The following is a 1,150,496-nucleotide window of genomic DNA, read 5'->3' on the forward strand; positions in this document are numbered from 1 at the left end:
GGCGGCAGCGGGAGCTGACCGCCCCGTTTCACATACCTCACTCCTGCAGACGTGCGGAGGCTCCGACGGGGCTTTTCAGTAAGCGCCGGCCAGCCAGTGCAGGAGGATGTGAGGGCTGTGAGGGAGCTCTTTCAGAGAGGCCTGACACGCCCGTGCTGCTATCAGCAGCTGCACTATCCCTGACCCTGCCTTTTGGAAGGGGGACAGGGATGTGGTCAAACAGTAGAAAAAATAAAAATTAAAAATAAAAGTTTCTTCAACAAAACCGTGACTTCAGCTAAGCATGTGTTGCCACGTTCAGCACAGAAAAAACACTGAGTAAGTGCTCAGGGATATGGAGGGGTGGAGTGTTACTAAATTTAAATATTCAGTGCTGTGTTCCTACGGAAGCCCGTCCATATCCCAAGAGTACTCCAGTGACCCCTAGTGGATGAAAAAGAAATAAGAATTTACTTACCGATAATTCTATTTCTCGTAGTCCGTAGTGGATGCTGGGGACTCCGTAAGGACCATGGGGGGGATAGCGGCTCCGCAGGAGACTGGGCACAAAAGAAAAGCTTTAGAACTACCTGGTGTGCACTGGCTCCTCCCCCTATGACGCTCCTCCAAGCCTCAGTTAGGATACTGTGCCCGGACGAGCGTACACAATAATGAAGGATTTTGAATCCCGGGTAAGACTCATACCAGCCACACCAATCACACCGTACAACTCGTGATCTAAACCCAGTTAACAGCATGATAACAGAGGAGCCTCTAGAAAAGATGGCTCACTACAGCAATAACCCGATTTTTCTTTTTTTTTTTGGTAACAATAACTATGTACCAGTATTGCAGACAATCCGCACTTGGGATGGGCGCCCAGCATCCACTACGGACTACGAGAAATAGAATTATCGGTAAGTAAATTCTTATTTTCTCTAACGTCCTAAGTGGATGCTGGGGACTCCGTAAGGACCATGGGGATTATACCAAAGCTCCCAAACGGGCGGGAGAGTGCGGATGACTCTGCAGCACCAATGAGAGAACTCCAGGTCCTCCTCAGCCAGGATATCAATTTTGTAGAATTTTACAAACGTATTTGCTCCTGACCAAGTAGCTGCTCGGCAAAGTTGTAAAGCCGAGACCCCTCGGGCAGCCGCCCAAGATGAGCCCATCTTCCTTGTGGAGTGGGCATTTACAGATTTTTGGCTGTGGCAGGCCTGCCACAGAATGTGCAAGCTGAATTGTACTACAAATCCAACGAGCAATAGTCTGCTTAGAAGCAGGAGCACCCAGCTTGTTGGGTGCATACAGGATAAACAGCGAGTCAGATTTTCTGACTCCAGCCGTCCTGGAAATATATATATTTTCAGGGCCCTGACAACGTCTAGCAACTTGGAGTCCTCCAAGTCCCTAGTAGCCGCAGGCACCCAATAGGTTGGTTCAGGTGAAACGCTGAAACCACCTTAGGGAGAAACTGAGGACGAGTCCTCAATTCCGCCCTGTCCGAATGGAAAATCAGATAAGGGCTTTTACAGGATAAAGCCGCCAATTCTGACATGCGCCTGGCCCAGGCCAGGGCCAACAGCATGACCACTTTCCATGTGAGATAATTTAACTCCACAGATTTAAGTGGTTCAAACCAATGTGACTTTTTGGAACCCAAAAACTACATTGAGATCCCAAGGTGCCACTGGAGGCACAAAAGGAGGCTGTATATGCAGTACCCCTTTTACAACGTCTGAACTTCAGGGACTGAAGCTAGTTCTTTTTGGAAGAAAATTGACAGGGCCGAAATTTGAACCTTAATGGACCCCAATTTCAGGCCCATAGACACTCCTGTTTGCAGGAAATGTAGGAATCGACCCAGTTGAATTTCCTCCGTCGGGCCTTACTGGCCTCGCACCACGCAACATATTTTCGCCAAATGCGGTGATAATGTTTTTCGGTTACATCCTTCCTGGCTTTGATCAGGATAGGGATGACTTCATCTGGAATGCCTTTTTTCCTTCAGGATCCGGCGTTCAACCGCCATGCCGTCAAACGCAGTCGCGGTAAGTCTTGGAACAGACAGGGTCCTTGCTGGAGCAGGTCCCTTCTTAGAGGTAGAGGCCACGGATCCTCCGTGAGCATCTCTTGAAGTTCCGGTTACCAAGTCCTTCTTGGCCAATCCGGAGCCACGAATATAGTGCTTACTCCTCTCCATCTTATCAATCTCAGTATCTTGGGTATGAGAGGCAGATGAGGGAACACATACACTGACTGGTACACCCACGGTGTTACCAGAGCGTCTACAGCTATTGCCTGAGGGTCCCTTGACCTGGCGCAATACCTGTCGAGTTTTTCCCAACGGTTTATAATCATGTGGAAGACTTCTGGGTGAAGTCCCCACTCTCCCGGGTGGAGGTTGTGTCTGCTGAGGAAGTCTGCTTCCCAGTTGTCCACTCCCGGAATTGCTGACAGTGCTATCACATGATTTTCCGCCCAGCGAAGAATCCTTGCAGCTTCTGCCATTGCCCTCCTGCTTCTTGTGCCACCCTGTCTGTTTACGTGGGTGCCTGCCGTGATGTTGTCCGACTGGATCAACACCGGCTGACCTTGAAGCAGAGGTCTTGCTAAGCTTAGAGCATTGTAAATGGCCCTTAGCTTCAGGATATTTATGTGAAGTGATGTCTCCAGGCTTGACCATAAGCCCTGGAAATTCCTTCCCTGTGTGACTGCTCCCCAGCCTCGCAGGCTGGCATCCGTGGTCACCAGGACCCAGTCCTGAATGCCGAATCTGCGGCCCTCTAGAAGATGAGGACTCTGCAACCACCACAGGAGGGACACCCTTGTTCTTGGTGACAGGGTTATCCGCTGATGCATCTGAAGATGCGACCCGGACCATTTGTCCAGCAGGTCCCACTGGAAAGTTCTTGCGTGGAATCTGCCGAATGGGATTGCTTCGTAGGAAGCCACCATTTTACCCAGAACCCTTGTGCATTGATGCACTGAGACTTGGCTCGGTTTTAGGAGGTTCCTGACTAGCTCGGATAACTCCCTGGCTTTCTCCTCCGGGAGAAACACCTTTTTCTGGACTGTGTCCAGGATCATCCCTAGGAACAGAAGACGAGTCGTCGGAACCAGCTGCGATTTTGGAATATTGAGAATCCAATCGTGCTGCCGCAACACTACCTGAGATAGTGCTACACCGACCTCCAACTGTTCCCTGGATCTTACCCTTATCAGGGAATCGTCCAAGTAAGGGATAACTAAAATTCCCTTCCTTCGAAGGAATATCATCATTTCGGCCATTACCTTGGTAAAGACCCGGGGTGCCGTGGACCATCCATACGGCAGCGTCTGAACTGATAGTGACAGTTCTGTACCATAAACCTGAGGTACCCTTGGTGAGAAGGGTAAATTTGGACATGAAGGTAAGCATCCTTGATGTCCCGAGACATCATGTACTCCCCTTCTTCCAGGTTCGCAATCACTGCTCTGAGTGACTTAATCTTGAATTTGAACCTCTGTATGTAAGTGTTCAAAGATTTTAGATTTAGAATCGGTCTCACCGAGCCGTCCGGCTTCGGTACCACAACAGTGTGGAATAATACCCCGTTCCCTGTTGCAGGAGGGGTACCTTGATTATCACCTGCTGGGAATACAGCTTGTGAATGGCTTCCAAAACTGTCTCCCTGTCAGAAGGAGACATCGGTAAAGCCGACTTTAGGAAACGGCGAGGGGGAAACGTCTCGAATTCCAATTTGTACCCCTGAGATATCACCTGAAGGATCCAGGGGTCTACTTGCGAGTGAGCCCACTGCGCGCTGAAATTCATTGAGACGGGCCCCCCACCGTGCCTGATTCTGCTTGTAAAGCCCCAGCGTCATACTGAGGGCTTGGCAGAGGCGGGAGAGGGTTTCTGTTCCTGGGAACTGGCTGATTTCTGCAGCCTTTTTTCCTCTCCCTCTGTCACGGGGCAGAAATGAGGAACCTTTTGCCCGCTTGTCCACGAAAAGACTGCGCCTGATAATACGGCGTCTTCTCATGTTGAGAGGCGACCTGGGGTACAAACGTGGATTTCCCAGCTGTTGCCGTGGCCACCAGGTCTGAAAGACCGACCCCAAATAACTCCTCCCCTTAATAAGGCAATACTTCCAAATGCCGTTTGAAATCCGCATCACCTGACCACTGTCGTGTCCATAACCCTCTACTGGTAGAAATGGACAACGCACTTAGACTTGATGCCAGTCGGCAAATATTCCGCTGTGCATCACGCATATATAGAAATGCATCTTTTAAATGCTCTATAGGCAAAAATATACTGTCCCTATCTAGGGTATCAATATTTTCAGTCAGGGAATCCGACCACGCCAACCCAGCACTGCACATCCACTGGTCGCAGTATAACACCAGTATGTGTGTAAATACATTTTAGGATACCCTCCTGCTTTCTATCAGCAGGATCCTTAAGGGCGGCCATCTCAGGAGAGGGTAGAGCCCTTACAAACGTGTGAGCGCTTTATCCACCCTAGGGGGTGTTTCCCAACGCACCCTAACCTCTGGCGGGAAAGGATATAATGCCAATAACATTTTAGAAATTATCAGTTGTTATCGGGGGAAACTCACACATCATCACACACCTCATTAATTTCTCAGATTCAGGAAAACTACAGGTAGTTTTTCCTCACCGAACATAATACCCCTTTTTGGTGGTACTCGTATTATCAGAAATGTGTAAAACATTTTTCATTGCCTCAATCATGTAACGTGTGGCCCTACTGGAAGTCACATTTGTCTCTTCACCGTCGACACTGGAGTCAGTATCCGTGTCGGCGTCTATATCTGCCATCTGAGGTAACGGGCGCTTTAGAGCCCCTGACTGCCTATGAGACGTCTGGACAGGCACAAGCTGAGTAGCCGGCTGTCTCATGTCAACCACTGTCTTTTATACAGAGCTGACACTGTCACGTAATTCCTTCCAACAGTTCATCCACTCAGGTGTCGACCCCCTAGGGGGTGACATCACTATTACAGGCAATCTGCTCCGTCTCCACATCATTTTCCTCCTCATACATGTCGACACAACGTACCGACACACAGCACACACACAGGGAATGCTCTGATAGAGGACAGGACCCCACTAGCCCTTTGGGGAGACAGAGGGAGAGTTTGCCAGCACACACCAGAGCGCTATATATATACAGGGATAACCTTATATAAGTGTTTTTCCCCTTATAGCTGCTGTTTTATTTAATACTGCGCGTAATTAGTGCCCCCCCTCTCTTTTTTAACCCTTTCTGTAGTGTAGTGACTGCAGGGGAGAGCCAGGGAGCTTCACTCCAACGGAGCTGTGAGGGAAAATGGCGCCAGTGTGCTGAGGAGATAGGCTCCGCCCCCTTATCGGCGGCCTTATCACCCGTTTTTCTATGTATTCTGGCAGGGGTTATATGCATCCATATAGCCCAGGAGCTATATGTGATGCATTTTTTGCCATCCAAGGTGTTTTTATTGCGTCTCAGGGCGCCCCCCCCCCCAGCGCCCTGCACCCTCAGTGACCGGAGTGTGAAGTGTGCTGAGAGCAATGGCGCACAGCTGCAGTGCTGTGCGCTACCTTGTTGAAGACAGGACGTCTTCTGCCGCCGATTTTCCGGACCTCTTCTGTCTTCTGGCTCTGTAAGGGGGCCGGCGGCGCGGCTCTGGGACCCATCCATGGCTGGGCCTGTGATCGTCCCTCTGGAGCGAATGTCCAGTAGCCTAAGAAGCCCAATCCACTCTGCACGCAGGTGAGTTCGCTTCTTCTCCCCTTAGTCCCTCGATGCAGTGAGCCTGTTGCCAGCAGGTCTCACTGAAAATAAAAAACCTAAAACTAAACTTTTCACTAAGCAGCTCAGGAGAGCCACCTAGTGTGCACCCTTCTCGTTCAGGCACAAAATCTCAACTGAGGCTTGGAGGAGGGTCATAGGGGGAGGAGCCAGTGCACACCAGGTAGTTCTAAAGCTTTTCTTTTGTGCCCAGTCTCCTGCGGAGCCGCTATCCCCCCCACGGTCCTTACGGAGTCCCCAGCAACGGGACAGTGACCTGTCGGGCTGGTGGAGGTCATGTGACTGTCGGTCAGCTGACCGGCGGTCACATGAATACCACCCCTTTGAAATAGCCTTGTGAGCTGCACAGTGTTTCCCAACTCCAGTCCCCAGGGAACCCTATCAGTGCATGTTTTACAGCTCTTCTCACTGTCACAAGTATAATAATTAGCTGCACTTGTCTTTTAAAATGTTTTAACCAGTAACGAGAACACCTGTGCACCAACTAGGAGATCTGTAAAAACCTGCACTGTTAGGTGCCCCTGAGGACAGGAACCAGTAAATGCTGTCTTAAGGTCAGCAGTTGTTATGAAGCAATTGATGGTTGCGTGAATTCTGGTGGATTCTGTCTGGTTCAACTGTGCTTACAGCTGGTTCATCCAACATCGTAAATCCTGCTCAGTGGGTAGATTGTTTTGATCTCACAGATTTCAATAATCTGCTCCATGTAAGTGAAGACCAGCATGCAGTGACCACAGATGAGCACCAATGGGAGACACCTTCTGTAGTGGACACTCCTTGAGGAACATCTCTCTTTAGGAGCAAACCATGTAATCATTATCCAAGGGGTGCCCTATCCAAGAACTGGTGACTCAAATGTCAACCTTGAGGCTGCAGAACACATCATTAGTGCATTATACAAACAGTATTCTTCATCCTCCCAGTTTATTGCCTCTGCAGTATGAGGAACAGACAAAAGAAAAAGAAAAAAAAAAAGTCTTACCCGCCTATCAAACTACTCATGGCAATTTTAATACTAGTGTAATACTGAAGACATTCCAAACAATTGAATTTGATAAATTCCTGCTTGAGGACAATACATATTCTCAAAATGATTTAAGTATCTTCTAAATCACAGGTTCTCAAACTCGGTCCTCAGGACCCCTCACAGTGCATGTTTTGGAGGTCTCCTCACAGAATCTCAAGTGAAATAATTAGCTCCACCTGTGGACCTTTTAAATTGTGTCAGTGAGTAATTAATACACCTGTGCACCTGCTGGGTTACCTGCAAAACATGCACTGTGTGGGGTCCACACAGAGTTTGAGAACCTGTGTTCTAAATCCACTGCTTAGTCATCAAAATGTGACTCCTTTCAAAACCCATTCCACATGGCTGTAAAGGCCCTAGAGCAGTGTTTCCCAACCTCGGTCCTCAAGGCACACTAACAGTCCTGGTTTTAGTGATATCCAGGCTTGAACACAGGTGACTTAATTAGTAGCTCAGTTATTTTGATTTAACCATCTGTGCTGAAGCCTGGATATCACTAAAACCTGCACTGTTGGTGTGCCTTGAGGACCGTGGTTGGGAATGCCTGCCCTAGAGTATCGGAATAGTTTCAATTTTGCACCACTTCTTATTTATTCCCCATGCATCAAAACATTTTTTTTTGGTCCAATGTCACTGGATATTCACACCATTAAAAAAATAAAATAAATTGCAATTGCTGCTATGATTTTTTTTTTCCTTCTTTGCACCAAGACCTGCAAGTTATATTTTTGACGGTACAGAGTGAAAGAAAACAATTAAGTAAAATTGTGAAGGAGAATAAAAATCTATATCTGTCTACATATCTATATCTCTCTCTCTATAATATATATATATATATATATATATATATATATATATATATATATATATATATATACATATACATACATATATATATATATATATATATATATATATATATATACACATACATACATACAGATATAACATACATACAGATATAACATGTGCAGAGAGAGTTAGATTTGGGTGGTGTGTGTTCAAACTGAAATCTAAATTGCAGTGTAAAAATAAAGCAGCCAGTATTTACCCTCCACTGAAGCAAAATGACCCACCCAAATAGAAGTCTCTCTGCACGTTACATTTGCCCCACCTGCAGTGCACATGGTTTTGCCCATTAGGGAAAGATTTTGCTGCTGCGATCAGGTCTGATTTTAGGCCCATAGTACCATACTGCAGTCCTTAAATAGATTAGGAAATAAAAAAACATTCAATTTGACAACATTTTTTGTTCCGACATTTGTGTGTGTTTTCAAACTGCTGTATTATAAGCAGCAATTTTTTTAGCCTACAAACTCCATGACATCTGAGACCGCTAACTCCTCACTGTTACATGGTGTAGGCCCAGGTGGATCATCAAAGGGTGGATACATAACCACCAACAGCAAGCCTACAAAGTTCTTGGTTCCAGTTCTGCCCCCCCCCCAGGCTGTCCAGTGAAGGTAGCCGCCAAGTAACACTGCTCGCTTGCAGTGACATAACCTGTAATCACGAGAAAGATACACATCCACACAACTGGAGAGATCCTCTGATTTTTTTTTCTTTTTAATTCGTTTTGTTTTATACATCCTGGATTGTTTACATAAAGTAAAACTGTAAAAACCCTAACTACACAATAATCTTCCGAAAGTAGCGAGATATTTATACACAACGTAAAGGTCTTCAGCACGTGACTCATTCAGCCCAGTTAAAAGTGTGCGTCTTCACATGTTAATTACACGGGAGAGCTTCTGTACTCTGTTCAGTAACAAGTCGCCTTTCTTTATGGTCTCCTGGTACTGCCAGTTCTTGCTATCCGGCCTGGAGAAGAAAAGATTGTTATACTACATTCACATTTTATATTCCAAAACTTCATTTTTAACTCTAGAATAAATATACCCCATAGACATAAACACACCATTTACCAACATACTTTTTTTATATTAATTTGTAAATGTTAGTAACTGTGTTTTTGCTCTGGAAACATCAATGTAGATCAATTTCCAAACGATAAAAATCAATGAAAACCAACATTTCGTAAATAAATTCTTAACCTCTGTGGAATTGTCTATAAAGGCAAAGTGTACTCTGAGTGGTAAATCAAACCAATTTCCAAGATAGGACGGTCGTAGGGGGAGCTAGTTCCACTGAAACATTGGGGATTCACGTCTCATCTAACTGCATTCAACAAAATGCATTCTCCTGCCAAACGCACAAATGAAGACACGTGCCGGACATGAAAAGGTTATGTGCAGGCAGAGAGCTACAGTGTAAGTTTTTAACTGTCTCGCGCTCATCCATGTTTCTGAGCCCTCTGGGATTACCACACCCACGATGACATCATACTGCGCTCAGTTCGCCCTCACACCCTGTCCTGTTATGTGGCTACATAGCCAAATCTGTCAGTCTTATTCACGAGCGATAATACACATAAATAGGAGGCTCCAGAAAGAGGAATAAAATTCCAGAACAAGGAAAAATTACCGTCTACTAAAAAGCTCTATAACCTGATTTACTTTTCAGAACATACCAAAGCAACACATTTCTGACCCAGTAATATCATATAATAGGAAATAAGTGTATATTACACATATACAAAAGGGATATAGTTATGTAACCGGCTTTCAGGAGACCGCTGGTCACAATACCTCCCCCTACATCACAATGCCAACTAACAGGGACTATTTCACGACACCCAAAGAGTGGGGATAGAACACGTGGCGACCGCAGAAAGCCCGCAAGCTTCCCACACTCGCATAGCACTCCTGATCAGAGTAAACGCAATATTGATAAAAACAGATGTAAAGAAATAAGGTTCTGGGTCCGATTCGAGTCGCATGCAAACCGGCTGCATATTCGGACGTCCGCTGCAGATCAGGATCCCAATGGGTGCATCATTGTCCTATGCACACGCCTCATTATCACAGAACTCTGGCTACATGCCCACAGGACTGCTCTTCATGGGCACAGAGAAGTCCGACTCGTACAGAGACACACGAAGCGGTGTACATCACTACGGCGCATGCGCAGTCTGCTAACATTCGCTGGATGCACACGGGGCTGCCTCAGAGTCAGGTCCGCTATACGCAGCCGTATTCGTGTCATTTTAGAGCACAAGTTCTCAAACTTGGTCCTCAGGACCCCACACCGTCCATGTTTTGCAGGTCACCTGTAGCTTTTTGAAATGTGACAGTTGGTGATACACAGTGCAGCTGCTGGGTGACATGGAAAATGTGAACCGTGTGGGGTCCTGAGAACCGAGTTTGAGAACCACTGTTCCAGAGAAATCACAAGCCACACATTACCTGTTGGTCTCTACAATGCCATTCACTTTGTCTATCTTGCAGTGTAGTCTTCCAGCCGCAATAAACCTGGAGAGCTCCCTACAAGGAGAAGAAAAGGAAACGCACTATGAGGAATGCGGAGAGATACCTTCCTTGTAGGGCTTAAATACACAAATTACCCCCCTAATGGTCTATTCAGAATCTCCTATATAATAGCCCTATTCTGTGACCTTGTGATTCATTTGCTAACGCTGGGCGGAGTCACAACAGTGGGCGGAGTTATTCAAATGAGTCACAGAGATCTGGCCAAATGTACAGGAGACTAGGAGCAGAAGCAGATAGCATGGGCATTGGGCATGTCACAGGCAGGGGTGCAGAACTCCCAGCTTTCTGCAGGAGCTTTCTCCAGGCAGAAGGAGGGAAACACACTCGGCGAAAAGGGGGCGTGGCTTCACGGGAGGGCCCCCGTTTTCGTCAGTGAGGGGGCTTGCCCAGCGCTCTGTGAGCTGCTGGCATGCCCCCAGGGCTGATTATGAGTCCGGGGGGCACAGGGCACTTGAGACAGGGGAGCCCTATCTCATTGCTGTGCCTGCTGTGGGTTGGGGGCGTGGCCTAATCGCGGTCCGCGCGGCCACGCCCCCTTATGCAAATTCCGATTTTTATTTGTATTTTTTTTATGGGATTTTGGCCCCTCAGCTAGGGCTAAATCCAGAGGACGTGGTCGCTCCCCCTACACACCCGCACAGGCAGAAGAAAGCAGGGAGACTGCTGCCTCCCTGTAACACCACAGACCTGCCAATATGCAGCAGCGTGTGCTGACTGTAGCACAATGCTGCCGCTGTTGCTGGGGGAGCTTCTGAGCTGGGACAGAGCTATTCCAGCCGGGGGGCCCCCTAAAACTGTGGGCCCAACGGTACGTACCGCCTGCCCCCCCCCCCCCCCCCTTAATCCGGCTCTGCTGCTGGAACCCCCCCTTAATCCGTACCCCCTGATGCCCCCTCTCCCTCTGTCTCCACTATTCACCGCTGCTCTGCTAAGCAGAACAGCGAGTACAGGAGCTTTCCAACTGCCCCCCCCCCCCCACCGCCGGACACTGCGACCCGCGGGTGGGACAGCGGGACAGACCCCAAAAAATGGGACTGTCCCGCGAAAATCGGGACATTTGGGAGATATGGGGGTGTGTGAGGGGTATGTCACACAGACAGACGGGCACCGGCTCACTGTGTGCTTGACCCCCCACATCGGCATACTCAGCAGGGTCTCTCTGGTGCGGAGGAGCGTCACTTTCTGACACACTCCACGCTTCTTAGCTGCAGTTTAGTGGGGCACCAGCCGCTGTGCAGGTTCCATACTGCCTCTGTTATCTCCAGCCCCGGCAACCCCACCGCTAGCTGCAGCGCTGCCACCCGCAGTGGAGTGCGCCCTGCTCATTCACACACTTTAGCTGGCGGGTAGCGCTGCAGAAATCCGAGCTGCTTGCAGGCTCTGACCCACTCCTCCCTCCAGCCGCAGCGTCTCCTGGGAGCTAACCAGTCACTCCCAGTCTCCCCTTACCACAGTGCCCGGAAGCCGCGAGGTCCGCGCCACGTGCATGCTATGACCCCCTCCTCCCTCCAGCCTCAGCGTCTCCTGGGGGCTAACCAGTCACTCCCAGTCTCCCCTTACCACAGTGCCCGGAAGCCGTGAGGTCCGCGCCACGTGCATGCTATGACCCCCTCCTCCTTCCAGCCGCAGCATCTCCTGGGGGCTAACCAGTCATTTCCAGTCTCACCTTACCACAGTGCCCGGCAGCTGCGCGAGGTCTGCGGTGTGTGACTGAGGAGGGGGGGAGGGATGCGGACTGGCAGAGAAAGCAGGACTCCAGCCTGAGAGAGTCAGCCATGCCAAGTCTCCAGCAGCAGCAGATCCCAACAGGTTGGAATGGAACAGCAGCAGCCAGCAGCAGTGACTCCGGTAAGACACATCTGTCTGTCACCACTGTTTTGTCCCTAATACCAATCTCTCCCGTGCCCTGTGTTCTGTCATGTCCCTGTCACCCCTGGCCTTGCCCTGCCACCCTTATTCTGGCCCTTTCACCCTTATCCTGGCCCTGTCACCCTTATGCTGGCCCTGTCACCCTTATGCTGGCCCTGTCACCCCTATCCTGGCCCTGTCACCCCTATCCTGGCCCTGTCAACCCTATACTGGCCCCGTCACCCCTGTCCTGGTCCTGCCGCCCCTACCCTGGCCCTGTCACCCCTATCCTGTCCCTATCATTTCTGTCCTGGCCCTGTCACCCCTGTCCTTTATGGCATGTACAGTACCCGCAGCGCCTCCAGACCTCTCCCCAATGCACTACACCTCCGCACCTTCCCCTCCACCACATGCGGCACTCCACCCCTCCCCCACATGCTGTGCCTCCAGACCCCCTACACCACCCGTGGCTCCCACTCCTCCACCCCTTCACCACCCACAGCACCTCCAGGCCCCCTTCCACCATTCACCCCCCTTATACGTCTCCCCCCACACCTGCCCCCCTCCACCCGCAGCATCTGCAGACACCCTCCTCCATCAGCGGTCCCCCCCTCACCCACCCCTCCCCCACCAATGGCAGCCCCGCACCTGCCCCTCCACCACCTGCAACACCTCCGGACCTCCTTTCCCATCCGCCGCAACACCCGTACCTGCCCCTATCCTACCCATGGTGCCTGCGGTCCCCTACCCAACCCCCGGCACACCCATCCCACAGCACCTCCGGAACCCTTCACCCATCCACAACATCCCCACACTTGCCCCTCTCCCACCCGTGGCACCCCTGCCCCTCCCCCACCTGCAGTGCCTCCGGACCCCTCCCCCATCTGCATCCCCCACTCCTCTGCCCCTCCCCACGCGCAGCACCTCCCGAACCTTCCCCATCCGGGCCCCACCCCCACTTCTGCCTCCCCTCCACCCGCAGCATCTACAGACACCATCCGCAGTCCCCCCCGCACCCGCTACATTCTGTACATCGTGCCCTGCAGGTGCTGTTCACGCCGTCGCAAGGGGCTGCGCCTCCTTCACCATCGCACGCCCTTTCATTGTGCAATATTTAACCACTAACAAAGGAATGCAGGTAATACTCCATATAATACAAATATTAAACCCCAGAAAGGCATGCAAGGGTTAAGGGGGCGTAGCCCCTTGCGACGGTGTGAAGAGCGCCCGTAGGGCGCGATGAAGCACCTAGTATTAGCTTATTTTCTCCTATCCTGCTACCTTACGTTAGACATCTACGATGACTCTTCCACCCACAGCGTGATCCTCATGCTATTCTCTGCAAATCCGTACAATCAAGAGGTTATCTGCAAAGGGGGCAACTGTAGACCGAGGACTTACTACAGATAAAGAGGCGGCAAGTGGCTATACACAGACAGAGTGTATTTACAGGGTAATACTTGCATGACAGGCCGACTGAGTGCTTATAAGATATCAGTACACACATTGGAGGAAATTAACATGGCAGTCCCCACTTACCAAACATGGGCTGCAGAAATGAGGTAAAAAGCAGAGCCATGAACCATTTCCTACTACGCTGTAACATCACAGAGAGAGGGGCATTTACATAATACCTGGGGACGCAGTGGAGTCTGCACTGTGCAAGCCCCAGTTTTCCTTTATTTCAATCTATTTGTTTGTTGGCAGAGGATGACATGTCTCTAAGTATCTCTCTCATTACCACCTGGGCATTTTCAATCACCACAATATCGCAAGTAATAACTGCTGGTTACTACATAGAAATGTATGACACTATTAAAGTGATACTACCCAACAATTACACTTTATATAGATATATGTATATTTTGCATTCATTTGGTATTTGTTGACAACCAGAAGACATACAATGGTTTCCTGAAGGAGGAATCTGGAAAGCTTAAAGCTTGTTTCGGCTATGAAATCAAAGCTGACATTCCAACACAGCAGTTTACTGATAGAATGAATGAAGAACATACTGGTCTATGAATTCTACGCCGACCCCGAAAGCTTCAGCCATGTAACCTAGAGTCAGTGATCGGTACGATTCCAGCAACTGACTGTACGCCTGAATCCTCATCTCTCGGACGTAGTATCTGTAATGGGGGGCAAACAGCCAGTCCTTCTTCATCTCCTGTTCCACAGCCGCTGAAACGACAACGAAACGCACTTTTAGCTTTATGCGACACTTGCCGTAAAATGTGGTAGTTGTTGGTTTGCGAATTAGAAATTGTGTGCGTGTGTGGCAGTATGGATGGTATAATAGTTAGCATTACTACCTCACAGCAATGAGGTCATGGGTTCAATTCCCACCATGGCCCTAACTGTGTGGAGTTTGTATATTCTCCCCGTACTTGCGTGGGTTTCCTTCGGGTTACTCCGGTTTCCTCCCACAACCCAAAAATATACTTGTAGTTTAACTGGCTCCCAACAAAAATTAACCCTAGCGCTGAGGAATATGTGTGCGCTACATGAATAACTGGTAATAAATAAATAATAAACTAAATTGTAAGTTGTAAAGTGGTTTGTTCCAGCAATGAAACAATACACCAGAGCTTTTTAGCCATCAAAAAGGATTTTCCCGAGAGTAAGGGCTTACCCAGAGACTGGAAGTAAACAGAGTAACGACACTCGTATAAAGAGAAGAGATACTGCCGGACTGTGGGCAGACTGTGTAACACTTCTAGGATCTCTGCGCCTTTGATGACCTGAAATAAGTGGAAAGGATGTTACTACAATAAGGTCTACTAACGTCCGCTGTCTCAGACCTGAAACTCACACATAGAATATACACAATGGGGTCGATTCTATTCGGCAACTAATGAATAGCGCCGGGAATTAGCTCCCGACGCTATTCAATTCAGCAACTAATTACCTGCAATTGTCGGGAATTCTTCTCTCATCCCCGGGGGATGAGAAGAGAAACCCGACAAAAGTGCTGCCTCGCGGCCGTCGCGAGGCTGATTCTGTCGGGAATCAGCCTCGCGCCGGGGAGTTAAGTCGGAGAATTCCCGTTCTCCCGACAATTCAACCTGTTTTGTCGGCGAGAACGGGCCATCCCCGACGTAACTAGTTGCTGAATTGAATAGCGTCGGGAGCTAATTCCCGGCGCTATTCATTAGTTGCCGAATAGAATCGACCCCTATATCTTATGTGAGCAGTGTGGACAGAATATATTTTAGAGATTAACAAACAGAGGGAGATGTATGAAGCCTTGGACAGATAACATACCAACCAGTTTGTCATTTTTCTAGCAAATCCTGTTAAATGACAATTAGAAGCCAATTGGTTGAAACTTTTTTCCAAGATTTGATAAATCTCCCCCATGAGATTTACAGGAAAGGAAAAGAAAACTATAAACTGCCCCGCATGTAAAAGTTATATGTTAGAACAGAATATATTTGAAATGTCAGATACTCCACAGTGATTGGAAACTAATCAGCAAACGGATCTGCTGACATGAAGTGGCAATGGATGCAAATACAGGAACCGGAGAAATACATTTGAAACCTCTCAACACATATAGCTGAATCCATGATTAGCTACGGTCATTAGTGGCACCGTGCATGTGGTTATATGTAACGGATCACTCATGGTGAGAAACAGGCGTGCAAATAAATGAAAGTGTTCAGGATTTCTGGGAAGGTTCTCGTAAGACAAAAGTGGACAAAGATTACCGCCAGGCACTAACCGGTTTCTGTGGCCTCACCCCCCCTCATACCATCTTAGGGGAACAGAAGCAAAAACAGTTAACGTTGTGCTGTCTAATCTGCAGGCATAGATGGGAGGTGGTATGTGAGGCTGAACGGCCACATAAGATTGAGTGCCATTAGTGTGGACGACTGATAAGTTACCCCTGATGGTATGAAGTTGGCATCCCAACGTTTTAAATATCGGAGGTCAGAAGACAGACACTAGAGTCCCAATAGCCTACATCCCGAGTGTAAGTATGCCCGCAAAGGGTTAGGGTTTGGATGCGGGAAGGGAGGGTTAGGGACAGGGTTGGGAAAGGGTTAGCATTACTTACCTACCAGGTGTCGGGATGCCGCCTTCGGTCATGTGACTGCCGGCATTCTGAGTGCTGGTCTCTTGTATCCAGCCCCCCCCTGACTATATTTTCAGCTACATTTGCTAAAGTCAACCGAAATTGACTGAATACACTATTTATATGTGCAAACTTGTGTACCAACAAATTAATGTGAATATAAACCAAAATCGGACTTACCCCCTCCCCCAGCCCATCAAAAATACAGAAAAAACAAAAACCTAAACTACAGCCGATCTGATATACAATACTTTAAAGAATAGTACATAATAAAAGCCAAACTCTACTCACTTACTAAGGAAATGCCGCTTTAGGCTTCATTCCTGCTGTGCACATCATCAGTCACCAGAACCCACAGTATCACTACCAAGGACAGTTACCTTCTCTCGCAGATCCGGACGGTCCAATGCTATCATACTGACATACACGGTGTATGTAACAAAGGTCTTGTAATCCATCAGCTCATAGGAAGTGAACGTGGAAACAGTGTCCAGGAAGAGTTCAGCTGCTTGCTTAAAGTCTCGAATAGCCACACAGTACAGTCCCTGATAGACCTTCAGCCGGTTCCTGCGATCCCAGTCACCTCCTTCCTCAATGAGGCTTTGTGGCGACAAATGAGAGATAGTTTACACATAACATATACTCAGAACAATGAATGCGAGTATCTTGTTGGGCTGATCAAGACTCAGAGGGGGGGGGAGAGGAGTCAAATTGTGCTACTAATTATGGATGTTATAATGAATCCTTCAACAATGATACAACTCTGTAGAACAACCCACATTTCTACAAGAGCACCAGTAAACTTCATGGTAACGACAAGAAACATTGACTAAATTGACTAACATCCAATAGGCCTGATTCAAGGCTGACTGCACTTCCACCCTACATTGCTGTGACAATTGGCGTTCATTGAAAAAGTTGCAGTTGCGATCATGTGCAAAGGCACAACAAAGACAACAGAAGTATAATGACAGGCTCATTTACGCCAGACAATTATGTCGCACTTACATCCATGATTTTAACCACTTATTTAATTTACAACAAACTAAACCACTAAAGCCTATAAAACGCAACAGAAACTACTCTCCGTTTTATTGTCACATATGCAGAAAAGCATTATCTATCCCCGAGTGACAAAGAAATGACCAATCAGCGTCAAAGCATTCGCTAACAGCCAATCACAAGCAGCTACCTAGTGCTTGTGATCGTCGTGTTCATTACACACAGTATGCACCAGTCCCTGACCATCCACAACCAAAGCTTCCTCAGGTGCATATGCATCATTGTCCTAGTCTGTATTTACAACTGTGCAGGCGGGATCAGTACGAAATTCTACCGAACGGGATCACGGCAGTCGGAATACCGACACCGGAATCCCGACTGGCACAATCCCGACAGGGGGTGAGCGCCACGTTGCCTCGCTACGCTCGGCACACTAATTTATTCTCCCTCTATGGGTGTCGTGGACAACCACAGAGGGAGAATATGTCGGGATTGTGCTGGTCGGTATTCAGACCGCCGGGATTCCATCCGGCGGGATCTTGACCGCATTCCGTGCAGCCATACCCTTTCTATACACAGCATAACTTAAAGAGTGCCCCCATATCCAGGCCTTACATGCGGGGCGGGCTAGCCCTGCGCTGAGCGTCCCCCCGCATGTCTGTGAAAGTGATCGGAGATGCGCTAAATTTAGCACATCTACGATCAGGTCTGAATTACCCCCTAAGTGCAGGAATTCCAGTAACCAAACATCTGCAGTCACAGAGATGATGCAATAGAATTGGGAATGCCAGTTCCAGCACCAACAGTGATACCATCATCACAGAACCAATGGTGACTCTAAAGACAGCAGCACCCGACAACCAGAGTAATAACACGCCAGAAGGGAGGGATTTCTAATGTAACCAAACTGTACATTTTATTCTAAAACGTATCCAACGTATTCCATTTATAAGTTTGTATAACATATAACTCAGGTCACAATATAACAATCCTTTTCCAGGGTAACGTTTAAGCAGCTTGGCATCTGGTGTGATGGATTCCAGAATATGAATTGTCAATGCTTATTAGAAATTCATCATTTTTTTGACCAATTATAAATACCACCTTTATGTTCACAAATGCGTGACAGCGATTTGTAACCTCCTACCTGCGAGCTTTCTCTGTGTTTCGTGTGATAAGGTCGTTATCCATGTAGAACAGACCAATTCTCAGCAGGTAAAACACTATATCTAAGCGATGTCCAAGGGCCACTGTTTTGTCGTACGTCTTTCGGAAAGCTGTAAGCGCCCCTTCCTGCAACGTAACGGAGAAGTGAATTAGAGCAACGGCTCTATGGGAAAGCCAAACAGCAAACATAACAAGAATACTGAAAGAGCTTCAATGCTGAAAGCTTATATGCAAATGTCCACCCAGGCTTAGGAACACACCAAGACCAGCTATAGTAGCCATGTTTATCTGGCGTAGGTACAAATCCCTCTTCTTTCACTTAACTGTACGGGAGGATTTTACTACTGACAGAAAGGACATTTAGTTTGGTTCATAAACTACGTCACCTACACACAGTAGAGGTTACCGGTTTTGTGGGCTGATTAACATTAATCAGGCAATATCTCTGGTTTTGCCAATTGATTGGCTAATTACTGAACTAGACCCCTCTGCTTTGTGTAGGTAGCAGTGGGATCTTACTCTCAAGTACATCAGGTAAATGGACAGGCTGGGAAAGGTTCTAAAACTGTAAAGCTGGGTATACACTGGTGCGATGTTCCGGCCTGATGGCTCGATGTGTTCCGGCAATTTGCAGGTGCCTGTGGCAGCCGCTAGCAATGTTACTAGGTTTCATGTGCTGTAAATCAAACCTAATGATAACGCTAGCGACCACAGCATATGTAATGAAGGAATGAGCCATCATTACCTCGCTCAGTGTGTACCCAGGTATCGATGTCGGCCCTTCGGGCCAAAGATCGCCTGCATACACATTGCATCAGTGTGTACCAAGCTTAAGTACTGTCATTCTATAGGTAATGAGTTGTCAAAACCATATGCGGTTAACATACTGCCCATCGGGATCCCGGCTGTCTCAATACAGACGCCGGGATTCCGACGGGGGAACTATACCACTGCCGGCGAGGTAGGCGATTCCCCCTCTATGGGTGTCCACGAAACCCATAGAGGGACAATAGAACCTTTGGCATGCAAAGCTTGCCACAAAGCCCGCAAAGTGCTTCGTTGCGCTCGCCCCCCTGCAGGCATTCTAGCGCCCGGGATGCTGATGTCGGTATACTGACATTTGGCATCCCATGCGACTGGATTACATACCGATCCCGTCAGACAGCCTTAAGGGTCTATTCACTAAGCCTTGGAAAGACAAAGTGGAGTGATATAAAGTAGCAGCCAATCAGCTCCTATCGGTCATTTTTCAAGCACAGCCTGTAACATGACAATTAAGCGCTGATTGGCTGGTACTTTTTCAAGGAAGTTAACGGGTAAGGGGTGAAAAAATGTGGTGGCCTCTGCCTTTATTGCCTGAGGCTATTCAATTCCAGACCCTTTTTCACCCGAACCACTTTTTAACAACCGTTACTTACCAAGTATTTTAATGGGGGTTAACACACAATCTGTACACGGATGTGTGTGTTAACAGGGTCGCGGCACCCACTAGTTATCGGGTATTTTTTTTTTTTTGCATCTGTTCAGATGTATAAAAAAAAATTTTTAAAATCCCTGATAATTGCTGCCAACAGGCTCTCTTAGGGGCGTAATGAATAGCCCTGGGGAATCAATTAGCCTGCAGCTAATTGAATTCTCCCCTTAGTCACCACCAGTTCTGCACTCACTATACAGATGTAAATCAAAGGACTATGCGTCAGGGGTTCATTTTGTGGGATGGAAATTAGTTTGTGGTTATGGTACAAGTTGTCAATATCACTGTACACACAGCCCAATAGCAGCTAAAGAAAACGCTTTCCCGATTACAATTCCCATTACACAATAACCAGGGTATTACTATAGAAAAGCAATAAGTCTCCATTTTAAAGTTGCCAACCTGGTAATAGTGTGCGTCGTCTAGGAGCATAATCTGTACTAAGGTGCTGGATCCTAGCCTGAGAACTCACCTTGTCGCCGATCCTACACAGGTACTCGGCTCGCGCCATCATCGCGTCTCTAATCTCACTCTCGCCCAGGTTTTTCTCTGCATCCTCAAGCTGGTCATCGAGCCTCTTCAGCTCCTCCTCATTTGCTTTCTTCATCTTATTCAGCAGGTCTGTGTCTACTTGCCAGTCTACCTGCTTGCAGAGGCTCTCGTAGTAGGGAGCCATATCTGGCAACAAGCAATAAATCAGCGTCAGGGCATAGTTTAGACATGCAAACAACTAGGCCTCACTCAAATAAAACTCATTACTAGACCCCGTCAGGGCAACTACACTATCCACACATCACAAATAAGTAGTGTTCAAACTAGGCTGTTTTAGCAGGGCGCCGCGCCCTGCTCGATTTTTTAAGGGAAAAATCCGCCCTGCCCTTTCTGCGGTGCCCTGCTAAAACAGCCGGACGCTTCCTGCCCTCCCAGCGTGTAAAGATGCTCGCTTCCTGCCCTCCCAGCGTGTAAAGATGCTGTGCGCATCCATTCACACTATTGGAGGGCGGTTGGGGGAATCCCAGCACCTCCATATGTACTGGGCACGACCCTAACAGTGATGCCGCTGCCCGCCCCCCTTTAGTAACGTATTTGGGGCCCCACCACCCACTTCCATGATGTTAGTCACGCCCCCTTTGTGGACGCCGCACGCACTCACATGTTCCCCCGCAGTCCAGGGCCCTGCCCTCTAAAATTTCTAGAGGGAACACTAAATAAGTATGGCAGGGCAACATCTCTGTGGAGGGGGGGGGGGGGGGGGGGGGGGAGTGCAGTAACAGAAGCCATGCGGTGCTAACAATGTGCCACAGTTTCCATTCCAATGACGCGTCGCAGGCATCGCTTTTAATTGTAATGCCTCATACGGACAATATTGTAAACATTTATTTATACAGCATCAGCAAAGAGTAGACTAAAGCAAGTTTTACCAGAGAGGTAGGAGGGCCCTGCTCCCAAGCAGAAAATCTATGGAGAACAGGAGTTTGATAAAGGAGATTAAATGCCACATATTGCTCCAGACACTAGGGAGGAGCGGTTACTCCAGCTAAATGATCACAGCATAGTTGGTTACTTTTAGAGAGAGGACCATTATATGTGAACTGTGTGGACTAGTGGGTATTGGGTAGAAGAGCTTGGGAAGATAGTTCAGGAATTTGGTTATGTTGCTGACCAGTGCATTTCATGGTGTGCTTTAAGCTTTAATGGTCAGGGACAGTTTTAATGTGCAAGGGAGAAAATTCCATAAAGTGGGAGCAGCCTGTAACCTGGAATGTTTGCAGGTAATGAGCGTGGATGAGAGGAACAGATCTTGGGGAGAGTTTTGCACTGCACATGCTCAGAATGACTAATACAGACCTGAACCCCTTTAGAATGTAGAACTCTTCACAAATAAGGGTATGGGTAATGACCAGGACATGATACAGCATATTCTAGTAGTGTTCCCTCCAGGATTTGTTGTGGGCAGGGTGCCGCGGCAGTATGCACGCGGCCCCGCAAGTGTCACTATTGGGGTGATGCGGCCCTCTGAACGTCCCTAAAGGGGGCGTGCACCAGCAGTTGGTGTCACTGATGGGGCCGTACCCAGCACTACGAAGGCGCTGGGCTTCCCCTCTTCTAATGTACATAGCTGCCATGCGCGCAGCATCTATGTACATGGCGGCAGTGGGCAGGCTGTTTTGGCAGGGCGCACTTTGCCCTTTAAAAATCAGCCAGGGCGCAGCCTGCTAAAACAGCCTAGCGTAAAGACCATTATAGCAAGGTGGAAGTGACAAGACAGTGTGGAGCGAAGCTTAGGATGGCGCAGTTGGGGCCATATATCATTGATTACACATTCAATGCAATCTGGCAGCGATATTATAGCCCGGGATCACAGTGCAATATGCGATCACTTCAGGTGAACATACTGTGGGGACAGGGGCTGCAAAAGGATCCCTACCCGTGTGCTGTGAGGTCTGCAGAGGCTTCTGCGCAGGCACAGGCCCACCGACCACACGTGCACTGTAGCCATTTGTGGGGAGGGTTCTTGGGGAACCCTCTGCCGGCTATGATTGCCCTGTGTCGCCCATAGGCTACCGCATTCCAGACATTGGTAAATCTAACAGCATTGCATCTCTCATAGAAACCTATGGGGGCTGCAGGCAGGAATGGGGGATATCAAATATCTGCCGCAGTCCCTCTGTCATACATTCAGCATGAGTCACAGCTGGTACATGTAGTACTACAGCAGTCACACTGTACTTTGCTGGCAGTGCATGCTGGGACAGGTAATTCACTGGTAACTGCACTCACAGATGGCCACAGCTGGCAGTGTAAGCTGGGACTTGTAGTCCCAGCCCGCACACAGATGCGTTACACACACCTACCCCCTTCCCCGTATCACACGCTGCGGGGACACTCACTGTTGAGGGTGACGGCCTCCATGAGCTCGGCACGGAGCCTGACATCTCCGCGGGTCTCCGGGAGGCTGAGCAGGAACTTCAGTTGCGCGATGCGGAGGTCCGGGTTCTTGGGCAGCCCCTCTTCTTCCAGGTTCTCCAGCGGCATCTTCTCTGCTCCGGTCCCGGGAACTGCTCGGTCACCGCTTCCGCCGGAAACTGCCTCTAACAATGCGGCACAACGAGGACACAGCGACACCTGCCGGCTGCGCCGCCAATTGCACCCTCTATGCGGCTCTCATAGTTCGACACACCATACAGCGACACCTGCCGGCAACGACACCAACTGTACTTCTGGACGGCTCTGACACACCTGTACAACGCACAGCGACACCTCCCGGCAACGACCCCAAATACATCGTAGAAAACTCACACCATACAAACAGCGTCACCTGCCGGCAGCTTCGCCAACTGTTCCATCTTCGCCACTTCTGTACCGCACACACGTACCATAAAGCGGCCATTCCCAACCACTGTCCTCAAAGCAGGGACAAAACTATATTTCTCTAACGTCCTAGAGGATGCTGGGGACTCCGTAAGGACCATGGGGAGAGACGGGCTCCGCAGGAGACATGGGCACTTTAAGAAAGAATTTAGTTCCTGGTGTGCACTGGCTCCTCCCTCTCTGCCCCTCCTCCAGACCTCAGTTTGATTCTGTGCCCAGAGGAGCTGGGTGCTTTTCAGTGAGCTCTCCTGAGTTTGCTGATAGAAAGTTTCTTGTTAGGTTTTTTATTTTCAGGGAGCTCTGCTGGCAACAGACTCCCTGCATCGAGGGACTGAGGGGAGAGAAGCAGCCCTACTTTCTGAAGCTAGGTCCTGCTTCTTAGGCTACTGGACACCATTAGCTCCAGAGGGATCGGTACGCAGGATCTCACCCTTGCCGTCCGTCCCAGAGCCGCGCCGCCGTCCCCCTCACAGAGCCGGAAGTCTGAAGCCGGGTGAGTATGAGAAGCAAGAAGACTTCACAGGCGGCAGAAGACTTCGTGATCTTCACTGGAGGTAACGCACAGCACTGCAGTTATGCGCCATTGCTCCACACACCTGTAAGAGGGTGGCGGTGCGTGTAGTGCCTGCTGCCGTGCAGGTGTAGGCTCACCACTTACCAGGCGCCGCACTCCCTCACCTTCAGGTACCGGAACCTTCCACGGACCTGGAGAATCTTCAGTCGCACCCGGACCCAACGACCTAGGAGGAAGGAGATTGCTGAGAGCCGTCCTCCTGACTGTGGACCGAAATGCCCTCCGGAACCGAGAAAAATAGCGCTTTCGGGCTAGGTGAGGGTCATCCCAGGCGTACGCCTCAGAGCCCGAATTTCACCTATTGGCACTCTCGCACCAGGTGGAAATTCTACCTTGCACCGGTGTGCAAGGCTCACCGTTCGCCCTGAAGGAAGGGAGACAGATAGGGACAAACACAGAAGGAACACACAGACAGATGTTACTCACCGTCCTACGTCTTGCACTCCGATCTTCTTCACTTACAGGTCTCTGTAAGGAGGCAAAGAGAGAAACAGCCGTGCAGGGCCTCACTCTAACCTAGTGTGCATCCGCTACACTAACTACATAAACAAAGCCCTCAAACTGGCTCAAGTGTGGGTGGTGCAACACAAAACTATGCACAAACTTTAACACAACATTTTGCCCTGCACGTTAACAACACACATAAAATCATCAGAGTACAACATCAAATGGTGCAGTTCCTTTATATCCCTACCTGCACTCTGGGGGGGGTGGACGCCGCACAGCCTTCCCACCTCCTATACCCTCTCTTATATGGGGCTCAGACCCAGGCCCGGCGACAGGGGGGGTCAAAGGGGACAACCCTCCCGGGCCCCGAGCTTCAGGGGGGCCCCATCACTTGCTTGGTCTGGTTGGTCTTCGCTTTGTTGCCTTCATTATGCTTGCGGCATGCCTCTCTGCCGCCCCGTCCCTGTCTGACGATCTGCTGCCGCTGAAGAGCCGGGCAGCAGAGCAGCAAACACAGGCTACACTGACTGTGTGAGTCAGGGCTCCTTATAGCAGCTGCCCGCAGCACTACTTCTGTCCAACCCTGCTCCCTACATGCCTGGATGGCACCCTCACAGCCTGTCATACTGTATACTATGTCAAGGTACTGCCATATTATTCTATATAAATGTGTGTATGGTGAGTTCTATGTGTGTGTGTGTGTATGTATATTTATATATATATATATATATATATATATATATATATATATATATGCAAAAAAATGTCCCTGGCACTCCGGACTTCCGTTCACCTTGCTCCGGTGCCCTCCCCTCAGATCTGCATCTGTGTATATGGTCCTTGTATGCCGCCCATACAAGGACCATATATATATATATATATATATATATGTGTGTGTGTGTGTGTGTGTGTGTGTGTGTATATATATATATATATAATTTTTTTACAGCGACTTTGTACTTTATAAGGGAGGGGGGGACTCAAGGCAGGGTGGGGGGCCCCGGAGAAATTGGTGTACCGGGCCCCAAGATTTCTCTTGCCGGCCCTGCTCAGACCCAGCGAGCCTGCCTACCTATATCCCTTTGGGGTGGCCCAGGCCTAGTGCCCAGCGCCACCTTTATTCACCTTTGGGGGGCCACTTCTCTACCAGGCCTAACGCCCCTAACTGTCCACAGGCCGGAGGCCTGACTTTGTCCCTCGGGCCTAGCGCCCGCCTAACTTGCCGCTCGTTGGGTGACCTGGGCCTAATACCCTGGGTCACCTTATAACCTTTGGCCAAAATTAACTTGGGCCTAATGCCCTCTACTGCTCCCCAGGCCTAGTGCCTGATCTTGCCCCCGGGCCTAGTGCCCGCCTACCGCGATAGTGAGGTGGCTTGGGCCTAACGCCCAAACCACCTAATCGAATGATGACCCCCAACTCCTAACAGGGCCACGGGCCGGGGGGAACCCCGACTGCACGTGCCCTCGGACCCAGAGGGCCCGAATAAATGCACCCACGGGCCAGGAGGGCCCGACTAACTGCCCACAGGCCGGAAGGGCCTGACTTTGCCCACGGGCCTAATGCCCGAACACCCGGTGGTCTAGGGAGGAAGAGGTCTACAGGAGGGTGGTGCAGGCCCAAGGCCTCTTACCCGGATCGGTGGGAGAGGCTGCAGAGGGGAGCATCGTCAGCTCTTTGGCTTCACTCTCTCTGCAGCACTCTCCGCCGGACCTCCGCTGCTGGGCTCCTGGCTCCGCCTCTTCGGTCTTCTCCGTCCCGTCTTCTGCCTTCTTTCTTCGGCCTTCTCCGGCGCCGCACCTTCTGCCGCTGCTGGTCTTCTCCCGGCGTCTTCTGGAGCTCTTCTCTGCTCCGGCGCGCAACTGAACTCCGCCGCCGCCCAGCGCCTGATATAAGCCGCTGGGAGGAGGCGGAGCGATGATGCGGCGGACTCCCATTGGTCCGCCGCGACGAGCACTGATTGGCCCGTCGCGGCGGCTCCTCATTGGGCGCCAAGCCGCGAGCCGCGATTGGCTCGCGTCCGGCGCCCTGTTCAAATCCTTGGGCGCTGATTGGAGGAACCCGGATCCTAGTTCCTCCGTACTCAGGCCCGGTTGCTGTGCCGCCACCCGCCGCCTCACACACCTACACATACTCCGGTCACTGTTAGGGTGCAGGGCGCAGGGGGGGGGCGCCCTGGGCAGCATTTGGGACCTCATTCTGGCAAATGAACACATATATACAGCTGGGCACTGTATATATGTAAGAGCCCCCGCCAAAGAAATTAAATTTAAGCGGGACAGAAGCCCGCCGCCGAGGGGGCGGGGCTTCTCCCTCAGCACTCACCAGCGCCATTTTTTCTCCACAGCACGCTGAGAGGAAGCTCCCCAGGCTCTCCCCTGCTGATACACGGTAGAAGAGGGTTGAAAAGAGAGGGGGGGGCACATAATTAGGCGCAAAAAAATATATAAACAGCAGCTACTGGGGTAACATTAAGTTACTGTGTTATTCCTGGGTTATATAGCGCTGGGTTGTGTGCTGGCATACTCTCTCTCTGTCTCTCCAAAGGGTCTCGTGGGGGAACTGTCTTGAGAAAGGACATTCCCTGTGTGTGTGGTGTGTCGGTACGCTTGTGTCGACATGTCTGATGTGGAAGGCTATGTGGGAGAGGAGCAGGAGTAAATGAATGTGGTGTCTCCGCCGACGGCGCCGACACCTGATTGGATGGATATGTGGAAGGTTTTAAATGATAATGTAAATTCCTTGCATAAAAGATTAGACAAGGCTGATGCATTGGGACAGGCAGGGTCTCAACCCGTGCCTGATCCTATGTCGCAGGGACCGTCGGGGTCTCACAAGCGCCCACTATCCCAAATTGTTGACACAGATACCGACATGGATTCTGACTCCAGTGTCGATTACGATGATGCAAAGTTACAACCAAAGTTGGCTAAATCACTCCGATATATGATTATAGCAATTAAGGAGGTTTTGCACATTACAGAGGAAACCTCTGTCCCTGACACAAGGGTTTATATGTATAAGGGAAAGAAACCTGAGGTAACTTTTCCCCCCTCACACGAACTGAATAAGTTATGTGAAAAAGCTTGGGAATCTCCAGATAAAAAACTGCAGATTTCCAAACGGATTCTTATGGCGTATCCTTTCCCGCCAACGGACAGGTTACGATGGGAATCCTCCCCTAGGGTGGACAAAGCTTTAACACGCTTATCCAAAAAGGTAGCCCTGCCGTCCCAGGATACGGCTACCCTCAAGGATGCTGCTGATCGCAAACAGTAGGGTACCCTGAAGTCCATTTATACACATTCAGGTACCTTGCTCAGACCGGCAATTGCGTCGGCCTGGGTGTGTAGTGCAGTATCGGCATGGACTGATACCTTATCAGAGGAGTTTGATACCCTAGATAGGGATACTGTTTTATTGACCCTGGGGCATATTAAAGACGCTGTCCTTTATATGAGAGATGCTCAAAGAGACATAGGTCTGCTGGGTTCTAGAATAAACGCTATGTCGATTTCTGCCAGAAGGGTCCTGTGGACTCAGCAATGGACAGGTGATGCCGACTCACAACGACATATGGAGGTTTTACCTTACAGGGGTGAGGAATTGTTCGGTGAAGGTCTCTCGAACCTGGTCTCCACAGCTACGGCTGGAAAGTCAAATTTTTTGCCTTATGTTCCCTCACAGCCTAAGAGAGCACCGCATTATCAAATGCAGTCCTTTCGTTCACAAAGAAACAAGAAAGTCCGAGGTGCGTCCTTTCTTGCCAGAGGGAGGGGCAGAGGAAAGAAGCTGCACAATACAGCTAGTTCCCAGGAACAGAAGTCCTCCCCGGCCTCTGCAAAATCCACCGCATGACGCTGGGGCTCCACTGGCGGAGTCGGGGCCAGTGGGGGCGCGTCTTCGGAATTTCAGCCACATGTGGGTTCACTCCCAGGTGGATCCCTGGGCAATAGAAATTGTGTCTCAGGGTTACAAGCTGGAATTCGAAGAGGTGCCTCCTCGCCGGTTTTTCAAATCGGCCCTACCGTCTTCCCCCCTAGAGAGGGAGATAGTGTTAAATGCAATACAAAAATTGTATCTTCAGCAGGTGGTGGTCGAGGTTCCCCTCCTTCAACAGGGAAGGGGTTATTATTTGACCATGTTTGTGGTTCCGAAACCGGATGGTTCGGTCGGACCCATATTGAATTTAAAATCTCTGAACCTATACTTGAAGAGGTTCAAGTTCAAGATGGAATCGCTAAGAGCGGTCATCGCCACCCTGGAAGGGGGGATTTTATGGTGTCACTGGACATAAAGGATGCGTACCTTCATGTCCCCATTTATCCACCTCATCAGGCATACCTAAGATTTGTGGTACAGGACTGTCATTACCAATTTCAGACGTTGCCGTTTGGTCTCTCAACGGCTCCGAGGATTTTCACCAAGGTAATGGCGGAAATGATGGTGCTCCTGCGCAAGCAGGGTGTCACAATTATCCCGTACTTGGACGATCTCCTCATAAAAGCGAGATCAAGAGAGCAGTTGCTGAACAGTATATCTCTTTCACTGAAAGTGTTACAACAACACGGCTGGATTCTCAATATCCCAAAGTCGCAGTTGGTTCCTACGACTCGTCTGCCTTTCTTGGGCATGATTCTGGACACGACCCAGAAAAGGGTTTATCTTCCGATAGAAAAAGCCCAGGAACTTATTACTCTGGTCAGGAACCTTTTGAAATCAAGACAGGTGTCCGTGCATCATTACACTCGAGTCCTGGGAAAGATGGTGGCCTCATACGAGGCCATTTCCTTTGGCAGGTTCCATGCGATGACTTTCCAATGGGATCTGTTGTACAAGTGGTCCGGATCACATCTACAGATGCATCGGTTGATCACCCTGTCCCCCAGGGCCAGGGTGTCGCTCCTGTGGTGGTTGCAGAGTGCTCACCTTCTCAAGGGCCGCAGATTCAGCATTCAGGATTGGATCCTGGTGACCATGGACGCAAGCCTCCGAGGTTTGGGAGTAGTCACACAGGGAAGAAATTTCCAGGGTCTTTGGTCAAGTCAGGAGACTTGTCTGCACATCCTGTAACTAAGGGCCATATACAACGCCCTACGTCAAGCGGAGGCCTTACTTCGCGACCAACCAGTTCTGATCCAGTCAGACAACATCACCGCAGTGGCTCATGTAAACCGCCAAGGCGGCACAAGGAGCAGAGCGGCAATGGCGGAAGTTTCCAGGATTCTTCGCTGGGCGGAGAATCATGTAAGCGCACTGTCAGCAGTGTTCATTCCGGGAGTGGACAACTGGGAAGCAGACTTCCTCAGCAGACACGACCTACACCCGGGAGAGTGGGGACTTCATCCAGAAGTCTTCGCACAGATTGTGAGTCAGTGGGAACTGCCACAGATAGACATGATGGCGTCCCACCTCAACAAAAAGCTACAGAGGTATTGCGCCAGGTCCAGGGACCCTCAGGCAGTAGCGGTAGACGCCCTTATGACACCGTGGGTGTTCCGGTCCGTCTATGTATTTCCTCCTCTTCCTCTCATACTAAATTCTTTCTTAAAGTGCCCATGTCTCCTGCGGAGCCCATCTCTCCCCATGGTCCTTACGGAGTCCCCAGCATCCTCTACGGACTACGAGAAATAGATTTACCGGTAAGTAAAATCTTATTTTTTGTCACCGAGGGCAACAATAATATGTCGACAATAACAATGTCAGCATTCATAGGAAGTGATTACATTTATTTTCTTTGCACCCGATATCCTCTCTAAAGTGACAGGAGATGGGGAGGGGGGGGTTTTCGAATTATGGGCCTAATTCAGATCTGTTCGCTCGCTAGCTATTTTTTGCAGCGCTGCGAACAGATAGACGCCGCCTATAGGGGAGTGTATTTAAGCTTTGCAAGTGTGCGAACGCTTGTGCAGCCGCCCTGTACAAAAACAGCTTGTGCAGTTTCTGAGTAGCTCTGACCTTACTCAGCCGCTGCAATCACTTCAGTCTATTCGAGCCCGGAATTGACGTCAGACATCCGCCCTGCAAACGCTCTGACACGCCTGCGTTTTTCCAAACACTCCCAGAAAACGGACAGTTGCCACCCCCAAACGCCATCTTCCTGTCAATCTCCTTGCGATCAGCTGTGCGAATGGTTTCTTCGCTAGAACCAGTGCACCACAACGATCCGCTTTGTAACCGTGCAGCGTGCCTTTGCATTGCGGTAGTTACCTGATTGCTGCGCAGCGAAAAACGCTAGCGAGCGAACAGATCTGAATTAGGCCCTATGTTTTTTGCGCACATCACACCCAAAGGGGGGAATTCAATTGTTTGAAAAGACAGTTGGGTGTCTGTTCTTTTCCTATCTAATAGACAGGGAAAAACAGACACCCAACCGACTTTTTAAACATTTGAATTCCCCCCAAAGAGTGAGGTTTAGCCGCGTAAAGCAGCTAAACCCAACTAAACTAATGGACGCAACCAGAGGCGGATTTAGGCCTTATGGGGCCCTAAGCAAGACACTAATTTGCCCCCTCCCCTCCTCAAAAAATCCCTCCCCTCCAGTCAGTCTGTGTATGCCAAATTCCCCAACCCCACCACTTGACAATTTGCACAAAAACTTCCACCCCAACCGTCAGCTTGCACAGACATCCCCCCTTCACACCCACCCAGACCCGGGGACAGCCCCTTCACCAGCGCTTAGACAGCTCTCCAGCGACAGATTCCAGCCTGTTTTTCATTTGTTTTTGTTTTTTAAATGCAGCGTGTGGAAAACGAATAAGTACATGAGATTCCATATATAAATATTGACATTTTATTCTCTCGTTTCTGGTATACATCTCGGGGGTAATTCCAAGTTGATCGCAGCAGGAATTTAGTTAGCAATTGGGAAAAACCATGTGCACTGCAGGGGAGGCAGATTTAACATGTGCAGAGAGAGTTAGATTTGGGTGGGATGTGTTCAATCTGCAATCTAATTTGCAGTGTAAAAATAAAGCAGCCAGTATTTACCCTGCACAGAAATAAAATAACCCACCCAAATCTAACTCTCTCTGCACATGTTAAATCTGCCTCCCCTGCAGTGCACATGGTTTTGCCCAATTGCTAACTAAATTCCTGCTGCGATCAACTTGGAATTACCCCCCTCATTCTCATCTTAAATCGTGTGCTGGACAGTGTGGGGTAAATTTACTAAGAATCGTATTTTCCCGTTTGAGGTCAAAGTTCAATCACGAATGACATCGAAAGTGTAAATATGCAACTTTTTGAATTGATTACGACTAATTTACTAAGCTGCCGTATTCTGCATTTTCGGGTTTTCCGATGTCGATGTCATTCGTTTTTTTTGGCAGTGTTTTACGTGAGTGACTTGTAAAACACTGCCGACTTTAATACAATGAATCTCGGCCGGATCTGAGAGATCCGTGCTGGGCTTCATTGTGCACCTTGTTAAAAATAAAAAATATGTTTAAATGTTAAAAAAAAATGCGTGGGGTCCCCCCTCCTAAGCCAAACCAGCCTCGGGCTCTTTGAGCCGATCCTGGTTGCAGAAATATGGGGAAAAAATGGACAGGGGTTCCCCCATATTTAAACAACCAGCATCGGGCTCTGCGCCTGGTCCTGGTTCCAAAAATACGGGGGACAAAAAGCATAGGGGTCCCCCGTATTTTTGAAACCAGCACCAGGCTCCACTAGCTGGACAGATAATGCCACAGCCGGGGGTCACTTTTATACAGTGCCTTGCGGCCGTGGCATCAAATATCCAACTAGTCACCCCTGGCCGGGGTACACTGGGGGAGTGGGGACCCCTTCAATCAAGGGGTCCCCCCCCCCGGCCACCCAAGGGCCAGGGGTGAAGCCCGAAGCTGTCCCCCCCATCCAATGGGCTGCGGATGGGAGGCTGATAGCCTTTGTTGAAAGTGAATGATATTGTTTTTAGTAGCAGTACTACAAGGCCCAGCAAGCCTCCCCCGCAAGCTGGTACTTGGAGAACCACAAGTACCAGCATGCGGCGTAAAAATGGGCCCGCTGGTACCTGTAGTACTACTACTAAAAAAATACCCCAATAAAGACAACACACACACACCTTGAAAGTATAACTTTAATACATCCATCCACACCTCCATATACACATACTTACCTTATGTTCCCACGCAGGTCGGTCCTCTTCTCCAGTAGAATCCATGGTGTACCTGTTGAAAAAATTATACTCACATAATCCAGTGTCTTAGGCTCCTCGGTAAATCCTTTTGTAATCCACATACTTGTAAAAATAAAAAAACGGATACCCGACCTCGCACTTTCAGGTCAGCGGTGAGGTCACTTTCGGTCAACCGCTGACCTGAAAGTTCCCACCATTGGTTACAATGGAGCGCATAGGCGCTACATTGTAACACTGCCGTGTGCCGCCTGTCAGACAGTACAGGAGCACACAGCCGATCAGGAGGGTGCCACAACGTGGCGCTCCCTGATTGGCTGAAGAAACCCACTTAGACATCAGTCAGAGGGGGTTTCTGGCATTCGGGGAAAGGGGTCCCATGTGAAAACATGGGGCCCCTTTCAGTTCGTGGTCGGGTGTCCCGTTTTTTTTATTTTTACAAGTACGTGGATTACAAATGGATTATCCGAGGAGCCCTCTACACTGGATTTGGTGAGTAGGATTTTTTCAACAGGTACACCATGGATTCTACTGGAGAAGAGGACCGACCCTCGTGTGAACATAAGGTAAGTATGTGTATATGGTGGTGTGTATGTATGCATTCAAGTTATACTTTCAAGGTGTGTGTGTAATGTCTTTATTGGGGTATTTTTTTAGTAGTAGTACTACAGGTACCAGCGGGCCGGGTTTTCCGCCGCATGCTGGTACTTGTGGTTCTCCAAGTACCAGCTTGCGGGGGAGGCTTGCTGGGACTTGTAGTACTGCTACTAAAAACAATATTCATTACTTTCAACAAAGGCTATCAGCCTCCCATCCGCAGCCCATTGGATGGGGGGGACAGCCTCGGGCTTCACCCCTGGCCCTTGGGTGGCTGGGGGGGGGACCCCTTGATTGAAGGGGTCCCCACTCCCCCAGGGTACCCCGGCCAGGGGTGACTAGTTGGATATTTGATGCCACGGCCGCAAGGCACTGTATAAAAGTGACCCCCGGCTGTGGCATTATCTGTCCAGCTAGTGGAGCCCGGTGCTGGTTTCAAAAATACGGGGGACCCCTACGCTTTTTGTCCCCCGTATTTTTGGAACCAGGACCAGGCGCAGAGCCCGGTGCTGGTTGCTTAAATATGGGGGAACCCCTGTCAATTTTTTTCCCATATTTTTGCAACCAGGGCTGGTTCAAAGAGCCCGAGGCTGGTTTGGTTTAGGAGGGGGGACCCCACGCATTTTTTTTTTGAAAAGTTATAACATTTCCCACCTCTTCCCACTGAAATACATGCACGGATCTCATGGATCCGTGCATGCCTATACAAACACGGGATAAAAAAGCAGGTCTGTTTTTTTTTTAGCACTTTTTCACGATTTGTATTTCATCACGGCAGTGTTTGGCTATTGTCGGCAGTGTTTGTGTTTTGCACTTTTTAGTAAATTCCCGATTTCTACCAAATTGCAGGCGTATTTGACCGATGGTGTATTGATTCGTGATTTTTTCCTAGGACTTCCAAAATATTACGAATGCCCTCATCACTGCCGTGATTTTTGCTTAGTAAATTACCGGGATGACACTTTGAAGAAAAAACGGCATCTCGGTCAAAATCGGGACCTTAGTAAATATACCCCTGTGTCTCCGCTAAGAGACGTATAAAGTATTCCCGCCTGCGAGCTTAGAGTTCCGGGCGGAAAATAAAAATAATAATAATGATTGCAATTCTACAAACCTGGAACGGCTGTTACTGCTTTACCCATCTCCCTCCCTCCATGATTGTCTGCTGCATTCTCTGTACGATTGTAGTAGAAAATGAGGCCTAGCAGACAGCTTTCTGTGACTGGGCTGGGTTATTACAAGTGCTTTTGCACAATGGGGCTAATTCAGGCCTGATCACTGGTGTGCATGTTCACACAGCAGCGATCAGGTCTGAAGTGCGCATACGGCGCTGGCGCATGCCAGACAGTCAACGGCTGTCTTAGCCCTGCGATCGTCTCTGCCTGATTGACAGGCAGAGGCGGTCTCTGGGTGGGAGGGGGCAGGCCGGCGGCGTTTGCCCGCCGTTTAGGGGGCGCGGTCTGGCCAACGCAGGCGTACCCGAACCGTTGGGGCAGACCGCGGCGACTGCGTGACGTCTCACACAGCCGCTGCGACCCGGGCAGCGACAAGTAGCTCCCTGCCAGCACGCTGGAGCTGTGCTGGCTGGGAGCTACTCCTTCGTCTTGAGGAAGTCTCCGTTGCTAGGAGACGAAACGCGTTGACGCCCCTTTCTACGAGTTCAGTGCAGTAGATATCTGTTACTCCACAGACGGGCTCATACCATCTCGATCCTGATACTCCAGTTCCGTCCACATCTAAGCCAAGTGACCTACAGGAATCATACCTCCGCAGTGAGGTTAAAGGGAGTCCAGTTGCTAACGGCATTTCTACATCAGAATCCCGCTGCGATCAGCTGGATATAGACGGATCTCCGCTGTGAGACCAGTGCGGCGCCAGCCATCAGCGGCTTTGCAGTTTCATGCTGTTACCGATAGCCATACGGATCACGTCCCTTGCTGGGAAACTCCCTATATGTCATCATCTGATGGTCAACTGACGGCTATTACAACGGAGAATAAGTATTCCAGCAAGTCTGTCCTCTAATTACCATTGTGGCAGCAACTACAAATCTTTACATTCTCCTCGTGCAAATGCATACAGGACTCTGCATTACATCTCAGGAATCAGCACGGGGGTAATTATTACCGTTTGCTTTGCTTCTAATAATTTCATATTGTGGAGCCATCTGTGGACATTTTATATGATTCCACACTGGGACGCCAGTGTCAGAATCAATTGTTGCTCTCTGTAAAGAGCCTCTTTCACTTAAGATATCCGATCTGCATTTTAGATACATTGTATGCTGTTTAAACAGCACGTTCATAAAAGTTAGATACAGTGTTTTTGTTTACACTTGCAAGAGGTGAAAACCTCCGGTTTTTATACTGCTATATATATATATGTACTGTTTGTCTCATATACTTTGTTCTGTGTCATTAACTGTTTTATAAAATATTTTTCTTTATAAAAAAAGGTCAAGCTTCATTGAGTCAATCATTCTCCTTGCTAGACTGCACTTAATTAATTAATTAATTAATTAATTCCAAGTGATTTTTGGTGCGCAGAGCATTTCTTCCTTCTTTCTACTCCTACAGTAAACAAGCATCGCCACTTTTATTTATTATTTATTTATTACCAGTTATTTATATAGCGCACACATATTCCGCAGCGCTTTACAGAGAATATTTTGGTCATTTACATCAGTCTCTGCCCCAGTGGAGCTTACAATCTATATTCCCTAACACATGTACACGCGCACACATTCACACAAGGGTTAATTTTGTTGGGATCCAATTAGCCTACCAGCATATTTTTGGATTGTGGGAGGAAACCGGAGTACCCGGAGGAAACCCACGCAAGTACGGGGAGAATATACAAACTCCGCACAGGTAGGGCCATGGTGGTAATTGAACCCATGACCTGAGTGCTGTGAGGCAGTAATGCTAACAATTACACCATCCGTACCGCTTTTGTACTTGTGCGGGGAGGGGTCGGGCCTGACATGCGGGACGGACTAGCTCTGTGCTTGGCGTCCCCCCGCATGTCAGGGAAGTTGATCGTAGATGTGCTAAATTTAGCAAATCTACGATCAGGTCTGAATCACCCCCAATAAAGCAGTCAGAGGGTGCTTGTAAGGATGTGCCACAAATTAAAGACACAGTTCACTGAAAGGAAACGGGGAGAGTGGTTCTACATGGGAGGAAAACTGAGCTCGATTCAGCTACAACTCTGCTTTTTTAGGGTATTCTAGATATTGCAGCTATGCCTCATCTGACACAAGGGTTCCGAGATTATTGATGTGTTTAGGAATTCAGCAGAGTAAAGTGCTACCAATGTTACACTGCACTAGTATTTAAACTTAAAATAAACTACAGCTCCCGACAGCCCTTGCTGCTGGGAGCTTCCGGCAGTAAGGGCTGCTGGATGTTGTCGTTTATTTCTCTTACGTCCTAGGGGATACAGGGAATCCATTTAGTACCATGGGGGGTATAGACGGGCCCATATGAGCCATGGGCACTATAAAAGTATAAAAACGCAGGCGTGCCCAGCCGTTCCGGAGGAGGATTCCTGACGTCACCACCGGTCTGAATTAGGCCCTAAGTACACTGTAGTGTACACAGTACCCAAACTGGCACCACAGCCATAAAAGTGGTATGTCTCCATTTTATGCACACAGACTCATCAGCCAGTATAAAGAAGAGCCGCGTACCATTGAAGGGGCGGGGCTTCACTAGAGCGGACTGACAGGGATGCACAGCTCCTCCGGAAAACCTCCAGCTTACCACAGCGGTACCAGGGGGTTATAGTAGGGGGGAGCGATTTACTAGTGTACAAAGTCCCTAATCTAGGTACTTAGTCAACGACCCGGCTAAGCTTGGCATTAGCGATAAGGGCGCCGTGTGCTGGTTCCATACTCTATGTGGCGGTGATTCAGACCTGATTGTAGAAGCACATCTACGATCAGCTTCCCTGACATGCAGGGGGATGCCCAGCACAGCCCGGGTCGCAGTGGCTGTGTGTCGTCGCGCAGCCGCCGTGGCCCGCCCTCCCCAACGGTCCGTTGCCCGGACTGCGCCCCCTAATCGGCGGCTAAACACCGCCGGCCCACCCCCTCCCGCCCAGCGACCGCCTCTGCACTGTCAATCAGGCAGATGCTACGCAAGGCTAAGACAGCCGCCGGCTGTCTGCCGTGCGCCTGCGCACTGCGGCGCTGGCGCATGCGCAGTTGAGGCCTGATCGCTGATGTGCGAACATGCACAGCACCGATCAGGTCTGAATTAGCCCCTGTGTCTCTCTGGAAGGGCTCTTTGTGGGTTAATTGTGCTTTTAACCTTTTCCTGTGTGTGTGCTGTCACTACTGCAGTATGTCAGGCAAAGAGTGTGTTTCATGTAAGGCACAGTGTTCCTCTTCTCCAGGGGGTTCACTAGTGTGTGCTCAGTGTAGTATCCCTTCCCAGGCTAGTGGGGCAGTACCAGCATGGCTGGACTCCATTAGGGGGATGATTTCCACCATTTCTACAAAATTATCTAGAAAGAAGGAAGAGACGCAATACTTAAGGCAGTCTATGGATGAGTTGATGAAAAAAGACTCAGTACCCAGACCAGCGTCTCAGTCCTCTACCATTTGTCCACAAAAACGTACTTTGGCTCATATCCTGCATTCTGACTCTGATAGTGAAGGGTCAGAAATGTAGGAACTAGGTGAGGTGGACACTGAGGTGGGGGAGGGTACTCTGTCACAGGGGGTAGAGGCTCTCATAGATGCTATCAGAGAAATTTTAAATATCCCTTATAAGGTGACAGACGAGAGTGAGGAATCTTATTTTAATATTAAGAAAAAATCCTCAGCCATTTTTCCTGTGTCAAAGGAACTAAATACCCTGTTTGAAGAACCGTGGGTTAATCCAGATAAGAAATGTCAAATTCCCATGCGGTTGTTATCATCTTTTCCTTTTCCTCCTGAGGATAGGAAAAGATGGGAAGATCCACCGATAGTGGATGCGCCAGTCTCCAGGCTCTCACGTAAAGTTGTACTACCTGTGCCTGGTGCAGCCTCCCTAAAAGATGCGGCTGATGGCAAGATTGAGACCACACTCAAAACTTTGTATACTGCTGCCGGTGTGGCCCAGAGACCCACTATAGCATGTGGGTGGATTACAAGAGCCATTGCTAAATGGTCAGGTAAATTAATTGAGGGGTTGGACACCTTACCTCCAGAGGAAGTTATTTTGCTCCTGCAATTTATACAAGACTTTATGCAAACTTTATGGTGGAAGCCATAAAATAATTAGATTTGCTTAATGCACGTACTACAGCTATGGAAGTGTTGGCACGCAGAGGATTATGGCTACGTCAGTGGACTGCTGATGCGGACTCCAGGAAAGGAGTGGAAGGCCTACCTTTCACAGGAGAGGCCTTATTTGGAGATGAACTAGACAAATGGATCTCCCGAGCGACTGTGGGTAAGTTCATATACCTACCTTCTGCAGCTCCGTCAACTAGGAAGGCCTATTCAGGACCTAATTTACAGTCCTTTTGGACTGCCAAGTTTAGGGGCAAGGCCAGAGGTTGTTCTACCGCCGCCAGAGGTACTAGAGGTAAACCACGTAAATCAGCGACTGTTGGTTCACAGGAACAGGGCTTAGGCTCTGATTCCTCAAAACCTTCCGCATGACGTGTACCGCAATGCCTGGAAGACAGGAGGGTGGGAGTCTGACTACACTTCTTCAGTCACATCTGGACAGGATCGTGCCAGAATCCCTGGGTCATAGACTTTATTTCCCAGGGCTACAGACTTGAGTTCAAGGAGCTCCCACCTCACAGATTCTTCAAATCAGGCTTGCCAGTTTCACAAGAGGTGCGAGTAAACTTACACGACGCCATTCAAAAACTGTTACAGACCCAGGTCATTGTTCCACCTCATCTACAAAACAAGGGTTACCACTCCAGCTTGTTTGTAGTACCAAAACCAGACGGTTCGGTAAGACCGATTCTGAACCTCAAGTCATTGAACCCGTACTTACGAGTGTTCAAATTCAAGATGGAGTTGAGAGCGGTGATCTCAGGTCTGGAGGAGGGGGAATTCCTAGCGTCTCTGGATGTCAAGGATGTGTACCTTCACATTCCGATCTGGCTGCTTCATCAGACTTCTCTACAGTTTGCACTGCAAGACTGCCACTACCAGTTTCAGGTCCTGCCATTTGGCCTTTCCACGGCACCGAGGGTGTTCACCAAAGTGATGGCAGAGATGATGATGTTACTCCGCAGACAGGGAGTAACAAGGGTTACCACTCCAGCTTGTTTGTAGTACCAAAACCAGACGGTTCGGTAAGACTGATTCTGAACCTCAAGTCATTGAACCCGTACTTACGAGTGTTCAAATTCAAGATGGAGTTGTTGAGAGCGGTGATCTCAGGTCTGGAGGAGGGGGAATTCCTAGCGTCTCTGGATGTCAAGGATGTGTACCTTCACATTCCGATCTGGCTGCCTCATCAGACTTCTCTACAGTTTGCACTGCAAGACTGCCACTACCAGTTTCAGGCCCTGCCATTTGGCCTCTCCACGGCACCGAGGGTGTTCACCAAAGTGATGGCAGAGATGATGATGTTACTCCGCAGACAGGGAGTGAACATAGTTCTGTACTTGGACGATCTTCTGATAAAGGCACCATCCAGGGAACAACTGTTGGAGAACATTGCCCTCTCAACCAGACTACTTCTGGATCATGGGTGGATTCTGAACCTCCCAAAATCTCACCTAGAACCACCACAGAGGCTTCAGTTCGTGGAAATGATAGTGGATACAGAGTCTCAGAAAGTATTCCTTCCGTTGGAAAAGGCGTTCGTAATCCAGTCAATGGTTCGGGCTGTCTTGACGCCGACCCGAATCTCAGTGCATCTCTGCATACGCCTTCTGGGGAATATGGTGGTTTCTTACGAAGCAATTCAGTACGAAAGGTTTCATGCGAGGCCCTTCCAGCTGGATCTGTTAGACAAATGGTCCGGATCGCATCTTCACATGCACCAGAGGATTTGTCTGTCCCCAAAAGCCAGGATCTCCCTCCTGTGGTGGATACAGACTTCTCACCTAGTCGAGGCCCGGAGGTTCGGGATTCAGATTTGGATTCTGCTAACCACAGACGCAAGCCTTAGAGGTTGGGGAGCCGTCACTCAAGGGGTGCAGTTTCAGGGAAGATGGTCAAGTCAGGAAGTCGTCCTTCCAATAAACATCCTGGAACTCAGGGCTATCTACAACGCCCTTCTACAGGCCTCATCTCTTCTTCAGAATCAGGCCATTCAGGTCCAGTTGGTCAATGTGACGGTGGTGACATACATAAACCGACAGGGCGGAAAGAGCCGCAATGTCAGCGGTGTAGAGAATTCTCCTCTGGGCGGAAAAACACGCCGAGGCATTGTCGGCGATCTTCATTCCGGGAGTAGACAACTGGGAAGCAGACTTCCTCGGCAGACACGATCTGCACCTGGGGGAATGGGGCCTCCACCTGGAGGTCTTCGTGATTAACACGTCGGTGGGGGTATCCATGAATCAACATGATGGCCTCTCGACTCAACAAGAAGCTCAAGCGGTATTGTTCCAGGTCGAGAAACCTACTGGCAGTAGCGGTAGATGCCCTGACAACTCTGTGGGTTTTCCAGCTGGTGTACTTGTTTCCTCCCATTCCTCTGATCCCAAGAATTCTAAAAAGAATAAAAAGGGAAAAGGTTCAGGCAATCCTCATTGCTCCGGACTGGCCACAAAGGGCCTGGTATGTGGATCTTCTCGAGATGCTGATCAAAGATCTGTGGCCTCTGCCTCTTCGAGAGGATCTGCTGCAGCAGGGCCCGTTCGTCTATCACTGGGACGTTTCCTGCTTTTTCTGCAGTCGGGAGTTGACGCGGGCCTACGCCTCTGCTCCATAAAAGTCCAGATTTCAGCCTCGTCTATTTTCTTTCAGAAACAATTGGCTTCTCCCCCTGAGGTCCAGACATTCTTAAAAGGTGGGGAGGATAGTTCCCGTGTAGTACCGGAACCAAAAGAAGAAAGAAAGACTATATGTCTCTTCTGGGGCACACTTATATTATTAGATGAAAAAAGATTTGTATTATTATAAGGTTTAAAATATAACTTTTATTATTAGCCCTCCTTAAATAATGGCTCAAAGGCAACAAAAAAAGGAAAAAATGATGGGAAAAATGAATGAAAGAAAACATAAATATAGAAATGTAGACGAATATCCACATGACAAGACAATTAATGGCGTAGTGGCTCTATGAGCAAAAATATGTATCCGATATTCAAAATAGATCTCTTCTTCCTATTATGATATGATATGTACTGTAATAGAAATATATCAGGAAGAGAGAAAGAATGTATGCCGGGCTCTTACCAATTGGCTGATGAAGTACTACCTAAGAGGTCCTTGGTTTGTATGAAAATACCTGGTACCTGGTATTCTCTGGTGGTCTCCCACCCAGGTACTGACCTGGCCCACAGTGCTTGGCTTCCAAGATCAAACGAGGTTGGGCATACTCAGTGTAGTTTGACCTTACCTGCAAGTATTTTCATACAAACCAAGGACACAGGACCTTGAGCCAAGCATCATGGCACATTCCTCTTAGGTAGTACTTATCATGTGGATATTCGTCTACATTTCTATATTTAGGTTTTCTTTCATTTTTTTTTCCATCATTATTTCCTTTTTTTGTTGACTTTGAGCCATTATTTTAGGAGTGCTAATAATAAAAGTTATATTTTAAACCTTATAATAATACAATTTTTTTTGATTGTGTATACGAGTCTTGGTGAACATCCTAATTTTCATTTGAAAAATGTTTGACAAACAAGTCTAGACAGTTTAACTAAATGGTAGGTTGGTTAACGTCTATTGCTTGCAGATGGAGGGTGTATGTTTCCTGATGTTCAGATTCCTGCTGGGCTTCCGGGGGCATGATGTCTGGTTCTGTATGGGGTTTAAGGGGACAACATTTGAGGATCTTTTTTACTTATGTTGGTTTTATTATTTAGTTAAACTTTCTAGACTTGTTTGTCAAACATTTTTCAAATGAAAATTAGGATGTTCACCAAGACTCGTATACACAATCAAAAAGGCCAATTATGTAGGTTTGTATGAAGAAAAAATTTACATCAAAACAAAAGTGGACACATGTTTGACAAAGCCCACACTTACAAAGCAAACACACAGAGGTACAAAGTTTACCCCATGAAAAAAGTGATTTGTCATCCGCCATATCGTACTTGCATTAAAATATCAAATAGTAAATGACAATATGAATTCTATCACCATTGTGAAAGGGTGTGAATCTACCTCAGTGGTTCTCAAACTCAGTCCTCAGGACCCCACACAGTGAATGTTTTGCAGGTAACCCAGCCGGTGCACAGGTGTATTAATTAATCACTGACACATTTTAAAAAGTCCACAGGTGGAGTTAATTATGTCACTTGTGATTCTGTGAGGAGACCTGCAAAACATGCACCGTGTGGGGTCCTGAGGACTGAGTTTGAGAAGCACAATTTTTTCCTATTCAATTAAATAATTACAACACAATACTACTGTACGGCGCAAGAGAACACTCCAAATTTGCGCAACTTGTATAGTGGAGATTGGGTCCTTTTTATTTTGCAAGCCATGTGCTTGCTGCTGTGGATAAGTACTAGGATTTTTTTATTTTTTTTTGCTGATGTTTATTTTTTGTGCAAAAACAGTGTGTAAGTATGTTATTTTTAATTTGTGTTTTGTGTTTCCTCACCAGACAGCTGAGGGGAATGTGGTTCCGGTGATTGAGGACTCTCCAAAATGTGTTCTGGTGGCTGAGGCAACACAGTTGAAATACGACGTGGGGATGGGCTTAATGCTGGTATTGGTGCGACATCAGGATGACGTCTCTTGGTAGGCCTGCTCGTGTGGCTGCCAGACCCCTGTGTAGGACGTCTTTGTGGACTGTGATGCGATGTTGAAGTTCCTATGGATGAATGCAAACATTAGATTGTTTGGAAATTTTGTGATGGGCACATTAACTGGTGTCAATTTTGCGTCACCTGTATCATAGTAACATAGTAACATAGTATCCAAAGTTGAAAAAAGACAATTGTCCATCGAGTTCAACCTATTTGTGGTCTCCTATGCACGATTATTTTGTATAAAATTTTGGCTGAAGTTGATGACTGCCGTTACGTTTTACCCCTCTTTTTTATAATAACCATAGTGCGTTACTATGCCCTGTAACCCTGGATATCCTTATCCATTAGGAATTTATCTAACCCATTCTTAAAGGTGTTGACTGAGTCGGCCATTACAACTCCCTCAGGCAGGGAATTCCAAACACGTATCGTCCTTACCGTAAAAAAGCCTTTACGCCGTATTGTGTGGAATCTCCTCTCCTCTAACCTGAGCGAGTGTCCACGAGTTCTCTGTGTTGATCTAACCAAAAACAGGTCCTGCGCAAGATCTGTATATTGTCCCCTTATATATTTGTAAATGTTGATCATGTACCCTCTTAATCTCCTCTTTTCCAGTGTAAACATGCCTAGTCTTGCAAGCCTTTCCTCGTATTCCAGCGTCTCCATACCCTTAATTAGTTTGGTCGCCCGCCTTTGAACCTTTTCTAGCTCCAGGATATCCTTTTTGTAGTAAGGAGCCCAGAATTGTACACAGTATTCAAGGTGTGGCCTCACAAGTGATTTATATAACGGGAGTATAATACTCTCGTCCCTAGCATCAATTCCCCATTTTATGCATGCTAATATCTTATTAGCCTTCTTTGCTGCAGTCCTACTTTGGGTACTACTGCTTAGTTTGCTATCTATGAGGACACCTGAGTCCTTTTCCAATACAGAATCCCCTAATTTTACCCCATTTAGTAGGTAGGTGTTATTTTTGTTCTTGCTACCACAGTGCATTACCTTACACTTGTCTGTATTGAAGCGCAATCTCCATTTCGCTGCCCAAGCTTCTAATTTAACTAAGTCGTTCTGAAGCGACTCAGCATCTCCCTCCACATTTATAACTTTACACAATTTGGTATCATCTGCAAAAATTGACACCATGCTCTCTAGACCTTCTGTTAGGTCGTTAATGAAAATATTGAACAATATCGGTCCTAATACTGAGCCTTGCGGCACACCACTTAGTACTTCAGTCCAAGTTGAAAAAGATCCATTAACCACAACGCGCTGCTCTCTATTATCTAACCAGATTTTGACCCAAGTGCATATTGTGCTTCCTAGCCCTGATTCTTATAGCTTGTAGATAAGTCTCATGTGTGGTACAGTGTCGAATGCTTTGGCAAAATCTAAAAAGATTACATCCACCTCTTTACCCTGATCTAGGTTTGCGCTCATTGTTTCATAAAAGCCAAGTAAGTTGGTTTGACAGGATCTGTCCTTTATAAACCCATGTTGATTCCTTTTAATGACCTTATTGACTTCAAGGAACTTCTGAATACTATCTCTTAGAATACCTTCCAATACTTTCCCCACTATAGATGTAAGACTAACTGGTCTATAAATACCTGGTTCAGCTTTACTTCCCTTTTTGAATATAGGCACTACTTCTGCTATACACCAGTCTTTGGGAACCATACCTGATATTACTGAATCCTTAAAGATCAAAAATAGCGGTTTTGCAAGTTCAGAGTGAAGCTCCATTAGAACCCTTGGGTGAATACCATCGGGACCTGGTGACTTATTAATCTTTAAATGTTTTAATCGGTCACAGACTACTTCCTCGCATAAATAAGTACCTATCAGTGGGATATTCTCATTATTGAGATTATGTGTTAGTCCCTGAATTGGGTCCTCTCTAGTAAATACTGTTGAAAAAAACTCATTTAGTGTGTCCGCTATGTCATTATCATTTTTGCTTAAGACTCCCAACTTGTCTTTTAAAGGGCCTATACTCTCCTTCTTTAATCTCTTGCTATTAATGTATTTAAATAATTTTTTGGGATTAGCTTTGCTTTCCTTTGCTACTAGTTTTTCAGTTTCTACTTTAGCCGCTCTTATTTCCTTTTTGCATATTTTGTTACATTCCTTATAGTGCTGAAATGACTCAGATTTGTATTATTTAAATGCTCTCCTTTTCTTGCCCATAAGTTCCTTTATCTTTTTGTTAAGCCACATCGGTTTATGATTTTTATTCCTTTTTTTGCTGCTCTTAGGAATAAATTTGAGTGTATTTTTAGCTAGCAGGAATTTTAGTACCTCCTATTTCTCCGTAGTATTTTTTCCTAAAAACAAACCTTCCCATTCAATATCCCTGAAAAATACCCTCATCTTTTAAAAATTTGCTTTGCTAAAGTTTAGAGTCCTAGTTGAGCCAGTATAGGGCTGTTTATGAAAACTGATATTGAATGTGACCATATTGTGGTCGCTGTTTCCTATGGGTTCCCCTACTATAATACATGATACCAAATCCCCATTGTTTGTTAATACCAGGTCTAAGATTGCATTGTACCTAGTTGGTTCCTCAATTAGTTGAACTTATTAGTTATCATTAAGTGTGTTTAAAAACATATTGCCCCTAGCAGTATCACATGAATCGTTTTTCCAGTTTATCTCTGGATAGTTAAAATCTCCCATCACTACTATGTCTCCTACTCCTGCTGCTCTTTCAATTTACTTTAGTAACAATTCCTCATCAGATACGTTGATACCATGCGGCCTATAGCATACACCCAATACTAACTTTTTTATTCCTTTTTCCCCTCATGCAATTTTTACCCATAATGTCTCGACAGTGTCTCCATTCTTCCCGTATATCAGGTTTTAAAAACGGCTTTACGTAAAGACACACCCCTCCACCCTTTTTATTTAGTCTGTCTCTCCTAAACAGTGTATAGCCCTCTAGATTGACTGTCCAATCATGAGATTCGTCCCACCAAGTTTCAGTAATGCCTATAATATTAATATCATACTGTTTGCTTGCTGCAAGTATTTCTAGTTCCCCCTTTTTACCAGTAATGCTTCTAGCGTTTACATACATACAACTAAGATAAGTATTTTCCCTTGCGTTAGGGACATCTTTCACCTTATGCAGCAATGATAACCTGTAATAGTCATTGGTTAGTGCTTTGGTAAAATCTCTTTTAGTACCCATGTTAGTAACCTTACCGCCTGCTCTTACCCTCCCCCCAACTTCTCCCCCATTTCGTTTACTACCGCCATCCCCACTATTCTCACTGCATGACCCGTAGTTTCTAGCTAAACCCTCCCCCCAGGATCCTAGTTTAAAATCTCCTCCAACCTTCTAACCATCCTTCCCCCCAGCACCGCTGCCCCCCCCCTCAGTCAGGTGCAATCCGTCACGACAAAAGAGATGGCGCCTGACTGAGAAGTCCGCCCAGTGTTCCCGGAACACAAACCCCTCTTTTCTGCACCAATCCCTAAGCCACACATTTACCTCCCTAATCTCCCTCTGCCTCCCTGATCTCCCTCTGCCTCCCTGTATCGCCAGCATCCACAGCTCTTGACAGTGTTGCTTGTGTTCTGGAAGTGGTGGCTTGCTTTCGTACTGTAAAAATGTTAAGTTGGTGTTTATGACCATTAATTACAGTGTGTACTTTAGTAAGCTGCAACATTTAGTGATGTGGCCATATTATTACCATTATGAGTACACTTTCTAGCAATAAATTATTATAAAATGGGTTGCTTCATTGTTTGTGAAAAGGCTAATGAGGTTCCAAAAACATAGCCAAGTAGTATAATTTTCCATGGCCAACAGCTGAATATACACCCATGTATTACCATATATTTTTGAGTATTACATTAATCTGAAAATATGTCATTTAAATTTTTAATACCAAAAAAATTGCAAAGTGAATATAAACTAAACATACAATACTTAGCCATCTACACTAACATATTGCCCACAAAGACAAGTAAAATACAACATACAATAAACAAATAAGACTCACACGTAACTAATGTCCCTTTACAAATAAGCCATCTATGCAAGAATTTACAATTTACAAAATGGAACAAGCAAAAAAATACTATACACAAAACCATAACTACCTAACATCTCACTATACAAACACAAAATCGTTAAAAAACAAACACAAATAGCTAATCAATTTATAACATAAAAATATATTAACAATACAATAACATGTAAAAAATACTAATTAGCCACAAACACATATGCAGATTAGAGATGAGCGGGTTCGGTTCCTCGGAATCCGAACCTGCCCGAACTTCAGGTTTTTTTACACGGGGCCGAGCGACTCGGATCTTCCCGCCTTGCTCGGCTAACCCGAGCGCGCCCGAACGTCATCATCCCGCTGTCGGATTCTCGCGAGGCTCGGATTCTATCGCGAGACTCGGATTCTATATAAGGAGCCGCGCGTCGCCGCCATTTTCACACGTGCATTGAGATTGATAGGGAGAGGACGTGGCTGGCGTCCTCTCCGTTTAGAGTGACTAGAGTACTAGAGAGAGACACAAATTTTGGGGAGCATATAGGAGGAGTACTACTTGCTGCTGATAGTGTGACCAGTGACCAGTGCCACCAGTTTAATTAATCCGTTCTCTGCCTGAAAAAAAAACGATACACAGTGTGACACAGTCACACATACCATATCTGTGCTCAGCCCAGTGTGCTGCATCATATACTGTATATCATTATCTGACTGCTGAGTGCTCACTGCTCACACAGCTTAATTGTGGGGGAGACTGGGGAGCAGTTATAGCAGGAGTACATTTAAGTACAGTGCACACTTTTGCTGCCAGAGTGCCACTGCCAGTGTGACTGACCAGTGACCACTGACCACCAGTATTGTGATTGTCTGCTGACCACCAGTATATTGTGATTGTCTGCCTGAAAAAGTTAAACACTCGTCATGTGGTGTTTTTATAAACGCATTCTGCAGACAGTGTCCAGCAGGTCCGTCATTACATAATATATACCTGTCCGGCTGCAGTACTAGTGTGATATATATATATATTTTAATTTTATCTCATTATCATCCAGTCTATATTAGCAGCAGACACAGTACGGTAGTCCACGGCTGTAGCTACCTCTGTGTCGGCAGTCGCTCGTCCATCCATAATTGTATACCACCTACCCGTGGTTTTTTTTTTTTTCTATCTTCTTGATACTAGTAGCTTACTTTAGGAGTCTGCAGTGCTGAGTCTGACAGACAGTGTCCAGCAGGTCCGTCATTACATAATATATACCTGTCCGGCTGCAGTACTAGTGTGATATATATATATATTTAAATTTTATCTCATTATCATCCAGTCTATATTAGCAGCAGACACAGTACGGTAGTCCACGGCTGTAGCTACCTCTGTGTCGGCAGTCGCTCGTCCATCCATAATTGTATACCACCTACCCGTGTTTTTTTTTTTCTTTCTATCTTCTTGATACTAGTAGCTTACTTTAGGAGTCTGCAGTGCTGACAGACAGTGTCCAGCAGGTCCGTCATTACATAATATATACCTGTCCGGCTGCAGTACTAGTGTGATATATATATATATTTTAATTTTATCTCATTATCATCCAGTCTATATTAGCAGCAGACACAGTACGGTAGTCCACGGCTGTAGCTACCTCTGTGTCGGCAGTCGCTCGTCCATCCATAATTGTATACCACCTACCCGTGGTTTTTTTTTCTATCTTCTTGATACTAGTAGCTTACTTTAGGAGTCTGCAGTGCTGACAGACAGTGTCCAGCAGGTCCGTCATTACATAATATATACCTGTCCGGCTGCAGTACTAGTGTGATATATATATATATATATTTTAATTTTATCTCATTATCATCCAGTCTATATTAGCAGCAGACACAGTACGGTAGTCCACGGCTGTAGCTACCTCTGTGTCGGCAGTCGCTCGTCCATCCATAATTGTATACCACCTACCCGTGGTTTTTTTTTTTCTATCTTCTTGATACTAGTAGCTTACTTTAGGAGTCTGCAGTGCTGACAGACAGTGTCCAGCAGGTCCGTCATTACATAATATATACCTGTCCGGCTGCAGTACTAGTGTGATATATATATATATTTAAATTTTATCTCATTATCATCCAGTCTATATTAGCAGCAGACACAGTACGGTAGTCCACGGCTGTAGCTACCTCTGTGTCGGCAGTCGCTCGTCCATCCATAATTGTATACCACCTACCTGTGGTTTTTTTTTTCTATCTTCTTGATACTAGTAGCTTACTTTAGGAGTCTGCAGTGCTGAGTCTGACAGACAGTGTCCAGCAGGTCCGTCATTACATAATATATACCTGTCCGGCTGCAGTACTAGTGTGATATATATATATATTTAAATTTTATCTCATTATCATCCAGTCTATATTAGCAGCAGACACAGTACGGTAGTCCACGGCTGTAGCTACCTCTGTGTCGGCAGTCGCTCGTCCATCCATAATTGTATACCACCTACCCGTGGTTTTTTTTTTCTTTCTATCTTCTTGATACTAGTAGCTTACTTTAGGAGTCTGCAGTGCTGACAGACAGTGTCCAGCAGGTCCGTCATTACATAATATATACCTGTCCGGCTGCAGTACTAGTGTGATATATATATATATTTTAATTTTATCTCATTATCATCCAGTCTATATTAGCAGCAGACACAGTACGGTAGTCCACGGCTGTAGCTACCTCTGTGTCGGCAGTCGCTCGTCCATCCATAATTGTATACCACCTACCCGTGGTTTTTTTTTTTCTATCTTCTTGATACTAGTAGCTTACTTTAGGAGTCTGCAGTGCTGACAGACAGTGTCCAGCAGGTCCGTCATTACATAATATATACCTGTCCGGCTGCAGTACTAGTGTGATATATATATATATATATTTTAATTTTATCTCATTATCATCCAGTCTATATTAGCAGCAGACACAGTACGGTAGTCCACGGCTGTAGCTACCTCTGTGTCGGCAGTCGCTCGTCCATCCATAATTGTATACCACCTACCCGTGGTTTTTTTTTTTCTATCTTCTTGATACTAGTAGCTTACTTTAGGAGTCTGCAGTGCTGACAGACAGTGTCCAGCAGGTCCGTCATTACATAATATATACCTGTCCGGCTGCAGTACTAGTGTGATATATATATATATTTAAATTTTATCTCATTATCATCCAGTCTATATTAGCAGCAGGCACAGTACGGTAGTCCACGGCTGTAGCTACCTCTGTGTCGGCAGTCGCTCGTCCATCCATAATTGTATACCACCTACCCGTGGTTTTTTTTTTTCTATCTTCTTGATACTAGTAGCTTACTTTAGGAGTCTGCAGTGCTGACAGACAGTGTCCAGCAGGTCCGTCATTACATAATATATACCTGTCCGGCTGCAGTACTAGTGTGATATATATATATATTTTAATTTTATCTCATTATCATCCAGTCTATATTAGCAGCAGACACAGTACGGTTGTCCACGGCTGTAGCTACCTCTGTGTCGGCAGTCGCTCGTCCATCCATAATTGTATACCACCTACCCGTGGTTTTTTTTTTCTTTCTATCTTCTTGATACTAGTAGCTTACTTTAGGAGTCTGCAGTGCTGACAGACAGTGTCCAGCAGGTCCGTCATTACATAATATATACCTGTCCGGCTGCAGTACTAGTGTGATATATATATATATTTTAATTTTATCTCATTATCATCCAGTCTATATTAGCAGCAGACACAGTACGGTAGTCCACGGCTGTAGCTACCTCTGTGTCGGCAGTCGCTCGTCCATCCATAATTGTATACCACCTACCCGTGGTTTTTTTTTTCTTTCTATCTTCTTGATACTAGTAGCTTACTTTAGGAGTCTGCAGTGCTGACAGACAGTGTCCAGCAGGTCCGTCATTACATAATATATACCTGTCCGGCTGCAGTACTAGTGTGATATATATATATATATATTTAAATTTTATCTCATTATCATCCAGTCTATATAGCAGCAGACACAGTACGGTAGTCCACGGCTGTAGCTACCTCTGTGTCGGCAGTCGCTCGTCCATCCATAAGTATACTAGTATCCATCCATCTCCATTGTTTACCTGAGGTGCCTTTTAGTTGTGCCTATTAAAATATGGAGAACAAAAATGTTGAGGTTCCAAAAATAGGGAAAGATCAAGATCGACTTCCACCTCGTGCTGAAACTGCTGCCACTAGTCATGGCCGAGACGATGAAATGCCAGCAACGTCGTCTGCCAAGGCTGATGCACAATGTCATAGTACAGAGCATGTAAAATCCAAAACACCAAATATCAGTAAAAAAAGGACTAAAAAATCTAAAATAAAATTGTCGGAGGAGAAGCGTAAACTTGCCAATATGCCATTTACCACACGGAGTGGCAAGGAACGGCTGAGGCCCTGGCCTATGTTCATGGCTAGTGGTTCAGCTTCACATGAGGATGGAAGCACTCAGCCTCTCGTTAGAAAAATGAAAAGACTCAAGCTGGCAAAAGCACAGCAAAGAACTGTGCGTTCTTCGAAATCCAAAATCCACAAGGAGAGTCCAATTGTGTCGGTTGCGATGCCTGACCTTCCCAACACTGGACGTGAAGAGCATGCCCCTTCCACCATTTGCACGCCCCCTGCAAGTGCTGGAAGGAGCACCCGCAGTCCAGTTCCTGATAGTCATATTGAAGATGTCAGTGTTGAAGTACACCAGGATGAGGAGGATATGGGTGTTGCTGGCGCTGGGGAGGAAATTGACAAGGAGGATTCTGATGGTGAGGTTGTTTGTTTAAGTCAGGCACCCGGGGAGACACCTGTTGTCCGTGGGAGGAATATGGCCATTGACATGCCTGGTGAAAATACCAAAAAAAATCAGCTCTTCGGTGTGGAAGTATTTCAACAGAAATGCGGACAACATTTGTCAAGCCGTGTGTTGCCTTTGTCAAGCTGTAATAAGTAGGGTTAAGGACGTTAACCACCTCGGAACATCCTCCCTTATACGTCACCTGCAGCGCATTCATAATAAGTCAGTGACAAGTTCAAAAACTTTGGGCGACAGCGGAAGCAGTCCACTGACCAGTAAATCCCTTCCTCTTGTAACCAAGCTCACGCAAACCACCCCACCAACTCCCTCAGTGTCAATTTCCTCCTTCCCCAGGAATGCTAATAGTCCTGCAGGCCATGTCACTGGCAATTCTGACGAGTCCTCTCCTGCCTGGGATTCCTCCGATGCATCCTTGCGTGTAACGCCTACTGCTGCTGGCGCTGCTGTTGTTGCTGCTGGGAGTCGATGGTCATCCCAGAGGGGAAGTCGGAAGACCACTTGTACTACTTCCAGTAAGCAATTGACTGTCCAACAGTCCTTTGCGAGGAAGATGAAATATCACAGCAGTCATCCTGTTGCAAAGCGGATAACTGAGGCCTTGACAACTATGTTGGTGTTAGACGTGCGTCCGGTATCCGCCGTTAGTTCACAGGGAACTAGACAATTTCTTGAGGTAGTGTGCCCCCGTTACCAAATACCATTTAGGTTCCACTTCTCTAGGCAGGCGATACCGAGAATGTACACGGACCTCAGAAAAAGACTCACCAGTGTCCTAAAAAATGCAGTTGTACCCAATGTCCACTTAACCACGGACATGTGGACAAGTGGAGCAGGGCAGGGTCAGGACTATATGACTGTGACAGCCCACTGGGTAGATGTATGGACTCCCGCCGCAAGAACAGCAGCGGCGGCACCAGTAGCAGCATCTCGCAAACGCCAACGCTTTCCTAGGCAGGCTACGCTTTGTATCACCGGTTTCCAGAATACGCACACAGCTGAAAACCTCTTACGGCAACTGAGGAAGATCATCGCGGAATGGCTTACCCCAATTGGACTCTCCTGTGGATTTGTAGCATCGGACAACGCCAGCAATATTGTGTGTGCATTAAATATGGGCAAATTCCAGCACGTCCCATGTTTTGCACATACCTTGAATTTGGTGGTGCAGAATTTTTTAAAAAACGAGAGGGGCGTGCAAGAGATGCTGTCGGTGGCCAGAAGAATTGCGGGACACTTTCGGCGTACAGGCACCACGTACAGAAGACTGGAGCACCACCAAAAACGCCTGAACCTGCCCTGCCATCATCTGAAGCAAGAAGTGGTAACGAGGTGGAATTCAACCCTATATATGCTTCAGAGGTTGGAGGAGCAGCAAAAGGCCATTCAAGCCTATACAATTGAGCACGATATAGGAGGTGGAATGCACCTGTCTCAAGCGCAGTGGAGAATGATTTCAACGTTGTGCAAGGTTCTGATGCCCTTTGAACTTGCCACACGTGAAGTCAGTTCAGACACTGCCAGCCTGAGTCAGGTCATTCCCCTCATCAGGCTTTTGCAGAAGAAGCTGGAGACATTGAAGGAGGAGCTAACACGGAGCGATTCCGCTAGGCATGTGGGACTTGTGGATGGAGCCCTTAATTCGCTTAACAAGGATTCACGGGTGGTCAATCTGTTGAAATCAGATCACTACATTTTGGCCACCGTGCTCGATCCTAGATTTAAAACCTACCTTGGATCTCTCTTTCCGGCAGACACAAGTCTGCTGGGGTTCAAAGACCTGCTGGTGAGAAAATTGTCAAGTCAAGCGGAACGCGACCTGTCAACATCTCCTCCTTCACATTCTCCCGCAACTGGGGGTGCGAGGAAAAGGCTCAGAATTCCGAGCCCACCCGCTGGCGGTGATGCAGGGCAGTCTGGAGCGACTGCTGATGCTGACATCTGGTCCGGACTGAAGGACCTGCCAACGATTACGGACATGTCGTCTACTGTCACTGCATATGATTCTCTCCCCATTGAAAGAATGGTGGAGGATTATATGAGTGACCGCATCCAAGTAGGCACGTCAGACAGTCCGTACTTATACTGGCAGGAAAAAGAGGCAATTTGGAGGCCCTTGCACAAACTGGCTTTATTCTACCTACGTTGCCCTCCCACAAGTGTGTACTCCGAAAGAGTGTTTAGTGCCGCCGCTCACCTTGTCAGCAATCGGCGTACGAGGTTACTTCCAGAAAATGTGGAGAAGATGATGTTCATTAAAATTAATTATAATCAATTCCTCCGTGGAGACATTGACCAGCAGCAATTGCCTCCACAAAGTACACAGGGAGCTGAGATGGTGGATTCCAGTGGGGACGAATTGATAATCTGTGAGGAGGGGGATGTACACGGTGATATATCGGAGGATGATGATGAGGTGGACATCTTGCCTCTGTAGAGCCAGTTTGTGCAAGGAGAGATTAATTGCTTCTTTTTTGGTGGGGGTCCAAACCAACCCGTCATTTCAGTCACAGTCGTGTGGCAGACCCTGTCACTGAAATGATGGGTTGGTTAAAGTGTGCATGTCCTGTTTATACAACATAAGGGTGGGTGGGAGGGCCCAAGGACAATTCCATCTTGCACCTCTTTTTTCTTTAATTTTTCTTTGCGTCATGTGCTGTTTGGGGAGTATTTTTTTGAAGGGCCATCCTGCGTGACACTGCAGTGCCACTCCTAGATGGGCCAGGTGTTTGTGTCGGCCACTAGGGTCGCTTACCTTACTCACACAGCTACCTCATTGCGCCTCTTTTTTTCTTTGCGTCATGTGCTGTTTGGGGAGTGTTTTTTGGAAGGGCCATCCTGCGTGACACTGCAGTGCCACTCCTAGATGGGCCAGGTGTTTGTGTCGGCCACTAGGGTCGCTTATCTTACTCACACAGCTACCTCATTGCGCCTCTTTTTTTCTTTGCGTCATGTGCTGTTTGGGGAGTGTTTTTTGGAAGGGCCATCCTGCGTGACACTGCAGTGCCACTCCTAGATGGGCCAGGTGTTTGTGTCGGCCACTAGGGTCGCTTATCTTACTCACACAGCTACCTCATTGCGCCTCTTTTTTTCTTTGCGTCATGTGCTGTTTGGGGAGTGTTTTTTGGAAGGGCCATCCTGCGTGACACTGCAGTGCCACTCCTAGATGGGCCAGGTGTTTGTGTCGGCCACTAGGGTCGCTTATCTTACTCACACAGCTACCTCATTGCGCCTCTTTTTTTCTTTGCGTCATGTGCTGTTTGGGGAGTGTTTTTTGGAAGGGCCATCCTGCGTGACACTGCAGTGACACTCCTAGATGGGCCAGGTGTTTGTGTCGGCCACTAGGGTCGCTTATCTTACTCACACAGCTACCTCATTGCGCCTCTTTTTTTCTTTGCGTCATGTGCTGTTTGGGGAGTGTTTTTTGGAAGGGCCATCCTGCGTGACACTGCAGTGCCACTCCTAGATGGGCCAGGTGTTTGTGTCGGCCACTAGGGTCGCTTATCTTACTCACACAGCTACCTCATTGCGCCTCTTTTTATCTTTGCGTCATGTGCTGTTTGGGGAGTGTTTTTTGGAAGGGCCATCCTGCGTGACACTGCAGTGCAACTCCTAGATGGGCCAGGTGTTTGTGTCGGCCACTAGGGTCGCTTACCTTACTCACACAGCTACCTCATTGCGCCTCTTTTTTTCTTTGCGTCATGTGCTGTTTGGGGAGTGTTTTTTTGAAGGGCCATCCTGCGTGACACTGCAGTGCCACTCCTAGATGGGCCAGGTGTTTGTGTCGGCCACTAGGGTCGCTTATCTTACTCACACAGCTACCTCATTGCGCCTCTTTTTTTCTTTGCGTCATGTGCTGTTTGGGGAGTGTTTTTTGGAAGGGCCATCCTGCGTGACACTGCAGTGCCACTCCTAGATGGGCCAGGTGTTTGTGTCGGCCACTAGGGTCGCTTACCTTACTCACACAGCTACCTCATTGCGCCTCTTTTTTTCTTTGCGTCATGTGCTGTTTGGGGAGTGTTTTTTGGAAGGGCCATCCTGCGTGACACTGCAGTGCCACTCCTAGATGGGCCAGGTGTTTGTGTCGGCCACTAGGGTCGCTTACCTTACTCACACAGCTACCTCATTGCGCCTCTTTTTTTCTTTGCGTCATGTGCTGTTTGGGGAGTGTTTTTTGGAAGGGCCATCCTGCGTGACACTGCAGTGCCACTCCTAGATGGGCCAGGTGTTTGTGTCGGCCACTAGGGTCGCTTATCTTACTCACACAGCTACCTCATTGCGCCTCTTTTTTTCTTTGCGTCATGTGCTGTTTGGGGAGTGTTTTTTTTGGAAGGGCCATCCTGCGTGACACTGCAGTGCCACTCCTAGATGGGCCAGGTGTTTGTGTCGGCCACTAGGGTCGCTTAGCTTAGTCATCCAGCGACCTCGGTGCAAATTTTAGGACTAAAAATAATATTGTGAGGTGTGAGGTGTTCAGAATAGACTGAAAATGAGTGGAAATTATGGTTTTTGAGGTTAATAATACTTTGGGATCAAAATGACCCCCAAATTCTATGATTTAAGCTGTTTTTTAGTGTTTTTTGAAAAAAACACCCGAATCCAAAACACACCCGAATCCGACAAAAAAAATTCTGTGAGGTTTTGCCAAAACGCGGTCGAACCCAAAACACGGCCGCGGAACCGAACCCAAAACCAAAACACAAAACCCGAAAAATTTCAAGTGCACATCTCTATTGCAGATATAACAAATTAAAAAAAAAAACACTCACCATCATGCCTAGGACGATCCGAATCCTGCACATTAGTCGCACCAACAACTTCATGCGGAATAAGGGTCCGCACAGGTTCCTCCCACTCCCGATAAGATGCTATAAAGGGATGGCCACCCCCTGTTTGCCTGGCTGACTTAGCCTCCTTTGCCATCTTTGCCTTGACACGGCGCTTGATGTCGTAGAATCTCTTCCGACACGTGTCCTCGGTCCTCTTCACCACACCCTCACTGTTTACTGCTGCTACTACCTTCCCCCACAGAACAGTTTTCCTGTGCGAAGGCACCTTGGCTGCATCACGCCCAAACAGCTGGCGATGATGGCGCATCAACTCATGCACCAAAGCCATATTTTCCGCATAGCTAAATTTAACATTTCTGCCCGTCTTGGTAGTGGTACGTGGCTGCGGAGCAACACCACCGTCACTGTCACTATCACTCGAGGCCACAGCAGCAACCTCACCTCCTCCACCTCACTAACCTCCTCCCCCTCACTCACCTCCTCCACCTCACTCACCTCCTCCACCTCACTCACCTCCTCCCTCTCACTCACCTCCTCCCTCACTCACCTCTAACTGGGACATAATAATGACAAACAACAAATAACACTAATAAAAAAAAACCTACAAAACACACTCCTCCACTACCACTACACACAACACACCAACCACACGCACACACACACACACACACACACACACACACACACACACACACACACACACACACACTCACAAACAATGACAATAGACTGTAACTAAAATGTACAAACACTAAAAATGACACAAACTTTAAAGAGACTACGCAACAATTATCACAAGACTACTTACACACACAATACAGCACTCAACAATCGCAAGAAGACTCCAAAACCGACTAACAAATCACCAACTCCAAAACACCAACTTCCTCTCACCTCTCCATTAGCTAAACCCACGAGGTGCGGCTGGTTGGGGGCGTTTTTATACTAATGAGCACAGACACTCCTCCATGACAAACACAACCAATCACAGACGAGTGACGAAAACGAAAGTTAGAAAATAACGTGGCCGGGAAGGGACAAAAACACTGCCGTGAAAAATTAATTTACGAATCCGTAAAAATCCACCAAAATACGACCGCAAATACAAGATTCGGCCGCATTCACATTAAAAAATATACGAATGACATCGACATCGGAAAATACGAAAACACAAAATACGAAAGCTTAGTAAATGAGTCGTAAAAAAACAAAAAAGTTGCAAATTAACACTACCGATGTCAGTCGTGTTTAAACTTCAACCAAATTCTGAACATTACGAATCTTAGTAAATATACCCCATAGTCTTTCTTTCTTCTTTTGGTTCCGGTACTACACGGGAACCATCCTCCCCACTTTCTCAAACAGTTTACTGAACTATTTTCTGGGAGCATCGCCAACCTAGTGCCAAACTCTAATCATTTCGGAATATATGGCCATATGTTGGTTAATTTAGAGCTACGGCTTTAAATACATATTTCTTTGGATATCATTTGTATTTATTAAGTGATCCTGTGCAGCAGACTCAACCAACCGTTCTTTGACCCATTCTTAAAAGGTGTTTTGCACTTAGAGCCTCCCTTTATGCCTCCTACGGCACCTTGGGATCTCAATTTGGTACTGCAGTTACTTCAATCGGGCTGGTTTGAACCGTTGCAGAAGGTAGAGTAAAGTACCTTACATGAAAGACCATCACACTGTTGGCCTTGGCTTCTGCAAGACGTGTGTCGGAACTGGGTGCGTTGTCTCACAAGAGCCCCTACTTGATTTTCCATGAGGACAGAGCTGAACTCACGACTCATCAGCAGTTTCTTCCTAAGGTGGTGTCCGCGTTTCACATTAACCAACCTATTGTGGTTCCGGCTGTTACGGACGCCTCTGCTACTTCAAAGTCTTTGGATGTCGTAAGGGCTTTGAAGGTCTATGTGAAGAGAACAGCTCGTCACAGAAAATCGGACTCGCTGTTCGTTCTTTATGATCCCAATAAGATTGGGTGTCCTGCCTCGAAGCAGTCTATTGCACGCTGGAACAGGCTTACTATCCAGCATGCTTATTCCAACGGCAGGTTTGCCGATTCCAAAATCTGTTCAAGCCCACTCTACTAGGTCGGTGGGTTCCTCTTGGGTGGCTGCCCGGGGTGTCTCGGCTTTACAGCTCTGCCGAGCAGCTACTTGGTCAGGGTCGAGCACGTTTGCTAAATTTACAAGTTCGATACTCTGAGGACCTTCAGTTTGGACAATCAGTTCTGCAGGAACCTCAGCACTCTCCCGTCCGGTTTGGGAGCTTTGTTACTTCCCCATGGTATTAAATGGATTCCCAGTATCCCCTAGGACGTAAGAGAAAATAGGATTTTAATTACCTACCGGTAAATCCTTTTCTCGTAGTCCATAGGGGACACTGGGCTCCCGCCCGGTGCTTCGTTCTTCCTGCTCTGTTACTTGGTTAAGTAATGTTGTTTGGTTCAGCTGTTGATGTCCCTGTTTACAAGTTTGGTTAGCATGGCTTTCCTCTTGTTCTGGTTGTGCTGGTTCGAATACTCACCACTTTCCTTTTCTATATCCTTCTCTCAAAGTATGTCCGTCTCCTTGGGCACAGTTTCTTAAACGGAGTCTGGTAGGAGGGGCATAGGGGGAGGAGCCAGCGCACACAATCAAACTTCTATAGTGCCCATGGCTCCTAGTGGACCCGTCTATACCCCATGGTACTAAATGGATTCCCAGTATCCCCTACGGACTACGAGAAAAGGATTTACCAGTAGGTAATTAAAATCCTATTTTTGAGTTTGAACACTAGTGTGGTGCGCCAGCACCAGTATATCGTTCCCTTCACAGATTTAGTCCTGTTGGCGGGCCCCTGTTTGGTCGCCTATCAGTAAATCCGCTACTGGGCGCAATGCGAAAAGTGTTGCTTGGGTCGCCCAAACACACAAAGTTTCACACATTTCATCTTGCCACCTCTGGGGGCTGCAAGCTGAAATGCCGGCGCCGGCAGCTGTTTATGACCGAACGGAGCAACAATTGAATTGCTCCGTCGGGCACCCGGCATGGCCGGTGAAAGCAAATTAATTTCCCATATAATGTTGACAAATTATTCTGACAGTTATGATGTTGACAGTGTTAAAATGTGTACAAGTGCATTGTCAACATTGTCAGAATTCTTGCCAACTCTCCATGATCCTTACTACCCTACCATTATGTACTGTAGATGTTATATTCTTGGGATACAAGGAAAGCAGAGATATATACATTAAAATAAGAATTTACTTACCGATAATTCTATTTCTCGGAGTCCGTAGTGGATGCTGGGGTTCCTGAAAGGACCATGGGGAATAGCGGCTCCGCAGGAGACAGGGCACAAAAAGTAAAGCTTTCCGATCAGGTGGTGTGCACTGGCTCCTCCCCCTATGACCCTCCTCCAGACTCCAGTTAGGTACTGTGCCCGGACGAGCGTACACAATAAGGGAGGAATTTTGAATCCCGGGTAAGACTCATACCAGCCACACCAATCACACTGTACAACCTGTGATCTGAACCCAGTTAACAGTATGATAACAGCGGAGCCTCTGAAAAGATGGCTCACAACAACAATAACCCGATTTAGTTAGCAATAACTATGTACAAGTATTGCAGATAATCCGCACTTGGGATGGGCGCCCAGCATCCACTACGGACTCCGAGAAATAGAATTATCGGTAAGTAAATTCTTATTTTCTCTATCGTCCTTGTGGATGCTGGGGTTCCTGAAAGGACCATGGGGATTATACCAAAGCTCCCAAACGGGCGGGAGAGTGCGGATGACTCTGCAGCACCGAATGAGAGAACTCCAGGTCCTCTTTTGCCAGGGTATCAAATTTGTAGAATTTTACAAACGTGTTCTCCCCCGACCACGTAGCTGCTCGGCAAAGTTGTAATGCCGAGACCCCTCGGGCAGCCGCCCAAGATGAGCCCACCTTCCTTGTGGAATGGGCCTTAACAGATTTAGACTGTGGCAGGCCTGCCACAGAATGTGCAAGTTGAATTGTGCTACCAATCCCACGAGCAATCGACTGCTTAGAAGCAGAAGCACCCAGCATTGTTGGGTGCATACAGGATAAACAGCAAGTCAGATTTCCTGACTCCAGCCAACCTGGAAACTATATTTTCAGGGCCCTGATAACATCCAGCAACTTGGAGTCCTCCAAGTCCCTAGTAGCCGCAGGTACCACAATAAGCTGGTTCAGGTGAAACGCTGACACCACCTTAAGGAGAAACTGGGGACGAGTCCGCAGCTTTGCTCTGTCCGAATGGACAATCAGATATGGCTTTGTGAGATAAAGCCGCCAATTCTGACACTCGCCTGGCCGAGGCCAGGACCAACAGCATGGTCATTTTCCATGTGAGATATATCAAATCCACAGATTTGAGTTGTTTAAACCAATGTGATTTTTTAGGAATCCCAAAACTACGTTGAGATCGCCCAGTGCCACTGGAGACATCAAAGGGGCTGTATATGCAGTACTCCCTTAACAACTTCTGGACTTCAGGAACTGAAGCCAATTTCTTTCTGGAAGAAAATCAACAGGCCGAAATTTGAACCTTAATGGACCCAATTTGAGACCCATAGACACTCCTGTTTGCAGGAAATGTAGAAATTAACCTAGTTGAAATTCTTCCGTGGAGCCTTCCTGGACTCACACCCTGGCACATATTTTCACCTAAGTGGTGATAATGTTGTGCGGTCACCTCCTTCCTGGCTCTGACCAGGGTAGGGATGACCTCTTCCGGAATGCCTCTTTCCCTTAGGATCCGGCGTTCACCCGCCTTGGCGTCAACGCAGCTGCGGTAAGTCCCGGAACAGACACGGTTCTTGCCGAATCAAGACCCTTCTTAGTATCTCTTGAAGTTCCGGGAACCAAGTCCTTCTTGGCCAAACCGGAGCCACGAGTATAGTTCTTACTCCTCTCCTTCCTATCATTTTCAATACATTGGGTATGAAAAGCAGAGGATGGAACACATACACCGACTGGTACACCGACGGTGTTACCAGAGCGTCCCAGCTATTGCCTGAGTGTCTCTTGACCTGGCGCTTCAGGTGGGACGCCATCATAACCACCTTTGGTCTTTCCCAACGGTTTACAATCATGTGGAAACTTCCAGATTAAGTTTCCACTTTTCCGGGTGGAATTCATTTATGCTGAGGAAATCTTCCCAGTTGCCCACTCCCGGAATGAACACTGCTGACAGTGTTATCACATGATTTTCCGCCCAGCGAAGAATCCTTGCTGTCATTGCCCTCCTGCTTCTTGTGTCGCCCCGTCTGATAACGTGGGCGACCGCCATGATGATGTCCTACTGGATCAGCACCGGTTGACTTTGAAGCAGGAGTCTTCCTAGGCTCAGAGCATTGTAAATTGCCCTTAGCTCCAGTATATTCATGTGGAGAGAAGTCTCCAGACTTGACCACACTTCCTTGGAAATTTTTTCCCTGTGTGACTACTCCCCAGCCTCTCAGGCTGGTATCCGTGGTCCCCAGAACACAGTCCTGAATGCTGAGTGTGCTGCCCTCTAAAAGATGAGCACTCTGCAGCCCCCACAGAAGAGACACCCTTGTCCTTGGAGACAGGATTATCCGCTGATGCATCTGAAAATGCGATCCGGACCATTCGTCCAGCAAATCCCCTGAGATCTGCCGAATGGAATCGCTTCGTAAGAAGCCACCATTTTTCCCAGGACTCCTGTGCATTGATGCACTGATACTTGGCCTGGTTTTAGGAGGTTTCTGACTAGGTCGAATAACTCCTTGGCTTTTTCCTCCCGGAGGAACACCTTTTTCTGGACTATGCCCAGAATCATTCCTAGGAACAGCAGACGTATCGTCGGAAAACAGCTGCGATTCTTGGAATATTTAGAATCCAGTCGTGCTGTCGTAGAACTACTTTAGATAGTGCTCTTCCGACCTCCAACTGTTCTCTGGAACTTGCCCTTTTCAGGATATCGTCCAAGTAAGGGATAATTTAGATGCCTTTTTTCTTTGAAGAAACATCTTTTCGGCCATTACCTTGGTAAAAGGCCCGGGGTGCCGTGGATAATTCAAACGGCATCGTCTGAAACTGATATTGACAGTTCTGTACCACGAACCAGAGGTACCCTTGTTGAGAAGGGCAAATTTGGACATGGAGGTAATCCTTGATGTCCAGGGACACCATATAGTCCCCTTTTTTCCGGTTCGCTATCACTGCTCTGAGTGACTCCATCTCGATTTGAACCTTTTATGTAAGTGTTCAAAGATTTCAGTTTAGACTATGTCTCACCAAGCCGTCTGGCGTCAGTACCACAATATAGTGTGGAAAAATAATACCCTTTTCCTTGTTGTAGGAGGGGTACTTTGATTATCACCTGCTGGATATACAGCTTGTGAATTGTTTCCAATGCTGCCTCCCTGTCGGAGGGAGCCGTTGGTAAAGCAGACTTCAGAAACCTGCGAGGAGAAGATGTCTCGACTCTCCAATCTGTACCCCTGGGATAATACTTGTACTATCTAGGGGTCAACCTGCGAGTGATCCCACTGCGCGCTGAGACTCTTGAGACTACCCCCCCACCTTGAGTCCGCTTGCATGGCCCCAGCGTCATGCTGAGGACTTGGCAGACGCGGTGGAGGGCTTCTTTTCCTGGGAAGGGGCTGCCTGCTGCAGTCTACTTCCCTTACCTCTATGTCTGGGCAGATATGACTGGCCTTTTGCCTGCATGCCCTCATGGGAAAGGAAGGATTGAGGCTGAAAAGACGGTGTCTTTTTCAGCTGAGATGTAACTTGGGGTAAAAAGGTTGGATTTCCCAGCTGTTGCCGTGGTCCCCAGGTCCGATGGACCGACCCCAACTAACTCCTTCCCTTTATACGGCAATACTTCCATGTGCCGTATGGGATCTGTATCACCTGACCACTGTCGTGTCCATGACATCTTCTGGGTGATATGGACAACGTACTTATCTTGATGCCAGAGAGCAAATATCCCTCTGTGCATCTCACGTACATATATATAGAATGCATCCTATTAAATGCTCTATATGAATAAAATATTTTCAGTCAGGGAATCCGACCAAGCCAACCCAGCACTGCATCTCCAGGCTGATGGCGATCGCTGGTCGCAGTATAACCACCGTATGTGTGTATATACTTTTTAGGATATCTTTCCAGCTTCCTATCAGCTGGCTCCTTGAGGGCGGCCGTATCTGGAGACGGTAACGCCACTTGATAAGCGTGTGAGCGCCTTATCACCCTAAGGGGTGTTTCCCAACGCGCCCTAATTTCTGGCGGGAAAGGGTATAACGCCAATATTTGCTATCGGGGTAACCCCACGCATCATCACACACTTCATTTTATTTTATCTGATTCAGGAAAAACTACAGGTAGTTTTTTCACTCCCACATAATACCCCTTTTTTGTGGTACTTGTAGTATCAGAAATATGCAACACCTCCTTCATTGCCCTTAACGTGTGGCCCTAATGAGAAATACGTTTGTTTATTCACCGTCGACACTGGATTCAGTGTCCGTGTCTGTGTCTGTGTCGACCGACTGAGGTAAATGGGCGTTTTTAACGCCCCTGACGGTGTTTCTGAGACGCCTGGACCGGTACTAATAGTTTGTCGGCCGTCTCACGTCGTCAACCGACCTTGCAGCGTGTTGACATTCTCACGTAATTCCCTAAATAAGCCATCCATTCCGGTGTCGACTCCCTAGAGAGTGACATCACCATTACAGGCAATTTCTCCGCCTCCTCACCAACATCGTCCTCATACATGTCGACACACACGTACCGACACACAGCACACACACCGGGAATGCTCTGACAGAGGACAGGACCCACACTAGCCCTTTGGGGAGACAGAGGGAGAGTTTGCCAGCACACACCAAAACGCTATAATTATATAGGGACAACCTTATATAAGTGTTTTCCCTTATAGCATCTTTATATATATCTCAATATCGCCAAAATCAGTGCCCCCCCTCTCTGTTTTAACCCTGTTTCTGTAGTGCAGTGCAGGGGAGAGCCTGGGAGCCTTCTCTCCAGGCTTTCTGTGAGAGAAAATGGCGCTGTGTGCTGAGGAGATAGGCCCCGCCCCTTTTTCGGCGGGCTCGTCTCCCGCTATTTAGTGAATCTTGGCAGGGGTTAAATATCTCCATATAGCCTCTGGGGGCTATATGTGAGGTATTTTTCGCCAAAAAAGGTTTTCATTTGCCTCCCAGGGCGCCCCCCTCCCAGCGCCCTGCACCCTCAGTGACTGCCGTGTGAAGTGTGCTGAGAGGAAAATGGCGCACAGCTGCAGTGCTGTGCGCTACCTTTAGAAGACTGCAGGAGTCTTCAGCCGCCGATTCTGGACCTCTTCTTACTTCAGCATCTGCAAGGGGGCCGGCGGCGCGGCTCCGGTGACCATCCAGGCTGTACCTGTGATCGTCCCTCTGGAGCTGATGTCCAGTAGCCAAGAAGCCAATCCATCCTGCACGCAGGTGAGTTCACTCCTTCTCCCCTAAGTCCCTCGTTGCAGTGATCCTGTTGCCAGCAGGACTCACTGTAAAATAAAAAACCTAAGCTAAACTTTCTCTAAGCAGCTCTTTAGGAGAGCCACCTAGATTGCACCCTTCTCGGCCGGGCACAAAAATCTAACTGGAGTCTGGAGGAGGGTCATAGGGGGAGGAGCCAGTGCACACCACCTGATCGGAAAGCTTTACTTTTTGTGCCCTGTCTCCTGCGGAGCCGCTATTCCCCATGGTCCTTTCAGGAACCCCAGCATCCACAAGGACGATAGAGAAACTGGGATTATCTGTGCCATTTCCCTGCATGCCATACCTGCCAACACTGTTGTCTAATACCCCTTTTCCACTAGCTCAAAAAACACGGGTAAATGCACGGGGGCGCGCATTTACCCGTGTTTTTGGCAAGTGGAAAAGGGTAAACCCGTATCAAGTGACCCGTGAATCCTACCCGGCTATTTACCTGGGTAGGACACGGGAATGATCCGGGTAGGGTGTAGTGTAAACGGGAGCCGTGTCGATGCGACACGGCTCCCGTTTACACTGTATGGATGGGCGGCGCTGGGAGATCATGTGATCTCCCTGCGCCGCCCCTGCCGTGTAGCTAGAAGCGTCACCAACCCGGCATATGCCGGGTTGTGACTGCTAATGGGAAAGGGACCGAGCACGGGTCGCAGCAGGGGGCAGCTCCCGTGTCAGGCTCCCGGCTGCGACCCGTGCTCGTAGGTGTAAAAGGGGTATTAGAGATCAGTGCCATTAGGCTACGCCCCCTGAATGATGACGTTTTGGAGAGGTGCCTGCATGACACCCCCCCCCCCTCCCCCCCATTTTCGCGTCACGCCTCCACTGTGCACTGGGACAGTGGATCACTCCTCACATAGCAGGATTGTCCCGATATTTGGAGATATGCTATTCATTGGTTATAACTAAGGCATAATGGGGCTTATTCAGGTCTGTTAGCAAACCAAAAAACACACTAATGGGCAAAACCATGTTACACTGCAGGTGGGGCAGATGTAACATGTGCAGAGGGATTTAGATTTGGGTGGGTTATAATATTTATGTGCAGGGTAAATACTGGCTGCTTTACTTTTACACTGCAATTTACATTTCAATTTGAACACACCCCACCCAAATCTAACTCTCTCTGCAAATGTTATATCTGCCCCCCCCTGCAGTGCACATGGTTTTGCCCAATTGCTAACAAACTTGCTGCTGCGATCAACTCAGAATTACCCCCATGGTTTGGCCCATTAGTGTGCTTTTTTTGGTTTGCTAACAAACCTGAATAAAGCCGTATGATCTGTAAGACTGCATACATTTTTAAATAATATTTCTCGTGGCCACTTTTTAGAACCACTTGTAAAACAGAGCAATCCTTGCAAGTATTAGTGTCTTCTTTTCATCAACAATTAAATGAGCCCAAAGCAGTAAGTAAAAGTCATTTTTATGATGAATGTGCACAGTATGTACCCAACCTAATGAAAAAGTAGGGTCTGCAAATTGCTGCTTTACCTGAAGGAGATTGCCCGAAGCTGCATTGGCAAAAAAGCAGACTAGATGGGCCAAGCGGTTCTTATCTGCCGTCAAATTCTATATTTAGACCAGGGATTCCCAAAAACATTTATCAAGGCACACTAACGGTCCAGGTTTTAAGGATAGCCGGACTAGAGCACAGGTGACTAAATTATTGCCTTAGTTTGATTTAAATATCTGTGCTCAAGCATGGATATCACTTAAACCTAAACTGTTATGGTGTGTACACAAGGTGAGATTTTTTCTTGCGATTTTGACTATATAGTCAAAACCGTAAGAAAAGTTAGTGCAGATGGCAAGGTGAGAGTCACCTTGCGATCCCGATTCGATGCCGATGCGCGGTCCCGCGCGGTCGACATCGCAAGAATAGATAGACTGTGCAGGCAAGTCAATTTTGACTATCTCTAAAGAAGAGATAGTCAAAATTGACACTTAGCCAAAATCGCACATAATGAGTGTGCTTGTGATACTGACTATGTGCCGACCTGGCCCCTGTCGCATAGTGAGAATCGGGCATAGCTTGAATCTCACCGTGTGTATGGGCCTTTAGTGTGCCTTGAGGACCAAGGTTGAGAAACATATGGGTTTACATAACCCCTTAATAAGCCTTGGAGAGAGATAAAGTAGATGGAGATAAAGTACCAGCCAACCAACTAACTCCTAACTGACATATTACAGATCGGGTTTGAATAAAGACAGGAGCTGATTGGCTGGTACTTTATCTCTGTCCACTTTATCTTTCTCCACGGCTTAGTATATAGACCCATTGCCGGATTTCCCACTAGGCATGTGAGGCACGTGCCTATGGGCGGCACCTGCTGGGGGCGGCATGGCAGATTCCCCCCCCCCCCCCAGATTGATCCTTCTTTTAATGGTGACAGCCAGTCTGGATCAGCAGCTACTTTAATGGGAAGGTGGGTCACAGGGGGAGGTAGGGGTCGTGGGTCACAGGTCGCGGAGGGGGGTGTAGAGAGGTAGAGGGTACCTTCTGCAGCTCCCATATTGGAGGTTTCCTAACTGGGGCGGAGCCAGAGACTGAGAGTCTATCAGAGCTCTGCATTTGTGGTTCATTCCCCTGGCTCCGCTCCCCTGTATCAACACACAAGCAGGAGGAGGTCTTGAAAGTGGCTCAGGAGGAAGCTGACAGATCTGACGGTGAAGGGGGGAGTGTGATGGTGGTGGTGGTGGGGGCGTCCAACAATGTGGTGCCTAGGGTCGGCCTGACCATAAAATCCGCCACTGTATAGATCCCAGGGTTTCCCAAACGCTGTACTCAAGGCACTCTAATAGTCCATGTTTTAAGGATATCCATGCTTGCTTACAGATGGTATAATCAAACTGTCACCTGTGATTAAGGATGGATAGCCTTAAATCCTGGATTGAAATTGGCAGGACGGGGAGCATAATCTATCTAAATGATCCACAGCCAACCTAATGTACCAACTGAAGATAATAGACAAGCCTCAAGATAGCTACATGCTATACAATTATTGGGTCGAAATTGGCAGTAATCGGGTGATCAGCCTGTTGTATTGCGTAGTGTGTAGGTATGAGCGTTTTGGCCAAACAGCAATAAAATGGTACAAAAACGTCCTGGAACGCTCGGCTTTGTTTTTCCGATTAGTCACTCTTGCCAGAGGATATCAACCGAAAGGTTCCGATACTGTGTAGTGTCTGTCAGGTCTGCCATCAGAAATTGTTGGGCCCAGGACTGACAAAACAGGCAGGGCCCCCCCCACCACCACCATATTATGCCCACAAAGTAAAAAGGCCCTATACCACAGTACCTGCTCTTAGGGGTTCTGCTCATTGACAGGGGTTTTGCTTGTTGTCAGCCCTGGGGTCTATGTATTTTCGATAATCTGCCATATTTCCAGTGGCACCGTTTCCCAAACCCTGCCATTACAGTCCAGGTTTTAAATATATCCATGCTTTAGTCCAGATGGTTAAACCAAATTGACTAAGGTACTAATTACTAGTGATGTGCACCGCACATTTTTCGGGTTTTGTGTTTTGGTTTTGGATTCGGTTCCGCGGCCGTGTTTTGGATTCGGACGCGTTTTGGCAAACCTCACCGAAAATTTTTTGTCGGATTCGGGTGGTTTTTTTTTACAAAAAACCCTAAAATACAGCTTAAATCATAGAATTTGGGGGTCATTTTGATCCCATAGTATTATTAACCTCAATAACCATAATTTCCACTCATTTCCAGTCTATTCTGAACACCTCACACCTCACAATATTATTTTTAGTCCTAAAATTTACACCGAGGTCGCTGGATGCCTAAGCTAAGCGACACAAGTGGCCGACACAAAAACCTGGCCCATCTAGGAGTGGCACTGCAGTGTCAGGCAGGATGGCACTTAAAAAAAATAGTCCCCAAACAGCACATGATGCAAAGAAAAAAAGAGGCGCACCAAGGTCGCTGTGTGACTAAGCTAAGCGACACAAGTGGCCGACACAAACACCTGGCCCACCTAGGAGTGGCACTGCAGTGTCAGGCAGGATGGCACTTCAAAAAAATTGTCCCCAAACAGCACATGATGCAAAGAAAAAAAGAGGCGCACCAAGGTCGCTGTGTGACTAAGCTAAGCGACACAAGTGGCCGACACAAACACCTGGCCCATCTAGGAGTGGCACTGCAGTGTCAGACAGGATGGCACTTCAAAAAAATAGTCCTCAAACAGCACATGATGCAAAGAAAAAAAGAGGCGCACCAAGGTCGCTGTGTGACTAAGCTAAGCGACACAAGTGGCCGACATAAACACCTGGCCCATCTAGGAGTGGCACTGCAGTGTCAGACAGGATGGCACTTCAAAAAAATTGTCCCCAAACAGCACATGATGCAAAGAAAAAAAGAGGCGCACCAAGGTCACTGTGTGACTAAGCAAAGCGACACAAGTGGCCGACACAAAAACCTGGCCCATCTAGGAGTGGCACTGCAGTGTCAGACAGGATGGCACTTCAAAAAAATTGTCCCCAAACAGCACATGATGCAAAGAAAAAAAGAGGCGCACCAAGGTCGCTGTGTGACTAAGCTAAGCAACACAAGTGGCCGACACAAAAACCTGGCCCATCTAGGAGTGGCACTGCAGTGTCAGACAGGATGGCACTTCAAAAAAATTGTCCCCAAACAGCACATGATGCAAAGAAAAAAAGAGGCGCACCAAGGTCGCTGTGTGACTAAGCTAAGCGACACAAGTGGCCGACACAAACACCTGGCCCATCTAGGAGTGGCACTGCAGTGTCAGACAGGATGGCACTTCAAAAAAATTGTCCCCAAACAGCACATGATGCAAAGAAAAAAAAAGGCGCACCAAGGTCGCTGTGTGACTAAGCTAAGCAACACAAGTGGCCGACACAAACACCTGGCCCATCTAGGAGTGGCACTGCAGTGTCAGACAGGATGGCACTTCAAAAAAATTGTCCCCAAACAGCACATGATGCAAAGAAAAAAAGAGGCGCACCACAGGTATAGAATGTAGATGGATAGTATACTTAATGACGACACAGAGGTAGGTACAGCAGTGGCCTTCCGTACTGTGCTGCTATATATAGTATACTGGTGGTCACTGTGTCAGCAAACTGCAAAACTAAAATGCACCACAGGTATAGAATGTAGATGGATAGTATACTTAATGACGACACAGAGGTAGGTACAGCAGTGGCCTTCCGTACCGTACTGCTATATATAGTATACTGGTGGTCACTGTGTCAGCAAACTGCAAAACTAAAATGCACCACAGGTATAGAATGTAGATGGATAGTATACTTAATGACGACACAGAGGTAGGTACAGCAGTGGCCTTCCGTACCGTACTGCTATATATAGTATACTGGTGGTCACTGTGTCAGCAAACTGCACAACTGAAATGCACCACAGGTATAGAATGCAGATGGATAGTATACTTAATGACGACACAGAGGTAGGTACAGCAGTGGCCTTCCGTACCGTACTGCTATATATAGTACACTGGTGGTCACTGTGTCAGCAAACTGCAAAACTAAAATGCACCACAGGTATAGAATGTAGATGGATAGTATACTTAATGACGACACAGAGGTAGGTACAGCAGTGGCCTTCCGTACCGTACTGCTATATATATTATACTGGTGGTCACTGTGTCAGCAAACTGCAAAACTAAAATGCACCACAGGTATAGAATGTAGATGGATAGTATACTTAATGACGACACAGAGGTAGGTACAGCAGTTGCCTTCCGTACCGTACTGCTATATATAGTATACTGGTGGTCACTGTGTCAGCAAACTGCACAACTGAAATGCACCACAGGTATAGAATGTAGATGGATAGAGTATACTTAATGACGACACAGAGGTAGGTACAGCAGTGGCCTTCCGTACCGTAATGCTATATATAGTATACTGGTGGTCACTGTGTCAGCAAACTGCAAAACTAAAATGCACCACAGGTATAGAATGTAGATGGATAGTATACTTAATGACGACACAGAGGTAGGTACAGCAGTGGCCTTCCGTACCGTACTGCTATATATACTGGTGGTCACTGTGTCAGCAAACTGCACAACTGAAATGCACCACAGGTATAGAATCTAGATGGATAGTTTACTTAATGACGACACAGAGGTAGGTACAGCAGTACCCGAATGCCAGAAACCCACTCTGACTTCTGTCTAAGTGGGTTTCTTCAGCTAATCAGGGAGCGCCACGTTGTGGCACCCTCCTGATCGGCTGTGTGCTCCTGTACTGACTGACAGGCGGCACACGGCAGTGTTACAATGTAGCGCCTATGCGCTCCATTGTAACCAATGGTGGGAACTTTCTGCTCAGCGGTTGACCGAAAGTGACCTCACCGCTGAGCAGAAAGTTCCCACCATTGGTTACAATGGAGCGCATAGGCGCTACATTGTAACACTGCCGTGTGCCGCCTGTCAGTCAGTACAGGAGCACACAGCCGATCAGGAGGGTGCCACAACGTGGCGTTCCCTGATTGGCTGAAGAAACCCACTTAGACAGAAGTCAGAGTGGGTTTCTGGCATTCGGGGAAAGGGGACCCATGTGAAAACATGGGTCCCCTTTCAGTGCGTGGCTCGGGTCTCCGTTTTATTTTTTTAATCAAGTACGTGGATTACAAAAGGATTATCCGAGGAGCCTGGTACCCTGGATCTGGTGAGTATAATTTATTCAACAGGTACCCCATGGATTCTACTGGACAAGAGGACCGACCTGCGTGTGAACATAAGGTAAGTATGTATGTATGTTTGTGTGGATGGATGTAATAAAACTTTACTTTCAAGGTGTGTGTGTATTGTCTTTTTTTGGGTATTTTTTTAGTAGTAGTACTACAGGTACCAGCGGGCCCGTTTTTCCGCCGCATGCTGGTACTTGTGGTTCTCCAAGTACCAGCTTGCGGGGGAGGCTTGCTGGGCCTTGTAGTACTGCTACTAAAAACAATATCTTACACTTTTACAAAAAGCCTATCAGCCCCCCATCCGCAGCCCATTGGATGGGGGGGACAGCCTCGGGCTTCACCCCTGGCCCTTGGGTGGCTGGGGGGGGGGACCCCTTGATTGAAGGGGTCCCCACTCCCCCAGGGTACCCCGGCCAGGGGTGACTAGTTGGATATTTGATGCCATGGCCGCAGGGCACTGTATAAAAGTGACCCCCGGCTGTGGCATTATCTGTCCAGCTAGTGGAGCCCGGTGCTGGTTTTAAAAATACGGGGGACCCCTACGCTTTTTGTCCCCCGTATTTTTGGAACCAGGACCAGGCGCAGAGCCCGATGCTGGTTGCTTAAATATGGGGGAACCCTTGTCATTTTCTTTCCCATATTTCTGCAACCAGGATCGGCTCAAAGAGCCCGAGGCTGGTTATGCTTAGGAGGGGGGACCCCACGCAATTTTTTTTCAAAAAATTAACACTTTCCCACCCCTTCCCACTGATATACATGCACGGATCTCATGGATCCGTGCATGCCTATCCAATCACGGCTCAAAAAAGCAGGTCTGGTTTTTTTTAGCACTTTTTTACGAGTTGTATTTTTTCACGGCAGTGTTTTATTTTTTTTTGCTTTGCACTTCTTAGTAAATGACCGAGATTCATACTTAAACAGCCGCGTTTTGACCGATGGTGTATTCATTCGTATTTTTTTTGTTGGACTTCAAAAAAAATACGAATGCCCTCATCACTGCCGAGATTTGAGTTTAGTAAATGACCGAGATGACACTTTGAAGAAAAAACGGCATCTCGGTCAAAATCGGGACCTTAGTAAATATACCCCAATGTATGAGCCAAAGGGTGCATTATACACAGGTGCAGCAGTATATACATGTGGGCATTATACACAGGTGCAGCAGTATATACATGTGGGCATTATACACAGGTGCAGCAGTATATACATGTGGGCATTATACACAGGTGCAGCAGTATATACATGTGGGCATTATACACAGGTGCAGCAGTATATACATATGGGCATTATACACAGGTGCAGCAGTATATACTGCTGGAAATTTGGTAAGTGTTGATTAGAGGGGATGTGGTCAAGATCCCACCGGACGGGATCCCGGTGGTCGGAATCCCAACACCGGGATCCCGACCGGCACAATCCCGACATATTCTCCCTCTGTGGGTGTCCACAACACCCATAGAGGGAGATAAATTAGCAAGGGGCTGCATTGCGCTCGCCCCCCTGTCGGGATTGTGCCGGTCGGGATCCCGGTGTCAGTATTCCGAACGCCGGGATCTCGTCCGCCAGGATATTGTACTGATCCCGATCAGAGATGTGTGGAAAAGAGAGGCGGGGAGGCACTGCCTCACCTGCCATAGAGTTTTATGGTGCCCATACACTTGTGCGATTCCCCGCGATGCGACATCGCGGGGCATCGCACCTGAACTGCCAAAGTGATTACCATGCGATAGATCGCACGGTAATCACGTGATGGGCACGTCACCGCCGAGTGGGAGCGGCCTCCGTCCGCTCCCGGCGGGTGCCCATTGCGCATCGCAGTGTGATATAGACCATGTGTTTTTAAAACACGTGATCGCACTGCGATTCGATAAATATTAAGTGCAGCACATACTATCTTGAGATGCAAGATTTGACCAGCGTGCCCGTGCATCGCGGCGCAAGGTTCCTAAAATGTGCATACAATCCTTTAATTTATCTCACAGATGCAGTTGAAATCAAAGGATAGTACCTGATATCTCACAAGTGTATGGACACCATTACTCCAGAGTTTTTACTATAAAAATTATTAATAATGTAAAGAAGATTTTTAATATAGTCAAAACTCGGATGTATACGCTCGTATGACAGGAAAGGCTCTGCCTCAACTCACCGCACGTCACTTGTTTGTGATATCACATATGTATAAGGGCCCTCATTCCGAGTTGATCGGTCGGTATTTTTCATCGCATCGCAATGAAAATCCGCTTAGTACGCATGCGCAATATTCGCACTGCGACTGCGCCAAGTAATTTAACAATGAAGATAGTATTTTTACTCACGGCTTTTTCATCGCTCCGGCGATCGTAATGTGATTGACAGGAAATGGGTGTTACTGGGCGGAAACACGGCGTTTTATGGGCGTGTGGTTGAAAACGCTACCGTTTCCGGAAAAAACGCAGGAGTGGCTGGAGAAACGGAGGAGTGGCTGGGCGAACGCTGGGTGTGTTTGTGACGTCAAACCAGGAACGACAAGCACTGAACTGATCGCACAGGCAGAGTAAGGTTGAAGTTACTCAGAAACTGCTAAGTAGTTTGTAATCGCAATATTGCGAATACATCGGTCGCAATTTTAAGAAGCTAAGATACACTCCCAGTAGGCGTAGGCTTAGCGTGTGTAACTCTGCTAAATTCGCCTTGCGACCGATCAACTCGGAATGAGGGCCAATATGTGTACAAGTGTGTGATAAACTGATTGTGTATTGTGTGATTGCGGTAAATTATTTGTCACATAACATGCTTTTTTTATGAACTGATCAAAGACTAACATATTGTTTACTACTAATTTCTCTAACACTAATATTGTGCTAATTGGTGTTTTTAATAAAGTAGGTAAAGGACATTGCATAATATATACACACACAGAGGCGGAACTAGCGCCAGTGCAGGCAGTGCCTTGCACTGGGGCCCGTAACTGTCAAGGGGCCCGCAGCCAGAACGGCATGTAATGAGTCAAACTGACTCATTACATGCCGCCTGGCTGCCGCTGTGTTCCGCCGCCGCCGAGGAGATGATGCGCGCACCGGCTACAGGGGGGGGAGGAGGAGGAGGAGGGATGGAGGAGGGATGGAGGAGGGAGCCGCAGCAGCGCTGTGTAATTGGTAGAAGCGCTGCTGCTGCTGGCCCTCTCCTTTACCATAGGTTGCCCTCCGCCGCTGTGAATGCTGGGATGCGCATCGCATCCCAGCATTCACAGCGGCGGAGGGCAGCCTATGGTAAAGGAGAGGTCCAGCAGCAGCAGCGCTTCTACCAATGACATAGCGCTGCTGCGGCTCCCCCCTCCACCCCTCCTCCTCCTTCTTCTCCCCTGCCAGAACAGAAGCTGCACGAGGAGCCTGAGCCAGCGGAAACGGTAAGTATACCTATTCTATCTATCTATCTATCTATCTATCTATCTATCTATCTATCTATCTATCTATCTATCTATCTATCCTGTTTGCCGTAATGTGCAAAACATGGGACGCTGTCTGCCGTAATGTATAATAAATGGGACGCTGTCTGCCGTAATATGCAAAAAATGGGACGCTGTCTGCCGTAATGTGTAATAAATGGGACGCTGTCTGCCGTAATGTGCAAAACATGGGGGGTAATTCCAAGTTGATCGCAGCAGGATTTTTGATAGCAACTGGGCAAAACCATGTGCACCGCAGGGGAGGCAGATATAACATGTGCAGAATGAGTTAGATTTGGGTGGGTTATATTGTTTCTGTGCAGGGTAATACTGGCTGCTTTATTTTTACACTGCAAATTAGATTGCAGATTGAACACACCCCACCCAAATCTAACTCTCTCTGCACATGTTATATCTGCCTCCCCTGCAGTGCACATGGTTTTGCCCAGTTGCTATCAAAAATCCTTGGAATTACCCCATGGGACGCTGTCTGCCGTAATGTATAATAAATGGGACGCTGTCTGCCGTAATATGCAAAAAATGGGACGCTGTCTCCCGTAATGTGTAATAAATGGGACGCTGTCTACCATAATGTGTAATAAATGGGACGCTGTCTGCCGTAATGTGCAAAAAATGGGACGCTGTCTGCCGTAATGTGTAAAAATGGGACGCTGTCTGTTGTAATGTGTAAAAAAGGGACGCTGTGTGCCGTAATGTGTAAAAAGGGGACGCTGTCTGCCATAATGTGTAAAAAAGGGACGCTGTCTGCCGTAATGTGTAAAAAAGGGACGCTGTCTGCCGTAATGTGTAAAAAAGGGACGCTGTCTGCCGTAATGTGTAAAAAAGGGGACGCTGTCTGTCGTAATGTGTAAAAAGGGCACACTGTCTGCCGTAATGTGTAAAAAGGGGGACGCTGTCTGCCGTAATGTGTAAAAAAAGGGAGGCTGTCCGCCATAATGTGTAAAAGGGTCTCTACCTGGTGTAGTGGTACTACCGTGCGGCGTAATGTGAAAAATGGAGACTACTGTGCACCGTTACATGAATTGGTATTATTTTGTGGCACACCCCTTCCCACGAAGCCACGCCCCTATTTTTGGGTGCGCGCCTGCGGCGCGCACTGCCCCTGTTTTACATAGAGGGGCGGGGCTCCGATGCCATTTCTTGTATACAGCACTAAAATGACTAATTACGGCACTGTTGCTAGGTATCCATTTCTCTGGCCCTGAGCAGGTCCCCCTCACCAGATCCTCTCCAGGGGTGAGGCGGTGGACTTAGATGGGGGGGGGCAAAGCATTTTGTCGCACATGGGCCCACCGCTCGCTAGTTCCGCCACTGTACACACACAATGTAAAATGTACTTTATTTGTAACATTTTTACTTATGGAAGGCAGTTATATATAGGACTGCACACTGACACCAGCTGTGTATCACGTTACTGGCGGCCAGCATCCTGACGCTGCGCTCGCCACCGGTTCTATTCCCACTCTGTGGGTGTTGTGGATGAGTGGGAATAGTCCCTGTTGGTCGGCATGCCGACTGTCGAGATAGTGAGGGGGAGGGATGTAGGGGGAGGTGTTGTGACTGGCGGTCTCCTTACCGCCGGTCACATAACTGCAACCCCTGACACCTATCTCCATAACAATGTAGTTTGCTGTACCGGATTCGGTATGAAATACCAGTAGTCGGGATCCTGGCAGTCAGCAGACCGATGCCAGAATCCTGACAACCGGAATCCCAGCAGTGAGTCCCCTCGTGGGCTTGCTGTGCTCAACACACTTTGGGCCCGGTGGCGAGCTTTGCCCTTCAGGTGGTATATTCCCCTTCAGGTGGTGGTATGGACCCCCGCCCAAGTGTGAATACTGTGCTTATGTTGGGATTCTGATCGCTGGCATTTCTCCGAATGTCGGGATTTCGGTGTCGGAATTCTGATCGCCGGGATCCCGACAGCTGGTAAAACAACCGCATCCCGCTGTACCACAGTTGCTTTCAGTATACGCACTTGCTTGCTGTCCCAGAATGTGTGGGTGACTCATTGGTGAGTTCTGTCTGCCACCTGGGAGAGTAGCCCACACTCGTAGGTTCTGCCAACTTTCACAGAGAAGTGGGTGGGGCAGGAGAATGCTGACATGATTGGTGGCGAAACATGTTGTTACAGTCCCACCCCATGCTGCGGGATTCTGCATATTGTGGAACCTGCCCAGTGCATCTCTCCTTCACCAGTCTACCAGAGAATAACTATAGATGAGGCTGGGGAATGGTTATGGTGTCACTGCGGCAGACTTTCCTGGTCTGCTTCCAAGCTCCATTGTTTTCCGAGAACACCAATAGCAAACAATTGTTCCCGCTTCCTCCCTGGCTCCATGCTGAAGACACCCCCCCCTCACCTGCTGCACTGTTTTACAGCTGAAATGTTCTTTGCACAATTGTGCCGAGTACAAAGCACTAGATGTTCTCTTCCTTTGCATGAAATACACAAATTTAGGAGATTTCATGTATGTCCCATTTACCGACTTAATGGGGTCTATTCAATGCAGTATTAAATTTGCGGGCAAATTCGACTGGTTTTGCCCGTTTTCGACAATATCAATCCAACTTTTTTCGGATTGACATTGTCGAAAACGGGACTAAAACCTGTCAGATTTGGCCACAAATCTTACAAAACACGTGGATCCACGGCTAATCCGCTGATCCACGTGTTTTCCGACAAGTTGGAAAAACGGCAGCCCCATTGAGTAGGTCGAATCAAGATTCGACCTAAAAAAGTTGGAAACTGCTGTCTTTCCGACTAGACATCATTTCCGACTTTAATTGTATAGACCCTTATGTCATTATTTGGTTATTCTGAACCTCACCAAACCCTTAATGTTTTTGTTTTTTTTTGTTTGTTTTTTATCAATGATGATGGTAAGAGATTTATGGTAAGAACTTACCATTGTTAAATCTCTTTCTGCGAGGTACACTGGGCTCCATAAGGAATAACATCGGGGTGTAGAGTAGGATCTTGATCCGAGGCACCAACAGGTTCAAAGCTTTAGACTGTTCCCAAGATGCACAGTGCCGCCTCCTCTATAACCCCGCCTCCATGCCAGTGAGCTCAGTTTAGTTAACCAGCCCAATGCAGTAGCAGGTACCAGAGACGACAACCGCTCGCAGCCAATTACACCACACACTCACCGCAGGAGAGGGTGTCAGCGGCTATGCCAATACCAACCCAAAAAAGCTAAGTGCATCAGGGTGGGCACCTTGTGGAGCCCAGTGTACCTCGCAGAAAGAGATTTAACAACGGTAAGTTCTTACCATAAATTCGTTTTCTGCTGAGGGGTACACTGGGCTCCACAAGGGATAACATCGGGGATGTCCTAAAGCAGTTCCTTATGGGAAGGGACGCACTGTAGCGGGCACAAGAACCCGGTGTCCAAAGGAAGCATCCTGGGAAGCGGCAGTATCAAAGGCATAGAACCTAATAAATGTGTTCCCTTGCACAATTGTTCAAGGGTCGCACCACGATGGGCCGCCCAAGAAGGTCCAACCGACCGAGTAGATTGGGCTTTGATGGTAGCAGGAACCGGACAACCGGCCTGTACATAAGCATGTGCAATCACCATTCTAATCCATCTGGCCAATGTCTGATTAGAAGCAGGCCAGCCACGTTTGTGAAAACCAAACAACACAAAAAGAGAATCGGATTTTCCAACGGAGGAAGTTCTCTTCACATAGATACTCTCCGTATCACATCCAAAGACCGCTCTTTGGAAGACAACTCAGGAGAATTAAAGGCCGGAACCACAATCTCCTGATTAAGGTGGAAAGAAGACCACCTTGGGTAAATAACCTGGGCATGTCCGAAGAACCGCCCGGTCACGGTGAAAAATCAAATAGGGGGACTTGCAAAAACAACACCTTAAGGGAAAGCCACTTAAGGTCAGCAGAGGTAAGAGGCTCAAACGGAGACTCTTGTAAAGCCTCCAAAACCACCGACAGATCCCAAGGGGCCACAGATGGCACATAAGGAGGCTGAATCCTCAGAACACCCTGAGTGAACATCAGGTAGGGTAGCGATCTTTCTCTGAAACCAAACCGACAAGGCCGAAATGTGAACCTTGAGGGAGGCCAGACGCAGGCCTAAATCCAGGCCTTGTTGTAGAAAGGCTAATAGTTTGGCCGTACTAAACTTGAAAACATCATGATTGCGAGACGCACACCAAGTAAAGTAAGCATTCCAGAGCCTATGGTATATCCGAGCAGAAGCCGGCTTATGGGCCTTCAACATAGTTTGAATGACCGCCTAAGAAAAACCCTTGTGGAAGTAGAAGGGAACGATCCAATGAGAAGCCCTGTAGATCGGAGAACCAGTGCCGCCTGGGCCACGCGGGAGTGACTAGAAGTAGGTTTCCTCCTTCTTGCTTGAACTTCCATATTACTCTGGGCAGTAGTGACACCGGAGGGAACACATACGGCAGCCGAAAGTTCCATGGGATTGACAGAGCATCCACGAACGCTGCTTGAGGATCCCTTGTCCTTGCTCCGAAGACCGGAACCTTGTGATTGTGTCGAGACGCCATCAGGTCCACATCTGGGAGTCCCCACTTGTCCACGAGAAGTTGAAACACCTCCGGATGTAGGCTCCATTCTCCGGCGTGCACGTCCTGACGACTGAGATAGTCCACCTCCCAGTTCAGAACGCCTGGAATGAACACTACTGATATGGCTGGCAGATGGCGTTCTGCCCACTGAAGAATCCTTGATACTTCCCTCATTGCCATGCGGCTTCGAGTGCCGCCCTGATGATTGATGTACGCCACCGTTGTAGCGTTGTCCGATTGTACTTGAACAGGTCTGTTCTGTATCAGATGCTGAGCCATTGTCAACGCATTGAACACTGCCCGCAGTTCCAGAATGTTTATCGGGAGTAGAGACTCGTCCTCTGGCCACCGACCCTGGAGAGAGTGTTGTTCCAACACCGCGCCCCAACCTCTCAGACTGGCATCGGTCGTCAGCAGGTCCCAGTTGGATATCCAGGAGGGACGGCCCCTGCTCAATCGTCGGTCCTGAAGCCACCAGCTCAGTGACAGACAGACCTCCGGAGATAGGGAGATCATGTGAGATCTGATTCGGTGAGGCAGGCCATCCCACTTGGACAGAATCAACTTCTGCAGAGGGCAAGAATGGAATTGAGCATACTCTACCATGTCGAAAGCCGACACCATGAGACCTAGCACTTGCATCGCCGAATGAATCAACACTTGCGGACGGGACAGGAAGCATCGGATCTTGTCCTGAAGCTTCAGGACTGTCTCTTGAGACAGAAACAACTGCTGATTGTGGGTGTCCAATAATGCTTCCAGGTGTACCATGCTCTGAGCCAGAACCAGGGAGGATTTCTTCCAGTTGATCAGCCATCCGTGGACTTTCATGCACTGGATTGTCAATTCGAGATGACACAGGAGAAGTTCTGGGGAACTCACCAGGATCAACAAATCGTCTAGGTATGGTAGTATCCTGACCCCCTGATGGCGTAGCGTGGCCGTCATGACATGCCATAACCTTGGTGAAGACTCGCGGAGCTGTTGTCAAACCAAAAGGTAACGCCCGAAATTGGTAATGAAGGTTGCCCACTGCAAACCGCAGGTACCGCTGATGAGATACTGCAATAGGAATATGAAGGTAGGCATCCTGTATGTCCAAGGAGACCATATAGTCCCCAGGCTCCATGGCCAGAACAATAGAGCGCAGCGTTTCCATACGGAACTTGGAAATTCGCACATGCTTGTTCAAGGACTTCAGATTGAGAATGGGCCGCGAGGACCCGTTCGGTTTCGGGACTAGAAACAGTGGTAAATAGAACCCCTTGCCCCTCTGAGTCAGAGGCACCTGTACCACCACTCCTGTGGACAGGAGGGAATGTACCACCGAGTGCAACGTGTTTGCTTTTGCTGGATCCAGAGGCACATCTATTAGGCAAAATCGATGAGGGGGGCGATTCTTGAAGGGTATGGCGTAACCTCCAGCCCTCACCCAGGTATCCAAAGTGGTCTTCAACCATTCCTGGGTAAAACCTAGAAGTCGGCCCCCCACCCTGGGATCCCCCTGAGGGAGTCCCGCCCTGTCATGTGGCCGGCTTATCAGTTTTTGAAGCTGGCTGACGGGCGGCCCAAGTACGCTTCGGTCTGGGCTTGGCAGGTCTAGAAGTACGGGCTTGCTTTGGGTACGCCTGACCTTTTGCTTTACCTGGAGTACGAAAAGGCCGAGGGAAAGTACTTTTAGCCTTCTGTGCGGAAGGAGCCGTACTAGGTAGGCAGGCTGTTTTAGCAGTAGCCAGGTCAGCCACAATCTTATTGAGGTCTTCTCCAAAGAGAATGTCACCCTTGAAAGGAAGTACAGTACCTCCAGGGTTTTTCTGGAATCCAAATCCACCGACCAGGATCTCAACCAAAGGATACGCCTGACCAAAACGGACGCAGTAGCAGCCTCGGCCGCGAGCACCCCGGCATCTGAGGCCGCCTTCTTAAAGTACAGAGAAGCCGTGGCAATATATGAGAGACATTGTCGAGCATGCTCAGAAGCATCAGAAGGCAGTTCCGCCTCGAGTTCCTGAGCCCACGCCTCAACAGCTTCAGCAGCCCAAGTCACTGCAATAGTTGGCCTTTGAACAGCCCCAGACAGGGTATAAATCGCTTTTAAACAGCCCTCCACCCGACGATCCATTGGTTCCTTCAGAGAGGTGACGGTAGTTACTGGCAGGGCAGAGGAAACAACGATACGCGCCACATGAGAATATACAGGCGGAGGGGTTTCCCAATTTTTACACACCTCCGCAGAGAGAGGATAGCGAGCCAACAGTCTCTTATTTGGTGTAAACTTTGTCCCCGGATTTTCCCAGGATTCCTGACGTATGTCAATCAGGTGTTTAGAGTAGGGTAGAACCTACTTAACCACCTTCTTATGCTTAAACCTATCAGGTTTCATGGAGACAGTCTCAGGCTCAGAATCATCAACCACCTGAAGAATGAGCCGTATCGCCTCAATCAAATCCGAGACATCCACGGACGATTTCCCCTCCCCAACTGAAACATCAGTGTCAGCATCAGTGTCCGAGGGGTCAGTATAAGAACCGTCCTCCTCGGAGGACGTGTCAGGTAAGGCCATGAATCAGGAGGAGGTAATGGCCCTTTTAGAAGACGACTTAGTCTTATGCGGGCGAAAGTGACCCTTAGATTTGGACAAGGATTGGTTCAAATGCTGTAACTGAGTGGAAAGCTGATCCGCCCATGGCGGGTTCACAGCGGGGACCATAATCTGTGGTAGCGGCACAGGTGGTCCTACAGGGGGCGTCAATTTAGTTACAGGCGTGTTTAACAATGTGGAAAATGTAGCCCAAGGTGGTTCTTGTGATGCCCCGAGTGCTACCGACCCACTGGGGGGCAAGGAAGCCCCTGAACCTGAATTCTCAGCTGCTAAATTATCCTCCATTCCATCAGTGGCCTCACTACCACGCAGTGTGGGAGAGGCCCCAACGTCGTTGCCACGTGTAGCAGACATAACAATGCGCACAGTAATAGGCAACACGGTACAAAAAGATATTTATTATTTTGTAGCAGCACTATACCTAGTAAGAACTCTCAGAGAAACAGCCGAAGCTGGTACAGACCGAGGGTTCAATAGGAATAGAAATATGGTGACTATAATTCACAAATAAAAAATACTCCAGTAGCATATCTTGTGAAACAACCCTATATTATCAGAGAAAACCTGAAACACTTGGCCCCCACAGGTATAGTAATATAGGAATAGCACGCTGAGTGAAATACCCTGCAATAAGGCAACCACGCAGCAGCTACATGCACACACATGTATATAGGGGGTAATTCCAAGTTGATCGCAGCAGGACATTTTTTAGCAGTTTGGCAAAACCATGTGCACTGCAGGGGAGGCAGGTATAACATGTGCAGAGAGAGATAGATTTGGGTGTGGTGAGTTAAATCTGCAATCTAAATTGCAGTGTAAAAATAAAGCAGCCAGTATTTAGCCTGCACAGAAACAAAATAACCCACCCAAATCTAACTCTCTCTGCACATGTTATATCTGCCTCCCCTGCAGTGCACATGGTTTTGCCCAACTGCTAAAAAAATTCCTGCTGCGATCAACTTGGAATTACCCCCATAGTCACAAACGTACCATGCAGAAATGATGTACCATAAACTGCACTGGACTAGCAATACAAAGTAATACTCAGTATGGCTATATGTGAAAACAATAGATATAACAAATGCAGTAAACACTGGATGTATATCACAGGGTGTTTGTACCACACAACCCTGACAGTATGCACTCTTTCTTAACTAACACAGTCACAGTGACAGGTAGAATACTCAAGTGTCCTGTAGGAAGCACAGCACTGGCAGTCAGGCGGTTCTACAGAGGAGGATTTGTCCCAGCAGTCCTAGAAACAGCTCAGCTCAATCTGTGATGGCTGCTGGTCAGGAGTGAGGGAGAGATATGCAGCTCCAGGATGGGAACATTGCAGAAATGGCGCCCTAAGGCTGGGGGGAGGGGCCTCAGGTCCGGCCTGCTCCCCCTGCTGGCATCCCCACCGGGTGTGCGGGCAGTAAAGAAAGTGTGGGGGGGGGGGGAATGGTACAACATCCCCCCTGACCTGTGCCCATATAGAGTCACCCTGGTGGCTAGTGGAACATCAGCCCAGTAATCTGCGTCCACGCCAGCGCGCGCGTGGCCCGCCTCCAACGGCCGCGCGGGATCGCGGTACAAAGTGTGGCACAGTAGCCTTAATAAACTTAATAATACCTTATAGAAGCTAACCAAAGTCCTGTAACATGAATGTTATTTACCTGTTAATATATATACATTAAGCAAATGAAAATGGAAAGTACAAAATAGGGTTAGTATGTCTTTAATGCAATTACTAAATATAATATTTCTTAATATTTCTAACTGACAGGGGGCAGTGTTGGCCATGAGCAGTGATCCCTGACATTCACTGTGAAGATGCACCACATTTTCCTGATGATCAACGTTCTCTGATACTTCACTACTGCTCCACACAAATGTATTCTTGCATTTCTTTTGTCATGTATTGTATTCTCAATGACACCAGTAATCTTGGGATTCACAAAAGCAAGTGGTACCAGATTATGATATTTAACAATCTTTGGCATTGTTGTTGTTATAAGGAGTGTTTTAATGCTGCATTTTGTGTAAATCAGCCAGATAGAAAATATACTGATGAATATGTAATGTCCGCCCCCAAAGCTTTGGAACATTTGCTGCAAGAACCAAGGCATACAATCCTGTATGAGGGGGCGAATGTTCCTAAATCTGCTGTAATCATAGCCGTTTCTAGAAAAAATTCCTCTTCTGACGTTTGGAATTATAGTCAGGGCTGGTTTAGAGATGGGACATAGGAGGCTGTAGATCCCCAATTGCTGCTTAACCCCAATATGCTATGTAATCAATGCAGGGACGTGCAGTCAGGGGAGGCAGTGCCTCCCCTGTCATAATGATTAAAAGAATACAAAGAAGATATTTATAACACAGATTCTGTGATATAGATATCTTCTTTTACTATTCTAATCATCCCCCACCCCCCTTAGAAAATACCTGCATTTGGGTGCCTCCCGCTGCTATTACTAAAGTTCAGGAAGCAGGGGGCGGGCAGGGGACAGAAAAAACAATGTAAAGCGGCACCAGTACATGTACCTCAATGGCAGGGTCGTGCATTCAGCCCACCTTAAAGCACGCCCCTGTCAGTCCCACAGATGCAATTGGACCAGCGGATCCACTGGATCCGCTGACCAGCGGGCACATGCAGCGGCACGACATGGCGGGACACGGCAGATAATCTGTGGCTGGTGGCAGACCTGGATCCGAGAGGATCCAGTCCCTGCCAGCCATTTTGCAGAGTTCGGCAGCGGCTAGCCGGATACCAATTTCAGCATCATTTTTGAAATTCAAGATGGCAGCTGCGAGCCAATCACGGCTCCCGCGTCATTGCCCCACCCCCTCAAATGGCTTATATAAGCCAGCGGCGGTCAGTCTGGCGGCGGGGAGGGAGCAGGCAAGAGCTCCGAAGATAGAAGACGCAGGAAGCCCTGGGGAGGCGGCGGCCATGAAAAAGAGCTTAAAGGCCGCCGCCCCCAGGTGAATATGCAGCATAATAAGCTATTTAAACATTTGGTGTTGGGTTGTTATTTTAATATTTTCTTTACAGGCGGACTACGGGTGCCAACGGGCCCTTAATATCTGGGCATGCTGGCACTTGTGGTTCTCCAAGTGCCGGCATGCTGGGTCAGGCTTGCTGGGACCCGTAGGCCTCTTGTAAAGAACAATATTGCCATAGCATGAACCCCGCACCCACCGCCACCAGGGTCATATCACTGGGCCTTCAGCCCAGTGCTGGTTCTTGCTCAGGAGGGGGGACCCCATTTAAGTTTTTGGGGTCCCCACTTTCTGAGGAATTCCAGCACTGGGCTGACTGGTTTGGGGGAGGTGTTTAATGGTATGGCAGGGGGACCCCACACTGAGTTTCTCCCCTGCTATGGCATTATCACCCCTGGCTGGTTCAGCCCAGTGCTGGTTTTGCTTAAATATGGGGGACCCATGCTGTTTTTTTTTTTTTTTTTGGGGGGGGGGGGGGGGGGGCGGGATTGCACCACGATCAGCCAGTACCTCCCCAGTCACTGACTTCACCGCATGTCACTGGTGTAACGTCATAGTGTTTTAATCATATTATGTTGTTGTTTTTCCCCCCAGTATTGATGAAATCATGATTGCTTGCATGCTTTTCCCATCCGCTGCTGCTTCCCAATGGCAGCATCGAATCATCAGTGTGAACATCGGTCATCTGAGTACCCCTCAGCATAGCCGCTGTTTTCACGCTGCTGGGGCCAGTGAAGGTGGGTTGGAAGACAGAAACCCTGGGCTTGGTACACCTACAAAACAGAGCTGAAGCCCCTCTGTTTTGTAAAATACTCTGTGAAACTGCCCCTATCCCCGCCCCCAAATGGCGGCAGATTGTCACTCACCTGATGTCTGCACCCGCACTGTGTCCGATGCGCAGGATCCGATCTACATATGCACAGTTCCCCAAACATCAGAGATGTACATAAGCCATCAGGTTTGTGCAATGCTTAAAGTGGTCCTCTAGAGGTGGTGGAAGTCACCCCCCCCCCCCCTGCTCCCCCAACTCTAAAGGGATTGTGTGCGTGCTGCAAAAAAGGGACATGGTCTCAAAAAAGAAAGGGGTGTGGTCACCCAATAGTATCCCCAATTTAAATTATGTAGAGCTCTAGAGCTACCCCCAGTACAGATGACTCCTGTAGTTATGCCCCCAGTAGAAGCTGCCCCCTGTAGTTATGCCCCCAGTACAGATGCCCCCTGTAGTTATGCCCCCAGTAGAAGCTGCCCCCTGTAGTTATGCCCCCAGTACAGATACCCCCCAGTAGAAGCTGCCCCTAGTACAGATGCCCCCAGTAGAAGCTGCCCCCAGTACAGATGCCCCCTGTAGTTATGCCCCAGTACAGATGCCCCCTGTAGTTATGCCACCAGTACAGATGCCACCAGTAGAAGCTGCCCCCAGTACAGATGCCACCAGTAGAAGCTGCCCCCAGTACAGATGCCCCCTGTAGTTATGCCCCCAGTACAGATGCCCCCTGTAGTTATGCCCCCAGTAGAAGCTGCCCCCTGTAGTTATGTCCCCAGTACAGATGCCCCAGTAGAAGCTGACCCAGTACAGATGCCCCCAGCAGAAGCTGTCCCAGTACAGATGCCCCCTATAGTTATGCTCCCAGTAGTAGCGCCGCTTCACACATATAAAAAACAAAACAAAAAACACACAATACTCACCAGCCCCGCTCCTGCTTCCGGACCGCTGACCTCCGCCTGGCCGTCCGCTCCTCGGATCTATGGGAGAGACGTCATGAAGTCTCTCCCATAGTGCCGCACACAGCGGAAGCTGGAGCTCAGCAGTGAGCTCCGACTACCGCTGTGGGGAAGGTGCCGGTGCCCGCTGGTAACACAACCTCAGCGAGCGCCTGGCATTCCCATGCGGCTCCAGGCTCACATTCTGGGTTAGGTGAGCCGGAGGAAGCGGAACTGATGGAAAGCAGTTCCGCCCCATTCTGGCTCACTTTAACCTCTGGGTTTGTGTACATCTCCGAATTAGGCCCAAAGTGCACTACAATTACATACATTCTCATTCATATGTCATCTGTAGGTGTCCCAGATCTGTTCACAGGACTGCTTCATCGTACAAAGTTTCTCCAGTGTCCCAAAGGTGAATATTCAGTAAACACATTCCATATACTTATTGTGGCACCATATAAATAAACCCTAAACCTTGTGGCGCTATATAAATAAACAATAATAATTATAATAATTGTAATAATAATAATAATAATAATAATAATAATAATAAATTAATGTTTATATTTAGCATAAACAATTAGAAAAGCTCTAATCTGAATTTTCTTATAGAGTCCCAGGTATTAAACCATGATGGAAAGTCCCGGTTCTTACTTTAGTCCCAGAACTGATGATAATAATGAAAAAAGTGCATTCAAGCTATTTATATATATATCTATATAGGGCATGCAGTCAATTTACCTACAATCAAAATCCCGACAGTCAAAATTCCGACAGCCATTGACTGATGGTCAAAATCCCGACAAGGTCAATATACCGACATTTAAAATACAGACAAGGTCAAAATACCGACATTTAAATTGTTGACAGATCAAAACGTCGACATGAGATTTTCATGATTTTTTTTATTGAAATCGACTTGTTAATACTTTACCATCCCAGTGGACCTGGAGGAGAATATAATAGTGTGTTAAAAAGGGGACACGGTAGGTGGAATGGCCTGACAGCCTAAGCAGCTGGACGTGTCCTTGGTGGGCTCCTGCAAACCCTCAGTATTTACGGGATTTATTGCCCCATCCCTGCCTGGCTTGTACCTCTGTGCCATTCTGGTTGCCTCTGGGGACCCCCCTCTACACTGCGGGTCTCCCCCTGCTGCATCTGAGGTGACCCAGTGTGGTCCGCACACTGCGGCCTATACAGCCTCCGGAGCCAGGGAGTGGAGTACGCGCGGTGGCCAGCCGGGCGAATAAAAACACTTCCTTTACTGAAAAAACCCACAAGCTATCTGCTTTGAGCTCTCCCTTTGAGCCCTCTCCTACGACTCCGATTACTCAGGGCGGTATGGGAGATGATGCTCCACTAACGATCGGATCAATGAAACAGCTGTTGGCTTCCTTTAGAGCGGATATTTCAGCGGACTTCAGATCAGCGCTGCAGGTTTCCCAACAATCCATAGATGAAGTAGGTCAATGCACTGACCGGTTGGAAACCAAATTGGAAGAAGTGGTTGCATCCCACAACGGGCTTATCACCCTTCATGATGATATGCAGTCGGAAATCACTGAACTCCGCACTAAACTTGGAGACCTTGAGGATAGATCGCGCAGGAACAATATCAAAATACAGGGTATTTCGGAATCTGTTTCAGCGACTGACCTGCTTGAGTTCGTCACGGACATATTTACTAAATTACTCCCGACAGTTACGATAACGGACTTTCTATTGGATCGAATTCACTGTCTACCCTAAATCCAAAAATGCCCCAAAAGATGCCCCAAGAGACACTATAATGCGGTTTCATTATTACCATGTCAAAGAGATGGTACTTCGTGCAGCTCGCCCGTCACACTCCTCCGAAGACATCATAGGTGATCTCCAGATATTCAGTGATTTATCCGCTGCCACGTTGGCGTCTTGTCGTTCCTTCTACCTGGTGACCAAGACTTTGAGGAAGGCTGATATTCCCAACCAAACTAATCATCAGGAGGAATGGGGCCACGAATGTAGTCTCCACACCAGCGGCCGGCTCCCAGCTTCTACGTTCCTGGAATTTGGAGGACGATTCTTATGTAAAGGCCACAGATCATAAAATCTCTCCCAATTGGGCTACCAAGACTCATCCTCCGTGATTGCAGAATGCGACATGTGTATTAGTGATGTTGTAGCTCAGCCCTGACGTTCATTACGGTCGTATGTTTTGTTACTTTACTTCATATACTGCGCATTCTACTCGCATGTTTTATCTATATATGCTATGTGTTCATACTATTTTCTATATGCTGATAGGTGTGATAATCGGCTACATTGCTGATTTATCTGTCTCTACCTATTAGGTTTGTGTTCACTGGTGTTTCTTATGTTTTTTCTCCTTACGGATTGTTCTATGTTACTGTTTGCTCCATTGTTGTTTATATCAGACCCGTGGTCTAAATTATTTTATTCAATTAATATGCTATCAGCCCGACAGGTGCGGGTGCTATAGTTATAGCCCAATTTGGACCACGGAGTCTCTTTGTTTTTGGAGTGTAAGGGGTGGCTATTCTGGCCGCTGCCTTCTATGTGCAGCTATGTTAGGCGGCCTCAAGTTGCGCCCTTGAGGCGCTCAACTTATTTCTCCCTTCCTTTTTCTTTTGTTTTTGCCATTTTCCGTCCCCTTATGTCCCTCCTTCCCTTACATTGCAATGTGTCTAGCACATGTTTACCAATAGACGTGTTCTCCGGTCCACATCTTCAAATCAGTCATTTGTTCCAGCATTCTCTCCTCTACCCAAAAAATGGTTAATGTAATATTCCTTATTGTTAAAGGCCTTAACTCCCCATATAAACGGAGGCTTGCTTTATGTAATTTTGCCAAACTTAAAGCACAAGTGATTGCCTTGCAGGAAACTCACTTTATGGCGTCCCCCCCCCCCCCCCCCCCCTCGGTTTTCGAACCACAATTTCCCAAGTTGTTACACATCTAACGGACCTAAGAAAAAGGCTGGAGTGGCATTTTTATTCTCACGCTCGTGTAATTTTGTGTTAGATAAAAAATTCACTGATGCAGAAGGCCGATACCTGATTCTTACTGGGACGTTGAATGACAAACCGGTAACATCAGCAGTGGTTTATGTCCCTAATGTCAAGCAAATCACATTTATTAGGAAATTCTGTATTACCCTCCAATCTTGCCTCAGTGGAGCATTATTAATATTGGGAAATTTTTATTTGGTCTTAGACCCACGTTTAGATAAGTCGTCTACCCGACGACCTCTGCAAACCCTTTCAACCCGGGATCACTCCCAATCATTTAGACGCATATTACATGAGTATGGCCTGTATAACGTTTGGAGGGCACGGAATCCTAACTGTGTGGATTACACCTTCTATTCCCAAGTCTACCGATTATTCTCCAGGATTGACTTGGCGTTGTCAGACAAATGGACGTTCCAACAAATAAAGCGGGTCGCTATATTGCCAGTCTCTTGGTCGGACCATTCAGCCTTAAAATTACGTTGAGATTTGACTTCCCATCAGTCTTCCCCTCGACCGTGGCGCCTTGGCGAGTACCTCCTCACGGATAAAAAAGCCAAGTCATGTATCTCTCAAGCCTTATCCTCCTACCTTGAATGTAATGATCCAGCTGACACATCTGTGTTTAACAACTGGTGTGCACTAAAGGCTGTAGTTAGGGGCTCAATTATCCAAGCGGCAGCTCGACACCGAAAGCTGTTGCGTAAGCAACAAGATGACGTAGAAGCGCGCTTAACAGACTTGGAACATAGACTTAAATCCTCCCCCGATAATAAATCGCTCTATCGGGAACTACTCTGCGCTAGGGAAGAATGGAATATCCTAACTCTAAAAGAGGTACATAAGAACCTCTTTAGGCTAAAACATAAATTCTATACCCACGGGATAGGGCGGGACAAATGTTAGCCAGGAAGCTGAGAGGCAAAATGGCAACTGAAAGAGTTAAAGAAGTTTTTAATGCCAAAGGCCTGAAAGTTTCTGACCCTTCGGACATAGCCAATGCCTTCGCAGAGTACTACTCAGCCCTGTATAATTCCGCTCGGACCCTTCTACCCCGAAACCAACTAGTATTGAGATTGACGCTTTTTTGAGTAAACTGAACTTGTCCAGCTTAGATCCCCACTCCCTTCAATTGATGGAACGCCCCTGGACCTTAGAGGAGATTAGTCGAGTTATTGATGGTCTCCCGTCAGATAAACCCCTGGCCCAGATATCTTCACGAACGGGTTTTTTAAAATGTTTTAGGGATACCCTGGTCCCAGTCTTAAGGACGGTTTTTGATGAGGCTACGTCAACTGGCTCGTTTCCATCGGAAATGTTGGAGGCCAGAATAGTGGCTTTCCCCAAACCTGGTAAGAACCCAGTTATGCTATCTAACTACCGCCCTATAGCTCTCTTAAATTCAGACGTTAAAATTTACGCAAAATTGATAGCTAAAAGATTAAATCCGCTATTACAATCCCTTATTAACCAAGACCAGGTGAGCTTTGTTCGGAATCGCCAAGCTCCCGATAACACCAGGAGGATTAAAGATGTGTTGGACGCCTTCTCCGAGTCAGTGGATCCTCTTTTGTTACTTTCATTAGATGCAGAGAAGGCGTTCGACAGATTACACTGGGGCTATTTGAAAGCAGTTTTGATAAAATGCGGTATTTCTGGTAGGGCTCTGTCCTCAATTAATGCACTCTACTTTGTCCCTTCAGCTAGAGTATTTATAAATGGTATGCTCTCTCCCATATTTACAATTTCTAATGGTACTCGCCAGGGTTGCCCGCTATCTCCCTTGGTTTTTGTGTTGGCCATAGAACCCCTGGCGGAATCTATCCGCATTAATCCCAGGGTGAGAGGTCCGGCTTTATTTGGTCATATGTACAAGATATGCCTCTTTGTGGATGATGTCCTTCTCACCATTGCCGAAACTCATGATTCTCTCCGGGCCCTCCATGACGTCTTGCAGGCCTACTCCTTGGTCTCTTATTACAAACTCAATGTGTCTAAAACAGAAGCACTCCCGATTAATTTCTCCGCTACCCTCCTCGATCAATAGAAGTCTCAATACACTTATGCCTGGCACGTGGATTGCCTGAACTACTTAGGCATCCGTATTTGCCCTAAGGTTTCGGACCTTATTAGCTGTAATTACCCCCTCCCCCCCCCCCCCCTTTTGACTAAATCAACAATGTTAACGAAAGACTGGATGCTATTTAACATATAGTGGCTGGGTCGCATAGCAGCTTTGAAGATGGTCCTGCTCCCCAAACTGCTTTATCTATTTAGGACTATCCCCATCCTATTACCTAATGCCTTACTGACCAAATTTAACTCTATACTAATCTAATATGTGTGGAGAGGCAAAAAACCAAGACTAGCTCGTAAAATTTTGTCCTTATAGAAATCGAGGGGAGGTTTAGCTTTTCCCGATTTACATTTATACCAGATAGCATGTCTATTGGCCCCATTGGGAGCGTGGAATGAGACAGATGCTCCTAAAATATGGGTCTCCTTGGAAAGGGGCCTCTTATCTTCTCTCCCTTTATCTAGTGTCTTGGGAATGCCCGTTATTGAGAGGTCGAATTTATTTTTGAGATTGGCTGTGGTGCAATCCATACGTAAATCTTGGCTGGCCTTGGTAACATAGAATTTGACGGCAGATAAGAACCACTTGGCCCATCTAGTCTGCCCATTTTTTTTATCCTTTAGGTCAGGCTTTCCCAACCACGGTTCTCAAGTCACACCAACAGTGCAGGTTTTAGTGATATCCAGGCTTCAGCACAGGTGACTTAATTAGTAGCTCAGTTATTTTGATTTAACCATCTGTGCTGCTGCCTGGATATCACTAAAACCTGCACTGTTGGTGTGCCTTGGGGACCGTTGTTAGGAATGCCTGCTTTAGGTAATCGCAACCCTTTTTGAACCTTAATTCTTTGTAAGGATATTCATATGCCTATCCCAAGCATGTTTAAATTGCTCTACAGTCTTAGCCTCTACCACCTCTGATGGGAGGCTATTCCACTTATCCACTACCCTTTCTGTGAAATTATTTTTCCTTAAATTTCCCCTGAACATGCCTCCCTCCAGTTTCAGTGTATGTCCTCGAGTTCTAATACTTCTTTTCCTTTGAAGAATGTTTCCCTCCTGAACTTTGTTAAAACCTTTGGTATATTTGAAAGTTTCTATCATGTCTCCCCCTTCTCTCCTCCATACTATACATGTTAAGATCTTTTAGCCTTTCCGGGTAAGTTTTGTGATGTAGGCCATGCACCATTTTAGTTGCCCTTCTTTGTACACTCTCTAATGTATTTATATCCTTCTGGAGATATGGTCTCCAGAACTGGACACAGTATTCCAGATGAGGCCGCACCAATGACCTATACAGTGGCATTATTACTTCTCTTTTCCTGCTACTGATTCCTCTCCCTATGCAACCATGCATCTGACTTGCCTTTCTCATTGCTTTGTTGCATTGCTTTCCTGCCTTTAAGTCACTTGAAATAGTGACTCCTAAATCCCTTTCCTCCTCAGTAGTTTCCATTATAGTACCCTTGATACTATATTTAGCCTTTGGGTTTTTGAGACCCAAGTGCATGATTTTGCATTTTTAGCATTAAACTGTAGTTGCCATGTTCTTGACCATTTTTCAAGCCTAGCTAGGTCATCAATCATTTGTTTTACCCCTCCTGGTGTGTCTACCCTGTTGCATATCTTTGTATCATCTGCAAAAAGGCATACTTTCCCTTCAATACCATTTGCAATGTCACCAACAAAGATATTAAAGAGAACTGGTCCGAGTACAGATCCCTGGGGTACTCCAGTGGTAACATTTCCCTCCATAGATTGCACTCCATTTAATACAACTGTCTGTTTCCTATCCTGCAACCAGGTTCTTATCCATTTAACTATTTTATAATCCACCCCCACACTTTCAAGTTTATTTAGCAGTCTGCGATGTGGGACAGTGTCAAATGCCTTACTAAAGTCTAGATATGCTACATCTACAGCTCCCCCTTGATCTATTATTTTCATCACAGAGTCAAAAAAGTCAATAAGATTTGTTTGGCATGATCTCCCACCAGTAAATCCATGCTGTTTTGGATCCTGTAAGTTGTTTGATTTAAGATATTCCACAACTCTTTCTTTTAGTAGTTTTTCCATTACTTTCCCTACTACTGATGTAAGGCTTACTGGTCTGTAGTTACTTGCTTCTTCCTTGCTTCCACTTTTGTACAATGGAACTACATTTGCTCTTTTTCAGTCCTCTGGAATGGCACCTGTATTTAGTGACTGGTTAAATAATTCTGTTAATGGTGCCACCAGCACATCTTTTAGCTCTTTTAGTATCCTTGGGTGTATCCCATGTAGCCCCATTGATTTATCCACTTTTAGTTTTGAAAGTTCAGTTAGGACCTTCTCCTCTGTAAATGTACTTTTATCTACCTTATTTTTATGAATGTCCTTGCAACATAACTGGGGCTCCTTCCCTTCTCTTTCTGTAGTAAATACTGAGCAAATATAATTATTTAGGTGATCTGCTATTGCCTTGTCTCCCTCCACCAAATTCTCACTCTCTGTCTTAAGTCTTATTATTCCTCCATTTGATTTTCTCCTTTCATTTATATACTTAAAAAAAGTTTTGCCCCCTTTATCTACTGACTGGGCCATTTTCTCCTCAGCTTCTGCCTTTGCACGTCTGATCACTTTCTTAGCATCCTTCCGTCTGTCAAGATACACCTCTTTGTCATTATTATTTTGAGTCTGTTTGTATTTCCTAAAAGCCATCTTTTTTGCTTTCACACTAGTTGATACTTCTTTTGTGAACCACACTGGCTTCCTTTTCCTGGTGCTTTTCCTAACCCTTTTGATACAAAGGTCTGTTGCCCTTAGTATTGCACTTTTCAGTTTTTCCCATCTCTCCTGCACCCCTTCCAAGTTCCTCCAGTCCACCAATGAATCACTTAAACATCTCCCCATTTTTGCAAAGTCAGCATTTCTAAAATCCAACACCTTTGTTTTTGTGTGACAGGAGTTGGATCCTGTCTTTATACTAACCATACTGCTTGATGATCACTGGATCCCAGGTGCTCACCCACATATATGTCTGATATCCTGTCACCATTTGTAAGAATTAAATCTAATATTGAGTCTTTGCGAGTGGGCTCCCTCACCAATTGCTTGAGAGATGCTCCCTGTAAGGAATTTAGAAATTTGCCACTTGTAGCTGAACTTGCAAAGGACCCCTCCCAATTTACATCAGGTAAATTAAAGTCTCCCATGATTATGACTTCTCCCTTTAAAGCCATTTTAGAGATGTCCAACAATAGGTTCCTGTCCAAATCCTGCCCCTGGCCTGGTGGTCTATAGATCACCCCAATGCGAATAATGTCCTTCTCCCCAGTTTCCGTGGTGACCCAAAGGGCCTCAGTTTTGTCCTCAACATTTTGTATTAAAGTAGCATTTATGCGTTTTTTTTCACATACATTGCTACCCCTCCTCCTATTCTTCCCATTCTGTCCTTCCTAAATAAATTGTATCCTGGTATAGTTATGTCCCAGTCATGATTTTCATTGCACCATGACTCAGTAATTGCGACAATATCCAGGTTATCCCTTGTCATTATCGCAATTAGCTCTGGAATTTTGTCTCCTAAGCTCCTAGCATTTGCACACATAGCTTTAAGAATTTTGTCTGTGCATCTGTTATTAGTAGCCATGTCCAGACAGTACAAAAATATCAAGTTTAAAGTTGAAATTACCTGTTTGGTGATGTTGTTCAGTGTTTGTTTGTTTGTAGGGTTGTTACCGGAAATTTCTCTCCCCCTGCTAGATTTCCCACTGGAAGGAGTGGCGGGTCTGGTTCCAGATCTTTAATTTCGCTTGTGGGTTTCCCAGGGGGTTAGGACTCTTCAAGATGTAATGGAAGGGGTTATTTTAATGTCATACGCCAAACTGCAATCTAAGTTTTCTCTCCCTAAGGGAGATTTTTATAAATATCTTCAGCTCAGACACTGGCTGCAGAGTGTACCTATGCCACATGGTAGATTACTACCGATCCCCAAATATATCCATTCCCTGATTATGAGAACTGACCTCAAGGGTACAGTCTCCAGATGGTATGCCCTTCTCAACTGCCCCCCTTCTCAGGTTAAACTTAAGTCTCAGGTGAAGTGGGAATCCGACCTGAATAGTGTCCTGACAGAGGAGGAATGGCGTTTGATATTTGACTCCTGTTTTCATTTGTCTATATGTGTATCACACATAGAACAGTTTTATAAATTAATACATCACCAATATTTCACACTGGCCCTCCTCCATTCCAAATGGCCAACTACCTCTAATGATTGCTGGCGCTTATGTGGTAACATTGGGACGCTCATGCACGTGTTTTGGTTATGCCCTTCGGTTTTGGCCCTTTGGTATCAAGTTTTTGACCTCATCTCTAAGATCGTGGGCTTTCCATTATCTCCCCAACCTACATTGGCCCTACTACACCTCTTTCCCAGGTATATCCCTCATCAAACTAGATATGTCTTGGGCCACATTCTGGCCACCACAAAGTCGCTATTGGCACGCAATTGGCGCTCCCCGGTGATACCTACGGTTTCTGCTATTGAAGCCGCTGTTCAGTCTCATTTTGAGTTTGAGATGGCGGGCGTAACTTTTACTTCAGGAAAACGCCAAGCAAACCACAAAATGGGTGGTATGGAGTGAATATAGGAAGACATGTGTAATACCCTGGAACTGCAAGCACAAATCAACTGTGGCACTACAGGTGCCAGCATGGCTGTGTAATATAGAACTGAGCCAGCAGCCTACAGCTTGCAGCACAGAAGGAGTTAACAGCCCAGCTCATCGATACAGATCAGTCTGCAAAATGCAAAGGGCATGACTCACCCATTTGCAGACTCAGAGCGGGGAAACTCAGAGCGGGAAATCCCAGATGGAATGTGTCCCTGGGAATGCAAGGATATAAAAAGGTTGTCCTGCAGCAGCAGTGAGCAGAGACAGTGAGGAGACAGTGAGTAGTGTGTGTTGTCTTTGCAGCCCAGAAGCAGGAAGTGTTAGCAGGAGAAGCACGTGTATTAGCTAGCAGAAGTGTGGTGGATTAGCCAAAAAGATGTAGCCCCAGTGAGGGCTCCCCACATGTTTTGGTGGGGAGAGATGCCAGCCACAGCAAGGCACCTGACAGACGGAGACATTGCAGTGTGAGAGCAGCAGTATTCAGAATCCAGTGAAAGGGTGATGCCAGGAAAAAAGTGTGCTAAAGGTGTGAGTCTCGAGAGGTATCTGGGTGAAGTGGTCGGAAAGCCACACGGCGTGATTAAAAGCCCCCCATGGACAAAAATCCTTGCTAAGTAAAAGAGAGAGAGAGATGGTAACCTGATGTGTAGCACTACTGGTCACAGAATGCCCTGGTACGTACTGATGTTCGCCATATATATATGCCGCTGCGACTATGTGATGCGCTGAAGGAGGTGCCCTGATGTGTGATCCACTGTAACTGTTATGCTTTGTGCTGGAGGAGTGTTCACAAGTTATCCCTGCAATATCCCTGTTTGATGTTAAAATAAACTTTATGCTGTTTTATGAGATGGCCTGGCGCCCAATTCTTTATGCGCTGCACCGACACCTGTAGTCCACTCCCACAATGCACCTGTAATTAAACACCTGATTATTCAGGGGACCCTTTGGTATCTGTGCCTGAACCCATGACAAGCCGGGGCAGAGTAATACCCCTTTCACATTGCACAAATAACCCGGTATCGACACGGCATATTGTCGTGTCGAAATGGGTCAGTGTGCGATGTGAAAGCTCCTTTGCTGAATTAACGGGTCGCCTGACCCGGTAATTCAACCCTGTAAAAAAGAAGGGTTATTACCGGGTTGAATACCGGGTCAGGTGCAGTGTGAATGGGAGCCGTTCCGATGCGACACGGCTCCCATTCACAGCATAGGGAGAGGCGGCGCAGAAGATGAGCTCATCTCCCAGCGCTGCCTCCGCCCCCGCCGCTGCTGCGCCCCCCACTGCTATGGCAACCGACCCGGTATATTGCCAGGTCAGAAAGCCAGCAAATAAGCGCAAATGCCGGATCCCACCCAGTAAGGACACGTTTCTCTTACCGGGTGGGATCCGGCATTTGCGATCTGAAAGCAGCATAAGTGTGATGCTCTATACACAGTGACTGCAGTTTTGCATACCTAGTACCAGTGGGGTTTTACACATGCCTCCCTTGAAACCACTTACCCTACCTTGATAGTATACTTCCAAACTGAAAGTTGTAAGTCCCTGGTCATACCATCTTTGTTTATAGTAAAAACAATGCTTCGGAGAGGCCCACCAGAGTAATTTGAATCGCCAATTTGGGGACAGTCCGCCTTTGTCACTCCCAGTTACGGTATCTCCTTTAGGAGATGACATCCGTTGTATACTATACATAATTGTCCCTCATGGTATAGACTGATATGTTGTATCGAATTACTGCTAAGAACACTATTTGTCTGTATTGTTATAATGCAATGTCTGCTCCCTTCCCCCTCCCTTTTTTATTTCTGTAATCCTCCCCCTCCCAATTTATTTGAAAACTAATAAAGATGAATCTTGAAAAAAAAAAAAAAAAGGGGGGACACGGTACACTTATACGGTGTCCATGTCAACCTATGTCAACATTCACACACAAAAATTAGAAAAATTGTGTTGACTTTTTGACCTGTCGACATTTTAACCGTCGGTATTTTCACCTTGTTGATATTTTAAATGTCGGTATTTTAACCTTGTCAGGATTTTGAACTTGTCAGGATTTTGACTGTCGGTCAATTGTTGTCGGGATTTTGACCATCGGGATTTTGATTATAGGTATTTCATACTGATCCCCTATATAGGTAACTCTCGAAGGGCTCAAAATATAACCCTCACAGTTTATTATTAAGGATGGGATACGGTCGTTAGGTCGACACAACTTAGATCGACAATCATTAGGTCGACCACTGAAGGTCGACATGCATTAGGTTGACATGGACACTAAGTCAACATGGTCATTAGGTCGACATGTACTAGGTCAACAGGTCAAAAGGTCGACATTAGATTTTCACTTTTTTTTCTTACATTTTTGGACTTTTTATACTTTACGATCCACGTGGACTACAATTGGGAACGGTAACCTGTGCCGAGTGCAGTGGTAGCGGAGCGAGGCACCTTGCCCGAAGCATGGCGAGTTGTGCACTAACTGGGGTTCCCCGGCACTTTACGAACAAAACGACACCAAAAAAAGGCCAAAAACCCATGTCGACCTTTTGACCTGTCAACCTAGTACATGTCGACCTAATGACCATGTTGACCTAGTGACCCTGTCGACCTAATGACTGTCAACCTAAGTTGAGTCGACCCATCGATCCATACGCATTAAGGATAACAGACTTCATCCAAGGACTTCATCCATGGTCTAATAGGATAAGTCCTCTTCTAATTGTTTAATAATAATAATAATAATAATAATATACGTGTGGTCTTTTGAATAAATTACTGCTACATACTCAGAGCTGTAATTAGACATATGGGTGCCCTGTGAAGTAGGGATAGGGCACACCAAAGGCGTGGACACAGAATAGTAGCAATTCACATTACACAGCACAATGTTGTTTGTTATTCACATTACACCACACAGTGGAGCCCCTCCTTCTCATTATTTCTCCACCTCCCTCCTCATCATCGTCATTCCTCATCCTCATCATTCCTCTTCCTTCTCATTCCTACTCTTCATTCCTTCTCTTCCACATTCTTCATCTTTTTCCCCCACAGAGCTGCTGTGCATCATCAATTCCCCTCCTCTTCATTAACATTCCTCTTCCTCCTCGTTCAATCTTATCATCATCATTCCTCCCCCCATGAGCTACTGTGCATCATCATCATCATTCCTCTTCCTTCTCATTCCTACTCTTCATTCCTTCTCTTCTGCATTCTTCATTATCCCCCCCCCCCACACACACACACAGAGCTGCTGTGCATCCCCTTCTCTTTATTATCTTTTCTCTTCCTCCTCATTCCTCCTTATCATAATCATTGCCCCTCCCCACACGAGCTACTGTGTCATCATCATCATTTCTCCTTCTCCTCATTTCTCCCTCCACACTCCCCCCGCCTTCCCCTCTCCCCTGGGAACTACTGTGTTGCTTACATCCTAAACAGCAGCAGGGCCACCAGGAGAGCCGCCCCGACCAGCAGCAGCCTGAGCACAGCGCACTCTGCACCTCTCCTGCGCAGGACACTGTGGGTGTGGGATAGGACTGTGAGTCCCAAGAGACACTGACTGCAGGCTGGGGCATACCAAAATGGGCAGGCAGCAGCAGTGCTACTGCTGCAATGTATAATAGTAGCGGTGCACCGAGCAGAGAGGAAGCCAGATGCACCGCTACTATTGTACATTGCAGTGGGTGATACATAGCAGGTAGTGGTAGGCATTAAAGATATTGGTAATTGCAGGAGGATGCAGCACGGTCCGGCCATCAGAGCATATATGCACATCAGACCACTGCACATGCCCCTTACATGCCAGTTTTACCCCCCATGCCATACATGTCCTCACATGCCATCAGACTTCTCAACATGTTGCAGACCTCTGTACTTGCCATAAGAACTAAATGCTATTTAGCTTTCCTAAATGCCCTTATAAAGCATTAAGGCCTCCACACATGCCATCAGACCCCCTATTTGCCATCAACAGACCCCACATGCCACCATTGATTTCCCACATACATTAGACCAGGCTTTTTCAACCAGTGTGCTGTGGCTCACTAGTGTGCCGCGACCAGTTGCAAGGTGTGCCGCGGATCCAGAGCAGCTTCCTGCACCTTCAGAGTGAACTGTTGGCCCGGGCTCTTCTTAGAGAATCAGTAGTGCTCTAGCCGTGACCTATGCCTTGAAGACACGGCGGTGTGATATCATAGGTCACGGCCGCCGTGTCTCACCACCTAGCCAGCCCACCCGCCTGCATACACATCTTCCAATTCCCGTATGCATACACAGCTTTCCTTGCCCACCCACAACCACACCTACCCAACCGCCCGCTGCTCAGTATTCGCAGCACTCCACTATGAACAACCCCCGCCACTGAGGAACAGGGAGGAGGACAGCTGACCGGTAGGGGCTAATATTTGTTATTTTATTTCTCCTGTGGGGAACAATAGGATTTATGTGGGGAGAATAAGGATTTATGGATTAATGGGGGTAACAATGTGAATAATTCATGTGGGGAGCAACATGATTTATGTGGGGAGCAATGTGATTGTTTTTTCTGTGTAGGCCAATGTATGTGTGGATTTTTTTTTACTGTAACGTCCAATGTGTGTTTTTTTGTTTTTTTTTCTGTGGGGAACTGGTGGTGTGCCTTGGCAATTTTAAAATATTGTTCGGTGTGCCGCGTGTAAAAAAGGTTGAAAATCACTGCATTAGACTTTCAAACATGTCAATCATACGGTACCTCCCCAAATACCATCAGACATGTACATAAGCCACCACTCCTACACATGCCACAAGAACTCCCAACATGACCCTAGATTTCACACATGTCCCTTACAGCCCATCAGAACTCCCCACATGCACTTTACATGCAAATCAAACCTCCCCACATGTACTTACATGCTGGTCAGACCTCTGCACATGCTAATCCGTTCACTTTATCTCTCTCCAAGTCTTAGTACATAGAGCCCGTATTGTTACTGGAATTTGGACAGATTGACATTTCATACTTCTGATGAAGTCAGGCTGTCACCATTCTAGTGACATTGATGCAAAGCGTTGAATTCTGCCCATGATATCAGATAAGCGCAAATGTTTTATATTTTGTACATGTGATTATGCATTTTGGTATTCTCAGATACCGTGTAACAGGATTACACTATGTGTTTTTGTGTCCTTTTTATTGAGTGTATATTATTAATTAAAACAATAGCTTTACCTGGAATTCCTGGGCTTTGGACTTTACTTTATAATGGTGTTAAGATAAGATGATTAGACTTTAGCACTTGAGGGGATATGTACTAAGGTTTGGAAAGTAATAAATTGAAGAGAGTTAAAGTACCAGCCAATCAGCACCTAACTGCCACGTTACAGGCTGTGTATCAAAAATGACAGTTAGTAGCTGATTAGTTGGTAGTTTATCCCTCTCCACTTTATCACTCTCCAAGATTTAGTACATCTGCCCTTAAGTATGAGGCAGTGGCGTAACTAGAGATTTTGCTCCCCCAAGCCAAGAAAGTTATTGCCCTCCCCCCAATTGCCCTTTGAAAAGTAAATTATTTGCACATGCCATAGACAAGCATGCTCCAAAAGGGGGTGTGGCCTCACTAAGGGGCGTGGCCTCACTGCAAAAGGCATGGCATTGCAGGAAAGGACTACCTTATACCCCAGTTTTGCAACCTTCACATCCAGACATTGGCCACCACAGGAAAAAAATAAAATCCAAATTCATGCTCCTTACATTATTTGTCATTTTTTTCTCCTTAAAATAATGCCCCTTGCACATTATGTCACACACTGTAATGTTTGTGAAATAAAGCACACACCATAATGCCCCTTACACATTATGCCACACCCTGTAATGCTCATTACACAATATGCCACACACCATAATGCCCTTGACACATTATGCCGCACACTGTAATGCCTGTGACACATTATCCCACACACTGCAATGCCCATTCTCCATAATGCCACACACCCATAGCTGGATTAGGGGGGGGCCCAGGGGGTACATTACCCTGGGCCCCCCTAATCCAGGGCACCCCCGTCCCTGCCGTCTACCACAGGGTGTGTGGAGATGCTCCTTCCGGCTACTACTGCGGGGCACGAGGGTGTGTGACTGTGATGGGTGCAGGGTTGCGGCTGCCATGGCCCCGGACTGCCTTCAGGGGCCGCCGCCCCACCTGTAACCTGTCACACTATACTGCATACTGCACTATACTCCCCCCTCCCTTCCTCCCTCCCTCACTAATGGTTACTTATGTCACCTTGGTTATTATTCTGTCACCATGTACTTCAGAGACTTGGTTCAGGGACAGTCTCGTTCCATGGCCCATTCTCACTCAACAATCTGATGGATGCAACAAGACTGCACATTCGAGCGAGGGAGACGCTGGGCTTGTTGCAGTTTACTTCATTACATTTAATTTTTTGTTAACTACCACAGTTTTTATAGCACTGTCACCATTGTTTTAATGCTGCCTCTCTAATATTTTATTCTTCCCCCACCAGCTGAATGTTATACTTCTGCTAATTGTGCAACCAGTCAGATGTAACCTACACACTGCGCCCCACATGGACGCCTCAGATGGTTTCTTGGCAGGATGCACAACATGTGGCTCTATCCATTCATACTACACATGTTTTAGTACACCATATATGTCTTAGTTTCTTTTATGGTTTATCTCACACATTGTAACCTTTGTATTTCACCCATAATGGCTGCATCACCTGTTACTCCTGTGGGTGGAATGAAAAACACTTGGAACTGATGGTCATGTAAAGGTTCTGCTTCTAGCTTTAGTACACAGCAACTTCCCCATTTTGTGTCATCTCTTCAAGGCATTGCCTATTCCACCCAGGGTATCCTACAGTATGTAGTGTGGCGAAAATGGCTGCCTGGCCTGGTACCTTACATGAGTGGGTTATGTAGTTTATGAAATGTATGTCCCTTATATGCATGGGAGGAGTGCTTATGCTAATATACAACCACATATTTATTGTTTTCTAATTATATTGGTTTTTATGTGAAAGTTAAATTACAGCTGTATATTAACTCTACTCTCTGTGTCTAGAATATTAATATATATGTATATGGTCTCATAGCACTTGCATTTGTTTATATTGTAGCAAAACAAAGTCTGTGTCATTGGAACCCTTACCATAGCCCAAAGTAATCACATCCGCCCCGAAGTGTCAGCAATCCATGTGGGCTACATATAAATACTTCATGTAATTCAGAATATGCATTTAATATCTTCTTCTTCTTCTTCTTCTTCTCTCCCACTTAATTCTTTTTTTCTCTTCCTAATATATTTTTTATTTTTTCTTCTTTTTCTGTCTTGTTTGTTCTTCTTTCTTGTTTCTTCTTTTCTCTGACGTCCTAGTGGATGCTGGGGACTCCGTAAGGACCATGGGGATATAGCGGCTCCGCAGGAGACAGGGCACAATAATAAAAGCTTTAGGATCAGGTGGTGTGCACTGGCTCCTCCCCCTATGACCCTCCTCCAAGCCTCAGTTAGATTTTTGTGCCCGGCCGAGAAGGGTGCAATCTAGGTGGCTCTCCTGAGCTGCTTAGAATAAAAGTTTAAGTTAGGTTTTTTTCTTTCAGTGAGACCTGCTGGCAACAGGCTCACTGCTACGAGGGACTTAGGGGAGAGAAGTAAACTCACCTGCGTGCAGGATGGATTTGCTTCTTAGGCTACTGGACACCATTAGCTCCAGAGGGAGTCGGAACACAGGTCTCACCCTGGGGTTCGTCCCGGAGCCGTGCCGCCGACCCCCCTTGCAGATGCCGAAGTTGAAGATGTCCAGAGGTCCAGAAACAGGCGGCAGAAGACTTTCAGTCTTCATAAGGTAGCGCACAGCACTGCAGCTGTGCGCCATTGTTGTCAGCACACTTCACCAACAGTCACCAACTGTCACTGAGGGTGCAGGGCGCTGGGGGGGGCGCCCTGGGCAGCAATGTATAATACCTTTTTATGGCTAAAATACATCACATATAGCCCTTGAGGCTATATGGATGTATTTAACCCCTGCCAGATCTCACAAACTCCGGGAGAAGAGCCCGCCGAAAAGGGGGCGGGGCCTATTCTCCTCAGCACACGGCGCCATTTTCCTGCTCAGCTCTGCTGTGAGGAAGGCTCCCAGGCTCTCCCCTGCACTGCACTACAGAAACAGGGTTAAAACAGAGAGGGGGGGCACTTATTTGGCGATATGATTACATATATAAAAATGCTATAAGGGAAAACACTTGTATAAGGGGTTGTCCCTGTATAATTATAGCGTTTTTGGTGTGTGCTGGCAAACTCTCCCTCTGTCTCCCCAAAGGGCTAGTGGGGTCCTGTCCTCTATCAGAGCATTCCCTGTGTGTGTGCTGTGTGTCGGTACGTGTGTGTCGACATGTAGGAGGACGATGTTGGTGAGGAGGCGGAGCAAATTGCCTGTATTGGTGATGTCACTCTCTAGGGAGTCGACACTGGAATGGATGGCTTATTTAGGAATTACGTGATAATGTCAACACGCTGCAAGGTCGGTTGACGACATGAGACGGCCGGCAAACAAATTAGTACCTGTCCAGGCGTCTCAGACACCGTCAGGGGCTTGTAAAAACGCCCATTTACCTCAGTCGGTTGACACAGACACAGACACGGACACTGACTCCAGTGTCGACGGTGAATAAACAAACGTATTTTCCTTTAGGGCCACACGTTTCATGTTAAGGGCAATGAAGGAGGTGTTACATATTTCTGATACTACAAGTACCACAAATAAGGGTATTATGTAGGGTGTGAATAAACTACTTGTAGTTTTTCCTGAATCAGATAAATTAAATGAAGTGTGTGATGATACGTGGGTTTCCTCCGATAGAAAATTATTGGCGGTATACCCTTTCCCGCCAGAAGTTAGGGCGAGTTGGGAAACACACCTTAGGGTGGATAAGGCGCTCACACGCTTATAAAAACAAGGGGCGTTACCGTCTCCAGATACGGCAGCCCTCAAGGAGCCAGCTGATAGGAAGCTGAAAAATATCCTAAAAGTATATACACACATACTGGTGTTATACTACGACCAGCAATCGCCTCAGCCTGGATGTGCAGCGCTGAGGGGGCTTGGTCGGATTTCCTGACTGAAAATATTGATACCCTTGACAGGGACAAGATTTTATTGACTATAGATGCATTTCTATATATGCGAGATGCGCAGAGGGATATTTGCATTCTGGCATCAAGAGTAAATGTGATGTCCATATCTGCCAGACGAAGACACGACAGTGGTCAGGTGATGCAGATTCCAGACGGCACATGGAAGTATTGCCGTATAAAGGGGCGGTCCATCGGACCTGGTGGCCATGGCAACAGCTGAAAAATCCACCTTTTGTTACCCCAAGTCACATCTCAGCAGAAAAGGACACAGTCTTTTCAGTCTCAGTCCTTTCGTCCCCATAAGGGCAGGCGGGCAAAAGGGCCAGTCATATCTGCCCAGGGGTAGAGGAAAGGGAAGAAGACTGCAGCAGGCAGCCCATTCCCAGGAACAGAAGCCCTCCACAGCTTCTGCCAAGTCCGCAGCATGACGCTGGGGCAGTACAAGCGGACTCAGGTGCGGTAGGGGGTCATCTCAAGAGTTTCAGCACGCAGGGGGCTCACTCACAAGTGGACTCCTGGATCCTACACGTAGTATCCCAGGTGTACATTGGAAATTCGAGACGTCTCCCCCTCACAAGTTCCTGAAGTCTGCTTTACCAACGTCTCCCTCCGACAGGGAGGCAGTATTGGGAACAATTCACAGGCTGTATTCCCAGCAGGTGATAATCAAAGTACCCCTTCTACAACAAGGGAAGGGGTATTATTCCACACTATATTGTGGTACTGAAGCCAGACGGCTCGGTGAGATCTGAAATATTTGAACACTTACATACAAGCGTTCAAATCAAGATGGAGTCACTCAGAGTAGTGATAGCGAACCAGGAAGAAGGGGACGATATGGTGTCACTGGATATCAGGGACGCTTACCTACATGTCCAAATTTGCCTTCTCACCAAGGGTACCTCAGGTTCGTGGTACAGAACTGTCACTATCAGTTCAGACGCTGCCGTTTGGATTGTCCACGGCACCCCGGGTCTTTACCAAGGTAATGGCCGAAATGATGATTCTTCTTAAAAGAAATATGGACGCTTTCCTGATAAAGGCAAGGTCCAGAGAACAGTTGGAAGTCGGAGTAGCACTATCTTAAGTAGTTCTACGACAGCACGAGTGGATTCTAAATATTCCAAAATCGCAGTTTTTTCCGACGACACGTCTACTGTTCCTAGGGATGATTCTGGACACAGTCCAGAAAAGGATGTTTTCTCCCGGAGAAGAAAGCCAGGGAGTTATCCGAGCTAGTCAGGAACCTCCTAAAACCAGGAAAAGTATCAGTGCATCATTGCACAAGGATCCTGTGAAAAATGGTGGTTTCTTACAAAGCGATCCCATTCGGTAGATTTCACGCAAGAACCTTTCCGTGGGATCTGCTGGAAAAATGGTCCGGATCGCATCTTCAGATGCATCAGCGGATAACCCTGTCTCCAAGGACAAGGGTGTTTCTTCTGCGGTGGCTGCAGAGTGCTCATCTATGAAAGGGCCGCAGATTCGGCATTCAGGACTGGGTCCTGGTGACCACGGATGCCAGCCTGAGTGGCTGGGGAGCAGTCACACAAGGAAAACATTTCCAGAGAGTGTGATCAAGTCTGGAGACTTCTCTCCACATAAATATACTGGAGCTAAGGGCAATTTACAATGCTCTAAGCTTAGCAAGACCTCTGCTTCAAGGTCAGCCGGTATTGATCCAGTGGGACAACATCACGGCAGTCGCCCACGTAAACAGGGTGGCACAAGAAGCAGGAGGGAAATGGCAGAAACTACAAGGATTCTTCGCTGGGCGAAAAATCATGTGATAACACTCTCAGCAGTGTTCATTCCGGGAGTGGAAAACTGGGAAGCAGACTTCCTCAGCAGGCATGACCTCTACCCGGGAGAGTGGGGACTTCATCGGGAAGTCTTCCACATGATTGTAAACCGTTGGGAAAAACCAAAGGTGGACATGATGGCGTCCAGCTGAACAAAAAACTAGACAGATATTGCGCCAGGTCAAGGGACCCTCAGGCAATAGCGGTGGACGCTCTGGTAACACTGTGGGTGTACCAGTCAGAGTATGTGTTCCCTCCTATGCCTCTCATACCAAAAGTACTGAGAATCATAAGAGGGAGATGAGTAAGAACGATACTCGTGGTTCCGGATTGGCCAAGAAGGACTTGGTACCCGAAACTTCAAGAGATGTTCACGGAAGACCCGTGGCCTCTACCTTTAAGAAAGGACCTACTCCAGCAGGGGCCTTGTCTGTTCCAAGACTTACCGCGGCCGCGTTTGACGGCATGGCGGTTGAACGCCGGATCCTGAAAGGGCATTCCAGATGAAGTCATCCCTACCCTGGTCGAAGACAGGAAGGATGTAACCGCAAAACATTTTCACCGCATTTGGTGAAGATATGTTGCGTGGTGTGAGGCCAAGAAGGCCCCTACAGAGGAATTCCAACTGGGTCGTTTCCTACATTTCCTGAAAACAGGACTGTCTATGGGCCTAAAATTAGGGTCCATTAAGGTTCAAATTTCGGCCCTGTCGAATTTCTTCCAGAAAGAACTGGCTTTAGTGCCTGACGTTCAGATGTTTGTAAAAGGGGTACTGCATATACAGCCTCATTTTGTGCCCCAGTGGCACCTTGGAATCTCAATGTTGTTTTGAGTTTCCTAAAGTCACATTGGTTTGAACCACTCACCACTGTGGACTTAAAATATCTCACATGGAAGGTGACGATGCTATTAGCCCTGGCTTCAGCCAGGCGTGTGTCAGAATTGGCGGCTTTATCATATATAAAGCCCTTACTTAATTTTTCATTCTGACAGGGCAGAATTGAGGACTCGTCCTCAATTTCTCCTTAAGGTGTTTTCTGTTTTTCACGTGAACCAACCTATTGTGGTACCTGCGGGTACTAGGGACTTGGAGGACTCCAAGTTACTTGACGTTGTCAGGGCCCTGAAAAATATGTTTCCAGGACGGCTGGAGTCAGAAAATCTGACTCGCTGTTTAGCCTGTATGCACCCAACAAGATGGGTGCTCCTGCTTCTAAGCAGACGATTGCTCGCTGGATTTGTAATACAATTCAGTTTACACATTCTGTGGCAGGCCTGCCACAGCCAAAATCTGTAAAAGCCCATTCCAAAAGGAAGGGGGCTCATCTTGGGCGACTGCCCGAGGGGTCTCGGCTTTACAACTTTGCCGAGCAGTTACTTGGTCAGGGGCAAACACGTTTGCTAAATTCTACAAATTTGATACCCTGGCTGAGGAGGACATGGAGTCTCTCATTCGGTGCTGCAGGGTCATCCGCACTCTCCCGCCCGTTTGGGAGCTTTGGTATAATCCCCATGGTCCTTACGGAGTCCCCAGCATCCACTAGGACGTCAGAGAAAATAAGATTTTACTTACCGATAAATCTATTTCTCGTAGTCCGTAGTGGATGCTGGGCGCCCATCCCAAGTGCGGATTGTCTGCAATACTTGTACATAGTTATTGTTACAAAAATCGGGTTATTCTTGTTGTGAGCCATCTTGTCAGAGGCTCCTTCGTTGTTATCATACTGTTAACTGGGTTCAGATCACAGGTTGTACGGTGTAATTGGTGTGGCTGGTATGAGTCTTACCCGGGATTCAATATCCTTCCTTATTATGCACGCTCGTCCGGGCACAGTATCCTAACTGAGGCTTGGAGGAGGGTCATAGGGGGAGGAGCCAGTGCACACCACCTGATCCTAAAGCTTTTATTATTGTGCCCTGTCTCCTGCGGAGCCGCTATATCCCCATGGTCCTTACGGAGTCCCCAGCATCCACTACGGACTACGAGAAATAGATTTATCGGTAAGTAAAATCTTATTTTATCTTCTGTCTTGTTTATTCTTATTTTTATTTTTCTTCTTATTTTACTTGTGTCTATCTCATGCAATTGCTCTACTGCTTTAGCCTCTACCACCTCTGATAGGAGGATTTCTTGTTTCTTCTTCTTTTTCTTTCTTGTTTCTACTTTTTCTTCTTTCTTGTTTCTTCTTTTTCCATATCTTCTTTCTTCGTTCTTTTTTGTCTTTTTCACTTTCTTTTTCTCATTTTTTGTTTCTTCTTTTTCTTTCTTGTTTGTTCTTGTTTCTTATTATTTTTCTTCTGTCTGTTTCTTTTTCTTCTTATGACTATCACATGTATGTTTAAATTGCTATACTGTCTTAGCTTCTACCATTTCTGGGAGGCTTTCTTGTGTCTTCTTGTCTTGTTTCTTCTTTTTCTTCTCTTATTTCTTCTTTTATTATTATTATTTTTTATTCTTTCTTGATTCTTATGTTTGTTCTTATTTTTCTTCTTTTTTTTCTTATGTTTATTATATGCATGTTTAAATTGCTCTACTGTCTTAAGCCTCTGCCACCTCTGATGGTAGGCTTTCTTGTTTCTTCATCTTCCTTGTTTCCTTTTTGTCTTCTCTCTTATTTTATTATTATTATTATTATTATTATTACTATTTGTTCTTTTTGTTTCTTATTTTTGTTCTTCTTGTTTCTTCATATTTTTATTATGTTTATTACATGCATGTTTAAATTGCTCAACTGTCTTAGCCTTTTACCACCTCTGATGGTAGGCTTTCTTGTTTCTTCTTCTTTCTTGTTTCCTCTTTGTCTTCTCTCTTATTTCTTCTTTTTCCTTATTATTTTTCTTTCTTCTTGTTTCTTCTTTTTTCTTATTTCTTTCTTGTTTGTTCTTCTTTTGTGTTTGTTCTTTTTTCGTCTGTCTTGTTTCTTCTTTTTCTTCTTTTCTTATGTCTATCAAATGCATGTTTAATTGCTTTACTGTCTTATACTCGACCACCTCTGATGAGAGGCTTTTTTGTTACTATTTCTTCTTCTTCTTTCTTATTTCTTCTTTTTCTTCTTCTTCATTCTTTCTTCTTTTTTTCTTGTTTTATCTTCTTTTTCTTTGTCGTATTATTTTTATTTTTCTTCTTTTTCTTTGTCGTATTATTTTTATTTTTCTTCTTTCTTGTTTCTCCTTATTTCTTGTTTCTTCTTCTATTTCTTCTTTCTTATATCTTCTTTTACCATTCTTCATTCAATTCATTCTTCTTATAAATATACTAGGTGATTCATCGCGCCCTACGGGCGCTCTTCACACGTTGCAAGGGGCTACGCCCCCGTAACCCCTACAGAAAGGTGAAGGTGTAGAGTAATGGGTGGTGGAGTTTCACATGGCTTTGTAGTGTTCATGGGAGGAGTGGGGTAGGCGGAGGTTGATGGTTTTGTTGATGTTTAGGGGGAGGTGGAGGGGTGGTGTATTTGAATAAGCTGTGTGTCAAGGATGGGGCAAGGGGGTGGGGTGGATGTTAGTGTGAGGCGTTGTGGGTGCTGGGCATGTGTGTGTTGTGCGAGTGTGGGGCAACAGTGTATATGGTGTGTTGTTTGAATGTGAAAGGGGATGGGTGTAGTGAGGTGGAGGTGTGTGTGTGTTGGCGTTGCCCTGTGATTGTGGTATTGACTGGTTGTGTGGAGGGTTGGTGTTGTAGGTGGTGTGTGTGGTGGATGGTTGTGTGTAAAATTGTCTTTTGGACGGGGATGCTGGTGCAAAGGTGGTGTTGTAAATGGGGTATGTGGATGTTGTGAGTGGTGGAGGGTTGCCAGGGGGGGTATGGAACTGTTGAAGGGGGAACTGATGTGCTGTGTGTGATGGAGGAATGTGTGGTGTGCAGGTGGGTTGAGAGGGTGTTTAGCATTTGGCAGGGTGTTCATAAGTGGTTAGGGGGTGTTGTGAGTGTGGTGGGTTGGTTAGGTGGGTTAGGGTTTGAGGATGTATGTGATAGGGAGAGTGGGGGTTGTGTTTGGAGTGTTGATGGTGGTGATGGTAATGAGTTTGGTGTGGTGGTGTGAGTGTTAGTAGGTTAGGTGGTAAGATGCTGGGGAGGGTGAATGAGCGTGTATGGGCTTACCCATGGATGGGGGCAGGTGACTGCGTATATAGGGGGCAAGGGGTATGGGATGGTGTAGGTGCTAGGAGGAATTGTATTTGTTGGATTTGTGTTTGTGGGGTACACGGGGACATGGGAGGGTGTTGGAAGGTGGGGGAGTTGCACATGGGGAGTGTGGTGGGATGATGTAGGGTATTTGGGGTAGTGTGGTGTAATTTAGGAAGGGGGTGGGGATTGTTGTAGGGGGATGGTGAATGGGCTGGTCAGGTGTATGGGGCAATGGTTGGGTGGTGTCTGTGTGGATGGTGAGTGTTAGGCTGTATGTGGGATGTGCTTGTGAGGTGCAGGGGATGTGGTGGAGGTGGGTGAGTTGAAGGTGTGGGTGGGGTTGTGTTGAGGGGTAGGGGTTTGTTTGTGGTGGGAGTGTTTTATGATGTAGGTAGTGACAGTGTGCAGAGTGGGATGGTATTGTGTGAGGTGGATTTGGAGGATGTTTTTTTGGAAAAGGGGCGTGCGGATGGGGGTGATGTTTTTGAGGGGTGGAAGAAAATGTGGTGTGTACATGATGTGAGTGGTGGGTGGTTAGCATTGGGAGGGATGGCAATAAGGGAGGGCGAAGGTAAAGTGTGTGTGTGTGTGTGTGTGTGTGTGTGTGTGTGTGTGTGTGTGTGTGTGTGTGTGAGGGAGGAAGGGTTTGCGGGCAGGTAGTTTGAGAGGGGGTGCAGGGTGTGTATATGGCATGTGCAAGGGGGACTTGATGGGGGTGTAGGGTGTGGGTGGGGGTGTATGTGGGTTAAGGGTAGGTTGAAAGGTTGGATGTAATAGGTTTAGGGTGGCTTTGGTGTACATTGTGGAGGGGGGTGAAGGGACTGTGGTTGGTGGAGTGTTTTGTGTGAAGGGGTACATGGATACGGCTGTCTGTCCGTAAGAAGCTGTGGTTGGTGGCTGACCACAATAAGGCTGGACGGTGGATGTGGTCCGGTCACTGTATACTTTGGGCTAGGGGTGAGGTTGGTGGAGGGGGCCTGAGGTACTGCACTTGGCGGAGTTGTAGGTGTGTGGATAAGGGGCAGGGTGTGTAAAGGTGCCATGGCGCAGGGTTGTCTGGATAGGGTGAGGTGTGTAGGGTCGTGTGGTGTGTGCATGGGAGGATGGGGGGTGAGTAGGCTAGGGGGATGTGGAAGGCTGTGTTGAGGTGCAAGGTGGGATGTATTTATGGAAGGGGTGTGTTAGGTATTGTGCTTGGGTGGTAGATGGATGTGTTTGTGAGGTGTGGTGGTTTAATTGTAGTGGGGGGGTGTAGTGTGTTGAAGTTGTGGGTGGGTGAGGTTTTTGTTCAGAGGTGTGATTTGCCAGATGGCTAAGCTTGTGCTTTGGTGCAGGGGGTGTTGGATGGGTGTTGTAGTTGTGGAGGGTGTGTGGGAGATATGGGGTTGTGGGATGGGGTTGTGGTGTGCGGGGGGTGTTGTACAGGTGGTTGCGGGTGTGTGTGGGTGTTTGTGAAAAGTACTGCTGGTTGTGTAAGTTTTTTTTTTTTTTTGTTGCTGGTGGAATTAGGGAATTAGTGCCTTTAGGATATGGCGGCAGTGTTGTCGGGTCTTTGGTGTTTTGATGGTTTGGGCGAATTAGTTGGTTGCAGAGGGAGGGAGGTGGGTGTGCGATAGGGTTAGGTTGGTGTTTGGTTGTTTTTTGGAGGGTTATGAAGGGAAGGTGTGTGGTGGACTGTTACTTGTAAGGGGTGGCTAGTTAGGCGTGTGGTGTTCTGTGATTTATGGTGCTTGGGCAAGTGTGTGGAGTGGCTTTGCTGCCTGTATATGTTGTTGCGTAGTGGGGAGGGATGGTGGTGGTGACCGGAGGTGCAGTGTGGGATGCAGATGTGGGTGGGAGGTGGATGGGGGAGGGGGTTTGAAGTCTGCATGGGTGGAGGAGGTGCACATAAGATGGGTGGGTGCATGGTGGAGTGTTTTGGTGGGTTTGTGATGTGTGCAGGGGAAGGGGAGGGGAGGAGACGGAAGGGAAGGGGAGGGGGGGGGTGTCTGGATTAGTCAGATGGTTACGGTTGTGCTGGGGTGCAGGGGGTATTTGAGGGGTGTTGTATTTGTGGAGGGTGGTTGGCCGGTATGGTGTTATTGGGGATGGGTGATGGTCTTGGGGTGTGTGCGGGGGTTTTGGAAAGGTGGTTGTGGGTATGTGTGTTAAAAGTAGTGTTGGGTGTGTTTTGTGTTGGGTTGACCCTAATTGGTGCAGGAGTGGTTGTTCTTGGGTGGCGGTGTAGTCCAGATGGGCAAGGTGTTTTGTGGGAGGGGGGAGAAGGGTGGAGGGTGTGTGTGTGTGTGTGTGTGTGTGTGTGTGTGTGTGTGTAAGAGTGTGGAGGGTGTGTGTGTGTGTGTGTGTGTAAGAGTGTGGAGGGTGTGTGTGTGTGTGTGTGTGTGTGTGTGTGTGTGTGTGAGAGGTAGAAGTGGTAGCAGTGATAGATTGGGGGATGTTTGGTGTCCGTGGGGTGGGGTGGGGTGGGGGGGTGGTAGGTAGGGTAAGCCACATGCATTAGAGGGGTCTGGGGGCAGCTGACAGCGGAGGCTGGTAGAGAGGCAGGTGCGGCGTGTAGTCGGGGTGATGGTGGGCGGCATGTACGTGTGGCTTAGTTCCACAGCAGCGTGTGCCGGCGGCTCCTGGGCAGCATGTACATGTGGAAGCTGGGGAGGGAGGGGAGGGGGTTGCGGAGGCAGGCTGTAGGGGTGCGGGTGTCAGGCGGCTCCCGTCCAGCGCTGCCCATGAGTGGCTGGAGGTGGGAGTTGGGGACGGGGTGGTTGCTGAGGCAGGATGTCGGGGTGCGGGTGTCAGGCCGCTCCCGTCCAACGCTGCCCGTGAGTGGCTGGAGGTGGGAGCTGGGGACCGGGTGGTTGCGGAGGCAGGCTGTCGGGGTTGCGAGTGTCAGGCGGCTCCCGTCCAGCGCTGCCCGTGGGTGGCTGGAGGTGGGAGCTGGGGACGGGGGGTTGTCGAGGGAGGTTTTGGTGGTGCAGGGGTTAGTGGGTTCCCGGCCAGTGTGTTGTGCCAGTGGCTGTATGTGGGAGCTAGTGCCCAGGTGTTGGGGAAGGAGGACTCGGTGCGTTGTGTGTTGCGGGGGAAACCAAGGGTGGGGTGTGGGTGTGTATTGTGGTACCGTGCACGGTGGAGTGTTTCCCTCTGATGGTGGCCGTTTTGTGTGGCTGATACTGCTGGCGCTGTCCACCTGGCTATGTGTAGGTAGTGTTGTGCTGGGATACGGCAGAAGCAGGTGACTCCGCCCAGCCCTGTGACTCCACCCAGCGTTACGGCCAGGCACAGAGTCACAGATTTGGCCTAATATATAGGAGATATATATATTTTTTTCTTCTGGCAATAGGTCTTGAAGAAAGTGACAAAATAGGGAAAGAGGGCAGAGTGAGTATTGGAGAAAATGATAAGATAAGGAGATAGAGGTGGAAGTTGGTAGGGGGAAAGATAATAAGATTGGGAGAGAGGGTAGAAGAAAAATCCATAGCATTTAGTATTTATGACTAATTTAAGAAAAATCATAACCCCAGTGGCGAGCTGAGCCAGGGGGCAGGGTGACACACTCAGTTTTGAGGGGGTTGAGGTGCATCCACAACAACCTTGACCTCAACCCCCTCAAAACTGTCGAGATGATAGTGGACTTCAGGAAGAAGTCATCTAGTGCACCTCCGCTAACGATTGCTGACAGTGTGGTATCGCTAGTGGACTCCTTCAAGTTTCTAGGGACCACAATCTCCAGGGACCTTAAATGGGGGTCCAACACTGACGCCACTGTTGGGAAAGCGCAGCAGAGGTTGTTCTTCCTCAGGCAACTAAGGAATTTCAACATCCCACAGAAGCTCCTGCTCCTCTTCTACTCCGCGATTGTGGAGTCGGTACTGTGCTCCTCGATACTCGTATGGTACAGCTCCGCCAGCGCGAGGGACATATGCAGGCTCCAAAAGGTGGTCAGAACCGCAGAGAAGATCATCGGGGCCGACCTTCCCTCAGTCCAGGACCTGTACTTGTCCAGAGCTAAAAAGCGGGCAATGAAGATAGTAAAAGACCAGCTACACCCCGGCCACAGCATGTTTAACTTGCTTCCTTCAGGCAGGCGTTACAGGGCTGTCCCCGCCAGATCCACCAGAAGCCTCAAAAGTTTCTTTCCCCAAGCTGTCCGCCTGCTGAACTCCTGAACATTGACTGACTAGACGTACATGTAACTCACTTGTGTCCCTACGGTATACCTATCTGTGTAACTTTACTTGCCCCCCCCCCCCCCCCCCCCCCACACACACACACACACACACCTGCTTACCTGTTACCTACTTGGCTGTTGTATAGCAAACCGAAGACAAATTCCTAGTATACGTAAGTATACCTGGCCAATAAAGCTGATTATGATTCTGATTCTGATTGAAGTCATTTAGGGCTGCAGGCAGAGATGCTGCCTGGTCGCAATCAGGTCAGAGTGGCCAGGCAGCTCTTTCTACCAGTCTCTGGCCCACCATTCACGTGACGCTGTTCACTACACGCACACTGACAGCCATGCCACAGTTACAGTGCACTGTACACTGTTTTAGCTGCTATTATTGCTGATTGGTGGATGATGCCAGCCATCCACCAATCAGTATTGTGGGCATATGTAAGCACTGATTGTTGGATTGCTGGAGCTATACACCAATCAGAGGAAACTGCAGCAAACATGCTGGGAGAGAGAGAGAGGGAACAGAAGGAGACCTGAAGTGGGAAGAGTGGGAAGTGTAGTGGGTCATCCCCATAGAGGTCTTTATTGCAAATGGTCTGGATGTTTTCTGAAAAATGAAGGGGAGGTACATGGGTATAATTGTGGGAGAAAAGGGGGTAGATCTGAACATAATAATTGTGGTAGGAAGTAGAGATGAGCGGGTTCGGTTTCTCTGAATCCGAACCCGCCAGAACTTCATGTTTTTTTTCACGGGTCCGAGCGACTCGGATCTTCCCGCCTTGCTCGGTTAACCCGAGCGCGCCCGAACGTCATCATGACGCTGTCGGATTCTCGCGAGGCTCGGATTCTATCGCGAGACTCGGATTCTATATAAGGAGCCGCGCGTCGCCGCCATTTTCACACGTGCATTGAGATTGATAGGGAGAGGACGTGGCTGGCGTCCTCTCCATTTAGATTATAAGAGACTGAGAGAGATTTACTGGAGCTGACTAGGAGGAGTACTGTTACTGTAGAAGTGTAGAGACTGAGTGGAGAGAGTTTACTAGTGAGGACAGTGCAGTTTACTTTATAATCCGTTCTCTGCCTGAAAAAAGCGATACACAGCACACAGTGACTCAGTCACATACCATATCTGTGTGCACTGCTCAGGCTCAGGCCAGTGTGCTGCATCATCTATTATCTATATATAATATTATATATATCTGTCTGACTGCTCAGCTCACACAGCTTATAATTGTGGGGGAGACTGGGGAGCACTACTGCAGTGCCAGTTATAGGTTATAGCAGGAGCCAGGAGTACATAATATATTATATAGTGAGTGACCACCAGACACACAGTGCAGTTTATTTAATATATCCGTTCTCTGCCTGAAAAAAGCGATACACACAGTGACTCAGTCAGTCACATACCATATCTGTGTGCACTGCTCAGGCTCAGGCCAGTGTGCTGCATCATCTATTATCTATATATAATATTATATATATCTGTCTGACTGCTCAGCTCACACAGCTTATAATTGTGGGGGAGACTGGGGAGCACTACTGCAGTGCCAGTTATAGGTTATAGCAGGAGCCAGGAGTACATAATATATTATATAGTGAGTGACCACCAGACACACAGTGCAGTTTATTTAATATATCCGTTCTCTGCCTGAAAAAAGCGATACACACAGTGACTCAGTCAGTCACATACCATATCTGTGTGCACTGCTCAGGCTCAGGCCAGTGTGCTGCATCATCTATATATATTATATATCTGTCTGACTGCTCAGCTCACACAGCTTATAATTGTGGGGGAGACTGGGGAGCACTACTGCAGTGCCAGTTATAGGTTATAGCAGGAGCCAGGAGTACATAATATATTATATAGTGAGTGACCACCAGACACACAGTGCAGTTTATTTAATATATCCGTTCTCTGCCTGAAAAAAGCGATACACACAGTGACTCAGTCAGTCACATACCATATCTGTGTGCACTGCTCAGGCTCAGGCCAGTGTGCTGCATCATCTATATATATTATATATCTGTCTGACTGCTCAGCTCACACAGCTTATAATTGTGGGGGAGACTGGGGAGCACTACTGCAGTGCCAGTTATAGGTTATAGCAGGAGCCAGGAGTACATAATATATTATATAGTGAGTGACCACCAGACACACAGTGCAGTTTATTTAATATATCCGTTCTCTGCCTGAAAAAAGCGATACACACAGTGACTCAGTCAGTCACATACCATATCTGTGTGCACTGCTCAGGCTCAGGCCAGTGTGCTGCATCATCTATATATATTATATATCTGTCTGACTGCTCAGCTCACACAGCTTATAATTGTGGGGGAGACTGGGGAGCACTACTGCAGTGCCAGTTATAGGTTATAGCAGGAGCCAGGAGTACATATTATATTAAAATTAAACAGTGCACACTTTTGCTGCAGGAGTGCCACTGCCAGTGTGACTGACCAGTGACCTGACCACACTGACCACCAGTATAGTTAGTAGTATACTTATATTGTGATTGCCTGAAAAAGTTAAACACTCGTCGTGTGACTTCACTTGTGTGTTTTTTTTTTTTTTATTCTATAAAAATAAAACTCATTCTGCTGACAGACAGTGTCCAGCAGGTCCGTCATTATATAATATATAATATATACCTGTCCGGCTGCAGTAGTGATATATATATATTTTTTATATCATTTATCATCCTGTCGCAGCAGACACAGTACGGTAGTTCACGGCTGTGGCTACCTCTGTGTCTCTGCACTCGGCAGGCAGTCCGTCCATAATTGTAATACCACCTAACCGTGGATTTTTTTCATTCTTCTTTATACATACATAGTTACATAGACATCTTCTCTTTATCAACCAGTCTATATTAGCTGCAGACACAGTACAGTACGGTAGTTCACGGCTGTGGCTACCTCTGTGTCTGCAGTCGGCAGGCAGTCCATAATTGTATACTAGTATCCATCTCCATTGTTTACCTGAGGTGCCTTTTAGTTGTGCCTATTAAAATATGGAGAACAAAAATGTTGAGGTTCCAAAATTAGGGAAAGATCAAGATCCACTTCCACCTCGTGCTGAAGCTGCTGCCACTAGTCATGGCCGAGACGATGAAATGCCAGCAACGTCGTCTGCCAAGGCCGATGCCCAATGTCATAGTACAGAGCATGTCAAATCCAAAACACCAAATATCAGAAAAAAAAGGACTCCAAAACCTAAAATAAAATTGTCGTCGGAGAAGCGTAAACTTGCCAATATGCCATTTACCACACGGAGTGGCAAGGAACGGCAGAGGCCCTGGCCTATGTTCATGGCTAGTGGTTCAGCTTCACATGAGGATGGAAGCACTCAGCCTCTCGCTAGAAAAATGAAAAGACTCAAGCTGGCAAAAGCAGCACAGCAAAGAACTGTGCATTCTTCGAAATCCCAAATCCACAAGGAGAGTCCAATTGTGTCGGTTGCGATGCCTGACCTTCCCAACACTGGACGTGAAGAGCATGCGCCTTCCACCATTTGCACGCCCCCTGCAAGTGCTGGAAGGAGCACCCGCAGTCCAGTTCCTGATAGTCAGATTGAAGATGTCAGTGTTGAAGTACACCAGGATGAGGAGGATATGGGTGTTGCTGGCGCTGGGGAGGAAATTGACCAGGAGGATTCTGATGGTGAGGTGGTTTGTTTAAGTCAGGCACCCGGGGAGACACCTGTTGTCCGTGGGAGGAATATGGCCGTTGACATGCCAGGTGAAAATACCAAAAAAATCAGCTCTTCGGTGTGGAGGTATTTCACCAGAAATGCGGACAACAGGTGTCAAGCCGTGTGTTCCCTTTGTCAAGCTGTAATAAGTAGGGGTAAGGACGTTAACCACCTCGGAACATCCTCCCTTATACGTCACCTGCAGCGCATTCATAATAAGTCAGTGACAAGTTCAAAAACTTTGGGTGACAGCGGAAGCAGTCCACTGACCAGTAAATCCCTTCCTCTTGTAACCAAGCTCACGCAAACCACCCCACCAACTCCCTCAGTGTCAATTTCCTCCTTCCCCAGGAATGCCAATAGTCCTGCAGGCCATGTCACTGGCAATTCTGACGAGTCCTCTCCTGCCTGGGATTCCTCCGATGCATCCTTGCGTGTAACGCCTACTGCTGCTGGCGCTGCTGTTGTTGCCGCTGGGAGTCGATGGTCATCCCAGAGGGGAAGTCGTAAGCCCACTTGTACTACTTCCAGTAAGCAATTGACTGTTCAACAGTCCTTTGCGAGGAAGATGAAATATCACAGCAGTCATCCTACTGCAAAGCGGATAACTGAGGCCTTGGCATCCTGGGTGGTGAGAAACGTGGTTCCGGTATCCATCATTACTGCAGAGCCAACTAGAGACTTGTTGGAGGTACTGTGTCCCCGGTACCAAATACCATCTAGGTTCCATTTCTCTAGGCAGGCGATACCGAAAATGTACACAGACCTCAGAAAAAGAGTCACCAGTGTCCTAAAAAATGCAGCTGTACCCAATGTCCACTTAACCACGGACATGTGGACAAGTGGAGCAGGGCAGGGTCAGGACTATATGACTGTGACAGCCCACTGGGTAGATGTATGGACTCCCGCCGCAAGAACAGCAGCGGCGGCACCAGTAGCAGCATCTCGCAAACGCCAACTCTTTCCTAGGCAGGCTACGCTTTGTATCACCGCTTTCCAGAATACGCACACAGCTGAAAACCTCTTACGGCAACTGAGGAAGATCATCGCGGAATGGCTTACCCCAATTGGACTCTCCTGTGGATTTGTGGCATCGGACAACGCCAGCAATATTGTGTGTGCATTAAATATGGGCAAATTCCAGCACGTCCCATGTTTTGCACATACCTTGAATTTGGTGGTGCAGAATTTTTTAAAAAACGACAGGGGCGTGCAAGAGATGCTGTCGGTGGCCAGAAAAATTGCGGGACACTTTCGGCGTACAGGCACCACGTACAGAAGACTGGAGCACCACCAAAAACTACTGAACCTGCCCTGCCATCATCTGAAGCAAGAAGTGGTAACGAGGTGGAATTCAACCCTCTATATGCTTCAGAGGTTGGAGGAGCAGCAAAAGGCCATTCAAGCCTATACAATTGAGCACGATATAGGAGGTGGAATGCACCTGTCTCAAGTGCAGTGGAGAATGATTTCAACGTTGTGCAAGGTTCTGATGCCCTTTGAACTTGCCACACGTGAAGTCAGTTCAGACACTGCCAGCCTGAGTCAGGTCATTCCCCTCATCAGGCTTTTGCAGAAGAAGCTGGAGGCATTGAAGAAGGAGCTAAAAGGGAGCGATTCCGCTAGGCATGTGGGACTTGTGGATGCAGCCCTTAATTCGCTTAACAAGGATTCACGGGTGGTCAATCTGTTGAAATCAGAGCACTACATTTTGGCCACCGTGCTCGATCCTAGATTTAAAGCCTACCTTGGATCTCTCTTTCCGGCAGACACAAGTCTGCTGGGGTGCAAAGACCTGCTGGTGACAAAATTGTCAAGTCAAGCGGAACGCGACCTGTCAACATCTCCTCCTTCACATTCTCCCGCAACTGGGGGTGCGAGGAAAAGGCTCAGAATTCCGAGCCCACCCGCTGGCGGTGATGCAGGGCAGTCTGGAGCGACTGCTGATGCTGACATCTGGTCCGGACTGAAGGACCTGACAACGATTACGGACATGTCGTCTACTGTCACTGCATATGATTCTCTCAACATTGATAGAATGGTGGAGGATTATATGAGTGACCGCATCCAAGTAGGCACGTCACACAGTCCGTACTTATACTGGCAGGAAAAAGAGGCAATTTGGAGGCCCTTGCACAAACTGGCTTTATTCTACCTAAGTTGCCCTCCCACAAGTGTGTACTCCGAAAGAGTGTTTAGTGCCGCCGCTCACCTTGTCAGCAATCGGCGTACGAGGTTACATCCAGAAAATGTGGAGAAGATGATGTTCATTAAAATGAATTATAATCAATTCCTCCGCGGAGACATTGACCAGCAGCAATTGCCTCCACAAAGTACACAGGGAGCTGAGATGGTGGATTCCAGTGGGGACGAATTGATAATCTGTGAGGAGGGGGATGTACACGGTGATATATCGGAGGGTGAAGATGAGGTGGACATCTTGCCTCTGTAGAGCCAGTTTGTGCAAGGAGAGATTAATTGCTTCTTTTTTGGGGGGGGTCCAAACCAACCCGTCATATCAGTCACAGTCGTGTGGCAGACCCTGTCACTGAAATGATGGGTTGGTTAAAGTGTGCATGTCCTGTTTTGTTTATACAACATAAGGGTGGGTGGGAGGGCCCAAGGACAATTCCATCTTGCACCTCTTTTTTCTTTTCTTTTTCTTTGCATCATGTGCTGATTGGGGAGGGTTTTTTGGAAGGGACATCCTGCGTGACACTGCAGTGCCACTCCTAGATGGGCCCGGTGTTTGTGTCGGCCACTAGGGTCGCTAATCTTACTCACACAGTCAGCTACCTCATTGCGCCTCTTTTTTTCTTTGCGTCATGTGCTGTTTGGGGAGGGTTTTTTGGAAGGGACATCCTGCGTGACACTGCAGTGCCACTCCTAGATGGGCCCGGTGTTTGTGTCGGCCACTAGAGTCGCTAATCTTACTCACACAGCTACCTCATTGCGCCTCTTTTTTTCTTTGCGTCATGTGCTGTTTGGGGAGGGTTTTTTGGAAGGGCCATCCTGCGTGACACTGCAGTGCCACTCCTAGATGGGCCCGGTGTTTGTGTCGGCCACTAGGGTCGCTAATCTTACTCACACAGCTACCTCATTGCGCCTCTTTTTTTCTTTGCGTCATGTGCTGTTTGGGGAGGGTTTTTTGGAAGGGACATCCTGCGTGACACTGCAGTGCCACTCCTAGATGGGCCCGGTGTTTGTGTCGGCCACTAGGGTCGCTTATCTTACTCACACAGCGACCTCGGTGCAAATTTTAGGACTAAAAATAATATTGTGAGGTGTGAGGTATTCAGAATAGACTGAAAATGAGTGTAAATTATGGTTTTTGAGGTTAATAATACTTTGGGATCAAAATGACCCCCAAATTCTATGATTTAAGCTGTTTTTTAGTGTTTTTTGAAAAAAACACCCGAATCCAAAACACACCCGAATCCGACAAAAAAAATTCGGTGAGGTTTTGCCAAAACGCGTTCGAACCCAAAACACGGCCGCGGAACCGAACCCAAAACCAAAACACAAAACCCGAAAAATTTCAGGCGCTCATCTCTAGTAGGAAGAGGAGGCAGCTATGGTTAAAGCTGGAGGGTAGTGCTGGTGATTATAATTATGGGAGGGGGCAGTTCTGGGAGATGCTTATGATTGAAGGGGGGAGTTACTAGAACTGTCATATATGTATTTTAATTGTAATTTAGTTAAGAAGGGGATGTCAGAACTGGCAAAGCCAGCCCAACCATTATGCCGGGTTTGCGGCTGCGTAAAAGTAGAGATGAGCGGATTCGGTTTTACTCGGTTTTACTCGGTTCTCAAAACGACATCTTATTGGCTCACGGATGTCACGTGTTTTGGATAGCCAATAAGATTCGGTTTTGAGAACCGAGTAAAACCGAGTAAAACCGAATCCGCTCATCTCTAGCGTAAAGTGCAACACAGTTCCATTTTATGGCAGATTTTCATATTCATCTTTGGCTATGTGAGGCTTTCTATGAGCCCAATTTCCACCGTGGCTATGTTGTTTATTTGTGATTAGTGACCACCTCAGTTAAGGATAAAACACTTTATGGCACTAACCCCCCTCAGAAGTATTGGGATACTTTTAATGAAACATCATATTTGTCATAAAATTCAACATCACATTCTCTCCCTTACCCATTAAGATTCCGCAGAGCAATTATGGAAAGTGTTGTCCAAATGTCAAGTAGAAGTTTGTTTCTAAAAATAAGTTGAGAAACAAATCTAACAACAAAATATATATAAAAAATAATACAATAATAGTTGTCAAAAGTCACAAGGGCAGCAAGTGACCAGTCCTATAAAAAGGCCACCAGACGCTGACACCCGGGACCCTGCTTGATGGAAGGCAGAAACCACTAGAGCACATTAAACAGCTAAAACCAATCAGTTCATGTTACTGTGACTACAGTAAATAGTCTGAAATGCCCTGGCATGGGTCTCTTAGATGGGATGGCCATTATAAGTGAACCAATCACACCAGGCCGGGGTGTATTTGTGGGATTTATTATTCATATATATGTACATAGATGCTAAGTACCACATTTTATTAGGAAAATCAACATTATTTAAGTACATCATTAATATGTCTGGCTACAGGTGCATTTAATGTTTATAATCTCACTATAAAGAAGCCTATGGGTGTCAGGGATGTCTTTTTGTATGGGCTCAATCGGCTCTTGCCCAAGGGCCCCAGGAGTATAAGGGCCCTAGGCTGATAGCTGAGGGTCCCCTCTTTCCAGCGGTACCAGATTTTTGAAAATCGGCCCTGGGGAACCGGAGATATCCAACGTGAAAGCAGTGGTTCCATCTGAGCCTGTTAATTGCTCTTCCCAGCCAGATATCTCAGGTTCTGTCTGACATAGAGTTTTTCTGAGGGTATAATCCAAAACCTTGGACTCTCCCCTTTTGGTGGACACTGACAGCTTGTCTCTACTATGCCCAGAACCAGAGATATCAGCCTTCCAGCAGCTGGTCCCTGCTCCAGCTACACACGCCTAATATGCAGCTTTAGATTTTCATTGGTGAATTGCTCTGGCTCCTGAACACTGATACCCAAGTCCCCAGAACCTTCTGAAAGGTGGGACTCTCTACTTTTTTATCCCATTCAAAGCTAAGAAATATATTTTCAGGAACTTGAGATATCTGCAGTCAAACAAGCTGCCCTCCTACCGGAAAATTATGAATATTAAGCCCACTCCACTATCCACCCTCCCCTACATATTAAACACCCCCTACCACCCTTGAAGTCATGTACCGGGGCTTCTTCATTCAGCCCAATGCCCCCTTCTACAGTTTAGCCCCATCTGTGCAGTAATGGAGTAATTAGCAGAAATTACTGCTCCAGGTCCTAAATGCTCAGCGGAAGATAGAACACCCCCTACCACCCATCAAAGCTGCCGCTGATAGCACCCCCCACCCCTACCACTGGAGGATGGGTAGGGGGCCCAGTGCATTGCTGTGCCCAGGGGCCTACACTGATGTTAAGATGGCCCTGATGGGTGTGGGTTAATGGCAATGTGTGGTATTTAGAGAAACAATATGATGTTATTCCGCCCTGTGCCAGCCCCGCCCCCCTAAACTTGTTTCGGCTGCCACTAGGAAAAGGGAGGAGCAAAGAGCACTGGAGCACTCTGGGTCATTCTGTGGTGGCACCGGGCAACCCTTTAGGCTGCAGGTTGCTTTTCTACACATTATGCAAGCCAAATGTTGCTGCTACGGGGTAACGATGGTGTTCACTACTGCACAAGACAACTTGTTATCAAATCAAAAGACCTGTATCTACTAGTGGTAATAGAGATAATGCTCCAATCAATATGCAATACAACATGTATGGTACAGATAAAAATATATTTAGAAAGAATAATCATATAATGGATAAATCCCTTTTGGTCAGAGCTAATGGATGCCACCAAAAATAATTCCTACGAAAGTAGTGTATGCTATTATAGACCATCATAGTGCCAACATTAGAAAACATGTCACTGTTGGATAAGTGTGTAGCACCTCAAAGAGTAAGGGGGGGACACGGTGCACTAATTGGGCTTCCCGGTCACTGTACGGAGAAAACGACACCAAAAAAACATGAAAAACTCATGTCGACCTTTTGACCTGTCGACCTAGAACATGTCGACCTAGAAACCCTGTCGACCTTCAAACCCTGTTGACCTAGTGACTGTCGACCTATAGTGGTCGACCTAAACATTGTTGACCTAGACACTGTCGATCTAATGATCCACACCCAGGGTAATTTGTGCTAGTGCAGTAGTCAGGTCCTATACAGTTTTATTGTAGTATCACTGTAAAGTGAATGCGCAGCACTGCAAGTTGCAGTATTCTGGCCCTCATTCCGAGTCGTTCGCTCGGTGATTTTCTTCGCATCGCAGCGTTTTTCTGCTTAGTACGCATGCGCAATGTTCGCACTGCGACTGCGCCAAGTAATTTTGCTATGAAGATAGTTTTTTTACTCACGGCTTTTTCTTCGCTCCGGCGATCGTAATGTGATTGACAGGAAATGGGTGTTACTGGGCGGAAACACGGCGTTTTATGGGCGTGTGGATAAAAACGCTACCGTTTCCGGAAAAAACGCGGGAGTGGCTGGAGAAACGGGGGAGTGTCTGGGCGAACGCTGGGTGTGTTTGTGACGTCAAACCAGGAACGATAAGCACTGAACTGATCGCAGATGCCGAGTAAGTCTGAAGCTACTCTGAAACTGCTAAGTAGTTTGTAATCGCAATATTGCGAATACATCGTTCGCAATTTTAAGAAGCTAAGATTCACTCCCAGTAGGCGGAGGCTTAGCGTGTGTAACTCTGCTAAAATCGCCTTGCGAGCGAACAACTCGGAATGAGGGCCTCTGTATGCACCCTGACTCTACAAATGGTGCAAGGCTGTATTGTAGTGCTTAGAATAGATAATCCGTCACTGTAAAAATAGACGTGCCACACTGCAGGTTGCACAACTACTGTGCACAAAAATGTCCAAACTACATATAACGCAATACAATGTTATAGAACTTTACCTTTCTGACATGATTCTTTGCATCTCATTAGTTTAAATTGGGCGAGATTGGCTTCCCCAGGACTATTACAGATCATTGTGCTAATTCAGTATTAACTTCTAGTGCTCTGTAGTTATCCATCCCTGACTGTAGACTTGTGTCAGGCTTGTAAAGTATCATATGTGCTAACCATGCTTTTATCTTACAAAGGAAAGATGATATATTTTATTACATTCATCAGAATCCAGTGAATGTAATACAATATATAATTATATAATGGTCAGGGGGCCAAAAACATACAATTCAAAAATAGGACAATAGAGATATCCTTTTTCCCAAAATTTCATTTATATTCAAACCCACCAACCATTGGACTATGCAATGTTCTTGCATCCACCTAAAATTCACTGGGTGCAATTACATGTGCTCAAAGCGTTATAGTGATACTGCTCTGCTTGATTTGTTGGTCAATCAGGCTCAAGTTATCTGTCACAAGGGAGCTGGAAAAGCACAAGGTAAGTTACAGGACGATATGTCAGCATTTTATCACAGTCTGCAAGGTGAATGTCGACATTTCATATGCAACCCATTTATGCCTAATATCCTAATACTCCAGTACTAGTGGGTAAGAATTTGTGGGAATGGTAAATGATGATTGGACACTTGATGATTGCCAAAACAACATGTTCCTTCCAGGTTCATTTTGTAGCTCAACATAGGAGTAATACTCTATATATTCTTTGGAAAGTGTAACTTTTTAGGTTTAAAGAGCAGCTGTGTTTTCAGTTTTAGGAAATCAAGGCCGCCCCCCCCCCCCCCCCCTCTCCCATGTGACAGAGCCATTGGGGTCAATTGCTATCGGCACCCAAGGAGGGGGAGTTACTCCAGAACTATGGAGGTGCTAAACATTGCACTGTATTGTCACTTGAACAGCAGTTTATCCCTAATAGAAGAATTAAACTCAAAGAGGTCGATTCAGAGTCGCACATAAATAACGCACAAATATACTTGCACTGTTGGCTCAATTCATGTTTGTACATAATGGCCGATTTTCATGCAACGGAGGGAATATCGGCAGACTGCGCATGTGCTGCGGTTGCAAAGCGCATGCACCAAGGTGCCCGTAGGATCTCGATGCAATGGGGATTTCATATAAAAGTGACTGACAGGAAGTACAGCCGTACTCACTGTTATACACTTCTGGTTGTAGATGGAGCAGAGCCTGTAGCAGAACAGGGGTGCAGACAGCTCTCCAGCCGGTGACTGTCCTGCCTGTCCAGATAGCAATGCACATGATGCGCAGATACTCTATCAATGCCCATTATGGTAAGAGAATGAAACATCTCTCGAGGAGCCATTTTGTTGAAGACTGCGCAGTAGCATGCTCCACTACTAACAGCCTGTCCCTGTGTTGTGCAATGTAAAGTGATCGCTGTTGTGATCACTTTACTTTGTGCTCCTAGGGGGTCATTCCGAGTTGATCGCTAGCTGCCGTTCGCAGCACAGTGATCAGGCTAAAAATCGGCATTTCTGTGCATGCATATGCATCGCAATGCGCAGGCGCGTCATACGGGTACAATGAGCATCGTGGGTTTACACAGAGTCTAACGAACATTCCTGTCGCACGGCCGAACGCAGGAAGATTGACATGAAGTGGGCGTTTCTGGGTGGGAACTGACCGTTTTCAGGGAGTGCTTCTAAAAACTCAGGCATGGCAGAAAAAACGTAGGCGTGGCTGGGCGTTCGCTGGGCATTCGCTGGGTGGGTGTGTGACGTCAAAAGCCGTCCCTCCGTCATTAGAATCAACGCACACGAAGAGTAACTACAGGGCTGGTCTTGTTTTGCACAAAAAGATTTTGCAGGCGCTCTGCTGCACAAGTGTTCGCACTTCTGCAAAGCTAAAATACACTCCCCAGTGGGCAGCAACAATGCGTTTGCACGGCTGCTAAAAACTGCTAGTGAGCGAACAACTCGGACTGACCCCCTAGAGCCTTGGCGGCCTACTAAGTATACGCAGGGTATTTCCCGCAAAGTTTGTTTAATGAATATGCCCCATGGTGCTTGAGATTCATGCATGTGAAATCATATAGATCTTTGTGTGCACACAACTGCACAGTTCCGTGTACACGCCCTCAATCAACATAGCTGATCTGTAAACACCGCATTGATGCCTATTTATGACCATCCAGCCTCATGTGTTTGATTGAGCGGCGGCAAAACACAGAACTGTGTGCAGATGTGTGGGCTCAGCTGCAGAGCAAGTGCAGTGTTAAGAATTGTAAGATCAGTCTGCAATACATGCAGGCAACTCTGAATTGCTCTAGTTCTAAGTGTCCATTGTGCCAGTAGCAGATGCCTGGACAGGGCCGGCTCCAGGCCTTCTAGAGCAAGACATTTTGTTGCGCCCCACCTTCCCCTCAATGCGTGCGCGCTCCTGGGAAAGTGGGGGTGGCCTCGCAACTTTACATTATGATATCAAACTATAAATGTATATATTTTCACACTCCCCTCTATACAAACATAATTAGCAGCCTTACACATAACGCCCACAGTGTGCTCCTAACACATAATGTCCCCAGTATAGTGCCAGATACACATTACTGCCCCCAGTATAGTGCCAGATATACATTACTGCCCCCAGTACAGTGCCAGATACACATTACTGCTCCCAGTATAGTGCCAGATACACATAACTGGCCCCAGTATAGTGCTCAGATACACATTACTGCCCCCAGTCATGTGCCAGATACACATTACTGCTCCCAGTATAGTGCCCAATATATATAACTGCCCCCAGTATAGTGCCAGATACACATAACTGCCTCAATTTAGTGCCAGATACACATAACTACCCCTAGTATAGTGCCAGATACACATAATTGCTCCCAGTATAGTGTTAGATACACATAACTGCCCCCAGTATAGTTCCAAATACATATAACTGCCCCCAGTATAGTGCCAGATACACATTACTTCCCCCAGTATAGTGCCAGATACAAATAACTGCCCCCAATATAGTGCTAGATACACATAAGTGCCCCCAGTTTAGTGCCAGATACACATAACTGCCCCAGTATAGTGCCAAATACACATAACTGCCCCCAGTATAGTGCCAGATACACATTACTGCCCCTAGTGTAGTGCCAGATACACATTTACTGCCCCCAGTATAGTGCCAGATACATATAACTGCCCCAGTACAGTGCCAGATACACATAACTACCCCAGTATAGTGCCAGATACACATAACTGTCCCCCGTACAGTGACAGATACACATAACTACCGACAGTATAGTGCCAGATACACATAACTGCTTCCAGTACAGTGCCAGATACACATAACTACCCCCCAGTATAGTGCCAGATACACATAACTGCCCCCAGTATAGTGCCAGATACACATATCAATGCCCCTACAGTGCCAGATACATACATGCTTCCACATTGCCAGATACATATATGCCCCCACAGTGCCAGATACACATATGCCCTCAGTAGTGCAGTGCCAGATACACATATTCCCCCCACAGTGGCAGATACACAAATGCCCCTACAGTGCCAGATACACATATGCCCTCAGTAGTGCAGCGCCAGATTCACATATTCCCCCACAGTGCCAGATACACATATGCCCCCACAGTGCCAGAGACAGATATGCCCCCAGTAGTGTTGCTCAGCACCGCTGCTTCCCGCCGGGATCTGCTGCCACTGCCACTGCTGTGTGTGAGGGGAGGAGAGCGCAGAGCGCATCTCTTCTGTCCCTCAGTCCGGTCTCCAGTGGTCTGCATCTCAAATCAGGCGCCGGTTCATGAGGCAATCAAAGCTCGCGGTCTGGCAGCCAATCAGGAGTCTGTGAGTTCTGATTGGCTGACGAACCGGCGGCTGATTTGAAATAGCCCTGTGCCCGGAGAAACAGAATACTTAACACACAATTCATGTTTGTCTACAGTAGCCGATGTTCAGGCAATGGAGCGATTATGGGCAGACTTGGCGCAATGCTCATGCACCAAGGTGCCGCTACGATCCTGCTCACAATGAGTATTTCATAGAAAAGTGATTCATGGGAAGTGACCGTTTGGAGGTGCTAACAGGGAGTGGTGGCAAAAACTTTCGGGGCATGTATATGCAATCAGCTGTGAACCTTGAGCTCCGATGTTCCTCATTTTTGCATATAGGCTGCGAATGTGTACACCCAATACGATGAGTGCCTCTTTTCATTCCTGGGCAGCAGCTTCACTTGCTAACATTAACAGTTACAAGTGCAACCAAGAAGCCCCAACATCTCTGTCACAGGGCGGCAGTTACCTGCAGGGACTTATATCAAGTCATTTAAGGCAATCTCCTACTGCTGTGACAAAAATTCCTTTCATTAGGCTGTGACATTTCTGCGTGTGCAGGGTCCATGTCACTATGTCCTTGTTCTGTGACATCTGTCAATACTGTACTTCATCCTGGGGAGTGGGTCAGAGAACACAAAATGATACAGGAGAAATATTGATAAATATGATGCAAAGTTTAAAAAAAACCCACATAGATTAGAACATTTTTGATCAGAAAATGTATTTGAAAATGATTCTGCTTTGTAACACAAAATATACAAATATTTATGCACGTAGAACACAAGTCAGTTTAGCGTGCTTGAGGCCTGATTCAGATTTGTGCAATACGGAATACATACTATTTACCGGCGGCCAGGATGCCGGCTGTCAAGATACCGACAGCGGCAGTATGTGGAAAGCGGGGCGAGCACTATAAAGCCCCTTGTGGGCTCGCTGCGCTCAACACGCTGTAGGCACGGTTATATTCTCCCTCTATGGGTGTCGCGGACACCCACAGAGGGAGAAAAGCCTGTGGCGCCGGCAGGGCCGGTGCAAGGTTTCTTGGCACCCTAGGCAAAACTTCAGCCCCCCCCCCAACTACCACTTCCCAATCCTTCAGGTGAAAGTGTGCATGCAAGGTCTTATACGTTTCGGACCCACCCACATATCCTTGACACATACACTCTGTACAGTCCACACATAACCTTACATATTTTGTGTTTCCTCACTTTTACATCCTACTGACCCCTGTCCAACAGCAGACCCTCCAACATGACCCGCCCCACTAGGTACAAAATGCTCTGTTCCTGGATTTCCCTCTTAATTTATGATTTCCATCACCTGTGTTGAACTAGTTAAATGATAAGAAAGCTGTTTCTTCACAGGTGATGGCAATAATAAATTAAGAGGGAAGTCCAGAAACAGAGCCTTTTGTACCTAGTGGGGTGGGTCATGTTGGAGGGTATGCAACAGTGCTGGGTGACCATAGCATACAGCCCATTAAGAACATTTGCTATCTGCACGGACCTTTATGCAATAGCACAGACAGAGTAATGGTTAGCATTACTGCCTCACAGCGCTGCAGTCATGGTTTTGATTCCCAGCATGGCTCTAACTGTGTGGAGTTTGTATATTCTCCCCATGCTTGCTTGGGTTTCCTCCGGGTACTCCGGTTTCCTCCCACAATCCAAAGATATACTGGTAGGTTAATTGGCTCCCAACAAAAATTAACAATAGTGTGAATGTGTGTGCATGTGGTAGAGAATATAGATTGTAAGCTCCACTGGGGCAGGGACTGATGTGAATGGCCAAATATGCTCTGTAAAGTCCTGCGGAATATGTGTGCGCTATATAAATAACTGGTAAGGGATGTAGTTGGGATACAAGCGCTCGAATCCCAAGACCTGTCAGAATGCCAACGCCAGAATCCCGACAGACGGAATTCCGAATGCAAGTATACTTGGGAGGTTAATGTTAGGCTGTGGGAAGGGGAGGGTTTGGGTTAGGGTTAGGCTGCGGGGAGGGAGGGTTAGGATTAGGTATACTTACCTCCACTGCCCCAGTCGGGATTTCAAACAGTCTGACCACCAGCATCCCATACCCAATCAACTGGTAATATTGTAGGTAGCACGTAGCCTCGTGTATCAATGCTACCTATAGAGTGTAAGCCTGCGAGCACTAATACAACAAGCATGTGCCAGTAGCTTGATTAGTAGTACTAATCACTGGTCCCGCCAGAGGAGGGGAACAAGCAGCAGGTATGTACAGGGACTGGGCAGAGGGGACAGGGACAGAACATAAGGGTCAGTAAAGAGAGATGACAGGGCCAGCACAGAGGTGACAGGGACAGGAGAGATGGAAGACTTAGTAAATGGACCCTGTGAGCAGCGGGCGTTGTGGTCAGTTACCTGACACTCCGGTACAGTACCTAACAGACCAAACGAACGCTCAGCCACTTCCCAGCCCTGCACCCCGCGCCGTTCTCCCGTCCCATACCTGTGCCTCTCTACTCCCCTCTCACAGTCATAATCACTTTCCTCCACCACATACTCTTTGTTTCCCACTAGGCACTTCCAGCATCTGGCTCCAGGTAGCGTATAGTTTTCCACTTGTGGACTGGGAGGCAGCAGAAGCCAGGAGTCAGGAGGGGGCGGAGCATGCAGGCCGGAAGCTGCAGCGCTTCTTGGCTGTCTGTGGTGGAGCGAGATGCCCGGCGCACCCCACCGCTGGCAGTGCTGCGGCTAGCGGAGATGGCAGCGGGCCCGAGCTGTCAGGCTGGGTCACTTAAGGAGTGGATAATAGTGCGGCGCGGGCCGCGCGGCCATAAGTAGGGCCCTGGGTTGTATACACTGGGCTCCTCTGTATATTATAGTGGGAAGGGCACAGAACAGCTGGTGGACAATGGAGAAAGTGCCCCCTTTAGGGCTGGAGCCCGGCGGCAAAAGTCTCCATTGCAGTTCCGCCCCTGGGTATATAGACATACAGTGCAGGAGTTGATAATTCTAATATATATATATGCCGGCAGCTGGCATCCCGGTGAACAGAATCCTGGCAGTGGGGTGCCGGACGCCAAAATGCCTGCAGCTTTGCTCACCACACTGCGGGCACATTGGAGCACTTTGCGCACCACATTTTTTATTCTCCCCTCAGAGGGAGAATAGTTGTTGTTATATACAGGTTGAGTATCCCATATCCAAATATTCCGAAATACGGAATATTCCGAAATACGGACTTTTTTGAGTGAGAGTGAGATAGTGAAACCTTTGTTTTTTGATGGCTCAATGTACACAAACTTTGTTTAATACACAAAGTTATTAAAAATATTGTATTAAATGACCTTCAGGCTGTGTGTATAAGGTGTATATGAAACATAAATGAATTGTGTGAATGTAGACACACTTTGTTTAATGCACAGTTATAAAAATATTGGCTAAAATTACCTTCAGGCTGTGTGTATAAGGTGTGTATGAAACATAGATGCATTCTGTGCTTAGATTTAGGTCCCATCGCCATGATATCTCATTATGGTATGCAATTATTCCAAAATACGGAAAAATCCCATATCCAAAATACCTCTGGTCCCAAGCATTTTGGATAAGGGATACTCAACCTGTATACACACATTCCATTACAGCAGGCGGCACTCCACGGACTTTTTATGAAAGAAAAAACAGCCATTGCAGCTAATTCATGTCATCAATGTTTCAGATGTTTAATCCTACACCTTTCATCAGGTGTAGGATTAAACACCTGAAACGTATATATATATATATATATATATATATATATATACACATACACACACATGTATGTATGCCTGTATGTGTGTGTGTATGTATGTGTATATATATATATATATATAAAAGGAAAAAGGATTCTAGTGGGAGCCAATTTGCCTTTAAGATAATTTTAAAAATTATTTATTCATGTACATACTGACATTTACAACTTAAATATCCATCAAATAAGTACAGATTACTAAAAAATTCTATATAATGGTATAACAAGTATAAAAATCTTTCAATTTAAGAGGGGATTTTACAGTCAGGTGGTCACAATCAGAATTTTGAAGGAATATATCTCCAACCAGAAGTTTGTGGTGAAGGCTTTTGTCCGAAATCACGAAACCCAACGCGTTTCGTCCGTTAGGACTTCATCAGGGGTTAACAATCAATTTTTTTGATAGATTGGGTTACCAAATTTTTTTGACAGGTTAGGGCTCAATATTATATCCAGTCTCAAGTACGTTTTCAATTTATTTGGTATCTAAATAGATTTCATCATAATATAGAATGACATTTTTTCAAAATTAGTTGAAGTTATATTCCCTAATTTTTTCAGGGATAATGAAAACTTTATAGTCCACCACGACTTCAATAGATTTCACCAAGTTATTTTACTAGATGCCCAATCCTGAATAATGCAGTACCTCTTTAATGGGACACAACCTCCTCACAGGATCACCACCGCCTATATATATATACACACACACACGCATATGTATGTCTATGCCTGTATGTATGTATGTATGTATGTATATGTATATATATATATATATATATATATAAAAAACCACAGCCTAAAACTCAAATTTAGTTGGTCACAAAAAAAAATAAAAAATAGAATGAATACAGCCTGTCTTTACTTATGCTTTACTGACTGTCTCCTCCTCCTAACGCAGGGATCCAGCCAGGGGCAGATCTAGACTTCTTCTATAGGGGGGGGCGGTTTTAAAATTAATCCAGACTCCTCCCCCTTCCAGTCCGCTAAGCCCTAGTGATACATCATACATACACTACTAACACACACACATACACAAAGGATACACCATACATACACTATTAACACACACACATACACTAAGGATACACCATACATACAGTACAATATTGACACACACTAGTGACACACCATACATACAATATTGACACACACACACACACACACACACACACACACACACACACACACACTAGTGATACACTATACATACACTAACACACACACACTAGTGATACACCTTACATACAATGCTGACATACACACAGACACGTGATGCACCATATATACACTACTTAACACATCGACACACACGTGATACACCATACACACAATACTGACACACACACGTTATACACCATACATGCGCTAACACACACACACACAGACACTAGCGATACACCATACATACACACACACATACACTAGTGATACGCCATGCATACAATATTCACAGACACACACACATTAGTGATACACCATACACACAATACTGACACACACACACACACACACACACACACACACACACACACACACACACACACACACATGATACACCATACATACACTACTAACACACACACACACACACACACACACACACACACACACACACACACACACACACACACGTGATACACCATACATACACATGATACACCATACATACACTACTAACACACACACACACACACACGTGATACACCATACATACAATACTGATACACACACACACACACACACACACACACACTAGCGATACATAATACATACACTACTAACACACATACATGTGATGCACCATACACACACACTACTAACACACACACACACACACACACACACACACACACACACACACACACACACACACACACACACACTAGTGTTACACCATACATACACTAGTGATACACCATGCATACAATGCTGAGACACACACAGACAGACTTTAGTAACACTCCATGTACATATAGACACTAGTGATGTATAAAGTATATACACAGACACAATAGGATAGAGTCCCGTCCACGCAGCGCTCCTCCTCCTCCTCCATCTGCCGGGACGAGTCCCCTATGGGCTAAAACACACTACACGGTTGTTGCCGGCCGGGAAAAAGCCGGACGGCTTTTTCCCGTGCCGGCATTGTAGTTAACAGTGTGAGGGGTAGGGTCCCTTCACACTGCACGGCCCCGGCCCGGCTGCCGGGTTGCAGCCGGGTCTCACCACTGGAAGGTCCGGCGGCCGGGCGGCCGCCGGGCCGTCCTTGGAGCCAGTAAACCATGTGTGTGAAGGGGAGCTTTCACACACAATGGTTTTTTCTGCAGCCGTGTCTGATGCTGCGCATGCGCACAGCATCACACACGGCTCAAAGCCGTCCTGTGTGACAGACACTGCCGGTTTCTCCCGGATGGCAAAAAGCCGGACAAACTTTGTCCGGCTTTTTGCCATCCGGGAAAAACCGGAGTGTGTGTTACAGCCCTATCTCTCCTGCCCTGGCTCTCACCAGCACAGCACTCTGGCCGCTCTCTCCTCACTAGCTAATCGCCTCCCATTCTCTCCCAGCACCTCACCTGTTGCTGTTGGGTGTCCATGTTGTTCACGATCTCATAGACATGGCTGCAGCAGCTCCTCCGCGGCTGAAGGAGCGAACAAGGACGGGGCGCAGAGAGTTGTGCTGCTGCCGCTACTAGCCAGGGCACACTGGGTGGTCCCACCAGGCCCCCAGCACCATCTCAGTTGCCCTGTCAATGCGGCCAGGTCGCGGCCGTCGCACTCAGCTCCCCTGCCCTCTGCTGCCCGCAGGACCAAGTGGGCGGGCTGTGTTGATGTGTTACGGGGCGCGATCGCTCTCATCACCCCCTGCTGGGAGGGGCTGAATGAAAAGCTGACCAATTTGCTGGGGGGGGGAGTTTGGAGGGAGAGAAAATCCGGGACACACTGACTCACTCTGTCAGCGGCGGCTGGTAATTGATGGGCGGCTCCAAGTCTCATAAGAAAGACGAGGAGCACACATTAGGGAATAAGAGAAAAGACGCATTTCTGTGCAGCGTGCGGTGCCGCCCTCCAGTGGCCGGCGCCCATAGGCAGCTGCCTAAAGCTGCCTAATGGTGGCGCCGGCCCTGGGCGCCGGTATTCGTGCGGCGGCATTTCACCGACTGTCGGGATTCCAGCGTCGGCATGGTGCCTGCGGGGATCCCGACAGGCGGTCTCGTGATTGCCTTCCGTGCAATACTGTATATATCAGAGCTCAGGCCCTTGACTTGGTTGCATCTGCTTACACTATTATTTTTCATTTTCTATTTATAATTAAAAAAAATATTCTAAAGCTGAATGAATAGGTATAAACAGAATAAAACATACCTAAAGGAATATTCACAGTAGAAAATAATAAAGTATGATTTATAATTGCACAAAACTGCACATTCTTGGAAATATCAAATGAATTCTTGTTTAGTAACTAGAACGATCTCACCAGTATTCAGGTCAGCATTGACAGCCACAAGTCACACCTGTCAGACACTGCTTCTCAGGCAGGCCCTTCAATGGCGGAAGATCATCTCATTAGTGCAGCCTGATACATATTACAGATCGAGCAACATCTGCTGATATTTAATTGGGGCCAGCAACCAGGATTACACATTCCCAGGCTGAAAGTAGTTTAAATGACCCAAGTGACGATCGGTGATTCTGTGGACAAAGCAATATTATATGCATAGGTTGGTCATCATCTTATTGCTCGCCCAATAGGAGGAATTATTCAACCTTAAACGATGAAATATTAATAGGAAGGAAGCGCAGCAGGCGGAGGAGCAATAGGATTCACAGCATGGGGACAGGAGGGATATTTTTAGCACACAATCTAAATACAAAAATTACCTGTAGTGAAAGCACAGATAGATTGCACGCTGAACAAGCCAGCCAAACCCCACCGAGCATGTCTAATTGTGTCTGTGTTTAAATGTATTCGGCAATTGTACTACAATATTTGCAGAAATGACTGCAGATAAAGAAAGAAAAAAACATTTTATTATTAGATGCAATCACGGTTTCCAACTGCTTTGCTGAAACAGATCGTTAATGAAAGCTATCGGAAAACCTGAAGGATTACAATGGACTGGTCCTTGCAAATAGATTGCAGCTAATGTTCGAAAGGACAAAAATAGGTCATTTATGAAACCACTTAAAACAGAAACATGGGTTGTATGAGGCTATCAGACTAATAGTCAGCTCTTTTGCCCGCTCAGTCTAGATGGTCTGCCAGAGGCAGATTTATGAACCAGCTTAGGGTACCCGGTAAGTTGCAGTAATCACACAGGAATAGTACAGTCAGGGTTGGACTGGCCCATAGGGGTACAGGGGAAATCCCTGGTGGGCCCTCCTGCCTGTTGACCCTAACCCCTCCTCTAATGTCAGGTTCCAAACTATGCACTCACTTTATACATTGTTATACCCCTTTTCCACCTACGTACCGTGTCCGATCCGGGATGTTTAACACGGCTACAACCCGTGTCGTCTCCCCCGTTTCCACTACACTTCGACACGGGTTATTCCCGTGTCTGATCTGTTTCCACCTAACCCGGGTAAGCTCTGTAAAAGCCTATTGCTGTCATTACAAATGGACATTTTACTGTCTCATCAAGATGATGTCATCAAAAGGACCAAAACAGAGGGGTGGGGCCTGCTCACAGCATTGCAGCAATGGACGCCGGTGCAGTAGCTGTGTCTAGCATGGAGTCGCAGACTGTTTGCAGTTTACTGCTGCTTTCTGCTACAGACAGCTTGATGCAGCTTTTCACCTTGTGCTACCTACTGCAGAGCTGGAGAAGGAGAGCTCAATTCTTTGCAGAGAGGGCTACCTATCGACGCAAATATTTGAAAAGGAGGAGAGCGCGTATATCATCCACTGTTGTTATTTCTCTCATAACAATGAACTGTACACCAAGCCGAAGAATGTGGATGAGAGATCGCAGACATGGGGAAGCATTCATGCAGACTATTCTAGCATATCAGGAGGAGCAGTGGATGGCAAACTTCAGGATGTCTCGCGCTACATTCGAGTATGTTTTGGAACTACTGTCCCCCGCAATAACCATGCAGACCACCAGGTTCCGTAAACCCATTGAGCCAGCCAGGAGATTAGCGATTGCTCTCTGGTGGTATGCTACCCCTGGAGAGTATCGCACAGTTTCCAGTTTATTTGGAGTAGGGATTGGCACGGTCTGCAAGATTGTCTACCAGGTCACGCGGGCATTGCTGGATACCATGTACCATCGCTTTATTTCCTTGCCACAAGGACAGCGGCTAGATGAGACTATAAAAGGGTTTAAGAAGCGTGGCTACCCACAGTGTGCTGGTGCCATAGATGGGACCCACATCCCCATCATCGCCCCCCGTGACAACCCAGCAGACTATTACAATCGTAAGGGTTGGCATTCCATTGTTCTGCAAGCGGTAGTGGACCACAAATACTGGTAAGCACTGTTTCACTAATGTGTTTGAAATAGGCTTGGCCTGTTTTATGATAATGCATAAACCTTTATTTTTAGTTTCACAGATGTCTTCATAGGGTGGCCCGGACGGTCACATGATGCAAGGGTTCTCGCCAACTCCGATCTTTACAGTATTGCTGAGGACAAGCTTGGTGGATGGCTTTTCCCTCGAGAGGTAAGATTATTTACTACTTAAACTGAAATGTTTGCCCATAAACCAATAGTCAAGTTTACCCCTGTAATAATATTAATGTTTTATTAACAGAAATCGGTGATCGTACATGGGCCCTCATTCCGAGTTGATCGCTCGCAAGGCGATTTTAGCAGAGTTGCTCACGCTAAGCCGCCGCCTACTGGGAGTGTATCTTAGCATCTTAAAATTGCGAACGATGTATTCGCAATATTGCGATTACAAACTACTTAGCAGTTTCAGAGTAGCTCCACACTTACTCGGCATCTGCGATCAGTTCAGTGCTTGTCGTTCCTGGTTTGACGTCACAAACACACCCAGCGTTCGCCCAGACACTCCCCCGTTTCCCCGGCCACTCCTGCGTTTTTTTCCGGAAACTGTAGCGTTTTTTCCCGCACGCCCATAAAACGGCCTGTTTCCGCCCAGTAACACCCATTTCCTGTCAATCACACTACGATCGCCGGAGCGATGAAAAAGCCGTGAGTAAAAATACTATCTCCATTGTAAAAATACTTGGCGCAGTCGCAGTGCGAATATTGCGCATGCGTACTAAGCGGAATTTCACTGCGATGCGATGAAAAATACCGAGCGAACGACTCGGAATGAGGGCCATGGTGTGGACATCCCGGTCCATCTCATTGGTGATGCAGCATACCCATTACAGCGCTGGCTAATGAAGGGCTACACCCAGCATGTTCACTTATCCCCCGAACAGACATCATATACCCATGCCCTAAGTTCGGCCCGTATGGCAGTGGAGAATGCGTTTGGGCGTTTAAAAGGACGCTGGCGCTGCCTCATGAAGAGGAATGATGTGGACTTGAAAATAATGCCAGATATAGTAGCGGCCTGCTGCATTCTCCATAACATATGTGAGATTCAAAAGGAAAACTTTCTCCCCGAGTGGAATATACATGATCATGGGGCGGGGGTCGCTGTACATGATGCACCAGGCTTGGTGGGGGGGCATGACGCTGCCAGCGAGTGCATAAGGGCCACCATTGCAGCTAATCTTCAAACAATGTTGCAGTAGAGAAGACAGACAAGTTTTTGTGTGCAAACAATTTTTGTTTATTTAGTTTTTCAGTTATAAAAATTTGGTTCAAAAGTTGTTATTATATTTTTTCTTTTAAACAGTTGGCACACATTTTCTGAGGTAACAATAATAAGATTTTACTTACCGATAAATCTATTTCTCGTAGTCCGTAGTGGATGCTGGGACTCCGTAAGGACCATGGGGAATAGCGGCTCCGCAGGAGACAGGGCACAAAATAAAAGCTTGAGATATCAGGTGGTGTGCACTGGCTCCTCCCCCTATGACCCTCCTCCAAGCCAGTTAGGATACTGTGCCCGGACGAGCGTACATAATAAGGAAGGATATTGAATCCCGGGTAAGACTCATACCAGCCACACCAATCACACCGTACAACTCGTGATCTGAACCCAGTTAACAGTATGATAATTTTAAAGGAGCCTCTGAAAAGATGGCTCAACAATAATAACCCGAATTTTTTGTAACAATAACTATATACAAGTATTGCAGACAATCCGCACTAGGGATGGGCGCCCAGCATCCACTACGGACTACGAGAAATAGATTTATCGGTAAGTAAAATCTTATTTTCTCTAACGTCCTAAGTGGATGCTGGGACTCCGTAAGGACCATGGGGATTATACCAAAGCTCCCAAACGGGCGGGAGAGAGCGGATGACTCTGCAGCACCGAATGAGAGAACTCCAGGTCCTCCTCAGCCAGGGTATCAAATTTGTAGAATTTAGCAAACGTGTTTGCCCCTGACCAAGTAGCTGCTCGGCAAAGTTGTAAAGCCGAGACCCCTCGGGCAGCCGCCCAAGATGAGCCCACTTTCCTTGTGGAATGGGCTTTTACTGATTTTGGCTGTGGCAATCCTGCCACGGAATGTGCAAGCTGAATTGTACTACAAATCCAACGAGCAATCGTCTGCTTTGAAGCAGGAGCACCCAGCTTGTTGGGTGCATACAGGATAAACAGCGAGTCAGTTTTCCTGACTCCAGCCGTCCTGGAAACATATATTTTCAAGGCCCTGACAACGTCCAGCAACTTAGAGTCCTCTAAGTCCCTAGTAGCCGCAGGTACCACAATAGGTTGGTTCATGTGAAATGCAGAAACCACCTTAGGTAGAAATTGAGGACGAGTCCTCAATTCCGCCCTGTCAGAATGAAAATTTAGGTAAGGGCTTTTACATGATAAAGCCGCCAATTCTGACACACGCCTAGCTGAAGCCAAGGCCAACAGCATCGACACCTTCCACGTGAGATATTTTAAATCTACCGTAGACAATGGTTCAAACCAGTGTGATTTTAGAAATCTCAACACAACATTGAGATCCCAAGGTGCCACTGGAGGCACAAAAGGAGGCTGTATGTGCAGCACCCCTTTCACAAATGTCTGAACTTCAGGTACTGAAGCCAGTTCTTTCTGGAAGAATATCGACAGGGCCGAAATTTGAACCTTAATGGAGCCTAATTTTAGGCCCATAGACAGTCCTGTTTGCAGGAAATGCAAGAAACGACCCAGTTGAAATTCCTGTGTAGGGGCCTTCTTGGCCTCACACCACGCAACATATTTACGCCAAATGCGGTGATAATGTTTTGCGGTTACTTCCTTTCTGGCTTTTACCAGAGTAGGGATGACTTCTTCTGGAATGCCCTTGTCCTTCAGGATCCGGCGTTCAACCGCCATGCCGTCAAACGCAGCCGCGGTAAGTCTTGGAACAGACAAGGCCCCTGCAGTAGCAGGTCCTGTCTTAGAGGTAGAGGCCACGGTTCGTCCGTGAGCATCTCTTGAAGTTCCGGGTACCAAGACCTTCTTGGCCAATCCGGAACCACGAGTATAGTTCTTACTCCTCTCCTTCTTATGATTCTCAATACTTTCGGTATGAGGGGCAGAGGAGGAAATACATACACTGACTGGTACACCCACGGCGTTACCAGAGCGTCCACTGCTATTGCCTGAGGGTCCCTTGACCTGGCGCAATATCTGTCCAGTTTTTTGTTTAGACGTGACGCCATCATGTCTACCTTTGGTCTTTCCCAACGGTTTACAATTTGGTGGAAGACTTCTGGGTGAAGTCCCCACTCTCCCGGGTGAAGGTCGTGTCTGCTGAGGAAGTCTGCTTCCCAGTTGTCCACTCCCGGAATGAACACTGCTGACAGTGCTATCACATGATTTTCCGCCCAGCGAAGAATCCTTGCAGTTTCTGCCATTGCCCTCCTGCTTCTCGTGCCGCCCTGTCTGTTTATGTGGGCGACTGACGTGATGTTGTCCGACTGGATCAACACCGCCTGACCCTGAAGCAGAGGTTTTGCTTGAATTAAGGCATCGTAAATGGCCCTTAGTTCTAGAATGTTTATATGAAGAGATGTTTCCATGCTTGACCACAAGCCCTGGAAATTCCTTCCCTGTGTGACTGCTCCCCAGCCTCTCAGGCTGGCATCCGTGGTTACCAGGATCCAATCCTGAATGCCAAATCTGCGGCCCACTAGTAGATGAGCCCTCTGAAGCCACCACAGGAGAGACACCCTTGTCCTTGGCGACAGGGTTATCCGTTGATGCATCTGAAGATGCGATCCGGACCATTTTCCCAGTAGATCCCACTGAAAAGTTCTTGCATGGAATCTTCCGAATGGAATCGCTTCGTAAGAAGCCACCATTTTTCCCAGGACCCTTGTGCACTGATGCACTGAGACCTGTCCTGGTTTTAGGAGGTTCCTGACTAGCTCGGATAACTCCCTGGCCTTCTCCTCCGGGAGAAACACCTTCTTCTGGACAGTGTCCAGAATCATTCCTAAGAACAGTAGACGTGTCGTTGGAATCAGCTGCGATTTTGGAATATTTAGAATCCATCCGTGCTGACTTAGCACTACCTGAGATAGTGCCACTCCGACTTCTAACTGTTCCTTGGTTCTTGCCCTTATCAGGAGATCGTCCAAGTAAGGGATAATTAAGATGCCTTTTCTTCGTAGAAGAATCATCATTTCGGCCATTACCTTGGTAAAGACCCGAGGCGCCGTGGACAATCCAAACGGCAGCGTCTGAAACTGATAATGACAGTTTTGTACTACAAACCTGAGGTACCCTTGGTGAGAAGGATATATTGGGACGTGGAGATACGCATCCTTGATGTCCAGCGACACCATATAGTCCCCCTCTTCCAGGTTCGCTATCACCGCTCTGAGTGACTCCATCTTGAATTTGAACCTTTTTATGTAAGTGTTCAAAGATTTTAGATTTAATATTGGTCTCACCGAGCCGTCCGGCTTCGGTACCACAAATAGTGTGGAATAATACCCCTTCCCCTGTTGTAAGAGGGGTACCTTGATTATCACCTGCTGGGAGTACAGCTTGTGAATGGCTTCCAGAACTGCCTCCCTGTCGGAGGGAGACTTTGGTTTTGTCTGAGTCTGCTTGTAAAGCCCCAGCGTCATGCTGAAGACTTGGCAGAAGCAGGGGAGGGCTTCTGCTCCTGGGAAGCGGCTGCATGGTGCTGCCTTTTTCCTCTTCCTCTGCCCTTGGGCAGAAAAGAGTGACCTTTTGCTCGCTTGTACTTATGGGAACGAAAGGACTGAGTTTGAAAAGACTGTGTCTTTTTCTGTTGATGTGAAGTAACCTGGGGTAAAAAGGTGGATTTTCCAGCCGTTGCCGTGGCCACCAGGTCTGTTAGACCAGCCCCAAATAACTCCTCCCCCTTATACGGCAATACTTCCATGTGCCGTTTGGAATCTGCGTCCCCTGACCACTGTCTGGTCCATAATGCTCTTCTGGCAGAGATGGACATTGCGCTTACTCTTGATGCCAGGGTACAAATATCCCTCTGCGCATCACGCATATATAGCAATGCATCCTTTAAATGTTCTATAGTTAACAGAATATTGTCCCTATCCAGGGTATCAATATTCTCAGTCAGGGAATCCGCCCATGCGACTCCAGCACTGCACATCCAGGCTGATGCGATTGCTGGTCGCAGTATAACACCAGTATGTGTGTATATACTTTTCAGGATATTTTCCAGCCTCCTATCAGCTGGTTCTTTGAGGGTGGCCGTATCAGGGGACGGTAACGCTACTTGTTTAGATAAACGTGTGAGCGCCTTATCTACCCTAGGGGGTGTTTCCCACCGTGCCCTAACCTCTGGCGGGAAAGGGTATAGTGCTAATAACTTATTAGAAATTAGCTGTTTTTTTATCGGGGGAAACCCACGCTTTATCACACACCTCATTTATTTCCTCAGACTCAGGAAAAACTATTGGCAGTTTTTTCACACCCCACATAATACCCGCCTTTGAGGTATTTGTAGTGTCAGAAAGGTTCAATGCCTCTTTCATTGCCGTGATCATGTAACGCGTGGCCCTACTGGACATTACGTTTGTCTCGTCACCGTCGACACTAGATTCAGTATCTGTATCTGGATCCGTGTCGACCCACTGAGGTAGCGGCCGTTTTAGGGCCCCTGAGGGTGTCTGAGACGCCTGAACAGGCACTAATTGATTTGCCGGCTTTCTCATGTCGTCAACAGTTTTTTGTAAATTGCTGACATTATCACTTAATTGCTTAAACACAATCATCCAGTCAGGTGTCGACTCCCTAGGGGGTGACATCACTAACACAGGCAACTGCTCCGCCTCCACCTCATTTTCCTCCTCATACATGTCGACACACGCGTACCGACACACAGCACACACACCGGGAATGCTCTGATAGAGGACAGGACCCTACTTAGCCCTTTGGAGAGACAGAGGGAGAGTCTGCCAGCACACACCCAGCGCTATATATATACAGGGATAACCTTATATAAGTGTTAATCCCTTATAGCTGCTGTTAATCTAGTTATTTGCTGCCAAAATGCCCCCCCTTCTCTTTTTTACCCTGAATCAGATGCAGTACTGCAGGGGAGAATCAGGGAGCCGTCCTTCCAGCGGAGCTGTGAGGGAATAATGGCGCCAGTGTGCTGAGGAGATAGGCCCCGCCCCTTCACGACGTCCTTAACTCCCGCTTTTTTGTGTAAAATGGCAGGGGAAAAAATACATCCATATAGCCCTGGAGCTATATGTGATGTATTCCTTTTGCCAGCTAAGGTATATGTGTGTTATATTGCGTCTCAGGGCGCTCCCCCCCAGCGCCCTGCACCCTCAGTGACCGGAGTGTGAAGTGTGCTGAGAGCAATGGCGCACAGCTGCGGTGCTGTGCGCTACCTTAGTCTTGAAGACAGGATGTCTTCTGCCGCCGCTTTCACCGGACCTTCGTCTCTTCTGGCTCTGTAAGGGGGACGGCGGCGCGGCTCCGGTGACCCATCCAGGCTGAACCTGTGATCGTCCCTCTGGAGCTAACGTCCAGTAGCCTAAGAAGCCCAATCCACTCTGCACTCAGGTGAGTTCGCTTCTTCTCCCCTTAGTCCCACGATGCAGTGAGCCTGTTGCCAGCAGGACTCACTGAAAATAAAAAAAACCTAACTAAACTTTTATTCTAAGCAGCTCTGGAGAGCTACCTAGTTTGCACCCTTCTCGGCCGGGCACAAAAATCTAACTGGCTTGGAGGAGGGTCATAGGGGGAGGAGCCAGTGCACACCACCTGATATCTCAAGCTTTTATTTTGTGCCCTGTCTCCTGCGGAGCCGCTATTCCCCATGGTCCTTACGGAGTCCCAGCATCCACTTAGGACGTTAGAGAAATAAAATATTTAAGTGCAAACATGTCACTGTAAAATTCCACATAACGCAAGGGGTCTTCAACATGTGTCCCTCCAGCTGTTGTGGAACAACATGTACCAGCATGTGTTGCTATGTGTTTCCACAACAGCTAGAGGGCCACATGGTGAAGACACCTGCCCTGAGGTAAAAGAGTAAAGTGCAAACAGGGCACTCTGTAACAAAAAAAACCCTAATGTTTGGTTTGGCAGGTATCGGGTTACCCCCAATATTTGGATCACACTGCCGCACATTTTCTGAGGTAACAATATAAAATATTTAAGTGCAAACATGTCACTGTAAAATTCCACATAACGCAAGGGGTCTTCAACATGTGTCCCTCCAGCTGTTGTGGAACAACATGTACCAGCATGTGTTGCTATGTGTTTCCACAACAGCTAGAGGGCCACATGGTGAAGACACCTGCCCTGAGGTAAAAGAGTAAAGTGCAAACAGGGCACTCTGTAAAAAAAAAAACCCTAATGTTTGGTTTGGCAGGTATTGGGTTACCCCCAATATTTGGATCACACTGCCGCACATTTTCTGAGGTAACAATATAAAAAGGTAGCCCCAATATCTGGATCCCACTGCCCATTTTCTGAGGTAACAATATAAAAGTTTAAAGTGCCAACAGGGCACTCTGTAAAATCAAAATAATGTTTGCATTTGTATGTATCAGGGTTGAGGATACAGTGCAAACAGAACCTTAAAACACAAACATTGTTTTATAACCCGCTGCTCTAAGGCAGTTGTCTATATACCCGAAATTCTGAGGATTGCGGGATTTGTGTTGGGGGATTTGAGGGAGGCTCATAGTTGTATGGACCATATGGGTGCTGTGGGTAGGCTGTGTCTTGCTGTTGTGTTTGTGTGGTATTCCCTATGGTACGTGCAAACGTGCGTTCAAAAAATGTCATCTGCCTATCATGCATGGTCATTAACTGACTCATAAAAGTTTGATGCATTTCTTTTTCTGATGCAAGAAATCTCTCAAGCCGTGCATCTTCCTGGGCATTGAGCTCACTATCTGCCTCACGCAGGTGATCCACTATAATGGACTTCATTGCTTTGACCGTTTGTTCTGTTTTGTTCAGTTTCTTTTTCCGCTGTGGAACGTTGTAGACTGTGAAGGAGATGAAACAGAATGTAAGCAACAATATAAAAATAGCAGTGGTAGCATATACGTGTTTGTGGCCTTCTCCCACCTGCACACTAGCTATACTCTGCAACATTACCATGATTCTATAAAAAAATAGCAGTGGTAGCATATACGTGTTTGTGGCCTTCTCCCACCTGCACACTAGCTATACTCTGCAACATTACCATGCCTTTACATATAGGGACTGCTGCAACTGTATTTGTAATGGTAATACTTACTATTTGAGCGCAAAGTCGTGGTCTTGGGGGGTTGCGACGTCTCCGCCTGAGACTGTGGTACGTCCTCAATAGTGGCACTGATGGAATCATCATTGATGGTCGAGTCTTCGAAACTGCTGTCCGATATAAGCAGCGGGGATGATGGGCTGCATTGTGAGCTGGGAAGGCTGTGCTGTGTTTCGTCACAGTCCTCGTCGACTGACATCTGGCGACTGGCAAAGCTGGATGACGATAGTGCTATGGGATTTGTTATCGCAGTTTTGCCGAAGACACTATAGCATAGGTCATAATATGGCCATTCCATACGCCCAGCACCACTTTTCTTGCGGTTATGGTCGTGTACTTTGGTGAATTGTCTGCGTAGTGCCTTCAATTTGTTAACGACTTGTTGCTGGGTTTTTTGGATGCCCCTTTCTGCCAGCATAAGGGATATGTTCTTGTAGACGATAGCATCCTTAACTGTTCCAGTCACCTGCCTTCTTATTTCTTCCTCTCCCCGAATATTAAGCAGCTCTTTGATCTCTGTGTCTGACCAGGTATGGCTAGCCATGTTGCTGTGCTGGAGCTTCTGCTGCTGTATATTGTCTGTTTGTTTGGAAGCTGCTGCAATAAAAATATCTGTATGTACCCAGCGCGACTTCAGAGTGTTTTGTTTGCAAGCTGCCTCAATGCCTGCATGTGCCCAGCGTAGTGTTGTTTGCTGCTGCGGTGCCTGCATGTGCCCAGCGTGTCTCCCAGGGATGACATCATCTTCCAGTGCCCCAGAAGCAGCCAATCAGCGTCTCAGAGCGTTACTCGGGTCTGAAAACACGTGTAATGACCGTTTCCACTGCACCGCTATCCGTGTCATTACCGTGTTCTACCCAGGTAAATAGCCGGGTTGGATTCCCGGGTCACTCAACCCGTGTTGACCCGTTTCCACCTACGAAAAATCCGTGTCGATGCGCGCCCCCGTGCAAAAACACGGGTAAAAACAGCTAGTGGAAAAGGGGTATCACTCTAGTAAAGGATCAGTATTCTGGAAGAGCAGGAACATGACTGCTTGGTTTCTATAGAAACTTCACCAAGATCCGCCCTCCTGCCAACTAAATTTAGTGATTGTGTTAACATATTTATATAGGCCCAGGCACTGTAGTATCCATGTTGTCTGCAGGCAGTGCCAGATTAAGGTCCACATGGGCCTGGAGCTGAGATTTATGAAGGGCCTATTGTATGAGTACTGATGGGGGGGTATGACCAGTGTTGGGGGGGTGTGGTCTTAACAGGGAGTGTGGTCTACCGTCTGTCTTCAAACATTTCAAACTCCCTCCCCTCTGGCTTATATGAAGCATATATCCTCCTGTTATATTACTGATCATTGCATATCCCCCCACAACCACACACTCACAAATAATGGTTTATTAATAATATTTTTATCTAGAGTGCATTGGCAGAGACATATACCTCAAAATTGATAATTTTCCAATATCTATCTGTAAACATAGTGCAGAACATGAAAACATAAGAAATACAAAATAAATATTAAATAACATTATGTGACCTGCATTTTATGCAAATGCTACTGCAAAGCCCTTCCTTTCTATACAAGTATGCATCTGAATGTGCAAGGACTAAGACGCCCACTGTCAGTGTCTGTAGATGCTGTAACACCGCTTGGTGCTTCTTTAGATACTATTATTGGTCGCACTGTCAAAACTTGCACCAGCCCTTGGGTAAGTGCAGATTTTCCAATTTGAGTGTGGCCTCCAATGTTAACAATGAATCGTCTGTGTATGCAACCACTTTAGCATCATGTACGCAACACGCCCATGAGACGCCCATTTTTGTGCCCATTAATAGCCACCTCCCAGTCACTGGCCAGGAATTGGATACACATTGGAGGGAATTCAGTTAGCATTGCATGCACGTAGCTCCCACTTAAAGTGCCTGGAGCTATAATATCTAGTACTGGTCCTCCTTACACATTATGCCATACAGAATGAGCCAAAATTCACATTATGCCACACAGTGTGAGCCAAGATTGATATTAAGCCACATGGAATGAGCCAAAATTCACATTATGCCACACGGAATGAGCCAAAATTCACATTATATGCCACACGGAATGAGCCAAAATTCACATTATATGCCACACGGAATGAGCCAAAATTCACATTATGCCACACGGAATGAGACAAGATTCACATTATGCCACACGGAATGAGCCAAAATTCTCCCTGGGAGAGTGACAGCAGGGACATAGAGAGGGACACGGAGAGTGACAGAGGGACAGGGAGAGTGACAGCAGGGATATAGGGACAGGGAGAGTGACAGAGGGACATACGGGCAGGGAGAGTGACAGAGAGACAGGGAGTTTGACAGTGAAAGTGACATAGGGAGAGGGGGAGTGGCAGAGGGACATAGGGACAGGTAGAGTGACAGCAGGGACATAGAGAGTTACCGAGGGAAAGGGAGAGAGACAGAGGGACATAGGGACAGGAAGAGTGACAGCAGGGACAGAGAGAGGTACAGCAAGGAGATACAGTAGGGAGAGAGAAAAGCAGCAAGGTTAGATTACCTAATGGGCAGCAGTGAGGAGAAGGAGGCTGTGGTCAGTTGTTGTGTGGAGGAGGCTATGGTCGGCAGCAGTGCAGAGGAGGAGGCTGTGGTCGGCGGCAGTGCAGAGGAGGAGGAGGCTGTGGTCGGCGGCAGCGGTGTGAAGAAGGAGGCTGTGGTTGGCGGTGCAGAGGATGCGGCGGCTGCTGTGGCCTTCACTGTGGCTCTGGCTGTGCCCCACAGTGCCAGATACAATGCCCCACATTGCCAGATACAATGCCCCACAGTGCCAGATACATGCCCCACAGTGCCAGATATATGTCCCACAGTGCCAGTTACATTGCCCCACAGTGCCAGTTACATTGCCCCACGGTGCCAGATACATGCCCCACAGTGCCAGATACAATGCCCCACAGTGCCATACATGCCCCACAGTGCCAGATAAATGCCCCACAGTGCCAGATATATGTCCCACAGTGCCAGTAACAATTCCCCACGGTGCCAGTAACAATGCCCCACGGTGCCAGATACATGCCCCACAGTGCCAGATACAATGCCCCACGGTGCCAGATACATGCCCCACAGTGCCATACATGCCACACAGTGCCATACATGCCACACACAGTGCAAGATACAATGCCCCACAGTGCCAGTTACATGCCCCACAGTGCCAGATATAAGACCCCCCCCGTCACTCAACGCTTCCTTCCCTCTGCTATGTGAGGGGAGGAGAGCGCAGCGCAGCACCTCTCCTGCCCCTCAACGCTTCAGGTCTCCGGCGGCAGCTATGTGGTGCCTGTTCATTAGCCAATCAGAGCTCGTGAACCAGCAGCCAATCAGGAGCCGGTCCGCAAGCTCTGATTGGCTAACGCCGCCGGAGACCGGACACATGCAGCGCTGCTGGCAGCGGCACTGAGGACATTGAGGGGCAGGAGAGACGCTGCGCTCTCCTCCCCTCACATTGCGGCGTGACGGGGGCGAGTGGGCATGATGCCCTGGCCGCCGGCGGCGCCCCCCTCAGTGGTGTGAAGAAGGAGGCTGTGGTTGGCGGTGCGGAGGATGCGGCGGCTGCTGTGACCTTCACTGTGGCTCTGACAGTGCTAGATACAAAGCCCCACAGTGCCAGATACAAAGCCCCACAGTGCCAGATACAATGCCCCACAGTGCCAGATACAAAGCCCCACAGTGCCAGATACAATGCCCCACAGTGCCAGATACAATGCCCCTCAGTGCCAGATACATGCCCCACAGTGCCAGATACATGCCCCACAGTGCCAGTTACATTGCCCCACAGTGCCATACATGCCCCACAGTGCCATACATGCCCCACAGTGCCAGATACATGCCCCACAGTGCCAGATATATGTCCCACAGTGCCAGTTACATTGCCCCACAGTGCCAGTAACAATGCACCACGGTGCCAGTTACAATGCCCCACGGTGCCAGATACATGCCCCACTGTGCCATACATGCCACACAGTGCCATACATGCCCCACACAGTGCCAGATACATGCCCCACAGTGCCATACATGCCACACAGTGACATACATGCCACACATTGCCATACATGCCCCACACAGTGCCAGATACATGCCCCACAGTGCCATACATGCCCCACAGTGCCATACATGCCCCACAGTGCCATACATGCCACACACAGTGCCAGATACATGCCCCACAGTGCCAGTTACATGCCCAACAGTGCCATATATGCCCCACACACAGTGCAAGATACAATGCCCCACAGTGCCAGTTACATGCCCCACAGTGCCAGATATAAGACCCCCCCCCCCCCCCCGTCACTCAACGCTTCCTTCCCTCTGCTATGTGAGGGGAGGAGAGCGCAGCGCAGCATCTCTCCTGCCCCTCAACGCTCCAGGTCTCCGGCGGCGGCTATGTGGTGCCGGTTCATTAGCCAATCAGAGCTCGTGAACCAGCAGCCAATCAGGAGCCGGTCCGCAAGCTCTGATTGGCACACACCGCCGGAGACAGGACACATGCAGCGCTGCTGGCAGCGGCACTGAGGACATTGAGGGGCAGGAGAGACGCTGCGCTCTCCTCCCCTCGCATTGCGGCGTGACGGGGGCGAGTGGGCATGATGCCCTGGCTGCCGGCGGCGCCCCCTCTGCTGGGCCTGCCAAGGTGCCCACGGCACGTGCCCCACTTGCCCTACCCTAGTTACGCCTCTGGCGCCCAGCTATGCCACGGTGTGCTTGCTGTGATGCATACACATTACAGCAAGGACAAAAAGGGACACATCTGTATGCTGCTTTACAGACAACAGTGAATCCAACCAACTAGGGGGAAAAATCACTCACCAATCCTGGGTTGCAGAGATCCAGTGCTGTAGTTGGTCCAGCAGACTGCACACCAAACCATAGGTTCTTCGGATGGCTGGGGGGGAGCTTAGAGCAATCAGGGGACACCCACACTGGTGACACAATTTCAGGTGACCAGAAGTGGGGTTTATCAAGACTGGAGGCGGAGCTAAGTGAGACCAGGGTGGTCCACTCTGGTGACACAGCTATTCAAATGACCAGGAACAGAGCTAAGTATGGCCAGGAGGCTCCCAGCCTCCCACACTGCTGGCAAAGAATCACATGGCCGGGGGCGGGGCTTATCGCGCACAGGGGGCGGAGCCTAGCGCGGCCAGTTTCTCTATCACACTTAGTACAGCATCTCATACCGGGGGCGGGGCTTATCGCGTACAGGGGGCGGAGCCTAGCGCGGCCAGTTTCTCTATCACACTGTTAGTACAGCATCTCATACCGGGGGGCGGGGCTTATCGCGCCCAAGGGGCGGGGCCTAGCATGGCCAGGAGGGTCACTAGTGGTAAAGCATCGGATGGCCGGGGGCGGAGCTTATTGCGGACAGTGGGCGGGCCCTATCGCAGCCAGGAGGGTCACACACTGGTGGCAAATCCTCGGTTGGCGGGGCGGAGCTTAGCGCGGCCAGGGGCGGAGCATAGGTCTGCAGCGCTCCGGCCTCCGGTGATCAGCGGCCAGGAACTGGGGGTATGTGTGTGCTATGTTTGGGGCAGCCAGGATGATAATGTGCTGGGCTGGTGGTCACAGTAGTGACAGGAAAAAACATTTTTTCCTGTCAACACTGCACTACAGGGAATCCTCTGGGCCTATTTTCATGGGAGGCCTGGAGCTGCAGCTCCATCCGCCCCATTGTTAATCCAGCCCTGTCTGCAGGTTATGTCCCCTCTAAAGGTTGGTCAGATCTCTTAAGCATGGACCCTACCACTGCATTCCCCCGGAGGGCCCTTCATGCCCCAGTTCGACACTGACAGTTAATAATACAGCAAATAGGTTAGCCAAACAGGTGCCCTACTAGACTAACCAGCGCTAACACTAGACAGTCCAACACTGGACTTACCCTCATGTAGAAGAGACATAATTCAAACTCAGGGATCTATTTACTAAGTCTCAGGCGGACATAAAGTGGCCGGAGATAAGGTACCAGCCAATCAGCTTCCTAACTGCCTTGTCACAGGCTGGGTTTAAAAAATGACAGGAGGTGATTGGCTGGTACTTTATCGCCATCCACTTTATCTCCACCTGAGGCTTAGTAAATGGACCCCTAAGCTCCCACCCTGGCTGAGGCTGTGCATGGAGCGTAATAAGACTTGGCTCTTCCCTCTCACAGGGTACATTTTCGGCAACTGGACAGAAGGCATTGCGCAGGAGATGGAAGTCCATTTCTCTGAGTACTGTATTTCTCAAGTTGCAGAGCTCCATAAATCTCTTCTACATGAGGGTAAGTCCAGTTTTGGACTGGGACATGAAGGGCCCACCTGCAACACAGCCCAAGCTTAAAAGGTGTGGCTAGTCACCATAGGTGCTGTGGCTAGCCACCACAGAGGAACTTGGCCAACCATTACTGAGGACATAGTTTGCAAAATACACAGCTTTTTTTATATTAAAGGAGGGCAAATGGAATAGACAACAGGTGGAAATTATAGGCAATTAGCAAGACACCCCTAATAAAGGAGTTGTTCTGCAGGTGGTGACCACAGACCACTTCTCAGCTCCTATGCTCTTTGGCCGATGTTTTGGTCACTTTTGAAAGCTGGCGGTGCTTTCACTCGAGTGGTAGCATGACGCGGAGTCTACAACCCACACAAGTGGCTCAGGTAGTGCAGCTCATCCAGGATGGCACATCAATGCGAGCTGTGGCAAGATGGTTTGCTGTGTCTGTCAGCGTAGTGTCCAGAGCATGGAGGCGCTACCAGGAGACAGGCTAGTACATCAGGAGATGTGAAGGAGGCCGTAGGAGAGCAACAACCCAGCAGCAGGACCGCTACCTCCGCCTTTGTGCAAGGAGGAACAGGAGGAGCACTGCCAGAGCCCTGCAAAATGGCCTCCAGCAAGCCACAAATGTGCATGTGTCTACTCAAACGATCAGAAACAGACTCCATGAGGGTGGTATGAGGGCCCGACGTCCACAGGTGGGGGTTGCGCTTACAGCCCAACACTGTGCAGGACGTTTGGCATTTGCCAGAGAACACCAAGATTGGCAAATTCGCCACTGGCGCCCTGTGCTCTTCACAGATGAAAGCAGGTTCTCACTGAGCACATGTGACAGACATGACAGAGTCTGGAGACGCCAAGGAGAACGTTCTGCTGCCTGCAACATCCTTCAGCATGACCGTTTTGGCAGTGGGTCAGTAATGGTGTGGGGTGGCATTTCTTTGGGGGGCCGCACAGCCCTCCATGTGCTCGCCAGAGGTAGCCTGACTGCCATTAGGTACCGAGATGAGATCCTCAGACCCCTTGTGAGACCAAATGCTGGTGCGGGTGGCCCTGGGTTCCTCCTAATGCAAGACAATGCTAGGCCTCATGTGGCTGGAGTGTGTCAGCAGTTCCTGCAAGACGAAGGCATTGATGCTATGGACTGGCCCGCCCGTTCCCCAGACCTGAATCCAATTGAGCACATCTGGGACATCATGTCTCGCTCCATACACCAACGCCACGTTGCACCACAGACAGTCCAAGAGTTGGCGGATGCTTTAGTCCAGGTCTGGGAGGAGATCCCTCAGGAGACCATCCGCCACCTCATCAGGAGCATGCCCAGGTGTTGTAGGGAGGTCATACAGGTACGTGGAGGCCACACACACTACTGAGCCTCATTTTGACTTGTTTTAAGGACATTACATCAAAGTTGGATCAGCCTGTAGTGTGTTTTTCCACTTTAATTTTGAGTGTGACTCCAAAACCAGAACTCCATGGGTTAATAAATTTGATTTCCATTGATAATTTTTGTGTGATTTTGTTGTCAGCACATTCAACTATGTAAAGAACAAAGTATTTAATAAGAATATTTCATTCATTCAGATCTAGGATGTGTTATTTTAGTGTTCCCTTTATTTTTTTGAGCAATATATATATATATATATATATATATATATATATATATCATACAGGGTAAATACTGGCAATGTTTGCATGCAGCCCACAAATGCTGCTTTATTTTTACACTACAAGTTTGGACACACCATAAATCTAAATCTCTCTGCACGTTACATCTGCCTCACCATAGTTTTGCCTAGGTGCACAGTTACTTATTCTTTTTGCTTTGAGTCAAACATATGCAAACGAATTGTTGCAATTTGCTGTTCCCCTAATGCCTGGGTCAACATGTCGAATTTCTCTGATTTGTTGATCCCACCTAAAAATGATTGGATAGGCAAATTGGGGATTTTCCCTGATTCCCCGATGAATTGCTGATCATCGATGCCCACTGATCAGCTTTTTCTAATCAGCTGAATGGAGGAACGGATTGGAACGGGGAATCGAGGAAATGTGCCTCAGATATGCTGTATGAACCCGTTTACTCTCATCTTAGAATTAGGGGTCTATTTACTAAGCTTTGGATGGAGATAACGTCGCTGGAGATAAAGTACCAGCCAATCGGCTGCTAACTGTCATTTTTCAAACCCAGACTGTGACATAGCAGTTAGAAGCTGATTGGCTGGTACTTTATCTCCACCAACTTTATCTCCATCCAAGGCTTAGTAAATAGACCCCTTATTTAGACCCATAGAGGGAGATGTACTAAGCAGTGAAAAGAGTGGAGAAGTGAGCCAGTGGAGAAGTTGCCCATGGCAACCAATCAGCTGCTCTGAATAATTTTATAGTATACAAATTATAAATGTTACATAAATGCTGATTGGTTTCTATGGGCAACTTCTCCACTGGCTCACTTCTCCACTCTTGTCACAATTTACATCTCCCCCACAGTGTGGTCTGGTTATATTAGTATACCAAGTGCACTTATTTCAGGACTCTATTCTATGAAAAGTAGTCCTTCCTTCCTTCCTTCCTTCCTTCCTTCCTTCCTTCCTTCCTTCCTTCCTTCCTTCCTTCCTTCCTTCCTTCCTTCCTTCCTTCCTTCCTTCCTTCCTTCCTTCCCATCCTATTTGACTCAATTGAATGTTACCAAAATAGAGATTAATTCCTAAATTATTGATGGATGATGCTCCCTCATCTTCTGTCCTACAGCCTACAGTGTGCTTGAGGCATGTATATGTAAACACACAGACACACAAACACTTCAGTTCCTTTTTATATGACATTTGTATTACACATAATCCTAAATGCATCATATAATTTCAGTTTTAGGAACAGATTATAGTAATAGTTTCCAGATTAAATGATCTCCTAATCAGCTACCTCTCCATTTCTATTACTTTACACTACTGTCTTACCTTCTGTGCTGCAGATTATATTTAATAAGAAAATAACAATATGAATACCATTATTAACAAAAGTGTTTTGTGTGAGATGCATCTAAAATCAATACTGTATATGTTGTACATAATATCAGTAGTATATCATGTTTATATTTCTGCATTGTTTATGTATGAATGGCACATTCACAAAAAATACGAAAATGTATTATGTAAACATGAATGGGGAGTAAAAGGATTATATAGATTGTAAGCTTGCGAGCAGGGCCTTCCTACCATTGATTGTTTATTATTATCCAGTTTTGTTTTATCATTGTTGTTTCCAATTGTACAGCGCAATGAAATTTGCTGCGCTATATAAGAAACTGTTAATAAATAAATGATATAAATATTATAAGAGATGTCATTTTAACACATTCACTTCTCAACAAATAAAAATGTCATGTTCATTTAGTTATATGTTTTATTACATTTTGACAGGCAAGTTCAATGGAAATACTATTAACACTGATTTCTATGCAAACTAAAGTGACCTGATGGAAGTTAGAATATTGGCTATATCGGTCAAACTTGGGAATTTAAGATGCTTCATGCAGACGGGCCAACAAAATGTTGATGAGGTTAAAGTAAGTTTCTCTAGCAGTTTAAAAAAAATAATATATAACTTTGCTTCTGCCTAACTGTGCCCAAAACTGAGAACATTCTAGTGATTGATATATAGAATAGAAGAAGCATCCTAGTGATTGCCATATAATACAAAGAGCATTTCAGTGACCACCACACAATGCAGAGTGTCAATCATACAATACAGAGTGAATCCTAGTGACCATCATACAATACAAAGAGCATCCTAGTGACTGCCATACAATAAAGAATTAATTCTAGTGATAGCTACACTTTATAGAAAACACCTTAGAGATAACCATATAATACGGAGAGCATCCCCAGACCACCACAAATATAACAAGCATCCCTGCAATGACAGATATACATTACAAAAAGCATCCAACTGTCCAAAATACAATACAGAGAACATTCTACTGTCCACCATATAATACAGATAGCTTTCAAATACAGATAATAAAAGCTCCGCAACCCATGGTATGAAATGAGAGAAAGTGTGGCACCAATTAACAATGTAACTGTCTCCTTGTGGTTTGCTGCCAGGCTGCATGTCATTGAATCCTTACTGCTGGCAGGGGCAAATGCCACATTTATGGTAGGCAATTTCCAAATGCTGGATTTTGCTATAAAGCACAGCAAAAGAAATGCCTTGTCACAGCAGGCCAGCAAATTTGTTCTCTAATGGGCAAAACCCTGTGCACTGCAGGGGGGGTGGCACTAGCGCATGCAGAGGGGGTTTCTGAGTACCCAGAAACCCCCCTGACAGACAAAAAAGCTGCTGCTGCATCCCAAGATTTAAGACCCGCCCCTTTGGCATTTGGCCCCACCCCTTTTAGAGACCCGCGAATCGCGGGTTGTGCACCTATCGTGGGCTGACTGTGTGTCAGCTGCAGTTGCTGTTGTCTCTGATGATGCCACAGTCCTTTCATTCCGTGCTGCTTCTATTCACTCAGCCCACTGTCTAATCCTCTTCCTTCCTGGAGGAAGGTATTTCAAGCTTTAATGAATTCATAAATATACATACAGCATACGTAGTTCCTCCTGCAGTAATATTTTATATTTTATACGTTTTAATATATATAAAGCTGATTGAGGAAATGGAGTGTGGCAGATGGCTGATATATATATATATATATATATATATGCTACCTGAGGATGGGGAATGTATTCCCCAAAACGTTGTGGGGAATGCATGTATATTACATATACACAATATATATATATATATATATATATATATATATATATACATACATATTAGCTTCCATATCTGGCTAACTCCTTCAAGGTCTAACACCTGGCATTGTCATGTTTCTATACAGTGGTGGTTTTCTACTACATTTTTAAAATAGCCCTATGACTATTCTAAAATACATTTGGTCTATCTATCTATCTATCTATCTATCTATCTATCTATCTATCTATCTATCTATCTATCTATCTATCTATCTATCTATCATCTCATGTAGGCCTATCTATCTATGCTAGTTTAACGGACCTGGCATATACTGGGTCACCACAGTCTCCACCCCCGTGCTTGGCTCCACCCCCCTCTGGAACCCCCCTCCTGCATATCCTGCGTTTGCCCCTGGAGGGGGCAGATTGTAAATGTTGATTTACTTACAGGAATAAAAGCTATACTTTAAACACACTTAATACACTTTAATATTGAGCCGCTGCGGCCGCTGTATTTAACCTTTCACCCTTATATTGTTCACAGACCTTACATACACCAGATCGTACCGTGTACGCACTAGCGACCATATGCAAATTGCGAATATGCGCATGCATGGCAGAGCAAGTATGTGTACGGAGGCCATCTGTGTGTGGTTTGTACGTGATGTGTGTACTGCAATATATTTAGACTTCGACAAGATATAACATGTGCAGAGAGAGTTAGATTTGGGTGGGGTGTGTTCAAACTGAAATCGAAATTGCGGTGTACAAATAGAGCAGCCAGTATTTATCCTGCACAGAAACAAAATAACCCACCCAAATCTAACTCTCTCTACACATGTTATATCTGCCCCCCCTGCAGTGCACATGGTTTTGCCCATTAGAGAACAAATTTGCTGCTGCGATCAGGTCTGACTTAGGCCCATATTTTGTAATTACATTTTTTTTATATAGGTTACAAGTATGATACAGTCAGGAAGTTCTGATTATTCACATAGGGTAAGATCTAGAGAAATTCAAACAATATAATTTTATTTTTACAAAAAAAATGGACATTACAGTGCTCTACACATTTACACAGACCCACACTACTAACCCACACTAACCTCACGGCTGGTGACTGTGCCAATTCTAGTGCTAATTCCTTCTTCTTCCAGTGCCCTTGATCTAAAGCAGAGGTTCTCAAACTCGGTCCTCGGGGGCACACACAGTGCATGTATTGCAGGTCTCCTCACAGAATCGCAAGTGAGATAATTAGCTCCACCTGTGGTCCTTTTAAAATGTGTTAGTGAGTAATTAATACACCTGTGCACCTGCTGGGTTACCTGCAAAACATGCACTGTGTGTGCCCCCGAGGACCGAGTTTGAGAACCTCTGATCTAAAGTCTACTCACTCTGGACTCTCTCTCTTCCACAGTCGCACCCGCTCCCCCTCCCAACCCCATCAAAGAGCATTTTCCCCAGATTCCTCCTTTCTCCAGCTCTGTCCTTTGTCCCATATGCTGGCCCAAATGAAATAGCCTGAGAGATGCAGACACTGGCACGATTTTGAAGATATTGTACAATGATTTATAATAAATCTGGAAGATATTGTAATGGAATAACATTATGAGGTCCCTTTTACATCTTAATGGATGGACTTGCTTCCATCTTTTTCAGTGCTCTTCCCAGTGGGAACATGGTACCCCGGAATGTTAATGTGGCACAGATAAATCAGGTATAGATTTTCCTATAGTAAGATCTTCCTCTCTCCTGACGACTCCGCCTGCTTACCCTCCGCAGACCGTAGCAGAGAGGCCAGGCTCGTACACTGTAAAATGACTTAACGTGACATCCTTGATATGCAGAATAATCTGGAAAATGTATTAAAGGGGATAAGAGGGCATGTGTCCACAGGGCCGGTGCAAGGACTCTCTGCACCCTAGGCAAATCTTCAGCCTAGCGCCCCCTTACCTGCAAACTCCCCCACTTCCACCACAACCTCCCGGAGGAGAGATGCAGGTGGCCACTAGGTGGACTGGGGTGAATGGCATCATTATATATATCTACAGAGAAAAGGGACAGCACTCAAGGACTTCCATAGTGATAAAATATATTGTAAACAAGTCCCAAAGATTTTGTGACTTTGTTCACAATAAACTTTCACTTTATAAGTCCTTGAGTGCCGTTTATTCTTTATATACCGTATAATACTGTAGGTATTTAATTAGGGCTGGGTACGGGATACCGCTGGTCAGAATACCGACAGCAGCCTCCCAACCTCCACAATACCGACATTTTGAATGAAATCAATTAACCTTACCCTAACCCTTCACGTCATACTAACGTTCAGGATGCCAGCTGTCCCTTTAATTACAGTATATGTGCGTATACATAAATATATACTCACATACATATATTTGTATGCTCCTTATTGTGTTCCAACCCCCCCCATCTGTAAGTTCATTACTAACCCGCATACAGACACATCCTTCAGTTTTTTGTTAGATAAATTCAGTGGTGCCCCCCAGTGACTAGCGCCCCTAGGCAGCCGCCTAAAGCTGCCTAATGGTAGAGCCGGCCCTGTGTGTCCAGAAAAGGTATGTAGAAACTGTAATAATCAGCATACAAATGGCAGGGGGCTTCACACAATAAAGAATAACAAACACGTAGAAAATACCATTATGCAAATTACAGTCAATATGACAAAATTTAGATAATTATCATATGGAACCATTTCTTTTCAATACTATTATGAATAACCAATAAACTGTGTTTCTCTTGTCAATTAAATACTTCTAAACTTAAACTGCACCTCTTTGGCTATTACTATATAGAAAAATACAATTACTATATTATTACAAAACGTTACTCTCTGACTATACACAGTAATCTTCACATAAGCACATATAAGGAAATAGCAGAATATTATTATGCAGCAGACCATAAATACCCTAGATTGGCTCTCCTTGTGCTCCACAGCACCACCAAGTGTCAGCTTCCGACACTGCAAGGTCCAAGGCTTCATTGTAAATCTGGGAAATACACAGATACATCGATTGTTGTTTGAAATTGTGGAATCTTTATTATGGTTATGGTTATTATGGTTTTGTTGTGATCGTGTGCAACATCTCTAGGATATGATTGAGGTGGAGGCAGTTCAGTGATTGGTCCAAAAGTTGGGTTGGCTCTGTGAGTTCAGTAAGAGCTGCAATGTGGTATTGTAACCTACTAACATATAATAATAATAATAATAATAATAATAATAATAATTTATTTATTATTTTATTTACACAGCGCTCTTTCTCCAACAGAACTCAAGGTGCTTTACAGACAAAACAATGCACATAATACAGAGGATTCAAGTAATACAGCCACACAAACATATGTATTCTGAAGCAGGACATGTACGGGCAAGAGTAAAAGGTATAATCTTGTGCAGTTAGGTTGAGTGTCTGCAATGTGTCAAAAATGCCCAATGCTTTCATATTATTATTATTATTATTATTATCTTTTATTATTATCTTTTATTTATATGGCACCACAAGGGTTCCGCAGCGCCCAATTGCAGAGTACATATGCACATAATCAAAACAGGAAAACAGTGATTTACAGTTAAAGACAATATAGGACAAGTACAGGGTAACTAAGCATAACTACACCAGTAAACTACATAGAGATAAGTTTCAAGGTGGCCAAAAAACAGCGGGATTTGGGCAATTGAGGATTATTAAAGTAAGAAAAGGATAAGCACATGAGGGAAGAGGGCCCTACTTGTGAGAGCTTACATTCTAAGGGGAGGGGTAGACAGACAGGGGTGACACAGATGGGGTACATAGAGAGTGTTGAACAGAGGGTTAGGATGAGATTTGGCTGAGTTTGGTAAAGAAGTGGGTCTAAAGAGCCCGTTTGAAGTTTTGGAGAGAGGTGGAGAGTCTGAGGGGGGAGAGGTAAAGAATTCCAGAGAAAGGGAGCAGCACGTGAAAAATCTTGGAGATAGGAGCGGGAGGAAATAATCCGAAAACAGGAGAGTCGGCGTGCATTAGCAGAGCGAAGAGGACGGGTGGGAGAGTAAAGGGAGATATGGTCAGAGATGTAGATGGGAGAGGAGTGGGTGAGGGCTTTATAAGTGAGTGTGAGAAGTTTGAATTGGATTCTGAAAGGGGAGGGAAGCCAGTGAAGTCTTGTAGGAGAGGGGAGGTGGACATTAGGGATGTGCACTTGAAATTTTTCGGGTTTTGTGTTTTGGTTTTGGGTTCGGTTCCGCGGCCGTGTTTTGGGTTCGACCGCGTTTTGGCAAAACCTCACCGAATTTTTTTTGTCGGATTCGGGTGTGTTTTGGATTCGGGTGTTTTTTTCAAAAAACACTAAAAAACAGCTTAAATCATAGAATTTGGGGGTCATTTTGATCCCAAAGTATTATTAACCTCAAAAACCATAATTTCCACTCATTTTCAGTCTATTCTGAATACCTCACACCTCACAATATTATTTTTAGTCCTAAAATTTGCACCGAGGTCGCTGGATGACTAAGCTAAGCGACCCTAGTGGCCGACACAAACACCTGGCCCATCTAGGAGTGGCACTGCAGTGTCACGCAGGACGGCCCTTCCAAAAAACACTCCCCAAACAGCACATGACGCAAAGAAAAAAAGAGGCGCAATGAGGTAGCTGTGTGAGTAAGCTAAGCGACCCTAGTGGCCGACACAAACACCTGGCCCATCTAGGAGTGGCACTGCAGTGTCACGCAGGATGGCCCTTCCAATAAACACTCCCCAAACAGCACATGACGCAAAGAAGAAAAAAAGAGGCGCAATGAGGTAGCTGTGTGAGTAAGCTAAGCGACCCTAGTGGCCGACACAAACACCTGGCCCATCTAGGAGTGGCACTGCAGTGTCACGCAGGATGGCCCTTCCAAAAAACACTCCCCAAACAGCACATGACGCAAAGAAGAAAAAAAGAGGCGCAATGAGGTAGCTGTGTGAGTAAGATAAGCGACCCTAGTGGCCGACACAAACACCTGGCCCATCTAGGAGTGGCACTGCAGTGTCACGCAGGATGGCCCTTCCAAAAAACACTCCCCAAACAGCACATGACGCAAAGAAGAAAAAAAGAGGCGCAATGAGGTAGCTGTGTGAGTAAGATAAGCGACCCTAGTGGCCGACACAAACACCTGGCCCATCTAGGAGTGGCACTGCAGTGTCACGCAGGATGGCCCTTCCAAAAAACACTCCCCAAACAGCACATGACGCAAAGAAGAAAAAAAGAGGCGCAATGAGGTAGCTGTGTGAGTAAGCTAAGCGACCCTAGTGGCCGACACAAACACCTGGCCCATCTAGGAGTGGCACTGCAGTGTCACGCAGGATGGCCCTTACAAAAAACACTCCCCAAACAGCACATGACGCAAAGAAGAAAAAAAGAGGCGCAATGAGGTAGCTGTGTGAGTAAGCTAAGCGACCCTAGTGGCCGACACAAACACCTGGCCCATCTAGGAGTGGCACTGCAGTGTCACGCAGGATGGCCCTTACAAAAAACACTCCCCAAACAGCACATGACGCAAAGAAGAAAAAAAGAGGCGCAATGAGGTAGCTGTGTGAGTAAGATAAGCGACCCTAGTGGCCGACACAAACACCTGGCCCATCTAGGAGTGGCACTGCAGTGTCACGCAGGATGGCCCTTCCAAAAAACAGTCCCCAAACAGCACATGACGCAAAGAAAAATTAAAGAAAAAAGAGGTGCAAGATGGAATTGTCCTTGGGCCCTCCCACCCACCCTTATGTTGTATAAACAGGACATGCACACTTTAACCAACCCATCATTTCAGTGACAGGGTCTGCCACACGACTGTGACTGAAATGACGGGTTGGTTTGGACCCCCACCGAAAAAGAAGCAATTAATCTCTCCTTGCACAAACTGGCTCTACAGAGGCAAGATGTCCACCTCATCATCATCCTCCGATATATCACCGTGTACATCCCGCTCCTCACAGATTATCAATTCGTCCCCACTGGAATCCACCATCTCAGCTCCCTGTGTACTTTGTGGAGGCAATTGCTGCTGGTCAATGTCTCCACGGAGGAATTGATTATAATTAATTTTAATGAACATCATCTTCTCCACATTTTCTGGAAGTAACCTCGTACGCAGATTGCTGACAAGGTGAGCGGCGGCACTAAACACTCTTTCGGAGTACACACTTGTGGGAGGGCAACTTAGGTAGAATAAAGCCAGTTTGTGCAAGGGCCTCCAAATTGCCTCTTTTTCCTGCCAGTATAAGTACGGACTGTCTGACGTGCCTACTTGGATGCGGTCACTCATATAATCCTCCACCATTCTTTCAATGGTGAGAGAATCATATGCAGTGACAGTAGACGACATGTCCGTAATCGTTGTCAGGTCCTTCAGTCCGGACCAGATGTCAGCATCAGCAGTCGCTCCAGACTGCCCTGCATCACCGCCAGCGGGTGGGCTCGGAATTCTGAGCCTTTTCCTCGCACCCCCAGTTGCGGGAGAATGTGAAGGAGGAGATGTTGACAGGTCGCGTTCCGCTTGACTTGACAATTTTGTCACCAGCAGGTCTTTGAACCCCAGCAGACTTGTGTCTGCCGGAAAGAGAGATCCAAGGTAGGTTTTAAATCTAGGATCGAGCACGGTGGCCAAAATGTAGTGCTCTGATTTCAACAGATTGCTACTATAGTAGTATGTATAAAGAAGAAAGAAAAGAAAAAAACCACGGGTAGGTGGTATACAATTATGGATGGACGAGCGACTGCCGACACAGAGGTAGCTACAGCCGTGGACTACCGTACTGTGTCTGCTGCTAATATAGACTGGATGATAATGAGATGAAATCAATATATATATATATATAATATCACTAGTACTGCAGCCGGACAGGTATATATATTTATTATGTAATGACTGATGACGGACCTGCTGGACACTGTCAGCTCAGCAGCACCGCAGACTGCTACAGTAAGCTACTATAGTAGTATGTATAAAGAAGAAAGTTAAAAAAAAAAAAAACACGGGTAGGTGGTATACAATTATGGATGGACGAGCGACTGCCGACACAGAGGTAGCTACAGCCGTGGACTACCGTACTGTGTCTGCTGCTAATATAGACTGGATGATAATGAGATGAAATCAATATATATATATATATAATATCACTAGTACTGCAGCCGGACAGGTATATATATTTATTATGTAATGACTGATGACGGACCTGCTGGACACTGTCAGCTCAGCAGCACCGCAGACTGCTACAGTAAGCTACTATAGTAGTATGTAAAAAAACCACGGGTAGGTGGTATACAATATTATATATATATTATATACAATTAGATATATATATATATATATATATATATTAAACTCACTGGTGGTGATTATTAAACTGGTGGTCAGGTCACTGGTCACACTATCAGCAACTTGCAAGTAGTACCCCTAAGCAGACAATCACAATATATATTATACTGGTGGTCAGTGTGGTCACAATGGCAGTGTGGCACTCTGGCAGCAAAAGTGTGCACTGTACGTTATATGTACTCCTGAGTCCTGCTCTCAGACTCTAACTGCTCCCCACTGTCAGTGTCTCCCCCACAAGTCAGATAATACAGTCACACTATCTATCACTTCAGCAAGTAACTACTAGTACTCCTCCTAATGCTCCCCAAAATTACTACTGTGTTTCTCTCTACTGTCTCACTCTCTTCTCTATAAACGGAGAGGACGCCAGCCACGTCCTCTCCCTATGAATCTCAATGCACGTGTGAAAATGGCGGCGACGCGCGGCTCCTTATATAGAATCCGAGTCTCGCGATAGAATCCGAGCCTCGCGAGAATCCGACAGCGGGATGATGACGTTCGGGCGCGCTCGGGTTAACCGAGCAAGGCGGGAAGATCCGAGTCGCTCGGCCCCGTGTAAAAAAAACTGAAGTTCGGGCGGGTTCGGATTCTGAGGAACCGAACCCGCTCATCCCTAGTGGACATAGTGCGTTTGATGAGGAAGATGAGCCGGGGTGCAGCATTGAGGATAGATTGGAGTGGAGAGAGGTCATTGTCAGGGAAGCCAGTTAGCAGGAGATTACAGTATGCTTACAAAGGTTCGTCCGAAGGCTGAATATATATATGTAAGCACTGAGGTCATATTAAACCACAAGGGGTTTTGAGGGTTTCCACTTTAAGGATGTGTCATGATTGTTTTTGTTTGTTATGGCATGATTAGGGGTCAGCCAATGGTGGTCAAGTGGGGAGGAGAGTTTTGTTTGAAACTAGGCTGAGGCAGATTATCTGCCTCTTGGTTCCTGTTTTTCTGGACAGAGAAGTACTCCATTTTGGGCTCTCATAGTCACTGATAATTCTTTCCCTGTGCTGTTTTCCTAATCTTTGATTTTCTTTTGCATTTCTTACTACCTTCTGTTTCATCTCCTATTCTTCACTATATATATCATCTCTATTCTTTCCCTGTTCCTCTCCCTCTCATGATGTCTCGCCCCCAGCGCCTCTCTTCCCCCCCGCCCGCTTTATGGATGCTTATACTATTGGGGGCCAGGCAGCTGCTGGCTCCCAGGCTGTTACCCGCAGCGGTCGCCAGGCGGCTCTGGTATCCGAGCCTGTGCGGCCTCGTCTGCCTACAGTCCCTGCCGCCAGTTCCTGTGAAGCGAGCAGCATTCACCGGGTACTTCTCCCGGCTACGGCTGCTGGCTTCGGCACTGCTCCCCGCCGTGCTCGCAGGTCTTGGCCCGGCGGGAGCGCGGTCGAGTGGTGCTCTCCCCGGCGGCGGCGGTTGGCAGGGGTGCTGCTGGGGGGTCCGGGCGCGGGTGTTCATGCTCCCGCGCTTGCCGGGCTGCCCCTGCGGCTAATGTAAGTGATTCGCCCGTACTGCCGAGCACCGCGGACGCCGGGTCTAGGCAGCAGCGCAAACTACACAGGATCTCCTCGGCGGCGGCCGCTGCCGGGGGATCAGGATGCGGGCGTCCACCCTCCCGAGATCTTGGCAGTGGAGGGGGCAGGGATTAGCTCCATGCCGCAGTTTCACTGGCATGCAGGAGGGGGAGGCTGTGGCTGCTTGCCGCCGCAGGGGACAGGCAAGGTAGGCTTCTCCCTCTCCTGTGGTGCCACAGAATAGGGGGGGGGGGGCAGGCGGGGGAGAGGTATTAGGGCTAATTATGATAAGCCTCCAGTGCAGGAGGACAATCAGGGGGCAGCAGGCGGCCACAGCCTGGAACAGGGGGCTGACGGGTCCAGTAGGGTAGTAGGGGCTGCCGCTAGTGTCCCACTGTATAGTGAGGTGGTGAGTCATGGGGGGCATTCGCAGGTTGGAGCAGCGGTTGGGACCATGGATGTGGTGTCTTCAACTGCGTTCCACCGTACTGCCGTTCTAGGACTGGCACCTGGGCTCCCGAGTACATCAGTCATGGTGGATAGGGTCGAGCAGTCACCGTGGACCCAGGTTACGGGGGTCCGGGAGGGCTGCGTAGGCACAGCACCTTCTTTAGCTCCGCCTCGGGTGCTGTCTCCATTGCGCAGGGATAAGCAGGCATGGCTACAGCGCTCCCGTTTAATTCCTCAGAGGTGCTCCACCCCCGCGGTCACGCCAGCGCTCCCTGTCACTGTCACTACCACATCGGCGAATGCTACCCCTGACCATTCCGAAGCATTGGAGGCGGTCCAAAAGTTGGTGTCGCTGGCGGAAGTTTTGGCCCCATTGTTGGCGGGGTTACCTTCGCAGGCAACTGGCGCGGCAGCTGGGCAATGTGGTCCGGATACTACATCTTTGCAGATGGCGCATGGACAGGAACACCTAGGTACCCTTGCTGGTCAGGTGCTTGCTGCGTTGGGGGTTCAGATGTCCCTTTCTTCCACCCAGCTTGATACCAGGACTTCTGCTCCCACTGTCTCTTTCGATGCCTTGTTGTCCGCTCCTTTTCCGGATGTCTCCACAGGTGCTACCCCGGATGTCGCGGTGGAGGCGCAAGCCAATTCGGGTCGTGCGGCAGAAGATGATGCGGTTGCAGGTCCTTCAGGTGGGTCTTCTGCGCCTGCCAAGCGATCCAGCAAGTGGGCAGTATCGTCATCTTCTTCCCCTAGTTCCAGTTCGGATAGCTCGGATATTACAGGGGTTCCCCCATATTTAATCAACCAGCACCGGGCTCTGCACCTGGTCCTGGTTCCAAAAATACGGGGGACAAAAAGCGTAGGGGTCCCCCATATTTTTGAAACCAGCACCGGGCTCCACTAGCTGGGGAGATAATGCCACAGCCGGGGGACACTTTGATATCGGTCCCTGCGGCCGTGCCATTAAAACCCCAACTAGTCACCCCTGGCCGGGGTACCCTGGAGGAGTGGGGACCCCTTCAATCAAGGGGTCCCCCCCCTCCAGCCACCCAAGGGCCAGGGGTAAAGCCCGAGGCTGTCTCCCCCATCCAAGGGCGGCAGATGGGGGGCTGATAGCCTTGTGAGAAATTGTGAATATTGTTTTTAGTAGCAGTACTACAAGTCCCAGCAAGCCTCCCCCGCAAGCTGGTACTTGGAGAACCACAAGTACCAGCATGCGGTGGAAAACCGGGCCCGCTGGTACCTGTAGTACTACTACTAAAAGAATACCCCCAAAAAAACAGGACACACACACCGTGACAGTATAAGTTTATTACATACATGCACACCTCCAAACATACATACTTACCTATGTTCCCACGAGGCTCGGTCCTCTTCTCCATGTAGAATCCTAGGGGTACCTGTAAAAAAAATTATACTCACATAATCCAGTGTACCTTCTGTTCTTTGTATAATCCACGTACTTGGCAAAATAATAAAATGGAAACCCGACCACGCACTGAAAGGGGTCCCATGTTTACACATGGGACCCCTTTCCCCGACTGCCAGGACCCCCCCTGACTCCTGTCAAAGAGGGTCCCTTCAGCCAATCAGGGAGCGCCACGTCATGGCACTCTCCTGATTGGCTGTGTGCTCCTGTAGTGTCTGTCAGGCAGCACACGACACAGATACTATGTAGCGCCTATGCGCTCCATTGTAGCCAATGGTGGGAACTTTGCAATCAGCGGTTGACCGAAAGTAACCTCACCGCTGACCGCAAAGTTCCCACCATTGGTACACAATGAAGCCCTGCACGGATCTCACAGATCCGGCCGGGATTCCTTGTGTTTTGTCAGGCAGTGTTTTACTCATCACTCCCGTAAAACACTGCCTGATATTACGAATCACATCGACATCGGAAAAAATGATTGTGCAAAATTCGGCAGCTTAGTGAATGATCGTATCAGGATTCAAAAAGTTGCAGTAAAATGCACCCGATACCATTCGAGTTCAAACACCCTTCAAAACGGCCAAAACACGAATCTTTGTAAATATACCCCCAGGCCTCAGGAGCACATGAATGTCTTCAGGTATTTCCATTTGAGACATTCCATGTTACGCTCCGATAGTGATAATTCTTGGCGGACGTATGATGAGGAATTCCGGCGCAAGCAGTCAGGTACCTCTGTTATTGACTTTGGGTGTAAAGATGTTGAGGTGTGGCTGGAGCTCCCACGGTCAACTTCTGCCCAGGTAGTCCCCACGCCGCGGCGTCCGCAACCTCCCTTTCGAGGGGCTCCTCCATCGCCAATTCTGGGTAGGTGTTATGCCTTCAACAATTCCAGCTGTCCGGCAGGAACCCGTTGTAGATTTAGGCATGCTTGACTCCGCTGCGGAGGTTCGCACCCCGCTAAAGACTGCCTGTGCGCAAAAGCAGGGTCTGCCACCGCCCGACCGTCCGCAGGGGGCAGGTCTAAGTAAGGCCGCATCTCCAATTCGACTCAGCCGGATGAAGCGTTGGTTGAGGATGTATCCCAACAGGGCTGAGGCTGAGTTTTTGTATTCAGGTTTTCGAGACGGTTTCCGGTTCCAATTTTTGGGGCGGTCCCGGTGGGGTTACCAAAAAATTTGAAATCTGCAAGGGAATTGCCGCAGGTGGTGTTGGAGAGGGTGCAAAAGGAGGTCACGTTGGGCCGAATGGCTGGACCTTTTCCATCACACCCTTTGGCTGACCTGGTTCTGTCTCCGGTGGGTGTTGTCCCTAAGAAGGAACCAGGTAAATATCGGCTGATACAGCATTTGTCTTACCCATGGGGATCCTCGTAAACGATGCCATTCCTGCAGAATTGTGTCGGGTGCGATATCAGTCGTTCGATCAGGCATTGGATCTGGTTAGAGCTTCTGGTCAGGGATCCTTGTTGGCCAAGATTGATGTGGAATCTGCCTTTCGCCTGCTGCCGCTACATCCTGAGTCGTTTCGGTTCATGGGTTTTCGCTTGTCTAGCGGTTTCTACGTTGACAAGTGCTTGCCCATGGGCTGTTCTATTACATGCGCCTTTTTCGAACGTTTTAGCACTTTTCTACACTGGTGCGTGATGGCTGGCACCGGGGAACGCGGGGTGGCTCACTACCTTTATGATTTCCTGTGCATTGGGCCGGCAGATTTGCCTCGTTGCGGTGAGCTCCTGTTTTCGGTACGGGCGCTCTTTGCTTTTTTTGGGGTCCCGGTGGCGCGCGATAAGACTGAAGGGCTGGTGACGAGGCTGTCCTTTTTGGGTATCGAGATTGATACACTAGCTGGCTGCTGTCGTCTTCCTCGCCAGAAGATAGATAAGTTGCGTGAGGCTATTACAGTGGCGCTGTCAGTTGGTAAGCTCAAGCTGTGTCAGATACAGTCCATGCTAGGCCTACTTCACTTCGCCTGCTGGGTGGTGCCCATGGGTATGGTGTTTTGCAGGAAACTGGAGCGCTCCACATCCGGCATCGCGCTCCCGCACCATTTTGTAAGGTTGTCAGCTAAGGTAAAGCGAGATTTAAGGATTTGGGATGTCTTTCTTTCCCAGTTCAATGGCGTACTGATTTGGCCAGCTCCCGCCTGCAACAACTTGCAACTTCAACTCTTTACTGATGCTGCGGGGGCGTCCGGCTTTGGGGCTTTTCTCAACGGTTCTTGGTGTGCTGCACCTTGGCCGGTGGACTGGATTCGGGAGGAGTTGACAAGGAACATGCTGTTGCTTGAACTGTTTCCCATAGTGGTGGCATTGGAGTTGTGGGGGGACTGTTTGAGCAACTCTAGCATTGTTTTTTGGTGTGACAACCTTGGAGTTGTGCAGGTGATCAATCGTCAGAGTTGCTCCTCTCTGCCGGTTGTTTGTTTGCTGTCCAGGCTGGTCCTTCGCTGCCTTATCCTTAACATTCAGTTTGTAGCAAAACATGTGCCTGCGGTTCAAAATGTAATTGCGGACACACTTTCTAGATTTGATTGGCCTAGGTTTCGTGCACTGGCTCCTCAGGCGGAGTTAGTGGGTGACCCATGTCCTCTTTATGTTTGGCAGGTGATCAGGCCGGCATGGAGGAATTAGCAACCCGTGCGATTGCACCAAGAACATTGCGCTGCTATCGAGCAGGTTGGCTTGAATGGGAGCTTTTCCGTAAATCTGCGGCTCAGGCTTACGTAAGACTATGCTGGCTTTCGTATGGAGCCTTTACACTCAATGGCGTTCGGTTGCCGTAGTGAGGCGTATTCTAGCAGGCGTTTCTTATTTCTCATCACTGTATGATAGGCCTGATCCCTCAAGGTCCTTTCTGGTGTCAAGGGCATTGAGGGGTTGGTACCGGTCAATTCCCCCGTCGGTTGATTGCAGACGACCAATTGACAATTTGCTTTGCCCTGTCTTTTGGATTCCGTTTCAGAGATATGTTACTCTTCATACGAAAGTTTATTGTTCCGTTTGAGTTTTTCCATAGCGTTCCATGGAGCATTCCGGGTTTGTGAGCTTGTTGCTCCTTCCAAATGGGTTGAATCTCCCCTCTCTTGTGAGGACGTAATAGTTCAACCTGAGGTTCTTTTATGTCACCTGCGCCGTTCCAAGACTGACCAGGCTGGTAGAGGGCGTTGGCTATCGCTTCGGCCGTGCTCAGACGATAGGGTGTGTTCTGTGACGCTGGCTCAGGCCTTCCTGCAGGTGCGGCCTGACCTGTCTGGGGCATGGTTGATGCATGCAGATGGGATCCCGGTTACAAAATACCAGTTTTGTCATGTCTTGAAGCGTGGTCTGGCTGCATTGGGCCTATCCTCGGAAGAGTTCGGGACGCATTCATTTCGTATCTGCGGCTGTCGCAGGCCATTTCCGATGCTGAGATTCAGTCTCTGGGTTGGTGGCGCTCTAACGCGTTTTGGTCATACATACGTCCGAGTTTATATGTTTTTTGTCAACAAACATAGCTGACTGGAGGACTAACCACTCGCCGACATACTGTGGGAGTTTTTGAGGAATTTCACTTCCCCCGGGGGTCCAATTGGCACTCCATTTATGATTATATGGCGTTAGTAATGTTAGCTACTCCGGGGGTTGAGTGTTTTCGCCTCAAGGTCCGGTCAGCTACGTTTGTCTTCCCCTACTGTCCCTCGTTTGTTGCTGTGTTGTGTTGTATGGAGGTGGATCTTTGTTGGTTTTGTTGTTCTCATATATATCTGCCCTTCATGTGCTGACTGAATTTTAACGTGTTTCAGGTGGACCTGATTGCAAGCCGGTGTGGGTGCTAGGGCATTCTTATGTTTTTTGGGCGACTCGTTGCCCAGCTGCTGTGGATGCCAATTATTTTCAACATGCTCCACTGATTCGGTGGTTAGGTTTTCGAGGGATGCGTTGGGGCTCGCCTTGTGGAGGCTGTACGGTGTTTTGGATTGCCGAAGGTTTTGATGTTACACTTAGGGGGCAATGATATTGGTCAGCTGACAGCTCTGGAGTTGCGTTCGGTTATCATCAGGGACTTGCATGTGATCGCTGAGGCTTTGCCTGAGTGTAAAATGGTTTGGTCTTCTTTGGTCCCTAGGCGTGCTTGGCGAAATGCTAGGTCTGGTGCTCGGTTGGATGTGGCTCGGAAAAAGGTAAATATCGCAGTGGCTCGTTATCTGTTGGAGAATGATGGCGGAGTGGTGGAGCATGGTTTGATTAGATTCCAGGATGCACACCTTTACCGGTCGGATGGGGTTCACCTTAGCGCTGAAGGTATGGCCATTTTCGTGGAGGATTTGTTCTGCTGGTTAAGGGAGTTTCTTTAGAGATTGTTTGGTGGCGGTGCTGCGGCTTAGGCCTGGCTTTGGCGGTAAAGAACGGTTGGTTGTTAAGTTTTTAGGTTTTAGTGTGTGCGCTCTCCTTGCAGTGGGGTATGGCGTAAACCAATTGTCCTGGACGGGAAATGGTTACACCACCTGAACGGGTGGGTTGTGGAGTGGAGAGTTGAACACCAACACTTGGTTTTGTGTGTGTGTTTGTTTTCCCTGTCCGTTCATTAGTGCCGCCACCATTTAAAGAAAAAATTTAAAATAGTACCTGTCAATAATAAACTTGACAAAGATTTTAAACGCCAGCACTGTTGTCTGTGTCTTTATTTTAGTTGTTCAGTTATAATAGGTAGTTGTGATTAAATACAGGTAAATGGGGTAACACGAAAAATACCCCGATAGTGGGTTTAAGAGAGAGCTTGTGGACAGGCAGTGCAAGAAGCCGCGGTCTGGGGTGTTTATTCTTGAAGTGCTATAATAGAAAAATGATGTTGGACAGGAGGGCACAAAATATCTACACGCAGTTATGGCCCTATTTTCACACTCTTTTCCCATTTAGGGCGGGATGTACTAAGCTTAGAAAAGTGATAATTTCACTGTGATAAAGTACCAGCCAATCAGCTCCTAATTGTCATTTTTCAAACCCAGCCTGTGACATGGCAGTTAGGAGTTGATTGGCTGGTACTTTATCACAGTGAAATGATCACTTTTCAAAGCTTAGTACATCCCGCCCCCAGTTTCACTGAAATGTATTAAAGGGCTTTTGGAGCAGTTTAATTCACAATTTTTTAGTAAGCAGATTGCATTTCCCATACTGTACTTTTTACTAACCATAAATTGTGAAAAATTACCGGAGGGAGTCCTGCAATGACAATGCCACGTTAAGATAGCATTATGTGGGGTTCCCGGCTCCATTCTACGCTCTGACAGGCAGAGCAGAGTCGGGAGCCGGCGCCTGTGATCAGCCATGTGTGTCTTGTAAGGTCACTGTCAAAAATAAATTAAATATTAACAAGCCCCAGATGATTGGTGACCCGGTGGGTTCCTCCGTGACTATGGACATCTGATCATGGCTTCCTGCTCTTTGACCCTGGTCATCTGATGTCTGCTGTAAACCGGCATCTCACTTACAGCAGGCAACAGATGAAGGGGTCATAGAGCTGGAAGATGACTGTAGTCATGAAGGAAGGGTCACCAGGTAAGTGCAAGAAGGGTGAGGTAGGGGGTGGGAGTAGCGGTAGCTGGCGATGGTGCATGAACAGCACATTCTTAGGGTATTTCTGGGGGGAAATACCCCAAGAAGTGTATGAAGAGGATTCTCAGAGACAGAGCTTTCCTGCAAACTCTGCCCCTGTAATGTATTTGATTATCGCATTGCGCGCTTCGGTGATTTTGTCACATCCCAGACGCATATAAGATATAGATCGTGATAAATATGCCCGTCAGTCTCCTGGCAATTAGGTAAGGGCTTTTTACTGAGTAAACATATCTTGAAATAAATGCACTTTAAATGAGTTTAGATTTTTGCATCTTTTGTAGCCACCGCAGCTGCCTCTATATGCTAATGATGAGGCGGATGGCCTTCATCTTGAGACGCCCACTTGCTCTGCAGCGTAAATCCGTCTCAATGCGTCTTTTATCGCACCAGTGAAACTTGAACCAGCCAATGGCTCTGTGAGCAGTTCTGCATCATTAGACACAGCCGCTGTTGGAGACACGCTGGCGACACCCAGGGTCCTGAATAGCCACCCCACTGTTACCTTCCATGAACGCCCACTGAAATTCACTCTCCCTGCGTCCAAATTCATTCTACATCTCCGAACAGTAGCCATCTGGATGCATGCACAGTGGGACTCTGACAAATGCGCCGACGTAAAACATCACCTGTTTATGTACGACATCACCACTGTATCCGCCTCGGAATCCAACCCCTAAAGTCTTATATGCATAACATATGGACATATTTATTTTCAGCCTTACAAGCAGTTAATTTTATCTGAATGCTTACAGTAGTTACTGTCTACTTATTTCTCTCTTTTTCCCAATACAGTCTTTATAATTCACAGGTCAATGCCGCTCTAACATAATTGTTATATGTTTTCATTTAATCATCTCGGATATTAAAGAAACTGTCCCTGTGTATACACAATCCATTTACCAAGGCCAGGGACTTTACACAACAGGAATCCTGAAACTAAATTAAGCAGCGGGATATTAAACGGCATCTAAAACAGTAATGCGCATGTTCCCAGTGCCGGCTGATGAGAGCCAGTGGAGAAGTGAGCCAGTGGAGATATATCCCCATCTACCAATCAGCAGCTCTGTATCATTTTATAGTATGCAAATTATGGGGGTCATTTTGAGTTGATCGCTAGCTGCATTCGTTCGCTGTGCAGTGATGAGGCAAAAAAATGGCACTTCTGCGCATGCGTATGCGGCGCAATGCGCACTCACAACGTACTATTACAATGAACTATGTCGTTTCACACAGGGTCTAGCAAAGCTTTTCAGTCGCACTACTGGCCGCAGAGTGATTGACATGAAGTGGGTGTTTCTGGGTGTCAACTGACCGTTTTCAGGGAGCATTCGGAAAAACGCAGGCGTGCCAGGAAAAACGCAGGCGTGGCTGGGCGAACGCAGGGCGTGTTTGTGACTTCAAAACAGGAACTGAATAGTCTGAAGTGATCGCAAGCGCTGAGTAGGTCTGAAGCTACTCTGAAACTGCACAAAATTATATTGTAGCCGCTCTGCGATCCTCTCGTTCGCACTTCTGCTAAGCTAAAATACACTCCCAGTGGGAGGTGGCATATCATTTGCACGACTGCTAAAAACTGCTAGCGAGCGAACAACTCGGAATGACCACCTATAGATGTTACTTTAGTGCTGATTGGTTGCCATGGACAACTTCTCCACTGGATCACTTCTCCGCTCTTATCACTGCTTAGTAAATGTCCCCTTATATTTGTAGAAGGAAAAAGAAAACAGTTAATGAAACCAGCACGAGAATTCTGCCTACGTCATACAGTACATGAGAATGTGGTAGGAAAATAAATAGTGTATAGATATTTACATTAGTACAAGGACGTGCTTTTGGAAAGTATTGTGATTATATTACTGTAAAAGGCTGCTCAACCGAAAACACATGTTGAGTTGAAATACAGTATAGCGGCATCTTGTACATAGGGATGAATTAAAAGTTTCATAATTCATTGTGTCAGGGTCATAAATCAATTTTTGCAATAAAACAAGTACATTTGCCCACGGAGACCAAATGAAACGATGAGTTATTCTTGGCCACATTTAAGATTTATTGATTTCTGGATGAAGGATTTTGATAGCCAAATGGCATGCCACCCACAGACACAACCGTAGCATGATTGTGCCAATTTTTGCATCTGCAATGGTTCAGGACGTTTGTCATGTGGACATGTGTGGCCTGGGTGGGTTGGAGGCACTATGTAAAATGTTATGGGATTAATCAGGCATGAAGCTAGGGTGGCGGAAGGCGGGGCTTGTGTTCCGCGCAAAGGATGTGTGTTAGGAGGGGCAAGAGTGTGTGTGGGGGGGAGGGGGGGGGGGGGACAGGGAGAGCCCTGGTTGAAAGCTAATGTGACATCTTGGAATGGTGTGAGTAGATGCGCCAGACAGTACCAGACCCGCAATGGCAACATACTGCCTCAAAGAAGTATCTGTATTCTCTTATTATCTGTGTGAACAGCACAGGAGGAGAGAGCAGAGCGGAACAGCAGCACAACTAAAGGTAGGCTTCTAATGGGTCAATGAGAGAGCTATAGAGGAGGCAATGGTAGATATGTGGATGGGGCAATAAGAGCTATGTGCACTGGATGGGGCAGTGGATCAGTGGAGGCAGTGGGGCAGTGGAGGGGGCAATGAAAGATATACATTATAGACTGGAGAGAAGGTTATTAATGTAATGTTGTGGCTGGTTTGGGGCACATTTTCCTGTTAATGAAAAGTGAGTGTTATTAATTTAATTTCAGGGATGGTTGGTGGATATAGGTCTATTTATTAAATGTGAATGCTATTCATATAAATACAGGAAAATGGTCTAATTAATACACTTGTGTGCTATAGTGTTACGGCTGGTTTGGGAAAGGCAGACTTGAGTGTTCGCTAGCAGGGCCCCACCATCCCAGTACCCAGTCACTGGCTATTAACTGGGCCCCTTTCAATATTGGGAAACTGTCCCACTCAGTCAGGGACTTGCCTCGAACATGCCAAACAGGCTGTGGCTTGGTCCCACTATGACAGTAGGACCCCAATGCTGTGGGTAATAGTGTGGCCAGATCCGCCAGTCAAACATTCAGACTGTACTGTACAAGACTGAGTTGCTCTTATAAAAGCCGTCATATCACACTGCCTTGCATAAAGGAGTCAGTGCTTGTGCTGTGCTAGCTGCATTATGGGCCTGATAGAGATGTGGTTGGAGTATCTATCACGACTGCTTAGATAGAAACAGCAGCAATATCACTAATATGGTAATGCAGCAGGGTGCGTCACTCCTCTTGCATGGATTACTGGTATTAGGACACAACATCAGATCATCTCCAACGCCATCGGCCGGCTGCATGACCCAGAGCTGCCAAGATAAAACCTGGGCCCCGGTACAGTAACCTGCAGGGGGTACCCTGTTAGTTGCATGGCTGCACCATTCTATGGGCATGTCTAGCACAAGAGATGTCCCCACTCACATACCTCCCAACATGACCCTCTCCAGGAGGGAGACAATGCTCTGTTCCTGGACTTTTCTCTTACTTTATGATTGCCGGCACCTGTGTTGAACAGGTAATGGATAAGAAAGGTGTTTCACTACAGGTGATGGCCTCATAGAGTAAGAAGGAAGTCCAGAAGCAGAGCATTCTGTCCCTCCTGGAGAGGGTCATGTTGGGAGGTATGCACTCACAGGAGCGTGACTTACCTCCCAGCAGTTGGGACAAAAATGTTCACTATTAGGATGGTGGGACAGTCACATAAAAGCTGCATTGGTTGCAGGGCGCATTCCCTGGAACACCATCAATTTGTGAAAACAGATCCTCCATTGTAATTTGGGATAAAAGATGCCCTATAGTGTGTAAGTGCAATCACTGTATAGACCAGTGATTTTCAACCTTTTTTTACACGCGGCACACCGATCAATATTTTAAAAATGCCAAGGCACACCACCAGTTCCCCACAGAAAACAAAACAAAACACACATTGGACATTACAGTAAAAAAAATCCACACATACATTAGCCTACATAGAAAAAACAATCACATTGCTCCCCACATAAATCATGTTGCTCCCCACATGAATTATTCACATTGTTACCCCCATAAAACCATAAATCCTTATTCTCCCCACATAAATCCTATTGTACCCCACAGGAGAAATAAAATAACAAATAGTAGCCCCTACCGGTCAGCTGTCCTCCTCCCTGTTCCTCAGTGGCGGGGGTTGTTCATAGTGGAGTGCTGCGAATACTGAGCAGCGGGCAGTCGGGCAGGTGTGGATGTGGGTGGTAAGGAAAGCTGTGTATGCATACGGGAATTGGAAGATGTGTATGCAGGTGGGTGGGCTGGCTGGGTGGTGAGACACGGCGGCCGTGACCTATGATATCACACCGCCGTGTCTTCAAGGCATAGGTCACGGCCAGAGCATGACTGATCCTCTAAGAAGAGCCCGGGCCAACAGTTCACTCTGAAGGTGCAGGAAGCTGCTCTGGCTCCGTGGCACACCTTGCAACTGGTCGCGGCACACTAGTGTGCCACGGCACACTGGTTGAAAAAGCCTGGTATAGACTAGTGATGTGCACCGGACATTTTTCGGGTTTTGTGTTTTGGTTTTGGATTCGGTTCCGCGGCCGTGTTTTGGATTCGGACGCGTTTTGGCAAAACCTCACCGAAAATTTTTTGTCGGATTCGGGTGTGTTTTGGATTTGGGTATTTTTTTAAAAAAACCCTAAAAAACAGCTTAAATCATAGAATTTGGGGGTCATTTTGATCCCATAATATTATTAACCTCAATAACCATAATTTCCACTCATTTCCAGTCTATTAACACCTCACACCTCACAATATTATTTTTAGTCCTAAAATTTGCACCGAGGTCGCTGGATGGCTAAGCTAAGCGACACAAGTGGCCGACACAAACACCTGGCCCATCTAGGAGTGGCACTGCAGTGTCAGGCATGATGGCACTTCAAAAAATAGTCCCCAAACAGCACATGATGCAAAGAAAAAAAGAGGCGCACCAAGGTCGCTGTATGACGAAGCTAAGCGACACAAGTGGCCGACACAAACACCTGGCCCATCTAGGAGTGGCACTGCAGTGTCAGGCAGGATGACACTTCAAAAAAATTGTCCCCAAACAGCACATGATGCAAAGAAAAAAAGAGGCGCACCAAGGTCGCTGTGTGACTAAGCTAAGCGACACAAGTGGCCGACACAAAGACTTGGCCCATCTAGGAGTGGCACTGCAGTGTCAGGCAGGATGGCACTTCAAAAAAATTGTCCCCAAACAGCACATGATGCAAAGAAAAATGAAAGAAAAAAGAGGTGCAAGATGGAATTGTCCTTGGGCCCTCCCACCCACCCTTATGTTGTATAAACAGGACATGCACACTTTAACGAACCCATCATTTCAGCGACAGGGTCTGCCACACGACTGTGACTGAAATGACTGGTTGGTTTGGGCCCCCACTAAAATAAAAGCAATCAATCTCTCCTTGCACAAACTGGCTCTACAGAGGCAAGATGTCCACCTCATCATCATCCTCCGATTCCTCACCCCTTTCACTGTGTACATCCCCCTCCTCACAGATTATTAATTCGTCCCCACTGGAATCCACCATCTCAGGTCCCTGTGTACTTTGTGGAGGCAATTGCTGCTGGTGAATGTCTCCACGGAGGAATTGATTATAATTCATTTTGATGAACATCATCTTCTCCACATTTTATGGAAGTAACCTTGTACGCCGATTGCTGACAAGGTGAGCGGCGGCACTAAACACTCTTTCGGAGTACACACTGGAGGGAGGGCAACTTAGGTAGAATAAAGCCAGTTTGTGCAAGGGCCTCCAAATTGCCTCTTTTTCCTGCCAGTATACGTACGGACTGTCTGACGTGCCTACTTGGATGCGGTCACTCATATAATCCTCCACCATTCTTTCAATGGTGAGAGAATCATATGAAGTGACAGTAGACGACATGTCAGTAATCGTTGGCAGGTTCTTCAGTCCGGACCAGATGTCAGCACTCGCTCCAGACTGCCCTGCATCACCGCCAGCGGGTGGGCTCGGAATTCTTAGCCTTTTCCTCGCACCCCCAGTTGCGGGAGAATGTGAAGGAGGGGATGTTGACGGGTCACGTTCCGCTTGACTTGACAATTTTCTCACCAGCAGGTCTTTGAACCTCTGCAGACTTGTGTCTGCCGGAAAGAGAGATACAACGTAAGTTTTAAATCTAGGATCGAGCACGGTGGCCAAAATGTAGTGCTCTGATTTCAACAGATTGACCACCCGTGAATCCTGGTTAAGCAAATTAAGGGCTCCATCCACAAGTCCCACATGCCTAGCGGAATCGCTCTGTTTTAGCTCCTCCTTCAATGTCTCCAGCTTCTTCTGCAAAAGCCTGATGAGGGGAATGACCTGACTCAGGCTGGCAGTGTCTGAACTGACTTCACGTGTGGCAAGTTCAAAGGGTTGCAGAACCTCAGAACCTTGCACAACATTGAAATCATTCTCCACTGCGCTTGAGTCAGGTGCATTCCCCCTCCTTTGCCTATATCGTGGGCAGATGTATAGGCTTGAATGGCCTTTTGCTGCTCCTCCATCCTCTGAAGCATATAGAGGGTTGAATTCCACCTCGTTACCACCTCTTGCTTCAGATGATGGCAGGGCAGGTTCAGGATTGTTTGGTGGTGCTCCAGTCTTCTGTATGCGGTGGCTGAATGCCGAAAGTGGCCCGCAATTCTTCGGGGCACCGACAGCATCTCTTGCACGCCCCTGTCGTTTTTTAAATAATTCTGCACCACCAAATTCAATGTATGTGCAAAACATGGGACGTGCTGGAATTTGCCCAGATGTAATGCACGCACAATATTGCTGGCATTGTCCGATGTCACAAATCCCCAGGAGAGTCCAATTGGGGTAAGCCATTCTGCAATGATCTTCCTCAGTTTCCGTAAGAGGTTGTCAGCTGTGTGCCTCTTCTGGAAAGCGGTGATACAAAGCGTAGCCTGCCTAGGAACGAGTTGGCGTTTACGAGATGCTGCTACTGGTGCCGCCGCTGCTGTTCTTGCTGTGGGAGGCAATACATCTACCCAGTGGGCTGTCACAGTTATATAGTCCTGAGTCTGCCCTGCTCCACTTGTCCACATGTCCGTGGTTAAGTGGACATTGGGTACAACTGCATTTTTTAGGACACTGGTGAGTCTTTTTCTGAGGTCTGTGTACATTTTCGGTATCGCCTGCCTAGAGAAATGGAACCTAGATGGTATTTGGTACCGGGGACACAGTACCTCAATCAAGTCTCTAGTTGCCTCTGAATTAACGGTGGATACCGGAACCACGTTTCTCACCGCCCAGGCTGCCAAGGCCTGAGTTATCTGCTTTGCAGCAGGATGACTGCTGTGATATTTCATCTTCCTCGCAAAGGACTGTTGGACAGTCAATTGCTTACTGGAAGTAGTGCAAGTGGTCTTCCGACTTCCCCTCTGGGATGACGATCGACTCCCAGCAGCTACAACAGCAGCGCCAGCAGCAGTAGGCGTTACACTCAAGGATGCATCGGAGGAATCCCAGGCAGGAGAGGACTCATCAGACTTGCCAGTGACATGGCCTGCAGGACTATTGGCTTTCCTGGGTAAGGAGGAAATTGACACTGAGGGAGTTGGTGGTGTGGTTTGCAGGAGCTTGGTTACAAGAGGAAGGGATTTAGTGGTCAGTGGACTGCTTCCGCTGTCACCCAAAGTTATTGAACTTGTCACTGACTTATGATGAATGCGCTGCAGGTGACGTATAAGGGAGGATGTTCCAAGGTGGTTAACGTCCTTACCCCTACTTATTACAGCTTGACAAAGGCAACACACGGCTTGACACCTGTTGTCCGCATTTGTGTTGAAATAATTCCACACCGAAGAGCTGATTTTTTTTGTATTTTGACCAGGCATGTCAATGGCCATATTCGTCCCACGGACAACAGGTGTCTCCCCGGGTGCCTGACTTAAACAAACCACCTCACCATCAGACAGAATCCTCCTTGTCAATTTCCTCCCCAGCGCCAGAAACACCTATATCCTCATCCTGGTGTACTTCAACAGTGACATCTTCAATTTGACTATCAGGAACTGGACTACGGGTGCTCCTTCCAGCACTTGCAGGGGGCGTGCAAATGGTGGAAGGCGCAAGCTCTTCCCGTCCAGTGTTGGGAAGGTCAGGCATCGCAACCGACACAATTGGACTCGCCTTGGGTATTTGTGATTTAGAAGAACGCACAGTTCTTTGCTGTGCTTTTGCCAGCTTAACTCTTTTCATTTTTCTAGCGAGAGGATGAGTGCTTCCATCCTCATGTGAAGCTGAACCACTAGCCATGAACATAGGCCAGGGCCTCAGCCGTTCCTTGCCACTCCGTGTCGTAAATGGCATATTGGCAAGTTTACGCTTCTCCTCAGACGCTTTTAATTTTGATTTTTGGGTCATTTTACTGAACTTTTGTTTTTTGGATTTTACATGCTCTCTACTATGACATTGGGCATCGGCCTTGGCAGACGACGTTGATGGCATTTCATTGTCTCGGCCATGACTAGTGGCAGCAGCTTCAGCATGAGGTGGAAGTGGATCTTGATCTTTCCCTACTTTAACCTCCACATTTTTGTTCTCCATATTTTAATGTGTGGAATTATATGCCAGTATCAATAGCAATGGCCTACTACTATATATACTGCGCACAACTAAAATGCACCACAGGTATAGAATGTAGATGGATAGTATACTTAATGACGACACAGAGGTAGGTACAGCAGTGGCCTTCCGTACCGTACTGCTATATATAGTATACTGGTGGTCACTGTGTCAGCAAACTGCAAAACTAAAATGTACCACAGGTATAGAATGTAGATGGATAGTATACTTAATGACGACACAGAGGTAAGTACAGCAGTGGCCTTCCGTACCGTACTGCTATATATAGTATACTGGTGGTCAGTGTCAGCAAACTGCAAAACTAAAATGCACCACAGGTATAGAATGTAGATGGATAGTATACTTAATGACGACACAGAGGTAGGTAAAGCAGTGGCCTTCCGTACCGTACTGCTATATATAGTATTACTGGTGGTCACTGTGTCAGCAAAACTCTGCACTGTACTCCTCCTATATAATATTATACTGGTGGTCCCAACTCCCCAGTCCCCACAATAAAGCAGCACACTGAGCACAGATATGGAGTGTTTTTCAGGCAGACAACGTATAATGGTGGTCACTGTCAGCAAAACTCTGCACTGTACTCCTCCTATATAATATTAATTATACTGGTGGTCCCCAGTCCCCACATTAAAATAAAGCAGCACACTGAGCACAGATATGGAGTGTTTTTCAGGCAGACAACGTATACTGGTGGTCACTGTCAGCAAAACTCTGCACTGTACTCCTGCTATATAATACAGCTGCTCCCCAGTCCCCACAATTAAGCAGTGTGAGCACAGATATATATGCAGCACACTGAGCACAGATATGGAGCGTTTTTTTCAGGCAGAGAACGGATAACTGGTGGTCACTGATCAGCAAAACTCTGCACTGTACTCCTCCTATATTATACAGCTGCTCCCTAGTCCTCCCCACAATGAATTAAGCAATAATGCACAATCAAATTCAACAATAACGGAGAGGACGCCAGCCACGTCCTCTCCCTAACATTTGCAATGCACGAGTGAAAATGGCGGCGACGCGCGGCTGCTTATATAGAATCCGAATCTCACGCGAATCCGACAGCGGGATGATGACGTTCGGGCGCGCTCGGGTTACCCGAGCCATACGGGAGAATCCGAGTATGGCTCGGACCCGTGTAAAAAGGGTGAAGTTCGGGGGGGTTCGGTTTCCGAGAAACCGGACCCGCTCATTACTAGTATAGACACACACATATATAAACACACAAACATATAGTATATGCAGAAATGCCACTCAACTTTCAGGACGTACTATGATTAAAGTTGAATAAACTGAAATGTTGACTTGCACATTAGTGGTCATCACCAAAATATATTATTATACATTTGTAAGTTCCGAGAGTGCCACAGTATTTCTGCTTATACTACCTGTCATCTCACTAAGGGCACCCAGGAAATTGCACAGTATTTTGGACAGAATGCCAGCCATGATATATACATAGAGATAGATAGATAGATAGATAGATAGATAGATAGATAGATAGATAGATAGATAGATAGATAGATAGACACATGTAAATACTGTATATAGATAGATAGTATGTCTGGGCCCAGGTACCCCAAAAATGTTATTCTAAGCACCACCATGGCCACACTTCAGTCCAGCAGTCAGCAGCGTGTGCTGGGCTTAGGAGAACAGCTGTAGCTGCTGCTGCCAGTTAAGGGGGACGAAGCCCAGGGCCCCCAATGGGCCCTCACTGGGCCCCTCCATCAGACCTGGGCCCGGTTAATTTGTACCCTCTCCCCCCCTCTCTCGCCACCACTGCAGGCAGGCAACACCTAAAGGGCCTGGATGTGACCACCTGTCATTATATTCTCAATAAACTGGCTCCTTCTACACGTTACAGATTGCTCTGTCCTGATGCGCATACAAAAAAACAAAAAAAAAACAGATGCACAGATCTTTGCATATAAATATTTTTTTCTTTAGGGGGAATAAAAAAGAAAAGCTATGCACATATACAGACTAGGAGGAAAAAAGTTAACAAATGTGATTGTTTTTTTTACGGACATCCATTGTGACGGAGCAATTCAATTGTTGTTCTGCTCAGACACCCACTAGCCACGGCAGAAGCATTTCTTCTTGCAGCTTTGGGAAGAGCGAGAAAAAAATATGTTAAAAGTCCATAGTTTGGACACCCAAACAAGAATTTTAGATGGGTTTGTGTGGCTAAACCCAGTGCTTTCAGCTACATTAAATAATAATGGGAACCCAAACAGAGAATCAATTGAATTGCTCCATCAGACGCCCGACGGCCAGCAGGAGGTGCCAAGCACAATAGAATCGTCCTACCAGGTAGAGATGAGCGGGTTCGGTTTCTCTGAATCCGAACCCGCCAGAACTTCATGTTTTTTTTCACGGGTCCGAGCGACTCGGATCTTCCCGCCTTGCTCGGTTAACCCGAGCGCGCCCGAACGTCATCATGACGCTGTCGGATTCTCGCGAGGCTCGGATTCTATCGCGAGACTCGGATTCTATATAAGGAGCCGCGCGTCGCCGCCATTTTCACACGTGCATTGAGATTGATAGGGAGAGGACGTGGCTGGAGTCCTCTCCATTTAGATTATAAGAGACTGAGAGAGATTTACTGGAGCTGACTAGGAGGAGTACTGTTACTGTAGAAGTGTAGAGACTGAGTGGAGAGAGTTTACTAGTGAGGACAGTGCAGTTTACTTTATAATCCGTTCTCTGCCTGAAAAAAGCGATACACAGCACACAGTGACTCAGTCACATACCATATCTGTGTGCACTGCTCAGGCTCAGGCCAGTGTGCTGCATCATCTATTATCTATATATAATATTATATATATCTGTCTGACTGCTCAGCTCACACAGCTTATAATTGTGGGGGAGACTGGGGAGCACTACTGCAGTGCCAGTTATAGGTTATAGCAGGAGCCAGGAGTACATAATATATTATATAGTGAGTGACCACCAGACACACAGTGCAGTTTATTTAATATATCCGTTCTCTGCCTGAAAAAAGCGATACACACAGTGACTCAGTCAGTCACATACCATATCTGTGTGCACTGCTCAGGCTCAGGCCAGTGTGCTGCATCATCTATTATCTATATATAATATTATATATATCTGTCTGACTGCTCAGCTCACACAGCTTATAATTGTGGGGGAGACTGGGGAGCACTACTGCAGTGCCAGTTATAGGTTATAGCAGGAGCCAGGAGTACATAATATATTATATAGTGAGTGACCACCAGACACACAGTGCAGTTTATTTAATATATCCGTTCTCTGCCTGAAAAAAGCGATACACACAGTGACTCAGTCAGTCACATACCATATCTGTGTGCACTGCTCAGGCTCAGGCCAGTGTGCTGCATCATCTATTATCTATATATAATATTATATATATCTGTCTGACTGCTCAGCTCACACAGCTTATAATTGTGGGGGAGACTGGGGAGCACTACTGCAGTGCCAGTTATAGGTTATAGCAGGAGCCAGGAGTACATAATATATTATATAGTGAGTGACCACCAGACACACAGTGCAGTTTATTTAATATATCCGTTCTCTGCCTGAAAAAAGCGATACACACAGTGACTCAGTCAGTCACATACCATATCTGTGTGCACTGCTCAGGCTCAGGCCAGTGTGCTGCATCATCTATTATCTATATATAATATTATATATATCTGTCTGACTGCTCAGCTCACACAGCTTATAATTGTGGGGGAGACTGGGGAGCACTACTGCAGTGCCAGTTATAGGTTATAGCAGGAGCCAGGAGTACATAATATATTATATAGTGAGTGACCACCAGACACACAGTGCAGTTTATTTAATATATCCGTTCTCTGCCTGAAAAAAGCGATACACACAGTGACTCAGTCAGTCACATACCATATCTGTGTGCACTGCTCAGGCTCAGGCCAGTGTGCTGCATCATCTATTATCTATATATAATATTATATATATCTGTCTGACTGCTCAGCTCACACAGCTTATAATTGTGGGGGAGACTGGGGAGCACTACTGCAGTGCCAGTTATAGGTTATAGCAGGAGCCAGGAGTACATAATATATTATATAGTGAGTGACCACCAGACACACAGTGCAGTTTATTTAATATATCCGTTCTCTGCCTGAAAAAAGCGATACACACAGTGACTCAGTCAGTCACATACCATATCTGTGTGCACTGCTCAGGCTCAGGCCAGTGTGCTGCATCATCTATATATATTATATATCTGTCTGACTGCTCAGCTCACACAGCTTATAATTGTGGGGGAGACTGGGGAGCACTACTGCAGTGCCAGTTATAGGTTATAGCAGGAGCCAGGAGTACATATTATATTAAAATTAAACAGTGCACACTTTTGCTGCAGGAGTGCCACTGCCAGTGTGACTGACCAGTGACCTGACCACACTGACCACCAGTATAGTTAGTAGTATACTTATATTGTGATTGCCTGAAAAAGTTAAACACTCGTCGTGTGACTTCACTTGTGTGTTTTTTTTTTTTTTTATTCTATAAAAATAAAACTCATTCTGCTGACAGACAGTGTCCAGCAGGTCCGTCATTATATAATATATAATATATACCTGTCCGGCTGCAGTAGTGATATATATATATTTTTTATATCATTTATCATCCAGTCGCAGCAGACACAGTACGGTAGTTCACGGCTGTGGCTACCTCTGTGTCTCTGCACTCGGCAGGCAGTCCGTCCATAATTGTAATACCACCTAACCGTGGATTTTTTTCATTCTTCTTTATACATACATAGTTACATAGACATCTTCTCTTTATCAACCAGTCTATATTAGCTGCAGACACAGTACAGTACGGTAGTTCACGGCTGTGGCTACCTCTGTGTCTGCACTCGGCAGGCAGTCCGTCCATAATTGTATACCACCTAACCGTGGTTTTTTTTCATTCTTCTTTATACATACATAGTTACATAGACATCTTCTCTTTATCAACCAGTCTATATTAGCTGCAGACACAGTACAGTACGGTAGTTCACGGCTGTGGCTACCTCTGTGTCTGCACTCGGCAGGCAGTCCGTCCATAATTGTATACCACCTAACCGTGGATTTTTTTCAGTCTTCTTTATACATACATAGTTACATAGACATCTTCTCTTTATCAACCAGTCTATATTAGCTGCAGACACAGTACAGTACGGTAGTTCACGGCTGTGGCTACCTCTGTGTCTGCAGTCGGCAGGCAGTCCATAATTGTATACTAGTATCCATCTCCATTGTTTACCTGAGGTGCCTTTTAGTTGTGCCTATTAAAATATGGAGAACAAAAATGTTGAGGTTCCAAAATTAGGGAAAGATCAAGATCCACTTCCACCTCGTGCTGAAGCTGCTGCCACTAGTCATGGCCGAGACGATGAAATGCCAGCAACGTCGTCTGCCAAGGCCGATGCCCAATGTCATAGTACAGAGCATGTCAAATCCAAAACACCAAATATCAGAAAAAAAAGGACTCCAAAACCTAAAATAAAATTGTCGGAGGAGAAGCGTAAACTTGCCAATATGCCATTTACCACACGGAGTGGCAAGGAACGGCTGAGGCCCTGGCCTATGTTCATGGCTAGTGGTTCAGCTTCACATGAGGATGGAAGCACTCAGCCTCTCGCTAGAAAAATGAAAAGACTCAAGCTGGCAAAAGCAGCACAGCAAAGAACTGCATTCTTCGAAATCCCAAATCCACAAGGAGAGTCCAATTGTGTCGGTTGCGATGCCTGACCTTCCCAACACTGGACGTGAAGAGCATGCGCCTTCCACCATTTGCACGCCCCCTGCAAGTGCTGGAAGGAGCACCCGCAGTCCAGTTCCTGATAGTCAGATTGAAGATGTCAGTGTTGAAGTACACCAGGATGAGGAGGATATGGGTGTTGCTGGCGCTGGGGAGGAAATTGACCAGGAGGATTCTGATGGTGAGGTGGTTTGTTTAAGTCAGGCACCCGGGGAGACACCTGTTGTCCGTGGGAGGAATATGGCCGTTGACATGCCAGGTGAAAATACCAAAAAAATCAGCTCTTCGGTGTGGAGGTATTTCACCAGAAATGCGGACAACAGGTGTCAAGCCGTGTGTTCCCTTTGTCAAGCTGTAATAAGTAGGGGTAAGGACGTTAACCACCTCGGAACATCCTCCCTTATACGTCACCTGCAGCGCATTCATAATAAGTCAGTGACAAGTTCAAAAACTTTGGGTGACAGCGGAAGCAGTCCACTGACCAGTAAATCCCTTCCTCTTGTAACCAAGCTCACGCAAACCACCCCACCAACTCCCTCAGTGTCAATTTCCTCCTTCCCCAGGAATGCCAATAGTCCTGCAGGCCATGTCACTGGCAATTCTGACGAGTCCTCTCCTGCCTGGGATTCCTCCGATGCATCCTTGCGTGTAACGCCTACTGCTGCTGGCGCTGCTGTTGTTGCCGCTGGGAGTCGATGGTCATCCCAGAGGGGAAGTCGTAAGCCCACTTGTACTACTTCCAGTAAGCAATTGACTGTTCAACAGTCCTTTGCGAGGAAGATGAAATATCACAGCAGTCATCCTACTGCAAAGCGGATAACTGAGGCCTTGACAACTATGTTGGTGTTAGACGTGCGTCCGGTATCCGCCGTTAGTTCACAGGGAACTAGACAATTTATTGAGGCAGTGTGCCCCCGTTACCAAATACCATCTAGGTTCCACTTCTCTAGGCAGGCGATACCGAGAATGTACACGGACGTCAGAAAAAGACTCACCAGTGTCCTAAAAAATGCAGTTGTACCCAATGTCCACTTAACCACGGACATGTGGACAAGTGGAGCAGGGCAGGGTCAGGACTATATGACTGTGACAGCCCACTGGGTAGATGTATGGACTCCCGCCGCAAGAACAGCAGCGGCGGCACCAGTAGCAGCATCTCGCAAACGCCAACTCTTTCCTAGGCAGGCTACGCTTTGTATCACCGGTTTCCAGAATACGCACACAGCTGAAAACCTCTTACGGCAACTGAGGAAGATCATCGCGGAATGGCTTACCCCAATTGGACTCTCCTGTGGATTTGTAGCATCGGACAACGCCAGCAATATTGTGTGTGCATTAAATATGGGCAAATTCCAGCACGTCCCATGTTTTGCACATACCTTGAATTTGGTGGTGCAGAATTTTTTAAAAAACGACAGGGGCGTGCAAGAGATGCTGTCGGTGGCCAGAAAAATTGCGGGACACTTTCGGCGTACAGGCACCACGTACAGAAGACTGGAGCACCACCAAAAACTACTGAACCTGCCCTGCCATCATCTGAAGCAAGAAGTGGTAACGAGGTGGAATTCAACCCTCTATATGCTTCAGAGGTTGGAGGAGCAGCAAAAGGCCATTCAAGCCTATACAATTGAGCACGATATAGGAGGTGGAATGCACCTGTCTCAAGTGCAGTGGAGAATGATTTCAACGTTGTGCAAGGTTCTGATGCCCTTTGAACTTGTCACACGTGAAGTCAGTTCAGACACTGCCAGCCTGAGTCAGGTCATTCCCCTCATCAGGCTTTTGCAGAAGAAGCTGGAGGCATTGAAGAAGGAGCTAAAAGGGAGCGATTCCGCTAGGCATGTGGGACTTGTGGATGCAGCCCTTAATTCGCTTAACAAGGATTCACGGGTGGTCAATCTGTTGAAATCAGAGCACTACATTTTGGCCACCGTGCTCGATCCTAGATTTAAAGCCTACCTTGGATCTCTCTTTCCGGCAGACACAAGTCTGCTGGGGTTGAAAGACCTGCTGGTGACAAAATTGTCAAGTCAAGCGGAACGCGACCTGTCAACATCTCCTCCTTCACATTCTCCCGCAACTGGGGGTGCGAGGAAAAGGCTCAGAATTCCGAGCCCACCCGCTGGCGGTGATGCAGGGCAGTCTGGAGCGACTGCTGATGCTGACATCTGGTCCGGACTGAAGGACCTGACAACGATTACGGACATGTCGTCTACTGTCACTGCATATGATTCTCTCAACATTGATAGAATGGTGGAGGATTATATGAGTGACCGCATCCAAGTAGGCACGTCACACAGTCCGTACTTATACTGGCAGGAAAAAGAGGCAATTTGGAGGCCCTTGCACAAACTGGCTTTATTCTACCTAAGTTGCCCTCCCACAAGTGTGTACTCCGAAAGAGTGTTTAGTGCCGCCGCTCACCTTGTCAGCAATCGGCGTACGAGGTTACATCCAGAAAATGTGGAGAAGATGATGTTCATTAAAATGAATTATAATCAATTCCTCCGCGGAGACATTGACCAGCAGCAATTGCCTCCACAAAGTACACAGGGAGCTGAGATGGTGGATTCCAGTGGGGACGAATTGATAATCTGTGAGGAGGGGGATGTACACGGTGATATATCGGAGGGTGAAGATGAGGTGGACATCTTGCCTCTGTAGAGCCAGTTTGTGCAAGGAGAGATTAATTGCTTCTTTTTTGGGGGGGGTCCAAACCAACCCGTCATATCAGTCACAGTCGTGTGGCAGACCCTGTCACTGAAATGATGGGTTGGTTAAAGTGTGCATGTCCTGTTTTGTTTATACAACATAAGGGTGGGTGGGAGGGCCCAAGGACAATTCCATCTTGCACCTCTTTTTTCTTTTCTTTTTCTTTGCATCATGTGCTGATTGGGGAGGGTTTTTTGGAAGGGACATCCTGCGTGACACTGCAGTGCCACTCCTAGATGGGCCCGGTGTTTGTGTCGGCCACTAGGGTCGCTAATCTTACTCACACAGTCAGCTACCTCATTGCGCCTCTTTTTTTCTTTGCGTCATGTGCTGTTTGGGGATGGTTTTTTGGAAGGGACATCCTGCGTGACACTGCAGTGCCACTCCTAGATGGGCCCGGTGTTTGTGTCGGCCACTAGGGTCGCTAATCTTACTCACACAGCTACCTCATTGCGCCTCTTTTTTTCTTTGCGTCATGTGCTGTTTGGGGAGGGTTTTTTGGAAGGGCCATCCTGCGTGACACTGCAGTGCCACTCCTAGATGGGCCCGGTGTTTGTGTCGGCCACTAGGGTCGCTAATCTTACTCACACAGCTACCTCATTGCGCCTCTTTTTTTCTTTGCGTCATGTGCTGTTTGGGGAGGGTTTTTTGGAAGGGACATCCTGCGTGACACTGCAGTGCCACTCCTAGATGGGCCCGGTGTTTGTGTCGGCCACTAGGGTCGCTTATCTTACTCACACAGCGACCTCGGTGCAAATTTTAGGACTAAAAATAATATTGTGAGGTGTGAGGTATTCAGAATAGACTGAAAATGAGTGTAAATTATGGTTTTTGAGGTTAATAATACTTTGGGATCAAAATGACCCCCAAATTCTATGATTTAAGCTGTTTTTTAGTGTTTTTTGAAAAAAACACCCGAATCCAAAACACACCCGAATCCGACAAAAAAAATTCGGTGAGGTTTTGCCAAAACGCGTTCGAACCCAAAACACGGCCGCGGAACCGAACCCAAAACCAAAACACAAAACCCGAAAAATTTCAGGCGCTCATCTCTACTACCAGGGGTATACTTACTAATGTTTGATATTGCAACCACAAATTGTGAATACCGCAGGTTCGCAAAGTGGCTGCTAATCATCACAGTGGAAAGAATGTCACCCAGACTCAAGAAACAGGGTTTTTTTTTAAAAAGAGAGATCCACCACACAAAAAGCGCACACACAAATGCTTAGAATACAGATTCCTTTAAATATCATAGAATATTCCTCATTGGAGTCCACTCTGTATCAGTTGTTATTCAGTACCTCAGAGGAAACAAAACAAATGCACAAACATAGGGACTGATTCAGGTTGGATCGCAGAAAGCGATCCAACCGCAAAAATTCCAAAAAAGATGAGGGGCAAATGTGCAGCGCCCGTCCTGCGCATGTGCCCACATTTTCAGAAAAGGGCAGCAGAACATGCGATCACCTCTGCCTGTCAACGCTCCGTTTCCTAGGTGGAGTCGAAAGAGTTGCGGAGGCGGCGTCATGGAAACAGGGGGTGTGGTGTGGGTGTGATCGCGGTGGCTGCGTGTGACGTCATCAGATAGATGGTGGCGGGCCTCCTGCCGGCGCAGCTTAATTTCTGCTATCAAGCAGAAAATGCGATGCAATTGCAATTTGTGCTTGATCGAGGGGGTGAGGTGGCAGTCAACATCCTGGGCGGCCTTGCCCTGCGACGGGCAGCCCTCAGCATGCATTCACAAGGATTGCAAATTCTGATAATTAGCAGAATTTGCAATCCTTACTGAATCTGGCCCATAGTATAATACTGGTAACCGAAGTCACAAACAGAAACATGCAGTGTTTCCCACTACATGCGGTTCCCAAATAATTTTGAGTCACTGCGCCATAGAGTATCAGAATTTTCTACACAGCACCTCTACATCACCTCTACATCAAAATTTTCTTAACGTGAAATTCAGAAAAAGATTAATTTAATTACCGTATATACTCGAGTATAAGTCGACCCGAATATAAGCCGAGGCACCTAATTTTACCACAAAAACCTGGGAAAACTTATTGACTCGAGTATAAGCCTAGGGTGGGAAATGCAGCTCTAGCCGTACACAGCCCTCATACTGCCAGTTATGCCCCCACAGTGCCAGATATGCCCTCACACTGCCAGAAATGCCCCCACAGTGCCAGATATGCCCTCATACTGCCAGATATGCCCCCACAGTGCCAGATATGCCCTCACACTGCCAGATATAGTAACATACATAGTAACATAGTAACATAGTATCTGAGGTTGAAAAAAGACAATTGTCCATCGAGTTCAACCTATTTGTGGTCTCCTACGCATGATGATTTGACTAAAATTTCTGACTGATGCTGCTGTCAGCCGTTGCATTTTATCCCTATTTATAGTAACTATAATGCATGACTATGCACCATACCCCTGGATATCCTTATCCATTAGGAATTTATCTAACCCATTCTTAAAGGTGTTGACAGATTCCGCCATTACAACTCCCTCGGGCAGGGAATTCCAAACACGTATTGTCCTTACCGTGAAAAAGCCTTTACGACGTATTGTGCGGAATCTCCTCTCCTCTAACCTGAGCGAGTGTCCATGAGTCCTCTGTGTTGATCTAACCAAAAACAGGTCCCGCGCAAGCTCTGTGTATTGTCCCCTTATATATTTGTAGATGTTGATCATATCCCCTCTTAGTCTCCGCTTTTCCAATGTAAACATGCCTAGTCTTTCAAGCCTTTCCTTGTATTCCATTGTCTCCATGCCCTTAATTAGTTTGGTCGCCCTCCTCTGTACCTTTTCTAGCTCCAGGATATCCTTTTTGTAGTACGGTGCCCAGAATTGTACACAGTATTCAAGGTGTGGCCTCACTAGTGATTTATATAACAGGAGTATAATACTCTCGTTCCTAGCATCAATACTAGAGATGAGCGGGTTCGGTTTCTCTGAATCCGAACCCGCCCGAACTTCATGGTTTTTTTCACGGGTCCGAGCAGACTCGGATCCTCCCGCCTTGCTCGGTTAACCCGAGCGCGCCCGAACGTCATCATGACGCTGTCGGATTCTCGCGAGACTCGGATTCTATATAAGGAGCCGCGCGTCGCCGCCATTTTCACACGTGCATTGAGATTGATAGGGAGAGGACGTGGCTGGCGTCCTCTCCATTTAGATTAGAAGAGAGAGAGAGAGAGAGAGATTGACCTGATTTACTGGAGCTTAGGAGTACTGTAGAAGTGTAGAGAGTGCAGAGTTTACTAGTGACTGACCACAGTGACCACTAGACAGTGCAGTTTTATTTAATATATCCGTTCTCTGCCTGAAAAAAACGATACACACAGTGACTCAGTCACATACCATATCTGTGTGCACTGCTCAGCCCAGTGTGCTGCATCATCTATGTATATATATCTGACTGTGCTCAGCTCACACAGCTTATAATTGTGGGGGAGACTGGGGAGCACTGCAGTGCCAGTTATAGGTTATAGCAGGAGCCAGGAGTACATATTATATTAAAATTAAACAGTGCACACTTTTGCTGCAGGAGTGCCACTGCCAGTGTGACTGACCAGTGACCTGACCACACTGACCACCAGTATAGTTAGTAGTATACTATATTGTGATTGCCTGAAAAAGTTAAACACTCGTCGTGTGACTTCACTTGTGTGGTGTTTTTTTTTTTTATTCTATAAAAAACTCATTCTGCTGACAGACAGTGTCCAGCAGGTCCGTCATTATATAATATATACCTGTCCGGCTGCAGTAGTGATATATATATATTTTTTATATCATTATTTATCATCCAGTCGCAGCAGACACAGTACGGTAGTTCACGGCTGTAGCTACCTCTGTGTCGGCACTCGGCAGTCCATCCATAATTGTATACTACCTACCCGTGGTTTTTTTTTCTTTCTTCTTTATACATACATACTACTACATCTCTTTATCAACCAGTCTATATTAGCAGCAGACACAGTACAGTACGGTAGTCCACGGCTGTAGCTACCTCTGTGTCGGCACTCGGCAGTCCGTCCATAATTGTATACCACCTACCCGTGTTTTTTTTTCTTTCTTCTTTATACTTATACATACTACTACATCTCTTTATCAACCAGTCTATATTAGCAGCAGACACAGTACAGTACGGTAGTCCACGGCTGTAGCTACCTCTGTGTCGGCACTCGGCAGTCCGTCCATAATTGTATACCACCTACCCGTGGTTTTTTTTTCTTTCTTCTTTATACTTATACATACTACCACATCTCTTTATCAACCAGTCTATATTAGCAGCAGACACAGTACAGTACGGTAGTCCACGGCTGTAGCTACCTCTGTGTCGGCACTCGGCAGTCCGTCCATAATTGTATACCACCTACCCGTGGTTTTTTTTTCTTTCTTCTTTATACTTATACATACTAATACATCTCTTTATCAACCAGTCTATATTAGCAGCAGACACAGTACAGTACGGTAGTCCACGGCTGTAGCTACCTCTGTGTCGGCACTCGGCAGTCCGTCCATAATTGTATACCACCTACCCGTGGTTTTTTTTTCTTTCTTCTTTATACTTATACATACTACTACATCTCTTTATCAACCAGTCTATATTAGCAGCAGACACAGTACAGTACGGTAGTCCACGGCTGTAGCTACCTCTGTGTCGGCACTCGGCAGTCCGTCCATAATTGTATACCACCTACCCGTGGTTTTTTTTCTTTCTTCTTTATACTTATACATACTACTACATCTCTTTATCAACCAGTCTATATTAGCAGCAGACACAGTACAGTACGGTAGTTCACGGCTGTAGCTACCTCTGTGTCAGCACTCGGCAGTCCGTCCATAATTGTATACTAGTATCCATCCATCTCCATTGTTTACCTGAGGTGCCTTTTAGTTGTGCCTATTAAAATATGGAGAACAAAAATGTTGAGGTTCCAAAATTAGGGAAAGATCAAGATCCACTTCCACCTCGTGCTGAAGCTGCTGCCACTAGTCATGGCCGACACGATGAAATGCCAGCAACGTCGTCTGCCAAGGCCGATGCCCAATGTCATAGTACAGAGCATGTCAAATCCAAAACACCAAATATCAGTAAAAAAAGGACTCCAAAACCTAAAATAAAATTGTCGGAGGAGAAGCGTAAACTTGCCAATATGCCATTTACCACACGGAGTGGCAAGGAACGGCTGAGGCCCTGGCCTATGTTCATGGCTAGTGGTTCAGCTTCACATGAGGATGGAGGCACTCAGCCTCTCGCTAGAAAAATGAAAAGACTCAAGCTGGCAAAAGCAGTAGCACCGCAAAGAACTGTGCGTTCTTCGAAATCCCAAATCCACAAGGAGAGTCCAATTGTGTCGGTTGCGATGCCTGACCTTCCCAACACTGGACGTGAAGAGCATGCGCCTTCCACCATTTGCACGCCCCCTGCAAGTGCTGGAAGGAGCACCCGCAGTCCAGTTCCTGATAGTCAGATTGAAGATGTCAGTGTTGAAGTACACCAGGATGAGGAGGATATGGGTGTTGCTGGCGCTGGGGAGGAAATTGACCAGGAGGATTCTGATGGTGAGGTGGTTTGTTTAAGTCAGGCACCCGGGGAGACACCTGTTGTCCGTGGGAGGAATATGGCCGTTGACATGCCTGGTGAAAATACCAAAAAAATCAGCTCTTCGGTGTGGAGGTATTTCAACAGAAATGCGGACAACAGGTGTCAAGCCGTGTGTTCCCTTTGTCAAGCTGTAATAAGTAGGGGTAAGGACGTTAACCACCTCGGAACATCCTCCCTTATACGTCACCTGCAGCGCATTCATAATAAGTCAGTGACAAGTTCAAAAACTTTGGGTGACAGCGGAAGCAGTCCACTGACCAGTAAATCCCTTCCTCTTGTAACCAAGCTCACGCAAACCACCCCACCAACTCCCTCAGTGTCAATTTCCTCCTTCCCCAGGAATGCCAATAGTCCTGCAGGCCATGTCACTGGCAATTCTGACGAGTCCTCTCCTGCCTGGGATTCCTCCGATGCATCCTTGCGTGTAACGCCTACTGCTGCTGGCGCTGCTGTTGTTGCTGCTGGGAGTCGATGGTCATCCCAGAGGGGAAGTCGTAAGACCACTTTTACTACTTCCACCAAGCAATTGACTGTCCAACAGTCCTTTGCGAGGAAGATGAAATATCACAGCAGTCATCCTACTGCAAAGCGGATAACTGAGGCCTTGGCATCCTGGGTGGTGAGAAACGTGGTTCCGGTATCCATCATTACTGCAGAGCCAACTAGAGACTTGTTGGAGGTACTGTGTCCCCGGTACCAAATACCATCTAGGTTCCATTTCTCTAGGCAGGCGATACCGAAAATTTACACAGACCTCAGAAAAAGAGTCACCAGTGTCCTAAAAAATGCAGCTGTACCCAATGTCCACTTAACCACGGACATGTGGACAAGTGGAGCAGGGCAGGGTCAGGACTATATGACTGTGACAGCCCACTGGGTAGATGTATGGACTCCCGCCGCAAGAACAGCAGCGGCGGCACCAGTAGCAGCATCTCGCAAACGCCAACTCTTTCCTAGGCAGGCTACGCTTTGTATCACCGCCTTCCAGAATACGCACACAGCTGAAAACCTCTTACGGCAACTGAGGAAGATCATCGCAGAATGGCTTACCCCAATTGGACTCTCCTGTGGATTTGTGGCATCGGACAACGCCAGCAATATTGTGTGTGCATTAAATATGGGCAAATTCCAGCACGTCCCATGTTTTGCACATACCTTGAATTTGGTGGTGCAGAATTATTTAAAAAACGACAGGGGCGTGCAAGAGATGCTGTCGGTGGCCAGAAGAATTGCGGGACACTTTCGGCGTACAGGCACCACGTACAGAAGACTGGAGCACCACCAAAAACTACTGAACCTGCCCTGCCATCATCTGAAGCAAGAAGTGGTAACGAGGTGGAATTCAACCCTCTATATGCTTCAGAGGTTGGAGGAGCAGCAAAAGGCCATTCAAGCCTATACAATTGAGCACGATATAGGAGGTGGAATGCACCTGTCTCAAGCGCAGTGGAGAATGATTTCAACGTTGTGCAAGGTTCTGCTGCCCTTTGAACTTGCCACACGTGAAGTCAGTTCAGACACTGCCAGCCTGAGTCAGGTCATTCCCCTCATCAGGCTTTTGCAGAAGAAGCTGGAGACATTGAAGGAGGAGCTAACACGGAGCGATTCCGCTAGGCATGTGGGACTTGTGGATGGAGCCCTTAATTCGCTTAACAAGGATTCACGGGTGGTCAATCTGTTGAAATCAGAGCACTACATTTTGGCCACCATGCTCGATCCTAGATTTAAAGCCTACCTTGGATCTCTCTTTCCGGCAGACACAAGTCTGCTGGGGTTGAAAGACCTGCTGGTGAGAAAATTGTCAAGTCAAGCGGAACGCGACCTGTCAACATCTCCTCCTTCACATTCTCCCGCAACTGGGGGTGCGAGGAAAAGGCTCAGAATTCCGAGCCCACCCGCTGGCGGTGATGCAGGGCAGTCTGGAGCGACTGCTGATGCTGACATCTGGTCCGGACTGAAGGACCTGACAACGATTACGGACATGTCGTCTACTGTCACTGCATATGATTCTCTCACCATTGAAAGAATGGTGGAGGATTATATGAGTGACCGCATCCAAGTAGGCACGTCACACAGTCCATACTTATACTGGCAGGAAAAAGAGGCAATTTGGAGGCCATTGCACAAACTGGCTTTATTCTACCTAAGTTGCCCTCCCACAAGTGTGTACTCCGAAAGAGTGTTTAGTGCCGCCGCTCACCTTGTCAGCAATCGGCGTACGAGGTTACATCCAGAAAATGTGGAGAAGATGATGTTCATTAAAATGAATTATAATCAATTCCTCCGCGGAGACATTGACCAGCAGCAATTGCCTCCACAAAGTACACAGGGAGCTGAGATGGTGGATTCCAGTGGGGACGAATTGATAATCTGTGAGGAGGGGGATGTACACGGTGATATATCGGAGGATGATGATGAGGTGGACATCTTGCCTCTGTAGAGCCAGTTTGTGCAAGGAGAGATTAATTGCTTCTTTTTTGGGGGGGGTCCAAACCAACCCGTCATATCAGTCACAGTCGTGTGGCAGACCCTGTCACTGAAATGATGGGTTGGTTAAAGTGTGCATGTCCTGTTTTGTTTATACAACATAAGGGTGGGTGGGAGGGCCCAAGGACAATTCCATCTTGCACCTCTTTTTTCTTTTATTTTTCTTTGCGTCATGTGCTGTTTGGGGAGGGTTTTTTGGAAGGGACATCCTGCGTGACACTGCAGTGCCACTCCTAAATGGGCCCGGTGTTTGTGTCGGCCACTAGGGTCGCTTATCTTACTCACACAGTCAGCTACCTCATTGCGCCTCTTTTTTTCTTTGCGTCATGTGCTGTTTGGGGAGTGTTTTTTGGAAGGGCCATCCTGCGTGACACTGCAGTGCCACTCCTAGATGGGCCCGGTGTTTGTGTCGGCCACTAGGGTCGCTAATCTTACTCACACAGCTACCTCATTGCGCCTCTTTTTTTCTTTGCGTCATGTGCTGTTTGGGGAGGGTTTTTTGGAAGGGACATCCTGCGTGACACTGCAGTGCCATTCCTAAATGGGCCCGGTGTTTGTGTCGGCCACTAGGGTCGCTAATCTTACTCACACAGCTACCTCATTGCGCCTCTTTTTTTCTTTGCGTCATGTGCTGTTTGGGGAGGGTTTTTTGGAAGGGACATCCTGCGTGACACTGCAGTGCCACTCCTAGATGGGCCAGGTGTTTGTGTCGGCCACTAGGGTCGCTTAGCTTAGTCATCCAGCGACCTCGGTGCAAATTTTAGGACTAAAAATAATATTGTGAGGTGTGAGGTATTCAGAATAGACTGAAAATGAGTGGAAATTATGGTTTTTGAGGTTAATAATAATATGGGATCAAAATGACCCCCAAATTCTATGATTTAAGCTGTTTTTTAGGGTTTTTTGAAAAAAACACCCGAATCCAAAACACACCCGAATCCGACAAAAAAAATTCGGTGAGGTTTTGCCAAAACGCGGTCGAACCCAAAACACGGCCGCGGAACCGAACCCAAAACCAAAACACAAAACCCGAAAAATTTCAGGCGCTCATCACTAATCAATACCCCGTTTTATGCATGCTAAGATCTTATTAGCCTTCTTTGCTGCAGTCCTACTTTGGGTACTACTGCTTAGCTTGCTATCTATGAGGACACCTAAGTCCTTTTCCAGTACAGAATCCCCTAATTTTACCCCATTTAGTAGGTAGGTGTAATTTTTGTTCTTGTTGCCACAGTGCATTACCTTACACTTGTCTGTCTTGTTACCACAGTGCCAGATATGCCCTCATACTGCCAGATATTCCCCCACAGTGCCAGAATTGCCCTCATAGTGCCAGATATGCCCCCACAGTGCCAGATATGCCCTCATACTGCCAGATATTCCCATATTCCCGACAGTGCCAGATATGCCCCCCCCCCCCCAAGTGCCAAATATGCTCCCCCAGTGCCAGGTACAACTTACCCTCCCCGCTGTCTTGTGAAGGAGGGACACGGAGAGCTCAGCGCACGCCTCTCCTGTGTCCCTCCTGCGTCTCCGGCGGCGGGTCTGTTAAATGAAGTGCCGGTTCATGAGCCAATCAGAGCTCACGAACGGGTACTTCATTTAATAGACCCGCCACTGCCGCCGGAGACGCAGGAGGGACACAGGTGAGGCGCGCGCTGTGCCCACCGTGTCCCTCCTTCCCACTGACTCGAGTATAAGCCGAGGGGGCTTTTTCAGCACAAAAAAAGTGCTGAAAAAGTCGGCTTATACTCAAGTATATACGGTAAATTGTGATTAAAGATCATCCCTAGGTTCAGTTATGTGGTGAAGGACAGAATTTGCTTGGTTGTCCACATATATTATGATGGGAATCCACCAGCACTGGTTTTACCTATTACATTGGCCATAAATAATTAGAATACGTCCTGGGCAACCAACCCAGGGAACCCCTGCAACCCACTTTGGGAATCGCTAACTTATGGAATAGATGTTTGTACGAAGCTCATTTTGCAATAAGCCCCCTGCTGTTCCAGGACTTTAGCGCCATCTTCTTTCTTGGTCCAGTCATGTGCCGCTGCTCTCAGGACTCTGCTGCAGGTCAGTCATTGGTCAAGTCCTATGAAGCAGGTCAGAGGTTCTGTACTGCATATCACATCCAGCACTCGTTCAGCATTTTATTTTTACTGATATTGGTTTTTAAGTGAAAATTAGATTTAACCTGTATGATATTATCTCCACTCTAGTTATTTAGAATTTTAGTAACGTGTTTAGGTGGTCTCATAGCACTTACATTTGTCTATTTTGCACTGAAATTTTGTCTGTGTGTATTTTGTCTGTGTGATTGGAACCCTTACCAGCGGCAGCTTCACGCGATAGAGGACCCGACATCTCACCTGTCCTCTGCTGCCTGATGTGGAGCCCAGTCGTGGATAGGAGGAACTGGCAGCAGGAGGTAGGACTCGCAAGCGTACGGCAGTGGCTGGCTGACGCCCCCGGTGCCCCATACACGCTGAGCCCCGGCCCGCAGTACTTGGCTCTGCAGACGCCGCTCAGAAACGCAGCAGTGGGTCTCCCAGACACCGGCAAGTAAGCACGACACGCACAATTCTCACGCCCCCACAGGCGGCCCACACTGACAAGGGGCCTAAGAAGGTCCATTGCACCAGAGATTGCTTGTGCCCGCTTTCCACTAAATTAGTGTGGCCGGTACACCCTATCCGGGCGCTCAGTCGCTGCCCAGCCCTGACGCTTACCATTCGAGTCCCCACTCCTGCCCCCCCTCGTACCTCCCTAACTCCCTAACCTCTGTTACTAATAAAGAGCAGACCCGCAGAACCGCGGAGCACCGTAGTCCCCGCGGATTGCGTCCCACCCACCCCCTGGAAGCAGTCGCCTCGATTTCATCCACCTGGGGGCTTTTGGTCTAGCTGCCTCGGACCACCTGTCACCAGCCTACAATACTGGCACTCCACTCTGGCCGCCACTGCCTTCTGCGGACTCCCCTGCAGCGGTGGCTGCAGGCGTGTGGCAGTCCTCCCCGTTCCAGCCTATACTGCCCAGGTGTGAGACCGTACCCCCCAGCTGTTGGTGGCCATCTCACTCACGTTAGTTGCTGCCTTTACTCGCCTGCGACCTGAACTTGCCGACTACTCATCGCCCGTAAAGGCTCCCGTGGTTCACGGCCCTGCCTCAACTGCTCTGCGGGGAGTGGTCCCCCATGAGGCAATGCTAGAGTTCCCCATGGCTGCTAACAGCCTCCATGCCTTGCTGATTGCACCATAACTCAACCCTCCAGTGGTTCTCCCTCTGGCTGTCTGGTTACTTCAATATCGTCTCCTTCTCCAGAGCTTTATTTATCCTTATCTACTACAACCTACTTGCCAAGGTGCAACCATGTCTAAGTCCAACGTGACTACGAGAAAATCACACAGGAACGGATATCTCTCAACATTTCACTAAAAATGATAAGAGCAACAAACACTCCTTGCCTTCAGGCCCCCCTTCACCTAGTCTATCCTCATCAGATAGAGATGATCCGTCCCCCTCACCCGCTCTATCAACCAAAGAGGATATCCTAGCCCTGAAATCGCTTATAGTGGGCTTTAAAGAATCACTAGAGTCCAAACTGGATCGAGCGGTCACTTCAATCAGATCAGATATCTCGTCTCTATCCTCTAGGACTTCCAAATTAGAAATTCAGACAGGACATTCTCCAAAAGGATCACATTGAAACGGTCAGGGATGTCGATCAACTCATCCAGGATATATCGGAGCTGCGTGCCAAAAACGAGGACCTGGAAAATCGTGAAAGGAGAAATAATCTCTGAATCCGCAACATCCCAAAGTCTATTCTCCCAGCGACTCTCGAGACATATCTACAAAGGTTATTCTCCACACTTGAACCAAGTATAGGCCCTCGGGAGTTACCCTTAGAAAGAGCTCACAGGGCTCTTCCGACCTAGACCTCTTGAAGGCGACCCCCCCAGGGACGTTATCATGCGCTTTCTTAGTTTCAAGGATAAGGAACAGGTTCTCCTCCCGACCCAGGGCAAACCGCACATAGGTGGTCATTCCGAGTTGTTCGCTCGTTGACGAGTTTCGCTATGCTGCGATTTGTTGCTAAATGCGCATGCGCATGGTACGCAGCGCGCATGCGTTTAGTTATTTAACTAAAAACGTAGCAGTTTTGCTGTTGTCTGTGCGGCGCTTTTCAGTCGCACTGCTGATCGGTGAGTGATTGACAGGAAAGGGGCGTTTCTGGGTGGTAACTGAGCGTTTTCCGGGAGTGTGCTAAAAAACGCAGGCGTGCCAGGTAAAAACGCGGGAGTGGGTTAAAAATTGGAAGAAATCCTGCCGCGCCCTCTGGACTGCTGCGCAAGATAGGTAGTGGGAGATGTCACACAATCTCCAAGGGGTAAATGAACAAAAAGAAAGGTACTACCACCTGAACGCGCTATCAAATTGCAATGTTAGTGCATATATTACAATGCGGGGTACCCCAACAATGTGTGATTGATGATAAATGTCCCAAACGATAAAAAGTCTCTAATCTTGAGAGAAAAAGTTCACAGAAGGAAGTTCTTGACAGCGGAGAGAAATTTCACGGGGTACACACCGTACTCACGTGGACATGGGGAAGTCCAATGTTCGTAATGGTTTCTTTTCCGTCAAGGGTTCACTGATGGGGTGTCTCTAGGGGAAGAGTTCTTCAACCATGGATGTGTAATTTCCTCGGAAACACAAAGGTGGAAAAATTGATGGTGCAGTATGTTTGGACCAATTTATAGATACTGATGATAAGAAAAATGGGATGGTATCTGAATATTAAGGAGGAGTTTTGCGTACCAAACTTACGTTGGTACACATGTGAATCCTCCTATAAAAGTATCTTTTAATGGATAATTCACAAGAGGGGATATCCTAGGGTGCAGGAGTATAGGTTGTTTTCTTTGTACACACCGTACTCACGTAGAATCTGGGTGATTTGAAGCTCATAAAGGTTTCTTTTTCCGGTCAGTGGTTCGTGCGGAAGGTGTTCTCTTAATGATACTTTTTCGTAGTGATGGAGGATCTCCCCGGTGGACTGGAAATATAAGCGGTAAAGAGACCTACAGAATACCGCACATTCACAGGTATCAACAGGGGCAGATTGGGAACTGAAAGTGGCCCTGGAACAATTTCTGGAAGTGGCCTCACATGGTCGTCACCAAATCAACTGTTGTCTCTCTACAGAAATCCCAGCTCCATGTGAGCACAGGTAACCTGAAATTGTTCCAGGGCCACTTTCAGTTCCCAATCCGCCCCTGTTGATATATATTATATTAAATTGTTACAAAGGAAAAAAGTGGAAAAAAGCAAATTACAGAGTAAGAGCATGGGGGTCATTCTGACCCATTTGTGTGCTGCTTTTTATCGCAGCCGAGTGAACGGGTACCCACTGCGCATGCGCCGGCGCCACAGTGCGCCGGCGCATGCCAGGCGGCCGAAGGCCGTAGCGGGGCTGCGATCGCCTCTGCCTGATTGACAGGCAGAGGCGGTCGCTGGGTGGGAGGGACGGAACGGCGGCGTTTGGCCGCCGTTTCATGGGTGCGGTCCGGCCAACGCAGGCGTGGCCGAACCATGCGGGGAGTGGCCCGCAGCGGCTGCGTGACATCATACGCAGCCGCTGCGGGCTGGGGAGCGACGAGTAGCTCCCAGCCAGCACGCTAAAGCTGCGCTGGTCGGGAGCTTCTCTGGAAGTGTAAAGGCATCGCCGCTGTGCGATGCCTTTGCGCTTCTGCGGGGGGGAAGGGTAGCACTGACATGCGGGGCGGACTAGCCCTGTGCTGGGCGTCCCCCCGCATGTCAGTGTGAATGATCGAAGCTGTGCTAAATCATCTCGGAATGAGGGCCCATGTAAGCTAAGGAACTGGGGCTCATCTTAGTTGCTTTTGATTTTACCCTTGTATGCTTAACTGCCATGTTTTGCTAATTGCACAGTGTACACTATAGTATGTAGTGTGCCCAACATGGCTGCCTCATCTGGTACTCTCTTGTGCAGAATAAACAATGCATGGTTCTGAACTCTCCTAATATTTTTGTCTCCCCAAATATGTGTCATCTCTTCTCCTTTTCAGAGGATTTATTGATAAACATAAGGACAACTTCAAGCAAAATATATCTAAAAATGTCCATTTTTATTTCAAGTTAAATGTAGCCTTCTACTTCTTCTTTGTGCTCTTCTAATTTTTATTATTATTAGTAGTAGTATTATTCACCCTGCATTAAAAAAAAATAGAGAATTCCGGACCAAGATTGGTCCAGAATTCGTAAAAACTTGTTCTATAAGAGGAACAAGATGGTGGAAGTCTCATGACTCATTAAGAGTTAGTCATCATTCAGCACTGAGTAGAGGAAACACCCCCTCGGGGAGGAAACCTCTGGGGACCCATGGCTAAAGGATTACCCGTCCCTCTAGTCATTAAGAGACTCTGCATAGTGTCCCCAGACCACCTACTCACTAACTTTGCATAATCCAGTCATCCCTTCTGTCTTCTATTTTGTCTTATTTTATTAAATTATTATTAGTATTATTTACTCTGCATTAAAGAATAGGGATTTCCGGACCAAGATTGGTCCAGAATTCTTAAAAACTTGTCCTATAAGAGGAACAAGATGGTGAAAGCCTCATGACTCATTAAAAGTTAGTCATCATTCAGCACTGAGGAGAGGAAACACCCCCATGGGCAGGAAACCTCTGGGGACCCATGGCTAAAGGATTACCCGTCCCTCTAGGCATTAAGAGACCCTGCAGAGTTTTCCCAGACCACCCACCCACTAACTTTGCATAACCCAGTCATCCCTTCTGTCTTCTTTTTTTGACAGATTTTTTAAAAATTATAATTATTTACTCTGCATTAAAAAATAGGGAATTCCGGACCAAGATTGGTCCAAAATTCTTAAAAACTTGTCCTATAAGAGGAACAAGATGGAGGAAGCCTCATGACTCATTAAGTTAGTCATCATTCAGCACTGAGGAGAGGAAACACCCCCTCGGGGAGGAAACCTATGGGGACCCATGGCAGAAGGATTGTCCATCCCTCTAGGCACTAAGAGATTCTGCAGAGTTTCCCTAGACCACCCACTCACAGAGGGGTATATTCAATTGAAGTCGAAAGCTGCCATCTGTCGAAAAGACGGCAGTTTTTGACTTTTTTAGGTCGGAAGGGGTTCCGACCTATTCAATCTAACCCCAAATTTTTCGACAAGTCGATGAATTCAACTTGTTGAAAAGCACGTGGATCGGTGGAATAGCTGCCGATCCGCGTGCTTGTGTCGAAAACGGGCCCCCTTTTTGACCATTTCAAAAAAAGTCGAAGTGAGATGGGGAGAGCAGTGCTGGAGACGCGGAGAGCAGCGCCGGAGACGGGGAGAGCAGTGCCGGAGGATGTGTCATAGCCGCCGCTCACAGCAGCATCAACCCGGCTCCAGCAAGCGAGACCTCGCTTGCTGGAGCCGGGTGGATGCTGCCGCGAGCGGCATCTGTGATGCGGGGATGGGGAGAGGCAGAGACGGGGGAGACAGGGAGATCCGCTGCTGTATCGCTGCTCTCCCCCATCTGCACGCAGCTCTCCCCCGTCTCCCCTTCCGCATCACAATTCAACTTTTTTTAAAGTCGAATTGAGATAGCATTGAATAGCCTAGGTCAGATCCATTTCGACAAATGAATGTCGGAATGGATCCGACTTCAACTGAATATACCCCTAACTTTGCATAACCCAGTCATCCCTTCTGTCTTCTATTTTGTCTTATTTTTTTTTTAAATTATAGTATTATTGCCTGTCCCTCTAGGCATTAAGAGACTATGCAGATTTTGCCCAGACAATCCACTCACCCACATACCCAGTCATCCCTTTTGTCTTCTTCTTAATGTTCTTTTTCTTATATTTTAAATAATAATAATTATTATTATTATTATTATTATTATTTTCTCTGACGTCCTAGTGGATGCTGGGTAAGGACCATGGGGAATAGCGGTTCCGCAGGAGACTGGGCACAACTAAAGAAAGCTTTAAGACTACCTGGTGTGCACTGGCTCCTCCCTCTATGACCCTCCTCCAGACCTCAGTTAGAATCTTGTGCCCGGCTGAGCTGGATGCACACTAGGGGCTCTCCTGAGCTCCTAGAAAAAGAAAGTATATTTTAGGTTTTTTATTTTCAGTGAGATCTGCTGGCAACAGACTCACTGCTACGAGGGACTAAGGGGAGAAGAAGCGAACCTACCTGACTGGAGATAGTTTGGGCTTCTTAGGCTACTGGACACCATTAGCTCCAGAGGGATCGAACACAGGACCCGACCTCGATCGTTCGGTCCCGGAGCCGCGCCGCCGTCCCCCTTACAGAGCCAGAAGCATGAAGATGGTCCTGGAAATCGGCGGCAGAAGACTTCGGTTTTCAACAAGGTAGCGCACAGCACTGCAGCTGTGCGCCATTGCTCCTCATGCACACCTCACACTCCGGTCACTGATGGGTGCAGGGCGCTGGGGGGGGCGCCCTGAGCAGCAATATGAATACCTTGCCTGGCAAAACAATCACAATATATAGTCCCAGAGGCTATATATGTGATAAATACCCCTGCCAGAATCCATAAAAAAAGCGGGAGAAAAGTCAGCCGAAAAAGGGGCGGGGCTATCTCCCTCAGCACACTGGCGCCATTTTTTCTTCACAGTGCAGCTGGAAGACAGCTCCCCAGGCTCTCCCCTGTAGTTTTCAGGCTCAAAGGGTTAAAAAGAGAGGGGGGGCACTAAATTTAGGCACAATTATGTGTATTATAGCAGCTATAAGGGAAAAATCACTGTGGGTAGTGTGAATCCCTGCATTATATAGCGCTCTGGTGTGTGCTGGCATACTCTCTCTCTGTCTCCCCAAAGGACTTTGTGGGGTCCTGTCCTCAGTCAGAGCATTCCCTGTGTGTGTGCGGTGTGTCGGTACGGCTGTGTCGACATGGTTGATGAGGAGGCTTATGTGGAGGTGGAGCAGATGCCGATAAATGTGATGTCGCCCCCTGTGGGGCCGACACCAGAGTGGATGGATAGGTGGAAGGTATTAACCGACAGTGTCAACTCCTTACATAAAAGGCTGAATGACGTAACAGCTGTGGGACAGCCGGCTTCTCAGCCCGCGCCTGCCCAGGCGTCTCAAAGGCCATCAGGGGCTCAAAAACGCCCGCTACCTCAGATGGCAGACACAGATGTCGACACGGAGTCTGACTCCAGTGTCGACAGGGTTGAGACATATACACAATCCACTAGGAACATCCGTTACATGATCTCGGCAATGAAAAATGTGTTATACATTTCTGACATTAACCCAGGTACCACAAAAAAGGGGTTTTATGTTTGGGGAGAAAAAGCAGACAGTGTTTTGTTCCCCCATCAGATGAGTAAATGAAGTGTGTGAAGAAGCGTGGGTTCCCCCGATAAGAAACTGGTAATTTCTAAAAAGTTACTGATGGCGTACCCTTTCCCGCCAGAGGATAGGTCACGTTGGGAGATATCCCCTAGGGTGGATAAGGCGCTCACACGTTTGTCAAAAAGGTGGCACTGCCGTCTTAGGATACGGCCACTTTAAAGGAGCCTGCTGATAAAAAGCAGGAGGTTATCCTGAAGTCTGTATATACACACTCAGGTACTATACTGAGACCTGCAATTGCCTTCAGCATGGATAGTGCTGCTGCAGCGTGGTCTATTACCCTGTCAGGACAGGGATACTATTTGCTAACCATAGAGCATATTAAAGACGTCGTCTTATATATGAGGGATGCACAGAGGGATATTTGCCGGCTGGCATCCAGAATTAATGCAATGTCCATTCTGCCAGGAGGGTATTAGGAACCCGGCAGTGGACAGGCGATGCTGATTTTAGAAGGCACATGAAGATTCTGCCTTATAAGGGTGAGGAATTGTTTGGGAATGGTCTCTGGGACCTCGTATCCACAGCAACAGCTGGGAAGGAAAATATTTACCCCAAGTTTCCTCACAGCCTAAGAAAGCACCGTATTATAAGGTACAGTCCATTCGGCTTCAGAAAAGCAAGCGGGTCAAAGGCACTTCCTTTCTGCACAGAGACAAGGGAAGAGGGAAAAAGCTGCACCAGACAGCCAGTTCCCAGGATCAAAAATCTTCCCCCGCTTCCTCTGAGTCCGCTGCATGACGCTAGGGCTCCACAGGTGGAGCCAGGTGCGGTGGGGGCGCGTCTCGGGAACTTCAGCGACCAGTGGGCTCGCTCACAGGTGGATCCCTGGTTTCTGCAAATAGTATCACAGGAATACAAGCTGGAGTTCGAGGCGACTCCCCCTCGCCGTTACCTCAAATCAGCCTTGCCTGCTGCCTTCGAGGAGAGGTAGTACTGGCGGCAATTCACAAGCTGTACTTCCAGCAGGTGATAATCAAGGTACCCCTCCTTCATCAAGGACGGGGTTACTATTCCACAATGTTTGTGTTACCGAAACCAGACGGTTCGGTGAGACCCATTCTAAAATTGAAATCCTTGAACACTTATAGACGAAGGTTCAAGTTCAAAATGGAATCGCTCAGGGCGGTTATTGCAAGCCTGGACGAAGGGGATTACATGGTATCACTGGACATCAAGGATGCTTACCTGCATGTCCCCATTTACCTTCCTCACCAGGAGTACCTCAAAATTGTGGTACAGGACTGTCATTACCAATTCCAGACGTTGCCGTTGGTCTGTCCCCGGCACCGAGGGTATTTACCAAGGTAATGGCCGAAATGATGATACTCCTTCGAAAAAAAGGGAGTTATAATTATCCCGTACTTGGACGATCTCCTTATAAAGGCGAGGTCCAGGGAACAGTTTTTCGTCGGAGTAGCCCTATCTTGGGAAGTGCTACAACAGCACGGCTGGATTCTGAATAGTCCAAAGTCGCAGCTGGTTCCTACGACGCGTCTACTGTTCCTAAGTATGGTTCTGGACACAGAACAGGAAAAAGGGTTTCTCCCGGAGGAGAAGGTCAAGGAGTTGTCATCTCTAGTCAGAGACCTCCTAATACAAATACAGGTGTCGGTGCATCAATGCACGCGAGTCCTGGGAATTATGGTAGCTTCTTACGAAGAAATTCCATTCGGCAGGTTTCATGCAAGGATCTTCCAGTGGGATCTGTTGGACAAGTGGTCCGGGTCGCATCTTCAGATGCATCGGCTGATAACCCTGTCTCCAAGGGCCAGGGTGTCGCTGTTGTGGTGGCTGCAGAGTGCTCATCTTCTATAGGGCCGCAGATTCGGCATACAGGACTGGGTCCTGGTGACCACAGATGCCAGCCTTCGAGGCTGGGGGGCAGTCACACAGGGAAGAAACTTCCAAGGATTATGGTCAAGTCAGGAGACTTCCCTACACGTAAATATTCTGGGACTAAGGGCCATTCACAATGCCCTAAGTCAGGCTAGACCCCTGCTTCAACACCAGCCGGTGCTGATCCAGTCAGACAACATCACGGCGGTCGCCCATGTAAACCAGCAGGGCGGCACAAGAAGCAGGATGGTGATGGCAGAAGCCACAAGGATTTTCCGATGGGCGGAAAATCATGTGTTAGCACTGTCAGCAGTGTTCATTCCCGGAGTGGACAACTGGGAAGCAGACTTTCTCAGCAGGCACGACCTCCACACGGGAAAGGGGGGACTTCATCCAGAAGTCTTCCAAATGATTGTACACCTTTGGGAAAGGCCACAGGTGGACATGATGGCGTCCCGCCTCAACAAAAAGCTAAAAAGATATTGCGCCAGGTCAAGGGACCCTCAGGCGATAGCTGTGGACGCTCTGGTAACACCGTGGGTGTACCAGTCGGTGTATGGGTTCCTTCCTTTGCCTCTCATACCCAAGGTATTGAGAATACTAAGAAGGAGAGTAGTAAGAACTATACTCGTGGTTCCCGATTGGCCAAGAGCTTGGTACCCAGAACTTTAAGATATGATCTCAGAGGACCCATGGCCTCTGTTGCTCAGACAGGACCTGCGGCAGCAGGGGCCCTGCCTGTTCCAAGACTTACCACGGCTGTGTTTGACGGCATGGCGGTTGAACACCGGATCCTAAAGGAAAAAGGCATTCCGGAGGAAGTCATTCCTACGCTGATTAAGGCTAGGAAAGATGTGATCGCAAATATTATCACCGCATATGGCAAAAATATGTTGCTTGGTGTGAGGCCAGGAAGGCCCCAACGGAGGAATTTCAACTGGGTCGATTTCTGCACTTCCTACAGTCAGGAGTGACTACGGGCCTAAAATTGGGTTACGTTAAGGTCCAGATTTCGGCTCTGTACATTTTCTTCCAAAAAGAACTGGCTTCACTGCCTGAAGTTCAGACTTTTGTTAAGGGAGTGCTGCATTTTCAGCCCCCGTGTGTGCCTCTAGGGGCACCGTGGGATCTCAACGTGGTGTTGGATTTCCTGAAGTCGCATTGGGTTGAGCCACTTAAATCCGTAGAGCTAAAATACCTCACGTGGAAAGTGGTCATGCGGTTGGCCTTGGCGTCGACCAGGCGTGTATCAGAATTGGCGGTTTTGTCATGCAAATGCCCTTATCTGATTTCCATATGGATAGGGCGGAATTGAGGACTCGTTCACAATTCCTTCCTAAGGTGGTATCAGCTTTTCATGTGAAGAAACCTATTGTGGTGCCTGCGGCTACGTGGGACTTGGAGGACTCCAAGTTACTGGACGTAGTCAGGGCCCTGAAAATATATGTTTCCAGGACGGCTGGAGTCAGGAAAACTGACTCGCTATTTATCCTGTAGGCACCCAACAAGCTGGGTGCTCCTGCTTCTAAGCAGACTATTGCTCGCTGGATCTGTAGCACGATTCAACTTGCACATTCTGCGGCTGGACTGCCGCACCCTAAATCTGTAAAAGCCCATTCCACGAGGAAAGTGGGCTCTTCTTGGGCGGCTGCCCGAGGGGTCTCGGCTTTACAACTTTGCCGAGCTGTTACTTGGTCGGGTTCAAACATTTTTGCTAAAGTCTACAAGTTTGATACCCTGGCTGAGGGGGACCTTGAGTTTGCTCATTCGGTGCTGCAGAGTCATTCGCACTCTCCCGCCCGTTTGGGAGCTTTGGTATAATCCCCATGGTCCTTACGGAGTTCCCAGCATCCACTAGGACGTCAGAGAAAATAAGATTTTACTCACCGGTAAATCTATTTCTCGTAGTCCGTAGTGGATGCTGGGCGCCCATCCCAAGTACGGATTGTCTGCAATACTTGTATATAGTTATTGTTAACTAAAGGGTTATTGTTGAGCCATCCGTTGAGAGGCTCAGTTATATTTCATACTGTTAACTGGGTATAGTATCACGAGTTATACGGTGTGATTGGTGTGGCTGGTATGAGTCTTACCCGGGATTCAAAATCCTTCCTTATTGTGTCAGCTCTTCCGGGCACAGTATCCTAACTGAGGTCTGGAGGAGGGTCATAGAGGGAGGAGCCAGTGCACACCAGGTAGTCCTAAAGCTTTCTTTAGTTGTGCCCAGTCTCCTGCGGAGCCGCTATTCCCCATGGTCCTTACGGAGTTCCCAGCATCCACTACGGACTACGAGAAATAGATTTACCGGTGAGTAAAATCTTATTATTATTATACATATCTGCATTAAAAAATAGGAAATTCCGGGCCAAGATTGGTACAGAATTCTTCAAAACTTGTCCTATAAGAGGAACAAGATGGCAGAAGCCTCATGACTCATTAGGGGTTAGTCATCATTCAGCACTGAGGAGAGAAAACACCCCCTCGGGGAGGAAACCTATTGGGACCCATGGCTAAAGGACTGCCTGTCCCTCTAGGCATTAAGAGACTCTGCAGAGTTTCCCTAGACCACCCACCCACTAACTCAGTCATCCCGACTGTCCTCTGTTTTTTTAATTTTATTATTATTATTAGTATTATTGCCTGTCCCTCTAGGCATTAAGAGACTATGCAGATTTTGCCTAGGCAATCCAGTCATCCCTTCTGTCTTCTTCTTCATGTTCTTTTTCTTATATTTTAAATAATAATAATAATAATAATAATAATAATAATTATTATTATTATTATTATTATTATTATTATTATTATTATTAGTAGTAGTAGTAGTAGTAGTAGTAGTAGTAGTAGTATTATACATCTCTGTATTAAAAATAGGGAATTCCGGACCAAGATTTTTTTTTTTTTCTTACTTGAAGCCCGAGGTGCGGTGCTCCATCACCCAGTGTCTGTGCCAAACGTGCTGGGGGCATAGGTACTTGGACCCTCTCCCAAAGGAGAAGGGCCCCGTTACTCCCCTACCCCTCAGAGCCAAAAGGCCTACTGAGGGGAAAAAGGGACTGTGGGTCCCCCCTTGCCGAAGCGCAGAGGGACCCTCGTGTGTCCCCAGGGTTGGCCGAAGCTTCCCCCTGAGGACCAAAAACTGCATCTGGTCCTCCCCCCGTGGAGAGGACCTCAGCAATGAAGGAGAGTGGGTGGCCCATAAGGGTCTCACCTAAACCCCAAAACGAAAAACGTGAACGTGACTTACAAAACAAATATGAGTGCTGTGCTTTTCCAATCAAAAAAAGTAAATAAATAAGCCCCGGCCAGAAGGCCGGGGAGGGGGATAAAAAATTGTCCTTGCCCTAGCCAAAAGGCCAGGGCAAAGGAAAGAGTGCAACAGAAGTTGGGAGTGAGTAGTGCTAGTGCCGTTAAAGTGCAAGGCGCCTGCACCAGTGCAAATTAAGGCACCCCTGGGTCGCCCCAGGGGCACATATCACCTCGAGCTTCGAAGCCGCTCCCAACCTCTTAGCCAGACCAAGTTTCATACCCGCTCGGCCAGGGTCAACCCCCAGTATGAGAGTGGATACTAGACCAGGCTGTTCCTAAGCAACGTAAGGGTGCCATAAGCCCCTACGAGGTAGGAATACTCAGCCTAGTTTTTCTCCACTCTCAACCAGAGGCCTTGCCACACCCCAGCCTGGTACTCCACAAGGTGTTTCTCCATTCCACATCTAGGAGCCTCTCACGCTCCTAGTGTAAGAACAGATACTCCACCCTGTGTTTCCCTCGAGCAGGTACTACACTTGATCTTAGCCAAAAGGGTCCAGAGTTCTTAAAAACTTGTCCTATAAGAGGAACAAGATGGTTTAAGCCTCATGACTCACGAAGAGTCATCCTTCAACACTAAGGAGAGGAAAAAACCCCTTGTGGAGGAAACCTCTGGGGACCCATGGCTGAAGGACTGCCCATCCCTCTAGGCATTAAGAGACTATGCAGAGTTTGCCCAGACAAATCAGCCCACCCACTAACTTTGCCTAACCCAGTTATCCCTTCTGTCTTTTTCTTCTTCTTCTTATATTTTAAATTATTAGTAGTAGTATTATTTACTCTGCATTAAAAAATAGGGAATTCCAGACCAAGATTGTTCCAGAATTCTTACAAACTTGTCCTAAAAGAGGAATAAGATGGCGGAAGCCTCGGCTGGTGAAAACTGCACCTACATGTCGATGGTGTGAGAGAGAAAACAAAAGCGAGAGACAGGGTGAGGTCAGGTGGGGAAGGGAAGGGTAAGGGGCTGAGAGAGAGAGAGAGAGAGAGAGAGAGAGGGAGAGAATAGGGAAAGAGGGAGGGAAAAGAGGCAAAGCCCTAGCATTCTGTCAGTATTTAGAGCTCTATTTTAGAACCAGTCAAAACCACTTTAGCACTTATTTCCGATGCATATAGGGGTGACAACTGCAAGCTATATATAGTATTGGATAAAAACAAACGTAATGACTAAAGCACAATATAATTCTCTTACACCTCTGCACATTAGGTAAAATGGAACAGCTTGCAATACTGGCATACTGGGATTTAGGCAGACAGAGAGAGCATACACGATTTAATTTGCAACATTGCAGGCTCACCAAACAACTCCAAGGACATGTCATAGGTGCATACGTACAAAAAGGATTATTTAGGTTTGTGGGTGCTATGGGTGGGGGAGGGGACGGAGTGGTGTGGGTGGGGGAGGGGCATGTACCGTGGGTGGGGGACAGATGTGGTGGGTGCTATGGGTGCCGTGGGTGGGGGAGGGAGGGGGGTGCTGTGGATGGGGGAGGGTGCGGGAGTGCGGCGGGTGGTGCTGCAGGTGTGGGTGGGGGAGGGGGCGGGAGTGCCGTGGGTGAGGGAGGGGCGGGAATGCCGCGGGTGGGGGAGGGGCAGGAGTGCAGCGGGTTGGGGAGGGGTGGGGGGGGGTGCTGCAGATGTGGGTGCTATTGGTGGGGGAGGGGGTGGGAGTGCTGCGGGTGGGGGAGGGGTGGGGGGTGCTGCAGACATGGGTGCTATGGGTGGGGGGAGGGGGTGGGAGTGCCGCGGGTGGGGGAGGGGTGGGGGGGTGCTGCAGATGTGGGTGCTATGGGTGGGGGGAGGGGGTGGGAGTGCCGTGAGTGGGGGAGGGGTGGGAGTGCCGCGGGTGGGGGAGGGGCGGGAGTGCCACGGGTGGGGGAGGGGTGGGGGGTGCTGCAGATGTGGAGATAGATTTTTACTGCGGGGTTCCCCTATTTATCTTTGGCTATGTAAGGCTTTGTATGAACCCAACTTACACTGTTATTATGTTGTTTTTTACTCTTGCAGTATATATCAGGGATAACCTCAATTAAGGACAAAACACTTTATGGCACTACCTTAGATACCTCTAATTAACCACTTGCCTGGCATGGGTGCATCAGATGCAACCACACCAGCAAGTGCTTTATCTGACCTGGTCACACAGGATGCGACCAGTCAATTAAACAACATCAGCTGCTGCTATAAGCTCTCACGGACAGGACAGCGTCTCATCCCGTGTCCCATGCTTGTGACCCTCACATAACCCTGTGGTCAGGCTGACTGCTCTGCTATCTGCTCACTCACATGCGTGGATCCATACTGTAATTAATAACCTGTGCCTATCCCTGAAGGTGCTATTATGCTTTATTTGTATGCCTATGTCAGTTATCTATACAGGTTACCAGAGCCGTAACTAGACTTTTTGGTGCTCTGTGCCAAAGAGAGAATTGGCGCCCCCCCCCCCCATTTTTTCCAATAGAGGCATAAGGCGCATGCCTCATGGGGAAGGGGCATGTCAAGAATGATCCCAGAGAAAGCCCATGCAATGATGCCCCTCCCCATAATATATATATATATATATATATATATATATATATATAGTTAGAAAGAAAAAAAAAACTGCTGCACTCAGGGACTTGTACTTAGATGAAAATGTATTAAAAATACATAGCAAAAAGCATCAACGTTTCGGGGTGTCTAACAAAGGGGTTAGACACCCCGAAACGTTGATGCTTTTTGCTATGTATTTTTAATACATTTTCATCTAAGTACAAGTCCCTGAGTGCCGCAGTTTTTCTTTCTAACTATCAATCATTTTTGCTGAGGGCACCGGGGCACATCACCCAGAGGAGGAGTGCCGGGCTGTATACGACTTATATATATATATATATATATATATATATATATTGCACACACATCTATAGACCACTGTAAGAAATGGATTTGGTCCCAAATCCTCTTTGTACCACATTCATGCACTTACCTTGACCGCTCATTGTTGTTCAGTTACAATACCCTTTATTAGATTACACATTTCAATATACTGCCATATCCAGGATTCAACCCTATAACCTTGAATTCTAATCAAACACCCTACTCAATGAGCTATTTGATCAAGGCATAAAAAGTATCAACACTATATAGTATGAAGCAACTGGTACTTTGTAAAAAAAATGAATCAGCTTTGCAATTGAGCAGATCTATGAAGTGTGCAGTCACACATCCAATGCTGATCATTTTTTATTCACAAAGTATAAAAGTTAAGCTTCAAATCGTTAGAATTCTCTAGCTAAGATCTACCTTTCTATGCAAGGGCAGATAGCTCAATGAATAGACTGTCTGACTGCAATGCCACAGGTAATGGGTCTGGAGATGCTGGGCTTCAAAAAGTGGGAAGCTGCAAGTGAATGTAATCAAAACAAATAATTGACTAGTGCCTCCAACAGAGCCCCCTACCCTGCAGCGCTATGTGCGGTGCCCCCTCCGCACACACCTAGTTACGTCCCTGCAGGTTACTATATAAATAGTATTCCTGTATATCTATCTGTAAGAAGATTGGTTGTTGATGATACAGGATATACGTGCACATGGATTTATATACCCTTTGTCTTCGTTCAACATTTATCCACCAGCTGCTGGCTATGTCCTAGTGGCAGGAGTGGGTTTAACATTATTAGGTGAGAGGAGCGCCTAATAATATTACACCCACGCCTGTCACTAGGACACAGTAGCCATTGTATAATGAGGAGACAATCACATGGACCAAGACTTGAGGGGGTTTGGGAGGAGGTGAAGAAATATGGAACAAACACAAAAATGGACATTCTACATATAGCATTTTCCTTACACCCACAATTATTATAATATAAATGACACAACTAGAAAAAAAGAATGTGCAATATTAATTTGTGATATTTCCACTATCGGGAATGAACTTCATTTCCTATGATATCACCTGCTGAAATGCTGTCACTAGGACTAGAACATGCATCCTGGAGTATTTTACTTGCCATCCCTCCTAATGAGCAGCACTTAGCTGTTAGACTGTGCGCATCCAGTAGCGGATCTTACCACGGGCAAGCAGGACTTTTGCCTGGGGCGCCGCCTTCCGGAGGGCGCCGGCGCCATCCGAAGGGCGCCGCACCATGGCAAGATCCGCCACTGTGCTCCCCGCAGTGCTCCACTGTACCCCCGCTTTGAAGGGAACCAGACGCGTAGCGTCTAGTTTCCCTTCATGGAGAGGACCTTTGTTGTGCGGTGCGTGATGACGTCATCGCGCATCGCACAGCAAAGATCCTCTTCATGAAGGGAAACTAGATGCTACGGTCTAGGTTCCCTTCATGGAGAGGACCATTGCTGTGCGGTGCGCAATGACGTCATCGCACACCACATAGCATAGTGGCACAGACACTAGGGGTCATAATTGACCTCTAGTGTCTATGCTGTTCTATGGGAGAGACATAATAACGTCTCTCCCATAGATCCAGGAGAGGAGAGGAGAGGAGAGAAGAGCGGCGCCGGCGGAGGAGGTCTGCAGCGGTCTGGATCAGGAACGGGGATAGTAAGTATACTTTTTTCTTTTCTTTCAGTGGCGCTACAGGGGGCACAAATGGGGGCGTAACTGACCACGCCCCCATTTGAAGCCACGCCCCTATACTTTACCCGGGGCGCCACAAGGGCAAGAACTGGCCCTGTGCGCATCTGGATAAAGGTCAGTTTATATTTCAGAGGTATTACAACTGAGCCTTCACCTTCGGTCAGTCAGCGTGGCCCCCTGTGCAGGAACCGTTCTCGGGGAATGCACAAGACAGATCCGAAGAACAGTGTGAAGCAATTTCAAGATATTTACATGACTAAACAGATTCATTTTTTTGGCATAATCAGACACAGGCAGGCAGGGCTGCCAAGAGAAATCGTGGGCCCCGGTACAGTAACCTCCCGAGAGCCCCCCTGCAGGGGGTGTGGCCACACCCTGTTAGTTGCATGGCTGCACCATTCTATGGGCATGTCTAGCACATGTGATGTTCCCACTCACATACCTCCCAACATGACCCTCTCCAGGAGGGACACAATGCTCTGCTTCTGGACTTTTCTCTTACTTTATGATTGCCGGCACCTGTGTTGAACAGGTAATGGATAAGAAAGGTGTTTCACTACAGGTGATGGCCTCATACAATAAGAAGGAAGTCCAGAAGCAGAGCATTCTGTCCCTCCTGGAGAGGGTCATGTTGGGAGGTATGCACTCACAGGAGCGTGACTTACCTCCCAGCAGTTGGGACAAAAATGTTCACTATTAGGATGGTGGGACAGTCACATAAAAGCTGCATTGGTTGCAGGGCGCATTCCCTGCTGGAACACCATCAGTTTGTGAAAATGGATCCTCCATTGTACTTTTGGGATAAAAGATGCCCTATAGTGTGTAAGTGCAATCACTGTATAGACACACACAAACATATAGTATATGCAGAAATGCCACACAACTTTCAGGACTTACTATGATTAAAGTTGAATAAACTGAAATGTTGACTTGCACATTCAGTGCCGGCCCTAACCAATATGATGCCCTAGGCAAAATTTTGGCTGGTGCCCCCTAGCACCACCGCTGGTTCTGCCTCTGACCTTGCACCTCTTTCCCAGCACCATCACCCCTCACCCATAGCAGTCCTTATTTTGGTGTTTGTACCTCATATACTTTAAATAGGAACAGTTCGCACATTTGGCGCACAGCCCAAAAAGGGGTGTATTTTTGCTGGCAGGGAGCATGGCCACACAATAGTAACCCCAATTCCAATTACACCACACAGTACTGCAACTTTATTCACATTTGATCATGCGATAGTGTCCATAATTCATATTACATCCCACGGTAGTATCACTTTATCTTATAAACGTTTCTCCTCACAGTAGAGCCCCTTATTCACATTACATCACACTGAATTGCTCCTTATTCACATTACATCACACTGAATTGCTCCTTATTCACATTACATCACACTGAATTGCTCCTTATTCACATTACACCACACTCTATTGCTCTTTATTCACATTAGCCGACACAGTAGTGCCCTTTCTATACGCAACGCCACATAGTAGAGCACCTTATACACATAGGGGGTAATTCCAAGTTGATCGCAGCAGGATTTTTGATAGCAATTGGGCAAAACCATGTGCACTGCAGGGGGGGCAGATATAACATTTGCAGAGAGAGTTAGATTTGGGTGGGTTATTTTATTTCTGTGCAGGGTAAATACTGGCTGCTTTATTTTTACACTGCAAATTAGATTGCAGATTGAACACACCCCACCCAAATCTAACTCTCTCTGCACATGTTATATCTGCCTCCCCTGCAGTGCACATGGTTTTGCCCAATTGCTAACAAAAATCCTGCTGCGATCAACTTGGAATTACTCCCATAATGCCACACATTAGTAATGCATTTATACACATAATTCCACACAGTAATGCCCCTTACACATATGAGACACATTATTAATGTCCTTATAAACATAATGCGCCTTACACATTATGACAACCTTTATTTATGCCCTTTTGCACATAATGTCCCTTACACATATGCCGCACATTTTTAATGCCCTTATACACATAATGACACACATAATGTCCCTTACACATTTGCTGCACATTATTAGTGCCCCTATACACATAATGACACACATACAGTAGTACCCTGTTACACATATTCCGCACATTATTAATGCCCATAGTGCCCCTTTACACATATGTTGCACATTATTAATGCATTTTTACATGACACACATAATGCTCCTTACACATATTCCAAACACTACTGCACAACCAACCCACTCACATGCACACAGCACTCACACTGTCACTAACACTGTGACCTCTGCTTGGATACAGATGTGTCCTCATAAATGTTGCCTCAATGCTAACGTTGGGCACCTTTTTTTATGAAAATGCATCTTATTTGCATTTCTGTGTGGCTAGGATGCACAAGCAGCTTCTGCTGATTAAAATTATATGCAGCATGCTTGTATACTGTGTGAGACTGTGGATGTATTTGCATATGAAATGCTACACACAGAATATAGGCATGCCGCATATCATTTTAATCAGCAGAAGCTGCTGATGCCCCTAGGCATATCAAATGTCCTAGGCAATTGCCTAGTTTGCCTATGCCTATGGCCGGCTCTGTGCACATTAGTGGTCATCACCAGAATATATTGTTACAAAAGCAGTATTTTGGACAGAGTGCCAGTCATGATATATACACACACACACATATACTGTATATAGATAGATAGTATGTCTGGGCCCAGGTACTTGTCAGGGGTTCAGTATGGTATGCCTGCGGTCGGGCTCCTGGCGACCAGCATACCGGCGCCGGGAGCCCGACCGCCGGCTTACCGACACTGTGGCGAACGCAAATGAGCCCCTTGCGGGCTCGCTGTGCTCGCCACGCTATGGGCACGGTGGTGCGCTACGCGCGCCACGCTATTTTATTCTCCCTCCAGGGGGGTTGTGGACCCCCACGAGGGAGAATAGGTGTCGGTATGCCGGCTGTCGGGATTCCGGCGCCGGTATACTGTGCGCCGGGATCCCGTCAGTCGGCATACTGAAGACCACCCCTTTTCAGGGGCCGTGGCCTATTCACAGGAGGCGTAGTTATGCACCTTTTGAAAAAATACCCCCCAAATTTTATTTTAAGCACCACCATGGCCACACTTTATCCCATCAGTCAGCAGCGTGTGCTGGGCTTAAGAGAGCAGCTGTAGCTGCTGCTGCCAGTTAAGGGAGGAAGCCCAGGGCCCTCACTGGGCCCCTTCATCAGACCTGGGCCCGAGTAATTCGTACCCTCTCCCCCCCTCTCTCGGCACCACTGGAATGACCCATATGGTTGCTCAAGCCAGCCGTCACAGGAGCTACCAAGCGGCCAGGGAATCTCCGTCTTCTAGCAGAGATCCTGGCCTGACAGTATGATACCCCCTAGCATCTGCCGTCACAAACCCGTATTGCACATGTGCAGTAGGAGTCTGGCGCATGCGCAAAGAACCACACATCAGGACCTGAAAAAGGCCAAATATGCTGTTTTTTCCTTCCTCATAAGTATAGTATTCAGGAGAGGTCATATTTGCTTCACATCCTTAGACCTTAATATGTATCATTTATGGTGTAGATGAAATGGGGTACCTTGTTTCAAGCGATATTCTTAATAATGACTCTAAATTATCTTCTGGGTCAAACCTCATACAATTTGTTGCCCATTGCCCTGTTTAGCACAATCCCAATAAACATAATATAATCATGTAGCAACTGATTTGCCAAGGCCACTGGTTTTATATTAAGTCATGGGCTGACTCAGGAGCATAGGGAAGGGTGGGAATAATGGAACGTTCCACAGTGCCTAGCCTAGTGGATAGTGACTACAGACCTTCTTGCGTAATATTGTCATATTGCTTATAGACAGTGGCGAAGAGAGGGAAGGGGAGGGGAGTTGGCACCAATTATCTAGGCCTTGACTTAATCGAGAAGTCCATCAGGGTCCAAAGCCAACTGTTGACGGTGACAAATTCTCCCTTTCCTGGTGGCGCACATGGTATTTTTTATTTATATTTTTGGTGGAGGAGTGGCCATATCTCCTGGATTTAGCCACTATCACCTGGACCCACCATATGACTTGTTGGCCTTTCTTGTAGCTCCAGTTGTTCCACATATTGAGAACTTGTAATAGACTACCGTACATAAGAAAGGATATTGCACTGTCTCGATCTGCAACTTTAATACATGGGGCAGATGTATTAACCTGGGGAAGGCATAAGGAAGTGATAAACCAGTGATATGTGCAAGGTGATAAAGGCACCAGCCAATCAGATCTGACCTGTTAATTTACACATTGGAGCTGATTGGCTGGTGCCTTTATCACCTTGCACATATCACTGGTTTATCACTTCTTTATGCCTTGTCCAGGTTAATACATCTGCCCCCATATCCTGTACAGCCTGCACCTTGTATGTTTATTGATTTTCTTGGATTCCAGACTCTAGTATTGTACCTTGAATATGGGCCATTACCTATGTATTTTTCCTGGAGATCCACAAAGGACTTACATTTAGTATTTAACCCTAGGTGAGCTCAACTTCTTATTAACAGTTGTGAAGCATGACCAAACCAACGGGAAGTGTAACAAAAATTAAAGAACAGAACAAAATACTTATTATACTACTTATATAAAGTTTTACAACTTTGCTTTATTACAAATTTCAGAAGATCTCATATATTGTAAGACACCAAACACTTGCACTCCCTCAGACCCTTGGAATGTATGAATAGATTAAATTTAACTGATATTAGAGAAGGATTAAAGAGATGTTTTCATAATTCCCTGCAAAATGAAGTCTTGAACTAGGATTTATGGATTTCATTTTTTCATATAGTATACCGGTCCACACCATCTTCCATTTCACAGACATAATGATTCAACAGAGATAGACACTGACATTCACCACCTTGGATGTTCATTAATTGAATTTAAATAACAATAGAGAGGGTTTAAAGTTCCTGTAATCCCCTGCAAAATTAAATCTTGATTGAGGATTTTCAGGTTTGATGTTTTTAAGTTTTCATACAGCACTGAGGTCATGGGTTCGATTCCCACCATGGCCGTAACTGTTTAAAATTTGTATATTCTTCCCTCTTGCATGGGTTTCCTCTGGGTATTCTGGTTTCCTCTCACAATCCAAAAATATACTGGTAGGTTAATTAGCTCCCAACAGAAATTAACCTTAGTGTGTATTACCAGTACATGAGCAGACTAGATGTGCCAAGCGGTTCTTATCTGCTGTCAAATTATATGTTCTTATGAGGTCTATTTCACACTTGCCTACTCTCCCAGAATGGCAGGGAGGCTCCTGAAAGTCGCTCCCACAGCCACCTGTAGAAGTGGGCAAGTCTCCCGCATCCTGTTTACCACCAAACCCCCCCCCCCCCCCCATACCGCAGCAGTCCGCTTACAGGGGAAAGTAGGCGGGATGATGATGCTAATCACATTGTGTCATCACAGCCCTGCTCCCACTTTACAATGCTGGTATTATATAGCGGGGGTGAGGCTGTAATGACGCAAACGCGACTCACCGCCCACCCTCTATTTCGGAACCATGCCCAATGTTGTGCCGACCTGGCTTCGTCCTACCGGAGGGAGCGGCTACAAAGTCAGCAAGTATGATCCATCTCTATATAAGATAGATAAAGAACCAGCCAATCAGCTCCTAACTGCCATGTCACAGGCTGTGTATCTCTGTCCAAGGCTTAGTAAATAGACCCCTTAATCTCCATCCATTTTATCTCTCGCCAAGGTGTTTACTGGGGAAGTGGTACCTGCGCTCACCTCCTAGCGTTAGTAAGGAAATATGTGACAGATAAGCGTTGTGTATATCTATGCCTTTTATTGAGACACAATGCTCAGGCATAAAGAGCATAATGCATTCAAATAGCAAATGATAAAATGACAGCGATTGTTAGCACACAGGTGGTGGATCACAATTGAGATCAAAGTCCAGATGCTAATGGGTCGGGACGCCAGCTCTCTAGAGCAGGCTTTTTCAACCAATGTGCCGTGGCACACTAGTGTGCCGCGACCAGTTGCAAGGTGTGCCGCGGAGGCAGAGCCGCTTCCTGTACCTTCAGAGTGAACTGTTGGCCCGGGCTCTTCTTAGAGGATCAGTCGTGCTCTGGCCGTGACCTATGCCTTGAAGATGCGGCAGTGTGATATTATAGGTCACGGCAACCATGTCTCACCACCCAGCCAGCCCACCCGCCTGCATACACATCTTCCAGTTCCCGCCTGCATCCACAGCTTTCCTTGCCCACCCACATCCACACCTGCCTGACTGCCCCCTGCTCAGTATTCGCAGCACTCCACTATGAACAACCCCCGCCACTGAGGGACAGGGAGGAGGACAGCTGACTGGTAGGGGCTAATATTTGTTAGTTTATTTTTCCTGTGGGGAGCAATAGGATTTATGTGGGGAGAAATGTGATTGCTTTATGTGTGAGCAACATGATTTATGTGTGGAGCAATGGGATTGATTTATGTGGGAAGCAATAGGATTTATGTAGGGAGCAACATGATTTATGTGGGGAGCAATGTGATTGGCCTACACAGAAAAAAACAATGCATGTGTGGATTTTTTTTTTTACTGTGAGGGCCAATGTGAGTTGTTGTTTTTCTGTGGGGAACTGATGGTGTACCTTGGCAATTTTAAAATATTGTTCCGTGTGCCGCGAGTAAAAAAAGGTTGAAAATCACTGCTCTAGAGGGTCGGGACGCCTGCTCTCTAGAACAGAGACCCATACATCTACTGTATCACAGCACCATTGTGCAACAAAGGAACACACCACTTTCACTGGAACCAGCATTTGGGACCTATTTGATTGTGACAATTCTGTACTAACTTTTAGCTACAAATTCCAACTATATGTCACAGTCTGTGTAATCAGCATCTGGACTTTGTTGCCATTTTGCTCTTTATCTAAACCATGAGAGACTTCTCTACTGTACTTACTGTATTACATTTATAGTGTCTCTTTTTAGAAAACACAAGGAATCATTTGCAAGCTCTGAGAGGATTGTCTGTGTTCTTTCTTCTCTGAAACTAAGGGAAATCCTAGGAGACCAGCAAATGTGATGCCCAAAAGCTTCTCTAGAATCATAAATCTGCCTGTTAGTCAACGTTGTTGGTTAGAAGTTGTTACATTACATAGGACACAATGGCTGCATTACAGACAAATAAAGTTCAATTATTACTGGGGGAAGTGTGATGTGGCTGAATGTATTTCTTTTTAAACTCCACTGCGGCACCCATAAACTATGGGGTGCCTGTTTAGTCAGCTGAGTAGCAACCGGAAAAGAAAACACCCCAGAGAGGTATATACTGGGAATCTTTCCCTTTAGTGTCTTTTTCTTATCTCTCAGTTGAGTGCTTGTTATCTTCTGAAGTGGTCTGCTTGTTTTAAGTGAGTCTGGATGGTCCCTACAACACACCTCTGGGAGTGTAAGCATGGAGAGGGCTGGTCCCCTGGGGATGCCAATTGCTAGATTTAGTAGATTTAGCCTCCTCTTGGACTGATAGAGTGCTGAGGGGTCACCGGAGCATATATAATGTCACGTCTGGGTTGTGCTCAGTGCAGGCCACTAAGCACAATGCTGAAGATCTACTTTGCAGTTTCAAAGAGCATTTGTACAAATATGGAGCTTGAGTCTATCCCACAAAAACAATGAGCACTCTTTCTAGGTAAACCCTTCTTAAGGTGCCCATACGCTTGTGCGATTGCATTCAATGCGATATCGGGCCCGATTTCCCTCGAAGCTCACCTTGAGATAAATCCCATCGAAAGTGCTTTTTTGTGTATTCGATGCGCATACAATCCTACGATTTGTCGCATGCCCCTTACGACCAGAAATCGGGTGGCATCGGATGATTGAATGCGAGCGCATCGCATGCTGACCAAAGCCCACCAGATTTATCTGCAAGATCTTTAACAATTTAAATAGAGGGCTGGGCTATCTGGGAGATATATAAACAGGCAGCCATTTTAATTCTGTGCACTTCTGTTTGCTTTGTGACTAGAGAAGTTTGGTTTATACCTGCTGCTAGTTCCACATTGCTAGCTACCGTGCACTGCTTTGTTCTGCTTGCATTACAAAGTGTTTCTATACTGCTGTGTGTATGTGTAGAGATGGATTCTACTCGCTATCAGGCTCTCATGTGCTACTCTGTGCTGAAGATGAGGGGAGACAGGGAGAGGGTCCAGCAAAAGCGGAGAGAGCTCTTGCTGGACCAAGGAGTGGCTGCTTAAGCGGCATACTCGTTCCTACATGATCCTCCTGGATGAGATCAGGGACAACAACCCGGATGACTACCGCAACTTCCTGCGCCTAGATGATGACACCTTCCAGGAGTTGCTGCGTCTGGTGACCCCCCCTCATATAGAAGCGGGATACCAAATGGCTGGTTCATATCCCTGCTGAGGAGAGGCTCGTGGCTACCCTGCGGTTCCTTGCTACTGGACAGTCGTTTGAGGAGCTGAAGTTTGGGACCCGTATCTCTGTGCAGGCTTTGGGACACAATCATACCTGAAACCTGCAAGGCTATTATCAAGGTGCTTCAGTACAAGTACTGCAAGATAAGAAAATGACACCACACATTGCTTGTCGTGTAACAAAATGTTTTATTTTGCAAACTGAATTTGGTAGAAAAAATATGTGCTTTTTATTTCAAGATATAACTTTATAAAATATGTGGTCAACACAGGGCCGGTGCAAGGTTTCTCAACACCCTAGGCAAAACTTCTGCCTACTGCCCCCCCCCCCCTCCCCTCCCCACCCAATACCCTCTTTCCATCTAGGAAAGGTGAGAGGGTTGAGTCACGGTGTGTGAAGGTTGGTTGTAAGACAGAACAGGGAGGAGAGAGAGAAAAAGAGGGTTTCAGGGAGAGAGAAAAAGAGGGGGGGAGCAAGGGAGAGAGAGGGGGGGGATGAGTGAGAGAGACTGGATCAGGGAGAAAGAGAACAGTGAGATGGTGAAAGAGGGTGTCAGAGAGAGAGAGAGAGAGAGAGAGAGAGAGAGAGAAAGGGTGTCAGAGAGAGAGAGAGAAAGAGAGAGGGTATCAGGGACAGAGAGGGTGTCAACCAAGGAGAGGGGAGGTTTTGGGAAACAGTCAGTGAGCACAGCAATTTAAGTCAAAGTAGTTAGAGAGGGGTCAAAGAACAGTCCACATCAAAAAGACATCAAATAACTAGCGTATATTTCATATAGCAGGTGGAGGTATGCCCAGAGAGTACATATAGTATTAACAGAAAAAAAGACAGTAAGAAACTCTCTTGTTGGGGCACTCTTGTCTATGAAAAAATGGAATTAGTTAAAACTTAACTTTTATTAGTTAGAATTAGAATAGATATATGATAGCTCTCAGATAAATTTCACATCGGGCATAACACAAGAAAGAAATTTCTAGGGTTGGCGAAAATATCAGGAATAATATTAAGAAATTGGAGTTCAATGACTCAATTCAAAACATATAGGCAGTCCTATATAAATATAATGACAGTCTGATACTGTTATAAAATTGTCCAGAACCTGAAATATAGATAATAAAAAGCTGGATGCTTCGATATAAGGAGTTTCATTAATTATAGGTCAGACTGACACTGTTACAGAGTAACTCCATTATATACCGTATATACTCGAGTATAAGCCGACTTTTTCAGCACTTTTTTTTGTGCTGAAAAAGCCACCTCGGCTTATACTCGAGTCAGTGCAGGCAGAGGCAGAGCAGTGTGAAGGAGGGACATGGAGCGCACAGCGCGCGGCGCTCCTGTGTCCCTCCTGCATCTCCGGCGGCAGCAGCGGCGGTTCTATTACAGGAAATACCCGTTCGTGACCTCTGATCACGAACCGGCACTTCCTATAATAGACCCGCCGCGGCCGCCGAAGATGCAGGAGGGACACAGGAGAGCCGCGCACGCTGTGTGCTTCGTGTCCCTCCAGAAGACAGCGCGGGATCGACGGAGGGGTAAGTAACAGCACTGTGGGGCATACCTGGCACTTGGGGAGGGAACGTATCTGGCAGCACTGTGGGGGCATATCTGGCAGCACTGTGGGGGCATATCTGGCAGCACTGTGGGGGCATAACTGGCAGCACTGTGGGGGCATATCTGGCAGCACTGTGGGGGCATATCTGGCAGCACTGTGGGGGCATAACTGGCAGCACTGTGGGGGCATATCTGGCAGCACTGTGGGGGCATATCTGGCAGCACTGTGGGGGCATATCTGGCAGCACTGTGGGGGCATATCTGGCAGCACTGTGGGGGCATATCTGGCAGCACTGTGGGGGCATATCTGGCAGCACTGTGGGGGCATATCTGGCAGCACTGTGGGGGCATAACTGGCAGCACTGTGGGGGCATATCTGGCAGCACTGTGGGGGCATATCTGGCAGCACTGTGGGGGCATATCTGGCACTATGAGGGCATATCTGGCACTGAGGGCTGTGTACGGCTAGAGCTGCATTTCCCACCCTAGGCTTATACTCGAGTCAATAAGTTTTCCCAGGTTTTTGTGGTAGAATTAGGTGCCTCGGCTTATATTCGGGTCGACTTATACTCGAGTATATACGGTACATTTTAGGGACATATATCATACAAGGAATGAATTTATAATATTGTGCTTGCTTTTGCCAGGCCTAATTAACATCCCTACACTGTAGCCTTGGCTGAATAGACAATCCCAGCACACGGCCAGCTCAGCCCACTGATACAGCTAGCCCACATGCTGTGAAAGACACACCCACAGGTTGCATGTATACCTGAGCACTTGAAATCAGACCCCCACACTCTCCCAAACCCACTGAGGCAGATGTACAGTAGCTGCACACAGCTACAAAGCCTCCAGAAGCATGAATTGCTCATCACCAGGACCGATCTCCTTACTAAGGGTAAGTATTGTATACACATGGCTTAATGGCATAGAATAGTTAAATATGTGTTTGTGGTAAAGTAGTTGTGAAACGATTGGCATAGAATAGTTAATTTGGAGATAAAAATGGCTTAAGGTTAATGATACTTGTGCAATTATGTGATTGTTATGTGTTGGTGATAATACTCTATGAAATCTGTAATGAATTGGAACAGTAGACAATCTGTAGCATAGCATTCCTGGTATACATTTGTGGATGGTGATTTATAACAGATTGTAGTGGTTTTATATAGTGCATCTTGCTGAAATATAGCATGTGCTTGTAGCAATGGCAAGCTGATACTTGTGGTTACCTGGTGATCTGGTCTTGTGAGGTTCATGTAATATGGACAGCATACAATATGCTCTGGTTACTGAGATACTGTGTTGGCTTGGAATTGTGAAAGGTGATTAGATGGCTTGGAATTGTAATATCAACACATATGCATTATATTGAAGCTTATACATTTTGGAATATAGTGGAGTCTTATGGCTTCTGCTATGTGATTATGGTGTAGCAAAGAATGCCATGTGTTTGGACTTGCAAATCTAAAATGGATGCTGCCATTACCTTTTGAACCATATGTTACAGACTTTGGAATCATGGGAGTTTTCCCAAAATGGAGTCTAGCTTCTGTCCCATGCGGTCTGTGGACAATGCAGCCACATGCTGCCCCTCCCCCACACACACACAAACACACACACATACATAAACCAAAACCAATCCCCTAAGGTATTTCTTTAAGATATATATCGTTTCCAGTATATATCAATAAATCTAGGATTTAGCCGAGTGCTTTGAGTAATATCTCCCCAGTAATAAATACACACATACAGTACAGTACATACATCTCTCACACTTCTTTCATCCTATTTGTTTCTTATATAGTTTGAATCTGTGAAACTATTATATGGTGACTTGCATTGTATTTGACCAATACTGTTTAATGATAAAAGTAAATTCTATGAGTAGCAATTGTTTGTTGAAATACATTCTTTTGATTTACATTCCATATGACTGGCATGCATTCTTATATGAACAGAATATTCCTAATGATTTAAAGATATATATATATGTCTAGATGCAACCTCTGCGGGTTTGCTTATAAAAGGTACACAATTAGTGATGAATTATTATAAATCACTAAAGGGTTAAAATTATACATTTGCTTCAAAGATATGAAATATAGTTATATAATACAAGCAATAGAATCAGACAGAGAAAAGGAGGGGAATAGAAAAGGAAAAAAGTATACCCCTTAGCATGACCCCTTATCATTGGCGCCTGACCAGTACTGCTTTCAATTTAAAAGCAGAGAACCCATATAAATTTTTTTTTCTGTTTAATCGCTTGTATACAAAATATACTTTATCTCTCTCCGTGCAAGATTTGTTTGTTTTTTCAGCACTAAGAAGTTTCCTCAAGACCAAGGATTCACACTGAAGTAACCAAGCAAGTATGGTTTTAATTTATAACTTTTATTTGTTACAGCAAATACAGTTATCAAATGCATTATAAACTGTAGCTCTCTCCCCAAGTTTATAAAGCAGACATTTTGTTGTTCAGATCAACTTGTTCACAGCAAATACAGCCAGGAATTATCACCATTGTTCTAAGTGATGTGCAAACAGTTCCTTTTCTGGCTGGTTTAAGACCTAAGATTTGCATACCAATAGGTTTCCTTGAATACTAAAGTAACTAAAGAATTTGTATGGGACAGAGTAAAAATAAATTTTTACAGTTGAAATTGCAGCAAACCCATATATGACTTGTACATTTTTTTGGGATAAATATAAAAGTTTTTATAGTTTTGAAGCAAAAATAAATAGAACTGAAAATTTATTGATAGCAATAATAATTTTTTTGTTTAACTGAAATGTATGGAAAGTGTATTCCAATGTACTGTGCTGAAGTAATGACACAAACATTACTTAATTGGCAACTTTTCTAATGTTTGTTAAGGAAATCATATTTCACACAGGAAGGCTTTTAGCACCAATGTGAAGCATGGTTTCAGCTTACCACACCTTCTGTTGTTTTGCTTAAAGTTTTAGCAAACAGAATGGGGGTATTGTTTACAGTGTACAAGACCCAATAAAACAGGGATCTGTATCATACTGTACAGCAGCATTACTGAGCACACACATGCAATACACTTACAATACAATTAGTTAAAAATTAATAGATTGTTAATGACTGATTATAAGAACCTTATTTAGGAAGAAGAAAAGAATATGGATAATTCTACCTATGCTAAACTTGCTAACACTATTTTCTTCTCTTTCCAGATGGACTAAGTGTTATATTTTTTGTTGTTGATGATCCTCTTCTTAGAATAAGTTAATGTAGATTACATGGAATTATGGATACTTGACAGGTTTTAGTCAAGGGTGTGATATCTGAGTGTGGTACTCAGTCAAGGTATGAGCCGCGTGGGGCGCTCCCACGGACTCATAGATGTAACGCCTTAAGCATAACATCTGGGGAACTCTGCCCTGGTTGCAGTGGTACAAGGCATTCGTTGAATATGTCTTTGAAAGTTGTCTAGGTGGGTACGTGATTAACGACACATTAAGAATTTTGAGCTGACCAATGCGCACTGGATACCTGTTTTAAGCCGTTATTAGCGATTTCGGCTGGGTGACTCCAGGTCTGCAAGATAAATTCACCGATTCTATAGAGAATCGAGGACTTCATTTCCACGCAGCAGGCAGCAGGGATATCACACAAATTAGTAATACAGTCATAGAACACCATACATTAAAATATCGATTTCCTTAAATAGTTTAAGAAACTCGCAGAAGGGGGGTATACTAGACCCATTTATTCAACTCTGTTACAATTTATAGGTACCCTGGTAAGAAGCTTCTAATCAGGTAAGGTATTGATAAGCAGGGTGTAATTACGTGGACCTTATAGCGGGTTTTGCAATGAGTCCTGTAATAATCGTTCTATAGATTGGTAAGCAGAAGGTATTTGAAAGAAGACTAAATCGCAGGAAGGCGAAGTCTTTAACAATAACGGTAAATATGGATATTCATTTAATTTAAGATGCCGCAGATGTCAGGATGTCTAAATCTTTCTTTCCTTAGATAAACGGGTCATATGGTAAGTATATATATATCACATTAAAAGTTGTGTTTGTTGTAAAGAGGCAACAAAGAGAATGGATTGCTTTTTGGAGCACTCTTTTTTAACAATTTTTATGCAATTCAATTTGATATGATTATAAGAGTTAAAACGTAACCTTTAATCAATACTCCTAAAATAAAAGGGGGTTATTAGTCAGTAACATATATTTCCAATGAAGGTATCAATCCATAGTTATATCAATATATCTGCATCCCCTTATAGACAAAAAAAATTTTTTATAACATTGTTTATTTTATATTCATCAATGATCCTATTTTATTTTGAATCAATAATTCATGTGTGGTGAGATATTGTTTTATATTCAAGCTTTGGTTTATAAATCTCAATTCATACATGGATTGCAGTCAAAAGAAAAAGTGAGTTTAAGTTTATATACTTTGTGTAGTTGATGTTAGAAACCAACCATGGTAAATTTATTCAAATAGATGTCTATTATACCATTCTTACTTCGGTCAAATTCTCTGCCATCTGCACCTGTGAACTTAGAGTCTATGTGACAAATAGTATCTCTTTACTGATCTATTTCATTATCTGCCAGGTTCTTGGATACAAGTATAAATTATGTTGCCTTTCTGGCTCTTGTCGTTCTCTCTGCAGTTTTTCAAGCCTGTGTGTCATGCAATCTACATTATGTTTTAGGTAGCCCTGGATTGCATTTCTCATAAGGACATAAAAAATTCCTCTCTATCTTTATGCGTGATTGCACGTAACAATACGGTTGAGCCTAAACACAGATTCCTGCTATTTGATCTTCATAGGTATATACAAGCACTATGGATTAATTGGACTGGTGTTAATGTATCCCTTGTGTGACAGACTGTCACTTCAATGGTATATGTTCATTATCCAGAATATGTCAAGCATACCATATGGAAGAACAAGATGTGACACACTGATTTCCATAATAATTATATTTATAAAGAAAAGTACAATCCAAGATGCCGTCTTCCTCATCTGCTGCCCATTATCTTCATAGAGCGGATAATGAGTGAGAGTAAGGGTTGTTGCCAGATTGATAGAATAGATAGATTCGGCGTTACTCTGTTACTCTGTACCTGGTGTTAGGTGGACCCTGATACCTTTTGGCATTGCAAGATCCAGATTCGCCAGCAGAAAACAGGTAAACGCTAGAAATAGCAGATGGATAGTGCAGGATATCTGGTGTGGTTAGAATAAAAACCATTAGTTAAATGTCTGTGTAAAACATCAAGCACATAGCTCCCGTGCTGTCTACATGATCAGTGCATTTCTGGTTGGCCTTCTATTGTATGGTTATGACACACGGCTGCTGCAATTTATTTAGAGAGCTAAATTAGAATAAATGTGAACCACAACCTAAGCTCTTTATGGTCCTAATTGACCGTGAATTTGCAAGTTATTCACACATTGCAAAATTTGCAAATTATTCACACATTGCTATTGCGATTGAGAACTATATCTAGGTACAGATGGACATTGTGGAGATATCAAATGCCCCCCTACTGATTGACCGTTAATTGCTGGTTATTCACAAATAGCTGTTGCGGCTAAAACTATGATTAAGTACATGTAAATATTCCAGGGATATTACGTATCTCACTGCTCTATAAACATTCAGCTGATTCTGCCGCACGTGCAATTAGCGGTAAACATACAGATTGCTTAATAAAATTAGCGGATATTCAATAATTATGAAAGGTATAACTAGCTGGTTTCTTTGAATATACTATTATTATTATTGTATTTGAATCATTTAGTCTGGTGCGGGATATATAGTAGAGTGCCAAAGTATATATATATGACTTCAGGAAACGTGAATTTTTAGACTGCTATATACATTACATTATAAATATTAAGAATCAATGCAATATATGTAATACTCGGAACGTTGGACATGTAATATGCCCTTAGTACTAGGCATGTTATATGATAAGCAAGATAAGGAGATCTGGGTCTGTCATGTACATGTACATAAGGAGACGTCTTTTTGTAACATTGTTGACAGATGATAACGGATTCAACCTTTCAGCTTATAACAATGTTTGAGATACATATAATTGTTCTTAAAACTGTATATGGTAATACATGGGATACAAATAGACAGGTGATATTAAAATCCTGCTCTTTGTGAAATCCCAGGTATATACAGGTATTTATAATGGAATATATATGTATATATTGGAGGAAAATATCCTCAAACCACCTAGTGGTAGTAAGTATGTATTGCAGCCCTCTGACCAGATTCTTAGGAATTGGAAAATGGGCGGGACAAGGTTCTTTTGGAAGATCTGGAAAAGTTTAATAGCTGACATATCTCTCATAAGGTGACACAGTATTGGATAAACATCGTCACAACTGTTGTAACAGTACATATGTAAAGGTTGTTTAAATCCCAATTGCTTATTAAGAGCTGACACAAATGTGATTTTATTTTTTGTGTTCACAAATCTCTGTAAACCCTAGTTAAATTGAGATGTTCAGAATTAAGGAATTAAGAATAACCCTGATGTTTATGGTTTTATACACCAGGACAGGGGGATGACCATAGGTCATAAAATATGATCATCCTGTTTAAACTGTCACAGTAATGATTGAAACGGTGGGAAGGTAAGTTATCCTTAAATGCATATAGTGATAATTTTTATGTTTTTTTTTAAACTCTGATGACCAGTACAGACACTCTTGTCCTTTAGGAGTTTTGGAACTCCAAGATATTGATGATGTTAGATCAAATGGTAGGACAATTCGTGGTTTCTTTTAACCAGAAAATGGAGAAATTTGCTCATGTTAGAAAAGTGGCTTTGCAGAACATGCATTGGATCAGCTGTTTGCAAAGAAACTATAAAATCATAATCACAAGGTAATCATATGATATTGAGCTAATGGTTGCCTAAAATCTGATATATGATTGGTCTGTTAACTTGAGTTGTTTCATCTCATCTTTACCGGTCCACAGCAGGTAAAAGAATGGTCTCATATTTAAATAGGTTCTACAGGACAATGTTGTGTTATTGGTAATCTATTTGGGTAAAACTTACTAACAGTTTGTGTGTTTGCAATAGATAGGAAAAAGTTTCATTTTGACAGTAATTGTATTATGTATGATAATGTTTCTATTTTCTCAGAACATCAAGGAACAGTCCAAAAATTTGTCAAAGAGCCCAAGACTTCCTTGATTCTCCTTCCCAATTAATATACAGATTATTGGACAGGAGAAAGGGGGGGTAGTATATGAGTTGGTTCAGGATAAATATATGTGAAAATCCTGAATATCGGGACATTTTTGGAGAAGTGTTTTATGAAAATATGAAAAGCAAAGGCATCCTAGGATCTGGATGCCATCTAGTGGCTAAAATAATGTGAAGTTCAATCTGTAGCACTCGCAAATAGTGTCAAATGTGATTTGTTAAAATTTCAGAATGGAGTATACAAAATCATCAAGTATCATAGAGGGTGGGGAGGGACAACTAATGCTCTGGAAGAGTTTCTGTTTCTCGCATCTACAGGGAAACAAGTCAACAGAAGGATATCAAAAGACTACAAGTGGATCGGATGGAAGAGAAGACATCATGGGTAGGTAGAGAGACATCCAAACTGATACCTCTTTATTTCCTACATAGATACAGATGAGAAGAACGAGCCCAGCTGTAGACAGACGATATATCCAAAGATGACTGCATGGACCCTTAGATGATCGGACAGGGCACAGACCAGAAGTACCGGACACAGATGACCTGAACCAGATGGTCCAAGGGATGATGACACCTTCAGAAGACCCCACCACACTATGAGAAGACTTCACAAAGAAACAACTAGGCCTTTAGTTTCCATTGTTGAGGGATATTAGGAAAGGGCTTGCCCACATAGGCAGATTTTTTTGTCCTTGCATAAGTATGCATAAATATAAAAACAAGGTTTTTTTCCATCTACCTATGGCGGTGCAGGGGAGAAATGCCTCTTCTAAACCCCTTCATTACTTTATACTTTGAACTGTGAAATGACTTTGTTGTAATCTTTTCCAAACTAAATCTTTTCTTTCTTAGACACCTGTACTAACACAGAACACACACTTACACTAAAATGTTTTTGACTGTATGTCAGTTTAATCTGTCGAATGCCAGATCACTGTCAGCAGGGGGATATGTTACAGAGGAACTCCATTATATACATTTTAGGGACATATATCATACAAGGAATGAATTGATAATATTGTGCTTGCTTTTGCCAGGCCTAATTAAAATCCCTACACTGTAGCCTTGGCTGAATAGACAATCCCAGCACATGGCCAGCTCAGCCCACTGATACAGCTAGCCCACATGCTGTGAAAGACACACCCACAGGTTGCATGTATACCTGAGCACTTGAAATCAGACCCCCACACTCTCCCAAACCCACTGAGGCAGATGTACAGTAGCTGCACACAGCTACAAAGCCTCCAGAAGCATGAATTGCTCATCACCAGGACCGATCTCCTTACTAAGGCTAAGTATTGTATACACATGGCTTAATGGCATAGAATAGTTAAATATGTGTTTGTGGTAAAGTAGTTGTGAAACGATTGGCATAGAATAGTTAATTTGGAGATACAAATGGCTTAAGGTTAATGATACTTGTGCAATTATGTGATTGCTATGTGTTGGTGATAATACTCTATGAAATCTGTAATGAATTGGAACAGTAGACAATCTGTAGCATAGCATTCCTGGTATACATTTGTGGATGGTGATTTATAACAGATTGTAGTGGTTTTATATAGTGCATCTTGCTGAAATATAGCATGTGCTTGTAGCAATGGCAAGCTGATACTTGTGGTTACCTGGTGATCTGGTCTTGTGATGGTTCATGTAATATGGACAGCATACAATATGCTCTGGTTACTGAGATACTGTGTTGGCTTGGAATTGTGAAAGGTGATTAGATGGCTTGGAATTGTAATATCAACACATATGCATTATATTGAAGCTTATACATTTTGGAATATAGTGGAGTCTTATGGCTTCTGCTATGTGATTATGGTGTAGCAAAGAATGCCATGTGTTTGGACTTGCAAATCTAAAATGGATGCTGCCATTCCCTTTTGAACCATATGTTACAGACTTTGGAATCATGGGAGTTTTCCCAAAATGGAGTCTAGCTTCTGTCCCATGCGGTCTGTGGACAATGCAGCCACATGCTGCCCCTCCCCCACACACACACAAACACACACACATACATAAACCAAAACCAATCCCCTAAGGTATTTCTTTAAGATATATATCGTTTCCAATATATATCAATAAATCTAGGATTTAGCCGAGTGCTTTGAGTAATATCTCCCCAGTAATAAATACACACATACAGTACAGTACATACATCTCTCACACTTCTTTCATCCTATTTGTTTCTTATATAGTTTGAATCTGTGAAACTATTATATGGTGACTTGCATTGTATTTGACCAATACTGTTTAATGATAAAAGTAAATTCTATGAGTAGCAATTGTTTGTTGAAATACATTCTTATGATTTACATTCCATATGACTGGCGTGCATTCTTATATGAACAGAATACTACTAATGATTTAAAGATATATATGTCTAGATGCAACCTCTGCGGGTTTGCTTATAAAAGGTACACAATTAGTGATGAATTATTATAAATCACTAAAGGGTTAAAATTATACATTTGCTTCAAAGATATGAAATATAGTTATATAATACAAGCAATAGAATCAGACAGAGAAAAGGAGGGGAATAGAAAAGGAAAAAAGTATACCCCTTAGCATGACCCCTTATCAGACACTATATTAGGCTGAAGCTATTTACACACACACACACACACACACACACACACACACACACACACACACACACACACACACACACACACAATAAATTAGTAACACATGCATGCAGTCACAAAATACATGAGTGGCATATGCAGTCCATCTCAATAACCTTACAGATTCCCTCTATATGGTAACAAACAATAGTGTGTTGCTGAACTGGCTAACAATGTGTCAAAGTAAAACTTAATGTGATACAATACTGCTGTGTAAGGGTAATGAAAGAGACAAATCACAATCATTAAAGTACAGTTCAAAATAAGTCTGCCGCATAGATGGATACAATATATGTTAGCTAGCAGTGAAAATATTACTGATTAGTTTAGATTCAGTGATGTACAGTATCTACCACAATAAAACCCTGCATGGGTACACTCAGTGGTGATAGAAAAGAAGATCTCACGGTGTATGCGCTCTGTAGGGCAGCTGCGGCTCTGTTACATGTAAAGGGTCGCAGTGATGACAGAGTGACTGTGTCCGCAGAGCCGGCACTCTAGAGAGGAGACGGGGGTATATAGAATGTCTGCTATTAGAAAAAATTTGTCAGATTGTCCCTGATGAATTTAATTAATTAAATTCAGTGCAGGGACACTGCTGACACATGATCCAATGACAGCACTTTGGATTGGAGAGGTAGAGAGATGAGATGAGGTGTGGGCAGAGGAGAGGAATAGAGCTGGAGAGGGGTAGAACAAAGTTCCGGTGAGGTTCTGGAGAGCCGCTGCTGCCTGCTGTGTGTGATGTATAGTCACAGTGGACAGCAGTGAGCAGGTCCTGCCGCAGCTGTGCCCAGATAGAAGGAAGGAAGAGTGGGCAGCTGTGAAGAGCAGTCGAGTTAGCAGTGTGCCCTGTTTTGAATTGAGTAATTGAACTCAAATTTCTTAAAATGATTCCTGATATTTTCGCCAACACTAGAAATGTCTTTCTAGAGTTATGCCCCATGTAAAATGTATTTCAGAGGCTATTGTATATCTATTCTAAGGGTGTGGTATTGAAAGTCGACAGTAACTAGGTCGACAATGTCTAGGTCGATCACTATTGGTCGACAGTAACTAGGTCGACAGGGTGTGTATATGGCGACAGGGTCTTTAGGTCGACATGTTCTAGGTCGACAGGTCAAAAGGTCGACATGAGTTTTTAATGTTATTTTGGTGTCGTTTTCTTCGTAGGGTGACCGGGAACCCCAATTAGTGCACCGCTTCGCTCGCCATGCTTCGGGCATGGTGCCTTTGCTCCGCTACCGCTTTGTTCGGCACAGATTACCGTTCCAATCGTAGTCCACGTGGACCGTTAAGTATGAAAAGTTTCAAAAAAAGAAAAAAATTGTGAAAAACTCATGTCGACCTTTTGACCTGTCGACCTAGAACATGTTGACCTAAAGACCCTGTCGACCTAGACACCCTGTCGACCTAGATACCCTGTTGACCAATAGTGGTTGACCTAGACATTGTCGACCTAGTTACTGTCGACTTTCAATCCGGATCCCCTATTCTAATTAGAACTAATAAAAGTTAAGTTTTAACTAAATCCATTTTTTCATAGACAAGAGTGCCCAACAAGAGTTTCTTTCTCTTTTTTTTTCTGTCGAGAGAGAGAAGGAAAGAGGGAATGAGAGAAAGAGAGTGGAGAGAGAGAGAGAGAGAGAGAGAGAGAGAGAGAGAGAGAGAGAGGGTGTTAGAGAAGAGAGAAGGAAAGAAAGGGGGAAAGAGTGATGGAGAAAGAGGGATAAGAGGGAAGAGAGAGTGAGGGGGAGAGAAAGGAGGGAGAGAGAGTGTCAGGGAGAGAGGGAAAGGGAGGGGCGAGTGAGCTAGAGTGAGAGACAGAGGGTGTCAAGGAGAGAGAGCGTGTCAGCGAGAGAAAGAGGGAGAGACAAAGAGGGAGGGGAGCAAGTGGGAGAGAGAGGGTGTCAGGAAAGGAGGGAGACAGAGAGGGGGAGCAAAAGAGATGGGTGGGGTTGTGAGTGGCAGAGAGAGCATCAGGGAGAGAGAGAGCGCATCAGGGAGAGAAAGAGCGGGATGGGAGAGAGATAAAGAGATGGAGGGGGAGAGAGGGAGATGGAGGGAGAGAGAGAGAGGGGGAGGGAGAGAGAGAGAGGGGGAGGGAGAGAGAGAGGATGGAGAGAGATGGGAGAGAGAGGGGAGCGATAAAGGGAGAGAGAGGGGAGCCATAGAGGGAGAGAGGGGAACCATAGAGAGAGAGGGGAGAGATAGAGGGAGAGTGGGGAGAGATAGAGGGAGAGAGAGCAAAGAGATAGAGGGAGAGGGGGGAGATAGAGAGGGGGAGTGATAGGGAGATGGAGAGAGGGAGAGAGAGGGGAGTGACAGAGGGAGAGAGAGGGGAGTGATAGAGGGAGAGAGAGAGGGGAGTGATAGAGGGAGAGAGAGGGGAGTGATGGAGAGAGAGAGGGGAGTGATGGAGAGAGAGAGAGGGGAGTGATGGAGATAGAGAGAGGAGTGATAGAGGGAGAGAAAGGGGAGTGATAGAGGCAGAGAGAGGGGAGTGATAGAGGGAGAGGATCGATAGAGGGAGAGAGAGATAGAGGGAGAGATAGAGGGAGAGAGAAGGGAGCGATAGAGGGATAGAGAGAGGGGAGTGATAGAGGGGAGTGATGGAGAGAGAGAGAGGGGAGTGATGGAGAGAGAGGGGGGAGTGATGGAGAGGGAGAGAGAGGACTGATAGAGGGAGAGAGAGGGTAGTGATAGAGGGAGAGAGAGGGGATCGATAGAGGGAGAGAGAGAAGGGAGAGATAGAGAGAGGGGAGCGATAGAGGGAGAGAGAGTGAGAGCTAGAGGGAGAGGGATGGGAAGTGATAGAGGGAGAGAGAGTGAGAGCTAGAGGGAGAGAGAGGGGAGTGATAGAGGGAGAGAGAGGGGAGTGATAGAGGGAGAGAGAGAGTGGATCGATGGAGAGAGAGAGGGGATCGATAGAGGGAGAGAGACAGAGAGAGAGAAGGGAGAGATAGAGAGAGGGGAGCGATAGAGGAAGAGAGAGAGATAGAGGGAGAGGGGAGTGATAGAGGGAAAGAGAGGGGGGATCGATAGAGGGAGAGAGAGAAGAGGGATAGAGAGGGGAGCGATAGAGGGAGAGAGAGAGAGGGAGAGAGAGGGGAGTGATAGAGGGAGAGAGAGGGGAGTGATAGAGGGAGAGAGAGGGGAGTGATAGAGGTAGAGAGAGAGGGGATCGATAGAGGGAAAGAGAGAGGGGATCGATAGAGGGAGAGATAGAGAAGGGAGAGAGATAGAGGGAGAGAGAGAGGGGAGTGATAGAGGGAGAGGGTAGTGATAGAGGGAGAGAGATAAAGAGAGAGAGAGGAGTGATAGAGGGAGAGAGAGGAGTGATAGAGGGGAGAGATAGAGGGAGAGAGAGAAGGGAGAGAGAGGAGAGGGAGAGGGGGGAGATAGATAGGGGGAGCGATAGGGAGATAGATAGATAGATAGATAGATAGATAGATAGATAGATAGATAGATAGATAGATAGATAGATAGAGGGAGGGAGGGAGAGGGGGGAGAGAGAGGGGAGTGAGAGAGAGGAGTGATAGAGGGAGAGAGAGGGGAGTGATAGAGGGAGAGAGAGGGAAGTGATAGAGGGAGAGAGAGGGGAGTGACAGAGGGAGAGAGAGAGGATCGATAGAGGGAGAGAGAGAGAAGGGAGAGAGAGGGGAGTGATAGAGGGAGAGAGAGAGGAGTGATAGAGGGGATCGATAGAGGGAGAGAGAGAAGGGAGAGATAGAGGTAGAGAGAGAAGGGAGAGAGAGAGAGAGGAGAGGGAGAGGGGGGAGATAGATAGGGGGAGCGATAGGGAGATAGATAGAGGGAGGGAGAGGGGGGGAGAGAGAGAGGGGGGGGAGGGGGGGGGGAGAGAGGGATGAGGAGAGACACACTACCTGTTCCAGCCTTGCTAGGCATCAGGGGATGACTCTGATGGGGGCAGGCAAGTCACGGAATTAGGCCCGCCCCCTTTCAACCCGCGAATCGCGGCAATGCATTCCCCTGCTGCCACATTGTGAGGTCCCCTGGATGACCGCCCCGCCCCGTCTTTCCTATAATCTGGCCCTGCATACATACACAGCAAGCCGGCATTAAAGAGTCAGGCCAGGCTCCAGGGAGGAAACGCCGGCGCTGCCATAATCACATGACTCACCATGTATCCACGGGTCTCCTGTTGGTGCCCCTGCTGCCGTGCTGGCCGAAGAGCTGTAGGGATCCATCAGAGCAGTCATCATACAGGGGGGATGTCGGTGGAAGTGGCTGTCCAGCCTGCCCTCGGAAGTGAAGGAGCGCCAGGTACTTGGGGTGGGGAGGGGAGGGGGGGGGGGATGTGACATGACCACCTGACCTACACACGCTGACCACCTCTGGCAAATAGGAAAAGACATGGGCGGGCGCACACTCGTCAGACTGAGTGCAGTCTGCCATCACCGGGTGTCTGTCTGGAAGAAGACCTTAATTTTCCCCCCAGGCAGCCTCAGCGGGCCGCCCTTCAGGTCCTGGCGCCCATAGGCAGCTGCCTAAAGCTGCCTAATGGAAGCGCCGGCCCTGGGTCAACATGGCTAAATGTTAGCAAACAGTATATGTTTTCATAATGCAGCACATCTGCATCATTACATTTATGAAATGGAAAAAAAAGCTATATATAGCGACAAATGTGGTGCATTCTGATACTACGCCATTGAGTGGGACCGCAGCCAGGGGCACAATGAACACATGCAACTTGGGGTAGGAAGATGGGTCCCCGGTACCATCAACCTGCACCAAGTTGCATGTGTGCATTGTGCCCCTGGCAGTGGTGCCACTCAATGCCGTAGTATCAGTATGCACCACATCTGTTGCTATATATAGCAAGGGCAGCATTACATTAGTGAAACGTACAAAAATTAGAGATGTGCACCGGAAATTTTTCGGGTTTTGTGTTTTGGTTTTGGGTTCGGTTCCGTGGCCGTGTTTTGGGTTCGAACGCGTTTTGGCAAAACCTCACCGAATTATTTTTGTCGGATTCGGGTGTGTTTTGGATTCGGGTGTTTTTTTCAAAAGACCCTAAAAAACAGCTTAAATCATAGAATTTGGGGGTCATTTTGATCCCAAAGTATTATTAACCTCAATAACCATAATTTCCACTCATTTTCAGTCTATTCTGAACACCTCACAATATTATTTTTAGTCCTAAAATTTGCACCGAGGTCGCTGGATGACTAAGCTAAGCGACACAAGTGGCCGACACAAACACCTGGCCCATCTAGGAGTGGCACTGCAGTGTCACGCAGGATGGCCCTTCCAAAAAACACTCCCCAAACAGCACATGACGCAAAGAAAAAAAGAGGCGCAATGAGGTAGCTGTGTGAGTAAGCTAAGCGACCCTAGTGGCCGACACAAACACCTGGCCCATCTAGGAGTGGCACTGCAGTGTCAGGCCGGATGGCCCTTCCAAAAAACACTCCCCAAACAGCACATGACGCAAAGAAGAAAAAGAGGCGCAATGAGGTAGCTGTGTGACTAAGATAAGTGACCCTAGTGGCCGACACAAACACCTGGCCCATCTAGGAGTGGCACTGCAGTGTCACGCAGGATGGCCCTTCCAAAAAATACTCCCAAAACAGCACATGACGCAAAGAAGAAAAAAAAGAGGCGCAATGAGGTAGCTGTGTGACTAAGATAAGTGACCCTAGTGGCCGACACAAACACCTGGCCCATCTAGGAGTGGCACTGCAGTGTCACGCAGGATGGCCCTTCCAAAAAATACTCCACAAACAGCACATGACGCAAAGAAGAAAAAAAAGAGGCGCAATGAGGTAGCTGTGTGACTAAGATAAGCGACCCTAGTGGCCGACACAAACACCTGGCCCATCTAGGAGTGGCACTGCAGTGTCACGCAGGATGGCCCTTCCAAAAAACACTCCCCAAACAGCACATGACGCAAAGAAAAATGAAAGAAAAAAGAGGTGCAAGATGGAATTGTCCTTGGGCCCTCCCATCCACTCTTATGTTGTATAAACAGGACATGCACACTTTAACCAACCCATCATTTCAGTGACAGGGTCTGCCACACGACTGTGACTGAAATGACGGGTTGGTTTGGACCCCCACCAAAAAAGAAGCAATTAATCTCTCCTTGCACAAACTGGCTCTACAGAGGCAAGATGTCCACCTCATCATCATCCTCCGATTCATCACCGTGTACATCCCCCTCCTCACAGATTATCAATTCGTCCCCACTGGAATCCACCATCACAGCTCCCTGTGTACTTTGTGGAGGCAATTGCTGCTGGTGAATGTCTCCATGGAGGAATTGATTATAATTCATTTTAATGAACATCATCTTCTCCACATTTTCTGGAAGTAACCTCGTACGCCGATTGCTGACAAGGTGAGCGGCGGCACTAAACACTCTTTCGGAGTACACACTTGTGGGAGGGCAACTTAGGTAGAATAAAGCCAGTTTGTGCAAGGGCCTCCAAATTGCCTCTTTTTCCTGCCAGTATACGTACGGACTGTCTGACGTGCCTACTTGGATGCGGTCACTCATATAATCCTCCACCATTCTTTCAATGGTGAGAGAATCATATGCAGTGACAGTAGACGACATGTCCGTTATCGTTGGCAGGTCCTTCAGTCCGGACCAGATGTCAGCATCAGCAGTCGCTCCAGACTGCCCTGCATCACCGCCAGCGGGTGGGCTCGGAATTCTGAGCCTTTTCCTCGCACCCCCAGTTGCGGGAGAATGTGAAGGAGGAGATGTTAACAGGTCGCGTTCCGACCTGTTAACAATATTCTCACCAGCAGTTCTTTGAACCCCTGCAGACTTGTGTCTGCCGGAAAGAGAGATCCAAGGTAGGTTTTAAATCTAGGATCGAGCACGGTGGCCAAAATGTAGTGCTCTGATTTCAACAGATTGACCACCCGTGAATCCTTGTTAAGCGAATTAAGGGCTCCATCCACAAGTCCCACATGCCTAGCGGAATCGCTCAGTGTTAGCTCCTCCTTCAATGTCTCCAGCTTCTTCTGCAAAAGCCTGATGAGGGGAATGACCTGACTCAGGCTGGCAGTGTCTGAACTGACTTCACGTGTGGCAAGTTCAAAAGGTTGCAGAACCTTGCACAACGTTGAAATCATTCTCCACTGCGCTTGAGACAGGTGCATTCCACCTCCTATATCGTGGTCAGTTGTATAGGCTTGAATGGCCTTTTGCTGCTCCTCCAACCTCTGAAGCATATAGAGGGTTGAATTCCACCTCGTTACCACTTCTTGCTTCAGATGATGGCAGGGCAGGTTCAGGCGTTTTTGGTGTTGCTCCAGTCTTCTGTACGTGGTGCCTGTACGCCGAAAGTGTCCCGCAATTCTTCTGGCCACCGACAGCATCTCTTGCACGCCCCTGTCGTTTTTTAAATAATTCTGCACCACCAAATTCAAGGTATGTGCAAAACATGGGACGTGCTGGAATTTGCCCATATTTAATGCACACACAATATTGCTGGCGTTGTCCGATGCCACAAATCCACAGGAGAGTCCAATTGGGGTAAGCCATTCTGCGATGATCTTCCTCAGTTGCCGTAAGAGGTTTTCAGCTGTGTGCGTATTCTGGAAAGCGGTGATACAAAGCGTAGCCTGCCTAGGAAAGAGTTTGCGTTTGCGAGATGCTGCTACTGGTGCCGCCGCTGCTGTTCTTGCGGCGGGAGTCAATACATCTACCCAGTGGGCTGTCACAGTCATATAGTCCTGAGTCTGCCCTGCTCCACTTGTCCACATGTCCGTGGTTAAGTGGACATTGGGTACAACTGCATTTTTTAGGACACTGGTGAGTCTTTTTCTGAGGTCTGTGTACATTTTCGGTATCGCCTGCCTAGAGAAATGGAACCTAGATGGTATTTGGTACCGGGGACACAGTACCTCAATCAAGTCTATAATTGGCTCTGCAGTAATGATGGATACCGGAACCACGTTTCTCACCGCCCAGGATGCCAAGGCCTCAGTTATCCGCTTTGCAGCAGGATGACTGCTGTGATATTTCATCTTCCTCGCAAAGGACTGTTGGACAGTCAATTGCTTGGTGGAAGTAGTAAAAGTCGTCTTACGACTTCCCCTCTGGGATGACCATCGACTCCCAGCAGCAACAACAGCAGCGCCAGCAGCAGTAGGCGTTACATGCAAGGATGCATCGGAGGAATCCCAGGCAGGAGAGGACTCGTCAGAATTGCCAGTGACATGGCCTGCAGGACTATTGGCATTCCTGGGGAAGGAGGAAATTGACACTGAGGGAGTTGGTGGGGTGGTTTGCGTGAGCTTGGTTACAAGAGGAAGGGATTTACTGGTCAGTGGACTGCTTCCGCTGTCGCCCAAAGTTTTTGAACTTGTCACTGACTTATGATGAATGCGCTGCAGGTGACGTATAAGGGAGGATGTTCCGAGGTGGTTAACGTCCTTACCCCTACTTATTACAGCTTGACAAAGGCAACACATGGCTTGACACCTGTTGTCCGCATTTCTGTTGAAATACTTCCACACCGAAGAGCTGATTTTTTTGGTATTTTCACCAGGCATGTCAATGGCCATATTCCTCCCACGGACAACAGGTGTCTCCCCGGGTGCCTGACTTAAACAAACCACCTCACCATCAGAATCCTCCTTGTCAATTTCCTCCCCAGCGCCAGCAACACCCATATCCTCCTCATCCTGGTGTACTTCAACACTGACATCTTCAATCTGACTATCAGGAACTGGACTGCGGGTGCTCCTTCCAGCACTTGCAGGGGGCGTGCAAATGGTGGAAGGCGCATGCTCTTCACGTCCAGTGTTGGGAAGGTCAGGCATCACAACCGACACAATTGGACTCTCCTTGTGGATTTGTGATTTCGAAGAACGCACAGTTCTTTGCTGTGCTTTTGCCAGCTTAAGTCTTTTCATTTTTCTAGCGAGAGGCTGAGTGCTTCCATCCTCATGTGAAGCTGAACCACTAGCCATGAACATAGGCCAGGGCCTCAGCCGTTCCTTGCCACTCCGTGTGGTAAATGGCATATTGGCAAGTTTACGCTTCTCCTCCGACGATTTTATTTTAGATTTTTGAGTCCTTTTTTTACTGATATTTTGTGTTTTGGATTTTACATGCTCTGTACTATGACATTGGGCATCGGCCTTGGCAGACGACGTTGATGGAATTTCATCGTCTCGTCCATGACTAGTGGCAGCAGCTTCAGCACGAGGTGGAAGTGGATCTTGATCTTTCCCTATTTTTGGAACCTCAACATTTTTGTTCTCCATATTTTAATAGGCACAACTAAAAGGCACCTCAGGTAAACAATGGAGATGGATGGATACTAGTATACTTATGGATGACGAGTGACTGACGACACAGAGGCAGCTATAGCCGTGGACTACCGTACTGCGTCTGCTAGTATAGAGATGATAATGATATAAAAAATATATATATATCACTACTGCAGGTATATATAATATAATGACGGACCTGCTGGACACTGTCAGCAGACTCCTAAACTACTAGTATGAGAAAGATAGAAAAAAAAACCCACCACAGGTAGGTATACAATTATGGACGAGCACTGACGACACAGAGGTAGCTACAGCCGTGGACTACCGTACTGCGTCTGCTAGTATAGAGATGATAATGATATAAAAAATATATATATATCACTACTGCAGGTATATATAATATAATGACGGACCTGCTGGACACTGTCAGCAGACTCCTAAACTACTAGTATGAAGAAGATAGAAAAAAAAACCCCACCACAGGTAGGTATACAATTATGGACGAGCACTGACGACACAGAGGTAGCTACAGCCGTGGACTACCGTACTGCGTCTGCTAGTATAGAGATGATAATGATATAAAAAATATATATATATCACTACCGCAGGTATATATAATATAATGACAGACCTGCTGGACACTGTCAGCAGACTCCTAAACTACTAGTATGAAGAAGATAGAAAAAAAAAAACCCACCACAGGTAGGTATACAATTATGGACGAGCACTGACGACACAGAGGTAGCTACAGCCGTGGACTACCATACTGCGTCTGCTAGTATAGAGATGATAATGATACAAAAAATATATATATATCACTACTGCAGGTATATATAATATAATGACGGACCTGCTGGACACTGTCAGCAGACTCCTAAACTACTAGTATGAAGAAGATAGAAAAAAAAAACCCACCACAGGTAGGTATACAATTATGGACGAGCACTGACGACACAGAGGTAGCTACAGCCGTGGACTACCGTACTGCGTCTGCTAGTATAGAGATGATAATGATATAAAAAATATATATATATCACTACTGCAGGTATATATAATATAATGACGGACCTGCTGGACACTGTCAGCAGACTCCTAAACTACTAGTATGAAGAAGATAGAAAAAAAAACCCCACCACAGGTAGGTATACAATTATGGACGAGCACTGACGACACAGAGGTAGCTACAGCCGTGGACTACCGTACTGCGTCTGCTAGTATAGAGATGATAATGATATAAAAAATATATATATATCACTACTGCAGGTATATATAATATAATGACGGACCTGCTGGACACTGTCAGCAGACTCCTAAACTACTAGTATGAAGAAGATAGAAAAAAATCCCCCACCACAGGTAGGTATACAATTATGGACGAGCACTGACGACACAGAGGTAGCTACAGCCGTGGACTACCGTACTGCGTCTGCTAATATAGAGATGATAAAGATGATAGAGATGAACAAAAAAAATATATCACTACTGCAGGTAAATATTTATATAATATAATGAATGACGGACCTGCTGGACACTGTCAGCAGAATGCGTTTATAGAATAAATAAAAAAAACACCACAGGAGTGTTTAACTTTTTCAGGCAGACAATATACTGGTGGTCACTGGTCAGTCACACTGGCAGCAAAAGTGTGCACTGTACTCCTGCTATAACTGCACCCCAGTCTCCCCCACAATTCAGCTGTGTGAGCAGTGAGCACTCAGCACAGTCAGATATACATATAGATGATATTATCATGCAGCACACTGAGGCTGAGCACAGATATGGTATGTGACTGTGTATCGTTTTTTTTCAGGCAGAGAACGGATTATATTAAATAATAAATAAAACTGGTGGTGGTCAGTCACTAGTAACTATCAGCAAAACTCTGCACTCTGAGTACTCCTAATGCTCCCCAAAATTACTAAGTAATCAACTCAAGTGTCTCTATCTATTCTAACGGAGAGGACGCCAGCCACGTCCTCTCCCTATCAATCTCAATGCACGTGTGAAAATGGCGGCGACGCGCGGCTCCTTATATAGAATCCGAGTCTCGCGATAGAATACGAGCCTCGCGAGAATCCGACAGCGGGATGATGACGTTCGGGCGCGCTCGGGTTAGCCGAGCAAGGCGGGAAGATCCGAGTCTGCCTCGGACCCGTGTAAAAAGGCTGAAGTTCGGGGGGGTTCGGATTCCGAGGAACCGAACCCGCTCATCTCTAACAAAAATATGCCATATTTATATTAAAATATAACTATTTTTATAAATATGCAGCCAACATGGCTGAACTTTTTCAAACAATATCTTTATAGTAGCATCTGGTGGAGTATGAGATATGGTGGTAGTGGCAAATGATTTCAGACTATACCGTGAGGAAGAGTGCAGGGACAGAGTGCCTGTGGGTGACTGAACAAACAGAAGAGAGAGACTGCCTATAACCGCCTGGTGGAGTAGTCAAAGCCCACCTTCTTCGGACAGTGTGGCCTGGGTCTGGAAAAATTGAGGTTCCCTCGGCACCAACAACCTGCCCCTAGCAGCATGTGTGTATTGTGCGCCTGAAAGCGGTGCCACTCTTAACCATGGTTTTCATGATGCAGCACATCTGCATCATTACATTTATGAAATGAAAATAAATTGCTAGATATAGCAGCAGATGTGGTGCATTCTGATACTACGGCGTTGAATGGCACTGCAGCCAGGGGTACAATGCACACATGCAGCTTGGGGTAGGAAGATGGGTCCCCGGTTCCATCAACCTGCACCAAGTTGCATGTGTGCACTGTGCCCATGGCTGTGGTGCCACTCAACGCTTAGTATCAGAATGCACCACATCTGCTGCAATATATAAGTGCATGAATACATTTGTGAACCAAAAAAAAAATTGTATATATATTTATATATAAACATAAGTATTTTTTAGTAATATGCGGCCAACAAGGCTGAACTTTTTCAAACACTAGAACTTTATGTTAATGATTCTTCAAATTTTAATTTTGAATATAAATATGGTGCAATATGATATATGGTGTTTTTTGAGTGGCAGCGTTTTCAGGGGCACAATGCACACATGCAGGTAGGCCCGGCTTCAGGCTCCCCAGCACCATCAACCTGGCCCAAGCTGCATGTGTGCATTGTCCATCTGAAAGCGGCAGGGACGTTGTCTGACGTCAATTCCGGGACCAAAAAGACTGACGTGATCGCAAGGGCTGAGTAAGTCCAGAGCTACTCAGAAACTGCAAAAAACTTTTTCGTCCCGCTCGGCTGCACACGCGTACGCACACTTGCAAAGCGAAAATACACTCCCCCATGGGTGGCGACTATGCGTTTGAGCGGCTGCTAAAAGTAGCTAGCGAGCGATCAACTCGGAATGAGAGCCTTAGTTCTTTGTAGTATCACAGCTGCGGCACATACACCTTGTCTGCACCAGCCCCTTACCTCTTGGACTCCTCCACCTTGCTGTTCTCTTTTACAAAGGCTGTCCATATATTGGCAATTTTCTTCCGGACCCAGGCCACCGAGGCCGCAAAGAAGGTGGTCTTCGAGTACTCCACCAGGCGGTTATAAGCAGCCTCCCTCTTCTGCACTGCTTGTTGCTGTAGTCTGGTGAGGACGTCAGCCACAGACACTCCTCCTCACGGTACAGGCTGATAAAGCCCAATAGGAAATCACGGCTCTCATAGGACATCTGTAGAATGCAAAAAAAGGAAAATTAATAAAGATGAAAAAAGTTCCATAATTCTGCTTAAATAACGTTTGTTTTCTAGTATTATTCTGGTTAAATAAAGTTTGTTTTCTGATTTTTAATGGTGGTCTGTGGATTGCAGTGGGGGCAGCATAATGGCATTTAGGGCACGGCCAGGGGCTTGCAGTGGTGCAGCATTTTGGGCAGTGAGCCAGTATAATGGTGGGTGCAGCAGCAGTGGATTGCAGTGTCACATCATAATGGCATTTAGGGTGTGGTCAGTGTCTTGCAGTGGTGCAGCATTTTGGGCAGTGGTCCAGTATAATGGTGGGTGCAGCAGCAGTAGCTTGCAGTGGGGCAGCATAATGGTGTTTAGGGCGCGGCCAGTGCCTTGCAGTGGTGCAGCATTTTGGGCAGTGGGCCAGTATAATGGTGGGTGCAGCAGCATAATGGTGGACAGTGGCTTGCAGTGTCGCAGCATAATGGAATTTAGGGCGCGGTCAGTGGTTTGCAGTGGGGCAGCATTTTGGGCAGTGGGCCACTATAATGGTGGTTAGAGCAGCATAATGGTGGGCAGTGGTGGTAAAACAGTATAATAATCATTGGTGGCCAGTGGTGTAGCCTGCCTGCCTTGTCTGCTGTTTGGGAGCTCAGCAGCGTGCTTGCAGCCTCCTCTCCAGTCATGTGCTCAGTGGGGGGAAGAGGAGTGTCCAGGAAGTCGGCTCCTGTCTTCACAGATCGCACTTCACAGTGTAATAAATCGAAATTGGTAAAAAACAGCATGCGACCATAAATATTAAGTGCAGCACATACTATCTTGAGACGCGAGATTAGACCGGCGTGCCCGCGCATTGCGTTGCATGGTACCTAAAATGTGCATACAATCCTTCGATTTATTTCACAGAAGCGTTTAAGCGTCTAAGCGTTTTGAAAATGAACAGTTAAAAAAACAGTTGAACAAACATTGACCAGCATCAAGAAAGAAATCTGGAGCATTATGTGGCCTCTCCTCACCTCTGCCATGAGAACACCAGGACCAATGCCTACTTCTTCTGTGTCCAAGAACATCATGTCTGCCCCCGGGACTACCCCCCAAGCTCAGCTGGGAACTGAGGGACGTGCGCATCAGGACCATACTTTGCTGGGTCAGTTCCATTGGACATTAGTGTGCACCCCACATTCTCACACCCACCCGCACTGCTCTCATGAGACCAGGACATTTATCTTTTTCACAAAATAATGTTAGTACAGTTTTTTTCCTGCAAATGTGTCTTTCTCTTCTCTTTCTTCTTACAGGGTACTTTCCCCCCACTGTGTGCTATTCCCGTAATGTGTACCTCCATTGGTTGCACACCCTGCCAGCAGTAACCTATGCAGTGCGCCCCACATGGCTGCCTCGGATGGTTCCCCTGTGGGCGGGGTGTGCTTCATTTGGATCTTTCCATGCAGGGTATAGCATACTCCTACACACGTGTCAGTTCTCCCATACATGCATTTGGCCCCTATATGGCTCATCTCCCACTGTGTAACCTTGTAGTGCGCCCAACATGGCTGCCTTATCTGGGGCGCTTGTGGATGGGATGAAAAATGCGTGGACCTGATGTTTCTATTGGAACCCTACTCTGAACTTAAGGACTCTGCAATCTCCCCATTTTGTGTTCTCTTCTAGGGGTGGACTATTCCACCGTGGGTAATCCTACGCAGTGCGCCTAAGATGGCTGCCGCACCTGGTGCCTTGTGATGGTGGAATACACAACCCCTGGAGGTTATTACTCAAAATGCCTACACCAATCATGCATTATTCTTTCTGTGTCTTTGTCTGTGTGGTTTATCTTTTGATGTAATGCTTAAATCTTCTGTATTATGTGCATTATGTGAGTTCTAGTTGGCGCCGCGGATGGCTGCCTCGGTGCTGCTCTGCCAAGCAGCCTTAGTTTTTAGTCTTAAATGTATAATATGTCTACTGTACAGTTGCATATGTGCAGTATGAACTCATATGTGTAATGTTTGTAATGTATGCTACATTTTTTTCCTCCATGTTGCTGCTTGGCGATGCATTGTACCACAAAGAATTCCTAGTGTACGTGAGTACACCTGGCCAATAAAGCTGATTCTGATTCTGAGATGCGGTCGAAATCGAAGGATTGTACCTGATATCTCACAAGTGTATGGGCTACATTAGGGATGTTTTCTTAGAAGATATCAATGCAGGATAAATTTCTCACTGAGGAGGATTTATATAATATACAGAGGCAGAAAAGACCCAGGTGATACACTGTATATGAGAGGACATATATTATGCATTGCCTCGTGCCAGCATCCCCTGGGTTTTATTTTTGAGCTTGGTTGGTCATCAAGCTATGAGTCATGAGAGACCGGGGAAGAGCCAAGGTCATTCAAAACTAGTGTCGTAAAAATTCTACTAAAAAATAAAAGCATGGGGCTAGAAGAACTCTTAGCCTGGGGTTCTCTGTCAGATTCCCTGTTTGTGGATTATCAAAACAGGGCAAAGTGTTTCTTGTACACCAGGTCATTAACAAAAAACAGATGGACAAACGTAAGTTTAATTTTAAGTGAACTAACCGTATGCATCCTTTTCACCATCTACGTGAAGTCAGTGCCTAAAATTGCTGCAACTAAAGCCAGTCTGTCTGCAAGGACAACAATTGCACTAAACGGTGGAGGCCCACCAGGGGCGGATTGGGTTGCCGGGATACCATGCGAGTTTCCGTTTGGCCGCTTGCATGCTCCCTTCTACCGCATGTCGCCAGGCCGGCTCCTACCGCGGCAGGGCTGACTGGACCAGATGCACCATCGCCCTTTGCGGAGGCGGAGCTCATGAGTCAGCTCCAGCCTCCATGCTCCGTCCAGCAGCGCAGACGCTCACGTGACATACACGGAGTGGAGGGGAGAGAAGTACGCTGGGGACAGGCGGTGGGAGCCCTGCAGCTGCCTAGGGAGGAGATTTGGTGAGCATTGGGAGAGGGGAGAGGGGCCAGGCGGGGAGAGGGGAGCCGGGAGCAGGCAATCTCCAGTGCCACCTCCTCATTGCAGCTATGGGCTGGGACACACTGCAGTAACTTCCAGCACTGGAGGCATGCACCCAGGACGTGCCTGAGACAGGCAGACAACAACTGGATGTGGCAGCCCCAGGCTGCACTTTGTAGGCCACTATAGACTATCCAGTTTTGGTGGAGTTACAAGTGCCAGAGTGCTGTGCTAGGGCATGCTGGTACTTGTAGTTCTAGCACAGGGGGGAGGCGGGCCTGGTGCGCACCCCCTAATGTCCGGCACCCCCTCACGCACGCCACACAGCAGTGTGCAGCTACAGTGATCGCCACCATTCCTGTACCTGTCACCCAGTCAGGACCGTTTTGTGTAGTGTGCAACTGTGCATTAATAGTAAAGTAATTTAAAGATGGCCGCCGGAGGAACTGCTGCGCTTGTGCAGTCGCAGTAGCTCCCCCAAAAGCCTTTGTAGGGCCGGGCCGTCAGTCAGCACTGACGGCTCCGCCTCCGGATCTGAATCCAGCCCAGAGTCAGCCTCCAGTCCCCAGCCCAGAGTCTGCCGTGCCTCCAGCCCTGAGGCTTCCTCCAGCCCCAGGCAGTTTCCCTCCAGGCAGCAGTCAGGCAAGTGAAAGCCACAGCAGCCTGGCAGTGTCCTATCTACATCAGATGTGCCAAATATATATATATATATATATATACACACACACAGTATGCAAAGCCCGGCACTCCTCTATAGACTAATGTGCCCCAGTGCCCTCAGTACTATTAATGGATAGATTGAAGAGAAATCTACGGCACTCGGGGTCTTGTAGAATAGCAAGTGTATTACACCACAGCAAGGTACATCATGATAGATGTACCTTGCTGTGATGTTTTAATACACTTGCTTTTCTACAAGACCCTGAGTGCCGCAGATTTCTCTTCAATCTATATATATATATATATATATATATTGTGGGTGTGTGTATATATATATATATATATATATATATATATGTTCAAAGGAGTAAAACCTCTGCGCCTTCAGTGGCGTAATACTGAGTAACCTTTCAGTGTAAGTCTTTATAGTTTACATGCGTACCAGAAATAGGATTTAGTTGTGCCTGTAGTGATTTCTTTGTATGGGCTCCTCTTCTTGTCCTTCACTTCTTATGCGGACTCCATCATCAAAGATTAGTGCGATCACGTGGGCAGAGAAAAAAAGGTTTGTATCAACCGAGTTGCTCTGCTTATCATAAAGTGACCAGTGACTTATGTGCAAACTTGCAAAAAGAGGGTGCAAATGGAAAAAAGTGCTACATGCAATTGTGTTTTTAAAAAGCCACTATAAAAGGTAGTGTGACTTTAATTATAATCAAAAAGCTCACCCTTGTGATACAGCTTAATGAAAGAAGATGATGACTCACTCCTTTTTGGGGATGCTGCTCCTACATAAAGGTCCTTAGCAGTGAGCAATACCTTAGAATAAAAAATAGTTTTTCTCCCATTGAAGGGAAAAAAAGGGAACTGATAGTGTGATATAGTTTTTAACAATTTTAATCACATTATTAACACACATATAGATGGATTCGTACAATTTAAAAAATGATAACAAGCTTATCTGATTGTTTTAATGCTAGTTCCCCATCAGTCACGAGCCGCGTGTGACCGGAAGTAATCATATGTATTGAGTAGCCGCGCGTTCCCGCGATAGTTCGAGCGGAGTGCATGAGACCTACATTTCCCATCACGCACCTGTGCTCGGTGCCGTGATGTCCTGAATGTAGCACTATTTTATACTTGTTATATTAGCTTTTTATATTACATACACTGCTTACATGTTCAGGGGTTTTTCAAATAAATTTCAGTGTACTGGTATATAGTTAATTTGGTTGTAACCTTGACAACAAGCTCTAGAATGTTAGGCTCGGCGGCCATTTTCTAGTAGTGTAATGACAATTAGGTAATGCAAGGTGACTTATATAGTTTAAACAGGTTATAATACATTACTTACATCCAAACTGATCATAAATTACAATAATATATATAAAAAATAATAAAATAAAATAATATAATAAAATATATGAGGAATTTTATAGATATACAGTATAAATTTAAAATGTTAGATAGCTATTGTGTAAAATTTCTTAAAAAACATTATTTTGGCCCATTAATACATATTAACAATAAAAATGAATTAATTTGAGAATTAATTATACGACCATACACATGCCTAATAACTAAAAACCTAGAAGCGCCAGATCTCTATTCGTGTCACAGTGCACGATGTCTGACATTTCGCAGTCCAAAGTTCCAGGCTTGATAATGCCACTAAATTTAATTATTACAAAGGTGCTAATATGATCATCTATAAAAACTGTGCTAATTCGTAATATTCATTAAGGCCTAGAGGGGTTAGAGTGTTGCTTTCTCATACGTCCTAGAGGATGCTGGGGTCCACTTCATGACCATGGGGTATAGACGGTTCCGCAGGAGCCATGGGCACTCTTAAGACTTTTCAATGGGTGTGAACTGGCTCCCCCTCTATGCCCCTCCTCCACACCCCAGTTTTAGAAATGTGCCCAGGCAGACTGGATGCACTCTGAGGAGCTCTACTGAGTTTCTCTGAAAAGACTTATGTTAGGTTTTTTATTTTCAGGGAGAACTGCTGACAACAGTCTCCCTGCTTCGTGGGACTGAGGGGGCAGAAGTAGGAACCAACTTCCTGAAGAGTTTCATGGCTCTGCTTCTGGCTGACAGGACACTATTAGCTCCTGAAGGGAACTGAACGCTAGCCGTGTCTAGATGCTCACTCCCACAGCACGCCGTCATCCCCCTCACAGAGCCAGAAGTCAGAAGACAGGTGAGTGTAAGAAGACAGATCTTTAATCAAGTAAAGTGACGGCTGAGGTACCGCGCGGCTGGCGGGAGCGCAGTGCGCCATTGCTGTCCACACATACACAGGCACTGCAGGGTGCAGGGTAGGAAGGCCAATCCCGGGATCGGGATCGGCGGGATCCCGGTATTTGGGCCCAAAAATGCCGGGATTTTAATCCCGAGATTGGAGCTTCCAATTCCGGGATTCAAGGGATTACAGTGCGCATGTGCGGGAGGGTGGGTGTAAGTAATGACACTTACTATTAGGCGGGCGGCCGCGGCAGCCATGGACAAGCTGAACGCGGCAGCACTTCAAATGTAGCGCCGGCCGCCAGCCAATCAGAGCTGGCGGTTCGGCAGCCAATCAGGGAAGCTGCCGCAGCAGCGGCAGCCAATCAGGAGCCACTGCTGCGACCTCTTCCCTGATTGGCTGCCGGTCTGCCAGTTCTGGTTGGCTGGCGGCGAGCACTTCATTTGAAATGCTCCCGCGTTAAATGAGTCCATGGCTGCCGCGGCCGCCCGCCGAATAGTAAGTGTCATTACTTACACCCACCCTCCCTCTCGCGCCGCTACTAACCCTTCCGCGCCGCTACCTACATCCTCCCTCCCGCACCACTACCTACACCCACCCTCCCGCACTGCTACCTACCCCCTCCCTACCTCCCGCACCGCTACCTACACCCTCCCTACCTCCCGCACCACTACCTACACCCTCCCTACCTCCCGCACCACTACCTACACCCTCCCTCCAGCGCTGCTCCCTACAACCTTCACTGGTCCCTACTGCAATACCGATTGGCCTCCCTAGTGCAGGGTGCTGGGGGGGGGGCACCCTGGGCAGCAAATAACCTCGTAAACTGGATAAAAGGGGGCATAAGATGCCAAGGCACAGCCCTACCCCTGCCAGTATAAATATTATCTGAAAAATCTCTGAGGAGAAACGTGCCATTGCGGGGGCAGAGCTTCCTCCTCAGGCAGCCAGCAGACCGTTCAGCGCCATTTTCTCTCATTCACAGACTGCAAAGAAGACGCTGGTCCTCCTCCACTTATGAACAAGTATCAGGGTGAAAAAAGGGGGGCCTGGGTGCTAAATCATAACATAATATAATAGCGCAGGTTTCTGTGTACGGAGTACGCGACACAGGGATTTTGTCTCTGTGTACAAAGTATGCGGCACGGGGATTTTTTCTTTGGCGCTGGGTTGTGAACTGGCTCCTCCTAAACTGTGTCCCTCTGACAGATTTTACTGTGGGTCTGTCCCCTATAAGTCCCAGTGTGTCTGTGAGAGTGTGTTGTACACGTGTGTGACATGTCTGAGGCAGGGAGTTCCTCCCCACAGGAAGGCATTTTAGGGACACAGAGTTGTAATGTGGTGGCGCTGCCGGCACATCAAGAGCCTGCATGGGTGAAAGAAATACGTGATAGTATGCATCATATCAATAGGAGATTAGATAAGTCTGAATCTCATGCTGAGTGCTGGAGAAAATCTGTGGAAGATGTGATTTTTTAGTGCTCTGTTCTTCCATCCGCAGGCGACTCCTCTGGGTCACATAAGAGACCATTTGCGAATATTGTGAATACTGATTCTTGTGTCGACGATAGTGACTCCAGAGAAATAGATCATAAATTGGCAAAAAATATACAATATATGATTGTAGCTATAAGGGAAGTGCTTGAAGTCATGGAAGACACCTCTGTACCTCAGGAGAAGGCTTATTTCTATAAAGAAAATAAATCCAAGGTCACTTTCCCTCCTTCCCATGAACTTAATACTCTCTTTGAAGGGATGTGGGTGAATCCCGAAAAGAAATTTCGTATTCCCAAGAGAATTCAGATGGCTTATCCTTTCCCGGTGGAGGACAGGAAAAAATGGGAGACACCCCCTGTGTTAGACAGTGCACTGTCCAGGTTGACAAAGAAGGTAATTCTCCCTGCACCTGGCACGGCTTCACTAAGAGAGCCGGCAGACCGAAAGATGGGAACTACATTGAAATCCATTTATGTTGCCAATGGTACGCTGCTCAGGCCCACTATTGCTTGCGCTTGGGTGAGTCGCACTATTGAAAAATGGTCAGAAAGCGTGTTATCAGAAATTGACACGATTGATAAAGATGAGATACTCCTTAAGTTAGGGAATATCAAAGACGCTGTCGCATACATGCTAGAAGCAATGAAAGATATTGGACTCTTGAGTTCACAAGCCGATACCATGGCAGTATCGGCTCGGCAGGCATTGTGGATTCGCCAACGGAACGTGGATGCAGATTCAAAAAGAAATATGGAGGCTCTCCCATATAAAGGTGAGGCCTTATTTGGCGATGGACTGGATGCGTTAGTCTCGGCGGCTACCGCAGGTAAGTTGACATTTTTTCCCTCTGCACTTGCACCGGCAAAAAAGACATATCACCCACACATGCAGTCCTTTCGGCCCAATAAATACAAAAAAGCAAGAGGTCCCCCCTTCTTTGCAGGAAGGGGTAAGGGGAAGGGGAAAGGGAAAGAAGTCCACCGCGACTTCAGGTTCCCAGGAGCAGAAGTCTACCCCTACTTCTGCCAAATCTTCAGCATGACGCTGGGGCTCCTATGCGGGAGGCCGCTCGGGTGGGAGCACGTCTCAAACTGTTCAGCCAAGGTTGGATTCTGTCTGGCCTAGATCCCGGGGTGTTGCAAATAGTGTCCCAGGGATACAAGCTGGAGTTTCAAGACGTTCCCCCATGCCGATTTTTCAAATCGACCTTGCCAGCTTCTCTTCCGGACCAGTAACAGCGACAATCCAAAAATTATGTCAGGATCAGGTCATAGTCCTGGTACCTTTGTCACAACAAGTAGAAGGGTTTTATTCAAGCCTTTTTGTAGATCCGAAGCCGGACGGCTCGGTCAGACCGATCCTAAACCTAAAAAAATCTGAATCTCTACTTGAAACGATTCAAGTTCAAAATGAAATCACTGAGGGCAGTGATTTCCAGTCTGGAGGAGGGGGACTACATGGTGTCTGTAGACATAAAGGATGCTTACCTGCATGTTCCCATTTATCCTCCTCACCAGGCTTATCTGAGATTCGCGGTTCAGGATTGCCATTACCAATTTCAAACGTTACCTTTCGGTCTCTCCACGGCGCCGAGGGTATTCACCAAGGTAATGGCGGAAATGATGGTTTTCCTGCGTCAAAAAGGAGTCAATATAATTCCTTATCTAGACAATCTCCTGATAAAGGCGAGATCCAGGGAGCAGTTGTTACAAAACATCACACTCTCCCTGTCGATACTCCAACAACACGGTTGGATCATAAATGATCCAAAGTCACAGTTGGAACCGACGACAAGATTGTCTTTTCTCGGGATGATGCTGGACAAAGAAGTACAGAGAGTTTTTCTTCCGGTGGAAAAGGCTCTGGAAATCCAGAAAATGGTCAAACAAATATTGAAACCATCAAGTGTGTCGATCCATCAGTGCATTCGGTTGTTGGGGAAGATGGTGGCGGCCTACGAGGCCATACAGTTTGGTAGGTTCCAATGCGGAGTATTCCAGTGGGACCTGTTGGACAAGTGGTCGGGATCCCACCTTCACATGCACTGGAAGATAATCCTGTCATCAAAAGCCAGGATTTCGCTCCTGTGGTGGCTACACAGTTCTCACCTACTAGAGGGACGCAGGTTCGGGATTCAGAACTGGCTCCTGGTAACCACGGATGCAAGTCTCCGAGGCTGGGGAGCTGTCACTCAGGGAGAAAGCTTCCAGGGAAAATGGTCAAGTCAGGAAGCCTGCCTTCACATAAACGTGCTGGAATTGAGAGCCATTTACAACGGCCTTCAACAAGTGGTACATCTTCTTCAAGATCATCCCGTGCAGATCCAGTCGGACAATGTAACAGCAGTCGCGTACATAAACAGGCAGGGCGAAACAAAAAGCAGAGCGGCAATGGCAGAGGTGACGAAGATCCTCCTCTGGTCAGAAAGACATGTAAAGGCTCTGTCGGCAATTTTCATTCCGGGAGTAGACAACTGGGAAGCAACCTATTGTGGTGCCAGTAGTTACTGACACGTTCACTGAGTCAAAGCCTCTCTAGATGTGGTTAGGGCTTTGAAGATTTATGTCGTTAGAACAGCTCGAATACGGAAAACAGAGTCTTTGTTTGTCATGTATGCTCCCAACAAGATTGGGTGTCCTGCTTCCAAGCAGACTATTGCGCGTTGGATCAGAAGTGGATTTCCGTTACCGACGTCGGTGAAGGCCCATTCCACTAGGAAGGTGGGCTCATCCTGGGCGGCTGCCCGGGGGGTCTCGGCATTGCAACTTTGCCGAGCAGCTACTTGGTCAGGGTCAAACACATTTGCAAAATTCTACAAGTTTGACACCTTGGCCGATGAAGACCTCAAGTTCGGTCAATCGGTGCTTCAGGGTCATCCGCACTCTCCCGCCCGTACTGGAGCTTTGGTATAAACCCCATGGTCATGAAGTGGACCCCAGCATCCTCTAGGACGTATGAGAAAACAGGATTTTGATACCTACCAGTAAATCCTTTTCTCCTAGTCCGTAGAGGATGTTGGGCGCCCGTCCCAGTGCGTACTTTACCTGCAGTTTTGTTTATTAGAGTTACACAAGTTGTGTTATATTAGTTTCAGCATGTTGCTGTAATTGGTTCATGCCTGTTGGCGTGTGTTATGTTGAATGCCATGTTGTGCGGCATGATTGAGGTGTGAGCTGGTATGTATCTCACCACTAGTTTAAAGTAAATCCTTTCCTCGAAATGTCCGTCACAATGGGCACAGTTCCTATAACTGGGGTTTGGAGGAGGGGCATAGAGGGAGGAGCCAGTTCTCACCCATTGAAAAGTCTTAAGAGTGCCCATGGCTCCTGCGGAACCGTCTATACCCCATGGTCATGAAGTGGACCCCAGCATTCTCTATGGCAGGCATTCCCAACCACAGTCCTCAAGGCACACTAACAGTGCAGGTTTTAGTGATATCCAGGCTTGAGCACAGGTGATTTAATTAGTAGGTCAGTAATTTTGATTTAACCATCTGTGCTGCAGCCTGGATATCACTAAAACCTGCACTGTTGGTGTGCCTTGAGGACCGTGGTTGGGAATGCCTGCTCTATGGACTAGGAGAAAAGGATTTACCGGTAGGTATCAAAATCCTGTTTTACTGATGTCATCTGGATTGGCATTATGATATTTATTAAAGTGGCGTGGTACTGAGTATTTGTTCATCTTGGGGGTAATTCCAAGTTGATCGCAGCAGGACATTTATTAGCAACTGGGCAAAACCATGTGCACTGCATTTGGAGGCAGATATAACATTTGCAGAGAGAGCTAGATTTGGGTGTGGTGTGTTCAATCTGCAATCTAAATTGCAGTGTAAAAATAAAGCAGCCAGTATTTACCCTGAACAGAAACAAAATAACCCACCCAAGTCTAACTCTCTCTGCAAATGTTATATCTGCTCCCCCTGCAGTGCACATGGTTTTGCCCAACTGCTAAAAAATTTCCTGCTGCGATCAACTTGGAATTACCCCCCTTGTTCTTAATAGAGATGAGCGCCTGAAATTTTTCGGGTTTTGTGTTTTGGTTTTGGGTTCGGTTCCGCGGCCGTGTTTTGGGTTCGAACGCGTTTTGGCAAAACCTCACCGAACTATTTTTGTCGGATTCGGGTGTGTTTTGGATTCGGGTGTTTTTTTCCAAAAACACTAAAAAACAGCTTAAATCATAGAATTTGGGGGTCATTTTGATCCCAAAGTATTATTAACCTCAAAAACCATAATTTACACTCATTTTCAGTCTATTCTGAATACCTCACACCTCACAATATTATTTTTAGTCCTAAAATTTGCACCGAGGTCGCTGTGTGAGTAAGATAAGCGACCCTAGTGGCCGACACAAACACCGGGCCCATCTAGGAGTGGTACTGCAGTGTCACGCAGGATGTCCCTTCCAAAAAACCCTCCCCAAACAGCACATGACGCAAAGAAAAAAAGAGGCGCAATGAGGTAGCTGTGTGAGTAAGATTAGCGACCCTAGTGGCCGACACAAACACCGGGCCCATCTAGGAGTGGCACTGCAGTGTCACGCAGGATGGCCCTTCCAAAAAACCCTCCCCAAACAGCACATGACGCAAAGAAAAAAAGAGGCGCAATGAGGTAGCTGTGTGAGTAAGATTAGCGACCCTAGTGGCCGACACAAACACCGGGCCCATCTAGGAGTGGCACTGCAGTGTCACGCAGGATGGCCCTTCCAAAAAACCCTCCCCAAACAGCACATGACGCAAAGAAAAAAAGAGGCGCAATGAGGTAGCTGACTGTGTGAGTAAGATTAGCGACCCTAGTGGCCGACACAAACACCGGGCCCATCTAGGAGTGGCACTGCAGTGTCACGCAGGATGTCCCTTCCAAAAAACCCTCCCCAAACAGCACATGACGCAAAGAAAAAAAGAGGCGCAATGAGGTAGCTGTGTGAGTAAGATTAGCGACCCTAGTGGCCGACACAAACACCGGGCACATCTAGGAGTGGCACTGCAGTGTCACGCAGGATGTCCCTTCCAAAAAACCCTCCCCAAACAGCACATGACGCAAAGAAAAAAAGAGGCGCAATGAGGTAGCTGTGTGAGTAAGATTAGCGACCCTAGTGGCCGACACAAACACCGGGCCCATCTAGGAGTGGCACTGCAGTGTCACGCAGGATGTCCCTTCCAAAAAACCCTCCCCAATCAGCACATGATGCAAAGAAAAAGAAAAGAAAAAAGAGGTGCAAGATGGAATTATCCTTGGGCCCTCCCACCCACCCTTATGTTGTATAAACAAAACAGGACATGCACACTTTAACCAACCCATCATTTCAGTGACAGGGTCTGCCACACGACTGTGACTGATATGACGGGTTGGTTTGGACCCCCCCCAAAAAAGAAGCAATTAATCTCTCCTTGCACAAACTGGCTCTACAGAGGCAAGATGTCCACCTCATCTTCACCCTCCGATATATCACCGTGTACATCCCCCTCCTCACAGATTATCAATTCGTCCCCACTGGAATCCACCATCTCAGCTCCCTGTGTACTTTGTGGAGGCAATTGCTGCTGGTCAATGTCTCCGCGGAGGAATTGATTATAATTCATTTTAATGAACATCATCTTCTCCACATTTTCTGGATGTAACCTCGTACGCCGATTGCTGACAAGGTGAGCGGCGGCACTAAACACTCTTTCGGAGTACACACTTGTGGGAGGGCAACTTAGGTAGAATAAAGCCAGTTTGTGCAAGAGCCTCCAAATTGCCTCTTTTTCCTGCCAGTATAAGTACGGACTGTGTGACGTGCCTACTTGGATGCGGTCACTCATATAATCCTCCACCATTCTATCAATGTTGAGAGAATCATATGCAGTGACAGTAGACGACATGTCCGTAATCGTTGTCAGGTCCTTCAGTCCGGACCAGATGTCAGCATCAGCAGTCGCTCCAGACTGCCCTGCATCACCGCCAGCGGGTGGGCTCGGAATTCTGAGCCTTTTCCTCGCACCCCCAGTTGCGGGAGAATGTGAAGGAGGAGATGTTGACAGGTCGCGTTCCGCTTGACTTGACAATTTTGTCACCAGCAGGTCTTTCAACCCCAGCAGACCTGTGTCTGCCGGAAAGAGAGATCCAAGGTAGGCTTTAAATCTAGGATCGAGCACGGTGGCCAAAATGTAGTGCTCTGATTTCAACAGATTGACCACCCGTGAATCCTTGTTAAGCGAATTAAGGGCTGCATCCACAAGTCCCACATGCCTAGCGGAATCGCTCCCTTTTAGCTCCTTCTTCAATGCCTCCAGCTTCTTCTGCAAAAGCCTGATGAGGGGAATGACCTGACTCAGGCTGGCAGTGTCTGAACTGACTTCACGTGTGGCAAGTTCAAAGGGCATCAGAACCTTGCACAACGTTGAAATCATTCTCCACTGCACTTGAGACAGGTGCATTCCATCTCCTATATCGTGCTCAATTGTATAGGCTTGAATGGCCTTTTGCTGCTCCTCCAACCTCTGAAGCATATAGAGGGTTGAATTCCACCTCGTTACCACTTCTTGCTTCAGATGATGGCAGGGCAGGTTCAGTAGTTTTTGGTGGTGCTCCAGTCTTCTGTACGTGGTGCCTGTACGCCGAAAGTGTCCCGCAATTTTTCTGGCCACCGACAGCATCTCTTGCACGCCCCTGTCGTTTTTAAAAAAATTCTGCACCACCAAATTCAAGGTATGTGCAAAACATGGGACGTGCTGGAATTTGCCCATATTTAATGCACACACAATATTGCTGGCGTTGTCCGATGCCACAAATCCACAGGAGAGTCCAATTGGGGTAAGCCATTCCGCGATGATCTTCCTCAGTTGCCGTAAGAGGTTTTCAGCTGTGTGCGTATTCTGGAAAGCGGTGATACAAAGCGTAGCCTGCCTAGGAAAGAGTTGGCGTTTGCGAGATGCTGCTACTGGTGCCGCCGCTGCTGTTCTTGCGGCGGGAGTCCATACATCTACCCAGTGGGCTGTCACAGTCATATAGTCCTGACCCTGCCCTGCTCCACTTGTCCACATGTCCGTGGTTAAGTGGACATTGGGTACAACTGCATTTTTTAGGAGACTGGTGAGTCTTTTTCTGACGTCCGTGTACATTCTCGGTATCGCCTGCCTAGAGAAGTGGAACCTAGATGGTATTTGGTAACGGGGGCACACTGCCTCAATAAATTGTCTAGTTCCCTGTGAACTAACGGCGGATACCGGACGCACGTCTAACACCAACATAGTTGTCAAGGACTCAGTTATCCGCTTTGCAGTAGGATGACTGCTGTGATATTTCATCTTCCTCGCAAAGGACTGTTGAACAGTCAATTGCTTACTGGAAGTAGTACAAGTGGGCTTACGACTTCCCCTCTGGGATGACCATCGACTCCCAGCGGCAACAACAGCAGCGCCAGCAGCAGTAGGCGTTACACGCAAGGATGCATCGGAGGAATCCCAGGCAGGAGAGGACTCGTCAGACTTGCCAGTGACATGGCCTGCAGGACTATTGGCATTCCTGGGGAAGGAGGAAATTGACACTGAGGGAGTTGGTGGGGTGGTTTGCGTGAGCTTGGTTACTAGAGGAAGGGATTTACTGGTCAGTGGACTGCTTCCGCTGTCACCCAAAGTTTTTGAACTTGTCACTGACTTATTATGAATGCGCTGCAGGTGACGTATAAGGGAGGATGTTCCGAGGTGGTTAACGTCCTTACCCCTACTTATTACAGCTTGACAAAGGGAACACACGGCTTGACACCTGTTGTCCGCATTTCTGGTGAAATACCTCCACACCGAAGAGCTGATTTTTTTGGTATTTTCACCTGGCATGTCAACGGCCATATTCCTCCCACGGACAACAGGTGTCTCCCCGGGTGCCTGACTTAAACAAACCACCTCACCATCAGAATCCTCCTGGTCAATTTCCTCCCCAGCGCCAGCAACACCCATATCCTCCTCATCCTGGTGTACTTCAACACTGACATCTTCAATCTGACTATCAGGAACTGGACTGCGGGTGCTCCTTCCAGCACTTGCAGGGGGCGTGCAAATGGTGGAAGGCGCATGCTCTTCACGTCCAGTGTTGGGAAGGTCAGGCATCGCAACCGACACAATTGGACTCTCCTTGTGGATTTGGGATTTCAAAGAACGCACAGTTCTTTGCGGTGCTTTTGCCAGCTTGAGTCTTTTCAGTTTTCTAGCGAGAGGCTGAGTGCTTCCATCCTCATGTGAAGCTGAACCACTAGCCATGAACATAGGCCAGGGCCTCAGCCGTTCCTTGCCACTCCGTGTGGTAAATGGCATATTGGCAAGTTTACGCTTCTCCTCCGACAATTTTATTTTAGGTTTTGGAGTCCTTTTTTTACTGATATTTGGTGTTTTGGATTTGACATGCTCTGTACTATGCCATTGGGCATCGGCCTTGGCAGACAACGTTGCTGGCATTTCATCGTCTCGGCCATGACTAGTGGCAGCAGCTTCAGCACGAGGTGGAAGTGGATCTTGATCTTTCCCTAATTTTGGAACCTCAACATTTTTGTTCTCCATATTTTAATAGGCACAACTAAAAGGCACCTCAGGTAAACAATGGAGATGGATGGATTGGATACTAGTATACAATTATGGACGGGCTGCCGAGTGCCGACACAGAGGTAGCCACAGCCGTGAACTACCGCACTGTACTGTGTCTGCTGCTAATATATAGACTGGTTGATAAAGAGATAGTATACTCGTAACTAGTATGTATGTATAAAGAAAGAAAAAAAAACCACGGTTAGGTGGTATATACAATTATGGACGGGCTGCCGAGTGCCGACACAGAGGTAGCCACAGCCGTGAACTACCGCACTGTACTGTGTCTGCTGCTAATATATAGACTGGTTGATAAAGAGATAGTATACTCGTAACTAGTATGTATGTATAAAGAAAGAAAAAAAAACCACGGTTAGGTCACTGGTATATACAATTATGGACGGGCTGCCGAGTGCCGACACAGAGGTAGCCACAGCCGTGAACTACCGCACTGTACTGTGTCTGCTGCTAATATATAGACTGGTTGATAAAGAGATAGTATACTCGTAACTAGTATGTATGTATAAAGAAAGAAAAAAAAACCACGGTTAGGTGGTATATACAATTATGGACGGGCTGCCGAGTGCCGACACAGAGGTAGCCACAGCCGTGAACTACCGCACTGTACTGTGTCTGCTGCTAATATATAGACTGGTTGATAAAGAGATAGTATACTCGTAACTAGTATGTATGTATAAAGAAAGAAAAAAAAACCACGGTTAGGTGGTATATACAATTATGGACGGGCTGCCGAGTGCCGACACAGAGGTAGCCACAGCCGTGAACTACCGCACTGTACTGTGTCTGCTGCTAATATATAGACTGGTTGATAAAGAGATAGTATACTCGTAACTAGTATGTATGTATAAAGAAAGAAAAAAAAACCACGGTTAGGTGGTATATACAATTATGGACGGGCTGCCGAGTGCCGACACAGAGGTAGCCACAGCCGTGAACTACCGCACTGTACTGTGTCTGCTGCTAATATATAGACTGGTTGATAAAGAGATAGTATACTCGTAACTAGTATGTATGTATAAAGAAAGAAAAAAAAACCACGGTTAGGTCACTGGTATATACAATTATGGACGGGCTGCCGAGTGCCGACACAGAGGTAGCCACAGCCGTGAACTACCGCACTGTACTGTGTCTGCTGCTAATATATAGACTGGTTGATAAAGAGATAGTATACTCGTAACTAGTATGTATGTATAAAGAAAGAAAAAAAAACCACGGTTAGGTCACTGGTATATACAATTATGGACGGGCTGCCGAGTGCCGACACAGAGGTAGCCACAGCCGTGAACTACCGCACTGTACTGTGTCTGCTGCTAATATATAGACTGGTTGATAAAGAGATAGTATACTCGTAACTAGTATGTATGTTTAAAGAAAGAAAAAAAAACCACGGTTAGGTCACTGGTATATACAATTATGGACGGGCTGCCGAGTGCCGACACAGAGGTAGCCACAGCCGTGAACTACCGCACTGTACTGTGTCTGCTGCTAATATATAGACTGGTTGATAAAGAGATAGTATACTCGTAACTAGTATGTATGTATAAAGAAAGAAAAAAAAACCACGGTTAGGTCACTGGCATATACAATTATGGACGGGCTGCCGAGTGCCGACACAGAGGTAGCCACAGCCGTGAACTACCGCACTGTACTGTGTCTGCTGCTAATATATAGACTGGTTGATAAAGAGATAGTATACTCGTAACTAGTATGTATGTATAAAGAAAGAAAAAAAAAACCACGGTTAGGTGGTATATACAATTATGGACGGGCTGCCGAGTGCCGACACAGAGGTAGCCACAGCCGTGAACTACCGCACTGTACTGTGTCTGCTGCTAATATATAGACTGGTTGATAAAGAGATAGTATACTCGTAACTAGTATGTATGTATAAAGAAAGAAAAAAAAACCACGGTTAGGTCACTGGTATATACAATTATGGACGGGCTGCCGAGTGCCGACACAGAGGTAGCCACAGCCGTGAACTACCGCACTGTACTGTGTCTGCTGCTAATATATAGACTGGTTGATAAAGAGATAGTATACTCGTAACTAGTATGTATGTATAAAGAAAGAAAAAAAAACCACGGTTAGGTCACTGGTATATACAATTATGGACGGGCTGCCGAGTGCCGACACAGAGGTAGCCACAGCCGTGAACTACCGCACTGTACTGTGTCTGCTGCTAATATATAGACTGGTTGATAAAGAGATAGTATACTCGTAACTAGTATGTATGTATAAAGAAAGAAAAAAAAACCACGGTTAGGTCACTGGTATATACAATTATGGACGGGCTGCCGAGTGCCGACACAGAGGTAGCCACAGCCGTGAACTACCGCACTGTACTGTGTCTGCTGCTAATATAGACTGGTTGATAAAGAGATAGTATACTACTAATATTATATACTGGTGGTCAGGTCACTGGTCACTAGTCACACTGGCAGTGGCACTCCTGCAGCAAAAGTGTGCACTGTTTAATTTTAATATAATATTATGTACTCCTGGCTCCTGCTATAACCTATAACTGGCACTGCAGTAGTGCTCCCCAGTCTCCCCCACAATTATAAGCTGTGTGAGCTGAGCAGTCAGACAGATATATAATATATATAGATGATGCAGCACACTGGCCTGAGCCTGAGCAGTGCACACAGATATGGTATGTATGTGACTGAGTCACTGTGTGCTGTGTATCGCTTTTTTCAGGCAGAGAACGGATTATAAATAAAACTGGTGGTCACTGGTCACTATCAGCAAAACTCTGCACTGTACACTACTGAGTACTCCTAATGCTCCCCAAAATTAGTAAATCAAGTGTCTAAACGGAGAGGACGCCAGCCACGTCCTCTCCCTATCAATCTCAATGCACGTGTGAAAATGGCGGCGACGCGCGGCTCCTTATATAGAATCCGAGTCTCGCGATAGAATCCGAGCCTCGCGAGAATCCGACAGCGTCATGATGATGTTCGGGCGCGCTCGGGTTAACCGAGCAAGGCGGGAAGATCCGAGTCGCTCGGACTCGTGAAAAAAAACATGAAGTTCTGGCGGGTTCGGATTCAGAGAAACCGAACCCGCTCATCTCTAGTTCTTAATGGCTCTAATGTGCTCCTGTATTCTTAATCGCAGGGGTCTCTTTGTTTTTCCTACATATTTGTAGCCACAGGTGCACTCTAGGACGTATATTACATATGTACTTAAGCAGTTCATCATTTCTTTGATTTTATATGACTTTGACAGATCAGTATTGAAAAATTGTTTACCGTCTTTGTGTATCTATTTACATATGCAACAATAGTTTCACTTATAGAAACATTTTGTTTTCATCCAGTTGTCTGTACTCTCGGTGCAAATAGGTTTCAGCATGCTGGGTGCCAATATCTCTTTCAAATTTCTTGCTTTTCTATACACAGTATTATTCTTGGATGTGTAGGTAGTACAGGGTTCAGTACTGCATCCATTTGTAATACGTTCCAATGTTTGTTAATGGCTTTTCTATGAACTCCTTCTCCTGCATTAAATGTGGTAATGAAATTGAAGTTTTGATTACCCAAATCTTCTTTCTTCTTATAGGTGAGTAAATCTTCCCTCTTTACTTCACAGGTTTTCACTTTTGCAGCTTCAATTACAGATGTCTGGTAACCTGTATCTTCACATCTGTTGGCATATATTGCCATTTGTTGTTGAAATTCATCCTCTTTCTTGCAATTCCTTTTCAATCTGCAAAATTGGGAGTAGGGAATGTTTGTTTTCCATTTTTTCTGATGGGCACTCTTAAAGTGAAGATAACTGTTCTTGTCTACTTCTTTTATGTAATTCCTAGTATATATATATATATATATATATATATATATTTATAGCCTATTTGTTAGTGGCAGCACTCACCAGACTTACACTGCTTTGCTGCAGTTATACATATATATATAATTATATATGCTCTACCTGGCGCAAAGTGTATAATGTGCTTTACCCGGTGCAATGTGTATAATGTGCTTTACCCACTGCAGTGTGTATAATGTGCTTTACCTGGTGCAGTGTGTATAATGTGCTTTACCCACTGCAGTGTGTATAATGTGCTTTACCTGGTGCAGTGTGTATAATGTGCTTTACCTGGTGCAATGTGTATAATGTGCTTTACCTGGTGCAGTGTGTATAATGTGCTTTACCTGGTGCAATGTGTATAATGTGCTCTATCTGGCGGAATATGTATAACGTGCTCTACCTGGCACAGTGTGTACAGGAGGTTCTACCTGGTGCACTGTGTATAAGCAGCACTACTGTGTGGTGTGATGTGAATTGGCACTATTATGTGGCCACGCCCCTTCCCCACTAAGCCACACCCCTAAAATTTTGCGGCACGCCTGTGACGCGCACTCTACATACGTTCATATACTCTGGCCTTCTGAGCAGTAATCCCTTCCACTTGACAGACTCCACCCCCTCAACAGTTCCCCACCCCTATTAGGGCTGCTTCCATAAATTTCCTGGGCTGGTTTTTGAGCCCAATCCACCCCTGAGGCCCACTGATAACAAAATTAAAGGTTTTTTAAAGAAACTTTCTTTTTCCCCTGGAACAATACTTAAGCCTGGTGTGGATTTGTCTTAAGTATCCATGGCACTTAGTGTATGGACAAAGTGCCAAATTCAGACCTGATCGTAGCCCTGCAAAATTTTGCAGGGCTACTATCAGGCACACTGACATGCGGGGGGATGCCCAGCACAGGGCTAGTCCGCTCCATGTCAGTCTTCAGTGGCAAACGCAGGATTTGCATGGGGGGGTTTCCAGAACTGGGCGGAGCCAATCACGGGGGTGGGGACTGAGGTGACCCAGTATATGCTGGGTCCGTAAAACTAGTGCGTGTATATATTTATGTATGTATATATATATATATATATATATATATATATATACACACACACACATACATATACACATATACATAGCGTATTAAACATGCATATATATATATATATATATATATATGTACACTCAAAAATACAGTACACATATATATATATACACACATGTCTGTCTATCTATCTATCTATCTATCTATCTATCTATCGTGTGTGTGTGTTTATATGTATGTATGTATATACATGTGTATATATGTATGCACATGGATATATATGTACTATAATTAAAATAAAGTAAACTTTTATTGCACTTACAAGTGCCACCAGGAAGACAGCAGGCTGCAGAGGACGCTAGACAGCCATTAATAATACTCATGCAGCTTAAAAAAAAAAAAAAAAAAAATTTTTTTTTTTTTTTTTTTTTTTTAGTGGAGGGGGGTTTCTGGGTGCTCGGAAACCCCCCCTGGGTGCGCCACTGGTCTTCCACCCCCACCCCCCCCAAAAGTACAAAAGCATCACACAGCGGCGATGCTTTTGCATTTCAGGAGTAGCTCCCTGCCAGCGCAGCTTTTGCATGCTGGCTGGGAACTACTCATCGCTGCCCGGGTCGCAGCGGCTGCGTGTGATGTCACGCAGCCGCTGTGGACCGCCCACCACACTGTTCAGCCGCGACTGCGTTGGCCGGACCAAACCTACAAAACGCCGGCCAAACGCCACCGTCGCGCACCCTCCCGCCCAGCGGCCGCCGCTGACTGTCAGTCAGGCAGAGGCGATCTCTAAGCAGCAACAGCCGTCGGCTGTCAGCCATGCGCCGGCGCACTGCAGCGCCGGTGTATGCGCACTTCTGACTTGATCGCTGCGCTGCAATGAACGGCAGCGTGGGATCAGGTCAAAATGACCCCCAAACACCAGTCATGAAGATATGCAAGAGAAAGTAAATATTCAATTCTACTTAAAAGCATTAAAGTGATACAAAAAGGGAATGACTTTCTCTGTGAAACTTTGCTGGGTACAATAACCTTGTCTTCCAGAAGTGTGGTGGGGGGGCAATCGCATTGATCACGCCACTCCCGTCTCTGCCGCTGGTGGGGGCAGTGCAATTAAAATATCTCTGCATAGCCCTTGCGTGTATTGAGTTCCATAGCATGCAAACTGCAAAAACACAGAAGATACGCCTCACAAGCAGACGCATTGTGTGCATAAGCCCCTGTTACCGCAGGTTGGGCAAAATGGAGGCAAGTTTTTCCAAATCTAAACCTAAAAAATATTTTTATTCCACAAACAACTGGCTGCAGGAAATTAATTTTAAATCTTGCATATGGCGTCTGAGCTCCCAAGGTTCTATTTTCAGCCATACATCATTATATAGTAATTGACAAGTGACACTGAACTTTTCAGTTGGTTGCAGCACTGCGCTAAGAGATGCAGGAATTCTAGAAATAACAGACATCTGTACATTACCTAACACTTACACTCCCACTGACTTTACAGATGACTGGGCACTCACATGCACTTACCTGTAATGACACAATTCAGTATAGGTAATAATAATAATGGCAGCTGTCTGGAAAAAGCAATTATTTCCCAAAGCGCTCAGCAAATATATTGTTTATTTAGAAATTTCAGAAACAGACTGCAATATACAATACTGCACAAAAGTTTTAGACAGGTGTTGAAAAAATGCTGCAAAGTAAGAATGCTTTCAGAAATAGAAGTGTTAATTGTTTATTTTTATCAATTAACAAATTGCAAAGTGAATGAACGGAAGAGAGATCTAAATCAAATCAATATTTTGTGAGACCACCCTTTTCCTTTAAAACAGCATCAATTCTTCTAGGTACACTTGGCTGTTCCTCACCCAGTTTAATCCTCCTATACAGCTGTTTCTGTTTCAGTTAATGACTGTGGGGGTTATTCAGACCCGATCACTAGGCTGCGTTTTTCTCACAGCCTGCAATCAGATCTGATCTGCACATGCATATGCACCGCAATGCGCAGGTGCAACAGACCGCAGCAACGGGGATCGCCAGTCAGCAACAGGATGGTGCAAAATTTCAGACCGTATGGGCGATCGCAAGGAGATTGACAGGAAGAGGGCATTTGTGGGTGGCAACTGACCATTTTCAAGGAGTGTCTGGGAAAACGCAGGAGGTTCCAGGCGTTTGGAGGGAGGGTTTCTGACGTCAGCTCCTGCCCCGATCATCGCAGCGGCTGAGTAAGTCCTGGGATGAGCAGAAACTGTACAAACTGATGTTTGTGTACTTCTGCTACAAATGCGATCGCACACCTGCACACACTCCATACCTTCTCCCTGTAGGCGGCGTCTACCTGGTGCAAAAAACGCACCCTAGCGATCAGGTCTGAATTACCCCCTGTGTTTCAACCTTTATATGAAAATGATGATCATTATCACCTGTTTGGTATATTGGTTGACACACGCGCCTTCCCTATTTCAGTTAGTGGTGGGGGGGGGGGCGCCAGTCCTTTACTTTGCCAGGGGTGCTCGGAGCCCTAGATACACGCCCTGCTGCTGGCGTCTTCACCTGGGAGGCCTCCGCCTTCCCAGGGCTTCTGGCGTGTTCACCTGGGAGGTGGCGGCCTTTAAGCTCTTTTGCATGGCCGCCGCCATCCCAGGGCTTCCGGCGTTTTCCTCCGGTGTCTTCACCTGGAAGGCGGCGGCCTTTAAGCTATTTTTCATGGCTGCCGCCTCCTCAGGGCTTCCGGCGTCTTCACCTGGTGGGCGGCGGCTGTTAAGCTCTTTGCATAGCTGCCTCCCATCCAGGCCTTCCGCCGTCTTCTACCTTTAGGAGCTCTTCACTGCTCCTCCTCCGCCATCTGACTGACGCCGCTGCATCGCGTTGACTTATATAAGTCAGCCAGAGGGGGCGGGGCGATGATGCAGCGAGCCGTGATTGGCTTGCAGCGGCCATCTTGAATTTAAAAAATGACGCTGAGGTGCCATTTTTTAAACTGGTACCGCTCCACTTCCAAACGTTGCAGAATGCTGCAGAATGGCAGGCAGGGATCTCGGATCTCGTCCCGCTCCGCCACGTCCCACCGCCAATGTTGCCCGCACCTCCGCCGCGTCCCGCTGTGCCCACAGTGATCACACTTTAGTAGGTGCGGCTTTGTAATAGTTTTTGAATGGGCTTTTACAGCCCGTGGCTTGACCCCGCCCCGTCCGCCCCCCGCTCCCACACCTTTCCCATTCACAACGGGAGGCACCACGATCGGTGCCTCCCAACCCAATTTAGACAGTATTAATGATTAAATTAATATAAAGGAGATACTTATGACACAGAATATGTGTCATAAATATCTTCTCTGTATTATTTTAATCATATTTCTTCTCTGTGTTATTTTAGCTGCGTCCCCTGCAGGACACCGCAGCAGACAGCGCTGGAGCAGTGTGCCTGTCCCCATTGCTGGTGGACCGGCGGGACGTAGCGGCGGACAGCGCTGGGATTAAGTGTCTGATCCCAGTGCTGGTGAGGCTGCAGCAGCGGAAACATTTGAATATTGGCGCCCTCTGTGAGCCAATCGCGGCTCACGGATCGGTGGCCAATCCAAATCGGGCGTGGCAAGCCAATCAGCGTTCGTTGCGTCATAGACCCTGCCCCCGGCGTCTGACATCAGACGCCATCGGGACGAGGAAAAGAGTGGAGTCCGTGGAAGAGCGGCGAAGAGCCCTACGGAGAGGAGAAGCATCGCGGCGGGAGAAGAAGATGGCGGCCGTGGGAAAAAGAGCTGGAGAGGCCGTAAGACGCTGCCAACCAAGAGAAGGATGTCCAGCGGTGGTGCGACACGGAACGGCGCTGGTGGCGCCGGTGGCCAGGACGGGTCAGCGGCAGAAGGGGGAGCCAGAGGACATCAGGACCAGGTGAGGCCTCAGTGTGGCTCATCCCAGCCCCTTTCCTCCTCTTGAACACCAGCGTGCAGGTATTAGACCTGAGGGGTAAGTTCAGGCACTAGGCTGGTGCACAGCTAGGAGCACTGGCAGTAAAACAGTGTTTGGTGGTTTGGGCAGTAGGTCAAAGCCACTGTATTGGGCATGAGAGGCGGGCATTAGGCCCGTGGGCATGTGTAGGCACTAGGCCCTGAGATTAATAAGAGTGATCTGGGCGTTAGGCCAAGATTACTCCAACCGTGGCTATTTGTCAGGGTTGGTTCTATATCGGAGTGGCTGAAGGGACCTTGTGACGTTCCTAGGGGAGGAGCTACGTCATCAGGGGGAGGAGCTATGGGCGAACAGGGTACCCGAAAAGTACCCTCGCGGGCTCGCTTCGCTCGCCACGCTTCGGGCACAGTGGCTCGCTCCGCTCCGCTTCGCTGGCCACCTGATTACTAAAGGTAATAGTTGGTGGCGTGGATAGTAGAGGAACTATCCCGCTGGCCTAGCTCCTCCACCTTGCATCGTAACTCCTCCCCCTTACGGAAAAGGTCCCGTAGCCCACTTGATTCTAGCATCTACCTATTTGTCAGGCCTGTGGCTAATTAGGGGGCACTAGGCCCAGTATAAAAAGAGTGCCCCTCAGGTGAATAAGGTGACTGGACACTAGGCCCAAGTCACTCTTACTGGCCCCAGCTAGGCAGTCCAAAAAGGGGCCTGAGCCATATATTTAAATAAGGGGATCTGGGTATCAGACCCAGATCACTTGTGAGCCCCATATTGTTCTGGGCAGTAGGCCCAATTAAGCAGCAAGGGGAAGTTGTCAGGTTGTGCGGCGCCCACTCCCCAGTAATCTAAAGTAAGTTTTCCCCTGTGTGGAGGAGCGGTCCAGCTCCACACACATAGTCACAACAGCTCTAGGAGTTAGGAATTTAAATTGACAGGATGTTGTTGATGCTTGTACTGTGATATTGTGATGTGTGCTGTTTTCCGTGCAGGGCAAAGTTTGTTTACAGTTTGTGTTGCACCACATACACCTGAGCTAGTTTGAGGTCTCTGTTAATGAAGCTAGCGTAGCGGACGCACACTAGGTTAACTTTTGGCCCTGCACGGCTGTTGTTTCTTTTTGCCTCCTTACAGGGACCGGTAAGTCGAGAAGATCAGAGTACAAGTTTGGCAACAGTGAGCATCATCTGGGTCTGACAGCAGACAGCGAGGATGGGGGGTGCTTTTCCCCCCTGGTATTCCCCCGGCACACTAAAAAATTACCTGAAACCATACCTGAACCTATCTGGTAATAGAATTTCAGAGAATTGGTCACATGCGTTTGCAAAGACATGTTTAGCTGCTGAGCCGCGCCAAGGCTTCTCTGATATCAGCAGTCCTAACACTACATAATAGCAGTGCCCACATAGGGCCCTGTGATTTGTCTACAGTAGGCCTGATGATAAAGGCTCATACTAAAACACATCCAGACAGAGAGCTAACTTACCCGGGAGCCACCCCCAGGATCTTACATTAGCACTACAAGGAACAGCATGCCTTCCAAATACTGCCCCCATGCAATGCCTTTTCTCACACATGTAGACAAACAGTGGCAGTTGCTCTACCATTCCTGGAGATAATTATATATCAGGTGCTAGAAAGGGGGAGGGGTCACAGACAAACTGCAGACAAAGAGGGGGGGTGCTTTTTCCCTCTCTGGTATCCTCCCAGCACACTACAAAATTACCTGTAACCATACCTGAACCTATCTGGTAACGAATTGGTCACATGCGTTTGCAAAGACATGTTTACCTGCTGAGCCGCGCCAAGGCTTCTCCGATATCAGCAGTCCAAACACTATATAATGGCAGTGCCCACATAGGGCCATGTGATTTGTCTACAGTAAGGCCTCATGATAAAGGCTCATACTAAAACGCATACAGATAGAGAGCAAACTTACCCAGGATACCCCATTAGCACTACAAGGAACAGCATGTCTTCAAAATACTGCTCCCAGTGTCCTGCTTCAAAGCAGTCAATTGCACTCTGGATCAGGCTCACTATCCAGCATGCTTATTCCATGGCAGGCTTGCCAGTTCCAAAATCTGTACTGGCCCACTCTACTAGGTCGGTGGGTTCTTCTTAGGCGGCTGCCTGGGGTGTCTCGGCTTTACAGCTCTGCCGAGCAGCTACTGCTTGGGTTCTAACACGTTTGCAAAGATTTACAAGTTCAATACTTTGGCCTCTGATGACCTTGGTCAATCAGTTCTGCAGGAACCTCAGCACTCTTCCACCAGGTTTGGGAGCTTTGGTACTTCCCCGTGGTACTAATTGGATTCGCAGTATCCCTAGGAAGTAAGAGAAAATAGGATTTTAATTACCTACCGATAAATCCTTTTCTCGTAGTCCATAGGGGATACTAGGCGCCCGCCCGTTGCTTCGTTCTTCCTGCACTGTTACTTGGTTCAGTAATGTTGTTTGGTTCATCTGTTGCTGTTCCTGGTTTCATGCTTGGTTAGCATGACTTTCCTCCTGTTTGTGTGTGCCGGTTTCGAGTTCTCACCACTTTCCTTTTTCTATATCCTTCTCTCAAAGTAAGTCCGTCTCCTCGGGCACAGTTTCCTAGACTGAGTTTAGTAGGAGGGGCATAGAGGGAGGAGCCAGCGCACACTATAAAATTCTGAAAGTGCCCAAGGCTCCTAGTGGTTCCGTCTATACCCCATGATACTAAATGAGTTCCCAGTATTCCCTACGGCAGTGATTTTCAACCTTTTTTCACTCGCGGCACACCGAACAATATTTTAAAATTGCCAAGGCACACCATCCGTTCCCCACAGAAAAAAAAACTAAAAACACACATTGGTCCTCACAGTAATAAAAAATCAACGCATACATCGGCCTACACAGAAAAAAACAATCACATTGCTCCCCACATAAATCATGTTGCTCCTTACATAAATCCTATTGCTCCCAGCATAAATCAATCACATTGCTCCCCACATAAATCATGTTGCTCCTTACATAAATCCTATTGCTCCCAGCATAAATCAATCACATTGCTCCCCACATAAATCATGTTGCTCCTTACATAAATCCTATTGCTCCCAGCATAAATCAATCACATTGCTCCCCACATAAATCATGTTGCTCAAACATAAATTAATCACATTTCACCCCACATAAATCCTATTGCTCCCCACAGGAATTATTCACATTGTTCCCCCAATAAATCCATAAATCCTATTGCTCCCCACAGGAGAAATTACATAACAAATATTAGCCCCTACCGGTCAGCTGTCGGAGTGGATTCATAGTGGATTGCTGTGAATACTGAGCAGTGGGCGGTTGGGCAGGTGTGGATGGGAGTGGGCAAGGAAAACAGTGGATGCAGGCGGGAACTGGAAGATGTGTATGCAGGCGGGCGGGCTGGCTGGGTGGTGAGATGCGGTGGTCGTGACCTATGATATCACACCGCCGTGTCATCAAGGCACAGGTCACAGCCGGAGCATGAATGATTCTCTAAGAAGAGCCCGGGCCAACAGTTCACTCTGAAGGTGCAGGAAGCTGCTCTGGCTCCGCGGCACACCTTGCAACTGGTCGCGGCACACTAGTGTGCCACTGCACACTGGTTGAAAAAGCCTGCCCTACGGACTACAAGCAAAGGATTTTCCAGTAGGTAATTAAAAGGTGGTGTGGTGTGGTGTGGAGGTGTGAGGTGTGGTGCCTCTGGACTGGCTGAGCTGGATGGCCTTAGTGTGGCATACCTTTACATTCTATTAACACTTTTCACTTATTAATTTTTTAACACTATTTCTCTATTTTAATTAATTGCATTTAATTTTTGTATCACTTTCTCTATAGCTTTGGCTTCCTAAATACTAATTTATTAACACTATAGTTTTATCACTGGTATGCTACGCTGGGCTTTCTGGCTTATGCTGGTGTTTTGGGGTGCCACACCCTGCACCAAGATATAGCGCTAGGGACCCGAAATATACAGAGATGCTTTGATGCGGCTTTGGGGCTTATTCACACATTTGCGCAAATATGTGTAACGAAGATCTCTGAATTCTATTATTATGTGGAATTTATATCTGGTTATGGTTATCATTCAGGGTGCTGGGGGAAACAAATGCCTTTTTTTCTTGCTTAGAAATACCCCTCCCTTTCGAGCACCTGAATGATATCACTAAGCTAATTGAGCATCTACCAATATATATAAAATCCTATTTGTGCCTCGACTCTCCATAAAAAAATAGTTACGCACAACTTACTCAAATTCACCCAAAACTAATCTTTCTTTTTTTTTTTCCCGGTGAAGTCATCGATTAAATGTTCTTGCTGTGATGACTACGGGGTTATGGATTATGTATACTATATATATATATTGCATTGTATAAGTCCGCACTCACGGCTATATCACAGTCATCAGTGGGGTGCTCCACAAGGAGGCCTGTATAGACTTCCACATATACCAGATTATCTTCAAGACCCTGCTGAGGGTCTCAAATAGAGGGCACTCACCAATCAATTTCCAAAGATAAAAAGTTTTATTTAGACCATTGAAGTCATCACATACATGTCGACGTATACTGCTCTCTGGCGTGCTGAACAGATGTCTCCTGTGGTGGTCTTGAAAAAGGCTCTGCGAAGCCGAAACGTCGACATGTATGTGATGATTTCAATGGTCTAAATAAAACTTTTTATCTTTGGAAATTGATTGGTGAGTGCCCTCTATTTGAGACCCTCAGCAGGGTCTTGAAGATAATCTACTATATATATATATATATATATATATATATATACAGGTTGAGTCTCCCTTATCCAAAATGCTTGGGACCAGAAGTATTTTGGATATCGGATTTTTCCGTATTTTGGAATAATTGCATACCATAATGAGATATCATGGTGATGGGACCTAAGTCTAAGCACAGAATGCATTTATGTTACATATACACCTTATACACACAGCCTGAAGGTAATTTTAGCCAGTATTTTTAATAACTTTGTGCATTAAACAAAGTGTGTGTACATTCACACAATTAATTTATGTTTCATATACACCTTATACACACAGCCTGAAGGTCATTTAATACAATATTTTTAATAACTGTGTGTATTAAACAAAGTTTGTGTACATTGAGCCGTCAGAAAACAAAGTTTCACTATCTCACTCTCACTCAAAAAAATCCGTATTTCGGAATATTCCGTATTTCGGAATATATGGATATGGGATACTCAACCTGTATATACATATATATATACACACACATATATATATATATATATATATATATATATATATATATAAAAGCATAAATAGCCTACTGGGATGTGGGGAACTTAATTACTTTGGAATAATAAAAGGCTGTTTGGTTCCTTGAGAAATTAACTGTACAAGATGTCTGAATAAACGCATTAGAATCTTCAAAAGGAGCAGAAACATTACATCAAATCTGTGAAAATCCTGTGGGTTTTTTTTCTAAGCGACCATTTCCAAGTCATTTAATCCTTTGCATGAGAGAACAGTAGTTGTTGAAACGTAGTACATATTTTTTTCAACCCTTTCCAAGTACCACAAACACATTAAAAGTCTTTTCTTAAAACTCAGATGACGATCAGAGCTGCCTGCTGGGGAGCACATAGGCAAAACGTAAGATTTATAATGACAGTCTCGCTTTTTCAATGGCCGTCACCGAAGACTTGATTTAATTGTATAATCCTTCAAACTGAAGTAACCAGGTCACCCATTAACACAGGGAAAAAATGTACAAAGCATCAGACCTTGTAATCTGAACATAAAAATACACAAGGAGACTTCTGAAGTCTTTCTATGTGGCCCAAAATAGACTGCGATTCCCGGGAAATATATAAAGCCTAACTTCGCAGCATCGTAAATGTAGGCACCGAGGGGGATTCATTTCTGGAAAGGATAACGCAGAGTAAGCATTATCTGCATTCATTCATCATAGCATCCAGAGCGGGTTGATAAAGTGTGGAATAGAGGGGAAACAATTTACCCGCTCCCTGGATCTGAATATAGCAAACTGGATTTAGCAGTTTTGCTTTCATGAAACCACAGATTAAAAAAAAAAAAAAAGATATGTCTTGTAGAACTGTTCTTGTAAAATAACCTTAAACATAGAAAAAAAAAAACCCATAGCTTTCTGACAGGGCAGCAGGGTTGGTAGGGATTTCGTTATGTGACCGGCGGTCACATAACTTCACCATATATCCCGCCCCCTCACAATCCCGACGGTCGGCATGCCGACCAACAGGGACTATTCCCACTCGTGGGTGTCCACGACACCTATAGAATAGGAATAGAACCTGTGGTGACCGTGGGACGCCACCGAGACCGCAAGGGGCTTGCTGCACTCGCCACCCCCCTCCAGGATTCCGCTGCCGGTCACGCATACCACACTCAGTTGGTGTAGTGGCTAGCATTACTGCCTCAGAGTACTGAGGTCTTGGGATCAATTCTCATCAAAGACGTAACTGTATGGAGTTTGAATGTTCTCCACATGTTTGTGTTGGTTTCCCCTGTGTACTCCGGTTTCCTCCCACAATCCAAAAACATACTATTAGATTAACAGGATTCTGACAAAAGAGTATGCTAGTTTATATGTGTATGTACATGTGGCACGCACACATATGGTAGATTCAGTGTCAGTTTTAGTTGCGGGCTTAGTTGCTGTAAGGGTGTTACACTATCTGTGATCAAGATTCTATGTGAAACGTACGTCAGATGTGTACAACGTGTAAGAGTCAAATTAATTTCTAATAAATATTTTTAATGCCAGCGTTAATATATGCAGAGGACGCAAGGCGCATCTTATTACCATATATGATAAAAGTGCGCTGTACGTCGCAAACACTACATCCCTTAAGAGAAAACAAGTACACGCACACATTTGTCTGAGTTCCAAAGCTCATTTATGTATATATGTGTTATTAAAAGGATATGTATACAATATATCACATGTACAGTATATATATGGTTACAAAGTACATTTTCACAGGAAGCAATTGTTACAAAAAGAATTCATACAGTCACGGCCAGCATACAATTACCATCTCCCTCAATGCACACTTCACTCCATTTTTGGATCAGCCTCAACAGCAGCTACACAGAACAGCAAAACAGCATCTCGATCAGCACACAGCAAAAAACAGGAACTCTTATGTCTGAGATCAGCTATACACTGTGTATGTTGGGGGATAACATGTCTTCCGCTATTGGTCCAGGGGAGGGAACTTTCTCATTCATAATGAGTCATTGGTCAGTTCATATGCAAGCTTTGAAGATGACATCATAGGGGCTGGCCTCTGGTTTCCTGACCACACATGCTGTCTTTTGAAATGTTCTTTTGTTCACTAGAATTGTGGCTTTATATTCCTACATTTGATCATAACTACTCATTGCAATGTGCTACAATCTAACCACTGGTATCAAATTAGCATACACATTAATCTGATTACTTTGACACCAAGCACGGCATGTGCATCTTGCTCCGCTCCAACAATACACATACATGATGTTTTACTCCATTATATAATTTAAAACCTTATAATATCTGGTGCTTGACATGTTTAATTTATGTGTTGTATGAAATATGTGTTGAATATATCTTTGTGGCATGTCTGTGTGAGTGCGTATGTTACCATATATTGCTGTGCTCACTGCACGTATTCGCAAGCATTGCTACTCATAATGTGTGGAGTCTATATGTTCTCTCTGTGTAATATTTTTGACTTCGACAAACGTCACGTGGTGCGCACACGTAACACACAGGTTTGGAAGCGGTCGTCGACTGCCGGAGAAGCTTAATGGCAGCCTCCCGAGTAGGAGCAGACATAGCGGTATTTAACCTCATGCCTCTCCGATGCAGAGGATACCCGATGAAGGAACCTCACGGCGGCTTCCCCTCCCAGGCGCGACTCCGTTTAAGGTAGCTATAACGCGTCCAGCCACCGCCCAGTATGAGCGAATGGGCGGCTCCCCTCCTCTTTAGGTTTCTATCATCAAATATAGGATTAACCTCGTAAACATTACAGGTTATATTTACCTTGCATTAATTACCTGTATAGAAGGTATCATTGTGGGCAAAAAGGGTTCTTCAAGAAAAAAGTATACAATAAGATATTTTGTTGCTTACTGACCATCTAATTTATACATGTGTCTCTTTGGAATCATAATGTATCTTTCAGGGACTGTGCTTTATTAGAAATGTAATGGCTGCTCTTTCCTGTATTTGGACACAACTTATGTTTTGAACAGCACTATATGCCCTAAATTCAACCACCGCTTGTGATTACCTAGTAAAGGGTCAGCAAGGAATAATAATTAATTTGCATTATAAAATATTGTATCACCCCTTGTCTCCTGCTTTTCAGGAGCGTACTGCATGAGGGACAACAATCCAATTTCATTCCCCTGCACTACCAACAGTGGCATCAGGGGATAATAGTTTTGGTCCCACAAGCTTGATACCTCCTCTTTCTTCTTTCTGGACAGGTTGGGGTGCCTACCCTCTCTCATTCTTCGTCCAATACCGATGGGCAAGACGAAAGAAAAGCAGAAAGAGGTTTTTATACATCATTGTATCAAACAAATGTGGACACAGAGGACTGGCAATTTAGGCCATATTTGTATTAGCACCATAGGCTCTAGCTGCAATACTTACCTCATTAGGATACCCGAATTGAGGTATATGTGCCTCATACCTCATCATACTCAGGTATTGCTATTCTACATCCATCTTTTGTTATAGGCAATCTACTTTGCGGAATTGAGGTATATGTGCCTCATACCTCATTATACTCAGGTATTGATATTACATACCAATCCTCTGCTATAGGCCATCTACTTTGTGCTTATAGTAGTGCATGAGGTATTGCACCTATTTTAAAAGAATATCACCACAGGGATTTAATTTTCAGTGACCTACAATTCAAACATATACCTTGACTCACAATATATGGCCTACTATGTAACAGATGATGGTCACTTTTTAAAAATTAGCCTGACATCCTAAATTACCAAGCCAGCTGGAGTAGGGAGCCACGTGCACAACTGACACCTTTATGACTTTTGGCCCAACCTTCCCTACAATCATACCTCACAACGTTAGCCCAATCTAGTCTGATCTTGGAAGCAAAATAGTGGTCAGTACTTGGTGGGTGACCACCTGGAAAGACCAGGTATTGTAGGGTACGGACCCTAATAAGTCACGTAAGAGAAAGGGGACCATTGTGTGTATGGACCCTCACACATTCCTTCATGACTTGTCAGCTTTCTTGCATCAATTACCAAAGAGATTTTCACCAATGATCACATATGCTTATATTTATAATACACATTTTAAGGCATACCTAATAAAAATACATTTTTTATATATATTTTCCTTGTGCTATTTAAGCCACCGCTTCCGGTTGTAGAGTGCTCCCTACCAGGGTTATCTTTCTTCTCTTTCAGTACCTGTATAATACTTATTTACAAACCCTTGGGAACACCACTGACAGTCACTATTTTTCATCTTAAGGATAATCTCTACCTAGGTGTACAAGTGACAAATTAGTGTGGTACATCCCAAAGTGTCAGTTTTTTCCTGAAGCTACTATTTATATTTAATTATCCTGTGCTGTTTACCTAAACCACAACTTTTTACTGGCATAATGTGTGTAAGGGGCTCTACCTGGCGCAACGTATGTAAGGGGTTCTACCTGGAGCAGTGTGTGTAAGGGGCTCTACCTGGCACAACATGTGTAAGGGGCTCTACCTGCCGCAATGTATGTAAGGAGCTCTACTTGGAGCAATGTGTGTAAGGGGCTCTACCTGGCGTACCGTGTGTAAGGGGCTCTACCTGGGACAACATGTATAAGAGGCTCTACCTGGCGTAATGTGTGAAAGATTTTGTACCTGGTGCAAGGTGTGTAAGGTGTATACTAGGCATAATAGATTGTAAGCTTGTGAGCAGGGCTTTCCTGCCTATATGTCTGCCTGTTTTTACCCAGTTTTGTTCTATTACTGTTGTTCTAATTGTAAGGTGCAATGAAATATGCTGCACTATATAAGAAACTGTTAATAAATAAATAAATTATGATGTGTGTAAGGGGCTCTACCTGGTGCAACGTGTGTAAGATTTTCTACCTGGCACAACGTGTGTAAGAGGCTCTACCTGGAGTAACATGTGCAAGAGGTCTACCTGGCGTAACGTGTTTAAGGGGCTCTACCTGGTGCAACGTGCATAAAAAGGTCTCCACCTGGTGTAACATGCATAAAAGCGTCTGTACCTGGTGTAATGTGTTTAAGGGGCTCTGCTCTACTGTGGTGTAATGCGTGTAAGGACCTCTAACATGACATAATGTGTATAAGGGGTACTACTGTGTGGTGTAATGTGACTGATGGATACTACTGTGCGGTGTAATGTGAATTATTACTATTCTGTGGCCACGCTCCTTCCCCATGAAGCATAGCCCCTATATTAAAAAAAAAAAAACCCACAATAATTGCAGGGGATTAACTGCCTGCAAAAAAGGAGCGCTGCTTATACCAATTAAAGGAGACAATTCAAAGCTGTTATTACGATTTAAGAGACTTTATATATAATACTTTTTTATTTTTATATAAAAAAAATATATAATTCTGCAGCATATAATAAAAAACATTTCATCAACACATAATAAACATGATTTTAGTTTACATTAAGGCTCATAATTCATATGGATTCTAATACCACATATACGTTAGGCAATTTAATGTGTCCCACATATAACATTAATAGAAATGTCCAAGTCTCACATTTGATTCGGTTCCTGTTTTAAATGTGTGCACACACCTGATGAAATATACTGGTAATTACTAGAGATGAGCGCCTGAAATTTTTCGGGTTTTGTGTTTTGGTTTTGGGTTCGGTTCCGCGGCCGTGTTTTGGGTTCGAACGCGTTTTGGCAAAACCTCACCGAATTTTTTTTGTCGGATTCGGGTGTGTTTTGGATTCAGGTGTTTTTTTCAAAAAACACTAAAAAACAGCTTAAATCATAGAATTTGGGGGTCATTTTGATCCCAAAGTATTATTAACCTCAAAAACCATAATTTACACTCATTTTCAGTCTATTCTGAATACCTCACACCTCACAATATTATTTTTAGTCCTAAAATTTGCACCGAGGTCGCTGTGTGAGTAAGATAAGCGACCCTAGTGGCCGACACAAACACCGGGCCCATCTAGGAGTGGCACTGCAGTGTCACGCAGGATGTCCCTTCCAAAAAACCCTCCCCAAACAGCACATGACGCAAAGAAAAAAAGAGGCGCAATGAGGTAGCTGTGTGAGTAAGATTAGCGACCCTAGTGGCCGACACAAACACCGGGCCCATCTAGGAGTGGCACTGCAGTGTCACGCAGGATGGCCCTTCCAAAAAACCCTCCCCAAACAGCACATGACGCAAAGAAAAAAAGAGGCGCAATGAGGTAGCTGTGTGAGTAAGATTAGCGACCCTAGTGGCCGACACAAACACCGGGCCCATCTAGGAGTGGCACTGCAGTGTCACGCAGGATGTCCCTTCCAAAAAACCCTCCCCAAACAGCACATGACGCAAAGAAAAAAAGAGGCGCAATGAGGTAGCTGTGTGAGTAAGATTAGCGACCCTAGTGGCCGACACAAACACCGGGCCCATCTAGGAGTGGCACTGCAGTGTCACGCAGGATGGCCCTTCCAAAAAACCCTCCCCAAACAGCACATGACGCAAAGAAAAAAAGAGGCGCAATGAGGTAGCTGTGTGAGTAAGATTAGCGACCCTAGTGGCCGACACAAACACCGGGCCCATCTAGGAGTGGCACTGCAGTGTCACGCAGGATGTCCCTTCCAAAAAACCCTCCCCAAACAGCACATGACGCAAAGAAAAAAAGAGGCGCAATGAGGTAGCTGACTGTGTGAGTAAGATTAGCGACCCTAGTGGCCGACACAAACACCGGGCCCATCTAGGAGTGGCACTGCAGTGTCACGCAGGATGTCCCTTCCAAAAAACCCTCCCCAATCAGCACATGATGCAAAGAAAAAGAAAAGAAAAAAGAGGTGCAAGATGGAATTGTCCTTGGGCCCTCCCACCCACCCTTATGTTGTATAAACAAAACAGGACATGCACACTTTAACCAACCCATCATTTCAGTGACAGGGTCTGCCACACGACTGTGACTGATATGACGGGTTGGTTTGGACCCCCCCCAAAAAAGAAGCAATTAATCTCTCCTTGCACAAACTGGCTCTACAGAGGCAAGATGTCCACCTCATCTTCACCCTCCGATATATCACCGTGTACATCCCCCACCTCACAGATTATCAATTCGTCCCCACTGGAATCCACCATCTCAGCTCCCTGTGTACTTTGTGGAGGCAATTGCTGCTGGTCAATGTCTCCGCGGAGGAATTGATTATAATTCATTTTAATGAACATCATCTTCTCCACATTTTCTGGATGTAACCTCGTACGCCGATTGCTGACAAGGTGAGCGGCGGCACTAAACACTCTTTCGGAGTACACACTTGTGGGAGGGCAACTTAGGTAGAATAAAGCCAGTTTGTGCAAGGGCCTCCAAATTGCCTCTTTTTCCTGCCAGTATAAGTACGGACTGTGTGACGTGCCTACTTGGATGCGGTCACTCATATAATCCTCCACCATTCTATCAATGTTGAGAGAATCATATGCAGTGACAGTAGACGACATGTCCGTAATCGTTGTCAGGTCCTTCAGTCCGGACCAGATGTCAGCATCAGCAGTCGCTCCAGACTGCCCTGCATCACCGCCAGCGGGTGGGCTCGGAATTCTGAGCCTTTTCCTCGCACCCCCAGTTGCGGGAGAATGTGAAGGAGGAGATGTTGACAGGTCGCGTTCCGCTTGACTTGACAATTTTGTCACCAGCAGGTCTTTCAACCCCAGCAGACCTGTGTCTGCCGGAAAGAGAGATCCAAGGTAGGCTTTAAATCTAGGATCGAGCACGGTGGCCAAAATGTAGTGCTCTGATTTCAACAGATTGACCACCCGTGAATCCTTGTTAAGCGAATTAAGGGCTGCATCCACAAGTCCCACATGCCTAGCGGAATCGCTCCCTTTTAGCTCCTTCTTCAATGCCTCCAGCTTCTTCTGCAAAAGCCTGATGAGGGGAATGACCTGACTCAGGCTGGCAGTGTCTGAACTGACTTCACGTGTGGCAAGTTCAAAGGGCATCAGAACCTTGCACAACGTTGAAATCATTCTCCACTGCACTTGAGACAGGTGCATTCCACCTCCTATATCGTGCTCAATTGTATAGGCTTGAATGGCCTTTTGCTGCTCCTCCAACCTCTGAAGCATATAGAGGGTTGAATTCCACCTCGTTACCACTTCTTGCTTCAGATGATGGCAGGGCAGGTTCAGTAGTTTTTGGTGGTGCTCCAGTCTTCTGTACGTGGTGCCTGTACGCCGAAAGTGTCCCGCAATTTTTCTGGCCACCGACAGCATCTCTTGCACGCCCCTGTCGTTTTTTAAAAAATTCTGCACCACCAAATTCAAGGTATGTGCAAAACATGGGACGTGCTGGAATTTGCCCATATTTAATGCACACACAATATTGCTGGCGTTGTCCGATGCCACAAATCCACAGGAGAGTCCAATTGGGGTAAGCCATTCCGCGATGATCTTCCTCAGTTGCCGTAAGAGGTTTTCAGCTGTGTGCGTATTCTGGAAAGCGGTGATACAAAGCGTAGCCTGCCTAGGAAAGAGTTGGCGTTTGCGAGATGCTGCTACTGGTGCCGCCGCTGCTGTTCTTGCGGCGGGAGTCCATACATCTACCCAGTGGGCTGTCACAGTCATATAGTCCTGACCCTGCCCTGCTCCACTTGTCCACATGTCCGTGGTTAAGTGGACATTGGGTACAACTGCATTTTTTAGGACACTGGTGAGTCTTTTTCTGACGTCCGTGTACATTCTCGGTATCGCCTGCCTAGAGAAGTGGAACCTAGATGGTATTTGGTAACGGGGGCACACTGCCTCAATAAATTGTCTAGTTCCCTGTGAACTAACGGCGGATACCGGACGCACGTCTAACACCAACATAGTTGTCAAGGACTCAGTTATCCGCTTTGCAGTAGGATGACTGCTGTGATATTTCATCTTCCTCGCAAAGGACTGTTGAACAGTCAATTGCTTACTGGAAGTAGTACAAGTGGGCTTACGACTTCCCCTCTGGGATGACCATCGACTCCCAGCGGCAACAACAGCAGCGCCAGCAGCAGTAGGCGTTACACGCAAGGATGCATCGGAGGAATCCCAGGCAGGAGAGGACTCGTCAGAATTGCCAGTGACATGGCCTGCAGGACTATTGGCATTCCTGGGGAAGGAGGAAATTGACACTGAGGGAGTTGGTGGGGTGGTTTGCGTGAGCTTGGTTACAAGAGGAAGGGATTTACTGGTCAGTGGACTGCTTCTGCTGTCACCCAAAGTTTTTGAACTTGTCACTGACTTATTATGAATGCGCTGCAGGTGACGTATAAGGGAGGATGTTCCGAGGTGGTTAACGTCCTTACCCCTACTTATTACAGCTTGACAAAGGGAACACACGGCTTGACACCTGTTGTCCGCATTTCTGGTGAAATACCTCCACACCGAAGAGCTGATTTTTTTGGTATTTTCACCTGGCATGTCAACGGCCATATTCCTCCCACGGACAACAGGTGTCTCCCCGGGTGCCTGACTTAAACAAACCACCTCACCATCAGAATCCTCCTGGTCAATTTCCTCCCCAGCGCCAGCAACACCCATATCCTCCTCATCCTGGTGTACTTCAACACTGACATCTTCAATCTGACTATCAGGAACTGGACTGCGGGTGCTCCTTCCAGCACTTGCAGGGGGCGTGCAAATGGTGGAAGGCGCATGCTCTTCACGTCCAGTGTTGGGAAGGTCAGGCATCGCAACCGACACAATTGGACTCTCCTTGTGGATTTGGGATTTCGAAGAATGCACAGTTCTTTGCTGTGCTGCTTTTGCCAGCTTGAGTCTTTTCATTTTTCTAGCGAGAGGCTGAGTGCTTCCATCCTCATGTGAAGCTGAACCACTAGCCATGAACATAGGCCAGGGCCTCAGCCGTTCCTTGCCACTCCGTGTGGTAAATGGCATATTGGCAAGTTTACGCTTCTCCTCCGACAATTTTATTTTAGGTTTTGGAGTCCTTTTTTTACTGATATTTGGTGTTTTGGATTTGACATGCTCTGTACTATGACATTGGGCATCGGCCTTGGCAGACGACGTTGCTGGCATTTCATCGTCTCGGCCATGACTAGTGGCAGCAGCTTCAGCACGAGGTGGAAGTGGATCTTGATCTTTCCCTAATTTTGGAACCTCAACATTTTTGTTCTCCATATTTTAATAGGCACAACTAAAAGGCACCTCAGGTAAACAATGGAGATGGATGGATTGGATACTAGTATACAATTATGGACGGGCTGCCGAGTGCCGACACAGAGGTAGCCACAGCCGTGAACTACCGCACTGTACTGTGTCTGCTGCTAATATATAGACTGGTTGATAAAGAGATAGTATACTCGTAACTAGTATGTATGTATAAAGAAAGAAAAAAAAACCACGGTTAGGTGGTATATACAATTATGGACGGGCTGCCGAGTGCCGACACAGAGGTAGCCACAGCCGTGAACTACCGCACTGTACTGTGTCTGCTGCTAATATATAGACTGGTTGATAAAGAGATAGTATACTCGTAACTAGTATGTATGTATGTATAAAGAAAGAAAAAAAAAACACGGTTAGGTGGTATATACAATTATGGAGGGGCTGCCGAGTGCCGACACAGAGGTAGCCACAGCCGTGAACTACCGCACTGTACTGTGTCTGCTGCTAATATAGACTGGTTGATAAAGAGATAGTATACTCGTAACTAGTATGTATGTATAAAGAAAGAAAAAAAAACCACGGTTAGGTGGTATATACAATTATGGACGGGCTGCCGAGTGCCGACACAGAGGTAGCCACAGCCGTGAACTACCGCACTGTACTGTGTCTGCTGCTAATATAGACTGGTTGATAAAGAGATAGTATACTCGTAACTAGTATGTATGTATAAAGAAAGAAAAAAAAACCACGGTTAGGTGGTATATACAATTATGGACGGGCTGCCGAGTGCCGACACAGAGGTAGCCACAGCCGTGAACTACCGCACTGTACTGTGTCTGCTGCTAATATATAGACTGGTTGATAAAGAGATAGTATACTCGTAACTAGTATGTATGTATAAAGAAAGAAAAAAAAAACCACGGTTAGGTGGTATATACAATTATGGACGGGCTGCCGAGTGCCGACACAGAGGTAGCCACAGCCGTGAACTACCGCACTGTACTGTGTCTGCTGCTAATATAGACTGGTTGATAAAGAGATAGTATACTCGTAACTAGTATGTATGTATAAAGAAAGAAAAAAAAACCACGGTTAGGTGGTATATACAATTATGGACGGGTTGCCGAGTGCCGACACAGAGGTAGCCACAGCCGTGAACTACCGCACTGTACTGTGTCTGCTGCTAATATAGACTGGTTGATAAAGAGATAGTATACTCGTAACTAGTATGTATGTATAAAGAAAGAAAAAAAAACCACGGTTAGGTGGTATATACAATTATGGACGGGCTGCCGAGTGCCGACACAGAGGTAGCCACAGCCGTGAACTACCGCACTGTACTGTGTCTGCTGCTAATATATAGACTGGTTGATAAAGAGATAGTATACTCGTAACTAGTATGTATGTATAAAGAAAGAAAAAAAAACCACGGTTAGGTGGTATATACAATTATGGACGGGCTGCCGAGTGCCGACACAGAGGTAGCCACAGCCGTGAACTACCGCACTGTACTGTGTCTGCTGCTAATATAGACTGGTTGATAAAGAGATAGTATACTCGTAACTAGTATGTATGTATAAAGAAAGAAAAAAAAACCACGGTTAGGTGGTATATACAATTATGGACGGGCTGCCGAGTGCCGACACAGAGGTAGCCACAGCCGTGAACTACCGCACTGTACTGTGTCTGCTGCTAATATAGACTGGTTGATAAAGAGATAGTATACTCGTAACTAGTATGTATGTATAAAGAAAGAAAAAAAAACCACGGTTAGGTGGTATATACAATTATGGACGGGCTGCCGAGTGCCGACACAGAGGTAGCCACAGCCGTGAACTACCGCACTGTACTGTGTCTGCTGCTAATATATAGACTGGTTGATAAAGAGATAGTATACTCGTAACTAGTATGTATGTATAAAGAAAGAAAAAAAAACCACGGTTAGGTGGTATATACAATTATGGACGGGCTGCCGAGTGCCGACACAGAGGTAGCCACAGCCGTGAACTACCGCACTGTACTGTGTCTGCTGCTAATATATAGACTGGTTGATAAAGAGATAGTATACTCGTAACTAGTATGTATGTATAAAGAAAGAAAAAAAAACCACGGTTAGGTGGTATATACAATTATGGATGGGCTGCCGAGTGCCGACACAGAGGTAGCCACAGCCGTGAACTACCGCACTGTACTGTGTCTGCTGCTAATATATAGACTGGTTGATAAAGAGATAGTATACTCGTAACTAGTATGTATGTATAAAGAAAGAAAAAAAAACCACGGTTAGGTGGTATATACAATTATGGACGGGCTGCCGAGTGCCGACACAGAGGTAGCCACAGCCGTGAACTACCGCACTGTACTGTGTCTGCTGCTAATATAGACTGGTTGATAAAGAGATAGTATACTCGTAACTAGTATGTATGTATAAAGAAAGAAAAAAAAACCACGGTTAGGTGGTATATACAATTATGGACGGGCTGCCGAGTGCCGACACAGAGGTAGCCACAGCCGTGAACTACCGCACTGTACTGTGTCTGCTGCTAATATATAGACTGGTTGATAAAGAGATAGTATACTCGTAACTAGTATGTATGTATAAAGAAAGAAAAAAAAACCACGGTTAGGTGGTATATACAATTATGGACGGGCTGCCGAGTGCCGACACAGAGGTAGCCACAGCCGTGAACTACCGCACTGTACTGTGTCTGCTGCTAATATAGACTGGTTGATAAAGAGATAGTATACTCGTAACTAGTATGTATGTATAAAGAAAGAAAAAAAAACCACGGTTAGGTGGTATATACAATTATGGACGGGCTGCCGAGTGCCGACACAGAGGTAGCCACAGCCGTGAACTACCGCACTGTACTGTGTCTGCTGCTAATATAGACTGGTTGATAAAGAGATAGTATACTCGTAACTAGTATGTATGTATAAAGAAAGAAAAAAAAACCACGGTTAGGTGGTATATACAATTATGGACGGGCTGCCGAGTGCCGACACAGAGGTAGCCACAGCCGTGAACTACCGCACTGTACTGTGTCTGCTGCTAATATATAGACTGGTTGATAAAGAGATAGTATACTCGTAACTAGTATGTATGTATAAAGAAAGAAAAAAAAACCACGGTTAGGTGGTATATACAATTATGGACGGGCTGCCGAGTGCCGACACAGAGGTAGCCACAGCCGTGAACTACCGCACTGTACTGTGTCTGCTGCTAATATAGACTGGTTGATAAAGAGATAGTATACTCGTAACTAGTATGTATGTATAAAGAAAGAAAAAAAAACCACGGTTAGGTGGTATATACAATTATGGACGGGCTGCCGAGTGCCGACACAGAGGTAGCCACAGCCGTGAACTACCGCACTGTACTGTGTCTGCTGCTAATATAGACTGGTTGATAAAGAGATAGTATACTCGTAACTAGTATGTATGTATAAAGAAAGAAAAAAAAACCACGGTTAGGTGGTATATACAATTATGGACGGGCTGCCGAGTGCCGACACAGAGGTAGCCACAGCCGTGAACTACCGCACTGTACTGTGTCTGCTGCTAATATATAGACTGGTTGATTAAGAGATAGTATACTCGTAACTAGTATGTATGTATAAAGAAAGAAAAAAAAAACCACGGTTAGGTGGTATATACAATTATGGACGGGCTGCCGAGTGCCGACACAGAGGTAGCCACAGCCGTGAACTACCGCACTGTACTGTGTCTGCTGCTAATATAGACTGGTTGATAAAGAGATAGTATACTCGTAACTAGTATGTATGGATAAAGAAAGAAAAAAAAAGCCACGGTTAGGTGGTATATACAATTATGGACGGGCTGCCGAGTGCCGACACAGAGGTAGCCACAGCCGTGAACTACCGCACTGTACTGTGTCTGCTGCTAATATATAGACTGGTTGATAAAGAGATAGTATACTACTAATATTATATATACTGGTGGTCAGGTCACTGGTCACTAGTCACACTGGCAGTGGCACTCCTGCAGCAAAAGTGTGCACTGTTTAATTTTAATATAATATTATGTACTCCTGGCTCCTGCTATAACCTATAACTGGCACTGCAGTAGTGCTCCCCAGTCTCCCCCACAATTATAAGCTGTGTGAGCTGAGCAGTCAGACAGATATATAATATATATAGATGATGCAGCACACTGGCCTGAGCCTGAGCAGTGCACACAGATATGGTATGTGACTGACTGAGTCACTGTGTGTATCGCTTTTTTCAGGCAGAGAACGGATATATTAAATAAACTGCACTGTGTGTCTGGTGGTCACTCACTATATAATATATTATGTACTCCTGGCTCCTGCTATAACCTATAACTGGCACTGCAGTAGTGCTCCCCAGTCTCCCCCACAATTATAAGCTGTGTGAGCTGAGCAGTCAGACAGATATATATAATATTATATATAGATAATAGATGATGCAGCACACTGGCCTGAGCCTGAGCAGTGCACACAGATATGGTATGTGACTGAGTCACTGTGTGCTGTGTATCGCTTTTTTCAGGCAGAGAACGGATTATAAATAAAACTGGTGGTCACTGGTCACTATCAGCAAAACTCTGCACTGTACTGAGTACTCCTAATGCTCCCCAAAATTAGTAAATCAAGTGTCTCTCTAATCTATTCTAAACGGAGAGGACGCCAGCCACGTCCTCTCCCTATCAATCTCAATGCACGTGTGAAAATGGCGGCGACGCGCGGCTCCTTATATAGAATCCGAGTCTCGCGATAGAATCCGAGCCTCGCGAGAATCCGACAGCGTCATGATGACGTTCGGGCGCGCTCGGGTTAACCGAGCAAGGCGGGAAGATCCGAGTCGCTCGGACCCGTGAAAAAAAACATGAAGTTCTGGCGGGTTCGGATTCAGAGAAACCGAACCCGCTCATCTCTAGTAATTACCATGTGAAATTTGCCTTTGCGTCACTTCTCATCAGGTGTGTGCGCACATTTAAAACAGGAACCGAATCAAATGTGAGACTTGGACATTTCTATTGATGTTATATGTGGGACATATTAAATGGCCTAACGTATGTGTGGTATTAGAATCCATATGAATTATGAGCCTTAATGTAAACTAAAATCATGTTTAGTATGTGTTGATAAAATGTATTTTATTATATGCTGCAGCATTATAGATTTTTTTATATAAAAATAAAAAATTATATATATATATATATATATATATATATATATAAAGTCTCTTAAATCTTAATAACAGTAATGGTCTCCTTTAATTGGTATAAGCAGCGCTCCTCTTTTGTAGGGAATTAATCCCCTGCAATTATTGTTGTTTTTGATAGATATATATATATATATATGGAATGCAATTATCCTTATAATTAGGAGCAGCAGTTTTTGCCTTTATGAAATCTCCATTCTTCTAGTGGATCCTGGCGCCTGAGTGTGTGTGTATGTACTTATACACTTTCAGTGTGGAGGCACGTGTATACAACATTGTGTTTTTTTGTGATTGAGTATCCCTATATGTTTTCCACGCGCCGGAGGCTTGCACTGTCCCTGTTTCTAATGGAGGGAAGCACCAAAGGAAACATTCGCCATGGTTGCCACAAGGCCTAGAACCGGCCCAGGGTAGATTATAGGATCCACCGGGGCAGGGACTAATATGAATTGCTAAATATTATCTGTTGGGCACTGCGGAATATGTGTGCGCTGTATAAGTAACTGTTAATAAATAAGTGATTGAATAATCCAAGAAAACAGGACTAAACTAAGGATGGACATTGGAAGCTCACCATCATATGATGGCTGGGCTTCTGCCATCAAATTTTTTGATGAATTGGTAACTGACCGTCGCATCAAAAGAATTTGATGGAAAAAAAAAAATCATAAGATTTGCGCATGCTCAAACCTCTGCAGTTGGACTGCACATGCGCAAAACCTCTGCGGAGTGGCCAGCTGGGCATGGGACTGGGGCGAGACTATCAGAACACCATCAAATATTTACCATTCGATGATGGCAAACATTGGATCACTGCCATTGAATGGTAAAACTACTGCATTTGCAACAAAAACATTGATGGTTGCAAATCATCACGATGTGATGTCCATCCCTAGTCTAAACCCATCAGATGTTCCAAAGTAAAACGGTATACAATCCATACAAAGGGGTATATTCAATACCTGTCGGATCCAACAGGTCAGTATTCAATGAGCGGCCAAATCCGACTGTCAGATTTGGCCGCTCCCGACAGTGGCTCCTCACCCGTCCATGCTCCATCCCCGCTCATCTCCTCGCCGGCATCCCCGCTCGTCTCCTCACCGGCGTCCCCGCTCGTCTCCTCACCGGCGTCCCTGCACGTCTCCTCACCACCGTCCACGCTCGTCTCCTCACCGACAGCCACGCTCGTCTCCTCACCGGCGCCCCCGCTCGTCTCCTCACTGGCGCCCCCACTGCTCGGCTCACATGGTCCCTCCTACCTGTCCCTGCTCCCCCCGTCTCATCTCCCCGCTTCCGACAATGTCAATCCAACTTTAAAAAAAGTTGGATTGACATTGTCAGAACCGGGGCCAAAACCTGTCAGATTTGGCTTGGAACACGTGGATCCGCGGCTAATCCAACAATCCATGTGTTTTCCGACAAGTCGGGAATTCCCGACTTGTCAGAAAAAAACAGCCCCTATTGAATAGGTCGGAGCATTTTGTACCTAATGGAATGGGTCATGTTGGAGGGTATGCCATACTTTAGCATGTAGCATGTATGCTGAGCTATCAGAATTGTATTTCATCTGATAGCCAGTTGGAAACCTGTACTTCCCGCTATTCAAGACCAATGTGTTCTGTACACAGCGTCCCATTGGCTAATGGACAACATTCTATCCTGACTGCTCAACAAATCAGACATGCATGCCACTGTCAGTCAATCAATCAATCAATCAATCAATCAATCAATCAGTTATGCATGCCACTGACTGCCTAACCAATCAGACATGCATGCCACTGTCAGTCACTGGTAAGCCAGTGCTTTCCAACCAAAGTACTCGGCAATGCATCAAGCAAATACTGCACCAACTATTGTGCACAAATGGAGATCTTTATGATGCCTGAAGCAAGCCCACTGGATGCGGATGGGCACCAGATGAGCAGAAAGTCAGCTGTAAGAAAATGTATCCCATATAATGTAGGACATGCAAACCCTTAAAATAATAAAAGTTATGAAGCATTGGCAGCATTTACAGCCTCAAGTATTTTTTAATATGATACCACTAGCTTCGCACACCTATCTTTGGGCAGTTTTACCCATTCCTCTTTGCAGCACCTCTCAAGCTCCATCAGGTTGGATGGGAAGCATCGGTGCACAGCCATTTTCAGATCTCTCCAGAGATGTTCAATCGGAATCAAGTTTGCGCTCTGGCTGGGCCACTCAAGGACATTCACAGAGTTGTCCTGAAGCCACTCCTTTGATATCTTGGCTGAATGCTTAGGGTCGTTGTCCTGCTGAAAGATGAACCATCGCCCCAGTCTGAGGTCAAGAGTGCTCTGGAGCAGGTTTTCATCCAGGATATCTCTGTACATTGCTGCATTCATCTTTCCCTCTATCCTGACTAGTCTCCCAGTTCCTACCGCTGAAAAACATCCCCACAGCATGATGCTGCCACCACCATGCTTCACTGTAGGGATGGTATTGGCCTGGTGATAAACGGTGCCTGGTTTCCTCCAAACATGATGCCTGGCATTCACACCAAAAAGTTTAATCTTTGTCTCATCAGACCAGAGGATTTTGTTTCTCATGGTCTGAGAGTCTTTCAGGTGCATTTTGGCAAACTCCAGGGCCTATATTTACTAATAATCCGAGTTTGACCGATTTGTGTTTTTTTTTCTAAGTCCCAACACGGGAATTCACTAAACTCAAATCTCGGCAGTGTTTGGGCTATTCGTAATGGTTTTCAAGGTTAAATTCAGAAATACGAATGAATAGACCATCGGTCAAATGCGGCTGTTATTTCATACAACACGGGTATTCACTATTAATTCGTATTTGGGTGTTAGTCTCTGAATGCTCAAGTGCGGGTGTTTTTTTTTGCGATTCGTTAAAAATAGCAGCAAAAAAATAGACCTGCTTTTTCCTGGCGAGTTTGGATAATCATGCACGGATCAGTGAGATCTGTGCATGGTTATCTATGGGAAAGGGTCGTTTAGTGTAAAAACGTTTAAAAAAATTGCGTGGGGTCCCCCCTCCTAAGCACAACCAGCCTCGGGCTCTTTGAGCCGGTCCTGGTTGCAAAAATATGGGGAAAAAATTGACAGTGGTTCCCCCATATTTTAACAACCAGCACCGGGCTCTGCGCCTGGTCCTGGTGCCAAAAATACGGGGGACAAAAAGCGTAGGGGTCGCCCGTATTTTTAACACCAGCACCGGGCTCCACTAGTCAGAGAGATAATGCCACAGCCGGGGGACACTTTTATATAGGTCCCTGCGGCCCTGGCATTAAATCACTAACTAGTCACCCCTAGCCGGGGTATCCTGGAGGAGTGGGGACCCCTTAAATCAAGGGGCCCCCCCCCTCCAGCCACTATATAAGAAACTGTTAATAAATAAATAAATTATGATGTGTGTAAGGGGCTCTACCTGGTGCAACGTGTGTAAGATTTTCTACCTGGCACAACGTGTGTAAGAGGCTCTACCTGGAGTAACATGTGCAAGAGGTCTACCTGGCGTAACGTGTTTAAGGGGCTCTACCTGGTGCAACGTGCATAAAAAGGTCTCCACCTGGTGTAACATGCATAAAAGCGTCTGTACCTGGTGTAATGTGTTTAAGGGGCTCTGCTCTACTGTGGTGTAATGCGTGTAAGGACCTCTAACATGACATAATGTGTATAAGGGGTACTACTGTGTGGTGTAATGTGACTGATGGATACTACTGTGCGGTGTAATGTGAATTATTACTATTCTGTGGCCACGCTCCTTCCCCATGAAGCATAGCCCCTATATTAAAAAAAAAAAAACCACAATAATTGCAGGGGATTAACTGCCTGCAAAAAAGGAGCGCTGCTTATACCAATTAAAGGAGACAATTCAAAGCTGTTATTACGATTTAAGAGACTTTATATATAATACTTTTTTATTTTTATATAAAAAAATATATAATTCTGCAGCATATAATAAAAAACATTTCATCAACACATAATAAACATGATTTTAGTTTACATTAAGGCTCATAATTCATATGGATTCTAATACCACATATACGTTAGGCAATTTAATGTGTCCCACATATAACATTAATAGAAATGTCCAAGTCTCACATTTGATTCGGTTCCTGTTTTAAATGTGTGCACACACCTGATGAAATATACTGGTAATTACCATGTGAAATTTGCCTTTGCGTCACCTCTCATCAGGTGTGTGCGCACATTTAAAACAGGAACCGAATCAAATGTGAGACTTGGACATTTCTATTGATGTTATATGTGGGACATATTAAATGGCCTAACGTATGTGTGGTATTAGAATCCATATGAATTATGAGCCTTAATGTAAACTAAAATCATGTTTAGTATGTGTTGATAAAATGTATTTTATTATATGCTGCAGCATTATAGATTTTTTTATATAAAAATAAAAAATTATTATTATATATATATATATATATATATATAAAGTCTCTTAAATCTTAATAACAGTTTTGAATGGTCTCCTTTAATTGGTATAAGCAGCGCTCCTCTTTTGTAGGGAATTAATCCCCTGCAATTATTGTTGTTTTTGATATATATATATATATATATATATGGAATGCAATTATCCTTATAATTAGGAGCAGCAGTTTTTGCCTTTATGAAATCTCCATTCTTCTAGTGGATCCTGGCGCCTGAGTGTGTGTGTATGTACTTATACACTTTCAGTGTGGAGGCACGTGTATACAACATTGTGTTTTTTTGTGATTGAGTATCCCTATATGTTTTCCACGCGCCGGAGGCTTGCACTGTCCCTGTTTCTAATGGAGGGAAGCACCAAAGGAAACATTCGCCATGGTTGCCACAAGGCCTAGAACCGGCCCAGGGTAGATTATAGGATCCACCGGGGCAGGGACTAATATGAATTGCTAAATATTATCTGTTGGGCACTGCGGAATATGTGTGCGCTGTATAAGTAACTGTTAATAAATAAGTGATTGAATAATCCAAGAAAACAGGACTAAACTAAGGATGGACATTGGAAGCTCACCATCATATGATGGCTGGGCTTCTGCCATCAAATTTTTTGATGAATTGGTAACTGACCGTCGCATCAAAAGAATTTGATGGAAAAAAAAAAATCATAAGATTTGCGCATGCTCAAACCTCTGCAGTTGGACTGCACATGCGCAAAACCTCTGCGGAGTGGCCAGCTGGGCATGGGACTGGGGCGAGACTATCAGAACACCATCAAATATTTACCATTCGATGATGGCAAACATTGGATCACTGCCATTGAATGGTAAAACTACTGCATTTGCAACAAAAACATTGATGGTTGCAAATCATCACGATGTGATGTCCATCCCTAGTCTAAACCCATCAGATGTTCCAAAGTAAAACGGTATACAATCCATACAAAGGGGTATATTCAATACCTGTCGGATCCAACAGGTCAGTATTCAATGAGCGGCCAAATCCGACTGTCAGATTTGGCCGCTCCCGACAGTGGCTCCTCACCCGTCCATGCTCCATCCCCGCTCATCTCCTCGCCGGCATCCCCGCTCGTCTCCTCACCGGCGTCCCCGCTCGTCTCCTCACCGGCGTCCCTGCACGTCTCCTCACCACCGTCCACGCTCGTCTCCTCACCGACAGCCACGCTCGTCTCCTCACCGGCGCCCCCGCTCGTCTCCTCACTGGCGCCCCCACTGCTCGGCTCACATGGTCCCTCCTACCTGTCCCTGCTCCCCCGTCTCATCTCCCCGCTTCCGACAATGTCAATCCAACTTTAAAAAAAGTTGGATTGACATTGTCAGAACCGGGGCCAAAACCTGTCAGATTTGGCTTGGAACACGTGGATCCGCGGCTAATCCAACAATCCATGTGTTTTCCGACAAGTCGGGAATTCCCGACTTGTCAGAAAAAAACAGCCCCTATTGAATAGGTCGGAGCATTTTGTACCTAATGGAATGGGTCATGTTGGAGGGTATGCCATACTTTAGCATGTAGCATGTATGCTGAGCTATCAGAATTGTATTTCATCCGATAGCCAGTTGGAAACCTGTACTTCCCGCTATTCAAGACCAATGTGTTCTGTACACAGCGTCCCATTGGCTAATGGACAACATTCTATCCTGACTGCTCAACAAATCAGACATGCATGCCACTGTCAGTCAATCAATCAATCAATCAATCAATCAATCAGTTATGCATGCCACTGACTGCCTAACCAATCAGACATGCATGCCACTGTCAGTCACTGGTAAGCCAGTGCTTTCCAACCAAAGTACTCGGCAATGCATCAAGCAAATACTGCACCAACTATTGTGCACAAATGGAGATCTTTATGATGCCTGAAGCAAGCCCACTGGATGCGGATGGGCACCAGATGAGCAGAAAGTCAGCTGTAAGAAAATGTATCCCATATAATGTAGGACATGCAAACCCTTAAAATAATAAAAGTTATGAAGCATTGGCAGCATTTACAGCCTCAAGTATTTTTTAATATGATGCCACTAGCTTCGCACACCTATCTTTGGGCAGTTTTACCCATTCCTCTTTGCAGCACCTCTCAAGCTCCATCAGGTTGGATGGGAAGCATCGGTGCACAGCCATTTTCAGATCTCTCCAGAGATGTTCAATCGGAATCAAGTCTGCGCTCTGGCTGGGCCACTCAAGGACATTCACAGAGTTGTCCTGAAGCCACTCCTTTGATATCTTGGCTGAATGCTTAGGGTCGTTGTCCTGCTGAAAGATGAACCATCGCCCCAGTCTGAGGTCAAGAGTGCTCTGGAGCAGGTTTTCATCCAGGATATCTCTGTACATTGCTGCATTCATCTTTCCCTCTATCCTGACTAGTCTCCCAGTTCCTACCGCTGAAAAACATCCCCACAGCATGATGCTGCCACCACCATGCTTCACTGTAGGGATGGTATTGGCCTGGTGATAAACGGTGCCTGGTTTCCTCCAAACATGATGCCTGGCATTCACACCAAAAAGTTTAATCTTTGTCTCATCAGACCAGAGGATTTTGTTTCTCATGGTCTGAGAGTCTTTCAGGTGCATTTTGGCAAACTCCAGGGCCTATATTTACTAATAATCCGAGTTTGACCGATTTGTGTTTTTTTTTCTAAGTCCCAACACGGGAATTCACTAAACTCAAATCTCGGCAGTGTTTGGGCTATTCGTAATGGTTTTCAAGGTTAAATTCAGAAATACGAATGAATAGACCATCGGTCAAATGCGGCTGTTATTTCATACAACACGGGTATTCACTATTAATTCGTATTTGGGTGTTAGTCTCTGAATGCTCAAGTGCGGGTGTTTTTTTTTGCGATTCGTTAAAAATAGCAGCAAAAAAATAGACCTGCTTTTTCCTGGCGAGTTTGGATAATCATGCACGGATCAGTGAGATCTGTGCATGGTTATCTATGGGAAAGGGTCGTTTAGTGTAAAAACGTTTAAAAAAATTGCGTGGGGTCCCCCCTCCTAAGCACAACCAGCCTCGGGCTCTTTGAGCCGGTCCTGGTTGCAAAAATATGGGGAAAAAATTGACAGTGGTTCCCCCATATTTTAACAACCAGCACCGGGCTCTGCGCCTGGTCCTGGTGCCAAAAATACGGGGGACAAAAAGCGTAGGGGTCGCCCGTATTTTTAACACCAGCACCGGGCTCCACTAGTCAGAGAGATAATGCCACAGCCGGGGGACACTTTTATATAGGTCCCTGCGGCCCTGGCATTAAATCACTAACTAGTCACCCCTAGCCGGGGTATCCTGGAGGAGTGGGGACCCATTAAATCAAGGGGGCCCCCCCCTCCAGCCACCCAAGGGCCAGGGGTGAAGCCCGAGGCTGTCCTCCCCATCCAAGGGCTGCGGATGGGGGGCTGATAGCCATGTGTAAAAATAAGAATATTGTTTTTTGTAGCAGTACTACAAGTCCCAGCAAGCCTCCCCCGCAAGCTGGCACTTGGAGAACCACAAGTACCAGCATGCGGTGGAAAAACGGGCCCGCTGGTACCTGTAGTAGTACTACTACAAAAAAAATACCCAAATAAAAACAGAACTCACACACCTTGAAAGTAAAACTTTATTACATACATGCACACCTACATTCACACATACTTACCTATGTTCACATGAGGGTCGGTCCACTTCTCCAAGTAGAATCCATGGGGTACCTGAAAATAAAACTATACTCTCAAAAATACAGTGTAGATCGGTCCTCTTCTGAGCTTGTAATCCACGTACTTGGCAAAAAAACAAACCGAAAAACCCGAACCACGCACTGAAAGGTGAGGTTACTCGCGGTCAACCGCTGACCGCAAAGTTCCCACCATTGGATGCAATGTAGCGCCTATGCGCTACATTGTATCTCTGCCGTGCGCAGCCTGACTGACAGCTCAGGAGCGCACAGCCAATCAGGAAAGTGCCACGACGTGGCGCTCCCTGATTGGCTGAAGGGACCCTCTGTGACAGGAGTTACATGGGGTCTCGGCAGTCGGGAAAAGGGGTCCCATGTGTAAACATGGGACCCCTTTCAGTGCGTGGTTCGGGTTTTTGGTTTGTTTTTTTGCCAAGTACGTGGATTACAAGCTCAGAAGAGGACCGATCTATACTGGATTTTTGTGAGTATAATTTTATTTTCAGGTACCCCATGGATTCTACTTGGAGAAGTGGACCGACCCTCGTGTGAACATAGGTAAGTATGTGTGAATGTAGGTGTGCATGTATGTAATAAAGTTTTACTTTCAAGGTTTGTGAGTTCTGTTTTTATTTGGGTATTTTTTTTGTAGTAGTACTACAGGTACCAGTGGGCCCGTTTTTCCACCGCATGCTGGTACTTGTGGTTCTCCAAGTACCAGCTTGTGGTGGAGGCTTCCTGGGACTTGTAGTACTGCTACAAAAAACAATATTCTTATTTTTACACATGGCTATCAGCCCCCCATCCGCAGCCCTTGGATGGGGGGGGCAGCCTCTGGCTTCACCCCTGGCCCTTGGGTGGCTGGAGGGGGGGCCCCTTGATTTAAGGGGTCCCCACTCCTCCAGGGTACCCTGGCCAGGGGTGACTAGTTAGTGATTTAATGCCAGGGCCGCAGGGACCTATATAAAAGTGTCCCCCGGCTGTGGCATTATCTCTCGGACTAGTGGAGCCCGGTGCTGGTGTTAAAAATACGGGGGACCCCTACGCTTTTTGTCCCCCGTATTTTTGGCACCAGGACCAGGCGTAGAGCCCGGTGCTGGTTGTTAAAATATGGGGGAACCACTGTCAATTTCTCTGACGTCCTAATTGGATGCTGGGACTCCGTAAGGACCATGGGGAATAGCGGCTCCGCAGGAGACTGGGCACAACTAAAGAAAGCTTTAGGAACTACCTGGTGTGCACTGGCTCCTCCCACTATGACCCTCCTCCAGACCTCAGTTAGAATCTTGTGCCCGGCTGAGCTGGATGCACACTAGGGGCTCTCCTGAGCTCCTACAAAGATAGTATATTTTAGGTTTTTTATTTTACAGTGAGATCTGCTGGCAACAGACTCACTGCAGCGAGGGACTAAGGGGAGAAGAAGCGAACCTACCTGACTGGAGATAGTTTGGGCTTCTTAGGCTACTGGACACCATTAGCTCCAGAGGGATCGAACACAGGACCCGACCTCGATCGTTCGGTCCCGGAGCCGCGCCGCCGTCCCCCTTACAGAGCCAGAAGCAAGAAGTGGTCCGGAAAATCGGCGGCAGAAGACCTCGGTCTTCAACAAGGTAGCGCACAGCACTGCAGCTGTGCGCCATTGCTCCTCATGCACACCTCACACTCCAGTCACTGATGGGTGCAGGGCGCTGGGGGGGGGGGGGGGGGGCGCCCTGAGCAGCAATATAAACACCTTGGCTGGCAAATCATCACAATATATAGTCCCAGGGCTATATATGTGATAAATTACCCCTGCCAGAATTCCTGAAAAAAGCGGGAGAAAAGTCCGCCAAAAAAGGGACGGGGATAACTCCCTCAGCACACTGGCGCCATTTTTTCTTCACAGTGCAGCTGGAAGACAGCTCCCCAGGCTCTCCCCTGTAGTTTTTAGGCTCAAAGGGTTAAAAAGAGAGGGGGGGCACTAAATTTAGGCGCAATATGTGTATACAAGCAGCTATTGGGGGGAAAATCACTCAGTTATAGTGTTAATCCCTGCATTATATAGCGCTCTGGTGTGTGCTGGCATACTCTCTCTCTGTCTCCCCAAAGGACTTTGTGGGGTCCTGTCCTCAGTCAGAGCATTCCCTGTGTGTGTGCGGTGTGTCGGTACGGCTGTGTCGACATGTTGGATGAGGAAGGTTACGTGGAGGCGGAGCAGAGGCCGATAAATGGGATGTCGCCCCCTGTGGGGCCGACATCAGAGTGGATGGATAGGTGGAAGGTATTAACCGATAATGTCAACTCCTTACATAAAAGGCTGGATGACGTAACAGCTGTGGGACAGCCGGCTTCTCAGCCCCCGCCTGCCCAGGCGTCTCAAAGGCCATCAGGGGCTCAAAAAACGCCCGTTACCTCAGATGGCAGACACAGATGTCGACACGGAGTTTGACTCCAGTGTCGACGAGATTGAGACATATACACAATCCACTAGGAACATCCGTTGCATGATCTCGGCAATGAAAAATGTGTTACACATTTCTGACATGAACCCAAGTACCACATAAAAGGGGTTTTATGTTTGGGGAGAAAAAGCAGCCAGTGTTTTGTTCCCCCATCAGATGAGTGAATGAAGTGTGTAAAGAAGCGTGGGTTCCCCTGATAAGAAACTGGTAATTTCTAAAAAGTTACTGATGGCGTACCCTTTCCCGCCAGAGTATAGGTCACGTTGGGAGATATCCCCTAGGGTGGATAAGGCGCTCACACGTTTGTCAAAAAAGGTGGCACTGCCGTCTTAGGATACGGCCACTTTGAAGGAGCCTGCTGATAAAAAGCAGGAGGCTATCCTGAAGTCTGTATATACACACTCAGGTACTATACTGAGACCTGCAATTGCCTCAGCATGAATAGTGCTGCTGCAGCGTGGTCTGATACCCTGTCAATATTAATACCCTAGACAGAGATAATATTTTGCTAACATAGAGCATATTAAAGACGTCGTCTTATATATGAGGGATGCACAGAGGGATATTTGCCGGCTGGCATCCAGAATTAAGGCAATGTTCATTCTGCCAGGAGGGTATTAGAGACCCGGCAGTGGACAGGTGATGCTGACTTTAAAAGGCACATAGAGATTCAGCCTTATAAGGGTGAGGAATTGTTTGGGGATGGTCTCTGGGACCTCGTATCCACAGCAACAGCTGGGAAGAAATTTTTTTACCTCAGGTTTCCTCACAGCCTAAGAAAGCACCGTATTTTCAGGTACAGTCCTTTCGGCTTCAGAAAAGCAAGCGGGTCAAAGGTGCTTCCTTTCTGCACAGAGACAAGGGAAGAAGGAAAAAGCTGCACCAGACAGCCAGTTCCCAGGATCAAAAATCTTCCCCCGCTTCCTCTGAGTCCACCGCATGACGCTGGGGCTCCACAGGTGGAGACAGGTGCGGTGGGGGCGCGTCTCGGGAACTTCAGGGACCAGTGGGCTTGCCCACAGGTGGATCCCTAGGTTCTGCAAGTAGTATCACAGGGATACAAGCTGGAGTTCGAGGCGACTCCCCCTCGCCGTTACCTCACATCAGCCTTGCCTGCTGCCCTCGGAGAAAGGGAGGTAGTACTGGCGGCAATTCACAAGCTGTACTTCCAGCAGGTGAAATCAAGGTACCCCTCCTTCAACAAGACCGGGGTTACTATTCCAAAATGTTTGTGGTACCGAAACCAGACGGTTCGGTGAGACCCATTCTAAAATTGAACTCCTTGAACACTTATATACGAAGGTTCAAGTTCAAAATGGAATCGCTCAGGGCGATTATTGCAAGCCTGGAGAATTTCATGGTATCACTGGACATCAAGGATGCTTACCTGCATGTCCCTATTTACCCTCCTCACCAGGAGTACCTCAAAATTGTGGTACAGGTTTGTCATTACCAATTCCAGACGTTGCCGTTGGTCTGTCCCCGGCACCGAGGGTATTTACCAAGGTAATGGCCGAAATAATTATCCCGTACTTGGACGATCTCCTTATAAAGGCGAGGTCCAGGGAGCAGTTGTTCGTCGGAGTAGCACTATCTCGGGAAGTGCTACAACAGCACGGCTGGATTCTGAATATTCCAAAGTCGCAGCTGGTTCCTACGACGCGTCTACTGTTCCTGGGTATGGTTCTGGACACAGAACAAGAAAAAAGGGTTTCTCCCGGAGGAGAAGTCCAAGGAGTTGTCGTCTCTAGACAGAGACCTCCTAATACAAATACAGGTGTCGGTGCATCAATGCACGCGAGCCCTGGGAAAGATGGTAGCTTCTTACGAAGAAATTCCATTCGGCAGGTTCCATGCAAGGATCTTCCAGTGGGATCTGTTGGACAAGTGGTCCAGGTCGCATCTTCAGATGCATCGGCGGATAACCCTGTCTCCAAGGGCCAGGGTGTCGCTGTTGTGGTGGCTGCAGAGTGCTCATCTTCTAGAGGGCCGCAGATTCGGCATACAGGACTGGGTCCTGGTGACCACGGATGCCAGCCTTCGAGGCTGGGGGGCAGTCACACAGGGAAGAAACTTCCAAGGACTATGGACAAGTCAGGAGACTTCCCTACACATAAATATTCTGGAACTAAGGGCCATTTACAATGCCCTAAGCCAGGCTAGACCCCTGCTTCAACACCGGCCGGTGCTGATCCAGTCAGACAACATCACGGCGGTCGCTCATGTAAACCGACAGGGCGGCACAAGAAGCAGGATGGCGATGGCAGAAGCCACAAGGATTCTCCGATGGGCGGAAAATCATGTGTTAGCACTGTCAGCAGTGTTCATTCCCGGAGTGGACAACTGGGAAGCAGACTTTCTCAGCAGACACGACCTCCACCCGGGAGAGTGGGGACTTCATCCAGAAGTCTTCCAAATGATTGTACACCGTTGGGAAAGGCCACAGGTGGGCATGATGGCGTCCCGCCTCAACAAAAAGCTAAAAAGATATTGCGCCAGGTCAAGGGAACCTCAGGCGATAGCTGTGGACGCTCTGGTAACACCGTGGATGTACCAGTCGGTGTATGTGTTCCCTTCTCTGCCTCTCTTACCCAGGGTAATGAGAATAATAAGAAGGAGAGGAGTAAGAACTATACTCATTGTTCCGGATTGGCCAAGAAGAGCTTGGTACCCAGAACTCCAAGAAATGATCTCAGAGGACCCATGGCCTATGCCGCTCAGACAGGACCTGCTGCAGCAGGGGGCCTGTCTGTTCCAAGACGTACCGCGGCTGCGTTTGACGGCATGGCGGTTGAACGCCGGATCCTGAAGGAAAAGGGCATTCCAGAGGAAGTTATCCCTACGCTAATTAAAGCTAGGAAAGAATGAGCGCAAACCATTATCACCGCATATGGCGGAAATATGTTGCGTGCTTTGAGGCCAGGAAGGCCCCAACGGAGGAATTTCAGCTAGGTCGATTTCTGCACTTCCTACAGTCAGGGGTGACTATGGGCCTAAAATTGGGTTCCATTAAGGTCCAGATTTCGGCTCTATCGATTTTCTTCCAAAATAGAACTGGCTTCACTGCCTGAAGTTCAGACTTTTGTTAAGGGAGTGCTGCATAGTCAGCCCCCGTTTGTGCCTCCAGTGGCACCGTGGGATCTCAACGTGGTGTTGGATTTCCTGAAGTCGCATTGGGTTGAGCCACTTAAATCCGTGGAGCTAAAATACCTCACGTGGAAAGTGGTCATGCTGTTGGCCTTGGCGTCAGCCAGGCGTGTATCAGAATTGGCGGCTTTATCATGCAAAAGCCCTTATCTGATTTTTTTATATGGATAGGGCGGAATTGAGGACTCGTTCCCAATTCCTTCCTAAGGTGGTATCAGTTTTTCATGTGAACCAACCTATTGTGGTGCCTGCGGCTACTTGGGACTTGGAGGATTCCAAGTTACTGGACGTAGTCAGGGCCCTGAAAAATATATGTTTCCAGGCGGCTGGAGTCAGGAAAACTGACTCGCTATTTATCCTATATGCACCCAACAAGCTGGGTGCTCCTGCTTCTAAGCAGACTATTGCTCGCTGGATCTGTAGCACGATTCAACTTGCACATTCTGCGGCTGGACTGCCGCACCCTAAATCTGTAAAAGCCCATTCCACGAGGAAAGGGGCTCTTCTTGGGCGGCTGCCCGAGGGGTCTCGGCTTTACAATTTTGCCGAGCTGTTACTTGGTCGGGTTCAAACACTTTTGCAAGAGTCTACAAGTTTGATACCCTGGCTGAGGAGGACCTAGAGTTTGCTCATTCGGTACTGCAGAGTCATCCGCACTCTCCCGCCCGTTTGGGAGCTTTGGTATAATCCCCATGGTCCCAGCATCCACTTAGGACTTCAGAGAAAATAAGATTTTACTCACCGGTAAATCTATTTCTCGTAGTCCGTAGTGGATGCTGGGCGCCCATCCCAAGTGCGGATTGTCTGCAATACTTGTATATAGTTATTGCCTAACTAAAGGGTTATTTGTTGAGCCATCTGTTGAGAGGCTCAGTTATATTTCATACTGTTAACTGGGTATAGTATCACGAGTTATACGGTGTGATTGGTGTGGCTGGTATGAGTCTTACCCGGGATTCAAAATCCTTCCTTATTGTGTCAGCTCTTCCGGGCACAGTATCCTAACTGAGGTCTGGAGGAGGGTCATAGTGGGAGGAGCCAGTGCACACCAGGTAGTCCTAAAGCTTTCTTTAGTTGTGCCCAGTCTCCTGCGGAGCCGCTATTCCCCATGGTCCTTACAGAGTCCCAGCATCCACTACGGACTATGAGAAATAGATTTACCGGTGAGTAAAATCTTATTTTCCCCCCCATATTTTTGCAACCAGGACCGGCTCAAAGAGCCTGAGGCTGGTTGTGCTTAGGAGGGGGGACCCCACGCAATTTTTTTCTTGATTTTTAACACTTTAATTTTTTTTTTAAAGGTGCACAATGAAGCCCTGCACGGATCTCACAGATCCGGCCGGGATTCCTTGTGTTTTGTCAGGCAGTGTTTTACTCATCACTCCCGTAAAACACTGCCTGACATTACGAATCACATCGACATCGGAAAAGACGAATGTTGCAAACTTGGCAGCTTAGTGAATGACCGTATCAGGATTCAAAAAGTTGCAGTAAAATGCACCCGATACCATTCGAGTTCAAACACCCTTAAAAACGGCTAAAACACGAATATTAGTAAATATACCCCCAGGTGGGCTGCCATGTGCTTTTTACTAAGGAGTGGCTTCCGTCTGGCCACTCTACCATACAGGCCTGATTGGTGGATTGCTGCAGAGATGGTTGTCCTTCTGGAAGGTTCTTCTCTCTCCACAGAGGAATGCTGTAGCTCTGATAGAGTGACCATCGGGTTCTTGGTCACCTCCCTGACTAGGGCTCTTCTCATGATACATGTGATTTCTTAATTTTTATTTTTAATAAATTTGTAAAAATTAAAAAAAAAAACTTTCACGTTGTCATTATGGGATATTGTGTTTTGAATTTTGAGAGAAAAAATGAACTTGTTCCATTTTGGAATAAGGCTGTAACATAACAAAATGTGGAAAAAGAAGAACAAGTTGTCAGCGCTAGAAGTCTTCCCTCCTTCGGCAAGCCGCTGTACCCAGCCATGGGGCCTTTACTACCAGTAGAGGTATGCTGAACATTCTATTAGCACATAAGCCTAAATTATAAAAGGCTGAAATGCAAAGAATAACTAAACCTATGGTGATAAATGGCTGTATCAGATAGTATTCTGAAATATTGTATAACGCAATGCTAAGTGCTTCTTGTTTGTAAATATGGTGAATCATAGCTTTCTTATATCACACCGCCAGCTGTTGTGACTGGGGAAGCATAGGCTGACATCATCCTGTACAAGATGACATTAGCTATCATATCACCACACACTTCTAAATCACCTGGTGGGTGGGTTGTCAGTTTCAACCAGTGCCAGATTAAGGTCCACGTGGGCATGGAGCTGAAATTTAGGAAGGGCCTACTATGTGCCGTGGCAGGTAGTGTGACATACTATATCACTGCACTACCACCCCACAGTACATCACTATTTCTACCTCCCCAAACTACTCCCCACAGTACATCACTATGCTACCAACTCACACTACATCTCCACACTATACCTCCCCACACTACATCACTATGCTACCTCCCCACCGTATATCACTATGTTACCTCACCACACTACATCTCCACACTATACCTCCCCACACTACATCACTATGCTACCTCCCCACCGTATATCACTATGTTACCTCACCACACTACATCTCCACACTATACCTCCCCACACTACATCACTATGCTACCTCCCCACCGTATATATCACTATGTTACCTCACCACACTACATCTCCACACTATACCTCCCCACACTACATCACTATGCTACCTCCCCACCGTATATCACTATGCTACCTCACCACACTACATCTCCACACTATACCTCCCCACACTACATCACTATGCTACCTCCCCACCGTATATCACTATGCTACCTCACCACACTACATCTCCACACTATACCTCCCCACACTACATCACTATGCTACCTCCCCACCGTATATCACTATGCTACCTCACCACACTACATCTCCACACTATACCTCCCCACACTACATCACTATGCTACCTCCCCACGGTATATCACTATGCTACCTCACCACACTACATCTCCACACTATACCTGCCCAGACTACTTCACTATGCTACCTCCCCACCGTATATCACTATGCTACCTCACCACACTACATCTCCACACTATACCTCCCCACACTACATCACTATGCTACCTCCCCACCGTATATCACTATGTTACCTCACCACACTACATCTCCACACTATACCTCCCCACACTACATCACTATGCTACCTCCCCACCGTATATCACTATGTTACCTCACCACACTACATCTCCACACTATACCTCCCCACACTACATCACAATGCTACCTCCCCACCGTATATCACTGTGCTACCTCACAACACTACATCTCCACACTATACCTGCCCACACTACTTCACTATGCTACCTCCCCACCGTATATTACTGTGCTACCTCACCACACTACATCTCCACACTATACCTCCCCACACTACATCACTATGCGACCTCCCCACCGTATATCACTGTGCTACCTCACCACACTACATCTCCACACTATACCTCCCCACACTACATCACTATGCTACCTCCCCACCGTATATCACTGTTACCTCACCACACTACATCTCCACACTATACCTCCCCACACTACATCACTATGCTACCTCCCCACCGTATATCACTATGCTACCTCACCACACTACATCTCCACACTATACCTCCCCACACTACATCACTATGCTACCTCCCCACCGTATATCACTATGCTACCTCACCACACTACATCTCCACACTATACCTCCCCACACTACATCACTATGCTACCTCCCCACCGTATATCACTATGCTACCTCACCACACTACATCTCCACACTATACCTCCCCACACTACATCACTATGCTACCTCCCCACGGTATATCACTATGCTACCTCACCACACTACATCTCCACACTATACCTGCCCAGACTACTTCACTATGCTACCTCCCCACCGTATATCACTATGCTACCTCACCACACTACATCTCCACACTATACCTCCCCACACTACATCACTATGCTACCTCCCCACCGTATATCACTATGTTACCTCACCACACTACATCTCCACACTATACCTCCCCACACTACATCACTATGCTACCTCCCCACCGTATATCACTATGTTACCTCACCACACTACATCTCCCCACTATACCTCCCCACACTACATCACAATGCTACCTCCCCACCGTATATCACTGTGCTACCTCACCACACTACATCTCCACACTATACCTGCCCACACTACTTCACTATGCTACCTCCCCACCGTATATTACTGTGCTACCTCACCACACTACATCTCCACACTATACCTCCCCACACTACATCACTATGCTACCTCCCCACCGTATATCACTGTGCTACCTCACCACACTACATCTCCACACTATACCTCCCCACACTACATCACTATGCTACCTCCCCACCGTATATCACTATGTTACCTCACCACACTACATCTCCACACTATACCTCCCCACACTACATCACTATGCTACCTCCCCAACGTATATCACTATGTTACCTCACCACACTACATCTCCACACTATACCTCCCCACACTACATCACTATGCTACCTCCCCACCGTATATCACTATGCTACCTCACCACACTACATCTCTACACTATACCTCCCCACACTACATCACTATGCTACCTCCCCACCGTATATCACTATGCTACCTCACCACACTACATCTCCACACTATACCTCCCCACACTACATCACTATGCTACCTCCCCACGGTATATCACTATGCTACCTCACCACACTACATCTCCACACTATACCTGCCCAGACTACTTCACTATGCTACCTCCCCACCGTATATCACTATGCTACCTCACCACACTACATCTCCACACTATACCTCCCCACACTACATCACTATGCTACCTCCCCACCGTATATCACTATGTTACCTCACCACACTACATCTCCACACTATACCTCCCCACACTACATCACTATGCTACCTCCCCACCGTATATCACTATGTTACCTCACCACACTACATCTCCACACTATACCTCCCCACACTACATCACAATGCTACCTCCCCACCGTATATCACTGTGCTACCTCACAACACTACATCTCCACACTATACCTGCCCACACTACTTCACTATGCTACCTCCCCACCGTATATTACTGTGCTACCTCACCACACTACATCTCCACACTATACCTCCCCACACTACATCACTATGCGACCTCCCCACCGTATATCACTGTGCTACCTCACCACACTACATCTCCACACTATACCTCCCCACACTACATCACTATGCTACCTCCCCACCGTATATCACTGTTACCTCACCACACTACATCTCCACACTATACCTCCCCACACTACATCACTATGCTACCTCCCCACCGTATATCACTATGCTACCTCACCACACTACATCTCCACACTATACCTCCCCACACTACATCACTATGCTACCTCCCCACCGTATATCACTATGCTACCTCACCACACTACATCTCCACACTATACCTCCCCACACTACATCACTATGCTACCTCCCCACCGTATATCACTATGCTACCTCACCACACTACATCTCCACACTATACCTCCCCACACTACATCACTATGCTACCTCCCCACGGTATATCACTATGCTACCTCACCACACTACATCTCCACACTATACCTGCCCAGACTACTTCACTATGCTACCTCCCCACCGTATATCACTATGCTACCTCACCACACTACATCTCCACACTATACCTCCCCACACTACATCACTATGCTACCTCCCCACCGTATATCACTATGTTACCTCACCACACTACATCTCCACACTATACCTCCCCACACTACATCACTATGCTACCTCCCCACCGTATATCACTATGTTACCTCACCACACTACATCTCCCCACTATACCTCCCCACACTACATCACAATGCTACCTCCCCACCGTATATCACTGTGCTACCTCACCACACTACATCTCCACACTATACCTGCCCACACTACTTCACTATGCTACCTCCCCACCGTATATTACTGTGCTACCTCACCACACTACATCTCCACACTATACCTCCCCACACTACATCACTATGCTACCTCCCCACCGTATATCACTGTGCTACCTCACCACACTACATCTCCACACTATACCTCCCCACACTACATCACTATGCTACCTCCCCACCGTATATCACTATGTTACCTCACCACACTACATCTCCACACTATACCTCCCCACACTACATCACTATGCTACCTCCCCAACGTATATCACTATGTTACCTCACCACACTACATCTCCACACTATACCTCCCCACACTACATCACTATGCTACCTCCCCACCGTATATCACTATGCTACCTCACCACACTACATCTCCACACTATACCTCCCCACACTACATCACTATGCTACCTCCCCACCGTATATCACTATGCTACCTCACCACACTACATCTCCACACTATACCTCCCCACACTACATCACTATGCTACCTCCCCACGGTGTATCACTATGCTACCTGACCACACTACATCTCCACACTATACCTGCCCAGACTACTTCACTATGCTACCTCCCCACCGTATATCACTATGCTACCTCACCACACTACATCTCCACACTATACCTCCCCACACTACATCACTATGCTACCTCCCCACCGTATATCACTATGCTACCTCACCACACTACATCTCCACACTATACCTCCCCACACTACATCACTATGCTACCTCCCCACCGTATATCACTATGCTACCTCACCACACTACATCTCCACACTATACCTCCCCACACTACATCACTATGCTACCTCCCCACCGTATATCACTATGCTACCTCACCACACTATACCTCCCCACACTACATCACTATGCTACCTCCCCACGGTATATCACTATGCTACCTGACCACACTACATCTCCACACTATACCTGCCCAGACTACTTCACTATGCTACCTCCCCACCGTATATCACTATGCTACCTCACCACACTACATCTCCACACTATACCTCCCCACACTACATCACTATGCTACCTCCCCACCGTATATCACTATGTTACCTCACCACACTACATCTCCACACTATACCTCCCCACACTACATCACAATGCTACCTCCCCACCGTATATCACTGTGCTACCTCACCACACTACATCTCCACACTATACCTGCCCACACTACTTCACTATGCTACCTCCCCACCGTATATCACTGTGCTACCTCACCACACTACATCTCCACACTATACCTCCCCACACTACTTCACTATGCTACCTCCCCACCGTATATCACTGTGCTACCTCACCACACTACATCTTCACACTATACCTCCCCACACTACATCACTATGCTACCTCCCCACCGTATATCACTGTGCTACCTCACCACACTACATCTCCACACTATACCTCCCCACACCACATCACTATGCTACCTCCCCACCGTATATCACTATGTTACCTCACCACACTACATCTCCACACTATACCTCCCCACACTACATCACTATGCTACCTCCCCACCGTATATCACTATGCTACCTCACCACACTACATCTCCACACTATACCTCCCCACACTACATCACTATGCTACCTCCCCACCGTATATCACTATGCTACCTCACCACACTACATCTCCACACTATACCTCCCCACACTACATCACTATGCTACCTCCCCACCATATATCACTATGCTACCTCACCACACTACATCTCCACACTATACCTCCCCACACTACTTCACTATGCTACCTCCCCACGGTATATCACTATGCTACCTCACCACACTACATCTCCACACTATACCTGCCCAGACTACTTCACTATGCTACCTCCCCACCGTATATCACTATGCTACCTCACCACACTACATCTCCACACTATACCTCCCCACACTACATCACTATGCTACCTCCCCACCGTATATCACTATGTTACCTCACCACACTACATCTCCACACTATACCTCCCCACACTACATCACTATGCTACCTCCCCACCGTATATCACTATGTTACCTCACCACACTACATCTCCACACTATACCTCCCCACACTACATCACAATGCTACCTCCCCACCGTATATCACTGTGCTACCTCACCACACTACATCTCCACACTATACCTGCCCACACTACTTCACTATGCTACCTCCCCACCGTATATCACTGTGCTACCTCACCACACTACATCTCCACACTATACCTCCCCACACTACTTCACTATGCTACCTCCCCACCGTATATCACTGTGCTACCTCACCACACTACATCTTCACACTATACCTCCCCACACTACATCACTATGCTACCTCCCCACCGTATATCACTGTGCTACCTCACCACACTACATCTCCACACTATACCTCCCCACACCACATCACTATGCTACCTCCCCACCGTATATCACTATGTTACCTCACCACACTACATCTCCACACTATACCTCCCCACACTACATCACTATGCTACCTCCCCACCGTATATCACTATGCTACCTCACCACACTACATCTCCACACTATACCTCCCCACACTACATCACTATGCTACCTCCCCACCGTATATCACTATGCTACCTCACCACACTACATCTCCACACTATACCTCCCCACACTACATCACTATGCTACCTCCCCACCATATATCACTATGCTACCTCACCACACTACATCTCCACACTATACCTCCCCACACTACTTCACTATGCTACCTCCCCACGGTATATCACTATGCTACCTCACCACACTACATCTCCACACTATACCTCCCCACACTACATCACTATGCTACCTCCCCACCGTATATCACTATGTTACCTCACCACACTACATCTCCACACTATACCTCCCCACACTACATCACAATGCTACCTCCCCACCGTATATCACTGTGCTACCTCACCACACTACATCTCCACACTATACCTGCCCACACTACTTCACTATGCTACCTCCCCACCGTATATTACTGTGCTACCTCACCACACTACATCTCCACACTATACCTCCCCACACTACATCACTATGCGACCTCCCCACCGTATATCACTGTGCTACCTCACCACACTACATCTCCACACTATACCTCCCCACACTACATCACTATGCTACCTCCCCACCGTATATCACTGTTACCTCACCACACTACATCTCCACACTATACCTCCCCACACTACATCACTATGCTACCTCCCCACCGTATATCACTATGCTACCTCACCACACTACATCTCCACACTATACCTCCCCACACTACATCACTATGCTACCTCCCCACCGTATATCACTATGCTACCTCACCACACTACATCTCCACACTATACCTCCCCACACTACATCACTATGCTACCTCCCCACCGTATATCACTATGCTACCTCACCACACTACATCTCCACACTATACCTCCCCACACTACATCACTATGCTACCTCCCCACGGTATATCACTATGCTACCTCACCACACTACATCTCCACACTATACCTGCCCAGACTACTTCACTATGCTACCTCCCCACCGTATATCACTATGCTACCTCACCACACTACATCTCCACACTATACCTCCCCACACTACATCACTATGCTACCTCCCCACCGTATATCACTATGTTACCTCACCACACTACATCTCCACACTATACCTCCCCACACTACATCACTATGCTACCTCCCCACCGTATATCACTATGTTACCTCACCACACTACATCTCCCCACTATACCTCCCCACACTACATCACAATGCTACCTCCCCACCGTATATCACTGTGCTACCTCACCACACTACATCTCCACACTATACCTGCCCACACTACTTCACTATGCTACCTCCCCACCGTATATTACTGTGCTACCTCACCACACTACATCTCCACACTATACCTCCCCACACTACATCACTATGCTACCTCCCCACCGTATATCACTGTGCTACCTCACCACACTACATCTCCACACTATACCTCCCCACACTACATCACTATGCTACCTCCCCACCGTATATCACTATGTTACCTCACCACACTACATCTCCACACTATACCTCCCCACACTACATCACTATGCTACCTCCCCAACGTATATCACTATGTTACCTCACCACACTACATCTCCACACTATACCTCCCCACACTACATCACTATGCTACCTCCCCACCGTATATCACTATGCTACCTCACCACACTACATCTCCACACTATACCTCCCCACACTACATCACTATGCTACCTCCCCACCGTATATCACTATGCTACCTCACCACACTACATCTCCACACTATACCTCCCCACACTACATCACTATGCTACCTCCCCACGGTGTATCACTATGCTACCTGACCACACTACATCTCCACACTATACCTGCCCAGACTACTTCACTATGCTACCTCCCCACCGTATATCACTATGCTACCTCACCACACTACATCTCCACACTATACCTCCCCACACTACATCACTATGCTACCTCCCCACCGTATATCACTATGCTACCTCACCACACTACATCTCCACACTATACCTCCCCACACTACATCACTATGCTACCTCCCCACCGTATATCACTATGCTACCTCACCACACTACATCTCCACACTATACCTCCCCACACTACATCACTATGCTACCTCCCCACCGTATATCACTATGCTACCTCACCACACTATACCTCCCCACACTACATCACTATGCTACCTCCCCACGGTATATCACTATGCTACCTGACCACACTACATCTCCACACTATACCTGCCCAGACTACTTCACTATGCTACCTCCCCACCGTATATCACTATGCTACCTCACCACACTACATCTCCACACTATACCTCCCCACACTACATCACTATGCTACCTCCCCACCGTATATCACTATGTTACCTCACCACACTACATCTCCACACTATACCTCCCCACACTACATCACAATGCTACCTCCCCACCGTATATCACTGTGCTACCTCACCACACTACATCTCCACACTATACCTGCCCACACTACTTCACTATGCTACCTCCCCACCGTATATCACTGTGCTACCTCACCACACTACATCTCCACACTATACCTCCCCACACTACTTCACTATGCTACCTTCCCACCGTATATCACTGTGCTACCTCACCACACTACATCTTCACACTATACCTCCCCACACTACATCACTATGCTACCTCCCCACCGTATATCACTGTGCTACCTCACCACACTACATCTCCACACTATACCTCCCCACACCACATCACTATGCTACCTCCCCACCGTATATCACTATGTTACCTCACCACACTACATCTCTACACTATACCTCCCCACACTACATCACTATGCTACCTCCCCACCGTATATCACTATGCTACCTCACCACACTACATCTCCACACTATACCTCCCCACACTACATCACTATGCTACCTCCCCACCGTATATCACTATGCTACCTCACCACACTACATCTCCACACTATACCTCCCCACACTACATCACTATGCTACCTCCCCACCATATATCACTATGCTACCTCACCACACTACATCTCCACACTATACCTCCCCACACTACTTCACTATGCTACCTCCCCACGGTATATCACTATGCTACCTCACCACACTACATCTCCACACTATACCTGCCCAGACTACTTCACTATGCTACCTCCCCACCGTATATCACTATGCTACCTCACCACACTACATCTCCACACTATACCTCCCCACACTACATCACTATGCTACCTCCCCACCGTATATCACTATGTTACCTCACCACACTACATCTCCACACTATACCTCCCCACACTACATCACTATGCTACCTCCCCACCGTATATCACTATGTTACCTCACCACACTACATCTCCACACTATACCTCCCCACACTACATCACAATGCTACCTCCCCACCGTATATCACTGTGCTACCTCACCACACTACATCTCCACACTATACCTGCCCACACTACTTCACTATGCTACCTCCCCACCGTATATCACTGTGCTACCTCACCACACTACATCTCCACACTATACCTCCCCACACTACTTCACTATGCTACCTCCCCACCGTATATCACTGTGCTACCTCACCACACTACATCTTCACACTATACCTCCCCACACTACATCACTATGCTACCTCCCCACCGTATATCACTGTGCTACCTCACCACACTACATCTCCACACTATACCTCCCCACACCACATCACTATGCTACCTCCCCACCGTATATCACTATGTTACCTCACCACACTACATCTCCACACTATACCTCCCCACACTACATCACTATGCTACCTCCCCACCGTATATCACTATGCTACCTCACCACACTACATCTCCACACTATACCTCCCCACACTACATCACTATGCTACCTCCCCACCGTATATCACTATGTTACCTCACCACACTACATCTCCACACTATACCTCCCCACACTACATCACTATGCTACCTCCCCACCGTATATCACTATGTTACCTCACCACACTACATCTCCACACTATACCTCCCCACACTACATCACTATGCTACCTCCCCACCGTATATCACTATGCTACCTCACCACACTACATCTCCACACTATACCTCCCCACACTACATCACTATGCTACCTCCCCACCATATATCACTATGCTACCTCACCACACTACATCTCCACACTATACCTCCCCACACTACATCACTATGCTACCTCCCCACCGTATATCACTGTGCTACCTGACCACACTACATCTCCACACTATACCTGCCCACACTACTTCACTATGCTACCTCCCCACCGTATATCACTGTGCTACCTCACCACACTACATCCCTGCGGTATATCACTACGCTACCTCCCCACACTACATCCCTGCGGTATATCACTACGCTACCTCCCCACACTACATCCCTGCGGTATATCACTACGCTACCTCCCCACACTACATCCCTGCGGTATATCACTACGCTACCTCACCACACTACATCCCTGCGGTATATCACTACGCTACCTCACCACACTACATCCCTGCGGTATATCACTACGCTACCTCCCCACACTACATCCCTGCGGTATATCACTATGCTACCTCCCCACACTACATCCCTGCGGTATATCACTACGCTACCTCCCCACACTACATCCCTGCAGTATATTACTAAGCTAACTCCCCACACTACATCTCCACACTATTTCACTGGTCCCCAGACTATCTCCCCACACCACAATACTGCGCTACCTTCATGGACGGTTTAAGGTTTCTGGGGCCTCTGGGCAACAAACCTGTGGGGCACTTATCAATAAAAGAAAAGGGGGAACATGCAAGGCTGCAATGCTTGCCTCCAGTGCGGGGTTGGATGGGATCAAAGTCGAGGAGAGCCGTCATCACCCTTCTGGCAGGGGATGGCTCCAACAGGGTGTGCCAGGGTTGAGGGAGTGACTGACATCCTCCTTCTGACAGTGGCTGCCTGAGCAGTAAGCTGTACTGTAAAGTGGACACTGGGCCAGAAGTCACCTCTGGGGGGGGTAAAGCCCGGGTATATCGGGAGTTTGCGGGAGCGCCGCTGCTACACTGTATTAGGTCAGTGGTCACTGCAAGGAGCCGTCTCACTGCACAGGTGACCTTCTCTGGGTTCAGGTAATGTCACTGCAGCAGCAGCGAGCATACTGCCGTGTGCTGTTGTGTAGATACAGTGGTCACTGGCAGGGCCGGATTAAGTCTTTGGGGGGCACCTAAGAGAGGGGGCCCTCATATCAACACTGCCCCCATGATGTTGCAGTGCTCCCATTCCCATACACATATTATACCACACCATAGTACTTAAAACAATAATTTATTGTTATACATCTGTGTCTGTCCTGCAGTGCAGACTTTACTTACAGATCAGCTGCAGTGGTCTCCGAGGCTTCTGTATGGAGAGGCTGCACTCTGCAAGGAGACACATGGCTGACTTCCAAGGGGCGGGGCTAGACAGCCCTGTGGGCGGAGCTTCGGGTTACCCGTGGGAAGGGGGGCGGTGGTTCCGGGCTTTATGTGAATGGAATGGTGCAGCCAGGTAAAGCTTTGGATAGCATTGGAGCAGAGTTTTTGGCAGTCTGAGCAATCACAGCTTCGTTCAGGCTGCCGAGGGGCGGGGCTTATCGCGATCGGGGCGGGGCTTAGCAAATCCCGGAGTTTGAGCTTCTGGCAAGTGGCAACACAGCAGGGGAAGAGGCCAGTTGTGCACTGTTGCTGGTGGTCTGAAGGGAATAGGAGGAGCCTTGGCTGGGAGGGAGCAGGGACAGGGAGGCATTTGCTTTTGAGTGATGACAGGAGAAAAGTTTTTTTCTCCTGTCAGCACTGGCTGCACTGCAGGGAACTCTGTGGGCCTATTTTCAATGGGGGGCTTGGAGCTGCAGCTCCATCCGCCCCATTGTTAATCCGGCCCTGGTTTCAACTATCCATTTATTTATATACAGCTCCATGAATGGGATACTATCCACTTACTAATGCTGAGTTTTTTTAATTGTTGATTATCACAGTGCATTTTTAACAAAGCAATGTTGCCAGAGCAGCTAACGCCAAGACGCCAGCTTAGAGTAATAGCAGCATGCTTAACTATTCTCCCACAGGAGACTCCCAATGTTTAAGGAAGTACCCTGCACCCACCGAAGAGTGACCAGATCTTGCACATTCCACCCGTGTCATAGTGAAACGAGTAGGATGAGGAGATTATACTGTACATGGTGGAGTTGCGCCACTGTATGGAGGAGCGGGGCTCAATGACATGAATTCACATAATATAGCCCCCCCCCCCACCCCCCAGAAGACCTGTGAATCATGCTATTTTGGGAGCAGGGACAAGTGACTGACAGTGGGTTCATCACTAAAAGAAAGGCTTAGTGTGTGGCACACTCTTTTGAAATATTGATAGAATATTAAAACATAACTTTTATTCAATCTTTTAAAATAAATCTCTATAGCCAGGCAAAGCAAATCATCTGATAGCCTGAGAGTGCAGAGTAATGGAGTAATAGCCCTAAGATCAAAATACCATGATGATATATGATTCTACAATATGGTTAGGGCAAGTAAAATATTGGAATACAAATATAAATTAATAGAATAAACAACATTTTTTTATCCAAGCTATGTGAATTATTATTCAGAAATTATTATTGCTAATAGGCTATTAATTTAAGGAATTTTAATTTAGGCGACTCATTACATTAGTAGTCCCTTATGATTTCTAGGACACTGATTGTTACAAAGGCGAGGCTTGTACCTAAAAGGATAGTGTGGAAGTTTTGTAACATAAAGCCATCTTTTACACCAGTCTACTGTTCAAGACTGCAGTAATAGTGCAGATGTAAATTGATACAAAGTTATGTCCACCAACTCGCAACAACTATATGGCTGGCATAACAATAAATACAAGAGATCAGATAATGAATAAACTGTCTCTTGTGATTACATTCATAAGAACTGTAAGTAAAAGAAAGTTATAAACAAAATAATAAATATTTCAAATGATTATTACAAACTCACAAATGGAATTCATTTTTTGAGTGTAGGGGGACACAATTGGCTGATCTCACTTCTCTTAAAAGGAGGAGTCAATATATACTTAATTAGTAACCAGAAATAACTGTTAACCCACTACGTATTGGTTAGGTTTCTAGTGCCTTTGAGTTAGAAGCTGGTCTCAAAAAGATACATCATGTATAAACATAGGTACAACAGCCCCAGTGCATAAAATAACCATGGATGGTATTATTAGAACATACATAGACCTCTTTTAATGTCCTAAAAACCAGGACTATTCAACACAGACACATCCAAGGATGGGATAGCCAATCAATTTTCCAAAAAGATATAGTTAGACCCATTTATTCGCGTGTCAAATCTCCACATTTATAACCACTCTATGGACTGGATTCATTTATGTGGTGATATATGACGTTAATCAGTAGCTATGCAAATGTGATTTTCTTAAAGCTAATTATTATTACTGTTACAGCTTATTGTTATAAATTTCATATGACACACAATTTTTTTCAAAACATTTTGGAAATACATCAGATAGGAAGAGGAATGTAAAAGAAAGTCCCTGGTGTGTGGAAACGGATTCCCTTTCTACTGTTGCCCCATATGCCACAATGGGTAGTGATGGGTACAATGAGAGCGGGGAAGAGCCGTCCACCAAGGACTGAAAGGACAGAGTAGTGCGAGCTGCTTCTACTGTCCACGTTCTATGTCCCCCCTTCCCTGTTACATATGAGCATTGCAGGGGGGGCTGCTCTGGGCGCAAGGCGCAATCAGTATATAGGGGTGCAGGAATTAATCCTGACCTGGCGCTCTGTCACGGTAGCGGCTCTTTACAACAGACGGGTAATTACTTAGTATATAGAGGTGCAGGTATTTATCCTGACCCGGCTCTCTGTCATGGTAACGGCTCTCTACAACTGACCCGACCTGGCACTCCATCTTGGCAGCGGTTTCACAGGACTAACGGAGAACTCACCTTTGTTTTCTCACAGACACACCAGGCGGGACACCAGAAAGGTACTCAGAGCAGCCCTCTCATCCACTGTTCTTTTGTCTGCGGCCCCCCTGCAATGCTCATATGTAACAGGGGAGGGGGGACATAGAACGTGGACAGTAGAAGCAGCTCGCACTACTCTGTCCTTTCAGTCCTTGGTGGACGGCTCTTCCCCGCTCTCATTGTACCCATCACTACCCATTGTGGCATATGGGGCAACAGTAGAAAGGGAATCCGTTTCCACACACCAGGGACTTTCTTTTACATTCCTCTTCCTATCTGATGTATTTCCAAAATGTTTTGAAAAAAATTGTGTGTCATATGAAAGTTATAACAGTAAGCTGTAACAGTAATAATAATTAGCTTTAAGAAAATCACATTTGCATAGCTACTGATTAACGTCATATATCACCACATAAATGAATCCAGTCCATAGAGTGGTTATAAATGTGGAGATTTGACACGCGAATAAATGGGTCTAACTATATCTTTTTGGAAAATTGATTGGCTATCCCATCCTTGGGTGTGTCTGTGTTGAATAGTCCTGGTTTTTAGGACATTAAAAGAGGTCTATGTATGTTCTAATAATACCATCCATGGTTATTTTATGCACTGGGGCTGTTGTACCTATGTTTATACACGATGTATCTTTTTGAGACCAGCTTCTAACTCAAAGGCACTAGAAACCTAACCAATATGTAGTGGGTTACCAGTTATTTCTGGTTACTAATTAAGTATATATTGACTCCTCCTTTTAAGAGGAGTGAGATCAGCCAATTGTGTCCCCCTACACTCAAAACATTAATTCCATTTGTGAGTTTGTAATAATCATTTGAAATATTTATTATTTTGTTTATAACTTTCTTTTACTTACAGTTCTTATGAATGTAATCACAAGAGACAGTTTATTCATTATCTGATCTCTTGTATTTATTGTTATGCCAGCCATATAGTTGTTGCAAGTTGGTGGACATAACTTTGTATCAATTTACATCTGCACTATTACTGCAGTCTTGAACAGTAGACTGGTGTAAAAGATGGCTTTATGTTACAAAACTTCCACACTATCCTTTTAGGTACAAGCCTCGCCTTTGTAACAATCAGTGTCCTAGAAATCATAAGGGACTACTAATGTAATGAGTCGCCTAAATTAAAATTCCTTGAATTAATAGCCTATTAGCAATAATAATTTCTGAATAATAATTCACATAGCTTGGATAAAAAAAAATTGTTTATTCTATTAATTTATATTTGTATTCCAATATTTTACTTGCCCTAACCATATTGTAGAATCATATATCATCATGGTATTTTGATCTTAGGGCTATTACTCCATTACTCTGCACTCTCAGGCTATCAGATGATTCGCTTTGCCTGGCTATAGAGATTTATTTTAAAAGATTGAATAAAAGTTATGTTTTAATATTGTATCAATATTTCAAAAGAGTGCGCCACACACTAAGCCTTTCCTTTAGTAATGAACTGTTATGCACACCAGTGCCTGCAGGAAAGTACTGGTGTCAGAACTGTTATGCACTCCAGTGTCTGCAGGAATGTACTGGTGTTTGAACTGTTATGCGAAACAAATGGACTCACAGACAAACTGGGGAATATGACATAACGTACACAGAAGGTGATAGGGTAACAAAATACACACAAAGTGAACAGAGAAGCCCAGAGGCTAAGGAACTGGGTATCTCCCTTGTATTAGAACTGCACAGATGGAAAAGCAAGATGTTGTGTTTTAATACGTAGAGAACCCGAAATGCTGTTGCTAAGGGCAACAGCAAAACCCTAAAGGGTTACCAACGGGTGTGGCAGTAAACTCCTTGGTCAGAGATGGAATGATAGACACAAGGAGAATCTCCACAATCCTAATTCTCACTTGCAGTGCACAGGTTTTAGCTTACTGCCACTAAACTGACCCCTGACACCTAGCACAGTGAGACAGGATTTAGGCAGGCAAGTCTTAGAATACAGCCGCAAACTTGCTAAGTTCACAGAGTAGTAACAGAACCCCAGCAAGCTAAACGACTGACTCCAGACTTACTGCTAGGTCTGGATTGGCAGAGTGTAATACCAAATCCCCAGGCCTATTTGCAGTAAGCAACAAACAAATACAAAGCTACACAGTACTGGCTAACTTTCATGAACTGACTAACCAACAAAGATTCAGCAGCATCTGCTTACTCTGAAAAGAGGCCTTATAAAGCAGGTGCTGTCCACGCCCCACTCAGACCTCACAGACTGTGAGCACAAAAACCAGCACCGGATCCCCTGCTGTGCACAGAGCCTATAACCACTGCACAGCAAAAGACCCGAACCGGAGTATCAGCTGCGCTCAGGTTACTCCACTAGCACTTGTCTCCCGGTTGCCATGACGACGTGGCAGCACAGGGCAGGAGACCCTAACAGTACCCCCCCTCTGACGAGGGGTCAAAGAACCCCTACCACCGGGTTTATCGGGGAACTGCGAGAAGAAAGAGCGTATCAGTCTGGGGGCATGAAGATCACAACTGCGCACCCACGACCGCTCCTCCGGGCCATACCCCTTCCAGTGCACCAAAAATGACAGCCGACCCCGAACCACCTTGGAGTCAAGAATCCTTTCAACAACAAACTCCCTCTGGCCACGTATCAGAAGAGGGGAAGGTCTTCCACTGGAAGAAGGATTACTAATCGCCCGTTTTAAAAGGGAACAATGAAATGTTTTATTGATACCCAAAGAACGGGGCAGATCTAACTGAAATGCCACCGGATTGATAACCCTGGTGATCTTATAAGGGCCGATGAACCGGGGGCCTAACTTATGAGATGGCTGTCTCAACTTCAAATTCTTGGTAGACAACCAGACGAAGTCTCCTAATTTGAAGCTGCAGGGTCTTTTCCGCTTATCAAAAACCCTTTTGGTCACTAATGACACAGACACAAGGGCTTTCTTCACTTTCCGCCAAATACCTCTAAGGACCGAAACCACAGAGGAACCACCAGGCGTGGAGTCCAGGGGGTCAAAAGAATTGGCCTTAGGATGATGCCCATACACACAAAGGAAGGGAGAGATCCCTGTAGCAGAGTGAGCCGCGTTGTTATAGGCAAACTCCGCCATGGACAGATGAGCAACCCAGTCAGTCTGACACTTGGAGACATAACACCTGAGGAACTGCTCCAAGGACTGGTTCACCCTTTCAGTCTGCCCATTAGACTGCGGATGGTAGCCTGACGACAAGCTGACAGAAATCTGGAGATCGGAACAAAATGCCCTCCAGAATTTGGCCACAAACTGGGATCCGCGGTCAGAGACCACATCAAGTGGCAACCCGTGGAGACGCACAACATGCAGCATAAATAATTCAGACAGGCGTCTGGCCGATGGCAGCCCAACCAGTGGAACGAAGTGCGCCATCTTCGAAAACCTGTCAACGACAACCCAGATGGCTGTCATCCCCGAGGATTTGGGCAAGTCCACCACAAAATCCATTGAAATGTGGGTCCATGGCTTAGATGGGATAGAGAGTGGATGTAATGGGCCAACAGGAACCCCTCTAGGAGTCTTATTTCGGGCACAGATGTCACATGCCCGAACCCACTGATCCACATCCTTAGCCACCGAGGGCCACCACACCGCCCTAGATAGCAACTCCCGAGTTCTGGCAATACCCGGGTGACCTGCCGACTTCTTGGCATGGAATTCCAGAAACACTCGCTGTCTTAACCTAGGAGGCACAAACAAAAGACCTACCGGAAGGTCTGGAGGAGCCTGCTCCTGTGCTCTAAGGACTAATGATAAGAGGTCCTGGGTAATGCCCACTTTAATACATGATGGGGAAACAATGGGCAACGGCTCCTCGGTGGTCTCCTGGATTGGAGCAAAACTCCGCGAGAGCGCATCAGCCTTGATGTTTTTTGACCCAGGGCGATATGTTATCAAAAAATTAAAGCGAGCAAAAAACAAAGCCCATCGTGCCTGCCTGGCATTGAGACGCTTCGCTGACTCTAAATATGCCAGATTCTTATGGTCAGTGAGAATTGAGACCACAAACTTAGCCCCCTCAAGCCAGTGTCTCCACTCCTCGAGTGCATCCTTAATAGCCAACAATTCCCGGTTACCCACGTCATAATTCATCTCGGCAGGCGAAAATTTACGGGAAAAGTAAGCACAGGGATGAAGGCGATTATCAGACACTCCCATCTGAGAAAGCACTGCCCCAATACCCATCTCAGAGGCATCCACCTCCACCACAAAAGGACGCTCTGGATCTGGGTGTCGCAGCACCTTGGCCGAAACAAATGCCCTTTTGAGACGGGCAAAAGCCGCTTTAGCCTCACAAGACCAGTGAGCAACATCCGCCCCTTTCTTAGTGAGTGCCACCAAGGGCGCCACTATAGACGAAAATCCAGCGATAAATCGTCTATAAAAATTCGCAAAGCCCAGGAAACGCTGAAGCGCCTTCAAACTAGTGGGCTGCACCCAATCCAGGACTGCCTGTACCTTGGAACCCTCCATTTGGAAACCTTCTGGGGAGATAATATATCCTAGAAATGCGATTTGCTGAACTTCAAATTCGCACTTCTCCAGCTTCGCCCCAAGCCGGTGGTCTCTGAGTTTCTGGAGGACTAAGCGTACATGCTTCCGATGTTCCTCCAGGGAATGGGAGAAGATTAGGATGTCATCTAAGTATACAACTAAGAATCTATCCAAATATTCCCTGAGCACATCATTCATGAAATCCTGGAAGACTGCCGGGGCATTACAGAGCCCAAAAGGCATCACCAAATATTCATAATGCCCTGAGTGGGTATTAAAGGCAGTCTTCCATTCATCCCCCTCTCTTATTCGGATTAGATTGTACGCACCGCGTAGGTCAATCTTAGAAAAAATGGTGGCAGTACGAAGCTAGTCAAACAAGACCGAAATGAGAGGCAGTGGGTATGAGTTTTTAATCGTGATACGGTTCAATTCCCTGAAGTCGATGCAGGGTCGCAACGAACCGTCCTTTTTACCCACGAAGAAGAACCCCGACCCAACTGGAGACTGTGAAGGTCTGATAAATCCCTTAGCCAAGTTCTCCTGAATGTACTCTGCCATAGCCTGAGTCTCAGGACGTGACAGGGAGTACAACCTGCTCTTGGGAAGCTTAGCATTTGGCAACAAATCAATGGCACAGTCATAGGGGCGATGGGGAGGTAGTACCTCTGCAACTTTTTTGGAGAACACGTCCGCAAAATCTGCATAACACCCTGGCAATCCTGGCAAATTTAGCTGCGAGAGCCTGAGTGGAAGGCTCAAGCAACTCCTGAAACAATCAGTACCCCAACTAAGAATCTCCCCAGAGACCCAGTCAAATTGAGGATTGTGGGCCCTTAACCAGGGTAACCCCAACACCAATGGGGCAAAAGTACAGACAGTCACATAAAAGGACAATTTTTCAGAGTGTGTGGCTCCAATAAACAAAGAAATCTGGCTAGTGCAAGAGGTAATTTTACCTTGGGATAATGGTTCCCCGTTTAACCCACAAATCTCAATTTCCGATGCCAAGGGTACTAAGGGAACAGAGTGTTTCAGGGCGAATTGGCGGTCCATAAAAACCCCGTCGGCCCCACTGTCCACAAAGGCCTCAGTCTTGACAGTTTGACCGAGGATCTTCAAGGTCACCGGAATGATAAAAGTCTTCTTGGGAAATTCTGACTTCTGGCCTGACAGGATATTTCCCATCACCCTCAGGCCCTGAAGTTTTCCGGCTTTTCTGGGCATGATACTACCACATGACCTTTATTCCCACAGTACAAACACAACCCCTGCTGTCTCCTCCGCGTCTTCTCACGCGAGGAGAGGCGGGTTGCCCCAATCTGCATAGGCTCCTCAGAAAATTCCTCAGAGTCCGAGGTTCCCTTGGGAAGGAAGGAAATCTCAGTCTCCCTTTCAAGCCTACGCTCTCTCAGCCGTCTATCCACCCGGATGGATAACTGCATGAGCTGATCCAAGCTATCAGGCAAGGGATATTGTACCAGTTGGTCCTTTATCTGGTTAGAAAGACCTCTTCGGTACTGGTGTCTCAGGGCTGGGTCATTCCACTGGGTATCATGGGCCAACCTCCGAAACTCCGTACAGTAAACCTCAACTGGCCTTCGCCCTTGCTTAAGGATCGAAATCTGAGCCTCGGCTGAGGCCGTCTTGTCAGGGTCATCATACAACATGCCCAGTGCCGTAAAAAAAGCATCAACACTTTTAAGCGACGGACAGTCAGGCTGCAACCCATATGCCCAGACCTGTGGGTCTCCTTGTAGCAAGGAAATCACTATGCCCACCCGCTGAATCTCCGACCCAGAAGACTGAGGCCTAAGCCGGAAGTATAGCTTGCAGCTCTCCTTGAAACAAAAGAACTGCGAGCGATCTCCAGAAAAACGATCCGGGAGATTTACTTTCGGCTCCTTAACCCCTGCAGGTGCTGCTGCTGCGGGAGCTCCGCCAGCAGCCTGGGAGGTGTGCATTTTAATGGACAAATCATTAAATTGTCGGGTCAGGACCTGCACCTGATCGACCACCTGTTGCAACGTATTTTGAGGGGTATGCTCCATATTCCCACAAAATTTCAACAGGAGTATTGGGCTGCAGAATATGTTATGCACACCAGTGCCTGCAGGAAAGTACTGGTGTCAGAACTGTTATGCACTCCAGTGTCTGCAGGAATGTACTGGTGTTTGAACTGTTATGCGAAACAAATGGACTCACAGACAAACTGGGGAATATGACATAACGTACACAGAAGGTGATAGGGTAACAAAATACACACAAAGTGAACAGAGAAGCCCAGAGGCTAAGGAACTGGGTATCTCCCTTGTATTAGAACTGCACAGATGGAAAAGCAAGATGTTGTGTTTTAATACGTAGAGAACCCGAAATGCTGTTGCTAAGGGCAACAGCAAAACCCTAAAGGGTTACCAACGGGTGTGGCAGTAAACTCCTTGGTCAGAGATGGAATGATAGACACAAGGAGAATCTCCACAATCCCAATTCTCACTTGCAGTGCACAGGTTTTAGCTTACTGCCACTAAACTGACCCCTGACACCTAGCACAGTGAGACAGGATTTAGGCAGGCAAGTCTTAGAATACAGCCGCAAACTTGCTAAGTTCACAGAGTAGTAACAGAACCCCAGCAAGCTAAACGACTGACTCCAGTCTTACTGCTAGGTCTGGATTGGCAGAGTGTAATACCAAATCCCCAGGCCTATTTGCAGTAAGCAACAAACAAATACAAAGCTACACAGTACTGGCTAACTTTCATGAACTGACTAACCAACAAAGATTCAGCAGCATCTGCTTACTCTGAAAAGAGGCCTTATAAAGCAGGTGCTGTCCACGCCCCACTCAGACCTCACAGACTGTGAGCACAAAAACCAGCACCGGATCCCCTGCTGTGCACAGAGCCTATAACCACTGCACAGCAAAAGACCCGAACCGGAGTATCAGCTGCGCTCAGGTTACTCCACTAGCACTTGTCTCCCGGTTGCCATGACGACGTGGCAGCACAGGGCAGGAGACCCTAACATGAACCCACTAGTGGTTTACACTAATAACGTCTAGAAAAACATTGTAATTTAGCTTAGTGGCGCACCTCCAACCCAGTTCCAATTTGACCAGGGCCTCCTTTCCTTTAGCCCTTATTATAGTTTATCTATTGGTTGGTTATATATAATTATTTCTGTGAATTTTTTTTTAAAAATATACCTGTGCATTATCCTTCAGACGTTTTGTCTTTCCTTCAAAACAAGTGACTGACAGCCAAGCCTTGCCCCCAAAGTGGCAAGTAGCATCTTGTCTCCGGGCTTCTCCTGGAGAGGAGACTTCAAAAGTAAGTAACAATGGGTAACAGTCAACTTACTGCTTCACTGGCACAGTATTTTGCAGCTGCACAAATGAAGATATTTGCCTTATGCTGGGTGCACACTAAAAATATATGTAATCCCCATTCACTAACACATATGAAGATGGAGGCCGTCTATATGTATAATATATGGATACTGTATACTCTGTTCCTCCAATGCAGATATAATATGATGCACTGTTTTTTTGTTTGTTTCCCCCCCCCATAAAATACGCAGAGACAAACGCAGGACTTCAGGACAGGGGTTTCCAAATGTTCTTCAAACATATACAAGCCCATTGACCACGGTAAGCCACTTACCAGATTCTCTACCAGATTCTCTATGGTGTGATGACTGAGCACTAAGATCCACAGACACAGCAGACTTGTTGGGAAATCTGCTACCACTGGGCATGTGCTGCAACTCCATTCTGCCCTTTATACTACATGCAGTAGCTGCTGACCAGGCTGTGTGGAAAAGGGATTTCCAGGCAACTGGAACCCCCCCCCCCCCCATGCGCTTGCTTATGATATGTTAATATTATATGTTTCAAAATAAATATACTGGTGACACTGTATACAGAAATGTATATAAATGTAATGGCACCGACAGAGAAGCTGGCAGAACTTTCTAGAGACTCACATGCCGGGAGCAGGTGAGAGACCCGGTGTATGAGGCAAAGTTATAAGAGAAGGAGCCCTCTGACAATTAGGGCAGCTGTATCCCAGAGAAGAGGTTGAGTGCAGGGAGGGGATGCTGGGAGCTGCTGTGTGAAGAGAGTAACCTGGTATATCCAGAGCCTCCCTAGTAGGAGTAGCTGGGGGGAATGCCTGCGGCAGAGCAGCTGTAACAAAAGGGATCCAGAGTCTGCCTGCATGCCTGCTAGTCAGAGAAGGGGAGCCTGTGATCAGCTTATGCATACAATTGATGCGAGGAAGTGGAGTTGGGCCTAAGGACTGGACTGCAAACAGTTCTGTGAGGTTTTACACATCACTCACCACATGGTTACACCAGAGAATAATCAGCATACAGCGAGTCGAGGCAGGCCCTACTAAGTTTTAGGAACCTGCTATTACAGTGAGAGGCTTATTATTTTCCATTGGAACCATGACATAGAGAAGGATAATCAGTTAGGGAAGTGTACTAGAATCGAGAGACTTATACCCCTTTTACACTGTTGAAATAACCCGGGTTATTGCCTGGTCGACCCAGGTCATCCCTCATTGTAAAAGGGCTCCCGAGGAATGCGCACAGCGTCTACTCATGGGAGGCAGAGGAGCTGGGGGCATGCCAGCAGCTCACAGAGCGCTGGGCATTCCCCCATAGTGCCGAAAAATGGTGGCGTGGCTCACAATCGCGTCACTCCTGCAAAGCCACGCCCCTTTTCTATAGGTCATGCCCGCTTTCGACTGCGTCATGGCTTCGCCACGCCAGGAAGTCCTGCTTCCCCGTTTCCCAATGTTGGGAGGTATGCAATTTGGCCCTTCTCAAAGTCGCTCAGATCCTTACACTTGAACATTTTTTCCTGCTTCCAACACATCAACTTCAGGAACTGAGGGGTCTATTTACTAAGTCTTGGATGAAGATAAAGTGGACGGAGATAAAGTACCAGCCAATCACATCCTAACTGCCATGTCACATGCTGTGTTTGAAAAATAACAGGTGCTGACTGGCTGGTACTTTAACTCCGGTCACTTTATCTCTACTCAAGGCTTTAGTAAATAGACCCCTGAGTGTTCACCTGCTGCCTTATATATCCCACCCCTTAACAAGTACCACTGTAATGAGATAATCAATGTTCTTCACTTCACCAGTCAGTGATTTGTATGTTATGACTGAAGGATATACAGTATCTATCATGGGTGTGGTTGGGTGGATTCATTGCCCGCAAAGCACTTTCCTTCTACCAAGTTTTCCTCCTTTGTACATATTAGGTATAGCAGCTAGCCTGTAATACTCTGCAGTGATGTAGCTTTGAGAACTGTTGTCTGTCCCAAATCTCTCATACCCTGGTTTGCTGGCAGATGGGGCTGGCAGCTTCAGACAGTATGAAAATAGGAATACAGCGAATGGCTACTAAGCAGCAGTAACGTCACCCTCTGGAACTGTCCCAGAAATAACACAGTGCAGGAAAATGTACTTAGAAGATGTTTTATGGATATTCTAGTTTTCCATAAAAAATGTTTCCTTCTTCAGAACCCTGTTTCCATGTAGGGGTTTGTTCAAACCTCACACTCAGAAAGCGCTTGGTCTGAATTATCCCTTACACAACACAATGGGTGGAATTCAATTGTTTGAAAAGTCGGTTGGGTGTCTGTAGTTTCCTGTCTAATAGATAGGAAAAAAACAGACACCCAACTGACTTTTCAAACAATTGAATACCCCCCAATGTGTGCAGACCAGTGTGTGTATCCTTTCGCTGCTCTCTGCTGTTTGGTCACCACAAGGGTCTGCTGCAGCCCCAGCACTGACCCTAGCTCACTACCTGCAACCAACTTCATTTCACTGCAAAGCATTCATAGGGGGATATTCATTTGTTTGAAAAGTCAGTTGGGTGTCTGTTTTTTTCTATCTAATAGACAGGAAACAACAGACACCCAACCGACTTTTCAAACATTTGAAATCCCCCCACAGAGCGTTATGGAACCAAGAACACTTGCTGGAGGTCACCAACTCACCCATAGCTGTTTCTGACCTGTGTTTTACATTGTTGTTCTGTATACGGTGTGCTTAGAATAACCTTTTATTAGAGCAAACATCAAAAATAAATCACAAGAGATTCCAATGTGTCTCTTTCAGTTTAGAACTTACATATTCAATATAACATGGAAATCCTTCGTCTTCTAATAATTAATTAATTAATTAATTAATTAATTAATATAACACTGATATTAGAACAAGCAAGTAAGATCTATTCACTTACATGACCTATCTGCCATGTCAAGTGACATCATAATTAACAATATATATATATATATATTATTAGGGGGGCCCCTGATGAAAACCATTGTGTGTTGAAACGGCTGTCGGGCAGGCTGTAGTACCAGGTTTATATCCAAATGGCTTGTCAGGAATAAACCCCCTTTTTTCTTTCATCAACTAAACGTGAGTGCTGGTCAGTTTCTTTTTTCTTTTCTGGAAAAAGTGAGTGTTTGTGTATATGTATATATATATACATATATATATATATATATATATATATATATATGTATACATACAACAGGGGGTATATCCAAATATGGAGACAATAAATCCAGCTTTACCCAATATAATGAGATATCTTTCTCCATGATGCACATATAGCATAACTAAAAGCAATATGACGCCTTCATATAGTTTTTTTAATTTTTATAAAATGTAACAATCACAAATTTAAAATTCAATGTTTACAAAGATAAAATACATTAAGACGTTATGTTATATAGTGCATTGTTCTAATAGATATCATTTTCAATGATGTGAGAGGTGGATGTCGGCTAAGAAGGTGTGTGAGGGCCGACTGACACGCTATAGTGGAGCAGCTCACCGTTAAAGCAAACCTGGGGGCTACCAGACATGTGTCTAAAATGACAGTTCACACTGCGATTACTCTGGCTATTAGCTGGTGGTCATATTAATGTGACTCTACTGTGTATATACTGTATATCCCGTCACCCAACGCGTTTCATCCTCAGGGGTGTTGAAATGGTGTATATGTTAATCCCAGATGGGCTTCTTAAAATAATTCTATGCATCCAGCCTCTAACCACATTTGTGGTGCAATCCTGGATACCACTTGCAGGTAACTGGTTATCTACTTCTACCGGGGGTTTAAATCCACCAGGAAGATTAATTCAGGATGGTGAAACGGTTAGCTTTTAGCACAGGATTAAACAATCAGTTTCTCAGCAAGTCAGTCTTGTTTGCAACTGGTTATCTACTCTACTGGAAGTTTATATCCACCAGGAAGAATAATTCAGGATCATCTCTCAGCACACTAGTTACCAGAGCAACATAACAGTAACGTCAACGCCGGCAACTGTGCGCACCTGAATGGAGCAATACTTGAATAGCTCCGTCGGACGCCATAGAGGTGAGGCGTAGCAGTAGCCTTTTATTATATACGATATAATTTAGATATATAATGTATTAGTTGATCCAACTTCAAAGAAAATGTGGCACTTACCAAGGAAATGGCTACGTGACGCTGTGAGAGGCCGGTGCTCAGCACACATGAATGTAATTGCACTGCAGAGCCCAGGTGAGACTGCAGGTGCTTTGACACAAATTCTGGCTCATTTATTTATTTATTACCAGTTATTTATACAGCGCACACATATTCCGCAGCGCTTTACAGAGAATATTTTGGCTATTCACATCAGTCCCTGCCCCAGTGGAGCTTACAATCTATATTCCCTATCACATGTACACGTACACACACATTCACGCTAGGGTTAATTTTGTAGGGAGCCAATTAACCTACCAGTATATTTTTGGATTGTGGGAGGAAACCCATGCAAGTACGGGGAGAATATACAAACTCCACACAGTTAGAGCCATGGTGGGAATCGAACCCATGACCTCAGTGCTGTGAGGCAGTAATGCTAACCATTACACCATCCGTACTGCCCAAGCTTTGTATCTTATATAAATTGAGGATCATATTCAACACTAATGGTCCACACGGCACAATGATTTGTAAGATTATAAGAGCAAGGGGGCAATGTCGCTGCTGGTTTACTGTATACAGTTGTGGTACATAATAAGGCCTAATACACACAGATGCTAAAATTAAGCATCCAAAGTGCATTATAAAGACCTGCTAAACTCTATTTAAGAGAGTCCAAAAATAATGTTAGTGAATGAACTGTGCAAACACAATTTCTCACAAGAGTTTGTGTCAATTTCAACAGTGCCTACGGCGATCATAACCATTAGCGCACGGTAAAATACAGCAGAGTTCTGTGGGAAAGCTCATTACGTACATAGGACACTGTGCTGTAGGCTTTGAATGCTCTGGTAGGATTGAATACAATGTAGAAAGCGTTCTCCTTGCATTTAACAGGTGTTACTCATTTCAGCACCTGTCTGTAGGGAATGCTAAGTCTGCGCTAATGGGTAATAGACATTGTGATGTGGAGTCTGAAAAGGGTTAAACTGATCACATTTCCAAATTCTGCTAGTACTATATTAATGAGCTGTGAAAATCATTTATTTAAAGAACTATCCAATTAAGCAGAATATTGCGGTAATAGAAAAATTGAGTTCAAACCAATCGGCTACTATCCGCTGGTATAAATTAGGCAAACAAACATTATTCTTATTGCAACCGTTTATAGATTTTTTTATGGTTATATTATTGGCTAAGGCTAAGCAGTACTACCTGCCTATTGTAATGACGCACCAGGGTTTCTTCATGTGATAGAACTTTACCTTTTTTTACATAAAGGTTTTTGCTTCATATTTCCGCTCTTAGATATTATTCCACAACACTGTAAAGGTGAATCATCTATGCAGCAGTCTATAGAATGTCTCTTGAACACCGCTAGAATAAAGGCAGGATCCAATTAGCAGTGATACTTTACTGCCGCTAATAGGATCACCGGGGGCTAACCTATTAGTCCCGATGATGGCATCTTTTTCACCCGATGCCGGTACTAATCGGGGATTATCCCCGATCACATGTGTTTTCAAGTGATCGCGGGTCCAATTTCGGCCGATCAAATGGCCTCTATTTGGATACAGCGATAATGACCATCGTCATTCATCGTCATATCTGCCCATTTCGATCAGCCGAAACGGCATTGGAACTAATAGGATACCACCCTAAGAAAGAACGATTATAGTATATACTGTCTGTATATATTTGAAGGTATTTAGTTCTGAATGCATGCAACTCACCTACAGTAATCAAGGTGAGAGGGTTGTTTGTGATAACTGTTCTTGACAAAGAATATCAGATCCATACAGTCAGATCCATACAGTTAATTGTTCCAGCAATGATCTTGTGTTTTCCACTTTATTTCAAGATCCAAATAATCATTGAATAATGCAGAAATGACAAATTGCCAGTGATAGCTCTATAGCAGTGTATCCCAATTACCGTTCCACTTAACTGGCATGGTCAGATTTCATGCAACTGCGCTGTCCCACCCTGTCCCCCCCGTTTTTGACGAGGAGATCCGTTCTGCAGATGTACATAATATAATGTTTAAATATTTAAAAAAATACTTTTTCAACTTTATTAAATAAAATAAATTTTAAAAAACAATGTTGTTAAAGCTTCTGAAGGGAAAAATTGTCAGTTAAGTGGTTAAGGCATACTAACAGACCAGGTTTTGGTGATCTCCAAGCTTGAGCACAGATGGTTAAATCAAAATAACTGAGGTACTAATGAATTCACCTATGCTTAGATATGGCTATCCTAAAAACCTGGACTGGTAGTGTGCCTTGAGGACCTCTCAACATTTGAGAGGTGCCAATCAATGCAGGTTGGGAGAGCAGCTCTCTGCACTGCTTCTGTCACATAGCTCAGAGCCAGCGGTCACTAGGTCCCACCAAGGCTCTTGCTACAGGTCCATCCTGCAACAGGCTCTACTGTGATTTGGAACGAAGGCATTCCAATGGCAAATGCTTGACGCTTGTTTCAGACGTCCTGCCCGCTTCATCAGACTAGCAAATCGGGAAAGTGATGAGAGTCTCTGATAGCAGATGCTCCAGCTGAGGTAACCTTGCAATGAATGAGCTACTGTTATCACAGGTAAATGTAAGATATAAATGAGCATAAACCAAGCAGAATGAGTTGAGCATTTGTTCTAGACTGACCTGTAGTTGGACTTTGAAGACATTTTTGAATCTATCCGCAATGAGGGTTTTCAGTTGTATCTGAAAACATGTGAAATCTCAGATTTACCAGGATGAGTCCCACAGACCGACAAGTGTGTGTACACCCTGAAATGCACTAGGGTCACACTTTTTCATGATTAATAAAAGCAGCACACTTTTTGCTGTTCTGAAATAAACCTTAGTGTCTGAGGGGAGATGTATCAAATCTTGTAAAGAGTAAGGGGTATATGTACTAAGCTGTGATAAGATTGGAGAAGTGAGCCTGTATAATAAGAATTTACTTACCGATAATTCTATTTCTCGTAGTCCGTAGTGGATGCTGGGGACTCCGTCAGGACCATGGGGAATAGCGGGCTCCGCAGGAGACAGGGCACATCTAAAAAGCTTTTTAGGTCACATGGTGTGTACTGGCTCCTCCCCCTATGACCCTCCTCCAAGCCTCAGTTAGGTACTGTGCCCGGACGAGCGTACACAATAAGGAAGGATCTTGAATCCCGGGTAAGACTCATACCAGCCACACCAATCACACCGTACAACTTGTGATCTGAACCCAGTTAACAGTATGATAACAAAACGAAGTAGCCTCTGAAAGATGGCTCACAACAATAGTAATAACCCGATTTTTGTAACAATAACTATGTACAAGCATTGCAGACAATCCGCACTTGGGATGGGCGCCCAGCATCCACTACGGACTACGAGAAATAGAATTATCGGTAAGTAAATTCTTATTTTCTCTAACGTCCTAGTGGATGCTGGGGACTCCGTCAGGACCATGGGGATTATACCAAAGCTCCCAAACGGGCGGGAGAGTGCGGATGACTCTGCAGCACCGAATGAGAGAACTCCAGGTCCTCCTTAGCCAGAGTATCAAATTTGTAAACTTTTACAAACGTGTTCTCCCCTGACCACGTAGTTGCTCGGCAAAGTTGTAATGCCGAGACCCCTCGGGCAGCCGCCCAAGATGCGCCCACTTTCCTAGTGGAGTGGGCCTTTACAGATTTAGGCTGTGGCAGGCCTGCCACAGAATGTGCAAGTTGGATTGTGCTACAGATCCAACGTGCAATCGTCTGTTTAGACGCAGGAGCACCCATCTTGTTGGATGCATACAATATAAACAGCAAGTCAGACTTTCTGACTCCAGCCGTCCTAAACTATATATATATAAATATATTTTTAGGGTCCTGACAACGTCTAGTAACTTGGAGTCCTCCAAGTCCCTAGTAGCCGCAGGCACCATAATAGGTTGTTTCAGGTGAAAACCTGACACCCCCTTAGGAAGAAAACTGGAGACGAGTCCCAGTTCTGCCCTGTCCGAATGGAAAATTAAATATGGCTTTTGTAAGACAAAGCCGCCCATTCTGACAATCGCCTGGCCGAGGCCAGGACCAACAGCATGGTCACTGTCCATGTGAGATATTGGTCAACAGCATGTTCACTTTCCATGTGAGATATTTCAAATCCACAGATTTGAGCGGTTCAAACCAATATGATTTTAAGGAATCCCAACACTATGTTGAGATCACACGGTGCCACTAAAGGCACAAAAAAGGGGTGTATATGCAATACTCCCTTGACAATCTGGACTTCAGGAACTGAAGTCAATTCTTTCCGGAAGAAATTCTACAGGGCCGAAACTTAAAACCTTAAAGAACCCCAATTTTAGGCTCAAAACACTCCTGTTTTCAGGAAGTGTAGAAATCGACCTAGTTGAATTTTCTTCGTGGGGCCTTCCTGGCCTCACCCACGCAACATATTTTCACCACATGTGGTGATGACGTTGTGCGGTCACCTCCTTCCTGGCTTTGACCAGGGTAGGTATGACCTCTTATGGAATGCCTTTTTCCTTCAGGATCCGGCATTCAACCGCCATGCCGTCAAACGCAGCCGCGGTAAGTCTTGGAATAGACATGGTACCTGCTGAAGCAAGTCCCTTCTTAGCTCCCCAGGCCCTTAGTCCTCTGTGAGCATCTCTTGAAGTTCCGGGTACCAAGTCCCTCTTGGCCAATCCGGAGTCACGAGTATAGTTCATACTCCTCTATGTCTTATAATTCTCAATACCTTGGTTATGAGAAGCAGAGGAGGGAACACATACACCGACTGTTACACCCACGGTGTTACCAGGACATCCACAGCTATCGCCTGAAGGTCTCATGACCTGGCGCAATACCTGTCCCGTTTTTTGTTCGGGCGGGACGCCATCATTTCCACCTTTGGTCTTTGCCAATGGTTCACAATCATGCGGAAAAACTTCCCTATGAAGTTCCCACTCTCCCGGGTGGAGGTCATGCCTGCTGAGGAAGTCTGCTTCCCAGTCGTCCACTCCCGGAGAGAACACTGCTGACAGTGCTATCACATGATTTTCCGCCTAGCGAAAAATCCTTGCAGTTTTTTCACTGCCCTCCAGCTTCTTGTGCCGCCCTTTCTGTTTACGTGGGCGACTGCCGTGATGTTATCCCACTGGATCAATACCGGCTGACCTTGAAGCAGAGGTCTTGCTAAGTTTAGAGCATTATAATTTTGCTCTTAACTCCATCTATGTGGAGAGAATTCTCCAGACTTGATCACACTTTCCTGGAAATTTTTTCCCTGTGTGACTGCTCCCCAGCCTCTCAGGCTGGCCTCCGTGGTCACCAGCATCCAATCCTGAATGCTGAATCTGTGGCCCTCTAGAAGATGAGCACTCTGTAATCACCACAGGAGAGACACCCTTGTCCTTAGATATAGGGTTATCCGCTGATGCATCTGAAGATGCGATCCGGACCATTTGTCCAGCAGATCCCACTGAAGAGTTCTTGCGTGAAATCTGCCGAATGGAATTGCTTCGTAATAAGCCACCATTTTTACCAGGACTCTTGTGCAATGATGCACTGACACTTTTCCTGGTTTTAGGAGGATCCCGATTAGCTCGGATAACTCCCTGGCTTTCTCCTCTGGGAGAAACACCTTTTTCTGGACTGTGTCCAGAATCATCCCTAGGAACAGTAGACGTGTCCTCGGAAAAGCTGCGATTTTGGAATATTTAGAATCCACTCGTGCTGTCGTAGAACTATTAAAGATAGTGCTACTCCGACCTCCAACTGTTCTCTGGACCTTGCCCTTATCAGGGAAGCGTACCAGTTTCTTTTAAGAAGAATCATCATTTCGGCCATTACCTTGGTAAAGACCCGTGGCGCCGTGGACAATCCAAACGGCAGCGTCTGAACTGATAGTGACAGTTCTGTACCACGAACCTGAGGTACCCTTGGTGAGAAGGGCAATTTTGGACATGTAGGTAAGTGTCCCTGATATCCAGTGACACCATATCGTCCCCTTCCTGGTTCGCTATCACTGCTCTGAGTGACTCCATCTTGATTTGAACGCTTGTATGTAAGTGTTCAAATATTTCAGATCTCACCGAGCCGTTTGGCTTCAGTACCACAATATAGTGTGGAATAATACCCCCTCCCTTGTTGTAGGAGGGGTACTTTGATTATCACCTGCTGGGAATACAGCCTGTGAATTGTTTCCAATACTACCTCCCTGTCGGAGGTAGACGTTGGTAAAACAGACCTCCGGAACTTGTGAGGAGGAGACATCTCGAATTTCCAATGTACACCTGGGATACTACATGTAGGATCCAGGAGTCCCCTTGCAAGTAAGCCCACTGCGTGCTGAAACTCTTGAGATGACCCCCTACCGCACCTGAGTCCGCTTGTACTGCCCCAGCGTCATGCTGCGGACTTGGCAGAAGCTGTGAAGGGCTTCTGTTCCTGGGAATGGGCTGCTTGCTGCAGTCTTCTTCCCTTTCCTCTACCCCTGGGCAGATATGACTGGCCTTTGCCCGCCTGCCCGTATGGAGACGAAAGGACTGAGACTGAAAAGACTGTGTCCTTTTCTGTTGAGATGTGACTCGGGGTAACAAAAGGTGGATTTTTCAGCTGTTGCCATGGCCACCAGGTCCGATGGACCGCCCCTTTATACGGCAATACTTCCATGTGCCGTCTGGAATCTGCCTCACCTGACCACTGTCGTGTCTTCGTCTGGCAGATATGGACATCACATTTACTCTTGATGCCAGAATGCAAATATCCCTCTGCGCATCACGCATATATAGAAATGCATCCTTAAAATGCTCTATAGACAATAAAATCTTGTCCCTGTCAAGGGTATCAAAATTTTCAGTCAGGAATTCCGACCAAGCCCCCTCAGCGCTGCACATCCAGTCTGAGGCGATTGCTGGTCGTAGTATAACACCAGTATGTGTGTATATACTTCTTAGGCTATTTTTCAGCTTCTTATCAGCTGGCTCCTTGAGGGCGGCCGTATCTGGAGACGGTAACGCCACTTGTTTTTATAAGCGTGTGAGCGCCTTATCCACCCTAAGGTGTGTTTCCCAACTCGCCCTTACTTCTGGCGGGAAAGGGTATACCGCCCATAACTTTCTATCGGAGGAACCCCACGTATCACCACACACTTCATTTAATTTATCTGATTCAGGCAAAACTACAAGTAGTTTATTCACACCCTACAAAATACCCTTATTTGTGGTACTTGTAGTATCAGAAATATGTAACACCTCCTTCATGCCCTTAACATGTAACGTGTGGCCCTAAAGGAAAATACGTTTGTTTCTTCACCGTCGACACTGGAGTCAGTGTCCGTGAGGTAAATGGGCGTTTTTACAAGCCCCTGACGGTGTCTGAGACGCCTGGACAGGTACTAATTTGTTTGCCGGTCGTCTCATGTCGTCAACCGGCTTGCAGCGTGTTGACATGATCACGTACTTCCACAAGTAAGCCATCCATTCTGGTGTCGACTCCCTAGAGAGTGACATCACCATTACAGGCAATTTGCTCCGCCTCCTCACCAACATTTTCCTCATACATGTCGACACACACGTACCGACTTACAGCACACACACAGGGAATGCTCTGATAGAGGACAGGACCCACTAGCCCTTTGGGGAGACAGAGGGAGAGTTTGCCAGCACACACCAAAATGCTATAATTATACAGGGACAACCTTTATATAAGTGTTCCTCCCTTATAGCATTTAATATATATTTATATCGCCAAATCAGTGCCCCCCTCTCTGTTTTAACCCTGTTTCTGTAGTGCAGTGCAGGGGAGAGCATGGGAGCCTTCCCCTCAGCCTTTCTGTGAGGGAAAATGGCGCTGTGTGCTGAGGAGAATAAGCTCCGCCCCTTTCTCGGCGGGCTTTTCCTCCCGGTTTTTTAAGAACTGGCCTGGGTTAAAATACATACATATAGCCTTAATGGCTATATGTGATGTATTTATTTTGCCAAATAGGTATTTATATTGCTGCCCAGGGCGCCCCCAGCAGCGCCCTGCACCCTCCGTGACCATGTCAGTGAGCCGTGTGACAACAATGGCGCACAGCTGCAGTGCTGTGCGCTACCTCTCTGAAGACTGTGAAGTCTTCTGCCGCCTGTTTCCGGACCTCCGTCTCTGCCGTCTTCAGCGTCTGTAAGGGGGATCGGCGGCGCGGCTCCGGGACGAACCCCAGGCTGACCTGTGTTCCGACTCCCTCTGGAGCTCAGTGTCCAGTAGCCTAAGATCCCAATCCATCCTGCACGCAGGTGAGTTGGAGATCTCTCCCCAAAGTCCCTCGTTGCAGTGATCCTGTTGCCAGCAGGAATCACTGAGTGAAAACCTAAAAAAAACTTTTCCAAACAGCTCTTTAAGAGAGCCATCCAGATTGCACCCTTCTCGGACGGGCACAAAAACCTAACTGAGGCTTGGAGGAGGGTCATAGGGGGAGGAGCCAGTACACACCATGTGACCTAAAAAGCTTTTTAGATGTGCCCTGTCTCCTGCGGAGCCCGCTATTCCCCATGGTCCTGACGGAGTCCCCAGCATCCACTAGGACGTTAGAGAAAATTTTATAGTATGCAAATTATAAATGTTACTTCAATGCTGATTGGTAGCCATAAGAAACTTCTCCACTGTCTCACTTCTTCACTCTTTTCACTGCTTAGTACATCTCCCCCTAAAGAAGTTGCCCATAGCAACCAATTAGGTTCTAGCTATCATTTTATATAATATACTTGAAAAGTGATATAGAATCTGGTTGGTTGTTATAGGCAACTTTTCTCCTCGTCTTCTTTTCAAGGTTTGATACATCTACCTTTTGGAGAGATTTATGAAAGCTTGGAAACAGATAAAGGGGGATATGTATCAAGCTCTGGAGTTAAGGTAGAGAAGGTGCACAAAGCAACCAACAAGCTACCTGTCATTTCAGACTGTTCCCAGTAAATGACATTCAGAAGCCGATTGAGCAACTTCTTCACTTAATCTTTCTCCAAGGCTTGATACATCTCCCTGAAAGCACCGACCAATCCTGTAAAATGACAGGAGCTGATTGGTTAGCACATTAGCTCTCTCTAAGCTTTGACAAATTCACCCCCCCCCCCCCCCCTCCCAATCCGGCCCATGTCCAATTCTTCCTTCTACGCAGTGTGTTGTTTGTCAGCAGGGCAGCCATTAGGGGGGAACGACTGTGGGGACTGGAGTCAGAGGCCCTTATAGAGAAGGGGGGTCACCACTGGCTCCTACAGCGGGCTGATGTGCAGGGAGGACTTAAAACAAGCCTTCTCTGCGCATCACCTCTGTGAATCGTTCCTGCAGGTTCGCAATGCTCCACCTATATGTAACATTATGATGTGTGACATCACATAGGGATGGAGCGGTGTGGCAGAATCTTTTTTTTTTTTTTTGGTGGTGGGGGGCTGTCAATTTCATCAATCCCGGGCACCACAATTTCTGATAGCAGCCCTGTCTGTCAGTATACAGTATGTTTGTGTCTTACTACAGTTTTCAATGCAGACCTATCAACAGTCCCATTTCTAGGGATCTGTCCCTCAGTCCAGACTGCAGGACCATTGAGTATATACATCCACAACTTGAGCCCCTGCCAGTGCAGTGAAGGTGGGTACGGGACTGCCAAGCACTACACCCTCCGGTCTGACATAACCTAACCTTCTGCAGCATCGAGATCTGCCCTGAATCCGGAAGTTAATATATTGGGAGATTTCTCACTCTTACTGTCCCCACCACCACCTTTAATGGTGGATTAATCCTTTAAAATGAGGTGAACCTCCCAAAAATTTAATTATACAGCTACATTTTTATTAATGTTTGCTTTTTCAGCTGTTTTGTTTAAAATTACCATAGTTGCTTAAATGTCCTTGGACAGGATACAAGAAAATCTAAGCATTTGTTCCACTGCGCATATAAGTATATTAACATCTAATACTATCCAGCCCAATATGGTTTTCATTATTTGCAAACACTTACTTCCTCCATATATCTGCTGCGCCATCTGATTATGATTTGCTAACTTGAACTCATTCTGAATCAGCCCTTGAACTTTCTGGAAGTGGTCATGCGACGAGCATCTCCGCCATGACACACATTGCTGAGGGTACACACATCGCTGCCGGCATGCCGAGGATTCCTTCAGTAGTTGTTCCAGCATCACACACAATCAATCTCCACAGATCTGTCTTCATCTGTTCTGCATTGAAGAGGTCAGGAATCCTTTGAGCATCTTCTTGATTTCGACTCAAATTTGGAGAAATCTTTTTCATCTCAGTTTTATGTCAGGGGATGAGGACAATACAGGAACAAAGAATGCTAACGCCAGATAAAAGACAAGCAGATAAGCGTTATTCTTCCCGGTACTAATATAATACAGGGTGGAGTCTATATTTGTATAAAAGACTTGAAAATTTAGATAATAGACAAAATATATAACCACCGATAAAAAAAAACAATTTTATTGTGTGGAGCTCCACAATAAAATTGCTCAACTGCTGGTGACAGGAATGGTGTCTCAGGTGTGGCTCCAGAGTAGCCCTAAAGTGCTGACCGAGAAGGTCATGTCATGGCTTGGCCGAGATCCAAATGATAGGTCAACAGTAAATAGGTTGATAGACAATAGGTCGACCCCATATGGTCGATATGCATTAGGTTGACAGGTATAAAAGGTCGTCATGACAATGGTCGCCACACATATGGTCACCACAAGTTTTGTTTTTCATCATTTACCATCCACGTGGACTACGACTGGGAATAGTAACCTGTGCTGAGCGCAGCGGTAGCAGAGCAAGGCACCTTGCCCGAAGCGTGGCGAGTGGAGTGGTACTGTACACTAATGGAGGTTACGTGGTTTAAAATGGTAAATGGCACCCAAAAGCAAAAAAAACCTTGTGTCGACCATTTCCCTGTTGACCTTTTGTCTGTTACATGTTGACCTATTGACCCTGCTGACCTCTTGCATGTCGACCATTTGAGGTCGACCTATTGACTGACAACTTAATTATGGTCGATGCAATGATCCATACCCGGCTTGGCCTGGGCTTTGACACTTGATTTATTTTAAACGTATTTGTGATGGAAAGTAGAACTGAGAGCCTGGATGTGAGGACCACCTCTCAAAATCATTTTGCTGTATTATTAATTGAAACGTGGGTATTGGAAGTCAGGATTATGCTTTTTCAGTTTTAACTGGAAACCCCCAAAGAGGGCTTTCCTGGCTGGTGTGGTTAAAACTGAAAAAGCACCAGATGGGGTATATTTACGCGGAGTAACCTCAAAATTTAAAGTGATATTAAGTTCAAGGCACAACTTAAATTTTGAAGTCACCCCCATAGAGAAGTGAGACACCACTTTGTAAATATACCCCCAAATCTGGTTCCTTACTGAAGCTTGAAAGAGCCTGTGCATGCAGCAGTTTAGTGCAGAAGCGTCACCAGGCTGCTCCCCGTACCAGAACAGTTGTACATACAAGGTGCAGGAAGCAGGTTGGTGCTGTTCCAGGGGTGATCTCCCGCTCACACAAGTATGATGAGAAGAAACAGATCCAGCGTGGAGAATAGATGTACAGGTGAGACAGGGAGTATGAGACAATGGGGCAGATGTATTAAGCCTGGAGACAGCATAAGGAAGTGATAAACCAGTGATAACTGCAAGGTGATAAACGCACCAGCCAATCAACTCGTAACTGTTTACATATTGGAGTTTCACTTCCTTATGACTTCTCCAGGTTAATACATCTGCCCCACTGAGAGATAAGAGAGAGGCTGAGGAGAAAACTAAGGAGAACAGGACATACATGGCTTATTCCGAGCTAGGAGCAAAGCAAAGTAACTTTGCACCTAGACAAACCTACAGTGGCTGCAATCCAAGGGGTGCAAATGTGTTTATTATTTTGCATGCAGGGTAAATACTGGCTGCTTCTGCATGTAGCCCGCAAATACTGGACAGTTTATTTGTACACTGCAATTTACATTTGGGTCCCCTCTCAAATCTTAATTTCTCTGTACATTGTACACCCCCCCCCTCCTTTCTTCCTCATGGTGCAACATGGTTCCTTTCTGTGTTGCTCCTCGGAATCAGCCCCAGAATGCTGAAAATTACAACGGCAGATATTCATAAGTTCTTCATTTATTTTACTTACTCCCCTCCTCTAGGACCCTGTCCCTTGGTAGACTCTCCCCGGGGATCCGTACACTGGCACTCTGTTCGCTGTGGCATTAATCACATAGTATATTAGAAGTCACTTTGGTGACTGTGACTTGGCTGAACAAGTAGTGCAAGCCCACTACATTTTGTAAAAGATAAAAGATCACCTGAGCAGAAGAGCGTTAGAGGCAGTGTAGGACCAGTGGTCCCAGAGGACTGGGGGAGTGTCTATCTCAGCCACTGTAATTATCATCCAAAACGAAATTGTCGACAGACTGAATTACACCAACATACACTATGTGGCCAAGGAATGTGGACACCCAGGCATCACACCCATATGTGCATGATGGACACTTCATTCCAAGCCACAGGCATAGATAGGGAGTTTATTTCCCCCTTTACTTCTAGTCATCTGGGAAAGCTTTTCACTGGATTTTGGATTTACACCCATTAAGCCACAAGAGCATTAGTGAGATTGGTCATGGGAGGCTTGCCTGGCATTCTAATGCATTCTGTACTGCACAAGAAAGAAAAAGTATTCCACATTGGGGCACTCATTTGTAACTGGTTGTGCTAGTGAAGCTAGATCCAGGTGCAGTGTAACTCCCTATAAAACGTAACCTTTATTATTATTTGTATAAAATACTAATCTTAAATAGCTTGCGAAGTATTCAAAGAAAATTAAATGAAATGGTGAATTGTGCAAAGAAAAATTCAAAATTAACAAAAGAATTGAATTTGTTAATTGTTAATTTTGAATTTTTCTTTGCACAATTCACCATTTCATTTAATTTTCTTTGAATACTTCGCAAGCTATTTAAGATTAGTATTTTATACAAATAATAATAAAGGTTACGTTTTACAGGGAGTTACACTGCACCTGGATCTAGCTTCACTAGCACAACCAGTTACAAATGAGTGCCCCAATGTGGAATACTTTTTCTTTCTTGTGCAGTACATAACTAATTTATTCCCGGGAGCACCCCCAACAAAAAATAAAACTAAGAATTACCCTCAAAAAAACAATTATTTGATTAGGAATTATGGGAGGTAACTGGTTGGCATGATTGTATAACTTCTTTGTGACCTGTGCGGATTCTCTCTTTTTTTCTGAATTCAAATGCATTCCTAAGGTGTTCAATGGTGTGGAGGCCAGTCTAGTTCTTCCACACCAAGCTTCGCAAACCATTTTTCACTGTGGGCACAGGGGCATTGCCATGCTGAGATAAGGGCCTTTCCCAATTAGCTAGAATGTCATTGTAGACTGTAGCATGTGTGTATAATGCTTAATGTTGGAAGTGTTCTATGATGCAATACTCAGAAATATACTGTAAATATGTCCAACTAAATAGGTCACCTCATTAATACAAGTAATAGATTTAATTCCAAACATAAATAAAATAATAAGATTTTAAACCTACCGGTAAATCTTTTTCTCGTAGTCCGTAGAGGATGCTTGGGACTCCGTAAGGACCATGGGGATAGAAGGGCTCCGCAGGAGACATGGGCACTTTAAGAAAAACTTTAGGTATGGGTATGCACTGGCTCCTCCCTCTATGCCCCTCCTCCAGACCTCAGTTAGAGAAACTGTGCCCAGAGGAGACGGACAGTACGAGGAAAGGATTTTTGTTAAACCAAGGGCAAGATTCATACCGGCCTACACCATTCACACCGTATAACTTGTGATAAACTAACCAGTTTACAGTATGAAAAAACAACATAGCATCAGTCGGAGACCGATGAAAACTATAACATAACCCTTATGTAAGCAAAACTATATACAAGTCTTGCAGAAGTAGTCCGCACTTGGGACGGGCGCCCAGCATCCTCTACGGACTACGAGAAAAAGATTTACCGGTAGGTTTAAAATCTTATTTTCTCTTACGTCCTAGAGGATGCTGGGGACTCCGTAAGGACCATGGGGATTATACCAAAGCTCCCAAACGGGCGGGAGAGTGCGGATGACTCTGCAGCACCGATTGAGCAAACAGGAGGTCCTCCTCAGCCAGGGTATCAAACTTATAGAACTTTGCAAAGGTGTTTGAACCCGACCAAGTAGCAGCTCGGCACAGCTGTAGTGCCGAGACCCCTCGGGCAGCCGCCCAAGACGAGCCCACCTTCCTAGTGAAATGGGCCTTGACCGATTTTGGTAACGGCAATCCAGCCGTCGCATGTGCCTGCTGAATCGTGTTACAGATCCAGCGAGCAATAGTCTGCTTTGAAGCAGGAGTGCCAACCTTGTTGGCTGCATACAGGACAAACAGTGCTTCTGTTTTTCTGACTCTAGCCGTTCTGGCCACGTAAATTTTCAAAGCCCTGACCACATCAAGGGACTCGGAATCCTCCAAGTCTCGTGTAACCACAGGCACCACAATAGGTTGGTTCATATGAAAAGATGACACCACCTTACGCAAAAATTGAGGACGGGTCCGCAATTCCGCTCTATCCATATGGAAAACTAGATAGGGGCTTTAATGAGACAAAGCCGCCAATTCCGACACTCGCCTAGCCGAAGCCAAGGCTAACAACATGACCACTTTCCAAGTGAGATATTGTAACTCCACTGTTTTAAGTGGTTCAAACCAGTATGACTTAAGGAAACTCAACACCACGTTAAGGTCCCAAGGCGCCACCGGAGGTACAAAAGGAGGCTGAATATGCAGCACTCCCTTCACAAAAGTCTGTACTTCTGGAAGAGAAGCCAATTCCTTCTGAAAGAAAATGGATAAGGCCGAAATCTGAACCTTAATGGAGCCTAATTTTAGGCCCAAATTCACTCCAGTCTGTAGGAAGTGAAGGAAACGGCCCAGATGGAATTCTTCCGTAGGAGCATTCCTGGCCTCACACCAAGAAACATATTTTCGCCATATACGGTGATAATGTTTAGCTGTCACGTCCTTCCTAGTCTTTATCAGAGTAGGAATGACCTCATCCGGAATGCCCTTTTCCGCTAGGATCTGGCGTTCAACCGCCATGCCGTCAAACGCAGCCGCGGTAAGTCTTGGAACAGACAGGGCCCCTGTTGCAACAGGTCCTGTCTTAGAGGAAGAGGCCACGGATCTTCTGTGAGCATCTCCTGCAGATCCGGATACCAGGCCCTTCGTGTCCAATCTGGAACAATGAGAATTGTCTGTACTCCTCTTTTTCTTATTATTCTCAACACCTTTGGGATGAGAGGAAGAGGAGGAAACACATAGACCGACTGGAACACCCACGCTGTCACTAGGGCGTCCACAGCTACCGCCTGAGGGTCTCTTGACCTGGCGCAATACCTCTGCAGCTTTTTGTTGAGGCAGGACGCCATCATGTCTATCTGGGGCAGTCCCCACTGACTTGCAATCTGTGCGAAGACTTCCTGATGAAGTCCCCACTCTCCTGGATGCAGGTCGTGTCTGCTGAGGAAGTCTGCTTCCCAGTTGTCCACTCCCGGAATGAACACTGCTGACAGTGCGCTTACATGATTTTCCGCCCAGCGAAGAATCCTGGTGGCTTCTGCCATTGCCACTCTGCTCCTTGTGCCGCCCTGGCGGTTTACATGAGCCACTGCGGTGATGTTGTCTGACTGGATCAGAACTGGTAAGTCGCGAAGCAAGGTCTCCGCTTGACGAAGGGCGTTGTATATGGCCCTCAGCTCCAGGACGTTGATGTGAAGATAAGTTTCTTGACTTATGTAGAAAAATATACCAGGTTGCGCTCAACAATCAAATGTAAAAAGCATTTATTTTGATGCATAAAATGTAATAATAATTACAACAGATCTCCCGGGAGTGCAATACACAATTTAGCCTTAAAATAACTTATCTCTGTATCTATATACTTGATGCTATTCTTATAACAGGAGTGCAGATTATTATTATTCCAGAGCTTATGACCCCAGGGGTATCGTTTTAAATATGGTAATATAACAACAGCAGTGATTAGTAACTGTTAAGAATGAAATAAAAAGTCTGTGTTGACATGCATGTAACTCACTTGGTCCATATGAGTCCCGAACAGTCCTGATAATTGGTAACTAAGGACTCATTCCAATGATCCTGAAGTGAAACGGACCCTTGTAACAATGAATTGACGCTCACGTAATTGATGCTGTGAGCGAATGCACCATATGGTAAACCACAAGCCGCTGTCTTGGTGACAGGAGGGAGAGCCCGGAGCGGTGTAGCTGCGGTCAGCCGCTGGCCCCTGCACGGGGAGTGGAGAGCCGTGCCTGATGTGACCGCCGGACTGGATGAGATGCGGCTGTGTAAAGCTGACACGCGGCTGCAATATACAGACGGCTGGCTGTAACCTTGCGTGGCACGATGTGCAGGCTCTCAACAGAAGGCGGCTGACCTGTGCTCCCACGGGCAGCTCCGATTGAGCCTCCCTGCAATTGCCAGTGTGTGTGGAAGACAGATGGACACTCGAGCGGCAGCTGGTCAGTGGTCGGTGGTATACCGTGGTGGCAGCAATGATGAGAAAAGCTGATCTCCTGCACAAACTCAGGCTTAATCAGACTCCAAGTGATGTTAACAATGATGAACACCTGTATCCTAACGCGTTTCAACGCCAGCAGGGCGTCTTTTTCCAAAGGCAGGCACCTGTTGAGAGCCTGCACATCGTGCCACGCAAGGTTACAGCCAGCCGTCCGGATATTGCAGCCGCGTGTCAGCTTTACACAGCCGCATCTCATCCAGTCCGGCGGTCACATCAGGCACGGCTCTCCACTCCCCGTGCAGGGGCCAGCGGCTGACCGCAGCTACACCGCTCCGGGCTCTCCCTCCTGTCACCAAGACAGCGGCTTGTGATTTACCATATGGTGCATTCGCTCACAGCATCAATTACGTGAGCGTCAATTCATTGTTACAAGGGTCCGTTTCACTTCAGGATCATTGGAATGAGTCCTTAGTTACCAATTATCAGGACTGTTCGGGACTCATATGGACCAAGTGAGTTATATGCATGTCAACACAGACTTTTTATTTCATTCTTAACAGTTACTAATCACTGCTGTTGTTATATTACCATATTTAAAACGATACCCCTGGGGTCATAAGCTCTGGAATAATAATAATCTGCACTCCTGTTATAAGAATAGCATCAAGTATATAGATACAGAGATAAGTTATTTTAAGGCTAAATTGTGTATTGCACTCCCGGGAGATCTGTTGTAATTATTATTACATTTTATGCATCAAAATAAATGCTTTTTACATTTGATTGTTGAGCGCAACCTGGTATATTTTTCTACATAGGTGTGTTTTAGGGGATTGGCATTCCCTTCCCAAGCTGCTGCTGACAATCATCTATACACCACCACTCACTGAGCGCTCAGCTTATTTCTTCTTTTTCAAGTTTCTTGACTTGACCAAAGACCCTGGAAGTTTCTTCCTTGTGTGACTGCTCCCCAACCTCGGAGGCTCGCGTCCGAGGTCACCAGAACCCAGTCCTGAATGCCGAACCTGCGGCCCTCTAGAAGGTGAGCACTCTGCAGCCACCACAGGAGAGATACCCTGGGGGACAGTGTGATCAACCGATGAATCTGTAGATGTGACCCGGACCACTTGTCCAGTAGGTCCCATTGGAAGGTCCTCGCATGGAACCTGCTGAACGGAATGGCCTCGTAAGATGCCACCATCTTTCCCAGGACTCGAGTGAAGTGATGCACTGACACCTGTTTTGGTTTCAATAGGTTCCTGACAAGAGTCATGAGTTCTTGAGCCTTTTCCGTTTGAAGATAAACCCTTTTCTGGTCCGTATCCAGAATCATGCCCAAGAAGGTCAGACGAGTCGTAGGAACCAGCTGCGACTTCGGGATATTGAGAATCCAGCCGTGTTGCTGTCACACTCTCAGTGAAAGTGACACGCTGCTCAGCAACTGCTCTCTTGATCTCGCTTTTATGAGGAGATCGTCCAAGTACGGGATAATTGTGACCCCCTGCTTGCGCAGGAGCACCATCATTTCCGCCATTACCTTGGTGAAAATCCTTGGGGCCGTGGAAAGCCCAAACGGCAACGTCTGAAATTGGTAATGACAATCCTGTACCGCAAATCTCAGGTACGCCTGATGAGGTGGATATATTGGAACATGAAGGTATGCATCCTTTATGTCTAGGGATACCATAAAATCCCCCCCTTCCAGGCTGGCGATGACCGCTCACAGTGATTCCATCTTGAACTTGAACCTTTCCAAATATAGGTTCAGGGATTTTAAATTTAAAATGGGTCTGACCGAACCGTCCGGTTTCGGGACTACAAACAGGGTTGAGTAATATCCCCTCCCTTGTTGCAGTAGGGGAACCTTGACCACCACCTGTTGAAGATACAATTTGTGAATTGCATTTAACACTAACTCCCTTTCTGAGGGAGAAGCTGGCAGGGCCGATTTGAAAAACCGGCGAGGAGGCACCTCTTCGAATTCCAGCTTGTAACCCTGAGAAACAATTTCTACTGCCCAGGGATCCACCTGTGAGTGAACCCAGATGTGGCTGAAAAGTCGAAGACGTGCCCCCACTGGGGCGGACTCCCGTAGTGGAGCCCCAGCGTCATGCGGTGGATTTTGTAGAGGCCGGGGAGGACTTCTGTTCCTGGGAACTAGCTGTGTTGTGCAGCTTCTTTCCTCTGCCCTTACCTCTGGCAAGAAAGGACGCACCTCGTACTTTCTTGTTTCTCTGTGACCGAAAAGGACTGCATCTGATAATGTGGCGCTTTCTTAGGCTGTGAGGGAATATAAGGAAGATATAGGGAATATATTTACCAGCTGTAGCTGTGGAGACCAGGTCCGAGAGACCTTCTCCAAACAATTCCTCACCCTTGTAAGGTAAAACCTCCATATGCCTTTTTGAGTCGGCATCACCTGTCCATTGCCGGGTCAATAGGACTCGTCTAGCAGAAATCGACATAGCGTTGATTCTAGAACACAATAGACTAATGTCTCTTTGAGCATCCCTCATATATAAGACAGCATCTTTTATATGTCCTAGGGTCAATAAGATGGTATCCTTACCCAGGGTTTCAATTTCCACTGATAAGGTATCCGTCCATGCTGCTACAGCGCTACACACCCAGGCCGACGCAATAGCCGGTCTGAGTAAGGTACCCGAATGCGTGTAAATGGACTTCAAGGTAACCTCCTGCTTGCGATCAGCAGGATCCCTGAGGGTAGCCGTATCCTGGGATGGCAGCGCTACCTTCTTGGATAAGCGTGTCAATGTTTTGTCAACCCTAGGGGAGGATTCCCACCGTATCCTGTCCTTTGGCGGGAAAGGATACGCCATAAGAATCCTTTTGGGAATCTGCAGTTTTTTGTCTGGAGATTCCCAAGCTTTTTCACATAACTCGTTCAGCTCATGAGAGGGAGGAAAGGTTACTTCAGGTTTCTTTTCCTTATACATGTGTACCCTCGTGTAAGGGACAGGGGGTTCCTCTGTGATATGCAAAACATCTTTTATTGCAATAATCATATACCGAATACATTTAGCCAGTTTTTGCTGTAACTTTGCATCATCGTAGTCGACACTGGAGTCAGAATCCGTGTCGGTATCTGTGTCTACTATTTGGGATAGTGGGCGCTTTTGAGACCCCGAAGGTCCCTGCGGCATAGAGACAGACATGGGTTGATTCCCTGGCTGTTCCCTAGCTTCCGCTTTGTCTAATCTTTTGTGCAATAAATTTACATTAGCACTTAAAACATTCCACATATCCATCCAGTCAGGTGTCGGCGTTGTAGACGGAGACACCACATTCATTTTGTCCTCCTCCTCCCACGGAAAGCCTTCTACCTCAGACATGTCGACACACGCGTACCGACACACCACACACTCAGGGAATCCTCTTATCTGAAGACAGTTCCCCCACAAGGCCCTTTGGAGAGACAGAGAGAGAGTATGCCAGCACACACCCAGCGCTATATGACCCATGAAAAAACACAATATGTTTACCTAGATAGCGCTGTAATCTGTATATTGCGCCAAATATGTGCCCCCCCCCTTCTTTTAAACCCTCTTTCACCGTGGATAAGCAGGGGAGATTCCGGGGAGCTTCCTCTCAGCGCTGTGCTGTGGAGAAAATGGCGCTGGTGAGTGCTGAGGAAGAAGCCCCGCCTCCTCAGTGGCGGGCTTCTGTCCCGCTCAAATATGTAAAAAAACCTGGCTGGGGCTCTTTATATATACAGTGCCCAGCTGTATATATATACTTTTGCCAGAAAACAAGGTTTATTGCTGCCCAGGGCGCCCCCCCTGCGCCCTGCACCCTTACAGTGTCTGCCTGTGTGTGCTGTGTGGGAGCAATGGCGCACAGCTTTACTGCTGTGCGTTACCTCAGTGAAGATCTGAAGTCTTCTGCTGCCTCTGAAGTCTTCTTACTTCTCATACTCACCCGGCTTCTATCTTCCGGCTCTGCGAGGAGGACGGCGGCGCGGCTCTGGGACGGACGGCGAGGGTGAGACCTGCGTACCGATCCCTCTGGAGCTAATGGTGTCCAGTAGCCTAAGAAGCAGAGCCTTGAAACTCACATAAGTAGGTCTGCTTCTCTCTCCTCAGTCCCACGATGCAGGGAGTCTTTTGCCAGCAGGTTCCCTGAAAATAAAAAACCTAACAAAATACTTTCTTTCAGGAAACTCAGGAGAGCTCCCTGTAATGCACCCAGTCTCCTCTGGGCACAGTAGTAAACTGAGGTCTGGAGGAGGGGCATAGAGGGAGGAGCCAGTGCACACCCATACCTAAAGTCTTTCTTAAAGTGCCCATGTCTCCTGCGGAGCCCGTCTATCCCCATGGTCTTTACGGAGTCCCCAGCATCCTCTAGGACGTAAGAGAAATTATGGAGCTCTGTGACCCTAATATGGATCTGTTTAAGTGTAGCCTTATATAGTTGTGATATTGTCGCTTATTTTTGAAAAGTAATGAAGTGTGATGTCACCCCAGTAAAATGTACGCTTAACTTTGATCATCGGTGATGTCTGTTTTAGCACTGTTCATTCTGAACGTGCTTTGTAATGGAGTTCATATTAGTCATTAAGTGCAGAACACAGTTCTGGAACAGTAACTTGCTATGTTTCAGACTGAAATGCATGTATAATAAGGAATATTGTATTCCTACAAATATATAGTCACCTTGTGGTTAAGATGGACTTGTGTCATCTCTCTAAAATTTCCACTAAGGGTACCTAGAAAGGATACAAACCAAGTCTTATCCTCCAGAACAGTGGCACTCGCAGGATAATGGCAATTCCCCAAACGCAAGCCACGGGAAGGTTCCGGATCAAACCAAGGTCAAATGAATGATCATATTTCAATTTGACCCAACACAGGGGAAATTTACTAAATTTTGAGTTTTTAGAACTAGAGATGTTGCCCATAGCAACCAATTAGATTCTATCTATTATCTTGTAGAGGCAGCTAGATAAACGTTTAGTGGAACTGATTGGTTGCTATGAGCAACATTACCGGTTCTAAAAAAAACTCCCACCTTAGTAAATTTACCCTAAATTGAGTGCTAATGTGTGTGTGTGTGTGTGTGTGTGTGTGTGTGTGTGTGTGTGTGTGTGTGTATATATATATATATATCTATATATCTATAATGCTTTAGCTTTCATAGTACATCACTTACATTCTTGTTTTATTAAGCTGACATGTCATCCGCCATACTTAGTATGACTTTATCCTGTACTTAAACATTGACACCCTGCAAAGTATTAAATTCATCTCTTAACACTCTACTTTGTTCTTAAGTGACCTCCAGTGACCCTGTAAATAATTTTTCCTGTTGGTAGCTTTAAATAGTCTTAGGACACTTGAGAAGTAAACTAAAATACACCAGCTGTATCAGAGTAAGGGCGTTATCTGGTTAATCCTTTGAAATTCATACGTCTTCTAGCCCTAGTAATCCCTAAAAGGAAAATACAAAATAAAAGAAAACTAAAAATAATTCCAAATCCTGTTGAAAAACTGCGACCTTCAGAAAATGAGACCTGTACCATTTACAAGACTCAACGTGGAAATAAATACACATCACACACCATAGTTGGTTTTATCAAGGACACTATGTTTTAATATTTAAATCTGAACAGCAAATGATGTTGAACACCTTGCAGATAACACAAGATATGCAGTTAAAAGCATAGAAAGCAAAACGCGTGAGTTCAGTACAACTATGCACAAAATACTCCCGATGCTTGTTCTGGCCCCTGCGGGGTGAGACAGGGAAGATCCCATGTACAAAGCAGCGATGATCCATTCACTCTTACAGTAAATGAAAGCAGATTAAATATCTCAAGTCACAGAGCATAGAACAATTCACGAGTTGATGCAGATTAAACAGAACGGCACCATTTGCAATTTCAGCTTTTAAACAACCACTTGAAAGTCAACATTGTAAAACTACTGTACATAAATGTCATGATATCCTATATTGGGGTTTGGTTCCACAAGGTTGCTGTAAATGTGGGTAATGAGTAACCTCTGAATACGCTATGGATCAAGTGCATGTTGAACTTGGGAGAAATCCAAGCCTTAGGAATGAGCTCGTTAAGAACGGGACCTGGCATGCTAGACAGCAGTTGTTTCTCGATTTGCAGTTCCTAGTAAGTTTGGTAAACGTTCACAGTTGCTGCAGGAACTCTCGGAGAGGTCAGTCTCTGGGAAACCTCTCCCATTGCACATCTGCGCTGTCTAGATGCATTTATATGGCTTTGTATACATACTACAACATCTTTGTTTTTGTTATAGGTAAAATGACCATGGTCTAGCGATCTGCAAGCATTTCCTGGGAGAATCCTTGTTGCGTCTAAGCAATGAGAGGTGTGTCTTGTGAGAACTATGCTCTAATCTTTCAAGATTATAAGGAGGTATGTGCATATGAAACTAATTTCGTGCCGTCAGAGGCAGATAAGGCACTTGGGCAGTTACCCTGGGCCTGGGGATAATACTGGTAAAAACCCATCCTTCCTCTTTTAAACTCAGTGGTGCAAGTACAACTTGAACAAGAGATGAAGAAGCGAGTGTGGCGTGAGGGACTGATGTTTATCCTAATAAACTTGGTCAGATGTTGGGCAGATGTTCTTGATATTTATTGCAAAATACTTGAGGCTTGTTTTGTAAACTAAATGTGTGCGGGTGTTGTGTTCTAACGAAGATTTATGAGTGTTCTGGAGTGAATATAATAAACGGAGTGTTTTATTGATCACACATGATATAGTATATGGATTGGGGGCTCGAAGCATATGCACCCTACCCATGGCCAATGATAAATTTAATTGGCCACAGGTTGCGATAAAGGTGTCTGATTTTATTTCCTTCTATATTAAATAGATTCTAGCCCGGATTGTCAATACACGCACAGCTGCATTTTTTTAAAAGTGAAATCCATATTTATTCTCTACAGTATTAGATGAACGAGATAACTAAATATTATCTTTAGTATAGTCAGATTTGGCAATATAACTTGGGATAAATGAGCAGACATAAAAATAGATTTTCGGATGTTTATAGGCAGAGAACCTACTGGTCTTCCTTATCATGAGGATCCCTAGACTTACAAGAGAGATATGGGGATAAGGGTCCCACATTTTAGTAGCATTAAAGGACAACTCCACTTGAAAGTGAAAACTGCTGTGTTACATAGGTTTGTCAATAATACTGAATACTTTTTATCCAGAAATCTGGCACTCCCCCTAATTTAACAGGTTCCACCAGTGTTTTCAACATTTCAAGGATGCATTCTTTGAACAAAGGCCTGACTCTGTTGGAGCAAACAGATAAGAGTGTCCACATTGCTGAACTTCTTTTTCCCATGAATGGGAAGTTTGTGACGAGGAGCATGGACATCACTGCTGGAATTAAGACAGGTAAGCTGCAAAAGAAGCAAGGAGACCACTGGTAGACCACTATAGACATCCGCAGAATCGAGCTGGCTCACCGGTGTATTGGTGGGATCCACTGCCATTCCGTGTATACCGGGACAGTGTTTAGAGGCACCCTGCCCTCTGCTCCCTCACATACAATCAGCATCGCTGACATCACAATCCATCAAGGATGCCAATTGTAGTTACATGTGGCTCTAAACATTGTCCCGCCATATGTGGACTGGCAGCAGATCCAATAGCTGCTAGTCCGATTCTGGACATCATTGAAACCCATTGAATTGGGGGAAAATTCAGTATTATTGCATAATTTACTGAACTTTTTGAACAAAGCTAGGATAAAAAAGTGGCTTCTGATCAGATAAAGTGGTGGACAGTTGATGTAAATCCTCACTGCTTATCAACCTAGCTTATGTATTTGTACATGATGACCACATCAAACACTGGGAAAAGAATGCGCACAAACTTTGGTATATAAGTTTCTAAATTTGCCTGAATTTAACTTTGCTGCATTATTGTATACTTTAAAGGAAAAGAAAAGCTATTTCGGTAAGGTGCTTGCTTTGACAGATCATGTCTGCCAAACAAAACTCTTTCTGGATGGAGTAAAGAAGAGTATTCATTGTACTATTGCTTGACCATTGAATCTGAAAGTGGTAACCAGACATGGTTAGAAAGGTATAAATCACACAGTCTACAGAAGGAAACAGCAGTTGGAATTCAAACCAACCAGACGTTTATGAGCTGGGCATGCAGATCCGTTATATCTATGTTTCTAAAACATATAGACTCAGTTTGATATTACAAAATACAAAAATAGTTTATCAGAACTTTCATTTACATTCCATTTACAATGAGTGCTTAAATAACTTAAAACGTTAGCATTGTCTGAGAATTAAAATACTTTGCAAAGTATGAGAAGGCGAAAAAACTAACTAAAAAGTAACTAACGCAGAGTCTGCAGTACGGGGATGAGCTCAAGCAGCGTACTGTACGTCTGGGTACGGCATACATTCATAACTAGGGCATAATCCCTGGTTGGAACAAAAGCAAGGCAGTATTTTTGAATTTTTTTTTTGGCGGACAGAACTATTGAGGAAATAAAGTGAAATGTGCAATAAAACCCAATATTCACTATATCAACAATTATAACTATTTACCAAATCTATAATTCAGTCTCAGATTGCACACAGTCAGCACGAGTGGGACATACATGGTCTTCATTCCCCTTTGCTATAAAACAAGGATGTTCAAAATATGGACCAGGCCACAGGGATAGGTAATTTACATGGTAAAACCGGAGTTCTGGGAGCCAACACTAGGAAATAATGCAATTTTTGCTCTTCCTCCTTTTCCTGCTATGCAACTGTCCTCGGCCACCCAGAGTGGAAGACTTGGGTATGCCGCCGGAGCATTGGCCGTACTGATGGATAAGGTCCTCGCTGGTCACGTATCTCAAGCGGGTAGGTTGCGGAATTGGTTCTCCTAAGAAATATCCTTCATTGTCTGACTCTGAAGAGGATGAGCAGGTGGAGCACCAATCGTATTCATTCATCTGTGGACCCCACCGGTCACAGAGGTGGTTTTGTAGAGCAAGATCAGAGGCAGTCCTTTGATACCGGTTGTACATTTCTCTTCTGACGACCTCATCCATCTGCTCTCGTCCTCCTCTTTGTTGCATAAACCGCTCGTAATCCTCTCTGGCCCTCAAGAGCGGTTTTTCTTTCATTTTACTGCACTGCTCGGTAGCCAGATGGAGAGCATTGTCAGAACGAGAACGTCTAGACTTCCTTGGCCGGTGGTGCCGATATTGTTGATCATTATCTCGCGACTGAGTTCTTCTCCTCGTCCTTTCACTCATAGGTGTCATTTTCAGATTACCCTGGGCAGACATTGGAGTCATGCCATTGTCAAACTGAAATGATTGGTGCATTCTTGCATGGGGAGGCAGGTCCCTGTATTTGACAGGGTTGGCCAGATCACCAAGGTTATGGGTCATATCTTGATACTGTTGTGCAGATAGGAGACTCCGGACAGACTCCACACTGCGGAACTGTGAAGAAGAGTTGAGCGTCCCCATGTTGCTCAGTTTTTCCGAAACATTCATTCCAGAATCTTTGCTCAAATCTGGCATTGAAAAGCGAGAGAGATGTTCCTGACGTTTGGGACCCCCATCCATAGATGCACCTTAAAAAAAGTTAAAGACGCATCATTAATACATGTCTTCATTAACATTAATGCATGTCATATAGCCTAACTATAATTACTGCACAGACTTGTAGCTCATTAGTGGAATTAGCAATGGATCGTGCAGACTACTTTTCCATGTATTCATTTGGTAGTCACTCAGACAAAATATTTTAAAGAATGTTTTTATCTCAATAACTCCGGCTTCAATGTTTTCAGTTGAAGCAATCTACACTGAATAGTAATGCATTGATTATGGAATGCTAAGGGGGAGATATTATACCTCCCCATGACAAAGCCGCAGGAGATGAAGAGAATAGATGCCGTGCGCATGTGCACGTCATCTATTCACAGTGCTGGGGGGAGCATGGGGGCAGCCCAGCATCTCGGAGAGTGCTGGGCACGCCCCCATAGTGACGCAAATGGGGGTCCTGCCCCCTTTTATGAGGCCCCATCCACTTTTGGTTGCATGGGCGCCTTTGGAGCCGGACAAGTTGGGAGATATATCAAACCTACTAAAGAGGACAGGTGAAGTTGACTATAACATCCAGGGTCAGATTTATCAAAGGTTGGAGAGATAAAGCGGTGAGAGATTTAGGAGTCTATGGTGCACACATTCTAAGCCTTGGAGAGAGATAAAAGTGTAGAGATATAAAGCACCAACCAAGCATTTTTTCAAACACAGCCTGTAGCATGGCAGTTAGGAGCGGATTGGCTTGTACTTTATCTCTCTCCATGGCTTAGTACACAGACCGCTAATTACCAACCATATCAGATGCTGTCATTTTTCAAACATTGCTGAAAACCCCCACAAGCTGACTGGTTGGTACTTTATCTCTATCCAAGCTTTGATAAATCCCCCCCAATTCTAGCTATCATTGTATAGAATGTACTAGATAATATAACGAAAAATTTTTGAAAATTCTTTTATCCTTGAAGTCACCAAGATGAAACAGAATATGTAGTTCTTTGAACACTACTTTCAGTTTCTGATTTGCTTAATACAGAATCCTCTCCACCCCACCCCCTCGCCCCAGGTGCCAGCTCTCCAAGCTGCAACATAACGCATACCATGCACAGAATCTCCCGGGCATAACGTCTAGTCACATACAATGACATTATTAATGACTGGGGGACACACTCTGCAAGTGCCCACATTTAGGAGTGGAGAACTTACAATGTCACATATGCTGGACAGAGATGAGTTAGCATAAGGAAACATCCTGTCCTAATAAAGACAACATACAGACATGTTGTACCTGAACACAATAAAAGCTGGTTCATGACAAAGCAATGACCCACAATGCTATTTCAAGTACTTTATAATGGGCAAATAAACACCAAACCATATAGGATCCAGTGATTGCTTCCCAACAGTCATTAAGTGGGGAATGTGCAATATAACCCATCTGAGAAGGCTACATCCTCTCGTCAGCAAACGGCTTCCTCTCCCCAGGGCGATTATTTCATCATAAAGCCTATGTGTCAATCACGGCAGGCCAGACGTCTCAGTTGAGTGTTAACCAGGAAGGTAAATGTTATTATTTCTTACAGTGACCTGTAAATATAAAGATCTGTGCCATCCTGAACTTCTAAGTTACTCTTCTGCAGGCTCCCATTCATATTGTATGTTAATTACAAGAACATTACTGATTTTCTAACCTCTATAGGGATCTGTGGACCCAAAGCATGACCTACGTAGAGGGGTGTCATTTTTTTGGACAGTCTTCTGCTAAAACTGTATGTTATCCAATGAGGTAGCACTTACGTGATACTAAACCCCCATGAAATTCACTTTAACATAACTCCAGCTGCTCTAAGGGGTCAATTTATTATAGGTTGATTTTAATCAATTTCATATCGATCTAAATCAGTGTTTCGTTTCAGGGGCTAGATTGCACATTTGCTAACATTTAAAAATCAATATCAGTATATGTGCGTTTCAGCTCCTGAAACACAACATTGATTTAGATCAATTTAGAATCAATTAAAATTGACCTTTTGTAAATATACCCCTTGGAGTGGAAGGGCGCTTTGACTGATGTGGAGTATACTGCGTTAGAGTCAAATCTGTTTAGATGGGAGATGTATAGTGAATGCAGCAATTGATTGGCCGGGGAGGCATCCAATCAGGTGCTGCATGCAGTCCACACCCAGCCACGCCCAGAAAGACTGAATTTTAGGCTTACGGACCCCATACATTAGCAACGAATTTCCACAATTTCCTGATCCCCTGATGCCTGGGTCAGGGAATCTGAAATATTAAACAAGTTTTAAAATCTAAATTCCCCAATCCTGACCAAAACTGGGCGGGATGGACAAATCAGGGATTTTTAACATGAAGAATTTCCCCGATTCCCTGACAGATGGACGATTCCGGTTGGGGGCCTTTAGTCACCAGCAATAACAGATCTTAGCTTCTCATTTGCAATAAAACTGCAGGTAACTATGGGCCCCACAGAAGGCAGATTGCCCAATATTTTGACCCATGAGTTCATGTTGATTTCTAGCTCTTAAACCGTGTTACTGAAATAATTTATACAGAACTCTGAATTCCGACTTCCTTTTCTACTTTATTTCTAGATGTGTTTTATTTGGCTACACTACGGGCTTGAATACAGCATTTTGTTCTTTAGAACTCTGTGTTTAAGCTACTCTTAGGAAAAGCTTTGGTGACGCTGTTTGCGGAGAACTGTGAACGATGCAAGGTCTTATTGTATTTGCCAAAGCTGCGCACAGAGTTCATAGAGAAACAGTCAATTATGTAAATCACAGACAGAACCCTGCCAAACAAAATTGTCAATTACTGTACCTTAATTACAAACATAACTGTGTTTAGGTAATTTTGTGACTGCTAGCAAACCAGGATGCGGTATGCTAGTTATTATTCTGGGACACAGCAAATAGTGCTCGTTACAAATGTTTAACGGTATCACAATTAAAGCATCACAGCAAATCGGTGAAGGATAATGGCTGCTTTTCTAATTAAATAAAATAACTTTGAGGTTAAATAATATTCATGATGTCATTGTGACTTTCATTTTCAGGCGTTAGTATGAGTTATCGCAGCCAATGCAGGGTGGATCGGAACAGAATGCTCCGATTGGTTGAATGTAATTAGACGTTCTCCGTTTCCAAGCATATGGCTTCTGGGACTGAATAAAAACAATATAACAATTTGAAATGTATAATTGCATACAAATCGCAGTCATGCAAATATAATCAAACCAAAGATCTGAAAAATGCTAAACAAATATATACGGCGTTTACAAACTTCAAAATGCGCGAGTATAAAACAGAGCCCCCAAAATGAAATAAAATATATTACTTTTTACAATCATTCAATGCCACATGTTCCAAAATTATGTTTAAATGATAAACATATTTTTTTCTGGTATACAGGTTGAGTATCCCATATCCAAATATTCAGAAATACGGAATATTCCGAAATACGGACTTTTTTAAGTGAGACTGAGATAGTGAAACCTTTGTTTTTTGATGGCTCAATGTACACAAACTTTGTTTAATACTCAAAGTTATTAAAAATATTGTATTAAATGACCTTCAGGCTGTGTGCATAAGGTGTATATGAAACATAAATGAATTGTGTGAATGTACACACACTTTGTTTAATGCACAAAGTTATAAAAAATATTGGCAAAAATTACATTCAGGCTGTGTGTATAAGGTGTATATGTGACATAAATGCATTCTGTGCCTAGATTTAGGTCCCATCATCATAATATCTCATTACGGTATGCAATTATTCCAAAATACGGAAAAATCCGATATCCAAAATTCCTCTGGTCCCGAGCATTTTGGATAAGGGATACTCAACCTGTATAATGATTGTTAAACTACAGAAGTTTGAAAGTTTCCATATTAAAGGGGCATACACTAAAAAAAATAAATTCAAATAATTGTTCACTGGAGCCTGCTACAGTAGGTGTTAACAGATACTCGGATAATTTCCCAAACCTTGATGAGTACTCCTGGGACAGCCGGCCACCCTCCCAGACCCTAATTCTTTTTTTTCCCTTGGGAAGTGGGTTGGGAACTGGATGAAGCGATTTGTAAATGGTGTCACTGTGCAGCATGGATCCAGGCTGCGATGACGCAAGCGTCCAAGGAGTTGGGATAAATGTGCCGACTGTCAGCATGCCGGTGGTCGGGATGGCGGCTGTCGGAATCCCGGTGCCAGAATGCTGACACGCTGCCATAATGCCAACGACGTAACTCCGACAGCGGACGAAATGCAGACACCTTGCACATACAGAGACTACTAAACCAATATATTGCATTTTTCAAGCACAATGGGCATTTAAATTGGAAGACATTTCTAAGAGGGCATCAATGTATTTGTCATTATGAAAAAATGTCTGCAATCCAAATTTTCAAATGCAACCACCAAACATCTGCTTTTATAAGGGCTTTAGGGGGACATTTACTAAGCAGTGATAAGAGCGGAGAAATGAGCCAGTGGAGAAATTTCCCCATCAACCAATCAGCAGCTCTGTATCATTTTATAGTATGCAAATTATAGAGGTTACTTCAGTGCTGATTGGTTGCCATGGGCAACTTCTCCACTGGCTCACTTCTCCGCTCTTATCACTGCTTAGTAAATGTACCCCTTAATCTTTAAAAGATCCGGAAATATTTATACTGATATATAAAATAAGTTACCATAAATAATAAGTTAAATAGTAAGTTACTCCCATGTTAATAATTAATAGATGAAAAAAAGTCCTCTGTATAGCACTCAAGCACTTAAAAAGATGTTCCAACTTATATCCCCTCCACACACTCTAGTAATTCATTGGTGGTCTCATGGATACCACAGCCAGCTCCGTACTGGACACAGGATGCAAACTGATTCCTCCCACCAATCACTATATGACCAGCACAGGTCCCCACTAGCAGTAAGTGCAGGACGGTACTGTATTGAGCTGAGGCAACACCATTTAACTATTAGAGTGGGGAGGGGATTCACCTCAAGTGTAAAATGGAAAACATCTTTAATGCATTACCCAACATATCCATAGAAGGTCTTCAGGTTTGTTGAAGTTTGTGTTTTAGGATGCATATTTCTGTGCCCATTTTGCCGAATGAGACACCTTTCTGAGTTCTGTGTTATAGCATGGTGAAATATGCAAGTACTGTGACACACTTTTGTCTATTGAGCATTGTAATCTGGGTTTCTTACATACTCTGCCATTATAATACGTGGTGGGAAAGAATTCTCCTTTCATCCATTCAAGCATTGAAATCCAGTAGTTAAGAAGATTTTCAGCCAAAACAATGAGTGCGGTCTAGTTTATATACACAGTATATATATATATACAGGTCGAGTATCCCTAATCCAAAATGCTTGGGACTGGAAGCATCTCGGATAACGGATTATTCGTATTTCGGAATATTTTTATGCCCCCACTATAGTTCCAGTTAGACATAATGCCCCCAGTATAGTGGCGGATAGAAGTAATGACCCCAGTATAGTGCGTTACACATAATGTCCCCCAGTAGAGTGCCAGTTACACATAATGTCCCCCAGTATAGTGCTAGTTAGACATAATGCCCCCAGTATAGTGACGGATACAAGTAATGCCCCAGTAGAGTGCCAGTTACACATAATGTCCCCCAGTATCGTGCCAGTTAGAAATAATGACCCCACAATAGTGGCGGATTCAAGTTATGCCCCCAGTATAGTGCCAGTTACACATAATGTCCCCCAGAATAGTGCCAGTTACACATAATGTCCCCCAGTATAGTGCCCGTTACACATTTTGTCCCCTAGTATAGTGCCAGTTACACATTCTGTCCCCCAGTTTAGTGCCAGTTACACATAATGTTTCCCAGTATAGTGCCAGTTGCACATTCTGTCCCCCAGTATAGTGCCAGCTACATATAATGTTTCCCAGTATAGTGCCAGTTGCACATTCTGTCCCCCAGTATAATAAGAATTTACTTACCGATAATTCTATTTCTCGTAGTCCGTAGTGGATGCTGGGAACTCCGTAAGGACCATGGGGAATAGCGGCTCCGCAGGAGACTGGGCACAAAAGAAAAGCTTTAGGACTACCTGGTGTGCACTGGCTCCTCCCCCTATGACCCTCCTCCAAGCCTCAGTTAGGATACTGTGCCCGGACGAGCGTACACAATAAGGAAGGATTTTGAATCCCGGGTAAGACTCATACCAGCCACACCAATCACACCGTACAACTTGTGATATGAACCCAGTTAACAGCATGATAACAGAGGAGCCTCTGGATAGATGGCTCACAACAACAATAACCCGATTTGTTAACAATAACTATGTACAAGTATTGCAGATAATCCGCACTTGGGATGGGCGCCCAGCATCCACTACGGACTACGAGAAATAGAATTATCGGTAAGTAAATTCTTATTTTCTCTGACGTCCTAGTGGATGCTGGGAACTCCGTAAGGACCATGGGGATTATACCAAAGCTCCCAAACGGGCGGGAGAGTGCGGATGACTCTGCAGCACCGAGTGAGAAAACTCCAGGTCCTCCTCAGCCAGAGTGTCAAATTTGTAAAATTTCACAAAAGTATTTGACCCTGACCAAGTAGCAGCTCGGCAAAGTTGTAAAGCCGAGACCCCTCAGGCAGCCGCCCAAGATGAGCCCACCTTCCTTGTGGAGTGGGCTTTTACAGATTTTGGCTGTGGCAGGCCTGCCACAGAATGCGCAAGCTGAATTGTACTACAAATCCAGCGAGCAATAGTCTGCTTAGAAGCAGGAGCACCCAGCTTGTTGGGTGCGTACAGGATAAATAGCGAGTCAGATTTTCTGACTCCAGCCGTCCTGGAAACATATTTTCAGGGCCCTGACAACGTCCAGCAACTTGGAGTCTCCAAGTCCTTAGTAGCCGCAGGTACCACAATAGGCTGGTTCAGATGAAACGCTGAAACCACCTTTGGGAGAAATTGAGGACGAGTCCTCAATTCTGCCCTGTCCGTATGAAAAATCAGGTAACGGCTTTTACAGGATAAAGCCGCCAATTCTGACACACGCCTGGCTGAAGCCAGGGCCAACAGCATGACCACTTTCCATGTGAGATATTTTAAGTCCACAGTGTTGAGTGGTTCAAACCAATGTGATTTTAGGAAACCCAAAACAACATTCAGATCCCAGGGTGCCACTGGAGGCACAAAAGGAGGCTGTATATGTAGCACTCCCTTAACAAACGTCTGGACCTCAGGCACTGAAGCCAGTTCTCTCTGATAGAAAATCGACAGGGCCGAAATCTGGACCTTAATGGATCCTAATTTTAGGCCCATAGACACTCCTGCTTGCAGGAAATGCAGGAATCGACCCAGTTGAAATTCCTCCGTCGGGGCCTTTTTGGCCTCGCACCACGCAACATATTTTCGCCAGATGCGGTGATAATGCTTTGCGGTTACATCCTTTCTGGCTTTTATCAAAGTAGGGATGACTTCGTCTGGAATGCCTTTTTCCTTTAGGATCCGGCGTTCAACCGCCATGCCGTCAAACGCAGCCACGGTAAGTCTTGGAACAGACAGGGTCCCTGCTGGAGCAGGTCCCTTCTCAGAGGTAGAGGCCACGGGTCCTCTGTGAGCATTTCTTGAAGTTCCGGGTACCAAGTCCTTCTTGGCCAATCCGGAGCCACGAGAATAGTACTTACTCCTCCCCGCCGTATAATCCTCAGCACCTTGGGTATGAGAGGCAGAGGAGGGAACACATACACTGACTGGTACACCCACGGTGTTACCAGAGCGTCCACAGCTATTGCTTGAGGGTCCCTTGACCTGGCGCAATACCTGTCCAGTTTTTTGTTGAGGCGGGACGCCATCATGTCCACCTTTGGTTTTTCCCAACGGTTTACAATCATGTGGAAGACTTCTGGGTGAAGTCCCCACTCTCCCGGGTGGAGGTCGTGCCTGCTGAGGAAGTCTGCTTCCCAGTTGTCCACTCCCGGAATGAACACTGCTGACAGTGCTATCAAATGATTTTCCGCCCAGCGAAGAATCCTTGCAGCTTATGCGATTGCCCTCCTGCTTCTTGTGCCGCCCTGTCTGTTTACGTGGGCGACTGCCGTGATGTTGTCCGACTGGATCAGCACCGGCTGACCTTGAAGCAGAGGTCTTGCTTGGCTCAGAGCATTGTAAATGGCTCTTAACTCCAGGATATTTATGTGAAGTGATGTCTCCAGGCTTGACCACAAGCCCTGGAAGTTTCTTCCCTGTGTGACTGCTCCCCAGCCTCGCAGGCTGGCATCTGTGGTCACCAGGACCCAGTCCTGAATGCCGAATCTGCGGCCCTCTAGAAGATGAGCACTCTGCAACCACCACAGGAGAGACACCCTTGTCCTTGGGGACAGGGTTATCCGCCGATGCATCTGAAGATGCGATCCGGACCATTTGTCCAGCAGGTCCCACTGGAATGTTCTTGTGTGGAATCTGCCGAATGGGATTGCTTCGTAGGAAGCCACCATTTTTCCCAGGACCCTTGTGCATTGATGCACTGACACTTGGCCTGGTTTTAGGAGGTTTCTGACTAGCTCGGATAACTCTCTGGCTTTCTCTTCCGGGAGAAACACCTTTTTCTGGACTGTGTCCAGGATCATCCCTAGGAATAGAAGACGTGTCGTCGGGATCAGCTGCGATTTTGGGATATTGAGAATCCAACCGTGCTGCAGCAGCACTACTTGAGATAGTGCTACTCCGACCACCAACTGTTCCTCGGATCTTGCCCTTATCAGGAGATCGTCCAAGTAAGGGATAACTAAAACTCCCTTCTTTCGAAGGAGTATCATCATTTCGGCCATTACCTTGGTAAAGACCCGGGGTGCCGTGGACAATCCAAACGGCAGCGTCTGAAACTGATAGTGACAGTTCTGTACCACAAACCTGAGGTACCCTTGGTGAGAAGGGTAAATTGGGACATGTAGGTAAGCATCTTTGATGTCCAGAGACACCATATAGTCCCCTTCTTCCAGGTTTGCAATCACCGCTCTGAGTGACTCCATCTTGAATTTGAACCTCTGTATGTAAGTGTTCAAAGATTTTAGATTTAAAATAGGTCTCACCGAGCCATCCGGCTTCGGTACCACAAACAGCGTGGAATAATACCCCTTTCCCTGTTGCAGGAGGGGTACCTTGATTATCACCTGCTGAGAATACAGCTTGTGAATGGCTTCCAATACCGCCTCCCTGTCGGAGGGAGACGTCGGTAAGGCAGACTTTAGGAAACGGCGGGGGAGAGACGTCTCGAATTCCAATTTGTACCCCTGAGATACCACCTGAAGGATCCAGGGGTCCACTTGTGAGTGAGCCCACTGCGCGCTGAAATTCTTGAGACGGGCCCCCACCGTGCCTGAGTCCGCTTGTAGAGCCCCAGCGTCATGCTGAGGACTTGGCAGAAGCGGGAGAGGGCTTCTGTTCCTGGGAACTGGCTGTTTGCTGCAGCCTTTTTCCTCTCCCTCTGCCACGGGGCAGAAATGAGGAGCCTTTTGCCCGCTTGCCCTTATGGGGCCGAAAGGACTGCGCCTGATAATACGGCGTCTTCTTATGTTGAGAGGCTACCTGGGGTAAAAATGTGGATTTCCCAGCAGTTGCCGTGGACACTAGGTCCGATAGACCTACCCCAAATAACTCCTCCCCTTTATAAGGCAATACTTCCATATGCCTTTTGGAATCAGCATCACCTGACCACTGCCGCGTCCATAACCCTCTTCTGGCAGATATGGACAGCGCACTTACTCTTGATGCCAGTCGGCAACATCACGCATATATTTTATATCACGCATATATATATATCACGCATGCATCTTTTAAATGCTCTATAGTCAGTAATATACTGTCCCTATCCAGGGTATCAATATTTTCAGTCAGGGAATCCGACCAAGCCACCCCAGCACTGCACATCCAGGCTGAGGCGATTGCTGGTCGCAGTATAACACCCGTGTGAGTGTATATACATTTTAGGATATTCTCCTGCTTTCTGTCAGCAGGTTCCTTAAGGGCGGCCGTATCAGGAGACGGTAGTGCCACCTGTTTAGACAAGCGTGTGAGCGCTTTATCCACCCTAGGGGGTGTTTTTATCGGGAGAAACCCACGCTTCATCACACACTTCATTTAATTCCTCAGATGCAGGAAAAACTACAGGTAGTTTTTTCTCACCAAACATAATACCCTTTTTAGTGGTACTTGTACTATCAGAAATGTGTAAAACATTTTTCATTGCCTCAATCATGTAACGCGTGGCCCTACTGGAAGTCACATTCGTCTCTTCATCGTCGACACTGGAGTCAGTATCCGTGTCGGCGTCTGTATCTGCCATCTGAGGTAGCGGGCGTTTTAGAGCCCCTGATGGTCTTTGAGACGCCTGGACAGGCACAAGCTGAGTAGCCGGCTGTCTCATGTCATCAACCGTCTTTTGTAAAGAGCTGACACTTTCACGTAATTCCTTCCATAAGCCCATCCACTCAGGTGTCGACTCCCTAGGGGGTGACATCTCCATTATAGGCAATTGCTCCGCCTCCACATCATTTTCCTCCTCATACATGTCGACACAGTCGTACCGACACACAGCACACACACAGGGAATGCTCTGATAGAGGACAGGACCGCACTAGCCCTTTGGGGAGACAGAGGGAGAGTATGCCAGCACACACCAGAGCGCTATATATATGTTGGGATAACACTATACAGAGTGTTTTTCCCCTTATAGCTGCTGTTTATATTATACTGCGCCTAATTAGTGCCCCCCCCCCCTCTTGTTTTACCCTTTTCTGTAGTGCAGGACTGCAGGGGAGAGTCAGGGAGACGTCCTTCCAGCGGAGCTGTGAGGGAAAATGGCGCCAGTGTGCTGAGGAGATAGGCTCCGCCCCCTTCTCGGCTGACTTTTCTCCCGCTTTTTTCAGGAATCTGGCAGGGGTTAATATACATTCATATAGCCCTGGGGGTTATATGTGATGTATTTTAGCCAGCCAAGGTGTTCATATTGCTGCTCAGGGCGCCCCCCCCCCAGCGCCCTGCACCCATCAGTGACCGGAGCGTGTGGTGTGCATGAGGAGCAATGGCGCACAGCTGCAGTGCTGTGCGCTACCTTGGTGAAGACTGATGTCTTCTGCCGCCGATTTTCCGGACTTCTTCTTGCTTCTGGCTCTGTAAGGGGGCCGGCGGCACGGCTCTGGGACCGGACTCCGAGGCTGGGCCTGTGTTCGGTCCCTCTGGAGCTAATGGTGTCCAGTAGCCTAAGAAGCCCAAGCTGGCTGCAAGCAGGCAGGTTCGCTTCTTCTCCCCTTAGTCCCTCGATGCAGTGAGCCTGTTGCCAGCAGGTCTCACTGAAAATAAAAAACCTAAAACTAACTTTTCCTAAGAAGCTCAGGAGAGCCCCCTCGATTGCACCCAGCTCGGTCGGGCACAAAAATCTAACCTAGGCTTGGAGGAGGGTCATAGGGGGAGGAGCCAGTGCACACCAGGTAGTCCTAAAGCTTTTCTTTTGTGCCCAGTCTCCTGCGGAGCCGCTATTCCCCATGGTCCTTACGGAGTTCCCAGCATCCACTAAGACGTCAGAGAAAGTGCCAGTTACACATAAATGTTCCCCAGTATAGTGCCAGTTACACATAATGTCCCACAGTATAGTGCCAGTTACACATGTCCCCCAGTATCGTGCCAGTTACACATACTGTCCCCCAGTATCGTGCCAGTGACACATAATGTCCCCCAGTATAATGCCAGTTACACATGTCTCCCTGTATATGCCAGTTACACATGATGTTCCCCAGTATAGTGCCAGTTACACATGTCTCCCAGTATAGTGTCAGTTACACATAATGTCCCCCAGTAGAGTGCCAGTTATACATAATGTCCCCACGGTATAATGCCAGTTACACATAATGTTCCCCCAGTATAATGCCAGTTACACATAAAGTCTCCCAGTATAGTGCCAGTTACACAAAATGTCCCCCAGTATAATGCCAATTACACATAATGTCTCCCAGTATAGTGTCAGTTACACATAATGTCTCCCAGTATAGTGCCAGTTACACATAAATGTCCCCCAATATTGTGCCAGTTACACATATCCCCCAGTATAGTGCCAGTTATACATAATGTACCCAGTATAGTGCCAGTTACACATGTCTCCCAGTATATGCCAGTTACACATAATGTCCCCCCCAGTATAGTGCCAATTACACATAATTTCCCCCAGTAGTGCCAGTTATACAAAATGCCCCCCAGTATAATGCCACTTACACATAATGTCTCCCAGTATAGTGCCAGTTACACATGTCTCCCAGTATAGTGCCAGTTACGCAATGTCCCCAGCATAGTGCCAGTTACACATAATGTCTCCCAGTATAGTGCCAGTTACACATGTCCCCCAGTATAGTGCTAGTTATACATGTCCCCCAGTATCGTGCCAGTTACAGATAATGTTCCCCAGTATCGTGCCAGTTACAGATAATGTTCCCCAGTATCGTGCCAGTTACACATAATGTCCCCCAGTATAGTGCCAATTATACATAATGTACCCAGTATAGTGCCAGTTACACATGTCTCCCAGTATATGCCAGCTACACATAATGTCCCCCAGTATAGTGCCAGTTACACATAATGTCCTCCAGTATAGTGCCAGTTACACGTCTCCCAGTATAGTGTCAATTGCACATAATGTCCCCCAGTATCATGCCAGTTACACATAATGTCCCCCAGTATAGTGCCAGTTATACATAATGTACCCAGTGTAGTGCCAGTTACACATAATGTCTCCAAGTATAGTGCCAGTTACACATGTCTCCCAGTATATGCCAGTTACACATGTCTCCCAGTATATGCCAGTTACACATAATGTCCCCCAGTATAGTGCCAGTTACACAAAATGTCCCCCAGTAGAGTGCCAGTTACACATAATGTCCCCCCGTATAATGCCAGTTACACATAATGTACCCCCAGAATAATGCCACTTACACATAATGTCTCCCAGTATAGTGCCAGTTACACATAATGTCCCCCCAGTATAGTGCCAATTACACATAATTTCCCCCAGTAGTGCCAGTTATACAAAATGTACCCAGTATAATGCCACTTACACATAATGTCTCCCAGTATAGTGCCAGTTACACATGTCTCCCAGTATAGTGCCAGTTACACATGTCTCCCAGTATAGTGCCAGTTACGCAATGTCCCCAGCATAGTGCCAGTTACACATACTGTCTCCCAGTATAGTGCCAGTTACACATGTCTCCCAGTATAGTGCCAGTTACACATAATGTCCCCCCAGTATAGTGCCAATTACACATAATTTCCCCCAGTAGTGCCAGTTATACAAAATGTCCCCCAGTATAATGCCACTTACACATAATGTCTCCCAGTATAGTGCCAGTTACACATGTCTCCCTGTATAGTGCCAGTTACGCAATGTCCATAGCATAGTGCCAGTTACACATACTGTCTCCCTGTATAGTGCCAGTTACACATGTCTCCCAGTATAGTGCCAGTTACGCAATGTCCCCAGCATAGTGCCAGTTACACATACTGTCTCCCAATATAGTGCCAGTTACACATGTCTCCCAGTATAGTGCCAGTTACACATGTCTCCCAGTATAGTGCCAGTTACACATAATGTCCCCCCAGTATAGTGCCAATTACACATAATTTCCCCCAGTAGTGCCAGTTATACAAAATGTCCCCCAGTATAATGCCACTTACACATAATGTCTCCCAGTATAGTGCCAGTTACACATGTCTCCCTGTATAGTGCCAGTTACGCAATGTCCCTAGCATAGTGCCAGTTACACATACTGTCTCCCAGTATAGTGCCAGTTACACATAATGTCTCCCAGTATAGTGCCAGTTACACATAAATGTCCCCCAGTATAGTGCCAGTTACACATAAATGTCCCCCAGTATAGTGCCAGTTACACATAATGTCCCCCAGTATAGTGCTAGTTATACATGTCCCCCAGTATAGTGCCAGTTACAGATAATGTTCCCCAGTATCGTGCCAGTTACACATAATGTTCCCCAGTATCGTGCCAGTTACACATAATGTACCCCAGTATAGTGCCAATTATACATAATGTACCCAGTATAGTGCCAGTTACACATGTCTCCCAGTATATGCCAGCTACACATAATGTCCCCCAGTATAGTGCCAGTTACACATAATGTCCTCCAGTATAGTGCCAGTTACACATCTCCCAGTATAGTGCCAATTACACATAATGTCCCCCAGTATCATGCCAGTTACACATAATGTCCCCCAGTATACTGCCAGTTATACATAATGTACCCAGTATAGTGCCAGTTACACATAATATCTCCCAGTATAGTGCCAGTTTCACATGTCTCCCAGTATATGCCAGTTACACATGTCTCCCAGTATATGCCAGTTTCACATAATGTCCCCAGTATAGTGCCAGTTACACAAAATGTCCCCCAGTAGAGTGCCAGTTACACATAATGTCCCCCCTGTATAATGCTAGTTACACATAATGTACCCCCAGAATAATGCCAGTTACACATAATGTCTCCCAGTATAGTGCCGGTTACACATAATGTCCCCCCAGTATAGTGCCAATTACACATAACTTCCCCCAGTAGTGCCAGTTATACAAAATGTCCCCCAGTATAATGCCACTTACACATAATGTCTCCCAGTATAGTGCCAGTTACACATAATGTCTCCCAGTATAGTGCCAGTTACGCACTGTCTCCAGCATAGTGCCAGTTACACATACTGTCTCCCAGTATAGTGCCAGTTACACATAAATGTCCCCCAGTATAGCGCCAGTTACACATAATGTCCCCCAGTATAGTGCTAGTTATACATAATGTCCCCCAGTATAGTGCCAGTTACACATGATGTCCCCAGTATCGTGCCAGTTACACATAATGTCCCCCAGTATAGTGCCAATTATACATAATGTACCCAGTATAGTGCCAGTTACACATGTCTCCCCTATATAATACCAGTTACACATAATGTACCCAGTATAGTGCCAGTTACACATAATGTCCCTCAGTATAGTGCCAGTTACACATAATGTCCCCCCTATATAATGCCAGTTACACATAAATGTCTCCAGTATAGTGCCAGTTACACATAATGTCCCCCAGTATAGTGCCAGTTACACATGTCCCCCAGTATAGTGCCAGTTACACATGTCTCCCAGTATAGTGCCAGTTACACATAATGTCCCTAGTGCCAATTACACATAATGTCGGCCAGTATAGTGCCAGTTACACATAATGTCCCCCAGTATAGTGCAAGTTACATATAATGTCCCGCAGAACAATACCAGTTACACATAATGTCTCCCAGTCTAGTGCCTGATACACATAATGCCCCCATTACACCCCCATCCCCCTGTGCAGCATGCCCAGAGACTTATATTAGCAGGATGCTCCTTTGTGGGCATGCTGCTTCAGGGGTCAGGGCTGCGGCTGTCTGTCAGGGCTCCCTGCTAGCTGCTTCACACTGCCGCATGGGTGACAGTGGGTGGTGCAGGCAGCGGGGCAACGTCTCCATAAGTGGATAGAGGTAGAACGTCGGGGACACAGTTCTGTCGCCACCTGCCAATGGGCAGCAAAAGGGCCCCTGCCCGCGGGTTGCAAAATTATGTGAGTTTGACACCCCTGGCCTAGATCAATCATCAGATGCAGCAGTGCTACAGAATATAACGGTACTATAGAAATATTAATAAACATTTTAGAGACTAAACAACAGCAATAATCACATTAGTTGCTATGGCAACGCCCAGGGTTCTAGTGCACTGGTTTTCATACATTTCCATGTGGAGTAAGGGAATTTTGGGCCCATATAATCCCCCTCTGTCCCTATTGTACTGTGATTCCATGTACAGTATATACGTCAGACAGAGACTGTGCAACAAGACACAATCTTTCAATGATGATTAACAAATCGCCTCTTGTGAAGGCAGTTTCTAGCGATCTGTCATACATGTAGACAAGATATTGTCAAAGGTGTAACATAAATGGAGGTAAACGTTAGCTATACCCTCACTGTAATTCCACGGCCGTCACAGCTCAACTTAAAGAGAATTCACAAAAGGTTTGCGACATACTGTAAATTGCAGCAGCAACTGCAAACTGCAATGACATGTCACCCAGACTAGAAAACTGTTCCCGACTGTCAATCAGATTGATAATAATGAGTACGACATCTGGTTCCAAAAAGCAATCTAAATATTATGGGACCCGACTTAACTCCAAACATCATAAGTATCCAGTTCTACATCTCAGCGCTAATAAAAACACTGAGATAATTAAATAGGGATATACAAGGGGCAGGTAAGGTGGTAAGGAGGTAAGAAGAGAACGTACAGTTGTCCAGGATGCTTGGGTAAATATGTGAGTTTTAAGGGAGAGTTTGAAGCAATAGAGATTGGGGGAGAATCTGATGGAGAGAGGAAGAACATTCCATAATTTAGGGGCAGCACTGGAGAAGTCTTGGAGGCGGAAGTAAGAGCTATTAATTAGCGGGGTGAATAGGTCTTGGTGAAAACTGGTGTTTTTCCAGGTAATGGGGTCCATTATTCCATTGCTCTATAGTGGTAAGAGGTTATCGCCAGAGGGGTAGTTTCATTGGAGAAGGCTTTTCCATGCCTATTTCACAACCATTGCATCAATATTGTATTGCTTTGTACAAAATCAGCATTGTATTGTATTGATTTGTACAAAATAAGCCTTGGGTATGGTATGCCAGCTGCCGGGATCCTGGCGGTCAGCATACCAACACTGGGAACCCGGCGGTCGGCATACCGACACTGGGATCCCAACAGAAGAATGCCGATGGGGGAGCAACAAAGCCCCTTAAAGGGCTTGCTGCACTCGCCATGGGTTCTATTCCCACTCTACGGGTGTCGTGGACATCCATGAGTGGGAATAGACCCTGTGGGTCGGCATTCTGTCTGGCAGCATTGTTAGCATTCGGGATTCGGCGTCGGCATATCAACTACATCCCCAAAATAATAATGCATATTTCTTAGACTAAAGAATTAATAATACATTAAAGTTTTAAAATATTTCACATTGAAATAAGTCATTTTTTTAACTGAATAATAAACTAAAATGAATAATAAATATGCCTAAATGATTCTTAAACAATTCAAGAAATTAGCCTATGGTAAAAGTGTCATTGGAAGGTGGAAAAGTTGATGTCAGGATGATTTATGATGACTAGGAGGCACCGCAAGTATAATCCATGGATTCCATGTATTACGGCACGACTGCGGGTCCTTTATTTTGGCCTATAATTGAATAGCGCAATAATGACCATCGGACAAAAATCAGGCTGTTTATATCGGCTGAAAAAGGAGGCTACCTAATTGGATACCCCTATAAGGCTTTAATTGTACAGCTTGCAGTAGGCAGATGAAAGCTATTTGCTGACTGATTGCTTTGGGTTTTGTACAAATTTGCACTTTTCAGCAATGTAAGTAAATTACTCTCTGTGTAACGTTAAATTACTGTAGATATGGTTTGATGACGATTGCACTTTTACAGCAAGGATAGCAGAGATGTGCAGAGAATTGCCTGCTCGGAGGTTTTCTCCTGCAAAACTCCCGAATGCCCAATATTTTCTGCAAACTGAATGAAATGTGGTAAAGCCTGAACGCTAGTGACTTGCTGCAGTGCGCAGAGGGGATCACTGAATACGGTTACATATCTGAACAAATAACAGTTTGGGGTTATATAAGTAAATCATACTTGCCTACCTGACCCTCTCCATGAGGGAGAAAATGCTCTGTTCCTGGACTTTCCTGGTAATGTATGTTTGCCATCACCTGTGGTGAGCTAGTTAATTGATAAGAAAGGTGTTTCACCACAGGTGATGGCAATCATACATTACCAGGAAAGTCCAGGAACAGAGCATTTTCTCCCTCATGGAGAGGGTCAGGTAGACAAGTATGAAGTAAGTGCGACTTATGATAATTTTCACAGCAAAAGTCTTAATGATAATTCCCCTTAGACGGAGGTCAAACGTCACATATTTTCCAACAACGACAACATGGCATGTGAAGGAACCACGGTTATGACAGGCAAATTATTGGGCTCCTCACAGATACCAGGAGCCGGAGGAGACCATAAATTTATTTTATGGACACAGAACTTACAATTATGATTAATGGCTTTTTAAGCTATGGAAATATGTAAAGTGATGTATATGACAGACACATGCCAGAACAAGTCACTGTTATTACACTAGGGCAGAACGATCGCTGGAGGCTGCAGCCAAGCAGACAGTAAATTGCACCTCCATAACTATTCTGGCACAGGGCTTTGGAATTTGCATCCTGGGACATCACCTACACTTGTAATGACAGCAGTACATTCAGCAGTGTTCAAACTAAATTTTTTTTTTTTTATTACACAGTGCAGAGAAGACTGTCAGCAGCATTTTCATTGGCCTTCTTCAGGGGAGCAATGGCTGCTGCAGATTTCACAGTAGAGGTTAGACCTCTGAGGCACTGCTAATGTCACAACAATCTATTTTTCTGCATCATCCTGTGGTTGTGCTGATGTGATTATTAATATATGATAACACACTGTCACAAAAAAACATTGTGCAGCGAGTGAGGGACAACACTCAGACCTGGTGCCTCTTCAGCCTATCGCATAGTAGAAAATGTATTCACATGCTCAGTGAGCGATAATTATGAGGTGTCATGTGATCAGTGGGGGATCGTCCGCACTGCACTGCCAATACAAATACACCATAGAGGGAATGTCACGATTTCACCCCTTCACTGTGGTCATTCACAATAATAATAATATACACAGCGCACACTTCTATGTATGGAATAGAACTCATACAGATCATTACATAGTGTTCATCAGGATAGGATTAAAGGAGGGGCGACTGGGGCGTCCGTCCCAAAGCCACCACACTCTGTCCCCCTGAATCTGACCCTGTAATCTGTTAGTGGCACATTTTAAAATCAGGAGCATTTTAAAGGAGGGGGACAGTATGCAGACTCCGGGTTGGCCCCCTACTCTCCACGGCGCAGTAGGCTTCAGCATTATGGTGGAGTCTACTGTGCATGCGCAGGTCTCCGGAAACATGGCGCCCGCCATGTTCCGGAGATTAATTTCAATACTACGCATGCGCAGCTGCAATTTTGGGTGATATTTTTGCTGCAGCTACAGCACCCTACGCGGGACTCCGGAAAGGTAAGTATTTAAAAATGGGTGCAGTGTGTATGGTGTGGGCTCCCCCTGGACCCAGGGGCCCATGTGCACCACACACATTGCACCCTTATAGAAACGCCAATGATTAAAATCCTCTATTTGGCCGTTGAGGAGCACTGGTGGTGCACAGTCAGTCTCGCGGAAAAGCAAATTCTGGAGACACTCACTTTCACTGCGCCGCCCTCGGTCTCCTGGGATACTATGACGGAGCTGCTGAGTGAGGCGCTGTGTTACTCACAGCTCAAACAACCACAGTGGAGCCTGCGGCAGTGGCAGCTTGGCCGGGTTCCCCCCTGTAGTGTAGCCTTTAGTCAGTGATGACGAGGGTTGGTGCAGTGCGCCCACGGCAGGGAACAATATTTAGTATAATCATGGATGTTTTTTACTAATTACCAGGCCATCAACATGACGGAACAACATAACAGTAATGTCAGCACCGGGGGCTGTGCACACCCAAACAAAGCAACAATTTAATTGCTCCGTTGGGCCCTATCTAGTGGCTGCCGGTGTGCACAACACTTGAATTTAAGTGTTGCTCCATTCGGGCACACACAGCCGCCTGCGTTAACATTACTTTAATGTTACTTATGTTGTTCCGTCATTTTGACGGGCTGGTAACTAGTAATTAATATTGAATCAGGAAATCTTCCTAAGGGGTTATTAGTTTACTAATAAATTATACTTTTTTTTTATAGCATTGCCACTATATCACTTTTATTGCTAGGGGCCCTACAAGTTTGTTGCCCAGGGGCCCCCTCAGACCTTAATACAGCCCTAGTGTTCATTCTAGCACCCTCCACCTATCACAACACGTGCAATTCCACTTTTCTGCTTGGGGTGTCGCTCTCTGCTCTGGTGCTTCTAGCACAGTCTGGTCTATATCAATAAAGACCAGACTGTGCTAGAAGCACCAGAGCAAATAGCGACACCACAGGCAGCAAATAGGAACTGAATGGGTAGTGACAAGTGTAGCGTGCTAGAATATACACAAATTACATATATCAGATCTAGGCAAATTTCTCCAAAACTCAGGAGTCCGTGCTTTAACAAGAAATTTGAATATATAGTTGTTGTGCTGCATATTATCAGGTAACATTACATGATATATAATAATTAGTATATAATTACCAGAGATATTACATATTATTACACATCCAGCCTGTGTCTCCCAGTACACTTGTGTCATCTGTCTGTACCCCAAACTTGCTTGGTGCACCTACCTGTACCCCAATCACACTTGTGCTATCTGATTGTGCCACATCATACTTGGGTCTCCCTACTTTGGCCCCATCACACGTAGGTGTCCAGTCTATATCCCTCATCACACTAGCATCATCTGTGTGTAACCCCATAATGCGTGTATCTCTTGCCAGTGCACCATCATACTTAGGTGGACAGTCTGTACCCTCATCACACTTGTGTCATCTGTAGGTACCCCCCAATTCACTTGGGTCACCTGCCTGTACTCCCATCACACTTGTGCCACCTGCTTGTGCCCCATTATACTTTTGGGTCAGCCTTCTTTTGCCCCATCACACATGTCAACTGTCTGTAACCCCCATTACATGTGTATATGTTGCCAGTGCACCACCACACTTTTTTCATCTTAGAGCTATTACAAGTTAAAAGAGATTACAGTGATTTCTGACAGTCATGCGCCTGTCATGGCAACCAGAAATTGTCCCGTCCTGATATATAGGATATATTATGAAACATTTTAGTAAATGTTATAGCAGTGCAGGCATTGGCAAGTTCAAAGTCATCCAAACAGACATTATGGCAGCTGTTATTTATTAAACTGCACCCATTGTCCACACAAAGCAGAGGCGGCCATTTTACAGGCTAAAGCAAAATTCATAATATAGATAATTAATTCACTAGGAATTAGCACCATCACAAGGCACTTCCTATTGAAAGATTCTCAGGAACCATCTACTATTTGTCACAAAATGTCCTCAGTGTCTGAGTGATTGTTTCTAATGAACGGATACAATCAAATGACTATTGTCTCAGTCTACAAAATGGCTGCCTCTTCTTCCTGTTCTGATTAATTCAGCTTAAATGTCTGTCTCACAATGTGTAGGAGACCGGTACACTATAAATAGAGGGCTAAATTACACAGCATAAACTATGTCCATATGTCTTAGTCACCTTTTACAGTCAATGTAAAAATGATATGTTATAAATACATGTAATTTACCCTTACAAACGACTCAGTAGAAACTACGTTTTCAAGCACTGCACTCGCATTACTAATTATTTTATTAAACTCTCTCATATTTCACTTATTTATATCTACACAGATGAATTATTTTCCTTGGTAATTTATATGTCACTAACATCAACGTGAACTCCCTTTTCTAAACACAGCTTGGTTGCAAAATTAAAGAAAGAAAAGTAAATAGAGGAATGGAGACATGCTTGGCACATCTCTCAGAGAAATGACCTTAAACCTCTTGTCTGTAACAGATGTACATTGCCTTATCCAGACAATCCCCCCCTTCCTCCTTTGCTTGGTTATCCCCTGTGAAGTTGTATGCAGCCAAGTCACACTGGGACAACGGTTCAGCTGAGTTAAAGCCCAACTAAACTAAACAGAGAGAGCCCGAAGGTAAAATGGTCCGTTCAGTTCTACTCCGACTTTCCAATGCAGTATTGTCCCAAAGATAGAGTGACGGAGTGTTTCCTACACACTTCACTAGCAAAAGACAAATAATACTGATAAAAGTATGCCATACAAACAATTGATTAAATTCACTCTCCTACAGAGACCATTTCCGTTACCAAGGAGACTGTAAGTCAATTATACAGATCTCTTTTGTAATTACGTCGCAGGTCACTGATGCAACCCAGAGTCGTTCTGCTCCCTAGGGGATGACAAGTGCAGCTATAATGGTTTTTTTTCCCTATGAAACATCTTGGCTCAACCAACTAAACAAGGATCTACTTGCCAGGAACTCCTGAAGTTTTGGTAAATACCCCTCCCACAATACTCCTTGCTCACAGCTTAGAGAATTTATAATATTAATGGCTTGTGCAAGATGGAAGCTGACGGGATGGCAACTGTTAGGATGGGGACAAATCAGGCCAATATCGGTCCGATTTGCCGTATCAGAACTCCCATGCTGCATGGCCAACCGTGCACTATCACATGCGGCGCCATGCATATAACTGAAGGACGGAACAGTGATCGCTCCATCATTTATTCCATTTTTCTGGTGTGTACTGGCGGGAAATTGCCCCGATCTTTGGCCTGATTGCCGGTCGGTCTGATGAATAGCAGACCTTAATGTTGCCTAAATAGTGGGGGTTCAAGGTATGAGACCTTTGCTTTTCTACACACTGAGGCGAGTCTGGATCCTGGGAGAAAAACATTTTACCTGTCATTTCCCATAAAATGTGCGTATGTTATTTTTAATACTAATAATAATTTGAAAATTGTGTTCAGCAACAATTATTTGTTGAAATGTTGGGGTCTTACCTGTTGCATTGGACAGTGCAAGAGACTCCATTGAACCTCTAGGAGTTTGTTCTGTCGGAGTTAACCCTTCTGTGAATTTAAGTGCATTGATTGGATGCCTTGTTCGACATTGCTGCGAATTCATATTTTTGCCTTCCGGAACCTTTAGACTTGACCTTGCTTCATTAAAGCTGTGACTAGACGTATCGCTAAAACTTTCCTGTGGCCTTAGTCTGCCTTGGTAGTAATCCTCCCTGCCATCTTGAGAGAAGCTCTCGCTATGCCCCATCATTGAGAGGCTTCTTTTTTGGTTGCTGAAATGCTTGGCCCACATGTCTGCCTGGGCACCTGCCCCTTGTCCAGGACTGTATGAAGTCCTTATGTTACATTGGCTGAGAAGCTGCAGAGGACTCTGGGATTGGCTCCTCTCTATCTTTTTAACGTAATGATCTCTGCCTCGCCACAGCTGATCTCGATTCAGGCTCGGGTTTTGACTTGATACGCTTAGCAAATCCATCTGCAAAGAGAGAGGGTCAACGTCTGTTGAAAGTCTATTAGAAGCTACATGTAATTGGTTCATGTTGTTGTCTTCTAGCTTGGCTTTATTCTTGCCAATCTTAGCACTACGCCGGGATTCCTTTGCCCTGGCGTTCTGAAAGGCAGAGTCCGAAGAGTCTGAGCCATTGGGATCTTCTCCCACACTGCATGCTCTTGAGCAGAATATCTGCCCCTGCTTGGGCAGGAAAGGACGTCCAAGTAGTGATTTTTTACAGTGGGCACAACAGAAACAGTTCTCTGTTGCATGCCAGTGCTGGCCATCATATGTCATCTGCCCCTGGTCAATACCTGCGAGAGAAAAGTAGAGATTAACAAGGATACACGTGGAAGTCTTGTAGATCAGACACCATGAAGATCTACATCACATCATCTTCATATCACTATTATAGTTTGGAACACCTCTTGTTTAAAAAAAAAAAAAAGTATGCTAAATAAGACAAATCATGTGCAACCAATTGTTTGGTATCCCAAGTGGGATTATGGTTACAACAGATGCTGCTGAGAACCTCCTCCTTTGGCACCCCAGCTGGGTTAAATCTCTTGATTGCCAACTGTCTAATGATAATTCCCATCATTTTTACATGACATACCCCCCTCCCCTACTACTAACAAAACAAAGGGCGTCCAATACCATAAAACAGCTATAGTTTGTTCAACTGACACCTTTGCTAGAAACGTATACCAAAGGTTTACGTTTGGGCTCTTTCTACTTGTCGGCGCTGGGTAAAGTAGCTATTTCAGTTTAAGGAACTGTGAGGGTCAGAACATGGGACATCAGCAAGGGTTCTCATCCTTTGAATGACAATGGGTGTGATTTATGTTTGTGCGCACTGGCCGATGTTCGCGCAATTGAGCGATTATCAGCAGACTACACGTGTGTCGCGATTGCAGTGCGCATGCGTCAAGGGATTTTTTTCAATCGCGTTCGCAGTGAGGTCATAGTCGCAGAGTGATTGACAGGAAGGGACTGTTTGGGGGAGTTACCTGGGAGTGGCGGCAAAAACACAGGCGTGTCATGGACATTTGTGGGGCATGTATCTGCATTCTGCTGCAATCACATATGCAGAGAAACATGGCTTCAGAGTAGCTACTGCTGCGGCCAGTCTGTGTAGCCATAGGGCAACCCTAGACCCGATGTTCTTTGCAATTTGTAGTCTTTTTTATTTTATAGTAAATCCTTTTGACAGTATTCGATAAAAGCCTGTGTTTGTGTATTGATTAAACAAATCCATATATCAAGAAACCAGGCACTGAAATATTTTACAGAAGATTCTGGAGATGACTGTACTGAATCCAAGCCATCGTTTACATGTTAAAATTAAGCAGAAGTCAAAATGATGAAACCATGGGCCTAATTCTGAGTTGATCGCAGTAGCAAATTTGTTAACAGTTGGGCAAAACCATGTGCACTGCAGGGGGGGGCAGATGTAACATGTGCAGAGAGAGTTAGATTTGGGTGGGTTATATTGTTTCTGTGCAGGGTAAATACTGGCTGTTTCATTTCTACACTGCAATTTAGATTTCAGATTGAACACACCCCACCCAAATCTAACTCTCTCTGCAAATGTTATATCTGTCCCCCCCTGCAGTGCACATGGTTTTGCCCAATTGCTAACAAACATGCTGCTGCGATCAACTCAGAATTACCCCCATATCTTAAATTGTTTCCTGACAATAGAACACCAGTACATATGGCTTTAGCTGGACGCATACAAGGATTTGCCAGGCACACATATTTGCTAAACACCCTAACTATTTGGATGAATACCAAACCACATCTGCAGAGATCTGTCTGAGTATTAGTAGAGTTCATAAAGCCGACTGGGGTAGGTCTTTAATCATCTGAAATGTACTGTAAGTAAACGGTTTGTGGAAAGGTGGACCTACACCCCGGTTCTTGAACAGAGGGTTTTAACAGCCTGTCGGTCACCGTAAACTGATCTTGTTCCATTTTGCTGTTTGTGTCCCCCCCCCCCCCCCCCCAAAACCACCACTGTGTCCAGATGCTGTTTGGCTGTACACTATGGAATATGTTTCTGCTATGTATGATGGATGGAGGAAGAAATTCTCCATCACATTTTTAAACAGAGCTACAGCGGAAAGTCTGGGCAAGATTAAAACACTGCTGTATACCATAATGATTTATATATGACATTGTATGAAACCATTTGCCAAGCAGGAATTAAGAGTTGCGTCAGACACGTCACCAAAGTGTCATCAACTATTTGTTGCCTCAAACGCAGGTCCTAACTTTACAAGAACATTTCTCTTTACCATTCCCCATGCTCTCCCGGCTTTCCAGCTGATCTTGTTAATTCAGGACGCATTATTAAGAGTACTTTGTACAACAAGGCTATAGAGGCCGGGAAGGGAGGAGAGGAGTACTTTGCCTCAGGCAGCATATCAAGAAAGAAGGGAGATATCGCTTCTTATGAAGCAAAGAGCCACGTCTCAGTCTGCATCCGCTGTCAGCTTGCAGTGGTGACCGTCATAACGTTGGACGTGGCTTAGCATGCCCTGGGGGGAACAGATAAGCATCATGAAGTGAGGTTGAATCTTCAAGGAGAGATAAGTAGGATGAAGGGCTAGGATGAAGGGCCAGCACAAGAACTATATCAGAATTGGGCCACCTTCTACATGTGTGTTGCCCTCATGTGGGGACTTTGTAATAAATTCCCAGAGTGTAGAAATATCTTATCACTATTAGTATTTATTTACACCCATCTGATGCTTATCTCCCCATGAGCTGAGATAAGGGAAAATTTAAGTAAAATAAGCTAGAAAATCTGCTGTACAGGGCAACCCTGTAAAATGGTTCTGTCAGCAGTTTTATGGATCCTTTGCCAGGCATGCAGGGTAGTTCATTACGGAAATGACCAACTGTACAGCGCTACAGAATATGTGCTAAGATTCCCCAGATACATGTGATGTCTCATTTTGCAGAAACGTCAAATCCCAGAAAAAAAATACAATTTTGGCCAAAACCCCCCCCACCACTACTTTCATATTGGTTTTTCTGCACCGCTTTCTGTGGCTATACTATGAATTAACATGTTTTCCATAAATGATAATAAAAATATGACAATTCTAATCCTGTGGTCCTTATAATGTCTGACAAATGTCAGACTAATTAGCAACACTTATAATACTACAACTCCACATATATAGCACAAGTAAAAACCTATAAGCGATGCATTGGTACAATGACCTCCTTGCTGCCAAATCCTAGGGCCACTACTCTCTGCTTATTCTCCTTGACTTCTCGGCTGCTTTTGACACTGTGGACCACCCTCTCCACCTACAAATCCTTCACACCATTGGTCTGCGTGATACTGCCCTCTCCAGACTGTCCACCTACCTCTTTGATCATTCCTTCTCTGTCTCCTCTAATGACTCCACCCCACCCCACTTCCACTAACAGTAGGTATCCCCCAAAGTTCTGTTCTTGGACCTCCTTATTTCTCTCTATATATACGTCCTCTTTAGGTGAGCTCATTAGATCTTTTGACTTCCAATATCATCCCTATGCTGATGATATTGAAATGTACCTCTCCTACCCTGACCTCTCCCCCTCTTTCCTATCTCCAGCTGTCTCTCTGCTATTTCTTCTTAACATGTCTAAGACTGAGCAGATCATTTTCCCATCCTCCCGCATAACTTTACCTCCCACAATTGAATTATCTATTGATGGTACAACTATCTCCAGTAGCCCCTAAGTGCGCTGTCTTGGAGTAATCCTTGACTCCTCCCTATCATTCAAACCACATATTCAGCACCTCTCGCGAACCTGCCGGTTTCATCTAAAAAATATTTCCAGGATCAGACCCTTTCTCACCCAGGATGCTACTAAGACCCTCCTCCACTCACTGGTCATCCCTAGATTGGACTACTGTAATCTCCTCCTGACTAGCCTCCCTGACATCATTAAAATAATAATAATAATAATAATAATAATAATAATTTTATTTATATAGCACTCTTTCTCCAACAGGACTCAAGGAGCTTTACAGACATAAAAAACAATGCACATAATACAGAAGAGTTAAGTAATACAGCAACAGACATAAAAAAGAAAACCCAGAGTGCACCGTAAGCATAATGCAGGGTTGTTGTAGGCATTTTGGGTAATAACTTCCACAGGTTGAGTATTCCACCCTCTCAAGGTACCAGGTTAGGCAGCCATCTGGGGCGCACTGCTTAGGATCACCCTGGGTGGAATAGTCTACCCCTAGAAGAAATGACACAAAATGAGGTGATTGCAGCATCCTAACCCTCAAAGTAGAGTCCTAACATTTGCCTCTCTCCGCTCCAGTCGACCCTCATTGCTGCTGTCAGGCTCATCTTTCTTTTCCAAGCATACTACGTCTGCCTCCCCTCTCTTACAAGCCTTTCACTGGCTCCCCTTCCCCTTCAGAATCCAATTCAAGCTTCTCACCCTCACTTACAGTATAAAGCTCTGAGCCATTCCTCTCCCATTTACATCTCTCACCTTATCTACTTTTACACTCCCACCTGTCCTCCTCGCTTCACAAATGCATGCCGCCTTTCTTGCCAACTGATTACCCCACTCCTACCTCCAAGATTTTGCATGTGCTGCTCCCTATCTCTGGAACTCTTTCTCTCCCTATCAGACTCTCCACCTCTTTACAAAACTTCAAACAGGCACTCAAGACCCACTTCTTCATCAGACTCAGGGGGTCATTGCAGGTTGATCGCATGCTGCAGATTTTCGCAGCGCAGCGATCAGGTTACTACTGCGCATGCGTATGCACCGCAATGTGCACGCGTGTCGTACGGGTAGAAAGCGGATCGTTGCTGTGCAAGGCTTCTAGCGACGAATCCATTCGCACAACCGATCGCAAGGAGATTGACAGGAAGAGGGCGTTTATGGGTGTCAACTGACCGTTTTCTGGGAGTGGTAGGGAAAACGCAGGCATGTCCAAGCGTTTGCAGGACGGGTGTCTGATGTCAATTCCGGGACCGGACAGGCTGAAGCGATCGCAAGGGCTGAGTAAGTCCAGACCTACTCAGAAACTGCAAAAAACGTTTTCGTCCTGCTCGGCTGCACAAGCGTTCGCACACTTGCAAAGCGAAAATACACTCCCCTAGAGGTGGCGACTATCTGATCGCTGCTGTGCAAAAAATAGCTAGCGAGCGATCAACTCGGAGTGAGGGCCTAAGTCATCTCTCCTATCCTAACCCTCTGTTCCACACTCACTGTGTCACCCCTGTCTGTCTCTCCCCTTTAGATTGTAAACTTTCATGAGCAGGGCCCTCTCCCCTCATGTGTCTTTCCTTCTCTTATTTAGACTATCTTCTATGCCATACTCCCTACAATGGCACCTAACCCTCGGTTTCTGCCACCCTGATGCTTATTTCAGTGTCCTGTCCGCTGAAGCAGCAACGGTTTATATACCATATACTTGTCCTACATTGTCTTGCACCGTAAGTTGCTGTTCTCTTATTTTGCTCATTTGTTTTATGTACTTTGTTAGGTGCTGCAGAACACTTGTGGCACCATATATACCTATATATAAAGGATAATAATAATACTATACAATCATTTATATCAGTATTGTTAGCATTTGCTAAGTGGTGGCTGATATGATGATGTCTCTTGTTTGCAGGACTGTTCTAAATATACTACAGCTTATTGCCTAACATCGCATATAGGTGTAAGGTTAGCAATAAACCACAGCAAACAATGATACATTTGCCTTCATTGTGTAACTTGCAGTAGACAAATAACCTAAGTGCAATGTTTGTGTAAATGAGCCCAAGTGTAAACAGGGACAAAGAAAATGAATTGATAGTTGTAACATTCTGCTGCTCTCTTACATCAATACGTCATGTATGTCATACATTATTCACAAATAAGTCATATACCCTATACCAGAGGTTCCCAAATGCGGTCCTCAAGGTACCCCAACGGTCCAGGTTTTAAGTTTATCCATGCTTGGCCACAGGTGACTTAATTAGCATCTCAGTCAATTTGATTTAACCATCTGTTCTGAGCCATAGACCGTTGGAACAAATTGGAACAAATTCTGAAAAGGGGCATGGCCACGGGCAAAGAGGGCATGGCCACGCGGCGCTACCATAGGAAAGTATAGGGCAAGGGAGACGCTAAAAATCGGTACATGGCCCCTTTTGGCCCAGTACAGACCATAAAAAAACGGTACTGTACTGGCTAAAAAGGTACAGCTGGAGGGTATGCATACACCACACATTATTAGCAAATAATTCAGTTCAGTAAACACATCCAAGTAATACCTCCCACAAAAGGAATATGTAGTGTGCAGTGGTGAGTCTATATATGGCTACGTCGGCCGCCATATCGTCTGGGTACACATCACTCCAGTGTGTACGTAGCTTAAGGTCTCGCTTGCTTCCTTTAAGCTTTTTTTTGTTTAACTTTCACAAATCACTTAACTGTACACATAGGGGGTAATTCCAAGTTGATGGTAGCAGGACATTTTTTAGCAGTTGGGCAAAACCATGTGCACTGCAGGGGAGGCAGATAGAACATGTGCAGAGAGAGTTAGATTTGGGTGTGGTGTGTTCAATCTGCAATCTAATTTGCAGTGTAAAAATAAAGCAGCCAGTATTTACCCTGCACAGAAACAAAATAACCCACCCAAATCTAACTCTTTCTGCACATGTTATATCTGCCTCCCCTGCAGTGCACATAGTTTTGCCCAACTGCTATCAAAATTCCTGCTGCGATCAACTTGGAATTACCCCCATAGTGCACTAAAAATTGGTACAAATCTGTAATACAATACCGTAAGATTCTATAGGAATGTTTCCTCCAGTACCTCCCAAAAATGTAATGCTGCACTTAAAATTTTAGCACGCCATAATGTATAGAAGTGGATGGAAACCGACAGCGCTTCACTGAATAATGCATTAGAGTTCATCCATTTCTACTCATTTTATTATGTGTTAAACAACTAAAAACCCTTCTTGCCTTAATTCTCATCTTGGGGGAATGGAGCGAGCAGTGGTTTTTGTAGTGGGATTTAAAGAGTAGCTTTTTTTTTCAGAAATGCAAAATCAAGCTGGTTTAATCCAGCTGCAAAAAGTGCCAAAAATGTTGAGAGCTTCTATTCATTCCATTTCCACCATTGTCTTATTCCCAATGAATCAGAAATCTGTCAAGTTTAAAATATAATAGCTAAAGTATACAAATTATAAAATACAACAACGGGAATCTAACATAGGGTGGTATTCAATTCAAGTCGGTACTGCCGACTTGTCGGAAAGACGGCAGTTTACGACTTTTTGTAGGTCGGATAGTGTTCCGACCTATTCAATTGGGCTGCCATTTTTCCGTCAGGTCGGCAATTCTGACTTGCCGGAAAACATGTGGATCAGTGGATCAGCCGCGGATCCACGTGTTTTGTCAGATTAGCAACCAAATTCGTCAGGTTTTAGCCCCATTTCTGACAATGTCAATCCGACTTTAAAAAAGTTGGATTGACATTGTTGAGAACGGCTAAATCCTAAAATCCGTCGGAAAGGATCCAACATCAATTGAATACCCCCCATAAAAGTGTAAGGGGGAGATTTATCGAACATTGGAGAGAGATAAAATGGAGAGAAATAAAGTACCAATCTATGTCTATGTACTAATCCTTGGAGAGAGATAAAGTGGACGGAGATAAAGTACCAGTCAATCAGCTTCATGTTATAGCATGTTTTTGAAAATGACAGGAGCTGATTGGTTGGTACTTTGGGGGTCATTCTGACCTGATCGCAAGCTGCCGTTCATCGCAGCAAGACGATCAGGTCACAAGTGCGCATGCGCCGGTGCTGCAGTGCGCTGGCGCATGGCTGGCAGCCGACGGCTGCCGTTGCCTAATGATCGACTCTTCCTGATTGACAGGCAGAGGTGGTCGCTGGGCGGGAGGGGGCGGCACAGCGGCATTTGGCCGCCACTTTGTGGGTGCGGACCGGCCAACGCAGGCGTGGCCGGACTGTGCGGGGGGTGGGCCGCAGCGGCTGCGTGACGTCACACGACGAGTAGCTCCCGGCCAGCACGCAAAAACTGCGCTGGCAGAGAGCCACTCCTGAAGTGCAAAAGCATTGCCGCTGTGCGATGCTTTTGTACTTCTGCAGGGAAGGGGAGGGGTGCGGGCCTGACATGCGGGGCGGACTAGCACTGTGGTGGGCATCCCCCCGCACGTCAGTGTGCCTGATCGTAGCCCTGCTAAATTTTGCAGGGCTATGATCAGGTCTGAATTAGGCCCTTTATCTCTCTCCATGTTTTGACACATTTCCCCCCTAAAGTGATACTTTCTTTTGTTTTAAAAGGCCTAGGATCAAGAACAATTGAACTATCCACACCCCGATAAATGCCATGCAATTGAAATGGATTTTGGTCGAAATTGATGGGGGCATTCATCATGGAAGTAGTTACACAACTTTTGTAAATATTATACAACTTTTTTTAATCCTTTTTAAACAACTGGCAGCCATATGCCCTGGAGATAAAATGTCTGACACTGTTTCTTGCTAATAAAGAAAAGCAAGGGCAGGATGTAAAAGATACTTCCAAAAAACACAGATGGGAAAGTGTTTTTCAAAGGAAAAGTCAACAATGGACCACGCTGTGAAAATGACTGGAGGTGACACTCAGAAATGTGAGCAATTACTGTTTAGCAGGAGAGCCCTGAGATCAAAGGAAGTTTATAGAAGTTGTACAGAGTATAGAGAGAGCAAGTTGGGTGGGCCAAGTGATGCCTATTTATCCTGTATACTTCTCCAAAAACTTCATCTGCCTAATTTGCCTCCTAGGACCAAAACAAGTATACAAGATCCGGACTTAATTTCAATGTATTTACGCAATCATCTTGGCTTGTTGTTGTAAGACATCTTTCTTTAGGTGTCATTTTTCAAGGTTTTGGCTGTTTGGGTGGCAGATTTGCTATCGCTGTTTGCAGAAAACTCCTCCTGAGCTCTGACAAGATGGCAGCTGTCACACGTATGAATAATTTGTATGAGAAGGCGTGTGTCTAGATGTTATTATATTCAGATCTGTAGTATCATGCAGGCAAATCAGCCACATGGTCAGAGTAATAATGTTTAGGGGGCAGCATAAAAGGGTCCTTTATAAATGGCAGAAGTGTAAAAACGCTCATTTGCACAACTGTATCTGGTGTTACCGAGGAGAAAATGTTTTTTAAAATCAAAATGTTGGCTTCTGCGGTAGTGCAAAGGTTAGCAGCGGGTATTGGAAGAATTGTTAATATTGAGGCTGTACCTTGCTAAGGCCCAAATGTATTAAGCTTTAACAAGAGATAAAGTGGAGACGAAAAAAGAGTGATAAATGATCAACCAATCAGCTTCCTAACTGCCATGTCACAGGCTTTTGAAAAATGACAGATAGGAAGCTGATTGGCTGGTACTTTATCACTCTTTGGCCCTCATTCCGAGTTGATCGCTAGCTGCCGTCGTTCGCTGAGTAGCGATCATTTAAAAAAATGTCAAAACTGCGCATGCATATGCGCCACAATGCGCACGCGCGGCGTACTGGTACAAAGAGCTTTGTGGTTTTGCACAGGTTCTAGCAACGCTTTCAGTCGCACTGGTGGACGCAAGGAGACTGACAGGAAGTGGGAGTTTCTGGGTGTCAACTGACCGTTTTCTGGGAGTGTTTGGAAAAACGCAGGTGTGGCCGGCCGTTTGCTGGGCGGGTATCTGACGTCATTACCGTGTCATTCTTAGCAGCAATCATCACACAGGATAAGTAACTACAGGGCTGGTCTTGTTTTGCACAAAATGTGTTTGCTGCCGCTCTGCTGCACAGGCGTTCGCGCTCCGGCAAAGCGAAAATACACTTCCCCGCGGGCGGCGACTATGCGTTTGCACAGCTGCTAAAAACTGCTAGCGAGCGATCAACTCGGAATGAGGGCCTTTATCCGTCACCACTTTATCTCTTGTTAAGGCTTAATATATTTGGGCCCAAGAGAGAATAAGGTACACAAGCTTGGCTAGTTTTGCAATGACGTGCGTGCCTGCAAGGGGCTTAGTTGCGCTCTCCGTCCTGCCGGCATTCCACCGCTTGGGATGCCGATATAATGACATTCGGCATCTCGTGCGGCGGGATATCATACTAATACCGCAGAAACAATACTGAATTTTGCAGGAGAGGATTCTTGAAATGAGAAATAGGTGTGGAGAGGGGGGATTTGAATGGGCTATCCCTGGTTTGCCTTAGGGCACACCCTGCCTGCACCCTCCCCCCCACATCCACACAGCACAGACACACACACACACACACACACACACACACACACACACACACACACACACACACACACGAGACTGTAGCAGTGACCTCAGTATGTGCCCCTTGTAGTTGTGTCACCTGTAGATTTGCCCCCAGTAGCTGGGCCCCCAGTTAATTAGTTAATTTGCCCCCTGTAGCAGTGCCCCTAGTAGTTGTGCCCCCTGTAACTGTGCCCCTTGCAGCAGTGTCCCCTGTAGTAGTGCCCCCTGTAGCTGTGCCCCCTGTAGCTGTGCCCCCAGTAGCTGTTCCCCCAGTATATGCCCCCTGTAGTTGTGCCCCCTGTAGCTGTGCCCCCAGTAGTACTGCCCCTTGTAGCTGTGCCCCCAGTAGTACTGCCCCTTGTAGCTGTGCCCCCAGTAGTACTGCCCCTTGTAGCTGTGCCCCCAGTAGTACTGCCCCTTGTAGATGTGCCCCCAGTAGTACTACCCCTTGTAGATGTGCCCCCAGTAGTACTGCCCCTTGTAGATGTGCCCCCAGTAGTACTACCCCTTGTAGATGTGCCCCCAGTAGTACTGCCCCTTGTAGATGTGCCCCCAGTAGTACTGCCCCTTGTAGCTGTGCCCCCAGTAGTACTACCCCTTGTAGATGTGCCCCCAGTAGTACTGCCCCTTGTAGCTGTGCCCCCAGTAGTACTGCCCCTTGTAGCTGTGCCCCCAGTAGTACTGCCCCTTGTAGATGTGCCCCCAGTAGTACTGCCCCTTGTAGATGTGCCCCCAGTAGTACTGCCCCTTGTAGATGTGCCCCCAGTAGTACTGCCCCTTGTAGCTGTGCCCCCAGTAGTACTACCCCTTGTAGATGTGCCCCCAGTAGTACTGCCCCTTGTAGATGTGCCCCCAATAGTACTGCCCCTTGTAGCTGTGCCCCCATTAGTACTGCCCCTTGTAGCTGTGCCCCCAGAAGTACTGCCCCTTGTAGCTGTGCCCCCATTAGTACTGCCCCTTGTAGCTGTGCCCCCTGTATGTGCCCCCTGTTGTAGCGCTGCTTTGAAACCCTAAAAGAAAAATCAAAATACTTACCTGCCTCGCTCCTGCTTCCGCTGGTCCGCTGCTGCCGCTGTCTCCGGGCGCCGGCTCCTCTCTATGGGAGAGACGTCATGACTGCTTGCCCGTGGCAAGAGCAGCTACTGGTTACAGCCTTAATCCAATATGGAACAACTTCATTTTTCCCTCAAAATTCTACACACAATACCCCATAATGACAACGTGAAAACGTTTTTTTTGGGGAGATTTTTGCAAATGTATTAAAAATAAAAAACTAGGAAATCACATGTACATAAGTATACAACGAGATAGGTGACAGACACCCCTGGGCGCGTCTCTGAATATCAGCTTGCCTTTGTTACCAAAAAGAGGGATAAACCTAAACCCCCAAAAATGTCACAGGCAGAATACAATGGTAAGTAAAAAATGGCGCTAATCAGTTGCTAACATATAAAATGTGATTTATAAAATGTAATGAATAAAATGTAATAAAAGCATAATAACATGCATAAAATAAGGAGTCCTACTTGAAGGATGGTGGGGGAGCTGCAGGTCACAAAGTAGTGCAGAGCAGTCCAGACTTACCCTGCACAAGCTCCCAGATCTAAAAGTCCTCCCTGACAAAATCTCCTCCACTGTCCCTACTTTTATTACAATTTTTTTCTCATTAAATTTTATAAATTACATTTTATGTTAGAAACAGAATAGCGCCATTTTTTTTTTACCTACCATTGTATTCTACATGTACAGCCTTTGCTCAATACTTTGTTGATGCACCTTTTTCAGCAATTACAGACTCAAGTCTTTTTGAATAAGTTGCCACAAGCTTTGCACACCTATCTTTGAGCAGTTTTGCCCATTCCTCTTTGCATCACCTCTCAAGCTCCATCAGGTTGAATGGGAAGCGTCGGTGCACAGTCATTTTCAGATCTCTCCAGAGATGTTCAATCGGATTCAAGTCTGGGCTCTGCCTGGGCCACTCAAGGACATTCACAGAGTTGTCCTGAAGCCACTCTTTTGATATCTTGGCTGTGTGCTAAGGGTGGTTGTCCTGCTAAAAGATGAAACGTCGCCCCAGTCTGAGGTCAAGAGCGCTCTGGAGCAGGTTTTCATCCAGGATGTCTCTGTACATTGCTGCATTCATCTTTCCCTCTATCCTGACTAGTATCCCAGTTCCTGATGCTGAAAAACATCCCCACAGCATGATGCTGCCACCACCATGCTTCACTGTAGGGATGGTATTGGCCTGGTGATGAGCAGTGCCTGGTTTCCTCCAAACATGACGCCTGGCATTCATGCCAAAGAGTTCAATCTTTGTCTCATAAGACCAGAGAATTTTGTTTCTCATGGTCTGAGAGTCCTTCAGGTCATTGGCGTTTCTATAATGGGTGCAATGTGCGTGGTGCGCACGGGCCCCTGGGTCCAGGGGGGGGCCACACCGCACACACTGCACCCATTTGAATACTTACCTTTCCGGAGTCCAGCATTGGGCGATGCAATTGCGGCGGAAATCGCTGCAAAAACGGCCGCCACGCACACGTGGTAGCCAAATTATACCGCTTTCACATCGCAAACCCTGCTTTTAAAACGTTTCTTAAAACGGGTCTTAAAATGGGTCTGAGCAGTTAAACCCCCTTCACATCGCATGTTGTAACCGGTATATTACCATTTCATTACCGTTTTGGTACGTTTCACACTGAACCCGTTTCACCCATAGAAAACAGTGGTTGTCATTTTAAATGGACTTTTCTGGCCCACACATTATTAATAATTATTAATTATTAATAATTTGGCTAGTCGTACGATGGAACCCAGCAGCTTCAAGCATCTTTACCATGTTTTTGTAGATTACTGCATTCTTCACTGTCCCAGTGATTTGTCTACATATTTCTTCATCCCCTCTGATCCCAAGCAGCTCCCTAGCCTCCTCATCACTCCAATTTGCCATTTTAAACTGTATTCTGTATAATAAAACGCTTCTTCACTCTCATGTGTTTCCTCCAGTTTATTTCCTGCTTCTGCCTGGTGACATCACGCATGGAGACAGCCTATCACCTCCTGTGGTTTGGAAATACCGTTTCTGAGCCTTTCACATTGCACAATGAAACGGGTCTGAACCGTGTAGGACCCTGCTTTTTAACTGTTTTAAAATACTGGTATTCTGTAACCGGTAAATTCAATGTGGAGCTTTCAGACCGCAGCTAGACCCGTTTTGGAAGGCTTAAAAAACGGCAATTTACCGGGTTATAGCTGCGGTGTGAAAAGGGTATTAGTCATCAGATCATGGCAGGCGCCATGTTTCCAGAGCCTCGCGCATGCGCAGTAGACTTCGGCACAATGCCGGGGTCTACAGCGCCGTACAGAGGACGGGGCCCACCCGGAGGTGCACACGGGCTCCCTCCCCTGTTGAAACGCCCCTGCTTCAGGTGCATTTTGTCAAACTCCAGGCGGGCTGCCATGTACTTTTTACTAAGGAGTGGCTTCCGTCTGGCTACTCTACCATACAGGCCTGATTGGTGTATTGCTGCAGAGGTTGTTGTCTTTCTGGAAGGTTCTCCTCTCTCCACAGAGGAATACTCTGACAAGTGACCATCAGGTTCTTGGTTCTTGGTCACCTCCCTGACTAGGGCCCTTCTCCCCCGATCGCTCAGTTTAGATGGCCGGCCAGCTCTAGAAAGAGTCCTGGTGGTTCCGAACTTCTTCTATTTATGGATGATGGAGGCCACTGTGCTCATTGGGACCTTCAAAGCAGAAGATATTTTTCTGTACCCTTCCCCAGATTTGTGCCTCCAGACAATCCTGTCTCGGAGGTCTACAGACAATTCCTTTGACTCCATGCTTGGTTTGTGCTCAGACATGCACTGTCAAGTGTGGGACCTTATATAGACAGGTGTGTGCCTCTCCAAATCATGTCCAATCAGCTGAATTTACCACAGGTGAACTCCAATTAAACTGTAGGAACATCTCAAGGATGATCAGTGGAAACAGGATGCACCTGAGCTCAATTTTGATCTTCATGGCAAAGGCTGTGAATACTTTTGTACATGTGATTTCCTAGTTTTTTATTTGTAATAAATTATCAAAAAACTCAAAAAAACTTTTTTCACGTTGTCATTATGGGGTATTGTGTGTAGAATTTTGTGGGAAAAATGGAATAAGGCTGTAACATAACAAAATGAGGAAAAAGTGAAGCGCTGTGAATACTTTCCGGATGCACTGTAGATCACATAATGACATCAGTATGGCAGTTCCCTGTCAGTAAATGTGCAGCTGGTAGAACGCATGCAGCTTTGCGTCTGCTACTTACTTAATGCCATAAACAGATGAGGCTTTAATTGGTTGTATTATACCACTTTAATATCCGCCCTATTTTACCTATTTAGTGCAAAGCTCCCACCAGCTGCACTACAGACAATACAGATGAGTCTGCGGAGCCTTAGGACAAGAATAGGGCGTATGTCTGAGAGCTCCCTGTTGTAATCACAGCACAGTTCTCCCTGTAACGTTCAAATAATACAGTACACACATACTATTCATCCATGCGAATGACGCACTAAAGACATTATATAAAACTGGAGCTGGAGGTTTTCACAGTAAAAATACGATTATGATTTAATAAAGAAAAAAATGAGCCCAAAGATTACGGACTTCAGTGATGCAGCAGCCGCAGCTTATCCTACACATTCTATATCTCTTTAAGATGCATTGTTACCTTAGCAACCAACACATCATATTGTATTTATAGAACCTTGGATCTGCAGAGAGCTAATGTATTCAGTACAACGACATGATTCCCCCTTGGCAACGAGGTAACTGTGGATCGATGTCAGTAGTAATGATGAGAAATAGCAATTGCTGACAAAAGTCCCCATATCCCACCGTTATGGCAGCCCCCTCCCCTTCCACGCACCGCAGAACCTCTCATAGGGTTTTTTTACTGACAATTTAGGAGTTAATCTGTTACATTTACTAGGCTGGGCTTCTAGTTACTGGTAGCCACTGGGACATGTTATACATTTAGCCTGGTTGCTCTTGCTCTGCAATCATTTTATGGCTCCAACTGGACATCCCTATAAAAATATGTTTATAGAGTATAAAAAGTGAAAAACTATAAAAGAGGGATGTATACCTTCTATGTAATCACTGGACGACAGCAGGTTTATTAACCGTAACTTTAGAGGCCTAATAAAGATAAAATGGTGTATACAGTAAATTAGTCCCGATTTTTCCATTTTAGAAGCGTGAAAAGGAAATATTCCGAACCCTCTATTATTTTGACAGCCTTTGAAAAATGTTGTAGTGTTGTTCAACGGCAGTGAGGGGTGAGTCACAGTAGATAGCAGATTAATTAGTACCCTACGCAAAGAGCCTGTTTTTTGGCTGCACTGTGCACAGCACAGATGTGTGGTATGGAGAAAAGTACAGTAAATACATGACTTGTAAGGAACAAAATCTAGCCCCAAAGTCCAGCAGATACACCCCAAACTCCAGCATGTACTGGAGCTGATGGAGTGTGTGCATACAGCACTTAGCAGCGGTTACCTGGCGAGTTTTCGTGATTTATATGTTTTTTTATCCATGTAACACTTTTATTAATACCTCTCTCCTATCTTAACACATAGCAGCTGCTCTTACTTATCTAACACTTTACACTGTCACCAGTGTGGTAGCTTGTAGTACCTTTGGGCTGTTTGGTTGGGCTGGCTTGGGAATCCCATGCCCTGGACTTGAACCTTAGGAATGTTAGGGACCTACCTGATAATGTCACCTGGACGTGGTGGGTAGGATCATATTTTGGGCCAAAATTATGCAAAGATCCTCAATCTTAAACTGCAGAATTTAGTACAATTATTCTAATTAGTAATGCTTGTGGTGTGCACCTGCAGTCTCCTTTTTTGTGTGTTTTTGCATACACCTGTAATGGCGATATGTATGCATTTCAATTGTACCTCTGCTTGCAACTGAAGTGGTGCAAATATGCTGTAATGAGGCATTTTCATGTAGGCAATGAGTAGATAGATTGCGTTGGCGCAACTGTAGGCAATAATGAGTTGGGCAGAAGCATAAATACACCATAATACACTTCCTTCCAAGCAAAATATACAGTCTAAACGAAGTATGGAACCTGGGCCCTGAGATCCCAACATGTTCTAATCGTTGGAAATCATAGGAAGCCACTTCCGCTGCACAGGATACAGCGCTAAGGTTACATTTCCTATTACATACATTACGATGGAGTTCAACCGGACTGCTTTAACCAGTCACAGTGTTACAGTTCCTTAATTAATAATCAGTTACAGTAATTTGTTTCTTAATCGATAATCCATGTAGTCAATTAACAATTAGGCTGCATAGCTTTTACTGGCGTATCACTGTCATGTTACAGTAAATAAATGGAGTTGGTTATTCAGTATACCATAATCCTTGTGCAATATCTACTTAAGTGAACACTTACTGCTTGAAACCATCCGCCGCCAGTAAAATTATCCTCTGCATGCATTTTGCAATGATACAGTATTATCTGCTTTGCTGGAAAAGGAATATGGTTATGAAGGATCATTATGCTAAAATGACTACTGTACTTTACATCTCAACTGAAAAAAGTATAGCTCGACAATATCAAGTGAATACACTGCTGTTTAAAATGAATGCTATTCTATTTCAGTGCCTTTAAGTAGTCGTGTGAACTGCATATGGTGATGGCAGACAATTTGTGGGCAGCCAATCAAATTCTATATGCAGTGTGCCTCAGTGATGTCACTAGTTCCAAGTCATTTGACAGGCTGCAATCTTGTAAACAGAGACACACAAAATGGCCACCTCCATTTTGTATAAATAATGATATTTGAGTTGTACATCCCCAGCTACCACTTAGTAAGTAATACAAAATATATGAAGAAATAGGTTGTAGGCTTAAGTCAATATTCATTTTATGATACAAAACTATGGAGCCAGAAACAAAAACAAGTAAAGCTATGCAGAGCCTAGGTACTTTAAAACTTTTGCCCTTATTTATCAATGAGTGATACATTTCACTGTGAGTGATAAACTGCACCAGCCAATCAGCTCTTAACTTCCATCTCACATGCTGGCTTTAAAAAATGACAGTTAGGAGCGGTTTGGCTGGTGCAATTTATCACTCACAGTGAAATTTATCACTCATTGGTAAATAAGTGCATAAATTACCAACATATAAAGATGAAGGGGTATATGCAATTGCGGTCGAATTCCCGAAATTGTCGAAAAACTGGACTTTTTCGCCAAAAAAAAATAATTCGACAATGCAATTCAGTACTTTTCGTCAAAAAAACGGACTTTCCAAATTCGACTTTTGTGAAATTCGACATTTCTGCAATGGTACAAATGCGGCAATTCGCCAAAAGTATATTCAATTGAAGTTTGGAAATTCGACAACAGTGCCTTTAGACAGTAAATTCGTCATTTTCAATCCGCCACACTTTGGTGGCGGAATCTAATAAAAAACTTTAAAACATGTTTTTTTTGGTGTTTTTTTTATTGGTAATAGCATATCTATTTATATTAGAAGGGATTTGGTACTTGGTTTGTCTTTTTTGGAGGCACAAGTATTATTTATATATTTTTAAAAATATTTTTTTTTATTTTATTTTAAATGGAATGGTAAAAACCCGAAAAAAAATTGCATGGGGTCCCCCCTCCTAAGCATAACCAGCCTCGGGCTCTTCGAGCCGGTCCTGGTTCTAAAAATCCGGGGGAAAAACGGACAGGGGATCCCCCGTATTTTTAAAACCAGCACCGGGCTCTGCGCCTGGTGCTGGTGCAAAAAATACGGGGGACAAAAAGAGTAGGGGTCCCCCGTATTTTTTACACCAGCATCGGGCTCCACTAGCTGGACAGGTAATGCCACAGCCGGGGGTCACTTTTATACAGCGCCCTGCGGCCGTGGCATTAAATATCCAACTAGTCACCCCTGGCCGGGGTACCCTGGAGGGGTGGGGACCCCTTCAATCAAGGGGTCTCTCCCCCCAGCCACCCAAGGGCCAGGGGTGAAGCCCGAGGCTGTCCCCCCCATCCAAGGGCTGCGGATGGGGGGCTGATAGCCTTCAGAAAATGTAATGAATATTGTTTTTTTTCCAGTAGTACTACAAGTCCCAGCAAGCCTCCCCCACAAGCTGGTACTTGGAGAACCACAAGTACCAGCATGCGGGAGAAAAACGGGCCCGCTGGTACCTGTAGTTCTACTGGAAAAAAAATACCCAAATAAAAACAGGACACGCACACCTTGAAAGTAAAACTTTATTACATACATGTCGACACACACACATACTTACCTATGTTGACACGACGTTCGGTCCACTTGTCCAAGTAGAATCCACGTGTACCTGTGAATAAAATTATACTCACCTGATCCAGTGTCCAGATTATAATCCTCGTACTTGGCAAAAAAAAAAAAACCGAACACCCGGACCAAACGGACTGAAAGGGGTCCCATGTTTACACATGGGACCCCTTTCCCTGAATGCAGAGACCCCCCCATGACTGCTGTCACAGAAAGGTCTCTTCAGCCAATCAGCGAGCGCAACGTCCTGGCACTCTGCTGATTGGCTATGCGCGTCTGAGCTGTCAGACAGCGCATCGCAAAGCCTCTCCATTATATTCAATGGTGAGAACTTTGCGGTCAGCGGTGAGGTTACCCGCGGTCAGCGGCTGACCGCGGGGTAACCCCACCGCTGACGGCAAAGTTCCCACCATTGAAACTAATGGAGGGAGCTGTGCGATGCGCTATCTGCCAGCAGACGCGCATACAGCCAATCAGGTGAGTGCCACGAAGTAGCGCTTCCTGATTGGCAGAAGGGACCTTCTGTGACAGCAGTCACGTGGGGTCCCGGCATTCGGGGAAAGGGGTCCCATGTGTAAACATGGGACCCCTTTCAGTCCGCCTGGTCCGGGTGTTCGTTTTTTTTTTGTGCCAAGTACGTGGATTATAATCTGGACCCTGGATCAGGTGAGTATAATTTTCTTCACAGGTACCCAGGATTCTTCAGTGACGAGGGGGGCGTGGCAGTCGGCGGGTCAACATAGGTAAGTATGTGTGTGTCGGCAGGTGTGAAATAACGTTTTACTTTCACGGTGTGTGTCTCCTGTTTTTATTTGGGTATTTTTTCCCCAGTAGAACTACAGGTACCAGCGGGCCCGTTTTTCTCCCGCATGCTGGTACTTGTGGTTCTCCAAGTACCAGTTTGCGGGGGAGGCTTGCTGGGACTTGTAGTACTACTGGAAAAAACAATATTCTTTACATTTTCTCAAGGCTATCAGCCCCCCATCCGCAGCCCTTGGATGGGGGGGACAGCCTCGGGCTTCACCCCTGGCCGTTGGGTGGCTGGGGGGGAGACCCCTTGATTGAAGGGGTCCCCATTCCACCAGGGTACCCCGGCCAGGGGTGACTAGTTGGATATTTAATGCCACGGCCGCAGGGCGCTGTATAAAAGTGACCCCCGGCTGTGGCATTATCTGTCCAGCTAGTGGAGCCCGATGCTGGTGTAAAAAATACGGGGGACCCCTACTCTTTTTGTCCCCCGTATTTTTTGCACCAGCACCAGGCGCAGAGCCCGGTGCTGGTTTTAAAAATACGGGGGATCCCCTGTCATTCCCCCCCCCCCGGATTTTTAGAACCAGGACCGGCTCGAAGAGCCCGAGGCTGGTTATGCTTTGGAGGGGGGACCCCACGCAATTTTTTTCGGGTTTTTTCCCGTTTTTAAAAAATCGGATCAAAATCCGTCAAATCGGCCGTTTTTCGACAGCGGGACTGTCGAATCCGTTTTTGATTGAATATGGTGAATTTCGGCACCCACTTGCCGGAATTCGATGGTCGAATTGTGTCGAATTAAAAAAGGGGCGAAAAATTGCCGCGATTCGCCGCTAATTGCATATACCCCAAATAAGGGCATAAATTACCAACATATAAAGATGGAAGAGAGCAAAGATTCTTACCTATATGCTGAGCACAGGTGTCGCAATACTCTGCATACAGGGACTCAAAGCAGTTACAGCAGTACGGACGTCCTTCTTTCATAATGTACCTCTGGCCGCCGAGTACAGTTTCACATTCAAAGCAACAAAAATGTTTCATATGCCAGTGTCTTCCTTCTGCCTCTGTACATTCATCTGCAAAAATAATCTAAAAGGGGGAAAGGAATCAGGTTTTCTGCTGATAAGAATTGTTCATAAACTTGACAATGGCACCATATCTTAAGACAGAGGGGGAGATTTAGCAAAGCTTGAAGAGAACTAAAGCAGCGAGAGATAAAATACCAATCAATCAGCTCCTATCATTTTTCAAAGACAGCCTGTAAAATGGCAGCTCGAAGCTGATTGGGCGTTACTTTATCTCTCTCCAGCTTTGCTAAATGTCTCCCTGAGATCAATGGAGATAATGCGGAAATAGAAATAACTGAATAGATGGGTATAAACACTTTACCTACACAATTATTTGAGAAGACCTATATTACTTCAATGAGAAAGATGTCTATTAAGAGCTCAGTGATGTCATCAGTTCCCAGAATATTGATAGAATGTTCTTATCCCACAAAATGGCTGCCTCCACCTAGACAAAGGAAGTGGTTGAATGGGATCTTAAGTGGACCAGTCAAAATAATTTTAATTTTGAATAATGTTAATGTTCCGAACATCATGAGCACAAAGACTGTGAATCTGAGGTTAATTTGTTGATATCGTAGGATATTTTTTTGTAATGTATGCAACATCATGCTTCTAAAAAAGATCAAATAATTTTAGCATTTCCAATGTGAACCACTCCCGCATCTGTATTTGCATATTAAGGAACAGGGCAGCTGATACACAAACATTACCTATTTCATAAATAATGTAACAAAGCGCTTGAAACTATGTATAATAGGTGTGTTTGTGAAATGATTGTAACCGTTTGTAAAAAATAAATTTGTTACAGTGAAGGATCGTGCAATACCTTAAAAAAGATGGGAGTTAGTAAATGTTTACAGCCCTTTTGTAAGTGTGCTATAATGAAGGTGTGGTTTGGATTTGTGTGGTCTCATTTTTAAAATGGTGGGAGATACGTTAACTGTTAGCAAATCTCCCACCATTTCAAAAATAAATGTGGTCATGATTTGCAGAACACCAGTCAACATTATTTTACATTACAATTCCTTTCACTGATACACTTAAAATAGCATTCACCAATTACCATTGTTTATATATGGTTGAGGCAGCCATTTTGTGGCATATGAACATCTTATCAATACACTACCATTACAGTCCAGGTTTTAAGGATATCCATTCTTGAGCACAGGTGACGCAATACCTCATTCAATTTGATTTACCTATCTGGATTCAAGCATGGTTTTCCTTTAAACCTGGACTGTAATGGCGGAGCGTGGGGAATTCTGTGGTAGGACATTGTTCCCCTTAACTGACCAACACTCAGTAATGACTATGCTGAATATATGGCATTACATATCATCTGTGTCAGTGCTATTAAATATTGTTTATGTATGCAAAGCTGGCCACAAGGGATGTATAAGGAATGATTTGCATGTCTCACAATCCCTCATATGAAAGCTGAAACCCTCATTTGTAGGCCTTGAGGGACAATGTTGGTTTATAGCTGCTATAAGAAGGACTATATTGTATTTTGCTTACAGCATGAGTTAATCAGTTTCTTCTAATGCATTTTATTGTAATAACATTAATGTTTCTTGATATGGTTACTAAAATGTATATAGCTTGTAAAAAAACATGGCAAATTTGTTCATTCCGCAGATGCATTTTATTTTTGGGGAAATATTATAATATTAACAGCCTTTAGTGTTCTGAGATCATATGACAGCAACAAAAATAGTTAATCTGCAGACGGCCTCCGGGCTCTGCTTAATCCTACTTTATCCTATCAAGGGATGGCTTGTGGCGTGATTTTTGCTGAATAGTAACATACTGAGGTGAGATAAGACAACAGCTATTTCTCACTACCTCACCAGGACACATACGCACAGAAATATTTCCTAGAACATCTGTATAAACTGTGACCTTAGGCATATTCACATAATGTCAGCCCTTCAAAAACACACCACCAATCAACAATAAAATAGCAGCTAATAGCACTAACAGCAAAGTCTCTAACAATAAAGTCGATTTTTTTCTTAAATACGAGTAAAGTGTTTTTGACTGACATGATTTGCAAATTCAAGTCAAATGTTCCAAAATGGATGCAGACTTCTCCAAAACAGAAATACTTTATCCAGGTAATTTCATTCTAAAATTTTAATTAGTTATTCTACAAAATGACGTGCAAAAAACATGATCATATTTTTTGAAAGAAGCCATAATTAGATCAGTTTAACACAGTACAGGCAGCCATTTTGTGTGTGACCCATATTCAGTGAACATGAAGTACTGATTTGCTAGGAGATAGAGACATCATTGTGACATGATACACCTTGTGTCTTCTGTCTCCGTGCCCTTGTGAGCTGTTACTATATTGACAATTGACAGGTAGCTTTCACATAAAGGCTGGTTCAGCCATATTGGTCAAGCCAACAACAAAATGAGCACGCCCGCTGTGTGTATAAGGAGAGCGAAAAGACTGCATAGGAATAGAGAGAGTTAAACCTCCTGTGAGGGGTGGACCTAGCTGTGAGGAAAAGTACAGCCCATGGTAGAGAGGGGAGGGTCAGTATATATAGGGACTGCTAGGCCAGCTTGGTCTCTCTTGCTGCTGAATTGCCTTCCCGCCCTCCCACCCTGTTTGGTAGAGGTTCTGGCACGGAGTGCCTTGGCTTTGAATTGTTAGTCTGGTTTTATCGTTGGCTATTTGTTAGCGGAAAAGAACGGCAGGTTGTAGTTTGTCTTGTTAGTTGCAGGGATTTACAGTTTGGTGAGGTTTAGGTGCACTCACCTCCATTGACTTTTAAGGCCGCTTGACCACCCGTCCGGGGGCAGCGGCATCACCCATCAGGGTGGGTAGTCACCGTGGGGGTCTGAGTCGGGCACCTATTACCTATTTTATAGTTTGTGTTAAAATTAGGATAGTTTGGAAATTTAATGTTTTAAGGTTATCATCAGTTGAATATAGCTGTTCTTTTTTCTGCCACCATATGCCCGCTGAATCGGCATGTTAACTAAAATTTTCAATTTACAGGTTTTCTAATGGTTAGGGTACAATAAATAGCTAACAATTTTCTGCCAAATTCAAGTCTCCGTGTCATTATTTCTTGGTATTAAAGGTACTGAATGCTTTGCTTTTGAATAAGGGGTCCACACATTATCATTAGGAGGTTTATCACAGGCGACACTTTACATAGTTTTAATCTGTTTTAGTCGCTTTTAATCTGTCTGAGGCCCCTTGTGTCCTGTGGCATTTATCACTATGTACGCCAAATAAATTTGACTAGAAACAATTTATACACCGCCAAGACAAGATCACAAATTTTACAGATTATTATTATCAGAGAAAACAGCTAATGCGTCAAGAGAAGTTTAGATAATTATGGGAAATATCAATATGACTAATGAGGTTTTTTTCATCATTATGACTCTGCTGACATCTGCAACATAAAACGTTGTACTGCCAGACTTTATTTACATAGAAACTTCCTTCACTGGTACTAATGCTTTGGCGTTTATGGCTTCCATATTGTGTTTCCTTTATAGTGCATTGGCAGTCCGGTGAGGCCACACATGTGCCCTTTAACTGCTCAGTGCCAGGCAATGACATGGAGGAGCAAGATACGCAGCCCTTATAGCCTGCTGCAGAAAGCAACATAAACAGGGGAAGCCTGGACAAGTGATAAAGTGGAAGGTGATAATGCACTGTCATTTTTCAAACCCAGCCTGTAACTTGACAGTAAGGAGCTGATTGGCTGGTGCGTTATCACCTTCCACTTTATCACTTCTCCAGGCTTAATACATCTGCCCCTAAGGGCTGGATTCAGGTGAATTAATCTGCACCACAGGTGAATTAATTTACTGGGGCAATTCAATTAAAGCCCGCAGGCTAAACTTTACACAGATTTTTATTTGAGCCTGAGGGAGCTTCAACCAGAAATCCGCGTTAAATGCCCTGATCGCTGGTAGCACAAACATGTTAACCCATAGCTATCTCAGATTCTATGGGTTAACGTGCGTTAGTGGGTAATTTACCGCACAAGGAAAAGGAGCTGTAATTGAACAGCCCCGAGAGTTAAAGCTCAAGGCTACCAGCCTTTTCCTGACGCAATAAATTAATCTAATTGAATACAGCACTAAGGCGTCCATTTATAAATAATAGGCGCTACCCAAAATATTTATTGCAGGAATGTAGATTTTGTGAACTACGCAATTTATTAATCCAGGGTTAGAAAAGGCAAAACCCCCGCTCCTCTGCTGGGGAAATGCGCAAGGCGCCCATTGCTAAGCGATAAAAAGATATTTTCTGCTTGTTTAGTCCCAAATGCTGCTATCTTCAATGAACCAATTGGTTTATCCATTATTTTGATGGGAGCAGCCCATACATACTTGGCTGTATTGGAAGAAGTATAAGTAGCAGGAAGGGAAGGTATGAATAGAATTTGGAAGGCAGCACTTTGAGGATTTCTATAACAAGGGGGGTGACACTTTGAAATTGGAGGAAGACTGAAATGTAACAGAAGGTTAACATAAGTTTCCTTACAGGAAGGTAAAGGATCCATAGAACAGACTCTATTAAGCTGCAGTGAAGACCCATATATTAACAAAATTCAAGAACATGGAGAAAACATATTAATACTGCTAAGCCGTAGCTAGAAAATATGCTGAAAATGTAAAAAAAAAAAACCCTCCATCTGCCCCCCAAGAAATCAAACACATCACACACACGGTCTAAATGACTAGATGGAACTGTAGGTCCTTTTACCCTGCTAAATTCCATGTTTCAATGTGACAAAAGGTCTCCTGGAGGAATGTGCGTCTGTGTATACAGAGAGTGCACCTGTTTACACTATTCCTTAGTCTCAGGCGTTGCCTATTCACAATACTAGAAAGCCAAACAACTTAATTGATTTCCCGTCACTGAACTGTATTATGGATCCCAGAAATGAATCATAACGCTGGACAACCCCCCATAAGCGCCCACTATCAAAAGGAGATCCAAGAATATACAAAACAACTGGCTACAAGGCCTATAATAACTATTAGCACTTTTATATAGAAATAACCTGATTGTAACATTTACACATAGCAAGAAGAACTTCTCAGAACTGAAGTTACGATAGCTGAGTACCAGAGGCCATGTACTGTACAGTATGCTGCAAGAGATATAATTGTAATAATCTGCTCGGGAACCCTTACAAACACTTGTATTTTTATGCTGGATGTAAGGTTTAGTGGGCCTTAAGTGGCACAGATTACGAGAGAATGAGAAGGAGACCATCAGGCTTGGTCGGTAAATCCATGAGAATGAGAAGTGAGCCAGTGGAGAAGTTGCCTATGGCAACCAATCAGATGCGCTGTATACTTTTATAGTATGCAAATTATAAATGTTACGTCAATGCTGTTTGGTTGCCATGGGCAACTTCTCCACTGTTTTCACTGCTCAGTACATCTCCCTCTATGTGCAATTAGTCTGGTCTGTTCTTACCTCGTCACAGGCTGCACACCGAGGCTTCAAGCACTCGGCGTGGTGTCGGCCACAATAGATCTTCCCGTCCTGATAAAAGTAGATCAGGTCGACCAGCAGCTCGTTACATATGGTGCAAACAAAGCATTGAGGATGCCAACAAATGCCATGCCCGGCCCTTGATGCAAACACGGCTATGTCCCCTCCATTGATCTGTCCTCCGCACTGCAAAGCAAGAAGAAGTGGAACATGGAAATCACACAGACATCATCAGACCGGGAAGTGACAATAACACTTTGCATAATAATAACAGGAAAGTGCTCATCACATATAATAGTAGGAAAACTCTCATTCATCAAGTGCTCTGCAATTTAGCCCTGATCGCACAAGCACTGATAAATGTTTGCCTACTGTCAGTAAGTCTACAGTCAGCAAAAATGTACTGTCATCTTTACCCGTCAGAAAACAGAAAGTCAGTAAAAAAAATAAAAAAATTCTCATATTATGGTTATTACTTTTCTGTGCACCAACAAATGTATGTGAATGGCTGGAAGCTTGTAAAATCCTTTGTTATATTTCTTTATCCACCTCCTGCAGATGCTCAGTGTTTGAGACATGTGATACAAGAACAATGTAAGCAATACACTTTATTTTTTTATGGTTCACAGAGCTTGGCAATCATGGTTCTGATACAGTATGCAGCAGGGGTATGCAACTATTCGGCTGTTGTGGAACTACACATTCCAGCAAACCCAGCCACAGTTTTGCTATTAGGGAATGCTAAAACAGTGGCAGAGCATGCTGGGATGTGTACTTCCACAACATCTGAAGGGCCACGTGTTGAATGCACCTGTTTTAGGGGATGCTCAGTAGTTAGCAGTATGGGACGTTGTAATGCAAATGTATTTTTATTTTTTAAATAGAAATGATCAGATGACGTACAGAAATCCCTGACCCTATGATCTAACACTCCAAAAAAAGACAGAATCATTATCATTATTATTGCGGTAGAACATATGCAACAAAATGGGTGACCCAATTACTTCTGAATTACTCTGCGATAACACAACAAAATGATCCCTGTAAGCCAGGTTTTTCAGTGTAACATAGCTATTATTATTAATAATATAATGGAAAATTATGTCCAGTTGTTTTCATCAGACACTGTCACTCTGGAGCTCACAGTCTAAGGGCCTGGTTTAGAGATGTACCCTATTTGCATTGCTGTGGCATCTTTGGGCGCAGCAGCGATGCAAAAATAAGAATTTACTTACCGATAATTCTATTTCTCGTAGTCCGTAGTGGATGCTGGGAACTCCGTAAGGACCATGGGGAATAGCGGCTCCGCAGGAGACTGGGCACAAAAGTAAAGCTTTAGGACTACCTGGTGTGCACTGGCTCCTCCCCCTATGACCCTCCTCCAAGCCTCAGTTAGGATACTGTGCCCGGACGAGCGTACACAATAAGGAAGGATTTTGAATCCCGGGTAAGACTCATACCAGCCACACCAATCACACCGTACAACCTGTGATCTGAACCCAGTTAACAGCATGATAACAGAGGAGCCTCTGAAAAGATGGCTCACAACAATAATAACCCGATTTTTGTAACAATAACTATGTACATGTATTGCAGACAATCCGCACTTGGGATGGGCGCCCAGCATCCACTACGGACTACGAGAAATAGAATTATCGGTAAGTAAATTCTTATTTTCTCTGACGTCCTAGTGGATGCTGGGAACTCCGTAAGGACCATGGGGATTATACCAAAGCTCCCAAACGGGCGGGAGAGTGCGGATGACTCTGCAGCACCGAATGAGAGAACTCCAGGTCCTCCTCAGCCAGGGTATCAAATTTGTAGAATTTAGCAAACGTGTTTGCCTCTGACCAAGTAGCTGCTCGGCAAAGTTGTAACGCCGAGACCCCTCGGGCAGCCGCCCAAGATGAGCCCACCTTCCTTGTGGAATGGGCTTTTACAGATTTTGGCTGTGGCAGGCCTGCCACAGAATGTGCAAGCTGAATTGTACTACAAATCCAACGAGCAATAGTCTGCTTAGAAGCAGGAGCACCCAGCTTGTTGGGTGCATACAGGATAAACAGCGAGTCAGATTTTCTGACTCCAGCCGTCCTGGAAACATATATTTTCAGGGCCCTGACTACGTCCAGCAACTTGGAGTCCTCCAAGTCCCTAGTAGCCGCAGGTACCACAATAGGCTGGTTCAAGTGAAACGCTGAAACCACCTTAGGGAGAAATTGAGGACGAGTCCTCAATTCTGCCCTGTCCGTATGAAAAATTAGGTAAGGGCTTTTATAGGATAAAGCCGCCAATTCTGAGACACGCCTGGCTGAAGCCAGGGCCAACAGCATTACCACTTTCCATGTGAGATATTTTAAGTCCACAGTGGTGAGTGGTTCAAACCAATGTGATTTTAGGAACCCCAAAACTACATTGAGATCCCAAGGTGCCACTGGAGGCACAAAAGGAGGCTGTATATGCAGTACCCCCTTGACAAACATCTGAACTTCAGGAACTGAAGCCAGTTCTTTCTGGAAGAAAATCGACCGGGCCGAAATTTGAACCTTAATGGACCCTAATTTTAGGCCCATAGACAGTCCTGTTTGCAGGAAATGCAGGAAACGACCCAGTTGAAATTCCTCTGTAGGGGCCTTCCTGGCCTCGCACCACGCAACATATTTACGCCAAATACGGTGATAATGCTGTACGGTTACATCCTTCCTGGCTTTGATCAGGGTAGGGATGACTTCATCCGGAATGCCTTTTTCCTTCAGGATCCGGCGTTCAACCGCCATGCCGTCAAACGCAGCCGCGGTAAGTCTTGGAACAGACAGGGTCCCTGCTGGAGCAGGTCCCTTCTTAGAGGTAGAGGCCACGGGTCCTCTGTGAGCATCTCTTGAAGTTCCGGGTACCAAGTCCTTCTTGGCCAATCCGGAGCCACGAGTATAGTCCTTACTCCTCTCCTTCTTATGATTCTCAGTACCTTGGGTATGAGATGCAGAGGAGGGAACACATACACTGACTGGTACACCCACGGTGTTACCAGAGCGTCCACAGCTATTGCCTGAGGGTCCCTTGACCTGGCGCAATACCTGTCTAGTTTTTTGTTGAGGCGGGACGCCATCATGTCCACCTTTGGTTTTTCCCAAAGGTTCACAATCATGTGGAAGACTTCTGGGTGAAGTCCCCACTCTCCCGGGTGGAGGTCGTGTCTGCTGAGGAAGTCTGCTTCCCAGTTGTCCACTCCCGGAATGAACACTGCTGACAGTGCTATCACATGATTTTCCGCCCAGCGAAGAATCCTTGCAACTTCTGCCATTGCCCTCCTGCTTCTTGTGCCGCCCTGTCTGTTTACGTGGGCGACTGCCGTGATGTTGTCTGACTGGATCAGCACCGGCTGACCTTGAAGCAGAGGTCTTGCTAGGCTTAGAGCATTGTAGATGGCCCTTAGCTCCAGGATATTTATGTGAAGTGATGTCTCCAGGCTTGACCACAAGCCCTGGAAATTTCTTCCCTGTGTGACTGCTCCCCAGCCTCTCAGGCTGGCATCCGTGGTCACCAGGACCCAGTCCTGAATGCCGAATCTGCGGCCCTCTGGAAGATGAGCACTCTGCAACCACCACAGGAGAGACACCCTTGTCCTTGGTGACAAGATTATCCGCTGATGCATCTGAAGATGCGACCCGGACCATTTGTCTAGCAGATCCCACTGGAAGGTTCTTGCGTGGAATCTGCCGAATGGGATTGCTTCGTAAGAAGCCACCATCTTTCCCAGGACCCTTGTGCATTGATGCACTGAGACTTGGCCTGGTTTTAGGAGATTTCTGACTAGTTCGGATAACTCCCTGGCTTTCTCCTCCGGGAGAAACACCTTTTTCTGGACTGTGTCCAGGATCATCCCTAGGAATAGAAGTCGTGTCGCCGGGATCAGCTGCGATTTTGGAATATTGAGAATCCAACCGTGCTGGCGCAGCACTATCTGAGATAGTGCTACTCCGACTTCCAACTGTTCCCTGGATCTTGCCCTTATCAGGAGATCGTCCAAGTAAGGGATAACTAAAACTCCCTTCCTTCGAAGGAGTATCATCATTTCGGCCATTACCTTGGTAAAGACCCGGGGTGCCGTGGACAATCCAAACGGCAGCGTCTGAAACTGATAGTGACAGTTCTGTACCACAAACCTGAGGTACCCTTGGTGAGAAGGGTAAATTGGGACATGTAGGTAAGCATCTTTGATGTCCAGAGACACCATATAGTCCCCTTCTTCCAGGTTTGCAATCACTGCTCTGAGTGACTCTATCTTGAATTTGAACCTTTGTATGTAAGTGTTCAAGGATTTTAGGTTTAAAATTGGTCTCACCGAGCCGTCCGGCTTCGGTACCACAAATAGTGTGGAATAGTACCCCTTTCCCTGTTGTAGGAGGGGTACCTTGATTATCACCTGCTGGGAATATAGCTTGTGAATGGCTTCCAATACTGCCTCCCTGTCTGAGGGAGACGTCGGTAAAGCAGACTTTAGAAAACGGCGAGGGGGAGACGTCTCGAATTCCAATTTGTACCCCTGAGATACCACCTGAAGGATCCAGGGGTCCACTTGCGAGTGGGCCCACTGCGCACTGAACTTCTTGAGACGGGCCCCCACCGTGCCTGAGTCCGCTTGTAAAGCCCCAGCGTCATGCTGAGGACTTTGCGGAGGCGGGAGAGGGCTTTTGTTCCTGGGAACTGGCTGTTTGTTGCAGCCTTTTTCCTCTCCCTCTGCCACGGGGCAGAAATGAGGCGCCTTTTGCCCGCTTGCCCTTATGGGGCCGAAAGGACTGCGCCTGATAATACGGCGTCTTCTTAGGTTGAGAAGCTACCTGGGGTAAAAATGTGGATTTTCCAGCAGTTGCCGTGGCTACCAGGTCTGATAGACCTACCCCAAATAACTCCTCCCCCTTATAAGGCAATACTTCCATGTGCCTTTTAGAATCCGCATCACCTGACCACTGCCGCGTCCATAAACATCTTCTTGCAGAAATGGACAGCGCGCTAACTCTTAATGCCAGTCGGCAAATATCCCTCTGTGCATCACGCATATATAGAAATGCATCCTTCAAATGCTCTATAGTCAGTAATATACTGTCCCTATCTAGGGTATCAATATTTTCAGTCAGGGAATCCGACCACGCCAGGCCCGCACTGCACATCCAGGCTGAGGCGATTGCTGGTCGCAGTATAACACCCGTGTGAGTGTATATACATTTTAGGATATTCTCCAGCTTTCTATCGGCAGGTTCCTTTAGGGCGGCCGTATCAGGAGAGGGTAGTGCTACCTGTTTAGACGAGCGTGTGAGCGCTTTATCTACCCTAGGGGGTGTTTCCCAACGTGCCCTATCCTCTGGCGGGAAAGGGTACGATGCCAATAACCTTTTAGGAATTATCAGTTTTTTATCGGGGGAAACCCACGCCTCATCACACACTTCATTTAATTCCTCGGATACAGGAAAAACTACAGGCAGTTTTTTTTCACCAAACATAATACCCTTTTTAGTGGTACTTGTATTATCAGAGATATGCAATACATTTTTCATTGCTTCAATCATGAAACGTGTGGCCCTAGTGGAAGTCACGTTTGTCTCCTCATCATCGACACTGGAGTCAGTATCCGTGTCTGTGTCTGCCATTTGAGGTAACGGGCGTTTTAAAGCCCCTGATGGCGTTTGAGACCCCTGGACAGGCACAAGCTGAGTAGCCGGCTGTCTCATGTCGTCAACTGTCTGTCGTAAAGAGCTGACACTGTCACGCAATTCCTTCCATAAGCTCATCCACTCAGGTGTCGACTCCCTAGGGGGTGACAACTCTATAATAGGCAATTGCTCCGCCTCCATCTCATTTTCCTCCTCAAACATGTCGACACAATCGTACCGACACACCGCACACACACAGGGAATGCTCTGATAGAGGACAGGACCCCACTAGCCCTTTGGGGAGACAGAGGGAGAGTATGCCAGCACACACCAGAGCGCTATATATAGACAGGAATACCACTATAAAATGTGCTTTTCCCTTTATAGCTGCTGTTAGTATCAAAACTGCGCCAAATTAGTGCCCCCCTCTCTTTTTTACCCTTTTCTGTAGTGCAGGACTGCAGGGGAGAGTCAGGGAGACGTCCTTCCAGCGGAGCTGTGATGGAAAATGGCGACCGTGTGCTGAGGAGATAGGCTCCGCCCCCTTCTCGGCGGCCTTTTCTCCCGCTTTTTGGTGAGTTCTGGCAGGGGTTAAAATACATCCATATAGCCCTGGGGGTTATATGTGGTGTATTTATGCCAGCCAAGGTGTTTACATTGCCGCTCAGGGCGCCCCCCCCTAGCGCCCTGCACCCTCAGTGACCGAAGTGTGAAGTGTGCCTGAGTAACAATGGCGCACAGCTGCAGTGCTGTGCGCTACCTTGTTGAAGACTGATGTCTTCTGCCGCCGATTTTTCCGGACCTCTTCTTGCTTCTGGCTCTGTAAGGGGGCCGGCGGCGCGGCTCTGGGACCGAGCTCCGAGGCTGGGCCTGTGTTCGGTCCCTCTGGAGCTAATGGTGTCCAGTAGCCTAAGAAGCCCAAGCTGGCTGCAAGCAGGCAGGTTCGCTTCTTCTCCCCTTAGTCCCTCGATGCAGTGAGCCTGTTGCCAGCAGGTCTCACTGAAAATAAAAAACCTAAAACTAAACTTTCACTAAGAAGCTCAGGAGAGCCCCTAGTGTGCACCCTTCTCGGCCGGGCACAAAAATCTAACTGAGGCTTGGAGGAGGGTCATAGGGGGAGGAGCCAGTGCACACCAGGTAGTCCTAAAGCTTTACTTTTGTGCCCAGTCTCCTGCGGAGCCGCTATTCCCCATGGTCCTTACGGAGTTCCCAGCATCCACTAGGACGTCAGAGAAAATATGGTAATGCTGCAGGAGGCGTCTGAAGAAAATAAAGAAGCCTTCTGCTGTCGTCGCAATACTGAGTGCTATGTCCGAAGACACAGCATTGGATCACCATCGCCACCACCACCACCATTGTCCACCAAAGTAGGTCTAAGCCTACTCAGAAAGGGTGACAGCACTCTTCTGCTGGGACCAGGAAATCAGCAGTCCCTTTGGGGCACTGCAAGCGATCTTGCCGGACCCATTCTGCACATGAGCAGTATGGGTTCTGCGCATACGCAGTCAATCCACCATCGGAGCTGTATGCAAACCTGAATTTGTGTACAGCTCTGAATTTGAAGGGCAGATTTAACAACGAGTGATATTTTTATTAGACGGTGCTACAGCCAATCAGCTCCTGTCGTATCTTTGAAAAAATTACAGTTAAGAGCTGACTGGCTGAAGCACCATGTAACAATTGTAACGAGTGATAACAAGAATATCACTCGTTGTTAAATCTGACCCCAAGGGGGACATGTACTAAGCAGTGATAAGAGTGGAGAAGTGAGCCATTGGAGAAGTTGCCCATGGCAACCAATCAGCATTGATGTAACATTTATAATTTGCATATTATAAAAGGAATACAGAGCATCTGATTGGCTGCCATGGGCAACTTATCCACTGGCTCACTTCTCCACTTTTATCACTGCTAAGTACATCTCCTAAATTATTTACCAAACAACATCCACATGTCACACTGATAAGGCCATGGTCAAAATAAAACTCAAACCCCCAGCGATGCTAACCACTATGCAATGAACCAGTCTACACACCAATAACCCTTTGTCCATTTGGCTTATGTCTTTAGGATGCCATAAATGGGCATGTTAACTCCAAACCCTAACCAAGCTCACTTTGAGTGTCCTCATTGGGCCTAATTCAGACCTGATCGGTGCTGTATTTTCGCACAGCAGCCGATCAGGTCTGAATTGTGCATGCGTCGGCGCTGCAGTGCGCCGGCGTATGCCAGACAGCCGGCGGCTGTCTCAGCCCTGCGATCGCCTCTGCCTGATTGACAGGCAGAGGCGGTCGCTGGGCGGGCCGGCTGCGTTTGGCCGCTGTTTAGGGGGCGCGGTCTGGCAACGCAGGCGCTGCAACCCTCACAGCGACTAGTAGCTCCTGCCAGCGCACAGGAACTGCGCATGTAGGGAGCTACTCCTAAAGGACAAAAGCATCGCCGCTGTGCGATGCTTTTGTACTTGTGCGGGGGGGTCGGGCATGACATGCGGGGCGGACTAGCCCTGTGCTGGGCGTCCCCCCACATGTCTGTGTGACTGATCGTAGATGTGTTAAATTTAGCACATCTACAATCAGGTCTGAATTAGGCCCAGTGTCTCCTGCTCATGTCACACTGTTTGTCGGATAAACCAGGAATGCAGTGTTTCCTTAGCTTTCATGTCGCTTGGCCAAGTGTAGAATTTAAAGAGTTACTTTGAGGCACTGAAGAAAAAATGCCACCTTCAACTTACAAAGTGCGCGCATTAAAAAATCCACATGTGATGCTCTTATAGGAATTGGTTATCTGCAGCGTGCGTGCACACAGGCCTTGTTACCAGCATGGGATATAACCACATTGTACATGCCATTAAATCACTACACCCAACTCCTCTTGACTCAGTGGTGTTTTCCCATTATTTAGCAGCACGGATCATTAATGCAGGTCCCAGGGAGCCTATTACAGATTTTATCGTGAGCGGCTGCATCTCATAACACAAATTGCTTAGCCTTAAGAAGTCATACTGGATGGGATGTGATGCCTTAGGACTTACAGCCTCCTCGGGGGGCATTGTCCGGCCAAATGAACTAAACCACAAAAAAAAAAAAAAAAAAAAAATGGTTTGAGCAGCAGCGTCTCACATGCCAGGATTATATGAGGAAATAATATTCTTAAATCTTAAAGAGTCTTAAAGAGGATTTAAATAAACTAAAATGGGAGCTGTGACTAAAATCTTACTTGGTCCTCTCATACACACAACCTTCATTAAATGCCACTAAAAACCTTTTGTAAAGCTGTAATTATGTCACAGCAGAATGTTAATACGTGAAAGTGCCGGAGGAAACTGTGTTCCGGACAGAAATGAGATCACCAGGGAATAACAGCAAGACATTAAATAAGATTTATAATTTAATCCCAACATTACTAAAAGGTTTGTGATACTCAATAAAGATTTGTAGCATTATCTGGCCTAATAACGGTGACCCAATTGAGATGCATTTTTTACACTGGTTATGGTACAAGCATTCATTTGTAATGTACAAATCTTTCGTGTGAGGCGTCAAGAATGTTTGGTCATTTAATTAGGCATTTATTTGTGTCCTCTGCCAATTCTAGCACGATTGTGTTGAATGTGTTTAGACTTTAATGACCAGATGAGTTCTCTTGTATCTTGCTCCTCTGGGAAGACAATCTCAGAAATTGTTCCGAATGTGCTTGTTTGAACGAGTGCCCAGAGGCAATGTCCGCTCGCTTGCACATAATAAACTCAAGGAGGGATTATTTCCTCCTCTACCACATTCTATATAATTTATGAAGTTTGGCAGAATGTTTCTTATGGTACCTGCAGTTTATAAATCTTCAGTCCTCGGAGGGTGAGCTAATAAGCGCCCTGCCTACACCCCCTGCCCTCTTCGGCAGCTTTGAATTTGCTGATGACGCCGTTGTTGGGGCCAATTTTTCAGTCTCAATGAATGACTCTGACATATAAAGCTTTAGGTCTAAATCCACAGCCTCTACTCTTCTATTTCCGCAGAGGAGCTCTGGCCTTAACGGCTTTTGCAAACATGTCAGCTTTTAGCAATGGAATGGGACAGATGTCATATTGCCGGGACATATCCCTCGGTTCAGGACAGTTGGGAAGCACGCCAAATCCAAACAGCTATAACTAGCTATAAATGAAAAGCCGAATGACCATTGAACATATCCTACTGTAATTCAAGTTCACTGTGATCTCACCAAGTCACTGTGGGTTTCCTCATTAAGAATGGTTCTCAGACAATGGACAATCAGCTTAATTTACCAGCCTGTATTTACCTGCTCGCAGATGGCTCCTGTCATGGTCACCGGGAATGGCCTGACATTTCCTCTCCCCAAATTCTCTCGCTTTCTTTGGTTGCTAAACAGCTTCAGCTCCCGCTTTTCCTCCTCATCCAGAGAATTGCAGTAGCGAACCTGTAACAAAAGAGATTTCAGCTCTCGAACCTTCTGCAATTATATGAGTCATACTGTTTCAGACATTGAAAATCGATGACAACAAAGACATTTCTAAATATTTAGGATTAGTATGTAACATTTGCTGTGTTTCTATGCGGGAGAGGCTGTAACAAGGCTGCAGTAAAGCTAAAATCAATCGAAAAGATTGCAGAGCAATTAGACATGAAAACTGGGCACCTATTTGCAGTAACACTCCTTGAAAAATGACACAATGTACGACCAATAGGCAATCTGCCCACAGCCTTCTCTAACCTGCACCCACTGCAATGGCTACAGTTCAGCCCCTTTGCTGTTGATGTCTAGATGAGGAAACTGGACCACTTGCTGATCAACGTTCCCCCCTACCCCTTTAAAACAAAGCAGTTCACTATTCTGAAATAATCCGTGCTTTATAGACTGAATTACAGTTTTAATCTATCCCATGTCCATTTACTCAGCTGTTTGGAATCAATGCAAAAGTGGCTTCAATCGTAGCGCATTGGACGTTAACACTGCTCAGTTTGCCAAACAATGCTGCTGTACAAACAGAAAAAGATATGTTTTGCTAGATTGCAGAGTCCGCCAAAATTCAGGATAAAAATAAAGATTTAACTATTAAAGGAATATTGTGAATTGGTAATAATATTGATCTAGTGAAGTCATGATGTATTTTGTGGTCCTGCACCACATCCGTGCTCCAAGAACTCAAGCAGGAACGTTTATGAAAAGTGGCGCACAGTGCGAAAAAAAAAAAGTTATTGCAATTCACAGAATCCAATGCCTTCATTTTGGAAACTTCACTAGAAAATTTAAAGAATTTGATTTGTTAATAGCTGGTATGTCGGGTTGGGTATGATATGTCCACAGTCATATGTTGACATGCATCAGGTTGACGGGCGATTGTCGACATGGCAATAATGTCGATATTGCACCTGTCGATTTTTATCATAGATAGTGATGACATGTTAGAATGTCAACATATTGGTCCCTGGAGGCCCAGCGGCAGCTTACCTGCTCCCGACGACTGCAGTGGCACCAGCGACGACGTATAAGTCCCAGAGGTCATGTGACTGTGACTTCCAGGTCTGACCACTGATCATCCAGCTGCAAAGCTGACATATAACTCCCAACCTTCCACCCGAATAGGTGTAAACCTGTCTCAAACAGGTTAGCAGGAGACAGCCCCCAAATAGGTGATGGCTATAGGGTCTGATTCAGAGATGGTTACAAATTCCTTTGCAATTGCAAGACCGTGTGCAACAGTTGTGCAAAAATATTGAAATGCTGCGGCCACCGGGATTTGTATTGAGGCGCCTGCTGGTGGTGTCTCACATCCGCAGTATGTGCATGATGACGCAGCCACCTGATGCCCTTCAGTAGATATCAACCCTATGGTTGCGCAGCATGGTGGTTGGAAGATTCTAGAGCCATTGCTACTGCATACGGGGGTTGCAGTTGCAAGCTATGACACGTCCCTGATATGGTCACGACACGCCTGTGTTTTTGCCGCCACTCCCGGTTACCGCCCACAAGTAGTCCCTGTCTGCCAGTCACTTTGCGAATAAACCTTCATTGTGACCACCATCGCAGGATATGCGCAGTGCGGCACTCATGCACATCCCTGTATCAGCCCCTAAATAGCAAGAAATAGGGCGTCATTGATTGTGTTTAAATCTTCATTTAATTGGCAGAAATAAAAACCCACTTAAGATGCCCCAGGCAGGCTTCCAGGGCATTCCTGGAACGTAATTCTGCTGCAGATAATGGAAAACATAAGAGGCCACGGACCAATGGCTTATCAAATGGCTTTATAACGTGTGTCAATAATGAATAATAAAGCCGATAAAGACTTGTATACAAGCGATAGTTCATCTATGAATCATTTACTGCAAGGCAATGTGCCTAAAATAACAGGGAGATGAAGTCTGCGGCGAGACACTAGGAATTGAAAATTAAGTCGCAATAAAGACATTACGCTGGTTTTTACTGCTGAGAAAATATCTCTCAAAAGGCTCACGTTAACGTCTTCCAGATAGGAAACATGGCTGGGAAAGAGGCTCCAACTGAGTATGTGTAATGTTATATGAAAACAATCGTTAGTTTTCAGGGGCTTCTTTTAGGATAGTCCTAGCTCATTAAGTCTTGAAGAGGTATATTAATTTCTCTTTCTTATATTGGATTTCAGCAATGAGTAAAATAAAATCTTATCTTTGTTCTAAGCGCACTGTAACTTTATGAACCTGCATTAGATAATGACAGAATCTTATTAACCACAATGCCCTATATATGTATTGTGCCATGTTATTAATTAAGCACACATCTTTATTTCATTGTCAATTAAACAACATGGTACGAGCTACCGTTTTATTAACTGGTAGCAGCAGCCACAGCTACATTCAGAAAATAGCAAAGTTATCTCAACCACATTTGTATATGGAACAAGAATGGATAAACCTTATACATTACAGCAGTAAGTCTAATAAATCTAAAAAGCTGTGAGCCCCATTTAACAATGAGGCATAACCCATTTAAGCACTCGCTAAAGGGGTTATGTCCTCCTTTCAGTATTCGACAAACAGCGGTAAACTAAGTTTAGACTGCATCCAATGCCTCCTGCTACTAAGTAGCCAGAACGTCATCACTTGTATTACTGGCCAGACCCTGAGAACCCTTTTGGCATACAATGTATGTTTGGGTCTCCAGTCAACGATAAGGCAGGTCGGTCAGTGTTCCACAGCTGATGAATGAAATAAATATCCAACAGTTGGGTGGGAAAGCCATCGAGTATGTTTAAAACCTGTTCTGAGATCCAGCAACCAACACAATATATATATTTCAGACTGATGCATATTAACAATGGCATCTCAAAAACTCTAAACAGGTGAGACTGTAAAAATGACTGTCAGCTTGACATGCAACTCTATGTAGAACCTGAAAGAATGCCTCTTGGGCACCAGCATCAAAAGGATGAGGTCTGACAGCTATTTCCCCAGGAAACAAAAAATATGTAATGTAATACATTGGGTAACAGTTTGCACTCTTGTCCAGCTGAAAAGACGTGATCTGAGACAAGTTATGAAGCTTCAGCTCAGAGTGTAGACTCTCCTGGTGCTGTGGGTACAAGTTTTCTGTAACTAAATAATGGAGATTTTATTTTTATTGCATAACAACAAAACCACCTGGTCCTCATCCAACACTTTGTTATCAAACTAACGTTAGTTAAATTGGACCTACTTTTCTAATCCTGTCAAATCTCATTCCACTTATGTAAAGCATACTTAAAAAGACCACCAATTCCATTTTAGGAAATCTGGTAGGATGATGACCTTGAACATGGTAACTGCCAGCTAACAATGCTGTGCTAACTTCACCATGTAGGGTTCAGATATTCAGATCTATTCGCAGAGAGGCCTGCCTTTAGTAAATCAGATGAATTTGATTAAGCATAAAAAATACCTTTTGAATTCACAGGTGCTGTTATAACGGTATCCGGTCTCTAGGTCGACCACACAAAGGTCGACAATGTCAAGGTCAACCACTATTGGTCGACAGGGTTTCTAGGTCAACAGGGTCTCTAGGTCAACATGTTCTAGGTTGACAGGTCAAAAGGTCGACATGAGTTTTTCACAATTTTTTTTAACTTTTTCATACTTAACGATCCACATGGACGACTACGAAGCAAACATAGAAACATAGAATTTGACGGCAGATAAGAACCACTTGGCCCATCTAGTCTGCCCCTTTTTTTTATCCTTTAGGCAATCTCAACCCTGTTTGAACCTTAATTATTTGCAAGGATATTCATATGCCTATCCCAAGCATGTTTAAATTGCTCTACAGTCTTAGCCTATACCACCTCTGATGGGAGGCTATTCCACTTATCCACTACCCTTTCTGTGAAGTAATTTTTCCTTAAATTTTCCCTGAACCTCCCCCCTCCAGTCTCAGTGTATGTCCTCGAGTTCTAATACTTCTCTTCCTTTGAAGAATGTTTCCCTCGTGAACTTTAAGACCCTTGATATATTTGAAAGTTTCTATCATATCCCCCCTTTCCCTTCTCTCTACCAAACTATACATGTTAAGATCTTTTAGCCTTTCCGGGTAAGTTTTGTGATGTAGGCTATGCACCATTTTAGTTGCCCTTCTTTGTACACTCTCTAATGTATTTATATCCTTCTGTAGATATGGTCTCCAGAACTGGGCACAGTATTCCAGATGGGGCCTGTACCAATGACCTATACAGTGGCATTATCACTTCTTTTTTCCTGCTACTGATTCCTCTCCCTATGCAACCAAGCATCTGACTTGCCTTTCTCATTGCTTTGTTGCATTGCTTTCCTGCTTTCAAGTCACTTGAAATAGTGACTCCTAAATCCCTTTCCTCCTCAGTAGTTTCCATTATAGTACCCTTGATACTATATTTAGCCTTTGGGTTTTTGAGACCCAAGTGCATGATTTTGCATTTTTTAGCATTAAACTGTAGTTGCCACGTTCGTGACCATTTCTCAAGCCTACCTAGGTCATCAATCATTTGTTTTACTCCTCCCGGTGTGTCTACCCTGTTGCATATCTTTGTATCATCTGCAAAAGGCATACTTTCCCTTCAATACCACTTGCAATGTCACCAACAAAGATATTAAAGAGAACTGGACCAAGTACGGATCCTGGGGTACTCCACTGGTAACAATTCCCTCTTTAGATTGCACTCCATTTACTACAACTGTCTGTTTCCTATCCTGCAACCAGGTTCTTATCCATTTAACTGTTTTATAATCCACCCCCACGCTTTCAAATTTATTTAGCAGTCTGCGATGTAGGACAGTGTCAAATGCCTTACTAAAGTCTAGATATGCTACATCTACAGCTCCCCCTTGATCTATTATTTTCATCACAGAGTCAAAAAAGTAAATAAGATTTGTTTGGCATGATCTCAAACCAGTAAATCCATGCTGTTTTGGATCCTGTAAGTTGTTTGATTTAAGATATTCCACAACTTTCTTTTAATAGTTTTTCCATTACTTTCCCTACTACTGATGTAAGGCTTACTGGTCTGTAGTTACTTGCTTCTTCCTTGCTTTCACTTTTGTGCAGTGGAACTACATTTGCTCTTTTCCAGTCCTCTGGAATGGCACCTGTAGTTAGTGACTGGTTAAATAATTCTGTTAAAGGTGTAACCAGCACAACTTTTAGCTCTTTGAGTATCCTTGGGTGTATCCCATCTGGCCCCATTAATTTATCCACTTTTAGTTTTGAAAGTTCTGTTAGGACCTTCTCCTCTGTAAATGTACTTTCATCTACCTTATTTTTATGAATGTCCTTGCAACTTAACTGTGGCCCCATCCCTTCTACTTCTGTAGTAAATACTGAGCAAAAATAATTATTTAGGTGATCTGCTATTGCCTTGTCTCCCTCCACCAAATGCTTACTCTCTGTCTTAAGTCTTATTATTCCTCCATTTGATTTTCTCCTTTCACTTATATACTTAAAAAAAGTTTTGCCCCCTTTATCTACTGACTGGGCCATTTTCTCCTCAGTTTCTGCCTTTGCATGTCTGATCACTTTCTTAGCATCCTTCCGTCTGTCAAGATACACCTCTTTGTCATTATTATTTTGAGTCTGTTTGTATTTCCTAAAAGCCATATTTTTTGCTTTCACACTAGTTGATACTTCTTTTGTGAACCACACTGGCTTCCTTTTCCTGGTGCTTTTCCTAACCCTTTTGATACAAAGGTCTGTTGCACTTAGTATTGCACTTTTCAGTTTTTCCCACCTATCCTGCACTCCTTCCAAGTTCCTCCAGTCCGCCAATGAATCACTTAAACATTTCCCCATTTTTGCAAAGTCAGCATTTCTAAAATCCAACACCTTTGTTTTTGTGTGACAGGAGTTGGATCCTGTTTTTATACTAAACCATACTGCTTGATGATCACTGGATCCCAGGTGCTCACCCACATATATGTCGGATATCCTGTCACCATTTGTAAGAATTAAATCTAATATTATGTCTTTGCGAGTTGGCTCCCTCACCAATTGCTTGAGAGATGCTCCCTGTAAGGAATTTAGAAATTTGCCACTTGTAGCTGAACTTGCAATAGACCCCTCCCAATTTACATCAGGTAAATTAAAGTCTCCTATGATTATGACTTCTCCCTTTAAAGCCATTTTAGTGATGTCCAACAATAGGTTCCTGTCCAAATCCTGCCCCTGGCCTGGTGGTCTATAGATCACCCCAATGCGAATAATGTCCTTCTCCTCGGTTTCTATGGTGACCCAAAGGGCCTCAGTTTTATCTTCAATATTTTGTATTAAAGTAGCATTTATGCTTTTTTTCACATACATTGCTACCCCCTCCTCCTATTCTTCCCATTCTATCCTTCCTAAATAAATTGTATCATGGTATATATATGTCCCAGTCATGATTCTCATTGCACCATGACTCTGTAATTGCCACAACATCCAGGTTATCCCTTGTCATTATCGCAGTTAGCTCTGGAATTTTGTCTCCTAAGCTCCTAACATTTGCACACATAGCTTTAAGAATTTTGTCTGTGCATCTGTTATTAGTAGCCATGTCCAGACAGTACAAAATAAATGACAAGTTTAAAGTTGAAATTACCTGTTTGGTGACGTTGCTCAGTATTTTTTTTTTTCTCCTACTAATCAGGAATCACACACTATCCTTTACACCACGACTACACCTCACTAAAATGTAAAGATGTAATACACCTGATCACAAATGGACAAATGATCAAATGAGGTAAACACCGGACAGCATGCAATAATAAACTATGTTTCACTGAGCAAATTCCCCACACATGCAATGCCAATAGACAATAATTACATCCAAAAAAAGGTACATGAGTTTGCATAAAAGAGAACTGTAGTGAGCAGATTGGGGATGTTTTTTCATAGGGGGCATGTTGCACTAATTGGGGTTTCCTGACACTGTATGGAGAAAACGACACATTTTTTTTTTTTTTAAAAACCTCATGTCGACCTTTTGACCTGTCAACCTAAAACATGTCGACCTAGAATCCCTGTCGACCTTCCATACCACACCCATTATAACAGCAGCTACCGTTTTATATTGCTGTTCTGAAAGGCAAAGATAGAACCAGTATTTGAAGGGCATGCTGGTTCTTATAGTGTTATTTGGAGGATCTAGGGGTGAATCCAGATGAGTTGGCTCTCAGTTTAGATATATTTTTGTATGTGCTATTATCATGTAGCATAACAATAATATGACACAGAGTGGGTGCTATTATCACGTAGCATTAGGGACCACCAGTATCAGAGAAGTTTTGCCGAGGCCTGGTGGCTTAACCATATCTTTGCAAATATATATCACTAAGATCTCAAAATTTTCTATTATCATGTAGTGTTGACGTCTTATTACTGATACTTCTTGGTGTGCTGGCGGAAATCGTTTGTATTTATTTTGTTGTTGCAAGGAGTCTAACACAGATTGCATTATAGGTTAAAGTCTGATTCTTACCATCAAGTATATGGGTGCAGCTAGTCAAATAATTGGAGGCGTTACTTTCAGCTCATAGTCGACCCTTGTTATCTGTTTTGTCTTTCTAACTAAGGGGCCTATTTAATACATTGAACAAAAATGCAAAAATGGTAGTTTACACGTGATTTAAATAGAGATGTGCAAGTTCGGATTTACTCGGTTCTTAACTCCAAAATTAGCGCAAGTTTGGATTTATCCAGATTTTTCTTACTGGTCAACCAAAACACGTGACATCCGAAAGCCAATAAGATGCTGTTTTGAGATGCGGGTAAATCCGAACTCGCACATCTGTAGATTTAAATATACCTGCATCCAGCAAAGCTTTGCAGCAGACCTACTTATCCCAATGTGGACTGCGATCTGGACCAATAGCTAATGCCAGCTTCAGAAGGAGTGGGTTTTATTTTTTATTTTGAACACATCGTTGCTGGCTCCTTTCACTTTGTCCCTGTTTTCGCTCACTAGCATCTGTCACTCTGTCAGTGGCTTTGTATGTCTCAAGGGACTATGGACACCTGGCTCCTCACACAGCTTGCTATGTCGCACAGAAATGAGGACATATTTTTATTATATATATATATATATATATATATATGTATATATATATATATATATATATATAATGTGAATACACAGCATATGGACTGAATTGCAAATGCAATACAGAATAATAACATTAATGTAGAAAAAGAGAGAGATAACAAAAAATGCCAACATATGGGTTGAATTTAATTATCTAAATTTCATTCCAAGATCTCAAAAGTGAATTAACCCTTAGGAGCGCTCTTCATATGGAAACTCAGTTGGAGATAATTTTCTGAGTCATATTTCACCTCTTTTATTTTATCTCTCTGCTTTCATCTCAGCCCAGCTTTTGCAGGAACTCCATCTATTATTTATTTACATTCTGGAATGTGACCAGGTTTGTTCAGATGTGCGAGTCCAAAAATACATAGATCCAACTGCAGTTCTTTCCCCAATACTCCCTTTGCCAAGTTGTGACGCCAAGGTCCACACTGATGGGAGTAGCAAGAGGTTACGATATGGAAAGAGAAAATGTGATACGGGACCCGGGGCCATACAGCCAAGAAACAGCACACCAACTGCAAGTCTACATAACAGTAAGTGATCATATTCCAAGTCTAAATAGTTTCTTAATTCAGTAGACAAGAAAATAACTGTATTGCAACTGGTTCTTATTTTACCAGATGCGATCAAATATTATTTGTATAAACTGCAGAAATATAGGTCACAAGGTAATTTACTACTCACAGTCTATTCTCATTCTCTAAATATTTGCGCTGTCAGATTTATTTTTATGCATATACGAAGTCTGCTGAGATGACCAAGGGTCGAAAGGCCACCTTGTAAACTCCCCAAATATGCACATGTAATAAAACCCAGATATGAATAGAAATGCACGTCTGCAGAGCATACTCTGCACAGATGGAATTCATAAACATATGGCTGCTCGTTAGTAACAAACATCTCTGAAGGAGGAATACACAATTAATTGTTCATAAGCAACAAACATTTGTGAGGCAGGAACATTGGTGAATCACAAAAATCAAAACTGCACTATAATAAAAAAAAAGTTACAAACATAACATAACCCTAATACAATAGAAAATGTAACTTTATATTTGTAAAAGTTACAAAAGAGCATTCAGAAGCCAAAACAGTCAAATTAAACTGAAGGTGGAAAATCCCTCTGAAGGGTTAGCATGAAAAAACTTGAAACAAAAAATTACAAAATGTAGTGGTTTTTCGTTGCATCTACGCTGCAAATGAAGCAGTCACTACGCTAGGCAACTCATGTCTCATGTCGTACGGCACATACTAGGTGTATAAGAACACTCTGTACAAGTTGCACACATATAGGCTATAGCAGGTTACACACCGAGATATGTAATTTCCGGACGACTAGGAATCACATATCGGGCATACCGTTCAGTGTGTTGGCCTGAGGTCGCATGAGATGTCACCCGCTCAGCCGTGCTGCACGGCAACCGGGCGATATCGCATGCGACCTGGGCAGAACAGTGATCTTTCCATCCTTCATTAGATCATTCTGATGTGTACCCAGGATCTGTTATGTCGGCCCGTCAGACCGACATATCAGCTGGGTACACATCGTGTACTGTGTGTACCAATCTTATGACTGGGATTGAACCCATGACCTCAGTGCTATGAGGCTATATTGCTGACCACTGCACCACCGTGTTGCCTACAATGGTGGCTTTTCCTCTGCTCAAGGACAAAAATGAAAACTGTGATGGGCTGCTGTGGGTACAAAATGTATTTCAGATTGAGAAAAACAATTGAAAAATGTAGATGCACGATGGCTCTCAGTAAATGCCTTAATCTGGGTATACAGCCCATATAGAAGTCAGTGGTGTGATAGTGAAATACAGCGAATCGTGTGGTCCTAGGAAAGGAGGCTTGCCAAACTATTACTATTAGGAAATGAGAAGATTTAGTAACTAAAGTGGAAAACGCTATTAAAATTGTTTTGTTTTTTTTAACCACAAAACATTCTTTCAAACAAATGAGACCACATAGGTTATTCCTACAGTATAATAGAAAAACCTTCTAAGTTTACAATTGTTGGTTACATACGCTCTGGAAACTAGTGTAACTATCAGCTCTGGGCCAGTTGTTAATGGTTTTCACATGAAACCACAGGAGTGAAGGAATGACTATAGAAAACAGTGTGGAGTATATTAAACCCCCAGCACAAATGATATTGGGGCTGGATGCTTGAAACGCACTGTCACAAGAATGACATAGCGGGTGACAATATGACCGAGCACAGTGTTGGACTGGGGCACGAGGGGCCCACCGGGTAATGAAGTGGTAGGGGCCCATGTTTAGGGGTGTGGCTAATCTCCAGAGGGGGGGTGTCCAACTACCATCTTGGTTTGCCTAACCAGTAGAGAGTGCATCGGCTGGACACCTTGATAAATATATACATTAAATACTACTAGTGCATGCATGATACTGACCCAGAAAGGCACTGTAGAAAATACATCATAGTCCAGTGCGGTATAAGGTAACATATGATATTTATAATGTATAACTCAAGTGAACAGTCTGGAACCAGGTCCCTAGATGAGGAGTAGGGTCCACCGGTGGTTTCCCCTGTACCCCTGTGCGCCGGTCCAACCCTGACCCAGCATACGTAACAACTCACAGGCACCTTTTTCTATTATACCCTTAGGGCATGTACACACTGGCATTTACAATGCGTTTTTTAATGCATGATAAATAAAATGCAAGTAGAATCACATATAACACTGCATTGAAATTATACATACGCATGGGGACTATTCATGAAGCAGTGAAAAGTGTGGAGAAGTGAGCCAGTGGAGAAGTTGCCCATGGCAACCAATCAGCATTGAAGTAACATTTATAATTTGCATACTATAACATTGTATGGAGCAGCTGATTGGTTGCCATGGGCAACTTCTCCACTGGCTCACTTCACCACTCTTTTCACTGCTTCATGAATAGACCCCATGGTTTGCTATGACTTTACAGGCATTTTCATCTATGTTGAAGCTCTTGAGACACAATGAAATAGAATAAGCTTAAAAAAAATGGTGTAAAGCAGATTTAATGGATGTTAAAAATGTTATGCATGAATGTAAAATTTGTTTTCTCTAAATAAATACTGGACTTTACATGTCTGGCTACCTATTGTATACAGAGCCGTATACTGTACTACAGTTTATTATCATTTACAGCACAGCCAAGAGCACCCACCAAGCCATGAGATTAAAGGTGAGAAGCTACACAGATAACAAAATGTCTATTGCTGTGTTCATACTATTATTACTATTTTATTAAATTGTATTTACTCAACATACCTTAAAGCAGCAATTGAAGGAGTTTTGTTTTTTTAAACATATCACTGTGGCAGAGCAGACTTTAAAAAAAAACTTGGTAATTACCATTTCCCTTAGTGTGTTTCTTCATACAGCTATTAATGATTTGTCATTCTGTAAAGCGTCATGTATTACCATGGCAACCACAGTCAGACACGCAGACGTATTTATAATAGACCCGCACTGCACACCCTGCACCTAGAGTATACTTACCTTGTGCTGGCAAGCGGGTTCCTCCTCCTTGGCTACCCCATCTTCCCAGTGACATCTTCTGCACCATGCAGTGAAAGCAAAAACTCTTCCACTGTGTTGGAGCCTTTGCTTCTTTGTACGCATGTACCTTCATCCTGCATATCACTGGGAAGATGCCACTGTGGAGGAGCAGGGACTTGCTTGCTGGCACAAGGAAAGATATGGGGCTGGGGGGCATTTCTGAGAGGAGGGAGTCCATGTCGGGTGATAATACAACCCTGGTCAAACAATAAAGGCTGTTGTGAGAAGAGAAGGACTTAGAACATGATCCGGTACCAACGGCGGAATTCAGACACTGCTTGGAATACCGGTTACGGCATCTCGATTAGGAGCATAAGCCCGGCACCAGAATCCCGAACAGAGAAGTAAGCTGCAGGTGGGATTAGGGTTAGGCTGCGGGAAGGGGAGTTAGGGTTAGGCTGCGGGAAGGGGGGGTTAGGGTTAGGGCTAGGCTGCTTTTACGTTTAGGCTGCAGAAAGGGGGGTTTAGGGTAAGATGGGCATTGCAGAAAGGTAAGTATACTTACCTTGTCCCTGTTGGGATTATCACTATCAGGATGAAACGGTCGGTATTCTGACCGCCGGCATCCCCACCGCCGGCATATCAAACCCAGCCCATTAGAACACCTTTGTGTTCAACTGCCAATCACAATTTGCACTCTAAAGAGAAATTTTGAAAAGGAGATAATAAATTGTTAGGAAGACAACTAGGGCGGGATTCAATTCTTTTCACCTCCTTTCCACACCCATTCTTTTTCTGCCCTCGGGGGCATGGTATCATTATTTCAGCTTGCTACCTTTGGAGTAGCGAGGCACCTAACCATTTACACGGCTAAACCTGATTACTATGGGCGCGATATGCACGATAACGGGGATCATTTTAGCCAGGAGATTGGGCGTGATATATCATGTGAATTCCACCCTAATGTCTTATTGCTGTTTAAATCTATAGTTAAGCATGTACAGTATATAAACAATGAGAACCACAGAGAAAATAGAAACTGCTGCTGGAGGCACTTACTTCGTTATCATGAGGAGGCAACTGATGTAGGAGTTGTTTGATTCTGGACTTCTCACCAGGACTATTTACATAGGGGACTTTATCATCGGGCAAACAGCTATAGTACTGGTGAACCTGTGGAAACAAATGCAAATGAACAGTTACTATAGCAGGCAGAAACAATTGCTGGCGAATCATTTCCAAGCAGGATAAGTGCAGAACGACGCCGGAAACCGGGTTTTTTTTTTTTGCTTTTCCTGAAATTTGGAATAGAATTAGTCACGGAACATAAAATCCTACACATAGCTGTTTGCCCAGTTAGTGGTTAGGAGAGATACAACATATTGCCCCAGAAAGCGGCGGCGTTCTATTCAGACACATGAAAAAGAGATTACCCCAACTCTCCTGAGGGAAAGAAAGTATTTCTCAATAACTCCATTGCCAAGTAATGGTAGTAACACACCTACAATGGTCTATTATTCGTGTCTATGATGTGTGTGCTTAGTGTAATGTGTTTTAGGCATTTGTTTTGTTAAAAAAGAAAAAAAAATGTTGGGGGGGGGGAGGAGGGGGATTGGGAGAGATAGTTTATGCTGCTGATGTAGCAACTGAAGAGCACAGAAGTTCTGGATACTAACATAGCACAGTCTGCGCATTGCATTACTACAGACTATCCACAAAGCTGAGAAAGAGGGGGGTGGGGGGCTCCTATCAAATGGCGCCTTTAAGCTGCCCTGAACTACGTCCTTTCCCGAAAGGGTCACCACACTTTCAACAGATAAACAATATAGACAAAAGGGTGGAAAGGATATGGCTCTTGGCGCTATATTGCAATATTCAACACTTTACATGTACATATATATTTAGACTTTACACAATACGGTCCTCTGAATGGATCTCCAGATGATTCCTTTTCTTCTTTCAATGTTCGTCCAATGTTATATCCCAGCAATATGAATCATATGTAAAAGAATAAAAATAACATATGTGTAGAACCGTCTCAATTTCTCAAGAAAAGTCTCTTTCTTTAAAACACCATACAATGTCCTTAAGATGAATAGATATGGGCGTACCACGACTCACACAATTCAACATGAAGCTATACGTATAAAGGTATCTTTTTTTTTTTTTTTTGCCACCACCAGACCCCAATTGTACTGTGTTTGGATTGGCATACCCCACTCACTAGATTTGTAGAGTGGAGAAAGCTCATAAAGGTATCTTTATCTTCAATACTATATCCAAATGCGTACCCAACTTACAGAGTTGAAAGTGGTCACATGTGCAGAGTTGAAAGTGGTCACATGTGCATCAAGGTTTCTTTTTCCCTTGGGTTTCCTGATGAGAGTGACTTGAATTTTCCTCTTGGTCTCCCCCAAAAATTCAGAATCAGATATGTGAAAGAAATAAAAAAAACAATGTGTAGACTGAACTAGTGAATAAGTGCAAAAAATATTTTTTTATATGAATGTGACGACCTCTCTCCACATATATCAAAGGAATATATCGTGAAAAGGGTTTAAATTTGAGAGATCCACGATAAGATAAAAAATACTTGTGCTTTATTCCACACCACTCTCCACATGAAAGTGGGCCAAAACAACAATGTCCAAGAAAACAACAAAATATGTACAAAAGCCCAAAGGGGCCAGATTCTTCTGAATAAAAAAATACAGAATTAAAAACAAAGTTTGTACCTTATACAAAGTCCATAAAAGGTGCAGATGGAAAAAAAAAATTGGCTGTCCACACTCATCCTGTCGACGCGTTTCGGTCTATGTTTGGACCTTTATAAAGACATCCTTGATAAAGGTCCAAACATAGACCGAAACGCGTCGACAGCTTTGGGCTTTTGTACATATTTTGTTGTTTTCTTGGACATTGTTGTTTTGGCCCACTTTCATGTGGAGAGTGGTGTGGAATAAAGCACAAGTATTTTTTATCTTATCGTGGATCTCTCAAATTTAAACCCTTTTCACGATATATTCCTTTGAAATATGTGGAGAGAGGTCGTCACATTCATATAAAAAAAATATTTTTTGCACTTATTCACTAGTTCAGTCTACACATTGTTTTTTTTATTTTTTTCACATATCTGATTCTGAATTTTTGGGGGAGACCAAGAGGAAAATTCAAGTCACTCTCATCAGGAAAACCAAGGGAAAAAGAAACCTTGATGCACATGTGACCACTTTCAACTCTGTAAGTTGGGTACGCATTTGAATATAGTATTGAAGATAAAGATACCTTTATGAGCTTTCTCCACTCTACAAATCTAGTGAGTGGGGTATGCCAATCCAAGCACAGTACAATTGGGGGTCTGGTGGTGGCAAAAAAAAAAAAAAGATACCTTTATACGTATAGCTTCATGTTGAATTGTGTGAGTCGGGATACGCCCATATCTATTCATCTAAAGGACATTGTATGGTGTTTTAAAGAAAGAGACTTTTCTTGAGAAATTGAGACGGTTCTACACATATATTATTTTTATTCTTTTACATATGATTCATATTGCTGGGATATAACATTGGATGAACATTGAAAGAAGAAAAGGAATCATCTGGAGATCCATTCAGAGGACCGTATTGTGTAAAGTCTAAATATATATGTACATGTAAAGTGTTGAATATTGCAATATAGCGCCAAGAGCCATATCCTTTCCACCCTTTTATCTATATTATCCACAAAGCTGTTTTGCGTCGGGCTGGCCCACAGGGGCAACCCCCGGTGGGCCCCTTCTGCCTGAGGGCCCAACCCCCTCCTCTACGAATCAGGTTCCAGATTGTGCACTTGAATTCTACATTATATACATGTTACATTATACTGTACCGGACTATGGTTTATTTTCTGCAGTGCATTATTCTGGTAAATTATCATTCATGGAATATACTGTATTTATAAAGGGGCCCAGACCATGCACTCTCTAATGGTTAGCCAAACCTCAATGTTGGGTAGGCACAAGAAGCTGGCCACACCCCTAAGCATGGGCCCCTACCACTGCATTCCCCCAGTGGGCCCTCCATACCCCAGTCCGACAATTAAGCATTTTATACTTCAGTGAACCCTGAAGTATTTTATGCCATTACTGGGTGATGAGGTAGCTTTATAATACGGTCTCCTGTGAAAATCTGCATTGAAAAAAAGCTGGAAAAACAGAATTCTCCTTTGTTAGTAGCGATGCCATTGATTGATTTCATTACCTTATCCAATGCTGGACAATCCTCCTCCAAACCCAAAAAAATTGTCAGATAGAACTATAGATTTCATATTGTTACATTCCTTGTACAATACCTACTGCTTCTCAGCATCATTCCTCTCTGTTCCTCTAACTTATACCCCTTTCACACCACACAAATAACCCGGTATCGACCCAGCATACTGCCGGGTCGACACGGGTCGGTGTGCGGTGTGATAGGGCCATGGCTGAATTCCCGGGTCGTCTGACCCGTTAATTCAACCCAGGAATAAAGCAGTGTTATTCCCGGGTTGAATACCGGGTCAGTGGCAGTGTGAATAGGTTGCCGGGTCGTTGTGACCCGGGACCCGCTCACTACATAGGGAGAGGCGTCGTGATGAGCTCATCTCCCAGCACCGTCTCCCGCCGCTATGGCAACCGACCAGGCAAATCGCCGATTTGGGAAGCCTGCTATTAGGGTCCAATGCCGGATCCCACCCAGGAAGGACCAGTTTCCAATTCCCGGGTAGGATCCGGCATTGGCGATGTGAAAGGGGTGTTAATTTCCTCACTATTCACAATACACTGAGGATGGTCCTAGCAAGTATATTTAAACTTTGTATTTGTTTAAGAAAAAGAAAGAATGATTCTGGCGGCCAATTTATCCAAATTTAGTCAACACCAGTTCATGGTTCTTCCAGATCTCCATCAGGATTACTGGAAAATATGACTGAACACACTAAATGCATGTAAATGTATCCACTATCCCTATTTATCTTCTGGAAGACCGAGAGATAGCAGAGGAAGAGAAAGAGCAAGTTAGGTCTTCAGATGCATCAAAAAATGGTGGGACAATTGCATTACCTAGTCTGCCCACCGCACACACGAGACAATGAAGTGGTCACCAGTAAATGACTGCCTTAAGTAAGGGAATAGACACCCGAAACGCGTCGGCAGCAGGTGACAGGAGTGCTAACCTACCTTTTACACCTATGACGATCCAGATCCTGATGTAAAGAAGGTCCCGCAAACCGATTCCGGAGCCAGTTTCAGCGCTTACACCTTGAGAGGCCTGATTTTCACCAGAATCTAGTAATCACCCACCTTGTATATATTTTACCCGGATGCTACATGAATGTATTAAAGTTGTGTATTGTTATAATCTGGCTATTGTTGTCGACTCTTTGCCAGTACACCACTTTATTGTAGCCAATACTAGTTTATACTATATTTTCATTTAACTTTGTTAAAATAAATAATTTTTTAAGGAATCACACTATGCTTTGCCATTAATTATGTTTACATATGGACAACTGACTGGATATATGCTGTGAATGAGGCAAAGAGGCACACAAAGACGACCATAGATTAAAGGAAAGTGATTTAATTTTATTGCAGCACTAAGGGGGTCATTCCGAGTTGATCGCTCGCTAGCAACTTTTTGCAGCGCTGCGAACAGGTTAAAACTCGGCAAAACTGCGCATGCGTATGCACCGCAATGCGCAGGCGCGCCATACGGGTACAAAGAGGATCGGTGCTGGGCGATGGATTTAACGAAGAATCCATTTGCACAGCCGATCGCAAGGTGATTGACAGAAAGAGGGCGTTTATGGGTGTCAACTGACTGTTTTCTGGGAGTGTTTGGAAAAAACGCAGGCGTGTCCAAGCGATTGCAGGGCGGGTGTCTTATGTCAATTCCGGGACCAAAAAGTCTGAAGTGAGAGCAGCGGCTGAGTAAGTCCAGAACTACTCAGAAACTGCAACAAACTTTTTTGTGCCGTCGGCTGCTACAGCGTTCGCACACTTGCAAAGCGAAAATACACTCCCCCATAGGCGGCGACTATCTGAACGCAGCGCAGCAAAAAGTTGCTAGCGAGCGATCAACTCGGAATGACCCTCCAATATTCCACTTGACTCTCCCTTATATCACAAAAGCGCACTCTCTTGATCCACATCCATCACTCATATCTCTATCTAATTTTTTTGAGTGGTGAGTGCAGACACTGCACCCCGCTTCTGGGGTGGCGAGTGCTGTGGTTTTCTATATTTGTTTGTATCTAATTTTTTTGGGTATAACCAGGATCAGGAGGGAGCAGCTATAGCATTTGTATTCCACCATTTGCGCCAAGGATTCCTCCAAACCTTTGTTTCACAAATACGATCTAATCCTTTGTGCAGTCTTCATAAAAAAAAAAATGTTTTATTAGCTTTGATTAGTTTAGTGACGGTTAAGTCTTATGAAAACAAACGTTATATTGGGTTGCTACGAGTTACAGCAAAATTATCACCAAGTTATTAAATAGTCTTTTAAATGTTCCAGGAACGCACAAATTAACAGTCATAGCTGAATTTTAATTGTTTCAATTTAAAAGAATATGTCAGCACCTGCCCTTGCAACAGCTGTTAGTGCTTCGTCTTGGCAATAAATTTGTTGTCTGTGCCTCTACCCACACTGAAAACTCGGAGAGCTCTCTGTAGCAATTTGCTAAATTGATTAGCACATGAAATCTGTTCAAAGGCTTGTTTTCCTATTAGGCAATAATGCTGTTTAAGTGTACCCGTCACCTGCACACATCGGAGGCAGACATTTGCTGAGCTTAACCAACAGTTATCAAGCCGAGTACACACTGCCCAATAAATGCTGCTGATCCGATAATCGATCTGATCAGATAGAACGATCTCAGGATCAGTGTTCACACCAAACAATTTCTTGCTCAGTGTTATCTTTTGATCTCTTCAACGGGTTCAGGATCGAGAGAGCGCACAGGGCACATGCTATATCATCCTCCCAATCTGTCCAGTGCAGGAGCGATTGAAGCTGTTTATTAGCTAATGCTCCGGCATAAACACTATCCAATTATCAGGCTGATCAGCCCAGTGTGTACCGAGTTTAACAATGCTGAAGCTTAAGAGGTGTGCATCATGCCCTCGCGATATCATTAGTTCCTACTGAATGGACAGGTTGCAAGCTTGAGACTTGTTTCATATAGTTACATATAGTTGCATGCGGTGCTAGGTGATTGCTCTAATCTTTTATCTTTACTTCCTTTTTTATTCCTCTAATGTATATACATTATGCACTTACCCCCAAACGTACCCTAACCCACCAGAGGAGGGTTAAGGTAGGGGGAGAGTAAGTGCACTTACCCCCAATCGTGTCGGGATTCTCGGTTTTGGTATGCCAATGTCGGTCATGTGCCTGCCGGCATCCTGAACACCGGGATATCATACTACACCCCAGTACTTGTGTGGGTTTCATTTGGTTACTCCATTAACTACCACCATCCAACTAACAAAAATGTATCCTAGTATATATGTGTGTATCTGGTAGGGAATATGTATTGCAAGCTCCACAGGGGCAGGAACAGATGTGAATGACTAAATAGTCTGCGTAATATTTGTGCGCTATCTAAAAATAAATAAGGTTTATGGGGCAGATGTACTGTGCCTTGGACAATGATAAAGTGGAGAGAGATAAACTACCAAGCAATCAGCTCCTAACTGTCATATTTTAAATCCAGCCATTAACATGGCAGTTAGGAGCTGACTGGCTGGTACTTCACTTTATCACTCTCCAGGAATTAGAACATCTCCCCTCATGACTCTTTAAATACTCATGGTACAGTAAGCTACTGTCTACTCGGGAGCGGATCAAGACAAGGGCAAGCAGGGCGCAGTCACCCTGCAGGCGCCCGTCACCCACCCGCATCCCTCACTCCGGCTGCAGCCGACACCACTGTCAGACACTAGAGGTCATAATGGACCTCTAGTGTCTGTACGTCTCTCCCATAGAGAGGAGCGGGCGGCCAGAGACGGAGCAGCAGTGGTCGGGAAGCAGGAGCAGGGCTGGTGAGCATTGTTTTTTTTTTTTTCATCTGACTGTAAGTGGCGCTACTAGGGGGCATAACTACAGGGACACAACTGCTGGGGGCACATCTACAGGGGGCACAACTACAGAGGGGTATAACTGTGGCCATGCCCCTCCCCTATGAAGCCACACCCTTCGCTGTGCACTAACCCTGTTCTACCTGTCGGGGGGGCAGGTGGCACGCAGGGGTGTATCTAGGGGTCTGAGCGCCCCTGGCAAAGTAAGGAACTGGCGCCCCCCACCCACCCACGGACACAGAGGGGGGAGTTACAGATAGGCTGAGGTCAGGGACACTGAGGGAGAATTACAGGGAGAGTGCGGGTAGGGACAATGAGGTGGAGGGCTTACAGGGAGGCTGAGGTCAGGGACATTGAGGGGCAGTTACAGGGAGGGTGTGGGCAGGGAAACTCAGGGGGAATTACAGGAGTGTGCGAGCAGGGACACTGAGGGGGAATTACAGGAGGGTGAGGGCAGGGACACTGAGGGGGAAGTCACAGGGAGGCTGAGGTCAGGGACAATAAGGGGGAACTACAGGGAGGGTTCGGGTAGGGAAAATGAGAGGGACGGGCTACAGGGAGGCTGAGGTCAAGGACACTGAGGGGCAATTACAGGGAGGGTGCGGGAAGGGACACTGAGAGGGAATTACAGGAGTGTGCGTGCAGGGACACTGAGGGGGGAGTCACAGGGAGGCTGAGGTCAGGAACACTGAGGGAGAATTACAGGGAGGGTGCAGGCAGGGACACTGAGGAGGAATTCCGAGGAGGGTGCGGGCAGGGACACTGAGATGGAATAACGGTGAGCGTGCAGGCAGGGAGACTGAGGAGGAATTCCGAGGAGGGTGCGGGCAGGGACACTGAGATGGAATTACGGTGAGGGTGCAGGCAGGGAGACTGAGGAGGAATTACGAGGAGGGTGCAGGCAGGGACACTGAGGGGGAATTACGGTTAGGGAGCGGGTAGGGACATTGAGAGGGAATTACGGGGAGGGTGCGGGCAGGGATAGTGAGAGGGAATTACGGGGAGGGTGCGGGCAGGGATAGTAAGAGGGAATTACAGGAGTGTATGGGCAGGGTCACTGAGGGGGCAGTTACAGGGATGGTGCGGGCAGGGACACTGAGGGGTAATTACAAGGAGGGTGCAGGCAGGGACACCGAGGGGATATATGCACACATACATACAGTTAAAAACCCCTCTCTAGGTGTGATGGCACTACATGTCCCAGCAAATCCAGTTGACAAGGTGTGCTGGGACTTGTAGTCTCAACACAGCTGGACAGGCAGTCACTGGTCTAGATACCTCTCCATACTGATTGTAGTTGCTGGTGTTTGGTGACAGACCGCGTGGGACCAATGAGAAGGGGAGTGGATGAGGAAGAAGAGGTGCCTCGCCCCTCCCCATACCTGGAAGTGCCCCGCTCCCTGGCTATATTCATTATCATTGTGACTGTAGTCACAGAGAGTGTCAGAGTGCAATATGCTTCTGAGAGTCCGGCAGTGGATGAGCACTGCTAAGGGATGTATTCAGTGAGAACTACTATGTCATTCTACCCCCTGGCACATGTGGCAACCCCCCCCACCACCCTCCCTGCAGGCCGGCGCCCCTGGCAAGAGCCATCCTGGCCAATAGGAAGATACACCTAGTGCCAGCCCTGTGTCTACTGTAGTGTTATATTGCCTCACCACTGACTAGGTGCACTGCAAGCTCCAGCTCAATGATTCACTGCAATCTGAGTCATGTATTTTGCTGCAGGCATAGGAGACAGATATGAGCAAGCTGTACCACACACGTACAGGTATGTAAAACACTGGAAGACCACCGATGAGACTTACAGTTTTTATTTTAGATGTGCCTAAAACCTAGGGGAAACCGCATATGTGCCTTGGAAGCCCTAATTATGTCAGAGCCAGCTCTCAATTTCTAGGGCGAACATTAGCGCCAAAGATGTAAAGAAACAATATACATTACTCTAATTAAATACATTTGTGTGTTAAAGAAAATGTAACCGAATACAACATCCAGAAGAAAATAACCTTGATCACAGCTTTCCATGTTCATGTAACCCTAGATCCCAATTAGTGAACCTTCATGCAGCAGAAAACGGAGATATCCCACTGGGACCGGAAATGTCTTTGGATCAGGAGAACGTTTTATACTTGATAGGTAAACTTAGCGGAATGTGGAAGTAATAAGCCACTTGTCAAAGGACGGCTCAATTTCAATAAGCTGCGCCTAGAGCCAGCATATTACAGCCACGTTCCTTGGACGGAAGGCTGACTAAATTTGAGAATTAGTCGTTCCTGGCCTAATGGAACTCCTAGGTAAGAACCACAAGACTCATTTAATGTATCAGTGAAGATCCACAAGGAGAGGGATCTTTATAAAGGGGTGTACTCACGGAGCGATATTCTAAGCAATCTGACTAGATTGCTTAGAATTTCAGCATTATCGCTCCGTGTGTAGCCCCTACAGCGATAGCGATGCGCAGCCCCACGCATCGATATCGCTGCTGCTAGATTGGCCTGCATGCAGGCCAATCTAGCGGGTCGCTTACTTCACCCGCTGGGTGAAGTGAGCGGTTCCCCCGTCTCCCCCCGCACGCTCAGCACACATTGCGCTGTGCTGAGCAGGGGAGAGAGATGTGTGTTGAGTGGTTCGCTCAGCACACATCTCTCCTGCATCGGCCCGTCTATATGGGCCTTTAGACTGCTGTGTAGAAGGGTATTCATACCTCTCAACTGTCCCGATTGCGGGCAGACAGGAAGTATTCCACTGTCACACACAATGAAGACTGGTGTTATAGTTGTCGTGACAATAAAACAGTGGTCTTGTAGGTGGGGAGGTTGTCTTGCACTTCTAAAGAGATGAGTGCATGCCCCTGTTGGCGAGGTCATGCCACATTGAGGAGATGGGCACCACCACTTTCACTATGATGCGCAGAAAAGATGCAAAAAGCAGAACTCTTCCTTATACACAGCCTACCAGACAAACTCATATATTAATGCCTTAGGGGCTGTAATTGGTTTGTTATTTATAAGCCATTCAACTCTTTTCCTTAGGAGATCTTTCCTTTTTCTGTAGCCACTGAAAACCGTCCCTGGCAGAATTAAAAGATAAAGATCTGCGGAAACCGGGACTTAACTGCTCCATCTATAAAACATATAGATGTGCTTACATACTCTGAGTGCTTTGTTTATGCTTGAGGTTATTATGCTTTCTTTATTCCTATTTTGAATGCAAATAGGAAGAACGGATTTGTAGCAGCAGCTTGTCGAAGTGCTGCAGAGCGGGACATATCCCAGGAGGCCGCCCAATGATTCTAAAGGCAAACATGACACTGGCGCATGGTCTATTTCCATAATAGGCAATAGCAGGCAAATGAATCATTGATGCACAGCAACGTATCCTTAAACATAGGTTGAAAATGCAGTTATGAATGTAAAATGGATTTTTTTTCCCCTTCACTCTTTGGGCTAAAACACACTACCCGGCTTTTGCCGGCCGGGAAAAAGCCAGACGGCTTTTTCCCGTGCCGGCATTGTAGTTAACAGTGTGAGGGGTAGGGTCCCTTCACCAGGGACGTGCGGTGAGCTAAATAGCTCAGGAGGCACTGGCTAGCACCACATATTCTTTTTTTCATATACTTTATACAGTTAAACCTCTGGCACAAACGTTAGTATGACAGGAAAGGCTCTGCCTCACCCCACCGCACGTCACTGCCCTTCACACTGCACGGCCCCGGCCCGGCTGCCGGGTCTCACCACTGGAAGGTCCGTCTTTGGAGCCAGTGAACCGTGTGTGTGAAGGGGAGCTTTCACACACAACGTTTTTTTCTGAAGCCGTGTCTGATGCTGCGCATGCGCACAGCATCACACACGGCTCAAAGCCGTCCTGTGTGACAGACTCTGCCGGTTTCTCCCGGATGGCAAAAAGCCGGACAAAGTTTGTCCAGCTTTTTGCCATCCGGGAAAAACCGGAGTGTGTGTTACAGCCCTTATGCTCCCGTTCTACCGTGCTGGTATTTACTGTGCAATGATCACTTTATTTCACTTTGAGAATTTTTGTCACTAAAATTCAGTCCATGAACACGCAGCCTGATCCACTATAAGGGCTGCTAGCTAGAAAAGCAAATCAGACATCTGATCGCGGACTGTTCCCATCTGGTCCAAATTAGCCACCATTTTAACAGTGTTGATGTCATAACGGTGGACACTGTGGTGTCGGCATTAAGAATTTCAGCATTGTTATTGTGTCCTTTTGACTACATCCCCAATGGCAGGTCGACTCGTTAGGAAGGAGATGCTGCTCTACTTGAGTAGACAGTGTTTGAGAGATGGGTTTGAGGACTTGCTCCGCGGAAATGCGTTAAATTGCTTGGCGGCACCAGTGATGTCACAGCAACTGAAAGCATTCTATTCTCAGCTGTATCCCCTGTATTAGATCCTACCCGGACATGACCCAAAATATCGGGGAGGAGCATCAGCTGTCTGTTATAAAGCATTCCTCACAACAGTGATTGTTTTGATTATTAAATAAAATAAAAAATACATATAACTCAATGGTTCCCAAACGCAGTCTCAGGGCACCCTAACACACCAGATTTTAAGCACAGGTCCATGCTTAAGCACAGGTGACTTAATTAGTACTTCAATCAATTATAACATTTGTGCACAAACATGGGAATGCTTAAAACCTTGACGGTTAAGGCCCAAATACACGGAAGACATGTGTGCTGAGCGATGCGGGGGAGGACGGGGGGCCGCTCATTTCACCCAGCGGGTGAAATGAGCGACATGCTAGATTGAGCCTGCATGCAGGCCAATCTAGCACCGGCGATAGCGATGTGCGGGGCCGCGCAGCACTTCACTGAGGGGGTTACACACGAGTGATCTGTGCTTGAAATCTAAGCAATCTAGTCAGATTGCTTAGATTTTAAGCATGGATCTCTCTGTGAGTACCCCCCTTTAGGGTGCCTTGAGAACAGAGTTTGGGAACCCCCGATATAACTAATTACATATTTTTAACAGAGATGACAGAATTAATTTATCCTCTTTTCACCAAATTATCGCTTTGGATCTGTCTTATTGGCTACCCAAAACATGTGCAGCCAGATAACCAATAAGAGATAAAAAAAAAAAAAAAAAATAAAGGAACAAATTTATAATAATGAATATGACCAACCTCAGGTGCAATAACTTAAGTTTTATGTTTTCTTCACTTTAGTTATAAGGAGTTGCTATTTTTATTTTATCAGTCTTCTAGCAATTATCCCTACTTGAAGTATACACAATACTGCTGAAGAATCAGTTTGCCGTGAGCTGCCAAGTCTCTTTGTAAAGGGCCCCATACACTAAAGTGATTATGCCCGATTTCAGCCCAATTCGGGCATTCGGGCTGATATATTGGGTGAAATCGGGCATTTTGGCTGTGTATCCGATCCGATGCCCCGTGAGGGTCGGATAGGCTCCCCTAGATCGTTAGTGCTGCACTCGTGATATGTCGGTTCCCGCAGGCATGGCTGGGATCACATATGATATATCGCATGCAAAATGTAACAAATCGTATGGAATCGTATGGATCCACTACTGAGAAGCTCCCGGGAGCGTTCAAGAGAAATCGTCCCCGACTTCAGCCTCAGACATATCGTTCTAGTATATGGGGCCCTTAAGTCCTTGGGGGTAATTCTGAGTTGATCGCAGCAGGAATATTTTTAGCAGTTTGGCAAGACCATGTGCACTGCAGGGGGGGCAGATATAACATGTGCAGAGAGAGTTAGATTTGGGTGGGTTATTTTGTTTCTGTGCAGGGTAAATACTGGCTGCTTTATTTTTACACTGCAATTTACATTGCAGATTGAATACACCACACCCAAATCTAACTCTCTCTGCACATGTTAAATTTGCCTCCCCTGCAGTGCACATGGGGGGTAATTCCAAGTTGATCGCAGCAGTAATTTTGTTAGCAGTTGGGCAAAACCATGTGCACTGCATGGGGGGCAGATAGAGATTTGGGTGGGTTATTTTATTTCTGTGCAGAGTAAACACTGGCTGCTATATTTTTATTCTGCAAATTAGATTGCAGATTGAACACACCACACCCAAATCTAACTCTCTCTGCACATGTTAAATCTGCCTCCCCTGCAGTGCACATGTTTTTGCCCAACTGCTAACAACATTCCTGCTGCGATCAACTCGGAATAACCCCCCTTGTTTGTTTGGTCTGGATAAAAAATAAATGTTCTCCCTAATCAATAGTTTTGTAGTTCAGGGTGGTGTTTGACGTTATCGTCTGCAGTTTGCCTTCCGCCTCAGTGACAACAGATCTGGCTTTGCAGTGAGTTTTAAGCAGCCTTGAAACACTACATTTACTCACTCCAACAGGGCCTCAATATCACTGTCATTTAAATGTGCTTTCCACCTAACCTCTACAAAAAATGTCCTTTTACCTAATTACTTTGCAAACCATTGTAGACATGTGAAATAAGGAAAAAATAAGCCGCATTCTCCCAGATCTGCCCACTGTAGCTGAAACTCCACCCACTTCCACATAATCCTCGCCCCTTTTGAGGTCCCATACTCAAGATTGCCCTGCCAAAGTCAGGCTAGCTGGGAGGCATGATAAAGAAAGAAGGAAAGACTTTTAAACAGAGCTGCAGTGGAAAGTAACATATTCCACGCAGCAGTTTTTCAGCATTTTATATAATGTACAGCACATCTAAAGATATTAACATAGAAATCTCACATCTACCAAAATGGAAAATGAACAGTTTGCACACCAGCTGTCCCTGCCTAAAATGGAGAGGAATGATTTGCTTCTGACATAAATGATGTACAGCTTAGTAATTAGCTTGCAAATTTGGAAATCAAAACACGTTTAGTAAAGCTACACTATGAAGTCAAATTTCCTTTGAAAAGTGAAAAGGATGCCCTACTAACATGATTAGGGGTCACTCTGTTATTAAGTAATGAAAATGTCCTTGAGAGAAGACATTCATGACACATTACAGCCCATATGCACACAAAATGTCTTGCTTTATCTACCCCTACTTCAAACATTCCACAGAGGAGCTTATAGTGGCATTGCCCTATTATGAATCATTGCCCACCTCACATTAATCACACACCTTGTGTCCACCCCAAACACGCCCCACCTCTGTGTGACATTTCTCATCCTCTCAGGGCATTTTTCTTAGCTGATAAAGGCAAATAGAGGGGAACAGAAGTAATGAACTGTCTCTAAATCCACTTTCACACCAGCACCTCTGAACGCGGGTTTTCGGCACATGAACGCACATAACCCGTGTTCATGTGCGGTATGAAAGGGTGCGAGGGTTGAAATTCTGGGTCCAGTGACCCGGTATTTCAACCCTGCTCGAACCCGTGTTCAACTCGGCTCACTGGAGCAGATGTATTAAGCCTGGAGACGGCATAAGGAAGTGATAAACCAGTGATAAGTGCAAGGTGATAAACCCACCAGCCAATCAGCTCCTGTTAATTTACATATTGGAGCTGTTTGGCTGGTGCGTCTATCACCTTGCACTTATCACTGGTTTATCACTTCCTTATTCCGTCTCCAGGTTAATACATCTGCCCCACTGTGCGGTGTGAACGGGAGCCGGGTCGATGCGACCCGGCTCCCGTTCACTCTCTATGTACGGGCGTCGTTTGGAGATTATGTGATCTCTAGCGCCACCCCCGCCGAGTCACCGCTGACGTCAGCAACCCGGCAATATGCCGGGCTGCTGACTGCGGTATGAAAGGCGCCTAACCCGGGAATGTCCCTGCATGATCCCGGGACCGTACTCCCGGGTAAGTCCCGCAGTTTTTGGTATGAAAGTGGTATAAGTCTCTGCTCGCCCTGGGCAGAGACTTGATGCCAAGTCTAGCACTAGATAGTTTGCCCCAGCCTAACATGGCCACACTATCATGAAATACATTGGAAATGTTTTACAATTGAAATAATACATTTAACAAAAACCTAGTGTAAAAACAAATGATGAACATACTATTAATGAAAAAAGTACCTGAGAGTAAAAGAGGAGGTAAGGCTGAGAGTGAAAGGGGGAAGCTGAGTGGCTTAAAGTGAAAGATGTAAAGAGTAGGTTGATTATAGTGAATGTGGGGGTGGTGGAAAGCAATGTCAGACTGGGGAATGAAAGGCCCACCAGGGGAATGCAGTAGTAGGGATCCATGCTTAGCGATTTGGCTAACAATTAGCGAGTGCATGGTCTGGGCCCCTTGATCAATATATATATACTGTAGTAGATACTACTATTGCATGCATGATAATGTACCAGATTAATTACAGCAATGCACTGTAGAGAATACACCATAGTCCTGTGCAGTATAAGGTAACATATGTATAATTCAAGTGCACATTGTGGTACCTGTCCAACCCTGGTTGAAATTAAAAGAGGTGAAGGGTAATTGAGCATAAAATAAGATTTTAAACCTACCGGTAAATCTTTTTCTCGTAGTCCGTAGAGGATGCTGGGGACTCCGTAAGGACCATGGGGATAGACGGGCTCCGCAGGAGACATGGGCACTTTAAAAAAGACTTTAGGTATGGGTGTGCACTGGCTCCTCCCTCTATGCCCCTCCATCAGACCTCAGTTAAAGAAACTGTGCCCAGAGGAGACGGACAGTACGAGGAAAGGATTTTTGTTAAACCAAGGGCAAGATTCATACCAGCCCACACCATTCAACCGTATATCTTGTGATAAACTAACCAGTTAACAGTATGAAAACCAACATAGCATCAGTCGGAGACCGATGAAAACTATAACATAACCCTTATGTAAGCAAAACTATATACAAGTCTTGCAGAAGTAGTCCGCATTTGGGACGGGCACCCAGCATCCTCTACGGACTACGAGAAAAAGATTTACCGGTAGTTTTAAAATCTTATTTACTCTTACGTCTTAGAGGATGCTGGGGACTCCGTAAGGACCGTAAGGAATATACCAAAGCTCCCAAACGGGCGGGAGAGTGCGGATGACTCTGCAGCACCGATTGAGCAAACAGGAGGTCCTCCTCAGCCAGGGTATCAAACTTATAGAACTTTGCAAAGGTGTTAGAACCCGACCAAGTAGCAGCTAGGCACAGCTGTAGTGCCGAGACCCCTCGGGCAGCCGCCCAAGACGAGCCCACCTTCCTGGTGAAATGGGCCTTGACCGATTTTGGTAACGGCAATTTAGCCGTCGCATGTGCCTGCTGAATCGTGTTACAGATCCAGCGAGCAATAGTCTGCTTTGAAGCAGGAGCGCCAACCTTGTTGGCTGCATACAGGACAAACAGTGCTTCTGTTTTTCTGACTCTACCCGTTCTGGCCACGTAAATTTTCAAAGCCCTGACCACATCAAGGGACTCGGAATCCTCCAAGTCTCGCGTAGCCACCGGCACCACAATAGGTTGGTTCATATGAAAAGACGACACCACCTTAGGCAAAAATTGCGGATGGGTCCGCAATTTCCGCTCTATCCATATGGAAAACTAAATAGGGGCTTTTATGAGACAAAGCCGCCAATTCCGACACTCGCCTAGCCGAAGCCAAGGCTAACAACATGACCACTTTCCAAGTGAGATATTTTAACTCCACCGTTTTAAGTGGTTCAAACAAGTGTGACTTAAGGAAACTCAACACCACGTTAAGATCTCAAGGCGCCACCGGGGGTATAGAAGGAGGCTGAATATGCAGCACTCCTTTCACAAAAGTCTGTACTTCTGGGAGAGAAGCCAATTCCTTTTGAAAGAAAATGGATAAGGCCGAAATCTGAACCTTAATGGAGCCTAATTTTAGGCCCAAATTCACTCCGGTTTGTAAGAAGTGAAGGAAACGGCCCAGATGGAATTCTTCCGTAGGAGCATTCCTGGCCTCACAGCAAGAAACATATTTTCGCCGTATACGGTGATAATGTTTAGCTGTCACGTCCTTCCTAGCCTTTTTCAGAGTAGGAATGACCTCATCCGGAATGCCCTTTTCCGCTAGGATCCGGCGTTCAACCGCCATGCCGTCAAACGCAGTCGCGGTAAGTCTTAGAACAGACAGGGCCCCTGTTGCAACAGGTCCCGTCTTAGAGGAAGAGGCCACGGATCTTCTGTGAGCATCTCCTGCAGATCCGGATACCAGGCCCTTCGTGGCCAATCTGGAACAATTAGAATTGTCCGTATTCCTCTTTTTCTTATTATTCTCAACACCTTTGGGATGAGAGGAAGAGGAGGAAATACATAGACCGACTGGAACACCCATGGTGTCACTAGGGCGTCCACAGCTACCGCCTGAGGGTCTCTTGACCTGGCGCAATACCTCTGCAGCTTTTTGTTGAGGCGGGACGCCATCATGTCTATCTGGGGCAGTCCCCACTGACTTGCAATCTGTGCGAAGACTTCCTAATGAAGTCCCCACTCTCCTGGATGCAGGTCGTGTCTGCTGAGGAAGTCTGCTTCCCAGTTGTCCACTCCCGGAATGAACACTGCTGACAGTGCGCTTACATGATTTTCCGCCCAGCGAAGAATCCTGGTGGCTTCCGCCATTGCCACTCTGCTCCTTGTGCCGCCCTGGCGGTTTACATGAGCCACTGCGGTGATGTTGTCTGACTGGATCAGAACTGGTAAGTCGCGAACCAAGGTCTCCGCTTGACGAAGGGCGTTGTATATGGCCCTCAGCTCCAGGACGTTGCTGTGAAGACAAGTCTCTTGACTTGACCAAACACCCTGGAAGTTTCTTCCTCGTGTGACTGCTCCCCAACCTCGGAGGCTCGCGTCCGTGGTCACCAGAACCCAGTCCTGAATGCCGAACCTGCGGCCCTCTAGAAGGTGAGCACTCTGCAGCCACCACAGGAGAGATACCCTGGCCCTGGGGGACAGTGTGATCAACTGATGAATCTGTAGATGTGACCCGGACCACTTGTCCAATAGGTCCCATTGGAAGGTCCTCGTATGGAACCTGCCGAACGGAATGGCCTCGTAAGATGCCACCATCTTTCCCAGGACTCGAGTGCAGTGATGCACTGACACCTGTTTTGGTTTTAATAGGTTCCTGACCAGAGTCATGAGTTCCTGAGCCTTTTCCGTCGGAAGAAAAACCTTTTTCTGGTCCGTATCCAGAATCATGCCCAAGAAGGTAAGACGAGTCGTAGGAACCAGTAGCGACTTCGGGATATTGAGAATCTAGCCGTGTTGCTGTAACACCTTCAGTGAAAGTGACACGCTGTTCAGAAACTGCTCTCGTGATCTCGCTTTTATGAGGAGATTGTCCAAGTACGGGATAATTGTGACACCCTGCTTACGCAGGAGCACCATCATTTCCGCCATTACCTTGGTGAAAATCCTCGGGGCCGTGGAAAGCCCAAACGGCAACGTCTGAAATTGGTAATGACAATCCTGTACCGCAAATCTCAGGTATGCCTGATGAGGTGGATATATGGGAACATGAAGGTACGCATCCTTTATGTCCAGAGATACCATAAAATCCCCCCCTTCCAGGCTGGCGATGACCGCCCTGAGCGATTCCATCTTGAACTTGAACTTTTTCAAGTATAGGTTCAGGGATTTTAAATTTAAAATGGGTCTGACCGAACCGTCCGGTTTCGGGACTACAAACAGGGTTAAATAATATCCCCTCACTTGTTAAAGTAGGGGAACCTTGACCACCACCTGTTGAAGATACAGTTTGTGAATTGCATTTAACATTACCTCCCTTTCTGGGGGAGAAGTCGGCAGGGCCGATTTGAAAAACCGTCGCGGAGGCACCTCTTCGAATTCCAGCTTGTAACCCTGAGAAACAATTTCTATTGCCCAGGGATCCACCTGTGAGTGAACCCAGATGTGGCTGTAAACCCGAAGACGTGCCCCCACTGGGGCGGACTCCCTTAGCGGAGCCCCAGCGTCATGCGGTGGATTTTGTAGAGGCCGGGGAGGACTTCTGTACCTGAGAACTAGCTCTTCCCTTACCTCTGGCAAGAAAGGACGCACCTCGTACTTTCTTGTTTTTCTGTGACCGAAAGGACTGCACCTGATAATGTGGCGCTTTCTTAGGCTGTGAGGGAATATAAGGCAAAAAATTGGAATTACCAGCTGTAGCTGTGGAGACCAGGTCCGAGAGACCTTCTCCAAACAATTCCTCACTCTTGTAAGGTAAAACCTCCATATGCCTTTTTGAGTCGGCATCACCTGTCCGTTGCCGGGTCAATAGGACTCGTCTAGCAGAAATCGACATAGCGCTGATTCTAAAACCCAATAGACCAATGTCTCTTTGAGCATCTCTCATATATAAGACAGCATCCTTTATATGTCCTAGGGTCAATAAGATGGTATCCTTATCTAGGGTTTCAATTTCTGCTGATAAGGTATCCGTCCATGCCGCTACAGCGCTACACACCCAGGCCGACGCAATAGCCGGTCTGAGTAAAGTACCCGAATGCGTATAAATGGACTTCAAGGTAACCTCCTGCTTGCGATCAGCAGGATCCCTGAGGGTAGCCGTATCTTGGGATGGCAGCGCTATCTTCTTGGATAAGCGTGTCAACGCTTTGTCCACCCTAGGGGAGGATTCCCACCGTATCCTGTCCGTTGGCGGGAAAGGATACGCCATAAGAATCCTTTTGGGAATCTGCAGTTTTTTGTCTGGAGATTCCCAAGCTTTTTCACATAACTCGTTCAGCTCATGTGAGGGAGGAAAAGTTACCTCAGGTTTCTTTTCCTTATACATGTGTACCCTCGTGTCAGGGACAGGGGGTTCCTCTGTGATATGCAAAACATCTTTTATTGCAATAATCATATATCGAATACATTTAGCCAATTTTGGCTGTAACTTTGCATCATCATAGTCGACACTGGAGTCAGAATCCGTGTCGGTATCTGTGTCTACTATTTGGGATAGTGGGCGCTTTTGAGAACCCGAAGGTCCCTGTGACATAGGGACAGACATGGGTTGATTCCCTGGCTGTTCCCTAGCTTCAGCTTTGTCTAATCTTTTGTGCAATAAATTTACATTAGCACTTAAAACATTCCACATATCCATCAAGTCAGGTGTCGGCGTTGTCGACAGAGACACCACATTCATTTTCTCCTCCTCCTCCTCCCCCGGAAAGCATTCTACCTCAGACATGTCGACACACGCGTACCGACACACCACACACTAAGGGAATCCTCTTATCTGAAGACAGTTCCCCCACAAGGCCCTTTGGAGAGACAGAGAGAGAGTATGCCAGCACACACCCAGCGCTATATGACCCAGGAAAAAACACTATATAAATATATGTTTACCCAGTAGCGCTGTTTGTACATATATATATGCGCCAAATTATGTGCCCCCCTCCTTCTTCAAAACCCTCTTTCACCGTGGAATAAGCAGGGGAGAGTCCGGGGAGCTTCCTCTCATCGCTGTGCTGTGGAGAAAATGGCGCTGGTGAGTGCTGAGGGAGAAGCCCCGCCCCCTCGGCGGCGGGCTTCTGTCCCGCTCAAATATACTAAAAACTGGAGGGGGCTCTTTATATATACAGTGCCCAGCTGTGTATATATATATATTTTTTGCCAAAGAGAGGTTTATATTCTGCCCAGGGCGCCCCCCCCTGCGCCCTGCACCCTTACAGTGACTGCCGTGTGTGAGGTGTATGGGAGCAATGGCGCACAGCTTCACCGCTGTGCGTTACCTCAGTGAAGATCATGAAGTCTTCTGCCGCCTCTGAAGTCTTTTTTTCTTCTCATACTCACCCGGCTTCTACCTTCCGGCTCTGTGAGGAGGACGGCGGCGCGGCTCTGGGACGGACGGACGGCGAGGGTGAGACCTGCCTACCGATCCCTCTGGAGTTAATGGTGTCCAGTAGCCTAAGAAGCAGAGCCTTGAAACTCACAGAAGTAGGTCTGCTTCTCTCTCCTCAGTCCCACGATGCAGGGAGTTTGTTGCCAGCAGGCTCCCGGAAAATAAAAAACCTAACAAAATACTTTCTTTCAGGAAACTCAGGAGAGCTCCCTGTAATGCACCCAGTCTCCTCTGGGCACAGTAATAAACTGAGGTCTGGGGGAGGGGCATAGAGGGAGGAGCCAGTGCACACCAATACCTAAAGTCTTTCTTAAAGTGCCCATGTCTCCTGCAGAGCCGTCTATCACCATGGTCCTTACGGAGTCCCCAGCATCCTCTAGGAAGTAAGAAAAAAGGGGAGAAGAGGGGTGGCTAAGAGAGAAAGAGGCGAAGATGGAGTTATTTTGAGTAAAAGAGGAGGGGGAGCGAAAGTAAAAAATTAGGGAAGGGATTGATCCAGTGTAAAAAATGAGAAAGGGGTGGCTGAGAAGCGAAGGGTGATATCTGAGAGTGAATGAGAAAGAGGAAGCGTGAAAAATGAGAATGTGAATGAGGAGCCAGGGGAGTGACTGAAAATGAGAGAGAAGAAGCGGGTGGCTAAAAGTAAAAGGACATGGTGGTGTTCGTGAGAGAAGAAAAGGAGATGAAAGAGGTGAAGAGGAAGTTGGTGAGAGAAAAGAGGCAGAGGGAATCGAGGGGTGATCTAGAGTAAAAGATTAGGAAAGTGAGTTTCTTGGGCGAAACAGGAAGAGGCAGTGCCTGAGACGAAAAAAAAGACAAGGGATAATGTAGCTGAGAGTGAATGAGGAGGAGAAAGGGGCTGAGAGTAACAGAGGCAAATAAGGCGGATGAGGAGGAGTAGGGTTTACTGAGAGTGAAACTGGAGACGAGTGTTGATGAGAGTGAAAGAAGTGAAGGGGAGTGATAAGCATAAAAAAAGAGATTGGTAGGTGAGAGTAAAACAGGATAAGAGGGGGGTTGGCTGACAGTGAAAGAGAAGGAGGTGAAAGAAGAGAAAGGGGGATGGCTGAGAGTGAAAATGAGAAGGTGGATGTAAGTGGCTTAAACTGAAAGAGATGATGGGTGGGTAACAGAGTGAATGTTGGGAATAGGGGTCGCTGAGAGTAAAAGAGGTGATAAAAGAGAAGAAAGAAGTGACTGAGAAGAAAAAGGAGAAGAGGGATGGCAAAGACTGAAAGAGGAAAAGGGAGATGGCTGAGACTGAATGAGGAAAAAGGGGTATGGCTGCGGGTGACGAAAGAAAAGGGTGAAATGCCAGGAGGCCATTAAATTGGGAAACTTCGGTGTCACGATATGTACCATGGGGGTCATTCCGAGTTGTTCGCTCGCAAGCGGATTTTAGCAGATTTGCTCATGCTAAGCCGCCGCCTACTGGGAGTGAATCTTAGCATCTTAAAATTGCGAACGATGTATTCGCAATATTGCGATTACACACCTCGTAGCAGTTTCTGAGTAGCTCCAGACTTACTCGGCATCTACGATCAGTTCAGTGCTTGTCGTTCCTGGTTTGACGTCACAAACACACCCAGCGTTCGCCCAGACACTCCACGCCCTTAAAACGGCCTGTTTCCGCCCAGTAACACCCATTTCCTGTCAATCACATTACGATCGCCAGAACGATGAAAATGCCGTGAGTAAAATTCCTAACTGCATAGCAAATTTACTTGACGCAGTCGCAGTGCGGACATTGCGCATGCGCATTAAGCGGAAAATCGCTGCGATGCGAAGATTTTTACCGAGCGAACAACTCGGAATGACCCCCCATATTCACATCTGTCTTGCTTACGGCATCCCATACTTTCTTTCTCCCAGCATTAGTCAAATACTACTATTAAAGTTATTAATAGGCATTTGTTCCCCCCCTAACACTTGAAAGGGTGGAGGGATCTTGGCCTCATCGTAGGCCCAATACTTACTTACTACTAAAATGATCTTTTATCAATTAGTGTTTTTGCCAGGAATATTACATCTGTGATCTATGCCGACCAATACAATAAGAGGTCTAGCGCTAAATTTGAATATCCATAATGTATTTTAAACTGTGGACTGGATATAGTATGACTGACAGGAATTTGTTCTTCTTGACTGAAGGGTCAGAGATTTGAATAACATTCTATTACACATAATGTAAAAATTTTATTTTCTGCCTGTCACGGTTTGTAAACCACTTACAATACAATCTACAGAACGAAGCAATTCATTTCAATAAGTAAAATCACTATTCTAAGAAGATTTGACATAAGTATTAGACATTTCCAGAACCACTCGGACTCAAAATGATGACTTTGTTGCCTATTGCTATACCACAGAACACACGCCGGGTCTTCTATGAGAATTTTATTTACTGCACTATTGTTGCAAAGGAAAAAAAAAATTTCTCCGGTTTTCACACACAGCGACAGCACACTGAGGAGAGAGTGTTAGAACAATCTATTGGGATTTAATGACCTGAAAAACATTTCTCCTAGAAAAATGTGCAAAAGAAAAAGGTGACTCTGATCGTACTTATAATAAACTAATTAAAGCCAATGCCGAGCTGAAAGGAAATTGGCTGTAATTGCTCTTCTATTGCATTCACAGAACTATAGATGTATCAAGCAGAGCACAGTGGCGATGTGGCAGTGAAGAAGTTGCCCATAGCAGCCAATCAGATTTGTATAGAATGTACACTTGATAAACGCCATCTGGAAGCTGATTGGATGCTATGGGCAACTTCACCATTGCTGCACTTATCCCGTGTCCACACTTTTCACTGCTTGATACATCAGCCCCATAATCCGTGTATATGCAGAGTCGTATGTAACTTTGTGGCTGGAAAGACCCTATTAATATGCTTGGTTTCATAGGGGTGTATTCAATTCTTGTCGGAAAGACGTCAGTTTCCGACTTTTTTAGGTCGGAAGGGGTTCCAATCTATTCAATGCCCCCTCAAATTTTCCGACAAGTTTGTCGGAAAACACGTAGATCGGCGGAATAGCCGCGGATCCACGTGTTTTGTCGGACGCGGCGGCCAAATCCGAAAGATTTTAATAAAAATTGGATTGGCATTGTCGGGAATGTTGAATACTCAGATGTTGGATAATTTCCATCAGAAAGGATCCGACATCAATTGAATATACCCCATTGCCATCATCATTATCATTGTACATCTGAACCAGCACCAGCAATGCAGATAGTGGAGTGGGGGTGGAGGACAGACGGAACGTGCCCCAGGTGAAGGAGGATGAGGGCGCCAGTAGGAAGCTGGCCCCGCTACTGATTTGATTAGTGCTGACTGGTTCCTACTCCAGAACCAGCTGCCAGTGACTGCCCTGATGTTGAGAGAATGGCCAAAGTACTCCCTCTTGTCCCTGTCTGAGAACACTCACCTGAGTCCTCTCCCCTCCTCTTGTCTGTCTATTCCTCTAATCCCTCCCATCCCTGCCCAAGACCACGCCCCCACACCCAGAGTCCCCTCCTCTTGTCTAGCCTATCTGTCTATTCCTCTATTCCCTTCCATACCTGACTGAGACCCCGCCCCCTCACACCGAGTCCCTGCCCCTACCATAGTCTGTATCTGTATTCCTGTACTCCCTCCTAAACTCCAGATCAGAGAGATCCTCCTTCCAAATAAGTTTCAGTGAAGGTGCAAGGATGTTTCAATGTAATAGGGGGGTTGAGTAGTAATGTAATGGGGAGGCCTGTATTTGTTTTTAACTGGGGGGGTGGGTGATGGCATGTGCATTTTGTCTGTGGATGGGGGTAGTGTGTTATATGGTGGTCACTAATGGCCTATTTATTATATGGTGGTCACTGGTGGCCTCTTTATTATATGGAAGTCACTATTGGTCTCTTTGTATGGCTGCCACAAGTACTCTCTTTATTATATAGTTATCACAGCTACTTTTATTATTATTACTTTTATTATTTAACGTTTTACTTATTTTATGGCAGTTACTGATGATCTATGTAATATATGGTGGTCACAACTACTTGCTGTATTATATGGCAGTCACTGATGATCTATTTAATACATGGTGGTCACAATTACTCGCTGCATTATATGACAGTTACTGATGCTCTCTGTATTATATGGTGGTCACTGTGATGTTCTCTGTATTATATAGCAGTAACTGATTATCTCTTCATATATATGGTAGTTACAACTACTCTCTGTATTATATGGGATCTTTACAGTGTTGGTGGCTGTATTGAAGAAGGCCAAAAGGGGACTACTATCTCCCTGGGTGACATAAAGCCTAGCTCACCCCTGACCAGCCTTAATATTTGGTGCAAAAGATATGTCATAAATAGATGCAATTACATGTATGCACAACTCTGCACAGCCCACAAATCCGTTAACTTGGCCTCTAAGAAGCATACATGCAAACACCTCATTAATACGAGTTAATCCCTATCAGCATCAATAGAGCAGAGCTGGGTACTACTCGGCGTTGCATAACTTCCATAAACCCGGCACCAAAGCAGTGGTTGAGAATGAACATGTTAGATACATCCGCAAAACCGACAAGGTCAACTCTCCATTATCTTTCATCCTGCAGCCAATATATTCCGCATCTCCAGCCATAACCCAGATCACATAAACTAATCAATATAACATATTCCCAAGTAACATCTATCTTCCATATTAAAACATTTAAAATGGTTTCACAATTTGAAATATATTATCTAACTGAAATAAATGACAAATGATTTTCACTTTTTTCAAATAAAGCAGTTAACATTAACCAGTTTAGTTCCTAATAAATGTGTTGCCATGTCAACTAGAAACCAGAGCGTCTATGAACAGCCTGTATATTAGCGTCGGCACAACAGAAGAGACTACCCAACCCACATTACAGACACATCTGCAAGTGCTCAGATGAATGTTTTTTTCCAAAGCCATACACTGACATCATTCCCAGTTCGGACGTTGCTTTAGTTTTATTGGTAACATCATCCATTTGGACACAGATGACATAAGCAAGGTCTTGGATAGTGACACCTAAAGAATAAATTTTGCTCTCACATGTCTTAAAGTAGGATCTGCCGGCCAACGGTCTAAAACTCCAGTGATCCTTGGCAGATGCTTTCTCCTGGCATACCGACCTGGCAATTTTTTTAACTAACCAGGACTTAGGGGGAGATAAAGTGAAGTACCAACCAATGAGCTTCTATTATTTTACAGGCTGTGTTTGGGAAATGACAATTAGAAGCTGATTGGTTGGTACCTTATCTCTTTCCACGCTTTTTTTTTTTAACATTAGTTTTTTTATTGAAAATTTCACATACAAGTTATAAAAGGGGAACAGAGGGAACAAAATCAGGTTGGGCTGAGAAGTGTTACATAACTCATACTTCATACCGGGTTTAATAAGAGAACACATGAAACATGCTGTAGCAATGGTACATAAACTCACAAAGGTAAAGGGGTTCAGTGTATGATATGCTGGCTGATGGGATGGCGGCTGTTAGGATCTAGACAGCGGCAGCAAGGTCCCTTTTGACCTGTCGACCTAGTACATGTCGACCTAACGTTCATGTCGACCTTCAGTGTTCGACCAAATGAGTGTCGACCTAAGTTGTGACGACCTAACGACTGTAAACCATATAGAATGCTAAGGTTGTTTGGTCTTACTGTATATGGAGGAGAGTCCCTGCTCTTCTCTGTAATTACTCCATCTCAGTCATTTCATAAGAGGGGACAAAGCGGAAGAAACATATTTGCATTCCGCTGTCTTAAATTCACTATTGGGTCTATGCACTGTACTATGCAGAGAGATTTTGATTTGGGAGGGGCGTGTCCAAGCTGAAATTTAAATTGCTATGTAAATAAAGCTGTGTAACAAGTAAATAAATAAAGCTGGGTAATCAATAAATAAAACTGTAGGAAAAAATAAATAAGACTGTATAATAGATAAAGCTGCAATAAATAAATAAATAAATCAAGCTGTGTAAACAAAGCTGCACTCCCTCCAACACTGGCTAACTGAAAAACGGTAGGAGGGGAAAAATGTAAAAATATTGAAAGGGGCGTGGCCATGGGTAAAGGAGCGTGGCCAAGTGTCTCTCCCATAGGCTTCAATAGGAATGGGAGATGCTGAAAACCGGTACAAGGACCCTTCTGGCCGGTACACACCATAATAAAAAACGGTACTGTACAGGCCAAAAAGGTACAGTTGGAGGGTATGCAGCTGCCCACTATTTGGTCTGTATGCAAAAGCAGCCAGTATTTACTCCTACCTCAAAATCTGTCCCTTGATAGCATTACTATTATACCCCTTTTCCACTAGCTCCTTAAAACACGGGTAAATGCGCGGGGGAGCGCATTTACCCGTGTTTTTCCCTAGTGGAAACGGGTCCCCCGGCAAATTCCCGGTTAAAGTGATCCGGGAATCCTACCCTGGTAGCTAGCCGGGTTGAACACGTTGTCTAGTGTGAACGGGAGCCGTGTCGAGGCGACACGGCTCCCATTCACAGTGCATAGGGAGGGCGGCGCTGGGAGATCATGTGATCTCCCAGCACCGCCCCTGCCGCGTCACTAGCGCGTCACCAACCCGGCAATTGCCGGGTTGGTGAGCGCTGTCTGCAGGGGGCTGTAGCACGGGTCGCAGCCGTGTCAGGCGACACGGCTGCGACCCGTGCTACTCTAGTGGAAAAGGGGTATTAGTGATCTGTAGAGATACATGTTTTACAAGGAAAACTGCCCCTACAATAAATGATTTGAGATATTAGAAGTCACCTTGGAAATGTGTGACTTATGTGGAAACTCAAGTCTTGCTGCCTTGTGTTTGTGATTTGACATAGTCCTGGACTTCCTTCTGATCTCCTGGGCTATCTTTATCTCTATGTAATCTCCCATGATAAGGGTTCTCTGGTGTGACTCCAAAATCAAAACGAGCATAGGTTTTGTGGTTGAGGTTTTGAAATGCCATGTGAGAGCGGTCACGTGCACTCACATATATATATATATATATAATTAAAATGTCAAAGCATTTCTCACTTTCCAAATCATTCAAGACTCTATTACTCCAGCCGATCAGGAATACATTACAACCATTAGGAACACAATGTTTATAGAATTCTCCAAGGAGAAATGGAGAACATTAATACACTTGGTTACTGACAAGTTCACTTTAGTGCAAATAATTAACACCTCCAGACGGGTGGCTTTGTTTTCTATGCATGGATACAATGACGTTTTAGAAGAGAACCCAACGTACCTGTTCTGGTTTAAGCCCAGGAGGAATCCAGGCGTATTCTTCAAGAGCACAGCCAGAATCGTCGTCAGACGTCGAGTTCCTCTGAAAGTCAAACATCAACTTGTTCATAGTTTTCTCCATCTCTAGAGGCATCGCGGTGGCACTGTGCTCCTCCCGAGAGCACTTACAATGCAGACAGATCTTCCTGCAGAAAACAAATTCCTCTGTAAGTGTGCCACTTTCCAGCTATTCATTGAAACTAAGATACCAAAGTATAAACACATTCCCTGGCAAAATGCCTATGGCCCAATGCAAAGGCGGATCTTTTGTTTGCATATGTCAATATTGTATGTGAAACACAATGAAGTGCATAAACAAAAGTGACAAAATTACACATGGGCTGTGAGTTAAGCGGTGTAACACAATTTGCCTATCACAGAAACTGAAAGTTATTTTATAACATGCAAACTATATGGGGAGAACATGGGGAAAATGTGGTTTCCCTAATTAGATTATATATTTTTTTATTATATACTTGATTTAGTATTGTCACATATATCGGTGCGTGGTTGCTGACGTTCTGACTTTTTAGACAGCGACCAACACATTCAACTGACAAGAAAAGAAACAGCACCACCTACAGATAGTTAGAAGGTAATGCACCTCACGTTTGAAAACTTTCACTTAAAATTACATTTTATTCAAAACATGTAAAAAAAAATAAAAAAAATCATCCTATGTTCCATTAGTTATTTAGTATACGTTTAACTAGGTTACTTAGCAATTAAATTTTATATAATATTAAGTGAAAAGGGAATTGTTCAGCTTAGGTCTTTTTTTCTTTTATAGTATTAAATATTCCAGAAAGGAGTTTTGTCATTCGAAAAAGCGCGAGCCTTAAAATTCAAATATTTAATACAATAGTTTGCCAATCAATAAAACTTGCTGCCAGTTTTACTGTTCCATAGCATTTCAATAACATTCCCCAAGGAATTGTGTAACTTGAAACAGTACAGCCCCAACATGACATGACCGTGAGACCATTATATAACTATTCTATTGCAGTACACCTGTTGCGGATAATAATGGTTGTCTGAGCTACAGGTGGACAAAATAATGTAGTCTTTGGAAGCTAGTCATATGAGGCAGCTGACTTGAGCTTTTAAAAAATCCACAAAAGAGAGACACTTAAGTGCATGCAAGTATTTTCTTGTAATACAGTATACTGCAAACGGAGTGCAACTTGGGACAGCAAAAACTATATGGAGGAGTGCTTGTCATTCTACCTCTGCTACTCACGCTGTTTGCAGTCACTTACTGCAGTCTCCTGCAAGCAGCATATGTAATGGCTGTATTGTGGCCAGTTTAGGCAGCACTTTACGAGGAGGCCACAGAATTTCTTTAGTTGCTTTATTTATCCAACAGGTTTTCTTGAGTTACGTCCCATTTGGGAAGATAATGGAGAAACCCCCTTGAGTGAAGAACTTACGGAGAGTCATAATTAAGTAACTGCAAAATGGATTTTTAAATGAGGTGAATGTCAGCACTGAGTAATGTGGCACAACTCCAAGAGGGAAAGTGGTCAGGAACAGCCCTGTCTGGCCATTCAGTATGAACCAGATCTGCGGCCAAAAGAGCCTTACAGTAACTTGGTATTCTAAATCCTAATCGCGCCAAAAGCAATTTATTATGACAAAACTTTAGATTCCAAATATGTCAGTGCATAATGGGAATATAAAACGTGGTAAATGTAACATTTCTAAAGCTGTCACTAGGAGGCTCCGGGAACTTGTCCAGGCCTGGTTTTCAGCACTATATTAATAGGATATGTTCTATTGTTATATTTGTGCCATCTGGCGTCACCACGTGTATAAAACCAGAAAGCCATACGCACATCCTAACAGGGGAAGTGCGGTGTATAGATGGAGAACACGTGCTAGCAGAACTTTACAGCAGTTAAAGGGTCCTTGAAATAGGTTACTCTGCAGGGCTCCAATTAAAACCATCAGATCACTGTGTGGAATCACATGCTGGTTTATGCTCCTCTCACCAAAACAAGATTTACACTAATAAGGGATTTCTTCTCTTGATAAACACATGGCCCTGCTGTCCATACTAGAAAAAGGGACCTTGGTGTAAGGTTCATAGAATTATCTAGGTTTGGTAGTCTTCAATTTTAGAGATCGATGGCCTGAGTCAAATGAGTGTGCTTGTTTGACACATCTGCTGTTCTCTGCAAGTTAGAGAAGTCCAATTGGTTCCCTAGGGAGATAAATTGATCTGTACACAACAACATCAGTGATGCCGCCGAATGACAGATCAATGCAGGAGAGAAAATGTGAACTGTGTCTGCGTTGCTTCATCACCGAAAAGTCAAGCTGCATTTTGACGGAACGCTGGTTAGCCACGCGCTGTAACCCTGTCCCAGCTCAACTATAGATAAAACGAAATAGCAAGATGTCCTACTTTTTGGGGAGATTGCGTTGGATAATGAAACTAAGAATTCAATCCATTGAACACATGATGAGATTGTTCTTTTCCAGTCTCCGGTAGATGAGTCAGCACCAGCTCTGTGCGGAACAATAAAGGCAGTTTTGGCAATCAGCCATATCAGCAGACTGGTAGTTATCTTTCCAACTGGAATCTGCCCATTGGATTGTCAGTGATAATTCCTGGTCTACTGTGGGAAAAGCACAGTGCAAAGAGAGGACTACAGACGGGAGGGGGTAAACTAGGTCATTATATGGAAGTAAGAGGAACCAGGACAGAAAGGAAAAGAATGTGTGTTGGGCTTACAGTATGTCTTTAATAATCCTATGTCACAAGCACTTTTTAAATAATACAAAGTGGGACCTATGCCCTTTATGTGACACCTGTGATATTAATAGGCCTATTATCTGTGCAATATTTAAAATGTTGACTTTAAATGGGACATCCAGAAAGAAAGAAAATGCAGATGCACACTCTGTAGTAATACCAAGCACAGCTAATCAGAATAATTATAACAAACTCTGCAACATAAAGCAAAATCGAGGTGCTTGGTAAGAGATTGCAGAGTTTATTATAATTATTCTGATTAGAGTGTGCATCTGCATTTCCTTTCTTCTTTGTGTGGAACTACAAGTCTCAGCATGATAGTCCCTCTCATTATGTTTGTGTTATAGATACCTGGCGTATAAACTGGGTTTATTTTTTATTCATTCTCCTACAAATGATCAGCGTACCACATGAACATAAGCTGTTCTGCACAGGGAACCAACATTTTCTGTATCATTGCACCTGTTAACAAGTCATAACTGGCATAATGCTTGCTCAGCCAATTTAGGCGGGTGTCCCGCAGGACCAATGTACAATGCAGAGCTTGTCCATCAGCATTAAAGTTTAAAATAAATTGAAACAGTTACTGTTTACGTTATGCTTTCTTCGAAATTGTGTAAAGTCTTGACCTGTGCTATTTGACCTCCTTTGAATGGCATATGAGCAAGTGCAGGGGTAGGTGAGCCTTTTTCTTGAACAGTGAGACTCTCACTGCATGCACTGACCATGGGCATGAGGTGCAGGAGAACCGGGCAGCACTGGCCCTGGTAACCTGTGATATCCTTTCCCTAACTTCAGCTAGCAAACATACCCATCCTATCACCTGTGCAGGCACCGGGGGACTGGACTAATGTCTTATCTGGCCACTAACGTTCTACAAAGGAGCAGAGTGGTCAGTCACTTTCGTCACTGGACTCTATAAGGGTGGGTGGAAGGCGACTCAACACCAACAGTAGGTTATCTTCCGACTACATTTAAAAACATGGCTAATTGGCTATAATATTTCTGTTTTGATAGAACAATTAACAAGCCTTGCGATGGTTTTCAGGGTATACATGGTACAACCTCAACTGCAAAATATAAGAAACCAACACATTCTTCTAATCCAGGCATTCCCAACCTTGGTCATCAAGGCACACTAACAGTGCCGGTTTTAGTGATATCCAGGCCTAAGCACAGACGATTACATCAAAATAAATGAGGAACTAATTAAGTCAACTGTGCTCGAATATGGATATCAGTAAAACCAGGACTGTCAGTGTGCCTTTACAACCGAGGTTGGGAATGGCTGTTTTAACTCAATAACATTTAAGTCTACATTGTAACTACAGCTGAGCAGTGACAGTGGTCTTCTCTTCCTTCTGTACTCAAGCACCACGTTACTGGTATAATGGTATTCCTCTCATCCACTGTCTCAGTATTTGCATTTAATACTGAACATTGCAATACATGACATTTCTCAACAGTGCCACCACCAGGCTCAACAAGAGAACTGCAACTTTTTGTTTATCTCACTTTTTTTAAGTGTTACCCCAACTACTTACTCTATTTCATAAAATACTTGCCATCTAAACCCTTAAAAGTTATCTCAGAAGTACCCTTTCTTGTACACAGATATACACTGCTCAAAAAAATAAAGGGAACACTAAAATAACACATCCTAGATCTGAATGAATGAAATATTCTTATTAAATACTTTGTTCTTCACATAGTTGAATGTGCTGACAACAAAATCACACAAAAATTATCAATGGAAATCAAATTTATTAACCCATGTAGGTCTGGATTTGGAGTCACCCTCAAAATTAAAGTGGAAAAACACACTACAGGCTGATCCAACTTTGATGTAATGTCCTTAAAACAAGTCAAAATGAGGCTCAGTAGTGTGTGTGGCCTCCACGTGCCTGTATGACCTCCCTACAACGCCTGGGCATGCTCCTGATGAGGTGGCGGATGGTCTCTTGAGGGATCTCCTCCCAGACCTGGACTAAAGCATCCACCAACTCCTGGACAGTCTGTGGTGCTACGTAGCATTGTTGGATGGAGCGAGACATGATGTCGCAGATGTGCTCAATTGGATTCAGGTCTGGGGAACGGGCGGGCCAGTCCATAGCATCAATGCCTTCGTCTTGCAGGAACTGCTGACACACTCCAGCCACATGAGGTCTAGCATTGTCTTGCATTAGGAGGAACCCAGGGCCAACCGCACCAGCATATGGTCTCACAAGGGGTCTGAGGATCTCATCTTGGTACCTAATGGCAGTCAGGCTACCTATGGCAAGCACATGGAGGGCTGTGCGGTCCCCCAAAGATATGCCACCCCACACCATTACTGACCAACTGCCAAACCGGACATGCTGGAGGATGTTGCAGGCAGCAGAACGTTCTCCTTGGCGTCTCCAGACTCTGTCACATGTGCTCAGTGAGAACCTGCTTTCATCTGTGAAGAGCACAGGGCGCCAGTGGCGAATTTGCCAATCTTGGTGTTCTCTGGCAAATGCCAAACATCCTGCACGGTGTTGGGCTGTAAGCACAACCCCCACCTATGGATGTCGGGCCCTTATACCACCCTCATGGAGTCTGTTTCTGTTCATTTGAGTAGACACATGCACATTTGTGGCTTGCTGGAGGTCATTTTGCAGGGCTCTGGCAGTGCTCCTCCTGTTCCTCCTTGCACAAAGGCGAAGGCAGCGGTCCTGCTGCTGGGTTGTTGCCCTCCTACGGCCTCCTCCACGTCTCCTGATGTACTGGCCTGTCTCCTGGTAGCGCCACCATGCTCCGGACACTACGCTGACAGACACAGCAAACCTTCGTGCCACAGCTCGCATTGATGTGCCATCCTGGATGAGCTGCACTACCTGAGCCACTTGTGTGGGTTGTAGGGAGGTCATACAGGCACGTGGAGGCCACACACACTACTGAGCCTCATTTTGACTTGTTTTAAGGACATTACATCAAAGTTGGATCAGCCTGTAGTGTGTGTTTCCACTTTAATTTTGAGTGTGACTCCAAATCCAGACCTCCATGGGTTAATAAATTTGATTTCCATTGATAATTGTTGTGTGATTTTGTTGTCAGCACATTCAACTATGTAAAGAACAAAGTATTTAATAAGAATATTTAATTCATTCAGATCTAGGATGTGTTATTTTAGTGTTCCATTTATTTTTTTGAGCAGTGTATAATCTTCTCCTGTCCCTTTTATATTCCCATCCTCTGTCACCCACCAGCTATGCAATTATTCCATTCCGTAAGTAAAAGCGGACAGCTACAGTAGACCCCTTAAGCATAAATGAAACCTGTTAATGTGGCGGAATAAAAAAGTCTGCACTATCAAGACAATAACGACTGTCTGAGGTATCTTTGGACGACATATATCAATGTGCCAGGTAGTAATCCAATAAGCCAGATTATTTATTGGCAGAAGGGTCATTTTGAAACAGTGCTGCAGTGTTGAGCCTATTGCTAATAATTCTGTAGATACTTCCGAGTGAGTGGCCCGCATTAGTTATTAGAGATTGGAGGCGTTTTTAATACAAACCATCTGGCTGTTCATCCTGAACCAATATTCTACACTCAGAAGGTCAAGAACTAGTGAACACTAACGGAGATGAGCTGAGTGAGAAAAATTAGGTTGCTAGCGGAGATGAGGATGACTGAAGAGCAGCGAGGTGTGAGAGCTGTAGGCCAGAGAGGAGGAGGTTACAAAAATCAAGACAGGAGATGATAAGAATGTGAATGATAGTTTTGGTAGTGGGTTAGGTATAAAATCTAGGTGGTTGGAATCCCGACCCTGAGAATACAGATAGCTTCTGGTTGAGAATTTTAGCCCTTCCCCACCCCTCCCACAGCATAACCCTCACTATCCCCTCGTGCAGCCTAACCGTAACCACCCCCCTACCTCTACTACCTAACCCTAATCCTCATATTCACGTCGGGGATCTGTCTGCATTCTCAGTGTCTGGATTTCGTTGTTGGGATTTTGACAGCATCCCTTGATGGCTTTCATGGTCAGAAATGAGCATCACCCATATACCAGAATTGGTGGCTGATCTGGGAATTTCTTGTTTGGGAGTGTCCGTGTGTAGCGAGATGTTGGGTTAGAGTATCTGGTTATACTGCGCATGCGTAGGACATACCACATCTGCCCTTTAAAAGGTCTGCGGGCTGTGCCTGGGGTAATTTGCACCTGACTGTCTCAAGTGCTACGGTCAAATGTCTGGCCAGCCCAGTTTGAAAACTTCCATGTTCTAGTGCAGGTCAAGTAAGGTCTGGACAGCTGACTTATTGCTATGCATTCCACAAGACTACACCACGTGTCTGGCTGTGTTCCGTTGGAAGCCAGTAACTCAGGATGCTTACAGCCTACAACTCAGATATTCTGATTTATCATATCATATTGAGTTATCATATTTCTGTTCCACTGCATCTGGCTATAAAAAAATAAAAGCCAGGAGGCAGCCAATTAATTTCATGGCACTAATACTGTAGGTCCTGGGTTTCGGTTTAGAAAATATGGAGACTCCTATACCTGCAGTACAAAGATTGAATCTGTTTCCGGTTTCCTAATTTTCTAAAGTTGGGAGCTCTTGCACACTCAGAACCTCTCCACCTTTACGTTGGCCTGTTATAATGCTTTGCTTGCTGTTTTACTGCATTCTGTGAGATATACATGGCTGCCAACCATGACGGACATACATTTCACTGAGCATTGTCCAGTTACTGTAAAGCAGAAATATCCCCAAGAGTCATAACAATCTTAAGAGGAGAAGGTAGCTCAAAACAAGCATGTAAAAGGTTTATAAGCTTAAAGTGACTCAGTCGTTGTAGCCCTATTATATGTAGTGCTTTAGTGTCAGGAAGGTGTCATCATTTGTTTACTGACCATATGATTAATTTTCATTACATGTTACTGGGGTATCCGGACTCCAAGTCGACGCCAATTGGTCGACACACCTTAGGTCGACGTGGACAAAAGGTCGACATGGACAAAAGGTAGACAGGAACAAGGTCGATGTGGGAAAAGGTCGACATGAGTTTTTCACAATTTTTTTCTTTTTTGGAACCTTTTCATACTTAACGATCCACGTGGACTGCGATTGGAACGGTAATCTGTGACGAGTCGCTCGCCATGCGAGCGGACGCAGTGCACTAATTGGGGTTCCCGGTCACTCTACAAAGAAAACGACACAAAAAACCCCATTAAAAAATCCCATGTCGACCTTTTTCCATGTCGACCTTGTTCCTGTTGACCTAAGGTGTGTCGAGAAATTCGTGTCGACCTAAGGTGTGTCGACCTTTTTGTTGTCGACCTGGAGTCCCAGACCCATTACTGGATGTCAATACATTTACTGATGACTATATGGTAAGCACACGTACCGATTCCTACAAAAGTGCGTAATACTGTAACTATTGAACATTTTCTATTCTGTCCATGTAATTGGGGAACAGACTACTTGAAATGAAAGAATACCTATAACCTATGCGAAAAGCAATCAATTTAATAATATAGATAAAAAATAGGGAAACCTCTAACATTACACAATGCAGAGTATCTGTGCTATCACCCTATGGATATAGAACCCCCCCATCCCCCCCCCCCCCCCCCATCTCTTGGGGATTAGATTAAATTATGACATTAGAGATCTTTTTTCCTAATGAATACAATTGCCAATTTGCATATGGAGACCAAAACCATTAATATCATTGTTTTAAGAAACCAGATTAATCATCTCCATTGTGTATTGAGCATGTTATCAATTCACATCCAGACTGCCAATAAAACAAACACTTACATGGGTTACCCAAAAACATTTCATTGCTCTTTATGGGAACTGCAATAAAAGGATGTTTGCGGGAAACCTATAAACTCAAGGAAACTGCGATAACCTTTTCATAAATAACTTGTAAAACAACGTCCTATACTTAGACCTGAACCAGCTGAATTCTAGACTGGAATCCTGCCCACCCCATATGTACCCCATCTCTAACGTAGTTAATTTGTCTAATTCAGGATTGATGTCGCATTAGGAACATACAGACTGTTAAGACAGCCGATATAGACCAGGCAGGGTAGTAACAAAAGATGGAGCATACATAGAATGTATTTCACATAAATAAGAAATGACCAGCAGGATTTTTTTTAATTGCCTAATTAGAAAGGTCATTGTTTTGGCTTATGCTCTTCCCAGCTGTAATGAGGAATTAATTACTGAGAAATTAATTCTATTCCCCAGTAAGATACACGCATGTTCTTGGTATAAAATAAATGGAAGACAAATACAGCTTTAGGTCACTGCTTTTAGGGGAATACCATAAAATGCAAATATTCATTATTAAATGTGTTTCCGTTTATGTTCCCGTAGCCAATCAGTTCTTGCCTTATAATTAGCCTTAGAATATTTTAAGATAATCAGAATGAATCTGATCTAAACGACAAAGCATGGACAGAATTATCTTGTAATGACACACACAAAAAAAATAAAAATGGTTTATTTGGTGTAATTAAATACATAATTTAGAATTTACAAATAAGTTATAGTTTATAATAAAATATCAAAGAAAACAAACAGAAATAAGCAATTCTCTTGAAGGGATGGGATTTAGAGATGAAGCAGTGAAAGTGGAAACAGAATTTTATGGGATATCGTATAAATTCAATGATTTGGAACAGACAGCCGGGCATGAAATGATTTAAACTGCGTGTTTGAGATTCTCTGCAGGAGTTTCTGTTAATGTGGATGTGGCCTTGCCTTTACAGGTTATCTTTTGATCAGATAATTAGTCCATGTAATTATTCACATACTGGATGAAATAGTTCCCTTTCATTGTTTTCCTTGAAATGTCCTGAACACATGGGATACATTTCCTCTTGCAATGTACCCCTCTTAAATGGGCTCCTCCTGTTCTTCATCTTCCATGAATTATTTTATTTATTTATTTTTCTCTCTCCCTGTCATAACTGCAAATGCTAAATGAGCCATTAATTTAAGCCTGTTTCCCCCCCCCCCCCCCCCCCCTGAGTGTGGGTGGAATCTCCATTACAGAATCCGCATATTCAGTTGTTTTCCACCAGAATGTTGAATTAAAGAAGGATTTAGCTACAATCTGAACCTACAGAAACCAGTCTGCATCCGCAGATCCAGTAAGAGAGCATACAACAGTGAGGGGACAAAGATCCAATTGTAAAATAATGTCAAACTTGATAACTATGAAGTTGAGACAAGAGTTAATTCCTCTAAGAAATGTAATACTGCCCCATCTGTGAAAACAATCGAGGGACGATTAAGCTCAGTTTACCTAGGCATTAGGAATAGGAAACAAACATTTCTTCTGTCAAAAACTGCACACGTTGCAGACAAGGAGCTGGCAATACAAGCGGAATATGGACTGTCACTTCAATTCTACACAGCTGCGAAAAAAATACTGTTTTGTGTCTACTGCCTATAATGGATTTCATGGACTTTAAGAAGGGCAAATCAATAATTACGTTAATTAGAAAACTCTCATCTTTGAAAAAAAAAAAAAAACATAGTAGCTTTAGAAAATGGGTTTCTCCCACTGGGAGTCAAATTGTGAAATAAAGGAAGCATTTAAATTGATAAAGGAGTGATGAATGTGCTACGCTGATGTCTGGGCGTCCCAGCAGCAAGTCAAACGGATACTAAATTAATGGAATATGCTAAACTGGACAGCGACTGTGGGGAAGGACCGCATCTGCTGTGCATAATTATCTTATCATTATTCTGCTGGCTAGAGAGACGGAACGTGGGTCCGGAGGACAAAGTGGGATGCCCAATACCAAACAATGCCTAACCACATTAATTAATATCCTGAACACACAGCTCACACCCTATTGCTGGCAGCAAATCACCAATATATCGATCCCCCTGTACATAGGTGACCATACAAAATCTGATCAAGGTTGCTAATAAAACTACTCTGGTTGAATAAATGTCAGTCCAGGTTTCTGTATAATATATATATATATATATATATATATATATATATATATATATATAGACACACACATACATATTATGACTTTCCCAGTTGTCTTTTCAGTGTCTCACCTCTGTAGGTGAGACACATAGGATAAGTATAGGATCTATAGGAGAGCCAATGTTTTCCAACCCTCTGATGCACAACAAAACACATTAGACAACCAGTGATCCACAATCTATCTTTACATATCTGTGTGTCCCAGCCAGCAAAGTATAGTTACATTGATATGTCATATAAGTCCATCCATATATAAAAGTCTAAAAAACCACTATACATGTCTAGAGTAGGGTCAGCCAGTCTAACACATACATGTACATTCCTGAGCCTAGTCTGTGCAGTATAGAGCAGACATTCACCAGCATAGGATAAGAAGAAACATACATACCCAGCAGCAGTACAAACAATCCCCAGCTGGAGGAAATAGCTTGTAGCCCCTCAGAGGCTGCTAGTTCTCTGTTCCATGCTGCCTGCTGCTGCTCTGTTCAGCTGAGAGCTTGACAGACATTGGGAGTCACTTGCGCTGAAATGAGCAGCAAAGCTTTTGTCAAAGCCCTTTAGAACAGACCCACACACCAGGCAGGCTCTTGGCTGGGAAGAAAACTGCTATGGAAGCCATCAGCAGGACAAGTGTGATTCCTGCCCTCTCTGGCTAGTCCTTTTATTCTTTGCCTTTCAGAAAATCCCTTTCCAGTTCTCCCCCCTGTCTTCTTCCCAGTGTATGTCCACACAAAATCCAGCACACACAGTGCTCAGAGTCCTGTCTTCCTCTATTGACCCTTTGTAGCAGCAGCAGCAGCAGTGGAGAGTCCAAGATCTAGCAAAGGAAATACTCCAGGAGTGATTGTCAGCTTGCAGGGCTGTGCCAGAAGCAGCAGAGCTTGTTGCAGCGCCTGCCTGCGCTGAATGCTAATGAGTGCACAGTGATGTCAGCAGCAAGAGCCTGTCTGCCCTGGGACACTTCCAATGGTCACTGGCTGCCTCCTATCATTCGTTTTCATACAGATCTGCCTCCCCTTACAAATCAACGGTCCCCAGAGCACTCAGCACAATCAGAGTCCCTTTAAACTGAGTCAGTGTAACAAACATCTGGCACAGATGCAATAATGAGAGGAAGATAGTTTCTCAAACTATCTCTTTGCTCATTGACCAGACATATTTTCTGCATTGAGTTACTGCTTTCTATCAAACATCTGTTTTGTGTTGAATTCCCCCCCCCCCCCCTTTTTAATCTTGAATGCATGTAGGTTATTTAAGGCAGCGCATAGGATTTTATTTTATTCTTTATTTTAATATTCCACGTCAGGTCAGTTCTCTTCAGATTCTTTTTTTCTAGTTGTGCATGGGGAAAAAAAATAGATGTATTGCTCTGCTTATTCTAGCCTAAAATCCTATTTGTGGCCAGTGCACAATTGTAATTACGGTTTGCAAGGACTGAGGGGGGCTGCTAGTATTGTGGTTACAACAGCTGTCCCGGGGTAAGGTGGCATTTAACTGGTGGTTGGTCTTTGACATAAGCTCTGCCAGATCTGAGGTTATGATACACCACATTTAGAAAGAATTATTATAACCCGTACTGTGCAGTAAGAAGATAGCAATCAGTTCTTCTCTGATGCAACAGCGCCCCTGCTGGCTAAATTGTTGTATTACAGTAGTATTACGTTTGGATACAACTTATTACAATAAAATGTAGGCAATGTTTCTTTAGCCAAGCTGCTAAAATGGAATTGTTGCTATAAATTCAGTGACATGCGGGTTAGCTCAGTAACTCTGATCTTTCAGAAATGGAATTATCTTTACTTAAAAAAGAGTATGACAGAATGTTCTGACCTGCTATCTCTGTAATAGTAGGATGCTGCATTTCCTGAGACTTGAAGACAAAGACAATTACAGCTGTATCTACAGTTTATTTCCACTAACCACCTCTAACAATTTTGTTGACAGTGTATAAAGTGGGCCAAATTACCTCGTATTCTTTAGAAGGCTCTCTTTACTCTCAAGTGTCATCACAATAAAGGCCTGTGAATAGCAAGAACATCTCAGTCTCTGTTTAACAGCGTCGCCGTTCGACTATATGGGGAGAATCCAATTGTTTTTTTAGTGTGCGTGCCCGTAAGAAAAGGCACCTGACGGATATATTCAGTTGTTTTGCCAATGGCGCAAGTGCCAGGTGCACCCATTACTTATCGCTGGTTGTGCCCAAATGCACGGGTTTTAGCCACATAAAGGGGCAAACCCCATCTAAACTATCTGTCGCGCTGCCGAATCTGCAGTTTGGGCGCCAGCTGGGCTCTTTGGGCATTTCTGCTTTCCACCTCAGCAAAGTGCGAGCAGAAATAATAGGCGCCTAAGGCACTCCCGCCCGATCTACAAATCAACTGAATAGCTTTGATGACCACCTATTACTTATAGGCGCCCAAAAATCGATTGGGCGCCCATAAGTATGGGCCTGATTCATAGGTGCCGGTACACAGCCCTTCCCTGGTGTACATCCATGTGAACAGATGTCCACGGCTGAAAGGCCCACTTTGCGCGTCTTTAGATGCTGTTATACCGCCTGGTGCATCCTTAGACAACCACCAGTGGTCGCACCATTGAAATGTGTACTAGTCCTACTAGCCCTATGGCAGGTGCAAATTCTCCGTCAGTACAACCTCCAAAGTGAATGCATAAATACTTAAGCGTCATGCCCGCAACTCTACCATAACACACTTATAAGATGGACCATCTCTGTGCATCTGTTTAGCCACCTCCCAGCCACTGCACCAGAAGACCCAGCACTTTCCAAGACATCTCTGATAATACCGTGTGTCACAATCGCTACAGCACCACTGTGCATACACTCAGGGGAAGATGTATGAAGCAGTGATGAGAGTGAGCCGGTGGAGAAGTTGCCCATGGCAACCAATCAGCTGCTACATAACATTTTATAGAATGCTCTTAATAAATGTTACGTCACAGCTAATTGGTTGCCATGGGCAACTTCTCCACTGGCTCACTTCACTCTGTTCACTGCTTCATACATCTCCGCCTCTGTGTGATGCATGCAACGTAGGAGATGTCAGGGTATTCTATCCACTCGCATAGAATAGTGTCATTCGCTCAACTCTGTGAGACTCTGCATCAGGACCTATATATGCAGAGCTAATTCCAAAGACTGAAAGACTTAAGGCTTAAACTTGTTGTTCCCCAACAGATGATGCACAGACCTAATCTTCCTATGGTTTTACAAGTGAGGAAGGATTATTCAGTTCTTAATGTGGAACAGTGTGGTGTAATAACTTCTTACTGTCAGGACATGGAACTTCTTACTGTCAGGACATGGTGGGACTTTCAGTTCCACAAGCGCTATATAAGACACGCAGGCTGTATTGACGAACAATGTTATTATCAAAGACAAGAAATGGGCCAGCCTTGAAGAAGTATGTATAGAGTGCATTCTTTCATAGGCTCTGTTTAGCAGAAAAATACAGTTTTATATGTGTGATGCGTGAACGTAAATATACTGCATAATGTGTTGTAGCTTCTCATCTAAACCATGAAATGCTGCAAGTTTCTGCACGAGTCAACTAAATTATTCATCTTGTTCAATAAATTTTACAGCTGCTGACTCTCGTCACCAGGCTGGCAATAAAGATTGATGTGTACAGGGTCGATTCTTTGTACAAACAGACACTTGTATATATGCTGATAGACTACTAAACATTTATATTGCCACCTAAGAGGTGGAAGATCAAGTAATCTGCACTGTATACATAACAAGACATAAAAGTTGCATTACACGTATATATGTATATATATATATATATATATATATATATATATATATAAAAGGTAGGTGTGCCAAGCTTGTGGCATCATATTCAAAAAGTCTTGAGGCTGTAATTGCTGCCAAAGGTGCATCAACAAAGTATTGAGCAAGGGCTGTGAATACTTATCTACATGTGATTTCTTAAGTTTTTTTTTACTTTTAATAGATTTGCAAAAATCTCAAAAAAAAACTTTTTTCATGTTTTCATTATGGGATATAGTGTGTAGAATTTTGAGGGAAAAAATTAATTTATTCCATTTTGGAATGAGGCTGTAACATAACAAAATATGGAAACAGTGAAGCGCTGTGAATACTTTCCGGATGCACTGTGTGTGTGTATGTATGTATGTATATGTGTGTGTGTGTGTACACACAACAGTTCTGCTCAAAAATAATCATCTAATAAAAACAATAAATCAACAACATTAATGAAGTTGAATAGAATATGGGTGTTGGTGTGACATTTTACACACTCCCTAGGCATAAGATAACTTTTACAAGTATGTTCCACCTTGGAAGACATTAGAACACACACCCAGTTATACATTACTCCTCATTAATAACTGCATGACACAGACTTTCTATTGTAAAACTAGTACTACAGTATGTTAGGTAACCAGTGGCTAATTAGCTGTTGTGGAACTACAAGTTTCAGCATGTTTTATCAGCCAGAACTAGAGATGTGTACAGACCCCCATGTTTTGGTTCTAATTCAACCTTGTGTTTTGGTTTTGGCAAAACCACCCTCAATTGTTTTGGTTGGGATTCACATTTAGGTTCGTTCTAAAGACATTGATAAAAATCGATAAAAATGGCTTAAATCATGTAATTTTTGCAATCCAAAGCCTGACATTTGGATTTAAAATCCGAATTCCGAACCGCGAGAAGATTCGAAGTGGGACTTCGGTCAGATCGGATTTCCTCGGGGGATCCGGACAGGGTTTTGGTTTGGATCCACTAAATTCTTGTGGCTTTAGATTTCTGGACAACCGAACCGCACATCTCTAGCCGGAAACAGGTATAGATTAACTCCACGTTAATAGCTACACGACACTGTCTTCCTCACACTTGCAAATTCTGAGGATCTCTAGTGTTTGTGGAACTACAAGTCTTAGCATGCCCTGCCAGCCTGTGACTAGACTTGAAGTTGCACAACAGCTGGAGAGTCACAGGTTGCTAACGTCTTTATAACAAAAGCACAGAGTTTCACGTATAGGGCGGGTTAACAGTCAGCACAGGAGGGTATTTCGGTACAGGAATACTGAAGGAAGATCTGGTTTCCCCCAGTAAGCATATCAGTGGTTCCTGAGCCTGTTACCACCTGCTGCTTGTGATCAGCTGAACACCAATAGGTATGGAGTACAAAAGGAGATATTGGGGCAGATGTATTATCCTGGAGAAGGCACAAGGAAGTGATAAACCAGTGATATGAGCAAGGTGATAAAGGCAGCAGCCAATCAGCTACAATATGTAAATTAACAGTTAGGATCTGATTGGCTGCTGCCGTTATCACCTTGCACATATCACTGGTTTATCACTTCCTTATGCCTGCTCCAGGTTAATACATCTTCCCCATTATCATTTATTAGGCATATCAATAACTTTGAAATGTCAGACATTAAACCACTTCTGAATTGTGTTTCAATATTAAAATACATATAGTAGCATCCACAAAAATGAGAAAGGAATTATTTAAGCACTGATCACCGACGGCTGCTCTGGATGGACATCAGCCAACTGCAAACAAATATGAGTTAAGACACCACCCCTTTGTTTGTGAAAAATAAACATAAAAACAGGTTAGGCCAATCAGACCCCTGTGTGCACATTGAGCCCAGGGCAGAACCTAGGCTGCTTAATGGATGAGCCAGCTATGGCTGTAATACAGCAACATGGAACTCCCAAGAAAGACTGTGGCAGGGGGGTATCCTATGTGTTCATTTGGCCCCCACAATTCTTAAGCCTGCCCTGATAGTAATGTACACTTAGAGAACTATCGCCATGGAAGCTCCAAGTGAATAAAGTTAAGAATGTATACTAATGCCGGTATAAAAGAACTATTAATTACTTTGAAACTATATACAGAATTAAGAGCTTTCATTTTAATTGCAGCCAAGAAGTTCAGTGTACACAAAAAACATATCTTCCCCAGTGAACCTGGGGCCTAATTCAGTCCTGATCGCTAGGCTGCGTTTTCGCACAGCGGGTGATCAGGTGTAAACTGCGCATGTGTATGCACAGCAACGCGCAGGCGCGTCGCCCGGCTACAAAGCGGATTGACGCTCAGCGATGGGTTTGTGCAAAGGATCCATTCACACCTGCGTTAGCAAGGAGATTGACAGGAAGAAGGCGTTTGTGGGTGGCAACTGACCATTTTCTGGGCGTGTCCAAGAGTTTTCAGGGAGGGTTCCTGCCGTCAGTTCCGGTCCCGGACAGGCTGAAGTGTTCGTAGCGGCTGAGTAAGTCCTGGGTTACTCACAGAGTGCACAAAATCTGTTTGTACAGCTCTGCTACACGTGTGTTCGCACACTTGCAAAGTGAAAATACACCCCCCTATGGGCGGAGACTATGCGAACGCAGGACTGCAAAAAAACACTAGCAAGCGAACAGGTCTGAATTAGCTCCCTTGTGAGATGTCATGTTACACAAAGGGACACATATACATTGTTATGTGAGCACACTTCACTGATTTCTGCTGCATTCCCTCTGTGTAAAGTTGTTATCAATCCCTACAGTAAATGTAGAGTTATCACACATTAATACCTCACGCCCATCTTTACAGCATTGTAGGTGCTGGGCTAAGCAATGCACTGGGGCCCCTACATACCCATTCACGGGAAACAATAAAAAAAAATCTTAACATGCCGCTTCTGCAGTCCTGCCCCATCTCTCCACATGGTTCCATACAGTGAATGGCTGTCAGCACTCTGATTGGTAGATAGCTCCAGCCATTCACCAATCACCATACTGACAGCCAATTACTGTCTGGCTGCAGGCAGGGGGTAGGTAGAGAATGCTGCCTGGCTGCTCTGATTGTGTGACCACCACCTGCCTAGAATTGTGGGGTCCTGGGCAGCTGCCCAGTGGGCTTATACTGTATACTGTGCGTGAAGATGGCTCTGTAATACCTGATGGGCCCTAAACCCTTCTTGCTGCTGTCAAGGGTTGCTTAAGTGTGTTCTGGCAGCAAGTGTATTTATAGGGATCAATGATCCCTATTTCGCCAGCCATCTAAATGTCATTCACCATTGCAGGTGGCTATACAAAAAGCTCAACTGTGGGCCAAATTCAGGTTAACCGCCGAAATCGGCAATTAATCTAAAAACATTGGAGATGTATGTAATTGTGATGCTTACGTACATCTCCAATGCTTTTAGATATGTGTATGGGCAGATGCCGCAGTGCCCCAAATGGTGCAGCGTGATTGTCATGCTGCTAGGTGTTTGGGGGAGGTGATGGACAGTATTACAGAAATTTGGGGTGTGCTGTCCCCTTTTTTTTATGGCGTGCTGAAGCCAGTGGCTGCGTCCTTGGATACAGCTTCAGTGGCTGAAACAGCGTAGATTTCCCGGCCATCCTAAATAACCTGAGGGTTAAGCTGGGTACACATATATCGACCGTACAATTGTTATATTGTGAGTTTGTCAGCGGGTGTGTACCCCTGATACAGATGGGTCCACCTTTATCTTGACTTCTTTGCTGCACCTAGGCACACCATGGTTTATTAACATAAACCCTTCATCTATTGTTCTCAGCTGCAATACAATACAGAGAACAATACATCAAGGGATTAAGTCATTACAGCAGGCGATTAAGTCTGACTGACCTGGCTCAATTAATCCTATTAAAGGCCAAAATAAACATGGCACCATCTGTATGTCTGTGAACGGCTTTGTTCACAGACATATCACGTCAGCCCTGCAGTACAGCTGATGGCCCATATATCTGCAGATATACCGGCGCATCGTGCTGGGTGTATAGATTGTCTGCAGATCACCTGTACACTTGGTGCAGGGACCGCCGGTGACTGACATCACAACTGGGTTGGCACATGTAAATGCCCGCCTAGTTATGACGTCAGCCACAACACATCGGGCCGGCGATCGGTAAGTGTGTATGCACTTGCTGATCGTCAGATAGGTCAGTGGATCAGCTGGACGGCCGATCGGTTGGCCTAGAGTGTACCCAGCTTTACTCAGATGACTGATGCTCATGCAGATGATCACATGCTACAGTTTTGGATGCAGCAACGCATACCCTCCAACTGTACCTTGTTGGCCAGTATAGTACTGTTTTTTGATGGTCTGTACCGGCCAAAAGGGTCCTTGTACCGGATTTCAGTGTCTCCCATTACAATGGAAGCCTATGGGAGCGCCACTTAGCCATGCCCCCTATACCCATAACCATGACTCTTTTCCGATTTTGTACCGGTTGTCAGCTGGGCAGTGTTGGAGGGTATGGCAACACACTCTTTCTACTACAGACGGCTCCTGCTGATTTTACACATAATAGCACAGCCGCTGCGCAGGAAGAAGCAGGAGCTAAGATTCCATCTCTGAATTAGGCCCTAATGTGCATAGCCTATGTGTGTGAGTGTTTCAGAATGATAGGTATATAGTATATAGCGTGTGACACATTACCTAGACACAAGCAACCCATTACACTGCATGCTTTTCCTTTCGCTCAGAGATATAATCCCAGTCTGGCCACCACATTGTCTACGTCTCCAGCTGTGATCTCCTGATTCACACAGAGATTGCAAAACCAGGACAAGTAAATTGCTGACATCTTGTAAACCGCGTATGAAGGACTGCTGATTTATATGACACACCTAGCAAATATGTTTAGCATTATAGTACATGTAGTTACTGCACCATCCAATCTATGGCACTTTTTCTTGCATTTAATTAATATTATTCTTTATTTATATGGCGTGATAAGGGTTCCATAGCGCCTAGCAATGTAAACAAGAAAATAAGAATTTACTTACCGATAATTCTATTTCTCATAGTCCGTAGTGGATGCTGGGGACTCCGAAAGGACCATGGGGAACAGCGGCTCCGCAGGAGACTGGGCACAAAAGTAAAAGCTTTAGGACTACCTGGTGTGCACTGGCTCCTCCCCCTATGACCCTCCTCCAAGCCTCAGTTAGGATACTGTGCCCGGACGAGCGTACACAATAAGGAAGGATTTTGAATCCCGGGTAAGACTCATACCAGCCACACCAATCACACCGTACAACTTGTGATTTGAACCCAGTTAACAGCATGATAACAGAGGAGCCTCTGAAAAGATGGCTCACAACAATAATAACCCGATTTTTGTAACAATAACTATGTACAAGTATTGCAGACAATCCGCACTTGGGATGGGCGCCCAGCATCCACTACGGACTATGAGAAATAGAATTATCGGTAAGTAAATTCTTATTTTCTCTAACGTCCTAGTGGATGCTGGGGACTCCGAAAGGACCATGGGGATTATACCAAAGCTCCCAAACAGGCGGGAGAGTGCGGATGACTCTGCAGCACCGAATGAGAGAACTCCAGGTCCTCCTCAGCCAGGGTATCAAATTTGTAGAATTTTGCAAACGTATTTGACCCTGACCTAGTAGCTGCTCGGCAAAGTTGTAAAGCCGAGACCCCTCGGGCAGCCGCCCAAGATGAGCCCACTTTCCGTGTGGAATGGGCTTTTACAGATTTTGGCTGTGGCAGGCCTGCCACAGAATGTGCAAGCTGAATTGTACTACAAATCCAACTAGCAATCGTCTGCTTAGAAGCAGGGGCACCCAGCTTGTTAGGTGCATACAGGATAAACAGCGAGTCAGATTTTCTGACTCCAGCCGTCCTGGAAACATATATTTTCAGGGCCCTGACTACGTCCAGCAACTTGGAATCCTCCAAGTCCCTAGTAGCCGCAGGCACCACAATAGGCTGGTTTAAGTGAAATGCTGAAACCACCTTAGGGAGAAATTGAGGACGAGTCCTCAATTCTGCCCTGTCCGTATGAAAAATTAGGTAAGGGCTTTTATAGGATAAAGCCGCCAATTCTGATACACGCCTGGCTGAAGCCAGGGCTAACAGCATTACCACCTTCCATGTGAGATATTTTAAATCCACAGTGGTGAGTGGTTCAAACCAATGTGATTTTAGGAATCCCAAAACTACATTGAGATCCCAAGGTGCCACTGGAGGCACAAAAGGAGGCTGTATATGCAGTACCCCCTTGACAAACGTCTGAACTTCAGGAACTGAAGCTAGTTCTTTTTGGAAGAATATTGACAGGGCCGAAATTTGAACCTTAATGGACCCTAATTTGAGGCCCATAGACAGTCCTGTTTGCAGGAAATGCAGGAATCGACCCAGTTGAAATTCCTCTGTAGGGGCTTTCCTGGCCTCACACCACGCAACATATTTACGCCAAATACGGTGATAATGTTGCACAGTTACATCCTTCCTGGCTTTGATCAGGGTAGGGATAACTTCATCCGGAATGCCTTTTTCCTTCAGGATCCGGCGTTCAACCGCCATGCCGTCAAACGCAGCCGCGGTAAGTCTTGGAACAGACATGGTCCCTGCTGGAGCAGGTCCTTTCTTAGAGGTAGAGGCCACGGGTCTTCCGTGAGCATCTCTTGAATTTCCGGGTACCAAGTCCTTCTTGGCCAATCCGGAGCCATGAGTATAGTCTTTACACCTCTCCTTCTTATGATTCTCAGTACCTTGGGTATGAGAGGCAGAGGAGGGAACACATATACTGACTGGTACACCCACGGTGTTACCAGAGCGTCCACAGCTATTGCCTGAGGGTCCCTTGACCTGGCGCAATATCTGTCCAGTTTTTTGTTGAGGCGGGACGCCATCATGTCCACCTTTGGTTTTTCCCAACGGTTCACAATCATGTGGAAGACTTCTGGGTGAAGTCCCCACTCCCCCGGGTGAAGATCGTGTCTGCTGAGGAAGTCTGCTTCCCAGTTGTCCACTCCCGGAATGAACACTGCTGACAGTGCTATCACATGATTTTCCGCCCAGCGAAGAATCCTTGCAACTTCCGTCATTGCCCTCCTGCTTCTTGTGCCGCCCTGTCTGTTTACGTGGGCGACTGCCGTGATGTTGTCCGACTGGATCAACACCGGCTGACCCTGAAGCAGAGGCCTTGCCTGACTTAGGGCATTGTAAATGGCCCTTAGTTCCAGGATATTTATGTGAAGTGACGTTTCCATGCTTGACCACAAGCCCTGGAAATTTTTTCCCTGTGTGACTGCTCCCCAGCCTCTCAGGCTGGCATCCGTGGTCACCAGGACCAAATCCTGAATGCCGAATCTGCAGCCCTCTAGGAGATGAGCACTCTGTAACCACCACAGGAGAGACACCCTTGTCCTTGGAGACAGGGTTATCCGCTGATGCATTTGAAGATGCGATCCGGACCATTTGTCCAGCAGATCCCACTGAAAAGTTCTTGCGTGGAATCTGCCGAATGGAATCGCTTCGTAAGAAGCCACCATCTTTCCCAGGACCCTTGTGCATTGATGCACTGACACTTGGCCTGGTCTTAGGAGGTTCCTGACTAGGTCGGATAACTCCCTGGCTTTCTCCTCCGGGAGAAACACCTTTTTCTGTACTGTGTCCAGAATCATCCCTAGGAACAGCAGACGTGTCGTCGGAATCAGCTGCGATTTTGGAATATTTAGAATCCATCCGTGCTGTCGTAGTACTACTTGAGATAGTGCTACTCCGACCTCTAACTGTTCTCTGGACCTTGCCCTTATCAGGAGATCGTCCAAGTAAGGGATAATTAAGACGCCTTTTCTTCGAAGAAGAATCATCATTTCGGCCATTACCTTGGTAAAGACCCGGGGTGCCGTGGACAATCCAAACGGCAGCGTCTGAAACTGATAGTGACAGTTCTGTACCACAAACCTGAGGTACCCTTGGTGAGAAGGGCAAATTGGGACATGGAGGTAAGCATCCTTGATGTCCAGAGACACCATATAGTCCCCTTCTTCCAGGTTCGCTATCACTGCTCTGAGTGACTCCATCTTGAACTTGAACCTTTTTATGTAAGTGTTCAAGGATTTCAGATTTAAAATGGGTCTCACCGAGCCGTCCGGCTTCGGTACCACAAACAGCGTGGAATAATACCCCTTTCCCTGTTGTAGGAGGGGTACCTTGATTATCACCTGCTGGGAATACAGCTTGTGAATGGCTTCCAATACCACCTCCCTGTCGGGGGGAGACGTTGGTAAAGCAGACTTCAGGAACCGGCGAGGGGGAGACGTCTCGAATTCCAATTTGTACCCCTGAGATACTACCTGCAGGATCCAGGGGTCCACTTGCGAGTGAGCCCACTGCGCGCTGAAATTCTTGAGACGGGCCCCCACCGTGCCTGAGTCCGCTTGTAAGGCCCCAGCGTCATGCTGAGGACTTGGCAGAAGCGGGGGAGGGCTTCTGTTCGTGGGAAGAGGCTGTCTGCTGCAGTCTTTTTCCCCTTCCTCTGCCCCGGGGCAGATATGAGTGGCCTTTTGCCCGCTTGCCCTTATGGGGACGAAAGGACTGAGCCTGAAAAGACGGTATCTTTTTCTGCTGAGAGGTGACCTGGGGTAAAAAGGTGGATTTCCCAGCCGTTGCCGTGGCCACCAGGTCCGATAGACCGACCCCAAATAACTCCTCCCCTTTATACGGCAATACTTCCATATGCCGTTTGGAATCCGCATCACCTGACCACTGTCGCGTCCATAACCCTCTTCTGGCAGAAATGGACATCGCACTTACTCTTGATGCCAGAGTGCAAATATCCCTCTGTGCATCTCGCATATATAGAAATGCATCCTATAAATGCTCTATAGTCAATAATATATTGTCCCTGTCCAGGGTATCAATATTTTCAGTCAGGGAATCCGACCAAGCCACCCCAGCACTGCACATCCAGGCTGAGGCGATTGCTGGTCGCAGTATAATACCAGTATGTGTGTATATACTTTTTAGGATATTTTCCAGCTTCCTATCAGCTGGTTCCTTGAGGGCGGCCGTATCAGGAGACGGTAACGCCACTTGTTTTGATAAGCGTGTGAGCGCCTTATCTACGCTAGGGGGTGTTTCCCAATGTGCCCTAACCTCTGGCGGGAAAGGGTATAATGCCAATAATTTTTTAGAAATTAGCAGTTTTTTATCGGGGGAAACCCACACTTCATCACACACCTCATTTAATTCATCTGATTCAGGAAAAACTACGGGTAGTTTTTTCACACCCCACATAATACCCTTTTTTGTGGTACTTGTAGTATCAGAAATGTTCAAAACCTCCTTCATTGCCGTGATCATGTAACGTGTGGCCCTACTGGAAAATACGTTTGTTTCCTCACCGTCGACACTGGAGTCCGTGTCAGTGTCAGTGTCTGTATCGACCTGAGGTAACGGGCGTTTTAGAGCCCCTGACGGTGTTTGAGACGCCTGTACAGGTATTAACTGATTTGCCGGCTGTCTCATGTCGTCAACAGTCTTTTGTAAAGTGCTGACACTATCACGTAATTCTTTCCATAAGACCATCCAGTCAGGTGTCGACTCCCTAGGGGGTGACATCACTAACACAGGCAATTGCTCCGCCTCCACACCATTTTCCTCCTCATACATGTCGACACAACGTACCGACACACAGCACACACACAGGGAATGCTCTGACAGAGGACAGGACCCCACTAGCCCTTTGGGGAGACAGAGGGAGAGTTTGCCAGCACACACCAGAGCGCTATATATATATAGGGATAACCTTATATAAGTGTTTTTCCCTGATATAGCTGCAATATATATATTTATCTGCCAAATTAGTGCCCCCCCTCTCTTGTTTTACCCTGTTTCTGTAGTTCAGGACTGCAGGGGAGAGTCAGGGAGCCTTCCTCCAACGGAGCTGTGAGGAAAAAATGGCGCCAGTGTGCTGAGGAGATAGGCTCCGCCCCCTTTTCGGCGGCCTTTCTCCCGCTTTTTTATGGAAAAATTGGCAGGGGTTAAATGCATCCATATAGCCCAGGAGCTATATGTGATGTATTTTTTGCCAAAAAAGGTGTTTTTATTGCGTCTCAGGGCGCCCCCCCCCAGCGCCCTGCACCCTCAGTGACCGGAGTGTGAAGTGTGCTGAGAGCAATGGCGCACAGCTGCGGTGCTGTGCGCTACCTTATTGAAGACAGGACGTCTTCTGCCGCCGATTTTCCGGACCTCTTCAGTCTTCTGGCTCTGTAAGGGGGACGGCGGCGCGGCTCTGGGACCCATCCATGGCTGGGCCTGTGATCGTCCCTCTGGAGCTAATGTCCAGTAGCCTAAGAAGCCCAATCCACTCTGCACGCAGGTGAGTTCGCTTCTTCTCCCCTTAGTCCCTCGATGCAGTGAGCCTGTTGCCAGCAGGTCTCACTGAAAATAAAAAACCTAAAACTAAACTTTTTTCTAAGCAGCTCAGGAGAGCCACCTAGACTGCACCCTTCTCGTTCGGGCACAAAAATCTAACTGAGGCTTGGAGGAGGGTCATAGGGGGAGGAGCCAGTGCACACCAGGTAGTCCTAAAGCTTTTACTTTTGTGCCCAGTCTCCTGCGGAGCCGCTGTTCCCCATGGTCCTTTCGGAGTCCCCAGCATCCACTAGGACGTTAGAGAAAACAGCAATTTACAGTACAAGCCAATTAAGCATAAATATGCACTATTTAAAACTATAAAATCTTACAATTAAGTTATCAAATAATAATCAAATGGGCTGGGTATGAATGTTGATGGTTATTATGTCAATATTTCATCCTGGAGGCCCAGCGAGGACTTACCTTCTCCCGGAGGATCCATTGGCATCTGTCGGGTCCCTGCGGTCATTGGATCATAACTTTAGGTCAGACCTGTGGTTCTCCAGGGTTCCGGTAAGTATACTTCCCCTAATCCCTACCCCTCTCTAGAGCCTAGTTTATTACAGACCTCATTGATCTTGTATAGCATCTTGTTTGTCATACCTACATTATAGCCAAGGGCAAAGACATTGAAGGTGTCACCATTACAGGCAGTGGTGCTGAGAGAGGGGGGGAGAGGGTACAAATTACCCGGGTTCAGGTCTGATGGAGGGGCCCATACCACCTACCCCTTACCTGGCAGCAACAGCAGCTGCAGCTATTCTTCTCAGCCCAGCACATGCTGCTGTATACCATGGAGGTGCTTAAAATACTATGTTTTTCAGTATTTTTTTTCTAAGGGTACATGACCACACCTCCTGTGATTAGGCCATGCCCCTTGAAAAGTACCTGGGCCCAGCCCGGCTCTCGAATGCCTTGATTACAGGGCCCAGAGGTGGTGGTGGGGGGACGACCAAGCCTAGTCATGTTGCGCCTTTACTCACACCCCTTAGGCGGCCTCAAGCCCTACCTAAAACAGCTCCTCCCTATATATCAGATGGCTTCCAGGGAAGAGGGCGGTTTCTTTTTTAATCCAAGATGGTCGATGTGAAACTGCTTTAAACAAATAGAGCAGTTTCACATTGACTTAAACCAAAGCTGCCGCTACCCAGGGAATCAGCAACAGCGGGGAGGATACAGCAGCAGTTAGTGCTGCCCAGGCAAGGTGAGTAGTGTATATTCTAGGGATTGGTAAAGCGGGTAGTGTATGTCTCTGCAGGTGTGCGGGTCCGAGAAGTGAGTGTACCAGGGGCATGGGGGTTGGCGAATAGTGTATGTATGGAAGAAGGGGGATGGGGTGGGGGGAGCGCGGGCTGCAGTGTTGTGACGCCTATGGATTGGGGGGGGGGAATGCATAGCAAGGAGAAGGGGGGTAGTAGTAAGTTGCACTGGACAAGCAGAGTAGGACAGGCATCTAAGAAAAAAAATCTGAATTACTATTTTGTTGTGAACTAAAAAAAATCATATTAAAAAATGTATTTATTATTTGTTTGTTTAACCCCTTATTCCTTTAATCACAATCTGAGCATTAATCCTGGGATACCGAAAATGGACCCCAGTAATCCTAAAATTCCAGGGTTTTTAAATGATTCCAGGAATTGGAATCCCTACATTTTATAGAGATTTTAATGCTATATTTTACAGATATATTTAATGCCAATCCAACGGCCTTCAACAAATTCCTCATAAACAGGACAGGAACCCAGGACACAGTACAAGACGTGGCTTCAATAAATCAGAACGCCACAGGCTGCAGAGGAAATAACTACTGTTCCGAGTCTCTCATTGTGATGATTTTATATTTGCTGAGACAGTCTCTTATCTGAGAACAGTAAAAGATGCACATCTTGTTATCAGTGAGGTGGAGATAGAGGAGGCTGGATGACCTGGAAGGGTCTTTGATTTGAGGCAAAGTCTGTCTGTAGGGTGACACAGAGAGTAGATCAGTAACAGTCCCTCCTCTGATTTAATGGCTTATCCTGACTTCCTATGGATGCAGTGAACAAATGACGATTCCACACAATCTGCATGTAATTCCGATGCTCACGTAGCTGAACCATGATTATTTGCAACTGCGCATGGGTGAAAAATCCTGAAATCTCCTATGGTGCATGCGTTACCCTGAGTGTACACACAGAGGCGCTGTTGCGATCAGACCCGTGGCGGAAAGTGGTGGGCGTTCCTGGGCGGAGACTGGGAGGCGGCTAACAGTGCAGGCAAAAAATGGTCAGTTCAGTGGGCGTGTTATGATGGAATACTGATTGGTGCATTCTTATACGCCACCCTTGGTCACGCCATCTAAACTTGCAGCAGCCAGCATAGGAGGCTGCGGTCAGATGGAGAAACTGCACCTGCCCTAGGGCTGCTGCAAGTTTAGAGGGCGTGACCAAGGGTGGCGTATAAGAATGCACCAATCAGTATTCCACTATATAAATGTGGGTGTCTCAGACCTTGCACATGCCCGGATATACACAAGGGATAGAGTATGTAGGCCATTTGCATAAAGTTGATGATGGGCGCCCACCAACAGATGCTGCTGGACGAGCTTCTGCGTATCACTCAGAATCAGGCCCCTCATGTTGGCTTGCAGAAAAAAAAAGACAAAGTGGCTCAGCCATTCAGATATAAAAACAATTATAGAGGATTCCCACTCAATGTACATGCTGGTATATACTCTTGTTTAATATTTTATCTATTGAACTACTTTCTTACACACACACACACACACACACACACACACACACACACACACACACACACACACACACACACACTATTTTTTTTTGTATGAGAGCCCAATTAACCTATCAGTATTTTTTTGGGATTAAGGGAGAAAACCAGAGCACCCGGGAAAAAACCCACTCAAACACATGGAGAACATACAAACTCTACAGTTAGGACGTTGGTGTTAATTGAATCCAAAACCTCAGTGCTGTGAGGCATTAATGCTAACTACTATTTAATCAGCACAATTCTAACTAGCTAAACAGTATCTTCAGAAATCCACCAAACTCGGCATAAGGCTTCACACTCCTTCTAAGCCTGCCCCCAGACTCCCATTGGCTAGTTTCACAGGAGTCTGGGGATGGGCTTAGAAGAAGTGCTGAGGCACCAAGAGAGCTGGTCTCCGCCCTCGCATGGTTTCTGAAAACACTTTAGGGTACTGTATGTTCCGCATAGTGGTGGTCATTCCGAGTTGTTCGCTCGCAACCTGCTTTTAGCAGCTTTGCACACGCTAAGCCACCGCCTACTGGGAGTGAATCTTAGCTTATCAAAATTGCGAACGAAAAATTAGCAAAATTGCGAATAGACACTTCTTAGCAGTTTCTGAGTAGCTCCAAACTTACTCGGCATCTGCGATCAGTTCAGTGCTTGTCGTTCCTGGTTTGACGTCACAAACACACCCAGCGTTCGCCCAGAATCTCCTCCGTTTCTCCAGCCACTCCCGCGTTTTCCCCACAAACGGTAGCGTTTTTTCACACACTCCCATAAAACGGCCAGTTTCCGCCCAGAAACACCCACTTCCTGTCAATCACACTACGGTCATCAAAACGAAGAAAAAAACTCGTAATGCCGTGAGTAAAATACCTAACTGCATAGCAAATTTACTTGGCGCAGTCGCATTGCGAACATTGCGCATGCGCAGTTAGCGGAAAATCGATGCGATGCGAAGAAAAATACCGAGCGAACAACTCGGAATGACCCCCAGCGTGTGGATACGGAATGCATTCCTTTAGAAACCCCAATATGTACTACAGGTGAGTTTTGCAAGCAATTACTTTTTATTTCAAGCAACATAATTATATACAGTATTTGAAAAATCTGTTTTTCTTTACCCTTATGGCAAGCAGAAAGTAACTCAATCCCCTGGCATTACAATACACATGTTTTTGGAATATTTCTATAAAAGTCTGTAAATGGAAGGTTTTAAAAAATGTTATTAATTGATAGCAGATTCAAGTATTCCTATAAAATATAATTTGTAACATACAAACTGTAAGCACTAGTACGGCAAACATAAATACTGGAAACATATGAGTGATGCCCTGTGAGTTATAGTAACACAATGTTCTTACAGCAATCTTTCACCGTTTCTGTGCAGTACAAGTGATTTGTCATCACATAACAGCAGTATGGAGAAGAGAGACTCAGACTCCACTCTGACTATGACCCACTCCGTTACACTCTGTACAACACTCACCAGAATGCTTTCATAATAACTTCCCCTGCAAATGTGCTTTGTCTCCTTCCTCCGTGTAATCAGGCTGGCTTCCCGCTAGGCAAACCTATAGCAGAAGTCACGCAAAGCTACCTGCTGACTTCCTACTCTCCTCTGATGTGCAACCAGGTAACGGCCTGAAGTGATTCAACCGAAAACGTTTCTATAAACTCAAGACTGCGCTCTTAGGATTTCTCAACTCCAAGCCAAATACGAGCCAATCATGTTTTATATCAGGTGACGGAATTCAGGCATATTAGATGAGACGCAGTACATGACAATTTGGACCCCTGGCCTTGCAGCCAGATCACTTCTGATATGACTGGGACCTGCTGGCGCGGTCGTAAGATGGCTTCACACACAGGCCAATAGCGGTCACCTGTAAATTGGCTGTTTTTTTTTTCTACTAGACTAATGGAGAGATTCAGTTGGGAGCAAGGTTTAGCAAAGTAAAAAACCTTGCTTACGTCACGCCCAATTTTGAATTACCGCGGGCCTACGTTCTCCCAATACCCGCTGTATCCAAATTTAAAATAAAAAAGGTTGCAGAGTTTTCAGCGCTGGGGGGCTGCTGGGCAGGTGTAAGGGCTGCTGAGAGATGTAGTTCTCCCAGGGCCTTCTCCGAGGATGGAGGGGGCACACACACCACTTAGAGGACCCGGCTCCCGGCGAAGAAGACACCGCTTCAGAAGGTGTGTACGTAATTACAGACTAATTAAGCTAACTGGAAACTTCCAATTGCTTAATTAGTCCGTGGTGTGCCACCAGGGAGCCAGAGCAAGTCCTAGTGAATTTTCCTAAAAATAAAGGTTTTAGGAAAACTCAGACACGCTCTGGAGAAAATCACTGCATCCCATTTTCAGTCCCCTAATTGAATACCAAAACCCTGAGGCTGTGGAAAAAACATAGGTTATTTCAAATTTCCCACCCGCAATTGAATCTGGCCCTAGAAGTCTATTTTACTGAATCTACCTTATCTTCAATGATCAACACTGACTCTGTGGTCCAATAATACAAGAGGGAATTTAAGTGGAGAGATTGCGTGGGAGAGGCATCAACAATACCAGTACCAGTATATGGTTTTACACATGCCTGCCTTAAAAGAAGACAGCAAAGCTTTGGAGTCTGCAGTTCTGGTTGGGGGAAAGGGGATTACATTTGACCTCATCATTCTGTTTTTCATTTTACTCTCGTTACTATGGATTGGTTCTTGCTGAATTTATTGGACTTTTGTTGACTTCTGTGTATTGATGAATGCTGTTTCACCTTCCAATCATCTATAGTCTGTAAATGTTTAAGCATCCTATTTATTACATCACAAAATTAATACGAATTGCTTAATAATGTATTTGCAAATATAAATTTTTTGTTGGCAATGACTTAAATACAAACCATGTCGTTTTTATAACAGACCTTCCCTCAGCTTACTGAAAACAGCTTTCCTAAAATGTACAGTATGGGTGGGCATAGGGCATGTCTGTATTTCTTTAGTTTAAAATGGGATATTCAGTATAAAAACTGTCAAAAAAGAAATGAAGGCTAGATAGACAGACAGACAGACAGACAGACAATATAGACAGACCGACCGACAGACAATATAGAGGTTGATTCAATTGTTTTGGGCGTATAAAAATCTGGTTTAAACTGGACTTTTCAGACCCCCAAACAATCGTCACTATTCAACTGTGTTTGGGTGCCCATGCACATTGCGCCCAAAACAGACCGGGTTAGCCGCCTAAGGGTGGTATCGTATTAGGTGCGGTGACTTACCGCACGGTAATAATGGCCTTTTTAAACCCGATAACACTATCAGGCTATACAATTACAGCCCGTTTTTACATGCGGTAACTCACCCGTTATCAGGCGATAACACATGGGATCCGTGATAACATCGCGGATCCATGTGTTCACATCTGATAACGGGTCTCCTGGGGCTGCTTATGAGGGATTCTGCTTTGCATGCCTGAGGCACGCAAAGCACAATCCTCAATAAATGCTGAATTACAGGGCTAATCGAATAGGGCTGGGGGAATTCTTTAGCTGCGGTAACTTACTACAGCTAATAGGATTCTGCTGTATACCCGTCTAAACTCCCTGCTTTGGGCCCAAAGTGCTGAGTTTCCATACGTTTTTTCTCGCACCTCAGGAGGCTGTGAGAAAAAAAAATGTCTAAACGGAGCAACAATTGAATTGCTCCGTTTTGCGCCCCCTGGTGGTAGATAGATAGACAGACAGACAGATAGATATGCAGACTAGATAGATAGATAGACAGATAGATAGACCAATGGATGGATAGATAGATAGATAGATAGATAGATAGATAGATAGATAGATAGATAGATAGATAGACAGACAGAGTATTGTGCTAGGGCAAAAAAAATGTGACAGAAACCTCTACTTTATCAATTATTTATCAAAGTAGCTGTCAATCATTCCCTTTGGGACTATGTGAGCAAAGCAATATAAAGAAAATGAACAGAAGTCAGTCCATGATTAAAGCCTTTCATAAACCTGGGGAAGGAATGTCAGATAAGATCAATGAAAATATGCCCCATGGGGGGGATTAAAGGGAAATCAATAAGGCTGTTTTATGTGCCCCAGTTTTAAAAGGCATCTCCTGTGTCGGTGTGGTAAACCACTTATCTGCTGCAGCCTCATACACAACAGGGCTGTGATCCCAGCTCAGCAGAGGATACAGACAAATCTCTGATAAAAACGTAAACAAAGACCATGGATAACGGATCAAGTCCAGTCTCCGTCATTTCTTCACTTGTTAGAAAGTGTCGAATACAAACGCTGCGCTTTCATTTCCAATAAACAAGACGCCGAATGCCCCGGCACATTCTAACTACAGAAAACAATCCAACACAGTAAAAGTTTAATTATCATTGTTTCGTTATATTTTGCATTGCTGTACAGGCAGGTTTGTCACACACATCAATCCCTGCCCCATCGGAGCTTACAGTCTACATCCCCCAACACACAAACCTTAGGGTACATTTTAGTCAGCATTCAATTAACCAACCAGTCTGTTTTTTTGGAATGTGGGAGGAAACCCAAACAAAGACATGGAGAAAACACACAGGCTCCACACAGCTAGGCCCTGGTTTGAAATAAACTCATGACCTGCGCGCGATGAGGCAGCAATACCAACCACTGTGCAACTATGCTTCCCTCTCCACTACACTCATTGTACACAATGCCAACTCCAACTATGGGGGGGGGGGGGGTTATCCAATTATACCCCTTTCACACCGCACAAATAACCCGGGTCGACACGGGTCGGTGTGCGGTGTGAAAGCGCCAAGTCCGAATTCCCGTGTCGCTTGACCTGGTAATTCAACACGGGTTATAAGCAATGTTATTCCCGGGTTGAATACAGAGTCAGTGGCTGTATAAATGGCTTCCCGGGTCGATGCGACCCGGGACCCGTTTATTAGATAGGGAGAGGTGGCGCTGGGAGATGAGCCACCTCCATCTCCGACCCCCGCCGCTATGGCAACCGACCCGGCATATTGCCGGGTCTGGAAGCCAGCGAAAAGGGTAGGAGAGTCTCCAATGCCGGATCCCAACCGGGAAGGACCCGTTTCCAATTCCTGGGTGGGATCCGGCATTGGAGATGTGAGAGGGGTATTAGAGGTGAAACAACATCGGGTGCGAAAAATGGCAGTTTTTCCGCACTTTTTTCCGATTTTTCACCAATATTTTTTTACAGGCTATCCTATTAGATAGCCTGTAAAAAAATACATTGTCTCCCGAAAACACACAGGTTCCGGGGATTTGGTTTCGCCTGCCTGAGGGGGTAGCCGGAGGTACAGCGCTGCACCGGGAGCAGTCAGGAGCCGGCACTCGATGCAGCAACAGGTAACCCCCGATAAGCCGCTGCTTGTGGCGGCTTATCAGGGCTAACAGGATAGCCCCAGCGGGACAATTAGCCCCGGTAAATTATCAGGGCTAATTAGATATTCCCCTATGTCTATAAATAATTTCAAATATTTGGAAGGCTTGAGTTGATCTCCTGTACAATTACCGTAAGTATGAAATGCATCACCTTATAAGAACAATCAAATAAAAAAGGGTAATATTGACATACATGATCATTAAAAGTAAAGTATACATATTCATGACAAGACTTGTAAAGTGTAATTAAATTATAAATAATTTTCTCCCATACACCACAGTAATACAATAAAACACATCCCACAGCTATCTTCAAACTGCTGAGAAAAGCAAATTAACTGAAATAAAATCTTAACATATGCAACACCACACTGTTGGATATCACATGCGCTGCGAACGCATTGCGCACGTGCAAACGCCGAATTGCGATTACCATGCATTCGCAGGCTCAGTGAGATGCGATCGCAAATGGACAGGAAGTGACCGTTTGTGGGAGGCAACATGGCATTTGTGGGGTGAGGTTGGGAAAACGCAGGTGTTCCATGGCCGTTTTCGAGGAGTATATCTGACATCAGTAACGATCACATGCGAGTAAAACAGGCATGTGATGTGGCTGAATCTGCATTATTCTGAGTAGGCATGGGTCAACCGCAACTGTCGATGGCACTTGGGGGTCATTCCGACCCGATCGCTCGCTGCAGTTTGTTGCAGTGCAGCGATCGGGTTGGAACTGAGCATGCGACGGCGCCGCAGAGGCAGTCGCTGGGCGGGAGGGGGCTGGACGGCAGCGCTAAGCCGCCGTTTAGGGGGAGCGGTCCGACCGTTGGGGGGGGGGGGGCGGGCCGCGGCGGCTGCGTGACGTCACACGCAGCTGCTGCGGGCTGGAGAGCGATGAGTAGCTCCCGGCCAGCACGCTAAAGCTGCGCTGGTCAGGAGCTACTCTTGAAGTGCAAAGGCATCGCCGCTAAATTTAGCACAGCTACGATCAACTCGGAATGACCCCCTTGGTTGCAAACGGATTGGTGGGAGTCTTTTACCATTTCAGGGCGACTCTTCACATAGCATTTTTAGCAGTATCTGTTTTGAGACAATAGCAATTTCAGTGTCAATAGCGATCCTTGCTGAATGAGGGCCTGAATCCACAAATCTGCACAGAACATTTTAGTTACCAAGGAGACTGTCAGCCAATCACTCAGAGTAATAAACACTACTGTTTTGTCCACCGTCTCTTTTTTCCTACTACCAATGCAATACATGGGAGACAAACAGATTTTTCTTGTAGGGATGGCAGCTTTCAGAAAGCGTAGAGGACAAATAACAATTTTAGTCCACCATTAAAAATGTACAGTAGTTATTTCATGCGCATTATTTATCTCAGTAATACACAGACTTTAGCACATATGAAATGTACATTAATGGATTTACTTGCATTTTTAACCATGGTTATTTTATTTGAAAGGAGATTAACCCTCCGACAATTTAAATTAGAATGAGTGCCTTGGGACTTTCTGTATCCTGTGAGTGCTTAAATGACGCAGTCCTAGTCAGTGTCACAGGAGAAATTATTATTACACATAGGTCAGATGTGATCAATATTGGAAGGCCTACCTGCCAGTCAGAGGCACTACAGGCAGTCCCATTGGAAGATGTTTCCTACCTCCGGAAGTGCCAGACCGGGCTACCAAAAGCAGAGAACTGGCTTCCTGAAGGTAGCCACCCTCTGCCTATCGCACAATCCTGGCTGGCTTCTACGGTCTGCAGCTGATGCAGTCCATAGACGCCGGGGGATTGAGCATGCGCAGTACCGTCACTGCTACTGCGCATGCGCCGGTCCCGGCATCTGTGGCACGTAATGTACAGATGTCGGGACCCAGCCGGCAGCGGGGACAGGGGACCCAGCTGCACGTCCAGCAGCAGCCCTCCCCCTCCACCACCAAGGTAGGAGCCGCCGCTTGGTAATAATGATAATATAGAAGAGAATGCAGACAAATGGATTTCTGCTCTGGTCTAGGTAATTAAATATTCAAAGTCCCCCCCCCCCCCCCCCCCCAAATCCTAAACTGAACTACTGTGTATATACAATATGTCAGTGATTTCCAACCTCATTGCTCTTGTCATACACTAGTCAGTAGGGTTTATTTATTACCCCATTTGCATACTTACATTTTCTTTAAGACATTTTGCTCGTATTATTAATTACTGTGACACGTGCAGCCTGTGATAATGACACATGAATGTGTCCAGACGCACTGGATGCCAATCACTGCAATATGTCCTCCCTTGACGGAGAGTGAAAACATTATTACAGCACGGAGACGTGTTTTACGGTTTGATAAAATCATGGTATTTTATTTTGCAATAAACATAAAACTGAAACTTTGCTGCCTGTTCTCTCCCGCCTTGATTAATGCAACCTTGTCTAGAATCCCAACTGCCAGTCCATCCATTACACAGAAGACCTGTCTGCAGCCCAGGTCATTGGCTGTTCTACACATTCCTGATGTCTCTATATGTCATTTTAAATTGCCCATCTCCATATATTTGAATATAACCTCTCTGTTTAGGTTTTGTCTCATTACCTCCTGTAAATCTCCTTTCTTCCTCAGTCTCTGTACTTTATGTATTGTGATAATTTAATGAAAAGGATGCCTTTTTTTTCGAATAAACCAAATTCAATATGAGAATTGATGGAAAAGACAATTGACTCCATGCCATCTCCTGTTCCATATATATATCATTCTTAATATTATTATTTTTTTACAATGCACAGAGACCACTGTAAACAGAATGTTTCAATTTACAAAAACTAGCAATATTTGTAAGTTTTGCCAGGCACCAGAATTCTATGTAAAAAGTTCAGTTTTACTTAAATTACCATTTATATTAATTATGTAACAAACAAAAAAAAAATCGGTTGAAAATAAGTGTGTCATAACAGGCTGATGACGAGGATCCGCCAAATGGGAGTTCGCTGACAAAGTGGACCCCACAGCAGGGAGGAACTGAGGAGGTCAGATGTACTTCCTTCTCAATATAACTTGGAGCTCAAAGTCTAGAGAACTAAGGAAGTTTTATTTAGTGAACATGGTTGAAGGACACTGGTGAATGAAGGCTTGACGACAGACGGAAGATTACTAGGTTGCCGTAGCTGAAGAAGTCGGAAGAATGCTGCTGAAGGATGAGTGCTAAATAATCATTACTAAAGAACACGTGGGAATGCTATTAATAAAAATAATTTTATTTATATAGTGCTCTTTCTCCAATAAGATTCAAGGCGCTTAACAGATACATAGCATAATATAGTACAGAAAATAATGAAGTACATTTTCATAAAATACAGAAGCATGAAGATACTAAAAGGGACATTATGGAAATGCTTGAGTAAACAGAAAAGTCTTGAGTCTACTTTTGAAGGATTCTATAGTTGGGGCCTCTCGCTCTGTGCGGGGAAGTGAGTTCCATAGAGTCGGAGCCGCATGACTAAAAGCTCGACCCCCAGATGAATTACGGTAGATTCTAGGTACTGCTAAAAGTCCTTCATCTACAGATCGCAGTAATCGAGTGGGGCAGTATGGGGTCAGAAGCTGCTTCAGGTACCTTGGGCCCTGGTCATGTAATGCTTTGAAACTCAGTAAGCCAATCTTGAAGATGATTCGCCATCGTACAGGCAGCCAGTGAAGGGAGTAGAGGATGGGTGTTATCTGGCTAGAACGGGGCTGGTTGGTTAATAGCCTGGCAGCTGTGTTTTGCACCAGCTGTAAGCGTTGCAATTCTTTTGCTGGGAGACCAAGGTAGAGGGCATTACAGTAGTCTAATCGAGATGATACAAATACATGTATGACTTTTGGCAGATCATCTGAGGGAATTAAGTGCTTGATTCTGGCTATGTTCCTCAGGTGAAAGAATGAGGATTTGATTGTGGCTGATATCTGATGTTTAAGTGTCAAGCCACCATCCAGGACAACGCCAAGATTCCGCACACGATCAGTGGTCTGTAATTCTGAATCCCCAAGTGTAAGTCCAGTTGGTTGGCTATGAAGCAGTCTTGTCCTTTGATGTTGCGGTTGTATCATAAGGACCTCTGTTTTATCCGGGTTCAGTCGCAGCCAACTGGCGCTCATCCACTCCTGGACCTCAGCTAGACAGCCATTTAGGGTTGCTATTGGGTTATCAGTGCCCGGAGCAAAGGACAAGTACAGTTGTGTATCATCTGCATAGCAGTGGTAGACCAGGCCATGGCGCCTGATTATTTCACCCAACTGGAGCATGTATACTGCAAAAAGCATGGGGGATAGTATAGAACTTTGTGGTACACCACATGACAATGGCACTGATGGTGATAATTATACTCCAGAAGATACTCTCTGTGACCTGCCTGTGAGAAATGATTTGAACCAGCTTAGGACTGTGCCATCCAGACCACAGAAATGTTTCAGTCGCTCAATCAGAAGCCCATGGTCCACAGTATCAAATGCTGCAGAGAGATCCAGAAGGATTAATATTGAACAGTCACTATTGAGGAATGAATGCTGACTAGACGTGACTGAAGAATACTGCCGAAGAATGGATGCTGACTAGTCGAGACTGAAGAACACTGAAGAATGCTGCAGAAGAATGAATGCTGAGTAGTCGTGACTGGAGAACACTGACCAAGAATGCTAAAGAACAAATGCAGAGTAGTCGTGACCAAAGAACACTGAAGAATACTGCTGAAGAATGGATGCTGAGTAGTCGTGACTGAAGAACACTGAAGAATACTGCTTAAGAATGGATGCTGAGTAGTCGTGCCTGAAGAGCACTGTGAATGGCCAGAAAGCCCTCTACAGTTACGGGGTGCCCGGGGACACCGCCCGGAGTGGGGACAACTGCGGACTGCGGAACAGAGGAATCTCCGGCGGGGGTACACCGAGAGGTTGCATGACTAGAAGAGCGGAACAGGAGACCTTTGGAGCACAAGAAAAAACCACAGGGAATCCCTGAGAAAGCTCAGAGCTAGAGCTTCTGCACTGTAGTAGTAACTTGAAGCACTGGCAGCGTCAGCAACTGGGCTGGCCCTTTTTGTAAGAGGAACATGCCAGGGATTGGCTGGGCATTCAACAGAGCCCCACCATTGGTTATAGTAATTTGGTCTCCAACATGTCAGCCCCCAGCGCTGCAGACACACAAGTGAACGCCTCTACACTCCCCTGGACTCCCATGACCGGAAGCCTCACCAGTCAACGCCGCCAGCCCCACTGCGCCTCTCCATGGCTGCGCAGCACCATCAGCAGCCGGGCGGGCAGACCCCAGGGGTAAGCTCCCTGCTCAGGACAAAATGGGTGTTTCAAAAGGGATGCTTTCAGCATCTCGGCAGTCATGTGGCCAACACCGGAATCCTGACACCACTCAGGAGACCGGGGCGGGAACACCGACAGCCGACATCCCGGAGGTAAGTATCAGGATCTTGAATGGGATTTGATTTTACCTTTAGTAAATCTCCAAATTGCAAAGTCGAATGAAAATCTAATACAAATACACCCAAAACCCCAAATCAAATATTAGTAAATATTCCCCCATGTCTCAGCACTGGATATATATATATATATATATATATATATATATATTTATTTATATTTACAGGGCCTGTGAGTAAAGGAGTAAAGGAAAGCTGCAAAAATCCTATGCAATTTTTCTTCAAAATGGTGCTTCAGATATGCTGCATGTTACATTTAAAAAAAATAATAATTAAAGATTGACTATTTATGACTAAGGGGCATAATAATAAAAAAAAAGTTGTGTGATATCGCCCCAGTACACCCGTTTTCAGGGGGTACCCGCAAATTTTAACGATCCCTGAATGTATGTATGGGGAACCGCAGTTGATATATAAGATATCTGCCACGATCCCAAATTTTATTTCTCAATAGCAGCTCCCAAAGGTTTCTGCTGAAAATATGCCAGTAGTTTGGTCCTGTTGGTAGCCTAAGGCAGTGGTTCTCAAACTGTGTGCCGTGGCACCCTGGGGTGCCTCGGGACACTTGTAGGGGTGCCTCTGGCTGGCGATCCAGGATCAATTAAAATTTATGGTCAATATAATAGGCAAAACCAGTGCTGGTGGCTGCCAATCATAAAATGTGGACAAACAGAAGCGAATCTTGTCCCTCACCACATAATAAAACCTAAAGATGACATACAGTATAGTATGTATAGTACAATATAAACACAATTTACTCAATTTAAGATCATTTTTTCAAAATTTCTCAATAAGAAACATTTGGCCTAGGGGTGCCCTGAAAAAAATTCTGATACTCTAGGTCGCCATAATTCAAAAATATTTGGGAACCACTGGCCTATGGGTTAAGGATCACAAAATTTACTGGGAAAGTGATATGTAGGAATGGGCATTCACATATGTGTGGTCTGATGGCAGCTCATGTGCAGTAGCGTGACCGGCTTCTAAACACAGAAGTAAAGTGATTGCATTAGAGATCACTTTATTTTTACACATCGCAAGGGTTGGCTCCTGCCAGAGCCCCTGTCCCTTGGTGTGAATTTTGTTAAATTCGGGTAATACTTAATTTGTTATTGCTGCGATAACAAATTATAAGTAAGATATTATATTTATCAGTACCCGGTTACAATAAGTAATAAACATGCCCCTAAATCTCAGTTCCTCTTGTGTACTTCCTCATCTCTATGCGATGAATGATGGGGAAGATGCCTCCATAAATCAGTGAATTGGAATCTAATGGACTGGTATGTACGGATAAATGACTCATTCCTATAGATATGTGATTGTGGCCATGCTATAGCCTGCACCAAGAAACGAGATATGACATTCATCTTTCAATGGCTGAGATGAGGTTCTTGCTTTCCCTAATCTCAATAGGCGCTCTCCCTTTTGTCCGCTCTACATAATTATGCCAAATGCTCACTTTATTTATGTGGATCTATGTAAATTTGTATACTGACTGTAATAATAATAATAATAATAATTCTTGATTGTATTATCCACTTGTATGCTACTACAGCACCCTTGTGGTGCCTTATAAATAATAGATAATAATAACACTCTATTTCCCCTCCCATCTATGGTTCATTGAGCTCTTATATAATATGTTGCAGGAGAAGCCTTGTGTGACGTCAATCACCTGGTCCTCCTCCGGCAACCACTAATAGAAGAAGTTCAGTGACTGCATGCGTTTGGTAGGGTCTGACGGATGGCGGTCATTAGGTCAATATGAGTTAGGTCGACATACATTGGGTCGACCACGTCTGGTCAACATGCATTAGGTTGACATGATCACTAGGGCGACATGGTCAATAGGTCGACTTATACTAGGTCGACACGAGTTTTTCAGAATTTTTTTCATTTTTTGACCTTTTTCATACTTAACGATCCACGTGAACTACAATTGGGAACGGTAACCTGTGCCAATCGCAGTGGAACCGGAGCGAGGCACCTTGCCCGAAGCATGGCGAGCGAAGAGAGCCATGCGAGGATACACGGTGCACTAATTGGAGTTCCCCATCACTTTTCGAAGAAAACAACACCAAAAAAAGTATAAAAACTCATGTCAACCGTTTTCCATGTCGACCTAGTACATGTCGCCCTCATGACCAAGTACACCTAGTGATCATGTCAACTTAATGCATGTCGACCAAACGTGGGCGACACAATGTATGTCGACCTAACTCATGTCGACCTAATGAACCACACCCGGGTCTGACATGGGGTGCGTATGCCCATCTTTTTTCCCGTCTCTACTAAACTCATGCTGTGAGTTACCGCTCTCTTTGGGGTCTATTTACTAAGCCTTGGAGAGAGATAAAGTGGATGGAGATAAAGTACCAGCCAACCAGCTACTAACTGTCATTTTTCAAACAGTCTGTAACATGGCAGTTAGGAGGTGATTGGCTGGTACTTTATCTCCGTCCACTTTATCTCCCTCCAAGGCTTAGTAAATAGACCCCTTTGCACTGAAGATGCAAGAGGAAGCCCAGGTGAGTGGTATCTCTCTATGCTTCCTGAAATCAATGATTGAAAAGTGCAATGACTGGCGATTTTGCCAACTGTCGGGAGACTGGGAAGTGATGATAATACTGCCACCGCAGCCGGCATAACAAATGTGGCACGCCCCTTTTGTAGCTGTGTGCACCTCCGTGTGTTTTATGAACATTTTATGGTGGGAAAAAATATTGGCCGAGGCTCATCTGTCAATGCATAAACAAAATAAAAAATAAAAAAATGTTTTGTTTTATTTCTTTTCGCAAATTGCAAGAATATCCACCTGGCAATTAAATTTGCTTGAGCATCCTTGCTGAAACATAATATTACATTGTTCAGAAATAGTTTTATTGTGGGTTGTGAATGCGATAGCTTATACATAGACATGAGTTCTCCTTACAGAACCAATTGTAGCCTACAAAAGAGTTTGTGAATCAGTTTCAGCTGCAAACTATAATTACACGTTTGAAAAACACACACGCGTGCGCGCGCACACACACACACACACACACACACACACACACACACACACACACAATTATATCTAGTTTTAACGTAGCAACACTGCATGGAAGCACCAGGATGATTTCACAGTACGAATGAGTTTGATAAGGGAAACGTGTGACAATGTAGCTCATCTTATTAGGCTAGAGCTCTGCACGCTGATTGCTTTGCAGTCAGGGGACTAGAAAATAAATGGTTAATGTTCTAAGTTAAAGATAAGTTAGCTGGAGAGAACTGTAACTTCACTGTTTTGCCAGATCCATGGGTAGATCATTAAAACCCAGTCATTGGTCTTATGGGAAACAAAACTGAGGGGGCAGGAAGGAAAAAGCCAAATACGGAGTTCTGTACAATCTCCCTTGGACGTGGGAGATAGCGAGAACAGACCTTGGTTATCAAATGGAACAGAACACAGCTCAGTATATAAATATATACTGGTGATATTAGTTTTTACTAAAAATATATTCTAACGAGCAAAAAACCGAAACAACTTAGCAACTACTGACCTGCTTCAGTATATGTTATACCTTCTAGAATATAGCTCTAAAATTGAGTTAACAAATATATATATACAACCCACACAAGTGGCTCAGGTAGTGCAGCTCATCCAGGATGGCACATCAATGCGAGCTGTGGCAAGAAGGTTTGCTGTGTCTGTCAGCGTAGTGTCCAGAGCATGGAGGCGCTACCAGGAGACAGGCCAGTACATCAGGACACGTGGAGGAGGCCGTAGGAGGGCAACAACCCAGCAGCAGGACCGCTACCTCCGCCTTTGTACAAGGAGGAACAGGAGGAGCACTGCCAGAACCCTGCAAAATGACCTCCAGAAAGCCACAAATGTGCATGTGTCTACTCAAACGATCAGAAACAGACTCCATGAGGGTGGTATGAGGGCCCGACGTCCACAGGTGGGGGTTGTGCTTACAGCCCAACACCGTGCAGGACGTTTGGCATTTGCCAGAGAATACCAAGATTGGCAAATTCGCCACTGGTGCCCTGTGCTCTTCACAGATGAAAGCAGGTTCTCACTGAGCACATGTGACAGACGTGACAGAGTATGGAGACGCCAAGGAGAACGTTCTGCTGCCTGCAACATCCTCCAGCATGACCGGTTTGGCAGTGGGTCAGTAATGGTGTGGGGTGGCATTTCTTTGGGGGGCCGCACAGCCCTCCATGTGCTCGCCAGAGGTAGCCTGACTGCCATTAGGTACCGAGATGAGATCCTCAGACCCCTTGTGAGACCATATGCTGGTGCGGTTGGCCCTGGGTTCCTCCTAATGCAAGACAATGCTAGACCTCATGTGGCTGGAGTGTGTCAGTAGTTCCTGCAAGACGAAGGCATTGATGCTATGGACTGGCCCGCCCGTTCCCCAGACCTGAATACAATTGAGCACATCTGGGACATCATGTCTCGCTCCATCCACCAACGCCACGTTGCACCACAGACTGTCCAAGAGTTGGCGGATGCTTTAGTCCAGGTCTGGGAGGAGATCCCTCAGGAGACCATCCACCACCTCATTAGGAGCATGCCCAGGCGTTGTAGGGAGGTCATACAGGCACGTGGGGGCCACACACACTACTGAGCCTCATTTTGACTTGTTTTAAGGACATTACATCAAAGTGTGTTTTTCCACTTTAATTTTGAGTGTGACTCCAAATCCAGACCTCCATGGGTTAATAAATTTGATTTCCATTGATAATTTTTGTGTGATTTTGTTGTCAGCACATTCAACTATGTAAAGAACAAAATATTTAATAAGAATATTTCATTCATTCAGATCTAGGATGTGTTATTTTAGTGTTCCCTTTATTTTTTTGAGCAGTGAGTGTATATATATATATATATATATATTACTAACTCAGTGAATTCACTTTGCTAAAACTAAATATTTTAAAATTAGCACGTGGGGGAGCTTCTCTATTTTTTATCACTATGGAATGATGGAAAAGGATGAATATTAATGCTTAAAAACTGCATAGCACATAATAATTGGGCCCTAGCTATCAGAAATGGGTAAAATATTTAGCCTCAGAAGTGTTCGTTTTTTTAATACGAAACTTTGGCCAGCATCCTTTTAACCGCGATAATTTACCGCATGGCAAAAACAGGATTTTAACTTGTTTTTTGCCCAATGGTCATTATCGGGCTATCCAATAGCCTACTTTTACCGTGCGTTACATGACCCTAAACAGCACAGCAACACTTAGTTTACGTGAAAAGCGGTGGGCCTATGTGTTTCTGTGGCAGTCATTGCGGCTTTGAAGAACATGTATTGGGGATTTGGTTTCACCTGCCTGAGGCAGGCGGAACAAAAACGCTCTATAAGTGCCGGTGGGCTAGGCTAACAGGATAGCTCTAGGGAAGATAATTAGCAACGGGTAAATTACTGCGGCTAATTGGATACACCCCTTTATTGAATACTGGTCCACTTCAGAAGTCCTTAAACTGGCATTCTTTTACGTTTAAAAGCTGATACTAGATAACTCTACTAACAGCAGCAAATAATATAGCCATGGCCTCACAAATATTTCCCACTATGACCCAAATGTGATAGCCTGCGATGAGCTCTGTGGACGAGATTTCCGAGACTTAGCCAATAAATTAAAAGTGCCAATATTTTAAAAGGGAAAAACAATGTTAGCTTTGCTTTTTTTAAATTGCCCCTTTAAATCAGTGGCTATATCGCCAACATCTCACCGCTGCACGCAATTCGCCATTGTCCAATTTGAGCCATTGTCCCTTTTCGTTCTGCCCATTAAATTTATCAGGCCTCCTTCATCACCTGATCTTATTCACATCTTCATCCGTGCAGCCCCCACTGTACTGTATATAGCTCACTTTCACCCACTATTGCCTAATCGTATGACATTTATACAGCCCTTGTAGTCGTATCCTTATTTAAAGATGTTATAGAACTAATTCAGTATTCCTCAACCCTGTACACAAGGAAATGTCAACTGTCAGGAACAATGAGAATCTACTTGACATCTGAGTAATGTCCATACATTGGTCAGGAAATTGCATGTTAATATTGTAACATGACGGCTGAAAGGTCTGTGTGGTCACTAGCATGCCATTATTCAGCTAGACTGCTGATTACAGTCAGATCCGTGCACAATGGATGTAGTCATTTCCCTATGCGTGGTCAGCATTATCCCAAGGAAGCCAATTTGCTGGTATATTTGACATATCTTCCAACATTTAGGGGCGTATTCAATTAGATAATGCTATGCCGTGGTACGTTAGGCATTGTAATATAACTTCACCTCAAGTATTCCTAACAGGTCATGTTTTCTGACTTTCTTTAATCATGCACAGGTGAGCTGATCTATTTTGCTGGGTCAGTAATCATCACACCTGTTTCCACAGACATAAATCCTAAAAACATGACCTGTTGGGGGGACCTGAGGACTGGAGTTGACAACCACTGTCAGATCCGAAAGGCTTGTGGATCCGGTTCAGGGTTTACAGAAGCTGGCTGGACTGTTTCTTTAAACAAGAGTCGAGCTGGGCGTATGAAAGTCTTTTTCATAGGTTTTACTTATACCAAACAGAGATCAACCTGCGCAGCAGGCATAGGTCAGAGTTGAATAGACAGGTGGACGAGCTCTCGGGGAAGCACTACCGTGATCCGGCTGGGAAGGTCACACCGAGAGGATTTGGTAACTGTAGCAAGACGAACGGTGGGTTTTAGGCAGACTGCGGTACTTCAGCTGTGGTAGGCAAACTGAGTTGGCTAATGCTGCCGAGAGACCAGGTTTTCGACACTGGAATGGACAACTGTGACTGAGACCAAAACTGCACTGGCCGGTTACCAACTGCACAAACTCCCAGGATACTGCGGACACAAGGCTGAAAAGCACAGGATTGCCACAATGCTTCAGTGTGAGCAGACACGTTGCACCGACAACCTGCACATCCAAATTTCACCAGCTAAATACCTGTTAGTTGATACTGATTGGCCTGAGACAGCCCGCAGCCTTCACAGTAGCTGATTGGCCTCCAAAGTCACATGACTAAAATCAAAGATGGTGACGCCCATGTACCAGCACCGCAGCTCTCCCACAGCCAGCCCAGATCAGCTGCCTGTCCCTGTGAGCTCCTGAAAGTCTTCCAGCTCCCAACGCCCACCGCCCGTCCCGGAGGAACCTCGCCAAAAGGTTTGGACTGGTAAGTCCCGATGCCCCCGGAGCACCGGTCCTCGAATGGCAACAACCACTACATTAGAGGAAGCTCTCTAAAACAAATCAACAATCTGGCACCACATCGTAATCGTGTACAATAGATTTTCTATATACAATTGACTTTGCCGACTGAACATTTTTTGTCTGTATGTTTCCTAAGTACTTGTGTCGCCTGGATATCTGTTTTCACAAGGACATCTGGTATCACCATTATAAATCCATCCTCCAATGCCGATGAATGAATAAAGGAGAAGCTCTGTGGTTAATTTAACTGGATAAATTAAAATGACACACTGACAAGAGGACTTGATAAGACTGCAAGTTCAAATCCCAGTTTCAGCTTCTTGAGAAGAAATCATCTAAGGACATTCGTGGAAACCTATAGCAACTAATTGCTCGCTCTTATTGTCCTATACCAGGGGTGGGGAACCTTTCTTCTACCAAGGGCCATTTGGATATTTATAAAATCCTTCGGGGGCCATACAATAATTATCAACTTAAAAATTATCCTGCCCCCCCAGTAGTTATGCCTCTTAGAGGTACTGAGTGCGTGCACCAAAAAATGGGTGTGGGCAATTAAAATGGGATGTGATACACATATGCCCCCAATAGTGCAGTGCCAGATACACATATGCCAGTGCAGTGCCAGATACACATATGCCCCCACAGTGCCAGATACACAAATGCCCCACAGTGCCAGATACACAAATGCCCCCACAGTGCCAGATATACAAATGCCCCCACAGTGCCAGATATACAAATGCCCCACAGTGCCAGATACACAATTGCCCCCACAGTGCCAGATACACAAATGCCCCAACAGTGCCAGATATATAAATGCCCCCACAGTGCCAAATATACAAATGCCCCCACAGGTCCAGATATACAAATGCCCCCACAGTGCCAGATACTCAAATGCCCCCACAGTGCCAGATACACAAATGCCCCACAGTGCCAGATACACAAATGCCCCCACAGTGCCAGATACACAAATGCCCCCACAGTGCCAGATATATAAATGCCCCCACAGGGCCAGACCGCTCACCGCTGCTGCAGCTCCGTTCGGCGGCGGCGTGTCTCAGCTGTCGGGTCAGGGCAGGGAGGAGAGCGCAGCTATGTCAGGCTGCGGCGGCGTGTAGGACCTCAAACCAGCCTCCGGTTCGTGAGCCAATTAGAGCTCGCGGACCAGCAGCGGCGCCTCCTGATTGCTGCCGGTCCGCGAGCTCTAATTGGCTCATGAACCGGTGGCTGGTTTGAGAGCCTACCCTCCGCTGCCGGACATAGTGGCTGCGCTCTCCTCCCTGCCCTAACAGCTGAGACACGCCACCGCCGGACTGAGCGGCGGCGTGTCTCGCTGATAAACAAGCGGGTGGGCCGGAACAAACGGCTTTGCGGGTCGTATACGGTCTGCGGGCCGGAGGTTCCCCACCTCTGTCCTATACTGAGCGATCAAAGTAAATGTCTGTGTCTAGACCCCCTAGGTAGTGCCACCTGATGGTGGCTTTTACTACACCCTTCTACTGACCAAATGCTTAGCGAATCCAAAGATAAAACTCCTCCCCAAGTCTGATAAAGATCCGAGTTTGTTGGCATCCTATGAGCCCATTAGTTTATTTAATGCTGAAATTATGGCCATTAGGTAGCAAATGATACTTCCATCTATTCTCACTGCTCATCGATTGGGCTTTGTGAAAGGGTGTCATGCTGTTAAAGGCATCTGCAACAACATTGTGGCGGTGGTAGCGTCCTTCAATGCCCCTACCCACCAAAACATGCTGCTGAGCTTATATGCTCACAAAGCATTTGCATGATCCTATGGCCTCACTGGTTTCCTGTGCTGGATCCGCTACGTTTATGATATTTCCTTACTGGTGAACGGGATATTGGGTACGCGGTTTCATATGGAGCGTGGGACTCGTAAGGGCTGGCCACTTTCCCCTTTATTATTTAACTTGGCCTTGGATCCTTTATTGAGATTACTACAAAATTGGCCAACTTTCTAGGTTATCAGGTTTTGATGGCAGAAGGTAAAGCCGATTGCTTCTGCAGACGATATCCTTTTGTATATCGCAAACCCTGAGCATTCCCTCTCTTTGATTCTAGACAGGATTGTCTCATTTGGCTCAATTTGCGATTTACTTCAGTGCTGGACCACTTGTCCACTGTCATCTTTCTTTTAAATGGGCCGAGACCGACATACTGTAGGTGGATCTTGCATAGCCTTGCAAAGTTTCCCTGATATTGCAATTTACAATCTTGTAAATCATGTGGTACTGGCAATACCTATGTGACTGGTTGCGTAACAAAAGCACATAAGCCAATACGCTAAATCTGTTCATTATACATTTCTTAGAGAGATCCTTGATCATTCACTTGTGGTATAGCAAAACGAGTCACATATTGTCCCTCTTTGACTGTCCATGTATTAGAAGGCATCCTCTTGTTTTCACTCAAGACTCTCTCAGTCAGTTTGTATACACAGCTGTTTCCCAACATATACCACAATGCGTATCTACAGTATACCTCCTTAAGACGATATCACATGGGGATCTCTCCAGTTCACAACTGCTCAAAATGTCATCATGCGGAGGCGGATATCTATACAAACAATAAACCCCAGGCACTGAGCAAGATGAAACAAAGGGGAAGGGAAAACACTGAATGAAAAATAATATTGAAAAAAAAATGTAGTGGGAAGAATACGCCTTAATTGACTTGGATTGTCAGTGTCTCTGGCTGATAGAAACACAGCGGATCATGCATCATTTTGGAGGCACCATAATGACTAGATGGAATATGGCCTGTTCCATTGCTATTTCAGGTAATGGTGTTTTTATGTACCCATTACTTATTTACCATGACACTTTATGACCTACAGTATACTCAAAATTCTACAAAATTCCAAATGAGTGATTTCTATTTAACAGTTTACCATCCGTATGTTTTTTGACTGCAAAAGGGACTCACGCTAAAACAGGGAGAAAATACACAGATAGTGCCCAGTGCCCTGGTCAGACAAGAAGCCATGGCACCAGCGCTATCAGGCAGCAACGCTAAACACTGTGCCACCAATGTATACGTAGCCTGTAATGGAAGAGACGGGGCACATTCCACTTGCCTTATCTGGATTTCCTGGCCACCTGCTCTTGTTGACTTGACTTCAGACTTGATAGGACAATGCCACTGTCTTAGCCTTGACCTCTTATTCTAACCGAATCATAGGAATGGGTGAAGAAGGTTTCATGTGTTTATTGTGTTCTATTGTGTATATTAAAATCTCCACAAACAGCTTAGATTATAGGATGGCTCAGACACGGACCACTAAACTCATTTCCTTGGTTAGCTCTTTGAACCTGTTTGTAACTGTACATGATATAATTTTGGCGCTTTATTTATACTAAATAATTATACTGAATAGTTTTAATTATATCCATCCCCAGAAGCTGCAATTATAACACATATACATCCTACCTCTGAAAAGCTTAATCAGCTGTGGCCTGCAGCTTTACTGGGCCTCCAAAATCAGTCATGTGTCTCATAAGAGGAAATGACTCATTTTGTGCTACACTAAGCAGTATTGTATACTAATAATATAGTTGTCTTTATAAACATGAATTACTTATATGATGCTACTTTTAGATGCACCTGATACAATGAACTCATATGCTATAATACACAAAATGTAAGATGTATTTATGTATAAGAAGAGATAAAACAATTGGTTAAACCTAAATGGCGATTTCAACATGACGATGGATGATGAATCTTCATTTGCCATATGGCCCTCTTAAGAATAATCTTGTTTCTCCAAAATGTTCCATGATGGAATGTATCCTCATCACTGAAAGCAATTCCAGCTCAATCAATGAATTGGATAACAGTTAACAATGTTATGCAGGAGTGCCATGTTATTTTGGGTGGCATCAAAAGGAATGAGGTGGCACAAATCTCAGCCCCTCCCTGCAAGAATAAGTAAGGAATAAGATCATTGCTAAGTGACCTGGGAAAAGTGCAGTGTTTGGAGTCATGAGCATCTGCAGGAGGAACCCACCTATCTGTTGGAGGAACCTACAGTATGAGATGGCCTCAACCAATATGTTCAAAAGTTAGAAGCCACTGTATGCCGAGCCACACCTGGTGCCAAATATAATAGGCTTATAACTAGAGATGAGCGCCTGAAATTTTTCGGGTTTTGTGTTTTGGTTTTGGGTTCGGTTCCGCGGCCGTGTTTTGGGTTCGAACGCGTTTTGGCAAAACCTCACCGAATTTTTTTTGTCGGATTCGGGTGTGTTTTGGATTCGGGTGTTTTTTTCAAAAAACACTAAAAAACAGCTTAAATCATAGAATTTGGGGGTCATTTTGATCCCAAAGTATTATTAACCTCAAAAACCATAATTTACACTCATTTTCAGTCTATTCTGAATACCTCACACCTCACAATATTATTTTTAGTCCTAAAATTTGCACCGAGGTCGCTGTGTGAGTAAGATAAGCGACCCTAGTGGCCGACACAAACACCGGGCCCATCTAGGAGTGGCACTGCAGTGTCACGCAGGATGTCCCTTCCAAAAAACCCTCCCCAAACAGCACATGACGCAAAGAAAAAAAGAGGCGCAATGAGGTAGCTGTGTGAGTAAGATTAGCGACCCTAGTGGCCGACACAAACACCGGGCCCATCTAGGAGTGGCACTGCAGTGTCACGCAGGATGGCCCTTCCAAAAAACCCTCCCCAAACAGCACATGACGCAAAGAAAAAAAGAGGCGCAATGAGGTAGCTGTGTGAGTAAGATTAGCGACCCTAGTGGCCGACACAAACACCGGGCCCATCTAGGAGTGGCACTGCAGTGTCACGCAGGATGTCCCTTCCAAAAAACCCTCCCCAAACAGCACATGACGCAAAGAAAAAAAGAGGCGCAATGAGGTAGCTGTGTGAGTAAGATTAGCGACCCTAGTGGCCGACACAAACACCGGGCCCATCTAGGAGTGGCACTGCAGTGTCACGCAGGATGTCCCTTCCAAAAAAACCTCCCCAAACAGCACATGACGCAAAGAAAAAAAGAGGCGCAATGAGGTAGCTGACTGTGTGAGTAAGATTAGCGACCCTAGTGGCCGACACAAACACCGGGCCCATCTAGGAGTGGCACTGCAGTGTCACGCAGGATGTCCCTTCCAAAAAACCCTCCCCAATCAGCACATGATGCAAAGAAAAAGAAAAGAAAAAAGAGGTGCAAGATGGAATTGTCCTTGGGCCCTCCCACCCACCCTTATGTTGTATAAACAAAACAGGACATGCACACTTTAACCAACCCATCATTTCAGTGACAGGGTCTGCCACACGACTGTGACTGATATGACGGGTTGGTTTGGACCCCCCCCAAAAAAGAAGCAATTAATCTCTCCTTGCACAAACTGGCTCTACAGAGGCAAGATGTCCACCTCATCTTCACCCTCCGATATATCACCGTGTACATCCCCCTCCTCACAGATTATCAATTCGTCCCCACTGGAATCCACCATCTCAGCTCCCTGTGTACTTTGTGGAGGCAATTGCTGCTGGTCAATGTCTCCGCGGAGGAATTGATTATAATTCATTTTAATGAACATCATCTTCTCCACATTTTCTGGATGTAACCTCGTACGCCGATTGCTGACAAGGTGAGCGGCGGCACTAAACACTCTTTCGGAGTACACACTTGTGGGAGGGCAACTTAGGTAGAATAAAGCCAGTTTGTGCAAGGGCCTCCAAATTGCCTCTTTTTCCTGCCAGTATAAGTACGGACTGTGTGACGTGCCTACTTGGATGCGGTCACTCATATAATCCTCCACCATTCTATCAATGTTGAGAGAATCATATGCAGTGACAGTAGACGACATGTCCGTAATCGTTGTCAGGTCCTTCAGTCCGGACCAGATGTCAGCATCAGCAGTCGCTCCAGACTGCCCTGCATCACCGCCAGCGGGTGGGCTCGGAATTCTGAGCCTTTTCCTCGCACCCCCAGTTGCGGGAGAATGTGAAGGAGGAGATGTTGACAGGTCGCGTTCCGCTTGACTTGACAATTTTGTCACCAGCAGGTCTTTCAACCCCAGCAGACCTGTGTCTGCCGGAAAGAGAGATCCAAGGTAGGCTTTAAATCTAGGATCGAGCACGGTGGCCAAAATGTAGTGCTCTGATTTCAACAGATTGACCACCCGTGAATCCTTGTTAAGCGAATTAAGGGCTGCATCCACAAGTCCCACATGCCTAGCGGAATCGCTCCCTTTTAGCTCCTTCTTCAATGCCTCCAGCTTCTTCTGCAAAAGCCTGATGAGGGGAATGACCTGACTCAGGCTGGCAGTGTCTGAACTGACTTCACGTGTGGCAAGTTCAAAGGGCATCAGAACCTTGCACAACGTTGAAATCATTCTCCACTGCACTTGAGACAGGTGCATTCCACCTACTATATCGTGCTCAATTGTATAGGCTTGAATGGCCTTTTGCTGCTCCTCCAACCTCTGAAGCATATAGAGGGTTGAATTCCACCTCGTTACCACTTCTTGCTTCAGATGATGGCAGGGCAGGTTCAGTAGTTTTTGGTGGTGCTCCAGTCTTCTGTACGTGGTGCCTGTACGCCGAAAGTGTCCCGCAATTTTTCTGGCCACCGACAGCATCTCTTGCACGCCCCTGTCGTTTTTTTAAAAATTCTGCACCACCAAATTCAAGGTATGTGCAAAACATGGGACGTGCTGGAATTTGCCCATATTTAATGCACACACAATATTGCTGGCGTTGTCCGATGCCACAAATCCACAGGAGAGTCCAATTGGGGTAAGCCATTCCGCGATGATCTTCCTCAGTTGCCGTAAGAGGTTTTAAGCTGTGTGCGTATTCTGGAAAGCGGTGATACAAAGCGTAGCCTGCCTAGGAAAGAGTTGGCGTTTGCGAGATGCTGCTACTGGTGCCGCCGCTGCTGTTCTTGCGGCGGGAGTCCATACATCTACCCAGTGGGCTGTCACAGTCATATAGTCCTGACCCTGCCCTGCTCCACTTGTCCACATGTCCGTGGTTAAGTGGACATTGGGTACAACTGCATTTTTTAGGACACTGGTGAGTCTTTTTCTGACGTCCGTGTACATTCTCGGTATCGCCTGCCTAGAGAAGTGGAACCTAGATGGTATTTGGTAACGGGGGCACACTGCCTCAATAAATTGTCTAGTTCCCTGTGAACTAACGGCGGATACCGGACGCACGTCTAACACCAACATAGTTGTCAAGGACTCAGTTATCCGCTTTGCAGTAGGATGACTGCTGTGATATTTCATCTTCCTCGCAAAGGACTGTTGAACAGTCAATTGCTTACTGGAAGTAGTACAAGTGGGCTTACGACTTCCCCTCTGGGATGACCATCGACTCCCAGCGGCAACAACAGCAGCGCCAGCAGCAGTAGGCGTTACACGCAAGGATGCATCGGAGGAATCCCAGGCAGGAGAGGACTCGTCAGAATTGCCAGTGACATGGCCTGCAGGACTATTGGCATTCCTGGGGAAGGAGGAAATTGACACTGAGGGAGTTGGTGGGGTGGTTTGCGTGAGCTTGGTTACAAGAGGAAGGGATTTACTGGTCAGTGGACTGCTTCCGCTGTCACCCAAAGTTTTTGAACTTGTCACTGACTTATTATGAATGCGCTGCAGGTGACGTATAAGGGAGGATGTTCCGAGGTGGTTAACGTCCTTACCCCTACTTATTACAGCTTGACAAAGGGAACACACGGCTTGACACCTGTTGTCCGCATTTCTGGTGAAATACCTCCACACCGAAGAGCTGATTTTTTGGTATTTTCACCTGGCATGTCAACGGCCATATTCCTCCCACGGACAACAGGTGTCTCCCCGGGTGCCTGACTTAAACAAACCACCTCACCATCAGAATCCTCCTGGTCAATTTCCTCCCCAGCGCCAGCAACACCCATATCCTCCTCATCCTGGTGTACTTCAACACTGACATCTTCAATCTGACTATCAGGAACTGGACTGCGGGTGCTCCTTCCAGCACTTGCAGGGGGCGTGCAAATGGTGGAAGGCGCATGCTCTTCACGTCCAGTGTTGGGAAGGTCAGGCATCGCAACCGACACAATTGGACTCTCCTTGTGGATTTGGGATTTCGAAGAATGCACAGTTCTTTGCTGTGCTGCTTTTGCCAGCTTGAGTCTTTTCATTTTTCTAGCGAGAGGCTGAGTGCTTCCATCCTCATGTGAAGCTGAACCACTAGCCATGAACATAGGCCAGGGCCTCAGCCGTTCCTTGCCACTCCGTGTGGTAAATGGCATATTGGCAAGTTTACGCTTCTCCTCCGACAATTTTATTTTAGGTTTTGGAGTCCTTTTTTTACTGATATTTGGTGTTTTGGATTTGACATGCTCTGTACTATGACATTGGGCATCGGCCTTGGCAGACGACGTTGCTGGCATTTCATCGTCTCGGCCATGACTAGTGGCAGCAGCTTCAGCACGAGGTGGAAGTGGATCTTGATCTTTCCCTAATTTTGGAACCTCAACATTTTTGTTCTCCATATTTTAATAGGCACAACTAAAAGGCACCTCAGGTAAACAATGGAGATGGATGGATTGGATACTAGTATACAATTATGGACGGGCTGCCGAGTGCCGACACAGAGGTAGCCACAGCCGTGAACTACCGCACTGTACTGTGTCTGCTGCTAATATATAGACTGGTTGATAAAGAGATAGTATACTCGTAACTAGTATGTATGTATAAAGAAAGAAAAAAAAAACCACGGTTAGGTGGTATATACAATTATGGACGGGCTGCCGAGTGCCGACACAGAGGTAGCCACAGCCGTGAACTACCGCACTGTACTGTGTCTGCTGCTAATATATAGACTGGTTGATAAAGAGATAGTATACTCGTAACTAGTATGTATGTATAAAGAAAGAAAAAAAAACCACGGTTAGGTGGTATATACAATTATGGACGGGCTGCCGAGTGCCGACACAGAGGTAGCCACAGCCGTGAACTACCGCACTGTACTGTGTCTGCTGCTAATATAGACTGGTTGATAAAGAGATAGTATACTCGTAACTAGTATGTATGTATAAAGAAAGAAAAAAAAACCACGGTTAGGTGGTATATACAATTATGGACGGGCTGCCGAGTGCCGACACAGAGGTAGCCACAGCCGTGAACTACCGCACTGTACTGTGTCTGCTGCTAATATATAGACTGGTTGATAAAGAGATAGTATACTCGTAACTAGTATGTATGTATAAAGAAAGAAAAAAAAAAACACGGTTAGGTGGTATATACAATTATGGACGGGCTGCCGAGTGCCGACACAGAGGTAGCCACAGCCGTGAACTACCGCACTGTACTGTGTCTGCTGCTAATATATAGACTGGTTGATAAAGAGATAGTATACTCGTAACTAGTATGTATGTATAAAGAAAGAAAAAAAAACCACGGTTAGGTGGTATATACAATTATGGACGGGCTGCCGAGTGCCGACACAGAGGTAGCCACAGCCGTGAACTACCGCACTGTACTGTGTCTGCTGCTAATATATAGACTGGTTGATAAAGAGATAGTATACTCGTAACTAGTATGTATGTATAAAGAAAGAAAAAAAAACCACGGTTAGGTGGTATATACAATTATGGACGGGCTGCCGAGTGCCGACACAGAGGTAGCCACAGCCGTGAACTACCGCACTGTACTGTGTCTGCTGCTAATATATAGACTGGTTGATAAAGAGATAGTATACTCGTAACTAGTATGTATGTATAAAGAAAGAAAAAAAAACCACGGTTAGGTGGTATATACAATTATGGACGGGCTGCCGAGTGCCGACACAGAGGTAGCCACAGCCGTGAACTACCGCACTGTACTGTGTCTGCTGCTAATATAGACTGGTTGATAAAGAGATAGTATACTCGTAACTAGTATGTATGTATAAAGAAAGAAAAAAAAAACCACGGTTAGGTGGTATATACAATTATGGACGGGCTGCCGAGTGCCGACACAGAGGTAGCCACAGCCGTGAACTACCGCACTGTACTGTGTCTGCTGCTAATATATAGACTGGTTGATAAAGAGATAGTATACTCGTAACTAGTATGTATGTATAAAGAAAGAAAAAAAAACCACGGTTAGGTGGTATATACAATTATGGACGGGCTGCCGAGTGCCGACACAGAGGTAGCCACAGCCGTGAACTACCGCACTGTACTGTGTCTGCTGCTAATATATAGACTGGTTGATAAAGAGATAGTATACTCGTAACTAGTATGTATGTATAAAGAAAGAAAAAAAAACCACGGTTAGGTGGTATATACAATTATGGACGGGCTGCCGAGTGCCGACACAGAGGTAGCCACAGCCGTGAACTACCGCACTGTACTGTGTCTGCTGCTAATATATAGACTGGTTGATAAAGAGATAGTATACTCGTAACTAGTATGTATGTATAAAGAAAGAAAAAAAAACCACGGTTAGGTGGTATATACAATTATGGACGGGCTGCCGAGTGCCGACACAGAGGTAGCCACAGCCGTGAACTACCGCACTGTACTGTGTCTGCTGCTAATATATAGACTGGTTGATAAAGAGATAGTATACTCGTAACTAGTATGTATGTATAAAGAAAGAAAAAAAAACCACGGTTAGGTGGTATATACAATTATGGACGGGCAGCCGAGTGCCGACACAGAGGTAGCCACAGCCGTGAACTACCGCACTGTACTGTGTCTGCTGCTAATATAGACTGGTTGATAAAGAGATAGTATACTACTAATATTATATATACTGGTGGTCAGGTCACTGGTCACTAGTCACACTGGCAGTGGCACTCCTGCAGCAAAAGTGTGCACTGTTTAATTTTAATATAATATTATGTACTCCTGGCTCCTGCTATAACCTATAACTGGCACTGCAGTAGTGCTCCCCAGTCTCCCCCACAATTATAAGCTGTGTGAGCTGAGCAGTCAGACAGATATATAATATATATAGATGATGCAGCACACTGGCCTGAGCCTGAGCAGTGCACACAGATATGGTATGTGACTGACTGAGTCACTGTGTGTATCGCTTTTTTCAGGCAGAGAACGGATATATTAAATAAACTGCACTGTGTGTCTGGTGGTCACTCACTATATAATATATTATGTACTCCTGGCTCCTGCTATAACCTATAACTGGCACTGCAGTAGTGCTCCCCAGTCTCCCCCACAATTATAAGCTGTGTGAGCTGAGCAGTCAGACAGATATATATAATATTATATATAGATAATAGATGATGCAGCACACTGGCCTGAGCCTGAGCAGTACACACAGATATGGTATGTGACTGAGTCACTGTGTGCTGTGTATCGCTTTTTTCAGGCAGAGAACGGATTATAAATAAAACTGGTGGTCACTGGTCACTATCAGCAAAACTCTGCACTGTACTGAGTACTCCTAATGCTCCCCAAAATTAGTAAATCAAGTGTCTCTCTAATCTATTCTAAACGGAGAGGACGCCAGCCACGTCCTCTCCCTATCAATCTCAATGCACGTGTGAAAATGGCGGCGACGCGCGGCTCCTTATATAGAATCCGAGTCTCGCGATAGAATCCGAGCCTCGCGAGAATCCGACAGCGTCATGATGACGTTCGGGCGCGCTCGGGTTAACCGAGCAAGGCGGGAAGATCCGAGTCGCTCGGACCCGTGAAAAAAAACATGAAGTTCTGGCGGGTTCGGATTCAGAGAAACCGAACCCGCTCATCTCTACTTATAACATAAGGTCTGGTGCCAGGCATTCACATTCAACCCCTATTTGATAGCTGGGACTAACATCTCCTGACAGAGTGCACAAAACTGAGCCACAGTACATAGAGCGGTATCTGTTGGCAATTAAACAAAGTGCTTTATATCTTGTGGTAAGTATACTATACCAAGTATGCAGGGTGATTCAAAAGTCGCAGTACACCCTTTTGTTTCAAAAACTGTGCAAGAAATGGGAAAACTGAATACTCCAGTAAGGTATGGGTGAGGTGGGCTATCTTTTAGTGTATGTATCGAACATGGGCTCCATCTTGAAATCGTCCATCTTGAATCTAAGTCAGTTTTTTTTCAAATGGAAAGGGGGTTGTGTAACATGTCAAACGACATCAGAAAAGTTTATTGCTGCAAACAGATTTAAAATAGCAGTTGTTGTTCAAAAGTTAGAACACTTTTTGTTGCATGTAACTGAAGTTGGCTTTGACAAAAGAGGATTTGGATGTCTGGAGAACAAAGTTTCCGTGTCATAGCTGCAGATTTTAGCAACCGGCAACCAGAAAGACCTCCAATTTCACATAACACTGTCAGGTGCCTAATTTCCAAATTCCGAGAAAATGGGACTGTGGATGACAAGTCACGGAGTGGTCGTCCAAAAAGTGCTACTGATAAGACAACTTCAACAATGGTTTTGGCATCTTTCGTGAAGAGCTCAAAACGCAGCATAACACCCACACATTAAATGACTGTCCTTTATGGAGAACAGTTCAGCCTGTAATTCCAACAAAAAAGTGTCATAACTCTTGAACCATAACTGCTATTCCAAATCTGTTTGCAGCAATAAACTTTTCAGCAAATTCTTGTGTTGTCTGATGTTACTCGACCCCCTTCCATTTGAAAAAACTGACTTAGATTCAAGATGGCCGATTTCAAGATGGCGCCCATGTTCGGCACATACCCTAAAAGATAGCCCACCTCACCCATACCTTACTGGAGTATTCAGTTTTCCCATTTCCTGAACAGTTTTTGAAACAAAAGGGTGTACTGCGACTTTTGAATCACCCTGTAGAAGAGTAGGGCATGTCTTTCTTTTTATTTCCCTCAGGAAGGTCAGAAATGATCTTCACACGGATGTCAGCAAGAGATGAATGAAAATGGGTTATTCTAAGCTGCAAGCATGTCGTATAGCAAAGTAATACATATAACCATATGATACATTTTTAATTCACACCGATTTTCACCTAAATGTGAGTCCAATACATAGGGCGGGAAGTAATGTCGCCCGAGTTTGGCAGCTGCGTGGAATGCCGGACGAACTCTGACTTTTTAAAAAGGGGCAATCACTTACAAGGCAAAACCATGCGTAGCGCGGCCAAGTCCCAAGTCGTAGCTAGAGCGGCCAAGTCCCAAGCCACCTTATACACTAAAGTAAAGGTTGGGGCAGTGCTGTGGCACAGTGGTTAGCATTGCTGCCTCATAGTATATTGCTAAAATTCTTACCAGGGCCCTTTTGGTATGTCCTATCCATGTGGTTTGGGTTTCCACCCTGGGCTCTGGTTTCCTACCCCACTCCAAAGTCATCCTGCATAGGTTATGTGGCTGCTGATGAAATGAATAATAGTCACATGTGGACCAATAATGATAAATGAAATACCAATTGTAAAGCAATTAAAATAGACCAACCTTCTTCCAGCACACTATTCTTCTGGTATGCTGCCCATATAACAAAATGTAATAACAATGTAGTATAAACGGTTTGTACAGTGTTATCATGTCTGTATTTTATATTCCTTTCCAGCTGTACTTTGGATGTAACATCTTCAAGTGTTGACTAACCAATACACCTGAACTGGATCATTAACACCCTGTACAGCTCTTTATTTTATAAGGTTCTCTTATTACTGCAGACAACCTAGTACAGAAAACAACAGGGCTGTTGGAATGTAAAGCTGTATATTGCACAATGGCCCTCATTCCGAGTTGTTCGCTCGCTAGCTGCTTTTAGCAGCAGTGCAAACGCTAAGCCGCCGCCCTCTGGGAGTGTATCTTAGCTTAGCAGAAGTGGGATCGAAAGGTTCGCAGCATTGCTGCAAAAAAAGATTGTGCAGTTTCTGAGTAGCTCGAGACTTACTCCTAGCCAGCGATCACTTCAGACTGTATAGTTACTGTTTTGACGTCACAAACACGCCCTGCGTTCTGCAAGCCATGCCTACGTTTCCCCAGCCACTCCTGCGTTTTTATCCGACATGCCTGCGTTTTTTTCACTCACTCCCCAAAAACGATCAGTTACCACCCAGAAACACTGACTTCCTGTCAATCACTCTGCGGCCAGCAGTGTGAATGAAAAGCGTCGCTAAACCTTGTGTGAAACTGCATCGGCATTTGTGAAAGTACGTTGTGCGTGCGCACTGCGCTCCATACGCATGCACAGAAGTGCCGCTTTTTTACCTAATCGCTGCGCTGCGAACGAAAGCAGCTAGCGATCAACTCGGAATGAGGGCCAATGATGTGTATCCACTTTTCTCTCCTGTCAAATCCAATGGTTCAGTGAGATGTATTTTAGCAGTCCAGCTGGTGTATAGCTACAAGTCCCAAAATGCTTGGCTCGGAATGCCAGAGCTGCCTACCATATACTGATATTTCCAAACAATGGGGGTCATTCCGAGTTGATCGCACGTAGCAACTTTTTGCTGCTCATGCGATCAACTAGATACCACCCCCGGGGGAGTGTATTTTAGCATAGCAAGGCTGCTATCGCTTGTGCAGCCATGTTATGGTAAAAAAGTTTTGTGCAGAACAAGACTAGCCCTGCAGTTACTTACCCTGTGCGATGGATCCAGCGATGAAGGTCCAGGCTGTGATGTCAGACATCCGCCCTCCAAACGCCTGGACACGCCTGCGTTCGTCTTACCACGCCTGGGAAACGGTGAGTAGACGCCCCGATCCTCCTTCCTGATGTCAATCTTCTTGCGATCAGGCCTGCGATCGCTTTCTTTGGTCCTGGCGTCGTTGTCTGGCGACTGCCGTCGCTGGGCAACGAAGCGCGTGCGCAATGCGGGCGCTGCGCAGTTGCAGTTCTGACCCGTTCGAACCGCTGCGTGCGAACGGGTCGGAATGACCCCCAATGAGCGCTAGCTTATACATAAATGTACCAGCAGCCTGATTAAGTGACCTATGTAGTGCTAAAAGCTTGCAATGGAAGTATCCCCATTTATCCAGCAAGGTAATTCCTGGTCTTTAGAAATATTGCAAACTAAAGCTATTAGTTTACCTAACTGTAATATTAGCAAAATGTACGGATGGACGGATGGAAGAAAGGAAGGATAGATGTGGTTAATGGCAGTAATGGTAACTGTGCTTACGCCCATCAAAGTGAACCCAGTAAACTAGGGCTCTGGTGAGAGGTGCAATGACTGGATGGCTGAATCACTTGCATTGCCTCACAGGGCCCACCTTTGTATATTCATTTACTCATTAGCGTTTGCCCGCAGCTTCGCTTGCGTGGATGTCTTCCGAAAAAATGTTTTCCATCTCCATAGTTTATAAACAGTCCCTAGAAGTATATTTCTCCACATTCATTTTTATATGGGTTTCTCCGTTCTTGCTCCTCTCGCTGATGTCACAGCGAGATCATACATACCTCAGTTTCTTTCTAGATCACAAAACTTCTAGCCACATCCAGTGCCAAGAATACTGTGCAGAGCCACATCTAGTGCCTAGAATATTGTGCAGAGCCACATCCAGTGCCTAGAATACTGTGTTGAGCCACATCCAGTGCCTAGAATACTGTGCAGAGTCACATCCAGTGCCTAGAATACTGTGCAGAGCCACATCCAGTGCCTAGAATACTGTGCAGAGCCACACCCAGTGCCTAGAATATTGTGCAGAGCCACATCCAGTGCCTAGAATACTGTGCAGAGCCACATCCTGTGCCTAGAATACTGTGCAGAGCCACATCCAGTGCTATGAATACTGTGCAGAGTCACATTTGGTGCCATGAATAGTGTGCAGAACCACATCAGATGCCATGAATACTGTGCAGAGCAACATCCAGTGCCATGAATACTGTGCAGAGCCATATCTGGTGCCATGAATCCTGTGCCGAGCCACATCCGGTACCATGAATACTGTGCAGAGCCACATCCGGTGCCTAGAATACTGTGCAGAGCCACATCCAGTACCATGAATACTGTGCAGAGCCACATCTGGTGCCATGAATACTGTGCAGTGCAACATCTGATACCATGAACACTGTGCAGAGCCATATCTCGTACCATGAACACTGTGCAGAGCCATATCTCGTGCCATGAAAACTGTGCAGAGCCATATCCGGTGCCACAAATACTGTGCAAAGCCATATCCAATGCCATGAATACTGTCCAGAGCCATATCCAGTGCCATAAACACTGTGCAGAGCCACCTCCGGTACCAAAACTGCTGGACAGAGCCATACTTAGTGCTAAAGTCACTCTACAATACCACATCAAATGCTTAGGTTACTGGGCAAAGGCATATCAAATGCAAAGGTTACTGTGCAGTGCCACATCCTGTGCCAAGACTACAGTGCAGAGACACATCCATTGCCAAGATTACTGTGCAGAGCCACATCCAGCGCCAAAGGCTACTGTGCAAAGGCACATCCTGTGGCAAGGTTATGGTGCAAGGATACTGTGTAGAGCCACCCACAATATCAAGACTACTAAGGACAGCCACACCCAGTGCAAAGACGATACTGCAGAACCACACCCAGTGTCAATGTTACTATGCAGAACAAAACCCAGTGCTAAGGCTACTATGCAGAGCAATGTTCTGTCTTAAGACTACCGTGCTAAGGGGGTGATTCCGAGTTGTTCGCTCGCTAGCTGCTTTTAGCAGCATTGCACACGCTAAGCCGCCGCCCTCTGGGAGTGTAACTTAGCTTAGCAGAATTGCGAACGAAAGATTAGCAGAATAGCGAAAATAAATTTCTTAGCAGTTTCTGAGTAGCTCCAGACTTACTCACAAATAGTGATCAGTTCAGTCAGTTTCGTTCCTGGTTTGACGTCACACACATGCCCAGCGTCCGTCCAGACACTCCCCCCGTTTCTCCAGACACTCCCGCGTTTTTCCCTGGCACGCCTGCGTTTTTCCGCACACTCCCAGAAAACGGCCAGTTTCCGCCCAGAAACACCCACTTCCTGTCAATCACACTCCGATCACTTCAACGAGGAAAAATCTTCGTTCGGGCGTGAGTAAATCTACTACGTTTTGTGTTAAAATACTAACCGCATGCGCACTGCGTACCATGCACATGCACATTTTTGCCTTAATCGCTCCGTTGCGAAAATCGTCAACGAGCGAACAACTCGGAATGACCCCCTAAGCACTGAGCAAAAGAACACCTGGCACCACAGTTATTGTGCAGAGGCATTTGTGGTCCCAAAACTAATTTCCAGAGACATATCTAGCGCAAAATATATACCACTTAACTGCAGCGTTGACCCCTCCATTTTTTGTCGACATCCTAGGCATCTGAGCCGTGACTGCATCCACAGCCCTTGGCTCACAGCAAGTATAGGCATTGTCTGATCTCTACTCTGACAGACAACCAGAGCTCAGAGAAAGACAGAACTGTGAAGTCAGGAAACGCTGATAAGCTGTGATCAGGATAAGAGGTACAGGGAGTGGGCAGACTGAAATCATCGGCAAGTGCATCCAATAACAATTTTCCCATTTGCTTAAATTATCTACAGCTGCGCGCTTGATGTGGTCTATAGTGGAGGGGGTCCCTCTGTGAATGATTTGAGTGAAGGAGTTCTTAATTGTGGTGGTGGGCACAGGCCCCCCTTTTCCCCGTCTCCAAAAATTAGATGATTGTTTTAGGATTTGCGTTTTTAATTTTTTTTTACGTACTTGCTCACCCCCCACATTGTATATTTTAAATCTTATCTATTTAATTCTTGTTTCTCTTATTTATTTATTAACCTTTATTTATTATTATTTATTCCTTTGTGAAAGTTTCATGGAGCTCATCTGCTTCCTTTTATGTATAGCGCTTAGCTCCACATTGCAATGTCAATCGGAAGCCACGGGGGACTCCGAAGCGATGAGGGTCTGCGATTCTGTGGTTTCCATGCGGTTGTATGCTGCGTGCTGAGCAGTACGTACGTCCTGGATACAGTACAACCACTGCTAGATGGGTAGGGAAGTTTAATTAATACAATTGTCATTCACTGGCAGGATAATTTTCGGCTGACAAAATAGACTCTAATGTGTGTGATGTGCTAATGTAAGAATACATGCTCGAATTGGTACGGGCGGATGTGAATTGTTCAAATACAATCTGTAAAACCAATTAAATGCTGATGCTGGGTCCTAACAGCTACATTATAATTATGCCCACCGATGCATTAGATAAGTCACTACATTATGCACCTATGAATGGGACAAAGACAGTCTGATATAGACGTGCATCTTGTATTTGTGTCATAGAAGCATCGCATTACTACTGCAGATAGCAGGATTCCATCTCAGTCTGTGACTTCCGCCAGCCTCACTTCCCCTGTCCTCACGTAATAACACAAGTGGAGAGGTCACTGCCTCCCACAAGATCAGCGTGCTCATCTCATGAAACGTTCAGCCCTGCTGTCTGATGACCTGATCGGCTTTAGATTTCTCCACCTCAGTCGCCTTTTCCACTGAGAACTGTGAAGGAGAAGAAGGATGAAACGCAAAGATGTTCTGATCCTAGTATTATACATAAAAAAAAAAAAGCATTGTTCTCTTCGGGTCTTTCAAGGCAATGGCTAGCTTTAGATAATATATTTGTGAGGATGGTCACATGGCAATTGAGCGGTTACGTTTTGATAAAGCTAGTGAATAGGCCGCATTCACATAATAATTCAGCCTAATCTCATTCTGACCCTCTGTTCGGATTGTGTATACGCGACCGCTGCTGGGGATCCCGGCGGTCAACATACTGACCGCGGGATTCCGTTGGCAGAGGCGAGCCCAGCAATCCCCTTGCGCGCTCGGTGGCGAGCGCAGTTATCTATTCCCACTTGTCAAAGTCGAAAAATATTGCAGGACACACAGCACGTATAAACTGCACACACATGCCAACTGCCCACACATGTGCACTTGTTCTGCAGTGCGTGCACATGTACGCACTTTGCGTATGGTCGCTCCCGCGGTCCTGCGCATCGGCGCGTGGTATGGGTATTTACGGCAGAGTTTGTGTACGTATGGACAGCCATCAGAACACATTACATATTTAATCCAAATAGTGCACAATGTACACATAGTCTCCTGGCACCACATCAGAAAGTTATAGCTGTTTAAATGGTTGCAGAACAAAGGGATTCACCTTTACAGGATAAGAGGGGACAGACTAAGGTTATAAGGTGATATTTGGTATCCAGCTGTAGGGTATTTTAAGGGAAACATTCCGGTGTTGGTCTGCGGAAGATCGCATGTTCCTGCGGATAGTTATGTGCAGAAGCAGAATATAGATATAAACTGTATTTACTGTATATTATGTATGCGGCGGGAATCCAGAGGAGGCCACCCACAAGAGCAGTTGAGAAAGACATCACCTACCTTTTCAAATCAACCTATGACCTCTCCTGTACTGTAAAAGTTCATCCCTGTGTCCAATGGACAAAGGGAACAGTATCCATTGTATTGCTTTTGGAAGACTTGTATAAATAAAGCCTGCTGCAGGCCGGCCAGCCACAAGATTCACAACGTTATCTATTTGATTACGGAGGACTGGACCAGGAAACGCACGCGAATATATTCTCACGTATGTACATTGACTGTAGCCATTATTCTGTTATATATATTGTCTTGTATTGTAGTGTATAATTTGTATTGTAAACCCCCTTTCAGAAATAATCCACTGTGGTGTCGGAACCCAGCGGTTAATCACAATTGGTGTTGTGTGCTCATTGCCCTGCTAAGGTTTAAAGTGTAATAGCATCACACTGCATTGCTGCATACGGTTTAAAGTGTAATAGCATTCCGCTGCATAAGGTTTAAAGTGTAATAGCATCACACTGCATTGCTGCATAAGGTTTAGAGTGTAATATCATTGCATTGCATTACTGTGAAGGTTTAAAGTGTATCTCTGGGTGTGTATGCGCGGCGAGTACTTTGTACCGTCAGCGCGGCGTGTGTACGCAAAGTCCGTACACTACGGAACTCTTTTACGCTAATAGCGTAAAATGTGCGTAGTGTGAATTAAGTATAGCGGCCACAGCGGCTAAAGGTTTAAAGTGTATTTAAGGTGTGTTTAAGGTATAGCTTTTATTCCTGTAAAGATAATCAACATTATCAATTGGGGGCATCGTCCGATTTTCCACATTTTTACTGCTTAACAGGTCACAAGCAGATATAATCTATCAGCATAAGGGTGGACAGAAGGTATCCTACGTATCCTTTTCTTGGTCAGTGGATACACTGAAAACCCTACTTAATTGCTGATTAGATGGTGTCTGCTCTGTATGGTTTGTAGGGATGCTGGTAAGAACTCGTAAGGTAAGCAGGAAAAAAGCTATTTAAAATCTGTGAATTTATTTTTGGCGCCAAATGTGTACACAACAAAAGCGTACACCCATACTCTGTGCATACTCTATCACATTGTTGCCATAACATTCAGATTACTAGATTCGTAACATAAACAAAGGAAGTAAGTGTAAAACACAAACACAGTCTGGCCTAGTTATAAAGGTTTATACAGAAAAGAAACCGTGTGGCGTGTTAAGTGAGCAATTATAGTTAATATTGCTCACATTTATAGAAATTGTATGATTTGTGCTATTGCGGACGTACGGTTTTGTACACGTGTCTCGGACAAGGTACGGAACTGCACAGGCGGCGTAAGCACGGTCGCGTATTTACGCAAATTGCGTAAGAATACGGTCGCTAAGTACAAATTACACAATAGTTTGTTTAGTTTAAAGGTGAGACAGTAGCCACGCTACAATAACACAAGATTGCCCAGCTTCCAAAGTTTAGTATAAAACCCTTATTTACTGTATTGCCTCTAGGAGTAAAGCTGCTTGTCTGAATGATAATTTTCTGTACAGAAAAATAAAGTACATTTGAGTGAGCGAGTGCAGGAGTGAGTGGATACTGAACCCAAGAACTAAGTGAACAAGGTGGACTAAAGTGGTCTAAGTGTGCACACTAGGTTAGTAGAGATCCGGTGGCGTAGGGTTCGCAAACCCTGCATTATTAAGAGTGGACTAAAGTGGTCTTAGTGGACTGAGTGGTATCCCATACAACTCTGAGGTGGTCTACTAAGTGGTACTAAGTGGTCTACAACAATCGTAGGGCATATAGATAACTAGTATCTATAGGCTGTGCTATTGCATCACACGTCCGTTTGTTCTGCACAGAGCAACGTGATATTATTGTATCATCTGTGGAAGAGCATACGCAGACGTGATTGTATAGACAAAGGGGTTTTTCTTTGATAACTTCGGGAAATCTCCCTGGTGGGCTTCACTGGAAAGGGTGAAAAATAGTTATCTAATTTCTCTGTTTTTCACCCTACAAACAATTCCAGTGAAAGAAACCGAAAAGGAAATTTTCACTGCCTCTCTCAGGAAAATATTCCAAACAGAACTTCCACCGAAAGAAATTACGGTGTAAGGTCTGATAGTAGCCCTAAGCTGGGTACATTGCCTTCGCTATCAACAGTGTATGGTAGTACTGGCCAGCGTGGGCGCGAGCGAGTGGAAGGCGCTCAGGTATACCTCCACCGTCTACTTATATTGAGTATTTTGGTGTTTGTGGGAATTTTTTAAAAGGTATTAGAAGAGACCCACAAATATTGGAGCCAGTTGCTCAAGTAAGAGACGTTTAGACAGGGTTCAGGCAGAATCGTGGCCAAAATGCTCCGAAAGGTTAATCATGTGTGAAAAATATGGTTCACACACAGAAGGTTTATGCAATGAGTGGATATGTATGACTAATAATGATAGGGAACCATTCCCTAGTGTGGGCAGCTTTGTACCAGAGGTACTGCAGAATGTAAGCAGTAGAATATGTCTTCTTAAATCCAGAAAGCAAAGGATTAGACATAATGATTGTTTAAAATTATGGCAACACGAGGGGGATATGCAAAGAGAACAAATTCGCAAAACAGGTTCAAGACCTAGCGGGAATGAGAACACAAACACACCAGTGTCAACACAGGTCGAAGGGGAAGAGATGGCTACAGTCAATGGTATATCCGTAAATAATAGTAGTATGCAAAAACAATGTATTAACCCTAATTTTTGCAAGATGTATCCTGTTTTGAATTCTTTTCAAGGTTATAGGTCACAAGAAGATGAAGATGAAGGATCCAGCCAAATTCCAGCTCTCCTCCAAGCAGTCATTTTGCAGGAAACTCAGGTGGGACCTGTCCAACCAGGTAGAGCAGTAACAATATTCCCCAATGAAAGAATTGGTGAGGTCACAGCTCAGTATGAGACAGTTCACTGCACAGAAACAACAACACCACACAGTAAACAGATTAGGAACGGAACGGTAGGATTACACCCTGTCTTAGAAATAGTAACTCCCAATGGGGGAACCGATAGTCAGGAAGTAGTCCTCACCAGGAATAATGCAATGTATCGCCCGTGGCCCAGAGATGAGCTGTGATCAATCATTTCAGAATTCCCCGACCCTCGGAAGCATTTAGCCAGATGTCAGAAATTTATCAGAGATCTGGGTAATGCGTATGAACCGACAAAAACACACTGGCGGATAGTTTTGAAAGCGTGCCTACCCCCTAATATTGACACCCAAAAATGTATCACTGATTGTAGGCTAGTCAGATAGTCCTATGACTGACAGAAACAATCAGGAAAATATAGAACAAATTAATAGGCAACTAGAGTTGTGTTTCCCCACTGAGTGGAGAAGAATTTTCTCCATAAAACAGCGGGAAAATGAAATGACATCTGAATATTTCCATCGGGCCCTGCAAATAATGGATAGATACATGGGGGTATCAGATACAGGGAACGATACGAATTACAGGAAGGTAGCTCAATAAGACAGTGAGGGACAGAGTACAAACATCTTTGCCTAGTTGGAAAAAGGTCACAGTAGATTGTCTTAGAGAATGTGCGATTGAACACCATAAGAATATTGCTAGGCGTAGAGAACTGCAGGAGGAGAGGCTGAGGATTGAAAGAATACAGGCCCTTACACCAAAGTCTCATCAACCTAAACCCCAAAACACGGATAGTAAGAAAGGACCTAGGATATGCTATACTTGTAGGAAGGAAGGGCATTTTGCCAGGGATTGTAGGAGTAGTAGAACACATAGCCAATATAGACCCCTAGACAGAGAAAACAAGCCACGTTATTAAACACATAGACGGGATCAAGGGACATATAGTAAGGAATCACGATACAGTATAGAAAAACACAGATTCGGTTAATAGGAAGAACAGAATAATTGCAACTTTACCCTTTTGACAGAACTTACTGGGGTTAGGAGGAGGCCTCTAAACTTCTGCTTTTCTCTCTAGCAGAAGTGACCTCTAAATAACTTAACAGGAGTTTTATTAGAGATGGTAAACACATTGGCCCGCATTCCGAGTTGTTCGCTCGGTAATTTTCTTCGCATCGCAGCGATTTTCCGCTAATTGCGCATGCGCAATGTTCGCACTGCGACTGCGCCAAGTTAATTTGCTAAGAAGTTTGGTATTTTACTCATGGCATTACAAGGTTTTTTCTTCGTTCTGGTGATCGGAGTGTAATTGACAGGAAGTGGTGTTTCTGGGCGGAAACTGGCCGTTTTATGGGAGTGTGTGAAAAAACGCTACAGTTTCTGGGAAAAATGCGGGAGTGGCTGGAGAAACGGGGGAGTGTCTGGGCGAACGCTGGGTGTGTTTGTGACGTCAAACCAGGAACGACAAGCACTAAACTGATCGCACTGGAAGAGTAAGTGTCGAGCTACTCAGAAACTGCACAGATAAATCTTTTCGCTATATTGCGAATCTTTCGTTCGCAATTTTGCTAAGCTAAGATTCACTCCCAGTAGGCGGTGGCATAGCGTGTGCAATGCTGCTAAAAGCAGCTTACGAGCGAACAACTCGGAATGAGGGCCATTGAGCGCTCCCACCCAGGACAAAATATGTTAGATACCCACGAAGACTAATGTTGCATTTTCACTGTTTTAGATGCATGTCCATCACAGGTAGAGGAAATCATCTCAAAGATACCGGGTTCCCTATGAACTTAGAATGGACAAGACACTGGATTGATGGCTGGGATAGTCCCAGTAGAGATATAACACACATAGAATTTTTTTAAAGGGGAACAGACCGATTAGGGAATCATTCCCCGTAGTGCCCAATCCAGATGTCAAACTTTGTAAAATCTTCTTTGCTTTTACAAACTAACCTGTTACTAAACCCTGTGATTTTTCTTCAAAGTTTCCTCTTCATTTCTTACGTTCACTGACAGGATTACAGTTCAAACGTCACATGCCTACTCGGTCTTTTCAGAGTTCTGCCCAAATCCAGTATATCTCACCAGCATAGGGACACCAGTATCAGTGTGCCTGGCCATGCACAAAGGGTGAAGAATGGGAATACTGGTGAAGGGAGACTGTGCATAGATACCGATATACATGATGGTGTGACAGCCTGATGGTGAACGCAAATCTGACAAATTTTCTTTTTATTATTTCCCCTCTCTTTTCACTTTCCAAAGATGGTTCACTTCACACAACAGTTAAACACATTGAAATGCAAGATTTATGTTCCCTACAGAAAGGTCGCTGACCCGGAAAGAACCCGTGACAAAGAGCAGAGTGTAGAGAACATCGTATCACTGGAGTGTCTGTTCCGGTAAGGTTGAGAGGCAGTACTGTTGAGACGGCACCTGAGCGCGGAGAACAACAAGACCAGAGGCGGTTGTCGCACCAGTTTTTTTATTTTCTCCATCTCCCACTACCCTCCTTCTCTTTCTCCCCCTTCTTGTTTCCCTTCTCTTCCCTTAACAAGATGGACTTACCCCAAGAGACTGCGTTCCGGGTTTTCCTGTTAATCCTGTTGTTGACCAGGACAGTCTGTTTCGGAGAGGGTCCCAGAGAGGTCGAGAAAGGATCTGGAATGGGTTCTGATGGCGGGGATCGATTTGTAGAATCTCAAGAGCAACACATCGCTCGAGCAAATGCAAGTATCAGAAAGCGATCTGGTAGTCAGGTGCTCAGAGGCACTGTGAAGGGTTATTGGCTGAGGAAAATTGCATTTGTAGGAATTGTGAGAACATTGTCGAGGATGGGTGCATCCAGAGATGTCAGTCCAGCCTTAATATCAACATGGACCGTCATCCATTGAGTGATTACCGCTCACTAGTGGGTAAGGTCTTAAACCAGACAGAATGCTGGGTGTGCTCACAAGTACCTCAAGGTCAGAGCAAGTCAGGATTAGTACGGTACCCTTTAGCAATAGATGAGGTACTCGAATTACGGGGTGGGTGACCGGTGGACAAGAAATTCAATATTTCTAGGCGTCCTAGTTTGAAGCTCCACCAGTACCAAGTAGATAGATCCTTATTATGTTTCAATATTTCCAATTACCGAAAACCGGGAATTTGGGAAGTGACGTGGAATAACCAGACAATGGCCTTTTCGCACAGAGCTGATAGGATACCCATAGACTCTGAACTTGTACGCCAAATAGCAAACAGTGGAAGGTATTTCCGGTATAGGTATACTCAAGGAAGCAAGACCATGTGGGTTGGAGAAGTATCACCAGGGTACTGTGCTCATATCATCCAGCCTGTTACTTGTACTGAGCAGATGGGAGAACTAGGGATTGGGTTTTTCACTTGGAAAGTTTGTAATATGGTAATGTCATATTCTGTCCCCTATGTTCTCCCCGATGATGCCTATTTCATATGTGGGAGGAAGGCGTATAAGTGGCTTGCCCCGAACTCAGAGGGATTGTTTTATGTTGGAAGAGTGTTGCCAGAGGTCATGACCATAACCCATGATAAGATGAAAGATGTTCACCACAGTGCTCAGGCTCCTTATACTCATACTAACTATGAACACATCGTCAAGAGACACCTCATAGAGAGGACAGAGCACGTAGCCTCTGATTTGATCCACAAATCCACCGGGATTCAATTCCTTCTCGCATTAGACATCACCCGTACTTGCAGAGGAATTATTAATTATAGGCATATCCATGCGCTAGCGAACTTGATAGATAATATCACTAAGATGTATGACGACACCCTCAGGTATATGGGAAGGGAGTTTCAAGCTTACAAGATGGAACTGATTCAGCACAGGATGGTCCTAAATTATATCACAGCCATGACGGGTGGGTACTGTGTTACTCTGGCAACTCAATATGGTGTGAAGATGCTGTACATATATCACGAACAGCACTGACGACCCCACGGAGATCATCGATCAAAAGATGGACGATATCTTGCAGTTGAAGTGGGAGTTCCGGAGGAGACACAACCTTACCCTGACCGCTGTGGGTAATGAGCTGACCGGCTGGGTCTCATGGTTGAACCCACGAAATTGGTTCTCACGGTTAGGAGAGTGGGCTCAAAATGTTATTATGAGTGTAGGAAAGTTTCTCCTTTGTATCCTGGGAGTCGTCATAATTATTGGCTTGATATTTAGGTGTGTTCGAATTCTGATGCGGCGCAAGCACGGCACAAATTTGATGAGTTTAAGGATCGAGGACATTGTTATAGCAGCAGATTTAATTTACGACCCATCCATAGAGACAGTGTTATGATAAGGATTGCAAATGAATTCCATGGCCTGTTTCTTTCACCCGTTTTTCCTTTGTCTCCGCCTCTGCCCAGATACACCCATCCGGAAAAGACATCAGCCCTACCCAAGAATGTTTATATAAATGTTATGTGAATGTATTTTAGATATGTGTCTTATCTTCATCTCTACAACCTTCAGTTAATGACACACAGTCGACAGGTGATATCCACATATACTAGCACTCCCATATGTTCCCCCTCCATGTATCATCAACTAAATGTGCACCCCATTTGTTGGAACAAGAAGCCGAAAAGAGCTCGGTAGTGTTTGTCGGCCCACTTACAGACCCTTAATATGGGATAAGAAGGATTTAATGTATACTTTGCAATACCTCGAAGCTTATCTGAAACATATACGGCACGATGATACATGCCCCTCAGACATGGATTCATACATACATGCTTTTTACTATCCACTAGGTCCTACATTTCCCGCCTACAACTCTCCTCCGATCATCCAATTGTCTGTAGATATTATATTGATATTTTTATGTTTAGTGATTAGATAGTGGCAGTTATTGGTGACTGCCAAAGGGTGGACTGTCAAAATATTGCAGAACACACAGCACGTATAAACTGCACACACATGCCCACTGCGCGTGCACTTGTTCAGCAGTGCGTGCACATGTACGCACTTTGCGTATGGTCGCTCCCGCGGTCCTGCGCATCGGCGCGTGGTATGGGTATTTACGGCAGAGTTTGTGCACGTATGGAGGGCCATTAGAATACATTACATATTTAATCCAAATAGTGCACAATGTACACATAGTCTCCTGGCACCACATCAGAAAGTTATAGCTGTTTAAATGGTTGCAGAACAAAGGGATTCACCTTTACAGGATAAGAGGGGACAGACTAAGGTTATAAGGTGATATTTGGTATCCAGCTGTAGGGTATTTTAAGGGAAACATTCCGGTGTTGGTCTGCGGAAGATCGCATGTTCCTGCGGATAGTTATGTGCAGAAGCAGAATATAGATATAAACTGTATTTACTGTATATTATGTATGCGGTGGGAATCCAGAGGAGACCACCCACAAGAGCAGATGAGAAAGACATCGCCTACCTTTTCAAATCAACCTATGATCTCTCCTGTACTGTAAAAGTGCATCCCTGTGTCCAATGGACAAAGGGATTACAGTATCCATTGTATTGCTTTTGGAAGACTTGTATAAATAAAGCCTGCTGCGGGCCGGCCAGCCACAAGACTCACAACGTTATCTATTTGATTATGGAGGACTGGTCCAGGAAGCGCACGCGAATATTCTCACGTATGTACATTGACTGTAGCCATTATTCTGTTATATATATTGTCTTGTATTGTAGTGTATAATTTGTATTGTAAACCCCCTTTCAGAAATAATCCACTGTGGTGTCGGAACCCAGCGGTTAATCACAATTGGTGTCGTGTGCTCATTGCCCTGCTAAGGTTTAAAGTGTAATAGCATCACACTGCATTGCTGCATAAGGTTTAAAGTGTAATAGCATCACACTGCATTGCTGCATAAGGTTTAAAGTGTAATAGCATCACACTGCATTGTTGCATAAGGTTTAGAGTGTAATATCATTGCACTGCATTACTGTGAAGGTTTAAAGTGTATTTCTGGGTGTGTATGCGCTGCGAGTACTTTGTACCGTCAGCGCGGCGTGTGTACGCAAAGTCCGTACACTACGGAAACCCTTTTACGCTAATAGCGTAAAAGGTGCGTAGTGTGAATTAAGTATAGCGGCCACAGCGGCTAAAGGTTTAAAGTGTATTTAAGGTGTGTTTAAGGTATAGCTTTTATTCCTGTAAAGATAATCAACATTATCACACTTTATGGGTGTAATGAACGTGCCGACTGTTGGGATTTAGAGGGGGGCGGGATGTAGCCGTCGGTAATGTCATTATTTTCCTGTTTTGATTTTTGGTTTGTGTACTCTGTAATTGGGCGCTGCGGATCCCTTGTGGCGCCACAGAAATAAAGGATAATAATAACATTAGTACTGGTACAGTCAACCAAATTGCTTGCCTCCAGGGGTGCCGAGAGGGGGGAGCGGGTAATAATTACCTGGGCCTAAGTTTGTTGGGAGTACGCTGTCCCCCTCCCCCCAAGCCCAGCCCCACTCACTACGTTCCTGCCTGCTTCCCCGTCTGGGATAAAGGGACCACTGTGTGAAGAAAATGAAAAGTTGGCGAAAGAAACCGTTAAGCTTACTTCATACCAAGCAGCATAGATGCGCTGTAAAACAAAGCAACCAATAACATATAAGGTTTGAACAGTCTAGTTCAAAACAAACTAATAAAAGCAAAAATTATGTTTGGCTGCTGTTTGTTTAAGACCCTTAATGCTGTTTTCGCAATGCCGTTAAATAATCCACTAAAATCATTATGAGGCATATTATGTCTGGCTGCACACAACATGATTATTTTATTGCAGTCGTTAAAGCAATGCAAGAAATGTGACCCAAATACTTACAGTTTTACATGGTTTCTTGTTATTATGAAATACACCAAAAGTTGGACAGGAGTTCAGCAAGAACATGTTTGTTTAACCAACTTATTGCAAGGAGTCAGTCAGTGAATGGGCAGCTCGGAACAAAACAATACTGTTACAGAGCCTTTTTATGTCTAGCAACGTATACTATAGACCATCTGATTCAAGAACATGCTCAAGTCTCCTGGTAATTTCCTGCTGCCAAAATTAAAATGACCCACAAAAAAACGTTAAATATAAAATAAAGAATGGACACCAGACTTTACATGGAATAATAACTAGTAATAAACATAATGTAATGTAACATATCCTTGACAGCAATGAAAACAAACACTGGGCATCATTTATGAACTTATTTTTATTTGCACAAAAAATGGAATCAGTATGTTTTACCGGCAGAAAGGATGCCGGCTGTCACTATACCGACAACGGCATCGCGACTTCCGCTAGGTATTCCAACTCGGTTGGTGGGTCCACGCCACCAACCGAGTAGGAATATAACCTGTTGCGAGCCACCGGGCCCGAAGCGTGGCGAGTGCATTCTATGCTTCAATTCCGGCAGCGAAGCACAGAGTGCTCTCGCCATGCTTTGGGCCCGGTGGCTCGTAACAGGTTAAAGTCCTACTCGTTTGGTGGCGTGGACCCACCAAATGAGTGGGAATATCCTGCGGAGGTCGGGATTCCATCCGGCGGTATGTCACCGGCTGTTGAGATTGCGGCATCAGTCTCCTGAACCCTGGGGTCCCTACAGCCGGTATTTTAACTGCATTCCGCACAAATGTGCCTTCCAATCTGTACTGTGCATTCTCTATATAGGTGCAAGCCCACACTCTGCCCATAGAAACTACTCTGTATGGTAGGCAGAAAAAAAAACAACCACTTTATTTAAAAATCCTTTCAGTCACGCTTTTAGACCAATCTTTAATTAACTCGTACTTGACACTCCAACTCTGGGACAAGCCAGAATTTCAGGAAGTCTTCCATCTCTCTGGAAGAACAGTGCATCCTCCCCCATTTGTGTCACTCCCTTATTGGGTGGAACAGGGGAGTGATGGCGCATATCACAGCAAAAAGGTATCCTCTTGACCCTTATTTTTGCAAGCTGTAGCTCCAAGCATAAACTCCCAGCTCCCATCAACAGCTGCAAAATATTGCACCCTTACAGTTTGGCCATCTTGGAGCACAGATTTATAAACTTCCCTTAAGAAAAAGGTGCAATCACACAAAAATAATCAGACATCACAAAATGGCACCTGCACTGTGGACGCATGTTTTACACTGTCAGAAATTACCTCCATTGACTTCTGCTAACTAAAATACTGAAAAATGTAGGTTAAGGTGGACCATACACACAGAGGCAGCCACTCTGTGGGCTCAACTAAAGTTGATGAATTGATTGGCTATATGTTGGCTCAGTCCACAAAATGGCTTCATCCAATGTACAGTATGCACCTAGGAGTGGGTGGGGCTAATTGTGAAAGGAACTGAATAATTCAACACCATCATTATTAGTCTCACCCACAAAATGGGAGCTGTTACCTAAATTTATGTTAAAACGGTCCTATTACCTTGTTATACAAGACAAATTTGTTTTGCGGGCTGAACAAATACACAGCCTAAACATTTGATAGGAACAAGCAACATTATGGACCCACTGTTCAAATAGTATTCAAGAGGCTTGGGTGGTCATTCCGAGTTGTTCGCTAGCTGCAATCGTTCGCTGTGCAGCGATGAGGCAAAAAAAACGGCACTTCTGCCGAAGCAGTTTCACACAAGGTCTAGCGAAGCTTTTCAGTCGCACTGCTGGCCGCAGAGTGATTGACAGGAAGTGGGCGTTTCTGGGTGTCAACTGACCGTTTTCAGGGAGTGTTCGAAAAAACGCAGGCGTGCCAGGAAAAACGCAGGCGTGGCTGGGTAAACGCAGGGTGTGTTCGTGACGTCAAAACAGGAACTGAACAGTCTGAAGTTATCGCAAGCGCTGAGTAGGTCTGAAGCTACTCTAAAACTGCACAATTTTTTTTTGTAGCCGCTCTGCGATACTTTTGTTTGCACTTCTGCTAAGCTAAAATACACTCCGAGAAGGAGGCGGCTTAGCATTTGCACGGCTGCTACAAACAGCTAGCGAGCGAACAACTCGGAATGACCCCCTTAGATTACATTGATGAGGTACCGGTTTCTTGTGAATGGATAGGCTACAGTCTCATGAATACTGGTTAAGCACACAAAATGGTGCGTTTAGGTGCCACTCAATACCACACTTGCCAAATTCCAATTGGGATGTCTAAGTGGCAAGTGCAGTAGAGATGAAGTTGCAATTTGCATAATCATGGCGGTGCAGCTGCGCAATGCCCCAATTGTACAGCAGGGGTGGAGCATTGCACTAACAATTGCATCATCAAGACTCTGCATAATTTCGTTAAGTAGGCAGAAGCTGGAAGGCGGCCTATTCGCCCAGGAGGATTCTTTGTAACCTGGTAAGTCAACCAGATAGTCCAAGACAGTGTGTAATTACTGTATGATTTAAACCCTTCCTTGTGTTCAACTTATTGGTCACTAATTGGTGCACGTGAGTCTAGAGAACACTACAATATCAAATATCAAAAGTTATCAATAAAAAGTGTTTAATCCACCCTACCAATAACCTTTGATTACACTATTGCTCTGTATTACGCGTATGTCCAAAATCGCGAGATTTATGGTTCTGTGCATGCTCAAAGCTACTGACAGATAGTAATTTGTAAATGTGCGCCATCATTAATCATTTTCGGACAGGGGTAGTTGTGCATGTGCACATTAAAGCAGCTGTTTTGATAAAAAATGGAACCGTCTTATCTCCATTTGTACACTGCCCATAATACATAGTCCAAATGTACAGGTCAGATGTTTCCAGCTATACTATTTATTAAAATGTACATAAAAAACATCAAATACCACACACGACTTTAACCTTTCCAGTTTGTATTGGTTTCATCGTTTTCTGTTTCCAAGTTTGATTCAATTGTTTGAAAGAATTCCAGTCATGTGTCTGTGTTTGTCATCCATGTGTGCAGTGATTTTCAGCCTGTCTGTCTAATTGCACTCTCAGCCACATAGATAAGCACAGCTGTTCCCAGGAGACTGGGACCCCTGCTTTACAGCACAGTCACAAGGAGGGAAAATCTTCACAGCTTAATGACAAATAAAGCACATTTCTACACTGAAATTTCCACATCCTTCAAGGACTTGCTGATACAATAGCACATAAATCAACCAACAATATGACAGTGATTTGCATGGAAAGGAACAGTAAATTAGTCTCAAGTTTCCAGTTAAATGATCATAGGGGAATAATTAAGTTGATGTATAATTACTCCTTACTTTTTAATGTGTGAAATTAAATATAACTAAACATTGCAATTCATCACAAACATTTTTAAAGTTTTAATTATATTTATTTGTACGTTATTGTGCTCTTAATTATCTTAGGAGCTTGTACACATGACATGCGGCCAATCCAGTTAGGGTAGAACAGACGCAAATGAACAGAAAGGGGTTGCAGGCACGATCGTTCTACAGAGGGATACTGTGATTATTCGCCTTGTACATGTTTTGTAACTGAGTATATGCGACTTTGAGTAACTATGGTCAATTCAGAGTTGTAAGCTTCTCAGCCGCATGTGAACTGCATACCTCCCAAAATGACCCTCTCCAGGAGGGACAGAATGCTCTGCTCCTGGGCTTCCCTCTTAATGTATGCTTGCCATCACCTTTCTTATCCATTAACCTGTTCAACACAGGTGACGGCAATCATAAATTAATAGAAAAGTCCAGAGGCAGAGCATTTTGTCCCTCCTGGAGAGGGGCATATTGGGAGGTATGCAACTGGCGGCTGAGTTGGTGTAACTGGGCGTTCATACGTAGGCTGACTGCTTTGGCTGTGTTGCAGACTACTCAGAGGCAGGACTGCCGGGAAATCATATGGGCACCTGTACTACAGGGGGCGTGGTTAAATGTAGAGGTGTGGCTCTGTCACACTCTGCATACAGTTTGCTGTAAAACAACAAACAGGGACCTTTTAAATTAGCCTGGGCCCACCATACTGACAGGCTTTGGACTACATAATACATAATCTTCGCCTGCCCCCCCCCCCTATTGGCACCCCTGTTTAGAGTTGGGTGTATGGAAAGATCCGTCCGATTTAATACAGATCTCTTACACCAAGGATGGGGTTAGTGGCCAATTCTGAATACAGCAAATATCTGCATTAACTTCCAGGCATGCATTGTGGCCGCATATGGTGTCATCTTACATGCAACCCTGAATCAGACCCAAAGCATCCATGTGCCAGAGCCATCTCAAATCTCCAAGTCATATACTTATACTAAAGGCACGACCGGCAACAGAAATCGTCGGGCCCGGTACAACAGTGATATCTCTGGAGCCCATATATATATATATTTTTTTTTTGCATCCGGAATGTTTTCACAGCGCTTCGCTTTTTCCACATTTTGTTATGTTACAGCCTTATTCCAAACTGGATTAAATACATTTTTCACTCAGAATTCTACACACAATGGGGGTCATTCCGAGTTGATCGCTCGTTGACGATTTTCGCAACAGAGCGATTAAGGCGAAAATGCGCATGCGCATGGTACGCAGTGCGCATGCGCTAAGTATTTTAGCACAAAACTTAGTAGATTTACTCACGTCCGAACGAAGAATTTTCATCGCTGAAGTGATCGGAGTGTGATTGACAGGAAGTGCGTGTTTCTGGGCGGAAACTGACCGTTTTCAGGGAGTGTGCGGAAAAACGCAGGTGTGCCAGGATAAAACGCAGGAGTGTCTGGAGAAACAGGGGGAGTGGCTGGCCGAACGCAGGGCGTGTTTGTGACGTCAAACCAGGAACGAAACGGGCTGAACTGATCGCAGTGTAGGAGTAAGTCTCGAGCTACTCAGAAACTGCTAAGAATTTTCTATTCGCAATTCTGCTAATCTTTCGTTCGCAATTCTGCTAAGCTAAGATACACTCCCAGAGGGCGGAGGCCTAGCGTGTGCAATGCTGCTAAAATCTGCTAGCGAGCGAACAACTCAGAATGACCCCAATACCCTATAATGACAACGTGGAAAAACTTTTTTTGAGATTGTTTCGGCAAATTTATTAAAAATAAAAAACTAAGAAATCACATGCACATAAATATTCACAGCCTTTGCCCAATACTTTGTTGATGCACCTTTGGCAGCAATTACAGTCTCAAGTCTTTTTGAATATGATGCCACAAGCTTGGCACACCTATCTTTGACCAGTTTTGCCCATTCCTCTTTGCAGCACCTCTCAAGCTCCATCAGGTTGGATGGGAAGCGTCGGTGCACAGCCATTTTCAGATCTCTCCAGTGATGTTCAGTCGGATTCAAGTCTGGCCTCTGGCTGTGCCACTTAAGGACATTCACAGAGTTGTCCTGAAGCCACTTCTTTGATATCTTGGCTGTGTGCTTAGGGTCATTTTCCTGCTGACAGATGATCCATCGCCACAGTCTGAGGTCAACAGCGCTCTGGAGCAGGTTTTCATCCAGGATGTCTCTGTACATTGCTGCATTCATCTTTCCCTCTATCCTGACTAGTCTCCCAGTTCCTGTCACTGAAAAACATCCCCACAGCATGATGCTGCCACCACCATGCTTCACTGTAGGGATGGTATTGGCCTGGTGATGAGTGCTGCCTGGTTTCAGCCAAACCAAACATGACGCCTGGCATTCACGACAAAGAGTTCAATCTTTGTTTCATCAGACCAGAGAATTTTGTTTCTCATGGTCTGAGAGTCCTTCAGGTGCATTTTGGCAAACTCCAGGTGGGCTGCCATGTGCTTTTTTACTAAGGAATGGCTTCCGTCTGGCTACTCTACCATACAGGCCTGATTGGTGGATTGCTGCAGAGATAGTTGTCCTTCTGGAAGGTTCTCTTCTCTCCACAGAGGAATGTTGTAGCTCTGACAGAGTGACCATTGGGTTCTTGGTCACCTCCCTGACTAGGGCCCTTCTCCCCCGATAGCTCAGTTAGACGGCCGGCCAGCTCTAGGAAGAGTCCTGGTGGTACCGAACTTCTTTAATTTACGGATTATGGAGGCCACTGTGCTCATTGGGACTTTCAAAGCAGGAAATATTTTTTGTACCCTTCCCCAGATTTGTGCCTCGAGACAATCCTGTCTCCGAGGTCTAAAGACAATTCCTTTGACTTCATGCTTGGTTTGTGCTCAGACATGCACTTCAAAGTGTGGGACCTTATGTAGACAGGTGTGTGCCTTTCCAAAACATGTCCAATCAACTGAATTTACCAGACGTGGACTCCAATTAAGCTGTAGGAACATCTCAAGGATGATCAGAATGCACCTGAGTTCAATTTTGAGCTTCATGGCAAAGGCTGTGAATACTTATGTACATGTGATTTATTCGTTTTTTATTTCATAAATAAGTAACTGCTCTGCCCAATAAAGTACAGAAAATAATGTATCTATGCCCCATCCAGCATTTCTCTTGGCATATGGGGTCAGGACGCAGCAGCAATGCAAAAATACGCTAATGCTGCAGGGGGCTTCTGGGGACAAAAGACGCAGCATTGGATCACTACTGGGAAGGCATTGGCCGTCTGATTAAGCCTCAGCTTTCTCATAATGGGCACCCAAACTCTACAGCCAATGCCAGTAAATCTGCGCTAGAAGATGTAAACACTGGCCTCGGCATGCTCCCGTTTTTTGAAATGGCCACTCTCCCCACCCCCAAATGGCTCCGGATACAGCATCAATGAAGCCTGATTGACAGAGCTCCCAACTTACATTTGGTCGCAATGCCATCGCAGTAGTGATCCTTATATGTGACAGAACTACGAGGCAACGCAAGACTGGCACCCGCCCACAAGTGAACAGAGACGCCCACTGAAACCATAGCAGCATCCATGGGTGCGCAGAATTGCCACGGTAGTTGTGATGCTGGGGCCACGTTTTATGCATATGAGATCGCAGAGTCATGCCCCAAAAACAGTCTTGCGTTTTTACAGACACGCCCCGTTACTTCCCCCAAACAGCCTCTTCCTGTCAATCAGTGTGAGAGGCATCGCAAAGGTACCTTGGCTTTTGCATATTGCGGCCGCAACGTAAGCGCAGTCTACTGATATTCGCTCAGAAGCACACCACTGAAGTTGCGACAGCATCTGAATCAGAGCCGAGCTGCAGCTTCCCTGACACTGTGAACGGAGCCACAGCTGCTTCGCAACATATGTTCACTGTGGCACCTGTGTATGCTCACTCCACCCACCATCGGAGCTGTATGCAATCCACCGGATTTCCGTAAACTCTGAATCAGGCCCATGGATCTAATAACCCCTCTCTGCTGTGCATCTCCTCCCTGTTCAGAACCAGGTTGACAGACTGAATCTGCGCATCAAGAGAATTGTCCACGTTTACAATTTCACAGGCCTGTGTAATGCATACATTTAAGAGGTCTATTCATGAAGCAGTGAAAAGTGTGGAGAAGTGAGCCAGTGGAGAAGTTGCCCATGGCAACCAATCAGAATTGAAGTAACATTTATAATTTGTATACTATACAATTGTACGGAGCAGCTAATTGGTTGCCATGGGCACTTCTCCACAGGTTTACTTCTCCACTCTTTTCACTGCTCCAGGAATAGACTCCTTAGTGCGCTGCATTCTGAAGGGTCCATAGCACTACATAAAGCGGAACACCGTCCCCGACGCATCACTCGCCTGAGCGCTGTAAGCTACTTCTGTGACATCGCCTTGAAGTTTTTACTAAACATACGACCCAAAACACACAACATGAAATGCATTATAACATGACAATAAACTAATCACTGAAATGATTTATTCTACATACCATATGTAAAAATCATATCCCGTAAGTCAACGTCTGAAGTTATAAACTCCAGTCAGATGACTGGAATGCCCCCCTGTGTTTGCAGGTCTGCTGCAGCTGACACAAACAAGACCTCTCTCCAATACCCTCACAGTGTGTTACACAGCAGTGGTCCCTAAAAAAAAACATTATTGGAAACAGCTGTGAAAAGTTTCATGATTTTTCCTTCCATACAAATCCCGGCAACAGCTGAGAAGCCCCATCCATAACACTGCAGATGGAGAGTCTATTTAACCTGAATTCCAGGGTGGAATTGTGCGATGAGGGCCTTTTTACTGCGCCGATAGAAAGTAAGAATGAGCACTGAGCGTTTAATGCCTGCATGTGTCTCAGGCTATAATGACTGAAAAGTGATCCAGGATAAAAAGCATATGTTTTATCTGCGCTATATCAGGCGATGGGCGCACGGCATTAGGGTCTGCATGCAATAACATTCATTGCCATAACTGTTTATGAGTAAGAGTATCAATATACAACCCACGGTAAGAACTTTATATTACAGATAAATGAAAACATTCAACTTACCACAGCTGGAAAAATGAACGCGTCCGCATAAGATTTTAGCATTATCTTCGCATGCAAAAGGCTGCTCGATAATAGAGGATAAGGGGACACCGCAATCCTTTTCTGCAATGCTGTTCTAATGAAAGAAGTGTGGAGCCTGCAGCATACAGCAATACACCCGTTGGGGCCCACTGGGGGCACTCGGACAGAGGTGGGGAAACATTCTTCCGCAGAATGCCATTTGGACTGGCTCTCTGCAGGCTTTTAGTTGAAGGAAATCAGTTAGGTCATTACTGTGCAGAAACTCTCCAAAGTGACTTGGTGATCTCCTCCCACACAAGGCTCAGCCAATAGGTGGGGGGGGGGGAAATCACAAACCGGAATCCAGGGCCCTAACGAACAGCCAAACTTAACTCTTTCAGAAGTGGAGCCTGAAACCAGACAGTACAAAGTATAGTTTTAAGTGCGACAATAATATAAAAATATTACTGGCAAATAAATCCTTTATTTAGAGGCAAATATTGTGCTCTTCTTAAATGCATTTTCTGTACCTGTACTGTATTTCACAATGTGAATATAGGCGCATAGACATAGGTGGTATCCGTTCACATGGTCGACCATGTTATGGTCGACAGTCATTAGGTCGACCACTATTGGTCGACATTGACATGGTCGACATGGACACATGGTCGACACGTGAAAATGGTCGACACATGAAAGGTCGATGCATGAAAAGGTCGACATGAGTTTTTTTACTTTTTTTTCTTTTGGGGAACTTTTCCATACTTTACGATCCACATGGACTACGATTGGAACGGTAATCTGTGCCGAGCGAAGCGGTAGCGGAGCGAAGGCACCATGCCCGAAGCATGGCGAGCGAAGCGAGCCATGCGAGGGGACGCGGTGCACTAATTGGGGTTCCCAGTCACTTTACGCAAAAAACGACACCAAAAAAAGTTAAAAAACTCATGTTGACCTTTCATGCGTCGACCATTTTCACGTGTCGACCATGTGTCCATGTCGACCAATAGTGGTCGACATAATGACTGTCGACCATAACATGGTCGACCATTCATACCGGAACCGACATAGGTATGCGGCTTTAGGCTTTCCAGCTTTGGTGCAACTATAAATTCCAGTATGCCCTGTCAGCCTTAAAAAGACAAATATGTGCAGCTCTCTGCACGGAATTGCGTTCGGCCAAAGGCAGCCAATGCTTGACCAGGATAGTAATTGGGGATGTTTATTAACTAAATGCAAAAGTGCAGTAAAACCACAGCAACTAATTAGACTTTTGTTTTCACTGTCATCGTCATGATTAATTTATAAGGCACCACAAGGTTTCGAAGGGCAACACAATGAGTATGTCATCAAAATACACGTCATACATGGAAACAAAACATGCAAGACAGAGATCATATAACAAACAATCCCGACAAGGTCGGTTTGGTGGTACAAACATGAGACAGAGTAAAGAGGGACATACTAAGACATGAAGGAGGAAGAGGGACATGCTAAGACATGACGGTAGAGGAACACACTAAGACATGAAGGAGGTAGAGGAACATGCTAAGACATGGAGGAAGAGGAACTTGCTAAGACATGAAGGAGGTAGAGGAACATGCTAAGATATGAAGGAGGTACAGGAACATGCTAAGACATGGTGGAAGAGGAACATGCTAAGACATGAAGAAGGTAGAGGAACATGCTAAGACATGAAGGAGGAAGAGGAATATGCTAAGACATGAAGGAGGAAGAGGGACATGCTAAGACATGAAGGAGTCAGAGGGACATGCTAAGACATGGAGGAGGAAGCGGAACATGCTAAGACTGAGGTTCTCAAATGCAGTCCTCAAGGCGGAATGCGGTTATGTGACCTTCGGTCGGGAGACAGCCATTCACTACCAACGCTGGAATCCCGCCCAGTGGACAGCTTGACAGTTGGCATGCTGACGGACAGGGACTATTCCCATTCGTGGCTGTCCACGACACCCACAGAGTAGGAATAGAACACACTGCGAAGCGCAGTGAGCCCGCAATGAGCTTCATTGTATGGCCCCCTCCCCACTGGCAATCTCAACACTGGGATCTCGGCATCGGTATGGTGTATCCCAACTGCCGGTCACCCTTACCCAACCTCCAGGGTTTTAGATCTAGCCATGGTTCAGCACAGATGGTTAAATACAATTTTCACACTAATTAAATCACCTTTTGCCAAGCATGCACATTAACACCTGGGGGTAAATTTACTAAGATGGGAGTTCTGTTTAAGATGGGATGTTGCCTATAGCAACCAATCAGATTCTACTTCTCATATATCTAGCACCTTATAGAAGATAATTGATTCTACTTCTAATTTATCTAGCACCTTCTAGAAGATAATCTGATTGGTTGCTATAGGCAATATCCCATTTTACATAGAACTCCCATCTTAGTAAATTTACCCCCTGGACTGCTGAGGTGCCTTGAGGACCACGTTTTAGAGAACCTCTGTGCTAAAACATAAAAAGCTGGTGGGATATGGTTCTACACAGAGTAGAGAGGTAGGAGATTAGAGTATAGCGTACTTGTAAAGTTCAGAAGCCAAGTTTAATTAGAGATGATAGCAGTACTGGCCATGGTGACTTTTTGGAGGCATACTTTGACAGTGCTTAACAGTAGTGAGAAACTACTTTAGCCATAAAATAGGGTCAGAACTTTGACATCTTAACATCAATGTTACCATGGAAACATGAGACGTAGCGGCTGTGATAACTGCTTCCATCTCTGAATAAAAGTCCATACACACGGAACGATATGGCTCAGCAATTTTCACTATATAGTCAAAATCGCTAAGAAAGTTAGTGCATATTGCTCCGTGTGTACAGAGAACGACAGCGATGCGCATCCCCACCAGGTCGCTATAACTAGGAAAAATAGACTGTGCAGGCAAGTCAATTTTGACTATGTCGCTGGAAAAGTAAAAGCATCCCCCTATTTAAATTAGTTAGTCAAAGTTGCCCATAGCCAAAATCTCTTGCACTTATACCCCTTTTACACTAGCTTTTTTAAACACGGGTAAATGCGCGGGGGCGCGCATTTACCCGTGTTTTTCCCTAGTGGAAAAGGGTTCCCCGGCAAATTCCCGGATCAAGTGATCCGGGAATCCTACCCGGGTAGCTAGCCGGGTTGAACACGTGTTCAACCCGGCTAGCTGTCTAGTGTGAACGGAAGCCGCGTCGAAGCGACACGGATCCCGTTCACAGTGCATAGGGAGGGCGGCGCTGGGAGATCATGTGATCTCCCAGCGCCGCCACTGCCGCGTCACTAGCGCGTCACCAACCCGGCAACTGTCGGGTTGGTGAGCGCTGTCTGCAGGGGGCTGTAGCACGGGTCGCAGCCGTGTCAGGCGACACGGCTGCGACCCGTGCTACACTAGAGGAAAGGGGGTATTAGTCAAAATTACTGGTAAAGTTACTCAAAATCGCCTACTGCCAGTTCAAGGTACTGTAAATCACTCAGTCAAAATCCGTGTGTATGCACCTTAAGTCTCTGATTTCATTACACATAACACTTTTGTGTGTTTGATACATTATTTTTATACTGTGCAAAGTGCTTTAAAAAATTAGGACAAATTTGATACCAGCACAAACCTGGAGCAAAACTTAGTATTTTGTTGAAAATGGCTTACTTTGCTAGAACAGCTGGAAGACTGTCCTGGACTCCTAGGGAGTAGCCCACCCCTCCAGGTCCTGCCGTTCATTCGTAATGAGAGCGGAGCCTTGATCATGCAATTTTGCCATATTGATCCATGATACTGTAAACTGAATCATGCAGTCATTCCCCCTGCATTTGGATATCTCTGTATGCGAGGTCAAAGAGTAGGTATAACGTTCCATCATGTGTGATGCCGTTAGCAACAGGGATGACCTTTAAAAAAATAAAGGGGCTAATTCAGACCTTTTCGTTAGGGTGCGTTTTCTGCATCCCTGCGATCAGGTAGTCGCCACCTACAGGGGGAGGGGGGAAATCGCTGTGCAGGTGTGCGATCGCATGTAAAGGAGAGCTGCACAAAAAGAAGTTTGTGCAGTCTCTGCACAGCCCAGGACTTACTCTTCCAGTGTGATGATCGGGGCCAGCACTGACGTCAGGAATCCTCCCTCCAAATGCCTGGTCCCGTCTGCGTTTTTCCGGACACTCCACAAAAACGGTCAGTTGCCACCCACAAAGGCTCTTTTCCTGTTAATCTCCTTGCGTTCGCTGTTGCGATCTAATTTTTCGCACCATTCCGTCGCTGCCCGACACTCCCCGTCGCTGCAGACCATCACTGCAGACCATCGCGCCGGTGCATAAGCATGCGCAGTTCAGACCTGATCGCGATCAGGTCTGAATCAGCCCCAAAGAACCACAACTTCAAGGGCTGCTTTATCCTTTCCTGCTGCTGTGAGACCAGGAAACCTTGATAAGATTCCAGGGTGGGCAAAGCAGAACAGTTCAACCCCTCAACCCTATTCGCTGTAACATACTAAATATATCATATGTTTCATTTTGGGTTCAATTCCACTTTACAGCTTTGGATGTCAGTGATGGGATATAATGGAAATATGTCTCCTTAAATAAATTAAAGAAGAGTTTCATTTCTTTAATTTTCTTTTTGAGGCTTATACCGCCCCATCCCAAGTGACCGAAAAGCATGGCTCATTGGCTAATATCCACTCAGCATTATTAACACGCAGCACAAAAGCAAAGCATGTACAGTATCTGAATGTCTCCAGGATGACTAGCCGAGGAGAACTGAGAAGGAACTGTTATCAGCCAGATGCAGTTAAAATACCGCCTGTCGGGAATTCTGGCGTGCGGGAGACCGATGTCGGAATCCCGGCAACCAGTGATATTCCGCCAGCCGGAATCCTGACAAACGCAGGCTATTCCCACTCGGTTGGTGGGTCCATGCCATCAACCAAGCATTAGTAGAACCTGTGGCGTGCGCAGGATGCCACCATTTCCGAAGCGTTGGGACTCGCTGTCTCCCAGCCCGGAATTCCAACACATGGTATGCCATTATCAATTTACTAACAGCTGGCATCCCGTATTCCTCGCCACCAACTGTGGCCTTCAGAACCTCATGGAGTATCTCTTGGGTACTGGAGGGATCTGTGACATGGGACTGAGGAGTGGTGCTAAACCTCAGGGGAGAAGAAAATAATTAACCTTATCTAAGTTTCAAATGAACTTCCCTGCTCTCCTTCCTAGACTGCTCCTACTGTATATGAAGATCTTCCATCCTTGGCAACGGCAGCATCATGGAAATGGCACGGAGGCTCCTCCATTAATCTGTCACAGATGCATACCCATAGTCAAAGAGCAGGTAATTGCTAGAGAAACATGAGGGGAAGCACCAACAATATCTCCATGGTGCTGCCAGGGTTGGCTAAGCCTGACAACTAGATGGATTATGAATGTGCTGGTTCCTACAGCTTCATAAGTCAGACAATAACTTAGAGACACTGAAAAACACTCTAAGGTCTGAAGCAATTTCTTTTAATTCGGTGGAGCTCCGCTGTAACTCAGGGGCAGGTTATATATTGATGTTCTGTGTGCTGGTGTGTACACTCATATTTCTCCATAGAAGGTATCAGCACATGTGTGACAGGGTATCCGTTCACATGGTCGACCATGTTATGGTCGACAGTCATTAGGTCGACCACTATTGGTCGACATTGACATGGTCGACATGGACACATGGTCGACACGTGAAAGGTCGACACATGAAAAGGTCGACATGAGTTTTTTAACTTTTTTTTCTTTTGGGGAACTTTTCCATACTTTACGATCCACATGGACTACGATTGGAACGGTAATCTGTGCCGAGCGAAGCGAAGGCACCATGCCCGAAGCATGGCGAGCGAAGCGAGCCATGCGAGGGGACGCGGTGCACTAATTGGGGTTCCCAGTCACTTTACGCAAAAAACGACACCAAAAAAAGTAAAAAAACTCATGTCGACCTTTCATATGTCGACCTTTCATGTGTCGACCATTTTCATGTGTCGACCATGTGTCCATGTCGACCATGTCAACGTCGACCAATAGTGGTCGACCTAATGACTGTCGACCATAACATGGTCGACCATTCATACCGGAACCGTGTGACAGGACTCCAACATCCACACTGTCTCCTACATGCAGCCATTAGGAGCATACGCCTCAACTCACAACTCCCCATTGGCCATTAACTTAGACTGAGAGACTGTCACCGCCAGATATTCCTAGCACAATGCTTATACACAGATGACAATAAGAATAATACCTGCAGAGCCTTTTTGTGCAAAGGTCCTTGTCTGAAAACAGAGAATGCCACTTATCTCAGCGCTGGGGCACGGGGCTGCTGCCTGTACATGACAGCAAATGACACAACAGATGCTGTGCAATTAATTACTACAAAGGTTTCCATGTAACCTCATTTGAATTTGGAACTGTGCTTAAATGCATGCAGGCCTCGTGCTGCAGACTACCACCTTGTGGCCCTGCAAAAATAAGCAGCAAAGGTCTACAAACTCCAAAATATGGTATGAATGGCATCTTGTAACAGTCACAGATGTACAATAAAATGTCCTATTACAGCATCACAAGGAACAGATCCTTTAAACCAGGGGTCAGGGAACTTTTTTACCTTTTACCCTAAAATATATTCAGATACGCCGACGTTACCCCCTTGATTTGAATGGAAGGAAATCATACATTATTGTGCATATATACTGGTTATCACTGTCTATATGGCATTTCTGAGATACTGTATATATATATATATATATATATATATATATATATAATTATTTATTTTCGCCAATTATTTTTTGGCAATGAATGGGTTAATTAACACTTTCTTCCCAAAACACAATAATGAATGTAAGAAAGATGGATGAGGGGGGGAAGGGGGGACAGGGATACGACTTTTAGGAGACAGATGGTCACATCCTCACCTCAGTAATGTCAGTGGGAATTTCCCACTGTTATGTGGGCCACTGTCTGATCCTGCGGAACTCCGTCAGCGGTCAGCCACAGAACACTTCAAGTTCTGTGTGTGGGTTGGCGGGCCGCGGGCAGGAGGACAGGACAGCGCAGGACGGGCGAACGTGAGGGAGCGCGGTGTGACGTCAGCACATCAAACCGTGGCCAGGAACACAGCACAGGGCGGGCAGGAGGGAGTGCGGTGTGACGTCAGCACGTCACATCGCGAGCCGGACGGTGCTGTGTCTCGGCAGCGCGACCGTCCATTAACCCCAGGAATTTCATTTTTACCCCATATGGGGTAATTTAACCCCTGTTCCCTGACCACTGCTTTAAGTTTATACCAATGTACAAGTCTTGGTCACCGTACAGAGTGTTAATGTGACCCAGCGGATAGAGGCAGTGCCTTGTTTTCTTGTGCTCCTTCTCCCCCTGCACTGAGAGACAGCCACCTATCTAGTCTTGTGTCTCTAGGTGTTTGTTTCTGATTCTAATGGTTCCAACAGGGGCTAATCTACAGTTAAATGCTGGGCTGGCTTTTTTTTGTGTGACATAAAGCTTTTTCGAGTTGCATATATGTACAAAACATTTTTGCTGACCGCCGACTTGTTATCCTTTATGAGTGAGGAAGCTAAATGGATCAGACAGAGGTGGTCAAGACAGGTGTGGATTGATAGATCTACACCCAGGTCGACAAGTAATTGGTTCACAGTGACTTAGGTCGACATGGTTAAAAGGTTCACATGTTTATAATGTCGACATTCGAATGGTCGGCTCATGAATTTTCTTTTTTTGTTATTTTAGCCTAAGGCTGGGCACACACTTAGATGATATCGGCACAATTTGCTGTATCAGAATGACAAATCATGCTGATTGTCTAATGTGTGCCCTTGATTGCGCGCTCCCAGAGGTCACATGCAACATCTTCCGGTTGGCCATGCTGCATGGCCAATCAGAAGATATATCATGTGCGAACCAGTGCAGTGTAATGAAGAACAGAATGAGATGTTGTTCCATTGGTCATTACCGACTAATCTGGCGTGGTGTGGGGAGAAGGTAAATCACCATGACCATCAATCCGATATCCGGTCATCCTAGTGTGTGCCCTGTCTAACCCTAAACCTAACCCACCCCTAGCATCTAACACACCGCTTAGTGCCTAATTCTACCCTGCCACCTAGTGCCTAACTCTAACTCTCCCCTCCCGCAGCCTAACTCTAACCTGCCCCCCTAGTGCCTAACTCTAACCCTCCCCTCCCGTAGCCTTACACTAACCCTCAAGTGCCTAACTCCAACCCTCCCGCAGCCTAACACTAACCCTCCCCCAAGTGCCTAACTCTAACCCACCCCTCCCGCAGCTTAACACTAACTTGCCCTCCTAGTGCCCAACTCTAACCTCCCCTCCCGAAGCCTAACACTAACCCTCCCCCAAGTGCCTAACTCTAACCCTCCTCTCCCGCAACCTAACACTAACCTGCCACCCTAGTGCCTAACTCTAACCCTCCCCTCCCGCAGCCTAACACTAACCCTCCCCAAGTGCCTAACTCTAACCCTCACCTCCCGCAGCCTAACTACTAACCTGCCACCCTAGTGCCTAACTCTAACCCTCCCCTCCCGCAGCCTAACACTAGCCCTCCCCCAAGTGCCTAACTCTAACCCTCACCTCCCGCAGCCTAACCACTAACCTGCCACCCTAGTGCCTAACTCTAACCCTCCCCTCCCGCAGCCTAACACTAGCCCTCCCCCAAGTGCCTAACTCTAACCCTCCCCTCCCGCAGCCTAACACTAACCTGCCCCCCTAGTGCCTAACTCTAACCCTCCTCTCTCACAGCCTAACACTAACCCTCCTCCAAGTGCCTAACTCTAACCCTCCCCTCCCGTAGCCTTACACTAACCTTCCCCCAGGTGTCTAACTCTAAGCCTCCCCACCCACAGCCTAACACTAACCTGCCCCCTAGTGCCTAACTCTAACCCTCCCCTCCCGCAGCCTAACACTAACGTGCCCCCCTAGTGCCTAACTCTAACCCTCTCCCAAGTGCCTAACTCTAACCCTCCCGCAGCCTAACTCTAACCCTCCCCTCCCGCAGCCTAACAATAACCTGCTCCCCTGATGCCTAACTCTAACCCTCCCCTCCCGCAGCCTAACACTAACCCTCCTACAAGTGCCTAACTGTAACTCTCCCCTCCGGCAGCCTAACACTAACCTGCCCCCCTAGTGCCTAACCCTAACCCTCCCCTCCCGCAGCCTATCACTAACCCTCCTCCAAGTGCCTAACCCTATCCTTAAAACTAACCCTATCCCTAAACCTAGCTCTCAAAATCATGAAAAACCATGTTCACCTTTTTTTGTCTCAGTCATCTGAATGTCGACTTTTTAAACCTGTTAATCTTTTAACCCTGTTGGCCTAAGTCACTGTCAACCAATTACCTGTCGGCCTAATGTCCCAGTGAACTCTTCAACCCTGACAAGCTATGCACTGTTGACCATGTTACTGTCAATCTACCATCCGGATACCGATCAAGATTTGGCTGAGTAGTATGTATCTCTAGCAGGTGTTGAAAGGCTTGTGCAACGGGACAGTGATGATGATGACTATCTAGCGGCCACTTCTGATAGACTGATTGCATACTGACCTCTCCAGCCACAATCCTTGATGTATTAGTGAATGTGTGTGTGTGTGTGTGTGGGGGGGAAGGGGGGGGTTGGGGAGGGGGGGGGGGGGGCAACACTATATCGAGTCCCAACCCTCTATTCCATAGGTTCTCAAACTCGGTCCTCAGGACCCCACACAGTGCATGTTTTGCAGGTCTCCTCACAGAATCACAAGTGAAATAATTACCTCCCCCTGTGGACCTTTTAAAATGTGTCAGTGAGTAATTAATACACCTGTGCACCTGCTGGGTTACCTGCAAAACATGCACTGTGTGGGGTCCTGAGGACCGAGTTTGAGAACCTCTGCTCTATTCACATTATGTAATTGACATTTTACCTTGAATTACAGGAAAGAAGATTCACAATTGATTTTTAAACAATAGATGTGGAGGTGTTTGGATTTAATTACATTTTATAGGAAAAATGTGAATTTCACATTAATAACTGTCAAGGCAATACATGGCACTTTCTCACATTATTATGTTATGTTCAAATAGGTTACAGCGACCTTAGCCTTTATTACTGATACTGTCATGGGGACATTTTATTCTAAGTTAGGGGGTGGGATAGAACAATTTTTGTCAGTCTGATTCCCCTAGGGATTTCTACCCCATGCTGATCAGGCTGGGGCTGTGTGACGATATGATAGGTGGCAGCATGCATAGCGGTTCCCTGGGTATCCGGATGATAGATAGTGTCTAGTTAGACAGTCTAAAGATAGACACCATATGTTAGACAAGGTCAAAAGGTCGACATGAAAAAGGTACAGTACAAAAGGTCGACATGTTCAAAAGGTCGACATGAAAATGATCGACATAAAACAGGTAGACACAGGTTTTTTTTTTTTTACATGTTTTTGGACTTTTTCATACCTTCTCTATCCATGTCGGCATAGAGTTGGTTATAAACCTTGTGGTGAGCGAAGCGAGGGGACGCCTTTCTACAATTGGGGGTCCCAGATGACAAAACTATCCACGCAAACCCCAAAAATGCAAAAAAAATTGGTGTCTACCTTTTTTTTATGTCGACCTTTTGTACTACTTTTTTTCATGACTACCTTTTGACTCTGTCGACCTTTGTATCCTGTTGACCTTTTGACATGTGGGGGGGAATTCAAATGTTTGAAAAGTCAGCTGGGTGTCTGTTTTTTTCCTGTCTATTAGATAGGAAAAAACAGACACACAACTGACTTTTCAAACAATTGAATATCACCCGTGGTGTCTATCTATTGACTGTCTAACTAGACACTGTCTATCTATTATACCACACCTGGTTCCCTGGTATGGTGCCACCAGCCCTATCATACCCAATTGCTGCTGTCTGTATCAATGTGGAGAAATGGTGGGGGAGGGTTGTTGACCATGCAGCTGTGTGGTGTTTTTTTAAAATTCTTTAATTAATTTCACACGCCAATCAGAAGACTAGTGCGCCTGCCGCATGACAGAATACAGGTCGCTCTGAAGATTTGTTTCTGCATCGCAGTGAAATTGCTTTTGTGGATAAAAAATGTACAGACTTTCATTTTTCAGGTACAACGTCATTCATTTCATAACAGATATCAGGGCTCCGAACAAAGACAGTAGGTTAATTACAACATATTATTTTCACAGTAAGTAAGCTATTGCTTTTTTTCATTATATAGTTTTAAAATTGCTCATTCGTCTTGGATAACATTAATAAGAAGCCTCCACTTTCTCCGGTAGCTGCTCATCCGTGCCAAACACACCTCATGCGCTTCACCTGTGACTGCTGGCTATTTTAAGCAATTGGTTTCCATCCACTTGTCCATTAATCAGCTCATACCGAGATGAGGAATTAATGGAAATGACCCTAACAGTTCAGGACTAAGCACTTTCTCTTGGACACTTGTAATTTCCTTTTATCCCTTTCAAGATTAAAGTGGTCAATTTTCACACCCCAGGCAGGAAAGCTGGGCTGAGAGGGCAAATATATTAAACAATATTGACGTCAACGGGAGAAGGATTATTGTAAAAAGTTCTATTCAATACAATTATCAGCAGGAATCCTGCTCTCTCTCCCCTCATGCAGCTATAACCGCCACCTGGTAAACGCGCTTGGTTGAACTATTGATGTGTTCTGGCTACAGATTCAACAAATCTGTGTTTTACAAACAGGTCTTTGCCTCATCTCCTATCTACACCGACCATCAGAAAGCCAGTCTCTCATCACATTTGTTTTCACACCCTGATTTAACTAGAGAATCCCACCGCAATCTGATATTTTAAATGAATGATTAGCCCTGCAAATTCCCTTTAAGGTGTAGACGGCATTTTACAATGGGTTCTTGTAACTTATAATTCTCCTATATTTAATATTGTAGTTTGAGTGAACGTGTCCACACCTTTACTCCGTTTGTAAGTGAGGTCTGCATGTGACAGGGGCGGTGTCATGATGTCAGACCGCAGGAAGCTACAGAGTGGAGTTATATCATACTTGCCTATTTTCCAGAATGGACAGGAGACTCCCGAAAATCGGTTTGTGCTCCCAGATGCCTGGAAGAGTGCGCAAGTCTCCCAAAGCCGGCCGCCAGCGACATTCATCCACTTACTGTGCAGAAGTGCGCGATCCATGAGACTGATGATGCGACTCCCACTCTTATCGTGGCCCCACCCCCCATTTTACAATGCCAGCAATCACAAGAGGGACTATGAAGAAGCAATTGTGGCATCATGCCCACTGCCCCCACCCACCTACTTAGCCGACCTGGCTTTCCCCTTTTCTGAAGAGGCAGCCAGGAAGTTTGCAAGTATGAATTATATAGAGGAAAGAGCAGGTTCTTCCAGCAGTACAGAGTATATCAGGAGAGGTGTTAGTGAGGACAAAGCTGCATGTGATGGCTAGTATTATGATGCAGATGAAGGATTAAAGGCAGCAGACTGAGAGTTACAGTATAGTGGAAGAAGCAGGGTCTCCAGCAGCACAAAGTAGAGATGTGAGGCTCCTACCTAAGGAATCCATTGGATCCCAGACATTTTTGGGTCTATAATTACACCGGATTCTAATCATTAATCCTGGGTAATACAGGATTTGAAACACATTGTCGGTTGGCCGTGGGCCAGTGAGATACTTAAGTTCTTGGTTCCAGTCATGTCTGGACCTCTTAGGCTCTCCCAGTTGCCTGTAGAACAGATGGAATCCCTTGATAAAACCGCTCTCAATCACTGATAGGCTGTGAAGCACGCTGCAGGGTAATGTCATCACAGCGCAGCACACTCCCATCCAATCACTAACTGAGAGCAGCCGCAACACAGAACTCCAGCTCTTCTGCTGCACCTGGGCCTAAGAGAGGACGAGTCAACATGTCCACCGATGAAAAAAACCTCTTCTGAGCACCACTATGTGACTAAGGTAAGTGAAAGGGAAGTGGGAGGAGGAAAAAGGACAGCAGAGGGGATGAGAGAGGGGGGTGGGGGTTGGGAGGATAAAATGTAAGACAGGAGAGGGGATTGGATAGCAGCAAGGACAGGGTGGGGGTATTTCATAGTTACATAGTTAGTGAGGTTGAAAAGAGTCAAAATGCCCATCGGGTTCAACCTGTATTCTGTGTTAGGCTGTTCATATTATAATGCACCTGCTGATGTAATGGTTTAGTACCAATTGACAACTATGATTCTTACCACTCCCAGATATTAATGTCAATATGTTAAATACTATAACCATGGATACTTTTTCCAGCTAGAAATTTGTCCAATCCGTTTTTAAATGCATTTACAAAGTCTGCCATTATTACCTTCTCCGGAAGGGAGTTCCAAATCTTTACTGCCCTTACCGTGAAGAACACTTTCCTACGTTGTGTACGGAATTTTCTCTCCTCTAGCCTCAGCGAGTACCCACGTGTCCTATACAGAGTTCTTTTAATAAACAAATCCCCTGCTAACTCCTTGTACTGACCCTTTATATATTTGAAGATATTAATAATGTCTCCTCTTAGACGCCTCTTTTCTAGAGTATACATATTTAACCTAGTAAGCCTTTCCTCGTACTCCAGTGTCTCTAACCCTGTAATCAATTTAGTAGCTCGCCTTTAAACTCTTTCTAGTTCCCCAATATCTTTTTTATAATATGGTGCCCAAAATTGAACACAATATTCCAGGTGCGGACGTACCAATGATTTGTACAGCGGCAGGATTACATCCTCGTCCCTTGTCTCAATGCCCCGTTTTATGCACGCAAGCACTTTACTTGCATTTTTTGCTGCATTATGACATTGTGTACTGTTATGAAGCCTATTATCTATGAGCACCCCCAAACCTTTTTCCACCTCAGTTACCCCTAGATTTTCCCCATTTAGAGTGTAGGATGCATGTGTGTTTTTGTCCCAAAATGCATAACTTTGCATTTTTCTATATTGAACCTCATTCCCCATTTAGACGCCAAGGTTTCAAGTTGAAATAATTCATTCTGTAGAGACTCCACATCACTTTATGAGTTAATTACCTTACACAGTTTACTATCATCTGCAAAGATTAACAGTGTGCTTTCCAGGCCTATTCCTAGATCATTGATAAATATATTGAACAGTAGCGGGCAAGTAAAGACCCTTGTGGTATTCCGCTGACTACTGGTGCACAGCTGGAGAACATCCCGTTGACCACTACCCGTTGTACTCTATTATCCAGCCAATTACCTATCCATGTACAAATAGTATATCCTAGGCCAAGTCCCTTTAATTTGATGCTCAGTCTCTCATGAGGCACTATATCGAAGGCTTTTGCAAAATCTAAAAATACCACATCCTGGTCAAGATTCTCGTTCACCTCCTCGTAGCAGCTAATTAAGTTAGTTTGACATGATCTGTCCCTTACAAACCCATGCTGACTTTTGCTAATAATCTGATTAACCTGCAGATAATCCTCTATGCTATCTCTCAAAATACCTTCCAATATTTTACCCACTATAGAGGTTAAACTAACTGGTCTATGGTTGCCAGGATTATTATTAGTTCCCTTTTTAAATACACTACCTAAGCTATGCGCCAATCCTTTGGTACCATGCCTGATCTAATTGAACTATGGAAAATCAAGAATACGGGTTTTGCTAGCTGTGACCTAAGCTTCATAATAACCCTCAGATGAAAACCATCTGGGCCTGGTGATTTATTATTCTTTATGTTGCTTAGTCTCTCCAGGGCTACTTCCTCACTTAAATAAGCATCAAGCCAAGAGTCATTACCTTTACTATCGTTATGCACTACTCTCACCGTCTGATCCTCCCTGGTGAATATTGAGGGGAAAAAATTGTTCAGTTTTTCCGCTTTTATTTTATCATCATTATCAAAGCTCCCAATTCACTTTTAATGGGCCTACATTCTCCTTCTTTAACCTTTTACTGTTTATGTATTTATAAAACTTTTTGCGATTGGGTTTACTCTCTATAGCGATTTGCTTTTCGTTTACAATTTTAGCTGTCCTTATTGCTTTTTTGCATATTTGCATTCCTTATAATACTGGAATGACTCCTCCCCTCCATTAGATTTAAATGTTTTGAAAGCACGCCTCTTTTTAGCCATTGCTTCTCTGGTTTGTGTTTAGTATTCCTGCGTTTACTGCTCATGGGAATGAATTTGTGAATATTGCTATAAAGCAAACCTTTTAAAGCATCCCACATTTCCATTGTGTCTTTACCATGAAAGAAAACTTCCCAGTCAATGTCATTTAGTGCCTGTCTCATCATATTGAAGTTAGCTTTTTGAAAGTTAAATGTTTTAGTTGTTCCCTTATAGCTATGTTTCTTTAAACTGATGTCAAATGTGAACATATAGTGGTCACTGTTTCCCAAAGTCTCCCCAACTTTAGTGTTTGATATAATGTCCACATTATTGGTAATAACTAGGTCCAGAAAAGATTTACCTCTAGTTGGGTCCTCGACCAATTGAGTCAAGTATTGATCCTTTAATGTATTTAAGAACCTGCTGCTCCTAGTTTTTGCACATGACTCGTTACCCCAATTTATATCAGGATAGTTAAAATCCCCTAACACTAGGATGTCCCCCATTTAATTTGCTTCTAGATCTATCTGCTGCCTTTGACACTGTTGACCACTCTCTTCTCATACAAACACTACAATCCCTAGGTCTTAAAGACACAGCCCTTTCTTGGTTCCTATCCTACTTATCTAATCGCTCCTTCAGTGTTCACTTCTCAAAATCTACCTCCTCTTCGCTACCTCTTTCAGTTGGAGTACCGCAAGGCTCAGTCTTGGGTCCTCTGCTTTTCTCTATCTATACCTCATCTCTTGCTAAACTAATCAGCTCTTTTGGATTTCAGTATCATCTGTATGCAGAAGATACTCAAATCTACCTATCCTCACCTGATTTGTCCCTATCTGTACTGGGCCGTGTCACTGAATGCCTTTCTGCCATTTCATCTTGGATGACATCTCGCCACCTCAAACTTAATATTACAAAAACAGAGTTAATTATATTTCCACCGGCCAATAGTAGGTACCAACCTGATATCTTTATCACTGTTGAAAACTCAACAATCTACCCTACCACACAAGCTCACTGCCTAGGTGTCATCCTTGACACTGATCTGTCCTCTGTTCCCCACATTAAATCTGTCTCAAAATCATGTTACATGCATCTAAAAAACATATCCAAAATACGACCATACCTTACACAAGACACTGCTAAAACTCTAATCCATGCTCTCATGGGTGGTCATTCCGAGTTGTTCGCTCGCAAGCTGCTTTTAGCAGCTTTGCACACGCTAAGCCGCCGCCTACTGGGAGTGAATCTTAGCATAGTAAAATTGCGAACGAAAGATTAGCACAATTGCGAATAGACACTTCTTAGCAGTTTCTGAGTAGCTCCACACTTACTCTGCCACTGCGATCAGTTCAGTCAGTTTCGTTCCTGGTATGACGTCACAAACACTCCCAGCGTTCGCCCAGACACTCCCCCGTTTCTTCAGACACTACCGCGTTTTTCCCAGAAACTGCAGCGTTTTTTCACACACACCCATAAAACGGCCTGTTTCCGCCCAGAAACACCCACTTCCTGACAATCACATTACGATCACCAGAACAAAGAAAAAACCTTGTAATGCCGTGAGTAAAATACCTAACTGCATAGCAAATTTACTTGGCGCAGTCGCACTGCGGACATTGCGCATGCGCATTAGCGACTAATCGCTCCGTTGCGGAAAAAAAATAACGAGCGATCAACTCGGAATGACCACCATTATCTCCTGCATTGATTATTGCAATAGTCTCCTAACTGGTCTTCCCAAAACGAGACTCTCACCACTACAATCCATTTTGAATGCAGCTGCAAGGCTAATATTCCTCGCTAGACGTTCATCGTCTGCAGATCCACTCTGTCAGTCCCTCCATTGGTTACCTGTATTCTACCGTATTCAATATAAAATACTTTTACTCACACACAAGGTCATTAACCAAACTACACCAAGGTACATCACTTTGCTTATCTCAAAATATCTCCCAATCCGACCTCTTCGCTCTTCACAAGACCTGTGTCTCTCATACACACTCATTTCTCGCTCCCACTCACGATTGCAGAACTTTCATCGGGTTGCACCCACTCTGTGGAATGCCCTACCACATACAATAAGACTCTCCTCTAGTCATTGCTGTATGACCATATCATACAGCCCACCAAGAACCTTTGCAATCTGGTGGACACCTATGCAATAGATAGCACCTATCCTTGTGTATCCATGCCTATTTCCCTTTAGATTGTAAGATTGCGAGCAGGGCCTTCCGAACTCTATGACTGTTTGTTATTACCCAGTTTTGTTATATCATTGTTTTGTTATTTCCAATTGTAAAGTGCAACGGAATTTGCTGCGCTATATAAGAAACTGTTAATAAATAAATAAATAAATTTGCTGTAGGAGTTGTTCCTCGTCATGTACGCTAATATCCGGATGCTTGTAGCACATGCCAATGACTAGTTTCTTTGCTTTTGTGCCCCCACTTGTGATCTCAACTCATAGCGATTCCCCGTTATCTCCAGTCCCCTCGTAAATAACATCTACTAAGTTTGGTTTTAGAGATGGTTTAACAAAGAGACATACCCCTCCTCCCCTTTTGGTAGCACTATCCCTCCTGAAAAAAGAATATCCCTCCAAATTCGCCACCCAGTCGTGATTGATGGCAGATAGTATAGAAGAGGGAGATGATTGGCAGAGAGGACAGGAGGAGGGAGATAGATAGTAGAGAGGACAGAATAGGGTGGGGGTTGGCAGCAAGGGAGAGATGGATGGCAGAGGACAGTATGGAGGGGATGGATGGTAGAGAGGACAGGAGGGGGAGATGGATGTCAGAGAGAACATGATGGGGGAGATGGATGCAGACAAGACAGGATGAATGGCACATAATTTATCTTAGAACCTTAAATAATACATACATACTGTAATAGAAGCTTAACATTACTTTGGCAAATTATTATGTAATCAAGTAAAACTGAATGGCTGCAAATAAAGGATGGTAACTACTGAGCAAAATCCAACAATGTACTACTAACAGCAAACAAAAGGTTGATTCCGGCCCAGATGCCTATAGCAGTACAAAATGAGGGTAACTAACTACTCCTTCTAAACTTGACTACCCATCCCTAGAGGGACATGTTTCTGCCCCCGTAAGGGTGGTTCAGCTCCTAATATAGTACGATGGTGAGTGCACCCCAAAACAAACAAAATTTGCACCTGCTCCGATGTCCCGCCTTTCTTTCTGGGTTCGGTATAGCATCCCGGCGGCATCCTTTCTTTCTTGCCCATAAAAATAGTCAACAAAATCAAAACAAACTGAGAACCAAGCATGAGGGAAGGAAGGGTGGGGAAGCTTCACCAACAAAAGAGGCCTGGAAACGGGATACGTGTATGTGACCGGCGTCTGAAAATCCCGCCGGTCGGCATGCCGACCAACAGGGACTATTCACACTCGTCATGTAGGCTAATATCCGGTTGCTTGTAGCATGTGCCAATGACTAGATTCTTTGCTTCTGTGCCCCCACTTGTGATCTCAACCCATAGTGACACAGTGGGAATAGAACCTGTGGCGAGCGCAGCTTCGTTGCGCTCGCCGGCCATCCAACATCCGGGATCACGCCATCGGTATTGTGACCGGCGGTCTCCTGACCACCGGTCACTCATACCCAACGCGCTCGAAACACCACACTAAATAATATCACCTAACCACCCCGAACCCTACCGTAGGCTGGCACAACCATGTGACCAGCACCAGGACCAGCCTTGTGGTTTAAGCCACCTCAGGCATATTCTGCTTCAGTTCTTCGTCCGTAAATAAATGTATTCGCAACCATTGAACTGCAACATGTTTATTGAAGGAGCAAATTGTTTATTTGTTATGTGCTCCTAACTCTGAATCAAGACCATTACCTGTAGTATTCGAGTTAATCACACAATTACGGCACACATTATTCAGCTTCAGGGGGTCATTCCGAGTTGATCGCTAGCTGAAAATGTTCGCTGCGCAGCGATGATGCAAAAAAAGTCACTTCTGCGCATGCGTATGCGGCGCAGTGCGCACGCGCGACGTACTTTCACAACGGCCGATGTAGTTTCGTACAAGGTCTAGCGAAGCTTTTCAGTCGCACTGCTGGCCGCAGAGTGATTGACATGAAGTGGGCGTTTCTGGGTGTCAACTGACCGTTTTCAGGGAGTGGTCGAAAAAACGCAGGCGTGCCAGGAAAAACGCAGGCGTGGCTGGGGCGAACGCAGGGCGTGTTTGTGACGTCAAATCCGGAACTGAGCAGTCTGCAGTGATCGCAAGCGCTGAGTAGGTCTGAAGCTACTCTGAAACTGCACAACATTTTTTTGTAGCCGCTGTGCGATCCTTTCGTTCACACTTCTGCTAAGCTAAAATACACTCCCAGTGGGAGGCGGCATAGCGTTTGCACGGCTGCTAAAAACTGCTAGCAGGCCAATCTAGCGGGTCGCTCACTTCACCCGCTGGGTGAAATGAGCGGCCCCCCCGTCTCCCCCCGCACGCTCAGCACAGATCGCGCTGTGCTGAGCGCCGGGAGAGATGTGTGCTGAGCGGTTCGCTCAGCACACATCTCTCCCAAATCGGGCCGTGAGTACTGGCCTTTAGTTCTCTGCTAAAAACAGAATGCCTTTTTGAAGAGAAGTCATTCACAGCTATTTAATTAACATTTGGTTAACCTCTCGACTACTAAACACTTTCACAAAGGGAATAAGAACACATTTCTTCGCAGAACACAATGTATCCATTTACCACTCCAAAGCATGTCATTAGTCAGCAGCGGCCACTATACCTAGAAGGAAACTGCTGAGATAAAAGATAGCCATAATGCAGCTACATCCATTGGCAGATTGTATCTCTTTGTAGGGCTTCTGTTACAGATTTCCCCTTCTCCAGTGTGCAGATTTTTTATATCCTGTATGTATATATACATATATATATATATATATATATATATATATATATATACATATATAACATACATACCTATGCAGAAGTCATTTAGCTCTACTCTTGTTTGCATTATTAGCGAAAAAATTCAATCATGCACAAAATATTTTTTGGGGAAAAAAATGGCCTTTAACAGATTCTTTGTCTGATGTTTTTTTCAGGCAATTCTATTGATGGACATTTTTTTCTGCCCAAAAATGGCCCCTTTTTCAAGCGAAACCACATAGGACCCTGGATAAGTTCCCTGATCGTTTTCGCCTTCGCGACTGCAAAAACAGGTAACTTAGGGGGACTTTTTTTTAGGGATCGCAACGGATCCCGGAAAAAAATCCCCAATAAGTGCCGGCAAATTGGATAGCCTCCGGGGGATCATTAACTGCGGTAAATTACTGCGGCTGATTGAATTCCCCCCTTACTAGGGTATTCAATTATCCGCAAATTCGGGGCAATTTTTCACCCGAAAATTTTTCGTGGCAATCGCCCGAAAATTGCTGCGAAAACGGCTTTTCGCGGGAATGCGCGCTCCCGTTTTTCGACCTATTTAATTCCAAATGGGTTTCCCGTGAAAGTTGTTGTAGTGAAAAGTGTAGGTGAAAATGGGAAAATCAGCCTGTACCCCAAAAAATGGTAAACTAACATAGGAAAACAGAATAGAAGTGTATTGGAGATCACATTAGAGAGTTTTTGGGGACTTAAATTGTGTGAAATGGCTGTTATATGCATTTTTTAAGAAATGCAAAAAAATTATAGAAAGCAAGTTTTTTGTGCAAAATAAATGCTCTCATTAAATTTGGGGTACATGAAAATGGGTATAAATATATATTTGGGTCATTTTAGGGTACTTTAAAAAAAAAAGTGGAAACAGACCGATTACTCCCACCTGCAAGCCTAAAAACACCTGTCCCACTCATAAAGCACCCCAATATACCTGTCCCATACCTTGAACCCCAATTTCCATCACTTTGTACTTTTTCACCCCAAAAATGACATGTCATTATTGGCCAATTAAAAATAATGAAAAACTTCAACGTGTCCCAGGAGTTCTGTACCATGGCCCTCATTCCGAGTTGTTCGCTCGGTAAATTTCATCGCATCGCAGCGATTTTCCGCTTAGTGCGCATGCACAATGTCCGCACTGCGACTGCGCCAAGTAAATTTGCTATGAAGATAGTATTTTTACTCACGGCTTTGTCTTCGCTCCGGCGATCGTAGTGTGATTGACAGGAAAAGGGTGTTACTGGGCAAAAACACGGCGTTTTATGGGCGTGTGGATAAAAACGCTACCGTTTCCGGAAAAAACGCGGGAGTGGCTGGAGAAACGGAGGAGTGTCTGGGCGAACGCTGGGTGTGTTTGTGACGTCAAACCAGGAACGACAAGCACTGAACTGATCGCAGATGCCGAGTAAGTCTGGAGCTACTCAGAAACTGCTAAGTAGTTTGTAATCGCAATATTGCGAATACATCGTTCGCAATTTTAAGAAGCTAAGATTCACTCCCAGTAGGCGTAGGCTTAGCGTGTGTAACTCTGCTAAAATCGCCTTGCGAGCGAACAACTCGGAATGACCTCCCATATCCAAACATTTTTACCTTAAAATAGTGACTTTTCTCAACTTTTCACCTGCTCAGAGTAGGTGAAGTGAAATTAGTGAAAAAATTATCATCGATAAATTTTCCCGGAAAATTGAATAGGCTGTGATTGCGTTTAGCGGGAAAAGTCTGTTTTTTTGCGCGAAAACCAGACTTTTTGCGCGAAAAGTCCGTTATCGCTGCTAATTGAATATCCCCCTTAATCTGAATCCATCTTCCTCTCCTTAATAAAAAAAGAAAAGGTTGTTAAATCAATAAGATCCTGGCAACATGACCTATCTATTGCAGGTATCTCCTGCTCAATAGACATAATTGCAGCATACTGACATTATCATACAATGTATGGAAACATTACACTTGTGCAAATTCCTAAAAATCAAATATTCTGGAGCTTGCGTCTGATAGAGAATGCCACTTCAGACAGTGCACGCTCAGTAATACCCCTTTCAGACTGACAGTAGCCGGGTCGCACCCGGGAATGTGTACACAGGTGTTTCCCAGGTGCCACCCGGCTTGAGACCCCTTCAGACTTGCGATATTGCCGGGTTGGTGACGTCACCACTGACGCTACCAGAGGGGGTGCTTGGAGATAATCATCTCCAAGCGCCGCCTCCTCCTATGCAGAGAACGGGTGCCGGGTCGCCTTGATTCGGCTTACCCGTTCACACTGCACCGCATCCCGGGACGATCCCGGATTCAACCCTGGTCGAGACCTGGGATGAAATGCCGGGACGCTCGTCCCAGGATATTCTTACAGGATCCTTTCACACTGAGCAAATTCCCGGGTTGATGCGCGTTCATGTGCAATAACCTGGGAAATATTTGTCAGTCTGAAAGGGGTATAACACTGCCGGGACATCTCGCCACTCAGAGATTTGTATTCTCCGGGTCAGCTGCTGTGACATGAACACATTAATAGCGCTGCAAAAACATTTTTATTTGCCACAATATGCGGCACTAAGGCGTTTTCAGGGGCCCCACTGCAACCAATGATAGATTGACCCCTTAATGAATGATAGATTGACCCCTTAATGTCAGTGTTTAATGTTAGTGTCTGCAGCACTTTGATTAATTTCTAACACTGAAGGTCATTTATGAAGCACAAAATATATGATGCATAGTGATTGCGTTAGCCCAAGTACACCTACATTTCCGGCAAAGGAAGCAACATTTGCAGAACAACATGCGCATAGTTTTGTGAACAGCGGAAATAAAACATCTCCTTTAGCAGAGCATTACAGAAACAAGAGAAAGGAGATGAATTATTGTGCAGAGAGGTGCGGAGCCATTTCTACGATACACACGGATTTCATTTTGCTTCTTCTCAGTGTTGTCCTGTAACCTTAATGTGTGCTGCACTTTGGTGGATGGGATGCCTTCAGGATGCCAGAGATCGGGATGCTGGCGCTCAAAATCCCGACGCCGGAATCCCGGCACACAGGCAGAATGCTGGCGCCAGAGCTTAGATATCACTTGGAATGCCGACGCTGGAATCCCGACCGCCGATATCCCGAACGTAAGTATGCCGGGGACTCCAAGGATTTGGCTGTGGGGGGTGGAGTTTAGGTTCAGGCTGTGGGGGGGGGGGGGGCTGGGTAGAGTTAGGCTGCGGGGAATGGAGGGTTAGTGTTAGGCTACCGGGGGGGTTAGGATTAGGCACCCTCGGGGAGAGTTAGGGTTTGACTGTGGGGAAGGGAGGGTTAGGCTTCAGGGTTAGGTTTAGGCACCACCGGGGAGGGTTAGGCAGCAGGGTTAGGTTTAGGCACCACTGGGGAGGGTTAGGCTGAGGGTAAGGGAGGGTTAGGGTTAGGCTGCAGGGAGCAGGGTTAGGTTTAGGCACCACCGGGGAGGGTTAGGCTATGGGGAATGCAGGGTTAGGGTTAGGCTGCGGGGAGAGGGGTTTAGGGTTAGGCACTCCCGGGGAGAGTTAGGGTTTGGCTGTGGGGAAGGGAGGGTTAGGCTTCAGGGTTAGGTTTAGGCACCACCGGGGAGGGTTAGGCTGCAGGGCTAGGTTTAGGCACCACCGGGGAGGGTTAGGCTACGGGGAATGCAGGGTTAGGGTTAGGCTGCGGGGAGAGGGGTTTAGGGTTAGGCACCCCCGGGGAGAGTTAGGGTTTGGCTGTGGGGAAGGGAGGGTTAGGCTTCAGGGTTAGGTTTAGGCACCACCGGGGAGGGTTAGGCTGCAGGGCTAGGTTTAGGCACCACCGGGGAGGGTTAGGGTTAGGCTACGGGGAATGCAGGGTTAGGGTTAGGCTACGGGGAGAGGGGTTTAGGGTTAGGCACCACCGGGGAGGGTTAGGCTGCAGGGAAGGTAGAGTTAGGGTGCAGGGTTAGGTACCATCGGGGAGGGTTAGGGTTATATTGCGGGGAAGGGAGCGTTAGGCCGCAGGGCTAGGTTTAGGCACCACCAGGGAGGGTTAGGGTTAAGCTGTGGATGGGAGGGTTGGGGAGGGGGGAGGGGTTTAGGGTTGGGATGCTGTCCGTTGGGATGCAGGTGTTGGTCAGCTGACCGCAGGCATCCCAACCGTCGGTATCCCTATCACACCCTGGTGGAGGGCTGAGCCAATCAGAATGTAACCAATTTATGGGGACAGTTATCAAAACTTGGAGAGAGATAGAGTGGAGAGAGATAAACTGTGGGTTGTAATGAAGTCTGAGATCACTGGAGGTGCGGGATGCCGGACAATCTCTGACTTTTTTTTAAAGGGGCAAACATGCCTTGTAAGTGGTGGCCCCTTTAAGAAAAGTCCGAGATCGGCCGGCATCCCGCACCTCCAGTGATCTTGGATTTTATGACATCCCGCCAACAGTAGCAGCTAATCAGCTTCTATCTGTCATGTTACAGTCTGTGTTTAAAAAAAATGACAGGAGCTGATTGGTATATTATACCCTCTGCAAGCTTAGATAAACATCCACCATAGGCCCTCATTCCGAGTTGTTCGCTCGGTAATTTTCTTCGCATCGCAGCGATTTTCCGCTAATTGCGCATGCGCAATGTTCGCACTGCGACTGCACCAAGTAAATTTGCTAAGAAGTTTGGTATTTTACTCACGGCATTACGAGGTTTTTTCTTCGTTCTGGTGATCAGAGTGTGATTGACAGGAAGTGGGTGTTTCTGGGCGGAAACTGGCCGTTTTATGGGTGTGTGTGAAAAAACGCTGCCGTTTCTGGGAAAAACGCGGGAGTGGCTGGAGAAACGGGGGAGTGTCTGGGCGAACGCTGGGTGAGTTTGTGACGTCAAATCAGGAACGAAACTGACTGAACTGATCGCAGTGGCAGAGTAATGTGGAGCTACTCAGAAACTGCTAAGAAATTTCTATTCGCAATTTAGAGAATCTTTCGTTCGCAATTCTGCTAAGCTAAGATTCACTCCCAGTAGGCGGCGGCTTAGCGTGTGCAATGCTGCTAAAAGCAGCTTGCGAGCGAACAACTCGGAATGAGGGCCATAGTTACTAACGGACAGCAATTCTGTGATGCCTCAGTGGATTAATAGCCGGCGAACCTCCCAACCCTCCCGTTTAGCTATTATCTCTGATAGCTCAAATAAAGGATAATAAAAACAATAATAATTACAACATTCATTAACAAGAAATTGGGGTCAATTAGACCATGTCAATGATTTACACCAGGCATGTCCAAACTGCAGCCCTCCAGCTGTTGAGAAACTACACATCCCAGTATGCCCTGACACAGTTTTAGCATTCTCTGACAGCAAAACTGTGTCAGGGCATGCTGGGATATATAGTTTCACAACAGCTGGAGGGCCGCAGTTTGGACATGCCTGATTTACACACAGACTGAGGGGTCTATTTAATTTAAGTCGGAAATCCCGACTGGTCGGAAAAACGTCAGTTTCCGACAATTTAAGGTCGAATCCAGATTCAAACTATTCAATTAAACTGCTGTTTATCCAACAAGTCAGAAATTCCAACAAGTCAGAAAACACGTGGATTGGCGGAATAGCCACAGATCCACGTGTTTTGTCGGATTCACGGCCAAATCCGACAGGCTTTAGCCCCGTTTCCGACAATGTCAATCCGACTTTAAAAAAAGTCAAGATTTGGCCGTAAATTGAATACTGAAACGTCAATTGAATAGACTCCTAAGCAGCAGAATGGGAAAATCTCTTCTGACTTTTGAAAATGGTCAAAAAAGAAGTAGAATCATTTAACACTTAACATAAATCACCCTTGCTATCAGAGTTTACCTATAACCAAAAAGTAATCTCTTTACCCCTTGAAAAGGGATCCGGTCTCTAGGTCGACACTATCTAGGTCGACCACTATTGGTCAACAGTTTCTAGGTCGACAGGGTCTCTAGGTCGACAGGTCAAAAGGTCGACATGAGTTTTTCGCGATTTCTTTCTTTTTTTGAACCTTTTCATACTTAACGATCCACGTGGACTACGATTGGAACCGTAATCTGCGAACCATGCGAGGAGACACGGTGCACTAATTGGGGTTCCCAGTCACTCTTCGAAGAAACAACACCAAAAAAACAGAAAAAACTCATGTCGATCTTTTGACCTGTCGACCTAGACCAGAGACCCTGTCGACCTAGTTACTGTCGACCAATAGTGGTCGACATAGACACTGTCAACCTAGTTACTATCTACCTTCCATACCACACCCCATGAAACAGCTGCAGAACCAAGGGCCTAATTCAGAGTTGATCGCAGCAGCAAATTTGTTAGCAGTTGGGCAAAACCATGTGCACTGCAGGGGAGGCAGATAAAACATGTGCAGAGAGAGTTAGATTTGGGTGGGGTGTGTTCAAACTGAAATCTAAATTGCAGTGTAAAAATAAAGCAGCCAGTATTTACCCTGCACAGAAACAATATAACCCACCCAAATCTAACTCTCTCTGCACATGTTACATCTGCCCCACCTGCAGTGCACATGGTTTTGCCCAACTGCTAACCAATGTGCTGCTGTGATCAACTCTGAATTACCCCCCAAGAGAGTAACCAGCAATCCATGAACTCTGCTAATGATTATTTTATCTTATAAAACAAGTAAAACAATCCTGCTATCAGGTTGTCTTCAACTCCCCCTCTCCATATAAAATGCAAACAGAATGCCAATCCAATACTGGCTCTAGGGCCGGAATCACAAACATGGGCGCACAACTATCTAGCATCAATGAGCAATAAAGAATTTTTTTTCAATGTAACCCTTTTTCATTTATACTATAATGGTTATCTTAGGCTTGATGACTACCACAAGGTCCTCCGAAAACCAAAGACCAGACGCAGACTACATATTACATAAGAAAAGGAATACATGGGGGTAAATTTACTAAGCTCCCGATTTTGACCGAGATGCCGTTTTTTCATCAAAGTGTCATCTCGGTAATTTACTAAGCAATAATCACGGCAGTGATGAGGGCATTCGTAATATTTTGAAGTCCAAGAAAAAAATCACGAATGAATACACCATCGGTCAAAACGCGGCTGTTTAAGTATGAATCTCGGTCATTTACTAAGAAGTGCACAGCAAAAAAAAAAACAAACACTGCCGTGAAAAATTACAACTCGTAAAAAAGTGCTAAAAAAAAACAGACCTACTTTTTTTTTCCGTGATTGGATAGGCATGCAGGGATCCATGAGATCCGTGCATGTATATCAGTGGGAAGGGGTGGGAAAGTTGTTATTTTATTAAAAAAAATTGCGTGGGGTCCCCCCTCCTAAGCATAACCAGCCTCGGGCTCTTTGAGCCGATCCTGGTTGCAGAAATATGGGGAAAAAATTGACAGGGGTTACCAGCATGCGGGGGAGGCTTGCTGGGCCTTGTAGTACTGCTACTAAAAACAATATATTTTCTTTTACAACAAAGGCTATCAGCCTCCCCATCCGCAGCCCATTGGATGGGGGGGGACAGCCTCGGGCTTCACCCCTGGCCCTTAGGTGGCTCGGGGGGACGGACCCCTTGATTGAAGGGGTCCCCACTCCCCCAGGGTACCCCGGCCAGGAGTGACTAGTTGGATTTTTGATGCCACGGCCGCAGGGCACTATATAAAAGTGACCCCCGGCTGTGGCATTATCTGTCCAGCTAGTGGAGCCCGGTGCTGGTTTTAAAAATACGGGGGACCCCTACTCTTTTTGTCCCCCGTATTTTTGGAACCAGGACCAGGCGCAGAGCCCGATGCTGGTTGCTTAAATATGGGGGAACCCCTGTCAATTTTTTTCCCATATTTCGGCAACCAGGATCGGCTCAAAGAGCCCGAGGCTGGTTATGCTTAGGAGGGGGGACCCCACGCAATTTTTTTTTTAAATTTTACAGTGTTTAATTAAAAAAAAAAAAAAAATAGAACCCCAGCACGGATCACACAGATCCGGCCGAGATTAATTGTAAAAAAGTCGGCAGTGTTTTGCTAATCACTGCCGTAAAAAACACAAAAAAAACACGAATGACATCGACATCGGAAGAAAAGAAAAACCCGAATACGACAGCTTAGTAAATCCATCGTAACAAATTCAAAAAGTTGCAGTTTTACACTTTCGATGTCATTCGTGATTGAACTTTGACCTGAAACGGGAAAATACGAATCTTAGTAAATTTACCCCATGGTTTCCTGGGAATACACATTGAGCAGAGAAACAGTAAATACCCCAAATAGTTGAAAAAAATAAATTGTTGCTTATACCCATTTTACACCTAATATAGCGGTTCACACCGGGAGCCTGACGCGGGAGCTTCCTAGGCGCGACCCGCCTCAGGCCCCTCGAAGCCGCTGATTCCAACTCTGCATATTGCCGGGTTGGTGACGTCAGTGGTGACGCGGCAGGGCGGCCCTTGGAGATCACATGATTTCCAAGCGCTGCCCGTCCATACAGTGTAAACAGGAAAAGGGTCGCATTGACCCGGCTTCTGTTTACACAGCACAGCTTGCTGGGTTGAACCTGTGTTGGAATACCGGGTCACTCGACCCAGATTATTCCAACTGGGCCCTTTTACACCGCACAACAACACGGGTTATACACGCTCATGTGCAATAACCCGTGTTAAAAGCTGGCAGTGTGAAAGGGGTATTATAAAAGTGCAGGTGGGCTAAAAATAAAGATTAGACATTTAAACAATGAAGCCCAGATTCCACAGGCACAGACCTGGAATCGTGTCTCTCTGTACTATATATAAATATATCCTGTGCTCAGGCAATGCATTGTTCCTTGTTGTGTAGTGATAAAGATCAAGGAGTGGATTATAAATAGCCCTGGAGAATAACATACTGTTGTTATAGATTGTGTTCAGAAGAGGCGACAAAAGGCAGCAATCACAAAGGATGTTATTTTATTTAGAACAAAAAAAAAAGAGACATTGAAGTATGTTAAAGGCTGATCACGTCTTGTTCACAGCGATGCAGAAAGTAATGAAAGTCAAAATGAATATTCTCAACCCTGCCATAAAATTTACAAGCGCCTCTTTCTTATGGCTATGATAAGATCTAGTAGTAATTTATGCAACAACTGCAAATCCAATAATGGCAAATCAATACCCCTCCGACCCTTCTCTTGTACAAGCACTGAATTTTTGTTTCCAAATTTCCAAAAACTAAAAACATAGTATGGACAACATGGTAAATATTTTGAGGGTTTCATGTAAGGAGCAGAAGTAGGACCACTGAACCCCCGTATCGAAATTTACATTCCATTGTTACAAAAACAACTCTGATGGTTCTAACTTCTTAGGATGTTTTGCCTACTCTCAACAGCCAAGGGATCATCTAGCACAGTGGTTCTCAAACTCGGTCCTCAGGACCCCACACAGTGCATGTTTTGCAGGTAACCCAGAGGGTGCACAGGTGTATTAATTACCTGCAAAACATGCACTGTGTGGGGTCCTGAGGACTGAGTTTGAGAACCTGTGATCTAGCACACAGGTTCTCAAACTCAGTCCTCATTACCCCACACAGTGCATGTTTTGCAGGTCTCCTCACAGAATCGCAAGTGAAATAATTAGCTTCACCTGCGGACCTTTTAAAATGTGTCAGTGAGTAATTAATACACCTGTGCACCTGCTGGGTTACCTGCAAAACATGCACTGTGTGGGGTCCTGAGGACCGAGTTTGAGAACCTATGATCTAGCCTGAGGACATGGACTTAAGGGGGTACACACGGAGAGATCCGTGTTTAAAATCTAAGCAATCTGACTAGATTGCTTACAGTTTAAGCACGGATTTGCCGTGCGTATGCCCCCCAGCAATAGCGATGCGTGGCTCCGCGCATCGCTATCACCGGTGCTAGATTGAACCTGCATGCAGGCTCAATCTAGCAGGTCGCTCACTTCACCGTTATGTGAGGTGAGCGGCTCCCTGTCCGTCCGTCCCCTCGCTCAACACATCGCGCTGTGCTGAGCGGGGGGAGAGATGTGTGCTGAGTGGTCTGTGTTTAGATCGCTCAGCACACATCTCTCCCGTCAGTACCCCCCTTAAGAAATAAAGATAATTTGCTATAAACAAATAGTTCTCTCTTGGAAATGTTACTGTCATAAATATTATTAAAGGTGCATACACACTAGGCGATAATAGTAAACGACGTTGCTCATTTTGCCCTCCCTGAGCGAAGTCATTTACTATATTGGGCAGTGTGTATGCCGCCGCTGCAGAGCGATGCTCGGCTCCGCGGGTCGTTACCGACCCTCGCTGTCGGCGGTGTCCTCCAAAAACTGCATGCATGGCACGTCACTGAGCGATATCATTGTATATGCAATGACGCCGACCGCCCCGGCAGGGAAGGGAACACACTAGGCGATGTCGCTCATAGAGCACATTGCCTAGTGTGTACCCACCTTAAGAAGCAAAGGGAGACTAATGGGACTACTGGATAGGGTAAGATCTGGTAGACCAAAACCATATGCACAACAGAAGCCTTATATTACTGCTTACGATTTTTGGAAAGGTTTAGTAGACATAAGAATAGTAGTCCAAAACTGCACAGTACATCCTTGCTTGTACACACAAATTCCACTCTCTACATGGAGATGTCAGAAGGTGAACTTCATACCTCCCAACTGTCCCGATTTTCGCGGGACAGTCCCGTTTTTTGGGGACTGTCCCGCTGTCCCACCCGCGGGCCGCAGTGTCCCGCGGTGGGGGGGGGGGGGGGGGGCAGTTGGGAGTCTCTCTCTCTCGCTGCCCTGCTTAGCGGAGCAGCGGTGAATAGACGCTGTGCGCATGAGCTCACAGAGCGCTGGGCATGCCCCCTCAGTGACGAAAACGGGGGCGGGGCTCGCGATTGTGGGTCCTCCCACAAAGCCACGCCCCCTTTTCGTAGGTCATGCCCCCTTTTCGGGAGCAGCATGCAAAATAATACTAAGATAAGCCAGTAACATTGTAGAACAGGTAGTGTTAGATTTCCCACCATCAAATGAGGCATGTGCCTAGGGCTGACACAGCAGACATCCCCGCTTCAGGGATCCCCGGTAGGCCGTTAGCCTGATGGGGCTGCCCAGACGCTGTTTTTACTGTTTTAGGCGATGAATTGTGGGGCAGGCGATGGAAGTGTGAGGTTGGGGCTGCTTTGGTTGTCTGAAGGCATTGGGACAGGACCTGGCAGTGGACCTGGTAGGGCCGCCGCCTAATAATGTTATTCATAGGGGTGGCCTGGTAGCGAAATCTGCCCCTGGGAACAAAATGATGTTATCTGATGAAAACACATAAGATTCATGTGGAGAAAACAGGAAAAGTGTTTGAAGAGAAGAAACAAGTTGTCAACCAATAAGGTTGGGGGCATTTTGCTTCTAGGCCTTGGAGCGGCCAGTGCTGGCTGTTGAAAGCAGAAATTATTTAACTAAATACAGAAACAACTAAGAGCTACGAATAAGACAATGGTTCCCAAACAGTGTGCCTAAGCACCCTGAGACGACACTTGCAGGGGTGCCTCGGTTGGTGGTCAAGGACCCAAAAAAATTTTTTCTGGTCAACGTGATAAGCAAAACCAGTGCCTATTTATTTATTTATTTATTTATCAATGAGAAACTATTGTCCTAGGATTGCCTTGAAAAAATGCTGATACACTAGGGCGCCGTGATTCAAGAGTTAAGAAATTGAAACTGGAAAGAGGTTGAATATTTCAAGAAATCAATAATCCAATACTTACCTCAAAATCAATAATGAAGCATTTACAAGAAAGATAGATTAAGCTTTTAGGGGCAGACTGTTTACCATGCTGCTGAAGCTCCAGGTTAAGCACCCAGAGCTATCCAATTATTAAGCAATTTCCCTGCGCAGTAAACCCACGGCTAGTGCGCATTATAACCCATAGATTCCAAGTTAAGTGCCTGGAATCTATGGGTTACCCTGTGCAGTAAGCCCCACATGGTGCATTTAATGTGGATTTTTCCAGGCAGCTCCTTAGGGCCATGAGTGCACCCTCTGGCGCTTACTGGGCTGGGTAGCGGCACTAAGTGAATAGCTCAGGTCAGAGCTTTAGCTGCGGTGTAAGGGATGTACGTAATGTGGGTTTTGTATGCAGTGGAGTGATTTTTTGCCACTGCACATGGGTCTTAAGGTGCATACACACTAGACGACATGCTCTATGAGCGACTTAGTCTTGTGCTTCCCCCTCCCGGGCCGCGGCGGTCGGTGGCAGTGTATACACACTGAGCGATATGACGACCATATCGCTCAGTGATGTCATGCCGCGGCGTGCAGGCAGCTCTTGGACGACAGGGGCCATGCATTGGTCATCGCTGCCAGCATACACACTTGCCGAGAAAGTGAACGACGTTGCTCAGGAAGGGTGAAAATGAGTGACATTGTTCATTTTATCGGCAAGTGTATATGCACCTTAAGTCACACTGCGCATGTGTAGCGGGGGTCGCAAAGTGATTGACAGTTAGAGACTGTTTGTGGGAGACAAGGGAGGGAACAGTGGCGATTATTTCATGGTCGTGTCACAGCATGGTACTATGTTCCCATATGTAGTCCCAATGGCTCCAGCGTCTTACTTTCAGCGGCCAGGAAGTGCGACCACAGGTTTACACAGAGGTCGATGTGCTTCCGATGGTTGCGTATCTGTACGCAAGTGGCGACTCAGTGGGAGTATCAATACAAATCCCAGCAGCTGCAACATTTCCGTATTATCACACAGGCACTGTGTACAAATTTGCAGCTGAATTTGAATTAAGTCTTGACAGGGGCCCCAATGTACACACCACATTTAGGGCCAAATTCAGGGATGTATGCAAACTCGATGATTTACATACAACTCTGATGGGGAAAAGGAGATTTATGGTAAGAACTTACCTTTGTTAAATGTCTTTTTGTGAGGCAAAATTGATGAGGGGGATGGTTCTTGAAGGATATGGCGTATCTGTGAGTGACGACTTCCCTTACCCAGGCATCTGAAGTGGTCTTCAACCATTCCTGGGTAAACCGTAGAAGTCGGCCTTCCACCCTGGGATCCCCCAGGGGGAGACCCGCGCCGTCATGCAGCAGGCTTGTCTGATTTGGAAGCAGGCTGACGAGCAGCCCAGGCACGTTTAGGTTTGGGCTTAGTGGTTTTGGAAGTGCGAGCCTGTTTCGGGTACGCCTGACCCTTTGCTTCACCTGGAGGTCGAAAAGAATAAAAGGAAGTACTCTTAACTTTCGGAGCCGAAGGAGCAGTATAAGGTAGACATGCCGTCTTAGAAAAAGCTAAATCAGCAACAATCTTGTTGAGATCTTCACCAAAAAGGATGTTCCCCTTAAAAGGGAGCACCTCCAGGGTTTTCTTAGAGTCCAGATCCACAGACCAGGGGGTAAATTTACTAAGGTGGGAGATTTTTTAGAACTGGTGATGTTGCCCATGGCAACCAATCAGATTCTACTTACCATTTATCTAGCTGTTTCTAGCAGATAATAGATATAATCTGATTGGTTGCTATGAGCAACATCACCAGTTCTAAAAATCTCCCACATTAGTAAATTTACCCCCAGGACCGCAACCAGAGAATCCGGTGAGCCAGAATGAACGTAGTAGAGGCCTTAGCCGCCAGATCACCGGCATCAGAAGCCGCCTCCTTAATGTAATGAGAGGCTGTGACAATATATAAAAGACATTGTCTAGCATTATCAGAAAAATTGGACGGCATCTCTGCTTCCACCTCCTCAGCCCACGCTTCAATAGCTTCTGCAGCCCAAGTAGCCGCAATAGAGGGCCGATGCACAGCTCCAGCAAGGGTATAAATAGACTTCAAGCAACCCTCAACACACTTATCCGTCGGTTCCTTCAGAGAGGTGACGATAGTGACAGGCAGAGCAGAGGACACCACCAGCCGAGCGACTTGTGAGTCCACCGGTGGCGGCGTTTCCCAATTTTTACTTAACTCCGCAGCGAGGGGGTAGCGAGCTAGCATCTTGTGAGGTGTGAATTTCTTTCCTGGATTTTCCCAGGATTCCTGACGTATATCAACTAAGTGGTCAGAATGAGGCAAAATTAATTTGGTAACCTTTTGAAGTTTGAATCTATCAGGTTTCTTAGAGGCAACGACAGGTTCTGGTTCATCATCAATTTGAAGAATCATACTGATAGCCTCTAATAGGTCAGGAACATCCACCTGTGAAACTGACTCCCCATCAGAAGCATCTGGATCAGTGCCTGAGGGGTCAGTATACACGCCATCCTCATCGGACAAAGTATCCGAAACATAAGTGGATTGTGAGGTAATGGCCCGCTTGGAGGACCCCTTTGCCTTAGGCGGCCGAGGGCTATGTTTCTGTTTAGTCAATGAGTGATTCAATTGCTGTAACTTAGTGGACAGGAGATCTGCCCATGGCGGAATAACCGCAGGGACAATATGTGGCTATAAAGGCACGTGAGGTCCCATAGGGGGCGTAAGTCTAGTTACCAGCGTAGTCAGTAAATTAGAGAAAGTAGCCCAAGGCGGGTCGTGATGTGCCCCCATTGCTACAGACTGACTGGGGGGTAAGGAAACCCCAGAACCTGAACCCCCCGCTGCTATGTTTTCGTCTAATGCATCTGTGGCATCACCACCGCATATTGGGGGTCATTCCGAGTTGTTCGCTCGCTAGCTGCTTTTAGCAGCATTGCACAAGCTAAGCCGCCGCCTACTGGGAGTGTATCTTAGCATAGCAGAATTGCTAACGAAAGCTTCGCTAATTTTCTCGTAACGATTACCCCGCAGTTTCTGAGTAGCTCCAGACTTACTCAGCCATTACGACCAGCTCAGTCCTTTTCGTTCCTGGTTTGACGTCACAAACACACCCAGCGTTCGCCCAGCCACTCCCCCGTTTCTCCAGCCACTCCTGCGTTTTGCAACTGGAACGCCTGCGTTTTTCCGCACACTCCCATAAAACGGCCAGTTTCCGCCCAGAAACACCCACTTCCTGTCAATCACACTCCGATCAGCACAGCGATGAAAAATCCTCGTTATGCCGTGAGTAAAATACCTAACTTTTGTGTAAAATAACTAAGCGCATGCGCTCTGCGAACCTTGCGCATGCGCGGTAAGCGACTAATCGCAGTATAGCGAAAATCGCCAACGAGCGAACAACTCGGAATGACCCCCATTGTGGGATCAGCCACAGAACCATCGCCCCTTGTAGCTGACATTATATGAAAGTGTAAACCACTGGCGACACAGTACAATATCAGCAGATATAATACCTAACCCAGAACCCCCTGCGCAGTGTGACAGCACAAACAGAGGATTCAGGAGGTATATGGTGACTCAAAATCACAGAGAAAAATACAAAATAAGTATATCCTGTGAAATACCTATATCAGATAATAACCCTGACGCACTTAGCCCCCCCTCAGGGTACAGAATATAGGGATAGCAATCTGAGTGAGATACACGGAGTAGAAATCACGCAGCAGCTATATGCACACACACACAGTCACATGTACAATGCAGAAATTATGACAAACAATAAAACTGCACTGGACTAGCAATACTAAGCAGTACTAAGTAAAGCTATATAGACTTATAGATATATCAATGCACAGTAAAGACTGGATGTATATCACAGGGTACTTGTACTAAATATCACTGTAGTAATGCACTGTTTCTAAACTAACACTGTCAACAGACATGTAGAATACTTGTGTCCTGTAAAATGCACAGCGCTGATGAAGCAGGCGGCTTTACAGAGGAGACTTTGCCCATGCAGTCCCAGAATCAGCTCAGCGTGTAGTTATGACGCTGACAGGGAGTGAGGGAGACAGAGAGATGCAGCTCCAGGGCGGGAACATTTACTCTAAATGGCTCCCTGGGGCTGGGGGAGGGGCTACAGGTCAGAGCCTTCTCCCCTAGCTGGACTTCACCACCGGGTACTGTGGGCCATAAAAAAACTGATTATAAGAGAATCCGACCTGTGCTCCTGCCCTGGTGGTCTAGTGGGGTCCCTGTACCAACACAGTGTCCACGCCAGCACGCGCAGCCCGTCTCCTAATGACCGCGCCGGATCGCGATTTGCAGCGGGTCCCGCCTGGGGGATCCTCTTACTTCCTCCCTATATGCAGCCACGCGATCCCGGAGAGCTGCGGCGAGTGTGTGTGCCTGATGAAAAAGGCCGGAGCCCTCCACTGTAAGTACCCGGCAACCAGGGGGGGGAGGTGATGGAGCTGCAGTATGAGAGGTCAAAATGACATCTAGCACTGAGAGTGCCTATGCTGCAGCCCTTAAAGTCTTCTATCTTCTTTATAAAGCTCTATTCGGGGCTTCTGGAGCAGCCCTTCCTGTTGTCTGCCTGCACTGCAGGCACAAACTTACAAACTGAGTTCCTGTGCACGGAGGCGGGGTTATAGAGGAGGCGGCGCTGAGCATCATGGGAACAGTCAAAGCTTTTAGCCTGTTGGTGCCTCGGATCAAGATCCTACTCTACACCCCCGATGTTATCCCTGTGGAATCCAGTGTACACCGCTGCAGAAAGTTCTGTGCGTGCAAGACGCTTGCAATTCCCATAAACAGAAAAGGGCTGTTTGGGGGCGTGGATAGGACAGCAACAGGAAGCGTTCTCAGAAACAGGAGCATTGGCCCCATTTTCAAGGCGTGCAGCTTCACTTGCACCCAGCAGCATGAAAACACCGGCCATCCTGCTTTCAGAGTGCGGCAATAACCCGAATTATTGCAAGGTCAACCCGGGTTGCGGCTCTGTCTGAAAGGGTCCCAAAAACAGTACCCGGGTAGTGGCCAGAGTTGGAAGCGGGATTGACACAGGTCCTGTTTACAACATAGGAACAGGTGCTTGGAGACTGGGCGTGTCTCCCACCCAAGTCTCCTTCCCTCACCTCAACGATCCCGCCCAGTCTCCTTTCCAATTCTCCCGGTCTCCTCCCCCTCCAGTCTCCGCCTAGTCTCCTCCCCCTGGTGATCCCTGACTGTCCCGGCTAGCGCTCGGACACAGGAAGCAGCGGGGGGAGTAGCACTGCGGTCAGTGAGTGTCTGGCAGCGGCAGGGAGTGAGTTGAGGGCTGGGTGTGTGCAGGGCCCCTGGTGCTCAGCAGGCAGGCTGGGAGTAGTAGTGATATCATCTCCAAGCAGAGTTTACACTGCACCCGTGTGCAGTGTAAAAGGAATAACCTGAGTCAGAGGCGCAGTGTGAACAGGTCATGTCCCAGGGTGGACCCGTGTTCAAAATCCCGTCTCAGACCTGGAAATTTGATCTGAAAGGGGTACTAGATGACCATTGTTCACACAGATAATGCGATGCTGCGTGTTTGGATGCAGCAGAGGACCACAGCAGCCTGCAGTGGTCGTCTTTCTACTCAAGATGCCTCCTGCAGCTTTTACACATATTGGAACACCCGGTGCGTACAATGATGCAGACACTGTGCTACTGCGCCAATCTCTGAATCTGCTTGTTACTGTTTATTTTTTATTTAATTTTACATTTGGAATACGGCTGTCCAAATAATTCTCTTTAAAAACAGATACTGATCTAATATTATCAATGTGTGTGTTATGTTACTAAAACGAGATGAAAAATAAAAGAAAAAAGCACACAGCAAGGCGAGAGAGTTTACCTTGACATTTAAAAAGCGGGATAAAGCACAGTCAATTTGATGCCTACTTAGAGACAGCGTGAGCCGCGGTGCCACAGAGGCTTCATGAAGACTGCAAAATGGGCTGAGTCACATGAACAACTTAGCAAACAGAACTTAGATGAACTCAGAATGGCAGAACTAGAGAAAATAAACTGTTTATTCTCTCATCTTTGGAGTGATGTTGTTTCCTTATTTTTGCAGAGATTCGGCTGCAGATAAAGAGACAAAAATACAGATGTCGGCTTCCAGTTATAAAGGTGAACACTGTATACGCTACTTACTAACATCATAAATTAATGTTTTCAGACACATCTGGTCTTGGTCATGCGCCAATCAGAGAATGCTATGCATGGAAGGGAGTCAAAAGGTAATCTTACCCATGACCTCATTAAAATTCTACACCTGTACGCAAGATAATACTAAAATAAACCAGAAACTTTTTGGAGCAAAATTTTGTTATTGGATGATTTTAGTTTTTTCTCATTCATGATCACCAACACAAAGGATATATTGGGAGAAATCAGGTAAAGCATGGGGGGATCCGGTCAGCATATACTGTATATGGTCGGGATGGCGGCAGTCATAGTCGGTCAGAAGACGATATGGATATAGGATACCGACATGGATCACAATGCTGACACCGGAATCCCAACTACAGGCATCCCGATTGTACATATGCCAGGGCGGGTTATGTTCAGGCTGCGGGGGGAGGTTACATTTAGGCTGCAGGAGTAGGGTTAGGCACTAAGGTGAGAGGGTTAGGGTTAGGCTGCAGGGGGAGGAAGGTTAGGGTTAGGCACTAAGGTGGGAGGGTTAGGGTTAGGCTGCAGGGGAAGGAAGGTTAGGATTAGGCACTAAGGTGAGAGGGTTAGGGTTAGGCTGCAGGGGGAGGAAGGTTAGGGTCAGGCACTAAGGTGGGAGGGTTAGCGTTAGGCTGAAGGGGGAGGAAGGTTAGGGTTAGGCACTAAGGTGAGAGGGTTAGGGTTAGGCTGCAGGGAGAGAAAGGTTAGGATTAGGCACTAAGGTGAGAGGGTTAGGGTTAGGCTGCAGGGGGAGGAAGGTTAGGATTAGGCACTAAGGTGAGAGGGTTAGGGTTAGGCTGCAGGGGGAGGAAGGTTAGGGTTAGGCACGAAGGTGAGAGGGTTAGGGTTAGGCTGCAGGGGGAGGAAGGTTAGGGTAAGGCACTAAGGTGAGAGGGTTAGGGTTAGGCTGCAGGGGGAGGAAGGTTAGGGTCAGGCACTAAGGTGGGAGGGTTAGCGTTAGGCTGCAGGGGGAGGAAGGTTAGGATTAGGCACTAAGGTGGGAGGGCTAGGGTTAGGCTGCAGGGGGAGGAAGGTTAGGGTTAGGCACTAAGGTGGGAGGGTTAGGGTTAGGCTGCAGGGGGAGGAAGGTTAGGATTAGGCACTAAGGTGGGAGGGTTAGGGTTAGGCTGCAGGGGGAGGAAGGTTAGGGTTAGGCACTAAGGTGGGAGGGTTAGGGTTAGGCTGCAGGGGGAGGAAGGTTAGGATTAGGCACGAAGGTGAGAGGGTTAGGGTTAGGCTGCAGGGGGAGGAAGGTTAGGGTTAGGCACTAAGGTGGGAGGGTTAGGGTTAGGCTGCAGGGGGAGGAAGGTTAGGATTAGGCACGAAGGTGAGAGGGTTAGGGTTAGGCTGCAGGGGGAGGAAGGTTAGGGTTAGGCACTAAGGTGAGAGGGTTAGGGTTAGGCTGCAGGGGGAGTAAGGTTAGGATTAGGCACTAAGGTGAGAGGGTTAGGGTTAGGCTGCAGGGGGAGGAAGGTTAGGGTTAGGCACTAAGGTGGGAGGGTTAGGGTTAGGCTGCAGGGGGAGGAAGGTTAGGGTTAGGCACTAAGGTGAGAGGGTTAGGGTTAGGCTGCAGGGGGAGGAAGGTTAGGGTTAGGCACTAAGGTGGGAGGGTTAGGGTTAGGCTGCAGGGGGAGGAAGGTTAGGGTTAGGCACTAAGGTGAGAGGGTTAGGGTTAGGCTGCAGGGGGAGGAAGGTTAGGGTTAGGCACTAAGGTGGGAGGGTTAGGGTTAGGCTGCAGGGGGAGGAAGGCTAGGGTTAGGCACTAAGGTGGGAGGGTTAGTGTTAGGCTGCAGGGGGAGGAAGGTTAGGGTCAGGCACTAAGGTGGGAGGGTTAGCGTTAGGCTGCAGGGGGAGGAAGGTTAGGGTTAGGCACTAAGGTGGGAGGGTTAGGGTTAGGCTGCAGAGGGAGGAAGGTTAGGGTTAGGCACTAAGGTGGGAGGGTTAGGGTTAGGCTGCAGGGGGAGGAAGGTTAGGGTTAGGCACTAAGGTGGGAGGGTTAGGGTTAGGCTGCAGGGGGAGGAAGGTTAGGGTTAGGCACTAAGGTGGGAGGGTTAGGGTTAGGCTGCAGGGGGAGGAAGGTTAGGATTAGGCACTAAGGTGAGAGGGTTAGGGTTAGGCTGCAGGGGGAGGAAGGTTAGGGTTAGGCACTAAGGTGGGAGGGTTAGGGTTAGGCTGCAGGGGGAGGAAGGTTAGGATTAGGCACTAAGGTGAGAGGGTTAGGGTTAGGCTGCAGGGGGAGGAAGGTTAGGGTTAGGCACTAAGGTGGGAGGGTTAGGGTTAGGCTGCAGGGGGAGGAAGGTTAGGGTTAGGCAGTAAAGTGGGAGGATTAGGGTTAGGCTTCGGGAGGGGGGGGAGGGGTTAGGGTTAGGCACCACCAGGGAGGGTTAGGGTTTGACCATGATGGGGGCAGGGGGGGGGGGGTGTTAGGGTCAGGCTGTGGGAAGGGAGGGTTAGGGTTACAGTACCTACCAAATAGGTGTCGGGACCCTGCACTTCTTGATGTTGCTGTCGGTATTCAGACCACCGGCATCCCAAGCGTCGGGATCCCGATACCATCCCATGTAGTCAAAAGCTCGACAATAACACTTGTGACATTCACAATGTCAGCACCATGATATTGACAGTTATGATGTCGATACTGTTAAAATTTTGAAATTCAACAGGTCAACATTCTTAGAATGTCGACAGGCGAAAGGGTTAGGGGTAGGTGCGGGCAGGGGGATTAAGCTTAGTATGCGGAGGCAGGTTAGGGCTAAGCTGCGGGGGGGGGGGGATATTAGGGTTAAGCACTAGAGGGTTAGGGGTAGGGCTTTGAGTTAGGGACAGTGGAGAAATACTTACTGCAATGCCAGAGGATTAGAGGTCTGACCCAGAAGTGGTCACTTGACGTTGCTGCAGCTACCAATAGTAGGTAAGTTACTACTTAGACGATATGTCAACATTCTGACATGTCAACATTTCATTCCTGTCCATGTGAGCACTGTCGACATGTCATAACCAACCCGTAAAGCATTTAAAGAAAAGAAAGACATTGTTAACCATTCAGGCTGGCGGAAGGCGGGGGAGGGGTGTTTGGTATCCTGCTGCTAGGAATTGTGTGGCAGATGGCGCTGAATATTGAAAGCAGAATTAAATTAAATTGAAATATCAACAGCCGATATCCCAGAGCAGAGGAGGGCTGGACACTTTTGACTGGGGGGCTAGTGGCCCAGATTGCTCTTCCAAATCATCAGCTACAGAAAAGTAGGTATGACGAACACTGAACAGATGAGTTTTTTGTAAAATGGGTGTAGTTATATAAAGCTAATAAATATAGGCATAGCATACCACTAGGCAACTCGGGGAGTCTGATGCAGAGTGGGTGCAATGCCAGTTATCATGGCATATCTTGTGTGAAATCTCTCTGCGCTAATGTCCAGATGAAGGGCACACGCGTAGACACCTATTCAGATTTGTGTGATTCTGCCGCCAATGCCAGTTTGCCTCTGGAATGGTGGCACCACTGTGGCTCAGAAGACAGATTTCCTGGCCTCTTTGTTGGATCCGCGGGTCACGCAGCTGGCCACTGGTGTTGCAGGTGATCACTAAGGCAACCAGGAGGCATCTACTTATGTCAGACACTTCTGTGGAAGCAACAGCCATAGTGCCTCCAGCCACATCTGAGCCCAAATCTCCACCCACTTGCACTTTCCTGCATCTCAGATGTGTTGGGTTGTGTTTGAGGTCTGACAAGAAAAGAGAATATGAAATCCCTTATGGGTCAGTGCAATGCATCATTCTAGGGCATGCTGGCAGAAAATGTTGGAGCCATTCCAGCACAACTGAACTGACACTTCACCTGCTTAACCTCCGGTCAGTTCTGGGGAGATCCCTATCTGCATGGTTAACAGTAAATTTACTGACCATCAGGAAAAGTAAGAGACATGTAAATTAGTGTAAACAACATTTTAGCGATGGCTTAAAATAGGATTTTAATTACCTACCAGTAAATCCTTTACTCGTAGTCCGTAGAGGATACTGGGGTACACATTAGTACCATGGGGGTATAGACGGGTCCACTAGGAGCCTTGGGCACTTTAAGAAATCAACAGTGTGCACTGGCTCCTCCCTCTATGCCCCTCCTACCAGACTCAGTCTAGAAACTGCGCCCAAGGAGACGGACATATCCTGAGGAAGGATGTAACTGAACAGTTGTGAGATTCGAACCAGCACACACAAACGAGAGGAAAGCCATGCTAACCAAACTTGAACAGGATCAGCAACAGCTGAACCAACAACATTACTTAACAAAGAAACAGTGCAGGAAAAACGAAGCACTGGGCAGGCGCTCAGTATCCTCTACGGACTACGAGAAAAGGATTTACCGGTAGGTAATTAAAATCCTATTTTCTCTTACGTCATAGAGGATACTGGGGTCCACATTAGTACTATGGGGATGTACCAAAGCTCCCAAACCGGGTGGGAGAGTGCTGAAGTTCCTGCAGAACTGATTGACCAAACTGAAGGTCCTCAGAGGCCAAAGTATCAAACTTGTAGAACTTAGCAAACGTGTTCGAATCCGACCAAGTAGCTGCTCGGCAGAGCTGTAAAGCCGAGACACCCCGGGCAGCCGCCCAGGAAGAACCCACCGACCCAGTAGAGTGGGCCTGTACTTTAGGAACCGGCAATCCTGTCGATGAATAAGCATGCTGAATAGTAAGCCTTATCCAGTGAGCAATAGACTGCTTTGAAGCAGGACACCCAATTTTCTTGGGATCATAGAGAACAAACAGCGAGTCAGATTTCCTGTGATGAGCTGTCCGCTTCACATAGATCTTCAAAGCCCTCACAACATCCCAGGACTTTGAGGTAGCAGAGGTGTCAGTAAGCACCGGAACCACAATAGGTTGGTTGATATGAAATGCAGACACCACCTTAGGAAGAAATTGCTGACGAGTTCTGAGTTCAGCTCTATCTTCATGAAAAATCAAATAGGGCCTTTGTGAGAAAACGCCCCCAGTTCCGACACACGCCTTGCAGAAGCTAAGGCCAACAGTGTAATGTTCTTTCACGTAAGAAACTTTACGTCAACCTCCTGTAAAGGCTCAAACCATTCCGATTGTAGGAACTGCAACACCACGTTAAGATCCCAAGGTGCCGTGGGAGGCACAAATGACGATTGGATGTGCAGAACCCCCTTCAAAAACGTCTGAACCTCAGGGAGGGAAGCCAATTGTTTCTGGAAGAAAATGGATAAGGTCGAAATCTGGACCTTTTAGGAGCCCAAGCGTAGGCCCATATCCACACCCGACTGCAGAAAAAGGAGAAAACGTTCCAGCTGAAATTCCACTGCAGGAACTTTCCTGTTTTCACACCACAAGACATATTTTTTCCAAATACGGTGGTAATGTTTAGACGTTACCCCTTTCCTGGCTTGGATCAGGGTTGGAATAACCTTGTCCGGAATGCCTTTGCGGGCTAAAATTTTACGCTCAACCTCAATGCCGTCAAACGTAGCCGTGGTAAGTCTTGATAGACGAACGGCCCCTATTGTAGAAGATCCTCTCGAAGAGGTAGAGGCCATGGGTCCTCTAGGAGCATCTCCAGTAGATCCGCGTACCACGACCTTCTTGGTCAATGCGAAGCAATGAGAACTGATTGAACCTTTTCCCTTTTTATTCTTTTTAGAATTCTTGGGATCAGTGGAAGAGGTGGAAACACGTAAACCATCTGGTAGACCCATGGAGTCACCAGAGCGTCCACCGCCACTGCTTTCAGGTCCCTTGACCTGAAACAAAACAGCTTTAGCTTCTTGTTGAGATGAGAGGCGATCATGTCTATTTGTGGAATTCCCCACCGACGTGTTAAGGACTCTAACACCTGCGGGTGAAGGCCCCACTCTCCCGGGTGGAGGTCGTGTCTGCTGAGGAAGTCCACTTCCCAGTTGTCTACTCCGCGTGTCTTTCTGCCCAGAGGAGAATTCTTGTTACCTCTGACATTGCTGCTCTGCTCTTCGTTACGCCCTGTCGGTTTATGTACGTTACTGCCGTCACATTGTCCGACTGAACCTGAATGGCTTGATCTTGAAAAAGATGCGATGCCTGTGGAAGGCCGTTGTATATGGCCCTTAGTTCCAGAATGTTGATTGGAAGAATGGCTTCCTGACTTGACCATTTTCCTTGGAACTGTTCCCCCTGGATGACCGCTTCCCAACCTCTGAGGCTTGCATCTGTGGTTAGCAGAATCCAATTTTGAATCCCGAACCTTCGACCCTTGGTCAGGTGAGAAGTCTGAAGTCACCACAGAAGAGAAATCCTGGCTTTTGGCGACAGATGTATCCTCTGGTTCATGTGAAGATGCGATCCAGACCATTTGTCCAGCAGATCCAGCTGGAAGGGCCTCGCATGAAACCTTCCGTACTGCAGAGCCTTGTAAGAGGTGACCATCTTCCCCAGAAGGCGAATGCATAAATGCACCAATATCCGGGCTGGTTTTAGAACATCCCGCACCATCGACTGGATTACCAATGCCTTTTCCAACGGAAGGAATACCTTCTGTTCCTCCGTTTCCAGTATCATCCCTAGGAACGGAAGCCTCCGTGTTGGTTCCAGGTGGGATTTTGGTAGGTTCAGAATCCATCCGTGATCCTGAAGTAGTCGGGTTGAGAGGGCAATGCTGTCCAACAATCTCTCCCTGGAAGGTGCTTTTATCAGCAGGTCGTCCAGGTACGGTATTATGTTCACTCCCTGCTGGCAGAGGAGAAACATCATCTCTGCCATTACCTTGGTGAATACCCTTGGTGCCGTGGAGAGGCCAAATGGCAGGGCCTGAAACTGGTAGTGACAGTCCTGTAGTGCAAACCGTAGATAAGCCTGATGAGGCGGCCAAATCGGAATATGAAGGTACGCATCCTTGATGTCCAGAGACACCAGGAATTCTCCCTTCTCCAGACCAGAGATCACCGCTTACAGAGACTCCATATTGAACTTGAACACTCTTAAATACGGGTTCAGTGATTTGAGGTTTAAAATGGGCCTTACTGAACCGTCCGGTTGCGGTACCACAAATAGGTTGGAGTAATAACCCTTGTTGTGTAGTTGAAGTGAAACTGGGACAATGACCTGAGTCTGTACCAGTTTTTGAATTGCTGCCTGTAATGTCGTACTTGCTTCCGAAGAAGCTGGTAAGCCTGATCTGTAGAATCTGTGAGGTGGGAGTTCCTGAAATTCCAGTCTGTATCCCTGGGTGATAAGGTCTGAGACCCAGGGATCCTGGCAAGATGTTGCCCAAACGTGACTGAAATAACGTAACCAAGCTCCCACCTACCTGTCTTCCAGGCTTTGAGGAAGCAGACCCGGAGGTCTGTTCCAGAGGACCTGCAGCTGCTGGTTTTCTGGGTTTACCTCTATTACCTTTGAAGGCTGTAGAAGAACCTTTGGATTTGCCTTTGAAATTCGCTGTCCGAAAGGACTGCAGAGTTGGAGCAGAGTAGGTTTTCCTAGCTGGGAGTGCTGCGAAAGTAAGGTACGTAGACTTACCCGCCGTAGCCTTGGATATCCACTTATCCTGTTCATCTCCAAAAAGGGCCTCACCTGTGAATGGTAGGTTTTCCACGCCTTTCCTGGAATACGCATCCGCAGTCCACTGGCGTAGCCACAGGCCCCTGCGTGCTGACACTGCCATGGCAGTGGTGCGTGCGTTGAGCAAACCAATTTCCTTTATGGCCTCCACCAATAAGTTAACAGTCTTGAATATGCTGCAGGAGCAAAACTATCTCCCCCCTGGGTAAGGTATCCAATCCGTCAATTAGGCTACCTGACCACTTTGCAATGGATTTAGTGATCCATGCACAAGCAATAGTTGGCCACCCCAGCAGCAGTGTATAACAATTTGAGAGTGTTCTCATTCTTGCAGTCAGCTGTGTCCTTTAAGGATGCTGCCCCAGGAACAGGTAAGACTATCTTACGTGACAACCTAGATACCGATGCGTCCACAATCAGCGGGTTTTTCCCATTTCTTTCTATCTTCCAGAAGAAAGGGAAAGGAAGTAATTAATCTTTTAGGAATCTTAAAAAAATTGTCAGGGTTAGCCCAAGTTTCTTCAAACAGGGCATTCAATTCCTTTGAAGCAGGAAAAATAGCTAAGGATTTCTTTTTTACATTAAAATAAGATTCCTCCTCTACCTCCGCCATCTTGTGTAGGACATTTCTGATAGCCTCTATCAGGGCCTTTATTCCTTGTGACAGGACCACATCCCCCCCACTCGCATCCACTTCACCCTCCTCTGGATCTGATGTATCGTCATCAGTATCATCCTGCATGAGCTGGGCCAGAGTACGCTTTTGTGGGCAAATGGTGGGGATTTGAGACGCTGGTATGGGAACTGAATCTCTATTCATCAGGTCATTCATAGACTGTCTTAAAATCTGCGTCTCTTTCTCATTATGGGATAATTTAGTAGAAATATTAGATATCATCCCTTTAATGGAAGCTAACCATGCGGGTTCTGCCCCACTAGCTTGAGAATGTGCACTATCCTGAGTACAGGGTAGTGAGTCTCTGAGGGAGGAAAGACATTCAGCTGTGCAGGAAACACAGTCCCTGGACATGGTAACGTGAAGGGACACACACACACACCCACACACAGAAGGTGAAAACACAGTTTAACCCACTCAGAGCCCTCAGGGAGACACAGAAATTGGAGTCAGCCACACAGCACCCCTGTAACCAAGTAAAACTTAGCTGGGTCGCCACACTAAGTCCCCAAAAGGGCTTAGTATACTACAACCCCCCTCCCCCTCTAAGACCCCCTGGTACCGCTGAGGAGACGTGGAGTCTTTGTGGAGGAGCTGCGCTTCCCTATGATTCGTGTCAGTGTAAGCTGCAGAAAATGGCGCTGGTGAGCTGCTGGATCCGCTCATAGTGAAGCCCCGCCCCCTTAATGGCGCTCGGCTTCCCGCTTTTTTATACTGGCCTGAGGTATTTTATATGCCTAACAGAGGGTTAAAACCCTTGTCAGGTATGTTAGCCAGTGTGGGTAATCAGTGGTGGCTAAGCGCGCCCCTCACAGTGGGACACACTACACTGTATGTCCTCCTTAGCCCCTTGGAGCGCAGCCTGCACTTAGAGCTGCGCTCCTACCCCTGTTATGCTATTCCCGCCGGCGACCCGCTAACCGGGACGCCGGCGCTGTACTCACCACTCTTCTATCTTCTGGCTCTGTTAGGGGTGGCGGCTTGCTGCGGGAGGGTATGCTCGCCGTGGTGGGGCTTGCGAATGACTCCCTCAGGAGCTCAGTGTCCTGTCAGCAGAGAAATGGGACCATTAACTCTTCAGGAGGTTTGGCCGTTCTCCCCACTAAAACCCATGAAGCAGGTAGGCTGGTGCTATTCAGACTTGCCTGAAAATAACAAACAGAAAACAAATGCAGAAAACTCTTCAGGAGCTTCCCTAAGCGTGACCGGCACCTCTGGGCACATTTTCTAAACTGAGTGTGGTAGGAGGGGCATAGAGGGAGGAGCCAGTGCACACTATTGATTTCTTAAAGTGCCCAAGGCTCCTAGTGAACCCGTCTATACCCCCATGGTACTAATGTGGACCTCAGTATCCTCTAGGACGTAAGAGAAAATATGACACTTAGCAAACACGACTCGTACACAAATCGTGCTGCACCAGCTGCTTTCAGGGTATCACTTACTCTATCCGCAGGTTTCTTTCTTTCTTCACCGCAGCCGCTCTTTGTCTCCAACTTGAACAGAGGATGAGTCACTTGAGATGATAATTACAGTATGTTATCTCGTGAGACCAAGATATCCATGATCAAGATAGGATGCCTGTAAATTCTCAAAGCAGGTATAATAAAAAAAAATTCAGATTATGACTAAGGATGTATAGTGCAGAAACGGGTAGATGCGGTGAACAAGCATGAGACTTCCAAGGTTTAGAGGTATTCGGACTCCAGGTCGACACCACTTAGGTCGACACACCTTGGGTCGACACCTGAAATAGGTCAACGTGGACAAAAGGTCGACATGAACAAGGTCGACACGGAAAAGGTCGACATAAGTTTTTAAAATAAAATACTTTTTCATACAGTACTTTACGATCCACGTGGGCTACAATTGGGAAAAGTAACTTGTGCCGAGCGCAGCTGTAGCAGTGTGAGACACCGTGCCCGAAGCATGACGAGTGAAGTGAGCTATACGAGGGGACACGGTGCACTAATTGGGGTTCCTGGTCACGTTACCGAGAAAACGACAACGAAAACACATGGAAAAACTCATGTCGATCCTTTTTCATGTCGACGTTTTGTCCATGTCAACCTATTTCAGGTGTCGACCTAAGGTGTGACGACCAATTGGTGTCGACCTAAGTGGTGTTGACCTTGAGGCCCATACCCGGTTTAGAGAGCTACTGCTTGTGAGAGTTTATAGATGGAAGAGAGCATGGATAGATAGGAAGAATTGTTGGGACAAAGGTAGATTGGACAACTGGTCAGAGATATATGAGGTCTAGGGGAGTTAGGCAGTGATGAAGAGATTCATATTGAGGGATGTTTGAAGAACTGAGAGCCTTGTAGGTGGAAGGGAATTCCACAGTTGGGGTATAACAGTCTTTGAAGTTTAGAATTCCGGAGGGGGCGAGCACAATAGGTTCTATTCCAACTCTATGAGTGTCGTGGCATGCCGACTGTCGGGATTTTGAGATAGCAGGAGGTTGCAGTAACCGAGCGGGAGATGATTAGAGATTTGTCAACATCCTGTGTGAGGATGGGGTTGTATTGTTCCAATGCTGTGATGGAGGAGGTGGAAGGATAGGGCATGGCACTGTATGTGGGTGTCTTGAGTCCTATTGGAGAAAAGTGCTGTATAACTAAAATTACTAATATTTTATTTGAAGCTGAGAGAGCAATTGAGGGGAAGAGGAGTGGAATAACATGAGAAAATGAGGGAGACTACAGGAGGAGCTGTAACTCCCGGGGGGGAGGGAGGGATAAGGTGTCCCGTTTTGCCCATGTTAAGATTAAGATACTGTTGACACATCCACATAGCAAAGGCAGATGGGCAGCGCTGGATAGAAAAGCAGAATAGAGAAGGAGAGGGGTGTAAGGGTCTCACCTACATTGACAGAAAAGATGGAACTGAGGTTGCAGTGTCAATTTTGGCTCTGAAGAAGGTGGCACAGTAAAAGAAGAGAATAGCAGGTGTGGGCAAAGGATGGAGTTGATGGTGGCAAAGAGTTGTGGGAATAATGGATATGTTGTTAGGATCTAGAGGACAGTGCGACAAAATAACAGATGAGGATACATTTGTAGTGTAGGAAGTCAATGTCGGAGATATTTGCCAATGGTATTCAGCTGTCTGCATGAATGCAGTGGCTGGGAATTGGTTGGCTACAGGCATAGTGTGGTGACTGGAGCTACAATGAGATAGTGGCCAAAGAGGGCTGTGGGGTGTGGATGTTTGGCAGACTTTCCTGCTTTTCAGACCTGCTCTCCTGTAGATATGTCATGGGAGGTCCAATAGGCAAGTGCAGAGCATGATAATCTGGATTCAAATCATCATGACCTTGCTGCAGGGAGCATGTTATTGTAACATATCAAGATGAAGCAAGGACAGGGGCCATGATGAAGCAGCAAACCACTTCGCCAAAGTCCCATCTTTTTTTCTAGAAGGAAAAGTGGAACCTGGGAGGCTGGCCTACTCTCAGTGAGAGGACTCCCCAATATTCATAAAAGTTTGTTGCTTGGTCTGTCACCCACTAAACTGTGGCATCGTATCTGTGTATTTCCCTATTTGCTGGCATATAAGTAAGCTGATGCCTGTCTCTTATTTTCAATCAAGCTGGATGATTATTCCCCCCCATATGTTGTGGTTCATACAGGGTTTGTGCATGTTAATAAATGGAAAAGCTTTGTTCAAACACAGATTCCTATGAACATCAGCTGTGTAATCACCGCAAACTCAGTGAGATAGGGGCTAATTCAGACTGGATCACTGCAGTGGCAGCGATCGCAGTCAGAATCTTTCTGTGGACCTGCGCACCCTGGACCTGCGCACCCTGAGAGCCCAGTGAGATGCTATGAGCATCTCTGGGCTGCGATCGCCTCTGCCTGATTGACAGGCAGAGGCAGTTGCGGGGCGGGAGGGGGTGTGCCAACGGCATTATAACGCCGTTGGTGGGGCGCAGTCCGGACAACAGAGGTGAGTCCGGACCGTTGGGTGGGCGGGCCACGCCAGCTGCGTGACGTCACACGTTGTGGCTGCGACCCGGAATGTGGCCAGTAGCTCCCTGCCAGCTGGCAGGGAGCTACTGGCCACATTCCGGGTCTCAGCAACTGCGTGTGACGTCACGCAGCTGGCGTGGCCCGCCCACCCAACGGTCCGGACTCACCTCTGAGCTACATGTCAGGTACAAAAGCATCGCCGCTGTGCAATGTTTTTGTAACTGTGCGGGGGGGGGGGGGGCCTGACATGCGGGAAGACTAGCCCTGTGCTGGGTCCCCCCCCACATGTCTGAGTAACTGATCGTAGATGTGCTAAATTTAGCACATCTATGATCAACTCTGAATTACCCCCATAGTTATCCAGACTCCTAAAAGTCATTTTAAGAACCAAGATCTTGTTTAGTGAAACAAAGGATTTGCTGTTAGACGAGAATGCTTCAGCTGTGACTAAGCCGCATGTGGCTCTCTATCTATCTGGAGTATTTAAGGGGTTCTAGTGGCACAGGGGCAGATTTATTAAGCCTGGTGAAGTGATAAAGTGGAAGGTGATAATGCACCAGCCAGTCAGCTCCTGTCCTTTTTCAAACCCAGCCTGTAACATGGAAGTTAGAAGCTGATTGGCTGGTACTTTATCACCTTCCACTTTATCACTTCTCCAGGCTTAATAAATCTGCCCCATAGTTTCATATCCTACTGATGAAGTCCTAAACACTAATAAAGGGTGAAAAGCATTGAGGTTAGCCTCTAGTTGGATGGTTCCATTGGTGCACAAAGTCAAGGATTTTGTAGGATTATAGTGTACAATTAACCAATCATACCAAACAGGTGATAATGATCATCATTTTCATATGTAGGTTGAAACACAGTCATTAACTGAAACAGCTGTGTAGGAGGCTTAAAACTGGGTGAGGAACAGCCAAACTCTGCTACAAAGGTGAGGTTATGGAAGACAGTTCCATGCCACAGGTCATACACCATGGCAAGTGTACGTAGAAGAATTGATGCTGTTTTGAACGCAAAGTGTGGTCACACCAAATATTAATTTCATTTAGATTTCTCTTCGGTTCATTCACTTTGCATTTTGTTAATTGATAAAAATAAACTATTAACACATCTATTTTTGAAAGCATTCTTACTTTGCAGCATTTTTTCCCACACCTGCCTAAAATTTTTGCACAGTACTGTATATATTTATTATATAAACCCAACATTTCCTAAAAAATCATGCCAAATGCATATGTACTGTACTTGAAATCTTAATATCCAAAGAGCAAGTATAATGAAACGTATCAGCAAAAATGCTCTAAACCCGCTGTAATACCATAAATACCAATGCTAACTGGACAAACAGACCATATTAAAAAGTACACATCATTTTGACTATGGTGACTGTGTCCCCCCTATCATATTTAATTCCTTTAACATTTACTCTTTTTATTTTTTTTCGTTTTCCCTCCCCTCATTTTCAAAAACAAATAAAAACAAATAGGAAAAAAAAAACGTGCTAACAACGATAAAAAATGTATAAGCTTATCTGAAATGTAGCCTTTACCACAAAGGGGTATATTCAATTGAAGTCGAAAGCTGCCATCTGTCGAAAAGACGGCAGTTTTCGACTTTTTAACCTATACAATATAACCCAAAATTTTTCGACAAGTCAATGAATTCGACTTGTCGAAAAAGCACGTGGATCGGCGGAATAGCTGCCGATCCACGTGCTTGTTTTGACCATCTCAGTTCGACTCCAGCAAGCGAGACCTCGCTTGCTGGGGCCGGGTGGACGCTGCCGTGAGCGGCGGCTGTGAGAGAGGGGGAGATAGGGAGCGGCGGCGGCTGTGACAGGGGGGACAGAGAGGCGGCTGTGACAGGGGGGACGGAGCGGCGGCTGTGACAGGGGGGACGGGGGAGAGCCACGGGCAGACGGGGGAGAGCAGCGCTACAGCAGCGGTTATATAGCTATATATACAGCAGCGGTCTCCCCCCCCCCCCCCCCCCTCCCCGCATCTGAATTCGACTTTTGTAAAAGTCGAATTGAGATGTCAATTGAATAGGCCAGGTCGGATCCATTCCGACAAATGAATGCCGGAATGGATCCGACTTCAATTGAATATACCCCAAAGTATCAACAGCCCACTGATGACATCTAACTTGCAGGTCAGCTCTAGAAAATTGTCCAGTACACCAAACTAGACATTATGGGGTCAATTCAACGGACGCAGGGTAGGCGAGTTGACATTGCAACAGCATGGAATTGCCACCAACAGCCCCCCTTGCAGCTCAATCTTGCCCTGAAATTGTGATTCTTGTACACAGCCCTATTGGGACTGTGAATAAAAATCCACAAATTTAGCGCTATAGTAAGTGTGGCTACTAAGTGACTCAACTAAGTTACATCTAATTGGATAGAACCCTATGTTGAAGCCCACCTTACGTAGTGTTCACTCTAGGTTGTTTTAGCAGGGCGCCACGCCCTGCCCGATTTTTTAAAGTCAAAATCCACCCTGCCCCTTTTGTGGCGCCCTGCTAGAACAGCCGCCCGCTTCCTGCCCTCCCAGCGTGTAAAGATGCCGTGCGCATGCACACGGCATCCATTCACGCTATGGGAGAGAGCTGGGGGAAGCCCAGTACCGACGGAGGTGCTGGGCACGCCCCCAACAGTGACGTCGACGGCCACAGACACCCCCTATAGCAGCGTCTGCGGGCCGCACCGCCCACTAAAAAGACGTTGGCATGGCCACACACCCTAATTTACATGGCCGCGACCCCATTTCGGCCGAGTGCGCGCCAATGTGCCCCCGGAGTCCGGCGCCCTGACCCATTTTAATTCTAGAAGGAACACTACTTACGCGTTTCTTTACAGGAACTTCATCAGGGCTATTTACAGAGAATGTAAGAAGAACAGTCAATAAACAGTTTCTTTGAATTTGAGTTGAGAATCATTTACTGTCAGTGTAAGGCCAGCCTTATACAGAATGTTCGGTTTTCCAATACATGGAAAGGGATGCACCTGAATCTTGAAACCAAGGCCTCTCTTGGCCCAATACTCTTTAATATTGATAGATACATTTGAATGTCCTCTCAGTATATACTGTACAGTCTTGTCTCTATTACCTAAGTTTTACTTAAATTTCAAACAAATAAAGTTTAGCTTGAAACCCAGCAAATGTCTCCTTTTGTTACATTGCCATAAGGGTGGATGGAAATAAAGTATGTCTTTATGCGACAGACAATAAATGTAAATAAACTGACTTAAATAATAAGAATTTACTCACCGGTAATTCTATTTCTCGTAGTCCGTAGTGGATGCTGGGTACTCCGTAAGGACCATGGTGTATAGACGGGCTCCGCAGGAGACTGGGCACTCTTAAAAGAAAGATTAGGTACTATACCTGGTGTGCACTGGCTCCTCCCTCTATGCCCCTCCTCCAGACCTCAGTTAGGGAAGCTGTGCCCGGAAGAGCTGACATTACTAGGAAAGGATTTGGAATCCAGGGTAAGACTCATACCAGCCACACTAATCACACCGTACAACTCGTGATAACTATACCCAGTTAACAGTATGAACAATAACTGAGCCTCTCTCAACAGATGGCTCATACAATAACTCTTTAGTTAAGCAATAACTATATACATTTATTGCAGAGAGTCCGCACTTGGGACGGGCTCCCAGCATCCACTACGGACTATGAGAAATAGAATTACCGGTGAGTAAATTCTTATTTTCTCTGACGTCCTAGTGGATGCTGGGTACTCCGTAAGGACCATGGGGATTATACCAAAGCTCCCAAACGGGCGGGAGAGTGCGGATGACTCTGCAGCACCGAATGAGCAAACTCAAGGTCCTCCTCAGCCAGGGTATCAAACTTGTAGAATTTTGCAAAAGTGTTTGAACCCGACCAAGTAGCAGCTCGGCAAAGTTGTAAAGCCGAGACCCCTCGGGCAGCCGCCCAAGAAGAGCCCACCTTCCTCGTGGAATGGGCTTTTACTGATTTAGGATGCGGCAGTCCAGCCGCAGAATGTGCAAGCTGAATCGTGCTACAGATCCAGCGAGAAATAGTCTGCTTTGAAGCAGGAGCACCCAGCTTGTTGGGTGCATGCAGGATAAATAGCGAGTCAGTTTTCCTGACTCTAGCCGTCCTGGAAACATAAAGTTTCAGGGCCCGGACTACGTCCAGCAACTTGGAATCCTCCAAGTCCCTAGTAGCCGCAGGCACCACAATAGGTTGGTTCAAATGAAACGATGATACCACCTTAGGGAGAAATTGTGGACGAGTCCTCCATTCTGCCCTTTCCATATGGAAGATCAGATATGGGCTTTTACATGACAAAGCCGTCAATTCTGACACACGCCTAGTCCAAGCTAAGGCCAAAAGCATGACCACTTTCCACGTGAGATATTTTAGCTCCACGGTCTTAAGTGGCTCAAACCAGTGGGATTTTAGGAATCCAACACACGTTAAGATCCCAAGGTGCCACTGGAGGCACAAAAGGGGCTGAATATGCAGCACCCCTGTAACAACGTCCGAACTTCAGGCAGTGAAGCCAGTTCTTTTTGAGAGAAAAAGGGATAGGGCCGAAATCTTGGCCTTTATGGATCCTAATTTTAGGCCCATAGTCACTCCTGACTGTAGGAAGTGCAGGAATCGACCCCCCTGGAATTCCTCTGTAGGGCCTTCCCGGCCACACACCAAGCAACCTATTTTCGCCATATACAGTGAAAAAGTCTTGCTGTCACGTCTTTCCTAGCCTTTATCAGCGTAGGAATAACTGCATCCGGAATGCCCTTTTCCGCTAGGATCCGGCGTTCAACCGCCATGCCGTCCAACGCAGCCGCGGTAAGTCTTGGATCAGACAGGGTCCCTGTTGCAACATGTCCTGACTGAGAGGCAGAGGCCATGGGTCCTCTAAGAGCATTTCTTGCAGTTCCGGGTACCGAGTCCTTCTTGGCCAACCCAGAGCAAAGAATATTGTTCACACTCCTCCGTTTATTACAATTCTCAGCCCTTGGGTCTGAGAGGAAGAGGAGGGAATATATAGACCGACTGGAACACCCACAGTGTTACTAGTGCGACCACAGCTATCGCCTGAGAGTCCCTTGACCCAGCGTAAAACCTTTTTTATTTTTTATTTTTTTTGAGGTGGGACGCCATGTAGTCTACCTGAGGCAGTTTCCATCAATTTGCAAAACTGCGTGAAGACTTCCTGATGAAGTCACCACTTTCCCGGGTGGAGGTCGTGCCCACTCCCGGAATGAACACTGCTGACAGTGCGCTTACTTGATTCTCCGCCCAGCGAAGAATTCTGGTGGCTTCTACCCTCGCCACCCTGCTCCTTGTGCCGCCCTGGCGGTTTACATGAGCCGGTTGGTCGCGAAGCAGGAACTCCGCTTGACTTAGGGCGTTGTATATGGCCCTTAGTTCCAGGATATTGATGTGAAGGCAAGTCTGTTGGCTTGACCACAAACCTTGGAATTTTCTTCCCTGTGTAACTGCCCCCCACCCTCGGAGGCTTGCATCCGTGGTCACCAGGACCCAGTCCTGAATGCCGAATCTGCGGCCCTCGAGAAGGTGAGCACTCCGCAGCCACCACAGGAGAGACACCCTGGCCCTGGGGGATAGGGTGATTAACCGATGCATCTGAAGATGTGATCCGGACCACTTGTCCAGTAAGTTCCATTGTCCTTGCATGGAACCAGCCGAAGGGGATGGCCTCGTATGATGCCATCATCCTTCCCAGGACTCGAGTGCAGTGATGCACTGACACCTGTTTTGGTTTTCAATGGATTCCTGACCAGTGTCATGAGCTCCTGAGCTCTCTCTATCGGGAGATAAACCCTCTTCTGGTCTGTGTCTAGGATCATGCCTAGGCGAGGCAGATGAGCTGTAGGAACCAACTGCGACTTCGGAATATATAGAATCCAGTCGTGTTGCCGTTTCACTTCCAGAGAAGGTGATACGCTGTCCAGCAACTGCTCTCTTGATCTCGCTTTTATGAGGAGATCATCCAAGTATGTGATAATAGTGACACCTTGCTTCCGCAGGAGCACCATCATATCCGCCATTACCTTGGTGAAATTGGTAATGACAATCCCGTACCGCAATTCTGAGGTACGCCTGATGAGGTGGATAAATGGGGACACGAAGGTATGCATCCCTTATGTCCCGATTCATTTCAGGCTTGCAATGACCGCTCTTAGCGATTCCATCTTAAACCTGAACCTTTTCAGGTATATGTTCAGGGATTTTAATACAATATGGGTATAACCGAACCGTCTGGTTTCGGGATTATAACATGGTCGAATAATAACACCCTCTTGTTGAAGGAGGGGACCCTTGACCACCACCTGTTGAAGATACAATATACGAATTGCAGTTAACACTGGCTCCCTCTCTTGGGGGGAAGCCCGCCGGGTCCTCGGTGAGGGGGCACCTTCTCACAGTCCAGCCTGTATCCCTTCGATACAATTTCTATTGCCCAGGGATCTAACAGGGAGTGAACCCATTTGTGGCTGAACTTACGAAGGCGTGTCCCCACCGGGCCTAGCTCCGCCTGTGGAACCCCAGCGACATGCGGTGGATTTTTGTAGAGGCCGGGGAGGACTTCTGTTCCTGGGGACTAGCTGTGTTGTACAGCTTCTTTCCTCTGCCCCCGGCTCTGACAACAGAGCCGGCCTTAGGTATAGGCAAACTAGGCAATTGCCTAGGGCATCTGGTATGCCTAGGGGCACAAGCAGCTTCTGCTGATTAAAATGATATGCGGCATGCCTATATTGTGTGTGTAGCATTTCGTATGCAGATACAGCCGCAGTCACACACAGAATATAGGCATGCCGCATATCATTTTAATCAGGAGAATCTGCTTGTGCATCCAAGCCACATAGCAATGCAAATAAGATGCATTTTCATCAAACACAGGCACCCGACGTTAGCAGAGCTACCAGTTGACTCGCGCCAGGCATCTCCTGCTGCATGGTGTAAGATTTAGGTATCCAAGCAGAGGCAGAGGTCGCAGTGTTAGCGGCTGTGTGAGTGCTGTGTGTGTGAGTGGGTTGGTTGTGCAATAGTGTTCAGCATATGTGTAAGGGTCATTATGCGTTTCATGTGTATAATGCATTAATAATGTGCAGCAAATGTGTATAGAAAGGGCACTACTGTGTGGTCTAATGTGAATAAAGAGCAATATGGTGTTGTGTAATGTGAATAAGGAGCAATATGGTGTGGTGTAATGTGAATAAGGAGCAATTCAGTATGATGTTATGTGAATGAGGGGAACTACTGTGATTAGTAGTGTATATAAGGTAAAGTGGTACTACTGTGTGATGTAATGTGAATAAGGGACACTATCGCATGATAAATTGTGAACAAAGTTGCAGTACTGTGTGCCATAATTTGAATTGGGGTACTATTGTGTGGCCATGCCCCTTCCCAGCAAGAACACCCACCTTTTTGCGCTGTGCGTCGAATGTGCACACTGTTCTTATTTAAATTACAGGGGCTAGGAAAACCAAAATAAGGACTGGTATAGGTGAGGGGTGCTGGTGCTGGGAATAGGGTGCAGGGTCAGAGGCGGAATTAGCGTTGGTGCTAGGGGGCACCAGCCAAAATCTTGCCTAGGGCATCATATTGTGTAGGGCCGGCTCTGTCTGACAAGAAAGGACGCACCTCAGACTTTCTTGTTTCTTTATTCGAAAAGCTGCATTTAATAATGTCGTGCTTTCCTAGGCTGTGCAGGAATATAAGGCAAAATATCAGAATTACCAGCTATAGCTGTGGAGACCAGGTCCGAGAACCTTTCTCCACACAATCCTCAGCCTTCCATATGCCTCTTAAATCGGCATCATCTGTCCAATGTATATTCTACAGGACACGTCAAGCAGAAATCGACATAGCTTTTGTCTCTAGGACCCAGTATACTCATGTCCCTTTGGGCATGCTTTATAATTATATATCTATCACTTAAGACAGCATCTTAAAATATTTATATGCATACTAGGGTCTCAATCTCTGCTGATAAGGTACCTGTCCACGCTGCCACAGCGCTATAAACCCATGCCGACACAATCGCCGGTCTGGGTAGTATACTAGAATGTGCACACTATCTGCAGGATCCCTGAGAATAGCTAGTGCAAACAGGACACCCAAGGGGAAGATTCTCAACACATCCTGGCCCTAGTGGGGAAAGGATACAGCCTGAGATCTCTCTTGTGGGAAGCTGCCGTCTCTTGTCTGGAGATTCCCGCTCTTTTTCCTCATGAGAGGAGGGAAATTTACCTCAGCATTCTTCCCCTTAACATGTGTACTCTCGTGTCAGGGACAGATGAGTCATCAGTGATATGCAAATCATCTTTTATTCCAATAATCATATATTGAATATCTTTTAGCCCTCTTGGCTGTAACTTTGCATTATCGTAGTCGACAGTGGAGTTAAACTCCGTGTCGATACTTTGTTATTTTGGATAGTGAACATAGAGAGACTCTGAAGGACTCTGACATAGGGACAGACCAGGGTAGATTTCCTTTCTGTTCCCTAACCTTTTGTGCAATAATTTTACCTCAGCACTTACACATATCCAAACAGGTGTCGGCGTTGTCGACGGAGACATCCTCCCACACACATATCCACTCTATCACCTCCTTAGAGGAGCCTTTTACCTCAGACATGTCGACACACGCGTACCGACACACCACACACACAGGGGATGCTCTATTTGAAGACAGTTCCCCCACCAGGCCCTTTGGAGAGACAGAGAGAGAGTATGCCAGCACACACCACAGCGCTATATAATACAGGGATGTACACTATACTAAGTGATTTTTCCCCTATAGCAGCTTATATACACAGTTTTGCGCCTAAATTTATGTGCCCCCCTCTCTCTTTTTTACCCTTTGTGTACCAGGATACTGCAGGGGAGAGCCTGTGTGCTTTTCGGCAAGTAAGGTAATCTAATTGCTGCCCAGGGCGCGCCCCCCCCCCCAGCGCCCTGCACCCATCAGTGACCGGAGTGTGTGGTGTGCTAAGGGAGCAATGGCGCACAGCTGCAGTGCTGTGCGCTACCTTAATGAAGACCGGAGTCTTCAGCCGCAGATTTTCAACTTCTCTTCGTTCTTCTGGCTCTGCAAGGGGGACGGCGGCGCGGCTCCGGGACCGGACGACCGAGGACTGGGCCTGTGTTCGATCCCTCTGGAGCTAATGGTGTCCAGTAGCCTTAGAAGCCCAAGCTAGCTGCAAGCAGGTAGGTTCGCTTCTCTCCCCTCAGTCCCACGTAGCAGTGAGTCTGTTGCCAACAGATCTCACTGAAAATATAAAACCTAACAAATACTTTCTTTTCTAGGAAGGATGCCCCTAGGGTGCATCCAGCTCTGGCCGGGCACAGATACTAATTAAGGTCTGGAGGAGGGGCATAGAGGGAGGAGCCAGTGCACACCAGATATAGTACCTAATCTTTCTTTTAAGAGTGCCCAGTCTCCTGCGGAGCCCGTCTATACCCCATGGTCCTTACGGAGTACCCAGCATCCACTAGGACGTCAGAGAAATAAAAAAATATCTTTATTGTTACAGGCCTATCTTATAATGTTTACCGTATTCTTTATACTATTTGCAACTTTAGTAATTTCACTTTCCGTATCTAGTGTAATAACACCTTTATCTCTGCTTGGATGAGAGGCTCTAACATGTCATGATAACCTGAATATCATTCTGCACTTGTATGACAGGTAGTAAATACTGAAATGCAGTAAAAGGTCAGGTAATTGGCCCGTCAGGATTCAAGTATTTGGCAAATATGAATTTTGCCCTCTGACCTTTCCTGGGGCTATGTCCGATCTTCAGAGAACTGATTACAAAGACAGTGTATGAATATATATATATATATATATATATATGTAAATATATATATATATATACACACACACACACACACACACACACACACACAATCACACATATATCTGTGTACGTAGTGTGACTGTATGTACTGTACATAGTGTGTGTGTGTGTGTGTGTGTGTGTGTGTGTGTATATACTGTATATATATTTATACATACAGTATACAGTATCTGTGTATATATATGCATTCATAATATATAATTTTTTGTAAAAAAAAAAATTTTTTTTACTTTTTTATGTGTATTTTTCGAATTCATTGTGTATTATTATCATGTATTGCTATTATTATACTACTTTATATTGTCTATATTGTATAATTAATAAATTATTATTATTATTTCTGTCAAATCATAATGCTGCTATTTTGAATATCTCTATTTTTACTTTATAGCATATTTATTAGAATTTACAGTCTCTTTGTTTCAATTGTCAATTTCAAATAAAATGATATTTTGGCAGACTAGTTACCAGCCTGTCAAAATGATGGAACAACATAACGGTAATACCAGCACAGGCGGCTGTGCATGCCCAAACGGGGCAACAATTGAATTGCTCCGTCGTGTGTCATCTAGTGGCCGCTAGCTCGCAAAGCACTTGAATGCCCCCGATAAAGGCGAGGGGCAGCATTAGCCCTTTATTATATAGGATGAGTGATATGTTAATGACGATAGGTTGTATGTGACTGACATGATGAGAGGAGGGGAATGGAGGCAGCAGGAAGTCAAAGGCTGAGACTTATATAGTGGAAGGAGCAGAGATCCCCAGCAGCAGTGTATCAGGAGATGAGTGATGTGTGAGGACAGGGCTGCACTTTTTAAAATAAAATAAAATGTAGTGCCTTCAAATATAAGAAATTCTATCACCTTATAAAGATTGTGTAGCCTTACTAATACATTAGTAGTTTCCTCATTTGTAAGGAAACAAATACCCTCATTTAATACTTACCTATACCCTCCTTCTGAACAAATACACAGCCCGAACACAACTTGCTTCGAAAACACCCAGCCACGCACTAATAGCCGGACAGCCAATCAAGGTCTTTATCTTGTCTCCAAACTAAGACACAACCAATCAGGAGCTCGGGAAGTTCCGGATCAGGAAGTCTTAGCTAAACCTAATTCCACTGTCCCCGTGGCGATGGAGGCAAGCACAGGTGAATAGGTTAATGCTTGGCGTTACTGCAATAGCCATTCTTGAATTATTGCTGTATAACATGTAGTCCCTGTAGTCTTGAATGAGATATATATGTTGCATACACATAGTGATAAAATAGAGGTGTATAATGGACTTTGTGGTAGAGAGGAAGAAGTTAATGTTAGGAAGGGTTTGAAACAAAGAAAGTAATCAGTGGGCAATGACATCACAAAATAATCATCAGATGATGGTTTTTTCCCCTGATGGTTTTTTCCCCTAATGTGATTCTTCATAAAAAACACCGTGGTGGGTGAGGGTCTGTGTATGTATTACCTTCCCTGATTGAATAGCTACTGATGAGCTACTGATGATTTGCTCTGCTGATTGGCTGAATTTAATGCATACTACTGTTTCCTGGATACTGAAAATGAGCTACATTTCCTGCATCGAGAAACCAGCAATTGAAACAGTGTGACAAGTGATCTATAAGTAGAAGTCATTAGCAAGCCATAGACTGTGGGAAGGAATCTAAGTAATGCATTCGCCAATGCTTCCACATACTGTATGCAAATCCATTCTGCTCTGCAGCACCTTCCTGGTGGAAACAAAACGATACCTCGTCATATGTACTGGAGGAACTACTAAAGGAGAACTCCGGCCCCCTCTGACCAGTGACGTGTGGTCAGGTGAGGCAGAGCCTCCCCTGCCTGATACTACTGAGTTTTAACTATAAAAATGATATGAAAAATATCTTTGTTTTTTTTTTTCTAATCATTGTTATAGCAAAACTCTGGAGCATACCAGAGCATGACAGATGAGGCAGTGCCTCTCCTACCTACCTTGTCCACACATCTCTGATCAAGACTCACCAAATTTCCAACAGTATATACTGCTGCACCATGGACCCTCAGGCTCATATACTGTGTGTAAATCTGGCTCTGGTACTAGCCAGTGCCTCCACAGCCATTTACCTCACTGCACCTCACTGCCTCTGACCACTCCTATTACAAATAGTGGATGGTTATCTGGCATCTTACTGGCAACCTTGCACTTTATGCGTATGCGGATCCATAAGAGGCGCTTGACAAGATGAGTATCCACTAATACCCCTTTTACACTCACACAGCCAGGTCACTCCTGGGATGCATTCCCGGGACTGACCTCTTTCACACTGCACGAAGACCTGGGATCGACCCGGGACAGCCCCATTTACACTGATCCCGGGATATCCCTGCAAATGCCTTCCCTAATGCCTGGAAACTCATACATGGTATCATAGGCTGGCGCAAGGTGTGTGTGTGTGAGATAGCCACGCCCCCAGACATGGCCCCTAACTCGGGTCACTCAGCTCTTCTAGGAACAGTGTAATGACATGGCGGCGCTGGATTGGGGCACCCGCAGATGTCGCAGGTCTGTCCCCGGGTGTACAGCCAAGATCTGGTATGCCAACCCTGGTATAGTCACTGATTATTCATCTCAAGCTCCAATCCGAGGCCTTTTAACAGTCCCGGGTAGTGAATCCCGGGACGGGCCCTTTCACACTACACAGCTTCCCGGGATGGTCCCGGATTCAACCCTGGTCGAGACCTGGGATGAAATCCCGGGATGCTCGTCCCGGGAAATTGTCCCTGTACCCTTTCACACTGAGCAAAATCGCGGGATGATGCGCGTTCATGTGCAATATCCCGGGATATTTTTGCGAGTGTAAAAGGGGTATTACTCATCTGCTGGATACTCCTGTGGTTCTATAACTTTGGGTGAAGGTAATGCACAGGGGAGATTTTGTCCACAGATCTTTTTTTTTAAGAACTACAGATTTTCAGAACATTAAGGAGTCAAAATACATCAACATTTTATTTGATTGATTTGTAGCGTTTTCCTATCTCGTGCTTGTATATACCGTATATACTCGATTATAAGCCGACTTTTTCAGCACGTTTTTTTGTGCTGAAAAAGCCACCTCGGCTTATAATCGAGTCAGCGTTGAGGGACACAGAGAGCGCAGCGCGCGGCTCTCCTGTGTCCCTCCTGCATCTCCAGCAGCAGCGGCGTCTGAGTGTTAAAGGAAGTGCATGAACCGGCACTTCCTTTAACACACGCCGCTGCCGCCCGAGATGCAGGAGGGACACAGGAGAGCCGCTCGCTGCGCTCTCCGTGTCCCTCATCAGAAGACAGCGCGGGAGCGACGGAGGGTAAGTATCTGGCACTGTGGGGCATATCAGGCACTGTGGGGCATATCAGGCACTGTGGGGCTTATCAGGCACATCTGGCACTGTGGGGCATATCAGGCACTGTGGGGCATATCAGGCACATCTGGCACTGTGGGGCATATCAGGCACTGTGGGGCATATCAGGCACATCTGGCACTGTGGGGCATATCAGGCACTGTGGGGCATATCAGGCACATCTGGCACTGTGGGGCATATCAGGCACTGTGGGGCATATCAGGCACTGTGGGGCACATCTGGCACTGTGGGGCATATCAGGCAGTGTGGGGCATATCAGGCACATCTGGCACTGTGGGGCATATCTGGCACATCTGGCACTGTGGGGCACATCTGGCACTGTGGGGCATATCAGGCACATCTGGCACTGTGGGGCATATCTGTCACATCTGGCACTGTGGGGCATATCAGGCATATCTGGCACTGTGGGGGCATATCTGGCAGTATGAGGGCATATCTGGCACTGAGGGCTGTGTACGGCTAGAGCTGCATTTCCCACCCTAGGCTTATACTCGAGTGAATAAGTTTTCCCAGGTTTTTGGGGTAAAATTAGGTGCCTCGGCTTATATACGGGTCGACTTATACTCGAGTATATACGGTAACTTTATCTTTAATTTTCCTAAAATGATTGTATTTCTTTTTCAATTGGGTCTCTTATCCATAAAAGTTGACCTTTTTTTAATGATTTTCTATTATTAATTACAGAAAAATAATTTCTAGGGAAATATCTAACATATGTGTAAACTTGGAGCTTCCACAGCACATAGGTTGAATATTTATGCAAGCCGATTTTTTTTCCAGATTTTACGTATATATCTTTAATTGGTTTTCTTTTAATTAAAACTGCAGACAAATAAAGAATTATGAGTTTGAACAATCTCTACTACAGACAAATGTAATTACTTTAATGGGTTGAATACGTCCATGTATAGTCAGCTACCTTCCTCCTGAACATATAGCAGCCCCCCCCCCCCCGCCCCAAATCACATCTGGATGCACAAGACTGTTCGACGAGTCCTATCACCACATAGCGTTAAGAGCGGGGGGGGGGGGGGGGGAATGGGGGACACAGACACCGATGGAAAAATGAAAATGGCAACGCTGGGCACAACAGTTAGTGACCCAGCAAATGTCAGGTCTTTTAACAAAAGCTAAAGAGGCACTCTACATTTCCAGCATTCTGTTGTCCAGACAGATCTTTATATTTGTCACTCTTATGATGATATGATGACATATGTAAGAACAGTTGTATCTAATGAAATAATGTAAGTGGGCTGAAGTTGCAGTTCCCCTTTAAATACATTCTAAGAATGACCAAGCCGTCCTAGATAAGTATTTGAGAATATGCTATTTAAATCAATATCTGCAGAAACTTCCCTCATAATAAAAAACAACCAGACCATGCAGGATGAATGTCATGAGACATGGATTTATCAGAAGATAACGGGTAGCCAAAACACAAATCATCTCACCGTGACAACACATCTACAGAAAAACAGAGACAACCCATTGATGAAATGCACTGTGGAATGCACACGTGAACTTGCTGAGGGAAGCAGTTCTAAGGATATTAAATGCTGTATTATTTATAGTTACTGTCTATACTGGTTAGTCTGAAAATATCTTGGCCAGGAGCCTGAGCACACAAAGCTTTGGCTGAGAGAACCGTAAAGTTAACTTAGTTATGGACTCCACATGCTCATCTGTTGTCAAAGCCAAATTTTCAAGCAAACGAAAAGGAATTAATATTATCAAGGGTAGCTATATCAGCAAGAGAATATAATCCATGTTACTTAATAAAACTGAATTTAACTATCCCAGAATAGTCATTTATGAGGCTTTTAGATGTCTAAAGTATGCCTTTCAGCAACCACAGGAAGATCTGTTTTCTTACATCAGTTAAGGTTCTGCTTATATCATGGGGTTAGGGGGGATTTGCCCCAAGTGAAGTACCAGACTAGAAGGAAGTTTAAAAAAAAAATGCAAACAAAACTGCAGTACTGCATAAAACCAGCAGGCGATGCAGAGAGCTCCCTGACAACGCTCCACAACAGTTACAATACACTACCAGAAAGCACAACAAAAGAACTGTGACACACTACAAAGGGCACAGGCTAGGGAGCCAATATACTGTAACAGCTCTACAAGAATGTCTTGAATTGTGTAATAATGAGGGTCGCAATTCCCACAGCTCAACAGCATTGTGGACGAGGGTGAAAGTGTTTTTTTGTGTGGAGCTCTTCCTTTACGGAATTTCATATTGGAATCATCTTGGTGTAAGATGGGTGTTCATTTTACTGAATTTATTGAGTTATATTCATAATAATCTTAAAGGTTTAAAATAAGGCGATGTGGAATATGTGTACGCTGTATAACTAACTGGTAATAAGTAATTATAAAATGGATACAATCCAATTCTTAATGAAGTGTCCACTTTACTGGGGTTTATTTTCACTTGTGTCTATAAACATAAAACATACAGTGATACTGACAAGATGTAAGTGCTATATAGGGTTAGGGTTCCTGTCACCGTTTTTCAATGTAGGCAGTTTTTCTGTTAGATTGGAGTGCACTCCTCGTAGGTAGAAAGAAGCTGGTTCAGCAGAAGGATAGGTGGGAGTCCAATAGGTAGGTAGCCTACATTGAAAAACTGCCTACATTGAAAAACGGTGACAGGAACCCTAACCGCGATAGAACTGAGGACTCTAGTCTGCATCTGCAATTGGCCCAGGAGAGTGACCTCTGGCGGTATACACAAAGGGACTTAACTCTTAAAGGCAAGCACGTTTTCATGTTTGGATTACAATACAATCAGCTATAAAGTGGTTTGAGGACTTGGAGCACTAAAAGGAACAGTCCTACAAAGAAGGACACACATTACCATTGATATTATCAGTGGGTGAGAAATTGCTCAAATAGGAATTTTAATATGTTGTTTTTAATGTATAAAATGTCATATGAAATTATTTTTAAAAAATTGTATACATCGATTTATGGTGTAATAAAATACACATATAAGCACTGCTTTAGCTTCTTTAGGATGAGAGATGGCTGGGGTTGATGAAGAAGTGAGTCTTGAGAGCCTGTTTAAAGTTTTGTAGAGAGGAGGAAAGTGTGATAGGGAGAAGCAAAGAATTCCAGAGGTAGGAAGCACCATAGGGAACATCTTGGAGGCAGGAATGGGAGGAAGTAATCAGTTGGCAGGAGAGGCAGCATGTATTTGTGGGGCGAAGAGGGCGGTGGGAGTATAAAGGGAGATAAAGTCAGAGATGTAAATGAGGGAGGAATGGGTGAAGGCTTTGTAAGTGAGTGTAAGAAGCTTGAATTGGATTCGGAAGGGGAGCCAGGAAAAGAGTGACCCCATGGGTAAATTTCTGCAGATGTTGAAAGTCGGCTTGGAAAATTCCTTGACATGTACTCTGGCCTAAATTTTTACGGTCATAAAAATCTTTAACATGTAGTCATTTCTACACAGACCATGTCATATACTTGTGAATTTCTATCTATTAATATGAAATGAGGGCACACAGGCTATAATACGATATCTTCTCTCCTGGCTTATAATGAATGAAAATGCCATTTTACTGCCAATAACTGCAAGCCGGCAAAATTCACTTTATGTAACACCCAAAAAGTTGGAAGCGAGGTTAAAATCAGTTTAGAAGGCTAACCAAATCTGGTAAATAAAAAATGGCATACCATTAGTGCGTTGCTAGAATTTCAGTCTTTATCTTAGTTAAAGCGCGGACATGTGTCAATCTACAAAGCAAGAATGGCAGCTCAAATGGATTACAATAGATAAACCAGGTGGGTTCTATCCAAGGGTTTTAGAGGAGCTTAGAGCTTGCAACACCAGTGACTGAATTATAGTGTTGACAGGAGTAATCCCGGGCTGGAGAGCTGCCAATACTGTACGTCGATCCACAAAGACACAGTAGGGTATAACCAGGTAGCTGCAGATTGGAAAAGTTTTACAACACAGACAAGGAAATGAACAGAAGCTGCCACTGTCAGATACCTCAGTATGAATCTCAGTGTTTATGTGATTGCTTGTGAAAATCATGTCCTGTGTTCCCTTCACTTGGTATTTGTTAAAGAAGGCGTCTGCTCACAGTGTTTCTCTATCGTCCTAGTGGATGCTGGGGTTCCTGAAAGGACCATGGGGAATAGCGGCTCCGCAGGAGACAGGGCACAAAAGTAAAGCTTTCCGATCAGGTGGTGTGCACTGGCTCCTCCCCCTATGACCCTCCTCCAAGCCAGTTAGATTTTTGTGCCCGGCCGAGAAGGGTGCAATCTAGGTGGCTCTCCTAAAGAGCTGCTTAGAAAAGTTTAGCTTAGGTTTTTTATTTTACAGTGAGTCCTGCTGGCAACAGGATCACTGCAACGAGGGACTTAGGGGAGAAGAAGTGAACTCACCTGCGTGCAGGATGGATTGGCTTCTTGGCTACTGGACATCAGCTCCAGAGGGACGATCACAGGTACAGCCTGGATGGTCACCGGAGCCTTGCCGCCGGCCCCCTTGCAGATGCTGAAATAAGAAGAGGTCCAGAATCGGCGGCAGAAGACTCCTCAGTCTTCTAAAGGTAGCGCACAGCACTGCAGCTGTGCACCATTTTCCTCTCAGCACACTTCACACGGCAGTCACTGAGGGTGCAGGGCGCTGGGAGGGGGGCGCCCTGGGAGGCAAATGAAAACCTATTTTGGCTAAAAATACCTCACATATATCCTCCGGAGGCTATATGGAGATATTTAACCCCTGCCAGAATCCGTTAAGAGCGGGAGACGAGGCCGCCGAAAAAGGGGCGGGGCCTATCTCCTCAGCACACAGCGCCATTTTCCCTCACAGAAAGGCTGGAGGGAAGGCTCCCAGGCTCTCCCCTGCACTGCACTACAGAAACAGGGTTAAAACAGAGAGGGGGGGCACTAATTTGGCGTTAGAAATATATAAAAAAGATGCTATAAGGGAAAACACTTATATAAGGTTGTCCCTATATAATTATAGCGTTTTTGGTGTGTGCTGGCAAACTCTCCCTCTGTCTCTCCAAAGGGCTAGTGGGTCCTGTCCTCTATCAGAGCATTCCCTGTGTGTGTGCTGTGTGTCGGTACGTGTGTGTCGACATGTAGGAGGACGATGTTGGTGAGGAGGCGGAGCAATTGCCTGTAATGGTGATGTCACTCTCTAGGGAGTCGACACCGGAATGGATGGCTTATTTAGGGAATTACGTGATAATGTCAACACGCTGCAAGGTCGGTTGACGACATGAGACGGCCGACAAACAATTAGTACCGGTCCAGACGTCTCAAAAACACCGTCAGGGGTTTTAAAACGCCCGTTTACTTTAGTCGGTCGACACAGACACAGACAGGGACACTGAATCCAGTGTCGACGGTGAATAAACAAACGTATTCCTTATTAGGGCCACACGTTAAAGGCAATGAAGGAGGTGTTACATATTTCTGATACTACAAGTACCACAAAAGAGGGTATTATGTGGGATGTGAAAAAACTACTATAGTTTTTCCTGAATCAGATAAATTAAATAAAGTGTGTGATGATGCGTGGGTTCCCCCCGATAGAAAATTATGGGCGGTATACCCTTTCCCGCCAGAAGTTAGGGCGCGTTGGGAAACACCCCTTAGGGTGGATAAGGCGCTCACACGCTTATCAAAACAAGTGGCGGTACCGTCTATAGATAGGGCCGTCCTCAAGGACCAGCTGACAGGAGGCTGGAAAATATCATAAAAAGTATATACACACATACTGGTGTTATACTGCGACCAGCGATCGCCTCAGCCTGGATGTGCAGAGCTGGGGTGGCTTGGTCGGATTCCCTGACTAAAAATATTGATACCCTTGACAGGGACAGTATTTTATTGACTATAGAGCATTTAAAGGATGCATTTCTATATATGCGAGATGCACAGAGGGATATTTGCACTCTGGCATCAAGAGTAAATGCGATGTCCATAACTGCCAGAAGATGTTATGGACACGACAGTGGTCAGGTGATGCAGATTCCAAACGGCACAAAGGTGTATTGCCGTATAAAGGAAGAGGAGTTATTTGGGGTCGGTCCATCGGACCTGGTGGCCACGGCAACTGCTGGAAAATCCACCGTTTTTACCCTAAGTCACATCTCTGCAGAAAAAGACACCGTCTTTTCAGCCTCAGTCCTTTCGTCCCTATAAGATCATATCTGCCCAGGGATAGAGGAAAGGGAAGAAGACTGCAGCAGGCAGCCCATTCCCAGGAACAGAAGCGTTCCACCGCTTCTGACAAGTTCTCAGCATGGCGCTGAGACCATACAGGACCCCTGGATCCTACAAGTAGTATCCCAGGGGTACAGATTGGAATGTCGAGACGTTTCCCCTTCGCAGGCTCCTGAAGTCTGCTTTACCAAGGTCTCCCTCCGACAAGGAGGCAGTATGGGAAAATATTCACAAGCTGTATTCCCAGCAGGTGATAATTAAATTACCCCTCCTACTACAAGAAAAGGGGTATTATTCCACACTATATTGTGGTACTGAAGCCAGAAGGCTAGGTGAGACTTATTCTAAATCTAAAAATTTTTTGAACACTTACAAAGGTTCAAATCAAGATGGAGTCACTCAGAGCAGTGATAACGAAATGCTTACCTCTATGTCCCAAATTTGCCCTTCTCACTAAGGGTACCTCAGGTTCGTGGTGCAGAACTGTCACTATCAGTTTCAGACGCTGCCGTTTGGATTGTCCACGGCACCCCGGGTCTTTACTAAGGTAATGGCCGAAATGATGATTCTTCTTCGAAGAAAAGGCGTCTTAATTATCCCTTACTTGGACGATCTCCTGATAAGGGCATAGTCCAGGGAACAGTTGGAGGTAGGAGTAGCACTATCTCGGATACTGCTACAACAGCACGGGTGGATTCTAAATATTCCAAAATCGCAGCTGATCCCGACGACACGTCTGCTGTGCCTAGGGATGATTCTGGACACAGTCCAGAAAAAGGTGTTTCTCCCGAAAGAGAAAGCCAGGGAGTTATCCGAACTAGTCAGGAACCTCCTAAAAACAGTGCATCATTGCACAAGGGTCCTGGTAGAAAATGGTGGCTTCCTACGAAGCAATTCCATTCGGCAGATTTCACGCAAGAACTTTTCAGTGGGATCTGCTGGACAAATGGTCCGGATCGCATCTTCAGATGCATCAGCGGATAACCCTATATCCAAGGACAAGGGTGTCTCTCCTGTGGTGGTTATAGAGTGCTCATCTTCTAGAGGGCCGCAGATTCGGCATTCAGGATTGGATACTGGTGACCACGGAGCCCAGCCCGAGAGGCTGGGGAGCAGTCACACAAGGAAAAAATTTCCAGGGAGTGTGATCAAGTCTGGAGACTTTTCTCCACAGAAATATACTGGAGCTAAGGGTAAATTTATAATGCTCTAAGCTTAGCAAGACCTCTGCTTCAAGGTCAGCCGGTATTGATCCAGTGGGAAAAACATCACGGCAGTCGCCCACGTAAACAGACAGGGCGACACAAGAAGCAGGAGGGCAATGGCAAAAACTGCAAGGACTTTTCGCTGGGCGGAAAATCATGTGATAGCACTGTCAGCAGTGTTTCATCCCGGGAATGGAAACTGGGAAGCAGACTTCCTCAGCAGGCACGACCTCCACCCGGGAGAGTGGAAACTTCATCGGGAAGTTTTTTCCACATGATTGTAAACCATTGGGAAATACCAAAGGTGGACATGATGGCGTCCCGTCTGAACAAAAAACGGGACAGGTATTGCGCCAGGTCAAGAGACCCTCAGGCAATAGCTGTGGACGTTCTGGTAACACCGTGGGTGTACCAGTCGGTGTATGTGTTCCCTCCTCTGCTTCTCATACCTAAGGTGCTGAGAATTATAAGACGTAGAGGAGTAAGAACTATACTCATGGCTCCGGATTGGCCAAGAAGGACTTGGTACCCGGAACTTCAAGAGATGTTTACAGAGGTCTTATGGCCTCTGCCGCTAAGAAGGGACTTGCTTCAGCAAGTACCATGTCTGTTCCAAGACTTACCGCAGCTGCGTTTGTTGGCATGGCGGTGGAACGCCGGATCCTAAGGGAAAAAGGCATTCCGGAAGAGGTCATTCCTACCCTGGTCAAAGCCAGAAAGGAGGTGACCGCACAACATTATCACCACATGTGGCGAAAATATGTTGCGTGGTGTGAGGCCAGGAAGGCCCCACAAAGAAATTTCAACTCGGTCGATTCCTGCATTTCCTGCAAACAGGAGTGTCTATGGGCCTCAAATTGGGGTCCATTAAGGTTCAAATTTCGGCCCTGTCAATTTTCTTCCAGAAAGAATTGGCTTCAGTTCCTGAAGTCCAGAACTTTGTCAAGGGAGTATTGCATATACAACCCTCTTTTGTGCCTCCAGTGGCACTGTGGGATCTCAACGTAGTTCTGGGATTCTTCAAATCACATTGGTTTAAAACCAGTCAAATCTGTGGATTTGAAGCATCTCACATGAAAAGTGACCATGTTCTTGGCCCTGGCCTGGACCAGGCGAGTGTCAAATTGGTGGTTTTTTTCTCAAAAAAGCCCATATTTGTTTGTCCATTCGGACAGGGCAGAGCTGCGGACTCGTCCCCAGTTCTCTCCCTAAGGTGGTGTCAGTGTTTCACCTGAACCAGCTTATTGTGGTGCCTTGCACCTATTAGGGACTTGGAGGACTCCAAGTTGCTAGATGTTGTCAGGGCCCTGAAAATATAGGTTCCAGGACGGCTGGAGTCAGGAAAACTGACTTGCTGTTATCCTGTATGCACCCAACAAACTGGGTGCTCTTGCTTTTAAGCAGACTATTGCTAGTTGGATGTGTAATACAATTCAGCTTGCACATTCTGTGGCAGGCCTGCCACAGCCAAAATATGTAAATGCCCATTCCACAAGGAAGGTGGGCTCATCTTGGGCGGCTGCCCGAGGGGTCTCGGCTTTACAACTTTGCCGAGCGGTTATTTAGTCAGGGGCAAACACGTTTGTAAAATCCTACAAATTTGCTACCCTGGCTAAGGAGGACCTGGAGTTCTCTCATTCGGTGCTGCAGAGTCATCCGCACTCTCCCGCCCGTTTGGGAGCTTTGGTATAATCCCCATGGTCCTTTCAGGAACCCCAGCATCCACTAGGACGATAGAGAAAATAAGAATTTACTTACCGATAATTCTATTTCTCGGAGTCCGTAGTGGATGCTGGGCGCCCATCCCAAGTGCGGATTATCTGCAATACTTGTACATAGTTACAAAAATCGGGTTATTATTGTTGTGAGCCATCTTTTCAGAGGCTCCGCTGTTATCATACTGTTAACTGGGTTTAGATCACAAGTTGTACGGTGTGATTGGTGTGGCTGGTATGAGTCTTACCCGGGATTCAAAATTCCTCCCTTATTGTGTACGCTCGTCCGGGCACAGTACCTAACTGGCTTGGAGGAGGGTCATAGGGGGAGGAGCCAGTGCACACCACCTGATCGGAAAGCTTTACTTTTGTGCCCTGTCTCCTGCGGAGCCGCTATTCCCCATGGTCCTTTCAGGAACCCCAGCATCCACTACGGACTCCGAGAAATAGAATTATCGGTAAGTAAATTCTTATTTTTTTTATTATAATTTCTATTACCCATTTGATAATGATGCGATCTGCAAGCAATTGTTCTATGTTTAAAAATAGCACGTTCACTGTTTCCCAGCAGCACTAAGGGTTAACTGTAATCTGAGTGGGTGTCAAGTTCATATTTTCACCTGCAAAGACGCATCCAAAATAATTCTCCAACTCACAAGTAAATAGGGCGAAAAATTAAGGACGCGTTGAAGTCGTTGCTAACCTAAAGCAACAGAAATCATTGCATTAACAGTTGGGGCAATTTGAATTTAAAAAAAAAACTAAAAACATGTGTTGACAATGCTTTTAAAGGTAACGTTTCTCTTGAATATTAATGAATATGCAAATGAAATTTAGTACAACCTCTGGCATTTAATTGACTTGAATGTAATAATGCAATCAGGAGATTTCAGCACTATGTGGATATTAAAAAAAATGCAACATGTTTTTCCTGCGATGTTCATCCAGTTTTGCCAGACAAACGAGATGTACAGTATGAGATCTTGACGAAAGCCACGTAAGTGTCAACCAGCCTTACAACGCTACAGAGGGGTTTAATTCAGCAAAATGTAAATAGCAGCGACCCTAACAAATGTGCCTTTTTACAATGCTAGATGTGCTACCTTACCCACTGGCTTTTACTTTTCTTCTGCAGATATTAGAAGGAAGCAGTGGGGGAGCCAGAGACAGCGGGTGACGTAATTCTGTGCCTGCTATGACTCATCTGTGTGCTAGAACGCCAAGCGACTGACAAACACTCACTAAGCTGAACGTCCATATGTAACAAAGAAAACACTTCCAGCATCCAACCCACAACACGCAGAATAAGTCCCTGCTGTGATTTACTGGTAACATCTACGCTGTGTACCTGTCATTAGGAATATACCTGCATATTCCACTTGTTCTTTCAGACAAATGTATTTACTTATTTGTATTTCATTTTGTTCCCTCTGACTGATGCCAGTGGTACTTGTATGGGTATGAGAGGGTGCCACTGATTGTGGCGCCAGTGGCAGATTTCGAACCCTTTGCTTTTAAAAATAAGAATTTACTTACCGATAATTCTATTTCTCGGAGTCCGTAGTGGATGCTGGGGTTCCTGAAAGGACCATGGGGAATAGCGGCTCCGCAGGAGACAGGGCACAAAAAGTAAAGCTTTAGGATCAGGTGGTGTGCACTGGCTCCTCCCCCTATGACCCTCCTCCAAGCCTCAGTTAGGATACTGTGCCCGGACGAGCGTACACAATAAGGAAGGATTTATGAATCCCGGGTAAGACTCATACCAGCCACACCAATCACACTGTACAACCTGTGATCTGAACCCAGTTAACAGTATGATAACAGCGGAGCCTCTGAAAGATGGCTCACAACAATAATAACCCGATTTTTGTAACTATGTACAAGTATTGCAGATAATCCGCACTTGGGATGGGCGCCCAGCATCCACTACGGACTCCGAGAAATAGAATTATCGGTAAGTAAATTCTTATTTTCTCTATCGTCCTAGTGGATGCTGGGGTTCCTGAAAGGACCATGGGGATTATACCAAAGCTCCCAAACGGGCGGGAGAGTGCGGATGACTCTGCAGCACCGAATGAGAGAACTCCAGGTCCTCCTTAGCCAGGTTATCAAATTTGTAGGATTTTACAAACGTGTTTGCCCCTGACTAAATAGCCGCTCGGCAAAGTTGTAAAGCCGAGACCCCTCGGGCAGCCGCCCAAGATGAGCCCACCTTCCTTGTGGAATGGGCATTTACATATTTTGGCTGTGGCAGGCCTGCCACAGAATGTGCAAGCTGAATTGTATTACACATCCAACTAGCAAAAGTCTGCTTAGAAGCAAGAGCACCCAGTTTGTTGGGTGCATACAGGATAACAGCAAGTCAGTTTTCCTGACTCCAGCCGTCCTGGAACCTATATTTTCAGGGCCCTGACCACATCTAGCAACTTGGAGTCCTCCAAGTCCCTAGTAGGCGCAAGACACCACAATAAGCTGGTTCAGGTGAAACACTGACACCACCTTAGGGAGAGAACTGGGGACGAGTCCGCAGCTCTGCCCTGTCCGAATGGACAAACAGATATGGGCTTTTTTGAGAAAAAAACCACCAATTTGACACTCGCCTGGTCCAGGCCAGGTCCAAGAGCATGTTCACTTTTCATGTGAGATGCTTCAAATCCACAGATTTGACTGGTTTTAAACCAATGTGTTTTGAGGAATCCCAGAACTACGTTGAGATCCCACAGTGCCACTGGAGGCACAAAAGGGGGTTGTATATGCAATACTCCCTTGACAAACTTCTGGACTTCAGGAACTGAAGCCAATTCTTTCTGGAAGAAAAATCGACAGGGCCGAAATTTGAACCTTAATGGACCCCAATTTGAGGCCCATAGACACTCCTGTTTGCAGGAAATGCAGGAATCGACCGAGTTGAAATTTCTTCGTGGGGCCTTCCTGGCCTCACACCACGCAACATATTTTCGCCACATGTGGTGATAATGTTGTGCGGTCACCTCCTTTCTGGCTTTGACCAGGGTAGGAATGACCTCTTCCTGAATGCCTTTTCCCTTAGGATCCGGCGTTCCACCGCCATGCCGTCAAACGCAGCTGCGGTAAGTCTTGGAACAGACATGGTACTTGCTGAAACAAGTCCCTTCTTAGCGGCAGAGGCCATAAGTCCTCTGTGAGCATCTCTTGAAGTTCCGGGTACCAAGTCCTTCTTGGCCAATCCGGAGCCATGAGTATAGTTCTTACTCCTCTACGTCTTATAATTCTCAGTACCTTAGGTATGAAAAGCAGAGGATGGAACACATACACCGACTGGTACACCCACGGTGTTACCAGAACGTCCACAGCTATTGCCTGAGGGTCTCTTAACCTGGCGCAATACCTGTCCCGTTTTTTGTTCAGACGGGACGCCATCATGTCCACCTTTGGTAATTCCCAACGGTTTACAATCATGTGGAAAACTTCCCCATGAAGTTCCCACTCTGCCGGGTGGAGGTCGTGCCTACTGAGGAAGTCTGCTTCCCAGTTTCCATTCCCGGAATGAAACACTGCTGACAGTGCTATCACATGATTTTCCGCCCAGCGAAAAGTCCTTGCAGTTTTTGCCACTGCCCTCCTGCTTCTTGTGCCGCCCTGTCTATTTACGTGGGCGACTGCCGTGATGTTTTATCCCACTGGATCAATACCGGCTGACCTTGAAGCAGAGGTCTTGCTAAGCTTAGAGCATTATAAATTTACCCTTAGCTATATTTATGTGGAGAAAAGTCTCCAGACTTGATCACACTCCCTGGAAATTTTTTCCTTGTGTGACTGCTCCCCAGCCTCTCGGGCTGGCCTCCGTGGTCACCAACATCCAAAACTGAATGTCGAATCTGCGGCCCTCTAGAAGATGAGCACTCTGTAACCACCACAGGAGAGACACCCTTGTCCTTGGATATAGGGTTATCCGCTGATGCATCTGAAGATGCGATCCGGACCATTTGTCCAGCAGATCCCACTGAAAAGTTCTTGCATGAAATCTGCCGACTGGAATTGCTTCGAAGGAAGTCACCATTTTTTTACCATGGCCCTTGTGCAATGATGCACTGATTTTAGGAGGTTCCTGACTAGCTCGGATAACTCCCTGGCTTTCTCTTCCGGGAGAAACACCTTTTTCTGGACTGTGTCCAGAATCATCCCTAAGCACAGGAGACTTGTTGTCGGGATCAGCTGCGATTTTGGAATATTTAGAATCCACCCCTGCTGTTGTAACAGTATCCGAGATAGTGCTACTCCGACCTCCAACTGTTCCCTGGACTTTGCCCTTATCAGGAGATCGTCCAAGTAAGGGATAATTAAGACGCCTTTTCTTCGAAGAAGAACCATCATTTCGGCCATTACCTTGGTAAAGACCCGGGGTGCCGTGGACAATCCAAACGGCAGCGTCTGAAACTGATAGTGACAGTTCTGTACCACGAACCTGAGGTACCCTTAGTGATAAGGGCAAATTTGGGACATGGAGGTAAGCATCCCTGATGTCTCGGGACACCATATAGTCCCCTTCTTCCCGGTTCGTTATCACTGCTCTGAGTGACTCCATCTTGATTTGAACCTTTGTAAGTGTTCAAATTTTTTTAGATTTAGAATAGGTCTCACCTAGCCTTCTGGCTTCAGTACCACAATATAGTGTGGAATAATACCCCTTTTCTTGTTGTAGGAGGGGTAATTTAATTATCACCTGCTGGGAATACAGCTCGTGAATTTTTTTTTCCCATACTGCCTCCTTGTCGGAGGGAGACCTTGGTAAAGCAGACTTCAGGAGCCTGCGCAGGGGAAACGTCTCGACATTCCAATCTGTACCCCTGGGATACTACTTGTAGGATCCAGGGGTCCTGTACGGTCTCAGCGTCATGCTGAGAGCTTGTCAGAAGCGGTGGAACGCTTCTGTTCCTGGGAATGGGCTGCCTGCTGCAGTCTTCTTCCCTTTCCTCTATCCCTGGGCAGATATGACTCTTATAGGGACGAAAGGACTGAAGCTGAAAAGACGGTGTCTTTTTCTGCAGAGATGTGACTTAGGGTAAAAAACGGTGGATTTTCCAGCAGTTGCCGTGGCCACCAGGTCCGATGGACCGACCCCAAATAACTCCTCTTCCTTTATACGGCAATACACCTTTGTGCCGTTTGGAATCTGCATCACCTGACCACTGTCGTGTCCATAAACATCTTCTGGCAGATATGGACATCGCACTTACTCTTGATGCCAGAGTGCAAATATCCCTCTGTGCATCTCGCATATATAGAAATGCATCCTTTAAATGCTCTATAGTCAATAAAATACTGTCCCTGTCAAGGGTATCAATATTTTTAGTCAGGGAATCCGACCAAGCCACCCCAGCTCTGCACATCCAGGCTGAGGCGATCGCTGGTCGCAGTATAACACCAGTATGTGTGTATATACTTTTTATGATATTTTTCCAGCCTCCTGTCAGCTGGCTCCTTGAGGACGGCCCTATCTATAGACGGTACCGCCACTTGTTCTGATAAGCGTGTGAGCGCCTTATCCACCCTAAGGGGTGTTTCCCAACGCGCCCTAACTTCTGGCGGGAAAGGGTATACCGCCCATATTTTCTATCGGGGTGAACCCACGCATCATCACACACTTCATTTAATTTATCTGATTCAGGAAAAACTACGGTAGTTTTTTCACATCCCACATAATACCCTCTTTTGTGGTACTTGTAGTATCAGAAATATGTAACACCTCCTTCATTGCCCTTAACGTGTGGCCCTAATAAGGAATACGTTTGTTTATTCACCGTCGACACTGGATTCAGTGTCCCTGTCTGTGTCTGTGTCGACCGACTAAAGTAAACGGGCGTTTTAAAACCCCTGACGGTGTTTTTGAGACGTCTGGACCGGTACTAATTGTTTGTCGGCCGTCTCATGTCGTCAACCGACCTTGCCGCGTGTTGACATTATCACGTAATTCCCTAAATAAGCCATCCATTCCGGTGTCGACTCCCTAGAGAGTGACATCACCATTACAGGCAATTGCTCCGCCTCCTCACCAACATCGTCCTCATACATGTCGACACACACGTACCGACACACAGCACACACACAGGGAATGCTCTGATAGAGGACAGGACCTACTAGCCCTTTGGAGAGACAGAGGGAGAGTTTGCCAGCACACACCAAAAACGCTATAATTATATAGGGACAACCTTATATAAGTGTTTTCCCTTATAGCATCTTTTTTATATATTTCTAACGCCAAATTAGTGCCCCCCCTCTCTGTTTTAACCCTGTTTCTGTAGTGCAGTGCAGGGGAGAGCCTGGGAGCCTTCCCTCCAGCCTTTCTGTGAGGGAAAATGGCGCTGTGTGCTGAGGAGATAGGCCCCGCCCCTTTTTCGGCGGCCTCGTCTCCCGCTCTTAACGGATTCTGGCAGGGGTTAAATATCTCCATATAGCCCCCGGAGGCTATATGTGAGGTATTTTTAGCCAAATTAGGTTTTCATTTGCCTCCCAGGGCGCCCCCCTCCCAGCGCCCTGCACCCTCAGTGACTGCCGTGTGAAGTGTGCTGAGAGGAAATGGCGCACAGCTGCAGTGCTGTGCGCTACCTTTAGAAGACTGAGGAGTCTTCTGCCGCCGATTCTGGACCTCTTCTCGTTTCAGCATCTGCAAGGGGGCCGGCGGCGAGGCTCCGGTGACCATCCAGGCTGTACCTGTGATCGTCCCTCTGGAGCTAATGTCCAGTAGCCAAGAAGCCAATCCATCCTGCACGCAGGTGAGTTCACTTCTTCTCCCCTAAGTCCCTCGTTGCAGTGATCCTGTTGCCAGCAGGACTCACTGTAAAATAAAAAACCTAAGCTAAACTTTTCTAAGCAGCTCTTTAGGAGAGCCACCTAGATTGCACCCTTCTCGGCCGGGCACAAAAATCTAACTGAGGCTTGGAGGAGGGTCATAGGGGGAGGAGCCAGTGCACACCACCTGATCCTAAAGCTTTACTTTTTGTGCCCTGTCTCCTGCGGAGCCGCTATTCCCCATGGTCCTTTCAGGAACCCCAGCATCCACTAGGACGATAGAGAAATTAGGTGAACAAAAATGACTGCATTCACATTATCCCATGGGTAGTTCTGAAAGTATTTTGACAGACTTTGGATTTTAAAATTTCTTATTTCTGCTGCGGGGTACACTGGGCTCCACAAGGATTGGACAATGGGGTGTAGAATAGGATCTTGATCCGAGGCACCAACAGGCTCAAAGCTTTGACTGTTCCCAGAATGCACAGCGCCGCCTCCTATATCACCCCGCCTCCCAGCACAGGAGCTCAGTTTTGTAAGTTGGTGCTGCAGTAAGCAGGCACTTAACCGAGGGGCTGCTCCAAGCAGCCCTAAGAAAAGCTTTTTATGAGGTAAAAAGTGAAGACTTCAAGGGCAGCAGTGGTGGTAAATGTCTTGAGACATTCACTGCTGCAGCTCCAGCTCTCCCCAGCGGCGCAGTACACTCCCGAGCCCTGGTTGCCGGGTACCTACAGCGGAGGCTCCGGTTTTCTTCACGTTAGACACACACGGCTGGGGCTCTCCAGGATCGCGTGGCCGCGCTTCGAGAGGTGGTAAGTGGTTCCTGCTTGCGGGACCCGGTCTTTATCGCGATCCGGCGCAGTCAGTAGGAGGCGGGCCGTGCGCGCTGGCGGTGGACACTGTGGATACAGGCGATCCCACTAGATCACCAGGGCATGTGCGCAGGTCAGGTTTTCTCTCTAAACCAATTCTTATATCGCCCACAGTACCCGGTGGTTTTGCCAGCAGAGGGGATAAGGCTTAGACCTGAAGCCCCTCCCCCAGCCCGCCATTTCTAGCAAGTGTTCCCGCCCTGGAGCTGCATATCTGTCTTTTCCTCACTCCCTGTCAGTGTCTGCGGCGCCATTATCCCTCAGCTCACTGTTCCTGGGACCGCTTGGGCAAATCCTCCTATGTTAAGCCGCCTGGTTGTCAGCGCTGTGCCTTTACATGACACTTAAGTATTCTACCTGCCTTTTTAGACAGTGATAGTTAAGAAAGAGTGTATTTAGTCAGCGTTTTATAGTACAATTACCCTGTGATATACATCCAGTTCTTATTGTGTACTGTTATATCATTTGTTATATAGCTGTGTAAGCTGGTCCAGTACAGTATTATTGTCAGTAATAACCTCTGCATTGTACAAACTGTGAATATTTGTGTGTGCATTTGATAGCTGAGTGGTGTCCATTTCGTGTCTTTCACTCATCCTGCTATCCCTATATTCCATAACCTGAGGGGGCTTGGTGCGTCAGGTGTTATCTAATATAGGATTTTCACAAACATATACTGTATTACGTATTTTTCTCTGTGATTTAGTCACCATATCTCTCCTTTATCTCTGCTAGTGCTGACTACACTGTGCAGGGGTATGGGTTTAGAGGTATAGTGCTGCTGATAATTGTACTGTGTTACCTCATACTGCAAGTTATATCATGTCTGCTTCTGAGGGTAACGGTTCTGGGGCGGAACACACTGCTGGTGTTGCTGAAGCCACAGACAAATATGAGGAGAATATAGCAGCTGTGGGCTCTGGTTCTGGGGGCTCCTTGCCTCCCAGTGGGACTGTGACAGCGGAGGCACATACTGACCCACCGTGGACCGCTTTTTCCACACTTCTGCATACGCTAGTTCATAAACTAACACCCCCTATGGGACCCCCAATGCCGGTACAACCGTATGTGGTCCCTGCAGCTAACCCGCCGTGGGCGGACGATTTATCTGCTCAATTAAAGAAGTTGAACCAGTCCTTGACTACTAAAAAGTCTGACCAACGCTCGCCTAAGTCCAAGAGGTCCTCTAAGTGAGCGCTTGTCTCCTCACAATCCACTGCCGTCACTGACACCTCGTCTGATGAAGACGGAACATATACTGACCCCACAGGTTCTGACTCAGATACGGCTGATGGGGAGGGTAGTTCACATGTGGATGTTCCTGATCTTTTGGAGGCTATTAAATTAATTCTGCAGATTACGGATGATCCCGAGCCATCTGTCCCTCCTAAGAAACCAGATAGGTTCAAGCGTCAGAAGGTGGTTAAGTAAGTTTTACCTCACTCTGATCACCTAGTGGATATACGTCAGGAACCCTGGGAAAACCCGGGTACGAAGTTTGTGCCTCAAAAGAATATGCTGGCTCGCTATCCCGTCGCGCCAGAGCAGACTAGGAATTGGGAAACGCCTCCTCCAGTGGACTCACATGTGGCTAGGATGGTGGTTTCCTCAGCTCTACCTGTCACTACCGTCACGTCTCTAAAAGAGCCTACGGATAAACGTGTGGAGGGTTGTCTGAAAGCGATTTACACCCTCACGGGTGCTGCACAAAGGCCCACTATTGCAGCTACATGGGCTACAGAGGCTATTGAAGCATGGGCCTTGGAGTTAGAAGCTGAAATCTCCTCTGACCATGCTAGACAATGCTTGTCATATATTGTCACAGCTTCTCGATATATTAAAGAGGCGGCTTCTGATGCCGGTATCCTAGCAGCCAAGGCCTCTACTACGTCAGTCCTGGCTCGCCGGATATTGTGGCTGAGATCCTGGTCTGTGGATCTGGACTCTAGAAAAACCCTGGAGGTACTTCCTTTCAAGGGAGATATTCTGTTTGGGGAGGACTTAAATAAGATAGTGGCTGACCTGGCTACTGCCAAAACTGCCTGTCTGCCTAATACCGCTCCTTCTGTGTCGAAGGCTAAAGGTACGTCCTTTCGCCCGTTTGTCCTTCAGGTAAAGCAAAAGGTCAGGCGTACCATAAGCAGGCCCGCAATTCCAAACCTGGTAAGCCGAAGCCCAAAAGAGCCTGGGCGGCCCGTCAGCCAGCTGCCAAGACCGATAAGACTGCCGCATGACGGGGCGGGCCTCCCCCTGGGGGATCCCAGGGTGGGGGGCCGGCTTCTAGGGTATACCCAGGAATGGTTGAAGACCGCTTCAGATGCTTGGGTACGGGAAGTCGTCACTCGAGGTTACGCCATAGCCTTCAAAAACCGACCCCCTCATCGATTTTGCCAGACAGACGTCCCTTTGGACCAGACAAAGGCAAAAACTCTTCACTCGGTGGTACAGACCCTCCTGGATACAGGAGTCGTAGTACAAGTGCCTCTTGCTCAGAGGGGCCGGGGGTACTATTCTCCGCTGTTTCTAGTCCTGAAACCGAATGGGTCCTCCCGGCCCATTCTCAACCTCAAGGCATTGAACAGGTTTGTGAAGATTTCCAAGTTCCGTATGGAAACTCTTCGCTCTATAGTTCTGGCCTTGGAACCTGGGGACTACATGGTCTCCCTGGACATACAGGATGCTTACCTGCATATTCATATAGCAATGTCACATCAACAATACCTGAGGTTTGCTATTGGTAACATCCATTACCAGTTTCGGGCATTACCTTTTGGTTTAACAACGGCTCCGTGAGTCTTCACCAAAGTTATGGCGGTGATGACGGTGCTACTCCGCCGTCAAGGGGTCAGGATACTGCTGTATCTGGATGACTTGTTAATCCAGGCAAATTCCCCAGATCTTCTCCTGCGTCATCTGGATATGACGGTCTGGTTTCTACAAGCCCACGGGTGGCTCATCAACTGGAAGAAATCCTCCCTGCTCAGAGCATGGTGCACCTGGGAGCGCTGTTGGACACTCACAACCAGAGGTTGTTCTTGTCTCAGGAGAAAGTCCTGAAGCTTCAGGACAGGATTTGTTGCTTCCTTTCTCGTCCGCAAGTGTCGATACATTCAGCAATGCAGGTGCTGGGCCTCATGGTATCAGCATTCGACATGGTGGAGTATGCTCAATTCCACTCTCGCCCCCTCCAGAGGCTGATTCTAGCCAAGTGGGACTGCCTGCCTCACCGGATCAGATCTCAAATGATCTTATTGACTCCGGAGGTGCGTCTGTCGCTGCACTGGTGGCTCCGGGACCAACAATTGTACAGGGGTCATCCCTTCTGGATATCCAACTGGGTCCTGTTGACGACAGATGCCAGTCAGAGAGGTTTGGGTACGGTGCTGGAGCAGCACTCCCTTCAGGGTCGGTGGACCAAGGAGGAATCTCTCCTCTCGATCAACATTCTGGAATTGCGGGCGGTGAATGCGTTGAACCTGGCCCAGCATTTAATTCAGAACCGTCCTGTTCAAGTACAGTCGGACAACGCCACCACAGTGGCTTACATAAATCATCAAGGCGGCACTCGAAGCCGTTTGGCAATGAAGGAAGTCTCACGGATTCTACGTTGGGCGGAACGCCATCTACCGGCCATATCGGCAATATTCATTCCGGGAGTCCTGAATTGGGAAGCGGACTTTCTCAGTTGTCAGGACGTACATGCCGGCGAGTGGGGCCTCCATCCAGAAGTGTTTCAACTCCTAGTGGAAAAGTGGGGTCTTCCAGATGTAGATCTGATGGCGTCTCGACACAATCACAAGGTTCCGGTCTTCGGAGCAAGGACAAGGGATCCTCAAGCAGCATTCGTGGATGCGCTGGCGGTGCCGTGGAGGTTTCGGCTGCCGTACGTGTTCCCTCCGGTGTCACTCCTGCCCAGGGTAATTCGGAAGTTCAAGCAAGAAAGAGGAAATCTGCTTCTCATAGCTCCGGCGTGGCCCAGACGGCACTAGTTCTCAGACCTGCAAGGCCTATCGTCGGACCGTCCGCTTCTACTTCCACAACGTCCAGACCTCCTCGTTCAGGGCCCCTGTCTACCAGGACCTGGCCCGGCTATCTTTGACGGCGTGGCTCTTGAAGCTTCCGTCTTGAGGGCTAAGGGTTTTTCTGAAGAGGTCATTAAAACTATGTTGCGGGCCCGGAAACCGGCTTCTGCTCGGATTTATCATAGAGTCTGTCATTCCTACTTTGTTTGGTGCGCATCGAACAATTATGACGCTTCCAAGTTTAGTACAGCCAAACTTTTGGATTTTCTGCAGCAAGGCCTAGATTTAGGCCTGCGTCTGGCCTCCCTCAAGGTTCATATTTCTGCCTTGTCGGTGTGGCTTCAGAGAAAAATTGCAACTTTACCTGATGTTCATACTTTCACTCAGGGTGTGTTGCGTATCCAACCTCCCTATGTCCTTCCTGGGTGTCCTTGGGACTTGTCGGTGGTTTTGGAGGCGTTGCAGGAGCCTCCATTTGAACCCCTTGGTTCAGCTGACCTTAAGTGGCTTTCCCTTAAGGTGGTGCTCTTGCTGGCTATTGCCTCTGGTAGAAGAGTGTCGGATTTGGGTGCCTTGTCTTGTAGTTCCCCATATGTATCTGATTTTTCACCGTGACCGGGCGGTTCTTAGGACTCGTCACAGATATTTACCTAAGGTGGTTTCTTCGTTCCACCTTAATCAGGAGATTGTGGTTCCGTCCTTTGTCTCTCCTGATTTGTCTCCCAAAGAGCGGTCTTTGGATGTGGTACGGGCTCTCCGTATCTATGTGAAGAGAACTGCCTCTATTCGAAAATCTGTTTCTCTCTTTGTTTTGTTTGGATTTCACAAACGTGGTTGGTCTGCTCACAAGCAGACCCTGGCCAGATGGATTAGAATGGTGATTGCACATGCTTATGTGAGGGCTGGTCTGTCAGCTCCTGCTCACATTACGTCCCATTCTACTCGGTCTGTTGGACCTTCATGGGCGGCCCAATGTGGTGCGACCCTTAATCAATTGTGCAAGACGGCTACGTGGTCCTCAGGGAACACGTTCATAAGGTTCTATGACTTCGATACTGCCGCTTCCCAGGATGCTTCCTTTGGACGCCGGGTTCTTGTGCCCGCTACAGTGCGTCCCCTCCCATAAGGAACTGCTTTAGGACATCCCCATTGTCCAATCCTTGTGGAGCCCACTGTACCCCGCAGCAGAAAACGAGTTTTATGGTAAGAACTTACCTTAGTTAAAACTCTTTCTGCGAGGTACACTGGGCTCCACAAGGCGCCCACCATGACGCACTTAGCTTCTTTGGGTTGGTATGGCATTAGCCGCTGACACTTCTCCTGTCGTGAGAGTGTGGTGTATGTGGCTACTAACTGTTGTCGTCTCTTTTCCTGCTACTGCATTGGGCTGGTTAACTAAAAACTGAGCTCCTGTGCTAGGAGGCGGCGCTGTGCATTCTGGGAACAGTCAAAGCTTTGAGGCTGTTGGTGCCTCGGATCAAGATCCTATTCTACACCCCATTGTCCAATCCTTGTGGAGCCCAGTGTACCTCGCAGAAAGAGTTTTAACAAATGTAAGTTCTTACCATAAAACTCATTTTTTTTTAACAGTTCATATACAATATAAGTCTGGTTAAAGCTGGGCACCCCTCCCAGCCAAAGCCAAAGAATACTGGAGCAGATGTATTAAGCCTGGAGAAGTGATAGAGCAGTGATAAGTGGAAGGTGATAACGTACCAGCCAATCAGCTCCTAACTGCCAATTTACATATTGGACCTGATTGGCTGGGTACTAACAGAGCGATAATCTAAGCAATCTGACTAGATTGCTTAGATTTTAAGCATGATCTGTCCGTGTGTACCCCCCACAGCGATAACGATGCGCAGCCCCGCGCATCGCTATCGCTGGTGTTAGATTGGCCTGCATGCAGGCTCAATCTAGCAGGTTGCTCATTTCACCCGCTGGGTGAAATCAGCATCCCCCCTGTCCACCCCCCGCACGCTCAGCACACAACGCACTGTGCTGAGCAGGGGGAGAGATGTGTGCTGAGCGGTTCGCACAGCACACATCTCTCCCCACATCTGCCCGTAAATACGGGCCTTTAGTACATCTGCCCAACTGAGTTTAAAAATAAGAATTTACTTACCGATAATTCTATTTCTCGGAGTCCGTAGTGGATGCTGGGGTTCCTGAAAGGACCATGGGGAATAGCGGCTCCGCAGGAGACAGGGCACAAAAAGTAAAGCTTTAGGATCAGGTGGTGTGCACTGGCTCCTCCCCCTATGACCCTCCTCCAAGCCAGTTAGGTACTGTGCCCGGACGAGCGTACACAATAAGGGAGGAATTATGAATCCCGGGTAAGACTCATACCAGCCACACCAATCACACCGTACAACTTGTGATCTAAACCCAGTTAACAGTATGATAACAGCGGAGCCTCTGAAAAGATGGCTCACAACAATAATAACCCGATTTTTGTAACTATGTACAAGTATTGCAGATAATCCGCACTTGGGATGGGCGCCCAGCATCCACTACGGACTCCGAGAAATAGAATTATCGGTAAGTAAATTCTTATTTTCTCTATCGTCCTAGTGGATGCTGGGGTTCCTGAAAGGACCATGGGGATTATACCAAAGCTCCCAAACGGGCGGGAGAGTGCGGATGACTCCGCAGCACCGAATGAGAGAACTCCAGGTCCTCTTTTGCCAGGATATCAAATTTGTAGAATTTTACAAACGTGTTCTCCCCTGACCACGTAGCTGCTCGGCAGAGTTGTAATGCCGAGACCTCTCGGGCAGCCGCCCAAGATGAGCCCACCTTCCTTGTGGAATGGGCCTTAACCGAATTTAGACTGTGGCAGGCCTGCCTCAGAATGTGCAAGTTGAATTGTGTTACAAATCCAACGAGCAATCGCCTGCTTAGAAGCAGGCGCACCCAACTTGTTGGGTGCATACAGTATAACAGCGAGTCAGATTTTCTGACTCCAGCTGTCCTGGAACATATTTTCAGGGCCCTGACAACTCCTAGCAACTTGGAGTCCTCCAAGTCCCTAGTAGGTGCAAGGCACCACAATAAGCTGGTTCAGGTGAAACACTGACACCACCTTAGGGAGAGAACTGGGGACGAGTCCGCAGCTCTGCCCTGTCCGAATGGACAAACAGATATGGGCTTTTTTGAGAAAAAACCACCAATTTGACACTCGCCTGGTCCAGGCCAGGGCCAAGAGCATGGTCACTTTTTATGTGAGATGCTTCAAATCCACATATTTGACTGGTTTTAAACCAATGTGATTTGAGGAATCCCAGAACTACGTTGAGATCCCACAGTGCCACTGGAGGCACAAAAAAGGGGTTTGTATATGCAATACTCCCTTGACAAACTTCTGGACTTCAGGAACTGAAGCCAATTCTTTCTGGAAGAAAATTTACAGGGCCGAATTTGAACCTTAATGGACCCCAATTTGAGGCCCATAGACACTCCTGTTTGCAGGAAATGCAGGAAACGACCGAGTTGAAATTTCTTTGTGGGGCCTTCCTGGCCTCACACCACGCAACATATTTTCGCCACACGTGGTGATAATGTTGTGCGGTCACCTCCTTTCTGGCTTTGACCAGGGTAGGAATGACCTCTTCCGGAATGCCTTTTTTCCCTTAGGATCCGGCTTTCCATCGCCATGCCGACAAACGCAGCTGCGGTAAGTCTTGGAACAGACATGGTACTTGCTGAAGCAAGTCCCTTCTTAGCGGCAGAGGCCATAAGACCTCTGTAAGCATCTCTTGAAGTTCCGGGTACCAAGTCCTTCTTGGCCAATCCGGAGCCATGAGTATAGTTCTTACTCCTCTACGTCTTATAATTCTCAGCACCTTAGGTATGAGAAGCAGAGGAGGGAACACATACACCGACTGGTACACCCACGGTGTTACCAGAACGTCCACATCTATTGCCTGAGGGTCTCTTGACCTGGCGCAATACCTGTCCCGTTTTTTGTTCAGACGGGACGCCATCATGTCCACCTTTGGTATTTCCCAACGGTTTACAATCATGTGGAAAAAACTTCTCAATGAAGTTTCCACTCTCCCGGGTGGAGGTCGTGCTGAGGAAGTCTGCTTCCCAGTTTCCATTCCCGGGATGAAAAACTGCTGACAGTGTTATCACATGATTTTCCGCCCAGCGAAAAGTCCTTGCAGTTTCTGCCATTGCCCTCCTGCTTCTTGTGTCGCCCTGTCTGTTTACGTGGGCGACTGCCGTGATGTTTTTCCCACTGGATCAATACCGGCTGACCTTGAAGCAGAGGTCTTGCTAAGCTTAGAGCATTATAAATTTACCCTTAGCTCCAGTATATTTATGTGGAGAAAAGTCTCCATACTTGATCACACTCCCTGGAAATTTTTTCCTTGTGTGACTGCTCCCCAGCCTCTCAGGCTGGGCTCCGTGGTTACCAGCATCCAATCCTGAATGCCGAATCTGCTGCCCTCTAGAAGATGAGCACTCTATAACCACCACAGGAAAGACACCCTTGTCCTTGGATATTGGGTTATCCGCTGATGCATCTGAAGATGCGATCCGGACCATTTGTCCAGCAGATCCCACTGAAAAGTTCTTACGTGAAATCTGCCGAATGGAATTGCTTCGTAGGAAGCCACCATTTTTACCAGGACCCTTGTGCAATGATGCACTGTTTGTAGGAGGTTCCTGACTTGCTCGGATAACTCCCTGGCTTTCTCTTCCGGGAGAAACACCTTTTTCTGGACTGTGTCCAGAATCATCCCTAGGCACAGCAGACGTGTCGTCGGGATCAGCTGCGATTTTGGAATATTTAGAATCCACCCGTGCTGATTGTAGCAGTATCCGAGATAGTGCTACTCCGACCTCCAACTGTTCCCTGGACTATGCCCCTATCAGGAGATCGTCCAAGTAAGGGATAATTAAGACGCCTTTTCTTCGAAGAAGAATCATCAATTCGGCCATTACCTTGGTAAAGACCCCAGGGTGCCGTGGACAATCCAAACGGCAGCGTCTGAAACTGATAGTGACAGTTCTGCACCACGAACCTGAGGTACCCTTAGTGAGAAGGGCAAATTTGGGACATAGAGGTAAGCATCCCTGATGTCCCGGGACACTATATAGTCCCCTTATTCCTGGTTCGTTATCACTGCTCTGAGTGACTTCATCTTAATTTGAACCTTTGTAAGTGTTCAAAAACAAATTTTTAGAATAAGTCTCACCTAGCCTTCTGGCTTCAGTACCACAATATAGTGTGGAATAATACCCCTTTTCTGTAGTAGGAGGGGTAATTTAATTATCACCTGCTGGGAATACAGCTTGTGAATTTTTTCCCATACTACCTCCTTGTCGGAGGGAGACTTGGTAAAGCAGACTTCAGGAGCCTGCGAAGGGGAAACGTCTCGACATTCCCATCTGTACCCCCGGGATACTACTTGTAGGATCCAGGGGTCCTGTACGGTCTCAGCGCCATGCTGAGAACTTGTCAGACGCGGTGGAACGCTTCTGTTCCTGGGAATGGGCTGCCTGCTGCAGTCTTCTTCCCTTTCCTCTATCCCTGGGCAGATATGATCTTATAGGGACGAGAGGACTGAGGCTGAAAAGACGGTGTCTTTTTCTGCAGAGATGTGACTTAGGGTAAAAAACGGTGGATTTTCCAGCAGTTGCCGTGACCACCAGGTCCGATGGACCGACCCCAAACAAGTCCTCTTCCTGTATACGGCCATACTGTGCCGTTTGGAATCTGCATCACCTGACCACTGTCGTGTCCATAACCTCTTCTGGCAGTTATGGACATCGCATTTATTCATGATGCCAGAGTGCAAATATCCCTCTGTGCATCTCGCATATATAGAAATGCTCTATAGTCAATAAAATACTGTCCCTGTCAAGGGTATCAATATTTTTAGTCAGGGAATCCGACCAAGCCACCCTAGCTCTGCACATCCAGGCTGAGGCGATCGCTGGCCGCAGTATAACACCAGTATGTGTGTATATACTTTTTATTATATTTTCCAGCCTTGTCAGCTGGTCCTTGAGGACGGCCCTATCTATAGACGGTACTTGTTTTGATAAGCGTGTGAGCGCCTTATCCACCTTAAAGGGTGTTTCCCAACGCGCCCTAACTTCTGGCGGGAAAGGGTATACCGCCCATAATTTTCTATCGGGGGGAACCCACGCATCATCACACACTTTATTTAATTTATCTGATTCAGGAAAAACTATGGTAGTTTTTTCACATCCCACATAATACCCTCTTTTGTGGTACTTGTAGTATCAGAAATACGTAACACCTCCTTCATTGCCTTTAACGTGTGGCCCTAATAAGGAATACGTTTGTTTATTCACCGTCGACACTGGATTCAGTGTCCCTGTCTGTGTCTGTGTCGACCGACTAAAGTAAACGGGCGTTTTAAAACCCTTGACGGTGTTTTTGAGACGTCTGGACCGTACTAATTGTTTGTCGGCCGTCTCATGTCGTCAACCGACCTTGCAGCGTGTTGACATTATCACGTAATTTCCTAAATAAGCCATCCATTCCGGTGTCGACTCCCTAGAGAGTGACATCACCATTACAGGCAATTGCTCCGCCTCCTCACCAACATCGTCCTCCTACCTGTCGACACACACGTACCGACACACAGCACACACACAGGGAATGCTCTGATAGAGGACAGGACCCACTAGCCCTTTGGAGAGACAGAGGGAGAGTTTGCCAGCACACACCAAAAACGCTATAATTATATAGGGACAACCTTATATAAGTGTTTTCCCTTATAGCATCTTAATATATATATAAGCATATCGCCAAATTAGTGCCCCCCCTCTCTGTTTTAACCCTGTTTCTGTAGTGCAGTGCAGGGGAGAGCCTGGGAGCCTTCCCTCCAGCCTTTCTGTGAGGGAAAATGGCGCTGTGTGCTGAGGAGATAGGCCCCGCCCCTTTTTCGGCGGCCTCGTCTCCCGCTCTTAACGGATTCTGGCAGGGGTTAAATATCTCCATATAGCCTCCGGAGGCTATATGTGAGGTATTTTTAGCCAAAATAGGTATTCATTTGCCTCCCAGGGCGCCCCCCTCCCAGCGCCCTGCACCCTCAGTGACTGCCGTGTGAAGTGTGCTGAGAGGAAAATGGCGCACAGCTGCAGTGCTGTGCGCTACCTTTAGAAGACTGAGGAGTCTTCTGCCGCCGATTCTGGACCTCTTCTTACTTCAGCATCTGCAAGGGGGCCGGCGGCAAGGCTCCGGTGACCATCCAGGCTGTACCTGTGATCGTCCCTCTGGAGCTGATGTCCAGTAGCCAAGAAGCCAATCCATCCTGCACGCAGGTGAGTTCACTTCTTCTCCCCTAAGTCCCTCGTTGCAGTGATCCTGTTGCCAGCAGGACTCACTGTAAAATAAAAAACCTAAGCTAAACTTGCCTAAGCAGCTCTTTAGGAGAGCCACCTAGATTGCACCCTTCTCGGCCGGGCACAAAAATCTAACTGGCTTGGAGGAGGGTCATAGGGGGAGGAGCCAGTGCACACCACCTGATCCTAAAGCTTTACTTTTTGTGCCCTGTCTCCTGCGGAGCCGCTATTCCCCATGGTCCTTTCAGGAACCCCAGCATCCACTAGGACGATAGAGAAAAGAAAATCATTTACATGCTGTACCTTTACACTGTTAAAGGGACCCGGCATGGGTTCCAATGTATAGATAGGCAGTCAATAGGTCGACACCATATAGTCAACATGGTCAACATTAGGTCACTATGGTCAAAAGGTCAAGAGTTCAAAGGTACACAGTGCTTAAGGTCAACAGGTACAAAAAGTCAACATGAAAAAAGTCGACACACAAATGGCCGACACAAGTTTTTTGGGAGCATTTCACATATTTTTTAACTTTTGCTTGACTTACTATCTACATGGACTACGACTAGGAATAGTAGTCCTGTAGCGTGGCGAGCGAAGTGAGCCTGCAAGCGTACACATTTACATTGACTGTGGTCACAGATGATGAAACATACAAAATGACGTAAAAAGATTTTGAGTCGACCATTTCCACTGTCTACCTTTTCTATGTCGACCAAATGCATGTGATAAGTGATAATGATCCATTGAAAATCTATCTGACCATTATCAGGCATGTAGGAAATGTGGATGATCACTATTGAGTCTAGTCTAGAACATATGGTATCAACCTAACGCAGTGATTTTCAACCTTTTTCAACTCGCGACACACCGATAAGATTTTAAAATTCCCAAGGTACACCATCAGAGCGCCACGGGAAAACAAACACATTGGCCCCCACAGTAATTGAACAGACGGGATGCCGCTGTCGGTATACTGACAGCCAACATCCCGATTGTTGGTAAAACATATCTATTCCTTAATAATGCCACACACTTTTCCCCCAGTAATTCCACCACACACTGTCCCCCCAGTAATTCCACACATTGCCCCCATAATAATTCCACTGACTGCCCCCAATAATAATTGCTGCTGTCCACATCCCCCCCCCACCCCCCCAGTGATTCCAAACATTGCTTACATAAATACATTTCTTATTTTAAATACAAAACCTGCAGCTGTAACGCTGAGATGGCAGCATGGATGGAGGAGCAGCAGTGGCCAGTGGACGGACGGACGGGCACTCCAGGCAGCAATGCGACGTGGAGTGGCCAGTGGGCGGGCGTGCACTCCAGGCAGGAATGAGACTCATAGGTCACGCACGCAGCAGTGCACACTGCACAGCGCTGCCCGAGCCGGCTATTGATTGCAGCGGGAGGCGGGTCTCTGGCTGGCGGGCAGCAACGGATCTCTCTGGCGGGGAGCATCTCTGGCTGGCAGCGGCACACCTAGAGACCGCTCGTGGCACACTAGTGGCCGCGGCATAGCGGTTATAGATCGCTGACCTAGCGACTGTCTATCTAATTACTGTAGATCTTCTATAACCACCCCCCCCCCCCGACAAATGCATACATTAAACCAACTTCAAGTGACTTGTATGACGTATACAAATAACAGAGCATATCATATAATCCCACAGAATCTGAACTGAGCACTGTTCTTGTGTTATCTTTATAGAAACAAGTGTATATCACCATCTTATTTATACCAGATGCCTGAAAAATGAAACACATTCTGGTTCTCAATGCCTGTGACAAATGCTGTAGACTAAATACAAAATGTTGGGCAGGGTTTTAGTTATTTCCAAATTCCAATTTGTTTAAGGCTAATGGTGCCCATACATCCGCAATCACAAAAATGCAATCACAATACATTGCCGACGTTTTACAGTGATTCACAAATCAGTTTCATTCAAAGATCAGATATGTGAATCATGAAAGTGCCCATTTCCCTGGTAAATTACTAGTAACAGTCTGCAAATCGGCTGATCGTTACGATACCCTCGCAATCTACTGTCCTGATTGGTTGGTGAAATCCAACATGTTGGACAACTGGATTCACTGATTCAGATCAATTTTTTTTCGTCGGAATTGGAGATCGATGAACTCCATACATTGCTGATTTTTAGATAATCTTCTGCAAAACTCAGAATTGCCCCAATTGATTGCTGTTGCATGGGCCCCATTAATGAAGGTCACAAAATTGCTGACTTTCATAATTGTATTTTATGTAACCTTTTATTTGGTCCACATTTTATGTTTTATTATATGACATTGATTGATTGAAGTAATAGTGAATTCAAACAGCATTTCAATCTATCTTGTCATTCTGCCATTTTTCTTCGCTTAACCACTGGGGGGCACTATTCTTCACTATGAAAGGGCTTTTCATCATGTGTGCATCTCCAGCTTTTAAGGGTAAGATCCACAATCCAGACCCCTACTGAGGGAGAAGAGTAAGAGCATGAATACGTTCTTATGCAGATTATTTTGCAGTTTATATCTACATACGCTCAGAGATGTGGAATGATGAAGGGTAGGATTCGAAGACTGGTTCAACGACAGTTGCAGTGTTCCGCTTCTGATTGGTTGATTGCTGGTTGACCTCTTCCACTGATTAATTCATTAGTGTAACACAAAGGGGGAGATTCAATTGTTTGAAAAGTCAGTTGGGTGTCTGTTTTTTCCTATCTAATAGACAGGAAAAAACAAACACCCAACCGACTTTTCAAACATTCGAATTCCCCCCAAAGTTTGAAAATCTAGGCTTACTCATTACAAAAAAATATTAGAACATGAAACCATTCGGAATTAAGATTTTCCCTGACCGTTGATTGACAAAACCATATACATCACTGATCATATCTAGCAAATTAAAGCGAAAAGAAAAACACTTTAATATCGTGAGTCTTTCCTTTGTCACATTTTCAACAGTTAATGGCATGTGGTAGTAGGAGATCATTAAAATGAATCCACTGACGGGCTGTATAATCCACTAAACTCTCCTTATTAGACAGTTTAAATCTTTTGAGTAAATACATGGTCTTAAGAGTCAGGTTATAAGTGGACTTTACAAACAGAACATGGCATTCCCTCAGGAATTTCTGAGAGCTGCGTGGAAGCTGCTACAGACCAGAGCTTCATCTGCTGAGAAGTACATTGCCTAGAGAATGAAATAATGAGCGTTCTGTACATAGCGCTGGCTAAGTTCCCGCAACCACTAGAGATTTATAGAAATGGCTTATTCACTCACAAAAATCACTGATGATGTGGGTGAGCAATGTGCAAACCTATAATCACTACTTGTTAGCAAGCATGACATTACATACCTGGTTAACCCCTTCAATCGCAAAGTTATACCCCTTTCAAACTGCACAAATAACCCAGTATTGACCCGGTATATTGCCGGGTCGACACTGGTCGCTGTTCGCTGCGAAAGGGCCCATGGCGAATTACCGGGTCGCCTGACCTGGTAATTCAACGCAGGAATAAAGCAGTGTTATTCCCGGGTTGAATAGCGGGTCAGGAGAAGTGAACGGGTTTCCGGGTCGATGCGACCCAGGACCCGTTCACTACATAGGGAGAGGCGGCGTGGAGATGAGCTCATCTCCCAGCCTCGCACCCAATGCCGGCTCTGCCCCCTGCCGCTATGGCAACCCGACCCAGCATATTGCCGGATCAGGGAGCCAGTTGTTAGGGTCCAATGCCAGGTCCCACCCGGTAAGAACCCGTTCCAATTACTGGTTGAGACCTGGCATTTGCAATATGAACGGGGTATATGGTGTTAGTTATTAAAGTGCACGTATGACTTTCTAAACAATAAAAACATATTGACGAAAGTGCAGAAACTGAGCACACTAACATCTGACTCCATAAATAAATCAGAAAAATGGCTCAATGCGCACTGCCTACCACTGAAATAGATCTTATGTATTAATATGCAAGGTTATAATCATACTTACCGACATTCTGGCTGCTCTCTGCGGGAGAGAGCAGCCAGGGCAGCTCAGCGGGTGGGCAGGGGAGGCTGTGATGTAAAGGAGGGGGTGGCCGGAGACGGGGGCGGAGCAAGGGTGGGATGGGGGCGGAGCAAGGGTGGGGTCACAGTGACACCTCCTTTAAGCCACGCCCCCGCTCTGTAATGCCGCGATCACCGGCATTACACTGCAGGGGGCGTGGCTATGATGGCGCGATTCAGCAAGAATTGCGTCATCGACTGCCCGGACCGCCCACTTTACACACTAAGTGGGCGGACGGGCAGTGGGGACCCCGCAAATCGGGAGACTTGCCTGCTCTTCCGGGGGGCCGGGAGGGTCACCCGATTTTCGGGAGCCTCCCGGCCATTCCGGGAGAGTAGGCAAGTATGGTTATAATTTGCCATTGATTCCGAAAGGTATCTGGTGACCATCTTGTATATTGCCGAAAGGTCTTAGGGTGAGATGTATCAAGCCTTGGAGAGAGATACAGTTCCAACCAATCAGCTTGTAAATGTCATTTTTCAAACACACCCTGTAACATGGCAGTTAGGAGCTGATTGGTTGATACTTTATCTCCATCCACTTTATCTCTTCAACGTTTGATACATCCCCCCCCCCCCCCCCTATTCTACTGGCATCAGTGCCAGGAACATTTCTACAGTCCAGGGATGTGACTATTGCAAGATGGCAGCTCTTTATTGGCTAGCTTCTGCCAACTGTCAACACAAATCCAATGCTTTGGAAAACTTTCCGACGCCAAGTGAAGACGTCATTCTGTTAATGACATTCTGTTACCGGCAGAGTTCTTGGTGAGGGACATCACATTCTGCTAGAGAGTGTGACCACCTTGGAACAGCGAGAAAATGAACATCCTTTTTGTTAAATTATAGCAAATCTCGCTGCAGTTCTTTTACCTTCATTCTAACACGGAGGACGTTTTCGTTTTTGTATTTAGCAAATAGTTACTTTAAAAATAGAGCTTTATTTTCACATTTAATTACTATGACAATAAATGAAAGCTTTTTGCTTGATGAAAGAATTACTGCTATTAAAAGCACAGATAATGGCAGAGAGGATTCAGCAGAAATGTTTAAGAATCTATTTCAAGATTTTAGACCAATCCAAATTCTACTGGCATTTCTATACAGAGACAAAAAGAGACACAGGAACAAAGTAGGAGCCATATGGGGTATATGCAATTAGCGGCGTATCGCGGCAATTTTTCGTCCGTTTTTTAATTCGACACAATTCGACCGTCTAATTTCGGCAAGTTGGTGCCGAAATTGACCATATTCAATAAAAAACGGATTCGACAGCCCCGCTGACGAAAAACGGCCGATTTGACGGATTTTGTTCCGATTTTTAAAAAACGGGGGAAAATCCGAAAAAAAATTGTGTGGGGTCCTCTGCATTCGGGGAAAGGGGTCCCATGTGTAAACATGGGACCCCTTTCAGTCCGGCTTGGTCGGGTGTTCGTTTATTTTTTTTGCCAAGTACGAGGATTTATATCTGGACACTGGATTGAGGTGAGTATAATTTTATTCACAGGTACCCCGGATCGTCGGATCAGGAGACGTGGCAGTCGGCGGGTCAACATAGGTAAGTATGTGTGTGTCGGCAGGTGTGAAATAAAGTTTTACTCTCAAGGTGTGTGTCTCCTGTTTTTATTTGGGTATTTTTTTTCCAGTAGTACTACAGGTACCAGCGGGCCCGTTTTTCTCCCGCATGCTGGTACTTGTGGTTCTCCAAGTACCAGCTTGCAGGGGAGGCTTGCTGGGACTTGTAGTACTACAGGAAAAACAATATTCTTGTCATTTTCTCAAGGCTATCAGCCCCCCATCCGCAGCCCTTGGATGGGGGGGACAGCCTCGGGCTTCACCCCTGGCCATTGGGTGGCTGGGGGGGGACCCCTTAATTGAAGGGGTCCCCACTCCCCCAGGGTACCCCGGCCAGGGGTGACTAGTTGGATATTTAATGCCACGGCCGCAGGGCGCTGTATAAAAGTGACCCCCGGCTGTGGCATTATCTGTCCAGCTAGTGGAGCCCGATGCTGGTGTAAAAAATACGGGGGACCCCTACTCTTTTTGTCCCCCGTATTTTTTGCACCAGCACCAGGCGCAGAGCCCGGTGCTGGTTTTAAAAATACGGGGGATCCCCTGTCATTTCCCCCCCCGGATTTTTAGAACCAGGGCCGGCTCGAAGAGCCCGAGGCTGGTTATGCTTTGGAGGGGGGACCCCACGCCATTTTTTTCCGGGATTTTACCATTCCATCTAAAAAAAATAAAAAATAAAATAATAATAATATTTTTAAAAATATATAAATAATACTTGTGCCTCCCAAAAAGACAAACCAAGTACCTAATCCCTTCTAATATAAATAGATATGCTATTACCAATAAAAAAAACACCAAAAAAAACATGTTTTAATTTTTTTTTATTAGATTCACCCACCAAAGTGTGGCGGATTGAAAATGACGAATTTACTGTCTAAAAGCACTGTTGTCAAATTTCCAAACTTAAATTGAATATACTTTTGTCGAATTGCCGCATTTGTACCATTGCAGAAATGTCGAATTTGACAAATGTCGAATTTCAAAAAGTCGAATTTTGAAAGTCCGTTTTTTTGACGGAAAGTACTGAATTGCATTGTCGAATTTTTTTTTTTGTCGAAAAAGTCCAGTTTTTCGACAATTTCGGGAATTCGACCGCAATTGCATATACCCCATAAACTGTTTACTGTTTACAAGTGATCTTTCCCTGGTTCACATGAAAAAAGATAATGTACGGTATATGTTATCTATAATAACTATACAGACATTTACTGGCTTCTAGTCATTGGATGTTTTCCCCTATAGAATTCTAGCCATTGGTTCTGCTGTATGGAACCTTAGTCATTGTTTGCGATGTACAGAACCCTAGCCATTGGTTCTGGTGTATCTAACCTTAGTCATTGTTTGCAATATTTATTAACCCTAGCCATTGGTTCTGCTGTATGGAACCTTAGTCATTTTTTGCGATGTATAGAACCCTAGCCATTGGTTCTGGTGTAGGAAACCTTAGTAATTTTTTGCGATGCATAGAACCCTAGCCATTGGTTCTGGTGTATCTAACCTTAATCATTGTTTGTGATATTTAGAACCCTAGCCATTGGTTCTGCTGTATGGAACCTTAGTCATTGGGGGTCATTCAGACCTGATCGCACGCTACATTTTTGTGCAGCGCTGCGATCGGGTTAGAACTGCGCATGCGTATGCTCAGCAATGCGCAGGCGCGTTGTCCCCCCCACCCCGGCGACATGGTTCGCCGGACAACAACAGATTTAACAAATAAAGCGTTCACACGGGCGATCGCAAGAAGATTGACAAGAAGAGGCCGTTTGTGGGTGTCAACTGACCATTTCTATGGAGTGTCCGGAAAAACGCAGGCATGCCCAACCATTTGGAGGGAGGATTCCTGATGTAAGCTCCTGGCCGGATCATCGCAGCGGCTGAGTAAGTCTTGAGCTGTGCAGAGACAGCACAAACTTTTGTTTGTGCAGCTCTCTGCACAAGTGTTCGCACCCCTGCACATCAACTACCCCCTCCCCTTGTAGGTAGCAACTACCTGATCACAGCACTGCAAAAATAACGACTGCGTGCGATCAGGTCTGAATCCCCCCCATTGTTTGCAATGTACAGAACCCTAGCCATTGATTCTTCTGTATGAAACCTTAGCCATTTTTTGCGATGTATAGAACCCTAGCCATTGTTTCTGCTGTATGGAACCTTAGTCATTGTTTGCGATCTATAGAACCCTAGCCATTGTTTCTGCTGTATGGAACCTTAGTCATTGTTTGCGATCTATAGAACCCTAGCCATTGGTTCTACTGTATGGAACCTTACTCATTGTTTGTGATGTATAGAGCCCTAGCCATTGGTTCTGCTGTATGGAACCTTAGTCATTGTTTGCAATGTGCAGAATCCTAGCCATTGATTCTTCTGTATGAAACCTTAGTCATTGTTTGCGATGTATAGAACCCTAGCCACTGGTTCTGCTGTATGGAACCTTAGCCATTTTTTGCAATGTATAGAACCATGGCTATTGGATCTGCTGTATAGAACCTTCGTCATTGTTTGCACAGTAAAGAACCTTAGCCATTGGTTCTGTTATATGGAAACTTAAGGTGGGTACATACTGGAGCAATGTGTACCCAGCTGATATGCCGCCACAACGGGACGAAATATCAGAACCTGGGTATACATTGAGCGGTGTTAATGAAGAACGGAACGATCGATGTTCCGTCCTTCATCAGCATCCATGTTGTCACTAGCGATATCGTCAGGTTAGATGTGCAGCACATCAAACCTGAAGAAAACGCTAGCAATCGCGGTGACCTACATATCGGTCATACACACTGCCCGATATTCGCCAATGTGAGCTATATGTGTGTACCCAGCTGTAGCCATTATTTGCAATGCTTTGCCTTCTGCTCCAAAAAAAAAGCACTGTCTATATCAGAGGTTCCCAAACACGCTCCTCAAGGTACCCTAACAGTCCAGGCTTTAAGTATATCCATGCTTGGCCACAGGTAGCTTAATACCTTAGTACCTCAGTCAATTTGATTTAACCATCTGTGCTGAGCCATAAATATCTTTAAAACCTGGACTGTTGGGGTGCCTTTAGGATCGCGTTCTGGAACCTCTGGTCTATATAGAATAGTGACTTCATTAAAATATATAAAATAGGCTCTGATGAGTAGTATTTAAAAATAAGATTTTACTCACCGGTAAATCTATTTCTCGTAGTCCGTAGTGGATGCTGGGGACTCCGTAAGGACCATGGGGAATAGACGGGCTCCGCAGGAGACTGGGCACTCTATAAGAAAGATTTGGTACTATCTGGTGTGCACTGGCTCCTCCCTCTATGCCCCTCCTCCAGACCTCAGTTAGGATACAGTGCCCGAAAGAGCTGACACAATAAGGAAGGATTTTTGAATCCCGGGTAAGACTCATACCAGCCACACCAATCACACCGTATAACTCGTGATACTATACCCAGTTAACAGTATGAAATATAACTGAGCCTCTCAACAGATGGCTCAACAATAACCCTTTAGTTAGGCAATAACTATATACAAGTATTGCAGACACTCCGCACTTGGGATGGGCGCCCAGCATCCACTACGGACTACGAGAAATAGATTTACCGGTGAGTAAAATCTTATTTTCTCTAACGTCCTAGTGGATGCTGGGGACTCCGTAAGGACCATGGGGATTATACCAAAGCTCCCAAACGGGCGGGAGAGTGCGGATGACTCTGCAGCACCGAATGAGAGAACTCAAGGTCCTCCTCAGCCAGGGTATCAAATTTGTAGAATTTTGCAAACGTGTTTGCCCCTGACCAAGTAGCAGCTCGGCAAAGTTGTAAAGCCGAGACCCCTCGGGCAGCCGCCCAAGATGAGCCCACCTTCCGTGTGGAATGGGCTTTTACAGATTTAGGCTGCGGTAAGCCTACCGCAGAATGCGCCAGCTGAATAGTGCTACAAATCCAGCGCGCAATAGACTGCTTAGAAGCAGGAGCACCTATCTTGTTGGGTGCGTACAGGACAAAAAGCGAGTCAGTCTTTCTGACTCCAGCCGTCCTGGAAACATAAAGTTTCAGGACCCTGACTACATCCAGTAACTTGGAATCCTCCAAGTCCCCAGTAGCCGCAGGCACCACAATAGGTTGGTTCAAGTGAAAAGCAGATACCACCTTAGGGAGAAACTGGGGACGAGTCCTCAATTCTGCCCTATCCATATGAAAAATCAGATAAGGGCTTTTACAAGACAAAGCCGCCAATTCTGACACACGCCTGGCCGAAGCCAAGGCCAATAACATGACCACTTTCCACGTGAGATATTTCAGATCCACAGTTTTAAGTGGTTCAAACCAATGTGATTTTAGGAAATTCAACACCACATTGAGATCCCAAGGTGCCACGGGAGGCACAAAAGGGGGCTGAATATGAAGCACTCCCTTTACAAAAGTCTGAACTTCAGGCAGTGAAGCCAGTTCTTTCTGGAAGAAAATCGACAGGGCCGAAATCTGGACTTTAATGGAACCCAATTTTAGGCCCATAGTCACTCCCGACTGTAGGAAGTGTAGAAAGCGACCCAGCTGAAATTCCTCTGTTGGGGCCTTCTGAGCCTCACACCACGCAACATATCTTCGCCAAATACGGTGATAATGGTTCGCGGTTACTTCTTTCCTGGCTTTTATTAGCGTAGGAATGACTTCCTCCGGAATGCCCTTTTCCTTTAGGATCCGGAATTTAACCGCCATGCCGTCAAACGCAGCCGCGGTAAGTCTTGGAACAGACAGGGCCCCTGCTGCAGCAGATCCTGTCTGAGCGGTAGAGGCCATGGGTCCTCTGATATCATTTCCTGAAGTTCCGGGTACCAAGCCCTTCTTGGCCAATCCGGAACCACGAGTATCGTTCTTACTCCTCGCCTTCTTATTATTCTCAGTACCTTTGGTATGAGAGGCAGAGGAGGGAACATATAAACCGACTGGTACACCCACGGTGTCACTAGAGCGTCCACAGCTATCGCCTGAGGGTCCCTTGACCTGGCGCAATATCTCTTTAGCTTTTTGGTGAGGCGGGACGCCATCATGTCCACCTGTGGCCTTTCCCAACGGTTTACCAACAGTAGGAAGACTTCTGGATGAAGTCCCCACTCTCCCGGGTGTAGGTCGTGTCTGCTGAGGAAGTCTGCTTCCCAGTTGTCCACTCCCGGAATGAACACTGCTGACAGTGCTAGTACGTGATTTTCCGCCCATCGGAGAATCCTTGTGGCTTCTGCCATTGCCATCCTGCTTCTTGTGCCGCCCTGTCGGTTCACATGGGCGACTGCCGTGATGTTGTCTGACTGGATCAGTACCGGCTGGTTTTGAAGCAGGGGTCTTGCCTGACTTAGGGCATTGTAAATGGCCCTTAGTTCCAGAATATTTATGTGTAGGGAAGTCTCCTGACTTGACCATAGTCCTTGGAAGTTTCTTCCCTGTGTGACTGCTCCCCAGCCTCGAAGGCTGGCATCCGTGGTCACCAGGACCCAGTCCTGTATGCCGAATCTGCGGCCCTCTAGAAGATGAGCACTCTGCAGCCACCACAGTAGAGACACCCTGGTCCTTGGAGACAGGGTTATCATTTGAGGCATCTGAAGATGCGATCCCGACCACTTGTCCAAGAGGTCCCACTGGAAGGTCCTCGCATGGAACCTGCCGAATGGAATTGCTTCGTATGAAGCCACCATTTTCCCCAGGACTCGTGTGCAGCGATGCACCGATACCCATTTTGGTTTTAGGAGGTCTCTGACTAGAGATGACAGCTCCTTGGCTTTCTCCTGCGGGAGAAACACTTTTTTCAGTTCTGTGTCCAAAATCATCCCCAGGAACAGTAAGCGAGTGGAAGGAACCAGCTGTGACTTTGGAATGTTCAGAATCCAGCCATGCTGTTGTAGCACTTCCTGAGATAGTGCTACTCCGACCAGTAACTGCTCCCTGGACCTCGCCTTTATAAGGAGATCGTCCAAGTATGGGATAATTAAAACTCCCTTTTTTCGAAGGAGTATCATCATTTCTGCCATTACCTTGGTAAACACCCTCGGTGCCGTGGACAGTCCAAACGGTAGTGTCTGGAATTGGTAATGGCAATCCTGTACCACAAATCTGAGGTACTCCTGGTGAGGAAGGTAAATAGGGACATGCAGGTAAGCATCCTTGATGTCCAGGGATACCATGTAATCCCCCTCGTCCAGGCTTGCAATAACCGCCCTGAGCGATTCCATCTTGAACTTGAATTTTGTTATGTAAGTGTTCAAGGATTTCAAATTTAAAATGGGTCTCACCGAACCGTCTGGTTTCGGTACCACAAACAGTGTGGAATAGTAGCCCCGGCCTTGTTGAAGTAGGGGTACCTTGACTATCACCTGCTGGGAATACAGCTTGTGAATGGCCTCTAGCACAGCCTCCCTGCCCGATGGAGTCGTCGGTAAGGCTGATTTGAGGAAACGGCGGGGGGGGGGGGGGGGGGGCGGCGCCTCGAATTCCAGCTTGTACCCCTGAGATACTACTTGAAGGATCCAGGGATCCACCCGTGAGCGAGCCCACTGATCGCTGAAATTCTTGAGGCGGCCCCCCACCGTACCTGGCTCCGCCTGTGGAGCTCCACCGTCATGCGGCTGATTTGGAAGAAGCGGGGGAGGACTTTTGGTCCTGGGAACCAGCTGTGTGTTGCAGCTTTTTCCCCCTTCCTCTGCCTCTAGACAGAAAGGACCCGCCTTTTCCGCGCCTGTTTTTCTGGGGTCGAAAGGACTGTACTTGGTAATACGGTGCTTTCTTAGGCTGTGAGGGGACATGGGGCAAAAATGCCGACTTCCCAGCCGTTGCTGTGGAAACAAGGTCTGAGAGACCGTCCCCGAATAACTCCTCACCCTTATAAGGCAAAACTTCCATGTGCCTTTTAGAATCTGCATCTCCTGTCCACTGCCGAGTCCATAAGCCTCTCCTAGCAGAAATGGACAAAGCACTTATTCTAGATGCCAGCCGGCAGATCTCCCTCTGTGCATCTCTCATGTATAAGACCGAGTCTTTTATATGCTCTATGGTTAGCAATATAGTGTCTCTGTCTAGGGTGTCAATATTTTCCGACAGGGAATCTGACCAAGCAGCAGCAGCACTGCACATCCAGGCTGAGGCAATAGCTGGTCTCAGTATAACACCAGTGTGTGTGTAAATAGATTTTAGGATAGCCTCCTGCTTTCTATCAGCAGGTTCCTTTAGGGCGGCCGTATCCGGAGACGGTAGTGCCACCTTTTTAGACAAACGTGTGAGCGCTTTATCCACCCTAGGGGGAGTTTCCCAACGTGACCTATCCTCTGACGAGAAAGGGAACGCCATTAGTAATTTTTTTGAAATCACCAATTTTTTATCGGGGAAAGCCCACGCTTCTTCACACACCTCATTCAATTCCTCAGATGGGGGAAAAACTATAGGTAGTTTTTTCTCCCCAAACATAATACCCTTCTTTGAGGTACCCGGGTTTATATCAGTAAGGTGTAATACCTCTTTCATTGCCTCAATCATGCCACAAATGGCCCTAGTGGACATTAAATTTGACTCATCGTCGTCGACACTTGCATCAGTATCCGTGTCGACATCTGTGTCTGCCATCTGAGGTAGTGGTCGTTTCAGGGCCCCTGACGGCCTTTGAATCGTCTGGGCAGGCACGAGCTGAGAAGCCGGCTGTCCCGCATTTGGCATGTCGTCAAATTTTTTATGTAAGGAGTCGACACTTGCACGTAATTCCTTCCATAAATCCATCCACTCAGGTGTCTGCCCCGCAGGGGGTGACATCACATTAATAGGCATCTGCTCCGCCTCCACATAAGTCTCCTCATCAAACATGTCGACACAGCCGTACCGACACACCGCACACACACACAGGGAATGCTCTTACAAGGAGACAGGACCCCACAAAAGCCCTTTGGGGAGACAGAGAGAAAGTATGCCAGCACACACCAGAGCGCTATAATAATACAGGGACTAACTGAATTATGACCCTTTATAGCTGCTTATTATATTAAACTGCGCCCAAATTTAGTGCCCCCCTCTCTTTTTTACCCTTTCCGTAGTGTAGACTGCAGGGGAGAGTCAGGGAGCTTCCTTCCAGCGGAACTGTGAGGGAATAATGGCGCCAGTGTGCTGAGGGAGTAGGCTCCGCCCCTTTTTCGGCGGCCTTTCTCCCGCTTTTTTCTGTAATTCTGGCAGGGGTAATTACCACATATATAGCCTCTGGGACTATATATCGCGGTTATTTTTGCCAGCCAAGGTGATATTATTGCTGCTCAGGGCGCCCCCCCCCCCCCCCAGCGCCCTGCACCCTCAGTGACCGGAGTGTGAAGTGTGTATGAGGAGCAATGGCGCACAGCTGCAGTGCTGTGCGCTACCTTGGTGATGTCTTCTGCCGCCGATTTTCCGGACCATCTTCATGCTTCTGGCTCTGTAAGGGGGACGGCGGCGCGGCTCCGGGAACGAACACCAAGGACGAGTCCTGCGGTCGATCCCTCTGGAGCTAATGGTGTCCAGTAGCCTAAGAAGCCCAAGCTAGCTGCAAGCAGGTAGGTTCGCTTCTTCTCCCCTTAGTCCCACGATGCAGTGAGCCTGTTGCCAGCAGGTCTCACTGTAAAATAAAAAACCTCATTTAAACTTTCTTTCTAGCAGCTCAGGAGAGCTCCTAGTGTGCAACCAGCTCGGGCCGGGCACAGAAATCTAACTGAGGTCTGGAGGAGGGGCATAGAGGGAGGAGCCAGTGCACACCAGATAGTACCAAATCTTTCTTATAGAGTGCCCAGTCTCCTGCGGAGCCCGTCTATTCCCCATGGTCCTTACGGAGTCCCCAGCATCCACTAGGACGTTAGAGAAAAGATAAAAGAAAAGGTTATAAATAATTAAGGAAATGGCTCACAAATTAAGCATGGAGCCCTTTGAAGTGACATTTTTAGTTTTGCAGACAAGTAAATTCTACTACATTCCCACATATGTTGCTCCAAGCACCTGCCTGGAAAAACATCACAATGCCAAATGGAGTTGAACATCTATGCACTTACATGACGAACACACTGATAAATTGCCTTACAAAATGACAATCCGGGAATAAATGCATTTTTCTAGGATTCTATAAAATGATCTGAATTTAATTGGTTGCTACGGGCTTCTCAGGAAGTTTTGATACTTCTTCCGCTCAGGCAATGACAATATGAAGAAAACCTGTTTCACTGTCATTTCCAGCACTGCACTGGCTCCTCTATGCAGGGTACTGTTCTCTGTAGGCTATTGAAGATATCATATTGACCATGTATATTATGTTCACTATATGAAGAGTATGTATAGACCTGAATATTAATCATTTGGTGAAAGACAAGTTGGAATGCCCCCCTGTCAAAATCCTGCACTTGCATGTGCTATGCTACTTAAGGCTTCACAATAGACATCTCAAGGTCAGCTTACATAGAAGAGTATCTAGATATGTTCCATGACATTTCAGATAACAGAAGCACTGAGTGGAGATTATTAGTGCTATACAATGCTGTTTATTCACAGCATCCTCTGTGTTGCCACGACAACCCAGGCGCACATGCAGATCTGTGTGTAAATCTGAGGCTGGAGGAGGCTTATTTATCAGCACATGATTCTAAGGCCACATAGCACTCGATCTTCACAATAGGAAACAATGAAAGTAATTAAAACAAAATACAATCAGTGCTACACTGCTGAGTCCTGCTGCTGCTCGCGGCTAGGGATGGTGAGTCCTGCGAATCCGCCAATAAGTCTGTATTGTTTGCTTACATGTGCAATGTGTGCACTGGGTTGTGCCGATATTGGGGTTGTGTTTGGCATTACGGGATTGTGGGCCTAATTCAGCTTTTGTGTAAACCCAATGGTTTACGTACAAATCCGATGGTGTGCGGTCTGCGCAGGCGCGCGATCCGCTCAGCGCATGTGCACAATGGGTCTTGCGATACCACTCAAAGCTCCGTCAGCTGCAACATGATTGACATGCTGCTTGGGGTCGGCAACTGGCGCCGTTCTTCAAAACAGGTGAGTGTTGCGTCAAGCGACGCAGACTTACTGGACCCTGGTGTACGGATCCGACAGCCAGCCTGATTCAGCTTCAGCTTCCGCAGGCTGATCGGTGCCTAAAAACATAGCGAATCGTGACCGATGGACGCGATGGTGATCTCAGTCTGTTTCCTTAGACGCAGCATGTGGATCTCGCAAATGCATGCAGGAGGCGTCTATTAATTATACGGATTTGCACAGCCGCTTCCTTGTGGCTGTACAATTCCATACACACATGAATTAGAGCCTGCGTGCATACACCGAGGCAGGTGTACTGGGGGCCCGATTCAGACCTGGTCGCTGTTGTGCGAATTGGCAAGGGGGCCGATTATCGATCGACTGTGCGAGGCCAAAGTGCAAAAAAATCCAGCATCTATTTTGATCGCTAGGCGTACACAAGTTGATTGACAGGAAGCAGGTGTTTGGGCGTGGTAACAGGCTGTTTTCTGGAAGTGTCAGTAAAAACGCAGGCGTTCCCAAGCGTTTTCAGTGAGGGTGTGTGATGTCATCTGCGGCCCTGATCAGCCTGTTTGTATCGCACTGTAGGAGTAGGTCCTGGGCTGCGCACACACTGCACAGTATGGAAAAATCATTCACTGGTGAGTGAGTTGCGAACGGATTTTGCAGCTGACCAGTGTTTGCACAAATTATCGCAAGGCATACGCAGACTTGCACGGGGCGGGTATTCACTCTGTCTGGGCGCCGACTATACAATCGCAAACCTCTGCAAATTCGCAGAGGAACTATCAGGTCTGAATTAGGCCCTAAGCCTTGGAGAGTGATAAAGGGGAGAGAGATAAACTACCAGCCAATCAGCTCCTATCTATCATTCTTCAAACACAGCGGTCTATTCATGAAGCAGTGAAAAGACTGGAGAAGTGAGCCTGTGGAGAAGTTGCCCATGGCAACCAATCAGCTGCTCCATACAGTTGTATACTAAGCAAATTATAAATGTTACTTCAATGCTGATTGGTTGCCATGGACAACTTTTCCACTGGCTCACTTCTCCACACACTTCACTGCTTCATGAATAGAGCCCACAGCCTGTAACATTGCAGTTAGGAGCTGATTGGCTGGTACTTTATCTCTCTCCACTTTATCACTCTCCAAGACTTAGTACATACCCTCCTGTCAGTATTCATGTCCCATAGTTGCAAAATGCATTGTCATTCAGATATAAAAATAAACCACACTGGCCCTTTTCCTTTCTCCACTCATCCATATTACTGGAGAAACCGTCAATCTCATACAGTTACCTCCACAGGAACCGGCTGCAGCCTCAGAAGACCTCCGTGTGGTCCGGCACTAAAAAGTGCTTAGACAGTATTTCCGCCACTCTTCCCGTTCAACTGTCAAGAGACGCTGCCGTCTTTAGAATAAATATGTATGAAATAAGATCAAATTTCCATGAACGGCTCACTAGAGAAAGACAAGTATTATCAACTTTAAAAGTAAATAGGTCAATGACGTGGAAAGGCAACGTGAATCTAGGAATATTAAAGCCAAAAGCCCCCCCCCCCCCTCTGGGATCTGTACACGTTTGTTTGATGTAGACAGGATTTTGGTCAAACTACCCAGCGTGAAAGACTATCAAACAAAGTTAAAATAAACTGTAAAATCCGTAGGGCAGATATATGAAGTTGAATCAAAGACTCTCTCCAGAAAAAATAAATAAAGACATTTTTTTAAGAAATGTGCATTATAAATGGCAATAAGCCAGACTTGTCTGCTCCTCTGTCACTGAAAGGCTTTCAGCTTCATTGCTGGCCAAGTACAAAGGCGCACGTATCAAAAGGCGAGAAAATTCCGGCAATGCTGAAATAAAAAAATAAAAAATTTGACCTAAACCATTGGAAATCAGGAATTCCCTGGTATTAATTGCACCTGTTACATATCGCTCTATATTTTCATGCTACATCAGGCAAAGTAATTCCTAGCAAAAATTCATCAACATTAATATTTCTCATGTGGAAAAAGTTCTTGACATGTATATCTAAATATTTCTTGTCAAATATATATATATATATATATATATATATATATATATATTTATCTGTTTATCCATTGGACTCTGAGAGGAACACATCATCAATTTATGCATATCATGCACAGTGCTTTATATGCGGAAAGTTGATCATCATCCACAACAGTTCAGTGATAGATATTTGTTCATTTACCATTGGTCATACTTAGGCCATTGTTGAAATATAATCCATCACGCCACGATATGAAGCCATATTGCGTTGCGATCTAATACACCAGATATAACCAGGTTGTATATACCTACCTCAACTGGTACAATTATAGAGGTGTAGACGGTTTATCAAGTTATTCCCACCTCATTGTCTGAGTATCCGATTTCTGTACCCCTGAAGAAGTGCCATTAAGGGACGAAACGCGTTGGTTCAATCTATCTTTCTGCATTTGTGTCACTCAGTGCATCTATACCAACAAAGAAACTGAATGTAAAACCGGATAAATCCGAAGATACAGTTTTGTGAAACCTTATCGATGCTCTTGATGCTTTATTGTATTTTTATGAATAAATTTTACTTGAATGTATTTGAGATTTATTGTATACCACTGCAATTAAGTATGTGAACAATACCATTAATCTAGCACCCTCATTAATCTAGCACCCTCATTTGATGTCGTTTTTGAACCTTGGCTAACAGGAGGTTCTCACATTTAGCGCTATTGGGTACCCCGTTCTTATATATATATATATATATATATATATATACACATATGTCTAGCAAATGTGACAGTGTCACACAAGAATATATCTACACTGTGAAAATGCATACTTTAACTTTGTGAAATTATAGTTAAAGTAGATCTGGGTTCTAGGTCTATGTAGCACAAGCACCATTCAGTACTGTGGATCTGTACACATGAGTGTGTAAGCCAGTGTCTGAGATACATTTTATTCACCACTCAATGACTGGTATCCGGTCTATAGGTCAACAGTAAAAAGGTCAACAGTGAATAGGTCGACCACTAATGGTCAACATGCATTAGGTCGCCATAGTCAAAAGGTCGACAGTACTTTTGGTTGACAGGTACAAGGGGTCAACAGATTTGACATAACTTTTTAAGGTTTTTTTTTTTTTTTTGCATTTTCAACTTTTTCATACTTTACCATCCACGTGGACTACGACTGGGAATATTAACCTGTGCCGAGCGCAGTGGTAGCGGAGCGAGGCACCCTGCCCGAAGAATGGCGAGCAAAGCAAGCCCTGCGAGGGGAACGTAGTACACTAACTTGGGTTCCATGTGCTTTGACGGCAAAAACAACAACAACAACAACAAATAATTGTGTCAACCTTTTTGTGCCGACCATTTCCATGTTGACCTTTTCAAGTGTCCACCTTTTGTAACTAATGACCTTTTCCATTGTTTCCATTTTATCTGTTGACCTAATGACTCTGTCGACCTAGTGACTGTTGTACAAAGTAGGCTCGACCTACTGAACCATACCCCTTGGACAAGGGGTGATTACTGTTAAGGAAAAAATGTGTTTCGTGAGCAAGTCAATACCAAGCCTTGACAAATCACTTCTTTTCTTTCACTGCAGTACCCACTCCTGCTAACCCACTGTTCCATCAATCACCATGGGCCACAACCATTATTATTATTATCCTTTATTTAGATGGCGCCACATGGGATCCGCAGCGCCCAATTACAGAGTACATAAACACATAAGCAAAACAAGAAAACAGTGACTTACAGTTCAAGACAATACAGAACAAGTACAGGCTATATAAACATAGTTACATCAGCAGACGACACTGAAATAAGTATCAGGGCGGCAGAAAACTGAGGGATTTGGTGCCGTCAAAGAGACGGAAAAGCACATGAGGGAAGAAGGCCCTGCTCATGAAAGCTTACATTCTAACGGATAGTGAATTTGTGCCCAAAAGTGGAATGGAGAATTAAAAAAAAACCCAGGCAGACAATATTGAACCAGGCGCCTTCCGGGCTTAAGCCTTGTTTCACAATGACAAGGGGCCTAATTCAGATCTGACCGTAGATGTGCACATCTACGATCAGTTTATCTGACACGCGGGGGGACGCCCAGCACAGGGCTAGTCTGCCCCGCATGTCAGGTCCTAACCCCCACTTCCCCCGCAAGGGTGCAAAGCATTGCACGGTCACGGTGAAAAATCAGAGAGGGTGACCAACAAGACAAGGCACCCAAGTCTGAAACCCGTCTAGCAGAAGCAATAGCCAGCAAAAATAAGACCTTAAGTGTAAGCCATTTAGGGTCCACAGACTCAATAGGCTCAAATGGAGACTCTTGTAGGGCATTCAGAACAATAGACAAATCCCATGGAGCCACAGGAGGGACATAGAGAGATTGAATCCGTAAAACACCCTGAGTGAAAGTGTGAAGGTCAGGAAGAGACGCAATTTTTTCTGAAACCACACCGACAAGGCAGATATATGAACCCTGAGGGAGGACAGACGAAGGCTTAAGTCCAGGCACTGTTGCAGAAAAGCCAAAAGTTTGGCAGCCCTGAACTTGTATGCATCGTAATTCTTAGCCGCACACCAGGTGAAGTAAGAATTCCAGACTCTATAATAAATCCGAGCCGAAGCTGGTTTGTGGGCTTTCAATATAGTTTGAATGACCGACTAAGAAAATCCTTTGGCCCTCAAAAGTGAAGCTTCAAGAGCCACGCCGTCAAAGCCAGTCGGGCCAGATCCTGGTGGACACAAGGGCCCTGAGCGAGGAGGTCTGGGCGTTGCGGAAGCAGAAGAGGACGTTCCATCGAGAGACCCTGCAGGTCTGAGAACCAATACCGTCTGGGCCACACTGGAGCGAGTAGAAGTAGTATTTCTCCTTCTTGCTTGAACTTCCTTATTACCCTGGGCAGGAGTGACACCGGAGGGAACACGTACTGCAGCCGAAAGTTCCACGGAATTGCCAGTGCGTCCATGAACACTGCTTGAAGATCCCTTATCCTTGCTCCGAAGACCGGAACCTTGTAATTGTGTCGAGACGCTATCAGGTCTACATCAGGTAGGCCCCACTTGTCCGCTAGGAGTTGAAAGACTTCTGGGTGAAGGCTCCACTCTCCAGCGTGTACGTCATGACAACTGAGGAAGTCCACTTCCCTGTTGAGGACCCCCAGAATGAACACTGCCGATATGGCTGGCAGATGGCGTTCCGCCCATTGAAAAATCTTTGACACTTCCAACATTGCCATGCGGCTTCACGTGACGCCTTGATGATTTATGGATGCCACCGTGGTGGCATTGTCCGACTGTACTTGAATAGGCCTGTTCTGTACCAGAGGCAGAGCAAGTTTCAGAGCATTGAACACTCCCCGCAACTGCAGACTATTTATTGGGAGGAGAGAATCCTCCCTGGTCCACCGACCCTGAAGAGAGGGTTGCTCCAACACCGTGCCCCAACCCCGCAGACTGGCATCCGTCGTTAGGGGGACCCAGTTGGAGATCCAGAAGGGACGACCCCTGCTCAATTGTTGGTCCTGTAGCCACCATCTCAGTGACAGACAAACCTCCGGAGTCAAGGAGATCATGTGAGATCTGATCCGGTGAGGCAGACTATCCCACTTGGCAAGGATTAGCTTCTGCAGAGGGTGAGAGTGAAATTGAGCGTACTCTACCATGTCGAAAGTCGACACCATGAGGCTTAGTACTTGCATCAGCGAGTGTATCGATACATGAGGTCGAGAGAGGAAGCATCGTATCCTGTCCTGAAGTTTCAGGACCTTCTCTGGAGACAAGAACAACCGTTGGTTGTGTCTGTCCAGCAATGCCCCCAGGTGCACCATGCTCTGAGCAGGGACCAGTGCGGATTTCTTCCAATTCCAGATGACGGATGAGAACCTCTGGACAAATCGTCAGGATCAGCAAGTTGTCCAGGTACGGCAGGATCCTGATGCCTTGACGACGGAGAATGGCCGTCATGACTGCCATGACCTTGGTGAAGATCCGAGGAGATGTAGCCAGTCCAAAAGGCAAGGCTTGGAATTGATAATGTAGGTTGCCAATAGCAAACCACAGATATTGCTGATGCGACATGGCAATAGGAATTTGGATATCTTCACAAATTTGTTCAAAGATTTTTTGGAACTAGGAACAACGTTGAATAGTACCCCCTGCCTCTCTGAGACTGAGGCACCGGCACTATCACTCCTGTGTCCAAGTGGGATTGTACAACCAAATGTAGAGTTTTTGCTTTTAACGGATCCGAAGGAATTACCGTCAACCACAACTGGCGAGGAGGACGAGTCTTGAAAGAGATGGCGTATCCTTGAGACGACTTCCCGCACCCAGGCGTCTGAAACGGTCTGTGACCATACCAGGGCGAACTGCAGAAGTCAGCCTACTACCCTGGGGTCCCCCATGGGGAGGCCCGCTCCGTCATGCAGCAGGCTTGTCTGATTTGGAAACAGGCTGACGGGCGGCCCAAGAATGTTAAGGTTTGGGCTTAGAGGTTTTGGAAGTGCGAGCTTGTCTCGGGTACGCCTGACCCTTTGCTTTACCTGGAGGTCGAAAGGAACGAAAGGTGGTACTCTTAGCCTTCGGAGCCGAAGGATTAGTACTTGGGAGACATGCAGTCTTGGGAGACTCCAAGTGATTCACAATCTTGTTTAGATCTTCCACAAATAGTATATCTCCCTTAAAAGAGAGCACCTCCAAGGTCTTTTAGAGTCCAGGTCCACCGACCAGGAACGCAACCACAGAATCCGGCGAGCCTGAATGGACGTAGTAGATGCTTTGGCCGACATAACACCGGCATCAGAGGCCGCCTCCTGAATGTAATGGGAGGCTGTGGTTATATATGATAAACACTGTCTGGCATTATCAGGAAAATTCAGAGGTAGTTCTGCTTCAACTGCTTGAACCAAGGCTTCAATACCTTTTGCAGCCCAAGAGGCTGCCATAGTGGGTCTATGTACAGCACCTGTGAGAGTGTAAATAGACTTCAAGCAGCCCTTCACAAGCATATCCATCATTTCCTTCAGAGAGGTGACGGTGGTGACAGGCAGAGTAGACCCACAAGGCGGGATACATTTGAGTCCACTGGTAGTGGGGTTTCCCACTTGGTACTTAACTCTGCATCGATAGGATAACGAGCTAGCATCTTTTTAGACAGGGAAAATTTCTTTCCTGGAGGCTCCCAGGATTCCTGACGTATGTCAATTAAATGGTCAGAATGTGGTAAGACTAATTTAGTAAACTTCTGACGTTTGAACTTATCAGGTTTCTTAGACTTATCTGGAGGGTCAGTCTCATCATCAATCTGAAGAATCAGTGCGATAGCCTCCACTAGGTTAGGTACATCAACCTGTGTTGTAGATTCCTTATCAGAAGCAGTTGTATCAGTGTCTGAAGGATCAGTATGTTCCCCACCTTCATCGGATGAAGTATCCGAAACATGAGTGGATTGTAAGGAAGTAATGGCCCACATAGATGACCGTTTTGGTCCTAGGAGGGCGAGGGTTAGGTGTTTGTGTAACCAAGGACTGATTAAAATGCTTTAACTGAGCTGACATAGTATCCGCCCATGGCGGATTAACTACACGGACAATATGTGACTGTAATGGCACAGGAGGTCCCACAGGGGGCATAAACTTGTTACCAGCATAGTCAGCATATTAGAGAAAGCAGCGCAAGGTGGGTCGTGGTGTGCCACCGGTGCTGCAGGCTGACTAGGGGGTGCAGAACACTCAGTACCTGGACCCTCAGCTGAAATATTTTCCTCAGGTAAAACCGTGGCATCAGCACTGCATGAGGCAGAAGCGTCCACGGAATTCCCGCCCTGTGTAGGAGACATTATTTGGAAACGTAGCCTTAGGGCGTAATAGTACAATATAGCCAGGCAAAAACAGTACCGGACAAAAAAACCTGTGCAATGTGACTGCAAATGCAGGGCATAAAACAGGATTTAAAGCAGTATAGGGTGACTGAAAATACACAGAGAAAAAACGAGTTTTATAATAAGAACTTACCTTTGTTAAAACTCTTTCTGCGAGGTACACTGGGCTCCACAAGGAATGGACAATGGGGTGTAGAGTAGGATCTTGATCCGAGGCACCAACAGGCTCAAAGCTTTGACCTTCTTCCCAGAATGCATAGCGCCGCTTCCTATATCACCCCGCCTCCCTGCACAGGATCTCAGTTTTTAGTTAACCAGTCCAATGCAGTAGCAGGAAAAGAGACGACAACGGTTAGTAGCCACAACACCGCATTCTCACGACAGGAGACGTGTCAGCAGCTAATGCCATACCAACCCAAAGAAGCTAAGTGCGTCAGGGTGGGCGCCTTGTGGAGCCCAGTGTACCTCGCAGAAAGAGATTTAACAAAGGTAAGTTCTTACCATAAAACTCGTTTTCTGCTGCGGGGTACACTGGGCTCCACAAGGAATGGACAATGGGGATGTCCTAAAGCAGTTCCTTATGGGAGGGGACGCACTGTAGCGGGCACAAGAACCCGGCGTCCAAAGGAAGCATCCTGGGAAGTGGCAGTATCGAAGGCATAGAACCTTATGAACGTGTTCACAGAGGACCACGTAGCCGCCTTGCACAATTGTTCAAGGGTCGCACCACGTTGGGCCGCCCAAGAAGGTCCAACAGACCGAGTAGAATGGACCTTAATGTGATCAGGAGCAGAGAGACCAGCCTTCACATAAGCATGTGCAATCACCATTCTAATCCATCTGGCCAGAGTTGGCTTGTGAGCAGGCCAGCCCCGTTTGTGAAACCCAAACACAACAAAAAGAGAATCAGATTTCCTAATAGGAGCAGTTCTCTTCACATAGATACGGAGAGCCCGTACCACATCCAAAGACCGCTCTTTGGGAGACAGATCAGGAGAAACAAGTGCCGGAACTACAATCTCCTGATTAAGGTGGAACGAAGAAACCACCTTAGGTAGATAGCCAGGACGAGTCCTAAGAACCGCCCGGTCACGATGAAATATCAGATATATAACTACAGGACAAGGCACCCAAATCCGACACTCTTCTGCCTGAAGCAATAGCCAGCAGAAACACCACCTTAAGGGAAAGCCACTTAAGGTCAGCTGAACCAAGAGGTTCAAACGGAGACTCTTGTAACGCCTCCAAAACCACCGACAAGTCCCAAGGAGCCACAGGCGGGACATAGGGAGGTTGGATACGCAACACGCCCTAAGTAATGGTATGCACATCAGGTAAGGTTGCAATTTTTCTCTGAAACCACACTGGCAAGGCAGATATTTGAACCTTGAGGGAAGCCAGACGCAGGCCTAAGTCCAGGCCCTGTTGAAGAAAAGCCAACAACTTGGCTATACTAAACTTGGAAGCGTCATAATCGTTAGATGTGCACCAAACAAAGTAAGAATGACAGACCCTATAGTAAATCCGAGCCGAAGCCGGTTTCCGGGCCCGCAAAATAGTTTGAATGACCGCCTCAGAAAACCCTTTAGCCCTTAAGACGGAAGCTTCAAGAGCCACGCCGTCAAAGACAGCCGGGCAAGGTCCTGGTAGACACAGTGGCCCTGAACGAGGAGGTCTGGGCGTTGTGGAAGTAGAATTGGACACTCTGACGATAGGCCTTGCAGGTCTGAGAACCAGTGCCGTCTGGGCCACGCTGGAGCTATGAGAAGCAGATTCCCTTTTTCTTGCTTGAACTTCCGAATTACCCTGGGCAGGAGTGACACCGGAGGGAACACGTACGGCAGCCGAAACCTCCACGGTACCGCCAGCGCATCCACGAATGCTGGTTGAGGATCCCTTGTCCTTGCTCCGAAGACCGGAACCTTGTGATTGTGTCGAGACGCCATCAGATTTACGTCTGGAAGGCCCCACCTTTCCACTAGGAGTTGAAACACTTCTGGATGGAGGCCCCACTCGGCGGCATGCACGTTCTGACGACTGAGAAAGTCCGCTTCCCAATTCAGGACTCCCGGAATGAATATTGCCGATATGGCTGGTAGATGGTGTTCTGCCCACTGTAGAATCCGTGAGGCTTCCTTCATTGCTAGACGGCTTCGAGTGCCGCCTTGATGATTTATGTAAGCCACTGTGGTGGCGTTGTCCGACTGTACTTGAACAGGACCGTTCTGCATTAAATGCTGGGCTAGGTTCAAGGCATTGAAGACCGCCCGCAACTCCAGAATATTGATCGAGAGGGAGTGTTGCTCCAGCACCACGCCCCAACCTCTTAGACTGGCATCTGTCGTCAACAGTACCCAGTCGGATATCCAGAACGGACGGCCCCTGCACAGTTGTTGGTCCCGGAGCCACCAGAGCAGCGACAGACGGACCTCCGGAGTCAATGAGATCATTTGACCTGATCCGGTGAGGCAGGCCGTCCCATTTGGCTAGAATCAGCCTCTGGAGAGGGCGAGAGTGAAATTGAACGTACTCCACCATGTCGAATGCTGACACCATGAGGCCCAGCACCTGCATCGCCGAATATATCGACACTTGCGGACGAGATAGGAAGCAACGAATCCTGTCCTGAAGTTTCAGGACTTTCTCCTGAGACAGGAACAACCGCTGGTTGTGAGTGTCCAATAGTGCTCCCAGATGCACCATGCTCTGAGCAGGGATCAGGGATGACTTCTTCCAGTTGATGAGCCATCCGTGGGCTTGCAGAAACCGGACCGTCACATCTAGATGACGCAGGAGAAGATCTGGGGAATTTGACATTATTAACAAGTCGTCCAAATACGGCAGTATCCTGACCCCTTGACGGCGGAGTAGCACCGTCATCACCACCATGACTTTTGTAAAGACTCTCGGAGCCGTTGTTAAACCAAAAGGTAGCGACCGAAACTGGTAATGGCAGTTGCCAATTGCAAATCTCCAGTATTGCTGATGAGACACTGCTATAGGAATATGCAGGTGAGCATCCTGTATATCCAGGGAGACCATGAAGTCCCCAGGTTCCAAGGCCAGAACTATAGAGCGAAGGGTTTCCATCCGGAACTTGGAAACCTTCACAAACCTGTTCAATGCCTTGAGGTTGAGAATGGGCCGGGAGGACCCATTCGGTTTCGGGACTAGAAACAGCGGAGAATAGTACCCCCGGCCCCTCTGCGCAAGAGGCACCTGTACGACGACTCCTGTATCCAGGAGGGTCTGTACCACCGAATGTAGAGTGTTTGCCTTTGTCTGGTCCAACGGGACATCTGTCTGGCAAAATCGATGAGGGGGGCGGTTTTTGAAGGCTATGGCGTAACCTCGAGTGACGACTTCCCGTACCCAGGCATCTGAAGTGGTCTTCAACCATTCCTGGGTATACCCTAGAAGCCGGCCCCCCACCCTGGGATCCCCTAGAGGGAGGCCCGCCCCGTCATGCGGCAGGCTTATCTGTCTTGGAAGCTGGCTGACGGGCCGCCCAGGCTCTTTTGGGCTCAGGCTTACCAGGTTTGGAAGTGCGGGCCTGCTTGTTGTACGCCTGACCTTTTGCTTTACCTGAAGGACGAAAGGGGCGAAAGGAAGTACCTTTAGCCTTCGACAGTAGCAGTAGCCAAGTCAGCCACAATCTTATTTAAATCCTCCCCAAACAGAATATCTCCCTTAAAAGGGAGTACCTCCAGGGTTTTTCTAGAGTCCAGATCCACAGACCAGGATCTCAGCCACAATATCCGGCGAGCCAGGACTGACATAGTAGAGGCCTTGGCTGCCAGGATACCGGCATCAGAAGCTGCCTCTTTAATATAACGAGAAGCCGTGACAATATAAGACAAGCATTATCTAGCATGGTCAGAGGAGATTTCAGCATCTAACTCCAAGGCCCATGCTTCAATGGCCTCTGCAGCCCAAGTAGCTGCAATAGTGGGCCTTTGTGCAGCACCCGTGAGGGTGTAAATCGCTTTCAGACAACCCTCCACACGTTTATCCGTAGGCTCTTTTAGAGACGTGACGGTGGTGACCGGTAGAGCTGAGGAAACCACCATCCTAGCCACATGTGAGTCCACTGGAGGAGGCGTTTCCCAATTCTTAGACAGCTCCGACGCGAGGGGATAGCGAGCCAGCATCTTCTTTTTAGGCACAAACTTCGTACCCGGGTTTTCCCAGGGTTCCTGACGTATATCAATTAGGTGGTCAGAGTGAGGTAAAACTTGTTTAATCACCTTCTGACGCTTGAACCTATCTGGTTTCTTAGGAGGAACGGATGGCTCGGGATCATCCGTAATCTGTAAAATTAACTTAATAGCCTCCAAAAGATCAGGAAAATCCACATGTGAACCACCCTCCCCATCAGCCGTATCCGAGTCAGAACCTGTGGGGTCAGTGTAAGTGCCGTCTTCATCCGACGAGGTGTCAGTGACAGCAGTGGATTGTGAGGAGACAAGCGCTCGCTTAGAGGACCCCTTGGGCGTAGGCGAGCGACGGTCAGACTTTTTAATAGTCAGGGACTGGTTCAACTTCTTTATTTGAGCAGATAAATCGTCCGCCCACGGCGGGTTAGCTGCAGGGACCACAAACGGTTGCACCGGCATTGGGGGTCCCATAGGGGTTGTTAGTTTATGAACTAGCGTATGCAGAAGCGTGGAAAAAGCAGCCCACGGCGGGTCATTATTTGCCCCCGTTGCCACCGTCCCACTGGGGGGCAAGGAGCCCCCAGAACCAGAGCCCAAAGCTGCTATATTCTCCTCATAGGTATCTGCGGCTTCAGCAACACCGGCAGTGTGTTCAGCCCCAGAACCGTTACCCTCAGAAGCATACATGATATAACTTGCAGTATCAGGTAACACAGTACAATTTGTCAGCAGCACAATACCTCTAGCTCAAACCGCTGCGCATTGTAGTCAGCACCAGCAGAGATAAAGGAGAGACATGGTGACTAAATCACAGAGAAAAATACGTAATACAGTATATCTTTGTGAAAATCCTATATTAGATAAAACCTGACGCACCAAGCCCCCTCAGGTTATAGAATATAGGGATAGCAGGTTGAGTGAAAGAGACACTGCCAGGGAGTGAGGGAGACAGATATGCAGCTCCAGGGCGAGAACATTTGCAGAAAATGGCACCTTGGGGCTGGGGGAGGGGCTTCAGGTCCAAGCTCTATCCCCCTGCTGGCAAAACTACCGGGTACTGTGGGCTCTAATAAAACGGTTTATAGAGAAAACCTGACCTGTCCCATGCCCTGGTGATCTAGTGGGATCGCCTGTACTGCCACAGTGTCCACCGCCAGCACGCGCGGCCCGCCTCCCACTGACCGCGACGGATCGCGATAAAGACCGGGACCCACTTACCACCGCCAGAAGCGCGGCCACGCGATCCCGGAGAGCCCCAACGTGTGTGCCTGACAAGAAGAAAACCGGAGCCTCCTGCTGTAGTTTCCCGGCAACCAGGGCTCGGGAGTGTACAGCGCTGCTGGGGAGAGCCGGAGCTGCAGCCGTGAATGTCCACTGACATGTAACACTGCTGCTGCCCTTGAAGTCTTCACTTTTTTCCTCAGAAAAAAAGCTCTTCTTAGGGCTGCCTGGAGCAGCCCCTCTGTTAAGTGCCTGCTACTGCAGCACCAACTACAAAACTGAGATCCTGTGCAGGGAGGCGGGGTGATATAGGAGGCGGCGCTATGCATTCTGGGAAGAAGGTCAAAGCCTTGAGCCTGTTGGTGCCTCGGATCAAGATCCTACTCTACATCCCATTGTCCATTCCTTGTGGAGCCCAGTGTACCCCGCAGCAGAAATACAAAATAGTATATCCTGTGAAACACTATATATATGACCCTGACGCACTTAGCCCCCCTCAGGGTATAGAATATAGGGATAGCAATATGTGTGAGATACACTGAATGGAAACCACACAGCAACTATTGGCACACACAGTCACATGTACAATGCAGAAATTATTACTTACAACAATTAAACTGCACTGGACTAGTAATACTACATAAAGCTATGTATGTATACAGATATAACAATGCACAGCAAACACTGTATGTATATCATAGAATACTGGTATTAAATATTCATACAGTATGCACTTGTTCTTAAGGGTGGTCTTCAGTATGCCGGCGGTCGGGCTCCCGGCGACCAGCATACCGGCACCGGGAGCCCGACAGCCGGCATACCGACACTTATTCTCCCTCGTGGGGGTCCACGACCCCCCTGGAGGGAGAATAAAATAGTGTGGCGCGCGTAGCGCGCCACCGTGCCCGTAGCAGGGCGAGCGCAGCAAGCCCGCAAGGGGCTCATTTGCGCTCGCCACACTGTCGGTAAGCCGGCGGCCGGCCTCCCCGCGCCGGTATGCTGGTCGCCGGGAGGCCGGCCGCCGGCAGATCGTAGTGAACCCGTTCTTAACTAACACTGTCTAAACGACATGTAGAATACTTAAGTGTCCTGTAAAAGCACAGCGCTGATGAGGCAGGCGGCTTTACAGAGGCAACAGTGCCCAACAGTCCCAGAATCAGAGCAGCTCTGTGTAATGGCGCCCAAAAGCTGACAGGGAGTGAGAGAGAGAGAGAGATGCAGCTCCAGAGCGGGAACATCTGCTGTAGATGGCGCCTGGGGCAGGGGGAGGGGCTAAAGGTCAGCGCCTTATCCCCTCTGTTGGGCTTCACCACCAGGTACTATGGAGCCTATGTAAAATGGATTTTAGTAAATCTGACATGTACTCCTTGCCCTTATGGATATAGTGGGGTCCCTGCACGGCCACAGTCCGGAAAGCGATTTCGCCGGGTCCCGCCTAGGGGACCCTGTTGCCTCCTCCCTAGATATGCGGCCACGCGATCCAGGAGAGCAGCGGCGGTATGTTTGTGCCTGATGAAACCAGAGCGCCTCTGCTGAAAGTACCCGGCAACCAGGGCACGGGAGTATACAGCGCCGTTGGGGGAGATGAGGGAGCTGCAGCACGATATGTCAGACTGACCTATAGCAACTAGTGACTGTGCTACGGCCCTTGAAGTCTTTCTTCTCAGAAAAGGTATTTTTAGGGCTGCTTAGAGCAACCCATCCTGTTAGCCGCCTGCACTGCAGGCACCAACTTACAAACTGAGCTCCAGTGCCTGGAGGCGGGGCTATAGAGGAGGCGGTGCAGTGCATCCTGGGAACAGTCAAAGCTTTAGCCTGTTGGTGCCTCGGATCGAGATTCAACTCTACACCCCGGTGTTATTCCCTTTGGAACACCAGTGTACCCCGCTGCAGAAATATATATATATATATATATATATATACATATATATATATATATTGTCGAAGTAAAAAATATTACATAAAGAGAACATACAAACTACACACATTTAAGTCGCTATACTTGCAAATACGCGCAGCGAGCACAGCCATATATGGTAACACACGCATTTACACGGACATGCCACAGAGATGGATTCGACACTTATTTCATACAGTACATAATTATAATATCAAGCGCAAGACATCATGATGATTTAAAATTATCTAATGAAGTAATGTCATGAATGTGTATTATTTGAACTAAACAAGATAGACCAGTCATGTTTACTATTAAAACAACCAGCTTAATGTGTAGATTAATTTGATACTTGTTATGAAGTTGTAGGACATTGCAGCGAATAGTTATGATTACATGTATAAAAGCTAAAATCACTTTGTTAGAACAATGAATGTTACAGTGGACAGGGAACTCAAGCCAGCCCTTTGGTAGTCTTCAAGGCTGAACCTGATCAGCATATACAAAGAGAATAGTGACTCATCATGAACCCCTCCCCCAGAAACTAGTTAACACATTTTGCTGGTCACACAGGAAAGTAGTTCCTTTTTGGTCTCAGAGGGAGATGGAGGTCTTGCATGATTTTACAGAGGAAAGAGAGAGAGAGAGAGTCATATGGAGGGACAAATTTATATGAGAAAGATATGGTATTGTATCGCTGGCATTTAACTGTAACTATATGTAACTGTGTTTTAACTATGTTTTAACTGCTTACTGTGTGAGTGTAACCATGTAACTATAGGTATACTGTACTTTGTAATATATATATTGAATCCATATCCTTTTAATAACAAATATATACATCAATGAGCTTTGGAACTCAGATAATGTGTGGGTGTATTGTTTTCTCTTATGGGATGCAGTGTTTTGCGATGTATAGCGCACATTCATAGGATATGGTAATAAGAGGTGCAGGCATTTACAATATATATTAGAGCGGGCATTTTAAATATGTGAGAAATCAATTTGGCATTCTTAATATATATATATATATATATATATATATAACAAATGGTCCGGCGGCACTCACGGCATATTAGGACACAAGTCAGCTCAGAAAGGCTATCTGAGCTGCCTTGTGTCCAAATTTGCCGTGAGCGCCGCCAAACCATTTGTTACATGTTTGGGGAACTGTGCTAGGTTCCTTGTGGAGGGCACCAGCTGTTACTACGTTATCTTCCCTGGGAAGAAGTGCCGCTTGACTGCTTGTGTATATATATAGAGCCTCCTGATGCAGTAATCTACGAAACACGTTGATACTGTGCTTGCCAGACGCTTGATCTTCTCCACTCGCACTGCACAGGCTCCCTGAGTTCGTGACGCGGTGTCTTGACGGGTACGGTCTGGAAAATATTCAGCAGGCGCGGTGTAAGTTCCCGGGTCCATGTGTCAGCGGTATGCAGTTTTGCCATGCTAACCTGCCCACGGTGTGGGTTGTTCAGGGTACGAGTCCTGTAGAATTACTTGATGTTTTTATTTCATTTGTGTTTTTAAATAAAAATTGATCTGCACTAAGAGCTCTCTCTTCACTCTCTATTCTAGATATATATATATATATATATATATATACACATACACACAGCAAAAAAAGTTGCGCAAGGTTGCAGGGAAATTTATAGAGACAGAGAGCTGACGTGTAAAAAAAAAGGGGGGTTTATTAGAACGAAAAGTCAAGGGACACGTGACGAAACGTGTTAGAACTCTGCTGATACCCTGAACCTTGCACCCGCAAGCAGCATCGTGTTCCTGAGTAGCGGTTTCTGCCCCTGCACCGTGATCTCCAATAGCCGCCTCTTTCCCACAGGTGCCGGATGGCAAAAGGCTACAGTCATCAATCTGTCTCTGAAGCGGCACCGCACTTGCACTGGGACTCACGATAAGCCGCCCCCCTTCAACACGCGGCTTGCAGCCTCCCGCGATTACCGGACGGTACGAGTTTCCTCTCCAGACATTGTGGGCATTGCAGGACTCATCAACCGAGGACGCTCGGTTGTACCAGCCCACAGAAGAGGTATTTCAACCTTACATTTATTGAGTACATCTCTAGCACGTCAGCATTCATATCCTTATCACGGGACTGCTACAATTTATACCATCAATTAGTGGAAAACTGCTTTTTATCCACTTAATGTGACTGTAGTCTCTTATTCCTTCATTCTTTGGAATATATCCACTGACATATTGTCTTTTGCTGCTATTTCATTATTAATATTGGCTTGATAGATTTTATTTCCATATCAGCAGGGCGCAAAATAACAATATTATTTCATGGTATCAAATAAGTGTTTTATTATATATACGTATATATGTTTTAACTTTTTGCTCCAATAAACCCCCCTTTTTTTACACGTCAGCTCTCTGTCTCTATAAATTTCCCTGCAACCTTGTGCAGCCGTTTTTTAATTTTTTGGGGGGGTCATATTTGCATATAAACACATACACAGTGTTTTTATGGCAGCGCATAGTATCAGGGTAATTATTATTTGCTATTGTATAATTTAGAAGCGGTTAATTAATTATTGTTCTTTCTGGTTTTTACATAAAAAAGTGGCTTTCCATTGGATGCCCTTCCTGCTAATCACATGCTGGACAGACAGTCCCAGGGGCAGGTGTTTCCTACCCCTGGGACAGCCATAGCAGGCAGAGAGCACTTCCCATGGAAAGCCACTCCCCTACTGTTACGGCACCCCTACCCAGATTCTTGGGGCTACAGCCAGTGCAGTCCCTGGAAGCCTGGTTTGTGCACATGATTAGGATCATGATTCCACACATGTGCACATTTACAAGCATACACCTACCCCTCCCCGCTGGTGAGAGGTGAGAGCCGCCACTATAAATAACGTGCTGACATTTAAGTTGACCATGCCCTTGGTGGTTCTGGCCTTGTACATACATATATGAGTGGCCAAGTGTGAAATGTATGACAGTAGCCCATGGAAACAAATACATACACAATCAGATACTGTCATCAACCACCTGAATTTCTCATCCTTTGTGACTGATGTCTGATGGATCCCTACCAGATGTTTATTGAGTGTAAAAAGCGCACTGCGCAGATCCTGCTCTGCAAAGTCGATAGCAGTGCCCCAAACTCTGCAGCATGGGTGACATCTGGTGTGTCGGCCCCGTTTTCTGGGCACGTCAAAGCTAGTGGCTTCACTGGCCCTGGAAGCCTACATTTCCCAGCCACCCTGAGTAACCCGGGGGTTACTCAGATGTCCGCTCTTCGCGCAGATGATCCAATGATGCGTCTTCGACAGTGGGAATATGGCTGTAGCTATAGTGCCCATCTCTAACAGCCCCTTAATTCGGTGGTCAAATAGCCAAAGAACGTGCAGTAATTTCTAAACAAGTAGAAGACTTGAGACCATTTCATTAATTGTGTTGTAGATTAACATTCAGGTACGTACTTGCACACTGATAAAAATAAAAAATGATATCCCTTTTCCACTGCCGCAATAAACTGGGTCGTGGCTCAGTGGAAAAGGGCAGTGAAAACAGGGTGACCCGGGCCATCCAACTCAGGTTCCCATAAAAGCATAGAGAGAGCCAGATAACCTGTGCTGACAGAAAAGAAACGCTGCAAACCGGTGAAGTGTGAAAGAGGGCAACCCCGAAATAACGCGGGTCGAAGGTGTACTGTAAACACGACTGCACCATGGGGGTAATTCTGAGTTGCTCGCAGCAGGAATTTTGTTAGCAGTTGGGCAAAACCATGTGCACTGCAGGGGAGGCAGATTTAAAATGTGCAGAGAGAGTTAGATTTGGGTGGGTTATTTTGTTTCTGTGCAGGGTAAATACTGGCTGCTTTATTTTTACACTGCAATTTAGATTGCAGATTGAACACACCACACCCAAATCTAACTCTCTCTGCACATGTTACATCTGCCTCCCCTGCAGTGCACATGGTTTTGCCCAACTGCTAACAAAATTCCTGCTGCCATCAACTCAGAATTACCCCCCATGTTCGAACAGCGTGTTGGAACAACGGGGTGTGCCCAAAGTTGGAACAGCGTTCAAAAACTCAGGTCGGATCCGAGATTTGAGTGGAAAAGGGGTATTAAGAAATCATACTTACATACTTTTATGGCCTCCTCTCCAGGAGAAGCCCAGATAGGAGACACTGCAGGACACTTCAGGGGTCAGGCCGGGCTGTCTTGTCACTAAGCCCTGCCTCCGTCACTGCAAAATGCAGTGACGTGCAGGTCTGCAGGCAGCAGGTGGGGCTAAATGATGCAAATTCATGTCATTTAGCCCCAACCCCTCTATAGGGAGCCACAAATCCAAGGTATATTTGCCGCAACCTGCCGCTTTACTAGGATGCTGGCGGGATACGGGATATTCGGACATTGTACCATGGTTGCTACTAGTAAATGAAACTCCAATCACACATATAATTAAATAAAATTCTGACAAAATATTAACCATAGCAGGTATGTGGTAGAGAGTACATGTGAAGGAATAAATATTATCTTTAAAGCACTGCTTAATATTTGGGTGCTATTAAAATAGCTGTTAATAAAAAAATATAAGGTGTACAAATAATAAACATCGCAAAAGACAATGGCCCTCATTCCGAGTTTTTCGCTTGCTGGCTGCTTTTAGCAGCATTGTACACGCTAGGCCACCGCCCTCTGGGAGTGTATCTCAGCTTAGCAGAATAGCGAACGAAAGATTAGCAGAACTGCTAATAAATAATTCTTTGCAGTTTCTGAGTAGCTCCAGACCTACTCACAGATTGTGATCAGCTCGGTCCATTTAGTTCCTGGTTTGACGCCACAAACACGCCCTGCGTTCGGCCAGCCACTCCTCCGTTTCTCCAGACACTCCCGCGTTTTTCCCTGACACGCCTGCGTTTTTTAGCACACTCCCGGAAAATGCTCAGTTACCACCCAGAAACGCCCCTTTCCTGTCAATCACTCATCGATCAGCAGTGCGACTGAAAAGCGCAGCACGAACAACAGCAAAACTGCTAAGTTTTTAGTTAAACTACTAAGCGCATGCGCATGCGCATTTAGCAACAAATCGCAGCATAGCGAAAATCGGCAACGAGCGAACAACTCGGAATGACCACCAATGAAAATAATAATTAAGACATAAATTCATCATAAGGTGGAATTCTAAGCAAATCTATTTAAAACACCCTAAAACAGTGATTCCCAAACTTTCTTCCATCACTGCGCCCCAGAGTATCAGTATTTTTTCACGTCCCTCCTAGGATAATAGTTTTTATTGATACATTTGAAAAAATAAATAAATGAATTATATTGTGCCTACCTGCCATCCTTAGGTTCATGTGACTTAACGTCACATTATTTTTTACTTGTGATATACATAAAATTTTAGATTTCCCTCTCTGGCTGAAAAGTGCATTTAGCACCGAAGGGAACAAATCTGAGCAATTGCTCCTAAAATACTTTCCTCTCTTCCTGCCCATCCAGAAACAGATTGTGCTTTTATTTGTCTTGTTTGAACAATTTTGGTTTCCCAAGTAAAAACTTTTAGGAATAAGTGATATGAACACACTAGAAAAACGCACTTTTAAACATAAATAAAAGCCCACTAAAATCTATCAGAACATAGATGCCTACAAATGGAACAGAAAAAAAGAAAAAATCAGAATAAAATTTTTATGTGCCAGCTGGAGAAATGGGTCTGACAGATTTTCAGAGAAAAACAGGAAGCTTTATGACATAGCTGGATTAATTAACATGCTAAGGAGAGTGTGTGCACATCAGATGCGGCTTGTACTCCCACCAACCTTGTTTTCGCAGCGGTGAATCATAGCGGCATGTGATGCTGCACATAACTGTCATTGGAGAATATGAAAACACAGCTTTGATTCCCCTTTACAGGCTCCTTAGAGTCTGTTCTGCGACCACGTTTGAAGAATTAAACGTTTGTACTGAGATATGCTATTCTATGACCACTCAGTCACCTACGTAAGACAGAAGAGGTACAAACTTTAGTTCTGAGCATTTTCCTATTTGCCAGAAACATGTAGTAGAACTGGCAAACAATTAGACTATGCACTGTGGCCTTATTGAGGTTTGTTATCAAATCAAAAAAGCACACTAATGGGCAAAACCATGTTGCACTGAAGGTGGGGCAGATGTAACATGTGCAGAGAGCGCTTTGGGTGGGGTGTGTTAAAAGTAACTGAAATGTAAATTGCGGTGTAACAATAAAGCAGTCAGTATTTACCCTGCACAGAAACAATAAAACCTACCTAAATCTAACTCTCTCTGAACATGTTACATCTGCCCCACCTGCAGTGCACATGGTTTTTCCAGTGTGCTTTTATGGTTTGCTAACAAACCTGAATAACCCCATGTGTCATTAGCCTATATTGTGGTTACTTAAAGCAGCAATCCAGGTTAAATGATAAATGATACATTTATTATTCAACTTGCTCGTTTAATCGGAACTGCATGCAGTTTATCTGGGTCTCCGCTGTTTCTGTAGTATGGCCCTCATTCCGAGTTGATCGCTCGCTAGCTGCTTTTAGCAGCAGTGCACACGCTAGGCCGCCGCCCTCTGGGAGTGTATCTTAGCTTAGCAGAAGTGCGACCAAAAGGATCGCAGAACGGTGTCTAAATTTTATCAAGCAGTTTCTGAGTAGCTGCAGACCTACTCCTACCTTGCGATCATTTCAGACTATTTAGTTCCTGTTTTGACGTCACAAACACGCCCTGCGTTCGTCCAGCCACTCCCCCGTTTCCCCAGGCACGCCTGCGTTTTTATCCGACACGCCTGCGTTTTTTTCACTCACTCCCCGAAAACGGTCAGTTACCACCCAGAAACACCCACTTCCTGTCAATCACTCTGCGGCCATCAGTGCGACTGAAAAGCGTCGCTAGACCTTGTGTGAAACTGCATAGTCTTGTGTGAAAGTACGTTGCGCGTGCGCACAGCGCACCATACGCATGCGCAGAAATGCCGCTTTTTTACCTAATCGCCATACTGCGACCGAAAGCAACTAGCGAACAATTCGGAATGACCACCCATAGCAGCTGATTTTTGCTGACATCCTATTAGGGGTGTAACCACACAGACCAATAAGAAGCTGTATACATGGAGTGTGCAGCTTTTTTATTGGCCTTCTTGCTCATTCAAATATCAGCAGCCAGTGTAGAATGGTGAATGATAAACGATTCTAGTGCTATAATACAGAAGTGGAGGAGCTCTGGGGAAAAAAACACTTCTGCGTTTGTTTCCCAAAACTCTGTGGAAGACCACAGGATACTGCCAGTAGCCAGGAGAAAGGACTTATCTGTTCCCTGTTACTGTAAAGGCCCATACACACTAGATGACCCCCGCCAATGCCGATATTGGCAGAGGCGGGGACCCAGCATCAGCAAGTGGATACACACTTGCCGACGCCAGCGGGGAAGGGAGCGATGGCGGGGGTGGGCCATGCAGCAGCTGCCGTTAACGAGGACCTCCCTCGTCTGTACATGTCAGATGAGGTAGGGGGTCGTTAACGATGCACGGGAGCACGCATCGTTAACGACACTGAGTGTACACACTAGACGAGATTGTAAAAGATCTTGCTCAGATTGGCCCTTCTGAGCGATATTTTTTTCTTTCTCGTCTAGTGTGTATGGGCCTTCATGGTGATTTCTTGTCCTCTGTGGGTTATCCAAGCTGTGCAAACATTGTATCTGCAGAAATCACTGATATGTAATTAGAAGCCAATCATGGCATGACATGGCGAGCCAATCGCGGCTTGCCAGATGATAGCCCCAACCATTCACAGCTGCCATATATTTGGAAACTCTATAGGGGGGTACTCACGGAGCGATATTCTAAGCAATCTGACTAGATTGCTTAGAATATCGGCATGATCGCTCCGTGTGTAGCCCCATCGGCGATAGCGATGCGCGGCCCCGCACATCGCTATCGCTGCTGCTAGATTGGCCTGCATGCAGGCCAATCTAGCGGGTCGCTCACTTCACCCGCTGGGTGAAATGAGCGGCCCCCCCGTCTCCCCCCGCACGCTCAGCACAGATCGCGCTGTGCTGAGCGGCAGGAGAGATGTGTGCTGAGCGGTTCGCTCAGCACACATCTCTCCAGCATCGGCCCGTGGGTACTGGGCTTTAGAGTGAGCATTTCATTCTGATGATAAAAGAAGAGATCCTGTGAGCAGCAGGGCAATTAAGAAGGTGGCAAAGAGCCAGGACTGAAAGACCCTGCGATACAAGACTCGCTGATAAGACTACAAGGTCTGGAGCATCTAAGGGCATTTGACAAATTAAGTCTGACGGGTGGTCTTCAGTTTGCCGGCTGTCGGGATCCTAGCGCACAGTATACCGGCGCCGGTATCCCGACACACGGCATGAATCCGTTTGAGTTCTTCTGCCTATGACATCCTGTTGGTCCGGGGTATGATTTCAGCAATCTATAGTATGCTTCCGGTAACTGGTCTGGATCTCCATCGTAAACATGGGATTCGGATTTGAATCGTGTCTCTCAAAAATGATCTGCCACCAAATCTACGACTGCATCCCAGTGCAAACAGACAGGACAACCTTTTATCTCAGAGGTCAAACCTTTATCTGGCATGTCACATGCATGGAGGAGATTAACTACTATAGTATATACATGAAAGACCCGACCTCTTCATTGTGTGCCTCCCTGTTGGCCACGTTTCCCTCACTCTCCAGTCCTTCCTCTATACGTCCCATACAACCTACTCACAGAGGCTACAATTCATATAACCAAGTATTGTCTACTGAAAACAAGCCCATCACCATCTCTGTGCCGGCTCCTCCTCCCTTTCCACTTCCCGTCTTCCTTTCTCCTATCACCCGACTCCACGATGTTACTATTTCTCTGTATATGTATATTCATTTCATTACAAAAGTGGACCATGTACTTGATGTTCTTTTTGTGTTTGGAAATGTTTCTACTTTCTGAATGTATCCTATCTCAAAAAATAAGATTTTAAGCCTACCAGTAAATCTTTTTCTCGTAGTCCGTAGAGGATGATGGGGACTCCGTAAGGACCATGGGGAATAGACGGGCTCCACAGGAGACATGGTCACTAAAAAGAACTTTAGGTATGGGTGTGCACTGGCTCCTCCCTCTATGCCCCTCCTCCAGACCTCAGTTAGAGAAACTGTGCCCAGAGGAGACAGACAGTACGAGGAAAGGATTTTGTAAATCCAAGGGCAAGATTCATACCAGCCACACCATTCACACCGTATAACATGGGATATACGTACCAGTCAACAGTATGAAACAAAACCAGTATCAGTCCAAAACTGATCCAACTGAAACATAACCCTTATGTAAGCAACAACTATATACAAGCCCTGCAGGATGTTGTCCGCACAGGGACGGGCACCCAGCATCCTCTACGGACTACGAGAAAAAGATTTACCGGTAGGTTTAAAATCTTATTTTCTCTTACGTCCTAGAGGATGCTGGGGACTCCGTAAGGACCATGGGGATTATACCAAAGCTCCAAAACGGGCGGGAGAGTGCGGACGACTCTGCAGCACCAAATGAGCAAACATTAGGTCCTCATCAGCCAGGGTATCAAACTTGTAGAATTTAGCAAAAGTGTTTGAACCCGACCAAGTCGCGGCTCGGCAAAGTTGTAATGCCGAGACGACCCGGGCAGCCGCCCAAGAAGAGCCCACTTTCCTAGTGGAATGGGCCTTAACCGAATTCGGTAACGGCAATCCAGCCGTAAAATGAGCCTGCTGAATCGTGTTACAGATCCAGCGGGCAATAGTCTGCTTAGACGCAGGAGCACCAACCTTGTTGGCTGCATACAGGATAAACAGAGTCTCTGTTTTCCTAACCCGAGCCGTTCTGGCCACATAAATTTTCAATGCCCTGACCTCATCTAGGGACTCGGAATCCTCCACGTCCCTTGTAGCCACAGGCACCACAATAGGTTGGTTCATATGAAAAGAAGAAACCACCTTAGGCAAAAAGTCCGCAACTCAGCTCTATCCACATGGAAAATCAGATAAGAGCTTTTGTGAGACAAAGCCGCCAACTCTGACACTCGCCGTGCCGAAGCTAAGGCCAATAACATGACCACTTTCCAAGTAAGATACTTCAACTCAACTGTTTGAAGCGGTTCAAATCAGTGAGACTTAAGGAACCGTAACACCACGTTAAGGTCCCATGGTGCCACTGGAGGCACAAAAGGAGGCTGGATATGCAGCACCCCTTTCACGAAAGTCTGGACTTCTGGAAGAGAAGCCAATTCCTTTTGAAAGAAAATGGATAAGACCGAAATCTGAACCTTAATGGAGCCTAACTTTAGGCCCAAATTCACTCCTGTTTGCAGGAAGTGAAGAAAACGGCCCAGATGGAACTCTTCCGGAGGAGCAGTCTTGGCTTCGCACCAAGACACATACTTCCTCCAGATACGGTGATAATGTTTCGATGTCACCTCCTTCCTAGCCTTTATGAGAGTAGGAATGACCTCCTCCGGAATGCCCTTCTCCGCTAGGATCCTGCGTTCAACCGCCATGCCGTCAAACGCAGTCGCGGTAAGTCCTGGAACAGACAGGGCCCTTGTTGTAACAGGTCTTCCCTGAGAGGAAGAGGCCACAGATCTTCTGAGAGCATTTCCTGTAGATCCAGATACCAGGCCCTTAGAGGCCAATCTGGAACGATGAGAATCGCCTGAACGCCTCTTCATCTTATGATTCTCAGTATCTTTGAGATGAGAGGAAGAGGAGGGAACACATAGACCGACTGGAACACCCACGGTGTCACCAGTGCGTCCACTGCAATCGCCTGAGGGTCCCTTGAACTGGCGCAATATCTCGGAAGTTTCTTGTTGAGGCGTGAAGCCATCATGTCTATTTGAGGCAGACCCCACTGACTTGCAATCTCTGCGAAGACTTCCTGATGAAGTCCCCACTCTCCTGGATGCAGATCGTGTCTGCTGAGGAAGTCTGCTTCCCAGTTGTCTACTCCCGAAATGAAGACAGCTGTCAGAGCGCTTACATGACTCTCCGCCCATCGAAGAATCTTTGAGGCTTCTGCCATTGCCACTCTGCTCCTTGTGCTGCCTTGGCGGTTTACATGAGCCACTGCTGTGATGTTGTCTGACTGAATCAGAACCGGTAGACATTGAAGTAAGGTCTGCACCTGACGAAGGCCGTTGTATATGGCCCTTAATTCCAGAATGTTGATGTGTAGACAAGCCTCCTGGCTTGACCACAGACCCTGGAAGTTTCTTCCCTGTGTGACTGCTCCCCATCCTCGGAGACTCGCGTCCGTGGTCACCAGAACCCAGTCCTGGATTCCGAACCTGCGACCCTCTAGAAGGTGAGCACTCTGCAGCCACCACAGGAGAGATACCCTGGCCCTGGGGGACAGGCGGATCATCTGATGAATCTGTAGATGTGACCCGGACCACTTGTCCAGAAGGTCCCACTGAAAGGTTCTGGCATGGAACCTGCCGAATGGAATGGCCTCGTAAGACGTCACCATTTTCCCCAGCACTCGCGTACAGTGATGTTCCGACACCCTGTCTGGCTTCAACAGGTCCCTGACCAAGTCCCGCAGTTCCTGGGCCTTTTCCGTCGGGAGAAAGACCCTCTTTTGTTCCGTGTCCAGAATCATGCCTAAGAAAGGCAATCTGGTTGTTGGAACTAACTGTGACTTTGGCAGGTTTAGAATCCAACCGTGTTGTTGTAACACCCTCAGGGAGAATGATACTTTGACCAGCAACTGTTCTCTCGATCTCGCTTTTATCAGGAGATCGTCCAAGTATGGGATAATTGTGACCCCCTGCTTGCGCAGGAGCACCATCATCTCCGCCATTAATTTGGTAAAAATTCTCGGGGCCGTGGATAGCCCAAACGGCAACGTCTGAAATTGGTAGTGACAATCCTCCACCACAAATCTCAAGAACGCCTGATGAGGTTGATAAATGGGGACATGAAGGTATGCATCCTTTATGTCTAGAGACACCATATAATCTCCCCCTTCCAGACTTGCAATGACCGCCCTGAGCGACTCCATCTTGAACTTGAACCTCTTTAAGTATAGGTTTAAGGATTTTAAATTTAGAATGGGTCTGACCGAATCGTCCGGTTTCGGGACCACAAACAGGGTTGAGTAATAGCCCATCCCCTGCTGCAGCAGGGGAACCTTGACCACCACTTGTTGGAGACACAATTTTTGAATTGCTGCTAAAACTACCTCCCTCTCTGGGGAAGAAGTCGGCAGTGCCGATTTGAAAAACCGGCGAGGAGGCACCTCTTCGAATTCCAGCTTGTACCCCTGGGAAACAATGTCTATTGCCCAGGAATCCACCTGAGAGTGAACCCAGACTTGGCTGAAAAGATGAAGACGTGCCCCCACTGGAGCGGACTCCCTCAACGGAGCCCCAGCGTCATGCGGTGGATTTAGTAGAAGCCCGGGAGGACTTCTGTTCCTGGGAACTGGCTGTAGCTGGCAGCTTTTTCCCCTTGCCCTTACCTCTGGCAAGAAAGGAAGATCCCCGAGCTCTCTTGGATTTATGCGGCCGAAAGGACTGCATCTGATAATGTGGCGCTTTCTTAGGCTGTGAGGAAACATAAGGTAAAAAAGTTGATTTACCAGCAGTAGCTGTGGAAACTAGGTCCGCGAGACCTTCCCCAAACAACTCCTCACCCTTGTACGGCAAAACCTCCATATGCCGTTTTGAGTCGGCATCACCCGACCACTGTCGGGTCCACAGTGCCCGCCTGGCAGAAATCGCCATAGCGTTTGCTCTGGACCCCAGTATGCCTATATCCCTTTGAGCCTCTCTCATATAAAGGACCGCATCCTTAATATGTCCCAGGGTCAATAAAATAGTTTCCTTATCCATCGTATCCATATCAGCAGATAAGGTATCGGTCCACGCTAGTACAGCGCTACAAACCCAATCCGACGCTATCGCCGGTCTGAGTAATGTACCGGCATGTGTGTAAATTGACTTCAAGGTAGTTTCCTGCTTGCGGTCAGCAGGATCCCTGAGGGCCGCTGTATCCTGAGACGGCAGCGCCACCTTTTTGGAAAGGCGCGTCAACGCCTTGTCCACCCTTGGGGAGGATTCCCACCGTATCCTGTCCTTGATAGGGAAAGGATACGCCATAAGAATCCTTTTGGGAATCTGCAGCTTCTTATCTGGAGTTTCCCAAGCAAGCACTTTCAAATTACTCATTTAATTCAAAAGAAGGTGGAAAAGTAACCTCAGGCTTCTTTTCTTTAAACATGTGGATCTTAGGATTAGGCACCGCGGGGTCATCTATAATATGCAGTACATCCTTTATAGCAATAATCAAATAATGAATACTCTTTGCCAATTTTGGCTGCAACCTCGCATCATCATAATCGACACTAGAGTCAGACTCTGTGTCGGTATCTGTGTCAACTAACTGAGAAAGTGGCCGCTTTTGAGACCCAGAAGGTCCCTGTGACATAGGGAAAGGCAGGGTATGACCCTCTGTGTTGTCCCTGGACTCTGCTTTGTCCAAACGTTTGTGCAATAAATTCACATTTGCATTTAAAATATTCCACATATCCATCCAGTCATGTGTCGGCGTTGCCGACGGCGACACCACACTCATGCGCTCCACCTCCTCCCTAGGAGAGCCTCCCGCTTCAGACATGCCGACACGCACGTACTGACACACCACACACTCAGGGAAAGCTCTATCTGGAGACAGTTCCCCCACAAGGCCCTTTGGAGAGACAGAGAGAGAGTATGCCAGCACACACCCAGCGCCAATAATCTTGGGAAAAAGAAAAATATTACCCAGATACAGCGCTATTCACTGCGCCCAATTCTATGCCCCCCCCCCCCTTCTTTAAAACCCTCTGTCACCAGTGATCAGCAGGGGAGAGTCCGGGGAGCCAGCTACTCAGCGTGTGCTTGAGGAGAAAATGGCGCTGGTGAGTGCTGAGGGAGAAGTCCCGCCCCCTCAGTGGCGGGCTTCGGTCCCGCTCTTTCTTTAAACTGGCGGGGGCTCTGAAATAATATCAAACTGATTAATTACATTCCTAAAAGCCAGTGCTGAGATCTACAATGCAGCCCAGGGCGCCCCCCCCCCCCCCCCCCCCGCGCCCTGCACCCCACAGTGTGCACTGTGTGTGTGTGTTGTGGGAGCAATGGCGCGCAGCGTTACCGCTGCGCGTTACCTCTCCGAAGCTCTGAAGTCTTTTGCCGCCTGTGAAGTCTTCTGCCTTCTTATACTCACCCGGCTTCTATCTTCCGGCTCTGCGAGGAGGACGGCGGCGCGGCTCCGGGACGAACCGCTAGGGAAGACCTGTGTTCTGACTCCCTCTGGAGCTAATGGTGTCCAGTAGCCTAAGAAGCTGAGCCTAGCATTTAAGTAGGTCTGCTTCTCTCTCCTCAATCCCACGATGCAGGGAGCCTGTTGCCAGCAGGTCTCCCTGAAAATAAAAAACCTAACAAAATACTTTCTTTTCAGGAAACTCAGGAGAGCTCCCTGTAGTGCACCCAGTCTCCTCTGGGCACAGTATTAAACTGAGATCTGGAGGAGGGGCATAGAGGGAGGAGCCAGTGCACACCCATACCTAAAGTTCTTTTTAGTGCCCATGTCTCCTGTGGAGCCCGTCTATTCCCCATGGTCCTTACGGAGTCCCCAGCATCCTCTAGGACGTAAGAGAAAATATCATTATAAAATTCAACAAATGAAAACAAAAAGCTCTGCACTGCATTTGCCCCAGCTACCCTAATTTTGCCCGAATAGACCCTATATTGCCATGCTTACAAATAGCTTATACTGAATCTGCAAATGACATTCCTGCAGATTCAAGCACATAAATGCTTTAGTTTATGAGCTGGATGTCTCAGGTCATGTTTATGACCTGATAGTTCCTCTGCGAATTTGCAGAGGTTTGTGATTGGATAGTCGCCGCCCAGCCAGAGTGAAAATCCACTGCTTGCAATTCTGCGTACGCCATGCGAAAAGCTTTGCAAACGCCGGCCAGCTGTAAATCCATTCGCAAATCACTCACCATCTAATGTTTTTTCCAATCTGTGAGGTCTGTGCGTAGGCCAGGGCTTACTCCTACAGTGCGATACAAACAGACTGATCGGGGCCGGAGCTGACGTCACACACTCTCCCTGAAAACACTTGGGAACGCCTGCGTTTTTCCTGACACTCCCAGAAAACGTCCAGTTACCACCCCCAAACGCCCACTTCCTGTCCATCAATCTGCCTACGCCTTGCGATCAAAAAAAGTTTTTTGCCGTCTGGCCTCGCGCCTGCGCATTACAATTCGTACGCATGCGCAGTCGTTTGATAATCAGGCGATTTGCGAATTCAGACAACAGCGATAAGGTCTGAATTAGGCCTTGAATCCGTCTGTCTCATCTATCGAACACAATAGAGCACTTTTTTATGTTATTTTCTAACTACAAACGTTTAGTGTCTATGACCCCTAGAGTTCTGTAGCTTCTTAACTTTCGAAATTCTTTTTGAAAGGCTAACAACAATTTGGAAATGACCAGGAGAATCTTTCTGAAACAATTCCCAGTAGAACCAGTTTAGGCTCATCACACTACATCAGAGGGCAAATACCATGGCTGCCTCATAGAGGTATAGAATTTAATGGCAGATAAGAACCACTTGGCCCATCTAGTCTACTCTTAACACATGTACACACTAGGGATCCTTTTTAACAAGCCAATTAACCTACTAGTATATATTTGGATTGTGAGAGGAAACCAGAGTACCCCAAAGAAAACCTACGCAAGCATTGGGAGAATATACAAACTCCACACAGTTAAGACCAGTGATGGGAATTGAACCCATGACCTCAGTGCTGTGAAGCAGTAATGCTAACCATTACACCATCCGTACTGCCCACACAATTTAAACAGCTTGGACAGGACAACCATATTAAAGGGCCTTCTTCTCCATTAACTGCTGTAAGAAGATTATCTTATGTCCGCTGTCATGTGTGTCAATGCTCTAACATTCGTAAGATGAAGAATTAATGCTCCGAATGCTATCAGCATGTGTGTAATGATCATATGACTGTGCTATGTGCAGATAGCGCCAAACAAAACAGGGTCACTGAATGTAGACCAACAGTCTAGCCAAAAATGTATGTAAAAGTTCATAGTTATTGCAATAATATAAGTGTTGATCTCCTCTGATGTTCTAAGCAATAAAATGTCTGATCATTCTTATGCAACTGTTTTTTATTTGCTGATGAAACTGTGGTGGAGCGCCTCCAAGGGTAAACTATTAATTAACATGATATAATTCTACAGTATATATATTTGTGGTCATATATCCATCCTGGCATTAAATTCTGAGCAAGTCTGAATCTATGAAAATAAGATTTTACTTACCGGTAAATCTATTTCTCGTAGTCCGTAGAGGATGCTGGGGACTCCGTAAGGACCATGGGGATAGACGGGCTCCGCAGGAGACATGGGCACTTTAATAAAGAATTTAGTTCCTGGTGTGCACTGGCTCCTCCCTCTATGCCCCTCCTCCAGACCTCAGTTAGAGAAATTGTGCCCAGAGGAGATGGACAGTACAAGGAAAGGATTTTGTTAATCCAAGGGCAAGATTCATAACAGCCATACCAATCACACCTTATAACTTGTGATAAGTACCCAGTTAACAGTATGAACGCAACATATCATCAGTGCAAGACTGATGCAACTATAACGTAACCCTTATTGAAGCAATAACTATATACAAGTATTGCAGAAGAAGTCCGCACTTGGGACGGGCGCCCAGCATCCTCTACGGACTACGAGAAATAGATTTACCGGTAAGTAAAATATTATTTTCTCTAACGTCCTAGAGGATGCTGGGGACTCCGTAAGGACCATGGGGATTATACCAAAGCTCCCAAACGGGCGGGAAAGTGCGGATGACTCTGCAGCACCAATTGAGCAAACATGAGGTCCTCCTCAGCCAGGGTATCAAACCTATAGAATTTTGCAAAAGTGTTTGAACCCGACCAAGTAGCAGCTCGACACAGCTGTAGTGCCGAGACCCCCCGGGCAGCCGCCCAAGAAGAGCCCACCTTCCCAGTGGAATGGGCCTTGACCGATTTTGGTAACGGCAATCCAGCCGTAGAATGCGCTTGCTGAATCGTGTTACAAATCCAGCGACCAATAGTTTGCTTTGAAGCAGGGGCACCAATCTTGTTGGATGCATACAGGACAAACAGCGCTTCAGTTTTCCTGACTCTAGCCGTTCTGGCCACGTAAATTTTCAAAGCCCTGACCACATCAAGTAACTCGGAATCCTCCAAGTCACGTGTAGCCACAGGCACCACAATAGGTTGGTTCATATGAAAAGATGATACCACTTTCGGCAGAAATTGTGAACGGGTCCGCAATTCTGCTCTATCCATATGGAAAACCAGATAGGGGCTTTTATGTGACAAAGCCGCTAATTCTGACACACGTCTAGCCGAAGCCAAGGCTAATAACATGACCACCTTTCACGTGAGATATTTTAACTCCGCCGTTTTAAGTGGTTCAAACCAGTTTGACTTTAGGAAACTTAACACCACGTTAAGATCCCAAGGTGCCACCAGAGGCACAAAAGGAGGCTGGATACGCAGCACTCCATTTACAAACGTCTGAACTTCTGGTAGAGAAGCCAACTCTTTTTGAAAGAAAATGGATAGGGCCAAAATCTGAACCTTACTGGAGCCTAAGTTTTAGGCCCAAATTCACTCCAGTTTGTAGGAAGTGAAGGAAACGGCCCAGATGGAATTCTTCCGTAGGAGCATTCCTGGCCTCACACCAAGAAACATATTTTCGCCATATACGGTGATAATGTTAAGATGTCACGTCCTTCCTAGCCTTTATCAGCGTAGGAATGACCTCATCTGGAATGCCTTTTTCCGCTAGGATCCGGCGTTCAACCACCATGCCGTCAAACGCAGCCGCGGTAAGTCTTGGAACAGACATGGGCCCTGTTGCAACAGGTCCTGCCTTAGAGGAAGAGGCCACGGATTTTCTGTAAGCATTTCCTGCAGATACGGATACCAGATCCTTCGTGGCCAATCTGGAACAATGAGGATTGTTCTCACTCCTCCTTTTTCTTATTATTCTCAACCCTTGGGTATGAGAGGAAGAGTAGGAAATACATAGACTGACTGGAACACCCACGGTGTCACTAGGGCGTCTACCGCTACTGCCTGAGGGTCTCTTGACCAGGCGCAATAACTCTGCAGCTTTTTGTTGAGGCGGGACGCCATCCTGTCTATCTGTGGCAGTCCCCACCGAACTGCAATCTGTGCGAAGGCTTCCTGATGAAGTCTCCACTCTCCAGGACGTATGTCTGGTGAGGAAGTCTGCTTCCCAGTTGTTCACTTCCGGAATGAACACTGTTGACAGTGCTCTTACATGATTCTCCGCCCAGCGAAGATTTCTGGTGGCTTTCGCCATCACCACTCTGTTCCTTGTGCCGCCTTGGCGGTTTACATGAGCTACTGCGGTGACGTTGTCTGACTGGATCAGAACCGGTTGGTCGCGAAGAAAGGTCTCCGCTTGACGTAGGGCGCTGTATATGGCCCTTAGTTCCAATATGTTGATGTGAAAACAAGTCTCTTGACTTGACCAAAGACCTTGGAAATTTCTTCCCTGTGTGACTGCTCCCCAGCCTCGGAGGCTCGCGTCCGTGGTCACCAGGATCTAGTCCTGAATGCCGAATCTGCGGCCCTCTAGAAGGTAAGCACTCTGCAGCCACCACAGGAGAGATACCCTGGCCCTGGGGGATAGGGTGATCAACTGATGAATCTGTAGATGTGACCCGGACCACTTGTCCAGTAGGTCCCATTGGAAAGTCCTCGCATGGAACCTGATGAAGGGAATGTGTTTCCCAGGACTCGAGTGCAGTGATGCACTGACACCTGTCTTGGTTTGACTAGAGTCATGAGTTCCTTGGCCTTCTCTATCTGAAGGTAAACCCATTTCTGGTCTGTATCCAGAATCATACCCAAGAAGGGCAGACGAGTTATAGGAACCAACTGTGACTTCGGGAAATTGAGAATCCAGCCGTGTTGCTGTGACACCTTCAGCGACACGCTGTTCAACAACTGCTCTTTTGATCTCGCCCTTATTAGGAGATCGTCCAAGTATGGGACAACTGTGACTCCTTGCTTGCGTAGGAGCACCATTATTTCCGCCAATTACCCTGAAATTGGTCATGACAATCCTGTACCGCAATTGTCAGGTACGCCTGATGGGGTGGATAAATGGGAACATGAAAGTATGCAGCCTTTATGTTTAGTTACACCATCAAATCCCCCCCTTCCAGGCTGGCGATGATCGCTCTGGGCGATTCCACTTTAAATTTGAACCTTTTCCCGTATAGGTTCAGAGATTTTAATTTTAAAAATAGGTCTGACCGAACCGTACGGTTTCGGGACTAAAGCCAAGGTTGAGTCATATCGCCTTCCTTGTTGCAGGAGGGGAACCTTGAGCACCACCTGTTGGAGATACAATGTGTGAATTGTATTTAATATTATCTCCCTTCCTGGGGGAGAAGCCGGTAGGTCCGATAAGGAAAAACCGGCGAGGAGGCACCTTTCGAATTCCAGCTTGTAACCCTGAGAAACAATTTTTTTTTGCCCCGGGAACCACCTGTGAGTGAACTCAGATGTGGCTGAAGAGTCGAAGACGTGCTCCCACTGGGGCGGACTCCCTTAGCGGAGCTCCAGCGTCATGCGTTGGATGTAGTAGAGGCCGGGGAGGACTTCTGTTCCTGGGAACTAGCTGTGCCCTGTACCCTTACCTCTGGTAAGAAAGGACGCTCCTCGTACTTTCTTGTTATTCTGCGACCGAAAGGACTGCATTTGATAATGTTGTGCTTTCTTAGGCTGTGAGGGAATATAAGGCAAAAGATCAGAATTACCAGCTATAGCTGTGGAGACCAGGTCCGAGAGCCCTTCTCCACACAATTCCTCAGCCTTGTAAGGTAAACCTTCCATATGCCTCTTTTAGTCGGCATCACCTGTCCATTGCATGTTCCACAGGACACTTCTAGTAGAAATCGACATAGCGTTGACTCTAGAACCCAGTAGACTAATGTCTCTTTGGGCATGTTTTATATATATATAAGACAGCATCTTTTATATATATATATATATATATATACATATACTAGGGTCAATACCATGGTATCCTTATCTAGGGTTTCAATCTCCGCTGATAAGGTATCTGTCCACGCTGCTACAGCGCTATAAACCCATGCCGACACAATCGCCGGTCTGAGTAGTGTGCCAGAATGTGTTTAAATGGACTTCAAAGTACCTTTACTACTAGCTATCTGCAGGATCCCTGAGGATAGCTGTTAAGTCAGCGCTACCTTTTGGGTAAACGTGACAAAGCTTTGTCCACCCTAGGGGAAGATTCCCATCGTATCCTGGCCCTAGTAGGGAAAGGATACTCCCTGAGAATTCTTTTTGGGAAGCTGCAGCTTCTTGTCTGGAGATTCCCGCTCTTTTTCTTCATGAGAGGAGTGAAATTTACCTCAGCTTTCTTCCCCTTAAACATGTGTACCCTCGTGTCAGGGAGAGATGAGTCATCAGTGATATGCAAAACATCTTTTATTACAATAATCATATATTGAATACTTTTCTGCCAGTTTTGGCTGTAACTTTGCATTATCGTAGTCGACACTGTAGTCAAACTCCGTGTCGATATCAGTGTCTATTATTTTGGATAGTGAGCATTGTGAGACTCTGAAGGTCTCTGCGACATAGGGACAGACCTGTGTAGATTCACTGTCTGTTCTCTAATCTTTTGTGCAATAAATTTACCTCAGCACTTTATTTCACATATCCAATCAGGTGTCGGCGTTGTCGACGGAGACACCACTCACACACACATTTGCTCCATCTCCTCCTTAGGAGAACCTTTTACCTCAGACATGTCGACACACACGTATCGACACACCACACACTCAGGGAATGCTCATCTGGAGATAATTCCCCCACAAGGCCCTTTGGAGAGACAAAGAGAGAGTATGCCAGCACACACCCCAGCGCTATATGACCCAGGAAAAAACACAGCAATTTAATGTTTATCCAGTAGCGCTGTTATTATCTGCGCTGAATTATGTGCCCCCCCTCTTCTTTAAAACCCTCTCTTCTACCGTGGTATAAGCAGGGGAGAGTCCGGGGAGCTTCCTCTCAGCGGTGCTGTGGAGAAAAACATGGCGCTGGTGAGTGCTGAGGGAGAAGCCCCGCCCCCTCGACGGCGGGCTTCTGTCCCGCTAAAAGTGTAAAATTGGCGGGGGCTCATGCATATATACAGTGTCCAGCTGTATATATGCTCCTTTTGCCAAATAAGAGGTTTATATTGCTGCCCAGGGCGCCCCCCCCATGCGCCCTGCACCCTTACAGTGACCGGAGTATGTGAGGTGTGTGGGAGCAATGGCGCACAGCTGCAGTGCTGTGCGTTACCTCAGTGAAGATCATGAAGTCTTCTGCCGCCTCTGAAGTCTTCTGTTCTTCTCATACTCAGCCGGCTTCTATCTTCCGGCTCTGCGAGGGGGACGGCAGCGCGGCTCCGGGACAGACGGCGAGGGTGAGATCCTGCGTACCAATCCCTCTGGAGCTAATGGTGTCCAGTAGCCTAAGAAGCAGGACCTAGCTTCAGAGAGTAGGGCTGCTTCTCTCCCCTCAGTCCCACGATGCAGGGAGTCTGTTGCGAGCAGAGCTCCCTGAAAATAAAAAACCTAACAAAATACTTTCTATCAGTAAACTCAGGAGAGCTCACTGAAAAGCACCCAGCTCGTCTAGGCACAGTATCAAACTGAGGTCTGGAGGAGGGGCATAGAGGGAGGAGCCAGTGCACACCAGGAACAAAATTCTTTCTTAAAGTGCCCATGTCTCCTGCGCAGCCCGTCTATCCCCATGGTCCTTACGGAGTCCCCAGCATCCTCTAGGACGTTAGAGAAATAGCATTAATGCATGAGAAGTATTTCAATACAACACACAATGGTGGGAACAGCACAATTCAGGGGGGGTACTACCAGCGGTGCAGCTGGGGGCCCTTGGTAATGAAGGGGCCCATAGCTGACGCACTATCAGAGAGTGCTACTAATAATGCATCAGATTCATTAGAGTTCACCGCAGCTGGCCACATGCAGTAATAAAGGAGGAGGTCCATCGCTTGAAGGGTTGGGAAATGTATTTATTTTTTATAAACTTTTTTTGTTCAAATGCCTATTTTTTGCATTAATATTTTAATGGGAGGAAAAATAATCCTGCTTATTATATTAATACTGTGAAACAGTACTATGTATTAGAAAGCTTGATCAACCATGTTTTAATGCTAACATTAACAATCCAAAGTTATTAGGCTTTGTTATGATTTATTTTATATCTTTCAATAAAACCAGTTAATTACTGCTTATTATTCCGATTACATCTGAATATATGGAGATAACCTAAATATATTAAAACATAGAAATTACAGTCAGGGACAGCTCAGTAGGGCTGAAGGATATGAATTGAAATAAACATGAAGGATATTAACCAATAGGGTGTTTCTTTGTGTATTGCCTTTTTAATGTGTCTAGCTTTTAAGATTCAGAATGCTAGTTGTGGTTTTCTCCTGTCATATAGGATTGTTAGGGGAGGAGTTTGTGGAGTCTTGGCTGATGCAAGGCAGATTTAGTACCTCTCTGATCTGGTTCACCCTCCCTATATCTCTGTTCTTTGTGTGAATTTACTGCATTGGTTCAGCTCACTCAAATGAAGATCACAAGCAACACAAATGGTTTAAACCAAGGTGGCTTAAATCAGCCAACCCTGCTCATTTGCAATTTATGGGGGTTAGGGCCCAAAGCATATTGTTGCACCTGGGCCCACCGCTCACTAGTTCCACCATTGGCACCATTCACTCATATCTGTCCTTACTTTAATGTGAACAAGCTCATACAGTAGGGTAAGAAAATACACTTAGGTTCTTTAATACAGAGCATATGTCATCTGCCAGAGTAATAGCAGCACCATTTCTATGTTGTTACTCTATCTTTATTTGTTTCTAATGCTATTTTCAACCTAGAACAATGTCACCAATATGCAATTTGTTGTTTTTTTTTCAGCCCAATGCATAACAGTTGTTATGAGTTTGTAATCATACCATCAGTGTGATCTTGTGTGTGGGCTCCCTAGCCCAGAGCAAGCCGTGCAAACGTCACTGCTGCAAATAACGCAGGTGTCAGCTGTGTTAAGAGATCTGGCAACACCCACAATGCACTGCTGCCAGGTTATTACAGAGCTACAACGCAGAACGGCCTTTGAAAATGTCTAATGTCTATAAATTGAATTTAACCAAATGCACCACCAGCAGCAACAAAAATCACTTTGAGAAACAAATGTAGGCTCGAGTCCCTTTTATTCCTTTGAACAGCAACTTTTTATTTTTAATCTGTTTCCAGTGAATTTCACGTCCCTGTAATTTGAGTTGGTGGTTTCTATGGTTACAAAGAGTAGTCTCTATCTGATGTAGAATAAAAATAGTTATAGAACAGCTGTCTCTGTTTCCCATCAACCTTAAACCAATACTTCATTTTTCCAGGGCATCTGCAGTATATATTTATCAGGAATAGGTTTACCCTAGACCTGATGCTCCCCTGAAACGGCAGATATTAAATCTGCACTACCAGCTAAAATGGTGAACAGAGTTCTGATTTTCAAAAGGGGGCTGTGAGACTAACCATGGAGCCTGGGGAATAACAGGTGCACAAAGCGGCCACCTCCTGAGGGGACATCGCTATAATGCTTTATTCCCAACCTAGATGGCAGTGCAACTTTACTGAGTACCTGTTATCAGTGCAAAGTGGAGATTGCCATTATGACCAAACCAACATTTGTGAAAAGACTGACATCTACGTACACCTCAGTGATATCATCGGTTGCTAATGGTGGTCATTCCGAGTTGTTCGCTCTGTAATTTTCTTCGCATCGCAGCGATTTTCCGCTAATTGCGCATGCGCAATGTTCGCACTGCGACTGCGCCAAGTAAATGTGCTAAGAAGTTTGGTATTTTACTCACGGCATTACGAGGTTTTTTCTTCGTTCTGGTGATCGTAATGTGATTGACAGGAAGTGGGTGTCTCTGGGCGGAAACTGGCCGTTTTATGGGAGTGTGTGAAAAAACGCTACCGTTTCTGGGAAAAACGCGTGAGTGGCTGGAGAAACGGAGGAGTGTCTGGGCGAACGCTGGGTGTGTTTGTCACGTCAAACCAGGACCGAAACTGACTGAACTGATCGCAGTGGCAGAGTAAGTCCCGAGCTACTCAGAAACTGCAAAGAAATTTCTATTCGCAATTTTGAGAATCTTTCATTCGCAATTTTGCTAAGCTAAGATTCACTCCCAGTAGGCGGCGGCTTAGCGTGTGCAATGCTGCTAAAAGCAGCTTGCGAGCGAACAACTCGAAATGAGGGCCAATGAGTGCTTTCCAAAGAACATTGGTTCAGCAAACAAAATGGTGGCCTCCTCTGTGTGTAAATCATAGCTGCCACTTTAAGATCAACTACGGAGGGCTGTAGTTGCCTCAATGCGTTTAAACATCAAGGTTGTAAGTATGCCTGCACATGTCAGTGTTGAGTCTTCAACCACAGGGACCAATGGGATGGAAGTAGAATGAGGTCAGGGGAATTGGAGGATATATAGTTGGAGGAATATAAGGTGTTAGCTCCAGGAATTCCCACCCACCACTTTTATGTATTTTGATATTTGTTTGCTGTTACCAACCCTTTACTTTGCAGATGGGACACATCAGCAAGATAGCATGTCAGTCAGCGGGCACCAGAGGCGCAAGGAATGGCCTGCACTCTCTTAGTGCATCCGCACTTATGACAACACCCTGGCGAGGTTCAAGTACTTAGACAAGAGGGGGGAGTGGGTTTCCCAGCTACTGGAAGCGCAAGGGGCATACGGCTGCCCCTTGTTGGTTTCATTACTCATGCTTTATTGGACATCGTGTAAAATATTATTAATTCTGTGACTACTTTTATCAAACATATGCAACCTGGTCTTTTTTTACACTGTTAGCATAAGGATTGTTTTAAGTGGGTGTGTTTAGGCATGTGTAGAAAGGAGAATATTAACTTTTTAAAGGTGAAAAGGAGTCCTTGTTCCAACATAGAATCTGTTTCTGCAAAAAAGAGAAAGCTGGAAACACACCTACAACATTCCTGAGTAGAAAGTGCATCCGTTTTAGGACACACCTTGTGATCGCTAAGTCCAAAACCACTCCCTCTGTTACAGCAGGCCGCTCTGCATCCAAAAAATCAGGACTGTATCAAAAACTGTGATTCTTGGAAGGTACGTTAATGAGATACTCGTGTTTATAAGCAATGGGGGATGGCGTATTGCTGCGTTGACAATAGAATATCAGCCACAGATTGTAATTCAACAGTGCCCCCTAATTGTCACAACCACTCATGAGACGAATCAGGCGGATAACCGTGAATGTCCTGTTTACCTGGAACACACCATCAGCTCATTTCCAACCAGAACCTCCCATTATAAGGAGCAATAAATGCGTTATACCAACAACACCGTATTGCTGTATTCATAAAATGGTGTCCTCTATAACCGATGTAAGAAAAGCTATATGAAAGAAATAGGTTTGGGCTGTAGATCCATATATTTCTTTGTTCATACCTCTATTCGATATTAAATTGGAGTGCTGGCATATATTAGCAGTATAACCAAGAATCTATTTTTTTATGTGCAACGTTTATAATTAGGTAAATTGGTTTTAGCACTGGGGAGATTAAAAATTTAAAGCACTTTAGTGTTTTAAACCAGGACATAATTTCCAAAGGTTTAAGCTCATAGTCAGATACCAGTATGAGGCATTAAAACTCAACATGTTTCAATAGTATTAGCTTCAGTCATGGTAAAACATCCAGACTTTCTTTGATCCACAGAGATTATGAAGTCTTTATCAATCAAGTGCATCTGTCATCGCTACATATTAAGGATTTGTATAATAAATTTTGAGTTGGGAATAGTCAGGAACTGTAGTGTTACAGTCGCTTTTTATCTCCTCTTCCCAAAGCTATAATTGGCAGGGTCAACACTCTTAATACTGGAATTCCGCTGAGACTGGCTCCTCCTTCTAATTTGAATAAAATGCCACTGGCAAAGGAGGCTAATAAAAAAAGGTAGAAGAGTTTGTTTGTAAGATCTTATACAGTGACTATAAAGCTATTTTGCATTTTTCAGACTTTATTTCCTTACATCACGGTATAAAAATGTATTTATTCAGGAATTTTACCACTGATCAGCATAGAACAAGCAACTCTAAAGTTTATTTCTTTTACTTGTAACAAATAAAAAAACAGAGTGACTATTGATGAAATACGTAAGTACTTTTTCTAATTTACACCTAAATAATCCCTGGTTCAATATGATGTCTTCAGAAAATTTTTATCAGCCTATATACAACTACAGTTTTTTTAAAAATTTCAAAATAAATACCGTCTGTTAGAGGTACCACAGTTCGTTAGTGTAGTTCCAAATGAGAGCTTCATCATGAAGATCATAAAATATTCATTGCAAATCTGAGAAATGAACACCAGCCAGGAGGATAGAAACATATTTCAAAGACTTTGAATGCCCCCCCAGGGAAGTCAGTGGGAATAAAATATAACCCTTATTGAAGAAAAGTCACATGAAAAAAGTTCTAGAGCTTGCCAGAAGGGAGATTATCATACTTCGTGGAGGAAGTTCTTATGGTCCAAGAGACTATGGTTGTACTTTTTGGCCTTGCTATTTTTGGTAAATCTTCACACAGCAGGTGCATATTGCTATGAGGAGGCTCCTATGCTCGAGGGGCCGGAAAAAATGAAATTAGAAGACTAAATAAATGAAGAAACACATCGAGAAATCATTAAGAGAAAAATCTGATGCAGTCAAATCCCAGACCGCAAGTCTACAAAATATATGTGCAATTATTTAAAACTACTGTTTGGCAATGGTACTCATCCAACTTTATGGAACACCAGCAATATTGCAAAGAAAGCACTTCTCTACCCTTTATATCATATTATTAACGTCAGTGCCGTATCTAGAAATCTATGGGACCCTTGTAAACTGAATGACTTGCAGCTGTAAAAATATTGAAGGGAAAAACACTTGTGTTCCCCATCTGCAAGTTGAAAAACTCATTTCCCATTTGTACAATACCCAAAAATCAGGTCCTACACAATTAAACCCTCTTTTGAGCTTTTTAAAGCAAACCACCTGAAAAAATGGAATCAGTATGAAATACCGACGGCCGGGATGCTGGTTTACAGTATATCGACAACGGTCAGTATGCCGCCCTTGGACACCCACAAGTGGGAATAGCCTCTGACCGCCGGGATCCCGACCGTCGGCAAATTAACTGCATCCCGAAAAAAATTACGTCTTTATTGCCCAAATGCTAATTTAATGACCCTAAGTGCATGACTATTCATGGTTCCACTATTGGTCGACATTGACATGGTCGACATGGACACATGGTCGACACATGAAAATGGTCGACACGTGAAAGGTCGACACGTGAAAAGGTCGACATGAGTTTTTTTACTTTTTTGGTGTCGTTTTTTGCGTAAAGTGACGGGGAACCCCAATTAGTGCACCGCGTCCCCTCGCATGGCTCACTTCGCTCCCCATGCTTCGGGCAAGATTACCGTTCCCAATCGTAGTCCACGTGGATCGTAAAGTATGGAAAAGTTCCACAAAAGAAAAAAAATGTGAAAAACTCATGTCGACCTTTTCACGCGTCGACCTTTTATGTGTCGACCATTTTCATGTGTCGACCATGTGTCCATGTCGATGATGTCAATGTCGACCAATAGTGGTCGACCTAATGACTGTCGACCATAACATGGTCGACCATCTGAATGGATACCACTATTCATTGGGTTGGGTGTACCAAAGGTTCTGCACAGACTCCTATCAATTTTTCCATTCAAATATTTTCCACTACTTTTCACATACTCAGAGGCTGATACATAAAATCTGCATAAACTCCCATAGAGACCCATTTTAAGTTAACACAGATTCTCTAAATGAATAGCAAAATGTCACGGCCTTGGGTTTTAAAGCAATTTTTGGCCAACTCGTGGCTAACTGAATTGGCCCCAGAAATGTGATTGCTAAAGTGGGATGAAAATTTGAAGAGAATGGCTGGGGGCTTGCGGGCTGCCTAATCCCCCAGAAGATTTAGTGACTTTGATATTGTGAAACTGTAGATGCTTTTTAAGACTTCTGCCACCAGCTGAGACTGAAGTGTCCGGCCACCTAAAATGTTTACATTATATGCCACACTGCAGATGCCCCCAATTCACTTTACATGCCACATTGTGCATACCCCCAGTTCACAATAAATGACACATTAAGCATGCCCCCTGCCCCAGTTCATATTATATGCCACACTGCATATTCCCCCAATACAAATTATATGCCCTGCTGCCCCTGTTCCTCTAAGGGGAGTCCTATTGATTGTCAGGCCTGGAGGACTGCTGTAGTATTGCCTATGTCCAGGATGGCGCCCTGTCTTCGACTAGTGCCCGTGAAGGATGCCATCCTGGCCAACCTCTAGTTACAGCTCTGAATAATCTTACACTGGAAAACTGGGTTCACAGGTGCATCTAGTTAGTACTTATAATGGAATGACCTAACTGTGCGGAGTTCTTCTCATTGGCTGGTGCAATCATTTGCTCCTCCACAAATGGCTTCAGTGAACTGTCGCCTCTTACCATAGCAAGTATGGAAAGAGGTGACACACACAGCCACCTACATTTTTAGCATATGCATACTATCCAGCATTCTTACATTAACAATCTGCTCAAATAAGCCACTCCTCTCATCTGCCCAAACCCCACCTCTAATCCGCTCAACCCGCCCATTTCTGTGTAAACTCCACCCATGTCAACGTCTGGGACAGGAAGGAGTTATGCATATGCTGTCCCCTAAACTAAACAAATATAATCAAGAAAATCTTTAGATTACATTACTCTACAGCAGGCTTTTTCAACCAGTGTGCCGTGGCACACTAGTGTGCCGCGACCAGTTGTAAGGTGTGCCGCGGAGCCAGAGCATCTTCCTGCACCTTCAGAGTGAACTGTTGGCCCGCGCTCTTCTTAGAGGATCAGTCGTGTTCCGGCCGTGACCTATGCCTTGAAAACGCGAAGATGTGATATCATAAGTCACGGCTGCCGCGTCTCACCACCCAGCCAGCCCACACGCTTGTATACACATCTTCCAGTTCCCGCCTGCATACACAGCTTTCCTTGCACACCCACATCCACACCTGCCCGACCGCCTGCTGCTCAGTATTCGCAGCACTCCACTATGAACCATCCCCTGCCGCTGAGGGACAGGAAGGAGGACAGCTGACCGGTAGGGGCTAATATTTGTTATTTTATTTCTCCTGTGGGGAACAATATGATTTCAATAGGATTTATGTGGGGAGAATAAGAATTTATGGATTTATGGAAGGAACAATGTAAATAATTCATGTGGGGAGCAATAGGATTTATGTGGGGAGAATGTGATTATTTTTTCTGTGTAGGCCAATGTATGTGTGGATTTTTTTTTACTGTGAGGGCCAATGTGTGTTTTTTTTTTTTTTTTTTTTCTGTGGGGAACTGGTGGTGTGCCTTGGCAATTGTAAAATATTGTTCGGTGTGCCGCGAGTAAAAAAAGGTTGAAAATCACTGCTCTACAGGAATGTCTGACTTTCGTGAAGTTCTACTGCACCATTGAAAGGGTAGAATAATCTTCTGAATACCACCCACTTGCCCAATTAAATAGGCATTCAGAGACTTGATAATGCTATTCCGTGCAAATTACCCCATCGTGGACCTGCGATGAGCAAATTGCGGCATTGTACCGCAGGGTGTGGGGGCGCGATATTGCAAATCCCTGTGCCACGCCCTCCCGGCTGCATTCACTTCCACCTCCCTTACGTCATCTCTTGGAGGGGAGGATTTAAAAGTGGGCAAGTACGCTTTAAGTACCTGCAAGCGGCACTGGCGAAACAAAATAAATTGCACTTACCGGACCAATTCATGAAAGTAAATGTAGTGGCGTTCCACTGATACGCCCATAAATTGCAAATAATATAGGTAATAAACGCAGATTTAAATGGTTGGAACAAGTGTGTAGAGTCTAATGTAGCCTTTCTCGTACACAAGAAGCGTGATCTTTAGACGCACCTGTAAAGTAATAGCATATTTCCGTTCGGGAGGAAAGCATCATTACTGTCTGCTGAAATCATTGGCACAAGACACAGAAAAAAACGATTTAGCAGATTGTTACTTTATTCTTGTAAAACTTCCTTCATTCTGGCGGAGGCGGGGCGGGGGTGACATATTTTAGATCGCCTTGTCTGGAAAGCGTCTATGGTGTGGCCGATCTGATTCTTCCTTCAGTATTTCGCTTAGTTCTTTTTAACATCATTTTATCCTTAAATCCTCGTCACCACACTGATCTTATTAGCCGCTAACCCTGTTATATCTGGAATACGTATCCATTACCATGTGAGAACTGCAGGTTTATCGTTCATCCCATTAATAATGAGGCCCGCTGTACTTTGCTTTTCTGTAAGGGTTTACAGCTTGCAGAGTAGCCTGACAGAAGTGGAAACTGCATATCTTTCCTCAATAAATACCACATGGGCTGAGACGCTGACGGTTCATCATTTCAAACCTGACAGCTTCAGGGGTGACAAGAGAACTTTGCTATTCATTTAAATGCAGTTCCACCTGCTTGCTGCCTTCTGACTTTTATTTAAAATACATGTTATTTTTAGTTTCTGTTTTTTACATATGGTTTATTTATTTATGTTTGCCCCCAAAAAAAGAGAAAACGGACGGAAATAGTTTTGTTTTTTTAAAACGTAAAATGTTTAAAATGCATTTTTGAAAATATATTTAAAATATATTATTTAAAAAAAAAAACTTAAATATACCCCCTCCCAGTGCATTGTAAAACACTTCCCTCCCTAAGTAAAAATAGCATTTTCAAACCACTCCGCCAAATCTATAGCCAAAAAATCTATGAAGCAGCATACACTTGTGCAGAACGGATTTCCTCCGAACAGATGGGGGGGACAGCGGGGCATCACCCCCCCCCCCCCATATGGGATACGTCCTGACCAGGTAACGCACTCCTGGCTACGGTCGTATCCCATACGTTAGTGCCAGGAGTGTCACAGACTGCAACTCATTTTATCATGGAGTACTTTCACATGACATGTGACACAAATGGGCGGGACCTGGCCATGAAATACATACAGATGTGTCTACATACATTATTGCTGCAGTTGGGCCAAACAGTCCTTCTTGGTGCACCAGATCCCATGCTACTCTAAGCGCTGGCCCAACTTTTCACGTCTTTTTAGACAAAAATACATCTGTCAACCAATTAGGCCACACAATTTGAGGGGCAAACATGTACAGTTCTTATCACTGTGGCAGCAAGCCAAGTGGCCTTAATTTAAAGCTCCACACGAAGGTACCTGATATCATATTTTTAGTCTTATCCCACCCAGTAAGATCACAGCTTAATTGGAAATATCCAATTATTTTAAGTCCACAAATGGCTATTTCTTGAATGAATGAGCAAGTGGGCCGATGAAAACTAAACATGAGGTGATCCAACATGATCCACCCACTACTATCGATTGCTCGGGCACTGGCGGTGTGGGTGGGGAGAGCAGGTGTCCCATCACCTACTTCCGTCGGGGCAGGCTGATATGCCTTTCACTGTCATCAAGGTGCAGAGGAGGAGTTTCTTAGTGTTTGCTGGAATTGCTTCTCTAGCTTGTGGCTGCTGCATGTGTGTGTGTTACCGCGGCTCGTCTCCCAGCCCCAGGTATCAGGGTGAGTCTTATCAGTTCCAAGCTGGCAGTGTCTAACAGTGGCAGCAGTGCACCATTCCTGCCTGCAACTAGCACAGCACACAGGAGAGGGGGAGTCTCTGGGGCTGGATTATAGGCTGAGGCCGGTGAAATCAATTTCATTGGTGGGGGCCCCACATAATTGTTGCCCCAGGGGCCCCCACAAGCCAGAATCCGGCCCTATCACACGACATAGCACAGCCAAAATACTTCAAGGAGGAAGAGCTCCTATAGGGCCTCATTCTGAGTCAGATGCAATGACGACGTTTCTGCCAATGTTCTATGTGTTTCGACTGTACATGTGTCTAATTTCTAAGAAGTTGCACAGTGCATGCGTCCCATGGATCCTGCGCACAGAGACATAGTAGCAGTAGTAATGTATTGGGCATTCCTGGTGGCTATGCAGATACATGGGGGAGAATGTCATAGGGTGTGAGAATCAGAAAGTGAGAGATTTTCGGAGAATTCTCCTGTTTTTTTTTTAAATGGCAATCATTTACATGGCAAAAGCAGGTTGCTTTTGCCATGTAAATGATTGCCACTTTAAAAAAACAGGAGAATTCTCCTAAAATCTCTCACTTTCTGATTCATTTCTCACACCCTATTACATTCTCCCCCATGGAGATGCACTGACTTATGGGCAAGTTATTGGAGTTTCCAGGTGTGTTGCATAACTGGTTGCGAACTTGGCCGCTCACATTACCCTGACATAGAATCTGCACCTAGTTTCGATGGTGCATCCAATGGTAATGTCTAAAGATGCACCAAGCGGGATTTTTGAGTCTACGGATGCACAAAGTGGGCGTCCCAGCCCTTGCACATTGCACACCAGGGAAGGGCTGATACTAGCTTTAGCATAAAGACACAGGGGGTCATTCCAAGTTGATCGTAGCTGTGCTAAATTTAGCACAGCTACGATCGTTAACTCAGACATGCGGGGGGACGCCCAGCACAGGGCTAGTCCGCCCCGCATGTCAGTCCCGGCCCCCCCGCACAAATACAAAAGCATCGCACAGAGGCGATACCTTTGTATTTGAGGAGTAACTCCCGGCCAGCGCAGCTCCTGCGGCTGGCTGGGAGTTGCTCGTCGCTCCCGCTGGCCGCAGCGGCCCACCCCCCCAACGGTCCGGCCACACCTGCATTGGCCGGACCGCTCCCCCTAAACGGCGGCTTAACGCCGCCGTTCAGCCCTTTCCCGCCTAGCGACCGCCTCTGTCTCAGAGGCGATCGCTAGGTAACGAAAGCTGCCATGCGCCGGCGCACTGCGGCATCGGCGCATGCGCAGTTCCGACCCGATCGCTGCGTCGCGACAAACTGCAGCGAGCGATCGGGTTGGAATGACCCCCACAGAAGCAGAGGCTACAACAGCAAAAGACGCTAAAGTGGTCACAGCCTCATAATGTGATTGTATAAAAAAGGGGTTTTACATCTCAGTGCCTCTGTTCTTGTTCGGGACGGTTATGTCTCGTGCCAAAGCCGACCTTGCATTTAGCTGCAAAACACTGTGCAAAGTACTGTAGGTATAGCATTGTGAAAAGGGGTTCTGCCTAACCATGCATGGCATCAATCCCTATTTACATCACCACATGTGGCATCATGGGCATTCCAGGTTACCATACGTAGTGGCATCACTAAGGCGGTGACACCAAATCGCCAGCTCCTCGACAGTGACAGGAGGCGGGTGCTGCAGTGTGATACTCTCCTGCAGCACTCGGCTCCTGTCACAGAGGAGGAACGGACAGTACAGGCACTAGTCTCCGGGGCAGCCCAACATCTCCGGGGATGCTGGGCATGACCCTGGAGTGATGTAACTGGGATTCCCTGCAAGGCCACACCCCTTTACACTAGGCCATGCCCCCTTTCAGGAGTGCAAGCGTATATAGCTGGTGACCATGTGCTGCATAGTGGAGGGTAGAAGCAGGATAAAAACTGTGACCAAGCTGCAAAAAATCCCAAATTTGATTATTTAAATTATATTAGATTTTGACGGCAAATAAAAGCCACACAGTTAGGGCCGTGCTAACCATTACACCATCCACACTGACATCGGTAGAGTGTGTATGCCCACACAAATTCTGTTGTCATCCAATACTGGTCGTCTGATGGGGTTGGGATTGATATGACCGCAGTCGGGATACCGGTGGTCAGAATACCGACCGCGGCATCTCGATGTTGAGAATACCGACAGGTGGAAGGCAAGTATAAGGTAACCCTAACCCTCCCTTGCAGCAGCCTAATCCTAACCCCCACCCCCCCCCACCCTCTCCCCCCACCCCTCACACACACACATGCAGCCTAACCCTAACCCTCCCCGCTGGTGCCTAAACCTAACTCCCCCTCCTCGCAGTTTAACTCTCCTCCCGCAGCCTAAACCTAATGTCACGCTGCTTGGGTTTTGGAAATCCGGAGTTGTGGCTTGAGACTCGGTGTCAGTAACCTTCGACAGGATAAGCCGGGCAGGCTGAATAAAGGTCTTTTTCATAGGTCTCCTATAAAGGTACTGCTGCAGCTGTAACTAGGAAATTCTGTAGAAGCGAATGGATCGGCAGAGCCCGGCTGCCCGAGCGCTAACGCCTGGCAGGACCCCGGAGGTAGGTCGGCTGATGACTGGAATGAGCTGTGGGTTCAAGGAGCAAAGGTGACCGGAGGATCAGCTAGTGTGCCGAAATGACTAGGAAATCCGGTGAATCAGAAGAATTCCAGGAACAGGATGCTACAGGAGCAAGGCTGTGAAGCCCAGATTAACTAGCACACACAGGCTGTTTCTCATTGGCTTTGCAAGTCTCACTGGTCACTGGACGATTTGGGTCAGGTGACCCTTCCAAGATGGCCGTGCCCATACTGCAACTCTGCAGCTGGAAGCTGCACTCACACATGCTGCTGCCTCTGCCCCCTGGCCTCCCAGACCTCCCCACAAGCTGAGACCAGTGCCCGCAGCCTGCACCCCCTCTGGAGGGACCGCGCCAGAACAACCAGACAGGTAAGTACCAGGACTCCCGAGACCCGATCCGCCGGACCGTGACACCTAACCCCCCACCTCCCCCTGGTGCTTACCTCTGAGACGGACCGGCACATGCTCGTTCAGGATTCCGGCGGTCGGTGTTCAGACTCCGAGATTGTGACCCTAGTCGGAAAACCGGTGCCGGCATTCCAATTAGTGTCTGTATTCCGGCATCAGAATTTCAACTGCCGAGATCCTGACTGGGTTCTGTCCGATCATGTCAAAAGATTTTTACGCTTGATGAAAAATCAGGAGCCGGTGCTGCCACGCTCTTAGCGTTTCCCCATTCATTTCTATAAAGAGAGCCCTCGACCCTGTCATTAGTGAAAGGACTCTTCATAGAAATAGTCGGTTTAAATACATCTTTCACTAAAACAAAAACAGATCACAAATAAGAAAAAAACAACAAACACTGCTTAGCTGATTTAACCTTTGTTAAACGCTGCATTGCTCCAGGAGTCACATATAGGTCAGGTCATCAGATAATATTTGCTACTGCGCCTATACCCAGGCGTCTCACTCCACCGCACTCCACTCACCAGCAAGTCACCATAAGAGCCTGTGTTTCAAATGACCATTATTACATTCTGCTAATTTTTTTATAAGCGCTAATAAAAAATATTCCTGATATAAATGCATTTAGAGATGAATAAACATAATTGTCCAACATTAACAAAAAAACAAGCGTGCCTGTAGGAGGGTGGTGACAATGAAAGTAGCAATTTGCAAAAGAAGGCTGAGTCACCCAGTATAATCAGAAAGAGCCTGAAAGTGTTGATTGAATCAGAAGTCTGTTCAATAGTTGGTGACTGAAGCAATCGGTTACCATTGGGAACGGGAATAAGCACTTTCATCGTGGCCACAAAGCCATCAGCAACTCCCACGGCTGCAGGAATGTGGGTGGGAAAAGTGAAGCAACAGGCAATATTTGTGTGTTTATTACTGGCAAAATGTACAGGGTTGCAGAGGGTGTACCAATATAATTGGGTATTTATTAAAGTAGAAGGAACGACGCGAGCCAACACTGTCTCACTGCCAAGATGGAAAGAACGGCATTGATGTCGGTTGACCCATGCAGCGCCCCTATTGAAGACTTTGAGAGTGCTGAGTCAATAGCATTCCGACTAAAGGGACCAAACTTCATACGGAGATTTATAACCAGACATCTGTCCAGACTCTTCACTGAACAGATGCACAGAAGAAAAAGTAAAATAAGTAAGCTTTGCCACAGTGCATTAAAATAAGAATTTACTTACCGATAATTCTATTTCTCATAGTCCGTAGTGGATGCTGGGGACTCCGTAAGGACCATGGGGAATAGCGGCTCCGCAGGAGACTGGGCACATCTAAAGAAAGCTTTAGGACTATCTGGTGTGCACTGGCTCCTCCCCCTATGACCCTCCTCCAAGCCTCAGTTAGGATACTGTGCCCGGACGAGCGTACACAATAAGGAAGGATTTTGAATCCCGGGTAAGACTCATACCAGCCACACCAATCACACCGTATAACCTGTGATCTGAACCCAGTTAACAGCATGATAACAGAGGAGCCTCTGAAAGATGGCTCACAACAATAATAACCCGATTTTTGTAACAATAACTATGTACAAGTATTGCAGACAATCCGCACTTGGGATGGGCGCCCAGCATCCACTACGGACTATGAGAAATAGAATTATCGGTAAGTAAATTCTTATTTTCTCTAACGTCCTAAGTGGATGCTGGGGACTCCGTAAGGACCATGGGGATTATACCAAAGCTCCCAAACGGGCGGGAGAGTGCGGATGACTCTGCAGCACCAAATGAGAGAACTCCAGGTCCTCCTCAGCCAGGATATCAATTTTGTAGAATTTTACAAACGTATTTGCTCCTGACCAAGTAGCTGCTCGGCAAAGTTGTAAAGCCGAGACCCCTCGAGCAGCCGCCCAAGATGAGCCCACCTTCCTTGTGGAGTGGGCATTTACAGATTTTTGGCTGTGGCAGGCCTGCCACAGAATGTGCAAGCTGAATTGTACTACAAATCCAACGAGCAATAGTCTGCTTAGAAGCAGAAGCACCCAGCTTGTTGGGTGCACACAGGATAAACAGCGAGTCAGATTTCCTGACTCCAGCCGTCCTGGAAACATATATTTTCAGGGCACTGACAACGTCTAGCAACTTGGAGGCCTCCAAGTCCCTAGTAGCCGCAGGCACCACCAATAGGTTGGTTCAGGTGAGACGCTGAAACCACCTTGGGGAGAAACTGAGGACGAGTCCTCAATTCCGCCCTGTCCGAATGGAAAATCAGATAAGGGCTTTTTCAGGATAAAGCCGCCAATTCTGACACGCGCCTGGCCCAGGCCAGGGCCAACAGCATGACCACTTTCCATGTGAGATATTTTAACTCCACAGATTTAAGTGGTTCAAACCAATGTGACTTTTGAAACCCAAAACTACATTGAGATCCCAAAGTGCCACTGGAGGCACAAAAGGAGGCTGTATATGCAGTACCCCTTTTACAAACGTCTGAACTTCAGGGACTGAAGCTAGTTCTTTTTGGAAGAAAATTGACAGGGCCGAAATTTGAACCTTAATGGACCCCAATTTCAGGCCCATAGACACTCCTGTTTGCAGGAAATGTAGGAATCGACCCAGTTGAATTTCCTCCGTCGGGCCTTACTGGCCTCGCACCACGCAACATATTTTCGCCAATTGCGGTGATAATGTTTTTGCGGTTACATCCTTCCTGGCTTTGATCAGGATAGGGATGACGTCATCCGGAATGCCTTTTTTCCTTCAGGATCCGGCGTTCAACCGCCATGCCGTCAAACGCAGCCGCGGTAAGTCTTGGAACAGACAGGGTCCTTGCTGGAGCAGGTCCCTTCTTAGAGGTAGAGGCCACGGATCCTCCGTGAGCATCTCTTGAAGTTCCGGTTACCAAGTCCTTCTTGGCCAATCCGGAACCACGAATATAGTGCTTACTCCTCTCCATCTTATCAATCTCAGTACCTTGGGTATGAGAGGCAGAGGAGGGAACACATACCCTGACTGGTACACCCACGGTGTTACCAGAGCGTCTACAGCTTATTGCCTGAGGGTCCCTGGACCTGGCGCAATACCTGTCGAGTTTTTAATCATGTGGAAGACTTCTGGGTGAAGTCCCCACTCTCCCGGGTGGAGGTCGTGCTGAGGAAGTCTGCTTCCCAGTTGTCCACTCCCGGAATGAATACTGCTGACAGTGCTATCACATGATTTTCCGCCCAGCGAAGAATCCTTGCAGCTTCTGCCATTGCCCTCCTGCTTCTTGTGCCACCCTGTCTGTTTACGTGGGTGACTGCCGTGATGTTGTCCGACTGGATCAACACCGGCTGACCTTGAAGCAGAGGTCTTGCTAAGCTTAGAGCATTGTAAATGTCCCTTAGCTTCAGGATATTTATGTGAAGTGATGTCTCCAGGCTTGACCATAAGCCCTGGATATTCCTTCCCTGTGTGACTGCTCCCCAGCCTCGCAGGCTGGCATCCGTGGTCACCAGGACCCAGTCCTGAATGCCTAATCTGCGGCCCTCTAGAAGATGAGCACTCTGCAACCACCACAGGAGGGACACCCTTGTCCTTGGTGACAGGGTTATCCGCTGATGCATCTGAAGATGCGATCCGGACCATTTGTCCAGCAGGTCCCACTGGAAAGTTCTTGCGTGGAATCTGCCGAATGGGATTGCTTCGTAGGAAGCCACCATTTTACCCAGAACCCTTGTGCATTGATGCACTGAGACTTGGCTCGGTTTTAGGAGGTTCCTGACTAGCTCGGATAACTCCCTGGCTTTCTCCTCCGGGAGAAACACCTTTTTCTGGACTGTGTCCAGGATCATCCCTAGGAACAGAAGACACGTCGTCGGAACCAGGTGCGATTTTGGAATATTGAGAATCCAATCGTGCTGCCGCAACACTACCTGAGATAGTGCTACACCGACCTCCAACTGTTCCCTGGATCTTACCCTTATCAGGGAATTGTCCAAGGAAGGGATAACTAAAATTCACTTCCTTCGAAGGAATATCATCATTTCGGCCATTACCTTGGTAAAGACCCGTGGTGCCGTGTACCATCCATACGGCAGCGTCTGAACTGATAGTGACAGTTCTGTACCATAAACCTGAGGTACCCTTGGTGAGAAGGGTAAATTTTGACATGAAGGTAAGCATCCTTGATGTCCCGAGACATCATGTAGTCCCCTTCTTCCAGGTTCGCAATCACTGCTCTGAGTGACTCAATCTTGAATTTGAACCTCTGTACGTAAGTGTTCAAAGATTTTAGATTTAGAATCGGTCTCACCGAGCCGTCCGGCTTCGGTACCACAACAGTGTGGAATAATACCCCGTTCCCTGTTGCAGGAGGGGTATCTTGATTATCACCTGCTGGGAATACAGCTTGTGAATGGCTTCCAAAACTGTCTCCCTGTCAGAAGGAGACATCGGTAAAGCCGACTTTAGGAAACGGCGAGGGGGAGACGTCTCGAATTCTAATTTGTACCCCTGAGATATCACCTGAAGGATCCAGGGGTCTACTTGCGAGTGAGCCCACTGCGCGCTGAAATTCATTGAGACGGGCCCCCCACCGTGCCTGATTCTGCTTGTAAAGCCCCAGCGTATACTGAGGGCTTGGCAGAGGCGGGAGAGGGTTTCTGTTCCTGGGAACTGGCTGATTTCTGCAGCCTTTTTCCTCTCCCTCTGTCACGGGGCAGAAATGAGGAACCTTTTGCCCGCTTGTCCACGAAAAGACTGCGCCTGATAATACGGCGTCTTCTCATGTTGAGAGGCGACCTGGGGTTTTAAAATCCTTCCTTATTGTGTACGCTCGTCCGGGCACAGTATCCTAACTGAGGCTTGGAGGAGGGTCATAGGGGGAGGAGCCAGTGCACACCAGATAGTCCTAAAGCTTTCTTTAGATGTGCCCAGTCTCCTGCGGAGCCGCTATTCCCCATGGTCCTTACGGAGTCCCCAGCATCCACTTAGGACGTTAGAGAAATTATGAATTCATTTTTTTCGCATTATCATTTTAATAAAACCATAATTTACTCATTAAGAGTTGCATAGTTTAGATCATCCTGGGGTTTTAGTAGCCTTCCCGTCTTTAGAAAGGAGCTTTTATACAAAGATTTTATATAAAAACAATTAGAATAATACAAAGAAGATATTTATAACAAAAACATCTTCTTTGTTTATTGTAATCCTTTTTACAGATAACATTCACCAGCTTTGTGGAGATCCCAGGAGCAGCATTTGGTTCTACAGTGAAACACTGCTTTGCAGAGCTGTGGTTGGGGCCACACCATGGGCAGTAAAGCTGCACAGAAAGGGAGCTAAAAGAGGCATGCCTCTGAGTGTCGGGGTGGGCCTTGTGCACTGATGGACACTTGGGTGTGTCATGTGACCAGTAAGTGCACTGTAGTCAGGGCTCAGTCAGCAGCAGCACGAGAAGACACAGTTATCCAGGTAGGAGGCTCAATGGACACTGTAGCTTAGTGTAATGAAGGGAGAGTTACAGGGAGAAGGGGGTGATACATCTCCCTCTCTCTCTGATGTCTGTCCCCCTCTCCTCCCTCTGGGAAATGTTGCGGCTGGGTAGTGATGCAGGGGGGCTCCAAGCGCTAACAGATGTCTTCCCCCATATTCACATTTATGTTCCATATCACACCACCCCCTACCTGTTTGTCTCTCTAATCTCGGTAACTCCTTTAGCACTTAGTTTTTTCTGACTCGCTTTCACTTCTGTCCCCACCTCTCTTTTATACCTGTCCACCTCCCCTCATCCTTTCTCTTTTATATATGTTCCTCTCTTGTCGCCAATTTCTCATCTCTGGGGACACCGAAGGGGGGGGGGGGGGGGGGTTAAGGTGGGAGTGTTGACTCAACATGCTGTTAGGACTCAGGAAAAAAGTTACAAGTCTATATCTATCTATAAGTGGGGTGTGTAATAAGATGTGCAGTGCATAGGTAAAGTATGCACAAGCTGACTGATTGTGAACTGTAATTTCAGACTAATATTCTTGTGAAATGTCAAGGCACAGAACTGTATATAAGGGATGGTATTAGGACCCCAGGGATTGGAATGCCAGCAGTCAGAATACCGACAGCGGCATCCTGATGCTCAGGATCCCGACACCTACTAGGTAACTATGCTACCCCTAATCCCTAACCTCCCTAACCCTCCTTACCCGCAGCCTGACCTCCCCCCCCCCTCCCCGCAGCCTTACCCTCCTCAGTGGTGCCTAACCCTAACCCTCCCCCATTCGCAGCCTAACAATAAACTCCCCCCCCTCCCTGCAGTCTAGATCAAACCTCCCCCTCCCTGCAGCTCTGGCAGTCCTTTGTTTGGAATCTCGCCGATCGGGAACCCGGCGCTGGCATTGAGATCCATGTTGGGATCCTGGCACCGTGAGCAATAAGCAGCACTGTACACCGAAGAAGTCAGCATATCCACTTCCTTCACAAACTTGTGAGCTCAACAGAGGCCACTGGAGAGCCATGATCTACTACGACTACAAGAGGGGTCTGCAACAGCAGGAGAGTTTTGACCCACTGCAGGCTGCTTTTGGGGAGGAAACACCTGTGTGTTTGAGTGGTTTGCATAATTTCAGCGCGGAAGATGGTCCCTGGAATATGAGGAGCATTGTGACCGACCTGTGTCCGCCATCAGTTAGAGAAGGAGATAGGCATATCATCGGGATCCATCCACTTGATACTCGAAACACAAAAAGGTTTCTGCATGCTGGGTGCCCCACCAACTAACTCGAGAGCAAAAGGCTTGGGTGACTTGGTACAGCAACATACTGGCCAGGTTTGATGGCGGTCTCTCAACCTCTGGCAGATTGTCAGTGGCAATGAATCCTGGATCTACAGTTTCAACCCCGAGACCAAACAACAGTCGGCCCATTGCACCCCAGTTGGAGGTGTATTGACACTGACGTTTCTAAATGACGCAGCATGGCCAAGCAGATGGTGGCTGTTTTTGTGGCCAGGACTGGTCACGTAGCTGCCAAACCACTCAGGCAGCAGTGCACCGTCACTGTGGACTGGTACGCCAACCAATGCCTACCACATGTGCTGGAAGCCAATTCCAGGCGCTCTCCAAAAACTCAGACTCTTGATGCCCGTCTACATCACGACAATGCACCTGCCAAGAAATCCAGGAAAGTGATGGATTTTCTGGCCTATGAACACTTCCAGGCGCTTGGTCATTCGCTATACAGGCCAGACATGCCTATTTCCACGCCTATATCTCTCTCTGATCTTTCACCCCCACCCCTCCTTCATCTCTATCCCATGTTCCCCCATCTCCCTCTCTCTCTCTGATGCCTCAAAAATCTTATTGCACACCCCTAGATATATATATTGTGACAGGGACAGCGTGATTCCACATGAAGTTAATGTGGAATGTCCAGATATTCCAAGTTTAGCAGAGCAAAAGCAGCAGGACTGAAGGGTCCAGACCTGTCCTGGTGTTGCCTCAAAAAGTTGTCAGCCAGAAGCTAGGCTAATTAATGAAACTGCACCTGTAATCAGCCTTTAACAATGTGTTCAGAGCACAGAATGGGGCTTCTGATGGTAACTAGCATCCAGAAGGGGGTGTGGGATTGTCAGGGCCATTGAAATATACTGTGATATGATCCTTTGCTGCTATGCTGATACTGTATGATCCTGTGCTGCTATGCTGATACTGTATAATCCTGTGCTGCTATGCTGATACTGTATAATCCTGTGCTGCTATGCTGATACTGTATAATCCTGTGCTGCTATGCTGATACTGTATAATCCTGTGCTGCTATGCTGATACTGTATAATCCTGTGCTGCTATGCTGATACTGTATAATCCTGTGCTGCTATGCTGATACTGTATAATCCTGCGCTGCTATGCTGATGCTGTATAATCCTATGCTGCTATGCTGATACTGTATAATCCTGTGCTGCTATGCTGATACTGTATAATCCTGCGCTGCTATGCTGATGCTGTATAATCCTATGCTGCTATGCTGATACTGTATAACCCTGTGCTGCTATGCTGATACTGTATAATCCTGTGCTGCTATGCTGATACTGTATAATCCTGTGCTGCTATGCTGATACTGTATAATCCTGTGCTGCTATGCTGATACTGTATAATCCTGTGCTGCTATGCTGATACTGTATAATCCTGTGCTGCTATGCTGATGCTGTATAATCCTGTGCTGCTATGCTGATACTGTATAACCCTGTGCTGCTATGCTGATACTGTATAATCCTGTGCTGCTATGCTGATACTGTATAATCCTGTGCTGCTATGCTGATACTGTATAACCCTGTGCTGCTATGCTGATACTGTAAAACCCTGTGCTGCTATGCTGATATGACCCTGTACTTCTGTAACATACGCTGCTTGGAGAACTGCTTAACAACCTGATCTGCAAGTGTTGGACTTTTCCTCCTCTATATGTGATTTCTTGATACAGTTTACATATATATATATATATATATATATATACACACACACACAGGTTGAGTATCCCATATCCAAATATTCCGAAATACGGAATATTCCGAAATACGGAATTTTTTTAGTGAGATAGTGAAACCTTTGTTTTCTGATGGCTCAATGTACACAAACTTTGTTTAATACACAAAATTATTAAAAATATTGTATTAAATGACCTTCAGGCTGTGTATATAAGGTGTATATGAAACATAAATGAATTGTGTGAATGTACACTCACTTTGTTTAATGCACAAAGTTATTAAAAATATTGGCTAAAATGACCATCAGGCTGTGTGTATAAGGTGTATATGAAACATAAATGCATTCTGTGCTTAGATTTAGGTCCCATCACCATGATATCTCATTATGGTATGCAATTATTCCAAAATACGGAAAAATCCGATATCCAAAATACTTCCGGTCCCAAGCATTTTGGATAAGGGATACTCAACCTGTATACCTGTATATATATACACACACATAAGATCTGTGGTTAGTTCTCCAAGATGTTTGAAACAACCTCCATGCAGAGTTCTTTCAAAAACTGTGTGCAGGTGTACCTAGTAGAATTTATGCTGTTTTGAAGGCAAAAGGTGGTCAAACTAAATATTGATTTGATTTAGATTTCTCTTCTGTTCATTCACTTTGCATTTTGTTAATTGATAAAAAAATAAACTATTATTAACACTATTATTAGCATTTTTTTTCACACCTGCCTAAAACTTTTGCACAGTACTGTAGAGATAGATAGACAGGCAGATGTTTTATGTTGCATCCTTCATTCAACAGGTCAGATTAATTTTTCACCCATTCTCTCTCACTTTCCCTCCCAACAACTGGAGATTGCACCACCAGGATGATCAGGCACCTGAGCCCCCTCTTCTCCCTATGCCATACTGCTGTATCCTCATCTGTCATCTCAGCAGTTTATATATATATATATATATATATATATATATATACATACATACATACATACATACATATGTATCAGAAAAAGGCATCTGATGGAAAAAGGAGATAGCTGAGCGATTCTATAGATACCGGCAACCAGATAGGCAGAAATAGATGAATAGATACATATTTGTCTCTGTGAGGTATAGCAACCCCCAGCCAAGATAACTGCTGTGCTGTAACTCGTGTCCCCGCACATGGCTCATGCTGATTGGCTGATAGCGCACTCTTTTCTCGCCCCCACAAGCCTCTCGCATTCACTTCCCCAATCTGTGGTCCATGTAAGCAGACAAGAGGCACCTGGCATCTCTCCTCTTGTTTCCATGGCAGTCATTTCTTACATATAATCCAGTGTTCACAATGCTTCAGCTTTCTAAATCACCCAGCTACATGACCCCTTTGTGTTTAATTATGGAATCTGCCTGAAACGAACATGATAATGATAATAAAATGAGAACTAATTGAAGAAACACAAAGGGCCGTTGAGAACTATATATTAGCAAGTAGTCCGAATGGACCTCACGATGTGAGAACCATATAAAAAGATATGGTTCACAAATTTCTAAATGGACCAGCTGTCCATTAACAAATAATAAGTACAATGTAACGGGTAAAAGAAAGGGGGGAAAAAGCCAAGTTGTAAATAAATGAACTTCACCTAACACAATGGTGGCACTAGCAACCTATTTGTAGGATACCAAAAGTTTAGCCTATGGGATAGATTTACTGAAACTTCTAAAAAGGAAACGTGGAGATACTGTCCATATCAACCAATCAAATCCTACCTATTGCTTAACCAGTACAGTCTAGAAAATGATAGCTAGTATCTGACAGGTTGCTATTGGCAACACCTCCTCTCTCCATTTTTTTAAACTTTTGATAAAACTACCCATATGAATTCACTAGGAACCCGCAACATCACAGAGGAAGTGCTTCCTAGGTACCAGTTGGGGTTGGGTTCAATTTGCCGGCGTCCATAATACCGTCCACGGCATTCCGATGTTCGGAATCCCGACATGGAAAGGTACGTATACTTACCTTTCCCCCTGGCCCCCTAACCCACCCTCCCCGCAGCCTAAACCTAACCCGTAGCCTAACCCTAACCATCCCCGGTGATGCCTAAACCTAACACCCCCTTCCTGCAGCCTAAGACTAACCGCAGCCTAACCCTAACTCTTCCTGGAGGTGCCTAACCGTATACCCCCTCCCCGCAGTCTAAACCTAACCCTCCCCCCCCCCACCGAGGCGCAGACTAGCTCTAACACCCTCCCCCCCAACACACACACACACGACTTACCTCTCCAGCGGGACGGTGTCGTCTCATTTGGAATAGGTGAATCTAATCTGGACGCCGGTGTTGGGACTGCCGGGTTCCCGACAGCCGGGACCATGACCAGACCCCACCAGTTGTATGGTCATGTGACTGGTTGTATGATCATGAATGTTTGTTCAGTAATTCCAATCCATGACAATGTCACTTCCTCTAACTAAATTAAAAGACTGTATTTGAATATTGGTCAAGGCCAAAGAATTGCTGCATAAAAAGCTTTAGACAACTGGTTATTATTATTAATTGAATAAAGCATTAGTGCAGTGGATTTAAAAGAATACGGACACCGGATTTGGTCATCTGTATCGTGGCAGAAATTGGGCCGGATGTAATGCAGAGCTCAGAGATTCCAGCCAAACTCATACGTTTTTTAAAGCGGCAATCAAGGCAATTGTGCTGTATTCACTTCTATATCACTGTAATTGACGGCTCTCATTATCTATGTACAGATATGTCCACATACACAAGCCTTAACACGCCCATGTGGGGTGAGATGCCTTGTGCGAAGGAGCCACGACTTGCACCAAGCATCTCTTTCGCATAAATGTGTGTCTTAAGGGCCTCATACACTTACGCGACATGTCCGTCTGACATGTCGCGGGCAATCACCCCCGGGAGCCTCCCGGGGGCAAGATCGCCCAAGATACATCGTATGCTGTCCTTTTGCATACGATGTATCTTGGGCGATCCCAGCCATGCCTGCGGGGTCGGACATGATTGAATGTGCAGCATTTCCGATCCGATGCGTGTTCCCGTGAGCATCGGATCAAAAACACCTCCAAAATGCCCGATTTCATCTGATATATCGGGCCGAAATCGGATGAAATCGGGCATTATCGTCCTAGTGTATGGGGCCCTTTAGTCGCAATGCAATGCAACTAAACTACTTCACGAGGCTGCGCTGATTCATTTTATATGCAACACTTGTACGTCTGTGTGTGTGTGGGGGGGGGGAATCGATTAGCCACTGTAATTCACTGCGGGCTAATTGAAGCAGCACGGCTATTCAATAAGTTCCGATGGCAGCCCGCAGGCAGCAGTTAACGAGGCTTTAAAAAAATCTGTGTTAAGACACACGGTGAGATTTCTCCTTTCAATTTTGATAATATAGTCAAAATCGCAAGGAAAGTTAGTGCAAGTCGCAAGGTGTTAGCCAACTTGTGATCCGATTTCATTCCAATGCACTGTCCCGCGGGGTTGGTATCGCAAGGCTAGATAGACTGTGCAGGCAAGTCAATCTTGACAATATAGTGTACAATCTAGTACAAAGTATAGTCAAAATTGGGACTTCGTCAAAATCGTACATAGTCAAAATCGAAAGTGCAGATAGTCAAAATCGGTGCTCCTGGGATCTGGGAGAGTTCAAGGGAAATCGCATAGTCAAAATCGAGCATAGCAAGGATCTCACCGTGTGTACACACCTTTAAATAGCCTGTTTTCAGGTGCTGTGACTGGGTTAACCCATACGTCCTGAAAGTTATCTCATATTCTATGGGGGTAATTCAGATCTGATCATAGATGTGCTAAATTTAGCAGATCTACAATCACTTACTCAGACATGTGGGGGGACGCCCAGCACAGTGCTAGTCCGCCCGCATGTCAGGCCCTGTCCCCCCGCACAGGTGCAAAAGCATTGCGCTTTTGCACCCGGCGAGTAACTCCCTGACTGCCCCGCCTAGCCGCATTGGCAGGCGGCTGCTCGCCGTGTCCCGGGTCACAGCCACCGCAACCCGCCCCCCCAACAGTCCGGACATGCCTGCATTGCAGCGTTCTAATGCCGTTGGCACACCCCCTCCCGCCCCACGACTGCCTGTTAATCAGGCAGAGGCAATCGCATGCCCTATGATGCTGTTAGCATCTCCCTGGGCTGCCGGGGTGCGCATGCGCACTCCACAAAGGGATTCAGACTGCGATCGCTGCCACTGCAATGATCCATTCTGAGTTACCCCCTGTGTGTTAATGCCCAATAACATTGTAATTTAATAGGTCGAGAAAAAAAGCTAATTGAATAGCCCCGGCATTAAAGCCCGAGGCTACCACCCTTTTTCAACAGCTGTAAATTTTTACTCCATCTAATTGAATGCCCCCTGAATCTGTATACAAAGAACATTAGAAATTAGGGTCTAATTCAGAGTTGTTGGCAGCACCAAATTTGTTAGCAGTTGGGCAAAACCATGTGCACTGCAGGGGGGGCAGATATAACATGTGCACAGAGTGTTAGATGTGGGTGGGTTATTTTGTTTCTCTGCAGGGTAAATACTAGAGATGAGCGGATTCGGTTTTACTCGGTTTTACTCGGTTCTCAAAACCGAATCTTATTGGCTCACTGATGTCATGTGTTTTGGATAGCCAATAAGATTCGGTTTTGAGAACCGAGTAAAACCGAGTAAAACCGAATCCGCTCATCTCTAGTAAATACTGGCTGCTTTATTTTTACACTTCAATTTAGATTTCAGTTTGAACACACCACACCCAAATCTAACTCTCTCTGCACATGTTACATCTGCCACACCTGCAGTGTACATGGGGGGGTCATTCCGAGTTGATCACACACTGTAACTTTTTGCAGCCCGTGCGATCAACTAGACGCCACCTATGGGGGAGTGTATTTTTGCATAGCAGGGCTGCGATCGCTTGTGTAGCCCTGCTATGCAAAAAAAGTTTTGTGCAGAACAAGACCAGGGTATGAATTACTTACCCTGTGCGATGAATCCAGCGTTGATGGTCCCGGAATTGACGTCAGACATCCGCCCTCCAAATGCCTGGACACGCCTGTGTTCGCCGCACCACTCCCAGAAAACAGTGAGTTGACGCCCGGAACGCCTTCCTCCTGTCAATCTTCTTGCGGTCGCCGCTGTGACCGCTTTCTTCGCTAGCAGAGTCGCTGCCCGGCAATGGCGCGCCTGCGCAATGCGGCCGCAGTGCATGCGCAGTTCCGACTTGATGACACGCCTGCGAATGACCCCCACGTTTTGCCCAACTGCTAACAAATTTGCTGCTGCGATCAACTCTGAATTACCCCCTTAGCGTGGAAAAAAGCTTATTTAAGCATATACAGAAACAGACTCACATATACACAAATGAATCAGTGCAGACCTGTATGTCGGTTTAGACACATCACATTGCAACTAAACGCACATTTTCAAGGGACATCACGCTCTAAGGAGGGATGTTTGGTGTGAATGCAGCAATAGTGTATGAGGACACATCGGTAACACTGTTATTGTGTATTTGTATGCTATTTTATTTCACTTATTTTTGTTGTTTACCTTTTTGTTGTTTTGAAAATGAATAGAGATCACCTGATTTTAAAAATAAAAAAAGTTACAGAACACAATTTATACATTACATAGTCCGACTATGTCTATGCAGTGTTACTAATAATAATAATAATAATAATAATAATAATAACAACATTCATAACAGGAAAGTACTAATTAAGAACAAATAAATATAAACATATGTTGTTTTCCTCTTAATAGATCAAATGGAAATCTGCTTTCATGCGGAGGACTACATGCAAATGTAAATGCAATAATGGGAATAAATCAGAGCAGTAGCATGCTAATAGTATCAGTGAGAGGAAGTCAGAGGCACTCAGCCAATCAAAAGAGATTACGACCATCATTATTAAGTCGGAGTTAGAACAAGTGAGCGACCACCCACAGGTGCCCACCTGGCAGGTACGTATGCATCTTATTTTAAGCAATGGGATGCATTTGCGCAAGCAAGCATTATTGTACTTTGCCCACATTTGTACGACCCTCCAACTCTGTTCAATCTCCCCAGGTGCAAGTCATGAGTGCAAATTGAGTGGCAGTCACCCTAGAAATGCATTTGTTAAATTTGCTAGTAGACCCCCCCCCCCCCCCCCCCCCCTTTAGCAAGCTACGTTGACACCTAACTCTACATGAGCCCAAAATGGTGTATTAAGTTTATTTTATCTTTCTCAAGATATGCTCTCTGAGTATAGCAATACAAATTTATATACCGCAAAGTACTGCTTTATGTTCTACAGTCTCAAGTTGCTATTTTCATTACTGTATATTAAACCTTATTACAGTCAGTTAATGTTAGTACTGCTAAGGAGTTGATTTAGGAAGCTCATTACACATGACGATCATAACTCATGCTTAATTATTTATCTCACCACAAAGACTATTGGGAGATCATTTATACCCACTAGCCTGAAAGAGAATCTGCCACACACATCCGGAGGAAAACGGGAGAAATATATATGCTCGGTGTGGTTTGTGTCCTCTAATTTATTTCCGTCCCAATCTGGCTGTGCTGTGGTCTTTAAATAATATCTTCACAGCTTCTAGAGGTCTGGGTGATGTTTTAACGTGAAGATTAATTTCAATTTAACGAAATAAAAAAAGGAAACAAATAAAGATGGAAAGCATTAAGGCCCTCATTCCGAGTTGTTCGCTCGCTAGCTGCTTTTAGCAGCATTGCACATGCTAAGCCGCCGCCCTCTGGGAGTGTATCTTAGCTTAGCAGAATTGCGAACGAAAGATTAGCACAATTGCGAATAGAAATTTCTTAGCAGTTTCTGAGTAGCTCCAGACTTACTCCTACACTGCGATCAGCTCAGTCAGTTTCGTTCCTCGTTTGACGTCACAAACACACCCAGCGTTCGCCCAGACACTCCCCCGTTTCTTTAGACACTCCCGCGTTATTCCCTGAAATGCCTGCGTTTTTCCGCACACTCCCATAAAACGGCCAGTTTCCGCCCAGAAACACCCACTTCCTGTCAATCACACTCCGATCACCAGAACGATGAAAAATCTTCGTTAGGCCATGAGTAAAATACCAAACTTTTGTGCTAATTTACTTGGCGCAGGCGCACTGCGAACATTGCGTATGCGCAGTATGCGACAAATCGCTCCGTTGCAAAAAAAACTAACGAGCGAACAACTCGGAATGACCCCCAAAGTGTACATGTGAGATTTACAACCAAGAAGGCTGTACTGGGCCCTACACTTAGCGATGTTTCCGAATTGGACGATGTCAACGATTAATAAGCATCGTCCAAATTGGCTTGCTATGCTAAGTGAGGAAAAACCAACCATGAACGACCATGGGGACGCGCATCGTTCATCGGTGGTGCCTACACACTAAACGACATATACGATATATCGTTCACTTGTGAGCGATATCGTCCATTTCGCCCGTGTATGTCGCAAAGTGTGTAGGGCCCATTAGACTTAGCAGGAAGGATGGAGATATTTGTTTTTTGAAGATAAGGGCCCAGATTTATCAAGTCTTGGAGAGTGACAAATTGCACAGTGATAATGGGTATGCAGTTGAGTTGCCGGCAGTCTGGATCCCGGCGGTCAAGCGGACACTTTTGGCTCGCCCCGCTGCCGGCATACTAACGATCGGGATGCCGTTGTCGGTAAACTGATAGCCGGCATGCCGATCATCAGTAAATCCTGCTGATCCCTGATACAGTACCGGCCAATCAGCTCCTAACTGCCATGTTACAGGCTGGGTTTGAAACATGACAGTTAGGTGCTGATTGGTTGGTTCTTTATCACCGTGCAATTTATCACTCTCCAAGGCTTGATAAATCTGGGTTCTTGTATTTGAGAGGGAATTTCTATGTTCAGATGACTTTATTAGATTGCATGAGTCATCCTTCAACTTTTCCTAAATACGTTTTTTTCCCCCTTGCTGGTATCGCTCTGTGCTTTTCAGCCATGTATTTTATTTTATTTTAAACGGATCAAAATGATTTAATCCAATGCAGAAAGAACTGCAGAGGTGTGACATAACCCAGGGCAATGGAAATAAAACAACTTTGCCTGATGACATAAACATATGTATTTGTTAAACGCTACAAGAGGTCACGTTCAGGTACAGTAAATGAAAGTCATCTGGCGGTGGAAACCCCCTTAAAAAATAATAATCACGATTTGAATTATACAAGGTCATGATGGATGAGGCCAGTGAACGTGTGCCAATTTACAAAAACTTCACTTGTTTGGCCAGCTTTGGAGTGCAATTACACTTATACAACACATGAGCATGCCTAAGTGAAGCTGTACAAGTATTATTCCTTTCCAAAAACTGAATGGTTACATACTCTGTTTAAACATTGTAACTTGGAAAGAAGGAACTTCACCTAATTTTATTGTAATCGTGGATTACAGGGTAAGAGTAATCCTGCTTTCAACGAAACAACCTCCGTCTTTGGCAATAATTTCTATCACTTGTACAAGTTTCCCCTGGAAGCCATGAGAACATTTCTCCCTTTCACAGGCAGTAGTATAGTGTGTGCACTGCTCATCTCTGTGCTCTGCCCTGCCTGTAATAGTAACAGGACTGTCAATCATCTTGACACCTGCGCTTTTAATCCATAGGAATAGGGATGAAATATCATTCATTGACACTTGTAACACACTGAGACATAGGGGGTCATTCCAAGGGGATCCGGTCTGAAGATCGACAGTGTCTAGGTCGACAATGTTTAGGTCGACCACTATAGGTCGACAGTCACTAGGTCGACATGGATGGAAGGTCGACAGGGTTTCTAGGTCGACATGTGCTAGGTCGACAGGTCTAAAGGTCGACATGAGTTTTTCACATTTTTTTTTTTAATTATTATTTCATACTTAACGATCCACGTGGACTACGATTGGAACGGTAAAGTGTGCCGAGCGAAGCGGTAGCGGAGCGAAGGCACCATGCCCGAAGCATGGCGAGCGAAGGGAGCCATGCGAGGGGACGCGGTGCACTAATTTGGGATCCCGGTCACTTTACGAAGAAAACGACACAAAAAAAAAATCCTCATGTCGACCTTTAGACCTGTCGACCTAGCACATGTCGACCTAGAAACCCTGTCGACCTTCCATCCATGTCGACCTAGTGACTGTCGACCTATAGTGGTCGACCTAAACATTGTCGACCTAGATACTGTCGATAAAACGAACCACACCCAATTCCAAGTTGATCGCAGCAGGAAATTTTTTAGCAGTTGGGCAAAACCATGGCCCTCATTCCGAGTTGTTCGCTCGTTCTTTTTCATCGCATCGCAGTGAAAATCCGCTTAGTACGCATGCGCAAAGTTCGCACTGCGACTGCGCCAAGTAACTTTACTATGAAGAAAGTATTTTTACTCACGGCTTTTTCTTCGCTCCGGCGATCGTAATGTGATTGACAGGAAATGGGTGTTACTGGGCGGAAACACGGCGTTTCAGGGGCGTGTGGCTGAAAACGCTACCGTTTCCGGAAAAAACGCAGGAGTGGCCGGAGAAACGGTGGGAGTGCCTGGGCGAACGCTGGGTGTGTTTGTGACGTCAACCAGGAACGACAAGCACTGAAATGATCGCACAGGCTGAGTAAGTCTGGAGCTACTCTGAAACTGCTAAGTAGTTAGTAATCGCAATATTGCGAATACATCGGTCGCAATTTTAAGAAGCTAAGATTCACTCCCAGTAGGCGGCGGCTTAGCGTGTGTAACTCTGCTAAATTCGCCTTGCGACCGATCAACTCGGAATGAGGGCCCATGTGCACTGCAGGGGGGACAGATATAACATTTGCAGAGAGAGTTAGATTTGGGTGGGTTATATTGTTTCTGTGCAGAGTAAATACTGGTTGCTTTATTTTTACACTGCAATTTAGATTGCAGATTGAACACACCACACCCAAATCTAACTCTCTCTGCACATGTTATATCTGCCTCCCCTGCAGTGCACATGGTTTTGCCCAACTGCTAACAAAGATCCTGCTGCGATCAACTCAGAATTACCCCCATAAAACAGGCAGAAGTACGGTGGTCTTCTATATAGGTGGGACAATGCCCTGGGACCACAAAAGAGATCCCCCAAAAATTTGCTGCAATCTGTTCATCACCAGACCCCCAGAATATATTCACAGATACAATGTCTAGGTTGCATAAGTCTGTCTCATTCCAAAAATAATTTACTCTCATCATGAGAACCAACATTACAAAACAAACAAAAATGTTTGGTGGACCATTGCTGAGTAAAGAGTTGGACAGCGACTGCAAACATTATGGGGGATATTCAACTACCTGTGAAGAAGCATCGGGGGCAAAAAACGGACGTTTTCCGCTATTTTTCCCGATGTTTCTTCAATATTTTTTTTTCAGGTTATCCAATTAGGTAACCCATAAAAAAAAAAAAAAACCTTTTCACACGAAAACACACAGGTTCAGTGAGACCTGTGTGTTTTCTGAGGAAACAGTCACGTTTTCGGTTCGCATCGGCTTATCGGGGCTAACTGAATAGCCCCCCGGCGACACAATTACCCGCGATCAATGATGGTGGGTAATTGAATACCACCCCTTATGTGTGTGCTGTGCAGTCATTGGTGACCATGAATATACTCTTAAATGAATCTGTAAATAAAAGCATAGTTTTTATGATTTATCTCCATTAATACTGTTTGCTAACGTATTTCTCCCAAACTTCTCCAATTTTCTTGTTTTCCAGGTTTTATCAGTTTTTACACCTTGGGTTCATTCAACCGGGCCCATCAGCCAGAGCCAATGAGAATCTCACTGGTGGGCAGACTGTGGAAGGGGGAGGAAGTTTATAATGTCAGCCTTTCCTGCTGTAAGCAGCACAGCAGTACAACAGTACAAAACCACCTTTGGACCTGCTGTGCTCTTTAAATGTCGCAAATGTGACCACATTTTTGCCAAGGAACATTGGGGGTCATTCCGACCTGTTCGCACGCAGCGGTTTGTCGCTGCGGTGCGAATGGGTCTGGAATGCGCATGCGCGGCAGCCGCACTGCGCACGCGCGTCGTTGCCCGGCTACAGTGGTCGCCGGGTTACGTCAAAGACAACGAAGAAAGCGGTCGCAGAGGCGACTGCAAGAAGTTTGACAGAAAGAAGGCATTCCTGGGCGTCACCAGACCCTTGCCTGCCGTTTTCGGGGAGTGGTGAAGAAAACACAGGTGTGCCCAGGAGAACGGAGGGCGGATGTCTGACGTCAAAGCCGGGCCCAGCATCGCTGAGATGTCGCACAGGGTAAGTATGTCCAGGTCTAGTCTTGTTCTGCATGAAATTTTTTTAGCTTAGCAGGGCTGCACAAGCGATCGCTGCTAAGGGCTGCTAAGCTAAAATACACTCCCCCATAGGCGTGGACTAGTTGATCGCAGCAGCAGCAAACAGTTGCTGGCTGCGATCAACTCGGAATGACCACCATTGGGCCTAATTCAGACCTGATCGTAGCAGCAACTTTGTTAGCAAATGGGCAAAACCATGTGCACTGCAGGGGGGGGGGGGGGGGGCAGATATAACGTTTGCAGAGAGAGTTATATTTGGGTGGGTTATTTTGTTTCTGTGCAGAGTAAATACTGGCTGCTTTATTTTTACACTGCAATTTAGATTTCAGTTTTAACACACCCCACCCAAATCTAACTCTCTCTGCACATGTTATATCTGCCCCTCCTGCAGTGCACATGGGCCCTCATTCCGAGTTGATCGGTCGCAAGGCGAATTTAGCAGAGTTACACACGCTAAGCCGCCGCCTACTGGGAGTGAATCTTAGCTTCTTAAAATTGCGACCGATGTATTCGCAATATTGCGATTACTAACTACTTAGCAGTTTCAGAGTAGCTCCAGACTTACTCTGCCTGTGCGATCAGTTCAGTGCTTGTCGTTCCTGGTTGACGTCACAAACACACCCAGCGTTCGCCCAGGCACTCCCACCGTTTCCCCGGCCACTCCTGCGTTTTTTCCGGAAACGGTAGCGTTTTCAGCCACACGCCCCTGAAACGCCGTGTTTCCGCCCAGTAACACCCATTTCCTGTCAATCACATTACGATCGCCGGAGCGAAGAAAAAGCCGTAAGTAAAAATACTATCTTCATAGTAAAGTTACTTGGCGCAGTCGCAGTGCGAACATTGCGCATGCGTACTAAGCGGATTTTCACTGCGATGCGATGAAAAATACAGAGCGAACAACTCGGAATGAGGGCCATGATTTTGCCCAATTGCTATCAAAAATCCTGCTGCGATCAACTTGGAATTACCCCCTGAATTAGGCCCATTGTTTTAGGAAGCTAGATAGCATTATTAGCAGAAATTGCAAAGGAGGAAAGAGTGTTTTAAGCAGAGTGATGGCATAACAAGTGAAGTAAAGACTAGCCACACAAGAGGGCCTCATTTTACGTATAACTGCAGCAAAGCAATTTCAATACGGGGAAAGAGGTAGAGAGGGCGCATTTGTAGACGCATTCCTTGGATAAAGAGGAAGTGGGGCACCAAATTTCAACTTGAATAGCACATCAGCTTACAGACTTCGGGTCACATCCTATACTTTTTAATGTTAACTGTTTTGCAACTCTATTACCCCTTTCACATCGCCAATGCCAGATCCCACCCGGGAATTGGAAACGGGTCCTTCCCGCATGGGATCCGGCATTGGACCCTAACGGCAGGCTTCCCGACCCGGCAATTTGCTGGGTCGGTTGCCATGGCGGTGGGGGGGCGGAGTCGGCAGAGGGGGCGGAGGCAGTGCTGGGAGATGAGCTCATGTCCGCGCCACCTCTCCATACTTAGTGAACGGGTCCCAGGTCGAACCCGTTCACACTGCCACTGACCTAGTATTCAACCCGGGAATAACAGTGCTTTATTCCCTGGTTGAATTACCAGGTCCGGTGACCCGGGAATTCGACCATGGCCCTTTCACACCGCACACCGACTCGTGTCGACCCGGCAACATGCCGGGTCGATACTGGGTTATTTGTGCGGTGTGAAAGGGGTATATGTTGCATTTGGCTCAAAGTAGTGCTTCCAGACTGGACTCATGCAGATGTGAACCTAATGCATTTTGCAAGATTTTTACCAGCAAATTACCCTACGCATGTCAACTGAATCACATTTAGCATTTGCAACACCAGTTTCAGACGCAAACTGATAATGAGGACTGGTGGCCACATGTGATTGGCTGAATGTTTCTAAATCCCTCCCAATTAAAACATTCCAGTAATATTGCTGCTGCAATCTATTTACGGGTTTACTGTGAAATGAGTAACTAATAAAACATGTTTTCTACTCAGCTTGTAGGTTTATTATTTACTTCCATTTTTTTTATTTGCGTCATGTTTTACTTTCATTGGGTATGCTTCCTGTGACCTTATTACCTGGGAATTACCCATTTATCTTGTCTATCCCATTAAACAGTTTGTTTATATTCGTACCCCAAGCTCCTCCCACTTTCTAAAAACTAAAACATTGTATATTTATTGAAATGGGGAGGTAAAGGATTAGGCATGTGGCTATCTGATTTGACACTCACACTATAACATTGGGCTTTGATAATTTTGTGATTGCTGCACCTAGTTCTTTTACATTGCACAGGGGTCTCCCAGAAAGGATACGTACATTGCACAGGGGTCTCCCAGAAAGTATATGTACATTGCACAGGGGTCTCCCAGAAAGTATACGTACATTGCACAGGGGTCTCCCAGAAAGTATACGTACATTGCACAGGGGCCTCCCAGAAAGTATACGTACATTGCACAGGGGTCTCCCAGAAAGTATACGTACATTGCACAGGGGTCTCCCAGAAAGTATACGTACATTGCACAGGGGTCTCCCAGAAAGTATACGTACATTGCACAGGGGTCTCCCAGAAAGTATACGTACATTGCACAGGGGTCTCCCAGAAAGGATACGTACATTGCACAGGGGTCTCCCAGAAAGTATACGTACATTGCACAGGGGCCTCCCAGAAAGTATACGTACATTGCACAGGGGTCTCCCAGAAAGGATACGTACATTGCACAGGGGGCTCCCAGAAAGTATACGTACATTGCACAGGGGCCTTCCAGAAAGTATACGTACATTGCACAGGGGCCTCCCAGAAAGGATACGTACATTGCACAGGGGGCTCCCAGAAAGTATACGTACATTGCACAGGGGTCTCCCAGAAAGGATACGTACATTGCACAGGGGCCTCCCAGAAAGGATACGTACATTGCACAGAGGTCTCCCAGAAAGTATACGTACATTGCACAGGGGTCTCCCAGAAAGTATACGTACATTGCACAGGGGCCTCCCAGAAAGTATACGTACATTGCACAGGGGTCTCCCAGAAAGTATACGTACATTGCACAGGGGTCTCCCAGAAAGGATACGTACATTGCACAGGGGTCTCCCAGAAAGTATACGTACATTGCACAGGGGTCTCCCAGAAAGTATACGTACATTGCACAGGGGTCTCCCAGAAAGGATACGTACATTGCACAGGGGTCTCCCAGAAAGTATACGTACATTGCACAGGGGTCTCCCAGAAAGGATACGTACATTGCACAGGGGTCTCCCAGAAAGTATACGTACATTGCACAGGGGTCTCCCAGAAAGTATACGTACATTGCACAGGGGTCTCCCAGAAAGGATACGTACATTGCACAGGGGCCTCCCAGAAAGTATACGTACATTGCACAGGGGTCTCCCAGAAAGTATACGTACATTGCACAGGGGTCTCCCAGAAAGTATACGTACATTGCACAGGGGTCTCCCAGAAAGTATACGTACATTGCACAGGGGCCTCCCAGAAAGTATACGTACATTGCACAGGGGCCTCCCAGAAAGTATACGTACATTGCACAGGGGTCTCCCAGAAAGTATACGTACATTGCACAGGGGTCTCCCAGAAAGGATACGTACATTGCACAGGGGTCTCCCAGAAAGGATACGTACATTGCACAGGGGTCTCCCAGAAAGTATACGTACATTGCACAGGGGTCTCCCAGAAAGTATACGTACATTGCACAGGGGTCTCCCAGAAAGTATACGTACATTGCACAGGGGTCTCCCAGAAAGTATACGTACATTGCACAGGGGTCTCCCAGAAAGGATACGTACATTGCACAGGGGTCTCCCAGAAAGGATACGTACATTGCACAGGGGTCTCCCAGAAAGTATACGTACATTGCACAGGGGCCTCCCAGAAAGTATACGTACACTGCACAGGGGTCTCCCAGAAAGTATACGTACATTGCACAGGGGTCTCCCAGAAAGGATACGTACATTGCACAGGGGTCTCCCAGAAAGTATACGTACATTGCACAGGGGTCTCCCAGAAAGTATACGTACATTGCACAGGGGTCTCCCAGAAAGTATACGTACATTGCACAGGGGTCTCCCAGAAAGGATACGGTCGGCATCCTGATGATTGGGATACCATCGGTCATGTGACCGACACCAGTATCTCGACACCACTCCGAAAAAACGGTGCTGGAACACCAACACACCGAAGGTAAGTATCAGGGAACTGGTTAGGGCCCAAGGGGGAGGGGGGGGGTTAACGTAAGAAATGACGGGGGGTTAGGGTTAGGCACTGGGGGGGAGGCAGCCATACATAGCCGACATCCCCCAGAAGGTTAGACATAACCGTCACCCGAGCCGAGGGTTAGGGGAGGGGAGAGGGTTAAAATACTTACCCCGTCCTATGTCAGGATCTTCAGTGTCAGGATGCAGGCGTTGGTCATGTGACCGCCATATCCCGACCGCTGATATTACATACCGAGCCCTCCCACAAGCATAGAGAAGGTGTGCACCTTTATATTCACTGGGCAGAACATCCAGACATATCAGTGGAAAACTAATAGCCCCTACACATTTATCGATTTGCAGCCGAGGTGCCGACGGACGATCCGGGGGGGTGACGGAGGAGTGAAGTTTCTTCACTCCCTGACGTCCCGGCCTCATCACCCTGCATGCTAATATGGACGATATTGTCCATAATGGTTTGCAGGCATAAACGACCCGGCACCAACGATGAACGACCGTGGGGCCGCATATTATTATTATACTTTATTTATATGGCACCACAAGGGATCCACAGCGCCCATTACACAGTACATAATAAAATGAGAAAACAAGAAAACAGCACTTACAGTACAGGACAATATAGGACAGGTATAGAAAACCCGGGGTTAGGTGCCATCAAAGGGAGTATGGAGTATAAGATAGTGTAAGTAAGAAAAGGAAAGGCACATGAGGAAACAAGTTCATCATTGGTGCCTACACACTGAGCGATATGAACGAGTTCTCGTTCATTACTGAACGAGATTGTTCATATCGGTTGCACACATCGGCCAGTGTGTAGGGCCCTTAAGGTATTTTGTGCTACACATCAGCTGCAATTGAAGATGGGCTATTATATTCAACTCTGATTCCTGACTCTTCCTCCAGTTACACCTATCATGGGGTGGTAATCACAGAGATGTACTCAAACCTCTAAACATATATCCGGCCATTGATATATTTGAACACTCGTTTATCGTATTTATATTTATAGTTATTCACACGACTGGATCATGATACTGCTTGAAGAGAAGCTGAAACAGGGAACATAGTGATTAAAGTCTTTGTCTGACAACTTAAACGTGATTTTGTAAACTTTTACACACTGAACATTTAACCCGAGATTCCTCAGGCGGTTGATGAGCGTTACAGACTGCCCTCTACTGTAAGTTTCTGTTTATCTTAGCTTGCTGGAAATAAACGTACTGGAATAGATGGCGAAATGTAAGGCTGCATACGGATTATCATAACACACTGCAAATAGGAGAGAACTGGTTCAGAACCTATATGTTACAATACATTCATTACTGGGAAATTGCAATTTTGAACTCAAAGAACAACAATGTTATTATTTATTTAAGTACAAAAAAAAACGAAATAAAAAAATATTATACGCATACTGTATATATAAAAATAGTTTTGTAATTGTTTATGACTAGGTCAACAGTAATATATGCAATTTAAACATAAAATAAATGTCTATTTGGTTCAAAATTATATAACTTTGTGTTGCTTATTTATATAAAAAAAAGTTATATAAAAGAGGACCAGGCGATTTGCACATAAGGGTCTATTTACTAAGCCTTGGATGGAGATAAATCCAATGGAGATAAAGGTGGTCATTCCGAGTTGTTCGCTCGGTAAAAATCTTCGCATCGCAGCGATTTTCCGCTTAATGCGCATGCGCAATGTCCGCACTGCGACTGCGCCAAGTAAATTTGCTATGCACTTAGGATTTTTACTCACGCCTTTTTCATCGTTCTGGCGATCGTAATGTGATTGACAGGAAATGGGTGTAACTGGGCGGAAACAGGCCGTTTTATGGGCGTGTGGGAAAAAACGCTACCGTTTCCGGAAAAAACGCAGGAGTGGCCGGAGAAACGGAGGAGTGTCTGGGCGAACGCTGGGTGTGTTTGTGACGTCAAACCAGGAACGACAAGCACTGAACTGATCGCAGATGCCGAGTAAGTCTGAAGCTACTCAGAAACTGCTACGAGGTGTGTAATCGCAATATTGCGAATACATCGTTCGCATTTTTAAGATGCTAAGATTCACTCCCAGTAGGCGGCGGCTTAGCGTGAGCAACTCTGCTAAAATCCGCTTGCGAGCGAACAACTCGGAATGAGGGCCAAAGTCCCAGCCAATTGGATCCTGTCATTTTTCAAACCCAGAATGTGGCATGGCAGTTAGGAGCCTATTGGCTGAGACTTTATCTCCGTCAGATTTATCTCCATCCAAATCTTAGTAAATAGACCACATAATACAGTATATAAATATAACTGAATGTTCCTAAACACTAACTATGGTATTAGTTTCATAGATTTACCCTTCAATTTCACGATTCCGACAACGCCTATCCAATCTGGTGATCTGATCTGCCCGTCCAGTAGACTTTGATGATCGGTGATTTATCAGGGGATCTGCCAAATCCTACATGTACCCATATCTTCATCACACCCAGCCGTCTCTCATCCTAACCCGCTGTCACACACTCACTGTCTACCCCATCTGTGTCACCCCTGTCTGTCTGCCCCTCCCCCCCCTTTAGACTGTAACCTCTCACGAGCAGGGCCCTCTCCACTCATGTGTTTTTCCTTTTCTTACTTAGACTATTTTCTACTCCATGAGGCAGATGTATTAAGCCTGGAGAAGTGATAAAGCAGTGATAAGTGCAAGGTGATAACACACCAGCCAATCAGATCTTAACTGTTAATTTACATATTGGAGCTGATTGGCTGGTGCATTATCACCTTGCTCTTACCACTGCTTTATCACTTCTCCAGGCTTAACCCTTGGTTTCTGCCACCATGATGCCTATTGTACTGTAATGTCCCTTGATGCAGGAATGTTTATATTCCATGTACCTGTCCTATAGTGTCTTGTACTGTAAGTTGCTGTTTTTCTTGTTTTGCTGATTTGTTTATGTACTTTGGTAGGCGCTGTGGAACCCTTGTGGTGCCATATAAATAAAGAATAATAATAATGTTAAAAATCGATGACATGTTGGATTTTCCCGATCCCCCGACTCAGGTATTAGCTGAACAGGGAATTGCCACAATTAATCACAGATATGTGGGCCCCATTACTCAACCCCTCCACACAGTATAAGCAATCAAGCTTATCAAGTCAAATAAATTAATTATTAGATTAAATGAGATGTCTACCAGTAGAATTGGTTTGTTTTCTCCCTATAAAACTAAAGAACTAAATTTCTGACTTAGACGTTTGAAGAATTGTCGAGGTCATATATGAGGAGTCCAATAATTATATATAGAGAGAAAAGATTCCAGGGAGTCTGTATGCATAGCAAATTTCTGAGACTTTGATAAAGTCTCCTGGTGAGACGAAACGCGTCAGCATCGAGAGGTACAGAGTTATATATGCGAAGAACCAAAGGACTTACTAAAAATAATTGAGGATTTGATTTCTATATATACGCTTATTCATCATGAGGGCTGCTCAGATCGGATATGCTTCAAATGTCTTTAGAAAAGCGCAATGGGTGGAGAAATATTATTCAATGTCAGGTGGCCACCTGTCCACAATGTCAGGGTGGGATATATTAGGCAGCAAGTAAACACTCACTTCTTGAAGTTGATGTGTTGGAACTAGGAAAAATGGGAAAGCGTAAGGATCTGAGCGACTTTGACAAGAGATAAATTGTGATGGCTAGAAGACATCTCAGAGCATCTCCAAAACAGCAGGTCTTGTGGGGTGTTCCCAGTATGCAGTGGTTAGTACCTACCAAAACTGGTCCAAGGAAGGACAACGGGTAACAAGTGTCTGGGGCATGGCTGCCCAAGGCTCAGTGATGCGTGTAGGGAGCAAAGGCTAGCCTGTCTGGATCAATCCCACAAAAGAACTACTGTAACACAAATTGCTGAAAAAGTTCATGGATAGAAAGGTGTCTGAATACACAGTGTATCACGGCTGGTTGTGTATGGGGCTGCATAGCTACAGACCGGTCAAAGGGCCCATGATGACCCCTGTCCACTGCCAAAAGCGGCTACTATGGGCACATAAGTGTCAGAACTGGACAATGGAACAATTGAAGTAGGTGGCCTGATAGGGTGAACCATGTTTTCTTTTACATCATGTGTGCAAAGAGATGGCACCGGTATGAACTATGAGAAGAAGGAATGTCAGCGGAGGCCGTGTGATGCTATGGGCAACGTTTTACTGGGAAACCTTTGGTCCTGGCATTTATGTGGCTGTTACTTTGACACGTACGCAGGTATACATTTAATTTGCCGGCTGTCGAGTTCCCGGCGTTCACGATACCGACGCCGGAATCCCAACAGCTGGCAATGCCGGCAACTGGATTACCGGCGCAACAGGACTATTCCCACTCCAGAACTTGTGGCGAGCGCAGTGAGCCACCAAGCCCGCAAGGGGACTCTTTGCACTCACCCTACTGCCGGCATACTGGCGGCCGGGATATCGTTGTCGGTATATTGACGGCCGGCATCCCAGCCGCCAGTAAATCCTACTGAACCCCGTACGCCTACCTAAGCATTGCTGCATACCAAGTACATGTGGTGATACTTTTGATGATTTAGGAAACCAGTTTTTCAATGAAAAAAAGCTCCTAGGAAACGGAGCAAAACCGGTTAGAGAGACCCCGTTTGTTCTTTCACAATTGTGGATCTATTGGTTGGTGCCCACAGTGGATGACAACTTGCTTGGAGACATCACTCTTGCTGACCGTTAACCTCAGTGGTGTGCCCCTATACTCATGCTGCATGGTGACGCAGCTCTGAGTAAGGGGACTGGTGACAAATAAGCGCGGTCATACATGCAAACCGAACACTGTCTGGGGATGCAGCATAACAAGCTGTGACTACACAGACAAGCAGCACAGCGTTTTATGCACCTATGGTGATTTCAGCCCAGGATATCCTGCTAACCCGGCCAGCAATAACAGGACTTTGGAAATTTGCTTCCAACCTGTTGTTTATAGGGGTTGGGATTAATCTGCCAGCGTTTGGGATGCCAGCGGCCAGAATACCAACCGCGGCATCCTGATGGTTAGAATTCTGACAGGGGAAGGTAAGACACCTGGAGTTTAGACATAAGAGATGTTGGGGGTCATTCCGAGTTGATCGCTCGCTAGCAACTTTTTGCAGCGCAGCGCTCATCTCATCCGCGGCTAAACTGCGCATGCATATGCACCGCAATGCGCAGGCGCGTCGTACTGGTACAAAGCGGATCGTTGCTGAGCGATGGGTTTAACGAAGAATCCATTCGCACAGCCGAACGCACGGTGATTGACAGGAAGAGGGCGTTTATAGGTGTCAACTGACCGTTTTCAGGGAGTGGTTGGAAAAATACAGGCGTGTCCAGGCATTTGCAGGGCGGGTGTCTGACGTCAAATCCAGACCAGACTCGCTGAAATGATCGCAAGGGCTGAGTAAGTCTAGAGCTACTTAGAAACTGCACAAAATGTTTTCGGCCCGCTCGGCAGCACACGCGTTTGCACACTTGCAAAACGACAATACACTCCCCCAAAGGTAGCGACTATTTAATCGCAAGCCAGCAAAAAGTTGCTAGAGAGCGATCAACTCAGAATGACCCCCTTTATGTTTTCATTTTAGTTTTGTCTTAATGGTTTTCATGCCATCTTATTGTGATCTTTTATAGGAATATACACTGATATAATAGCAAACGTTTGCAAACTTTTTATTGTTACATTGCGCAATAAATAATTATTTGTATATATATATATATATATATATATAATTGATTTTTTTAAGAGTATGTGTGTGCATAATTCACATGCCAGACCTCTTAATAATTAGTGCAAAGACTAATATATATTTATTGTTGCATGGTTCTCTTTGGATACAGATTTGTGTGTAGTCACAAACACGTAATAGTTTCTGCAGCTGTGAGACGTAGAAAAAACTTTTAGTTATCTATAGTATATTTATACTTTAGTATCAGCGCCTGATTTGAGTCAGTTTTGTGCATTTTTAAGATTACCAGCTGATCAGCAAAATAAAAGCAATAAAAAATTGGTGGTAATTTATGAAGTGCCAAACGGAGCACCGCTGGACCTGCCGCTCACCGTGATTGCCACAAGTATCTCAGGATCATACGGTTTTACTTGTCAAGATGAGCCCTTCTACAGAAAAGGAAGAGAGGGGTGAAGAGGGACATAGGAAAGTAGAGGAGAGAGAGCGAGAGTATAAAAGAGAAAGGGAAGAGATGGGGAGTGTGTGAGAGAGAGAGAGAGAGAGAGAGAGGAGGTTGGGAGACTGGTGAAAGAAGGAAGGAGAGAAAAAGAGTGCGAGAGAGGGATGGGAAAGAGGAGATAGCAGAGGAAGGGAGAAAGAGAGAAGCGGTGTGAGATGGCCTAGTGCTGTAGTTCCCAAACGCGGTCCTCAATGCACCCCAACAGCCCAGGATTTAGGGATATCCCTGCTTGTGCACAGTTGGTATAATCTGATTGAGGTACTAATTAAGTCAACTGTGTCTAAGCATGGATAGTCTCAAAACCTGGATTGTTGAGGTGCCTCGAGGACAGCGTTTGGGAACCACTGGTCTAATGCTTGAAGCAGCTGTGGCTCTACACGGGTGTGGTATTGAAGGTCGAACACACTTAGGTCGACAGTGTCTAGGTTGACCACTATTGGTCGACAGTAACTAGGTCGACAGGGATTCTAGGTCGACAGGGTCTCTATGTCGACATGGTCTAGGTCGACAGATGAAAAGGTCGACATGAGTTTTTTTTTAATGTTTTTTGGTGTCGTTTTTGCTGTACAGTGACCGGGATCCCCAATTGGGGAAACGTGTCCCCTCGCATAGCTCGCTTCGCTCACCATGCTTCAGGCAAGATACCTCGCTCCGCTACCACTGCGCTTGGCACAGGTTAACGTTCTTAATCGTAGTCCACGTGGATCGTAAAGTATGAAAAAGTTCAAAAAAAAGATTTATTTATTTTTAAAACTTATGTCGACCTTTTGACCTAGAACATGTCGACCTAGAGACCCTGTCGACCTAGAAACACTGTCAACCAATAGTGCTCGACCTAGACACTGTTGACGTAAGTCTTGTCGACCTAGAAACCTGTGGGACTGTGGGAGATGAGCCATGCTGGAAACTAATAGGAAAGAGGTTCTATAGATTATGGGGAACATCAGTGCTTCACTATTAGCTCTTAAAGACCAGTCATGATTAAAATGTAAGGGATGATTGCACAAGACATGTGAATACCAATCTTGTTTTTCTAACAACCCAAAATCACGCAGCGATGGCTTCATAGTCCTTGGGGCAGAGAAAGTGAATTTGTTACTTTGGAATTACTGCAAGCTGGAACATTCCTCCTATCCAGTCAATCAGTCCTGATCTGCTGGACAAGATTAAGGGATGCCTGTTATGACCCATTGCTTTCCCATCTAGCACTCAATTACCAACTTTAACAAGTGAGGAGGGTAAGACAGAAAATCCCTAGGTGTTGCATTAAAGAAGTCAAATTGTATGTTACCGTGACTGAATGTGTTTGATGTACAGGAGGACAAATGTAACCCCAGGGCACACACCTACTGCTCATTCAATGTGGTTAAAGGGCATTCAGCGGGACCGGATAAGAGTGAATTAAAATGACATTGCAATTAAGAAGCACAAATACTTCAATTTCTGCATGTGCCATTCTACAGCATCCAAGATATTTATTTTACTGCAAAATCTAAAATAAGAATTTACTTACCGATAATTCTATTTCTCGTACTCCGTAGTGGATGCTGGGAACTCCGTAAGGACCATGGGGAATAGCGGCTCCGCAGGAGACTGGGCACGAAAGAAAAGCTTTAGGACTACCTGGTGTGCACTGGCTCCTCCCCCTATGACCCTCCTCCAAGCCTCAGTTAGGATACTGTGCCCGGACGAGCGTACACAATAAGGAAGGATTTTGAATCCCGGGTAAGACTCATACCAGCCACACCAATCACACCGTACAACTTGTGATATGAACCCAGTTAACAGCATGATAACAGAGGAGCCTCTGGATAGATGGCTCACAACAACCAATAACCCGATTTGTTAACAATAACTATGTACAAGTATTGCAGATAATCCGCACTTGGGATGGGCGCCCAGCATCCACTACGGACTACGAGAAATAGAATTATCGGTAAGTAAATTCTTATTTTCTCTGACGTCCTAGTGGATGCTGGGAACTCCGTAAGGACCATGGGGATTATACCAAAGCTCCCAAACGGGCGGGAGAGTGCGGATGACTCTGCAGCACCGAGTGAGAAAACTCCAGGTCCTCCTCAGCCAGAGTGTCAAATTTGTAAAATTTCACAAAAGTATTTGACCCTGACCAAGTAGCAGCTCGGCAAAGTTGTAAAGCCGAGACCCCTCGGGCAGCCGCCCAAGATGAGCCCACCTTCCTTGTGGAGTGGGCTTTTACAGATTTTGGCTGTGGCAGGCCTGCCACAGAATGCGCAAGCTGAATTGTACTACAAATCCAGCGAGCAATAGTCTGCTTAGAAGCAGGAGCACCCAGCTTGTTGGGTGCGTACAGGATAAATAGCGAGTCAGATTTTCTGACTCCAGCCGTCCTGGAAACATATATTTTCAGGGCCCTGACAACGTCCAGCAACTTGGAGTCCTCCAAGTCTCTAGTAGCCGCAGGTACCACAATAGGCTGGTTCAGATGAAACGCTGAAACCACCTTTGGGAGAAATTGAGGACGAGTCCTCAATTCTGCCATGTCCGTACGAAAAATCAGGTAAGGGCTTTTACAGGATAAAGCCGCCAATTCTGACACACGCCTGGCTGAAGCCAGGGCCAACAGCATGACCACTTTCCATGTGAGATATTTTAAGTCCACAGTGTTGAGTGGTTCAAACCAATGTGATTTTAGGAAACCCAAAACAACATTCAGATCCCAGGGTGCCACTGGAGGCACAAAAGGAGGCTGTATATGTAGCACTCCCTTAACAAACGTCTGGACTTCAGGCACTGAAGCCAGTTCTCTCTGAAAGAAAATCGACAGGGCCGAAATCTGGACCTTAATGGATCCTAATTTTAGGCCCATAGACACTCCTGCTTGCAGGAAATGCAGGAATCGACCCAGTTGAAATTCCTCCGTCGGGGCCTTTTTGGCCTCGCACCACGCAACATATTTCCGCCAGATGCGGTGATAATGCTTTGCGGTTACATCCTTTCTGGCTTTTATCAAAGTAGGGATGACTTCGTCTGGAATGCCTTTTTCCTTTAGGATCCGGCGTTCAACCGCCATGCCGTCAAACGCAGCCGCGGTAAGTCTTGGAACAGACAGGGTCCCTGCTGGAGCAGGTCCCTTCTCAGAGGTAGAGGCCACGGGTCCTCTGTGAGCATTTCTTGAAGTTCCGGGTACCAAGTCCTTCTTGGCCAATCCGGAGCCACGAGAATAGTTCTTACTCCTCCCCGCCGTATAATCCTCAGCACCTTGGGTATGAGAGGCAGAGGAGGGAACACATACACTGACTGGTACACCCACGGTGTTACCAGAGCGTCCACAGCTATTGCTTGAGGGTCCCTTGACCTGGCGCAATACCTGTCCAGTTTTTTGTTGAGGCGGGACGCCATCATGTCCACCTTTGGTTTTTCCCAACGGTTTACAATCATGTGGAAGACTTCTGGGTGAAGTCCCCACTCTCCCGGGTGGAGGTCGTGCCTGCTGAGGAAGTCTGCTTCCCAGTTGTCCACTCCCGGAATGAACACTGCTGACAGTGCTATCACATGATTTTCCGCCCAGCGAAGAATCCTTGCAGCTTCTGCCATTGCCCTCCTGCTTCTTGTGCCGCCCTGTCTGTTTACGTGGGCGACTGCCGTGATGTTGTCCGACTGGATCAGCACCGGCTGACCTTGAAGCAGAGGTCTTGCTTGGCTAAGAGCATTGTAAATGGCTCTTAACTCCAGGATATTTATGTGAAGTGATGTCTCCAGGCTTGACCACAAGCCCTGGAAGTTTCTTCCCTGTGTGACTGCTCCCCAGCCTCGCAGGCTGGCATCTGTGGTCACCAGGACCCAGTCCTGAATGCCGAATCTGCGGCCCTCTAGAAGATGAGCACTCTGCAACCACCACAGGAGAGACACCTTTGTCCTTGGGGACAGGGTTATCCGCCGATGCATCTGAAGATGCGATCCGGACCATTTGTCCAGCAGGTCCCACTGGAATGTTCTTGCGTGGAATCTACCGAATGGGATTGCTTCGTAGGAAGCCACCATTTTTCCCAGGACCCTTGTGCATTGATGCACTGATACTTGGCCTGGTTTTAGGAGGTTTCTGACTAGCTCGGATAACTCTCTGGCTTTCTCTTCCGGGAGAAACACCTTTTTCTGGACTGTGTCCAGGATCATCCCTAGGAATAGAAGACGTGTCGTCGGGATCAGCTGCGATTTTGGGATATTGAGAATCCAACCGTGCTGCCGCAGCACTACTTGAGATAGTGCTACTCCGACTACCAACTGTTCCTTGGATCTTGCCCTTATCAGGAGATCGTCCAAGTAAGGGATAATTAAAACTCCTTTCCTTCGAAGGAGTATCATCATTTCGGCCATTACTTTGGTAAAGACCCGGGGCGCCGTGGACAATCCAAACGGCAGCGTCTGAAACTGATAGTGGCAGTTCTGTACCACAAACCTGAGGTACCCTTGGTGAGAAGGGTAAATTGGGACATGGAGGTAAGCATCCTTGATGTCCAGAGACACCATATAATCCCCTTCTTCCAGGTTCGCGATCACCGCTCTGAGTGACTCCATCTTGAATTTGAACCTTTTTATGTAAGTGTTCAAGGATTTTAGATTTAAAATTGGTCTCACCGAGCCGTCCGGCTTCGGTACCACAAACAGCGTGGAATAATACCCCTTTCCCTGTTGTAGTAGGGGTACCTTGATTATCACCTGCTGGGAATACAGCTTGTGAATAGCTTCCACTACCGCCTCCCTGTCGGAGGGAGACGTTGGTAGAGCAGACTTCAGGAACCGGCGAGGGGGAGACGTCTCGAATTCCAATTTGTACCCCTGAGATACCACCTGAAGGATCCAGGGGTCCTCTTGTGAGTGAGCCCACTGCGCGCTGAAAATCTTGAGACGGGCCCCCACCGTGCCTGAGTCCGCTTGTAGAGCCCCAGCGTCATGCTGAGGACTTGGCAGAAGCGGGAGAGGGCTTCTGTTCCTGTGAACTGGCTGTTTGCTGCAGCCTTTTTCCTCTCCCTCTGCCACGGGGCAGAAATGAGGAGCCTTTTGCCCGCTTGCCCTTATGGGGCCGAAAGGACTGCGCCTGATAATACGGCGTCTTCTTATGTTGAGAGGCTACCTGGGGTAAAAATGTGGATTTCCCAGCAGTTGCCGTGGACACCAGGTCCGATAGACCTACCCCAAATAACTCCTCCCCTTTATAAGGCAATACTTCCATATGCCTTTTGGAATCAGCATCACCTGACCACTGCCGCGTCCATAACCCTCTTCTGGCAGATATGGACAGCGCACTTACTCTTGATGCCAGTCGGCAAATATCCCTCTGTGCATCACGCATATATAAAAATGCATCTTTTAAATGCTCTATAGTCAGTAATATACTGTCCCTAACCAGGGTATCAATATTTTCAGTCAGGGAATCCGACCAAGCCACCCCAGCACTGCACATCCAGGCTGAGGCGATTGCTGGTCGCAGTATAACACCCGTGTGAGTGTATATACATTTTAGGATATTCTCCTGCTTTCTGTCAGCAGGTTCCTTAAGGGCGGCCGTATCAGGAGACGGTAGTGCCACCTGTTTAGACAAGCGTGTGAGTGCTTTATCCACCCTAGGGGGTGTTTCCCAACGTGCCCTATCCTCTGGCGGGAAGGGGTATGATGCCAATAACCTTTTAGGAATTATCAGTTTTTTATCGGGAGAAACCCACGCTTCATCACACACTTCATTTAATTCCTCAGATGCAGGAAAAACTACAGGTAGTTTTTTCTCACCAAACATAATACCCTTTTTAGTGGTACTTGTAAAACATTTTTCATTGCCTCAATCATGTAACGTGTGGCCCTACTGGAAGTCACATTCGTCTCTTCATCGTCGACACTGGAGTCAGTATCCGTGTCGGCGTCTGTATCTGCCATCTGAGGTAGCGGGCGTTTTAGAGCCCCTGATGGTCTTTGAGACGCCTGGACAGGCACAAGCTGAGTAGCCGGCTGTCTCATGTCATCAACCGTCTTTTGTAAAGAGCTGACACTTTCACGTAAATCCTTCCATAAGCCCATCCACTCAGGTGTCGACTCCCTAGGGGGTGACATCTCCATTATAGGCAATTGCTCCGCCTCCACATCATTTTCCTCCTCATACATGTCGACACAGTCGTACCGACACACAGCACACACACAGGGAATGCTCTGATAGAGGACAGGACCCCACTAGCCCTTTGGGGAGACAGAGGGAGAGTATGCCAGCACACACCAGAGCGCTATATATATGTTGGGATAACACTATACAGAGTGTTTTTCCCCCTTATAGCTGCTGTTTATATTATACTGCGCTTAATTAGTGCCCCCCCCCTCTTGTTTTACCCTTTTCTGTAGTGCAGGACTGCAGGGGAGAGTCAGGGAGACGTCCTTCCAGCGGAGCTGTGAGGAAAAATGGCGCCAGTGTGCTGAGGAGATAGGCTCCGCCCCCTTCTCGGCGGACTTTTCTCCCGCTTTTTTCAGGAATCTGGCAGGGGTTAATATACATCCATATAGCCCTGGAGGTTATATGTGATGTATTTTAGCCAGCCAAGGTGTTCATATTGCTGCTCAGGGCGCCCCCCCCAGCGCCCTGCACCCATCAGTGACCGGAGCGTGTGGTGTGCATGAGGAGCAATGGCGCACAGCTGCAGTGCTGTGCGCTACCTTGGTGAAGACTGATGTCTTCTGCCGCCGATTTTCCGGACTTCTTCTTGCTTCTGGCTCTGTAAGGGGGCCGGCGGCGCGGCTCTGGGACCGGACTCCGAGGCTGGGCCTGTGTTCGATCCCTCTGGAGCTAATGGTGTCCAGTAGCCTAAGAAGCCCAAGCTGGCTGCAAGCAGGCAGGTTCGCTTCTTCTCCCCTTAGTCCCTCGATGCAGTGAGCCTGTTGCCAGCAGGTCTCACTGAAAATAAAAAACCTAAAACTAACTTTTCCTAAGAAGCTCAGGAGAGCCCCCTAGATTGCACCCAGCTCGGTCGGGCACAAAAATCTAACTGAGGCTTGGAGGAGGGTCATAGGGGGAGGAGCCAGTGCACACCAGGTAGTCCTAAAGCTTTTCTTTTGTGCCCAGTCTCCTGCGGAGCCGCTATTCCGCATGGTCCTTACGGAGTTCCCAGCATCCACTAGGACGTCAGAGAAAAATAAATTTAAAAACTTACACCTATAGTACAAGGGGGGAACAGTTCCATTTGATTTCTATTTATACATCTACAGTTGTTGCACAGTTGTCATTTAGATGCAAGCAGTAATGTAATTTGCCCCAGACAAATGAAACATTTTAAAAGTTCAAAGAAGAGCCAATGCAGAGTGACATTTGGCGTGCCTGCCAGAAGTACCAGATTATTTTTCATTTCACGCTAGCAATAGCGACCCATTTCTTCCCCACTATAATAAAGTACATGGCTCATTAAAAAAATACTATTAAAAAAATACTATATAATATATAAAAATATTATAATATATAAATAGATTTTATAATATATTTATAACATTTTATATATTATGTATACAGGTTGAGTATCCCATATCCAAATATTCCGAAATACAGAATATTCCGAAATAAAGAAATTTTTGAATGAGAGTGAGATTGTGAAACCTTTGTTTTCTGATGGCTCAATTAAACTTTGTTTAATACACAAAGTTATTAAAAATATTGTAATAAATTACCATCAGGCTGTGTGTATAAGGTGTATATGAAACATAAATGCATTCTGTGCTTAGACTTGGGTCCCATCGTCAGGATATCTCATTATGGTATGCAATTATTCCAAAATACGGAAAAATCTGATATCCAAAATACTTCTGGTCCCAAGCATTTTGGATAAGGGATACTCAACCTGTAATATATAAAATGTTGCGGGAGGGCATATATTTGTTAACAGGTGTATCTTAAATATAGAACATATATTTAATAATGGCTGCATTAAATAGAAGGAACATGGCATTTCTGTATAATATTGCACGGGATACACAGTTGTAGACAGGATAGCCTTCGTGTGCTCTTCTCCCTCATGCTACAGAATGTAGTGTGTCTTTTACGTTATGGCTATGTGGGTCATGTGGGTCATATTCGGTGCTATGCTGAATGGAAAAAGGCTTTATCAGTCAGTTAGAGGTATTTACATACAGTATGTTGTATATTCCTGTAACACAACATGAGAGTCAGAACTGTTCTGTCTGTTATACCCCTTTCACACTGTCAATGCCGATTCCCACCCGGGAATTGGAAATGGGTCCTTCCCGGGTGGGATCCGGCATTGGCCGTTGCTGCAGGCTTCCCCGACCCGGCAATATGCCAGGCGGGTTGCCATAGCAGCGAGGGGGCGGAGCCGGCGGCGGGGACGGACGTGGAGGCAGCACTGGGAGATGAGATCATCTCCGCGCCGCCTCTCCCTGCTGTAGTAAATGGGTCCCGGGATGCGTCGACCTGGGAGCCCGTTTACGCAGCCACTGACCCGGTATTCAACCCGGGTATAACACTGCTTTATTCCAGGGTTGAATTGCCGGGTCAGGCGACCCGGGATTTCAGCTATGCCCCTTTCATATTGCCGGGTCGACACGGGTCAGCGTGCGGTGTGAAAGGGGTATTATAGAGGTTATGTTCATTTATTTATATAGAGTTTCTTATATAGCGCAGAATATTCAGTTGTACTTTACAATTGGAAACAACAATGATAAAACAAAACTGGGTAATAACAAACAGTCATAGAGGTAGGAAGGCCCTGCTCATGGGAAGCGCTTACAATACAAGTATACCGACAGCGTGATTCCGACTAGCGCTGAAACGCAGATGCTGGAATCCCGTATCCTCTGGCTTTTCATCCTCTAAGGCAGGCATTCCCAGCCTTGGTCCTCAAGGCACACTAACAGTCCTGGTTTTAGTGATCTTCAGGTGACTTAATTAGTACCTCAGTTATTTTGATTTAACCATCTGTGCTGAAGCCTGGATATCACTAAAACCTGCACTGTTGGTGTGCCTTGAGGACCGTGGTTGGGAATGCCTGCTCTAAGGCATACTTGCCTACCTGACCCTCTCCATGAGGGAGAAAATTCTCTGTTCCTGGACTTTCCTGGTAATGTATGATTGCCATCACCTGTGGTGAGCTAGTTAATTGATAAGAAAGGCGTTTCACCACAGGTGATGGTAATCATACATTACCAGGAAAGTCCAGGAACAGAGCATTATCTCCCTCATGGAGAAGGTCAGGTAAGCAAGTATGCTCTAAGGCAGTCATTCCCAACCACGGTCCTCAAGGCACACTAACAGTGCATGTTTTAGTGATATCCAGGCTGCAGCACAGATGGTTAAATCAAAATAACTGAGCTACTAATTAAGTCACCTGTGCTGAAGCCTGGATATCACTAAAACCTGCACTGTTAGTGTGCCTCGAGGACCGTGGTTGGGAATGCCTGCTCTAAGGGTGTCCACGACACCCATAGAGGGGGACTATAACCTGCTATAACCAAGCTTACAATCTATAGGGATGTATATATTGTACACCTAAGTAGTTTTTAACTGCTGGATTTTATATAGGGTATTTGTACTATGAAATACTACAATATTTTACATTTTTTATAATACAAAAAACCCCATTGTTTTCTCTTTGCCAGGAGCAAGTTTTTAATACTTATGCAACCCATAGTGACTTATTTAATGCCAGATGCTTGTCTGATTGTAATAAAAGTAAAACAGTTTCATAAAAACTAAGCAATCAGCTTATTCAATGAAGGGTTAACCATTATATTGTTCAATGTCATGATTTCTCTCTCGGTGGTCTTGCCGTGATCTTCTTACTAATTGACTCCAAATGACATTCCGTTGTCAAGGAATACCAACGGCTAGCAACGCCATCTATTACTAGACTGGTTTACACAACTTGCAAAAACATTTACAAGAACAGACCCTGGGAGGAAATTGGGAACATACGTTTGACTGTAAAACAACTTACCTCAACAAAACTGTAGGAATTAAATACTTTTTAAGGACTTCTAAACCCCAAAATTACATTTTCATAAATTAAGAATGATGGCAAAACAAACTTATTCTGCTTTGCCCTGACTTTACAATGAAGCTCACCTAAAGTAAAATGAAATGGAGTATTTTCAAACTGTATCGAACATCATCTCAGATAAAGGTCAAGTTAATTGAAGCAGCAGAAACAGGTTATGAATTCACTGTCACACCTGTAACACTGCATCACTAATCTTGGCAGTGTGTAAAACCTCACATCTGTGATTCTGTTACCAAGGAGACTGCAAGTTCTGAAGGAAAAAAAATCACTCAATCTTAGAATTTTCTTTTGGTTCTTTAAAGAGGATGATCATATCATAACAAAGGAATGGGACAGATAAGATAAGAATTCAGGTTATTTTTTTATTATTATTATTATTATTATTATTATTATTATTTAGCTCAACAAAACATTGGGGATCATTAAAAAATTAGAAAAAATGTGGAGCAATTAGCACATTAATTCTTGTGCAAATACAACAAGCACACATACTATCACACATCCTAATTATGTTTGCTCAAGCAGGTACTGTACTTTGAGCAACATTTTGCTGGACTCATCAGTTTTAAAGAAATAGATGTCGGCAAAAGTAAAAATTCCTCGAGAAAATTCTGCTTAGGGTCACACCCCATTGGGACTACCCCATTAATCGATTACAACAGTGGTTCCCAACCTCTGTTTTCAGGGCACCCTAATAGGCCCTACACACTGGTCGATCCGCCGCCGAGCTGCCCGACGGCGAATACGGGCGACCCGGCGGCGGGGGGGGGGGGGGGGGGGTCAGTGACAGGGGGAGTGAAGTTTCTTCACTCTCCCAGTCATCCGGCTGCATTGAAGTGCAGGCAAATATGGACGAGATCGTCCATATTGGCCTGCATGTACAGCCGACGGAGGACCAGCGATGAACTAGCGCGGGGCCGCGCATCGTTCATCGCTGGAGCGTCCACACTGCACGATATGAACGGTATCTTGTTCATTAATGAACGAGATCGTTCATATCATGCAGTCATGTCGGCCAGTGTGTAGGGCCCATTACAGTCCAAGTTTTAAGGATATCTATTCTTTAACCCAGGTGACTTAATTAGTAGCTCAGTCAGTTTGATTATACTATCTGTTCTTCTATTCTTCTCTATTCTGTTGTTCTGTTCTTCTATTCTTCTTCTCAAATACTGCTCATTTAAGAATCACTTATCAGAAGTTCCCAAAGGCAGTCCTCAAGGCACCCTGGCAGTCCAGGTTTTAGGTATATCCATAGCTCAGCACAGATAGCTAAATCAAATTGACTGATGTACTAATTAAGTCACCTGTGGCCAAGCATGGAAATGCTTCAAACCTGAAAAGATAGGGTGCCGTGAGAAGTGCGTTTGGGAATTCTGACATATATTAAATAAGTCATGAAAGCAAAGCTGGGTACACGCTGAGCAATATGCCACGTTGGTCTGCTGGAGCAGATCTCTCAGAATGCAGCGTATCGGGCAGTGTGTATGCCCAATATGCGCGCTCCCGCGGTTGCTAATGATATCGCTAGGTTTGATGTGCTGCAATAGCGCTAGTGTCCTTGTTTATTCTAATGTTGGACGGATCATGGTCATTCCTTCCTTCATTAACACTGCTGCAGTATATCCAGGCAATCTGGGCTGACGGGCATTCGTTACGATGCCCATCATCCAAATGTGTACCCAGCTTAAGGGGATATCGGGGCAGTCCTTGCACTTACACAAGTCATTGGACAATACAGTGCCTATAGGTAAACCATTACCAGCGAGAGTGAACCGAGCGGTGACGTCCGTGTGCAAGATGGTATGAACGCTGGAAACCAGTTTGCGGCTTTTGCTTGAATAATCCTTTAATGCTACTGTTGTTTCCGTGAGCTGCTAGAAATATACCCAGTTTTCCTTCTTAGTGCGAGACTGTCAAAACCAATAATGAATGCGCAATGTGCCATATATTTCACCTTAAACTGTTTTGCTGTTATGCTATACTGCAAAATACTAAATTACAGGTAGATGACAAAAAGTCATTTAAATTAAATCACTGGAGAATACTAATTAAATCCAAGCACTTATTAAAAGCAAGAAAATACACGTTTAAATAAATTACAGCATTACTGTATTAAAGAACAACAACGCCCATGTCAGAATTGACTACCTTTCCCCTTTTCAACAATTCTACTTTTAATCATTATGGAAAAATAATCCTCTAAAATTAACAAATATACCAATTACAGATCTGTCCTTATACATCTTGCCTCAATCCGCCGCGTAGTGGGAGATGCCTGGTGTGAGTGAGCTGACAGGTCTCGTGCAACTCTGTTAGCATTGTGCGTCTTTTTGTGCCAAAATGCGTCTTATTCGCATCACTATGTGAATATGACGCACAGGCAGCATATGCTGATTAAAATGATATGCGGCATTCCTATAGTCTCTGTGCGTCTGCGGCTATAACTGCATACAAAATGCTACGTTACAGTGTTCTCTAGGAATACACTGTAACGTATCATTTCATATGCAGACACAGCCGCGGTTGTACACAGAATATAGGCGTGCTGCATATAATTTTAATCAGCATATGCTGCTTGTGCGTCTTATTCACATAGTGATGCACATGATGATAGTGCGTCCTGTTCACATCGTTTTGCGAATAAGATGCATTTTAATAAAAATATTAGCACGCAAAGACACTCGGCGCTACCGAGTCACACCACAGCATGGTGTGACAAGAAGGGCTGTTGAACATGCAGGGAGGCTAGATGTAGGTGCACACATCTGTAGCACCCATCAGCCATGTCCTACTTTACGGAGCTGGGTACCTATTGGTAAAGGGGCCAACTGACATGTGACCTGCAATTGTGTGATCCCCAATATCTTTTGTTCTGTGATGAAAGGGACAGTTGTATCTACATTTGGTGCAAGTTGCTGTAGTCATGTAACTACCACAAACAGTAGAAGCAGAGTGAGGGGTCTATTTACAAAGCCTTGGATGGAGATAAAGTACCAGCCAATCGGCTCCTAACTGTCATTTTCAAATACAGCCTGCGGCATAGCAGTTAGGAGCTGATTGGCTGGTACTTTGGCCCTCATTCCGAGCTGATCGCACGTAGCAACTTTTTGCTGCTCGTGCGATCAACTAGACGCCGCCTATGGGGGAGTGTATTTTTGCATAGCAGGGCTGCGATCGCTTGTGCAGCCCTGCTAAGCTACAAAAGTTTCCTGCAAAACAAGACCAGGGTAAGAGTTACTTACCCTGTGCGACGGATCCAGCGACGAAGGTCCCGGGATTGACGTCAGACATTCGCCCTCCAAACGTTTGGATCCGCCTGCGTTCGCCTCACCACACCTTGAAAACGGTCAGCTGACGCCCCGGAACGCCTCCTGCCTGTCAGTCTTCATGCGATCGCCACTGCGATCACTTTCTTCGCTGGCGGCGGCGCTGTCCGGCGTCAGCCATCGCTGGGCAACGACGTGCGTGCGCATTGCGGGCGCCACGCAGCCGCAGTCCCAACCGTTTGCACAGCAGCGAAGAACCGCTGCGTGCGAACGGGACGGAATGACCCCCTTTATCTGCAGCGACAATCTCCAGCCAAAGCTTAGTAAATAGACCCCTGAGTGTGAGGAATCCAGCTAAAGTTGTAAAACTGCAGAACATGCCGTTACTTTATTAACCTTTATTTATATACATATTAGGTTTTTTACACTAACACTAATCGTTTTCATCTGTCCATTCCCCATTGGAGCTTACAATGTGTCCTGCATATCACACAAACACACAAGCAGTGGTGTACCTAGAACTGGTGCAGGAAGTGCGGTGGTCATGGGCTTATGGTATTGGCAGGACCTATTGATGCACTAGGAGTCAGCTGATGTATAATGGATGCGAGCCCACATGTTAAATAACTTAACCAGAGATGAAGAATTATTAGTAGGATGCAGGGTAACATAGGGCTGAATGCAGATACACAGCAGACAGAGGTACAAGAGGCAGGTGTGGTATAGAAGTTCTACACTGTCTACATAGACAGTCATTAGGTCGACATGCATTAGGCTGACAGGTATTTTGATAACATCCCGTGTGGAGTTTGTACGTTGTCCTGTGTTTGCATGGGTTTCCTCCCACATTTCAACAATGTACTGGTAAAATAATTGGCTTGTGACAAAATTAACGCTTGTGTGCATTTTAATAGGAGCTTTCCTATGTGCAGTCCCACCCCTCATCCCTCTTCCGTGCAGCAGCCCTCCAATACTGTCTTTGGAAAGCTGGAGCATGTGCAGAAGATAGCAAAGGCTCTGGTTTGACATTTGCTGTGGCAGCAGGTATCATTAGAAAGATGGTTCTGGCAGGAGAAGGTGTAGAAGGAGGTGCGGGGATGTATGGCACGGTTTGTCTGTTTTGTGGTGCAGAATTTGCGGGATCCCAATGACCCATATGCTTAAAAGAAGAACGCTTTGCACTGTCTCCTTATTTACATCTATCTTTGTAGTGATGGAGGTGCTCTGATATTAGAGTGACCTTCGACACATATCCAAATACGTTAATGTGCATGCATGGCTTCTCTGCACCTCTTCTCTCTGTACAGCCTCCATTAAGAACAGAGGTGCCCCGCAGTGTTTCTGTAACAGAGACCTCATACAGGTGAAACTCAGAAAATTAGAATATCGTGCAAAAGTTCATTTATTTCAGTAATTCGGCCTTCAGCTCTTCTGCATTGTTCGGTCTTATGTCTCTCATCTTTCTCTTGGAAATGCCCCATAGATTGGCACCTGTCCACACTGCCAAAAGTACCAAAACCTGGTTCAATGACCATGGGATTACTGTGCTGGATTGGCCAGCAAACTCGCCTGACCTGAACTCTATAGAGATTCTAATTTTATGACACTGAGGAAGCCGCTGACACAGGTCCGGAGGCAGAGAAACGCATTTGCACAGGACAAGACATCATGCTTAACTATTGCAGCAATCAACTGCTCGTTCTCACATATTGTGGAGCCGTCCGGTTCACCACTTGTCTGTTATGCCCGAGTGCTAAGGGGAAGAGACATCAGGAGTCCATTTACCAGCGTGTGATCCAGGGTGCAGCTGTTCATCATCACAGCAACAGGGAGAGGTACTATAATTTTGGGTGCAGTGCATGGTGCACCCAAAGTGCTTGCTGGACTATATTATATGCTTAATTGCATGTGTGCACTCAAGTTAATACTAACTGCTTTCTGAGAAAAAGTGCATTTATCTGGAGTGCTTGTTGGACTACATTATATGCTGCTTTGCATGTTTGCACATAAGTGAATACTAACTGCTTTATCAGAAATAGTGCAATTTATTTGGAGCAAGCTGCATGCCGAACTAACTTGCTTGATTAACCCAGGATCAAATGCTATAGTGTTCACTCTAGGATTTTTTTAGGGCAGGGTGCTGATAACGGGTAGGGCACATTTTTCATTCGGGAGGGCACATTTTTCATTCGGGAGGGCACATTTTTCAGTAAGAAGGGCAAAATTAGGTACATACTATAATGCTTGGTCCTCCCATTCCCACATGCCAAAGAATGGACAGTGCGCGCCGAAGGCGCGCAGCAAACATTTAGGGGCGTTGTTTTTCGTGAGGAAGGGGCATGGCCACATAATAGTGGCAATTCACAATACACCACACAGTAGTGCAGCTAATACACACTGCACCAGGTAGAACCTCCTATACACACTGTGACAGGTAGAGAACGTTATACATATTGCGGCAGATAGAGCACATTCTACACTTTGTGCCAGGCAGAGCACGTTATACACATTGCACCAGGTAGAGAGCACATTATACACATTGCAACAGGTAGAGAACACTGAGAAACATTGCACCAGGTAGAGAGCACTGAGAAACATTGCACCAGGTAGAGAGCACTGAGAAACACTGCACCAGGTAGAGAGCACTGAGAAACATTGCACCAGGTAGAGAGCACTGAGAAACATTGTACCAGGTAGAGAGCACTGAGAAACATTGCACCAGGTAGAGAGCACTGAGACACATTGCACCAGGTAGAGAGCACTGAGAAACATTGTACCAGGTAGAGAGCACTGAGACACATTGCACCAGGTAGAGAGCACTGAGAAACATTGCACTAGGTAGAGAGCACTGAGAAACATTGCACCAGGTAGAGAGCACTGAGAAACATTGCACCAGGTAGAGAGCACTGAGAAACATTGCACCAGGTAGAGAGCACTGAGAAACATTGCACCAGGTAGAGAGCACTGAGAAACATTGTACCAGGTAGAGAGCACTGAGAAACATTGCACCAGGTAGAGAGCACTGAGAAACATTGCACCAGGTAGAGAGCACTGAGAAACATTGCACCAGGTAGAGAGCACTGAGAAACATTGCACCAGGTAGAGAGCACTGAGAAACATTGCACCAGGTAGGGCACATTTTTGATCTCCGCTTTTTTTGTGCCAATTTTACTTACTGGGGGCTGATGCTGCGGGAGTTGATCGCGCTGGTCCCCCCTCACACACCGCGGAGCTGGTTGAAAATGGCCACCACATTGATCCATGTACACAGAGGAGGGAGGGCTGGGTTTGCCTCGGCGGGAGAAGCAAACCCAGCCCTCCTCATCTTACCAGATCCCCTTCAGCCAACGCATCAGCGCGACAAGTCTAAGGCAGCTGCAGGGGGGAGTGACAGCTCGGCGGAAGAGCTGAAGGCCGCTATTGAAGCATCCTGGTCTTCCATAACACCTCAGCGGTGCCACAGGCTGATAGAATCCACGCCAGGCCGCATTGAGGCAGTAATTCATGCAAATGGGGCCCAAACCAAGTACTGAGTACATATGCATGATTATACTTTTCAGAGGGCCAACATTTCTGTATTTAAAATCCTTTTTTTATTGATTTTATGTAATATTCTAATTTTCTGAGTTTTTGGATTTGGGGTTATTTTAAACTGTAAGCCACAATCATCAAAATGATAACAAATAAAGGCTTGAAATATCTCCCTTTGCATGTAATGAGTCTATATATTAGTTTCACCTTTTAAGTTGAATTACTGAAATAAATGAACTTTTGCACGATATTCTAATTTTCTGAGTTTCACCTGTATACTGCAAATAGCATTGTATCACTACCACCAGTATATTTGGGAGGCATTCAATTTGCCGGCTATCGGGATCCTGGCTGTCAGGAGACCGACGCCAGAATCCCGACACCTGGTGAAATACCGGTGGGTTGGAATCCCGTCTGCCTGCCAGAATCCCCACGCCACCACCCGAGGGAGAATATAACCCTGTGTCGACCAAAGGTCGCCATCGTGCCTGAAGCACGGTAAGCTCAGCAAGCCCGCGAGAAGATACGCTACGTTCGCTGCCGGTATTCCAGCTGTCGGGATCCCGGCGTTGGTCCCCTGACCGCCAGGAGTTCATACAGAATAGGTATATTTATATACTGTATTTTAAAGCACTACTGACTATATTATATGTCTGAAAGTATGGAGCTTGTACCCCGCATATACCTGATGCAGGTTGCAATGTATAGGTCAACCATGTCATCAGGTCGGCCCCACGTGGTCCATATGCATAAGGTCAACAAGTAAAAAGCACCAAAACAGAAATGATGATAACGGAGCCCATACATCTGGCAAGTATTGGGGTAATTCCCCATTTTGCCGATGCCTGGGTCAGGGAAATGTAGGACATTCAACATGCTGGAAATCCTTGATTCGCAGATTCCGACCAAAAAATGATCAGGATTGGTCAGTCAGGGATTTTTAACATGTAGAATTTTGCCAATCCGCTGACAAATCACAATCATCACTGTCCACCGGCTAGCCAATCGGTGTATCGGATCAGAAGAATGGGGAATCGCGGCTCAGCTGTATGGCCTGCATAACACTTCCAATCACTTGCTGCTTAACATCAGATGTACTAGCAAGTATAAACATTAATGGCCAATTCAATTCTCAGCATGGGGCTGCTCACATTGGGGGTCATTCTGACCCGTTCACTCGCTGCTTTTTATCCCAGCCGAGCGAACGGGTACCCACTGCGCATGCGCCGCATGCGACGGCGAATGCCGTAGTTGGGCTGCGATCGCCTCTGCCTGATTGACAGGCAGAGGCAGTCGCTGGGCAGGAGCGGGCGGAACGGCGGCGTTTGGCCACCGATTCGTGGGCGTGGTCCGGCCAACGCAGGCGTGACCGGACCGTGCGGGGAGCGGCCCGCAGCGGCTGCTTGACGTCATACGCAGCCGCTGCGGACCGGGGATCGACGAGTAGCTCCCGGCCAGCATGCTAAAGCTGCGCTGGTCGGGAGCTACTCTTGAACTGCAAAGGCATCGCCGCTGTGCGATGCCTTTGCACTTCTGCGGGGGGGGGGCAGCACTGACATGCGGGGCGGACTAGCCCTGTGCTGGGCGTCCCCCCGCATGTCAGTGTGAATGATCGTAGCTGTGCTAAATTGATCATCTCGGAATGAGGGCCATTGTCATGTGCATCTCCATGAGTGGTGAGTGAATATGTGCATGCTGCGTAATTCTGTCCCATGATTACTTTACCATACTTAATACCAAGTAAACACGGGTGGTCTTTAGGTTGTCGAATGTCGGGATCCCGGGGCACAGTATACTGGCGCCGGGATCCCGACACCCAGCATACCGACCGATATTCTCCCTCGTGGGAGAATATATATCTATATATATATATATATATATACACACACACATGTATAGCTCAGCATGCCAAAGGCTTCTGGATGGCGCATTCTATTCCTGACCAAGGGGGAGATTTATCAAAGCTTGGTAAGAGATAAAGAACCAATCAGCTTTTAACTGTCATGTTACATGCTTTGTTTGAAAAATGACAGTACATAGCTGATTGACTGGCACTTTAGCTCTCTCCACTTTATCTCTCTTCATGTTTTTGGATTGTGGCAGGACACGCAAACATGGGGAGAACATACAAACTCCACACACACACACATAGGCTTGGTGGGAATCAAACACAAGCCAGTACTGTTAGGCAATAAGCTAACCATTGTGCCACTGTGCTGTCTATATAAATACAGGTTATATGTGCAGATTGATAAAGGGGGCAATTTAATTCCAGACATCAACACAATGTGCTGTTCCGAAATACGTCCTGCTTCTAACGCAAGTTCTCCCTCGCACCTGGAAAATGTGCTGCCGGCACTACTTTAATCGGCTGACATGTGCGCAGCTGGGCATCGCGGCAATGTCGGGCAGCACTCCCCACAGAACTGAATCCCCTTCCCCAGTGTGCTGCACTGAACGTCTCATGAGAAGTTTACAAAACCACAAATCATATTTAGTGTATACGTTCGCTTTAAGATTTACCGATCATCACTTTTCAAACCTTGACCCAGATTTATCAAGCCTTGGAGAGTGATAAATTGCACGGTGATAAAGTACCAGCCAATCAGCTCCTACCTGTCATTTTTCAAACACAGCCTGTACCATGGCAGTTAGGAGCTGGTTGGCTGGTGCTTCATCTATATCCACTTTATCACTCTGCACAAGGCTTGATAAATCTGGGCACTAAAGCATTAAAGTTTTTAGTTAATTCGCTAACTGCACAGCTTACAGAGGACCAATCACCAGCCCTACTGATGGAATGTAGTTATCAACAAAAGACACGCACTATTTGTTAAAATATAAATAAAATGACTTCATGCGACCAACTGACAGAACGAATTCAAAGATCACGTCACCCGTAAGACCCAGTCCTGACCCCCCCAGAACTAAGACACAAGCCCTAAGGGGGGTACACATGGAGCAATAATCTAAGCAATCTGACTAGATTGCTTAGATTTTCAGCAAGATCGCTCCGTGTGTAGCCCTAATAGCGATAGCGATGCGATGCATGCAGGCCAATCTAGCAGGTCGCTCACTTCACCCGCTGGGTGAAATGAGCGCCCCTCCCCCCCCATCTCCCCCCGCACGCTCAGCACACATCTCTCCCAAATCGGGCCGTGAGTACTGGCCTTAAGTCTGGCTTTTGATAATGATCAGGCCTTTTCCAGTTACTGTAAATTGCAGCCACATGCAGGTAAATCCGCCGTACGTTATGTTGTTCTCTGTTTAGCCCTGACAAACGTCTCTGTGCTAATGAATGAATCAATTATTCAGTATTCAAGATCTTCCGTTCAACCTCAAGTGGCTGAAGTGTAATAAGTTACGACTCTTTCGCTTAGCAACAACTACTGTATGCACCACACCCATCCTTTGTATCAACACACATAGGAAAACATAGAGTGTACAGCTACTGGCTGTGAGCCAAAGACAACTGACCAAAACGCTCTAGCAACTCGCTTACAGAGTCCTGCACCTGTTAGCCGGATGCTTCAAAAGATCTTAACCGTGCTTTCACTGTGACGAAAATCACCAGCTTCTCGTTTATTGGGGGTCATTCCGAGTTGTGCGCTCGCTAGCAGTTTTTAGCAGCCGTGCAAACGCTATGCCGCCGCCCACTGGGAGTGTATTTTAGCTTAGCAGAAGTGCGAACGAAAGGATCGCAGAGCGGCTGCAAAGATTTTTTGTGCAGTTTCAGAGTAGCTCAAAACTTACTCAGCGCTTGCAATCACTTCAGACTGTTTAGTTCCTGTTTTGACGTCACAAACACGCCCTGCATTCGCCCAGCCACGCCTGCGTTTTTTCTGCCACGCCTGCATTTTTTCGAACACTCCCTGAAAACGGTCAGTTGACACCCAGAAACACCCACTTCATGTCAATCACTCTGTGGCCACCAGTGCGATTGAAAAGCTTTGCTAGACCCTGTGTGAAACTACATTGTTCGTTGTACTAGTACGTCGGGCGTGCGCATTGCGCCGCATACGCAGAAGTGCCGTTTTTTTGCCTCATCGCTGCATAGCGAACGAATGCAGCTAGCGATCAACTCGGAATGACCACCATAGAACTTTTGCCCTCTTCCTGGCTATGGAGACAGACTCGCAGGCACTGTCAGCAATACTCAAAGAAGTAGCAGTGCTTTATAGCCGAAAACGAATACACTTTTAAAGCTAGTGAAAGTTTGGTTGCTAAGCAACCATGACAACAGCAAGTTTATGAAACTATTTCCTATAAAAGATTGATGATTAAAGGACACTACAATGAAACATATTTATGGTTCCATTCTAAATACATATTAGTGCCCTTAAGTATTTTATAAAATAAATAAGCTCATTGTTTTGTCTCTGGTTTATCAATTTGGAATTTCTCTCCCTGCTGGTCTACTGTGGGGAACCTTTGGAGGACAGTCAGCAATCATCTGATGACACGGCATCTCCTTCTCCACTTATGGAAGGGATCTGCTGAGACGCTGAGCTGCAGACAACGCCTGATTCAGCGGTGGACACAGTTCATACAGTAGCTGCTTCTTTGGAAGCAGCTGCTGTGCAAAAAGATGCTAATTGTGTACAAAGACGCCTCTTGCCGGATTCTTTTGACGCAGCAGCCAATCGTCCGCGTGAACTTTGGCCAACTGGGTGACCCCCAATCACGCAGTAGAGGCCAAGAAATCTGGGGCTGAGCTACACTTTTCAACTCTTCAGCATTTGATTCTGTTCCCTATCTCCATAGAGACATACCTGCTACTCTTGACTGTTAAGTATTTTGTGCTGTAAATGCAAATGTCAAGCACTTTGCGGATGATTCAATTGTTTGCATCCGCTGCAATTTCTATAGGGTGCCTGACGGCGCAATTGAATTGATGATCCATTCGGGTGTGAATAGCCGCGGGAGATAACATTACTGCTCATCGCTTCCTGAGGTGATGAGTGGAAATGTGCAATAAGTCAGCACTTTTAAATGGGAGTTTGGGAACCCAAAGCAGTACTTTAGCCATGCAAAACGGCTAAACCCGGTACTTATTGGCACACACAAGCGATACTCGCGCCCTCTGGGGGAACAATTGAATTGCTCCAATGAGCACCCATTCCGTTTGGGCGCCCACAAAACAATAGAATTCCTCCCTCTGACTTCTACTGGGAGAAAAGTACTAAATAAAATTATTAGTATAGGTTGAGTATCCCTTATCCAAAATGCTTGGGACCAGAAGTATTTTGGATATCGGATTTTTCTGTATTTTGGAATAATTGCATACCATAATGAGATATCATGGCGATGGGACATAAGTCTAAGCACAGAATGCATTTATGTTTCATATACACCTTATACACACAGCCGGAAGGTCTTATAATACAATATGTTTAATAACTTTGTGTATTAAACAAAGTTTGTGTACATTGAGCCATCAGAAAACAAAGGTTTCACTATCTCACTCTCACTCAAAATAGTCCGTATTTCAGAATATTCCGTATTTCAGAATATTTGGATATGGGATACTCAACCTGTATTATAATGATGATAATGATGATGATGATGATTATTATCATTATTATAACTGTGTTTAAGATATGTCTGATTCTTACATAGGAAAAATGACGTTTTTGGCTGCGTTTACTGCAGCATTTTGGCTCTTTACCACTTAAAAAGACCTCCAAAGTGAGTTAACATAGTGTTTCACCAGCTATCATCAGCGAATATATCACTATAATTATTTGTAATGTATCAGTGCCACAAATATATACATACTTTATTATCTACATAAAAACCAAGATACGTTATTAGATGGGAGTACACTGGCAGGCACTGTATACAAACAGTGGTATATTATGCCCAGGGAGATTAGTGTGTTACCATCACCGCACAAAAGTCTTTTTTCCCCCAACATTATAATCAGATTTGGACACAAAGGACCATTCAGAAGTTGAGCCCAGTTCTAATGAATACATTTAGAACTCCATTGAGATTCTCTATGGCAGATTAGCAGCTTGTTACAAGAACCTCACTTCAAAAAATAAACTTTGCCATAATCCGCAAGCCCCGCTCCCAAGAGGTGCACTGTGTTAACGGCACCACATAAAAAATATTTCTACAGAGAAAAAGCTTTATTCGCTGTTTGTTGCAGGGTAGCGTGAACAAAGATTTAATTGACAAAAAACATAAAATCTATTTTTTATGTCCGTACTTGTAAAGATTCCGGGAACATGGATGCTGTGCAGACAAATGCTTTACTAAAGATCGCAAAAAAAGGTCTTATAATTGCAAAGGCACCAATTTATCACCTTTTATGGTCTTGGGGATTCATCGTAATTGCATTAGGAAGCGGCTGTAAATTCCCTTGTCCATTCTCTGCAAAGGCCACTTTTACTGGCTCCCAGTCAACAGGACATTATGCAAAATACAAGGTAATGACTATTCGCATAGCTAAACACCATGACAGCCTTAACTCTTTTAGCTTGTTAACACAAAACTCAATGTAATGCAGATCAGATTAGATGCAAAATCCAGTAAAGTGCCACAGAGGCGGACAATTCATTGTATTAGGTTTCAGCTATTCAACCTTTCACCGACTGCTGTGCCCAGGAGTACAACATAGAGCGTATCTGTTACTGGAGCTGAAAGGAGTACTTGCTGACAGCCAACGCATCAGTTACAATGGACATACTCGCAGTGGAGGCAGCCATTTTGAATCTCATGCCACAGTGATGTCACTAGTCCCCAATGGCTCAGTAGGCAGCTGCCACCGCTGTTAATAGGTGACAGAAACATTTGAATTCAATAATGCACAAACCCTATGCATATAGCAGCTGTGTCACGAGTCAATCAGAAACTTTGCCAGTTTGTTACTTTTAAAAGCTACAATAAGAATTAAATTGGTTGTACCTACAGAAAACCATAGTTAGCTAGCAGTAAAGCTCTTTGATCCGGCCCTGGCATATAGTATTGTCAGACCTGAAGCCATACCACTTTGTGCACTTACATAGTGTTAAAAAGTTGCTCACGACACACTGCCATAATAATATTAATGTGAAAGGGCACACACACACTGATGTGTGTGTGTGTGTGTGTGTGCGTGTGCGTGTGCGTGTGCGTGTGTGTGTGTGTGTATATATATATATATATATATATAGCAGAAGGAAACGGGCGGCACTCCACAGGATTTCAGAATCATGAAATCCTGTGGAGTGCCGCCCGTTAGCTTCTGCTATATCCAGTCCCTCACAGGTCGTTGGGAGGGCACCCAGGTGCTAATGTTTGGTTTGTGGAGTGCCAGTCAAAAATACGTTTCTTCTATATATATATATATATATATATATATATATATATATACAGACACTTACATAGTATACAAACATGCAGACACAGCCATATAGGTATAACCAAATTATTACATTCACTTGTTTAAAAAGATGAAGTGTTGTTATTTTGTGGGTTCAGTTCCATGTTAAGTGAATAAGATTATGACACGATAATCTATTGTTCATTATAAGAATATCAGGTATCTTAGCCCTTAAAATAATTGAAATAATTGCAAAAAGTCCACAGGGTGCCGATGAAACAAAGAAAATAAAACAAGTGCCTTACCAGACTATTATCATAGAACTGACATACATATGACCTCATCAGTCAAGCACACAATAGATTGGACAGGTTAACTGTTGCTAGACCAAAATAATGTTTAACACTCTCTCACGATCTCTCACTGGGTTGGTCCCTGCGCACCAAGCTTTTAAAGCCAACAATAAGATGTTTTAGGAAAAGGTGTGGCCAACTCTCAGACAAAGTTTCCTACCATTGAAAAAACCCAGATTAAATCCTAGGACAAGTTTGGGAAGTTACTTTATAAAGTGGTGACAACAGGAGGCTGAGGAAATGAACCAATGTGATTAAAGTTCTTCCAATAAGCAGCAATCTACTGTATGTGCTAAGGCAGCGAGAGTTCCTAGTTATACGGTGTGCTAGAGACTTCAATTAGATTACAGCCTTGGAGGCGTCATTATCCTTAATATGAATTAATGATCCACAAAATGTTCTGCATAGTCAGAAACAAAGAGCAACACTCCTGTCAGCAAGAACTGGTATATTACAACATGAACATGCTGTAACATCTGTATGCCTCCGAAACTAATAGACTAAGATAGGATTGTTCTGAGGTGGCAAAAAGTAAATGCAATGCCCTTATTGCAGACTTGGCAGCAATCACAATGTGCTCACCTACCGGCCTAGAATTTCTCCTCAGTATTACTAATCGCAACAATGGTTTTCAACTGCTGCAGGAACAGGTGTAGCTTAGGGGCCTAATTCAGAGTTGATTGCAGCAGCAGATTTGTTAGCAGTTGGGCAAAACCATGTGCACTGCAGGTGGGGCAGATATAACATGTGCAGAGAGAGATAGATTTGGGTGTGGTATGTTCAAACTGAAATCTAAATTGCAGTGTTAGACTAAAGCAGCCAGTATTTACCCTGCACAGAAACAATATAACCCACCCAAATCTAACTCTCTCTGCAAATGTTATATCTGCCCCACCTGCAGTGCACATGGTTTTGCCCAACTGCTAACAAATTTGCTGCTGCGATCAACTCTGAATTACCTCCTAAATCCCTTAGCGAGCCATGGAGATAAAAGGGCTGATTCAGAGATGGAAGCTCCCAATGTTTTACATCAGGCATGTGTCCCGATGTGTTACCTCTGGGGGATGCAGATCGAAACTGCATATACAAGATCCACGCAGTTCTGATGACAGTGGGGTGGCATAAGTCAGCTGTTTGCCATGAAGCTCAATTTTGAGCTTCACGGTAAAGGCTGTGAATACTTATGTACATGTGATTTCTTAGTTTTTAATTTTTAATAAATTTGCAAAAATCTCAAAAAAATCCGGGGATTTGGTTTCGCCTGCCTGAGGCAGACGAAACAAAATCCCAGATGACGCGGACAACCTGCAGTGTCCCATGCTTGCTGCAGCAGCAGGCTGGGACTGCAGGCATGGCGCCGTGGCACGGAAGCAGTGTTATTAATATTATTTTATTTATATGTTATACAGCTGAACATACTAAATGATGAAACAAATCCCTAACCTGTGTAAATAAAGTAGTACATTTATTGCCATCCTGAAAGGAATATATGGGTTTTTTAGACAGACCCATATATATCTATGGGAAAAAACGAAGATCGATAAATGGTGATTTGGCCATCATGTATAGATCCTAAAACTGCAGATCACTGAACACCAATAGTCAGATAAGGCAGTAGACAAAAAAAACACACAAAAAACTAAGAATTTTTATAACAAATACATAACATACAAGAAGTACAGGTATTTTGTGAATCAGAGTATGTTTGGTTTTCCCGTGGTGACAAGTGCGTGCTAATTTCTTTCTGCTATGCAAAGTAAATAGACCCTTTATTTGAAGAGTCATAATCTTAGACCCACAAACTCTACAAATATTATTCTCACATTTTGGAACTATACTTCCAAACCAAACGTAGACACGAGCAGGTATAAACAATGAAAGCAGCTGCAAACACTAGGCAGCAGATAGCAGTCTGCCCCAAGTTCCTGGCTTTAGCTTTTACTAGAGACTTAGGGGTATATTAAATTGACGTCAGATCCGACCTGGGTTATTCAAATGACATCTCAATTCGACTTTTTAAAAAGTCTTGTCGAAAAATTTGGGGTTTGATTGAATAGTAAAAAATAAGATTTTACTTACCGATAAATCTATTTCTCGTAGTCCGTAGTGGATGCTGGGGACTCCGTCAGGACCATGGGGATTAGCGGCTCCGCAGGAGACAGGGCACAAAACTAAAGCTTTAGGATCAGGTGGTGTGTACTGGCTCCTCCCCCTATGACCCTCCTCCAAGCCTCAGTTAGGATACTGTGCCCGGACGAGCGTACACAATAAGGAAGGATATTGAATCCCGGGTAAGACTCATACCAGCCACACCAATCACACCGTATAACTTGTGATCTAAACCCAGTTAACAGTATGACAAACGTAGGAGCCTCTGAACAGACGGCTCACAACAATAACAACCCGATTTTTTTGTAACAATAACTATGTACAAGTATTGCAGACAATCCGCACTTGGGATGGGCGCCCAGCATCCACTACGGACTACGAGAAATAGATTTATCGGTAAGTAAAATCTTATTTTCTCTGACGTCCTAAGTGGATGCTGGGGACTCCGTCAGGACCATGGGGATTATACCAAAGCTCCCAAACGGGCGGGAGAGTGCGGATGACTCTGCAGCACCGAGTGAGAGAACTCCAGGTCCTCCTCAGCCAGGGTGTGCCCCTGACCAAGTAGCAGCTCGGCAAAGTTGTAAAGCCGAGACCCCTCGGGCAGTCGCCCAAGATGAGCCCACCTTCCTTGTGGAATGGGCATTTATATATTTTGGCTGTGGCAGTCCTGCCACAGAATGTGCAAGCTGAATTGTACTACACATTCAACTAGCAATCGTCTGCTTAGAAGCAAGAGCACCCAGTTTTTTGGGTGCATACAGGATAACAGCAAGTCAGTTTTCCTGACTCCAGCCGTCCTGGAAATCTATATTTTCAGGGCCCTGACAACATCTAGCAACTTGGAGTCCTCCAAGTCTCTAGTAGCCGCAGGTACCACAATAAGCTGGTTCAGATGAAACGCTGACACCACCTTAGGGAGAAACTGGGGACGAGTCCGCAGCTCTGCCCTGTCCGAATGGACAATCAGATATGGGCTTTTGTGAGACAAAGCCGCCAATTCTGACACTCGCCTGGCCGAGGCCAGGGCCAACATCATGGTCACTTTCCATGTGAGATATTTCAAATCCACAGATTTGAGCGGTTTAAACCAACGTGATTTTAGGAATCCCAGGACTACGTTGAGATCCCACAGTGCCACTGGAGGCACAAAAGGGGGTTGTATATGCAGTACTCCCTTGTCAAATTTCTGGACTTCAGGAACTGAAGCCAATTCTTTCTGGAAGAAAATCGACAGGGCCGAAATTTGAACCTTAATGGACCCCAATTTGAGGCCCATAGACACTCCTGTTTGCAGGAAATGCAGGAATCGACCGAGTTGAAATTTCTTCGTGGGGCCTTCCTGGCCTCACACCACGCAACATATTTTCGCCACATGTGGTGATAATGTTGTGCGGTCACCTCCTTCCTGGCTTTGACCAGGGTAGGAATGACCTCTTCCGGAATGCCTTTTTTCCCTTAGGATCCGGCGTTCAACCGCCATGCCGTCAAACGCACCCGCGGTAAGTCTTGGAACAGACATGGTACTTGCTGAAGCAAGTCCCTTCTTATCGGCAGAGGCCCTGAGTCCTCGTGAGCATCTCATGAAGTTCCGGGTACCAAGTCCTTCTTGGCCCATCCGGAGCCACGAGTATAGTTCTTACTCCTCTACGTCTTATAATTCTCAGTACCTTTGGTATGAGAAGCAGAGGAGGGAACACATACACCGACTGGTACACCCATGGTGTTACCAGAACGTCCACAGCTATTTCCTGAGGGTCTCTTGACCTGGCGCAATACCTGTCCAGTTTTTTGTTCAGGCGGGACGCCATCATGTCCACCTTTGGTCTTTCCCAACGGTGCACAATCATGTGGAAACAACTTCTCGATGAAGTCCCCACTCTCCCGGGTGGAGGTCGTGCTGAGGAAGTCTGCTTCCCAGTTGTCCACTCCCGGAATGAAAACTGCTGACAGTGCTATGACATGATTTTCCGCCCAGCGAAGAATCCTTGCAGTTTCTGCCATTGTCCTCCTGCTTCTTGTGCCGCCCTGTCTGTTTACGTGGGCGACTGCCGTGATGTTGTCCCACTGGATCAATACCGGCTGACCTTGAAGCAGAGGTCTTGCTAAGCTTAGAGCATTGTAAATTGCTCTTAGCTCCAGTATATTTATGCGGAGAGAAGTCCCCAGACTTGATCACACTCCCTGGAAATTTTTTCCCTGTGTGACTGCTCCCCAGCCTTTCAAGCTGGAATCCGTGGTCACCAGGACCCAGTCCTGAATGCATAACTGTGGCACTTTAGTAGATGAGCACTCTGCAGCCACCACAGAAGAGACACCCTTGTCCTTGGAGACAGGGTTATCCGCTGATGCATCTGAAGATGCGATCCGGACCATTTGTCCAGCAGATCCCACTGAAAGGTTCTTGCGTGAAATCTGCCGAATGGAATCGCTTCGTAAGAAGCCACCATTTTTCCCAGGACCCTTGTGCAATGATGCACTGACACTTTTCCTGGTTTTTGGAGGTTCCTGACTAGCTCGGATAACTCCCTGGCTTTCTCCTCCGGGAGAAACACCTTTTTCTGGACTGTGTCCAGAATCATCCCTAGGGACAGCAGACGTGTCGTCGGAGACAGCTGCGATTTTGGAATATTTAGAATCCACCCGTGCTGTCGTAGAACTACTTGAAATAGTGCTACTCAGATCTCCAACTGTTCTCTGGACCTTGCCCTTATCAGGAGATCGTCCAAGTAAGGGATAATTAAGACGCCTTTTCTTTGAAGAAGAATCATCATTTCGGCCATTACCTTGGTAAAGACCCGGGGTGCCGTGGACAATCCAAACGGCAGCGTCTGAAACTGATAGTGACAGTTTTGTACCACGAACCTGAGGTACCCTTTGTGAGAAGGGCAAATTTGGACATGGAGGTAAGCATCCTTGATGTCCAGGGACACCATATAGTCCCCTTCTTCCTGGTTCGCTATCACTGCTCTGAGTGACTCCATTTAGAATAGGTCTCACCGAGCCGTCTGGCTTCAGTACCACAATATAGTGTGGAATAATACCCCTTTACTTGTTGTAGGAGGGGTACTTTGATTATCACCTGCTGGGAATACAGCTTGTGAATTGTTTCCAATACTGCCTCCCTGTCGGAGGTAGACGTTGGTAAAGCAAACTTCAGGAACCTGCGAGGGGGAGACGTCTCGAATTTCCAATCTGTACCCCTGGGATACTACTTGTAGGATCCAGGGGTCCACTTGCGAGTGAGCCCACTGCGTGCTGAAACTCTTGAGACGACCCCCCACCGCACCTGTTTGTACGGCCCCAGCGTCATGCTGAGGACTTGGCAGAAGCGGTGGAAGGCTTCTGTTCCTGGGAATGGGCTGCCTGCTGCAGTCTTCTTCCCTTACCTCTATCCCTGGGCAGATATTATGGGGACGAAAGGACTGAGGCTGAAAAGACTATGTCTTTTTCTGCTGAGATGTGACTTGGGGTAAAAAAGGTGGATTTTCTAGCTGTTGCCGTGGCCACCAGGTCCGATGGACCGACCCCAAATAACTCCTCCCCTTTATACGGCAATACTTCCATGTGCCGTTTGGAATCTGCATCACCTGACCACTGTCGTGTCCATAAACATCGTCTGGCAGATATGGACATCGCACTTACTCTTGATGCCAGAGTTTCGCATATATAGAAATGCATCTTTTAAATGCTCTATAGTCAATAAAATACTGTCCCTGTCAAGGGTATCAATATTTCCAGTCAGGGAATCCGACCAAGCCACCCCAGCGCTGCCCATCCAGGCTGAGGCGATCGCTGGTCGCAGTATAACACCAGTATGTGTGTATATACTTTTTAGGATATTTTCCAACCTCCTATCAGTTGGCTCCTTGAGGGCGTCCGTATCTGGAGACGGTAACGCCACTTGTTTTTATAAGCGTGTGAGCACCTTATCCACCCTAAGGTGTGTTTCCCAACGCGCCATAACTTCTGGCGGGAAAGGGTATACCGCCAATAATTTTCTATCGGGGGAAACCCACGCATCATCACACACTTCATTTAATTTATCTGATTCAGGAAAAACCACATGTAGTTTTTTCACACTCCACATAATACCCTTTTTTGTGGTACTTGTAGTATCAGAAATATGTAACATCTCCTTCATTGCCCTTAACAAGTAACGTGTGGCCCTAAAGGAAAATACGTTTGTTTCTTCACCGTCGACACTGGAGTCAGTGTCCGTGTCTGTGTCTGTGTCGACCGACTGAGGTAAAAGGACGTTTTAACGCCCCTGACGGTGTTTGAGACGCCTGGACAGGTACTAATTGGTTTGCCGGCCGTCTCATGTCGTCAACCGACCTTGCAGCGTGTTGACATTATCACGTAATTCCTTAAATAAGCCATCCATTCCGGTGTCGACTCCCTAGAGAGTGACATCACCATTACAGGCAATTGCTCCGCCTCCTCAGCAACATCGTCCTCATACATGTCGACACACAAGTACCGACACACAGCACACACACAGGGAATGCTCTGATAGAGGACAGGACCCCACTAGCCCTTTGGGGAGACAGAGGGAGAGTTTGCCAGCACACACCAAAAACGCTATATTATACAGGGACAACCTTTATATAAGTGTTTTTCCCTTATAGCATTTTAATATATATATACATATCGCCAAATAAGTGCCCCCCCTCTCTGTTTTAACCCTGTTTCTGTAGTGCAGTGCAGGGGAGAGCCTGGGAGCCTTCCCACCAGCCTTTCTGTGAGGGAAAATGGCGCTGTGTGCTGAGGAGAATAGGCCCCGCCCCCTTTTCGGCGGGCTTCTTCTCCCGTTTTTCTGAGACCTGGCAGGGGTTAAATACATCCATATAGCCTCCAGGGGCTATATGTGATGTATTTTTAGCCAGAATAAGGTATTATACATTGCTGCCCAGGGCGCCCCCAGCAACGCCCTGCACCCTCCGTGACCGTTGGTGTGAAGTGTGTGACAACAATGGCGCACAGCTGCAGTGCTGTGCGCTACCTTCATGAAGACTGAAAAGCCTTCTGCCGCCGGTTTCTGGACCTTCAATCTTCAGCATCTGCAAGGGGGGTCGGCGGCGCGGCTCCGGGACGAACCCCAGGGTGAGACCTGTGTTCCGACTCCCTCTGGAGCTAATGGTGTCCAGTAGCCTAAGAAGCCAATCCATCCTGCACGCAGGTGAGTTGAACTTCTCTCCCCTAAGTCCCTCGATGCAGTGAGCCTGTTGCCAGCAGGACTCACTGAAAATAAGAAACCTAAAAACTTTTTCTAAGCAGCTCCTTAAGAGAGCCACCTAGATTGCACCCTGCTCGGACGGGCACAAAAACCTAACTGAGGCTTGGAGGAGGGTCATAGGGGGAGGAGCCAGTACACACCACCTGATCCTAAAGCTTTAGTTTTGTGCCCTGTCTCCTGCGGAGCCGCTAATCCCCATGGTCCTGACGGAGTCCCCAGCATCCACTTAGGACGTCAGAGAAAAGTCGAAAACTGCCGTCTTTTCGACAGATGGCAGCTTTTGACTTCAATTGAATATAGGGGTAAATTTACTTAGGTGGCAGTTTTTATAGAACGGGTGATATTGCCCTTAGCAACCAATCAGATTCTATCTATTATCTTCTAGAAGCATCTAGATAATTGTTAAGTAGAATCTGATTGTTTCCTATGGGCAACATCTGCAGTTCAAAGAACTCACACCTTAGTAAATTTACCCATTATTATTAGCAATCACTGTTACCTCTCACTTGTGTTCCCTCTCTCCATTTTACCATCAAATATAGTATTCTGCTGTTCTGCATTCTGTTCACCTATACCAGGGGTTTTAATTTTCAAGTATCCCCAACAGGTCATGTTTTCAGGATTTCTATACAAATGCACAGGTGACAATCTATTTTGCTTGGTTAGTAATTCTCTCACCAGTTTCTACAGACAGAAATCTTGAAAACGTGACCTGCTGGTGGGATACTTGAGGACTGAAGTTGAAAACAAGCTGACATATAAAATGGGTTGGGTATCCCTGACGGCGGGATCCCGGCTGTGAGATGGCCGGCGGGGAGAGAGGGCTCGAGCGCAACCAAGCCCCTTGTGGATAAAATCACAGGAGATATGATGCTACTAAGTTATATAGCGTTACCTTAGATTCTATATTTCAACTCCAATCCTCAATCCCTGCTATATTTAGCCACATACATGACCAGATTGGGTGGAGAACCAGCCATTTTGACCAGACCAGATTGGGTGGAGAACCATCTAGTAGAACCCCAAGGATGTCCAACCTCACATTTAATATGCTTGAAACCCAAATACTGTATATACATTTTCCCGGTAATTCAATGGTGGCGCGCAAACTCAATAACCCCATGACAGTTTTTTGCAAGAACAAAATTTAGATGATACGTTGGTGTTTGTAAGCTGTATACCATTACAGTCACTTCCTTTACCTCCACTCACCGGTTCACTGCTGCTAATATAGGTTTTACGGCTTCAGTAACCCCTCACCCTACACAGTGTTCCCATTCATATAGCAATCAGGTTCCCAAAATGTCCATTACAATGTAATGAGCTGTGACTGTGGCTCTCCTATGACCGCTAGTATATTATTTCCAGGTTTAAGGCACAAACTGACATCCTACTTCCATGTGAGGCAGGGGTGACACTCCTTAGGGTAAGGTCACTTTTGAAACATTGAACCTAAATGCAAAATAACTGTATATAGTGCGCGTCTGCTGTATAAGAGAGTTTAAAATGTGTATTCCTTTTTATCCGTCCCATGTGAAAAAAACAATAAATAATAAAAGATATATAAGCTAATAAATGTTACAAAGCATATTCACAAAAAAAACCACTTCAGTCGTATGATCTAGGCCAGTGGTTTCCAAACTTTTTTGAATCACGGCACCTCAGAGTATTAGCTTTTTTTTCACGGCACCCCTAGGCCAAAAGTTTTGTATTGAGAAATTTAGAAAGAAATATGAATTTAAGTAAATTGTGTTTATATGTCATCCGTAGGCTCAGTTATGTGGTGAGGGAAAAGATTTGCTTCTGTCCACATATTTTATGATTGACAGCCACCAGCACTGGTTTTGCCTATTACACTGACCATAAATAATTTGAGTTTGTCCTGGGCCATTAACCCAAGGCAAGTTTTATTTCCAATGCACATTAAAAAACCTATCTGTAAACCTAATAACAGGTATTGCAGGGCACCTAGTAACTCCCACTCCTATCTCCAAGATTTTTCCCGTGCTGCTCCCTTTCTCTGGAATTCTTTAACTCTCCCCCTCAGACTCTCCACCTCTCTACAGAACTTCAAACGGGCACTTAAGACCCACTTCTTCACCAAACCCAGCCAAATGTCATCCTAACCCACTGTTCCACGCTCTCTATGTACCCCGTCTGTGTCACCCCTGTCTGTCTACCCCCCCCCCCTTAGAATGTAAGTTCTCACGAGTAGGGCCCTCCGCCCTCATGTGCTTATCCTTTTCTTACTTTCATTATCCTCAACTGTCCAAATTCTACAGTCTTCTGCCACCGGATACTTATCTCAGTGTCGTCTACTGATGTAGTTATGTTTGGTTACCCTGTACTTGTTCTATATTGTCTTCAACTGTAAGTCACTGTTTTCCTGTTTTGATTATGTGCATATGTACTCTGTAACTGGGCACTGCCGAACCCTCGTGGCGCCATATAAATAAAGGATAATAATAATAATAATAATAATAATAGCAGAAACCAATATCATGCAATTACAGTACCTACAATTCATGTACACATGCAATATTGACTATCTCACATATAGTATTGTGTTAAACAGACTTAAGGGCCCCATACACTAGGACGATTGTACACGATTTCATACAATTCCGATATATCCGTCTGATATATTGTATGAAATTGTGTACAATCATATGTGTTTTAGATCGTATCCAATCTGATGCGCGTCCCCGTGGCTGTCGGATAGGATCCCCTAGGTCGTTGGTGCTGCACTAATGATATATCGGAATTGGATGGACTCGGATGAAAAAAAGTGTGTTTTTTGTGCATGTGATATATCGCATGCAATGTATCACAGGGAACTTTGACTGGCATTCTCAGGACACTCCCAGCCCCCGTAGCCCTCTATCCAGCCCATCAGATATATCTCATGGTACAATTGTATGCCGTATGATATATTGCATGCGATGCATAGCGGCTTCATAAATTGCATGAGATATATCTTACGGAAAAATAGCACAAAAGTACCAAATCGTATGGAATCACTCCCGGGAAGGTTTTGGGGGAGTTCAAGGGAAATTACATCCGACTTCAGCCTCAGACATATCGTTGTAATGTATGGGGCCCTTTACACACATCGGAGAACGCTACAGGAACCCTTTCCAGACTGAATCATTTTGTGTTTAGGTTAGTAAGTCATTTAAATAACATCTTTTTTATATCCGTGTTTGTTAGTGTTTGTACACTGGGAAGTTGCTGACTTATTTATTTATTACCAGTTATTTATATAGCACACACATATTCCGTGCTTTACAGAGAGTATTTGCCCATTCACATCAGTCCCTGCCCCAGTGGAGCTTACAATCTATATTCCCTATCACATGTACACACACACTCTATGGTTAATTTTGTTGGGAGCCAATTAACTTACCAGTACATTTTTGGATTGTGGGAGGAAACCGGAGTACCCAGAGGAAACCCACGCAAGTACGGGGAGAATATACAAACTCCACACAGTTAGGCTTAAGGTGGGAATCAAACCCATGACCTCAGTGCTGTGAGGCAGTAAAGCTAACCATTACACCATCCGTACTGTCATACTTCTCAATTAAGTCCATGTAATTAGTTATTATTTGTTATATATTTGTCTTTTCCTATAGACTCTTATTTAAGCAGAGTGATGTTTTCTCTCCGTAAGATTGTTACCAGATAACTTGTACACAGAGATAATAAAGCATGTGTATTATATAACAGAGTACAGTATAAAGTAGCTATGTTTTATCTATAGAACATTCCAGACACAGAACACTGTATACCTACAGCAGGAAAAATGAATTTATATAGCCACCTCCATGTATTTATACATTGACTCCAAGTTTGGCAATGCAGAAAGCAAGCACAGTATATATTACACAGTTATATTACACTCTTTACGTGAACTGTACAAAGCATCAAACACTTTTTATACTTAAAAGAAAACAAAAGCGACACACATCGCCTAACACAGGAGATTTTAAACTTTTCTGGCCCAGGACCCATATTATGACTGAAGACTGATATTCAGACTCTGGGCACATGTTACATTTTAAATGAAAAACAAATTACAACAGAAGTTATTATTTGATTGACTTGGTTGCACTCAGTCTGAATAGGGATCCATTCTTATGTTCTGAGGTTAAGGACGAGGACCAGTTTTAACAATAATAGGGAACGCCACCAATTTTTTTTTACATTTACATGACATCCCTTAATTCAAGAGAAATCAGCACAAAGCATCAGCCCAATCTAAACTGTCTACCCCTTCTCCCTGCTTTAGGCAGTAGCTACATTAACTTGGTAAACAACTAAAGCTAGGTACACACTATACAATTATCTGTCATCTAATCTGCCAGATCTAGCTGGTTGGAATGAAAATCTGGTAATGGATTACAATCGATCATTTGTACCCAAACACTGGAAAACTGTCAAAACAGTCGGTCATCCAAGTTGGTTAAATTTGTGTTTCACCAATTTGTATGAGCAACGGGTTTTGTTTGTTTCCCAGTGTTTGGGAACAAATGACAGATTATTATTTGCTCTCATCCATTACCAGATATTCATTCCAACCAGCTAGATCTGGCAGATTAGCTGACAGATAATTGTATAGTGTCTACCTAGCTTTTGGCTACTGTTCAGTTTTTGCAATGTTGCAACAATTTTGCATTTCTCAAACAATTAACACTTACTATTACATAAATTCTGTTCATTTAATTTTTTTTCCCCTCAACTGTAAAACGAGAAGAAAATTTAAAAAAATATGTTTGCAAGTTATCTTCTAATAAACTGAATAAGAGTGTAAAGAAAAATCTTTCCGTGGACCTCGCTATTATGACAAATGACTCTGCTCTTACCTCCACTTATGCAAGGCCAGACCTGGACACCGGTCACCACACGCATTACAGGGTTGTCCTCGTTCAGGTTCAGCAAATGATGTAATCTGCCGATAGGAAACAACAATAATTACAGTTGTTTTATATGGGACCAATCAGTACATGGAAGCATTTATTAATGTTTTGCAGAATGAACCCAGGCTATGATCCAGTCCAGTAGAAGGTTGTCCATCATCACCCATTATAAGTCCTCACCGCTCCTCTCTCTTCCCTGGCGGTCCTCAGTAAATCCCTGTTAGCTAGTGCAATAGATGTCCCCTCTGTGCCTGTATTGCCCAACTGTACAGGCATACCTAATAAATCGAGTGAGAACTTAGCTCCAAAGACTTGATTCACATATTCATCATCAGAGGTGGGCAACCTATTGTGTAACTACCATTATGCCATGCCAGGGTGAAGTTCCACAATCGCTGGAATGCCACAGTTCTCCTTAGGCTGGGTACGCACTACACAGATATATTGCTCATACGAGCGACAAATGAGTGTAAGTCATTGGCAGGTGTGTACACCAGATATCACTACATTGTTCATAGATATATCGCATCGGCCCTGTACAGACGATTCCAATATATATGACTATGTGCACGGGCCAACCTGCCAACCACACTTACACTAACTTTAGGGACCGCTGACAATTCAAATGCCCACCCAGTTGTGATGCCAGGAACAACATATCGAGCGGCTGCTTGGTAAGTGTGAATGCTTACTAAATTAGCTGCTATGTCGGTGGATCCGTCGGCATAAGCCCCCATACATCAAATCGCCATTTCCCTGATTCCCTGATCGGGACCACCAATCCATTTGGGAAATTCTTCATGTTAAAATTCCCTGATTTGTCGTTCCCAAGATTTTTAAATTTGTTTAATATTCCCGATTCCCCAACCTAGCTGTTTTATTGTGAAGCGGGGTACAGTCAGGGATGAGTATCCCCAGCCAATGTGTCAGCCCGAAGGGCCAACATATCGGATCCTGGGTGCACACTGACTAATGTAATGAAGATAGGAATGACATATTGCTCCTTCCTTCATTACACATGCCACGGTCTCTACCATTTTAGCCCAAATGGCCAAGCAGCAGGGTCGACCGAAGGAGCAACCGTGGGCACCCACATATTGGGCATACACACTGAGCGATATACCCGGTAAGTCGTTTCGAATCGGCCCAAAACGACATATCAGGCCAGTATTGGCCCAGTGTGTACCCGGCTTGAGGCTTCACAAGAAAGTGAGACATCTTCAGAGAAAAGCACTTTAGTTTTTAAGTTTCATTTTGGGGGAAGAAGAACCTCATATGGAATCTCTTCTCAAAGGTTATAGTTTATATACAGACTATTTAGGAAAGTACTATATAAGGATGGGATCCGGTCTGAAGATCGACAGTGTCTAGGTCGACAAAGTTTGGGTCGACCACTATTGGTCGACAGTCACTAGGGTGACATGTTTTCAAGGTCGACAGGGTTTCTAGGTCGACATGTTCTAGGTCGACATGTCAAAAGGTCGCCAAGAGTTTTTTTTTTTTTATCCTATTTTTGAACTTTTTCACACTTAACGATCCTCACGGACTACGATTGGGAATAGTAACCTGTTGCGAGCGCAGTGGTAGCGGAGCGAGGCACCTTTGCGAGGGGACGCGGTGCACTAATTGGGCTTCCCGGTCACTGTACGGAGAAAACGACACCAAAAAAATAAGATTTTACTTACCGGTAAATCTATTTCTCGTAGTCCGTAGTGGATGCTGGGGACTCCATAAGGACCATGGGGAATAGACGGGCTCCGCAGGAGAAAGGGCACTTTAAGAAAGAATTTGGATTCTGGTGTGTTCTGGCTCCTCCCTCTATGTCCCTCCTCCAGACCTCAGTTAGAGAAACTGTGCCCGGAAGAGCTGACAGTACAAGGAAAGGATTTTGGGAATCCAGGGTAAGACTCATACCAGCCACACCAATCACACCGTATAACTTATGATAACTTTACCCAGTTAACAGTATGAACAACAACAGAGCATCAGATCAACCCTGATGCAACCAAACATAACCCTTATTTAAGCAATAACTATATACAAGTATTGCAGAAGAAGTCCGCACTTGGGACAGGCGCCCAGCATCCACTACGGACTACGAGAAATAGATTTACCGGTAAATAAAATCTTATTTTCTCTAACGTCCTAGTGGATGCTGGGGACTCCGTAAGGACCATGGGGATTATACCAAAGTTCCCAAACGGGCGGGAGAGTGCGGATGACTCTGCAGCACCGAATGAGCAAACACAAGGTCCTCCTCAGCCAGGGTATCAAACTTGTAAAACTTTGCGAAAGTGTTCAAAACCTGACCAAGTAGCTGCTCGGCAAAGCTGTAATGCCGAGACCCCTCGGGCAGATGCCCAAGAAGAGCCCACCTTCCTTGTGGAGTGGGCTTTTACTGATTTTGGAAGCGGCAATCCAGCCGCAGAATGAGCCTGCTGAATCGTGTTACAGATCCAGCGAGCAATAGTTTGCTTTGAAGCGGGAGCACCCAGCTTGTTGGGTGCATACAGGATAAACAGCGACTCAGTTTTCCTGACTCTAGCCGTTCTGGCTACATAAACCTTCAAAGCCCTGACCACATCTAGTAACTCGGAATCCTCCAAGTTACGAGTAGCCACAGGCACCACAATAGGTTGGTTCATATGAAAAGATGACACCACTTTTGGCAGAAATTGTGGACGGGTCCGAAATTCTGCCCTGTCCAAATGGAAAAACCAGATAGGGGCTTTTATGTGACAAAGCCGCTAATTCTGACACACGCCTAGCTGAAGCCAAGGCTAATAGCATGACCACCTTCCACGTGAGAAATTTTAACTCCACGATTTTGAGTGGCTCAAACCAGTGTGACTTCAGGAAACTCAACACCACGTTAAGATCCCAAGGTGCCACTGGAGGCACAAAAGGGGGCTGAACATGCAGCACTCCCTTTACAACGTCTGAACTTCAGGAAGAGAAGCCAGTTCTTTTTGAAAGAAAATGGATAGGGACGAAATCTGGACCTTAATGGAAGCCAATTTCAGGCCCAAAGTCACTCCCGACTGTAGGAAGTGAAGGAAAACGGCCCAGCTGGAATTCCTCCGTAGTGGCATTCCTGGCCTCACACCAAGCAACATATTTTCGCCATATACGGTGATAATGTTGAGCCGTCACATCCTTCCTAGCCTCTATCAGCGTAGGAATGACCTCATCCGGAATGCCTTTTTCTGCTAGGATCCGGCGTTCAACCGCCATGCCGTCAAACGCAGCCGCGGTAAGTCTAGGAACAGACAGGGCCCCTGTTGCACAAGTCCTGTCTTAGAGGCAGAGGCCACGGGTCCTCTGTGAGCATTTCTTGCAGATCTGGATACCAAGTCCTTCTTGGCCAATCCGGAACAAAGAGTATTGTTCTCACTCCTCTTTTCCTTATGATTCTCAGCACCTTGGGTATGAGAGGAAGAGGAGGAAATACATAGACCGACGGGAACACCCACGGTGTCACCAGTGCGTCCACAGCTATCGCCTGAGGGTCTCTTGACCTGGCGCAATATCTCTGCAGCTTTTTGTTGAGGCGGGATGCCATCATGTCCACCTGTGGCAGTTCCCACCGACTTGCAATCTGCATGAAGACTTCTTGATGAAGTCCCCACTCTCCCGGGTGGAGGTCGTGCCTACTGAGGAAGTCTGCTTCCCAGTTGTCCACTCCCGGAATAAACACTGCTGACAGTGCGCTTACGTGATTCTCCGCCCAGCGAAGAATTCTGGTGGCTTTTACCATCGCCACCCTGCTCCTTGTGCCACCTTGGCGGTTTACATGAGCCACTGCGGTGATATTGTCTGACTGAATCAGAACCAGTTGGTCGCGAAGCAGGGTCTCCGCTTGACTTAGGGCATTGTATATGGCCCTTAGTTCCAGGATATTGATGTGAAGGCAAGTCTCCTGCCTTGACCACAGCCCTTGGAAATTTCTTCCCTGTGTGACTGCCCCCCACCCTCGGAGGCTTGCATCCGTGGTCACCAGGACCCAGTCCTGAATGCCGAATCTGCGACCTTCGAGAAGGTGAGCACTCTGCAGCCACCACAGGAGAGACACCCTGGCCCTGGGGGATAGGGTGATTAATCTGAAGATGTGATCCGGACCACTTGTCCAGTAAGTCCCATTGGAAGGTCCTCGCATGGAACCTGCCGAAGGGAATGGCCTCGTATGATGCCACCCTCCTTCCCAGGACTCGAGTGCAGTGATGCACTGACACCTGTTTTGGTTTTAATAGATTCCTGACCAGTGTCACGAGCTCCTGAGCTCTCTCTATCGGGAGATAAACCCTTTTCTGGTCTGTGTCTAGGATCATGCCTAGGAGAGGCAGATGAGCTGTAGGAACCAACTGCGACTTTGGAATATATAGAATCCAGCCGTGTTGCTGTTACTCTTCCAGAGAAAGTGATACGCTGTTCAGCAACTGCTCTCTTGATCTCGCTTTTATGAGGAGATCGTCCAAGTACGTGATAATAGTGACACCTTGCTTCCGCAGGAGCACCATCATTCCCGCCATTACCTTGGCAAATATTCTCAAGGCCGTCGAGAGACCAAACGGCAACGTCTGAAATTGGTAATGACAATCCCGTATCGCAATTCTGAGGTACGCCTGATGAGGTGGATAAATGGGGACATGAGGTATGCATCCTCTATGTCCCGAGTCACCATAAAATCTCCCCCTTTCAGGCTTGCAATGACCGCTCTTAGCGATTCCATCTTGAACTTGAACCTTTTCAGGTATATGTTCAGGGATTTTAAATTCAATATGGGTCTGACTGAACCGTCTGGTTTCGGGACTACAACATGGTCGAATAATAACCCCCTCCTTGTTGAAGGAGGGGAACCTTGACCACCACCTGTTGAAGATACAATTTGTGAATTGCAGTTAACACTGTTTCCCTCTCGTGGGGGGAAGCCGGCAGGGCCGTCGGTGAGAGGGCATCTTCTCAAAGTCCAGCTCGTATCCCTGAGACACAATATCTATTGCCCAGGGATCTAACAGGGAGTGAACCCACTTGTGGCTGAACTTACGAAGGCGTGCCCCCACCGGGCCTAGCTCCGCCTGTGGAGCCCCAGCGACATGCGGTGGATTTTTGTAGAGGCCGGGGAGGACTTCTGTTCCTGGGAACTAGCTGTGTTGTGCAGCTTCTTTCCTCTGCCCCCGCCTCTGGCAAGAAAGGACGCACCTCGGACTTTCTTGTTTCTTTATTCGAAAGGCTGCATTTTATAATGTCGTGCTTTCCTAGGCTGTGCAGAAATATAAGGCAAAATATCAGAATTACCAGCTATAGCTGTGGAGACCAGGTCCGAGAACCCTTCTCCACACAATCCTCAGCCTTCCATATGCCTCTTAAGTCGGCATCATCTGTCCATTGCATATTCTACAGGACACGTCAAGCAGAAATCGACATAGCTTTGACTCTAGGCCCCAGTATACTCATGTCTCCTTGGACATCTCCTATATATTAGCCCTGTGACTCTGTGGCTGCATTTCTAACGCTGGGTGGAGTCACAGACCTGGGCGGACTTAGCAGCTCCTGCCCTGTCCCAGTGTCAGCACAGCACACACACCAATAGCAGAAGGGAGCACCAGCCAGAGATTCCACCCACCATTCCCTGCCACAAGCCAGCAGCGCACTTACGCCCCACACTGCCAGGTAAGCATGGCCACCTAGCCAGGCGCACACCACCCTTCCCCTGCAAACACCCACCTTCCCCACCACGGCGGGACACACACTCGCAACCGAGGCCGCCGCTAACCCCCCTACCATCTTTAAGATTGCAGACGCGGCCACACACTCACAACTAAACGCCCTCCACACCCCGGCCGCACACACCGTTCCCCCCTCCCCACTACCGCTGCACACACTGGCCGGCGGTGGGGGGAGCAGAGGCCGCTGCGGATGTATGACCCGGGGATCGGGGCCGGTGGTGGGGAGAGCAGAGGCCGCTGCGGCTGTGTGCCGCGGGGATCGGAGCCGGCGGTGTGAGGGAGCAGAGGCCGCTGCGGCTGTGTGCCGCGGGGATCGGAGCAGGCGGTGCGGGGGGAGCAGAGGCCGCTGCGGCTGTGTGCCGCGGGGATCGGAGCCGGCGGTGCGGGGGAGCAGAGGCCGCTGCGGCTGTGTGCCGCGGGGATCGGAGCCGGCGGTGCGGGGGAGCAGAGGCCGCTGCGGCAGTGTGCCGTGGGGATAGGAGCCGGCGGTGCGGGGGAGCAGACGCCGCTGCGGCTGTGTGCCGCAGGGATCGGAGCCGGCGGTGGAGGGAGCAGAGCATCCAGCCACCGATGCCACAGACGGGACACACTGCCCGGGAGCCCACTGACACCCGCACCCCACACCCCTCCCTCTGCACCAGCCTGTCGCCTGTTCCCACATGCAGCCACTGACGCGCTGCCCGGGACCCACCGTCCGCAACACGGGGTAACACAGGCCATAGCTGTACATGCGGCATTACCCTGACAGCACGCCGCACCTGACTCTGTACCAGCGTTATCTCTCTCACCGCTGCTGCCTCCGACCCCACGAATCTGTCTGTTTCCAAACGTCCAGCAGGGTCGTCGGGTCCGAGCCAGCAACAGCGACAGAGATAGCGCTGGTACAGAGTCAGGTGTGGCGTGCTGTCAGGGTGATGCCGCATGTACAGCTATGGCCTGTGTTACTGTTACCCCGTGTTGTGCAGACAGCGCCCCCACTCACCCACTTGCGTATGACGTGCCCACCATATCACCCATCCTACCACTTGCACCAAGCCCCACTCGCACCCTGTCCATCACAAGGGGGGAAACAAGTAGCAGCCTCATGGCCCCACACATACCAACACCTATCACCACATACACTGCAACCACTTCTACCTTACACACACACTTCTAACAATGCGCACGCACCCTCCACTTCACTTTCCCCTCCCCCCCTACACACACACTCTCACCCTCCACAATCCTACCAACACGCACGCACCCTCCACTTCACTTTCCCCTCCCCCCAACACACACACACTCTCACCCTCCACACTCCTACCAACACGCACGCACCCTCCACTTCACTTTCCCCTCCCCCCAACACACTCACCCTCCACACTCCTACCAACACGCACGCACCCTCCACTTCACTTTCCCCTCCCCCCAACACACACACACTCACCCTCCACACTCCTACCAACACGCACGCATCCTCCACTTCACTTTCCCCTCCCCTCAACACACACACACACACTCACCCTCCACACTCCAACCAACACGCCCGCACCCTCCACTTCACTTTCCCCTCCCCCCTACACACACACACACACACACCCTCCACACGCCCACACCCTCCACTTTCCCCTCCCCCCTACACATGCACACACTCACCCTCCACACTCCTACCAACACGCCCGCACCCTCCACTTCACTTTCCCCTCCCCCAACACACACACACACTCACCCTCCACACTCCTACCAACATGCACGCACCCTCCACTTCACTTTCCCCTCCCCCCAACCACACACACTCACCCTCCACACTCCTACCAACACGCCCGCACCCTCCACTTCACTTTCCCCTCCCCCCTACACACACACACACACACACCCTCCACACGCCCACACCCTCCACTTTCCCCTCCCCCCCTACACATGCACACACTCACCCTCCACACTCCTAACAACACGGCCGCACCCTCCACTCCTCCCCCCACGCACACACTCACCCTCCATACTCTTAACAACACGCAGGCACCCTCCACTGCCCTTACCCCCCCCCCCCCTCCCACAAAAACCCTCCACCATCCAACCACCCATCCTATGTGGACCTCCTCCACCCATGCCAACTTTAAACCTCTCACCCATCCCCCTGCCACCCAACTCCATCCCACACTACACCTCCTATCACCACCACCATCCCTCACCCCTACGCAAAAACATATACAGGCAGTGACCCCTCTCCACACTCTTGCCCAAGGACCATAAATCCTTACCCACAGCATTTCATAAAACCACACGCCAAACTACGTACCCTTCACAAAAAACACTCCACCACACACATTCCCTTCAACACCCTCCACAATCCAGCCACACACCACCCTAACCCTATCGCACACCCACCGCCCTCCCTCTGCACCCAACTAATTCAGTCAAACCATTAAAACACCAGCTACCCCACAAGACTACCCCCATAGCCTAAAGCCACTAATACGCCAATTCTAACTCCAACATCTGCTAACATAACACACCTCTACCCCCAACAAACACCCTAACATCACATCCACTTCACCTTGCCACACACATAAACAATTCACCCACCGCTACCACAAAAACACAATAGACGCACCCTCCAAACACACCCCAGATCCCACAACAACAGTTCACCATACTCCCTAAACCCCCACCCACCAACAACTTTGCAAACAGTAACCCTCACAGCTATGAACACAACCCTCCCACACCTACGACAACACACAACAAACCCTGCCACTACAATTACATCACAACGCCTCACAAACACATCCATCTACCACCCAATCACAATATCAAACAACCACCTTTCAGAAAAACCTTGCACCTTGCACCTCAACACACACTTCCACATCCCCCTAACCTACTCACCACCCACCCTCCCATGCACACACCACACGACCCTACACAAATCTCCCTATGCAGACATCCCTTAGCCATGGCACCGTCGCCCACCGTACCCCTTATCCCCACGCCTACAACTCCACCAAGTGCAACCTCCCCAATCCCCCTGCCACATACACCCACAACTCCAACACGCCCAACACCTCCTATCCCCTCCACCATCCCTCAGCCCACAGGGGCGTAGCCCCTTACAACGGTGTGAAGAGCGCCCGTAGGGCGCGATGAATCACCTAGTGTTTTATATATACATATCTCTTAAGACAGCATCTTTAATATATATATATATATCTCTATATATACATATGTATATCTATATACATACTAGGGTCTCAATCTCTGCTGATAAGGTACCTGTCCACGCTGCCACAGCGCTATAACCCATGCCGACACAATCGCCGGTCTGAGTAGTGTACCAGAATGTGCACGCTATCTGCAGGATCCCTGAGAATAGCTGTTACGTCAGGGCTACCTTTTGGGCAAACGTGACACCCTAGGGGAAGATTCCCATCATATCCTGGCCCTAGTGGGGAAAGGATACTGCCTGAGAATTCTTTGTGGGAAACTGCAGTCTCTTGTCTGGAGATTCACGCTCTTTTTCCTCATGAGAGGAGGGAAATTTACCTCAGCTTTCTTCCCCTTAAACATGTGTACCCTTGTGTCAGGGACAGATGAGTCATCAGTGATATGCAAATCATCTTTTATTACAATAATCATATATTGAATACTTTTCTGCCATTTTGGCTGTAACTTTGCATTATCTTAGTCGACACTGGAGTCAAACTCCGTGTCGATATCAGTGTCTATTATTTTGGATAGTGAGCATTGAGAGACTCTAAAGGTCTCTGCGACATAGGGACAGACATGGGTAGATTTCCTGTCTGTTCTCTAATCTTTTGTGCAATAAATTCACCTTAGCACTTAATTACACATATCCAAACAGGTGTCGGCGTTTTCGACGGAGACACCCTCTCACACACATATTTGCTCCATCTCCTCCTTAGGGGAGCCTTTTACCTCAGACATGTCGACACACACGTACCGACACACCACACACTCAGGGAATGCTCATCTGAAGACAATTCCCCCATAAGGCCCTTTGGAGAGACAGAGAGAGCACACACCCCAGCGCTATTAACCCAGGAATAACACAGTAACTTAATGTTAACCCAGTAGCTGCTATTTATATTGATTTTTGCGCCTAATTATGTGCCCCCCCTCTCTTTTTACCCTCTTCTACCGTGTAACTGCAGGGGAGAGACTGGGGAGCTTCCTCTCAGCGGTGCTGTGGAGAAAAAACATGGCGCTGGTGAGTGCTGAGGAAGAAGCCCCGCCCCTCGACGGCGGGCTTCTGTCCCGCTTTCATGTACAATTTTGGCGGGGGCTCATACATATATACAGTGCCCAACTGTATATTATGCAAACTTTTGCCAAAAGAGGTCTCTAATTGCTGCCCAGGGCGCCCCCCCCCTGCGCCCTGCACCCTACAGTGACCGGAGTATGTGGGTTTAGTGTGGGAGCAATGGCGCACAGCTGCAGTGCTGTGCGCTACCTCATATGAAGACTGGAGTTTTCTGCCGCCGATTTCGAAGTCTTCTTGCTTCTGTCACCGGCTTCTGTCTTCTGGCTCTGCGAGGGGGACGGCGGCGCGGCTCCGGGATCGGACGACCAAGGGTGCGATCATGTGTACGATCCCTCTGGAGCTAATGGTGTCCAGTAGCCTAAGAAGCAGGACCTATCTTTAGTGAGTAGGGCTGCTTCTCTCCCCTCAGTCCCACGTAGCAGAGAGCCTGTTGCCAGCAGATCTCTCTGAAAATAAAAAACCTAACAAAATACTTTCTTTTTAGCAAGCTCAGGAGAGCTCACTAAGTAGCACCCAGCTCGTCCGGGCACAGATTCTAACTGAGGTCTGGAGGAGGGACATAGAGGGAGGAGCCAGAACACACCAGAATCCAAATTCTTTCTTAAAGTGCCCTGTCTCCTGCGGAGCCCGTCTATTCCCCATGGTCCTTACGGAGTCCCCAGCATCCACTAGGACGTTAGAGAAAACATGAAAAACTCACGTCGACATTTTGACTTGTCGACCTAGAACATGTCGACCTAGAAACCCTGTTGACCTTCAAACCAAACCACTCAGCACATATTGGGGCAGATGTATTAAACCTGGAGAAGGCATAAGGAAGTGATAAACCAATGATATGTGCAAGGTGATAAACACACAAGCCAATCAGCTTCTAACTGTTAATTTACATATTGGACCTGATTGGCTGGTGCGTTTATCACCTTGCACATATCACTGGTTTATCACTTCCTTATGCCTTCTCCAGGTTAATACATCTTCCCCATTGCGCTGTGCTGAGCAGGGGAGAGATGTGTGCTGAGCGGTCCGTGCTAGATTACGCAGCACACATCTCCCCCCCTGTGTACCTGCCTTAAAAGTTCAAATTAAACCAGAACACACCCTTTCCAAATATAAATCTTCCTGCACATTTTAAATCTGTCCCACCTGCAGTATAACATGGTTTTGCCAAGGTGCAAATTGCTCTTTTTTTTTTTATTACTTGCGCTTAACTGAATTAAACCCTAAGGCTGAATAAAAGAGGAGAGCTCGCATGTGCAGGCTCAGCGCAGACCCCTCTGCCCTGGCAGTGCAGTAGCCTCAGGATTTATGCCAGAATCTACTGCGCATGTGCAAATCTCTGGGAACATAGCGCCACTGCCAACTTCACAAGAAAGTGAGACATCTTCAGAGAAAATATCAGATCTGACAGAAAGAAGAGTATGGTTAACACAACACAGATCGTTTGATATGACGACAAGCGTACGTCTAGCCCGGTAACTTACACAAGGATACATACTTTTTGGGATAGACTTGTTCCTGTAGCATGACAGCAAACAGTACCCTGCCAAGACAAATCTGTAGTGAAACTGACAAACTCCATTCTAATCTGAATTTCTTTCACACCGTGTTGGGCCAAAGGAGGACGTAACATAGTGGAAAGTCAAACAAAGTCAACGAGAGTATCATTTGTAAAGTGAAAGTCCTCTGACAAATTTGCATTACAATACTAATGAAGCAGTCTCCTAGTCACAGCAAGGCACTATGGGAAGCTAAACATCCTATACAACAGGGATGATTCTCAGGAGTAAATAAAAGCGGTTGTGTAATTAACCCTTCCAGAGTCCCATTTCAAGGCACTACAAAGTGTCAAAGTATCAATGTGTAACTAAGCAATGACCTGTGACCATCCAGGATCCAGATTAATATGTAAATGCAGCAGGTGCGAGTTCACTGCTACTGATCCCTAAATTCACTAAATGAATAAAAACACTTCTGTTAAGAAAAACTTTATTTGTCCAAATTAAGAAAAGCACTTTAGTTTTTAAGTTTCATTTTGGGGGAAGAAGAACCTCATATGGAATCTCTTCTCAAAGGTTATAGTTTATATACAGACTACTTAGGAAAGTACTATATAAGGACGGGATCCGGTCTGAAGATCAACAGTGTCTAGGTCGACAATGTTTGGGTCGACCACTATTGGTCGACAGTCACTAGGGCGACATGTTTTCAATGTCGACAGGGTTTTTCAATTTTTTTTTTCTTTTTTTGAACTTTTTCATACTTAACTATCCACGCGGACTACGATTGGGAATAGTAACCATGAAAACTCATGTCGACCTTTTGACCTGTCGACCTAGAACATGTCGACCTAGAAACCCTGTTGACCTTCAAACCCTGTCGACCCACACATAGTGACTGCCGACCCAAACATTGTCGCCCTAGACACTGTCAATCCAATGATCCACACCCATAATGTACAGCATCAGTACAATCGTGTCTTTATTTTATTTACTTTTTCATTTTGGCTACTTAGTTGTTGATGTATCAAGCAGTGAAACAGACGAGAAGTGGGCCAGTGAAGTTGCCCGTCTATAGAATGTACTTTATAAAGAGCCTAGAACCTGATTGGTTGCTATGGGAAACCTCTCCAATAGTCCACCTCCACACTCTTTTCACTGCTTGATAAAACCCTTAGTTTTTACTAACCATCTATAGAGTGGGATTTTGGGACAAGAGTATGTGGCAGAAAAGTAAAAAATTAGGGGCCTCATTCAGAGTTCCTCCAGGAACAAGCCATGTTGTAACACAAGGGGGTGCGAATGTATTTATTTATTTAGCATGCAGGAAAGAGAGACTGCCTTGGTATACAGCAAAGAAATACTGGACAGCTTTTGTTTTTACACTAAAAGGGAGGTACACATGGAAAGAGCCGTGCTTAAATTCTAAACAACCTGACTAAGTTGCTTAGAAGTAAGCACGGAGCTTTCCGTGTGAATGCCCACCAGCAGTAGCGATGTTCTGCCCCGCACATCGCTATTGCCGGTACTAGATTGACCTGCATGCAGGCACAATCTAGCACATTGCTCATTTCACCGCTGGGTGAAATGAGCATCGTCGTCCCCTCGCTCACGCGGGGGAGAAATGTGTGCTGAGCGGTCTGTGCTAGATTACGCAGCACACATCCCCCCCCCCCCCCGTGTGTACCTGCCTTAAAAGTTCAAATTAAACCAGGACACGCCCTTTCCAAATATAAATCTTCATGCACATTTTAAATCTGTCCCACCTGCAGTATAACATGGCTTTGCCAAGGTGCAAATTGCTCTTTTTCTTTTTCTTTTTTATTACTTGCGCTTAACTGAATTAAACCCTAAGGCTGAATAAAAGAGGAGAGCTCGCATGTGCAGGCTCCGCGCAGACCCCTCTGCCCTGGCAGTGCAGTAGCCTCAGGATTTATGCCAGAATCTACTGCGCATGTGCAAATCTCTGGGAACATAGCGACACTGCCAACTTCCTAGAGACTTTTCTATTGCGGATGCGCAAATCACCTTGAAAATGGCAGCAGCGTCATTTTCCCAGTGATTTCTGCTGTTCTGCAGTGCCAGCTGATGTATTCCAGAGAGGTTAGAAAAACAATATGGGGAGCAGGATGTGCTATGTCGGCCATTAGGTCGACCACTATTGGTTGACATGCATTAGGTCGACATGGATAAAGGTCGACGAGTTTTTCACAGGGTTTTTTTTTTTTCATTTTTGAAGTTTTTCATACTTTACGATCCTTGTGGATTACAATTGGGAATAGTAACCTGTGCCAAGCGCAATGGTAGTGGAGCGAGGCACCTTGCCCGAAGTATGGCGAGCGAAGCGAGCCATGCAAGGGGAAACAGTACACTAATTGGGGTTCTCGGTCACTGTACGAAGAAAACAACACCAAAAAAAAAAAACTTATGTCGACCTTTTTCCAGACCGACCTTGTTCATGTGGACCTAATGACCGTGTCGACCTATTTCAGGTGTCAAACTAGTCACTGTCGACCAATAGTGGTCGACCTAATGACTGTCGACCTAAGTGTGGTCGACCCTATGATCCACACCCTATTATAGATACACCAATGCCCCAAGGGTATGTTCCCTCAAAATGCCAAGGGGGAATTCATTGAAGATTTGGCTACACCCACAGTTGCAACAAAGGACAAGAACTATGGGGGTAATTCAGAGTTGATCGCAGCAGCAAATTTGTTAGCAGTTGGCCAAAACCATGTGCACAGCAGGGGGAGGGGGGGGGGGGGCAGTTGTAACATGTGCAGAGAGAGTTAGATTTGGGTGGGGGGTGTTCAAACTGAAATCTAAATTGCAGTGTAAAAATAATGCAGCGAGTATTTACACTGCACAGAAACAAAATAACCCACCCAAATCTAGCTCTCTCTGCACATGTTACATCTGCCCCCCCTGCAGTGCACATGGGGGGTCATTCCGAGTTGATAGCTTGCTGCCGATTTTCTCAGCGCAGCGATCAGGTAAAAAAGCGGCAAAACTGCGAATGCATATGCACCGCAATGCGCGGGTGCGTTGTACAGGTACATAGAGGATCGGAAGGAGATTGACAGGAAGATGGCGTTTGTGGGTGTCAACTGACAGATTTCTTGGAGTTTTGGGAAAAATGCAGGCGTGTCCAAGTATTTGCAGGGCGGGTGTCTGACGTCAATTCCGGGACCGGACAGGCTGAAGTGATCGCAAGGGCTGAGTAAGTCCAGAGCTACTCTGAAACTGCAAAAAACTTTTTCGTCTCACTCGGCGGCACACGCGTTCGCACACTTGCAAAGCGAAAATACACTCCCCTGTGGGTGGCGACTATGCGTTTGCACGGCTGCTAAAAGTAGCTAGCGAGCGAACAACTCGGAATGACCCCCATGGTTTTGTCCAACTGCTAACAAATGTGCTGCTGCGATCAACTCTGAATTACCCCCATAATGTCTGTGTCCTGCAACTTTTCCAGTGAAATAGTTAACCCAGCACTCGGCATTACACTGATACACAAAAAGGTTAACCTGAAATACTATAAACTATGTTAATGAGTGTAAAGATTAATCATGTGTGTCCACTGTCCACTTGCCAAGCTCTGAGTCCCCACAGTATATCTGTAGCTGGGCGTTGCTATGTTATTTCAAGACTATGCCGTCTAATATCAGGATTTAACTGAAGGGAATTAGAGCAAAATATTGTTCTTCTCACAATAGAAGTATAAGTAGGTGAAAAGATTAACCCATTCATCAGAGGTTGGGAAAGTACCATACAGAAACCTGCATCTCAGGAGCCATAGCAAATGTAAAGCCCCATACACACTAGACGAGAAAGTGAAAGATCTCGCTTAGAAGGGCCAATCTGAGAGAGATCATTCCCAATCTCGTCCAGTGTGTGCACTCAATGTCGTTAACGATGCGCGCTCCAGCACATCGTTAATGACCCCCTCCCTCGTCTGAACATGTACAGACGAGGGAGGTCCTCGTTCCCCCCGTCGCCACCCCCCACCCCCACCATCACTGCCTGTCCCAGCCGCATCGGCAAGTGTGCATGCACTTGCCAAAGCCAACCCCCCCGCCGGGTTCCCGCCACCACCAATACCGGCATTGGCGGGGATCGGCTAGTGTGTATTTAACTGTCAGTATGACATAAACAGTAAAAAAAAAATCTGTTGGCAAAATAAATAAATTATTATTATGAGTCTTAGGGGGAATGCAATTGTCCGTGAAAACGCGGTAAGTTATTGCAGTTTAACTGTTTGCGCATATTGCTCAAAAAGTGCTGCAAAAACATCTTTTTGCCATTTTTTATTTATCCAATTTCACATGTGCGAAAACAGGATTAGCACAATAATTCTTAAGTGTAGGTTAAAATGGGGAAATCTGCCTGTACCCCAAAAAAGGGCAAAATAATACAGGATAACAATAAATTAGAGGTTACAATAAAAGTATCTAGGGTACTCCAATTTTATCAAATGGCTGTTATATGCATCCAAAAAAAAAAAAAGCAGTGAAAAATTATAGAAACCAAGGGGTAAATTTACTAAGGTGGGAGATTTTTAGAACTGGAGATGTTGCCAATGGCAACCAATCAGATTCTACTTACCATTTATCTAGCTGCTTTTAGCAGATAATAGATATAATCTGATTGGTTGCTATGGGCAACATCACCAGTTAAAAAAATCTCCCACCTTAGTAAATTTACCCCCAAAAGTGTTCTTCAACAAAATAAGTGCTCAGATTAAATTAGGGGTACATAAAATGGGTATAAGTATATATCTTGGTTTTTTTAAGCCACTTTTAAAAAAACTTCCATTTCCATTCCTACTTCCATCTGCAGCCTAAAAACGCTTGTCCCACTCATATAGCACCCCAATATACCAGTCCCATCGCTTCTACCCAAATTTCAGTCATTTTGCACTTTCACTCCAAAAATGACATGTCATTATTGGGCAATTAAAAATAATGAAAAACTTCTAAGTGCCTAATTAGTCATTAAGGGGTTTCTGAAAAAATCCCAACATTACATAGAAACATAGAAACATAGAATTTGACGGCAGATAAGAACCACTTGGTCCATCTAGTCTGCCCATTTTTTTTAATCCTTTAGGTAATCTCAACCCTTTTTGAACCTTAATTCTTTGTAAGGATATTCATATGTCTATCCCAAGCATGTTTAAATTGCTCTACAGTCTTATGGGCCCTACACACTGGGCGACATCACTGCACGATATGAACGATCTCGTTCATTAATGAACGAGATAACGTTCATATCGTGCAGTGTGGAGGCACCAGCGATGAACGATGCGCGGCCCCGCGCTCGTTCATCGCTGGTGCCATGTCGGCTGTGCATGCAGGCCAATATGGACGAGATCGTCCATATTTGCCTGCAAGTCTACGGAGCCGGGTGACGGGGGGAGTGAAGAAACTTCACTCCCCCCGTCACTGCCCCCTCGCCGCCGGGTCGCCCGTCGGCCGTATCGGGCGTCGGGCACCTCGGTGGCCAATCGTCAAATGTGTAGGGCCTATTAGCCTCTACCACCTCTGATGGGAGGCTATTCCACTTATCCACTACCCTTTCTGTGAAATCATTTTTCCTTAAATTTCCCCTGAACCTCCCCCCTCCAGTTTCAGTGTATGTCCTCGAGTACTAATACTTCTCTTCCTTTGAAGAATGATTAATACCTTAAAATAGGGATTTTCCACAACTTTCACCTGCTCAGGAGGTGGTGAAAAGAAATTCACTTTAAACCTATAAAGAATTATCGCCGGTAATTTTTGGTGGACAATAGAATAGCGGCTTTTTCGCGATTTATGATAAAAGACCCGTTTTTATCAAGGAAACAAGATTTTGCAGACAATTAAACCCCCCCTTAGTTCCATCATGTGTGAATGTGATTTGCAACAAGATAGATTTAATGAAGCCTGCAGACATTAACTTTAAAATATACATTAAGAGGTTATTTCAATTACATGCGATCTTATAATAATAATAATAATAAGATTTTACTCACCGGTAAATCTATTTCTCGTAGTCCGTAGTGGATGCTGGGAACTCCAAAAGGACCATGGGGAATAGCGGCTCCGCAGGAGACTGGGCACAACTAAAAGAAAGCTATTAGACTACCTGGTGTGCACTGGCTCCTCCCACTATGACCCTCCTCCAAGCCTCAGTTAGGATACTGTGCCCGGAAGAGCTGACACAATAAGGAAGGATTTTGAATCCCGGGTAAGACTCATACCAGCCACACCAATCACACCGTATAACTTGTGATACCATATCCAGTTAACAGTATGAAACATAACTGAGCCTCTCAACAGATGGCTCATAACAATAACCCTTTAGTTAACAATAACTATGTACAAGTATTGCAGACAATCCGCACTTGGGATGGGCGCCCAGCATCCACTACGGACTACGAGAAATAGATTTACCGGTGAGTAAAATCTTATTTTCTCTAACGTCCTAGTGGATGCTGGGAACTCCGAAAGGACCATGGGGATTATACCAAAGCTCCCAAACGGGCGGGAGAGTGCGGATGACTCTGCAGCACCGAATGAGAGAACTCAAGGTCCTCCTCAGCCAGGGTATCAAATTTGTAGAATTTAGCAAACGTGTTTGCCCCTGACCAAGTTGCAGCTCGGCAAAGTTGTAAAGCCGAGACCCCTCGGGCAGCCGCCCAAAATGAGCCCACTTTCCTCGTGGAATGGGCTTTTACTGATTTAGGATGCGGCAATCCAGCCGCAGAATGCTCCAGCTGAATTGTGCTACAAATTCAGCGAGCAATAGTCTGCTTAGAAGCAGGAGCACCTATTTTGTTGGGTGCCTACAGGATAAAAAGCGAGTCAGTTTTCCTGACTCCAGCCGTCCTGGAAATATACATTTTTAAGGCCCTGACTACGTCCAGTAACTTGGAATCTTCCAAGTCCCTAGTAGCCGCAGGCACTACAATAGGTTGGTTCAAGTGAAAAGCTGATACCACCTTAGGGAGAAACTGGGGACGAGTCCTCAATTCTGCCCTATCCATATGGAAAATCAGATAAGGGCTTTTACATGACAAAGCCGCCAATTCAGACACACGCCTGGCGAAGCCAAGGCCAATAACATGACCACTTTCCACGTGAGATATTTCAAATCCACGGTTTTAAGTGGCTCAAACCAATGTGATTTTAAGAAACTCAACACCACGTTGAGATCCCAAGGTGCCACAGGAGGCACAAAAGGGGGCTGAATATATAGCACTCCCTTTACAAATGTCTGAACTCCAGGCAGTGAAGCCAGTTCTTTCTGGAAGAAAATCGACAGAGCCGAAATCTGGACCTTAATGGAACTCAAGTTTAGGCCCATAGTCACCCCTGACTGTAGGAAGTGCAGAAAACGACCCAGCTGAAATTCCTCTGTTGGGGCCTTCCTGGCCTCACACCACGCAACATATTTTCGCCAAATACGGTGATAATGGTTTGCGGTTACTTCTTTCCTGGCTTTTATCCGTGTAGGAATGACTTCCTCCGGAATGCCCTTTTCCTTTAGGATCCGGAATTCAACCGCCATGCCGTCAAACGCAGCTGCGGTAAGCCTTGGAACAGACAGGGCCCCTGCTGTAGCAGATCCTGTCTGAGCGGTAGAGGCCATGGGTCCTCTGATATCATTTCTTGAAGTTCTGGGTACCAAGCTCTTCTTGGCCCATCCGGAACCACGAGTATCGTTCTTACTCCTCGTTTTCTTATTATTCTCAGTACCTTTGGTATGAGAGGCAGAGGAGGGAATACATAAACCGACTGGTACACCCACGGTGTCACTAGAGCGTCCACAGCTATTGCCTGAGGGTCCCTTGACCTGGCGCAATATCTAGTTTTTTGTTTAGGCGGGACGCCATCATGTCCACCTGTGGCCTTTCCCAACGGTTTACCAACAGTTGGAAGACTTCTGGATGAAGTCCCCACTCTCCCGGGTGTAGGTCGCGTCTGCTGAGGAAGTCTGCTTCCCAGTTGTCCACTCCCGGAATGAACACTGCTGACAGTGCTAAGACGTGATTTTCCGCCCATCGGAGAATCCTTGTGGCTTCTGCCATCGCCATCCTGCTTCTTGTGCCGCCCTGTCGATTTACATGGGCGACTGCCGTGATGTTGTCTGATTGGATCAGTACCGGCTGGTTTTGAAGCAGAGGCCTTGCCAGACTTAGGGCATTGTAAATGGCCCTCAGTTCCAGAATATTTATGTGTAGGGACGACTCCTGACTTGACCAAAGTCCTTGGAAATTTCTTCCCTGTGTGACTGCCCCCCAGCCTCGAAGGCTGGCATCCGTGGTTACCAGGACCCAGTCCTGTATGCCGAATCTGCGGCCCTCTTGAAGATGAGCACTCTGCAGCCACCACAGTAGAGATACCCTGGTCCTTGGAGACAGGGTTATCAGCCGATGCATCTGAAGATGCGATCCCGACCACTTGTCCAAGAGGTCCCACTGAAAGGTTCTTGCATGGAACCTGCCGAATGGAATTTTGCTTCGTAAGAAGCTACCATTTTTCCCAGGACTCGTGTGCAGTGATGCACCGATACCTGTTTTGGGTTCAGGAGGTCTCTGACTAGAGATGACAGCTCCTTGGCTTTCTCCTGCGGGAGAAACACTTTTTTCTGTTCTGTGTCCAGAACCATCCCCAGGAACAGTAGGCGTGTGGTAGGAACCAGCTGTGACTTTGGAATGTATAGAATCCATCCGTGCTGTTGTAGCACTTCCCGAGATAGTGCTACTCCGACCAACAACTGCTCCTTGGACCTCGCCTTTATAAGGAGATCGTCCAAGTACGGGATAATTAAAACTCCCTTTTTTCGAAGGAGTATCATCATTTCTGCCATTACCTTGGTAAAGACCCTCGGTGCCGTGGACAGTCCAAACGGCAGTGTTTGGAATTGGTAATGGCAAACCTGTACCCCAAATCTGAGGTACTCCTGGTGAGGACGGTAAATGGGGACATGTAGGTAAGCATCCTTGATGTCCAGGGATACCATGTAATCCCCCACCTCCAGGCTTGCAATAACCGCCCTGAGCGATTCCATCTTGAACTTGAATTTTTTTATGTATGTGTTCAAGGATTTCAAATTTAAAATGGGTCTCACCGAACCGTCCGGTTTCGGTACCACAAACAGTGTGGAATAGTAACCCCGTCCTTGTTTAAGTAGGGGCACCTTGACTATCACCTGCTGGGAATACAGCGTGTGAATTGCCTCTAGCACAGCCTCCCTGCCTGAGGGAGTTGTCGGCAAGGCAGATTTGAGGAAACGGCGGGGGGGAAACGCCTCGAATTCCAGCTTGTACCCCTGAGATACTACTTGAAGGATCCAGGGATCCACCTGTGAGCGAGCCCACTGATCGCTGAAATTTTTGAGGCGGCCCCCCACCGTACCTGGCTACGCCTGTGGAGCCCCCGCGTCATGCGGTGGACTCAGAGGAAGTGGGGGAAGAATTTTGATTCTGGGAACTGGCTGACTGGTGCAGCTTTTTCCCTCTTCCCTCGTCTCTCTGTGCAGAAAGGAAGCGCCTTTGACCCGCTTGCTTTTCTGAAGCCGAAAGGACTGTACCTGATAATACAGTGCTTTCTTAGGCTGTGAGGAAACCTGAGGTAAAAAAATTTCTTCCCAGCTGTTGCTGTGGATACGAGGTCCCAGAGACCATCCCCAAACAATTCCTCACCCTTACAAGGCTCTATGTGCCTTTTAAAGTCAGCATCACCTGTCCAGTGTCGGGTCTCTAATACCATCCTGACAGAATGGACATTGCATTAATTCTGGATGCCAGCCGGCAAAATATCCCTCTGTGCATCCCTCATATATAAGACGACGTCTTATGTTCGCCAAATAGTATCCCTGTTTGACAGGGTTACAGACCACGCTGCAGCAGCACTATCTGCAGGTCTCAGTCTAGTACCTGAGTGTGTAAATACAGACTTCAGGATAGCCTCCTGCTTTTTATCAGCAGGTACTTTCAAAGTGGCCGTATCCTAAGACGGCAGTGCCACCTTTTTTGACAAACGTGTGAGCGCCTTATCCACCCTAGGGGATATCTCCCAGCGTAACTTATCCTCTGGCGGGAAAGGGTACGCCATCAGTAACTTTTTAGAAATTACCAGTTTCTTATCGGGGGAACCCACGCTTTTTCACACTTCATTCACTCATTTGATGGGGGAACAAAACACTGCCTGCTTTTTCTCCCCAAACATAAAACCCTTTTTTAGTGGTACTTGGGTTAATGGCAGAAATGTGTAACACATTTTTTATTGCCGGGATCATGTAACGGATGTTCCTAGTGGATTGTGTATATGTCTCAACCTCGTCGACACTGGAGTCAGACTCCGTGTCGACATCTGTGTCTGCCATCTGAGGGAGCGGGCGTTTTTGAGCCCCTGATGGCCTTTGAGACGCCTGGGCAGGCGCGGGCTGAGAAGCCGGCTGTCCCATAGCTGTTACGTCATCCAGCCTTTTATGTAAGGAGTTGAAACTGTCGGTTTATACCTTTCACCTATCCATCCACTCTGGTGTCGGCCCCACAGGGGGCGACATCACATTTATCGGCATCTGCTCTGCCATCACATAAGCCTCCTCATCAAACGTGTCGAACCAGCCGTACCGACACACCGCACACACACAGGGAATGCTCTGACTGAGGACAGGACCCCACACAGCCCTTTGGGGAGACAGAGAGAGAGTATGCCAGCACACACCAGAGCGCTATATAATTTAGGGATTAACACTATATTGAGTGAATTTTTCCCAATAGCTGCTTGTATATACAATATTGCGCCTAAATTTAGTGCCCCCCCTCTCTTTTTAACCCTTTGAGCCTGCAAACTACAGGGGAGAGCCTGGGGAGCTGTCTTCCAGCTGCACTGTGAAGAGAAAATGGCGCCAGTGTGCTGAGGGAGATAGCTCCGCCCCTTTTTCGCGGACTTTTCTCCCGCTTTTTTATGGATTCTGGCAGGGGTATTTATCACATATATAGCCTCTGGGGCTATATATTGTGATATATTTGCCAGCCAAGGTGTTTTTATTGCTGCTCAGGGCGCCCCCCCCCCCCAGCGCCCTGCACCCTCAGTGACCGGAGTGTGAAGTGTGCATGAGGAGCAATGGTGCACAGCTGCAGTGCTGTGCGCTACCTTGGTGAAGACTGATGTCTTCTGCCGACGATTTTCCGGACCTCTTCTTGCTTCTGGCTCTGCAAGGGGGACGGCGGCGCGGCTCCGGGAACGAACACCAAGGCCAGTTCCATGCGGTCGGTCCCTCTGGAGCTAATGGTGTCCAGTAGCCTAAGAAGCCCAAGCTAGCTGCAAGCAGGTAGGTTCGCTTCTTCTCCCCTTAGTCCCTCGATGCAGTGAGCCTGTTGCCAGCAGGTCTCGCTGTAAAATAAAAAACCTAAAATAAACTTTCTTTCTAGGAGCTCAGGAGAGCCCCTAGTGTGCATCCAGCTCGGCCGGGCACAGAAATCTAACTGAGGCTTGGAGGAGGGTCATAGTGGAGGAGCCAGTGCACACCAGGTAGTCTAAAAGCTTTCTTTTAGTTGTGCCCAGTCTCCTGCGGAGCCGCTATTCCCCATGGTCCTTTCGGAGTTCCCAGCATCCACTAGGACGTTAGAGAAAATAACAATAATAATAATAACAATAATAATAATTTTATTTATATAGTGCTCTTTCTCCGACCGGACTAAAGGCGCTTACATGTTTCAGCCTGACGTACAGGCAACATGCAAAGAGAAGATCTCCCTTTCATACACGGTATATGCTAGAACCAAGTTGGAGAAAGAACCTCTGATGTCAGGGGGAGGAGCCAGGCTGGTGGGATAGTTCACAATCCACGCCACCAACTACTCTCTTTAGTAACCCAGTGGGGAGCAAAGCGAGCCACCGAGCCCGAAGCGCGGCGAAGGTACACTTCGGCTACCTTGTTCGGGCCTTGCTCCTCCCCCTGGTAATGTCAGAGGTCCTTTCTCCAACTTGGTTTTAGCCATAACCTTCCATACATTGTGCATTTCCCTACACACCTGTAAAGCGTAAGATATGTAGACGATGCAAGGGGACCACTGACGACGTTCATACACCATCCCAACTGCACATCTTCTGAATCTCTTCTACAGTGCATTTAACTGAATCCCCCCCCGTAAATTTGTTTCACTCCCTAAAACTGCTTTTTTTTTTCATTGTCAATGGATAATGTGGAATGTTTTGCTATACATTTACAGCCTGTGTATCACCATGCATGAACAACCCACAGGGCCTAATTCAGACCTGATCGCTAGGCTGCGTTTTCATACAGCGGGCGATCAGGTCTAAACTGCGCATGCGTATGCACCGCATTGAGCAGGCGCTTCGCACGGATACAAAGCAGATCGCCGCTCAGCGATGGGTTTGTGCGAAGGATCCATTCGCACGGGCGTTCGCAAGGAGATTGACAGGAAGAAGGTGTTTGTGGGTGGCAACTGACCGTTTTCATGAGAGTGTTTGGAAAAACGCAGGCGTGTCCAAGCGTTTGCAGGGCGGGTTCCTGACGTCAATTCCGGTCCCGGACAGGCTGAAGTGATCGCAGCGGCTGAGTAAGTCCTGGGCTACTCAGAGACTGCACAAGATCTGTTTGTACAGCTCTGCTACACATGCGATCGCACACTTGCAAAGCGAAAATACACTCCCGTATGGGTGGCGACTATGCGAACGCAGGACTGCAAAAAAAAAACCTAGCGAGCGATCAGATCTGAATTAGCCCCACAGTCTGCAGGATTCTTCTGTGCAAAAGTGCTGCAAACTTATAAAGGAGGAGAATTGGGAGTGACCATGCTTCTGATGTGATAGACCTGCCTCTTGTGTAATATAATCACACGCCACCTCTGCATGCTCCTATTGTATTGCTTTGTAGTAGCAGCTTCATACTGTCTGCGCAGACACGTCCCGATAGATGGTTGCATAGTACTGGCTTTTGCTGGAGTTATGTTTTACAGATTTACAGAAGCCATATCAAACAACTGTTTCTGTGTGCAGTTCTTTGGTCTCCGCTAAGAGAAAGGAGCAGGCCAGGGAAAATTAACAATCATTTGATAATGCCAATTCAATACTTGGGGTAGATTTACTATAGCTTCTAAAACAGACAGGAGGTGGTATTGCCCATAGCAACCACTCAAATCCTGCCTGTCATTTTCTGGAATACAATAGAGAAATGACAGCTAGAAATGATTGGCTGCTATTGGCAACACCACTACTTTTCAATTATAGAAACTTTAGTAAATCTACCCCCTGGTCTTAGCAGGTATGCAGTCTACAGATCTAGTGTCTAATTAAACAGTCAATAGGTTGACACCTAAAGGTCGACATGCATTAAGTCAACATGGTCATTAGGATGACCTATGAAAGGCCGTCAGTGCTTATGGTTGACAGGTACAAAAGGTTGACAGGTTTGAATTGTCGACATGCCAATAGTGGACACAGACATATGGTTGACAATATTAAAGGCATTTCAAATATTTAAATATTTGTATAATTAATAGGTTGCCCAGGTCACTGACTTCTGTACCTTGAGTTACTCTTATGGGCCCTACACATTGGCCATTTTCCGCTGAGGTGCCGACGGCCAACCTGGTGGCAGGGGGGGGTGACGGGGGGGAGTGAAGTTTCTTCACTCCCTGACGTCACCCGGCCTCATAGCCCTGCATGCTAATATGGACAATATTGTCCATATTGGCTTGCATGTATAAACCAGCCGCCACCAAGATGAACGACCGAGGGGCCGCGCATGGTTCATCGTTGGTGCCTACACACTGAGCCATATGAACAATTTCTCGTTCATTACTGAACGAGAATGTTCATATCGGCCGCACACATCGGCCAGTGTGTTGGGCCTATTGTTGTAGTTCTATAATACACAAACAGTTCACTGCTTACTATTATATCAAATGCAGATCTGTATCATATCCAAGTGCAACGAAAATACACAGCTATGCATGGTAACAGAAATGCATTGATAAAGAGCGATAGCATCCTGGTGACCGCCACCGGAATCCCGACACCAGAACATCGACTGCCAACATTTTGAAGGTATCGGGTGACGGTTTGGCCCGGGAGGAGAGGAAGTTAGGGATAGGAGGTCGGGGGGTTAGCCCTAGCCACCCCCCCCCCAAGTCTTAGCCCTAACCACTACCCTAACTGTCTTAGCACTAGCTGCCCCCCCCCCCCCCAAACTTAGCCCTAGACACCACCCAGGCAGTTTAAGGTAGGGGGATGTGGAGGGGCAAAATAATGACCCCGTCCTCTGTCGGCATTTACATTTTTGGCTGCCTGTGTCAGTCATGTGACCATCGGCATCCCGACTGCCGGTATAATGTATCACAGCCGATAAAGAGACACATGAATGAAGCCAGAACGATAGAGCAGCATATTTAGCATACATGCTCTTACAAACCAATGACTTACAGTCATTTTAAAAGTCGCTTTAATAATGCAAATAACTGAACAGTGCACAGCCAGATATTTTCAATTCTTACATGTTCCATCAAATCATACAGGGAGTTTGGCAGGAATCTTTCCTAATCAGCCCATTCACTCACTGAAATGTGAATTTTACATCAAATAAGTGTCACTTTAATAGTGTAGGGTTACACTGCTGAATAGGGTAATGGTTTACAAATAAGACAAAAGTACAGATCATCAATTCACTGTTAAATGTAATCAACTGCCTATATATCCAGTGTAAGAAATGAATATTTATTCTGCTCTTTCATTTCAGTACCAGCCATATTGCACAGATTACCCATGAACAGACCCTTTTGCTAAGACCTTACTGGCTGCCACATTGCATGACTTAATGCATTAAAACCATTATATTAGTCTCTTTCTAGTGACCCTCTAAATACATAACTGTCTCCACACTGTGATCTGTGAACATAAGCATTTGAATGGAGCATAATTAACCAATTAGAGACACAGTTTATACCTTATGCAAAAAAAAAATTATTACATTTTCTCCATTAATTTTGTGTAAATTTCCCAAACTCTTGGTAACCTGTCGGATATAGGGCCTAATTCAGATCTGATCGCTGGGCTGTGTTTTTTGCTGTCCTGCGCAGGGCCGTCTTTTCGTATGGGCTCAATTGGCTCTTGCCCAAGGGCACCAGGAGTATAAGGGCCCTAGGCTGATAGCTGAGGGTCCCCTGTTTCCAGGGGTACCAGATTTTTTAAAATCGGCCCTAGGGAACTAGAGATATCCGACTTCAAAGCAGTGGTCCCCATCCAAGCCTGTTAATTGCTCTTCCCAGCCAGATATCTCGGGCTCTGTATGAGTTAGAGTTTTTTTGAGGGTATATTTCAAAAGCTGGGACTCTTCACTTTTGGTGGACACTTGCAGCTTGTCTCTATTATGCCCAGAACCAGAGATATCAGCCTTCAAGCAGCGGGTCCCTGCTCAAGCTCCACACGCCTAATATGCAGTTTTATATATTTGTTGGTGGATTGCTCTGGCTCCTGAACTCTGATCCCCATGTCCCCAGTTCCTCCTGACAGGTAAGACACTCTAATTTTTTATCCCATTCAAAGCTAAGAAATCTTTTTCCAGGAACTTCAGATACCTGCAGTCAAGCAAGCTGCTGTCTCACCAGAAAATGATGAAAATTAAGCCCACTCCACTATCGACCCCTCCCTTATGTATTAAAATAAGAATTTACTTACCGATAATTCTATTTCTCATAGTCCGTAGTGGATGCTGGGAACTCCGTAAGGACCATGGGGATTAGCGGCTCCGCAGGAGACTGGGCACAAAAGTAAAAGCTTTAGGACTACCTGGTGTGCACTGGCTCCTCCCCCTATGACCCTCCTCCAAGCCTCAGTTAGGATACTGTGCCCGGACGAGCGTACACAATAAGGAAGGATTTTGAATCCCGGGTAAGACTCATACCAGCCACACCAATCACACCGTACAACCTGTGATCTGAACCCAGTCAACAGCATGATAACAGAGGAGCCTCTGAAAGATGGCTCACAACAATAATAACCCGATTTTTGTAACAATAACTATGTACAAGTATTGCAGACAATCCGCACTTGGGATGGGCGCCCAGCATCCACTACGGACTATGAGAAATAGAATTATCGGTAAGTAAATTCTTATTTTCTCTGACGTCCTAGTGGATGCTGGGAACTCCGTAAGGACCATGGGGATTATACCAAAGCTCCCAAACGGGCGGGAGAGTGCGGATGACTCTGCAGCACCGAATGAGAGAACTCCAGGTCCTCCTCAGCCAGGGTATCAAATTTGTAGAATTTAGCAAACGTGTTTGCCCCTGACCAAGTAGCTGCTCGGCAAAGTTGTAAAGCCGAGACCCCTCGGGCAGCCGCCCAAGATGAGCCCACCTTCCTTGTGGAATGGGCTTTTACAGATTTTGGCTGTGGCAGGCCTGCCACAGAATGTGCAAGCTGAATTGTACTACAAATCCAACGAGCAATAGTCTGCTTAGAAGCAGGAGCACCCAGCTTGTTGGGTGCATACAGGATAAACAGCGAGTCAGATTTCATGACTCCAGCCGTCCTGGAAACATATATTTTCAGGGCCCTGACTACGTCCAGAAACTTGGAGTCCTCCAAGTCCCTAGTAGCCGCAGGCACCACAATAGGCTGGTTCAAGTGAAATGCTGAAACCACCTTAGGGAGAAATTGAGGACGAGTCCTCAATTCTGCCCTGTCCGTATGAAAAATTAGGTAAGGGCTTTAATAGGATAAAGCCGCCAATTCTGAGACACGCCTGGCTGAAGCCAGGGCTAACAACATTACCACTTTCCAAGTGAGATATTTTAAGTCCACAGTGGAGAGTGGTTCAAACCAATGTGATTTTAGGAACCCCAAAACTACATTGAGATCCCAAGGTGCCACTGGAGGCACAAAAGGAGGCTGTATATGCAGTACCCCCTTGACAAACGTCTGAACTTCAGGAACTGAAGCCAGTTCTTTCTGGAAGAAAATCGACAGGGCCGAAATTTTAACCTTAATGGACCCTAATTTTAGGCCCATAGACAGTCCTGTTTGCAGGAAATGTAGGAAACGACTCAGTTTAAATTCCTCTGTAGGGGCCTTCCTGGCCTCGCACCACGCAACATATTTACGCCAAACACGGTGATAATGCTGCACGGTTGCATCCTTCCTGGCTTTGATCAGGGTAGGGATGACTTCATCCGGAATGCCTTTTTCCTTCAGGATCCGGCGTTCAACCGCCATGCCGTCAAACGCAGCCGCGGTAAGTCTTGGAACAGACAGGGTCCCTGCTGAAGCAGGTCCTTTCTTAGAGGTAGAGGCCACGGGTCCTCTGTGAGCATCTCTTGAAGTTCCGGGTACCAAGTCCTTCTTGGCCAATCCGGAGCCACGAGTATAGTCCTTACTCCTCTCCTTCTTATGATCCTCAGTACCTTGGGTATGAGAGGCAGAGGAGGGAACACATACACTGACTGGTACACCCACGGTGTTACCAGAGCGTCCACAGCTATTGCCTGAGGGTCCCTTGACCTGGCGCAATACCTGTCCAGTTTTTTGTTGAGGCGGGACGCCATCATGTCCACCTTTGGTTTTTCCCAACGGTTCACAATCATGTGGAAGACTTCTGGGTGAAGTCCCCACTCCCCCGGATGGAGGTCGTGTCTGCTGAGGAAGTCTGCTTCCCAGTTGTCCACTCCCGGAATGAACACTGCTGACAGTGCTATCACATGATTTTCCGCCCAGCGAAGAATCCTTGCAACTTCTGTCATTGCCCTCCTGCTTCTTGTGCCGCCCTGTCTGTTTACGTGGGCGACTGCCGTGATGTTGTCTGACTGGATCAGCACTGGCTGACCTTGAAGCAGAGGTCTTGCTAGGCTTAGAGCATTGTAGATGGCCCTTAGCTCCAGGATATTTATGTGAAGTGATGTCTCCAGGCTTGACCACAAGCCCTGGAAATTTCGTCCCTGTGTGACTGCTCCCCAGCCTCTCAGGCTGGCATCCGTGGTCACCAGGACCCAGTCCTGAATGCCGAATCTGCGGCCCTCTAGAAGATGAGCACTCTGCAACCACCACAGGAGAGACACCCTTGTCCTTGGTGACAAGATTATCCGCTGATGCATCTGAAGATGCGACCCGGACCATTTGTCTAGCAGATCCCACTGGAAGGTTCTTGCGTGGAATCTGCCGAATGGGATTGCTTCGTAAGAAGCCACCATCTTTCCCAGGACCCTTGTGCATTGATGCACTGAGACTTGGCCTGGTTTTAGGAGATTTCTGACTAGTTCGGATAACTCCCTGGCTTTCTCCTCCGGGAGAAACACCTTTTTCTGGACTGTGTCCAGGATCATCCCTAGGAATAGGAGTCGGGTAGTCGGGATCAGCTGAGATTTTGGAATATTGAGAATCCAACCGTGCTGGCGCAGCACTATCTGAGATAGTGCTACCCCGACTTCCAACTGTTCCCTGGATCTTGCCCTTATCAGGAGATCGTCCAAGTAAGGGATAACTAAAACTCCCTTCCTTCGAAGGAGTATCATCATTTCGGCCATTACCTTGGTAAAGACCCGGGGTGCCGTGGACAATCCAAACGGCAGCGTCTGAAACTGATAGTGACAGTTCTGTACCACAAACCTGAGGTACCCTTGGTGAGAAGGGCAAATTGGGACATGTAGGTAAGCATCTTTGATGTCCAGAGACACCATATAGTCCCCGTCTTCCAGGTTTGCAATCACTGCTCTGAGTGACTCCATCTTGAATTTGAACCTTTGTATGTAAGTGTTCAAGGATTTTAGGTTTAAAATTGGTCTCACCGAGCCGTCCGGCTTCGGTACCACAAATAGTGTGGAATAGTACACCTTTCCCTGTTGTAGGAGGGGTACCTTGATTATCACCTGCTGGGAATACAGCTTGTGAATGGCTTCCAATACTGCCTCCCTGTCTGAGGGAGACGTCGGTAAAGCAGACTTTAGAAAACGGCGAGGGGGAGACGTCTCGAATTCCAATTTGTACCCCTGAGATACCACTTGAAGGATCCAGGGGTCCACTTGCGAGTGGGCCCACTGCGCACTGAACTTCTTGAGACGGGCCCCCACCGTGTCTGCTTGTAAAGCCCCAGCGTCATGCTGAGGACTTTGCGGAGGCGGGAGAGGGCTTTTGTTCCTGGGAACTGGCTGTTTGTTGCAGCCTTTTTCCTCTCCCTCTGCCACGGGGCAGAAATGAGGCGCCTTTTGCCCGCTTGCCCTTATGGGGCCGAAAGGACTGCGCCTGATAATACGGCGTCTTCTTAGGTTGAGAAGCTACCTGGGGTAAAAATGTGGATTTTCCAGCAGTTGCCATGGCTACCAGGTCTGATAGACCTACCCCAAATAACTCCTCCCCCTTATAAGGCAATACTTCCATGTGCCTTTTAGAATCCGCATCACCTGACCACTGCCGCGTCCATAAACCTCTTCTAGCAGAAATGGACAGCGCGCTAACTCTTGATGCCAGTCGGCAAATATCCCTCTGTGCATCACGCATATGTAGAAATGCATCCTTCAAATGCTCTATAGTCAGTAATATACTGTCCCTATCTAGGGTATCAATATTTTCAGTCAGGGAATCCGACCACGCCAGGCCCGCACTGCACATCCAGGCTGAGGCGATTGCTGGTCGCAGTATAACACCCGTGTGAGAGTATATACATTTTAGGATATTCTCCAGCTTTCTATCGACAGGTTCCTTTAGGGCGGCAGTATCAGGAGAGGGTAGTGCTACCTGTTTTGACAAACGTGTGAGCGCTTTATCCACTCTAGGGGGTGTTTCCCAACGTGCCCTATCCTCTGGCGGGAAAGGGTACGATGCCAATAACCTTTTAGGAATTATCAGTCACACACTTCATTTAATTCCTCGGATACAGGAAAAACTACAGGTAGTTTTTTCTCACCAAACATTATACCCTTTTTAGTGGTACTTGTATTATCAGAGATATGCAATACATTTTTAATTGCTTCAATCATGTAACGTGTGGCCCTAGTGGAAGTCACGTTTGTCTCATCATCGTCGACACTGGAGTCAGTATCCGTGTCTGTGTCTGCCATTTGAGGTAACGGGCGTTTTAAAGCCCCTGATGGCGTTTGAGACCCTTGGACAGGCACAAGCTGAGTAGCCGGCTGTCTCATGTCGTCAACTGTCTGTCGTAACGAGCTGACACTGTCACGCAATTCCTTCCATAAGATCATCCACTCAGGTGTCGACTCCCCAGGGGGTGACAACTGTATAATAGGCAATTGCTCCGCCTCCATCTCATTTTCCTCCTCAAACATGTCGACACAATCGTACCGACACACCGCACACACACAGGGAATGCTCTGATAGAGGACAGGACCCCACTAGCCCTTTGGGGAGACAGAGGGAGAGTATGCCAGCACACACCAGAGCGCTATATATAAACAGGAATACCACTATAAAATGTGCTTTTCCTTTTATAGCTGCTGTTAGTATCAAAACTGCGCCAAATTAGTGCCCCCCCTCTCTTTTTTACCCTTTTCTGTAGTGCAGGACTGCAGGGGAGAGTCAGGGAGACGTCCTTCCAGCGGAGCTGTGATGGAAAATGGCGCCTGTGTGCTGAGGAGATAGGCTCCGCCCCCTTCTCGGCGGCCTTTTCTCCCGCTTTTTTGTAAGTTCTGGCAGGGGTTAAAATACATCCATATAGCCCTGGGGGTTATATGTGGTGTATTTATGCCAGCCAAGGTGTTTTACATTGCTGCTCAGGGCGCCCCCCCCTAGCGCCCTGCACCCTCAGTGACCGGAGTGTGAAGTGTGCCTGAGTAACAATGGCGCACAGCTGCAGTGCTGTGCGCTACCTTGTTGAAGACTGATGTCTTCTGCCGCCGATTTTTCCGGACCTCTTCTTGTTTCTGGCTCTGTAAGGGGGCCGGCGGCGCGGCTATGGGACCGAGCTCCGAGGCTGGGCCTGTGTTCGGTCCCTCTGGAGCTAATGGTGTCCAGTAGCCTAAGAAGCCCAATCCACTCTGCACGCAGGTGAGTTCGCTTCTTCTCCCCTTAGTCCCTCGATGCAGTTAGCCTGCTGCCAGCAGGTCTCACTGAAAATAAAAAACCTAAAACTAAAACTTTCACTAAGAAGCTCAGGAGAGCCCCTAGTGTGCACCCTTCTCGGCCGGGCACAAAAATCTAACTGAGGCTTGGAGGAGGGTCATAGAGGGAGGAGCCAGTGCACACCAGGTAGTCCTAAAGCTTTTACTTTTGTGCCCAGTCTCCTGCGGAGCCGCTAATCCCCATGGTCCTTACGGAGTTCCCAGCATCCACTAGGAAGTCAGAGAAACACCCCCTACCACCCTGGAAGTCATGTACCTGGGCCCCTTCACTCAGCCCAATGCCACCTTCTACAGTTTAGTGTTCTCCCTCCCTCCCACCCCGTCTATGCAGTAAAGGAGTAATTAGCAGAAATTACTGCTCCAGGTCCTACATGCTGAGCGGAAGACAGAACACCCCCTACCGCCTGCGGGACATCAAAGCTGCTGCTGATAGCACCCCCACCCATGGAGGATGGGTAGGGGCCCCAATGTATTGCTGTGCCCAGGGGCCCACACTGCTGTTAAGACGGCCCTGGTCCTGCGATCAGATAGTCGCCGCCTACAGGGGGAGTGTATTTATACTGTGCAAGTGTGCGATCCCATGTGTAGCAGAGCTGCACAAAATCAGTTTGTGCAGTCTCTGCGCAGCCCAGGACATACTCCTCCAGTGCAATTGAATCCTGCTTGATCAGGGCCGGAGCTGACGTCAGGCACCCTCGCCTGCCTTTTTCCCTGAAAAATAAGATTTTACTCACCGGTAAATCTATTTCTCGTAGTCCGTAGTGGATGCTGGGGACTCCGTAAGGACCATGGGGAATACCGGCTCCGCAGGAGACTGGGCACAGCTAAGAAAGATTTAGGACTACCTGGTGTGCACTGGCTCCTCCCACTATGACCCTCCTCCAGACTTCAGTAAGGATACTGTGCCCGGAAGAGCTGACACAATAAGGAAGGATTTTGAATCCCGGGTAAGACTCATACCAGCCACACCAATCACACCGTATAACTCGTGATAATATACCCAGTTAACAGTATGAACACAACAGAGCCTCTCAAAAGATGGCTCAACAATAACCCTTGTAGTTAACAATAACTATATACAAGTATTGCAGACAGCCCGCACTTGGGACGGGCGCCCAGCATCCACTACGGACTACGAGAAATAGATTTACCGGTGAGTAAAATCTTATTTTCTCTGACGTCCTAGTGGATGCTGGGGACTCCGTAAGGACCATGGGGATTATACCAAAGCTCCCAAATGGGCGGGAGAGTGCGGATGACTCTGCAGCACCGCATGAGAGAACTCAAGGTCCTCCTCAGCCAGGGTATCAAATTTGTAGAATTTTGCAAACGTGTTTGCCCCTGACCAAGTTGCAGCTTGGCAAAGTTGTAAAGCCGAGACCCCTCGGGCAGCCGCCCAAGAAGAGCCCACTTTCCTCGTGGAATGGGCTTTTACAGATTTAGGCTGCGGCAGGCCAGCCACAGAATGCGCAAGCTGAATTGTGCTACAAATCCAGCGAGCAATAGTCTGCTTTGAAGCAGGAGCACCCATCTTGTTTGGTGCATACAGGATAAATAGCGAGTCAGTCTTCCTGACTCCAGCCGTCCTGGAAACATAAATTTTCAAGGCCCTGACTACGTCCAGTAACTTGCAGTCCTCCAAGTCCCTAGTAGCCGCAGGCACCACGATAGGTTGGTTCAAGTGAAAAGCCGATACCACCTTAGGAAGAAACTGGGGACGAGTCCTCAATTCTGCCCTATCCATATGGAAAATCAAATAGGGGCTTTTACATGACAAAGCCGCCAATTCTGACACACGCCTTGCCGAAGCCAAGGCCAAAAGCATGACCACTTTTCACGTGAGATATTTTAAATCCACGGTTTTGAGTGGCTCAAACCAATGTGACTTTAGGAAACCCAACACCACGTTGAGGTCCCACGGTGCCACTGGAGGCACAAAAGGAGACTGAATATGCAGCACTCCCTTGACAAATGTCTGAACTTCAGGCAGTGAAGCCAGTTCTTTTTGGAAGAAAATCGACAGAGCCGAAATCTGGACCTTAATGGAACCCTAGTTTTAGGCCCATAGTCACCCCTGACTGTAGGAAGTGCAGAAATCGACCTAGCTGGAATTCCTCCGTTGGGGCCTTCCTGGCCTCACACCACGCAACATATTTTCGCCATATGCGGTGATAATGTTGTACGGTTAAATCTTTTCTAGCTTTAATAAGCGTAGGAATGACTTCCTCCGGAATACCCTTTTCTTTTAGGATCCGGTGTTCAACCGCCATGCCGTCAAACGCAGCCACGGTAAGTCTTGGAACAGACAGGGCCCCTGCAGCAGCAGGTCCTGTCTGAGCGGCAGAGGCCATGGGTCCTCTGAGATTAATTCTTGAAGTTCCGGGTACCAAGACCTTCTTGGCCAATCTGGAACAATGAGAATAGTTCTTACTCCTCTTTTCTTTATTATCCTCAGTACCTTGGGTATGAGAGGAAGAGGAGGGAACACATAAACCGACCGGTACACCCACGGTGTCACTAGAGCGTCCACAGCTATCGCCTGAGGGTCTCTTGACCTGGCGCAATATTTTTATAGCTTTTTGTTTAAGGGGGACGCCATCATGTCCACCTGTGGCTTTTCCCAACGGTTTACAATCAGTTGGAAGACTTCTGGATGAAGTCCCCACTCTCCCGGGTGGAGGTCGTGCCTGCTGAGGAAGTCTGCTTCCCAGTTGTCCACTCCCGGAATGAACACTGCTGACAGTGCTAACACGTGATTTTCCGCCCATCGGAGAATCCTTGTGGCTTCTGCCATCGCCGTCCTGCTTCTTGTGCCGCCCTGTCGATTTACATGGGCGACTGCCGTGATGTTGTCTGACTGGATCAGAACCGGCTGGTTTTGAAGCAGGGGCTTTGCTTGACTTAGGGCATTGTAAATGGCCCTCAGTTCCAGAACATTTATGTGTAGGGAAGTCTCCTGACTTGACCAAAGTCCTTGGAAGTTTCTTCCCCGTGTGACTGCACCCCAGCCCCGAAGGCTGGCATCCGTGGTCACCAGGACCCAGTCCTGTATGCCGAATCTGCGGCCCTCTCTGAGATGAGCACTCTGCAGCCACCACAGCAGAGACACCCTGGTCCTTGGAGACAGGGTTATCAACCGATGCATTTGAAGATGCGATCCGGACCATTGGTCCAACAGGTCCCACTGAAAGGTTCTGGCATGGAACCTGCCGAATGGAATCGCTTCGTAGGAAGCTACCATCTTTCCCAGGACTCGCGTGCAATGATGCACCGACACCTGTTTTGGTTTCAGGAGGCCACTCACTAGAGACGACAGCTCCTTGGCTTTCTCCTCTGGGAGAAACACTTTTTTCTGGACTGTGTCCAGAATCATCCCCAGGAACAGTAGACGTGTCGCCGGAACCAGCTGAGACTTTGGAATATTCAGAATCCAACCGTGCTGGTGTAGCACCTCCTGAGATAATGCTACGCCGACCAACAACTGCTCTCTGGACCTCGCCCTTATCAGGAGATCGTCCAAGTATGGGATAATTAAAACTCCCTTTTTCCGAAGGAGTATCATCATTTCGGCCATTACCTTGGTAAATACCCTCGGTGCCGTGGACAGGCCGAACGGCAACATCTGGAATTGGTAATGACAATCCTGTACCACAAATCTGAGGTACTCCTGGTGAGGATGGTAAATGGGGACATGCAGGTAAGCATCCTTGATGTCCAGAGATACCATGTAATCTCCCTCTTCCAGGCTTGCAATAACCGCCCTGAGCGATTCCATCTTGAACTTGAATTTTCTTAAATATGTGTTCAAGGATTTCAAATTTAAAATGGGTCTCACCGAACCGTCCGGTTTCGGTACCACAAACATTGTGGAATAGTAACCCCGTCCTTGTTGAAGTAGGGGCACCTTGACTATCACCTGCTGGGAATACAGCTTGTGAATTGCCTCTAACACAGCCTCCCTTTCTGAAGGAGTCGTTGGTAAGGCAGATTTGAGGAAACGGCGGGGGAGGGGATGTCTCGAATTCCAGCCTGTACCACTGAGATACCACTTGAAGGATCCAGGGATCTACCTGTGAGCGAGCCCACTGATTGCTGAAGTTTTTGAGATGGCCCCCCACCGTACCTGGCTCCGCCTGCTGAGCCCCAGCGTCATGCGGCGGACTTAGCAGAAGAAGCGGGGGAGGACTTTTGTTCCTGAGAAGTGGCTGTATGCTGCAGCTTTTTACCCCTACCTCTGCCTATGGGCAGAAAGGACGCGCCTCTACCCCGTCTGCTCTTTTGGGGGCGAAAGGACTGCACCTGATAATACGGTGCTCTCTTTGGTTGTGAGGGGACATGTGGCAAAAATGCTGTCTTCCCAGCTGTTGCTGTGGACACTAAGTCCGAAAGACCATCCCCGAACAACTCCTAACACTTATAAGGCAAAACTTCCATGTGCCTTTTAGAATCTGCATCACCTGTCCACTGCCGGGTCCATAACCCTCTCCTGGCACAAATGGACAGTGCACTTATTTTTGATGCCAGCCGGCAAATATCCCTCTGTGCATCTCTTCTGTAACAGACAGCGTCTTTAATATGCTCTACGTTTAGCAATATAGTGTCCCTGTCTAGGGTGTCAATGTTTTCTGACAGGGAGTCTGACCATGCAGCTGCAGCACTGCACATCCAAGCTGAGGCAATAGCTGGTCTCAGTATAATACCAGTGTGTGTATATATAGCTTTCTGGAGAGCCTCCTGCTTTCTGTCAGCAGGTTCGTTTAGGGCGGCCGTATCCTGGGACGGCAGTGCCACCTTTTTTGATAAGCGCGTAAGTGCTTTATCCACCCTAGGGGGTGTTTCCCAACGTGACCTATCCTCTGGCGGGAAAGGGTACGCCATTAGTAATTTTTTTTTTAAATTACCAATTTTTTATCGGGGGAAGCCCACGCTAGTTCACACACTTCATTCAATTCTTCAGAAGGGGGAAAAAATAAGAATTTACTTACCGATAATTCTATTTCTCGTAGTCCGTAGTGGATGCTGGGGACTCCGTAAGGACCATGGGGGATAGCGGCTCCGCAGGAGACTGGGCACAAAAGTAAAGCTTTTGAACTACCTGGTGTGCACTGGCTCCTCCCCCTATGACCCTCCTCCAAGCCTCAGTTAGGATACTGTGCCCGGACGAGCGTACACAATAAGGAAGGATTTTGAATCCCGGGTAAGACTCATACCAGCCACACCAATCACACCATATAACTTGTGATCTAAACCCAGTTAACAGCATGATAACAGAGGAGCCTCTAGAAAAGATGGCTCACTACAGCAATAACCCGATTTTTTTGGTAACAATAACTATGTACCAGTATTGCAGACAATCCGCACTTGGGATGGGCGCCCAGCATCCACTACAGACTACGAGAAATAGAATTATCGGTAAGTAAATTCTTATTTTCTCTAACGTCCTAAGTGGATGCTGGGGACTCCGTAAGGACCATGGGGATTATACCAAAGCTCCCAAACGGGCGGGAGAGTGCGGATGACTCTGCAGCACCAAATGAGAGAACTCCAGGTCCTCCTCAGCCAGGGTATCAAATTTGTAGAATTTTACAAACGTATTTGCTCCTGACCAAGTAGCTGCTCTGCAAAGTTGTAAAGCCGAGACCCCTCGGGCAGCCGCCCAAGATGAGCCCACCTTCCTTGTGGAATGGGCTTTTACAGATTTTGGCTGTGGCAGGCGTGCCACAGAATGTGCAAGCTGAATTGTACTACAAATCCAACGAGCAATAGTCTGCTTAGAAGCAGGAGCACCCAGCTTGTTGGGTGCATACAGAATAAACAACGAGTCAGATTTTCTGACTCCAGCCGTCCTGGAAACCTATATTTCCAGGGCTCTGACAACGTCTAGCAACTTGGAGTCCTCCAAGTCCCTAGTAGCCGCAGGCACCACAATAGGTTTATTCAGGTGAAACGCTGAAAACCACCTTAGGGAGAAACTGAGGACAAGTCCTCAATTCCGCCCTGTCCGAATGGAAAATCAGATGAGGGCTTTTACAGGATAAAGCCGCCAATTCTGACACGCACCTGGCCCAGGCCAGGGCCAACAGCATGACCACTTTCCATGTGAGATATTTTAACTCCACATATTTAAGTGGTTCAAACCAATGTGACTTTTGGAACCCAAAAACTACATTTAGATCCCAAGGTGCCACTGGAGGCACAAAAGGAGGCTGTATATACAGTACCCCTTTCACAAACGTCTGAACTTCAGGGACTGAAGCTAGTTCTTTTTGGAAGAAAATTGACAGGGCCGAAATTTGAACCTTAATGGACCCCCATTTCAGGCCCATAGACACTCCTATTTGCAGGAAATGTAGGAATCGACCTAGTTGAAAAATTCCTCCGTCGGGGCCTTACTGGCCTCGCCCCACGCAACATATTTTCGCCAAATGCGGTGATAATGTTTTGCGGTTATATCTTTCCTGGCTTTGATCAGGATAGGAATGACTTCATCCGGAATGCCTTTCTCCTTCAGGATCCGGCGTTCAACCGCCATGCCGTCAAACGCAGCCGCGGTAAGTCTTGGAACAGACAGGGTCCTTGCTGGAGCAGGTCCCTTCTTAGAGGTAGAGGCCACGGATCCTCCGTGAGCATCTCTTGAAGTTCCGGTTACCAAGTCCTTCTTGGCCAATCCGGAGCCACGAATATAGTGCTTACTCCTCTCCATCTTATAATTCTCAGTACCTTGGGTATGAGAGGCAGAGGAGGGAACACATACACTGACTGGTACACCCACTGTGTTACCAGAGCGTCCACAGCTATTGCCTGAGGGTCCCTTGACCTGGCGCAATACTTGTCGAGTTTTATAAACATGTGGAAGACTTCTGGGTGAAGTCCCCACTCTCCCGGGTGCAGGTCGTGTCTGCTGAGGAAGTCTGCTTCCCAGTTGTCCACTCCCGGAATGAATACTGCTGACAGTGCTATCACATGATTTTCCGCCCAGCGAAGAATCCTTGCAGCTTCTGCCATTGCCCCCCTGCTTCTTGTGTCACCCTGTCTGTTTACGTGGGTGACTGCCGTGATGTTGTCCGAATGGATCAACTCCGGGTGACCTTGAAGCAGGGGTCTTGCTAGGCTTAGAGCATTGTAAATGGCCCTTAGCTTCAGGATATTTATGTGAAGTGATGTCTCCAGGCTTGACCATAAGCTCTGGAAAATCCTTCCCTGTGTGACTGCTCCCCAGCCTCGCAGGCTGGCATCCGTGGTCACCAGGACCCAGTCCTGAATGTGCGGCCCTCTAGAAGATGAGCACTCTGCAACCACCACAGGAGAGACACCCTTGTGCTTGGTGACAGGGCTATCCGCTGATGCATCTGAAGATGCGACCCGGACCATTTGTCCAGCAGGTCCTACTGGAAAGTTCTCGCGTGGAATCTGCCGAATGGGATTGCTTCGTAGGAAGCCACCATTTTTCCCAGAACCATTTCATTGATGTACTGAGACTTGGCTCGGTTATAGGAGGTTCCCGACTAGCTCGGATAACTCCCTGACTTTCTCCTCCGGGAGAAACACCTTTTTCTGGACTGTGTCCAGGATCATCCCTAGGAACAGAAGACGAGTCGTCGGAATCAGCTGCGATTTTGGAATATTGAGAATCCAATCGTGCTGCCGCAACACTACCTGAGATAGTGCTACACTGACCTCCAACTGTTCCCTGGATCTTACCCTTATCAGGGAATCGTCCAAGTAAGGGATAACTAAAATTCCCTTCCTTCGAAGGAGTATCATCATTTCGGCCATTACCTTGGTAAAGACCCGGGGTGCCGTGGACCATCCATACGGCAGCGTCTGAAACTGATAGTGACAGTTCTGTACCATAAACCTGAGGTACCCTTGGTGAGAAGGGTAAATTGGGACATGAAGGTAAGCATCCTTGATGTCCCGAGACATCATGTAGTCCCCTTCTTCCAGGTTCGCAATCACTGCTCTGAGTGACTCAATCTTGAATTTGAACCTCCGTATGTAAGTGTTCAAGATTTTAGATTTAGAATCGGTCTCACCGAGCCGTCCGGCTTCGGTACCACAACAGTGTGGAATAATACCCCGTTCCCTGTTGCAGGAGGGGTACCTTGATTATCACCTGCTGGGAATACAGCTTGTGAATGGCTTCCAAAACTGCCTCCCTGTCAGAAGGAGACATCGGTAAAGCCGACTTTAGGAAACGGCGAGGGGGAGACGTCTCGAATTCCAATTTGTACCCCTGAGATATCACCTGAAGGATCCAGGGGTCTACTTGCGAGTGAGCCCACTGCGCGCTGAAATTCATTGAGACGGGCCCCCACCGTGCCTGATTCTGCTTGTAAAGCCCCTTGGCAGAGGCGGGAGAGGGCTTCTGTTCCTGGGAACTGGCTGATTTCTGCAGCCTTTTTCCTCTCCCTCTGTCACGGGGCAGAAATGAGGAACCTTTTGCCCGCTTGCCCACGAAAAGACTGCGCCTGATAATACGGCGTCTTCTTATGTTGAGAGGCGACCTGGGGTACAAACGTGGATTTCCCAGCTGTTGCCGTGGCCACCAGGTCTGAAAGACCGACCCCAAATAACTCCTCCCCTTAATAAGGCAATACTTCCAAATGCCGTTTGGAATCCGCATCACCTGACCACTGTCGTGTCCATAACCCTCTACTGGCAGAAATGGACAACGCACTTAGACTTGATGCCAGTCGGCAAATATTCCGCTGTGCATCACGCATATATAGAAATGCATCTTTTAAATGCTCTATAGGCAATAATATACTGTCCCTATCTAGGGTATCAATATTTTCAGTCAGGGAATCCGACCACGCCAACCCAGCACTGCACATCCAGGCTGAGGCGATTGCTGGTCGCAGTATAACACCAGTATGTGTGTAAATACATTTTAGGATACCCTCCTGCTTTCTATCAGCAGGATCCTTAAGGGCGGCCATCTCAGGAGAGGGTAGAGCCCTTGTTCTTACAAGCGTGTGAGCGCTTTATCCACCCTAGGGGGTGTTTCCCAACGCACCCTAACCTCTGGCGGGAAAGGATATAATGCCAATAACATTTTAGAAATTATCAGTTGTTATCGGGGGAAACCCACGCATCATCACACACCTCATTTAATTTCTCAGATTCAGGAAAACTACAGGTAGTTTTTCCTCACCGAACATAATACCCCTTTTTGGTGGTACTCGTATTATCAGAAATGTGTAAAACATTTTTCATTGCCTCAATCATGTAACGTGTGGCCCTACTGGAAGTCACATTTGTCTCTTCACCGTCGACACTGGAGTCAGTATCCGTGTCGGCGTCTATATCTGCCATCTGAGGTAACGGGCGCTTTAGAGCCCCTGACGGCCTATGAGACGTCTGTACAGGCACAAGCTGAGTAGCCGGCTGTCTCATGTCAACCACTGTCTTTTATACAGAGCTGACACTGTCACGTTATTCCTTTCAACAGTTCATCCACTCAGGTGTCGACCCCCTAGGGGGTGACATCACTATTACAGGCAATCTGCTCCGTCTCCACATCATTTTTCTCCTCATACATGTCGACACAAACGTACCGACACACAGCACACACACAGGGAATGCTCTGATAGAGGACAGGACCCCACTAGCCCTTTGGGGAGACAGAGGGAGAGTTTGCCAGCACACACCAGAGCGCTATATATATACAGGGATAACCTTATATAAGTGTTTTTCCCCTTATAGCTGCTGTATTTTTAATACTGCGCGTAATTAGTGCCCCCCTCTCTTTTTTAACCCTTTCTGTAGTGTAGTGACTGCAGGGGAGAGCCAGGGAGCTTCCCTCCAACGGAGCTGTGAGGGAAAATGGCGCCAGTGTGCTGAGGAGATAGGCTCCGCCCCATTCTCGGCGGCCTTATCTCCCGTTTTTCTGTGTATTCTGGCAGGGGTTAAATTCATCCATATAGCCCAGGAGCTATATGTGATGCATTTTTTTTTGCCATCCAAGGTGTTTTTATTGCGTCTCAGGGCGCCCCCCCCCAGCGCCCTGCACCCTCAGTGACCGGAGTGTGAAGTGTGCTGAGAGCAATGGCGCACAGCTGCAGTGCTGTGCGCTACCTTGTTGAAGACAGGACGTCTTCTGCCGCCGATTTTCCGGACCTCTTCTGTCTTCTGGCTCTGTAAGGGGGCCGGCGGCGCGGCTCTGGGACCTATCCATGGCTGGGCCTGTGATCGGTCCCTCTGGAGCTAATGTCCAGTAGCCTAAGAAGCCCAATCCACTCTGCACGCAGGTGAGTTCGCTTCTTCTCCCCTTAGTCCCTCGATGCAGTGAGCCTGTTGCCAGCAGGTCTCACTGAACATAAAAAACCTAAAACTAAACTTTTCACTAAGCAGCTCAGGAGAGCCACCTAGTGTGCACCCTTCTCGTTCGGGCACAAAAATCTAACTGAGGCTTGGAGGAGGGTCATAGGGGGAGGAGCCAGTGCACACCAGGTAGTTCAAAAGCTTTACTTTTGTGCCCAGTCTCCTGCGGAGCCGCTATCCCCCATGGTCCTTACGGAGTCCCCAGCATCCACTTAGGACGTTAGAGAAACTACTGGTAGTTTTTTCTCCCCAAACATAATACCCTTTTTTGTGGTACCTGGGGTCACCTCAGAAATGTGTAAAACATTTTTCATTGCCTCAATCATATAACGAGTGGCCCTATTGGACATTACATTAGTCTCTTCGTCGTCGACACTGGTATCAGTATCCGTGTCGACATCTGTGTCTGCCATCTGAGGTAGCGGGCGTTTTAGAGCCCCTGATGACTTTTGAGACGTCTGGGCAGGCACGGGCTGAGAAGCCGGCTGCCCCGCATTTGGCATGTCGTCAAATTTTTTATGTAAGGAGTCGACACTTTCGCGTAATTCCTTCCACAAGTCCATCCACTCCGGTGTCTGCCCCGCAGTGGGTGACAACACATTTATAGGCACCTGCTCCTCCTCCACATAAGTCTCCTCATCAAACATGTCGACACAGCCGTACCGACACACCGCACACACACAGGGAATGCTCTGACATAAGACAGGACCCCACAAAGCCCTTTGGGGAGACAGAGAGAGAGTATGCCAGCACACACCAGAGCGCTATATAAATCAGGGATTAACTAAATTATATCCCCTTATAGCTGCTATATGTATATTGCGCCTAAATTTAGTGCCCCCCCTCTCTTTTTTACCCTTTTCTGTAGTGTAGACTGCAGGGGAGAGCCAGGGAGCTTCCTTCCAGCGGAGCTGTGAGGGAGAAATGGCGCCAGTGTGCTGAGGGAGATAGCTCCGCCCCTTTTTCGGCGGACTTTTCTCCCGCTTTTTTATGGATTCTGGCAGGGGTAATTATCACATATATAGCCTCTGGGGCTATATATTGTGATATATTTGCCAGCCAAGGTGTATTTATTGCTTCTCAGGGCGCCCCCCCCCCAAGCGCCCTGCACCCTCAGTGACCGGAGTGTGAAGTGTGTATGAGGAGCAATGGCGCACAGCTGCAGTGCTGTGCGCTACCTTGGTGAAGACTGATGTCTTCTGCCGCCGATCTTCCGGATTCTTCTTGCTTCTGGCTCTCTAAGGGGGCCGGCGGCGCGGCTCCGGGACCGAACACCAATGGCCGGTTCCATGCGGTCGATCCCTCTGGAGTTAATGGTGTCCAGTAGCCTAAGAAGCCCAAGCTACCACCAGTTAGGTAGGTTCGCTTCTTCTCCCCTTAGTCCCTCGCTGCAGTGAGTCTGTTGCCAGCAGATCTCACTGTAAAATAAAAAACCTAAAATATACTTTCTCTCTAGGAGCTCAGGAGAGCCCCTAGTGTGCATCCAGCTCAGCCGGGCACAGGATTCTAACTGAAGTCTGGAGGAGGGTCATAGTGGGAGGAGCCAGTGCACACCAGGTAGTCCTAAATCTTTCTTAGCTGTGCCCAGTCTCCTGTGGAGCCGCTATTCCCCATGGTCCTTACGGAGTCCCCAGCATCCACTAGGACGTCAGAGAAAAGGTCAGTTGCCACCCACAAACGGCTTCCTCCTGTCAATCACCTTGCGTACGCCCGTGCGAATGGATCCTTCGCACACCATCCTGTCACTGATCGGCGAACCCCGTTGTAGTCGTCCGACGCGCCGGCGCATTGTGGTGCATACGCAGTTCGGATCTGATCGCCCCCACAGTAGCAGTCAGATCTGAATTACCCCCATAGTGCAAGTTAGACTAGGTAAAAAGTCTAAATGGCTTCTGTGTTAACAGCACAATTGCACTGTAGAATTATGGCTTTTCAGAGGCGGAACTACCGGCAGTGCAGGCAGTGCACTGCACTGGGGCCCGCCTTTGTCCAGGGGCCCAAGCATGTAATGAGTCAAACTGACTCATTACATGCCGCTGTGCGCTGCAGGCAACCGCTGCCCGCAGCGCACAGCCGCCCGGAGATAGGAGCTGAGCAGCGGTACAGACGGGGGAAGGAGGAGGGAGCCGGAGGACGGAGCCGCAGCAGCGCTTTGTTACTGGTGGAGGCGCTGCTGCTGCTGCTCCTCTGCTTCCCTATAGGCTGTCTTCCGAGAACAGCCTATAGGGAAGCAGAGGGGCAGCAGCAGCAGCGCCTCCACCAGTAACAAAGCGCTGCTGCGGCTCCGTCCTCCGGCTCCCTCCTCCTCATTCTCTACTGCCCGGGAATCGTCGTCTGACGCAGCTGCACCGAGGAGCCTGAGGGTAAGTATAATTCTTCTTTCTTTCTTTCTTTCTTTCTTTCTTTCTTTTTCTTTCCTTCTTTCTTTCGCCTGCCTGCCGCAATGTGTAAAAAGGGGGGACTACCTGCCGCAATGTGTAAAAAGGGGGGACTGCCTGCCGCACTGTGTAAAAAGGGGGGACTGCCTGCCGCAATGTGTAAAAAGGGGGGACTACCTGCCGCAATGTGTAAAAAGGGGGGACTGCCTGCCGCAATGTGTAAAAAGGGGGGACTGCCTGCCGCAATGTGTAAAAAGGGGGGACTACCTGCCGCAATGTGTAAAAAGGGGGGACTGCCTGCCGCACTGTGTAAAAAGGGGGGACTACCTGCCGCAATGTGTAAAAAGGGGGGACTGCCTGCCGCACTGTGTAAAAAGGGGGGACTGCCTGCCGCACTGTGTAAAAAGGGGGGACTGCCTGCCGCACTGTGTAAAAAGGGGGGACTACCTGCCGCAATGTGTAAAAAGGGGGGACTGCCTGCCGCACTGTGTAAAAAGGGGGGACTACCTGCCGCAATGTGTAAAAAGGGGGGACTGCCTGCCGCAATGTGTAAAAAGGGGGGACTACCTGCCGCAATGTGTAAAAATGGGGGACTGCCTGCCGCTATGTGTAAAAAGGGGTAATCTGCCCGACGCAATGTGTAAAAATGGGGGACTGCCTGCCACTATGTGTAAAAAGGGGAATCTGCCTGCCGTAATGTGTAAAAATGGGGACGCTGTCTGCCGTAATGTGTAACAAGGGCACGCTGTCTGCCGTAATGTGTAACAAGGGCACGCGGTCTGCCGTTATGTGTAAAAAGGGGTAATCTGACCGACGCTATGTGTAAAAATGGGGAATCTGCCTGCCGTAATGTGTAAAAAAGGGGGGCTGCCTGACGCTGTGTGTAAAAATGGGGAATCTGCCTGCTGCTATGTGTAAAAAGGAGGAATCTGCCTGCCGTAATGTGTAAAAATGGGGACGCTGTCTGCCGTAATGTGTAACAAGGGCACGCTGTCTGCCGTAATGTGTAACAAGGGCACGCTGTCTACCGTAATGTGTAAAAAGGGCACGCTGTCTGCCGTAATGTGTAACAAGGGCACGCGGTCTGCCGTTATGTGTAACAAGGGCACGCGGTCTGCCGTTATGTGTAAAAAGGGCACGCTGTCTGCCGTTATGTGTAAAAAGGGCACGCTGTCTGCTGTAATGTGTAAAAAGAGGAATCTGTTCGCTGTAAGGTGTAAAAGGGTCTCTACCTGGTGTAGTGGTGCTACTGTGCGGCGTAATTTGAATAATGGAGACTACTGTGTTGGTATTATTTTGTGGCCACACCCCTTCCCCACGAAGCCACGCCACTATGTATTTTTGCGCGCGCCTACGGCGCGCACTGCCCCCGGGGTGGACTTGGATGGGGGGGGGGGGCCCAAAGCATTTTTTCGCACCTGGGCCCACCGCTTGCTTGTTCCGCCACTGTGGCTTTTGCTAGATTTTGTTTTGCATTTTTAACGACACAATACTTTTCAGTGAGAAACATTGCATTTATAATCTAAAACTATTTGTGTAACTGCTGCATAAAGAAGCAGCAGTCGGGTTATTTACAACAGGTCTGAAAGGAAAGGACATCCGTATGGCATGTTGAATGAAGCAGTTGAATTATTGAAGCAGGGTATTGTACTCTGAGCTAATGACATTATGGCAGGAGTCAGGTGCAGCTCCCAGCTCCCTCACACTGCCTGGATCATGGATGGATTGTCTGCCACTCTCAGAGAATTAAGTAGCAGGATTTACATGGAGTTACAGTGTGACAAGTGATGACGAGCAAGTACTTCTATGGTCACAGTTTCCGGATGTCAGAGCTTGAAAGACAAGAATAAGCTGTTGCAGAACATCTTGGGAAAACTACGTCAATCCAAATGTTGTGGAACTACAAGTCTCAGCAGAATAGACCATGCAGTCCCCCTTTCCTTATTACACAGTTACCCATTTTCACAATACACAATTAGTCCCCTTCCCAAGTTACACAGTGGCAACTTCCTCAAGTTACATAACTGCCCCCTTCCAATGTTAGTGTCCCACATCAGCCCCACTTCCCAGTTTCACATTGGTACCCATCTCCCTATGTTACCCATATTAAACAGTTATCACCCAGCCCATATCACACAGTTACGCCCCTATCCATTTTACACAACAGCACAGATGTTGCACAGTTACCCCCCTCCTCATATACACAGCAGCCCACATGTTATAGAATTACCCCTCTCCCCAACACTGTTACTCCCCTCTCCATGAAACACAGATACCCCCGCCCATAGTACAGTACACAGAAACCTCCCTAGTACACTGCTACCCCTCTCCCCATGTTACATAGCAGCCTTTCTGATGATAGTTACCCCCTTCCTACAAGACACAGTTACCTCCTCCCCATGGTATACAGTTACAGCCCTTTCCCTGGTACACAAGTATCCACCTCCCCATGGTACAGAAACCCCCATCCCCTGGGACACAGTTATCTCTCACCCCAACAGTTATCCCCCTCTCCATGACACAGTTATCCCCACCATGGTACACAGTTACCACCTTCCTATGGTACACAGTTACCCCCTCCCCATAGTACACAGTTACTATGGTACACAGTTACCCCCCTCCCCATAGTATACAGTTACCTCTCACCCCAACAGTTATCCTCCTCTCCATGACACAGTTATCCCCACCATGGTACACAGATACCGCCTTCCTATGGTGCACAGTTACTCCCCCCCCCTCTCCCCATAGTACACAGTTACCCACCTTCCAATGGTACACTGTTACCCTCTTCCCCATGGTATACTGTTACCCCCCCTTCCTAGGGTGCACTGTTACCCTCCTCCCCATAGTACACGGTTACCACCCTTCCCATGGTACACAGTTACCCCCCCCCCCCTCCTCATGGTACACAGTTCCCCCCATTCCCATGATACACAGTAATCCCCCACCCCCCTCCATCCCTGTGGTACAGAGCTGCCCCACTCCCCATGGTATATAGTCAACCCCCCCCCCCACCAATGGTGCTCCCCCCCTCCTCATGGTATAGTTACTCCCCGTACACAGTTACCCCTCTCCCCACAGTTACCCGCCCTCTCCATGGTACACAGTTACCACCTCTCCATGGTACACAGTTACCCACCTCCCAATGGTACACAGTTACCCCCCTCCCCATGATACAGTTACCCCCATGATACACAGTAACCCTCTCCCCATGGTTCACAGTTCTCCCCCCTCCCCGTGGCTTACTTATTCCCCGTACACAATTACCCCCCTCCCCATGGTACACAGTTACCCCCTCCTCATGGTACACAGTTACCCCCTCTCCATGGTAGTTACCCCCTTCTCATGGTACACAGTTACCCCTTCCTCATGGTACAGTTACCCCTTCTCCATGGTACACAGTTACCCCCTCTACATGGAACACAGTTACCCCCTGTCCATGGTACAGTTATCCCCTCTCCATGGTACAGTTACCCCCTCCTCATGGTACACAGTTACCCCCTCTCCATGGTAGTTACCCCCTCCTCATGGTACACAGTTACCCCCTCCCCATGGTACACAGTTACCCCCTCTCCATGGTACAGTTACCCCCTTTCCATTGTACACAGTTACCCCCTCCCCATGGTACACAGTTACTTCCTCCCCATGGTACACAGTTACCCCCTCTCCATTGTACACAGTTACCCCCTCTCCATGGTACACAGTTACCCCCTCTCCATGGTACAGTTACCCCCTCTCCATACCCTCGGACTCACAGATCTGGCGGAATGTCTCCTCCAGGAGCTCCTGCTGAACATGTCCAGCGACTGCTCGGGGCTCCGGGTGAAGTTCTGGGGGTCAGCTCGGGGTCTCCGGTGTCAGTGTCCCTGTTGCCCGATCCTCTCAGCTCTCACACCCGCTTCTCGCCCATCAATGAACTGAAGTTAGGACGGAGCGGGGCTTCCGCGTGTGCAGCTCCTCCCAGCCGGGGACATGGAGGGAGGGGGACACCGGGGACAGACCTGCAGCAGCTGTCGGGTGCTCCGGGTCACCCCTCAGTGTCTATCACTGACTGACTGAGGCTGTACACACAGCGCCTTACTATACCAGGGCGAAAGGGGGCTGTACACACGAGTATATACTACTGCACGGCGCTGTACAGGAGGGGGCGAGACTCTGTGTAATGGCATCAGTCACCCAGCAGCTCACAGACGCTGGAATAAGCGGGCAACATGACAATACCCCGCACTCCCCCGGTAATGAGCCCTCATTACCCTTACTAGTAACACAATAGGAAGCCCCTAAATGTTATTATGTTACCACTCAGCCCGTGTCCACTAGTAACTGGGGACCCCTTATTGTAATGAGGTGATTGTACATATACTGTTTTTCATAGTGCTTCCACCCAGCCTCCCACTACCTGACACTGCGCTTCCACCCAGCCCCCTACTACCTGACACTGCGCTTCCACCCAGCCCCCCACTACCTGACACTGCACTTCCACCCAGTCCCCCACTACCTGATACTGAGCTTCCACCCAGCCACCCACTACCTGACACTGCGCTTCCACCCAGCCCCCTACTACCTGACACTGCGCTTCCACCCAGCCCCCCACTACCTGACACTGCACTTCCACCCAGTCCCCCACTACCTGATACTGAGCTTCCACCCAGCCACCCACTACCTGACACTGCGCTTCCACCCAGCTCCCCACTACCTGACACTGCGCTTCCATCCAGCCACCCACTACCTGACATTGCGCTTCCACCCAGTTCCCCACTACCTGACTCTGCGCTTCCACCCAGCCCCCTACTACCTGACACTGCGCTTCCAATTCCATCCAGTTCCCCACTACCTGACACTGCGCTTCCACCCAGCCCCCCACTAACTGACACAGCGCTTCCATCCAGCTCCCCACTACCTGACACTGCACTTCCACCCAGCCCCCACTACCTGACACCCAGCTCCCAAATAACTGACATGGTGCTTCCACCCAGCTCCCCACTACCTGACACTGCGCTTCCACCCAGCTCCCCACTAACTGACACTGCGCTTCCATCCAGCTCCCCACTACCTGACACTGCACTTCCACCCAGCCCCCACTACCTGACACCCAGCTCCCAAATGCTCCCCACTACCTGACACTGCGCTTCCTCCCAGCTCCCCACTACCTGACACTGCGCTTCCACCCAGCCCCCCACTACCTGACACTGCGCTTCCACCCAGCTCCCCACTACCTGACACTGCGCTTTTACCCAGCCCCCCACTACCTGACACTGCACTTCCACCCAGCCCCCCACTACCTGATACTGAGCTTCCACCCAGCTCCCCACTACCTGACACTGCGCTTCCACCCAGCCTCCCACTACCTGACACCCAGCTCCCAAATAACCAACATGGTGCTTCCACCCAGCTCCCCACTACGCTTCCACCCAGCCACCCACTACCTGACACTGCGCGTCCACCCAGCTCCCCATTACCTGACACTGCGCTACCACCCAGCTCCCCAATACCTGACACTGCACTTCCACCCAGCCCCCCACCCCCCCCACCTGATACTGAGCTTCCACCCAGCTCACCACTACTTGACACTGCGCTTCCACCCAGCCCCCCACTACCTGACACCCAGCTCCCAAATAACTGACATGGTGCTTCCACCCAGCTCCCAACTACGCTTCCACCCAGCCACCCACTACCTGACACTGCGCTACCACCCAGCCCCCTACTACTTGAAACTGCGCTTCCACCCAACTCCCCACTACCTGACACTGCGCTTCCACCCAGCTCCTCAGTACCTGACACAGAGCTTCCACCCAGCTCCCCAATACCTGACACTGCGCTTCCACCCAGCTCCCCAATACCTGATACTGAGCTTCCACCCAGCTCCCCTCTACCGGACACTGCGCTTCCACCCAGCTCCCCACTACCTGACACTGTGCTTCCACCCAGCTGCCCACTTCCTGACACTGCGCTTCCACCCAGCCCCCTACTACTTGAAACTGCGCTTCCACCCAGCTCCCCACTACCTGACACTGCGCTTCCACCCAGTTCCTCAATACCTGACACAGAGCTTCCAACCAGCTCCCCAATACCTGACACTGCGCTTCCACCCAGCTCCCCAATACCTGACACTGCGCTTCCACCCAGCCCCCTACTACCCGACACTACGCTTCCACCCAGCTCCCCAGTACCCCTGATACTGCGCTTCCACCCAGCCTCACTACCTGACACTGTGCTTCCACCCAGCCCCCACTACCTGACACTGCGCTTCCACCCAGCTCCCCACTACCTGATACTGTGCTTCCACGCAGCTCCCCACTACCTGATACTGCGCTTCCACCCAGCTCCTCAATACCTGATACTGCACTTCCACACAGCTCTCCACTACCTGACACTGCGCTTCCACCCAGCCCCCACTACCTGACACTGCGCTTCCACCCAGCTCTCCACTACCTGACACTGCGCTTCCATCCATCCACCCACTACCTGACATTGCGCTTCCACCCAGTTCCCCACTACCTGACTCTGCGCTTCCACCCAGCCCCCTACTACCTGACACTGCGCTTCCAATTCCATCCAGTTCCCCACTACCTGACACTGCGCTTCCACCCAGCCCCCCACTAACTGACACAGCGCTTCCATCCAGCTCCCCACTACCTGACACTGCACTTCCACCCAGCCCCCACTACCTGACACCCAGCTCCCAAATAACTGACATGGTGCTTCCACCCAGCTCCCCACTACCTGACACTGCGCTTCCACCCAGCTCCCCACTAACTGACACTGCGCTTCCATCCAGCTCCCCACTACCTGACACTGCACTTCCACCCAGCCCCCACTACCTGACACCCAGCTCCCAAATGCTCCCCACTACCTGACACTGCGCTTCCTCCCAGCTCCCCACTACCTGACACTGCGCTTCCACCCAGCCCCCCACTACCTGACACTGCGCTTCCACCCAGCTCCCCACTACCTGACACTGCGCTTTTACCCAGCCCCCCACTACCTGACACTGCACTTCCCACCCAGCCCCCCACTACCTGATACTGAGCTTCCACCCAGCTCCCCACTACCTGACACTGCGCTTCCACCCAGCCTCCCACTACCTGACACCCAGCTCCCAAATAACCAACATGGTGCTTCCACCCAGCTCCCCACTACGCTTCCACCCAGCCACCCACTACCTGACACTGCGCGTCCACCCAGCTCCCCATTACCTGACACTGCGCTACCACCCAGCTCCCCAATACCTGACACTGCACTTCCACCCAGCCCCCCACCCCCCCCACCTGATACTGAGCTTCCACGCAGCTCCCCACTACCTGATACTGCGCTTCCACCCAGCTCCTCAATACCTGATACTGCACTTCCACACAGCTCTCCACTACCTGACACTGCGCTTCCACCCAGCCCCCACTACCTGACACTGCGCTTCCACCCAGCTCTCCACTACCTGACACTGCGCTTCCATCCAGCCACCCACTACCTGACATTGCGCTTCCACCCAGTTCCCCACTACCTGACTCTGCGCTTCCACCCAGCCCCCTACTACCTGACACTGCGCTTCCAATTCCATCCAGTTCCCCACTACCTGACACTGCGCTTCCACCCAGCCCCCCACTAACTGACACAGCGCTTCCATCCAGCTCCCCACTACCTGACACTGCACTTCCACCCAGCCCCCACTACCTGACACCCAGCTCCCAAATAACTGACATGGTGCTTCCACCCAGCTCCCCACTACCTGACACTGCGCTTCCACCCAGCTCCCCACTAACTGACACTGCGCTTCCATCCAGCTCCCCACTACCTGACACTGCACTTCCACCCAGCCCCCACTACCTGACACCCAGCTCCCAAATGCTCCCCACTACCTGACACTGCGCTTCCTCCCAGCTCCCCACTACCTGACACTGCGCTTCCACCCAGCCCCCCACTACCTGACACTGCGCTTCCACCCAGCTCCCCACTACCTGACACTGCGCTTTTACCCAGCCCCCCACTACCTGACACTGCACTTCCACCCAGCCCCCCACTACCTGATACTGAGCTTCCACCCAGCTCCCCACTACCTGACACTGCGCTTCCACCCAGCCTCCCACTACCTGACACCCAGCTCCCAAATAACCAACATGGTGCTTCCACCCAGCTCCCCACTACGCTTCCACCCAGCCACCCACTACCTGACACTGCGCGTCCACCCAGCTCCCCATTACCTGACACTGCGCTACCACCCAGCTCCCCAATACCTGACACTGCACTTCCACCCAGCCCCCCACCCCCCCCCACCTGATACTGAGCTTCCACCCAGCTCACCACTACTTGACACTGCGCTTCCACCCAGCCCCCCACTACCTGACACCCAGCTCCCAAATAACTGACATGGTGCTTCCACCCAGCTCCCAACTACGCTTCCACCCAGCCACCCACTACCTGACACTGCGCTACCACCCAGCCCCCTACTACTTGAAACTGCGCTTCCACCCAACTCCCCACTACCTGACACTGCGCTTCCACCCAGCTCCTCAGTACCTGACACAGAGCTTCCACCCAGCTCCCCAATACCTGACACTGCGCTTCCACCCAGCTCCCCAATACCTGATACTGAGCTTCCACCCAGCTCCCCTCTACCGGACACTGCGCTTCCACCCAGCTCCCCACTACCTGACACTGCGCTTCCACCCAGCTGCCCACTTCCTGACACTGCGCTTCCACCCAGCCCCCTACTACTTGAAACTGCGCTTCCACCCAGCTCCCCACTACCTGACACTGCGCTTCCACCCAGTTCCTCAATACCTGACACAGAGCTTCCAACCAGCTCCCCAATACCTGACACTGCGCTTCCACCCAGCTCCCCAATACCTGACACTGCGCTTCCACCCAGCCCCCTACTACCCGACACTACGCTTCCACCCAGCTCCCCAGTACCCCTGATACTGCGCTTCCACCCAGCCTCACTACCTGACACTGTGCTTCCACCCAGCCCCCACTACCTGACACTGCGCTTCCACCCAGCTCCCCACTACCTGATACTGTGCTTCCACGCAGCTCCCCACTACCTGATACTGCGCTTCCACCCAGCTCCTCAATACCTGATACTGCACTTCCACACAGCTCTCCACTACCTGACACTGCGCTTCCACCCAGCCCCCACTACCTGACACTGCGCTTCCACCCAGCTCTCCACTACCTGACAGCGCCCTTCCACACTACCCGACACATCGCTTTCACACAGCCCCCCAATACCTAACATGGTGCTGCCACACAGTCCTTTACTACCTGACACTGCGCTTCCACCCAGCTCCCCATTACCTGACATGGCACTACCACACAACCTCCCACTACCTGACATGGTGCATCCACACCTCTCCAAACTACCTGATATGGTGCTTCCATACAGCCCTCCACTAGCTGACATAGCGCTTCTACGTCTCTCCCCTTACCTGACATGTTGCTTCCACCATCTCACTACGAGATGCTTCAACGCAGCTCCCCACTACCCAACATGGCGCTTCCACACCTCTCCCCACTACCTGAAATGGCACTTGCACCCAGCTCCCCATTACCTGACATGGTGCTTCCACACCTTTCTCCCCTCTACCAGCTCCCAAATATCCGACATGGTGCTTCCACCCAGCTCCCCACTACGCTTCCACCCAGCAGGGCTGTTTCTAGCCAATTTGGCTCCCAGTGCGAGATTTAAAAATGCGCCCCCCCCCCCCCCATGACATAAAAAAAATGGGGCCCCCCCCCCCTCACACCTAGATAAAAAAAAAAAACTTGCGCACGCTCCCGGCAAGGGGGCGCGGCCTCATCTAAATGGGTGTGGCCTCATTTAAATGGGCATGGCCTCGTCTCAAAAGACTACCTCACAATCCAGTTTTTGACCCTGCTCCAACAGATCACGACCACCACAGGAAAAAAAAATTCTACCATATTAAGCCCCACACAGTAATGCCCCCTGCACCATATTATGCCACACACCGCAATGCCCTTGACACATTAAATCCCCACACTACGGCAGGCAAGAGTCCCCATTTCACACATTACGGCAGGTGTCCCCATTTTACACATTGAGAGAGAGAGAGAATACTTACAGAGGCGATTACCGCTCTTCGGCCCGCCTCACCAGTCGCTCCTCGCGCCGGCCTTTCCCTCTTCCTAACTTGGATCCCCCTCTGTACTCCACTCGGGGGGGGGGAGGAGGGGGAGTTTCGCGGAGTGACGGAGTTGCGTCGTGACGTAACGGCGCAACCGCGTCATTCTGTGAAACTCGGCCCCCCGAGCGGGTTACTCGGGGAGAAATAGGAGGGGGAAGCAGGGAGCCACAGTTAGTGCCGCGGCGGGCGCCCAGTGCGGTTGCACTGCTCGCCTGCCCCAAGAAACGGCCCTGCCACCCAGCCACCCACTACCTGACACTGCGCGTCCACCCAGCTCCCCATTACCTGACACTGCGCTACCACCCAGCTCCCCAATACCTGACACTGCACTTCCACCCAGCCCCCCCCCCCTACCTGATACTGAGCTTCCACCCAGCTCACCACTACTTGACACTGCGCTTCCACCCAGCCCCCCACTACCTGACACCAAGCTCCCAAATAACTGACATGGTGCTTCCACCCAGCTCCCCACTACGCTTCCACCCAGCCACCCACTACCTGACACTGCGCTACCACCCAGCCCCCTACTACTTGAAACTGCGCTTCCACCCAGCTCCCCACTACCTGACACTGCGCTTCCACCCAGCTCCTCAGTACCTGACACTGCGCTTCCACCCAGCTCCCCACTTCCTGACACTGCGCTTCCACCCAGCCCCCTACTACTTGAAACTGCGCTTCCACCCAGCTCCCCACTACCTGACACTGCGCTTCCACCCAGTTCCTCAATACCTGACACAGAGCTTCCAACCAGCTCCCCAATACCTGACACTGCGCTTCCACCCAGCTCCCCAATACCTGACACTGCGCTTCCACCCAGCCCCCTACTACCCGACACTACGCTTCCACCCAGCTCCCCAGTACCCCTGACACTGCGCTTCCACCCAGCTCCTCACTACCTGACGCTGTGCTTCCACCCAGCCCCCACTACCTGACACTGCGCTTCCACCCATCTCCCCACTACCTGACACTGCGCTTCCACCCAGCTCCCCACTACCTGATACTGCGCTTCCACCCAGCTCCTCAATACCTGATACTGCACTTCCACACAGCTCTCCACTACCTGACACTGCGCTTCCACCCAGCCCCCCACTACCTGACAGCGCCCTTCCACCCAGCTCTCCACTACCTGACAGCGCCCTTCCACACTACCCGACACAGCGCTTTCATACAGCCCCCCAATACCTAACATGGTGCTGCCACACAGTCCTTTACTACCTGACACTGCGCTTCCACCCAGCTCCCCATTACCTGACATGACACTACCACACAACCCCCCACTACCTGACATGGTGCATCCACACCTCTCCAAACTACCTGATATGGTGCTTCCATACAGCCCTCCACTAGCTGACATAGCGCTTCTACGTCTCTCCCCTTACCTGACATGTTGCTTCCACCATCTCACTACGAGATGCTTCAACGCAGCTCCCCACTACCCAACATGGCGCTTCCACACCTCTCCCCACTACCTGAAATGGCACTTGCACCCAGCTCCCCATTACCTGACATGGTGCTTCAACACCTTTCTCCCCTCTACCAGCTCCCAAATAACCGACATGGTGCTTCCACCCAGCTCCCCACTACGCTTCCACCCAGCAGGGCTGTTTCTAGCCAATTTGGCTCCCAGTGCGAGATTTAAAAATGCGCCCCCCCATGACATAAAAAATGCCCCCCCCCTCACACCTAGATAAAAAAAAAACTTGCGCGTCTAAATGGGTGTGGCCTCATTTAAATGGGCATGGCCTCGTCTGAAAAGACTACCTCACAATCCAGTTTTTGACCCTGCTCCAACAGATCACGACCACCACAGGAAAAAAAATTCTACCATATTAAGCCCCACACAGTAATGCCCCCTGCACCATATCCCCCTCTGCACTCCACTCGGGGGGGGGGAGTTTCGCGGAGTGACGGGGTTGCGTCGTGACGTAACGGCGCAACCGCGTCATTCCGTGAAACTCGGCCCCCCAAGCGGGTTACTCGGGGAGAAATAGGAGGGGGAAGCAGGGAGCCACAGTTAGTGCCGCGGCGGGCGCCCAGTGCGGTTGCACTGCTCGCCTGCCCCAAGAAACGGCCCTGCCACCCACTACCTGACACTGCGCGTCCACCCAGCTCCCCATTACCTGACACTGCGCTACCACCCAGCTCCCCAATACCTGACACTGCACTTCCACCCAGCCCCCCCCCTACCTAATACTGAGCTTCCACCCAGCTCACCACTACTTGACACTGCGCTTCCACCCAGCCCCCCACTACCTGACAACCAGCTCCCAAATAACTGACATGGTGCTTCCACCCAGCTCCCCACTACGCTTCCACCCAGCCACCCACTACCTGACACTGCGCTACCACCCAGCCCCCTACTACTTGAAACTGCGCTTCCACCCAGCTCCCCACTACCTGACACTGCGCTTCCACCCAGCTCCTCAGTACCTGACACAGAGCTTCCACCCAGCTCCCCAATACCTGACACTGCGCTTCCACCCAGCTCCCCAATACCTGATACTGCGCTTCCACCCAGCTCCCCACTACCGGACACTGCGCTTCCACCCAGCCCCCCACTATCGGACACTGCGCTTCCACCCAGCTGCCCACTTCCTGACACTGCGCTTCCACCCAGCCCCCTACTACTTGAAACTGCGCTTCCACCCAGCCCCCCCCCCCTACCTGATACTGAGCTTCCACCCAGCTCACCACTACTTGACACTGCGCTTCCACCCAGCCCCCCACTACCTGACAACCAGCTCCCAAATAACTGACATGGTGCTTCCACCCAGCTCCCCACTACGCTTCCACCCAGCCACCCACTACCTGACACTGCGCTACCACCCAGCCCCCTACTACTTGAAACTGCGCTTCCACCCAGCTCCCCACTACCTGACACTGCGCTTCCACCCAGTTCCCCAATACCTGACACAGAGCTTCCAACCAGCTCCCCAATACCTGACACTGCGCTTTTACCCAGCTCCCCAATACCTGACACTGCGCTTCCACCCAGCCCCCTACTACCCGACACTACGCTTCCACCCAGCTCCCCAGTACCCCTGACACTGCGCTTCCACCCAGCTCCTCACTACCTGACACTGTGCTTCCACCCAGCCCCCACTACCTGACACTGCGCTTCCACCCAGCTCCCCACTACCTGATACTGCGCTTCCACCCAGCTCCTCAATACCTGATACTGCACTTCCACACAGCTCTCCACTACCTGACACTGCGCTTCCACCCAGCCCCCACTACCTGACACTGCGCTTCCACCCAGCTCTTCACTACCTGACAGCGCCATTCCACACTACCCGACACAGCGCTTTCACACAGCCCCCCAATACCTAACATGGTGCTGCCACACAGTCCTTTACTACCTGACACTGCGCTTCCACCCAGCTCCCCATTATCTGACATGGCACTACCACACAACCCCCCACTACCTGACATGGTGCATCCACACCTCTCCAAACTACTTGATATGGTGCTTCCATACAGCCCTCCACTAGCTGACATAGCGCTTCTACGTCTCTCCCCTTACCTGACATGTTGCTTCCACCATCTCACTACGAGATGCTTCAACGCAGCTCCCCACTACCCAACATGGCGCTTCCACACCTCTCCCCACTACCTGAAATGGCACTTGCACCCAGCTCATCATTACCTGACATGGTGCTTCCACACCTTTCTCCCCTCTACCAGACATGGCAATGCCACACAGCACTTTCACACCTCTCCCCTCTATCCGACATGTTGCTTCCACCCATCTCACTACGACCTGATGTGACGCTTTCACAATGCTCCCCACTACCTGACATGGTGCTTCCACACATCTCCCCTCTACCTGACATGGCGCTGCCACACAGCTCTCCTCTACCTGACATGGAGCTTCTACACAGCTCCCCACTACCTGACATGGAGCTTCTACACAGCTTCCCACTACCTGACATGGAGATTCTACACAGCTCCCCACTACCTGACATGGTGCTTCCATACAGCTACCCACTACCAGACAAGGAGCTTCTACACAGCTACCCACTACCTGACATGGAGCTTCTTCACAGCTCCCCACTATCTGACATGGCGCTGCCACACAGCTCTCCTCTACCTGACATGGAGCTTCTACACAGCTCCCCACTACCTGACATGGTGCTTCTTCACAGCTCCCCACTATCTGACATGGCGCTGCCACACAGCTCTCCTCTACCTGACATGGAGCTTCTACACAGCTCCCCACTACCTGACATGGTGCTTCTTCACAGCTCCCCACTATCTGACATGGCGCTGCCACACAGCTCTCCTCTACCTGACATGGAGATTCTACACAGCTCCCCACTACCTGACATGGAGCTTCTTCACAGCTCCCCACTATCTGACATGGCGCTGCCACACAGCTCTCCTCTACCTGACATGGAGATTCTACACAGCTCCCCACTACCTGACATGGAGCTTCTTCACAGCTCCCCACTATCTGACATGGCGCTGCCACACAGCTCTCCTCTACCTGACATGGAGCTTCTACACAGCTCCCCACTACCTGACATGGTGCTTCTTCACAGCTCCCCACTATCTGACATGGCGCTGCCACACAGCTCTCCTCTACCTGACATGGAGATTCTACACAGCTCCCCACTACCTGACATGGAGCTTCTTCACAGCTCCCCACTATCTGACATGGCGCTGCCACACAGCTCTCCTCTACCTGACATGGAGCTTCTACACAGCTCCCCACTACCTGACATGGTGCTTCCATACACCTCCCCACTACCTGAAATGGAGCTTCTACACAGCTCCCCACTACCTGACATGGTGCTGCCACCCAGCTACCCACTACCTGACATGGAGATTCTACACAGCTACCCACTACCTGACATGGTGCTTCCATACAGCTCCCCACTACCTGACATGGAGCTTCTACACAGCTCCCCACTACCTGACATGGTGCTGCCACCCAGCTACCCACTACCTGACATGGAGATTCTACACAGCTACCCACTACCTGACATGGTGCTTCCATACAGCTCCCCACTACCTGACATGGAGCTTCTACACAGCTCCCCACTACCTGACATGGTGCATCCATACAGCTCCCCACTACCTGACATGGAGCTTCCATACAGCTACCCACTACCAGACAAGGAGCTTCTACACAGCTCCCCACTACCTGACATGGTGCTTCCATACAGCTCCCCACTACCTGACATGGAGCTTCCATACAGCTCCCCACTACCTGACATGAAGCTTCCATACAGCTCCCCACTACCTGACATGGTGCTGCCACCCAGCTACCCACTACCATACATGGTGCTTCCATACAGCTCCCCACTACCTGACATGGTGCTGCCACCCAGCTACCCACTATCTGACATGGAGCTTCTACACAGCTTCCCTCTACTTGACATGGCGCTGCCACCCAGCTCCCCACTACCTGACATGGTGCTGCCACCCAGCTCTCCTCTACCTGACATGGAGCTTCTACACAGCTCCCCACTACCTGACATGGTGCTGCCACCCAGCTACCCACTACCTGACATGGAGCTTCTACACAGCTTCCCTCTACTTGACATGGCGCTGCCACCCAGCTACCCACTACCTGACATGGAGCTTCTACACAGCTTCCCTCTACTTGACATGGCGCTGCCACCTAGCTCCCCACTACCTGACATGGCGCTTCCACACCTCTACCTGACATGTCGCTGCCACACAGCTAATCTCTACATGATACTGCTAAGTTCGTTAAACTTTCAGGAAAAAGCAATACCTTATTTCACTGTGTTCGGGCCGCTGCGGCCGCTAAGTGTGTGAGATAAACCTCTATGAATGCGTACACGTTGCGTAAGCACGCCGACACGCTGTGAGCACAATGTAGCTACACGTGCGGCTGAATACACTCAAAACCCATAACAGGAATGGAATGCGACACCAATTGTATATGTTATGTTGTGGTCCAACGCAGCAACAAATATTTACTTAAAAGGGGATACAACAGAAATACAACAATAATACAAAAGAACAGCTGCAACCAATGGATACATACGTTTGTTCGCCTGTGCCACCCGAATCTGGTCCTTAGTCAGTCTAGCAAGATGACCTTCAGAGAATTAGACTGGGACCGGCCAGGAGGCCTGGCTTTTATACATTTGTCCAAAACACAGTACAAAGGAAACTGTAAGCTCTTCTTTCATAGGACAAAGGGCTGGTCATTTACAGTACATGAGGGGGTCATAGGTCGGTTTGAATAGGTGGGCGATGCCTGGTCCAGATGTACTTGCAGATGTCCACTGGGTTCCCGTCGAATATCAGGAGTACAGTAATTACAGTGAGATATTAATATTGGATTCCTGCGCATATCTATGCGCAGGAGCATGCTATATTCTGCAAACTGCGATCGGAATATTGTCCTTGAAATACTGTACATCTGGATACCAAACACCATGTCCTAACCTAATTCTGTCCCCTCACATCCTGTAAAGTTGAATATCTCTATTGTTCCATTTCTAAAACAAATGTAACTTGTTGGCGTGGTACGTGTAGACTATGGGGTAAATTTACTAAGATTCGTATTTTCCCGTTTGCGGTCAAAGTTCAATCACGAATGACATCGAAAGTGTAAATATGCAACTTTTTGAATTGATTACGACTAATTTACTAAGCTGCCGTATTCTGCATTTTTCGGTTTTTCCGATGTCGATGTCATTCGTTTTTTTAGGCAGTGTTTTACGTGAGTGACTTGTAAAACACTGCCGACTTTAATATAATGAATCTCGGCCGGATCTGAGAGATCCGTGCAGGGCTTCATTGTGCACCTTGTAAAAAAAAAAAAAAAATGTTTAAACTTAAAAAAAAAATTGCGTGGGGTCCCCCCTCCTAAGCCAAACCAGCCTCGGGCTCTTTGAGCCGGCCCTGGTTGCAAAAATATGGGGAAAAAATTGACAGAGGTTCCCCCATATTTAAGCAACCAGCACCGGGCTCTGCGCCTGGTCCTGGTTCCAAAAATACGGGGGACAAAAAGCGTAGGGGTCCCCCGTATTTTTGAAACCAGCACCGGGCTCCACTAGCTGGACAGATAATGCCACAGCCGGGGGTCACTTTTATACAGTGCCTTGCGGCCGTGGCATCAAATATCCAACTAGTCACCCCTGGCCGGGGTACCCTGGGGGAGTGGGGACCCCTTCAATCAAGGGGTCCCCCCCAGCCACCCAAGGGCCAGGGGTGAAGCCCGAGGCTGTCCCCCCCATCCAATGGGCTGCGGATGGGGGGCTGATAGCCTTTGTGAAAAGTGTTTGATATTGTTTTTAGTAGCAGTACTACAAGGCCCAGCAAGCCTCCCCCGCAAGCTGGTACTTGGAGAACCACAAGTACCAGCATGCGGCAGAAAAACGGGCCCGCTGGTACCTGTAGTACTACTACTAAAAAAATACCCCAATAAAGACATCACACACACACCTTGAAAGTATAACTTTAATACATACATGCACACCAACATACATACATACTTACCTATGTTCCCACGCAGGTCGGTCCTCTTCTCCAGTAGAATCCATGGTGTACCTGTAGAAAAAATTATACTCACATAATCCATGGTTGAAGGCTCCTCTGCTTGTAATCCTTTTGTAATCCACGTACTTGAAAAAATAAAAAAACGGATACCCGACCACGAACTGAAAGGGGACCCATGTTTTCACATGGGACCCCTTTCCCCGAATGCCAGAAACCCCCTCTGACTGATGTCTAAGTGGGTTTCTTCAGCCAATCAGGGAGCGCCACGTTGTGGCACCCTCCTGATCGGCTGTGTGCTCCTGTACTGTCTGACAGGCGGCACACGGCAGTGTTACAATGTAGCGCCTATGCGCTCCATTGTAACCAATGGTGGGAACTTTCAGGTCTGCGGTTGACCGAAAGTGACCTCACCGCTGACCTGAAAGTTCCCACCATTGGTTACAATGGAGCGCATAGGCGCTACATTGTAACACTGCCGTGTGCCGCCTGTCAGACAGTACAGGAGCACACAGCCGATCAGGAGGGTGCCACAACGTGGCGCTCCCTGATTGGCTGAAGAAACCCACTTAGACATCAGTCAGAGGGGGTTTCTGGCATTCGGGGAAAGGGGTCCCATGTGAAAACATGGGTCCCCTTTCAGTTCGTGGTCGGGTATCCGTTTTTTTATTTTTTCAAGTACGTGGATTACAAAAGGATTACAAGCAGAGGAGCCTTCAACCATGGATTATGTGAGTATAATTTTTTCTACAGGTACACCATGGATTCTACTGGAGAAGAGGACCGACCTGCGTGGGAACATAGGTAAGTATGTATGTATGTTGGTGTGCATGTATGTATTAAAGTTATACTTTCAAGGTGTGTGTGTTATGTCTTTATTGGGGTATTTTTTTAGTAGTAGTACTACAGGTACCAGCGGGCCCGTTTTTCCGCCGCATGCTGGTACTTGTGGTTCTCCAAGTACCAGCTTGCGGGGGAGGCTTGCTGGGCCTTGTAGTACTGCTACTAAAAACAATATCAAACACTTTTCACAAAGGCTATCAGCCCCCCATCTGCAGCCCATTGGATGGGGGGACAGCCTCGGGCTTCACCCCTGGCCCTTGGGTGGCTGGGGGGGGGGACCCCTTGATTGAAGGGGTCCCCACTCCCCCAGGGTACCCCGGTCAGGGGTGACTAGTTGGATATTTGATGCCACGGCCGCAAGGCACTGTATAAAAGTGACCCCCGGCTGTGGCATTATCTGTCCAGCTAGTGGAGCCCGGTGCTGGTTTCAAAAATACGGGGGACCCCTACGCTTTTTGTCCCCCGTATTTTTGGAACCAGGACCAGGCGTAGAGCCCGGTGCTGGTTGCTTAAATATGGGGGAACCCCTGTCAATTTTCCCCCCATATTTTTGCAACCAGGGCTGGCTCAAAGAGCCCGAGGCTGGTTTGGTTTAGGAGGGGGGACCCCACGCATTTTTTTTGGGAAAAATTATAACATTTCCCACCCCTTCCCACTGATAAACATGCACGGATCTCATGGATCCGTGCATGCCTATACAAACACGGGATAAAAAAGCAGGTCTGGTTTTTTTTAGCACTTTTTCACGATTTGTATTTCATCACGGCAGTGTTTGGCTATTGTCGGCAGTGTTTGTGTTTTGCACTTTTTAGTAAATGACCGATTTCTACCAAATTGCAGGCGTATTTGACCGATGGTGTATTGATTCGTGATTTTTTCCTAGGACTTCCAAAATATTACGAATGCCCTCATCACTGCCGTGATTTTTGCTTAGTAAATTACCGAGATGATACTTTGAAGAAAAAACGGCATCTCGGTCAAAATCGGGACCTTAGTAAATATACCCCTATGTGTCAATTATGCACTATATGGATAGAATATCAGATATGTCTTTGTGGCTTTTCTATGCGAATGCATATGCTACCGTATTTACTCATACCACGCGCTAATACGCAGGGCTTCGTGAGCCAATGTACACAGCGTGCGGGTATGCGCACGCACGGCAGAACAAGCACACGCCACTCTTTGTGGTGTTTGCACGTGATGCATGTGGGTATAATATTTTCGACTTCGACAATATGAAGTAGTCTTACTCAGCTATTCACAATATGCAGTATGTCATGGGTCTTCATACAAAGTACACAGTATAGGACTAAACAAATATCAACTGCATGGCACAAGGAGCTTTGTACGTCTACACACTACATGATATGGGAGACAGAGGTGGCTCTTTTTACTAATTCAGATGAGGTTGGTGTCGCTATCACTGCTGCTTCCTTGGAAGCATCCTCGATAGCGCTGTATGGTGATGCAGCAGGAGGCAACTATTACAAGTAGACGCCTCCTGCTGCAGTAATGATCCTACCTGCATCCTAAGACATAGCATCGGATTACTCACCTTCGGGTGGCTTGCAGCACCTATGGAGACGACAACTACATGATATTGAGGAGTTCCATAAAAGTATACCATACCTGAATGTAAGCACGGCCATTGGTGGGTTAACCATTGATGGTCACCATCGATAGTACCATTGATTGTTAACTTCAGTGGAATAAAACCATCTCAAGTGAAACATCAATGGTTTCACCCACGATAGTTACTATTACTATTCACTGGGCTGAGGGTCAACCAGCTATGCTCCGTGTCCCGGCACCTTGTAAAAAGAAAACCCATTGGGTGGTTCTGTACCATCGATGGTGGGAAACCACCTGGTTCTCCCCCATTGATAGTGAAAGTATTCAACATCAGGTACAGACCACTGATGGTCCTAAACCATTGATAGTCTATGGCCGTCCCTACCTGAATGTATAGCTAGGGTGGGTTTTACATTTATACCTGTGACAGCAAAGGGGTGCTCTCTAACTACTAACGATATATCTCCATTTAATTATACAGAAATGTTCTATCTACCACATGAGAGGTTGGATTCATAAAATGACCAATCTCCTATATATTTGCCTTGTCTGTGCCTGGCCCTCTAACGCTGGGCGGAGTCACAGCGGTGGGCGGAGTCACAGAGCCCACCCACATGTGCAGCAAGTCTCTGTGCAGAGTGTTAGGTCCTGCTGCCTGTCCGCCATCAGCAACTCGGACTCCCCGGCCGCGGCGCCAGGGGCACAACACTGCCACCGACATACACACTTATACGAGGGACGGGTGGTGCAGGAGAAGCCTTTCGTAGCCCTCCCTGACCCGCGTACACAGACCCGGCGCCTCCTCCACGCACGGTGACAGGGGTGTCAGAGGGGTCCCGGGGGTGAAGTATACAGTTTTACAATTGCCGTCCGCCGCCGCCCCCCCCCCCCCCTAGCCTGTCACTACGTTCGGCTCGGTCGTGACGCTGTCCCTGCCCTTCCCACCAGAACTGCCGCAGATGCAGTGGCTCATGCAGCACTGAGCCAGCGCTGCGGTATGCACACCTCTGCCCCGCCGAACACAAGGAGAGTGTCAATGTCGTCAGAAGGGGGGACACCAAAGTGCCAGCTGTACTGCTGTCACAGGAGCCGAGTGAGATAAGCCGCTGCAGCACTCGCCTCCTGTCACAGAGAAGAGCCGGCACACACTCTCTCCAGTCTCTGGGGGCTGCCAGCATCTTCAGGCAAGCTGGAAACACCCCCGGAGCGAGAGAGAAAATACCTGCGAGGCCACGCCCCCTTTACATTTAGCCATGCCCCCTTTTCGGCCGCTGCGCGGCACGGGGGGGGGGGGGGCGAGACATATATAAACGCATGTGTATGTGTGTTGAGGAGGGGGGCTAGGGTGCTTTGGAGGGGAGGGGGGGGGCCCAAGCTGTCACTGTACAGGGCCCCAAGTATTCAGTTGCCGCCCGTTCGCACGCCACATTCCAACGCTGCCTCCCTCCATCCCCAGACGCTCTAACTCCACAACACACGGCCGGCCCGACAGCCCACAGACGGGGGATGAAACGGACAGAGTGCGTGACACTGTGGAGGGAGATATCTCTGGACGCTGCACCAATTTCACAGGTGAGAGAGCACCGCTGTGAGTGTCGGGGGCAAACTGGGAGCCAGGAGAGAGCTCTGCCACCCTGGTCTCACCCTTCTGGTGTCCACCGCCTCCACAACTTAACATGCTCTCTTCGTCAGCTTCCTCTCTGGGGACTCCCCTCCCTACCACCCCACGTCTCTGTATCCCCTTCCTACCGCCCCGCGTCTCTCTGACCCTTCCCTACCGCCCTGCGTCTCTGTATTCCCGCCTCACGTCTCTATATCCCCTCCCTACCGCCCCGCTTCTCTCTGTCCCCTCCCTACCGCCCTGCGTCTCTGTATTCCCGCCTGCGTCTCTGTATCCCCTCCCTACTGCCCTGCATCTCTGTATCCCCTCCCTACCGCCCCGCGTCTCTCTGTCCCCTCCCTACCGCCCTGCGTCTCTGTATTCCTTCCCTACCGCCCTGCGTCTCTGTATTCCCGCCTGCGTCTCTGTATCCCCTCCCTACCGCCCTGCATCTCTGTATTCCCGCCTGCGTCTCTGTATCCCCTCCCTACTGCCCTGCATCTCTGTATTCCCGCCCGCGTCTCTGTATCCCCTCCCTACCGCCCCGCGTCTCTCTGTCCCCTCCCTACCGCCCTGCGTCTCTGTATTCCCGCCTGCGTCTCTGTATCCCCTCCCTACCGCCCCGCGTCTCTCTGTCCCCTCCCTACCGCCATGCGTCTCTGTATTCCTTCCCTACCGCCCTGCGTCTCTGTATTCCCGCCTGCGTCTCTGTATCCCCTCCCTACCGCCCTGCATCTCTGTATTCCCGCCCGCGTCTCTGTATCCCCTCCCTACCGCCCCGCGTCTCTCTGTCCCCTCCCTACCGGCCTGCGTCTCTGTATTCCCGCCTGCGTCTCTGTATCCCCTCCCTACCGCCCTGCGTCTCTGTATTCCCGCCCCGCGTCTCTGTATCCCCTCCCTACCGCCCCGCGTCTCTGTCCCCTCCCTACCGCCCTGCATCTCTGTATTCCCGCCTGCGTCTCTGTATCCCCTCCCTACCGCCCTGCGTCCACAACTTAGCATGCTCTCTTCGTCAGCTTCCTCTCTGGGGACTCCCCTCCCTACCACCCCACGTCTCTGTATCCCCTCCCTACCGCCCTGCGTCTCTCCGTCTCTTCCCTACCGCCCTGCGTCTCTCCGTCTCTTCCCTACCGCCCTGCGTCTCTCTGTCCCTTCCCTACCGCCCTGCGTCTCTATATCCCCTCCCTACCGCCCCGCTTCTCTCTGTCCCCTCCCTACCGCCCTGCGTCTCTGTATCCCCTCCCTACTGCCCTGCATCTCTGTATCCCCTCCCTACCGCCCCGCGTCTCTCTGTCCCCTCCCTACCGCCCTGCGTCTCTGTATTCCTTCCCTACCGCCCTGCGTCTCTGTATTCCCGCCTGCGTCTCTGTATCCCCTCCCTACCGCCCTGCATCTCTGTATTCCCGCCCGCGTCTCTGTATCCCCTCCCTTCCGCCCCGCGTCTCTCTGTCCCCTCCCTACCGCCCTGCGTCTCTGTATTCCCGCCTGCGTCTCTGTATCCCCTCCCTACCGCCCCGCGTCTCTCTGTCCCCTCCCTACCGGCCTGCGTCTCTGTATTCCCGCCTGCGTCTCTGTATCCCCTCCCTACCGCCCTGCGTCTCTGTATTCCCGCCCCGCGTCTCTGTATCCCCTCCCTACCGCCCCGCGTCTCTGTCCCCTCCCTACCGCCCTGCATCTCTGTATTCCCGCCCCGCGTCTCTGTATCCCCTCCCAACCGCCCCGCGTCTCTCTGTCCTTTCCCTGCCGCCCCACGTCTCTGTATCCCCTCCCTACCGCCCTGCGTCTCTGTATTCCCGCCCCGCGTCTCTGTATCCCCTCCCTACCGCCGGCGTCTCTCTGTCCCTTCCCTGCCGCCCCACGTCTCTGTATCCCCTCCCTACCGCCCCGCGTCTCTGTATTATCGCCCTGCGTCTCTGTATCCCCTCCCTACCGCCCAGCGTCTCTGTATCCCCTCCCTACCGCCTGCCTCTCTCTGTCCCCTCCCTACCGCCCCGCCTCTCTCTGTCCCCTCCTTACCGCCCCGCCTCTCTCTGTCCCTTCCCTACCGCCCAGCGTCTCTGTATCCCCTCCCTACTGCCCCTCTGTATCCCCTCCCTACCGCCCAGCATCTCTGTATCCCCTCCCTACCGCCCCGCGTCTCTGTGTCCCCTCCTTACCCCCCTGTGCCCATACAGGGTCCATACCACCGGCTCCTGGATACCCCCCTGACAAACCCTCACCAGGAGGACAGGAGCCGTAACCCCCTGTGGTGCCCCCCGTAGTTACCGGTATATCGGTGATGCTCCGCTCTGCCGCCTCCTCCCTATCCCTCACACAGCAAGCGCAGGGCGCAAGCCCAGCACCGAGCACATGACCGCGCTGCCCATGGCCATTGGCCCTGGGAGCAGCGCCAGGCTCCGCACCCTCCTCCTACTGCACCTGAGGGGGCGCGCACATAGCAGAGGGAACTGGTGCACCTGTGGCCGCGTGGAGGGCTCGCGTGCGCAACATGTCCGCATCACTACACCTGAAGGATGGTACGGTGTAGAGAGAGGACACAGCTGCCCCTGTTCCGCATTGTAGCAGCACTCCTCTGTGTCTGATGACACCATATACCTCTTCATGCGGGTATGTCTATATCACATACATCCTTATCCGTGTCCTATATATTGTTACACATACAATCACATAGTTATAGGTCCCGCAAACCCCCCCCCCCCACCACCGGCATCCACCCCCCCTCCACCCGCAGCATCTACAGACTCCCTGTCTCTTCATCGTGCCCTGCAGCCACTCTTCACGCCATCGCAAGGGACTACTCCCCCCTCACCATCGGACGCCCTTTCGTCGTGCAATATTTAACCACTAACAAACCTAGGAAGGCAGGTAATACTCCATATAATACAAATATTGAACCCCAGCAAAGCGGCCTGGGGTTAAGGGGCGTAGCCCCTTTCGACAGTGTGAAGAGCGCCCGTAGGGTGCGATGAAGCACCTAGTTACATGATATAAGAGGCATAATAGACATCCATACCTCCCAACATTACCCTCTCCAGGAGGGACACAATGCTCTGCTTCTGGACTTTTAATTTATGATTGCCATCATCTGTTTTGAACAGGTTAATGGATAAGAAAGGTGTTTCAGCACAGATGATGGCAATCATAATTTAAGAGGGAAATCCAGGAGCAGAGCATTCTGTCCCTCCTGGAGAGGGTCATGTTGGGAGGTATGGCCATCACTACTTCATGATGTTGTAGCACCCAATAGTTCCAGGACACTGTTTTGGACATTTTCCTTGTCCCTCTCTTATGAGTTGATCTGTATGGATAAACCCATCAGTTATATCATAAAATTGTCCTTTAGGTTGTTAAATGCAACATGTATATTTTGTGGCTATGTAGTTTAGTACTGTGTTTTTAGTAATTTTTTTACGTACATTGTGTGCATATTATTGTAGTGTAGTATTTTAAGCCGTGTGTAATAATTGTTTCTTTTGCAATTTCATAGTTGGCAAATTTGTCAAATCCACTTCTGGGACATTTTGATGCTGGGCAAACTCATCTAAGCACATTTTGTTTAATCCCCAACCTAGGGGGAAATTTACTAAGCTCCCGATTTTGACCGAGATGCCGTTTTTTCATCAAAGTGTCATCTCGGTAATTTACTAAACACTAATCACGGCAGAGATGAGGGCATTCGTAATTTTTTGCAAGTCCAAGTAAAAAATTACGAATGAATACACCATCGGTCAAAACGCGGCTGTTTAAGTATGAATCTCGGTCATTTACTAAGAAGTGCAAAGCAAAAAAAAAACAAACACTGCCGTGAAAAATTACAACTCGTAAAAAAGTGCTAAAAAAAAACAGACCTTTTTTTTTTATTCGTGATTGGATAGGCATGCACGGATCCATGAGATCCGTGCATGTATATCAGTGGGAAGGGGTGGGAAAGTGCTTATTTTTTCAAAAAAAATTGCGTGGGGTCCCCCCTCCTAAGCATAACCAGCCTCGGGCTCTTTGAGCCGATCCTGGTTGCAGAAATATGGGGAAAAAAATGACAGGGGTTCCCCCATATTTAAGCAACCAGCATCGGGCTCTGCGCCTGGTCCTGGTCCCAAAAATACGGGGGACAAAAAGAGTAGGGGTCCCCCGTATTTTTAAAACCAGCACCGGGCTCCACTAGCTGGACAGATAATGCCACAGCCGGGGGTCACTTTTATATAGTGCCCTGCGGCCGTGGCATCAAAAATCCAACTAGTCACCCCTGGCCGGGGTACCCTGGGGGAGTGGGGACCCCTTCAATCAAGGGGTCCCCCCCCCCAGCCACCCAAGGGCCAGGGGTGAAGCCCGAGGCTGTCCCCCCCCATCCAATGGGCTGCGGATGGGGAGGCTGATAGCCTTTGTTGTAAAAGAAAAGATATTGTTTTTAGTAGCAGTACTACAAGTCCCAGCAAGCCTCCCCCGCATGCTGGTACTTGGAGAACCACAAGTACCAGCATGCGGCGGAAAAACTGGCCCGCTGGTACCTGTAGTACTACTACTAAAAAAATACCCAAAAAAAGACAAGACACACACACCGTGAAAGTATAATTTTATTACATACATACACACATACATACATACTTACCTTAAGTTCCCACGCAGGTCGGTCCTCTTCTCCAGTAGAATCCAAGGGGTACCCGTTGAAGAAATTATACTCACGAGATCCAGGGGTCCAGGCTCCTCGGGAAATCCAGGGGTAATCCACGTACTTGAAAAAAAAAAAAAAACGGTGTCCCGACCACGAACTGAAAGGGGACCCATGTTTGCACATGGGTCACCTTTCCACGAATGCCAGAAACCCACTCTGACTTCTGTCTAAGTGGGTTTCTTCAGCCAATCAGGGAGCGCCACGTTGTAGCACTCTCCTGATCAGCTGTGTGGTCCTGTCCTCACTGACAGGCAGCACACGGCAGTGTTACAATGTAGCGCCTATGCGCTACATTGTAACCAATGATGGGAACTTTCTGCCCTGCGGTTGACCTAAAGTGACGTCACCGCTGAGCAGAAAGTTCCCATCATTGGTTACAATGTAGCGCATAGGCCGTGCGCTCCCTGATTGGCTGAAGAAACCCACTTAGACAGAAGTCAGAGTGGGTTTCTGGCATTCGTGGAAAGGTGACCCATGTGCAAACATGGGTCCCCTTTCAGTTCGTGGTCGGGACACCGTTTTTTTTTTTTTTTCAAGTACGTGGATTACCCCTGGATTTCCCGAGGAGCCTGGACCCCTGGATCTCGTGAGTATAATTTCTTCAACAGGTACCCCTTGGATTCTACTGGAGAAGAGGACCGACCTGCGTGGGAACTTAAGGTAAGTATGTATGTATGTGTGTATGTATGTAATAAAATTATACTTTCACGGTGTGTGTGTCTTGTCTTTTTTTGGGTATTTTTTTAGTAGTAGTACTACAGGTACCAGCGGGCCAGTTTTTCCGCCGCATGCTGGTACTTGTGGTTCTCCAAGTACCAGCATGCGGGGGAGGCTTGCTGGGACTTGTAGTACTGCTACTAAAAACAATATCTTTTCTTTTACAACAAAGGCTATCAGCCTCCCCATCCGCAGCCCATTGGATGGGGGGGGACAGCCTCGGGCTTCACCCCTGGCCCTTGGGTGGCTGGGGGGGGGGGACCCCTTGATTGAAGGGGTCCCCACTCCCCCAGGGTACCCCGGCCAGGGGTGACTAGTTGGATTTTTGATGCCACGGCCGCAGGGCACTATATAAAAGTGACCCCCGGCTGTGGCATTATCTGTCCAGCTAGTGGAGCCCAGTGCTGGTTTTAAAAATACGGGGGACCCCTACTCTTTTTGTCCCCCGTATTTTTGGGACCAGGACCAGGCGCAGAGCCCGATGCTGGTTGCTTAAATATGGGGGAACCCCTGTCATTTCCCCCCCCATATTTTTGCAACCAGGATCGGCTCAAAGAGCCCGAGGCTGGTTATGCTTAGGAGGGGGGACCCCACGCATTTTTTTTTATTATTTTACAGTGTTTAATTAAAAAAAAAAAAAACCCCAGCACGGATCACACAGATCCGGCCGAGATTGATTGTAAAAAAAGTCGGCAGTGTTTTGCTAATCACTGCCGTAAAAATAGAAAAAAAACCACGAATGACATCGACATCGGAACAAAAGAAAAACCCGAATACGACAGCTTAGTAAATTAGTCGTAATCAATTCAAAAAGTTGCAGTTTTACACTTTCGATGTCATTCGTGATTGAACTTTGACCTGAAACGGGAAAATACGAATCTTAGTAAATTTACCCCCTAGTATATTTACAGAACTTATGCTGGCGTTTTAACAGAGGAGGAGGCCTGTGTCCAACCCCCTCTGTTGGGGCCACCTCCTCTGCAGCCGACGCCCATCAGCGTAAAAGAGGGTGCACAGTGTGCTCTTGTGTACGGCCAGCATTAGTTATTAAACACTTACCTGCTGATTTTTCCTTTCAAAACCAGTCATATAGTTGTTTCTTTTTTAAATTTTATGTAATATAGATTAAAAAGTATAATTTTTTTCTTCAATATTTAAATATTATATTATGCACATCTGCAGAACGGGTCTCATCATAATTTTTCAAACACAGCCTGTACAATGACAGTTAGGAGCTGATTGGTTAATGCTTTATATCCATCCCCATGCATTGATAATACCCATTTATTTGCATTTTCAAACTCCCTTATGACTTCAATCACCTCATACATCCCAGGCAATCAGAATGAATTGTGATCATTGCATTTGGCATGCAAAATAACAGGCTGCACTGCTCAGTTGGTCAGCATTTACAACAAGGGACAAGTCTTGAAAACCTGGGACTGTTCCTGGAAACTAGCAATAGTTGGCAGCTGTGCACTTCGTATATAAACTGCACCAAGAGAAAAGCATTTTAGTGCCATCACCAGAAATATTGTTATTATACTTTAGCTCCAACATTTTATGTTGCATTTTAAAGAGAATGTGTTCAATTATTCACACCAGTCCCTGCCCTAGGGGAGCTTCCAGTCTAAGTTCTTTATCACACAATCCCTTCACACTTACGCCCTTTGTCGTTGGCGGTCTCTGTTTATTCTAACGTTAAACATCAAATTAAGGGGTGGTCTTCAGTATGCCGGCGGTCGGGCTCCCGGCGACCAGCATACCGGCGCCGGGAACCCGACAGCCGGCATACCGAGACTTAGTCCACGACCCCCCTGAAGGGAGAATAAAATAGTGTGGCGCGCGTAGCGGTCGCCACACTGTCAGTAAGCCGGCGGCCGGCCTCCCGGCGCCGGTATGCTGGTCGCCGGGAGGCCGGCCGCCGGCAGATCGTAGTGAACCCCAAATTAAGTGTAAGGGCTTTTTTTTTTTTTTGTTTGTTTGTTTTTACGGAGAAGCTCTCTGGTTGGTTTGGGTAGAGCCTGAGAGCGGGGTCCCTGAGCATAGTCAGACATCAGTGAGTGGCGCGGCCTGAGAACACTCTCTTCCTAGGGTTTATAAATTACCACATCAATGGCCAACTGTACTACACAGTAAAAACCCTGGACTAACAGTGAAATAAAATCCTACTTATACTGTAGTTTAGTTTCCCTATAATAGTTTGTTTAGATTGCTCAACTACAAGCTTAGGATTCCATGTGCCACTTTAGAAGGGGAGAAAAAAACAAAATGCAAATAAAGTACAGGAATAACTGAGTGCGCACCGGAGCCGCTGGAAATTTATCTCTCTCTAAGAGGGTTCCCACACTCCTCACCAAACGCGCTCAAGAGAAAAAAATTGAAAGAGGACTTATCCTGCGCTCTCCAATCTGTTCACCGGTCAAATATTTGTGAACTCATCAGTGTGCCATGAAACAGAGATGAAATGTACATATAGTGAAGTACAATTTTTAAGAAGGCACATATAAGACATAAAATGTTACAAAAAGTTAAACATAGGCAATAAGCAGCATGTCATGTAAGACTCCAATTCATAAGGTGCAGTGGGTAATTACCGCATTGAATAGAACTGTGGCCAAACTGTTCTAAACCAGCATGTGGGTTTTTTTATAAGAGGGAATCCCAGAAATCCCTTCTCCACGTTATACTGCAGCAGTGAGTCCACCACCGTCCTTAAAGCTGGGGTCCTGTGTACACCAACGCGTTTCAACCCTTTTTGCTAGGGTCTTATTCAAGGTGCAGATTCAAATAAGTCTCATGCTGCCTGTCTGTGAATATTTAAATGCATGATTAACCAATCATCAAGCTCCCTCCATAGCTGAATCCTATACATTCATATTCCTAACAAAGTCCCATGGTTCATTGCTGCGTTGACCTTCCTGGTAGGTATGATTTATATACAGGGAACCATGGCGACAGATCCAAAACGCTTCCTGTTAGATCGACCCCATGTACGGGAAGCCATGGCAACCATCATATAGTTCTCCTAGGCATTTCCGTTTAGAAAAAAGTTCAGTACTCCAGCCGTTAAAAAGATGATTTATAGCCTCTCCATCTTGCAGACAATTTCCCGAACTGTATTCTCACCTTGTAAGGAGCTACAAACTGTCTTTTTTCTAAGGACATGTCTCTAATTAAATTTCAGAGGAGCGTAACGTCACTTCCGGTAACGTATTCGGCCGGCAAAAGTAAACAGAAAATCCTCTAATGAATTCTAGCCATGCAATACATAATCCTAAATATAAAATACAGACTTAATACATAAAATATAAAAAAAAGTGGTAATATGACGTAATCGATTTAAAAATGGAATAGAAAACAAGAGAAACTAAGAAATAAAACATAGTTATAAAAATGCCTTAGATGGAATTGTAATGAACCTGAAATTTTTGAAGAACAAGCTAAGGTTCTCAAAAGGAAGTTTGAGGCTTCAAGATATAATATGGAAAAAGTTGCTAATTCAAAAACTAAAGTAGAATCACTTGACAGGAGAGAGCTATTAAAAAGCAAAACTAAAGATACATCCTGTAAGACCACAAAGTTTGATTGGGCGTTCATCACGACATTCAGTAGCCAATACAAAACCCAGGAAGGTTCTTTGACGAAACACTGGAAGGTTTTACAAAAAGATCCAGTGATAGGAAATCTCCTTCCCGAAAAACCCAAATGTATTTTCAGGAGGGCACCGAATATTAGAATGAATCTAGTTAAAAGTATACAGCCCAGTTTAAAAACCATGAATATCATTAAATCCAAAGGTCTTTTTCTGGTGTGGTGGGTGCCTGGGATGTAGAGGTGTCCAGGGCAAGGGAAGTAAGGTTACTGAAATCACTATTAACAATAATAAGTTCAAAATATTAGATTTTATCACTTGTAATAGCACTAATGTTATTTATGCTATAGAATGTATCTGTGGTTTATGGTATATTGGGAGAACATCATGGCCTCTTAAAATAAGGTTAGGTGAACATCTAAGAAATATTATAAAAGGCCTTACCACCGACGCCTTATCTGAACATTTTCGAGTTTGTCATCAGAGTAGGTGTGCTGACATTACACAGTTTTGTGGTATTAGGCATATTAAGGGAAACTGGAGACGTACGGATACCGCTACACAACTAGCAAAAGCGGAAATGAAAATTATCTACGACTTAGGGACCCTTAACCAGGCGGCCTTAATTGTGATTTTGAAATTAAATGGTTTTATAACTATTTTTAATTTCTTAGTTTCTCCTGTTTTTTTATTTCGTTTTTATATCGATTACGTCATATTAACACCTTTTTTTATATTTTATGTTTTAACTCTATGTTTTATAATTAGGAATATGTATCGCATGGTTAGAATTCATTAGAGGATTTTCTGTTTACTTTTGCCAGCCGAATACGTCACCGGAAGTGACGTTACGCTCCTCTGAAATTTCATTAGATACATGTCCTTAGAAAAAAGACAGTTTATAGCTCCTTCCAGGGTGAGAATACAGTTCGGGACATTGTCTGCAAAATGGAGAGGATATAAATCATCTTTTTAACGGCTGGAGTACTGAACTTTTTTCTAAACGGAAATGCAGAGGAGGACTATACGATGGTTGCCATTGTTTCCCGTACACGGGATCGATCTTACAGGAAGCATTTTGGATCTGTCGCCATGGTTCCCTGTATACAAATCATACCTACCAGGAAGTTCAACACAGCAATGAACCATGGGACTTTGTTTGGAATGTGAATGTATAGGTTTCAGCTATGGAGGGAGCTTGATGATTGGTTAATCATGCATTTAAATATTCACAGTCATGCAGCATGGGACTTATTTGAATCTGCACCTTGAAAAAGACCCTAGCAGAAAGGGTTGAAACGCGTTGGTGTACACAGGACCCCAGCTTTAAGGACGGTGGTGGACTCACTGCTGCAGTATAACGTGGAGAAGGGATTTCTGGGATTCCCTCTTATAAAAACCCCCACATGCTGGTTTAGAACAGTTTGGCCACAGTTCTATTCAATGCGGTAATTACCCACTGCACCTTATGAATTGGAGTCTTACATGACATGCTGCTTATTGCCTATTTTTAACTTTTTGTAACATTTTATGTCTTATATGTGCCTTCTTAAAACTTGTACTTCACTACATGTACATTTCATCTCTGTTTCACGGCACACTGATGAGTTCACAAATGACTCAGGAATATTTGACCGGTGAACAGATTGGGGAGCGCAGGATAAGTCCTCTTTCAAATTTTTTCTCTTGAGCACTTTAGTAGGGGTATCCAATTAGCCCCGATGCCGTTTCGGCTGATAAAACGCCCGGTTATCGCTATTAATGACCTATGGCTATCATTGCAGTATGCAATTAGAGGCCATTTTTATTGGCCGAAATTGGAAACCCGGTCGTGCGATAACACATGGGAACAGGGATAAATCCCCAATCCCATGTGATATCGCGTCTCTGGCTGGACACTTATCGCGGATTATGCTTCTGATGGCTGAGGCATCCGAAGCATAATCCCTGATAAATGCCGGCATTGGAAGGAGGAGCCCGCAGCATCGGGACTAATTGTATAGCCCCCGGAGAAAAAATGACTCGCAGTAATTGACCACGGGCAATTGGATACCCCCTTAGGTATTGTGGGGCCACAAGGTCTTGAATACCCTGCGGATAACAACAGGGCATGCTTGTACTTGCAGTCTTACAGCTGCTGGTATGTCTCAGGTTTTATATATTCAGTTTCAGAACAAAGAGGGTAGAAGTGAGGGAGATGACGTCAGATGTAAAGGTAGGTACAGTAGATTGGTTGAAGGCTTTGTAGATGACAGTGCAAAGTGTTTAATGGATTCTGTAAGAACTGGTAAAGCGGGAAAGTGAAGCGAAGCATCAGGAAAGGAAAATCAATCTTATCTGCTGTGGTTTAAATACTCTTAATTTGTAGCAACCCTCTGAAAATGGCTGTTTCAGTTGGTTGACCAGAGGTGCCTACCTCTGGTGTAATAGGTCATGGGTTCTAATCCTGGGTGTGACACTTTTAAAAGCTGCTGCTTCTAAAAGTGCAAGAATTATATATATGTGTGTGTGTGTGTGTGTGTGTGTGTGTGTGTGTGTGTGTATATATACACATATATATGTGTGTATATATATATATATGTGTGTGTGTGTGTGTGTGTGTGTATATATATATATGTATATACATTTATATATATATATATGTGTGTGTGTACATATATATATATGTGTGTATATATATATATATATATATATATATACAGTTATATATATATATATAAATGTGTGTGTGTGTGTGTGTGTATATATATATATGTATGTATATATATATATATGTGTGTGTGTATATATATATATATATATGTATATACATTTATATATATATATATGTGTGTGTACATATATATATATATATAGATAGATAGATATAGTTATATATATATATAAATATGTGTGTGTGTGTATATGTGTGTGTGTGTATATATATATATATATATATATATAAATATATATATATATATATATATATATATATATATATATATATATATATATACACAGGCGGCACCAAAATCCACAATAATGTCCTAACAGGGTGCTTTCATTAATTTATGCTTCAGTGATTCTCCCCTTCCTTCACTATTTTGGAGTTTTTGAGTGCCGCCTGTTCTTTCCTGCCTGCATATTTGGGGGCATATACCCTGTAGGAGAGCACTTGAGCATGTTACCTTGAGGTGGTCCTGGAGTGCTGTGGAATAGTGTGGATATATACTTTATATTTATATACATATATATGTATATATATATTATACAGCCTTCCAAAAAAGAGACTGGTACTTCGGAAGACTGTTGAGAATGTTAAGTGTATTGCCCCTATTTTAACGTTTCGGGGGTATAAGCTTCATCGTCAGGACCATATAGCAAAATAGGTATATGGTCCTGACGACGGGGCTTATACTGCCGAAACATTGCTATTGGGGCAATACATTTAACAGAGCAGATGAAAAAGCATAGAGGTGCCAGCAGTCATTGTTTTTGTATATGTAATATATATATGAACTACTGTGTGGCATAATGTGTATAAGGGGCACGACTGTGTAGCATAACCTGAATAACGGAAATTACTGTGCTGTGTAATGTGAGTAAGCGACACTACTGTGTGGTGTAATTTAAATTGGGTTACTATTGAGTGGCCACACCCCTTTTTTTGACACGCGCCTTCCCTATTTCAATTATTGGGGGGGGGGGGCGCCAGTCCTTTACTTTGCCATGGGCGCTCGGAGCCCTAGATACACCCCTGCTTCCGGCGTCTTCACCTGGGAGGCCGCCGCCTTCCCAGGGCTTCTGGCGTGTTCACCTGGGCTTCCGGCGTTTTCCTCCAGTGTCTTCACCTGGGAGGCGGCGTCCTTTAACCTCTTTTGCATGGCCGCCGCCTCCTCAGGGCTTCTGGCGTCAGCCAGAGGGGGCGGGGCGATGACGCGGCGAGCCGTGATTGGCTTGCGGCAGCCATCTCGAATTTCAAAAATGACGCTGAGGCGCCATTTTTTAAACTGGTACCGCTCCACTGCCAAACGCTGCAGAATGCTGCAGAATGGCAGGCAGGGATCTCGGATCTTGTCCCGCTCCGCCACGTCCCACCGCCAATGTCGCCCGCACCTCTACCGCATCCCGCTGCACCCACAGTGATGACAGCAGATCCAGTGATGGATCCGCTGGCCAATCACTGTGACCTCACTGACAGGGGGTTGGTTTCATGGGTTGAAAGCACGTCCCTGTAGCAAAGCTGCACTTTAGTAGGTGCCGCTTTGTAATAGATTTTGAATGGGCTTTTACAGCCCGTGGCTTGACTCCGCCCCCGACTGCCCCCCGCTCCCACACCTTTCCCATTCACAACGGGAGGCACCATGATCGGTGCCTCCCAACCCGATTTAGACAGTACTAATTATTAAATTAATATAAAGGAGATACTTATGACACAGAATATGTGTCATAAATATCTTCTTTGTATTATTTTAATAATTAATGACAGGGGAGGCACTGCCTCCCCTGACTGCACATCCCTGATGGAGTATGGGTATGGAGTAGAAAATGGTCTAAGAGAGGGCACAGCACATGAGGGTAGAGGGCCCTGCTAGTGAGAGCCTACAGTCTGAAGGGGGGGGGGCAGACAGACAGAGGTGACACAGATGGGGTAGAAGTGAGCATGGTTAGGATGAGAGAAGGCTCGGTTTGGTGAAAAAGTGGGTCTTGAGAGCCAGTTTAAAGTTTTGTAGAGAGGAGAGTGTGAGTGGGAGAGGTAGGGAATTCCAGAGATAGGGAGCTTCTTAAATATATTTTCATTTCGGTTTTGAACAAAAGTGCAGAGATCAAGGAATGATATTGTACAAAAGCACTGAAATATGCAATCAGTATAAAAGTGGTAGCACAATAGTAGCTAACAAGGCTGTACAACACATGCAATCAGCAACTGACCCACATAATCTTAATGGAAATCAAAGGACAAAGGGGGGCATTTATCATGGATTGCATATTACATGCGACCTGGCCAGGATCTTACTGCCCAGGATTACATTGCAATATGCCATCCTATCGGTGGCATGTATCACCCTGAACATGCAGGGACAAGGACTCCAAAAGGTGCGCGTCCCTGCGATGTGCCAAGCGGGTTGAACAGGCCTCTGTGGTAGCTTCACTGCCACTGCACAGGGACCATTTCTGGGGAACCCTGCTGGAACTTCTACCCACGATATGTAGCCCATTGGCTACAATGGGCTACTGCAGTCAGGAGATTGCGGTAGCTGCGGGGGTCAATATCAGGAATGCAGAGCATTCCCGATACTGATACATCAGACAGGCTGTGGGCAGCAATGGAGTGCAATGCCTCCTTCATACATTCCGGGGATACAATGTATTTGCAGCTAGCCCCCGAAAAATACTACTTGATAATAGAGATGAGCGGGTTCGGTTCCTCGGAATCCGAACCCGCCCGAACTTCAGGTTTTTTTACACGGGGCCGAGCGACTCGGATCTTCCCGCCTTGCTCGGTTAACCCGAGCGCGCCCGAACGTCATCATCCCGCTGTCGGATTCTCGCGAGGCTCGGATTCTATCGCGAGACTCGGATTCTATATAAGGAGCCGCGCGTCGCCGCCATTTCACACGTGCATTGAGATTGATAGGGAGAGGACGTGGCTGGCGTCCTCTCCGTTTATAGAGAAGAGAGTGAGACTAGAGTAGAGAGAGACACAGTATTTACTTTAGTAATTTTGGGGAGCATTAGGAGGAGTACTACTACTTGCTGAAGTGATAGTGTGACTGTATATCTGACTTGTGGGGGAGACAGTGGGGAGCAGTTAGAGTCTGAGAGCAGGAGTACATATTTTAACGTACAGTGCACACTTTTGCTGCCAGAGTGCCACACTGCCATTGTGACCACACTGACCACCAGTATATATTGTGATTGTCTGCTTAGGAGTACTACTTGCAAGTTGCTGATAGTGTGACCAGTGACCTGACCACCAGTTTAATTAATCACCACCAGTTTAATATATATATATATATATATATAATTGTATATAATATATATATAATTGTATACCACCTACCCGTGTTTTTTTTTTTTCTTTCTTCTTGATACATCTCCTATATAATAGCCCTATTCTGTGACCTTGTGATTCATTTGCTAACGCTGGGCGGAGTCACAACAGTGGGCGGAGTTATTCAAATGAGTCACAGAGATCTGGCCAAATCTACAGGAGACTAGGAGCAGAAGCAGATAGCATGGGCATTGGGCATGTCACAGGCAGGGGTGCAGACCTCCCAGCTTTCTGCAGGAGCTTTCTCCAGGCAGAAGGAGGGACACACTCAGCGAAAAGGGGGCGTGGCTTCACGGGAGGGCCCCCGTTTTCGTCAGTGAGGGGGCTTGCCCAGCGCTCTGTGAGCTGCTGGCATGCCCCCAGGGGCTGATTATGAGTCCGGGGGGCACAGGGCACTTGAGACAGGGGAGCCCTATCTCATTGCTGTGCCTGCTGTGGGTTGGGGGTGTGGCCTAATCGCGGCCCACGCGGCCACGCCCCCTTATGCAAATTCCGATTTTTATTTTTATTTTTTTTATGGGATTTTGGCCCCTCAGCTAGGGCTAAATCCAGAGGAGGTGGTCGCTCCCCCTAAACACCCGCACAGGGAGAAGAAAGCAGGGAGACTGCTGCCTCCCTGTAACACCACAGACCTGCCAATATGCAGCAGCGTGTGCTGACTGTAGCACAATGCTGCCGCTGTTGCTGGCAGGACGGGGGAGCTTCTGAGCTGGGACAGAGCTACTCCAGCCGGGGGGCCCCCTAAAACTGTGGGGCCAACGGTACGTATCCCCTGGCCACCCCCCCCCCTTAATCCGGCTCTGCTGCTGGAACCCCCCCAGCAATCCGTACCCTCTGATGCCCCCTCTCCCTCTGCCTCCACTATTCACCGCTGCCCTGCTAAGCAGAACAGCGAGTACAGGAGCTTTCCAACTGCCCCCCCCCCCCACCGCCGGACACTGCGACCCGCGGGTGGGACAGCGGGACAGACCCCAAAAAATGGGACTGTCCCGCGAAAATCGGGACATTTGGGAGGTATGGGGGTGTGTGAGGGGTATGTCATACAGACAGACGGGCACCGGCTCACTGTGTGCTTGACCCCCCACATCGGCATACTCAGCAGGGTCTCTCTGGTGCGGAGGAGCGTCACTTTCTGACACACTCCACGCTTCTTAGCTGCAGTTTAGTGGGGCACCTGCCGCTGTGCAGGTTCCATACTGCCTCTGTTATCTCCAGCCCCGGCAACCCCACCGCTAGCTGCAGCGCTGCCACCCGCAGTGGAGTGCGCCCAGCTCATTCACACACTTTAGCTGGCGGGTAGCGCTGCAGAAATCCGAGCTGCTTGCAGGCTCTGACCCACTCCTCCCTCCAGCCGCAGCGTCTCCTGGGAGCTAACCAGTCACTCCCAGTCTCCCCTTACCACAGTGCCCGGAAGCCGTGAGGTCCGCGCCACGTGCATGCTATGACCCCCTCCTCCCTCCAGCCGCAGCATCTCCTGGGGGCTAACCAGTCATTTCCAGTCTCACCTTACCACAGTGCCCGGCAGCTGCGCGAGGTCTGCGGTGTGTGACTGAGGAGGGGGGGAGGGATGCGGACTGGCAGAGAAAGCAGGACTCCAGCCTGAGAGAGTCAGCCATGCCAAGTCTCCAGCAGCAGCAGCAGATCCCAACAGGTTGGAATGGAACAGCAGCAGCCAGCAGCAGTGACTCCGGTAAGACACATCTGTCTGTCACCACTGTTTTGTCCCTAATACCAATCTCTCCCGTGCCCTGTGTTCTGTCATGTCCCTGTCACCCCAGGCCTTGCCCTGCCACCCTTATTCTGGCCCTTTCACCCTTATCCTGGCCCTTTCACCCTTATCCTGGCCCTGTCACCCTTATGCTGGCCCTGTTACCCCTATCCTGGCCCTGTCACCCCTGTGCTTGCCCTGTCAACCCTATACTGGCCCCGTCACCCCTGTCCTGGTCCTGCCGCCCCTACCCTGGCCCTGTCACCCCTATCCTGTCCCTATCATTTCTGTCCTGGCCCTGTCACCCCTGTCCTGGCCCCGTCACCCCTGTCCTGGCCCCGTCACCCCTGTCCTGGCACCGTCACCCCTGTCCTGGCCCCGTCAACCCTGTACTGACCCTGTCACCCCTGTCCTGGCCCTGTTACTGCATACCCTCCAACTACCTTTTATGGCATGTACAGTACCCGCAGCGCCTCCAGACCTCTCCCCAATGCACACCTCTGCACCTTCCCCTCCACCACATGCGGCACTCCACCCCTCCCCCACATGCTGTGCCTCCAGACCCCCTACACCACCCGTGGCTCCCACTCCTCCACCCCTTCACCACCCACAGAACCTCCAGGCCCCTTCCACCATTCACCCCCCTTATACGTCTCCCCCCACACCTGTCCCCCTCCACCCGCAGCATCTGCAGACACCCTCCTCCATCAGCGGTCCCCCCCTCACCCACCCCTCCCTCACCAATGGCACCCCCGCACCTGCCCCTCCACCACCTGCAGCACCTCCGGACCTCCTTTCCCATCCGCCGCAACACCCGTACCTGCCCCTACCCTACCCATGGTGCCTGCGGTCCCCTACCCAACCCCCGGCACACCCATCCCACAGCACCTCCGGAACCCTTCACCCATCCACAACATCCCCACACCTGCCCCTCTCCCACCCGTGGCACCCCTGCCCCTCCCCCACCTGCAGTGCCTCCGGACCCCTCCCCCATCTGCATCCCCCACTCCTCTGCCCCTCCCCCACGCGCAGCACCTCCCGAACCTTCCCCATCCGGGCCCCACCCCCACTTCTGCCTCCCCTCCACCCGCAGCATCTACAGACACCATCCGCAGTCCCCCCCGCACCCGCTACATTCTGTACATCGTGCCCTGCAGGTGCTGTTCACGCCGTCGCAAGGGGCTGCGCCTCCTTCACCATCGCACACCCTTTCATTGTGCAATATTTAACCACTAACAAAGGAATGCAGGTAATACTCCATATAATACAAATATTAAACCCCAGAAAGGCATGCAAGTGTTAAGGGGGCGTAGCCCCTTGCGACGGTGTGAAGAGCGCCCGTAGGGCGCGATGAAGCACCTAGTACTACTACAGTAGCTTACTGTAGCAGTCTGCGGTGCTGCTGAGCTGACAGTGTCCAGCAGGTCCGTCATCAGTCATTACATAATAAATATATATACCTGTCCTGCTGCAGTACTAGTGATATTATATATATATATATTAATTTCATCTCATTATCATCCAGTCTATATTAGCAGCAGACACAGTACGGTAGTCCACGGCTGTAGCTACCTCTGTGTCGGCAGTCGCTCGTCCATCCATAATTGTATACCACCTACCCGTGGTTTTTTTTTTTCTTTCTTCTTGATACATACTACTATAGTAGCTTACTGTAGCAGTCTGCGGTGCTGCTGAGCTGACAGTGTCCAGCAGGTCCGTCATCAGTCATTACATAATAAATATATATACCTGTCCGGCTGCAGTACTAGTGATATTATATATATATATATATATATTAATTTCATCTCATTATCATCCAGTCTATATTAGCAGCAGACACAGTACGGTAGTCCACGGCTGTAGCTACCTCTGTGTCGGCAGTCGCTCGTCCATCCATAATTGTATACCACCTACCCGTGGTTTTTTTTTTCCTTTCTTCTTGATACATACTACTATAGTAGCTTACTGTAGCAGTCTGCGGAGCTGCTGAGCTGACAGTGTCCAGCAGGTCCGTCATCAGTCATTACATAATAAATATATATACCTGTCCGGCTGCAGTACTAGTGATATTATATATATATATATATATATATATATATATTAATTTCATCTCATTATCATCCAGTCTATATTAGCAGCAGAAACAGTACGGTAGTCCACGGCTGTAGCTACCTCTGTGTCGGCAGTCGCTCGTCCATCCATAAGTATACTAGTATCCATCCATCTCCATTGTTTACCTGAGGTGCCTTTTAGTTGTGCCTATTAAAATATGGAGAACAAAAATGTTGAGGTTCCAAAATTAGGGAAAGATCAAGATCCACTTCCACCTCGTGCTGAAGCTGCTGCCACTAGTCATGGCCGAGACGATGAAATGCCAGCAACGTCGTCTGCCAAGGCCGATGCCCAATGTCATAGTACAGAGCATGTAAAATCCAAAACACCAAATATCAGTAAAAAAAGGACTCCAAAATCTAAAATAAAATTGTCGTCGGAGAAGCGTAAACTTGCCAATATGCCATTTACCACACGGAGTGGCAAGGAACGGCTGAGGCCCTGGCCTATGTTCATGGCTAGTGGTTCAGCTTCACATGAGGATGGAAGCACTCAGCCTCTCGCTAGAAAAATGAAAAGACTCAAGCTGGCAAAAGCACCGCAAAGAACTGTGCGTTCTTCGAAATCCCAAATCCACAAGGAGAGTCCAATTGTGTCGGTTGCGATGCCTGACCTTCCCAACACTGGACGTGAAGAGCATGCGCCTTCCACCATTTGCACGCCCCCTGCAAGTGCTGGAAGGAGCACCCGCAGTCCAGTTCCTGATAGTCAGATTGAAGATGTCAGTGTTGAAGTACACCAGGATGAGGAGGATATGGGTGTTGCTGGCGCTGGGGAGGAAATTGACAAGGAGGATTCTGATGGTGAGGTGGTTTGTTTAAGTCAGGCACCCGGGGAGACACCTGTTGTCCGTGGGAGGAATATGGCCGTTGACATGCCTGGTGAAAATACCAAAAAAAATCAGCTCTTCGGTGTGGAAGTATTTCAACAGAAATGCGGACAACATTTGTCAAGCCGTGTGTTGCCTTTGTCAAGCTGTAATAAATAGGGGTAAGGACGTTAACCACCTCGGAACATCCTCCCTTATACGTCACCTGCAGCGCATTCATAATAAGTCAGTGACAAGTTCAAAAACTTTGGGCGACAGCGGAAGCAGTCCACTGACCAGTAAATCCCTTCCTCTTGTAACCAAGCTCACGCAAACCACCCCACCAACTCCCTCAGTGTCAATTTCCTCCTTCCCCAGGAATGCCAATAGTCCTGCAGGCCATGTCACTGGCAATTCTGACGATTCCTCTCCTGCCTGGGATTCCTCCGATGCATCCTTGCGTGTAACGCCTACTGCTGCTGGCGCTGCTGTTGTTGCTGCTGGGAGTCGATGGTCATCCCAGAGGGGAAATCGTAAGACCACTTTTACTACTTCCACCAAGCAATTGACTGTCCAACAGTCCTTTGCGAGGAAGATGAAATATCACAGCAGTCATCCTGCTGCAAAGCGGATAACTGAGGCCTTGACAACTATGTTGGTGTTAGACGTGCGTCCGGTATCCGCCGTTAGTTCACAGGGAACTAGACAATTTCTTGAGGTAGTGTGCCCCCGTTACCAAATACCATCTAGGTTCCACTTCTCTAGGCAGGCGATACCGAGAATGTACACGGACGTCAGAAAAAGACTCACCAGTGTCCTAAAAAATGCAGTTGTACCCAATGTCCACTTAACCACGGACATGTGGACAAGTGGAGCAGGGCAGGGTCAGGACTATATGACTGTGACAGCCCACTGGGTAGATGTATGGACTCCCGCCGCAAGAACAGCAGCGGCGGCACCAGTAGCAGCATCTCGCAAACGCCAACTCTTTCCTAGGCAGGCTACGCTTTGTATCACCGGTTTCCAGAATACGCACACAGCTGAAAACCTCTTACGGCAACTGAGGAAGATCATCGCGGAATGGCTTACCCCAATTGGACTCTCCTGTGGATTTGTGGCATCGGACAACGCCAGCAATATTGTGTGTGCATTAAATATGGGCAAATTCCAGCACGTCCCACGTTTTGCACATACCTTGAATTTGGTGGTGCAGAATTTTTAAAAAAACGACAGGGGCGTGCAAGAGATGCTGTCGGTGGCCAGAAGAATTGCGGGACACTTTCGGCGTACAGGCACCACGTACAGAAGACTGGAGCAACACCAAAAACGCCTGAACCTGCCCTGCCATCATCTGAAGCAAGAAGTGGTAACGAGGTGGAATTCAACCCTATATATGCTTCAGAGGTTGGAGGAGCAGCAAAAGGCCATTCTAGCCTATACAATTCAGCACGATATAGGAGGTGGAATGCACCTGTCTCAAGCGCAGTGGAGAATGATTTCAACGTTGTGCAAGGTTCTGCTGCCCTTTGAACTTGCCACACGTGAAGTCAGTTCAGACACTGCCAGCCTGAGTCAGGTCATTCCCCTCATCAGGCTTTTGCAGAAGAAGCTGGAGACATTGAAGGAGGAGCTAACACGGAGCGATTCCGCTAGGCATGTGGGACTTGTGGATGGAGCCCTTAATTCGCTTAACAAGGATTCACGGGTGGTCAATCTGTTGAAATCAGAGCACTACATTTTGGCCACCGTGCTCGATCCTAGATTTAAAACCTACCTTGGATCTCTCTTTCCGGCAGACACAAGTCTGCTGGGGTTCAAAGACCTGCTGGTGAGAAAATTGTCAAGTCAAGCGGAACGCGACCTGTCAACATCTCCTCCTTCACATTCTCCCGCAACTGGGGGTGCGAGGAAAAGGCTCAGAATTCCGAGCCCACCCGCTGGCGGTGATGCAGGGCAGTCTGGAGCGACTGCTGATGCTGACATCTGATCCGGACTGAAGGACCTGACAACGATTACGGACATGTCGTCTACTGTCACTGCATATGATTCTCTCCCCATTGAAAGAATGGTGGAGGATTATATGAGTGACCGCATCCAAGTAGGCACGTCACACAGTCCGTACTTATACTGGCAGGAAAAAGAGGCAATTTGGAGGCCCTTGCACAAACTGGCTTTATTCTACCTAAGTTGCCCTCCCACAAGTGTGTACTCCGAAAGAGTGTTTAGTGCCGCCGCTCACCTTGTCAGCAATCGGCGTACGAGGTTACTTCCAGAAAATGTGGAGAAGATGATGTTCATTAAAATGAATTATAATCAATTCCTCCGTGGAGACATTGACCAGCAGCAATTGCCTCCACAAAGTACACAGGGAGCTGAGATGGTGGATTCCAGTGGGGACGAATTGATAATCTGTGAGGATGGGGATGTACACGGTGATATATCGGAGGATGATGATGAGGTGGACATCTTGCCTCTGTAGAGCCAGTTTGTGCAAGGAGAGATTAATTGCTTCTTTTTTGGTGGGGGTCCAAACCAACCCGTCATTTCAGTCACAGTCGTGTGGCAGACCCTGTCACTGAAATGATGGGTTGGTTAAAGTGTGCATGTCCTGTTTATACAACATAAGGGTGGGTGGGAGGGCCCAAGGACAATTCCATCTTGCACCTCTTTTTTCTTTTTTTCTTCTTTGCGTCATGTGCTGTTTGGGGAGTGTTTTTTGGAAGGGCCATCCTGCGTGACACTGCAGTGCCACTCCTAGATGGGCCAGGTGTTTGTGTCGGCCACTAGGGTCGCTTATCTTACTCACACAGCTACCTCATTGCGCCTCTTTTTTTCTTTGCGTCATGTGCTGTTTGGGGAGTGTTTTTTGGAAGGGCCATCCTGCGTGACACTGCAGTGCCACTCCTAGATGGGCCAGGTGTTTGTGTCGGCCACTAGGGTCGCTTATCTTACTCACACAGCTACCTCATTGCGCCTCTTTTTTTCTTTGCGTCATGTGCTGTTTGGGGAGTGTTTTTTGGAAGGGCCATTCTGCGTGACACTGCAGTGCCACTCCTAGATGGGCCAGGTGTTTGTGTCGGCCACTAGGGTCGCTTATCTTACTCACACAGCTACCTCATTGCGCCTCTTTTTTTCTTTGCGTCATGTGCTGTTTGGGGAGTGTTTTTTGGAAGGGCCATCCTGCGTGACACTGCAGTGCCACTCCTAGATGGGCCAGGTGTTTGTGTCGGCCACTAGGGTCGCTTATCTTACTCACACAGCTACCTCATTGCGCCTCTTTTTTTCTTTGCGTCATGTGCTGTTTGGGGAGTGTTTTTTGGAAGGGCCATCCTGCGTGACACTGCAGTGCCACTCCTAGATGGGCCAGGTGTTTGTGTCGGCCACTAGGGTCGCTTATCTTACTCACACAGCTACCTCATTGCGCCTCTTTTTTTCTTTGCGTCATGTGCTGTTTGGGGAGTGTTTTTTGGAAGGGCCATCCTGCGTGACACTGCAGTGCCACTCCTAGATGGGCCAGGTGTTTGTGTCGGCCACTAGGGTCGCTTATCTTACTCACACAGCTACCTCATTGCGCCTCTTTTTTTCTTTGCGTCATGTGCTGTTTGGGGAGTGTTTTTTGGAAGGGCCATCCTGCGTGACACTGCAGTGCCACTCCTAGATGGGCCAGGTGTTTGTGTCGGCCACTAGGGTCGCTTATCTTACTCACACAGCTACCTCATTGCGCCTCTTTTTTTCTTTGCGTCATGTGCTGTTTGGGGAGTGTTTTTTGGAAGGGCCATCCTGCGTGACACTGCAGTGACACTCCTAGATGGGCCAGGTGTTTGTGTCGGCCACTAGGGTCGCTTATCTTACTCACACAGCTACCTCATTGCGCCTCTTTTTTTCTTTGCGTCATGTGCTGTTTGGGGAGTGTTTTTTGGAAGGGCCATCCTGCGTGACACTGCAGTGACACTCCTAGATGGGCCAGGTGTTTGTGTCGGCCACTAGGGTCGCTTATCTTACTCACACAGCTACCTCATTGCGCCTCTTTTTTTCTTTGCGTCATGTGCTGTTTGGGGAGTGTTTTTTGGAAGGGCCATCCTGCGTGACACTGCAGTGCCACTCCTAGATGGGCCAGGTGTTTGTGTCGGCCACTAGGGTCGCTTATCTTACTCACACAGCTACCTCATTGCGCCTCTTTTTTTCTTTGCGTCATGTGCTGTTTGGGGAGTGTTTTTTGGAAGAGCCATCCTGCGTGACACTGCAGTGACACTCCTAGATGGGCCAGGTGTTTGTGTCGGCCACTAGGGTCGCTTATCTTACTCACACAGCTACCTCATTGCGCCTCTTTTTTTCTTTGCGTCATGTGCTGTTTGGGGAGTGTTTTTTGGAAGGGCCATCCTGCGTGACACTGCAGTGCCACTCCTAGATGGGCCAGGTGTTTGTGTCGGCCACTAGGGTCGCTTATCTTACTCACACAGCTACCTCATTGCGCCTCTTTTTTTCTTTGCGTCATGTGCTGTTTGGGGAGTGTTTTTTGGAAGGGCCATCCTGCGTGACACTGCAGTGCCACTCCTAGATGGGCCAGGTGTTTGTGTCGGCCACTAGGGTCGCTTATCTTACTCACACAGCTACCTCATTGCGCCTCTTTTTTTCTTTGCGTCATGTGCTGTTTGGGGAGTGTTTTTTGGAAGGGCCATCCTGCGTGACACTGCAGTGCCACTCCTAGATGGGCCAGGTGTTTGTGTCGGCCACTAGGGTCGCTTATCTTACTCACACAGCTACCTCATTGCGCCTCTTTTTTTCTTTGCGTCATGTGCTGTTTGGGGAGTGTTTTTTGGAAGGGCCATCCTGCGTGACACTGCAGTGACACTCCTAGATGGGCCAGGTGTTTGTGTCGGCCACTAGGGTCGCTTATCTTACTCACACAGCTACCTCATTGCGCCTCTTTTTTTCTTTGCGTCATGTGCTGTTTGGGGAGTGTTTTTTGGAAGGGCCATCCTGCGTGACACTGCAGTGCCACTCCTAGATGGGCCAGGTGTTTGTGTCGGTCACTAGGGTCGCTTATCTTACTCACACAGCTACCTCATTGCGCCTCTTTTTTTCTTTGCGTCATGTGCTGTTTGGGGAGTGTTTTTTGGAAGGGCCATCCTGCGTGACACTGCAGTGCCACTCCTAGATGGGCCAGGTGTTTGTGTCGGCCACTAGGGTCGCTTATCTTACTCACACAGCTACCTCATTGCGCCTCTTTTTTTCTTTGCGTCATGTGCTGTTTGGGGAGTGTTTTTTGGAAGGGCCATCCTGCGTGACACTGCAGTGCCACTCCTAGATGGGCCAGGTGTTTGTGTCGGCCACTAGGGTCGCTTATCTTACTCACACAGCTACCTCATTGCGCCTCTTTTTTTCTTTGCGTCATGTGCTGTTTGCGGAGTGTTTTTTGGAAGGGCCATCCTGCGTGACACTGCAGTGCCACTCCTAGATGGGCCAGGTGTTTGTGTCGGCCACTAGGGTCGCTTATCTTACTCACACAGCTACCTCATTGCGCCTCTTTTTTTCTTTGCGTCATGTGCTGTTTGGGGAGTGTTTTTTGGAAGGGCCATCCTGCGTGACACTGCAGTGCCACTCCTAGATGGGCCAGGTGTTTGTGTCGGCCACTAGGGTCGCTTATCTTACTCACACAGCTACCTCATTGCGCCTCTTTTTTTCTTTGCGTCATGTGCTGTTTGGGGAGTGTTTTTTGGAAGGGCCATCCTGCGTGACACTGCAGTGACACTCCTAGATGGGCCAGGTGTTTGTGTCGGCCACTAGGGTCGCTTATCTTACTCACACAGCTACCTCATTGCGCCTCTTTTTTTCTTTGCGTCATGTGCTGTTTGGGGAGTGTTTTTTGGAAGGGCCATCCTGCGTGACACTGCAGTGCCACTCCTAGATGGGCCAGGTGTTTGTGTCGGCCACTAGGGTCGCTTATCTTACTCACACAGCTACCTCATTGCGCCTCTTTTTTTCTTTGCGTCATGTGCTGTTTGGGGAGTGTTTTTTGGAAGGGCCATCCTGCGTGACACTGCAGTGACACTCCTAGATGGGCCAGGTGTTTGTGTCGGCCACTAGGGTCGCTTAGCTTAGTCATCCAGCGACCTCGGTGCAAATTTTAGGACTAAAAATAATATTGTGAGGTGTGAGGTATTCAGAATAGACTGAAAATGAGTGGAAATTATGGTTTTTGAGGTTAATAATACTTTGGGGTCAAAATGACCCCCAAATTCTATGATTTAAGCTGTTTTTTAGTGTTTTTTGAAAAAAACACCCGAATCCAAAACACACCCGAATCCGACAAAAAAAATTTGGTGAGGTTTTGCCAAAACGCGGTCGAACCCAAAACACGGCCGCGGAACCGAACCCAAAACCAAAACACAAAACCCGAAAAATTTCAAGTGCACATCTCTACTTGATAAATGGGTCCCAATGTCTTTACAAATGATTCAAGCCTCTATACTTGATATTCAATAGTTAAATTAGATCAGGCATGGTACCGAAAGATTGGCGTATAGCTGAGGTAGTGCCATTATTTAAAAAGGGATCTAAAAATTTGTTATTTTGACATCTATAGTAAGAAAATATTGGAAGGAATTTTAAGGGATAGTATACAGGAGTATCTGCAGACCGCTAAGATTATTAGCAGGAACCAGCATGGGTTTTTCTTTTTGGGAGACAGATCATGCCAAACTAACTTAGTTAGCTTCTATGAGGAAGTGAGCGACAATCTTGACCAGGGAAAAGCAGTGGATATGGTTTATTTAGATTTTGCAAAAGCCTTCGATACAGTACCTCACAGGAGACTGATCATCAAATTAAATTAGCTTAGCCTAGGAAAACCTATTTGTACATGGATAAGTAACTCGCTGGATAACAGGGTACAGCGAGTATTGGTCAATGGGATGTCCTCCAGTTGGGCACCAGTAGTCAGCGGAATACCACAAGGGTCCATACTCAGGCTACTAGTGTTCAACATATTTATCAATGACCTAGAAATAGGCCTGGAAAGCACACTGTCAATCTTTGCAGATGATACTAAACTGTGTAGGGTAATTAATTCGGAAATAGATGTGGAGTCTCTACAGAATTACTTATCTAAACTTGAAATCTGGGCGTCTAAATGGAGAATGAGGTTCAATATAGAAAAATGCAAAGTTATGTACTTTGGGACTAAAAACAAATTTGCATCCTACACATTAAACGGGGAAAATCTAGGGGTAACAGTATTGGAAAAAAGATTTGGGGGTACTCATTGATAATAGGCTTAATAATCATATACAATGTCAAAGTGCAGCACAGAAGGCAAGTAAGGCGCTAGCGTGCATAAAACAGGGTATTGAGACAAGGGACGAGAGTGTAATCCTGCTGCTGTACAAATCACTGGTGCGTCCGCACCTGGAATATTGTGTTCAATTTTGGGCACCACATTATAAAAAAGATATCTGTGAACTCGAAAGGGTTCAAAGGTGAGCTACTAAATTGATTAAAGGGCTAGAGGGACTGGAGTACAAGGAAAGGCTTACTAGATTGAATATGTATACACTGGAAAAGAGACGTCTAAGAGGAGATATTATTAATATCTTCAAATATATAAAGGGACATTACAAAGAGTTATCAGAGGAATTGTTTATCAAAAGAACTCTGTATAGGACACGAGGGCACCCGCTGAGGCTAGAGGATAGAAAATTCCGTATGCAACGTAGGAAAGGGTTCTTCACTGTTAGGGCAATAAGAATTTGGAATTCCCTGCCAGAGAAGGTGGTAATGGCGGACTCTGTAAATGCATTTAAAAACGGATTGGATACATTTCTGACTGAAAAAGATATCCAAGGTTATAGCATTTAAAATATTGACATTGATAATCTGAGAGGAACATGATTAATAGTTGTTAACTAGACATAAAACATTACTACAGCAGTGACATTATAATGAACTCAGCTTAATACAGAATACAGGTTGAACCCGATGGGCATTTTGCCTCTTTTCAACTTCATTAACTATGTTACTATGTTACAGTACATCACTTCCTAAAGCAAAACTCCAACGGAATGCATGGCAAAGCGACTGAGGAAAGTGGTGAATGTACAACACACTACTAGCGTCGGTAAGACCCTTAAAATTTGCATCAGTTCCCCATAAATATTTTCCAGTTCCTACCAGGTAGCCTATTGAAGGCATCTCAGGATGTGGTCCTTAGTGGACTGTGAAAAAGAATCTATTTAACTCCCAAATATGAAAGAAGCTTTCAAGTTTACTTTCCAGAGAGAGAGGATTGTACTTTTAGTTGCTGTGCTCACTGCCAGCAAAACATGCTTACCCCTCAAAATATCCTTTGACCCTGTGACATAAAGGGTATTGCTCACAAAGGCGCAAAGGCTACAACAGAAGCCAAAAATTCCTTCAGTATACTGTGTTTGGTCAGTAGCCAGAAACAGCAAATTATAGGGAAACCCGACAGAGGGGTACATTTACTAAGGTGGGAGTTTTTATAGAACTGGTGATGTTGCCCATAGCAACCTATCAGATTATTGCTCTTATTTATTAATGAGTTATAAATTTCACTGTGAGTGATCAATTGTACTAGCCAATCAGCTCCTAACTTCCATGTCACAGGCTGGGTTTGAAAAATGACAGGAGCGGATTGGCTGGTGCAATTTATCACTCACAGTGAAATTTATCACTCATTGATAAATAAGGGCATATATCTATTATCTTCTAGATGCAGCTAGATAAATAAAGTAGAATTTGATTGGTTGCTATGAGGAACATCACCAGTTCTAAAAAAAAACCTCCCACCTTAGTAAATTTACCCCAACGATTGAAATGATCTGCATTTGCAGCTTGACAATGGAAGCAGCTACTGTATGTGTCCGTCGAAGGCCCAAGGTGCAGAAAGATAATCATTGAGAATTTAAAAAAAAAATCTCCATCTACGTAGACAATGATATGGCCTCTGGCAAATTTAAATCCTAAGGCAACTATATGATAGCAAAGTTCAAGAAGGTCTTGGAAAAGTTCATAGTGCATGGGTGAAACGCGTCAATGCTTTGCCTATACCTAATTGTGGACGCTATTCATCTGTAAGCTGTTGCCAGCTGTATGAGCTGTGAAGTCTGACTGAACCAAAGCGACTGATCCACTTAACAGCACTTTCTTATAGAACTTCGTTCCCGGTTCATCCAGGCAAATGTTTAGATGCAGAAGCCTCATCCACCAATGTAACTTTGCTGCCAAATACTTACCTTGGGATTTCAAGTTGCTGTTCTACATAACTAAGAAGGATCCCTCAATACGAGGTATTCCTGTATCTATGTAGCTGATCGAGACTGAGTAATCACTGCTAAAGTTCCTTAGTGAGTAATACTGTTCCTAACATTGGTTTCAGTGCCATTTAATTACACTGTTCTTATAATAACAATTATCCGCACCAGCTGGCTTCAGATGGCTTTATAATACGTTTAATCTCTACCATTGCTTACTAATGTTTTGAATCTTTACTAATATACATTGTTTATTACGAGTTATTGATTCAGAGTGGCCACAAACTGAATCATTTTGCATTTTTTATATATTATATCTTGCATTCCAGTACAATTGTTTTTTTTTTTATCAGCTGCTCTTTATTTTTATGTTTTTATATTTTTCTACCTTTTATTTTCATTTTTTTTCTTGTGTTTGAATATCGTCTGCTGTAATATTGATGCTATTGTAATAAATGTGATTTTTCTACATCTTCTCCCAACATTTTTTTTTTTTGGAAAAGAGGAAATTTAATATTGATTATCCCATACACAAGAGCAGTGGGGAAAACCTTACTTTGTTTTTTTCCTAGTAAGTCTCAGATATTTGCAGATGTCTGATCCATTTACTGCAGGTTTTTAGCAGTCTTGGAAATAAACATGAAAATCCACCTGAATTCAGAGACGCACTGTCCCACTTGTGAAAGTAGCCACCATCACTATCAATGTGAGCACAGCATGGGGCTGAAAATGATCAAGGGAATATTGTGAGAAAAGGAGGAGGTGTCACTGTGCTGTGTGGGTGTGGCTAGTGCCATGTGGGTGTGTCCAGCCCCTACACTATAAGCCCCAATTCCAATTTCTTCCTTAATACATAAAAGTAGAAAAATTGCATTATTTTGTGAGAAAAATGGAAATACAATTTTAACACTTAGAATTAATGGCTGACAATATGTTCAGCTGGGCGGCTTCTCATCATCGTGCCCTCATGGTGATGGGCCTATTTTTATGTGTAGGCCTGGACTGTAGTCTCAACCACTACTCTATTAGAGGTTCAGTTACCTAGGGGAGCAGGATGGCTGATAAACATGGATGCTTGGTTAGCTTCTATATAAATTACACCAAGATTTGCCTATTGATTAGCCAAGTGTATGTGATGGCTGGTCATATTCCTCTGGTGGCTGACCACACCCCTTCAGCATGGGCCCCTAACACTGCATTCCCCAGTGGGCCCTTCAAGTCACAGTCTGATACTTGTCCCATTGTTAATCTAGCTCAGTACACATCCATGACATGCCAACAGCACACTCATCCTATGTGGAAACCACCAGTTGCTGCCTAGTTACACCCACTGAGGTGCATAAACCTTTGGATTGCCTCAGTATGTGCTCAAAGTTGTGTATGTCGGCTCAGACTTGCTACCCTGAACGAGTTCCATTTTATTTCACTATACAGATGGTTTTTTTATGCAAAAGTATTGACCCAATAAACCATTGCAGCTAATTCCGAGTTACCTTCACTGTATTTCTCTTAAATTTGTTTGACATTTGGGCGTTTTCAGGCTTGTCCCTAATTTTGGGGCAGTAACCTGGAGCCTTGAGCTGTAAATTGGATTATCTATTTCCTATTCAAAGTTGAACATATCATAAGAAAAGATTAGTGGGCTTGGGGCAGTCAGTATATTCCAATGAACCTGGGGTGATGGTATCATACTGCTCCTTATTGCAAAAGTCTTAGAATAAGACTACTTGCTGCCTTAATTTTCTCTCTGAGAATGATTGGAAGATACAAGTCTTCTGGTGGAGGAGGCCACTCGCTCCGATCTTGTCCACTTTCACAGTGAAGACCGGGCAAGGTCCTAATCACGGCAGGACTGGTCATCTGGTAATTCACAAGGGCTGATGGCTTGATGGGCTGGTCCAGTCATCCGGAGGCCTGGCCAAGCAGTTCCGCCTCTCAGTGCTCTACTCAGTCATCATGGTTAAATGCTTAATAAGAGGCCATACCCTTAATGCAAGGTCATGTCCTCATGATTCATGGCAATGCCCCGATTTCCCTAGCACGACAGGGTCATCTTAACAGCATTGTTGGCCCTGTGCAAAGCAATGCACTGGAGCCCCTACACACCCATTCATGGGAACCAATAAAAAAAAAATCTTAACATGCCCCACCTGTGGTCCTGCGCCATCTCTCCACATGCTTTCATACAGTGTATGGCTGTCACCACTCTGATTGGTGGATAACTCCAGCCATCCACCAATCTGTCTGCTGACAGCCACTCACTGTCTGGCTGCAGACTGAGAGGCAGGTAGAGAATGCTGCCTGGCCGCTCTGATTGTGTGTCCACCACCTGCCCCTGCTCGGAGGCACCTAAAATTGTGGGGCCCTGGGCAGCTGTCCAGTATAGCTATACATTAATACAGCCCTGGTACACACACAACGAACGAATGCTGGGGCCATATTTTATCCCCAATTCATCCCTGGTCATGATGATGTGATTTGCTACGAATCATATAATAGCCCAATACTCTCCCCACAATGCTGCGAAATGCCCAATGGAATTTGCCTAAAAAAGGTAAGTAGGCAAGCTTGCTGCATATGATGCCAAACATGGGTGACAGGGATTCAGTATGATATCCCGATGGACGGGATGTCGGCGGTCAGAATCCCGGCAGCGGCGTCTCGACCATCAGAATCCCGACAGCCCTTCAAAAAGTTTTAACTGCATCCTGTGTTTTCTATTGAACAATAGACTTCAATAGGGATAATTTAGTACTTTTGATCATTTCAGGCGGTAACATGAGCAAAAATGTATCTGAGATAGGGAGGGAGATACTTCTTTAGCAGAGCTTACAATCCATCCAGAGGCGTTCTGGAAACAAAATGTAAATTGCAGTTTTTTTGGGTGGGATATCTCCCCCCCCTGAAATAATAGGGATAACATTACATCTCTAGAGAAGATATCTCTGGAACGGTGTAAAAGTGTTTTATTTAATCTTCACATTCACGTCTTAAATTCAGAAATGTGATGGGGGTGAATTTACTAAGGTGGGAGATTTTTTGAACTGGTGATGTTGCCCATGGCAACCACTCAGATTCTACTTACCATTTATCTAGCTGCTTCTAGCAGATAATAGATATAATCTGGTTGCTATGGGCAACGTCACCAGTTCTAAAAATCTCCCACCTTAGTAAATTTACCCCATGGTGTCTAATTTACAAGGCAATCACAGGTGGCTGCAGAGTCAGACCTTGGGCCTAATTCAGATCTGTTCACTCGCTAGCTATTTTTAGCAGCGCTGCGATCAGATAGTCACCGCCTACAGGGGAGTGTATTTTAGCTTTGCAAGTGTGCGAACGCATCTGCAGCTGCCCTGTACAAAAACAACTTGTGCAGTTTCTGAGTAGCTCTGACCTTACTCAGCTGCTGCGATCACTTCAGCCTATTCGAGCCCGGAATTGACGTCAGATAACCGCCCTGCAAACGCCTCGACACCCCTGCGTTTTTCCAAACACTCCCAGAAAACGGTCAGTTGCCACCCACAAATGCCCTCTGTCAATCACCTTGCGTTCGGCTGTGCGAATGGATTCTTCGCTAGAACCAGTGCACAGCAACGATCCGCTTTGTACAAGTACGACGCGCCTGTGCATTGCAGTGCATAAGCATGCGCAGTAGTTACCTGATCGCTGCGCAGCGAAAAATGCTAGCGAGAGAACAGATCTGATTTAGGCCCCTTGTTCTGTGTGCAGAACAGGTGGCGGGGAAACACCAACCCCCATGACCTAGTGTCTTATGTGTCATTTTATTCTCATTTATATCTTCCATAACAATCAGTGGGTGCCTACGGAGAGATTGGTGAGCAGTGCAGGTTTTATTTTACCTGCCTTTACAGTATATATGTATTGGGAGTTACTGCTATGGGTTGTGGTTCTGTTCCTCAACTGTTACATTCTTAGTAAGCTGTGTTTCCATAACAGCAGCAGCGATATTTGAAATTCTGATTTATTTATTTTTTTGTACTTATTATTCAATGACATTTTTGTCCTACTAATAATAACTCTACAGGCTTTTCTATGTTGCTCTTGAGCAGTGGTACAAAATGAAAATAAGCCATACCGGAGGCACACGGTGACACGGTACATATAAATAGAAGAGGAACAATGATTTTGTGCTATGCTGAAAAAAATCACTTGACATTAATCCCAGGAACCGGGAGAGAAAGCCAAACAGATTGTCAGTAGGAGAAGGCTCTCAAGGAAAATATGAATGAAACACTGAATACATAATCACATCTGTGACGGTTATGTCCTTTTGAATAAAAAAATATGACAATTGGGACGAGGGAACTGGTGTTGTTTTTTTATTTATTTTGTTTTGACGGAATAAAGGCAAATGGTAAAGGGTAATTATATACTGTATATATTTAGGCTCCATTTTAATACAAGGAGGGGGAGTGTATCGAGCCTTGGAGAGACTGTGTTTAGAAGCTGATTCTTTCCAAGGCTTGATACAACTCCCAAAGGGTGAGATATATGAAAGTGCAAAATGCTTTCAATCCTCCAAAAACTACAGTTTTCTCAGGTTTACAGCATTACACATGTAACAAACTTGGAGATATCTGCTGGGATAGAGCCATTGGAACACCAAGTCCAGCTGTAGAACAGTATGTTCCATATTTCACAGGAAGGTGAAAGCACATGAAATGTGGATAGCATTGCAGTTGTCTTCTAAAGACAAAGGCCTAATGGAACAAATCAACAGAAGCACACTGGACCTAATTTAGGTCTGGTCGGTCCTGCATCCATCGTCACAAAGGGGGTCATTCCGAGTTGTTCGCTCGTTATTTTTTTCTCGCAACGGAGCGATTAGTCGCTAATGCGCATGCGCAATCTCCGCAGTGCGACTGCGCCAAGTAAATTTGCTATGCAGTTAGGTATTTTACTCACGGCATTACGAGGTTTTTTCTTCGTTCTGGTGATCGTAATGTGATTGACAGGAAGTGGGTGTTTCTGGGCGGAAACAGGCCGTTTTATGGGTGTGTGCGAAAAAACGCTACCGTTTCTGGGAAAAACGCGGGAGTGGCTGGAGAAACGGAGGAGTGTCTGGGCGAACGCTGGGTGTGTTTGTGACGTCAAACCAGGAACGACAAGCACTGAACTGATCGCACTGGCAGAGTAAGTCTGGAGCTACTCAGAAACTGCACAGAGAAGTCTTTTCGCAATATTGCGAATCTTTCGTTCGCAATTTTGAGAAGCTAAAATTCACTCCCAGTAGGCGGCGGCTTAGCGTGTGCAAAGCTGCTAAAAGCAGCTTGCGAGCGAACAACTCGGAATGACCCCCAAAAGTACAGATTTTCAGTGCTTTGTGCATACGTACGATCCGCTCTCCACATGTGCAAACGGGTACTGTGACACACAGGGCCGTCTTACAGCAGTGTAAGCCCCTGGACAAAGCAATGCACTGGGGCCCCACCCATCCTCCAGTGGTAGGGGTGGGGTGTGCTCTCAACCGCAGCTTTGATGTCCTGGGAGTATTCTATCTTCCTTTCAGCATGTAGGACCTGGAGCAGTGTTTCCTGCTAATGACTCCTTTACTGAACAGATAGTTGGAAATGGGGCAGAAGGGAGAACACTAAACTGTAGAAGGGGGCATTGGGCTGAATGAAGGGTCCCTGGTACATGACTTCCAGGGTGGTATGGGTTGCTTAATACGCAGGGGAGAGGTGGATAGTGGAGTGGGCTTAATATTCATAATTTTCCGGTGGGAGGACATTGTGCTTGACTGCAGATATCTCCAGTTCCTGGAAATAGATTTCCTAGCTTTCAATGGGTTAAAAAACTAGAGAGTCCTACCTTTCAGGAGGTATTGGGGACTTAGGGATCAAAGTTTAGGAGCCAGAGCAATCCCTCTGACTAAAATATAAAACTGCATACCAGGTGTGTGGAGCTTGAGCAGGGCCCAGCTGCAGGAAGGTTGATATCTCTGGTTCTGGGCATACTAGATACAAGCTGTTAGTGTCCACCGAAAGGGGAGAGTCCCAGCTTTTGGAGTATACCCTCAGAAAAACTCTAATGGGCCCTACACATTGAACGATCCGCCGCCGAGCTGCCCGACGGTGGATACAGCCGACAGGCGACTTGGCGGCGGGCCGTGACGGGGGGAGTGAAGTTTTTTCACTCCCCCCGTCACCCGGCTCCATAGAAGTGCAGGCAAATATGGACGAGATCGTCCATATTGGCCTGCATGCACAGGTGACGGGGCACCAGCGATGAACAAGCGCGGGGCTGCGCATCGTTCATCGCTGGTGCCTCCACACTGAAAGATATGAACGGTATCTCATTCAATAATGAACAAGATCATTCATATCTTTCACTAAAATCGCGCAGTGTGTAGGGCCCATAAGTCAGACAGGACCCGAGATATCTGGCTGGGAAGAACAGTTAAGAGGAGCTTACACCCTGCAACACAAACCCTGCAACGCAGATCAAGAGAAGCATCCGCACAATAGGGTTCCATCGCTGCGGCATGTGTCTAGGATGCAGAAATATAAAAAGCAAATATAGGAAAATAGAAAGAATAGAGATCAATGGGGTAGATTTAAAAATTGAGGAATTCATCACCTGCAATTGTAGAAATGTAATTTACATAATAGTATGTTCTTGTAATCTAGTCTATGTCGGTAGGACCTCAAGACCCCTGAAAACCCATTTGGGGGAACACCTCCGGAATATCAGGAAGGTTCTGGAGACACATTCTTTGTCTAGTAATTTTAAGAACAAACATAACTGCTCCACTGATCATATTATATGATTTGCAGGCATTACATTTATTGAAGGGCATTGCCGCCAAAGAGATACAAGTGCGCAATTGGCAAAAGCTGAAATGAAATTGATCTATGAGCTCAACACACTAAAACCTGATGGTCTAAATTTAGACTTTGAATTGAAGTGGTTTCTGTAAGAACCACTTCTACACACCTGCTTTCACTTGATGTTCAATTTTTATAAGCTTCACATTTTTAAATGGACATGTAGGCTATTTATAACACGTACTACATGACATGCAAGTTTCTTTTGTAGTATTGTTATTCTTTATATGTATATATTTATTTTCTTTTGAGGCAAACTATATACCCCGTCTGATAGCGCTCAGCTATTACAGATTTCGTCCAGTCCTGCAATATGCCTCCAGTACGGGTTGGTGAGCTGAGAAATTCCATAGCTCAAGTACACATAGGATGTTGAAGTTACCAAGGCGTTCTTACCGGATGTGTCTGCTGTAACCATAGCAACGGCACCAACCAAGGAAGTGACGCATTGGGGGACTTCAAAAGGAGCTGTGCGTCCCGTGAAATTACGGGAACAATCACCATGGAGATAGAGACAAACGGGGCGGACACGTGACTACAAAGCATTGTGAGTCACCACGTCTCCATAGGAACAAAGGGAGCAGTCCGGCCATGTGACCATAGCCGGAAGATATGATTGAACGAACAAGGTACACACCTGTAACTACTAAATGGGGAATTTGTATGGCACAGATTGGACTGAGGGAGTTTAAATAACCCGCGGGAGCTGCAAAGTACACTCATGACCTTGAAAAAGACCCAAGAAAAGAGTTGAAACGCGTTGGTGGAGGTGCAGCAGTGGTGATACAGGCTTCACATTTACCAGGAGGAGACAGAGGTCCAGGGAGTGGGTCCAGAACGCTGACTGGTGATACAACATTCTTCCTGTCTTCAGAGATAGAATTTTACAAGCTGTTTTCTGCTTCTGGTAATTGATTGACTGGTAATTGATTGACCATCATCCAAGCTGTCCCTATTGATTTGAGTGGTACTATTTTAAGGAGGATTGTGATTTTAATATTTTTAACTTCTTCATTTCTTATTACCATCTGGTAATTGTTTTGGTTATACCATTCTGGATTCCAAAAGGGATCATGTGTTGTTTTAATAAATGTGTATGTTACTAAAAACGTATTATGCTATGCGTTTTTCCCTATCTATTACATTTTATGGTGAATGTGGAGGAAATTTTATCTGAGTCACAACAATTGTTGAGAGCACAGACTATGATAAGTAATACAGGTCTGGATAAAAGATCCTGAGCAGAAGCAGTCCTCACTGCAGTATATACCTCAAGAATTGATCACCTACAGTGCATGGCCCGGTAAAAACCCAAGTGTCAATAATCTCTGTGTATCTGGATGTAAAGCTTATCCCTAAAGATAGAAGATGCACATTAGTTCCCAAGTCTATCGCATGTGTTATGCTTAGATATTGTCAACAGAGCAAAAGGATACAGATTGTGGGACATGACTAATCAAAAGATCATAAAATCAAGAGGCATTTTCATGAGGCGGATTCAACCAAAAGCAAGCTAAATGTTGCAGCACCTCAAGAGCTTTTGATGCTGGATATGCCAGCAGCTGGAAGCATGTCAGAAACTGAGACTACAGATGCAAGTGATCAACCACAGGGCAGGATCAAGACAGGTAGTCCACCTAAAAGATATAGCAAGTTTGCCAAATTGTTTACTGTGAATCTCAAACCACACAAGAGGCAAAGTCAAGCAGTGACTGGAAAGAGTGGAAATCAGCCATAGATAAAGAGCTATACAAAGGAGAGGAAGAACAGAAGACTCCGGTAGGGAACAATCTATATTCCAGAGAGATATATGTGCTTAACTGCAATAACAGTTTAAAATAAGCCAGACTTGCCTATCATCCCGGAAGCTGTGGAGGCTCTCGATATTTGGAGCAGTGTCCCGCAGCCCTGGAAAGGTAGGCAACTCTCCCACATCGTGCCCGCTTCTCAGTGAAGGATGGTGTAAAAATTACCAGCAATTGCGGGGCCACGAGGAGGGGACGGAGCTAAACGACTAGAAGGAGCCATTTACCCCTCACAGCGGACCCACGAATTGCGGGTGTTTTCCTGAGTTAGGGTAGGCCTTAAGCTCCACTCCTCGCTGTAGACCTGTGAATCGCGGGTGTTTTCCTGAGTTGGGGTGGGACTCAAGCTTCGCCCCTCTCTGTAGACCCATGAAGCGTGGGTGCTTACTAGTGCTGGGGGCAGGGCCTAATAATGACACAGTTTGGCCCTGCCCCCCAAAGTGACATGTTGCATCTCCTATCCGGGCTTCTCCCAGAGAGGGGAATGAAAAAGTCGGTAAGTATGAAACAAGCAGGTATACTTTAAAAGAAGTAGAGTCCAAACAGTAGTATGTATGTCTAAGAGGGTGACAAGTGCTGTGAAAATATAAGCTGAAATATATACAACTGTGTTAGCATTAATGCTAAACTAATGTCACAGACCGCGCATAGTATAAATAATCAATCAGCCAGAGGCAGATAGATAAAAGAGAAGATATAATTGTTTGGCTTCTCTGTTGCACATGCTATCTGTCAAGTTCTTTGATATACTGCATACATATATGTGTTGATTCACAGAAACATGTCTATGTTTATTGTAAAGAACATAAATTACCATAATTTCTCCTACACAAAGGGAAATTACGCGTATAGGGTTTAGATCATTGGTCAGTTAAATATACAAATGGTAATGATGTCCTTTATGATTTTTTCACCAAGAAAGCTGTAATATGCAAGTGTGGCAATAATTAGTCACAGCACCTGGTTATTCCCAGGTGGTCTCCCATCCAAGTACTAACCCAGCCCAACACTGCTTAGCTTCCAAAATCAGACAAGACTGGGCATATCCAGTGGGGTATGGCTGTAAATAGTAAAGTTGCTCCTATGTTTATATTATATTTAGATAAAATAATCAAGGTGCAGTCATAAAATGTTATATCACTTAATGAAACGTATAGTCAAGTTATCTCGCTTAGTGACCAATGTATAAGTAAAACTGAGACATTGGGGTAAATTTACTAAAGCTTCTAAAACAGAGAATTGGTGATGTTGCCCACAGCAACCAATCAGATGCTTTCTATCATATTCTAAAAGGCAATAGAGAAATGATAGACAGCATCTGATTGGTTGCTATGGGCAACATCACCAATTCTCTGTTTTAGAAGCTTTAGTAAATTTACCCCATTGCATCAAATGTCGCCATAAACATACGATTGCCCAGAAAGTTTCAATGGAATCAAATAATAAATCCAGGTATAAACAGCAAGGCAGGTAGTTTATGAGTGATGTTTATTTACAAACAAACTAACAATGTGGAATAAAAGATCTAAGCCATGGAGGATTTAACAGCTTAATTGGTAAATATGATAGTTTATTGCAGAAAAGGCCTGTATCTGAAAGACCCCAAACTTCTGCTGTTCATCCGTCTTGCCATTTCATATAGGACAGAGAATGAGAGAGTAGTGTGTCGGCACTAGGTTAGAAGAAAGATAGTGGAGGTATCATGCATGCAAAATTCATGATCCTAGGCCCTGATACAAAAGCATTTCAGGGTCTGTGTTTCCCCCAAAAACTTGCGATACACTCCCAGTGGAGCAGAGAAAGGGATGGGGAATTGGGGGGCGGGAGTGGGTAATTCTTATCCGGGCCTAGGTCTGTTAGAGGGGCTATGTCCCACGGCCCCCCACTTCGCCGTTGCGGCCACTGGGTGCTGAGAGAAAGAGGGCTGACTGCGTCTACAGCAGCCTGTCTCCCCAGCACAGCACACCACACACTGCTGTGTGCTGCACCGGGTGAGAGCGGCAGCTGCAGAAGCAGTGTCCTCTCTATCCCTGCATGATGTGTGGGGGATGAGCGATGACTATCGCACCTGCTCCCCCAGCTCAGTGGTGGTTGCCACCCATTAGTACCCACTCAGCGATACTCCCCCCCCCTCCCGTGTTGGGCGCGCATCTGCTTTGCGGCCGCGCAGAAACATTTAATATTTTCTATATGGGGGGCACGGCACACCTCCCTGTAGTAGCTGGGCCCAGCATGCATGTCAACATCCCTGTACATTCCTATAGTGGTAGAAGTAAACAGTGTTATATATACTGTAGTGTGCTATTATTTATATAGCTAAATTATAAGCACAATGTACTATTTCTCAAAAAGTTAGTGTGCATATATAATTTTAGCCAAAAAAAGAAACTCTTAAATCAGTATAGAGTGGAATGGTGCAGCACTTGTACTTCAATCTTAATACGACACCCAAGTCCTGCTGTGGTAAGGTGATGTACCATCCTGCATTGGTAGACAAACAGCTTCCAGCTTTAAACGACAATGACACATGGACCATTGTGGATAGGCTGAGCAATCGTAAAACAGTCAAAAACAGGTGGGACTTCTGCAAGAAGCTAAACACTGATTGAAGTCTTGCTTGCTACAAAACCTGATTTGCTGCCAAGGGATACAACCAGAAATCAGGCGTTGATTATGGGGAGATCTTCTCACCTGTTGCAAGGTACACTACATTACATTTGAGCATTGCTACATTTGCTATGTATGATTTGCTGCTATACCACCTTTGATTAAGCTTTCTTAAACTGTGCGTTAGCTGAGGAGATTTGCATGGAGCCACAGGAACATTACAATATATACACATTTCATGAGGAAAAAGTATGCTTACTAAAAAAAAAATCATTGTATTGGCTAGCATAAAGTGGCTAATACATTAAACTTAACAGTGCATTGCTGGAAATTAACTTTTTATGTTATAAAACTGAACACTGTCTATACTACAAATGGAAGGAAAAAGATTTGTTCAGTTGCGTATGTAGATTATTTGTTGCTTGCTGGGCAGGAAAGACAAATAGCCAAATCAAATTGTTAGTAGGTAACAAGTTCAAACCAAAGGATCTTGGACCCGTATACCAACTACTAGGTCTAAAAATCAAGCAAAATTTGAATTCTGGAACTGTTGTCGACTAACAAGGGTACATTGAGGTGATGCTCAACAAATTTGGCATAGCAGATGCTAAACCAGTTCAATACTTGACAAAAGTACAAAAATATCTAAAGCTGTGTGTCCAACTTCAGAGGCAAAGATGGAGAAAATTAGAGGATATCCTAATCAAAGTGCCTTTGGAACTTTAATGTCATGCCTGCATTGGTACACATCCAGACATCACGTATGCAACCAGTCGTGTCTGCCCATTCATGATCAATCCTGGAAAAGAGCATCAGTTTTCTGTACAGTCTCATGAGATTCCTGAAAGGCACAAGTTCCCTAAAAGTAAAGTTTGAGAAAATAGGATTTTAATTACCTACCGATAAATCCTTTTCTCGCGTAGTCCATAGAGGATACTGGAGTTCCATTTAGTACCATGGGGTATAGACGGGTCCACTAGGAGCCATGGGCACTTTAAGAATTTGATAGTGTAAGCTGGCTCCTCCCTCTATGCCCCTCCTACCAGACTCAGTTTAGGAAACTGTGCCCGAGGAGACGGACATACTTTGAGAGAAGGATATAAAGGATAGTGGTGAGATTCCGAACTAGCACACACAAACCAGAGGAAAGCTATGCTAACCCAACTTTAAACAGGAACAGCAACAGCTGAACCAACAATACTTAACCAAATAACAGTGCAGGAAGAACAAAGCAGCGGGCGAGCACCCAGTATCCTCTACGGACTACAAGAAAAGGATTTACCGGTAGGTAATTGAAATCCTATGCTGAGGTTCTTGCAGAACTGATTGACCAAACTGAAGGTCCTCAGAGGCCAAAGTATCGAACTTGTAGAACTTAGCAAACGTGTTCGAACCAAACCAAATAGCCGCTCGGCAGAGCTGTAAAGCCGAGACACCCCGGGCAGATGCCCAGGAAGAACCCACCGACCCAGTAGAGTGGGCCAGTACAGATTTTGGAACCGGCAAACCTGCCGTGGAATAAGCATATTGTCACGATCCTCACTGTAGTTCTCATATTTGGTGACTTACCTCATCTCTGTCCTGGATCCTGCATCTTTTTGCTCACTGGGATAAACAGCTTGCCAATACCATGAGTTTCCTGAGTCCTGAGTTCTCTGCCTGGAAGGTAAGAGTTAACGAGCTCCACCTGTGGCGATTAACCTTCTGTGTGAATCTGAATTCAGCAATCTGGAGTTTCAGCCTAAAAGCCACTGTTCATTTGTAGAAGTTCAGGCTTCAGTGTTATTTCAGCCTGCTAGGCCTCACTCCACATCAGAGCCTAATCTAGAGTACTGATGTGACAGTGTCTGATCACCTGACCTGGAGCTGTCCAATCCTGTGCCAGCCTGAGACTCTCTGAATCACCTGACTCTGCTCACCAATCACCAAGGACCAGGAAGTATAAGTCAGGAGACTTGAGTTGCAGACTCTGCCAGTTCCTTGTGTCACACACACAGCTATGTGTGAGCTTAGAAGCTGAGCGCCATAAAGGTAACACTTGTACTTTGGTTCCTGTAAAACTCTGCTCTCTTGCTACCCAGTCTGGATTACAGTTGTGTTACCATTGATATCCAGTATTCGTCTCGTCTTAAAGCCATAGCCACAGTATTCTACAGTCTCATCTTAAAGACACAGCTACAGTATTCTACAGTCTCGTCTTAAAGACACAGCTGCAGTATTCTACAATCTCATCTTAAAGCCACAGCTGCAGTATTCTGCAGTCTCGTCTTAAAGCCACAGCTGCAGTATTATACAGTCTCGTCTTAAAGCCACAGCCGCAGTATTCTTCAGTCTCATCTTAAAGCCACAGCCGCAGTGTTCTTCAGCCTTGTCTTAAAGTCACAGCCACAGTCATCGTTCTACTTACAGTTGCGTTTCCAGTTATATCCGGTACCAGCCCGGATTACAGTTGCGTTCCAGTATACCGGTACACAGCCCGGTTCACAGTGTGGTTCTCAGTCTCACCGGTAACCAGCTCAGTTCCAGTCTCACCAGTAACCAGCCCAGTTCTGCGCAATTCCAGAGGACCTATTTCATAGTAACCTTAAGTACACAAGCACCTACTCCTGTGACAGTATATTCAGTTCAATCTCACCAATACATTCACCATCCTGCTATCAACACCAAGTCCCTGGTGATCCAGTGGTCAGGACACGCCTTCCTCTGCCAAGGCCCGGGTTCGATCCCCGGTCAGTAAATGCTCCTTCTTCTCACTGATTCCTACAGACCAGCCTAATATATACATAGTCCTCCAGTCACCCGCACAGACTTCACTAACACCGGGTTCACAAAAACCACAGTAATGACACTTGCTGGATAGTGAGACTGAAAACCGGAACCACAATAGGTTGGTTGATGTGAAACGCAGACACCACTTTAGGAAGAAATGGCTGATGAGTTCTGAGTTCAGCTCTGTCCTCATGGAAAATTAAGTATGGACTCTTGTGAGACAAAGCCTCTAGTTCCGACACACATCTTGCTGAGGCCAAGGCCAACAGTGTGACGGTCAACGTAAGGTACTTTACGTCAACCTCCTGTAACGGTTCAAACCAGTCCGATTGGAGGAATTGCAGCACCAAATTTAGATCCCAAGGTGCCGTGGGAGGCACAAAGGGAGGTTGGATGTGCAGAACACCTTTCAAGAATGTCAGGACCTCCGGGAGAGAAGCCAATTGTTTTTGAAAATGGACAAAGCCGAAATCTGGACTTTTATGGAGCCCAGACGTAGGCCCACATACACACCTGCCTGCAGAAAACGTCCCAGATGAAATTCCACAGCAGAATAATTTCTGCTCTCACACCAAGAGACATATTTCTTCCAAATATGGTGGTAATGTTTAGACGTTACCCCCTTCCTGGCTTGGATCATAGGGGGTCATTCCGAGTTGATCATTCGCTAGCTATTTTTTGCAACGCTGCGAACAGATAGTCTCCACCTATAGGGGAGTGTTTGTTTGCTTTGCAAGTGTGTGAACGCATGTGCAGCCAAGCGGTACAAAAAAGTTTTGTGCAGTTTCTGAGTAGCTCAGAACTTACTCAGCCGCTGCGATCACTTCAGCCTGTTCTGGCCCGGAATTGACGTCAGCCACCCACCCTGCAAACGCTTGGACACGCCTGCGTTTTTCCAAACACTCCCATAAAACGGTCAGCTGCCACCCACAAATGCCTTCTTCCTGTCAATCTCCTTGCGATCGGCTGTGCGAATGTATTCTTTGTTAAATCCATTGCTCAGCAACTATCCGCTTTGCACACGTACAACGTGCCTGCGCAGTGCGGTGCATACGCATGCGCAGTTGTGACCTGATCGCAGCGTAGCTAAAAATCCCAGCGTGCTATCAGGTCGTAATGACCCCCATAGTCGGGATAACCTTGTTAGGGATCCCTCTTCTGGCTAGAATCAGGCGTTCAACTTCCATGCCATCAAACGTAGCTGCGGTAAGTCCTGATAGATGAACGGGCCCTGTTGCAGAAAATTCTCGCGAAGAGGTAGAGGCCACGGATCTTCGAGGAGCATCTCCAGATGGTCCGCGTACCAGGCCCTTCTTGGCCAGTCCGGGGCAATGAGTATTGCTTGAACCTTTTCCCTTTTTATTCTTTTTAGAATTCTTGGGATCAGAGGAGGTGGAGGAAACACGTACACCATCTGATAGACCCATGGAGTCGTCAGAACGTCTACCGCCACTGCCTGTGGGTCTCTTGACCTGGAACAATACTGCTTGAGCTTCTTGTTGAGATGAGAGGCCATCATGTCAATTTGTGGATATCCCCATCGATGTGTCAAGCACCTGAACACTTCCGGGTGAAGGCCCAACTCCCTCAGGTGCAGGTCGTGTCTGCTGAGGAAATCTGCTTCACAGTTGTCTACTCACAGATTGAAGACCACTGACAATGCCACAGCATTTTTTCCTGCCCAGAGGAGAATTCTTGATACCTCTGACATTGCTGCTCTGCTTTTCGTTCCACCCTGTCGGTTTATGTACGTCACTGTCGTCACATTGTCCGACTGGACCTGAAGTGCCCAATTTTGAAGATCATATGAGGCCTGCAGAAGGGCATTGTATATGGCCCTGAGTTCCAGAATGTTGATTGGGAGGATGACTTCCTGACTTGACCATCTTCCTTGAAACTGCACCCCTTGGGTGACTGCTCCCCAACCTCTGAGGCTTGCGTCTTTGGTTAACAGAATCCAGTTCTGAATACTGAACCTCCAACCCTCGACGAGGTGAGAAGTCTGTAGCCACCACAGAAGGGAGATCCTGGCTTTTGGTGACAGACAGATCCTCTGGTGCATGTGAAGATGCGATCTGGACCATTTGTCCAACAGATCAAGCTGGAAGGGTCTTGCGTGAAACCTTCTGTATTGAAGCGCCTCATAAGAGGCCACCATTTTCCCCAGAAGGCGAATACATAGACGCACCGATATCAGGGTTGGCTTCAGAACATCCTGAACCATCGACTGGATTACCAATGACTTTTCCAATGGAAGGAACACCTTCTACAACTCCAAGTCCAGGATCATTCCCAGGAATGGAAGCCTCCGTGTTGGATCTAGGTGAGATTTCAGAATCCATCAGTGATCCTGGAGAAGTTTGGTTGAGAGACCAATGCTGTCCAGCAACCTCTCCCTGGATGGCGCCTTTATTATAAGATCATCCAGGTACGGAATTATATTTACTCCCTGTTTGCGGAGTAGAAATATCATCTCTACCATCACTTTGGTAAACACCCTCGGTGCCGTGGAGAGACCAAATGGCAGGGCCTGGAACTGGTAGTGACAGTCCTGCAGTGCAAACTGTAGATAAGCCTGATGAGGCGGCCAGATCGGAATGTGAAGGTATGCATCCTTGATATCCAGAGACACTAGGAATTCCCCCTCCTCCAGACCTGAGATCATCGCTCCCAGAGACTCCATTTGGGACTTGAATACTCTTAAGAACGGGTTCAAGGACTTGAGGTTCAGAATCGGCTGTACCGAACCGTCCAGTTTCGGTACTACAAACAAGTTGGAATAGTACCCCTTGTTTTGTAGATGAAGTGGAACTGGAACAATGACTTGAGTCTGTACCAGTTTTTGGATGGCATGCTGTAAAGTTATACTTGCCTCTTGTGAAACTGGTAAGCCTGATTTGAACAATCTGTGAGGTGGGAGCTCTTGGAACTCCAGTCTGTAGCCCTGGGAAATAAGATCTATGACCCAGGGATCCCAGCACAAACTTGACTAGATGTGACTAAAGAATTTTAGTCGGGCTCCCACCTTACAGCCTTCCAGGCATCGCGGTCCACCGTCATGCTGAAGGCTTTGAGGAAGCAGAGCCTGAGCTCTGTTCCTGAGCACATGCAGTTGATGGTTTGAGTGGTTTACCTCATGCACCTCTGGAGGCCATAGAAGCACCTCTGGATTTGCCCTTAAACTTTGCCGTCTGAAAGGACTGTAAATTTGAAGCTGAATAAGCTTTCCTGCCTAGGGAAGCTGTGGAAGGAAGATACGTAGACTTACCCAAAGTAGCTTTGGAGATCTATTTGTCTAGTTCATCTCCAAACAAAGCCTCTCCTGTGAATGGTAGGCCTTCCACGCCTTTCCTGGAGTCTGCATCAGCAGTCCACTGGCATAGCCACAAGCCCCTGCGTGCTGACACTGCCATAGCGGTGGTGCATGCATTAAGCAAGCCTATCTCTTTTATGGCTTCCACCATAAAGTTTGCAGAGTCCTGTATATGCTTCAGGAGTAAAACAACATCCCCCCTAGACAAGGAATCTAACCCCTCAAATAGGTTACCTGACCATTTTGCAATGGCTTTTGTGATCCACGCACATGCAATAGTGGGTCTCTGGGCCACCCCAGCAGCTGTGTACAATGATTTTAGTGTAGTCTCAATTTTACGATCAGACGTGTCTTTTAGGGAGGCTGCACCAGGGACAGGCAATACAATTTTTCGTGACAGCCTAGAGACTGATGCGTCCACTATTGGTGGATTTTCCCATTTTTTCCTATCCTTCAGAGGAAAAGAAAAAGATGAGAGCAACCTTTTAGGGATTTGAAATTTATTTTTATTTCCCCCCCCCCAAAATATATTTTATTGAGGTTTAGTACAAACCGTAATGTGTAGTGCAAAAAGAATAGACAGAGCTGTACATAGATGAAAAGAAGCATGTGGTCAAACAAATATAAGACGGTGACGGCATAGTCTTGAATCATACCTCAAATTTTTCATTTTCTAACATAGAACATACACATTAGAAAGTTGACCATTGTAGAGCATAATAAAATACAATGAAAAAAAAAAGAAGATACTTCTATAGAGCTAAAATAGTTCTGATATAATAATAGTAATCTCCTATATAACAGCCCTATTCTGTGACCTTGTGATTCATTTGCTAACACTGGGCGGAGTCACAACACTGGGCGGAGTTAGTCAAATGAGTCACAGAGATCTGGCCAAATCTACAGGAGACTAGGAGCAGAAGCAGATAGCATGGGCATTGGACATGTCACAGGCAGGGGTGCAAACCTCCCAGCTTTCTGCAGGAGCTTTCTCCAGGCAGAAAGAGGGAAACACACTCGGCGAAAAGGGGGCGTGGCTTCACGGGAGGGTCCCCGTTTTCGTCAGTGAGGGAGCATGCCCAGCGCTCTGTGAGCTGCTGGCATGCTCCCAGCGGCTGATTATGAGTCCGGGGGGCCCAGGGCACTTGATACAGGGGAGCCCTATCTCATTGCTGTGCCTGCTGGGGGTTGGGGGCGTGGCCTAATCGCGCCCCGTGCGGCCACGCCTCCTTATGCAAATTCCTATTTTTATTTTTTTAATGGGATTTTGGCCCCTCAGCTAGGGCTAAATCCAGAATAGGTGGTCGCTCCCCCCTACACACCCGCACAGGCAGAAGAAAGCAGGGAGACTGCTGCCTCCCTGCAACACCACAGACCTGCCTATATGCAGCAGCGTGTGCTGACTGTAGCACAATGCTGCCGCTGTTGCTGGCAGGACGGGGGGGGGGAGCTTCTGAGCTGGGACAGAGCTACTCCAGCCGGGGGGCCCCCTAAAACTGTGGGGCCAACGGTACGTATCCCCTGCCCCCCCCACCTTAATCCGGCTCTGCTGCTGGAACCCCCCCATTAATCCGTACCCCCTGATGCCCCCTCTCCCTCTGTCTCCACTATTCACCGCTGCTCTGCTAAGCAGAACAGCGAGTACAGGAGCTTTCCAACTGCCCCCCCACCGCCGGACACTGCGACCCGCGGGTGGGACAGCGGGACAGACCCCAAAAAATGGGACTGTCCCGCGAAAATCGGGACATTTGGGAGGTATGGGGGTGTGTGAGGGGTATGTCATACAGACAGACGGGCACCGGCTCACTGTGTGCTTGACCCCCCACATCGGCATACTCAGCAGGGTCTCTCTGGTGCGGAGGAGCGTCACTTTCTGGCACACTCCACGCTTCTTAGCTGCAGTTTAGTGGGGCACCTGCCGCTGTGCAGGTTCCATACTGCCTCTGTTATCTCCAGCCCCGGCAACCCCACCGCTAGCTGCAGCGCTGCCACCGGCAGTGGAGTGCGCCCAGCTCATTCACACACTTTAGCTGGCGGGTAGCGCTGCAGAAATCCGAGCTGCTTGCAGGCTCTGACCCACTCCTCCCTCCAGCCGCAGCGTCTCCTGGGAGCTAACCAGTCACTCCCAGCCTCCCCTTACCACAGTGCCCGGAAGCCGTGAGGTCCGCGCCACGTGCATGCTATGACCCCCTCCTCCCTCCAGCCGCAGCATCTCCTGGGGGCTAACCAGTCATTTCCAGTCTCACCTTACCACAGTGCCCGGCAGCTGCGCGAGGTCTGCGGTGTGTGACTGAGGAGGGGGGGAGGGATGCGGACGGGCAGAGGAAGCAGGACTCCAGCCTGAGAGAGTCAGCCATGCCAAGTCTCCAGCAGCAGCAGATCCCAACAGGTTGGAGTGGAACAGCAGCAGCCAGCAGCCGTGACTCCGGTAAGACACATCTGTCTGTCACCACTGTTTTGTCCCTAATACCAATCTCTCCCGTGCCCTGTGTTCTGTCATGTCCCTGTCACCCCTGGCCTTGCCCTGCCACCCTTATCCTGGCCCTGTCACCCTTATGCTGGCCCTGTTACCCCTATCCTGGCCCTGTCACCCCTGTGCTTGCCCTGTGAACCCTATACTGGCCCCGTCACCCCTGTCCTGGTCCTGCCGCCCCTACCCTGGCCCTGTCACCCCTATCCTGTCCCTATCATTTCTGTCCTGGCCCTGTCACCCCTGTCCTGGCACCGTCACCCCTGTCCTGGCACCGTCACCCCTGTCCTGGCACCGTCACCCCTGTCCTGGCACCGTCACCCCTGTCCTGGCACCGTCACCCCTGTCCTGGCACCGTCACCCCTGTCCTGGCACCGTCACCCCTGTTCTGACCCTGTCACCCCTGTCCTGGCCCCGTCAACCCTGTACTGACCCTGTCACCCCTGTCCTGGCCCTGTTACTGCATACCCTCCAACTACCTTTTATGGCATGTACAGTACCCGCAGCGCCTCCAGACCTCTCCCCAATGCACCACACCTCCGCACCTTCCCCTCCACCACATGCGGCACTCCACCCCTCCCCCACATGCTGTGCCTCCAGACCCCCTACACCACCCGTGGCTCCCACTCCTCCACCCCTTCACCACCCACAGCACCTCCAGGCCCCTTCCACCATTCACCCCCCTTATATGTCTCCCCCCACACCTGCCCCCCTCCACCCGCAGCATCTGCAGACACCCTCCTCCATCAGCGGTCCCCCCCTCACCCACCCCTCCCCCACCAATGGCACCCCCGCACCTGCCCCTCCACCACCTGCAGCACCTCCGGACCTCCTTTCCCATCCGCCGCAACACCCGTACCTGCCCCTACCCTACCCATGGTGCCTGCGGTCCCCTACCCCACCCCCGGCACTCCCGTCCCTTCCCATCCCACAGCACCTCCGGAACCCTTCACCCATCCACAACATCCCCACACCTGCCCCTCTCCCACCAGTGGCACCCCTGCCCCTCCCCCACCTGCAGTGCCTCCGGACCCCTCCCCCATCTGCATCCCCCACTCCTCTGCCCCTCCCCCACGCGCAGCACCTCCCGAACCTTCCCCATCCGGGCCCCACCCCCACTTCTGCCTCCCCTCCACCCGCAGCATCTACAGACACCATCCGCAGTCCCCCCCGCACCCGCTACATTCTGTACATCGTGCCCTGCAGGTGCTGTTCACGCCGTCGCAAGGGGCTGCGCCTCCTTCACCATCGCACGCCCTTTCATTGTGCAATATTTAACCACTAACAAAGGAATGCAGGTAATACTCTATATAATACAAATATTAAACCCCAGAAAGGCATGCAAGGGTTAAGGGGGCGTAGCCCCTTGCGACGGTGTGAAGAGCGCCCATAGGGCGCGATGAAGCACCTAGTTTAAACATATAAAGTCATCCATATACGTGGGGGATGCATAACATAAACAAACAGAAAAAAACAAAAAAAACAAAACAGTATCCGCCAAGGCCAGGGGACCATCGACCCATCCATGGAGAAATCATCAGAGCAAGAAAAATTATAAAAGATGGAGTTCCAAGAAAATGTAGGGAGGGAATGGGGGAGAACAAGAGGAGAAGAAAGAAAAAGGGAAAGGGAGGGTATTAAAAGTAGTGTAGATTTATGGGAGGGAGATGGGAGGTCTATGATGTAGGAGTTGGTGACAGTACCATGTGGTGCATTGGAAGCTTTGTTGGATAGCAAGTTTAATGGAAGTGGGTAGTGTATGGATAAACTTTCCCCAGCATTGAAATAATGCGGGAGTCAGAATCTCCTTATTAAGAGATGTCTCTAACCAATCCATTGTAGAAGAGAAAAAGCAACCTAGAGGTCGCCATGGGTAAGGTAGGAGGGGTGTCATGTATCCATTGTTGAAGTATAGATTTCCTCCCCACGGCTGATAGAAGTGTCACTAGTTTTTTTTATCAGGAGAGGGAATATTTGGCTGGTCAAGGAGGTGTCCAAAGAGAGCCCTAAAAGCGGTACATTGGAAGTTGATGCCCAATTCAGATTAACTATATGTCTGTAACTCACCCCAGAATGTTTGTATGTAAGGGCAGTGCCAGAAGCAATGCAGAATATCAGCCACTGGTGCAGAGCACTTAATGCATGCCGCAGAATCAGAGAGGCCCATTAGATGACTCCGTTTTGGAGATATGTAATCTCTATGCAAAATCTTATACGACATTTCCTGATAAATACTCGCTGGAATAAGCTTCAAAGATTTATTAAAACTGTCCATCACTGTATCCGGGGACATAGAAGGGATCTGAGAGGACCATTTTTTAAGTTGTGCAAGATTAGAAGAGGGGATGTGCGTATTCGGGCATAGATTGTTGAGATAGAGTATGTGCCCGAGTGTAAAAGTGTGTCTAGAGGGTTAAGAAAATCTGGCTTTTGTGACAGAACCGAATGTAAATAATGGGAGGCCTGGAAATAATAGAATTCGTGGAGGAGGCTGTTATATTGATCCATAGCCTCAGTAAAAGTAAGTGGTTTATTCAGAGAATTGGCAAAACAGAGAAGACAGGCCCTATTGTATTGCTCTATGTCTGGCAAATTTAGTCCTCCATTCTGTACTGACTGGGATAATTTAAGAAGACTTATTTGAGGCCGCTTATTGAACCAGACAAACTTAGATATGTACGAGTTAAGGAGGGATAAATCAGATTTCGTGAGCAAGACAGGGACCATTTGGAGGACATAGAGCAATGGGTTACAACGACCTTGGAGATTGAGAGGAAAATTTTGCCAGAGACCGAGTTCAGTTTGGATTTTAGTGAGAATAGGGTGAACGTTGTAGGAATAGAGAAGGGCAGGATCCGAGGTTAATAAAACCCCTAGATAAGTGAGGTGAGTAGGGGCCCACCGGAACGGGAAAGGGGGGTCCCACCCTACAGTGGCATGATGAAATATGGCTAAGGCCTCCGATTTGTCATAATTAATAGAAAAACCCGCAAAGGAAGAGAAGCACTCTATAGCTTCCTGTAGCACCGGAATGGACTGTTTAGGGTTAGAGGTGAGGAGAAGAATATCGTCTGCAAACGCTATAATTTTCAATTCCTGAGTACCAATTTTAATACCCCTGAAACAAAACAGGTTGATAATATAGCGTATGAAGGGTTCTAAGACTAAATTGAAAAGGACGGGGGAAAGAGGACAGCCTTGCCTAGTGCCCCTTTCAAGGGTAAAGGGAATTGAGGAGATATTATTAACCATCACTTGCGCAGTAGGGACAGTATAGAGGGAGCTGACAAGGCCACAGAACCTCTCCCCAAAGTGTTGATGTCGCAGGACTCGATCAAGATGATGCCAGGCGACCTTATCAAAGGCCTTTTCCGCATCGAGATTGATTAGGATGTTACGGACAAGGTTGTGAGAGCGAGAGTAAGTGATGGCGGCCAAAGCAGCCCTAATACCCCGTACCGACTGTCTATTCTTAATGAAGCCCAACTGAGCAGGTGATATGATGCGAGATAGACATAGTTGTAGGCGACCAGCCATTAATTTGGTCAAAATCTTAAAGTCTTGATTGAGGAGAGATATTGGTCTATAGGAGCTAGTGAGGGAAGGGTCCTTGCCAGGTTTCGCTATGACAATTATCCTAGCTTCATTAAACCTAATAGGGGTTTGTTTGGAGGAGAGGATATGATTATAGAGGGATGTGAAAGTGGGGGCTAAGTCATCTCGAAGCATTTTATAGTGTCAATAACCTCCTCAGCTGTAATCAGGCTTTTTAATATGTCCCTCTCTTCTTGGGAGAGGATAGGAAGATCAGCTACTTCAAGAAAAGAGTGGCTAGCAGCAACATCATCAGGGCCTTTAGTGTATAGCGAGCGATAAAACCATAAATTCGGTACAAATAGAATCAGGATCTGAAACCAGTTTCCCTGAAATATTGATGGCGTTAACCCATGTACGGGATTTGAGTCCCTTGATCAGATTAGCTAATAATTTGCCCGATTTATTGCCCCATCTATGAAACTTATTCCGCTGGTAGTCATAAGAAAGTTGAGCTCGTTCAGTGAGGAAAGTGTCGTAAATGAGTTTTTCTGAAAGATAAGCTTCTTTATGGGCAGGAGTGTCATGTTGTTTATATCTCCGATAAGAGGAGTTGAGCGTCATACTCAGTGTCTGTAATTGTGAGGAAAATTTTTTCCTTTTAGAGTGAGTATAAGACATAACGTGCCCCGTAAGGACTGCCTTGGCAGCACCCCAAAACAGCGGGCAATCCAGATTCTGGTCGCTGTTGTCCAAAGTGTAATTAAGCCAGGATTGTTTGAGGTGAAGGAGGAAGTTAGTGGAGTGGCGTAGGTACGCGGGGAAGTGCCAGCATGGGGTAAAACGATGAGGTAGAGTTAATTGAATGTGTAAAGATACAGGGGCATGATCAGAAATGATGATGTCGGTAATTGACGTGTGAGAAGCCTTAGGAAAGAGGCACGTAGAGGTGAAAATGTAGTCAATGCGAGAGTGAGACGAGTGGGGGTGAGAATAGAAAGAAAAGTCTTTTAGGGTGGAAAATGCGCCATGGGTCAAGTAAGTCAAGTTGTGCAAAAAGAAGACAGTAGATGGCAGAGAGGGGCAGCAGTGCGAGTACTCACTCGGGATCTGTCCACGGATGGGTCGAATACCAGATTAAAATCCCCGCCTATAATCAGATTTCGGCCACCCCACGTAAGGAGTGTCGATAAAAGAGCTGCAAAAAAAGAGTCAGGGGAGACATTATGTGCAAAGACATTAAGAAGAGTATATACAGTGTTATCAATTAATATATCTAGCAATATGAACCTGCCTTCGGGATCAAAAAAACTTTCTACTGATTGAGTATTGTAGGTTGATATGGAAGAGGATAGCCACTCCTCGGGACTTAGAATGGAACGGGGCTGAAATACATTCCCCTATCCAAGGGGCTCGTAGGGAATTTCTAGGGTCATCTAGCCAGTGCGTCTCCTGAAGGAATGCAATATGAGGGGTCATACGTTTCAAGTGTGATACCACTTTCCTTCTTTTAACAGGGTGATTAAGTCCCTCTACCTTCCAGGAGACAAGACGTAGTGAAGCATTACTTGGGTCTCCATCTATATGAAAGTGTGGGGAGGCTGCAGAGGACATATTAGCCTACACCCACAGTCGGAAATGGTAAAGTGAGTGTGTATAAGGTGAGATAGGGCCTCTACCCGCCTCAGCGAGCGGGAGGGAGGATACCCCAGGAGAGGAAGAGGGCCCCGGCCTAGGCAGACATAACATAACAAACAAAAAAACAACAACAAAAACATCAAAAACAGTAAACAGTTAGGAAATGAACTAGGAGTATACATATTTTACAAACATAATACTCCGCATGCGAGACCTGAAGTTTGAAATCAGGACTATAATGAATAACAAGCCAGTAGATATTAATCACAGTCAAGTGTCAGGTAGGGAGAAGTGAAGCTTCGCCTCCCCGGGGTCGTCAAAGAACAGCGGTTTGCCATTCTCGAAGACCCGGAGGCATGCCGGGTAGAGCAATGAGAACTTGAGCTTAGTATCAAAAAGGTGCTTGCATATGGGGGCAAACTCTCTGCGTTTGGTAGTTACAAGGGCAGAGAAATCCTGAAAAATGAGGAGGCAGTCGCCATTGTAAGACAAGGAAGCTGTCCTGCGATAGTGATCAAGAAGTTTAATCTTGTCCGCATAGTTCAGGATCCTCATTATGACAGGGCGGGGGCGTCCAGTGGGATTTTTCCGTTCAGGCCCGATCCTGTGGGCTCTCTCAATGACAAGTGGGACTCCTTTAAGGTCCATGGTTAATGCTCTGGAATGCCAGAGGAGAGGAGATCCATAAGTTTGTGGCCTTTAACTGATTCTGGAATGCCAATGACCCTCAAGTTGTTACGCCGGCTGCGCTTTTCAAGGTCATCGATCTTCTCCGAAAGGTCAGCGGTATCTGATTGATTGGCTTGTATGGTTTGCTGAGCCGTCAACAGGTCATCCTCTAGCGTTGATATCCACTGCTCTGCTTCATCTAAATGACTACAGTGTTGGCTGAGTTGTGTTAGAATGGACTCGATGGCTTCCTTGATACATACTTGCCTACCTGACCCTCTCCATGAGGGAGAACATGCTCTGTTCCTGGACTTTCCTGGTAATGTATGATTGCCATCACCTGTGGTGAAACACCTTTCTTATCAATTAACTAGCTCACCACAGGTGATGGCAATCATACATTACCAGGAAAGTCCAGCAACAGAGCATTTTCTCCCTCATGGAGAGGGTCAGGTAGGCAATTATGCCTTGATAGCAGCTAATTTTTCATCCAGGAGGGGTCCCAGGACAGCCACCAAATTATTATGCTTCATTTTCGGTTGCTTAACAGGCGGTCTGGATCTACGTGTGCGCTGTGATGCAGAGCGTGAGACCGAATGATCTGAGTCAGAGGAATTGCAACAGGGAGTGTCGTCTCGAGGCGGCAGTGGAGCCCCCACTGAAGTAATTGACGTGGAAATTAGGAATTTTTCCATGCAGATTTGTCAAATTAGAAGAACAACAGCAACAGGAGTGTGCAGAGAGTAAGAAACGTTGAGAGTGTACCTGGTCTCACATGTGAAGCACCAAGTTGCAGGGTCGTCACATCACGGCAAACATATTGTAGGACACAGCAGGAGTTAGGACCGTCCAGTATACAGGGGGAGATTAAATAGTTAGAGTGCCTATATGGAGCGTACAAAAATTATAAACAAATAAAGGAAAGTGATAGGAAGAGCGTATGACGGGATAATTCCTTCTGCAAAGCTGGACAGTATCACAGGGGGGGGGGGGGGGAGGGGACTAGTGCCCAAGGCCAGAAATGAAGGAGAGGTGATATTGACGGTCCACATAGGTCTCCTGAGAGGTAAAACTAAGCGGCTAACAATGTGGGGACAGTGAGGAGGGTCTTGAGTGTAGCGAATACCTGTATAGGCCAAACTGGAAAAGGTTGAGCCACCGCAGTGACTACCAGGGAGAAGCCAGGCAGGAGGCGGGATCAGGGTACAGACGCTGCAGGTCTACAGTGTAGTATTTCCCAGGCTGGAAGGGCGAAATCGTAGTGTAAGTTTGCAGGCCCATCCGGATCTCCTTGCCAGCGCGGAGTCCGTGGCAGGGGCGGCCAGGAAATCAAGGCAGCAGCCTGGAGAATGGTGGTGGGCCCCAAGCCGCGGTCACGTCGCGGGAGACCCTGCGGGTCTGCGGGCAGGGGGAAGCAGTGATCCGGTCACAAGGAGGCAGGGGGGGGGAGAGTTCCTCACCGCACCAGCAGTAATTCATAGCTGTGATAGTGCGGCTCCCTTCTCCCTCCGACACCAGACCCCAGAACAGCCCGCAGCTGATTTGAAATTTCTTATCCGGATTAACCCACGGTTCTTCAAACAGGGTATTCAATTCCTTTGACACAGGAAAAGTGACTGAGGACTTCTTTTTTTTTACATTAAAATAAGATTATCAGGATTTTGCAGAACATCTCTGATAGCCTCTATAAGAGCCTCTATTCCCTGTGACAGAGTAGCACCCCTCCCCTCCAAATCCACCTCACCCTCCTCAATGCCTGACCCGTCAGTGTCAGCGTCAGAGTCAGACTGCAGGATATGGGCCAGAGATCGTTTTTGTGGACAAATGGGAGGGGATTGGGATGCTGGTTTGGGGACCGAGTCTCTATTCATAAACTCATCCACAGTCTGTCTTAAGTATTGCGTCTCTTTCTCATTGCGGTATAATTTCATAGAAATATTGGAGATCATTCCTTTAATGGAATTAACCCACTCCGGTTCAGCCCCGCTATTCTGGGAAGGTGCACTGCCCTGAGTACCCAGTAGTGAGCCCACTGGTGAAGAGGAACACTCCGCTGTACAAGAAACACACTCTTTGCTTGACATAATGTAAATGTGACAGCACACACAGGAAAAGGTTAAGCACAATTAACCCACAAAGAGCCCTTCAGGGAGACACAGAGTTATTTGGAGCCAGCCCACACCGCGCCCTTATCGCTAATGCCAAGCTTAGCCAGGTTGTAGACTATAGGAGACTTAGTACACTAATACACTTAGTACACTAATAATCGCTCCCCCACTGCTATGACCCCCTGGTACTGCTGAAGTAAACTGGAGTCACTCCGGAGGAGCTGCGCATCCCTGTCAGTCAGCATCTGTGTCCACTGCAGAGGGAAAATGGCACTGGTGAGCTGCTGGATCCACTCATAGTGAAGGCCCTGCCCCCTCAATGGCGTGCAGTCTTCCCTCTTTTTTATACTGGCTGAAGTAATCTGGTGCTCAAAATGGAGAGAAAACCATTTTAAGGTTACTGTGTACAGTGCAGTGACGTGCGGTGAGGTCACTGGCTGGGGAGGCAATGGCAGCTAACCCCCCCCCTTCCCTAGAGGGGAAAAAAAAGTGTAGTCCCCCCACACACCACTAAATCCAGCACCAGGCAGAACCAGCCAGGGTAATGCCACAGCAGGGGAGACACTCAGTGTGGGGTCCCCCTGCCATAACATTAATCACCCCCCAAGCCAGTCAGCCCAGGGCTGGAATTCCTCGGAAAGTGGGGACCCCAAAAATTAAAAATGGGGTCCCCCCTCCCGAGCAACAACCAGCACTGGGCTGATAGCCCAGTGCTATGCCCCGCACCCCTGGTGGTGGTGGGTGCGGGGTTCATTGTATGTTAATATTGTTTTTTACAGGTGGCCTACAGGTCCCAACAAGCCTGCCCCAGCATGCTGGCACTTGGAGAACGACAAGTGCCAGCATGCCCAGGCATAATGGGCCCGCTAGCACCTGTAGTCCACCTGTAAACAAAATATTAATATAAAACATGACACTGTCTCAAAAAAAAAGTTTTATTAGACAGGGTCTTCACCTGGGGGCAGCGGCCTTTAAGCTCTTTTGCATGGCCGCTGCCTTCCCAGGGCTTCCGGCGTCTTCACCTGGGGGAGCGCCATCTCGCCAGGGTTTCCAGCGTCTTCACCTGGGGGGGGGGGGGTGCGCCACCTCCCCAGGGCTTCCGACATCTTCCTCTGGCGTCTTCACCTGGGGGGCGGCGGCCTTTAAGCTCTTATGTATGGCCGTCGCCTTCCCCAGGGCTTCCATCTTCACCTGGTGGGCGGCGGCTGTTAAGTTCTTTTGCATAGCCGCCACCCATCCAGGACTTACGGCGTCTTCTTTCTTGAGGAGCTCTTCACTGCTCCTTCTCCGCCGTCGGACTGATGACGCTGCCTCGCGCTGACTTATATAAGTCAGTCGGAGGGGGCGAGGCGTTGACGCAGCGAGCCATGATTGGCTCGCAGTGGCCATCTTGAATTTCAAAAATGACGCTGAGGCCCCATTTTTGAAACTGGTACCGCTCCGCTGCCAAACTCTGCAGAATACAGGTATACTCCCACCGCCCGCACCACCACTGCATCCCGCCACCCGCACCACCGACGCATCCCGCCGCCCGCACCGGCTTAGTACTCACCACTCTTCATTCTTCTGGCTCTGTTAGGTATGGCGGCGTGCTGCGGGAATGTGCGCTCGCCGTGGTGGGGCTTGCGAATAGTTCCCTCAGGAGCTCATTGTCCTGTCAGCGGGGAACGGGACCATTAACCCCCCCCCCCCTCTAAGTCCCACGAAGCAGGCAGGCTGGTGCCATCCAGTCCTGCCAGAAAATAACAAACATAGAAAATAAATGCAGAAAACTCTTCAGGAGCTTCCTTCAGCGTGACCGGCTCCTCTGGGCACATTTTCTAAACTGAGTCTGGTAGGAGGGGCATAGAGGGAGGAGCCAGCCCACTCTATCAAATTCTTAAAGTGCCCATCTCAAACATGCATATTGCAGAGGAAGCATGTTACATACAGATTGCATAATTCACATCATATCTGTCAACATGACCATGCTGGACCCCGTCTTCAGGACAGTGGAAATGTGCGCTATAAAAAGACAGAGGGGAAAAAAGCAGAGAAACTGAAAGGTGAGCTCAACCGTTTGTTCACGAGACCAACACCAGAGTCCGGAGATGCACGCCGGCCTCCCGGAAGACGCTCCTGTCAGGGCTTTAGCAAGCCAGAACGTAGCCTCTAAGATGACTTATTTATGCTGTGGGATGGGGGAGAGGCATTATTTACATATATGATGGATGAAATTAATTCTTTAGCAATGCCCATAAAATTCACGTTCCAGCACAGCAGAAAATAGAGTAAATTTTTGGAACATCACAGCAGGGCCGGATTAAAGGCAACATGGGTCTGGGGCTGAAAATGTTGAAGGGCCTATACTGAGAAGAGGAGGAGCTGTGATCAGTGCTGAGTAGACACATACTGGGGGTCATTCCGAACCGATCGCATCATGCTTTCGTTCGCACAGCTGCGACCGGGTCACTACTGCACACACGCGGGGGGCGCAATTCGCACACGTGGGGGCCGCAACGCGCACGCACGTTGTTGCCCGGCGATGCCCGTCGCCGGGCAATGACGCTGACTACGAAGAAAGTGGTCGCAGCGACGACTGCAAGAAGATTGACTGCAGGAAGGCATTCCGTGGCGGCAACTCACCGTTTGGAGCCGTTTTCGGGGAGTGGTTAGGAAAATGCAGGCATGTCCAGGCGAACGGAGGGCGGATGTCTGACGTCAAAGCTGAGCCCATCATCGCTGGATCCGTCGCACAGGGTAAGTATGTCTAGGGCTGGTCTTGTTTTGCAGGAAACTTTTTAAGCACAGCAGGGCTGCACAAGCGTTCGCAGCCCTGCTATGCTAAAATACACTCCCCCATAGGCAGAGATTAGTTGATCGCACCAGCAGCAAAAAGTTGCTTGGTGTGATCAGATCAGAATGAGGGCGACTATTAGCTCCACTCTCTCCCTAAATACATAAAAATCCAAATCGCATAATTTTGTGAGAAAGTAAAAAATACAGTTTAATTACTTATGATATATTGACAGCAAGGCAGCTGGTGATTGTCATGCTGCCATGATGGCGGGCCTATTTTTATGTGGAGGCCTGGAGCTGCAGCTCCGTCTGCCCCATTGTTAATCTGGCCCTGCATCACAGTCAAATTAACCAGAGGTAAATTGGAAACAGCTGTGTATTATAAAGATAAAGACCGCAACACTCTGTTGGAGGCAAGCAGTCACTATTGTTAGCTTGTCCTAATATTTGTATTCATTATTGGTGACCTGTTGATTGCAGCATACACCTGCTATATATAGTTCTTTATATTTTATATACATTCATTGTTTATATCTTAAATCTGCTATATCTGCATGAGATTTAATGCATTTGTAGTCCATAATATGCTATTTTTTAGATTTTTTTTTGAGCATATCTTTCTCAAATGTGTGTACAAATATTTAGGTATTTTTTAAGCCCCTTTGCTATCATGAGTTACAACTTTTTTATAATGTTAATGTACAACTTGGGCATTATTTAATTCTCTATATAGATTTCCAGATTTCTGTTTTCAGGTCCCCATTATAGTTGTCAGCTGGCCTCACTCTAATAGTGCACAGGCTCTAGGTTAGGCTCACGTTATACTTACCTGTGCCTCATTATCTGCATGTATGTACGTATATACTTATTGATTGATATTATGTATATGTCATTGCTTTTGTTAGATTCTTCTCTCTTTTTCTGTTTTTAGTATTTGCTCTCTTGCATCATGGCTCACTGAGCTGTTCTTTTTCACTTGTAGCCAACTGCCGGAGCCAAAGGCTGCGTTCCAGGTTGCTACACAACCACTAGACGCATGGAGCTGACGCCACCGGGAAGCAAGAAACAAACAGGAGAGTTTTCCCCAGCACGCCAATGGGTATCAGTAACCAGACTTGAACTCTATATGGTAATAGAAAATTCAGAGATCTAAGTTACATATTTGCAAAGATATGGTTAAGCCTGCAGGTCAACTTTACGGCATCTCCGATACTGGAGGTTCATACACAAAGTTTAAATCTGGACCATGGAACCCCACAAAAGCTGGCGAATGCCAGTCACCCCAGGGCAGCACACCAGGGAAAGGCTAAGGCTTTAGTGAGTAGCTGGGGTGGCTGGGACCTCCAGTATCAGAGTCACCGGGGAGCGTCTTCCGAGAGGCGTGCGTGCATCTCCATACTCTGGCATTGGTCCCTTTTACAAACGGTGGGGTATGAGGAAAGCTCACCCTTCAGTTTCTTTCCCTTTTTATCCCCTCTGTTTTTCTATAGCACATCTTATGTAATATGCATGTTTGATTATTGTTATTATTATTATTATTATTACATTTTATTTATAAGGCGCCACAAGTGTTTTGCAGCGCCGCACAAAGGACAGTACAGGGAGACAAAACTTAGCATTACAGTAAATAAATAACAGAAATTTAGTACAGGTAACAAAGAGCACCACAATTCTCAAAACATAATACAGCTAAGATGTAAGTAGCAAGGGAGTAATCATCGTACTACTAGAGGCTGGTGGATATAGATAGAGATGAGCCTTTACCAGCAGGAAAAAAAGCGGGTAAAGATGGTCACTGAGTAGTAGAGAGCTGCGAGTGAAATGTGTCGAGAAGAGGGCTTTAACAACAAGAAGAAAGAGGGCCTTGCTCTGAAGAGCTAACAATCTAGTAGGAAGGGGCGACAGACAGATGACACGAGGTGCAAGCAAGCGAAAGGTAGCCTGATGGCAGGATGTAAGAAAAGCAGAGATATTCAAGGCATGAGGCAGGGGGATGGAAGAGCAGCTACAGGACTAGGTTATGCATCGGAAGGGTACGCTTTATTAAATAGGTGGGTTTTCAGTGCCCTTTTGAAGCTTTGCAAGGTCGGGGAGAGTCTAATGGAGCAGGGAGGGTCTAATTTGATATATAACATACCTCCCAACCATCCCAATTTTCGCAGGACTGTCCCACTGTCCCACCCATGGGCCGCAGTGTCCCGCGTTGGGGTGGGGGTGAAGGGGCAGTTGGGAGGCTCGTGTCACTTAGCACTCACATGTGCACAGTGTCTATTCAATGGAGACAGAGGGACTCGGGGCATGCCAGCAGCTCACAGAGCGCTGGTCATGCCCCCTTCAGTGACGGTAAACGGAGGCATGACTCGCGAATACAGCAATGTCGTGAGGCCACGTCCCTCTTTCGGAGTCCCGCTTGTGGCTTTTATAATGTTGGGAGGTATGATATAAAGCTGTCATTTTTTGGGTATCCGGATGATAGGTTGACAGTGAAAAGGTCAACAAGCAATAGGTCGACACCAAATGGTCGACATGCATATGGTCAATATGGTCAAAAGGTTGACATGACAATGGTCGACACATGATAAAGTCGACATGAGCTTGTTGGGCTTACTCTTTCATTTTCAGGACTTTTTCATACATTACCATTCGCTTGGACTACAAATGGGAATAGAAACCTTACTGAAACATGGCGAGTGAAGTGAGCCATGCGAGGAGACGCAGTGCACTAATTGGGAGTCCACATGCTGAAAGGAACATTTTGACACCCAAAAAACATTAAAAAGCCATGTCAACCCTTTCATGTGTCGACCAATTCAATATACAGTATATAAAACAACTAGATGGAGGATTGAAAGACAACACTTAAGAAGGTGTAAGGAAAAAAGGGAATGTTTATCTCAAATGTCGCAAAGAGAGACATTTGTCCCCATCATCAACTGCTCGTACAGTGACACAACACTAAAAAACAAACAATTTTGATAAAATACCGTGCGCCAGTAATGGCTGCCTTCTGATTTCAAGAAATGGATGGAAAAGTGTCACCCCACACCTCAGAAACCGTTGTAGTCAAGAAAATACAATTAGAATCCAGAGGCGCTCAAAAAAAAACAAATGAAATGAACATTCATAGTGTATCAAATGTATATAAAAGACCAGATCAAATAGAATCTTTTGGTAAGTCTTGTACCTAAAATATGGGTCTACTTTTTTAAGAGTAGACAATCACGTTTTGGGGGGAGCTGAAGTTCCACCAGTATGGATTCTGTATACCTCTGGTCTTCTTCTCTGCAATTGATACCCAAAAGAGAGAGACAAAAACCTCCAATGGTGCAATACTATTTATTCACTGTGCATAACATATAACAGAAAGGGATAAGGATGGTCTCTCACCATGTGAAGTGGTCTACAAATAGAGTAGACAATAACAGCAAGTTTTTAAAGATGGTTACTCTTGGGCGTCCCCAGAACCAGCCGTCCAACTCCACGGGTGATGTCACAACCGTCTCCCCCACAACAAACAAGTCCTCCTGCCAACGCGTTTCATCAAGGCATGAGGAGGATCTGACATTTCAACCTATATATACCCATCTTAATTTACAATGGGGCAAACCCATTTCCAGACATTGAGATTAAGATCATGCAGGCTGAAAGAACTCTTATAGCAAGGAAAATAAAAAAAATCCAACGGGACAAAAGTATAGAGCTATGCCCAAATACTACAATAGAGGATGATACTAGGGTTGAATCAACTCTTAATAAACAAAGAAATTTAAAACAAGGGCAACGGAGATTGAGGACCAATCATTTCCGTCAAAGTAGAGTAGAGTCTGTAACAGGACAGGTACCGGACAGAGAAGTTCCCCAAGTGAGAAACACTCGGGATCATCTAGGGGGATGGAGGGATAGATACCCAAATAGGAGGTCTGATAGATCTGGTTACGGTGACGGAGTAACAAATAGGGATTATTTCGACTGAAAAAAGGGAAATGATGGAAATAGATGGGAACATTGGAATGGGAGGGATAGGAAACCTAATTTCATACATCCCAACCGTTTTTTTCCTCTAGAGGATGCATCCTCATTTAACCCATGGTATTTGTATTAATGGTATTTTCTTGACTACAGTGACACACTATCACTGCTGTCACTTACACATGCCAGATAAATCTCTTACACCCTCATGTACAGGCGTACCTCACATACACACAGTGCACGGACAGAAAGATATTCACATGAGGTATAGTAAGTATCCCATCAAAGACAATCAGTGAATCAGCTGAATCTGTCTACAGCAGGGATTCCCAAACTCTGTACTCAAGGCACACTAACAGGCCAGGTTTTAGTGATATACATGTTGAGTACAGATGGTTAAATCAAAATAAAAGAGGTACTAATTAAGGGGTCTATTCATGAAGCAGTGAAAAGTGTGGAGAAGTGAGCCAGTGGAGAAGTTGTCTATGGCAACCAATCAGCTGCTCCGTACAATTGTATAGTATGCAATGTTACGTCAATGCTGATTGGTTGCTATGGGCAACTTCCCCACTGGCTCACTTTTCCACACTTTTCACTGCTTCATGAATAGACCCCTAAGTCACTTGTATTCTAGCATGGCTATCCTTAAAACCTGGGGGAAAATCAATTGAGGTTGGGAAATGTAAAAAGTCCAGCTATGCAGGGTTTTGCTATTCAATAACAGGACAGAAAATGAGACTCAGTGGGTGTAATTCAATTGTTTGAAAAGTCAGTTGGGTGTCTGTTTTTTCCGATCTAATAGACAGAAAAAAACAGACACCCAACCGACTTTTCAAACATTTGAATTCCCCCGACTGAGTGTTTTCTATAGAAATCACCACATATTTTTTCACCCCCCCCCCAGAGCAAGTCTGATTTTTCCTAAATCATTATTTTTAAGAAAACTCATCGGGACTTATTTATTATCAGTTATTTATATAGTGCACACCTATTCTGCAGCGCTTTACAGACAATATTTGTCCATTCACATCAGTCCCTGCCCCAGTGGAGCTTACAATCTAGATTCCCTATCACATGTACACACAGACACATTCAATAGGGTTAATTTTGTTTGGAGCCAATTAACCTACCAGTATATTTTTGGATTGTGGGAGGAAACCCACACAAGTACGGGAAGAATATACAAACTCCACACAGTTAGGGCCATGGTAGGAATCGAACCCATGATCTCAGTGCTGTGAGGCAGTAATGCTAACCATTACATCCGTACTTGCTCAGTCAACCCCCATCGGCTACCCCCTCCTTGAGGACTAATTAAGCAATTGGAAGTTTCCAATTAGCCTAATTATTCTGTAAGCACTCACCTTCCAAAGTGGACTCTTCTCCTCCTGCGTCAGGTTCTGGGTCTTCTGCTGCAGCAGTTAGTGTGTATGAGTCAGGGACATGCGGTGAGCTAAATGGCTCAGGAGGCACTGGCTAGCACCAGAGCCAGATTTACATGCAATATTTGAGCCAATGGGTACATCTGGGCATTATAACAGGTGCATCAATATAAACTCCTGGAAATTTGGTGAGTTTTGATCAGAGATGTGCGGAAAAGATAAGCAGGTGAGGCCATAGACTTTTTACTCCAGAGTTTTGGCTATAAAAATGATTAGAATAATACAAAGAAGACATTTTTAACATATTCTTTGTATTATTCAAATACTTTATGATGTCTTTATACTGGCACAAACGTTAGTATGACAGGAAAGGCTCTAACTCACCTTCCCCCCCCCCGCACGACACTGGAATGAGTGTCTGTGAGTGGGTGTTTGCATGAGTGTCTGTGTGTGTGACGCTCCACCCCCTTGATGCCCTCTAAGTGTGATTGGAAGACCATGGTTGAGAACCTCCGGTACACAGATTGGGAGCATGACTACCCCAAAAAATTACCGTAAACTAGTTTACTTCAAACAGGTGGGTAAATATAAATCTCTCTCTCTCTCTCTCTCTCTCTCTCTCTCTCTCTCTCTCTCTCTCTCTCTCTATCATCTGAGTTAAATAGTTGATTTAATAATTTAATTCAATAACATTTTTTTTTTAATGGAAGAAAATACATTTTAGCTCTGGAGTGAATGGAGTCACTGATGACACCTTAAAGAACTGTGGAAGCAAAATAAAATAATAAAGCAAACAAACAAGATAAAACACATTCCTATTTTTGTGCCAATAACGCTGATTAAAAAGGAAACATATTTGATATTATGTATTACTAAATTAATCTATTACAAAACTAGACCTCTATATAGCCTGATTTCCAATATAGTAGTATGAGAAATGAAATGGTAATTCCCAGAAACATTGGTACAACACAAAAACATGAACATTGACCTAGAGGTGTATATCATCTCCAGTTTTGAGGGAGTTAAACTGCGATGTATTTTCCATTATACAATATATTTATATATATATACTGATATAGAATTTTATTTAATTTTCTATTTTATTGCAACAGTTATCTCTTTTATAAAATAATTTTTTACATTTTACAAGCTACTTAATAACATAAAGAAATTAACAAAATAAAGAGCAAGTTTGTCCATTACCATTAATTAAAATAAAAATAAATAAATAAGCAGTGTTATTTTCCTGTTGCATCATTATTTATCTTTAATGTAACTTTGGATCAGTATTTGTAATATTATAATTGAGCGTAATGTGTATTTCATTGTCATATATTATTCATTGTAATCTGTTATTAAAATAAAAAATGTTAATTAAAAACTTTCCAAATGACTTTTTTTGCAAAATGTCTTCAGCTTGTCCACTACTTTAATAAATACAAAGAATTAAAAAAACTTTGAAAAATGCTTTCAAATCTTAAAAAGTTTCAAATGCTAAAAATATTTCAAAACATTACTTGTAGGAGACATCTTTAGTCATTCCTCTCATTTATACAATTCTTCTCAGTCTATGGCGCCTATTTTTTTTAAACATTGCAAGAAAAGGGGTAAGGGATTCCTGCTATACTGGCGCTTGAAACAGCTGCCCTAAATTGTTAATCTCTCTGAGATGTCACCACACATCACAATCGATACAGAAAAAACAGGGTGGGAGATATACAGCCCTAGGCGCTTGTGTTATATTAAAAGAAACTAAATGTGATACAATGTGAAAGAATTTAAAAAAACTGTGATATACAATACGTTCCTCTTTTTTTATAAGAAGGTTTTCCGGTGTCTATCTCCAAGTCCATCCAATGCTTGATCCTAATATGGAGTGACGTGATACGTATAAAAAACAAAATACAAATACAAATAGTGTGATATCGTTTAAAATATGATATTCTAATTTGTGTAATGTTTTCCTTTCTGATAAATGTCTTTAATGTGATAGTAGATGTGTCTGAACTGTGTGACGTTTCCTTATTTTTGAGACAATCTCGAAACTTTCAAACTTGACAGAACTACTGATGTATTAAGGGAAAAGAAGGGGGGGGTGTACCCCACTCACTCTAGATGAAACGTGAAACAAGCTCATAAAGGTATCTTTAGCTTCTATGATGAGGTAAAAACAGGGCGTACCCCACTCACAATGATACGGAGAGTTTAAAGCCCATCAAGGTATCTTTTGGAGGTCTTGGAAATCAACCGTTCATCAGGTTAAAAAAAAAACACAAAAAAAAAAAACAAAAAAAAAAATCTGTAGATGCACTCAGGAATTAAAATGAAAGAAAAGAAGGGTTACAAAAATATATTAGCTGAGCCAAGCACTCAGTAGTTTCCTGAGTGGGGGTTTCATGTGTATCTGGCACTGCTGGGGCATACCATGTGGTGTAATGTGAATTTCCGCTCATAACGTGTAGTGTAATATGAATTTCTGCTCATAACGTGTGGCGTAATGGGAATTTGGGCTCATACCGTGTGGCGAAATATAACTTTGGGCTCATACTGTGTGGCATAATGTGAATAAGGGGCACTACTGTCAGTAACTGGTGAGCATGGGGACATGTGTGACAAATGCTGGTGTCCTGCAGAGGAGGGGTCTGATAGAGGCAAATGTGCTGGCACATGTGTACATTTTAAACTTTACTTGTGTTATATTAAAACTCAAATGTTCGTCCCCCTGAATCTTCCAATCTTTTCAGAATGGCCCACTCGAAATCAGTGTGTTGGTGCTGGGGGGTGCAAGGGGTGGTGTGTGTGTGTGTGTGTGTGTGGGGGGGGGAATGTCTATGCACCTAGCATCACCACTCTCCAGTTCCACCACTGGGTCAGGGATAGGTTGGGGAAGTGTAAGCAGCGATAGGGTGCAGCGGCAGCTAGGACTCAGGGTTATTATCCCATAGCGGACAGTGAGTACCAGCCGGTGGTCGTACCATTATGTTTCATTTTATTTCTATGGGGTGTTTTATATCTATTATTAGGAACTAGGGAGAGATTAGATTAAGCCATGTGATTTTACTGAGGGAATGTAAAATAGTGCTAGACATGTCCCTGGGCAGTTCTAGACACACCTAAAAGGCGGTGCTAGATACGCCCAAAAGTGCACCCCCTAATAAAATTAGCTGCGCACGCCCAGGAAAGCAGGTGGTCACTCTACAGCACCAGGGTCACAGCACAAAAGCAGGATCTGGCGCCGGGCAGCCTCCTGGAAGGGTGCTTTTTGCTGCACGGGGGTAGTCTCGATGGGGGGGGGGGGGGGATTCCCGGCAGCGGCGGTAGCGATGGACTATCTCTAATCCCTACTGCTAACCCTAACCTACCCCCTCCGCAGCCTAACCCTAATCCTCCTGCCCACAGCCTAACCCTAACCCACAACCTAACCCTAATGTCAACATTTTGACAGTGTCAACTTCATAAATGTAGACATTCTGGTGTCAACATTATGAATGTCATCATTGCTATTGTCAACCTTTTAACTACATCCCTAAATGAAACATCGGACAGGGGTATAATGAAGTCCGAGTTTGGTGGCCGTGCGAGATGCTAAACCATACCTTGTACATGATTGCACCTTTAAAAAAAGTCAGAGTTTGGCCGGCATCCCGCACGGCTGCCGAACTCGGACTTCATTGCATCCCACCCAATTACGTGTATTAGAGTTTTCTACAGCATGATGTGCCACTGATACTGGTGGCAGCTGCTCACGGCTGGTCAGCACTGGCTGCCTCCTGCATTGATATGGGGCCTATTTACTAAGCACATCCAGCCTAAATGTACTTTTCCAGCTCCCTTGTGACAGAGAAGTGACCATTAGAGGTGACCAAGGTTCCTGTGTAATAAGCATTGGGTACATAAGATTCCGACTCAACAGTGCAACCTGCCAAAGATACTAAACCTACCAGGAACAGGAGCGGATGATGATTCCTGATCCGGGGTTTGTCCTGGAAGCAATGGAGTAGAGGGGATGTCTCCTTGGTGCAGAGCTGTAGCATGCATAGTATTCATAGTAAATATTTACAAGAGCGGACAGGGCTATGCCCCTGTGTTTGGCCACACCCCCTCTAGCAACAGGGATCACAATATAAGGGATCACTCTGTGGAATGCCCTCCCACGCACAATAAGACTCACCTCTAGTCTCCAAACCTTTAAACGTTCCCTGAAAACTCACCTCTACAGACAACTTCAGACACCTCTTCTATAACTGTTGTTCTTATTGTAAAGCACAACGGAATATGCTGCGCTATATAAGAAACTGTTAATAAATAAATAAATAAAATATGTATCAGCACCACTGACCAAAGCCCAACATTTTTAAGGGCAGTCTTGAGCCTGATTGACTAACAATTCAAGCAGAGCAGTATCACTATAAGGACATAACGCTTTGAGCACATGTAATTGCACCCAGTGAAATTTAGGTGAATGCAAGAACATTGCATAATCCAACGGTTGGTGGGTTTGAATATAAATGCAATTTTTGGAAACAGGCTATCTTTATTGTCCCTTTTTTAACTGTATGTTTTTGGTCCCCTGAACATTACATAGATATATATTGTATTACATTCACTGGATTCTGATGAATGTAATGAAATATCTTTCCTTTGTAAAATAAAAGCATGGTTAGCACATAAGATACTTTACAAGTATGCAGAGCCGGCCATAGGCATAGGCAAAGTAGGCAATTGCCTAGGGCATTTGATATGCATAGGGGCATCAGCAGCTTCTGCTGATTAAAATGATATGCGGCATGCCTATATTCTGTGTGTAGCATTTCATATGCAGATACAGCCACAGTCACACACAGTATATAGGCAAGCTGCATATCATTTTAATCAGCAGAAGCTGCTTGTGCATCTTCGCCACATAGCAATGCAAATAAGATGCATTTTCATTAAAAAAATGTGCCTAACTTTAGCATTGAGGCAAGATTTATGAGGACACATCTGTATCCAAGCAGAGGCAGAGGTCACAGTGTTAGTGGCAGTGTGAGTGCTGTGTGCATGTGAGTGGGTTGGATGTGCAGTAGTTTTCGGAATATGTGTAAGGAGCATTATGTGTGTCATGTAAAAATGCATTAATAATGTGCAACATATGTGTAAGGGGCACTATGTGTGTCATGTGTATAAGGGCATTAATAATGTGCGGCATATGTGTAACAGGGTACTACTGTGTGTGTCATTATGTGTATGGGGCACTAATAATGTGCAGCAAATGTGTAGGGCGCACTATGTGTGTCATTATGTGTATAAGGGCATTAATAATGTGCAGCATATGTGTAAGGGACATTATGTGTAAAAGAGAATTAATAAAGGTTGTCATAATGTGTAAGGCACATTATGTTTATAAGGACATTAATAACGTGTCTCATATGTGTAAGGGGCATTACTGTGTGGTATTATGAGTATAAGGTGCTTTACTATGTGGCATTGCGTATAGAAAGGGCACTACTGTGTCGTCTAATGTTAATAAAGAGCAATAAGGTCTGGTGTAATGTGAATAAGGAGCAATTCAGTGTGATGTAATGTGAATAAGGGGCTCTACTGTGAGGAGTAACGTTTATAAGGTAAAGTGATACTACTGTGGGATGTAATATGAATTATGGACACTATCTCATGATCAAATGAGAAATAAAGTTGCAGTACTGTGTGGCGTAATTGGAATTGGGGTTACTATTGTGTGGCCATGCCCCTTGCCAGCAAAAACACCCCCCTTTTTGGGCTATGCGCCAAATGTGCGAACTGTTCCTATTTAAAATATAGGGGGTACAAACACCAAAATAAGGACTGCTATGGATGAGGGGTGGTGGTGCTGGGAAAGAGGTGCAAGGTCAGAGGCGGAACCAGCGGTGGTGCTAGGGGGCACCAGCCAAGATCTTGCCTAGGGCATCATATTGGTTAGGGCCGGCTCTGCAAGTATGACCAATTTAGCACTACAGTCAATCTCATCCAATTAAAAGTAATGAGATGCAAATATTTAGTTTGAATCATGCCAGAAAGGCAAAGTTCTATACATAGTAATATAGTTTCTGAGGCTGAAAAAACACAAACGCACACCTAAATCCTTTTCCAATACAGAATCCCCTAGTTTTTCACCATGTAGTGTGTAGGTAGTGTTTCTGTTCTTGCTACCAAAGTGCATTACCTTACATTTGTCTATATTGAACCTCATTCTCCATTTTGCTGCCCATGCTTCCAGTTGAAATACGTTGTTCTGCTTCTGAAGAGACTCAGCATCCCCCTCCGAATTTATAACCTTACACAGTTTGGTATCTTCTGCAAAAATTGACACCATGCTCTTTAGACCTACCTCTAGATCATTTATGAAAATGTTAAACAGTAATGGTCCAAGTACAGACCCTTGTGGCACACCACTAAGTACTTCATACCATTTTATTGCATTATATGTAGTATTGACACTGAACTGTGCTGGACATTTTTATGCACAGTAGTTGTGCAACCTGCTGTGTGGCACATCTATCTTTTACAGTGATGGGTTGTCTATTCTGTGCACTACGATACAGCCATGCACCATTTGTAGGGTCAGGGTGCATACAGAATACTGCAACTTGTAGTGCTGCACATTCACTTTACAGTGATACTACAATAAAACTGTATAGGACCTGACTACTGCACTAGCACAAATTACCCTTTGTAGTGCTACACACTTATCCATCAGTGACATGTTTTCTAACTTTGGTGCATCTATGTGCCATTTGAAAGGTCTATAATAGCATACACTACTTTCATAGAAATAATTTTTGTGTGGCATCCCCCAAAAGGGATTTATCCATTATATTGTTATCCTTTCTAAATATATTTCATTTATACCATACATGTTGTATTACATATTGATTGGAGCATTACCTCTATTACCACTAGATACAGGTCTTTTGATTTGATGACAAGTTGTCTTGGTTTTTTTGGCTCTATTTTTATGGCATCGTCTGTGGAGTGGCAGTTTGTCACAGATGACTGGCTCTATTTTCAAGATATATACAGTATCTAGATCACATTGAATTACACTAATACCGCTTTTACACCAACGAATGCGGGTCGCAGCCGGGAACCCTGACACGGGAGCTTCCCGGCTGCGACCCGCATCATCCCCCTTTTACACCGGACTCACCAGCCCAGCATATTGCCGGGTTGGTGACATTGCCGGTGACGCGACGGGGGCGGCGCTTGGAGATCACATGATCTCTAAGCGCCGCCTGCACATAGAGTGTAAACGGGAAGCCGGGTTGAACACATGTTCAACCCCGCAAACTTCCCGAGTTGGAATACCGGGTCACACGACCTGGATTATTCCAACTCCAACCCTTTTACACCAGCCAGCAACACAGGTTATGCACGCTCATGTGCAATAACCCGTGTTACTAGCTGGTGGTGTAAAAGGGGTATTACTGGCACACTAACCCTAACACTCCCCAGTGGTGCCTAACCCTCCCTTCCTGCAGCCTAACCCTATCCTTCCCTCCCCTACAGCCTAACCTGCAGCCTAAACCTTACAGATAATGACACACGGATGAACTCTGACACACAGATGTTAACATACAGACACACAGACACTGACACACAGATGTTGACACACAGACGAATGTTGACACACAGATGGATGCTGACACACTAATACACAGACAGATGCTTACCTACAGATGGACGCTGATAAACTGACACACAAATGCTGACACACAGATGCTGTCAGACAGACACTGACACGCAGACAAATGTTGACACACAGATGGATGCTGACACACTAATACAGACAGATGCTGACATACAGATGGACGCTGACACACTGACACACAAATGCTGACACACAGATGCTGCCAGACAGACACTGACACATGCTGACAACCTTAATCGTCCCCTACCCACCCGAAGCCCAACCCCCACCACATGCCACACACACAGCGCAGCTTTTTGCGGGCACCGCCTTACCTGCAGCTGTCAGGATGGTTGGGACTCGGAACAGACTGCAGAGAACGAGAATGTGTCTCCTGGCTAGATCTCAAGCCCCATAGGAAATACAGTAACTAGGAGGAGCTGTGCGCTAGCGCTGCAGCTCCCCCTAGCCCTAGAGTAAGCCAGCTACCAGCCCAGCCATCTCTGTATGAGAGGGAGGCAGTGTGCAGCGTCATTGACACCTCCTCCGCCTCCCCCTCAAACATAATAAAAACAAAAAATGTATCACTGTGGTGATTGATTGGCGGCAGGGGCAGGGGGTTCTGGGTACCACCTTTGTGAACACCATCGTTCCCCCGTAGCGCCAACATTTGGCTTGCGTAATGCGTAGAACAGTAACCTGCAGCCTAAAGGGTTGCCCGGTGCCACAACAGAGCCGCCCAGAGTGCTCTGGTACTCTGCTCCGCCCTGGTCCTGGGACAATTTTGGGGAGCCATTAGCCCACACCAATAGGCTTCTTTATAGTGAGATTATAAACATTATATGCACCTGGAGCCAGACATATTAATGATGTACTTAAGAAAAGTTGTTTTTCCTAATAAAATGTACGTACATTTGAATAATAGATCCCGCAAATACACGCCGGCCTGATGCGATTGGTTCACTTATAATGGCCCATCCCATCAAAGACACCCATGCCAGGGCATTTCTAACTATTTACTGAAGTCACAGTAACATGAACTCATTGATTTTAGCTGTTTAATGTGCTCTAGTGGTTTCTGCCTTCCATCAAGCAGGGTCCCGGGTGTCAGCCTCTGGTGACCTTTTTATAGGTCTGGTCACTTGCTGCCCATGTGACTTTTGACAACTGTTATTGCATTTTCTTTGATATTTTGTTGTTAGAGTTATTTGTAAATTTATTTTTAGACACAAACTTCTACTTGACATTTGGACAACACTTTCCATAATTGCTCTGCAGAATCTTAATGGATAAGGGAGGGAATGTGATGTTGAATTTTATGGCAAATATGATGTATTATTAAAAATATCCCAATACTTCTGAGGGGGGAGGGGGGGGGGGGTCAGTGCCATGAAGTGTTTTATCCTTAACTGAGGTGATCACTGATCATAAAAAAAACAACAACATAACCACAGTGAATATCGGGCTCATATAAAGCATCATAGAGCCAAAGATTAATAATAAAATCTGCCATAAAAAATATACATTATGGTAAGAACTTACCATTGATAACGGTATTTCTCCTAAGTCTCCTAAGTCCACAGGATCTACAGGATATGATGACGCGACAGCGGATTTGCACCAAACGGTCAAAGCTTTCGGCCTCCTAGCATGCAACAGGCCCGTCCATTTATCCCCGCCTCCTGGCTCAGGCAAATCAGTTGTTTTTTCCAAAGCTCAAGGCAGGAGCATCATAGAGAGGCGAGAAGAACACACATGCACACCCTTCCGTACAAGAGGGAAGAGGTTAGTGAGTAAAAGGCAGTGGCAAACGCAGGATTTTCACGGGGGGGTTTCCATACATGTATGTCAGAGAAGTGCCAGCCATACACACATGCACATTAGCATACTTACAAACACACACACTACACACACACACACACACACACACACACACACACACACACACACACACACACTATACATGCACACATACATACACACACAGTATACATACTGTACAAACAGTATACATGCAGACAGCATACATACATACATACATACATACACATCATACATACACACACAGTATACACACACACACACACACACACACACACACACACACACACACACACTATGCACACATACATACATACATACATACATACATACATAGTATACATGGACACATACACACAGTATACATGCATGCATACATACACACAGCATACATACACACACACACACACACACACACACACACACATACACACACACACACACACACACACACACACACACACTATACATTCATACATACACAGTACACTGTACATGCATGCAGCATACACAGTATACATGCATCCAGCATACACACACACACACACACACACACACACACACACACACACACACACATTGTGTATGTATGAATGTATGCATACACACACACACACACACACACACACACACACACACACACACACACAGTATACATGAACACAAACACACCATTAACAGGAAGCACAGCACGCCCCCCCCCCACCCCCATCCACGACACAAACTGCTGCAGTAATCAGGAAAGCATGCCACGTACATCATCCAGCAAGTGTAATTTATTATAGCCTACTGCGCCCCCCCCCCCCTTCCCCCCTTCCCCTACCTGGCTGCTGCAGAATCACTGAGGGACTGAGTTCTGGAGAGTGGAGACAGCCACAGCCACTGCCTGCCCTCACCCAGCTCTGACTGAAGGACCCACGTCGTACTGCCTGAGAGGAGCTGCACGTCGTCACTGCAGCTCCTCAGACAGGCAGCCAGCAGCATTGCCATTCTATGTCAGTTTAAGGATTTGGACGGAGGGAGAAGCTGCAACCGCGTTACCAGTGCAGTTCCTCCATATACACATAAAAAAAAATTTTAACAGTGCTACGCCGATGGATCAGCATCCAGGGGGGGTTTCTAGGTACTCGGAAACACCCCCTGCGTGCGCGTATGAAAGGATCCTCAAATCAGTTGCGTCAGGGTGGGATCCCTGCGGATCCTGTGGACTTAGGAGAAATACCGCTATCAACGGTAACCATTTAAGATCCACTCTTTTTAGTGTTTCAAATGGGGCAACTTGAAGGGCCTTTAGGACTACACTTAAGTCCCAAGGCACTGAAGGAGGAAAAAAGGAAGTTGAATGTGCAACATTCCCTGGAAAAAAAAGTTTGCACATCCTGCAGGTTTAGCAATTTTCTTTTGGAACCATACAGTCAATGCTGACACTTGTACTCTCAAGGAAGTCACGCATAAACCTTTATGCATTCCTGATTGAAGGAATGCTAAGCCTCTGGAAACTCTGAAAAACCAAGGGTCAATATTTGATTACTGCACCATTGAATATAGGCGTGCTATATTTGGTGATAAATTCGAGCTGAGGAAAGGTTCCTTGCTCTGAGCATAGTTTGAATTACCTGTTGTGAGAATCCTCTTACCTTCAGGATGGAACTCTCAATTGCCATGCTGTCAAAGACAATTGATCCTGGTGTTTATGATAAAAAGAACCCTGAGACAGTAGATCTGGACGTTGAAGGAGTAGGAATGGAGCATCCATCGATATCCTCTGCACATCTGTGTACCAATGTCTTCTGGACCAAGCCGGAGCTGTTAGTATCATGGCACCCTTACCTTCTCTTACCTTTCGTATCACCCTGGATCACGAGGCGATTTGAGGAAACACATGAGCCAGATGAAAGTTGACAAGTTATCCACAAAGGTTGCTCTGGGATCCTTTGTTCTTGACCCGTATGCAGAACTTTGTTGTTCTGACGGGACGGAATGAGATCTGTCTCCGGTAACCCCCATTATCTGCCAGAGTTTGTAAGACCATGGGGTGTAAAGCCTATTCATCTGCATTAATGGCTTGTCGACTGAGAAAATCTGCTTCCCAGTTTAGGACTCCTGGAATGAATACTGTGGACAATGAAGTTCTGCCCACCTTAATGTGTGACTTATCTTTGTGTTTCGGCTGCAAGATCCTCCCTGATGGTTGAGGTACGCTACTGCCATTGCAATGTCCGAAAAGGATTCGAACTGGTTTCAACAGAAGGATATTCTTTGCCTTAATAAATGCCATACAGTATATATGGTCTAAAGTTCCAATATATTTATTGGCAGGCAACTTTCTTCCTTGGTCCACTGCCCCTGGAAACAACTCCTTCCTGACACTTCTCCCCAGCCCTGCAGGCTGGTAACAGAGTTTCCCAATCTGAAATCTAAAGAAGGCTCCTTTGTCCAAATAGGATGTCTGTAGCCACCAGGCTATTGACCTGCTAACTTCCAGAGTAAAGACCATAATCTGTGCTTTTATTGTCTGATGAAAAAACCTTTCCACTTGGAAAGGATCAGACGCTGCAGATGTATCGAGTGGAACTGAGTATACTCCATCATGTTGAATGTCTACACCATCAAACCCATCACACGCATTACCGCGTAAATGGATACCATTTGACTGTGTAGCGACTCCTGAATCCTTAAGTGAATTTTGGATATTTTGTTCAGAGGTAAATTACTCTCTGAATACCCAACTCCAACACAGCCCCCCAAATGAGTCATCCGTTGTGACAGAACCAGAGATGACTTTGCACAATTTATAAGCCAACCATGGGCCTAATTCTGAGTTGATCGCAGCAGGAAATTTTTTAGCAGTTGGGCAAAACCATGTGCAGTGCAGGGGGGGGGGGGGGGGGGGGGCAGATATAACATTTACAGAGAGAGTTAGATTTGGGTGGGTTATAGTGTTTCTGTGCAGGGTAAATACTGGCTGCTTTATTTTTACACTGCAACTTAGATTGCAGATTGAACTCACCACACCCAAATCTAACTCTCTCTGCACATGTTATATCTGCCTCCCCTGCAGTGCACATGGTTTTGCCCAACTGCTAACAAATTTCCTGCTGCGATCAACTCGGAATTACCCCCCATATCTCTTTAACAAGCTGTTTGTCTGTTGCAAACTACACTGAACAATTCCTGAGACTGTGTGTTAGGATTAACAACTCATCGAGGTATGGATTTCTAAAAATCCTTTCCCCCTGCAAATGGAGATAAGATGTCATCACCACCATAATTTTGGTGAATACTCTTGATCTGTGGTCAGTCCAAATGGTAGGGCCGGAAACTGAAAATGATGCTGGAGGATAGCAAACCTGACATAGTGCTGATGGAACAGTGCTATAGGAACATGTAGATAAGCATCCTGGATGTCCAGGGATACCATAAAATCCTCCTGCTCCATGGCCAAAATAATGGCACGTAAAGTCTCCATATGAAACCCGAGGCACCCAAATGTACTTGTTCATCGCTTTGAGACTGAGTATGGGCTAGAACGACCCATTTGGCTTCTGGACTAAAAGCAGGTTGGAAAAAAACTTGTCCTCATTGTGCAGGAGGAACTGAATTATCACTCCTGACTGAAGCAACTCCTGAACTGCCTCTTGCAAAGCCCTGGTCTTCATTTCCACTGAAGACAGGCTGGTACCAACTTTTAATGAGGGTGTTTCTTGAAAACACCTACACCACCTGATATTCCCAGGTGGTTTACCATCCAAGTACTAACCAGGACCAACCCTTCTTAGCTTCCAAGATCAGATAAGATTGGGCATGTTTAGTGTGGTATGGCTGATTAATAACTGTGAGCTACCGCTTCTTGCACCCAGGCATTTGTAGTAGACAGCTGCCAGATCTGTGCAAACTGAAGAAGTCAGCCTCCCACCCTGGGTTCCCCCAGCTGGAGGCCCACACAATCAGGCTGATGACTTGTCTTCAGATTTGAAAACCGGTTCTCTGGTAGCCCAATACCTTTTAGTCTTACCAGACTTGTTGGATTGGGACTGTTTGCCATTAACCTTTCCTTTTGCTTTTCCTTGATTCCAAAAGGACTGAAAATCTGGACATTAGGCTTGAATTTATGAGTGAAAGGAAACTTCACTTTCTTGGAGTCTACTTCTGACTCCAAAATACTGTTTAATTCTTTACCAAAAAGAATATCTCCAGTAAACAGGGATAAAACTCCAGAACCTTCCTGGATTCTGAGTCAGCTTACCATGTATATAGCCAATCCACTCAGTGAGCTGCTACTGCTGAAGCTGATGCCTGAGAGGCAATAGTACCCATATCCAGAGCTGCTTATTGCTGCCTGATTGATATGTGTAATATGGAATTTTTGCTCTCTAGATGCCATTGAAAGATCCTCCTTCAATGCATCAGCCCAGGCTACCACTGCTTACGCAATCCAGGCTGAAGCCATGGCTGGTCTAATGATTGCCCAAGACAAGGAAAAAATGGTTTTAAGAAAACCATCCACTCTCCTATCCATGACATCATTTATTTATGTAGAAAGCAGAAGTAATGTAGATTTTCGCACCAAAGTATGACATGTGAATCTACTTTGGGAGCCACCTCCCTTTTTTTAAACAGTCCCCAGCTGGACGAGGATAATTGGAATTCCATTTCTTGGAAATCTAACTTCTTTCTGGGCATAACCCAAACCTCTTGCATAATTTCCATCAGCTGTTTTGGGATGTTTAAACACAGTTGCCTTAACATGGCTCTGCTGCCTCTTCTAAGAATAGAATGGCTTACATAGCACTTATTAGCTTAGGTATGTCCACTGAGCTGAGACCTTCCTCCGAAGTGCAATGAGTCCTCATCCTCCAATGAATCTTCATCTAAAACATGTGTAGACTGTGAAGATGTTCATGTCTATGTGATTTACTTACCACCGGCCTTTCAGCCTGCTTTTGTTGAGAGGCTGCAAATTCCCGAGGTGGATAAACCTGAGAATGAATGTTGCATGTAAGGGTTAATAGGTAACCTATCCCTGGTATAGGAGCTAGCATAATCTGCTCAGCTATATTGGATAATGTCTGTGCAAAGTAGCCTATGAAGGTTCAACTAGAACCTGTGCTTGCCTCAGTTAATTAAGAGGCTTCGGTGACAACTAAACATTTTGCACATAATCCCTTTTGAACCAGATCTTGATAGGTTAACCCAGTTTCGCAAGACAAACATGAAATGAGTGTTGGTGCTGCTATGGAAAGTGTATTTTTCCTCACCCTTGCCGCTCTTAGACATGATAAATAAATCACACACCTGTACAGTGTTACTACACAATTTGTAACTGTAATCAATTTAAAATTTGTTAAAGTGACAAACAATCTGACCCTACCCTGCATTGCACCAGCATTGAGGATCAGATACACAGAAAAACTGACAGAATTATAGTAAAGTCAGTAATCACACTAGCAATCAGTCACAGGTTATACATTAGTATAATAAGCGACATAAGCACATAATCAATTACAAATACATTTCAAATATGTAGGAGAAACATTACTGCATTACCTTATATAAGATTTAACCGTATTCAGTCGCACAGCAAAAGAAAACAACAGCAATAGTTATCAGACTCATATGCATCAGGCACTTATCTAACTATTTGTACTCAAAGGTAGATATAGACTTAGTGCTGTATTACCTGTACTCAGTAGAGTTAGAGTGAGATACAGGGAGACTCACCCCGCTTCCAGGACCAATCAATACGTTTACGAACGCTGAGTGGATCCAGATGCTAATAGTGTACACAACTGCTCCATGAACCTACAGTGAACACAGACGCCCAAGTGAACACTGACACACCAGCCATACAGCCGCCTATGCTGTGAGTGGGTCCCCTTAGATACACAGCGTCTCAGACGGAAGCGGGAAAACAGTTCATGGCGGAAGACTCGGAGGAAACTGGTCATGAACCGGGGGTGGTAGGGGGGGGGGCAACCAGGGAAGCGTCTGACTCCCCACTACTGACATCAACCCTAGGGATCGCGGCCTCATACTACCCTTGGAGCCTATGATCCCTAAGGCCTAGCGCTCCTATCTACAGCTGTACCTTTTTGGCAGGTGCAGTACCTTTTCTTTTATGGTCTGTACCGATTTTTGGCTCTTCCATTGAAAATATAGGAAAAGGGGCATGACCACGCCACTTGACCCGTGGCCACGCCCCCTTTTCGATTTTGTACCAATTTTTATGTGTAAATTGTTGGAGGGTATGTTGCTGCAGATGCAGTGGGCTTATTTTGGGGTGTGGAGCTGGAGCTGCAGCTTCATCAATCCCATTGTTAATCCTGCTCTGGGAACACACAGCATCCAAGGGCTAGAGCCTCCCATTGGATGTAACCTGCATGGAAGGGCGTTTTTCGCCCAATCAGCTGTGGACTGGGTGTGATAGACCTGCTGATAACCCAATTAGAGCTCCTAGCCACGCCCAGCGTTATACACATAGGCACAGAGTCACAGATCTGGGCTATTATACAGGAGATATATATATATATATATACACACACATATATATATATATATATATATATATACTGTATATATGTGTATATAAGCATAAATTGCCTACTGGGATGTGGGGAACTTAGGGCCTAATTCAGACATGATCGCTGTTGTGCGAAATTGCACAGAGGATGATTATCGAATGACTGTGCATGCGTGTGCACCGCAATGCGGAGGCATGATGCCAAACAGCGACAGGATGATGCCAAAATTTAGATCGCAAAGTGATTGACAGGAAGAGGATGTTTGGGGGTGGTAACTGGCCATTTTCTGGGAGTGTCAGGAAAAGCGCTGGCATGCCTGAGGGTGTATGACGTCAGCTCCAGCCCCGATCAGCCTGTTTGTATTGCACTGTAGGAGTTAGTCCTGGGCCCTGCACAGACTTCACAGTATTGAAAAATCATTCGATGGTGAGTGAGTTGTGAACAGACTTGCAGATGTCCGCTGCCTGGCAAAGTTTTTGCACGCCGTACACATGCATTTGCGCACTTGCATGGGGTGGGTTTTCACTCCCCCTGGGCAGCGCCTATCTGATCGCAGACCTCTGCAAATTTGTAGCACAGCGATCAGGTCTGAATTAGGCCCACTCTATATGTAATAACAAACAAGAATATTAATGTACATACTTGGCATAAAAACATTTAAACTTTAACAATCTGAATAATAGCGTCCATCTTATATTGGTAAAAAAAATAATAAATCCTTCCCATTTAAAATCAGACTGCAATTCCCAGGGCCGGCAAGAGCTTAATGTTTTTGGTAAGTAAATATAGATTTTGGCACCTCTCCCATACTTTAGAAAGAGACAGCGTGCGATTTTGCAAAAAAAAAAGGGTGTGGTCTCAAAAGGAAGGGTCGTGGGCACACTAGAATATCCCCAACTCAAATTATGCCACGCAAAATATCACAATCACAATGCCCACAGTAGTTATGCCCCATACACATAATGCCCACAGTATTGCCACTTACACATAATGCCTACAGTTGTAGTGCTGCTTGCACATTTAATGCCCACAGTAGTTCTGCCCATTACACATAATACCCACAGTAGTAATGCTGCTTACCCATTCTATGTCCACAGTAATTGTGCCCATTACACATAATGCCCACAGTAGTAATGCCGCTTACACATTCTATGTCCACAGTAATTGTGCCCATTACATATGATGCCCACCATAGTAATGCTGCTTACACATTTAATGCCCATAATAGTAGTGCCCATTACACATAATGGCCACAGTAGTTGTGCCCATTACACATAATGCCCACTGTAATGCTGCTTACACATAATGCCCACAGTATTAGTGCCCCTTACACAATGCCCACAGCAGTTATGCCCCTTACACAATGCCCACAGTGGTAGTGCCCACTTACACACAATGCCCACAGCAGTAGTGCCACTTACACAAAATGCCCACATTAGCAGTGCTGCTCACACACAATGCCCACAGTAGTAATGCTGCTTACACAAAATACCCACAGTAGCAGTGCCAGTTACACAAAATGCCCACAGTAGCAGTTCCCCTTACACATAATGCCCATAGTAGTAGTGCCCCTTACACAATGCCCACAGCATTTGTGCCCTTACACAATGTCCACAGTAGTAGTGCCCCTTACACAATTGCCCACAGCGGTAGTGCCCCTTACACAATGCCCACAGTAGTTGTGGCCCTTACAAAATTATAACAGTGTTAGTGCCCCGTACACAATGTCCATAGTAGTTGTGCCCCTTAAACATTATGCCCACAGATAAGAAACAGCACTGTACTTCCTGAAGTCCCACTCCTATGCCCAGTGCTGCCTGACAGCTCCTTGCTCTTGACATCTCTCCCTTCACACACTGCGGGAGCCAGAAGACGGAGATCAGGAGTGAATTCCAGCTACCGACTGCAGGGAAAGAGTTGAAGGCAAATGGGTAACATACCTTCACTGTCTGACAGCACGTCGGCTGTGCCCTCTACTGGTTGGGCTGGCTTTGCCAGTTCTGACAACCCCTTATTAACTAAATGACAATAATAGCCCATATATGACAGTACCTCTCTTATTTGAATAAAAATCAAACCCTAGTTCTAGTAACTCCCCCTTCAATCATAAGCATGTCCCAGAACTGCCCCTCCCAAATTTATAAACACCAACACTGCCCTACAGCTGCCACCCTGCCCCACGGCTCAGCCCGCTACTGGACCTAACCCTTTTGCATCAGAAATGAGTGCTAACGGGGTTATGACTCTTTCTTAAATGGTGCCCTAAATATTAAATGCTAGTGATTTTTCTTCTCCCCCTCTCTCCCTATCTTATCTCTCTCTCCCCTACCCACTGCTCCCTCATTTTCCTTATTTTCCTTTTCCCTACTCACTCTCACCTCTCTTCCTATTTTGTCTCTTTCTCCAAGACCTATTGCATTAAGAAGAAAAATAAATATAATAAACTGAAGAATGAAAAAGTAAAAGAAAAAACAAGAAAGAAGTAGAAGACAAAACATGAATGAAAAAGAAACAAGAAAGAAGAAAAGACAAAGTAAAATAAGAAGAAAAATAATAAGAAACAAGAAAGAAGAAAAATAAAAATAAAAAACAAGAAAGAAGAAGACACAGGAAAGAAGAAAAAAACAAAGAAAAATAATAAGAAAGAAAAAGAAGAAATAAGAAGAAACGAGAAACCCTCCCATCAGAGGTGGTAGAGACTAAGACAGTAGATTAATTTAAACATGCATGTGATAGACATAAGAAAAAAAGAAAGAAGAAAAGAAGGAGAAAGAAGACAGAAGAATAAGAAACAAGAAAGAACAAGAAATAAAAGGAAGAAAAATTAAAGAAGAAAAAGACAAAAAAAGAAACAAGAAAAAGGATGAAGAAAATAAAAAATAAAGAAGAAAGAAGAAGAAGAAGAAGAAGGAGAAGAAGAATAAATGAGAAAGAAGAAAGAACAAGAAATAAAAGGAAGAAAAATTAAAGAAGAAAAAGACAAAAAAAGAAACAAGAAAAAAGATGAAGAAAATAAAAAATAAAGAAGAAAGAAGAAGAAGAAGAAGAAGAAGAAGAAGAAGAAGAAGGAGAAGAAGAATAAATGAGAAAGAAGAAGATAAATAATGAGAAAGAAAAGAAGAAAAAGCAAAGAGGAAACAGAAGAAAAAACAAGAAAAAGAAGAAACAAGAAAGCCTCCCATCAGATGTGGTAGAGGCTAAGACATGTATGAGATAGACATAAGGATATACTTACAAAACAATAAGTATCAAATAATATATGAGGCAAAAATATGATAAAAAGGGGGTAAGAAAGAATAAACAGAAGAAAAACAAGAAAAAAAAGAAAGAATAAGAAACAAGAAAGAAGAAACAAAAAGACAACCCATCAGAGGTGGTAGAAGCTATGTCAGTAGAGCAATTTAAACATGCATGATGCAGATAAGGTTTGAGGTAAAAATATGATAACAAGGGGATAAGAAAGAAGAAACAGACGAAAAAACAAGAAAAAAGTAAGAAAGAAGAAACAATAAGGCCACCCATCAGAGGTGGTAAAAGCTAAAGGCCAGTACTGACGGGGGAGATGTGTGCTGTGCGATCTTAACTCAGACCGCTCAGCACACATATCTCCCCCCGCTCAGCACAGCGTGTTGTGTGCTGAGCAAGGGGGGCACTCGCTTTACACAGCGCTGAAGTGAGCGTCCCGCTAGATTGAGCCTGCATGCAGGCTCAATCTAGCACCAGCGATAGCAATGTGTGGGGCCGCGCATTGCTATCACTGGGAGGCATACACACGACAGATCCATGCTTAAAATCTAAGCAATCTAGTCAGATTGCTTAGATTTTAAACACAGATCTCTCTGTGTGTACCCCCCTTAAGACAGTAGAGCAATTTAAACATGCATGGAATAGATAAGGATATCTTTACAAAGAAATAAGGATAAAAAAAGGTTTGAGTGAAAAAAATATGGTTAAAAAAGGGGCAGACTAGATGGGCCAAGTGATTCTTAGCTGCCATCAAATTCTATCTTTCTAAGAAGAAGACAAAGAAGAAATGAAGAATAAACAAGAAAGAAGAGGAGAAAGAAGAAGACACAAGAAAGAAGAAGAACAAAAGAAAAATAATAAGAAACAAGAAAGAAGAGAAAGAAGTAAAAGAAAAATAATAAGGAGAAATAAAAAGAAGATGAAAGAAAAAAACAAAAATGAAAAAGTAGAAAGAAGGAAAAAGAAACAAGAAAGCCTCCCATCAGAGGTGGTAGAGGCTAAGACAGTAGAGCAAACATGCATGGGATAGACATAAAAATATCCTTACAAAGAAATAAGGATCAAATAAGGTTTAAGGTAAAAAAAATGGTAAAAAATCATACTAGATGGGCCAAGTGATTCTTATCTGCTGTCAAATTCTGTTTCTAAGAAGAAGACAAAAAAAATAACAAAAAGAAAAGAAGAAACAATAAAGAAGAAACCAGAAAGAAGAAAAAAGAAAAATAATAAGAAATAAGAGGAAACAAGAAAGACTCCCATCAGAGGTGGTAGAGGTTAAGACAGTAGAGCAATTTAAATATGCATGTGATAGACATAAGAAAAAAAGAAAGAAGAAAAAGAAGGAGAAACAAGAGAGAAGAATAAGAAACAAGAAAGAAAAAGAAGAAAAACAAAAGAAGAAAAGGGAAAACAAGACAAAAAGGAAGAAACAAGAAAAAGGAAGAAGAAACAAGAAAGAAGAAGAAAAATAAATGAGAAAAAAGAAGAAGAAGATGATGAAGAAGAAAAATATTAATGAGAAAGAAAAGAAGAAAAGGGAAAGAAGAAACAGAAGAAAAAACAAGAAAGAAAAAGAAGAAACAAGAAAGCCTCCCAACAGAGATGGTAGAGGCTAAGACATGTATTGGATAGACATAAGGATATACTTACAAAAAAAATAAGGATCAGATAAGTTTTGAGGTAAAAATATGGTAACAAGGGGGTAAGAAAGAAGAAACAGAATAAAAAACAAGAAAAAAAGTAAGAAACAAAAAAGAAGAAACAAAATGACCACCCATCAGAGGTGGCAAAAACTGAGACAGTAGAGCAATTTAAACATACATGGGATAGACATAAGGCTATCTTTACAAATAAATAAGGATAAAAAAAAGGTTTGAGGTAAAAAAAAATATGGTTAAAAAGGGGCAGACTAGATGGATCAAGTGATTCTTATCTACCATCAAATTCTATGAAAAAATGTTTCTAAGAAGAAGACCAAGAAAAATAAGAAAAGAAGAATAAACAAGAAAGAAAAAAAGAAGAAGAAACACAAAAGAAAAAAGAAAAAGTAATACGAAAAAAGAATAAAGAAAGAAGACACAACAAGAAAGCCTCCCATCAAAAGTGGTAGAGCAATTTAAACATGCATGTGATAGAAAAATAAGAAGAAAAAGAAGAAACAAGACAGAAGAAAAAAGAAGAATAAGAAACAAAAAAGAAGAGACAAGAAAGAAAAAGAAGAAACAAGAAAGAAGATAAAAAAGAAGAACATAAGATAAAAAAAGAAGAAAGAAGAAAAAGAAGAGACAAGAAAGAAGTAAAAGAAAAAGGAGAAAGAAAAAGAAGAAATAAGAATGAAGAACGTTAAAAAGAAAATTAAGATGAAGAAGAAGAACAAAAACGATGAAGAAAAAAGAAAGAAGAGAAAAAAGAAGTAACAGAAAAATAATAAGGAGAAATAAGTAGAAAAAAACATAAATTAAAAAGTAGCAAGAAGGAAAAAGAAACAAGAAAGACACATCAGAGGTGGTAGAGGCTAAGACAGTAGAGTAATTTAAACATGAAATGGATAGACAAAAAAAATATCCTTACAAAGATATAAGGATCAAATAAGGTTTGAGGTAAAAAAAATATGGTAAAAAAGGGTCAGACTACATGGGCCAAGTGATTCTTATCTGCCGTGAAATTGTATGTTTCTAAGAAGAACACAAATAAGAAGAAAAATAAGAAGAAACAAGAAAGATGAAGAAAAATTAGAATAAGAAACAAGAAAGAAGGAGACGGAAAAATGAAAAAGAAGAAGAAAAATAAGAAAGAAAGAAAGAAAGAATAAATATGAAAATAAGAAGAAACAAAAAAGAAGAATAAACAAGAAAGCCTCCCATCAGAGGTGGCAGAGGCTAAGACAGTACAACAATTTAAACATGCATGGGATAGACATAATGATGTCCTTACAATGGAATAAGGATCAAATACGTTTTTCATCAAATTCTATGTTTCTAAGAAGACAAAGAAGAAACAAGACAGAAGATAATAGAATAAGAAGAAAGAAGAAGAAAAAGAAGAAACAAGAAAGAAGAAAAATAAGATGTAGAAGAAAAACAAAAAGAAGAAACCAGAAAGAAGCAGAAGAAACAAGAAAGAAGACAAAGAAGAAAAAAAAGAAAGAAACAGTAAAGGAGAATAAATAAGAAATAAAAAGAAAAGAAGAAAAAAAAACAATAAGAAACAAGAAAGAAGATGACGATGAAGATGAAGAAAAGAAAGAAGAGGAAAGAAGAAACAAAAAAGAAAAAGAAGAAACAAGAAAGAAGGCGAAAAAGAAACACGAAAGAAGAAGAAATTAGAAGAAGAAACAAGAAAGAAATATCTGACCAAGAAAAAAAAATACATTAATAATAAGCTATATTAAATGTGATACTCAAGAAGATGTTAAATGCATATTCTGAATTGCATAAAATATTTATATGAAGCCCATATGGATTGTTGACACTTCAGGGGGATGCGATTACTTTGGGCTGGGGTAAGGGTTCCAATGACACAGACTTTCTTTTGCTGCAATATAAACAAATGCAAGTGCTATGAGACCATAGAAACATATAATAATATTCTAGACACTGAGAGTAGAGGTAATATACAGTTGTAATTTAACTTTCACATAAAAAACAAAATAAATAGAAAACTATAATAAACATGTGGTTGTATATTAGCATAAGCGCTGTAGCTTCTATGCACATCAGGGACATACATTTCATAGGTTACATAACCCGCCCATGAAAAGTACCAGGCCAGACAGCCATTTTGGACACACTACATAGGATACCCTGGGTGGAATAGGTAATGCCTAGAAGAGACAACACAAAATGGGTTTTCTGTTTACTAAAGCTAGAAGCAGAACCTTTACATAACCATCAGTTCCAAGTATTTTTCATTCCACCCACAGGAGTACCAGGTGATGCATCCATTATGGGTGAAATACAAAGGTTACAATGTGTGAGATAAACCATACAAGAAACTAAGACATATATGGTGTACTAAAACATGTGTAGTATGAATGGATAGAGCCACATGTTGTGCATCCTGCCAAAGAAACCATCTCAGGCGTCCATATGGGGCGCAGTGTGTAGGTTACACCTGACAGGTTGCACAATTAGCAGAAGTATAACATTCAGCTGGTGGGGGAAGAAGGAAATATTAGAGAGGCAGGAAACAGCAGCATTAAAACAATGGTGACAGCACTATAAAAACTGTGGTAGTTAACAAAAAACTAAATGTAAAGAAGCAAACTGCAACAAGCCCAGCGTCTCCCTCGCTCGAATGTGCAGTCTTGTTGCATCCAGCAGTTTGTTGAGTAAGAATGGACCGTGGAACGAGACTGCCCCTGAACCAAGTCTCTGAAGTATATGGTGACAGCAGAATAATAACCAAGGTGACATAAGTAACCATTAGTGAGGAGGGGGGGGAAGGGGGTAGTAATACCATACAATGATTCTGAGCTGCAGTGTTTGAAAAATCAGTATGTTCATCAATATAATTAACAAAGGGGTTGTTGGTTGCAGACAGGATCACAGTTGTAGACAAACAAACTTTCTTGGGGTTTGGAAAGTGTAGCCAGAGAGAGATATGGAAAACTCATATATATAACCATGCAGATTATTTTTACCTGTGAAAAAAAGGGGTGTGGTATGTTAGATAGATTAGATTTAGGTCGACAGTGTCTAGGTCGACAGTAACTAGGTCAACATGGTTTCTAGGTCGACAGGGACTCTAGGTCGACATGTACTAAGTCGACATGATTTTTTTTACATTTTATGGTGTTTTCTCCGTACAGTGACCGGGAACCCCAATTAGTGTCGCGAGTTTCGAGCAAGGTGCCTCACTCAGCTGCCGCTGCTCTCGACACAGGTAACTGTTCCCAATTGTAGTCCACGTGGATTGTAAAGTATGAAAAAGTACAAACAAAAAAATGTGAAAAACTCATGTCGACCTTTTGTCATGTAAACCTAGAACATGTCGACCTAGAGACCCTGTCGACCTAAAACCAGGTCTTCTTTGCATTATTCTAATCATTTTTATAGTCAAAACTCTGGAGTAAAAAGTCTATGGCAGGTGACGCAGTGCCTAACCCCCCGCCCCTATCTTTTCCACACATCTCTGATCAACACTCATCAAATTTCTTTGTATAATGCCCACATGCACCCTTGGGCTCATATATTGTGTGTATATTTGGCTCGGGTGCTAGCCAGTGCCTCCTCAGCCATTTACTTCACCGCACGTCCCTGACACACACTCACTGTACCTCCACAGTTCTGTCCCACTGCCTCCACCTGCAATTTTCCTTTTGGTCATTCTTTTGCCATACTTATTGGCCTCTTGATTATTATTCCTTCCACTATTTACACTATTTCCTATATTGCCTAAACCTCCCTTAATGCCAAAGCATTCTCACCCACTCACACTCAAATCTTCACCTCCTCTCTGGCCCAACCTCTGTCCCAGTGGCGTAACTAGAAATTTTTCTCCCCCAAGCCAATACATTCCCCCCCCCACCCCCATAACTGCCACTAGTAAAGTGATGAATCTGCGTACGCATAAAGGGGCGTGGCATTGCAGGAAAAGACTACCTTATACCCCAGTTTTTCAACCAGCAAGCCCAGACGTTGGCCACCGCAGGATAAAAAATAATCCTGATTCATGCCCCTTACATTATTTGTCATTTTTTCCTCCTTATAGTAATGCCCAGTATACATTATGCCACATACTGCAATGGCCCTTGGACATTATGCCACACACAATAATGCCCATGACACAATATGCCACACACCATAATGCCCCCGACACATTATGCCACACACCGTAATGCCTGTGACACATTATGCCACGCATCGCAATGCCCGTTATACATTATGCTACACACTGCAATGCCCCTGATACATTATAGCACATACAATGCCTGTGACACATTATGACACACACCGCAATGTCCGTGATACATTATCCCACACACTGCAATGACCCTGAGACATTATATCACATACTACAATGCCCGTGATATAGTATAGCACACCGTAATGCCTGTGACACATACGGCAATGCCCGTTATACCCTATGCCACACACCGCAATGCCCGTTATACATTATGCCACACACTGGGAACACTTAAACAACACAATGTAACTCCAAGTCAATCACACTTCTGTGAAATCAAACTGTCCACTTAGGAAGCAACACTGATTGACAATCAATTTCACATGCTGCAGTGCAAATGGAATAGACAACAGGTGGAAATTATAGGCAATTAGCAAGACACCTCCAATAAAGGAGTTGTTCTGCAGGTGGTGACCACAGACCACTTCTCAGCTCCTATGCTTTTTGGCTGATGTTTTGGTCACTTTTGAAAGCTGGTGGTGCTTTCACTCTAGTGGTAGCATGAGACGGAGTCTACAACCCACACAAGTGGCTCAGGTAGTGCAGCTCATCCAGGATGGCACATCAATGCGAGCTGTGGCAAGAAGGTTTGCTGTGTCTGTCAGCGTAGTGTCCAGAGCATGGAGGCGCTACCAGGAGACAGGCCAGTACATCAGGAGACGTGGAGGAGGCCGTAGGAGGGCAACAACCCAGCAGCAGTACCGCTACCTCCGCCTTTGTGCAAGGAGGAACAGGAGGAGCACTGCCAGAGCCCTGCAAAATGACCTCCAGCAAGCCACAAATGTGCATGTGTCTACTCAAACGATCAGAAACAGACTCCATGAGGGTGGTATGAGGGCCCGACGTCCACAGGTGGGGGTTTTGCTTACAGCCCAACACCGTGCAGGACGTTTGGCATTTGCCAGAGAACACCAAGATTGTCAAATTCTCCACTGGCGCCCGGCGCCCTGTGCTCTTCACAGATGAAAGCAGGTTCTCACTGAGCACATGTGACAGACGTGACAGAGTCTGGAGACGCCAAGGAGAACGTTCTGCTATGACCGGTTTGGCAGTGGGTCAGTAATGGTGTAGGTGGCATTTCTTTGGGGGGCCGCACAGCCCGGCATGTGCTCGCCAGAGGTAGCCTGACTGCCATTAGGTACCGAGATGAGATCCTCAGACCCCTTGTGAGTCCATATGCTGGTGCGGTTGGCCCTGGGTTCCTCCTAATGCAAGACAATGCTAGACCTCATGTGGCTGGAGTGTGTCAGCAGTTCCTGCAAGACGAAGGCATTGATGCTTTGGACTGGCCCGCCCGTTCCCCAGACCTGAATCCAATTGAGCACATCTGGGACATCATGTCTCGCTCCATCCACCAACGCCACGTTGCACCACAGACGGTCCAGGAGTTGGCGGATGCTTTAGTCCAGGTCTGGGAGGAGATCCCTCAGGAGACCATCCGCCACCTCATTAGGAGCATGCCCAGGCGTTGTAGGGAGGACATACAGGCACGTGGAGGCCACACACTACTGAGCCTCATTTTGACTTGTTTTAAGGACATTACGTGAAAGTTGGATCAGCCTGTAGTGTGTTTTTCCACTTTAATTTTGAGTGTAACTCCAAATCCAGACCTCCATGGGTTAATAAATTTGATTTCCATTGATCATTTTTGTGTGATTTTGTTGTCAGCACATTCAACTATGTAAAGAACAAAGTATTTAATAATAATATTTCATTCATTCAGATCTAGGATGTGTTAGTTTAGTGTTCCCTTTATTTTTTTGAGCAGTGTAGTATGCCACACACCGTAATGCCTGTGACACATTATGACGCACACCGCAATGTCAGTGCCAAACACCACAATGCCCATTACACATTAAGCCCTACAGTAAGGCTTCTAATTACTTTTAAATGATCTGCTCGTTGCCAGGGGTTTCATGCTCTTGGTTCCATGCATGGTGCCAGGGGTTTTCATGCTCAGGGTGTCATGATCGTTGCCAGGGGTTTTATGCGCTAGGTGTTATGCTTGTTGCCAGAGGTATCATGTGCTGGGTTTCAAGCTTGTTGCCAGGGGGTAATATTCGTTGCCAGGGGTTTCATGCACTGGGTGTCATGCTCGTTGCTAGGGGGTAATGCTTGTTGCTAGGGATTTCATGAGCTGGGTGTTGTATTTGTAACCAGGGGGTAATGCTTGTTGCTATGGATGGGCTCCCAGTGCCACATATGCCCCCAGTGCCAGATATTCCCCCACAGTGCCAGATACACATATGCCCCCAGTGCCCCATATGCCACCCAGTGCCAGCTACACACATACCCCCAGTGCCAAATATGCCCCCCCCATGTGTCAAGTACACATATACCCCCAGTGCCATGTACACATATACCCCCAGGGCCAAATATGCCCCCACAGTGCCAGGTACACATATACCCCCAGTGCCAAGTACACATATACCCCCAGTGCCAAATATGCCCCCACCCCCCTGTGCCAGGTACACATATACCCCCAGTGCCAAATATGCCCCCCTCCCCAGTGGCAGGTGCACACCCTCCCCGGGCTCCCGTTGCTTTGTGTTTTGGGAAGGAGCCGGAGGGGCGGGAGGGCACAGCGCACACCTCTCCTGTGTATCCCTCCTGTGTCTCCAGCGGCGTGTCTGTCAAATTAAGTGCCAGTTCGTGACCCAATCAGAGCTCATGAACCGGCACTTCATTTAACAGACACACCACTGCCGCCGGAGAACCAGGAGGGATACACAGGAGCGGCGCGCACTGTGCCCTCCCGCCCCTCCCAATACAGCAGCAATCAGTGGCTGTGGCGGCACCCCCGCAGCCCTGTGCCTCCAGACAACCGCAGTGGCTGCGGGGGCAGTAGTTACGACAGTGCTCTGTCCAATCACAGCTCTGCCTCTGCCCCCTGTTTGATCCCCAATGACTCCCCACTCACTTACTCCGCTATTCTATGTTTAAGCAGATTCCCATGCAGACTGGCTGTCCGCATGTAAATCTGCTAAATGTACCTTCTAAAATGACCACCGCCTTGGAGGAGACAGATGCTAGAGGTCATACTTGACCTCTAGAGTCTGAAAGGGAGCAATGAGCTATTGTGTTGCCCGGAAGTGCGAGCATTACACCCCCAGCAACGAGCATGACAGCCAGAGCATTCACCCCTGGCAACGAGCTTTCACCCCTGGCAACGAGCATTACACCCCTGGCAAAGAGCATGACACCCAGAGCATGAAACCCCTGGCAATGAGCATTACACCCCTGGCAATGAGCATGACACCCAGAGCATTACACCCCTGGCAACGAGCATTACACCCCTGGCAAAGAGCATGACACCCAGAGCATGAAACCCCTGGCAATGAGCATTACTCCCCTGGCAATGAGCATGACACCCAGAGCATTACACCCCTGGCAATGAGCATTACACCCCTGGCAACGAGCATTACACCCCTGGCAACGAGCATTACACCCCTGTTAATAAGCATTACTCCCCTGTCAACAAGCATTACTCCCCTGTCAACAAGTATTGCACCCCTTGCAGTGAGCATGGAACCCAGAGTATGAAAACCCTGGCAACGAGCATTACACCCTTGGCAATGAGCATTACACCCCTGGCAACGTGCGTTACACCCAGAGCATGAAACGCCTGGCAACGAGCATTACACTTCTGGCAACGAGCATGACATCCAGAGCATGAAACCCCTGGCAACGAGCATTACAGAGATGGGCAAAATTCAATGCATTGCATCAATGTCACTAGAATGGTGACAGCCTGACTTCATCAGAAGTATGACGTGTCAAACTGTCCAAATTCCAGCAACAATAAGGGGTCTATGTACTAAGACTTGGAGAGAGATAAAGTGTACAGAGATAAAGTACCAACCACTCAGTTCCTAACTGCCATGTTCCAGGCTGTGTTTGAAACATGACTGGAGCTGGTTAGATGGTACTTTATCTCTCTCAAAGGCTTAGTACATAGACTCCTTAAGGCCCATATAGACGGGCCGATGCGGGAGAGATGTGTGCTGAGCGAACCGCTCAGCACACATCTCTCCCGCCGCTCAGCACAGCGCGATCTGTGCTGAGCGCGCGGGGGGAGACGGGGGGGGTGGGGCGCTCATTTCACCCAGCGGATGAAATGAGCGATCCGCTAGATTGGCCTGCATGCAGGCCAATCTAGCAGCAGCGATAGCGATGCACGGGGCTGCGCATCGCTATCGCTGAGGGGGCTACACACGGAGCGATAATGCTCAAATTCTAAGCAATCTAGTCAGATTGCTTAGAATATCGCTCCGTGAGTACCCCCCTTAAGTCTTATCAAGAGCAGATTAAATCCACGTCACAGGGAGGCCACACAGGACAACCAGTCACAGGAGAAGAAGGGAGTCCAGTGTGCCCCATCCATTCCTCTGCAGGCTTCAATTGTAAAAGGTATGTGGGGAAGTTGTGAGTGGCACGTGTGGAATATCCGATAGGTACATGGAGATCTCTGAAGGGCTCATGAAGAAGTCTAATCGGCATGTAAATGACAAGCATGGAAGTCTGAAACATATTTAAAGGGCATTAGGGGAAATCTTATAGCATGTGCAGAGGTCTGACTGGCATGTAAGTTCATGTGGGAAGATTTGATATGCATGTAAAGTGCATGTGGGGAGTTCTGATGGGCTGTAAGGGACATGTGTGAAATCTAGGGTCATGTTGGGAGTTCTTGTGGCATGTATACGTGTGGTGGCTTATGCAGATGTCTGATGGTATTTGGGGAGTTATGATGGACATGTTTGAAATGCTCAAATGTATGTTGGAAATCTGAGGTGGCATGTGGGGTCTGGTGATAGCATATGGGAGGTCTGATGGCATGTGTGGAGGCCTTAAGGATTTATAAACACATTTAGAAAGCTGAATAGCATTTAGTTCATATAGCAAGTACAGAGGTTTGCAATATGTAGTGAAGTTGGATGGCATGTGAGGACATGTGATGTCATGGGGGTAAAATTGGCATGTAAGGGGCATGTGCAAAGGTATGATGTGCATATATGTCCTGGGGGCCGGAGCGGGACGCATCCTCTTGCGATTACCAATATCTGTAATACCCGCAACTACCTGCTGTGTACCACCCGCTGCAATGTATAATAGGAGTGGTGCCTCGGCTTCCCCAGCATACTACTACTATTATACATTGCAGCGGGCAGCACTGCAGCTGCGTGCCCCTTTTGGTATGCCCCAGCCTGCAGTCAGTGTCTCTTGGGACTCACAGTCCTATCCCACACCCTGCACTGGAGAGGTACGATGGAGAGGTGTCCTGCGCAGGAGAGGTGCAGTGTGCGACGTGCTCAGACTGCTGCTGGTCAGGGCGGCTCTCCTGGTGGCCCTGCTGTTGTTTAGGATGTTAGGGGGGAAGGCAGAGGGAGTGTGGAGGAAGGAATGAGGGAAGGAGGAATGATGATGATGCACAGTAGTAGTGGGGAGGTGGGGAGGAGGAGTGATGATGATAAGGAGGAATGAGGAGGAAGAGTAATGATAATGAAAAAGAGGGGATGCACAGCAGCTCTGTGGGGGGGAATGATGAAGAATGCGGAAGAGAAGGAATGAAGAGTAGGAATGAGAAGAAAGAGGAACGATGAGAATGAGGAATTATGATGATCAGGAGGAATGACGATGATGAGGAGGGAGGTGGAGGAATAATGAGAAGGAGGGGCTCCACTGTGTGGTGTAATGTGAATAACGAACAACATTGTGCTGTGTAATGTGAATTGCTACTGTAACCCTGGTGTAATGGATGGGTTATAGTGAATTATCAGCGTGTGCCTCCACCCTAGATTTTAGGATAGGTATAGATCCAGGCGAGCTAGGGAACGCCTATAACCAAGAGATGTGTTTAATAATAAACCTATATGCCTACTATATTTAGTTCCATTAAGGGTATGGTAACATGGGTGATAATGCCATGAATCTCTTTATTTTTTTCAGGTTCCCACACTAATGAATCAAACAAAGGAAAACAACTACAAAGGTAAGTAGAAGTGTGGGTTTTCTTTACTCGTTATCCATAAACTATATATATACATATATCCGTTACACATCATACCTTTCTTTTCTTTATAAGGTAGTCCTCAGGTTGAATCGGTCCTCACAGTAATAATATCCTATACAGGAAACAATGCATGCAATACAAAAAAACAATTCAATAGTCCCCAAAAGGACTATTGACCCCGGGGTTGTAAAAATTACCTTACCTTACTTAAATTCGGATATTATAACAATTAGACTATGGTGCACCATTAGCTATCTACATTGTAGTCAGTTATGCATAACCATTGAATAGTAATGGATGACATCTACTCAATATCTATTCCATACACTTTGCAATGTCGGTAGAGTAATGGCAATACTATGCCATGTTGTTGGTGTGTTATGGACTTTTTGTCGACAGCTGGTAGCTAGTTTTGATGAATGTAGTTTCCTTTAAAACGAGGGAGTGACTTGGCATCTGTTCTTGGTGATAATTGGGTACGAGGATATACACTTTTCCCTTTCACGCAGTATCTTAGATAGCGGAGACCACAGAATATTTATAATCCCGGGTTAACTGGAAGTTCCTATCCCCAATAAGGATATCCTATTTGTATATGTTTCCACTTGGGGAAATAAGTTATTGCGGTTAGGGAAACAGTCAATAATCCATGCCGGGCTAGGTTACTTCATATATTTCTGGATAATTAACTTTAATGACAGTGAGTAGGAATGGGGTTAAGTAGAGGTTCAAAATTATCTCCTTATTCCACTCCCCTTATTCACCGCAATGAGATAACTTACTACGGTTGAGTCCTTTATCGGTCCCTGTAAAGCTTCTTACTACTATATATTATCCATCAGGGAGCTATAGGTGTATCGGCTTAGTGTTAATATGTCTATATCCTTGGTCCACTGACTGAAAAACTATAATGCATGTCACTTACTTCAGGTGTCAGTGGTAATACAACAGGATTATGCCAATGCACTATGATATTCCTTCATATGGTGAAGCATATCCTACATATAGAGGCAAGACGGACCTCTAATTGATAGGAGCGATAGTTCAAGCTAGAGGCGATGTTGATTATGGTGATTATAATAGTGTTTTATTGTTATATTGAAAGTCATTGAAGTAACACAGACCGAGGCTATGCTGATGTCTGTCTCTATGAAGCAATGACCATATGCGAACTGCAGTTACGTGCTCTCAGCAGCAGGGGGAAGTGTCAGTGCGGAGTTATATTCACTAACCTTATAGTAAACCCTCTATCAATCAAGGGGCTATCCCAATTCCTCCCCCAACTCCACCTCCAATTATCCAAGTGAAAGGTTTCCGCCTCAGGATGCAGTCCACAGCTACTCGGTATCCCTGCTCCTATGCTCCGGAACGGAACCGATGACCGCCTCTCAAGCCGTTACCTCGCACCAACCTTCAGTATAGGTATACTTTAATCTGAGCTGCTCCGAACCTGCAGTCCGTCCTTTATCCTTCCCTTGCCAGTCGGTTCTACACCGGGCAGTGGCTCCAGCTCTTCTCCTATCACACCCGACACTTAATGCTCCCGCTCCTCAGCGAAAGGGTCCGTCTTATCAGACCGCTCTCCTCCGTCACCCCCTCACTCCTCTCCTAACCGTCTCCTTCCTCGCGCAATACCCGATCTCCTTCCAGCATGCGGGCGCTCACGTTCCTGGCACGAGGGCTTCTAGAAAAGTCTCTCCTTCACTGCTATTGCCTATGCAATACATCGGATCCCCTGATCCACTGTCCCCATTGATAATGTCCATCACACCAATCACATACATAACTATCTCTACTAACAATTCATTTATTATATATATATCAATGTAAAACATTTTTATTTTATTTTTTTTTATTTTTTTATAGTGTCATATATATACATTTTAATAACTATACTCCCTTAACCCCATGGATCATAAAAACAAGGGGCTACACTACTATTCTGTGTCCACGCCTTTGGTGCATCCTATCCCTACTTCATATATAGGGGGGGCACATTCTCTTTCTGGCACAATATGTCTAGTTACAGCTATGAGTATGAAACAGTAATTTATTCCAAAGAACACTCGAATATTGAACAATTAGAAGAGGACTTGAATGTTCTAAGTCCTAACTATTAGACCAGTGGTTCTCAAACTCGGTCCTCAGGACCCCACACGGTTCACGTTTTCCATGTCACCCAGCAGGTGCACTGTGTATCACCAACTGTCACATTTTAAAAATCTACAGGTGACCTGCAAAACATGAACCGTGTGGGGTCCTGAGGACCGAGTTTGAGAACCTGTGTATTAGACCATGGATGAAGTCCTTGGATGAAGTCTGTTATCCTTAATAATAAAATGTGAGGGTCATATTTTGAGCCCTCCGACAGTTACCTATATAGATATATCTATATATTGTTTGAATGCACTTTTTCATTATTATCATCAGTTCTGGGCCTAAAGTAAGAACCGGGACTTTCCATCATTGTTTAATACCTGGGACTTTATAAGAACATTCAGATTAGAGCTTTTCTAATTGTTTACGCTAAATATAAACATTAATTTTTTATTATTATTATTATTATAATTACTAGGTGCTTCATCGCGCCCTACGGGCGCTCTTCACACCGTCGCAAGGGGCTACGCCCCCTTAACCCTTGCATGCCTTTCTGGGGTTCAATATTTGTATTACCTGCATTCCTTTTTTGTATTACCTGCATTCCTTTGTTAGTGGTTAAATATTGCACAATGAAAGGGCGTGCGATGGTGAAGGATGCGCAGCCCCTTGCGACAGCATGAACAGCACCTGCAGGGCACGATGTACAGAATGTAGCGGGTGTGGGGGGGACTGCGGATGGTGTCTGTAGATGCTGCAGGTGGAGGGGGGGCAAAAGTGGGGGTGGGGCCCGGATGGGGAAGAGTCGGGAGGTGCTGCGGGTGGGGGAGGGGCAGAAGAGTGGGGGATGCAGATTGGGGAGGGGTCCGGAGGCACTGCAGGTGGGGGAGGGGCAGGGGTGCCATGGGTGGGAGAGGGGCAGGTGTGGGGATGTTGTGGATGGGTGAAGGGTTCCGGAGGTGCTGTGGGATGGGAAGGGGCGGGAGTGCCGGGGTGGGGTAGGGGTCCGCAGGCACCATGGGTAGGGGAGGGGCAGGTACGGGTGGTGCGGCGCATAGGGAAGGAGGTCCGGAGGTGCTGCTGGTGGTGGAGGGGCAGGTGCGGTGGTGCCATTGGTGGGGGAGGGGTGGGGGAGGGGGGGACCGCGGATGGAGGAGGGTGTCTACAGATGCTGCGGGTGGAGGGGGGCAGGTGTGGGGGGAGACATATAAAGGGGGTGGATGGTGGAGGGGGCCTGGAGGTGCTGTGGGTGGTGAAGGGGCGGAGGAGTGGGAGCCACGGGTGGTGTAGGGGGTCTGGAGGCACAGCGTGTGGGGGAGGGGTGGAGTGCCGCATGTGGTGGAGGGGAAGGTGCGGAGGTGTGGTGCATTGGGGAGAGGTCTGGAGGCGCTGCGGGTACTGTACCTGCCAAAAAGGTAGTTGGAGGGTATGCAGTAACAGGGCCAGAACAGGGGTGACAGGGTCAGAACAGGGTTGACGGGGCCAGGACAGGGGTGACAGGGTCAGAAAAGGGGTGACGGGGCCAGGACAGGGGCGACGGGGCCAGGACAGAAATGACAGGGACAGGATAGGGGTGACAGGCCAGGGTAGGGGTGGCAGGAACAGGACAGGGGTGACAGGGCCAGTATAGGGTTGACAGGGCAAGCACAGGGGTAACAGGGCCAGGATAGGGGTAACAGGGCCAGCATAAGGGTAACAGGGCCAGCATAAGGGTGACAGGGCCAGCATAAGGGTGAAAGGGGCAGGATAAGGGTGACAGGGCTAGGATAAGGGTGAAAGGGCCAGGATAAGGGTGGCAGGGCAAGGCCAGGGACATGACAGAACACAGGGCACGGGAGAGATTGGTATTAGGGACAAAACAGTGGTGACAGACAGATGTGTCTTACCGGAGTCACTGCTGCTGGCTGCTGCTGTTCCACTCCAACCTGTTGGGATCTGCTGCTGGTGGAGACTTGGCATGGCTGACTCTCTTAGGCTGGAGTCCTGCTTCCTCTGCCCGTCCGCATCCCTCCCCCCCTCCTCAGTCACACACCGCAGACCTCGCGCAGCTGCTGGGCACTGTGGTAAGGGGAGACTGGGAGTGACTGGTTAGCCCCCAGGAGATGCTGCGGCTGGAGGGAGAAGGGGGTCGGAGCCTGCAAGCAGCTCGGACTTCTACAGCGTTACCCGCCGGCTAAAGTGTGTGGAGGAGCTGGGCGCACCTCACTGTGGGTGGCAGCGCTGCAGCTAGCGGTGAGGTTGCCGGGGCTGGAGATAACAGAGGCAGTACGGAACCTGCACAGCAGGTGCCCCACAAAACTGCAGCTAAGAAGCGTGGAGTGTGCCAGAAAGTGACGCTCCTCCGCGCCAGAGAGGGGGGGGGGGTCAAGCACACAGTGAGCCGGTGCCCGTCTGTCTGTACGGCATACCCCCTCACACAACCCCATACCTCCCAAATGTCCCGATTTTCGTGGGACAGTCCCATTTTGTTGGGTCTGTCCTGCTGTCCCACCCGCGGGTCGCAGTGTCCCGCGGTAACGGGGGGGTCAGTTGGAAAGCTCCTGTACTCGCTGTTCTGCTTAGCAGAGCAGCGGTGAATAGTGGAGACAGAGGGAGAGGGGGCATCAGGGGGTATGGATTAAGGGGTGTTCCAGCAGCAGAGCCGGATTAAGGGGGGGGGCAGGGGGTACGTACCGTTGGCCCCACAGTTTTAGTGGGCCCCCCGGCTCGAGTAGCTCTGTCCCAGCTCAGAAGCTCCCCCCCCCCCCCTGTCCTGCCAGCAACAACGGCAGCATTGTGCTACTGTCAGCACGCGCTGCTGCGTATTGGCAGGTCTGTGGTGTTGCGGGGAGGCAGCAGTCTCCCTGCTTTCTTCTGCCTGTGCGGGTGTGTAGAGGGGAGCGACCACCCCCTCTGGATTTACCCCTAGCTGAGGGGCCAACATTCCATGTAAAAAATAAAATAAAACGGAATTTGCGTAAGGGGGCGTGGCCTCGCGTCCCGCGATTAGGCCACGCCCCCAACCCACAGCAGGCACAGCAATGAGATAGGGCTCCCCTGTCACAAGTGCCCTGGTCCCCCCGGACTCATAATCAGCCCCTGGGGGCATGCCAGCAGCTCACAGAGCACTGGGCATGCCCCCTCATTGACGAAAACGTGGGCCCTATCGTGAAGCCACGCCCCCTTTTCGCCGAGTGTGTGTCCCTCCTTCTGCCTGAAGAAAGTTCCTGCAGAAAGCTGGGAGGTGTGCACTCCTGCCTCTGCCATGCCCATACTATCTGCTTCTGCTCCTAGTCTCCTATAGATTTGGCCAGATCTGTGACTCATTTGACTAACTCCGCCCAGTGTTGTGACTCCGCCCAGCGTTAGCAAATGAATCACAAAGTCACAGATCTGGGCTATTATATAGGAGATTGTTTATTTATATAGCGCCACAAGGTTTAGGGTTTATTTATATGGTGCCACAATAAGTATATGGAATGTGTTTATTGAATATTCACCTTTGGGACACTGGAGAAACTTTGTACAATGCAGCTGTCCTGTGAACAGATCTGGGACACCTACAGATGACATATGAATGAGAATGTATGTAATTGTAGTGCACTTAGGGCCTAATTCGGAGATGTACACAAACCTGATGGCTTATGTACATCTACGATGTTTGGTGAACTGTGCATATGTAGATCGTATCCTGCGCATCGGAAACAGGGGCTAATTCAGACCTGATCGCTGCTGTGCGTTTCCGAAAAGCGGGCAATCAGGTCTGAACTGTGAATGCGCAGGCACCGCAGTGTGCCGGCGCATGCCAGAGATGCGATCGGCATCTCAGCGCAGCGATCGCCTCTGCCTGATTGACAGGCAGTGGCGTTCGCTGGGCGGAGGGGGTGGGCGCTGGGCCGCCATTTTGGGGGCGCGGTCCGGGCAACGCAGGCATGCCCGAACCGTGCAGGGGGCGGGCCGCGGTGGCTGCATGATGTCACACGCAGCCGCTGCGACCCAGAGAGTGACGGGTAGCTCCCTGCCAGCACGCAAGAGCTGCGCTAGTAGGGAGCTACTCTTTAGGTACAAAAGCATCGCCACTGTGCAATGCTTTTGTACCTGTGCGGGGAGGGGGGGTGGGGGCAGAGCCAGACATGCGGGCGGAATAACCCTGTGCTGGGCGTCCCCCCACATGTCTGTGGAAGTGATTGTAGATGTGCTAAATTTAGAACATCTACGATCAAGTCTGAATTACCCCCACAGTGCGGGTGCAGACAACAGCTGAGTGACAGTCAGCCGTCGTTTGGGGAAGGGGAGAGGGCAGCTTTGCAGAGCATTTTACAAAACAGAGGGGCTTCATACTCTTTTTGTAGGTGTACCAAGGCCAGGGTTTCTGTCTTCCAACCCACCTTCACTGGCCCCAGCAGCGTGAAAACACCGGCCATGCTGAGGGGTACTCAGATGACCGATGTTCACGCAGTAGATTCGATGCTGCCACTTGGGAAGCAGCAGCGGATGGGAAAAGCATGCAAGCAATTATGATTTCACCAATATTGGGGTGAAAAACAACAACATTATATGAATAAAACACTATGGGGTAAATTTACTAAGATTCGTAATTTCCGAAAAAAGGTCAAAGTTCAATCACGAATGACATCGACAGTGTAAAACTGCAACTTTTTGAATTGATTACGATGGATTTACTAAGCTGTCGTATTCGGGTTTTTCTTTTCTTCCGATGTCGATGTCATTCGTTTTTTTTTACCTATTTTTACGGCAGTGATTAGCAAAACACTGCCGTTTTTTTTTACAATCAATCTCGGCCGGATCTGTGTGATCCGTGCTGGGGTTCTTATTTTTTTTTTTTTTAATTAAACAATGTAAAATCCCCCCAAAAAAATGCGTGGGGTCCCCCCTCCTAAGCATAACCAGCCTCGGGCTCTTTGAGCCGATCCTGGTTGCAGAAATATGGGGACAAAATTGACAGGGGTTCCCCCATATTTAAGCAACCAGCATCGGGCTCTGCGCCTGGTCCTGGTTCCAAAAATACGGGGGACAAAAAGAGTAGGGGTCCCCCGTATTTTTAAAACCAGCACCGGGCTCCACTAGCTGGACAGATAATGCCACAGCCGGGGGTCACTTTTATACAGTGCCCTGCGGCCGTGGCATCAAAAATCCAACTAGTCACCCCTGGCCGGGGTACCCTGGGGGAGTGGGGACCCCTTCAATCAAGGGGTCCCCCCCCCAGCCACCCAAGGGCCAGGGGTGAAGCCCGAGGCTGTCCCCCCCCATCCAATGGGCTGCGGATGGGGAGGCTGATAGCCATTTGTGATAATGAAAAGATATTGTTTTTAGTAGCAGTACTACAAGTCCCAGCAAGCCTCCCCCGCATGCTGGTACTTGGAGAACCACAAGTACCAGCATGCGGCGGAAAAACGGGCCCGCTGGTACCTGTAGTACTACCACTAAAAAAATACCCCAAAAATCACAAGACACACACACCGTGAAAGTATAATTTTATTACATACATACACACATACATACATACTTACCTTATGTTCTCACGCAGGTCGGTCCTCTTCTCCAGTAGAATCCAAGGGCTACCTGTTGAAGAAATTCTACTCACCAGATCCAGTGGTCCAGGCTCCTCGGCAAATCCAGGGATAATCCACGTACTTGAATAAAACAAAAAAACGGTTGCCCGACCTCGAACTGAAAGGTGACCCATGTTTGCACATGGGTCACCTTTCCACGAATGCCAGAAACCCACTTTGCCTTCTGACTAAGTGGGTTTCTTCAGCCAATCAGGGAGTGCCACGTTGTAGCACTCTCCTGATCAGCTGTGTGCTCCTGTCCTCACTGACAGGCAGCACACGGCAGTGTTACAATGTAGCGCCTATGCGCTACATTGTAACCAATGATGGGAACTTTCTGCCCTGCGGTTGACCTAAAGTGACGTCACCGCTGAGCAGAAAGTTCCCAGCATTGGTTACAATGGAGCGCATAGGCGCTACATTGTAACACTGCCGTGTGCCGCCTGTCAGTGAGGACAGCAGCACACAGCTGATCAGGAGAGTGCTACAACGTGGCACTCCCTGATTGGCTGAAGAAACCCACTTAGACAGAAGTCAAAGTGGGTTTCTGGCATTCGTGGGAAGGTGACCCATGTGCAAACATGGGTCCCCTTTCAGTTCGTGGTCGGGACACCGTTTTTTTTTATTTATTCAAGTACGTGGATTAACCCTGGATTTGCCGAGGAGCCTGGACCCATGGATCTGGTGAGTAGAATTTCTTCAACAGGTAGCCCTTGGATTCTACTGGAGAAGAGGACCGACCTGCGTGAGAACATAAGGTAAGTATGTATGTATGTGTGTATGTATGTAATAAAATTATACTTTCACGGTGTGTGTGTCTTGTGTTTTTTTGGGTATTTTTTTAGTGGTAGTACTACAGGTACCAGCGGGCCCGTTTTTCCGCCGCATGCTGGTACTTGTGGTTCTCCAAGTACCAGCATGCGGGGGAGGCTTGCTGGGACTTGTAGTACTGCTACTAAAAACAATATCTTTTCATTATCACAAATGGCTATCAGCCTCCCCATCCGCAGCCCATTGGATGGGGGGGGACAGCCTCGGGCTTCACCCCTGGCCCTTGGGTGGCTGGGGGGGGGGACCCCTTGATTGAAGGGGTCCCCACTCCCCCAGGGTACCCCGGCCAGGGGTGACTAGTTGGATTTTTGATGCCACGGCCGCAGGGCGCTGTATAAAAGTGACCCCCGGCTGTGGCATTATCTGTCCAGCTAGTGGAGCCCGGTGCTGGTTTTAAAAATACGGGGGACCCCTACTCTTTTTGTCCCCCGTATTTTTGGGACCAGGACCAGGCGCAGAGCCCGATGCTGGTTGCTTAAATATGGGGGAACCCCTGTCATTTTTTTCCCCATATTTCTGCAACCAGGATCGGCTCAAAGAGCCCGAGGCTGGTTATGCTTAGGAGGGGGGACCCCACGCAATTTTTTTGGCAAAAATAAGCACTTTCCCACCCCTTCCCACTGATATACATGCACGGATCTCATGGATCCCTGCATGCATCTCAAATCACGGAAAAAAAAAGCAGGTCTGTTTTTTTTAGGACTTTTTTACGAGTTGTAATTTTTCACGGCAGTGTTTTGTGTTTTTTTGCTTTGCACTTCTTAGTAAATGACCGAGATTCATATCTAAACAGGCGTAATTTGACCGATGGTGTATTCATTCGTAATTTTTTACCTGAACTAGCAAAAAATTACGAATGCCCTCATCACTGCCGTGATTAGTGTTTAGTAAATGACCGAGATTAACCGAGATGACACTTTGAAGAAAAAACGGCATCTCGGTCAAAATCGGGAGCTTAGTAAATATACCCCTATGATGTTACACAGCATATTGGGGTTAAGCAGCAATTGGGAATCTACAGCCCTAGTGGAACACCTCCTCTGTTTCGTGTCTCTAAACCAGCCCTGACTATAGTTCCAAACGTCAGATGAGGGATTTTTTCCAAGAAATGGCTATGATTACAGCAGATTTAGGAACATTCGCCCCCTCATACAGGATTGTATGCCTTGGTTCTTGCAGCAAATGTTCCAAAGCTTTGGGGGCGGGCATTACATATTCATCAGTATATTTTCTATCTGGCTGATTTACACAAAATGCAGCATTAAAACACTCCTTATAACAACAACAATGCCAAAGATTGTTAAATATCATAATCTGGGACCATTTGCTTTTGTGAATCCCAAGATTACTGGTGTCATTGAGAATACAATACATGACAAAAATAAGATTTTACTCACCGGTAAATCTATTTCTCGTAGTCCGTAGTGGATGCTGGGGACTCCGTAAGGACCATGGGGAATAGACGGGCTCCGCAGGAGACTGGGCACTCTAAAGAAAGATTTAGTACTACCTGGTGTGCACTGGCTCCTCCCTCTATGCCCCTCCTCCAGACCTCAGTTAAGGAAACTGTGCCCGGAAGAGCTGACATTACAAGGAAAGGATTTTGGAATCCAGGGTAAGACTCATACCAGCCACAGCAATCACACCGTATAACTCGAGATAAACTTACCCAGTTAACAGTATGAACAACAAACAAGCATCACTCAACTGATGCCACATAACATAACCCTTTAGTAAGCAATAACTATATACATGTATTGCAGAAAGTCCGCACTTGAGTCCCCAGCATCCACTACGGACTACGAGAAATAGATTTACCGGTGAGTAAAATCTTATTTTCTCTAACGTCCTAGTGGATGCTGGGGACTCCGTAAGGACCATGGGGATTATACCAAAGCTCCCAAACGGGCGGGAGAGTGCGGATGACTCTGCAGCACCGAATGGGCAAACTCAAGGTCCTCCTCAGCCAGGGTATCAAACTTGTAGAACTTTGTAAATGTGTTTGAACCCGACCAAGTAGCAGCTCGGCAAAGCTGTAATGCCGAGACCCCTCGGGCAGCCGCCCAAGAAGAGCCCACCTTTCTTGTGGAATGGTCTTTCACTGATTTTGGATGCGGCAATCCAGCCGCAGAATGAGCCTGCTGAATGGTGCTACAGATCCAGCGAGCAATAGTTTGCTTTGCAGCAGGAGCACCCAGCTTGTTGGGTGCATACAGGACAAACAGCGAGTCAGTCTTCCTGACTCCAGCCGTTCTGGTCACATAAATCTTCAAAGCCCGGACTACGTCAAGCAACTTGGAATCCTCCAAGTCACCAGTAGCCGCAGGCACCACAATAGGTTGGTTCAAATGAAAGGATGACACCACCTTTGGCAGAAATTGCGAATGAGTCCGCAATTCTGCCCTATCCATATGGAAAACCAGATAGGGGCTTTTACATGACAAAGCCGCCAATTCTGACACACGCCTAGCTGAAGCTAAGGCCAACAGCATGACCACTTTCCACGTGAGATACTTTAGCTCCACGGTCTTAAGTGGCTCACACCAGTGGGATTTCAGGAAACTCAACACCACGTTAAGATCCCAAGGTGCCACTGGTGGCACAAAAGGGGGCTGAATATGCAGCACTCCCTTAACAAACGTCTGAACCTCAGGCAGTGAAGCCAGTTCTTTTTGGAAGAAAATGGATAGGGCCGAAATCTGGACCTTTATGGACCCTAATTTCAGGCCCATAGTCACTCCTGACTGTAGGAAGTGCAGGAATCGACCCAGCTGGAATTCCTCTGTAGGGGCCTTCCTGGCCTCACACCAAGCAACATATTTTCGCCATATACGGTGATAATGCTTTGCTGTCACATCCTTCCTAGCCTTTATCAGCGTAGGAATAACTTCATCCGGAATGCCTTTTTCCGCTAGGATCCGGCGTTCAACCGCCATGCCGTTAAACGCAGCCGCGGTAAGTCTTGGAACAGACAGGGCCCTTGTTGTAACACGTCCAGTCTGAGAGGCAGAGGCCACGGGTCCTCTGTGAGCATTTCTTGCAATTCCGGGTAACAAGTCCTTCTTGGCCAATCCGGAACAATGAGTATTGTTCTCACTCCTCTTTTTCTTACAATTCTCAGCACCTTTGGTATGAGAGGAAGAGGAGGAAACACATAGACCGACTGGAACACCCACGGTGTTACTAGTGCGTCCACAGCTATCGCCTGAGGGTCCCTTGACCTGGCGCAATATCTTTTTAGCTTTTTGTTGAGACGGGACGCCATCATGTCCACCTGTGGCAGTTCCCATCTATTTGCAATCTGCGTGAAGACTTCTTGATGAAGTCCCCACTCTCCCGGGTGGAGGTCGTGCCTGCTGAGGAAGTCTGCTTCCCAGTTGTCCACTCCCGGAATGAACACTGCTGACAGTGCTAGTACGTGATTCTCCGCCCAACGAAGAATCCTGGTGGCTTCTGCCATTGCCACCCTGCTTCTTGTGCCGCCCTGGCGGTTCACATGGGCCACTGCCGTGATGTTGTCTGACTGAATCAGCACTGGTTGGTTTCGAAGCAGAGGCTCCGCTTGACTCAGGGCGTTGTATATGGCCCTTAGTTCCAGGATATTGATGTGCAGACAAGACTCCTGACTTGACCACAGCCCCTGGAAGTTTCTTCCTTGAGTGACTGCCCCCCATCCTCGGAGGCTTGCATCTGTGGTCACCAGGACCCAGTCCTGTATGCCGAACCTGCGGCCCTCGGGGAGGTGAGCACTTTGCAGCCACCACAGAAGAGACACCCTGGCCCTGGGGGACAGGGTGATCAGCCGATGCATCTGAAGATGCGATCCGGACCACTTGTCCAACAGATCCCACTGAAAGATCCTCGCATGGAACCTGCCGAAGGGAATGGCTTCGTATGACGCCACCATCTTTCCCAGGACTCGCGTGCAGTGATGCACCGATACCTGTTTTGGTTTTAGGATGCCTCTGACCAGAGTCACGAGCTACTGTGCCTTCTCCTCCGGGAGAAACACCTTTTTCTGGTTTGTGTCCAGAATCATGCCCAGGAAGGGCAGACGCGTCTTAGGAATCAGCTGCGACTTTGGAATATTCAGAATCCAGCCGTGCTGTTGCAACACTTCCTGAGAGAGTGCTACGCTGATCAGCAACCGCTCCCTGGACATCGCCTTTATGAGGAGATCGTCCAAGTATGGGATAATCGTAACCCCTTGCTTCCGAAGGAGCACCATCATTTCCGCCATCACCTTGGTAAATATTCTCGGTGCCGTGGACTGGCCAAACGGCAACGTCTGGAATTGGTAATGACAGTCCTGTACCACAAACCTGAGGTACTCCTGATGAGGTGGAGAAATGGGGACATGCAAGTACGCATCCTTGATGTCCAGAGACCATAAAATCCCCCTCTTCAAGGCTTGCAATGACCGCTCTGAGCGATTCCATTTTGAACTTGAATCTTTTCAGATAAATGTTCAGGGATTTTAAATTCAATATGGGTCTGACCGAACCGTCCGGTTTCGGTACCACAAACATTGTGGAATAGTATCCTCTTCCTTGTTGAAGGAGGGGAACCTTTACCACCACCTGCTGGAGATATAACTTGTGAATTGCCGCTAACACTACTTCCCTTTCTATGGGGGAAGCTGGCAGGGTCGATTTGAGGTAGCGGTGAGGGGGCATCACTTCGAATTCCAACTTGTATCCCTGAGACACAATCTGTATAGCCCAGGGATCCACCCGTGAGCGAACCCACTGGTGGCTGAAATTTCGGAGACGCGCCCCCACCGCTCCTAGCTCCTGTGGAGCCCCAGCGTCATGCGGTGGATTTAGTGGAAGCCGGGGAGGACTTCTGTTCCTGGGAACTAGCTGAATGGTGCAGCTTCTTTCCTCTACCCCTGCCTCTGGCCAGAAAGGACGCACTTCTGACCTTCTTGCTTCACTGTGATCGAAAGGACTGCATTTGGTAATACGGTGCTTTCTTAGGCTGTGAGGGAATATATGGCAAAAAGTTTGACTTCCCAGCCGTTGCTGTGGAAACTAGGTCCGAGACACCGTCCCCAAACAATTCCTCACCCTTGTAAGGTAACACCTCCATGTGCTTTTTGGAGTCGGCATCACCTGTCCATTGCCGAGTCCACAGGACCCTTCTGGCAGAAATTGACATTGCATTTATTCTAGAGCCCAGTAGGCAAATGTCCCTTTGGGCATCCCTCATATATAGGACAGCGTCTTTTATATGCCCCAGGGTCAGTAAAATGGTATCCTTGTCTAAGGTATCCATTTCCTCAGACAGATTATCTGTCCATGCTGCTACAGCACTACACATCCAGGCCGACGCAATAGCCGGCCTCAGTATAGTACCTGAGTGTGCATAAACAGACTTCAGGATACTTTCCTGCTTCCTATCTGCAGGATCCTTTAGGGCGGCCGTATCCTGTGACGGCAGGGCCACCTTTTTAGATAAGCGTGTCAGAGCTTTATCTACCCTAGGGGAGGATTCCCAGCGCATCCTGTCCGTTGGCGGGAAAGGGTACGCCATAAGTAACCTTTTGGAAATCAGCACTTTCTTATCGGAGGAATCCCATGCTTTTTCACATAATTCATTTAACTCATGTGAAGGGGGAAAAGTCACCTCTTGCTTTTTCTCCCCATACATATACACCCTTTTGTCAGGAACAGGGTTTTCCTCCGATATGTAGAGATGAGCGCCTGAAATTTTTCGGGTTTTGTGTTTTGGTTTTGGGTTCGGTTCCGCGGCCGTGTTTTGGGTTCGACCGCGTTTTGGCAAAACCTCACCGAATTTTTTTTGTTGGATTCGGGTGTGTTTTGGATTCGGGTGTTTTTTTCAAAAAACCCTAAAAAACAGCTTAAATCATAGAATTTGGGGGTCATTTTGATCCCAAAGTATTATTAACCTCAAAAACCATAATTTCCATTCATTTTCAGTCTATTCTGAATACCTCACACCTCACAATATTATTTTTAGTCCTAAAATTTGCACCGAGGTCGCTGTGTGAGTAAGATAAGCGACCCTAGTGGCCGACACAAACACCGGGCCCATCTAGGAGTGGCACTGCAGTGTCACGCAGGATGTCCCTTCCAAAAAACCCTCCCCAAACAGCACATGACGCAAAGAAAAAAAGAGGCGCAATGAGGTAGCTGTGTGAGTAAGATTAGCGACCCTAGTGGCCGACACAAACACCGGGCCCATCTAGGAGTGGCACTGCAGTGTCACGCAGGATGTCCCTTCCAAAAAACCCTCCCCAAACAGCACATGACGCAAAGAAAAAAAGAGGCGCAATGAGGTAGCTGACTGTGTGAGTAAGATAAGCGACCCTAGTGGCCGACACAAACACCGGGCCCATCTAGGAGTGTCACTGCAGTGTCACGCAGGATGTCCCTTCCAAAAAACCCTCCCCAAACAGCACATGACGCAAAGAAAAAAAGAGGCGCAATGAGGTAGCTGACTGTGTGAGTAAGATAAGCGACCCTAGTGGCCGACACAAACACCGGGCCCATCTAGGAGTGGCACTGCAGTGTCACGCAGGATGTCCCTTCCAAAAAACCCTCCCCAAACAGCACATGACGCAAAGAAAAAAAGAGGCGCAATGAGGTAGCTGACTGTGTGAGTAAGATTAGCGACCCTAGTGGCCGACACAAACACCGGGCCCATCTAGGAGTGGCACTGCAGTGTCACGCAGGATGGCCCTTCCAAAAAACCCTCCCCAAACAGCACATGACGCAAAGAAAAAAAGAGGCGCAATGAGGTAGCTGACTGTGTGAGTAAGATAAGCGACCCTAGTGGCCGACACAAACACCGGGCCCATCTAGGAGTGGCACTGCAGTGTCACGCAGGATGTCCCTTCCAAAAAACCCTCCCCATACAGCACATGACGCAAAGAAAAAAAGAGGCGCAATGAGGTAGCTGTGTGAGTAAGATTAGCGACCCTAGTGGCCGACACAAACACCGGGCCCATCTAGGAGTGGCACTGCAGTGTCACGCAGGATGTCCCTTCCAAAAAACCCTCCCCAAACAGCACATGACACAAAGAAAAAAAGAGGCGCAATGAGGTAGCTGTGTGAGTAAGATTAGCGACCCTAGTGGCCGACACAAACACCGGGCCCATCTAGGAGTGTCACTGCAGTGTCACGCAGGATGTCCCTTCCAAAAAACCCTCCCCAAACAGCACATGACGCAAAGAAAAAAAGAGGCGCAATGAGGTAGCTGACTGTGTGAGTAAGATAAGCGACCCTAGTGGCCGACACAAACACCGAGCCCATCTAGGAGTGTCACTGCAGTGTCACGCAGGATGTCCCTTCCAAAAAACCCTCCCCAAACAGCACATGACGCAAAGAAAAAAAGAGGCGCAATGAGGTAGCTGACTGTGTGAGTAAGATAAGCGACCCTAGTGGCCGACACAAACACCGGGCCCATCTAGGAGTGGCACTGCAGTGTCACGCAGGATGTCCCTTCCAAAAAACCCTCCCCAAACAGCACATGACGCAAAGAAAAAAAGAGGCGCAATGAGGTAGCTGTGTGAGTAAGATTAGCGACCCTAGTGGCCGAAACAAACACCGGGCCCATCTAGGAGTGTCACTGCAGTGTCACGCAGGATGTCCCTTCCAAAAAACCCTCCCCACACAGCACATGACGCAAAGAAAAAAAGAGGCGCAATGAGGTAGCTGACTGTGTGAGTAAGATAAGCGACCCTAGTGGCTGACACAAACACCGGGCCCATCTAGGAGTGTCACTGCAGTGTCACGCAGGATGTCCCTTCCAAAAAACCCTCCCCAAACAGCACATGACGCAAAGAAAAAAAGAGGCGCAATGAGGTAGCTGACTGTGTGAGTAAGATAAGCGACCCTAGTGGCCGACACAAACACCGGGCCCATCTAGGAGTGGCACTGCAGTGTCACGCAGGATGTCCCTTCCAAAAAACCCTCCCCAAACAGCACATGACGCAAAGAAAAAAAGAGGCGCAATGAGGTAGCTGTGTGAGTAAGATTAGCGACCCTAGTGGCCGACACAAACACCGGGCCCATCTAGGAGTGTCACTGCAGTGTCACGCAGGATGTCCCTTCCAAAAAACCCTCCCCAAACAGCACATGACGCAAAGAAAAAAAGAGGCGCAATGAGGTAGCTGACTGTGTGAGTAAGATAAGCGACCCTAGTGGCCGACACAAACACCGGGCCCATCTAGGAGTGTCACTGCAGTGTCACGCAGGATGTCCCTTCCAAAAAACCCTCCCCAAACAGCACATGACGCAAAGAAAAAAAGAGGCGCAATGAGGTAGCTGACTGTGTGAGTAAGATAAGCGACCCTAGTGGCCGACACAAACACCGGGCCCATCTAGGAGTGGCACTGCAGTGTCACGCAGGATGTCCCTTCCAAAAAACCCTCCCCAAACAGCACATGACACAAAGAAAAAAAGAGGCGCAATGAGGTAGCTGTGTGAGTAAGATTAGCGACCCTAGTGGCCGACACAAACACCGGGCCCATCTAGGAGTGGCACTGCAGTGTCACGCAGGATGGCCCTTCCAAAAAACCCTCCCCAAACAGCACATGACGCAAAGAAAAATAAAAGAAAAAAGAGGTGCAAGATGGAATTGTCCTTGGGCCCTCCCACCCACCCTTATGTTGTATAAACAGGACATGCACACTTTAACCAACCCATCATTTCAGTGACAGGGTCTGCCACACGACTGTGACTGATATGACGGGTTGGTTTGGACCCCCCCAAAAAAAGAAGCAATTAATCTCTCCTTGCACAAACTGGCTCTACAGAGGCAAGATGTCCACCTCATCATCATCCTCCGATATATCACCGTGTACATCCCCCTCCTCACAGATTATCAATTCGTCCCCTCTGGAATCCACCATCTCAGCTCCCTGTGTACTTTGTGGAGGCAATTGCTGCTGGTCAATGTCTCCGCGGAGGAATTGATTATAATTCATTTTAATGAACATCATCTTCTCCACATTTTCTGGATGTAACCTCGTACGCCGATTGCTGACAAGGTGAGCGGCGGCACTAAACACTCTTTCGGAGTACACACTTGTGGGAGGGCAACTTAGGTAGAATAAAGCCAGTTTGTGCAAGGGCCTCCAAATTGCCTCTTTTTCCTGCCAGTATAAGTACGGACTGTGTGACGTGCCTACTTGGATGCGGTCACTCATATAATCCTCCACCATTCTTTCAATGTTGAGAGAATCATATGCAGTGACAGTAGACGACATGTCCGTAATCGTTGTCAGGTCCTTCAGTCCGGACCAGATGTCAGCATCAGCAGTCGCTCCAGACTGCCCTGCATCACCGCCAGCGGGTGGGCTCGGAATTCTGAGCCTTTTCCTCGCACCCCCAGTTGCGGGAGAATGTGAAGGAGGAGATGTTGACAGGTCGCGTTCCGCTTGACTTGACAATTTTCTCACCAGCAGGTCTTTCAACCCCAGCAGACTTGTGTCTGCCGGAAAGAGAGATCCAAGGTAGGCTTTAAATCTAGGATCGAGCACGGTGGCCAAAATGTAGTGCTCTGATTTCAACAGATTGACCACCCGTGAATCCTTGTTAAGCGAATTAAGGGCTCCATCCACAAGTCCCACATGCCTAGCGGAATCGCTCCGTGTTAGCTCCTCCTTCAATGTCTCCAGCTTCTTCTGCAAAAGCCTGATGAGGGGAATGACCTGACTCAGGCTGGCAGTGTCTGAACTGACTTCACGTGTGGCAAGTTCAAAGGGCATCAGAACCTTGCACAACGTTGAAATCATTCTCCACTGCGCTTGAGACAGGTGCATTCCACCTCCTATATCGTGCTCAATTGTATAGGCTTGAATGGCCTTTTGCTGCTCCTCCAACCTCTGAAGCATATAGAGGGTTGAATTCCACCTCGTTACCACTTCTTGCTTCAGATGATGGCAGGGCAGGTTCAGTAGTTTTTGGTGGTGCTCCAGTCTTCTGTACGTGGTGCCTGTACGCCGAAAGTGTCCCGCAATTCTTCTGGCCACCGACAGCATCTCTTGCACGCCCCTGTCGTTTTTTAAAAAATTCTGCACCACCAAATTCAAGGTATGTGCAAAACATGGGACGTGCTGGAATTTGCCCATATTTAATGCACACACAATATTGCTGGCGTTGTCCGATGCCACAAATCCACAGGAGAGTCCAATTGGGGTAAGCCATTCCGCGATGATCTTCCTCAGTTGCCGTAAGAGGTTTTCAGCTGTGTGCGTATTCTGGAAAGCGGTGATACAAAGCGTAGCCTGCCTAGGAAAGAGTTGGCGTTTGCGAGATGCTGCTACTGGTGCCGCCGCTGCTGTTCTTGCGGCGGGAGTCCATACATCTACCCAGTGGGCTGTCACAGTCATATAGTCCTGACCCTGCCCTGCTCCACTTGTCCACATGTCCGTGGTTAAGTGGACATTGGGTCCAGCTGCATTTTTTAGGACACTGGTGAGTCTTTTTCTGAGGTCCGTGTACATTTTCGGTATCGCCTGCCTAGAGAAGTGGAACCTAGATGGTATTTGGTAACGGGGGCACACTGCCTCAATAAATTGTCTAGTTCCCTGTGAACTAACGGCGGATACCGGACGCACGTCTAACACCAACATAGTTGTCAAGGCCTCAGTTATCCGCTTTGCAGCAGGATGACTGCTGTGATATTTCATCTTCCTCGCAAAGGACTGTTGAACAGTCAATTGCTTACTGGAAGTAGTACAAGTGGGCTTACGACTTCCCCTCTGGGATGACCATCGACTCCCAGCAGCAACAACAGCAGCGCCAGCAGCAGTAGGCGTTACACACAAGGATGCATCGGAGGAATCCCAGGCAGGAGAGGACTCGTCAGAATTGCCAGTGACATGGCCTGCAGGACTATTGGCATTCCTAGGGAAGGAGAAAATTGACACTGAGGGCGTTGGTGGGGTGGTTTGCGTGAGCTTGGTTACAAGAGGAAGGGATTTACTGGTCAGTGGACTGCTTCCGCTGTCACCCAAAGTTTTTGAACTTGTCACTGACTTATTATGAATGCGCTGCAGGTGACGTATAAGGGAGGATGTTCCGAGGTGGTTAACGTCCTTACCCCTACTTATTACAGCTTGACAAAGGGAACACACGGCTTGACACCTGTTGTCCGCATTTCTGTTGAAATAGTTCCACACCGAAGAGCTGATTTTTTTGGTATTTTCACCAGGCATGTCAACGGCCATATTCCTCCCACGGACAACAGGTGTCTCCCCGGGTGCCTGACTTAAACAAACCACCTCACCATCAGAATCCTCCTGGTCAATTTCCTCCCCAGCGCCAGCAACACCCATATCCTCCTCATCCTGGTGTACTTCAACACTGACATCTTCAATCTGACTATCAGGAACTGGACTGCGGGTGCTCCTTCCAGCACTTGCAGGGGGCGTGCAAATGGTGGAAGGCGCATGCTCTTCACGTCCAGTGTTGGGAAGGTCAGGCATCGCAACCGACACAATTGGACTCTCCTTGTGGATTTGGGATTTCGAAGAACGCACAGTTCTTTGCGGTGCTTTTGCCAGCTTGAGTCTTTTCAGTTTTCTAGCGAGAGGCTGAGTGCTTCCATCCTCATGTGAAGCTGAACCACTAGCCATGAACATAGGCCAGGGCCTCAGCCGTTCCTTGCCACTCCGTGTGGTAAATGGCATATTGGCAAGTTTACGCTTCTCCTCCGACAATTTTATTTTAGGTTTTGGAGTCCTTTTTTTACTGATATTTGGTGTTTTGGATTTGACATGCTCTGTACTATGACATTGGGCATCGGCCTTGGCAGACGACGTTGCTGGCATTTCATCGTCTCGGCCATGACTAGTGGCAGCAGCTTCAGCACGAGGTGGAAGTGGATCTTGATCTTTCCCTAATTTTGGAACCTCAACATTTTTGTTCTCCATATTTTAATAGGCACAACTAAAAGGCACCTCAGGTAAACAATGGAGATGGATGGATACTAGTATACAATTATGGATGGACTGCCGAGTGCCGACACAGAGGTAGCTACAGCCGTGGACTACCGTACTGTACTGTGTCTGCTGCTAATATAGACTGGATGATAATGAGATGTAGTATGTATAAAGAAGAAAGAAAAAAAAACCACGGGTAGGTGGTATACAATTATGGATGGACTGCCGAGTGCCGACACAGAGGTAGCTACAGCCGTGGACTACCGTACTGTACTGTGTCTGCTGCTAATATAGACTGGATGATAATGAGATGTAGTATGTATGTATAAAGAAGAAAGAAAAAAAAACCACGGGTAGGTGGTATACAATTATGGACGGACTGCCGAGTGCCGACACAGAGGTAGCTACAGCCGTGGACTACCGTACTGTACTGTGTCTGCTGCTAATATAGACTGGATGATAATGAGATGTAGTATGTATAAAGAAGAAAGAAAAAAAAACCACGGGTAGGTGGTATACAATTATGGATGGACTGCCGAGTGCCGACACAGAGGTAGCTACAGCCGTGGACTACCGTACTGTACTGTGTCTGCTGCTAATATAGACTGGATGATAATGAGATGTAGTATGTATAAAGAAGAAAGAAAAAAAAAACCACGGGTAGGTGGTATACAATTATGGATGGACTGCCGAGTGCCGACACAGAGGTAGCTACAGCCGTGAACTACCGTACTGTGTCTGCTGCGACTGGATGATAAATAATGATATAAAAAATATATATATATCACTACTGCAGCCGGACAGGTATATATTATATAATGACGGACCTGCTGGACACTGTCTGTCAGCAGAATGAGTTTTTTATAGAATAAAAAAAAAAACACCACACAAGTCACACGACGAGTGTTTAACTTTTTCAGGCAATCACAATATAGTATACTATACTGGTGGTCAGTGTGGTCAGGTCACTGGTCAGTCACACTGGCAGTGGCACTCCTGCCTGCAGCAAAAGTGTGCACTGTTTAATTTTAATAATATGTATGTACTCCTGGCTCCTGCTATAACCTATAACTGCTCCCCAGTCTCCCCCACAATTAAGCTGTGTGAGCACAGTCAGATATTATACATAGATGATGCAGCACACTGGGCTGAGCACAGATATGGTATGTGACTGAGTCACTGTGTATCATTTTTTTCAGGCAGAGAACGGATTATATTAAATAAAACTGCACTGGTGGTCACTGGTCAGTGGTCAGTCACTAGTAAACTCTGCACTCTCTAGTACTCCTAAGCTCCAGTAAATCAAGTGTCTCTGTCTCAATCTCACTCTCTCTCTTCTAATCTAAATGGAGAGGACGCCAGCCACGTCCTCTCCCTATCAATCTCAATGCACGTGTGAAAATGGCGGCGACGCGCGGCTCCTTATATAGAATCCGAGTCTCGCGATAGAATCCGAGCCTCGCGAGAATCCGACAGCGTCATGATGACGTTCGGGCGCGCTCGGGTTAACCGAGCAAGGCGGGAAGATCCGAGTCGCTCGGACCCGTGTAAAAAAACATGAAGTTCGGGCGGGTTCGGATTCCGAGGAACCGAACCCGCTCATCTCTACCGATATGTGCAATACATCCTTCATTGCTATAATCATGTATCGGATGGCTTTAGTCATTTTAGGCTGCAACTTTGCCTCATCGTCATCGACACTGGAGTCAGAATCCGTGTCGACATCTGTGTCAACTAACTGGGATAGTGGGCGCTTTTGAGACCCTGACGGCCTCTGAGCTGCAGAATCAGACACGGGTTGAGACCCTGACTGATTATCCAACCTTTTATGCAAGGAGCTTACGTTATCATTTAACACCTTCCACATATCCATCCAATCAGGTGTCGGCGCCGTCGGCGGCGACACCACAGTCACTTGCACTTGTTCTGCCTCCATGTAATTGTCCTCGTCAAACATGTCGACACAAACGTACCGACACACTGCACACACACAGGGAATGCTCTAATTGAGGACAGGACCCCACAAGGCCTTTTGGGGAGACAGAGAGAGAGTATGCCAGCACACACCCCAGCGCTATATAACCCAGGGATTACACAGTAACTTAGTGTTTACCCAGTAGCTGCTGTTTATGATAATTTGCGCCTAAATTTATGTGCCCCCCCTCTCTTTTTACCCTTTTTCTACCTTGATACTGCAGGGGAGAGCCTGGGGAGCTTCCTCTCAGCGGAGCTGTGAAGAGAAAATGGCACTGGTTAGTGCTGAGGAAGAAGGCCCCGCCCCCTCAGCGGCAGGCTTCTGTCCCGGGTCTGTATAATAAAATGGCGGGGGGTCGTACATATATACAGTGCCCAGCTGTATATATGTGTCTTTTTGCCAAGAGGTATCCTAATTGCTGCCCAGGGCGCCCCCCCCCCCCCCTGCGCCCTGCACCCTACAGTGACCAGAGTGTGTGGGTAGTGTGGGCGCAATGGCGCACAGCTGCAGTGCTGTGCACTACCTCATGTGAAGACAGGAGTCTTCTGCCGCCGATTTCGATGTCTTCTTGCTTCTGCCGGCTTCTGACTTCTGGCTCTGCGAGGGGGACGGCGGCGCGGCTCCGGGAACGGACGACAAGGTCAGGTCCTGTGTTCGATCCCTCTGGAGCTAATGGTGTCCAGTAGCCTAAGAAGCGCAGCGTTAGTAGGTTTGCTTCTCTCCCCTCAGTCCCACGTAGCAGAGAGTCTGTTGCCAGCAGAAGCTCTCTGAAAATAAAAAAACCTAACTAAAATACTTTCTTATTAGCAAGCTCAGGAGAGCTCACTAAAAGCACCCAGCTCTGGCCGGGCACAGATTCTAACTGAGGTCTGGAGGAGGGGCATAGAGGGAGGAGCCAGTGCACACCAGGTAGTACTAAATCTTTCTTTAGAGTGCCCAGTCTCCTGCGGAGCCCGTCTATTCCCCATGGTCCTTACGGAGTCCTTAGCATCCACTAGAACGTTAGAGAAAGAAATGCAAGAATACATTTGTGTGGAGCAGAACTGAAGTATCAGAGAACCTTGATCATCAGGAAAATGTGGTGCATCTTCACAGTGAATGTCAGGGATCACTGCTCATGGCCAACACTGCCCCCTGTCAGTTAGAAATATTATATTTAGTAATTGCATTAAAGACATACTAACCCTATTTCTCATAAGTCCTAGAGCAGTGGTTCTCAAACTCGGTCCTCAGGACCCCACACAGTGCATGTTTTGTAGGTAACCCAGTAAGTGCACAGGTGTATTAATTACTCACTGACATATTTTAAAAGGTCCACAGGTGGAGCTATATATGTTACTTGTAATTCTGTGAGGAGACCTGCAAAACATGCACCGTGTGGGGTCCTGAGGACCGAGTTTGAGAACCTGTGTCCTAGAGGATGCTGGGGACGACATCAAGACCATGGGGTATAGACGGGATCCGCAGGAGACATGGGCACTCTAAAGACTTTTCATTGGGTGTGAACTGGCTCCTCCCTCTATGCCCCTCCTCCAGACCTCAGTTTTAGAAATGTGCCCAGGCTGACTGGATGCACTCTGAGGAGCTCTACTGAGTTTCTCTGAAAAGACTTATGTTAGATTTTTTATTTTCAGGGAGATCTGCTGGCATCAGACTCCCTGCTTCGTGGGACTGAGGGGGCAGAAGTAGGAACCAACTTACTAAAGAGTTTCATGGCTATGCTTCTGGCTGACAGGACACCATTAGCTCCTGAAGGGAACTGAACGCTAGCCGTGCCTAGATGCTCACTCCCACAGCAGGCCGTCACCCCCTCACAGAGCCAGAAGTCAGAAGACAGGTGAGTGTTAGAAGACAGATCTTCAATCAAGAAAGTGACGGCTAAAGGTACCGCGCGGCTGGCGGGAGCGCAGCGTGCCATGTTGCCCACACATACACATGCACTGCAGGGTGCAGGGCACGGGGGGGCGCCCTGGGCAGCATGAAACCTATGGAAACTGGCATAAATAAGGGGCATAAGTTGCTGAGGTACAGTCCTACCCCCGCCAGTATAAAAAATTACCTCATAAAAGCTGAGGAGAAACACACCATTGAAGAGTGGAGCTTCCTCCTCAGTCAGCCAGCACACTGCTCAGCGCCTTTTTCTCTCTCTCCTCAGACTGCAGAGACAACACTGGTCCTCCTCCACTACTGAACAAGTATCAGGGTGCAAAACAGGGGGGGCCAATTGGTGCAATATAATTGTGTGATTAACATTATAAAAGTGCTGAATGTCAGTGGGCATTTTGTGTTCACAGACATTGTGTTACTGGCGCTGGATTGTGAACTGGCAAAATCCTATCTGTGTCCCTCTGACAGATTTTACTGTGGGTCTGTCCCCTATAAATCCCGGAGTGTCTGTGGTGTGGTTCTGTATGTGTGTGACATGTCTGTGGCAAGGAACTCTGTGGAGACATGTTAGGGACACAGAGGTGTAATATGATACCAAGAGCCTGACTGGGTGAAAGGTTACATGATAGTGTGAATCATATCAGTAAGAGGTTGGACTGAATCTCATACAGAAAATGAAAATAATCTGTTGAAGATGTGATTTTTAATAGTTCTGCCTTTCATCCACAGGGACCTTTCTGGGTCACATACAAATTTGCACAAGTAGTACAAACTGATACCGACACGGACTCTGATTCATGTGTCGACACTAGTGATTCCAGGGGAATAGGTCCTATGTTAGCAAAAAAGCATTCAAAACATGTTTTAGCTATAAAGGAGGTGTTAGAAGTTTCGAAGCCCCCTCTTTTACCACAAGGAGAGGGTTTACTTTAGTAAAGAAGTAATGTAATTTTCCCTCCACCTCAGGTCTGATTTAACCTGAAAAGAAATTCTGATTCCCAAAAAAGCTTACCTTTTTCCAAAAAAGGTGGGAGTCACCCCGCATTTTAGACAGGGCCCTGCCATAAAAGGGAAAGTGGCAAATTATACTTACCAATAATTTCATTACTTCGAGATACTCCATGGCAGCCATTACTCTGGGATTTTATCCCTACCCCTAGGTTTTAGACAGGAAGTTTTTTTTTTCTATTTTAGGTTCCGCCCCTCTGGGAATATAGGTCCGACCGCCCCTGGCTTCCCCAGTCTTTTGAGTGTCTCCTTGACGGAGCCTAAGAAAAAACAAAGATATATCGAGGTAGGAAAACTGTAGGCTGCCATGGAGTATCTCGAAGAAATGAAATTATCGGTAAGTATAATTTGCCACTTTCTTCTACGCCACTCCATGGCAGCCATTACTCTGGGATATACCAAAGCATACTAGTAGGGAGGGAAATAAACCACACAGAGCCCAAATGATGCTTAAAGTAAATTTTTTATGCAGTCTCTTCCTTCAATACTGCTTCTCCAAAGTGACCACCAGAGACATCTAAGCCATAGTGTCTGGTGAATGTATGGATGGACGACCATGTTGCTGCAGTACATATCTCTTTTATCGACACCTGCGCTCTTCTTGCCCAGGGTGTAGCCACACAGCCCTCGTAGAGTGTGCCTTAAGGTGGTCTGGAACTGGTCGGCCATTTTCTTGATAAGTGAATGCAATCAGTTTCGTAATCCACCTAGCAATCGTGGTTTTAGAAGGTGATTCACCTTTTTTGACTCCAGAGTGTAAAACAAACAGATTTTTAACTTTCCGGAAGTCTTTCACTCTCTCTAAGTATATGGAGACTGCCCGCAAGACATCCAGCATATGCAACCTCTCTTCATAATCATCCGTTGGGTATGAAAGAAAGATGGTAGAATGATCTCTTGGCTCATATGGAAGTTTGAAACTACCTTTGGCAGAAATTCTGGATTGCTCTTTAATATTATCCTATCTGGAAGAATCCTCAAGTAGGGCTCCTCAGCCCGAGAACCTGTAGTTCTCCAACCCTTCTCACTGAAGTTATTGCTGTGAGGAAAACTACCTTCCAGGTTAGCATTTTTAAAGAGATTTCCCGCAGAGGTTCGAAAGGCGAATCCATCAGCGTGTTCAGAACAAGGTTCAGATTACAGGTTGGTATCACTGATCTGACTCTAGGCCGTTCCCTCTTGATGGCTTGACAGAATCTCTACACCAGGTTATCCTCCGACAGCTTTCTATCCAGCAATATACTTAAGGCTGATATTTGCACCTTGATGGTTGATACTGCAAGACCCATCTGAAAACCTTCGCTTAGAAACTGCAGTACCTGCGGGACTTCAACCTTAGAGATTTCGACGTCATTCCCTAACCAGTCACCAAACTTCCTCCATACTCTATGATAGGACTTTGAAGAGATATTCTTCCTCGCTTTCATAAGTAAGATAACGACCTGCTCTGAAAGACCTTTACTTCTCAGGATTGACCGTTCAACTTCCACGCCGTCAAATGAAGACTCTGTGGGTTCGGATGGCAGATTGGTCCTTGTCGCAGTAACTCTGGTTCTATTGGTAAGGTCCATGGACCCTGTATCGCCATTCTGAGGACTGTGGGAAACCACACTCTGTTTGGCCAATGGGGTAGAACTATTATAACTACCGCTTTCTCCTCTCTGATGTTTCGTAGAACTCGAGGTATCATTGGTAGTGGAGGGAACACATAACTGAGACTGAAGTTCCATCTCTAGGAGAGAGCATCGGTCCCGCTGGAATTTGGGAATTGGTACCTTGAAAAGAAATGTTTCACTTTCGTATTCTGAGATGTGGCCATCAGGTCCACCTGAGGGTACCCAAACCTCTGTGTTATTAAGTGGAACACTTGAGGATTTAGCTCCCATTCCCCCGGTAATACATTGTGTCTGCTCAGGTAATCCGCCACTAAGTTGGATTCTCCTGGGACATAAAGGGCTGTTATGGACTTTAGGTTTTGTTCTGCCCAATCCGAAATCTTTGCTACTTCCACCCATAGATCTCGACTTCTGGTGCCTCCTTGCCGGTTTAAATATGCCACGACTGTCAAATTGTCCGAGAACACTCTCAGATGAGACTGCACCTGCAGCGTCTGAAAACAACGTATCGAGTTCCACACTTCCCTAATTTCTCGCTTGTTGGAAGACATGAGTTTTTCCTGGGTGGACCATGACCCCTGACAGGTGTGATTTAACAGATGACCTCCCCAACCTGTGGCACTTGCATCTGTTGTCAAGACAGCGTACTTGGGCTGCACTAAGGACCCTGACCTTTCCTTTGGCTTAGGCTCTGGTCTATCCACCAATCCAGGGATTTCTTTGCTCTTTGAGTGAGGATTATCTTGTGGTCTAGGTCTCTGCCTATACGGACTGCTCTGATTATGTCCCGCTGGAACGTTCTCATTTCCACCTGGCCCAGGGAATACTTCTATCGTAGAAGACAACATCCCCACAAGACGCAGGCCTAGGCGGAGTGAAATGTTGTCCTCTACCTGAACTAGGGACAAGAGATCTTGGATTTTTTTGCATCGGTCTTCCGACAACGCCACAGTGTACTTCTTTGAATCTATCCAAACACCTAGGAACTGTAGGCCCTGTGTTGGATCTAGCTTGCTCTTCTTCCAGTTCACTAGCCAACCATGAACTTGAAGAATCTGAAGAGTCTTCTATACCGCTGCTATTAGAGTCGCTTTCATACTCGCACAGATCAGCAAGTCGTCCAGGTATGGCCACAATGCTATGCCCATCACTCTCATATGTGCCACTAGAGCTAGGAGAACTGTCATGAAAACTCTTGGTGAGGAAGACAGGCCGAACGGCAGACAGGTGAATTGAAGATGCTTTCCAAGAACGTAGAACCTCAGGAATTTCCGGTCGGCTGTGTGAATTGGCACATGGAAGTAGGCGTCTTTCAGATCTATAGAGGCCATAAAGTCTCCCTGCTTTATCCCTAACAATATGGTTTTCAGCATCTCCATGTGAAAACGTTTCCTTATAAGGAATTTGTTTCATCTTCTTAAATCCAGAATTGCCCTGAATTCTCCCGATGGTTTCTGAATCAAGAACATCCTGGAATAAAAACCTCTTCTCTCCTCTGCCACCGGCACCTTTTCTACTGCCTGTGCTTTGATAAGGTTTTTTATAATATCTTGAAAAGCTATTACCTGTTCTTCTGACGTTAGAATCTTTGATTTTACAAAATTCCGCCCTGTCGGCTTCTTTATAAATTCTATATGATAACCCTGGGAGATTACCTTTAATAACCAGGTTTCCTGAGTTGACTCCTGCCATTGATCTGCAAATTTCATTAATCTGCCTCCTACTGGCGCAGCACTCTGGGGCATCATATAGTCAGAATTTTCTATTGCCTTTTCTGCCAGACTGACGAAAGGACTGCCTGGTAGTTGTTGGAGTGTATCTACCATACTGTCTACCTGGCCTGTATGACCTGGCTTCGTTGAACTGCTGCTTAGGTGAAGAAGCTCTAAATCTTGATTTTCTATCATATGGCAGCTTCGCGGATTTACCGCCTGACATGACATTAATTATAGATTCTAGCTTACTTCCGAAGAGGCGAGAGCCTTCATAAGGAAGAGCTACCAATCTGTTTTTTGAGTGGACGTCTGCCGTCCAGGTACGCAGCCACAGTGATCTTCTAGCCACTACACCTGCTGCTAATGATTTTGCTGCATATTCAACTACCTCAAGAGAGGCCTCACACAGGTATTCCACCGCCTTCATTATCACAGCCAGGTCTTTCTGTAGGTGATGTCTGGATACCTGATCCTCCAAATCATGATTCAGGTTGTTCCCCCACAACCTTAGGGTTCTGGTTGTTGACGCCATCGCTACCCCAGCCTTTGGCATCACCGCTGATGCTTTATGGACCTTCTTCAAGGAACTCTCAACCTTCTTGTCCATTGCATCTTTAAGCACCGCACCGTCTTCCAACAGGATGGTGGTTTTGGAAACCACTTCTGCTACTGCAGCATCCACTTTAGGCAATTCACACCATTTAATGAACTCTTCATCCTGTACCGGAAACATACGATCTAACCTTTTCATATAATTGAGACGCTCCAGGGACTGGTAAGTATGAAGGGGTGTTTTTACTTTTTTTTTTTTAAAGGTGACACACAGAGCTGATCACCGGAACCCGGTCCCCGCACAGCATTTTCTGCTGGGTTGGCAGAGAAAGCTGTGCAAAAGGCTGCTTATCGCAGTGCTGCCCTGTGATTACGCCAGCAGGAGCATGCCTTATTATCACAGGGCACACTGCAGTGTTTTTTACAACTTTTTTTTTGTTAATTCCGCCATATCGCATTTCCCATGATAAGTATGAGGGATTCGATGTGAGTTAGTAAAAGAAAATGACAATTAAAGGGTTTGGAGCAGTTGGTCATGAAAACTGCTCCAAATGGCCTTTAATACACCCTTTTTCACATTATTTTAGTAAATATAATGTTAGAAATATATTCCTATAGCCTTATGGCATATATAGGGACTGCTTTATTTGGAAGCCATTCTTATTTTTCAGACCAAGCTATTACTTTTGATTTGAATGATTTCTTTTTAAAAGAACATTTTCACTGTATTTAATAAAGGGCAGGATATCTTCCTCTGTTGTTTTCACTATGGTGGTCATTCCAAGTTGATCGCAGCCAGCAACTTTTTGCTGCTGCTGCGATCAACTAGCCCACGCCTATGGGGGAGTGTATTTTAGCTTAGCAGGGCTGCGATCGCTTGTGCAGCCCTGCTAAGCTAAAAAAAATTCAAGCAAAACTAGACTAGGCCTATACCTACTTACCCTGTGCGATGGATACAGCGATGATGGGCCCGGCTTTGAAGTCACTCCTCCGCCCTCCGTTCTCCTGGACACGCTTGCATTTTACTGACCACTCCCCGAAAACGGCTCCAAACGGTCCGGATCCGCCCTGGAACGCCTTCTTCCTGTCAATCTTCTTTGCGGTCGGCTCTGCGACCGCTTCCATCGGTAGCCGCAACGTAACCCGGCGACTCCTGTCGCCGGGCAACGTCACACACGCGCACTGCAGCCGTCGCGCATGCGCATTCCGCACCCATTCGCATTGCAGCGATAAACCGCTGCGTGCGAACGGGTCGGAATGACCCCCATATAGTGTATTTGCATTAGGGAGACAATCCTGAGGACGCTATAACATGATGTAATCACAATTTCCTTGTACATTTATCTCCTTTGTGGTTACTGCACAGACTGGAGATAATATTGTCCCCTTGGCTGGAGGCAGCCAGAGATCCCATCTGCTGTGAGATTAATGATTGCACTGTCCTTCAGAAGAATGATGCGAATAAGCCACTCAGCACGTTCCTGTAAATTCAATTTGTTTCTGAGGATAACTTGGTAACACCTTCTCAGTTTAGGGAATTTGACCTCTTGTTCCATGAAGGAGACTTAGAGATGTGCGGCTGGCACTTTTCGTGTTTTGGTTTTGGTTTTGGATCTGGATGATTTTTTTTGGGGGGGAAACCCCATAAAACAGCTAAAATCACAGAATTTGGGGGTAATTTTGCTCCTACTGTATTATTAACCTCAATAATATTCATTTCCAGTCTATTCTGAACACCTCACACCTCACAATATTGTTTTTAGGCCTAAAAGTTGCACCGAGGTGGCTGTATGACTAAGCTACACAAGTGTGCGGCACAAACACCTGGCCCATCTAGGAGTGGCACTGCAGTGTCAGACAGGAGGGCAGGTATAAAAAAAAGGCCCCAAACAGCACATCATGCAAAGAAGAAAAAGAATTGCAATGAGGTAGTTGTATGACTAAGCCAAGCGACACAAACAATTGGCCCATCTAGGCGTGGCACTGCAGTGGCAGACAGGAGGGCAGATATCAAAAAAAGGCCCCTAACAGCACATGATGCAAAGAAGAAAAAAAGGTGCACCGTGGTTGCTGTAGGCCTAAGCTAAGAAACACAACCACTTGGCCCATCTAGTAGTGTCACGCAGTGGCTGAATGTCGAGAGTGGGCCGCAATTGTTCGGTCCACTGACAGCATCTCCAGCACGCTCCAGTCACTTTAAAAATAAATCTGCAATTGGTGGACTTATACGGCAGTTCCCCAGGACTAATACAGCAGTACCCCTGGACTCATACAGCAGTGTCACACAGGATGGCACTTTTCAAAACCTAGGCCCCAAACAGCACCTCATGCAAAGATGTCGAAGAGGTGCAATGAGGTAGCTGTATGACTAAGCCAAGCGACACAAACAATTCCAACTGGAATTATACGTCCAAATCACTGGAATTAATTGGCAAAATCACTGTAATTATACGTCCAAATCACTGGAATTAATTGGCAAGATCACTGTAATTAATAATTATAAATCACTGAAATTAATTGGCAAGATCACTGTAATTAATAATTATAAATCACTGAAATTAATTGGCAAAATCACTGTAATTATACGTCCAAATCACAGGAATTAAATGGCAAAGCTCGCTATCGCCTGCCTAGTGAAGTGGAATCTAGATGGGATTTGTTACCGAGGACACAATACCTCCACCAATTGTCTAAATCCCACTGCACTAATGGCGGCTACCGGACGCACGTCTAACACCAACATAAGTGTCAATACCTCAGCTATGAGGGCTTCCATCGTCATGTGAAGCTGAACCACTAGTCATGAACATAGGCCAGGGCCTCAGCCGTTCCTGGCCACTCCGTGTCGTAAATGGCATATTGGCAAGTTTACGTTTCTCCTCAGATGATTTAAATTTCTTTTTTTGGTTCTTTTTACTGAACTTTGGCTTTTTGGATTTTACACGCCCTCTACTATCACATTGGGCATCGGCCTTGGCAGACGACGTTGATGGCATTTCATTGTCTATGTCATGGCTAGTGGCAGAAGCTTCAGCACTAGGAGGAAGTGGTTCTTCTTGAACTTTCCCTATTTTCTCCTCAAAATTTTTGTTCTCCATTATTTTTTGGGAGTTATATGAGACAATATGTGTCACAGGAATGACTGGAATTACTGATGACACAGGACACTACCACTGGTCTGATGCAGCCCAACACGTTGTTGTTATAATTATTATTATACGGCAGCAGTGGACATATAGCAGCAGCATATATCGTCACTGGAATTACTGATGACACAGGACACTACCACTGGTCTGATGAGAGCCCAACAGGTTGTTATAATTGTTATACTGCAGCAGTGGATATATAGCAGCAGCGTATATTGTCACTGGATTACTGATGACACAGGACACTACCACTGGTCTGATGCAGCCCAACAGGTTGTTATAATTGTTATACTGCAGCAGTGGATATATAGCAGCAGCGTATATTGTCACTGGATTACTGATGACACAGGACACTACCACTGGTCTGATGCAGCCCAACAGGTTGTTATAATTGTTATACTGCAGCAGTGGATATATAGCAGCAGCGTATATCGTCTAGAGATGAGCGCCTGAAATTTTTCGGGTTTTGTGTTTTGGTTTTGGGTTCGGTTCCGCGGCCGTGTTTTGGGTTCGACCGCGTTTTGGCAAAACCTCACCGAATTTTTTTTGTCGGATTCGGGTGTGTTTTGGATTCGGGTGTTTTTTTCAAAAAACCCTAAAAAACAGCTTAAATCATAGAATTTGGGGGTCATTTTGATCCCAAAGTATTATTAACCTCAAAAACCATAATTTCCACTCATTTTCAGTCTATTCTGAATACCTCACACCTCACAATATTATTTTTAGTCCTAAAATTTGCACCGAGGTCGCTGTGTGAGTAAGATAAGCGACCCTAGTGGCCGACACAAACACCGGGCCCATCTAGGAGTGGCACTGCAGTGTCACGCAGGATGTCCCTTCCAAAAAACCCTCCCCAAACAGCACATGACGCAAAGAAAAAAAGAGGCGCAATGAGGTAGCTGTGTGAGTAAGATTAGCGACCCTAGTGGCCGACACAAACACCGGGCCCATCTAGGAGTGGCACTGCAGTGTCACGCAGAATGTCCCTTCCAAAAAACCCTCCCCAAACAGCACATGACGCAAAGAAAAAAAGAGGCGCAATGAGGTAGCTGACTGTGTGAGTAAGATAAGCGACCCTAGTGGCCGACACAAACACCGGGCCCATCTAGGAGTGTCACTGCAGTGTCACGCAGGATGTCCCTTCCAAAAAACCCTCCCCAAACAGCACATGACGCAAAGAAAAAAAGAGGCGCAATGAGGTAGCTGACTGTGTGAGTAAGATAAGCGACCCTAGTGGCCGACACAAACACCGGGCCCATCTAGGAGTGTCACTGCAGTGTCACGCAGGATGTCCCTTCCAAAAAACCCTCCCCAAACAGCACATGACGCAAAGAAAAAAAGAGGCGCAATGAGGTAGCTGACTGTGTGAGTAAGATAAGCGACCCTAGTGGCCGACACAAACACCGGGCCCATCTAGGAGTGTCACTGCAGTGTCACGCAGGATGTCCCTTCCAAAAAACCCTCCCCAAACAGCACATGACGCAAAGAAAAAAAGAGGCGCAATGAGGTAGCTGACTGTGTGAGTAAGATAAGCGACCCTAGTGGCCGACACAAACACCGGGCCCATCTAGGAGTGGCACTGCAGTGTCACGCAGGATGTCCCTTCCAAAAAACCCTCCCCAAACAGCACATGACGCAAAGAAAAAAAGAGGCGCAATGAGGTAGCTGACTGTGTGAGTAAGATAAGCGACCCTAGTGGCCGACACAAACACCGGGCCCATCTAGGAGTGGCACTGCAGTGTCACGCAGGATGGCCCTTCCAAAAAACCCTCCCCAAACAGCACATGACGCAAAGAAAAAAAGAGGCGCAATGAGGTAGCTGACTGTGTGAGTAAGATAAGCGACCCTAGTGGCCGACACAAACACCGGGCCCATCTAGGAGTGGCACTGCAGTGTCACGCAGGATGGCCCTTCCAAAAAACCCTCCCCAAACAGCACATGACGCAAAGAAAAAAAGAGGCGCAATGAGGTAGCTGACTGTGTGAGTAAGATAAGCGACCCTAGTGGCCGACACAAACACCGGGCCCATCTAGGAGTGGCACTGCAGTGTCACGCAGGATGGCCCTTCCAAAAAACCCTCCCCAAACAGCACATGACGCAAAGAAAAAAAGAGGCGCAATGAGGTAGCTGACTGTGTGAGTAAGATAAGCGACCCTAGTGGCCGACACAAACACCGGGCCCATCTAGGAGTGGCACTGCAGTGTCACGCAGGATGGCCCTTCCAAAAAACCCTCCCCAAACAGCACATGACGCAAAGAAAAAAAGAGGCGCAATGAGGTAGCTGACTGTGTGAGTAAGATAAGCGACCCTAGTGGCCGACACAAACACCGGGCCCATCTAGGAGTGGCACTGCAGTGTCACGCAGGATGGCCCTTCCAAAAAACCCTCCCCAAACAGCACATGACGCAAAGAAAAATAAAAGAAAAAAGAGGTGCAAGATGGAATTGTCCTTGGGCCCTCCCACCCACCCTTATGTTGTATAAACAGGACATGCACACTTTAACCAACCCATCATTTCAGTGACAGGGTCTGCCACACGACTGTGACTGATATGACGGGTTGGTTTGGACCCCCCCCAAAAAAGAAGCAATTAATCTCTCCTTGCACAAACTGGCTCTACAGAGGCAAGATGTCCACCTCATCATCATCCTCCGATATATCACCGTGTACATCCCCCTCCTCACAGATTATCAATTCGTCCCCACTGGAATCCACCATCTCAGCTCCCTGTGTACTTTGTGGAGGCAATTGCTGCTGGTCAATGTCTCCGCGGAGGAATTGATTATAATTCATTTTAATGAACATCATCTTCTCCACATTTTCTGGATGTAACCTCGTACGCCGATTGCTGACAAGGTGAGCGGTGGCACTAAACACTCTTTCGGAGTACACACTTGTGGGAGGGCAACTTAGGTAGAATAAAGCCAGTTTGTGCAAGGGCCTCCAAATTGCCTCTTTTTCCTGCCAGTATAAGTACGGACTGTGTGACGTGCCTACTTGGATGCGGTCACTCATATAATCCTCCACCATTCTTTCAATGGGGAGAGAATCATATGCAGTGACAGTAGACGACATGTCCGTAATCGTTGTCAGGTCCTTCAGTCCGGACCAGATGTCAGCATCAGCAGTCGCTCCAGACTGCCCTGCATCACCGCCAGCGGGTGGGCTCGGAATTCTGAGCCTTTTCCTCGCACCCCCAGTTGCGGGAGAATGTGAAGGAGGAGATGTTGACAGGTCGCGTTCCGCTTGACTTGACAATTTTCTCACCAGCAGGTCTTTCAACCCCAGCAGACTTGTGTCTGCCGGAAAGAGAGATCCAAGGTAGGCTTTAAATCTAGGATCGAGCACGGTGGCCAAAATGTAGTGCTCTGATTTCAACAGATTGACCACCCGTGAATCCTTGTTAAGCGAATTAAGGGCTCCATCCACAAGTCCCACATGCCTAGCGGAATCGCTCCGTGTTAGCTCCTCCTTCAATGTCTCCAGCTTCTTCTGCAAAAGCCTGATGAGGGGAATGACCTGACTCAGGCTGGCAGTGTCTGAACTGACTTCACGTGTGGCAAGTTCAAAGGGCATCAGAACCTTGCACAACGTTGAAATCATTCTCCACTGCGCTTGAGACAGGTGCATTCCACCTCCTATATCGTGCTCAATTGTATAGGCTTGAATGGCCTTTTGCTGCTCCTCCAACCTCTGAAGCATATAGAGGGTTGAATTCCACCTCGTTACCACTTCTTGCTTCAGATGATGGCAGGGCAGGTTCAGTAGTTTTTGGTGGTGCTCCAGTCTTCTGTACGTGGTGCCTGTACGCCGAAAGTGTCCCGCAATTCTTCTGGCCACCGACAGCATCTCTTGCACGCCCCTGTCGTTTTTTAAAAAATTCTGCACCACCAAATTCAAGGTATGTGCAAAACATGGGACGTGCTGGAATTTGCCCATATTTAATGCACACACAATATTGCTGGCGTTGTCCGATGCCACAAATCCACAGGAGAGTCCAATTGGGGTAAGCCATTCCGCGATGATCTTCCTCAGTTGCCGTAAGAGGTTTTCAGCTGTGTGCGTATTCTGGAAAGCGGTGATACAAAGCGTAGCCTGCCTAGGAAAGAGTTGGCGTTTGCGAGATGCTGCTACTGGTGCCGCCGCTGCTGTTCTTGCGGCGGGAGTCCATACATCTACCCAGTGGGCTGTCACAGTCATATAGTCCTGACCCTGCCCTGCTCCACTTGTCCACATGTCCGTGGTTAAGTGGACATTGGGTCCAGCTGCATTTTTTAGGACACTGGTGAGTCTTTTTCTGAGGTCCGTGTACATTTTCGGTATCGCCTGCCTAGAGAAGTGGAACCTAGATGGTATTTGGTAACGGGGGCACACTGCCTCAATAAATTGTCTAGTTCCCTGTGAACTAACGGCGGATACCGGACGCACGTCTAACACCAACATAGTTGTCAAGGCCTCAGTTATCCGCTTTGCAGCAGGATGACTGCTGTGATATTTCATCTTCCTCGCAAAGGACTGTTGAACAGTCAATTGCTTACTGGAAGTAGTACAAGTGGGCTTACGACTTCCCCTCTGGGATGACCATCGACTGCCAGCAGCAACAACAGCAGCGCCAGCAGCAGTAGGCGTTACACGCAAGGATGCATCGGAGGAATCCCAGGCAGGAGAGGACTCGTCAGAATTGCCAGTGACATGGCCTGCAGGACTATTGGCATTCCTGGGGAAGGAGGAAATTGACACTGAGGGAGTTGGTGGGGTGGTTTGCGTGAGCTTGGTTACAAGAGGAAGGGATTTACTGGTCAGTGGACTGCTTCCGCTGTCACCCAAAGTTTTTGAACTTGTCACTGACTTATTATGAATGCGCTGCAGGTGACGTATAAGGGAGGATGTTCCGAGGTGGTTAACGTCCTTACCCCTACTTATTACAGCTTGACAAAGGGAACACACGGCTTGACACTGGTTGTCCGCATTTCTGTTGAAATAGTTCCACACCGAAGAGCTGATTTTTTTGGTATTTTCACCAGGCATGTCAATGGCCATATTCCTCCCACGGACAACAGGTGTCTCCCCGGGTGCCTGACTTAAACAAACCACCTCACCATCAGAATCCTCCTGGTCAATTTCCTCCCCAGCGCCAGCAACACCCATATCCTCCTCATCCTGGTGTACTTCAACACTGACATCTTCAATCTGACTATCAGGAACTGGACTGCGGGTGCTCCTTCCAGCACTTGCAGGGGGCGTGCAAATGGTGGAAGGCGCATGCTCTTCACGTCCAGTGTTGGGAAGGTCAGGCATCGCAACCGACACAATTGGACTCTCCTTGTGGATTTGGGATTTCGAAGAACGCACAGTTCTTTGCGGTGCTACTGCTTTTGCCAGCTTGAGTCTTTTCATTTTTCTAGCGAGAGGCTGAGTGCCTCCATCCTCATGTGAAGCTGAACCACTAGCCATGAACATAGGCCAGGGCCTCAGCCGTTCCTTGCCACTCCGTGTGGTAAATGGCATATTGGCAAGTTTACGCTTCTCCTCCGACAATTTTATTTTAGGTTTTGGAGTCCTTTTTTTACTGATATTTGGTGTTTTGGATTTGACATGCTCTGTACTATGACATTGGGCATCGGCCTTGGCAGACGACGTTGCTGGCATTTCATCGTCTCGGCCATGACTAGTGGCAGCAGCTTCAGCACGAGGTGGAAGTGGATCTTGATCTTTCCCTAATTTTGGAACCTCAACATTTTTGTTCTCCATATTTTAATAGGCACAACTAAAAGGCACCTCAGGTAAACAATGGAGATGGATGGATACTAGTATACAATTATGAATGGACTGCCGAGTGCCGACACAGAGGTAGCTACAGCCGTGGACTACCGTACTGTACTGTGTCTGCTGCTAATATAGACTGGATGATAATGAGATGTAGTATGTATAAAGAAGAAAGAAAAAAAAACCACGGGTAGGTGGTATACAATTATGGATGGACTGCCGAGTGCCGACACAGAGGTAGCTACAGCCGTGGACTACCGTACTGTACTGTGTCTGCTGCTAATATAGACTGGTTGATAATGAGATGTAGTATGTATGTATAAAGAAGAAAGAAAAAAAAAACCACGGGTAGGTGGTATACAATTATGGATGGACTGCCGAGTGCCGACACAGAGGTAGCTACAGCCGTGGACTACCGTACTGTACTGTGTCTGCTGCTAATATAGACTGGATGATAATGAGATGTAGTATGTATAAAGAAGAAAGAAAAAAAAACCACGGGTAGGTGGTATACAATTATGGATGGACTGCCGAGTGCCGACACAGAGGTAGCTACAGCCGTGGACTACCGTACTGTACTGTGTCTGCTGCTAATATAGACTGGTTGATAATGAGATGTAGTATGTATGTATAAAGAAGAAAGAAAAAAAAACCACGGGTAGGTGGTATACAATTATGGATGGACTGCCGAGTGCCGACACAGAGGTAGCTACAGCCGTGGACTACCGTACTGTACTGTGTCTGCTGCTAATATAGACTGGATGATAATGAGATGTAGTATGTATAAAGAAGAAAGAAAAAAAAAACCACGGGTAGGTGGTATACAATTATGGATGGACTGCCGAGTGCCGACACAGAGGTAGCTACAGCCGTGGACTACCGTACTGTACTGTGTCTGCTGCTAATATAGACTGGTTGATAATGAGATGTAGTATGTATGTATAAAGAAGAAAGAAAAAAAAAACCACGGGTAGGTGGTATACAATTATGGATGGACTGCCGAGTGCCGACACAGAGGTAGCTACAGCCGTGGACTACCGTACTGTACTGTGTCTGCTGCTAATATAGACTGGATGATAATGAGATGTAGTATGTATAAAGAAGAAAGAAAAAAAAACCACGGGTAGGTGGTATACAATTATGGATGGACTGCCGAGTGCCGACACAGAGGTAGCTACAGCCGTGGACTACCGTACTGTACTGTGTCTGCTGCTAATATAGACTGGTTGATAATGAGATGTAGTATGTATGTATAAAGAAGAAAGAAAAAAAAAACCACGGGTAGGTGGTATACAATTATGGATGGACTGCCGAGTGCCGACACAGAGGTAGCTACAGCCGTGGACTACCGTACTGTACTGTGTCTGCTGCTAATATAGACTGGATGATAATGAGATGTAGTATGTATAAAGAAGAAAGAAAAAAAAACCACGGGTAGGTGGTATACAATTATGGATGGACTGCCAAGTGCCGACACAGAGGTAGCTACAGCCGTGGACTACCGTACTGTACTGTGTCTGCTGCTAATATAGACTGGTTGATAATGAGATGTAGTATGTATGTATAAAGAAGAAAGAAAAAAAAAACACGGGTAGGTGGTATACAATTATGGACGGACTGCCGAGTGCCGACACAGAGGTAGCTACAGCCGTGGACTACCGTACTGTACTGTGTCTGCTGCTAATATAGACTGGATGATAATGAGATGTAGTATGTATAAAGAAGAAAGAAAAAAAAAACCACGGGTAGGTGGTATACAATTATGGATGGACTGCCGAGTGCCGACACAGAGGTAGCTACAGCCGTGGACTACCGTACTGTACTGTGTCTGCTGCTAATATAGACTGGATGATAATGAGATGTAGTATGTATAAAGAAGAAAGAAAAAAAAAACCACGGGTAGGTGGTATACAATTATGGATGGACTGCCGAGTGCCGACACAGAGGTAGCTACAGCCGTGAACTACCGTACTGTGTCTGCTGCGACTGGATGATAAATAATGATATAAAAAATATATATATATCACTACTGCAGCCGGACAGGTATATATTATATAATGACGGACCTGCTGGACACTGTCTGTCAGCAGAATGAGTTTTTTATAGAATTTAAAAAAAAACACCACACAAGTCACACGACGAGTGTTTAACTTTTTCAGGCAATCACAATATAGTATACTATACTGGTGGTCAGTGTGGTCAGGTCACTGGTCAGTCACACTGGCAGTGGCACTCCTGCCTGCAGCAAAAGTGTGCACTGTTTAATTTTAATAATATGTATGTACTCCTGGCTCCTGCTATAACCTATAACTGCTCCCCAGTCTCCCCCACAATTAAGCTGTGTGAGCACAGTCAGATATTATACATAGATGATGCAGCACACTGGGCTGAGCACAGATATGGTATGTGACTGAGTCACTGTGTATCGTTTTTTTCAGGCAGAGAACGGATTATATTAAATAAAACTGCACTGGTGGTCACTGGTCAGTGGTCAGTCACTAGTAAACTCTGCACTCTCTAGTATTCCTAAGCTCCAGTAAATCAAGTGTCTCTGTCTCAATCTCACTCTCTCTCTTCTAATCTAAATGGAGAGGACGCCAGCCACGTCCTCTCCCTATCAATCTCAATGCACGTGTGAAAATGGCGGCGACGCGCGGCTCCTTATATAGAATCCGAGTCTCGCGATAGAATCCGAGCCTCGCGAGAATCCGACAGCGTCATGATGACGTTCGGGCGCGCTCGGGTTAACCGAGCAAGGCGGGAAGATCCGAGTCGCTCGGACCCGTGTAAAAAAACATGAAGTTCGGGCGGGTTCGGATTCAGAGGAACCGAACCCGCTCATCTCTAATATCGTCACTGGAATTACTGATGATACAGGACACTACCACTGGTCTGATGCAGCCCAACAGGTTGTTATAATTGTTATACTGCAGCAGTGCATATATAGAAGCAGCGTTTATCGTCACTGGAATTACTAATGACACAGGACACTACCACTGGTCTGCACAACACAGCACCACTTTATACAAATACACTGGATATATGGCAGCAAAGAACACCAACACTGTGAATGGCTGGACTGATACAGCACAATACACTGACTACACTGGACTGGTCTGCACAACACAGCCCCACTTTACAGCTAAAAATGGGGGTTTGTGAGCACTGCGCTTTCACCTGGTGGTATAAAGTGAGTAGCTGCTATGGAGAAAAATTAAGGTTACCACAGACCTTCGTTGTACAAATGCAGAAAATGTATTACTCCCAGCGCTTGCTCAATATCACACATACAGCTTAAAGATTGTTGAATTAAATTTTTATTTTATTTATAGACATGTAAATAAATAATGGATAAAAAATAATAAGAAGAATAATTTAAAAACTAGATAGGTATACCGTTTATGTTTGTTATATAACAATTAAAATTCTAGAGCTCTAAATGTCGGTATAAACATGTAACAAACAAAGACAAATAGTGAAAATAAAGACGAAAACTTAGGGTTTTGGTGAATAGGAAAAAGTACCAGATGAAAAAAGTATGAATAGTTGTGGAGATGGGTAGATACGCTAGTGTGCGTTTTACTCTATCCGCAGGTATAAGTATGTATAGTTTGTTGATATTATTCTAAAGATGCCAGGTTATGTTATGAAACAAAAAGATTAAGGTCCTGGGAAAAGTAACAATATTGTTACAGTGTCTCCGTCCAAGAGGGATTTTTGTGCAGGTGGATAAAATTTCTCAGTTTCTGTATCGTTACTCACAGTCTTTGTAGTCAGAGACAGTGCTGTATCTGCACTCGTCCCGGGGACCCTCTGTGTCCTGTTAGGTGCCGCTACTCATAGCGTGCTGGGGTTGCTTATTCACACTCGTCCAGGCGGTCTTTTGTGTTCAGCTCAAAAACCTGTTTTTCAGTGGTGTATGAGCGGCGCTGATCCGGGGTACGGAGTAGTCGTCTGCCGGCAGACTTGAATGGGGTTTGTGCCGCGGGAGGACAATGTCTAAGTCCGAGCTCGTGGCTGATCTACGCGTTTCACCCGTTGCTTCAGGCTTCGTCAGGATACCCATTCATTCATGCTCCGTACCTTTATCCTCCGGTTTGCCCTTTCTCATGGGAAGCCTGAAGCAACGGGTGAAACGCGTAGATCAGCCACGAGCAGAGGGTCCCCGGGACAAGTGCAGATACAGCACTGTTCCGACCATAAAGACTAACACATGGACGAGTGCGGGCAAGATATCCCCAGCACGCTACGAACAGCGGCATCCAACAGGACACAGAGGATCCCCTGGACGAGTGCAGATACAGCACTGTCTCTGACTACAAAGACTGTGAGTAACGATACAGAAACTGAGAAATTGTATCCACCTGCACAAAAATCCCTCTTGGACGGAGACACTGTAACAATATTGTTACTTTTCCCAGGACCTTAATCTTTTTGTTTCATAACATAACCTGGCATCTTTAGAATAATATCAACAAACTATACATACTTATACCGGTGGATAGAGTAAAACGCACACTAGCGTATCTACCCATCTCCACAACTATTCATACTTTTTTCATCTGGTACTTTTTCCTATTCACCAAAACCCTAAGTTTTCGTCTTTATTTTCACTATTTGTCTTTGTTTGTTACATGTTTATACCGACATTTAGAGCTCTAGAATTTTAATTGTTATATAACAAACATAAACGGTTATTAGGATCTCCTGCTCTGTGCTGCCACGTGGCCATGGCAACCGGGAGGCAAGTGTTAGCGAAGTAACCTGAGCGCAGCTGATACTCCGGTCCGGGTTTTTACTGTGTAGTGGTTACAGGCTCTGTGCACGGCAGGGAATCCGGCGCTGGTTTTGTGCTCACAGTCTGTGAGGTCTGAGTGGGGCGTGGACAGCACCTGCTATATAAACCATCCTCTCAGGCTAGGCAAATGCTGCTGAATCTTTGTTTGTTAGTCAGTTCCAGAGAGTTAGCTAGTACTGTGTGACTTTGTATTTACTTGTTGCTTACTGCGAATAGGCCTTGGGATTCGGTACTTCATTCTGCCAATCCGGACCTAGCAGTAAGACTGGAGTCAGTTGTTTGACCTGCTGGGGTTCTTTTGCTATTCTGTGAACCCAGCAGGTTTGCGGCTGTACTCTCAGACCTGCTTGCTTAATCCTCCCTCACTGTGCAGGGCGTCCAGGTGTTAGTTTAGTGGCAGTAAGCTGAACCTGTGCCCTGCAAGTGGGGGTTAGGATTGTGGATACTCTCCTTGTGTCTATATTTCTATCTCTGACCAAGGAGTTTATTCCCACACCCGTTGGTAACCCTTTGGGGTTTTTTCTGTTGCTCTTAGCAACATCATTTCAGGTGAATTAACCAAAGAAGAACACAGCATTCTAAAGAAAGGATTAAAATTTGCCCCAACCTCCACTACGGATGCTTTTGACGTCCACATTGACGTTCAAAAGTTTTCAAGAAAACTCATTCTAAAAAAGTTCTTTGCACTCAATACGGAGAAAAACACTATAAATGTGGATCCAGCAGTGGAAACACCTTTTAGAAAAAGATCTACTTTTTGTCCAACACATGTGAGGGGATGTATGGTAGAAAGCTTCACCAAATCAGTTGCAGAAGACTTCAAGAAAATTAAGACTCCACAGATGAAGAAATCCCGAAGGAAACCTAATATTACCAAAAAAGAAAGGTTAGCAATAAAATCGTTGAAGGACGATGAAAATATAATCATAAAACCTTGCGATAAGGGTGGTGGCATAACAGTTCAAAATAAATCAGATTATATCGATGAAATTATGGCCCAACTAAATTTAAATGGGACCTACCAAAAATTAAAGATAGACCCTACTGTAAAGATCAAAAGTAACTATTTAAAACTCATCACAAAATACCTGGAAAAGGGTACCTTGACAAAAAAGGAATTTGAATTTTTGAATGTTGAGCATCCAAAAACCCCCACCATATATACTCTCCCCAAGATCCATAAAAATCCAGCACGACCTCCGGGTCGGCCTATCATTTCGGGGGTAGGGAGTATAACTACAAACCTTTCAGAGATGATCGATTTCTACCTACAACCTTTTGTAATAAAAGGTAAATCACACCTCAAAGACACCACCGATACAATTAATAAATTATCAGAGATAGAGTGGCAACATGATTCCTTTTTGGTTACAGCAGACGTTACGTCATTGTATACTATAATCAATCACAGTGACGGTTTGGATGCAGTAAAATGGCACTTGGAAAAATCTGAAATGGAAAAAGAAAAGATAGAATTCATTTTAGAAAGTATCAAATTTGTACTTGAAAATAATTATTTTTTCTTTAACGGGGAATATTATTTGCAGAAAGTCGGGACCGCCATGGGCACCAAGTTCGCACCGAGCTACGCGAACCTCTTCATGTCCAAGTGGGAGGAAGATTCAATATACAATCATTCGCTGGCCGGTGCGGACTTGGTGTCATGGTTCAGGTACATCGACGATATCATCTTTGTATGGAAAGGAAATCGGGAAAACCTAGAAAAATTATGCTCGGATCTGAATACCAACACTATGAACATAACTTTAACCTTCGATATAAGTCAAGAGAAAATCAACTTTCTAGACTTGACCATCTATATTAAGGATGACACCATACATACAATGGGTTACACGAAACCAACAGACTCGAATAGTCTTCTACCATTTTCAAGTCAACATCATCCTCAATGGATTAGAGGAATCCCAAAAGGACAATTCCTGAGGTTAAAAAGGAATTGTAGCGAACCTCAGCACTACAACAATCAGAAGAAAGAAATGAGAAATAAATTTTTGAAAAAGGGCTATGATCCAAAGCTGCTTTTGAAGGCTGAAGAAGAAGTAGAAAAGCTCGACAGGAAAGAAATCTTGAAAAAAGAAAATAAGAAATCAGTCAACAATCATGCGGAATGGGCCTTTATATCCGGATTTGGAGCGAATTATAAAAAACAGGAATATATAATTCGCCAACACTGGCATCTGCTTTTAAGGGATCCAGTGTTGAGAGATATTATTCCCACCCAACCGAGATTCATCTATAGAAGAGGAAAAAACCTGAGGAGTGAATTAGTGAAAAGTGCACTACCATTCACCTCTTCTAATCCCATACGCACTAAAGGCTTTCACAGGTGCGGCACATGCGTCGCATGTAGAACAATATCATCAGAAAATTCAAAAATAACCAGCTTTTCCGCTAATAACGTAAATTACGAGATAAAAAATTTCATTACGTGCCACACAATTAATGTCATCTACTTAATAAAATGCGACTGTGGTCTGTTGTATGTAGGTAGGACAGGGAGAGCTTTAAAAACAAGGATCGCTGAACATATACGTAATGTGAAAAAGGGATTACAGACCCACTCCCTGTCAGACCATTTTGCCAAAAAACATAACTGTGCAACCTCAAAAATTTCTTCGTTCATGGGAATCCAGCAAATCAAATCCAATTGGAGGGACAGGGATTTAGAGACAAATCTCGCAAAGGCTGAGATGCAGTGGATTTTTAAATTAAATACACTCATCCCTTGTGGCTTGAATTCAGACTTCGAGCTTAAATGGTTTATGTAATTAATTTGTCCCTCTTGATTACCTTTTGAAACAATTTAGAAATGATCTATAAATTATATTTATAGACCTAATGTTTTTACTTCTGGATTAAATCTTATTTTATTGTATTATTAGTATAGGTGTATGCAATGTCCGTTCATTATGGTATCCTAAAAATTATCATTTTAATAATATCACTTTTATGTATGGTCTTTATATTGATGAAAAGTAACATTGTCAGAACTAGTATTAAATTCATCTTCTGTTTCTCTTTGTTGCCTAGCAGCCGGGACGCGATATGCATCGTTCCCCGTGAAAGGGGAGGATGCATGTCACGTGTCCGCGGCTTACTTCCGGGTGCTGGAACGCATCGTGAAGCGCAAACAGTAAACAGTGCGCGATCACGATGTTCATTCACTCTGCTCCCTGCTAGACAGGAAGCGGAGGACACGTGATCGCGTCACACTTCCGGTCCATGGAACGCATCGTGGAACGCGGAAGTGAAGCTGGTCGTGATCACGATGCGTTCCTAATTTGTCATAATAGACAGGAAAATAAATTGTACTAGTTGGGTGAGCATCATTATTCTGTACAGCTATGTTTAACAGAGGGAATTACATGTAATTATCGCACCCACAGATTTTTATTCCAATTACCCAAGATGCATTGCCACTTCCTGTCCACTGCTATAAATATGTATGTCAGTCACTGTTTGAGTACCCACCTTGAAAAAGACCTCGTGTCGAAACGGCGTTGGTGATATCAGACAGTGCTTTTTAATTCTCCCACATCCACATCAATCCAAGGTAATATGCAGCATTTGTGTTCACAAGTGTAAGTCCGGAATTCACTTGTGTTTTGTCATATTTCCATTCTGACCCACATTTTGCTCTATCCTGGATTTTTTTGTAATGGATTAAGGAGATTTTATTTATATTATTTTTTAAATTGTATCACGCTACAATAAATTGAATCTTTTTGGAAGAGAAGAGTCACTCATCTATTCAAAGAAACTGTTACGTGTGGAATACCACCTGTTGAAAACGTGAGTGTGGTACGTTTTCGTTGTACGGATCTTATTCCATGCGTTATAATTAGAAGTAAAAAAAGATACCCCTATATGTATGGTGATATTTAACTCTATGTGAGTTTTGGTACGTGTACCTATGTTTGTGAAGCGGTGGTGAGAAACTTTCCTTATCTCCTATCAAGAGTAACCTCCACATTACCAGGGCTCTATTTCAAAGGAGAACACACCAAAAATTGAACTCATTATAGACATTACTATACATTTGTTGTCCATTTTTGTTTTTTTGCATGTAAACATCTGGTAATCATTGGATCTGTAGAAAAAGATTAACGAGGAACCACCCAGTTCTTTGCAAGTATATCCTACAATTTTTTCTTTATTTATATTCGTTACGTGTATAGCAGCGCCTTTGATCTTCCTCCCACCCGCCATATTTTTTTCACTTGTTAACCCTTTGTGATCTGGATTTGGGCAGATCACAGGAAGGTAGGATTGGGCAGCTAGCTTTTGCGCCAGAACTCACACACTTTTATATTTCCGTGTTTCATATTCCCAGGAGTGCGAGTTTAGGCTGCGACTATGTTTAAACATTTGAAAGAAAGACAAGAATCCTTAAAAGAAGTATTTAAATTGGATTGTTGTTTAGAGAATGATGAATTAACTGATGATGATTTAGAAACCGCCATGAGTAAATTAGAGTCTTTATTATTAAAAGAGAATTCCCTCTGGTGGGAGGTGGCAACCCTTGAGAAATATCAAGCGGATGACATCATACCTAAAGGCTTGAGGATTAAAAAATCCCCCAGCTTCACAGATTCCAGTGAACAGTTCAAAAGGGAATGGGAAAAAATTCTAGAAATCTGTTCTTTCTCCCTGATAAAATTAATAATAAAAGAAAGGAGAGATAAATTACTTAATCTTAATGATAAAATAAAAACTCTACAAACAATGGTCCAACCTTATCAACAATTACCTGAATTTGTAATTCTAGATAAAGAGATGGAAATTAATATTAGCAAACATACGAAAGAACTAATTGAGAAGAAACAGAAGAAATTAAAAAGGGATCATAAATTTTATAGGGATGGCGGTAATGAAGGTGAGAAGAAAATAAAAACAAAAAACAGAAAAAATAAAAATAAAAATAAAAATAAAGGAGAATACCAAGTACAATCTCCGGCTAGGGATAAAGAAGAGTGTGAAGATTGGAGAAAGAGAAAAGTTAGGTTTCAACAAGACACAGATGACTATCATTATAAAGATACATCGATCTATGAAAATCATCCCAGACAAGGAGAAGGAAGATACCCGCTAAGGAACAGAGATGAAGAAAATTTCCAACGTAACAATTGGTCCTATCCAAGGAGATTCGCTAGAAGGAATTTCAGATACAACAGATGGAATAATAGACCCCCAGTGGATACCTATAATAGATTTGAGGCATTTGATAATTTTAGAGAGAATAGAGGGCCTTTTTTAGAACGGCGAGACAATTGGAGAAATATGAGATAAATAAACCAAAAAGTCGGGGAAAAAGGGGTGGACAAAAAAAGAGAGAGAAAAAAAGAAAAAAGAAAAAGATCAATGAAGAATGTGAAAAAGAGGATTCGGAAAGTGCTGATGAAATCAAAATATTCAATTTAAGTTCTCACGAATTAACCAAAGAAGAACACAGCATTCTAAAGAAAGGATTAAAATTTGCCCCAACCTCCACTACGGATGCTTTTGACGTCCACATTGACGTTCAAAAGTTTTCAAGAAAACTCATTCTAAAAAAGTTCTTTGCACTCAATACGGAGAAAAACACTATAAATGTGGATCCAGCAGTGGAAACACCTTTTAGAAAAAGATCTACTTTTTGTCCAACACATGTGAGGGGATGTATGGTAGAAAGCTTCACCAAATCAGTTGCAGAAGACTTCAAGAAAATTAAGACTCCACAGATGAAGAAATCCCGAAGGAAACCTAATATTACCAAAAAAGAAAGGTTAGCAATAAAATCGTTGAAGGACGATGAAAATATAATCATAAAACCTTGCGATAAGGGTGGTGGCATAACAGTTCAAAATAAATCAGATTATATCGATGAAATTATGGCCCAACTAAATTTAAATGGGACCTACCAAAAATTAAAGATAGACCCTACTGTAAAGATCAAAAGTAACTATTTAAAACTCATCACAAAATACCTGGAAAAGGGTACCTTGACAAAAAAGGAATTTGAATTTTTGAATGTTGAGCATCCAAAAACCCCCACCATATATACTCTCCCCAAGATCCATAAAAATCCAGCACGACCTCCGGGTCGGCCTATCATTTCGGGGGTAGGGAGTATAACTACAAACCTTTCAGAGATGATCGATTTCTACCTACAACCTTTTGTAATAAAAGGTAAATCACACCTCAAAGACACCACCGATACAATTAATAAATTATCAGAGATAGAGTGGCAACATGATTCCTTTTTGGTTACAGCAGACGTTACGTCATTGTATACTATAATCAATCACAGTGACGGTTTGGATGCAGTAAAATGGCACTTGGAAAAATCTGAAATGGAAAAAGAAAAGATAGAATTCATTTTAGAAAGTATCAAATTTGTACTTGAAAATAATTATTTTTTCTTTAACGGGGAATATTATTTGCAGAAAGTCGGGACCGCCATGGGCACCAAGTTCGCACCGAGCTACGCGAACCTCTTCATGTCCAAGTGGGAGGAAGATTCAATATACAATCATTCGCTGGCCGGTGCGGACTTGGTGTCATGGTTCAGGTACATCGACGATATCATCTTTGTATGGAAAGGAAATCGGGAAAACCTAGAAAAATTATGCTCGGATCTGAATACCAACACTATGAACATAACTTTAACCTTCGATATAAGTCAAGAGAAAATCAACTTTCTAGACTTGACCATCTATATTAAGGATGACACCATACATACAATGGGTTACACGAAACCAACAGACTCGAATAGTCTTCTACCATTTTCAAGTCAACATCATCCTCAATGGATTAGAGGAATCCCAAAAGGACAATTCCTGAGGTTAAAAAGGAATTGTAGCGAACCTCAGCACTACAACAATCAGAAGAAAGAAATGAGAAATACATTTTTGAAAAAGGGCTATGATCCAAAGCTGCTTTTGAAGGCTGAAGAAGAAGTAGAAAAGCTCGACAGGAAAGAAATCTTGAAAAAAGAAAATAAGAAATCAGTCAACAATCATGCGGAATGGGCCTTTATATCCGGATTTGGAGCGAATTATAAAAAACAGGAATATATAATTCGCCAACACTGGCATCTGCTTTTAAGGGATCCAGTGTTGAGAGATATTATTCCCACCCAACCGAGATTCATCTATAGAAGAGGAAAAAACCTGAGGAGTGAATTAGTGAAAAGTGCACTACCATTCACCTCTTCTAATCCCATACGCACTAAAGGCTTTCACAGGTGCGGCACATGCGTCGCATGTAGAACAATATCATCAGAAAATTCAAAAATAACCAGCTTTTCCGCTAATAACGTAAATTACGAGATAAAAAATTTCATTACGTGCCACACAATTAATGTCATCTACTTAATAAAATGCGACTGTGGTCTGTTGTATGTAGGTAGGACAGGGAGAGCTTTAAAAACAAGGATCGCTGAACATATACGTAATGTGAAAAAGGGATTACAGACCCACTCCCTGTCAGACCATTTTGCCAAAAAACATAACTGTGCAACCTCAAAAATTTCTTCGTTCATGGGAATCCAGCAAATCAAATCCAATTGGAGGGACAGGGATTTAGAGACAAATCTCGCAAAGGCTGAGATGCAGTGGATTTTTAAATTAAATACACTCATCCCTTGTGGCTTGAATTCAGACTTCGAGCTTAAATGGTTTATGTAATTAATTTGTCCCTCTTGATTACCTTTTGAAACAATTTAGAAATGATCTATAAATTATATTTATAGACCTAATGTTTTTACTTCTGGATTAAATCTTATTTTATTGTATTATTAGTATAGGTGTATGCAATGTCCGTTCATTATGGTATCCTAAAAATTATCATTTTAATAATATCACTTTTATGTATGGTCTTTATATTGATGAAAAGTAACATTGTCAGAACTAGTATTAAATTCATCTTCTGTTTCTCTTTGTTGCCTAGCAGCCGGGACGCGATATGCATCGTTCCCTGTGAAAGGGGAGGATGCATGTCACGTGTCCGCGGCTTACTTCCGGGTGCTGGAACGCATCGTGAAGCGCAAACAGTAAACAGTGCGCGATCACGATGTTCATTCACTCTGCTCCCTGCTAGACAGGAAGCGGAGGACACGTGATCGCGTCACACTTCCGGTCCATGGAACGCATCGTGGAACGCGGAAGTGAAGCTGGTCGTGATCACGATGCGTTCCTAATTTGTCATAATAGACAGGAAAATAAATTGTACTAGTTGGGTGAGCATCATTATTCTGTACAGCTATGTTTAACAGAGGGAATTACATGTAATTATCGCACCCACAGATTTTTATTCCAATTACCCAAGATGCATTGCCACTTCCTGTCCACTGCTATAAATATGTATGTCAGTCACTGTTTGAGTACCCACCTTGAAAAAGACCTCGTGTCGAAACGGCGTTGGTGATATCAGACAGTGCTTTTTAATTCTCCCACATCCACATCAATCCAAGGTAATATGCAGCATTTGTGTTCACAAGTGTAAGTCCGGAATTCACTTGTGTTTTGTCATATTTCCATTCTGACCCACATTTTGCTCTATCCTGGATTTTTTTGTAATGGATTAAGGAGATTTTATTTATATTATTTTTTAAATTGTATCACGCTACAATAAATTGAATCTTTTTGGAAGAGAAGAGTCACTCATCTATTCAAAGAAACTGTTACGTGTGGAATACCACCTGTTGAAAACGTGAGTGTGGTACGTTTTCGTTGTACGGATCTTATTCCATGCGTTATAATTAGAAGTAAAAAAAGATACCCCTATATGTATGGTGATATTTAACTCTATGTGAGTTTTGGTACGTGTACCTATGTTTGTGAAGCGGTGGTGAGAAACTTTCCTTATCTCCTATCAAGAGTAACCTCCACATTACCAGGGCTCTATTTCAAAGGAGAACACACCAAAAATTGAACTCATTATAGACATTACTATACATTTGTTGTCCATTTTTGTTTTTTTGCATGTAAACATCTGGTAATCATTGGATCTGTAGAAAAAGATTAACGAGGAACCACCCAGTTCTTTGCAAGTATATCCTACAATTTTTTCTTTATTTATATTCGTTACGTGTATAGCAGCGCCTTTGATCTTCCTCCCACCCGCCATATTTTTTTCACTTGTTAACCCTTTGTGATCTGGATTTGGGCAGATCACAGGAAGGTAGGATTGGGCAGCTAGCTTTTGCGCCAGAACTCACACACTTTTATATTACTGTGTGACTTGTATTTACTTGTTGCTTACTGCGAATAGACCTTGGGATTCGGTACTTCATTCTGCCAATCCGGACCTAGCAGTAAGACTGGAGTCAGTTGTTTGACCTGCTGGGGTTCTTTTGCTATTCTGTGAACCCAGCAGGTTTGCGGCTGTACTCTCAGACCTGCTTGCTTAATCCTCCCTCACTGTGCAGGGCGTCCAGGTGTCAGTTTAGTGGCAGTAAGCTGAACCTGTGCCCTGCAAGTGGGGGTTAGGATTGTGGATACTCTCCTTGTGTCTATATTTCTATCTCTGACCAAGGAGTTTATTCCCACACCCGTTGGTAACCCTTTGGGGTTTTTTCTGTTGCTCTTAGCAACATCATTTCAGGTGCTCCACATGTTAAATCGCTTCATTGTCCGCTCTATTCCATCTGAGCATTCCTGACACTAGGGAGACACCCAATTCCTGAGCCTTTGGGCTTCTCCGTTCACTTTGTGTTTATTAGTTATTCCATCACCTCCTGTGTATGTTATGTTATACTGTCTGTGAGTTCGTTTGCTTCGCTTCCCTCTCTGTTCATACACCGGTATACTCCTGTTAGCACTGGTGTGCGTAACATATTCAGCAGCCCTACTCCTGTTGAAATTTTGTGGGAATATGGAGCATACCCCTCAAAATACTTTGCAACAGGTGGTCGATCAGGTGCAGGTCCTGACTCGACAATTTAATGAGATGTCCATTAAAATGAACACCCCGCAGGCCGCTAGCGGAGCTCCCGCAGCAGCAGCGGCAAGTTCAGGGGTTAAGGAGCCGAAAGTAAATCTCCCGGATCGTTTTTCTGGAGATCGCTCGCAGTTCTTTTGTTTCAAGGAGAGCTGTAAGCTATATTTCAGGCTTAGGCCCCAGTCTTCTGGGTCGGAGATTCAGCTGGGGGGCATGGTGATTTCCTTGCTACAAGGAGACCCACAGGTCTGGGCATATGGGTTACAGCCTGACTGTCCGTCGCTTAAAAGTGTTGATGCTTTTTTTACGGCACTGGGCATTTTGTATGATGACCCTGACAAGATGGCTTCAGCCGAGGCTCAGATTACGGTTCTTAAGCAAGGGCGACGGCCAGCTGAGGTTTATAGTACGGAGTTTCGGAGGTTGGCTCATGATACCCAGTGGAATGACCCAGCCCTGAGAAACCAGTACCGAAGGGGCCTTTCTGACCAGATAAAGGACCAACTGGTACAATATCCCTCGCCTGATATCTTAGATCAGCTCATGCAGTTAGCCATCCGGGTGGATAGACGGCTGAGAGAGCGTAGGCTTGAAAAGGAGACCGCAGTTTCCTTTTTTCCCAAGGGAACCTCAGACTCTGAGGAATATTCCGAGGAGCCTATGCAGATTGGGGCTACTCGCCTCTCCTCGCGTGAGAAGACGCTGAGGAGACAGCAGGGTTTGTGTTTGTACTGTGGGAATAAAGGTCATGTTGTAGTATCATGCCCAGAAAAACCGGAAAACTTCAGGGCCTGAGGGTGATGGGAAATATCCTGTCAGGCCAGAAGTCAGAATTTCCTAAAAAGACTTTTCTCATTCCGGTGACTTTGGAGATCCTCGGTCAAACTGTCAAGACCTTTGTTGACAGTGGGGCCGATGGGGTTTTCATGGACCGTCAATTCGCCCTGGAACACTCTGTTCCCTCAGTACCTTTGGCATCAGAGATTGAGATCTGTGGGTTAAACGGGGAACCATTGTCCCAGGGTAAAATTACCTCCTGCACCAGCCAAATTCCTTTGTTTATTGGAGCCACACACTCTGAAAAATTGTCTTTTTATGTGACTGTCTGTTCTTCTGCCCCATTGGTTTTGGGGTTACCCTGGTTAAGGGCCCATAACCCTCAATTTGACTGGGTCTCTGGGGAGATTCTTAGTTGGGGTAGTGATTGTTTCAGGAGTTGCTTGAGCCTTCCAGTCAGGCTCTCGCAGCTAAGTTTGCCAGGATTGCCAGGATGTTATGCAGATTTTGCGGATGTGTTCTCCCAAAAAGTTGCGGAGGTACTACCTCCCCATCGCCCCTATGACTGTGCCATTGATTTGTTGCCGGATGCTAAGCTTCCCAAGAGCAGGTTGTACTCCCTGTCACGTCCTAAGACTCAGGCTATGGCAGAGTACATTCAGGAGAACTTGGCTAAGGGATTTATCAGACCCTCACAGTCCCCAGTTGGGTCGGGGTTCTTTTTCGTGGGTAAAAAGGACGGTTCGTTGCGACCCTGCATCGACTTCAGGGAATTGAACCGTATCACGATTAAAAACTCGCACCCACTGCCTCTCATTTCGGTTTTGTTTGACCAGCTTCGTACTGCCACCATTTTTTCTAAGATTGACCTACGCGGTGCTTACAATCTAATCCGAATAAGAGAGGGGGATGAATGGAAGACTGCCTTTAATACCCACTCAGGGCATTATGAATATTTGGTGATGCCTTTTGGGCTCTCTAATGCCCCGGCAGTCTTCCAGGAATTCATGAACGATGTGCTCAGGGAATATTTGGATAGATTCTTAGTTGTTTATCTAGATGACATCCTAATCTTCTCTCATTCCCTGGAGGAACATCGGAAGCATGTACGCTTAGTCCTCCAGAAACTCAGAGACCACCAGCTTGGGGCGAAGCTGGAGAAGTGCAAGTTTGAAGTCCAGCAAATCGCATTTCTAGGGTATATTATCTCCTCAGAAGGTTTCCAAATGGAGGGTTCTAAGGTACAGGCAGTCCTGGATTGGGTGCAGCCCACTAGTTTGAAGGCGCTTCAGCGTTTTCTGGGCTTTGCAAATTTTTATAGACGGTTTATCGCTGGATTTTCGTCTATAGTGGCCCCCTTGGTGGCACTCACTAAGAAAGGGGCGGATGTTGCTCACTGGTCTTGTGAGGCCAAAGCGGCCTTTGCCCATCTCAAAAGGGCATTTGTCTAGGCCAAGGTGCTGCGACACCCAGATCCAGAGCGTCCTTTTGTGGTAGAAGTGGATGCCTCTGAAATAGGTATTGGGGCAGTGCTCTCTCAGATGGGGGTGTCTGATAATCGCCTTCATCCCTGTGCTTACTTTTCCCGTAAATTTTCGTCTGCCGAGATGAATTATGATGTGGGTAACCGGGAATTGTTGGCTATAAAGGATGCACTCGGGGAGTGGAGACACTGGCTTGAGGGGGCTAAGTTTGTGGTCTCAATTCTCACCGACCATAAGAATCTGGCATATTTAAAGTTAGCGAAGCGGCTCAATGCCAGGCAGGCACGATGGGCTTTGTTTTTTGCTCGCTTTAATTTTTTGATAACATATCGCCCTGGGTCAAAAAACATCAAGGCTGATGCGCTCTCGCTGAGTTTTGCTCCAGTTCAAGAGACCACCGAGGAGCCATTGCCCATTGTGTCCCCATCATGTATTAAAGTGGGCATTACCCAGGACCTCTTGTCATTAGTCCTTAGAGCACAGGAGCAGGCTCCTCCAGACCTTCCGGTAGGTCTCTTGTTTGTGCCTCCTAGGTTAAGACAGCGAGTGTTCCTGGAATTCCATGCCAAGAGGTCGGCAGGGCATCCGGGTATTGCCAGAACTCGGGAGTTGCTGTCTAGGGCGGTGTGGTGGCCCTCGGTGGCTAGGGATGTGGATCAGTGGGTTCGGGCATGTGACGTTTGTGCCCGAAATAAAACTCCTAGAGGGGTTCCTGTCGGCCCATTACATCCACTCTCTATTCCGTCTAAGCCATGGACCCACATTTCCATGGATTTTGTGGTGGACTTGCCCAAATCCTCGGGGATGACAGCCATTTGGGTTGTCGTTGACAGGTTTTCGAAGATGGCGCATTTCGTTCCACTGGTTGGGTTGCCATCGGCCAGACGCCTGTCTGAGTTATTTATGCAGCATGTTGTGCGCCTCCACGGGTTGCCACTTGATGTGGTCTCTGACCGTGGATCCCAGTTTGTGGCCAAATTCTGGAGGGCATTTTGTTCTGATCTCCAGATTTCTGTGAGCTTGTCGTCAGGCTACCATCCACAGTCTAATGGGCAGACTGAGAGGGTGAACCAGTCCTTGGAGCAGTTCCTCGGGTGTTATGTCTCCAAGTGTCATACTGACTGGGTTGCTCATCTGTCCATGGCGGAGTTTGCCTATAACAACGCGGCTCACTCTGCTACAGGGATCTCTCCCTTCCTTTGTGTGTATGGGCATCATCCTAAGGCCAATTCTTTTGACCCCCTGGATTCCACGTCTGGTGGTTCCTCTGTTGTTTCGGTCCTTAGGGGTATTTGGAGGAAAGTGAAGAAAGCCCTTGTGTCTGTGTCATTAGTGACCAAAAGGGTTTTTGATAAGCGGAGAAGACCCTGCAGCTTCAAATTAGGACACTTCGTCTGGTTGTCCACCAAGAATTTGAAGTTGAGACAGCCATCTCATAAGTTTGGTCCCCGGTTCATCGGCCCTTATAAGATCACCAGGGTTATCAATCCGGTGGCATTTCAGTTAGATCTGCCCCGCTCATTGGGTATCAATAAAACATTTCATTGTTCCCTTTTAAAACTGGCGGTTAGTAATCCTTCTTCCAGTGGAAGACCTTCTCCTCTTCTGATACGGGGTCAGAGGGAGTTTGTGGTTGAAAGGGTTCTTGACTCGAAGATGGTTCGGGGTCGGCTGTCATTTTTGGTGCACTGGAAAGGGTATGGCCCGGAGGAGCGGTCGTGGGTGCGCAGTTGTGATCTTCATGCCCCCAGACTGATACGCTCTTTCTTCTCGCAGTTCCCCGATAAACCCGGTGGTAGGGGTTCTTTGACCCCTCGTCAGAGGGGGGGTACTGTTAGGATCTCCTGCTCTGTGCTGCCACGTCGCCATGGCAACCGGGAGGCAAGTGTTAGCGAAGTAACCTGAGCGCAGCTGATACTCCGGTCCGGGTTTTTACTGTGTAGTGGTTACAGGCTCTGTGCACGGCAGGGAATCCGGCGCTGGTTTTGTGCTCACAGTCTGTGAGGTCTGAGTGGGGCGTGGACAGCACCTGCTATATAAACCATCCTCTCAGGCTAGGCAAATGCTGCTGAATCTTTGTTTGTTAGTCAGTTCCAGAGAGTTAGCTAGTACTGTGTGACTTTGTATTTACTTGTTGCTTACTGCGAATAGGCCTTGGGATTCGGTACTTCATTCTGCCAATCCGGACCTAGCAGTAAGACTGGAGTCAGTTGTTTGACCTGCTGGGGTTCTTTTGCTATTCTGTGAACCCAGCAGGTTTGCGGCTGTACTCTCAGACCTGCTTGCTTAATCCTCCCTCACTGTGCAGGGCGTCCAGGTGTCAGTTTAGTGGCAGTAAGCTGAACCTGTGCCCTGCAAGTGGGGGTTAGGATTGTGGATACTCTCCTTGTGTCTATATTTCTATCTCTGACCAAGGAGTTTATTCCCACACCCGTTGGTAACCCTTTGGGGTTTTTTCTGTTGCTCTTAGCAACATCATTTCAGGTGCTCCACATGTTAAATCACTACACATCGCTTCATTGTCCGCTCTATTCCATCTGAGCATTCCTGACACTAGGGAGACACCCAATTCCTGAGCCTTTGGGCTTCTCCGTTCACTTTGTGTTTATTAGTTATTCCATCACCTCCTGTGTATGTTATGTTATACTGTCTGTGAGTTAGTTTGCTTCGCTTCCCTCTCTGTTCATTCACCGGTATACTCCTGTTAGCACTGGCGTGCGTAACAACGGTATACCTATCTAGTTTTTAAATTATTCTTCTTATTATTTTTTATCCATTATTTATTTACATGTCTATAAATAAAATAAAAATTTAATTCAACAATCTTTAAGCTGTATGTGTGATATTGAGCAAGCGCTGGGAGTAATACATTTTCTCCACTTTACAGCTACACTGGATATATGGCAGCAGAGAACACCAACACTGTGAGTGCCTGGACTGATGCAGCACAACAATACACTGAGTGACTACACTGGACTGGACTGAGCAGCACAACACTTGCCACCCCACTTTCCTGCCACAACACACAGACACTGAACACTGAGGACACGTCCTCTCTATACACTCTCCGAGACTGGAGTGAAAATGGCGGGGACGCGCGGCTCCTTATATGGAATCCAAATCCCGTGAGAATCCGACAGCGGGATGATGACGTTTTGCCGAGTTCGGGTTTCCGAGTCAAGAGGGAGTATCCGAGCCTTGCTCAGATCCGGACTCGGAAGGCAAAGTCCGGTAGGGTTCGGTTCTCTGAGAACCGAACCCGCTCATCTCTATATATAATACTACTGTAGTTTCACAGGTGAAGGCTGCTTGAGCAAAAACTCATTCTCACGTCACAAAAATATTCTTTGCCGTAAGATTGTAGCCCGGAACTTGGAAATACAGGGCCTAATTCAGACCTGATTGCTAGCAAGCGATTTTTGCTGTCCTGCGATCAGATAGACGCTGCCTACAGGGGGAGTGTATTTTAGCTGTGCAAGTGTGCGAGCGCATGTGTAGCAGACCTGTACAAACTGATTTTGTGCAGTCTCTGCACAGCCCAGGACTTACTCAGCCGCTACGATCACTTCAGCCTGTGCGGGACTGGATTTGACGTTAAACACCCTCCTTGAAAATGCTTGGACACGCCTGCATTTTTCCAGACAGTCCCTGAAAATGGTCAGTTGTCACCCACAAACACTCTTCCTGTCAATCTGCTTGCGATCGCTTTTTTCGCACCGTCCCGTCGCTATGCTCTGATGCCCAGTGCAGTCGTCCAATGCGCCTGCGCATTGCGGTGCAAACGCATGCACAGTTCGGACCTGATCGCAGGCTGTGAGAAAACGCAGCCTAGCGATCAGATCTGAATCACCCCCACAGAACCTCGCTTTTCTCGCCTAAATCTGTCAATCTCTGCAAGAACGTCTGATCACCATAGGGAAAGGTTTCCATTTGTCATACTCTTCTCAAGGTTGATGATATTTGCTGTTTTCGATGTACAAGAAGGATATAAGGGCTCATGTCTGTCATTTCTGTCTACTGCTAATAAATTGTGGTTGTGCATGAATATAGGGCCTTTCTTCATAATGCAACATGCAATATTACCTGTTGCCTAATTAATAACTGCACAGGGCTGCATTCATGCAGTGACGGAACTATCAGCAGTGCAAGCGGTGCATTGCACTGGGGCCCACCACAATGAAAGGGCCAGCAGCATTATCAGCTATAAATTAGCTGCCGGCGGACTCTGGCAATAAACATGAAGGAGCAGGCGGTCCGGCTTCCCCCTCCTCCCTCAGCACTGACATGTACCCAGCCCGGCTCCTCTGATTCCCGTCCGCTATATCCAATGCGGCTCACAGGGCCCCCTGAGCAATGTTGCGCGGATGTGATGTAATTACTTCACAGCGCTGCTGCTTAATCTTGCTGCCGTGTTGTCACGGGAGAGGAGACCCACGCTGCTAGAAGCTGAGAGTGGATGCGAGCCATGCTGCCCAGACAGAGCAGTGGCAGAGATGGGAGGCTGATGAGAGTGGCAGTGATGGGAGGCTGATGAGGGATGCAGGGGGGATATGGTGTGGCTGAGAAATGCAGGGGGGAAAGTGATGGTGTGTCTGAGAGAGGCAGAAGGGAGATGGTGTGGCTGAGAAATGCAGGGGGGAAAGTGATGGTGTGTCTGAGAGAGGCAGAGGGGAGATGGTGTGGATGAGAAATGCAGGGAGGAAAGTGATGTTGTGTCTGAGAGAGGCAGGGGGTAGAAGGTGAAACAGGTGGCATGCAGTGCCGGTTCAAGGGCGCAGAGCGCCCCGGGCAGGAAAGGGGCGTGGCCTAATACAGGGGGCGTGGTGAGTCACGCCCCCTGTACATTGAAAGCGCCGCTTGAATGCTGAGCGGTGCGCGATGACGTCATCGCGCACCGCACAGCAAAAGGTCCTCTCCACGAAGAGAAACTAGACGCTATGCGTCTAGTTCCCTTCTTGGAGAGGACCTTTGCTGTGCGGTGCGCGATGACGTCATCGCGCACCGCTCAGCAGTTACTCTCCACGAAGGGAAACTAGACGCATAGCGTCTAGTTCCCTTCACAGGAGGCGCCGAGGACGGGGACGGCAGCGGGCAGCGGAGGCGGACGGGGGACACAGCGGGCAGCAGTGGCGGATCTTGCCACGGTGCGGCGGCCTCCGGATGGCGCCAGCGCCCTCCGGAAGGCGGCGCCCCGGGCAAAAGTCCTGCTTGCCCGTGGCAAGAACCGCCACTGGTGGCATGAGTCACCTCTGTTGTATGACGATGACTTTTAATTCCTACATGAACAGGCATCGTCCGGACCATGTGATTTCCAACATGAATAGTGAATACCGACTGAAGATGCCGTCTGACCAGGGAGAATACATTTCTTCAGAAGTTCCCGATTGTGAGAACCCATCATATAGGCAGGGCCGGATTAACAATGGGGCGGATGGAGCTGCAGCTCCAAGCCCCCCATTGAAAATAGGCCCACAGAGTTCCCTGCAGTGCAGCCAGTGCTGACAGGAGAAAAAAACTTTTCTCCTGTCATCACTCAAAAGCAAATGCCTCCCTGAACCTGCTCCCTTTCAGCCAAGGCTCCTCCTATTCCCTTCAGACCACCAGCAACAGTGCACAACTGGCCTCTTCCCCTGCTGTGTTGCCACTTGCCAGAAGCTCAAACTCCGGGATTTGCTAAGCCCCGCCCCCAATCGCGATAAGCCCCGCCCCTCGGCACTGAGTCGGCAGCCTGAACGAAGCTGTGCTTGCTCAGACTGCCAAAAACTCTGCTCCAATGCTATCCAAAGCTTTACCTGGCTGCACCATTCCATTCACATAAAGCCCGGAACCACCGCCCCCCTTCCCACGGGTAACCCGAAGCTCCGCCCACAGGGCTGTCTAGCCCCGCCCCTTGGAAGTCAGCCATGTGTCTCCTTGCAGAGTGCAGCCTCTCCATACAGAAGCCTTGGAGACCACTGCAGCTGATCTGTAAGTAAAGTCTGCACTGCAGGACAGACACAGATGTATAACAATAAATTATTGTTTTAAGTACTATGGTGTGGTATAATATGTGTATGGGAATGGGAGCACTGCAACATCATGGGGGCAGTGTTGATATGAGGGCCCCCTCTCTTAGGTTCCCCCCAAAGGCTTAATCCGGCCCTGCCAGTGACCACTGTATCTCCACAACAGCACACGGCAGTATGCTCGCTGCTGCTGCAGTGACATTACCTGAACCCAGAGAAGGTCACCTGTGCAGTGAGACGGCTCCTTGCAGTGACCACTGACCTAATACAGTGTAGCAGCGGCGCTCCCGCAAACTCCCGATATACCCGGGCTTTACCCCCCCCAGAGGTGACTTCTGGCCCAGTGTCCACTTTACAGTACAGCTTACTGCTCAGGCAGCCACTGTCAGAAGGAGGATGTCAGTCACTCCCTCAACCCTGGCACACCCTGTTGGAGCCATCCCCTGCCAGAAGGGTGATGACGGCTCTCCTCGACTTTGATCCCATCCAACCCCCGCACTGGAGGCAAGCATTGCAGCCTTGCATGTTCCCCCTTTTCTTTTATTGATAAGTGCCCCACAGGTTTGTTGCCCAGAGGCCCCAGAAACCTTAAACCGTCCATGAAGGTAGCGCAGTATTGTGGTGTGGGGAGATAGTCTGGGGACCAGTGAAATAGTGTGGAGATGTAGTGTGGGGAGTTAGCTTAGTAATATACTGCAGGGATGTAGTGTGGGGAGGTAGCGTAGTGATATACCGCAGGGATGTAGTATGGGGAGGTAGCGTAGTGATATACCGCAGGGATGTAGTGTGGGGAGGTAGCATAGTGATATACGGTGGGGAGGTAGCATAGTGATGTAGTGTGGGGAGGTATAGTGTGGAGATGTAGTGTGGTGAGGTAACATAGTGATATACGGTGGGGAGGTAGCATAGTGATGTAGTGTGGGGAGGTATAGTGTGGAGATGTAGTGTGGTGAGGTAACATAGTGATATACGGTGGGGAGGTAGCATAGTGATGTAGTGTGGGGAGGTATAGTGTGGAGATGTAGTGTGGTGAGGTAGCACAGTGATATACGGTGGGGAGGTAGCATAGTGATGTAGTGTGGGGAGTTATAGTGTGGAGATGTAGTGTGGTGAGGTAGCATAGTGATATACGGTGGGGAGGTAGCATAGTGAAGTAGTGTGGGCAGGTATAGTGTGGAGATGTAGTGTGGTGAGGTAGCATAGTGATATACGGTGGGGAGGTAGCATAGTGATGTAGTGTGGGGAGGTATAGTGTGGAGATGTAGTGTGGTGAGGTAACATAGTGATATACGGTGGGGAGGTAGCATAGTGATGTAGTGTGGGGAGGTATAGTGTGGAGATGTAGTGTGGTGAGGTAGCACAGTGATATACGGTGGGGAGGTAGCATAGTGATGTAGTGTGGGGAGGTATAGTGTGGAGATGTAGTGTGGTGAGGTAGCACAGTAATATACGGTGGGGAGGTAGCATAGTGAAGTAGTGTGGGCAGGTATAGTGTGGAGATGTAGTGTGGTGAGGTAGCACAGTGATATACGGTGGGGAGGTAGCATAGTGATGTAGTGTGGGGAGGTATAGTGTGGAGATGTAGTGTGGTGAAGTAGCATAGTGATATACGGTGGGGAGGTAGCATAGTGATGTAGTGTGGGGAGGTATAGTGTGGAGATGTAGTGTGGTGAGGTAGCATAGTGATATACGGTGGGGAGGTAGCATAGTGATGTAGTGTGGGGAGGTATAGTGTGGAGATGTAGTGTGGTGAGGTAGCATAGTGATATACGGTGGGGAGGTAGCATAGTGAAGTAGTCTGGGCAGGTATAGTGTGGAGATGTAGTGTGGTGAGGTAGCATAGTGATATACCGTGGGGAGGTAGCATAGTGATGTAGTGTGGGGAGGTATAGTGTGGAGATGTAGTGTGGTGAGGTAGCATAGTGATATACGGTGGGGAGGTAGCATAGTGATGTAGTGTGGGGAGGTATAGTGTGGAGATGTAGTGTGGTGAGGTAGCATAGTGATATACGGTGGGGAGGTAGCATAGTGATGTAGTGTGGGGAGGTATAGTGTGGAGATGTAGTGTGGTGAGGTAGCATAGTGATATACGGTGGGGAGGTAGCATAGTGATGTAGTGTGGGGAGGTATAGTGTGGAGATGTAGTGTGGTGAGGTAACATAGTGATATACGGTGGGGAGGTAGCATAGTGATGTAGTGTGGGGAGGTATAGTGTGGAGATGTAGTGTGGTGAGGTAACATAGTGATATACGGTGGGGAGGTAGCATAGTGATGTAGTGTGGGGAGGTATAGTGTGGAGATGTAGTGTGGTGAGGTAACATAGTGATATACGGTGGGGAGGTAGCATAGTGATGTAGTGTGGGGAGTTATAGTGTGGAGATGTAGTGTGGTGAGGTAGCATAGTGATATACGGTGGGGAGGTAGCATAGTGAAGTAGTGTGGGCAGGTATAGTGTGGAGATGTAGTGTGGTGAGGTAGCATAGTGATATACGGTGGGGAGGTAGCATAGTGATGTAGTGTGGGGAGGTATAGTGTGGAGATGTAGTGTGGTGAGGTAACATAGTGATATACGGTGGGGAGGTAGCATAGTGATGTTGTGTGGGGAGGTATAGTGTGGAGATGTAGTGTGGTGAGGTAGCACAGTGATATACGGTGGGGAGGTAGCATAGTGATGTAGTGTGGGGAGGTATAGTGTGGAGATGTAGTGTGGTGAGGTAGCACAGTAATATACGGTGGGGAGGTAGCATAGTGAAGTAGTGTGGGCAGGTATAGTGTGGAGATGTAGTGTGGTGAGGTAGCACAGTGATATACGGTGGGGAGGTAGCATTGTGATGTAGTGTGGGGAGGTATAGTGTGGAGATGTAGTGTGGTGAGGTAACATAGTGATATACGGTGGGGAGGTAGCATAGTGATGTAGTGTGGGGAGGTATAGTGTGGAGATGTAGTGTGGTGAGGTAACATAGTGATATACGGTGGGGAGGTAGCATAGTGATGTAGTGTGGGGAGGTATAGTGTGGAGATGTAGTGTGGTGAGGTAGCATAGTGATATACGGTGGGGAGGTAGCATAGTGAAGTAGTCTGGGCAGGTATAGTGTGGAGATGTAGTGTGGTGAGGTAGCATAGTGATATACCGTGGGGAGGTAGCATAGTGATGTAGTGTGGGGAGGTATAGTGTGGAGATGTAGTGTGGTGAGGTAGCATAGTGATATACGGTGGGGAGGTAGCATAGTGATGTAGTGTGGGGAGGTATAGTGTGGAGATGTAGTGTGGTGAGGTAGCATAGTGATATACGGTGGGGAGGTAGCATAGTGATGTAGTGTGGGGAGGTATAGTGTGGAGATGTAGTGTGGTGAGGTAGCATAGTGATATACGGTGGGGAGGTAGCATAGTGATGTAGTGTGGGGAGGTATAGTGTGGAGATGTAGTGTGGTGAGGTAACATAGTGATATACGGTGGGGAGGTAGCATAGTGATGTAGTGTGGGGAGGTATAGTGTGGAGATGTAGTGTGGTGAGGTAACATAGTGATATACGGTGGGGAGGTAGCATAGTGATGTAGTGTGGGGAGGTATAGGGTGGAGATGTAGTGTGGTGAAGTAGCATAGTGATATACGGTGGGGAGGTAGCATAGTGAAGTAGTCTGGGCAGGTATAGTGTGGAGATGTAGTGTGGTGAGGTAGCATAGTGATATACCGTGGGGAGGTAGCATAGTGATGTAGTGTGGGGAGGTATAGTGTGGAGATGTAGTGTGGTGAGGTAGCATAGTGATATACGGTGGGGAGGTAGCATAGTGATGTAGTGTGGGGAGGTATAGTGTGGAGATGTAGTGTGGTGAGGTAGCATAGTGATATACGGTGGGGAGGTAGCATAGTGATGTAGTGTGGGGAGGTATAGTGTGGAGATGTAGTGTGGTGAGGTAGCATAGTGATATACGGTGGGGAGGTAGCATAGTGATGTAGTGTGGGGAGGTATAGTGTGGAGATGTAGTGTGGTGAGGTAACATAGTGATATACGGTGGGGAGGTAGCATAGTGATGTAGTGTGGGGAGGTATAGTGTGGAGATGTAGTGTGGTGAGGTAACATAGTGATATACGGTGGGGAGGTAGCATAGTGATGTAGTGTGGGGAGGTATAGGGTGGAGATGTAGTGTGGTGAGGTAACATAGTGATATACGGTGGGGAGGTAGCATAGTGATGTAGTGTGGTGAGGTATAGTGTGGAGATGTAGTGTGAGTTGGTAGCATAGTGATGTACTGTGGGGAGTAGTTTGGGGAGGTAGAAATAGTGATGTACTGTGGGGTGGTAGTGCAGTGATATAGTGTGTCACACTACCTGCCACGGCACATAGTAGGCCCTTCCTAAATTTCAGCTCCAGGCCCACGTGGACCTTAATCTGGCACTGCATATAGGTAAGGTGCATGTGGAATGGAAAGGTTCCCAGAGTGACAAGAAATGGGTGTCATGTCATGTTGATGTGCCCCCATTTTCAGTGGCCACTCCGATTGTGGCATGTGGCCATACCCATTTTTTGGCATGTGTGTTTTAGCCCCTGCAACCAAACATCGTTTTAGATCGATATTTATCTACTTGAAATCGTAAAAAAATTAATACACAATGGAAATCGCCCTTTAGTAAATAAATCCTCAAGTATATGAGGAAATAGATGGCATGATCTAAGTACAAAACAACATAAACTTTATTAACAAATAGTAAGGCTGGTTACGCACTGGTTGATACATAACTCGTTCTATTGAATGGAAGATATAACGGTAGTAGAACAGCGGGTGTGGACAACCGCTATGTCTGTGAATTACTTTGTGCCCTGCAGAACAGCTGATGCCAATATATCTTTCAGATATATCGGCATGTCTGGTCTGTACACTGGCTGCTGGAACCGCCGACACTGATATCACAGCTGGGCGGGCAAATTCTATGCCCACACAGTGGTGATGTCTGGACCGACATACCAAGCGGCCAATTGGTAAGTGTGTATACAGATACGTCCTTCCTGGTCTAGCCTCCATACGTTATCAGTCGCGGCACACAGGGTAGTTGAGAGCCACCGGATCCTGTGCAATTTGATTTTTTCCCCAAAAATGCATCTTATTGCTTTGAATAAGACTCCTTTTTTTGGGGGGGGAAATGCACAAAAAGACGCGCAACGTTAGTAAACTCGCTCTGATTAGGCGCAACTAAAGGGTGGTTTAACATTCCTACAGTGACAACGATGGAGGACACATTCGTAACTTACCTAATCGGCAGCTTAGTCGGGGTCACCAGCAGGCTCCTTCCCTGACGCTGTTTACTTCTGAGTGTTGAATTCAATTATCCCACAGCTGCGCCTGCTAGTGCAAACAGGTATCCAGTATATATCAGATCTGATCCCCAGTCGGCGTCACAGAATGCTTTTAAGCTGGTATCTGATGATCTTGTAAATTCCAGCTTTAGTGAACTTGTACCTTTGAGGTACCTTAGTATTCTCTTTACTGTAATCCAGTGCTGTCTCCAAGGATTATTTGCAAACTGGCTTGCCCGACTCACTGCATGTGTGATATCTGGATGTGTCCCAATGCTTGCATACATCAAACTACCAATGACATTTTGATAAGGGATTTCTTGCATTTCCTCTATCTCCCTTTTGTGGCTTGGTGCATGGCCTTGACCATCTTTGTACTATTATCAATGGGAGTACTCACTGGTTTTGCATTTGTCATTTATGTTTGTTGGTCAATTGTGACAGTTCCCTCTTGCAGGTTTTGTACAATTTTTAATACCTAATACAGGTTGAGTATCCCATATCCAAATATTCCGAAATACGGAATATTCCGAAATACGGACTTTTTTGTATGAGAGTGAGATAGTGAAACCTTTGTTTTTTTTATGGCTCAATGTACACAAACTTTGTTTAATACACAAAGTTATTAAAAATATTGTATTAAATGACATCCAGACTGTGTGTATAAGGTGTATATGAAACATAAATGAATTGTGTGACTGTACACACACTTTGTTTAATGCACAAAGTTATAAAAAATATTGGCTTAAATGACCTTCAGGCTGTGTTTATAGGGTGTATATGTAACATAAATGTATTCTGTGCTTAGACTTAGGTCCCATCACCATGATATCTCATTATGGTATGCAATTATTCCAAAATATGGAAAAATCCGATATCCAAAATACCTCTGGTACCAAGCATTTTGGATAAGGGATACTCAACCTGTAGATGATTTGCAGGGCCTAGATCTTTCAACTTGAATCTTTGTTTAAGCTGGTGTATGACGTCAGTGATGTGGTCTTCTTGACCTGCCAAAAGTAAATCATCCACATAGACAGCTATAATGAACAACTTTTCATTGATGGTTTTGTGGTATAAGCAGTCATCAGTCTCTTACCTAACACAGTTCATTTCTAGTAACACTGCATCCAACTTTACATACCAGCAACGACCACGTTTGATTGTGGCTGTATAGCGACTTCTTCAAACTTTCCCAGTTTGGAATATGTCCATATCATAATGTTCAGGTGGTTCCATATAAATTTCCTCAATCAATTCTCCATTTAGGAATGCGGAATCAAAGTCTAGTTGATATAACAGTAGATCATGTAGTGTTGACAGTTCTGTATCAATTGCTGAATTCCACTCTGTCCAATCACTGCTTGACTTTGATTCCTGTATGTTTTGAGGATCACAGTAAGCTATGTTTGCATACTCCTCACTGTATTTCTTGGCTGGAATAACTTTGTTGCTGAGCATTATACATTCTATTGATTTTGGATCTAGTTTTCTCCTTTTCTCCTTTGGTATATGTGCAAAAGCTTTGCTCCCGAAGACATGAAGATGACTGATACTTGGCTTTTTCCTGGACCATGCTTCCAGTGGCGTTTTACCTTTGACGGCCACTGTAGGTGCACGATTCTTTAGGTATACTGCAGTAGATACTGCTTCTGCCCAAAACTTATTTTCTAGGCTATCATCACTTAACATAGTCCGTGCTCCCTCAACAATTGTGCTGTTTGCCCGCTCACTCACACCATTCTGTTCCGGTGTATAGGCAATGGTTAGCTGATGCTTTATGACATATTTCCTAAGGAATGCGGCTAAGACTTTGTTATCATATTCTCCACCGTTGTCTGAGCTCAGAATCTTTAGTTTCAGACCTGTCTGATACTCCACTAGGTTTTTGTATTCCACAATTTTGTTGACAACTTCTCCTTAAGAAAGTACACGTGTGTCATTCTTGTGGCGTCATCAATGAGAGTCATGAAATCTCTGTAGCCACTGATTGATTCTTCCTCTATTGGACCACACACGTCTGTGTGCACTAGAGCTAACAATGGTGGTCATTCCGAGTTGATCGCAGCCAGCAACTTTTTGCTGCTGCTGCGATCAACTAGCCCACGCATATGGGGGAGTGTATTTTAGCTTAGCAGGGCTGCGATCGCTTGTGCAGCCCTGCTAAGCTAAAAAAAATTCACACAAACCAAGAGGCCTATACCTACTTACCCTGTGCGATGGATCCAGCGATGATGGGCTCGGCTTTGACGTCACTCCTCCGGCCTCCGTTCTCCTGGGCACGCCTGCGTTTTACTCACCACTCCCCGAAAACGGCTCCAAACGGTCCGGATCCACCCTGCACCACCCTCTTCCTGTCAATCTTCTTTGCGGCCCGTCCTGCGACCGCTTTCTTCTTAAGCCGCGACGTAACCTGGCAACACCTGTCACCGGGCAATGTCGCGCACGTGCATTGCGGCCACCGTGCATGCGCATTTCGCACCCGTTCGCACCGCAGCGATAAACCGCTGCATGCGAACGGGTCGGAATGACCCCCAATGTCTCTGCTCTACTAACTGACTGTGGAAATGGGTTGCGAGTTTGCTTGCCTTTTATGCAACTCTCACACGTGGGTCTTTCAGCGTTGCTCATGGTGATCGCTGTTATCATTCCATCTAGCAGTTTTTGGATGTTGGTATATCCCAGATGACCCAAGCGTTTGTGCCACAGCTCCATTGACTGTTTTTCCTCAGTAGCCATCATTGCAGTACACTCCTTAGTGTCCAGGACATATAGTTGGTTGCACCGGGTTGCTGACGCAATAACAGCCCCTCTTTCATTCTGCACCATACACTTGCCCTTCTGAAATTGGACTTTGTAGCCTTTTTTCTCTAGGATGCTGATAGCAATGAGATTACTTCCTAAATCAGGCACGTACAACACATCTTGGATATTTGTAACAACTGTCTCACCTCCAATTCTTAAACATACTGTGATTGTCCCAGCTTGTAATGCAGTAAGGGCCTTATTTCCAATCCCTGTAACTGCAGTGGGAACACACAGTGTTAAAGAATTGAACCAATGCTTATTGGAACTGAAATGTCTAGTGACCCCCGAGTCCATGTACCAGAAATCCTTCCTGTGACTGTCTGCTACATTTAATGCTGACTCGTTTGGTTTGTCACGCTGCTTCTGCACACCACTGGAATCTGTCATCTTGCAATCTGAAGCTTTATGTCCTATCTTGTGACATACAAAACACTTGAATTGTGCTTTCTGGACCTTGTGCCCTTTGTGATCAAGGCAGAACCCTCAGCTATGGTCTCGACAGGAATACGTTCTTGGAACTGCAGCAACTTGGCTCTTACAATTTCCGATGTCAGTTTAGTGTCTTTGGACTCTAACGCATCCATCATAAAATCAAATTCTGGCGTCAGATTCTGTAACATAGCCATTGCGACTTCTTCCTCGTCCACCTGTGCCCCCACAGATGCCAACTGCTGAGCTATCGACAATAACTTATCAATATAATTGTTTATGTCCTTGCAGGCAGCCAGTTTCGTTCCATATAGCATGCATCTTAAACTTATCCTTCTCATTAGACCTTTATCTTCATATGCATTTTTGCAGTGCTGCTATTCACATGTCCTTAGCTGACACTTTCCCACTGACTACTGAATAGATATGCTGCTCCACAGCTAAACCTATCATCCTGATGGCTCTGTCTATGTCATCTGGGTTTGGACCTGCTCCCGGGTCTATAGTATCCTTCCACAACTTTTCCCGCTTAAGCAGCATCTCCATGGCAAAGTTCCATGTAGCATGGGTCTCTGAACCTTTCAGCTTAGCAAAGATCATGTTGTGTCCTGTGCTATACATCCTTTCTGCACTTGTATAAAATGTCACTTTAAACTGTGTCACTAATTATTCAACAGCACTCAGGGGGTAAATCTTCAAGTACACATGGGTCTGGGCGCGGGACTGGACCCATAACCTGTTGGCAGAGTGTTCTGGGCTATCTGGTGCAGTGACGTCAGTCCACACACTTAAAGACTTAAACAGTAATGCAGGTTTATTTAGTGTACACAGGTGACTGATAGCGGTAATCAGGAGCCCAGATATCATGCAAGGTAACAGCATTAGGTAGTGGTACTTATCAGGAGATATCTGTGGTGGTAAAGCATGGAGGACTGCACAGCTGTGCAGTCTGACTCCCACTGTAGAGAAGATGATGCATGCACTGGAACACTGTGAGTCTCTGTAGCTGAGATCCGCTCCCAGTCTCAGCTCTGCACACTTGTACACCAGGACCCTGTCTCTCAGTCTCTCTGTGTGTCACACTCTCCTCACACTCTCTGAGACTGAGGAACAGGAACTAACATCATAAGACTCCACCTCTGAGTGACTCCTGGCACTAGAGGTCTAACACTAGGGGATGCTTCCATAGATTAATACACAGAAGGAGACAGGCATAGAGTGCACTATATCCTAACAAATTCCACCCCTATATTTCTCTCGTAGGTTACAAACATCTCCCCGCTTTTATCTGTAAGTCACCTTAAAAGGACAGTTACACGTCCCTCTGTGTTTGAGATGATCACCCAGATGTAATACAAGACTGTACACTATGCACGCTGTGTAAAAGATGCAAATTGAAACAATAAATTATTTCTTCCGAATTACAGAGATTGGGAAGATGAATCTAAGCACTCATGTATCAACATTTTAGAATACCGCATAAATTCTTAACTCCATACTTGTTCTTTCGGAAGATGCAGCAAAGCATCAGCTGTTGGAATAGAGAAGAACCTCCTGGAGAACTGATGACAGTTGCACACTCAGCTTTACTAGTGCCAGCCACAAGGGGGCGCCAGTAATCATGCGACACATCTCCACTTAGTGCAAAGTTAACAGTGCAAATCCCCAGGGAGCTAGCTGTCCTGGAGATTTAAAATAAACATATACCATTCAAATTAACCTTAGCACGCCCTGCGCATCACCTACATTTGCAATTTTGCTGCCTGCTGCAGTTTCTTGGTTTCACATGGCAGCGCCTAATTTCCAGTCTGTGACTGACATGGCAGAGCCGCCAGCATCACAGGCAGTACTGAAACTGCCACTCACCTCCTCTGTGAGCTCTACACACATTACAGAGTGCAGTGGTGAAGGTGCGGTGACAGCACCTGAGGGGTGGGACATTCAGATACATTCAACCGGTCCTGCACATACATTCTCGCTGCTATCTAACTTTCCTGCCTCATTTAAATCATATATGATACTATAGCATGTAGTATTATCAAATACAAATGAAAAAGCTTGAATTAATCAAGGGAGTGGCCCTACAGTGGTTGTTGGGGCCCCTTTGAAATGCCATTTAACTATTTACACTATGTACATTTTATGGTGTATCCACCTACTAAGCCATGAGTTACAAAGCCTGGTATACCCTTTTCAGACCAAAATCCCGGTCCCAGCTTTCCGACCAGAGGAGAGATAGGAGGGTGGAGAAAGCGGTGACACAGGAATCCCAGCTTCTCCTCCCTGCCTGGGTCCTGTTTAACCTGTTACCTAATGAGAGCATGCAGGTCTAGAGAGAGACACACACAGAGGGGTATATTTACTAAGGTGTGAGGTTTTTTAGAAGTGGATATGTTGCCCTTATCAACCAATCAGATTCCACTTAACATTTATCTAGCTGCTTCTAGAAGATAATAACTAGAATCTGATTGTTTGCAATGGGCAACATCTCCATTTCTAAAAAAAAAACTCACTCCTTATTAAATATACCCCAGAGAGTCCTCCTGAGTCCTGGCCCAGTGTGTAAGTAGTACATAAACTGCTATTTTTGCATGTAACAAGATAAATTATAGATTGTATTTTTCTATGTGTATTTTAAGGTTTAAATTATCTTTGTTCCACTACAAAACAAATTGTATAAAATTGTTGTCTTTCAATTAGGTGGAGATACTGTATAAACAGTACTCAGGCATTATCAAACTATTAGTTTAAATCTAATATACACCATTGGTTTAAAGTTAATATACACAATCCATACTTCCCAACATGACACATTCCAGGAGGGACAAAATGCTCCCTAACTGTACTTCCCTCTTAAGTTATGATTGCAGTCACCTGTGCTGAAATACCTTTCTTATCCATTAATAATTCAACGGGATCCGGTGTGAAGGTCGATAGTGTCTAGGTCGACAATGTTTAGGTCGACCAATAAAGGTCGACAGTCACTAGGTCAACATGTTTTCAAGGTCGACATGTTCTAGGTCGACAGGTCAAAAGGTCGACATGAGTTTTTCTTTTTTTCTTCTTCTTTTTTTGAACTTTTTCATACTTCACGCGGACTACGATTGGGAATAGTAACCTGTGCCGAGCGCAGCGGTAGCAGACCAAGGAACCTTGCCTGAAGCATGGCGAGGGGACACGGTGCACTAATTGGGCTTCCCGGTCACTGTACGGAGAAAACGACACCAAAAAACATGAAAAACTCATGTCGACCTTTTGACCTGTCGACCTAGAACATGTTGACCTAGAAACCCTGTCGACCTTCAAACCCTGTCGACCTAGTGACTGTCGACCTAGTGGTCGACCTAAACACTGTCGATCTAATGATCCACACCCAATTCAACACAGGTGACACCAATCATATATTAAGAGGGAAGTTCAGGTAGAGAGCATTTTGCCCCTACTGGAATGGGTCATGTTGGGATGTATGCATAATCTAATATACCCCACCCCCCTCCACCCTCCACAAACACACACACTTCCACTGCCCCCCCCCCCCCCCCTTCTCCCCCGTCTTAAGTGCCCCGGGCACCCCCTGGCCTTAATCTGGCATTGGCTGTGTCCAGCCTGCATAGCCACAGACTTACCTTTAGCCCCAACGTTCCTCATTTTGGCGTATAGGCTGCGAATGCATACACAGTTGCAAATTAGTTTGCAATAGCTCCGGTGGGCGTCTCTTTTCATTCTTGGGCGGCAGCTTCACTTGCTGATATCAGCAGTTGTCAAGCCGTGGAAATCACACATGCTAAAGCATCAATTAGGCCCTAACTCTAAATATTTTGGTACCAACAACAGCATTCCCGCCTTTGCCAATCTCATACCGCTACCCAACAATGCTCCAACACTTTTACACCTGTGACCTCACTTCCAAATAATATATACTAGCAGAGTATTGCACCAGCGCAGTGACTCTGGGTCTGATTCAGAGAAGATCGCCAATCGCATTACGACAATTCTGCGTATTAATAGTTAGCAGACACAAGAAAATATACAAATGTTGTAGCCATCGTATTTTGGGGGTCATTCCGACCCATTCGCACGCAGTGGTTCTTCACTGCGGTGCAAATGGGCCGGAAATGCGCATGCGTGGCGGACACATTGCGCACACGCGTCGTTGCCTGGCGACGATCGTCGCTGAGCAACGACACCGCCAGCGACAAATGTGATCACAGTGGCGATCGCAAGAAGATGGACAGGCGGGAGGCATTCCGGGGCGGATACTCACCGTTACCAGCCGTTTTCGGGGAGTGGTAAGAAAAACGCAGGCGTGTCCAGGCGAACGGAGGGAGGATGTCTGACGACAAAGCCGGGACCTGCATCGCTGGATCCGTCGCACAGGGTAAGTATGTCCAGGGCTGGTCTTGTTTTGCAGGAAACTTTTTTAGCATAGCAGGGCTGCACAAGCGTTCGCAGCCCTGCTATGCTTAAATACACTCCCCATTAGGAGGAGATTAGTTGATCACACCAGCAGCAAAAAGTTGCTTTGTGCGACCAACTCGGAATGAGGGCCTTAATACAGAGACATCCACCACTTGCGTACAAAGAAGCAACCCTATGTTTGGCCAGAATGTCCGTCACAACTAAGCCATCGTGGCCAGTGAAGCGGTGTCCCAAGATGCAGTCGCTGGCTCTGGCTGCACCACGCCACTGAAACGTTGCAACAATTTTTTTCGTAGTACCCTTCCCCCCCATCACCTCTCACAAATGACTATTGTCTATCGGGATACGGTTATGTGACTGTCGAATATCGACACCGGGATCCTGGCATCAGAAAATCTGTGGCAAGCACAGCGAGCATGCAAGGGGTTCTCGTTGCCCTCCCCCCCCCCCCCAGCCGGCCATGTAACGGGATCCTGCCGTCGATATTGTGACTGGCAGTCTCCTGACCACCGGTCACACATACCCAACCCTGTCTATCACTCAGCGTCCTAATCCACTCTATGTCCGGCACATGCACAACGAGACTCAGATGCATGTGCAATAGACAAAACGACGACCAACTGCAACAATACAGGAAATTGCATCCACTTCTTAATCAAGCACTGTTGCTGTTACCGGTGGCTGAGTACAATACTCACGTCATTACCTTAGGAAATGGAGTACAGAACAGACTGGTAGCCAATATGATGTCCATTGCCTGGTTAAAAATTGTACTCATCTCCCCCATTTTGCTCTCGCTTCCCCCTGTGTTCTAAGCTCATCCTGATCTTGTGCCTGATTCAGAGGTGGTGCAAATGTTTGCTAATGTTGCTGCCGATGGCTACTGAGACGCCCACCTGCTGCGGCTTGCAAATAGTCGCACCATCAGAATGTTTCACGGAATTTGACTGCTGGTATTGGTAGAACTGCGTCTTTTGACCCAGTCCATGACACCGGCATGACCCCGACACACCAGCCAACCTCCCATCCACCTCTGAATCAGTTCCCTTGCCTGGTGGTGAATTCAGTATTTGACTGTAAGGGGAGATGTATCAAGCCTCGGAATGAAAAAAACTAGAGGAGTTGTCCAAAGCAACCAATCAGCTGCTGTCATTTCAAAGACTGTCCTAGATAAATGGCAGTTAGAAGATTGGTTTCCATAGGCAACTCTTCCACTTTATCTTCCTCCAAGGCTTGATACATCTCCCCGAATGTCTGAGTTCAATACCAGTGATACTGTGCTTCGTGTGATGTGGAATACGAGCTCAATAGACAAGTCTTCCAAAACCGTGTATGTTATTCCATTGCTTTAACTCTGGGCCCAGTTCAGAGGTGGTTGCAGTATTGATGTTCTACGGCAGTGTTTCCCAACCGCGGTCCTCAAGGCACACCAACGGTCCAGGTTTTAAGGATAGCCTTACATGAGCACAAGTGACTTCATTAGTACCACAGTTATATTGATTTAACCATCTGAGCTGAAACCTGGATATCCTCAAAACTTGGACTATTAGTGCGCCTTGAAGACCAAGGTTGGGAAACACTGTTCTACGGAGTGGGGTTTTTTAGGCCACTCCACATGAGTTGCAGTCACACTGCAGAGGGGTTTTACTGGCAAACCGATTGACAGCCAGGGACTGTTTGTAGGCGTAACGGGAGTGATGATTCAAACGCCGGTGTGTTTTGAAAGTTTTGGGGGGGCGTATCTCTGCCTGTTATGGCAATCCTTTCCGTCGTCTAAGTTCCATCGGCCGGTCTGCTTAGAGTTACGTACAAGCAATGTGCATCCGATGGTTGCGTCTTCGTACACAAGCTTCGGATCCGAGACTCCTCCAGTGGGCGCCTCAATACAAATCCCGACGGCTGTGACATTTGCATATTTTCGCACAGCCGCTGGGTACGGGATCGCAGCTGTGATGGCGTTTGCGTACATCTCTGAATCATATTCTGCACACCAGTATGAAATAGCTAATCTGACACAATAATATGCAGATTCCCCTTATACAGTATTAGTCACTGATCCTAGCAACCGGCATCTAGGACAATCTTTCCGATCACTGGTTGCTAAGGTCACTGGGGCATAGCAACCGAGCTGCTGTGACTACCCGGAAAAGAGAAATCACATTAGCTTCTAATAATACAGATATGGTAATGACAATATTGAGTATATTGTACTACTTTCTTGTATGCTGAAAATACATTAAAAAATTTTTTTTAAAGCTAGAAAAATTGTAAACAGCAATTAGACCTTTAATAGCGGAATGAGAATATGTTGCTTGTTAATGGCCGTGCTTCATACTTACCTGAGGTAGAAAAAAGTATAAAAAAAAACAGCATTTTAAAATTTATAGCTGCTTTCCACTCCCCGACAAGACAATGGCAGGTTTGCATTTCAGCACAGAGATATAAAAGCTAGTGGAAAAAAACTGGTTCTACAGTTCCAATTCGTATTTCCTCTATTTGCCTTCGGGGCACCAACAAACAGGTGCCAATTTAGGATATTTAACGCAAGATGCCACCATGCTTCCACTGCTTAATGGAGATTATAAATATTTATCAGAATCTGTCACAGCTCGTCGTTAAGCAGTATTAAATCTATTTTACTTTTCTTCTAAACAATGAAGGACTTTCACCATGTGTCTGACAAGGGGATCTCTGCTTCCTGCACCAATTTGGATTTGGCACTAGTTTTCAGCCGATAGAGAAGACTTTGTTGCCACTTTTCCTGGTGCATTTTGCAGGATGCATCACCCCTGACATTGTATTTTTACAACCAATAGTAGTAACTCTCTGCTACCACTGAGTCCAGAGCCGGCCCTAGGCATAGGCAAACTAGGCAAATGCCTAGGGCATTCGGAATGCCATGGGGCACAAGCAGATTCTGCTGATTAAAATGATATGCTGCATGCCTATATTCTGTGTGTGACTGTGGCTGTATCTGCATATGAAATGCTACATTACAGTGTATTCCTGGAAATCACTGTAACGTAACATTTCGTATGCAGATACAGCCACAGTGGCACACAGAATAGAGACATGCTACATATCATTTTAATCAGTAGAACCTGCTTGTACATTCTAGTCACATAGCAATGAAAATGAGATGCATTTTCTGGTAAAAAAAGGCGCTGCATGCCATATTGAGGCAAGATGTATGAGGACACATCTGTATCCAAGCAGAGGAAGAGCCTGCATTAATAATGTGCAACATATGTTTAAGGGGAATTATGTGTGTCATATGTGTGTAAGGACATTAATAAAGGTTGGCATAATGTGTAAGGCGTATTATGTTTATAAGGACATTAATAATGTGTGTCATATGTGTAAGGGGCATTACTGTGTAGTATTATGTGTAGAAAGGCATTACTAATGTGTGTCATTATGTGTATAAGGTGCTCTACTGTGTGGCGTAATGTAGAGAAAAGGCACTACTGTGTGGTCTAATGTGAATAAAGAGCAATATGGTGTGGCATAATTTGAATTGGGGGCACTATTGTGCGGCCATGCCCATTCCCAAAAGAACACGCCCCTTTTTGGGGTGCGCACTGAGTGTGCGCACTGTTCCTATTTAAAATATAGGGTGTAGAAGCACCAAAATGAGGACTGCTATGACTGAGGGGTGATGGGAAAGGGGTGCAGTGTCAGAGGCGGAACTAGCAGCGGTGCCAGCGGGCACCAGCCAAAATCGTGCCTAGGGCATCATATTGATTAGGGCCGGCTCTGACTGAGTCACTTGATAAAAGGCAGCATCCCATGCAGAGCTGTAACTAGGGTTCGAGTGGTGTTACCACCCAGGATCAGGATATAGGGGGTGGCACTGTTGCTGTCCCATGGCTAGTGGAATCACAAGGGGGGTGCAGTGGAGGTAGCACCAAAATGATGGCTCCTGTCATAGAGGAGGAGCCGACAGGGCAGGCAGACTGTCTCCATGGGCAACCCAGCATCTGAGATGCTGGGTACGCCCCCGGAATGATGCTATTGAGATCTCCACAAGGCCACACCCCCTTTAGGCTTACGGGGGGATCCAGTGTGCGCACTGGATGTCACCAGACCCAATGACGCCTCTGACCATGGCACCTGCATTTGGTTTGCTGGATTTAGGGCCACATGGGCCTGGAGTTAATAATGATCAAGGGCCTGTTGTAAGAAGATGAGGTGGTGTGAACAGTGCTGTGTGGGTGTGGCTAGTGCCCTGTGGGTGTGACCAGTGACCAGTGCCATAACTAGACATTTTAGCGCTATGTGCAAGAAGCAGCATCGCCCCCCCCAAAAAATAATAATAATTATATATATATATATATAATTTTTTAACACTATTTCTCTATTTTAATTGCATTTCATTTTTGTATCACTTCCTCTATAGCTTCGGCTTCCTAAATACTAATTTATTAACACTATAGTTTTTTTCACTGGTATGCTACACTGGGCTTTCTGGCTTATGCTGGTGTTTTGGGGTGCCACACCCTGCACCTAGATATAGCGCTAGGGACCCCAAATATACAGAGACGCCTTGATGCGGCTTTGGGGCTTATTCACACATTTGCGCAAATATGTGTAACGAAGATCTCTGAATTCTATTATTATGTGGAATTTAAATCTGGTTACGGTTATCATTCAGGGTGCTGGGGGAAACAAATGGCTTTTTTTCTTGCTTAGAAATACCCCTCCCTTTCGAGCACCTGAATGATATCACTAAGCTAATTGAGCATCTACCAATATATATGTTTGTTGTGAGCGGCAGAGAGGTTCCTGCATTAGGAGGAGGTGCAGGCCCTGACATGCCACATGGAGCATTATGGGGTTGCTCCAAGGTAGGTAGCTCTTAGCTTAGACATATTGTAGTAAGGAGCCATTATCATGTGGCTCCTTGCTGGTTAATCTTAGACCCAGATTGGGGTAATGGAGGTGTGAGGTGTGGTGCCTCTGGACTGGCTGAGCTGGATGGCCTTAGTGTGGCATACCCTTACATTCTATTAACACTTTTCACTTATTAATTTTTTAACACTATTTCTCTATTTTAATTGCATTTCATTTTTGTATCACTTTCTCTATAGCTTCGGCTTCCTAAATACTAATTTATTAACACTATAGTTTTTTCACTGGTATGCTACGCTGGGCTTTCTGGCTTATGCTGGTGTTTTGGGGTGCCACACCCTGCACCTAGATATAGCGCTAGGGACCCCAAATATACAGAGACGCCTTGATGCGGCTTTGGGGCTTATTCACACATTTGCGCAAATATGTGTAACGAAGATCTCTGAATTCTATTATTATGTGGAATTTAAATCTGGTTACGGTTATCATTCAGGGTGCTGGGGGAAACAAATGGCTTTTTTTTCTTGCTTAGAAATACCCCTCCCTTTCGAGCACCTGAATGATATCACTAAGCTAATTGAGCATCTACCAATATATATGTTTGTTGTGAGAGGCAGGGAGGTTCCTGCATTAGGAGGAGGTGCAGGCCCTGACATGCCACATGGAGCATTATGGGGTTGCTCCAAGGTAGGTAGCTCTTAGCTTAGACATATTGTAGTAAGGAGCCATTATCATGTGGCTCCTTGCTGGTTAATCTTAGACCCAGATTGGGGTAATGGAGGTGTGAGGTGTGGTGCCTCTGGACTGGCTGAGCTGGATGGCCTTAGTGTGGCATACCCTTACATTCTATTAACACTTTTCACTTATTAATTTTTTAACACTATTTCTCTATTTTAATTGCATTTCATTTTTGTATCACTTTCTCTATAGCTTCGGCTTCCTAAATACTAATTTATTAACACTATAGTTTTTTCACTGGTATGCTACGCTGGGCTTTCTGGCTTATGCCTGTGTTTTGGGGTGCCACACCCTGCACCTAGATATAGCGCTAGGGACCCCAAATATACAGAGACGCCTTGATGCGGCTTTGGGGCTTATTCACACATTTGCGCAAATATGTGTAACGAAGATCTCTGAATTCTATTATTATGTGGAATTTAAATCTGGTTACGGTTATCATTCAGGGTGCTGGGGGAAACAAATGGCTTTTTTTCGACTCTTAGAAATTAACCCTCTTGTTCCTGTGTGTCCAGTAAACTAATAAATGGGAACTATAAAAAAAATCATGCCACTTATTGAAGTGCTGCACATTAACGTCATGACAGTCATTCATCGTGGTGCGATTTAATAATCAGTAATAACAACAAAAATTATTATAATTAAAAATATAGTAAATGGTTATTTCATCAGAAATAAATAGGTTAGTTAATCTGGCATGTACATATGTGCCTATGTATGTGGCTGCATGCACACATACATCCCCTTTAATTTGGGTCACTGGTCACTTGCCTGTGATTATTGCTCTTACCTCATTATCTAGGTTTAACCCATGAGGTCTTAGGGTCTTTAGTGTAAACATCCATTTTAGCTCTTCCTTATTAATCGTCCTTATGAAGTCCCCCCTCTCCAGTTTTGTTTCAGCATTTTAATACCTATAACTCTCATCCCATCTGGGTTCTGCCCATGTCCCTTTCTGAAATGATTTGAGAGGCTGTGAGTTTCTAGACGTTTCTTTATATTCCTTATGTGTTCTGAAGTTCTTGTTTTTAGTGGCCTTATTGTCCTCCCTATATACTGCAAGTGACAGGGGCATTCAATCAAGTAAATGACACCCTTAGATTGACAGGATATGTGTTCCTGGATGTCAAATGTCTCCTGTGTCCTATTTGATTGGAAGCTTGCAATACCTTTAGTCGAGACGTGATTCAATTTACAGTATTGACAAGAATTGCAATAAAAGAAACCTTTACTGAGATTGTTTCCTGATAGGGTGGTCTGTAGTGTTTCTCTCTTGTGTAGGTGACTGTGTGTTACTTTGGATTTAAGGTTCGGTGCCTTCCTATATATCACCCTCGGTTTCTCTGGTAATATGTCCCCTAGTGTCTCGTCTTCTAAAAGGATGTGCCAATGGTTTTGGATGATCTTCTCAAGTTTCCTATTCTTACTGCTGTATTGGGTCTGAAATGTGACTTTCCATTCTTTCGTCTGCTCCTTTTTACTTTTGTTTTTGTATGTCAGAAGCGTTCCTCTTTCTAGTTTCTCAATTTCCTGCAAATCTCTATCTAGTGTTTCTTCCTTGTAGCCTTTATTTAGAAAGTGTGTTTTCATTTCGTTGGCCTGAGTCTGGTAGTCTTCTATTTTTGTACAGTTCCTCCTAATTCTTTTAAATTGGACAGATGGTACGCTACGTAGCCAGTTGGGATGGTGTCTACTGGTGGTGAGAATATAACTATTGACATCCACGCTTTTTTGGAAAGTTTTAGTGTGAATAGTGGTTCCTTCTATAAAGATGGTAATGTCTAAGAAGTTGACTGCGGTTTGGCTTTAATCAGTTGTGAATACCAAGTTGTTATTGTTGGTGTTAATGTATTTCAAAAAATCTTGTAGTCGCTACTCAGTACCCTGCCATATGAAAATTACATCATCTATATACCGTCGCCATAGGACCAGGTTCGCCCCGAAGTCATGCCCAATCCAGATGTACTCATCCTCCCACCTACTCATGAAGAGGTTAGCATAACTTGGGGCGAACCTAGTCCCCATAGCGGTGCCGGTGGTCTGTCTGTAGAATGTCTCTTCAAACCAGAAATAGTTGTGCTGCAAGATGAATCTCTTACAATCTGAAATGAAAGTGGTCTGTGTTTTTTTCTAAGGTCAGGTCCTTCTCAAGAAAGTACTGTAATGAGTCTAATCCTTGTGATTGGTCAATTACCGTATATAATGATGTTACATCACTAGTGCATATCCAAAGGTCTTCTGACCATGTCATGTTATCCAGTGTCTTGATGATGTCTGTAGTGTCCCTAATGTATGCTTTCTGTGTCTGTACATATGGCTGTAAAAAGGTGTTGATGTATTGTAACAAGTTGGACGTGAGTGATCCTATCCCAGATATTATTGGGCGGCCCGGTGGTTTTGTTTGATTTTTGTGTATCTTGGGTAGGTAATAGAAAACTGGTATGATGGGGTTTGCTGTGTCTAAAAATCCATGTTCCTTCTTAGTTAGTATTCCTTTTTCCAGTCCTTGCATGAGTAAGTGTTCTAAAGTTTTCTTATATTTTACTGTGGGATCTTGTTTCAAAATCTCATATGTGACCGTGTCACCCAGTATTCTATGGGACTCCTCTATGTAATCACTTTTATCTAAGATGACAATCCCCCCTCCCTTATCTGCCGGTTTAATGACTATGTTCTTGTTTCCCGTCAGTTCTTTGAGTGCACCCTTTTCTTGAATACTTAGATTGGGATTTACATTTTTTGTGTCTATTTTGTCTAAGTCTCTGGTAACCAGTTGCTCAAATGTATCTATCAAGGATCCTCTCATATGTTGTGGGTAAAATGTCGAGGTTGGTCTCAGATCTGAATGTCTGAAAGTGTCCTTGCTTGGGTTATGATCTATATTCGTGGCACTGTTATTATAGTACTTGGCAAGTGTGAGTTTGCGGGTAAACCTATGCAAATCTAAATAGGTCTCAAATTTATTAAGTTTCTTTGTAGGCGCAAATTTTAAACCCTTATTCAACAATGTTATGTGTTCACTCTTCCCTGTCTGGTCTATTTCTGCAGGTTGTTTCGTTTTTGTCTGCCTCCCTCCTCTTCCTCTAGCTCCTCGTCTAATTCTTCTTTCTTTTTGTCTGTGTCATTTGTCTCTGGTCGCAGGTTTTCAGGCCCGCAACTTTTCCTAAAAAAAACCCTGCACATCCTGTTGGGTCTGTAAGTAGTGGTGCTAACTGTTTTTCCCCCAAGTCTAAGGAAGAAGAGGCTTCTTCCAGGTTAGCAGAGACCTGTAATCCTCTTTTGAGTGAGAAACGTGCTAGGTTTTCATAGTCAAGTTCTTCACTCAAACTGTAGGTGGAAAAGTTTGTGTCCTGTGTTGTGTCCAGATCTTCTGACGACCCACCCTTTGTGTGTAATGTTTGGTCTGGGCTGTCTCTTTTTGCCTTATTGTGTAACCTGGTCATGTACTGTTGATAAGTTAAATTTAATTTCTTGTATATCGGTGTTTTAGGAATCAAGGCTGAGCTACATCTTAGTAGGGCCTTTTTCGGTGTCTTGGGTTCCTTATTTGTTGTGAGTATTCTTTTTGTACCCTTTCTACTTGTTTTTTCTTTTTTCCCTTTCCCTATCTTATCTCTTAGAATTTTTGATTTTTTTGTGGATATGATCTCTTCCTCAATTTTCCTCAGTCTTTTTTGTGATATGTCTTCAAGTTGTTTGAACTCACTGTCCTCTTTATGTGTTTCTAAAGTGACAATGTTAAATTCCTTTGTCGTATAAACAACCCTTAATGAAGTCTAAGAACACAGTACGCTGTTTACTTAAGAAGTACCGTAAGGGTACGCTAGTTGCGTAACGATCGCTTAGCCGTAGGCGAGACGCTCAAGCGTCACGTTCGCTCACGGCCCAGTGATCACAGGACAGCACGTTATTGGTGATGACTAGAGTAATGATTCGCTATGGCGTAGCGGACGCTCGAGACCACGAGGAGATCACCAGCGGCGCAGACGCTCACAACGCTATACCTTTATGTCTAAACCTTTTATCAATGAAATACACAGAATACCTTAATGTGAATACAGGGTGTAAGTGCAACCTTGTGTAATCTGACTAACTACAAAGCTGCTTGAGCGTCACCGACGCTCAAGTGAACACTTAAAACTATAGGAAATACACAGATACTGGTTTAGGGTCCAAAGCCTATTATCTGTATTATAACTATTATACTTGCAAAAAGAATCACAGTACAAATGATACACTACAATATAACAGAGACTTCCTAACCGAATAACTATACAAGAAATGCAATACAATACTATGCTGATCTAATACAATACAATACTAGTCAATGGGAGATACGAGAGAAAGAGAAGGGAGAGAGAGAGAGAGAGAGACGGAGAGAGAGAGATTGGCTCACAGTAAGACAATATGATTACGGAGAAAAACTTACGCACAAAGGGTATGGTCGCATGCGCCTCTGGACATCCAGCTTCCCGATTATCAGCAATGAGAACCGTTTGATGAGAAGTGAAGCTGGATGCCACAGGCCCGTCTTTTATGCTACTCACACAATGCAATCTAATGGTCCCTACAACCTTATTGTCCATTGGACGCAGGAATTCGGCTTCGCATTATAACAAAAGGTCATAGGGTGATTCATACAGGTGGGCTGTGACGATTTCAAACAGCTCAGGTGGGTGGGAAACTAGGTTTCCCGCCGCATACCTGAGTAAGAGTAAATAATAGTAATGGACATAAACTTCTTATGTCCATAACTATTCGCACGAGCGATTAATACGCTCCAAACCAACACCGGAATATTGCTATTTAAATACTCTTCCGATGGGTACCAAACACTACTGTATGACTCCTGTTAGACCCTTCCTACAATACAAAGAGGGATTCCTCCGTTCAGGGACATTCTATATTAACCAAACTTTCAGAATCTATCAAAGGGACCATGATCTACAAACTACATTAATTGTGGAAATATGTAACGATTGGGTCGCACGCTACGACTACATACTCCTTACCGTAAATACGCATACCGATGCGAGCGGGTGCACGCATCAGCGGGTATGCGCTATCACGGGAAAGCGCACGCATGCGCAGCGCGGACCAGCGTGAGGTGCAAATATGGCAGCGTGTATAGGGATATTTTTCTGACTTTGACAGTCCACCCTTTGGCAGTCAATAATAACTGCCACCTTCTAAAACATTTCAAAAGGAGAAAAATATAAGTCAGGGGTTAATTGATTTCCATGGTGGGGAAAGGAAGAAGAGTGGAGTAGGTGTGAAGAGGGTATGACCTAGTGAGAAAGCAGAAGCATGTGTGTATGAGTCCATGTTTGGAGGGTCATGTATCATCGTGCCGTACGTGTGGTAAATCAAGCTTCGAGGTATTGCGAAGTATACATTTGAATTCCTTCTTATCCCGTGGTACAGGTCTGTGGATGGGCTGTCAAACTTTACCGAGCTCTTTTCGGCTTTTGAACAAAATGGGGAGCACATTTTAGTTGATGATACATGAATGGGGGAATATGTGATTGCTGATATCTGTGCCTGTATTCCCTATACTATGTGTGTTATTACCTGAGGGTTGTAGAGATGAGGATGAAGAACACTTATGGAAAATGCAATGATATTCTATGTCAGGTAAATGTACATCTGTCGTTGAAGTTTTGTTCGGTATCTGTTGAGAGTCGTCTTCTTTGCGCTGTATTGCTCCTTGGGCATGAGCAAATAGCTTTGTCAGTGCCATCAGATTTACAAAAAAAATGTTGGGCTAGCGTGAGTTTAAAAATACTAGGGAAACTGGGGATCCATGGCAAAGTTCATCAAGTGTCCATATCATAGGTAGTCAGAACTTCATCTTTGGTGCTTGTCTGTTGTCTGTATAGCGTCTCGTCAACTTCCTCGTCCAAGGGGGTCTTTATATCTTTGCTTGTTGGTTTGGTTGATCTTGGAAAACTACGCCTCCATCATCATAATCGGAACCCATTCCAGAACCTCTCTCGACCTCTATGGTACTCTCGCCGGAACAGACTGCTCTGGTCAACATCATGGTTAACATCAAAATCCGGATCACAGTCTCTTGGGGCAAGTCCATCTTTGAGGAGGAAATAGAGAAGAATGAGAAGGGGGAAAAAGAAATTTTAAGGGAGAGGGGATGGGGAGTGGAGAAAAACAATAAAAGGGAGAAGGGAGTCAACAACTGCTTTCGGTCTTCAAGGCTCAGGTGCCGCCTCAGTCCTCCTGGAACAGACACTCCAGTGATACAACCTCTACCGCCTGTTCCTTATCACGGGACTTCTCTGGATCAGCAACCTTTTTGCAGTGGGATGAATGGACCCAAGTCTCTCTCTCAGCAACCTTCAATGCTGTGGTGCTAGTCAATAAGACCTGGTATGGTCCTTCCCATCTATCAATAAGACAACCTGAGCGTAGAAAATTTTGTATCATTACATAATCCCCAGGTTCAATGTCATGACAATTACTATCTGGTAAATCAGGAATCACCAACTTCAGATTATCATTTTGATTCCTCAACTGCTTACTCATGTTAATCAAGTATTTTACAGTTACTTCATTGTTACATTTCAAATCATCCTGAGGGTTAATCATGACATGCGGTTGTCGACCAAACAGAATTTCAAAAGGGGACAGGTTAAGAGGGGACCTGGGAGTGGTTCTGATGCTATACAAAACAATGGGTAAAGCTTCTGGCCACGTCAATCCTGTCTCTGCCATTACTTTACTCAATTTATTTTTAATAGTGCTGTTCACTCTTTCGACCTTCGCACTCGCCTGTGGACGGTACGGAGTGTGCAGCTTGCTATCAATACCCATTAATTTACACATTCCTTGAAAGACATCACCGGTAAAATGGGTACCCCTATCACTTTCAATGATTCTAGGGATACCATATCTACATACAAATTCCTGTACAATTTTTTTTGCTGTAAACATAGCGGTATTTGTAGCTGCTGGAAATGCTTCGACCCAATTCGAGAAAACATCTATACAAACAAGTACATATTTCAAATTTCGACATGGGGGTAATTGAATGAAGTCAATTTGTATTACCTGGAAAGGGCCGCCGGCAGGTGGGATATGGGATGGTTCTGTAGGTATTGCTTTTCCAATATTCTTTCTCAGACAGGTAAGGCATGACATTGCTCTTTTACCCGCATGAGAGGAGAATCCTGGGGCGCACCAGTATGCTCTTACCAATTTGCACATCCCCTCCTTGCCTAGATGAGTCAACCCATGAGCTGCTTCAGCCAGACATGGAAGATATGCTCTGGGGGCCACTGGTTTACCATGTCCATCCGTCCAGAGCCCTGAGGACTCCTGGCCATATCCCTTTGCCTTCCAGACTGCTCTTTCCTGTGTGGAACACAAATTCTGCATCTCACACAACTTCTGTGTGTTGATGGTATTAAATACCATCAGTTGTGTGGTGTCTGTCTGTATGGGGGTAGCAGCTGCAAGCTTAGCTGCTTCGTCTGCTCGGCTGTTACCAAGTGACACTGGGTCTTGACTATATGTATGTGCTTTACATTTGATAACAGCCACTCTGTCGGGTTCCTGTATCGCTGTTAGAAGCCTTTTTATATAAGCTGCATGCGCTATCGGTGTACCAGCTGCCGTCATGAAATTTCTGAGGCGCCATAGGGCTCCGAAATCATGTACTACCCCGAAGGCGTATCTAGAATCGGTGTAGATATTGGCTGACTTACCCTTAGCCAATTCACATGCTCTGGTTAGGGCGACCAGTTCAGCAACCTGGGCTGAGTGAGGTGGACCTAGCGGTTCCGCTTCTATGGTGTCTTGGTCATCTACGACTGCGTATCCAGTACACAAGTCTCCCGAGTCTGACTGTCTATGACAACTACCGTCAGTGTAGAACGTGAGTTCTGCATCTTCCAGTGGATTGTCACTGATGTCAGGCCTTGCGGTAAAATTTTGGGTCAAATATTCCATACAATCATGTGCATCTTCCTTTGTATTAAATCCTCCTTCCCCATCACTCTCACCTTCCACCCTTTGTGTCTGACCAGGCACACCTGGGAGAAATGTTGCAGGATTTAATGCGCTGCATCTCCTTATGGTGATGTTTACTGGGGCCATTAATGCCAATTCCCATCTTGTAAACCTTGCTGATGAGACATGTCTGGTTTGGGCAGAATTCAATAAGGCAGATACTGCATGTGGTGTATGGATTGTGAGGTTGTGGCCTAGCATGACATCTTCGCTTTTTGTCACTAGCAATGCTATCGCCGCAACGCTACGCAAGCATGTGGGAAGGGATCGCGCTACCGTGTCTAGCTGAGCGCTGTAGTATGCAACTGGCCTGCTGGCATCACCGTGTTTTTGGGTTAGTACACCTGCTGCGCAACCAGCACTTTCTGTTCCGTATAGTTCAAAGGGTTTCCCATAGTCTGGCATACCTAGTGCTGGCGCCTGCGTTAGGCACTGTTTGAGTCTCTCAAATGCTGTTTCGGATTCGTCTGTATGCGAGATCCTATCAGGTTTGTTTGAGGAGACCATTTCCTGCAAAGGTAACGCCAATATGGAAAACCCTGGGATCCAATTACGGCAATACCCACACATTCCTAAAAACGTCCTGATCTGTTGCTGGGTTTGTGGCAGTGTCATGTCTCTAATGGCTTGGATTCTATCAGCGGTCAGGTGTCTCAGTCCTTGTGTTAGACAGTGTCCCAAATATTTTACCTTAGGTTGGCATAATTGCAACTTGTCTTTGGAAACCTTATGTCCTGTGTCTGAAAGATGAAACAGGAGCTGTTTCGTATCCTTCAGGGAAGCTTCCAGCGAATCTGAACACAGTAGTAAATCATCTACATACTGTATCAATACTGATCCACTCTCCGGTTGGAAAGACTGTAAACAATCATGCAAAGCCTGAGAAAATATACTTGGACTATCTATGAAACCTTGGGGTAACCGAGTCCACGTGTATTGGACTCCTCTGTATGTGAATGCAAACAAATATTGGCTGTCAGGGTGCAGAGGTACCGAAAAGAATGCGGAGCAGAGGTCAATAACAGTGAAAAATTTGGCAGTGGGAGGAATTTGCATTAGGATGACAGCTGGATTAGGCACTACGGGGAACTGACTCTCAACTATTTTATTAATCCCCCTTAGATCCTGCACTAGCCTGTAACCCCTCCCCCCACTCTTTTTAACAGGGAAGATGGGACTATTTGCTGTGCTGGACGTTCTTACTAGAATGCCCTGTTGTAGCAAGCGCTCTATTACTGGGAAAACTCCTAACTCCACCTCTGGCTTCAGAGGATACTGTGGGATTTTTGGAGCTATCCTACCATCTTTTACTTGTACAACTACTGGAGCTACGTTTGCCATTAATCCAGTGTCCTGTCCATCTTTTGTCCAAAGTGACTCTGGTATCTGAGATGTCATCTCTTCTATTTGGGATGGATTCCTATTTGTCATAATGGGATGTGACATTAATTTTGATGGGGAGTCTAACATGTCTCGTACTTCCTGAGCGTGATTCTCAGGAATGTCCAAGAATACACCTTCAGGAGTACAATAAATGACGCAACCCATTTTACATAGTAAGTCTCTTCCCAGGAGATTGGTTGGTGCCGATGCAGCTAGCAAAAACGAATGCTTGGTATGCAAAGGCCCTATTGTAATCTCGGCTGGTTTGCTAACAGGGTAGTGCTGGACTACTCCTGTTACTCCCATGGCTGGAACTGTCCTACCAGTGGTTCTCATGCCCACTGTCGAATTTATCACTGACTTGGCCGCCCCTGTGTCTACAAGAAAGTTTAAAGTTTTACCAGCTACATTGATTGCAATCTCTGGTTCACTTCCAAGACTGGCAATCAATTTCACTGGCTGCAGATTACAGGTATGGCCACACCCCTATTGGGTATGCTGACCTCCCTGAATCCCGTTGGCAGCAACTACTTGTGGGGGAGTTAGCTGGGAACTACCAGAGGCATGCCAATCTCTGTTCGGGGGGTATCTTTTTGTTTCCCCTGTATGTGGCTCAAAACTCCGCCTCTGTGGACCCTGCTCCCAATGTCGTGTGTCGTGTCGTTGTCTAGGGGGTTGAAAAGATCTTTGTACACTCTTTGTTCTACAGTCTCGTGCATAGTGTCCCTGTTTGTTACAAGAAAAACATGTTATTACACTTGACTTACCCACAGGGTTCGGTGGTACATACGCAGGCTGCCTTGTGGTCAGCGCCTGTATACTTACTGACATCAACTTATCACTTTGCGACTCCCTGTGTCTAGTGATGTTTCTGTCGTGATCAATAGCAGCCTCTCTTAATGTGGACACCGACAGACCTCGCCAACATGGTTGCGTGGTCTGAACCCTAGTCTTTAATGTTTCCTTTAAACCATCCATCAGTACAGATACTGCTACTTCTTGGTGGTTTGGGTTGGTCCTAATGTCTTCTATTCCAGTGTACTTTGCCATTTCTAATAGTGCCCGATGAAAATATTCTGTTGCCGTTTCGGACTCTTTTTGTCTAATGGAGAATATTTTGTTCCATTTAACAACGGCTGGGAAATACTCCTTTAGCTGTAAATTTATCCTTTTTACGTTATCTTTGTTGTACACATCTGAAAGTGGTACATCTTTATCTAGTCCACAATCAGCTAAGAATTGAACTGAGTCGACATTTGAAGGTAAACAAGCTCTTAGCAGTATCTGCCAATCCTTGTTGTTGGGTTCTACAGTGTTACCTAGATCCCTGATGTATTTTTGGCTAGCAACTAAGTCTTTCCTGGGGTCAGGAAATTCGGACACTATTGTTCTTAATTCCATTCGGGAAAATGGAGTGTACATGGCAATGTTCCTTATGGGAGTGGCTCCTGATACATCTGTTTTCCCATTGGGAACTGCTATTACTCTAACAGGGTTAACTCTAACAACCTCATTCTGTGTAGATTCTACAACTTGTGGTGAAATTGTTTCAGTATAATGCATGGTGCCGTACTTACCCGTTGACACGACCTCACCTATCCCTCCGCTAGGGGCTTTCGCTAATCTCGTGGGTGTTGCTGTGCCTACTGTGGTCTCTGCTATGGTGGCCGCTAGAGAGAGAGCTGAAATTGTTGCTGGATCGTCTTCTTGATCACACTCCTGAGGAAAGTTCAAAACAGGGTACAACTTGCACGGGTTAATACTTGCATGAGTTACTTGGTTAACATCATTAACATTTACAGGGTTACTAAGTGTTTGTGTTTTACAACCCAGTGCGTTTCTCTCCGTAATCAACTTCTCTCCTGCTATGTATGGTGGTGGCGGGGCTGTGGCTATCAGTTTCCTGACTGCCCCAGATCCCGCCGCCAGAGCCAAACCTCTCTGTATCTCACCTTCCTGTTGCCACAACTGTAAATAATCATGATGCTGAATTCGTCTCTTTGTTGATTTTATGAGACATATCCTCCTCCTTAAATTTTGTAACACTTCTGGACTGAAGCTACCTATTCTTGGGAATTTCTCCCTGTCTTGTACAGTCATTCTCTCCCATTCATCACATAAAACCTCTGTGTGACTTCCGTATTTTTCACACATGATGTACCTTGCCGACCCGACTGGTCGGTTCTCTGAATCAACCCGAACCGAGGTTGATCGCCCCCTACCTGAACAATTGGCCCCCATAATCTGCAGGTGTTGCTTACTACTCCTTTGATCTTTATATCACGGTCTTCAGCGAACCCTTACAGCAAACCAAATTATTCAAAATAGGCCGGCGGTGGCGGTTTACCGAGTACCCCACTCACTCGCCCACCTCGACCAATACGACCTGATCACACCGATATGGTGCTGGCGTACTCGATACAGGGCCCTACCAGAAACCTTCTGTTTACTGGAACATACGAGGGTTACCCGCAGGACACTTACTCTTTCCAGTAAAGGTGGGGTTGTTAGATAGTTCCTGAGTGACCAGCGAACTTCCCTTTAAAAATAAAAAATTACACAAATCACGTCAGAATGTACAAATAGCGTTTGTGACCACTTTACTCTAATGGTATTAGGTCAGATTACTAACTACTGCACACAATTACGTGCGGTACAATCGTTCAGTACATAAGCACTACCTGTTATGTACTGAGAGATCAATGGAATCGAAAATTGCGGCTGCGGATTCCTTCAGCCAGAGCTTCCAATGGCCTATATGGGTTTTAGCACCAACCCCCGGGGTTGTGCTTCTTGTACCTTTATAGCGGACCTTCTTTGTCTCCTTATGACCTCCTGGTCTTGTTCTGTACGACCTCCTGGTCTGACCTCCTGGTCTTGTATACTGGTCCGCTATACTCTAATGCTCATATTTTATTTAACCAAGGATGCCTCCTTAGCCACCGTATATGTCACTTACACGTATGTCCTACCCGATTTCTTTTTGGTTCAACCTCTAAGTTATATAAACTTATGTAATAAAAACACACTCACTCAACACATGTACACTTTCGTTTCTATATCTATTTCTGCGCAGAAATTTTCTTTAGCCCAGCTGTGTTACCAATTAGGAGCAGGATCTGTTAAACTAAATTTCAAATTTTCCAAAAATAGATTTGCGTTATTTACCGCGACGCGTTACTTATCGCCTTTTCACAACTTGAGCTACGTGGGCGTAACCGGACGCTACGTTGCGTAATGTAGGCTGCGTGCGTCTGCCTTTGGATTGCGTACGCTAGTCTTTGTTAGAGACACGTGTACGCAAAACAAAGGATCCACCGTAACACAATTTATTTTATCAATGTAAACGATCCCTGATCATCTACCGCGTACCCCACTGGCTTTGCCTTATCTCCCAGGCAAACCTGTGTGTTTGTCTACACTTTTAACTATTACCTCTATTCTTAAACTATGAAATAACAGCAAGTCTCTTTTAGTACTTTCTATCAACTATAAAAATTGGCAAACAGGAATAGTGATATACGAAATTGAAAAAGAAATGCAGATATATATGTATGCGTGCGTGTATACGCAAGACAGAAGAGAAATAAACAGTTTTAAAAGACACAAGCGTTTTGTTCTTACTTCCGGTTCCCGGGTTCCTTCAGCACTCTTTATCTAAGTGAAGCAGACGCTTATCCCGTCAGCACTGCGAGACAACCTCCCACCCTTTGCTGGGGGATAATGTCTGCTGATCTACCTAGTGCAGATATGAGAAGGACAGGACGAGTCCCCCAATTGACAATGTTAAATTCCTTTGTCGTATAAACAACCCTTAATGAAGTCTAAGAACACAGTACGCTGTTTACTTAAGAAGTACCGTAAGGGTACGCTAGTTGCGTAACGATCGCTTAGCCGTAGGCGAGACGCTCAAGCGTCACGTTCGCTCACGGCCCAGTGATCACAGGACAGCACGTTATTGGTGATGACTAGAGTAATGATTCGCTATGGCGTAGCGGACGCTCGAGACCACGAGGAGATCACCAGCGGCGCAGACGCTCACAACGCTATACCTTTATGTCTAAACCTTTTATCAATGAAATACACAGAATACCTTAATGTGAATACAGGGTGTAAGTGCAACCTTGTGTAATCTGACTAACTACAAAGCTGCTTGAGCGTCACCGACGCTCAAGTGAACACTTAAAACTATAGGAAATACACAGATACTGGTTTAGGGTCCAAAGCCTATTATCTGTATTATAACTATTATACTTGCAAAAAGAATCACAGTACAAATGATACACTACAATATAACAGAGACTTCCTAACCGAATAACTATACAAGAAATGCAATACAATACTATGCTGATCTAATACAATACAATACTAGTCAATGGGAGATACGAGAGAAAGAGAAGGGAGAGAGAGAGAGAGAGAGACGGAGAGAGAGAGATTGGCTCACAGTAAGACAATATGATTACGGAGAAAAACTTACGCACAAAGGGTATGGTCGCATGCGCCTCTGGACATCCAGCTTCCCGATTATCAGCAATGAGAACCGTTTGATGAGAAGTGAAGCTGGATGCCACAGGCCCGTCTTTTATGCTACTCACACAATGCAATCTAATGGTCCCTACAACCTCATTGTCCATTGGACGCAGGAATTCGGCTTCGCATTATAACAAAAGGTCATAGGGTGATTCATACAGGTGGGCTGTGACGATTTCAAACAGCTCAGGTGGGTGGGAAACTAGGTTTCCCGCCGCATACCTGAGTAAAAGTAAATAATAGTAATGGACATAAACTTCTTATGTCCATAACTATTCGCACGAGCGATTAATACGCTCCAAACCAACACCGGAATATTGCTATTTAAATACTCTTCCGATGGGTACCAAACACTACTGTATGACTCCTGTTAGACCCTTCCTACAATACAAAGAGGGATTCCTCCGTTCAGGGACATTCTATATTAACCAAACTTTCAGAATCTATCAAAGGGACCATGATCTACAAACTACATTAATTGTGGAAATATGTAAAGATTGGGTCGCACGCTACGACTACATACTCCTTACCGTAAATACGCATACCGATGCGAGCGGGTGCACGCATCAGCGGGTATGCGCTATCACGGGAAAGCGCACGCATGCGCAGCGCGGACCAGCGTGAGGTGCAAATATGGCAGCGTGTATAGGGATATTTTTCTGACTTTGACAAAAGCTAAATGTAAGGTCTCTATTTCCGCCTCTAGGGTGTTCAACTCGTTCTCATGTGTCTCTAGAATTAGTCCTATAAGGTGTTTAGAACAGTTATGTAGGATGGAGTCCCACTTTCTTATGAAATCTGAATTTTCATTGTTCTGTGTGGGGACCTTCTTGATTTTGAGTCCTTTGGGGATTAAGTTATTCTCTAAGTACCATTCTAACGATTTTCTATCCCACCATACCTTAGATTCCCTGGCCACTAATTTCTCTAGTTTCAGAAAAATGTCACAAAACTTGCTAACAGTCTCATGTGTCTCTGTGGTATGTGAAAGTTGTGAGAATACCAGGTTGGCCCTAGTATCTCTACCTGCACGGTGATCTAGAATACCCATATACAGAGCTGGCCAAATGAAGAGGTATTAACGTATAAAGTATATAAGTCGGGTAAATGGCGCTCGTGTATCTGGATATTTTGTGTGGGCTGCAACCTGTAAATGAAGCACCTCCAAAATGACTTCACATAAACAAGATAAATAATGGGTTTTTACAGGTGCGCCTGAGAAGGATTATGTCTGAAAAGAAATGTATAATGGCCTCTTTCCTAATTAGTAGTGCATTCGGTAAGTTAATACTGCCGACCAATGAAAGCTATGGTATAGATAATGACAATAAACAGTAGTATTGAAATTAAAACCTGTTATTTATTCTTGTAAATACCTTAGTACCAGCCCTATCCTGACCCCTTATCGCCAGCGGCAACTCAGGGGTACCCCTTGCTTTCTTTCTTTTTCTGGATCCCACCGGTACCAAAAGACATTTACAGCCCCATTACCAGCTCTGGACATTTTTGCATTTAATTCAGACTCCACTCAGAGGTGGAACGCCACCTTTTCTGAAGTGAAACAGCATTACTCCTATTCTCACCTATATCCATCCTGGAACTTTATCACTGCTGTATTTGGTAGCAGAGGAACCTGTCCCGAGCCCACCACCCAGTGGCGTAACTACTGCCCCCGCAGCCCTCGCGGTGGCTTGGGGGCGAGGGGCTGCGGGGGCGCCACTGACAGAACAGATTGACATGCGGACGAGCGTCCGCATGTCAATCTGCGGTCTCCTCTCCCTCCTTCCCTCCGCTGCTGCCTACTGTGTACGGAGGGGCACGGAGCGCACATCGCGCGCCTCTCCTGTGTCCCTCCTGGCTCTCCCCCGGCCGGTCTAATAAAGGAAGTGCCGTTCGTGAGCTCTGATTGGCTCACGAACCGGCACTTCCTTTATTAGACCAACCGGGGGAGAGCCAGGAGGGACATTGGAGAGGCACGCTATGCGCTCCGTGTCCCTCCAACACAAAGGAGGGGGAGGGGAAGCAGGCACTGGGGGGGCATATACCTGGCACTGGGGGCATATACCTGGCACTGGGGGGGCATATACCTGGCACTGGGGGGGAAGCAGGCACTGGGGGGCATATACCTGGCAATGGGGGCATATACCTGGCACTGGGGGGGAAGCAGGCACTGTGGGGTAATATCTGGCACTGGGGGGGCATATACCTGGCACTGGGGGCATATACCTGGCACTGTGGGGGAATATCTGGCACTGGGGGCATATACCTGGCACTGGGGGGGGGATATCTGGCACTGGGGGGGCATATACCTGGCACTGGGGGGCATATACCTGGCACTGGGGGGAATATCTGGCACTGGGGGCATATACCTGGCACTGGGGGGGAATATCTGGCACTGGGGGGGAAGCAGGCACTGTGGGGGAATATCTGGCACTGGGGGGGGCATATACCTGGCACTGGGGGGGCATATACCTGGCACTGGGGGCATATACCTGGCACTGTGGGGGAAGATCTGGCACTGGGGGCATATACCTGGCACTGGGGGGAATATCTGGCACTGGGGGCATATACCTGGCACTGTGGGGGAAGATCTGGCACTGGGGGCATATACCTGGCACTGGGGGGAATATCTGGCACTGGGGGGGCATATACCTGGCACTGGGGGGCATATACCTGGCACTGGGGGGGAAGCAGGCACTGTGGGGGAATATCTGGCACTGGGGGGGCATATACCTGGCACTGGGGGCATATACCTGGCACTGTGGGGGAATATCTGGCACTGGGGGCATATACCTGGCACTGGGGGGGTAATATCTGGCACTGGGGGGGCATATACCTGGCACTGGGGGGGCATATACCTGGCACTGGGGGTATATCTGGCACTGGGGGGGAATATCTGGCACTGGGGGGGAATATCTGGCACTGGGGGGAAGCAGGCACTGTGGGGGAATATCTGGCACTGGGGGGGAAGCAGGCACTGGGGGGGAATATCTGGCACTGGGGGGGCATATACCTGGCACTGGGGGCATATACCTGGCACTGTGGGGGAATATCTGGCACTGGGGGCATATACCTGGCACTGGGGGGGGTAATATCTGGCACTGGGGGGGCATATACCTGGCACTGGGGGGGAATATCTGGCACTGGGGGGGAATATCTGGCACTGGGGGGAAGCAGGCACTGTGGGGGAATATCTGGCACTGGGGGGGGCATATACCTGGCACTGTGGGGGGAAGATCTGGCACTGGGGGCATATACCTGGCACTGGGGGGAATATCTGGCACTGGGGGCATATACCTGGCACTGTGGGGGAAGATCTGGCACTGGGGGCATATACCTGACACTGGGGGGAATATCTGGCACTGGGGGGCATATACCTGGCACTGTGGGGGAAGATCTGGCACTGGGGGCATATACCTGGCACTGTGGGGGAATATCTGGCACTGGGGGCATATACCTGGCACTGTGGGGGAATATTTGGCACTGGGGGGAGCAGGCACTGAGGGCGCATATGTGGCACTGTAGGGGAATATCTGGCACTGGGGGCATATACCTGGCACTGTGGGGGAATATCTGGCACTGGGTGCATATACCTGGCACTGTGGGGGAATATCTGGCACTGGGAGCATATGTGGCACTGGGAGCATATGTGGCACTGGGAGCATGGCCCTAGCAACAAGCACTACCCCCTAGCAACGAGCATGACACCCAGTGCATGAAACCCCTGGCAACGAGCATGACACCCTGAGCATGAAAACCCCTGGCACCGTGCATGGAACCAAGAGCATGAAACCCCTGGCAACGAGCAGGTAATTTAAAAGTAATTGGAAGCCTTACTGTAGAACTTAATGTGTAATGGGCATTACGGTGTGGTATACTATATCACGGGCATTGTGTGGTATGTGGTATAATGTCTCAGTGTTTGGCATAATGTATCACGGACATTGCGGTGTGTGTCATAATGTGTCAGGCATTACGGTGTGTTGTATACTATATCACGGGCATTGTGGTATGTGGTATAATGTCTCAGGATCATTGTGGTGTGTGTCATAATGTGTCACAGACATTGTATGTGCTATAATGTATCAGGGGCATTGCAGTGTGTAGCATAATGTATAACGGGCATTGCGATTCCTGTCATAATGTGTCACAGGCATTACGGTGTGTGGCATAATGTGTCGGGGGCATTACAGTGTGTGCATATTGTGTCATGTGCATTATTGTGCGTGGAATAATGTCTAAGGGCCATTGCAGTATGTGGCATAATGTATACTGGGCATTACTTTAAGGAGGAAAAATGACAAATAATGTAAGGGGCATGAATCAGGATTATTTTTCTTTCCTGTGGTGGCTAACGTCTGGGCGTGCAGGTTGCAAAACTGGGGTATAAGGAAGTCTTTTCCTGCAATGCCACGCCCCTTTACGCGAAGCCACGCCCATGTCAACGAAGCCACACACCCTTTCTGGCAGCGCGCGCATATTTGTCCCTTTACTAGTGCAAGTTATGGTGGGTATGGGGGGGGGGGGCGCCGAAGGATTTTTTGGCTTGGGGGAGAAAAATTTCTAGTTACGCCACTGCCACCCCTCCTCCCCCCCCCCCCCCCCCGTATATCCTTTAGCAATAGATATTGCATTATATTTACAAGACTAAAAAACAGGTTTTTATTTCAATACTACTGTTTATTGTCATTATCTATACCATAGCTTTCATTGGTCGACAGTATTAACTTACCGAATGCACTACTAATTAGGAAAGAGGCCATTATACATTTCTTTTCAGACATAATCCTTCTCAGGCGCACCTGTAAAAACCCATTATTTATCTTGTTTATGTGAAGTCATTTTGGAGGTGCTTCATTTACAGGTTGCAGCCCACACAAAATATCCAGATACACGAGCGCCATTTACACGACTTAATTAATTGTAATACTTAATGGCCAACCATGTGGATAGCTGGGTGACTGGTCATTATCATGCTGTCATGATGAAGGTGCAATCTTACATATTTGCCCTTACAAACTTTTGCCTTGGGGCCTACAATATATCTAATTGCATCCCTGGACCTGCTCATTGTAATGTGGTATAAAATGAACTGGAGGCACTGCCAGATTAAGGTCCACTTGGGCCTGGAGCTGAAATTTATGAAGGGCCTATTGTGTGCTACCACAGGGGGTGTGACCAGCAGACCAAGGGTGTGACTAGTGATGTGGGGGGTGTAACCAATGATGTGGAGGTGTGATCTGCACAGGAGGTGTGGCCTGTACATGGTGTGACTAGCGCCTACCTTCAAAAATCTTGGGCCAGAGTTATTTGTAAGAATAAGCCTTGCATCCGGCCTCACAAAAGCCAATTAGGAAGCAGCTAGTTTGGTTGGATTTGAATCTGCAGAGAGACTACCGGCCGGAGCTGCATTGCCTCTGAGATTTGGGGCTGCTGGAGACAGAGGAAGAAGTCTGGACAGATGAGATGGTGAAGCAGTCAGAGAGGGCAGAGTGAGGGAGAGACTGACCATGGCTGCTACAGAACTACAGTGAGCAACACAGGGCATCGGGGCGGGTTCTCCAAATCTAAACACAGTGACCTTAAATGTATTGTACCGATAAGTTCCAGAACATTAACTAATTTAATAAGATTATTTTTCCAAGTTCTGGTTGGGTAAATGGTACCACTTCTACACTTGTACTAAGGGGACTATTTATCATAACTTGCGTAAATGCCCCAACAATATGCATTTGTTATAGCCGCATATTGCGCCAATTTGGAATGTTATAAATGGCCAATTTATTAGTGGGTTTACTATGGGACAATGGCTCCTACGAGATCTCATCCCGGCAATGAGTAAACAGTAAAGGTGGGTACACACTTAGCGATAAATTAAACAACGTCGCTCATTTTGACCCTTCTTGTGCGACGTCATTTATCGCTGAGTGTGTATGCCGCTGACGAGCGAAGCGCGACCCTGCATGTCATTAACTCCTCGTCCAAAACCGCATGCTCCGGCCGGCTACGGCAGGACATCACTGTGCGATATCATTAGTGATATCGCACAGTGTATATACCCACTGTCAGGCGGCCCAGGCCGGGAGGTGGACACACTAGGCGATGTGGCTCATCCACCTTTACGTGAAAGTTAATACTATCACTTAACTTCCAGGTTCGATCCCTGCTGCGGAACTACACTGCTGCTATCAGACCACGCATCTGCAAATCAAAGCAAATGGGATAGGCATCGCAAACAGATCAGACCCACCAGGGGGAGATCAGTGAGTCCATCTACGGTCAGGTTGCCCCAAATTACATTGTCTACAGATGACATTAGCTAAGTCAGACAAGCTCCAAAAAGCTAACCCTTTTTTTTGTTTTTGTTAAAAAGGTCCTTATGATAAGTCCATCTCCTGGAATACTGTAAAGGGGGGTACTCACGGAGCGATCGCTGCTTAAAAGCTAAGCAATCTGACTAGATTGCTTAGATTTTAAGCAGTGATCACTCCGTGTGTACCCCTCACAGCGATAGCGATGCGCAGCCCCGCGCATCGCTATCGCTGGTGCTAGATTGGCCCGGGGCTGGTGTTAGCAGGTCGCTCACTTCACCCGCTGGGTGAAATGAGCGCCTCCCCTCCCCCTGTCTCCCCCCGCACGCTCAGCACACATCACGCTGTGCTAAGCTGGGGGACAGACGTGTGCTGAGCGAACCGCTCAGCACACACCTCTCCCCGAATCGGCCCGTGAATACGGCCCTTAACTCTTGAGAAACAGGAATAAGCAGCTTTGTCATACTGCATAGTTATAAATGTGAATGAGGCAGTACTGAAATGTTCATCATGTGTATATATTTACAGAGTCTCTCTAAGAACCAGTTTGGTGAATTAAAATGCATACTTACCAAGGAAATAAGCCTTTTATGGAATCAAAACAAATAAACTTGGTCTCCAGTGACCCCTAGTGGATAAAACATAGTTTTGCAGTAGACTGTCAATTCCAAATTCTGTATATGCCATAGACAGCAATAAGGTAAAAGAGGAGCAAACATTTATTATTATCCTTTATTTATATGGCGCTACAAGGGTTCCGCAGCACCCAATTACAGAGTACATAAACAAATAATCAAAACAGGAAAACAGTGACTTACAGTTGAAGACAATATAGGACAAGTACAGGGTAAATAAACATCAGCAGATAACACTGAAATAAGTATTGGGTGACAGAAGACTGCTGGATTTGGTGCAGCTGAAGATTATTAAAGTAGGATAAGCACATGAGGAAAGAGGGCCCTACTCGTGAGAGTTTACAATCTAAAGGGGAGGGGTAGACAGACAGGGGTGACACAGACGGGGTACATAGAGAGCATGGAACAGAGGGTTAGGATGAGATTTGGCTGGGTTTGGTGAAGAAGTGGGTCTTGAGAGCACGTTTGAAGTTTTGTAGAGAGTCTGAGGGGGAGAGGTAGGGAATTCCAGAGAAATGGGGCAACACGTGAAAAATCTTGGAGGTAGGAGTGGGAGGAAGTAATCAGTAGGCAGGAGAGTCGGCGTGCATTAGCAGAGCGAAGAGGACGGGTGGGAGTGTAAAGGGAGATAAGGTCTGAGATGTAAATGGGAGAGGAGTGGGTAAGGGCTTTGTAAGTGAGTGTGAGAAGTTTGAAATGGATTCTGAAAGGGGAGGGAAGCCAGTGAAGTCTTGTAGGAGAGGGGAGGTGGATGTAGTGCGTTTGGTGAGGAAGATGAGCCGGGCAGCAGCATTGAGGATAGATTGGAGTGGAGAGAGGTATTTGTCAGGAATGCCAGTCAGGAGGAGATTACAGTAGTCCAGTCTGGAGATGACCAGTGAGTGGATAAGAGTCTTAGTAGCATCCTGGGTGAAAAAGGGTCTGATCCTGGAAATATTTTTTAGATGAAACCGTCAGGTTCGCGAGAGGTGCTGAATGTGTGGTTTGAATGAGAGGGAGGAGGCAAGGATTACTCCAAGACAGTGCACTTGGGGGCTAGAGGAGATAGTAGTGCCTTCAATAGATAATGAGATTGTAGGAGGTGAGGATATGTGGGAGGGAGGGAAGATGATCAGCTCGGTCTTAGACATGTTAAGTTTAAGAAAGCGCTGGGACATCCAGGAAGAGGTAGCAGAGAGACAGTTGGAGATACGAGTGAGGAGAGCAGGGGAGAGGTCCGGAGAGGAAAGATAGATTTGAGTGTCATCAGCATAGAGATGATATTGGAAACCAAAAGAACTAATGAGCTTACCTAGTGAGGACGTATAGAGAGAGATAAGAAGAGGACCAAGGACAGAACCTTGGGGTACATACACCTACAGTTAGTGGAAGAATTCAGACCTGATCGCTGCTGTGCGTTTTCTCACAGGCTGCAATCAGGTCTGAACTGCGCATGCACCGCAATGCGCATGCACGACAGACCACAGCAATGGGGAGCACCGGTTAGCGACGGGATGGTGTAAAAAATCAGGAGATTGACAGGCAGAGGGCGTTTGTGGGTGGCAACTGACCGTTTTTAAGGAGTGTCCGGAAAACGCAGGAGGGACCAGGCGTTTGGAGGGAGGGATTCTGACGTCAGCTCCGGCCCCAATCATCGCAGCAGCTAAGTTAAATCCTAGGCTGTACAGAGACTGCACAAACTTATGTTTGTGCAGTTCTGCAACACATGCGATCGCACACCTGCACACAGCTAAAACCCTCCCCCAGTAGGCGGCGACTACCTGATCGCAGTGATGCAAAAAACGCACCCTAGCGATCAGGTCTGAATTAACCCAAGGATTAATAAAGCAATTATAGCCAATACAACATAGCTTAGCCAATACAACATTCTGCCTAGTAATAAACATGGTAACACAAATCAAATTGAACTTGTATTAATTATGAGACATTAATGTGGCACTTTGGGCATCACTGGGGCATTTGTGCACATACAAACATATGCTCTCACGTTTCCATCATTGAACCATAGGAATATTCCCAATGACAGCATCCCCGAGCGCTCATAAAATAAGTGGCTTCGGAGTCCAACTAAAGACCTTGTAAACAGTAAATAAAGCATAACACTAGACAGTGGACCAACAAAACACACTAAACACCAGCTGGTAAACCCAAGAAAAAAAATAAAGAATAACACGAGCGTGTGCTCCAAAAGAGAACAAAACACCAGTTTGAGTCCCAGTCGGAACAATACTCCAACTATGGGGGTAATTCAGACCTGATCGCTGCTGTGCGGTTTTGCACTGCGGGCGATCAGGTCCAAACTGTGTATGCGTATGCACCGCAACGTGCAGGCGGGTCGCACGGGTACAAAGCGGATCGTCGCTCAGCAATGGGTTTGTGCGACGGATCTGTTCGCACGGGCGATCGCATGGAGATTGACAGGAAGAGGGTGTTTGTGGGTGTCAACTGACCATTTTCAGGGAGTGTCTGGAAAAAACGCAGGCGTGTCCATGCGTCTGCAGGGAGGGTTCCTGACATCAATTCAGGTCCCGGACAGGCTGATGTGATCGCAGCGGCTGAGTAAGTCCTGGGCTGTGCAGAGACTGCACAAGATCTGTTTGTAGAGCTCTGCTACACAGGCGTTTACACACTTGCACAGCTAAAATACACTCCCCCTGTAGGCGGCAACTATCTGATCGCAGCAGCGCAAAAATCGCTTGCTAGCGATCAGGTCTGAATTAGGCCCATATTTTAATGGTTCCCATAATGTGAATTGGAGCTGAGTCTGTCATCCATAGCCTGCCTCCCATATAAGAGTAGGGGGAGCACAAGGAGCAGGAAGATGTTCTCCTTTACAGGGTGCATTTTATAGTCATCCTGGCAACCGGGATTTGTTCATCCCTTGTTACTATGGGCCTGTTTCTGAGTAACACGCAAAAGCCCGCGCTGCAGCCTCTATTGGCAGGTGCCCATCTGTGAGGTTATGCAAATGCCGCTACATCTCCTTCCCTTGTGTACATCCGTGCGGCCGAATGTGCAGGGTCTGAGACACCCACATTTAGTGTCTGTACATGTAGTAATACTGATTGGTGCATCCTTAGGTGATACCATATTATCACCATCTAACCTTAGTGCAGCCCTATGGCAGGTACAGTGTCTGAGCCCAGCCTCCTATGCTTGCAGCCATGCGTCTGGGAAAGTAGCCCCTTAAGAGTGACACACCAGCAACACCCCATAACACCCACTGAATGGGCCATTCTTTTGAGTTCACTACTAACCACCTCCCAGTCACTGGCTAGGAACACCCATCCCTTTTCCACCAAAATTCTGATACTGTCGGACCCGATCGCAACAGTGTCATAGCTGTCAGAAAGTTTGGCGCACACGCAATTGCAAAAGGATTAGCTCTGTATGTGGATGAATGTTTGAAAAACAGAATTTCCCTTAAACGGGCAAATGTAGAAAGGAGGATACAAAAGAGGCCGTGTAAAACCCAGGTTTGCAGTTGCATCAAGTATACAGGTTTATATATTATTATAACGGCACTGATGGTTTCTGGAGGCACATTTCTTACTGTAATTATCCAGCTTCCAATTGGTCATAATAGCTGGGCCATACTGGCAGATCCAATCCAGAATACTCCTCCCTATGGTGCCCATTTATCAACGAGTTTTGGCTGTTTAAAACTCGTTGCATATGATAAACGGTGCTCAGCCAATCAGCCCCCAGCTGTCGTTTTTCAAACACATGATAAATGCAGAAGTACCAGACAACCAGCTCCTAACTGCCATGTTACAGACTGTGGGGTAGATGTAATAAGTGTCAGTATGGGGGAGAGGTAGTATTGGCACACGTTATGTGCGCTGATACCCTGTCCCCCCAAGTATTACTGTTCCATATGTGCTACACTATGGCCCTCATTCCGAGTTGTTCGCTCATTCTTTTCCTTCGCATCGGTGCGATTTTCCGCTAACTGCGCATGCGCAATGTTCGCTCTGCGGCTGCGCTAAGTAAATGTGCTAAGAAGTTTGGTATTTTACTCACGGCATTACGAGGTTTTTTCTTCGTTCTGCTGATCGTTGTGTGATTGACAGGAAGTGGGTGTTTCTGGGCGGAAACTGGACGTTTTATGGGAGTGTGTGAAAAAATGCTGCCGTTTCTGGGAAAAACGCGGGAGTGGCTGGAGAAACGGGGGAGTGTCTGGGCGAACGCTGGGTGTGTTTGTGACGTCAAACCAGGAACGACAAGCACTGAACTGATCGCACTGGACGAGTAAGTCTCGAGCTACTCAGAAACTGCAAAGTAAAATATTTTCGCAATATTGCGAATACTTAGTTCGCAATTCAGCTAAGCTAAGATTCACTCCCAGAGGGCGGCGGCTTAGCGTGTGCATTGCTGCGAAAAGCAGCTAGCGAGCGAACAACTCGGAATGAGGGCCTATATCGGTGCTGCTATCTACAAGACAGTGCTCCGATGTGCGGGGCAACGTAAGAACGGACGGTAGCACTGACCATTCCAATACTTGTAGGTGTTGTGCACCAATCACTACAGTAGGGACAGCTCTGTCCCTGGCTGCGGCGGCTACGGGCTGCACGGGAGATCTCACGACAGTAGTGAGATCTCACGCATGCCCAGTGGAGCCAGTCAGAAAGAGAGACACAGCGCATCAGTACTAAGCTGGAGCTGGGAGTTTTTATTCCGTCACCCCGGCTTACGAGATGTTAATACATCTGTGTGCCTTGGTAAAGAGGCAAAGGAGGAAGTGCTATAGCGGCACATATGTGTGCTATAATACATCTCCCCCTCTGCTTGAAAAATGATTGGTTGGTACTTTGTCTTCATCCACTTTCTCCCTCTCCAAGGCTTAGTACATAGGGGGTCATTCCGAGTTGATCGCTCGCTAGCTGTTTTTAGCAGCCGTGCAAACGCATAGTCGCCGCCCACGGGGGAGTGTATTTTCGCTTTGTAAGTGTGCGAACGCTTGTGCAGCCGACCTCTACAAAAACATTTTGTGCAGTTTCAGAGTAGGTCTGAACTTACTCAGCCCTTGCGATCACTTCAGTCTTTTTGGTGCCGGAATTGACGTCACACACCCGCCCTGCAAACGCCTGCGTTTTCCCTACCACTCCCAGAAAACGGTCAGTTGATACCCATAAACACCCTCTTTCTGCCAATCTTCTTGCGATCGGCTGTGCGTATGGATTCTTCATTAAATCCATCGCCCAGCAACGATCCGCATTGTAACCATACGACACGCATGCGCATTGTGGTGCATATGCATGCGCAGTAGAGACCTCATCACAGCGAAAATCGGCAGCGTGCGATCAACTCGAAATGACCCCCATAGACCTTTCTCTTTGGTCATCTAATACAGTTTGCAAAGATTTGTCCCTGAAAATATCCCTATTTTTCAGTATTGACGATCTGCACAATAAAATTCCTTTTTTTTCCCTAAATGCCAAAAATCTCACTTATCGCATCAGTTTATCAGTAAACGTAACAAGATGGAGAACATAGGGGTTGGGTATGGAATCCCGGCGGTCAGAATACCGACGCCGGGATCCCAACCTCCAGAATGCCGATGCGCTCACCAAGCTGCAGGATCAGTGGTATCGTGGACTAGCCCTGGTGCAGCTGTCGGCATTCACAGCGGTCGAGATTCCGGCATCGGTATTCTGACCACCAGGATAGTAACTACATCCCAATCATAGTGCTGTAAGATCTTCTGCACAGCTATCACACATATATGATGAAAACAAAGTTAAGAAAAAGTATGTTGACTGAAGGGGTTTTCAAGCTTGTCCGTGCACATTATCCTGGAAACAGCTGTAAAGGGCCAGGTAGCGCTGAAAGTCCACTCTGTAAACAGCACTTTTAAAATAACCCACCCAGAGAACATTCATTACGCAGAATGTGCTGTGATCTGGCATTTAGGCAGGCATTTGTTTAATTTGCCCATTACTTACAGAAACTATCAAAGTATCAGCTTGAACGAGACCAACTGCATTATCTCGCCCAATGGTATGTAGAGCAGATGGCATTTCAATGAATTCTTCTCCAAGTAATAATTTGTAGCGGCTTTGCCTCATTCTCCAGCAATTGCTCGCTAGCTGTAGTACACAAAACCCCACTCTCTTGTTAACCTTTACGTTTTACTGCATTAGTTGCCAGGCAACCGATCAGGATTTACTGAAACTCTTTTGTTTATTCTAGGAGAAGACTTTTTAGGTTCTAGGAAAGAAAAAGGTAATAATCAGCTCAGTTCCAACAATGGGCCTAATTCAGACCTGGGGGTATATTTACTAAAATTCGTAATTCTCAGAATGAGGTTAAAGTTCAAACACGAATGACATCGAATGTGCGAAATTGCAACTTTTTGAATTTATTACGACTAATTTACTATGCTGTCGTATTCTGCATTTTCGTGTTTTCCGATGTCGATGTCATTCGTGTTTTTTGGCAGTATTTTACGGGAGTGAATAGTAAAACACTGCCGACATTAACACAATGAATCTCGGCCGGATCTGTGAGATCCGTGCACGGCTTCATTGTGCACCTTTCGTTAAAAAAAGTGTTAAAAATCCCCCAAAAAAATGCGTGGGGTCCCCCCTCTTAAGCAAAACCAGCCTCGGGCTCTTTGAGCCGGTCCTGGTTGTCAAAATATGGGGGGGGGGAAATGACAGGGGTTCCCCCATATTTCAACAACCAGCACCGGGCTCTGCGCCTGGTCCTGGTGCAAAAAATACGGGGGACAAAAAGCGTAGGGGTCCCCCGTATTTTTTGAACCAGCACTGGGCTCCACTAGCCAGGTACATAATGCCACAGCCGGGGGACACTTATTGTGGTCCCGGCGACCCTGGCATTACATCCCCAACTAGTCACCCCTGGCCGGGGTACCCTGGAGGAGTGGGAACCCCTTAAATCAAGGGGTCCAGCCACCCAAGGGCCAGGGGTAAAGTCCGAGGCTGTCCCCCCCATCCAAGGTCGGCGGATGGGGGGCTGATAGCCAAGTGTAAAAAATCAGAATATTGTTTTTAGTAGCAGTACTACAAGTCCCAGCAAGCCTCCCCCGCAAGCTGGTACTTGGAGAACCACAAGTACCAGCATGCGGTGGAAAACCGGGCCCGCTGGTACCTGTAGTACTACTACTAAAAAAAATACCCAACAAAAAACAGGACACACACACAGTGACAGTAAAAGTTTATTACATACATGCACACCTCCATACATACATACTTACCTATGTTCACACGAGGCTCGGTCCTATTCTCCATGTAGAATCCTCGGGGTACCTGTGAAATATATTATACTCACATAATCCAGTGTATCTTCTGTTCTTTGTATAATCCACATACTTGGCAAAAAAATAAACTGGAAACCCGACCACGCACTGAAAGGGGTCCCATGTTTACACATAGGACCCCTTTCCCCGACTGCCAGGACCCCCCTGACTCCTGTCAAAGAGGGTCCCTTCAGCCAATCAGGGAGCGCCACGTCGTGGCGCCCTTCTGATTGGCTGTGCGCTCCTGTAGTGTCAGTGAGGCTGCACACGGCAGAGATACAATGTAGCGCCCGCTCCATTGTATCCAATGGTGGGAACTTTGCGGTCAGCGGTGAGGTTACTTTCGGTCAACCGCTGACCGCAAAGTTCCCACCATTGGATACAATGGAGCGCATAGGCGCAACATTGTATCTCTGCCGTGTGCAGCCTCACTGACACTACAGGAGCGCACAGCCAATCAGAAGGGCGCCACGACGTGGCGCTCCCTGATTGGCTGAAGGGACCCTCTTTGACAGGAGTCAGGGGGGTCCTGGCAGTCGGGGAAAGGGGTCCCATGTGTAAACATGGGACCCCTTTCAGTGCGTGGTCGGGTTTCCGGTTTATTTTTTTGCCAAGTACGTGGATTATACAAAGAACAGAAGATACATTGGATTATGTGAGTATAATTTATTTCACAGGTACCCCGAGGATTCTACATGGAGAAGAGGACCGAGCCTCGTGTGAACATGTATGTATGGAGGTGTGCATGTATGTAATAAACTTTTACTGTCACGGTGTGTGTGTCCTGTTTTTTGTTGGGTATTTTTTTAGTATTACTATTTACTACACGTACCAGCGGGCCCGGTTTTCCACCGCATGCTGGTACTTGTGGTTCTCCAAGTACCAGCTTGCGGGGGAGGCTTGCTGGGACTTGTAGTACTGCTACTAAGAACAATATTCTGATTTTTTACACTTGGCTATCAGCCCCCCATCCGCCGCCCTTGGATGGGGGGGGGGGGGGGGGACACAGCCTCGGGCTTCACCCCTGGCTCTTGGGTGGCTGGAGGGGGGGGGGGGACTCCTTGATTTAAGAGGTTCCCACTCCTCCAGGGTACCCCGGCCAGGGGTGACTAGTTGGGGATGTAATGCCAGGGCCGCCGGGACCACAATAAAAGTGTCCCCCGGCTGTGGCATTATGTACCTGGCTAGTGGAGCCCGGTGCTGGTTCAAAAAATACGGGGGACCCCTACGCTTTTTGTCCCCCGTATTTTTTGCACCAGGACCAGGCGCAGAGCCCGGTGCTGGTTGATGAAACATGGGGGAACCCCTATCATTCCCCCCCCCATATTTTGACAACCAGAGCCGGCTCAAAGAGCCCGAGGCTGGTTTTGCTTAGGAGGGGGGACCCCACGCATTTTTGTTTCTAACATTTAACACTTTCCCACCCCTTACCACTGATAAACATGCACGGATCTCACGGATCCGTGCATGCCTATCAGAACACGGTAAAAAAAAGCAGGTCTATTTGAAAACTGCTTATTTTTACGATTTGTATTTATTCACGGCAGTGTTTGGCTATTGCCGGCAGTGTTTGTGAAATACAAATTTTAGTAAATTACCGAGTTCTAACAAATAACAGGCGTATTTGACCGATGGTGTATTCATTCGTATTTTTTTTCTTTGATTTCAAAAAAAATACGAATGCCCTCATCACTGCCGTGATTTGAGTTTAGTAAATTCCCGAGATGACACTTTGAAGAAAAAACACCATCTCGGTCAAAATCGGGAGCTTAGTAAATATACCCACTGGTCGCATGCAGGCGGTGTTTTGCACTGCTGCGACCAGGTAATCGCCGCCTACAGGGGAGGGGGTAATCGCTGTGCAGGGGTGCGATCGGCTTTGCAGTGAGCTGCACAAACAAAAGTTTGTGCAGTTTCTGCACAGCCCAGTACTTACTCAGCAGCTGCGACGATCCGGCCCGCTGCTGACGTCAGGAATCCTCCTCCCGAATGGCTGGGTACGCCTGCGTTTTTCCAGACACACCCTGGAAACGGTGAGTTGCCGCCCATGAACGCCTTCTGCCTGTCAATCTTCTTGCGATTGCCGGTGCGATCGCTTTCTTCGTTAGTTCTGTCGTTGCCCGGCGATCCCTGTCGCCGGCGGCTGACGTACCTGCGCATTGCGGTTCATGCAAAAAAAGGCAGCGTGCGATTGGGTCTGAATGACCCCCACTGAGAAGACTGCGTGCTTGTACAGTCCTCAACAAAACATGCTTAAATAAAACAAATATTTGGGGATAAGTAAGTCACAATTTTAGAATAGCATAACAAAGTAGTCCCATAAAGTAGAGCCAATACTCTATTTGCTGTACATAAACCTGTTTTTACCATTTTTAATTCCACATGAAATGTTAGTTATAATGTACACAGCAGCTCCTAAATATGGGATCTGGTTAGGTGCTGCTGCAGTACAATGTGCAATTATCAGCGTGATAAGCCGATAATTGGCTGACCAGACCGAGAATTGCAGAGTATGGCTGCTGTACAGCACAAGAGCATATTGGTTGATGGTAGGGGCAAGTCCATATTATTAGCCCCTCCCAATCTGGACCCATTATACATTTTCCAAACCTCTGCCCATCCAATATCACTGTACATCATCAAGGGCACCAGCTCAACCATGCCCCTTCTGTAAATTAATATATTGTGTAATCAATTAAAAAATATGTTTTTAGGCTGGCAGGTGAATCTGTACACACAAAGTGCTAAAGCCCCAGCACAAGTATACGGTCATGTGGAATACTCTCCAGTCTTTAGCAAATCAGACATATAAATCACACACTATACAATTATTGGGACGATTTTACAATAATCAGGTAAAAGACCCGAGTGTGGGGTATATTTACTAAAATTCGTATTTTTCAGAATGAGGTTAAAGTTCAAACACGAATGACATCGAAAGTGTAAATTTGCAGCTTTTTGAATTTATTACGACTAATTTACTAAGCTGTCTTATTCTGCATTTTCGTGTTTTCCGATGTCGATGTCGATGTCATTCGTATTTTGTTGTAGTGTTTTACGGGAGTGAATAGTAAAACACTGCCGACATTAACACAATGAATCTCGGCCGGATCTGTGAGATCTGTGCAGGGCTTCATTGTGCACCTTTCGTAAAAAAAATAACATTGTTACAAATCGGAAAAAAAAAATGCGTGGGCCCCCCCCCCTAAACAAAACCAGCCTCAGGCTCTTTGAGCCGGTCCTGGTTGACAAAATATGGGGGGGGAAATGACAGGGGTTCCCCCATATTTCATAAACCAGCACCGGGCTCTGCGCCTGGTCCTGGTTCCAAAAATACGGGGGACAAAAAGCGCAGGGGTCCCCCGTATTTTTGAAACCAGCACCGGGCTCCACTAGCCAGGTACATAATGCCGCAGCCGGGGGACACTTTTATATTGGTCCCGGCGGCCCTGGCATTACATACCCAACTAGTCACCTCTGGCCGGGGTACCCTGGAGGAGTGGGAACCCCTTAAATCAAGGGGTCCCCCCCCTCCAGCCACCCAAGGGCCAGGGGTGAAGCCCGAGGCTGTCGCCCCGATCCAAGGGCGGCGGATGGGGGGCTGATAGCCTTTTGAAAAAATGTGAATATTGTTTTTAGTAGCAGTACTACAAGTCCCAGCAAGCCTCCCCCGCAAGCTGGTACTTGGAGAACCACAAGTACCAGCATGCGGTGGAAAACCGGGCCCGCTGGTACCTGTAGTACTACTACTAAAAAAATACCCCCCCAAAAAAAGGACACACACCGTGACAGTATAAGTTTATTACATACATGCACACCTCCATGCATACATACATACATACATACTTACCTATGTTCACATGAGGCTCGGTCCTCTTCTCCATGTAGAATCCTTTGGGTACCTGTTGAAAAAATTATACTCACATAATCCAGTGTACCTTCTGTTCTTTGTATAATCCACGTACTTGGCAAAATAAAAAAACGGAAATCCGACCACGCACTGAAAGGGGCCCCATGTTTACACATGGGACCCCTTTCCCCGACTGCCAGGATCCCCCCTGACTCCTGTCAAAGAGGGTCCCTTTTGCCAATCAGGGAGCGCCACTTCGTGGCACCCTCCTGATTGGCTGTGTGCTCCTGTAGTGTCTGTGAGGCAGTACACGGCAGAGATACAATGTAGCGCCTATGCGCTCCATTGAATCCAATGGTGGGAACTTTGCGGTCAGCGGTTGACCGAAAGTAACCTCACCGCTGACCGCAAAGTTCCCACCATTGGATACAATGGAGCGCATAGGCGCTACATTGTATCTCTGCCGTGTGCTGCCTCACAGACACTACAGGAGCACACAGCCAATCAGAAGGGCGCCACGACGTGGCGCTCCCTGATTGGCAAAAGGGACCCTCTTTGATAGGAGTCAGGGGGGGTCCTGGCAGTCGGGGAAAGGGGTCCCATGTGTAAACATGGAGCCCCTTTCAGTGCGTGGTCGGGTTTCCATTTTTTTCTTTTGCCAAGTACGTGGATTATACAAAGAACAGAAGGTACAATGGATTATGTGAGTATAATTTTTTCAACAGGTACCCCTAGGATTCTACATGGAGAAGAGGACCGAGCCTCGTGTGAACATAGGTAAGTATGTATGTTTGGAGGTGCGCATGTATGTAATAAACTTATACTGTCACGGTGTGTGTGTCCTGTTTTTTGGGGGTATTTTTTTAGTAGTAGTACTACAGGTACCAGCGGGCCCGGTTTTCCACCGCATGCTGGTACTTGTGGTTCTCCAAGTACCAGCTTGCGGGGGAGGCTTGCTGGGACTTGTAGTACTGCTAAAAACAATATTCACATTTTTTTCAAAAGGCTAACATCCCCGCATCCGCCGCCCTTGGATGGGGGGGGGGGGGGGGGGGGGGGGACGGACACAGCCTCGGGCTTCACCCCTGGCCCTTGGGTGGCTGGGGGGGGACCCCTTGATATAAGGGGTTCCCACTCCTCCAGGGTACCCCGGCCAGGGGTGACTAGTTGGGGATGTAATGTCAGGGCCGCCGGGACCAGTATAAAAGTGTCCCCCAGCTGTGGCATTATGTACCTGGCTAGTGGAGCCCGGTGCTGGTTTCAAAAATACGGGGGACCCCTACGCTTTCTGTCCCCCGTATTTTTGGAACCAGGACCAGGCGCAGAGCCCGGTGCTGGTTTATGAAATATGGGGGAACCCCTATCATTTTCCCCCCCCATATTTTGTCAACCAGGACCGGCTCAAAGAGCCCGAGGCTGGTTTTGCTTAGGAGCGGGGACCCCACGCAATTTTTTTTAAAAAAATTAACACTTTCCCACCCCTTCCCGCTGATAAACATGCACGGATCTCACGGATCCGTGCATGCCTATCAGAACACGGTAAAAAAAAAAGCAGGTCTATTTTAAAACTGCTTTTTTTTACGATTTGTATTTATTCACGGCCGTGTTTGGCTATTGTCGGCAGTGTTTGTAAAATACAAGTTTTAGTAAATGACCGAGTTCTATCAAATAACAGGCGTATTTGACCGATGGTGTATTCATTCGTATTTTTTTTCTTGGACTTAAAAAAAAAATAAGATTTTACTCACCGGTAATTCTATTTCTCGTAGTCCGTAGTGGATGCTGGGAACTCCGTAAGGACCATGGGGAATAGACGGGCTCCGCAGGAGACTGGGCACTCTAAAAGAAAGATTAGGTACTATCTGTTGTGCACTGGCTCCTCCCTCTGTACCCCTCCTCCAGACCTCAGTTAAGGAAACTGTGCCCGGAAGAGCTGACATAACAAGGATAGGATTTGGAATCCAGGGTAAGACTCATACCAGCCACACCAATCACACCGTACAACTTGTGATAACCATACCCAGTTAACAGTATGAACAACTGAGCCTCAGTAACAGATGGCTCATAACAATAACCCTTTAGTTAAGCAATAACTATATACATGTATTGCAGAGAGTCCGCACTTGGGACGGGCGCCCAGCATCCACTACGGACTACGAGAAATAGAATTACCGGTGAGTAAATTCTTATTTTCTCTGACGTCCAAGTGGATGCTGGGAACTCCGTAAGGACCATGGGGATTATACCAAAGCTCCCAAACGGGCGGGAGAGTGCGGATAACTCTGCAGCACCGCATGAGCAAACTCAAGGTCCTCCTCAGCCAGGGTATCAAACTTGTAGAACTTAGCAAACTTGTTTGACCCCGACCAAGTAGCAGCTCGGCAAAGCTGTAAAGCCGAGACCCCTCGGGCAGCCGCCCAAGAAGAGCCCACCTTCCTTGTGGAATGGGCTTTCACCATTTTGGATGCGGCAATCCAGCCGCAGAGTGAACCAGCTGAATCGTGCTATAGATCCAGCGAACAATAGTCTGCTTCGAAGCAGGAGCGCCAACCTTGTTGGCTGCATACAGAATAAACAGCGAGTCAGACTTTCTGACTCCCGCCTTTCTGGAACCATAAATTTTCAAAGCCCGGACTACGTCCAGCAACTTGGAATCCTCCAAGTCCCTAGTAGCCGCCGGTACCACAATAGGCTGGTTCAAATGAAACGATGATACCACCCTAGGAAGAAATTGGGGACGAGTCCTCAATTCTGCCCTGTCCATATGGAAGATCAGATAAGGGTTTTTACATGACAAAACCGCCAATACTGACACACGCCTAGCCGAAGCTAAGGCCAATAGCATGACCACTTTCCACGTGAGATATTTTAGCTCCATGGTCTTAAGTGGCTCAAACCAGTGGGATTTCAGGAAATCCAACACAACGTTAAGATCCCAAGGTGCCACCGGTGGCACAAAAGGAGGCTGAATATGCAGCACCCCCGGAACAACGTCTGAACTTCAGGCAGTGAAGCCAGTTCATTTTTAGAGAAAATGTATAGGGCCGAAATCTTGACCTTTATGGATCCTAATTTTAGGCCCATAGTCACTCCTGACTGTAGGAAGTGCAGGAATCACCCCGCTGGAATTCCTCTGTAGGGCCTTCCCGGCCTCACACCAAGCAACCTATTTTCGCCATATACAGTGAAAAAGTCTCGCTGTCACGTCTTTCCTAGCCTCTATCAGCGTAGGAATAACTGCATCCGGAATACCCTTTTCCGCTAGGATCCGGCGTTCAACCGCCATGCCGTCAAATGCAGCCGTGGTAAATTTTGGAACAGACAGGGCCCCTGTTGCAACATGTCCTGTCTGAGAGGCAGAAGCCCTGAGTCCTCTGAGAGCATTTCCTGCAGCTCCGGGTACCGAGTCCTTCTTGGCCAATTCGGAGCAAAGAATATTGTTTTCACTACTCCTTTTATTACAATTCTCAGCCCTTGGGTGTGAGAGGAAGAGGAGGGAATACAGAGACCGACTGGAACACCCACGGTGTTACTAGTGCGACCACAGCTATCACCTGAGGGTCCCTTGACCCGGCGTAAAACCTTTTTTAGCTTTTTATTGAGGTGGGACGCCATCTAGTCCACCTTAGGCAGTTTCCATCAATTTGCAAACTGCGTGAAGACTTCCTGATGAAGTCCCCACTTTCCCGGGTGGAGGTCGTGCCTGCTGAGGTAGTCTGCTTCCCAGATGTCCACTCCCGGAACGAACACTGCTGACAGTGCGCTTACTTGATTCTCCGCCCAGCGAAGAATTCTGGTGGCTTCTACCCTCGCCACCCTGCTCCTTGTGCCGCCTTGGCGGTTTACATGAACCCCTGCGGTCTGACTGGATCAGAACCGGTTGGTCGCGAAGCAGGATCTCCGCTTGACTTAGGGCGTTGTATATGGCCCTTAGTTCCAGGATATTGATGTGAAGGCGAGTCAGTTGACTTGACCACAGACCTTGGAAATTTCTTCCCTGTGTAACTGCCCCCCACCCTCGGAGGCTTGCATCCGTGGTCACCAGGATCCAGTCCTGAATGCCGAATCTGCGGCCCTCGAGAAGGTGAGCACTCTGCAGCCACCACAGGAGAGACACCCTGGCCCTGGGGGATAGGGTGATTAACCGATGCATCTGAAGAGGTGATCCGGACCACTTGTCCAGTAAGTCCCATTGGAAGGTCCTCGCATGGAACCTGCCTAAGGGGATGGCCTCGTATGATGCCACCATCCTTCCCAGGACTCGAGTGCAGTGATGCACTGACACCTGTTTTGGTTTTAATAGATTCCTGACCAGTGTCATGAGCTCCTGAGCTCTCTCTATCGGGAGATAACCCTTTTCTGGTCTGTGTCTAGGATCGTGCCTAGGAGAGGCAGATGAGCTGTCGGAAACAACTGCGACTTTGGAATATATAGAATCCAGCCGTGTTGCCGTTACACTTCCAGAGAAAGTGATACGCTGTTCAGCAACTGCTCTCTTGATCTCGCTTTTATGAGGAGATCGTCCAAGTACGTGATAATAGTGACACCTTGCTTCCGCAGGAGCACAATCATATCCGCCATTACCATGGTGAATACTCTCGGGGCCGTGGAGAGACCAAACGGCAACATCTGAAATTGGTAATGACAATCCCGTACCGCAATTCTGAGGTACGCCTAATGAGGTGGATAAATGGGGACCTGAAGGTATGCATCCCTTATGTCCCGATTCACAATAAAGTCTCCCCCTTTTTAGGCTTGCACTGACCGCTCTTAGCGATTCCATCTTGAACTTGAACCTTCTCAGGTATATGAAGAAAAAAAGGTTATATAGATGGCGCTTTAGTTCAAAGGTGCCGCTACTCCATATATAAAGGAGATATTTTAAGAAGTACACATTGACAGAAATAAAAACCAATGCAATTTTAAAAGTAATAATCGGTCCTCCAATCAGATCACAGAGGGGGGTTTAAAAAGACCCCTCTGTCATAACACCACACACCTTGAAAAAGGCCCTTGGAGGGCAGAAACGCGTTGGTGATTGGTTGGAGGTACCCACAACATCCAGAGGGGACTCGTTGATTGTTGCTGCAATTCCCGGGAGCAATATTTCTGACGTTTTTGGGTGGACACTTAATACACCCCACAAACTCTGGTACGTGGGTCCACTAATCTGTGGTGGATTTTATTTTATTTTATTTATTTGTATACATTTGCACTTGGACTTTTAAATATAACCTTCTGTCGCACTTTAATAAAAAGTTTTTTGCACATCAGAATAAACAGTACTTCACTATATACTGCTATTCTCTTCCTACTTTTGGGTTTTTAATCCCCAATGGAGTGGTGAAACAGTTTGGAGGATATCTATCAGGAAGGAGTGGAAGTAATCCCACAGGCGCATTTGGGTGGGCACGATTGACACCCCACGGAATCTGGTACGTGATTCTGCCTAATCAGGGTGGATTCCAATTTCTTTATAAATTTTGGAACATATTAGATTGGATCAAACTGATGTAACGTAATTTAGCCTGACTATACTTCACTATATACTGTTCTCTCTTTCACACTTTTTTTTGGATACCCATACAAAGAGGAGCTGATCCCGAATAGAGAAGCTTTCCTACAGAGACTAACGACATCCTTTTAAAGAGCTAAGAGCTAATATCACCCCAGTGACCCAGGGAGCGCACCACAGCAAAATTTGTTTTGTATAGAATTGAGACTTTTTGGGATATTTGACCATCCCAGCGAGTGGGTAGCGGCACCTTTGAACTAAAGCGCCATCTATATAACCTTTTTTTCTTCGAATACTATTGGGTCATACATATAAGATTGGCAGCATTATGCTGGGCTACAGGGGGCAGAGAAATCTACTCTTGAATTCAGTATTTACTTTAAACACGATAGACGAAAATTCAGTTAATAAAGAGAAGGATGAATTAGATATAAAGGATATAGAAAGTAATATGAGAAAATTAGAATATATCCTTTTGAAAGAGAGCAGGGTATGGTGGGAAACCACAACCCTAGAAAGATACATTTCAGAGAAATTAATACCAAGGGGTCTCAGAATAGAAAAAAGACCCTCCTCTGATCAGGAGAGTAAGGAATTCTACGATCAGTGGGACACAATTTTAGAAGAATGCTCATTCGCCCTTATAAATTTAATAATAAATGAAAGGAAAAAAAACTTGGCCCTATTAGAAACTCAGATAGAACAATACACAGAGTTATTAACACCATATAGGGATTTGGATGATTGTATTAGAATAGAGGGCGAAAATGGAACGAAGGATAGTCAGAAAAGAGAAAGAAACCATCTTGAGGAAAAAAAGGAAGTTCATTAGAGACAAACAGGAGAAAAAAAGGAATAGTAATAGGAGTGATGAAGGAACACGCAAATCGGTAGAAATAATATCAGACTGTAGAGAAGAAACCCCTTGTGTTTGTGAACGCAGTCCCACTCCCGAAAGATTCACCACTTCACGATTCGAAAGAAGGACAAAACACCAGGACAAAAACATATATTCAGTATCAGAAAGAATTCGAACACCCCAATATAACAGAAATACTTATCAGAGGAATGATAGAAGAAAGAACTTTACAACAAATAGAGAAAGAAACCCAAAAAGGGAGGATAGAACACGTCACTATACAGGAAGTAATCATAGAAGAGATCAATTGGATCGAAATAAGTTCTATATAAAGGATGAATGGAGAAGTAGCCGGGAAAGACGATACACTCCACCCCCAAGGATGGAAAATAGGTATCAATCTTTTAACAATAATGATTTTTTAGGAGGGAACAGGAGGAGGCAAAGAAGGTTTTAGTTTTTAAGCGTACTAATAAGAAAAGGGGGAAAAGAGGGAAGGGTCTAACGAAAAAGAAAGAGAGTAAAGAAAACATTCCTACTCCAGAGAAAATAACCATCTTTAATTTAAGTGAACATACACTCTCCAAAGGTGAGAAGGAAATTCTAGAGAAAGGTCTTAAATTTGCCCCCGATAATAAACTCAATAAATTCCAAACTTATTTGGATATACAAAAATTTGTCAGAAAAATATCCTTAAAAAAATATTTTTTAACACAAAAGGGAGAAACTACATTGGCAAGAGACCCCTTTAGGCCCAAATCAACGTTTAATCCCACATTTAACCGTGGGTGTTTTATAGAAAGTTTTAACAAAGCTGTCACTAGCGATTTGGAGGATACTGTTTTTAAAACAAAAACTCACCAAAACCTAACAAAAACTCAAAAAGGAGCTATAGATAGCCTAAGTGAGAATACAAACATAGTTATCAAACCGGCTGATAAGGGGGGGGGGGGGGGGGGCATAGTAATAATGGATGCTGTTAAATATGATGAGGAAATAAAAAAACAATTGGATGATAAGGAGACATACGTAACACTAAGAGGGAACCCTAGTGAAAGGATAGAGAAGAATCTCACACTCCTGCTATCTAAATATAAAGCACAAAAAATTATTACAGATAAAGAAGAACAATATATTAAAGTAAAGGACCCCAGCCTTCCAGTATTTTACGTACTTCCTAAAATTCATAAAGATGCAACGAACCCCCCAGGTAGACCCATCGTCGCAGGAACTAATTCAATAACTTCCAACTTATCTCATTTTATTGACTATCACCTGCAACCAGAGGTATTAAAAATTAAATCACACATTAAAGACACCACAGATGTCCTTAATAAATTAAAAACAGTTTCATGGAAGGACAACTTGTACCTATGTACAGCAGATGTCCGAAGTCTATATACTATTATAGACCATGAGAAAGGTATCCAGGCGATTAAATACCACTTAAAAAAGGATGAAAATTCTGGTATTTTAACCCCCTTTTTATTGGAGAGTATAGATTTTATTTTAAATAATAATTTCTTTTGGTATAATGGGAAATTTTTTCAGCAAACACGAGGGACAGCCATGGGCACCCGGTTTGCGCCATCATACGCCAACCTCTTCATGAGTCTTTGGGAGGACTGTCATATTTGGAGTAATAACATTTTTTTATCGCAAATTAAATTTTGGTATAGGTTTATTGATGACATTGTATTTATTTGGGAAGGAGAGAAAGAACTTTTAGAAGAATTTTGTGAATCCCTTAATTCTAATGATTTTAATATTCATCTCATTTTTAATACAAGTAAGAAGGAGATCAATTTTTTAGATCTCACTATATACATAAAGGAGGGACACATTCATACAAAATCCTTTTTTAAACCTACAGATACCAGCGCTTATATTCCCATAGGAAGTAATCATCATCCAAATTGGATTAAGAATATACCAAAAGGCCAATTTAGACGTATGAGGAGAAACTGTACAGAAATAGAAACATACAAAAAACAGGCAAATGATATAAAGAACAAATTCCACGCGAAAGGTTATCAGGAAGAGCCTATGAACTCTCTAATTGAAAAATTAGCAACAGTAGACAGGGACGATACTCTTAAACCCAATATAAAGAAAAATACAGAGGAATTTACATTGCCTTTTATCACAACTTTTAACTGTCAATATAAGGACATGGAAAAGATCGTGAGAAGACATTGGCATTTACTGGCACGTGACCCTGTTCTTAAACCATTGTTACCATCAAAACCCAAATTTGTATATCGGAGGGCTCCTAACTTGAGACAAAAGATTGTGAAGAGTGCTATTGCCCCAAAAAAATCAAATAGAATAAAAACAAAGGGCTTTCATAGATGTGGTCTTTGTAAAATGTGTCAAACCCATACAACACAGACATCAAAGATCGAGAAATATCAGTCCGTTTCCACAGGAATAACATATGATATCAATGAATTCATCACATGCAACACTAAAAATTGCATATACTTAATGGAGTGTAAATGTGGCATGCAATACATTGGACGCACATCCAGATCTCTTAAAGTAAGATGGGCGGAGCATGTGAGAAACATTACAAAAGGGCTCATCACCCATTCAGTCTCCAATCACTTTAAAGAAGTTCATCATAGTAAATGTGAAGGTCTAACAAAAGTGATAGGGATAAAAGCTGTACAAAATCATTGGAGAAGGAATAATGGTGAGGAGCTGCTAGCACAAACTGAAATGAGACTCATATATGAGATGGGTACTTTAAATCCCAAAGGGTTAAATATGGAGTTTGAATTGAAATGGTTTCTATAGTACTGCACTTTATATTTATTTCCATGTATTTAGGTTTTTATGAATATTAACATTAGTTGGTTGAAAATTCTATATGTAAAAATATGTAAAAGTAAATGCTATATGTAGAAGGAGATTTTCTAGATGGGCACTATTATACACTTATACCAGTGGAATGCAATTGATCAGTGCATTCCAGGATACGTGCACACACCCGGAAGCGGAACCAAATGCACTAGTGGAACGCAAGCAGTCCATTGCGCCTCACGGCATCTGAAGGGATAAGGAAATGTTGATCACGTGGGCATGGAGCGCTACACGTGGTGCGTCCGGCCACGTGATAGCAAGTAGACAGGAAGGAGCGTGCGTTCCATTGGATATGGTACGCACGCGATCGTATGGCGGCGCACAGCTAGCTGAACACATGTGGGTAAAGAGGAAGTGGCGTGCGTTCCACGGACATGGAACGCACGCCCACGGACCAAAATATGTTAAATAACATTTTAAAATAATCAAAAAGCATTTAGAACCTTTTTCCATATATAAAGGAGATATTTTAAGAAGTACACATTGACAGAAATAAAAACCAATGCAATTTTAAAAGTAATAATCGGTCCTCCAATCAGATCACAGAGGGGGGTTTAAAAAGACCCCTCTGTCATAACACCACACACCTTGAAAAAGGCCCTTGGAGGGCAGAAACGCGTTGGTGATTGGTTGGAGGTACCCACAACATCCAGAGGGGACTCGTTGATTGTTGCTGCAATTCCCGGGAGCAATATTTCTGACGTTTTTGGGTGGACACTTGATACACCCCACAAACTCTGGTACGTGGGTCCACTAATCTGTGGTGGATTTTATTTTATTTTATTTATTTGTATACATTTGCACTTGGACTTTTAAATATAACCTTCTGTCGCACTTTAATAAAAAGTTTTTTGCACATCAGAATAAACAGTACTTCACTATATACTGCTATTCTCTTCCTACTTTTGGGTTTTTAATCCCCAATGGAGTGGTGAAACAGTTTGGAGGATATCTATCAGGAAGGAGTGGAAGTAATCCCACAGGCGCATTTGGGTGGGCACGATTGACACCCCACGGAATCTGGTACGTGGTTCTGCCTAATCAGGGTGGATTCCAATTTCTTTATAAATTTTGGAACATATTAGATTGGATCAAACTGATGTAACGTAATTTAGCCTGACTATACTTCACTATATACTGTTCTCTCTTTCACACTTTTTTTTGGATACCCATACAAAGAGGAGCTGATCCCGAATAGAGAAGCTTTCCTACAGAGACTAACGACATCCTTTTAAAGAGCTAAGAGCTAATATCACCCCAGTGACCCAGGGAGCGCACCACAGCAAAATTTGTTTTGTATAGAATTGTGACTTCTCAGGTATATGTTCAGGGATTTTTAATTCAATATGGGTCTGACCGAACCGTCTGGTTTCGGGATTACAACATGGTCTAATAATAACACCCTCTTGTTGAAGGAGGGGACCCTTGACCACCACCTGTTAAAGATACAATCTGTGAATTGCAGATAACACTGGCTCCCTCTCTTGGGGGGAAGCCCGCAGGGCCGTCGGTGAGGGGGCATCTTCTCACAGTCCAGCTTGTATCCCTGAGACACAATATCTATTGCCCAGGGATCGAACAGGGAGTGAACCCACTTGTGGCTGAACTTACGAAGGCGTGTCCCCACCGGGCCTAGCTCCGCCTGTGGAACCCCAGCGACATTGGTGGATTTTTGTAGGGGCCGGGGAGGACTTCTGTTCCTGGGAACTAGCTGCCCGGCTCTGACAAGAAAGGACGTCCCTCAGACTTTCTTGTTTCTTTATACGAAAGGCTGCATTTAATAATGTCGTGCTTTCTTAGGCTGTGCAGGAATATAAGGCAAACTAGCAGAATTACCAGCTATAGCTGTGGAGACCAGGCCCGAGAACCCTTCTCCACACAATCCTCAGCCTTCCATATGCCTCTTAAGTCGGCATCATCTGTCCAATGCATATTCTACAGGACACGTCAAGCAGAGATCGACATAGCTTTGACTCTAGGACCCAGTATACTCATGTCTCTTTGGGCATGCTTTATAACTATATATCTATCACTTAAGACAGCATCTTTAATATATTTATATTGCATACTAGGGTCTCATCTCTGCTGATAAGGTACCTGTCCACGCTGCCACATCGCTATAAACCCATGCCGACACAATCGCCGGTCTGGGTAGTAAACTAGAACGTGCACGCTATCTGCAGGATCCCTGAGAATAGCAAGTGCTACCGTCTGTGCAAACAGGACACCCCAGGGGAAGATTCTCAACATATCCTGGCCCTAGTGGGGAAAGGATACAGCCTGAGAATTCTCTTGTGGGAAGCTGCCGTCTCTTGTCTGGAGATTCCCGCTCTTTTTCCTCATGAGAGGAGGGAAATTTACCTCAGCCTTCTTCCCCTTAAACATGTGTACTCTCGTGTCAGGGACAGATGAGTCATCAGTGATATGCAAATCATCTATTATTTCAATAATCATATATTGAATACCTTATAGCCATCTTGGCTGTAACTTTGCATTATCGTAGTCGACAGTGGAGTTAAACTCCATGTCGATACCAGTGTTTGTTATTATGGATAGTGAGCATTGAGAGACTCTGAAGGTCTCTGTGACATAGGGACAGACATGGGTAGATTTCTTGTCTGTTCCCTAACCTTTTGTGCAATAAATTCACCTTAGCACTTACACATATCCAAACAGGTGTCGGCATTGTCGACGGAGACACCCTCTCACACACATATCCGCTCTATCACCTCCTTAGAGGAGCCTTTTACCTCAGACATGTCGACACACGCGTACCGACACACCACACACACAGGGGATGCTCTATTTGAGGACAGTTCCCCCACAAGGCCCTTTGGAGAGACAGAGAGAGAGTATGCCAGCACACACCCCAGCGCTATATAACCCAGGGATTACACTACAACTCAGTGTTTACCCAGTAGCTGCTGTATATACAAATTTTGCGCCTAAATGTATGTGCCCCCCCCCCTCTCTTTTCACCCTTTGTGTACCAGGATACTGCCGGGGAGAGCCTGGGGAGCTTCCTTCCAGCGGAGCTGTGAAGAGAAAATGGCGCTGGTGTGCTGAGGAAGAAGGCCCGGCCCCCTCAGCGGCGGGCTTCTGTCCTGTTTCTGACTAAAAATGGCGTGGGTTTTACACATATACAGTTTTCCAGACTGTATTATGTGTATATATTGCCAAAAGGTATACTTATTGCTGCCCAGGGTCTGTTGCCAGCAGATCTCACTGAAAATATAAAAACCTAACAAATACTTTCTTTCTAGCAAGCTCAGGAGAGCCCACTAGGTGCATCCAGCTCTGGCCGGGCACAGATTCTAACTGAGGTCTGGAGGAGTGGCATAGAGGGAGGAGCCAGTGCACACCAGATAGTACCTAATCTTTCTTTTAGAGTGCCCAGTCTCCTGCGGAGCCCGTCTATTCACCATGGTCCTTAAGGAGTTCCCAGCATCCACTAGGACATCAGAGAAAATACGAATGCCCTCATCACTGCCGAGATTTGTGCTTAGTAAATTCCCGAGATGACACTTTGAAGAAAAAACGAAAAATCGTGACCTTAGTAAATATACCCCTGTGAGAGAGAGTGTGTGTATGAGCATTTTAGCGATAAACTGGTAAAACTATGCCCACAAACGACCTACTTTAATTATTAATCAGACTTGCCAGATGATATTGTGCAGATAATCGGTCCATATTTCCTTCCGGTTATCCTGAGCACCTCATCCTCCTTGTGGGCAGACATACGCAAATTCAGTGTGGTGTGACAGGAAATCTGTAATTTTTTATATCTTGTAAAGCTTAGGATGTGGCACCAAGATCGGCACATTCCACTGGCTAAAATTGTGCCAATTGGCTTGTTCAATAATTTTTTTTTTATATATCTATATATAAAAGGCAAAAAAGGAGATTGACTCATCACAAAAGCTCTTAAACCACAAGGCCTACAAGCTTGAAACTTGGCAGGTAGCTTCTCCTTAGGTCCCAAATGCTTGCCAAGAACCAGTTTTACAAATGTCACTGCCCATCCATAAAAATCACCAAAAAATGTATGTGTATTTGTATGTTCCAGCATAACCCCAGAATGCCTGAGCAATTTACACCAAACTTGGTACACATATGACTTACAATCTGGGAACAAACACTGTGCGGGTAAGATACCCCTGGGGGTGAGGCAGGAGCACAGAGTATTTCAGCAGACAGCATAACTCTGGAATGCCTGGTGCAATTTACACCAAACTTGGTACACATCTGACTTACAATCTGGGAACAAACACTGTGGTGGTAACACATACCTAGGGGTGGGCCAGCAGCACAGACTATATCAGGACATGCATGATATGTCTGTGACCGGGCTTCATGTGACAGTGACCTTCTGTGAGTAGGGGAACGGAGGTAGCAGGAAGGCACACGCAAAGAGTTATATAGTGGATCAGAATCCCCAGCAGCACAGAGTATATTATAAGATGCATGATAGGACAGGCAGGACAGGGCTGCATGTGACAGGGGCAGTGACATTATGTGAGGAGGGGAATGGAGGCAGCACGAACCCACACACTGAGTTATATAGTGGAAGTAGCAGGGTCCCCCAGCAGCACAGAATATATCATGAGATGCATAATGTGCTGCACTATATAAGAAACTGTAAAAAAAAAAAAAAAGAATTTACTCACCGGTAATTCTATTTCTCGTAGTCCGTAGTGGATGCTGGGGACTCCGTAAGGACCATGGGGAATAGCGGGCTCCGAAGGAGACTGGGCACATCTAAGAAAGAATTAGGACTACCTGGTGTGCACTGGCTCCTCCCTCTATGCCCCTCCTCCAGACCTCAGTTAGGAAACTGAGCCCGGAAGAGCGGACACAATAAGGAAAGGATTTGGAATCCCGGGTAAGACTCATACCAGCCACACCAATCACACCGTACAACTCGTGATACTATACCCAGTTAACAGTATGAATAACAACTGAGCCTCTCAACAGATGGCTCCAAACAATAACCCTTTAGTTAAGCAATAACTATATACAGGTATTGCAGACAATCCGCACTTGGGATGGGCGCCCAGCATCCACTACGGACTACGAGAAATAGAATTACCGGTGAGTAAATTCTTATTTTCTCTGACGTCCTAGTGGATGCTGGGAACTCCGTAAGGACCATGGGGATTATACCCAAGCTCCCAAACGGGCGGGAGAGTGCAGATGACTCTGCAGCACCGAATGAGCAAACTCAAGGTCCTCCTCAGCCAGGGTATCAAACTTGTAGAATTTTGCAAATGTGTTTGAACCCGACCAAGTAGCAGCTCGGCAAAGTTGCAAAGCCGAGACCCCTCGGGCAGCCGCCCCAGAAGAGCCCACTTTCCTCGTGGAATGGGCTTTTACAGATTTAGGATGCGGCAGTCCAGCCGCAGGATGTGCAAGTTGAATCGTGCTACAGATCCAGCGAGCAATAGTCTGCTTTGAAGCAGGAGCACCCAGCTTGTTGGGTGCATACAGGATAAATAGCGAGTCAGTCTTCCTGACTCTAGCCTTCCTGGAAACATAGATTTTCAGGGCCCTGACTACATCTAGCAACTTGGAATCCTCCAAGTCCCGAGTAACCGCAGGCACCACAATAGAGTGGTTCAAATGAAACGCTGATACCACCTTAGGAAGAAATTGGGGACGAGTCCTCAATTCCGCCCTATCCATATGGAAAATCAGATAAGGGCTTTTACAAGACAAAGCCGCCAATTCTGACACACGCCTGGCCGAAGCCAAGGCCAACAGCATGACCACTTTCCACGTGAGATAGTTTAGCTCCACGGTTTTAAGTGGCTCAAACCAATGCGACTTTAGGAAATCCAACACCACGTTGAGATCCCAAGGTGCCACTGGAGGCACAAAAGGGGGCTGAATATGCAGCACTCCCTTAACAAAAGTCTGAACTTCAGGCCGTGAAGCCAGTTCTTTTTGGATGAAAATCGACAGAGCCGAAATCTGGACCTTAATGGAACCCAATTTGAGGCCCATAGTCACCACTGAATGTAAGAAGTGCAGAAAACGACCCCGCTGAAATTCCTCCGTTGGGGCCTTCCTGGCCTCACACCACGCAACATATTTTCGCCATATGCGGTGATAAAGTATTGCGGTCACATCCTTCCTAGCTTTAATCAGCGTAGGGATGACTTCCTCCGGAATGCCCTTTTCCTTCAGGATCCGGTGTTCAACCGCCATGCCGTCAAACGTAGTCGCAGTAAGTCTTGGAACAGACAGGGCCCCTGCTGCAGCAGGTCCTGTCTGAGCGGCAGAGGCCATGGGTCCTCTGAGATCATTTCTTGAAGTTCTGGGTACCAAGCTCTTCTTGGCCAATCCGGAACAATGATTATAGTTATTACTCTTCTCCTTCTTATTCTCCTCAGTACCTTGGGTATGAGAGGAAGAGGAGGGAACACAAACCGACTAGTACACCCACGGTGTCACTAGAGCGTCCACAGCTATCGCCTGAGGGTCCCTTGACCTGGCGCAATATCTTTTTTGCTTTTTATTGAGGCGGGACGCCATCATGTCCACCTGTGGTCGTTCCCACCGGTGTACAATTAGCTTGAAGACTTCTGGATGAAGTCCCCACTCTCCCGGGTGGAGGTTGTGTCTGCTGAGGAAGTCTGCTTCCCAGTTTTCCACTCCCGGAATGAACACTGCTGACAGTGCTATCACGTGATTCTCCGCCCATCGAAGAATCCTTGTGGCTTCTGCCATTGCTATCCTGCTTCTTGTGCCGCCCTGTCGATTTACATGGGCGACAGCCGTGATGTTGTCTGACTGAATCAGCACCGGTTGTTTTTGAAGCAGGGATTCTGTTTTACTCAGGGCATTGTAAATGACCCGAAGTTCCAGAATATTTATATGCAAGGAAGTTTTTGTCCTTGGACGTTTTCTTCCCTGAGTGACTGCCCCCCACCCTCGGAGGCTCGCATTCGCGGTCACCAGGACCCAGTCCTGTATGCCGAATCTGCGGCCTTCACGAAGATGAGCACTCTGCAGCCACCACAGCAGAGACACCCTGGCCCTTGGTGACAGGGTGATCCACCGATGCATCTGAAGATGCGATTCGGACCACTTGTCCAAGAGATCCCACTGGAAGATCCTCGCATGGAACCTGCCAAAGGGAAACGCTTCGTAAGAGCTACCATCTTTCCCAGGATTCGCGTGCAGTGATGCACCGACACCTGTTTTGGTTGCAGGAGGTCCCAGACCAGAGATGATAATTCCTGGGCCTTCTCCTCCGGGAGAAAAACCTTCTTCTGTTCTGTGTCCAGAATCATACCCAGGAACAGCAGACGCGTCGCGGGAATCAGCTGCGATTTTGGGATATTCAGGATCCAGCCGTGCTGATGCAGCACTTCCTGAGATAGTGCTACGCTGACTAGCAACTGCTCCTTGGACCTCGCCTTTTCAGGAGATCGTCCAAGTACGGGATAATTATAACTCCCTTCTTTCTAAGGAGTATCATCATTTTGGCCATTACCTTGGTAAATACCCTCGGTGCCGTGGACAGACCAAACGGCAACGTCTGGCATTGGTAATGACAGTCCTGTACCACAAACCTGAGGTACTCCTGGTGAGGTGGGTACATGGGGACACCCTCTTCCAGGCTTGTATAACCGCCCTGAGCGATTCCATCTTGATCTTGAACTTCCTTATATAAGTGTTCAAGAATTTTAAATTTAGGATGGGTCTCACCGAACCCTCTGGTTTCAGTACCACAACATTGTGGAATAGTAACCCCGCCCCTGTTGAAGGGGGGGGGGGTACCTTGATTATCACCTGCTGGAAGTACAGCTTGTGAATAGCGTCCAGTACTACCTCCCTTTCTTTGGGAGCAGCCGGCAAGGCAGATTTGAGGTAACGGCGAGGGGGAGTGGCCTCTAATTCCAGCTTGTATCCCTGAGATACCACTTGTAGAACCCAGGGATCTACCTGTGAGCGAACCCACTGGTCGCTGAAGTTCCGGAGCCGCGCCCCCACCGCACCTGGCTCCGCCTGTGGAGCCCCAGCGTCATGCGGTGGACTTTAGAGGAAGCGGGGGAGGATTTTGGTTCCAGGGAACTGGCTGTCTGGTGCAGCTTTTTCCCTCTTCCCCTGCCTCTGGGCAGAAAGGAAGCGCCTCTGACCCGCTTGCCTTTTTGTGGCCGAAAGGACTGTACCTGATAATACGGTGCTTTCTTCGGCTGTGAGGAAACCTGAGGTAAAAATGTCGACTTCCCAGCTGTTGCTGTGGATACTAGGTCCGAGAGACCCTCCCCAAACAATTCCTCACTCTTATAAGGCAAAACCTCCATGTGCCTTTTAGAATCAGCATCACTTGTCCACTGCCGAGTCCATAATACTCATCTGGCAGAAATGGACATTGCATTAATTTTAGATGCCAGCCGGCAAATATCCCTCTGTGCATCTCTCATATATAAGACCACGTCTTTAAAATGCTCTATGGTTAGCAAAATAGTATCCCTGTCTAGTATCCATATTATCTGACAGGGTATCAGACCAAGCTGCTGCAGCACTACACACTGAAGCAATTGCAGGTCTCAGTATAATACCCGAGTGTGTATATACAGACTTCAGGATAGCTTCCTGCTTTTTATCAGCAGGCTCCTTTAAGGCGGCCGTATCCTGAGACGGCAGTGCCACCTTTTTAGCCAAGCGTGTGAGCACCTTCTCCACCCTAGGGGACGTCTCCCAACGTAACCTGTCCTTTGGCGGGACAGGGTACGCCATCAGTAACGTTTTAGAAATTACTATTTTCTTATTGGGGGAACCCCACTTCACACACTTTATTCAATTCATCTGATGAGGGAAGAACCACTGGATGCTTTTTCTCCCCAACTATAATACCCTTTTTTGTGGTAACTGGGTTAATGTCAGAAATGTGCAACACATTTTTCATTGCCGTAATCATACAACAGATGGCCCTTGTGGATTTTACATTTGTCTCATCGTCGTCTACACTGGAGTCAGACTCCGTGTCGACATCTGTGTCTGCCATCTGAGGTAGCGGGCGTTTTTGAGCCCCTGATGGCTTTTGAGACGCCTGGGCAGGCACGAGCTGAGAAGCCGGCTGTCCCACTGCTGTACGTCATCTAGCCTTTTATGTAAAGGAGTTGACACTGTCGGTTAATACCTTCCACATATCCACCCACTCTGGTGTCGACCCCGCAGGGGGTGACATCACACTTATCGGCACCTGCTTCGCCTCCATATAATCTTCATCGATCATGTCGACACAGCCGTACCGACACACACACACAGGGAATGCTCTGACTGAGGACAGGACCCCACAAAGTCCTTTGGGGAGACAGAGAGTATGCCAGCACACACCAGAGCGCTATATAATGCAGGGATTCACACTACACACAGTGATTCTTCCCCTATAGCTGCTATAAATATACAGTTTGCGCCTATATTTAGTGCCCCCCCTCTCTTTTTCACCCAATTGAGCCTGGAAACTGCAGGGGAGAGCCTCTCCAGCGGAGCTGTGAGAGGAAATGGCGCCAGTGTGCTGAGGGAGATAGCCCCGCCCCCTTCTCGGCGGACTTCTCCCGCTTTTTTAAGGATATTTTTGGCAGGGGACTTTACACATATATAGTCTTACTGACTATATTATGTGTTTTATGCCAATATAAGGTACTCTTATTGCAGCCCAGGGCGCACCCCCCCCCCCCCCCAGCGCCCTGCACCCATCAGTGACCGGAGTGTGTGGTGTGCATGGGGAGCAATGGCGCACAGCTGCAGTGCTGTGCGCTACCTTAATGAAGACCGGAGTCTTCAGCCGCCGATTTCCTGGACGTTCTTCTTGCTTCTGGCTCTGCAAGGGGGACGGCGGCGCGGCTCCGGACGACCGAGGCTGGGCCTGTGTTCGATCCCTCTGGAGCTAATGGTGTCCAGTAGCCTAAGAAGCCCAAGCTAGCTGGAAGCAGGTAGGTTCGTTTCTTCTCCCCTAAGTCCCTCGTAGCAGTGAGTCTGTTGCCAGCAGATCTCACTGAAAATAAAAAACCTAAATATATACTTTCTTTTCTAGGAGCTCAGGAGAGCCCCTAGTGTGCAACCAGCTCGGCCGGGCACAGAATTCTAACTGAGGTCTGGAGGAGGGGCATAGAGGGAGGAGCCAGTGCACACCAGGTAGTCCTAATTTTTTCTTAGATGTGCCCAGTCTCCTTCGGAGCCCGCTATTCCCCATGGTCCTTACGGAGTTCCCAGCATCCACTAGGACGTCAGAGAAATAAATAAAAAAAATATGATTTTGATAACCTACCGGTAAATCCTTTTCTCCTAGTCCATAGAGGATGCTGGGGACGACATCAAGACCATGGGGTATAGACGGGATCCGCAGGAGACATGGGCACACTAAAGACTTTTCATTGGGTGTGAACTGGCTCCTCCCTCTATGCCCCTCCTCCAGACCTCAGTTGTAGGAACTGTGCCCAGGGAGACTGACATTTCGAGGAAAGGAATTACTTAACTAGTGGTGAGATATCTACCAACTCACACCCTCAACCATGCCACACACATGGCATTCAACATAACACGCCAATAGGCATGAACTAATTGCTGAAACCAAGATAACACAACTTGTGTAACTGTAATAACTAAACTGCAGGTAAAGTACGCACTGGGACAGGCGTCCATCATCCTCTACGGACTAGGAGAAAAATAAGAATTTACTCACCGGTTATTCTATTTCTCGTAGTCCGTAGTGGATGCTGGGAACTCCGAAAGGACCATGGGGAATAGCGGGATCCGAAGGAGGCTGGGCACTCTAGAAAGATTTAGGACTACCTGGTGTGCACTGGCTCCTCCCACTATGACCCTCCTCCAAGCCTCAGTTAGGACACTGTGCCCGGACGAGCGTACACAATAAGGAAGGATTTTGAATCCCGGGTAAGACTCATACCAGCCACACCAATCACACCGTACAACTCGTGATATGAATCCCAGTTAACAGTATGAAACAACTGTGCCTCTCAACAGATGGCTCAACAATAACCCAGATTTAGTTAACAATAACTATGTACAAGTATTGCAGATAAACCGCACTTGGGATGGGCGCCCAGCATCCACTACGGACTACGAGAAATAGAATTACCGGTGAGTAAATTCTTATTTTCTCTAACGTCCTAGTGGATGCTGGGAACTCCGAAAGGACCATGGGGATTATACCAAAGCTCCCAAACGGGCGGGAGAGTGCGGATGACTCTGCAGCACCGAATGAGAGAACTCCAGGTCCTCCTCAGCCAGGGTATCAAATTTGTAGAATTTTGCAAACGTGTTTGCCCCTGACCAAGTAGCTGCTCGGCAAAGTTGTAAAGCCGAGACCCCTCGGGCAGCCGCCCAAGATGAGCCCACCTTCCTAGTGGAATGGGCATTTACAGATTTTGGCTGTGGCAGGCCTGCCACAGAATGAGCAAGCTGAATTGTACTACAAATCCAGCTAGCAATAGTCTGCTTAGAAGCAGGAGCACCCAGCTTGTTGGGTGCATACAGGATAAACAGCGAGTCAGATTTTCTGACTCCAGCCGTCCTGGAAACATATATTTTCAGGGCCCTGACAATGTCTAGCAACTTGGAGTCCTCCAAGTCCCTAGTAGCCGCAGGCACCACAATAGGCTGGTTCAGGTGAAACGCTGACACCACCTTTGGGAGAAATTGGGGACGAGTCCTCAATTCTGCCCTATCCATATGGAAAATCAGATAAGGGCTTTTACATGATAAAGCCGCCAATTCTGACACACGCCTGGCTGAAGCCAAAGCCAATAACATGACCACTTTCCACGTGAGATATTTCAGATCCACGGTTTTTAGTGGCTCAAACCAATGTGATTTTAAGAAACTCAACATCACGTTGAGATCCCAAGGTGCCACAGGAGGCACAAATGGGGGCTGAATATGCAGCACTCCTTTCACAAATGTCTGAACTTCAGGTACTGAAGCTAGTTCTTTTTGAAAGAAAATCGACAGAGCCGAGATCTGTACTTTAATGGAGCCTAGTTTTAGGCCCATATTAACTCCTGCTTGCAGGAAATGCAGAAAACGACCTAGTTGAAATTCCTCTGTTGGGGCCTTTTCGGCCTCACACCATGCAACATACTTCCGCCATATGCGGTGATAATGATTTGCTGTAACCTCTTTCCTAGCTTTAATAAGCGTAGGAATGACTTCCTCCGGAATGCCCTTTTCCTTCAGGATCCGGCGTTCAACCGCCATGCCGTCAAACGCAGCCGCGGTAAGTCTTGGAACAGACAGGGCCCCTGCTGTAGCAGGTCTTGTCTGAGCGGCAGAGACCACGGGTCCTCTGAGATCATCTCTTGAAGTTCCGGGTACCACGCTCTTCTTGGCCAATCCGGAACCACGAGAATTGTGTTTACACCTCGCTTTCTTATTATTCTCAATACCTTTGGTATGAGAGGTAGAGGAGGGAACACATAAACTGACTGGTACACCCACGGTGTCACTAGAGCGTCCACAGCTATCGCCTGAGGGTCTCTTGACCTGGCGCAATACCTCTCTAGTTTTTTGTTTAGGCGGGACGCCATCATGTCCACCTGTGGACGACCCCACTGATTTACAATCATTTGGAAGACTTCTGGATGAAGTCCCCACTCTCCCGGGTGGAGGTCGTGCCTGCTGAGAAAGTCTGCTTCCCAGTTGTCCACTCCCGGGATGAACACTGCTGACAGTGCTAGTACATGATTTTCCGCCCATCGGAGAATCCTTGTGGCTTCTGCCATTGCCATCCTGCTTCTTGTGCCGCCCTGTCGATTCACATGGGCGACTGCCGTGATGTGGTCTGACTGGATCAGCACCGGCTGGTGTAGGAGCAGGGATTTTGCTTGACTTAGGGCATTTTAAATGGCCCTTAGTTCCAGAATATTTATGTGAAGGGAAGTCTCCTGACTTGACCATAGTCCTTGGAAGTTTCTTCCCTTTGTGACTGCCCCCCAGCCTCGTAGGCTGGCATCCGTGGTCACCAGGACCCAGTCCTGTATGCCGAATCTGCGGCCCTCCAAAAGATGAGCACTCTGCAGCCACCACAGAAGAGACACCCTGGTTCTTGGGGACAGGGTTATCAAGCGATGCATCTGAAGATGCGATCCGGACCACTTGTCCAACAGGTCCCACTGAAAAATCCTGGCATGGAATCTGCCGAATGGAATTGCTTCGTAAGAAGCTACAATCTTTCCCAGGACCCGCGTGCAGTGATGCACCGATACCTGTTTTGGTTTTAGGAGGTCTCTGACTAGAGAAGACAACTCCCTGGCTTTCTCCTCCGGGAGAAACACTTTTTTCTGGACTGTGTCCAGAATAATTCCCAGGAACATTAGACGTGTCGTCGGGACCAGCTGTGACTTTGGGATATTCAGAATCCAGCCGTGCTGGCGCAGCACTTCCTGAGATAGTGCCATTCCCACTAACAACTGTTCCTTGGATCGTGCCTTTATTAGGAGATCGTCCAAGTATGGGATAATTAAAACTCCCTTTTTTCGAAGGAGTATCATCATTTCCGCCATAACCTTGGTAAATACCCTCGGTGCCGTGGAGAGTCCAAACGGCAGCGTCTGGAATTGGTAATGGCAATCCTGTACCACAAATCTGGTGAGGATGGTAAATGGGGACATGCAGGTAAGCATCCTTGATGTCCAGGGATACCATGTAATCCCCCTCCTCCAGGCTTGCAATAACCGCCCTGAGCGATTCCATCTTGAACTTGAATTTTTTTATGTATGTGTTCAAGGATTTCAAATTTAAAATGGGTCTCACCGAACCGTCTGGTTTCGGCACCACAAATAGTGTGGAATAGTAACCCCGGCCTTGTTGAACTAGGGGTACCTTGATTATCACCTGCTGGGAATACAGCTTGTGAATCGCAGCAAGCACCGCCTCCCTGCCTGAGGGAGCAATCGGCAAGGCAGATTTTAGGAACCGGTGGGGTGGAGCCGCCTCGAATTCCAGCTTGTACCCCTGAGATACTATTTGAAGGATCCAGGGATCCACCTGTGAGCGAGCCCACTGATCGCTGAAATTCATGAGGCGGGCCCCCACCGTACCTGGCTCCGCCTGTGGAGCCCCACCGTCATGCGGCGGACTTGGAAGAGGAAGCGGGGGAGGACTTTTGCTCCTGGGAACCTGCTGTTTGTTGCAGCCTTTTTCCCCTACCTCTGCCTCTAGAGAGAAAAGACCCTCCTTTTCCCCGCTTGTTTTTCTGGGTCCGAAAGGACTGAACCTGATAAAATGGCGCCTTCTTAGGCTGTGAGGGGACATGGGGTAAAAATGCTGACTTCCCAGACGTTGCTGTGGAAACTAGGTCGGAGAGACCATCCCCAAATAATTCCTCCCCCTTATAAGGCAAAACTTCCATGTGCCTTTTGGAATCTGCATCTCCAGTCCACTGGCGAGTCCATAAGCATCTCCTAGCAGAGATGGACAATGCACTTATTTTAGATGCCAGCCGGCAGACTTCCCTCTGTGCATCTCTCATATATAAGACTGAGTCTTTGATATGGTCAATTGTTAGCAGAATCGTGTCTCTGTCTAGTGTGTCAATATTTTCTGACAGTTTATCCGACCACGCAGCGGCAGCACTGCACATCCATGCTGACGCAATAGCTGGTCTAAGTATAATGCCTGAGTGTGTATATACAGACTTCAGGATCGCCTCCTGCTTTCTATCAGCAGGTTCCTTAAGGGCGGCCGTATCCTGAGACGGTAGTGCCACCTTTTTAGACAAACGTGTGAGCGCTTTATCCACCCTAGGAGGTGTTTCCCAACGTAACCTATCCTCTGGCGGGAAAGGGAACGCCATTAGTACCTTCTTAGGAATTACCAATTTCTTATCAGGGGAAGCCCACGCTTCTTCACACACTTCATTTAATTCATCTGACGGGGGAAAAACTACAGGTAGTTTTTTCTCCCCAAACATAATACCCTTTTTTGTGGTACCTGGATGTAAATCAGAGATATTTAACACCTCTTTCATTGCCTCAATCACGCAGTGAATGGCCTTAATGGGCATTAAATTTGACTCATCGTCGTCGACACTGGTGTCAGTATCCGTGTCGACATCTACTTGTGTCATCTGAGAACTCGGCTGTCCCGCAGTCGGCATGTCGTCAAATTTCTTATGTAAAGAGTCTATACGTGCACTCATTTCTTTCCATAAGCACATCCACTCAGCTGTCTGCCCCCCAGGGGGTGACATCCCTTCTAAAGGCATCTGCTCCGCCTCCACCTCATTATCCTCATCAAACATGTCGACACAGCCGTACCGACACTCCACACACACAGGGAATGCTCTATATAGAGGACAGGACCCACAAAAGCCCTTTGGGGGGACAGAGTGAGAGTATGCCAGCACACACCAGAGCGCTATATAAGGCAGGGACTAACTGAGTTATGTCCCTTATAGCTGCTTTTTAATATAACTATATACTGCGCCAAATTAAATGCCCCCCCTCTCTCTTTTTTACCCTTTTCTGTAGAGTAGTCTGCAGGGGAGAGCCAGGGAGCTTCCTTCCAGCGGAACTGTGAGGGAAAATGGCGCCCCGTGTGCTGAGGGAGATAGCTCCGCCCCTTTTCCGCGGCCTATTCTCCTGCTTTTTTTATGGAATCTGGCAGGGGTATTTACTAGAGATGAGCGCCTGAAATTTTTCGGGTTTTGTGTTTTGGTTTTGGGTTCGGTTCCGCGGCCGTGTTTTGGGTTCGACCGCGTTTTGGCAAAACCTCACCGAATTTTTTTTGTCGGATTCGGGTGTGTTTTGGATTCGGGTGTTTTTTTCAAAAAACCCTAAAAAACAGCTTAAATCATAGAATTTGGGGGTCATTTTGATCCCATATTATTATTAACCTCAAAAACCATAATTTCCACTCATTTTCAGTCTATTCGGAATACCTCACACCTCACAATATTATTTTTAGTCCTAAAATTTGCACCAAGGTCGCTGGATGACTAAGCTAAGCGACACTAGTGGCCGACACAAACACCTGGCCCATCTAGGAGTGGCACTGCAGTGTCACGCAGGATGTCCCTTCCAAAAAACCCTCCCCAATCAGCACATGACGCAAAGAAAAAAAGAGGCGCAATGAGGTAGCTGACTGTGTGAGTAAGATTAGCGACCCTAGTGGCCGACACAAACACCGGGCCCATTTAGGAGTGGCACTGCAGTGTCACGCAGGATGTCCCTTCCAAAAAACCCTCCCCAATCAGCACATGACGCAAAGAAAAAAAGAGGCGCAATGAGGTAGCTGACTGTGTGAGTAAGATTAGCGACCCTAGTGGCCGACACAAACACCGGGCCCATTTAGGAGTGGCACTGCAGTGTCACGCAGGATGTCCCTTCCAAAAAAACCTCCCCAATCAGCACATGACGCAAAGAAAAAAAGAGGCGCAATGAGGTAGCTGACTGTGTGAGTAAGATTAGCGACCCTAGTGGCCGACACAAACACCGGGCCCATTTAGGAGTGGCACTGCAGTGTCACGCAGGATGTCCCTTCCAAAAAACCCTCCCCAATCAGCACATGACGCAAAGAAAAAAAGAGGCGCAATGAGGTAGCTGACTGTGTGAGTAAGATTAGCGACCCTAGTGGCCGACACAAACACCAGGCCCATTTAGGAGTGGCACTGCAGTGTCACGCAGGATGTCCCTTCCAAAAAACCCTCCCCAATCAGCACATGACGCAAAGAAAAAAAGAGGCGCAATGAGGTAGCTGACTGTGTGAGTAAGATTAGCGACCCTAGTGGCCGACACAAACACCGGGCCCATTTAGGAGTGGCACTGCAGTGTCACGCAGGATGTCCCTTCCAAAAAACCCTCCCCAAACAGCACATGACGCAAAGAAAAATAAAAGAAAAAAGAGGTGCAAGATGGAATTGTCCTTGGGCCCTCCCACCCACCCTTATGTTGTATAAACAAAACAGGACATGCACACTTTAACCAACCCATCATTTCAGTGACAGGGTCTGCCACACGACTGTGACTGATATGACGGGTTGGTTTGGACCCCCCCCAAAAAAGAAGCAATTAATCTCTCCTTGCACAAACTGGCTCTACAGAGGCAAGATGTCCACCTCATCATCACCCTCCGATATATCACCGTGTACATCCCCCTCCTCACAGATTATCAATTCGTCCCCACTGGAATCCACCATCTCAGCTCCCTGTGTACTTTGTGGAGGCAATTGCTGCTGGTCAATGTCTCCGCGGAGGAATTGATTATAATTCATTTTAATGAACATCATCTTCTCCACATTTTCTGGATGTAACCTCGTACGCCGATTGCTGACAAGGTGAGCGGCGGCACTAAACACTCTTTCGGAGTACACACTTGTGGGAGGGCAACTTAGGTAGAATAAAGCCAGTTTGTGCAAGGGCCTCCAAATTGCCTCTTTTTCCTGCCAGTATAAGTATGGACTGTGTGACGTGCCTACTTGGATGCGGTCACTCATATAATCCTCCACCATTCTTTCAATGGTGAGAGAATCATATGCAGTGACAGTAGACGACATGTCCGTAATCGTTGTCAGGTCCTTCAGTCCGGACCAGATGTCAGCATCAGCAGTCGCTCCAGACTGCCCTGCATCACCGCCAGCGGGTGGGCTCGGAATTCTGAGCCTTTTCCTCGCACCCCCAGTTGCGGGAGAATGTGAAGGAGGAGATGTTGACAGGTCGCGTTCCGCTTGACTTGACAATTTTCTCACCAGCAGGTCTTTCAACCCCAGCAGACTTGTGTCTGCCGGAAAGAGAGATCCAAGGTAGGCTTTAAATCTAGGATCGAGCACGGTGGCCAAAATGTAGTGCTCTGATTTCAACAGATTGACCACCCGTGAATCCTTGTTAAGCGAATTAAGGGCTCCATCCACAAGTCCCACATGCCTAGCGGAATCGCTCCGTGCTAGCTCCTCCTTCAATGTCTCCAGCTTCTTCTGCAAAAGCCTGATGAGGGGAATGACCTGACTCAGGCTGGCAGTGTCTGAACTGACTTCACGTGTGGCAAGTTCAAAGGGCATCAGAACCTTGCACAACGTTGAAATCATTCTCCACTGCGCTTGAGACAGGTGCATTCCACCTCCTATATCGTGCTCAATTGTATAGGCTTGAATGGCCTTTTGCTGCTCCTCCAACCTCTGAAGCATATAGAGGGTTGAATTCCACCTCGTTACCACTTCTTGCTTCAGATGATGGCAGGGCAGGTTCAGTAGTTTTTGGTGGTGCTCCAGTCTTCTGTACGTGGTGCCTGTACGCCGAAAGTGTCCCGCAATTTTTCTGGCCACCGACAGCATCTCTTGCACGCCCCTGTCGTTTTTTAAATAATTCTGCACCACCAAATTCAAGGTATGTGCAAAACATGGGACGTGCTGGAATTTGCCCATATTTAATGCACACACAATATTGCTGGCGTTGTCCGATGCCACAAATCCACAGGAGAGTCCAATTGGGGTAAGCCATTCCGCGATGATCTTCCTCAGTTGCCGTAAGAGGTTTTCAGCTGTGTGCGTATTCTGGAACCCGGTGATACAAAGCGTAGCCTGCCTAGGAAAGAGTTGGTGTTTGCGAGATGCTGCTACTGGTGCCGCCGCTGCTGTTCTTGCGGCGGGAGTCCATACATCTACCCAGTGGGCTGTCACAGTCATATAGTCCTGACCCTGCCCTGCTCCACTTGTCCACATGTCCGTGGTTAAGTGGACATTGGGTACAACTGCATTTTTTAGGACACTGGTGAGTCTTTTTCTGAGGTCTGTGTAAATTTTCGGTATCGCCTGCCTAGAGAAGTGGAACCTAGATGGTATTTGGTAACGGGGGCACACTGCCTCAATAAATTGTCTAGTTCCCTGTGAACTAACGGCGGATACCGGACGCACGTCTAACACCAACATAGTTGTCAAGGCCTCAGTTATCCGCTTTGCAGCAGGATGACTGCTGTGATATTTCATCTTCCTCGCAAAGGACTGTTGAACAGTCAATTGCTTACTGGAAGTAGTACAAGTGGGCTTACGACTTCCCCTCTGGGATGACCATCGACTCCCAGCAGCAACAACAGCAGCGCCAGCAGCAGTAGGCGTTACACGCAAGGATGCATCGGAGGAATCCCAGGCAGGAGAGGACTCGTCAGAATTGCCAGTGACATGGCCTGCAGGACTATTGGCATTCCTGGGGAAGGAGGAAATTGACACTGAGGGAGTTGGTGGGGTGGTTTGCGTGAGCTTGGTTACAAGAGGAAGGGATTTACTGGTCAGTGGACTGCTTCCGCTGTCACCCAAAGTTTTTGAACTTGTCACTGACTTATTATGAATGCGCTGCAGGTGACGTATAAGGGAGGATGTTCCGAGGTGGTTAACGTCCTTACCCCTACTTATTACAGCTTGACAAAGGGAACACACGGCTTGACACCTGTTGTCCGCATTTCTGTTGAAATAGTTCCACACCGAAGAGCTGATTTTTTTGGTATTTTCACCAGGCATGTCAACGGCCATATTCCTCCCACGGACAACAGGTGTCTCCCCGGGTGCCTGACTTAAACAAACCACCTCACCATCAGAATCCTCCTGGTCAATTTCCTCCCCAGCGCCAGCAACACCCATATCCTCCTCATCCTGGTGTACTTCAACACTGACATCTTCAATCTGACTATCAGGAACTGGACTGCGGGTGCTCCTTCCAGCACTTGCAGGGGGCGTGCAAATGGTGGAAGGCGCATGCTCTTCACGTCCAGTGTTGGGAAGGTCAGGCATCGCAACCGACACAATTGGACTCTCCTTGTGGATTTGGGATTTCGAAGAACGCACAGTTCTTTGCGGTGCTACTGCTTTTGCCAGCTTGAGTCTTTTCATTTTTCTAGCGAGAGGCTGAGTGCCTCCATCCTCATGTGAAGCTGAACCACTAGCCATGAACATAGGCCAGGGCCTCAGCCGTTCCTTGCCACTCCGTGTGGTAAATGGCATATTGGCAAGTTTACGCTTCTCCTCCGACAATTTTATTTTAGGTTTTGGAGTCCTTTTTTTACTGATATTTGGTGTTTTGGATTTGACATGCTCTGTACTATGACATTGGGCATCGGCCTTGGCAGACGACGTTGCTGGCATTTCATCGTCTCGGCCATGACTAGTGGCAGCAGCTTCAGCACGAGGTGGAAGTGGATCTTGATCTTTCCCTAATTTTGGAACCTCAACATTTTTGTTCTCCATATTTTAATAGGCACAACTAAAAGGCACCTCAGGTAAACAATGGAGATGGATGGATACTAGTATACAATTATGGACGGACTGCCGAGTGCCGACACAGAGGTAGCCACAGCCGTGAACTACCGTACTGTACTGTGTCTGCTGCTAATATAGACTGGTTGATAAAGAGATGTCGTAGTATGTATGTATGAAGAAGAAAGAAAAAAAAACCACGGTTAGGTGGTATACAATTATGGACGGACTGCCGAGTGCCGACACAGAGGTAGCCACAGCCGTGAACTACCGTACTGTACTGTGTCTGCTGCTAATATAGACTGGTTGATAAAGAGATGTAGTAGTATGTATGTATAAAGAAGAAAGAAAAAAAACCACGGGTAGGTGGTATACAATTATGGACGGACTGCCGAGTGCCGACACAGAGGTAGCCACAGCCGTGAACTACCGTACTGTACTGTGTCTGCTGCTAATATAGACTGGTTGATAAAGAGATGTCGTAGTATGTATGTATGAAGAAGAAAGAAAAAAAAACCACGGTTAGGTGGTATACAATTATGGACGGACTGCCGAGTGCCGACACAGAGGTAGCCACAGACGTGAACTACCGTACTGTACTGTGTCTGCTGCTAATATAGACTGGTTGATAAAGAGATGTCGTAGTATGTATGTATAAAGAAGAAAAAAAAACCACGGTTAGGTGGTATACAATTATGGACGGACTGCCGAGTGCCGACACAGAGGTAGCCACAGCCGTGAACTACCGTACTGTACTGTGTCTGCTGCTAATATAGACTGGTTGATAAAGAGATGTCGTAGTATGTATGTATGAAGAAGAAAGAAAAAAAAACCACGGTTAGGTGGTATACAATTATGGACGGACTGCCGAGTGCCGACACAGAGGTAGCCACAGCCGTGAACTACCGTACTGTACTGTGTCTGCTGCTAATATAGACTGGTTGATAAAGAGATGTAGTAGTATGTATGTATAAAGAAGAAAGAAAAAAAAAAACCACGGGTAGGTGGTATACAATTATGGATGGACTGCCGAGTGCCGACACAGAGGTAGCCACAGCCGTGAACTACCGTACTGTGTCTGCTGCGACTGGATGATAAATAATGATATAAAAAATATATATATATCACTACTGCAGCCGGACAGGTATATATATTATATAATGACGGACCTGCTGGACACTGTCTGTCAGCAGAATGAGTTTTTTATAGAATAAAAAAAAAAAACACCACACAAGTGAAGTCACACGACGAGTGTTTAACTTTTTCAGGCAATCACAATATAGTATACTACTAACTATACTGGTGGTCAGTGTGGTCAGGTCACTGGTCAGTCACACTGGCAGTGGCACTCCTGCAGCAAAAGTGTGCACTGTTTAATTTTAATATAATATGTACTCCTGGCTCCTGCTATAACCTATAACTGGCACTGCAGTGCTCCCCAGTCTCCCCCACAATTATAAGCTGTGTGAGCTGAGCACAGTCAGATATATAATATATACATAGATGATGCAGCACACTGGGCTGAGCAGTGCACACAGATATGGTATGTGACTGTCTTGTACTCCTGGCTCCTGCTATAACCTATAACTGGCACTGCAGTGCTCCCCAGTCTCCCCCACAATTATAAGCTGTGTGAGCTGAGCACAGTCAGATATATAATATATACATAGATGATGCAGGCATGCAGCACACTGGGCTGAGCAGTGCACACAGATATGGTATGTGACTGAGTCACTGTGTGTACCGTTTTTTTCAGGCAGAGAACGGATATATTAAATAAAACAACTGCACTGCTGGTGGTCACTGTGGTCAGTCACTAAACTCTGCACTCTCTTCTACAGTATCAGCCTCAGGTCAATCTCTCTCTCTCTCTCTCCTAATCTAAATGGAGAGGACGCCAGCCACGTCCTCTCCCTATCAATCTCAATGCACGTGCGAAAATGGCGGCGACGCACGGCTCCTTATATAGAATCCGAGTCTCGCGAGAATCCGACAGCGTCATGATGACGTTCGGGCGCGCTCGGGTTAACCGAGCAAGGCGGGAAGATCCGAGTCGCTCGGACCCGTGAAAAAAAACATGAAGTTCGTGCGGGTTCGGATTCAGAGAAACCGAACCCGCTCGTCTCTAGTATTTACCTCATATATAGCCCCTGGGGCTATATATTGAGGTATTTTTGCCAGCCAAGGTGTTTTTATTGCTGCCTCAGGGCGCCCCCCCCCCCAGCGCCCTGCACCCTCAGTGACCGGAGTGTGAAGTGTGAGAGGAGCAATGGCGCACAGCTGCAGTGCTGTGCGCTACCTTGGTGAAGACTGATGTCTTCATGCCGCCGATTTTCCAGACCATCTTCTTGCTTCTGGCTCTGTAAGGGGGACGGCGGCGCGGCTCCGGGACCGAACATCAAGGCTGGGCCTGCGGTCGATCCCTCTGGAGCTAATGGTGTCCAGTAGCCTAAGAAGCCCAATCCGGCTGCAAGCAGGCGAGTTCGCTTCTTCTTCCCTTAGTCCCTCGCTGCAGTGAGCCTGTTGCCAGCAGGTCTCACTGAAAATAATAAACCTAAGACTATCTTTCTTCTAAGAGCTCAGGAGAGCCCCTAGTGTGCATCCAACCTCGGCCGGGCACAAAATCTAACTGAGGCTTGGAGGAGGGTCATAGTGGGAGGAGCCAGTGCACACCAGGTAGTCCTAAATCTTTCTAGAGTGCCCAGCCTCTTTCGGAGCCCGCTATTCCCCATGGTCCTTTCGGAGTTCCCAGCATCCACTAGGACGTTAGAGAAAGGTTCTTACCGGTAGGTTATCAAAATCCTATTTTCTCATACGTCCTAGAGGATGCTGGGGACAACATCAAGACCATGGGGTCTATACCAAAGCTCCAGTACGGGCGGGAGAGTGCGGATGACCCTGCAGCACCAATTAACCAAACTTTAGGTCCTCATCGGCCAAGGTGTCAAACTTGTAGAACTTAGCAAATGTGTTTGACCATGACCAAGTAGCTGCTCGGCAAAGTTGTAATGCCGAGACCCCCCCCCCCCCCCCCCCCCCCTCTGGCGGAGAAGCTGGCAAGGTCGATTTGAAAAATCGTCATGGGGGAACGTCTTGAAACTCTAGTTTGTATCCCTGGGATACTATTTGCAACACCCAGGGGGTCCAGGCCAGATAGAATCCAATCCTGGCTGAAGCGTTTGAGACGTGCCCCCACCCGAGCGGCCTCCCGCAAGGGAGTTCCAGCGTCATGCTGGGGATTTGGCAGAATTAGGGGTAGATTTTTGCTCTTGGGAACCTGGAGCCGGTGTGGGCTTCTTTCCCCTTCCTGCAAAGAAGGGGGAACCTCTCATCTTTTTGTATTTATTGGGCCGAAAGGACTGCATTTGCGGGTGATAGGTCTTTTTTGCCGGTGCAGAGGGCAAAAAATAAGAATTTACTTACCGATAATTCTATTTCTCATAGTCCGTAGTGGATGCTGGGACTCCGTAAGGACCATGGGGAATAGCGGCTCCGCAGGAGACTGGGCACAAAAGTAAAAGCTTGAACTAGCTGGTGTGCACTGGCTCCTCCCCCTATGACCCTCCTCCAAGCCTCAGTTAGGATACTGTGCCCGGACGAGCGTACATAATAAGGAAGGATCTTGAATCCCGGGTAAGACTCATACCAGCCACACCAATCACACCGTACAACCTGTGATCTGAACCCAGTTAACAGTATGATAAACGAAGGAGCCTCTGAAAAGATGGCTCACAACAATAATAACCCGAATTTTGTAACAATAACTATATACAAGTATTGCAGACAATCCGCACTTGGGATGGGCGCCCAGCATCCACTACGGACTATGAGAAATAGAATTATCGGTAAGTAAATTCTTATTTTCTCTAACGTCCTAAGTGGATGCTGGGACTCCGTAAGGACCATGGGGATTATACCAAAGCTCCCAAACGGGCGGGAGAGTGCGGATGACTCTGCAGCACCGAATGAGAGAACTCCAGGTCCTCCTCAGCCAGGGTATCAAATTTGTAGAATTTAGCAAACGTGTTTGCCCCTGACCAAGTAGCTGCTCGGCAAAGTTGTAAAGCCGAGACCCCTCGGGCAGCCGCCCAAGATGAGCCCACCTTCCTTGTGGAATGGGCTTTTACAGATTTTGGCTGTGGCAGGCCTGCCACAGAATGTGCAAGCTGAATTGTACTACAAATCCAACGAGCAATCGTCTTCTTAGAAGCAGGAGCACCCAGCTTGTTGGGTGCATACAGGATAAACAGCGAGTCAGATTTCCTGACTCCAGCCGTCCTGGAAATATATATTTTCAGGGCCCTGACTACGTCCAGTAACTTGGAGTCCTCCAAGTCCCTAGTAGCCGCAGGCACCACAATAGGCTGGTTCACGTGAAACGCTGAAACCACCTTTGGGAGAAATTGAGGACGAGTCCTCAATTCTGCCCTATCCGTGTGAAAAATCAGGTAAGGGCTTTTATAAGATAAAGCCGCCAATTCTGAGACACGCCTGGCTGAAGCCAGGGCTAACAGCATTACCACCTTCCATGTGAGATATTTTAATTCCACAGTGGTGAGTGGTTCAAACCAATGTGATTTTAGGAACCCCAAAACCACATTGAGATCCCAAGGTGCCACCGGGGGCACAAAAGGAGGCTGTATATGCAGTACCCCTTTGACAAACGTCTGGACTTCAGGCACTGAAGCCAGTTCTTTTTGGAAGAAAATCGACAGGGCCGAAATTTGAACCTTAATGGACCCTAATTTTAGGCCCATAGACAGTCCTGTTTGCAGGAAATGTAGGAAGCGACCCAGTTGAAATTCCTCTGTAGGGGCCTCTTTGGCCTCACACCACGCAACATATTTTCGCCAAATGCGGTGATAATGTTTTGCGGTTACATCCTTCCTGGCCTTTATCAGGGTAGGGATGACTTCTTCTGGAATGCCTTTTTCCTTCAGGATCCGGCGTTCAACCGCCATGCCGTCAAACGCAGCCGCGGTAAGTCTTGGAACAGACAAGGCCCCTGCTGGAGCAGGTCCTTTCTTAGAGGTAGAGGCCACGGTTCCTCCGTGAGCATCTCTTGAAGTTCCGGGTACCAAGTCCTTCTTGGCCAATCCGGAACCACGAGTATAGTTCTTACTCCTCTCCTTTTTATGATTCTCAGTACTTTTGGTATGAGAGGCAGAGGAGGGAACACATACACTGACTGGTACACCCATGGTGTTACCAGAGCGTCCACCGCTATTGCCTGAGGGTCCCTTGACCTGGCGCAATATCTGTCTAGTTTTTTGTTGAGACGGGACGCCATCATGTCCACCTTTGGTTTTTCCCAACGGTTTACCATCTCTTGGAAGACTTCTGGATGAAGTCCCCACTCCCCCGGGTGAAGGTCGTGTCTGCTGAGGAAGTCCGCTTCCCAGTTGTCCACTCCCGGAATGAACACTGCTGACAGTGCTATCACATGATTCTCCGCCCAGCGAAGAATCCTTGCAGCTTCTGCCATCGCCCTCCTGCTTCTCGTGCCGCCCTGTCTGTGAAGCAGGGGTTTTGCTTGACTTAGGGCATTGTAAATGGCCCTTAGTTCCAGAATGTTTATATGAAGAGATGTTTCCATGCTTGACCACAAGCCCTGGAAATTTCGTCCCTGTGTGACTGCTCCCCAGCCTCTCAGGCTGGCATCCGTGGTCACCAGGATCCAATCCTGAATGCCGAATCTGCGGCCCTCTAGTAGATGAGCACTCTGCAGCCACCACAGAAGAGACACCCTTGTCCTTGGCGACAGGGTTATCCGCTGATGCATCTGAAGATGCGATCCGGACCATTTGTCCAGAAGATCCCACTGAAACGTTCTTGCATGGAATCTTCCGAATGGAATCGCTTCGTAAGAAGCCACCATTTTTCCCAGGACCCTCGTGCACTGATGCACTGACACCTGGCCTGGTTTTAGGAGATTCCTGACTAGCTCGGATAACTCCCTGGCCTTCTCCTCTGGGAGAAACACCTTTTTCTGGACTGTGTCCAGAATCATTCCTAGGAACAGGAGACGTGTTGTTGGAATCAGCTGCGATTTTGGAATATTTAGAATCCACCCGTGCTGACGTAACACTAACTGAGATAGTGCTACTCCGACTTCTAACTGTTCCCTGGACCTTGCCCTTATCAGGAGATCGTCCAAGTAAGGGATAATTAAAACGCCTTTTCTTCGAAGAAGAATCATCATTTCGGCCATTACCTTGGTAAAGACCCGAGGTGCCGTGGACAACCCAAACGGCAGCGTCTGAAACTGATAATGACAGTTTTGTACTACAAACCTGAGGTACCCTTGGTGAGAAGGGTAGATTGGGACGTGGAGATAAGCATCTTTGAGGTCCAGAGACACCATATAGTCCCCTTCTTCCAGGTTTGCTTTCACTGCTCTGAGTGACTCCATCTTGAATTTGAACCTCTTTATGTAAGTGTTCAAGGATTTTAGATTTAAAATTGGTCTCACCGAGCCGTCCGGCTTCGGTACCACAAACAGCGTGGAACAATACCCCTTTCCCTGTTGTAGGAGAGGTACCTTGATTATCACCTGCTGGGAATACAGCTTGTGAATGGCTTCCAAAACTGCCTCCCTGTCGGAGGGAGACTTTGGTAGAGCAGACTTCAGGAACCGGCGAGGGGGAGACGTCTCGAATTCCAGTTTGTACCCCTGTGATACTACCTGCAGAATCCAGGGGTCCACTTGCGAGTGAGCCCACTGCGCGTTGAAATTTTTGAGACGGGCCCCCACCGTGTCCGAGTCCGCTTGTAAAGCCCCAGCGTCATGCTGAAGACTTGGCAGAAGCAGAGGAGGGCTTCTGCTCCTGGGAAGAGGCTGCCTGGTGCAGTCTTTTTCCTCTTCCTCTGCCCCGGGGCAGAAATGAGTGGCCTTTTGCCCGCTTGTACTTATGGGAACGAAAGGACTGAGTTTGAAAAGACGGTGTCTTTTTCTGCTGAGAGGTGACCTGGGGTAAAAAGGTGGACTTTCCGGCCGTTGCCGTGGCCACCAGGTCCGATAGACCGGCCCCAAATAACTCCTCCCCTTTATACGGCAATACTTCCATATGTCGTTTGGAATCCGCATCCCCTGACCACTGTCGCGTCCATAACGCTCTTCTGGCAGAAATGGACATAGCACTCACTCTTGATGCCAGGGTGCAAATATCCCTCTGTGCATCACGCATATATAGTAATGCATCCTTCAAATGCTCTATAGTTAGTAATATACTGTCCCTATCCAGGGTATCAATATTTTCAGTCAGGGAATCCGACCACGCCACTCCAGCACTGCACATCCAGGCTGAGGCGATTGCTGGTCGCAGTATAACACCAGTATGTGTGTATATACTATTAAGGATATTTTCCAGCTTCCTATCAGCAGGCTCCTTGAGGGCGGCCGTATCAGGAGACGGTAACGCCACTTGTTTTGATAAGCGTGTGAGCGCCTTATCTACGCTAGGGGGTGTTTCCCAACGCGCCCTAACCTCTGGCGGGAAAGGGTATAGTGCCAATAATTTATTAGAAATTAGCACTTTTTTATCGGGGGAAACCCACGCTTTATCACACACCTCATTTAATTCATCTGACTCAGGAAAAGCTACTGGTAGTTTTTTTACTCCCCACATAATACCCTTCTTTGTGGTACTTGTAGTGTCAGAAATGTTCAATGCCTCCTTCGTTGCCGTGATCATGTAACGTGTGGCCCTACTGGACATTACGTTTGTCTCCTCACCGTCGACACTGGACTCAGTATCTGTGTCTGGGTCTGTGTCGACACACTGAGGTAACGGGCGTTTTATCGCCCCTGACGGTGTCTGAGACGCCTGGACAGGCACTAATTGATTTGTCGGCTGTCTCATGTCGTCAACAGTTTTTTGTAAAGTGCTGACATTGTCACGTAGTTCTTTAAATACAACCATCCAGTCAGGTGTCGACTCCCTAGGGGGTGACATCACTAACACAGGCAATTGCTCTGCTTCCACATCATTTTCCTCCTCATACATGTCGACACAATCGTACCGACACCCAGCACACACACAGGGAATGCTCTGATAGAGGACAGGACCCCACTAGCCCTTTGGGGAGGGAGCGTTTGCCAGCACACACCAGAGTGAATATATATATATATATATATATATATATATATATATATATATAACCTTATATAAGTGTTACTCCCTTTTATAGCTGCTGTTTATAATTTAGCTGCCAATAGTGCCCCCCCTCTCGTTTTTACCCTGATTCTGTAGGGACTGCAGGGGAGAGTCAGGGAGCCGTCCTTCCAGCGGAACTGTGAGGGAAAATGGCGCTTGTGTGCTGAGGAGATAGGCTCCGCCCCTTCACGACGGCCTTATCTCCCGCTTTTTTCTGGAAAACTGGCAGAGGTTAAATACATCCATATAGCCCAGGAGCTATACGTGATGTATTTCTTTTGCCATCCTAAGGTATTTCAGTTTTTATTGCGTCTCAGGGCGCTCCCCCCCAGCGCCCTGCACCCTCAGTGACCGGAGTGTGAAGTGTGCTGAGAGCAATGGCGCACAGCTGCAGTGCTGTGCGCTACCTTAGTTGAAGACAGGAACGTCTTCTGCCGCCGATTTCACCGGACCTCTTCGTTCTTCTGGCTCTGTAAGGGGGCCGGCGGCGCGGCTCCGGGACCCATCCAGGCTGAACCTGTGATCGTCCCTCTGGAGCTAATGTCCAGTAGCCTAAGAAGCCCAATCCACTCTGCACGCAGGTGAGTTCGCTTCTTCTCCCCTTAGTCCCACGATGCAGTGAGCCTGTTGCCAGCAGGACTCACTGAAAATAAAAAACCTAAAATAAACTTTTACTCTAAGCAGCTCAGGAGAGCCACCTAGCATGCACCCTTCTCGTTCGGGCACAAGAATCTAACTGAGGCTTGGAGGAGGGTCATAGGGGGAGGAGCCAGTGCACACCAGCTAGTTCAAGCCGCTATTCCCCATGGTCCTTACAGAGTCCCAGCATCCACTTAGGACGTTAGAGAAATGTTGACTTACCTGCGGTAGCCGCCGAGACTAACGCATCCAGGCCATCGACAAATACGGCTTCACCTTTATATGGGAGAGCCTCCATGTTTCTTTTAAAATCTGCATCCGCGTTCCACTAGCGAATCCATAAGGCCCGCCTAGCCGATACTGCCATGGTAGCGGCTTGTGAACTGGAGAGTCCAATATCCTTCATTGCTTCCAGCATGTAGGCGGCAGTGTCCTTGATATTCCCTAACTTAAGGAGTATCTCATCTTTATCATTCGTGTCAATTTCTGATGACACGCTTTCTGACCATTTTTCAATAACGCGACTCACCCATGCACAGGCAATAGTGGGCCTGAGCAGTGTACCATTGGTAACAAATGGATTTCAATGTCGTTTCCATTTTGCGGTCTGCCGGCTCTTTAAGAGAAGCCGTGCCAGGAGCATGGAGAATTACCTTAGTCAAACTGGAAAGTGCACTGTAACACAGGGGGTGACTCCCATTTTTTCCTGTCTTCAACCGGGAAAGGATAAGCTATGTGAATCCTTTTGGAAATACATTTTTTTTATCAGGATTCACCCACATCCCTTCTAACAGAGCATTTAGTTCGTGTGAAGGAGGGAACGTGACTTTGGATTTTTTTTCCTTACATAAATAAGCTTTCTCCTGAGGTACAGGAGTGCTTTCTGTAACCTCCAACACGTCCCTTATAGCCACAATCATATTGTATACTTTTTGCCAATTTATGATCCATCTCTCTGGATTCACTATCGTCGACACAAGAATCAGAATCCGTGTCAGTATCAGTGTTTAAAACATTTGCAAGTGGTCTCTTATGTGACCCAGAGGGGCAGCCCGCATAAGGAATAACGGCATCCTGAAAAATCACATCTTCCACAGATTTTCTCCAGCATGCAGCCTTATCCAATCCACGGTTAATCAGATGCATACTTTCACGTAGCTCTTTCACCCATGCAGGCTCTTAGTGTGCCAGTAGCGCCACTACATTACAACTCTGTATACCTAAAATGGCTTCCTCCGGGGAGGAACTCCCTGCCTCAGACATGCCTCACACTTGTACAGCACTCACAGACACACTGGGACTTACTTGGGGACAGACCTACAGTAAAATCTTTCAGAGGGACACAGTATAGGAGCAGCCAGCTCACAACCCCAGCGCCTGTATTTAATGTCTGAACACAGAATGCCCACTGACATGCAGCGCTCTTTACACAGTAAAACACATTTGTAAAGCACCCAAATCGCTTTGTGCCCCCCTTATTTACACCCTGAATACTTGTAGTCAGAAGTGGAGGAGGACCAGCTATATCTCTGCAGCCTGAGGGGAGAGAGAAAATAAGAATTTACTTACCGATAATTCTATTTCTCATAGTCCGTAGTGGATGCTGGGACTCCGTCAGGACCATGGGGAATAGCGGGCTCCGCAGGAGACAGGGCACATCTAAAAAAGCTTTTAGGTCACATGGTGCGTACTGGCTCCTCCCCCTATGACCCTCCTCCAAGCCTCAGTTAGGTACTGTGCCCGGACGAGCGTACACAATAAGGAAGGATCTTGAATCCCGGGTAAGACTCATACCAGCCACACCAATCACACCGTACAACTTGTGATCTGAACCCAGTTAACAGTATGATAACACAAACGAAGTAGCCTCTGAACAGATGGCTCACAACAACAGTAATAACCCGATTTTTGTAACAATAACTATGTACAAGCACTGCAGACAATCCGCACTTGGGATGGGCGCCCAGCATCCACTACGGACTATGAGAAATAGAATTATCGGTAAGTAAATTCTTATTTTCTCTAACATCCTAGTGGATGCTGGGACTCCGTCAGGACCATGGGGATTATACCAAAGCTCCCAAACGGGCGGGAGAGTGCGGATGACTCTGCAGCACCGAATGAGAGAACTCCAGGTCCTCTTTAGCCAGAGTATCAAATTTGTAAAATTTTACAAACGTGTTCTCCACTGACCACGTAGCTGCTCGGCAAAGTTGTAATGCCGAGACTCCTCGGGCAGCCGCCCAGGATGAGCCCACTTTCCTTGTGGAATGGGCCTTTACAGATTTAGGCTGTGGCAGGCCTGCCACAGAATGTGCAAGTTGGATTGTACTACATATCCAACGTGCAATCGTCTGTTTAGACGCAGGAGCACCCAACTTGTTGGGTGCATACAATGTAAACAACGAGTCAGATTTTCTGACTCCAGCTGTCCTTGAAATATATATTTGTAATGCTCTGACAACGTCCAGCCGCAGGCACCACAATAGGCTGGTTCAAGTGAAATGCCGAAACCACCTTAGGGAGAAATTGAGGACGTGTCCTCAATTCTGCCCTGTCCGAATGGAATATCAGATATGGGCTTTTGTATGACAAAGCTGCCAACTCCGAAACTCTCCTGGCTGAAGCCAGGGCCAACAGTATGATTACCTTCCATGTAAGGTATTTTAAATCTACCGATTTTAAAGGCTCAAACCAATGAGATTTGAGAAAATTTAGAACCACGTTCAAATCCCACGGTGCCACTGGAGGCACTATTGGGGGTTGTATATGTAGTACACCTTTGACAAAAGTTTGTACTTCAGGCACTGACGCCAATTCCTTCTGGAAGAAAATTGATAAGGCCGAAATTTGAACTTTAATGGACCCCAATTTGAGGCCCATAGACAATCCTGCTTGCAGGAAATGTAAGAATCGACCCAATTGAAATTCTTCCGTTGGAGCCTTCTTGGCCTCACACCACGCAACATATTTTCTCCAAATGCGGTGATAATGTTGTGCGGTCACTTCTTTCCTGGCTTTAATTAAAGTAGGAATAACTTCCTCAGGAATGCCCTTCTCTTTTAGAATCCGGCGTTCAACCGCCATGCCGTCAAACGCAGCCGCGGTAAGTCTTGGAACATACAAGGTCCCTGCTGAAGCAGATCCCTTCTTAGAGGTAGAGGCCACGGATCCTCCGTGAGCATCTCTTGAAGTTCCGGATACCAAGTTCTTCTTGGCCAGTCCGGAGCTACCAGTATTGTTCTTACTCCTCTTTTCCGTATAATTCTCAGTACCTTTGGTATGAGAGGCAGAGGAGGGAACACATACACTGACTGGTACACCCACGGTGTTACCAGAGCGTCCACAGCTATTGCCTGAGGGTCTCTTGACCTGGCGCAATACCTGTCCAATTTTTTGTTGAGGCGAGACGCCATCATGTCCACCTTTGGTTTTTCCCAACGGTTCACAATCATGTGGAAAACTTCTGGATGAAGTCCCCACTCTCCCGGGTGAAGGTCGTGTCTGCTGAGGAAATCTGCTTCCCAGTTGTCCACTCCCAGGATGAACACTGCTGACAGTGCTACGACATAATTCTCCGCCCAGCGCAGAATCCTTGCAGCTTCTGCCATTGCACTCCTGCTTCTCGTGCCGCCTTGTCGGTTTACGTGGGCGACTGCCGTGATGTTGTCGGACTGGATCAACACCGGCTGACCCTGAAGCAGCGATTTTGCCAGGCTTAGAGCATTGTAGATCGCTCTTAGCTCCAGTATATTTATGTGAAGAGACGTCTCCAGGTTTGACCACACGCCCTGGAAGTTTCTTCCCTTTGTGACTGCTCCCCAACCTCGTAGGCTGGCATCCGTAGTCACCAGGACCCAGTCCTGTATGCCGAATCTGCGGCCCACTAACAGATGGGCAGTCTGCAACCACCACAGGAGAGACAACCTTGTTCTCGGTGACAGTGTTATCCGCTGATGCATGTGCAGATGCGATCCGGACCATTTGTCCAGCAGATCCCACTGAAATGTTCGTGCATGGAATCTGCCGAATGGAATCGCTTCGTGCGAAGCCACCATCTTTCCCAGGACTCTTGTGCATTGATGTACTGACACAGTTCCTGGTTTTAGGAGGTTCTTGACAAGTTCGGATAACTCCCTTGCTTTCTCTTCCGGGAGAAATACCTTTTTCTGAACCGTGTCCAGAATCATGCCCAGGAACAGCAGATGTGTTGTCGGGGTCAATTGAGATTTTGGAAGATTTAGAATCCACCCGTGTTGCTGAAGCACTACTTGTGTTAGCGCTACACCGACTTCCAGCTGTTCTCTGGACTTTGCCCTTATCAGGAGATCGTCCAAGTAAGGGATAATTAATACGCCTTTTCTTCGTAGAAGAACCATCATTTCGGTCATTACCTTGGTAAAGACCCGAGGGGCCGTGGACAACCCAAACGGCAGCGTTTGAAACTGATAATGACAGTCTTGTATCACGAACCTGAGATACCCTTGGTGTGAGGGGTAAATCGGGACATGTAGATAAGCATCTTTTATGTCCAAGGACACCATGAAGTCTCCTTCTTCCAGATTCGCTATCACTGCTCTGAGTGACTCCATCTTGAACTTGAATTTCTTTATGTACAGGTTCAAGGATTTCAGATTTAGAATAGGCCTTACCGAACCGTCTGGTTTCGGTACCACAAATAGTGTGGAATAATACCCCTTTCCCTGTTGTAGGAGGGGTACCTTGACTATCACCTGCTGAGAATACAGCTTGTGAATGGCTTCCAAAACCGACGTCCTTTCTGAGGGAGACGTTGGTAAAGCAGACTTTAGGAACCGGCGAGGGGGAGACCTTTCGAACTCCAGCATGTAACCCTGAGATACTATCTGCAGGACCCACGGGTCCACTTGTGAGTGAACCCATTGATTGCTGAAAATCTTGAGTCGACCCCCCACCGTTCCTGAGTCCGCTTGTAAAGCCCCAGCGTCATGCTGATGGCTTTGTAGAAGCCGGGGCGGGCTTCTGTTCCTGGGCAGGGGCTGCTTGCTGCCCTTTCTTACCCTTTCCTCTGCCTCGCGGCAGATAAGACTGTCCTTTTGGTCGCTTTTTATAGGAGCGAAAGGACTGCGGCTGAAAAGACGGTGTCTTTTTCTGTTGGGAGGGGGTCTGAGGTAAAAAAGTGGATTTGCCGGCAGTTGCCGTGGCCACCAGGTCCGAAAGACCGACCCCAAACAATTCCTCTCCTTTATATGGCAATACTTCCATATGCCTCTTGGAATCCGCATCACCTGACCACTGTCGCGTCCATAAACTTCTTCTGGCAGATATGGACATCGCGCTTACTCTTGATGCTAGAGTACAAACATCCCTCTGAGCATCTCGCATATAAAGGAAAGCATCCTTTAATTGCTCTAGAGTCAATAAAATACTGTCCCTATCCAGGGTATCAATATTTTCAGTCAGAGAATCCAACCACACTACCCCAGCACTGCACCTCCAGGCTGAGGCTATTGCCGGTCGCAGTATAACACCAGTATGTGTGTATATACTCTTCAGTGTAGTTTCCAGCCTCCTATCTGCTGGATCCTTGAGGGCGGCCGTATCAGGAGACGGCAACGCCACTTGCTTTGATAAACGTGTGAGCGCCTTATCCACCCTAGGGGGTGTTTCCCAGCGCGCCCTAACCTCTGGTGGGAAAGGGTATAATGCCATTAACTTCTTGGAGATTAGCAGTTTTCTATCGGGGTTAACCCACGCTTCATCACACACGTCATTCAATTCCTCTGATTCTGGAAAAAATACAGGTAGTTTTTTCACCCCCCACATAATACCCCTTTTTGAGGTACCAGCAGTATCAGAGATCTGCAAAGCCTCCTTCATTGCCGTGATCATATAACGTGTGGCCCTATTGGAAAATACGTTTGTTTCTTCACCGTCGACACTAGATTCATCTGTGTCGGTACCCGTGTCGACTGACTGAGGTAAAGGACGTTTTACAGCCCCTGACGGTGTCTGAGACGCCTGAACCGGTACTAACTGGTTTGCCGGGCGTCTTATTTCGTCAACTGACTTTTGTAATGTGCTGACATTATCACGTAATTCCATAACCAAAGCCATCCATTCCGGTGTCGACTCCCTAGGGGGTGACATTACCATCGGCAATTGCTCTGCCTCCACACCAACATCGTCCTCATACATGTCGACACACACGTACCGACACACAGCAGCCACACAGGGAATGCTCTAATCGAAGACAGGACCCCCTAGCCCTTTGGGGAGACAGAGGGAGAGTTTGCCAGCACACACCAAAAGCGCTATAAATGTATATAAACAACCCTAGAAGGTGTTGTTTACTATATATGCGCTCTTAATATATAAATATCGCCAATTTATGCCCCCCTTCTCTTTGTTACCCTGTTTCTGTAGTGCAGTGCAGGGGAGAGACCTGGGAGCCTTCCTCACCAGCAGAGCTGAGCAGGAAAATGGCGCTGAGTGCTGAGGAGAATAAGCTCCGCCCCTTTTTCGGCGGGCTTTTCCCCGGTTTTTAAGAAACTGGCCTGGGTTAAAATACATACATATAGCCTTAATGGCTATATGTGATGTATTTATTTTGCCACTAAAGGTAATTATATTGCTGCCCAGGGCGCCCCCAGCAGCGCCCTGCACCCTCCGTGACTGAGTCAGTGAGCCGTGTGACAACAATGGCGCACAGCTGCCGTGCGCTACCTTCAAGAAGACTGAGGAGTCTTCTGCCGCCTGCTTTCCGGACCTCCGTTCTGCCGTCTCTTCAGCGTCTGTAAGGGGGATCGGCGGCGCGGCTCCGGGACGAACCCCAGGCTGACCTGTGTTCCGACTCCCTCTGGAGCTAAGTGTCCAGTAGCCTAAGACTCCAATCCATCCTGCACGCAGGTGAGTTGGAAATCTCTCCCCTAAGTCCCTCGATGCAGTGATCCTGTTGCCAGCAGGAATCACTGAGATTGAAACCTAAAAAAAAAACTTTTCTAAACAGCTCTTTAGGAGAGCCACCTAGATTGCACCCTCTCGGACGGGCACAAAAACCTAACTGAGGCTTGGAGGAGGGTCATAGGGGGAGGAGCCAGTACGCACCATGTGACCTAAAAGCTTTTTTTAGATGTGCCCTGTCTCCTGCGGAGCCCGCTATTCCCCATGGTCCTGACGGAGTCCCAGCATCCACTAGGACGTTAGAGAAAATGGTACTGAGCAGTGTGCCGTCTGCCTGAGGAAGAAGCTCCACCCTTTTTACCTCAGAGACTGTTTGTAATATTTATACTGGTGGGGGTAGGGCTGTGCCTGGGCATCTTATGCCCCCTATTAGCCAGTTTATAGAGGTATTTTGCTGCCCAGACACCACTCCCCACCCACAAGGTTCTTACTACATGAAAGCAAGGATTAATGTAGACTGATTAGAGAGCCATGAAAGATCACCACGCTCAAAGTTTCTTTAAATCTTTATTCCGAAACTGTGCGGGTATTTAGACTAGGACACCATACTGCTTCAGGACTTCTGTGTATTTTGCAATTTTGCTTTCGACGTTCTTCTCTGCCTGTTTCTTCAATTTCTGGAAATCGGAAAATAAGATAAATTAATCTACGTTGTACTACTGGCCACCATCCAGTTAGGCAGCCACAGACATGGTCTGACCAATGGCAGATCATGGTATTAGAATAGAATGCATTAGATATTAATACTTCAGTGCAATTATCACAAGCAGTGTTGTGTAGTACAGATCACTGGCAGCACAGCCCTGCAATTCGACACTAGTTGTGCCACTAAGTTACATAAAGCCTGTCCATCACAAACCTAATGCAGCACGATCATTCTGCAGATGACCACATTAAGCTGAGGGGGAAGATTAAGGGGATGCATTTGATATGCTGGCTGTTGGGATCCCGATGCTCACTACACCGACAGCCGGCATACCGACAGCTATTCTCCCACTTGGGGTGTCCACAACACCCTTGGAGGAAAAAAAAAATAGCGTGTTGCGCTCGCAAGGGGCTCTTTTGCACTCGCCCTGCTGCCTGTTGGCGGTCAGGATCCCAAGCGCTGGCATCATGTACTACACCCAAATTAAGAGGTCATGTTATAGCAAATATGTAACTAATGTATAGAGCAGGCCTGGAGAGCCACAGGTTGGCCAGATGTTGTGAAACTACACATCCCAGCATTCTCTGCCACAGTTTTAGCATTCCCTAATAGCAAAACTGTGGCAAGGCATGATGGGACTTGTAGTTTTACAACAGCTGGAGAGCCACAGGTTGGCCAGGCCTGGTCTAGAGACTGTCCATATGTATCAGTTTTATAGCTGAGCAGGTGGCTATCACTTCAATCCAGCATTCATAGACTGGGAGATTGATACAAAGAAATGTGTAGTTTGCCAATTTCCACTGAATGGACAGAAAACTTAACACTTGCACTTTATATAGTTAAGTGCAACTTTGTTTTAGTGTGTTGATTGGGTAGCTACCACTTTATATTACTATAATGAGAAGCCTACATGGCACAAGCATTTGGAGTGTATGCTGGTTCATGTAGTGCCATTTGGAGGATCTTGGGTTGACTGCAGGTGAGTTAGCTCTACATATAAAACTGGATGTGTGTATGTATGTTCCAGCATAACTCTGGAATGGCTGGAGAAATTTACACCAAACTTGGTACACAATTTACAATCTGGAAAAAAAAAAAAAAATACTGTGGAAAATATATACTGTGGGGGTAAGACAGCCCTAGGGGTGGGAAGGGGGCAACATGTAAAAACAGTTTTCAGGGTCACCAAGATGAATAGTGACACTCCTGATGCAGTTTCAGTCCAAGTTCAGCCCCCATCAGCATGGGGGGGGGGGGGGGGGTGAAAAACAAAATGTCCCAGTGACCTGAAGTGTTGTGCAAAAATCTTTTACCTTATTACCTCAAAGGAGGAGCCATAAGGAGAGCGAAAAGCCAAACACGGAAATTTTACATATTTAACATAGTGGGTGGAGCTTAGCCTGTCATCCCAGCATTTACAGCACTGAGCAGGGACGGGACAGAAGGAGACAACCTATTCTCCTCGGCGCCAGCCTTTTGATTGGCAGCGGCAGGTGGAGCATATCCTGTTTAAGTCCAATTGCTGATCTTCTGTGATAAACTAACCAGTTAACTTTAGGTATATCCCGTTGTGAAGAGAAGTCTACAGATTCTCTTACAATAAAATCTGATTATACTTGAAAACCCGTAGCGAAGCACAGGTACTCAGCTAGTTTAGATCTATATTGTTGTACGAGTTATCATGTAACATAACAGTAAGCAGTTATACTACCCGGAGTGGGTGCTATTACCCCACAGCATTGAAGCCACCAGTATCAGAAGTTTTGACGCTGCCTGGTGGCTTAACCATCTTTGCAAACTTATGCAACTAAGATCTTTGCATTTTCTAATCAAGTCTTATTGCGGATATTTAGGTGTGCTGGGGAAAACCTTTGTGGTTTAATAGAGACCTATCTTGTTTTATTAGGGTACCAATAGGCTTATCAAGAGTAATTATAGGCGTTAGGAAACACTTGTGACATAACCACTACTGTAACTGGCTGATATATGTGCAGCAATTACCAGCAGCACTGAGCACAGAACAGATTCCCCCCTAAATGCCACTAATACAGCAGCCAGTGAGTGCCAATACATACCATGACCAGCTTCTTCTTGCCATAGTACATCTTGGCCTTCTCCTTCCTCTTTTCTTCCAGAGTGGCAGTCACTGCCTGGTACTTCCAGCCAACTTCATGGGCAAGGCGGCCAAGGAAGGCGTACTACAGGGAAGACAGAACACCCATTTAGATTGTAGTTCAGTCATAAGACCCATGGCTTATAGGAATCCCTAAGAGCAAACCAAGATCATAACAGCAGTCAACTCAACCAGGGCTTAATGCATCCTGCTATAAGCCACATTACCTACCTTACGTGTTGGCTTCAGGCGCACAATTTTCAGGGCAGCTGGAACCACCATACGCTTCCTCTACAAAAATAAGTGTAAATAGTTTGATACACAATTACAGCTGTCATACTAATGATTCACCTTCATGTCTTTATACCTTGTCATAAGGAGGGGGGATGCCATCAAAGACCTTTAGTCTCTCCAAAGCTGCCTGTCCTCGCTTAGTCTTGTGTGGAAGCATTCCTGAGTACAAAGGGAAATAGTTTCAGTGGCAGGAACCCAAGCAGTCATATACAAAAGGTAACCTCAAAGTGAGAAACAACCGATAAACTAATGATCCAATTTACCTCGGACAGTCCTCCAGAAGATGCGGCTGGGTGCTCTGAAGTGGTATGGCCCACGGGAAGGGTTTGTGTTCATGCGTTTCCGCAGGAAAGAAAGGTATTTAACTGTTGGAGGAAGGACAGTTCTGTGTAAGAATGCACCTGCAAGTCCAGTATTCTGAGATTTCTTTAAACACTAATGTACTGTAGCCAAGAGGGTCCCAAACTTCACCATTACAGTCAAGGTTTTAACACTATCCATGGATGAGCCCTGTTTGTTAAATCCATTTAACTGTGGTGCTAATTAAGGCATCTGTGCTCAAGCATGTATATCCTATAACATCTTGACTGTAATGGTGGAGTTTGGGAAACTTCTTGTAGACTTTATAACAGTCGATTGGAAACCAAAGTCACAATACACAATATGCTTTCAATGAAAGGGAGAAGAGGGCAGGTAAACAGTAAGAATCGCATGTCTAAAATAGCTGCTAAATCCAATTTTACTTGCCAGCACCACCCATTGGTACTATGTTATCCAATGAGGCAAACTCACGCTAGTCATTGAGGCCAGGAGCAGAGAACGGCCCAGGAAACATTTAATTAGGCTCATGGCCCCCCAACCATTACTAATATTCAAACAGCCATTTGTACTCACTGAGATCCCAATCAGGAGTTCTCAACTCCATTCCTCAAGCACTAACAGGTCATGTTTTATGAATCTCTTTAATGTATAGTTCATTAAACCTATTTAAATGGGGAAGTAATTCTGACCCACTTCCTCAAAACATGAGAAAATTATGGTTGAGAACAACTGACCTAAATAGTTACTAACCTAAAGTAAAGGAGTGTTAACTTCTGGGAGAGACCCAGCACAAAACCAGAGCAGCAGCCTACAACTGATCTTAGGAGTCAAAGCATTAACATTTTTGTAAAAATCAGACCATAACACCGCTCAGTTACTGTACTACCAGCTGAAATATGAACCTCATTTACTGTATGACATACCACACGCATTGTCACGTCAATAAAGTGTTACACTATTTGTAATTGTATTGAAACAATCAGTCTATATGATCCAAGATAGAAAGAATAGCTGAATATATTGTATAGAGGACAGTCAGAATAGAGGTTGCAGCAGACACAAGCTTTGTTACTTAATGCCTAATGGCTATTTGCAGGAAAGCAAAGTCCATTGTGGGGCAGTTATGAAGCAGAAATATGTAGCCTCTATATGTGGGAACATCATTTCTGGCAAGGAGAGAGATCTCCATAAAGAGGCATGGCAGCCCTGGTGGGGAATAAAGAAAAGCACCATATTTGAGAACACAAGAACATTGGAAACTCACGTTTGTTTCTGTAGAAGTTGCCAGAAATGTTGATTCCTTCACATCTCACAACTACAACTTTGCGCCCTAAAATACAGGAGAAAAATAACCATTTAGAATCTGGCATACACAGAACATTATAGCACCAGCATTCAGCTCTGAGGGATACTGGTCTCAGATGGTAGTGCATGTAGTTATCGCATAGTCGTTAAACTCAAACGAGAAAAATTAGTTTCATCACTGACCAGTTACACCAAACAAAACAACCTGTTATAAGCCTGGACACTTACCAAGCAGAACTTGTTTAGCAACAATAGCAGCAAGACGGCCAAGTAGATGTCCTCTCCCATCAATAACCAGAACCTGTAGATAAAAAAAAAAACAAATGCATCAAGCATGGGCAACAAAGTGCAGCAATCTGTGTATAACGCATCTGGCCGTCTCAGATGGTAGTGCATGTGACTGGTTTCATAGTCGTGAAACTCAAACACAAGGATCATCACTGACAAGGCTGCATTAAATCTCTACATCAGGCTTTCACCAAGTTCCATTCAAGGCACACTCCACATATTAGCGATACCCATGATTGAACACAGGTGACTTCATTCTGATTACAGAGGGCAATTAATTTTTCCAGGCTGTGCCTCCAGAACATTGTTAAGGCACTCCGTGGCCATGTATCTTCAATTTACATTCCTGTACCATAGAGATGCGCAGGAACATAAGCGAAACATCTTTCCCTTAATAAGTGGTAACCTCGGTCCTCAAGGCAACTTAACAGTCCAGGTTTTAAAGATATCCATGGCTTAGCACAGCTTGTTAAATCAAATTGACTTAGGTACTAATTAACTCACCTGTGGCCAAGTATGGATATACTTAAAACCTGGACATAACCATGCCTTGAGTTTAGGAACCTCAGTCTTTGGTATTAGCCTTCACATACTGTGAACACTGCATGCAGAGATCTTAAGCAGGGTACACACCTAGCAATGTCTACCCTGCCTGCCAACGCTGTCGATGGGACCCTGCATGCAGCAAGTGCATACACTTGCCGACATTGTGTTGTTGGGGGGCAGGGACCCTGGGCCGAAGGGTTAAGTTGCTAGCGACCTGCGACACCTGGCCTGGGTAGACCAGTAAAAGGCTTATTGCACAGTTGCAACAATATACATGTAAAATGAAAGTTTAACTAATCTAATTGTAGATACACGTTTAGTATCTGTATGTGATGTAATGCTTAGATCCAGATAAGGAACAGAACTTAGGGGGTGAAAGACCAATACATTTCCACAAGTACCACAATTCAGAAAACCAACATTCAGCCCAAAGCACAAGGGAATAAGTGTCAGGAGAGGAAACCAAATGCTCCCAGACACAGCAAAACCACCAAAGGCTATTACCAACAGCATGGATCCAGCTCTGGAATAAAAGGACTCCAAAACCCACCACTTCTAGTCTGCAGACAAAACATTTGATAGCTATGAATGCAAACATATGACCTTAAAGCTGGCCATACAAGCACGTAGTACATTTACCTGATTTGAAGACTTGACACCTCCACGGGAGTTCTTGTAGAAGCCTGGGAGGCCGACCACGTTTTTAATTACAGGCGCCTTCTTGGCCTTGGGAAGAAATCAAAGTTTGTCATCATTAAAATTACATGGGCATTACAGAAGCCAGAGAAAATATGTATTTCTCTGACATATTTTAGGTATTTATAGACAGGATATGCATTGCAATCAGACGCTTATATAAGCTGATGCCGCAGTAACATAAGAAACAGCCTGGGCAAAAGGGGAGGTGGTTTTAAATAAAAGCAATAATGCCTCTATAGAGAAGACACCACATAGCACACTACATATTAGTAAATATTAAACATTGCTAACAGCCACAGTGCTGACCTATTGCTAAGTGTGCATGGTGTGAAGTGACAATTAAGGCATTGGCTCCAAAGTTACCACCGTAGAAATAAAACAGGTATACTGCAGCACTGACATCCAGCTGGGTACATGTGCAACACATCATGATATAGTTACAGCACAGCTTAGTGTACTGGCTATGGGTACCCTAATGCACAAGCACCTCAAGCAATTCCCCATATTAGTTCTTATTTCAATTTGCACCAACTAATTTTGTTTTCCTGTTCAGCATAACAAAATAACCACATGTATGCTAAAAGGTGAGCCATACTACAGTTACTCAGACAGGTTAAAAAGAATGATTCCACTAATAAGTCAAATCAATTGCAGGTGACCTGGCAATTTAGTGTTCTCAATTATGGCAGCCCTAAGATGTTCTAATGAACACCATGGGTCTGGAAATGAAAGCATGATTTTGGAGCCATTTGGTGTGCCGTTGTAGGTATTCTAATGCAGAATCAGACACTGCCTAGTTCTCCAATCACTAAATTGACCCTAATAAACATAAGTTAGTAGTTAGAGGAAACGCTGAAAAAGCACAGGATGGTCTATGTACCAAGCCTTGGAGAGAGATAAAGTGGATAAAGAAAGTACCAACCAATCAGCTCGTGTCTGTCATTTGCAAATAGTTTGTAACATGACAGTCAGGAGCTGATTGGCTGGTACCTCATCACTATCCAAAGCTTAGTGCATAGACCACTAGGTATTGTATAAAGACTGTCACATGTCATGGCAAGGGTCGGATGGGAAGACAGTGTCCCAGTGACTGTTAGCCATATACTCAGCCCAGGACACTGCCAGCACAGAGTACGGAGGACCAGCAGCCTGCCATGTACGGCACCAGGCACCCCGACAGGAGGACCAGCCTCAGCACACAGGAGCAGCTGCCTGCATAGAGAGCCGCACTCATGGACGCAGGAAGCTATGGATACCTACAGGGACAGAACTAGAAGTCACACCACACACTCCTGGAACCTGTAGTGCCACACAAGACACATGCTGGCTGCGACTGCTGGAGCTCAGGCCACACAGCGCTGCCACCCACGTCCGATACCGTCCGCAGCGGATCACGGGGATCAGGGTGCTGCCGCGCTCTACCTGCCCATACGTGGGCCTCACTCTCACGCGAGACCGCCAGGCCGAGGCCTACCCCTCCCGCCCAGAGACACAACAGGACGCTTCAGCCGCCGGAGAGCACCAGTGAGCTCCCCACCGAGCTGGCCTCACCGCCGCCCCGCACCGTGGGTGCCCCGGGAGCAGACACAGCGACCACCCGGCCGGAGCACCTCACCTTAGTGTCCGCCATCTTGCGCTGCCGGGCGAGAAAGAGAATCACGCTCGGCCACGGGGTCTCCTACAAAGGCGGAGGGGCGGAAGTGGTGAGAGGGACACGCCCTCTGTCACTGGGCGCTGCGTACAGGTGGGCGGATCCTTCTCCGGTGACCCCTGACGTCAGGCACAAGTAAGGCGGGGGTTCATGATGAAAGAGCGTTTGTGATTGGCCGCCGTCGCTTTAGAGATACGGCGCGTGCTCTCTGTGCGTACAGACTCGCACAGGGGCTGCCGCCCGTGTACTGTACGTAGGGTTGGTTCTATATCGGAGGGGCTGAAGGGACCTTGTGACGTATTGAGGGGAGGAGCTACGTCACCAGGGGGAGGAGCTACGGGCGAACAGGGTACCCGAAAAGTACCCTCGCGGGCTCGCTTCGCTCGCCACGCTTCGGGCACGGTGGCTCGCTCCGCTCCGCTTCGCTCACCACCTAATTACTAAAGGTAATAGTTGGTGGCGTGGATAGTAGAGGAACTATCCCGCTGGCCTAGCTCCTCCCCCTTGCGTCGTAACTCCTCCCCCTTACGGAAAAGGTCCCTTAGCCCACTTGATTCTAGCTTGGGAGGTATGGCTAAATCCTAGTGGGCTAAGGGACCTGTGACGTCAGGGGCGGAGCAAGGACGGGCCACTTTCTGATAGCGGGCGGAAGTCATCTACTGCCCTTTCGTGCTGTCACTTCCCGGTCCTGAACACGAAGTGAACATAGACACAACCACACTAACCTACAGGGTAGATGCTAGAATCAAGTGGGCTAAGGGCATACCTCCCAACATGACCCTCTCCAGGAGGGACAGAATGCTCTGCTCCTGGACTTCCCTCTTAATTTATGATTGCCAGCACCTGTACTGAAAAACCTTTCTTAGCCATTAACCTGTTCAACACAGGTGCCGGCAATTATTATTATTATTATTTCATTTTATTTATAAGGCGCCACATGTGTTTCGCAGCGCCGTACAAAGGACAGTACAGGGAGACAAAACATAACATTATAGTAAATAAATAACAGAAATAGAGTAAAGGTAACAGAGCACCACACGTTCTCAAGACATAATACAGCTAAGATGTAAGTATTGATGGAGTGATCATCGTACTACTAGAGGCTGGTGGCCATAGATGGAGATGAGCCTATACTAGCAGGATAAAGATGGTCATTGAGTAGGGGAGAGCTGCGAGTGAAATGTGTCGAGACGAGGGCTTAGATAACAAGAGGAAAGAGGGCCCTGCTCTGAAGAGCTAACAATCTAGTGGGGAGGGGCGACAGACAGAGGACAAGAGGTGCAGGCAAGTGGGAGGTAGCCAGATGGCAGTATGCAAGCAAAGCTGAGTTGTTCACGGCATGAGGCAGGGGGGTGGAGGCGCGGCTTCAGCACTGGGTTATGCATCGGGAGGGTATGCTTTGATGAATAGGTGGGTTTTTAGTGCCCGTTTGAAGCTTTGCAAGGTCGGGGAGAGTCTAATGGAGCGTGGGAGTGCGTTCCACTGAAGGGGTGCAGCACGGGCAAAATCCTGAACTCGTGCATGGGAAGCAGTGACCAGGGCGGTGAAGAGGCGACGGTCATTAGTCGACCGTAGGGGGCGGGAGGGAGTATGAAGGGAAAGGAGGTTGGAGATGTAGGGAGCAGTGGAATTAGAGATGGCCTTGTATGTGAGGGTGAGGAGTTTGAAGAGGATTCTGTAAGGGAATGGGAGCCAGTGTAGATTTTGTCGAAGGGGAGTGGCAGATGTGGTGCGGCGGGAGAGGAAGATTAGCCTAGCTGCGGAGTTCAGGACAGATTGGAGGGGAGCAAGATGGGAGCAAGCGAGGCCAGTGAGGAGAACATTGCAGTAGTCAAGTCGTGAGATGACCAGTGAGTGGATGATGAGTTTAGTTGCACTCTGGGAGAGATATGGCCTGATACGAGCAATGTTGCGTAGCTGGAAACGACAGGATTGTGCCAGAGCTTGGATGTGGGGTGCAAAGGAGAGGGAGGAGTCAAGAGTGACGCCCAAGCAGCGGAGTTGGGGAACGGGGCAGATGGTGGTGTTGTCAACAATGATGGAGATATTGGTCGGGGGTGTTGCTCTGGATGGGGGGAAAATGATGAGTTCAGTTTTGTCCATGTTGAGCTTTAGAGAGCGTTCAGACATCCAGGAGGAGATTGCGGAGAGGCAGCTGGAAACCTGGCAGAGGACAGAGGAGGACAGATCAGGAGATGAGAGGTAGAGTTGTGTGTCATCGGCATAGAGGTGGTATTGAAGGCCAAATGAGTTAATGAGCGCACCCAGGGAAGAGGTGTACAGGGAGAACAGAAGGGGTCCAAGGACAGAACCCTGAGGGACACCAACAGGAAGGATGGAAGGGTGTGAGGTGGTGCTGGAGGCAGACACAGAGAAGGAGCGGTTAGTTAGGTAAGAAGAAAACCAGTCAAGGACAGTGCTAGAGAGGCCAGCGTTTTGGAGTGTGCGGAGGAGGAGAGGATGATCTACGGTGTCAAAGGCAGCAGAGAGGTCCAGAAGGATGAGCAGAGAGAAGTAGCCCCTGGATTTGGCTGAAAGCAGGTCATTGGTACTTTCACCAGGGCAGTCTCAGTTGAGTGGAGTGGGCAAAAGCCAGATTGTAGTGGATCGAGGATGGAGTTGTCAGAAAGGTAGCTTGTGAGACGGCTGTAGACTAGTCATTCAAGTAATTTGGAGGCGAAAGGGAGAAGAGAGATGGGGTGGTAGTTAGTGGGTGATGAGGGGTCGAGGTTGGGTTTTTTGAGAATAGGTGAGACCAGAGCATGTTTGAATGGCGAGGGGAAGATGCCGGTAGAGAGGGACAGGTTAAAGAGGTGAGCAAGGTGGGAGCAGGCAGTGGGGGAGAGGGAGCGGAGAAGACGGGAGGGAAGGGGGTCCAGGGGGCAGGTGGAGTGGGGGAGGATAAGTTGAGGGAGTGGACTTCCTTTTCTGAAGTGGGACGAAAGGCGGACAGGGTGGGATTGATGGAGGGGAGGGATAAAGGGGGCAGGGGGGTAGCAGAGGGGTGACGGCGGGAGATGTTGTGTTGAATGTCCTCAATTTTGGAGATGAAGAAGGAGGCAAAGTCAGTGTCAGTGAGGGAGGATGGGAGGGGAGGAGGAGGGGGGCGAAGGAGAGTGTTGAAAGTTTCAAAGAGACGGCGTGGACAGGAGGACTGAGAAGAGATGAGTGCTTGGAAAAAGGATTGCTTGGCGAGGGAAAGAGCAGAGCTGTAGGAGGAGAGAATAAACTTGAAATGGAGGAAGTCCAGCAGAGAGTGAGATTTCCTCCAGGAGTGTTCAGCGGAGCGTGAGCATTTTTGTAAGAAACGTGTTAGTTTGGTGTGCCAGGGTTGGGGTTTGGAGCGGCGCAGGGGGACAGAGGAGAGGGGGGCAATCATAAATTAAGAGAAAAGTCCAGGAGCAGAGCATTGTGTCCCTCCTGGAGAGGGTCATGTTGGGAGGCATGATTTAGCATCTACCATCGCCTGTGGTGAGCTAGTTAATTGATAAGAAAGGTGTTTCCCCACAGGTGATGGCAATCATACATTACCATCAAAGTCCAGGAACAGAGCATTTTCTCTGACGTCCTAAGTGGATGCTGGGGACTCCGTCAGGACCATGGGGAATAGCGGCTCCGCAGGAGACAGGGCACAAAAGTAAAAGCTTTAGGATCAGGTGGTGTGCACTGGCTCCTCCCCCTATGACCCTCCTCCAAGCCTCAGTTAGGTTTTTGTGCCTGGCCGAGAAGGGTGCAATCTAGGTGGCTCTCCTAAAGAGCTGCTTAGAGTAAAAGTTTTATTAGGTTTTTTATTTTCAGTGAGTCCTGCTGGCAACAGGCTCACTGCAACGAGGGACTTAGGGGAGAAGAAGTGAACTCACCTGCGTGCAGGATGGATTGGCTTCTTAGGCTACTGGACACTAGCTCCAGAGGGACGATCACAGGTACAGCCTGGATGGGTCACCGGAGCCGCGCCGCCGACCCCCTTGCAGATGCTGAAGAGAGAAGAGGTCCAGAAATCGGCGGCTGAAGACTTCTCAGTCTTCATGAGGTAGCGCACAGCACTGGAGCTGTGCGCCATTGCTCTCAGCACACTTCACACCAACGGTCACTGAGGGTGCAGGGCGCTGGGGGGGGCGCCCTGGGCAGCAATGAAAATACCTATACTGGCTAAAAATACATCACATATAGCCTCTGGGGCTATATGGATGTATTTAACCCCTGCCAGGTTGTCAGAAAAACGGGAGAAGAAGCCCGCCGAAAAGGGGGCGGGGTCTATTCTCCTCAGCACACAGCGCCATTTTCCCTCACAGAACTGCTGGTGGGAAGGCTCCCAGGCTCTCCCCTGCACTGCACTACAGAAACAGGGTTAAAACAGAGAGGGGGGGCACTTATTTGGCGATATGATTATATATTAAGATGCTATAAGGGGAAAACACTTATATAAAGGTTGTCCCTGTATAATTATAGCGTTTTGGTGTGTGCTGGCAAACTCTCCCTCTGTCTCCCCAAAGGGCTAGTGGGGTCCTGTCCTCTATCAGAGCATTCCCTGTGTGTGTGCTGGGTGTCGGTACGTGTGTGTCGACATGTATGAGGACGATGTTGGTGAGGAGGCGGAGCAATTGCCTGTAATGGTGATGTCACTCTCTAGGGAGTCGACACCGGAATGGATGGCGTATTTAGGGAATTACGTGATAATGTCAACACACTGCAAGGTCGGTTGACGACATGAGACGGCCGGCAAACAAATTAGTACCTGTCCAGGCGTCTCAAACACCGTCAGGGGCTTTAAAACGCCCATTTACCTCAGTCGGTCGACACAGACACAGACAGGGACACTGACTCCAGTGTCGACGGTGAAGAAACAAACGTATTTTCCTTTAGGGCCACACGTTACATGTTAAGGGCAATGAAGGAGGTGTTACATATTTCTGATACTACAAGTACCACAAAAAAGGGTATTATGTGGGGTGTGAAAAAACTACCTGTAGTTTTTCCTGAATCAGATAAATTAAATGAAGTGTGTGATGATGCGTGGGTTTCCCCCGATAGAAAATTATTGGCGGTATACCCTTTCCCGCCAGAAGTTATGGCGCGTTGGGAAACATCCCTTAGGGTGGATAAGGCGCTCACACGCTTATCAAAACAAGTGGCGTTACCGTCTCCAGATACGGCCGCCCTCAAAGAGCCAACTGATAGGAGGCTGGAAAATATCCTAAACAGTATATACACACATACTGGTGTTATACTGCGACCAGCGATCACCTCAGCCTGGATGGGCAGCGCTGGGGTGGCTTGGTCGGATTCCCTGACTGAAAATATTGATACCCTTGACAGGGACAGTATTTTATTGATTATAGAGCATTTAAAGGATGCATTTCTATATATGCGAGATGCACAGAGGGATATTTGCACTCTGGCATCAAGAGTAAGTGCGATGTCCATATCTGCCAGAAGATGTTTATGGACACGACAGTGGTCAGGTGATGCAGATTCCAAACGGCACATGGAAGTATTGCCGTATAAAGGGGAGGAGTTATTTGGGGTCGGTCCATCGGACCTGGTGGCCACGGCAACAGCTGGAAAATCCACCTTTTTTACCCCAAGTCACATCTCAGCAGAAAAAGACATCGTCTTTTCAGCCTCAGTCCTTTCGTCCCCATAAGGGCAAGCGGGCAAAAGGCCAGTCATATCTGCCCAGGGATAGAGGAAAGGGAAGAAGACTGCAGCAGGCAGCCCATTCCCAGGAACAGAAGCCCTCCACCGCTTCTGCCAAGTCCTCAGCATGACGCTGGGGCCGTACAAACAGGTGCGGTGGGGGGTCGTCTCAAGAGTTTCAGCACGCAGTGGGCTCACTCGCAAGTGGACCCCTGGATCCTACAAGTAGTATCCCAGGGGTACAGATTGGAAATTCGAGACGTCTCCCCCTCGCAGGTTCCTGAAGTTTGCTTTACCAACGTCTCCCTCCGACAGGGAGGCAGTATTGGAAACAATTCACAAGCTGTATTCCCAGCAGGTGATAATCAAAGTACCCCTCCTACAACAAGGAAAGGGGTATTATTCCACACTATATTGTGGTACTGAAGCCAGATGGCTCGGTGAGACCTATTCTAAATCTGAAATATTTGAACACTTACATACAAAGGTTCAAATCAAGATGGAGTCACTCAGAGCAGTGATAGCGAGCCAGGAAGAAGGGGACTATATGGTGTCCCTGGACATCAGGGATGCTTACCTCCATGTCCCAATTTGCCCTTCTCACCAAGGGTACCTCAGGTTCGTGGTACAGAACTGTCACTATCAGTTTCAGACGCTGCCGTTTGGATTGTCCACGGCACCCCGGGTCTTTACCAAGGTAATGGCCGAAATGATGATTCTTCTTCAAAGAAAATGGACGATCGCCTGATAAGGGCAAGGTCCAGAGAACAGTTGGAGGTCGGAGTAGCACTATCTCAAGTAGTTCTACGACAGCACGGGTGGATTCTAAATATTCCAAAATCGCAGCTGTTTCCGACGACACGTCTACTGTTCCTAGGGATGATTCTGGACACAGTCCAGAAAAGGGTGTTTCTCCCGGAGAAGAAAGCCAGGGAGTTATCCGAGCTAGTCAGGAACCTCCTAAAACCAGGAAAAGTGTCAGTGCATCATTGCACAAGGGTCCTGGGAAAAATGGTGGCTTCTTACGAAGCGATTCCATTCGGCAGATTTCACGCAAGAACTTTTCAGTGGGATCTGCTGGAAACATTCAGGACTGGGTCCTGGTAACCACGGATGCCAGCCTGAGAGACTGGGGAGCAGTCACACAGGGAAAAAATTTCCAGGGAGTGTGATCAAGTCTGGAGACTTCTCTCCACATAAATATACTGGAGCTAAGGACAATTTACAATGCTCTAAGCTTAGCAAGACCTCTGCTTCAAGGTCAGCCGGTATTGATCCAGTGGGACAACATCACGGCAGTCGCCCACGTAAACAGACAGGGCGGCACAAGAAGCAGGAGGGCAATGGCAGAAACTGCAAGGATTCTTCGCTGGGCGGAAAATCATGTGATAGCACTGTCAGCAGTGTTCATTCCGGGAGTGGACAACTGGGAAGCAAACTTCCTCAGCAGGCACGACCTCCACCCGGGAAAGTGGGGACTTCATCGGGAAGTCTTCCACATGATTGTGAACCGTTGGGAAAGACCAAAGGGGGACTTGATGGCGTCCCGCCTGAACAAAAAACTGGACAGGTATTGCGCCAGGTCAAGAGACCCTTAGGCAATAGCTGTGGACGTTCTGGTAACACCGTGGGTGTACCAGTCGGTGTATGTGTTCCCTCCGCTGCTTCTCATACCCAAGGTACTGAGAATTATAAGACGTAGAGGAGTAAGAACTATACTCGTGGCTCCGGATTGGCCAAGAAGGACTTGGTACCCGGAACTTCAAGAAATGCTCACAGAGGACTCATGGCCTCTGCCGCTAAGAAGGGACTTGCTTCAGCAAGTACCATGTCTGTTTCCAAGACTTACCGCGGCTGCGTTTGACGGCATGGCGGTGGAACGCCGGATCCTAAGGGAAAAAGGCATTCCGGAAGAGGTCATTCCTACCCTGGTCAAAGCCAGGAAGGAGGTGACCGCACAACATTATCACCACATGTGGCGAAGATATGTTGCATGGTGTGAGGCCAGGAAGGCCCCCACGGAGAAATTTCAACTCGGTCGATTCCTGCATTTCCTACAAACAGGAGTGTCTATGGGCCTCAAATTGGGGTCCATTAAGGTTCAAATTTCGGCCCTGTCGATTTTCTTCCAAAAAGAATTGGCTTCAGTTCCTGAAGTCCAGAAGTTTGTCAAGGGAGTACTGCATATACAACCCCCTTTTGTGCCTCCAGTGGCACTGTGGGATCTCAACGTAGTTCTGGGATTCCTCAAATCACATTGGTTTAAACCGCTCAAATCTGTGGATTTGAAATATCTCACATGGAAAGTGACCATGCTGTTGGCCCTGGCCTTGGCCAGGCGAGTGTCAGAATTGGCGGCTTTGTCTCACAAAAGCCCATATCTGATTGTCCATTCGGACAGGGCAGAGCTGCGGACTCGTCCCCAGTTTCTCCCTAAGGTGGTGTCAGCGTTTCACCTGAACCAGCTTATTGTGGTACCTGCGGCTACTAGGGACTTGGAGGACTCCAAGTTGCTAGATGTTGTCAGGGCCCTGAAAATATAGGTTTCCAGGACGGCTGGAGTCAGGAAAACTGACTTGCTGTTATCCTGTATGCACCCAACAAACTGGGTGCTCTTGCTTCTAAGCAGACGATTGCTAGTTGGATGTGTAGTACAATTCAGCTTGCACATTCTGTGGCAGGCCTGCCACAGCCAAAATATGTAAATGCCCATTCCACAAGGAAGGTGGGCTCATCTTGGGCGGCTGCCCGAGGGGTCTCGGCTTTACAACTTTGCCGAGCTGCTACTTGGTCAGGGGCAAACACGTTGAAAAATTCTACAAATTTGATACCCTGGCTGAGGAGGACCTGGAGTTCTCTCATTCGGTGCTGCAGAGTCATCCGCACTCTCCCGCCCGTTTGGGAGCTTTGGTATAATCCCCATGGTCCTGACGGAGTCCCCAGCATCCACTTAGGACGTCAGAGAAAATAAGAATTTACTTACCGATAATTCTATTTCTCGTAGTCCGTAGTGGATGCTGGGCGCCCATCCCAAGTGCGGATTGTCTGCAATACTTGTACATGGTTATTGTTACAAAAATCGGGTTATTATTGTTGTGAGCCATCTTTTCAGAGGCTCCGCTGTTATCATGCTGTTAACTGGGTTCAGATCACAGGTTGTACAGTGTGATTGGTGTGGCTGGTATGAGTCTTACCCGGGATTCAAAATCCTTCCTTATTGTGTACGCTCGTCCGGGCACAGTATCCTGAGGCTTGGAGGAGGGTCATAGGGGGAGGAGCCAGTGCACACCACCTGATCCTAAAGCTTTTACTTTTGTGCCCTGTCTCCTGCGGAGCCGCTATTCCCCATGGTCCTGACGGAGTCCCCAGCATCCACTACGGACTACGAGAAATAGAATTATCGGTAAGTAAATTCTTATTTTTTCCCTCATGGAGAGGGTCAGGTAGGCAAGTATGCAATGACCCCTACCGCCACCGAGCAAGCGCCTGCTACTGCCCCTGAGCCGATGCCTGCTGCCACCGCCAATAGCTTACAAACTCGCCCACCATCAACTGACCCAGCCCTCTGCCTGCCTGCCTGCTCATCATACTTGTGATATATTGTACTTTTTTATAGAAAAAAAAAGTTAAATTAGTATTAGGGAGTGGTTGGGGGACATGAATGCAATTTTGTTGTCCAGGGCTCCCATTAACTTAATGGAGAAGGGTCTAAATGGGTTAAAAAAATGTAAAAAAAAATGCGCGAGGTCCCCCCTTCTAAGTATAACCAGCCTCGGGCTCTTTGAGCCAGTCCTGGTTGTTTAAATACCGGGGGGGAAAATTAGCCAGGGTTTCCCTGTACTTAGACAACCAGCATCGGGCTCCTAGTCCGGTCCTGGTTCCAAAAATACGGGGGACAAAAGATGTAGGGGTCCCCCGTATTTTTAAAACCAGCACCGGGCTCCGCTAGCCAGGGACATAATGCCACAGCCGGGGGACACATTTATGTAGGTCCCTACAGCCGTGGCATTATCCCCCCAACTAGTCACCCCTGGACGGGGTTCCCTGGAGGAGTGGGGACCCCTTAAATCAAGGGGTCCCCCCATCCAGGCACCCAAGGGCCAGGGGTGAAGCCCGAGGCTGTCCCCAGCACCCCTGGGCGGTGGGTGCCGGGCTGATAGGCATAAGTGTGTAAAAAAAGAATATTGTTTTTTGTTGTGGAACTACAAGGCCCAGCAAGCCTCCCCCGCTTGCTGGTACTTGGAGAACCTCAAGTACAAGCATGTGGGGAAATAAAGGGGCCGCTGGTACCTGTAGTTCTACAACAACAAAAAATACCCAAATAAAAACACAACACACACACACACCTTGAAAGTAAAAATGTATTAAAACACACTTACACACTCACACATACTTACCTACATCCCACACCGATCACGTCCACTTGTCCATGTAGAATCCAATAGGGGTACCTGTAAAAATGAGAGAGAGATTACTTACCTACATCCCACGCCGATCACGTCCACTTGTCCATGTAGAATCCAATAGGGGGACAAAACTGAAAATGATAGTGACAAACTTCGTTATTCAAGTAATACACAGGAGGAGGGTGGGGGGGGGGGGGGGGGGGAGAGAGAGAACACCGACCTGGTTATTGTGCTGCTGGCTGTGAGTGGGAGGACGGAGCCACCGGAGGAGGAACGAGGGGTGGGAGGAGTGCTGCCCGTCAACGCACTCACTCCTCTCACTCCTGCTGGAGGGCCAACGCTGCTGTAGATGGCCGGGAGGCACCGGGACCCACTGCCACTTCCGTGTGTGGGTGATTGGACAGCGGATCCACCACTGGATCCGCTGTCCAATCACAGGTGCCTTGCTGACATGGGGGTGGTGTCCCTGTCAGCGAGGCACTTGTATATGTGCCGCTTTCCTCATCTGTTTTGAATGGGCTTTTACAGCCCAGTGCTTGCCCCCCCCCCCCCCCCCCCGCTCTTTCCCGTTCCCATTATGTAACAGTGCCTCCCAAAGTCCTTTCAGGCCAGAAAATTATTAGAACTAAATAAAGGAGATACTTATGACACAGAATATGTGTCATAAGTATCTGCTTTGTATAATTTAAATAATCACAGGGGAGGCCTGTCTCCCCTAACTGCACGTCCCTGGGTAGTATATACACACATTCATATCTACATACAATAAGTAGTATGCAAATGTATATTATTGTTTTGGTTCTGATAGGTCGTTGGGTTTTGGTTTTGCCAAATCCGCCCTCCCTGTTTTTAGTTTTGGAGAGGTATCTTTTTTTCCAAAATTTCTAAAATCACAGATTCTTACATTATTATTGGGCTCAATAGCATTCATTTGCAGTCAGTTTTGACCACCTCACAGCTCACAATATTGCTTTCATCCAGTTTAGGTCAAAAGGTTGCATCAAGCTAGTTGGCTGACTAAACTAAGTGACAGCAGTGGGTGGCACAAACACGTGACAGTTCAGCTTCAAGCATGGAACTGCCGTGGCACTCGGTGGCAGACAGGAGGGCAGTTTAATAAACTATACAACCCCATAGAAAGTAACAAAGAATGGTTTCAGTAATCAAGAACTAGCTCAGAGTCCCGAGGACAGTACAGGGAAATCGAGGTGGGGTATATAGAGGAAGGCAGGTAAAAGAGTGATCGATTAGTTATAAAATTCAAAGTGAGACATGGACTATATAGACCTTCTGTTTTGCAGCATGTCAGGAGAGAAAGGCCGTAAAAGAATACAAGAATTCTCAATCGATTAATTCATTAATAAATAATAAATAAATAATTAATAAATTAACATCTGTGAGATACCACATAATTTCTTGTTAAAAATGTGTTGAGACTGCAAAATCAGCGACGGGACCCGCATACACATGCGCAGGTCCCATCTTAAGCATGCGCCCGCAGTTAATGCGGGTGGATCGCATTAAATGCAAATTCCTCTGCCTGATTGACAGGCAGGGACGTTTGCGGGGCGACAACGCTCCGTTTCCAAGATGGAGCGTTGCAGGGACATGGTGATGCGAAATTCGGCGGTGCTGTCACACGCAGCCGCTCCAAACGAAAAAATGGCTGCGGGTCTCCTGCCATCGCAGCCAAGCTGTGCTGGCAGGAGGCTTCCATAATTTCTGCAATCACAGCGTGATCACAATGGGTGGTTGGTGGCCTGCATGCTGGGTGGCCCCCAGCATGCGAAAAAAAGGATTGTAAATTCTGCTGTTTAGCAGCATTTACAATCCTTACTGAATGAGGTCCTTAGTACTGATTTTAGAGCAACTACCAACCAATAAAATGTCTCTCTGCAAAATAGTCCATCACTAATGCCCCCAAACAGCCCATAATTAAAAGAAAAGCGTGCATGGTGGAATTGTCCTAGGGCCCTCCCACCCACGCTTATGTTGTATATTAAAAAAGACATGCACAGTTTAACAAACCAATCACTTCAGCGAAAAGGGACTGACACTTTTGTTGCTGAAGTGCTTGGTTTGTTTTGGCACTCACAAAACAAGTTACCAATGGACTTAAGGCAGCTAAGCTAACAGTGCTGTCAGTGATGTCTACAGTGGCAATATGTCATCATTATCCTCACCCTCATCAGTGTGTACATCATCTTCACACAATACTAATTCATCCCCGCTGGATTCCACCATTACAGAAGTTTCTTAACTTTGACGTAATTGCTGGTAAAGGTCTTCCTTGTGGAATTTGTTATTCATTTTTATGAAAATCATCTTTTCCACATTCTAAGGAATTAGCCTCCTACGCCGATCACTGATAAGGTTCCCGACTGCGCTGAAAACTCTTTCTGAGTACACACTGGAGGATGGGCAGCTTAAGTAATGTAAAGTGAGTATGTACAAAGGCCTCCAAATTGCCTTTTTTACCTTCCAGTATTCAAAGGGACTGTCTGACATGCCTTCGTACGCTGTCATTAAAATAATCCTCTACCATTCTATGACTGGTGACTGTTCCAGATGGAGTTACGGTAAAGGTGTCATTCATTTTGGGCAATTCATTTAGATCCGACCAGATATCAAAATGATGTGTTGAAATATATGAAGATGATAATGGAAGCTTCCTTATCTTCCATTGGACATGTTTAACATATAGCTGCTAAGTCTCCCTATCCGTTTCCACAGCTGAGACATTTGTATGGTTCCCTCTTGCCAGCAATAAATAAGACATCCTGCTCCCTCCTTCCCATTGAGGCCATTATCAGTAAACACAGCCTGCCCAGTTTGCTAAGTGCATATCAAGAGGGTGGAACTGTATTGTGTCAGTTGTAATTGACGGCGGAACCTGTTCCGCTTCCACCCACCTTGCCCGGCCACAGCAATTAAGTATATACCGCGCCTGGCACCTCACACACCTGCCCCATACCCAGCTGTTACTGTGTGCACCCGGCACCTATACTGTAGCCCGCAGACGGTACCTCACATACCCAGAAGAAGAAGGACAATGGGCTCTGTGAGCAGTACGTCCGGCCGGTCACCGCTCTGCTCCGCGTCTGTCTCAGCTGCAGCTCCCCACCATGGCTCATTGCATCCATGTCTCGGCCGGATCTCCCTGGAGGTGACATTGCTGGACAGCGGCTACTGGAGGTGGACATCGCCATCCGGCTGTCGTGGGAGCTCCGGCCCGACTGAGAGATGTATCAGGTCACCACCCAGGTGCGGGCTGTGCATGGGGGATATGGGGTGTGTACGTGTGGGGACAGGGGAATTAGGGTGTGTGTCTCTTCTGAGTCCTCCAGTCCACGCCGTCTCCTTGAAACTTTCAACACTCTCCTTCGCCCTCCTCCTCCAGTAACCCCTCTGCTGCCCCCCTGCACCCATCATCCCTCCCCTCCATCTATCCCACCCTGTCCTTCCGTCCCACTACAGACAAGTCCACTCCCTCATCTTATCCTCCCCTTCCTCAACCTGCCCCTTGGACCCCCTCCCGTCTTCTCCGCTCCCCTCCCCCCCACTGCCTGCTCCCACCTTGCTCACCTCTTTAACCTATCGCTCTCTACCGGCATCTTTCCCTCATCATTCAAACATGCTCTGGTCTCCCCTGTTCTCAAAAAAACCAACCTCGACCCTTCATCACTCACTAGATACCGCCCCATCTCTCTTCTCCCATTCGCCTCCAAACTACTTGAACGGCTGGTCGACAGCCGTCTCACAAGCTACCTCTCTGACAACTCCATCCTTGATCCACTCCACCGAGACTGCCCTGGTGAAAGTCACCAATGACCTGCTTTCAGCCAAATCCAAGGGCCACTTCTCTCTGCTCATCCTAAAGAACCTCTCTGCTGCCATTGACACCATGAATCACCCTCTCCTCCTCCGCACACTCCAAAACATTGGCCTCTCTAGCACCGTCCTTGACTGGTTTACCTCTTACCTCACTAACCGCTCCTTCTCTGTCTGCCTCCGGAACCATCTCACACCCTTCCATCCTTCCTGTTGGTGTCCCTCAGGGTTCTGTCCTAGGCCCCCTTCTGTTCTCCCTGTACACCTCTTCCCTGGGTGTGCTCATTAACTCCTTTGGCCTTCAATACCACCTCTATGCTGATGACACACAACTCTACCTCTCATCTCCTGATCTGTCACCCTCTGTCCTCTCTCAGGTTTCCAGCTGCCTCTCTGCCATCTCCTCCTGGATGTCTGAGCGCTCTCTGAAGCTCAACATGGACAAAACTGAACTCATTATCTTTCCCCCAGCCAGAGCAACACCCCCCACAAATATCTCTATCACTGTTGACAACACAATCATCACCCCGTTCCCCAACTCCGCTGCCTGGGCGTCACTCTTGACTCCTCCCTCTCCTTTGCACCCCACATCCAAGCTCTGGCGCAACCGTGTCGGTTCCAGCTACGCAACATTGCTCGCATCAGGCCATTTCTCTCCCAGAGTGCAACTAAACTTATCATCCATTCACTGGTCATCTCACGACTCGACTACTGCAATGTTCACCTCACTGGCCTCGCTCCCATCTCGCTCCCCTCCAATCTGTCCTCAACTCCGCAGCTAGGCTCATCTTCCTCTCCCACCGCTTCACATCTGCCACTCCCCTTTGCCAAAATCTACACTGCCTCCCATTACCCTACAGAATCCTCTTCAAACTCCTTACCCTCACATACAGTCAGGCCCATAAATATTGGGACATCAACACAATTCTCATATTTTGGGCTCTATACACCACCACAATGGATTTGAAATGAAACAAACAAGACGTGCTTTAACTGCAGACTTTCTGCTTTAATTTGAGGGTATTTACATCCAAATCAGGTGAACGGTGTAGGAATTACAACGGTTTCTATATGTGCCTCCCACTTTTCAAGGGACCAAAAGTAATGGGACAAACTAAACAATCCTAAATCAAACTTTCACTTTTTAATACTTTGTTGCAAATCCATTGCAGTCAATTACAGCCTGAAGTCTGGAACGCATAGACATCACCAGACGCTGGGTTTCATCCCTGGTGATGCTCTGCCAGGCCTCTATTGCAAACGTCTTCAGTTCCTGCTTGTTCTTGGGGCATTTTCCCTTCAGTTTTGTCTTCATCAAGTGAAATGCATGCTCCATCGGATTAAGGTCAGGTGATTGACTTGGCCATTGCATAACATTCCATTTATTTGCTTAAAAAACTCTTTGGTTGCTTTCGCAGTATGCTTCGGGTCATTGTCCATTTGCACTGTGAAGCGCCGTCCAATGAGTTCTGAAGCATTTGACTAAATATGAACAGATAATATTGCCCGAAACACTTCAGAATTCATCCTTCTGCTTTTGTCAGCAGTCACATTATCAGTAAATACAAGGGCCCACTCCTGTCCATGAAATAGCTTTTGAGTCGATTGTCCTATTACTTTTGGTTCCTTAAAAAGTGGGAGGTCACCTGATTTGGATGTAAATACCCTCAAAGCGGAAAGAATGCAGTTAAAGCACATCTTGTTTGTTTCATTTCAAATCCATTGTGGTAGTGTATAGAGCCCAAAATATGAGAATTGTGTCGATGTCCCAATATTTATGGACCTGACTGTACAAGGCCATCTCTAATTCCACTGCTCCCTACATCTCCAACCTCCTCTCCCTTCATACTCCCTCCCGCCCACTACGGTCGGCTGATGACCGTCGCCTCTCCTCTGCCCTGGTCACTGCTTCCCATGCACAAGTTCAAGTTTTTGCACGTGGTGCACCCCTTCAGTGGAACGCACTCCCCCGCTCCTTTAGACTCTCCCCGACCTTGCAAAGCTTCAAACGGGCACTGAAAACCCACCTATTTATCAAAGCGTACCCCTCCGATGCATGACCTAGTCCTTAGGCTGCTCCTCCATCCCCCTGCCCCATGCCTTGAACATCTCTGCTTTGCTTACATCCTGCCATCAGACTACCTCCCGCTTGCTTGCACCTCATGCCATCTGTCTGTCGCCCCTCCCCACTAGATTGGGTCTGGGACTCCAGGTCGACACCAAAAAGGTCGACACACCTTAGGTCGATACCAATTGAACACACCTTAGGTCGACATGGACAAAAGGTCGACATGAACATTGTCGACATGGAAAAAGGTCGACATGAGTTTTTTATGGGGGGGTTTGTGTCGTTTTCTTCGTAGAGTGACCGGGAACCCCAATTATTGCACCACGTCCCCTCGCATGGCTCGCTTCTCTCGCCATGCTTCGGGCAAGGTGCCTCGCTCAGATTACCGTTCCAATCGTAGTCCACGTGGATCGTTAAGTATGAAAAGGTTAAAAAAAAGTGAAAAACTCATGTCGACATTTTTCCATGTTGACCTTGTTCATGTCGACCTTTTGTCCATGTCGGCCTAAGGTGTGTCGACCTAAGGTGTGTCTACCTTTTTGTTGTCGACCTGGAGTCCGGATACCGCTAGATTGTTAGCTCTTCAGAGCAGGGCCCTCTTCCCTCTTGTTGTCAAAGCCCTCTTCTCGACACATTTTACTCGCAGCTCTCTCCTACTCAGCGACCATCTTTACCCGCTTTCTCTCCTACTGGTAAAGGCTCATCTCTATCTATGGCCACCAGCCCCAAGTAGTACAATGATTACTCCCTCGCTACTTACATCTAAGCTGTATTATGTTTTGAGAATTGTGGTGCTCTTTGCTACCTCTACTCTATTTTTGTTATTTATTTACTGTAATGCTAAGTTTTGTCTCCCTGTATTGTCCTTTGTACGGCGCTGCGAAACACTTGTGGCGCCCTATAAAGAAAATATAATAATAATAATAATAATAATAATAATAATAATGGAGTGTACGTGGCGGGACTAGGTTTTGTGAGTGGGGAGTAAAGGTAAATGAGATGAGGTCCATCACCTCTCCAGGACCACTTTAAGCCCTGGATAGATAGATAGATAGCATACCTCCAAACTTTTGAAGCCAAGAAAGCGGGACCTCGCGTTCCAGAGGTGCATTTGTACCAAAGAGGGATGTGGCCTCGAGTGGAGGGGTGTGGCCTCAGTGGAGAAGCGTGGACTTACTGCACAACCCTCATTATTGTAATTTTGGGGTGTGCCTAGTACTCCCAGAGCAGCTGGACAGCCCCCTGCTCACCTCCCTGCACTGTTAGATGCCGTGCACCAACCGGGTATGGGTCATTGGGTTGACGCAGCTTAGGTCGACAGTCATTAGGTCGACCACTATTGGTCAACATGGTCATTAGGTCGACATGTGCTATGTCGACAGGTCAAAAGGTCGACATGAGTTTTTTTACCCTTTTTTTGTGTCGTTTTCTTTGTAAAGTGATGGGGAACCCCAATTAGTGCACCATGTCCCCTCGCCTGGGCAAGGTGCCTCGCTCTGTAGTCCACGTGGATCGTAAAGTATGAAAAAGTAAAAAAATAGAATTTAAAAAAACAACTCAGACTGACAAAAAATTCCCGGGTTATTGCACATGAACGCGCATCAACCCGGGAATATGCTCAGTGTGAAAGGGTACAGGAACAATGGGGGTCATTCCGAGTTGTTCGCTCGTTATATTTTTTTCGCAACGGAGCGATTAGTCGCTAATGCGCATGCGCAATGTCCGCAGTGCGACTGCGCCAAGTAAATTTGCTATGCAGTTAGGTATTTTACTCACGGCATTACAAGGTTTTTTCTTCGTTCTGGTGATCGTAATGTGATTGACAGGAAGTGGGTGTTTCTGGGCGGAAACTGGCCGTTTTATGGGTGTGTGCGAAAAAACGCTACCGTTTCTGGGAAAAACGCGGGAGTGGCTGGAGAAACGGAGGAGTGTCTGGGCGAACGCTGGGTGTGTTTGTGACGTCAAACCAGGAACGAAACTGACTGAACTGATCGCAGTTGCCGAGTAAGTCTGGAGCTACTCAGAAACTGCTAAGAAGTGTCTATTCGCAATTTTGCAAATCTTTCGTTCGCAATTTTGATAAGCTAAGATTCACTCCCAGTAGGCGGTGGCTTAGCGTGTGCAAAGCTGCTAAAAGCAGCTTGCGAGCGAACAACTCGGAATGAGGGCCAATATCCCAGGTCTCGACCAGGGTTGAATCCAGGATCGTCCCGGGATGCGGCGCAGTGTGAACGGGTATGCCGGATCAAGGCGACCCGACACCCGTTCTCTGCATAGGAGGAGGCGGTGCTTGGAGATGATTATCTCCAAGCACAGCCTGCCGGGTTGGGCGCAAGTCTGAAGGGGTCTCAAGCCGGGTCGCACCTGGGAAGCACCCGCGTACACATTCCCGGGTGCGACCCGGCTACTGTCAGTGTGAAAGGGGTATTTGTGATCTCCTGCTGCTTTGCAGAGCAGCGTTGATCACAAGCTCTTCCAACCTGCCTCCATGCCCACAGGACACTGGGCCCACGGGTGGAACAGCGGGACAGTGGGGGTGATTCCGAGTTGTTCGCTCGCTAGCTGCTTTTAGCAGCATTGCACACGCTAGGCCGCCGCCCTCTGGGAGTGTATCTTAGCTTAGCAGAATAGCGAACGAAAGATTAGCAGAATTGCAAATAGAAAATTCTTAGCAGTTTCTGAGTAGCTCCAGACCTACTCACAAATAGCGATCAGTTCAGTCAGTTTCGTTCCTGGTTTGACGTCACAAACACTCCCAGCGTTCGGCCAGCCACTACCCCGTTTCTCTAGACACTCCCGCGTTTTTCCTTGACACGCCTGCGTTTTTCCGCACACTCCCAGAAAACGGCCAGTTTCCGCCCAGAAACACCCACTTCCTGTCAATCACACTCCGATCACTTCAACGATGAAAAATCTTAGTTCGGGCGTGAGTAAATTGTCTAAGTTTTGTGTTAAAATACTAACCGCATGCGCACTGCGTACCATGCGCATGCGCATTTTTGCCTTAATCGCTCCGTTGTGAAAATCGGCAACGAGTGAACAACTCGGAATGACCCCCAGTGTCCGAATAGCAGGACTGTCCCGCTGGAATCGGGACAGTTGGAAGGTATGAGATAGATAGATAGATAGATAGATAGATAGATAGATAGATAGATAGATAGATAGATAGATAGATAGATGCTAGGTGGTGCTTGTTTGCAACTTGATCATGGTGTTTGGATTCATCCTACCAGGTTTGAAAAGTTATTTGTTCAATCTTATCTGGAGATCTGTAGTGGGATGCTGGTGTATACTAGAGATGAGCGGGTTCGGTTTCTCTGAATCCGAACCCGCACGAACTTCATGTTTTTTTCACGGGTCCGAGCAGACTCGGATCCTCCCGCCTTGCTCGGTTAACCCGAGCGCGCCCGAACGTCATCATGACGCTGTCGGATTCTCGCGAGACTCGGATTCTATATAAGGAGCCGCGCGTCGCCGCCATTTTCACACGTGCATTGAGATTGATAGGGAGAGGACGTGGCTGGCGTCCTCTCCATTTAGATTAGGGTTGAGAGAGAGAGAGAGAGATTGACCTGAGGCTGTGATACTGTAGAAGAGAGTGCAGAGTTTAGTGACTGACGACCACAGTGACCACCAGACAGTGCAGTTGTTTGTTTTATTTAATATATCCGTTCTCTGCCTGAAAAAAACGATACACACAGTGACTCAGTCACATACCATATCTGTGTGCACTGCTCAGCCCAGTGTGCTGCATCAATGTATATATATATCTGACTGTGCTCAGCTCACACAGCTTATAATTGTGGGGGAGACTGGGGAGCACTGCAGTGCCAGTTATAGGTTATAGCAGGAGCCAGGAGTACATAATATTATATTAAAATTAAACAGTGCACACTTTTGCTGCAGGAGTGCCACTGCCAGTGTGACTAGTGACCAGTGACCTGACCACCAGTATATATAATATTAGTAGTATACTATCTCTTTATCAACCAGTCTATATTAGCAGCAGACACAGTACAGTGCGGTAGTTCACGGCTGTGGCTACCTCTGTGTCGGCACTCGGCAGCCCGTCCATAATTGTATATACCACCTAACCGTGTTTTTTTTTTCTTTCTTTATAGTCATACTAGTTACGAGTATACTATCTCTTTATCAACCAGTCTATATTAGCAGCAGACACAGTACAGTGCGGTAGTTCACGGCTGTGGCTACCTCTGTGTCGGCACTCGGCAGCCCGTCCATAATTGTATATACCACCTAACCGTGGTTTTTTTTTCTTTCTTTATACATACATACTAGTTACGAGTATACTATCTCTTTATCAACCAGTCTATATTAGCAGCAGACACAGTACAGTGCGGTAGTTCACGGCTGTGGCTACCTCTGTGTCGGCACTCGGCAGCCCGTCCATAATTGTATATACCACCTAACCGTGGTTTTTTTTTCTTTCTTTATACATACATACTAGTTACGAGTATACTATCTCTTTATCAACCAGTCTATATATTAGCAGCAGACACAGTACAGTGCGGTAGTTCACGGCTGTGGCTACCTCTGTGTCGGCACTCGGCAGCCCGTCCATAATTGTATATACCACCTAACCGTGGTTTTTTTTTCTTTCTTTATACATACATACTAGTTACGAGTATACTATCTCTTTATCAACCAGTCTATATATTAGCAGCAGACACAGTACAGTGCGGTAGTTCACGGCTGTGGCTACCTCTGTGTCGGCACTCGGCAGCCCGTCCATAATTGTATATACCACCTAACCGTGGTTTTTTTTTCTTTCTTTATACATACATACTAGTTACGAGTATACTATCTCTTTATCAACCAGTCTATATATTAGCAGCAGACACAGTACAGTGCGGTAGTTCACGGCTGTGGCTACCTCTGTGTCGGCACTCGGCAGCCCGTCCATAATTGTATACTAGTATCCAATCCATCCATCTCCATTGTTTACCTGAGGTGCCTTTTAGTTGTGCCTATTAAAATATGGAGAACAAAAATGTTGAGGTTCCAAAATTAGGGAAAGATCAAGATCCACTTCCACCTCGTGCTGAAGCTGCTGCCACTAGTCATGGCCGAGACGATGAAATGCCAGCAACGTCGTCTGCCAAGGCCGATGCCCAATGTCATAGTACAGAGCATGTCAAATCCAAAACACCAAATATCAGTAAAAAAAGGACTCCAAAACCTAAAATAAAATTGTCGGAGGAGAAGCGTAAACTTGCCAATATGCCATTTACCACACGGAGTGGCAAGGAACGGCTGAGGCCCTGGCCTATGTTCATGGCTAGTGGTTCAGCTTCACATGAGGATGGAAGCACTCAGCCTCTCGCTAGAAAAATGAAAAGACTAAAGCTGGCAAAAGCAGTAGCACCGCAAAGAACTGTGCGTTCTTCGAAATCCCAAATCCACAAGGAGAGTCCGACTCCAATTGTGTCGGTTGCGATGCCTGACCTTCCCAACACTGGACGTGAAGAGCATGCGCCTTCCACCATTTGCACGCCCCCTGCAAGTGATGGAAGGAGCACCCGCAGTCCAGTTCCTGATAGTCAGATTGAAGATGTCAGTGTTGAAGTACACCAGGATGAGGAGGATATGGGTGTTGCTGGCGCTGGGGAGGAAATTGACCAGGAGGATTCTGATGGTGAGGTGGTTTGTTTAAGTCAGGCACCCGGGGAGACACCTGTTGTCCGTGGTAGGAATATGGCCGTTGACCTGCCTGGTGAAAATACCAAAAAAATCAGCTCTTCGGTGTGGAAGTATTTCACCAGAAATGCGGACAACAGGTGTCAAGCCGTGTGTTCCCTTTGTCAAGCTGTAATAAGTAGGGGTAAGGACGTTAACCACCTCGGAACATCCTCCCTTATACGTCACCTGCAGCGCATTCATAATAAGTCAGTGACAAGTTCAAAAACTTGGGCCGACAGCGGAAGCAGTCCACTGACCAGTAAATCCCTTCCTCTTGTAACCAAGCTCACGCAAACCACCCCACCAACTCCCTCAGTGTCAATTTCCTCCTTCCCCAGGAATGCCAATAGTCCTGCAGGCCATGTCACTGGCAATTCTGACGATTCCTCTCCTGCCTGGGATTCCTCCGATGCATCCTTGCGTGTAACGCCTACTGCTGCTGGCGCTGCTGTTGTTGCTGCTGGGAGTCGATGGTCATCCCAGAGGGGAAGTCGTAAGACCACTTTTACTACTTCCACCAAGCAATTGACTGTCCAACAGTCCTTTGCGAGGAAGATGAAATATCACAGCAGTCATCCTACTGCAAAGCGGATAACTGAGGCCTTGACATCCTGGGTGGTGAGAAACGTGGTTCCGGTATCCATCATTACTGCAGAGCCAACTAGAGACTTGTTGGAGGTACTGTGTCCCCGGTACCAAATACCATCTAGGTTCCATTTCTCTAGGCAGGCGATACCGAAAATGTACACAGACCTCAGAAAAAGAGTCACCAGTGTCCTAAAAAATGCAGCTGTACCCAATGTCCACTTAACCACGGACATGTGGACAAGTGGAGCAGGGCAGGGTCAGGACTATATGACTGTGACAGCCCACTGGGTAGATGTATGGACTCCCGCCGCAAGAACAGCAGCGGCGGCACCAGTAGCAGCATCTCGCAAACGCCAACTCTTTCCTAGGCAGGCTACGCTTTGTATCACCGCTTTCCAGAATACGCACACAGCTAAAAACCTCTTACGGCAACTGAGGAAGATCATCGCGGAATGGCTTACCCCAATTGGACTCTCCTGTGGATTTGTGGCATCGGACAACGCCAGCAATATTGTGTGTGCATTAAATCTGGGCCAATTCCAGCACGTCCCATGTTTTGCACATACCTTGAATTTGGTGGTGCAGAATTTTTTAAAAAACGACAGGGGCGTGCAAGAGATGCTGTCGGTGGCCAGAAGAATTGCGGGACACTTTCGGCGTACAGGCACCACGTACAGAAAACTGGAGCACCACCAAAAACTACTGAACCTGCCCTGCCATCATCTGAAGCAAGAAGTGGTAACGAGGTGGAATTCAACCCTGTATATGCTTCAGAGGTTGGAGGAGCAGCAAAAGGCCATTCAAGCCTATACAATTGAGCACGATATAGGAGGTGGGATGCACCTGTCTCAAGCGCAGTGGAGAATGATTTCAACGTTGTGCAAGGTTCTGATGCCCTTTGAACTTGCCACACGTGAAGTCAGTTCAGACACTGCCAGCCTGAGTCAGGTCATTCCCCTCATCAGGCTTTTGCAGAAGAAGCTGGAGACATTGAAGGAGGAGCTAACACGGAGCGATTCCGCTAGGCATGTGGGACTTGTGGATGGAGCCCTTAATTCGCTTAGCAAGGATTCACGGGTGGTCAATCTGTTGAAATCAGAGCACTACATTTTGGCCACCGTGCTCGATCCTAGATTTAAAGCCTACCTTGGATCTCTCTTTCCGGCAGACACAAGTCTGCTGGGGTTCAAACACCTGCTGGTGAGTAAATTGTCAAGTCAAGCGGAACGCGACCTGTCAACAACATCTCCTCCTTCACATTCTCCCGCAACTGGGGGTGCGAGGAAAAGGCTCAGAATTCCGAGCCCACCCGCTGGCGGTGATGCAGGGCAGTCTGGAGCGACTGCTGATGCTGACATCTGGTCCGGACTGAAGGACCTGACAACGATTACGGACATGTCGTCTACTGTCACTGCATATGATTCTCTCCCCATTGAAAGAATGGTGGAGGATTATATGAGTGACCGCATCCAAGTAGGCACGTCACACAGTCCGTACTTATACTGGCAGGAAAAAGAGGCAATTTGGAGGCCCTTGCACAAACTGGCTTTATTCTACCTAAGTTGCCCTCCCACAAGTGTGTACTCCGAAAGAGTGTTTAGTGCCGCCGCTCACCTTGTCAGCAATCGGCGTACGAGGTTACATCCAGAAAATGTGGAGAAGATGATGTTCATTAAAATGAATTATAATCAATTCCTCCGTGGAGACATTGACCAGCAGCAATTGCCTCCACAAAGTACACAGGGAGCTGAGATGGTGGATTCCAGTGGGGACGAATTGATAATCTGTGAGGAGGGGGATGTACACGGTGATATATCGGAGGATGATGATGAGGTGGACATCTTGCCTCTGTAGAGCCAGTTTGTGCAAGGAGAGATTAATTGCTTCTTTTTTGGTGGGGGTCCAAACCAACCCGTCATATCAGTCACAGTCGTGTGGCAGACCCTGTCACTGAAATGATGGGTTGGTTAAAGTGTGCATGTCCTGTTTATACAACATAAGGGTGGGTGGGAGGGCCCAAGGACAATTCCATCTTGCACCTCTTTTTTCTTTTCTTTTTCTTTGCGTCATGTGCTGTTTGGGGAGGGTTTTTTGGAAGGGACATCCTGCGTGACACTGCAGTGCCACTCCTAGATGGGCCCGGTGTTTGTGTCGGCCACTAGGGTCGCTTATCTTACTCACACAGCTACCTCATTGCGCCTCTTTTTTTCTTTGCGTCATGTGCTGTTTGGGGAGGGTTTTTTGGAAGGGACATCCTGCGTGACACTGCAGTGACACTCCTAGATGGGCCCGGTGTTTGTGTCGGCCACTAGGGTCGCTTATCTTACTCACACAGCGACCTCGGTGCAAATTTTAGGACTAAAAATAATATTGTGAGGTGTGAGGTATTCAGAATAGACTGAAAATGAGTGGAAATTATGGTTTTTGAGGTTAATAATACTTTGGGATCAAAATGACCGCCAAATTCTATGATTTAAGCTGTTTTTTAGGTTTTTTGGAAAAAAACACCCGAATCCAAAACACACCCGAATCCGACAAAAAAAATTCGGTGAGGTTTTGCCAAAACGCGGTCGAACCCAAAACACGGCCGCGGAACCGAACCCAAAACCAAAACACAAAACCCGAAAAATTTCCGGCGCTCATCTCTAGTGTATACTGTTGGAGGCTGGAGAGTAGAGACTGAGGACTAGTTATCACTTGGAGACACGCACAAGCTCTGTTCCCTGAGAGCTGGATTCTTGCCAGGCAGGAGCTCCACAGAGTCTTGTGTTTCTGCAGTCACAAATTGGAGTCTGGACAGTGGGGGTAATTCCAAGTTGATCGCAGCAGGATTATTGTTAGCAATTGGGCAAAACCATGTGCACTGCAGGGGAGGCAGATATAACATGTGCAGAGAGAGTTAGATTTGGGTGGGGTGTGTTCAATCTGCAGTCTAATTTGCAGTGTAAAAATAAAGCAGCCAGTATTTACCCTGCACAGAAACAAAATAACCCGCCCAAATCTAACTCTTTCTGCACATGTTATATCTGCCTCCCCTGCAGTGCACATGGTTTTGCCCAATTGCTAAAAAAAATCCTGCTGCGATCAACTTGGAATTACCCTCAGTGTCTAGTCCCTGGAGAACAAGAATCCTGCCATGTGATCGGGGCAAACAAACAAATTTATACTCCTCATCTGGGATAGGTTCTTGTTTTCTGTAATACAGTATTTGCTGTGTAGTTGATGAAATTAAAGCTAACTTACATTTCAAACTCTAAATTACCTGTTGGAGGCCCGTGTTATGCTTGACCTAAATGCATGCTTGCCTATTCTCACAGAGTGGCTGGGAGGCTCCCGAAAATCAGGGGGGAACTCTCGCCCCCACGGAAGAGTGGGTAAGTCTCCTGGATTGCTGCCACCCCCCGCATCTGCACACAACCCCCCCTGCACCCTGAAGGAGCCGATGACGCATTTCACATACAATTGCATCATCATGGCCCCGCCCCCTACCCAACAATGCCGGTGATCTCGGCATTGTGTAGCGGGGGCATGACCATAGTGACGCAATTTTGTCACCACGCCCCCACTATGCCCCTTTCATGTCATCGCGCCCGCCGGCACGCACCCCATATGCTGCACCACGACCCCCGCAATACCGGAAGATCGGCAAGTATGCCTAAATGCTGCTGGTATAAGCCTAACCCTGTTACAGTATATAATTTCTTAACCCACAAGCTCCTCGTATGTCCTTGATCAAGTACATTTTTTCAAAGAGTAGGCTGCGGTCTTTGTAAACTGGATATCTTGTACTCTAACAACATCAGAGTATAAGGTGTAGACTTACTACAACACATGATTATATTTATTTATTTATTTATTAGCAGTTTCTTATATAGCGCAGCATATTCCGTTGCGCTTTACAATTAGAGCAACAATTATAGAACAAAACTGGGCAAAGACAGACAGAGGTAGGAAGGCCCTGCTCGCAAGCTTACAATCTATAGGGAAATAGGCATTGATGCACAAGGATAGATGCTACCTGTCACATAATGGTTCCCCAGGTTGCTAGGTTCTTAATGGGTTGTATATGATATGATCACCCAGCAATGTTGGAAGACAAAATGTGAGTTTATGTGGACTGTACAGAGGGGATGTAACTTGATAGGGAAGCTGTGAAGGTTATGTGTGTGGGTCTGAAATTTGGTAGGCTTGTCTGAAGAGATGAGTTTTCAGAGAACGTTTAAAGGTTTGGAGACTAGAGGAGAGTCTTATTGTGCGTGGGAGTGCATTCCACAGAGTGGGTGAAGCCCGGGTAAAGTCCTGTAATTTTGAGTGGGAACAGGTAATACATGTGGATGAGAGACGCAGATCTTGTGCAGAGCGGAGAGGTCTGGTAGGGAGATATTTTGAGATGAGTGAGGAGATGTATGATGGTGCAGTTTGGTTAATAGCCTTGTATGTAAGTAAAAGTATTTTATATTTGACACGGTAGAATACCGGTAACCAATGGAGGGACTGACAGAGCGGATCAGCAGATGAAGAACGTCTGGCGAGGAAGATTAGCCTCGCAGCTGCATTTAAAATGGATTGAAGTGGTGATAGCCTATGTTTGGGAAGACCAGTAAGGAGACTATTACAATAATCAATGCGGGAGATGATGAGTGCATGGATTAGAGTTTTTGCAGTGTCTTGTGTAAGATAAGGGCGTATTTTGGATATGTTTTTAAGGTGCATGTAACATGATTTAGAGACAGATTGAATGTGTGGAACAAAGGACAGTTCAGAGTCAAGGGTGACACCTAGGCAACGAGCTTGTGGGGTGGGGTGGATAGTTGCATTGTCAACAGTTATAGAGATATCAGGTTGGTAACTACTCTTAGCTGGTGGGAAAATAATTAATTCGGTTTTGGAAATGTTGAGTTTGAGGTGGCGAGATGACATCCAGGATGAAATGGCAGACAGGCATCCAGTGACACGAGCCAATACTGGTTGTGACAAATCTGGGGAGGATAGGTAGATTTGAGTATCATCAGCATACAAATGATACTGAAATCCAAAGGAGCTGATTAGTTTACCAAGAGAGGAGGTATAGATTGAGAAAAGCAGAGGACCTAAGACTGAGCCTTGCGGTACTCCAACTGATAGAGGTAGAGAAGAGGAGGTAGAATCAGAGAAGTGAACACTGAAAGAGCGATTAGATAGGTAGGATGAGAACCAAGAAAGGGCTGTGTCCTGAAGACCTAGGGATTGTAGTGTTTGTATGAGAAGAGAGTGGTCAACAGTGTCAAAAGCAGCAGAGAAATCTAGAAGAATAAGTAGTGTGTAATGGCCTTTTGATCTAGCAGTGACCAGATCATTCACTACTTTGGTCAGTGCCGTCTCTGTGGAGTGTTGAGCACGAAAGCCTGACTGAAGTGGATCCAATAAGTTGTGCGAGTTAAGAAAGTGTGTAAGGCGAGTGTAGGCAAGCCTCTCAAGTAGCTTGGAGGGACTGGGTAGCTGAGAAATGGGACGGTAGTTAGAGAGTGTGTTTGGGTCAGAGTTGTGGTTTTTTAGAATGGGAGTAATGACTGCATGTTTAAACAGAGAGGGAAAGATACCAGTAGAGAGAGAGAGATTACAGATTTTAGTTAAGGTTGGGGTAAGCACAGGAGACAAAGTTTTACTGACCTGTGAGGGTATAGGATCAAGAGGAGAGGTAGTGGAGTAGGAGGATGAAAAGAGTGTTGATACTTCATCTTCACTTGTGGGATCAAATGAAGAGAAAGTTCCAGAGGGTTCAGGTAGGGGATTGAGCAGGTCACTGGCTGAGTTAGAGCATACCATTTCATCTCGGATTTTATCAATCTTATCTTTGAAGTAGGAAGCAAGTTCTTGTGCACGGATAGTAGCTAGTGGGGGAGGTGAGGGAGGGTAAAGAAGTGATTTAAATGTATTAAAAAGTCGCTTGGGGTTGTTGGCATGATAAGAGATGAGAGATTGGAAATATGTTTGTTTGGCAGTGTCCAGGGCCTGACGATAGGAGTGGTAGGTAGTCTTATATGTGAGAAAGTCACTTGGATTCTGAGATTTCCGCCACTGACGTTCTACTTTACGTGACAGTTTTTGTAGGTGTCTTGTTGATTTAGAGTGCCATGGTTGGCATCTAAGCCTACGTGGAGTGTGATGGGTAGCTGGAGCCACTTCATCAAGGGCACTCTCTGGTGCAGGTGTGATACAGCAGTGTCAGGTGTAGTAAATGTAGAGATTGGTGAGAGCAGTTGTTGCAGAGAAGTGGAAAGTTTTTGAAAATGTATATTGTTAGTATTTCTGCGGGTTAGAGGAGGCTTGCTTGGTTTTAGTGTCCTAGAATTTAAAGTAATAGAAGAGATTGTGAAGGTGATCAGGTTGTGATCAGAGAGAGGGAAAGGATGTCAAAACTGTCAATCATTGGCAGCTTTGACAGACGGCTGCTTGTTTAGCATTTTTCCTATTGCCGTTTTAAAACTATCTGTCTAAGCCGCTGGCTTTGAAAACCGCACTTTAGTAAATCTACCCATAAGGCAGAAAGAGCCGGATCTTTCTATCCAGAGATCATTGCTACCTATGCTAATTATGGGCCTGATTCAGAGATTTTTGCGACTAGTATTGGACTAGGGCATGAAGGTCACACCAGGGAATGCAGTGGTGGTAGTGTCTAGTTACCCTTCATGGGGAGGACCTTTCCCATAAGCCCCTGGGTCAATGTCACCAACTATTTGGAATAGTAACCTGTGTCGAGCGAAGCATACATAAAACAAAATAACCTCAAACAAACGGAGAATGGATAAACATTAAAGTGCTGTAAGGGCGGAAGTTGTCTTCTGCCTTCTCGTGCTGTCACTTCCTGGTCCTGCTCACGAAGGGAACATAGACACAACCAGCATCTAGATCCCTTTGTGGAGAGGACCTTTCTGGTAGGATCCCAAGTTTAAGGGTGTGATCAGCCTCTAGAGGGGCTTGGCCAGTCATTAGAGAGCACATGCAATGAACAGGATCCCTTTATAAAGGAGAGGACAGGGGTACGTCAGGCAGGAGGGCTAATGTTAGTGTCATTTCTATAGAAACAATCCAAGCACCCAAGTTAATCCTGCTCCACTATGTTACTCACCCCTAGAGGAGGGGATGGTGCTATCAGGCAGTGAGGCCCACAGAGGATTTTCCCTGCGCGCCAATGGGCCAGTCTTAGGTACTTATCCATCATGCAATACCATCAGGGAGGCGTCTGATTGGCTCCCAACTTTATTCTGCAGCAGGACAATGACCCCAAACATACAGCCAATGTCATTAAGAACTATCTTCAGTGTAAAGAACAACATGGAGTCCTGGAAGTGATGATATGGCCCACACAAAGCCATGATCTCAACATCATTACATCATTGAGTCTGTTTGGGATTACATGAAGAGACAGTAGGATATGAGCAAGCCTATATCCACAGAAGAACTGTGGTTAGTTCTCCAAGATGTTTGAACAACCTCCCTGCCGAATTCCTTCAAAAACTGTGTGCAAGTGTACCTAGAAGAACTGATGCTGTCACACCAAATATTGATTTAATTTAGATTTTGCTTCTGTTCACTAACTTTGCATTTTGTTAATTGATAAAAATAATAGGATTTTAATACCTACCGGTAAATCCTTTTCTATTTCATCCTAGAGGATGTTGGGCCGCTCAAAGAACCATGGGTTATAGACGGGATCCGCAGGAGACATGGGCACTTTAAGACTTTCAAAGGGGCGTGACCTGGTTCCTCCCTCTATATCCCCCACCAGACTCAGTTTTAGAAATGTGCCCGGCCGAGACACAGGGCACTAGGAGGAGCTCCTAGAGTTTCTCTGAAAGACTTAATGTTAGGTTTTTTATTTTGGGGAGATCTGCTGGCTACAGACTCCCTACTTCGTGGGCAAGAGGGGAGAGCAGTCTAGACCCACTTCTGATGAGTTCCAGGGCTCTGCTGACAGGATGCCTTCAGCTCCTGAGGGGAGACGAACGCCGGGCTCTCCTGGATGCTCCCTCCCACAGCTTGCCGTCCCCCCTCTTCAAGCCAGAAGTCAGAAGACAGGTGAGTATAAGAAGAAAGAAGACTTCTCTTCATCTTTCAAGACGGCATTGTAGAGGTACCGCACAGCGGCTATGCACAGTGCGCGCCAGGCTCCCGCTGAGTACACACCGCTGGGTGAAGGCGCTGGGGGGGGGCGCCCTGGGGAGCATATATTACCTCATATATAAGGCTGGCATAATCCTACAGTGCCCTGGCACTGCCCGCTAACCCTCGCTGGCATATAATTAAATAATAAAAGCGGGAAGAAGCGCGCCATGTTGGGGGCGGAGCTTCTTCCTCACTGCTCACTGGCACCATTTCCTCCTCCACAAGCTGAAGTCGCTGGTCCTTCCTCTCCGCAGCAAGTACCAGGGGGCTAAACAGACATAGGGGGGGCATATTTATTTATGTAAAACAAGCGCAGACAGCTCTGGGACATCTTTGGTGTTCACAGACCTGCTTATTTGGCGCTGGGGTGTGAGCTGGCTATTTCCCTTTGTGTTCCCTCACTGCTTGGTGTGTGTGCTGTCTCTCAGGTGTCGACATGTCGGAGGCTGATTATTCCTCTCCGGGGGACAATTTGTTGGGGACACCAAATGGTTTGGGAGTGGCCCTGTCGGCACCGCCGACTGCAGATTGGTTAACTACTTTGAATGCTTTGCATGCTAGTGTCACATCATTAAATCAAAAGTTTGATGAGTCTGCGTCTCAATCCCAGGTATGGAAGAGAACAGTAGAGGACGCTTTATTACAGTTGCAAGACCCTGCAGGGTCACACAAACGTAGTTTTGACCAATTAGTTGACACAGGTACTGACACGGACTCTGATGTCGATGTCGATTATGCTGATTCCAGATTAGATCCAAGATTGGCTAAGAGTATTCAGTATATGATTGTAGCTGTTAAAGATATCTTGAATATTAATGAGGACCCTATTACACCTGAAACCAGGGTCCTGATTTACAAGGAGAAAAAGCGCTTGGTTACTTTTCCTCCTTGTTTTGAACTGAACGCTCTCTTTGATAGCATTAGAAATAACCCTGATAAAAGGTTTCAGATTCCTAAAAGAATCAACGTGGCATACCCTTTTCCCGAGTCGGATAGGGACCCGTGGGAGAATCCCCCCACTGTAGACAAAGCCCTGGCGCGTTTGTCTAAACAGGTAGCCCTCCCTGCAGCTCAGTCATTCCTTTTGGCCCAACAAGTATAGAAGGGGCCGAGGCAACTTCTTTCTGGCTACCAGAGGTAGAGGTAGAGGAAAAAGGGAGCAGAGGTCCTCCCCGGCTCCTGCTAAACCCACCGCATGACGCCGGGTCCCCCTTACAGGGACCCGCTCCGGTGGGGGCACGTCTCAGGCTTTTCAGTCAGGTCTGGGTTCGCTCGGGTCTAGACCCTTGGGTGTTGAAGATTGTATCCCAGGGGTACACACTGGAGTTTCAAGACGTGCCAGTTTTTCAGATCAGCCTTGCAAGCTTCACTGCAGGAAAGGGAACTAATCTGCGGTGCAGTACAAAAATTGTGTCTAAATCAGGTTGTGGTCCCGGTACCCCTAGATCAGCAGGGGCAGGGCTTTTATTCAAGCCTGTTCGTGGTGCCGAAGCCGGACGGCTCGGTGAGACCTATTCTCAACCTGAAATCTCTCAATTTATTCCTAGAGAAATTCAAATTCAAGATGGAGTCTCTCAGAGCGGTGATCTCCAGTCTGGAGGAAGGAGAATTCATGGTTTCCTTGGACATAAAGGACGCTTACCTTCATGTCCCCATTTATCCTCCTCACCAAAGTTTCCTGAGGTTTGCTATCCAGGATACGCACTACCAATTTCAGACGTTGCCGTTTGGTCTGTCCACGGCTCCGAGGATTTTTACCAAAGTAATGGTAGAAATGATGGTTCTCCTGCGCAGGCAGGGAGTTACAATTATCCCGTACTTGGACGATCTGATAAAGGCGAAGTCCAAAGACAAGTTGTTACAGGACATTGCACTGTCCATGTCAGTTCTGCAACAGCACGGCTGGCTCCTCAACTTGCCAAAATCACAGTTGATCCCGACAACCCGATTGGCGTTTTTGGGCATGATTCTGGACACGGTCCAGCTGAAGGTTTTTCTCCCTGTGGAGAAAGCTCTGGAAATTCAGAGCTTGGTAAAACTCTTATTGAAACCGAAAACGGTTTCCATTCATCAATGCATTCAATTGCTGGGAAAGATGGTGGCGGCATATGAGGCCCTCCAATTCGGGAGGTTCCATGCCAGAGTGTTTCAGTGGGATCTGTTGGACAAGTGGTCCGGATCCCACCTGCATATGCACCGGAAGATAATTCTATCTCCCAACACCAGGATCTCCCTCCTGTGGTGGCTCAACAGCTCTCACCTCCTTGCAGGACGTCAGTTCGGGATCCAGGACTGGATCTTAGTGACCACGGATGCAAGTCTCCGAGGTTGGGGGGCAGTCACTCTGGGGGTGACCTTCCAGGGAAGATGGTCAAGTCCAGAAACTCATCTTCACATCAACGTTCTGGAACTGAGGGCCATTTACAACGGCCTTCTACAAGCGGAACATCTTCTTCGAAACCTGCCGGTTCTGATCCAATCGGACAATGTCACGGCAGTAGCTTACATAAACCACCAAGGCGGCACAAGAAGCAGAGCGGCAATGGCGGAAGCCACAAAGATTCTTCGCTGGGCGAAGAGGCATACAAGCGCTCTGTCGGCAATATTCATTCCGGGAGTGGACAACTGGGAAGCAGACTTCCTCAGCAGACACGACCTGAATCCAGGAGAGTGGAGCCTCCATCAGGAGGTCTTCACGCTGCTAACAAATCGATGGGGGGTTCCTCATATAGACATGATGGCGTCTCGCCTCAACAAGAAACTTCCGAGGTATTGTTCCTGGTCCAGGGACCCTCAGGTGGACGCGGTGGATGCACTGACAACACCCTGGGTGTTCCCCTCAGTGTATGTGTTCCCTCTGGTTCCTCTCATCCCAAAGGTGCTGAGGCTTCTAAAAAGAACAAGCATACCGGCGATCCTTGTGGTCCCGGACTGGCCAAGGAGAACTTGGTACCCGAATCTTCTGACGTCACTGGTCGACGATCCCTGGCCTCTTCCTCTGTGCGAGGACCTGCTGCGGCAGGGGCCGTTCGTCTATCAAGACTTACAGCGGCTACGTTTGACGGCATGGCGGTTGAACGCCAGATTTTAGCCCAAAAGGGTATTCCCAGTGAAGTCATACCTACTCTTATCCTTGCCAGGAAGGGTGTGACGTCGAAGCACTATCATCGTATTTGGAGGAAATATATTTCCTGGTGCGAGTCCAAGAAAGCTCCTGTGGAGAAATTTGACCTTGGACGTTTTCTCCATTTTCTACAAAATGGTGTGGATGCGGGCCTTAAATTGGGCTCCATTAAAGTGCAGATTTCTGCTTTGTCCATTTTCTTTCAGAAACAATTGGCCTCACTTCCTGAGGTGCAGACCTTTGTGAAAGCGGTGTTGCATATCCAACCTCCTTTTGTGCCCCCTGTGGCACCTTGGGACCTTAACGTGGTGTTATCGTTCCTTCAGTCACATTGGTTTAAGCCTTTACGTAAAGTGGAGTTGAAATTCCTCACTTGGAAGGTTGTCATTTTATTGGCATTGGCATCCGCTAGGCGGGTGTCAGAGTTGGCGGCCTTGTCTCACAAGAGCCCTTATTTGATCTTCCATGAAGATCGTGCTGAGTTAAGAACTCGGCAACAATTTCTGCCAAAGGTGGTTTCCTCTTTTCATATTAACCAACCTATTGTGGTGCCAGTGGCTACTGGCGCTTTGGCTGAGGATAAGTTTCTGGATGTGGTCAGAGCTTTGAAAATCTATGTAGTCAGAACGGCTCCATTGCGGAAAACAGAGTCTCTGTTTATTTTATACGCTCCCAATAAGATTGGAGGTCCTGCTTCCAAGCAGACCATTGCCCGCTGGATTTGTCAAATAATTCGGCAGGCTCATTCCAAGGCAGGCTTGCCGTTACCGAAATCGGTGAATGCCCATTCCACTAGGAAGGTGGGCTCCTCCTGGGCGGCTGCCCGGGGTGTCTCGGCATTGCAACTTTGCCGAGCTGCTACTTGGTCGGGGTCAAACACGTTTGCTAAGTTTTACAAGTTTGATACCTTGGCCGATGAAGACCTTAGTGGTTGGTCTATCGGTGCTGCAGAGTCATCCGCACTCTCCCGCCTGTTTTTAGAGCTTTGGTATAATCCCCATGGTTCTTTGAGCGGCCCAACATCCTCTAGGACGAAATAGAAAATAGGATTTTGAATACCTACCGGTAAATCCTTTTCTATGAGTCCGTAGAGGATGTTGGGCGCCCGTCCCAGTGCGTACTGTATCTGCAGTGTAGTTCTGGTTAAAACACAGTTGGTGTTATGGTTTTTTCAGCTTCTTGCTGAATCTTGTTCATGTCCGTTGACATGTGTTCAGTTATCTGCCATGTTGTACGGCATGCTTATGGCGTGAGCTGGTGTTGTGCTCACCTTTGTTGTTAAATCCTTTCCTCGAAATGTCCGTCTCGCCGGGCACAGTTCCAAACTGAGTCTGGTGAGGGATATAGAGGGAGGAGCCAGGTCACGCCCCTTTGAAAGTCTTAAAGTGCCCATGTCTCCAGCGGATCCCGTCTATACCCCATGGTTCTTTGAGCGGCCCAACATCCTCTACGGACTCATAGAAAAGGATTTACCGGTAGGTATTCAAAATCCTATTTTCTCTTAGTCCGTAGAGGATGCTGGGGACGCTTCAAGAACCATGGGGTATAGACGGGATCCGCAGGAGACATGGGCACTTTAAGACTTTGAATGGGTGTGAACTGGCTCCTCCCTCTATGCCCCTCCTCCAGACTCCAGTTATAGGAACTGTGCCCAGGGAGATGGACATTTCGAGGAAAAGGATTTATTGTTAAACTAAGGGTGAGATATATACCAGCTCACACCACAAACACGGCGTACAACATGGCATTATACATAAGTCCAGTCAACGGCATGAACAATGGTAGCAACAGGCTAACCATAATAGAAAACACAACCTGTGTGCAACACAACCAATACTACTAAGCAAGTACTGTAGATAGAGTCCGCACTGGGATGGGCGCCCAGCATCCTCTACGGACTAAGAGAATAGGATTTACCGGTAGGTATTAAAATCCTATTTTCTCATACGTCCTAGAGGATGCTGGGGATGCTTCAAGAACCATGGGGTTTATACCAAAGCTCCAGAACGGGCGGGAGAGTGCGGACGACTCTGCAGCACCGATTGACCAAACATGAGGTCCTCATCAGCCAGGGTATCAAACTTGTAGAATTTCGCAAAAGTGTTTGAACCCGACCAAGTAGCTGCTCGGCAAAGCTGTAACGCCGAGACCCCCCGTGCCGCCGCCCAAGATGAACCCACCTTCCTGGTAGAGTGGGCCTTCACTGATTTCAGTAACGGCAATCCAGTTGTAGAATGAGCATTCTGAATCGTAGTACAGATCCAGCATGCAATGGTCTGCTTAGAAGCAGGAGCCCCAATCTTGTTGGGATCATACAGGACAAACAGAGCATCTGTTTTTCTAATTTGAGCTGTCCTAGCGACATAAATCTTCAAAGCCCTAACCACATCGAGGGATTTTGACTCAGCGAAGGCGGCCGTATCCACAGGCACCACAATAGGTTGGTTCATGTGGAACGCTGAAACCACCTTCGGTAGAAACTGTTGACGAGTCCTCAACTCCGCTCTATCTTCATGGAAGATCAAATAAGGGCTCTTGTGAGACAAGGCCGCCAACTCTGACACCCGCCTAGCGGATGCCAATGCCAATAAAATGACAACCTTCCAAGTGAGGAATTTCAACTCCACTTTACGTAAAGGCTCAAACCAATGTGACTGAAGGAACGATAACACCACGTTAATGTCCCAAGGTGCCACAGGGGGCACAAAAGGAGGTTGGATATGCAACACCCCTTTCACGAAAGTCTGAACTTCCGGAAGGGAGGCCAATTCTTTTTGAAAGAAAATTGATAAGGCCGAAATTTGCACTTTAATTAAGCCTACCTTTAGACCCGCATCCACACCTGCTTGCAGAAAATGGAGAAACCGACCTAGCTGAAACTCTTCCGCAGGAGCCTTCTTGGACTCACACCAAGACACATATTTCCTCCAAATACGGTGATAATGTTTCGCCGTCACTTCTTTTCTAGCCTGAAGAAGTGTGGGAATGACTTCACTGGGAATACCCTTTCGAGCTAGGATACGACGATCAACCGCCAAGCCGTCAAACGAAGACGCGGTAAGTCTTGGAACACACACGCCCCTGCTGTAACAGATCCTCTCGTAGAGGAAGAGGCCAGGGATCTCCCATGAGTAATTCCTGAAGACCTGGATACCAAGCCCTTCTTGGCCAGTCCGGAACAATGAGGATTGTCTGAACCTTTGTTCTCCTTATGATCTTCAGCACCTTTGGAATGAGTGGAAGCGGAGGGAACACGTACACCGACTGAAACACCCATGGTGTCACTGGGGCGTCCACTGCTATTGCTTGAGGGTCTCTCGACCTGGAACAATATCTCTGAAGTTTCTTGTTGAGGCGGGACGCCATCATGTCTATTTGAGGAATTCCCCAAAGAATTGTCACTTCTGCGAAGACCTCTTGATGAAGAACCCACTCTCCGGGATGGAGATCGTGTCTGCTGAGGAAGTCTGCTTCCCAGTTGTCCACTCCTGGAATGAATATTGCCGACAGAGCGCTTGTATGTCTTTCCGCCCAGCTGAGAATTTTAGTGGCCTCCGCCATTGCCGCTCTGCTCTTTGTTCCACCCTGGCGGTTTATGTGCGCCACTGCTGTCACATTGTCCGACTGGATCAGGACGGGCAGGTTGCGAAGAAGACGTTCCGCTTGAAGAAGGCCGTTGTAAATGGCCCTTAACTCCAACACGTTTATGTGTAGAGAAATTTCCTGGCTTGCCCATCTTCCCTGGAAAGTTTCCCCCTGTGTGACTGCTTCCCAGCCTCGAAGACTTGCATCCGTGGTCACTAGGATCCAATCCTGAATCCCGAACCTGAGCCCCTCTAGGAGGTGAGAGCTGTGCAGCCACCACAGGAGTGAGAACCTGGTCTTGGAGGACAGGATTATTTTCTGGTGCATGTGCAGATGAGACCCGGACCACTTGTCCAACAGATCCCACTGAAACACTCTGGCATGGAACCTGCCAAATGGAATGGCCTCGTAGGCTGCCACCATCTTTCCCAGCACTCGAGTGCATTGATGGATTGACACTCTCGCTGGCTTCAGAATTTGTTTTACCAGACTCTGAATTTCTAGAGCCTTTTCTTCTGGAAGAAAAACTCTCTGTACTTCTGTGTCCAGAATCATTCCCAAAAACGATAGTCGTTTTGTCGGACTCTACTGTGACTTTGGCAAGTTTAGGAGCCAACCATGCTGTTGCAGAACTGTCAGGGAAATCGTAATGTTCTGCAGTAATTGGACCCTGGATCTCGCCTTTATCAGGAGATTGTCCAAGTAAGGGATAATTGTAACTCCTTGCTTGTGCAGGAGAACCATAATTTCCGCCATAACTTTGGTGAAAACCCTCAGAGCCGTGGACAGACCAAACGGCAACGTCTGAAATTGGTAATGACAATCCTGAATAGCAAACCTCAGGTAAGCCTGATGCGGAGGATATACGGGGACGTGTAAGTAGGCATCCTTTATGTCGACTGACACCATAAAATCCCCCTCCTCCAGACTGGAGATCACTGCTCGGAGAGATTCCATCTTGAATTTGATTTTTTTCAGATAGAAATTGAGGGATTTTAGGTTCAGAATTGGTCTGACTGAGCCGTCCGGCTTCGGGACCACGAACAGGCTCGAATAAAAGCCTTCTCCCTGTTGTGACGGGGGCACCTTGACAATGACTTGATTTTGACACAGCTTTTGTATTGCATCGCATACTACCTCCCTGTCCGAAAGAGAAGCTGGTAAGGCCGATTTGAAAAATCGGTGAGGGGGAACGTCTTGAAACTCCAGTTTGTATCCTTGGGACTCTATTTCTAATACCCAAGGATCCAGGCCCGCACGAACCCTGACCTGACTGAAGAGTTGGAGACGTGCCCCCACCGGTGCGGACTCCCGCAGAGGAGTCCCAGCGTCATGCGGTGGATTTGGCAGAAGCCGGAGAGGACTTCTGCTCCTGGGAACCTGCCACAGCTGGTGACCTTTTTCCCTTTCCTCTTCCTCTAGCAGCAAGGAAGGAAGACCCTCATCCTTTTTTGTATTTATTGGGCCGAAAGGACTGCATCTGATAGTGGGGCATTTTCTTTTGTTGTGCAGGAACATAAGGCAAAAATGATGACTTACCCGCGGTAGCCGTAGATACCAGGTCAGCGAGGCCATCACCAAACAAGACACCACCTTTATACGGCAGAGACTCCATAGCCTTCTTAGAGTCAGCATCAGCATTCCATTGATGAATCCACAATGCTCTCCTAGCTGAGACTGCCATGGCATTGGCCCTTGATCCCAAAAGGCCAATATCCCTCGCAGCTTCCTTTAGATAGACTGCAGCATCCCTGATATGACCCAGTGTCAAAAGAATGTTATCCCTATCCAGGGTATCTATCTCAGATGACAAGTTATCTGCCCACTTTTCAATAGCACTACTCACCCACGCAGATGCAATGGCTGGTCTGAGCAGCGTACCCGTAGTGACATAAATGGATTTTAATGTATTTTCCTGCTTATGGTCCGCAGGATCCTTTAGGGCCGCCGTGTCAGGAGACGGAAGTGACACCTTCTTGGACAGCCGTGATAGAGCTTTGTCTACAGTGGGGGATGACTCCCACTTATCCCTATCCCCAGAAGGGAACGGATATGCCACCGGAATTCTCTTGGGAATCTGAAACTTCTTGTCAGGATTTTCCCAGACCTGTTCAAAAAACGTGTTCAGTTCATGAGAGGGCGGAAACGTTACCTCAGGTTTCTATCCTTTATACATACAGACCCTTGTATCAGGAACCGTAGGGTCTACCGAGATATGTAACACATCTTTTATCGCCACAATCATGTACTGAATGCTCTTAGACAGTTTAGGATTCAGTCTGGCATCACTATAGTCGACACTGGAATCAGAGTCCGTGTCAGTATCAGTATCTGCTGTCTGGGTAAATGAACGCTTTTGTGACCCTGAGGGGGTATGGACTTGTGACAACACATCCTCCATGGATTTTTTTCCGTGCCTGGTTCTGAGTCTCAGATTTATCCAATCTCTTATTTAATAGCGCCACATTTGCATTCAAAACATTCAGAACATTTACCCAATCAGCAGTCGGCGGTGCCGACAGGGTCACTCCCACAGTCTTTTCTGTCCCCACTGCAGCTTCCTCCTGGGAAGAGCACTCAGCCTCAGACATGCCGACACACGTGTACCGACACACACAACCACACTGGGGCTATAGGGGACAGACCCACAGTAAAGCCTGTCAGAGAAACACAGAGGGAGTTTGCCAGCTCACAACCCAGTGCCTATCCTGGTACTGAAACGGTTTATACAATGTCTCAGACCTGTTAGCGCTTTTATTATTATTAAATCAGCACCAAATTAACTGTGCCCCACCCCCCGTTTTGCACCGTTACTTGTACAGCAGTGTAGGAGGACAGGACCAGCGTCTCTGCAGCTCTGTGAAGAGAAAATGGCGCTGATGAGAGCTGAGGGCTAAGCCACGCCCCCTTAATGGCGCGCTTCAGCCCCGCTATTTTTCAAATATTTATACAGACGGGGGTTCGGATTCAGTGCCCAGGCACTATATACCACTTTTGCCAGTCATTTAAATGAGGATTTATGCTGCCCAGGGCGCCCCCCCCCCCCGCGCCCTGCACCCTGTAGTGCCGCTGTGTGTGTGGGAGCATGGCGCGCAGCGTGGCCGCTGTGCGGTACCTCAAAGCCGTCACTGAAGTCTTCTGATCTTCCTCTACTCACCCGTCTTCTGACTTCTGGCTCTGTAAGGGGGATGACGGTGGGTTCCGGGAACCAGCATCTAGGCGCACCTAGCGATCAGACTCTCAGGAGCTAATGGTGTCCTGTAGCCTAAGAAGCAGAGCCTTGAAACTCACAGAAGTAGGTCTGCTTCTCTCCCCTCAGTCCCACGAAGCAGGGAGCCTGTTGCCAGCAGGTCTCCCTGAAAATAATACACCTAACAAAAGTATTTTTCAGAGAAACTCAGGAGAGCTCCTCAGAGTGCATCCAGTCTCACTGGGCACAGAATCTAACTGGAGTCTGGAGGAGGGGCATAGAGGGAGAAGCCAGTTCACACCCATTCAAAGTCTTAAAGTGCCCATGTCTCCTGCGGATCCCATCTATATCCCATGGTTCTTGAAGCGTCCCCAGCATCCTCTAGGACGTATGAGAAAAACTATTAACACTTCCAAAGCAAAATAATGTAAAATAATTTAATGTAATTTGTAGTACTTATACGCTCTATTATTCTATATTTTACTCATAAGTGAAGTTTTTGCAATTGTGTTTAATATGTGATGACCTGTAAACCCGCATATGGTTGACAGAGCCGAGAAAGGTGTTTACTGATTAATATTTTAATCTCATACCAACAGTAAAATGTCTTTACGGGCAGCAGATGTATGTGGATTAGCAGCTACCTTGACAGGGCCGGATTTTAGGGGGGGGAGGGGGGGGGGGGCAAGGGGGCGACCGCCTCCCCTAACACAGTCATAGCCACGCCCACTTTTGAGCAGAAGAGGGCAGAATGCTGTGCTGCAGCCTGTGCTTCCTGGCCAGCGGAGATTGCGGATGCACAATCCCAGTTAGGGGCAAGGTGAAGGATGAAGCCTGGAGACATAACTTTGTGCAACATTGCCGAGACTGAGACATGGAGGGGATGCCCAGCCTGCAGACCTTGTATTAGGCAGTGCAGGCCCTCTACCACCACTCGGTGCCGAGCGGAAAGGAGAGGGTATCGCTATAGCTGGGGGGTACTGCAGAGAACGGTAAGAGAGTGTGACCTTTGTGCTGGCTGGGGACAGGGCTGGGAGCCGCTGCTGCCGCCTGTGTGGCAGAGTGTGCGTGCTCTGCTCAGCATCCTGTGGTAACAGGAAGGAAAAGAAAAAAATGTGGACCCGGTGCCGTCTCAGATGTATAGTTTACAAACTGTAGCTCTCCTGTTGGTGGGTTGTTGAGCCCAGTATACTAAGAAAGATAGACTAGGAGATGGAGGCGCAGTGTCATAACCATACGGACATACGTTTATTACAACATGATGCATACCACAGCAGCACAGAGGAGCCAGGAGAGCAATGGTTACAGAGCATTTGCCCCTAACTTGCGGGTGTGTGGGTACTAGGTCTAATAAATACAATTACCCCACAACACAGTCACATGTACGTAGAACAATCACAAAACACTATCTCAGTCTCACTCAAAAAGTTCAGTTTTTCAGGAATTGAGAGAGGAGGAGTTAGGATTGCAGATGGGAGGAGTTGGGACTGGAGAGGGGAGGAGTCAAGATTAAACAGTAAACCGCTCCCCCTAAAAGAAAAGTCTAGATCCGTCCCTTGATAAGATAGAGCACAATGCAATTAATATACACATATCTGTGCTGGAGAGCTGCAGTGAAAGGGATCATTTTTTCCCACTGGAGCAAGCGACCGAACACTAACATTGTAACAACCTACTGGAGCCAGCCTTACTATAGGGATAGATGATGGTTAAAAATCACTGCTTGATAAATCAGATCCAAAGTGTCCCGTGTAACCCATCCCCAAATACTTAACGCTCATGCTCCTATTTACCCCAATAAAACTCATCATGTTTTGGCTGGGGCCTTGTCTCTCTCCATGCCGGGGTCAGCGGTACTCAATAGAAGCCAGAGAGATGACTTCTGATCGTTATTACACTAGAACCTGATGTACAGTATTTACTGGTACTGTCTCTTTAAATGTAGTGTATGGATGTGAAACATGTAAAAGTGTTTGGTATGTCTCTATTCTGTGCCCCAAGAGGTGAAATATAGGGCCTGATTCAGAGATGGACACAAACCAGATTTGTTAACAGCCGCTGGAATTTGCCAAGCTGCTGGTCAGGGTTTCAATACAAATCCAGGCGGCAGCAACATTTGCATATTTTCGCACTCTGAATCAGGCAGAGTTTGATAGATTTTCCTCTGGTTTCCTGTCTAATGCTTTACTACACTATTAAAATTTTTGTTCCTCTCATAAACCTGCGAACTAATAGAACTTCTTGCATGTGCTAAATATTTCCCGCCTTCCCCATTAGTATTTTATCCTAGCTACGTATAGGTCACAAGAAGTTTCCTGAGAAGCCGAAACACGCCTCAGGTAATAATCATAAACATGCAGTATACTGTAAAAATTTGAAAATAATTTATTTTTTTGTTAATAGGTGAACACCAGTAAGGCTATTATCAGTGCATATTAAATATCTAGTACAATACAAAAATATGGGTACGAATTGAGTGACATTTTTTTTTCTTAAAAAGAAAAAAAGATGAAAAAACTCACAGATGTATACAAAAAAAAACCAACAAAAAACATTTGTGTATAATTAGCACCAGAGATGTAGCTGGATGTATAAACAAGACAGAATGCTTACAATAAGCATATATAAGAAATGTAGCATCTTTTGAAATTAATATAATTTATACCATCTTAAGTGTATAGATACAGTGCATGAATAGACGACTATAACGCAAAATACAAATAATTAGGAATACAAAAACAAATATGAATTTTATCCACAAACAAAATATTGTTATCCTTTTACATAAAACACTGACAAAAACAATATACAAAGTTGAGTATAAAAATCTAGACTTTGTTGTGGTTTTTTTTTTAAAAAATATCACAAGAAAACCTGACTAGAGCAATATGATAACTAAGAATACTCCAAAACATTGCTATTGACAGTGTTCTGAACATGAAACACTGGTATTTGCATAAAAGTTTATTTTAAGGGGAATAAGCACCATATCCGTGTGTTCCTTGTATTACACTCTCCTTTGCCTCCCTGTCCCATGACAGTGGTCCCATAGACTTCCTTAGGGGATAAACCAGGATCTGCAGTTCACCTATAGATGCCCATGGCTAATTCGGTGATTGCTCCTTGCTATAGAAAACCACTATATAAAAACTTGCTATATGAGCACTGTACTAATGCCCAAATTTATCAAGCCTTAGAGAGTGATAAATTACATGGTGATAAAGTACCAGCCAATCAGCTCCTAACTGTCATTTGTCAAACCCAGACAGTAACATGGCAGTTAGGAGCAGATTGGCTGATAACATAGGGGGTCATTCCGAGTTGATCGCTCACTATTTTTTGCAGCGCTGCGATCAGATAGTCGCCGTCTATGGGGGAGTGTATTTTCGCTTTGCAAGTGTGCGAACGCTTGTGCAGCCGAGCAGTACAAAAACAGTTTGTGCAGTTTCTGAGTAGGTCTGAACAGACTCAGCCGCTGCGATCACTTCAGCCTGTCCGGTCCCGGAATTGACGTCAGACACCCGCCCTGCAAACGCTTGGGCACGCCTGCGTTTTTTCCAACCACTCCCTGAAAACGGTCAGTTGTCAATCTTCTTGCGATGGGCTGTGCGATTGGATTCTTCATTAAATCCATTGCCTAGCACTGATCCGCTTTGTACCCGTACGACGTGCCTGCGCATTGCAGTGCATACGCAGTTTTGCAGCATTTTAACCTGATCGCAGCGCTGCAAAAAATAGCGTGCGATCAGGTCGGAATGACCCCCATAGTCGGTGAGGTTGAAAAAAGACTAGTAGTTCTTCGAGTTCAACCTGAATTGTATTGCATTCCCTATTCTATTTAGGATAAAGGCTATATCCTCGTATATCTTTTTCCATTAGAAATAACCCATTTTTAAACGCATTGACTGAGTCCGCCATTACAACCTTCTCTGGCAGTGTATTCCATATTCATATTACCCTTACAGCGAAGAATCCCTTCCTGCGCTAAGTACGAAATTTCCTCTCCTCAAGCCCTAGCGGGTGTCCGCGCGTTGGTACTTTATTACCATGCAATTTATCACTCTCCAAGGCTTGATAAATTTGGACCATGACTGGTATTTCAAGTGTGCCTATAACTGTTATAATATGTATAGTTTTCATCATTTTTTTTATATTATTCACAGTATGTCTGTGTGACAGTATGATATAATATTTGGAACTTGTCAGTGTAGTTTACATCTAATACATCTAATTGTGTAGTGGTCCTCAGTGTACAATTAACTGTGTAGCTGGCCAGCTGGATAAACAAGAATGTTGTAATAACATTAAATATAAATGTAACAATTTTCATTCAAAATTTACTGTGAACATTTGGAATTTGCACAACAATGCGACAAGTGCTTATCTTAATATATGAAGAGAGATTTATTTGCTGTGTCGATGTATGTTTTTAATGATACAAACAGGAAGTCACGCAGTTCACCGCAGCTATACCCAATCCAGTGCTGGCTTAGGGTTCAGCATACCAACGCGTTTCACCTCTTGGTTTTTACTACAGAAGGCAAACATGAGCTGTTTCTGTAAAAATATGACTTATTGCACCATACAAGATTGTTGCTATCTTCTAGATACATGAGGGGGGAGACTGCTTTTTCACTGTTGTTTCCAATTGTAAAGCGCAACGGAATTTGTTGCGCTATATATGAAACTGTTAAAAAATAAATAATAATAACAACAACAATAAATTTACTAAGCCTTGGAGAGTGATAGAGATAAAGTACCAACCAATCAGCTCCTAACTACCATGTTAAAGGCTGTGTTTGAAAAATAACAGGAGCTGATTGGTTGGCACTTTATCTCTCTCCACTTTATCACTCGCCAAGGCTTAGTACATCTCCGCCATGACCATGAAACTTTTACCACCCATAATATCATTATTGCTTCTTTGTTGACCTGTCTCTTTCAGGTGGTTATAGACAATCAGATATGTTTGCTCAGTCCAGGAATGCAAATCTGGTCAACAGATGCTTAAGCAGTACAATTAAATATTAGATGCTTAAGCAGTACAATTAAATATAACATACCGCTTGGAACTGAACATACACTAAATATATTCCATGTTGTGCAATGTCATAATTTGCTTTGCCTGTGTGACACGGCAGTTTCCGACTTTTTAGGTCGAACAAGGATTCGACCTATTCAATGGAGTTGCCGTTTTTCCGACTTGTCGGAAAACACAGGGATCGGCGAATTAGCCGCGGATCCACGTGTTTTGTCGAATTAGCAGCCAATTCCGACAGGTTTTTGGCCCGTTTTTGACAATGCTGATCCGACTTCAAAAGAAGTCAAATCAGCATTGTCAAAAATGGGCAAAAGCTGTCGGAAATGCCCGCTAATTGAATACTGACCGTCGGAGAGGATCCAACAGGCATTTAATAGTCCCCATAGGGGTCTATTTACTAAGAAGGAAAAAAAGGGGATGGAGATAAAGTACCAGCCAATCAGCTCTTAACTGTCACACTACAGGCTGGTTTTGAAAAATGACAGGAGCTGGTTGGCTGGTACTCTACCTCCGTCCACTTTATCTCTCTCCAAGGCTTAGTAAAGAGATCCCATAGTCCTGAAATTGACAATATGTAGCGTGTTCTGTCAATTAGGTATTTATTTTCAAAATATTTCATATATATGTGTATATAGAATATATATGTGTGTGTGTGTGTGTGCTGGTGCGTATTTTATATATGTAGTGCCTTCAGAGACCTTTATATATAAATTACATTTTGGTATCCATTCACATGGTCGACCATGTTATGGTTGACAGTCATTAGGTCGACCACTATTGGTCGACATTGACATGGTCGACATGGACACATGGTCGACACGTGAAAATGGTCGACACATGAAAGGTCGACACCTGAAAAGGTCGACATGAGTTTTTTTACTTTTTTTTCTTTTGGGGAACTTTTCCATACTTTACGATCCACATGGACTACGATTGGAACGGTAATCTGTGCCGAGCGAAGCGAAGGCACCATGCCCGAAGCATGGCGAGCGAAGCGAGCCATGCGAGGGGACGCGGTGCACTAATTGGGGTTCCCAGTCACTTTACGCAAAAAACGACACAAAAAAACTCATGTCGACCTTTTCATGTGTCGACCTTTCATGTGTCGACCATTTTCATGGGTCGACCATGTGTCCATGTCGACCATGTCATTGTCAACCAATAGTGGTCGACCTAATGACTGTCGACCATAACATGGTCGACCATTCATACCGGAACCTTACATTTTATGTACTTGTAATAATTCTGACGGCACAATACATTTCCCCAGCATGTTACAATAGTCAAAACACCTGTTGTATTCTTTGTCGCTAGTTCCTCTGTGTGTATTCATGTCTTAAGTAGGTGTGGATAGAACACGTATGATCCCCCAGCAGCACATATGAGTATGTCAGGAGATGGGTAATGTGTGATGACGGGACTGTATGTTACGGGGCTATGTAATGGTATGAGGAGGGAATGAAAGCAGCATTAAGCCACAAGTTGTAAGTTATATGTAGAGGAAGGAGCATTGTCCCCCAGCAGCGCAGAGTGCATCAGGAGATGAGTGATGTGTCAGTGAAGACGGGACTGCATATGACAGGGGCAGGACATGATGTGAGGAGGGGAATGGAGGCAGCAGGAAACCACAGACTGAGAGATATATAGTGGAAAGAGCAGGGTACCCAGCAGCACGGAGTACTGACGGGTGCATCCTGTCAAACTGGCACAGGAATACCATGGATTCAAACACACTTCTGTATGAAAACAAAGTACATTCGTCCAACCTGTTTCTATTCTACAAACCCTCTTCAAATACTTTGGTGACTGGCTCATTTTAACGGACGTAACAGATTAGAAAGTACGCAGTAATTCATGCAATGCCTAAAAAATGTTCCAACTTGAGTCATTACTTTTAGATTATATTTCTTAGTGTAACTTCCTTAAAACATGTAAAATAATATTTAAATCTTAGATATGAATTCAATAAATATTTCTAAAGATATTTCTTTTTTTTATCTATAAAAGGCACCATTGTTGTTTACTTTCAGCTGATAGTGCAAATGATTCCCTTTTTTTTCAATATAAAATATTACATTAAATACAAACAGAATTCACAATGTTATCATACAAGATGCCCAGTTGTTGTACATCAGATTGGGAGTGATATACTTGGCATTTTCTTTTAAATGTTTCATATGCTTAATAAAAAGAAATACATTTATGACCAATACAAGTGTTCGGGGACCAATGAGGGTGAACTAATAAAGGTAGCAGAATCCAGTAGGTTTCCATACTGTTTACCCGCAGAATGATGAAACAGCGGTTAAGCAGTATTGCAGTGATTAGGCCTTAGATTTAATCAGAGCCTGGGAGCTAACTGCATGGAGTTTGTATGTTCTCCCTGTGGGTCCTATGAGTGCTTCCGACTTTCTCAAAGTCACCAAAAAACATACTGGTAAATCAACTTCATATTCAGTGAACAACGAGAACCGGCTAGCTGAGACTCCTCCGATTCAGCAAAAGTGCAAGTTAAACCCTACCTACCCGGGCCATTATCACCAAGCCAACTCAGTACTGCTCAGCTGTCCTGGTGACATTTTATTAGTAAATGGCAGCAATAACAGATTTTCTATTGCCCCTGTAAGTGATAGAAAATTATAGTTAACACCACTGTTTAATAAATAGGCCCGCAAATGTGAATCAGTTTAAAATCACTGAGTGTATACTGTGCATTGTAAGAGAGATGTTTTCCAGCATTGTTAGGGAGAACTGTGCATTTTAAGAGAAATGTTTTCCAGCATTATGGAGAACATTACCTATCTGTGGTCGTACACTGTTGTGAGAAATTGGTTTTACTCAAAGTGAACCAATAACTGGGAGCAGAGTTGAATATTGAAAAAGGGCAAAAATGTTGTGACTATTTTAATTTATAAGTGGGACGATTTTTAAATGGAGAAATAGTTTGCTACATATACGGTAAATAGCATTATTTCATCATTTAGTGTGTATGGAAGTGGTGTGGTGCAGTTAATGGACATCGCTGATTTGTTTAGCGTAGGTAATGGGATTAGAGTGCAGCAGTGACGTAAGTGTAGTAAATTAGCGAGTAAAGGTCAAGTTCCATAGTTTCCATCCATAGGGACTCTGCCCATTGTGGCACGGGGACGGGCAATCCTTGCATCAGTTCTGTGTCATACATGTAATTATTATTAACTGTAGGCTTAAAATCATTAAAATTAAATTCAAGAAAAACACTGTGCTAGATGTGCTCAATAATTCCGGCTATAGATATACACATGGCGTTTTTATAAGGGGGAAGTGATCAGATTAAGAGCAAATAATCACACGTTATATTATCGTTAGACTTTTATCACAATTACAAAATACATTCTTCAAAAAAAAACTTCAATTTGATCACTTCAGATTAAAGTTTTTCACTATTCCCAATCATTATATTGATCAATTCAGACATATCAGTCTGTTTGTAATTAATCTACAGTTACCTACCCATATATTCATTTTCTTACAATTCAATAAAAAACGATTCGCTCTTCCGATCATGTCTTAACGTGCGTGGCCAGCTTAATTCCTATACATACTGAGTAAGTCAATTGATGCAGCGGCATACAGCTGCCTCTCATAGAGATGGGGCTTTTCTATAGTAAACATGTTTTCTGTACTCACCGAAACGCGTAAGACACCAGTAGGACTTATATGCAAACTACACCATAAGAAAATGTTATGAATAAAGTCAGAATTTGGTAGGACTTCCTTACACCCTAAACTGCTCTATAATAAACACATATTTATACAAGTAGGTGAATTCCTCTCTACAAGGCTACCTTTATAGAAAATATATATCTCATTAGATATTTGTGAACTTTAAACTTTGAGTAAGCGTAGTTGTGGGAGTTATAAATCAACACTGAATATAATGATATCTTGTACTTAATATTAATATCTTATATAAACATTTTATAGAAAATGCCAAACATACACTTTTAACACTTGCAAAGC

General features: G+C 46.4%; 3 protein-coding genes, 2 non-coding genes and 1 pseudogene across 8 annotated transcripts; all 6 read right to left on the reverse strand.

The window, feature by feature from the left end:
• Positions 1 to 8,363: 8,363 nt before the first annotated feature.
• On the reverse strand, positions 8,364 to 22,989 carry PSMD6 (proteasome 26S subunit, non-ATPase 6). Its single transcript, XM_063940916.1, has 8 exons — positions 22,666 to 22,989; positions 20,247 to 20,452; positions 18,281 to 18,426; positions 16,512 to 16,731; positions 14,686 to 14,794; positions 14,066 to 14,234; positions 10,119 to 10,196; positions 8,364 to 8,634 (listed from the first exon to the last, which is right to left on the reverse strand). The coding sequence occupies exons 1-8, from the start codon at positions 22,808 to 22,810 to the stop codon at positions 8,538 to 8,540; spliced, it is 1,170 nt and encodes a 389-aa protein (XP_063796986.1). The 5' UTR covers positions 22,811 to 22,989; the 3' UTR covers positions 8,364 to 8,537.
• Positions 22,990 to 362,248: 339,259 nt separating this feature from the next.
• Positions 362,249 to 876,806, reverse strand: PRICKLE2 (prickle planar cell polarity protein 2). Of its 4 annotated transcripts, none has more exons than XM_063940917.1 (9): positions 876,735 to 876,806; positions 773,617 to 773,702; positions 466,205 to 466,388; positions 438,164 to 438,277; positions 425,330 to 425,467; positions 415,374 to 415,577; positions 409,739 to 409,925; positions 388,958 to 389,782; positions 362,249 to 366,272 (listed from the first exon to the last, which is right to left on the reverse strand). In XM_063940917.1, the coding sequence occupies exons 3-9, from the start codon at positions 466,334 to 466,336 to the stop codon at positions 365,404 to 365,406; spliced, it is 2,469 nt and encodes an 822-aa protein (XP_063796987.1). In that variant the 5' UTR covers positions 466,337 to 466,388; positions 773,617 to 773,702; positions 876,735 to 876,806; the 3' UTR covers positions 362,249 to 365,403. The 4 variants fall into 4 exon arrangements, with proteins under 4 accessions (XP_063796987.1, XP_063796988.1, XP_063796989.1 ...); XM_063940918.1 differs by lacking the exon at positions 876,735 to 876,806 and adding an exon at positions 822,695 to 823,002; XM_063940919.1 differs by lacking the exons at positions 773,617 to 773,702; positions 876,735 to 876,806 and adding an exon at positions 549,460 to 549,685.
• Positions 876,807 to 879,091: 2,285 nt separating this feature from the next.
• Positions 879,092 to 879,211, reverse strand: LOC134961985 (5S ribosomal RNA; annotated as a pseudogene).
• Positions 879,212 to 1,093,813: 214,602 nt separating this feature from the next.
• Positions 1,093,814 to 1,101,253, reverse strand: RPL13A (ribosomal protein L13a). Its single transcript, XM_063940921.1, has 9 exons — positions 1,101,147 to 1,101,253; positions 1,099,472 to 1,099,558; positions 1,098,227 to 1,098,299; positions 1,097,958 to 1,098,023; positions 1,096,636 to 1,096,737; positions 1,096,446 to 1,096,531; positions 1,096,310 to 1,096,369; positions 1,096,041 to 1,096,163; positions 1,093,814 to 1,093,936 (listed from the first exon to the last, which is right to left on the reverse strand). Exons 1-9 carry the CDS (start codon positions 1,101,159 to 1,101,161, stop codon positions 1,093,850 to 1,093,852), a joined length of 699 nt encoding a protein of 232 aa, XP_063796991.1. The 5' UTR covers positions 1,101,162 to 1,101,253; the 3' UTR covers positions 1,093,814 to 1,093,849.
• Positions 1,098,105 to 1,098,184, reverse strand: LOC134959574 (small nucleolar RNA Z195/SNORD33/SNORD32 family). The gene has a single exon (XR_010187584.1). It is a non-coding gene; the product is annotated as a small nucleolar RNA Z195/SNORD33/SNORD32 family (small nucleolar RNA).
• Positions 1,098,373 to 1,098,446, reverse strand: LOC134959575 (small nucleolar RNA Z195/SNORD33/SNORD32 family). Its single transcript, XR_010187585.1, has one exon. It is a non-coding gene; the product is annotated as a small nucleolar RNA Z195/SNORD33/SNORD32 family (small nucleolar RNA).
• Positions 1,101,254 to 1,150,496: the final 49,243 nt, after the last annotated feature.

This window comes from Pseudophryne corroboree, chromosome 9 (assembly GCF_028390025.1).
Source record: "Pseudophryne corroboree isolate aPseCor3 chromosome 9, aPseCor3.hap2, whole genome shotgun sequence".
Taxonomy (NCBI): Eukaryota; Metazoa; Chordata; class Amphibia; order Anura; family Myobatrachidae; genus Pseudophryne; species Pseudophryne corroboree.

What these genes read in the sequence shown, in the direction of transcription:
- PRICKLE2 (XM_063940918.1), bottom strand. Translation starts at nt 822,736, where the DNA reads ATGTTCAGCAGGAGCTCCTGGAGGAGACATTCCGCCAGATCT. An exon ending in CACCTGTGCTCAGCATATAG is followed by an intron (nt 389,783 to 409,738) that starts GTAAGAATCTTT and finishes TTTCTCTCGCAG; the next exon opens with GTATTGACCAGGGGCAGATG. An exon ending in TGCACTGTCCAATGCAACAG is followed by an intron (nt 366,273 to 388,957) that starts GTAAGACCCCAA and finishes ACTTTTTTTAAG; the next exon opens with GTGCATCTATGGATGGGGGT.
- RPL13A (XM_063940921.1), bottom strand. An exon ending in GTGTCAAGTCTTCAAATCAG is followed by an intron (nt 1,098,300 to 1,099,471) that starts GTAAATGTACTA and finishes TTTTATCTACAG; the next exon opens with GTTCTGGTTATTGATGGGAG. An exon ending in GCAAGAAGAAGCTGGTCATG is followed by an intron (nt 1,093,937 to 1,096,040) that starts GTATGTATTGGC and finishes TCCGATTTCCAG; the next exon opens with AAATTGAAGAAACAGGCAGA.
- PSMD6 (XM_063940916.1), bottom strand. Translation starts at nt 22,810, where the DNA reads ATGCCGCTGGAGAACCTGGAAGAAGAGGGGCTGCCCAAGAACCCGGAC. An exon ending in AACACAGAGAAAGCTCGCAG is followed by an intron (nt 16,732 to 18,280) that starts GTAGGAGGTTAC and finishes GTCGCCACAAAG; the next exon opens with CCTCATTGAGGAAGGAGGTG. An exon ending in GGCATTGTAGAGACCAACAG is followed by an intron (nt 8,635 to 10,118) that starts GTAATGTGTGGC and finishes TTTCTTCTCCAG; the next exon opens with GCCGGATAGCAAGAACTGGC.